We start from the raw sequence: 1,153,433 nt of genomic DNA, 5'->3' as shown, positions 1-1,153,433 counted from the left end.
GTTCCTCCATAACTACCCCTGTTTAAACCTCCATTTATTCCCATCTGAAACAGTCTGGCAGCCTCCTCTCCATTCTCCCTACCTCTCACCTCTCTCCCTTCTGAGTCATCTTACGAGAATAATTCCTTTTTCTCAAGCACAGCTGTGATTAAACATTTTTTAACCAAACCCTCAATGTCTCCCCACTGACTGACAAATTAAGTATAAATTGCTCACCCTTACATCAAAGGTCTTTTATGACAAAGCCCTGATCTACCTTTTCCTCCAACTGTTCCACACCGCACCTCACACATTAATCAAATTGGCTGACTTCTGATGCTTCTCCATCTTCATATTTCTGCTTATGTTATTCCCTCTGCCTAAAAAGTCTGGAGTTCTTTTATTCCCACTCCACCAGCCGCACCTGATAAAATCTTACCCACCATCCTTCAAGGGCTACTTTGAACATCACCTCCTTCATGTAGCCCTTCAGCATGTGGGGTCCTGTCTCTCTTTGATCTCCTATTACTGATGGTTTGTACCTCTCTTGACTTAATTGTATTTAATTGTATTTGTACCATGCTGGACTGGATCCTATCTACCACAACAGATGAAGCTCTCAGATATATGGAGAATGCACCAGAAATGGACAGTGTGGGTTTCATTTCAGCCTTATTGAAATGTTAACACTCTAGGAGTGACAACACTCTAGGACACAAAGATATTTCTAAAAGTTCTTCATTAAAACACAGAACAAGGACTTGATATGTATTGGAGATACTACAGTGACGTGTCCTTTGAGATTTAGTGGAATCTGAAAGGAAAGAAAAGTGGGATTAAAAATGAAATGTGTGCCCAATAGGACACTGACATCTTCACAGCATAAAATTATAAAAATAACGGTCAATACTCATGTATCACTTACTACGCGACAGACATTGTTCTAAATGTTCTATGTATGTTAATTCATTTAGTCCTCACAAAACCCATTTTTCTGTTGAGGAAACTGAGCACAAAATGGTTAAGCATCTTGCCCTAAATCACAGTTAATTAGTGATGGAGTTGAACCCAAACCAACAGGCTTCCCAATGCATGCTTCCGATCACAATGTTATCTAGCCAGCTTCTCACTGTACTATAGAGACAGGAAGTGGGCCTTCTCTCTCAGAGCTAAGCCAAGTCCCCAGGACACAGCCACCTTTTGACTTGCATGATTCTGTCTAGTAAGCCACCCCCACATGTAAACCAGTGTCCCTATCGTCTCCTGGGAGATATGTTTCACACCAAGAGCCTTAAAGAGTGACCTCATCATGCATGGGGCTACTGCCTCTTTAAATATAGAAAAGGGCCACAATCCCTGACCAGAGAATGGATACCAGCAGGAATGGCCACTTAGGAAGTAGTAAAGGGTGGGGAGCTTAGATGCTCTGAAGAAACATGCCTCACTGTGTCTTGAGGTTAAGGTGGCTGCTTTAGCTGCATTCTTTCCCCCCAGATACCATCTGGCCCTTCCCATTCTAGCCACTGCCCAGGGATATGAGGCGAGCCGGGCTGCGACCCTGTGTTGAAGCCATTTCAACCCTGTTCCACTTACAGGTTCCCAGTTCTCCACATCCACTCCAGTTTCCCATTTACCGTCTCCTCTCCTTAAAAAGTGCCATGCTAGATGATGGACCACGGTAGGGCAGAGTGTAGAGATGCCATGGCTGGGAGAGTGAGCAGTAGGAAGCACATTTGCTCCACTCACTCCTGGGGTCATACAGACTAGCATGGGTCGAGCTCCCATTGTGTGTCAGGCACTGTTCTTTACTCTTTTTATGTATTAAATTACTGATCTTCATGACAACTGTTCACTACGTTGGTCCTCTTTTTTTTTTAATTTTTGTTTTATGTATAAGAAATCTGAGGCATAGAAAATATGATAATTTTACCAGGTCACACAGGTAGTTAGCGAAAAAGCCAGGATTTGAATTCGTCCATATCCCTGGTTCTTAACCACTAACCTTCACTGAATGCCTCCCCTAAAAAGATGTGAAATAGCCCTGTTAGAGCACGTTTTAAAAATATTTTTTTGATATAGAGAGACAGAGAGAGAGAGAGAGTGCTTGAGCAGGGGAAGGGCAGAGGATGAGACAGAGAGAGAGAGAGAGAGAGAGAGAGAGAGAGAGAGAGAGAGAGAATCTTAAGCAGGCTCTACACTGGGCATGACACAGGGCTTAATTCCATGAACCCGGGATCATGACCTGAGCTGAAATCAAGAGTTGGACGCTCAACCAGCTGAGCCACCCAGGTGCCCCTAGAGCCCTTTAGAATCAATTAATGAGCTTTCCAGATACCAGAAGCCAAGCACCACCCTCAGAAATTCTGATTTCCTTGTTCCAGAGTGGAATCTGAAAGTACATACACATATTTTTGAGCTCCTCCAGTGGATTCTAATGCTTAAACTTGGGGTGGTTTTGGCATCCATGTAAAGTACATTCATTCTTTCTTTTGTCCATCCAGTCGTCAGACGTCACCTGTGCCACTCTGTAAGAAAACCTCCAAATACACAAGTGGGAAGGAATCCCACTGAGTTGCCAGCTTGAACCTACGGGCTTTTAGAAATACAAATAATATAATCAAAATATCTAGTCATACTTAATTCTTTAGTCACACATATATTTTTAAAATTATGCATTACAGAGTAGCATATTAATTCAGAAACATTGCTCATACTCCACAAAAACAACCTTACTTTGACTTCTCACACACACACCACCACATTCTCGTCTTCACATCCCCAAAGCCTCATTTGGTGACATGTGCACAGGTGTCGGGCACACACCACCTGCATGGCTGTTCACTGATTGAAATACACCGCTTTTGCAATCCTGGTATCAGGTGGTCGCTGGACGTTTTGTCCTGTGCCACAAAAGATGCATTTGCGCTGGGGCGCCTGGGTGGCGCAGTCGGTTAAGCGTCCGATTTCAGCCAGGTCACGATCTCGCGGTCCGTGAGTTCGAGCCCCGCGTCAGGCTCTGGGCTGATGGCTCGGAGCCTGGAGCCTGTTTCCGATTCTGTGTCTCCCTCTCTCTCTGCCCCTCCCCCGTTCATGCTCTGTCTCTCTCTGTCCCAAAAAAAAAAAAAAAAAAAAAAAAAAGTTGAAAAAAAAAAAAAAGATGCATTTGCGTAACATTAAGGTAGTTGACTGTCTGTGTGTGTTGTGGGCAGGGCTGGCCGACTGCTGATAGGCGAGGCTGACCCTCACTTCATTCTGATTGCTCTGCGCTTGGCTCTGATCAATTTTTAGATTTTTCAAATATTACTCCTGCTTATGAGCATAGTCTTGATTTTTACAACCTACCAACCCCTTCCTGTACTGTTCCTTCAAGTGAGTCTTGAAAAAGCTTATTTATGATGATGAACCACAGTTGCAATTGTGAGGTTACCCATTCAGCAATAATAAATGGAGCTAAAACTAATAAGTAACAGCTAAATAATAATGGAGCTGAAATTGTGAAATTACACACTCAGCGATGTAATGGAGTTTAAACTCCATTATGTTTCTTTGTCTTCTGTTTCTTAACTGAGTCGACCAGAGGTTCCTCTCCAGTGTTTGGGGTTCAAAGTAAGGTAACCGAAGGACATGCCCTCCACTGTGAGATACTTTGTAAGGGTTCCATTATAAGGTAAGTGACTCTCTTCCAAAAGGTAATTCGGAGACAAAGAGGACCTCACTTTTTATCCAGGCGCAGACAGTTTTTACTAGACATCAGACACTAAGGCCCTGCTGCTTATATGTCTGCACCCACTGGCATCATACCTGGGGCTGCTTGAGTTCCTGTCCCCTCTTTCATCATCCTCAGACTCTGTGGTGACAGACACAGGAGAGCTCTCCTCCTCCCACCACGGCTCCCCCTCCTACCCTCTCCCAGCCAGGTGTCCGCATCTCCCCCCCGCACCCCTCCACCCTGCTTCAGCCTCAGAGGGACTGTGAGCATCCCGGCAGCTTCTGGAAGGCACCCGTGTTTGAACAGGGATGAGACAGGCCTCCCTAAGCTGCTTATTCTAAGTTGGGGATTGTTCCTCCTAGTCAATTGATACTGGAAATAATTACTTCTTAGAATCTTTGAAAACCCAATGTGTAAAGAGAAATTAAAATCTAATTAAATGGATGTAGGCAGTTCTGTCTGAGCTGACAATTCTTAAGCCACTGCAGTTTGTCAAAGGTTAGGTTATCTGTCCCTGGGTGCTTCTGTCTCCACTTGGCTCTGAGCCCAGAGCTCTGCTCTCTCTCTAACACCCTCTCGTCAGCCCTGTCCTGGGCCCAGGATCCCTATTGTTCTTGGGCAGAGATGTTGGCTAACAGGCCATCTGTCGGCAGGGTTGCTGAAGGGCCTTCTGCAGAGGATGGCATTCTCCCTGATCTTGAAGCCCAAACCAGTGTTTGTCAACAGGGGTGCTACTGGCATTATGGCGGGACAATTCGTTTTTGTGCATCTCTGGCAGGGGCAGGGGCCAATACCACCCCCAGCGAGAGCCACCTCTTTGTGCCAACCCTATTCAGCCACCAGCTGTAGCTGGCAGCCAAAAACCAGAAGCCTCAGACCTCTCGACTCTGCTGTGACAATCTCTTAGACCAAGATTACCCTGATCTGTGCACGTGTTACCAGCGGTATGAGATTCCTGAGTTAAGTGGCTGCAAAGCTTTTATAGCAATTTGACATTGCCACCACATTGTTGCTGCGTTTCGTGAATTGGGAAATCAGTTTGCAATGGATTGGAGGGGAAAAAAGTGGGCAATCACCACACGTTTGGACAGTTCTGTCCTGGGTCTCCTTGCCTATTCTGAACCCTGTTTGCTTCAACTCCAGCTTCTCCAGGCTCATGGCCAGAGGCTACATCCTGATGTTTGAATGTGTTTTTTATGGCTCTATTTGAAAGGTGGCTCTTTCTGCCCCTGGCCGCATTCTTCCAAGGAAGCATTTTAGGTTGCCAGAAACAAAGGCTCATTCAAACCACCTGGAGCAAAGGCGAGGTGAGTGTGGTCACTGCAAAGTGCACCTGGAGAGAAGCTGGATGCATCTGTGAGAATTGACAGGATCCAAGGCAGGTGAGATCCTAGGAGCGGGGGCTTTCTCCTCCTCCCTCCAAGGCTGCCTGACTCTTCTCAGCCTCTCTCTGCTCTGTGTTGTTGGGGGGGTTTTTCCTCTCTCCAGCTGGCCCCTCTTTGAGCTCGTGCTTTCTGCTCCTTCTCCACTCTGCTTTGCATTGGCCCTTCATGGCTTTTCCCAACCTCCTGACCTCGGTTCCACCCGCCTACAGCCCAGGCTCTGACATCTTCTAGCCTGAGGTAACACGAGAGGGAATCTGATGGGCTCTGGACACTTTTTCCTGCCAGACCTCAGTCTGAGCAGGCTATGGAGAGGCTGTGCTTGGGTCCGTGCCCTCTTCTGGGCCTGTTGATGTCCTCCTAAGAGGAAGGGAACAGAGCCGCTTGGTAGAATGCAGGTCTTCTAAAGAGCAGGCGCCATGGGAGGGGGAGTTTCCCAGGAAGGTGTCCTGGCCTCCATCCATCCAAAGCACTCCTGCTTCATCTCCTCTTGCCCAGACTGGGCGACACCAGACAGTCTGACTGACTCCTTGCCCACCCTGGTCCTTGGGCGGGAGTCTATGGTGGGTACTGGACAACTACAGGGGCCTCACCTATCAGATTCTGCGGTCCCATGAAGTGCACTTTCATGGACATTTCCCATCTTGGCACCAGCCCAACTCTAATGCTCACTGATGAAAGGGGCGTGCAGAAGATGGCTGGGAGCATTTCCCAGTACGCAGCCCAGCCTCGGCAGTAGATAGCTCTGCAGGGGTTAATTGGTTTTTGGCTGATGAAATCACAGCAGAGTTATCCATTGTTGAAACTCTTTGATAGCATAACAGTTATTACTCCCTGGACACTTCCCCATTCCCTTCTGAGCCATTTTCATTCTCTCAGTCTTGTCGGAAATGAGCATTTGCATCAACATGTCAGTGCCCCCTTGTAATAATACCATAATACTATTGTTTTCACACCGCTGGTAAGAGTGGGTGCTGCAAAGGCACACACACACACACACACACACACACACACACACACGCCAGTTTGCTGGCTGAGCCCAATTGGGGCTCAGAGCCATCACTTAGCAGAATGCCCAGTGGAGAGGTCCCTCTGCCTCCCAGTGACCCTCTCCAGAAGCCAGTGGCCAGCAGGGGACCTCCTGACCAATGTGGGTGCTCCTGTCGCCATGACCAAGCACCGGGAGTTTAGACCTCATCCTTTGCCCTTCTGCAAGTCTGGGACAAAATGCCAGCGGTTGGGCAGAGCCCTAGTTAACAAGCCACAGTCTCCTCCACACACTGAAGGCTCATTTGGCCCATAGGGGGAGCGCAAAGCCTCCCTCACTCCATTTCCATAGGAGAAGGGCACTGCTGCTTCTTGCCTCTAGGGATTAAATTTTGAGGCTTAGGATCGGACTTTGAACCTAGAGACAAAAGTGAAAAACAAGACCCTTGTACTGTGGTTGGTCTGGACTACAGGGGTCTGAAAGAGCCTTGGCTACCAGTCAGGTGTTCATTAGCATGACACAGAGGTCCTCTCTTAAAGACCACAAGGGTGGGGGTGACTCCTCCTCCTCTCTTTCTCAGAGTCTTTTCACCTTAGAGATGGTAACAACTACCTGTCCCACTTCTCTTCTCCTGTCTTGGACCAAGGTGAACACTGGGTTACTTTTGCCATCTCTTGGACCAGTATCTTCCATTCTGGTCCCTTCCCCTAGAAGGAAGTTAGTCCTGGGACAATCTTTGAGAGACTACCACCTCCCCAGATCACCACCCCCTAATGCAATGCAATACCTAGCCTTCAAGTAATGACCTACACTTTCCCTGATTATCTTTACACACTAGTAAAATGTGTACCAAAAGATGGCTGAAGAGAACACGTTTGCTATACATTGTCAACCTAAAATGAAGCCATCTAGGTAGACTCCCCTAGTGAGGCAGAGGGAAGGGGGCCTGCGGATCCAGGGGGCGCTGTCACAAGACATCGAGTCTTACTGTCAAGCAGTTGCTTTTTGCCTTGGCGCGTGGGAAGCCTCGCACACCTCGGCTGGATGCTAAATAAAGCAGCTAGTGGCTGAAAGTACGCTGGGGCTCTGTGGCACTATTTCCTAACCCAGACATCTGCTGTTTAGCATGAGACTAATAGAGATAGGAAGGACGCAGCGCTCTGCAGGGGAGCCATCCCCAAGGACAGGAGCTAGTCAAGGACACTAGGCCAGGTAATCTGTTACCTCTGGGCAAGATATAACAGTGACTAATCACCTCTAGGGTTATGGATGCATTTACACATCTGATATTAACACCCAATACATTATTTATGAGCCCCAATATGAATAATTCAGTGTGTCTACATTTAGCAGGTTTCTGCCTAAAAACCAACTTTGTACTGGGTCTTGGCTCCTGACAATGGACCAGGAAGGACCGGGAAAGCAGCAGCTCAGCTCATGTGCCTAGGGAAGCTCCACTGCTCACTGTGGGGAGTGTTTCAGTCCAGGCCCCGCCTGACACGGGGCATTCATTTAGCACCTCTGTTACCCTAGCTTGGTTTATTCATCTGTGTAATGAAGGTAGTTGGGCTTGATGATCTCCAATGTTGATCCCAGTCTTAAGATTCTGAGAAGGAGAAAAAGAACTAACAAAAGTGGTAAGAATAGACCCAGTATTCATGGTTTCACTTGGCTACGAGCTGTGCCCAGGTCATTGGTTTCAGGCTATGATTGGCCAGACACAAAGTCAGATTTGTTTGATGGCCTAGTTCCCTAGGTGTCTACATGTTTGCACCACATGACTCTATGACCCTCCTGTTTGTGAGCTCCCTGAGGCCAGATATTTATTTAGTATCTTTTTCTATTGTTCCTCTGAGGACAGTGCTCATCACGTAGTGGGTCCTTACATGTGAATGTTAAATGGAAAGATTGATGAGGCAGAGATAAGGTAGACGTAACTCCTACTCCTTTGCCAATTTAGTCCATCTCCAGGATGGGGAAGAAGAAATTTTCCATTGTGGCCTTCCCAGAAGTCCAGATCTCTGTCCTTTGCTCCAACAGCATCAGTCTTTCCCTTTTACTCTTTTAAGCTCAGGGGATGGAAAAAAAGAATAAACTTGCAGCTTGCGAAACTCACCCATCTTTTGCCTGTGGTTGAAATTGAGCTGAGCTCCACTCTTCCTAAGAGTTGATCTTCAATTCCTTGTCTATTAAGGAGACGGAGTAACTTAGGCAGTGTCAGGAAACTGCTGGCTTGAGGCCTGGGGCAGGTCATTTCCCCAAGCCCATTTATTCATGTGCAAAATGAAAAGGTCGTTTATAAGGCCATTTCAACCCAAAATTCTTTATGAAAACCGGGTGGGGAGAGAGGCAGTGGGCCTGCCTTGAGTAACCCTGAGTTTGGTGGCACTCAGAATGTGCAAAGTGAAATTGCCCATGACCCCTTAGATGGTGGAGCTATGAGCTCCAGACCCTGTGAGCCAATTGCTCGGTCTTGTGGCCAGAGCTGGCAGCCACAAGCCTCGGGATTGGGCCAATATCTGTGAACTCAGCAAGCGCTGCTAAATCACACCTGCTCCTGTGTGAATGACTCCATGTGCCTTCCCGTGGGGGGTGTGAGGGGGGAAGCCGAAAGTGCCCCAGCACCTGATGTATAACTCTAGGCTAGAGACAGCATTGAGGAATGGTGGGAGTCAGAGTTGGAAGTCACCCGGTTTAGCCAAATGTCCCCGAGTGCACCTGTTCTTAGATCATGTAGTAGAAATGGAATCGTTCTGTTTCCAAAGATATGAGCCAATGGACTCAATTACCTCTTTTGAAAGCCTGTTCTGGCTTGTGATCATGGGCACAGTTTTATTCTAATTGAAATCTCTCTTGATGAGGCCTATTTCTTCTTCTTCTTTAATGTTCTGAGTTGATGGAGAAGTACAGACCACAGTTAGAAATCAGCCTTCCTAATTGGGTCTCGTCTTTCTCCAGGAGACACTACCCTTGTAATCTTAGGGTTAGAAGCCATTCTCCTATTTTCCATGTCTCTTTTCAGTGCCATTTTCAACTGCTGCACCCTCTTTTCAAATAGAGTGATTAAGTGTTGTAGCCCCCTCCAATAGGCAGAGAGTGTGTTTTCTGTTACTCTGCCCCCAAACTGCAGGTTTGCTTTTCAAAAACACCAGCTTCTGGAGCGCCTGGGTGGCTCAGTCGGCTAAGCGTCTGACTTCGGCTCAGGTCATGACCCTACGGCTCGTGGGTTCTAGCTGCGCGTCCGGCTCTGTGCTGACCGCTCAGAGCCTGGAGCCTGCTTCGGATTCTGTGTCTCCCTCTCTCTCTGCCCTCCCCTGCTCATGCTCTTTCTCTGTCTCTCTCTTCAAAATAAATAAACATTAAAAAAATTATTTAAAAAATACCAGCTGCTAACTTAATTCAGTTGCTATGTCACTGTGATTCTTAGATTGTTTCCTCCCCAGAAATGCCTGCTTTAATCGTGTGGTGCTCAGCTGTTATAAATATAATGGCCTATAATGACACTGAGAAATAGTGGCCAGTGACGTTAATTGATAATCATAATGAAAGGAAAAGGAAATGATTACGTGGTGATGGTGACAGAGAATGGTATTCTTGGAATGCACTAATGCCTGCAGAGCATACCCTCTGCTGGGGCACTCCTGTCACAAGAAGCTAAAGATGGTCCCAGGCAATTGCCAGCACTCAGCATTATTCTCTGACAATTTGTTTGGTCACAATTATCTCTGATCTCCTGGGGCGTTAATGCTTATTTGTAGGCATTAACACATCCTGATCTTACTCAAACACTTAGGAGTTTCTCACTGGTTTCATATGCCGAGAGAGAAGCCAGAGAGGACAAAGGTAGAAGGAAACCTCACTGAGGGCTCTGCAGCCAGAAGCCCACCCCTGGAATGGCTTCCAGGACTAGTGGCTGCTTACTTAATGCGGGGTGGAGGGCAAGTGCGGTACTGAGGCCATACAGGAAGCCCACACCGAGACTGCCAGCCTGCCCAGGCTCCTCTCCAGGCCTCAGTTTCCCCACACAAGAAAAGGGGAAGGTCATCCCTGCCTCAAAAGTTACTCCTCTCTGGCTGGTTGGGGGTGTGGGCAGCTGGTGGTTGTGTTAAAGTTATTTTTGATGCATTCTGGAGTCTCTTTCCATTTATTTCAGTAAATGTTTATTGAACACCTGCCAGCCAGGCACTTTGCTGGGCACCAGGGGAGGGAAAACAAGGACAAAGATCTTGCCCCAAGCTGTGGGATAAGCTGTGGGAAAGGAGAGAGTGGAAGGTAAAAGCGCAGAGAAACACATATGAGGAGAACTCAGTGCTGTGATTCCAGAACAAAGAAAGCCTGTGAATTAGCTGAAGAGAGAAAGATTACCTTTGATTTGTGTGGCATTTGAATTGCACCTTAGAGAACTTCTTTTTTATTACAGATGTTTTCAAACATATTAAAGAAGAGAGAATAGTCTAATAGACTCCCATGTGCACATCACCCATCCTTAAACCTCAACACATGGTTTCACATAAAACCCTTCCCATTTCCCACTAGAACCCCCATGGCAACATTTCCACTCAAATCCCAGAAAGCATATCATTTCATAGGAATGCACTTCAGTAAAGACCTTTTAGTAATATAAGCACAATACAATTACCATACTTAAAACAATTTCCTTAATGTCATCAAATATGCAATCAATACCCAATTGTCTCATAAGTTTTTTTATAGTTGTCTTGTTCAAATCAGGATACAAACGAGGTTGACAGGTCTTTAAGTAGTTTCCTCCTCTCTTTTTTTTCTTGCAATTTGGTGGTGTTGCAGAAACTACACCACTTGTCCCACAGAGTTTACCTAAGTCTGGGTTTTGCCAATTGTTTCTCTGGAACCCTTAATGCTCCTCTGCTCCCTGTATTTTGTGTAAATTGGAAATTCAACATGGAGCTTGCTCAGATTTGGGTTTGATGTTTTTGGGAAGACTCCTATTTAGGTGGGGGTGGGAACTTCCATCAGGAGGGCCATAAAATCTGATGATCTCTTTCTGTGATGTCAGTAGATGTTGATAATTGTCTCCTAGACACAAGGCTCTATCACTTGATGGCACAGATGGACAGGGATGGTCGCTTTGTAATTATCTTAAAACATGTATGTCTCATGAAATTTCTAGTGTGTGTTATATTGCGTTTAAAAAAAAAGGATATGGGCATTTTAATAGGCAGTAGGGAGCCACTGAAGGCTTTTTGCAGGGCAGTGACCTGTCAAATCCATGGGATAAAGCAGAGTGTCTAGCAGATTAAGCTGGGCCTTAGCAGCTAAAATTTTAGCTTCTGAAACCCAGGGGCCACATAAGTGGTGGTTTGAATGAGGCCCACACCCATGTGCCTACCCTCTGGGTCAGTTGCTATTGTAGAGGAGATTATGCTTCTGCCTCCGACCAGGCGCATTTCAGAGGGTGCCAAGCAGCCCTAGTCAGGAGATGTATGAAAGAGCCCTTATCTGCCTATGTTTTAATAAATGAGACTGTTTCTTATAATGGGTGTTCCCAGCAGTTAATTGGGTAAAAGTGAACTCAGCCAGGGAAGTTTGCACATTTTGACCAATTAAATATGTGGCCCTGGGGAGACCCCAAAAATATGCAATAGGGAGGGGTTTCATAGAGTCAACTACTTAAATTCAAATCCCCGAGTCCCCTCTTACAAGCTGGGACACTTCTAGGCAAATTATTTAATCTTTTGGGGACTCAATTTCCTCAATCATAAAAGGAGGGTAACAACAGTACCTAACTCCAACTGTTGTTTTCATGATTAAGTGGGTAGAATGCTTGCAAATCAGCAGGCACATCGCAAGGAACTAATAAATGTTGGCTGTTATTATCATGCAGTACATGATTCCTCTGACATTTGCTTCTGTAGCCTCAGGGTAGCAAGTCTTGAAGTGGAGTCTTAAGAAATATTAATTGATGAAGCTAGTATTAAAAAATACTGCTGCTTTCTTAGATCTCTCAAGAGACTTCGCTATAATAACACCAATGTGGGTCAAGTGGTTTTTCTTTTTCTCTTTTTCTTTTCTTTTGTTTTTTCTAGTATGGAGACTTTGTATATTTGCGAAACTGGTGAGTTGTTTGAGAGTCCAAGCAGGAAACAAAGTATGGTGATCACACTGATAGCCAGCCTGCTCCGGGGACCGTTTGCCAGAACCCTGCCGTATGCCCCCATGGGAACTGTGAAGTCATTAGAAACAAAGATACAATTAGCATCCAAAACAGGCAGGGAGACAAGTTGTCAAACTCTGTGATCTACAAATGACCATGAGGCTAAAATCACTGAAGAGAAAATTAAAACAGCAAAAGCCAAATTTGCCTGGCTTGTCCTTTGCTTTTTTGTTTAATGAGAGCCTGGCTTAAAACTTGCTGATGAAGATTGCGGCGTGATGGGCTTTGAAGATCTGTAAATTTAGGTCTTTCTTGTTGTTTTGGATGTGATTTCCAAAAGGGACATTTTCCAGGATTCTCTTAACATTACTATGTAGTCAGAGATCCATCAACAAATATCTATTGAACATCTACGGTATTAATGCTAGGTTCTGGGGAGCCAGTAATAAAAAAGAAAGACCAGTGCCCGGCCTTAGGGGACTTACATTCTAGTGGCAGAGACAAATAAATGTGCAATTATAATAGGAGGAGAGGTAATATAACTTAAGGAGAGCCCAGTCTAATTTATAATGTCCAAAAGGCAGTCCGTGAGTTACTAGTCAAGGATTTAATACAAAACAAGAATGAATACCATTTCTACACTTGCTACCATTACTTTAACCTAATTTCTCACCCTTGTGACTGACTGGACTCTTCTAAGAGTCTCCCAACTATGCATTAATAGATTCCTATTCCCAAAAGACTACTTTTATCATTTCAGATCCTTGCTCAAAAACTTTCTGGGACTTTCCACACTGACAAAGTTAAGTTTTAATTCTTTAAGCTGAATTTTGCAAATAGATAAGGAAGCTTGGGCTGGGAGAGTAGATTCGTTGAATGGGTTTGTTGCAGGGAGGCGGTAAGGAGGAAACAATACCGAATGAGACAAATGGTCTCAGTGACCTTTCTTGTTCCGTCTTCTCTGGGTGAGCTCTTGGCATCCTCTGAGCTTGTGTACCTGCCCCTGAAAGCCTGGAGGAACCTGACCTGTACTAGATATTCTGGAACTGAGGCTGATTATATTCTCCTTCATGTCGGTACTCACAGATCAAAGTAATATCAAAATTACAAGGATCCTACATATTAGTTACAAATGATAATGGTCGCCTTTGTAAATGAACATCATCGGGGGGGGGGGGTGGTGGTGATATGATCACTAATCCCAAGGAACCACAGGAAAGAAATTTTAAAGAGTAAGTCGACTTTGCCCTAAACAAAAGTGCATTATAACTCCTCAATTCCAAAGGCTTTTCCATATTTCATATCAACGCTCCAAATGTAAATAGTGACTGTTAGAGGACTTACCACTTTGCACTTTACCGGTCTCCTTGCTATCTCTTTGGTCCACCAGACTGTGGAGTCTTCTTCAGGAACCGTTTTTAATTCATGTTTTAAACAAATCACCTGTTACAAATCCTGGTACACACTAGGCACTCAATAAATGGTAAGTGAATTCTGTCCTGTTGCCTTACAAAGCCATTTCTGAGAAGCGTAGGTCATGGTAATTTATCTTTTCTCTGAAGTTTCAGGGCAGTCATCCATCCTATTCATGTATTTTTTTTTTTCATTTTTACAACTTTTAAAGGAGTTCTAAAAGTTCACTGAAATATTCTCTGTTCACAGAAAAAAAAAGTTATAAATGCTGTCGTTGTCTAAGCTAGCCCACAAATCCTATTCTGAAACCATCATAGTCAACTCTGCGAACACTTACTGAGCACTTGCTATGGGCTCGGCTCTGGAATAAGCGCTGGAAATAAAACAATGACTAGGCCCTGTCTTCAAGAAGGCAGCTTGATGATGAGATAGCATGATATGGGCAAGTATCTGGTACAGAGGAGGGAGTTCTTTCTCTGCTGATGGGCGTGAAGTCTTCACGGGGAAAGCGAATTAGCACTCACCCAGGGGGTAAGACTGGAAGAGAGGGAGTTCCAGCAGAGGCAAGGGCACGAGAGAAAGGGAGGTCTGCTGTGCTGTCTGCAGAGTCTAGATGGCACGGAAGGTACATGACCAAGTGACTGGGGGAGATGAGCTAAGCTGCCTTGGGTGAGGGACAATCACGGAGAGACTTCCAGGCACACCACGGGACTTGGACTTGATTCTACTGATGACGGGAGCTTTGGGCAGAGAAATATTGAGTTGATTCCAGTCCAGTTAGAGCCTGGGGCATGGGTTGAGGATGTAGCAGCCCGAAGGCTGACGCATAGCCCAAGTGAGACACAGTGAAGGTTGGAACCCAGGCAGTCCCGACTTCCTTAAGCCTTTTCCATTTGCCCCAATTGCCCTTTCCTCCACCTTCATGCTCCCATATCCTTCAAAAGTATGTGCAATGAGCCCAGTGATGTCGAGGGTGTCTGTGTTGGTGAGCAGACACTGACATTTGCCAGTCTGGCATCTGTGAGCAGAGACCACTTCTTGTCTCCCACTGGTACTCTGAGCCACCTGAGGGTGAACCCTGCATCCTACACATCTCTCTCCCACTCTCCTGCTCAGCCTCTAGCACAGTGCCCTGCCTATGTCTAAACCGGTGAAGATGTATGAATTCAGATGGACTGATCAATCCATATATTTTGCTTATAATATATACTTTTGAGGGGAGGATTAGTGTCAAGTGAACATTTTGTTCGCTGCTGACATGTTGTATAAACACAAACATTAATTAAAACTACACAGTATTAGTAATTCTAATCTAACAGATGACATGCATGAAAGTATGGCACAGAGTACAGCCTGGACTGGGTCCTAAGCCTCAGCTTGGCCCTGATTCAATCTTGCTGCCCAGTATGGGGCTCATTGATTTCTTCAAGAATCAGATGGGGCCTCTGACTCCCCTCTACCCAAGTAACAGCTCCTGTGAACCTTCGGAGTAAGAAATAGGCAACAGTCAATTTCAATTATCAAACATAACTAATGATCACAGTGTGCTTTTTCCTCTTTTTAATTCAGTGAGATGAGAATTCCCCAATTACTACACAGGATTCATAATTGCTAGAGATTTTGAAGATGACAAGTTGAACTGAAAACCATTGACTCTTTCCTTGAGGATTTTCCAAGCACTTTGGGATCCTGCTGGGCCCCAGGGCCCCCAATAAGAGCCCAGTTTTCCCTGTCCTGGAGGGGAGGGTGTGGCAAAACTGCCTCACCTACTAACGTCTCTGTGAACGGGATGCTTATAGGATGTTGTGTCCAACACAAGTGGGAAAGAACTGGAAAATCTTGCAGTTACTCATTTCACCAATATTTATTGAGCAACAGTGTGTTTTAGGCACCAAGGCTCAAAGCAAAGAAATAAAGGCAAGAGGCAAGCAGCACTGGGCTGAGTCTGGGTCCCCCTCTGGAACCAGGGGTAAGTTACTTAGGCTTTATGAGCCTCACGTCTCTGAAAATGGGGACAGTGAAACCCCCTCTATGGGTTGTGATTCGGACTAATGAAGGGCCACACCTACCTCACAGGTGTTCATAATACGAGTTCTCTTCCCCTTCCTTGTAAGGATCTTAAAATCCACAAGCAAATAGAAACATCAAATAACTAGAGAATAACCTAAAAGCAGAGTGTAATGTTGCTTTAATTTATAGCAAACTGCTCAGCATCAAACAAGGGAGCCTGCAGCTGTCTGGGAAGGAACTGCTCAGATTCTGAAGGTAATTTTTCAAAAATATATTCTAAACGAGCGTTGACATAAACTCTTCTTTAGCTGAGCTTTAGCTTTGTGGCACTTAAAAAATCTGTAATATTAAAAGTAAATTAAATACTGCATATGACTAGGCATCGGAGGTGTTTAGGGAGCAATTTCACAGTTGACGACTCAAGCCTTCCTGTCTGATGAAAATTCACATTTCCCCAGGGGTGGAGGAACAGAGTACCAGGAATCAGGGAGGAGATGAGGACACAGGCAACGTGACCTGATTCAGGAAGCTCAGAACTTGGGCAAGGGGCTCGGGTACCCACCTGTGTGAAGATGGATGTCATTTTCTGAGCCTTTAATTGGCCATGTGAACAGATACTCTTGGCTACGGAATCTGGGTCAGGAAATGTGGGTTATTCATTAGGTAACAATCCTGCATGTTGCTCAGATCTGGAGGTGTGGGCCCTCACGTGGCTCCGTGGGACTCAGGGAGCCTCCCACTTAAGCCCCCACCCCTCTGCCATGTCTCAGTACCCTTCCTCACTACTACCTGTTCCCACTGTCTCCCTTCTGGAGTCTTTTGGGATCACTCTCAGCAGGGAATATGGAGCTCCCTCTCCAGCAGCAGGGAGGAGGTGAGGCTGAGCCTTCCATGTGCTCCAGTCTGTCTAACCACTGGGACGGGACTTGGCAGAAACAAGAGCCCAGGGTCCTTCTGGGTTATCAGTGGGGGACTGAGCATTGGACTTGGTCCTCATCCAAGGAACAGAGTCAGAGTTGGTCTGTGTCAGCCATCCTGAGGAGAGAGCCAGAAACCTGAAGTCAGGGACAGAGTAGATCAGGAAACAGAAGGGCCCAGCTTGGAGCCAGGGGAGGACAGAACCAAATCTTGTGGGCAAAGCCAAGTTGGTAATGAAAAGGGGCCCAATCACACAGGAAAGTTCAGACTGGAACAGTTTTGACAAATCTCAATTTGCTGTTGACCCTGACACACAGGCTTTCCCTCTAGTGTCACCTTGAAGGCACCGAACCTGAAGGAGGCAGGCCAGGCCTAGATGAGCAGTCTGTGCGTGTCTGTGGTTTGGAGCAATCCCACCCGGCCCTTAGGAACAAGCTGAACAGTCTTCGAGGGCTTAGGATTCAGGATTCACAAAGCATATTGCACACACTGTAATATCCGGGCCTTATGGGAACCCATGATTTGTTCCCATTTTATAGCCGGGGAATAGTGAAGATGAGAGATGTGCCCAAAGTCACTCAGCTTTTCAGTTCTGGAGCCTGGTCTTGGACCTACTCCTTCCTCCATATCCCACAGTGAGTCTATGACCTTGGCTGTGTTCACACCATGTTCCATGAAAGCTAGGTGGGAAGCTGGAACTATTCATGACCCTTGGTTCACAGGATGAATGACAGTCTTATTGGGTGGTGGTCTAATAAATAGTTATTACCCTATTTCTGATCTCACCTGTCCCACCCAGACCTGAGAGCCCACAGTGTCCATGAAGATAAGATATAATCCATTTTGGCCACTCACTAACTCCCAGTGCTATGACTTAGCTCCCAGCAGTGACTTCACCAGGCCTCTCCATATATCCAAACCCTATTTTCTTTACTCCATTTCACTGTTCGTCAGCCTAGCTGTTCATTTCCTATGTAATATCCTCTAGCTCTTAGAGAAATGATGGCACGAGTTTTAACAGCTCTCCCATTATTCAATAATCACCTGTATGAAATCTCGACAAATACAGGTAGCAATCAATCTGCAGTTAATTAATATAAAGCAACCAGTCCCATTAAATTCAAATGTTGCAATGGACATGGTTGGTTGGCTAAATATCAGTGCTATTTATAAGTACATTCTTCTTGGGATTGTCGTGGACTTGAAAATATTTTTTATTAACTAGCTGGTATTTAACAGAAATTAATTGTTTGCTATGCTTCATCAATTTCATCCCTGAGAAATAAGACCTAGAACTGCCTTGGAATAGCTGTGTGCACGAGAGGAGTTTTCTGGGCAGTTCTCTGAGACACACCTCACTCTCTTCCCTCACTCCCTGATTCTCATCTCCCTTCTACGTCCCCCTACCTAACATTTGCATGAGGCCTCTAATCTGGCTGTAATTTTGCAAGCTGCTCCCTAATTTTTGTCTTTGGAGTTGGCTCATATTCTAAAATATTTTATTATTTGCTAATACCCAACTGGATATGGGTGCTAACATGATAAGAGAAGTGGAATCATGAGCTAAGTGGACCCGTAAAGGGCTAGAATAACTCAATGAGGCAGTTCCTCTTGCAATGTCAGGACCTTCATTTATGGAATGATAAAAACACTTGCCACTAATCTAGTCCATTTGTATTTGTCAGGATTCCTTTAATTGAAGTGACAAAATCTCACTCAAAAAATAATTGAAGCAGATCAATGATATTTATTGCCTCATATCAGTGAATCCAGGGGAATTCAGGCATGACTGGATCCAGGGATTCAAACAATATCATCAGGACTCTTTTCCTCTATATGTCTCTGTATGTATTTCCTGCGGCTGCTCTAATAAAGTATTCCAAACTTCGTGGCTCAAAAGAACAGGCATTCTGCACAACATTATGAACATACATAATGTCACTTTTAAAAAGTTAGAAAGGCAAGTTTTGCGTTACGTACGTTTTGCCACAATTAAACACAAACGAACGAAACCCCAGAAATGTTCTAGAGGCTAGCAGTCTAAAATCAAGGTACCAGCAGAACCGTGCTCTCTCTGAAGGTTCTAGTGGAGGGTCCTTCCTTGCTTCTTCCAGCTCCTGGTTCCTGCCAGTTGTCCTAGGACTCGTAAATGCATCACTCCAATCCCTGCTTCTAATGGCACATGGCCTACTTCCTGTGTGTCTCTGCATCTTTTTTTTTTTCTCCTTAAAAGGACACCGGTCACTGAGGCCCACTCTAATACAGTGCGACCTCATCTTTAACTCCATCTGCAATGACTCTATTTCCAAATAAGGTTATTCCAGGTAGACATGACATTTTGGGTATCACTATTCAATCGGTACAATCCCTTAGTTCTATTTGCTTGTTTTCTTCATTTTCATTCAGGCTCCCACGTGGCAGCAATATAACTGGAGGAAACCTCAGTAACCCCAGAAAAAGGGAGAAATCTCCACCCACTCCCAGCACCCAAAACTGTTCGGGTTAAGTGCTCAGCCCTGAACCAATCACTGACTGAGGCATAGGAGATTCAGATCACTCCTGAGGCAGGGCAGCAGGGCCGTGAGACTGACACAAAGTCTTTCTAGAATCTTATGGAGATATAAGACAGAGGAAAAGAACAGATGTCCCCTACATTATTTCTCTTTTTATGTCATTTTCCATAAACATAGCAATGTTTCTGTTATTAGAGAAAAGAGCCTGTATAATTTTAAAGTAGTATTTTCACCTACATAAACTTGATCAACTGAACATGATGGCTTTGATTTAGAAGGCATTAAATTAGAAGTTCCTTAAAGGTTGGGAATGTGTGTATACATGTGTGTGTGTGCACGCGTGTATTCAGCCAGGATTTATAGCAAGACTAATTTATGAAAACCTCCAACTCCTTTTCATTCACATAAGAAGTCAGAAATTTAGGGGAAAGGATTTTCAGATGTCACCAAAATGTGATCTGCGACGTTAAGGTACTTTTAGAACTATGGGAGTGTTCTGAACATGAGTAATTTGTCAAATGAAGACTTAAAATAGATTTCAAAATCCACCACCCCACCCCACCCCACCCCACCAGCATGCTGAATTCCATTTTGCAGTTTTACTGTTCTCATTAAGAGGTCATAGCAGATTCATCAACGAAGTGCCACCTTCAACCCAGACTTGCCAAAACAAATTCACAGTTGCAGCTGGATCTGCCCAACATGTTCCTGATAAAGCTCCCCCTCTCTTATTTCTGATGTGTGAGAAGGGGGGAGCCATTATTCCCCTTTACCTGAGGGGCAAAGTCAAAGGCTTTACTGGAGGAGGCTCTGTCATCCAGGATGGGGAAAGTAAAATAGATTTTATCCTCTTCAGGGTATAACATTTGTGGCACAGGCTAGTAATGCTCTCTGGCCACTTGCACCTTGAATGACTTTTCTAAATGATTACTTATCTTAATGAGAAGATTTATCTAGACCGACATGCCCGCTGTCATTTCATTAATGTGCTTAGTCAGCAAATGGGTAGCACTGGCCCATCAGTTACATGTGGCAGAGCCCGAGCATCCTCTGTGGGGCCTCCATTTGCCTAGTCCAGCTAACGCCTCAGGTAACAGTCTGCTTTGCCAGAACCCTGACAAGTGAGCGATGGCTTGGACTTAAGCACCACACACTCAGAGACTCCATTCTGCCTTACCTCCTGTGAAAGGAAGAGGGTGACAACATAGCCTTATCTTGCCTCCTTTGAGCTGGCGGTGGTTTTGACAGTTCCCAAATGAATTTAGGGGCAAGGTCCTCAGCAGTAAGGAAGCACCCAGCAGGTGCATTTCACTAACCATTGGCCATCCCAGATGATGTCAAACTGTAGTGCCTAAGGCAGGAACAGATGGGGCCGTCCCATGAACCAGACACAAAAGCCTGAAAGCAAGTGAAGGAGAAAGGAGACCGAAGGACTGGGGAACAAATAAAGATCATTAATATTGCCAAGGGAGAAAAGGAAAGATAAAGTGCCACTCACCATGCAGGTAACAGGGTGACCAACTTGGCCTGATGTGCCTGGGACTTTCCCAGTTTTAAATCTGCAGATCTCACATTCTGGGAAGACCCTCATTCCTGGGGAAACCAGGCTCCTTAGTCCCCCTCCGTAGACAGAACATGGACTTTAATTATGTCGAGCCAGTGGGGAACATCCCGACCCACACTCTAGACTCACTTCGAAGCTGAGTACATTTAAAATTTTTAAATTGCCACTTGGACGCTGTGGCCCTAGTCAAGGAAGCATTTCCCACAGCATGTCACAGATGTGACCCAGACGACTCAGCCCTCAAAGGGCAGCACCACTTATGGTCTGTGTCCTCATCCTCCTTCTCTGATATCCCCTTAAAAAGCTATCAACATTTTTTTCTCAACACATCAAATTTCCAGCACACCCCAAGTGTATATTGACTGGCCAATATATATCGTCAACTACCCGGACGCTGTATTCTTTTAAAGTTTATTTATTTTTGAGATACAGAGAGAGAGAGAGAGAGAAAAAGTGTGCGTGGGGGAGGGGCAGAGAGAGAGGGAGAGAGAGAACCCCAAGTAGGCTCCACACTGTCAGCGCAGAGCCTGACTCGGGGCTCGAACCCACAAACCATGAGATCGTGACCTGAGCCAAAGTCGAACGCTTAACTGAGCCACCCAGGCGCTTCCTGCATGGTGTATTTTTTTAATGGTATATCAACCTAGCTTTTTCATCCTTAGATTTTTATTAAAAATCTAGCTAACAAAGGGGTGCCCCTGAGTGAGAGAGACCGTAAGGTTAAAGCTTGAAGCGAGTCCCAGAATAACAGTAGGAGTCAGAATTAGACATGCCTGCAAGGGCGCACTTGCCCTTCAAAGGTTTCTTGGTCACAGACCACATCCCCAGGAAGTGTGAGCCTTGCACTTCTCACAGCCCAGGTCTGACTTCTGCATCGTCTTGTTCATCACTCTGCTCTGTTTTGGACCTCAGAGTGCTCTGCTGGTGGGATCAGCATGGCCTCTGTAGACCAGGCATCTCATGATACCACTGTGCCTTCCAATCTCTCTGCTGCGGCAGGACCAGGCTCGTCCACTCTTCCCCACCCACTGGTCCTTGACCTTGGCCTCCCGGCCAGGTGATGACAGCTTACCTTGGCCCCAGCAACGCTCAGCCCAGAGTACAGAAAGGATGTCTGTTTTGTCAACAAAGAAGCTCTCCTCTGGTTCCCTGTGCTCCTGGCTGCCTATCTTGCAAAACTGGAATAGACCATACATCGGGATCCTCTTCCAAGAGCAAAAGGCAAATATAGGTCTTCATTTTCCTACAGTGCCTGTTTCTCAGTGCCACATAGATTCACACTCCCATGAACTTATTGTTTAAATATTTATTGACAAATCAACACATACGAGGCATTAATGTAGGCACTTGGAATACAACAGAGAACAAGACAGGCAAGGCCTTTGCTCATGAAGATTATGTCCTCGAAAGGGAGAGAAAGGTAATAAATGAATATGTAAACAAATCAACAGGAACACTTCAGAAAGTAATAAGCACTGGGAAATAACAAGGGGTGTAACCTTCCTGGGGAAGAGGTCTGGCTCACTTTACCAGTTTAGAGACTTTCCCAACCAATGGGTGTAGTCTAACTCCTCAAAGGGCCCTGCACTGCCCCCTGCTGGCCAGGATCAACAGCACACGCCAGACTCTCTTGGGTCTCCACAACTCAGTTTCTGTTTTGCCTCCCCATCCAACTTCCCCTGCCATTTGTGGAAGCCACAGTCTTAGTGCTGTTCAAGGGAGGGGTGCTCTAGGAACAGAGCTTCTCTTGGTGAAGTCTCTTCTTGAGACGTTCTCTGTCAGAATAGTTCTCTGGAGGCTGTGTAACCTGAGGCTTAGAGTGTGGGGGGGTCAGCCAGTCTGAGTTCGCTTCCTCCATCCCCATCTGTCTGGCTAACTGGCTCTAGTCCTTCAAAACCTGACTCAAACGTCTCCCCGGAAAGCCTTTCCTGACCCCCTGCAACATGAATCCCCAGCAGCATGAACCTATGAAAGCCATGTGGCCAGGTCAAGTCTTACTCATTTGGTAGCAAGCAGAATGTCTGCAGCATACATGGGATTCAATAAACACTGATGGAATGCATGCATGAATAAATGAATGAATCTGGAGCTCCAGAGGCAAGACTGAATCTGATAAACCTGGTCCCCCAGCTCGCTGCATAACCCAGAAGTTCATGATGAAAGGCAAAGTAAACTATTTTCCCACAAATCACATCATGCATGATCAAAAAGTTGGAAAGGCATCTCTTGGGTGGTTCAGACTGGCTCTCCCAGAGGCGAGAAGCACAACTGTTTTGTCAAAGCCACACAAACACCCCCCTCAGTGGACTGCTTTGAAGCATCTATTGATCTCTGAGAAAAGTAGAATTTAACAAAAGTGCTGCTTCCAGCTCCTTGTCTCATTCCCTGAATTTCCTCCGTGTCTTTCCAGATGTAATGTGAAATCCAACTGTGTGTGTCAGCCCCAATGACGGTAAAATCCCTAGCTCACCCCTGGGTTGTTGGGAGAAACCTGTCTTCACAGCTATCTCTGGACAAGATGTTAATCTCTGACAGATTGGAATTAAAAGTCCTCCAAGTGGCTCAGATCGCCCTGGCTCTGCTGCAGTGGAGGCATCAGTGAAGGTTAACCCCTCAGGCCCAGATTCAAGGTCACGGCTTTGCGGTATCTCTCGTGGCCGGCTGCCCGGAGAGCAGAGAAGGAAGTTTGTAAAGTTGTTCGAGGAATAGTGGAAATGTCAGAGAACCAAGTCTTGCTAAATACTCTTTGTTGTGAATAATAGAAAATTGTCACAAATCCCTGCTATTGAAGGATTATGATATACTTTCAGAAACCACTTTTCCCTTATCTAGGCCTGGGAGCACTAAGAAAAAGTCATCGTCAAGGTCCCAGTTTGCTGAAATGTAACCTTTCTGTTCTCTTCATGGTTAAGGAAATTGATTTTCTGCTTAGCCCCCATTCTGGTTAAAAGCAAGATGTCTCTAATATGATGAGACCAACCCTTGGCTTGCCAGAGAGGCTGGGGCAAGTCATGGACATTAAGAGTTTCCGTATTCAGGGCAACCCAAAGCGTGGTTGTAAGGCTCAGCTAAGAAGCTGTGTGTGAACATGTTTTATAAACTGTAAAGCACTGTACAAATGGGAGAAATTGTGGGCCACCCAAAATTAGTAATTTTGGGGGTGCCTGGGTGGCTCAGTCAGTTAAGCATACGACTTTGGCTCAGGTCATGATCTCACCGTTCTTGGGTTCGAGCCCCACGTCGGGCTTTATTCTAAGAGCCTGGAGCCTGCTTCGGATTCTGTGTCTCCCTCTCTCTCTGCCCCTCCCCTGCTCACGCTCTGTATCTCTTTCAAAAATAAACACTTAAAAAAATTACTAATTTAGAAGGAAATCATGCTGAATATCATTTAGTATATCTTTAATGCCTCATAAAGCATTTTAGCACTGAACCCCCATTGGTTCAGTGGTATAATTTTGAACTTTGCTTGTTGTCATAGGCAGAGCTGCTAAGCTGTGGGTGACCAGCGTTTAGGGGAGCTTCCGCAGCTTGGAAATGGTAGTAGTAGATCTCACCACAAGATGGCACTATTGATGATTTCTGTGCCTTGGTTGTTAAAACAGATCTGATATTTGAGGAGCTCAGGTCAAGGCGACAAAGGGAGGTCTGCATGCCATGTGTTTCACTATTTAAAAGTTAAATCAGTCTAATACACAAAGTGAGTATAATCTGTTACCTATCTTGAAAAACTTATCTTCCTAATGAAATGGAAGACTGGGTGCAAATTTAGAATTCTGAGATCCTCAGAGTTCTGGGCAGAAACAGCAAACTCTCAGGGGAAGGTCATCGTCCAGCCTCCCTCCATGGAGGATCAGCTCCATCCTGCACTCTACCCACAGTCTGTGCCCCTCACCCTCAGAGGCCAGACGTCTGCTCACTCTGGAAGTAGATTCAGGGGTGTTGGGTAGGCCCTTGTGAGGCACTGGTTACCCAGAGCATGGTCCAGAACAAAGATTCAACTGGCTTTTCTGTAAAGGATTAGATAGCAGATATTTTAGCCTTTGTGGGCAATACAGTCTCCGTGAAAGCTATTCAACTTTGCCACTGTATCTCGAAAGCAGTCATAGATAATACACAAATGAATGGGGGTAGCTGTGCTCCAACAAAAGTTAATTTACAAAAATAGGTAGCAGCTTGGATTTGGTCCACAGGCCATAGTGCGCAGACACTTGGTCTAGAAGCTGGGGCAAGGGCTGCCAATAAAATACAGGACATCTAGGCAAACTTCAATTCCAGATGAACCATGAATTTTTTTAGCGTAAGTATATCTCAAATATTGCACAGGACATACTTATACTAAAAAAATGAGCGGTTGTTTATCTGAAACTGAAATTTAACTATGCATAGTGTACTTTTATTTGCTAAACTGGCCGTGTTGGCTGAGAAAGGAGCTCTCCTTAGGACTGTCCCGTTGGCCCTGTGGACCCCTTACCCCCTCGTAAGGGCCATAAGTGGAGGGAGACTGGAGTGTAGTCTGTAAAGCACAGGCCCTAGGTCACTCTATATCAGGCTTAAGGGCAATACTAGTTTCTTAATCTTTACGCTCTCAAAGAATAGATACAATGTGTATGTTTTGCAACTTAAATGGCTGGTTTTGTGTAGTTTGGACATTTATTTATTAAATGAATATTTATTTATTGAGCTCCTGCCATGTACAAAAAAAGTGGGGGGGGGGCATGATCCCTGTCTTCAGGGATCTTGTATACAGGAGGGCAGACATTATAGCAATTCACATATAAATAAGTTAATAATTATAAATTGGAAGGGCTGTGAAGAATAACAAGGGAGATAAATAAACAGAGAGGCAAAGCAAGGCGTATCAGAGAAGTGATATTTGGTCTAAGAGAAAAGGAGAGCAGATAGATTCCAGGCAGAGGGAAGTGCCTATGTGAAGATCCTGCCTGGGCACCTGAGGGGGGCCAGAGGGGGCTGAGGTGGAGTGAGTGGCGTAAGGAAGGAGGGAGCGGCCTGGAGGGCCAGACGGCCAGGCTTTGCTCTGTGAGGCCTGGGAGCTGCTTGCCATTCATTTAGAATGCAGCAGGGAGGCCCTTTCAGACAGGGAGGCACTATGGTCTAATTCTCATTTTTAAAAGCTCACACTTGCTGTTTCTTCCTGCAGAGAGGTGGGGCAAGAGGAAGTGAGGGGAGGCTTCGTTAGTAGGCCACTGCAGGGCTCCGGAAAGAGCACAGTGAGACCTGCATAGCTTGGAGAGGAGAGTGCAGGTGGTAGAGGGAGTGAGGATGAGAGGGAGGGGAGCTCCAAGACCGCTTCCCGGATTTCTGGTTTTGCCAAAGTGAGGAAATGCGGAGGAGATGCAGGCATGGGAAGAAAATAGACATCTCCACTGTTGGCATGTGACGCTGGAGATAGTTTGATTCTTCCAAGTGGACATGTCAAGTGAGTGGGTAGATACACTTGCCTGCAGCTCAGAAGAGAGATCAGGGTTGGAAACGGAAGGGGTGGCCCAGAGAAGGCATTTATAGCCATGAGAATAGCTGAGACGTTCTTGGTGAAAAGAAAATGGGGCCTAGGACGTATCCCGGAGGCACTCCAATGCTTAGAAGAAGAGGAGATAGAAAAGGAGAAAAACAAGGAGAGGATGGTGCCATAAAAGCCAGGAGAAGGGATGTTTCAAAATGTTCTTTTTCAGGTGCCTGGGTGGCTCAGTTGGTTAGGCATCCAACTTTGGCTCAGGTCATGATCTCACAGTTCGTGGGTTCAAGCCCCGCATTGGGCTCTGTGCTGACAGCTCAGAGCCTGGAACCTGCTTTGGATTCTGTGTCTCCCTCTCTCTCTGTTCCTCGCCTGTTAGTGCTCCCTGTCTCTTCTCAAAAATAAATAAACATTAAAAAAAATTTTTTAAAAAACCCAAAATGTTCTTTTTCTGACAGTTACTGAAAGCATCTTTTTTTTTTCTTTAGAACTTGTGGTTCCCTCCCTTATCATGGCCTTCTTTACCCCAGCTCTTTGCTAAGTTTATGGTGATAGAAACAGGAAGCAGATGGTAAGATAAAACATAAACCACTATATACATTGTGTCCCATTAGTATTTGCACAGCAGGAGCTCACCATCAAAGGAGTAAGAAGACAAATGGGTGATTTTTGAATGAGTGAACAAATATCTTCATTCCCCTCCCTTATTGGCTAGGAAATAGAATTTGCACCTTCCAGAATTTTCTTGAACAAAATGGCAGCCTGCAGGAAGAGGTTCCTTGAACAAATCCAATAGGCATTGGCATTTCCCAGCCTAGGATGGCTGTCCTCTCATTGGACCTTAGTCAAGCACATGGTGCTCAAGATCCCGGGGAGGTCAGTGCCCATGCTAAGCTCACTAGGATGATAGGCACTGCGTGTTGTTCTGAATACCTGGAGGGAAATCATGGGGCTCCCATAATTCATATTAGTGACATTTCTCATTCCTAGTAAATAACCTTGTGTTTTGACCTGTAACAATGTGAAATGCTAACAAAGCCGTGAGGAAATTAAAATCCCTTGATGTGGTTTGGAGGCTGCCTGCGGGGATCCTGTCCAGGTGATAAAAGGTCTGCTAGGCCCTGAAAAGAAACAAAGGAAGGAAAAAGTCACGGAGGAAGTAGCCGTATGGTGAAATGCCAAAGTACAAGAGTTTATCTAGACCAAAGAGGTACCCTTTACATAGAAGAACTCCATGCCAAGGGTGACTAACAGGTCTGAGCACCAAATAATACAAGCAAAATGGAAATTGACTAATAAAAAAAAGACCCGAGAACCAGATGGCTATGCTGGAACAAAATCTGAGGTTCAGTAGGTAGTGCTTTCCCTTTATATAGCACTTTACATTTTTCAAAATGCTTTCTCATATATATCACCTTAGTTTAATTTTCCCGAAACCTGGCAAGGTCGGCATGGCAGGGAACAGGATTCCTATCTGGCAGATGAACAGAGGGAGAAAAAGGCTCAGAGATATTAAGTAACTTGTCTAAGGTCACACAGCGACCTGGTCAGGTGCTGGTCAGGACCCAGGCCTGCTGAGCATAGTTCACTGATACCTGCTGCTACGGCACATTATCTTTCAGAACAATATCAGGGCACAAAATGAGATCAACACAAGGTCTGAGTGAATCTATAAAGAATGAAAGAATTTCCTGCCCAGCAGTTAGCAGACTCCTGTGGCTGCTACATGTCTGTGTTCTATAGAAGTCTATAGACATAGAAGCCATCAGTTAAGACATGGAAATGGAACTCTGAAGTAGGCATCCTATGGAAAGCTCACGTTTTTCAAACTGAACAAAATACTGGTTATTACTGGAAGGCATGAAGTAAGGCAGCATCAATATCAATTTGTTGCTACTGCCTGTGCTGTCCATTCCTAGGACGGGGGGCTGCAGCCAGACCCCTCTGCTGCGTGGCTCCTTGCGGATCTGTGGAGTTGGGCGAAGTCAGTAATGCCTCATCTGCCTCAAATTATTTGATCCTCTCCTCCTGTTTCTTTCATGGAAATCTGCAGAAGAGTTAACTACTGAACTTCAGAAATTCAGCCTAACTTCTGCCCCACCAGGCCAATCTTCGGTGTGGACAGGACGGTCTGGAGGAGCGAGAGGAAGAAGCCAAGGCCTCAAGCTTGGGCTCCAAGAGGGAGCTCTGGATACCAGTCCTCTTTTATCCCATGCACCTAACACAGTCGTGCCAATTGCACCCAGTTAAGGCTTGCTAAACTGAATCACTCCAAATGGATTTAAGAGGGAGAAAGTGGAGAATGTGTGATTACTCAGCAAGACACAGCTCCTATAAATCCATAAGCAACAGAGAGACAACTCATGGAAAAACAGGCAGAATGCCTGAATAGTCACTTCACAAAACAGAATATCTAAATGACCAAAAAGTGTATGAATAGGTGTTCACTATTAGTAGCTGCAGGGAAATGCTAGCCTGAGATGCCACCACGCACCCATTAGAATGGCCGACGTGAAGGAGACTGACCACACCAGGGGATGTAGAGCTACCCGAAGTCTCCCACTCTGTTAACTGATTCAAACCCTACACATTGGGAAACGATCTGATAGCACCTGCCAAACCTGGACAGATCCCATTCCCATGGCCTAGCCGTGTCACTTGGAGGTATATGCCTGCCATAAATGCATACCTGTGTTCACCAAAAGACACGAGCTAGAATGCTTATAACAGCATTTTAAAAATAGCCCCAAACTGGAAATGACCCAAATGCCCACCAACAGTAGACCAGATAAAGAAATATATTCTCACACTTGAAGAGTACACAGCCCGAGAATGAACAAAGTACGAGGACGTGGTTGAATAGTATCAGCATAATGTTTAGCAAAAGAAGCTGAACACAAAGAGTACAGACTGTAGGCTTCCATCAATTTAAAGTTCAAAAATGGGCAAAACTACCGTTGGGCGACAGGAGCCAAGATGGCACCCCTTGCAAGGGTGGCGACCGTGAGGAGGGCTCCTCGGTGCTGGTCATGTTCTGTCTCTTCATCTGGGTGCTGCCTACATAAGTGTGTTCAGTTTGTGAACATTCTTTTGAGCTGTATCCTTGTGATTTATGCATGTTTCTCAATGCATTTTATACTTCCGCAAAAACATTTTTAAGCCAAAAAAAGAAGCAGCACATTTCGCCAGCATTCCTAATTCTGCTGCCTCTGCTGCCGTCATCCAACATGGGGCAGCTTGGGAAGTCGAGACGGGAAAGAAAATTTTTCTGTCCCTCCCTTACCTCTCATTGCACATCCTTTCTTAGCAGATTTTCTCTTTTCTCCTCTCCTTTATTTACTTTCCGACTTAGATCTCAGCTGTTTTGGAAGACCGGATCAGCATTGCGACTGGCATGGTGTTAGGAACCTGGGTTTATGGAGGAAGACCTAGTCATACCGTATTTTTGGTGGCCGATTTAATCACAGGAGCAAGAGGCGGGGCTAAATCCTGGAGACCTTGCATGGGACAATGAGGACACTTGGAGCTGCCAGCATCAGCCAGCGTCAAATTTACATTTTAGACAGATATCTGGAGCAGCAGCTGTGTGGAGGATGAAGAGGGACAAAATTAGAGCCAGGGAGGTGGGTTAGAAGCCTATTTTAATGGTTCAAGCAAGAATTGGCATAAGTCTTGGAATGAGCCTTCATTGTTTCCTCCGATTTTCCCCACCTTACCCATATATGAATGGTAATACAGTAGCAGATGCAGCTGACAGAAAAGGAGAGAGATTGGGATGCAGGCAAGTGGCTGGGGTCAGATGAGAAGGGAAAGAATGCGGGTATCAGTAATTAATGTGACCTGGGATTTAAGCCGGCAAGGATACCAGCAGGCACCCGGTGAAGAGCTTCAAGGAGCTTAATTCCCTCTGTGATTACTAAAGCCAGCTCTGATCATTTGAAAATCACATTTTGTTTTTCCGGAAAAGTTTGGTCTTCATTTTCCTTAAGCGAGCATTGATTTATTTCTTCTTTTCTGTGCAAAGCTTCCTATAGTTTAACGGCTCTGGCTAAAACAGCTCTTCTGTGCTTCTGAGTCTCCATAGCCTGCTTCTGGGAAGAGAGTTTGCTCATTGTCTCCTGCAGCTGCAGAGACAGGTAAATAGAAGGTACAGAAACGACCGCCACACCCACCCCTAGGTCGGGAGCCTTCAGAAACTGGGGCTGGAGCTTTATAAATAGTCAGAGTCAGGAGCAGGGGGTGGGAGCACACTCAGAAAAACCTTATAGTCTTTAGAAATCCGTGTTTGGATAACCTGAGTCAATAAATCCCATCAAGGTCAAAACCCAGACCTTCAAGACGTGGCAGAATCAGATGACCTTTATTTGCAACTGCCTGTAGAGGGCTCCACGGTGTGGGAGGCCAGGAGGGGCCTCTCGGGAGGCCTTGAGAGCCCAGATTTGGGAGTAGACTAACTTCCCTACTCCCTCCAAGCAGAGGTGGTCTGGAGGCTGTGAAATTGCCAGAGAGCCCCTGTTCACCCCTAGAACAGAGACAGCAGCATCTCAATTGTATATTGCTTTTTATGCCCTTTAAAGATGCCTCCTTGCTCTGAGCTTCTGGCTTTGGGTATACATCTAGCAGCAAAGGCATGTTTATCTAGGATTATAGGGAAGACCCAGTTGCCCGGTGTGGACACGCTCGGCCTGCAGTGAGTGAAAGCCGCATAGGGCACCTCGCTGGAGCCACCCTGTGATTCTGTAGAAGGGCAGCATGATCCTAAGAGTCCCATCTCTGTCCACGTCCAACTTCACACCCCATTCACAAACCTTCAGGGTTTCTCCCTCTCTGCCAGATAGAGTGGCTACTATGTGCCAGTCACTGCAATAGCCTTGAAGGTGCAAACATGATTAACACCCTCTTTTGCCTTTGTCATCGCAGAACTGGTAGGGCAGGCAAACAGACTGGTCAAAACTACTCTCTTGGGGTCCAGGTCCTTCACATCTGTCATTTGGGGTACCCTGGTGGGAAGGAGGAGAGACTTGGTGTCCACACCCTGCGGGGCTCAGAGGTGGTGTGAGGCAGACGGAGGGCAGACAGGGGCGGGCAGCCGGGGACGTGAGCTTTACAGAACACGCAAGTCAGTTTGGGCTGTACTTGTGGGTGGCGGAGAGCTGCCTAGACAAGGCAGAGACACTGCTTAAGCTGCAGTGTGACCCTCACCCCATACCTTGCTGTCTGGGGCTCACAACTTACCCACGGTGACTACCTAGTCATTCCCCTGCCCCAAACCTTCAGGGACTGCTAAGTCCGAACTGTGTGCAAACCCCCACTGCGGTGTGGAGACTGGATTGCAAGGCAAAAGGCGGGAGGTGGGAAGATGGACGAGATGTCAGAGGCTGCACCGAGGAAGCACAGCCGCATGGGGAGAAAGAAGCAGAGGGCAATGAAGGTCCTCCTTATTCTCTACTTGCCCTCGCCACCTCCCTCTCGCGCACATTTGCCCGCATTTCAGTCGGGCTGAATGACTCCCCACTCTTCATGCTTTCCTACGGACGTTCTGTGCTCTCTAGTCCCACCACCTGGATGTCCTCCCCTGACCCGGTCTCCTACTGTCTGGAAGGGCTCCTGTCTTTCGGAGTCCAGCTCAAGTGATCCGGAGGCTTTACCCTGAACACCCACTGCGTGTCAGGCACTGTGCTACGTGCTTTGCAGAATCTCTGATCTCTCTCCCCGCAAGGTGAAGAGTAGTATCTCTGTTTCACAGCTGAGAGAACCAAACATCACAACCGAGCCCAGACTCCCAGCTGAGCAGAGGCCGATGTCCCTTGGGGGCTGCCCTGCCTCGCGGCTGTGGTCTGCACCTTGCCGGGGGCCCTCAGAGGATGTTAACTCCTGTTGTCCTTCATCTGGGCTCCTCCTTCCCACCACCACCTGTAGACTGATCATCAAGTCCTGTGGATTTTACTGGCCCATTGTCTCCACCGCCACTGACATCGGTGGTTATGGCCTCTGTCATTTCTCTGCCGCCCACCTCAGCATCATTGCCCTGAAATCCCTTCTCTGCACGGCAGCCCAGGTGGTGACTCTAAAATGCAAAACTCATCAGATCTTGTCCCTGCTTAAAATCTTTCCGTTTTGACCACTTATTCAACCACAAATACGGATGAGCATCTACTCTGTGCTATTCACCCATCTAGCTGCAGGGGATACAGCAGTGAACCAAACAAAGTTTGCCTCCCGTGAAGTCCAAACTCTTTAAGCCCTTCTTACAGGCTGACCAGCGTCTGGACCTGCTGTGCCTTCCACTGGTTGTGCCCACCACTCCCTGGCATCTTCCACTCTGGCCATGCTGAAGCACCTGTGGTCTCAGAGACACAGGTGGCTGTTTCTTACCTCTGGAAATGCTCCACATGCCGTTCCCTCTGCGTGGAGCATCCTTTCCTGGCTCATCATGCTGCCACCTGACTATGAGCCCCTAGTCTTCCTCCCAGTCCCAACCTCAAGGTCACCTCCTCCAGGGAGGGAGCCTTCCTTAACCTCCAAATGTATTAATTAGGTTCCCCTACTATGTGTACCTATAGCACCTTGTGTTCTCTTGACTCTCCTTGAAGGAGACCATGTTTTATTTATTTGTATATACTTTAGTATGCCCAAGGCACAGCAGTGTCCGAAGCCTCTCTACTGCTTGTGGTTACATGCACAGGTAAAGTCCAGGCTGTGACATCAGGTGTGGTGAGACCTCCCCTGGTGTGAGCACCCTAAGGCAGCGTCTCCTGGGCAAGAAGCTTCTGAGGGGCCAGTGGGGAAAAGGAACAGAGCAGAGCGGCCACGAAAATGGATGCTAGGCTGCCACCCTGCCTCTCTCCAGATTCTCATCTAGCCCTGTCTCCAAACAGCAGTGTGAATCCAAACTCATGGTGAATCCGACCCATGAGCACCTGGTCCATTTCAGCATCCGGATGATGAAAATGGAATTTTCTTTCTCACCAGGCCATTAGGATTCTTCTTTCCTATCAGCTTTTTATGGAGTGCTCACAGGAATTGGAGTGATTGGGGAAATGATTGGGAAATGTTTTTGGGGTCTCTGCACCTTAAAGATGTGTTTTGGGGGAGGGCAGGAGAAGCACTGAGTCCGGTAAGGGAAGCCGGTGTCCTTCATTTTTTTCTGCCTGGTAAGCATTTTTCAGGTCTGCTGGATTTGGGTACCTACCAGCAAGTCTATTTTAAAGCACATAAAATCTGAAAATAAATGGAGTCGGTTTGTGGCAGAGGATGGCTGGTCTGGCAGGGACCACCCCTCACTGTTCAGCCCTGCAGCTGGGAGAGAGCTGCAAAGACAAGGCTGGAGAGGGAAAGCTTTATGTCAGAGAGGTCACAGCCCATCCCTTAGGCCTCTTTCCTCCTTGTTGGAGGAGATACTTGTGAGTGTGTGTGTGTATGTGTGTGTGTGTGTGTGTGTGCGCACACACACTCCTGGACCTTCTGCTTCTTCCTGGAACCTACAGGACAGGTTTGCAAGGAGAGGAGCTGTAGGAAGCAACTAATTTCATTATAAGAGAGAGGTGCTAACACTGGCCCTCTCCATCCCAGGCCCCTGCTGGCATCCGCAAGCCAGGTGGTCTCTCCCTTATCCCTGTGGCTAACACTTGATAGCAGGCAGCTCCTGGTCTTCTGCCTTATTCTCAGCCTACACCCTGCACCACTCAGCCCCACCCACATACTGCTCCATTAGCCTCACCTGTCCTTGGTCATCTTGGAACCTGACCTCCGACCACATGCTCTCTATCTGGCTTTCTTCTTGTCCAAGGTGTCCCTCCCTCGATACTGCTCATCTGGTCCTGTCCTTTTCTCCCCTCATTAAAGGTAATTTGCATCACTGTCCCAGACCATATACTTTAGAAAGCAAGGAACACACCTGAAGTAGCTGGAAGAGCAGGCATCTGGACGAGCTTCCCTGGGTGTAAATCCTGCCTCTGAGATTTCTCTGTTGTGAGCCAGATTACCACGGTGAGCTACTGAGCCTCCCAGAGCCTTGGCTTCTTCATCTATAAAATGGAGACCATAATAGCACCAGCATCATAAGATTCCGGAGAGTGTTCATTGAGCTAATTTACATGTAAGTGCTTAGCAAAGTACCCGACCCATAGTAAGCACCCAACAAGTGTTAGATAAAATAAGAAATTCAGCCCCCAAGGCCCTACTGAACTTCATAAATGAGAAATGGATGCTTAGCACCCACATCCCCCAAAATACAAAATAAAAATGGTCCCTTTCTCTGTCCTGGACACCTGAGTTCAGAAAAGAGAGCCAGAGCCCCAGGGAGAGTCATGGATTGAGTTAATGCAATGTGGCTAAGGAATGGGCAGGGGTCCATGGAGCAGGGGTTTGAGGAACAGATGTTCACGTTGATTGGGAAAAGGCTGAGGAGCAGAGATCTATAGGGCAGGAGTCTGTGGGACAAGGGTCCGAGGGGTAGGGTCCACAGCTTCCCAAAGGAACCCAGAGCAGGAAATGCCATAGAATGAGCCACAGTTCATGCTGCATGACCAAACTGGGCTGCCCTGGGCCCATGGACCATTGCCTACCTGAGGGAGCTGGCAAGAATAATAGAGGCAAAGCACGCAGCACTTTCCAGGTGCCCTGTAAGGCTCATCCTGGCAACCCCAGCAGATGTAGGAGGGGCATTTTCAGTGGCACCTGTCAGAGTAAAGCCAGCCCAGTGGTGTTTTCTCCCCTTTTACTGAAGTTTAGACTTGGTTCTGGAGCAGCAAATGCATGTTCCATAGGTCCGTCACCTCCATGCCCTTTTCTGAGACCTCCCTTCCCCTTGACCTCCAAGCTCAGCGATGATGGAAGTACCAGGACCTTCCATACTTCTCCAGGGAGGACAGGCCCACTCATCCCAGGGAGGCACAATCATTAGTGTCATCTCATTAAACTGAAAACAGCTGCTGACTCAGGCCAGGCTGTGAAGGAGGACTGCTTCCTGGCCTCTGGATGACCTCCCCTGGGAGCTGCATGGGTTGGGATGAAAACCCGGAGATGGACAGCACAGGAAGCGACCGTACTGGGAGGGTGGCCTACTCCTGCCTGGCACTGGGCTGCAGCCAGCGAGGGTACAAAGGTGAGGGTATTCGTTGGCATAAGGTTTCTACTTTTCTCACAAAGACACCACGTACAGTGGCTTAAACAAAACAGAAGTTAGTTCTCTCATCCCCAACAGTCTGGGGCCAGTGTGGAGGCCCCAGTGTGTCGGGGTCCCAGCCTCCTCCCTTCTGGGGCTCCACTCTTCCCAGGGTGTTCTCCTCATCCTCATGGCAAAGACAGCTTCCCAGTCCATCTTGCACTCCAGCCAGTGGGAGGAAGGAATGAGAGGAAGAGAGAGCTGCACCGGTCACGGCACTGGTATCTCTCCAGCCAGATCCTAGTCGCCCCTCAAGAAAGCAGGAAAACGTTGTTCTTATTCAGGCAGCCACGTGCCCAGCTAAAACTCAGAGGCTCTGTGAAGGAGAAAACCCATGTGGGAAAAATTGACAGTCTCTGTGACAATGACCAATTCCGAGCCCTGCCCACAGATGCCACACAGTTGCAAAGGTAGACAAACCCACACAACACTGTGCACAATGAAGAAACACCATTCGATCATTTACTCAAGGAACGTTTATTAGGGCCTTCAAGCATTGAGGAAATAGAGACAAAATCACCATCCTTTTCGTCATCAGGCTCTCAGTCATGGAGGATAAAAAATATTATCTAATGGGCTTCATGATATAAAGGAAACATTTATTTATTCATTAACACACATTCAGTATGCCTCTGCTACATACTGGAAAATGCATCCATTCTGGGGATACCGTGATAAAAGACACAGGTCCTGCCCTCAAGGGCAATAGGGCTACAGCGATGTACAAGGTCAGTACTGTGACTGTGATAAGCACAGGGGTCCCCAGTATAGCCCGGAGGTCCCAGCAGGACCAGAAAGTCTTCCCAGGCTTTTGCACCAGGTTGAGACCCCAGATCCTTGGCATGACCCTGGACAGCAGCCTCTAAATGACTGAAATTGGGTTTCTCACAAGCCCAGCTGAGAAGGTCAGAAGTGGGTTTAAACTGATTTTTAAAAAACAAGATATTTCTTGCACATTGGGTTATACCCTAAGATTTACTTTCACCCATGAAGTTTAGCTTCAGGAAACTGAGCTCTGGAGGCAGAACTTGGAACCATTCCCAAGGCAGGAGGTGGGTTTAGAGTGTTCTGAGGATAAACAGTGATTCCTACGTCTCCCACGCTTCCCAGAACTGCACATGTTACTCCCGCCAGCCAAGACTTTGACGGCTATAGGGTCATGGTGAGGTCAAGACTCTGCCCTACACTGCCCACTCTGCTTTGGAGCTCCCGACAAGGTTTACGGGGCCCCCAGATAACTCATTCTGATTTTTATTCCCTCAATGGCCAAAAATGTACTTTCTCTAACCAAAATCACTATTATTTGAATTAAAACCCATTGTCTTTTATTTGGCATCTGAAGGGCTAGGACAACAATGGTTTTATCACCTTGAAGTGTGAGAAAATGCTTTCTAAGCTACAAAGACTCATAAAAATATGAATTGGTTTTATTTTTATGTGTAAAGCCATATAGTAAATGAGGTAGAAACTAAATTTTATTGAATAACCAGTCTGTGCCAAGAACTGTGCTAAGCACATTACATACATTACCTCCCTATAAACCTACCAAGGCTCTGCCTATTTTATACATAGGAAACTGAAGCACAGAAAGGTCAAGTAACTTGCCCGTGGTAGCACAACTTATTTGTGACAGGGCCAGGACTAGAACCCAAGTCTGTATGACTCTTCACTCTTCTGCAATCCTAGAAGATTGTGATAAAATCATCCATAGTCCTTTTTTCTCTAGGCTAAACAACTCCAACTCATATAATTTTTTATTCTTTTTATGATGGGCACTTCATCTTGCAAAATATTTGACGTTTTGAAGATGAAGAACTATTCTTGGTAAAGATCAAGAACTACTCTTGGTGGGTACAAAGAGGTGGGGTTGTCTTGGGGGCTTAGTATGTTGTAACCTCAGGGAGGGAATTTGTGCAGATCTTAAGATCTCACTAGTACTGGGGTCTTAAAATAACTGTGGCCAATGTAAGCCTGTAGGGTCACAGGAGAGGCACTTAAAACAAGAATGAAGACACATAATGTCAGCATGAATTTTATGTGTTGTGATTAAAAAGTGGCTGAATGTCCTTTGAAAGACTTATCATGATACTAACATAAAGCTACATGAGAATTGTAAGGATGTGGCAGCTGAGAAAATGTTTTTCCAGCCATCACTCTGTTCATCCATCCAAATAATTACGTTATCACTATTGGGGACCAGTGCTAGACCCTTTGGAAAACACGAAGTGTGTGTCTACATGATGTTTGGATGCGTGTCTACATGATGTTTGCAAAAGGGGGAATTTTGCATACATTTGTTATATGTAGTTGATTTTGCCTCCTCACCTTGATTAGGCCAACTTTATCCTGTGCTTTTTGTCTAATCTTGAGAAAAACATCAGACAAATTCCAACAAAGGAGCATCCTGCAAGATACCTGACCACTCACTACTCCTCAAAACCATCAAAGTCATCAAAAACAAAGGGAGTCTGAGAAACTCTGACGGCCAAGAGGAGCCTAGGAGATGTGACAACTAAAGTTAACATGGTATCTTGGATGGATCCTGGAAAAGAAAAAGGATATTAGGTTAAAACTAAGGAAATTTGAAAAAAAAAAACAAAAAACAACTATGACTTTAGTTCATAATAATGCATGTTTTTTTTAAATCACTCATCAGTTCCAATTAGATAATATTGTCTTTCCTCATCAGGAATGCAGACCCAAGGATTGAAAGAAAGAGATGTACTGAGGCCACAGGGGGCAGGGGGCAAGTGTGAGACCTCAGCCCTGCTTGGCCTCTAGCTACTGCTTCAGCCTTAGACCATCATCCCTCAGAGAAGCATGGCATAAAACCCTCTGGCCAGTGGAAGTGGTAGGTCCCTGACCAGACTAGGGTCTCCTATAGGACCCAAGCTTACCCCAGGCCAATTGTTTCAAGCCATTTCTTACGACAAGCCCTTCATCTCCCATTTGCCACCTTTTAATGGCCATAGATTTTACTTGGCAGGATTTTATTTTAAAACAATCCCCTCCACCTTGTTAAGCTCTCCCCTTAATTAGCACAGGGAGAAATGATGTTATTGGAAGCAAACCTCTCTGTAGCACACTTCCCTCTGTTTGGCAAATTAAAAGCATTTGGAAACTCTTCCGTGGTCCCAATCAATAGCTCAAGCCATAATTATTCAGCGGGGCTTGCGTTTTTTTCTGCTGACAGCCGGCGGGGTGTGCTGATGTGGAATTGTCTCATATGCTTATGTGGCTTAGCCCTTCCCATGATTGGGGGCCGCTGCAAAGGGATCGATAACATCTTGGGGGAGACTGGGAAATGGACTTGCCTGCATCTAAACCCTCTCAGACCTCCCCATTCCTCCAGGGGAGACGTTAACCACAGTTAGATGGGGCCCTTTATTTTCTTATTTATGCCCACCTGAGGCAGCCGAGCAGCACTTTTGGGACACCAAAATAAACGCCCACTTTATAGGATAATCATGTAGTATCAGGCTTTAGATTGTGGATAATGGGGATGTGCTGAGAAGTAAACAATCAAATCTTCTTAGTTTAGATTTCATTAATTTCAGGATTACTGATAATTTGCATGGGATGTGGATTATTACTCACGCAGCTCTCTTCCTCGAGGATAGTGCAACTTGCTCTTGTAAACAAAACTGCAGAGGGACATTTACGATAATTCAGAGGTCTAACTTTTTTCAACATCACCTGTCAGTCTTCAGCAGTGCCTGGTCACAAACAAACAGCCAATTTATTCATTCCAGATCCTTTTAGGGTCTAACAGTCAAGAGACCAAACTCCAGCCCTGCCTCTGTATTTCTCTAGACAGGCTACTTAGCTTTCTTTCTCAGTTGGCTTTGTTTTGTTTTTCTGCAAAATAGGAATATGGCTTGTCAACTTCACAGGGGCACTGTAAAAATAAATGAAATAAAAGATATGACAGTGACTTTTAGGTATAAAAAACCACTATATCAATTAATTATTTCACACAGTAAAGGAAGTCTTTTAAACACCTGTGGTTACTTTTTTTTTTTAATGTTTTGCCTATTTAGGCTTATTCCGCGTCCTTGAAAGTGATCAACTAATTTTTTAAGACTCAACACAGACTAAATATGATTCTATTCCAACCCACGAACAATTAGATGTGAAAAGATTGTCTTTTTACATGAGAGGGAACATAAAATCACTGTTTCCTGTGTGAGCCCAAACCCAGGTAACTCAAATGATTACACTGATCATTATGTATTTTAAGAGACTGCATTAGATCAAAGGCATTGAGACCCCTCTAGAGCACTCTATGCCTGACATTATGAATAACTGCCCCCTGGGATCAGTGCTGAGAAGCATCCAAAATCATGAGCTATGAGCACTCCTCTTTTGAGGCTGAGGTTTCTGAAGATCCGGTCATTGTTCTGTAGGAAAAAATAGCCTGAAGACCCCACAGGGCACTGGGCCCACTCAGCCACAGGATCTCTTTCTAATCCTTTGGAAGGTGTCTGGGGTTTACCTCAGTCATCAACACACTCACCTAGTTTTTGTTTTGGGTTTTTTTTTTAATTTTTTAATGTTAATTTATTTTTGAGGGAGACAGAGAGAGCATGAGTGGGTGAGGGGCAGAGAGAGAGACACACACACAGAGAATCCAAAGCAGGTTCCAGGCTTCGAGCTGTCAGCACAGAGCACGACATGGTGCTCACACTCACCAACCTCGAGATCATGACTTGAGCCGAAGTCAGACACAACTGACTGAGCCACCCGGGAGCCCCATGCTCACCTAGTTTTTAAATAAATGCCCACATGATTGTGGCCCTGTAAAAGGCAAGCTGCCCAGAGCCCACACCAATCATACCAATGGGTGACTCCTCCCGGAGTTGATCTGGGCCCCTCACTGAGTGATGAACATCTACTTCACCTTGTCCTTAGAGGAGCCGCATCAGTGCACCTTAACATTGTCCTTTTATCTTCTCAAGAACGTGGATAGGGTTCGAGAAGAACCCACCTTCTACCAAATCCCCAGAGCATTCTAGCATCTGTGCAGGAGGCCTGAAGAGACTGTTCATAATCATCGATATTCTGTTTTTGTATCCTCACATTCAACCTCCATCCACCACCATCCGTTCTTCACGTTTTTCGAAATTCAATGTGAACAATATTGCATATATTCTGAGTCACTCTTTCCTTATGTCACAGGAGAAATTAAAGCAAACCAGTCAAAAGTCTCCAGAAACATAGAGTGGGTTGGAAATAGCTGTCTCTTTAAATGAAAGAGACCATGAAAACTGATTGCTCCAATCTGAGAATGAGCCATACTTTATCCTGGAAGAATTATTAGGAAGAAAGGGACATACATTTCTTTTGACACTGTATATTAAGTGAACTTTCTAAACCCTATTTGTCTGTATTAAATAAATATGCTCAGAGTTTCCTACCATGCCCTGTATTTTTTCTGGTTTTAAATCAAAGGGATTAAGACTCCTAATTAAGACACTGGAGGAGGCCCGATCAGTTTTGCCAGTGCAAATTAGTTCAGAGGCCCAGAGCTGCTCCTTTCTGTTTGCTGGTATGGGAGGTTTGTTTGATTTAACATGATTGAGGAAATGAAATATCCCTAAGACAAAGAACCAATATTGCACTTCTGGAGAGTGGCTGAAGGGAAATTGGAAACTAATGCACATTAGTAGTGGATCCAAAATACAACAAGCAGGAGAAATGTTATTTAGGAGGAAAGTGATATGACTAGACTAATCCTTTGAAATAGATTCTACCTTCTCCTTCCTTTATTTTTCTCAAAGGAAAATAAATGAAATAGAATCTCAAATTCCTAACAAAGTCTCATGAGCTTAGGACATTATCTTTCCTTCCTTCGATACATGCCAAGTTTTTATATGCATTATCTTCTCTTTTTTTTAAATTTTTTTTAACGTTTATTTATTTTTGAGACAGAGAGAGACAGAGCATGAACGGGGAAGGGGCAGAGAGACAGGGAGACACAGAATCGGAAGCAGGCTCCAGGCTCTGAGCCATCAGCCCAGAGCCTGATGCGGTGCATTATCTTCTTAATATTCACAATATTGCTATGAAATAGTAATTATTGCCCTATTTTACAGATAAAGAATCTCATTCTCCAAAGGTAGACATTGATCTAAAGCCAAGTATTCTTTGAGACTCATAATTATTATTTTTGGGTCCATCAACTCTGAGCCATTTGGTAAGCCTGAGAAGAAAGATCTCAGTCAAAAACAATACAGCCTTGTCTGAGTTTGGTGTTGCATATGGTTGGGCTGGATTCCTACTCAGTGAATCTGGTCAAGCCAGGATGACTCTCCAAAGGCAATGAGAAAAAGGGCAAGATGCAAAGCTAGTCCAGCATGGTCAGCTGAAATCAAATAACAAACCCAGCCTGAAATGGCTTTCTCTCATCCCAGCTGGTCTTGCTATCTCCATCAGAGCCAATTTTCTCCTCTCCTCTCTCTCCTGGGGGTGCACAGTCCAAATTTACTTATTTAAGGCCTTGAGGGCACCTTTATTTCTTCTGTGCTCAACAAATTCAGTTGATCATTTTTTGGGGTTCTTTTGTTTTGTTGTGTTTTTTTAATAACAGTATTCAATAAAACTGCTAATTCTTGTGTTGTCTGAGGGAAGGGGAGATTAGTTCTTCTGTGTGGTTGCATACTGCATGTTTGTGGTAACTAACACTATGCTATGGGATTGTCTAATCCCTTAACAGTTGATCCCATTTTATGCCTGAGATGGTCAGTCAGACTTAGAGAAGGAAGAGGATAAAAAATAGATTACCTGGATTTTTGTCAAGTTAGGTATTGTAATGCAGAGCAAACCCAAATCACTCAGTTCCTACTACCTGGGATAGCCATGACTGATGAGCCAAAAATGCAATTACAAACACACACACACACACACACACACACACACACACACACATATCACATGTGTGTTTATATGGCAGATGAGACACTAGGAACATTAAGGCCTGGGTATCCATGGGTAACCCATAATAGGGTAGAAATCGGTGTTGGTGGGAAAAACGGTTTTGAAAAATCAGTCCATAAGAGAGATTCAGGAGTCCTGGAGAAAGATTCCGACAATATTAATTATTGCCTCTTCTGCTGAATACCTCATAGGAGCACTGATTTCTTTGATCATCCTGTGATTTCTGCCAATATATCAGGCCATGGTTTGATAGTCTTCCAGATGTATATTGTTTCAAGGATACCCAAGATTTGTTTTAATCAGGTATGGTGAAACACAGACATGGAAATCATCGTTGGGGAGAGAGACTTTTTTTTTTTTTAACTCACAGATCACTAGGAATAGGAAGCATGGCCTGACATGCAGGGGAGGCACACGGAGAAGCACCAGGGTCAGTCAGAAAGCAGGAGCAAGGAGAAATTGTGGGCAAGAGCCTCTATTGTAGTTTCCTCAGAGAGAAACAAGTAAGGCAAAGCAAGCAGATTTAGGATTGTCTAGTTTAGATAATTTTGCTAAGCTCTGCAGTATAGAGGTTCTCCCTAGTTGGTCCCTGGCCCTGGGGTGATTAGGCCAGGGAAACAGTGGCCCTGAGTGCGAGAGCCCAATAAAGATAATGGCTCAGGTTGGAGCCATTTGGGTCAGTTGGTTGAATATGAAAGGTGCACTCATAGGCAAGTTGTTTATCTCTAGGAATTGACTAGTCCTGGGAGGGACAATCACTCCTGGCTCAGCAAGGCTTCCAGATGTCAAAGCATCAAAATACAGAAAGGAAGAAAGAAAGAAAGAAAGAAAGAAAGAAAGAAAGAAGAAAGAAGAAAGAGGGAAGGAAGGAAAGAAGGAAGGAAGGAAGGAAGGAAGGAAGGAAGATATGGTTAATACATGTATGCCAAAGTTGTATCTCCTGTTATTCTGAAAGACAGAGGAAAAGCTAGAGGAGTATTAGTCTCATGTATGTTCAGGGGACCTTGACAGTGATTCTTCATTGTGTAAAAGGGTTAATGCCAGAGAAGAAAGGCCTACTTTTCTTATTTTGTTTCTTTTTTGTAAGAATACAATTCAATAGTTTTTAGTATATTCACAATTTGTGTAACCATCACCACTATCTAATTCAAGAATATTTTTATCATCTCCAAAAAGAAACCCTGTACCCCGTTACCAGTCACTCCCTACTCCCCCAGCCACCAGCCCCTGGCAACCACTAATCTACTTTCTATCTTGGTGGCTTTACTTATTCTGGACATTTTATTTAAATGGAATCATGTAACATATGGCCTTTGTGTCTGATTTCTTTCAATTAGCATAATGTTTTCAAAATTCATCCATGGTTATAGCATGTTTTGGTTTTCCTTTTTATGGCCTAAATAACATTCCATTGAATGGATATACCACATTTGCTTATCCATTCATCAGATGATGGAAACTTGGGTTGTTTCTACTTTTTGGTTATTATGAGTAACACTGCTATTAACATTTGTACCAAAGGGGCTGCACCAGCAATGTATATGCATCCAGTTTCTCCATATCCTCACGAGGTCCATCTTTTTGATAATAGCCATCCTAGTGGGTGTAAAGTGGTATTTCATTGTGGTTTTGATTTGCATTTTCCTGATGACTAATGATATTGACCATCTTTTCATGTGAGAGCTCTATTTTTTATGCTAACTTTTCCTTAATACACAGAGAATATATAGTAACTGGGGAAGAACCAAAAAATAGGCAAAAAAGGCAATAAAAATCATTCTTAATTTTATAACCTAGAAATAATTAATAATACTTTTCTACATTTTTTTCTAAGAAAAATTATAAAAATAATATATGTACTACTTTATAACTTCCCTTTCTTCATTTAACATACATTGTGAACATCTTTTTAATTCCTATTTTCTATAAGCTATTTTAATGGCTGCTTATTATCCCTCTGAATACATTTACCAGGATTGATTTACCCAAACCACTATTTTGGAGGGTCTAGATTGTTTCCAGTGTTGTGCAAAGATAATTTGGCAAACAACATCCTTGTAGTCAAATCTTTGTACAAATAAGTTATTAGTTCTTTAGTGTAAATTTCCAGAAGTGGAATTTCTGAGTCAAGAAGCATGCAAAATACCAACACCAAATTTGTGTATCATCAGTTGCCAAACTCTGTGCTCTGTTGAGTCCCACTTTCTAATACCACTTCAAACTTGAGACTGAAGATGTGGCTGGCCAGCTCAGCTGGTTAGAGAACAGAAATAACAAAGGCAGAGCTGTGGATTTGCTCCCTGCCTGATAAGCCCTGAATACTCCTTTCCAAGCAATTTATAAATGTCCATCACTGAGCATGAGTCAACAGAGGGAGAGCATGGCCAGATTAGTACATTTCCTTCAGCTCTCACTAAACATCACTTCCTGGGGGGAGGCCTCCTCTGACCACCTGTTAAGATAGGCCAGGGGGTCTTTGTCTACCTTGGCTGGAAACCAGAAGCTCTGTGAGGCAGGCGTGATGTCTAACTTGTCCAACATTGTGCCCCTAGTCCCCACATAGCACCAGAAAAATACATTTGCACCGAGTGACTGAATACAAGAATGAATTAATACTTGAGAGAAAAAAGCCAAAGCAAGCCTTAGTGATGTTGGGCTGCACACACAGGGAAGCACAGCTGTTGATGGCTACAAATAGAGACGACGTGGTGTTGAGCACATCTTTGCCTGCTGGGAAAGAGGGGAGGGAGCTAACACAATCGCATGTGCACAGTGTGCCCTGCATCCATTACTGCTTACGGCCCTCACCACAGTAGTGCCTATAGAATAGATCTTCTCCCCATCTTAGAGATAAGAACACTAAGAGCTAGAGAAAATTTATTTCTCACCCACAATCTCACAAGCATTGAAAAAGAAAAGTCAGTATCCCACACCTGATCTGTCAGCCTGCAGAGCACCTCCTTTTTTCATGATACTGTCCCATTTCATTTCTTCTAGAAAGCTGAGAACCAAACCTAACTATGCGCAGTCTGAGCAAGGCTATAAGGCCTTCTACGTGGCTCTGGGTGTGACCGACGTTGCCCGAAAATGACATTATGTCTCATTATTTCACCGTGGAGATGCCAAACCAGAGACAGCCAGACTGGTCTCATAGAGTCTTGCCCCAGAGGCCAGTTCTGCTTATGCTCCTGTCAAAGGGGCACTTATTTAGGACACGGGTCATGGTGGCTCCCAAGTGCTGATGGCATAAGTAATGTGCAGGCTGCAAGGCCTCCTCACCAGTTGTCAGGAAAACTATATATCTGCCAGCTAATTCTGAGAGCCAGTTCCCTTTCACGAAGATTTGTGACTCTCCTGGGCCCCGTAGGCACATTTAAACAATGAAAGGAGATTAACCACTCAGCCAAAGAGACATTTTTAATGTCACCACCATAGCATTGACTTTTTCCATTTCAAACATTCTGCCGGCATAATTCGATTCAGGGTCAGCTTGTGTACCAGAAATATTCTTTCTCGAACTTGGGCAGTGTCTGCCAGAGGAAGTCACTTCCAAGAGCTTTCCAGGTCCTCTCTAATTGCAAGACCATTGAGTGAGTCTGAGCCTTGCAGAGCCAGACCAACCTGCCCACTCTGGAATCGGGTAGGGCATCTTTCCCCCTTTAAATGGAGATAAATGGGTGCACTTGGGTGGCTCAGTCAGATGAGTGTCGAACTTTGCTCAGGTCATGATCTCAGAGTTCCTGGGTTCAAGCCCCTCATTGGGCTCTGTGCTAACAGCTCAGAGCCTGGAGCCTGCTTTTGATTCTGTGTCTCCCTCTCTCTCTGCCACTCCCCTACTTGCTCTCTCTCTCTCTCTCTCTCAAAAATAAATAAACATTAAAAAAAATTTTAATGGAGACAAATGGTTCCTGCCTAACCTTAAAGCAAAGAGTGAATGTGGCCAAGATGTGGTCAGGACTGAAGTGGGTCATCACTGTCCCTTCCTTTGTATGATCATAAGACCTGGTTGGCTTTCTCTTTGAGTTCCAGGATCTCAGATCCACAATTCCTTTTTTGTTTTTTATTTTAGGGGTGTGTGCACTAAACCACTGTATTGACAGGTTTTTAAGGGGTCATGAGCAGAGTCCCTAAATAGGGGTTGATGAGACCCACTTGCCTGAGTCTGGCCAGGCTTTCAGAGTCTTATCTGAGACCAGAATTGGGGCTGGCTGTGACTGGTAGGACTGGAAGGGAGAACAGCAGAGATCTACCAAGCCCCCTTCCCTCATGCTATCAATGCTTAGTAATCTTGACAACTTAGGGATCCTAAAAGGCTGGGCCCCTTCTTCAAGAGCAGAAAGGGAAAAGGGAGTGGGAGACCAAACTGAGAGGTTTAAGAAAAGCGTGGTTTTTAATGGATCGATTTTCTGTTGCCTCTAGTCCATTCAATAGAACACATTTCTATGAGCCATTACTCACAAGCACTCATAGATAACAATTATAGTAATGACGACATAAATCTCACTGATATAAGCAAGGAGTAGCTCCCCAGACATCTTTAGGAAGCTGGGAAAGAGTAGGGAACAAATGATGAACTCTTTAGGGCACTTGCAATTATGAGAAGAGAAATTATTCTTATTTGTCTTTAGGAGTTCGAGATACATAGAGAGTCACCATCTCAGCTCAGTGGTCTCCAAACTTTTATTATTTACCCAATCTGTAAATGGTTTTAAGTATACATCCCCAAATATGATATGTATTATATGCACATCCTACCATATTCATCTATTTACATCCATTTTAAAACATACATAAGAAATTGAAATTAGCACAGAATCAGATGAAAATCAATAGACATGAATGTTAGAAATTTTCTTCCTTCATCTCAAAGGATCATCTAGGTACATACCATTTTGGAGGCTCCTGCTCTAAATCTCAGGGAGTCTGGATTAGTTTGCTAGGGCTGCTGTAATAAGGTGTTATAGACTAGTTGGCTTAAACAAGAGAAATTTATTTTCTCACAGTCCTGGCAGGTGGAAGTCCAAGATCAAGGTGTCCTCAGGGCTGGTTTCCCCTGAGGTTGTTCTCCTTGGCTTGCAGATGTCTGCCTTCTTGCTGCCTCTTCACAAGATGGTCCCTCTGTGCACACACACCCCTGCAGCCTCTGTGTGTCCAAATTTCCTCTTCTTAGAAGGATACAGTCAGATGAGTTTAGAGCCCTACCCTAACAGCCTCATTTTAACTTAATCACCTCTGTAAAGTTCCAAATATAATCACATTCAGAGGAACTGGGGGTTAGAACTTCACATATGGATTTCAGAAAGACACAGTGAAGCCCACAGCAGAGCCCTTTCCCAGATAATCATCCAGTGGCCTCCCCTGGGACCAAGGTGAGGGATCTTGGAGACTATTCTCAAGCCATTAGCTGGTCACTTGCCTTCTGGTCCCCTGGCGGGTAATGTTGCCCCTATGACAAATGTAGACCACCTTTTCCAGAAACCAAGGTCAATCCCTCTGACATTAGTTAGTATCAGGCCAATGGCTAGCTTCCCAGAGGTGACCGATCATTGCTCTTTAACCTCGCAAAGGGGAAATGCAAGGGAAACCTTGAGAACTTTGGACAGTCCCGAACTGTTCCCGCTCAAACTCTCCCAGCTATGGAAGCACCAGGCTGGACATGAGTGAGTTTAGTGTTGGAGATCCAGTGATGAGTCTTGTTCACAAAGCTCCTTCAACACAGTGACAAGATAGGGGCCATGTACAGGGCTGGTCCTTGGCAACCCTTGTATGTATTCCCTTCCCTCTTGGAACATGTTCCACCCTCAGAGCTTTCAGGGCTGTCACCATAGCTTATACAGCTCCCTAATTCATATCCCCAGGGTGATTTCTATGTTTTTTAAGAGGCTCAAGTGCAGTGGGAAAAAACCAATTCAAAGGAATAAACCTCTAATGTTGGAATTTGGGACATTGGAATTCTAAGTTAGGGAAATACTGAGAAGTAGAAGAACCTTTCTTGGACTTTCAGATCATCCCTTGGTGAAAGAAGCTGATTTGGGCTACTCCTATTAAAAAGCTACCACTTCCCCTGTGCAAGATCTCTTGTCCACTATTCCAAAAGGAGCTTCAGTAAGAAGAATTAGAATTTGAGAGGGCGCCTGGGTGGCTCAGTCAGTTAGGCAACTGACTTTGGCTCAGGTCATGATCTTAAGGTTCTTGAGGTCGAGCCCCACATCGGGCTCTGTGCAGACAGCTCAGAGCCTGGAGCCTGCTTCAGATTCTGTGTCGCCCTCTCTCTCTGCCCCTCCCCCACTCACACCCTGTCTCTCTGTCTCTCTTTCTCTCTCTCTCTCTCAAAAATAAATAAATATTTTAAAAAAAAAATTTAAAGAAGAGTTAGAATTTGACTCTGGATGAAACAGAATCTAAGCTCGGAGGCAAGTAAGAACAGTGAGTTCCTCAGGTGAAGCAGGAAACAGATGAAGGGAAGACAGGACTTCGTGGGAAGTGAAGACAAAGCCTCTGGATCTCTACTGCCTGAGTGTGACTCCTGGGTCTGCTATTTCCTACGTCACTGTTACTCTGTGCCTCAGTTTCCTCATTTCAAAAATGAGATAATTCTAGTGTCTGTCTCACAGTGCAGTTAAGAGCTTTAAACAAGATAACACCAGTAAGATGCTTTGCCCAGAGCCCGACATAGCATAAGTACCCAACAGCCAGACAAATCCACAGCGAGCTTGCTCCCTCTTCAAAAGTGAAGGGGTGGGGGGTGGGGTGTCTGGGTGGCTCAGTAGATTAAGCTTCTGACTCTTGATTTCAGCTCAGGTCATGATCTCACAGGTTCGTGAGTTAAAGCCCCACATCAGGCTCTGCACTGACAGAGCCTCTCTCTCTCTCTCTCTCTCTCTCTCAAGGTAAATAAACAAAACTTAAATACAAAAATGGACGGGGGCCTGAGGGAAGAGGGACTTCAGATAACAATTTTTTTCCCCACCATAAAATATAAACATGTGAGGAGACTATTTTGAAATGTTTAATGCAGGGTAATGGAAGCTTTTCAGGGCAAGATGGAGATAAACTTTAACAGGCAAATGCTTACTTTGAATTCCCAGCAATATTGTGAAGAGACAAGGCAAATTCTGTTCAAGGAAATTAACATTGGGAGGTGATGGGGATAATGACAGAGAAAATTGGCCAGAAATTTTTAACCTTGAAATCAAAGCCCAAACCAGTGTCTTTTGGGGGGGATCATAAATCCCTCAGAGGATCTGATAGCTATGCACAGCCTTCCCAGAAAAACTTCACATACGCATAAAGCTCTACACGGAACTCCAAAATGACCCTCAAATGCATTCATGAATGGGTTTCTAGCCCATTCATAGATCCTGAAAGGAAGCAGACCCCAGGTTAAGAATCTCTCAGAGGAGAAAGAAGAGCCTGCAGACTGACAGGGCTTGGTACTAGAAAAGATCCGGGAGCAAATGCATCACGCTCAAGTGCTGAGCCAGGCCAGCTGGGCTCCTGAGAAGCCCTCTGGTCACCTGCACAGTCTCTGCCACGCAGTTTGCAATTCACAAGTAGCCCCCACTGTGGATGTACAGTTACGTGAGCATTTAAACCAACAGCGTGGGGCTCCTGGGTGGCTCAGTCGATTAAGAGTCTGACTCTTGGTTGAGGCTCAGGTCATGATCTCACAGTTTGTGGGGTCGAGGCCCCCATCAGGCTCTGTGCTGACAGTGCGGAGCCTACTTGGGATTCTCTCTCTCTCCCTTTCTGTCTGCCCTCCCCTGCTCGTGTTCTGTCTCTAAGTGAATAAAAATGAAAAATAAAAACAAAAAAAAAACACCTCAATGGTGAGTACTGGACCCTGAGAACCAAGGTGGGCAGTGAGGTAAGGACAGGGAGGAGGACAACAGGCAAACAGGGAGCAGCAGTCATTCCCCTTGTGGAGAAGCCTTCCCCCGTGACCCTGGGTGAGGGTGAAGGTCAAAGTGGACCTGAGCTGTGGCAGGACCAGACCTCACCGAGTCTCCTTCCTCAGCCCCGCTGCTCTTACCACTATGCACAAATGTGGGGCTCCCAGTAATCACCCCGGGTGCCACGTTCTTTCCCACCCTACTTTCTGGTTATCTCTGAAACCTCCTGTTCTTACCTCCATGCCTCTGCCACAGCCCTCATCACTCATGCCATGGCTCACCCAGACTCCCAGGGATCTCCCTGCCTCCCCCTACCCCATGACCTCATTTATTTACACTCCATACTGCTGCCAGCATGCTCTTCTGCAGTGGGAAATCTGACTATGTCCTCAGAATTACATGCCACTCGCTGAATATGGCCTCCTGAATACAGCTGAGACACCTGGTCCCCACCCACCCCTTCAGCCTCACCTCATGCCCTATCACTCATGCACTGTGCCTGTGCCTGAACACCCTACTGTCTCTCCTCTCCTTAGACCCTCTAGGACCTTAGTCATGCCCCACTCCCCACCTGGCCAGCTCCCACAAACCCTTCTGGCCTCTGGGGACATCACTTGTGCCTCCTTTAGGAAGTATTTCCCATCCTCTTCTCCACCCCAACATCTCTTACCAAGACCCCAAAATTCAGCCAACAGGACTCTTGTCTTCGCAGTCCCCTCAAAGCATGGTCCCCTGCTCCAGGGACTTCCTCCTTCTGTGTCAGACACAGCTGGTGATGGGCCTAACCAGCACTCCTTCCAGAAGCCTTCCCTAGTCCCCTGGGCTGGCCACACCCCCCCCCCCCCATGTGGCCTCAGCCCCTGGATCTCTCCCTGCCGAGGTCTTACCTCTCTCTGGGCAGGGCCCGTGCCTCCTTGGCCTGTCTTGTGTAGCACTGAATTACAGGCTTCCAGTTACAGAATGAGGAAGTCACAGAGATAAAAGGCACAACAGAGGGAATATAATCAATGATATCATAATAACGTTGTATGTGACAGATGGCAACTATGCTTGTGGTAAGCACAGCATAACATACAGACCTGTCCGATCACGATGTTGTACACCTGAAACGAATGTAACATTGTGTGTCAACTAAACTCCAAAAAATTTTAAAAATGGAGACCAAGTGGATGATAAAACTCTGTAAGTATATCATCGCAGTCATCTTTAGTGCTATTTTTTAAATACTTCTTTTAACAATCGCTTTGTGCTCTTCAAAATATACTAGGGAAGGGCATCTGGGTGGCTCAGCTGGTTAAGTGTCTGACTCTTGATCTCGGCTCAGGTCACACAGTTCATGAGTTCAAGCCCCACATTGGGCTCTGCTCTGATGGCACAGAGCCTGCTTGGGATTCTCTCTCCCTCTCTCTCTACCTCTCCACTGCTTGCACTCTCTCTCTCAAAATATATATATATATATATATATATATATATATATATATACACTAGGGATAAGGATTCTGGATCTGGCAAGCCTTGAAACTGAGGTATAGAAAGTCCTGCCCAAAGTTACACAAAATCTGCTGGCTGCATCTGGGGACAGAACATAGCGGATCCAGGTCCTTGCTGCCTCCACCTTCAAGACTAACTTTCCAGGGGAGACTGGGGGGAGGCCCGACTTCCAGAACTGCTCCTTTCCTGTCCATGCTTTCTCTAGCCTGGGCTGCTGCAGGGAGAGGTGGAGGGAAGCAGCAGAACACATACAATGCGATTGAGATCGCATTAACTTGCGTTCATTTGTGTCACTTAATTATTGCGGTCTCCAGCCTTCTCTAATAAATGTGTTTTCCTAACCCACAGCCTCTGGGCTATCATTCTAACCATATCTATCATGACTGAGTACCTTCTTGGGAACAGAGCGACCTTCTCTGAATTGCAAGCTAAGTAGGGCATACTAAAGAGCTTCCTGCCCTCCAGAAGAGGGAGGCAGGCAGGCAAGTCCCCTGTGCTCTGGTGACCAAGCCCTGCCGTTTCACTGCGTCTGGTCTATACAAATGTTGGCCCAGCTGCAACTGAAGAGTTAAACCACGGCCTGCAGGAGAGGCAGGAGCCCGCTGATAGCTTTAAATATTTAGGCAACTGGAAAAGCTCATCCATCTTCATCTGCTGGCTTCTTTGGGGTGGGGGGAGGGGGAATGTGAAGGCGCTAAGATAACATTGAGCAAAAAGCAGCCCCACCTTGGGGGACAATTTAGATCTTAGGTCTTTCATGCCAACAGTTCTATTCAAAGAACATTCGGGGCCTGTTCAGGGTTTTGCTTCCCTCTCTGCTCAATGCTTTGAGTTAAAATTCTTCTTTTCTCGCCTGCCCTCCAAAATATATCACACTGGGCAGCAGAAGCTGGGTATTTAATTGCAAACTCCACAAACAAATGAGCAGCTGTCTCTGTATTGACAAATGCATGTCTTTTGTCTTTACAGATGCTTTAAAAAACGCACAAGTGAACAGAGAACTGTATGCTTTGGGGGAAACAGATTTACCTTCTAAATTGTGTTTTTACTTGCCCTCGGATTAAAATTAGTTTGTCTTGCCTGAGCTGACACCGACTTGAGCCGAGAGAGACTGCTGGAGAGAATCCTAGGGGGAGGGGCAACTTAGCTGATCTGAAACATCTGCCACTGCAGTTCTATGGGACGAACAGTCTTTGAGGACTTGTGTCAGAACGCTGAGAGAGCTACATGACGGTCCCCCTCCCTCACTCTTACTGAAGGTACTTCTAGGCTGGCCAAGATGTCGCTCACCAGTTTTCAGGGGGAATTCTTGTAGCTCTCTGAGGACAGGTGTCTAAGCTCAGACATCCCAATGACTAGTCTATCAACAGAGGAATGGAAATCTGGGAGATGGTCTCCGTGCTAAGGCCACGGATGAGGGCCCCCTTGGCACCCTCTCTGGCCGGGATTCCCCGGTGGAGGTGGGAGATCCAGTCACAATCCCGGACCAACCTCGTCCAGCTAAGACACTGAGGTGGGCAGTGGCTTGATAAGCCCTCACATCCTTGGTGTTGGCAGAGGAAGAAAACTGTGGATCCAAGGCAGACTCGATCATAGCCAGTCCCAAGTCCTCGTGCGGCAGATCAGATTCAAACAGTACATTCAGCAAAGAGAGTGCCGTGAGCTGTTCCCAGCCTGGCCCACGTCAAGCTTCTGCGCAGTATCCGCTCTGGCTGCCCGATCCACTGGCTGGTTGTAGAAGAACTAGCAGGTAGAGACACGAAAGGAAGTGCTTTTGTGTTTGCGAAATTCACCATGAAAACCCTCTAATGAAACACCAGGTGGGACTTTGGGTGAGTGAAGAATAAGCTTCCTTTGTGTTCAACCACTGCTGTGTTGGGGTTTATCTTTTCCAGCAGCTAGCATTACCTTAACTAAAGCATCTTCTTGTGTATGAGGTGACAGTGACAGATTTTCCTAGGTTATAGTTTTCCCCTCCTTTCCAGTGACCCTTACCTTGAATCCACAAAGATACCTCCTAGGTAAATAGAAGTTAGTTGGTTGGTTTTGGAAAACAGACAGGCTGGTGGGAGAGAAGGGTATTCCTTCCAGGAATATGTTGAGAAAAGGAAGGCAAGGTAGAAAGAATCTTGAAAGAGATGGTAAATTAGCTTCTTAGTTGGTAAGGGTGATTTTACAAACCACTTCCTTTTTATGATGCTCCCGGATTCTTGGAAGGTGGTGAGTGGTGAGAAGTGACATCCCCATGCTAAAAAGGAGAAACTGAGGCAGAATGCACGCTTGACTTTGCTGAGAAATCCATCAGATCAGGACTGCTGGTTTGGTGACTCCCATTCCACTGGTTGAAGGAACTTTTGCAAATAAGATTAATGATATTACCATATCAAAGGAAGTGGGGGCGAGGTTCCGCTCTTCTGTGATATAAAGAGAAAGCTGCACTGGAGTCACCACTTCTCCTACAATCCTTTCCCAATTTAAATTCTAATTGGATAACTCTGGAGGTAGATAAGATCACAGAGGATAGGGCCACAGCCCCTCGCCAGGATAATCAGACTTTGTGAGAAATGGGGCAGAGGGAGTAGGAAAGGAAGAACAGAGGTGGACGGACCATCCATTATGGATTGTGGTAAGGTCCAGAGGCACCGTATGGTGGACACTAGAGACACTCAACGCTCCATGCAAACAAGTCTTTAGAAGGTACCTTCCATCCCCATTGCTGGGGCCTGCTAAGCTTCAGACGGGGTGGGAGTAGGGAGTCGGGAGGGTGTACGCCAGGCTGCTTGTTGCCAAATTGTATGTCCATGACCTTACACCGTTTAGGCTATGTTGTTAGGGAAGACTTAGCCTTTCGCTCCTAGTCACAGTGCTGCCCAATAGACTCTCCGCAGTGATGGCAATGTTCCACCGTTCTGTGGCAGCCACTAGCCACGTGTGACTACTGAACACTTGAAATGGGACAAATGCAGGGCACCTGGGTGGCTCAGTCTGTTGAGCGTCGGACTTCAGCTCAGGTCGTGGTATCGCGGTTCATGAGTTCGAGGCCCGTGTGGGGCTCTGTGCTGACAGCTCAGAGCCTGGAGCCTGCTTTGGATTCTGTGTCTCCCTGTCTCTCTGCCCCTACCCTGCTTACGCCCTGTCTCTCTCTCAAAAATAAACAAACAAACACTAAAGATTTTTTTAAAGAAAAGAAAAAAAGATTAAAAAAAGAAATGTGATTAGTGCAGCTAAGGAATGGAATTTTAAATTTTGCTCAATTTAAATTAATTCAAAATTAAATATCCACATACTGGACAGCAGCATGGGTTAGAGCGTTGTGAGATTTATGGTGACGCCAGGTGAGCTCTGTGCCCCCTGCAGCCCACCAGAATGAAGGTCAAGCTCATCGATGCACACTGCAAATTTCCTTGGTAAAACTCATCTAAAACACACTGTTGAAAAATAAAGCTTCTGGAGTCATAACTCATGAGGAAATTCTATGGACATTTCTTGTGCCCCTTTCTACTTCTCTCATTTGCCCTATCTTGTTAGGAAACAGCATGTCTGGAAAAGCATGCAAACACAAATCTTGAGTCCTACATGCTAGTACAGGAATAAATGCTATTTAATCTTCACCAGTAACCTTGTTAAGTAGCTCTTATCCCCATTTTTCAGAGAAGCAAACTGAGACTCAGAAAGTTTGAATAATTTGCTAAAGACACTCAGCTAGTATGCGGCAGAACAGGGATTTTCACCCAGCTCTGATTCCATTATATTCTTAACCTCCTTATGTATAAATTTCTGTAATTTAAGCCACGCGTGTACTTTTCTTCTCCAGTGTCTTGCACACAAAACATCGGGCCCCCTGATTATTTTCTTCCATTTCCCTTTCATCACTGGTCTGATGCTAAGTAAAAGAAGTGTCTGGCCCCACTGAATATTAATAACTAACATTTCCACAGCACTCTACAGCTTACAAAGCATCCCGATACTTATTATTTATTTGATCTCCGTGCAAAACACACGGGGAATTATTTCTTTTTACTGGGAGGAAATGGAAACTCCAAGAAGCTAAGTGCCCCCACAACTAGACAGAGGTGAACCCAGGGCACAGCACTAAGCTTTCTGACCATAATTCAGAAGGGACGCCTGGGCTCTGCCCCCTGTTCACAGCTGCTGCCTCAGGCCCTGGGAGGCATCAGACACACTCTGGGGCAGGCAGTCTTACCCTTCACAGAATAATAATGACCCCTTCACAGAATAATGTTTTTAAATACACAGAGTCAAATACATAGAGTTTCTAAGGAAACAAATTATATTGAAATAGAAAAATATTTTTAATCAAATGTGTGATACAGTGTTGCACATGTGCTTCTTTATTAACTCATCCAGTGCTAACAGCTGGTCTAATAACTTTGGCAATTTCAAAGCAGCTATCAGTGTAATATTTTAAGGTATGTACAGCAATAGCAATATCATATGAAAATATCTTCAATTTCTGATAGTAACAGAGACACAGGTACTGCCAATACTATTGGGGTTTATTGCCTCCATTTATACTTGAAGAAAATACTTAATTTCAGATAACGTTTCATGAAAATAAAGATGTAATTTTTTTTTCCCATCTAAGTTCACAGAACCTTTGAATTCTATCCATGGACTCTTGTAGGACCACCAACTTAGGAGTTCTCAATATGGAGGCTTCAAAATGCTCAGACCGGATTCTCCTTTCCAATGCAAGCAAGTGGTCTACTTGTAGGATGCATCAGATCTTATCTCGAACCTTCCTCCTACAAGACCAAATGAGGATATTTGAGATTGGTGGCTTGGATTAAGCAAGGAGGATTAGAAACATTTTTATGGCTGTGATGGTCAATTTACAAGCTCAGCTTCTGTGGGTGTTCCCACCAGAAGCCCGAGAGTCATTGGATTTTCTATGTATCCCATTATAATGACCATGAACATCCCAACCATCCATCTTATATCCATGTGCCACCTTCCGGCCGGGGGTCAGGGAAGTACGTCCAAGTATATCCTCAGATAGTCAGAGGCTCCTGGTTTCTTCTTTTGTTTTTATTTTAAACCTCCACCCCCATAACTGATTTTCACAATACTTCATTTTGATAGTTCAGAGAACAGTATAACTATCCCTGCTCTTTAGATGGAAAACACTGAGGTACCAAGTGACTGAGCGACTATCCCAGGGTCTCATATTTCACTGCAGAGAACTCGGGACTCCTAACTCTCAAAACCTTGCTCAGTGTTTAGAAATTTGAGGCAGAGGGGTGAAGAAGACAGGCACAAAGGAAATGAGGCCATGTGAATCAGGCTAACCGGTGTGCATTTAACAGGAATGTGCCTAAAGTTCCCAACGCACACACTTGAGAAAGAGAAAAGAAAGAAAGGTGACCCTGAAGATTTGTCATCTCAAATTTCAAGGATCACGCTGCAGATGGCTGCGTGCCCAGACCTAGCAGCAGCTTCTGGCTTGAGGGAGATGTTGGATGTCTCCGAGCTCCTCCAGACAGATTTATAGTAATTTCTTTTTTTTTTTTAATTTTTTTTTTAACGTTTATTTATTTTTGAGACAGAAAGAGACAGAGCATGAACGGGGGAGGAGCAGAGAGAGAGGGAGACACAGAATCGGAAGCAGGCTCCAGGCTCTGGGCCATCAGCCCAGAGCCCGACGCGGGGCTTGAACTCACGGACCGTGAGATCGTGACCTGAGCTGAAGTCGGACGCTTAACCGACTGAGCCACCCAGGCGCCCCTAGTAATTTCTTGATGTACCCAAGCACAGTGGCTGTCCCAAATCATCCCAGAAATCATATAAGAGAACAAATAGAGGAAATGGCATCTATACTAACTCACCCTTGAGTAAATCACTTTATTATTTTTCTCAAGTATCATATGATGGGTGAGAAAATCACTGAAAGCCTGTTTTTCCCTTCATCATTAGTCTTAGCCCATTAACTGAATGATAAACAAGTGTTTAATTAAAAGCCACTGTCAGATTTAAAACTCATGACAGATACCAGGACTAAGCTCGTAGTTGAAAGGATCACAGTATAGAGTAACAGGGGGGAATTCTAAGAAAGTTATGAAACTGCAAATTCATTTGCTCCAGTGGAGAAATCCCAAATAGTTGATTTGAACCTGTCAAGGATCCTTCATTCACTTTTTATCTAGTGAGAGATTTTGGAAGTTCTTGAGTAGGTGAGGCAGTCTATCATCCCCGTCCCTTCCAGCTCTCTCTCTGGACACGGAGCAAATAAAGTCTGGAGCTAAAATATAAATGTACAATTTGTGTGTGATACAAATAAAAACCAAAATGGCTTTTATGAGCTTGGTATATGATTGTCACCAGTGTCACCATGGAAATTCTTTAGGGTTTTTTAAATTCGACCCAAAATACACCTGCTTCCAAGCCTTAATCACAGCGAAAGTAATACCACGTGCCCACCGGAGGGAGGAGGGAGGAGGGTGGAGGAACGCCAAGGACTTGCCCAGTGACCTGGGAAGTAGCAGTCAGACTTGCCACAGTGCGGAAGGGACAAAATTGCATGGAAGTTCTTCCTCCTAGGCTGATGGGAAATGCAATGGACATTGTTGAGTCTCACTCTGCTTTCTTCTTCCTGGGGAAAAAGTTGAAGAAAAGGGACTAGGGACAGTGGAAATGGACTTGGTTGTGAAAGTCCAGCAGAGAGTTTATGTGTGTCAAATACTCGATTGGCTCTACCATCCTCACCCTAGTGGACAGCACCAAAGGAGCCCAGACACAGCCCCGATCCCTCCCCTCATGCTGCGTTTACCAGTCAGGATCAGTGTCAGAGACAGAATCCCACAGACCCATTCAGCCTTCGCCTGGCTGGTTGCATTTATTGTTCCTATTGTTGCTTCTTGCTTTCAGTTTCCTCCATGGGGAATGGTGAAATGCCTGCCTTGGATCAGCAGCCCCCACTACCCAATGGATGATGCTCACAGGCATCGTGTGCCTGGTATGGTGGTTGGAACTCAACCATTCTTACTCCGAAGCAGGAAAGCATAGCCAAATGAGGGCCAGTGTGGGGGACAACATTCTAGGGATTATATGCAAAACATTTCACTTCTTTAAGTAAACCATCAGCAAATTCCATTGTAAGTGGTATAAGTAAGAAATTTCTTGCCATACCCCTTCCCAGTTGTGAATCTTGGTACCTCCATGAATCACTGCCTTAGACACTGGGAGGCAGCTTTGGGTCCAGGATAAGTAAGATATTCTAGCCCTTATCCTGCAAAGCTGATGATGCTGGCATGAGTCAGCCTGACATCCAGACCACAACTTAGCAGTGTTGGTCTTCCCCCTTTGACCTGTTACATAGAGGGAAATGTTGAAACCCCACTACAGAGAGATGCTGAAGGACTTATGGGGTAGTTTTGTCTACCAATAGGTCCTTGTGACATGCTTCAAATTGTCCTGGGGTTGTAATAAAGAGAAGCTAGGACCTGCCAACCTTGTATGACCCACCTTGTATGACTTCCTCAAACTTCACACACACACACACACACACACAGCTCACCTACTCCAAACCCCTGCATTCCCACACCACCACATCACCACATCCCCACCTTCTACTGCCCAGCAGTGGGCACACAGAAGTCTTGAGTAAAAGCCAAAGAAACAGCAAAGAGAAGTTTGAAATCAGTGAATGGCTTTATCGTTCAGTGTTTAACCTCAGCATCTCCCAGGCAGGCAACTCTCATTCCCCATTTGCCTTTTACCCTGAGGAACCTGAAGTTTAATGATGTTCACACAGAAAGACTTCTAAAACCACAGCTGCCCAGTGAGTCCTTCATGCTGGGGAGGAGACAGGGAAGCAGCTTAATTTCAGGCATTGCCAGAGGGGGGCCTTAAGTAAAATAAATAGGGCTTCACGAATTGTCTTTGCTTCCTTTCAATGGTTCCTCAGTTTCAACGGTCTCCTCAGTTTCCTGTGCAGGTGAGGAGGGAAGCTTCCTGAATAATTCAGCCTTTATGTGATTCAGGTCATCACCAAACTTGACTAAAGTCAGTTCTGGGATCACAACATATCAGGGAAGTGTTGGCACAGTGAGGCCAGTTGCACTTGAACCAGGACTTGCTGGGCTATCCCAGAGGAAGAGAGGACATGAGGAAGAATATTAATGAGAAATTCAAGAATAAGATTTTCACCTTCCCAGTGAACCACACTGGGCTGCAGCCCTTGAAGAGGCACTGAAAAAACGTGTGTCAACAATTCCCTGGGAAAAGAGACATGGCCTCAGGGAGACGCTGAGCCTCCAGTGACAGGAACTGATGCCCTACACTAGCACCATGTTTGGGCCATGGCCAGGTTTGTCACTAGCTGATTTATTTCATAATTTAGATTAATGCAAAGTAAAATCAGAGATGGTAAGTACAGCACGGCCCTTGGCTGGTTGAACAGACGGTTCAGACCCTACTCATGTAGAAAGTCCTCCAGCTGAGGTAGGTATTTGAATTCATGTAGGGCTCGTTTGGTAGCTGGGGGCTTTGTTGGTCCTTCTTGGGGAAAGGGTGGGGGTGGGGGTCAGGAGAGAGTGGAGGAGTAGAAAGGAAAAGAAAGCCCAGGGGGAGGCTTGATATCTGTTTCTGCTCAGAATCTTTGACTTTCAAAAAATAATACAAACCTGGCAGGTCAAGGGATATTTGAGATTACCAGACTTATGTTTTTGCAGAAAGAAAACAAGGTAGGGAAAACAGGGAGAGTCAGGGTGGGCCCTTCAGTGCTGCTGGCGAGCTGGAAGAAGGGGAGGAAGGGGAGGTGGGGAGAATCAGCTCTCACTACAAGCGGGCTGGAGAGATTTCTGCTGCTTCCCCCCTCCCCCCAGAGACATTTCCTGTCCTCCCAAAATCCATTTTCAAGAAAACATTCATTTTCAAAACGCTGACAAGGTACATTGGGGACGTAACTAAAAAAGAAACTTTAATTTCTATGACTAATCTTTGATAATGATTGTGATATGAATATTTATTGAAAATAAAATTAAAAATAAATGCTGACAAGCCAATGAACGCAAATTCCTCAAGTGGCATCTTTTAGGAGAGCTCTCTAGGCATCCATGAGCGACAGGTTCACCTCCTCGTTGCAGTGGGCATGCAAACTTAGCTGGCTTACCTGGGAGCCACTGAACTGCCCCATCAGCTGGCACTGGTGCCCACACACCACCCCAGTATTGTCCCCAACAAACGTCAACCTCATTCTTCTAATTTTTAAGAAAATTTATGACTGGCTTTAGGAACGAGTGCCTTCTTAAAGGCGATGGCAAACTTTCCCCTACTGTAGATAATTCACTCTTAATATAAACTGGTTTGAATTTGATCCCTAACCAACCCCACCCTCCCTACCCCCACTCCTTTTTTTTTTTTCCAGATTATCTTGGCTTTCTTTTTCCCTTCTTTGCTACCTGCCACTTCTCCCCTTACTCAACCCTAACTCCATGCAATATTCTTGTATTTGGTCACTACCTGGTTGAGATTATACCTTGGCAGAGAGAATATCACGGCCATATGTGTTAATTTCACAACTGCAAGGCCAAGGCATGTGGTTTCCTATTATTTCTGAAATAATGAAGTGCCAGTGTCATTGTGGGTAAGATCTAAAAAGTACTTTGGGCAGAAGGACCACATTATTCATTTGACAAATCTGGTATCCAAGCAAAAGACATGACCCTGAGAGATTCCAGGAACCACAAGATGATAGTCATGTCTAATGGATGGCCCAGTCACAGGACCCCTGTGCTCTGTCTTCCTGATTTCAAGAAAAACATTAGACAGAAAATATAAGAATGTATCATTTTTGAATACTAATAAGTGTTTGTCCTTGGTCAAGTACAGAAAGCAGAACTTAGCATAACACTGACCTCTAGATTTTTCGGTACCAAAACCCTCAAGAAAGCTAACACATCAAAGAGATGAGCCAAAACACTCTGCCAAACTGGTGGTAACAGTGGGAAAGACTTAATAGAACGTAACAAAAGATTTGCTGAAGAATAGTAAATAGACAATACTTTTATTGAAACCATCATGGTAGAGAAACAAGAGGAAGATACTAAGAAGAAAAGGAGAAAGTCTGGCTGGCAAAGGAGACTGAGGACAGAGAAGGACATTTATATTGGAATTGGGAGCAAAGGAGAGGCAGTAGCTTGAGAGAAAAGAGAAGCAGGATTGTTGAGATTAAAAAAAGGGGGGGGGTCCATGTTCAAGCCCGGCTCCCCTCCTAGGGCCATCCCCCCTCTACTTACTGCCTGTGCAACCACTTAAGTTCCCAGATGTCTGGTGCTGATTCCTACCTTCAACCTTGGCTCTCACCCTTCCCTCTGTCTGCAATGCCCTTTTCCTCCGCCCACCCGGAGAACTCCCACACTGCCTTTTAGGACTCACCACTCTGCCACTTTCTCTGATCAACACTCCATCAACATCTAGCCATCAAAGGAAAGTTTAAATAGCCCTTCTTTCTACCAAGAACATGCACCATACATATGCCATATCACTTTGCGCTGATTATTTGGCTACATCTGTTTTTGTTACCAGGTTATAAACTTCTTTAGGATGAGAACTGTGTACAACTAATCTTTATATCCCAAATACTTAGCACAGCATCTAACATTTGATAAGTCTCAATAAATATTTACAGAACAGCTAAGAACATAAGTAGAGTATTAGAAATCATAGGCCTCCAGAGGCTGGTTTTTAAAATTCATTGATATGGTTCTTCAATGATGGATAGAATGTGGATAATTTAAAGCAAAAGTCAGCAAAATCAGCCTATAGGCCAAATGTGTCCTGCCATTTTGAACATTTTTTCTGATATACAATTCACATACCATACCATTTACCCATGTAAAGTGTACAAGCCAATGTTTTTTAGTGTATTAACAGGATTGTGCACCCAACACCACAATCTAATTTTTGAACGTTTTCATCTTGCCTTAAAAAATCCCATTAACAATCAATCCCCATACCTCTCCCTTATCTGTCTCCTTCCCCTCACTTCCACCCAAAGCAACCACTAATCTACTTTCTGTTTCTATATATTTTCCTATTTTGAAATTTCATGTCACAAGCTAGCACACCCTATCAAAAAGAGAGGCGATTATACCTTTCCCAGCCAGTCGAATATAAAGATCTACGTAGGCTCATGGGTCAGTCAAGGGGTCAGAACCCACTCCAGTTATTTATACAGAATAAATGTAATATAAAGAGCTGTTAACTCGAGGGGCCCTTGGGTGGCTCAGTTGGTTAGGCGTCCGACTTCGGCTCAGGTCATGATCTCACGGTTCGTGGGTTTGAGCCCTGCATCAGGCTCTGTGCTGACAGCTTGGAGCCTGGAGCCTGCTTCGGATTCTGTGTCTCCCTCTCTCTCTCTGCCTCCCCTCTGCTCACGCTGTCTCTACCTCTCAAAAATAAATAAATGTAAAAAAAAAAAATTTTTTTAAAAAGAGCTGTTAACTCGATAGAAAGTTATTATCAAAGCTTCTGAAAGAAAACTAAGAGAATCCTATAGTATCACGGAGGTGGCCAGTGCAGAAAGCATTCCACCCCACCCAGTGCCTCACTGGCTGGGAAGATGGGTCTGCCTTCCCCGCATCGCTGTCTCCCTGTAGCACCCTCTTCTGAACAGCCTAACGGAGAGCCATCTGGCAAAACAGAAGTGTGCTCTCGTATCACTGAATATTATACAGAAAGGTGGGTAAGGACTGAGAAATAATAGCTTCATAGCTGGAACAGTCATTATAGTGGTGGTTAGGGAGTGCACACATTTAACTTTCGCTAAAACAGGAAGTTAATTGGGGTATTTCTCTTAGCCTGTAATTGTTAGTTGATGCCTTTTTCTCTTCCCTTCAGCATCTCTTCCCCGCAGTGACTCAGAGCAACTATTCTGTAAAGTTTGCCAGGCAAACCCTCTAGAGACTGGCTGTTTCCAACCAGTCTTGATGCAAACAATTCCAGGAGCTGCCAAAGGGAAGCCATGGAGACTTGAGTTACAAATAAGCTATTGTTTTGTTTTGTTTTTTTTAGGAATGGCTAACTGAGGGAGATTTAAGCACCCTTTTCCAAACTAAAGTGTGCATCCCCCTCCCCCCTACAACATTATAACTCCTTAGGAAAACAAGCATCAAGGGTATTTAACTTTTGTACTCAATAATGAAAAAATGTTATTTAACTCTATTGACAATGAGCCTTAGAACAGGAGCAACGTGTGATCAGGTAAATTGCAGGTTGCTCTTAGACGGAACCCACCCTCACAGTAAGAGATGCAAATCTTCCATGGAGGTTTTTTGAACCGGAGTCTTTGAGTCCAGACTCTTGTGCGTGTAGGTTCTTCATCATGCTCTCGCAAAGATCTCTGGGTTTTTTCCCTAGTTCACCCCTGCCTCTCTCCTCAATCAAACCAGAGAGTGAACATCAATGTATCTTTTATGTCAGGACCTGCTTTTGTTTAAAAGGAAACTGCATCTCAAACTCTGAAAAACACAGTCTTCTTGTGGCTTTGCTTCCTTCCACACACTGTTTTTTACCTCTGTCTCTTGCATGCTTTTGGTGGACTCACATGATGTTTCCCATCACATCCCTACATACCTCACACTGGGGGTCCAGCCTAAGCTTTCGACATGCTTTCCTTCCATAAGTTATTACACACTGAGCTATAAATACCATCATCTGCAAAGGATACATCAGGGACTGACACTGTATGGAGCCAAAAATCCAAAAAGAAAATACCCTTTGGAGAGCTTTTTATCACTGAAAGGGAAGCTCTGACCCAGTGAAGCCTGGATTCCTCTAGAAGAGTAATATGAATGCAAGATGCTGTTTGCATAAGACTTTTTCTAAAACAATCAAGATGGATTGTGAGAGCTTTCTCCTTTTATGATGCAAAGCCAATTTAAGCAAGAAAATATGTGGTGTCGTCACATGGAGGCATATAATATACACGTCATCACTGAATACTGTTTGTGCTTCTAGGGTCTGATCTGAATGATTATGGAATAGGGGCAGGAACGTTCCCCAAAGGGATGCTGGGAAGAACAAAACAATTTATTCCCTGTACTTCTCAAATAGGCAAGGATTTTTTTTTTTTTTTTAAAGATGAGACTCAATGCTGGTACTGATTGCAGTAGAATCTTAAAATGGTTCTGAAAAACAATTTGCAGCTATATACCAAGAGACTTAAAAATCTTAGCATATCTTGTCCCAGTGATTCAAATTTCATGAATCTATCCTAGGAAACAATCAGCAATGTTATTAAAGATGTATGTGAGGGAATGTTCATGAAAATATTACTTTTAATAGTAAAAAAAATAGTAAAAATATAGTAACTAAATATAGAAAAGGTTGGGGCGCCTGGGTGGCTCAGTCAGTTAAGCGTCCAACTTTGGCTCAGGTCATAATCTCGCAGTTTGTGGGTTCGAGCCCCGAGTTGGGCTCTGTGCTGACAGCTCAGAGCCTGGAGCCTGCTTCGGATTCTGTGTCTCCTTCTCTATCTGTTCCTCCCCTGCTCGTGCTCTCTCTCTCTCTCTCAAAAATAAATAGATTAAAAAAAATTTTTTTAAAGAAAGGAAAGGTCAATCAACTGTGGCACATGTATATGATGGAATAGTATTTGGTACTTAAAACTCATGTTGTTGAGGGGCACCTGGGTGGCCCAGTCGGTTAAGAATCAGACTCTTGATTTCAGCTCAGGGCACGATCTCATGGTTTGTGGGATGGAGCCCCATGTCAGGCTCTCCACTAACAGTGCAGACCGTGCGTGAGATTCTCTCTCTCCTTTCTCTCTGCCCCTCTTCCCAGTCACATTCTCTCTTTCTCTCAAACTAAATAAACGTTTAAAAAATAAAATGATGGGGCGCCTGGGTGGCTCAGTTGGCTGAGCATCCAACGTCAGCCCAGGTCGTGATCCAGTGCTTCATGGGTTCTAGCCCCGTGTCAGGCTCTGTGCTGACAGCTCAGAACCTGGAGCCTGCTTCGGATTCTGTGTCTCCCTCTCTCTCTGCCCTTCCCCCACTCTGTCGCTCTGTCTCCCCAAAATAAATAAATATTAAAAAAATTTTTTTAATAAAATGTTATTGAGGAAAATTTGGTAACATAAAAAGATGCTGGTAATGAAATAGTATATTTAAAAGCAGTGGATCACAGAATTGTACGTGCCATTTGAACCTGATGTTGCAAAACTGAATATAATATGTGTAGTACATGGGTTTGTGTGTGTGTGTGTGTGTGTGTGTGTCCCGAATATCAGCGGGATTACAAATGAATTTTACTTTCTTCTTAGGCCCTGCTGTAATTTTCAAATTATTTTTTAAGTGAGAAAAGTGTATTTTAGAAATGTATTAAATTGCTTGATAACAGAAAATGATACTACCGTATTTATTGTATTCTTCTAAAACAATGATCTTAGTATTTCTTTCCTTATACATGAAGCCCACTGGCTTGTGAACTTCAATAAATTCTCCATGTCTCTTGTGTGTGGAAGCTGACAGATCACAACCAGATAAAGCTCCAGTGTCAGCAGTGCGGACAGCCCACAGGGAGCCAGCTGCAAACTGGGCAGTCCTGAGCTACAGCTCATAAATGTTTGAAAACTAAGGGAAAGGACCGATTTAATTTTTGAGAATTTAAGGATGAAAATAGGTGTAAGAATACATATTCCTTTTGAAGAAAATTACCAAAATAACAACAGCTGTTGGGTTTTCTCTCAAGCCTTTCAGAGTCAATTGGCAGTTTGGAGACTTTACCTGCTCCTTTTTTTTTTTTTTTTTTTTTTCTTTCTCCCCAGCAAACTGAGCTAACGGAGTAGATAGGAAGGGAGAATTACTAAGTTGCTTGAACGTATTAATGACTAAGTTGCGGGCTGCTTTGGTTTTCCAGAGGTGCCATGCACGCCGTCTCACCCGATCAGCAAAATAGTCCAGTGAGGTAGTCAGAACAGGTATTATAACCCCACATTGGGGGCATTAAGTGCAGAAGGATGATGATGGAAAATCAAAGAGTCCAAAGAATCCAAAGATTGCTTCTGAAGACTTTTCACCCATTGTTGCCCAAGGCTTCTGCTCAGTCCCTGAGTCCATAGGAACCTAGTATTGTATTCAGAACCCACTCCCCAGAATGGACTACGTTTACGACCTGATACACCTGAGGTGAGTATCCAAAGAGCTGGAGTCTTCTCCCCTGACCCTCACCATGTGCCGAACCCCATCACCAGAGTAGCAGGCTCTCAGCTGGGCTGTGGATCCCAACTGGGGCTCAAACTCCAACTTTCCTAGGACTCTTGCAGCCTACCTACCTTAGACTGGCCCCCTTCTCTGAGGATTGAACTGGACCCAATTTGTCTTGGAGTCCCCATAGCTCCAACCCTTCCTTACCTCTCCCTCTCCCTCAATCTCTCTCTCTCTCTCACGCACACGCACGCGCACGCGTGCACACACACACACACACACCCCATCACCATCACCGTCACCATCACCGCCTCCACCATTCAGACTCTGGCTTATTTGGAAGCTGAGTCTTGATAGCCGTCACAAGATCATAAATCTATTTAGTTGCCAGAGTTATAACAGAATCAGAGTATGTCTCCAGGTTCTTTCTATCTTGTTCCTTTCTTCCTCTCTCTTTCCCTCCTTCCTTCCCCCTTTCCCCACTTGCTCCTTCCTTCCTTCTTCCCCACTTCCTCCTCCCTCCCCCCTTCCTCCCTCTCTCCCTCCCTCCCTTCCTTCCTTCCTTCCTTCCTTGTCTTTTCTCCTCCCCTCCTTCCCCCCCCTCCTTCCCTCCCTCCCTTCCTTCCTTCTATTTGGTTGTTATTTTGTTGTCCTAGGACCTCAGGTGCTGAGGGCTGAGTTGGTAAACCCCTCTGCTCCTGGCACATGGTCATCACTTGTCCAGGTGAGGCCTCTCCATTGTCCTACAAGTTGAGTGATTCACTCTTACTCCCACAGCCACTCCCTTTGTCTTCTTCCCACAAGGCAATGTGTTTAATGTAGATCTTGTTGCTTGTAAATGATATAACAAGATGTAAATTGTTGATCTGCAGCCGTCTATGTTTGACATAAACAGCTTTGACATAAACACTACTTTTTTTCGCACAATAAGTTTTCATGATTTGTTCATGCAGCTAAGTGCGGATCAAATCCAATACTTTTAGCTGCTGCACCCATGGGTACAGACTTAAGACATTTATCCATCTTCTCTCACACAACTGGCCAAGAAAAGGAGATGTGGGTGGAATCTGCTCTGGCTTTACTCATTGCTGAACTCCGTTATTCTGCCCGTGTATGTTCTTCTAATACATGAGCTCTCCTAGGAAAAGTGCACCCTGAAGAATGCCAAGGTTCAGTCCCAAACAACCACAAGGCTACATGACTTTGGGAGGCTTTCTGTCTCCCAATCCCTACTAAGACAGATTTAGTTGGATGTATCTCCAGATGACATATTGGACTCTTCTTTGCTTTGTGTGAGTTTCTGACGAGGGTCAGCAAACTTTTTCTGTAAAGGGCCAGAGAATAAGTATTTCAGGCTTCGAAAGTCATAACTGTTCAACTCTGTTGTTCTAGTGTGAAAGCAACCATAGACAATATATAAACAAATGGATGTGGCTGTGTTTCAATAAAACTTTATTTACAAAAAGAGACAGTGGTTGGGGCGCCAGGGTGGCTCACTCGGTTAAGCGTCTGACTTCAGCTCAGGTCAGGATCTCGTGGTCCGTGAGTTCGAGCCCCGTCGTCGGGCTCTGGGCTGATGGCTCAGAGCCTGGAGCCTGCTTCCGATTCTGTCTCCCTCTCTCTGCCCCTCCCTCGTTCATGCTCTGTCTCTCTCTGTCTCAAAAATAAATAAAACGTTAAAAAAAATTAAACAACAACAACAAAAAAACCCCCAAAAAACCAAAAAGAGACAGTGGCCTGATTTGACCACAAACTGGATTTGGTCCTAAGTCGGCTTTGGCCATGAGCTGTCATTAGCTGACCCTGTTTTGTAGCCACTGATCTCATGAAGGAGAGACGGAAGTTATTAATGCTAGGAATTCTGGCTGTCTTACTGCCATACCACTTGTCTATCAGACAAGCAATTCATCATTGCCTACTGATGAAAAGCTGAGGTTGTAAAAGTCTCTTCTGCCTCCTCAAACACTGACATGTCCATGGTTTACAGTATGCAGCCAATAAAAGCTTACAGAATGAAAAAAATAATAATACATACAAACATTTAAGTTTGGTCTTAAAGGTCACTAGAAACCAATCCCCTTCCCACCCCACCCCACCCCCAAAATCAGGCTAATTTCAAGCTTATCCTAAGAAGAAAACAGTTTCCTGTCCACTCAGAGACAGCCTACTCCTTGGCGAGGCAGCCTCCTGTGCCAAGCACCAAGGATCAGCTCCTGAAATGAATTTCTCAAAGGGTAGAGTCAATGTGTTCTTCTTAAATTGCAATATTTTAATTAAGCCACTTTAATCCCCTTGTGGGCACAATATGTTAAAAGAAGAAAGGGAAGAAGAAGGGGAGAGAAGATTAGGTGGGGGGAGAGGGAAGAGAAAATCTAAATTTAAACCCAAAAGGTGTCTATTCAATGAATTTTCATATCCCGTGTATTCCTTCAATAAATATTTATTTTAATTAACATTTTAAAAATTGGAAATGTAGTTCATTCACATGGTCAGACATTTCAAGTAGAGGTAAATAGCAAAGGAGAAGCCTTGCCCTCATCTGAGACCCTCTGTGAAATGCTATATGTTCTTCCAGAAACATTCACAGAGTTGACAAGCTTATAAAAAAATTCCTTAATAGGTGCATATAGCTCAGCATCTTGCTTTTTTCAGTTCACTCCATATCTTGGATTTAAAATGACTGTTTTACTGTTTTCTAGTTGTCCATTGTTCTGTGTTCCTTTTTGCCCTTTTTTAGATTAATCAAGATTTTTGTTTGTTTTTTATCCTATCACTGGACCCTCTCACTAATTTGTTGGTTATGTAACCTGTTATATTTTTTTAAGAAGTTCCTTATAGATGCAACATTAATTCTAAGGACCCTTATGATTATCTTGGGTCCACCCAGACAATGCAGGATAGTCTCCCCAAATCAAAGTCCTTATTTTAATCACATCTATAAAGTCTTTTTGCCATGTAAGGTGACATATTTGCAAAACTGGAGACAAGTACATGAACATCTTTGGGGACCATTTTTCTGCCTGCCATACCTAATTATTCAAGAATGCCTGACTCCTTGAAGAGTATAGGGTTTTTCTGTAAGAAAAAGCTATTCTTTCTCCCTTCCTTCCTTCCTTCCTTCCTTCCTTCCTTCCTTCTTGAATATGGACTAATAGATATTTGTTTCAGTCTATAGGTTACAACCCAATTCTATCATTTATTTTGTTGCTCAAATTGTTCCAAATATGGCCACTGGTTTCTCCTTCAGGTGGGTCCCCATATCTTCTTAACATATCCCTATTCCTTGCCAAGCACATTTTTTTTCCCGGTACCACAAAGTGTTCTAAGCTCATTTTGCATTTTTTATGCCCCAGTCCTATAATCTACCATTTTCCCATGTAACCCTGCTTTCTTTTATTAGAGAAACCAAATCTGGAAATTAAATGCACTCATTGTTTTGGGGGCCCTCTCAACATAGAGAGTTAAGATGAAACCACGCATACACACACATTTATATTGATATCTATATCTTTCTATCTGTATTTATATTTAAAAAATCATGAGTTCCTAGCAATACTTCCGATTCCAATCCAAAATAACCCACAAGGCTTATTCCAGTATTTCTGTGTTCCTTATTTGTAACTTCTTTCTCCGACAGTGAGAAATCTGATTCTCATTATCTACACTTACTTATTCAATCCTAGTATAAACATAAAGTAGTTGCAGAATTGCTAACATAGTCCCATGAGAAACAGATTTACCAAGTAGAGTACTGTAACTGTGTGCAGTTTCTTTTGTCTTTAGCCTTATAGAATTCAGTCAACATAACTGTTTTCTAGACTTGTGCAGGTGGATATTTTTTCTTCCCCTTTCCTCTTCAGTGTTTTTCATTTTTAAACAGTTAGGTTTGTGTTCCAACTTTGGCTTCTCCTATATCCTGGTTGTTTTTATTTATTTGTTTCTATTTTGAAGTGTGTGTAAGATATACTGATTCTAAGAGCTAAGCCTGTACAAAAAGGCATACTCAGGGAAGTTTCACTTGTTCCTCATTCATTACCACATTCCCATCCCCCTTCTCCTCACCACTTTTCCACCCACCACCTTAGGAGAATCAATCTCATTTATCTTTCTTGAATTATTTTGCACAAATAAGGAGATATATGTGTGTTCTTTATATCCTTACTTTCTTATATAAAGAGAAGCAAACTATAGATACTCTTTTGCTCTTTGAGGGTCTTTTTTTCTGTTTTTTTTGTTTTTGTTTTTTTGTTTGTTTGTTTTTGTTGTTGTTGTTTGCTCTTAACAGTACATCCTGGAAATCTCTCCAAATCAGTTCTTATACATCTTCTTCATTCTTTTAGACAGCTATATAGTACTCCATTTTGTAGATGTGCCATAATTTATCGCACCACTATTCTCTGTAGAGGCATTTAGGTTGTTTCCATTTTTTTTTTTTACAATTGTAAACAACACTATAATAAACAAACATGTACATATGCATTTTTTATATTGTTGAAGTATATCTTCAGGGTAGGTTACTAGAAATAGGATTACTGAACCAAAAGTAAGTGCATATGGGGCATCTGGGTGGCTCAGTTGGTTAAGTGTCCAACTTGGTTTTGGCTCAGGTCATAAACTCAGTTTCATGAGTTCAAGCCCCAAATCAGGCTCTGTGCACTGACCACACAGAGCCTGCTTAGGATTCTCCCTCTCTCCCTCTCTCTCTGCCCCTTCCCCACTCACACTTTCTCTGTGTCTCTCTAAATAAATAAATAAACTTTTAAAAAGTGCATATGTTATTGTTAGGTATTGCTAAATTTCCCTCCAAAAGCGTTATTTTTTTTAAATATTCTGTATGACAAGATGGGAAACATGCACAAAAAGCTCTTTTGCTGCGTGTGAAGTATAATATCTGCCTTGAAGACAAACCCGTGTGCAAATTCTTAAGTTGTGAACTAAACTATACATATTTTTTTCCATGAAATACCAGTTTTTATTTGGGAAAAAAAAGCCAACTGACATACCAAAAATTGTTTTTCAAACTTGGGAGTTTGGCAGATATTTTCTTGAGTATTAACAAAATGAGCTTAAGGGAGAAAAAGACAGCATTTGTTGCCATTAAATAAATCCAAGATTTCAAGCAAAAATTAGATTTTTTGAAAACTTGTACCCACCACTGTAAGTTTCCCAAAACTTAGAGAATCTTTGGATGAGATTTGTGGTGATATTTACTGATGTGATTTTTGATAGTGCATGATGAAATATATCAACATTTGGGAGATCTGCATGACTCAGTGAACCAACATAAGATAAATGATCAATGTGTTATGTTATGAAATCATGCGTAGGTAAGCGATCCACTCAAAGGGCAAGATAGACCAAAGGATATGATTCCACATTGCACATAACATTTGAGAAACTATCACTTACCAAGTTCTGGTATAATATCAAAGAAGAATATCCACACTTATCTGCAAAAGTTATTAAACTACTCCTCCTTTTTCCAACTACATTTTGGCGTGAAGCAAGATTTTCTTCATATACTTCATCCAAGCCAACATATCACAACGGATTAAGTGAAGAAGCAGATATGAGAATTTAACCGTTTTCTCTTAAACCAGATATTAAAGACATGTAAAACAATATTACTCTTCTCATTATTTTTTTACTTTTAAAAAATAATTACTTTTTTAAGAAAATATTTTACGTATGTTAACATGTAACAGTTTCAGTATATTTTTGTTTGTGTTACAGTGCTAACATATGTGTAACGCAAAATTTTCCATTTTAACAATTTTTAAGTATGCAGTTTTTTGATACTAGTGACATCACTCCAAACAGAAACTTTACACCCACTGAGCAATAACTCTCCATTCCCCTCCTTGGTAATTAGTGCATTCCTGCTTTCTGTCTCTATGAATTTGCCTTTTCTAGATATGTCATATAATGGAATTATACAATATTTTGTGTCTGGCTTTTTTCACTTGGCATGTTTTCCCAGGAGCATCCATGTTGTAGCATGTATTAGAACTTCATTCCAGGGTGCCTGGGTGGCTCAGCTGGTTAAGTGTCTGACTTTGGCTCAGGTCATGATTTCACAGTTTGTGAGTTTCAGCCCCGCATGGAGCTCTGTGTTGACAGCTCAGAGCCTGGAGCCTGCTTTGGATTCTATGTCTCCCTCTCTCTCTCCCCCTCCCCGACTCATGCTCTGTCTCTGTCTCTGTCTCTGTCTCTGTCTCTCTCTCTCTTTCTCAAAATAAATAAACATTCAAAAATTCTTAAAAAAAAAAAAAAAGAACCTCATTCCATTTCCTGGCTGAATAATACTCCATTGTAAGTATATAGCACATTTCATTTATTCAATCACTTGTTGATGGACATTTGGGTTGTTCCACCTTTTGACTGTTGTGCATTATACTGCAATGAGCATTGGTGTACAAGTATCTATTCGAATCCCTGATTTCAGTTATTTTGTATATATACCTAGGAGTAGAATTATTGGACCATATGGTAATTCTATGTTTAGCTCTTTGATGAATTATTCAAAATGAGTTATTTATTAATTAGAATACAAACATTTTTTAAAATTGGACCTTAATTTCTAATGTAGTAAACATTAATAGGTATAACCCACATAAACAAAAGGTATTTGGGGTACTCAAAAATTTTACTAGCGTAAAGGGGTCCTGAGATCAAAATGCTTTGAGAAATCTTACTATACAGCAATGAAAGTTAGCAAATTGCAGTTTGCCAGAAATGTGACTGAATCTTGCGCTATAACACGAATGAAGTACTTATAATAAACTTCAAACTAGCCCAAACAAAACTGTATCATTTTCAGACACATACGTAAGTGCAAAACCTCTAAAGAAAAGGCTAGATGGGCTTACACAAAATTAGGACACTGACAATAAAGAGGGGTGCCAGCAGACAAAGACATTTGGAAGGTTTGGGTGCTGGGTCATGGTTATATAGACATTCATTTTATAAAAAGCTATTCTTTACTTTGTGTGCGTATTTTTCAGTATATGTGTGTGTTTTCACAATTTAAAAAGGTTTGGGGCACCTGGGTGGCCCAGTCAGTTGAGCGTCTGACTTCAGCTCAGGTCATGTTCTCACGGTTCATGGGTTCCACCCCCAAGTCGGTATTTGCCTTGATATCACGGAGCCTGCTTCGGATTCTCTGTCTATTTCTCTCTCTCTCTCCCTCTCTCTCTCTCTCTCTCTGCCCCTCCCCTGATCTCTCTCTCTCTCTCTCAAAAATAAATAAGCATTAAAAATAAAAAATAAATAAAAATAGATAAAACCGGTTCATAAAAAGAAAGAAAGAAAATGACTTGGAGAATAGCACCACTAGAGATAGGGAACAATCCAAAAGGGAGAGAATAGTGCCTTGGTTTTCGTACACCGTGATGGGATGTTCCTTGAAGGGTTGGCCCAAATCTCCCTTCTTCTCAATCAGCCCTCCACGCTTAACACAGTGCTAGCACCCAATGAACCCCAGGAAAATTTTCATAGATCCCAGGCACTTTGACTTTGAAAGACCTCATTCCACTACACATCAAATCAAATGTGTTAAAACCTACGAACCATCCACATTTAATTTAACTGTTTTGATGTAAATTTTTTTGAGGATTTGTATAATCTTTGTAGTTTTCATGCTTTTTGAGCTTTGTTTGTGAACGACTTTGAAATGAACCAAAGAAAAAGAGACCATGGTATATCTTCAATGGAAATCTGTATGTTGCATAAAGACCACGTTTCTAGATTATCTGATTTGTGGGGTTTGCACCTTTCATTGTCTTTGAGTTATTTTACAATTCTGTAAAATTTAGGCAACTGATAACAGTGATAACATGAAGTCTACTTCGTCATATAAACATTAAAGTATACTTCATCTGGTAGAGGGACAATTAATTTTTCTTCCCCCCCTGTATTTATTTGTAAACTCATGTAAACATCTGTGTGTGTCTTGGGTCTTGGAAATTTCTTTCAAATCAGTCATAAGATCTTACTCGTAATCTCATTAATTAATGAGTTAAGTAGAACTATTTGCATGTTCATTTTATGTTTCTATGAGATTCGTGATTTTACCTTTTTTAAAAAAGTTAATCTTGGAGCACCTGGGTGGCTCGGTCAGTTGAGTGTCTGACTCTTGATTTTGGCTCAGTTCATGATCCCAGGATTTTGGGATCAAGGCCCGAGTCAGGCTCTGTGCTAAGCATGGAGTCTGCTTAAGATACTCTCTCTCTCTCTCTCTCTCTCTCTCTCTCTCTCTCTCTCTCTCCTTCTTCCCCTCTCCCCTGCTTGCATGATCTCTCTCTAAAATAAAAAAAAAAAAGTTATTCTCTACCAGCTTTAGAGATCGTCCACCAATGTGTCCAGTGGATTCACCTGACAGAGTAAGAGATATTGTACTGCCAGAGAAGTGCATCCTATGGACAGCTGAAGCCCAGATATGTAATTCTTGGTTCCCAGAGGTGAACCTGAAGTAGCAATAGAACTTTGTTGACTCCGTCTCTCTAGTTTTTATTTTCCTGTCTACCAGTTTTGTGTTTTGTTTTGTTTTGTTTCATGTGTTTTGTTTGTGCCTGAGAAGCAATTCTCCAATGGTAGAAGCAATGATTGTGAATTTGGTTTTATAGTTTTGATCATTTAATGATCTCTGTAAATGGATTAATAAATTATAGAAATATATTTTCTGTTATGTAAAAAGATGAAAGAGAATCTGGTTGATTAGTCTTATTTGTTGATTTATCTCTTTCAAGATCAAAGAATTTTGTGCCCACCAAGGAGAACAGCTCTTCGATATAACTGAACCGATGAGTTTGTGTGTTTCTATGCTCCTTATGTCTCAACCTGTGGCAAAAATTATAGAATTGAATCTATAAGGTCACTTTGTGTCTGCATGCCCATGTCTGTATTCAAGCCTTTAACTCTTGCAGTGTAAGTGTGAAATATTTCTACCTTAAGTCTTTATAAATTACATTATCAATCATCTTAAAGAATCTCTATTCTGATTGATTTAAAGAGAAAAATAAGTGTTTATACAAATCAAATATTCCTAAAAATTTAATGCAATGAGGGAATGAATTTCTAATTCTTTAAATGTGCTACACTTAAAAAATTACAGAAACTAACTCAGAGACATTTTAAGAATCCAAGTTGATATAATTAAGGTAAATCTTTGGCAAATAAAACTAGTTTAATATGTGTGATTTAAAAGAACAATTATGCCTTCTTTGATTTATCAGTGTGGAGCATAATAAAAGCATACATTCTATTCTACTTGGATGTACTTTTCTTATGGTTCTTATAAAATGTAAATTTGTGTTCAACAAAATTGAATTCTGATTTTCATAATTTTATTTCAAGAATAATTACGTTTTGTAGCATGGCAGCTTAAAGATCACTTCCAAGATGCCTAGGTAGCTTAAAATTTTGAACTGGTATTAAATTGAGTTAATTAGTGGATAGTCATTGAATATCTAGATAATTCCCAAGTAAGATAGCATACTAAACACATAATTAATTAATTATATGCTCTAGAGGGGCTATATCTATGGGTCAGGTTAATATACACATTTATTTTTGCTACTTTAAGAACACGTAAAAGAAAAGAGCATGACTACACAAAAGTGTATTCATTCATAAGCTTTCCTAGTCTGTTGACATGCTGCTACATGGCAGAAAGTTCTCGGTTATCACCCTGCACCCACTTTTCTGTATGAATGAGAAGTTTGTTGCTTTGGTTAAAAATTATAATTAATATGAATGGTTGCAACTACAGTTAGGAGCAATAGTGACAGAGAAATCCAACTGCCTAAATGTTTTTATTCTTAAAAAAAAAAAAAAGAGTAGTTTTATCCTAAAGCATCAGTCCTCAATGTTGTTGGTCTCCAGACCATTTTATTCTTGAGACTTGTTGAGGACCCCTAAGGGCTTCTGCATATGTGGGTTATAACTATCAATATCATATTAACAATTAAAACTGAGAATTTAAAAAATACTGGTCTATTACTTAACTTGAGGCTGGTAGTAATGAACAAATTGCATGTTTACATAAATGATATCTCAGTATTATAAAAAATTTTGTTTTGATCCCCTGAGATCTATCCTAATGCAAAGTGTCAGTTTCTTCCAGAATATGAAAGCAGATAATGAAAGGAAAAACTCAGAATGTGAATTCTATTTACTTTTGTTAATAATACCTGAGTCTGAAAAGAAGTTATGAAATGTGTCAAAACCTTAGCAAAGTTCATTCTGTTTTGATGGGTTTCCTTATCTAGTTTATTGAGAATGCCTTTGTTTACCATACGAAAGGTGGGGGTTTTTTTTGTTTGTTTTTAGTTTCTGTGTAAATTGCCTAGAGAGGAAAGATTCTGTGCCTTACCAGAATAATTTTCTGTGTTTTATGTGGACTTTATTATGTTTTTGGTTACTCAAAGTGAAAAAAAAAAAAAAAAAAGAACAGGGGCGCCGGTGTGGCTCAGTTGGTTAAGCATCTGACTCTTGGTTTTGACTCAGGTCATGATCTCATGGTTCATGGGTTCGAGCCCCATATCGGGCTCTGCACTGACAGTGCAGCCTGCTTGGTATTCTCTCTCCCCTCTCTCTCTGCCCCTCCCCCATTCGCTCTCTTTCTCTCAAAATAAATAAAGTTAAAAAATTTTTTAATAAAAGAACAAATTTTCCTTGTATGACAGAGGTAAGGCTCTTTTCAATTGCATTGCCATTAATGTTTATCTTAAAAAATATTTTATTGTTACTTTGATTAAATAATCAAATATTGTTTTTCAGCCCCAGGTTAAATTTGTACAAGTAAAATAGTACTAAATAAATACTTCAGAAAGTGTATGTTTCGTGGGACATCCCTGGAAATTTGTCAATGTTCTGGTTTTCTATAATATGTCTTTACCCCAGGAAACACTGACCAAAATTCTTAAGAAATACTTCAAGTTTTCTTATATTTATTAGTGTCCTGGAGATGCTTTGCCTAATATATTAAGGCATAGTAGTATGGTGTTATCAGTCATAAAATCAGTTATCATTTGAAATACTTAGTTAAAACCTTATGTCTTTAATCTGAATCTAGAGGCTTCTAGGCCATTGGTTCTCAGTTGGAAATATGCATCAGACTTACCCATGGAACATGGGTATATAAATGGCAATGTAAATACCCATTTATATTTTTTATAAAAATAAGATCCAGATTTATTGTCCCTCTTTATTTGATGTTCTTGGTGCATTCTTGGTATATTGCATATATTATGTTTTAGGATTATTATATGCTATATCTCAAGATTCTTTTCCTTTATAAAACTTATATCCATACATTTAGATAAATCAAATGTAGCCTTCACTGGCTTCTTTGGAAAGAAGTGTAACCTACATCCTTAGAGATGTTTGTCTAAATTTTTTTAATGATTTGGGGTGCCTGAGTTGCTCAGCCAGTTAAGCATCTGACTTCGGCTCAGGGCATGATCTCATGGTTTGTGGGTTCAAGCCCCACGTTGGGCTCTGTGCTGACAGCTCAGAGCCTGGAGCTTGCTTCGGATTCTGTGTCTCCCTCTATCTCTGCCCCTCTCCTGCCTGCACTCTGTCTCTCTCTCTCTCAACAGTAAATAAACATTTTAAAAATTTTAAATTTTTAATGACTTTATCTTTGTTATGCATATCATGAGACCTTTTTCCTTCCAAAATTATCAGTAATAAATTAACCACAGCCATTCTAAGTCTTTGCTATCTACAAATGGTTTTTGTTTTAAACTACTGCTTCCCTGAGGTGATGCTATAAGGTATGGGCCACACTTTATTTCTTGAACAAAGAAGGAGAATCTCAGCATCTCATTGAAAAAGACTTCACCAGGTGCTTCAAACGATTGACATTTCAAACAACAGACTCTTAGGTACAGTCTGAGGAAGTGACATCCTCTAGACAACTTTCAGACTGTACCAATGATCTGAGTCAAGATTCCCAGAACCCTTTTCAGTTGAGAAGCAAATGGCTTCATGAGACTGCTAGCCCAAGATCCGGTAGAACAAGAATTAACTATAGGACTAAATAAACTGAAAAGGAAAATTTTATTATGGTTATCTGGAATACTGTTAATTTTTTTTAACGTTCTATTTTCTGGATCTAGCAGAAGGCCATTTCTCCTTCCTTTTATACTTCTATCACACACAACAATTTAGTAAGTGCTGCTTTTGTAAACAGTTTTTAAGTAAACAGGTTTTAAGTGATAGCTGATTCTCACTGGGTCCCCAGAACTCAGAAACATGAAAGAGTCTCCTCACTTTTGTTTTTTGCATGGTTTGCAGCCCTCCTTTTCAGCAGGATATAATTGGACATGTTGACCGTGCAATATGGACCTTATCAGAAGTGTTATATTTGAGAATGGTGCTCATTCAGTCAAATATGACCACCACTTTGTTTTAAGAAACAAAGGTTGGCTGTACTTATGGAACTAACGTCTATAAGACCCTCTCAGGAAAGCTGGCCTGGCTCCTGGCTGGGGGTGTCCCAGCCTTTCAGGTGGTTTAGGAAGACCACTTCCTAGCAGACCAGGAACCATGTGATATTTAGGGAACTTAAGAATCTTGAGAGGAATTCACCCACATTCATATAGGTATGGCAGTGAAATTTGGTGGAGACCATTTCCTAGAATCGGTTTCCTCTCTCAAGATAGTAAATAGTACAGGCCTTTAAATCCATCTGAGATTCCTTAGAATAACTCCCAGACAGAAGTTAATTCTATGACATGAGCATTGTTCGATACTGTGCGGCTCAAGATTTGCAAAGCAAACTTAAGGAAGCCTATATGTTCACGAATACACTTGCTGAATTTATGTAAACAATCAAGCCAATCAAGCCAAACCTAATTGAAATCAATCTTATTTTGTGGTCAAGAATAATCTTTCTTGGAGATTCTATAATCACGAGGAAAGAGGGAGAGACCGTCAGAAAAAATTGTGACAGACTCTGAAATGTACCAAAGAGTATCAAAAAAAAAAAAAATGCTGGATGTATTCATTGGCAAACTATGTATTATCGAGAGCACATTATTTTGGTTTATCTGATTCTGTGGAATTTAAACCTTTCATTGTCTTAGAACTATTTTATAATTCTGTTATTTTTTAAAATGATAACAAAGCAAATAATTGTTACCTATAAATATGCAAAATAATTCTGTCTGATGGAGGAACAGTTGATCCCTTCCCACCCCCACCATAATGGAAAAAGCCAATTTTGCGTATATTTGTAAGTTCACATGACCTACATATGTTTCTGCTCTTTGAATTCTCCTTTGAACCAATTGTAACATCTTGCTGATTTCCTCATTAGTTAATAAACTAACTATTTGACATATATTCATTTTGTATATTTATATGACAGTCATGGTTTTATCTTTTTAAAAAGGCATCCTTTAACATGTTAAATTTTTTTTTTTTTAAGTTTATTTATTTTTTGAGAGAGAGAAGCAGAGCTTGTGCAGGGAAGGGACAGAGAGAGAGGGAGACAGAGAATTCTAAGCAGGCTCCAGGCTCTGAGCTGTCAGCACAGAGCCCGACGTGGGGCTCCAGCCCACAAACCACCAGATCATGCCAGATCATGACCTGAGCTGAAGTCAGAGCCCAACCAACTGAGCCACCCAGGCACCCCTAACATGTTAAATTCTTCACTTTGCTCTTGTGCCATAAACTATTATGTTAATTATTTATACATTGCAGAAGAGTTAAACTGTCAACAGTTGACTAGTTGACATGTTAGTTTAGTGACACATTCAATGTTAACATTTATTAATTATGAATCTACAGCAAGTAGCTTCCTGTCTTGGAGTTATTAATTTTATTCTAGGCATCAAACATTCTCACAGGCTCCTGAAAAGCTCTTAAGCCCTATGCACTGTGCTTATGGGGTAAAATTAATAAAAAACTGAGTAGTCACTGAATAAATGTTGAATAAATGAATGAGTAAACAGAAAATAATCCCTACCATTTTGGTGGACCTTCTCATGTGCCTTATACTCATATGTTTCCTAGAAATAAGGAATATACATGAGAAGTAAATTACACAGCGATATTTGTTGGACATTATTATTGTTATTACCATTTGATAAGTGAAGAACAGGCTGAAGTTGCCTAGCATGCCTGTGACAACACATGCCCAAGTGCCAGGGCAATATCTGAACCCAGGTTTCTGGCCTCAGAGTCTGCCTTTCCACTACCCAGGATATTGGTACAATCTCTCTATTAAAATAAAAATATTAACGATAATCTAGCCCTGAGAGTTGTTGTGGAGGAAAATGAGATGATGCATATAATGGGCTTGGCATAGTTCCTGGCACAGAGTAAGTGCTCACTAAGTGGTAGTCATGGTAACATTTGTCCCAGGTTCCTGCTCCTCTGTGACCTCATATATCTTCTGAGCCACAGCAGTCTGAGCTGCAGGGATTGGGTTAAGGAGGAGGAAGTGGTGGTGAGAAGATACACTTTGCATAAGTATTTACATGTTTTAAAAACTCTTTTTATTTCACAATGGAAAAAGTCTTTTGAAGCAAGCCTGTACAATCTAGGGACAATTTAAACAGATTCAAATTGGAAAGTTACAAGGGAAATTGCAAAAGGAAACAGGAGGAGTCCAACCTTAATGGGTCTAAATCCCAGAGGCTCTGAGCCAAGCAGGCTCCAAATCATGCTCCTTAACTCCCACTTGTGCGGTGCGTGAATCCTTCCCCAGCCTCAGCAGTAACTGGAAAGTAGGAGAAGCAGAGATCATGGGGCGTTCAAGGACCCAAACTACACCAAGCCAAATATTCAAGTCTGGGTCCCCATATCTGTTCCTGAGGAAATTATCTGTGAGCAGATAGAGTGAAACAAGTAAAACTTGTGTTGGTGAAAAATGAGCCTGTCTCTAGCGTGGACAAAGTCCCAAAGTAAAGCTCAACAAAAGCAGTCACTGTGACTCCCATTGCTTTTGTCAGTCCCTGTGATTGTAGCTGCTGTATCCTGCATCCAAGGGGCTGTGGGTAAGTGCTGACATCCTAGGATGGCAAACTAGGCTGAAGGGGACGGGCACAGATGATAGGGGAGACTTAGCTCATTGCTGACTGAGTAGGACTATGAGGGTTGTTGGAGGGCTGGCCTTGTGGATTTGATAGCTGCATCTGAAGAGAGTTTGAGAGGGTGGGTACGGGGGGGGGAGGGTTTAGTGAGGGGACAAGTTACAGGGGGAGGGCACATAAGTGTCATAAGAGTGATGATTACCATTATGTGACTCTCTCCCCCGGCAATGGGATAGTCTGACTACTGTCAGCGCATAACCCCCTCCTCCAAAATCAGGACATTCCCTTGCTACTTTTCACCATATCCCCTTCCTCAGTCTACAGAAAGCTCCCAAAGGCCAGGCAGAATCATTGCCCCAGTTGTCCACGAGCACACAAAGAAGAGCCCTTGCCCGTTTCCCCACACATCATTTGCTATTTATGAATATGCAGTTATGAAAGTATGAAGTCATCATTTCCAATTATGTTATTTTAATTTGTAGCAGTGATAAAGGGGAAGATCTTCCATTACCCCAATGCCCTCTCCCTTCTAATTGATTATTATCCTTTATCCCTGTATTCTTGACCTACTATCTATAGGGCAGAAGTGTTCTTCCCCCCCCTCCCCATTCTTTTTCCTCCCCATGGTCAAGGCTTCGTGTGGATTCCTTATATCTCCTCCTTCAGCCTCCTGGCTGAAGTCACTGCAGATTTCCTCACCCCTCCGAACAGATAGCTCAGTGCCATTAGCTTTGTAGTTTCATCTTTGAAAGATCTAATCTTTGTATTCCCCTCTCTACTTTCCTTAACTTTTTAATAACAGAGACATGTCAGAACAGAAATTGCTTCTGGTCTGGAACAGGCTGTGCTCTCGATGGCACATATATTACTGAGGCGGGGGTGACTTCACTTTGACTTGACACAAACCCAATCAGGATATGAGAACTCTGAAGATCTAAGTCTTTATCTGGGGCTTCACAGTTGGTAGGGAAGGGGGAATGTTATTAACGTATGTATATCTCCTTGCAGTTCCCACCAAAGAGAGAGAGGGAGAGAGAGAGAAATCCCTGACATTTATCTCTTAAACAAGACATGTGAGGAGCCAAATGCCATTTGACAAGACAAATATTTACTGTGCCCGCAAACAGCCCCGAACATCAGTGCAGGGAACGTGAAGACTGAGCCAAGGCTGATCAAAGTTCAACGGAGATGCCAGGTCCCAAGAGCTGGGGATTAAGGGCATCATTTAACACCGAACCATGGACAAGATTTGTCTCGTTGGCTCCCTATTCAAACCGGGCATTTTATTTTCATTCCCTCGGTCCTCCACGGGCTCATGTTCTTCAGGGTGGGGGGCTGTGAGCCCTTTTCATTCCCCTAAACTCTGAGCTCTTGGCCGATCTTTCACACAGCGGTCAGCGGGATTACAGGGTTGCGGAGTTCTTGTGAAGATTTGCTCGTTCTCCTGCAGAAAGAAAATTGGACTCCTGAAGACCCACAGGACCATCACTGCTAATAGCAAGCAGTGAGACGAGAGGCCCGTCGAGAAACCACGGCCGGAAAAAGCACACAGAGACATTTTTTTGCAGCAGCGTCAGCAAAGCAGCCTCATGGGGGAGGGCTGGGGGGAATTTCCACTAACAAGCTTGACAGTTCTCCTGTAACTTGTAGAAGTCCTGCTTACTTCAGCAGCATTATTTTTCAGACAGAAGTGTCTGATTAACTGCCTCCTAGAGCAATGGTGTTTAATTGACACCGGCCACAAAGCCGGCTGAGAAGTTTATCTTCTTCTGCCTTTCACATGAGATCCTTTAAGTTCCCCGGCCACCGCGGGCCGCTTGGGAACAACTCTCTTCATCCATCTGGGCCCTGGTGTCCCCATAGCCCTTCTCTCCGGGGGAAGCAGCATCTAGAGGCTTCTACTCGCTCAGCTGCCCCTGGTCTGGTTATACTGAGCATGCTGGTTAACCTCTCATGCTTCAGTTTTCGCAGCTATCTAAGATGTTGGGGAGGAATTAAATGAGAAAATGTGTCTAAAGCTCTTATGTGGCCTGCGATTCGCGTGGCAAGCATTCATTAAGCGTTAGCTCTCATTATTATCATCTTGACGAATGCCGGGCAGAGGAGTTATCTGCCTTGGTCAGGATAAAAGGAGCTGGACACAGGCTTTCAGTTCTACAAGATGAAAAGAGCTCTGGACATGGAGGGTGGTGATAGTTGCACAACATTATGAATGTATTTAATACCACAGACCCACATGCTTCCAAAGGGGCATATATGTGTGTTTTACCACAACAAAAAATTGCAAAAAATAAAAGTAAATAAAAAGGATTAAAACAAAGGAGCTGAGTATGGCAGATAGAACAATGGCTCCCCCGAAAAATGTCCTCGTCCTCATCCCTAGGACCTGTGAAAGTCACCTTACATAACCACAGGGGCTTTGCAGATGTGATTAATTTAAGAACCTGGGGAAGAGGAAATCATTCTGGATCACCCAGGTGAATCCAGTCACAAGGGTCCTCGTATAAGAGAGAGGCAGGAGGTTCAGAGTCAGAGAAGGATGTGAAGACAAAAGCAGAGGGTGGAAGATACTACCCTGCTAGCTTTGAGGATGAAGGAAGGTGGTCAGGAGCCAAGGAACACAGGAAGCCTCTAGAAGACAGAAAATACAGCCATCAGAAGGAACGGAGAGCCCTGCAGCATCTTGATCTTAGACCAGAGAACTTCTGACCTCCAGACCTGTGAATGATAAATCTGTGGTATTTTCAGCCACTGAGTTTGTGGTCATTTGCTCCAGCAGACCTACCATCAAATGCCCTGGGTGGTGGCGGAGACCCGTGGGCCCGATCTGGAGTGGGGGGAGAGGAACCTCCACAGGAGCAGCCCTGGGACACAGACCCCATCCTGTCAGCACACGCCTCATGGGGGGGGGGGGGCCTCTGCCTGTGGGCAGGTGCACCTCCTTTTCATCCTTGGAAAGCCGTGGTAATCAGACAAGGCACACCTCAAGGCCAGAGTATGTTGGGGTGTGGGGGGCATCTCAAAGAGGAGGAACGTGAGTGAAAAAATGTAAAGTCCTTTGGCAGACCAGGCCTGATGTCTCCTCAGAAAACCTCAGAGGAAGGGCCTGACGGGAAGGCATGGCTCAGAGTTTCCATATCCTGCTTAGGAACTTCTGCAACAAAGGAGAGACTGCTTTCACACACGGCTCACTGGGTCTCGCCCTTCTATAGCCTCAACGAGGTATTCATTTGCCCATAAGCCAGTCTTTAAGAATACTTGTTGAATGAATAAAACAAATGAATGAATAAATAGACAAGTTAAGGAACCCAAATGTTATCACAAAATACCCCCATTTTTCTTAGCCTGGAAAGGCAGGGGTGAGGGGGGGCAGGGCTGGCAGGGAGATGGATATTGGGAAAAGCTCCCTTTTCTCTAATCTCCCTGGGAGACTGAGCATGCCCCTCGTCCTCCCCGCGGTCAGACCCACTGGCTGGTGTCCTTGCGCCCAGGACAGAAAGGCGTGTGGAGCCGTGTTGCTGCTCCTGTAGTTGGTATGCAAGCCAACACTCCTAGCACATTCCAAATCTGAGGGGGTGGATGCTAATAACCCATAATCAATGTTGCATTTGCCAACGGCCAAAAGAAAAATGAACCTTTAATTGAGCGAGATTTGGCATCAATCAATGATGTGACTTTAGTCAGGCAAAACCGACAGATTACTGAGTCGGACATCCAACTGTGAGAATTGTTCTCTACTGGGGCGAAGAATGCAAAATGTGGATAAACGACATCTCTTACCCAGCCCAGGACCATAACTCACTGTGAAAAAAGAAAAAAAAATCCCCTGCATTTGTTTTTAAATCTTCTGGAGTTTCTTTTTAAGTCATGTTCTAGCAGAGCTTAACTTACTTTGTAACTCCAAGCCCCTTCTGAGAAGTGTTGTTTAATTATGTGCTGATGACGGTTTCTAAGACAGCTGGTTGTAATTAAATTAGCAGATCCCTAGCTCGAGAGCCCAAGCAGGAGGAGCCTGAGGTGACTGTTGCAGCCCAGAGAGTCCCAGCAGGGTGACTGTGATGTGGCAGCACAGGCTTTGGACCTTCTTGAGCCCCGACAGACAGAGCTACTGACCAACAAAACCAAGAAACCTAGCCGTGGACAACACTGGCCAGCAAAGGGGGTGGTGAGGTATTCCCACGAACCCCACATGCAAACAGGCTGGGGATAAACCACCACCAACAGCAAGCCCTGGGTTGTCTCGGCACCTGAGAGAAAGCAGAGGGAAGCTACAGGGCATCTACAGACATAGCACAGGAGAAAACCAAAATAGCTGAAAGGTGGAGGCCTGTTAAGACCAGTGGCCCATCCTGGCAGGGGCTTTGGCCAATCCAGTCAGGGAGTGGGAGGGGTCTGCAGTCAGCTCGGAACTGAACTTTCCAAACTGATGGGCCAGGACAAGCCCCCAAATCGGGGGAGAAACCACTGAGGGGAATCAAAGCCGAGCAGAACGGGTGCTTTAGACTGACAGCCGGCCCACAAAAGCAGGTGAAAGTCCAGCTGCAGACACCTGTGCTTACGACCCTCTGTGCCACCTGCCCAGGAGACTGGGATGGCTCTCTGTTGCTCTGGGATCGTTGCTTCGTTGACCTATCTGGACACAGTTCTGTGGCTCAACCCTTGTCACTCTTTCAGACACAGTTTTGTATTCATTCTCCAGCTTCATACATAATTTCAATCGATTAGACCTAGTTCTGCCTTCCAGAGCTATAAGGAAGCCTCCTCTGTCTTCCACATGACAGGTTTCAAATATGACAGGGCCCTCTAAAAGCATCTCTATTTCAGGCTGAGCATCCCCAGTTTCTTCAAAAGCTCCTTCTGGAATGTGGCTTCCAGAATCCTCAGTCCTGGCCTCCTGCCTCTGGGCTTGTTGCAGTTCAGTTCCTGATACAGTAGAAAAATGTCAGTCCTGGAACCAGAGAGCTTGTATTTAAGTTCTGGAACCTCTACCTCCTGGCTAGCCTATTACCCTCTCTGGGTCTCAGTTTTCTCATCTGCAATATGGGGATGACTGTTAACTATAGATTTGTATGGAGGCTCTGTGAGATAACTTATGTAGCCACTTTGAGAACGCTAGAACATGGACGAAGTACCCATTAATTGTTTGGGCATTATGTCTGAAAGTTGTAACCCCAACTTGCATTTAAAAAAAATTTTTTTAATGTTTATTTATTTTTGAGACAGAGACAGAGCATGAATGGGGGAGGGGCAGAGAGAGAGGGAGACACAGAATCGGAAGCAGGCTCCAGGCTCTGAGCCATCAGCCCAGAGCCTGACTCGGGGCTTGAACTCACGAACCGCGAGATCGTGACCGGAGCCGAAGTTGGACGCTCAGCCGACTGAGCCACCCAGGCGCCCCATTTAGAAAGATCATTCCAGAAGTGATCTATCAAGAAGAGGATGGAACTGGGGCTTTCCTCTCCCTTATTCTAGTCTCTGGGCTTTTCTAAATGCCATTTCAATCACACAAACTCTTCAGGCCTTTCATACTGTGGGTCCTCACTGAGCCAGAAGTAAGCAGTGTAAGAGCCACTCCAGCGACAGGAGGTATAATCGTCTTTACAAAGTCATGGTAATATTATATAGCACCTGGATGCAGAGAGCTTCTGCCCACCCCATACAAAGGACCTCCAATCCTGAATTAGATCGGTCTGTCATTCTTTCCCCCAACTTGATCCTAAGGACTATTTTTTCTGAGGGAGGGATACAGAAACTTAGCAACTTCATGTTTAAAAATATTATAGTCCTGGGGATCCTGGGTGACTCAGTCGGTTAAGCATTTGACTTTGGCTCAGGTCATGATATCATGGTTCGTGAGTTCGAGGCCTGCATAGGGGTCTGTGCTGACAGCTCAGAGCCTGAAGCCTTCTTTGGATGCTGTGTCTCCTTCTTTCTCTGCCCTCCCCTACTCATGCTCTGCCTCTGTCTCTCAAAAATGAATAAATGTTTAGAAATTTTTTAATTAAAATATTAAATATTATTAATTAAAATATTATAGTTCTATCCTCTTGCACAGTTGGTAGGAATGCAAACTGGTGTAGCCACTCTGGAAAACAGTTTGGAGTTTCCTCAAAAAATTGAAAATAGAATTACCCTATGACCCGGAAATAGCACTACTAGGAATTTATCCAAAGGATACAGGAGTGCTGATTCATAGGGTCACATGTACCCCAATGTTTATAGCAGCACTATCAACAATAGCCAAATTATGGAAAGAACCCAAATGTCCATCGACTGATGAATGGATCAAGAAGACATGGTATATATATGATGGAATACTACTCAGCAATGAGAAAGAATGAAATCTTGCCATTTGCAACAACATGGATGGAACAGGAGGGTATTATGCCAAGTGAAATAAGTCAGAGAAAGACAGATATTGTATGTTTTCACTCATATGTGTAATTTAAGGAACTTAACAGAAGACCATGGGGGAAGGGAAGGAGAAAAAAATCATTTCAAACAGAGAGAGAGACAAACCATAAGAGACTCTTAAATGCAGAAAACAAACTGAGGGTTGATGGGGGGTGGGAGGGAGGGGAAAATGGGTGACGGGCATTGAGGAGAGCACTTGTTGGAATGAACACTGGGTGTTGCATGTAAGTGATGAATCATGGGAATCTCCAGAAGCCAAGAGCACACTGTATACTCTGTATGTTAGCTAACTTGACAATAAATTATCTTAAAAAAACAAAACAAACACACGATAGTCCTATGTGTCCAATCTTCATTTTCCTCCCTATTCTTCAACCAATCTGCAAGCCAAGAACTAATCCAAACTTTAATTTCTTCTCATTTGGGCTTATTCTATCTCCTCTGGATAGCAAACTTCATATACTCACTGCAGGATACATACATCCTTCTGCTTGACCTAGATTTGGCTCTCCAGCTTCACAGAGTATCCCCTTACAATACGCCAAGTTTTGTTAAATGGGTCTACCACGTGACCAATACGGTCTTTTTTTTTTTTTTTTTTCTTTCTGTTTCTCAAAATGGACTCTGATCTGCACACTGGTCTTTTTTGTTCATGTTAATTTCAGGTGTACAACGTGACTTATTTGTATATATTGGGAAAGGATCACCACACAGTAAGTCTAGTTACCATCCATCACTACACAGTTATAATTTTTTTCTTGCGATGAGAACTTTCAAGCTCTACTTTCTTAGCAGTTTTCAAATATGCGATGCAATATTATTGACTATAGTTACCATGCTCAACATCTCCTTGACTTATTTTGTAACTGCAAGTTTGTACATCTTGATGCCCTTCACCCGTATCTCCCACCCCCACCTCCCTCCCCTCTGGCAACCACCAATCTGCTCTCTCTAAGTTTTGTTTTGCTTGTTTGTTTGTTTTGTTTCTTAGATTCCATATATAAGTGAAATCGCACGGCATTTGTTTCTCTCTGAATTATTTCACTTAGCATAATACCCCATAGGTTCTTAATTGTTTTCTTAATTACTGCTCTAAAATTCAGCCATCTTTAAGAGTCGGCAATAAAGTTTTAGAAAATGCATGTGATTAGCTGTTTTAATGAAAGAGTACTTTAAAAAATAAGAGGCAAAGCATGTTATTCACTTAGTTAAATAAATAGAACCTCCTGGGAGCCTGGCTGGTTGGCTCATGAGGCCAGAATTGAAGAGCCAATGCCCGTGTGGGGTCCAGTTACCTTAAATTGCCAACTAAGAACACAGGAAGAAGTAAAAAGCCACATGAGGGTAGTGTTGAAAATTTAAATATTCACATTTTATTGGGGTCATTTATCCTGTCACATACAGGAAATATACATAAGTGTTCAAATCCGTACCCTTTACCATACACATATACTCTCGCTCCCACGCACATATGTTCAGATATGTGATTACCCTTATACCCAACAAGAACACTAAACTCCCACGCATTCTTGGTAAAAGGGTGACAGCAACTTATTGGTGTATAATCCATCCAATCACAATGAGGCAAGGAAGATAATCTCATCTCACAAGACTTTAAAGAGAAAAGAATTTGGTAACACTGAGCTCTTGGTTAACAGTCTCACTGGTGAAAGTCCCCAGGTGATGTTGATAGAACATCTAACAAACCACCGTCGGAATTCGAGCAGCTCAGCAGATCAGACACCCTCATGTGACATCCACATTTTTGTGGCTAGATCCAGGACTTAGCTGGATGTATCTTAGTACAGAAAATGTTTGAGAAATGTCCCAGACAAGATGGATGGATTTTCACTGTCTCAGGCCCTCCCCCTCCATGGCCCCCCACTGGTACTTTGTAATTTAAGATTTCAGAAAACTACCTTTAAGTTGTTTGACCTGTAGCTCTATCTCCCAGTAAGATTGCAAACTCTGTGAGTACAAAAACCAGGCCTTCAGATTCCTTTCTGTCTCTCCCAACTCAGCTCTTAATCCCATGCCTTTCATAAAGCAAACACCCAAAAGACATTGCCTGACCAAATGTCCTAATGTGGCCTTGGAGATATCAATATCATGCCGGTCCTAAACTGTGTGGCACTACATGAAAAGAACTGTTAAGAGTGGCTGGGCCTTGGTTACTCTGCTATAAAACCATCTCTTCCTGAATTTACTGCAGACTTTATGATTTATTCGTCCTTTGATGTATTTTTGCCTTGGCTGTATGTTTTTAAATCATGCCATTAGGATTTTGTTACACATTCAGGTAGTGAGTTGAAGAGATAAACCCTCTCTAAATTGCTAACATTCCAAAGACTCATGAATTTGAGGCCAAAAGGCACTTCTATGCCAGAAAAGGTCAAGGGTGGCTGCTCAACCAAGAAGCGGAGCAGGGCAAGCCACTTGCCCCCAATCAGACACAGCCCCACTGTGTGAAGTGCAGAGAAGACTGTTTTTGATCTGTGGTAGCCTGCAACCTGGCCTGAGGTCTGAGTCTTGGTATTTTTTCCCTATTTTCCAAATGTGTGCTTATTTAAATTTCATAATTATCTGGCTATAAACTCCTAGGGATTTCAAAGAAGAAAACAACAGGTCAGCTTGAAGTTAAAGAAGATAAATGAAAACAGGCCAGGAGAATCAGAGCCAGTTCCTGCCAAAGACTCAGCTAGCCTTGTGTCATGGGGGCACCAGCCTGATTGCATGACGTAACTGTCTCCATACTGAAATTGGGCACATCTGGAAATGATCACTTCACAGTTTGCTTGGCCCCTTCCCTATGACCAGACCTCACTAACTTGCTTTATATAAACCACAAACTCACACATTTCTGGCCAAAGGGGATTATTTACTTGGCTTAGCACATCCCTGGCCATGACATCATTTGCAGCTAGCTGGTCACCAAACATACAAAAAGAACGTGATACAGGGGGAGACACGCTCGTCACCCACAGTCACTAACCCTTTGTGTGCCTTTGGCCAAATACAGTATGGTGACAGCTTTACCCCAAGTCCCTCTTAAGGCTGGCTAGCAGCTCCCCAGTGGTTCACATCGGACTGTCTCTAAACAGTTAACAGATAGTAGCCACTGGCCAAGTTGACCAGGACTTGGCTTCAAAGATCCCGAGTCTAGAGCCTGATATAAGAATGTGAGTGATGTTTCTGCTTTCCCTCCCATCATGTTCAGGGAGTTTGGAAGGTCACTTTCCTCCTGGTCACAGTGCCAACCATCCCCTTCAGGAAGACTGAGTGCAATGGGCTCCTGGCGCACCCCCTGCCAGACAGATTTGTTCAAAATGTGAGAAAACAAATCAGCGAAAGCAATCTAAGCAAATAATCAAAACCAAAAGGACATACCTCTTCTGCAGCTGACTGGATGTTTTGTAGGCCCAACTCCAGGTCCTCTCCTCCACCAAAGCCAGGCCCTGGGTCTATGCCCAGCTGCATCCTTGCTGGGGAATGGCCATATCCCAAACTACTTCTGCCGTAAGAGGCACTGCTTCTCTCTACTCTAAACCACTTTCTTATGAAAGCAAGGAAATCAAGGGGTATTATTTATACCCAATCCAATTAGTATGATTATCCAAACACCACTGAGTAGGCAAGACCAAGACGGAAAAAAGTACAGCCCCTTTGTCACTGTTACTTTGGCAATTGGAGGAAAGAACATTGGTGTCATTCCAAGCCACGGGCTGTGTAGCTGCTCTAGTGGGTAGAGCACAAGTGAAAGGCCTTCAGATGAGGTTCCACCTATTCATAATTGGACTTGATTGTGGTTCTGGCTCAGGAATGTTTTGCTTAGCACAGGGATGGGCATCTGACTTTTCAGGGCTTGGGAGATAGTCTTAGCCAAGACAGTGACATAGTTTCTGTGATTTTCCTTTGGGAAAGGAAATGGAGTGGAGGGACATTCCAGAGAGGAATCATTTGGCTGCATAGAAACCATTCATGCCGAGGCTGACTCGGTTAAGCGTCCAACTTCGGCTCAGGTCATGATCTCACAGTTTGTGAGTTCAAGCCCAGCATCAGGCTCTGTGCTGAAGGCTCAGAGCCTGGAGCCTGCTTCAGATTCTATGTCTCCCTTCCTGGTTTACATTCTGTCTCTTTCTTTCTCTCTCTCAAAAATAAATAAACATTAAAAAAATTTTTTTAAGAAACAATTCATGCAAATTTAAAAGGAATTTTATTCAAAAAGTTCAGATTAAGTGGAATCCAAAGAGAAGGTGACCAGCTAGACTCTGGAACCAGGTCCTTTCTGAGGCCCTCTGCAAGACTGCCTAGCCCTTCACCCTAGTGCCTGTGCATTGACACCATTCCGCTTCCTGGTCCCTCCATCTTCATTTTTCAAGACAGGGGATTTGATTGGTTTCTGGACAATCTTCTGAGTCCACCACCAATGGGGTGGAAGGGAGAATACACAGCAGAAGAACTACCTCTAAGAAGGAAGCATGGAGGCAGGAGAGAACGGATAAGCAGGTCTGCTACAGAAGCCCCTCCTATTTCACCCCTTAGTAATGGGGAAAGGTTCTTATTTGCATGACATCAATATGAATCAGAAGCACAGACCTGGGGCAAGGGAATCCCTCCCAGCCTGGTCATCAAAGCAGACTGAAGGGAGACCAGGTGCTGTCAGGTCAGTACATAGAACATTTGGGAATACTGGAATGGGGACTAGAGAGAAAGGGCAAGAAGACATGCACATTGAAGATTAATTAAATGTTTTGAGGGAGCAGACGCCCTTGCCCTCCCTCAGACCCTATCCTAATTGTGTTCCCGCCCACAGGAATGGTTAATTGGTAGGAGGTCAGTGCATTTACATAGACTCATTCCAATTTATCTGGGAGGCAGGAAGGGCAAGGCAGGAATGGCTGGTTGACACACTGGTATACAATCATCTGGAAATCTAATTTGTGGAACCAGTAGCCATCTGTTCTATGGGTAATGTGCCAAGGTACCTGCCAACAACAGAACAAGCTTTCTGCTGTTGGGTAACTAATTGCATCTATGGGACCAACACAGCATGAGACTCAAGTCGTGGAACGTGTCCTCCACCAAATTACGATTTCTGCTTGGGTTTTTCTGAGTCGGTAAGCATAGTACAAAGACTGATATAACTGCAGGTGGATGGAGAGGCTGGGGTAGCCCGGCACTCCCAGAAGGTGGTAGGTCAGCAGGTATGAGGGGCAAGCACATTCCCAGAGCTGTGCAGGAGACTGTGGTTCTGCTGCAGCCATTCTCCTCCCACCCTCCCCACCCGAGGAAACAGAGCTGGGAAGGAAGATCCAAGAAGGGCTTATAAGTTGATATCAGTGGTTTCCTTTTATACCTTCTGAATTTTTTTCTTTTTTAAGTCAACTTGTTTAAAACCTAGAGAGAGTGGAATGTGCAGAAGGTATAAAATCAACATCTTCACCCTGTCACCACAAATGACATGGCGGCTCCTCCTCCGTAATAAACTCCTCATGGGAAAAGATCTCTTATTCTTCCATAACAACCAGCATGCTGGAGGAAAAAGCCAATAGCAGGTGGATTCTCCACCCTCTTCTGTACCCTCTAACCCCCAGATCCCTGTCTACCCATAGGCAAGGGGTTTCCATAGCACCTGAGCAGACTTGATCATAGGATTTTGTAATGTTTAATAAATTATTGTGGGACACATGGATGGATGGATGGATGGATGGATGGGTGGGTTGATACCTATTTTGCCTAAAGGGACTTACCCCCAAAGTCCAAGTGACAGCACATTTTTCATTGCGTTTTTTGGGTTTTTTTTGTTTTGTTTTAAGAATATATCAGCAACAAAAGTGTAGCAAGAACACTGGGCATTATACAGGACTCTCAGTATCAGCTACTTCTGACTTTCCAATGGGACCAGGTACAGATGTCTCCTCATACACCTGTCACCTGGGTTCTTTCTAACCTCTCATTAAATCCATATCATGCTGGATTGGCTCCCAGCTTTAGTGAAAAGAACCACTTCCTGTTTTCCTGACAGACCAGTACCTAGCACACTGCCCATATGTGGTGGATACTTAGTGCAGCCAAGAGGAAAAAACAAGGGATTTAACCAGCAGGAGGGAGTATGCTTAGCACTAAAGGAGCTAAGCTCCTAACAAGCAGCATGAATCAAAGGCACTTCTGACTCTCTGGTCCCCTGGGGGTCTGTGAAGGGCTGTTGCATCAAAGTTGCTCCCCAACAAGCAGCCTGGTCATTAGGCTGGGCCCATTGTGAAAGGTAAATTGATTGAATTGGCTTTCCAGAGACGTTGCCATTATCCTTGGAAACAGAGGTTTCTAGTGGTATAGGTAATCACACAAAACTAAATATACCTAACAGTCAATCGCGAAATGGATTCTATGAGACTTTTTGAGATTTGTTTTTAATTAAAGAAGAAATGATTATAGACTCCCTTTCTGATTGTATTTTGCTTGGACAATAGGAAAATTAAGTCTATGCCCTAGGCACATATGAGCTGGATGGCAAATGGAAGCAGAAAGAATGTGGACCTAGGAGTCACTATTCACTGTGATGAGAGAGGTGACATCTGCCCAGGGTTGTGATGATCAACTGGCTCTCCAATAAAAGCCCTGATCTGTAGTGTTTGCCACTTTTAGTGGTGTAAATACACCGTGGCTGATTCCAAGGCACCAACCTATCACTGAACACAGAGTTGGGAAGAGAACCAGCCTCAATACACCACTGCATCCACCAGAGTAAGCTTAATTCTGGTGTCAGAAACCAGAAGACCCACCAGCTTTGGTGGGGCTGGAATCTTACATTTTTGTATATCCGTCACCCTAATTACATTCAAAGAAATTAATTCCTTTTAATAAGAATTGGTATATCAAAGAATGATGTCAAGGAACAACTAAAGGGTAATTGTATGACTTAGTCCACTATCTTGAAAAAAATACTTGTCAATAAATTTCTCAAATTAGCATAGCTTTGATTTCTTTTTTTTTTTTTTAAGTTTATTTATTTACTTTGAGAGGCAGGGAGGACAGAGAGATAGAGAGAATCCCAAGCAGGCTCTGCGCTGTCAACACAGAGCCAGACGCGGGGGTCCATCTCACAAACCATGATATCACGAACTGAGCCAAAATCAAGCGTCAGAAGTTTGACTGAGCCACCCAGAAGCCCCAGCTTGATTGATTTATAAAGGCTTTCAATAACATTTTATATGAGCAGAAATTACAGTGCTGGAAAATTGCGCTAAAATGACCTATCATTAACAGAATTCTAGTATCAGCTCTAGATTTATCTTAACTTCGAACCTTGGGTGATTTTAAGAATAATAAGAATTTTTTCAGGATCTCTTCATTTATATTTTATTCTCAACTTTATTGACAAAGCTTTACAGAAAAAAAACCATACCTTGTTTTATAGGTATCTTTGAGAGTATCTGATAGCATTTGTTTTGTACAAAGGAGAAAGGTAAAGACGTAGTTTCCTCTTCAGGCGAAGTTGGGTACAAATGTAACTCTGAACAGCAAGGCAGAATTGTTTTCTTTATAGTCTATATATTTGATCTGTAAAAGTCTCTTCCAAGTCTAGAACTCTATGAGTCTCCATTTCTATTTGAAGGCCTAAGAAATGTCTTCTTGACATGGTTCTAGCTGAAAGAATTTTCTTTGAAAACTCTGTCCTTCAGTGGTGACCATTTCCTCTGTCAGGTTCTATTGGGTGCCATGGCCACAAAGCTCGAAATACATAAACTGGCCCCACATGGGTCTTCTTTCTGGGAATGCCCACAAGATCTTCCCTTCTCCAACCAGACAGTCACCATCAGAGGTCACAAGAGGTGGTAAGAGAAATAGAAATGGACTAACCCTGTTTTTCTACATCAGGAAATTGAGGTTAGTCCCTTGGGGCTAACTTCCAGGGACAAAGTAGAAGCTGGTGATGTGGAGCGAATCTCCAGGGCTATGCCCAAATAGCTAATTTCCCCCACCTATAGCTGTAAGAACTGTAAGACTTCCTGGGACAGGTGTGCCTAGGAAATTGCTCTCTTCCGTAATTCAACAGCGGAGCCCTGTTGCCCCGCACCCAGTCTGTCTGCTGTCTCTTCGATCATCACTGTCCAACCCCAACTCCTGGGAAAAGTCAGATGCCCAACTCCTTAAATTGGGTGCCCCTTCTACTTCCATACACCCACCTTTGTTAGGTTCTGGGAAAGGAAACCACTTTAGATCTTTGTTCAAAATTCATATATTTCAAATGTATTTTTATGTGGTCAAATTCTACTTTAAGCTGGCATTTATTTAACTCGTTTTTCTAACAGACTAAAGTCTGCTTCAAAAAGCAGAGTTAGCTGATTCTCATCTAGTGATGGTTGCTAGGAAACCATTCTATGGCAAATTGGAATCACACAGACTCTGACTTCCCCATCTTGAGAACTCCTATAGAATTAATGTAGGCACAACTGATTCAGTGATGAATCAGCACTATCCAGTGATATCTTTTCTCTCTTTCTGTTAAAGTGTTATTTAAATAATTAACTTTTATCTATAGTTTCTGTCTTAGCTTCCCATTTATTCTTTAAAGTCTCAGTGAAGAAGTCCTTTTGCATGAACAGTGTTATATTCCCACCCCCAGATGCCTCAACACCAGAGCTTAACCAATATGCACTGATTGTATTTGAAGGGAGGTGGTCACACGGGAGAAATGCCTTCAGATTGGAAAACGAACAGTCTGACGTAGGTTCCACTGATAATTAAAAGCGTCCTCAAAGCTATTTTCTTTCTTTGGCTTGTATTTCCATTTTCTGCTTTTAAATTTGAGGCCACACAAGGAAAACTTGCTGGAATATTCAAGAAGTGGTTATGGGAACTGGTGCAATTTCTTTGTAGAACAATTTGGCACTAGCTGTTAAAGTTGAAGATTTATATATGCTATGCCCCAAAGTCCATTGCTAGAGATATAAAATCCTCACACGGCAGGAGAAATTGACCAAAAAAGTTCACTTTGACATTGTCCATAATAGTTAACAACAACATAAATGTCCATCAAAAAAAGAATAGATAAGATTGGAGCCCCTATAGCACACAATTGCTACTCTACAAGTGACACTATCCTACCATTCTCTACTACACAACACTGTAGCACACTGTGCATGCTATCGAATAGTTAAATGAGCCGGAACTACAGGTGTCAACATGGTAAATCAAATCTATTTGCAGCAAAATGCATACCACTCAATACCATTTATATAAGGTGTAAAATATGGCAGGCTAACTTGTGTATGAATACATTATATAGTAAAAATTATACAAATGTTTATGGGAATAAAAACCACTAAATTCAGTACAGTGGCTATCTTTGGGGAAGGGGGAAAAGGATGGGTCAGGGAGGGCTATACAATTTTTCTATCCTGGTTTATGTATGGGAACACGTGTTTGAAGAAAGTAAAGCAAAATGTGAAGTGGACAAAGCTGGGTGATAAGAGCATGGATCTTCCACAGAAATACGTGTGTCAGGAGCGTCTCAGTGGCTCAGTTAAGCGTCCAACTCTTGATTTCAGCTCAGGTCATGATCTCACTGTTCATGAGATCGAGGCCCATGCTCGGCTCTTCTGCACTCCCTCTCTCTCTTCTCTCTTTCTCTCTCTCTCAAAATAAATAAAATAAACTTAAAAAAAAATACTGTACCAAACATTTAAAAAAAAAGTATATAGGGTCGTCACATCATCTATCCTCCATACCTTTTTTATGTCTGATACATTGCATCTTCTTCCCAGGAATTTGTTTTAGGGTGACTGAAGACCTAAGATTCCTTTGCTAGGGCAGGTCACCACTGCCCAAAGTTGGCATAAGAGAAAGCACTGAGGCACGTTCAGCTCAGGGAATGTAGGTCCTCCTGAGTTAGATGGGTCCATTCGAAGTTTGATCTACATATTAGGAAATTCACACAAACTAGGTCTTTTAAATACTGACAACAAAACAAACAAACAAACAAAGGTCAGACAATGAGGCATGATTTTTTTAAATATAGTAAATAATAAATCTTTGTTTGTTTGTTTGTTTGTTTGTTTTGAAGATTTTAAAAAGCACTGCATCACTTTGGCAGCTAACCATGCCTGGAGCAAATGGCTCTGAGGCTGTAACAGGCGTGAAAATCACCTAGGGTGCCTGTTAAAATGCAGGTTCCCAGTTCCCTCCCCTCGCCCTAGTCCCTTCATCTGCCTCCCTGCCCCCATACCAAGTGCTAATCGGTATACCAGGGTTGGGACCCTGTCATTTCCACTTCTAGCGATCACACCAGCTAATTCTGATGCAGCTGGTCAGTGAACAGGATGACCACAGAGTAAAGGAGGATTCTCCCAGGCAGCCTGTCCCATCCTGGAAGCAGAGAACATTAGTGATTCTGATTAGAACACATTGCAAGCATTGCAGGTGTCACAGTAACATTAGCAAATAAGCAACTGCATGAAAATCCAAATCTATAAAATTACCACATATAACACACTATTCAGCATTCATTCATTCACCAGATACTTATTGAGTGTTATATGCATAGTACTTTTTTCCCTTAATTGTACTCTATGTTAATTTCTTGGCACATAAACATGTAAAATTTTACATAAATGCATAAATATGGTCTGCTGATTCATCATCTTGGCTTTCTCCCCCCGCCCCCTTGGAAAGTTGAACTGATGTGCCAGGAATTTATTTTCATGTAGTCTTTTTCTTTTTTTAACCACCCCTCCCACTTTCTTCTTCCTCCCATCCGTGTTAGCTGCCCTTTGCTCAGATAATCCACGTTAACAACCTATTACGTACCCTCCCATATACTTATTTTATGCTCATATGATCTTACCCAGACATATATGCCCATACGGCCAAACATAGCATATTGACGTGCACAGATGACTCAACACAGTAAAAGACAGAGTCTCTCTCTGCAGGAGCTTACCATCCTTTGGGGGACACAATGCATATATATGAAAATATCAACACAAGGCAAAGGAAGAAAATTTACATAAGTGGTACAGTACTATAGTTATATAGTGAAAATATATATAGAAAGGATGTATCATCTTATGTGTTATAGCCTTACAAAAGGCAAAAAATAGATACTGTAAGAGGTCACTGTCATTGCCTCTGTGTCTTGCTTGGACCACCAGGATCAGAATTCGCTTAAAACCTGGATTCTGTGTGTGCAAGAGACGCATTCTCCCAGGGTGACAAGGAAAAGCGTCCCACCCTCAGAGGATAGAGCTGAGGGGGGAGTCCCTCACCAAGTGGAGCTCCCAGACCCCAGGAGCATCTTGGGTCTGAAGCAAGGTGAAGGTCAGGAAAGCAAAGGCACTGTGTTTAACTTAGCAAATGCCACAGTGATATTTGCAGGCACAATCATGCAAATGTTATTTGCTGTGAGAAATGCATTTCCAAAACAGATGCTTCCCACCATCTATCCACTTGGCTGCCTTGAAATGAAGTAATTCCTTTCTCAGCCTCCCAGGAGGGTGCTAGTATGTCGGGGGCCTGGGATTGAGACTTGGCAGCCAACGTAAAGGAAGAGCTAAAATCCTCCTCTTGGCTGGCAAAGTGGGCTTCTGCCTTGGGCATGGTAGAGCTTGAATTTGCAGGCTTTGAAGGGCACAAGTCAATCCCCACCTTCCAGGTTTGTCCTGTGTCCTGACCGAGAAGGGAAGTGAGGCTTTGAGCAGAAACTGACTGCCTTAACGAACCCAGAATTAGAGCTTAACAAGAGCAGTGAGGGACCAAAATGACTAGTAAGTAAATGATACAGAGATCATCAACAAACCAGTAAAACTCTGATCAGCAAGCAGCTCCAATCAGTAAGGTAAAAGTAGAAGGCTCTCTAGTCGACACGTCTCAGTTCTCCTTGTGTTCTGGGCAGCTTCATTTTCCTTGGGTGGCTTTATTTTTGCAAATCCTCGTGGCAGAACAGGAATGTTGGGTCACAGAGGGCTCCCCAGTCCTTAGCTGGTCCAGGTATCAAATGGAAAAATGAAGAAGTCTGCTAGGCAAAGAAACCTATACCATGACTTTCGCTACTTCCAAGGTTAGCCCCATAGCCACTCAATGGGGATAATAAAAAATTCACTCACATCCTCTGAGAAATAGCTGTTGGAACCCTATCAAGTAAGGTGATAGCATTTAAAAGCTACTGCACTTGGGATTGAATACCTAGATCGTAGCACAGTGAAAAGAAAATGAGACGTCAGTAAGGCACATGTTCCAGATCCACCACCTGCTCCCTGGGTGTCTCCAGGTGTGCCCCTTCACCTCACAGAGTCTTTGTTTCTTGTCTGTAGGATGAGGATACGAAGATCTTCCCCCTTACCTCCCCTGACTGATGTGAAGATCATGCATGGTGATGACCACTAAAACATTTTGAAATAGTAAATTTCATAAAATGATAAGGCCTTTATGGCACTGCATCAAATCTTCTGCTATTAGAGATGTGCAAGGAGCCTACAATGAGGCCTCAGGGGAGATGGATAACACAGGAGCATTTAGTGAAGACACCAAGGCAGCGCCTAATTATCTGCTAAAGGGGGTGGAAAACAAAGGGCCACAGCCATTCAGAGAAGCAAGTAGTAACTGGCCTACAAGATAGCTTTAGGGGCACCTGGGTGGCTCAGTAGGTTAAGCATCTAACTCTTGATTTTGGCTCAGGTCATGATCTCACAGTTCATGAGTTCAAGCCCTGCATCCAGCTTGGCACTGAAAGCATGGAACCTGCTTGGGATTCTCTCTCTCTGCCCCTGCTCGCTTGCTCTCTCTCTCTCTCTCTCTCTCAAAAAATAAATAAAAAACTTAAAAAAAAGATACAGTTTTAGAGAGAGGTTGGGAGTGAGGTCAGTCCTTAATAATTTAAACAATTGGACAGTAAACCCAATGAACATGAAACATCCAGATGGCTTTACCAATGAGTAGAAGAAAATCATCTACACCCCTAAGTTGGGGGGTGTCTATGAAGCTGGACTCAAGTTCTCCCCCAACCAAAGGGCCTCTACGTGTCCTCTGCTGATCCTCAGCCCCCACCTCTCTTTGAGGTGAGAGATAATGAACCACAAAGAGTCCTTCAACCCTTCATGTCCTCATACTTCCTTCATCAGGTTTTTCCTACAAAGAGCCAATAATGTGAAAGATGTTCTACAATTAAAAAAATCAAGCAGTAATTCAGCCACCTCCAAGCTACTATGTAACAGTACAGTATGTAAATGACAGGTGCATATGAGTATCTTTTCTCTACTTATTATTTGTTCAATATTCAATATATAGATGGCTGCCAAACAACTTTTCACATTAGCATAAGATAACCAGTGTTAGCACACCAAAGTATGATATAATTCTAGCCAAAAGGCAAAGAAACTTGACATTTCCATTAGCATATACATTATTATCTGCGCAAATGTACAATTTCCAAGAGACTTTCTGCAATACTGAAAAATTGCAAATATCTCTGATGTGATCTTGGAAGTCCAGATCTCTAGGTCAGTAATCACTTTTCTAGAAGGTAATTTATAATATCAATCTGTCAACAACAGAAAGGTTCAAAAACTGCCTCGACTACCCTTACGCATGATGCAAGCATGATGCTCAGAAGTGTCATGAAGATTACCTGAAGAGAAATCTGTATCAGTGATGTTCATTTGGGTCCCATTATTATTTCCTGAGTGCTTCAGAATCCAGACCCCTGTGGCAGGCGGCCAGGAAAGTTTCTTCTCAGGGGGTCTCAGCGGTGAACACTCAGCGGCTTGGAGCTCTTCATTATGAAGTAGCCCGGGACATGTGCTCCTCCACTATTGGGAACTGTTCCATCTCCCCTCCTAGCCATCACCCCTGACACCCTCCTTCTTCCCATGCTCTCTAGCCAGGCATCTCAATTATCTCTCCAACCCAGCCCTTGGCAGGAGTATATGCTGAGCTTCCTCCAGGCCAAGAAGTAAACTAGATGGATTGGACCATGTCTAGTCCACTCACTCATTGAGCTGACTTTGCCCAGGACCACACAGCTCTGTGGGAGCTCAGCTGGATCTGGCAGTCAGTTTTCCTTCTTCCTGATCCACTTCTTTTTCCATTTCTTCTTTGGAAGGCAAGGATTTTAATGTCTTGGTATAAAGTAAAATGAAACTTAGAAATTCTATCATGGTTTTCTTGGGGCGCCTGGGTGGCTCAGTCAGTTAAGCGTCTGGCTTCGGCTTAGGTCATGATCTCACAGTTACTGGATTTGAACCTCACATCGGGTTCTGTGCTGACAGCTCAGAGCTTGGAGCCTGTTTCAGATTCTGTGTTTCCCTCTCTCTCTCTGCTCCTCCCCCCACTCACACTCTCTCCCTCTCTCTCTCAAAAATAAATAAACATTAAAAAAAAAAAAAAGAAATTCTATCATGGTTTTCTTAAAGCAATGTGGTGTTTTTTGTTTTTGTTTTTATTTTTTTAAGTAATCTCTACACCCAACATGGAGCTTGAACTCACAACCCCAAGATCAAGAGTCACATGCTTCACCACCGACTGAGCCAGCCAGGTGCTCCTTAAAGCAGTGTTGCAATGACAAGTTTGGGGTCCTAAAGGAGAATATTGGAAAATAAAAAGTGGAGTATATTGGAATATTTCTGATAAAGATGAAAGAAGCCGATGCTCTGAATTCCAAGAACCAGTACCAATAAACCAGGCAAGAAGATCCCTAGAGAAGAGAAGAGTTATTCACTGGTAGAAAGATGTCTTGAGCAATGTTCTTTTTTTTTTATTATTTTTTTTAACGTTTATTTATTTTTGAGACAGAGAGAGACAGAGCATGAACGGGGGAAGGGCAGAGAGAGAGGGAGACACAGAATCTGAAGCAGGCTCCAGGCTCTGAGCCATCAGCCCAGAGCCCGATGCGGGGCTCAAACTCACGGACCGCGAGATCATGACCCGAGCTGAAGTCTGACACTTAACCGACTGAGCCACCCAGGCGCCCCTTGAGCAATGTTCTTATAGGCTGGGGGGGCGGGGTCTCCTGAGCAGTCTGTCCACCAGGAAGGATTATCGTACAGATGGTCGGTATGGGTCATCCTGCACACTAGCATCTGCATGCTGGTGTCCTGAGTCGTCTTTGAGATCAGTAGAAATTCTTTCCCTCCAGCTCAATCCCCCTAAATAACTGATTGCAGACATTTAATCCATAGTATCAAGACTCAGCCCAAAGGTAGGACTAAAGCAGCCTCTCAGGGGCTGTCCATGGGTCCCCTTATCTTCACTGGGCCATTTTTAGCACCAAGGACCCCACGGGGAAGGCAGTAGAGGGCAGCGGATAAGGGCATGGGCTCTGGTGTCAGAGCCTGGGACTGCTGTGTGACTGGGGCAAGTGCTTCAGCCTCTCTTAGTCTGTGTCCTCATCTACAAAGTGTTGGCGGTGATAATAATAATAAGACCTACTTCAGAGGGTCATTGTAAGGATTAAATGGTGCTTAGCACAGCAGCTGGCACATTGTAAGTACTCCATAAATGCTAGCTGTTGCTATTAATACCCAGCAGGCGTCCACTGTGTTGGTTTGGCAAGGACACTGCCCTGTGCTTTGCAGGACTCAAAGGCAGTTTTCCCCTCTTATTGTTCTCTCAGCACTCTGACCGGAGACTCCAGAGCCCCTGTGATGTCATTCTATTAGACTCTACAAGACAGGATCAGAGGACATCCTGCCTGCGTGGTTGTCTTAAGCCCATGCCACCAGCCTGGGGGCTTGCCTATCTCTCTGGGGGGGTAGGAGCTCAAACTTCAATCGCCTATAAATGGCAACAGATCAGGAAGCAAAACCAGTGCATCCCATGTCACTGTGGTTCTTCCAAGAGAAGGAAACCCTTTGATGGCCAAAGGAGAGCCCATGATTCTAACCTCTGTTGTGGCCAAATCCCAGGGTGGTGGAGCCTCATCTGCTTAATGCAGTGGAGACAGAAGATCTAACTGGAGAGAAAGTGTCAGTGAGGACTGACCTGGCCTCTCAGACCCCTTCCTTCACCTCTCCAAGAGGGAATTCAGACTGGAAAACATTGATTTAGTATCCACAACTCTGGTTTAATAAAGGCTCTTGGAGACAACTGGGGTGGCCGTGACTCTAAAGCCCTCTTGAGCATTGTTTCAAGTTGTTTTCTTTTCCGGAAGCTTCCAGAGCAGTCAAGCAATTATTTCTCTGCAAAATCCGGGAAAAGCTGAAGAGATAGACTTCCTAGGAAAACAGGACTCATTCTGTGGAAAAGCAAGAATGAGATGAACAAAGAGCATGAAGATTACAATTCGAAAGGAGCTTATAGATGATTTGTATTTTACAAATGATGAGGAAACCAAGACTTGGAAAGATGAGGTGTGTTTCCTCAAATCACAGCCAGTCAGAGGCAGACATGAGTTAGTAACAGAAATAATATGGCAGCTAGTGCTTATCGAGAGTTTACCGTGTTTCAGGCATTCAGGACTTCATGTGGGCCTTGAGCACGTTAGTGAACCTCTCTGAGCCTCAGTTTCCCCATCTGTGAAACGAGGATAATAATGGTGTTTTCCTCAACTTTATAGGATCATTGCAAGGATTAAATGAGTTCTCCTTGGGTAGATCTTGGTTCTTACTATTACTACTATCATGAAAATGATGATCACTATTACTGTTTTAGGTTGACATCTGGGAGGAGTGAAGGAGATGTTATCTCTGGAAGAAAGGCAAAGCCTATGGCTATTTAAAAGACAAAGGCAATGCCTTCACCAGCCAAAACAAGTGTGGTTAACAACTCTGGCAAGAAAGCAGCCGTGACCCTCCACAGGAGGGCAGCAGTGTCATCTGGCGAAAAACGTGACTCAAACCACTGCAGGCAGAAAAGCCCCACCTGGCCACCAGGGAGATGGCAGGCAGCCAAGGAGATTGTGGCCATGAGGAAGGCCAGGCATACCCGGGAGACAGGAGCTGGAGAAGGAAGGAGGAACGGGCAGGGATGGGGGAGCTTCAGGTGGCCTGGGGCCAGAGGCACAGGATTTCCTGCTGGGAAAGTTCCCACAGGGCAAAGAACAGGAGTCTGCATGGTGAGGGGTATGAAAAAGACCACCAAGAAAATAAGCTTTAAAGAAAATTCAGGCAATCGATACAAGAGTTTACCTTTGTCTGTGAATTTACACAGTGTTACCTCGTTTATTAAAGCATTTTTTCCCACCATACATCTCAGCAGAATTGTTTGGCTATCAGCTTCAGCAGCCTGCTCTGGGATCCATCGAGGTACTTATACTGGTTAAATACTGGGTGAGGATTAAGGGGTCCCTGAGCAAGTGCAAGCAGGGTCCGTAGCATTCTGCATCTATGGTTCAGGGTATGGTTTCAGCGTAGGCCTGGTGGGGGCCCCCATTTCAGTCCTCAGGCCAAAGAGGACGCTCTAGTAAGGGGTCAGCAAGCCCTTGTGCCAGAGTTCAGTCCTGGACACTTTCCTCCAGGCCCACAAAGCCACTGGGTTGTTCCGCAGGGACTGCCAGTGAGCGGATTGCCTGGGGGTGGCAGAGGCTGTGGCCTTGATGACTGGGCTGGGCTGACCCTGGACAATCTTCCTGGACTGCAGGGCCCGCTAGGGGGCGTTTTAAGGCAAAAGGCACCGGGCTCCTGAATACAGTATATGCTTACTGTCTGGGTGTCTGCGTAGCAACAAAAATTCAAGTTTCCGCAAGGAAAAGCCACTGACATCTATCAGCTATAGTGTCTGGGTTTTAGGTTTTTCCTGAAACTGATTGATGGGGGGATGATGTGGGGTGCTATATTTACCAGAGGCTTTTAGTACATGAGAGTGGTTATTTTCCAACAGACTGGAAACCATCAGATTTGGGAGGATAAATACAGACAGCTTGTTCCGTAATAGCTTCAATGCACAGGTTTCTGTTGTCTCCCACCTTCTCCCCGGCTCTCCCCTCCCCTTGTTTCCTGTCCTTTCCCCCGATGCTCTCATCTATTCCTATACCTTCAACCACCACCTGCAGATACGACTCCCAAGTACATGTTTCCAGCTCGTCTTTTTTTCCTAACCCTGATTCCATATGTCCAAACTTCTCCTGAGCATCTCCCCATGAATGTGGTGCCAGCTTCTCACGCTCCGTCCAGAGCTAAATGCACCACCCACCCCTCTGAAGCCTGCTTCCCCTTCTGAGCAATCTTCCTCTGCCAGAGCTCTCCTCCCAGCTCTGAAGCTGAGTGCTTAGATCTCTCCCTGTTCTGGCCCGTGACATCCCATAAGCCTCCAAATTTTCCAGTTCTACCCTGAAAAGGTGTCTTGCTTCTGCCCTCTCCTTTGGGTTCACATTATCACTGCCACATTTCTCATTGTGGCTGTAATCCCTTCTTCCTGAGTTTAACAGCCTCCTATCTGGTCTCCCAGACTCCACTACTTGTCCCATCCCAGTCCTTTCCAGGCTCTGCTGCAGACAAATCATCCAAAAGATCGTGCTTGATGATATCACCCGTTCAGGGGAGGTGACGGGTTGGGGGATACTGTCCCCGAGTCACTGTCCAGAATAAAATGCTAACTTCTTGGGCTTCAAAAGGGCAAAGAGGGCTGTGGAATGAGTTTTCCCAACTCTGATTGGCTGGTGCATGAAGAATTACAGTGTGGAAAAGGACTCTAAGGCTGCATGCAGAGTTAATGGAAAAGAGTCCCAGGATCAGAGTTTGTCATGTCTTTCACGATCTCTAAAAGAGGGTAATGGTACTCCCATGCCTCCTATGGGCCACCCCACCTCCAGGCCTGCCATCATTTGACACACCATCATCATCTTGTCAACATTAGAGCTTTCCAGTTTCTTGTTAAAAAAGCAGAACACCACTCTGTGTCCAACACCTCTTATATACCCACCTACTTCTGTGCTTTATTCACACACACCTATTACTCGAGGCCCTGAGCAAATTCCATCTCTTCCTAAAAAGGTGCTTATTTTCATTGAGCCAAATAGTATCTCCCTCAAACTTCTTAATTTGTAGTCTCTCTACAAAATCACACCCTCCTTTCCATAAACAACTGGACAGTGGAAGCCATGTGGCCTGTCTAGAATTTGCACGTGGGAGACAAAGATTTGTTGAATGGATGGATATTCAAATGTGATATGTGTCCCTAATAATGACGCTGTCCATCAGTTATTTTCTAATTAAGTGAGTAATGCAATTATTACAATTGAATTATTAGCCAATTACTAGTAATCAAAGCTAAAACAGAAATACCCACTGAGTTCTGACTTACCTGCCCTTCCCTTGATTCTAATACCCAGGGAACTTTATTATTAAACATTCTAGTCCCTCCTCTTGCCAGGCTCCCCAAGAGCACATGTGTGGAGGATAATTGAACCTCTCCAGGGCTCATGCTCTACTGAGGCAGACAGAGAAGCCTTGGAGAATTGTCTTGGCAGCGTGATGCCATTTGGGGAATTTATGCTGATTTTATCACAGATGGTGTGTTGTTTCAGTTTGCCTCCCACAAGTTCATGTTCATTGTTCTCTCTCTGGTTTTCAAAGAAGCAAAAATTAGTTGACTCAGAGCGCCCCCAAATTAAAAGGAAAAACGTACATACCCTGAGTAAATACACCGCAAAGATGGTGGTGGATTTCGATCTTCGAGCACTGATTTAAGAACGGATCGCCTATGTGTGAGCCAGAGTGGGTAGAGCCTGATGGTCCCCTCACCTGATTGAGTACCAAGGTCTACTGGGGATATTTTTCTTCTAAAAATATGAGGAGATTCCTGGGCTTCATCCTATGAGATCCTATTTTAGTTGATCTAGGATGAGGACTTGAAATGCATATTTTAGAAAAACCTTTCCAGGCAATGTTGATGTGCAGATATGTTTGGAAGCCAATAGTATAGAGAGAGGAGAGAACGTGTGGAGAATGAGCTCATTGTAAAGATTGAGAGGACACTGTGCTTGCCTACCCGGCCTTGGAGCTTGTGCTCGAGGCTGCCTGCTGGTCTGGTAGGACCAGGTCAGGTCTCCTCTGGGCAGTGGTTCACCAATTAAGTGTGCTAAGAAGCATCACCAGGAGACACTGTTAAACAAGTAGATTCCCAGGCTCAGCCCCCCTCCCCCATTCTGAGGCAGTAGGTACCCAGGAATTTGCATGTCTAATAAGCTCTAATAAGGTTCCATGGGAACCTAACAAAGGTGATCCGAGAACCACACGGAGGGATTCCTTGCTGTATATTTGAGTACAGGCCTAGCTTTGGGGATGCCCCATGCCAGCTCTGTGAGCTTTGAGGGATGACCCCAAGTGGCCCATCCCACTGCTTTAGTGAATAGGGGAACCTTCCTAACTGACCCACCATGAGCAGCAGAAATAGCTAGAATGCCTTGGTTTCTTGGTACCCACAGCTACACTGCAAGACTTCATTCTGAGATGTACCAGAATTTCTTTGCCTAAAGAGAGCAGAACTGGACCAGCAACTTGTCTCCCTGACACTCTCATCAACAAGCCTCCCCACGCAGGTGGTGATGACAAGGCTGTAAGGGATAAAGAATGGCATTGCCCCCTCTCTCGAAGCCCAGATCAATGCTTTACCCCTCCATGGCCTGCTCTCTCTACCACTATCAAAAGTGGCCTCCTCTTACTCTGGAATCCTTGAGAATGATCTCTCTTAGAGACTTTGCATTACCCTTAATAACACTGAGTATCTGGCCAGTCTCAGGGGCCACTTTGGGCAAAACCAGGCCTATTGTGGCTGATAGACCTAGCTGCTCTGCCATACCCCACTCTGACCCAGACCTGTGGTGAACCTACAGTGACTAAGTGCTCTTCACCATGGACAACGAATATGCCACGGACCCTCATCCTAAGAGGCTCAAAGGGGTCTCATGGAGGAGGCAAGAGAGCCAGGAGTGGGGTTGCAACAGGGTCCGGGAGCATGGAGGTATTCACAGTATTGTGAGTGCTGAAGGAACACACTGACCAGTGTCAGAGCAACCCCATGCTTCTGCCCCCTATCCTGGACAACTGAGGGGTCCTGGGCTCCATTTGTTCTCACTCTGAAGTGACACTGACTTAAATCACTTGATACAACTCTAAGCTCCCACCCCCTCTGTCTGGTTAGTGGCCCTTTGAAGGCAGCCTCTGTCCCTCTGTTGTCTAAGCTGGTGTAGCACAGTGGATAGTAGCTGGGCCCTTCTACCCAGGCAACCTGGGTTCAATCCCAGCTCTATCTTTTAGGAACAGCATGGCCTCGGGCTATCAGTCAACTTGACTGTACCTTGATTTTCTCCTCAAAATGGGAATAAAGTTACTTACCTCACACTGGTGAGAAAAATACAAATGAGATAATACACATACTATCATTTTTTTTTGAGTAACCTCTACCCCCAATATGGGGCTCAAACTCCATATTGAGCTCCATATTGGAGCTCAATTGACTCCATATTGGAGACTCAGGTCTCCACCCTGAGACCAAGAGTCACATGCTCTACCAAATGAGCCATCCAGGTGTCCCAGCACTATCATCATCTTAAAAGACCAACTTATGACTCTTATGGTGGGAATTCCAGGAGGGAATTCTAGGAGAGAGATGAAAGAAGGGCAAGCCTAATGTCAAGTTCTGAGAAAGCAGAAAGTTTGTGGCCCACCTGGCACCCCAGAGTGTAGGGCCCTCCTTCTGTTCTGTCTAGGCCTGTAGAGCCACAATCCCAGCTGCAGGAGTAGGAACAAGAGCGCCCCCCTCTGGGAGGCACATGACAAGCCCTACCCTGTGGTGCTTTCCTGAGCCCCTTCATGACTCCTGAGGGACAAAGAGCTCCTGTAAAGGTAAGAGCCACCCCACCTGCAATTCCAAGTCCTTTTGGCAGGGCCTCAGTGGTCCGAAGCACCGGGAACCCGAGCTCCTCTCCACCAGGGTTTACAAACCCTCCCCACAGGTGGCTGCCAGGTCCTCGCTCTGTGCTACGTGAATAATCTTGCAGACCTCAGAGGTGGGCAGTGAGGGATTGCAGGGGAGAGGTTACCAACATGACTGAAGGTGTTTCTGATAGATGCCTGGCCAGAAGACTGCACTGGGCAGTATGATGAGGGTGTGCTGGTTGTTGTAGCAACGCTCCACCCCTTCTCAAAGTCTACCCCAGTTGGAACTGGCTGCCGTGTGTGTGTGTGTGTGTGTGTGTGTGTGTGTGTGTATTAGATACTGCTGTGTAATAAAACATCCCAAAACCCAGTGGCATTGAGTGTTGGTTACCAGCCTATGGATTGGCCAAGAAATCTGTAGCCTCGGCTGGGCTCACTCACACACTGTCAGTCAGCTGAAAGTGGAGTGGACAGCTCTCTGTGTCTTGGCTGAGCTCTCACCCATGTCTGGGGGGTCAACAGGTGGAAGATGGTCTATGCTGTCCTCAGGCTGGGACGGTTGGCCGTCTTCCAATGGGGCCTCTGTTCTTTTTTTTTTTCAACGTTTTTTTTTTTTTTTTTTTTTTTTAATTTTTGCGACAGAGAGAGACAGAGCATGAACGGGGGAGGGGCAGAGAGAGAGGGAGACACAGAATCTGAAACAGGCTCCAGGCTCCGAGCCATCAGCCCAGAGCCCGACGCGGGGCTCGAACTCACGGACCGCGAGATCGTGACCTGGCTGAAGTCGGACGCTTAACCGACTGCGCCACCCAGGCGCCCCTGATGGGGCCTCTGTTCTAACAGAGAATGCCCCCATCCTGGGCTTGTCCTCCAGATGACAAGGTTCTGAGAGAGAGAGAGGGACAGAGAGAGAGAGAGAGAGAGAGTAGAAGTGTTCAAGGCTTCTTGAGGCCCGGGCTCTGAACTGGCATGCCATTACTTCTGCCACATTCTACTAGTAAAGGCAGCCTCAGGACCAGCCCAGATTCCAGGGCAGGAGAACTAGATTCCTTCTCTTCAAGGAGAAAGCTGCAAAGCCGCATTTCTTTAAGTAGATATAGGGAAGTGAAGAACTGGTCATCTTTGGCAACAACCTACCTCCAGGATTCGGTGCTGGAAACATTTTTGTAAAGCTGTGTGGACTCACTTTTGCCATTATTAGAATGACTCTCCAATTACGTCAATGACTGATGAGTGAGTGAGTAAAGGAATGACTGAATGAAAGAATTGTAGTCTCTCCCTAAGACTTGGATGTAAGCTCATGGTTCCATCCCCGCTCTTGCATCGTTCAGGATTCCAGTCACGCCACCCTAGCAGCTTCATTTCTCCATCACGGAATTCCTTCACGATCCAGGGCCTTCCCAAGGCCGGCAGGGTGAAGTCAGGTCACCGGGAATGAGGGCCAGGCGTGTAACCCAACTCCAGAGACGCTGCCAACCGCATGGAGCCTGGTAGCATCAGGACTCCTCCCTGGGGCTTAGCAGTCCCAGAAGTTGCTGAGCCCGGAGAATAATTACACAACGATGTCCCTTTCAAAAACAAGTGGCATCAGTGAGACCAGCAAGGGAACATAGGACATCGACATGAATTGTACCTGGGAACACGATCCTAGCACTGGCCCTCGAAAGAAGCCAAGGTGCAAAGGCCGTGCCAGCAGGTGAGGGAGCAGAGAGGCTGCGGGAGGACCCTCCAGTGACGTCCACATACTCTGCGCCTCCCTCTGCGCCCACAGAACCAGAGACTTTAGCTATATGGTTTTTAATTTGAGCTCTCTGTGTCTCCTTGTCAAACGGTTGCCTCCGTGTTCCAGTTTAGGACTTGAATGTCCCACGTTCCCAATGTGATGTAGGTTGGTAATCTTGGGAGCGCAGGATGCCTCCAGCGAAAGGACGTGACTGCTCCGTGCACAAAACGGCAGGCCCAGGGAACCTGCAGCCACCAAACCCTTCCATACGCTTGAAAACTTCCCTTCTCCTCCCCCGCTACGCCCACCCCAATGCCACTCTTGCCACTGGCATCTAAGGGAACCTGACAGTGGGCACAAGAGAGCTTGGTTTTGTATCTCACTGGTACCTTACAGCATCCTTAGGGTCTGTGTAGCTCTGAGTCAGGCAGCTTCACTTTTTCCTTTCTGAGAAGCCAGCAGGGGGAGCAGCCCCCAGGGCCTTGTTTTTATTTTTAACATCTGTCTCTTGCATACACTATCCATAATCCCTTCACCCCCCACATTACTGTGATCAATTTGTTCTTTTGGGAAACAAGATTGTGGCAAAAAAAAAAAAAAAATCGCAAATACTAAATAATTAACTCAAGGACGTCTTCCAAGAAAAATACAAGAATTCAAAAGAGTAATCTTCCACTTGAATGGTTTGGGTCTCTATTAATTATAACTTCCTATTCATTGTGATTAATGATTGCGAGGATGACATTTAGAACAGAAAGTTGGGAAAGAATAACAAGGGGAAACTTGTCTTTGTGATAAGATCTAACTTTAAAATAGTCTTTCCCAGAGGAAGTGACAGGACTTCATTTCTGGATCCTTTTCAAAGTCCTAGCAAAGCCCAGGAGGACACACTGGAAAGAGCAATTGTCCTCTAGGGACTGATCAGAAATGCCCTAAAAAGGTTACTTGCATCTCTGCTCTCTGCCATGATTGACAGCCGTAAAGACAGGAAGGACAACAGCAACCACGGATACAGATGATACAGATAAGGAGAGAAGTTTATCTTATTTTTTAAATAAATTATTGCAACCAGCTTAACAACCCGATAGAAGAAAGCCATTGGTGAGCGGTTAATGCTTGGCAGTTTTGTGCTGGGCAGGTTTTCTTCCGTGTTTTTTATTTGGATCTATTTTCTTCATCCCCACGGGCTCAGTTAACACGTAATTTGGATCACCTGCTAAACCCAACACCAAATGCGCCCCATACTTCAGATGACAGCCTATGATTTAGAAGGAAATCCTCCGGAGACACCATTGTCAGGATCTATTAGAACATGCTGCAGTTGCCTGGTGTCTGATCCAGGGCGGTGAGGACTTGCTGGTGACTCGGTGCCACAGAGAATGAAACGCACCACATCCACGTGGTATTCGGTGGCAACTGTTGCAAATAAGCAATAGTATGAGCTCCCCGGGGCCCGGCGGCTCCAACCTCCACCCAACTTCTTGGCAGGGGCCCCCGGTCTTTGCCCGGTTTCTGAGGGTCCCTCACCTTACCGCGGCCCGCTGGCGAGCCAAGACCCCAGAGGGGCCCCTTGAGGCCGCACACCCCAGCACTGCCCCCGCCAGTTCCTCCTCAGTGACTCAGGCACCAGTGCCACCCGGCAAGAAATAGAACCACGGTCTGTGGAGACAGCAACAGTGTTCAGCATCGAGGTTCACGCGGACACGGCTCACCTAGTGCGCTCCAGACTGCAAAGCGTGAACGCCCATCAGGGTACGGCTTTTTCCACACACACACATCTGCAGCCATTTTACCTGTGACACGCTCTAGGAACTGAACAGTCAATCCATCAGAGGTGGAAGGGGCTTTGCCTCACCACATGCTAGTTACCATGTATTTCAGACCACCTGCTAAATTTACCGTAGACCGTACCACCATTCCCAAGGCCCAGCCATTAGAGGCAGCACCCCTTCCCTCAGTAGATCTATAAGGGACTCTGGTCATTTCCTTGTTGAAGTCAGCCCAAACGTGGCTTTCTATCTGTGCACTTCAGCGCGTGCGCGTGTGTGTGTGTCTGTGTGTGTGCACGTGCGCGCAAGCGAGATGGTTAAGGGGTGAGAAGAAAGGCACTCTCACGGCTCTGATCTCTTCTCTCCCAAGAGTCTCTGTCCCTATATAACTAGGTAAATACAGATAGAGGAAATTCTACCAAGCCCCAAATGCAAACAAGTATGTGCAGAACAACCTACGGACAGATTAATTTATGTTGGTCTTGCTTCAGTGGGAGTCAAAAATGAGGGACATTTTTACTTCTCCCATCCTAAGAGGCCTTTGTGTTGGACAGCTGGGCTCCCCAGTTTGGGGGGAAGCTTCCCTGGTTGCAAATGCCCAGGAGACAACGAAGCATGTGCATGCAGGCACACGTCTCCTCCCCTTCCTGAAGAAGTACTTGGTTTAGAAGACTAAGCCAATTAAGAAAGAGGGTACAGTAGGGGAAACAGCCTATTCCGGGAAGAGAAATGGGCGATTTCCTCAAGGCCAAAGGGAGGGAAAGGACGATAGTATCCACAGCGGCATGGACAGTGCCCCTCACTGCCACACAGCGCCCAGAGGTGACTGGATCTCTGTCTGAAAAAGTGGCATTGTGTGGGTGCCCAGGGGATGGACGTTAGGTGGTTGGGAGCCTCAGCCAAGGTCCTACTCGGTCCAGAAGCAGTGGGTCACTCTGTTCGTATAGCCCTTCCCTCAGCAGTGACGCTAAAACTGCAGAAACCAGAGGCCCTGCCCCAGGAGATCATGTTCTGCCTGGGTCCTCTGAGAGCCCCACAAGATCCTGAGGGAGGGGGGAGGCTAGCCCATGACCAATCTCGACTTCTTACCCCTGGAAAATGGGAGTTCAGAGGCAGATTCAAGTTAATAAGACAGTGTGACGGTCCTTATCCCCAAATGTGGTGGAGAAGTTAAGAGATGTGATATTTCACTTCATCCGCCCATGGAGACCTGAGAACAGCCAACACATCCTATGCCACAGTGACACAGGGCCAGCTCCTAGGTCTGATTATTCACAACCCTGTGTGGCGTGTGAAAACCGGACTCTCCCTTCCTGACCCCTGCTGCCTTCCCTCCTTCCTCTCTCCCACAGGGGGGTACTTGGGGGGACGGTAGCTGGAGAGACCCTGGAATTAAAAAGATTGGGGAACATTCTGGCTTTACTCCTTCCCCTCATCCTTCCTGGCAAGTCCCAGTCACAGAGGGCTCTCAGTGGGTATTGTGAGTGATGAATTAGCCAGTTGTTTCTCTTTCCATCTTTAAAACCTAAGCCAAGCTCCTCCTGTGCCCCCCAGTGATCTAGCCCACATAAACCCCACTTCTCTTTCTTGTACCCAGTATCCTAGTCCCTCCCAGAGGCTTTTGCTGACTGTCTAGGCTGCATTTAATTTATAGTCTTTCTTATGCCAGTTAATAGGAACATTTCTCGATATTTTTGATGGGGTTAATCTGTTTATTAGCGGACCATACATTCTAGGAGGGCAAGAACCAGGCCTTCTACCCCACTGACATCTCCAGCTGATGCCAGGGTAAATGCAGCTCTCCATCCCTGAAACCTAAGCCACGTGTGCACGTGGTACCAGCCTCCACGCCAAGATGGGTTCTGGAGCCTAGACCTAAACCCTCACTGCCTGGCCCCTCGATCCCTTTGCCTTTCCTGCTTAAATTCAAGGTTACACCACCTTCTCATTCAGGGCTGAAAGGAGTTCGGGAAATCAAAAGTGCCTGAAATCAGTATTTTGTGGACAGAACCAGATTCAAAAATGGAAGCAGCCAACCAGCTTTAGTCTATTAAGGCCCGACTTGCTTCGTTTGGTCCCGTAAATAAACAGTTTTCTCAGCTGGGATGGATTTATGGCCCTGCCAAGAACTTGCCCAGTAAACTTGACAAGCCTCTGAATCCCTTTCTGCTTTTGAGTTCCCCCAGGGGCCAGGCCCTTCAATGTGCAGGAGATGAGATTATCTACTTTGTCCCCAGACCACAGTTGTCCTCTGAAGCCAGGCATCTCCTTCCCCTCTGACTCAATTCTCAGCCTGGAGTCCCTTGCCAACCCATTTTTTCAAACACTACATGCCGAAGAAAGGAGAGGGTGAGTCGAAAAAGACACCACACTCACCGAAGATGTCAGGGCACTTCAGATGCCTCCCAGAGAAGACACTGGCTGAGGAGGGATTTCCGTACTTTGTAAGTCGATGTCCTACAATCTACCAGCGTATCCCATGCTGAGCAGCTCAGCGCTTACCCAGTGTGGTCTGAGCATTGATTAGTAGCTCATTTTTTACCCCTGACCCATTGATGCAGGGTGACACCTTGTAGCCCCCACACCCCTGTGTCTTTTTAAAAGGACCCCAGTCTCCAGCAAAATTGTCTGCTTTCTACAGCCAATTCAGCCCTCCCTCCGTGGTCACATTGGTCAAGCCAAAGGGAGAGAAAAGCTATCAATTAAACAAGAGAGAGAGACAGATGAGAGAGAAAAGTCCCCACAGGTGGATGTCTCGTCCATCCACTGGATGCCTCCACTCGAGCCTCGTGTGTGTAGGACCCCGGGCCAAGGCCGTCTGCATTGCCCCGCCCCCGCCCGGGCAGCCTGCCCTCCTGGGCACTGCTGCTCCAAGCTGCCCACACTGACTCCCTTCCAGGAGGTTGCTCAGCACCTGACACGTGCATTGCTCAGGGGGTCTTCATGAATGGACAGCAGGTTCTTGGGGGCCAGCCTTCCTGGGTGAAGCCAGAGGATTCCTCCACCAGGTTGGGTGCTGAATGTCATTTCTCTGCCACATCTGTTGCCACTTCTTACTTTCTAATCTGTATTCCCTGTTGCTTGTATTCTGGGTTGAATCGGTTCCGACCATATTCCCTCCACTGTCGTGTAGTTGTAGCTTTCAGTATACCAAAGTGTGGGACCATCCTTTCCCAGTGCTATGACATTGACCCTGCTTATGCAGTGAGCAAGTGGCTCAGTGCATCCCATTCCAGGGCCTCCAGGTCAGCCACAGAGCAGCTCTGACCAGTTAGAGTCCCCATTCCTCCCAACACAGTGATGGGTTCACTCGGAGATGACCTGGGGTTGGGGCAGGGAAGGTCATTTTCTTTCTGCATTGTGAGAACTAAGGATCATATAAGCCTGAAGCCCCTAAGGCAGGGGATATTTGCCACAGGCAGAGAGAGTCACACTGAGAATAAAACCAAGACCGAGGGGGCACCTGCGTGGCTCAGTCAGTTAAGCCTCTGGCTGTTGATATTGGCTCAGTCATGATCTCTTTACGGTGGAATCAAGCCCCACATTGGGCTTTGTGCTGAGGGCATGGAGCCTCCTAGGGATTCTCTCTCTCCCTATCTCTCTGCCCCTCCCCTGCTTGCATGCTTGCTCTCTCTCTCAAAATAAACAAATAAACTTTAAAAAAAAAAAAAAAGCAAAACGGGAAGGTGAAGAGGGTTGGAGAGAAAGTGGGATCCTGAAGATACCATTTGAGTATCTAAAATGAGAGCCTCTCGGGGCGCCTGGGTGGCTCAGTTGGTTAAGCGTCCAACTTCGGCTTAGGTCGTGATCTCATGGCTTGTGGGTTCGAGCCCCATGTTAGGCTCTGTGCTGATGACGGCTCAGAGTCTGGAGCCTGCTTAGGATTCTGTGCCTCTCTCTCTGCCCTTTCTCCACTCGTGCTCTGTCTCTGTCTCAAAAATAAATAAACATTTAAAAAAATTACAAAATGAGTGCCTCTCCTGGACATTCTGGTTCCATGAGCCAACACATTTCTTTTCTGCTTAAGCTCACTGGAGATGGAATTTCGTCACTTGCAACCACTATCTCACTAATGCATCTGCAGACTCCAGACCCCTAGAGTCATTTATTATTCAAGGGTCTTTCGATTACAAGTAACAGAAACTCAAGTTAACTTACGCCAACAAGGGGAGAAAATACTAAATTGCAAGAAAGGACATGAGTGGTACAATTGGACTTAGGGACAACAGCACTGGAACTTTCTCTCTTGGCCATCTCTGCTTCTCTCTGCACTTCCACATAAGGTTCCTTGGCTGCCGGAGTTCCAGATATAGGCCTTTACAGCCTCACGAAGAGAAAACAAGCTCGGGGAAGGATGCTGGTTGCCCTGCCTTGAGTCAGTCCCTGGACCTATCCCTGCAGCCAGGGATGTGGAACTGTGACTGGCCCCTCCGGGACCACTCACCCACCCCTACAGGCAGAGAGAGGAAGTTTGTTGCTAGAAGGTGGAAAAGGTAGAGGAAGTAAAAACAATAGCCATCCCAACTTCCTCCCAGGAGTACTAACACCTTTCCCTAAAGCACCCTGATAAAGCCCATTCAGATATCACACACCTGGCCTTCAGCTCCGCCCTCAGCTGCTGGTTCACCCTGGTCATTTCATTAACCCGGCAATCAAGCTCCCCTACGATTTATGCGATTGAATTTTTGGACCACGTTTAGAGTGTTAAAGTAGGGTGTTACTTTATATTTTGAAACTTTAAAAACGTTGATTTGCAGTTTAATTTTCATCTGTTATTTACAGTTTTCTTAAAGAGAGAGCAAGACGATCAGAGCGTGTCCTCAGACCACTGTCTATTGCCGGGTGGTGCACAGTGAACCAGCGGCCTGGAGAAACACAGCGCACGCGCCCCCCTCCTCTAAGCCCTGGCTGCACTGTCCACCTTGATGACTCCCCACCTTTCAGCCTTCAGAATGCATGTGTGCAGTTGTGTGCGTGTGTGTGCACACTGCTGTGCGGTGTAGTGTGTGTGTTTCTGGACAAGGAGGGGTGTGGAAGGACAGGGGAGGGCTGGCAGATCACGGCAGGCAGCGGCGATAAGGGGCCCGGAACCACTTCTCCTCGCTGTGTACATTGGACTATTTGTCACAGGCTGACAAGAGCTGGGATTGGGGTGGAAATCTCTTATTTGTAAATATCACTCAGATTTTTGGACAGACTTTTTTCAGGTCAGGAGATGGAGTCCAGAGTTTATAGACTTTGTTACCAACCTCTTCGTCTTACTTGACCCAGAGCTTTTAGGCAAGACTACCAAAGAAACTTCTTCCAATGAATTTTGGATGTGCTTGCCAATATTTTATAACAAGGGACCTGGCTAGAATATTGAAACGTTGGACACACTGCTTTTAAGGGAACACAGAAATTATAATGGATGAGGGCAGAAATACACATATCACAGAGGCTAACGTGAGACTACTGAAAAATTATTTATAATTGCTATATTACTTAGTTGATTAATCTATTAATAATACCAAAATAAAAATTTAATCTCTCAAGTCATTTGTGATAATATTTAGTAGCTGCCAGTATTCCAAGTAGTTAAAGGAGTAATTAATTCTTTTGATGAGTCATGTGTTAGTTCACTTAGTTGGCCCTCTACCTTAAAACATTTACATCTCCTTGTAATTAAAATGTCTCAATTATTTATGCGGACTTTTTAGGTGATCCAAGTGTACTAAAAACAATTTAACAACTAAACTTTAAACATGTGCTCATTCTCCTCACAAACTATTTTAATGACTTTTCTTAACAATAACCAAGTCTTTATACTAGCCAATTATTCCTGTTGATATGAAAAACACTCTAATTTGCTCTTGATAACAGCTGCTGACATAAAAACTAGGCCAGATAACTTTAATAGAACAGAAATATTTTGCGTCTGCAGCCTGTTGGCATGCATGCAGTAACTAAAAGTGAACACTAGAGAGAGGTAGACAGAGAGGGTGAGAAGGAAGGAAAAAGGTGAGATATATATAGATGTTGAATTTGAATGAAGAATGTATTTTGGTTTGATCCCTTAATGCTCATTTACTGGAGGTCATATCCAGGAACCTAATTAGAAACATGATATGTGATTCATATAACATATTCACTTCATTTGGAAAGAGACCTGAGCACATCAGGTTTGTCTCTGAAAAAAGGAAGCTCATTATCATGCTCTCTCTCCCTATTCCTCTCCCCACCCAATACTTGCATAATGCATTTCAGTTTTCTAAATGATTTCATATACATTATCTTATTTGGGAGTCAATGTGCTGTAGCAGAAAGAAAATTAGACTTGAGTCGGGGAACCTGAATTGTAGTCTGGGCTCTTCCACTCAATGCCGGTGACCTTGGGTGAGGTACTTAATCTGTCTGGGCAGCAGAGTCCTCATATGTAACATGCCAGTGTGAGAACAGATCATCTCTAAGGTCCTTTCGATTCTAAAACTCTGTAATTTTATGATATAGCCTATGGAAGAGAGAAAGAATGTATAAGTGTGTGTGAGTGTGTGTGTGTACCTATGGAAGTGTGTGTCCTGACTCACACATGAATTCTTTCAAATAAAAACACTATTCTGCCTTCACTGAAAACGTTTTCTCCTTCTGCCTCGGAGGAGTAATGCACATGCCAGGGAACTCCCAAGTAGTGAAACAGCCCCTCCGGGACTCAGCAAGTCCCAAGATTGGGTTACAAAACCTAATGTGTATATGAAATGTTTCCATCAACTTATGAAATAAAATTCCAATAAAGGCAGTGGCTTTTTATTATTATTTAGATTTAGATCATCCCCTGCAGTGCTGAAAAGCCAAAGGCAACCTTCTGAGTTTGGTAGGATCTCGGAATGAAATGGAAACTGAACAGACCGAGGGAAATAGATGCATTAGACATCATTGTCCTACCTAAAAGGCAATTTTTGTTCTTTGTTTTTTTTGTGATTCTTTAAGCCCAGAAAACAGCACAAATGCTAAAAGCTCATTAGAATTTTAAAGAATTCTCAACCTGCTGATCAATTCTAACTTTTAGAATTTCTGAATCATTTTTTGTCTTAAGACACAGCTCCACTGTGTCATTTTCATTAAATTAACACAAAGCAATTCTCATCCCCAGCCTGGAAGAAATCCTTTAACTCTCTTGTCTGGGAGTCTGCAAATGCCTGCCCTGTTTCTCATCCATGTCTGTCCCTCTCAGTTCCCAAACTTCTGGCTCAAGGAAAAAAATAAAACAGAGAGAGACTCTAGGAGACCCAGGAGCAGGCATTCAGAAGTCCACCCAGGGATGGGAGGGGCTCCATTTCATGGGCCACTGGGTCAAGGCTTGGACAGGAGGTCCAGGAAGACAGAGAGCCCAGGCTGGAAGAGGCCATTCCAGGGTACCCCAGAGCGTGGTGTGGGGGCTCCAACGGGCAGTTCCCTAGGTCAATGCAACCCAATCCAAGAAACAGAGAACAGGCAGGGTTGTGCAGAGAGCATCTAGACTCTCAGGTGCTGTGGCTGCATACGGGTTGACAGCATCCACGCTGACAGAAAGACTAGCAAGTATGAACATGAAAGCCTCGGAAGGCAATTCAGTTAGATCTCTAGAGCCCTGTTCTCCAGAGGAATTCCAATTTGTGGGAAATATTTCATTCAGCAATTTTTGTTAAGCTTCCACTGGCACTGTTCTAGGCACCAGGGATACATTCATGAACAAGTCAAACAAAAATCCCTGCTCTCATGGGCCTTTCCATCCTTGTGGGTGGCAAGAGTCTAAGCATAGTAAATAAACACATCCTCTAGCATGATGGATTCTGGTGGCAATTGCTGTGGAAAAAGTAAAGTTAGGTGAGAAGGGTAAAAATGTTCGGGGTTAGGGAAGAAGTGTTTGCAATTTGAAAGAGTGGTCAGGGGGAGCCCCACTAAAAAGGTGACGTTTCAGTAAAGATTTTTAAAAGGCGGGAGGCAGAGAGCCATGCAGGCATGTAAAAGGAAGAGCATTCCAGGCAGAGGAGAAGCCATGCCAAGGCCCTGAGGCAGCAGCGCTGTATTCCAGGGATAGAAATGTGGCTGAAGCAGAGTAAATGAGGGGGACAGTGTAAGGGGGTGAGGTCAAAGAAGTAATCATTGCCAAAATATGTAGAGCATTTGATGTCATTGGCAGGACTCTGGTTTTTACTTTGAGTGAAATGGGGAACCATTGGAAGGTTCTGAACAGAGAAGCGACATGGTCTGATTTATATTTTAATGGGATCTCTCTGGGAACTGGGTTGAGATTAGCCTGAAAGAGGCATATAATTCATGCTAAATGTGACTTTGCATCTAAAATGCCCTCCCAGGGGCACCTGGGTGGCTGAGTCAGTTAAGCGTCTGACTTCAGCTCAGGTCATGATCTCACAGTTTGTGGGTTCGAGCCCCTGTGTCATGCTCTGTGCCAACAGCTGGGAGCTTGGAGCCTGCTTCAGATTCTGTGTCCCCACTTTCTCTGCCCCTCCCCTCTTCACGCTCTGTCTCTGTCTCTCAAAAATAAATAAACGTTAAAAAATTTAAAAAATTTTTTGATTTAATGTTTATTAAATGTTATTGAATGCTATTAGGTGCCCTTAAAAAAAATACTTAAATGCCCTCCCAAATGGGGCAACATCCTGAAACGCCTTGTGTCATTTTCCTCCGTTGCATTACCTCCTTCCATTCCACTTGTTTTAAAGAGATAAACACCACATACTTTTATTTTTTTAAGTTCATTCCTTCATTCATGTTTCATAATCTCTACATCCAATGTAGGGCCCAAAATCACAACCCTGACTGAGATCAAGGTTTGCATGCTCTTCTCTCTGAACCAGCCGGGCATCCCTTTCATTCCATTTTTTGAAACAACCTGGGATCATGACTCAGAGTCACAATTTTCCCAAGGAGAGCCCCACCTACCCCTCCATGTGGAGGTGCCGTCTGTGGGGTTGGTTCATATTTATCCATCTTCCTTCCTCCTTTTAGTGGAGAGAAGGTGGCGCTTGAAACAGCCAGTGACTATGTGGAATGAGAATGAGTATTACAGCTATGTCCACGACACCCCTCTCGGTTGGAGGGGTCTCCTGTGCCACATTGGGACCACAGATCTCTTGAGAAGTGATGTAGCCATGAAGTGAAGAGGGTTTGCTCATTCCTTCTTGACTGAAGCCACTGCAAGATGGTGTGGAAGCAGCTATGGTTCCTTCCTTCTTTTTTTTCTTTTGAGTTCTGCTTATTCACCCTTCTCCAGGTCAAGCCCAGAGCAGACTACAGTCTCAGATAGCAGTGCGCTGTGGGAAAGCAGAAGTGGTCGTTTTAGCTTACGAAGGACAACCTTCACAAACTGGATTGTTCGCAAAGGCCCCTTTCCCCAGACCTCAGTGTCTCTCCCTTTTCCATCCTCCCCCTTCCATGCAACCCTCTTCTTCAGGTCCCCAGTCCAGCAGCATCCTCCTCACAGTGGAAACTCCAACCTTCCCCACCGAAGGAGGTGCTATCCTCTTGGACCAATCCCAAGCCCTGCAGACTAGCATCTCAGCCTTCAGCAAGATGTCCTTCTCATGGCTCTTAAGCAGGGTGGGAGGACTGGGAAATGGGGAGAGGGCCTTTGGGTCAGCTCCGATGACTGAGCACACTATTGGCATTTAGTGCCTCAAGGCTGGGGATGCTAAACAACCAGTGACAGTGAGGACATGCTTGTTTCACCCAAAATGGAGAATCCCAATAAGAATCATCAGAGACAAAAGCCAGACCCCAGGCTCTTCCCGGCTGATCTTCTCACTGGTCTGCCTAAGAAGCCGGCATGGTTCTCCAGCAGGAACTTTAATTGAATATTAATTTTTCTTGTGGAAACATCATCTAGTCTCACATGAGGAAGGGCTTATTCTCCTGATAGCATGAGTTTGACCTTGGCCCTGACGACGGTGAACCCCAGCATCACTGTACCAGATGACATCTTGTAGGAAGAGGGAGCCCAGGTTCTGGAGTTGGGCTGCCTGGTGGGAATCCTGACTCTACTACTGATTAGTAGTGTTGCCCTGAGCAGATTACTTGACTCAGTAATAAAAAAAAATGGGGAGAATAGCACCACCCACCTCATGTGGATGTTGTGAGCTGATGCCTGTTGGGGCTGAGAACTATAGTGTTCAAGAAATTAAATTCCTTCTGGGGCACCTGGGTGGCTCAGCAGGTTAAGCCTCTGACTCTTGATTTTGGCTCAGGCCATGATCTCACGATTCGTGGGATCAAGCCCCACCTCAGGCTCTGCGTTGACAGTGCAGAGCCTGCTTGGGACTCTCTCTTTCTCCCTCTCTTTCTGCCCCTTCCCTGCCCTCGTGCTCTCTCTCTCTCTCTCTCTCTCTCTCTCTCAAATAAATAAATAAACTTGAAAAAAGAAGAAATTAAATTCCTTCTGTGGAAAGGGGGAACCCCCTAAACATCATAGTGTGTAACACACAATATACTGAAAATTGATGGTGTATGGTGTTCACATTGCCTGGTTGGAAACTGGGGCCCTAAACTTTAATCCAATGTGAATCTAAGTAAGTTGCTGCTTTGCCAAAGCTCATGGTGCTTGACAAGGGCAGATAGATGGCCGTCAGCTGTGACATATCCCCAAAGTTGCTCCATAATGACAGAAAATACATTTGGGACATTCTGAAGAAGATAACAGTACTTATGATTTTAAGGTGATGTTACCACTGTGGTTCTTGTCTCTTCCAGAGAGCCCCCCCGAGTAAGCAAGGAACCAACCTTGTGTGTGTGTGTGTGTGTGTGTGTGTGTGTGTGTGTGTTGTGTGTCTCTTTGTGTGGTGTATGTGTGGTATGTGCATATATGTGTTGTGCGTGTCTGTGTATCTGTATATGCATGCATGTGTGGTTTATGTATGTATGTGTGGGTGGGGTGTATATGGGGGAGAGGGTATATGTATATGTGTGTGTATATGGGGTATGTGGGGGTGGTTATGCATGTGTTTAGTGTGTATATGTGTACGTGTTGTGTGTGTATGTATATGCCTTGTGTATGTTTGTGTTGTATGTATGTGGTGTGTGTGTGTGTGTGTGTGTGTCTCAGGCAGGCCAGTGAGCCAGGAATGGACACTGCTCCCTCAGGCCCTGATCTGGTTTTGTTAAGAGCCATGTCTGATCTTTGAGTGATTCACATACATTATCTCTAAACTGCACAACTCCTCAAGAGTTGTTTACAAACCTGAAAATTGAGTCTCAGAGAGGTTTATGCTTCATAACTTGCCCAAGGTCACATAGCCAGTACGTGGAATAACGGGATTCAAATAGGCCTAGGTACTCCAAAAGCACACACTCTCCCATCATCTCAGGCGGTGTACCAGATAACAGTTTGGGGAAACTAAAACATCAGCGGGGCTAGTTAGTATCTCTTTGCCTTTCCTAGTTCCTTTTCCCCAAGGCTCTCTCTACCCATTAAATTTGTTCTAATATCAGGATTTAACTATGTGAATGGATCTAAGAGGAGAGAACCAGAGCTGGGTCTTACAATCCTACTTATTCCGGGAGCCAGTAAACAGTCTTAGCTTTCTCTTCTGGACCTTAACAGCGAACAAGGGCTGACAGAAGAGAGAGGAGAGATAGCTCGAAACGACCACCTTCAAGGAGTGGGTTGGAGGAAGGCCTGGACACAAAGCAGTACGTTTGCTCAAACTTACTCATAACCCAGTGGTCATGAAACATTAGCCCAAAGAGCATGGGATGGAGAATTGACAGGGAACAGGGGTAACAAGAGGAGAGAATTGTGCTGAAATGAAGGGATTAGAGACAGAATGGCCATTCACAGGAAGACATCTGCCAAATGTGTGACAGATTCACTGAGGCCATTTGGCCCTGGGTCTCTCACAGGTGAAAAGCCGAGAATATCCTGGCTCTATTAACCACAAGGTCTGAGCTTCAGCAGCTTTGGAAGAGACACAATGAGCGAAGGGCAAAGGCATCTATCAACTGCGGCAAATCTCCGGAGATATTCTCTCCAGCTCTCCCATGAGGTTTCCATCGGGTCCCAGAGACCCAGGAACCATCCTGACTATGGGGAGACAGGCCCAGGGGACAGGTATTGCCGCACATTCGAATGGACATTGGAAGGATTTAAAATACGTAGGAAGAAAGGAAAAGCAAATGTGAGATACAGCTTCAGGTTCTAAGAGGCATGAGGCATTGTAATCTGTTACTATTGAATGAAAGAATACGAGCAAGAGAAGATTGAATAGTATTTTGAGCTTGGCAGAAATGCAGGATAGGATTATCTCCCTCCAAAAAGCCCATGGTAGATTGGTTCATTTCATTTACGCATCCAACAATATATAGGAGTGCCTCCTATATAAAGTGTGATTTGGAGGCTGGACTTACCATGGCAAACAAGGACTGGTCTCCGCTCTTCCTGTAACTGATATGTCAGTTGGAAGAGGCAGAATATAAGTAAACATAGAAATAAGATCATTCCAGCTTGTCGTAAGTGCTGTGAGGGAAAAAAGTGGGGTGATGTGCAAGAAAGCACATCCCGGACGCGGGAGGGGGTGAGCCGCTTCGAATGGGCACCGCAGTCAGCCAGTGTTGGGCTCGAACCCCAGCTCCACCACTTATGGACTTGCCTTGGGCAAGTTATTCTTCTGTGTCTGTGTTTCCTCGTTTCTAAAACAGGGCTAAAAATGCCAGCTTTGCAGAGTGTTTCTGAGAGGATAAGGGATAAATATGTGAAGCCCAGCAAACAGCAAGGCCTCAAAAGTGAGTGCTGATGGGGTTCTCGGTCACAAGCAACAGCAAGTTTAAGCAGCAAAGGAATTTAATACAACATACCTCAGAGACTATGGAAGAGGGCCAGAGAAGTGAGCCAGCATTCTGGAGGAGTTCACTATTGCACCTCTAGACCGCTCCGGTGAAAACCCTCTGTCAGCAGCTTACCTGCGGATGCTACCACCAGGAACTCCATCACCGTGGCCTCCAAAAACAACCTGTCCCTTTTGCCAGACTAGATTCCACACAACACCTCCGTCCACACGCTCCAAATGTGTCTTGTGTGGGTACGTACAACTGAGATATTGTAAGCTCTAAAATCTGGTTCCTTGGAACGCCACTGAGTGGGTATATGGTTTCCACCTAGGAAGGCAGGACTCATAATATGGAGAAATCTTCAAGCACGCGAAGGGCGATCAGTAGTGCTGGGTGTTATGCTTCTCAAGTACAGAGCAAAAGATCACATGGTTGGTTCGATGCAACCCATGCCCAGTACTCCTCCTTCTCCTGAGAGAACCAATCAGCCCAAAGACAGATCATCTTTGCAGGTGTGGCACCCCTTCTTCTGAAAGAGAAGAGGGGTGGGGATAACAGTGAGATTCATATCAGCACGACACAAACATCTTACTGTACCATGCATTGACGTGCATGTGGAGGAAAGAAAATTCTCATACGTGGCCAACAGAAGTGTGGATTTGATGCAAGCACTTTGGTGCGCCATTCAGAAATAACCAATGAAATCAAAGATGTTTGGGCTCTGTGACCCAAACATCCACTCTTAGAGAAATTTTCAAATGTATACACAAAGAGATACTTGTAAGAATGTTCCCTGCAGCACCGTTTGTCACGTTGGAAAATTGAAAATAACCAGAATGCACATGAACTTGAAAATGGATAAATAAACTATGGTTAGCAAATAATATAGTACTATTTCGCAATTATAACAAATGAACTACAATTACTTTTAGCAACATAATAGATACCTAACACACAAAAATTGAGTGAAAAAAAAAAGTCACAAGGGGAAAAAAGAACGGCAAATTACAGTCTGATATCAAAGAAAACTTTAAAAATGCAAAACACTGCGATCACATGTTCGTGGGTATGTTTACACGGGACAAAAGTGTAAGTCATACATGGGAGTGCCTGCCGTATGCCATCGTCTCCTCGGAGTACTTCTCTGGGCAGATAGAGAAGAAAACTGAGTATCTTTTTCACAACCAAAAAGTGAAAATGATACGAAATAGTTCCACCGGTATTTAAACACCATAGTTAAAAAACAGAACAACATAATAATACAACCTTCTATTTAAAATAACAGTACTGTTCTAGCTCTCTTCCAAATACATATGAAATATGAGGCTTACATGGACGTGCTTCTGAATGTGACTAAAGTGTTTCACAACTTGTAAAAAATCGTTAAAAACTGGGGTGTGTCAACATTCCAGAGAAAAAGGGGCTCCTGGGTGGCTCAGTCAGTTGAGCGTGTGACTTCAGCTCAGGTCATGATCTCACGGTTTGTGGGTTCAAGCCCCCCATCGGGCTCTGTGCTGACACACTGGAGCTTGCTTCAGATTCTGTCTCCGTCTCTCTGCCCCTCCACCACGTGCGCTCACTCTCTCTCAAAAAAAAAAACATTAAAAAAATGAAAAAGTGTAGTGTGTAGCCCCTCAACTCTGAGTAGAAACCCTGACTTTTATGATCACTTAAAAAAAAGTTAAAAGTAAGCCTCTCTGAGCCTCATTTTCTTCGTCTGGAAAATGGGGCTAATAACAAGTATTAGGCACTGAATTGAGTTGACAAAGCAGTTGCATGGCAGTGGTTTCACAGGTTCCCTCTGACGTTACCCACAGAGCTGTGGGAAGGACTAAAAGGCAAGTACGTGTGTAAAGGCCACTAATCTGGCTCCTAACAAACTGTTAAGAAGTTTGTCCTTACGAAAAGGACAGGCGTTTTGTTAGAAGGTGTGGGTGTACCCCTGCCTGGGAGCAAAGCGGGAGCTAGGTGACCTCTGGAGGTCTGCTCATCCCAGGTAGCCGGGATGCTGTCGGGTGGGACGAGAGTCACCCAAAGCACTGCGATCCCGGGCTCTGAGATGAGGGAAAGACACGTGCTGGTATCGATTCTTGCAGCACAGCATCTTCCAGCATCATTTCGAAAAAAAAGTATGGGTTGAGAGAGGCCTTTCAAAGACAAATGAGGCTTTCTCCAGCTGGTGTCAGATGGAGAGGCCTGCAGAGACACATCTGTTTGGCTCAAGTGCAGGCCAGCACCAGCCAGGGACCAGACTGTGATGTCAAAGCCAATCAACTTGGCCAACCTGCCAAAAGGGCTCTGAACAAACCTTCACCAACCTTCGGCGAATAGACTGGCACCCTCTCCATGGAATCAGCCTCCAGAACATTGAATGCATATCTTCATTATACTCAAGACTGAACAAATCGTCTGGTAAATGTTCACAGGGGGTGCCAGAAATGGCAGCGTGTGGGTGTATTTTTGGTGGGGTGGAGGGAAGGCAGAAAGGAGCTGAAAACGATTAATGATCAAAGCCTAGAGGAAAAAACACTCCAGCCGATTTGTGCTGATTTTCTTCTGCCTAAAAATGGGGAAAACCCATGGATTATTCAAGCTTAATTGATGTTTTTGCAGCAAAGGAAATGAAAGGTGCTTAATTCATATATACACTCTCAGAGGTCCATTACCAAGCTGTCACCCCCATCAGCCAAGCCAGTAGGTTTTCCTTGGGCTCTCCTGCCCATGCTCACACAAGTCTGCTCCCAGCCATATATCAATCCCTAGACAACTGGCTGGTTGGGTTGTTTAAGAGGAGAAAATAGCGTTGAGAAAGAGCCGGAAAAAATAATCTGGACAGAAAATCAACACCTTTGGTCTTCGCAGTTTAACAATTAAACAATTTAATTTGTTCTCCTCTAGTTGCAATTTTTCTGGCCCCAGCTTTGAAATAGTATTTAAGAACTTATCCAAGGTCACAGCAAATCTGGTGACCAAACTCAACATTCTTGAGCGGGTACTTAACCTCTCTGAGTCCCAATGTCTTCATCCATTTACCAGGGACATCTGTAAAGCAGGGACAATGTGTCCTCCGAGTCATGGTGAGGATTATGAGTCACGGAAGATATATGAGTGACACAAACTGGATGCTCCGTGTCATTCTTTTCTCCCTGGCATTTACGAAAACAGGTAATTGTCATGCATATGACCCACAGCATTCCGTGAGTTCAGAGGAGGGAAAAGGTACAAGAAAATGTGTCCCGTGCAATAGTAACGAGGCTTCGTTAACTACCTAATCTTTCTTACTTTGACCAAAGAGTGTAACTGTAATATCCTTGCATACTCAGAAGCCAATGTGTGTACCCAAGAAAATCAGCCCATGAACAAACAAACCACAAAATTTTGCACAAACGAGGGAGCCCTTCAACTTGCTGGTGACTTGTCCAAGTGAGGAGCATGAAATAAGAAGCCACAAACCCACTGCAAGACCGGTGGAATTTAATGCCTCTTAATTCCAGCTGTCATTGCTCGATCATGTTTGAAAGAGGGGGGACAAAAAAGCAACTATAGAGGAAGGATGTTTGCACAACGAGAAAGGTTGTCCAGGCAGCACTCGGCTGTGAATACTTGCTTCCCAGACACCCCTTCACCATCAAAGGCTGCACAGGGTACATTTGCATTCAAGGAGAGCTGCCCCTCCAGCATCTCCCAAATTGCCCAGATGGGCATTCACAGGGAATGCAAATTTAAAATAAAAGCCCTAGAAAATCAATTGAGTTCTACAGTGGGCATGTATTTCTTTTCTAATCAGAAGACAATAGATCTCATAAAAAAGAAATAAAGAGAGCCAAATTGATTAAGGCTATACAATTGAGACAGAAGTCTGTGTATATTAAAGCCTAATCTTTACCAACAGTTGTGGACAGAGACGGGGAGCACACAACAATACTTTTACAAGCTTTGATGCAGGGGAGCAACCAATATAGTGTTGACCAGAGGGGCCAGAAAGGGACACGGGTCAGTATGGGACATCAACAAACAACAGAGAAAGAGAAGACAGATGAAGAAAAGGTTTAGACCCAGAAGGGTCTCAGTACTACTAATACCCCGAGAGAACAGAGGACATTGATAGTTATCAACAGAACTCTCCTAGAGAGACAACGCTTGTAAACCAAAATATCCCCCGGGCCCTACCCTAGGCAAGGTCACTTTAATAGCCTGCCGTATGACCTCTAGATCAATTTCACCCCCCAAGTTGCTTGATCTCAGTCCTCTGCCTTCTTGCATCTCCTTGAGAATCTCCAAAAGGATGGAGAGCCTTTCGATGATATATTTTCATTTATAATCGGAGTCTCTTTCCTGTTCCAGCATCTGTCCACTTCTGCACACCACTGTTTGCTGTCACCCTGCTGGCCTTAGTTAGTGGCACACTCCTGGCGTACCTCACTCTACCGAGCTGCTGACCTGGATGTCCTTCGTGGCCGTCACCACCGCCAATTGCCTCCAGAAGGCTAGTTTCTGCTCTGCTTCATGCTACTGAGGGTCAGCTACCACTGTTCAAGAACACAGATGCTCCTGATACTATGGCCAGTGCACCTACTCCAGAGCCCTAATCGCCCTTGACCTCCAAAAACCCCCCAAGTCCACTCCACCCAACACTGGTTCTGAGCTTTACCTCCACAACTGCACTGCATGCCTGTGTCTCTAGCTGGTAAGGAAACCACCACTTTCCTTGCTTAGCACTTTAAATTTTTTTTTTAACGTTTTTTTAATTTATTTTTGAGACAGAGAGAGACAGAGCATGAATGGGGGAGGGTCAGAGAGAGGGAGACACAGAATCTGAAATAGGCTCCGGGCTCTGAGCTGTCAGCACATGGGCCCGATGCGGGGCTCGAACTCACGGACCGCGAGATCGTGACCTGAGCCGAAGTCGGCGCTCAACCGACTGAGCCACCCAGGCGCCCCGCTTAGCACTTTAAAAAAAATTTTTTTTTTGAGAGAATGAGAAAGGCAAAGCATGATCAGGAGAGGGGCAGAGAGAGCAGGAAACACAGAATCTGAAGCAGGCTCCAGGCTCTGAGCTGTCAGCACAGAGCCTAATGCTGAGCTCGAACTCACGGACCATGAGATCATGACCTGAGCCGAAGTCAGATGCTTAACTAACTGAGCCACCCAGGTGCCCCTTCTCGCTTAGCACTTTCAAAGGCATTCCCACAGGAGAGTTGTTCAGGCTCTGTCATATGGTGTTTTTCATTTTGTCACACAATCTTCTCCCTGCAGGAGTGTCTCTTAAACAGTCCTGGGAAAACAAAGAGGAAGAAATAAAAACAACCTACCCTAAAGCAGCTATAGTCCAGTAGAAGGGACACTTTTACCTGTAAGTGTCCATTACAGCATAAACAAAGTTGACGCATCGGCTCTTAGGATAAAAAATAAAATAAAAATAAAAGCAGGGGCTATTGTCAGTTTTCTCCACTCTGCACACCCAGTTCTTGGTAAATAATCATTGAATGAATGGGGAAAGAGGAGGAGGAAACATTTCACATGGTTCTTGAAGGACCAGGAGGTAAAAGGCTTTTGATACTCTACCCATGGGTATCAGGTTGTCCTTCAAGGCAAAAGGCCAAAAGGCTCCATTTACTATCCTGGTCAATTTTCCACAACCTGGAACCTGACCCTCAATCTTTTGAAGACAGAAACCCAATTTGCACCTTCTCTAAGGAACTGGGATTACAGTGACCAAATAACAAAATCAGAAAACCCATTTACTCCCTTATAAGTAAAAAAAAAAAAAAAACCAAAAAACTGTTATTTGGATGGGAAAAGTCTATGCGCATATGTAATCAGTACATTTACCCCACCCGGCAAGAGCCACTTGGAAGCCACAACAATAACCAAAAAAAATTATAATATATTGAAATGAATAATAATGAATACAATAATGAAATGAAGTCAAGAAAAAGTGAGAAGAAACAAGTATATAATTGCTATCAGGCTTACACGGTGTGATGTGCATGCAGCCGTTAGAATTCTCATGGTTGCAAATGGCAAGAAAACCCAATGCAAATGGCTTGAGCCAAAAGGGGATCTATTGGTTCATACAACTGAGAAAGCCATAAGTAGAACTGACCCCAGGCGTGACTCAATGCAAGAGCCTGAAGGGATTCAGTTTCTCTCCTTCCGTCTCCTGTCTCTGCTTCCACTTTGGTGGATGTCATTCTCAGCAAAGTTTCTCCGCGCGGTGGCAACGTGTCTCCAGTGGCTCCAGCCTCACGTTCACAACTCAAGTAGACCTGCGAAAGTCCTAAGAGTCACACCGTAATCGGGGGGAGTGAAGTATGCTGATTAGTCTAGGCTCATCCTGTACCCCTAAGCTGGGGGTAGGACCATGCTTAAAATACGTGGCCTTAGAATGAGGGAAGGTGAATCTCAAACATTAATGAGGGCTATTAATGAAAATGAGATGAGCAAGGAGCAGAAGGCAAAATAAAACATTTCCCCCGTAGCCTACAACGTAATATAACATGCTCTTGTAAATGGTGTTAGAACACTCACAATTGGCTCAGTACGTACTCAGTCTTCACATTACCCACGCCTCTGCCAATAGGTCTGGACATCTACTGGCACGATTGCCCCTTCCTGGTTAGCGCACAGGAACACACTCCTCTTTCTGGGGCCCCTCTGCTGCCCAGCTCCTGCTAACACACTCGGCCAGTTACCACCAAGGCCTGCTGATTGCCTTGTCCTCTTTCCTACAGATGACAGCATAGTTATTCTCTAACTCAAAGCAACTCAAGTCCTTTATGGTAAGAGCAGATTTGTTCCCCATAGAGAACTGGGAGCACATTCTGAGGCAACTCCTGCAGACCTATTTTGTTTAAAGTCTTCAGTTCTGCCTTAATTTTTAATATGGATTTTGCATTCTATCCTCTAGTTTACTTTCCATCGGAATGGAATATGTGTCATGCCCACACATGGAGCTCCATTCATCTGAGTCAGACTCGGATGAAGTGCCACCTCAGGAAGTGTATCATCTGGCTCCGAAATGTAGACCAAAATGTAGGAGAAGCAATGAGCTAGGCCTGGGATGTTGGGACACGTTTCCCATGGGACATACAAGTGAACCTGTCTGTGAGGCAATTGGAGAGATGGGCACATGGCTCAGGAGAGCAGTGGGAATCAAGACGGAAATTCCAGTAGCATCAGCATGATGTCATGGTGAAAGCCAAGACAGTGGGTGGCGTTGCCCATGGACCATGAGGAGAGAAGAGAAAGGCCTACGGGCAGAACTCTGAGCGCAGCCCACACGGTTGAGTGATGGAGAAGGAAATGGGACCAGGAATATCCATCAAAAGGCAGAGAAAGCCTCAAAGACTCCAAGCAAGTGTCCAAGAGAGACAAATCAAGCTTCAATGCTGGATAATTTGAGGTTTCCTGAGCCAGTGCAAAGCACCACTTAGGGCTGAGGCTGATCTAACAAACCAGGATTTATGGCCTGCTTGGCACAGAGCTCATAGCACTCAATTACCCTGGTCACCATGGAGCTTTAGGCTGGCAGGAATACTTGGCATCACCTCCAGCCCTCAGTGACGCAGATCTGCCGTAGAGGGGCCGCCTTGGTTTGCACAGGTGGGCAAAATGGCTTATGGGAGGCAAGTCCCCGAGCGTCCTCTCTGCTGTCTTCCGCTCCTTGTTTGCCCATCAGAGGCCCAGGAAGGAGGGGGGAAAGATCAAGGTTGGCTGCCGTCTGAACTACAATTTGCTGAAGAGCTGTCTCTTTAAAGACATCTATCTGCCTGTGAATTGCTGGACTGGACAGGTGACCTATGGCTGTTTTAATCCTTAGATTCTCTCCAGAGGTGATAGTCACCAGGGTGTTTATAATGGAGTCTTTTGCCAGCTTCAAACTTTCCTCATGACCGAGCTTTGAACCACTAAAAGAAGAGGAACGGATGTGAATTCCACATGCACCATGAGCGGGCCCGAAATCAAACACTCCACACACATCGCCTCGGTTCATCTTCAGGATGACCTTGCACGGCAGGTGCTATTATTATCTCCGTTTTACAGATGAGGAAACGGGGCTCAGAGAACTAGAAAGCGGAGAGCCACATCAGACAGCACTTTGCAGTTTTCAGTAGTCACTTTAGAGTTGACAAATCTCTTCCACATCAAATATTCCCTTTGACTCAGACTCACAACTGACTGTGAGAATTAATGCCATTTTACAAATAAGAAAATTGAGAGTTTAAGAGACTTGTATGAGATCCAAATGTGGGGTCAGCTGGCCTCTGAGTTCAGTGTTCTTTCCATGGTACTTCCTATCCATTCTTGCTTCCTATCTGCCCCAGGAGAAAGCCTGCAAGGTATAAACAGATGATTTTCCCATAACTGACACAGTTTCCTAAACCAAGGGCCTCTTTCTTGAGAGACTTCCTGTAGGAGACATCAAAATCTGTCAAGTCCCAGAGTGAATCTGGGAAAGGAGAAGATGCGTGAGGGTGTCAATACAGAGGGAACTGACTACTCTGGGTTTAATGAAGCCCAGGCCACCTCCTCTCCCCTTGGCCACTGGACCTCTGCTTCTCTGGGACCCAGTGAGGCTGCCATGTTGGCCGTTCCTGACATGCTCTTAAACCCCAAACACCATGCACGTGGCTCCCACAGCACCTGTTCCCACCTTCACAGGCCACTCTCTGCCATTTATTCACCAACTAACCAAGGAACGCTCTGTGGATCCTGGGTGCTTTCCAAATATTCTCATCTAACCTACCATTATTACGTGCTTCATGCTCAGATGTCCTGCTTCCCTGGCGTGACAGCAAGGGATCTTGCCATGTTTCTCTGTAACCCTGCACAGGTCCACACTTTGATTTTTTTTTTTTTTTATCTAGCCAAAGTCAGATTGATTTTTTTTACTATAATACCCATTCCTCACCAAAAGTATCTCTTTGCTATTAAATTAGTTTCAATAACTTGGCAGGGGGAGATGCTGGCAATTTCCTTTATGACTCTTTTTTGCAATGGAAGTCTCTTCTGCAAGCAGGCTGTCATGATACTGTTCCACAGAGAAGCACCTCATCAGTCAAAAGTTCCCAGCGACCCTGTACCCTCAGGCTAAGCACCGGCCAAAGGAGAATAGCAGGCTATTTAGCATTTCAGCGAGATCTTTCATGTACCATTTGGAGTAATAACATCAACAATAATGATACCAAGTATTTGCATCAAATGTTTCATTTTTTTCAAAGCAGCTATTGGATTTTGGGGCTGGAAAGAACCCAGAGACAGAGCCAAATGCTCTCAATTACAGATGAGGAAACAGATGAAGTTCAGAGCATCTAATATCCCGTGGCCCTCACAGCACTCCTCCTGGGTGGGCAAGCCTCCACTTCACAGGTAAGGAAATGGACACAAAGAGCGACTTGTCCCAAAGTGACTCAGACAATTCAAAGCAGAGCTGAGCCCAGGCTTCCAATCCTTGTTCTGGTGCTCTTTCTCCCCAGCTGCAGGCACTCTGCCTCGGCCGAGGAGCCAGCGGAAATAGTACCAAAGAAACTGGGTCATCTGTGACATTGGATCTGACCTCGGCCCTGCTCCCAGAGGCTTCCCTGCTCAGGGGTTGTCTCTGCTTCCATTCCAGCCTCCTTTCCCTCCAGTCTGCCTTGAGCAATGAAGTGTGAATACCCTGTATACCGTGAATACCCTAATCACGTGTTAGAGACCATTTCAAGCTAAGGGCTAAATAGCTTCCTGTCACTTTAATTAATGGCAATATGTGTCAGAAGTTGCCTGTAGCAGCAATTCCCATATATTGGAGGACGTTTTAGCTCTATGTAAGGGGACTCGGCATGCAGCCCTGTATGGCCTTGTTGGCTGGAGCTGCAGATGAGGATCAAGGACTAATCAGAAAGTGGACCTGGCTGGGCCTCCAGGGACAGCTGCCAAACATGGAGACCGTGAGGGCGCCCCCTGGTGGACAGGAACAAAGTGCTTGCTGTTCTGGGGGCAGAAAGGGAGAGCCAGAGGGAAGGAAAAAGTAGAGTGGACTTCAAGAACAACTCCCCAGCCCCTTCCCAGGCAAGTCTGGGTTGACAACTGCCTTCTGAGTGGCCCCACACTGCAGCTGGAGAGCCAGGCTGACCCCACAGCCCGGGATTATTGTGGGCTTGCACTTGCCATGGAGGTCAAGACAAATCTAGGATCCAAGTTTCCATCTCAAGGTACTTACATCATGTTGGGAATTCAAGAGGAAACTCTGCTACCTTTTCTGCCTGCCTGGCATCCAGTTTCTTCCTTCCAGCGATAACACCCTGATTTATCTCAAGGGCCCCAACTCTCAGTCCATGCGGTTCAGCCTCCAAGGGCTTTCCAGCCTACACCGTCTGAGAAGCACTTACTGAGTTCTTTGAGACCCAGGTAAGCTTTCTCCTTCCTCTTCTAGAAAGCCTCTTCTAGAAACCCTCCAAAGTTATCTACTTTCTCCTGTGACATCTGTCCATCCTTGTCAGCCTTGTGGTTCATCATGCCGAACCACAGCTGTGTGTGTGCGTGTCAGTTTTCCCTTCCACGGCTTTTAAGAGCTGAGGGCGTCAAAAAGAAAAAAAAAAAAAAGAGTGGGGGTGTCTTTCAATTATTTTTAGATCAGCAGCTTCTAGCACAGCGCCTGGCACATGGTAGGTGCTCAATAAATGTGGGATGGGGGAATGAGTGACGAGGCTCACACGCAAACCATAAATAATCATGTAAGTACCATATGGGCAGATCAGATCCTACGGGCTTGTAGATGCTTTATCAGCCTCAAGCGCTACAAACCATGACACACAGAGGCTTTATTGCATTTATTGGCGAGGCAAGATAAACCCCGTATGACAGATCCTCCTGCTCATATATCAGACAGACAGCGCGAGATTAAACAGTCAGCCCCAGCACGCACCCGCAGCGACCCCGAGGCCAAGCTACAGCTGGTACCAAGAGGCTGGGTGAGAGAGCTTTCAGCCCAGAACCGGAGAGTTCCTCAAGGTCTCACCCTGGATCGGGGCTGGGTTGAGGGGAGGGGGCCTGCCGAGGAGGAGGATTGCACATCTGCCCTACATTTTCTTGGTTTCTAGTTAGGAAAACAAAATACTTGCCTGAGGCAACCGAGGACCACCGGGCTATGTGCAGCTGAGGCTTAAAAATAAAATACTTTGCTATAAGAAACAGTTACAGCATAAAACAGATTCAGAGCAATCCAGGGCATCTCTCTCCTTGTAAAATGCATGAACTCAATCAATGAACATTCTTCCTCTACAGCTTTGCAGCCCCAGGACAACCTTGCCTCAGTGGAAGAATTTCACCATTGGTGGAAAGGAAGTGAAGTCAGCTGTCGTCTCAAGATTAGCAATTCCAACAGGGATGCAGCTTCTTATCCCTCTTGGTCCCCACCCACCCCCTACCTACCGTAGAAGAACTCGTGCATATGCTGCCTCCCTGAGTTGGGATGCAGAGAAAGCCAGAGTGAAGAGTTATTTCTTCATTGAGCCTCAATATTCCTCTAAATCTGCTTTTGGGTGGCCCCAAGCCAAAGCCGGCTACCTTGTGATGGAAAGAAATTGTTTCAGTGTTATATGATTTGTATCTGACAATCCCATACACCCCGCCGATTATCGTCATATACCTGTCCTTTGGTTGCTTTCAAAATGACAGTCTATTGATCCAGTCATCTCCCAGGTTTTGAAGTTCACGGAAAAGGACATCTCCAATGAATTGTTCATTCCCACTGTTCCTTGTGCTGCAGGGGAGATGTGCTGGCGTTCGTATTTCGTGTCCTTCCCCTGCCCCTTCACATGAGGATCAGTCATCTAGAATCTTTCAATGCCTACCAGGCACAGAGTGGCCCCCAGGGTTTGCTGTGCTGAGTGGAGTTGAGATTAACTGTCTCTCACACCCTCCACTGAGACTTAGCCCTTTAAATTAATAAATGACAGCAGTGTGGGTCCTCTCTGCATAGGGAGCCAGCAGAGCAAGACATCCTGTGTTACTGATACCTTCTATATGGGGGCACCTGGGTGGCTCAGTTGGTTAAGCGACCGACTGCGGTGCAGGTCATGATCTCACAGTTTGTGAGTTCAAGCCCCGCATTGGGCTCTGTGCTGACAGCTCAGAGCCTGGAGCCTGCTTCCGATTCTGTGTCTACCCCTCCCCTGCCCCTGCTCATGCTCTGTGTCTCTCCATCTCTCCATAATAAACGTTAAAAAATTTTTTTTAAACTGATACCTTCTCTATGTGTTCAAGCCTTCTTACCGCCCTGGGTGGCTGGGAGAGCAAGAGGGACTGTTGACATTTTATGGGGGCCAGAACTGGGCCTGATTTTGAGGCTTTGGAGAGTGACAGAGCTGGGATTTGGCCCTGGGAGTTCTGGCTCCAGGCCTGGGGCTCTTTCCTCTCTAGCCTCTCTTCCCTCTGTATCCCTGGGTCCCTCCCTCTCAAGCACCACTCTGCAGGCAGTGTAACCCCGGTATTGCTGAAACAGCATCTGGGGGACCTCGGGCAAGTTTTCTCTTTCCAAGCCTCAGTCTCATCATCTGCTTGCTGGAGCTAAGAAAGCCTCTGCTGGTATTCCTCAGGGCTACTGCATGAGTTAAATGGGATGACTCAGGTGAAGCTTCTAACACAGTGGTTATCCCACACTTAGTACCCAATAGCTGTTACCGTTATAATCACTGATATTATTATTGGCTGAGACTGTTCTGTCTCTAAGCCAAGACAAATCACACAACCAGGTGATTCCTGGTTGGAAAATTCCTGGTAGGAAAAACTAGGTCTTTCCTCAGCCTTGGTCTTGACGTCATTGTTCCTGCATCCACCTCCCTGTCTTATTCTATAAAGAACCCATCCTTTCAGCCAGGAGGATTGTTGAAATGTTACCTGGGCTTCTAAGATACTTAGAAAGCCTCTTCTGGGCAGACACAGTGAAGACAGAAAGATTCAGGCCGGACACCTGTGCCATGAGGAGGTCAGGGCTCTGGCCAGCCACCCACCTCTACCTTCCTCTGTGGAGCAAAAAGTTCATCGGAGACTGCTGTGTTGGTCGCCTGGTCCGGATGTGGCCCCAAGATGGCACTCCCCAGCTGCTCTGCATCCCCCTCCCCATCCATTTGGGTACCGGGTCCTGCTGACTCTGCCCCCGGGGCTCATTTGAGAACTCTGTCCACACTCACTGCCACCACCCCAGGCCAGGCACTTCTTGCGGATACAATTAACTAGCCACTGCTAATCCCCTTGCCTTCAGGCTCTTGAGGAGCCCAGCATCCCGGAGCAGACTGACTTTCCCGGAGCCTGGCTCAGATGATGCCTTCTCTCAGCCACCACCCATCAAATAAAGCAAACTTCTAGGCCCCAACCCCAGGCCATGCAGAATCTGGCCACACCCCACCTCACCATACTGCTGTCCTACATCCGACTCACCCAGGGTGCTTCGTAAAAATGGGTGTTCTCAAGTTTACTTAACGAAAGTCTAATTTTGTAAATTTGTAAAAGGTTTTCCAGGAGACTAAAGCACAGCCAGGTATAGGAACCACTGCCCTACACAGTTCCCAGGGAGACCCAGACCCAGCCCAGCACATTTGGCACACACCCTGCCTTGGTGCATGCCGCTGTCATCCACGCCAACAGCTTCAGTCTCTGCCTGCAAAATTCCCCCATCCTTCAAGGTCCACACCAAACACCCACTCCTCCAGGAAGTCTCTCCCGATTCCTCCAGCCAGAAGTATGCTCTCCCCACTCACCAACCATAACATCTTAACCTCTCACTTTCTGCCACTTTCCAGCCATTTCTTACAACTCACTGCCTGTATTTCCTCCCAGTCCCTAATCACAAACCTGAGCCTGGCTGCTCTCCATTCCCTCCCCACCCACTTGGGGATATTAACCTGATATTAACCGCACTCATCTAGGAGGGCTGTTTTAAGGAGTAATGGGTTATCCGCGCGGAGTACTTCCTCCCGAGTGTGCCGAGAGATGTTAGCTGTCACACTAACTGCCATCAAGTCATCTTAGCTCACGTTTTTAGGGGATATGGTTCTGGTTCTTTGTGTCCCTGTGTTTTCCCCCTTGAATCCCCGTTGAGAGCAAGGACTCCATCTTGTTCACCCATCCGTGGCAGTTGACACAACGGCATATACTCACCCAACATGACAAATGTCGGATGGGTAGATGACACACAGATATAGCTAACTGCCTCCCTTTCGTTCCCGTCTTCTCGCCACCTGTCACTTCTACTGCAATTCACTCGCAAAGAACTCATCCTTATCACAATTTATAATTATACGTTTATTTTTCGCAACTATTTGATTATCGTCTGGCATTTCCACTAGGCTCTAGGATCCTTGAAGACAGGGATTTTACCTTGGCTCACTACTGGGTCCACAGGGCCTAGCACATAGTAAATACCCAAAAAAGGAGTTTAAATTGATTAATTAGCAAACGCTCCTTAATCCAAAATTGATTCATTAACCTACCAATGGCCTATTTTTTTTAGTTCTCTTAATTATGCTAATATAATGGATTGGGTTCTGAATGTTACAGCAGTTGTGGTAAATGAGCCCTACTTACTAGCAGCAGAACCATTCAGTGACGCAACTACTCAGACAGGCCAGTTTGGGACATTCTCTCTTATTACCCGTGTGACTGTAAACAAATGAATGACCTTACTCTTCTAGTCTGTAAAATGGAGATACGAGTAGGTTTGCCTCATAGGGTTACCACGCACATGAAATGCTTACTCGGGAAGTTAGTTCTTATGATGGTAATAAAGTTGGCTTCCAAGTAACATTACAGACTAACAAATTAAACTTTATGAGTTAGAGCACGTGCTTCTATTTACATATATATAAAAGGATGCACTCTCAAGTTCTTATAATAAAAATGATGAGCTGTTTACAAGGAATGATTAGAATGGAAATGCAGGACCCATTCAAGTACATTTCTTTTTAATTTTTTTAATGTGTATTTATTTTTGAGAGAAAGAGACAGAGTGTGAGGGGGAGAGGGATAGAGAGAGGGAGACACAGAATCGGAAGCAGGCTCCAGGCTCTGAGCTGTCAGCACAGAGCCCGATGCGGGACTCGAACTCACGAGCCGAACCGTGAGATCACGACCTGAGCTAAAGTCAGACGCTCAACCGACTGAACCACCCAGGCGCCCCTTATTCAAGTACATCTTAAGCCCTGACTAGAAATATACTCACTTTCTAGAAAATGAAGTGATCACAGATTTTGCTTCCTGAAGGAAAGTTTGAGCAGATTAAAATGTTTCCTCATGAAAAAACTAAAATGAGTAATTCTAGAACAAGGACAAAAAGAAGGGAATAGATCAACTCAGCCACATTCATCTTCCTGCCCTGCAAGCTGTCGGCCATTCACTTTCTAAGAACTTTGATGACAAACACTAAATATCACTGAGACCCTAATAGAATCCTGAAGCCCTACACAGCCTGTGCACAAAGTCACATTCAAAGTCACATGACCTAGGGCCCACATGTCATTACAAGGAAACTGTTAATCTTCACTGACATCTCACAAAGTACACTAAAACTGACTCAGTTCTTAACTCACCACAACACATCTCAGGAGCACCTTGTCTTTGCCCTATGTGATGCTGTCTGGGAGATGCTCTAAACCCCAGGCCTTCCTCAAGCCCCACCACCAGGCAAGCCATGCAGACCTTCCTCCTCCCTCACTCCGCGTGTTGACTAACTCAATGCCTTCATCACCCCTGCCAGCCTTTCCCACGTATCCGCCACTGTGCACATCACAGAAGATCCTGGACAGGGGATCGATGAAGTCTCTTTTACTGGAAGATGGCATGGGGCTGGAAGGGTCCATGTAAAGGATAATAATTGTCTTCCCATAAAGGAAGGCATTCCCCCTCCTTTAGTAACTGAAAATTCTGTTTCCCTTTTCCAACTGTAGGTCACTTTACTGGGACTGTCCGGTAGGCCCTGGCCCAGGGGACAGCAAGTGACTCTGGTTAGGTGAGCCAGACACTCGACCCTTCACTCTGACAGCAGTGGCCCAATGCTGCCCCCGGCTGGTTCCTGCCTTACCTGCACCCCCAGTTGCCCAGGCCACTGCCACTGTCCTTGCCCAGCACCTCCATCTACCTGTGGACCCTGAGAGCTGCCTGAAACCTTTCCAACACAATTGTCTGCTTAACTTCTCCAACCTGATTTCTGTTGTTTACAACCCAAGAACACTAGCTGATCCTTGAAGCTCACATATTAACAAATCTTGTCACCACCTCCACCTGTGAGAACAGGGCTGCAGCCCTGGACCAGTGACCCTACACTGAAATGAAGTGGGTGACTGCAACTTAAGGTCAAAAAGTTAGCTCTCGTGAAATTTCCTCTCTATTGCCTTTGCTCATCCCCCAACAACACCATCGGGACATACCCAAAATTCCTAATGAAGAATCATGGTTACCCAACGTTTTGTAAAACCTATGTTCACCTTCTGGAGGCTACTTGTAGTAATAAAAATAACACATAGCAAAGAGTCAAAATATTTGGCCTCTCTCATTTACTGCCTGTGTCCTCAGCTGAATCACTTAATCTTTCCCGAGCTTTGTTTATCTTGTGTATGAAAATGCTGAGAAAAACACCAGTTCTTTCTACTTCTCAGGCTTGCTGTGAGGCCAAAATTAGAAAATCAAATGAAAAAAAGATGCTTTGCAAATCATTAAATCTGTGGCCCCGACAAAAATTAACACCCGTCATGGTTCTTCCTCCGTGATTTTAACAAGTCTTCCTACTTCCCTCTCTTCCCCATGGTTGCCGCAGCCCGTAGAAGATTGGCCTTGCTCAACTAGCATTCTAGGTCTGGATAAAATGCACTTCCATGGTACAAGGTACCTGTAGTGCCGCTCTTTGAAAATGTGAATTCCCAGCCAGGCTGGGAATTCCCAATTCTTTTCTTTCTTTCTTTCTTTCTTTCCTTCTTTCCTCCTTTCTTTCCTTCTTTCTTTCCTTCCTTCTTTCTTTCTTTCTTTCTTCTTTCTTTCTTTCCTTCTTTCCTTCTTTCTTTCCTTCTTTCTTTCCTCTTTCTTTCTTTCCTTCTTTCTTTCCTTCTGTCTTTCTTCTTTCTTTCCTTCTTTCCTTCTTTCTTTCCTTCTCTCCTTCCTCTTTCTTTCTTTCCTTCTTTCTTTCCTTCTTTCTTTCTTCTTTCTTTCTTTCTTCTTTCTTCCTTCTTTCTTTCTTCTTTCTTTCTTTCTTTCCTTCCTTCTTTCTTTCTTCTTTCTTTCTTTCTTTCCTTCTTTCTTTCCTTCTTTCTTTCTTCTTTCTTTCCTTCTTTCTTTCTTTCTTTCCTTCTTTCTTTCTTTCTTCTTTCTTTCTTTCTTTCTTTCCTCCTTTCTTTCTTTCTTTCTTCCTTCTTTCTTTCTTTCCTTCTTTCTTTCTTCTTTCTTTCTTTCTTTCTTTCTTTCTTTCTTATGTTTATTTGTTTTGAGAGAAAGGGAGAGAGCAAGGGGGGAGTGGCAAAGATAAAGAGAAAGAGAGAGAATACCAAGCAGGCTCCACACTGTCAACGCAGAGCCCTATGTGAGGTTTGATCTCACGAAGCATGAGATCATGACCTGAGCCGAAATCAAGAGCTGGACACTTAACCAACTGAGCCACCCAGGTGCCCCCCCCCCCACGCCCACAATTCTTTTCTTTGTGAACATGTATACAGTAACCAACCCAGGACCACGGCCTGTAGGCACATCCTCTGTGCCACCAGGAGGGATGATGAGGGCCCACTTGCAGGGGATCCCCTCTGGTTTGTGTGGCCTGAGATTGGCTCAGCTTTTGCTTTTTCTTTTTTCTTATCAGAAATTGACCTGGAGGCAAAATTTTCCTCACTCTGCAGTCTTGGAAGTAAGGAATCATCACTCCAGTACAACCTGATTAGCTAGGGAGCCTGACCAAAATCGTAGCTATAAATGATGTCTACTCAGATTTCCGTTTAAAACAACACAAAACAACACAAAACCAGCATTAAGAAGAAGGGCCAGGAGAACCTGCAGGAGGAGCAGCTGAGGCGGCGGGTGCATGAAGGATGTGGACAGCAGAGGGGGGAGGGGGGCGCTCAGAGCATCAGGAAGCAGGCCAGGGCTGCAGGCTGCAGGTGTGTGGGAGAACGGGGACGGAATCCGTGGTCACCACCGGGCTGATGTTCTGAGCAAACCTGGGGTTCAACTGCTTTTTCTCTTCCTGGTGACAAACTACTGAAGGAGAGTGACAAGAGTTTTCCTAGGTGCGGGGGCAGAGTGTCTCCCAGGGTGCTGCAGCCGGCTGTTAACCAGAGGAACAGGTATCAGTTCTGAGCTCTCACTGAGCGCCCGAGACGCTGCCCCCGCGTGCTTCTGACACCCCTGGGAGGTGGGCACTGAGGCAGACGGCGTTGTTGTCCAGATATCTATCGCCCTTCCCTGGGGTGGGGGTGGGGGGATGGGGGTGGGGTATACTCTCCTCTCCCATCCACTTGGACAGTGCTCAGTGATATCCTCTCCCTCCCAATCCCTCCTGCCCTCCGTCTCTCTCTTCTCCACCTTCCGGCACTGAAATGGCAAGGCCCAGACACAGGGGCTGCTCCGTCAGTCACCCTGGGCCAGAGTGAACATGACATGGAGCAGCAGGGCTGAAATCAATCCACACGGAACACAGAACACGGAAAAGAGAGAAACTTGTGGTGGTGGTTTAGCACAGCGTAGCTAAGTTTAAGCGGACTTGCCCGGGGCAAGGGGAGGCTCCGAGCCGGCAAGGGCCCGGGATCGCACTGCCAGCAGGGGGCAGCGTCCTTCCGGCTGCGGCGCCGGCTCCGCCGGCCTCCACCCTCCCTTCTGCCGCTTACCCGGCTTTGGCTCTCCCTGCAGCGTGGCCGCGCCTGGTGGCCCTGCTTCTCCACGGCGTGGGCGCTGTTAGCCCTTTCTCACTCGTCAGACGCTCCTTCGGGGGCTTCCGAGACTTTGCACCTGCCGCTGTCTCCATCTTGGGCTGTTCTCTTTACCCCCCACTCCCCACCCCGTGGCAGCAGGCCTTGGTGGTTACAGCACAGGCTTTCGTGTCAGCCGGAATCCAGGAGGAGGGATCACCCGAGCCCCCGATTTATACGTTGAAGACTGGAATAAGAACCCCTCCCTCTCCGGGCTGTTGCGAACACCATTAACCCGTGAGTGAAGGAAACGCGCCAACCATGGGACACGAGAGTCCTTCCTCACCCACTCCCTGGAGAGGCTCCTTTGAACTTGACCCTACCCTTCTCCCTCTCTGGTTGGGTCATCCATAGGCTGCTTTGGGCCCATAAGAGTCTGTCTTTCAACAAGTTGAACTAAAAGATGCAGAAACAAATCAGATCCATTAGGAACTGTTGAGACCTACCCAGACTGTGACCGCGGCGTCTCCCCCAGCCCGGATCACCGCGGTCTCTCACTGGGATCCACCTGCTAACTGCCCTACCTTGTTTAGTGCTCAGACCCCGCAGCACATCCGCTACAGTGGAGGTCACCCACCTCCCTCCCCTACTCCGGGCCTCGGAACTTCAGTCTCCTACCCTGCAGCGCCGGTGAGCCCTGCGAGCCAGGCCCAGCTCCTCAGATGCTCCCACACCCTCTCCCTGCAAGCCACACTTGCCTGCTCATGCTTCTAGGAATGCCTCAGCAATGCCCCACGCAATGCCCCATGGCCGGATCTTCATGGGTATTCCCCTCTGCTAGAAACCCCCTTGCCTCAGATATCTGCATGGATCACTCATCCATTTCCTCAAGTCTCTGCTCTAATGTCACTGGACCAGAGCGAGGCCTCTTCCAGACAGCAGTTATAAAAATGGCACTCTCCACCCCTCACCATCCCAAAGGCACTTTCCAGACCCTCACTCAGCTTTATTTTTCTTCATAGTATATTGCCACCTGAAATATTATATCTTTATTTGTTTACTATGTTTTCCCTACTAGAAATAAGAGACTTTGCTTTGATATCTGCTATATCCCCAGTGCCTAAAAATACTGCCTGACACACAGTAGGTGTTCAATAAGTTTTATTGAATGAAAGATTGCATAGATAATATTGGACTCTTGAACTAAAAATCCACGGTAAGGCCACGAGGAAGTAAGGGAGGCACCCAATAGTCAGCAGAGAGAAGGAGGAAAATGGAACAGATACACAGAGAAAGACAGAGATGGGATACCATGTGTTCCCAGAAAGATGGAGGGAGACGCTGCCATAGGACTTCCAAGGTCCCATCCCAGGCTGTCCAGATATTTCCTGCCCTGGGATATAACACCACACACACACACACACACGCACACGCACACAGTTTACTGAAATGACCTCAAGTGAGTTTCTGAGTCTGGCTGCCTAATGACCCCACATAGTGGCAGTGTAAGTGTGTTCATTAGTGGGAGTCCCCTTTTTCCCATCTGAAGTCCCAGTGAGAGCACTTCCCGGCTTGAGAACCTGCCCCAGACTTCACTTCCCTGTACGTTTTCCCTGTGAAGTCTCCATCTCTCACAGCCCCAAATGCCCCTCACCAGGCTCCTGCCGCCTGCCTGCCCACTTTTCCCAGCATCTCTGGGCACCCCACCTGTCCTCCAGGCTTGTCCTGTTCTGTTCTGCTTCCCCTGCAAAAATCACTCCCTTTCCCAACTGGCCCGTCTGATAAGAGCACCTCTGGCTTCCAGCTATTCTAATTAGAAACTCAGAAGTCATATTTAACAATTTCCTCCCCGCTACACCTATCCACGTAACTTGTCCACTCTTTCCAAACACCTCCTAGAGTAACCCTGTTCTTCCATTTGCATGGTTACATCTTACAGCAGTTCATCCAGGAGTCCTTCTCTAACCCCCCCACCGGGTCCCCATAGATGCTCTAATAGCCCCAGTACTTTGCCTTCATAGCACTGACCATGGTTCACACCTGCGTATTTGGGATGGTGTTTCATTGCAGTCTCTCTCCCCCACTTGGCTATAAACTCCACAAGGCAACTCTGAATAGATGCCATTGGATGGACAAATGGAGCAATTTTTTCTCTTTATTTCTTTTGTCCTTGTCCCCAGCTATAATGTAAGTTTCCCGAAGGATGGAGCTGTGTTTGTTACGGCTTGTATCTCCCCCAGTGCTCAGTATAAAACCAGGAGCATACTAGGTGCTCAATAAATAAGGGCGTATTGATCGCTACGTCCCTACCAGCCATTCCGATGTTGAGTTTGTCTGGGGAAAGGCAAGTCCACACCCAAGTGACCAGCCAGGCAGCCGGGCCCCGCTGTCTCCAGGAGCCCAAGAGCCAAGAATGTCATTGTTCCACAGCAGCCCACCAGGCTGGCCGAGTTTCTTTCCTTTGCCTCCTGATATGGCAGTAATTAGAAACAGCAGTCATCGCCACGTTGTGTTCCCCGGAGCATGTGCTGGATGTGCGGAACACATGTAGCTGCGAGACCACCTGCCAGGAAGAGAATAGAAGAATCATTTGCTGAACATGGCAGGGGTGATGGCTAAGGGGATGAGCCACTGCATAGCAAATAGCTGCCCCATCTTCCCCAAAGCCCTAAATAATTTCTCCACTTGAAAAAAAAAGGAGAAAAAAAATACACAATTAATTTTTCATGCAGATCATCTCACTTGGAAGCTTAAGGAAGAGCTGCGCATACTAAGAGCCAAACTTGAGAAGCCACCGTCAGCTCGGCTTGGACAAAGACAAGGAGAGGGAAGGAAAGAGGAAAACCCCGTGGCTTTTACTTGTGGCGCCTCACAGACTGGGAATGGCAGTACAGAGGGTGCGTGCTTATTCTCTCGTCTCTAAGGTCCCGCTCTGGGCCTGCTCTGACACGGTTACTTTCACGGCCACATTTGCCACAACAACACTGGGCAGTGGGGAGGTGTCAGACTTGTCCTTTTTTTCCACTTGAGGAAACTGAGGCACGAGGAAGTTGGGCACCTGGGCCAAGGTCACCCAGCCAAAGGGAGGTCGAGCAGGATTCCAAGTCCGGTGCTCGCCCCCCTCCAGCACACCCGCCCGCCGCACCGATTCCAGGCAGGTATCTAGGGAGATGCTGGGGGACTATCTGTCAGAGAGAGCAGGCTCTCCTTCACTCCAGCCGGGCTGCCCAATCCAGATTGTCCTGCACACTTATTAACTCTTTACCCTCCCCGCCTGAGCCTCAAAGAGGAACAGAGAGAAAAAGGCACACTCCAACTCTCCTCCAGCTTCTCCAGGCTGGCCATCTGATTAGGACTCCCTTCCAACAGAACACCCAGCCCTGCTATGGAGGGCGTTACTGCAGAGGAGGCTGAAAACATCAGCTGAGACACTCATGCAGCTTATGTTCCCTCTGCCACCTCACCAGCTGTGTGACCGTGGGCAAATGGCTCAGCTTCTCTGATTTCACTTCCTAGGCCTACCAGAACAAAGTACTGCAAACTGGGGAGCTTAAAACAGAAATTTATTCTCTCACAGTTCTGGAAGCTAGAAATCTGAAATCAGGGGGTCGAGGGGTATAGTTCCTTCTGAAGGCTCTCAGGAAGAATCCGTTTGTCTCTCTCTAAACTTCTGGTGGTTATCCAAAATCCTTGTTGTTCCTTGACTGGTAGATCACTCCCTCCATCTTCATATGGTGTTCTTCCCATGTGTCTCTCTTTTCTTGTAGGGACAGCAGTCATATTGGGGTAAGGCCAACCCTACTCTGATATGACCTCCCCGTAATGAATCATATCTGCAACAACCCTTTTTCCAAGTAAGGTCACATACTGAGATATGAGGGGGTTAGGACTTCAAAATATTTTGAGGGAGAACACAAGTCACTCATAACATAATCTCTGTGCCTCTGTTTCCCCTAAAGGAAGAGAACAACACCATGCCTTCCGTAGGGTGTTTGTGAGGATCAGATAAGTTAATATACAGGAAGGACTCAAAACAGCTCCTGATATGTCATAAGTGTGCCACAAATACTCTTTGTGATTAACGATGCTGTCGTTATAATCGTCTGTGGAAGGGATGGAAGTGTCCCTTTTTCTCTGAGACACCAGCCGAACATACTGTGTCTTCATGTAGAAACCAGCTTTTCTCAACTAAGAGTTCAAATATTCTGTAGCTAGGACTCTTAGTTGCATATAACAGAAATCTGCTCAAGCCAGCATTGGCAGAAAGAGGAGTCAGGAAACAGGAGGAGGAGAATCTCCTGGAACAAAGGCAAGCATCCCAAGAAGGCTGGAAAACCCAGGTCCAGATGGCCCCAGGGACTTCAGGGAGACTTGCTGTCTAGCTTTTCTCTCTGCACACCTGCCTCACTTGCCTGGAATACAGATCCTTGTTACCTGCATGGTTTGGGGTAACTTACTTAACCTCCCTGTACCTCAGTTTCCTCACCTGGAACAGGAATAGGAATAGGGCTGTTATAAGGGTAAAATGAGTGGATATATATCAAGTGTCTGCATAGCACGGAGGAGCACCTAGCGTGTGGACGTCAGCTCTGCTTGGCTTTTCCTGCTATTCCATCTACAAGGTGGAAAACACAGCTTGCTGACTGGTCTGGATGTTTTCCCAAGCCTGCCCTTGCAGCCATGTGGCAGCCTGACCCATGTCCAAGATTATCTCCTCCCGTTTCCAAACTCCTTCTTCCACTGGGGAGGCCCCCACAAATACCGGGTGTAAATTTGCTGCCTAGACTTTCAACGTGGGCCAGAACGCATCCCTCCCTCCTCTCCCTGGTTTCCCGACACCTTGTTACTCTTGTTTACAAGACCCTCCCAGATCTAGCCCTTGCCAGCATCTCAGACTTTTCCCAGGTCCCCTTGGCTTTGTGACACATGCTGGCTCTTTCTGTTTCTTAGGCACAGCAAAGCTGTGGCCTTCCCGGCACTTTTGTACACGCCATTCCCGCTGCCTACGATCTTCCTCCAAGATTTCCACACTACCATCTCTTTCTCACTATTCGAATCTCTGCTCAAAGGCCACTCGGCTCCCCAGAGGCCCTCCCTGATGTCCTGGTCTAGCCTTATCCTTACCTAACCTTATCCTTATCCTATTACCGCCCCAGTCACACTCTATCCCATCACCCTGTCATTTCTTCACAGCAATTATCACTGTCTGGTTTTATCTTGGCTGCTTACGGGCTTACTTGTTTATTTTCAATATACTCCCCACAGAACTTAAGCCTCATGATGGTAAAGACCTGGCTTGTCTTATTCTCCGTGTTGTCTCCCAGGCCCAGAGCAAAGCCTGATATAACATAGATGCCCACACATATTGGTGGAGTGAACAAATCTATGAATAAATCAATTCTGAACCAAGGATCACGTGAGTGGGAGAGTCAGAAGTTTCTCTGCTTTGGGTAGTGCTGTTAGCGATGCTTTTCAATCTTGCATCATCCACCCGAGCATGCCCACAAGATGCTGTCAGGCTCTGCCGACATGTTAGCTTCTCAGACCCCCCACAGTACGCAAGGCTTGTGAACGGTCTTTTGGGAATTCTGTATCAGTCAGGCCTTTCTTTCCATTTCCTGGTTTTACTTGTTTTACCTAATTGCCAGTAATAGAGTTCTTCAGCTGCAATTTTCAGCATCACTAATGACATTTATGAAGATCAAAACCAAGCTAGCCTTGTTCCTCCCTTAGTCTTGTGAAATCAAAGAAATGCTCCAATCCTACAGTGTATTATTTAATTTTATTATCACCCAAGGATGCAAGATGATTTATTTGTTTACGTACGTTCAGATTATTCAAATATTTCTTTATTTGCTCTGTAATAGCCATTCATTTTCTACTGCCTTAATTGCATCTTATTAGACATCTTGGTTTTGCTATATGCTATGTGGCCTTAGGATATGCTGATGTGTTTAAACACCCTCACACATACTTTAATATATCGTAAGTCATTTAAACTCATTGTAACTTCTCTGTGAGCTAAGAAACCATCATGGATCACTCTCTGGGGAAGAAAAACTAAACCCAGTGAATTTTTCCTACACCCTCATATGAAAACTCCCTTGCTCTGGAATGCTCTCCTCTGGCTTATCTCCCCATACTAGGCCCATCCTGGCACCGTTGGAGGGAAAGAAAAGAGAGAGTAGAAATTCCCTCAACTCTCTACGAGGTTCTGAGCTACACAATGGCCTACGTGTCCGGGCACGCTCAGAAAGCATTTTACAGACTCTGATTACAAACATTAGTTGGCCTCTGGTCCTCACAGCACGCAGAGCAGAAAAGCAGTCTAAGGAATTACCTGTCCCAGTCTCACTCTGGCTTGCCCCCCTTGCTGTTCTGTGGAGTTGGCTTCTGCGGGTTTGATCGATTGATTCATTCATTCTGTAACCCATAAGTTGCTGACTAATCCATCTGCAACGTCAGGGAATAGAGCTGAGGCTGGATCACTATTAGAATGAAGCAGACGTCCGCGAGAGTCACGGAGGTCTTGATAACCTTGGGTCCCTCTGTGGGTCTGCAGAAACTTCCTGTCCCTATGCATTCCTCTTCAGCCCCTGCACCTCTCTGTATCCAAAGCGTATGGCTAGGGGAGCTGAGCCCAGAAAGCTTGGGATCTGAGACCACCTCAGGGTGGAATTACTCCCGAGTTCCATGCAGAAATGGATGGGTGCCCTGAACAGCCGCCTCATTTGGTAGGGAAGACCTGAGGCAGCATAGTCTGACCTGAAATTAATTCCCCTCTTTAATGAATTACCCAGGGGACTTCTCATTTCCAATTTTCCTTCTGTTTTTATGGTTGTCTTTAGATTCCTTCCTCTTCATTGTGCTCTCCATCCCTCCTGGGTCTGAAGCTGGAGAAATTGTTTCTTCTCCTGCTGAACCCTCATGGTTTATGGTCACTGGTACTACGCTTCCCTGTGGCTCCTGAGTTCCCCAATCATTTTCTTCCTAATAGGAAGCAGCGGGGTTAGAGTGGTTGCATTGTCTTCTTTCCAAGTCATAAAATTTTCTTCCATGTGATTTAAGAGCCGCTATGGTGCTGCATGGGTCTCCCAGTAGATAACAGTAGTTAAACCCCCGCAAGCATCCCGCTATTAGATTCTGTGTTTATGGTGACCTGTGACCCCAGCATCCATGCCTTCACCAGCTGGCTTGGCGAAATTTTCAGAACACTTAAAAAATCCGACTCCCACGAGATACCAATGAGGTGTTGATTAGAATGACTTACTTTAATCTAGTCGATGAAGGTCATAAAAACCATGCAGGGCTGTGTGGCTGACCAGTGGCCCTCCAGAAAGCCCAAAGACAGACTGTTTTTGCTGTATTACAAGCACTGTAGGAGGAAACAGGAAACTCTTTCTTCTTTCTGCCCTTGGGCCATTTGGAGGTTGCTCCCTTTACTTGCTCCTGCTCTCCACACCCACCCACAAACATCCTAGAATACAGAGTAGAAAGCATAACTGTCAGCTGTATCTAACGCTAAAGAAAAATACAGATATAGATGCAGTGGTTTTCATTTGAAGACCTCCCTTCCTCAATGACTACAAAGCCTTTTGCAAAACTGCCATTTCCAATAGAGGAGAGGAGACCCCTTATAAAAATGGAAAAACCTAGGCACAGACAGAAGATCAGATAGCCCAAGGTCACATTTGGGAGTGAGGGATAGAATAATAAAAGGTCGGGGCGCCTGGGTGGCTTGGTCGGTTGGGCGGCCGACTTCGGCTCAGGTCATGATCTCACGGTCCGTGAGTTCGAGCCCCGCGTTGGGCTCTGGGCTGACCGCTCAGAGCCTGGAGCCTGTTTCGGATTCTGTGTCTCCCTCTCCCTCTGCCCCTCCCCTGTTCATGCTCTGTCTCTCTCTGTCTCAAAGATAAATAAACGTTAAAAAAAAATTTAAAAAAATAATAGTAAGAAGAAAAGGTCACTGGATGTCCCCAGAATGCTAGCTACAGTGCTGGTGCTCAGAGCAGTCTCTGCAGATCAGGCAGTGATTAGGGGACAGCAGCGACAGCAGGCCTGGGTCTCTGCTTTGCTTTGCATCTTCTCAAGGCTCTTAGGGCCTCAGAACCTTTCCCAGTTCTGGTCTACGCTGTCAGTTTCCAGGAATTAGTCAGAGACTCCTGTGTGTTGAATGAACTGCAAAGTTGCCACCCAAACCTGGCTCACAAGGCTGAAATCATAATTACACTGATACAGGTTACCATAGGGGGCCAGGACTAGGATGCCTGACATTCATGGATAGGAATAGCATGAGTACTTATGTAAATTACATCATAAACTGCAGAGGAATGTAAATATTTTCTGTTTCTTTGGCAATAGCTCAAAATGATTTTTAACAAAATATTTAACAAGATTTTTTTCTCACGTTGAGTCTTAAGAGATTTATTTTCTGGAGTAGCTATCCATTTACAAACAGGTTAAAAGATAACACATGTAAACACAACGTAATATTCACAATTAAAATTCAGTAAAATGTTGATGTTAAAAACTGCCTTTTTGACGTGTGTAAGCAACATGTAGTGGTGTATACAAAACAGTTCCTGTGCTCCATTTTGTAAAACTTTTCATCACAGTAGTACAATGGATAGTGAAAGGTGAAGGCGGTCAGTGAGTGGTGCAAATTCAGGCTTTGGAGTCAGTCTCTTGGGGTAAAATCCTACTTCTGCCACTTACTAATTATGGCACCCGGGGCAGTAATGTGACCTCTCTGAACCTCAGTTTGTCTTGTGTAAATTAACAATAATCATCCCCACCCTGTAAAGTGGAGGCTTCAATGAATTACTTTACGTGAACCTCTTAGTTCCACGCCCGCTACATCATAAGCACTTGAGAAACAGTAATGATTATTATGAAGAGGAATGTGACAAATTTCAAATATGCCCATGCAAATCATAATGCGGTGGAGGGCGGGGGAGGGGGAATCTGAAGGGAAAGAGCAAAGCATCACTAGCTGTGCTAGACGAGTGCAGCTGGGGGTCTACAAAATGTGGATAATGAAAAAGAAACCTGGGTATGGACTTAGGTGAAAGCAACATTTCAGTACAGTTATCTCCAATGGATTCAACGGGCTGCCGAATTCTTTGAAGGACATAACCACAAGACTCATGGAGAGGACTCCAATCGTGCCAAAGTGAGAGAGAGAGAGAAACTGTGAATAGTTGCTCAGACCACTCCAGACCTTCACTGGTGCCACAGTATTTGTGTGGCATCTTGACTAAAATAAAACTATTCGGGGCAGACTTCTCCACTTTGGGCTATCAGCCCCTCTGCCCTCTGGAACTCATCCTGGCAGCCTGATACTTGCACCAGACCACCCCGTCTTGTGTGTTTGGAGCGGGATGTCTACTGGTCCTCACATCAGAGGATTTTCTGGAACGGAAAGCATCTATTGCCCTCTAGTCTATAAGTGAGGCAGGCCACGCATTACGGAGAAACTGAAGTGCTTGAAGAAGGTTCAGACCTCACTGGTTTGAGCAGGTCATGAATGCTAAGCCTCCATGAGGTGGGACCATATGTCTCAGAAGTACCTTGATTTCTCAGTTCTTACTTCCAAACGGATGGAATAGACCTTGGCCAGAATCAACCTTCTGCATCCCCTTCCACAATAAGAACAACTTTGGCAGTGGGAACCAGAATATTAGCTTCATCAGCTTAGGTCTAGGTCATCTTGACTGAGGCAAAGCTCCCTGTTCTTCCACCTGAGAAAGCACGTGGCTCTCCTGGGGGCATGTAAATGGTCTGAAAGATCTCTGACACAAGCCAGTCCTGGTCCTTAAGGACACCTTAAGTGTTAGGTTCAACAAATGAACATATCTTCTTGGCAGGAACAGTGGCTCAGGAACCAAGTCTATGATATAGAAGACTTCACCTATATTTCAATTTTCCCTCCTAGATGATGAGGATAATAATAGCACATACCTCCTAAGATTATTTCAAGGATAAGATAGTATATCTAAAGTGCTTGGGACAGTATCTAGCATATTCAATAAATGTCAAGAAATAAATGTCACTTAGTAAATAATTCTCAATAAATGTCACTGATGCTTATGATGAAGAAGGGGAGGAGGAAGAAGAAGGGCATACTACTCAATGTCAACTAAATCCAAATTCCCCAAGAGAATTGTCTTTCAGGATTTAGTAGGAGAAAAATTGTTTTCTCCAAGAGAAACTGATGAGAATATAAATTTTTTTGTCACTGTGTTTAGGATTCTCAAATTAAATTTTAATCCCCAGTTACCACTATGTTAACCCTAGTGGTTAGAATATTTGCTTTTTGGCTTGTTTGTTTGGTCCTGATTTCTATTTTATTAGTCTTGTCTTTTATATCCTTTATTGTAAGCTGCCTGGAATTCCTGTTGGAAGAGGTGAGATATAAACAATAAAATACAAATAAAGAGAAGACACTCCATAAAAGTTTGCTGAATTTATTGAATTGTCGAATCTTTCCACATAAAGCAGACTGCTTCTAAAAAACGAGCAAGCACAAGAGAGAGCAATAAGAGAAAAACGGTCTTCTTATTTTCTTGTTTATGTATCAAAATTCTACCTAGGAGAGCAATCCCATTTCTCTCATTTCCTGTAGCCATAATGCAAATCCCCTTCTCCTTATGAGAGGATCTGAGAATCTGTGTGAGGGCAGATGCTTCAAGAGGCTGAGAGTACAAGTTACACACCATCTGTTCATCCTCTGCCTCAAGGCATGTGCCATTTCTTGTTGGAGTAGCAACTTCAACAGCTAATTTCAGCCCTGACTTTCATTACCCTTCCACCACTGCCCTGCCCTGCCTCGTGGAGAAGAAAGAAAGATAAAGGGAGAGAGAGTGGGAAGGGAAAGAAAGAGAAGGGAAGGAAAGGAAAGGAAGAAGAGAAAGAGAGAAAAGAAAGAAAATGTACATCAGCATCCTTGAGGATCAAAAAGATCTCATTTGAAGCCATTATTGAGGTTGCTATGGTGATGGACATTCTGATCCTGGGGTGAAGAAGCCACTGGTGCTGAGGAAAGCAATGAGTTACAGAGTTGTGGATGTATGGGCTGAGAGCGCCAGAGTGCCTCCTGGATGGAGAAAAAGCCTGGCTGTTCCACCCACTCTCTGCACTCCTGCAAAGCCTTTCTGATGGAAAGCCAGCCTCTCCACAATCAGTTTAAACATTACCTGGTCCTTCTCACAACCTCCAGCGTGCTCTGGGGTTCTGGCAGAGTCCTTTTTTCGTTACTCTTTAATGGGCCCTACGATGATGCACTGAAGGAGTGAACAATTTCCCTGTGAGGGTTTTGAGTTAGGTTGATTTGTAGAGGAGCCCAGCTTCTCCTCTGATTGATCCCTAGGGGACTGCCTTTCCTGATGTGCCCCAAAGCTATAGGCTTCTGAGTCTGCTTCACACTGGGACTGGCTTCCACCTGTTTGGGAAGTGATAATAGCGTATTTTAGACAGACATGGTTCAAAGGCAAACGGCACTCTGAGGATGTTCTCCTCCAAAGCTTTTTCTTCATGTACTTGCCCAGCCTGCTTCTCCCACCTCTGTCCCCTAAAAGTGTGTGCTTTTCTCATTTTGAAAAAGGTCTGTTAAATCCATTAGGTAATATACACAAGGTCTAAAAGCTGACCCAACTAGTTTGTCTGACTAATGTGAACTAGCAAGGAGAACAATGAAGCACAAACAGAAGACAGGCAGAGAATGTTCCAACCTGAGGCTGGGGGCCACCATGGAAAACTGAAGATAGGTGGAACCAACAGACACTCCCAGTGCTATTCTCCTGACTGGCTCTCTTACAAAGCTGGGAAGGCAAAAGTCTCTTTTTCCCAGCCTTCCTTGAATGGAGGAATGGCCATGTGACATCATTTCAGGCAACGATGTCTGATAGGGTCTTCTGAAAAGTTATTGTTTTTCCCAGTGGAAAAAAAAAAGTACAGGAGTCTCCTCCTTATATCCACAGAGGATATGCTCTAAGACCTCCAGTGGATTCCTGAAACTGTGGATAGTACCAAAACTTATATATACTATGTTTTTTCCCCTATACTTGCATACCTATAACAAACTTTATTTGATAAACCAGCTAAGATAAGAGATTAGCAATAATAATTAATATTAAAATAGAACAATTTTAATAATATACTGTAATACACAACACCACTGGTGTTGGCACATTATGTAAATGTGGTTTCTCTTTCTCTGGCTCAAAATATCTTATTGTGCTGTACTCACCCTTCTGCTTCTTCTTGTGTTGATGAGAGATGATAAAAATCCATCAGAAGGAGAAACATCTGCTTCCATACTGTGGTTGACCACAGGTAACTGAAATACAGAAAGCAAAACTGCAGATAAGGGGGGGGGGGTTCTATTGTACCACCTTTTTGTCCCTTCTGCATTTTCCCTTTCTTGAGTGATGACATGATGGCCTGAACAGCCATGTGACAACCATGAGGGACTTGCCAAGACATCCCCATGGCCTTAGCCCTGGTATCATCAAACCTCTAAACCAACACCAGCAATGGACTATCTCCAGACTTCCTTTTTGAGAGAAAAACAATCCTTATTTATTTAAACCATTGTAGTCGGGTTTGTTTAGTTTTTTTTTTTCCTTTTACTGGTAGTTAGATGTTTTCCTCATTGAAACAGGCCCTCTCATTTCCATTTCCTGACTCTTTCTCAAAATGCAAACGTACAGGGAGAAGCAGACACCAAAACCAATGAAAGCCTACTTCTTGAAACTTGTAAACTCAGAGTTATTTAATTTAAATCATTTGGCTGTGCCCAGTGATGTTCCATGCATCTTTTCTGCTGTTTCTAAAAATTAGCTAGGTTAGGATTTTCTTAGAGCTTCAGAAATTCCTCTGTGTGCTATGAGAAATAGAGCAGTATCTCAGTGTCTTCTGACCAAACCATTTTGAAAGGGAGGAGACAGAGGGAGATGGGAAAGATGGCACAGGAGAATGATAAAGTAACGTAGCCCTACAGTTTCTGCGGGCATAGAAGAAAGGCCCATTTAATAAGCAAAATTCCTAAATGGCACAGTCATGAAGAGAGAGACAGGACCCTAATTTCCTTTCCCTTCTTTATATGACAAGCCCCAATCCCAACAACTCAATTTGCTGTTCTTTTGAGACATTTTCCACCGAGAAAGAAATTGAAGAGGGAATAAGGATACGTCCAACCCTGAAACACAACAATGGAGGGTTTATAAGACTGATTTTTCCAAACTACTCTTTTTTTTTTAATTTTTTTAACGTTTTATTTTATCTTTTAAGAGACAGAGAGGGACAGAGCACGAGCAGGGGTGGGGCAGAGAGAGAGGGAGACACAGAATCCAAAGCAGGCTCCAGGCTCTGAGCTGTCAGCACAGAGCGCAACGCGAGGCTTGAACTTGTGAACTGTGAGATCATGACCTGAGCCGAAGTCAGACGTTCAACTGACTGAGCCACCCAAGCACCCCTTCAAACTACTCTTACTGCATTGTGCTCACCACTGGTGTTGGCACATGTTTTGCTCTCTCTTTTCTACCTCCAGGATCCTGGACCCCTAGTTCATTCAAAGGTAGGGGTCATTTCCTCTAATGGCAAAGAAAACAGAGGATTCAAGCACCTACTTCCTCACTGACATCAACCGTCTACCATATTCCCAGACAAAATAAGAATAAAGTGAATCAAACTCCTGTTCCTCAGGTTTCTCATCATTTTCTGGTTTCTCCAAAGTTCTTCTTCAACTTTCTTTAAGGGCTTTTCTCTCTCTAAAGATGTGTAGATTCCTCAGGAAACTTTTCTACCCGCCCCACCCTGCCCCACACCAACACACACCCCGCTGAATTTGTTGCCCCATATTTGATCCCAGATTTTGAGAGAAACCAGGAAAGACCCAGTGCACTTGCCCAAATCTACTTATTTGTCTCCATCTCAGATCTAGGGGAATATCTTTTCATACATTATATCAGACACCATCCTCATGTTTTAGACAAAGAAGTCTTGCTACTTTGGGACCTACGAGTGGGAAGTCTGAGAGCTGGGACATTTGGATGATTTTTTTTACAGGGGATCAGACTGGGAAGTGCTATCAGAAGGACTTCCCTTTTATATAGCCTCTGGATCAAGGAAAATCTGACACAAAATGACTTGAGAAATAGTCTTAAGATCTGTTCACAAAAGGAAAAGATAACTCTTCAAATGATTTAATGAGAGATATTCATCTGTTCCTTTACTTAACAAAATACATTGAATGACTACTACATGCCAGGGACTAGAAATACTGAACAAGGCATGGACCTTGTTTTAGAGTTGCTGACAATGTGATGGGAGGTGAAGGAACTGAGACATCAGAATGTGGTATGATAAGTACTATGACAGAGATAGATAGATGATAGATGGATAGATAAATGATAGATAGATAGATAGATATAGATGGATAGATGGATGGATGGATAGATAGATAGTTGATGGATGGATGGATAGATGGATGGATAGATGGATGGACAGATGGATGGATAGATAGCTAGATAGTTGATGGATAGATAATAGGTAGATGATAGATAGATAGATAGATAGATAGATGATAGATAGATAGATAGGAAGAGCATGTGAGCATCAAGAATGTTGTGTAGAAGTTGACTGACCAAAAGAACTCCAGAGGAGAGAGGAGATATGAACACAAGAGGCACTGAGCTAGGAGAATGGTCCTGGATTGGGAAGGCTGCCCAGGAGGTGCTGGGTGAGAGAATGGGAGCACTCTTTCACTGCCCAGGAGCTGTGTGGGGTCAGAGTCCATGCCTGCCAAAACTAGGGCTTTATATCACCTGCATCCTGGAAAATTGGAGGTTTCTTCATTTAGACCAAGCTGCCTATAGTAAGAACACAGCCCATCCACACCAAGCCTGCCCCTTTCTAGCTATCCTGGAGAGCTCTTCCCTGCAGTGCCAGGCTGGACAACTACAAAATTTTTGAAAAAGACACCTAGGCTGGGTGGTGATTCATACTAGCAGAGTCATATTTCCATACAATCATTTATTTAGTGGCTTAATGGTCAAACTCCATTGTATTGATGTGCCACACATTATTGAACCAGTTCCCTTATTGTTGGTCATTTGGGTTGTTTTTTATTAATGGTGCTGTGGTAAGCCATTAAAGAAGTTTTAAGCAGTAATTTATGTGATGTATTCAAGTTGACCACCTGAAAGGACCTTTATTTTTCATCAACCTTTAAAAATCTACTTTAACTTCATTATAATTTTTACCAAAATGAACAACAAATCCCACCTCTGTCCTGTTGATCAGAACTCTGACTTTGTTTCACTGTCCTGCACAAGCAAATGGTTTGACTGCTCATTATAGAAACTTCCCAAAGACCCATCAGCTCTTTCAAAAAATATATCAATAGAGCGTGCCGTAAGGTCCTTTGAATCCCTCCCCTCAAAATCCTCACCTTGCTGTTCCCACCAACCCTGGATTATTCCTACCCAATCCAAACCAAATGTCATCTTCCTCCTAACCTCCACTGAAAGACTTACCTTAAACCAAACTTTCATTCTCAGTAAGTTCTGACTTTCCCTTTCCTGTTCTGAGACATTGCCAACGATTTTCAAGGTGGTGGTCTCCTTCATGGCAGAGAGCTAGTAAGTTCAGTTTTGACTTAGCAACAGGTTGCACTGGTGAGATTTGAGGAGCCAGCTAATGACAGGGTCTACACATTTTGCATTGTGATATCCTCAAGCTGTCTTTTGGAAAGATTGTACTAGTTGATATTTCCACCAACGCTGCGCCGGTGGTCCCATTTTCCCATCTCTCATCAATATAGGGTTCTTTTTTTTTCACTGTATTTGCTAATTTGAGAGGCAAAAGAATCAAACACTCATTGTTATTTGTATTTCTTTACTATGTGGTGAGCTGGACCATACACTATGATCTCTGAAATTGGACAGATTGGATCCTCTTACCAGGGCCATGTTAATCTTGGCTCTGTGCTTTAGATTCTAATTCTGTGAAATGGGGTGTGTCGGTCTGAGTTCTCCAGAAAAATGGAATAAGACTTTTTTTCCATCTTTCTCTCTTTGAACAATATCTAGACATCTCTAGATGTGGGGGAGGGTGTGGGGGAGGAAAGAGAAGGAGAGCGAGAAAGAGAGAAAGATTGATGGATATACTGTAAGAAACTGGCTCACATTATTACAGAGACTGAAAAATCCCTAGATCAGCAGTCAGTAAGCTGGAAACTCAGGAGAGCCAAAGGTGTACATTCCAGTCTGAGTCCAAGGCAGGAGAAGACTGATGCCCCAGCTCAGAGATAGGCAGGTAAAGAGAATTCTCCCTTACTCAACATTTATTCTATTCATGACTTCGATGGATTGGAAGGCCACCCATGCTGGGGAGGGCAATCTGCTTTACTCGGTCTACCAATTCAAACTTTAATATCATCCAGAAACACACTGACAGAAACACCAGAAATAATGTTTAACCTAATATCTGGGCACTTCAGGGCCCAATGAAGTTGACACAGAAAATTAATTATCACATAGGAGTAATAATTGTCCCTGCTAAAGAAAGGGTTGTGGGAATTAAATAACACAGGTAAAGTGCTTAAAATGGTGCCTGGCACATAGTGGGCACACAATAAAATATTTAAGAAATGAGATTCATCATTTCATTTCAGAAGGGGAAGATTCTATTACAAGTGTTGAGTTTAGCTTTCAACTCTTGAAAGATTTTTATTATACCATTTTCTAATTGTTTTCATGGTGTTAGTATGTGACAATAGTATGGTTGATCAACCAATTCTAGAATTTTGCTCAGAGGGTAAATGGAGCTTTATCATAGGAGAAGGTCAGTATCTGAGCAGGAAAGGAGCCTGTAGTCAGTGGGCTTCTCCCCAGCTGTGTGGCTGGGTCAGGGGTTACACCCCACTGGGAAATGGGTATAATGAGTTCCTGTTGATTTACCACCCCATTGTTCTGGTTAAAAATTTAAATGGTAATTTTCTTCTAAGTGCAAATCATAAGCCCATTCACTAAATGAATTAATTTGAATGACAATGATGTAGAGAAGAAAAATGAGGACTCTGGTTTTTCATTGCAGACTAGGCCTCTATTTCTTTAAAAAAAAAAAAAAAAAGCAAGGAGGAAGGAATGGAAATAACAGTGTCAAACCAGGCAGGATCCCTGATGATGACTCAATGGCTTTCAGCTCCTGGAAATTACAATAAAAGGACATAAAATTACAGCACCAATTTCTCCAAAATGGCCCTGTACTTCTTCAGAAATGGTCTGAGACATTCAGGTATTCATATATATAGTCTTTGAACTAGAAAAGATAATCAAGATCTCAGTCCTCTGTTAAAAACCATCCAATGACTCCCCATCTCCCTGCATCTGACTTGAAATTCAATGTTGTGAAAAAGGCTTTTCACTACCCACTGGATCTGGCCCTGCTCCGACCCTTGTTCTCTCTCAGATTTGGGGTGGGGGGAAAACCTCACATCTGCCACATTCCCAACCACTTTACGGGGTTGTTGGCGCTTTGACTCCTGTTCCTGTGTCTGTGCCAAATGATACTCTTTCTGCTCTGTGACTCCCCTCCAGGTGACATTCATCTACATTTTCAAAGAACACCACTTCAGATATTTTAACAGAGAGGAGAATTTTAAGTGGAGAACCTATAGGTATTTTTTTTTTTTATCAGCCTACTTATTAATTAAAGGATTGAAGAGTTTTTCATACTACTAAGCTCTGTTCTCATTCTCCCATATCAGAGCTCAAACAAGGTTGAATCACAGGAGGACACCCTCAAGCATTTGTTTTGAAGGATGAGACTATTCAATGAGGGAACGGAAAAAATTACAGACCCTGAGAGGGAAAGAGGAAGATCATGAGGGAGAAGTTTGGACAGTGGTGAAGTTAAGAGGATTTATAGACATCTAGTCAGGGAAAGCTCTTGCCCCCACACATCCCCTCCACTCCTCCTTTCCTAGAAAGTCAGGGGTCTCCAAGACCACCTCAAGGTCAATGTTTTGCCAGGAGGGCTCACATGATTCAGTATTTAATCAACTCAAGGCTAAGATTTATTACAGCGAAAGGATACAAAGCAAAATCAGCCAAGGGAAGCCAGGCATGAGCTTTCAAGAGTCCTGTTTCTTTGGTCATACAGGACACATTTAATTCCCTCAGCAACAAATCATAACTCTATGATGCTACCAGGGAAGTTCAAGAGAGACTCAGTGCTCAAGGTTTTTACGGGGGGCTGCTCATGTAGGCACTGTCTGCTTAGCATGCCCCAAAATTCCAGACTCTCGGAAGAAAAGTAGCTGTTCGGCATACACCACATTGTTTGCACAAACAGCTGAGGCACGGTGAGCTACTTTTCAGTTGAGGTGGTGGGAACTCTCCCAAAAGGCGAGTTCCCAGAGGCCAACCTTGCAAGCTGGCCTCTCAAATCACAGACCTGCATCAGACCTGATATGGTAATTCTTTCTGTATACATTTCTGGGTCTGCTCAATGTCTCCTGCAACACTACTTTCCACCAAGTGTCCCACTCAGGGGACTGAGGCGGCTGTTGAGGTCCCTCGGAAAAGGGCAAACAAGTCGGCTTGGCAAAGCCATACATATATATATATACACGTACATTTCAAGTGACCTTTTCTTCCTGTGGTCTCAGAGCTTCTGACAAGATTTCTTTACCACACTTCCCCCAAACCAGCTTCTCCCTGCCTCACTCCACTCCCCCACTCCTGGAATCAGTTGAACTGGCTAGGTGCGTCTAATGTTCTCCTTGGCCTTTGGGAGTGAGTGTGGAAGCCCCCTGGCCACCCCCGACTCCAGAGGAGGACGAGTTCATTCATCAGGTATTACGGGGCATCTCAGGACACAGAATGGGCCACAGGAATCATGGAGAGTGACACTGCAAATAGCCCCAGCAGGAGGGACCCTGATCTGAGGGTAAATCACTCTGGAAATCACACCTAGAAGCATAAGGCAGGGGTGAAGGAAAGACTCTGGGGTCTGGGTTCAGGTTCTAGCTCTGTTCCTGGCTAATTGTGGGGTCCCAAACTCTGTATTTGGAAAGTGAGGGTGATAAACTCTATCTTGTATTTGTTAGGAGGATTAAATAAGAAACTCAACACAAAGTGCCAGTTCTCGTCTTTCATCTTTTCTCTGCTCTAAAGGGCTCCAAATCATGCCTGATTCTCTCAGTAGCTAAATTCCAATGTTCAAGGCATTAGAAGACAGCTCTGTAGTGTAAACAATAACCCTGCCTCACTCTCCCAGCAAGGATTATCGACCCAGACGAGGTCTGTTTGCTCAGCAGGAAAAGGCTCTGAATATAAAGGTTCCCACAGAAATCCCAGAGCCCCAGAAAGCTAGACTAAAGGAGAAAAAGTTTAAACAAGTTTAAGTTGAGAGTTGATCATAATCAACAAATATTTATCCTAGATCTATTCCTGGGATGGGGACAGCAAGGACTGTAAGAGAAGTAAGGGATGAGACCCAGTGCTCTTGACTCCTAGGGAGCTGGGATTCCATTAAAAAGAGGAGCTTCAATCACTTGGGGTAATAAGACAGGTGTACAGAATAGAATGAAATCAAAAGTTTGTTTACAGGCAGAACAGGCTCTATAGCGTGCTACAGGAACAGTCAGGAAGTAAGGAGACTGTCCTCTGGGCTTTTGCAGTAGGCAGCCCTTAAGAAGGCCCCCCAAACCCCCACCTCCAGTATTCAAGCCCTTGGTAATACCCTCTCATGTGGGCTGGACTTAACGATTTAGTTCTAATAAACAAGATACAGCAGAAGTAATGGAATGTCACTTGTGACATTATGTTATAAAAAGACTGTAGCTTCAGGGGCGCCTGGGTGGCTCAGTCAGTTAAGTATCCGACTTCAGCTCAGGTCATAATCTTGCAGTTCGTGAGTTCAAGCCCTGTGTAGGGCTCTGTCCTGACAGCTCAGAGCCCGGAGCCTGTTTCAAGTTCTGTGTCTCCTTCTCTGTCCCTTCCTCTCTCTCTCATTCTCTCTCTCTCTCAAAAATAAATAAATATTAAAAAAAAATTTTTTTTAAAAAGACCATACCTTCCACGTGGATATTTTACGTGCTTTCACTTGTTCACTTGCCCTGAGGAAAGCCAGTTGCCATGTCATAAAATGCCCTAAGGAGAGGCTCCCATGGCAAGAAACTGAGGTAGTCCTCCCACCAATAGCCAACAAGGAATTGAGCAGTGCCAGTGACCATGGGAGTGAGCTTGAAAGTGGGCCTCCTAGTCAAATGACACTGGCTGATGGTTTTCAACCTTATGAGAGAACTTGAACCAGAGGCACCTACCTAAGCCGCACCTTGATTTCTGACTCCCAGAAACTGTGGGATAATGAATGTTTGTTGTTTGTCGCTACTAAGTCGTGGAATTAATACAGCTGACAAGAATGAGTGGGACCACAGGGGGTGGAAGGTGTGAGGGGGAAGGAGGTAAAGGAGAAAGGGGGACAGAAGGAGACAGAGATAAGGAGAATGAATATGAGTGAATTTCAAGTGAATATTTTGGTGAGAAACACTATTGAGGAGACTAGCTCCTGGTTAAAAACCTGTGTGTGTTTTTAGTCCTGGCCATAGGTAATTACAGAGGCTTTGCCTGGCAGGTCCGGGGGAAGCTGCCCTCGCCACAGCAGCCTTGGTGCATGGCCTCCATCGCATCTGGAGGGAGGTGCAGTCAAGCACTCAGGCCCCCCTCGCTGGTCACGCTCTTGGCTTCTTTGCATTCCTAGCTGGGAGACACCTTTGTTCCCGTCTCCCTGTCTGAGGCTTGAGCAGCGGTCCTCTTCAGGTGCCTATCTCTGCTGAATCCTCCTTAGTGGAGGGAGGGATGGACGTGGGGGAGGAAACCCTGAAGACACTCTCTTCACTGTCTCAGTACCCAGTACTTTTCCACTCGGAGTCCTTCCCCCATCCCTTTCCCCCAATCTCAGGATCCAAAAAACTACCTTTTCTTCAGGGGCTTCCTCAAGAGCAAGACAACCCTCACATCTGTGCTGATCCACTTGACTCTGGACTGCTGTGCCTTTCCACAAGGGGAAATGGAACAGGGCCAGTCATTATCTTTTCCAGTTTTAGACTTGCTGATACCATAGCAATGAGTGATTTATGGTTTAACTCTTTCATTTTTGACTTGTTGCTTTAACCAGGTACTCTGCCACCTGGTAGCTCCATCCTCTCTCTCTCGGCTCGGGTGAGCCTCTGACAATGGTCACAAAGGTATGGAAGGAACAACATTTGTGGCCTAGGCTGGACTCTAGCTGGAGAAAATGAGAAATAAGAGTCCTAGAAAAACTCAGCTCCATCACTGAAGAAGATGACTTCCAGAGAAGGAAACCAAAGCTCCTGGATGGAAATGATGGATAGAAGGTATGTTCCTTGTCATCTGTCATCTTTAATAAGTCTCCACTTGTTTTTTAGAGCATCATCCACTTACAGACAGGTGCAGCCCCTGTCCTCTGGGGCCGTGCTGTCCTGATGACTTTGCTAGCATCATCAGCATCACCTGGGAGCTTGTTGGAAATGCAGAATCTTGGGCTTCATTCAGACCTACTGTGTTATAATCTGCACACTAACAAGATTCCCAGGTGATTTGTAAGCACGGGTCTAAAACAGGCTGACAGACTCATACGCTTAAAAACAAACAAAAACAAAATCCTACAATCATTGTGTTAATAAGGGAAGTTGAGAATTGGAATCAACAAATTACTCACTCACCCAATTATTTATTTATTAAAAAAATATTTAACGATCATCTGCACTGGACATACAAAACTGAAAATCAATATACACAGGTTCTTGTGCCCCAAAGAACTTAGAGATGGAAGAGCAGTCACACATGTAAATAGCCAAAGAAGAGCTGCCGCAGGTACTAAAATGGAAGTATTTACAGGTATAGAGGGGCATAAAGAAGGCAACATTCCACACAAAAGGTGTGAAGGATCAAGAACAACTTGAGTTGAGTCTTATAGATGACTGTAACCAACGGCAGAGAAGGACACTCAAGGCTGGGGTTTCTAAAAGCTCGTCCCATTTGGCAAATAGTTTGGTGTGGCTGGGGAATGGAAACGCAGGGTGGGTTTGGCAAAAAATGGTACTGGAGCAAGATACAGGGCAAACTTGTGAAGGCCTGATGTACCCACACTAAGGAATTTGGATTGTCTCCTGTAGGGATCTGTGGACAATATCTCAGGTTGCTTTTGCAAAAGAAGACCCATTTAAAAGTGGCTTTCATTGTAAGGGCATTCAATTTTCTCATATAATAAAAAGGCCAGCAATTGAAAGCTGAAGGGACTCATCAATGTGGGGCTCTTTCCACAAGCACAATATGGGAGTCCAGACCCAAGCATCACAGCCTCAACGCACAACATCCGAAAGCAAGTAAAAGGGAATTCTTCCCCCTTGTATCTTTTTCATTAAAGAGAAACTTGCTTCCCAGAAGCCCTCAGAAGTCTTCCCCTCAAGTCCAGTTAGCCAAGGCATATTCCTATGCCTTGGCTGCAAGGGAATCTGGGAAGGTGAATATTTGGCACTTTGGGCATCTCCCACAGGAAACCAGCAATGCCAACTTCTAAGAACAGTGTTGGGAATGGCTGAGGAACGGTGACGAATAGTATCTGACACAGGTGGGTGTTAAGCAGGGGAATCCTGTGATAAGATTTACATTTGTCAGACAACTCTGCCGGAAGCATGGAGAAGAGCTGGATGGGGAGTTAAGAAGGTAATAGAAGGGTAGGCTGAAGGTAGATCTGTGGGAGATGGTGGACCATTAGTGGCCCTTGGAGGGGCCAATCTCTCCATGTACACACGTGAGACATCCTGCCGGAGCACACAAAAGCAGTATATGGGCCCTTTCAGGGCTGAGGTGCTACCTAAACCAGTGATTTCTGTATTATTACAATCCCTGTAATCCCGTCTCAGCCTGCCAGTTGAAGAGGTTTGGGAAAATTAGGAGTACATAGGACACATTGGAATTCATTTGTTTCCCGTAAAATTACATGTGACTCTGTTGAACAACATGGGTTTGAACTGCATATGTCTACTTATATGCAGATTTTTTTTGGATAAAAAATGTGCTATAAATGTATTTTCTCTTTCTTATGATTTTCTTTTTTTAAAAAAGAGTCTATTTCTTTTGAGAGAGAGCACATGAGTAGGAAGGATCAGAGAGAGAGAGAGAGAGAATCCCAAGCAGGTTCCACACTGTCAGTGCAGAGCCTGATGTGGGGTTCAATCTCCCAAACTGTGAGATCATGACCCGAGCTGAAAGCAAGAGTCAGATGCTTAACAGACCGAGTTAAGCCACCCAGACTGGACTGCCACCCAGTCACACCTCTTAGGATTTTCTTAATAACATTTTCTTTTCTCCAGATGACTTTATTAGAAGAATACAGTACATAGATACGTGATATTTTTAAAAATGTGTTGTTTATCCAGTCAACAGTAGACTATTAGTAGTTAATTTGGGGGAGTCAAAAGTTATACTTGAGGGTTTTACTGCACACAGGAGTGGGGGTCGGCACCCCAACCCCTCTCATTGTTCAAAGTATAGTAATAGTTAATAGGAGCTTTATGTTGGAAAGCTCCAAAAAAGTGTCCTTAGGGCCAACTGAGTAAATGTTTAAAAGGGCTTATAAAACTGAATTTCCAGAAAGCATTTCAGACCAACATTTCAACAGCTGTCATATGTACAAGTTACTTGGAAAGGTTTTTCAAAAGGCTAAGACATAAACCTCTGGCCTTTGACAGCTTGTTTCTGGTTTGAGGAACAAGACTTACAGATATGGATAGTACCAGATATGTTCTGATTAGAGATGTTGTAGCTGTAAGGGACCAAGGCCAATACAAATAAAGGACAGGGATAGGAGGTTATGAAAATCCATGCCAGTCAAGGGTAGGAAATAGAGTAAAGCAGAGCCTCATGATACTAGAAATCACCACGAGCCATGGCCCTTCTATCCTCTTTCTGGGGAACATGGTCACATATGCCCATGTGTCTCTGTATTGATTCCATCCTCTTGCTTCTTTTAAAAAACTAGACTTTTCTGCTTACAGTTTCTGCACAAAGCCCAACATGGTCACCCTAGTACCAGGATCTGTGTGGCCTTCCAGGTCCTGTGCCTTATGCCACCTAACCATAATTTCAACATGTCATTGGCAGATGATCAGTCTATGAATGGGGTTCTTTAGGGTCAGGTGTCTCTTCCTGTTCTAATCAGCTGAGGCCTCAGTCAGGGTGGGGAGAGAAGAAAACAAGATATGCCCAGTACAGCCAGCCAGGATCCAGTCCATGTTGAAGTGGACACCTAGAAGACCTAAGGACCTAGGGGCAGAGAGTCTGTGGAGCTGGTGAAGGAATAGGCTTTTCTTGTCAGGAGACTCTGAACTGGAAACATTACTCTCTTTTTTACATCATTTCTGTTTTCTGTACATTTTTCCAAGATGAGAATCAGACTCCAATAGTAGGAACATGAAGAACATCTAACTTCCCAGGCCACTGAGGAGGAGAAGCAGGGTCACTGGGAACCATGTTTCTAAGGTCATCTTTTCTGAGCGTCCGAGTCACTTCACTCCTCTGAACCTCATTCCCTCCTCTAGAAAATGAGGGGCTGCACTGAATGATTTCTAAGCTTCCTCCCAGCTGTGTCATTCTGTGACTGTGGGCTTTCTTCTTAAAGAGAGGGGTCAGAATAATAAAGAAGTGAGGAGCAAGTCTTCTCATTGTAGAAAGAGGGCATCATTACTCATTTGCTGAAGTACAATGTTTGGTCAGCATTAATCACCTCTCATTTTTAGAAAATAATGTGACACGGGAGGAACCAAGATCCTAACTCTGAAGTGTAATTAAAACAAAACAAAACAAAACCCAGAGACAGACCTCTGCTTCCTACTGCAGTCTATTCTGGTGGCAGTGGAAGAAAAGATGCTGAAGAATCCTCTGGATGTAACATCTGAAATGATAACCCTCCATGTCATGAACCAGGAAAAACTGAAGGCAGCTCCAGAGTCTGGAGACTGAGAGAACTGTAGTTAATGAAGTGGTGTAGCTTCCAAGTGACTCTAGAGGTCAACGAAAGAGCTGGGCACTGGAAGGATGGACCTGCAGTAAACTGATAATCAGGAGTGTTTATGGAGGGGCAGTTATTACCATGGGCCTCTGAACTTTCACTTGGACTCAATCTCTCAGCCTGAAGCAGCTAAAACCCCTGGCTGCTCACCTAGAAGAGACAGGTTCCTGCCTTGGAGCTACCGCAACCACTTAACATCCATCACAGCCCAGCTGTCACTCGTGACAAGCACACCGGACTCTATCACATGGGAGTAAATTAGCTTGACCTTTAGGAGAAAAGGAAAATATGTCACCTTCTAACACAGGCAATAGGCAGATGTCCCCTGCTATAAGGAATGACCTCACTGTACAGCTTTTCAAAGAGGTAGACAAGGGCCCCCAAAGAGAGCTGGGAATAAAAAATTAAGGTCAGAGCAAAGGCACACAGCACAAAGTTTAATTCCCATTGGCTTTCCATGATGCTCTCACAAGTATCATTTTTCTCAGGGTCTGATCTCTCTCCCTTCCTTCCAACCTTGCTTGGATATCTAATTAGCTTAGAAGGACAGCCAGGGTCTTTGTGTCATTAAATTGGATTTGGCCGTGAGGCCAGCATTGCTTGACAGTTTGAGTCATTTTAGGGGGTAGGATGTAAAGGAAGAGGCTTCTTTCTAAGCAGGTGTCCAGGACAGCTTCCTAGAGATGATGGTAGGAAGGGGGGATGCCAAGTACAGGGAATATACTCCACCCAAGGCTCTACTCATGAATGAGCACCATCCTTCTCTTTCAGAGAGAACAGTGGGATCCAGCCCTGGTAAGGATCCTCAGCCTTGTTTCAAGACAATCTCGGGGCGCCTGTGGGGCTCAATTGGCTAGGCCTCTGACTTTGGCTCAGGTCATGATCTCACGGCTTGTGAGTTGGAGGCTTGCATGGAGCTCTGTGCTGACAGCTCAGAGCCTGGAGCCTGCTTCAGATTCTGTGTCTCCCTCTCTCTCTCTGCCCCTCCCTGCTCTCTCTCTTTCAAAAATAAATAAACATTAAAAAAAATTAATTCAAGACAATCTTTCCAGCCTGGGGACATTTGTTTACATTGACCTGGGCAGTGCTTAGAGCTGATGAGAGACAAATGGAAAGCAATCCCTCTGACTAGAAAGGAAACTGTTCCAGGTGACCTCAAGGCAAGGGACATTTTAGTTAGCTTATATCTTGGTTTGAGGTTTTGCTCGTTCTCTTGGTGTGACTGGATGACATCCTGGAGTGAGAAGGTGGGCAGGGACTCCTTGGAGAGAAATTCTTCTGGCCTGATGAGTGGGTTCAGGAAGATTGCCAGCCATCAGAGTGAGGTTTAAAGGCCATGGGAACAAAAACAGAACTTCCTCCCTTCTGCCTACACAAACCCTCCCAGGTTCATCTCTTCCATGAAACCTTCTCTGTCCACTCAAACCCTCATTGATCTGTCCCTCCTTTGAACTCCTAATGGAATTACTGTCCCAAAACTTATGGGATCACAGATACGGAAGGATGTTACTTAGAGATCATCCAGCGCATTGAGGATTGGGATGAGAGTATTTCCCAGATGAGGAAACTGGTGCTCAGCAAGGTGAAGTGGGTAGCCTTAGTGTATGGGAGTCCTTGAGGGGACAAAATAAGTCACTATTGCCTAAGTTGAAAAGCTTATGTGATGAGCTCCCCCATTCTCAGTGTGGAGTTGAAGGGAATGTCAGAAGCTCAGAGCGAGCCTCTGTGTTGTCTCCAAAGAGATCAAGGTGTGGCAGCCTTATTCACTGATGCCCTGAAAGTCTCGTATAAAAGGGGTCACTTTTCCTCTCACCCTTGTTCACCTCTTCCTTGTAGGAAGCTCCCATCTCACTGTGGCTGCCTAGAATCAATCCTGGTCTTTGTGCCAGGCTCATGCTTAACTCCCACAGTCTTGGAAGGCATGGGTTCCTCCCCCATCTCCCAGGTGTAGGAGAGGGAAAAACTCACCATCAAGGGCTGGCTTGTCTCCTATCCTGGAGTTTGTGGGCTCTCTCTCCCCATTAAAGAAGAAAAGTCTTCCCCAGCCTTCTCTTTTTAGAAGAAAAGGAATTTACTAGTTTAATACAAAGGAATGCAATAATAATAGCTAATCCTTATTACGTATCTACAATGTGCCAAGTACGGCTGTAAAGACTTCACATAATTAACTCACTTTATCCTCCAACAACCCTATGAGGAGGATATCATCATCACCTCATTTTGCAGACAATGAAACTGAGGCTCCAAGATGTGAATTTGCCCAAGGTCACCCAGCTGGTAAATGGCAGAGCTGAGATTTAAATCCAGGCTATCCTGTTCCAGAGTCTGGTAGTTTCTCCAAGATTCAATAGAGTCCTGCAGACAATGCACAATGGAATGCAATAATAATATTATACACCTTGGGATGGCAAGACCCCAAATTGCTTGTTCCTCCATTCCAAAAGGCTATAGGGATATTTTAGTTCTTTTCTTGAATGAAGGCCTAAAGAAGCAGCTTGGGGCTTCTGAGTACTTCTGAGTCTGGCATCACAGACCATGTGAAGAGTATGTTCTTAACTGGGTGAAATGATAACAGCAAACACTTTCTGAGTACTTGCTGCATGTAAGGCACTATGCTTAGCATTTTACAGAAAGTGTCTCGTTTGCTCTTTACTACAATTTTATAAGGAAACTCCTATGTAATACCTCCACTTTGTGGATGGGGAAACTGATGCTTAGTCCAAGGGTCCATGGGTAGTAAATATCAGAGCCCATGCTCTAAGAATTGCCATTATACATGCCTCTTCCAGAGTGGTATGTGAGCAGCAGCACTGACTTGATGGCTCTGAACAGAGGTTAAGAGATCCTGTAGGTGCAAGACCACCTTTCATAAGATGGCTGTCCCTCACCAATTCATTGATTTGCCTCACCCACCTTCTTCACCAGTTACCCAGCTGAGTGGGGCTGTCAAGTTCAGCATTGACTGTAACTATGACTGCACCAGAGCTGATTGAGCTGATTCTAGCTCACTGTGACCTTGGACAGCATCACAAGCCAAGAGGAGAGAACTGATTCAGTGGGGGTAAGGTCCAAGAGTAATTCCTTTTTGGCTGTGATTCACTGCAGGTTGGCAGAGGGAAAGCAGTGTTGCAAGGACGCAGTACAATGTAATGATTAAGTGTAAGATTCTGGAGCCAGATTCCTTGGGTTCTAAACTCTAGATCTGCAACTTACTAGCTGTATAACTTTGGGAAAATTATTTAATTTCTCTGTTCCTCAGTGTCCTCACTTATAAAATAGGAATGATGATAGGGCCTACCTCATAGGATTATTATGAAAATAAATAATGTAGAGTACTGATGCATAGGGGCACTTGTACCCCAATGTTTATAGCAGCACTCTCAACAATAGCCAAATTATGGAAAGAGCCTAAATGTCCATCAACTGATGAATGGATAAAGAAATTGTGGTTTATATACACAATGGAGTACTACGTGGCAATGAGAAAGAATGAAATATGGCCGTTTGTAGCAACATGGATGGAACTGGAGAGTGTGATGCTAAGTGAAATAAGCCATACAGAGAAAGACAGATACCATATGTTTTCACTCTTATGTGGATCCTGAGAAACTTAACAGAAACCCATGGGGGAGGGGAAGGAAAAAAAAAAAAAAAAGAGGTTAGAGTGGGAGAGACCCAAAGCATGAGAGACTCTTAAAAACTGAGAACAAACTGAGGGGTGATGGGGGGTGGGAGGGAGGGGAGGGTGGGTGATGGGTATTGAGGAGGGCACTTTTGGGATGAGCACTGGGTGTTGTATGGAAACCAATTTGACAATAAATTTCATATATTGAAAAAAAAAGAAAATAAATAATGTAGTATTTATAAAGCTCTTAAAATAGTATAGAGCATACAGTAAGTGCTATAGAATTTTTATTAAATAAGCATCGACAGCAGACCATATCTTAAAACTTTATACCCTATCTTCTCGTTGGTATTGCTGGGGTAGAGGTGGAATGCTGTTGACAGGGTACAGAGTGGATAGGGACAGTAAACCAGCTTGCATTTATGCTGTGTGGCCATAAAGGTGATGAGTTTAGAAAGGACAAACTTTCCTTGACTGATTTATCCCTCAAGTCATACTGTAAGCACCTAGGAGGCAAGAGTCATGTTGCTTAGTTTTCATCCCCTAGAGTGGCTGACAGAAGAATAGAGTAGGTACATAATAAATGCATGTGTAATGATTCTTTTACACTCCATACATTCTACCCTAGTTTAGTCCCACATTAAGGTTTACCTGGATGGCTGCAGGTCTTCTAGTGGGGCTCCTTATCCCCCCTCCTGCTGCCTCCAAAGGTGCTGAACACAGCTTCCCACAACTACCCTTCCCAGGGCACATGCCACTCCAACGCTCAGAAACCTTTGATGACCGGTCTTGGCCCTCCGCAAGAACATTTTGGCTGGAATTCAGGCTCTGCACAATCTGTTCTCAGGTGACATTTCTAAACTGTTTCCCTCAACCCCGCTATTGGCAGCTGTGTTCTAGCCAAACTATTAGCCTCTCTTTCCCCATGGGTCTCTTCCGTCATCTCCGTATGTTCAAGTCCTACCCTACCTTGAAGATGTACTCAAATGCTCCCTGATCTCTCCAACCAGAAGAGGTTTCCTTCTTCTGAATTTCATAGCACTTTATACCTGATCTTCCATGTTTGTCATATCCTGGTCTGTCTTATAGTTATTTATGAAATTAAATGACCCTCTCTCCGGCAAGAATGTAAGCTCTTCAGGGCGATGTGTCTAATCCATCTTTGTATCTACCATAGGCCTTAGTAGTACTTCTCACATATACTAGGAACTAAATATTTTCTGGACTTATGGATAGATGGATTATGAATAGACAAATAAGCTTTCTTGATGATGAAAAATTTCCAAGGGGAGTCCTTTATCTTTACGTTTTCAAAAGACACTTTAGTCCCAGGATCTACTCTCATTCATGAAGTAAGAAATGGCACAGGGATTCAATGTTGCTTGACTTGACAGGTGCATTGGGTGGCCTACAAATTTCAAGATGGGGCCTGGAGGGCAGAGAAGTGAAAGAATTAGTGCCTAAGTCCAAGACTAAAGGAAATCCCTTTTTCCTGGTCAATATTCAAACTATTTACATACCAGGATGCTCAGGACAGTGTGAATTATCCTCTGCCATTAGAGATTATTAGGAAATAGGTACCTCAAAAGTTGAAATCATTCACCAATTGCTAGGGGCAGTGAGTTGATCATTCACAGCTGAGAGAGGAAAAAGAAGGAACTTTTACTGAGTGCCAACTATTATCTTATAAACATAAGACGTCGATCTTATGAGATAGATATTAGTTTCCCAATTCTACAGATAAGAAAACTTAAAAAGGTGAAGTAACTTGCCCAAGATCATGTAGCTAGAAGTGGTGAAGCCTAACTTTAACCTCTGTTCTGACATCCAAGTCCCTGTTCTTTTCACAAAGCAAAACATTACACTCTTTGTTAATTCTCATTGCAGTCTCACTCAAGTTAGAAAATTCTATGCTTCCTTATATTTATGCCTTGAATACTCCTTTGCTCTAGGTGACCTCTTCATTTAGCACCTCTACTGAATTAGTTGAAGTGATTAACCCTCACTGCGGTAAAAAAAAACTACTCTCAAAATCTCTATGGCACAACACAATAAATATATTTCTCACTCATATCATAGTCGAATACAGTTGGGCAATTCTCCTCCAACCAGTGACCCAGGGATCCAAACTTCTTCCAGACTGAGACACTGTAACCTTAAATATATAGCTTCCAATGTTACCATCGAAAAGGAAGAGGGTGGGGACAATTGCAAGTGGTGTTTTATGGCTAGGCTTGGAAGTGTTATACATCATCCCATTTGTCAGAACACAGTCACATAGCCTCAACCTAAATGCAGAGAAGAATGGAAAATGTAGGCTTCCTATGTGTCCAGGAAAAGGAAACAGGATTGGTAAAAAGCATTAGCTGATTTCTGACACACTCACTGTATCAATCAGGGTTCTTACAGGAAACAGATGGCACACTCAACTGGAATTTTGAATTTAATGAAGGTACTATTCACAGAGGTGAATGGGGTTAAGGGAGTCTACATGGGTTTTGAAGTATCCAGTAACTAGCAAAAACAGGAAGCCTTATACCACCCCTAGTCCAAGGGCAAGGAGAGAAAAACATGTTATTAGAGCCCATTAAGAGCCGGAGCCATGGAAGAAGGGCTTCCTGACAGAAGCTATAGTTGTAGAGAAATGCAACCACTGCCAGAATTGCAATGCCTAAGCAGGATGGAAATGGAGGAAGAAATACCCTGACCCTGTCTTCTTCCACCCTCACATCTCCTGCCAGTGCCTTTCTATGGCTAAAGCCAACTGGAAGCCAGGGGGAAGGAAGCCTGGGTAATGCCATCCACAGTGGCCAGCCTCCCAGGGCACAGGGAATGACAGACAACGGATCTTGAGGATAGAGATTCAAAAGAATAATCAACTCACTGTGCATTCCCTCTGAATGCCTCCCTCCCCTGGGAAGAATCACTCTCCTTTATATCCTTCCCTCTGTGCTCTGCCTCCTCCAGTTCTGCCTATTCAGATTCACTTCCCTCAGCTAGGCACCCTGCATCACATGCCCTTCACCCTCTCCTGCCCCTGCCAAATCTTCATAAATGGGGTGGGGGAGAACATAGAATTACCAACAATCCTTAGTTTTTCCCAATAGGACATGAAGAGAGAAGAGAGGACCAGCCAGGGATGAGAGAGCCCCTGTTCTGAGAGATCTTACACTCCAGACCGTGAATGACTCAGTCCTTTACTCCTTCCTGTTTCTTTCTGCTCCCTCCCCCAGCACACCCTGTCCTCCACCTTCAGCAACCAGCCCTGGGCCTGCATCAGACCTGGCTCGGTGCTGATTGTGATTAACTGTGCAGGTATGTTCACAGCAATTCAGTGCTCTTGCTGGGCTAGGAGAAGCAGCTGTGGTAATTACAGTGGATTTCTGGAATGGAAACTAATGGTGCAGGTTCACATCTAAAATGCTTTTGATACTCTTCATCATTAAAAGGCCATTAAAGGTACAACACATATATTACTGGACATCAAATCCACATTGATGTAAAAAGAAATTAGGCTGATAATTGTTCCTAAGACCATTATCTCGAGTGAGTGAGGGCACGTGGTACCCCGGGCCATTCTACAGAAGGGCTTCCACTGACCCTGATCAGTTCAGTTTAGACAACACTGATTAAGCATGTCTATGTGCCATCCTAACCAGATATCTCCGTCTGTGACTGCACTGATTTAGACTGTGACTTTCAAGGACTTGCACTGTTTTATAGGCTGAGCCCCAGGAAAACCCTTGCAGGCCTTGAAAGACCACAAAAGTTTGAAGCAAAAGCAATAAAAGAGACTGCATGAGTCTGTGACCCCAGCAAGAGAGGGAGACCACGATGTGTAAAATGGTAAGATAGGGATGGCAGAACCACCTAACAGAGTGCTTTGCGTGTAATACGTATTCAATCAAAACCAGTTTAATTATGAAATTAATAAATGACCCAAAGGGATCTCTTTATAGCCTTCATGTAAGGATAGGGATTAGGCAATTCTTACTGGCTTAGATCCTAACTATCTCCCCCAAACCACCACCAGAGAGTCTCATCCAGAAGACTTACCATAGGCCAGGCTCTCCTCACTTAACCCTCTGTGTCTACATTCCCATCATCTGGTGGGGCCCAGTAGATCCAGCTGCCACCCCCTTGTATCACTGTCACTGCACCCCTCGCCCGGCTCCTCATTATCACTCCCCTTGTCACTTAGGTTGTGAGTTAGGTGACAACACCACAGTCTTATTTCCAGATCCTCCGAGATGTTAAAGAGGATGAATGAAGAGGGAGAGGGAGCTCTGAGATTAATGGGCCACTGACCTCTCCCCAGAGAACACCGAGGCTGGAAGGCAGTGCAGAAGTAAACAGTGACACAGAGAGAGCACCTCACGGAGGAGACAGAGAATTAAGTACATGCCACATGGCTTATCAGCTCTCCATACCAGATCTCCATACCAGATCCAGTCACTGCCAGAAAAAAATAGATAAATAGGTAAAAAGACTGTCACCAGTACAGGTTTGAGCTGGAACCAGCACGAGGTCTCTTGAAGCCCCTCAGCCTCAGAAGCAGAGACAAAGATATGACCGAAGCCCACGGAGAGGGTGATGTTTGCAAGCCCAGAAGAGACCAGGGACAGGGCGGTCATTCCTAAAGTGCAGGCCTCCCTTGTATCTGGGGCCACGTTCAGAATATACCACCGGGTTGAAAGTCCACCATGGGAGGGCTGGTTAAATAAATGATGGTACAGCTATAAATTATTGTAGTGTCTGTATATACTGATACGGAGAGGTCACCAGTAGCAGGGGTATAAAATAAAAGGAATAAAGGTAGTATAATATGCAGCCATTTGTGTAAAAAATGGGTGAAAATAACATAACTTTATATGTTAGCTTATATAGGCATATTTCCCCCAAAGGATATGTAAGAAACCAGTGACATTGATGAACCACAGGAAAAGGAAGGGAGTGGCTGGAGGTCTGAGGTAGGAGTGATACTTCTCATTTCCATATCTTTAAAAGTTTGAATGTAACTATGATTTATTCAGAATATAAAATAAAGTAAAATCATTTCTAAATGAATAGGGAACTGTCATTTATTGAAAATGTTTCAGGAACTTTGCATATATTATCTAATTTACTTCTCTCAATTTTATTGAGTCCTACTTTTTATTTGTATATAATTTTTTTAAACTTACAAAAGTAATACACACCAACGCAGAAAATCTGAGAAACTCACACACCTAGGGAAAAAAAAAGAAAAACCCAGCTGTAATCCTAACTACCCTCAGAGATAACTACTGTTAAAATTTTGGCATAAATAGGCTTTTGGTTATATAGTTGTTCTGTTAAAAAAGGAAGCACGGTGTTCATATTGTTTTTTGTAACTTGCTTTTCTCACTTTTCACCATAGCATGAACAGTTTCCCATGTCAACATTATTCTTCTATACAAGATCATTCCAAGTGGATACATGATATTATTTAATATGGAGGTATAATTTATTTAATAAATTATCTATATTTAAAAATACCATTTAAACATTCTTATATGTTAAGTTGACATGGCTAGCCAACAGCACAGCTGAGATTAGCATTCAGAGTGTGTCTGCCTTCAAAATTGGAGTTCCTTCCACCACTCGACACTGCCTGGATCTGCTTACTAGATCACAGATTTTCGTGATTTGGTTGTAGGGGAATATTATAAGGACCGTGCTCCACCAGGAAGATGTTTGGACTGAACACAACAGATCCCTAGAGGTAAGGAAAGTAAAATGAGATGTTGCCAGAGCTGTGCACACCTCCCTCTCAGAGATGAAGAAGTCACCTTCATCTTGGGGAAGCTGTTTGTGCTGAGCTGTCTGTTGGCAACTCAGCATAACCACTGCCCTATCCTAAAATCTCCTCTGCATTGCGGGAGAGAAATCTGGAACTACACTTCTGGGGATCTTCCTTCCTATATGGTTCTGGGTTATATTCTGTCAATGAGAAGCACTTATGTAAGATTTAAGGCAGAAGAGAAGTAATTTTTCTCTGGTGGCAACTGGGGCCAAATATATAAGCAGATGGCAGAACCCAGGTCTGCAGTGATTTCTGGGCAAGCTTCTGCAAATCACCTGGTTTGGTAGCACAAGCAGTTGTGACTGCAGTGGCTTCCCTGACCTTCACTTCTCCAGCCCATCTAATGTTCGTGGAGGCCTCTAATTCCCTGTATTAAACCCTTCCTACTTGGAACACCAACAGTGGATTCTGTCTCCTGACCACGCATTAAGCAAGACTTTAGGTGAAAGATGTGATCCTTCAGGAAGTCAGGAAGATTTTTTTTCCCACAATTCCCCCATCCTGCCTCCTGCCAAAGACTTAAAAAGCTACTGTACTTGTGTGATTTCTCCATTTGGTCACTTTTTGAAGATATTAAAAGAGCATTAACGAACATTAAAAGAGCAGATGTGTCAGGCATCTGGATAGAGCCACAGATCAGAGGTACACATATGGCCTAGTGGGAAGGGCAGTCAGAACAACCAACAACACAAGTCAGTGAACTAAATCTCTTCTGTGCCCTCTCGGAAGAATGTGGTATCCAGATGTCATTTCTCTTAGGAAGCCTCCCTACCTTTTCTTTTTTTCAAGTTTATTTATTTTGAGAAAGAGTGTGTGTATACGTGAGACCATGAGCAAGGGAGGGGCAGAGAGAGGGAGAGACAGAATCCCAAGGAGCCTCCACGCTGTCAGCACAGAGCCCGACGCAGGGCTCGATCCCTCAGACCGTGAAAGCATGACGTGAACTGAGATCAAGACTCAGACGCTTAACTGACTGACCCACACAGGTACCCACATCCCTATCTTTGTAAGCAGAATTAAGTGTATCCTCCATAGTGTTTCCAAGGTAACTTGTATACACATATCTCCTCTAGGGTAGGTCTTAGATATAAAAACCAATTATAGCAATGTGCTCTCCCCCACCAGACTTATTTCCTTGAAATAAAAAAGTGTCATCTACTTATCAACCTACCCTTCTAGGTAGCTGTATATAGACTCACTTAATAAAAGTTTGCTGAGTGAATAAATGAATGAATGACTCTCTGTCTCCAACAGCTCTGTTTTTGCAGCCAATTCAGGATTGTATGCTGTTTTACCTCAAAATGGGAATGCTGTGCCCTGTGTATATCCTGAATTATAAATGGTGTTGAGCACATTAATTTCCTTAATGTTTGACCAATGAACCCTTGCTAGAGTCATGAAGTGCCTCATACGTCTCTTTTTTTAAATATAAAACTATGTTAACGTAATTATCATAATTATTTAAGAACCATGCATGCATAAAGATAAGAATTGAAGGGAATAGATAAAAATTGAAATTGCTCATTATATAAGGATTTTTATATTACACTGAACTTGTTCTTTACTTGTGATTTCTGTTAATGTTAAACTATTTAGCAACATGGTTCTTTAAGGGGCACCTGGCTGGCTCAGTCAGTGGCATGTGACTCTTGATTTCAGGGTCATGAGTTCAAGCCACATGTTGGGCATGGGACTTACTTAATTAAAAGAAAAAAATGGTACTAACAATGGTGGTCTCAGCTGTGCTCAGTTTCCTCATCCATAATATGGGGGTGGTGGATGAGACTCCTCTCTCTTTGCACTCCACACATCCAATATATCACCAAATCCTGTTAGCTCTGCCTTCAAAACAGTCCCCCCCAAATGACGAGTTTTCTTCCACTATGACCACTTTGGCCTGAGCCGCCATCATCTCTCACTCCGAAGATAATAAGAATGATAACAATAACTCAAGCACAGAAGCAACATTTGCTTTGTGCTATTACAAATGTTTTTAACTCATTTAACCCTCAAAACAGCCCTGTGCTCTAAGAATTTCACATTTAATAACCCATTTAATCCTTACAAAAACCCTATGAGGTAGGTACAATTATTATCCCCATTCTACAGATGAGACCGAGACACAGAGAGATTACACAGTTTGCCCAAGGTCATTGCAGCTAGTAGGTGGCATAGCTGGGATTTGAACGCAGGCAGTCTGGCTCCAGAGACCCTGCTCTTACTACCTAAGCTTTTCACTTCTAAGATCGCCATATGTCCTAACTGGTCTCGTCGCTTCTATCTCTATCCCCAACTACAGGCTATTCTCAAGGCAGCTACCTGAGTAATTGCTTTTATTACATAAATGAGATCATGTCATCTCACTGCTCAAAACCCTTCAAAAGCTTTCTGTTTCATTTAGGCTAAGTCCTTATGCTGGTCTGCAAGGTCCTGCACCATCCAGTCTTCCATGACCTCTTCTCAGCTCTTTCTCTTCCATTCTCCTTTCCAGTCACACTAGCTGCCCTGCTATTCTTTGAACAGTCCAGGCATGCTCCTGCCTCAGAGGTTTTGCCTTTGCTGTTCCCTCTGCAGGGAATGCTCTTCCCTAGTCAGCTGCATTCCTCACTCCCTTGTCTCCTTCAAATGAGGCCTCCGCCAACCCCCTCTAATTTAAAATGATAACCTTCCACCTCCCACTTCACACCCCTCCTCTGCTTCTCTCCTTCATCTCCATCATAATTCTTAACATTTGACATACTGTAAGTCTCATGTATTTATTTATTGCCTGTCTCCCTCCTTAATAATAAGCCCCAGGACGGTCGAAATCTTGTCTTCTGCCCTATCTCTAAGGCTTAGCATAGTGTCTGGAAAGTAGTATATATTCAATAAATATTTGTCCAGTGCATAGTTTCCAAGGTCCTTCCAACTACTGCCATGCTCCTGGTAACATCACATTTAAATAAACCAGTGAGCATGGCTTTGCTGCTCACTGGACATACACGTTGGCAGAAGGAATTGCCAACTATAGTATTTGTATGGGAAGAAGGGGGATGAGGAAAGGGGAGGATAGGGAAGGCAGAGTGAGGTGTGACAAGCTCTGGGCCAGGAAGCACAGCCAGCTTCAACTAGAACTACTAAGATCTCCCTTATTAATACTTGGTCCTGCATTATTAATCATATCTGCCTATTAAGAATGCATTTTAAGAATGAAGAAAAAAAAGCCAGTTGTTCCGTTAAAGCTTATTACTTTGTGTTGCTGGCTGTTTCCAGCCTGTAGCCCAGGCTAATTTTCCTGGGCTACATGGCATAGCCTAAATCTGTGCATTGCAGCAGTACTGGGTTCTAAGACACCTCTAGAAAGTAAGGCCAACTCCAGGGTAACTGATAAAGTCTCACAGTTTTCTTAAGAATTGGTTTTATGTCATGACTCAGAGGGAACTGTCTTAGGATATATGTTGCAAGAGCTCCAAAAGGACTTGGAAATCTTGGGCCCAGGAAACCATGAGGATTGGAGTAAGGGGCTAAAGAAGTAAAAGAATTGGGGAAAAGCCACCAGAAAAGAACAGTCTTGGGACAAAGCAATCAACCAGCTGAGCAGACATCTTTTTAGGGGGGATTTTGAGGTATCCATTGGAAATGTAAAGTGTCTTGGTCCAAGAAGCATGAAGCATGATGGACTTTGGAGGGCAGAGTCCTCCTGGTCCCTGGACAACTCCTGCCAGTTTTGAAATCTCCTTGGAAAAAATCAAAGCATCAACCTTTGGGGCTCAGAGACCCTTCTTCTCTAGCAGGCCATGAGGCAAGCTGATCCAGGAATTCAGCTGCTTCTATTCTCTGCCAGCTCACCTAGGCAGATGCCCAAACAGGGGAAGCTGTGAAAGGCCTACTCTGTTGGCCGGTTGCTCCTCACTATCTCTTCCTTAATTTTCAGGTCTTTTTACCCCTTTCCTTGTTCTGCCACTTGCTGGGTATATGACTTTAACAAATTGCTTGCATTCTCTGAGCTCTAGCTTCCTCATCTATTTAATGAAGTAGATTAATACCTGCCTAGCTCATGGGATTATTGTATGGATCAAATGAGACGTGTGTAAAGCCTACAGTAGTGGTAGGAATAAGATAAAAGTAGGCTGTTTGATAGAAATGACCTTAGGGGCTTCCTGGAGGCTCACAGCCCTAGGCCACAAGCAGGCCACTTTGAATTAGAGCTGAATACACTACAGGAGAAATGCTTGGTGGTATCACCATCCGATTCCCCGCCTCGTTCCCTCCTCTACCATGTATACACCATGCACTGCCTTGCACCGACCCATCTCACATTCTTTCCTCTCCGGCCCATTTCCCTATGAAAGCAGCTGAAGATGAAGATGTTATAGCCCCTTTGAGCTCCTCTAACTGCCAAGCTCATAAGCACTCAGCACCATGCTGTCAAATGAGGCAGTGGGGATGCATAATGTTTAAGTTCTGGTTATATTAATAAGGAGATATGGCCAAGTGATAAATAAGCCAACTCAAGAAGAAAAATAATTTGGGGAGAATAATAGGTGAAAATGAAGACAAGACAGAGGTGGAGAAGAAAGTTAGAGTGGAATAGGGAGGTGGGAGGGGTGCTTCAGCGGGAGCCTGCAAGCACAGTGGAAAGAGCACAGCCCTAGCAGTCAGATCCTAGGGCTAGCAGCCCTAGCAGGCAGGTTTGAATTCTGCCTCAGACACATCAGCTATGTGACCTTAAAAGGGTTGCTTAAACTCGGTTTCCTCATCCAGAAAAATGGGACCAACAAGAATATATCTTCACTAAATTGATGTGAGAATTACGTGCTGTAAAGAGCCCAGAACAGTTCCAGGAAGACAGCAGCTGTTCAGCAAATGTTATTCTCCTCTCTATGCTCTGAATTCCCACAGCCACACAGCCAAGCCCTGAAGGGGTGTCCTGGCCGTAGCCCAGACTCTTAACGTCCTCCTCCTCTTGGGGCAAAGAAAGGAGATAAGCCTCTGTACAGTTAGGCAGATAGGAAGGTCAGGAGGCAATGGTCAGAGCCAATGCAGCTCAATCGTTCAATCAAACTACAGTGAGCACTTTTGTGCCCTTGGTATACAAAGATACAAAGAGGCTGAGAGGAAGAGACAGACACATAACCATAATAGCTATGCAAGGAGTAAGGACTTTACCTATGATATCTGTGTATCTTGATTTCAAAGAGTCTGCTTTATTGTCCCTATCCTCTAATTTGATTTGGGGTTTTGAAAAAAAGTCCTCACGATTTCATCAGAGGTCTCAGCAAAGTGCTTTGAGAGTGCAGAGAACAATGAGCCCCACTTCAGGGAGTCAGAAGGGAGCATTTGAACAACAATGGTGAGAGCTAATGTTTATTAGTACCTACTGAGCACTAACATGTCAGGCACCAAGTGCTTTACACATATTAACTCATTCAATCCTCCCAACAGCCTTCCGAGGAAAATATTATTTATATTTCTCAAGGATAAGGTTACCGTTTGGAAGTGGCAGAGTCGGGATTTGAAGCCAGAGGGTCTTATTCTAGATTCCACATTCTTAATGTCTATGCCAAACTGCCTCTGTAAATCTTGAAGAATAAATACGGCCATCCTAAGATCCAAGGCCAGTTTTTCCCCTACTGGAACTACACCCAGATCAACAGAGATCGAATCTTTCATTTACTCACGCCATGTTCCTTTAGTGCCTCTCCACATAAGGCCATCTAAGACTCAGAACTGTGGGTGGGAACTGTAGGGAGAGCAGCAGCCCATAGGCCTTTTTCCACCCACAAGCTCTGTTTTGATGTGATTCTCCTTGGCTCCAGAGCCTAGAGAGTGGGATATTGGGAGTTGGGACAGTCACCTGGCTTCTTTCCCACCTCTGTTCCTGGTGGGCAGGAATGGTGGGACCTGAGAAGTTAGATATAAAGAAGGGCTCAGAGGTTTGGATCTTTCAAGGCAAGGTATTTCCTGCCCCCCCTACTTCAAGAATGGAATAATCCTCCAAATGCACTCTTACATGAACCATATTGCTGTGGAATTGCTGTGAAGAAGTGGGGCTGGGGGATTTGCAGCCCCACTCATTCAACATTCTCTATATCCTCTCCCATTTTCTCAGGTGGCTCCCACAGCTTCTCCATGGGATGTAGTTTGAATCTTCTGTCCCAGGTAGAAACTGAGAGATGGTGTCCCTCCTCAACTCTGCTGGTTGTTGAGGACTGGAAGTATCTGTAGCAGGCAAGAGAGGTCAGGAAGCAAGGGAGTTATCAATAACTGCCATCATTTGGAGGTTTAAAGAGCATTGACATGACTCTCTGCCCAAATATGTGCTCTCAGTTGCCCAGAAGAGAGGAGAGACGTAGGCTATGGGGTGGGATGAAGGAGAGAGAGGTCATAAAGGGTGGGCCAAGTGTGAGGTGTGGGGACATGGGAGATGTGAGTGAAGCAGATGATGGCCATTTTCTCCTTGTGGTAAATACAAGATAGGCCAAGGTTGACTAGAGATAGAATTAAATCAGAGAAAGAGTAAATGAAGCCTTCACACCTAGTTTTATCCCAGATGATTAAGGACACCACCATTAAATTCTGCTCACTAGGGCAATCTTTACAAGGGCAGGGGAACAGTGCACTTTGGACCTTTTCTGGTTCTGTCTACTCCTCTACAGAATGGGGGTCCAGCCCTACTTTATAGGTAACACATCATGCTGCCCAGGTATTATTTCACGCCAGTATCCATTCCCCATAGCAAAGCACAAAATATTGAAGAAATATTACAGGCTAGTGAAGACACAGAGTTTGGGAGTCAGACCTGAATTTTAATCTTGGCTCTGGCACTTATAATTTGACTTCAGAAATTATTCTTTCAGTTCCCTGCTTTACAAAATGGAAACAACACTAGCTTCTCCCTCATAGGATTCTTGTAAGGAATAAATGAGTTAGTATATATAAAGCATTTAAAACAGTACCTGGTATATATTGGTTATTCAATAAATGATAAACAATCTGTTGTACAGATAAACAATCGTTTTATCATCATCTTCAGAGTTACTTAATTATAGCTCTGGATATCCTAAGAGGTCAAATATCTACAAAGCCTCCTTCCATATCTAAAATAGCTAGGCTCAATACCTCATTTGCCAGATTAAGGCCAGTTCAATACTGCACTTTTTTTTTTTTTTTTAATGCAATAAAGACTTAGGTCTTAGTCACATTACAGCCCATTGTAGGTTCATGGGCAGACTGTGGGAGGTGGTTCTGTTCCATGAAGTAATTCAGAAGTCTAGGATTATTCACCTAGGCTTCATCATGCCTAGAAGTTTGGAGTTCTTCACTAATTTTCTGCATCTAGCCTGGAGGCAAAAGGTGAGAGAAAGCTTAGAGGATGATGTAGAATAAGGGTCACAGTTTGGAAGAGGCTTATATTATTTCTGTCCACATTCTACTGGCCGGAGCATAAGTCACTACAAAGTGCAATCAAGCTACGTGCCTAGGAAAAAGATGAGACTGGGGCATTGGGTCAGTCTCTGCCATATCTTTCAATATGTTTTATACTTAATCTAGATACTGATAAAAACATCGTTCATGGAAAATGTTGAACAAAACTAGAGAGAATGGTGTAACAACCCCCCAAGACATATCACTCAGCTTCAAGTTTTCATCTCATGGTCAGTCTTGGTTCATCTACACTTCTACCCAATTTTGCCTTCCTCCCATATTACATGAAAGCAAATCCAAGATATTGCATTATTAAATCCATAATTATTATAGCACAGTACATTTCCAAGCACTTACTATGTGCTATTCACTGTGTGTGCACTAGGAATACAATGATGAATCAGATGATTTTGGCTGAGTGAGGAGCTTATGGACTAAAGCTTATTGAGGTAAGCTAGACCAAATCACAATGAGAATAGAAAACACAACTCCCTTATTTGGAGGATACGTCCTCCAACATGGACTAAAACAAAAACAAAAACACCACAATAATTAACCTTATTTTCCCTTGACCTCCCTACCTCACCAATGGGTTTTCATAAGCATCTTCACTTCCTTGAGAAACTGCTCCTCGGAGAGCCATTTCAGCTGAGGAGCTCCATATACTACCGGGCATGAGCTGTCCTGGCAGTAGAGGATTCTGAAAATGGAATGGCTACTGAGAGAGGCTAAGTGAGGCCCTTTCCAGCTCAATCAGTTCCTGGGGCTTCTGCTGAGCAATGACCTCAGGCTTTAACTCTGTCTTTTTTTGGAGGTGAGAAGGATAAGTGGCCTCCAGGGGTTAAGAGGCAGAATGTTAATCAAAAAGAAACTGAGTGTTGACAGCCCTGCTGGCTCCAACTTGTGTCTAATCGGAGCTCAGGACACCTTAATGGGTCACTAACCTTACCCCAGATGTCCTGCCACATATCACAGCCTACACACCAGTCATTCGGCATGCCAGACAAAGCCAGGATTAAGATGCCATCTGTACCTTCATCTTTAGCTCTCCCTACCTTGAAGATGGAGTATGAATTCAAATGCAAATAGGCTTGGAAATTAGACAAACCATCATCAGGTAAAACACACGTGCAATATCAAGCTTCATATTAAAATAATGCACCTATATATGTTTTACATATTATACATAAAACATATAAATATATTTATTTATATTTATATATAAATAAATGAAAAGCTCCAACATCAACAGTAATCCGACTGAAGCACACTCAGGGAAATTGTTTCTGCTCAGACGTGTACCTTGTGAAGCACAGAAGGCAAAAAGAATCAAATCTAGAGTTAACTCCTGCATTTGGGGCTGGGTAATTGACAGCTTGGTAGCCACTGATTATACCCTTGCATCTCTGTGTGAGCACAGCAGGCTGAGCTGGGAAGGGACACTCTGTTAGGACTCACCTTCCAGTCGATGCAGGCAAGTAGACACCCAAAGGGAGAGTGAGCCCAAGCAGGTATCTCCAGAGCAGTCAGCTGCCTATCAATTCACAGAATCTTCACTTATCTCACCCACTTTTCTATCTCCTGTTATGGACATGGGTAGAGAGTGAATACAAAGAAGGATGGAATGCTAGTTCCAAAATTATTGGGAGAATGGAGGAGGGGAACAAGGTTAATTGAAGGCCATGGTTAATTATATATTTACCTTACAGTGAGTCTAGACAACTGAGCTTCAAGTAATCAAATACTCTAAGGATAAATGGAATCTGGCTCTTCACTGTGGAAGGGCAAGATTGTACAGAGGCTAGAGGCTTGAAGAACAGATTTACCGATCAGACAGCTCTGGATTCAAGTCTTGATTCTACTCAACCACCCATTAGCTATTTGCCTTGCAAATAATTTATCTCAGAGCTCGCCAAGCACGGATAGCTTGCAGGTGCACCACAAAATACTGTTGGTTGTACATTTTTTTTATGATAAAGTATTTAAGGCAATTTTTGTAGCTATTTAACATTTTATAACAGAAGTTACATTTGAACACTATTTCTATGGCACCTTGTGAGATTTTTTGACTATCGTAATTGTTACCTTATTGCATACTTTACCACCTAGTACCTAGAGCAGTCTGAGCTGACTACATCACATATACCTTTCCTGATCTTACACTAAATCCTCTCAGATAGTCATATTATTAATACAGATGTACTCAATTTACCTAGCCCCATACAGTTGCTCTAAAAACCCCAAGTTTATCACAGAATGCCAACCAATGATTAGAATTTTGTGTGCCATGATGTGAAAAAGATTGGAAAGCACTGATTTAATCTCTGAATAAAGTTTCTCATGTGAAACACAGAAATAGTAGCAGTACATATGTCAAAGGGTATCGTGAGGACGAAATGATTTAAAATATGTAAAGCACTTAGAATCGTGTCTGGAACATTGTAAGTAAGTAAATGCCAGTTATTGTTTTTCTTTATCTGTGAAGATGGGGATAATAATGCCTACCTCGCATGGGTGATGTGAAGATCACGCACATGAGATGAAGCATGTTAAGAACTTAGTACAATGCCTGGTGTACAACAGGTCAGTAAATGTGAACCAGTATTTCATACTCCATCTTCAGGGTGGGGAGAGCTGAAGGTGGAAGAAGTCCCTTAGCTAAAGGATAATTAGTTTAAGTATACACAACTTTTTATGTTAGACTGTAACTTCGTGCAGTTCCAGTTAGATTGTAAATAACCTGATTTCATTCTCTTTGGGACCTATTACAGTTGTAGAACTATAGAGGCTGCCCAAAACATGACTAGAGATTGATATCACAGAGCTGTTAAGTGTCCTTTACAAAGCAATTTTATGTCTATCATCTTATTTAATTTCCTAAAACAACAGCCAAAGGCTACCTCCATGTTAAAGGTGAGAAAACCAAGATCTAGATGATTACATAGCTTGACCAAGATACAAGCAGCTTTGTCTCAGAGCTGCAAGTAGAACCCAGGTCTATTCCTCCAAGTAGAGTGTTCTTTTTACCAGATCACATTACTATACTGAGGCTGCTGTATATAGTTGTACAGCGGAGAGTAATTCATACAGTAGACATTGTGGATCTGTATATTTATTAAGTAATTTTCTGGCAGATGGCAGTGAGAGTTTTGTTAGAAAAATAAGTATATTGAAATAATTGTCTCAGGGAGCACCTTTATCCAATTTGCCCTAATATACTACTACCACATTTAAAGTTTTCTTTGACGATTCAAACAGTATTTTGGGATGTTGAGCCCCTTTGGATCATCAATGTGAATACAAAAGACAGGATTACTTAGAGCAGGGGTCAGCACACTTCTTCAAGAGGCCAGACAGTAAGACAGTAAATATTTTAGGCCTTTTGGGCCATAACAGTGTTATTCAGAACTACTCCCCTTTGCTGTTGAAGCCTGAAAGCAGCCACAGACAGTATGCAAATGAATGGGTGTGGCTCTGTTCCAGTAAACCTCTATTTACAAAAAAAGGCAGTGGCCTATGGCTTGCCAAGTACTGACAGAGAATTTCTTGAAAGAGGAGCTTGGGTGGCTCAGCTGGTTAAGCGTGGGCTTTCAGCCCAGGTCATGATCTCATTGTTCGTGAGTTCGAGCCTGCATTGGGCTGTCTGCTGTCTCTGCTGTCAGCGTGGAGCCCACTTCAGATCATCTGTCTCCTCTCTCTGCCCCACCCCTGTGCATGTGCTCTTTCTCAAAAATAAACATTAAAAAATTATTTAAAAAAACTTCTTGAAAGAGCATGACCTCAGACTGAACCTGTGTAAACCCGAAACTAGAACTGATTTCAAACCCCTTGATCTTTAGGCCTTAACACACCTCAGAGGTTTTCGTTCTTGGTGTGGTGACCCACCAGTATGCAGTGATTAATTGTGAGGTACTCTGCAGACAATTTCCAGCATTTATGGATATTACTTAAAAAGTAATGAAATAGATCATAAGAGACTTACGCTTGTTTTGATTTCTTGAACGGGAAGGAAAAGTCAGATCTAGTCCGGAGGGGGATGTCATCCCAACTTTTGGCCTCCAAGGAAACCCTGACTCCTCAGTTTTCTTGGCCTTTGTCTCTACCAATTCCTCTTTTCTTAGTTTAATAGAAACAAAACTGTGACTCTATGAAAGAAGCTTTACCAGAAACAAAGGAGGAGTTGATAAATTTAAACAGAGGTTTGCAAAGCCTCTTCCAGTAGGTAAGAAATTAAGTTACTCAGTTATAGATAATGCCCAGTCAAACAGACCCTTGTCCCCCTTGCTACCAGATCAAGCTGTCCAGGCTTCTAATCCAGGCAGCTTCAGGTTGGAACCACTTATGGCCTTATTAGAATTTCAGTCTCTAGAATATGACCACAAATTCACAATCTTTTTAGAAATCTAGGGCTGGAATGGGACTTGGTTATCTAACCCCACTTACATGCTTGAGGTTCTGTTTGGCATCCAATTCTGCTTGGGCATCCCTGCAAGGAACAGGAAGCTGTCACCTAAATGAGGTTGCATCATTATCAACACACTTTTCATGTGTTAAATTAAGCTTACTTTCACTGTTGCTGCTTCTGCACACTGGAGTCACACAAAACAACCCTAGTCCCTTCTTCACACAGCAGCTGTACCAATACCTGAACATGCTATCATGAAGTACCAAGCACAGGACTCAAGGTGACATTCAAGAGTTCAACACCTTCTCTGTCAGGAGACTCCTGTTTTCTAGGGGGAGGGGAGGGGAGGAGGGAGAGTCACAGACACTAATGGCAATACTGAATTTACAGGCAACTAAATTCTCTAAATCTTTATTTACATCTCCTATAGCCTGAACTGAGACCCAACTGACCTTCTGGATCTAAGAATAAACTATACTTGTAAGCTGCACAGATGTTAAATGCTCTAATATTTATTATCTAATGCAGTGATTCTTAGCCCTGATGATATTGCTAGATTTACCCTTTCATTTCAATTTTTAAGCAAATTTTAGGGATTCTGATTCTCTCAAATAGTGTAATTTATTACTATCTCAGCTCCTACTAAAAAATTTGACAACAAGGAAATACGAGTAGTGATAACAGGGTGGGGGGTGGGGGGCTGAGTGGCTCACTCAGTTAAGTTTCCTACTTCGGCTCAGGTCATGATCTCATGGTTTGTGGGTCTGAGCCCCGCATCAGTCTCTGTGCTGACAGCTCAGAGCCTAGAGCCTGCTTTGGATTCTGTGTCTCCCTCTCTCTCTTCCCCTCCCCATCGTGCACTCTGTCTCTCCGTCACTCAAAAATGAATAAACGTTAAAAAAAAAAAAAAAAAGAATAGTGATAACTGCTCACATTTGTTGAACTTTGTACTAAGGCACTGAACTAAGAGTTAATTTTCATAGGTCAACTTATTTAATCCTCGCAAAAACTTTATGTAGTTACTCTTACTATTTTCATTTAATTGATGGGTAAATGGAGGTACAGAAAGGTTAAGTTCTTTGCTCAGGTTCACAGTGCCAGGTAGAAGACTCAGGATTTGAATGCAAACAGGTTGACAAGAGAACTCATACTTTTAACTACTACATCATATTGTTTCCATCAACGTCCTTTTTCAAAGCATCAATAAACTGTGTGAACAAGTCAGGATAGGGCTCTATGGCAAACCAGCAGAGACTTGAGTTAACCCAACCTTTTGAATAAATACAGCTAATTCTTAATATGACTGCCTGTGCTCATGCAGCCTCAGACGCTCGATTTTTCCCACAGTTAAGATGGCTAATGCCATGCTGAAATCTTAGTACAGCAATATGCACAGACACAATATTCCTTGAAGTGGCTAAAAGCCAGGTTGTCTGCATTTGGATCTTGGCTCTACTGCCCTCTAACTTTATCACCATGGGCAAATTACTTAAGACTTCTGTGCTTCAGTTTCTCAGTCAATAAAGAAAAGGTAATGATAGTACCTACCTTATGATTATGGTGATTATAAATTAACCCAGTAAAGTACGTAGAAAATCCCCAGGTACATAGAAAGTGTTCAATAAGTGCTAGCTCTTATTGTAATTCTCTATTACTCTACAGCTGTATGAAAACAAGAAACACGATTAGTCTGGTTTATCTGGTTCTTGCATAGTTACCACTGCTAACTTTTTAAATAATCAAGGCTGAAGTATTACTCATGACTTGTCAAATCTATCCACATATATGTTGGTAATCTATCTTCTCATTTTTAGAAGCAGCAATATCGGGGCGCCTGGGTGGCGCAGTCGGTTAAGCGTCCGACTTCAGCCAGGTCACGATCTCACGGTCCGTGAGTTCGAGCCCCGCGTCAGGCTCTGGGCTGATGGCTCGGAGCCTGGAGCCTGTTTCCGATTCTGTGTCTCCCTCTCTCTCTGCCCCTCCCCCGTTCATGCTCTGTCTCTCTCTGTCCCAAAATAAATAAAAAACGTTGAAAAAAAAAAATTAAAAAAAAAAAAAAAATAGAAGCAGCAATATCAGCTCCTCTTCGGTCATTCAGTACCTCCTAGCTCACCCTGCTTCCTTAAAGACTACCAAGAGCCCTCATATCTCTCTCTCCACCGAGGACCAGAGACTTGAAGTGTAGTCTGGTATTGTAATATTTGGGTGTAATAGGAGAAAAATCGCAGGAACTCCCTAGGGTGGCACCTCATTTTGTGGCCTGTTGAGTCATAGACTGTCTGTAATTCTGAGTGTAGGAAATCAAGATTGGTGGTCAGGGCAGTTGAAAAAGACCCACTTTGGGTCCCCAAGGCCCAGTCTGAGAGGGGCTTAGGGTATAAGCTATCATGGCATGGCTGTCCTTTAGCATACTAGGTTACTTCTGAGCTTAGGATAAGAGCCAGCCAAGCAGACATTTCCAAAGAAATTGGACATGTGTGGCAACTGAACCTGAGGGCATTATACAGCTGTTACCCATGTTAACAATTCTTTCCGGAGACAGGATCTTGAAGTTAGGAAAGAACCTTCTAGATCTAGTCTAGAGGTTGTAAACTAATGTACCACGGATGAAAAGTGTCTACAGATGTCTTATGTGCTCCCCTTAGTGTTTTATGTGATTTTTGAATTAGCTGCTAATATTTAAAAATTTGAAGATGTTGCATAACAAATAGATATTGTTGCTCTTGCAAAACAAGGATCTGGCCACATTATGTCGTTGGGGCAATAATCAGCTGAGGCTGAGTAGTATCTATCTTCTTTAGACATGTGGAACCCAACCAGACAATAAACATTTTTAGATCCTGATTAAATCCAAACAATTCATTCCACAGATGAAGAAAACAGAGTTCTAGAAAACTATCTGACCTGTCCACACTTAATGGCAGAGTCAAAATCATAAGGTTAAGTATTCTGAATCCCAGTTCTATGATCTTCAGTGAGTATAGCTGGCTCTTGAACAATATGGGGGTTGGGGTGCCGACCCCCCAAGCAGTTGAAAATCTTTGACTCCCCACAAGCTTAACTACTAACAGCTTACTTGACCAGGATCCTTACCGATAACATTAACAATTGATTAACACATTTTTTGTATATGTATTATATACTGCATTCTTACAATAAAGTAAGCTGAAGAAAAGATGATGTTATTAAGAAAATCGTAAGAGAAAATATATTTACAGTATCCAACTGTATTTATCAAAAAAATCCCACATATAAGTGGACTTGCACAGTTCAAGGGTCAACTGTACTGTTGCTCTTTCCCGCATTGGATCTGAGATACACGCACATTACCTGCCTGCAGGCACTATGACAAAGAGAAACAAAACAGAACTTTTGCCTTTGATTCATTTGTTTTGTTGGGCCAGAAATTCTTAGGGGCTGCAATCTAGTAGAGAAGTTAAGACTAGCCAGAAGCTCAAAGTCCCAGCATTCCTCAGGCTGCTGACCATACCCACGTCTAAACTATCTGTGCTTTCTGTACAAAACACTGCACATTCCCAGCCTCCACAGATGCTCTCATATGCAGCTGGGTTATGAACAAACATAGAGCTTTTTCCTTTGTTAATGGCCTTTTCTCTACCCACACAGGCAGTTAGGGAACAAGAGCCTCTGTGGGACACTGATGCTGGAGAAGAGGTCACAGAGAACAGTTATAGATGAGAGGAGGATGGTAGGAGCTTGGAACTCTCTTCCAGGCTGTCTTCCCAAACATCAGATGGCTATGGCCATAGCCTTCGATACATTGCTTTTAAAAAAGTGTAGGCTCCATCCAGGCTGACATAATTTACGCAAAAGATGTCCTAGCTATGCTCCACCTGAACGCAGCAACACTGATTTAGAAAAATATTTGAAATATTTAGCTTAAATAGGCACAAATACATAGTATCGTAGGTCCAGGAATATCTTACCTAAAACTTCCCAGGGGAATATCTGGTTCCCTTTACATCTTGGAGATGTCAATGACATAACTATAGTCTGTGTAAGTAATTATGGGAGAAGCTGCATAAGGAATGGAATAGTAACAAGGGAAACATTCACATGAGATCATTCTCTGTAAAGGTAGGAATACAAAATCAAGATTGCCTAACTTAAGGATAAGGAGAAGAGAAATCAGGTGGCAACTGAACTGGACTAGAGATTGCAAGGCTGAATAGCTGAGCAGGGACCTGGAGGGACCTGGAGTCAGAGACTCTGACCTGTGTAAAGAACCAAAAACGAATCCACACTGTCAAAGGGCAGGGTTCAAACATGCATAATGTCAATGACAGCTGAAGCCAAGAACTTGACAAGGCCTGCCTTTGCCCCGCCAAGGACCCTGGAACAGCTCCTCCATGTTTCCATGACGGAGAATGCTGCCAGGAACCAGTAGGAATAGAGGCAAGCTCTCCTTTGTGTTTCCCTGTGGGCAATGCATTTAAAAATTCCCTAGAGTCTGGATCTGCCATATATTTGGGTGCCAAGTCCCTAAATTCTTCAAATTCCCAAGCCATACATCTGTTCTGTACAGGTCTATTGATCCTGGCTATTGCACAGCCTACTGGGAGCACAAATGAAGTACGAGGCAGTTGGCTATGGTCAAAGAGGACTTGTCTATTCCTCTTCAACTAAGAAAGGTTTCTCCTTATTGAGGCAGAGATTTTTCTAGTACACCATTTAGACTAATGCTTTCCCTGCTTACTGAATATACAGTGATTATAATTTCTCAGAACTAAATAAAACAATATGAGATTGTTTTTTAAATGCGCTTTTTCTCTTTTAACACTCAACCCTTTCAAAAGCTGAGGCTGTTCATGCTCTTGAATTAAGAGGCAGCCCAGGAGACAGGCTAGGCTCTATATAATAGGAAAAAACTAAAGCTCAGAGAAGAACACAATTAGTCTGTTACTCACTGGGGACACCAAGAAACCCTCATTAGGGCTGGAAGCCCTTTCACAGCTGTCAGCGCCAGCTCAGTACTAAATCAGACTTCAGGGGTAGGGCCAGGAAAGCCTTGGTAAGACCATTTATAACTGCCTTGTCAAAGACCCAAACCTTCCTTAGTCTAGGACTGGTCACTCAATTCAAAACTATGCAGTTTTTAAGTACCACATCCTTATGGAGAAAGTCCAACAGTGGTGAGGAAATGTTAGCCCTCTCAACATGGCAGCGTGTAGAAGAAGAATCAGCATCATGTACATGATGATTTGCAAAAAAGTGGCTCAGAAAAGCTTTTCAGGAAGATGTGGTCAGCAGTATTCATTAGCCCTTCACACCTGCGGGTTTAATAATTTGGTTAGTTCTTCATCTTCCTTCCTGCTTGAAGCAACTGGCTGCTTAGCTATTAAGGCTAGAATCTAAACAGGCTGTCACAGGACTATGTTCCCTCTCCCCACACTGTGCTTTTTCATTTTAAGTCTCTGCCTCAGAGTTTAGCCTCTGGTATGGTTAAGTTTAAGCACTTATTGAACAGAACTTCCAAATGATAACAACTACAAACTTGACAAGACACAAAAAACTACCTGAAGGCACTGGAGAATGAACAAAAAGCAGGCAGATTCTGGAGACAGGTTGAAACTTAGAAGAAGGAAATGGAACAAGGTGAGTTCCCATTTTTATGGCTTTTAGGGTGACTGAAAACTGCAGTTGAAGAATCAGAGAAAACCAAAGATTCAGAGCAACCACAGCTGTTAGAAAGTGAGGGGGAAATCTCAGAAAAAGAGAACCAAAGCAAAGAGAATGAACCTCAAATTCTGTGCATAAACTCCATGCAAATCTCTGGCGGACCCCTGAACCACACATGTGCGGGGCAGACTTCAGATAATGATAAAAGAACTGAAATGAGATTTGAGCTGCTGCCTAAAACACAATGTAGTTTGAGGCCAATGAAGTTAAATGCCTGCCAACGCAAACGAGATCAGCACTCTCTTCAGAGGAATATAACAGAATTCACAGAGTAAACACTGAAAACATTCAGTTGTACACAATCTAAAATCACTCAGTATTTGAAGAACCTGAAAAATAAGACTCTTTCTCTAGAGAAAAGACAAACAATGGAAACCAACTGTGAGATGATTCAGATGTTGGATTTAGCAGAAAAGAATTTTAAAGCAGGTATAACTATGTTCACTAAAGCAAAGCAAAAGCCTGCTTGTCATGAATAAAAACAGGAAATCTCAGCAGAGAAATACAAGCAGAGGAACATATACTATCATTAATGACTCAGTTCTGAAGACAAGTAAGATGGGAATTAGAAAACAACTCATATTCAAAAGTATCTCTGTTTAGGGGGAGATTTTTATTTCCAATGACTTTTATTTGTACCAAAACGATGCTGACACTATAGGTAGGTAGTTTTTGCTCTTTGGAAGACTTGACCAGAGAGAAGTAGAAAGAATTTAGGGAAGTTTGGTGGGGACATTTTGCATATAGGTATTTTCATTTAGTGAGAATGTGAAAGATAGGACTTTTCTGTCTGGCATTCCTGGTATTCAACCAGGTCTGCTACTAGTTCTTAATGGATCAAATTCTTCTTTCAGAAGGTAGAACAGATGCTATGAAATATTCTTGCCATACATCTAAAGGAGGCAGGCTGCAGAAAATAGCAAGTGACTCTACAAGGAGAAGAGTGGTGTTCAGAGAGAAAGCATAGAGGGCATCCAAGTCTTGTCTTTTGAAGTGATTCTCTCATGGAATTACTAAATGAAGTATATGGAAAGGATAATGTCAAGCCCATTTTGGATCTCACACTGGTTCCTTTCTCCTTTGTTTGGATAATTCTACATATTGTGAGATATGTACTTTAGAAACAGAGACAGTTTCCCAGCTCCAAAGGTTCCTGGTACTCTCAAAAGCAGGACATGATAGGAAAGGGCACAACTTGCTTCCTGGCTAAAACAATAGGACTCAACTCACAAAAAGTGACAATAAGAAATGTTATCAACAAGACTGAAATTGTTTGTTTTGGAAATGGAAGTCACAGTTCCTCTGGGGCAAGAAGTGTGATTATTTAATTCAATTAAAACAAACAAACAATGCCCAAAGTAAGAAAATAAAAGTTCTCAAAGAGTATTCTTAGCAACTTTGTAATGCATACCAATTAAATTCAGTTTTCAGTGTTAAAATGGACTAATGACTCTTTGACCTAAGACCTGAGTAGTCACTCAATCAGAAACAGAAAAAAAAATAATAATAATCAGAAAAACTATAAAACTCCTCTTTTTATCATAGTTTTCCTACTTAAAACTTAACCACCAAATCATCCAATGATGTAAAATTCTAGAAACTTTACAAAATTCCTCTTTTTAAAATTTATTTTTTGTTATCAAAGAGAATGTCCAGAAACATTGAGTACTAAAGATCTGTTCATGGCATTGTTTTACAAAAGTTCCTAATGGAGTGTGAATATTTTATTTTCTGATGTATCCTTCACTTATTAATGATGAGGTGGGTGAACTGATGCAATTACTTAAAAAAAAAAATCCAGACAAAAACATCCATTCTCATTCTGAATCTGCTGATTGGAGTGAATTCAGTGGTTACAATAGCACCACTGGCAAGGGATCAACCTCCTGACGTAGGGAGCTATTCGGGGTCTTCTCATTAGGTCACAAAGGTCTTTCAGATATAGGCACCATGTTTGAAGTCTCACACAAAATGTCTGTGTCACTTAAATTACACAATGTGGCAGTGTTTGTCTCATGGGGACATAATCTTGAAAGAAGGGGCAAAATAGAAAACAATCTGTTTGTATGTTATATGTGAGTACATTATTGGACTGTGCATGAGTTTAAGGGCATTGTGGCCCTTGTTAAAGAGTAATTCCACCAATGAAGCATCTGTCAGTTCCCAATTGCTCCTGGTGCTTGAAGGTGTCTACTCATTTCACCATGTGTTGTAAGGTCAGGGCCTTCTTCATCTACTGTTTGGCTCAAATGGTTTTAACTGAGTTTAGTTGTCCTTCTCTTCCATCTAAGCTTTACTTCTCAGCCTCAGGATATGTGGGGTACTTGACCGTTTCTATCTTCTCTCGGACTTTGTAGGAGGGATATAGGCCCGTCCTTCCCAGTTTCCTGTTGACACCTTTAGAATAGCCATCCCAATGATTTCCAGCCACACCAATGATATCTCCAGGTTCCATGGGGATTTCATCTACAGTTCGAGGTTGGTGAGGATAAATGGCAATCTGGTTGTGGGCATTTTGGCCCCCAAAATAGTAGATGTCATCCAAAGAATGGAAGTTTGCAGAAGCATCAGGATGAAGTGTTTGCATGATTTCATAAGCGACTCGACAGACCTTGGGAAAGAATGAAAAAAAAAAAATGTATTAGTATACATGAGATCTTCTTCATAGCAAACTGAAGGCCCTTGACTAAACAGACTAAGACTAGCACAGGACTAGGACCGGGAGGATGGGAAGTAGTAGATTCTAGTCACAAGTTTTTACTCTATTTGCTCTGAGATACGGTACAAATCATTCTTCATCTTTTGTATTTTTTTTTTTTTTAACATAAAAGATTACTATAGCTAAGGTCTTTGGGAACAAAATATAAACTACAAAGTACTTTAAGAAGATGAATCAGTTAGGGGCGCCTGGGTGGCTCAGTCGGTTAAGCGTCCGACTTCAGCTCAGGTCACGATCTCGCGGTCCGTGAGTTCGAGCCCCGCGTCGGGCTCTGGGCTGACAGCTCAGAGCCTGGAGCCTGCTTCCGATTCTGTGTCTCCCTCTCTCTCTGCCCCTCCCCCGTTCATGCTCTGTCTCTCTCTGTCTCAAAAATAAATAAACGTTAAAAAAAAAAAATTAAAAAAAAAAAAAAAAGAAGATGAATCAGTTAGTTTTAATGAACATTTATTAAGAGCTTCACAGTACACCTTGTGTTGAGCACTGGTTACAGAAAAATGAATAAGACATAGTTTGTGTCCTTGAAGAATTTAAGGTTGAGGATTAGGAATATAAATACTTTATACAAACGTTGCTGCTCCCTTCCCTTTATTCAGTCTCAATCAAATGCATACTCTCTTCTGCTAGATTTGGACTTGATCTCAGAACTCTTCTCAAAAGAAATTCATGTAATTATTGACTTATGAACTAGCTTTGGCAAGTGAGCTAAAACATATCTGCCATTTCTGTTCTAGAGTTTTAAGTGTCCTGAGTAGATATAAGCATTCGAGGACTGAAATAAGATGTGTTAATCTTTGGTGAAGATGTATCTGCCTGATGCATGTAAGGCTACTTAAAAGATTCCTATGTCCAGAGAATATCTACCATGCCCACTGGATGGCCACTGAAATTCCACAATCTGAGATTCACACATTGAATCTGATGCTTGGTGATAAAGTTGAACTATAACTATTTTCATAGGGGGATAGCATTTTAAGCAATTAAAAAATATGTTCATTATAGAGCAAATGGGTTTCAGGAACTTCTCTAAAAATAGGTGAAGACAGAAGAGAGAATGCTATCATTTTGCTTCTTCCATTATACATTGTGAACAGAGAACTCAAGTCATATTAAAAAAATTTTTTTTCCCCTAAATCTCCAGTTGTAGTTGTCTCAGTTAATTAAGCTTTATTGTCTCTATACCAATACTTTTGCATTTATTTAAAATGATACTACTAACAGTAATTGTTGACCTGCTCAGTGGAGCAATTTAGGATTGCCCAACAGTCTTTTAAAACTCTGGTATTTATGAGATCAAAAGTGAGTGGAGACACTCATCCTTAATTGTTATGAGCAAATGATATCTGATTAGGTTAAGCATCACCTTAACTTCTTAAAGAGTCTGAATTTCAGGAACTTGAGGGATGCTTTTCAAATGCTATATGTAACTTGCAAATGAAACTAAGTTTAGACAATATTTAAAATTTTGCAAATATGGACTAAAATACAAGGAGAATCAGTGACCTGCCCAAATTCTAGTGCTAGAATTTCAACTAGTCATAGAACCAAGACAATGACTTTACTTGTAAGTTTCTACTTCATCAACAAACTAACTTTATATTGGGGATGTCATGGTACAACTGAGATCACCAGTAGAATACTGAGACTATAACAAAATGAGGGTCAAAAAGGTTTGGAATGGGAATGCCAAAGTCAGCCAAAGGCCCACACAGGGCAAGCAAAATCAAGTGGAGCATCTGGAAAGGAAGAAACTAATTAAAACAAAGCAGCTCGGACAATAGTCAAGCACAGTTAACAGTGATAGAGGCTAATATTTTCTGAGTTTTTGCTGTCGGACATTGTTTGTAGGTATTATTTAATTTAATCCTCTAAGTAGCCCCATACAATTCTATCATGCTCATTTTAGAGGTGTCAAAGTTCAGTTAAGGAATCTGCCCAAGGTTACACTATTATTAAGTAGTAGATTCCAGTTTGGAACTCAGGCAGTTTGTGTATGCTTGTAGACTCCTAAGCATATTTTCTCCTGTAGATCCTGTTCTCCATGTTTGGATTATAACACCAGAATGGTAAAACATAGGGCCAAGGCAAGCCATGGGCAAACTTGACAGTTGTTCCCCACCACCCCCCACCCCCGAGCCCCTCCACTCACTCTTCAATTATATCTAGCCAGGAATGCAGGAGCTTGCACTGCCCTTGGGAGGACCACAATGTCGGTGTGGCAACAAACCCTGATGTAGCTCCTCCTCTCCACTATTAAGTGTGTCAGTCTCATAAAGACACTGCCTTCAGTCCTACACCCTTAGGGACCTGCTTTCTTTGGGGGATAATCCTAATAAACAATATATATATTGGTATCCACAGCTGTTGCTGTGTCAGCCTATGGATAACATGTATTTTCTTCAAAGAAAAATGAATGGTAGAAATTTCAGACACTGAGATGGGCCAATATGGGGACCTTTATCCTTTTCATAATAATGGTAACCCTATGAGTTGGTTGCTGTTATTATCCATATTTTACAGCTGAAGAAACAAGCCCCAGAAATATTAAGTAGATTTCAAAAAAAAGTGGGGGGGGGGGGGATAGGGGAGGAAGGAGCTAGTAAATGGTAGAGCCACAATCACAGTTCTTTTGGGCTCTCAGCTATACACTAAACTGCCTTAGGATAAGAACATAGTACTGTGCCTGCCACATAGTAGGAGCTCAGAAAGAGCTGTTGAATGAATACTGCTTCATTCATAATACTAGCCTAGCAGTGAAGATACAAGTCCATGAGTGGTATTTAATCCCCAAGATCCCATATAACATTCTTTGTAGTTAAAAAAATTTCTCTATTTTAGCCATCGGGAAATTTACTGCAAAGGGCTAGAAAGAGTACTATAATGTTGATGTTTGCATTTAATTACCCTAGGCTTCATCACTAGGCTTTACTAATCCAAATTGTGTGGGAGGTAAATGAAGGCTTTCAGTTGATATCAATACTCAGTTTGATACTAGACAGGTAGCATGATGGATGCAAACCCTCTGGCTTACAAAGCAGTGGCTGGCCATATGTAGTAAGTTTCATTTCATTTATTTCATGTCAGTGTATCATTTAGTACACCACTAAGCACACAGTAATGGGTAAGAGCAAGAATGTTGCCAAAGAATAAAACACAGATACAACTGTATTAAAACAAATAAATAAATAAGGAGAGGAAGGTCCATTAACCTGAATTTTATCCCTGAGGAGTAACCAGCTGAGTTTATATGAGACTCCAAAGCCTTCTCAGAGCAGATGGGATCTTGTTTTGTTGTCAAAATAGATGGGGCTGGGAGATCTCCTAGTGTGAGAAGTTAGAAGTAGTTCTGGTCTCTTTTGGTGATGCTGAGAGATCCATGCACTTTTCCTACAAACTATGTTGTTCTGCTATTCGATGAGAGAACAAACAATATCCACTGTTGTTTCATGGGCCATACCTCAATGCCAGAGTCATCTGTCTAGAATAAAATGCATGTTGTATATGGTTTTTCCCTTTGGGCTTTCCAACATCTGATTCGAAGTGTAATGAGGCCAGTTGTGTTATGTGTGGATTTGGAATCAGACAATGGAGAGTGCCATGAGCATGTTGTACTAAGTGTGAAAAAGGTAAGTGTCACAGGGGGGAAAAAAGTAAATTTGTCCTATGGTGATTTTAATGGTTGAAACTACTGAAAAATGTTGACTGCTTCTTAAACAATGCTGTTGACCCAAAGCCTACTTTAAAGTGAGCATCTATGACAATGTCTGTAATCTGATTACAGAGTAATAAAAACTGATTCAAAAATCTGATAAACAATAACAACTTCTGTTATTTCACCAACTGCAGTTTCTTTGCTTCATATTTAAGACAGTTTTATTAAATAGGAAAATAAGTGACAAAGTAGATGCTTTGGGTATAGGCAACTTCCAGTAACACAGAACACGATTACAGTATTTGGTAGAATAGTTTGGAATGTGATTGCACAGCTTTCAAAACTTACTTGATGTTCTTGGAAAATGTTAATACTGCCTCTAATTTTCAGATTAAATCCTGAGGATTGTTTTCTTCAATTTATGAGGCGTTTAGAACAAACTTGGTTTTGGGAAACAGTTCTGATGAAGGGATTCAGAAAACTAAGTGCAACAACAGTAACAAAATTGGAGCATAGAGTCATATTATTGGCTTAAAAAAATTTTTTTTTTCATTTAAGGAGAGAAAATTCCCAGATCCCATTTATGAATATAAAACCAAGAAAGCTTAGAAGCCCTGAGACTGAGGGGGATGGGCCCAAAGCCTTATAAGGAATCCCGATTAAGGTGCCGTGATAGTCATGCCTATAGTTTCTCAAACATCAATCAAGTCTTGCATTTTTCCTTTGGGCATGGCATTTCATTCTTCCATTATCATTTACAGTCGTTCATGGTCAACATATAAACTCTTTCTCACTATTCTCTTATGCTGTAATAGTGCCCAAAGGATAGTTCACAGGAGACAAAACTGTCAAAGCATTATGAAGAAGATATTAAACTTGTTGTCACTTTCTAATAATCTCTTGGAATATCAAGGAAAGTTTGAGAGTTGGTTGTTTATATTTTATTCTGGGCTGAGATTTGATTCTCAGTGTTTTATTCTTTTGTCACCATTTTGGAAGTTAACATTTTAGTCTTCTCCCATTTTCTAGTATACCTATGGCATATATAGGAACATCTGCAGGTTAATTTCCCTAAAGTCAACAAGTACATAATTTTACTTGCACTTGTTAAAGCAAATACTATTACTTATCATTTACCCTTTGGGAATGAAGAGCTTTTGTTCCTGAAAATTTATATTATACGGTGATGTTCTCTTTCAGTAGCTAAATAAAATAGAGTTGAGGTGGCATGTTGGCACAGAGAAATTAAAATGTTGAATGTTACTGGCTACTCTTCTCAATGAAGAACTGTTATACCCGCTCAATGTACATGATTATTTGGTGGAACCTAAGCATTGCCCATGAGCACAAGCAGAAGTAACAGAGTCCTTGACTATCATGTTTCTCGCTCCTCCTAAAACATGAGAGTGTATGGTCTGAAATGGGGCCGTGGGAAAAAAGCTTGCTAAAATAAATACCGTAGTCTCTCTAACAGGCAAAGGTATTCCTATACCTTTCCCTACATAAATGACAATAGCTACTAACATTGTATTTAATACATCACTAAGTACTTCTCAGTGCTTTACATATGACTTTTAATCATCCCCAAAACTCTATATAGTAGGTGCTACTACTATTTTACAGTCAGGGAAAAATAGGTCAGTGACAGTCTAAGTAATCTGTTCAAATGCCACCCAGATATACTAAGTGGTCAAAGTTAGATTTAAACCCAGACTGATCCCAGAATCCATGTTGCCTCAATCTTGTTCTCTGCCTAGAAATCAATGGCTTGGCATTTTGATGCTATCAGTGACTTTTTCTCACACTCCATTGGCGATTATGATGAGACATTTCTGGGGCAATTTCAAACAATTCCAATTTTGGTTTATGGCAAGAGAACTTCTACAATCAAGCAACCAATTTCATTCACACTGTAAAAATAGTGAACCGTACCAAACCCATTTTTTTCTAAAAATATTTTCAAAAAATGCTGGAGTGTAAGTAAGCCCAAAGATTTATCAGTGAATGTGGAATTATTCCAATCTCAAAGGCTACAGCTGATAGTCATCAAGAAAGGTATGTGATGATGGCAGTGATCATGTTTAGCAAACTGCTACTCGTTATATAAGTGTATTTTTACTGTTAAACTTTTAATTCTGAACGCTAACATAAAAACTTCTGAGATATTCAAGTCTATTTTGGGATACAAGGTATTAGTTTGAGTTTTGCTTTCGTTCAAATGAATAAAAGTTATTTTGGATGAACCCTTACTTGTCAAGCGTTTTTAGAAACAATACAGTATATGCACAAATCTCATTCCTTTGGAGAGAAAAAGTCCTCTGAACACCACTCTTTCTTCATATGAACAACTTCTCTGAACCTGAGGTCTGGAGAACACACTGAAGTTGATATTATTCACAAAATAGAACAAGGTAGTATGAACAATAATACGCCCCTCAAGCTTGGACAGATTTCCACTATCATCAAGTAAGAGAAGTTCTGATTTCTGGGTCAAAGTTAGAATCATGAGGTTGTATGAATCAAAAAATCTACAGCACATCCTTGAAAAGAAAAAAAAGATTTTCTTTCCAGAATGAGTCTAATGGTATTATTAAGAGCTGGAAGAAGGAAAGCAAAATACAGCACATCCCTATAAGTCTCAGTGCCTGCCTACATGTAAGGCTGCTCAATGTTCAGACATGTATATATTTATTTCATTTTCAAGCTTTCTGACCACAGCAGTGATTCTCAATAAAGGCGATTTTGTCCTCCCCACTGCTGTGGGATATTTGGCAATATCTGAAGATATTTTCAGTTGTCACAACTTGAGATGGGGGTGCTATTGGCCAGGAATGCTGCTCAGTATCTTACAATGCCCAGGACAGTACCTCACAACAAAGTACCTGACTATAATGCTAATAGTGCCTAGGTTGAGAAACCCTGGACTTTAGATAGGCCTAAAATCTAGGCCTACAGAGAGGAGGTGCTCCACTTGGGAAAAATGACCCTTGATTGACTCATTCAAAACAATAAGCATTCAAAAATGTGTATAGAGGTAGTTACTAGTCATTTGCACCTGTTGGTCAGGTGGGCACCTAGCCAGATTCTCAGTAACAGTTGAGAGAGACCAAGTAATTATAACTCCTCCTGTCTACCTCCTATGAGAATAGAAAAGGGAGCTTCTCAAAGATGGAATACCTCATCCCAGTTAGGAAAAAATATCAGCAGTGGATGCCTTCATGGGAACTTGAAGGCCAAGGAAATTTTCTGTTCTGATGAGGACTGCTGCTATGTGACTTCTGTTCTGGGTAGCTGTCTCTGGGTAGGTTGTATTCTTATTCCATACTGAAGGAACTCCTAGTCTTTGCTGAGACAGGTATCTTTCCAACAATCATATCATTGTCCCATTGTGACAATGTGCATTGTCACAAAATAAAAAAAAAAACAAAACTGTCCATTTCTTTATACTCTCTGAAGTATATTCCCATGAAAATGATGCGACCTTCCTTTTCACATTTTCTTTTCTCTGCTTCTTTTAAGCTTTTAGGCATACATTTATCTTACATGATCTATATTTCTTGGTAATTATTCTCCAATTATTTCATATGAGTATTTTGGTCACTAGATTCTGGACCAGGGTAAGATCTATATATTCAATCTCTCTGGAAATCCCCTCTGCACCTAATATAATTCTGAGTACAAATAGTCATTTAACAGCTTGTTGAATGAACTAACCAGTAATATGCACATAAATGAGAGAGCAGAATAAAACCAACGATAAATATTTCTATGCTGATATTCCACTGTGTATACAAGGCTGATTGGGCCACTCATAAAAACAAATACACCAAGCCCCTACCATACAATTATCTGCAACAATTAAACTCAAAAGAATGATTACAATATGGTATTGCTTAAATTTAATGTATAGTTTCTTGCATGGTAGAAATGTAATAGGACTTGAAAAAGAATTACATTTACTCTTTATTTTCTATAAAGCAATTGAGTGAGACACAATGCTTGGCATTTCAGTCTCTCAGTATCAGTGCATCGATGTGTAGAAGTGGATGGATTTCGGCTGCATACTGACTGTATGCAAAATCAGAAAGTATTAAGTAAGTGTACTTACTTGCTATTTCAGTTAAATGCTGTGAACATGCCAAGTACTTTAAACAACTCCAGTAGCGGCTTCAGCAGAGATGTATTCAACCATTGCTGGCAAGCAACTAAATACTCGGTGTAATTGAATAGCTACTTTTTTGCAGGGGAAGGGGATGGAATTTCCCCATTCTTTCACAAAAGGGATTGTTCCCATATATTAAGAAAATTACATCTGAGTCATGATAACTTTAAACACACACACATACACAAACCCAAGAACTTCCTGAACTCAATATGACCAAAAAATACTGACCACTTAAAAATACCCTACTATCACTTACCTGGGATGAAAAAGTACACACTAGGAAGTCTGCCTGGGAGAGAAAGTGTATATCCAGGATCACACCCCGAAGCGAATTTTCTGTGTATCGGTTGTGTAGTCCGGCTGACCAAGAGATAGAGTTATCACTAATAAATTCGTAAGTGGGGTACCTGTAAAAAAGAAATAAATTTTTACATAGTCACTGAAATCACAGTACTCTATCAGGATGTAGTATCTTATCAGGAGGAGGCAGAACTACTCCTTTGACCAAAGCTCTTTTTTCTAACAGTAAGGAGAGCTTTAATTATGGTGTTCAATAGAGTAGTTGATGACGCATCTTTGAATCCATCAGTGGGATAGCAAACATTCTGGAGTATGTTACATGTTATTGGCACATCATATAATATACACGTACATGTATCAAAATGACCCCTCACGTATCAAAATTCATAAGAGTTGAAGGCTCCTTATTTTCTTTGTAATGAGTGACTTCTATGAGGTTTTTCAAGCTGCCTTCACATTTGGCCATTGAACTTTTCCTTTAGAATATAAAAATCGTGATTAAATTTCATTTAAATTTTTGACTTAGAATTTGTGATCATTGAGACTTATCTCCCCTAACCCCCATCCTCAAAGCACCATCTTACCAACAACAATAATGGAAAACTAGTTTAATTCATTTATAAAAACAAATTCCTTGTAGATGTCAACTAAGCAAGATTTTGGTAGTCTTGAGATCGGATATGTGCTTAAAAATATTAAAACAGGATATCTTTAAAAAGCCTACCATATGTTCAAATGATTCTACTGTGAATTAAGAGGTTTAATTATACTCTAGTATAGAGTGAATACATTTTCTTAGTGCATGGGGTAGATCTTCAGAGTTAAGTTGCAAACTTTGGGACTTACAAGAAAATGGGCTAATAATCGTACCTGCTTTATATAGTTTTGTAGGAATTAAATACATTAAGCAATGTAAAGTGCTTAGAGGAGTCCCACACATGTAGTAAATGCTCAGTAAATATTAGCTGTGATTGTTAAACATTCTTCTGCGGATATCCAGCTGGTCTTATTCCTTACTTCCTTTAGATCTCTGCTGAAATACAGCCTTATTAGTGAGGACTTTGGCAATTTCTATCTCTTTCACCTGCTTAACTTTTCTTCATGACCTTTATTATCATTTGACATAATATGTATTTACTATTTATTTACTGCTTGTATCCATTCCCACCTCCATCACCCCTAAGTGGAATGTAAACTCTATAATGAGGCATTTCATCTGCTTTGTTCAATGTATTGTTCTCAGTACCTAGAAGAGAATCCGGAATATAATAGGATCAATGAATATTTGTTGACAGGGTAATAGTTCCTATTTATAAACCCCGAACCATCAAGAGTCAGTTTACATGTCTGTCTCCCACACAGTATTCCCCAAAGGTTGGGACTATACTTTTCTTGGCATCACACAATGCTGTGTGAGTAAATACATGCTACATCGGTAGTACTCACTACCTATATGTCTGGGACTTCTTCCTCAGCCCCTAACAGCTGCTTCAGATTTCTCTCCATTTCACAGCCACCAAGGAGCTTCTTCTCACTGCCCCTAATGATGACTGTGGCGGCAAAGTCTCCGAATGCTGTTTCAGACTGGTAATCAGTGTTCAGATCCATTTGGCTTCATTATTTTTGACATTTTACCCTCCTCAGCCCTGAATCAGGGAGGCGAAGGAAATGTCACATTTGTTCTAAAAAGAAAACAACCCCAAGGACTTTTAATGTGATTCTTGTGGTGCTGCATATCCAGGTATGGGGCAGAAACAGAAACAAATAAATATGAAAAGGCCGGAGGAGAGAGGAGAGGGAATTGTTAAAACACACCAGTACAATTTTTATCCTTGAATAGAAACTAACTCTGTCAGCAAGGTTTGGGTGCTGAATGAAAAGAAAAGAGTGATCTTTTTACTGAGAAGTGACAGTAACTTTAATGCCCTTCCTAACTTAAAGATCCCTCCCTAGAACCAAACCAAAAGAACACCTAAGTTCCTCAGGGCTCATCTGTATGTGCAAAAGACTGCTTGATGAAGGATACTGAGTTTGGAAAAAGAAACTGAAACAAAGTAAATAATGGAAGAGGGAGACTTTGCATCTCCAATAATGAGCATGGAAATTTTTGCACAAACATGCTTCTTTCTTGTCTTTTGCTCATAAGTATGTTGGCAGAGGAATTCTTTTACTGTGAGGTTGTAGAGATTGGCAGTGATAAAAAGAATTTTTTTTTCCTCTTCCACCTTATAAAAATTTGTTTATATTACTCACAAAGGACTAAGCTAAAGTTATAAACTGACAACACATTTTCTTTTCTAAAGTCTTTCTCCAGGCTGAGGGAGATACTCTTCATGATTTCACTGCACCTGGTATACAACTCCTTCCGGACATCCATCTAACTATACTGTAATCATTTGTTACACGTATACTGCCCACCAGTTGGATACTCCTGAAAAAAAGGAGCAGCATATTATCTTCTATTTCTCTTTGTATTCCTAGTGCCCTGTAACTGTATCTAGCACATTACAGTTCAATAAAATAATGAGAAAATTAACCACTCTTTACGGCTGAGCCTTCATTTCACAGGACAACCAAACACTTAACAAAAACTTTTAAATAAGTTTTTCTTGCCTCTATTTATGTAAATGAAACTAAGTTTAGGAGTGCTCATCTAGCATTTTTGATAAAGAGCAAACTACATATGTAAATATTTACCCTGAGAGATTTTTAAAGACTTGTTTCTTCTCCTGTTTCACCCCTGCTCCCAATCTCCACATCTTAGGATACAATGTTGGATAGACAACTTTAATAGTTCTTACTTCTTTGCCAATGAATGTGATTTAAACACTCTACCAGTGAATTACCTAAGAGAGTTATCTCCACATTGGCAATGGTTGCCACAGTCAGTGGGATGCGGGTGCCAAAATCTCACAGATGAACTCAGTCTTAACCTAGAGAAACCTGAGGTATGATACCAAGCAGCAAGGCATTAACTGCTCATTTTCACACAGAAGCCACACATATAAAGCTAACCTTGACCGCTTTTACAAAAGATAAGCTACCCAGGAAATAGATTCTCCTCTGACTGTGTGAATTCTATGTATCATTTAACCATCATTCTCAGTTCTTTACCCTCTTGAAGCACAAAGTATCATAATGACCCTGTACTCTATATACTGTGATGAGAGATTCAGTCATGCTTCTGGTCTCCTAAAACAAAGGCAGAGGTTTTATGATTTGCTTAGGTTTCAAAACCAATCCTGACAGGTCTAAAGCAGAGTTAATTCAGAATAAAAAAACACAGAAGCAAAATAATGAGAAACAGCGTCTACATTCCTGAGAAGATCTTCAAAATGACTCAGAAAATTAAAATGAAAGGACTTGCAAAGAGGTAAAAAAAAAAGTGCATAAAATGCTGCTGCAACATTTCTAACAGAATATGGGAAAGCTGTCTCTTGAACTACCATAGACAGAGGAGATAGTAGCTGCTGACCATGAAAAGGAAATTCAAGTTTTACTAGTCCCATAATCGTGGTAACTACCAATGCCAACTGTACTGTAAGGGTTGCTTAATACAAAAACACCATGCTGTACTATGGATCAAAGTTGTAAGATGCCCATATCCTTTTATCTAAATATTTCCAAAGCCTGAAACCTAGCTTAAGGAAATAATGTGGATAACTAGTAAGTGTCCAATATTAGAATGAGCAAGTAAGCAATGGCACATCCATACAGGAGGTATGTAGTCATTAAAGGGGACATTTAAGATAATTATTTTTTTAGTGACCTGAGAAAATGGATTCATTGCTGTATTAAGTAAAAAAGAGTTCAAATTATATAGAATAGGATAAACTACTAAAATGGGTAACTATATAAATGACTAAAGGGAATATATCAACATTTAAATAGCTGTTTCCACTGAGTAATAGAACTGTGGGTATTTTTTCTTGCTTGTATAGTTACCAACTTCCCTATCGTCTAATAAGCATGAGTTATTTTGCTCATCAAGGGAAAAAAAAACAGGAAAAGCTTGTGATGCTTCAAGAACAAGTAAAAGAGTAGATAACATTTTAATATTTTTTCAATTAAGCTACAAATTCAATCTGGTATTTTAAAATGAAGGAGCATGGTGAACTATTTCTACTCTGCTTCTAGATATCAAACTGGAAAAGTATCTGTGAAAATTTTGTATTGTGTTTTGTGCCCAGATGTTCATTTAATCCTTAACTGTAAGTATGTAACTTGGCTTACACTTGACTGATGAATTTCATGGTCCTGTGTATGTCAGTGAGTGAGTGAGAGTGAGAGTGAGAGTGAGAGTCAGAGAGAGAGAGAGAGATAGGGACAGAGAAAGAAAGAATATACTCATAGAGGGAGTCTTAAAAGAAAAAGCAACTTATATCCGGTTTAGATTCTTAGGAGGGAGAAATAGGATTTAAACTATTATCCAATGCTTAGAATAAACATCTACAGTATAGTCCTCACTTCAAATTTGTTTTTCTCCCCAACCTCTATTTCTGACATAAGAAATGGACCAAAGAATAAATAAATTAATTAAAAAGTCACTAGCTTAAGTGATTAACATCTAATAAAATGTTTTCAAACTGATGGAATTGAAATAAACATAATTCAGTACTTACTAGAGGTAGTTACTGTGTCTAAAGTACTTCTAATCCAGTGAGGGAGACAGAGGTAAGCAAGTGCTAAACACCAAGTCAGAGCAATGCAGACAGGAGGGACACTTCGGGATTCAGGGATGATTTCTGGAGCAAACAGTGTCTGAGCAAAGCTAAGAACACAGATTCTTCTCCCTCATTCCTTTCTTTCACATATTTAATACATCCCTTATTTATTAATAATAAGTAAAGGCCAATTCTAGGTTCACCTAGATCCTATGATAAATTCCCAATTAGGATCAGTGTGTTTATGTGTTTTCTTAACCCCCTATGTTAACCCTATAGTAGCACTATTCATACTGTAGAGTATGAGTAATTGTCTGTTCCCCCACTAGATTGGGAATTCCTTGAGAGCAGAGTTATCTTGCTTATCATGGCATCGCCAGCACCTAACACAGTGCCTGAAATATAGGCATGCTCTATAAATGACAGATTACTGTTTTACTGTTCAATACATACTAGCAGTTCTTACTCTTCCACTTATAAAACTTATCTTCTGATTCTTTATTTTTCTTTAATATAACTTCCAAGTTCCAGAATTTTTTTTATGAGATGAACACTTACACATATTTAAAAAAAATTTTTTTTAACATTTATTTATTTCTGAGAGACAGAGAGAGACAGAGCATGAGCAGAGCATACGAAGGGGAAGGGCAGAGAGAGAGGAAGACACAGAATCCAAAGCAGGCTCCAGGCTCCGAGCCGTCAGCACAGAGCCCGACATGGGGCTCAAACTCACAAACCACAAGATCATGACCTGAGCCGAAGTCAGACGCTCAACTGACTAAGCCACCCAGGCACCCCAACTCACACATATTTTACATATGTTTCAGTTGCCCGTTAATTGCTAGTGAAGATAGTGAGAGCAAAAAGGCAAGCACCTGGTATGTTTTATTGCTAGCAGTCCTATACAGTTGGTTAGAGTTATGGACTGAATGTTTGTGTCCCCCTAGAATACCTATGTTTGAGCTGTGATAGTATCTGGATACGGGGCCTTTGGGAGATGATTAGGATTAAATAAAGTGCATGAGAATGGGGCCCTCATGATAGAATTAATGCCCCCACAGGAAGAGACACCAGAAAGCTTGCTCTCTCTTCCAAACACACAGAAAGGTCATGTGAGTACACAGCAAGATGGCAGCTGCCTACACACCAAGAGAAGAGGCTTCAGAATGAAATATACACCTTACTGGCACCTCAAATACTCTTTGATTATATTCACAGTCACAAAGGTACACAGTTGTTTGAATTAAAAAAAAACTCCAATAATTAGTAATAATATTATAACAAGAATGACAAGTCATGGGAATTAAGGATTCCTTTCAACTGAAAAAGAGTCCTGGTCTAGAATCACTAGTTCATTTAACTTACTTTGTTTTTGCCTCCTTTAATAAAGAAGGGTCATCCGTCGCCAAATATACTCTTCGTTTATCCACTTGCATTCTGCGAGAGAGAAGCTGAAAATGTTCTTCAACGTGTACCATGTATTCCTCAATGGGATGGAAGGCTGCTTCTGTTCCTACTTTGTCTGTACGTCTGACGTGTACTCTGGGGGGCAGAGGGAGACAGTCAGACTCTGCTGATAATGTTCTGATCCTCTGATCCACTGTGTACTTTTAGGCTACTCAACTTTATACCTTTATTTATGGTGGCATCACAGACATTTTAAACCATTTTTTTTTTCATTTTTGCCACTAGAAAAATTAAAATGTTTTAAAAATTCAAACACATACATTCTAAATATATTTGCATGTTAACACAATACAAGGAGAATTAGAAAATAAGCTTTAGAAGAATGCTTTCTTATAAAGAAAGTAATTAGCATACCCAAGAACAGTAGAATAAGTGGAAGATTCCAGAGTTATACTCCATATAAGCAGCAAAATACCTACCAGCCTCCCAGAAAAAACTGGATATAACTTTTTAAGATTTTTGGCAACAAATGATACCAAGATTCACAGTTGTTATTACAGAATATTAAATATATTGTTTACAGCATTTGATGCCAACTTCTCTCATTCTTCATTCTACCCTGTATAGTTATTATAACTGCCAGCTTATAGAATTGAAAATTGTCTGAGGAAAACACAGACCTTCAAGAATTCTTCCTAATGCACAATCAAGGCAGGCAAACCTTTTAAGAATTCTTACTATTCTAAGTTCACGGAGACATTCTACCCCTTTTGTTATATGCATAATGAATTTCCTTTTGCTGTTTTTCATGCTGTCAAACACAAGTAGGTATTGATCTCATCTGTCCTATTGTAAAAAAGTTCTAAAACTGTAAAACTGGGGACAAAGATTTACATCGTCCTGTGTTGACTTTCACAGTATTTTCCTCCCATCTTAGTGCTTTCAAAGTAATTGTAATGAAAATAATAATGGTCATAGTTTACTTTCATAAATTAAAACTCTCCTTAAATTTGCCCTGCCTGCATCCTCCCCACCCCTCACCAAATTACTAAACCACTATTCATATGTGGGAAAAAGAAAAAAGTAAATTTGTTTCCCTTTAGGCCATGGTATATAGGCATGCCTTAGGTCAGGCCTAAGCCCAGCTTTTTATTGTGAATCTGGAAGGCGGATCTGTTTTCACTGCAGCTAATCTGATATCTTTATGGGTATCCTCTGCCTTCCAGACTATAGTCCAGATATGCACACCTTTATATTTACACGTATTCTATCGTTGTTTCCTTCCCACATCCTTCTTTTTTTTTTTTTTTTTTTTTTTTTTTTAATTTTTTTTTTCAACGTTTTGTATTTATTTTTGGGACAGAGAGAGACAGAGCATGAACGGGGGAGGGGCAGAGAGAGAGGGAGACACAGAATCGGAAACAGGCTCCAGGCTCCGAGCCATCAGCCCAGAGCCTGACGCGGGGCTCGAACTCACGGACCGCGAGATCGTGACCTGGCTGAAGTCGGACGCTTAACCGACTGCGCCACCCAGGCGCCCCCCCACATCCTTCTTAATCACTGCTTCTCTCTCAGGAAATTGGAATTGTTCACTGGGCTCCACAAGGATAAACAATTCCACTGAATTTCAATGAAAAGTTTATAAGAAGAAACACTCTTTGATACTGATTTCATCATGTACTTTCTTTAGCTCTAACATTTAAAATAAGGGTCAGTAACTTCTATACATATGAAGACTAAGACACGAGGGAAGATGTTGGGTGGGAGATAGGAAAATGAAAATGAAAATAAAAACAAAGAAGAGCTGTAATAACGGAAGGAAGAATCAAAGGAAGAGGAGCATATGAAGTACTGGCAGAGTACTACTGAGAAATCTTTTCAAGTCTCCAAGTACTACTGAAATTAGGCCTGGATCAAGAATTTTGAGAGGGGCAAAATGGAGTCTCCATGGAAGACTCAGAATATTAGTCCGGTGAAGGATATGAGAAATCATTTTAATTTAATGTAAGTTTTTCAGACATTTAAGGAAACTGATGCTTCTGAAGACATATCAATGAACAAAAAGACAACATAAGGCAAGAGGTAGCTGGTTTCTCATACTTTTCAACCCAGTCCTCACAAAAGTAAAAGTTCTTTGTGTACTTGCCTGACTTTCACTACAGTTGACTCTTCAACAACACGGGTTTGAACTGTGCAGGTCCGCTTATACACAGATCTTTTACAGTACAGTACTGTAAATGTATTTTGTGTTCCTTATGATTTTCTAATAACACTTTTTCTCTAGCTTATTTTATTGTAAGAATACAGTATATAATACATATAGCATTCAAAATATATGTTAACTGACTGTTTATGTCATTGGTAAGGCTTCCAGCCAACAGTAGGCTATTAGTAGTTAAATTTTGGAGGAGTCAAGTTATACATGGAATTTCAACTGCATGGGGGGTGGGGGTCAGCAGTCCTAACCCTGCATTGTTCAAGGGTCATCTATATCAGATTATCAAGCTCTTTCAGGGCAGGGAATGTGATTTTATTTATTTCCAATAGCACCAAATATAATGAATAAATGATTGAATGTTGTGTGGACACAAAAATCTAATTGTTTAGTATCATGTAAGTAGAAACCTTACATACCATCTAACTTAGTTTTTTTTAGTTTTAAACAAATGAGGAAAGAGTGGCAATCAATGAAGACCTGGAATGATCAAGTACGCTGCCCAAAGTCGCACAACTTGTTAGTACTAGAAGTTAGATGGGACCCCCAGACTCTTGAATTCGAGCACCCTTCTCTTTCATTCCAGCACACTACCTCAATGTACAAATAACTCAATTGTCTCTGGTACTGCAATTTTCTGTATTTGGCCAACTCTCCATATGATGTATGGTCCATGGATAATTAGGCCATGCCAAACTACAGGAAAGCTTCCAAGCAAAGTTAAGATGGTTTTTAGTCCTGGCTTTGCCTTTATTAACTCTGGAACTCTGGGCCAAGATTTTCTTCCCTTTAGTTTCCTAACCTATAAGACAGCTATCTCTACTCTTTTCATAGGACTGTGTTATAAGATCAATGAGATAATGCAGTTGAAGGTATTTTGGTAATTTAATTACTATTCTTTTACCTTTCAAGATCCTGTTTAAACACGGAAGCTATGAAGACTTTCCTCCTTCCCTGAACTCTCGTAATAATTTTTATACTTCTCTCAGGGTATTTATCACATTCTGCCCATATAATGTTAGCTGTGTATGTCTCTTTTCCAACAGACTGTAATAAGCTAGAAGGAGCCATTAAAAAAAAATTAATCTCTGTCCCCACAGTAGCAGGTGTTCAATAAATGTTCTGCAAATAAGTGAACAAATCAACACCTATATTAATATTAATCAATAGCTGACTTTATTACAAACAGTATAAGCTACAGAATGTCATAGTCTAGCCTACAAGTCTATTTTTAGAAATGATTTTAGCATCAGTCTTTCTGAAAGGTAATATTTTACAGTGCATTTTTTCCACTGAACTAAAATCCTTCCTTTTACCCTTCTTATCACATCACTTTTAGGGCAGGTATTACCTTCCCTATTTTACAGATGGAAAAATCAAAGCCCAATACTATTATTAAGTAACTTGGTCTAGAATTAGAAAAAATCCAGGAATATTACCTAGGTCACTTAAATCTCAGTCCAGTACTCTTTCCATTAGGCAAAGAACATTTTCCCATGGTATGAAATCTGCTACCCGGACCCAGGAAAATTCCTCTTTCCATAACTTTTTATGTATGTGTATAGGAGCACAAGCTTATGCACAAAGATGCTTCTTTGTATTCTTCTTGGTGGTAGGATTTCCTGATATATCTTCTTGAACATAAGCATGAAGCTGAATGCATATGTACATGATAAGTCCCAAGTGGGTCAAGAGATAATTTTAAATAATAATTTTAACATTATCTTACATTATAAATACTATTTTTATTATCAAAACAGCTTCCAGGCCAGAAAACAGAACACCAAAAAATGCAAAATAATCATCAGTGGTAATTAATGAAGCCTAACAAAAAGTACAATCGAAAAGCTATAAATGTGATAGCTTCATCTCATGGTCTTGTTAGGATAAGATAGGAGTCATGTATAGTATCCAAACTACTCTCAATAAAATACAATTTTGTTGTTTTCCTCAGAAGAGACAGGTAATTTCAGAAATAAGGGTTTAATATATTTGTTGAATGAATAAATAAGCAAATGGGGGTAACAACGTATGACAACTCAACTGTTCTAAGTGAACAAAGGGAGAATGATCTCCCTATGACCTAAGGTGAACTCTGTCTGGAACATCTGTTTTAGGGTATGGCTTGAAAATTAAACTATATCATAAAGTTCACAATATATTGTAAAGTACACATATCTCTGCTACTACATCACATTATGAGAGGAATAAATCAGATTCTTACCCAATAACTGGATGTTTGAAGCCAAGCTTCTTAGTAGTCTCTTCTATTTCCTTTTCCAGCCAAGGTTGTGGGCGGATCAAGTATTTGACAAACTGGGACACCCACCACACTGCAGGATCACCATGGACTCGTACAAGCCGATCTGCAAGGTCTTCTGGTACAGCCAGGGGCAAATATGGTGGACGAGGATGAAGACTGTCTACAATGGGGAGCTCAACCACCTGCACATTTTTGTCCTTTACTTCACCTGTGAGAATATCAAAACATATCATCACCACACTGTATTTCTCATACAATTACCATTGGAGAACTCACTCTGGATGCTTTCATCCTCATCGCAACTCTAAAGCAGTATTACAGACGCAGTTAAGTAACTTGCTCAAGGTACTAGCACAAAAGTGACAGAGCTAAATTTCCCATTTAGGTTGGTCTGCTTCTCAAGTCCATGATCTTTTTTTTTTTTTTTTCCCTGTCATAACATGCTGCCATCTCAACACCTCATACTGCAGATAAGGATGCACCCAGCACTCAAAGAATCTAATCAGAGAATAACCATATTGCTAGTGAACACAGCCAGCTAGGCAAAGTTCTGTTTTCTGTCATCATTTTTGTTTTTGAACCAGACAATAAAGTATTCTCAAAACTTCCAGATTGTCATTATAGCAAATGGCTCTTTCATTAATTTCATGACAGAGCACCATGACTCTAGAGATACCTAAAGATTACAATTATAAGCCAAGCAGTTGTATCTTTTAAAGAAAAAAAAATGGTAATTCTAAAGTCTTTTTTTTTCTTGGCCAAATTATCTATTATGTTTTCAATGATGATAACAATAAAATTTATGTTGATTGTTTATCTGGACATTAAATTAAAATTAGGATAGAGATTAGATGCTAATTTTTGTAGATGATGATTAATTTCAGAATCCAACTTCTATATATCATTAATGATACTGCTGTTCTATCAATTTTATAATGCAATGACAAGAACAACCCAAAATGGGATAAGCCAGCAACTTTATTTTAATTACTTTATTATTTTTTTAATGTTTTATTTATTCTTAAGAGAGAGAGAGAGACAGAGCATGAGTGAGGGAGGGGCAGAGAGTGGGACACAGAATCTGAAGCAGGCTCCAGGCTCTGAGCTGTCAGTACAAAGCCAGACCCGGGGCTCGAACTCACAAGCAGTGAGATCATGACCTGAGCCGAAGTTGGACACCCAACCGACTGAGCCACCCAGGCGCCCGCCCCTAAGCCAGCAACCTTAGATATCGAAGACCACATAGTAGTAACTAGAAGACATGAAGATACCAGGCAGAGAAATTTTATAAACATAAAATGTACTGAATTAAAATTTCAATAACAGAAAATATTAACCTGAATATACAAAATAATTCCAGTTAATCACTGGACCATTAAAGAAAGAATGCACTTGTAGAAAATAAACCTAGAAGACTTTTAAAATGTATTCACCAGAATGGAACACAGTCCTCAAATTCTGTTTTTCTGCATATATGCAAAGTGTTTTATAGTAAATCTCATCATCTGGGAATGTAATCACTCAAACTACATGATTATAAGAAAGTTGGTTGGCATAACTAAAAATTAAAAACATCTGGTTAATATTCTCTCTCTCTGACATGTAAAACTCATTTCAGGACTCTTAGAACAAAGCCCTTGAAACATGACATTTGTTGTATGAATAGATGTCACTAAAAAAATTCACCACCAGCACTGCAGTTCATCTGGGGTACTGGTTAAGACAGAGGTGGGCACCTTTATCAGACAAGATACTATAATTAAGAGTGTATGGGGAAAGAGTAAGCTGCATTTTAAATTAAGCTCTAATAATCTCCCAAAGGCAAGAGAAATGGGGTGCTTTCTGTGATATGGACATGATAAGAGAAATAGCACATGAATGAGAGGAAAAAAAGGAAGAGAAAACAGTTCTTTTTTATAAAAAGGAGAGAAAGAAACAATCTAACTTCTTTTATATGACCATAAATAAAAGCAAAATTAATAGGGTTACCTTCTTTTTGAGCTTTCTTTCTAACACGGTTCTTCTTCTTCTTTTTTTTTTTTTTTTAATGTTTATTTATTTTTGAAGGAAAGAGAGAGTATGAGCAGGGGAGGGGCAGAGAGAGAGGGAGACACAGAATCCAAAACGGGATTCAGGCTCTGAGCTGTCAGTGCTGAGCCAGACGCGGGGCTCACAAACCATGAGATCACAAACCATGAGATCATGACCTGAGCTGAAGTCGGTCGCTTAACCGACTGAGCCACTCAGGCGCCCCTCTAACAGGGTTATTCGAAATGCTCTGTTCAAGTAGCTCTGTCTTTCACTGATTGCCCCAAGGCCTCAACTTTCTTACAGCTAGTCCTATTGACAGCTTTAAGAAATAAATCGAAACTATGCCTATATCTTCAAGACAGAGAATGTAGTTTATTTTTGTTGGTTCTTTGTTCATTCTTCATTCATTCATTCATTCACTTCACTTGTTCAAATATTTATTGAACACTGCTATATGCCAAACACTGTATGAGGTAGAGTATACAGTGATAGCATGGTTCGTGTCCTCCAAGATTTCTAGTTCGAAAAACCTCACCCAGAACTGACTGCTTTTGTGGAAGAAAAATAAAATAAAATACCATCACCAAAAAAATGTGTTATCAAAAAGATATCAATACTCAACTACCTAGTTAAATATTAAGAAAAGGGTATTTATTAATGAAAAAAAAAAGGTTAGCTTCCTCAGTAATGATATATTTTAAAACAAATGAAAATAACATAGTATATGCTATGGTTAGAAGGTCCCTTTTTTTACTTGTTTACCACCTAACATTTTTTATTCTACTGGCATTTATATTCAAAAGAATTTAAATCTGGAACAGATCCTAGATTAGAAATGATCAATGCTTAGTGGTTTCTAAACTTTAGTCATTTATGTATTCACTTTATAATTTTTACCATATCCATGTATTATCTGTATTAATGTTTTAAAAATTCGTTTTAAAACTTACATGAATTTATTTTATAGATGTCAGCTAGAAGTATAACTTCACTAAAAATGAAACCATATCATTAAATTCTATATAGATACTATTGCCTATGAAGGGCCTTGAGCTCAGGCCAGATTTCTATTAAAAGAAGAGATTATCGGGACGCCTGGGTGGCTCAGTCGGTTAAGCGGCCGACTTCAGCTCAGGTCATGATCTCGTGGTCCGTGAGTTCGAGCCCCGCGTTGGGCTCTGTGCTGACAGCTCAGAGCCTGGAGCCTGTTTCAGATTCTGTGTCTCCCTCTCTCTGACCCTCCCCCGTTCATGCTCTGTCTCTCTCTGTCTCAAAAATAAATAAACGTTAAAAAAAAATTAAAAAAAAAATAAATAAAAGAAGAGATTATCAGTGAGGTTAAAGGGGTGTATAATTGCTTTTCCCCTTACATCTCCTATGAGTTTCAAACCAAATGAGAGACAGAGAGAAGAATAAAATGGCAATCAAAATATCAGCTTGATTACCAATAAGGATGAACTAAAGAATGTAGTTTATTCTTTGAATTTATGGCCTTATGGGTTTTCTAATAGTTTCCACCCAATCCCAATCCTAAAATTAGTCTGTCAAGCAAGGCGTAGTACACTGGGGAGGAGGAAGAGCATGCCTTCTGAGAATGGGCTATGGGCTGTGCCATGAGAGAAGCCAGACAGGGCTAGGTCTCACACATTTGTTCCTCCCCCTAAACTCCCCAGTTGTACACACTACTTTCCTTTCAAGTGGAAGCGAAATGAGGTAGACAGAAGCAAAAAAAGCACTGCAGCACTTTCCCCTTTGAAGGAATGGAATTAATTACCCTTCTATAGAACGTCTTGAGGAATTGGAGGATTCCCTGTGCCTGTTCCCACCCATCTCCACCCCCAAACAATTATCCAGTGTTAAAGAACTATTGCAAAGATTTCCTGACACCAAATTGAGAATTTGTCTGACATAATCAGAAGGGCTGAAAAAGAAATAACTTTTTCAACTATTCAACTCAATGGTTGTTTTAATCTTTTATCAGGAAACTGTCTGAAATTATCTCACATATGCCACCTAAATTAATCTCTAGTAATCTGTGGTAGATTCAGAGTTTGAGAAACACAGATTTACTTAAACTCCCTCATTTTACAGAGGAAACAAACTAGAGAGGTTAAGCGAATTTCTCAAAGTAATAATACAGCTAATAAAAGGGCCAGGATGAGGCTCTATTGTTTACCACATTACTTATATTGCATTCTGCTTTCTGAAAACTATATGTATATATTTCAAAGCATTTAAGTATGTTCCCTTTTGATCAATCAAGAGTGCCTTGTCGGGGCGCCTGGGTGGCTCGGTCGGTTAAGCGTCCAACTTCGGCTCAGGTCATGATCTCGCGGTCCGTGAGTTCGAGCCCCGCGTCGGGCTCTGTGCTGACAGCTCAGAGCCTGGAGCCCGTTTCAGATTCTGTGTCTCCCTCTCTCTGACCCTCCCGCATTCATGCTCGCGCTCTCTCTCTGTTTCAAAAATAAATAAACGTTAAAAAAAATTAAAAAAAAAAAAAGAGTGCCTTGTCATTCTATTAAGATGTTAGTGTTAAAAAAAAAAAAAAAAAAAAAAAGGCACTGCATTAACTTTCCAGCAAGAGAATGTTTTATATGTGCAAGTCATACAAAAGTCAGCACTATGCATTTGTAAAGAATCAGAGCCAACTAGCCTAGGAATTACATAATTGACAGCTCAGCTCAACTTGAACTGATATGACCACTATTAATTATTTCAGGGACTCATTTTCAAGACTACCTCCTCTTGTTGCTAATTCTGGTCCATATGGTCATTCTCTGCCAAAGGCAGGGAAGACTCAATAGGCTTGCTGGTACACTTATAGCCCTCTGCCAGTAGCATAGATAACTCTTTGACAGGGAGGATGTCCACAGCTGCAGGCAAGTCCCTCTAGCAATTCATGGCAACTCCATTTAAAAGCATTAGTCTATTATCATTCCTTGTGCCCTAAGACAGAGACCCTACCCTGGAATTAGTCAGTTAGAATTATTAATCATCAGTAGACTTCAATAGGAAGGTCTTAACATCTACCATGAATGAATAGGTTCTGCTATCATGAAAAACATTTCAGGGGTGGAAAAGATTTTGGGTCCTAGTCCATGAGATTTCTTCTGTATTTACCGTCTTCTTTCTTTAGTTGCTACTCAGTGACTTGTGAGAGAAACACAACTAAACTGGGGGGTGGGAGGTGGGGGTGGAATCTCTTGAAGATAAACCTCAGACAGCCAAAATGGTCAAGGTAAAGAAGTTTGGAATAGGGTTGCCAATTGAGAAAAATCTCCAATAAGACATCACTACCTGGAACTCAAAATTTCACTTGGGGTGAGCTAGGGATTATTAGTAACTTTTTGGCAATTCTCAACCAAAAAAAGCTGTCTGCTTTATGGTCTCAAGACTCTTAAGAAGGTTGCCCTCAATATCCACATAGGTCCAGGCTTCTCTCAACTAGGTGTAGTGGGGTAGAATGAGGTTTTAATTCCCTTCCTAAGGGTGGCCTTGAATGGTTATAGTTAGTAAATGCCATCACACCCAACAGCCTTTCCACAGACTGTGTCAGCTGCTGAGATTCATGGCCCTAGTTGAGGCTAGAACAAGGAGAGACATCAAACAAATATGGTCAAGCAAAAGCCTGTCCCCATGTATATAGTGCATAGTGATTACAGGTATGGGCTTTGTTAGGACAAAAACTACTGTTCAAATACTCTATCACTTCACAGTTGTGTACCTTTGGATAAGTTGTATTTAACTTCACCCCAGTTTCTTCATCTGGAAAATGGCATTGATAATAGCAACTTATTCATCTGGAAAACGGGATTAATTACAGTATCTTACTCACTGAGTTATTTTAAGGATGATTTATTACATGGAAAAAGCTGAGCACAATGCCTGATACATACTAATTCTCAAAAAAATGTTAGTTCTTTGCCCTAAGATCAATTCTGTTGAACAATTCTCAAGAAGCTAGCTAGAATTTGACCAAGGAAAAGATTATTTGCTAAAATATCATAGTCTCTGAAAAACATATCAAAGTGCCCATTTCAGTGAGCCAAAGATATACTCCCAAATATACTAGATATAAACAGATATTACACCCAAAGGAAATCTTATTCATACGGTTTACCATAGGCAACAGAACAATAAGCAGCTTTTATCTTTTCAAAATATTCAACAAATGTTCAAATAGAAGGGTAGCAACTCTGGCTACCTAAAAGTTCTGACATCCTATAACTACTAACTTGACTAAAAGCAAAGAACAAGACTGTTCCACGCTGAAAGCGCGGAATGACAGTAAGTTGTCTAAACTAGTAATACTTCCCATTCATGTCACAGCAAAGAGTTTGTAGCTTAAATTACATCCACGAAGATTATTTGGACTTCTGGGATTTACATTTTATTTACCACTATGTGGCCAAATATGGCTGATTAAATTCATACTAAATTCTCCGAGACTTGTTACAGGAGGCACAAGTAAAAGGACATCAAGACTGAAAGCTAACTAGCTGTGGTGAGACCCCTTCAGGGACCAGGGGATTTTCTTGATTTTACTTGGACACAATAAGATGGACATTAAAAAAAAAAAAATCACATAAATGTGTGAGGTCTGTTCTTCAGGATTTTTAACAATGATGACATTAATATTTATACCTTCATTTAATGAATGACTGTGCTCTGCTCTCATCTAAAACACGAAGGAAAGATATACTATTAAAAAGCAAACAGCTGGGCTACTTTCTTTCCTTTTGTTTTTCAACCATTGCGGCTGACAGAGATTTTTTTCTTGAACTTGAATGAGCAACTGTCGCTTGCCATATGAATTCCATCACTGCTCTACTTAAGCAACAACTCAAAAGACTGTTATTACTGCCAGTTTGAAGCCTTCAACCAATTGAGTGAAAGTTCTAAATTCAATCATATGAAACAAAGTGCAGTGTTAGCAACATTCTTAAGAATTAGCATATCACACTATGGGAATGATTGTGCAGCATTCTTATGAGGTATTTGCTGCTTTTACTAGCACAGAAATGCCTTGCAAAGGCAACCAGACTCATGGTTCACTGACCTCAATGTTACTCTGACAGACTTAACTCTGGATAGGGGACTGAAAGAACGGCTAATGGAAAATACGTAATATCTTAGTGAGTTATGCAGTTCAGGATAATGCAGGCAGGACAGTATCAAAAGAGAGCAAAGAGATTTTTTGCTTCATTTCACTAAGCAGAAGTCTCCTTGCAGTCATTCTGCATGTTCTGAAACAAATTTAGTCATTTAAATTTTATATACATACATAAGTCATTTTGCTAAGATTCTAGACAGTCCACAGCTTGCTCATAAATGGGACAGTGCCAACAGTTTCTCTGATGATTCACATTGCACAGGTCCTATAACTCCATGTATGTTGAGCATTGGGTGTTATATGTAAGTGATGAATCACTGAATTCTACTCCTGAAACCAATATTATACTCTATGTTAACTAACTAGAGTTTAAATAAAAATTTGAACCAGAACTAACAAACATTTGAAAAAAACTGTATGGGAAGCAAAAATGGAAATAAACGTGAAGAATTTCCATGAAAACAAGTAACTCTACATGGAGGTTTGGGGAGTTTTTCAGTTGTTTTTTAATCATTTGGTACTTTTCCCTAAATTAGAAACTCCTAACTCAAAGGATCCCAAAGAATTCTACTATAGCTTTTCTCATGGGGCGGGGGGGGGGGGGGGGGGGGACAAAAAAAATAGAGGAATGGAAAGCAGTACAAAAAAAGGATAAAGCTTAATTTCATCAAATTATTCAAGAGCCAAACTCCAAACTCTCTTTCCCCCATTCTCATAAAAAAAAAAAAAAAATCACAATTCCACTTTCATATACCTCTTATTCCTTCACCACATGTTACTCTCCTTGAAAGCAACAGGCAGGAGGAAGGAACTCCAGGTAATAATAGACTTTTATCCCTTGAGAATTCCTGAAAATGATGACTGAGTATACTGACATACCACCAGGATCTCACAGCACAGAGATGTCTGTTGTCATACTGTGTTCCCTTTTACTTTGGGGCAATTTTATAGCAGCCTTTGTGATTAGCACTTGGTTGGAGTTAGGAATATAATGTTTCATTTTGGACTTACAGCTCCTTGTGATTTTTCTGCTACATTATCACTCAAAGGTTAAATCAGGAAGGCCTAATTTGAGTTTCCTGATGATAGAGTATAGGTCAACCCTAATGCCCTAAAACACAAGAATTATAAGTAGGACTTCTGGCTATCCTGGGAGAGAAGAAAATGAAAATACAGTCGTGTTGGAAGTCATAAGAAAACAGTTAAGATGGGATATTAGGAGAGAAGACAACTTAATCAAGTGCAGTAAGCAACGTGCTAAAGCACTATTCAAATTGTTGATAAAACAGACAAACATCTTGGCTTCTACTAAAACCGGGATTGGAGTAGCAAATCTCCCTCATTTTGTATGCCAAACCAATCCACAAAGTACTAGCAGCTCCAAAGTCACCCTGCCACCATTCCCATCTTTAATTTGCTGCCACCTCAGACTGCACAGTCTGTCTTCTTTCCCAGCTGCCTCACTTCCACTGTGGAAAAAGTGGAAAAAGATGGGGGGTGGGATATAGATTTATGTGCCATGCCACAGTTTCTGCTGTCACTGTGGCTGCCAATCTGGTATAAGTTAGCTGACCCTCCCTTTCTCCTCTTCTAGGTTGTGTTAAGTCTCCAGAAAGAAGAGAGCTAATACTTTACAATCTATAGCCTCTGGTGACATAGCTGAGATAAATACTATAAAGACATTACTCAAAAAGTGGCTGTATTTTGTCCTTTCTGGTTTAACTGGGAGAAGAGCAGGGAATATCTATACGAAGAGAAAGAACTCTGAGGCAAAAGGCATGAAACTTGAGCTAACTAACAGAGCATGCAAAGGGGAAGGAGGAGGAAGACAAATGTAGCAAATAGGGCAAGGAGATGTCTGAGATCGTGAGAAGTAGTCCTTTTCTTGTTACTGCTTACAAAACATAATACTTCATACAGATTTGATACTTCACACTATTGTTCCCATGACATTTTTCATTTATTCTTTAAACAGGGACAGCACCACCACAACCTTCTTTAGGACCTAGACTAGGATGTGCAAAGGAATACTTCTGTCACTTCCCTGCCAAGAAGGTTATCTACTATTTCTCATCATCTGCAACATATTTTTTAACCTGTAGTTATCTATCAACAGGCCCCAAAGTTTTACCTGGTAAATCTTCAAATCAGAGGCTATTATTTTACCATAATCCTATGTTCATTTCAAATCATAAAAATTCTGGCAGGGATGAGGGTCAAGAATCTGTTCTTTTCATATGCTTTACTCCTTTTAAGTGACCCATGCAGGCTATTTCTAAAATAGCTCTTGCATCCATGGCTCTCCTGCTCAGCTCCCTATCAGCAACTTTAATTAAAGGCTAACATTTATTGTGCAACAACTACATGCCAGGTATTACACTAAATGTTTTCCATACATTATCCCAATTAATCCACAAAGTCTTTGTGAAGTCAGTACCCTCTAATCCCCATTTTACAGATGAATTTAAGTAACTTGTTCAAGGTCATCCAGCTAGCAGTCAGAAACAGGAGCTGAACCCAAACATTCTAATTGCAGAATTTGAAAATTTACACCACCCTATTCCGTTATCTTACAGTTTCACAGAAAGCAAAAGTGACTTCGCATGGAATTTATTTAAAAAGGAGGGAGGGGCAGGGACAAAGGAAGAGAGCAAACACCAATGGGTAAGGTCCAGATCTCTCTGTACAGTAGGCACTAGATCCAGAAATTTAATATTAAGTAAAAGACATAAACTTTAAACACTGATCATATGTACACATATTAAGCAATTAAATTGTCACTAAACAAAACAACTTCATTCATTGTCATTCATACTAGGAGCCCCGAAGAAACAAAAATAATAGCTAAAGAAAGATTATCTCAAATTTAAATTATTTGTATGAAACAATTAGGGTGCTTTTTAGTCAACTTACAGCTCATGGCTAAGACTTAATAATACCTTCACAATTTGATTATAAACAGAATGTGAATTAGCCAACCTATGACAGTCTTATTTCCTAATAAGAATATATAATAACCTTTCCATGAAAGAGAAATAGCCTACTTCAGAACAAAGAATCTAAAAAGCAGTTATCATAAGGAGATTTATTAAATGTGTAAACCATTCTCATTATCCATTAACATACTTATTTTCAACTATTAAACATTAAAGCAAAAATATTTTGCAGTCTAAAATATGTCTGCTTTTAAAAAATATTTCCTCCTTTCATTTCTTAAGTGGTAAATTTATAAATAAATAAAAATGCACAACTTTCAACTTGCTCCCGAAAACCTTATTAATTGAAGTATCTACTTCTGATGACACGGTCCAAAATTCAGGCTATAATAACAGATGCTATCCAAAATGAATCACAAAATAAATACAAATATTTTATATTTTCAGAAACAAATTTCAGCCTTGATTATTATAATAATTAACTTTATTCATGTCAGTGGAATTTCTAAAAGATTAAAAAAGATCAGAGAAAGGACTTTTAAAGGTGATACAAAGTAATTTTTTTAACATTTACTTATTTTTGAGAGAGAGAGAGAGAGAGAAAGAGAGAGAGCAGGAGAGGGGCAGAGAGACAGAGACACAGAATCCAAAGCAGGCTCCAGGCTCTGAGCTGTCTGCACAGAGCCCGACGCAGGGCTTGAACCCACGAACTGTGAGATCATGACTTGAGCTGAAGTCGGATGCTCAACCAACTGAGCCACCCAGATACCCTCAAAGTAATTTTTAAGTCAATTCAATAGGTCATTTAGTTGAACATAAATGAATGGGGACAATCACAATTGCATTTATATATTAATAAATTCATTCAGTTAAACCACTACATCTCAAGAACAAAGAGAAATAATATTTAGGAGGATGGAAATCTTTCAAATGACAACAGGATGATTCTCATCTACCTGAAAAAAATGAGAGCTGAGAGTTATATGCTTAAAGTGTATAAAATCATGGAATAATGTCAGATTTAAACAAGGTGTTCAAAATGTGTTCACCACATCTTAGAATTAGGGATATTTCAATGGTGTTTGAAAGAAGTAGTTTAAGAATAAATAAAATAGGGGCGCCTGGATGGCTCAGTGCGTTGGGCGTCTGACTCGGCTCAGGTCATGATCCCAGATCTCACAGTTCACGGGTTCGAGCCCCGTGTCTGGCTCTGTGCTGACAGCTCAGAGCCTGGAGCCTGCTTTGGATTCTGTGTCTCCTGCTCTCTCTGCCCTTCCTCTGCTCGTGCTCTCTCTCTCTGCCACTCAAAAATAAATAAACATTTAAAAAAAGAATAAAGAAAATAAAGCCTAATTTTACACAATAGGTAGAATTCTTACAGAACTCATTATCCCAAGAGAAGATAACTTAAACCAGAAATGATATGTTTGGGGTAAAATATGAATGTTCATATCATGGCAGCACAAAGGACAACTATTATCTCCTATAAAATGTCACTGAGAACTGTTAAATCAGAGTACTTAACTGGATTAATCAGTGTTATGACCCCAATTCCCTTTTTTAGGCTTCAATGCACAGGAAATAACATATATAAGATAATAAAACTATGCTACATTTTGGCTCTAAAGGATGCTTTTTCTTTGTGTACCAACAAACTATTATTTCTTTTCCTTGCAATATGGAGATAAAAGGTAGATATATATAGAAACAGAAAAGGGTAAGAGTAGGAAGAATAGAATATTACTTATGCCTGCTGATAATGCTTGATTGGTTAGAGTAGAATTCATAAAATAAGGATATTGGTGTTCTGAAGCTATTACTACATAGTTGTTTTAATAGAACAAATCTTGTATGCACTATTTCCTCTCACCAATGTCAAACAACAAAAAAATATTCATTGAAAACTGTTTAAGCCAAGGATCACTGGTTGCAAAGAACAGAAACCTAGTCAAATTAGCTCAAGTAAAAAGGAAATTACTGAAAGAATACAAGGGAATTTGCCAAGAAACAAAAAGCAGGAAGTACAACTGTACCTCAAGAGACGGGAAACCTGTAATTCGCACCATGTTTCTGTGGCCATGTGGTCTGTGTGGCTCAGCTACATCCTCCTTTCTGCTAATTAACTCCTCTCTTGCTCAAGCCTCATCTTGTAGATATCAGCTTCAGTCTACAGATTTTACAATTTAGTTTCACCCTCAGATAAGCTAGTCTCTGTGTTGTAATAATATTAACATTTACTGAGGCTTGTGTTAGGTAGTATATATGAACATTATGAACATTATTTCTTTTAATTACCAAACTGACCCTATAGGGGAAGTACTTATAGATGACTAGTGAAGGAGTAAGAATCCACATCCATCAGACTCCAGAGTTAGAGTGCTCACCTACAAGATTGGATTACCTCTCAAAAGAGAATCTTATTGGCACAGCCCAGCCTAAAGGATTAGTTTCCCAGAGTCAGGTAATCACACTGGCCTGTAAAGCTGTGATTATATGTGTGTATGTGTGTGCACATGCACACATGTGCAGGAAGGGAGGAGTGGCCACATGATACATATAAGACAGCAGGGCTATATTCCCCAAATAGGTGATATTAGATAGGACATAGGGAATTAATAACTGGTATATAGTAAACTTTGGCTTTTAGGAATTTAAAATTTTAGGAACTTAACTCTTAGAACATAGGGCAATTTTTAGAATCATCCATTTATGTATCTCTATCACTGCATTTACCAAGCTGTTTATAATTGTTTTTGTATGTATCTGTCTCCCCTACAAATATGGAATATGGACATAAACCTTAACCTATTTATCCTGTTGCTTCAGCAATGACCACGATCCCAGGTACATAAAAAACATAAAGTATTTAATTGAACAAAATGAATTGAACTAAATATATAAAGTACTATAATTAATATAGATTCCACAGTCTACTGTAGGAAACAATAACTTAACTAGTTAGTAGATGACCCCACCATTCAGCTTCATGATCTTAATATTATTGATAAATTTTGAGATTGGAGTATATCATCAGTTTTACCTTTTTTTTTTTTTTTTTTAATTTTTTTTTCAACGTTTTTTATTTATTTTTGGGACAGAGAGAGACAGAGCATGAACGGGGGAGGGGCAGAGAGAGAGGGAGACACAGAATCGGAAACAGGCTCCAGGCTCCAAGCCATCAGCCCAGAGCCTGATGCAGGGCTCGAACTCACGGACCGCGAGATCGTGACCTGGCTGAAGTCGGACGCTTAACCGACTGCGCCACCCAGGCGCCCCATCAGTTTTACCGTTTTACAATGTAAAACAGTCATTATTACTGAGGTCCTGCCTTTTTAAGTCTCTTAAATAACAAATAGTTGGAAAATGGTATATAAATACTTGCTAAGCTGTATTTAATACTTCTATTCTTCTTGTTGCTTGCAAAGTACTTGAGAAATGTATAGGCATTCTGCTTTGGATCCATTATTTATTTACTTATTTTGAGAGAGAAAGAGAGAGACAGAGTGAGCACATGCTAGTGTGTGCAGGGGGACAGCAGAGAAAGAGGGAGAGAGAATGTCAAGCAGGCCCTGAGCTATCAGTCACAGAGCCTGAACTCATAAACCATGAGATCATGACCTGAGCCGAAATCAAGAGGTTGGATGACTAACTGGTTGGACCACCCAGGCGCCCCTCCATTATCCATTTTTTAAGTATACACTACTTAAATAGGACGTGGCAGGAAAGAAGATAATATTCTTGCTTTTGTTATACTGTTTTGACTACATGTATACTTTTCCAGGGAGCTGACCCTAATTTCCTGGACATAAAGGATTATTTTTGAGAGTGACAAACACAACAGAATTCACATTTTAGTTATTAAATAATATTAGAAACTTATAGTTAAATTTTTACATGATGAAAAGAGCCTGGTGGAACTGGAAATTATGCTTAGGCATCTTGTATGTATGTTTTATTGTTAGAACAAAGTCTGTCTGTTCATTCAGAACTGTGTGGGTTTCACATCGTATATTAACTTGAATTAGATAATGAAATTAATTTAGAAGAATCTCATTTAGAATATCTTTATATATCATAGCAGAAAACATACAAATGAATTAAATGTTACATTTAAAACTAACATTTTCATATCTCTTGTTAATGCTATTTGTGATCATTACTATCATATTGTAGTTATTTTTACTTTCTGAGAATTTTCACATATTAGCTCAGTTTATCTACAGCAAGCTTTCTGTTCTCCTTGAGGCAGAACTTAACATACTGAGGTTTTACCAAACACTAACCAACCTGGGGGAGAAGAAATAGCCATCTCACATTCACTAAGAAACAGATCTAATCATAAGACTATAGAATATCCCTTTACCCATACTATACCACCACATCAATAGGGCTACTGAATAATAACAAAGGAGTACACCTAAAAGAACTGCCTACTTAAGGAGTCTCTAAGAATATCTAAAAACAATAGGGGAGACAAAAACAGGAATACTAGAGGAAAAAGTAGCATCTGATACATAGCTACAGCTAAGAGTAAACACAGCCTAACTCCTAGCCAGATAAACACAAAGGCCTATCTACTTTAGTTCCTTTTTACCTGATATATCATGTCCAGTTTTCAACGAAAAAATTACAAGACATGCTAAGGGCAGAAAGTATAGACTGAAGGGACAAAGCAACTGTCAGTTCCAGACTCATACATGGCAGAGATTTGGGAATTATCAGGCCAGGAATTTAAAATGACTATGATTATTACCATTTGCAACTACGTGGATGGATCTGGAGGGTATTATGCTAAGTAAAATTAGTCAGTTAGAGAAAGACAAAAATCATATGACTTCATTCACATGAGGACTTTAAGAGACAAAACAGATGAACATAAGGGAAGGGAAACAAAAATAATATAAAAACAGGGAGGGGGACAAAACAGGAAAGACTCATAAATATGGAGAACAAACTGAGGGTTATAGGAGGGGTTGTGGGAGGGGGGAGGTGGGCTAAATGGGTAAGGGGCATTAAGGAATTTACTCCTGAAATCATTGTTTCACTATATGCTAACTAATTTGGATGTAAATTTTAAAAAATAAAAAATAAAATTAAAAAAAAATAAAATGACTGATTAATATGCTAAGGATTCTAATGATAAAAGTGAACAATATGCAAGATGAGTAATGTAAGCAAAGAGATGGAAACTCTAAGAGAGAATCAAAAGGAAATGCTAGAAATCAAAAACATTGTAACAGAAACTAAGAATGCCTTTGATGGGCTCATCAGTAGACTGGGCGTGACCAAGGAAAGAATCAGTGACCTTGCAGATATGGCGATATAAACCTACAAAACTGACTGGAAAGAGGAAAAAAGAATGAAAAGGATGAAACAGAATATCCAAAACCTATGAGACAATTACAAAAGGTGCATATACATGTAATGGGAATACCAGAGGAAAGAAGAGGAAGAGAAGAAATATTTGAAGTAATAATGCCCGAGAATTTTCCAAAATGAATGACAGACACCAAACAACAGATATATAAACTTCAGACAGCACCAAGCAGGATAAATACTTTTAAAAAATCTATATTTAGGGATATTATAATCCAACTGCAGAAAATCAAAGGCAAAATCTTGAAAGTAGGTAGACGGGGTTGGGGATCTTATCACTAGAGGAACAAGGAAAAGAATCACATCGACCTTCTCTTCGGAAACCATTTAAGCAAGAAGAGAGTAGAGTGAAATACTTCAAAGTTTTGAAAAATTAAAATCATCTACTTAGAATTCTATATTCAGTGAAATTATCCTTCAAAAGAGAAGAAGAAATAAAGACTTTCTTTGACAAACAAAAATTGGGGGAATTTGTTGCCAGCTTCAGAGAGAATGAAATGATATAGGTCAAAAACGTGTGTGTGTGTGTGTGTGTGTGTGTGTGTGTGTGTGTGTATGAGTTTTAGAAAATGAATAAATGAAAGGAAAATAAAATCTTATCTTTTTATTATTCTTAATTAACCTTACAAACTATCAGTTTACTAAACAAAATAGTGACAAAATATTTGGTGGTCATAGCTTATGGAAAAAATAAAGGACAACCATGCTATAAGGGATGGGAGGAAGGATTTGGGATTACTCTTTTATAAGGTGCTTGCAGTTCCCATGAAGTGATACAGTGTTATTTGAAAGTAGACTTGTATTATTTGTAAATATGTATTATAAACTTTCAGGCAACCACTTAAAAAAAAAGTTGTGATTTATATGCTAAGACAGGAGAGAAAATGGGATCTTATACAGTCATCAATTAAAACCAGAGAAGGCAGAAGAATAGAGGAAGATAAAAAAGAAAGAACAAGGTCAATGAATAGAAAAGTCATAAATGAGGTTTACATTAAACCAACTATATCAATACTGACTTTAAATGTAAGTAATCTAAAATATACTAATTAGAAGACAGGGACTATCAGAGTGGATAAAAAAAAAAAAGCAAGACTCAGCTACATGGTCTTTATAAGAAATATACTCTAAATATGAAAACATAGATTAAAAGTAAAGAGATGGAAAAAATTCATTATGCTAACAGTAATCAAAAGAAAGCTGGAGTAGCTCTATGAATTTCAGACAAACAGACTTCAGAGCAAGGAAAATTATTGGCAATAAAGAGAGGCATTATATAATGATAGCAGGTCAATTCACCAAGAAGCCATAACTATCCCTAATATGCATGCACCTAACAACAGAGTGTAAAAATATATGAGGTAAAAACTGGTAGAAATGCAAGGATAAATACACAAGCTATAGTTTGGAGACTTTAACACTACTCTATCAGTAAGTGACAGAACAAGCAGTCAGAAAATCAGTAAAGATATAGTTGAGCAGGACAGTATCACCAATCAACTGTATCTAAGTGACATGGGATGCTTCACCCAATAGCAGAATATACATTCTTCTCAAGTTTGCAGGGAATATTCACCAAAACAGACCGTCTTCAGGGCCATAAAACACACCTTAACAAATTTAAAAGAGTAGATATCATACCACATATGCCCTTAGATTATAATGGAATTAAATGAAAAAATATTAATACAAAGATTGCTGGAAAAATCCCAAAATATTTGGAGATTAAACAACACACTTATAAATAACACAAGAATTAAAGAATTCTTGAGAGATGAAATAACTGTTGAACTAAATGAAAATTAAAAAAAAACATTAAAATTTGTCAGATACAGCAAGGGTAGTACTTAGAGGAAACTCCATAGCACTGTATGCACATATTGAAAAAAGAAAAATCTAAAATTAACATTCCAACTTAGAAAACTAGCAAAAAAAAACGAAGAGCAAATTAAGTCTGAAGTAAGCAGAAAAAGATATCAATAAAATTGAAAGCAGGAAAAAAATAGAGAAAATCAACAAAACCAAAAGTTGGTTCTTTGAAAAGATTAATAAAATAGACAAGCCCCTACTTGGGCTAACCAAGAAAAAAAGAAGACACAAATTACTAATATCAGAAATGGAAGAGGGACCATCACTACTGATGCCATGGATATTGAAAGGATAAATGAATAGTATGCACAACTCTATGCCCACAAATTTGATGACTTAGGTGAAATGGACCAAATCCTTAAAAGACAAATTCTACCAAAACTCAAACAAGGAGAAATAGATCATTTAATTAGGTTTGTATCAATCAAAGAAACTGAATAATTAATAACTTTCCAAAACAAAAAGCACCACATCCAAATAGTGAATTCTGCCAAATATTTAAGGAAAAAATGGCATCAATTCTCTATGATCTGTTCCAGAAAACAGAAGCAGAAGAAGCACTTCCTCACTCATTCTATGAGGCCATTACACTAATTCCAAAACTATACAAGGATGTTATAAGAAAGGAAACAGACTAATATTTTTCACTAATATAAATGCAAAATACTCAAGAAAACATTAGCAAATCAAATCTAACAATGTTTAAAAAGAATCACACACCATGATCGGTTGGGATTTATTTCAGGTTAATCAAGGCTGATTCAACATTTGAAAATTAATTAATGTAATCCTTCACATCAACAGGCTGAAGAAGAAAAATCATATGATAGTATCAAAAGATATAGAAAAATCCACATCCTACATCCAAAATCCATTCATGATAGAAACTCTCAGCAAGGGGAATTTCTTCAATTTAATAAAGAACATCTAAAACCAACCTACTGCTAATGGCAGATATAATTGTAAGAAACTTGATGTCTTTTTCCTAAGCTGAAGAATAAGGCAAGGATGTTCCTCTCATCGTTTCTACACAACATTGTACTGGAAGTCCTGGCTAATTCACTAGGACAAGCAAAGGAAATAAAATGTATACAGATTGGGAAAAAAAAGACATAAAACTATCTTTATCTTTATTCTGAGATGACAGGACCATCTATGTAGAAAATCCCAAAGAACTGACATAAAAACTGCTGGAGCCAGTAAGCAATTATATCAAATTAGCAGGAAACAAGGCTAATATATAAAATTCAAAGCCTTTCCTATACACCACCAATGAGCAACTGGAATTTAAAATTAAAAACATACCACCATTTACATTAGAACCAAAAAATAAAGAGTGAGAGAGAGAGAGAGAGAGAGAAAGACATTTAAGTCAAAATATGTATGAGATCTATAGGAGGAAAACTATAAAACTCTGGAGAAATAAATCAAAGAAGATGTAAATAAATGGATAGTACAAATTCATAGGTAGGAAGACTCAGTATGGTTAAGATGTCCATTTTTCACAACTTGATCTATAGATTCAACACAATCTCAGTGAAAATCCCAACAAATTACTATGTAGATACCAACAAAATAATTCTAAAGTTTATATGGACAGGCAATCAAAAAGACAAAGTCAAGAGAACTGATACTATCTGACTTTTAGACTTAACTAAAAAGCAACAGTAATCAAGACAGTGTGGTATTGGTGAAAAAATAGACAAATAGATCCATGGAACATAACAGAGAGCCCAGAAATAAACACAGACAAATATATTCAACTGATTTTTGGCAAAGAAGCAAAGGCAATCCAATCAAGAAAGAATAGTCTTTCAACAAATGGTGCCAGAACAACTGTATGTCGACATGCAAAAAAAAAAAAAAAAAAAAAAAGAGAGAGAGAGAGAGAAGAAAAGAAAAATCTAGACACTGACCTTGTATCTTTCACAAAAAATTAACTCAACATGGATCATAGACCTAAATGTAAAACTCAAAACTCTAACTTAAAAAAAATTTTTTTTAAGTTTATTTATTTATGAGAGATAGAGGCAGCATGAGGGGAGGGGCAGAGAGAGAGGGACACACAGAATCCGAAGGAGGCTCCAGGCTTTGAGCTGTTAGTACAGAGCCCAATGCGGGGCTGGAACCCACAAACTATGAGATCATGACTTGAGCCGAAGTCAAAAGTTTAACCAACTGAGCCACCCAGGTGCCCCTCAAAACTCCAACACTTTTAGAAAAGAAATACAGGAGAAAATCTAGGTGACCTTGGGTTGGCACTGTGTTTTTACATACAGCACCAAAAGCATAATCCATAAAAGAAAAAATTGAAAAGTTGGACTTCATTAAAATTGAAAAATTCTGCTCCATGAAAGACATTGTTCAAAGAATTAAATGAAAAGCCACAGACAGGGAGGAAATTTCTGTTAATAAACTTACATCCAAAATATGAAAAGAGCTCTTAAAATTCAAGAAGACCAACAACTTTATCATAAAATGGGCAAAAGATCTAAATAAACACTTGTCCAAAGAAGACATATAGATGGCAAGTAAGCATATGAAATGATGCTCAACATTAAAGATCATTAGTGCACTGTAAATTCAAAAAGGATACCACTACATGTCTATTAGGATGGCTAAAATCTAAAACAGTGACAACACCAAATGCAGGAGAAGATGTGAAGCAACACAAACTTTCATTCACAGCTGGTGAAAATGCAAAATGCTAAAGCTACTGCTACAGACCAAATCTTGTATCCTCTCTAAATTCTTGTGTTGAAGTTCTGATCCTCAATGTGATAGTATGAGGAGGTGGGGGCCTTTGGGAGGTAATTAGGCTTAGATGAGGCCATGAGGAGATGACCCCCCAAGATGGGACTGCAGCCCTTGTAAGAAAAGAAAGAGGAATCAGAGTTTCTTCACTCTATCAGGTGAGGGTTCATCAAGAAGGCAGCCCCCTGCAAGCCAGGAAGAGGGCTCTCACCAAGAACAAATTTGCTGGTACTCTGATTTTGGACTTCCCGGCCTCTAAAACTGTGAAAACAAATGTTTGTTGTTTAAGCCATCCAGTCTGTTTTGTTTGTTTGTTTGTTATAGCAGCCCAAGCAGACATTTTAGAAGATAGTTTGGCAGTTTCTTACAAAGCTAAACATAGTCTTAACCAGACAACCAAGCAAGCTCTCTCTTAAGCATTTACCCAAATGATTTGAAAACCTATACTCACACAAAAAACCTGTATATGAATGTTTATACCAGCTTTATTTATTAATTTCGCAAAATTGGAAGCAACCAAGATGTCCCTCTGAAATACAGAGAACTGAGGGTTGCTGGAAGGGGGAGGACTTTGGGGGAGTTAGACTAAATGGGTGATGAGCACTAAGGAGGGCAATTGTTGGAATGAACACTGGATGAATCACTAAGTTCTATTCCTGAAACGAATACTACACTATATGTTAACTAACTTGAAATTAAAAAAAAAAAAGAAGTCCCTCAATATGTGAATAAAACTGTAGCACATCCATACAATTAAATATTATTCAGCAAAAAAGAAATGAGCTGTCAAGCTACAAAAAAGACACGGAGGAACTTTTTTTAAAAAGCAGTTAGTCAGGAAAGACTTCATAATGATTCCAACTATATGATAATCTGGAAAAGGCAAAATTATGGAGACAGGAAAAAAAAAATCAATACTTGCCAGAGGTTGAAGGGAGGGAGTGAGAGTGAACTGGTGGAACACAGAGGGGGTTTTTAGGGCAGTGAAACTATTGTGTATGATTATATAATGGTGGATACATAACATTATACATTTGGCAAAACCCATATAACTATATAACACAGAGACTGAACCCCAAAGTAAACTATGAATAATAGTTAATAATAATGTACTAACATTGGTCCACTGATTGTAACAAATGTACCACATTGAGGTAAATGTTAATAATAGGGAAACAGAGCCATGGTGGACTGGTGGAGTAAGAGAAGGAGGGACCATATGGGGATTGTACTTTCTAACAAATTTTTCTGTAAATGTATAACTGTTCTAAGAAATAAAGTATATAATTAAAAAAAACATGCATTCAAAAAAGACCTAAAAGAATATGCATACACATATTTATATATTTTTATTTTGTTACATTTTTTACACTTTCTGGGTTTTTCAACAATGGGTGTCCGTTGCTTTATATTTTAAAAATTTATTTTAAAATATGCCAAATGGAATGAATAAATTTACCATTAACCATTTACCATCAACAGAACAATAATCTGATCCAGATAAAACTAAATCCAGAAAATCCTGATCTCTGACACTGTTGTCCAGTTAAGATAATCTCTAATCCTCCTTTTTCTTGTCATATATTAATTAAAAATCATGCTACCTCCTTTTAGAGTCATTTTCTGGAAAGAATAAATGAGGAAAGCTCTTTTTTAAAAAAAAGGATATCAGAGATAAAAATGATTAATTATGGGAAAAGATAAGGTGCTTCCTTTGATTGAAGAGGAAAGTAGGCCTAGAAAGATTTCAATGGAATCTCTAACTAACAAAGGCTAAATTTATCACAAATTTGAAATACAAAGAGAACATTCTGTTAAATCAAAGGCTTTCGCAGTCCAACTGTAAGGCTAGATGGAAGAACTGCTTAAATTCAATCAAGTATGAGTCATGGGTTAACTGAAACTCCTGCCCTGGGAAGAAGCTTGTTCTATACGAATGTACTTAATTTCTACTTCAGTGTAGATGTTTTCAAGTTCACAACTATAAGACTTTTCTGGTCAATACTGATCTGAAGGCTATCATTTGAGATAAGTGGAAAGGTAGCATTTCCAAAGTCCTTTTTCTTTTACGGCAAACATCCATATAAAAATCTGTCTTCATATATAATAGTTTTTTATTCTTTCCTATTTGATGGAAATTTAAGGCTTACAAGATATCAAAGTGACACCTAATCAAGCCTCTATCCCTATTTATTGTCTCCCAAACTGTTATCAAAACAAAAACAAAACTCTTAAAATTAACAACATTAATCCTTTATTGAAATGGCTTTGGTGTAATAATATCTCATATCTATTAATAGGCCTCAACCATTCATGTAAGCCCATCTAAGTAGCTTCATCGTGTCCCATTATAGTAACGTATGCTTTCTTTATTCAAGCATGACACAGCACAGAGATTTATTTCACATTAAACTTTTTTGAATAAAAAGGAAAAAAGGATTCAAGAACAGGTGTCTCAGGCTAGATTTGGGACTGCATAAGTGAGCTTTGTGTTAGGGGATGATAAGAATACATTTAAAATTTTAATTGAAGAATGCCAGGCACCAGAGGCAAATAGCATGCAATTTTTTTTAAGTGCTAAAAACAGCCAGCTGCCAAAAAGGGCAAGCTAGCTGATGGTTACAGCTGTTCACCATCATGCAACAAAAACACAAAAGCTCTCTATTTCTTGAGGTATGTCTTATCCACACGATAGACTATGGGCCTCCACACATCATTTTTGTATCCTTGTGTTAAGTTACCACAGCATGGCATAGAACTATTCAAAATTAAGGAAAAGTGACTTTTTGACTGTACTATTTTAAATGATCTACAACTACATCTTCTTTGGTTTAATCTAGGAGAGAGCTGACTGCATTATTCTTACTGTTTTATGTAATGGCCACAGACAAAGTGAATTCTTCCATGTAGTGCTGCTAGGGAAAAATATGTCCAAATTCCTTTTTTGAATTGGGAAATTGAGTGGCAGATTGCAAAAATGTGTTTTCTCACATTCCAGTGACAAAAGAGTTGGTAAATGTCAAGCAAGAAAAAAAAAAGTCTGAGTTTTACCATCTCCTTATTTCTGCCAGTCACAAACCTAACCACAGAGAGGAGGAAGGACAGGAGAAACAACAATGGCCTTTCTAAAAACCCACAGACTGAACAGTCTTTTAATGTGAGTATTTCTTCTCTGTGGTCCCTGATACAGAACAGCATTTGATTAAATTAAACTGATTAAGCATAAAACTGGCTAACAGCATACTATGTTTTACTAAAAAAGCAATAGTTTGAAAATGCTAGTTTGTCCTTGGCAAGAGACAATTCTATCAACATACAGCTGTGGAGCGATTTCTTCTGTTATTTTTAAAGACTGACATGGCTAGATAGAGGGTTCAGAGTATTTTTTAACCACAAAAAAAAAAAAAAAAACAAAAAAACACAACACAAAACACACACACACACACACAAAAACTTCATTCAAACCTTCTCCAAATGATGCCTTTCCCTCTCTTTTACTTAAATCTTCTCAGCATTCTCTAAAGACCCAGGCAATTCATTTCAACAGCACAGAACTGCAAAATAGTCTTTAAGAAGTGGTATGGCAGGGCGCCTGGGTGGCTCAGTTGGTTAAGCGTCCGACTTCGGCTCAGGCCATGATCTCGCAGTTTGTGGGTTTGAGCCCCGTGTCGGGCTCTGTGCTGACAGCTCAGAGCCTGAAGCCTGCTTGGGATTCTGTGTCTCCCTCTCTCTCTGCCCTCCCCCTGCTCATGCTCTATCTCTCTCTGTCTCAAACATAAATAAAAACATTAAAAGAAGTGGTACGGCAAATGCAATAATTTGCAGAAGTGTTTTCTTATGCATCTGTGGCCACTCCTATTTTTACTCAATTACATAGATAATTCCATGACTAGAATAGAGAGGATAATGTACAAATAAATAGTTAAGGGCATACTAACAGTTGTTATAGTAAAACATGTATCAGTCTTTTGTTAAACAACTAAAAATGCCATCAAATATACATTTCCATATAAAATTAATGCCAAACAAAATACCTGCACCAACACAGAACACAGAAACCAAAACTGCTATTTATAACATACACATTTCTTTTCAGGCTAAGAAAAATGTTCAAAAAAGAGATTTAATTTAATCAAATGAGAAACATTTAAATTATATATACCCAGCAGACTAGGGACTGGGGAGTTATCTGTATATACTTTAATTAGTTGAATAATTACATATTAATATTAATGATATTCAGAAAAAATAGCTTGAGGCTACTACCAGATTTTTTAAATGTCATGAATATACACATAACATATACTACTCATACAATGGGTGCCAGTCTGTACAAACTGTAAACTTATAGAATCTTTGCCTCCCCTGATTTTATTTTTGGTGTTTGGAATACTGTTCAGTTGGCATGGAGTGATTTATCCTTTTCTCTCTTTTTGAGAAAAATCCCCCTGTATCCAACCATTTGATTAATTATTTAACTGTCATATTATAAATCGTGTTAGCAGAAAATACATCTCCTGATATAGTTTAATACTTTCTTGTGTGCTTAGTTTAGAAAGTACAAATCTTTCAGTGACATTCATTGTTTATATCCTTGCCATGCTTTACAAAAACAGACTGAGTAGTAATAATAAAGCCAATCCTGTCATTTCCTCAATTTAATTAAAAAATTTCCTAACAAGCAATTCTGTTTGTGTTAATCTATTTAGAATGGAAGCTTCTTGAGAACAGGGACTCTGTTTTTATCATCTATACTAAGATTGGCAAACTTTTTCTGTAAAGGGCCAAATAGTAAATATTTTATGCTTTACAGGCCATATACGTCTCTGTCATATTTTTTAAAAACACTTTATAAATGTAGCAGGCCTTATAAAATCAGGCTTTGGGGGCTATGGTTTGCTGATCCTGAGCATAATGTTTAGAGATCAGGTTCTGAAGTTAGACTAAGGATTTCTTATTACTTCTGGCAAATTACTTATCTATATAAAATGTGGATAATGACAGTACCTACAATATAGGTTTACTGTGAATACCAAATGAAACAATATATGCAAAGTTTTAAGCACTGTTACATAGTAAGATTCACTAAATATTAGCTATGCTATATATAATATCACTTTCATAATGCCTGAATTGAGAAGTATTCAATAAATGTTTACTGAGTTGAAGGCTCAACGAGACAGACATATACATACGTAGCTAAGACTTTGTATAGGAAAAATGCCCTGTTTAGTCCGTAAAGTACATTTAAACTTAGCTATTTTTTTAACTTAGTATTTTTCAGTGTTAACTATTTTCTTAGTTATTTTCAGTTTTACTGTTTTACTGAGCATATTTTTTATGATTTACTAAAAATATTAGGGATAAAAATTTTAAAATAGCCTTTTAATATTTGGATTATTTTAACTAATACAAATATGTGAAAGTGAAATTCTATCACAATAAAATTTATAAGACACCAAGATGGTTAAATTTTATTGGAATGTTGTTACAAGCCAACAATAAGGCCATATTTTAAAGCATTTTTCAAATATTTCCATGCCTTAAAATAAAGTAAAATAAAAATAAAATAAAATAAAATAATTTTAAAAAATCATGTTCTTTAAAAAGAAACAAACAAACCTTTTTCTATGCCAATTGCCTCATTTGTTCCTCTCATCAGAAACCTATGAGTCACATTGATTGGGCTACATTTTCTTTAGCTGGTAGATTTGGAAAGGGAGACTAAAATTTTTCAAGCATCATTTTGCTTAGAGGCAATTTAACTTAAAAAGAAACCCCAAACAACTAACAACTGAGTAACAACTATTGGCTAGTACTATTTGGCAAAAAAGAGACAAAAATAAACCAGACAAGCTTCTCAAAGAACTCACAATACAGTCACAGGGATATATAAACAAACTATTTAAATATACTATATTTATACATGAGAACATGAGATCAACTGGAGAGAAGAACCACAAAAGAAATGATACTAAAAGATAAATAGGGTTTCATGCAATGAAATAGAGGAAAGACATTCTAGAAAGAAACAGCATGTTCCCAGCATAAAAATAAAAGTGTACATAACTCTCAAGAAATAAACTAGAAATAGTTAATAGTTAACTCTCAAGAAATAAACTTTCTCAAGAAATAAGCTAGACTGGTGAAATCAGGAGTATGGGGAACATTTTAAGAAGTGGGCGGGATATGAGAGGGGCTTACTTCCTAGTTGCTAAGTAAGGAGTTTATACATACCTCTCTAGACACTGAGCAGCCAAGGAAGATTTTAAGAAACAAAGTCGTATTTGATTTTGGAAATATCATTCTGATGGCAGTGTGGAGAATGGATTAAAAGGAGATAGATTCTGAAAGCAAGAGGAACAGTTAGGAGACTACTGGAGTAGTTGTCCCACAGAGAGATTAGGCATATGTAGACAAGATAAAGATATGTATAGTTTACAATGACCTAGCAATATACCACTTCTAGGCATATGTACAGCTTTCCAATCAACATGCTGCAAAATATTTGATGGCAGGTAAAAATTTAAGGTGTGAGGGCAGACGTAAATAAAGCAGTGAACAGAATGGGGAGACCAGATATTATGCCCATATGTTATCAACTGATTTTTGACAAAACACCAAGACAATTCAATGGAGAAAGGCAAATTTTTTAACAGATAAAGCTGGACTGACTAGATATACAGAAAACAATGAATCTCAAACTTTACCTCATACTGTACACAAAAATTAATATGAGCGGGATCACAGACATAAACCTAAAAGCCAAACCAATAAAGCTTCTGGAAGAAAACATAAAATAATATCTCTGTGACTTTAGGATAGGCAAAGATTTCTTATGATAAAAAAGCACTAACTTTTATAGTACTAGAAAAAAAATTGATAAACTGGACTTAAACAAAATTAAAAATTTTTGATCTTCAAAAGACACTGTTAAGAAAATGAAAAGGCAACCCACAGACTGAGAGAAAATACTCACATATCATGTTTCTGATCAAAAATCTGTGTCAGAAACACACATATACATACACACATTCCTTCTATAAACTGAAAATAAAAACATAAACAACCCAATTTTAAAAATTAGTAAGACTCAGATAAGGGTGTTGGTTATATTACCAAAACTCACTGAATTATACATTTAAGATCTGTTTATTTCACCATAAATTAATTTTACCTCACATTAATAAGTACATGGAAAAGTCAAATTTAAAAAAACAATTCCCAGATTTACAGAGGTTGAAACTGTATTTGTCTGGTAATTATTATTTTAGAGTAGGAGTCAGCAAACTTTTTTTATAAAAAGCCAGACAGTAAATATTTTAGGCTTTGCAGGCCATATGGTCTCTGCTGCAACTATTCAACTCTGTCACTGTAATATGAAAGCATCCATAGACATGATGTTTACAAACGGGCATGGGTGTGTTTGAGTAAAACTATTTACCAAAATAGGTGGTGAGCTAAGTTTGGCTGAGGACTACAGTTTGCCTGCCCCTTTTTTAGAGCACAAGATTTTATTTGTAACACACTGCCACAGAGATCTCTGTAGCTTTACCATATTCCACCACCTCCCAGATAATAGGGCCAGTAAAAGTATCTTTTAACATACGGTAAGATGTGAAAACCTTTGATAAGCACTGCCCTAGAGAAATACATATGCACAAGGAGACATGCACAAAGATATTCATTAATCATTGTTTATAGTGGGAAAAACCTGAAATAATTTAAACGTCCATCAATGAGGGCAATTTGTGAATACACAAATCATGACACATACATACAATAAGATACAGTAGGAATGAACTAAATGTTCACTTATTAACACATGTATAAGTTGGTATGTTTAAGATGGTGACTCATGACAAACCATAAAGTAACCTTTTTTTAAAATTCCAGTACAGTTAACGTACAGCATTTTATTAGTTTCAGGTGTATAATATAGTAATTTAACACTTGCATACATCACCCACTGCTCGTGACAAGTGCACTCCTTAATCCCCATCACTTATCTCACCCATTCCCCACCCACCTCCCTTCTGGCAACCATCAGTTTGTTCTATATAGTTAAGAGACTGTTTTTCGGTTTGTGTATGTCTCTCTCTCTCTTTTTCCTTTGCTTATTTGTTTTCTTTCCTAAATTTCACGTATGAGTGAAATCATATGGTATTTGTCTTTCTCTGACTGACTTATTTGGCTTTCAGTATTATACTGTCTAGCTCCATCCATGTTGTTGCAAATAGCAAGATTTCATTCTTTTTATGGCTGAATAATACTCCACTTGTGTATACATGCACAAGGAGACATGCACAAAGATATCGGATATTCATTAATCATTGTTTATAATGGGAAAAACTTGAAATAATACACATACACACACATACACACACACACACACACACACACACACACACACACACACATCTTCTGTATCCATTCATCTATCACAGGCATGTGGGCTGCTTCCATAATTTGGCTATTATAAATAATGCTGCAGTAAACACAGGGGTGCACATATCCCTTCGAATTAGTGTTTTTGTATTTATTGGATAAATACCCTGTAGTGTGATTACTGGATAGTGGGTAGTTCTACTTTTAATTTTTTGAGGAACTTCCATGCTGATTTCCACAGTGGCTGTGCCAGTTTGCATTCCCACCAACAGTGCAAGAGGGTTCCTTTTTCTCCAATTCCTTGCTAAGAATTCTTGTTGTTCCTACCATAAGATAATCTTTCCTCTGAAACAGAAATACCACATTACTTTTAAAATGTAGAAATCATACTCTTCAAAGGCTATCTTATCCTCTAAACTCAATCCAGGTACTAATGGCTAGACATTTCCAAAAGATGCACATGGAATGCTCTATAGATTCTAACATCTCAATCTGGGTGGACCCATGGTTCATATTAGACATACTCTTAAAAAGTGGGGACACAGAGTACAATGTCTACTTTTGCCAATCCTATTATTGGATGTTCTGAATTGCATGGATTAAGACTGGCCAGAGGTAGAAGCAGAAGCAGCTACGAAATCAGCCAATTCCCGAATTCCATTTGTCCCACTATCCAGTTTCAGTGGATATAGCAAGGTAGGCAGTGGCAACAGAAAAAGGAAAATACTGGTAATGAACCCTTTTATCAACAGCTTTTTTCATCATCCCTCAAAATCCCACTGGAGTGTTTTAGGGTAGTCCATTCCTAGCCACAGTCTAGACATGTAATAAAAATAACTTCAAATAAGGTATTTAATATCCCGAAACTAGAGAGGATAGGAACATGCTACAGTACTTCAATACAATGTTTTGGGTTCGTAACCTAAACATAATCTCTGCTGGTCTGGCGCATCTAGTTCCATCTAGTCAACAGACAGGTAAGGTACCAGAGGGATGGTCAGTCCAAGACCCTTATTTTTATGTATTTCCAATAATCAGATCCTTATGATTTGCTCAATTCCATTGCCATTGTTTTGAAAAACCTTCTTCACCAAAGTCTACCTCCACTTTTAGGCAAGTTACCTAAAAATTAACACCTTGGGTATGTTCAGATTCTTAAGCATTAATTTTGACACAGCTCCCACACAACAGAACCTTTACAGAAATCTTCTTTCTCTTAGTATTACCTAAATATTAGAGCTCCAAGACAGTATGTTTTATTCCAAGTCCCCTTCTTGCCTCCCAAAATCATCATCCTATCAGCTTACACAGCTAAAGAACTGAAGACTAACTGCTTTGTCAGGATGGTTTTCTAATTGGGGTCAGTGCTCTAGCTAAGAAGGAGATTTAGTCCCCCAAATTAAGGGGAATTGGTCACGTTTCCTTGACAGGATATTGCTGGTGCTCAATCAGTTTAGACATTGGGATTTTACTGGAGAATCTCAGTAAAATCCGAGTAGGGAATGGTCCTCATGTGGGCTGGGGAACTAAACCTGGATTTCCATGGAGGATGAGCAAAGGGGATGGTTATCTTTCCTTTGTCTCTCTATCATAATTTACCTCTTCTGTTTTCACTTACATTTCTGAATGAGCTTCACAAAAAGCCACTAAGTACTTTTTTTTTTTTAAGAGAGAGAGTACACACGAGAGGGGAAGAGTGGCAGAGGAAGAGGGAGAGGGAGAAAGAGACAGAGACAGAGACAGGGAGGAAGGGAGGAAGGGAGGAAAGGAGGAAGGGAGGAAGGGAGGAAGGGAGGGAGAGGGGGAGGGAGAGGGAGAGAGGGAGAGGGAGAGAGGGAGAGGGAGAGAGGGAGAGGGAGAGAGGGAGAGGGAGAGAGGGAGAGGGAGAGGGAAGGAGAGAGAGAGAGAGAGAGAGAGAGAGAGAGAGAGAGAGAGAGAGAGAATCCTAAGCAGATCCCATGCTAAGTGTGCAGCCCGACACAGGGCTTGATCCCACAACCCTAGGATCATGTCCTGAGCTGAAATCAAGAGTCAGATGCTCAACTGACTCAGCCACCCAGGTGTTCTGCATTAAGTACTTCTAAATTTCATTAATTTGGTTGTTAAAAGTTTCTCAAAAGAAGCCCTTGCTAAAATCCCATGACCGAATTATGTTATTGTATTATTTTGCTCTGTTCCCATAAAGCTAAAGTGCTAATAAAAACACACATGGTGGTTTAAACCATATATAAAGCACTGTCAAATACATTATCACTTTGAATCCTCATAATTCCATAAGGTACATTGAACAGATATTAAGAAAGGTTGTGGGACACTAAAGTCACATGGTTAGTAACTCCTGATTCCCAATCGATAACACTGACCTGCCCTTAAAGACTATGCCTTTCCTTATTCTTTAAAGGCTTAAATTATGCTCCCAGTGATGCCTTTAATTCCTTTGGCCAGAAACAATTTCTCTATCCTCTGATGACCTACAGAACTTTGTATCTCCCTTATGACACTTAGCATATCCTACCTCTGTTACATTTACAGATCTATAAGTCTTAGCATACTCAATACACATTCTTGAAGGGCAAGACTGGGTCTTATTTATCTTTATATCTCCTACAGCATCTAGAAACACTCAACGGTTCACTTGATGTCTAGTGTACCACCTTATTTACGTGGGTGATCCATGGTCAGAAACTTCATTATAAAAATATTATAAACATATATTTATACCTAATTATATTTATACCTAAATAAATATGCAGTATTTGTGTAACAGTTGTACTTTAAAAAATGTAAGACGGATGTATGATTTTTAATCAAGAATTATAATAATCCTAATTATAATATTATGTCTTTTGGGAAAATCATTTTGACTTATAGCATTACTATCTGCAATTTCTTGCTTCTAGGGAATATAATCTGCATTGTTTAAAGGCTACTTATATTAGTAGATTAAACTTTAATTGAATGAAAAGGAGTATCTCTTTTGGAAAAGGTAGGGAACTCAGATCTAATCCTTTTCAATACTGTCAGGAATATTTTTATTCCTTGCTTTCTGGGAAGCAAAACAGGAGGAAAAATACTGATCTCTAAAGTATCAGCTAGGGATGTTTATAATTCTGTAATCTGCTTCTGACCTTCTGCTAAAGATAAGGAAAATGTGTGAGAAGTAAAGTCTATTATTTAAATTACATGTGCATAAAATACATTTTATAGTGTTACCTAATATATAAACCTCTACTGAGCCTTCTTACTCAGCAACATCCTTTTGGAGGGAAGAAAAAGGATATATATCATTGCACTAAAGATCAGGGACTATTATCTTTTCCTATTCCATGGATTACCCTATTATTTATACAAACATGAGGAAGAAAGATAAGAAATTCTAGATTTATATCATACACAGAACTCTTGCATATAAAACTAACCAAAAGAGCTAGGAGGCATTCTTAACTTTCTTTAGCATTTCAACAGTTATCTTATTTGCAGAACCATTCTAAACTTGAATGTGATCTACATGTTTTAAACACATAGAACTCTTATCCAAATGCTACTAAAAGACTTCATTCTTCCTTTTATATACTTTGCTGTGTGGATCCAAAGCCAAATGTGACAGAGCCTCAAAGACTTACATAGGTGTGCCTCGGAAAAACAGAAAAATCCAAACATTTGAAAGAGGAAGGAAGGAAGGGAGGGCGGAAGGAAGGAAGGAATGAAAAACAAGTGATGAATCAGGGGACTACTAGATCATATTAGGAGAAAGATTCTTTCCTTTAGGAAAGGATTTCCTTTGGGAATCCTTTAAAAAGCTCCACTAAAATGTTTAAAACATCGCTTGATTTATAATAATTCAATTTATAGCAAATCTTTAAGAAACACACTTGTAACATAAAGGTGTATCAGTATTTACAAAAACACTGATAATTTCTGAGTCAGGTATCATGGCCATGTGGCCCAGACATCCCATAGGAAATAAGAGCGCCTGGATTCTAGTTCTAGTTCTAGCAACCTTGGATACGTTCTAACTAGACTTAAGGGGATTTTCAAAAACTTTGCCAATGAAACTGTTTCCACTCCACAATGACTCTGATGCTAATTATGTATTGCTACTTCTAAATCATACCGCTTTTTATCTGTGAACTCATTCTGCTAGAACCTTGTCTAAAAAGGCCAGAATATATTGCTAAAAAGATTCATTCTTAGTGATAAACCATTTTTTAAAAAAACAAAATCTACAATTTGGCAAAAGTGCTTCACACAGCTTGCAGGGTAACAGATTTGGACCAGGATGCAGGAGAGGTGGGTTTGATTTGTTTCTTTTGTTGCATTTACTGTGCTCCGATAAAGTGCTTGGCATTGTGTAAATAACCCAGAACATCTAAAGCCTACTGCCCTCTGGAGTCTCCCCGTGAAGATAAAATAAGCTAAAAATTCAAACAGAATTTGAATGGTGCTTCTTAAAGTTTTCCACCAAAATGCTCCCGATAGCAGAGGAGAGTAAACTTAGATACTATTAAGAATATGAAGCCTGGCCTAAACCAATGGGCTAAAGTTTGATGTTTCATCAAATTTTTCATTTCACTCCATTACATATCCTGTTTGTTTTATTATTTGAAAATAATTTAATTTATATGCCAGCAAATAAAATTGTATCAATTTTCAGGAAAATGTACCACGTTTATAAACTTGGCAGTTTATAAACTTCTGACTCACTTTCCCCAGGTTTACATGTAACTCAATTTGAGAAGTACTTGTAGGATAAACTTGGAAATAAACATCTACGTGGGCTCGCCCTGGGCAAGGCTGTTGTGTGGATAAAGCTTCAGCTCTCTAATCCTGTATTTCTGTATTTCATAACTATAAATGATATATCAAAGACTTCTTTTTCTGCCCTTAAGTGGGAAGCTGAAGATAAAGGAAATGTCACAGTGAAAAGGAGTTTGAGTTCTACTGAGACATACATATAATCTAACTGGTATTTTACATTGCTGAAACAAAGATCTTTCTTTTATGAGCCATGAATAGCAAAAACAAAAGTCATACAGTTGAAACTAAAGTCCTGATGTACCTGCAATGATACTTGTTTAGGTCAGGTAATTCTCAGAGGAGTCGGATGCAGGGCAGAGAGACCCATCAGAATCTTGAAGCCTGGACAGCTAGCTTTTCAACTATGTATGGCACCAACTCACTCTCCAAGCCATTCTCCCTGTACCACCATCTCTTAGCCCCAAACTCAACCAGTTTAAAAGCCACTAACTACTGTTAGCCACTGTTATAGGTGGGAGTAAATCTTCTATCTGAGGTGTATTGGTATAGAAAAAATATTGAGATGAGGGTAAGGTAGCTTCAGGGGAGAATCTTTGGTCCAGAATTTTATTATGATAAATAGTGGGTTTACTAAGCACAGAGATATTTTAACGTCTAGATGTTATTCTCAGAAGTTCTTTCTCCTCTCTCAATCTCTTTCAATTTTTTCATTTAATTCTACAATTTTAAAAAGGAAAAAACTATATGAAGCTACTATAAAGGCTTAATTTTCATCTTACAGTAAAAAGATAACTTTCCTGTTGTTGCAAGTTATAATCTAACAATATATTCCATTATCATGTTTGTATTTTAAAATCTGGGGACCAAACATACACAATGAAAATAAACTGTATACGAAAATCATCTTAATACCTGTTATGGTTTTATCATTTTCCCTTGTGATTACAGCCTATAAAAGTTGATAGGGAGGTAGGTATTGAGTATCATGAGCTTTTTATAGAGCTAAACTGAAGTTCAGAAGCTACAATTAATTGCCGACGTTCAGAAAGCTAAAAATAACAGAAGTGAGATCCGATATGGTCAAACTCACAGTCTAGGATCTTTTCCTCTTCATCACATTACCTAATCAGAGAAATCAAAATGTTTTTTGCAGCATAAGGGATCTAAAATATTATTTTCACTTATTTGGAGTTTCTATTAATCAATCATCAAAGGTTAAAAATATTACTGTAAAAATGCCACATAGAAGCATATCCATAGTCTATCTTAATAGGTATATTATGCTTATGGACTCTTAACCACTTTATTATTTTATCAGTGTCAACATGAGATTAGCTGTTATTAAGGATACCCTGGCTGGACCATTTAGATAATTCTAATAGACATCTTAGTATTTTTATAAAAGTTAAAAATATTAGTTTCACAGGAAAATTTGAAGTATAATTTAATTTGTGCTTTGCTTGCTAAAGATTTCCTTTTGATATAATGAGAGATATTTGCTTAAAGACTTTAGTGGTAGAACTACCATGTTGATCCAGCAATCCCACTTCTGGGTATGTATCTGAAGGAAATGAAATCACTGCCACAAAGAGATGCATGCACCCTCATGTTAACTGCAGCATTATTCACAAAAGCCAAAACACAGAAACAACCTACATGTCCACCAATGGATGAATGGATAAAGAAAATACACACACATACACGAATATTATTCAGCCATGAGAAAGAAGGAAATACCAGCATTTGTGATAACATGAATGGACCTTGAGGACATTATGCTAAGAGACAATAAGTCAGAGAGAGACAAACACTGTATGATCTCATTTGTATGTGGAATCTAAAAAAACCGAACTCACAGAAACAGAGAACAGACAGGTATTTGCCAGAGGTGGGGAAGGGTAGGGATGGAGGGAAAGTGTGAAGGAGGTCAAAAGGTACAAACTTCCAATTAAAAGATAAATTAGTTCTGGGGATATAACGTACACCATGATGACTATAGTTAACAATATTATACTGTATATTTGAGAGTGGCTAAAAGAAAAACTCTTAAAAGTCCTTATCACAAGAAAAAAAATGTAAGTAAAGTGATGGATATTAACTAAATTTACTGTATTAACTATATTTTATATCAAACATACTTATATCAAATTATAGGTTGTATACCTTACACTAATACGATATTATGAGTTATATCTCAATAAAACTGGAAAAATAATTTGATCAACCAAGCTAGAAGACTGAATTACCCTTCTATTCTTTGCATATAAAATGATAATGCAAAATCGTTATCATATAGAAATTATCCTATTTTTAAATGCAGGGAAAATAGCATTATAGAAGTGTTTTAGATAACTAATTAATCAAAATATTATGTTGGTTTTTTCTGAGTTTAATGAGTTTGTAGTGTTTGTCAGCTTTAAAAATTTTACCAAGAGTAAACCCTAAAAAATATTAAAAATGAAACCATAATTTTTTAATTAAAAAAGGAGCCAAGAAAACAAGAAAGAATGAAATATGGTCTTTTGTAGCAATGTGGACGGAACTGGAGAGTGTTATGCTAAGTGAAATAAGTCATACAGAGAAAGACAGATACCATATGTTTTCACTCTTATGTGGATCCTGAGAAACTTGACAGAAGACCATGGGGGAGGGGAAGGAAAAAAAAAGTTAGAGAGGGAGAGAGCCAAACTGTAAGAGACTCTTAAAAACAGAACAAACTGAGGGTTGATGGGGGGGTGGGAGGGAGGGGAGGGTGGGTGATGGGTATTGAGGAGGGCACCTGTTGGGATGAGCACTGGGTGTTGTATGGAAACCAATTAGACAATAAATTTCATATCAAAAACAAATAAATAAAAATAAAAATTGTACCTAAAAAAACAAAAAAAACCAAAACTTTAGTCTCTCAATCATCAAACTCTATGATGAACTACTTCTAGTTCTCCCACTGACTCCATGCTCTCTCACCTCTTTTCACATGTTGTGCCCACTAACAGAAAATTCTACCACATCTCTACCTGGCTGACTCATACTCATACTTTGGGCCTGAGCTTAAAAGTCACTTCCTCCAGGGGTGCCTGGATGGCTCAGTAGGTCTGACTTCAACTCGGGTCATGACCTGTGGTTTGTGAGTTTGAGCCCCACATCAGGCTCTCTCTACTGTCAGCACAGAGCCCACTTTGGATCCTCTGTCCACCTCTCTCTGCTCCCCCCAACCCCAACTTGTACTCACTCTCTCAAAAATGTATGAAAATAAATAAATAAATAAATAAATAAATAAGTAAATAAATAAATTCTTCTTCCAGAAGAATCCCAAATATGTGTTAGGTAAGTGCTTCAGAGTCCTACCAACTTACCTGTATCATAACATATTTTAAGGGTCCATTCAGCTGCCTGCCTTTCCCCCTAGGCTGCCCCTGACAGGGCAGGGACTATGTGTGTCTTCTTCACATAGTCCAGCATGGTGCCTGGCACACAGCAGGTGCTTTTCCTAAATTACTTTTATTTTAAGATTGCCTTCACATAAAATGACAAATAAAACTCTTTGAACAAAACCTTTTTGAAATGAGGTATGGAGAGAAGGTAACCACCCAGTTTAGATAACTATATATTGCTAATGGCAATATACCTGAAGATGTACTTAAATCAGGCATCTCTAGGGCATTAAATTTTACCATATTTAGAAACTTTTTTGCTTACTAGTCATTATTTTCATTTAAAAGAAAATTTTCTAATTCGATTTACCAAATTAAGCCAGTTCAACTTATTACATATTTATTAAGACAGTGGAAAAAGACAAGAGAAAGAAATATAAAACAGCCAAAGTGTTTTAACTACTAATCTGAATAAATGTTTAATTTTTAGAACGGAAAAACCAGTAGAGAACTAAGTTTAAATGGTTGAGGTTCTTTGTTGCTAAATATCTATTCAAGAGTATTTATATCAACTAGACAAGCATTTTAGAAGCTGGTCATCATAATAGCCTAAAATAGTGAATATATATTTAAAAAAATCAGTAATTGTTGAAAGATACTTCAAACCATTAAACACCAAGATTCCATTCTGAATTATCATAAGGAATCTATTTAGAAGAGTCATGCAGTCGGTTCAGGTTTAGGAAATATCTTGTGATACAGAAAAATAAACTGACCCTTTTATCAGCAACTTTAGAACAGACACAACATCCATAGGTGATGGAAAAGATCATTATTATTATTTTTAACTGGGAGCATAATTTTGAATATTTTGCTTCACTTAGCCAAATCACTATAAAGAATATGGTTTCATAAATAATGAAGGGAAAAAAAACAATTCAACCTACAACAAGGTATGATTTAGCTATTGAAATGATCAGATGTGCATACTAATTTCTGTACTGGTGACAGATTTCAATTGAAACAACTAAATTCCACCTGCAGGCACATCATGTCAAGTGTGTATAAACAATAATAATTTCATGGCAATGGTGCCTGGGGAAATATCCCAAGATTCTTTATACAAGTCACTACAATAACAGATGTAGTAGTTGATTTATGGCTAACTAAAGAACTAAAGTTAAAGAGCTTATTAAAATTCATTCTGTTTCCTCTAATTCTAAAAATAGGTTAGTTTTTCCAAAAGGTGCATATACAGATAATGTATATAAACAGAAACAGAAGTGGATGGCTACCACAGCTTTCATAAAAATAAAATATTCTAAGCCCAAACATAAATCTCTTCCTTCTTTTAGATACAAGATTAGCATCTAAATTATTTTAGCTACAATGAGTTCTGCAAGCATATTGAAAATAATCACTAGTTTAATTAATTAAAGGTGTCCAACAGGCACAGTTTAATTTGCTAGCAGAAAGAAAAATATATGATTTTATACAATACCTGTAGTGATAAAGGAAAGACCTATTAATTAAAATTATAATTCTGTGCTACCATGATAAAATGACTTCTTTAAAATCAGGGACTGCAAATGACTGAGAAGAAAATACCACTGATAACTCTTAAGTACTGGAAATTATATAGAAGGTTTGGGAAAAGTTACAGGATACCAGGTAGTAAATAAAATCGGTAATTTTATTTCGTTCCTTGGCATTCAGCACAGTCTCTGTGCCTGTCATTGTTCCAATGGGTAAGGTGTTTGGCCAGAGTTTACTGGGAAGGTGTAGACTGAGGGCAGGTGGAAGTCAATGTGCCAACCATAGTTCTGTCATTTATAAGCTGCATGATAAATCAATCACCTGGTATCTACTAGGCCTTAGAATCACATAAATTAAAGAAGAATGATTTCTAGAACCTGTTTAACGATAACTTTAAGCAATTATGCATGTTTCAAATTCAAGCCTCTTTAACCTTCACATCTTGTAGTTGCTACTACAGCCTACAAAATGCATGAGAAATGATTAAATCAAATAACTAGTTGTAGCTTCTAGGCAAGGCCAAGCTATACATTAAATTTGGTAAGACGAGTGAGGCCAACTTTTTCTTTCCTATTAACTGACTACCATCCCCAAAGTTGCCTCTCCCTAGAAACGGTTAAACACAAGAACCTTGCCCTACTCTGGCTCTGTACTTTCACAATCAAAGAGGCTTGATATTAAACTAAGTTCCCAAAATGAAAAAGTTAGCCACAATGAGTCTGACAGAACTGCTTTTCCTGTATATTCCTAACCTTGATTATCTAATCTGCACTAGCTGTGAACTACAGACCAGATCAATGGAAGATGTAACCTCAAAATTAAAGATCAGCTAAGGTTCTAGATTAAGAGGTTCACTTTAAAACTTGGTGTTACAAAGAAAAAGTATGTTGATACATACAATAAGGCTCCTAAATCATCCTAAGAAAGACAAAACTCACATCACAAAAGAATGCTTTAAATTCATATAGAACCTTTTATAGAGCAACTTAAAGCATTTTATAAAAATTACCCAATGAATTTTCCTGCACTTCTGTGAAGAGTCAGGTTATCTGATATTTTCCAACAGAGGTAAAAAGAAACAAAGGAACTAAAGTCACTCACTTTGCCAATGACAAAGTTTCTTATTCTACATCTAGTGTTTTAAACTTGTGAAAAAAGATGCTCAGCTTCATGAGAAACTATATTAACAGAGATGCCTCAGCCTTTTGAAAAAATGTTGACTTCCCACAAGATGAAACTGCAGAGACCGTGTATTGTCTTCCTAGCATTTCACCTACTCACTTAGTTCAGTATCTGCCACACTGTAGGTACTCAACTGTATATTTATCCAATGAATAAAGGCTATTAACGATAGCTAATAATTACTAGAGTTCATCTATCAAGTATTATGGTTAAGTGCATTACATACATTATTTTGCTTACTCCTACCAACAGCTCAAAGAGGTAAGTAAATTATTACCTCTCACTGTACTGATGAGAGAACTAAGTCTAGTAACTTGCCCAAGATTACAAACTGATAAAGCAAGGATTTTAACAAAAGGTAGCCCAACTTTAGACCTTGTTTAAAAATCATCATTGCAGAAAGAATAGATTAGCAGTGAGAAACTCTATATTCTACTTCCTCTATTACTAAATTCTTAGAGATAAAGAAAAATTTCTTGATGATCTTTATACCTCTTATAATGTCTAGCATAGTACCTTACATTAACTGTTTCTTGAATAAAATGAAAATTACATAAGCAAATTAGGTTTCATTGTCCTCTACTGTAAAATGGATTAAAAAGGTACCTGCATGGTCTGTCTCAGTGGTTCTCAAAGTGTGATCCCTGGACCCGCAAACTCTGTTTGAAATACAAATTCTCAGCACCCCCAGATCTACTTAATAAGAAGACAGTGCCTTAACAAGTCTTCCAGGTGATTCTCATGCATGCAGAAGATTTTCATGTATCGATCTACCTTATTACATAATTATGAGTATCAAATTAGATAATTACGTGTATCAATTAAGTTCAGTAATGTGAAAGTAGTCTAAAAAGTGAAAGGTGTATCATCATTAAAAGAGTAAATTTCATTCCTTAAAAAAAACTTAGTGGTTTTGCTAAGTCCAGATAAAAACGAACATCAGAAATTAAACAGGTCATAAAGCACTTTTTAAATAAAATATCATTCTAGACTTTACCTTAGTTATGTTGAGCAGTCATGGATCCAGAGAAAAAGATGACCACGAGCCATAAAGCTGTGCCTAGAAATCTGATAATTTGGAACATGGCAGTTCAACCCAGAGATGTGAAATACTGCACAGGCTTCTTACCTGACCAGTGTCCAGTGGAGGTGCCAGATCTGTCTGTGCAGGTCTCACTCACAGGTCTAAACACAGTTTCCCATCCACCAGTAGCATAGCGCCAATTCTGAGATTCCAAGATGAGTGTTCGCTGAGTGCCATATGCAATCATGAAGCAGTAGACCACATGATGGAGTTGACAGCCATAGCCACAGCCTTTGTTGATATTACATACTAGCTTCTTGGCTTTGCTGCAGTCCTTGGGATTCTATCAGGGAGAAAGACAAAGGTGCAGGGAAAAGACAAAGGTGAAGAGAGGTCATCTTCTCTTCATAAGAGACAAGTGTCAAAAATCATATATAAGCCAAGACTGACCCAGTGTATCTTACTAAGCAAAGAATCTAGCTTTAAGGATTAAATTTCAAAGCACCCACTGAACGTTTATTTTAGAGAGATGGCAGGGAAAAAAGAACAGTTGCTTAAGAAACATCGCTAAACAGATATGAAATTACGCAGCTACATTAAAAAAGTAATCTTCACTTCTCCATCACTCAGAACATGCAAGTGTGATCATCTCCAAATTCAAAGTTGCATACATTGATGAGCTCATTATGAAAGAAGTAAAATAACTTATTTATGCCAGCTGTACTTCAGCACACTGAGCTTACCTTCCCACGTGAAACTTAAATCATTTTAAATGAAAAACTATAATTTACCTATTAATTCCACTTATCTCCACAGAGTTCTAGATATCACAAACAAAATGTACTTTTTCATTATGGAAGTGAAACCAATGAATAAAAAAAAATATGAGTTCAACAATTATAAAATATCAGTTACAAAACTTGTTTTTTTTAAACTAATGATGATAGCTACTAGTAATTTTCATAATAAAATGCAGAATATGTTCTACATTGGCTGTCTTGAGGCTGTGTTATAGTAGCTTTTTAATCTCTGAAGTATAATTAACATACAGTGTAATGTTAGTTTCAGGTGTACAACATAATGATTCAACAATTCTTTACTCAGTGCTCATAAGTGTAGTCACCATCTGTCACCAAAACACATTATTATAGTATTATTGACTATATTCCCTATGTGTACTGTTCATCTCTGTGACTATTTTAGAAATGTAAGTTTGTACCTCTTAATCCCCTTTATCTATTTCACCCATATGCCCACCCATTGTTATGCCAATTTTTAATCAGGAGGTCCTTTTTTCTATGTGTATACCTTGCTATAAGATGAACAGTAAGTAGTTAAAACACTTAATATTATCTAACAGCGGGTGCAATAGGGTTAGTTAATGAGAGATATCTTTTTTATTATAAAGCTTCAACTCTGCTGTAATTCGTATGCGCTACTGTTAAATATCCCGAGGCATCTTAGTTCTTCAAATAAAATTTTGTTTTGACAAGGACTTTAACCAAGAAGTTTAAAGCTGTTCTGTCTGCAAGAAGTTTAAGTTGTTCTGTCTATGAGGTAAGAGTATGGATGGGTGCCTTGAGGAACAGCAACTTTTCTCCCACAAAGAAGCAAAGTAACCAGTTCTCAATTTATATGAGCCTTGAAAAAAGGCAGTCGCCAAACCACAAGTCTACAGCTGTTTTCCAAGGATATCATCTGTTCTGTCAAGCAGAGCCCTAGAAACAAAAGCTAGGAAGGTGAAGGTATAAAATGACTCTGAAGGAAAAGCTGAGAAGGGAAAATACAGCACAGTTACTTTCAGAAGAGGTATCTTTTACATTCAAATGTGCCACTGAGGCTGATCTTTTTAGATCAAAATATAACCTATAGCATCAAGAGCCTTCTGAAGAGTTAGAGCCCTTAGAAGTCTGAGAAAATCCAGATAAAATTCAGCAAGCTTTGGTCAGTACAGTTTCCCCAATCAAGTACCAGAGTTGCTGATTCTTTTCACTTAAGACTTTTCTACTTAAGACTCCAGTTGGTTTAGCCACAAGAGATTTGAGAGGAAGAAAAGGATAGGTGATATGTTATTGAGAGACCAATATCATTTACTTTCTATCCAATATTATATAAGGATCCTGGGAATAAGGAACATTCTCAAAATGATCCACAGCTTTTTTATTAATTCAATAGTTTATCAATAGGGCAAATAAAGAACATAACATTTGTCAGATATTTTGTGATTTTAAGAAATACAGCACATGAGGGGCGCCTGGGTGGCTCAGTCGGTTAAGCAGCCGACTTCGGCTCAGGTCATGATCTCGCAGTCCGTGAGTTCCAGCCCCGCATCAGGCTCTGTGTTGATGGCTCAGAGCCTGGAGCCTGTTTCGGATTCTGTGTCTCCCCCTCGCTGACCCTCCCCCATTCATGCTCTCTCTCTGTCTCAAAAATAAATAAACGTTAAAAAAAAATTTAAAAAAAAGAAATACAGCACATGAATATTTCTAAAACTCATATGAATGAAAAAGAAAATATCCTTTATATATTTTTCAGTAGACTTTTTCTTTTAGAATAGTTTTTCAATATACACAATTATTGTAAAGATAGTACAGATATGCCATATACCTCACATGTAATATACCTGATTACATCTTACATTAATCTTCATATTTTTAAGGAAAAAAAAGAGTGAAAGAATAGAATAATTAAATGTTTGAAACTATAGACTTTTTTTTTAATAAAAAGAAGACATATCTGCATTTAAGACACAGATTAAGGAATCTGTGTTTCCTGAGTCTAATTACAATGCAATGCTTCAAGCATAAGAACCGAGTCCTAAGAGAAAGACATGAACAGTTTATGAAATGAAGCTTCATTCAAGAGTGTTAATGTGCCTTAACCCAAGCTAAATTGAGACTGTATTAAATCTTTCTGTTAAGTCATAGGTAACATGTAGAAAGGAAAGGAATCCACTATGTTTGGTTCTGGAATGAGTAATCATGAGTAATCAATGGAAGACTCCAAGGCTAGCAATAAGAGAAGAGAAAATGAATGATCAGAATGAGAATAGTAAATAAAACACTGAAGTTCAGAGCCACAGCCCAATTTTTTACAAAAATATTTAAAAGTGTGAAAAATTCAAAAGATCTTGTTCATAAAAAGGCAGAGAGACAGTGAGAAATAGAAAAAACAAAAACAAAAAACAAACCTATGTGTGTCTAACACAAGATTAGGCTCACCAGAATAAGTATCTAGAAAAAACAAGCAGATGTTAATAAAGGAAAGAAAGCAACAATTCTGAGGTGGGCAGGGATTTATTCAGATGGAAAGAAACCCTACTCAGGAACCCCTTAGCTGACCTAAGTCTTTGTTATCCACCACTGCTACAGAGGAGCACAAATAGAGATTTATAGGAGTCTATAGAAGGGAATCAGAGCTGTTGTCACACACACATGGGCATGCATATATATGTATGCATAATCTTCAAATTTCTTACCAAATAACCTTTGTCAATTGCACTGATCCTGGTTTTATACTTTCTGTCTGCAAAAGGCTTGAAGGTATGTCTCATCCATTAGCAAGAATATACAGAAGGGCTTCCTTACCAAAAGCAGCTTTAATTATGCTGACACTTTAACAGGGTAGTTATTTCTGATGATAAAACCTGTTTTTCAATTGTTTCTAGTGTGCCTAATGCACTTTCTTCTATATTTCTCTACCAGTTATCCAAGAATGCAGGCATATTGCTTTGTTCTGTATGGTGATTCTTTCGATTTTTCCCCTTCCTCCCTTTTAAGACATTGTCCACTCACCACACACACACACACACACACACACACACACACACCCCACATGTGTGTGCGTAGAATATGATACACTTCCAGCAGGAGTGCCACTAGGAAGTACTTCTCATTTGGGACTAGAAGATTGGGAAATACAGATTGAAAATACCTCCTCCCTAAGTCCCTTGGGAGAGGGTCTCACTCACTTCTCCCTCCTTCTGCCTTGAGTATCACCCACTGATTGCATACAGGTGAACTTTCGTTCATTAAATAAATATCTTATTGAGCACTTAATATTTACAACAAAATTTGGGAGATAACAATCCAACAGAATAAGAAATTCATCTTGCAAATGATGATGATTATTCAAGTTTTAGAAATAGGAGGTAAATTTGCCAAAATTACTTGAAACAACATAGTTTAGTTAAAGACCTTTGCATAGAGAAGTTTAAGATAAAATTTTGTTCTAATTCGGGTTCTGTTATGAATTAAATTGTGTGATTTTGCTTCATTTTGTTAATTTCAAATTATGACAAAAATTACCTCCCTCCACAATCTCTTTCTGCTCACCCATCCTTCCTTCTCAGAGATACTATGAAACTAAATGACATGGTATATGCTCACAGCTAATTCAAACATACTAACTCATTTATTCTCATAATCTCAAGAGACATTGTTTCACACTGGATAAATGAAGTATTTTTGCATTTAGTGCTGCAAGGTGGTCCAAACATGGACCTTTAAAAGCTAACAATATTATGTAACATTCTTACAGTTATAATTCTGCAGCAAAGCTATTACATATAAATTAAGAAATAAGGACTTAAGATAAAATAGGGTTCTTCTGTATTCAGTTTCCTTTTCTTCAGTTTTTTTTTAACACTATCTGAGGCATTTCTTCTGACACTGTTAATTTCTAAGAATGACCCTAGATGACCAGAACTGAAAGCCCTATTTGTTCTCATTATCCTATAAATCAAAATTGAGAAGTATATATTAAAATCAATATGCCTCCAAGATGGTATATTAAGAGAAGCAGTGTCTCTTAAACCTAAATGATTATTAATTCACTAAAGGCATCATCATATGCTAAAATATTTTAGTCTCTTTTACTTTGGTTAAAATACGAAAATTGTTACTATTGAACATATTTCAAATTCAGAAGCCAGTGTAATTTCTACTTTGCTAAAAAGAATTTTAAATCAACTAGTAAACCACAGTTATTCTTATATTATGTAGGCACTGCTAAGAGTTAGAAGTTTCCACTGCCTTCATTTAGTAAATTAGTAGTAATTGTGAATTAATGATGTAACATTACAAAATAGTACTGATTCTGTGGCTTTTAAATTAAATCACCGATGAAGCCTTTTGCCACAACTATTTAGATTTCCAATACACACAAGCAAAAGACTCTTCAGAGGAAACTTTTCCAGCTACCATGTAATTTTCCTCACTTATCTGTCTATATTTACTACCAACCAAAAGCATTGCAGAAAAAGGCTAAATTAACAACAAACAAAAATTAGTCAATATAAACTGGACATCGTATCTCCAGAAATCTCTCATGAAGAGTAAATGTTCAATAACTATTAGTTCAATTGAATTGCATGTAGGGAGACAAAGGTGATGTCAAGCCAACAGTGACAAAAATATATTGGTGGCAAACAAGCCAGAATGTAGAATTCAGCTCTCCCTATCTATTGTTCAATACTCTTATCTAACCTCTCATGATGTCTTTAATACAAAATTCAACAAGAAGTGCAGGCTTAGAGCACTTACCTGGTCACTCCCCTAGCCTTGTGGACGTATGTATACTAGACAAATAAAAACTGTATCTATTTAAAGTATACAAACAAGTTGATATATATATATATATATATATATATATATATATATATATATATACACACACACACACACACACACAACATACATATATATACACACGTACATACATACACACTATGTAATGATTACCACAATCAAATTAATTAAGATATCCATCACTTCACATAGTTACAATTTACTTTTTCGTGGGGAGAACTCTTGAAATCAACTCTCTTAGCAAATTTCAGGTATGTAATACCAGTATTATTAATTATAGTCACCATACTGTACATTAGATCTCTAGAACTTACTCATCCCACATTAAGTGAACCTTCATACCCTTTGATCAACATCTCATTTCCCACATCTCCTTTCTCCTGGTAATTCCTATACTACTCTCTACTTCTATGAATTTGACTTTTTTAGATTGCACATATGAGATCATGCAATATTTGTCTTTCTGTGTCTTATTCACTTAGCATAATATCCTTCAGGTTTATTATCTTGCAAAAGCAGGTTTTATTATTTTCGTGGCTGAAGAACATTCCATTGTGTGTATATATGTGTGTATATATGTGTATATATATATATGTGTGTGCATATATGTATATGTATGTGTGTATATCTTTTTTTCTTTATCCATTTATCCACTGACAGACACATAGGTTGTTTCCATATTTTGACTATTTTGAATAATGCTGCAGTGAACAAGGGGGTGCAGTATCTCTCTGAGATAGTGATTTCATTTCTTTCAGACATATACTACTGAGAAGTGGGACTGCTGTATCATACAGTAGTTCTATTTTTAACTTTTTGAGGAATCTCCATACTGTTTTCCATAATGGATATTTACATTCCCACCAATGGTGTACAAGGGTTCCCTTTGGTCCACATCCTTTATAAAACTTGTTATCTTTTATCTTTTTGATAACAGCCTTTCTAACATGTATGAGGTGATTTCTCATTGTAATTTTGATTTGCATTTACCTGATGATTAGTGATCTCTTGACTATTTGTAGGTCTTCTTTTGAGAAATGTCAATTCAGATCCTTAGTCCATATTCTAGTAGGTTATTTTTTTGCTGTTGAGTTGAATTCCCTATATATTTTGAATGTTAACCCCTTATCAGATACACAGTTCGCAAATATTTTTTCCCACTCTAGGATGCCTTTTCATTTTGTCCATGATTTCATTTGCCATGCAGAAGTTTTTTCGTTTGCTGTAGTCACTTGCTGATTTTTACTTTTGTTGCTTTTGCTTTTGGTGGTATACACAAAAAATCATTGTCAAGAACAATGTCCAAGGAGCTTTTCCTCTATGTTTTCAGATCTCACATTTAAGAAGCCCAAGAACCCTTCCAGCAACTAATAGCATTCCTTCTCCAGGGCAGAGTTAAGCCATAGACACCTCCTATTTCCAATGAAGAGAGGTCAGAAAAACTAAAGGAATGAGCCAGGTACGTTAAATTTTATTGTGTTCTTTGTCTGCTCTAATCATAAGACTAAACAGTTTTTAATTTGTTTGTTTAAAAAGATCTACAGCATCTAGCTTTGTGTTATAATGAAGAAAAGATTCATTAACAGTGTGGTGAAAGCATTTCATTGTACTGGAAACAGTCTGATTTTACTTCTCTAAAATTATTTTCACAACCAAAGCAGAAAAGGTAATGAAGCAAATAAGAGAACTGGAGTACTGCATTGTGGTAATTAAAATGAAGACTCTGGGCATAGTTAATAACCATGAAAGAGAAAGTTAAAAGCATTTTCATTTTTAAAAGCCAGTACTGGAAATTATTGTCTCTTAACACATTAAACAAGAATATTTTCATAGCAAAGTTAAGATAGTATTGAGGTGTCCTTTCTAGCCCTCTAGCAAAGAACAATTTGTTGCAAGTAGTTAAGAACAACACAATAGCTCAGGCACAAGTAGTCTACCAAATGCTGCAGGAAATCAATTTCCCTGTAGGCATTTTATAAAATTCTAAATGTGGAAGCAATAGAGAAAAGATACCAAGGTGCATAGTTAACATACAGACCGTAATCCTGACACACTGAAGCAAAGGCAGATGGTTACTATACAGTTATAGAAGAGGAACGATCTTAATAATCAACAATTGGCTTATTTTAGATGCATTTTTAAAAGTTTTACTCTGCCTAGAAGTCTTTGGAATGTTCTAAAGCCACTTTTTAAAAAAGACAAATTCTACATGTCCAATAGAAACAACAAACATTATGGGGCATTTCTATTACTGGGGTCTTTGAGACAGTAGTCTCAAATATCCAAATATCTCTGGATATTCCAGGTGATCTTTAAAAAACCTCTATTTCAGGTTCAAAAGACGAGTACACCAGAGCAACTTTGCTAATATTTTCTGCGACTATAAAAGCCACAAAAGAAAGTCAGGGAAAGAATGAGATGTATCCAAATCTAACTCTCTCATTCAAGAATCTAATGTAAACAAAAGTCCCTCCAAGGCTAGAGAAGAGAAACTAATTTCTGAGAAGCCAAATTCTGCCAATCCTACACAAATGCACAGAAGACATATAGCTTCAAGCACCTTCAATTTTTCTCCATAAGTTTATAGCCTGACTCCCAGGTGTCAGAACCAGCTTAATTTCTCAATCTAAAAATAACTTAGTTTAAAAATTAAGGTTGAATGTCAGAAATGTCCTCCACCATTTTACTTAACAGGCCTAATTATACTCTCCTTCTCCAAACCAATATTCAGGGAGGATACAGCAGGTACTCCTAAAAAAGAAAAAAAAAAAAAAAAAGAGGGAGATAGGAAAAGGATGGGGAAGGGATGGAAGGAAAGGAAGAAAGGGAGAATAGAGAAGAAAGAGGGAGGAAAGAGGGAAAGGGAAGAAGTGCTGGAGACAGAGGGGAATGGGGAAAGAGGAAGAGAGAGAAGGGGGAAAGAAGGAGAAAAGTAAAAGCAAGTTTGGAACCGGTTAGCCCAGATCAAAAGATGAAGTGGATAGCAGACACAAAAGAGAAACACTAGTTGAAACTTCGGTTCTTGTGCGAAAGCTGTTGTGAATGTTTTGTTCAGTTTTAAATAAAGATCAGAATAACTTACACTGGTTTGCCAGCTCTTCCATTCTGCGAAGTGCCACTGGTCCCAGTAGCGCTGGTACTTAGAGCACATGTCTACTCACTGGCTTTTAAATCAAACCACCAACAATAACTAAACCAGATGTCAAATCCTGCTGCCTTTCCTTTGGATAGAGGCATTGTTCCATCTCTCCTTGTAGCTATCCATGCACTGAGAATCCACTGTTAGCTGAGTCTAAATTTCTTTGAAATCCCCTGTTATTATTTTTTTCAGTTAAAAATACTTTTAAGACCATTTTTCTCACTGCCTCAGTTTAACAGTGATCTAACCAGTTCAGGTTATTAACTTTTTGAAATCTTTAACACAGTATTTTTTGCTGTTTATTTTTAAATAATTTAAGACCCACAATGAATTGCAAAAACAATAGCGAGTTACCTTCCACACAGCTTTCCCCAATGAGAATATCTTACTTAACCACAGTTCATTATCAGTATCAGGAAAGTGACATTACATAATATTATTAATATATAGACCTTCTTTGGATTTCACCAGGTTTTTTTGAGGGGGGCGGGGAGTGGTGGTTTACAGAACTATCAAATTTTATAACATATATAGACTCATGCAACTAGTACGACAATCAGGATACAGGCTGTTACATCAAAATAATTTATCTTACGTCACTCCTTCTCCAAATGTTAATCTCTGGCAACTACTGACCTGTTCTCCATGACAATCATTTAGTAACTCTGACAACGTTATAAATAAAATCAGACAGTGTTAAGCCTTTTGAGATCGGTTTTATCACTTAGCATAATGCTCTTGAGACTCATCCAAGGTATTGTGTGTATCAATAGTTCATTCCTTCATATTATTGAGTAGTAGTCTGTTATTGGATTGTGCCACAGTCTATTCACCCATTGAAGGGCATATAGGTTGTTTCCAGGTTTAGGGTATTACAGATTAAGTGCTATGCATGTGAGTGTACAGATTTTTGTGTGGACGTGAGCTTTTATTTCTCTAGGATAAATACATAGGAGTATAATTGTTGAATCAAATTGTCACACTGTTTCCCAGAATGCCATACCATTTTACATTTCCATAAGGAATACATGAGAGAGCTGGTGGCTCCAAATCTTGGTGTTTTTTATGTTAGCCATTTCTGATAGGGGTGTGGTGGGATCTCATGTTTTCAGGTTACATCTCCTAATAGTTAATGATTTTGAAGATCTTTTCATGTGCATGTTTGTTGACCATATATCTTCCTTGGTAAAGTTATCTGCTCAAAACTTTTGTCCATTTTCCAACTGGGTTGTTTCTTACTGTTGAGATTGAAGAGTTCTTGGGGCACCTGGGTGGCTTAGTCAGTTAAGCACCTGACTCTTGGTTTTGGCTCAGGTCATGAATCTCAGGATTGTGAGATTCATGCTCCACGCTGAGCATGGAGCCTGCTTAAGATTCTCTCTCTCCCTCTCTCTGCCCCTCTCTCCCTCCCTCTCTCTCTCCCTCTCTCTGCCCCTCTCTCCCTCTCACATGCACACATGCTCCCTCTCTCTCTCTTAAAAAAAAAAATACAACTTAAAAAAGAGAGTCCTTAATACATTCTGGATACAAGACCGTTGTTGGAGATGTGAATTGTGAAGATTTTCTTCCAGTCAAGTTTATGGTTTGTCTTTTATCCTCTTTAACAGGGTCATTCACAGGGCAAAAGTTCTTAATTTTATAAGTTTGATTTATTGATTTTTTTTCCCCTTTTAGAAACCATTCTTTTGGTGTCTGTTTAAGAACTTTTAGCCTAGGTCACAAAGATTTATACCAACACTTTCCTCTAAAAGTTTTATAGTTTTACATGTCACATTTGTTTTATCTGTCAGATTTACTACCCATTTTCAGGTAATTTTATGTAAAAATGTGAGGTTTAGGTCAAGGTTCATTTTTTTCCCTATGAGATGTCCAATTATTCCAACACCATTTATTGAAAAGACTATGCTTCCTTCATTGAACTGCTTTTGCATCTGTCTCAAAACTCAACTGCCCACTTACAGGTATATACTCAAAAGAAGGAAAACTGTTACTCAAATAAATACACGTAGAGACATATTAATAGCAATGCTAGTTTGAAACAGCAAAAGGTGAACACAATCCAAACGTCCATCAACAAATGAATGGATAAACACATTTTGGTAGACTCACACAACAGAATATTACTCAGCCACAAAAAAGGAATGGAGTACTAATACATGCTACAACATGGATGGAGCCTGAAAACATTAATCTAAGTAAAGTTAGCCAGATAGAAAAAATCACATATGATTCCATTTATATGAAACATTCAGAATTGGTAAATCCATAGACAATGCAGATTGGTGGTTTCTAGGGGCCATGGGAATTGGAAATGGGGAAATGGAGAGCAGCTGTTTAATGATTTTGAGTGAGGTTTTCTCTTAAGCTGATGAATGCTGTGCAACTAGACACAGGTGACCTTGTGAATGCACTAAATACCACTGAATTGTTCATTTTAAGATGGTGAATTTTAGATGGTTACATAAATTTCACCTCAATGAAAAAAAGTACACCCACGTGGGTCTATTTTGGACTCTATTCTGTTTCATTGATTTATATGTCTACCCCTCTTCCAATACTATACATTATTTTGATCACTGTCACTATGGTTAAGTCTTAGAAGTATCAACTATGATTACTCAGATGTTATTCTTTTCAAAATTGCTTTAGCTATTTTAATTCCTTTGCCTTTTTATACAAATTTTGGCATCAATTTGTCTATATATACAAAAAGAAAAAAGGACTTGCTGGGATTTCGATAGGAATATGTTCAGTCTATGGATCAGTTTGCGAAGATCTGAACTCTTTTCTATGTTGAGTCTTCTAACCCATGAACATAATAAATTCATTCACTCATTTAGACCTTTAATTTATTTCACCAGCATTGTATAAGTATTTTTATCTAAGTATTGCATTTTCCATTTTTAGAGCAATTATAAGTGGCATTATGTCTTAAAATTCTGGTTTCTAATTGTTTCTTGCAAGGATGTAGAACTACGACGAATTTTTTTGTGTTGATCATATATCCCACAACTTTGCTCAATTCACTTATTCTAGAAGTTTTACTGCTGTATGGTTGTTATTGTTTGGTAGATTGCTAAGGATTTTACTATGTAGACAATCATGTCACCTGCAAATAGGGACAGTTTTCTTTCTTTCTAGTTATGTATTCCATTTGTTTCTTTGTCTTGACTTACTGGACTTCATAGAACTTCATTACTATGAATAGGAGTGAGAGAATAGGTGAGAGAGGATACCATTGCCTCATTTCCAAGTTTAGGGGAAAAGCATTTAATCTTTCACCATTAAGTGTGATGAATGATACCTGTAGATTGTAAATTCTTTTTTTTTTTTTAAATCAGATTGAAGAATTTCCCTCTTTTCCTAGAGTGCTAAGTGTTTATCATGAATGAGTGTTGGATTTTGTCAATTTTTTTATCATGTCGACATATTTTATTTTCTGATCAACATATTATTTTTATCATTTTCAACCTATTTTATCATATATACATATGTGATATGTGAATACACACACACTCACACACACACACATATAATATATGTGATATATGTATATCATGACCAAGTGGAGTTTATTCCAGCAATGCAAAGCTGGCTAAGTATTCAAAATTCATTCAACGTAATCTACCACATTAACAAAAGAAAATCCACATAATTATACCAATTTGTAAAGAAAAAGTATTTGACAAAACACAACACCCATTCCTGCTTTCCTGTGCATAATTTGAACTTTCAGTATTTAATTTTGATTCATCTGCAGTGTTTTTAAATACATTTCTTCAGAGTATTGTTAATGACTCTGTGTGTGTGTGTGTGTGTGTGTGTGTGTGTGTGTGTATGCTCACACATGTAATTTACTAGTCTACACATATCAACATTATTTCAAGTGGGATGTAGAAACCTCAGTACCTTTACTTTCTCCATTTTATGATATGGTTGTCTTAAAGATTCCCTTTATATACATTGAAAACTACATCTGACAATGTTACCAATTTTGCTTTCCCCCATCAAGCATTTTTAAAATTTTAAGAGAAGACTAATCAATTATCCTATGTCTACCCTTTCATTTGCATTTTCTTCATTTCTGACATTCCAAGATTCCTTCTGTCATCACTTTCTTCCCATCTGAAGAATTTCCTTTAGGGGCACCTGGGTCACTCAGTCGGTTAAGTGTCCAACTTCAGCTCAGGTCATGATCTCACAGTTCATGGGTTTGAGACCTGTGTCAGGCTCTGTGCTGACAGCTCAGAGCCTGGAGCCTGCTTCAGATTCTGTATCTCCCTCTATTTCCTCCCCTGCTCATGTTCTCTCTCTCTAAAATAAATAAACATATTAAAAAAAAAAAAGAATTTCCTTTTTTTGGACCAAGTCTGCTGGCAATCAATTCTTTTAGCTTTCATTCATCTCAAAATGTCTTTACTTCACCTCATTATATTTTCACTGGATGAGGAATTCTAGGTCTAGGTTGTCAGTTCTTTTCTTTTGGCACTTAAAATATCTTACTTCTTTTTTATGGCCTCCGTGTTTTCTAATGAGAAATCCACTGTCAATCAAATTGTTCCACCATAGGTAATGCATTGCTTCTCTCTAACTGCTTTGAAGAATTTTTCCATTGTCTTTAGTTTTCAACAAATTACTTATAAAGTGTCTAGAAATGGATTATTTGGGTTTTTCCAGTTAGGAATTTGTTCAACTTCTTGAATATGTTGGCTTGCCAAGTTTAGGAAGTTTTCAGTAATTTCATCAATCCCTTACTCTTTACTTCTCTCCTTGGACTCTTAACCAACAGGTCCCTGAGGCTGTGTTTACTTTTTTTCCCCAATCTTTATTCTCTCTGTTGTTAGACTGGATAATTTCCCCTGATCTAACTTCAAGTGCACTGATTCTTTCCCCTGCCACAGCTATCCCATCATAAGCCAGTTTTTTCTTAGGTTACTGCATTTTTCAGTTCTAAAATTTTCACTTTTTTTTTTCCTCATATCGCCATTTCTTTGCCAAGGCTTTCTATTTCTTCTTCATTTGTTTCAAGTCTGTAATTGCTTATTGCAGCATTTTTGTTATTATATCTTCTTTAAAATCCTTACCAGGAATTCCAACATCTGTGTCATATCGGTGTGCTGTCCACTGATTATCTTTTGTCATCTGAATTAAGATTTTCCTGGTTCTTGATATATGGTGAATCTTATGTTATGAGACTCTGCTTTCTATTTAAATGATCTATTTCAGTAGACAGCAAACTATATAGATTCTTAACTCACTTTTATTGGCTGTGGCTCAAATGTCAATTTAATTGTTAAAGCTTTTTCAGTGTTATTTTGTTCTGCCCCATTTGTGGGTTAACCAAGAGCCAGTATGAAGCCTAGGTAGTATATCATACAGAGTTCAGTTCTCAGACCTTTCTCTGCATTGACCCTCATCAGTTCCACGCATGTGATATTCAGAGGTCTACCCTGGATTTCAAGTACATATTAGAAAAATCCTGTTCTCTAACTCCCTTTCCTCCATATCCACCTTCCACTCTAGTTGTGAAGAGAATGGAACTACCTAATTATTACAGGAAGGTGATGGTGGACGGATTTTGTCCAAAGTCCCTGCAGTTGTAACACCAGTTGGGAGAGGTAGGGATGCGCTCATTATTGCAGGGCAGGTATGGTGGACAGGGCTATGTGCTCAAGCTCCACAGATATGGCACCAGGAAGGGCAAGGGCCAACCCTTTTCATGACATTCTCTTGGAATAGAATAGATGTAATCAAAATCAGGCCTTTTTTGGCTCCATCAATTAGTATTTTTAGGTTGGAAGATTCTCCAACACCTCCAACTGGGATATATAGGAACAAGACAAACAAAAAACAAACATAGAAGATTCACATTGTATGGGATTTTTTGTTGTTATTGTACTTAGCAGGAAGAATACAGTATAATGTGTTTACTACATCTTATCCAGAAACTGAAGCCTGTATTTTAAGTCCAACATATTCTCATGTAATACACATTTAATTCACATCTATAATGCTACTTATTTATTGGCAAACTGATGGTTTTTTGTTTCCAGAGGCATCTGCTCATATAACTTTCTTTTAAAAATGATAAACCAACATTTTTTTAATCATTTGAATCTTGAGAACACTATGGTATTATATCTTCTTATGTAAAAAGAAAACATAATGTTTGAAGAAAAGAACTCTCATAGTGAACATTGGGAAAAAAAATTTTAATGTTTTATTTATTTTTGAGAGAGAGAGAGAGAGAGAGAGAGAGAATGAGCAGGGAAGGGGCAGAGAGAGGGAGACACAGAATCCGAAGCAGGCTCCAGGCTCTAAGCTGTCAGCACAAGGTCCGACACGGGGCCCAAACTCGTGAAACGCGAGATCATGACCTAAGCCAAAGACAGATGTTTAACTGACTGAGCCACCCAGGCGCCCCCCATAGTGAACATTTAAAAGACTATTCAAAGCCTCGAGGGGATGTAGGCTTTGAACACAGGTAAAACTCCTTCTTTTTAAAAGCTTTTTCTTAGGGTCTGACTTTATTTCCTTTTTCATCCATTATATAAGTACAAAGGGCAGGGCACTAGGTCTTTTGGTTGCAAGTCAAATGTAGTATCTATCCTGCCTCTAACCCTTTAAACAACCAACCCTGTTACAGGGCATCCTGTAACCACCTCTCTTTATCTCTCATGATAAGTGCAGCTTCACGGTATGGCCTCCTCTACTAGCCCTGACTTTTCCAAACCTGACAAGTACAGCCACTCTAATCACTTCAGGGGAAGAGGATTTAGACCAAAATTCAAAACAAAACAAATAAATTTAAAAAAAAAAACAACAAAAACCTCCACACATGCAAATAAACAAAAAACCACCAACTTCTGAGCAAGGGAAATGTCCGAAGCTATGGGGCTATTTTGCCAGCAGAATGTTAACTAGAATTCTTCCAACAATCCCAAACAGCCTCTGATATGCTCCAACTTGATGAAAGAGATGATGGTGTGTGTGCGTATAAAAGTGTTGGATATTTATAGGTGATGTATTTTGTCTAACAATAAACACTAGTTATGCCAATGAAAAGAGAGAGGAATAAAAGATGCAATAGCTATGGGAAAGACATGAAATAGTTGAGAGAAAACAGTAACAAGAAATGGTAAAAATAATGACCTGTCTCTATCCATTCAGATACAATCAGTGACTCCCTACTTTTCCATATTGAAATCTCTATGCGCATCTTTTTCTATCTGCATCTTAATCTTTCTATTAGAGCCTCTTATGATAGCATGACAGCAATAGCCCAAATATCCCAGAAGAACTTTACTATAGAATAAAAGAGAAGAAAATCATGAACTAAAAAAAAAAAAAAGTTACTCTTATTCCCTTCCTACCTGAAACATGTAAGAAATCAAAGATAAAGTAAAATAAAAACTGATTTCATTAGCATAGAAGCTTCAGAGCCCATCTAGTAGAACCTGATATTATTCAGAATAAATCAAGATATGTCCTAATATTTAAGCAGACATCAAGTTGCATTTGAAAGCTTCATAATCATTAACAGTATTTCTTATTGTATCTTAAGATCACTGTGCTTTTAATAATGATCTAAAGTAAATATGGCCAAAGTCTATAACACAGCAACGTCTGTAACACACAACTCATATTCTTGAGTCCCTACATATACTTCGTATCTAGTCCCGTGATCTAGCCAGTAAAAACTCTTCAACTCATAAATGAAAAAACAAAAACAAAAAAAACAAAAAAACAAAAAGACTAATTGGGGTAGGAACTTCAGCAGGGGGCAGACAAAGGCATATGCCCAGAAAGCTGATGTATCAAATACAGACAAGAGCTCATATACAGCTGAAGGAACAGGAGGAGGAAGCAAAGGAAAACATAAGGCAAGAATGTTTAAGAATTGTTTCTATCACTGTCTAAACCAGGATTGGCAAATTTTTCCCATAAAGGGTCACACAGTAAATATCTTTGGCTTTGCAGGCCATATACTTTGTCACAATTATTTAACTTTGTCATTGTAGACTGAAAGCAGTCACAGACAACATTTAAACAAATGTGCATGGCTATGTTCCAATAAAACTTTATTTACAAAAACAGGTTTGGCCTGAGGTTGGTCGTTTGCTGACCTCTGGTCTAGGCTAATAAAATCTGTAAAAACAGGGTGGCAAAGGAGAGGCAACATTAGACAAAATGGGTAGAAATAGATGCTCCCTAAGGATATAGGAACCTGTATCTTACGCTGTTTTGTATTCTGATTTAATAAAACTTTTGGACCTATTTACCATTAGTGAGACACATAGATTTAGTTCTTCAATACACTTAGGATCCAATGCCCACATTACTTTCTACTTACACTAGTAGGAGTATTCTCCTAATGTCTCAGCTGCTAAAATCTTGACTCCTCTTTCTGAGGACATTTACCTCATCCATAGATATACTTGAAGGATATCTCTACTGTGTATGGAACAACAGTGAAAACTGGATATTAGCAAGTGATATTTATTTGGTATCACCTGGAAAGAAAGATGTTTGATAGGTATAATGGGGAAATAACATTTCTTCTGTTAAAAATCAGGCTTTCTACTCAAACTTCTATCTGAATTTTAATCTACTTATTAGTACATCATTCTACATTCTCCCACAATTAAGTTAAACGTTTTATAATCCAGAGAAAGAAAATCACTTCTCATGCCTACTGTTATGATTAAAGACAAAGATAACTTTTCGAACACACTTCCCATAGGATTTCCATATTATATTACCGTATCTCCTTTTTCCTTCAGATTTGTTCATTCCTCAAAAAAAGGTTACATTCTCTACTGACTTTTGCAAATTTCTATGTGTTTCCATAATTGATAATCCCTTATAATGACAAAGAAGAAATCATCTTAAAATGTGGAAACAACAAATATAGGCAAAGTAGAATCACCTTTTATGATTCTACTCATTTAGTTATTTAAAAGTTATACTTCACTTTCTTCTACTAACTAGATACATGAGAAATCTAATTGTTTAAGGTTTCTGTGGTAAGGTCTTATGTTGCTAATGATGGGCAGATGCCAAGGATATGTGGCTTTAGCAGCCAATATTAAAAGCAGCCCTGAAGCTTATATTGTTAGTCACCTTCAACAAAGCACCAGGAAAATAAAACAAACAAAATACTGGCTCCTCAAAGCACTTGTTAATGGTGAATATAAAAGCTTGGAGTTAAGACTCTGCCTCTTCCTGTTGCCATTTACTAGGCATGTTACACAAACTTCTCTAAGCCTCAATTTATTCTCCTACACTTGCCTCATAAGAGTTTTGCCTACTACCTAGAAATACAGAAAGTGTTTAAAAGTGACAGTTTACAGACATTACTCATCTTCACAACTTCCCTTAATGTAGCAGGAGAATAAGAAGAAATATCTCCTCCCTTTCACCTTCCAATTAAAGGGCTTTAATGAGACTTTCAGATATTTGGATGTTTTATCACCTTATTTTCAAAATAATTGATCCAAATCTTGAACCCAGTATAACACCAATGTAATGACTTGAATGGCTCAATTTTCCATAGAAAAAGTAGAATGAGTACTAACCTTTCTCAGATGGGTTTTTATTTTATTTTATTTTATTTATTTATTTATTTATTTATTTATTTATTTATTTATTTATTTTTAATATTTATTTTTGAGAGAAACAGAGACAGAATGCAAGTGGGTTAGGGCAAAAAGAGAGGGAGACACAGAACCCGAAGCAGGCTCCAGGCTCCAAACTGTCAGCCTAGAGCCTGACGTGGGGCTCAAATTCACGAGCTGTGAGATCATGACCTGAGCTGAAGTTGGACGCTTAACTGACTGAGCCACCCAGGCACCCCTCTCAGATGGGTTTTTAAAGCAGTATAAGCTGTGCAAGTCACACACATCACCCCCTGATAAATAGTTATCACAATTGGAATTTTTGGTTTAGGTAGGTCAAAACATGATGGCATTCTACACAGAACATCCAAGCACTCAAACACCCCAAGCACTTTTTAGAATAACCACTACAGTAAGCAATATGAGAACTATCTGTATATTTTAATTGACTGCATAGATGTAGTTGTATGCTTTTATGACTCATCACTGAATCATATCTAAGGCTTATTTGATCCTACATTCTTAGTCAATACTCTGTCCTAAGCTAAGCAACTAAAGGTGGGAGCCTAGGAAGAATGGGTAGTGAGGCTTACTGAACAGACACAAAACACTCACTGGAAAGGACTCTGTTACTGTCTATAGTAGCCAGGACTTAACACCTAGAGCATGGCCATCTTACACATAGGTTGTGGGCAGTCAGTGAACAGCAACTGATAATCGATTATAGTCTGGTCAATTTGAGAAAGTGCCGTATACTCTAGGGATTGAAGGAGAGTGCAAGTCCTAGTCAGAGGTTGGATTCTTTAACAGAAAGCTGCTGTTCCAATATCAAATAAAGCAAAATTTTCACTGGAGGCAACCTAGTCTTTCTGTGTTATCTATGTACTTGAGAACCCACTCAGTCTTAAGCAGTCAGCATCTATTATTTTTCATCTGATTTTGCAATATGTCTCTATTTCAGGCTTCTTATTATCAGTGGTTCTCAGGTAATCTCATGTCTAAGGGATGTAAGATTCCCTCCTAGTTCAGTGAGAAGGGCTTCCTTAGGGGCAGAGTGGGGCTACTGAAATGTAAGTTGGAGGGACCCTCCCCTGAACAGGTCCCTTCAAAGGCCCTGGGAGGAGGATGGCTTTTGTAATGTGTTCAGCTGGTCATATGTTTTTGCAAAAATTGCAAAATTTGACCACAATGAGTTAAGATAACTGTCTCTTCCCACCTGGAATTCCCTCCCATCTCACTTTCCCGGTGACAGTACTGGGTGGCAATGAAGTGGCCTTCAGCATTTCTGGGATCCTGTTATGGGAAAACTAAGCTGGGGATTCATTGAGTTTAGATCTACCGGGATATATTTATGTGGTTCAGGATTACTTTTGTGCCATTATTTTTGTGACATAAACATGTACAGGGCAAAGGGATGCACTGCAATATGAATGGGTCCCAGGGCACCCAGTATGGGAAGTGTCAAGTAATCAAAATTGGAGTTAGTTCTCAATAATGCCTGGTCAACACAGAAGTTCTCTTCTGTCATTAATATCCTCAAAAATGTAGTATATGCAATTCAAAATGTACCTAAACAATTACATGTATTATTCTTTTCTCCTTGTTTTTGGTAAGAATCACATAAAATAGAAGGTATATGAATTCCTTTGTCTGTATGGCACAAGTTTATAGCAGTATAAACATGAGATATGTATACATAAAGTAGCAAATTTTATGCATCACAAACTATCAATTAAAAAACAACTTTTTTAATCAACCATTTTAGAGAAATATCTAATTCAATCTCTCCTAGTCTCTTTATAGAAAATATTACAAAATCATCATAAATTCACTTTATAGAAAATCCAATAAATAATAATCGAAGAGTATAAGCTAAGAGATATGGGGAAAACAGTTTATACAGAATGTCAGACAATTAATAAGACTTTCACTTTTTCTGGGGTGCCTGGGTGGCTCAGTCGGTTAAGTGTCCGACTCTTGATCTCAGCTGAGGTCATGATCTCAGGGCCATGAGTTCAAGCCCTGTGTGACGCCTACTTCAAAAAAAAAAAAAAAAAAAAGGAATGCCAATTTTTCTGGAATTTGGTGTTATGGTACTTGTCAACTTCGAAAAATTTGTAATTTGTTGGGTATTTCTTTGTTCATTGTAAGTAACTGATCCTCACTATTCACAGATTCCATATTTGCAAATTTGCCTAGTAGCTAAAATTTACTTGTAACTTCAAAATCAATACTTGAGGAGCTTTCAGGGTCACTTGTGGACACATGCAATACAGAGAAATGTGAGCTGCCTGAAACACACAATTCTCAGCTGAGGTCAAACAAGGTGGCACTTTGCCTTCTTGTTTAAGCGGTCATGCTATGAACAAACATCCTTTTTGCAGTCTATACAATGCCATGTTTTTTGCATTTTTGTGCAGTTGTGTACAACTCCACTGTTTAAAATGGTCCCTAAGAGTAGTGGTGAAGTGCTGTCTAATGTTCCTAAGCACAGGAAAGCTGTGATATGCCTCACTGAGAAAATATGTGTGTTAGATAAGCTTCATTCAAGTGTAAGTGCTGTAAGCTAGGAATACAATGTTAATGAATCAACAATATGTATTATATAAAAATTTTTTTAAACAGAAACACATATAATCTAAGGTTATATGTTGATTGGTTGACAAAAAAGTTGTGACCAGACATTCACAGGAACGCAGGAGCAGTGGTTCACTAATTCAGTATTTATGGTGACTTTATTTTTTTTTTTAATATATGAAATTTATTGTCAAATTGGTTTCCATACAACACCCAGTGCTCATCCCAAAAGATGCCCTCTTCAATGCCCATCACCCACCCTCCCCTCCCTCCCACCCCCCCATCAACCCTCAGTTTGTTCTCAGTTTTTAAGAGTCTCTTATGCTTTGGCTCTCTCCCACTCTAACCTCATTTTTTTTTCCTTCCCCTCCCCCATAGGTTTCTGTTAAGTTTCTCAGGATCCACATAAGAGTGAAACCATATGGTATCTGTCTTTCTCTGTATGGCTTATTTCACTTAGCATAACACTCTCCAGTTCCATCCACGTTGCTACAAAGGGCCATATTTCATTCTTTCTCATTGCCACGTAGTACTCCATTGTGTATATAAATCACAATTTCTTTATCCATTCATCAGTTGATGGACATTTAGGCTTTTTCCACAATTTGGCCATTGTTGAGAGTGCTGCTATAAACATTGGGGTACAAGTGCCCCTATGCATCAGTATTCCTGTATCCCCTGGGTAAATTCCTAGCAGTGCTACTGCTGGGTCATAGGGTAGGTTTATTTTTAATTTTTTGAGGAAAAAAATTTTTCCAGAGTGGAAAATTTTTTCCACTGTTTTCCAGAGTGGCTGCACCAATTTGCATTCCCACCAACAGTGCAAGAGGGTTCCCGTTTCTCCACATCCTCTCCAGCATCTATAGTCTCCTGATTTGTTCATTGTGGCTACTGTGACTGGCATGAGGTGATATCTGAGTGTGGTTTTTATTTTTATTTCCCTGATGAGGAGCGACGTTGAGCATCTTTTCATGTGCCTGTTGGCCATCTGGATGTCTTCTTTAGAGAAGTGTCTATTCATGTTTTCTGCCCATTTCTTCACTGGATTATTTGTTTTTTGGGTGTGGAGTTTGGTAAGCTCTTTATAGATTTTGGATACTAGCCCTTTGTCCGATATGTCATTTGCAAATATCTTTTCCCATTCCGTTGGTTGCCTTTTAGTTTTGTTGATTGTTTCCTTTGCTGTGCAGAAGCTTTTTATCTTCATGAGGTCCCAATAGTTCATTTTTGCTTTTAATTCCCTTGCCTTTGGGGATGTGTCAAGTAAGAAATTGCTGCAGCTGAGGTCAGAGAGGTCTTTTCCTGCTTTCTCCTCTAGGGTTTTGATAGTTTCCTGTCTCACATTCAGGTCCTTTATTATGGTGACTTTATGGAACATAATTGATGCAGATAATCAGAACTGATTGTACATATTTCCTTAATACTTAATTTTGTATTTGTATTCCTTTTTATAAATGAGAGCACCAAAAACCGTAGAGGTTTCAAGTCCAGCCCCCAAATCTGAATCCATCTCTGGTCAGTAGCCTCCCTCTTCCTTTCATGGGAGCCTTGGGACTCCCCAATTCTTGCCTTGCTGGAATTGAGACTGGAATTCTAGAAGATGAACCTCTGGTATGGGACTTGGTAGTCAAGATCAAAATCCCCAATTACAACACTATTCCTATGTGGAAACCAGACCTGCTTTAAGATTTGGAAAACTGCTTCTATAACAACATTGTGTATATTATAACCTAGAGCAGAGTCAAACTATAGTGAAATTTGCCATTTCTTGGGGGGAAAAAGGCATATTTCCAGAAATAGAAAACCACTGAGAAAATGGAATAACACTCAAAACAAGTAGATGCTGAGCTGATATACCTAAATTAAGTAAAATTTAAGTTCAAACTTATATTCAAAAAAATTTTAAAAAGACAAAATCTTTATTAGGTGTTTCTATCCTTGAAGATAAAATGGTTTGGGGGAGTAGCATCTAGAATGTCATCAGTTGCTCATTTTTTTCTAGGTAATAGTTGTTAAGAACTCATAAAAGGCTTTTTATTTTTATTTTTTTGAAAGAGAGAGGCAGTGAGCACAAGTGGGAGAGGGGCAGAGGAAGAGAAAAAAGAAAATCTTAAGCAGGTTCCATAACCAGTGCAAAGCCTGATGGGGAGTTTGATCTCACTATGGTGAGATCATGACTTGAGCCAAAATCGGGTGCTTAACCAACTGAGCCATCCAGGTACCCCTAAAAGTCTTTCTTAAACTTATATTACACTGTATGTTAATTAAGTGGAATTTAAATAAAAACTTGGAAAAAATAAACAGAAATTAAATGCAAAAAACATAAATAAATAAAAGCCTTTCTTACTGATAATTAAGAGGATATGGATATATATGTAAGGGTGCCTGGGTGGCTAAGTCGGTTAAGTGTCCAACTCTTGGATAGCAGGGAGCTCTATGCTGACCGTGTAGAGCCTGCTTGAGATTCTCTCCCTCCCCCCCTTTCTCTCTCTCTGCTCCTCCCCCACTCGCTCGTGTGTGTGTGTGTGTGTGTGTGTGTGTGTGTGTGCGCGCGCGCGCGCACATGCGAACGCGTCCAGGTGCGCTCTCTCTCAGAATAAACATTAAAAAAAAGAAAAATGTTAACTTAAAAACAACAAACTGCTGGCAGAGTTGTGCTGACTACACTGCTGGGAATTTAAAAAGTTCCTCCATAATCATTAGGCATTTCAAAATATTTTTTAAACTCTTGCTAAGAAAACCTAGAATCCAAAATCAGACTTCAGCAAGGATTTTAATAGAAGGAACTAAATTTTTGATATACTGTATGTTATGCTAATAGTAAATTATACTATTTAATTAAGGTGAGTGACTTTTAACAGACTACTGCAAAAATGATATCCAAATTGAAAATGAATAAGTAAATGTGTTTATATGCATATGACATGATAATCTATGTAGAAAACCTGATGGAATCTACAAAAAAGCTACTAAAACTAGTGTATGAGTTTAACAAAGTTGCAGGACACAAGATCAATATACAAAAATCAGGCTTTTATATGTTGAGGTAGTTTCCTTCAACTCTTATTTTGTTCAGTGTTTTTATCATGAAAAGGTACTGAATTTTGTTGAATGCTTTTTCTGCATCAACTGAAGTGATGAGGTGGTTTTCTTCCTTTATTTTGTTGTGTAGCATATTATGGTGATCAATTTTCATGTGTTGAACCATCTTTGGATTCTAGGGACACATACACACGGCTGCCTGCCATGAGGTTGGGGTGGGGGGATGGGTAGATGCTCTGGAGCTAAGAGCCGAAATTAACCACAACTTAACAGTTAAAGCTTTCCTCCCCTGGAAGTTGTAAGCCTTCAACTGACTCCAGAGTTCCAAAACAGTTATGTCAGATAATTTCTGCCCATGCAACTAATGTCTAGGTGGGGAGACAGATTCTTGGTGCTTCCTACTCTGCCATTTCTCAGAATTCCTCCATAGATAATCTGTTTGAAATAACACATTAAAATGTGCATGGTAATCAGAGAAATTTGATCAATGAATGGTTATTTGATGATATTAAGGAACTATTCTTACTATGCTTAGGTGTGATAATAGCATGTGATTATTTTTTGAAAAAGTATCTTTTAGATACTTTGTCTTTTAGAAACTCATTCTGAAATATTTACAAATAAAATGATAAAATATCTGGGATTTGCTTCAAAATGATCCCAGAGATGGTAAGGAGTGATGCCAGTATAGAAGAAACAAAACTGACCATGAACTGATAATTATTAAAGCTGGATAATGGGTATGGATAATGGGTACAAAGGGATTCACTAGTCTCTCACTTTTATATATGTTGAAATTTTCCATAATAAAAGTGTTTTTTTTGTTTTGTTTTGTATCTTGTACCTTTTTTACTTAGATCTCTGGCCCTTAATAAAAGCTTTTTAAAAAGGAGTAATAAAAAAGCCTGTAGCAAAAATTAGTGTAATACAGACAGGTGGATTAGTAAAAAGATCCAAATAATGAGACAGAAATATAAACATCAAAACAAAACTTTGTAGGAGTTGAAAAAAAAAATCACGTGTGTGTATGTGTACTTGAAGATAATTAATTCAAAGATATTCTGAGAATGTTACTCAACTTTAAGCTTTCTGAGGGCAGACAACGTACCGTATCTGTTCATTCATCACTAAATCCTCAGCAATGTATCTAACGTCCAGTACATCCAAATACTTGTTGAATACACAAACAACTCAGTCAGACCTATGCTCTCACATGCAAGGGCTCTGTAAAATCTAAGAATTCAAAGTTTTTAATAATGCTTAGAAAACTACCTTTAATAAATTTTCTTTTTTTTCTTCTTTTTAAAAATGTTTGGGGGAGGGGGAATAAGAGCACACATGCAAGCGAGGGGCAGAGAGGGGGACAAAGGATCCTAAGCAAGCTCTATGCTGACAGTAGTGAGCCTGATTCGGGGCTTGAACTCACAAACCAGAGATCATGATCTGAGCTGAAATCCAATGCTTAACCCAACTGAGCCACCTAGGTGCCCCTCTTCCTTTCCTTCTTTGTCCTTAGTCAACTTCTAGTATAGCAAACCCCTCTTTCATTTTATGAAAGCTACCCTGGACACTGTATCTACTTACCACTTCTTGTTCTTTCCTCACTAAACCTATTTATATTTTTGTTCTTGGGAAAGATACTCCCTTTCTTAGTGTACTCTTAAGTTTTTTTCTGAGAAACTGTCTACTTTTCCCTATTTGACCTCTTAAAATAATAACTTCTTTCAAATAGGGAAGGTTCCTGGAAGTTTCTCCCTACTCCAATTGTTTTAAATATTTAATTAACAATCTTAATACAGCTAAGCTAATGACTTTTCCTAACGAGTTACAAGTACTACTTTTGCCTTTACTTTTGGTTGTCATCCCTGTTGGGCAGAAATAAATGCTGTCTGATTCACTCAGTAGAACACACTCCACAACTCTGGGAACACCTGATGATGGGTTTGATCTCATTCATGGTCAGTACACTAGCAGACAAATGGAAGTTTATAGTTATATTCTGGCCTTAAATCTATTCTGTCCTGTCAGAGAAAAATGTGTCTACATCCTGTGTTGGAGGTAGGTTTCCCCACAGTCTGAAAAACATTTCAATAGCTTCAATAATGCATTCCTAGTGTGACCTGGCCACTTTCCATTTCATAGACCATCTACAGTTTCTGGCATCCTGACAGGAAAAGAGAAATTGCTATTTCTCCAGTCAGTCTGTTATTTTTGAATGGAAAAAACAAACCTCTATCTTCCTTTAAAAAGTAAAATCGTTGTTGGGAATGCAAGCTAGTGCAGCCACTCTGGAAAACAATGTGGAGGTTCCTCAAAAAACTAAAAATAGAGCTACCCTACGACCCAGCAATTGCACTACTAGGCATTTATCCAAGGGATACAGGTGTGCTGTTTCGAAGGGACACATGCACCCCCATGTTGATAGCAGCACCATCAACAATGGCCAAAGTTTGGAAAGAGTCCAAATGTCCATCGATGGATGAACAGATAAATAAGATGTGGCACATATACACAACAGAGTATTACTCGGCAATCAAAAAGAATGAAATCTTGCCATTTGTAACTATGTGGACGGAACCAGAGGGTATTATGTTAGGTTAAATTAGTCAGAGAAAGACAAAAATAATATGACTTCACTCATATGAGGACTTTAAGAGACAAAACAGATGAACATAAGGGAAGGGGAAAAAATAATATAAAAACAGGGAGGGGGACGAAACAGAAGAGAGAGACTCATAAATATGGAGAACAAACTGAGGGTTACTGGAGGGGTTGTGGGAGGGGCGATGGGCTAAATGGGTAAGGGACACTAAGGAATCTACTCCTGAAATCATTGTTGCACTATATGCTAACTAATTTGGATGTAAATTTTAAAAAATAAAAAATAAAAAAAAAACATATAGGACTTAAAAATGTATTAAATTAAATGGAAAAAAATAATAAAGGGACTGTATGGCAAGAGAAGGGAAAGTTAGTGAACTTAAAGAGAATGAAGAAAAATAGTGCCCACTACAGTGAGGGTTCAGTTAGGGAAGCAGAACCACTGTGAGTAATAGAAAACAGGATATTTGTTTTCACAGTAAAACTAAACAAGTATGGGACACACTGGGCAAGTAAGGATCAGAATGGATAAGGTAGAGAATTAAGAAAAACAACAACAAAAAGCATCCTCTCTGAAGCACTGGCATAAGTGGACACATCAGAACTTGCCAGAGAATCTCAGAAACCCAGCCCTGGCTAACTGCCAGAATGAATCAGTGAAGGTGCATTGTGAAGTCTGTAGCAGGGTGAAGTCTGTAGAGGTGCTGTTTCTGAGTCTGGGTGGGCCTGAGGTCACTGTTGGTCAACAGGGCCAGGAAGTCAACAGAAAAAACTGTGAATATAGAGTGGGGTAAAGTATGGCCAATGTTGACTCTGCTTCTCCAAGAGTTGCTGCTTCTGTTTCTCACAATTTATAGCCACAACAACCAACTGAGATGATGGCTTTTGCTTCCTTTCTGCCTCCCAAATCTTGTACAAATCCCTCTTTTGGTCAGCTACAACTAGGAAGCACACAGAGAGGCATGCATGAGAAGTATATTTCTAGTTAAGCCAAGTTTACACAGTGAAAAAATACCATAATAAGCATGACAGAGAAAAAGATGGAAAATACAAAAAAAAATGTAGAGGACATTTAAATTGAAGACTCATAAGGAGAGAAGAGAAAGATTGGGTCAGAGGTAATATTTGAAAAGATTCTGATACCTTACAAAAATGTTCAGTGACACAAATCCATCAAACCAGGAGTTATAAGTAATTTTAAGGAAAAAAAATTAAATACATTCACAAGCTGGAACATCATAAAGAAATTGTAGCTCATCAAAAGCATGATGAAAAGCCTTATCTTTTTAATAGCACAAAGGAAAATATTGAATTGAAAGGTGACTTTTCAATGGCATCAATACATCAATAAACACCAGAAAATGGTGAAATCATATTCTGAACATGCTGAAAGGAGAAAAAAAACACAATAGAAAAACAACAACGAAACTCTCAGTATCGAATTGTGTATGTCTTAAAAATATCCCTTGGGAATGACAATGCAGTGAAATACTTTTCAGACAAATAAAAGAGTAGCTGATCTTACTTTTAATGGCAATTGGAGCCATATACATAGTTTGTTAATATCTTGTGTTATTAAATTTTTTCTTAAAAAAAACAACAAAAAAATAAAATAGTTCTCCATTTTCACATCTTTTACTTTTCTATGAAAAAAAGGAAAACTATTAACTTACCAATTTCCAGTAAATGTCCTATTCACAACATAAACCAACAATGCCTCCAAACAAACAAAAATCTTTTACTATCTCTACTTTTTATACGTTTTATTTAGACTCCATTGAAAATGGGCCCAATATTGCTTAAATTGTCAACTTTGGATCTAGGTGGAATAAAAAAACACCCTGAACCATAAGACCAATAATTTCAAGTTAAACTGGCAAATGCCTTTTGCCACAGCTATGTGCCCTCACTAGCACCTCTCACCACCACAGCTGCCAACTTCCAACTGTTCCAAACAAATTAAGAAACCAAGGTATCGTCATCTTTTTCATTGTGTTTGTTTAATATGAGCTGAGGAGAATTTAATATGAGCTGATTGGAAGCCACAAAGTAAATTCTAATAATGGTAATGAAAATAAAATCTCTAGACTTAAAAGTCTAGAAAAATGACATATTATGGCAAAATGTGGACTTATAATGAAAACATCAGCAATATGAAGTTTTTACAATGAGCCTGTGTTTTATATCAGAAACTAGAAAAATATTTAAAAAAACAGCACTTTCTCTATTTGTTATGATTTATATAGCACACTAGTAAAGACCAGGACAAAATGGTATTTAAAACAAGCCAATATTACATGTTCACTTTATGGATAAAGAACGTTTTACATAAACATACAGAAACCTAAGACGTGAAGAGAATTACTTGGTCCATTTTACTTGTTTAGGATGTCCTTGGAACCACAGTAGAGGGGACAGCCATCTTGCCAGCGCAACCCAATGAAAAGCCCCTAGTAGTGTGCCAGAATGAATTGGAGGTCAACCAATCACCGAGCGAGGCACGACCTGACGCGAAAAAGGCCCACCCGGACCTAAACCCGGAACCGCTGCAGCTTAAAAACCCCACGCCACCACACCTGGGTGCGACTTCCCTGACTCCCCACTCTCTCTCTCTCCCTGAGTCACGGAACCTCGCCAGCGACCTTAGTTCCCAAATAAAGCCTTTGACTGCTAAAATTTTTTAGCCTCTGACTCCTATCTTTACCCTGCCTTACGCCTGACCCTAACAACTTGAGCCTAATGGTATACCCAAGGTTGTCCTCAGTAAGATTATTATAGTCTTTTCGTCGCTTTTGTCTTTTTATCACATGCCATAAGGTCTTCAACTCTAAACAGAAAATAATTTTAACCAAGATAGCCATGAACTTTGTTCCACTGAAGTCTAGTTGCCGTAAGCACTTCTTTTATTTTGTAGTATCTTTTGTGAAACTGTTTCTCCCAAGTAAAACCAAGGTATAAGATAAATAAATGAAAATCTAAAATTGAGACTAAACTTGAAATACATGACTAAATCAAGCAGGATTTTCATGAGACATAATGATATTTGCTCAATTCAAAGGACTGGAGAGTTGCAAAAAGGGTTAGATTTAAAATGAAACCTATTATGGATTAAGATGACTCAATCTAGGTTGTTTTTTTTTTTTTCTTTTTTTTAACCAAGACTTGCATTACACCTTAAATAAATCAGAGTTTAGAAAAATACTTGTTGGTGATAATGAGAACTGATAATAAATTTCATCAGTATAAGTAAAAATCTAGTAAAACTGAAAATTCTTTCAACTGTCCAAACCAATCACTGAAGTAAATTATAAAATCATCTGAATGCAACAAAGTATTTAAATGCCTAAAATCTCCCAAACAGATTTAAACTATGAAAAACATTTGCTTTTATTGTTCCTTTTTCTTATTTATTTCCTAGTTACCTACAAATTATTATCATTCTTTATATAACTGCTGGCTGATAGGCCAAACAAAGAGAGCCTTCTAAAATTCCATTAAGTTATATGAACGGCTTATTTTTATGTTGAATACAGGTATCAAAGTTCAAAGTTTTTTCTTTATCCCCCTTTTCAGATTTATTTTCTAGTATAATACTCAGTTGCTAAGCCCTGTGGAAGCCTTTCAGAATCTAAGTTGGTTAAATAGCCTTTTTTACAATAATATTTCACTTAAGGCAATAATAGTTTGGGAACACCAAAACATTTGAATACCAAGAAAAGTTATAACAGGAAAAAACGTAATCATTTTAAAAAGCGTGTATAAATAGCTCACCTCATCTGATTAAACTCTCTAATCCATTAGTTGAACCAGTAACAAATCATTCTTTTCAAAGTAGCTTTTGTGCTTAGAAATACACTGGAAATAAAAATTCCAGTTAGAGAAAGCATTCCTTGCAAATGTATGTGTTTAATTTTGTTGGAATGGAAGAAAGGACGCTTATTCACCTCTATCCAAAGAAGGGAAAGAGTGAATGGCTGGCATTGTTAACCTCTAACAAATAGGATGTTGAAAATATAGTTCCTGACTTCAAAGAACTTTTAGACTAGATGGAAAAAATGATCACAGATATATTAAATAATTAAAGAAAAACCTTTTTCTAAAATATGTTTTTTCCTACTGAGATCTTCCCCATCTTCTTGAATATTAAAAACCATCTTTTGTTTTTCAATGGAAAAAAAAAGAGACCTGGCAAATAGCAATATTTGAAACTGAAGGTAAGGTCCAGCTGAAATGCTATTTTGCTATAGTCTAACAGATTAAAAAAGCCAATGTGGTTTTAAATTATTAGCATGATTTACAAGTAAAATTCTCTAACACAGAACCACAGAAATCAGCACATACAGGATTATACCTGCACTATAAGTAAAAGCACTTGGCCACTTAAAAAATCAAGAAAATAAAGCAGGTGGCAGGTACTTGTTATAGTGTGCAGACTGGACTATGACCAAATGATAGTTTAAATATAACTTTTGTTGAATACATATCTAATGAACATGTGGAAATGGAAGAAACTCAGAAACCACAGTTATTTCCATTTTAAATGAGGATGATAGTTCTGCACCACCAGCTGTTTATAGTTCACTGAATGAGGTTCTAGTTGATAGGAGATAATTACCTCTTCCCTACAGGAGGCAAGTGTTTCTCATTCTGCAGACACCTCTGATGAATGGTCATGGGAGTATGAGACTAAGACAGCATGCCAAGATCAGTTTGGTTTTTAATGATCTCTTTAAACACTTGATTTTCTATTTTTTCCTATTTAAGTGTAGGAAAATGTGTACCTTGAAATATGCAGGATTAAGTCACCGGCTATTATTTTGCTTTTACAAGACACTTTAACCTTAGAAGGAAAGCTGAATGATTATACACAGAAAGTATACCATCAATAGTTTTAGAAAAGGATGGGAACAGCTTTCAACTTGAAGCGTTGTGAAGTTACTTACTAATTCATTGTTTTCCTCAAGACTACTCTAAGTTCCCTGTCAGTTAACAATGTGCCCATTATCCCAGTCATTTCAACTCTTTCCCCCACTTGGAAAGGCCTCTTAATTTTACCTTCCCAGTCTCTCTCAAATTTATCTCTTCACTTCCAATGCAAACTGCCACATACCTCCATTTTCTAACCTGCAGATGGTCCTCATCTCCTAAATGGTCTCCTTGCTTCTAGTCTCTTCCAATACTAATCCACTTCAGCCAAAATAATACCTTCAGATTAACAGCATCACTCTCATTATGCCACTCTTATGTGTAAAAAACCTTTCAAAAGCAAGTTGTGACTCCAAAATAGAAAAAGCTGATGGCATTTTAAGCAAAATGCCAAAATTTAAAAAGTAAATCAACACTGTTCTTACAAACATGTAAGACTGGGTATGCATATTAATAAGAGCTAGAAGAGGGGCGCCTGGGTGGCTTGGTCGGTTAAGCATCCGACTTCAGCTCAGGTCATGATCTCGTGGCTCCTGAGTTCGGGCCCCGTGTCGGGCTCTGTGCTGACATCTCAGACTCTGGAGCCTGCTTCAGATTCTGTGTCTTTCTCTCTCTCTGCTGCTCTCCCACTCTCTCTTTCTCTCTCTCTCAAAAAATTAAATAAACATTAATTTTTTTTTTTTTTAAAGAAAAGAGAACACAAAAGAACCCCGAAGAGAATAAATTTAAAAGGGTCTGGGACTTGGGACTGTTTGTTGTTATAATGATGTTTATGCAACAAATAAAATCTTTCAGCAACCACTTGCTGCTTATGCATCATAAAGTGTTATTAACCTGCACCCAAGGACCTCTGCAATCTGGCTCCCAAACGTACCTTTTCAGTTTATTTTCCATCCCACCTGTTCATACTACCTAAAACCTCAGACAAACTAAAATATCTCATTTCTCATTGGGTTCCTGTCCTCCTCTTTCCCAGCTATGGACCATTACTCATACACTCCAACTAGTACACTCTTTTCCATTTCTATGTGTCTAAATCCTATCTAGTTATCCTTTTCAGCTCAATTCAAATAGTATGTTTTCCACAAAGCTATTCCTGATAACTTTTCCACAAAGCTTATTCCTGACAAGCTATTCCTGAGCATTTCATCTGTATGTGTCACATAAAATGCAGCACTTCCTACTTTGCATTGTAGTGTGTGTGTGTGTGTGTGTGCCCGCACATACACGTGCATGTGCATGTGTATATGTGTGTGTGATAAGAATTAGCTCCCTTAAGGCAGGGACTTTGTTTTCACCATCTTTGCACTGCAGACATAACATAGCATCTTTCTGAATAAATATGAAAAATGAGTAAATACTTTAAAAAAGCAAAGGGCTATGAAGACTAAAAACCAACAGCAACTCTTAGTCTTATTTATTATGATTTTCTTTCTTTTTTCACTCGTGTTTATTTCTTTACCTAATTTCCTTACCTGAAGATATGTTATTCTCCGTTGGACCAGCTCTGTCAGATCTTTGGCCTCTTTTTCCCGCCAATCACCTGCTCCATCTGTTTGACTGAGGTAGTATAGATCCGTCATTATAGACCTATTAAAACAAACAACATTTGGAGGTCTGACTTATTTGTACTTCCTCACAGGATTACACAAAGTCATAAGAAGAGAGTCAAATTCTTCAGAGATTGATGCTCACAGTGATACTGGTTCTCATCCTTGATTTTCTATTAAGACTCTTAAACTCAGCAATTAGTCCCTCACATCCAAGATTCACTCCTATAGTAAATTTTCACTGTTGAGAAAAACATACTATTTTTCTCCAGGTCAGTCAGCTGCACTTATTTCCCAACACAGAGCACTACGAAGATCAAGGGGAAATGGAAAACCATAGCAAAGAAACAGGTCGATTAAGATAAGGGAGAGAAATAAGTTGGTGCCAGGATTTGAAGACTACATTTTTGTTCTGTCATATCCTTCCTCCTCTTAAATTATCTCTTCATACATAAACACTCTGAGTGGTTGGAATAAAAGATAAGAGGAAAATTCTGACATAACCCTTTTTTTCAATGTTTATTTATTTGAGAGAGACAGAGAGAGAAAGAGAGAGACTACCTGAGCCACCCAGGTGCCCCTGACATAACTCTTAAACAACGATCCAAACTAAGGCTCAGCTAACATTTTTCTGTAAAGGGACAGATAATAAATATTTCAGGATTTGTGGGCCTCTATTGCCTTTGTAGCAGGAAAGCCACCATAGACAATATGCAAATGAATGCATGTGCCTGTTTTCCCATAAAACTTTATTCACAAAAGCAGCCTATGGGCCAAATTTGGACCTTTGGGAGGTGCTTAGGTCATGAGGGTGGAACCCTCACAAATGGGATTAGTGCTCTTATAAAACACCCCACAGAACTCCCTAGGCCCTCCTACCATGTGAGGACAGATGGAGAAGGCACTGTTCATGAATAAGAAAACAGGTCCTCACCAGACACCAAATGTGCCTGCACCTTGATTTTGGACTTCCCAGGCTCCAGAACTGTGAGAGATAAATTTTTATTGTTTATAAATTACAGCCTTTGGTATTTTTGTTATAGCAGCCTGAACAGACTAAGACATTGCTATTTATGCTATAATGACTCTGAGAGTTGTTTCAGAGATTTTACCTTGTGTATGAAGAGTACCTACTAATAATTCTACAACCAAGAGAAAGTACTCATTGGGCATGGGTGCTAGGAATACGTGGTACTGAAGGCCAGTCAGAAATATGATCCAGTAGCCAGTACCTTACAGCACACTGAAGAAGGGGACTGATCAGTAAGAACTCATTTAACAGATAATGAAACCAGCCCTCAACAATTGTGATTTACCCAGGAGTACATGGCATAGCCTCAGTTTTGTTATTCCCGGTTCTTAACTAGATGGTAAAGTACTTAATAACACGGTAAAGCATTTAATAACAAAGCACTGGCACCCCACAGGAAAAACTAAATTATTATTTACTACCACAGAAAAGCATTAGAACTACACAAAATTAACAGAGAATACTTAATAATAGTTAGTGTCTTGAATAAAGCAACACTATTATGAATATACAAATAAAGATTAAAAATCATAGCCATAGTTTAGAATACATCTAACTAGTAGTGGAACAGCTTTGCACAATGCTTTGGAACAAAAGGGTCATCTGTGAAGCATTTTAGGCATTTGCTCAATGTATCAACATCAGCGATGCACAGGGCATTCCACAGCTTGACTATTTCCTTTTTGACCAGGGCAACAGTCAAATACGTAATTTTTTAAAAAATATTTATTATTCTCACCTAAGATGCTAAGCATTTTCAAAAAATTTTATTAAAGAGTAGTTGTAATGGGAAAAACCAAACCTACAATTTACTGCCTCCTTAACAAATTAACTTAGTCTTACACAATGGACAGAAGGTCAACTTTTAAGTTTTTTCAGATTATAAAACAGGCCCCTCTGGATTATTATGTAGTTTACAGTATTCTTTTATAGTTTTACTTTTACTAGGGGAAAAGTCACCACCTATATGAAATTGTATGAGTTGATCCTGGAAACATATAAGAAATCTTGGACTATAATGGTGTTGCAGGGCTCAGCTGGAAGTTTATTTAAATTATTTTCTCAATAACCTCTTCCTCATCACTCTCATCATGCTCATTATATTTTCCACTTTATAGATTTCATCATATCCAAATGTGGTCCTTTGCTTTTTCCTGCCTTTTAGCTATGAGTGATCACAAAACCTGTTGTAAGCCTCAACTTTAAATAGGAGTACTCTTCATGGAGATGTAGTACAGTGGGATAAATAACCAGTCTATCAGCAAATGCCAGTTGCAGGAAAAAAGGAAATTCAATATGCTTTCCATGGCTTTAACATTAAACCTACACATATCAATAGACAAATAGCACTACATTTCATTGACAATCATATGGCCTCAAGAGGGTAAAAACTACATTAGGTCTAATTTGGAGAGGAGAATTCTCTGAAATATCAAAATTGGCATGGTTATGCTTTCACATCATAGTAATCAAGCCATTCCTTAATCAGTGGGAATAAAAGTTAATTTGTGTCTTTTAATAAATTAGAAAACACAAAAATGTTTTTACCAAGTTATATCAGTATTAAGTCTTGGCAATTTATTCACATCCATCCCAAACTCTGTCAAGAAAGTGGGATAACCAAGCTCACACAGAACTAGAGGGCCATATACCCCCCCCCCAAAAAAAAAAAGTACACTAATTTTTTATAACACAGTCAGTCTCAATATAAGTTGGTCTATTCCAGGAGTCAACTAAAATTAAACTTGATTTTTAAATCTTTTTTTCTTGGGGCACCTGGGTGGCTCAGTCGGTGGAGTGTCTGACTTCAGCTCAGGTCATGATCTCGCACTCCATGAGCTCTAGCCCCACATCAGGCTCTGTGCTAACAGCTCAGAGCCTGGAGCCCACTTTGGATTCAGTGCCTTCCTCTCTGCCCCCCGCCCCACACCCCACTTGCACTCTATTTTTTTCTCTCTCTCAAAAATAAATAAACATTAAAAAAAATTTTTAAATCTTTTTTTCTGGGCCTTCCCATTAGAGACCATGTAAGGAAGACAAGCCCAGGAAACAATCTTAAATGTATTTATTTTTAAAATTTTATTTAAATCCAAGCTAGTTAATATATAGTGTAATAATGATTTCAAGAGTAGAACTTAGTGATTCATCACTTACATATGACACCCAGTGTTCATCCCAACAAGTGCTCTCCTTTATGCCCATCACCCATTTAGCCCATTCCCCCACCCGACACCCCTCTAGCAACCTTCAGTTTGTTCTCTGTATTTAAGAGTCTCTTATGATTTCCCCCCCTCTCTTTTTTTATCTTATTTTTACCCTTCCCCTATGTTCATCTGTTTTGTTTATTAAATTCCACATGAGTGAGATTGCATATTTATCTTTCTCTGACTGACTTATTTCACTTAGCATAATACACTCTAGTTCCATCCACATTGTTGCAAATGGCAATTTCATTCTTTTTGATCGCCAAGTACTAAGATGTGGTATATATATATATACATCTTCTTTATCCATTCATCAGTCAATGAACATTGGGCTCTTTCCATACTTTGGCTATTGTTGATAGTGCTGCTATAAACACTGGGGTGCATGTGCCTCTTCAAAACAGCACTCTTGTTTCCTTTGGGTAAATACCTAGTAGTGCAATTGCTGGGTCGTAGGGTAGTTCTATTTTTAATTTTTTGAGGAATCTCCATACTGTTTTCCAGAGTGGCTGCACCAGTTTGCATTCCTACCAGCAGTGCAAGTGTTCCCCTTTCTCCGCAACCTCGCCAACGTCTGTTGTTTCCGGAGTTGTTAATATTAGCCATTCTGACAGGTGTGAGGTGGCATCTCATTGTGGTTTTGATTTGTATTTCCTTGATGATGAGTGGAAATAATCTTAAATTTAGTTCTTTGCTGATTCAATAATGTTTAGAAATTAGCATCCTGCAAAATTTGTCATCTTTTAGCCAAAGATATGAGAATAAGCAAACAGAAAGTATATAGATCGTTACTGGGAAATATGGTGACTAAAATCCATTCTATAGAAATGATTGGTTTTCAGTGACTCTACTCTTAAATCAAATCTCCTAGAAGTGTCCTAAAAGCTGGAAATCTGGCCATCTTGGTTTTGACTATGAACTGATTGATCAAGAAATCTAGGAGATGAATGATGAATCTTAAGGCCTGGTATGAGGGCAGGTCAAAGCCTGGGAAATACAAAACCAGGCAAAAGACCAGCAGAATAGTGCTAGTCACTTGTGGGTGGAGTATAGATGCCTGAGAATAACCAGTAGACTAGAACAGAATCTATGATTCAGAGAGCAGGCCAGTTATGACAGGTGTCAAAACCTCTATTTCAAAAGCTGGGCTACATTTATATTCTTTGTATTTTTAGTTAATTTTCCTATTTCTATATTTTGATATCCCCAAAACTATTCTTAAATGTTTCAGTTTGTCTCAATTATGCTAATGAAGAACCACAAGTATTTTGTTTATACTGGATTCAAAACGTTAAAAATAGGGGCGCCTGGGGGGCTCAGTCAGTTGAGCATCAGACTTCAGCTCAGGTCATGATCTCACACTCCGTGAGTTCAAGCCCCACATCGGGCTCTGTGCTGACAGCTCAGAGCCTGGAGCCCGCTTCAGATTCTGTGTCTCTCCCTCTCTCTGCCCCTCCCCTGCTCATGCTCTGTGTCTCTCTGTCTCAAAAATAAATAAAAACACTAAAAAAAAAAAAAAAACCTCTAAAAAAAAAGTAATTTACAAAATTTTAAAGATAGAAATTCCCCCTCAGGGTCAGCACAGAGCAGATATAATTCAAGAAAATCCCAAGGTGAAGGAACTACCATTTATGAAGTAAATGTGACTAAGGGAGGCTATATTACAGAGTCTAACCCATAGGTAAATCTGGATCAAGAGCAAGAAAACTTATTTGGGTTTTGTCCAAGGCTGCTTTTACTATGATTTGCTCCTGGGGCAGAAATAAGCAGTACAAAGAATAAAAATGTGATCTAGAGACGGATAGGAAGACAATATTCCTTTTGCCTCCCTTGTCTCAAGGAGGAATTCTAAGATACCACCTCTTTTTGACAGCCCACATGGGTGGGGCGGGGCGGGGGGGGGGGAGTCCATAAGAACAACAACAAAAATAGTTTATCATATGAGGCCATAATTATGCTACTTGGTGAGTGATGTCCACCAGGCTTATGTATAGGTCCCAAACCTTGAAATTCTTGCTGCTGAGCATTATGACAATTTCCCCTTACTTGTGCTTGCCCTGAAGCATCTAAGAGTTCTCTATTTATACCCTCTTATGAGGCTTTCCTTATGCAGGTCCCACTAGAGTCTACCAGAAACTACAATGTGTCAGTCACTGTGGAAGTTGTTTTATATATTTTCCCACATTTAATCAACATAATGTTATGATATAGGAATTATATCCCCATGTGTAAAAGAGAAAAATAAAGCTCAGAGAAGCTAAGTATTTAGCAATTAAGAAAAAGTATTTGAGGAGGGCACTTGTTGGGATGAGCACTGGGTGTTGCATGTAAACAATGAATCATAAGAAACTACCCCCAAAACCAAGAGCACACTGTATACACTGTATGTGAGCCAACTTGACAATAAATCATATCAAAGAAAAAAGAAAAAATATTTTGGAGAAAAATAGCTCGGCCACTTACTTGTGTAAACTATCTAATTTCTCTAGGCCTGTGTATAACTTTATTTATCAAATACAGAATAATAATGCTTGCCTCAAAGTATTACTATGCTGAGAAAATAATGAATGGAGAGCCTTTATCATAATAACTGCCATGAAGGAAATCCTTAATAAGTGACTATTTTTAATGTCTAATCATTCTTGAGTTTGGAAATCACATCCAGGGAGATGTAAGGTCGGGAGGGTGGGGAGGCAAAAAACAGAATCAAAGTCATTAGATAAGATGTCTTTTTCCACCTTTAGATTCTCCTTCCAATGCAAACTTTATTTTAGGGGAAGATGTCTCCTTACAGAAGATGGAGAATCATGATCTGGCTGATAAAGACTAAGTGATGAGAAAATTAAGGACAACTTCATAGGACAAGATCTCCCTTTGTCCATGGATATCTGGAGGTATGTTCTAGCACCACTTAAAAATATACCTGGATTCCTTAGGAGAAAGACAATCATACAAAAACATTTTGGCCAAAGGAATTAACAACTGAAGAAAGAGCATCTACCTTCCAGTTTAATGTAAGTCTCAATCAAATCACATCTCAAAGGTCTTCATTCCTTCTTCTGTGTATGTGTGTGTGTATGAAATAAAAAACAAAGAATAGCTTAACTTAATTTTTCAAGAGTGGAAATATCATTTCTTTGACCTTTCAAAGACAGTCTAGTAGAGTCTACCTTAGAGAGGGAAAACACAAACTACTGTACCACAATAGCTATGATCAGCAATTCTGATTATACAAATCTGTAAGCTATTATTAACCTACCAATCTTCCCTGTAACCAGATATTGCACGCCTTATCTGAGTTGAAGTCCTTTCCGTTGCTACGTAAACCCCTATACACAATATCAAAAGGCCAATCAGCATAATTAGGTATAATTAGCATTTATCACTTGGGAAACATCTCACCTCAGTCTTACCAAAGCTGCGTTATGTATTACTGATAATGAGATGATGCAGACCAGGCAGGGACAATGAGATTGTTGTTTCACCAGATTATTTCTCAGTAATTTCAGTCAAGTTAATTGAGAAATAGTTCATCAGCCCTGTAAGCCCTCCTGTCCTTTAGTTTGAAGTTTAATAATTGCTATAATCTAAAATCAGAAAGAAGTAGTTCTAGTAACTATCTCATAAACATGGTGTCTGGCAACGTAAGGAATGCAAAATACCCAAAGCAACAGTGGTTAAGTTAAATATGTCTTGGGCAACCTAACATGGTGATAAGCAGAATTTTCAATGATATCCCCAGAGGTTGAAAGACAAATATATACAGCTATAAATCCAAGTACTGAACCTATACTATGACACAAATAATAAAATCACAATCACAAAAATAATCACTCTAAACTGCTAATCTCCCTCATTATTTCAAAGAGACAGGCCACAGTCAATTTATGATCAATGATGTTCAAAAACAGCAGGTAAATTTGACTCTATTACCATGAAATATGGTAAGATATTATCACTAGAATGAAACTGTCACTTGAAAATCTAGTTTGGCAGTGTCTTATAAATTAAATAGACACTCAACATATGACACACAAATCCCACTCTGGATATTAATCCAAAAGGAATGAAAATACGTTTCTGCAAAAACATGTATGTTAGTGTTTATGGTGGCTTTATTCATAATCAACAAAACATATAAACAACCCAATGTCCTTCAACTGGTGAATGAATAAACTACCTGTGGTACATCCGTACAATGGAATATTACTTAGCAGTAAAAAGAATGAACTATCAATACACAAAACAACATGGGTGAATCTCAGATGCGTTATGCCAAGTGAAAGAAACCACACTCAAAAAGCTACATAATATGTGACTGCATTTACATAAAATTCTGGAAAAGGCAAAAAATAGGGATAGGAACAAACCTAATGACTGCCAAGGACTCAGGGTGGGGAGGTGCTGACTACAAAGGAGCATGAGGAAACTTCTCAGGGCTGCAGAATGTTCTGTATCTTGATTCTGGGGTGTGCTAACAAAACTGAAAGCATTTGTACATAAATTACAGTTTTATTGATTTAGAAAGGGGAAAAAAAAGAGGATCAGCGTTTATATCAGAAGAAAGTTCTAAGAAAGAAAAAACCCTTTGAAGAAACAAGAGCCCATAAATGTCTTTCCTATTATTGATGTCTTTCTGAACCAAAAGATGACAAGAGTGATTCGGAGGGAAAGTTGAATGAAAACATTGACAGACTCAACTTCTAACTGACTTATCAGAGAACACAGGCTTTTAGACAACCTATACACTATATTTGGGTAAGTGTAAAAATGAAATAGGGATTTTTACGTAATTTAAAAATCACCAGAGGGAAACAAAAACTGTTTTAATTTTAATTCTTACACCTAAAAATCTTGAAAATGATCAGTAAGATGGCATATTCTGCACACGTACAGATCCTCTCCACTGTACATTCGTAACTGTAGGGTTATTTCTCCAATGTCTGGCTACGCTTTTTCATTATTGTATCACTGCATTCTACCACAGCTGCCTGCAGTTACATTCCTACCCTGTGAAGCTGCATCCCAAGTTCCTTATAATTTCTGCTTAAAGACAGTAAAAGAAATCGCCTGGGGAAACTTGGATATCTTTCCATTTTTATTTTCAGTGAAATATTTAACATGTACTAAAAGGTGGTGTCAGAATCCTAATATACTTAAAACAAAATTCAACTTACAAAAAATTTAACATCGATTTATATCAACTTTAGGGCCCAACTTTTTTCATGTGTACATTTGCATATATTTTTCCATTTCTACATACAGTCATAAAATATATGCACAAAAATAATTCTTTAAATAATGATTTCAATCTAGAAAATATATGAAGATTAAATTCAAGCAATTTAATTAAATCGCTCAAACTTTAAACACTAAGAAATCAATAGCAAAATTCTCCTTTAAATACCACATAGTCTGCCCAACTCAAACCCTCTTCAGATCTGCCTTTCCCTATAAAATTGCAGTAAGTAAAGCATACAAGCACACAGCTCCAATTAACAGAATCGTGCCTAGAATTAGTCAGCATTTGGTCTAATGGTCTAAGTATGGCTAAAATTTTCAAAGGGACTGCTGAATGCGTGGCCTAATAATTCAATGCCCCTAATAATTCAGGAGCCCCTAATGATTCAATGCCCTTCTGCTTACTTCTATAGATTAATGCTAAAATGATCCAATAAACTGGTGGATTTTATTTGTAATTTCACTTAAAATAGCAGAGCAATATTTCAAAATCCCTACAATATTGCTGATGATGTAAATATATATGAATCTCTCGATTGTGGGGTAATTCTTTTCCTCTTCACAGTGGTAGGTTGTGTTAATACAACAATTTTTCTTTTACTGTTCACTAATGAGACAGTAATTGCCATGAGAATCCTACTGGGATAGACTTGTATATATAATAAGCCTAAGGACAGGTTTCATTGTATTTATAATGATTTTCAGATATACTGTGTTCTGCATGAATACATCAGTACCAAAAGGTTTTCTTTTCTATGGAAGATAAACTGCATATTTTCAGAAATGTGCAAACAGGAGAAATAAATTTAACTAGGGAGATTTCAGATTCTTATGTCTAGTAACTAAGTAGAAAAATAAATAAAAGAATGCTCTTTTGTATCAAAAACCTGTTAACTTTTCATTAGAAATCTGAAAAAGGTGCTATTTCAAAGTTTTTAATGTTTGTATTAGAAATGTAACTGCCAGCTTCAGTATGAGTTCCAATGTACTATAATGTAAAACTACATACACCACTTCAATTATTGATTGTATATGAAGGATATTTACAAGAAGATATTTTAATGTATTACTGGCTGACATCACTACCTTCAGAGTTTACTTAGGGTTATAAAGATATCTAGAAATACATTTTAAATAATATTTTCCAGTGATATATTCTAGTTGATCATTTGGGAATTATTGTCCTTGAAACCTCAGGTACTCTTCTGCTCTTAAATATGGTAGGTGTCACTTACCATTCAGCAGGGAAATGAACAAGAGTTCCAGTTTATATTCTTAGATTATAATCTCTACCAAAGCCCAAATGAAATGTAAAAAATGAATGGCACGTGGAATGCCTGGGTGGCTCAGTCAGTTAATCATCTGACTCTTGGTTTTGGCTCAGGTCATGATCTCGCAGGTCATGGGCTAGCCCCATGTCAGGATCTGTGTTGACAGTGCTGAGCCTGCTTAGGATTCTCTCTCTCCATCTCTCTCTCTGCCCCTCCCCCTCTCATAGGGCCTCTGTTTCTCTCAAAATAAATAAATAAAAACTTAAAAAAAAAAAGAAAAGAATAGCACCTTTCACGATGTCCCAAATCTGACAGAAATTCATCTGCATGACTTTGGAGTTCATTTCCTTCTAAATTCTTTAATTTCTTCAATTCACTTTGTAGAAAAAACCAGAGCTCTTTAGCTCCATTTTCAATCCTCCTCCTTAGGATTTCATGATCTTTCCCCAGACCTGCAGTCAAAGAATAAATAGTATCAGTATTCCCAACATTTTGATGAAGGACAATTTTAATTATTTGTGGTAATATCAATATACTAAAGCAGAAAAACACTATATAATCACCTACCATTTCTAGTTTGTTTCTTATAATTTTCAATCTGTTCTTTGGCCTTCAAAAGCTGCTCTTCTAAAGCACGAACCCTTCCTGAGGCTGGTCCCTGATCAATGGGGCCTTCTGGTATCCTGTAGTTTAGAAAAGATAATGCAAACATTTAGCTTATAAATTATGTAACAAAATTAAAGCTTACTTTGCTACAACATATTTATTGGTGACTCTAGGAGGCACAAACCATACATTACAATCAGGAAATAAAGTTTTCTCTCCAAACAATGGAATGATACTGAACAGAAACAGAAAAAAATAATCTAGCTCAGAGATCTATGATCTTCTAGGAATAAAGGAACCTTTAGAACTGTGTCCTAAAAACTCTCATCATATTACTTAGAAAAATACCATCATCAGTGGCAAAGTGGTCAATTCTTCATTAGTATCAAGAGCAACAAAGGTAAAGGAGAGGGTGACAAAAAGCTTAAGGGAAATAAGAAAACGTGTCTGAACATATACCTGTGTTCAAATAGCAAATACAAATTATTTCTGAATTAATCACAATATCAGGCTATGTAAATCTGTGTTCCAATTCATGAACTCATGACCTTAGATTACTAAGTATTGGTTTTATAGAAGGGAAAGACAAGAGTAGAAGATGAAGTATATCAGAAAAAAGATGAATATTAATATCCTATTTGTTTCTATCAGAAATGAAAAATACCAATTAACAATATAAAATGTTGGAACACAGCAGAACAACTCTGGGGTCTCTTGTTTACATTATTAACATATCTGTACAACTTCTTTCCAAACTGTACTTGTTTCTAACATGTTTTGTTTTTATATGGCTTTGGCAGTATTCTGTACTCCATTCTGGCTACAAAAGGTATCTACGTCCTAATCCTGGAGCTTACAAATGCTCCTTTACATGGCACAAAAACCTTGAAATGTGTGATTAAGTTAAGAATTTTGAGATGGGGAGATAGTCTTGGATTATCCAGGTGGACCCTGATGGTAATTACAAGTATTCTTATAAGAGAGAGGCAGAGGGAGATTTCATCCCAAGAGAGGAGAAGATTGTGTGGCTATTAGCTTTAAAGATGGAGGAAGGGGTCATGAGCAAAAATACGAGGAATGCATCTTTAGAAGCTGAGAAAAAGCAAGGAAACAGATTCTCCCCTACAGTTTCCTAGAGGAATGTGGTCCTGCTGACACTGTGGCTTTGGCCCAGTTAAACTCATTTCAGACATCTGATGTCCCAAACTGTTAAGAGAATAACTTTTCATTGTTTTAAGCCACAAAGTGGTATCTGTTATAGTGGCAATAGGAAACTAACACACATACACACATATATATAAACACTTACATACATACATTTGCATAATTATTATGAAGATTAAATAATGGCTGATTTTTCTTCCAAAATCTATAAAAGAACTCAGTGTTTGGCAATAAACTATCAGGACAATAAACTATCTGGGCTCAGTCATGTTAAAGACGAGCTATAATCTCAAAATATCTGGGTATGTATTCTTACCATTACAATCATTTTAAGGGAACTTAATTTTTTTTTAACGCTTATTTATTTTTGAGAGAGGCAGACAGAGAATGAGCAGGGGAAAGGCAGAGAGAGAGGGAGACACAGAATCCAAAGCAGGTTCCAGGCTCTGAGCTGTCAGCACAGAGCACAATATGGGCTCAAACTCACAAACCGTGAGATCATCATGACCTGAGCCAAAGTCGGACGCTTAACTGACTGAGCCATTCAGGTGTCCTGGGAACTTAATTTTTAAAATATACTTGGCAGAACTTAAATTCAGATGTCAGCTTAGTCCTTTGATGCAAAGACACTAACGCAGATTTTTTATACCTTTTCTTACATTCTTTTATATAATAAGACTACAGAGGCCAAATTAACTATTACGTACCTATACCACTTCAGTATACATGTTTAGTAAAGAAGCTCTAGCAGTGTAATAAGGTATTCTATAGTTGTATGCATTAACACTGAATGGGAGCATGAAAAATAACCATTCTCTAATCATGAGTATCCCAGGCTACAACATTTGAATTATAAAGCCTTCATTTGTATACATACAAAGTGAATAATGACACAATAAGTAGAGCTGTTAGGTGCACAATTACCCAATTTATAAGCTCAAATGTGTGTACATTCATAAATGAGGCATTTCCTGGTATCTAGTTTTTAAAATTTGGCTCCTAATCTCTTTCTGAATTAGATGGCTGATTTCAAGGAAATAATTTGAAAACAGAATAAAACTACCACCTCTTGAAAGTAGTCAAGGAATTAATCTTGACAACAATATGTCATAAGACAAGAATGTCGTTTCCCTTAATGATACAAAATCTCAGACAATACAAAGATATGTCTAGGTTCTCTGTTTTATCTCATTTCTTCATATACTGATGGAAAAACATCAAGGTAAAACAGGCAAGAAAAAAACAGCATAAAATGATTTCAGCAGATTTCCATTAAGTATTAAATCTAATCTAATTTTAGTAAAACACATAATAAATAAGAGTACATTATTATATATAATATAGTAAATACATAATATAATTATATTAAATACATAAGTGACATTATATTATTATATATAATAATCTAATCCAACTGTGGATAAACTGTAGGTAAAGAAAAGTAATGGAGAAGCCAGTAAAAAAACGGTACACAATAAAGACTATTCTTTCTAAAACGTATCAAGAAAAGAGTCAATCTGAAAGGACATTATCTGAATATTTGGGAATTGAATGTTGTTCTTTTTTTTTATTATTATTATCATACTCACTTTGCAAAAGATATACAGGACATCTTCTGGCAAGATGAAGCAACAGAGATTAAATTTACCATAATGCCCAAAACCAATGAAAACCCAGACAAAATATATGAAACAATGATTTAATAAACCGGTTTAATTACTGACTAGAATCAGGAGAAAGACATCAGAAAGACAGCAAAATAGGTAGTTCCCAACTTTGGTCCCCTTCAGGGAAAGGGCAACTAGCAACTATCTATAAATATTTGTCAAGATTCCAGAACATGGGGGTGAGGCTGAAGCAACCCCTTGGACAAGAAAAACATTAGAAGGATAAGAGGAGCGATTTCACTTTGACTGCACTGCTCCTCCTCCAGGTCAGTGTGGTGCTACACAAGGGGTTCTCCCTGGACCTACACCTTCTCCAGTGACAAAAGGAGGAGAGCAAAGGGGACATCAAGCTTCCCTAGCATTCCTGATGCTTCCTGGGAGGCCCACTTAAGTACTGCCTCATGGAGAGTACTGGGGGAATCAGCTACAAGACAGAGAAAGGGAGAATGACTCACAGCAACAAATGTGCAGATCTCGGCTGACTGCATTCCTATTGGTGGTAGAGCCTGAGAAGAGATCCCAACTCCTGGCTCTGATCATTTGCAGAGCTGAGCCAATGCTCCCAACTGGCCAGGGAGCTTAAATGGCAGTTCTGAATGGTTTGGGTCCCTAGCTAGAGGAACAACTCAGTGAGGAGCCCTACCTACACAAGGAGCAAGTCAGCAACCCTGCTCAAATGCTGAGCATAGCCTCCAGCCCCACTTAAGCAGGAAGGCAGCCCTAAGCCGCTGGGCCTCTGTAGCACATCCTACGGCCTACCAGAGCAGAGAAACAAGTCAGTGGGCATACTTAACTGCTGAGCATAGCCTCCAGCCCCACTCAACAGGGAAGCCTAACCAAAGACATGGTCAGCCATGGGCAGCATACAACACATCCTATGGCCTGCGTAGGCAGGAAAGCAAGTCAGTAGCCCCACCAAACTGCTCAGTGTAGCCTTCATAGCCTCCAGCCATTCCTGTCCGGGAATCCTGACCAGGGATTGAAGCAGCCACAGAGCCCATTCTACAGCTCCATTCAGGTAGGGAGCCAAGCCCAGCAGCACCACCCTACTGTTGAACATAGCCTCCAGCCCTATCTCAGGCTGCCCAGCCAGAGACCCTGGCCAGCTCTGGAGCCCAACCTGACAGCCCTACCCAACAGCACAGATAGCCTACAGCCCCATGCAATTGCTGAGCATAGCTTGCAGACTCACCCTGACAGAATGCTCAGCCAGCCACCTCACCTAATCACAAAGCATAGCCTGTAGCTCCACCTGCCCAGTGAACCCAGTGCAACCCTGCCTGACCATGGAGCACAGCCTTCAGCTCCATCCAACTGTTGGGTAGCTGGCAGCCCTACCCAACCAGGAAGTCCAGCAAGACACACTGTCAAATAGCAGAGCATAGCCAGTACCCTGCTCAATCGCAGGAGCCTAGCTTGTAGCCCCATCCAATTTGGGGGTACAGCCTACAGCCCCACCTGATCAAGGAGCACAGCCTGAGTGAGGTCCAATCTGATTGCAAAACTGTGTATGGCCTTAACTGAATGTAGAGTCCAGCCAGTGGCACCATCAGGCCAGAGGGCACAGCCTGGGGACCTCAACTGACCAGAGGCAATTGCAGAGGTCAGCATGTGGCCTTACCCAATCACAGAGTGCAACCAGCAGCACCATCCTACCAGGAAACATAGCATGCAACCTGCCTAACCGTATGTGATCGCAAAGCTCAGGAAGTAGTTCTATGTGAACACAGATACAAGCCAGCAGTTATACTTGAATGCAGAGCCCAGCCATCAGACCCACCTGACTTGCAGAACAATGGCAGGTCCCCTGACCAACCTCAGAGCATAGACATTGGCCCCATCCAACTAGAGACCCTGAGAGAAAGCACTGCTTGCCTGAAGCTGCTACCAGCTGCCTGTCCAGAACCTCTAGCTGAGCCAAATGGTGAAGGACTTTCCTTGCTGAAGCAAACCTATAAAGGCTCATTGCTCAAATGAGCAAATACCAAAATAAGAATATGAGAATCAGGACAAATCAGGTAAACATGATACCACCAAAGGAAACTAATAAAGTTCTAATAACTAACCTTAAAGAAATAAAGATCTATTAACTGTATAAAAAAGAATTCAGAATAATCCTCTTAAAGGAATATGGTAACTACAAGATAACACAGACAACCAAACAAAATTAGGAAAACAATACATAAACAAAATGGGAGGTTCAACAAAGAAACAGAAACCATAAAAAAAAAAAAAACAAAAAAGCAATTCTAGAGCTTGAAAATTCAATAATTTAACTGAAGAATTCAATAGAGAGCTTCTGACCAAGCAGAAGAAAGAATGAGTGAATCTGAAGTAGGTCATTTGAAATTATCCAATCAAAGGAGCAAGACAGAAAATTTTTAAAAAGTGAAGAAAGACTACATGAATTATGAGATTCCATAAAATAAATAATTTATAATTACTGGAGTCCTCCAGTAAGGAAAAGAGAAAGAGACAGAAAGAAATAACTTCCCAAATCTGGTGAGATATCTGGACATCCAACTTCATACAGCTTGAAAGACCCCAAATAGTTTCAACCCAAAAAAATCCTCTCTAAGACACATTATGACAAAACTATCTAAAATCAAAAACAGAAAATTTTTAAAGCAGCAAGAGAAAAGAAAAAATCCTCACATATAAGGGAACCTCCACAAGGCTATCAGTGGCTTTCTCAGCAGAACCTTACAGGTCAGGAGAGAGTGGGATAATATATTCAAAGTACTGTAAGAAAAATAATACCAATTAAGAACACTTTATGTAGCAAAGCTGTCCTTCAAAAATGATGTAGAGACAAAGAATTTTCAAGAGCAACAAAAACTGAAGGAGTTCATCACCACCAGACCAGGTTTATAAGAAATGCTAAAAGTTCTTCAAGCTGAAAAGATGCTGATTAGTAACATAAAAATATATAAAAATATAAAACACAGTGGTAAAGGAAAGTCTATAACCAAACTCAGAATACTATAGTACTGTAATATGGTAGTGTTTTAATGATTTCATTCTGGCATAAAAGTTAAAAGATTTTAAATACAATTTTTTGTTAACCCTTAACACAATATAAAAGTGTATAATTGTTACATCAAAAACAGAAAATGTGGGGAAGGAGTAAAAGAGTAGAGTTGTTTTGTTTTTTTGTTTTTTTTTTTTTTTATATGATCAAACTTAAGTTGTAATCAGCTTAAAATAGACTGTTTTACCTGTAAGATGTTTCATATAACACAAAACAAAAGCCAACAGTAGATCTACAAAAGAGAAGAGAAGAGAATCAAAGAATACCACCAAGTAAAATCACTGATCACAAAGGAAGACAGCAAGAGAGGAAGAAAGAGGAGAAAAAAACCCTACAAAATAGCCAGAAATGGTAAGTGTTTACCTACCAGTAAGTGCTTTAAATGTAAATAGATTAAATTCTCCAATCAAAAGGAATAGAGTGGCTGAATGGCTAAAACAAACAAACAAAAAGCAAAAACAAAAAAAAACAAGATCTAAGTATATGCTGCTTACAATACTTAACATCAGATTTAAAGGCACACATAGGCTTACAGTGAAAGGATGAAAAAAGATATTCCATGAAAATGGTAACCAAGAGACAGCAGGGATAGCTATACTTATACCAGACAAAATAGACTTTAAGTCAAAAACTGTAACAAAAGACAAAGAAGTTCGTTATAAAATGGTAAAGGGGTCAATTCTTCAAGAACCTATAACAACTGTAAATTTATATGCACCTAACATTAGAGCACCTAAATATATTAAGCGAATATTACCAGACCTGAGGGGAGAAATAGACAGCAATAGATACTAGGTCCCAGTATTGTAGGGCTCCCACCTCCAACAATAGATTGATCATCTGAACATAAAATCAGTAAGGAAATACTGGACTTGAACTATACTTTTGACAAAATGTGCCTCACAAACATATACAGAATATTCCAAACAATAGCAGCAGAATACACATTTAAGCACATAGGGAACATTCTCCAGACAGATCATATTTTAGGTCACAAAAAATGTCTTAGTAAATTTAGTAGATTGAAATCATACCAAGTATCTTTCCTGACCAAACAGTATGAAACTAGGACTAGCTAACAGGAGAAAAACTGAAAAATTCACAAATATGTGAAAATAAAAACAACACACTCCTGAACAAAAAATGGGCCAAAGAAAAAAATTAAAAAGGAAATTAAAAAATATCAAATGAAAATGGAAAAACAACATACAAAACATAGGGGATACAGAAAAGCAGATCTAAGACGGAAGATGGTAGGGATCAATACTTACATTAAGAAAAGACAGATTCGAATAAACAAACTAAATTTATATTTTAAGGAAACAGGAAAAGAACAAACTAACCCCAAGCAAGCAGAAGGAAGGAAATAATAAAGATCTGAACAGAAATAAATGCAATAGAGAAGAGGAAAACAGTAAGATAACTCAACGAAACTAAAAGTTGGTTTTTTTAAAAGATAAACAAAATTGACAACTCTTTAGCTAGATTTACCAAGAAAAAAAAAAAGAATAAAAAAAAGTAGAGGTTTTCCAGGGCTCTTTACAAGGGGACTTGGTAAGACATTGTAGCAGACCAACAGCTGCAGTTGCCATTTTTGTCTTCAGCTTCACAATGTTTCCCATGGCCAAAATATGTTCTAAGTGGTCTCCCAGTTCAAAGCATTCAGCCAATAATGGCAAGGTAGGAAGGACCACCTGATTTCCATGACAAATATGTTAATGCTCTATTAGCTACTGGAGTCACCTTCTGTGTTGCAGCAACACAAATCAGAATAGAATGAAACCTATCCCCTGTTGGCAGAGTCATCCCAAAGGAATGAAGAGATCAGTAATCATCCCAGCTGGTGTAATACTCAATTGTTTCAAAACCAACTTATAATGGATGCCAAGTGAAAGCACTGTGCACCCATTAAAATATAGCATGACTGAAGAAATAATGTACATTTAAAATCTTAAGAGATGAAAGAGAAGAAGTTACAACTGATACCACAGAAATTCAAAGAATCGTAAGAGATTATTATGAATAATTATATGCGAGCAAACTGGACAACCTAGGAGAAATGAATACATTCCTAAAAACATACATCCTGTCATGACATGGATCAAGAAGAAATAAAAAATTTAATAGACTAATAATGAATAAGAAGATTGAGCAATCAACCAAAAACCTCCTAACAAAGAAAATTCCAGGACCAGATGGCTTCAAGGACAAATTCTACAAAACATTTTAAAAAAATTAGTGCCAATCCTTTTCAAACTGTCCCAGAAAACTGAAGAAAGGGAACACTTCCAAACTCATTTTACAAGGCCAGCATTACCCTGCTACTGGAGCCAGATAAGGACACTACAAGGAAAGAAAACTACCAGCCAATATCCCTGATGAATATAGATGAAAAAAATTCTCAAAAAAAATTTTAGCAAATACTAGCAAACCAAATTAAACAGCACTTTAAAAGGATCATATACCATGATCAAGTGGGATTCATCCCTGGGATACAAGGATGGTTCAATATATGCAATGAGTAAATGTGATACATCACATTAACAGAATAAAATATAAAAATCATATGATTATCTCAATAGATTCTGAAAAAGCATTTGATACAATTCAACATTCTTTCATGGTAAGATATCTTAACAAAGTGGGTGTAGGAGAAATGTACCTCTACATAATATAGGCCACGTATGACAAGCCTACAGGTAAAAGGTTGAAAGTTTTTAGGAAAAAGTGTCTTTGCTTGCAAATGATTTAACTTTGTATATAAAAAAATCCTAAAGACTCCATAAAAAACTGTTAGAACTAATCAATAAATTCAGTAAAGTAGCAGGATACAAAAGTAACATACAAAAACCAGCTGCACTTCTATACACTAATAATGATACATCAGAAAAAGAAATTTTTAAAAATCCACTTACAATAGCATCAGAAAATATAAAATACTTAGGAATAAAAGGGAGTTGAAAGATTTGTACACCAAAAACTCTGATAAAAGAAATGGAAGAGGGCACAAATAGAAAATTACTCATGTTCTTAAATCAGAAAAATTAACATTGTAAATACCCATACTACCCACAACACAATCCTTGTCAAATTCCCATGACATTTTTCACAGAAACAAACAAAAAAAAATCCTAAAATTTGTATGGAAACACAAATGACACTGAAGATAAAAAATACTAAGAATGGGGCGCCTGGGTGGCTTGGTCGGTTAAGCGTCCGACTTCGGCTCAGGTCATGATCTCACGGTCCGTGGGTTCGAGCCCCGCGTCAGGCTCTGTGCTGACCACTCAGAGCCTGGAGCCTGTTTCAGATTCTGTGTCTCCCTCTCTCTGTGACCCTCCCCCGTTCATGCTCTGTCTCTCTCTGTCTCAAAAATAAATAAACGTTAAAAAAAAAAAAAATTTGGGGCGCCTGGGTGGCGCAGTCGGTTAAGCGTCCGACTTCAGCCAGGTCACGATCTCGCGGTCCGTGAGTTCGAGCCCCGCATCAGGCTCTGGGCTGATGGCTCGGAGCCTGGAGCCTGTTTCCGATTCTGTGTCTCCCTCTCTCTCTGCCCCTCCCCCGTTCATGCTCTGTCTCTCTCTGTCCCAAAAATAAATAAAAAAACGTTGAAAAAAAAAAAATTTAAAAAAAAAAAAAAAAAATTAAAAAAAAAAATACTAAGAATGAATAAACCTGAAGGCATCACCTTTCCTCATTTCAAACTATATTACAAACCTGTAGAAATTAAAGCAGCATGGTATGGCATAAAAACAGATATACAGACCAATGGAACAGAATCAGGGGCTCAGAAATAAGCCCTTGCATATACATCAACTAATATTTGACAAGGGAGCCAGGAATACTCAATGGGAAAAGGCTAGTTCTCTTCAAGAAATGATGCTGAGAAAACTGGACAACCATACACAAAAGAATGGAATTGGACCCCTCCCTTAACCACCACTTATAAAAAGTAACTAAAAATGTATTAAAAACTTAAATGAAAGGCCTGAAACCATAAAAGTCTAGAGGAAAACAGGGAAAAAATGACATTGATCTAGGCAATGATTTTTTGGATATGACACCAAAAGCAAAAATCAACAATTAGGACTACATCAAATTAAAAAGCTTCTACACAGCAGCCAAAATGATCAACAGAATGAAAAGGCAATCTACTGAATGGGAGAAAATATGTACAAACCATATAGCTGATAAGGGGCTAATATCAAAAATCTATAAAATATTCCATGGATCAAATAATCAGAAGTATTCCTTTTAAAGTTCAGAACAACAGAAGAAATGTCGGTCATAACTAGTTCTATTCACCACTGTGCTGAAAATATCAGCAAGGTAGTAAGAAGGATGTAAGTCAGTCATAGAAAAGGAAGAAACCACTGTGTTATTCACAGATGATATGATTTTTAATGTAGAAAATCCAAGATAATCTACAAATTAATTACACTAAGAGAGTTTAGGGGAATTTCTAGATGCAATATTAAGATATAAAAATTAGCTTAATGTTCCTAAACAACAATAAGCACAAATTACAAAATGTATCTTTAAAAAATATCACTTTTAAAATAGCAATAAAAAAATGATAAAGTACTAAGGAATAAATCTAACAAAAAAGCAATACGATTTGTATGGGGGGAAAATACATTTTTCTGAAGAAGTAATTGTTCCCCAAATCGATCTATATATTAAGATGCAATACTAATAAAAATTACCAAAAAAATGTAATTGACTTTGACAAGGTGATCCTAAAATTCATATGAAAAACCAAAATCCCCAAATAGATTATGTAATTTTGCAAAATAATAATTTAAACAATGTGGTATGGCATAAGGCCAGATAAATAGACTAATGGAACAGAATAAAGCACTTAGAAATAGATCCCAGCATGTATGACAGAGGGATCTTCTAAATTACTAGGGAAAAGATAAATTATTCAATAAATGATCACTAAGACTTCTGGCTTCCTACTTAGGAAATATGAAAATTAAATAATCTGACAATTAAAACTTTAAAATTTTACATTCTTCAAGATCTTGGGAAAGAGACAAATTTGAAAAATAAGATTTTAAAAGCACAAACCATAAAAAGAAATATTGATAAATCTGAGTGCCCTGAATAAGAATTTCTATGCAATATACAGTTTATGCACAAGTCACAGATGGAAAGAATGGAAAACACCTAATTATTTTCTAGATTATATACAGAACTTCAAATCTACCAAAAAAAAAAAAAAAAAAAAAAAGACAATCTCAGAGAAAAATGTGCAAAGTATACGATAATAAATAAGGACTTCACTGATTAATACTCTTGAGAAGTGGTCAACTTTAAAGTTTTACTAAACAGGATATTCAAATTAAAACAGAGATACCATGTCTCTGTTATATCACACAAAAAGCGTGATACTGAATGTCCGTGAGGGTATAGAGCAGTGTTTGGAACTACCATATCAGTTTGCTAGGGATGCCATAACAAAATACCATAAACTAGTGGCTTAAACAATTTCCCCACAGTTATGAAGGCTAGAAGTCCAAAATCAAGGTTTGGTTTCTTCTGAGGCCTCTGTCTTTGGCCTGTAGATATCCACCTTCTAATGTGTGCTCACACGGTCTTTCTTCTGTGTGAGTAACTCCCTGACGTTTGTTTTGTGTATCCAAATATCCTCTTCTTGTAAGGATACCAGTTAAATTGTTTCAGGGCCATTGTTTAATGGCCTTGTTTTAGCTAATAACCTCTTAAAAAGCCCTACTCCAAATATAATCACATTCTGAGCTACTAGGGGTTAAGACTTCAACATATAAATCTGAGGGGCAGCAGAGACACAATTTAGCCCATAACATATAATAAAGGTAAAGAGGTAAAATTAAAAGAATTCATTTATAAAACACTGTGAAATTACTCCAAAGTCAAAGGTGCACATATATTAAGACTCAGCATATGTCCTTCCAGATAATGACCCTACAGAAAACTTTAGCACACATGAACACAAGGAGATACGCACAAGGAGACACTTGCTATTCATCAATAGAGTAACAGGTGTATCTCCAAGTATCACTTAAGCAAAATCTTGCACAAGTATCACAAATACTGAATGAAAAAAGTCACAGAATAATAAACATATGTGTAGCAAGAAACATTCAAATAAATGTTTAAAACACATAAACAACATGCTTTCATGCATACATACTTACATAATATAAGAATAAAAGTATGGACAGAAAATACGTATGACACTCAGAACAGTGGTTACCTCTGGGAAGGGAGGAATAAAAATGGGATTGAGGAAGGGAGTAATATCTGTATTTTTTCTAACAATCTGAAGCAAAATATCAACACTTATTCAATATGAGTGACAGGGACATGGGATTATTTTATTTTCTGAGTTTCATGTGTGTATTAGAAATATTCTTTAATTAACTGCAGAGACATCCCTTAATGAAAAAACTAGATAAAAATTGGGTAGATGCTCATCATTAATGCTATTTAACTCCCAACTTCTGACATCATGTAATACCACATATTATAATACTGCTATAAAAATATCAAGTGGAATGTCCTTTATCTAAAAGAGAGTAACCAACATAGTTGTTGATTAGTAAACTTAGTAATTTTAGTCATTGCTATATAGGACTAGAGCTGTTAAGATAAAAAGAATTAAGGGGCACCTGGGTGGCTCAGTCAGGTAAGCATCTGACTCTTGATTTTGGCTCAGGTCATGATGGTTCATGGGATCGAGCCCCATGTTGGGATCTGTGCTGATCAGAAGAAGCCGGCTTGGGGTTCTTTTTCTCTTTTTCTCTCCCCCTCCCCTGCTCATTTTCCTTCTCTCTCTCTCTCTCCCCCTCCCTCTCAAAATAAATAAACATTAAAAAAAGAATTAAAAACAAGAAAAGAAACAAAATAACCTATAAAGAGAATCTATGATAGTGGCATCCTATCAATATACCATTATGACTTACATAAATTTGTACCACTTACAAATATAAACTAAACTGGTTCAAAGTTGGAGTTATACTTAGTAACTCATAGATGCTCAATATTTTTTTCAGTTAGAATTTCATGGGACTAAATATTCCCAGCAAAAGAATAAAAAAATAATTAAATTTATTCAAATGTCAAGCTTTGCCAAGGTTCTGTCACAAAAGAGCCAGGCCCTCTATTACAAAGAGAAAATACCATTTTATTCAAATGAACTTCTTGTCATTCTACCTATCCAGTTTACCTAATGTGCAGAAATTTGAAATGGAAGCCAAGAAGGAATAGAAGGGTCAAGCAACCATATCAGTTTTAACAGAATAATCACATGGGGTAATCTGTATCCAAATTCAGCTCTATGATACTATAATATCAACATTAAATAGAGGTCTCAGGCTCAATTCTCCAAGGAAATCTGTGACCATGTTTATTTTGACAAGTGAAATAGAAAGTGTAAATTAGACCATTCTTTCATCATCCAATAGCCCAAAACAGAACAATCTAGACTGATAGTTGCCCCTGCTCATTTCAAATGTGACAACAGCATCCCTTATTAACAAAAAAAAAAAAAAAAAAAAAAAAAAAGGGCATTTTGGCCAACTTACAAATTAGGGTAATGAGTGCTTGTTACTTCTAGATATTTTTTTGACAAAAGTATATTATTTATTTATGTGCTTGTTCATTGTACTGCTAGCTTTCTTTAAATCTTATTTACTTAAACTTTGAAAATATAGTACATGAATAGAGGTTTGTTTCTTTTTTAAGGTGCAAGATAATATATAATGAATAACAAGCCCAATCCCCATGGGCCCCTCAATAGAAACAACCACTGTTGGCAGTGTCTTATGCGTTTTTCTAAAAATCTTACACACACACACACCTACAAAACATTCATTTTATGGAAACCTCACAATCTATTTAACCCATCCCCTACTGATGGTGAGTTTGTTTCTATAACCACTTATATAAGGTAAGAGCTTGTTTGTTTCTCCTCTCTGCTACATTCAAACCTGTGAGGGCACTACTTTATATCTAGCACCCGACACATTCTCTGACACATAATAATTGCTTCATAAATATTTTCTGAATAATCAACTAACAAACAAGCAAATCACCATTTATCAGAGCCAAGGGGAGAAAGAAGAAAGTGGTAAAGGAAGGGGAAAGCAACAAAGCTGTTATATAGCCAGCTAAAGATCAGTGAGGAGTGAAAACAAAGCATTTGTAAAATTGAAATATGAGCAAACAGAAAATCCAATTACTTCTTTAAAAATCTAATTGCTGCATTTGTTTTCAGTTTTGTTTTGTTTTTTACAAATTCATGCTTTTCATTAAGAATGAACACTTTTAAAGGAAGAGAATGCCCAAAATACAGGTTGTTGTCAAAATTTAGACATTTCATTCCAGGTTTTCTTGTTTAAAGTGAGTGTCCAATACTGGCCTTGAATTATCAAGTTACTCTACTGTTAACATCTATTGTCTTTTGGAGAAATTCCAATACTCCAACATTTCTTAATAGTAACAGCTGATTTCCTTCATATACTCAAAGGGCAAGAATCTTTCATGAGAATATCTTCTGGGCAAAGAATTTACAGACTACTGAATTTTTGTCAAAGCTTATATACTAAGTAGACTTGATAAATTATTATTGGAAATCTCTTCTTACAAATTAAGAAAGCAGTGAATGGCTTAAGAAATGGAAAGACTTCGGTTATCTGCCAATTCATGCTACTACAGATCTTTTAGATGCAAGGTTTGAAGGTAGAATAAAATGATAACACTATAACAATTACTAGTTTCCTAAGTGAAGCAGAACCCTTAGGACAAGAGACTTGGAAAGAGACTTGGAAACCTTACAAACCAGAGAGTATCTCTGGATGTCTGGCCCAGAAACATATCCTCAAATTCTTCTAAGCATAGACTTCCTGCAAGGTGGTAAGGCCTTTATATGACATAGGCCCAAACTTGGAGCTTGGTTACAACCCTGTACCAGCCATTCTCTAGCATGAGTAAGAATGTAGAACATTTCACAAAAGACTCATACCTAACTAAGAATATATTAAAGTAAATAAAATTATTTTTTTGGAAAACAAATTTCTAAAAGGGTACTTCTTGTCTCCTTTCAGGTACACCTTTAATTTTTAAGAAATGTTGTTAAAAGCATGCATGGAAAGGAAGAAACTACGAGTAATTCTCAGTGAGTTTAGGTTTTCTTTTTTTCTCTTCCTCCAATTTCTTTTTATAAAAATGATTATCTTATTTATATGCCTGATACTAGAGTAGCCAATATTTTCTGAAAACATGTTTTCTGTTTACTAGTGCTGATGATTTTTGTGTTTTTGCTTATTTCTTATTTATAAGGTGAAAAACTACAAGCAAAAATTAAGTTTTATGTTAAGAGGCTTGTAAAAATTGTTTTAAAAACCATTAAAATATTTGTAAATTTTTACTTAATTTTTGAAATAGAATATATCTTCAGACAATAGTTTAGTCTTTGAAATAAGTAAGTGTACTATTATGGAAACATAACGTTATTTTCCTCCCCAATTCAATGATGACAATAAATGAAGAAATGAGGATAAGACTACCAAACAAAAACACCAAAAGCTAAATTAGTCTAGATTCAATAGATGCATATACTTTTTTTCTCCCCAAAGAGAAATATATGTATGTGTGTATGTACACATATATATACATATATACATGTGTATACACAAACACACACACATCTAAAGGTAGGAACATGTACATTTAGATTCATAATAGAATTCTCTGAAATTAAACAAATTTGCAGATTGCTATGACTATAATGTTTCTAATGTAAGGGTTGGGCATATTAGTCTGTCTGAATGCTTATCACCAAGATGCTTATTTCCAAAGGGCTCAAGTTTAAAAAACAAATTAAAAAAAATTTATTCCCTACTCTTGTTTCTTCTAACATGAATAATTAAAATTATAATACAGGGGCACCTGGGTGGCTAAATCAGTTAAGCATCCAACCTTTGATTTCAGCTCAGGTCACGATCTCAGGGTCTTGAGATCTAGCCCCACATTGGGCTTGGGGCTGGGCGAGGAGCCTGCTTAAGATTCCCTCTCTCCCTCTCCCTCTGCCCCTCCCCTGTGCACATGCTCGTGCACCCTCACTCTCTCTAAAAAAAAAAAAAAAAAAAAAAAAAAAAAAAAAAAAAAAGAAGAAGAAAAGAAAATGACAATATAGTTATAACAGCTATTACCATAGTAGTACTCCTATTATCATCAAGGCATTGTGCTCAGCATTTAAGATAATTATTTCATTTACAACTCACAATAATCATGAAAAAGGAGGTATTCCTACAGATAAGGAAATGGAGGTTCAGAGAAGTTAAGCAACTTTGTTCAAGGTTCCAAAGCTAATAAGCTGTTCAGCCAGAACTGGAATCCAGGATTTTATTATTCTTTCTTTCTGTTAGGTAATAGAATAAAATAGAACTATTAGCAAATTTAATAAGAGATGGCATGAACCGTCAATATCTGACTCAATGTTACCCTGACTTAATTACCCTGATTTAGTTCCCCATATTGGTCACTGACTAGAGCCAAATATCCTCAGCTGTTTTAAGATAGGTATAAAGAGTTTCTAGGCCTCCACAAAAACTTTTACATTATCATGCCCTTTATCCCAAGCCAAACTACTCTGGGATATACATCATTCTAATAAGCATGGATGAATTCATCATTACCATCACTGTAAAGATCATCCAAATCAGTGCCTTTTTACCTGCTAGTTAGGTGCATTATAATGGTTTTAGAGTCAGATGGACCTTGATCCGGTCCTACTAGTAACACAAACTGTGATCATGTCTTACTTTTCCATGTGTACCTGTAAGATTTTTCCATAATGTCTCAAAGTGAAAGCTTTAAGACAGAGAAGAAACAAACAAAAACAATAGTACCGCAAAGATTCGTTTTGAAGACTGAATGCTCCAAAACAGTAGCCCAATAAACGTTACCTATTAACATTTGTACTAAGTTCTATTGTGGAATGGCACAGACCACTGTGGAATATCTTTATCGTACATCCCCCAAATTTTATAAAGATTATAAAGAATATAATTACACCTTCTAGTTAGCTGCTGAGCTAACTAGGATGACTGGTCTACAAAAAATTTAATAAAATTCTGCATATCAAAGTAAGTGTTTACACAGAACCATGCTCTATATACTAGAATATAATAAGTCCTTTGAGAGAAAATAATCACATGTATTAAGCTATGATTTTTCTTTACAAAAGAATCTCTTGGGTCATGGAAGAATTATGTAGTTTCTCATGTGGTTTCTTATTATGGCATCTTGGAGATGTTAGCTGAAAACTATCAAAAGAGCAATTTAGTAACTTCTCTAGCTATTCTGCACACCCACACCATAGTCTACTAGGAAAATTTGAAGGAACATGAAAGAAGGATGGCTTTTAAAAACTTCAGTAACATTGCAATAGCTTATCATATAAGAAAGGAAGACAATCCTTCTTCAAAACAATAGTCTTAACTGCTATAAATGAATTAATAGCTTTGGAAAGAATACTATATAAATTATATGACAATACCGAGAAATTTATCTGAACACTGCTGCTGTCAAAGCAAAGATTAATAAGTATATTTAATCTTCAAACTATGCATACTCACATCCAAGTAAAAAAAGTCATTTTTATTATAGTAGCTCTATAATTAAAATCATAGCACATCAAAATTATAACTCTCCATTTTGCATATATGTGTGCATGTGATCATCTCCATGTACATTTATTTAACCCAGTTAAAATAATAATCAATCCTAAAGGGCAAAAAAAAAAAAAAAAAAATCAACAGAATCTAGAGAGGCCAAAAATTAATTTCAATTCAATTGAAAAGGTTTTAGATTGCAGATCACCAGTTTGTCAGGTCATTTATAAACTTCATTACCATTGTTATTAGATAATTTTGTACTTTCTAGCCCAGATAATATGATTTATGCTCATACTTTAAGAAACAGAATAATTATCAGCCATACCAGTAATGTTTTAGACTAGAAATGATAGAAGAAAATGCTGTGGAAGATAAACAGATGACTCTTACCAAGTTCTTTGATAAAGAATATATGTCAAAGTAAATATAACATGCTAGATAAATGCCATTAACAAAGATTAAATATTCTAATTTTAAGAATTCACATTTAAAGGCATTCTTCACTTTAATTATTTTCTAATTACCTTTAATAGAGTTTTTTTTTAAGTTTTATTTATTTAGAGAGAGAGAGAGAGAACATGCATATGCACAAACGGGAGAGGAGCAGAGAGAGAGGGAGAGGGAGAGAGAAAATCCCAAACAGGCTCCACGCTATCAGCACAGAGCCAGAGGTGGGGCTCAATCTCACCAACCATGAGATCATGACCTGAGCCAAAATTAAGAGATGCTTAACGGACTGAGCCACCCAGGTGCCCCAAGATTTCTTAAAAGTCAAATTGGCACTGTAAAATTCATTATTAAAGTGCATTTTAGGGGCACCTGGGTGGCTCAATTGGTTAAGCATCCACTTGGGCTCAGGCCATGATCTCACGGTTCATGAGTTCAAGCTCCACATGGGGCTCTGTGCTGACAGCTCAGAGCCTGGAGTCGGCTTCAGATTCTGTGCTTCCTTCTCTCACTGCCCCTCACCTGCTCATGCCCTGTCTCTCATAGCAAATTTGTGTCTAGGTAGCAGAAAGTGATTATCACTGGAGTGACTAGATAAGATGGAGGACAGGCAAGGATGGCTTTACAGAAAGGACAATGCATGAGCTGTATTTTAAACGCACAAATTAGAACTAGGCCAAAGGGAGTGGAAAACATTCTGGGCAGAAAGAACAACATGTGCAAAGGACTGATGGTGTAAAATGGAATGGCAGAGCAGTAGAGTACTGCTTATTTTACAGTGGAAGCAGTGAAAAATGAAAGCAAAAAGTAGGTAAGAACCAGATCACAAAGACCTCTTATGACATGCAAAGAAGGTTAGGTGTCTATTACTACATGCAATGGAGGGCCATTGAAGGGTTTTAAACAAGTTGTGGAAAGACAATATTGTCAAAAGCAGTCACATCAGCTGTATTATACAGAATAAAAGGCAGGAAGGGAAACATCCATCACTATGGCAGTGAGAGAACTAAGGGAGCAGTAATTATGGTTCGAGATGTTGAGAGTTTGATGGTGTACTACACAGGAAGAATCAGGAGAAAGAGCCTCTTTCTGCTCCTCTACTTTCTAACGAATCCAGAATAAAATGATCAAAAATAATAGAAGTGGAGAGAAATAATTTTCAAGAAATAAAAGAACTGAGATTCCAGGTGATTCCCTCTCTAATCAATTTATCAATCAAAGATACTGCCTTTAAATAACAGTTGATGGAATCTTATAGAAAAACAATGAATAGGAAAGGAGAGTGCAATCAGATTTTTTCCCTTCACAAACAATATTAATCCTTTAAAACAGCACAGAAAAAAATAATAATAAACCTCTGGTAATTCTGATGATCACCAGATTTTAAATTGATTCTGAATCTAACACGAAAGAATGTTAAAAAAAAAAAAAAAAAAAAGCAGGGGGGAGGGGGTGCCTGGGTGGCTCAGTCGGTTAAGCATCCGACTTCAGCTCAGGTTATGATCTCACGGTTCATGAATTCGAGCCCTGTGTCGGGCTTTGTGCTGACAGCTCGGAGCCTGGAGCCTGCTTGGGATTCTGTGTGTGTGTCTCTCTCTCCCCTTTCCCCACTCACACTCAGTCTCTCTCTCTCTCAAAAAGAAATCAACATTTTTTAAAAAAAAGGAACAGGTTAATATCATACTTCTTAATTATACCATACACTGGTAGTTCATAATGCCTAATCTATTTGGTAGTCAGCTGAGAGCCATGAAGTGAGCCAAACAATCTTCTGAATAGTAAGGTGGACATCAAGACTCAGCACTGGAACCTACTTGGTAACTGCCAATAAGTCATGGAAAATGAGCAAAAGGGCAACCTACCCACAAGGAGGAAGGAAAAGATGTTGGTAGATTGCATCCAGCCACTCACTAGCTGTGACAGTGAATAGCTACTTATAAGAGCAAAAAAGGTATCCTAAAACTATTCAATGGAAATTTTATGTTTTTTTTGATTGAGAAATCAAACAATTATGCCTCTCCAGTTAAATAAAAAGAAATATAATGTGTGGAACATGAGTGCCTTGCATTTGAAAACCAAAAAGCACTTTATAAACAATAATCATCTTATCATCACTAAGGAATTTCTGGAAGACTCAGTGAAGACACACTATAGCGTCAGGTTAAAAATAATATAACTGCAAATTTTATCTGTTGCTTGAAAATAAAAGGAAGGGAGGGAAGAAGGAAGGGGGAAAAAAGGGAAGGAAGGAAGGCAAAAACACACCCAATATATCCACAAAAAATAATTCCCTGCTTGGAGAGCAGCTACTTTGTCTTATTCAATTCCATAAACATGGCATGACCCAGCCCTAGTACTGGCACAGTGTAACTGCTCAAGAAATGCCTATTAAATGATGCTTCAATAGAAACAGTTTCCCAACAAGTAACAGAGAGGGATATTTCCCACAAAAGATAGAAATACATGAAATGCATTGTTCCCAGGGCTGACAACCCACTCAGGTTCAAATAAAGTTGCAATAAATCAACTGAGAGCAGATCCATAAGGATTATTTTAGGGGAAAAGGTGACTGAGTATGCCTGAAAATTTTTGTGGTTATATACTGGAGGATGAATTGTCCTATGACAAATTGAAATGTCCATTAGTATCATTATTAGATAGAACTAGGCTATTTGCATGAAAGAATGACATTTCTTAAATGGGAGCCCATCTCCTGATAAAGTCCTCTTGCTTTCCACCTACGGTTGAGGTTTGAACAACCTTTTATACCTTTTATAATTAAGGAAGGCCTCACCACGTGTGTATTTTCATTCTCTAAGAGAACACAATTACATGCCGTATAAAAAGCCAATGTTTGAATAAAGGGAAAACATAGGTCATAGGTCACTCTCTCTCCCTCACCAAATCTGCCCCTCACCAAATCTGCTCAAGCTTTTGTCCATGAATTACAAATGTATATTTGTGTTTCAAGTCAAACTCACAATCATTTTTTGTGAACTATTTTCCAGCAGAGAAATAATTATGACACAAAACCAAAGTAAAGAATCCTCATATATACCCAAAGGCATTCAGTGCCTATTTTAAAAATGGGGCTGACAAAAAACCAGTTGCACACACGGCTGCAAATGCACAAGGCTATAGAAAAGACTTCATAAGTAATCCCTGAATTAACAAGCAACTGGAAACTTCCTGAAGAACTAGGAGGTGAGATCCACAAGCAATGACCTTTTGTTTATTCCCAGTTAACTTTTTGTATCTTGTAATCAATTTTACACCCTTTAAGTCACACCCAAGTCATGCAAAGAATTGTTATAATCAATTTGTGACTTGTCTGCAGCGTTAACCATATCAGTAAAGCTGCTACTACATTATATATCTCTCTCTCTCTCTGTCTCTCTGTCTCTCTCTTTCTCTCTCTCTCTCTCGCTCTCTCTCTCTCTCTCACACACACACACACACACACACACACACACACACACACCACAAAAGCCTACTTTAACAATGCACATTCCCCTTGGTTAATGTACCAGAATTAAGAGAAAGACAACTAATTTTCAGCTGAGCTATTAAAGATGGGATAAAGCAAAGCCTTCTAGCCTCAAATTGCACTATCCTAGAAATTAAGACCAAGATAAAAGATTTTCCTCAGCTTCCACCCAAGTCACCAATGAAAAAATGATTAGTTTGCAAAACCACAATTGTAATAGCACTACTGAACCTTAATAACTTAACTGCATTTAATCCAATGGTCTCAAGCTGCTTTGCCAATGTTAAATAAGCTATACACAACCCCAGTGAGGTAAACATTATCAACAATGGAGGGTTAATCCTTTTGAAGAAAGAGTTGGATTTTACTTATATATCATCTTGCTGCCTGGCTAAGGTATAAAATAAAATATATTATAAGCTCTCAGAAGCATAATTTTACATCCCTTTCATGATCTTAAATACTTCAACCTAAACCTGAACTAAATACCAACTTTGTTATTTGTTTGTTTTGTTTCATAGAAAATACTAACAAATGACAGGCCAAGAGAAAGCTACATAGACTAATAATAACAAGTTCAAAGGTAAATTTGAGTTTCTATATATTGAAATGGGAAATTTTTAAATTACTAATTGAATATTTAAGTAACAAATATATTCACATAATAATTCTTATGAGGGACCATAAGAGGGACAAAGCCCAGTCTTTGTTTCCAAAGTATTAACAAAGTACTTTCTATTTTCTTCCATTATTTCACAGCACTTTATGTCGTGTGTGTGTGTGTGTGTGTGTGTGTGTGTGTGTGTTAATAAAATATAGATAAAATAACCCAAACTGCAGGATATAACATTTTCCCAAGTAAATACTGAAATGCTTTTGTTTGTTATTCCCCTACAATGAAATGACAAATGTGTAAAATTCTCCAAAATACAGCACTAACACCACCTCTTCTCCCCATGGAGATTTTCATCAAGACAGATGGAGTGGCAGAAGAAGGTGAAAGAACATTACTATCATTTGCCCTCAGGCATGTAATTCCAGCCTGGAATATGAAACCTATTTCCAACAAATACCAGGAGACTGTTAAAACAGTGTTTTAAGGAGGATTTTACTGAGGTACTGAAGCCAAAGATTATGTGGTAGTGTCTTAAAACCTTCTGTCTGGAATGAAGAATCATAGGTTTTTACTGTGTTCCTACTTCATAAGAGAACTGCAGTTGTCCCATATACTTAAATGTATTCCAGACATTGATCCACTTTTAGGAAGTGAATGAATGACACACTGGGTTCCATCATGCTGCCATCTAGGCAATAAAACCTTTTGCATTATTATTATTCCCCATTGTTTGCTAAAGAGGGGAGAGAGAAAGAGAAAGGGACCTCTCAAAGGATCTTCCCACTAGTATCTATTCTTTGGCATGCATACACACAAACTAATGTTTTCATGTTTTAAGTGGTTATTAAAATATTAAATTTTCTGCCCATGAACTCACGGTCAACAAGTGATTCTTATTTTTGTGAAGTTATAAAGAAAAAAATTGAATCTATAAGGACCAAATCAAGTAGGCAGAGCTCTCAAACACCAAACACATAGCTAGGAGATTACTCCAACAGGTGAGGTGTTCCATTGATATGTCATATATTTGTTTCTTTCCTCACAGGGAAGATATCTCTGAAAAGACATATAAGATCACGATAGAGCCAATTACTTACGGGAAGAGGAACCAAAGGGTTGAAGAATGAGTTGATGGAGAAAATTATTTGCCACCATATACCCTTTTATACCATTTAAATGTTTTACCATGTCTATGAATCACCTTTTAAAAAACTGGAATTCCCTATTGTGTCAAAAATTATTAAAGTAAATTACATACACCTTTATTACTGTGAGAGGAAGGGAAAAGAAATGAGAAAAGAGGTCTTCATACTGAATGAGTGAAGGTGAACAACGTTGAGTAAACACACTGAAGGCAAGGCCCTTGACAAGTAAAGGGTAAATGTCAAAGTAAATATTTGGGAGTTACCAATGGTGTTCCCTGTAGAATTGTAAGTCTCTGTGCCTAATTTTTACTTTCAAGTTTACATAGGCCCATTATTCCTTATTTTTCTTATGTGCACACAGTTAAATAATGTTATTAACAGATTTTTATATTTAAGAGAGATGTTTCTTTTCTAAAGAACAAAACTGAGAAGAGGGAAAGGGGTAAGAAGGAGTGAAAAAGGGCATGGAGAGATACAAGAAGAATGAGGGGTAAAAAGGAAAGGAGAAAGGAAAATAATGATTATAAGATCTCTATAGGACTAAGAATCATAATTCACTCCAAAAAAAAAAAAAAAAACCCTCAAAAACAGAAAGCTATTTGCCAAGTGCCTGTTACACACAAGGTACTTAAGGGCACAAATGAATCAGAAACAGTTACTATCCTTAAGGAAGTCATAACCTGGTGGAAAAAGTCAGACACAAATTATGAATTATAAATTATACTACCTGTATTAACAGTTATGTTTTGGTATGAGGGTTTGGATTAGACCAATAGACCAAGAAGAGACAAATAATGTCTGATGTAGCCGAGGAGCTTTAAAAAGGCAGCACATCTAAGCCGGCGCAAAAATTAAGGAAGAGTTTGTTGGGTGATGGAAGAAGGAAAGGACATTTCAAGAAGGCAGGGCGTGAGTAAAGGAACGGCAGTAGAAAGGAGCACACTGTATTCAGGAAACACGAGTATAATCGTATGTGGCTGGAGCATATGGTACACAGGAGACTAGGAAGTAAAAGTGAAAAGGGAGGTTAAGGGGAAAGGAGGCTTAGGGGAAATTAAGCTAAAACAGTGGGTAAGGTCAGTTTCTTAAACAATAGAAGAATATCTGTTTTAAAAATACATTGTGTAAATATTCCCTGGGGTGAATGAAGATTGGTAGTAGCACTTTAACTTATAAAAACAACTTTTTCAGAATACAAATATAACTAATTACTGTTGTACAAACAGAGAGTACTATTAACGAATTACCATCACCTGTTGATTGTATCAGGTCCAGTGGACTCTCTACTTAAAAATAGTATGTTATCCTTATTTTGGTTTAACAAAAACTTGAAAGTAGTACGGCTATATTATCATCCAATGCTATGTAATTCACAGTTGTCAACAAACAAATTTGTAATGTATAACTACACAACAAATACATGGGGCACATTTGCTTTTATAAAATCAGGCATGCATACACACAAACTAGTTGTATAAATCTAAGACACAATAATATTCATATTTAGCAATACTTTAAGTCCAAGAATCCATGAGACTCAGTGTTAAGACTATGCTGCTGGGGCACCTGGGTGGCTCAGTCAGTTGAGTGTCCCACTTCAGCCCAGGTCATGATCTCACTGTTCATGAGTTGGAGCCTCGCATTGGGCTTGTCAGTTCGGAATCTGCTTCAGATCCTCTGTTCCCCTGTCTCTCTGACCCAGCCCCACTTGCGCTCTCTCTCAAAAATAAACATTAAAAAAAAAAAACAAAAAACCAGACTATGTTGCCATCTTTTATGCCTAACTTTCTTTTCTAAATGTTACCTAAACAATATAATTTGATTCACAAAATATTAACAGTACATGTACTAAATAGGTAAGATTGCCTTATTAAAAATTTTCAGCCTATTTTATACATGCATAAATACAAGCACATGGAGCCTATTATTTGTTTTCTTTGTAACACACTGTAGCTCTATACCAATACCCTAGAAACATCTTAATTCCATGTGTTATTACTCACATTAAGAGAGTAAAAACAGCAGTAGACAAAGAATCAAACATGTCATTTCTGGGCCTTTTTTTCAACGTGTAAGAGTCATAACTGTTTCCTAAATATATGAAAATTTTATTTTATAGGAAATTAACTTTTTTGAATATTTATAAATATTTTACTAATTTTTGTGTAAGTCTGTACATACTATTTGAAAGGGCTAAAGTAATTTTTAAATTTAGAAAAAAATCCTCAAATACCATCATACAAAAATAGCTATCATTTACATTAAGTTAACATAATTCTAGCCACTTCAATGCATATGCAGAAATAAATTTTTTATATAAATTGTATCCAATTGATATTGTTTGTGCTTTTTAAATAGAATGCATTTAATTTAACAGAAGAATACATTGAAGTTAATAGAAGCACAACCTCAATGAAAATACACGAACTTCTCAATTTCAAATTGATATTTTCTAAAAGACTAAGGTTAAAAAATTGTGAAAAAATATTAACAGACTGGAAATATCATGTCTTCGTAAGTAAATTTTTAATTTTAGAGATAATTAACTGAGACATAAGAATACTCATATTTCCACTCCAAATTATGTGGGCATGCTATTACTCGCACTGTCAAACTTTACAACAAATATATTAAATTCCATAATCATAAATTGCATAAATGTCTAGTATTTCATTTTAAATGGAGTCACTGCCAATTTTGTTACCAATTTGCTTTATCTTTTAATTGGCTGGATTTTATAATTAAATGAACTCTTCTCAAGAGTACCCATGGGTATTTGGGAGTATGTGACTATGGAATTTATACTTGAATGGTATCTTGGCTTGGAATAATATTCCCGGATGACATTTTCTTTATTTTAGAAGTGTACAGAGATTACTAAAATGGCTTTAAGCATTCACTGCTCCTGGGAAGATGTTTACCAACCTTTACCAAGGTGGGGAAGAGCCCACCTTCCCCCTCTTTGAAATGAAACGCCCTTCTTTATTGATAATTGGAGAAATATCAAAACTCTATCATTTAACCTAGATATGTCAGGCAATTAAATTCCCTAAGACCCAAAATATCATTTTGACTTGATGATTAAATTGCTTATTCTTTTCAGAGAAAGCTTCTTTATTATATCTTTGAATAATTTATCTCTTCCACATTTTCCACTGTCTACATCGTGCAATTATCTTAATGCTGGATCTCTGCTGGTTCTCCATATCTAACATATTCTCTGTGCTTCAATTTCCTACTTTTTCACCTACATTTTGTGACTATGTCAAGCCTTTCTTCAATATCAGTAATTTAATTTTTATCTATTGTTTCTATCCCTTGCTATTTCTACTTTATTTGTTGTTTCAATAATTATGCTTCAAGATACTATGAAGCAAGTATCTTTCTGAGGTAAGGCAACCTGACTACCATATGCCGAGTTCTATGAGCTTCAAGGAAATCAAAAGCCATGATCTCTGAAGGAAATATGGTAATTACACATGCCACTCCTCAATCTTCATTTTTGTGTAACAACATAAGAAAATCACTTTAATTGTACTTTTTTTTGCTCCTTGTCTAAAATTGTAATAAAAAATACAAGTCATCTATACATGTGTCAGAAGAGAAGCAGCTTAAAAATATCTACATTTTTACAAGTACACGTTAATGTTATTTCCTATTACTTCATATTACATATAGTCAGCACTTTACTCTGGCTATCATTTCAAATCAATCATTATTCAGGTAGAGAACCATAAAATTGAAAGCGACAGGAGAGGGAAGAAGTGGGGGACAGAGTGAGAGAATATCCCAAGAGTGGAGTTGGGAAGCAAATGAAATAGAAGTATTTATAAATAAATTAACCAAGAAATGTAAAAACAGTTAAGAGTATCTATTAAAACAATTAAATATTTAGTTTATGTAGATTCCCAAATTGTAATGAGTGGGGAAAGGTTTAAGATTAGGTAGGAAGAAGTAAGGGACCTTCAGGAAGGCAGGCTGCAGCTACAAGGGGGAAACTGGCTGAGGAATTGGCAAAGGCAGCAGAGTTTGGGGAAAAAGAGGTTAAGATAAATGTATTCTGGACCTGCCCAGTCTAGGTGCCATGCATGAAATCTCACAAACTTTCTGATAAGGTCCCAATAAAAAGTCAGGGACAAAAATCCTCGGCGGCCACCCAGTTGCGACCCCTCTCACTCTTGAGAGCTTGATACTTTCTCTCAATAAACTCTATTGCTTTACTCTGTTGTCTGCGAGATTCATTCTTTGACTCCGTGAGACAAGGACCAGCATCTCTCCCACCCTCCTGTAACAGTAATATGCTAGTAGAACCAATGGTGACATTGTAAGGTCTAAAAAAAACCAACTTGTCTTGAAGTTCAGAGGCTTAGGTTCTAGTCTGGGCTCTGCCAGGAACGATCCATATCACCTTGGGGGAAATACTCAGTTGGCTAATATTCCATTCCTTCAGCTGTAACAATGAGAGAGTTAACAGAGATAACCCTTAAAATCCTCTACAGTTATCAAATTCTATGAACATGTAAGTAACTTATGGTATGAGGTATAGTAGTAGCAAGGCTACAAGACGGCCCAGAATGATTCTCACATCCTGGTACGCACTCTCTTGCATACTCCTCTTCCACAAGATACGCCCTAGATATGCCCTATGTGGTAACTAATATGATACTGCCAATGATGAAGTATGACTTCAGATGCTAGGTCATTTAAAACATTGTAGCTTCTGACTTTCTCCAATCACTTATCCTGGGGAAGCCAGATGTCATCTCATTAAACACCCCAAAATAATTCTAAGGTAACAATATGCTACACAGAAACAGAAAACTAATAAACTAAGATAATGGAACAATATGTTTTGAGTAACTTCTTTTCTTTCCTACAAAATTTAACTCGGTTCTCAAATGGGCACTCTTCAAAGAGAGATAAGGAGTCAATAAGACATGTACATATATGTATATAAGATTTTTAAAAATTACCTATCTCTAACTACATTTTCCCCCAGATAAATCTAACAATTTGGGGTGGGGACCAATTCATGACTTTTTCCTTAACATCCTGCCCTTTGACACCAACTAAGCCAACTGACTCAAATTCTACTATTATAGATAGTTTAGATTAAAAGTTTAATGTGTCATTCTAACAGCTGCTTGAAAGGTAAACTTTGGTAGTTATTTTTGTAAGAAATGGTATTAGATTGTTTTGTATTCTGAAAGTTACAATGTATTTATATGAGACTGAACTACATACCTAAATGTAGTTTACAGAATCTGTCAAGAAAGATGTTTAATACCTCAAATGATAGAAATAATTTGGGGCAGAGATTTGTGATTTAACAAACTCTAAAGATCCCTAGGCAAGGTATTCTCCATTTGTCATCTTTGAAGGGGAGGTGGGGGGAAAGAGTGCCCTAAAACCTCTCCTCACTTCAAAGCTAAGGAAATTTGTTAATATAGGTTTAAAGGGATATTCCCTACGATACACTGCACTTGAGCCATAACCCTCAACTAACTGATGTTGCTGCTGTATTTTGTAAATACTAATGCCTTTACTAGCCAGAGGAATAGTCATATAGTCACTTTGCTCACACTATTGCAGTTGGTCGATTTGCAGTTAACTGTATGATATCTAAAACCACAACTATGCCTTTAATTTCAGGCAGGGCTGCCTGTACAAACTTGATGGAATGACACTGGTCCTTTAGGCAGGAGGTAATGCATATCATTCACAAATCCACTAAATTTTTATGCTTCAACAGAGAGGAAAAAGTGTTAAAATAACATTTTTATTCCAGCCTCCATATTCCCATTTTCCTTATGCTTTCTGATTTCCTTTACATAAATATCCAATTAAAAATTTTTTACTTATTTGACAGTCTTTTTTGATATTGATTCCTTCCTCAACAAATAAGTATGGTCACATATGCATATGCATGTGTCAGGCCAATATTTTAAAGGTATGTAATATGGCAAGAGTCCCAAAACACCATCTGACTGAAAAAATTATATGTATCTGTTTGATAATCTATTCAAAAACATAAGAAAAATTTTCTAAAACTTTAAATGTAAACTTTGGATAATGAGCCATTATCTCTTTTTCTAACTGCTTTAACATGCATCTTCTATTTTAATCACACCTAAAACTTAGAACTTAACTTTACTCTGACCTATAGGCTCTCTTTCAAAGTCTTATATAAAATGATAAATCATCAACAGAAAGCTTTACTTACTCCAGGCTTTATTCCTTACAGGAAAGGGAGCCATATATCTTTCTGCAAATTTTCCTTAGATTCATTGCATATACAATCAACAGCAACATATAAACTAATGAAATAATTTCCTCCTTGTTCTGTAATTTTGTCACTTTCAGACCTGCTGTAGCAAAATCTGAAAACTATTTCATAATACTTAACACCACAGCACACCATTTTAATGAATTCAATCATCATGGTCTCTTTTTAACTTGCTGTCTTATCAAAGAAATCACCATTTGCTGTTATTTTCTTAATTTCTGAACAAAGGATAACACTCCCTCTTACCTCTGAAAAAGTCTCGAATCAATCTTTTTTTAGAGTGTTGGAAAAGTCTTTAAAGGAATTTTATTCCAGTGCTGTGTGCATGTTTGAATATAAATGAGAATTTATTCTCTACCATCACAAAGAGAAAGACCTTCAAGGTTAGGCCTCTACCAGTCTATGCATTAGCTCGTGCAATGAATATACACAATGTAACCAACAACTACCTTAATGACTAAAAAGAATCAATGATCATGCCTACATGTGACCTACAATTAGTTAACAGTGTATTCACTATTCCACTTTCACACAGATACAGCAGACAGAGACAGCATGAGCAATGCAATTAATACCCCTGCAGGCCCATCTCTTGGTCTTTCCTTCCTTTCAAAGACTGGTAATGAGATAGTTAGAATCTACAGCCCTTAATTATTAACTACCATGGGTTTTTACAATTTTAAACAATCATTCAAGTTTTGAATCTGATATATATAATAATATATATTTAATATATATAAATAATGTAATATTTAATAACATTAAAAAGGTTTCACATTACATCCCAGAATATACTGTATCAATGACACTACTTACTCTGCTCAGGTGAGACATGTAATTCCCATGGCCACACTTCAATATCTACCCCAATATCATCTGTAATGTTAATACTGTATTCTAACCCATACATGTGCGCCCTAAAATTGCATTATATGCCAAGTACATCACTAGCCCTTTCATGACTAATATTTCTTATTGGCTATCTGCAATGTCTAATGCATATCTTAATTATATGCTTCTTGAGATCAGGGGAAGGCCAAAGTAATTTTCTTGGCATAGCTTCATATACTATTAGGAACTTAGTAAGTGCATTTTAATAAAAAGAAAGAGAAAATTTACATACTTAGATTCTAAGTCTAAAACTACTTCACTCTGTAATAGTAACCAGGTTGCTTTACATTTCTGTGACCACCTATAAAGTGAGTGATAACTGTTCCTCTTGCCCAGGAATATTAAGTCAAACAATTAATGTTTGAGAGGCATCCACTTTATGGTGATACACAGTATTCTCTACTACTTCAGCTCCACTGCCTATTAGGAATTCACAGATATTTCATGTGTTATTTAATATAATGATCACAGCAGCGCTAACGAGATAAGGCATTAAATGGACAGCCACTGGCCACCTTCTTTCAGCACTAACCCCTGCTACTACCTAAAGAGTAGCCAATGTTTGTACTATGTAACTAACCCTTTCTCCCTTCCCCATAGTTCATTGGGCAGGATGTATACAACTGAGATAAGCTGGGCCTATTAGTTTCTTTCTCCTGGAAATTTAGAATATAGACTGAGAGCCAGGACATAGTCTCAGCTGGTCACTCAAACTGAAGTTATGTAAATCGAGGAGTTGTGGATTCCAATGTTTGGCCATGTGCACACTAAAGCAATGAAAAGTGATCTGCAGAAAGAGGGGGGGGAGAAGAATTAGGTAGATACACAAAGAGAATCAGAAATGAGATGGGAGACATAAAGCATAAATAAGGAAGATAGACAGAGAGATGACACAGACAGATGAGACAGAGAAACAAATGCAAAGACAAAGACAGAAACAGAGATTAAAGGTCTGGGTTTCTATTAGCTTTCCAATTGTGTTTCTAGACTCCTAAAAGGTTTTGACTTGCATCCTGCCCTTGGGTTCCAAAGGATACCCATGTATTTCTTACAAAAGAATCCCATCTTGTGCTCAAGTTTATTTCTGTGATCTGAAAAAACAAAACAAAACCAACCAACCAAACAAACAAACAAACTTTGACCAAGAAGTTTAATTTCTTGGTTTATAAATGAAGAAGCTAGGGTCAGAAAGAATAAGTAACTCACCTAGTTAATAATTAAATAACAGAGATGAATATAATTTCAAATGTCTCTAATTAGACAGCCTGACTGAATGTATGAATGAAGTTCACTTCATTCAAGCTGGTACATACAAGCCGGTATGCTAAATGCAAACATATACAAACTAAAGAGTTAAGTATCAAGAAGATGTAAAACAAGAACCTTAGGCAAAGTAAACTGTAATTCTCACCTGAAATTAAAGGTAATATATGTAAATATATGTATGCATATCCTAGGCACAGGATGCATCAAGGTATTAGAACTTGGCTCCAAATTTACAGGTCTTCAATCTGACTTACTTTCTCTACTTCTCTGTTACCACCTGAACCTATCATCTTTCCATCTAAGTTACATTTTTTAATGTTCCTGATAAGCAAATAACAGCCGTGATAGACAGCAATTTACTTTCTTTAATCTTTTGAATCAGGAGTTTTAAGGTTTGGTATTAAGAAATAAACAAAGATTCTTAGCTGCCTAATTCAGATCTAATTTAAAAAGTTTAAAGAAAATAAATGTGAAACACTGTTTTCTTAAATATCTGCCTACTCTACACAACAAAGATGAGACCCTCCATATGAAAACAACATTGGGAAGCACCAATGATCTCTATGTGCTGACTAGCCATTAAAAACCAAGTTACTGGGCACCTGGGTGGCTCAGTCAGTTAAGCGTCCAACTTCAGCTCAGGTCATGATCTCACGGTTCGTGAGTTCAAGCCCCTCAACGGGCTCTCTGCTGTCAGCACAGAGTCCACTTCAGATCCTCTGCCCCCCTCCTCTCCCCCTCACCCCTTTCTCTCTCTCTCAAAGATAAACAAACATTAAAAATAATTTGAAAAGTTATTGTGCTCACTCTCTGCCCCTCCCCCACTTGCACATACTTGCGTGCTCTCTCAAAATAAATAAACGTTAAAAAACAGTTATTATAGATGCTAAATGCATTACATTTGACTCAGCGTTCTCCTTTCTCTTTTATGCTTATTATGTTCAGCAATCCAAATAATTCAATATAACTTCTATTGTCTAGAGTCTATAAGCCATTTGTCAAAGCTTTATTAAGTCTTCCTGTTGGTTATAAAGAGCAGTGTAGGTTTTTATATTTTTTCACAGTGATGGCTATCATAGTTACCTGACCTACAAAAAATATTATGGTTAATATCTTCCACAATGACATGAGAATACTAAATTTCAGAAGGAACTACTACATAATTACTGACAAGAATTCTCCATGTACATCATAAACACAAAAAAAATCCACAATACAAAGGAACCCACAGCCCTAAATGGAGCCCAAATATGTAAAAGGAATACTTTTACCAAAGGGGTAAAAGGCAGATCAACAAAATCTTAAAAAAAAAAAAAGATGGTATCTAAGTATGCTAACCTTCAATCATAAAATTACTAAATCTACAAATAAGTATGTCTATTGTATGATTTATACAAAATATCATCCTAAATTCCAATTAACTTACACAACATGCACTATCTCCAAGGTAATACAGGGGATCAAAGATACAATAGGCATGATAAACATGTCTAAGATGACAGTTACTAGCTAAGAATATAGGAATGATTTTTAGTCAGATACAAATCAGTCACGTTCATTTACTTGCTCATTCACTCATTCATTTGTAGGGCATTTTATTAAAGGGACCAACTTCTGAAGTAGGCACTATAATACAGAGATGAGTAAGATATGGTCCACTCCCTCAAGATACGTAAGATTCAGTTGAAGAAACAACTGTAAAAAGCTTTATTATGCTGGGGTAAGTAAAATGACTAGAGTTAGCCACAGGTACCAGGAGAACACACTCACACACAGAAAACTGAGTGGAATCGGGAAAGGATTCTCAGAGTACAAGCTTGGGTTGAGTCTTAACGGACCAGCAGGACCCACTAAAAGTGCTTAGGAAAGATGGGGGCTGGGGCACCTGGGTGGCTCAGTCGGTTAAGCATCTGACTTCAGCTCAGGTCATGATCTCACGGTTGGTGAGTTCAAGCCCCATGTCAGGCTCCGTGCTGACAGCTCAGAGCCTGGAGCCTGCTTTGGATTCTGTGTCTCCCTCTCTCTCTGCCCCTCCCGTGCTCGCACTCTGTCTCTCTCAAAAATAAATAAACATTAAAAAATAAAAATAAAATAAAATAAAACAAAGATGGGGCTGACTCATCAAAATAGTAAAATGTGCAAAGGGAACAGAGGCAGGAAGCATGGTACTTCTGGAGAACTGTAAATTGCTCAATAAAGCAGAAGTTTAGAATGTAAATTAGGAATACTGAGAATAAAGGTTAGTGAAGTAAGCAGAGATCATGAAATACCAACATTACTATAAATCTATCCAAAAATAATGAAGTACGTTTTATGTCAAAATATTTCAGAATAGCATAAAATTTCCAGAAAAAAAAAACACATAAATTCAAAATGAAAGAAATCATGTGTTCATCATGAATAAAATATGGATATGCAACCAAAAATGAGTATTCATAACTTTAAATATTAAATTTAAATTGGATAGAAGAAAAAATCTGGTTAAAGTGACCATTCTGACATTTATGCTCCTCTCAAGCTATGCCTCTGTGGAGCAAAGTACACTCAAGTACATTGTCCTATTTCCTACACCTCAAAGGCACATTCAACTCCCTGACTTACAGTTACAGCAATGAGATTCTAATGGCCTCAGCCAGATGTAATGCACAAAGTAAGCTGTATTCTCTCAAGACTCAGAAAATATAAATCTGTCCAAATATCAACACATATCTTTCTTTAACCAAATTTTTGTGTAAATATGCAAAAGTCCTGTAGAAAACAAAGAACTTGGGGGACCTGTGTGGCTTAGTTGGGTGAGACTCCCACTCTTGATTTCACCTCAGGTCATGATCTCGTAGTTCGTGGGATCAAGCCCCTTGTCAGGCTCTGTGTTGACAGTGTGGAGCCTGCTTGGGATTCTCTCTCTCTCTCTCTCTCTCTGGCCACCCCCACTCATGTTCGCTCACTCTCTATCTCAAAATAAAAAATTAAACGTTTTTTTTTAAAAAGCAAAAAACTCCTAAATAAGTATCTCCTTGCTGATTTGGCAATAATGGCATCATTCAAGGAAGAAAAAACGGGTAGAACAAAAAAGGTAAAAATGATTGACATCTATTAATAAGAAAACATACCAACTCACATAGCACACATAGATGAATTATGAAAAACAATCCTAATAAGTTTTAATTGGAAAACAAGGCTGGAATGGATAACCTGAAATCTATACATGTTGGTTTATATTCTTTGACATAAACAAGTACAGCAATATTTTATTCACATTCTCCTTTCAAGGCTCTTGCTGTTAATAAAAGCTTCGGCTGCATAAGTGAGTCAATATAAATCTTACAAAAGCAGCAATCTTCCTAAAATGAATAAATAGAAGGTTCCCAATAAGTGCTTTTGAGCTAATATGAACTTCACCTCCATCATATTGTATGAAGTTCTACATTTAAGGGGAACAAGATGTGAATATTTATTACACTAGTAAACTCTGCCAGGTGTCTGAGACCAATTGGTCATGATAAACTCCCAAAAATAATTCATTGGTAGTAAACTATCTCTTTTTCTGTTACACATTTTCTCCGTCAGGATTTAAATATCAAATTTTTATACTTTAAGACAGTGGTTCTTAATCTTTTTCCATCCCTTTACTTTGAGCCTATGTGTGTCCTTAAAGCTGAAGTGGTCTCTTGTAAGTAGCATATAGTTGAGTTTTGTCTTTTCAACCATCTAGTCACTCCGTCTTTTGCCTGGAGAATTCAATACATTTACACTGAGAGTAACTATTTATAAGTAAGGACTTACTAATGCCATCTTATTAACTGTATGTATTAAAGGTATACATCAGATCCATCTAGACAGTTTGTTAAAATAAATTACTTAGCCACATCTCTAGAGTTTGTGATTCAACAGGCCGGGGGTGGGGTGGGGGAGGGCGCTGAGCAATTGGATTTGTAAGAAGTTCCCCAGGGGCGCCTGGGTGGCTCAGTTGGTAGAGTGACCAACTTCGGCTCAGGTCACAATCTTACAGTTTGTGAGTTCGAGCCCCATGTTGGGCTCTGTGCTGACAGCTCAGAGCATGGAGCCTGCTTCAGATTCTGTGTCTCCCCCTCTCTCTGCTCCTCCCCTGCTCATGCTCTGTGTGTCTCTCTCCCTCTCAATAATAAATAAACATTAAAAAATTTAAGAAAAAAAAGAAGAGAAGTTCCCAAGTAATTTTATGCTACTGTCAAATGACCATACTTTGCAGGGGAAAATGGGGGAATCGGTGATATAAGTTTAAGAGTACACTTATCCTGATGAGTGTTGAGTAATATATAGAATTGTTGAATCATTATATTGTATACCTGAAAATAATACAACACTACATGTTAATTATACTTGAAATAAATAAATAAATACCGACCACACTTTGAAAAGCACTGTTTGGGAGTGGTTGCATGAAAACAGTCTATTTATAAACCAATATAGCATCACTCTTCCAATTTTTTTTTATATCAAAAAGAAAAATAAATTTGCTTAGATGAAGAACACAGAGTATGGTAAAATTATTTTCAACTTTTCCTTTACATTAGACATAACATGTATTGGGGTGCCTGGGTGGCTCAGTTGGTTGAGCATCAAACTTTGGCTCAGGTCATGATCTCCCGGTTTGTGAATTCAAGCCCCTCGCCGGGCTCTGTGTTGACAGCTCAGTGCCTGGAGTCTGCTTCAGATTCTGTGTCTCCCTATCTCTCTGCCCCTCCCCCACTGGCACACACACTCTCTCAAATATAAAATAAACATTAAAAAAAATTAAATACAGTATGTAAACCATACTGTTTCTAACTTATAAGGTTACAAAAACATTCATCAACTGCAAGAGCAAACCATGATCTCACAAAGCTTTTAAATTTTAAACATCATTAATAACCTTAGCAGTTAAACTAAAAGAAGCATCTCCTAGCCTAGTGATGTTAGTCTAGCCTAATATCTTCTTTCCTAGTGACTGGATATTTGGGGAGGGGGAAACAGGATTCAGTAAAGAGAAAAGATGCACAATAGCAAGCTACATGGCATGCCCTTTAAACATCCATCCTCCTATAATTACCATCAGTCCTGCCAATTTTTACACTTTGATATAAAGATATGGATATAATTTTCCTAAAGTCCAAATACTCCATAGAAAAAGTCAAGATGCTTCCCGAATTAATTCCAAGAATCTTCCCTTGAAGCAGTTTGGATTCAAAACCAAAAAAATAAGTAAATAAAAACCAATCAGATTAATCAGGATGAAATAAAAAACATCCTTACAATGAATTTCTCTGGGATATTTTAGTATTAAAACTCTAAGTAAATGCATTCCTAAAAATATACTCAAAACTTACTCTCTAGGAGGCACTCTGTTCAATACTGTGGAAGATACAAAGATGAATGAAATAGCCCCTACTCTCAAGGTAGTTAGCACTAAAGAGGTTAAGATAAAAACAAGTAAAATACCTGAGAGCTTCCAACAAGTATTATAAGAGATAATTTTAAGCAAGAAGGAAATTGAGGAAAGTCTTTAGGAAGCAGCTTATTGGTCAGAGGCCCTGAAAAATGGACAGAACCTCAATGGACAGAGAGAACGCAGGCGAAGGGAGGAGAGTATGAATATATGAACATTTATACATGCATAGAGCATATATCAGAAACAGCATTCTCTTTGGGTTTAAGCTTTGAACATAAGATACAATTTATTTGCCTTGTTTTCTAAATAGAGAAGTTTCAAATATTTAAATTAAGTCTGTTATATCTTTGAACATTAATACAACCCATAATTCAGTTAGCACATGCCTGCTTGTTTTCACTTGCTAGACTAGTACTAAATGCTCATCTAACTTAAGATTTCTTACCTGATTACAGATTATCCCTTTAAAGATGATTGTTCTACTATATAATATTGTATACCATAGTTAAGATAAATGGTCATTAAAAAAACCATTTGCCTAACTTATTATTTCTACAAAACCTGATTTCCTTTAAATGAATTAGATCAGGCATGACATCTGTTCTGATGCAGTGGTCTCTGTATACACATTACTAGAAATATAACAGAAACCAAAATAAAATGAACACCAAATGTAACTTCCCTTAAAGGATGATCAACAATAGATTTATCAGTCTCTATATAACTATACTACAATGTCAGTAATAAACTTTAGAATACCTTAGCAAATGGTATATGTAGTGAAAGTATTTGTGTGTACTGGTGTATGTGTGGCTCTAATCTACATGTAAGGAGTAATAAAATATTTTATTAGGGAATAAGCCCTTCAAGATTGGCTTATATTTTGTTGCTGATAATTTTTGTATATTCATCAGGGATGCTGGTCTCTAGTCTTCTTTTTTTGTAGAGTCCTTCAGGGTAATGCTTTTGGTATCAGGGTAATGCTGGCCTCATAAAATTAGTTTGAGAGCGTTCCCTCCTCTTTAATGTTTTGGCCCATACAATTAATAAGGTGGCATTAGTAACTCCTTAAATATCAGTAATTACTCTAAGTGTAAATGTACTAAATTCTCCAATCAAAAAACATAGAGTGACTAGATGGATAAAGAAACAAAACCCAGTCATGCCTGGGAGGATCAACATATTAAACCTCCAACTTCAGCTCAGGTCACGATCTCACGTTTCGTGAGTTTAAGCCCCATGTCGGGCTCTGTGCTGACAGCTCAGAGCCTGGAGCCTGCTTCAGATTCTGTGTCTCCCTCTCTCTCTGCCTTTCCCCTGCTCATACTTGGTCTCCCTCCCTCTCAATAAATAAATAAACATAAAAAATTAAAAAAAAAATAGCTACCTGCTGCCTACAAGAGACTCACTGCTTTAAGGACATAAAGAGGCTCAAAATGAAAGGATGGAAAAGATATTCCATGCAAGTAGAAACCAAAAGAGAGTAAGGATAGCTATATTTATATCAGACAAAATAGATTATAATCCAAAGACTTTTAAAAGAGACAAAGAAGGTAATTATAAATGATAAAGGGATCAATCCACTAAGCAATGTAAATATACAGGCACCCAACATCAGAGAACCAAAACACATTAAGCAAATACTAACAGAAATGAAGGAAGAAACAGGCAACAATACAATAACAGTAGACTACTTTAATGCCTTATTTTGAACCATGAACAAATCATTCATTCAGAAAATCAATAAGGAAACACTGGACTTGAACCACTTTTTTGACAAAAAGGACCAGACACATACAGAATATTATATCCAGCAGCAGCAGAATACACATAGCTTTCAAGTGCACATGGAACATTCTCCAGAGTAGATTAGAACAGGTCACAAAAAAAGAACACTGAAATCATACAAAGTATTTTTTCTGACAACAATGATATGAAACTAGAAATTAATTAAGAAAAAAGAAATATCTGCTATAAACAATCTAACTTTACACTGCAAGTAAACAAAAAAGAACAAACTAAGCCCAAAGTTGGCAGAAGAAAGGAAATAATAGAGCAGAAATCAATGTAATAGAGATCAGAAAAACTACAGAAAATATTAATGAAATTAGGTGCTGATATTTTGAAAAGACAAAATTGACAAATCTTTAGCCAGACTAGGATAAAGAAAGGATCAAACAAATAAAATTATAAATGAAATAAGAGAAATTACAACTGATACCACAGAAACTCAAAGGATCTTAAGACTACTAGTAGTATCAATAAAATGCCAACACAAATGGAATAACCTAGAATACTTAAATTCCTACAAACATTCAACCTACCAAAATTGAATAATGAAGAAACAGTAAATCTAAAAAGACCAGTTACAAGTCAGGAGACTGAATCAGTAATCAAAAACCTGCCAACAAAGAAAAGCCCAGGACCAGATTGTTTCACTGATGAATTCTACCAAACGTTTGAAGAATTAATGCGAATCCTTCTTAAACTTTCAAAAAATAAAGGGGGAGAGATTACTCCTAAACTCATTTTATGAGGCCAGCAGTGCCCTAAGTCCAAAGCCAAGAAAGGATTCTACAAGAAGAAAACTACAGATTAATGAATTTGGATAAAAAATTTCTCAATATAAGCAAATCTAATCCAAGAGCATATTAAAGGGATCACAACCATGAACAAGTAGGATATCCCCAGGATGCAAGGATACTTCAACATATCCAAATCATTAAGTGTGATACACCATATTAATAGAATGAAAGACAAAAATCATATGATTATCTCAATAAATTCAGAAAAGTATTTGACAAAATATAACATCCTTTCATATAAAAAAACACGAAAAAAATGGGTGCATAAGAAACGTATCTCAACATATTAAAAGCTACATATGAAAAACTCATAGCAAACATCACACTTAATGGTGAAGGGTTGAAAGCTTTTCCTCTAAGATCAGCGAGAAGCAAAGGGATGCCCACTCTCACTACTCCTGTTCAACATAGTAGGGGAAGTACTAGCCAGAGCAATTAGGTAAGAAAACGAAATAAAAGGCATCCAAATCAGAAAGGAAAAAGTAAACTTGTTTTTGTTTGCAGATGACAGGATCTTGTAGATATAAAATCCTAAAGCCTCCACTAAAAAAAACAGTTTTTAAACTGTTTTAAAACCAATCACCAAATTTAGTAAAATAGCAGGATACAAAATAAACATACAAAAATCAGTTGTTTCTATACACTAATCACAAAACGTGAAAAATTTTCTTAGAAATTCCATTCACAACAGCATCAGAACAATAAAATACTTAGGAATAGATTTAACCAAAGAAGTGAAAGATCTGTACACCAAGACTCTAATGCAAGAAATGGAAGAAGACATAAATGGAAAGATATCCCATGTTCACAGATGAAGAGATTATTATTGTTAAAATGTCCATACTACCCAAAGCAATCTACAGATTCAATGCAATCCCCAACAAAATTCCAATTGCATTTTTCACAGAAATAGAAAAAACAATCCTAAAATTCGTATGGAACCACAAAAGTTGCTGAATAGCCAAAGCTATCTTAAGGAAGAATAAAGTTGGAGGAATCACAGGTTTATTTCCCACTATACTGCAAAGCTATAGTAATCAAAACAGTACGGTACTTGCATAAAAACAGAGACCAATGGAAAAGAATCAAGAGCCCAGAAAAAAACCCTCACATATTTAGTCAACTGCTTTTTTGACAAGGGAGCCAAGATTACTCAATGAAGAAAAGACAGTCTCTTCAATAAATGGTGCTGGGGAAACTGGATAACCACATATAGAACAATTAAGTTGAACCCTTATCATACATCACTAACAAAAGTAACTCAAAATAGACTAAAGACTTCAGAACTGAAACCACAGCAGTGCCTGGATGGCTCAGTCAGTCAAGCATCCGACTTCAACTCAGGTCATGATCTCACCGTCTGGGAGTTTGAGCCCCATGCTGGGCTCTGTGCTGACAGCTCAGAGCCTGGAGCCTGCTTCAGATTCTATGTCTCTCTCTCTCTCTGCAACTCTCCCTCCCTCTCTCAAAAATAAAGATTTGAAAAATAAAACAATAATACTGTATTGTATACTTGGAAGTTGCTAAAAGAGATCTTAAGAGTTCTCACCACATACACATACATACATAGACATGGGTAATTAAGTAACTAACCTTATTGTGGTAAACATTTCACAATAACCTTAAACTTTCATTATGTTATGTGTCAATTATATCCCCATAAATCTGGGGAGAAAAGCCAATATCCCAAAGGAAACAGTAATATTAAGCTCATCAGCCAACTTTATTTCCGATGAAAGTTTATTAGCTAAAAAGACTCAAGAAATATTATTTCATTGTTATAGAACATTAATTTAATATACACGAAAATGTGAACTGTAGAAGCACTTTGTGAACAACATGTAAAAATCTAGTAAACCCAGTAATCTATAATCTTTGGGATGGTGTGTTAGGCTTAGGTTCCAAAACCACACAGTATCCAGAGGCTGATTCAAATATTCTCTGATACCTTAACAGAAGATTGACCAAATTCAGGAATTAGAATAATGCCACAACTGCCTTAAGAGAACTTTTTACACAAGACATTGCTAGAACACCTAAAAGGTTAGAGAGCGAGGACTTCACGAGAGTTACAGAATAGGTTGTGTGACTGTTTTTGCACATGCATACACTGACCTCTAGTTTGGGGAAGATACCAATAGCTATCAAAAATAAAATAATAGGGGCGCCTGGGTGGCGCAGTCGGTTAAGCGTCCGACTTCAGCCAGGTCACGATCTCGCGGTCCGTGAGTTCGAGCCCCGCGTCAGGCTCTGGGCTGATGGCTCAGAGCCTGGAGCCTGTTTCCGATTCTGTGTCCCCCTCTCTCTCTGCCCCTCCCCCGTTCATGCTCTGTCTCTCTCTGTCCCAAAAATAAATAAAAAAAAAAAAAAAAAAAAAAACGTTGAAAAATAAAATAATAATGATTGATCAACTGGCTTAGGTTACTTTGCAACCAATCTTCTATGTATGCGTGTACGCATGTGTTTGTGTGTGTGTGTGTGTGTGTGTGTGTGTGTGTGTGTGTGTGTGTGTGTAGAGTATGTAATGCTAACAGTACTGTAGGGAGATATACTCTCCAAAATGCTGGGAAGCCAGAGTCATATTTATTATTGAAGATATCTTGAAATGAATTTTGTTTTATTCTCAAGGATCAGAATAGGGTTTTACTGATGTTAGGTGTGGCCAAGAACATCTAAGATCTTAAAGTGTACATATACCCTTAAATGGAAATGCATAGATTGTTTGTATACATTCTTCCAAAAAGGTGACATTAGTTCCAGGTATAAAAAGATTACAGTATTAACAGCAAATAGACTTAGAGCTAGCAAGACAATACCTTGTGTAGACAATTGCACAGGCAGTTTATGGGACCATCAGGGACTCTAAAGGGCCAAGGGAAGCTACATTTAGACATATTACATCTATTCCTACTCCATGTGGCCACCCCACTTCTAATAAGCTTATGTATGATTGACCAAATAGGGAACTTAAGCTAATCTTACAGCATGTGGTTTCTTCCCATAGATCCATGACCCACGTAAAACACAAGTACTGATCATAGCAAACTTGTGTCAAATGTGCCATTTGTATTTATTTATACAGATTATAAGCTGTTACTATAGTTGAGCTCAATAAATATTAAACATAGCCCTTATATGCTTATACAGGTATATCCATATAATTTGAAGATGTAATGATTCAAATGGCCATTTCTAATATTGGTATATGGGAACCTCTGATTACAATTAGCAGAAGTAATTATAATATGAAAGAGGGTATTTTGGTCATTATTGGTAGGCTAGTAAAAACATAATGTCCTGTGTAAATATTTAAAAGAAGAGAAACTTGAAAAGGTATAAAAAATGACAGTGTTGGCAGTATACTGAAAATTAGATATAATTTCATAATTCCTTGGAAGATCCTATTTCTGCTTCTGCCACTGACTTGCAGAAAATGACTAAGTCACTTAGCCTCTGTACATATCATGTGGTAAGAAAGATAATATTTTTGAAGTGCTAATGAATACAAATGAGAATTAATATTAAACTGTACTTCTGAATGTCCCTTTTGTCTTTATTTATTTGCAGATTTAGCATTCTGTATTTATTAGGGTAACCTCAGTTTCTCTCTAAACCTTATTAGAGTCTCTCACGCCATTTCTGATGCGAATCATCTCTGACAAGCAACACCTTTTGCACAGTTTAAAAGAACAAACCACTAGATTAAAATCAAACTTATTTGAACCAGCAACAAGAAAAGCAGTGTGCTATTTTATACTATACTTTCTTCTACCCATTGTAATTCACAAACTCACTATGTCAAAATCTTTTTATATTTACTCTTCAGACAGCTTTGTCTAGAATATTAATCTCTGAAACTAAACAACCATTTTTTCATGATTTTAAATGAATGAATTATAAAATGTCAATATGACAATCTCAAAACTAAAGCAAACATCTTCACAATGAAATAAGTCTTCCCAAAAGAAATGTAAGAGCCCAGAAAGTTGTTTTCCAAACAACTACTAAATTATGTACCATCTATATAAATCAGGTGACACTGAAATTGATGACTATAGCCATATTTCTTGCTATTATTATCTTCAATTATCAAGAAGAGCTTGGAACTATTATCAAATATTCCATAATACCAGGATAAAACAATAAAGGATAATATGTAAAGAATGTTTAATCCAGCCCTAAACTCAAATATTCATACATTTTAAAATTCACTTTGTCTCTATAGAATTTATAAAGTTTTTATTCATTTAGTTTTTGAGAGAGAGAGAGAGAGAGAGAGAGAGAGTGCATGTGAGTGAGAGACAGTGACAGAGAATCCCATGAGGTGCAGAGAGAGGGAGAGAGAGAGAGAGGGAGACATAGAAGGAGAGAAAATGCAGAAACCGGACTGGGGTTCAAGCTCACCTGGAGCAGGCCTCGAGCTCACCCAATGCGGGGCTTGAACTCACCAACCGTGAGATCATGACCTGAGCTGAGGTCGGATGCTTAACTGACTGAGCCACCCAGGCACTCCTCTATAGCATTAATACATGGAAAATAATTCAAACACAAAGTTTAAATTTTTTCAATTGAGTTAAGATTTCAGTATTTTTCTTATGTGACACCTTTCTCAAAGAATGATCCATTCTTGGGGCGCCTGGGTGGCTTAGTCGGTTAAGTGTCCAACTTCAGCTCAGGTCACGATCTCGCGGTCCGTGAGTTCGAGCCCCGCGTCGGGCTCTGGGCTGATGGCTCAGAGCCTGGAGCCTGCTTCCGATTCTGTGTCTCCCTCTCTCTCTGCCCCTCCCCAGTTCATGCTCTGTCTCTCTCTGTCCCAAAAATAAATAAACGTTAAAAAAAAATTTAAAAAAAAGAAAAAAAAGAATGATCCATTCTTCCCTAGAGACCTTTTAGGCAGTGATAATAACTAAAATTCCTACATTTTAAATAAAGCTTAAGATGGGGAGTTATAATTCCCATTTCTAAAAGCATATATATAATTCAGTAATGAGAACCAAATTATTAGGAATAAAGCCCATTCTATGCTTCCACTTAACCTAGTGTATTTAACTATTTTATCTCTGCAAAGACAGAGAGATCTATCAAATGTGATCATCTATCCCAATCAACTTTCTCCATAGTTTTGATCCTAGGCCCACAGAGGTTAAATAATTTTCTCAAGGTGAAGAGTTACTCTAAAGAACATGTAGGTTTCTGAATTTCAATCCATTGTGCTAAATATGTGACATAAGAAAATTCTTTCTATTAAAAACAATGGAAACAAGTATTCTGAGTTCTACAATAAGTATATAAGGTCATGCACTTTTTAGATTATTAACTACCATTAACTAAAACTAGATTATCAACTACCATTAGCTAAAATTACTACTTATTGATGAACTACTAACACAAAGGAGGTCTTCTCCATAAGCTTTTAAATCTCATTAAAAGCTTAATAATACTTCAAAATAGAGACTGTTACTGCCATTCTACAAGTGAAAAACCTGAAGATCAGAAAGACTGTAAATCTTTTTTAAGATCAGTTAGTAAGTAGTATACTTGAGGTTCAAATCCAAATCTGAGAAACTCACACTGCATTCATTTCACCAGACTATTCTTTCTAAATATGTTCAATCTCTTACTCATAAATCCCATTTCACTTCTAAATACAAGCTGCTTCAAGAAAGCAGACTGATGAAAATATGGAATAGGTGAACACAGTGTAACAAGTATAAAACAAGAGGAAATCAAAGGTATAAAGTAAGTATATAAAGACTTAAAGTAAACAAAAACATAAGAATGATTCAATAATTGGACACTGACTTACTTAAGAGCATGTTAATAACTCACATGCAACATGCATAACAGTTCAAAGATTAAGAGAGACAAGAGTTAAAAATGAGGACATCCTTAGTCACACAAACTTTTGATCGGCAAACTTTGTATAAAGGGCCAGATAGTAAACAGCTCAGGCTTTGTGGCTACATATGGCCTCTGTTGCATGTTCTCCTTGGAATTTACTTCTTCACCAACCATTTTACATTAAAAATGTAAAACCCTACAACCCAGTAATTGCACTACCAGATATTTATCCAAAGGAGACCAAAATGTTGATTCAAAGCAGCACATGCACTCTAATATTTATATCAGTGCTATCAACAATAGCTAAATGATGGAAAGAGCCCAAATGTCCATCAGTTAATGAACAGATAAAGAAGATGTGGCATACATATACAATGGAATACTATTTGGAAACCAAAAAGAATGAAATCTTACTATTTGCAAGAATGTGGATGGAACGAGTGTATTATGCTAAGTGAAATAAGTCAGTCAGAGAAAGACAAATATCACAGGATTTCACTCATATGTGGAATTTAAGAAACAAATCAGATAAACATAGGGGAATGGAAGGAAACATAAGATAAAAACAGAGAGGGAGACAAACCATAATAAGACTCTTAAAGACAGGGGAGCCTGGGTCGCTCAGTCAGTTAGGTAACCGACTTTGGCTCAGGTCATGATCTCGCGGTTTGTGGGTTTGAGTCCTGCGTCCGGCTCTGTGCTGACAGCTCAGAGCCTGAAGCCTGCTTGGGATTCTGTGTGTGTCTCTCTCTCTGCCTCCTCTCCCCCACTCACACACATGCTTGCTCTCTCTCCCCCTCTCTCTCTCTCAAAGACAAAACATTTTAGGGGCACCTAGGTGGCCCAGTCAGTTAAGCATTCGACTTCGGCTCAGGGCATGATCTCACGGTTCATGGGTTCAAGCCCCGCACTGGGCTCTGTGCTAACAGCTCAGAGCCTGGAGCCTGCTTGGGATTCTGTGTCTCCCTCGCTCTCCGCCCCTTCCCCGCTCACATCTGTCTCTGTCCCTCTCTCAAAAATAAATAAACATTAGAAAAAATTTTTTAATAAATGAAACATTTTTAAAAGAAGAGAAAGACTCTTAAAGACAGAGAACAAACTGAAGGTTGTTAGAGGGGAAGTAGGCAGAGGATTGGGCTAAATGGGTGATGGGCGTAAAGAGGGCACTTGTTGGGATGAGCACTGGGTGTTATATGCAAGTGATGAATCACTGGGTTCTACTCCAGAAATCAATATATACTGTATGTTAACAAACTTGAATTTAAATAAATAAATTTAAAAGAGAGAGAGAGAGAGAGAGAGAGAGAGAGAGAGAGAGAGGTGGAGAGGGAGCCATACAAGTGTTCAAAATAAATAAAAAATAAATAAATAAAAATGTAAAACCATTCTTTGCTTGGGAGCCATTAAAGAAAACAACAACAACAAAGAGGTGGGGAGGGCTGGATTTTCCATTAGGCCTAGTTTGCCATTTAAAGCCAAGCACACACACACACAAAACCCCAGAGAGCCAACCATCTTCAGCAAGTGAGCTACTGTAAGGATCACTGGTAAAAAGGTAGCCAAATTTAATTCACACTTGAATAGTCTGTGACTATTCATATGAAAGCTATACTTACTTGTTTGTGTTCAACTGTTGACTACTTCTGGTTGTTTTTTAATCTATATTTTGAAAACTGAATTAAAAAGTATTCATCAAAAATATCTGTTTCCAAATCAACAGTGATAACTTGTCCTTAGATGAACAAAAGGATAAACCATCCACAATGGGAACTTTCTGCATTTATACTTAATTTAAATCAATGCCCATGTTTAAAAGATTACATATGTATACATATAATTACACGAAAAACCCAACACTACAATAAAGGCAAATTCAAAATAATCATATACATAGCGTAGTAACGTAAAGTACCTTTTATCATCCTACTCTTGCCACATTCAATCACTCTCAGTTGGACATAAGGAAAAAAGTTTCCCATTTAGAAATTAAGCAACATACTCTTAAATCACCTGTGGGTCAAAGAAAAAAATAACAATAGAAATTTGAAAATATTTTTAAAAATTTTAATTATTTTAATTACAATTAAGATAGGACATTGTCAAAACTTATGGGATGCAACTTAAAATTGGTGCTTAGAGAGAAATTTAAAGTTCACCAGGCATATATCAGAAAAGAAGCAAGGTTTAAAATCAATGACATAAAATTCTTTCTGAAAAAGCTTTAAAAACAACAGCAAAAAAAAAAAAAACCCCCACAAAAAATAGAGGATGTAAGAAATTATCAAACTAAGTAGAAATCAATAGAAAAAAAAACAAATATATCATTAGAGAAAAAAGCAAAACAAAACAAAAACAACCAGACTCATTCTTGGAAATGGTAAATGAAAATGATAAACTTTTAGCAAGATAAAAGGAGTAAACAAAAATAATCAGTATCAGGAATGAAAAGAAGGACATTACTACAGGTACCACAGGTGTGGAGAACAATATTAAAAAGTCATTATGAACAACTTTATGTTAATACATTTGAAAATGTTGATAAAATGTACACATTCCTTGAAAAATACATCTTACCAAAACTGACATAAGAAAAATTAGAAAATATCAAGAGTCCAATTTCTATTAAAAAGATCAGATCCAGTATTTAAAACCTTCCCATGTCCTCTTTCACTCCCAACTCAACCCTTGCACACCCCTCAAAAGACTCTAGACCCAGAGGGCTTTGCTGGTAGAATTCTAACAAAGATTTAAAATAGAATGAATACCAACTTTATACAAAACCTTCCAGAGAATAGAACTTCCCTGCATAACCTTGCTACCAAAACCCAAAAGGCATTGTAAGAAGGAAAAACTACAGGTATACATGTCTTGTTTAACATAGAAAAAAATTCTGAAATAAAACACTGGCAAATTTAATCCAGCAATATATAAAAAGGCTAGTAAAAATTCCAGGGAGAAAGCATTTGTTTGTCAGACTGGAAAGGCTAGGAATCTTGACCACAAATCTCATTAAAATATTCTCACACAGGGAAGCAACAGTTTCCCTAAGGAAAAATAAGATACTCTTAATAGCATAAGGAATAATGGATGCAGGGTTGCAAAAATGAAAACCACATACATAAGGGAAGGTTACAAGTAGATGGCAGGTGCTCCATACATTCCAACCCATTCACTTGTTCTAGGAATATAAGTATACTCTTTACATGAGAGATGAACAGTTACAGAGATGAGAGCCTAGAGCAAATTTTCCAATCAACCAACAGGAACAAAGACATCCCTACTTTCTAATACCAACTTCTTGAACAGAAGTAAGATATGACCTATGAAACACCCCATCAGTTTCCTTTCTACCCATGTCAGTGTTCCACACTTCTGCTGTCTCAGTCAAATTTTCCACCAGAAGAGTCATGCTTTGGCTCTAATCCATCTGGGAAAATTACTGCATAGCTCAGAAAAACAGATAATCCCTAAATTAATTATACATTCTTTGTGGTTTGTAAATGTATAGTTTACAGCTAGCATCTAAATTCCAGAAGAAATTTCTTCTGTTTTCCTGAATCAAACAAACAACCTTATTAGTAGGTCACAAAGTCACATTTGAATTTTCTTTAAGTTGTAATCTCAAAAATAAATGGACCTAGAACAAAAATGAATTAAGTTAAAAGGAAAGCTGTCAATTAAGTACTCTTTAGATTTTACAAGTTCTGTCCAGTTGCAACATCTGGCCTACTTATGGTGCACTGCTCAAGGGCTTTTGAACAAGTTTCAATAATTTTCTAGGTATTTTCTGCTAAATGTCAACCATGACTGAGAGGCAATGTGGCAGATTCAAATTCCAAGAAGCAAAAATTCTGTGAACCGACAGTAATTTCATATTATTAAAGGTTGAGATAAAACAAACATGAAGCATGTAAAGGCATTCCTATAGAATGGCAGGCTAAGAAAGTGATGATCTCTAAGTTTTTAAAAGAAAGACTATGACATATTTACCTAACATGCTGGCAATTAACAAGTAAGAAAGCCATGTCTGCAGAAAGACAAGTAAGAGCACAGAGAAAACATGGGAAAATAAGCAGATGTACATTGGTTCCCAAACCAAAAAATTCAATCATTAATTTAATCTAGGTCAGTATCACCTCATGTGTAGATTAATACTATGTTTCCTAGTTAATTTCATTCCAATGAGGCACATGCCCCAAATTCACCTGAAAATCTAAATCTTACTCAACCATTTTCAATGTGTCATTCCTCTGCTAAAAATCCAACCATACCTCCCTATTACTACCAACAAAGTCTAAACTAAACTCACATCATGTCAGAACCACGATGATTTGACTTACTCTAGTACTTCTGGAAAGGAGAATTGTGGGTTAAATATGGCTACACATTCTTTGCAGTTCCTCTTTCTCTGCCCTGAATATGGAGTGTCCCTTTCACTTGCATACACTAGTAGAAGGTGGCAGAAGGGACACTGTGTGACTTTGGATACTTGGCCTTTTTCTGCTCTTGCCCTCTTGGAACACTACTATGTAAGACACCTGGACTATCCTGCTGGAAAAGCTACATGGAAGGGAGCAACTGACGACCCCAGCTAATGAGTGAGGTCATCTGGACTGCCTTACCACAATGTAGAAACCACAAGAGCAACCCCAGATTAGAAAGACAACCCAGTTGAGGACAACTTAATGAAATTTTGTTTTAAGTCACTGGGTTTTTACTTTATCTTATATTACATATATGTTTGTGCGTGTGTGTGTGTGTGTGTGTGTGTGTATACACATAATTTTACGTTGTATATAAACCCAATTTTTAAAAAGAATGCAGTAAGAAAACAAACTTTAATACAAAACCTCAGCTTTTAAAAAATAGGTAACAAATGTGAACAGACACCTCACAGAAGAATGGCAATTAAGCACATGAAAAAAATGTTCAACATCATTAGCCATGATAGAAATGCAAACTGAGGGGCAGCTGGGTAGCTCAGTCCATTGAGCATCAGACTCTTGATTTTGGCTGAGGTCATGATCTCATAGGTCATAAGTTCGGCCTGCATCAGGCTTTGCACTGAGAGCACAGAGCCTGCTTGCGATTCTTCCTCTTTCCCCTTCTCTCTGCCCCTCCCCCACTAGTGCTCTGTATCTCTCTCAAAATAAATAAACATTGGGGCGCCTGGGTGGCTCAGTCAGTTAAGCGTCCAACTTCGGCTCAGGTCAGGATCTCGTGGTCTGCGAGTTCGAGCCCTGCGTCGGGCTCTGGGCTGATGGCTCAGAGCCTGGAGCTTGCTTCCGATTCTGTGTCTCCCTCTCTCTCTGCCCCTCCCCTATTCATGCTGTGTCTCTGTCTCAAAAATAAATAAACGTTAAAAAAATTTTAAAAATAAATAAATAAATAAATAAATAAATAAATGAACATTAAAGAAAAAAAAAAGAAATGCAAGTTGAAGCTACAGTGAGATAATACTACATTTCTGTTAAAACAGCTAAAATAAAAATAACTAACAATAGCAAGTGCTAAAAGTGAGAGCAACTGGAACTCCCAAGCATTGTTGGTAAGAATGCAAAACAATGCAGATAAACTGAAAAACATTTGGGCAACTTCTTAAAAAATTAAAAATGCACTCAAATGACCCAGCCACCCCACTCCTAGATATGTACCCAAGAGAAATAAAAACTTATGTTCCTGCAAAGAGCTATAGAGCAAATGTTATAACAGCTTTGTTCATAATTGTCCAAAAACAAAAACAACCCTAACATCCTTTAACTGGTCAATACATCAAAAAAAAAAAAAAAAAAAAAAAAAAAAAAAAAAAGACAACAATACTGTGATACATCAATACTGTCGAATACTACTCAGTATTAAAAAGGAATTAAGGGGCACCTGGGTGGCTCAGTCGGTTGAGCGTCTGACTTTGGCTCAGATCATGATTTCACAACTCTGTGAGTTCGAGCCCCACACCGGGCTCTGTGCTGATGGCTCGGAGCCTGGAGCCTGCTTCAGATTCTGTGTCTCCCTCTTTCGTTTTTTTTTTTTTTTTTATTTATTTTTTTTTTTTAAAGTGAACTAACTTGATTAGGCCACTATTATATTTTTTTTTTTTTCAACGTTTTTTTTTTTATTTATTTTTGGGACAGAGAGAGACAGAGCATGAACAGGGGAGGGGCAGAGAGAGAGGGAGACACAGAATCGGAAACAGGCTCCAAGCTCCGAGCCATCAGCCCAGAGCCTGACGCGGGGCTCGAACTCACGGACCGCGAGATCGTGACCTGGCTGAAGTCGGACGCTTAACCGACTGCGCCACCCAGGCGCCCCTGTGTCTCCCTCTTTCTGTGCCCCTAACCCACTCGCATTCTGTCTCTGTCTCTCTCAAAAATAAATAAACATTAGAAAAAAAAATTTTTTTTTTAAATAAAAAAATAAAAAGGAATTAAAATAATACTCAGGAGAAAGAAAAAAAACTACCAATACACACAATAACATTAATGAATCCCAAGTACATTATACTAAATGAAAAAAAAAAAAAAAAAAGATACAGGGGCGCCTGGGTGGCTCAGTTGGTTAAGCATCCGACTTCGGCTCTGGTCATGATCTCACAGTCCGTGAGTTCGATCCCCGCGTCGGGCTCTATGCTGACAGCTCAGAGCCTGGAGGCTGCTTCAGATTCTGTGTCTCCCTCTCTCTCTGACCCTCCCCTGTTCATGCTCTGTGTCTCTCTGTCTCAAAAATAAATAAACATTTTTAAAATTTTTTTTTAAAAAAAGATACAAAAGGAGACAAACCACATTATTCTACTTAGGAACAGAATAAAATGCAGGAGAGAAAATAGATCAGTGGGTATTAGGGACAGAAGGTAAGGCTAGAATTTGACCACAAATGGGCACAACAGAATTCTGGTGGGAGGTAGAATTCTTCTATAATTTGATTGTGGTGGTAGTTACACGACTGTAAGTATTTGCCACAATTCATACACCTATGTGCTAAAAAAAAAAAAAAAAAAAAAAAAATTTAATGTATAAAAATTACTCATCAATAAGTCAGTATTAGACACACACACACACACACACACACACACACACCAACCTCCCAAACTTTGTGCATAAACATTTGTATCCCTCAGAATAATGATTTTTAAATTATTTTCCTAAATATGTAGTGCAATCAACAAAATTATCAAATTCTAGCTGAAGAACTGGTTAGATGTTTTTAAAACTAGTGTCCTAAATCTTAAAAATTGTAATTTCAAGCTTCTGAGTTGCTTTCCAAACCCAATCCATATGCCTCATCTGAAAGAAATGACCTAGTTTTACAGACATATGAATTACTCCTTTTTGGTCTAGCTTATGAACACATTTTTTTTTTTTTTAATAAGAAAAAGACATAGCAAATTGGGTACAAAATGTTACAATGAGAGGGGGAAAAAACACCAACACCAGTAGCACATCTACTGTTCTTCCTTTCATGCCAGGGTTTCTAAAATGGAATCCCTCTGGCTAAAACACAAATGTCCCTACCCGTAAAGTTGATGGAAAGACCTGAGGAGGTTTTTGTCCCTAATGAGGGAAAATAATTACTTATTTATTTTCCTAAAATTACAGCTCTCTCTATAAAAACTAACTCAAACCGTGTTTTCAGATTATATTTACAATATTAAAGCATGACGTACTGTCTCAGCTCTTAGTTGTCTCTACATTTGAACACAGTAGTTGAGAATTTAATTTCAACACAAATGAATATAAATAAAGTGGCTTACAAAAACCCAAAGATCACTCCACAGAAGAAACAACTATTATTAGAGGCAAGCTTTCTTTCATACAACACAAACAAAATACTTGGCAGTCAGAAATAAACCAACTGAAGTATCAGTATTGAAGTTGGAATGAGGAGAAAAACAATCAATTACTTACGAGCCTAAATTGTTAAGAAGCAAAATCTTTTCCGAGGAGCAATGATTCCCAGGATGTAGAATAAGATTTTACTACAATCAAAGCATATCCCAAATTAGCCCAGCATCTACTCTTGGCGATCTCCTACATGAGATTTTAGTTGAGATTTCTGAATCAGTGACTTCTCTCTGGTTTCTATTCGCAGAGGCAACACATTTCATCAGAGTCCAGACTTTCAGGTCATACTGCTAGGAAGCAAAGTAAGCTCCACCACTTGTGGAAAGTATAACTTTGGGAAAAATTAAATTACTTAATATCCCTTTCATACCTCATCTGTAAAATGGTTATAAAAATAGTACCAGCATCTCATAAAGAAATTTATGAAATTTAATGAGATAATCCACGCAAAGCCCTTGGCGCAGTACCTGGCACATGATAAACTTGATAAATGATAGCTATTATTATTAACCTCTAAATTATCAACCTTTGGGGCGCCTGGGTGGCTCAGTCGGTTAAGCGTCCGACTTCGGCTCAGGTCATGATCTCACGGTCCGTGGGTTCGAGCCCCGCGTCGGGCTCTGTGCTGACAGCTCAGAGCCTGGAGCCTGTTTCGGATTCTGTGTCTCCTTCTCTCTGTGACCCTCCCCCGTTCATGCTCTGTCTCTCTCTGTCTCAAAAATAAATAAACGTTAAAAAAAAATTTTTTTTTTAATAAAATAAAATAAATTATCAACCTTTGATTCTCATAACAAATGACTGAGTAAGACTCTATTGAGAGATCACCTTCTCCATGATACTCCCAGGCTCCCGCCCAAAAGGAAATAAAAGCATATATAAATGCAAGAAGTTCTCTGTCCACTTTCTAATCCCTAATTACTTTGTATTTTACCGCATGGTACTACTTCTACAAATGACAGGAATAATTTTTCATTCATTGTATAAAATTCTTAAAACCTAGCATTTTCTTCCATAGAACATAAAAGGACCAAAAATAATATTATGGTGAAGAAAAAAGTTGAGAGAAAGAAGTGAGTTCCAAAGAAAGTGCACGAGCAGTGGCAGTGGGGAGGTAAGGGAATCAGAGAACCATAGAAGTCTTCCCTCAAGCTCCAAAAGCATGTGACTCTGCCAACTACATTCTTTTTTCACAGATTGCTACTCAGTTTCCACACCCTAGCATTCTCCCTCTCTCCTTCCCCATCTGCTCTGAAGGCTCTATGCACAGTAGGATGCTTTCACCTTCTACTCCTCAATGTATCTTTCTCAAAAGGGAATGAATTCTGTCCTCTTTTTCTCTACACTACCTCTCTTAGGGTCAATTACCAACTCTAGAGTAATGACTCTTCATCTCAAATCTTCAAATTCTAGCTTGAGAGACAGCAGGCACTAAACACATAATCACCTTCATATATAAAGCAGAGGAACTAGAATTTAGGAATTATTTGTTCCCTGAAAATACAAGATTATGTATTTCCTAACAGGTGATGCCTTCCAACATACATGGCACATTTTTTAATAGACTAGAAGCAGTAACAATAACAATTCCCTAGGTTCCAGATCCAGTTGTTTTATTTAATGATGAATTTTTGTTTCTTCATTTTAATAAGTTATATTTAGACTGACTCAGCCTCCCAATTATTATAAATGTCATTGTTATAGTCCATATAATAAAAATTTTAATATGTGCTAATTTAAATCATACAAAGTTTGTATTTAATGTATCAAAATTATTCAAAATGCTGAAGACAACTATAAATGAAGTATAAAAACATAAATTAAATGGCATGGTTTTTCTATATTAAAATCTATGTGCAAAATAAGTTTTGATACTATGAAGAAATTCTCTATTTATATAGAATTGGTATAAAAAGTATCTCACTAAAATATTTACATTTTTACAAAAACAGTTTAAAAAAATCATTAAGTATTTTTTAATCGATGAATGAAGCCCTGAAACTAAAAACAAAGTACAATACTTCATCATTCTTCCTTCATTTTCAGAACCTACCGGAGAGATTCAGCCATTCGCCTCAAATCTTCATTTTGCTGTTTTAAGCGTTCAAGCTTTGCCAGAATCTTGGACAGTTCTCGGCTAGAGTGATCAGGGTGGTCATTATCTCGTACCAAGTGACCACCTATATAAAACAGCAAGGTCCCCCAGGCAAAAAGAATGAGCATAATCCAACGCCAGGAACCAGTCCATGGCCGCATTTTCAGATTTTCAACTCACTCCCCTGGCTTCCCGGAGCTCAAAGAATTGGAAACATCTTAAGTCTGTTTGTAGCTAGTGCGTAAGCAGTAGCCTTTTGTTGTTTCAACACATCATGCTTCAGAGAATTTGTGTCTCTGGTAGTCCTGCAGTGAATCTTTCAAGGAGATCCTCCTGGTGGTATGAGTAAGAAGCTTTACTGTCTTGTGCTTCATGGACTCTACATGCTGTGGAAAGAGTAAGAAACGTATTTAAATTATTTAGGATATGGTAAATAGCATATGCTGAGATTCATGGAGTTGGAGGAAACACTCTGGTGTTGACTGGCAGATAACCTAACTGCCTAATAATAAGTAAAAGGCAAAAGCTTTCATATCTGCCTATTAAATCAACTATGTATATATACTAGGGCTCTACCAGATTAATTAATTAGCTCTAAGCTTGAAAGTCCTCTAAGTGCCATCATCACTTTTCCTTCATACATCATTGTCAATAGATCATATATGGAGATCAAAAGACTGTATCTTTGAATAAGCAATCAAAACCAAACAAAATGTATTCAACTACATATTTTGGTCTAATGTTTCCATTAACTCAAACAGAAACATGTTCTCTGTATGAGTGAATTCATTCCTGTAAGATCTTGACTCCATCCCCCTCCATCTCACTACTCAACTGCCTTTATACTACTTAACCCTGCAGGTGACAGGCAGAGTGTCACTGATAAATTCTAAAAGTGATGTGTATGTTAGCTAATAAGCAAAGGTTATCACAGCCATTAAGTAGCAGGTAACCACTCCATATATCACAAGCAAAGGCTCATAAAGATTAGGCTAGATTATCCGTTCCTCAATTTATTAAAAAATACCAATAATTGCAACATAAGCCTATACCAATTATATCTTAGTCACTGTGCATCTTAATTATAAGTGCACATACTTTCTCAGGCGTGGCTGTGGGTTTCATTTGTCACTTTATCATCTGGCTTAGAATCCCCTTTAGAAACAAAACAGTTTTTTCCCCAAGAAAAAAATTATAGGCAGATCAAAGATCAGTCATATGATGCCTACTTTTCATGCTATATAGAAAAATACAGGTATTCAGAGTTTCCTAGTTAAAAAGCAAATTAAAAAATGAATCCACTGATGGTTTAAGGTATGGATTTAATTCAGTAAGTCAACAAAAGAAGCTATTAAATCTGAGTTAATAATATTGTGGGTGACAATATATGCAACATTGTAAATTGTTGTTATACCATATGCTGAATCCATAATATAGTCTAGTTAATTCCAAACTATACCAATAAGATATTAATTTTTTTAATCTTTCCCTTCATAGCAAAAGTTAACTTAGAAACATAACTGTGATAAACAAAAGAGAAGATAGCTTTCTAAAGACATCATTTAAATAACAATAAAAAGATGTGTTGTAACATTTTATTAAAATTACAATTAAAAATTATAATTTTTCAAAGCCAGCAAAACTATAATAACTCAAATAGAAACAGAAGTCTACAGAAACATAAATCTTGTTACATAAAATACCTTAAATTCTTATAAACCATCATCAAAAATAACCAAAATATTAAATTACCACATTTCACAATGTAGTAATATTGACATTACAGAAGTTGTAAAAACTCATCAAAAATTGTTTTAGGAGATGAGGCACCTGGGTGGCTCAGTTGGTTAAGCATCCGACTTCAGATCAGGTCATGATCTCACAGTTCGTGGGTTCGAGCCCCATGTTAGGCTCCATGCTGACATCTCAGAGCCTGGAGCCTTCTTCAGATTCTGTGTGTCTCTCTCTGCCCCTCCCCTACTCATGCTCTGTCTCTCTCTCTCTCAAAAATAAATAAAAGCTTTTTAAAAAAATTGTTGTAGGAGCAAAACATGGTCATTTTCTTAACAGCATCATTTGCACTTTTCTTTTAAGTTTATTTATTTATTTTGAGAGAGCGCACGAGCATGTAAGCGTGAGTGGGGGAGAGGCAGAGAGAGAGGGAGAGAGAATCCCAAGCAGGTTCCATTATGTCAACCCAGAGCCTGATGCGGGGCTCAATCTCGGGAACCATAAGATCATGATCTGAGCCAAAATCAAAAGCTGGATGCTTAACTGACACAGCCATCCAGGCACCCCTGCATTCTGTTTTTGGAAGAGAAACCTTCCCAATTTTATTGTTCTTGGCTAGTATTTAAACATTAAATCAGAAAAAACATGCCAAGCTGAACATCAAGTAGTTTTCTATGTAATTTTCCTTAGCATGGCTTAAAAGTTGGTATAGAAGTTTTTGCCCTATCCATAATGAATGCCTGCTTCCTTACTGTGTTTACTGCCTATTGTTTGAACTATGAACTATGTCTGTTAAAATGTAAACTCCATGATATTTCTCCATTTTGTTCACTGATGTATTCTAAGTACTTAGAGCAGTATTTGACCCTTAGTAGGTACTAATAAAATTTTTGGATAAATAAGTGAATGAGTGAAGGATATCATACATGACGTATGGTAGTAGGATATATTACACAATTCATGCACATTAGCCTCAGGTGCCATTTTACACTCCACTTAAGAAAGCGAATCTGAATGTAGAAAGTAAGACAGTGCTATTATGAGGAAAACAGTTCAAAAATAAAAGACATCCATAAGCTTTAGGATTTATTATTATCAACACATGTCTCACAAGACGCCCTCAAATATTTAAAATATATTGGTCTACGGGGCACCTGGGTGGCTCAGACAGTCAAGCATCCAACTTCGGCTCAGGTCATGATCTTGCGGTCTGTGAGCTCGAGCCCCGCGTTGGGCTCTGTGCTGACAGCTCAGAGCCTGGAGCCTGCCTTGGATTCTGTGTCTCCCTCTCTCTCTGCCCCTCCCCTGCTTACACTTCTATCTGTCTCTCTTTCTCTCAAAAGTAAATAAATATTAAAAAAATTACAATATATTGGTCTAAAAGGCCATAACATCAACTTATGGTTACCTTTCAAACATGAGAAAATGATTTTCTCAATATTAGTGAAAATATTTCAAATTTATTAGTAAGAAAGATTTCAACATTAACTACATGAGCTAATTTCTGACTAAAATTTGTATAGTAGTGTTTGTTGAGATTTCTTCTAGGAGTGGTTTAAGTATTTATTAATTCATTCTTATTTGAGATTCACATACCACCTTTCATCTGCAGAATATATATATATATATATTTTTTTTTTTCAGAATATTAAGTGGATTGAAATGTGTCAGGCTTCCTTACACAAATTTATTTAATTAGTGATACCACTTTTTTTTTTAAGGTAATGGGTATTTAAATGATTTTTTTTTTTTTTGTATTTACAGAGATTCTTTGGGTTACATTTGCTTAATGTCTCTGAAACAAAAAAATATATATGTAATTTTTCAAAGTAATTTCTTGAATCTGAAAGCTAAAGTATATAATCAGTAAAACTGAGAGCTTTAATAAAGTTGCTCTGAGGCTTAGATGGCGTTAATATATAATGCACTTACTATAATGCTGGGCCCATAAGAGGTGCTCAATAAAAGGTAATACTATTTTAATGCTGATACAATATGGAGATTAAAAAATATGGGTACTAGAATAGGCAAAGCCTAGAAGGCAAAGCCTAGACTAGGGTGTTGTTCTGCTATATCACAGCTAGGTAACCTTACTGAAGTTCAATTTCTTTTTCTGTAAAATGGATATAATACATACTACCTCTCCCACAGAATACTAAAAGAGGCGTAGACAAAATAATCTTGGGAAGCAGTTAGCATATCACTAGTGAATTTTTCTTATGCTACATATGTTAATGCTGTTACATTATTTTAGACTCATTTATAATATTTTGTATAATTTATATACCATATATTATTATAGGCAGTTTCTAAAATAGCTGCCAATGATCCCGGTGTCCTGTATTCATGCCCTGTGTAATCTCCACCTCCTGAATGTGGGCTGGACCTAGTGACTTACTTCTTAGATAGAATACAGCAAAGTGATATGATTTCACTTCTGAGATAAGTTTACAAAACACTGATATTTCTTTCTTGCTCACATTCTCTCTTCTTGTTTACTTTGATGCTGCCATTTGAAAAGGCCCATGTGGAATGGAACTGAATCTGCCAACGACCACATGAGTATGCCTGGAAATGGATCCTGCACCTGTCAAACTTTGATGTGACTACAGCTTGGTTCACATTTTGATTTCAGGCTTTTGAAAGATCATAAGCCAGATGATCTAGCTAAGCCATGCCCAGATTCTTGGCCAGCAGATAATAACTGTTTTAAACCACTCAGTCTTAGGGCAATTTGTTATGTAACAATAGATAATTAATATACATGCCAACTTCCTACTGGGGCTGAATGCCTGGTCTTCAGTTCATGTGTTATTCTTTCTGTTCACAGCAAGTTGTCCAAAGTCTAAGGCACGGAGTAGGCATTCCAGATACCAGACAGAATTGAATCTTAATCACATTTTCTTATATATCCTGCTAACACATCTTACAAATACCATAAAAGTTAAACTCAATTTATAGCTTAGTTTTATACCATACTAAAAGTGTAAAGGCCATTTTTCTTAATGTTTGCTAAACAGAGTTCCACTTCCAACCATGTCAGAATAACTAGTACTAGATTTGCCCTCACACGTAAACAACTAGAAAACCTAAATATTCAGAAAAACTGTTTTCAGAGATTGGGCAATGGTCAGGCAAGACTGTGATGCCTGAGATGAGATTAACAATCAAAGGTAAGCCCTATAATTACTCCAGCTTTCTGCCTAAAATTTACTGAACACCCCCACAAAAGGGGAGAACCCAGGCAAAGCACAGCTATCTTCCTGAGGTGATAAGATAGAGACTACAGTTTAAAAGTTTAAGGGGAGAGGATCTACAAGTCAGTATATTAAAGAGGAGGGACTTGCCCAGAGAAAAGGATCCAAAAATTGGCATAAGTGATCCTTTAGTCTTTGGCTAGATACTAGGCTCTACATGCAGAAGTCTCACAAGGCTGGCAAAGAACAATTATCAAGGAAAGAAAAATCAAATACTAGGTAACTGAAAAATGAACATCTCTCAGAGATCGTATAAAGGGGGAAACCTAGGAGTCCCACCCAAAGAAAATGAAAATGCCACATAGAAAATCTAGGGCATTCAGCAGAAAGCCAAGAAATAAAACATCTTAGAAGTTAAAGTTAAGTAAGCCGTAGAGTAGGGATCAGAAAATTGTCTCTAAAGAGCAAGATAATAAATATCACAAGCTATGTGCAACACATACAGTCTCTACCATATATTTTTGTTTTTATTTTTTATTTCTTTATAGCCCTTTAAGAATGTAAAATCCAATTTTAGCTAAAAAGCTATACAAAAACACTCTGTCGACCAGCTTTAGCTCATGAGTCAAAAGTTTAATGACTCCAGCCATAGAATAAAGATTAGGCTGACAAAAGCTATAACAAAACTTAAAAACAAGCTACAAAAGGACCAAGGTGATCCAAAAGTAAATTAAATGTCTATCAAATTCTTTCAAGAAAGACAACAAAATACAGTCAACAATATAAAGTTCACACTCTCCAACAACTAATCAAAAATTACAAAGAACACTGAGAGAGATCATCTTGTGATGCAGGCATCCAATGACATGCTAAAGGCTAAGGATGTACTAGAATATTGAGCAAACAATCTTGGCACTCCAAGTCCCCACACCAAGAATAAGGTAGCAGCATTCGACTACTCCAACAGTTTTAAGTCTCTGATTCAGTGAAAGGAACAACTGCAAAAACAACAATTCAATCACTGACTGGAATGACCCCATCCCCCTCCATACATGAACAAACAGCCTCAAAGAAGAAATTTGCCCATTTCTGGGCATAACCATTCACCTCAGTCTTTACTGCTCTGTCCTTAAAATGTCTGGCATGCAACATAAATCATGAGACATAAAAAAAAAAAAAAAAAAAAAAAAAAAAAAAAGCAAGATGTAACAAACCATTTTCAAGAGATAAAGCAAACACCAGAACCAGAATCATAAATGAACTAGATGTTAGAACTACCAGACAGAAAATTTAGAATAATTATAACTAAACATTAAAAAATCTGTGATAAATGTGGACAACATACATGAACTAATGGATTCAGCAGATGAAATACCAAATAAACAAAAATAAAATATCAGAGGACCTTAAACAGGCCTATAAGAAAACTGGACAAAAGTGAAAACGAATCAGTGAACATGACAAGAGGTCACAGACATTATACAAAATAAAACCTGAAGAGGAAAAAAAGACTGGGAAAAAAAGGAACTCAAAAGCTGTGGGAGGATGATCTGAAACATACGTAACTGGAGCTGCAGAGAGGATAAAAAATGAGGCAAAAAATACATTTTAAAAGATGTTAGCTGAGAATTTTCTAAAATGAATGAATGATAAACCACAAATCTAAGAAATGAAGAAAACTGCTGGAAGGATAAATTTAAAAGGTAGGCAAAGCTGCTGAAAAACAAAGATAGAAAACCTTGCAGGTAGCTAGGGAAAAAACATACAGATAAAGAATAAGAACATACTTCTTATGAAAAACAATGTCAACCAGAAGACAATGGAGCAACGTCTTTAAAATACTGGGTAGGGAGGGGGCGCCTGGGTGGCTCAGTTGGTTAAGAGTCTGACTTCGGGTCAGGTCATGATCTCACAGCTAATTAGTTCGAGTCCCGCATCGGGCTCTGTGCTGACAGCTCAGAGCCTAGAGCCTGCTTCAGGTTCTGCCTCTCCCTCTCTCTGCCCCTCCCCAGCTCACACTCTGTCTCTCTATCTCTCTCTCTCTCTCTCAAAAATAAATGTTAAAAACATTAAAAAAAAAAAAAAATACTGGGTGGGGAGAATGGGAGTGGGGAGAAGGTCAACTTACAACCAGTGAAAATATCTTCCAAAAGTTAGTTGTTTCCAGGAGAAGAAAAGGGGGGAGAGGGTGCTGAAAAATACTCTGTGCCAGCAAAACTGCACTACATATAAAAAGTTAAATGAAGTCTTTCAAGTAGGAGGAGGAGGATACTATGTAGAAATAATGGATCTACACAAAGAAAAAAATAGCACCAAAAATGGTAAAATCTAAAGAAAGTAACGACATATTTTCCCTTAACTTAATAACAATAAATAGCTAATTCACAAATGGCAATAATGTATCACTAGGTTTACAAATCTGTAGAATATATGACAAAACACAAAAGGAGAGGAGGGAGGAAATGGGAGTGCACTGTAGTAAAGTTCTCACTATATATTAGACTGAGAACTTAAAAATGTATATTGTAAGCCCTAGAGCTGCACTGTCTGCTTCAATTGTCACTAGCCACATGCAATTATTTAAATTAGAATGGAAATCCTGGGTGGTTCAGTCGGTTGAGCTGCAGACTTCAGCTCAAGTCATGATCTCACGGGTTCGTGAGTTCGAGACCCACATCAGGCTCACTGCTGTCAACGCAAAGCCCACTTTAGATCTCTATCCTCCTCTCTCTCTGCCCCTCCCCTGCTCAGTGTTCTCTCTCTCAAAAATAAATAAAACATTAAAAAATTTTTAAATTAGAATTAAAATTATAAATGTATCCTCAGTCATAATTCAATCGTTCAATAGCCACTTGTGCCTATGGTTACCACTGTGAATGGTACAGATTTGGAACACTTCCATCATCTCATTAAGTATCAGCCAGGATTCTTCCAGAGCAACAAATAATTTAGAAAATAAAAATAAGTATGAAAAATCCCATAGTGGAGACAAAATTTTTTAAAAAGTGTAATTCAAAATATGAAACAGAAAGGATGAACATAAGATATCTAATTTAGATATCTTTGGGCTTTCTGAGATAGGAGATAATTTAGTATCTTGAAAAGACAGGGGAAGTTTCACAGTTGCAATAGAGAAGGGAGCACATTTGAGATAGGAGAAATGGTATGAGCAAAGGTCTTTGTTCATTATGGTGACCATTTCTGAAACGAACTCTCCTGTGCCAGCAGTTAGTAGTTTACCTTCTAATAAGTTACTTCACTCAGTGTAGTTATTTATATACTAAGCTCTATTTATTTTAAAATATATAGTATGGTTCTTATCATCATTTGTAATAGAGAACACGTGGAACAAATCTACCAGGTACTTTATCTGTATAAAACACCGTAATTCGATCACTCATTCACTCAAAAAATACTTAATAAGTCCCTATCATATAAAAGACACTGTCCTAGGCAGTGGACTGTAGCAGTGAACAAGACAGACTAAAGTCTCTGCCCTCAAGAGGTAATATTCTAATGCATTCTAATTGCAAAGGAAAATAATTGAACAGAAACAACCTCATAAAAGCCTCTTCTTGCAGCAACCAACATACTGAGTGATACAGTGAGAAACTGAATATGGACTATACCACCTAATAATACATTTCTAAAAGAACTAGTTTAATCATTCTGTTAAAAATAACAACAAATGCAGTACCATTCATAACAATGTCAAATGGACTATTCTTATCTCTAACAAATATGAAAATGACCAATAGCCACTTCCTTTAGCATATGACTATGTGCAGATGTTTCCAAGAATTACATTCAAGAGGCTTCACTTTATTGCTAAGGCCAAAAGATGAGCACATGAAAATATGCTACAGAACTAACTGACTAAAGGTCAGAACAAAGACTTGTTCTGCTATGAACCATGTTTGTGAGAGGGTGGTGTTCTAAACTCAAAAATCAATCAGTACTTATTTAACTAATATAAGTATGTATACACTTATACATTGTGCAAAGGGAAATATGGCATCATATATCCAGTATTTACATGAACATGCCCTTTGATGAGAAATTCCACTACAGGAATTTTAACACATGAACAAAATGCATTTACAACATTTTTCCAATATTTCCATGCTGGAAAAAAATATAACTGCCCATTAACAGAAATATGGCTTAATTATTTATGAATTACTTTTACCCCCATAAAACTGTGCTTTTAGCATGATGCCAATAAGGAGGAAAATGTGACTCCGAAGAAAGTCAGTTTAAAACAAACCCCTAAGAGCTGATGATAGCATACAAGAAAACTAAAACAATTACTAAAAATATATGCCAGGATTTAAACTTGAAAACTGGAAAAGAAATAAAATCCACAACAAAAAAAATGCAACTTCTATAACTAAAGAAAAAAAATCAAATGTTTAAAAATTGTCTTGGAAAAGATTTAAAGAGCAGATTAGATGCTACAGAGGAGAAGTTCAGTGGATTTGAAAACAGTGTAATAAAAAATATCATCACAAGGAAAAGACAATTTAACAACTGTATGGTGACAAATGTTAACTAGACTTATTGTGGTGATCGTTTCATAATATATACAAATATCAAATCATGATATTGTACACCTGAAATTAATATAATGTTATATGTTAATTTTTAAAAATTATCCAAAGAGAAAAATATTCAGAAAAAAAATCTGAAGGAGATTTGATAAAAAAGAAAAATTTAAAGCTGCCAATTTATAGCACTAACCCTAGGTTAGATATTATGGTGCTGCACAGCTAGCACCAGAGCTGTATCATCATGAACTGAAAACTTTTGGGTATAAAACTCAAATAAAAGTCATCCATCATCACTGCAAGAAAGCAATTTACATCATTACCTTCAGGGCCAGGAATCCACCAGCATTTCCCCATTTTGGCACTCAGCTTGAAAAAGGATTTCTCAGAACAAAATCTGTCATCCAACTTAAAGTAATGTACACTGAAAATAAGCTTAGTCATAGGCATATGCAGAATTTCCAATGTATTTTACAATACAAATAAAATCATAATTTAGAAGGGAAAAATAATTACAGAGAAAAATGCAAACATGGTAAAAAGAATTTCAGGGGGCTTCTTAGAAAAAAGTACAAATTAGTGGACAATCGAACATCTTTTAAAAGTGCTAAAATAGAAAAAATGGCAAAACTACACTTTGTTATGTAGTGAAAATATTTTCAAAGATAAAAGCAGTTTTCTGTGAACTTAAGGTTTCACTTAACTTGGGTAAATACCCTAGAGTGGGACTGTTGTGTCATAAGGAAAATGTGTGTTAGAAGGAGAACGGGGAGGGGGAGGGGGAGGAGGAGCCAAACTGTACTCCAAAGTAGCTGCTCATTCTGACTTATCCCCAGCAATGAATGAGAGTTCCTCTTACTCCACAATCTTCCCAGCATTTGGGACTCTCAATTTTTTAAAGCAATTCTAATATTGTGTGGTGGTATCTTGGTGTGGTTTCAATTTGCATCCAGTTTCCCTAATAACAAATGACATTAAGAAATGTGATTATGTTTTCATGTGTTTATTTGCCATCCATATATCCTCTTTGGTGAAATGTCTATTGTGATCTTTTTGCCATTTGTATATTAGACTGTTTATTGTTGAGATTTAAGAGTCATTTATATAGTCTAGATACAAATACTTTTATCAGGTATGTGACTTTTCAAGTATTTTCTCCCAGTCTGTAACTTACCTTTTCATTCTCTTAAGAGTGTCTTACATAAAACAAAAATTTTAAGGTTTTTGATGAAATACAATTTATTCTTTTCTAATTGTGGTTTTGATATTATATATAAAAGTTCAATCCCAAATCCAAGGTCACATATATTTTCCCCTATGTTTTCTTACAGTAGTTTTAGGATTCAAAGTTAAAACTACACTTACCCCAGATTGCCACTCCTAGATATCAACTCAAGAGGTATAAAAGCTTATGTTCTCACAAAATCTAATACTCAAATTTTACAGTAGCTTTATATATAATAGCAAAAATCTGGAAAAAATTGAGATGGCCTTCAACAGGGAATGAATTTAACTTTGACAAAACCAAGGAATATTACTCAGCAATAAAATGGAAGGAGATTCAAGATGCAAGGAGAGGCTGATTACAAAGGGGCCACAGGGGAAATTTTTACAGTGATGGAACAATTCTAAAGGGTACTGAAGAAGGGCACCTCATCTCTGTAGTATGCATCTGCAAACCCATACCTTCATTCTAATAATGAGAAAAATGCCAGAGGATCATTCAACAAAACACCTGACCCATACATACTCTTCAAAACTATCAAGGTCATAGAAATCATGAAACAACTAAGAAACTGTCAAAAGATTTGAAAAGACCAAGGAGACATAATGAGTAAATGCAATATGGTATCCTGGATTAGATCTTAGAAGAGAAAGGGACACTGCCCCAAATATGACTTGTAGTTTAATTAATAATATTGCACCACTGTTAATTTATTAGTTTGACAATTTACCAAAGCTATGTAAGATATTAACATTAGGGAAACATGGGCAAGGAATATATGGAAACTTCTGTACTTTCTTCACAAACTTCCTGTAATTCTAAAATTATTCCAAAATAAAAGTTTCTTTTTTAAGATAAAGGCAAAACAAGTACATCTTCAAAAATCAAAAGCTGAAAGAACTTGTAGGTGGCAGATATGTATTACAAGATATATGTAAAAGGATGTTTTTCAGGATGATTGTAATTGGATACGTGAACATAAACAATGGATTTAAACAGACATATTAAATGTATGGTAAGTATAATTGAAACTTCCTCATATTAACTTATTTTAAAATAAATGATTCTTTTATGACAAAGTATCATGGGACATATAACAATGTCATAAAATGTATGACAATAATAATAAAGGATGACAGGAAGAAAAAGGAAAGATACAGTATTAAAGTTCCTACATTATCCTTCAAGAAGTATTACAATATTTGAAAGTTTGGTGAAATAGGTAAAAAGGTTCAAAATGTAAACCCCACCCATGAAATATAAAACAGATAAGCATTAGAAAAAAAATGGATACAAGTTCCTTGAAAAGACCTATAAAATTAATAATATTTCAGCTGAACTAATCAAGGGGAGAGAGAAAAATAAGACGTAAGTTGCCAATATTAGGAACGGAAGAGGGAGCATTACTACAGATGCTACAAAAAGATAAGAGAATATGGTAAGCAACTTTGTGTCAACAAATACAAAGCCAGACCTGAAACTGGCAAACTTCGTTCCTTTATTTTTATAAGCAGCCTCCACACTAGGTGTGGAGCCTAAGAAGAAAGGCATAAATTTCTTAAAAGAAACAAAAACAAAGCTCAATCAAAAATTAACAATCTGAATAGCTTATGTATAGCCTCATAACTATTAAAGATGTTGAATATAGATTTATAAACCTTCCCAAAAAGAAGACACCAGGCCCATTTGGCTTTATTTGTGAATTCTACCAAACATATGTACAGAAGATGTAACAGGAATTTTATATAAGTTTTTCTAGAAAAGAAAAAAAAATTAGCTTCATGAAAAGCTAAATATATTTTGCCATATAACTCAACAATTCCACTCTTAAAGGGAAACAAAAACCTATGCAAAGTCTTGAACAAGAATGTTCACAGCTACTTTGTTATAAGAGCCAAAATTTTGAAAAAATTCAAGTATCCTACAACACATAAATGGATAAACAAATTGTGACACATTCATGTAATAGAAGAGTATTCAGTAAAAAGAAACAAACTACTAATATACACAACAACATGGATGAATCTCAATAACATGCCTGGCAAAAGATACCAGGGACAAAAAAAGTACACATTAATATGAAATTTTAGAACAAAGAAACTAATACATAGTGCCAAGGAGCAACCTGTGACTGACGAAAAAGGGGAATGACAGGTACATGAAGTTATAAATTTGAGAAAAATCATCTAACTGTACACTTGATATGGGTACATTTACTTGATGCAAATTATGCTTCAATAAAGTTGAAAAACATTTTAAGAGAAAGTTTAAACAGTCTCCAATTTGTGAATGTAATTGCAAAGGTCAATAACCGAAGACTGCTAATTCACTAAATGGCTAAATTATGTGCTTGCATTTTGGATATCAATGAATTTTTTTTTCAGCAAAATCACTGTACATTCTTTTCTGAATAAAAAATTTCAAAGGTAATTATTCTATTGATATAATCAATTCAATCCAACTGTAACGTGAAGATTGTATTTCTCATACATTTCAAAAACTGTAAATACCGATTCAAATCACTAGTAATACAATTAACAAACCATAGAGAAATTGTGTTGAATCTTTTTAGTAGTCTAACCCTTTCTCAAAACAAAAGAAATAATCACAAATATTCAAAATAATGATTCCCTAAATTAAAATACATACTAGTTATTATTACTATAAAATATATAGTTCAGAGGGTTATCATCTTTAGAAGAATTTACTTTCTTCCTGGAAAGAGTAAAAACCAAATTATTACTACAGACTGTTTCTTGAAGTAATTCACTGTAAAAAACTGAAAACTACAACAGAAAAGTAAAATAATTTATTCAACAAATTTAAACAGATTTAATTAATGATTACCATAATGTAGCAGGGGTTAAGTATACCTATTACATTTTAAAGGCATCATGTTGATAAAGGGAAACATAAATAAAACTTTTAGAGAAAAGCTAGTTATCTATTATAAAGTACAAATATTTAAAAAGCCCCTATACATACAGAGTTCAATTCAATCCTAGTTACCAAACACGCAACGCTTTAAATGTCTTCTCATTTGATCTGTATTCATTTTCAAATTAAGTACTGTTACAGAATTTATTTAAAATATTTCTTACTGTCTAGCCTCCATATATGGAAAAAGGGCAGTTTATAAAATTATGTGTTTATTAATTTAAAAAAGTAGAAAAAAACAAGTAAAAATAGTATCATAAATTAAAATGACCTTTTAATGTTAGTTGAAATCAACTTTTATTTATGTTAAAGCACTTGGTAAAACCAAATAAACTGAAATGTAAAATAAAGGGAGGGAGGAAGAAAGTGGAAAAAGGGAGGTAAGAATGCCAGGGAGGGGAAAGCAGGGGAGGGGAAAGCAGGGAAGGGGAGGGAAGGACAGAAAAGGAAATTTTCATATAGCCCCTACTAAGACTATAAAATTCAATTTTAATTCATTACTTACAGAGTCATCTATCAAACTTTCACATTGCTTATCAGTAAGGTCACAGTATATGCACATATGAATTTAAAATGCTAGGCATCCTGAATACATAAGCACAAAATACTCTATTTAAATTCACTGAAACGAGCCAATATCTTAGAAATTAATCTTCCTCATTATGAAGTGCAAACAAATAATCACATTTATGAGGTCTCTATCAGGAGTATCTCACTCACCTTAACTCAAGATAACACACCAGGTTGTGTTTACTGATGCAATTAATTTGTACTATTCAAACGGGTCCAGAAATCTGGCCTTGGCATCTGTACTTTTGGCCCTGAATAAATTAAAACTGCTAAAAAGCGGTAATATAAAAAATTCAAATAGAATGTATACCCTTACCATTTTGTCTGATTAGCCAGTACTACACAATATTTATTTGATTGGTTTCTTTCTTTTTTTTTTTATTTATTTATTTATTTTTTTTAACGTTTATTTATTTTTGAGACAGAGAGAGACACAGCATGAACGGGGGAGGGGCAGAGAGAGAGGGAGACACAGAATCAGAAGCAAGCTCCAGGCTCTGAGCCATCAGCCCAGAGCCCGACGCGGGGCTCGAACTCGCGGACCCTGAGATCGTGACCTGGCTGAAGTCGGACGCTTAACCGACTGCGCCACCCAGGCGCCCCTTGATTGGTTTCTTTAATGACTAGCTATAAATATATGGGCAGTTTACCCAACTATAAAATGGTTGGTAAATATTTTCACCGTAAAGATCACATGAAATAATGTATGTACAGGAGATTTGTAAACTGCAATGCAATTTATAAGTATCAGTTACTATTATCCTTCCCATGGTCAATAGAAACTAGGTATACTACCCTTACGCCAACTTCTTATCTATCATGGGACCTTTGTTCTTGCTATTCCTTCTACCTGGACTGCAATTCCTTTGGTTCATTCTTGTAATTCAGATCTCTACTTAAATAAATGTCACCTCTTTTCAGAGACAGTTCCTGAGAACCTGTATCAATTACAACATATTACCATACAAGGAGAGAAAATCTAATTCAAAGTAGCTTTAAAGATAAGGAAATTTTAATTTCTCAGTAGATAAAAAGTTTATTTAGTCTCTCAAAAATCAATTTTTGGAGAGACTAAATAAACTAAATAAACCCCTCTGGCATGTCAGCCTCTGTCCTTCATGAACAAGTTAGCTGCCTCAAACCCAGCTACATGTAGTTATTTATGGTACATTACCAAAGAACAACTGGTAATCTCCTTTAGTCTGCCTCATTTTAAGGAAGAGGAAACTACTGACAGAAGTCTCCCCCAGAAGATCTGCATATCTGATTATCCAAGACTGACTCACCTGTGCCTCACAAAATGAATCACTGACAAATGGAATGGGATTACCATTACGGCTTAAGACTAATCAGGATTTATCCATAAGGATAGGCTTCAAAACAAAACTGGGGCCCTGAAAGCAAGAAAGGAGAATGGCTGCAACACCCTACAAGAATACAACACCTTATCTTTTTAAAAAAACACTCACCATCCTCCATTATTCTCTATCACAACACTTACTGGCTTATTTACTTCCAATATTAAAAGGTATGCACTAGTAGAACAGGGACTTAGAGCACCATGCCTAATCAGAGCCAAGACCTTTATTAATATGTGTTGAACGAAAACCTAAATGCAAGAATATTACCCAAGTGTGCATATATTTATTTAATACCTACAGTTAAAATCCTAGGCAAAACAAAATTAAAATCAAGTTTTAAAATCAAGATTTTGATAAAGAATTACATAAAGAATTAGAACTAAGTTTCAAAGGCATTTTCATATGCATATTCATTCATTCATTTTTACATGCAGAAAATGTCAAAGCTAGATGCTCAGAAGGAAATATATCCAAAATAATTTCAAACCAAAGACTTGCATTCAAGCCAATTCATGATAAACTGCAGGGTCCAGAAACAAAATACTGGAAAATAATGAAGCTGAACAAAAGAGAGAAAGAAGAATCATGCAACACAAAGACTTAGGAACTCAGTGACTAAATGAAACACAATAACATTTGTATTACAGGAGCCCCAGAAGAAGAAGAGAGAGAAATTTTATTTCAAGAAGTAATAGCAGAAAAAAAATTCCCTAATCTGGGGAAGGAAAACAGACACCTAAGTCCAGGAGGCACAGAGAATGCCCATTAAAATCAACAAAAGCAGGGCACTTGGGTGGCTCAGTGGGTTAAGCATCCAACTTCGGCTCAGGTCATGATCTCATTGCTCATGGGTTCAAGCCCTACAGTGGGCTCTGTGCTGACAGCTCAGAGCCTGGACCCTGCTTCAGATTCTGTGTCTCCCTCTATCTCTCTGCCCCTCCTCCACTCATGCTCTGTTCTGTTTCTGTCTCTGTCTCTCTCTCAAATATTTTAAAAAATTAACAAAAGCAGGCTTAGACCAAAGACATATTGTTAATTAAATTTGCAAAATACAGTGATAATGAAAAAATCTTGAAAGCAGCAAGACCAAAGAAATCCATAACTTACAAGGAAAAACCCACTAGGCTAGCTGGAGATTTCTCAACAGAAACCTAGCCAGAAGGATGCATGATATACTCAAAGCGCTGAATGGAAAAAATCTGCAGCCAACAATACTCTATCCAGCAAGTCTATCATTCAGAAAAGAAAGAGAGATAAAGAATTTCCCAGACAAATAAAAACTAAAGGAGTTCATGACAACTAAACCAGCTTTGCAAGAAATATTAAAGGGGACTCTCTGAGTGGGAAAAAGTGACCAAAAATGTCAAAGAAAAGAAAGGATTAGAGAAAAGCTCCAGCAACAATGACAAAACAAGTAACAAAATGACAATAAATACATATTTACCAATAATTACTTTGAATGTCAATGGACTAATCATTCGAATCAAAAGACACAAGGTGGCATAATGGACAAAAATATAAGAGCCATCTATATGCTGCCTACAAGAGACTCATTTTAGACCTAAAGACACCTGCAGATTGAAAGTGAGAGGGTGGAGAAACATTTATCACACAAAGGGATGTCAAAAGAGTAGCAATACTTAGATCATACAAACTAAATTTTTTGGTTCTTGTACTATTTTTATCCTGCTTTGTTATCAGGGTAATCCCGGTCTCATAGAATGATACTGAATGTATTCCCTCCATTCCATTATTTGTAAGATTTTGAGAAAGATGGCCATTAATTATTTTTTTTAATGTTTGGTAGAATTCACCAATGAAACCATGTGGTCTTGGGCTTTTAGGTGCTGGGAGACTTTTGATTCCTAATTCAACTTTCATTCTTATTATTGGCCTAAGAAGATTTTCTATTTCTTGGATTCAAGATTCAGGATTCAATTGTGGTAACTTGTGCATTTTTAGGAAATATGTGGGATTTATTTGTAAGTTGTCTGATTTGTTAGTATATAATTATTTATAGTAACCTATTATCACAATATGTATTTCTGTGGTTATCTGTTTTTTTTTATTTTTTTTTAATGTTTATTTATTTTTGAGACAGAGAGAGACAGAGCATGAATATCTGTTTTATTTTTTAATCTTCCATTTCTCATTTTGGCTTTTTAGTCTCCTTTATATTCTTAGTTAATATAGTTAAAGCATTGCCAATTTTATTTTTGCAATAAACGGTCATTACTTTCAATGCTATGTTATTTTTTATTCTGGTCTATATTTTATTTATTTCTGATTTTTCTTTGTTACTTCCTTCCCCTACCAAATTTTAGCTAAGTTTCTTATTTTTCTTAGTTCCTTGTGATATAATGTTGTTTATTTGAAATTTTTTCGTTTTTTGTATTTTTTAAAAAATGTTTATTTATTTTGAGAGAGAGAGAGAGAGAGAAAGAAAGTGCGCGCATGCAGGAGAGGGGGAGAGATAGAGGAAGAGAGGGAGACAGCGAGAATCGCAAGGCAGGCTCCACGCTATCAGCACAGAGTTCAATGAGAGAGAAAGAAAATGTGTACACGCAGGAGAGGGGGAGAGATAGAGGAAGAGAGGGAGAGAGCGAGAATCTCAAGGTAGGCTCCACGCTGTCAGTACAGAGTTCAATGAGGGGCTTTAACTCATGAACTGCGTGAGATCATGACCTGAGCTGAAATCAAGAGTCAGTTGTTCAACTGACTGAGGCAACCCAGGTGCCCCTGTATTTTTTCCTTAATACAAGTATTTACAGCATAAATTTCACTCTAACATCTGCTTTTGCTGCATCCCGTTGGTTTTGGAATATTGTGTTTACTTTTTCTTTTGTTTCAAGACATATTTTGATTTGTTGTTTGATTTCTTACTTGGCCCATGGTTTGTGCAGTAATATATTGGTTAATAGTTACAAATTAAATATTTAATATTTACACATTGTAGATTTTTCAGTTTTCTTTTACTGTTGATCTTGTTGAAAATATACTTGGTATGGTTTAAGTCTTCTTAAATTTGTATTTCTTATGTCTCTTTTTATGTGATTTAACCAGGGGATATCTTCAGTATGTACTTGAAGAAAATATGTATTCCACTTTTCTTGGATGGAATGTTTTATATATATCTTTTAGAACCATGTACTCTGAAATACGCTTCAAGTAAAAAAATTTCTTTTTGAAAAAAAAAGTAATAACTTTAACTGAGGGTACTCATTCAAAATAACACCTATCAGAGGGGAGGTGAGTAGGAGGATGGGTAAAATAGGTGAAGGGGATTAAGAGTACACTTATCATGATGAGCACTGAGTAATGATGTGCAGAATCATTGAATCGCTATATTGTACACCTGAAACTAATATAACATTGTGTTTTAACCATACTGGAATTAAAATTGAAAACGTAATTTAAAAAAGCCATTGCACTTAATAGCTAATAAGGGAACACAGATGTATTGAAAAATTCCAAGTCATATCATATACAAATAATGAATAAAGATTCACAATCTTTCTAGACAATTCTTTCTAAAGAACAGAGATTAAAAAATTCAGATTCAAACAGATTCAAAACTATTTCTAAAGAATAGGGTAGATTCAAAAGGGTAATAAACATTTTATGCTACAGAAAATTTTAGTGGGATATATTTCTTTAAAAACAAAAAGCACAATTTAATCTTCATGTAAGAGGCATGAAAGCCCTTCAAGGGCTAATCTTTACTACTGTATGTCTGATGAATATTATAACAATATTATCGGCTAATCATTCACTAATATGTGAGCCAGATGGGCGACAGAGAGACAATCTATATATTCTAAGAAGGAGAAAGAGAGGTTTAAATAAATTATGAGACAACCATTGGTGAGATATTATGGCTCAGTTTAAAATGTTAAATATGAAGACAAATACAAACAATACAATATTAGGTGTAACTGCAGGATGCAGAAGAATTTAATGTTGATAGGGAGATAGCACAATGCCTTGGAAACTGTAAGCTCTAAGGTCAGACAACACTGGGTCTAAATCCTGGCAACACCAATACAGAATTGGGCCAGCCAAGAATTAGGGAGAGCATTTCACCTTCCCTAAGTGTGAATTTTTTATCCTTAAAATGACTGTAATAATTCCTCTTATATGGGCCTATTATTCTAAGTATAAGGATGATAACAGCTACATTTATATGGTGTTTCCTGAATGCGAGGTATTTTTCTCAATACTTCGTAATTATAATACTATTTAATATTCTCAACAACTGCTTCATGTAAGTGCCCATTTTACAGTGGCGGAAATTAAGGCACACTGAGATTGCATAACTTTTCCAAGGTTGTAAAGCCAGTAAGTGGCAGAACTAAAGCCAGTGATAGCTATTTTTTTGTTAATGTTATTAAGAATAGCCTGCTGACTTTAAGAATTATAAGAGAAGCTAGGAAAATCTCCTTCTACACATACTTTTTAACTCAAGTACAAGAAATTATATAACTAGGATATGTTAATAAGTATAATTCAATCCAGAGAGTGAAAAGCCTCAAACTTTTCCTCCAAAATAGCATACTATCTGGAAAACAAGATAAAAAAATTAATGCTTAATTTTTTTTTTACATTTAATGAAGTGACTTTTGGTTCTATTCCAAGATGGTAAAGATATCTGTGCCTCCCACTAAGAATAGCTAAAAGCACTGGACACTCTGTATAAAACAAATATAAGAAGACTGTGAAAGGTAAAAAGAAAAAGCAGAGCTGCTAGTAATCTAGGAACTAAAGGAATAACATAACAGTGAGTTCTTTGAGTTTTCTTTTTGCCTCATATATCTCAGAAAGAAAAAGAACAACAGAAAAAGCAAAAATATGAGTAAACACACAATAGAATTTTCCTTCTTTTCTCGAGTTTTCTACATTATATTTTGATAATGTATTTCATGGTTTTAAATATACGCAGAGGGAATATTTAAGACTATTATATTATAAGTTACAGACAGTAATAGGACTACAGAGAGGTAAAGTTTCTACATTTCCCTCAAACTGGTAAAACATCAATGTCAGTAGAGGGTGATAAATTATGTACCTTTAAGGTTATACTTAAAACAACTACTAAAACATCTATACAAAGAGATATACTTAGTAACGTTTAGCAATATAATCATTAGAGGTTTCATAGAGAGTAAGTTTTACAGTCAACTGGAAGAGTGTTTACCCACTTCATCTACTTTTTAGCTGTGACTGTGACCAAATTATTTAATCTCTTTGTAAATTAGTTAAGAACATTCATTTTAAACCAATTAGGGTAGAACATATTAGCTATAATTATTATAGCTATTATTATAATATTTTGATTGAGTCAGACTATTAACTCTGGTTTATTTATTTTGCTAATTTATTTTTCTTCATGTTTATTTATTTTTGAGAAAGAGAGACAGAGTGTGAGCAGAAGAGGGGCAGAGAGAGAGGGAGACACAGACTCAGAAGGAGGCTCCAGGCTCTTGAGCTGTCAGCACAGAGCCCAACGTGGGGTTTGAACTCACAAACTATGAGGTCATGACCTGAGCCAAAGTCAGACACTTAACTGACTGAGCCACCCAGGTGCCCCTTAACTTGCTAGTTTAAATGAATATTTATAGTAGTCTTGAACTGAGATATTTGTATAAAGTGCTAGTCATGGTGCCTAGCATGTAGAATGGGCTTAATAAATAAAAGCTATGATTATTTATTAGTAAACAAAAAGCAATGGGTTGGCCTTTCTTTATTTCCATAGATTCTCAACCACAAGACGTATAACTTCCTTTACATTAGTCTCGGAAATTATTTTTTTGGATTTGACACCAAAAATAAAGGCAACAAAAGGAAAAATAAACAAATGGGACTACATCAAACTAAAAAGTTTCTATGCAGCAAAGGAAACCATCAATAAAATGAAAAGACAACCTAAGGAATGAGATATAATGTTTGCTAGACATATACCTGATAAGGGATTAATATCCAAAATATATAAGGATCTGAACATATTTTCCCAAAAATGACATATAAATGGCCAACAGGCACTAGAAAAGTTGCTCCCTTTTGGTAGGAATGCCACCTGGTGCAGCCACTCTGGAAAACAGTACAGAGGTTCCTCAAAAAGCTAAAAATAACACAACACTACAATTCAGCAATTGTACTATTAGGTATTTACCCGAAGGACACAAAAATATAGATTTGAAGGGGTATATGCACCCCAACGTTTATAGCGATAGCCAAACTATGGAAAGAGCCCAAATGTGCATTGACTGATGAATGGATAAAGAAGATATGGTATATATAATATAATGGAATATTACATGGCCATCCAAAAGAATGAAATCTTGCCATTTGCAACATGGATTGAGCTAGAATATAATATGCTACATGAAATAAGTCAATCAGAGAGACAAATACCACATGATTTCATTCATATGTGGAATTCAAGAAACAAAACAGATGAATATATATACGGGAAGGGGGAAAAAGAGAAAAGAGGGAAACAAACCACAAGAGACTCAACAATAGAGAACAAATGGAGGGTTGATGGAGGGAGGGAGGTGGGAGATGGGCTAGATGGGTGATGAGTATTAAGGAGGACACTTGTTGTGATGAGCACTGAGTGTTGTATGTAAGTGATGAGTCACTGAATTCTACTCCTTAAACCAATATTGCACTGTATGTTAACTGAATTTTAAATTAAAAAAAAAAAAAAAAAGGTGTTCTACATCACAAATCATCAGCAAAATGCAAATAAAAACCACAATGCGGTATCACCTCACACCTGTTAGAATGGCTATTATCAAAAAGACAGAGATAACAAGTGCTGATGAAGATGTAGAGAAAAGGGAACCAAGTGCATTGTTGATAGGAATATAAGTTGGTGCAGCCACCATGGAAAACAGTATGGAGGATCCACAAAAAATTAAAAATAGAACTACCATACAATTAGCAACTCTACTTCTGAGTATTTATCCAAAGGAAGCAAAATCAGTATCTCAAAAATATATCTGCATCCCCACTTTCACTGCAATATTATTTACCATAGCCAAAAGAGAGAACCTAAGTGCCATTGACAGAAGAATGGAAAAAGAAAATGTGGTATACAGTTGATCCTTGAACAACATGGGTTTGAACTGCACAAGTCCACTTATTTGGAAAATTTTAAATATATACATATATTTAAAATATTAATGTATATTAATTATAGCATTTCTGACAACATGGATAGACCTGGGAGGCATTAAACTAACTGAAATTAGGCACACAGAGACAGACACAGAGTGTATGATCTCACTTTCATGAGAATCTTAAAAAATTCAAACTCATAGATACAGAGAAGAGAAGGTGGTTACTAGAGACAGGACTTGTGAGGTGAGCACACTAAGTGAAGGTGGTCATAAAATACAAACTTCTAGTTATAAGATAATTAAGTCCAAGGAAAAAAAACTCCTAACATTATCCCTGTACTTTTTTAAAAAGTAAAGACAAAGTATTTTATTGTTCTATATATGTATGATGTTATATAATTTATACTTTCAATTTATGATTTATCCCCCTCCCAAAAACTATCAATTATGATTCCTACCCCCTATTACAGATGACAAACTGTAGCTCAAAGGTATTAAATAATTTGCTTAAAGCATTTACAAAGCTAATATATGCTAAGGTCAGACTACAGGTCTTCTGTCTCTAAATTTAATTCCCTTTTCACAACACTATCAGATATGAAAACATATTTAAAGTCACAAAATTAGTAACTAGAGGATACAGGATTTGAAACCAAGTAGGTGAGCCCATGTGCCTAAGACTCTATTATTCTATTGATGCAAATAATTAAAATATAGATAGATGTTCAAGCTCGTCAGCATTAAAGATACACTAAAGCACATCAAATTAGAAATATTAGATATAGGAGAGGGAGCCAAGATGGCAGAACAGCATGGAAATTTCTTGTGTGTCTAGCATCCATGAAAAACAGCCAGACCAACACTAAACCATCTTGCACACCTAGAAAACTGATCTGAGGATTAACACAACAATCTGCACAACCTGAACCACAGAATTCAGCAGATACACGGCAAGGAGAGGTGAACTGGGGAAGAGAAGCCGCAGAGGGCAGGGAGCCGCTTTTGTGAGCAGAGAGAGGATGGAAATGGGGGGGGGGGGGTGGGGTGGAATATGGGAAAGGCAGCCCTCCCCAAAAGCAGCTGGAGAGAAAGTAAAAAATTGGAAACAGCCACAGGGAATAAACTAAAAAAGGAGAGGGTTTAAATTCCATTAAGACTATAAACAGGGAAAGCACAAAGGCTGCAACTCCGCAGCTCAATACCTGGCAGTGCTCTGGTGGGAAGAGCAAATCCCCAAGAGCAGAGTGGGGTCCGGGAGGTTCTCGGGCCACACAGGGAAAAGCAGTTCCACTGCTGGAAGGACATTTGGTAGAGACTGTGAGGCCACCTGGTCCCAGCAGATCCCAGAGAACGAACGGCCACATTTGCTGGGGCTGAAACAAGGTTGTTAAGGGTGAAGCCTAGTGCCAGATGTGTGTTGTGATTTTCCATAGTCCCTGAAACACTGCTGCTACACTATCTCACGAACTTTTTCTGGAGCAGGCTGGCACCTGGCCGCAATCTCTGGGCATCAGCACCAGCACGGCCCCGCGAACTTTCCTGGGGGCGGCCAGCATTCGGCCATTGCTCAGTGAGACCTTCTGCAGAGGGGCAGAACAGGTCAAAGACGCAGTCCCTCAGAAGTAAGGGGGCAGGGAAAACAGCCGCATCTGAGACAAAACTCGGGAGAAAGGTACTACCTGGGGTTTGGTCACAGACAGTGTAAAAGCAGGGAGTGGACAAGAGCTGAAGACAAAGAACAAGTGCACGATTGCTCATTAGGGAGAAGAGAATTCCGATACTAGAGACTGGATTGCTGGGTGACGCCATTTTCACCGCTCCCATGCATATGCACCTACAAGTGCCACAACAATCCACCCCAGTAAGCTAGAAGCGCCATCTAGTGGAGAACGGAGCTGTTACACTAAGCCCCGCCCTACTGGGCCAACCTCGCTCTTCAAGAACAGAAGTCTCACCACCTGCTTACTTTATGGACTATAAAGTCCTTCACAGTCTGACTTCTAGGGGAAAATGAGGTAATTTCAGTGGTATTTTAGTCTGTTAGCAGGTCCATCTATTCAATTTTCTTTCTTTTTCTTTTTCTCATTTCTTTTCTTTTTCTTGAATACAGAGAGAAAAAAATTAATTTTATTTTCATTAAAAATATTTTTTAACTTTTTTTCTACTATATTCTTTACTTATGTGTAAATTTTTTCAAATTTTACTTTATTTCCATCATTTCATTTTAGTCTACTTCAGTGCATTCATTTTTTCAAATTTTCAAACGATTTGTTTTTTCCCCCCCCCGCCCTTTTTTCTCTAATCTATCAAGCCACTTTCAACACCCAAACCAAAACACACCTAGGATCTAGCATCATTTATTCGCTTTTGTGTGTGTGAGTGTGTGTTTTTAATTTTTTTAATTTTTTTTAATTTTAATTTTTTCTACTTCATTAATTGCTTTTCTCCCTTCAAAATGACGAAATGAAGGAATTCACCCCAAAACAAAGAGCAGGAAGAAACGACAGCCTGGGACTTAACCAGCACAGACACAAGCAAGATGTATGAACCAGAATTTAGAATCATGATAATAAGAATACTAGTTGGAGTCAAAAATAGATTACAATCCCTTTCTGCGGATATAAAAGAAGTAAAAACTAGTCAGGATGAAATAAAAAACGCTAAAACTGAGCTGCAATCATGGATGGATGCCGCGGAGGCAAGGATGGATGAGGCAGAAGAGAGGATCAGCAATATACAGGACAAACTTATGGAAAATAATGAAGCAGAAAAAAAGAGGGAGATTAAGGCAAAAGAGCACAATTTAAGAATTAGAAAAATTGGTGACTCATTTAAAAGGAACAACATCTGAATCACAGGGGTCCCAGAAGAGGAAGACAGAAAAATAGGGGCAGAAGGGTTATGTGAGCAAGTAAATCATAGTGGAAAACTTTCCTAACCTGGGAAAAGACACAGACATCAAAATCCAGGAAGCACAGAGGACCCCCATTAGATTCAACAAAAACCAACCATCAACAAGGCATATCATACTCAAATTCAAAAAATACTCAGGCAAGGAAAGAATCATGAAAGCAGCAAGGGAAAAGAAGTCCTTAACCTACAAGGGAAGACAGATCAGGTTTGCAGCAGACCTATCCACAGAAACTTGGCAGGCCAGAAAGGAGTGGCAGGATATATTCAATGTGCTGAGTCAGAAAAATATGAAGCCAAGAATTCTTTATCCAGCAAGGCTGTCATTCAAAACAGAAGGAGAAATAAAAAGTTTCCCAAAAAAAAATTAAACGAGTTTATGACCACTAAACCAGCCCTGCAAGAAATTTTAAGGGGGACTCTCTAAGGGGAGAAAAGATAGATAGATAGATACATAGATACATAGATAGATAACTACCAAAAGCAACAAAGATTAGAAAGGACAAGAGAACACCACCAGAAACTCCAACTCTACAAGCAACATAATGGCAATAAATTCATATCTTTCAGACTCACTCTAAACGTCAATAGACTCAATGCTCCAATCAAAAGACACAGGGTAACAGAATGGATAAGAAAACAAGATCCATCTATATACTATTTACAAGAGACCCACTATAGACCTAAAGACACCTTCAGATTGAAAGTAAGGGGATGGAGAACCACCTATCATGCTAATGGTCAACAAAAGAAAGCCAGAGTAGCCATACTTATATCAGACAATCTAGACTTTAAAATAAAGACTGTATCAAGAGATGCAGAAGGGCATTATATCATAATCAAGGGGTCTATCCACCAAGAAGACCTGACAATTGTAAACATTTATGCGCCAAATTTGGCAGCACCCAAATATATAAATCAAGTAATCGCAAAGAAACTCATTGATAGTAATACCATAATAGTAGGAGACTTCAATACCCCACTCACAACAACGGACAGATCATCTAATAAAAAAATCAACAATGAAACAATGGCTTTGAATGACACACTGGACCAGATGGACTTAACAGATATATTCAGAACATTTCATCCTAAAGCAGCAGAACATACATTCTTCTCCAGTGCACATGGAACGTTTTCCAGAACAGACCACATACTGGGACACAAATAAGCCCTCAGCAAGTACAAAAAGATCGAGATCTTATCGTGCATATTTTCAGACCACAACGCTATGAAACTCAAAATCAACCACAAGAAAAAATTTGGAAAGGTAACAAATATTTGGAGACTAAAGAACATCCTACTAAAGAACGAATGGGCTAACCAAGAAGTTAAAGAGGAAATTAAAAAGTTCATGGAAGCCAATGAAAATGATAACACCACAACCCAAAGCCTCTGGGACACAGCAAAGAGGAAAGCATATAGCAATCCAGGCCTTCCTAAAGAAGGAAGAAAGATCTCAGATACACAACCTAACCTTACACCTGAAAGAGCTGGAAAAAAACCAGCAAATAAATCCCAAAACCAGCAGAAGACAGGAAATAATAAAGATCAGAGCAGAAATTAATGCTATCGAAACCAAAAAAACAGAACAGATCAATGAAACCAGAAGCTGGTTCTTTGAAAGAATTAACAAAATTGATAAACCACTAGCCAGTTTGATCAAAAAGAAAAAGGAAAGGACCCAAATAAATAAAATCAAGAATGAAAGAGGAGAGATCACAACCAACACAGCAGAAATAAAAAAAACAGTAAGAGAATATTATGAGCAATTACATGCCAATAAAATGGGCAATCTGGAAGAAATGGACAAATTCCTTGAAACATACACACTACCAAAACTGAAACAAAAAGAAATAGAAAATTTGAACACACCAATACCCAGTAAGGAAATCGAATTAGTAATCAAAAATCCAAAAAAAAAACAAGAGACCAGGGCCAGATGACTTTCCAGGGAAATTCTACCAAACATCTAAGGAAGAGTTATCACCTAATCTCTTGAAGGTGTTCCAAAAAATAGAAATGAAGGAAAACCCAAACTCATTCTATGAAGCCAGCATTTCCTTGATTCCAAAACAAGACAGAGACCCCACTAAAAAGGAGAACTATAGACCAATTTCCCTGATGAACATGGATGCAAAAATCCCCAACAAGATATTAGGCAACCGGAACTAACAATACATTACAAAAATTATTCACCACGACCAAGTAGGATTTATACCTGGATGCAGGGCTGGTTCAATATCTGCAAAACAACTAACGTGATTCATCACATCAATAAAAGAAAGGACTAGAACCATATGATCCTTTCAATAGATGCAGAGAAAGCATCTGACAAAATACAACATCCTTTCTTGATAAAAACCCTCAAGAAAGTAGGGATAGAAGGATCATACCTCAAGATAATAAAAGCCATATATGAATGACCTAACGCTAATATCTTCAATGGGGAAAAACTGAGAGTTTTTCCCCTAAGGTCAGGAACAAGACAGGGAGGTCCACTCTCTCCACCGTTATTAAACACAGTATGGGAAGTCTTAGCTTCTGCAACCAGACAACACAGAGAAATAAAAGACATCCAAATCAGCCAGGAGATCAAACTTTCACTCTTTGCAAATGACATGATACTCTATATGGAAAACTCAAAAGATTCCACCAAAACACTGCTAGAACTGATTCATGAATTCAGCAAAGTTGCAGGATATAAAATCAACACAAAGAAATCGGCTGCATTCCTATACACCAATAATGAAGCAACAGAAAGAGAAATCAAGGAATCAATCCCATTTACAATTGCATCAAAAACCATAAAATACCTAGGAATAAATCTAACCAAAGAGATGAAAATCTATACACTGAAAACTGTAGAAAGCTTATGAAAAAATTGAAGAAGACACAAAAAAATGGAAAAAGATTCCATGCTCCTGGATAGGAAGAACAAATATTGTTAAAATGTCGATACTACCCAAAGCAATCTACATATTCAATGCAATCCCTATCAAAATAACACCAGCATTCTTCACAGAACTACAACAAATAATCCTAAAATTTTTATGGAACCAGAAAAGACCCTGAATAGCCAAAGCAATCTTGAAAAAGAAAACCAAAGCAGGAGGCATCACAATCCCAGACTTCAAGCTATACTACAAAGCTGTAATCATCAAGACAGTATGGTACTGGCACAAGAACAGACACTCAGATCAATGGAACAGAATAGAGAACCTAGAAATGGACCCACAAATATATGGCCAACTAATCTTTGACAAAGCAGGAAAGAATATCCAATGGAATAAAGGCAGCCTCTTCAGCACGTGGGGCTGGGAAAACTGGACAGCGACATGCAGAAGAATGAACCTGGACCACTTTTCTTACACTATACACAAAAATAAACTCAAAATGGATGAGAAACCTAAATGTAAGACAGGAAACCATCAAAATCCTCGAGGAGAAAGCAAGCAAAAACCTCTTTGATCTTGGCCGCAGCAACTTCTTACTCAACGCGTCTCCAGAGGCAAAGGGAAACAAAAGCAAAAATGAACTACTGGGACCTCATCAAAAAAAAATAAAATATCTTCTAATATTTTCATCAAATAAAAAGCTTCTGCACAGCGAAGGAAACAATCAGCAAAACTAAAAGGCAACCAACAGAATGGGAGAAGATATTTGCAAAAGGCCTATCAGATAAATGGTTAGTATCCAAAATCTACAAAGAACTTATCAAGCTCAACACCTAAAAAACAAAGAATCCAGTGAAGAAATGGGCAAAAGAATAGACACTTCTCCAAACAAGACATCCAGATGGCCAACTGACACATGAAAAAATGCTCAACATCACTCATCATCAGGGAAATACAAATGAAAACCACAATGAGATTCCACATTACACCTGTCAGAATTGCTAACATTAACAACTCAGGCAACAACAGATGTTGGCGAGGATGCGGAGAAAGAGGATCTCTTTTGCATTGTTGGTGGGAAGACAAGCTGGTGCAGCCACTCTGGAAAACAGTATGGAGGTTCCTCAAAAAACTAAAAATAGAACTACCCTACGACCCAGCAATTGCACTACTAGGTATTTATCCAAGGGATACAGGTGTGCTGTTTTGAAGGGACACATGCACCCCAATGTTTATAGCAGTGTTATCAACAATAGCCAAAGTATGGAAAGAGCCCAAATGTCCACTGATGGATGAATGGATAAAGAAGATGTGGTGTATACATATACAATGGAGTATTACTTGGCAATCAAAAAGAATGAAATCTTACCATTTACAACTACATGGATGGAACTGGAGGGTATTATGCTAAGTAAAATTAGTCAGTGAAAGACAAAAATCATATGAATTCACTCACATGAGGACTTTAAGAGACAAAACAGGTGAACATAAGGGAAGGGATACAAAAATAATATAAACAGGGAGGGGGACAAAACAGAAGAGATTCATAAACATGGAGGACAAACAGAGGGCTACTGGAGGGGGTGTGGGAGGGGCGATGGGCTAAATGGGTAAGGAGCACTAAGGAATCTACTGAAATCATTGTTGCACTATATGCTAACTAATTTGGATGTAAATTTAAAAAAAATAAAATTTAAAAAAAGTGAAACAACAAACAAACAAACAAAAAAAAAATAGCAGGGACAGCAATGTCCTGTGCCAAGTAGACACCAAATTAAAGTATTTAATAATAGTTACTATTTATGTAACAAATGCCCAGTTCTCCCTTGTCAAATCTTTCCAGTGCCAGCAAATGTCAAGATGCCCAAAATGTCCAACATAGAACCTTACCCTAAACATTCAGGGTGCTTTAGAGAAAAGAACGCAATTGCTATAGCTGTCACCACTCCTAGTTGAGGACACATTATTTCCTTTCTTCTTAAATTCTTCCATTTTTCCAAAGAAGGATTTAAAGGGGAAGGAAAATTATATTTGTAAAGTATTAACATCCTTATTGAAATATAATTCACACATCATAATTTACTCATTTAAAGTGCACAATTCAGTTGTGTATATTATCAATTGTTTAATTATGGGAAAATTGGCCAAAAAAAGAAATATTAAATATATATTAGTGAACATGTACTAAATACTAAAAAACTAATGATTATATAATGGAATATTATATTGTCATCACCAAAGGGAACTTATTATTGAAGATGATGTTTTTTCCCATAGAATGGAGATTTGAGGGTATGTAGTTATTTTCCACACCACTCGAGTTTTATGTACCTCCTAGGAAAATCTAAAAATAAAGATAAAAAAAGAAATAAGGTGACAAAAAGTGGCATGAGTAAAGTATGTACTGTAATTAATATTTATTAACCTTTAAATAAAAATTAAACAGGGGCCCCTGGGTGGCTCAGTCGGTTAAGCACCGACCTGAGATCAGGTCATGATCTCACTGTTCATGGGTTTGAGCACCACTTCAGGCTCTGTACTGACAGCTCAGAGCCTGGAACCTGCTTCGGATTCTGTGTCTCCCTCTCTCTCTGCTCCTTCCCCACTCATGCTCTCTCTCTCTCTCTCTCTCTCTCTCTCTCTCTCTCTCTCAAAAATAAACATTAAAGAGCAAATTAAAAAATTTTTTAAATAAAAATTAATCAGAGATAAATGGAAAGGAATGAATAGATCCACAAGGTAAAAACAAAGGTAAAGAATATATAGCACGTCTAATAAATTACAGTGAAACATATCACCTTCTGCAGTCTTTCTAGACCTGTTATTCCATACTATCCAAATAAAACTAAAACAAAGATTGGGCAACATGACTAAAGAAATTGTAAAATTCTCAACTAAGGCATCTAAACATTTTTCCATCCAAAGCTACCAAATTAAATGTGTCAAATCAATTATTGTGGTGTCACAGAAACCATTAAAATGTGAGAGCCCAAGTATGAGTGCATATGTAATTTTTTTGGAATCTTCTTTATGTAAAGAAGTGAACGAATATGGGGTACCTGGGTAGATAGTTAGTTGAGTGTCCGATCCCAGGGTCATGGGATCAAACCTCATGTCAGGCTCCGCGCTGAGCAAGGGGCCTGCTTAGGATTCTCTCTCTTTCCCTCTGCCCCTTTCCCCTGCTTGTGCTTTCTGTCTCCCTCTAAAAAAATAATTAATTAATTAATTAATTAATTAAATATATCAGTGATTTGCTGTGTAGGCTCCAAAATCTTTTCTCAACCTCTTCCACAGAAAATGGCTAATTCAATGTTCTCTAACATTTTTTTCAAATTTGTCAATCCAAAATTTTGAGAGAAGACACTTGAAGTGTCATTAACAAAAAGGAACTTACCAGTAAAAAAAAAACTACAGTTATATATACATCATTTAACAATAGCACAAGCCAACAACAGTAACCTATAAAAAGATGTTAATATTCTAAAGACAAGAATGACTTATGGCCCACCCATCAATTTCACCAGTTCTTCTAACTACCCCCAATATCCAACAAAACGTGATTTGATAACTAATTGTTCACATGTCACTGAACTATTAAATATTTTCTTTTTTCCCATAAAGTAAGTTTCATATTTCCTATTAATCTAATAAAATTTCACCAGTATGATCAACATAGATCCACAATCCCTTAGTCAGTTAGTGTTAGTCTCCAATTCTCTTTGTATTTTCAATCCCCTCTACACACACACCCCTAACACAAACCATTAAACCTCAAAAGTACTTTCTTATTTATACTGTTTCCCCTCAGTATAAGGATATGGTTTTGCACATTACAGAATACCCCAACACAACAGCAGCTTGGCTAAACAAGATTGAGGTTTACTTTTTCTTTTGTAAATATTGTCTAAAGATTAGCCATGTAGAGATGGTGTTTGCACAGTATCCTCAGGGACCCAAGTTTCTAACTTTCTCTTCTACCATTCTCCATCCCCAGCTTCCATCATCGAGATCACCTCACAGTCCAAAATGTTTGCTAAAGCTCCATTTATCATGCATACAATAAAGGTCAAAAAGGAGAAACTGAATGACAAAATGGGATCACCTCCAGCTGAGTTACTGACCTTTACAAGCACGCACACACACACACACACACACATAATACTTCTGCTTTTATCTCTTTTGCCAGTCACTCAGCTAGGAAATAGCCCTTCCTTCAAAGCTTCAATATGCCTACCTTTAAGGAAAAACAAAAACAAAAACAAAAAAAAATTCTATTAGTATAGAAGAGAAAAACAGGGGGCGCCTGGGTGGCTCAGTCGGTTAAGTGTCCGACTTCGGCTCAGGTCATGATCTCACGGTCTGGTCCGTGAGTTCAAGCCCCGCGTCAGGCTCTGTGCTGACAGCTCGGAGTCTGGAGCCTGCTTCAGATTCTGTGTCTCCCTCTCTCTCTGACCCTCCCCCGTTCATGCTCTATCTCTGTCTCAAAAATAAATAAACATTAAAAAAAATTAAAAAAAAAAAAGGAGAAAAACAGATTTTAAGTTTGAGTAGAATACTAGCAGCCTGCATCATACATCCCTATTCATTTTTCACATCTTCTGAGTAACCCTTGATATTTGGGAGAAGTTTTGTATCGTATCTTTAATCAATACAGCTAATGTAAAAGCTTTCCCCACTAAATGCTTTTACTTCCTTGGCCATCTATGGCGTGTGGCCAATCCCAAACTATACTGATACTACGATAGATACAGTTAAGATTACAATTCTGAAGTCTTATTGGATAGGATTTTTCATCTACCACATCTTGTGCATCATCTGGAATATAAAAGTTGATCTGTTTTGTACAAGTGACCTAATAGAATGCTGGAACTCACTCTGTGTCTTAACCAATTAGCAAATCAATGGAGCTCCAGTGTGGTATCTTTTCTTATAAATCTTGGATCTTATTCCACAGACACAATTACTGCATGATCAAAACTGCCATCAATCCATTATAGTACTTCATATACTGAACATGTAGTAGGTCCCCATGCAAAGTGATCTATTTATTCAGTCAGGCCTCATAATAACCCTATTAAGTTATTTTTGTTCATTTATAGAAAATAACAATAGCAAGCATTTATTGAGTATTTAGTATGTGCCAGGCTTACTCATAGCATTTTACAGATAAGTACTATTATTATCTGTAGATGAGGAAGAGAAGGCAATAAAGTTAGTAACTTGCCCAAAGTCACATAGCTTATAAGTAGCACAGCTAGAATGCATGTCCTCACAAACACTCCAGAGCCCACTCAATTAACTACTATACTATAATAATATCAAATAAACCAGCAGAGGTTAAGTAACTTGCCTAAGGTCACAAAACCCGGAGTCAAGATTCACAGATCTATCTTTTTGATTCCAAATGAATCAAAGCAATATGGTTTGACTGACCAAGGGATCATTACTCTTTAGGGGCAAAGTTACAAGAGAACAACACTATCAAAATAACAAACATAATCCATAAATTTCAACCATAACCAGTTTAGAAGGATGAAGTGCAGTGCATCCGTGCTGCCTAGGCAACACTACAGGTGACGCATCTCTTTTAGTAACAGACCAAAATAAAAGCAGCTTTGGCAAATGTTTCTAGTAACTACATTAGTTTGAATAATCATTCATATCTAAAAGATCTTGAATACTTAGATGTCTGTATTTTACATCTGCTGTCAAAAAATGAAAGAGTAAACAGCCTTCTACATCACATTCAAAGGATATATCTAAAAGCAGTAATTTTTAAAGACATTAGAAAAAGTTTTTAAGAAATAATAAAAAGTAACAGAATCAGACATTTTGTTGCCATCTGTCAGAACGCAGGAATTTATAGTTCTCTCACCTATAATTACAACCTTGACCCTCATCTTCTGAGAGATATGTATATTATGGCTATACATTTCTTAAGTATTTTTTTCTTAAGATTTATGATGTACAATTCTAATGCCAATCAAAAATGCCTGTGTTAAGCCTGAGCATACAACATATAAATCACAATGCTACTACTACTGGCTCATTTTCAAATACTCCCCTAAGAATTGCAAGTCTGTCTTCCAAGAACAGCATAGACACATAATGACTATCAGATGGAATACCTTGCATGTAGTACAGTAAATGAAATACTGTAAGTATTAATGATAAAGAATTAAGCTCATGTCACTAACTGAATCAACATAAGCATGTCAGTCATTCACTCTTTCCTAAGGACCTCAAATCCTATAAAAAATTTTTTCAGCTCAATATACTGTTCTTCATCAAGCACATCCTTTTTTTTCATTATTCCAGACTTAATGAGACATTCTCAATTAACTTCATATCAGTTCATGTTTATACTCTATTTCCAATTACCAATGTTTTAAAACTCATTGAAGGAATTTTAAAGAAATAATGAGCGGTACTGAACTTATACTATTTCAGTGTATCCTTAATAGATGAAACAAGACATTTTAAAAATATTTTTAGTGTTTATTTATTTATTTTTGAGAGAGACAGAAAGCAGGGAAGGGGAAGAGAGAGAGAATGGAAGGAAGAGAATCCCAAGCAGGCTCCACACACAGTGCAAAGCCAGACATGGGGCTCGATCCCACCACCACAAGCTCACGACCTGAGCCAATATCAAGTGTAAGCACTTAAACCAACTGGGCCACCCAGGTGCCCCAAAAATATTTTTATTAGTAAAAAGTTACTATTTATTTTAAGGGGTCTTTTTTATACTGATTCTGATAGAAAAGGAGGAAGGAAGCTTCGAAGGAAGGAAGGAAGGAAAGAAGGAAGGAAGGAAGGAAGGAAGGAAGGAAGGAAGGAAGGAAGAAAAGTATCATAAAACAGCAAGTGATCTTCAGTGAGGCATAAAAGTACCAAAAGGAATCAGCTATTATAAATCATTAGAATTACACCAACTTTAATTTAATGCATCAGTTGACTGGTAACTAATATTAGATGAGAAGCAGCCAAGGCAGCTTTTATTTACAGCTATGTGTGGAAGAATAACAGAAATGTTGTTGCTAAGATCAATTTAATTTAAGCAACATTTAAAAATGAGTTTTTACACATAATGGTATTTGAACACAATTTGAAATGAGCAGGATGTATCATTTGCTAAGAATATCATTCTTCATTTTAAAAGTGTTAAGAAATCTCTACTTTCACCACAAGGCAGTAATAGGACCCAGAATTAACCTTCCAAATGTAAACAACTAGAAAACTGGAAAAACTATGTATCTGACTTTGGAAAACAGGCAGCACCAAAAGGATTCCTAAAAAAAAAAGGGGGGGGGGGGGGAGGTGAGACCTGTAATTACCTGGGGTTCTTTCTGAAAGCACTTTTGAAATTACAGTATGTTGAAGGGGAAAACCCAAAAGAGAGAGAGAGACAGAGAGAGAGAGAGAGAGAGAGAGAGAGAGAGAGAGAGAGAGAGAGAGAGAGAGATTCCCCTTAAATTACCTGAATAACAATCTATATGTGCTTAGGCTGAAAACCCATAAGGTTGAGCAAAAACACGTTCTAGGAAAGAAAAATTATCAGGTTTTATTGATGATATGAGAGCTCACAGAGGGCCAAGAATCATTCAAGTTCTTAAAAGCAAGATAGAGTCCACTGAATCCTTGGTGCATTCAGTAAAGACACAAAGAGAGATCCACCTTAGTAATGAGGCTAAGAAAGTACAAGAGTAAAGGTTACCTCTAGAGCTGCCCTAGAAAACCTTAAACACATTAATATACATGGAAAGAGAAGGGGGAAGGAAATAAATTTGCCGCCACTGAGTCCATCTCAGAAAAGCTCAGTCTGAAAACTCTCCCTCACCTGCAGAGTGCTACATCACACTGCATGCTAGGTCATTCCATGTGCCATTTGGAAGAACAGCTGCCACTGCCATCACAGGAAAGGAGACCATGATGCCATGAGGCATTGCCATGACCAAGAATAAAGGTAGGGGTAAAAACAGGTACAGGGGTAAGAGTGAAAATGACCCTGAAAAAAGCTGGTGTGTAAACAGGATGAATAAGTATAATTCAGTAATCAAAATGTTGGGAAATGTACAATTAGAAGCAATGTGTCTTGGTGGTGTGAAGAGGTTATGTCTTATGAACTTGTCTTATGTCTTATGAGGAAAATAATTTGAATAAATACCTCAGACATTATACTGGTCTGCCAGATGATGAGGATAACAAAGCTGATGTAATTTTAAAATACAATGCAGATGAAGGTATAAATCTGAAGGCATGTGGCAAGCTTCCAAAATATGCTGAAATCAATGAAACATATATTTGGCACTGGAGATGATGATGAAATCCAATTTGATGATACTAAAAATGATGATAAAGACCATGATGATATCTAAATTGAACTCAAATGTTTTATATTCCAAGTTTTCTAAGGATTAAATCCCAAAGGAGATCTGACTTCCTTCTTTTAAAAGTTAATCAGACTTTTATGTAGCTTAGTCATTTTATCACGGCATCCCTTTCCTAAATGAATACATGAACTCCTGATGCTCAATTCTTGGGAGAAATTCTTATGTCCTCCTGATTATTCTCTCATTAGTTAGATAAAAACTTTGATACTGTTAACAAGTAACTTTAAGAAGTAAACTTTCAGAGAATCCAATGTCTGATTCTAAAGTCCTATGTTCTTAATCATAACTCCATTTAAAAAGAGGGGGGTAATGTCTACATGATAGTATATTAGAAGATTAATGGGAAATCCCATCATGCAAAAGAAAATGTTCCAGTGTAAAGAACACTGGAATAGGAATAACAATATCTGTCTTACAGATAAGAAAATCAAGGCATTTACGGGTGGATTAATGAATTAATTTAAAGGTGTTAATGGTGTCACACAGCCAGCAAGTATCAAAAAGGCAATTCAACCCAGCTACCTGATTCCAGATTCTACTGCAAGGTTTTCCACAGCCAAGTATCTTCCCATGTCTAGACCAGACATCTGAAACAAAAGGATCCCTATTAAGAGTAAGAATAAGAGATAATATCTTTGCCATTACAAGAACACTACTAATTAACAGTGACTTTGGAAGAATCATTCTACCTACCTAAAGAACTCACTTGTTTCCTATGATCTACAAAGACTTCCGCAGCTTGAAATATTTATAGTATGAACTTTAAAAGGCAGGGGTGGGGTGGGGTGGGGGAATTCCTTCAAAATTCTCCCTCTTCTTTCATGAATTTATCCATATTTATCCAGTGCCCCACTCCTGCCATGTGTTGGGCACTACACTGAGTGCCAAGTATACAATGATGACAAAAGAGAGATAATCCCCTTTTTAGTGGATCACAGAATCTACTGGGAAAGGAAAAATGAGACAAATAATTACACAACTAATTTCTTATGTTCTAAAATATGCAGAGCCTACACCCAACACAGGGATTTTGAACCTGTTGTCTGAAACACACTTACCCAAATATACACCATAGTTCTTTCCTCATCAAATTCGGGTCACAACTCAAGTATTACCTTCTCAATAAAACTTTCCCTGACCATTCTACATAAAAATGGTACACTCCCCACTCCAACATTCCCTATCACCTTTCCTGATGTACTTACTTTTGTCTAGACTACTTATCACCATTAAACATTTGTTTGTTTAGTATCTGTATCCCCAGTGGAATATAAGATCCATAAGATCAATAATTTGTCTCTGTTGACTGGTATCACTCAAAGCCTAGAACAGTGCCTATCAGACACTAAATATTGTTGACTAATGAATAAATGAGTGCAATGAAGGAAAGCCTAAGCATAGTGGCAATGTATAAAAGGAGAAACCATTAATTTCATTAGACTAACATATACAAAATTATTATTGTATTTATGTATGTAAATAATACTATTTATAAATAGTATTATACTATAAAATATATATAAATAGTATTTATAAATATATAAATAGTATTATATATAGTATTATATATTATTTCATAATATTATTATATTAATAAATTAATTAATAAATTGATATTAATATTATTATATTATAATATTATATTATATATTATTATATTATAATAATATGTTATTATATTATATATTATATATAAAATAGTATTATATATAATACTAATATATAAATAGTATTTATATAAATATAAATTTATATTTATATTTAAATATTTATATTTATATTTATAAATATAAATACATTTTATATTTTTTATAAAATATAAAAATTTTATATTTAAATTTTTATATTTAAATTTTTTATTTTTATAAAATATAAAATATTTTATATTTTAATATAAAATTTATAAATTTTACATTAAAGGCAGGGTTGAATTGCCTTTTTGATACTTGCTGGCTGTGTGACACCATTAACACCTTTAAATTAATTCATTAATCCACCTGTAAATTTAAATATTTATATTTATATTTAAATTTATATTTATAAATATATAAATAGTATTGTATATAATACTAATATATAAATAGTATTTATAAATATATAAATAGTATTATACTATTTATATACTATATATAAATATATATATTTATATATTTATATATTTATTATATATATAATATATATATTATATATACAATATATATAAATATTATATAAATATATATTTATATATATAATATATATAAATATTATATAAATATATATATTTCTATATATATATATAATACTATATATATATACTATATATATAAATATATATATATACTATATATATATATAGTATTATACTATATATAAATAGTATTAAAATACCAATTATAATTAAAATACCAATTATAAACGTTATCTATCATTCATGTACATAGTATTAATTTTGTTTCAGTGTTTCTGTTAATTTCTTTCTTATATTTTAAACATTTAAAGTATAACAATGATTTACTGCTAGATTCATATTTTTATTCTAGAAAGGAGTCAACATCTAACAAAATGACTTATTCTCCATTCTATAAACCATCTCACCTTTAAAAATGAAGACAAGATGAGATGTACTATTCTACCCAGATTTGATATTATCATACTCATTGAACTGGAACAGGCATCTTATTTTTCAGAAATGAAAAAGTAAAAAAAAAAGAGAGAGAAAGGAACTTAAAATCATCTTCTAAGGTTTACAGTTTGATCTCTTTGCTTCATATGCTGTGTTGAGATTTTATACAATTATGGCACTTACAGCTAAACATCTGGAAAAGAAATTGTCTCAAATTTGGTGTATCACAGTCCAAAGAACTATGTGCCCTGACAAAACTCTTGTTTTGAAAAAGAATAATACTTCTTTTATACCTAAGCAATGTTAACCTATCATTTAAACAAGAATGTAATAATCATTTAAAAATCATTTTAAAAAGATAAATAGACCCTAAAACAGTTTTCAAATTCAATCACTTATCATTTGAAGCTTCAATAATTAGAGTCGACATGATCTTCCAGAGGATAAAAAACAGTGAAGTTGCTATAGTATTTCGAGTAAAATTTGTTTGTTATGAATAATCTACGTGTACAATGGAATTTTTCATGAGTTCTCTAATGTCCTGATAAAAACACAACTTACTGCAAGAAATTAGAAAGAAAATAGTCATGAAAAAATAATTTCCTATAATCTGCTCTATTATACTTTGAAAACCTAAGAATATTGACCAACAATAACCAGGACTCCCAAAACACATGTATTCTCTCCCTTAATTAAGAAAATCAGTAATCCTACTAAGCAAAGAAGAAAGCAAAAAGAAATCTTCAGATAAAAAAATGCAGTTCAATCTAATAACATCTATTAATATCTATATCCTTGGGGCACCTGGGTGGCTCAGTCAGTTAAGCGTCTGACTTCGGCTCAGGTCATGATCTCACAGTTCATGGGTTTGAGCCCTGTACGGGGCTCTGTGCTGATGGCTCAGAGCCTGGAACCTGCTTCAGATTTTGTGTCTACCTCTCTCTCTGCCCCTCCCCTGCTCGTGGTCTGTCTGTCTGTCTCTCTCTCTCTCTCTCTCTCTCTCTCTCTCTCTCAAAAATAAACATGTAAAAAAAAATTTTTTTAATCTACATCCAAACTTGAGTTTTCAAACACACAAAAAAACTAAAGAATGTTTTCAGTTCTCCATCATCTACTTATGTAGACATCCTCAGTTCCCCATCATCTACTTATGTAGATATCCTCAAAGTATCTATAAAACAAAATTAAAATTACTATTAAATAGTTTCCTACTATTACATTTAAAAATGTTACTATTCATTTTAAAAATATACCCTCCAGGGGCACCTAGGTGGCTCAGTGGGTTAAGCATCCGACTCTTGATTTCAGCTCAGATAATGATCTCATGGTTCGTGAGATAGAACCCCATGTTGTTGGGCTCTATGCCAACAGCACAGAATGTGCTTGGGATTCTTTCTCTCTCCCTCTCTCTCTGTCCCTCCCCCACTCACACTTGCTCATTCTCTCTCTCAAAATAAATATTTTAAAAATTAAAAAAAAGGGGCGCCTGGGTGGCTCAGTCGGTTAAGCGTTCGACTTCAGCTCAGGTCACGATCTCACGGTCCATGAGTTCGAGCCCCGCGTCGGGCTCTGGGCTGATGGCTCAGAGCCTGGAGCCTGCTTCAGATTCTGTGTCTCCCTCTCTCTCTGCCCCTCCCCCATTCATGCTCTGTCTCTCTCTGTCTCAAAAATAAATAAACATTAAAAAAAAAAAAAAACTTAAAAAAAAAAACATATATATATATATGTATGTATACACACACACACACACACACACACACACACACACACACACATCCTGAATGTTAAAGATAAATAGAGTATTTGGTTTGTTTCCCTTTTTTCACTTTTTACATGAACTGTCTATAATACAATGAATGGGACAGGACGCTCCATACTTCTTCACTAAAATGCCCCTTACTCCAAAACCTTCTTCACAAAACAGACACTCATTTATTCAAATATTTTTTAAGTGTGTATTATGTTCCACTCCCTGTTCTAGGCAATCTAAGTTCTGTAAATGGAGGGACTGATTCTATTTCAATCATTGCTTTATATCCTATGTTTAGTGGACTGTCTGGTACATAGTAAACTTTCATACATGAATGAATGGATGATCATACTTGTTCATTCATCTTTCACTATTTTTTAAGTTTTAACTTGGAAATTAGTTCCGTTTTCATTTTTTTCACTCTGCAGAGTAATGAGCCTATAAAATGTCCTTATCACTGACAAGTCAGGCTCACTTCTGGGAAGATGGATACAGAGGAAAAAAAATACTACTACAGCATTACCTTTTGGAACCTCTGTTCAGTTGTGTTTAAAATTTTCAAAGTTCCTTTTGAGCTTCAAAACATCATCCATAGGAAATGTGACTCTAACCGGTGGTTGGTCTCTAACATTTCAGTGGGAAAATAGTAATCCTCTCCAAAAGGTCCAGCTGGTACACACAGAAAAACTTTAAAAATCCAATTAAACTGCAAAGTTATGATTGAATTCATAAAAGATTTATATTGCTTTTCCAGGAAAATGTTTTGAGAGAAAGAAAAAGACCATTGAAATACCAAAACAACAAAATCTTATAATCTGATCAAATTTTGGCCTTTAAAATTACTATGCAGTAGATCTGTTGAGAAACCTTATTTAGAGGTGTTACATGCCTATTCTGTTTTCTCTCATTTGGAAAATCCAAGTACTATAGAAATTAAAATTGGAATCACAAATCTGTGAAGAACCTGGAGACATACAGAGTTGATCCTTCTGCCTTTTACTCATTTACACTTAAACCAGTTTACATACCTAAGAAATGTATCCACAACAAAGAATTACTCATGGTGGGGATGGAGACAGGAGATGTGGTCAGAGTTAAGGTGGGACTCTGGGAAAAGAAATGTAAGTTACTCCTAAGAATGTTTGCATTGGAGAGAATTGTTTAGATGAACGTCATGATCTAACTTCTATTTTAGTATCACTCCAGAATTTATACTTGAATGTTAAATGCATCTGTTAAATACATATGTTTGAATGGAATATGCATGTTGATCATGGCCATGTATTTTGCCTCCTAACTGGTGAGAATGACATGCAAAAATTTAGTGAGAGAGGATTTTGGTTTGTATTAGATGGTGAATACTTCTTCAGCTTCAAAAAGTATATGCTGCCAAGCAATGTATTTTTATAAACATACCCTATTATTATTAGATTGCAAGTTCTTCAAAAACAGCATCATGATTTTATAATTCTTTATATCGTCACTACTTAGAATACACACATAGGTATTTAATATTCACTGATTATCACTGAAAATATAGGTATTTATCTGGTCCATTTAAACAGAATTTCATTACCACAAAAATTTTTAAATATTAAAAAATACATAAAAACATATCAGCACACTTGAACAGATACTTGCACACCAATGTTCACAACGGCATTAGTCACAACAACCCAAATATCCGCTGATAAATGGATAAACAAAATGTGGCATATCCATAAAATAAAATATTATTCGATCTTAAAAAGAGTGAAATTTTGATACATGGTAAAACACTGATGAACCCTACGGATACTATGTGAAGTGAAAGTAGTCAGTCACATAAGAATGAATAGTATAGGATTCAACTCATGTGAATAGTCAAATTCAAATTGACATAAATTGACACAAATTGACATAAAATAGTCAAATTCATAAAGACAAAATAGAACAATGGATATAAGGAATGCAGAACTAATGTCTCATGAGTATAGTAGTTCGGGAGGATGAAAACGTTCTAGAGACACAGTGGTGATGGCTCTACATCAGTGCAAATGTACTTAATGGCACTGAGTTACATACTTAAAATGGTTAAGTGGTAAATTTTATGTTATATGTATTTTACCACAATAAAAAAAGGTCAAAAATATTATACTACTTTATGACAGACGTGCCCAAATAATACGTTGTAAATGTATAATCACAGAATCCTAATAGTTCTTAACATTAAATTTTAAGAAAAAAAGAAGTTAAAAAATTAACAGCCAGTTTTATATGTACCTGGTTTCTTTAAAAAACAAACACACATACCAACCAAACAAAACAAACCCTTGAAGATACCAAGTTATTTTTATTTCATCAATACATTTAATGCATGGATTTATTCTAACTTTGCAAGCCCTTTGCCTTATGGCAAAATTACTTCAACTTAGCCATAATCAACATATCCACATGTCTTTAATATTCACACACAAATTCATCTCCACTTTCTCAGCAGAATCTTGCCTGCACTTAAATATTTTTGCAATTCAATTTTGATTCTATTTTCTGATTATTTTTTTCCTTGCAGCTAAAAACTATGCATGCAAAACTATTCCCTACTTTCTGTAACATTTTCAGGGTGGTTAACAAACATCTAATAAGAAATATAGCATGTCAAATAAAACGATAAACTGGTAATTCTTGAAAGTGATTAACACTCTCTATGCTAAATTATTTCCTAATTTTTGGGAAATGTGTAAGAAAGTAAGTTACAAGTTACATTCATCTGAACTTATACAAACCTAAGTCAACTGCTTCAAGATACAAAGCCAATGGTATTTTTGCTGCTAATTATTTATAAAAGTGATTCACATTCAAACAAATCTAACTGAAATTCATGGAACTATATAATATCCTTAAAAATACAAACTCCCTAGTTCAATACGATATACCACACACACACATCAATTTCTATTCTATGATTATGTCAAAGAAATAATATTGATTTAACACATGGTTAAATTCAACAACACTGATTTAATTCATAAATCATTTAACATGATTCATTTATGAGACTCGATCTTATTTTACCAACTAAACTTTAATATTGGTTAATTAATTCTTTCTCTGGTAATTAACAAACTAGAAAATTTTCAGTACCAGTTAATTTTCCAAGATCTTCTCACAAAACCATTATTGTATACTGAAGTCTTATTAAAAATGACATCACTTAAGATAAAATAATAAAAACAAAGAAAGAGGTATATTCAAGTGTCTGACTTCCTTACTACCCTATTAATATTCCTTCTAGAAGTAGCTATTTCCAGTGAAAATAAATCCTTTGATCCATAATTTCCCTACTTTCTCAATGAATCACATTAAGCAAAAATTAAGTAAAGTATTATAGAGTCCTCCCTAAAAAAACACAACCAGAAATTTTTCTTTTTATGTTCTTCTTGGTATATATTCCACATATTGTATGGATTTGGTGTCCAAAAGATTTATCCAGGAAAACTCACATATTTATTTACGTTTTTAGCAGTTTAACATTCACATTCAGCTTCAACAAAAACTTCTTAGACTATACTAGGAACTGAATTCCAACCACAACTTTATAAAGTGGGTGTTAATGATTTTATGTTAAAGGAAAATGAGGTTTGGAAAGAAGATAATTTGATCCCACAATCAATTACCAGTGAACTCAAGAGATGCAATCCAGATATTACTGATGCCAAAAGGAAGGAGGAAGAGAAATGACACTTGCTACATGTCAAACATGAGCACTTTGCATACATTTCCTCATTAATTCTTATCATTGCTTTGTAAGGTAGACACTATCTTCATTTTGAAGATAAAGAAACTCAGGTAAGAAGTGATTTGACTTGATCAAGGTTTGTACAGAAAATCAGCAGCTAAAACAGGACAGAAACCCTAGGATTATACACTGACAGATTTTTGTCCTTAAACCACTACTTATGATCCAAGGAGAGAGTTCATTTGATGTGCTGTTTTATTTTTGTTTCAGTTTTGTTGGTTTTTCTACAGAAAAGGGAACGATTTCACCAAATCCATTTTAGTAAGACTTCTAATTCCTTTAGCAAATCATACCTATAATAGTAATCCCTATAAGGTCACTATCATGAGTCTACCAGGCAGACAAATGATAACAATGACACAGCATTTAGCATGCAACTAGATGTCAACCCAATATTATTCCAGCAATTCAACAGGAAAACACTGAATGCCTTTTGTCATTAGAATAGCTTTGCTAAAAGCATAAGAGACTGTTAAAAACTGAGAACAAACTGAGGGTTGATGGGGGGTGGGAGGGAGGGGAGGGTGGGTGATGGGTATTGAGGAGGGCACCTTTTGGGATGAGCACTGGGTGTTGTATGGAAACCAATTTGACAATAAATTTCATATATTAAAAAAAACAAAAAACAAAAACAAAAACAAAACAGGGGTGCCTGGGTGGCTCAGTCGGTTGAGCGTCCAGCTTCAGCTCAGGTCATGATCTCACCATTGGTGAGTTCGAGCCCCACGTCGGTCTTTGTGCTGACAGCTCAGAGCCTGGAGCCTGCTTCAGATTCTGTGTCCCCCTCTCTCTCTGCCCCACCCCGGCTTGTGCTCTGTCTCTCTCTGTCTTTCAAAAATGAATAAACATTAAAAAAAATTAAAAAAAAAAAAAAAAGAATAGCTTTGCTAAGAATTAGCCCCCTCTTAAACTAGGTGCCAATTCATGAAAACCACTTTGAGCAACAGAGAATGAGAATTAAAATTTAAAGAAAGAAGGTGAAATATTTATCTTCATTCTACCCAATGCCCCTATATTCCACTAATTTAAACCTATGTTCCTGCTCCCCACTAGTATAGCCCTAAAGGACAGCAAGAGCAGTAAGAAAAGGATGAAACATCAACCATTTCAAATATAAAATCAAACTAAAGTCATTTTCATCTCTCCTTGAGGAAGTTCAGCAGTTTATCATGCAAAGTATCTGTCTTCTCCTAGCCTAGAAAACCTAAAATCAAGTTAGAATATTTTCTTCCTTTACAAATTCTCACCTGTTCTTTATCATGTGCTTCTGTTCTTCCTCAAAATCACTCAGAAAGAAAGAAAGAAAGAAAGAAAGAAAGAAAGAAAGAAAGAAAGAAAGAAAGAAAAGTAAGGAAGGAAGGAAGTGAGTCAGACATCTAGAGAGTTCTATTATTCAGGAACAAAGGTCAATAATTATCAAATACTGGCCAGGCCTTGAGGGATTCATATTTCACAGTAATTTTCAAATTTTGCTACATGGAATCGAAGAGTTGTACAAAATATTCCTAGTAGCTTACAAATGAGAAACTGCCAGGTAGGCTTCATTTATAAAAGTATATAATTCACATACACTCATTTATTATACCAAACCTGAGGCCAGAAAAATGTGTACCACAATAAAAATGAAGCTATAAAATTCTCACCCTACATTATGGGATGGGGGGGGGGGGGAGGAAGGAGGAAGGAGAGGCAGGTGATAATTTGTTGTATTTTTTTAAATGAGTTCCTCATCTTTCTTTTTTCTGATCTTGTTTGCATCAGCAAATCCTACAGGAAACAAATTAAAGTCTAAAATGAACTCTGAAATTTCTGAATAATACTATCCTTATTTTTGAGAAAAATGTGTATTCTAGTGGTTTTTGGATGAAATAATCTATAGATGTCAATCATATCTGGTTGATTGATGGTGCTGTTGAGTTCAAATATATCCTCACTGATCTTCTGTCTGCTAAGATCTGTCCATTTTTTAATAGAAGAGTGTTGAGATACCCAACTACAATAGTGAACTAACTCATCTATTTCTCTTTGCAATTCTATCAGTTCTTGCCTCACATATTTTGATGGCTTATTGTTAGGTACATCCACAGTAAGGATTATGTCTTCCTAAAGAAGTAAACCCTTTATCATTATATAATGTTCCTGCTTATACTTGAATAGTTTCCTTGCTCTGAAGTCTGCTTTGTCTGAAGTTAATACAGCTGCTCCAGCTACTCCAACCCCATTAGCAACAAATTTTCTACATTTTTGTTAACTGAGAAAGTCTTTATTCTCCTTCACTTTTAAGGACAATTTAGTAGGACAAAGAATTCTAGATTGTTGGGTTTTTCTCTCAACACTTTTAAGTATTTCCCTCCACGCTCTTCTTGCTTGCATGGTTTCTGAAGAGAAGTCAGATATGATTTTTACCCTTGCTCCTATATAGGTAAGGTGTTTTTTCCCTCTGGCTTCTTTCAAGATTATTTCCTATTTCTTTGATTTTCTGCAATTTGAATATGATATGCCTAGGTGAAGTTTTGGGGACACTTAACCTGCCTGGTATTCTCTGAACTGCCGAGATCTGTGGTTTGGAGTCTGACATTAATTTGGGGAAATACTCCATCATTATTTCTTCAAATAGTTCCTCTGTTCTTTCTTCTCCTTCCTCTACTTCTGGTATTCCCATTATGTATATATTACATCTTCTGAGACTGTCCCACAGTCTTTGCTTATATTTTAATTTTTTTTTCAGTCTTTTTTCTCTTTGCTTTTAAATCTTAGAAGATTCTACTGACATATCCTCAAGCTTAGAGACTTTTTCCTCAGCCATGTTCCATCTTCTAATAAGCCCATCAAAGGCATTCTTCATTTCTGTTACAGTGGTTTTTTATTTCTAGCATTTCTTTTTCTTTCTTAGACTTTCCATCTTTCTACTTACATTATCCATCCATTCTTGCATGTTGTCTACTTTCTTCATTAGAGCCCTTGGCATATTGGTTGTAATTGTTTTAAATTCCTGGTCCAATAATTCTAATATCCCTGCTATGTTTGAGTCTGAACCTTATGCTTGCTCTGTCTCTGTAAACTGTGCTTTTTGTTTTTTTATCATGCCTTGTAATTTTTTGTTGTTGTTGTTGGAAGCCAAAAATGATGCACTGCGTAAAAGGAACTGCAGCAAATAGGCATTTAGTAATGTGGTAAGGTTTATGGGTAGAAGAAGTGTTCTACAGTCCTATGATTAGGTCTCAGTCTTTTAGGGAGCCTGTGCTCCTGAGTTATGACCTTCAAAGTTCTTCTCAGTCCTGTCTGCCCGCCCCCCCCCAAACCAGATACACACACACACACACACACACACACACACACACCCCTCTTAGGTCAAACAGGATGGCTAGAGGAAGCTGGAATTGGATATTTCTCTTCCCCCCCCCCCCAAACATAGAAAGCTAAAACAGGCTATAATTGGGTATTCCCCTTCCTCCAGTTCAGTTAGGCTCTGATAATACCCTAATAGGTTAGGCTCTGATAAAATACCTTTCCTTTAGAAAAAAAGAATGCCTCAGCACATTTCAAAGTGACTGCCTTCCTCTTCCCCTTTCCCTGTAAGAAGTACCAAGGCATTTTTCTCTAATATTCACTGTGAAGACACGGTAGAGTTCCTGGAGGTAAAACCATGGAAGTGTGGGGCTCCTAGACCTAGGTCCCCTTGGAGTTTATACTTCACACTTGCCCACATTGAGCCTCTGGCAATTCGTTAATTACATTTCAGGTTTCTTCCTATCCGGTACTGGTTCCCTTAGAGGTTTCTGCCCCTGAGTTCTGCTAGGGTAAGTTGTCATTCTCTGTATTTGCCTGCTAACTCGGGGAGAGCAGCTTGCCTTGTGACCTTAACTCCATGAAAAATCTCAGAAAAGTCAGCTGATTTTTCAGATTGTTCAGTTTTTTACTTATTGTTAGGACAGAGTGATGACTTATACGTCGACCAAAAACCACAAAAAAATCTCCATTTTCAATTTTTACCTTCACATTTTCCTAATGGATAAAGTGATATATATATAGCACTCTTATGCTATTATGAAGAGAGAAAAAAATAGAGATTTGAATTTGTCTCAATGGCATACAAATTACCTAAAATATGATTGATCATAGGGTTCACCCTGTAACACCAAAATGCAAATTATTAAGCAATATACTTCATTAACAAAGTTATTTCACCCTTCCTTTCTGAAGCTATGAAAACACATATATAACCAAATATTATAGAGATCATTTAGAACCTGCATTGTTATTACAAACTAAAATATTTCCTAAATAAAGACCTAAATATTAAATTTCCTTAGGGGCTTTTTAAAAATTTACCAGTAAAGACTGTAATTCACTGGCATTCTTACTAATTTGCAGAAAAATAAAGCCTGCCTCTTAATTCCTAAAATAGAATTATAATGCCCTCCAAACAAACTTAAGTTTTCAGATTCTTCCTCTGGAGGAAATAAAAAATCAGTAAAATACTAAAATTTTTATGTGAAATTTGACATTTGGATGCCAATTCCCAACATTTGCTATTTCTGTGGAATCAACCTTTATCAAAATTAATTTACTCAGGAAATCTTAGTCCACTCTATAGTGTTGTCTGCTATTCTGATAGCAAGAAATACAGCTACTTTTTTTTCCCAAATAACACTGTAAAACAGCTCATTACTCTTTATATTATTGACTTAAATTTTATTCAACTGACTTTTAACATACTTAAACAAAGGCATACTGGTTAAATAAGATAAACATATCTAATTCACCTTAAGAAATTTAAAAGCACGTTGCATATATAAGTTCCCAAACATAGCAAGATTGTCACAATAGCCAAACCCAAGAGAATATATTAGCAGTACTTTCACTTTACATAAATGTAACTATTTTATTATTATTTTCCACATCTGTGATGCATTAGGTATAACAGACATTTCTGAGCTCTTAATACACTGAACAGATGGTGAACCATTACAAAATTAGGAACAAGTGTAAAATCTTAAAGAATTATTAATAATCTTGCTCTTCAGCCAAAGGAGAACTACAAAGTTGGACAAATAATTTTCCTACAAGGATAATGAGGAATTAGGGTGAAACACACAGGAAATGATTTGGGGATGGTTACAAAAAGCATGGGGAAAAGTGACTATAGTAACAAGTTAAAAAGTTATATAAATGCTCCTAAAAAAAAGATTAATCAACCCAAAAGGAAGCTGTCAATTGAGAATGAAGATGGATACTTGTGTTGTGAAAGACAGAAGAGAATGCTCTAAAAGTTCCATTCTTAATTTGCTAAATATAAAATGGCTGAGACCCCACATTCCTGAAATCCCAAAACAAAATCAATATCTAACTAAAAATGAGACTTCATACTTGGCATAATTTTTAGCTAAAGTAATAACCTATAAAAATGGAGTCAATTATGTCAGTTCATAAGAGACAAAGAAATGAAAACATCAAAAGCAAAAAACAAAAATTAAGACTCTCTAGTCATGTCAAGTGGTTTATATATGTAAAAATAAACTATCCAGGTGAAAATAGCTATGTGAAAGAGACAAGAGAGCCTAGCAGAGCACAGAATGTACTCCTGCTCCAAAAAAGTCACATGATTTTTAGAAAGTCACTGATTACCTCCAAAGCTGAAATAGTGTAGTCTCAGTGCAATCTTTTGAGGAATAGTAATACACCATCAATCAATAGTAATACACCATCAATCAATAATATAGTGTTTTCTGGGTGAAGGGATATTACCTAATGAGAAAAGGATTTTCTCACTTTTAAAGAGAAAAATTTTATTAACAAAGTTATTCCAGTATTAACTGTGAAAAATGGCTTACCTTCCTTCCACTAGAACACAAGCATACAAAACCACACAGTATTTCCAAAAGGAAGATATTATTGCTTGAATCTGGGTCACTAAAATTATCACTGTTCAAAATGAGACAAAAGAAAGGGGTAACATTAATTATCTACAATTACACATTTTCTTTGTTGTTAACATGAAATATATCTCACATAAAACCTCATAGGCCATTCAAATGAGACACATGACCCTAGGTTTGAAATCTCTAGAGATAGCTCCTTTGAAGACTGGACAAATAGTTTAAACCATTTAAATAATTCCTGATCACCAAATGTGAATAATTTTTTTTCTAACTAAAAAAACTTTTTTATTATTTACTGTTCTCACACCACTTTAATTTTTTTCCCCTAAAAAAGAACATGGAAATTCAGCTACACAAAAAGGCCCACTGTAAAAAAAGAAAAGTGGGGAGGGGGAGATACTCAAACAGCTTCAAGAACAAAAAGCATGTTCCACACCAGATCGTATTTACAGTTCCTCATCTAGAATTCAACTAACATCCAACTGCAGCAATCAGCCAAGCTTGGCAAATTAAAATAACAGTAATTTTGACAGATTATCTTCTATAAATATTCAAATATGGGCGTTTATGTGCATGTAAGGGTCTCTATATGCCAATCAAAATGCTTTGTTTAAGATACTAAAATTGAGCTTTTTTCACCCTTCTTTTCTATAGGAATCCCCTGAACCCTTGACTTTCATTTTAACTCTTTCACCTCAGCTGATAAAGAGGCCAATTATTTCTCTATTCATGGCCTAAATTATCCATAGTCTGAATTAAAATTTTAAGTATAATATTCATATCAGACAAAAAGTACCTAGAATCTTAGAAAAACTAAATCTGTAAAGAAAACAGAAAAGATTCAGGAATGGGGATGAGGTGGGTGCAGAGACAGAATCTTGAAGGATGGCAACTCAATAAACGATTAACTTTTTATTGATGTGACCAGGTATGGCTTAGTAAAGTAAAATTCAAATGTAAAGAGCAATTAACAAATTGATAAATTTGGGCTGTATTTAAAGTTACAGTAAAACAGACTATCATTTATTTGGCTCAAGGCAAGACCCTATGCTTTGATGACAAGTTTAAGTATATAAAAGTACCAAAAGTGGGGAAATGCAATTAGTATGAAATTCAAACCAAATGTAATATTTGATATCCAGAGAGCCCTATTTAATCAAGAATAATGGCTCTAATGAAGGCAAGATAACTGATGCATACATTTGTTAATTGTCCTCTTATCCTATCTCTCATTAATTAGTTCCCCTTAAACATATACACAATTACTGAAAAGCCTCAGATGTTCCAGGAAACTACAAGTGATAGATACGCCTCTGCATGCAGACGATGCAGTAATACAAAATAATGGACAAAAATCTAACCTATTCAGAGGCCTATGCGTTTCTAGTTCCACCTGGAAAGAAACGGCTATAAATCTATTAAGATTGCTCAAAATATTTCTAGAAAGTTAGTCAAGCTTTTAGGAAACTTTTACTTTATCATCATTCACCATCAAGCACTCAAACCCAGGTCCAACAGTGGATCCAAGCCATACCAGTGGTTTTCAAACCAGGGAAGGGAAAAGTCTGGTCGAGGAAATAGCTTCAGCCTCCTCTAGGGGCTTGTTAGAAATACAGAATCTCAGGCCCCTATCCAGGGACATACTGAATCAGAATCTGCATCTTAACAATTCCCAAATAATTCAAATACATATTAAGATGTGGGAAGTTTTGCAGGAAGAAGAATATTAGAATGAGAGAGAAGGTATAATCTTCTGTTCAAAGATTGGGTTCCTACTGCAGGCTACTGTTTGGCCAATAAGCAACCAATTTTTAACCTCTGGCTTATAGCATCATTATTCCTCCTACAGTTTTTCTATTTTAAAATACAAAACCCCTCAAGAGCCAAAGAAATTAGTATCTGATTAAATCTCAGGTCCCCAGAAGGGCTGTGACACAGTTATCTTAGAGCAGGTGGTCCCGTCTCATACCCCTGAATTACATTAACTAGACAAGTTAATTTAACAACTCCTTTCATTCCAAATCCTAGACTCTAAGAGTGTGTGAGGTCCCAATAGCTAAGAAAGAGATCAAGAGACCAAGAGCCTATCCCATCGTGTAACCAGGAGAGGAGAAAGCTGTATGTGGTTGTTATTTGGCTATCGTCTCTCAGCTCCAAATCCACCCTTTAGTACTCAGCATAGTGATACTGAAAACAAAACTCAGGAAACACTTTTCTCTTTTGCCAGCCAGCTTCCTCATGCTGCCACTAAGCGCAGTAGAAGAAACTTGCTTTTTCCAGTCAGCACTGCCCTGGCACAGGCCCTCCACTCCACCAATAGCAGTTGGTGACCACCACCAGTTTTTCCAGCACTCTCAGAAGCAGCAGAAGCAGCCCAGGCAGTACCCCCCTCTAGAGGTTTTGAACCCCAACTCTACTCCAAGCCCTTCTTTGTTCTCCCAGCCTTATTTCTACTTTCTGTAATTGTCTCTGTGTTACTCTAGTATGCCCCTTTTGCTTTTTCAACCCTCCAACTCCTGTATAACCCATTCCCCTATGTTAAATTTCCTTGGCAGAAATATCTAGTGTGTATTACTTCCCTGTCCATATTCCAGCTGATACATCATGGCTAGATGGAATAAAATCCAGCATGATCTTTATCACTTTGGAAAAACAATTTTCCAAAAACATGATAGTCCATAAGAAAATATCTACTGCTCTCCCCCAAAATAGGTACAAGATGGGAAATGGATGTAAGAAGTATGGGTGAGAAAAAAAAGATGAGGAAACACAACTTAGGAAAGTAAAAATATAATATATAAGTTTTCCACTTTACATAACAAAAATCTCAATTTATGAAGTGGAAGGAAGTATATTCCTCTGCCTCTGCCATTGTTTAGTTTTATTAAAGCAGTTTTCTACTGAGTTTGAGCTACTATATTTTCAGGAAGCCATTGAGAAATTAGGGATGGTCCAAAAAGTTACAAAAATGATGAAAGCAACAGGCAATAGGATGCATGAGGAGAGATTCAAGGAGTCAAACTTCCTAGTCCAGTCCTGGGAAAAGAAAACTTCAGGTATTAGCTGTCTTCCAGTTAGAGAATTCTTTAAGCTGTGTTGCATCATCCTTACAGATGCTTAAAATGATAGAAGATAAAGTAAAGGAAGACATAAAATAGAGCTTCTTAGCTTAATGACTCCCCTTCAGATTACTAAAGTAGTAGCTCTTAATGCTATTTACACATGAGAATGAATTAGAATATTTTTTACAAAAATAATAAAATAGTAATAATGATGATGCCCAGAACACTAACGCCAGAGATCTGATTTAACTGGTCTGAGATAACTGGTCTAGGCATATTTAAAAACAAAAACAAAAACAAAAACAAAAACAGGGGCACCTGGCTAGCTCAGTCAGTAGAGCCTGTGTCTCTTGATCTCATGCTTGTTACTTCTAGCCCCACGCTGGGTGTAGAGATTACTTAAAAATAAAATCTTAAAAAAACAAAACAAAACAAAACAAAAAACCACTCAAGTGTTTATAAAGTACTGATAGAAGAACTGAGAACAACTTAATGCAATCTTTCATAACTTTAATACCCAAAGTTTGCTCTAAGTACTTAGCTACATCCAGATTACCAACGGAGCTTGTTAAAAAGGCAGCATCTCAGGACTTACTGAGTAAGAATCTAACAAGATCCCCGAGTAATCTGCACATTAAAGTGAAAAAAACATCATCCTATAACAGTTTGAAAAGGGTTTGAGAGTGTGTGTGTCCAAACTCCAACCTAAAATTAACTAAGTTGATTTTTTTTAAGTTTAAACAGTTTAAAACAGTTTAAGTTTAAACAGTTTTTTTTTTTTTAAGTAATCTCTACACCCAACGTGGGGCCCAAACTCCTGCCGCATGCTCTACCAACTGATCCAGTCGGTCACCCCTAAGTATTTTTACTTTGAAAGTCTGAGTTTACTAATAATATGAATAACTTCTAATAATATGTAATAACAATATTTATTCAGCCTATACAATTTGTAGGTACTGTTCTTTATAAAATGATTTAATCCTCAACATATATCTATAAAGTATATAATTTTATGATCCCTGTTTTACAGATAAGAAAACTGAGGCAAGCCTGAGTTATATAAAATAAGTAGCTTGCCCCAGGTCACACAATTAGTAAGTGGCAAAGATGAGAAATGAACCCAGATAGTCTTGTTTAAGAGCTTAAACTTAACTACAAAATAATACTATGTTTGCCAACACCATCCAAAAACATTCTAAAACCATTCAGGAGAAAAGTATAATTACAGGTAATAAGATTGCTTTAAGAATAAAGGGGAAAAAATCATGTGATTTTCTCTGGTGGAAAAAAAAAAAGATCAACAGAGTTGTGATAGTGTATCATTACCTCAACACTGTTATGGGTCTGTGGCCCACTTAATACAGAAAAGAACATGACAGAGAAGACAATAACACAGGAAGTTGCTTATGACACCAACACAGTCAATATTTTGATAAGTGATAAACATATGAATACTACATATGAGACTATCTCATGGGAGAAATATTTTTGGTAATAATCACTTTATTATCTACATTTGGGAAATAACTGACAGCCCATGTTAGGAGATAATACATTCTCCTCAATGCCTCCTTAATTCACCCCTACAACTGCTCCTACTATCACCAACCATCGCTACCACCCTGAGGAAAGTAAAGTAGAGACGGCTATGATTATTTTTCACAATGAAACAGGAATGATATAAATTTAGTCTGATTTTTCTCCTCTTCTGTACCCCACTGTTCCTAACTTCTCAAAAGGCCCACTCTCTGCTTCTGTCATAACAGAAGTAAAAGTTCCAGGCCCAGTAAGACCCAAAAATTACTTTTGAAGATACTGAAGACAGCTTTTAAAAGAAGAAGTCAGACTGAGGCTGTCAGTTAAAGGCCTACCACTAAGTTGTAATAATTCATGTGAATTCTAAATAGCATAATACAATTGCCAAAGTTCCCAAAGGTAAATAATGTTATTGTACCAGCAAATAGAATAGAATTTATTGTACAGCAAATAGAATAGAATCCAGAATATGCAAAATTATATCCTATGACTATTTAAAGCAAAGCCACAATTTCTAAGATGTCTTAACTTCATTCAACCCAAGCATACTCTTAAAAAAAAAAAAAAGTATATGGTACCTTTTTCATTAATAATGACAAAGTTCTGGTGACCTAGTTGCTGAGAATGAACAAAACCACAGACATTAAAAAACAGAGTTGGGGTGCCTGGTTGGCTCAGTCGGTTAAGCATCTAACTTTGGCTCAGGTCATGATCTCGTGGTCCGTGGGTTCGAGCCCTCGTTGGGCTCTGTGCTGACAGCGCAGAGCCTGGAGCCTGCTTCGGATTCTATGTCTCCCTCTCTCTTTGCCCCTCTCCTGCTCATGCTCTATCTCTCTCTGTCTCTCAAAAATAAATAAATGTTAAAAAAAATTAAAAATAGAGTTGCTTATCCCATAAGAGTTTTTACAGTGGACGCTGGAGCCAGAATGATTTGGAGACTAAAAATACCAAAGCTAATACTCACTAAAATGCAGCCTTCTAAACACCTAAGTTTAAAACTATGACTTGAAGCAATTCATTGGTTCGTTTGGATAAGTTTTTACCTGAAGAATCTAAGAAAGCTGAGGTTCATGTGAAGCACTGCCAGAGTACAACTTAATTTCCCAAAGAATGGAGGAAGATTCCCAGGAAGCCAACACTGACAAAACCCAAAAGAAGCATGTTCTTAGGAGGCAGAGCAGCTGTCAAAAAACACAGAGGCTGAGCATTCCTGATATGACTTTCATTAACTAATATGACTAACAAAATTACCCATACCCAAAACTCCTTGAAAATTTCCATCAGGTTTTAATTATCCATATTAGTTATGTAAATTATTTGTAGTTATTTTTTCCTTCTAGTTAGAACCAGAAAACCACTCTCTTTATCTCTCCACCTATCTTCATAAAGTATGTGTTCTCAGTCTGCCTTCCTTTCCTATCCTATTCCAAAAGGCTACATTTGAATACTAAAGAAAAATATATTTATAAAAAAATAAAATATACATTATATTTACTAAATTTGAGTTGAATGAATAATCACTACTCCTCCTACCCTCATAACATATAAAAATCGTATTTATTATATATCATCTATAAAAATTTTAATGGAAAATATTTACCCCTCCATCACCAATAAAATAGAAAACTTACTGTGTCAAAGAAAAAATAACCATTTAAAAATCACTAGAATCATTTCTTTTTAATCATCAGGAAGAATAAACTTAAAAAGATGATTCTCAACTTCATTGTGGATCAGAATTATATATTAAGGTCATAAAATTGTTGACTCTGGGGCCCATGACCAGAGATTTTGAATCATAAAAGGTCTGAGTTCCTGAGGATGAACCCAAAACTGTACATTTTTTTTAACGTTTATTTATTTTTGAGAGAGAGAACAGCAGGGGAGGGGTAGGGAGAGAGGGAGACAGAGAATCTGAAGCAGGCTCTGTGCTGTCAGTGCAAAGCCGAACACAGGGCTCAAACCCACATGAGATCATGACCTGAGTCTAAGTCAGACACTCAACCAACTGAGCCACCCAGGCACCCCCCGGCAAAACTGTACATTTTAACAAGCTTCCTAAGTGATCAGGATGCAGGTTATCCCTGAACCACTCTTTGATGTATACTTAACCTTCAAACCACTGTCAACTTCCCAGCAAGTCCTTTAGGTCTGATCACACAGCCCACTCCTATCTCTCATCTTAACAGCTTCAATTTCTGATTAAACTACACGGTTGGAACTAACACAGAGAAAAAATAATAGCAACCAGTTGTTGGACATATACTACTATTGGCCATGAAGTTCACATAATCTATTACAGACATAAGAATTAAATGATATATGGCACAAAAACAGATGCTCAGATCAATGGAGAACAGAGAACCCAGAAATGGACCCACAAACATAGAGCCAACTAATCTTTGACAAAGCAGAAAAGAATATCCAATGGAATAAAGACAGCCTTTTCAGCAAGTGGTACTGGGAAAACTGGACAGCAACATGCAGAAAAATGAACCCGAACCACTTTCTTACACCATACACAAAAATAAACTCAAAATGGATGAGAGACCTAAATGTAAGACAGGAAGCCATCAAAATCCTCGAGGAGAAAGCAGGCAAAAACCTCTTTGATCTTGGTGGCGGCAACTTCTTACTCAACACATCTCCGGAGGCAAGGGAAACAAAAGCAAAAATGAACTACTGGAACCTCATCAAAATAAAAACCTTCTGCACAGTGAAGGAAACAATCAGCAAAGCTAAAAGGCAACCAACAGAATGGGAGAAGATATTTGCAAAAGACATATCACATAAAGGGTTAGTATCCAAAATCTATAAAGAACTTATCAAACTCAACACCCCAAAAAAAAAGAATCCAGGGAAGAAATGGGCAAAAGACATGAATAGACACTTCTCCAAACAAGACATCCAGATGGCCAACCGACACATGAAAAAATGCTTCATATCACTCATCATTAGGGAAATACAAATCAAAACCATAATGAGATACCACCTCACACCTGTCAGAATGGCTAAAATTAACAACTTGGGAAACAACAGATGTTGGTGAGGATGCGGAGAAAGAGGATCTCTTTTGCATTGTTGGTGGGAATGCAAACTGGTGCAGCCACTCTGGAAAACAGCATGGAGGTTCCTCAAAAAATTAAAAGCAGAACTACCCTATGATCTAGCAATTGCACTACTAGGTATTTATCCAAGGGATACAGGTATGCTGTTTCGAAGGGACACATGCACCCCAATGTTTACAGCAGCACTATCAACAGTAGTCAAAGTATGGAAAGAGCTCAAGTGTCCATCAATGGATAAATGGATACAGATGTGGTATAGATAGATAGATAGATAGATAGACAGACAGACAATGGAGTATTATTCGGCAATCAAAAAGAATGAAATCTTGCCATTTGCAACTATGTGGATGGAACTAGAGGGTATTATGCTAAGCGAAATTAGTCAAAGAAAGACAAATATCATATGACTTCACTCATATGAGGACTTTAAGATACAGAACAGATGAACATAAGGGAAGCAAAGCAAAAATAATATAAAAACAGGGAGGGGGACAAAAACATAAGAGACTCTTAAATATGGAGAACAAACAGAGGGTTACTGGAGGGGTTGTGGCGGGAGGCAGCGGGGAGGGGGAATGGACTAAATAGATAAGGGGCATTAAGGAATCTACTCTGAAATCATTGTTACACTATATGCTAACTAACTTGGATGTAAATTTTAAAAAATTAAATTAAAAAAAATTATGTTACCCAGGAGTGGGTGGAAGAAAAGAAAAGAAAAGAAAAGAAAAGAAAAGAAAAGAAAAGAAAAGAAAAGAAAAAGCACTGTGCTCTTTATATAAAACCAGAGCCCAGAACTTAAAAGGTAGCAGAAATTCTCTGGAGTCCCCTGGAAGTCCCTCTAACTATGCAACACACACAGAACCTCAAACAGCAAGAAGTCTAAACATTTGGTAAACCCTTCCCCATCCCTTCTTACTAAATATAAAAAATATATTCCCCTCCTGATCAGATTATCTGGATACAACTGAATAGTGACTGATGGCTTTTTGCCCCAGATCAACCTGCTCTCTATGTGTGCTATACACATAGAGGGAATAAACTATCTATTTATAATTCAATCAGAACTGTTTTATGAACGTAACAAGAACAATCAATCTTTTATCTTTTCATGATACATAAGTACATTGTTCAGTAAGATAGTCAGTAGCCAACGTGGCTCTTCAGCATGCAAAATATGGCTAGTTTGAACTAAGAAAATCTGTAAGTGTAAAACACACAATGATTTCAGACCTGGTAGGAATAAAAGAATGTAAAATATTTCATTGATATTTTTATGTCAATTAGTAGATAATATTTTTAATACTAAGTTAATATTAGTATGCTAAGTTAAATAAACTGTACTATTAAAACTAATTTCACCTGTTTCCTTTTACCTTATTTAATGTGGTTACCAGAAAATTTAAAATTACATGAATGGTTCACATTATATTTCTATTAGATAGTGCTAGTCTATAAACTAGTGATCAATCATAAGCTATTATGAAACTATTTCTATGTCAACCTCTCATGCCTATATAGCATCATAAAACCTAGTCATTATAATAACCAAAATTCCCTTTCTCGCTGATATGCAAAGTGATTATATTCATATTCAGGTTCCTTCCTTTCTGATACCTTCATTCAATCTTAAAATGTTGAATAAATTCTATAGTATTTCACCTCTTCCACCCTATCTCTTCCAACCAAGTTAATGGCCTTAAAATATTCATCTTTCATCTCTGACAACTATCATACTTGGAGAAGGGGAAGCTAAGAATTTTTCCCCAAAGGGCCTCCAGTTTATCTCTAATAGGCATTACGTGGTAGCGTTAGGGTTTGGTATTTAAAACCAAATACCACTAGCGTGGACTCTGCCTCTCATTGTGCAAAGCACTAGAGCTCAGCTCCCTCGTCTGTAGTAAGGATAATTATTATTATCATTTAACATTACATTTTCATTTAACCTAATATTTAATATTAAAATATCAATACAATAAATTGTTATTATATGAGAACAGCATTTAGAACAGCACCTGGAACTTCACTGTTAATAAGTATTAGCTATTATCACTATTTCCTTTTTTGATCTGCCTCCTGAACCTATCATTCTCCTCTTCTGTTTCTGGCTATCCATCAGCAGGTTCTCTTCTGTTTCAAGCCTGTTGTCTATCTAATAAAATGTAAAAAATACAGAACAGCAGATGGAGCAGAAGGTTATTTGATCTGATAAAAACAAAGAATTCCAAACACAAGAGCCCATATAAGAAAGTGTACTTCATCACATAATAGATAGATTCCTTACTATGAGAAACAGTCAAGCCAATTCTGGGACCCTATAAAAGATATCTTCAACAGGGTTGGAATAAATGTTGCTCCCAGGTTTCACTTTAATTGTCTATGTCCCTGTCAAGGTATCCAACCCAGATGTTAAAATTTAGAACCTATCCCATTGACAATACTCATCAAATCTAAAACTGTACATTCTTTGTGGCACTTTGACTCAGCTACTGATTCATGTCTGTACACCTAAAAAATCAACAAGCTCCCACCTGCAACTATTAGAGAGCCCAAGTTTAGACTTTCATCACACTGCAACATAAGTTAAAAATCTGTCCACTCTTACCTAAAGAAAGCCTCAAAAAAGCAGGAGATATATAAGAAAAGGTCAAAATGCTCATTTGTTACTTGTAGCATACCAAGTCTTATGGACTTTGAGAAGATTCAGGTGGGTAGCTCTTTAACTTAAGCCAAAATCTGGGTCAGCCTCTCATTACCCTCTTCATATTCTGTCATACACTGTAGACATTTGCATTATATATTTTATTTCTTTCTTCCCCAAATTACACTAAATGTATCTTACAGGCAAGGACTATATCTTCCTGAATTCTAAAGTCCACAACCCTGGTTCTGATATACTGGATACTCAACTATTTGTCATGCTGGATTGAAAACAATAGTTATAAAAACAGTATCATTTGCCTTTGTGAAATCTTCAGTTTTTAGAACATTTTCATGTGAGTTCATCTGATTGTCTCAACAATCCTATAGTCACATCCAAGACCTAGTCTCCTTTTTCATGAAGTACCTTAACTAAAGCTCATAAATCGACGTAACTAATTCAAAATCATTCACTTGTGTATGTCTTAATAGGAAAACTTTTAGTGCAAGGCCATGATGGTCGTTGGTGACAAAGCCAGAATTGCATGAACTGTATCACACCACACTACAACGTGAGCCTTTTTCAGAGAGAACCAGTAGGGGAAGGAAGAAGACAAAAGCAAAGACAGTGACAACAGTAAGTTTTGGTAATGAGATAAATGGATAGCCAGTTCTTAAATAAAATTAAATTATTTTTCACATTTCATTTTTCCTCTTATTAAAGTTTCAAAGTTTTATTTTCCTTCCTAAAAGTTTCTATTAAGTTTCTTACTTCATATAATTAATCATATCTTCATCATTAAAATTATGCTCAATCTCAAATAAGCCAATCTATGTTTTAAGAGTTATATAATTTGGGGGCCCTTGGGTGGCTCAGTCAGTTAAGCGTCCAACTCTTGGTTTTGACTCAGGTCACAATCTCACAGGTTCGTGAGTCTGAGTTCCAGTTGGGCTCCTCACTGACAGCAGGGAGCCTGCTTGGGATTCTCTCTCTGCCCCTTCCCCACCTGTATGTACATGCACACACACACACACACACACACACACACACACACACACACTCTCTCTCTCTCTCAATAAACTTAAAAAAAAAAAGTTATGTAATTTTGTAAATATAGTTTCTTTACTCTGTCTTAATGAACGTATTTAACTATTCATTTGAATTCACCAGTATTCTCTGAAGTTCAATTTTCTCTCTCTAAAAATACCCTACTATATAAGTCCACACATCCTGCTGATATTACCACTTAAACTCATGTGAGGAAAGAACTGGCAGTTTCTCTCTAAAAGCACCTACAATGAGCAATCAATCAACATTAGTTGACATCCAAGATTACAACAGCAAAGTTAACTTGCTACCTTTCGTCACTCCTGAGTTCATATTTAGAATGTCCTATAAATCTGTTTAACCAATGACTTAATGTAATTCAACTTCTTTGAATCCATTTCCTCGTGTGTAATAAGAAAATTGGTCTAGATCTTTGGAACTTCTTTAAGATCTAAAGAGTTCCCAAGGGAATCTACCCCCAAAGCCAAGAGCACACTGTACACACTGTAGGTTAGCCAATTTGACAATAAATTATATTAAAATAAATAAATAAATAAAATACTGGACAGAATAAGTAAATAAATAAAAATAATTTTAATAAAATTAATTAATTAATTAATTAATTAATTAAAGACTTCCTAAGTCTGGAGATTTAAATCCAACTTTATTTACCCTCTAAAAGTTGATTTCTTAAATTAATGTACATACTTGCACCTTTTCTACCCACTGTACTTAAAGGTAAGAACCATACATTTTTTAACATGGTGGTATATACATATAGATATGTTTCATTTGCTTTCCTACCTGAAAGTGTTGAATCGTTAGCTTTGGCAAAAGACTCTTTGAATTTCCTTATGTGTGATTCAACAGCAAATGACTACAATTTTAAACCAATTCTGAAAATATAACCCTGTAAAATTATGGTTAGAATCGAAGTTACGTTATGTAGCTCATGATCGACATTTCATAACTAACATCTGCAAAAGAGATGGCAATTAGTTGAGACAGTGAGACTGGCCCCAAACCTTGCTCTTAGCCACGGTTTTCATAACCCTTTTATCCAATCCTTGACTAATTGAAAACTAGACCTTAGAATGACATCTATATCCCTAAATCATAAAGCCACAGGAAGAGAGAATCAGAGGACGACCAACAAGGATGTATATTTAACTTCTTGTTTATAACAGAACTTGCTCCAAAAATTAACAGATTTACCAAATTGTTTTTAGACAAGGTTAAAGTCAATTTCCTAACAGAGTAAAATTTGAAGAAATATTTTTGAAAAAAATTTTGAAGTAAAATTTGAAGAAAAACATAGATGTAAGGTTTTGCAGATATTTCCAGTCAACTTGTAATAATATCAACATTACGTCAAATTTAGAATATAAAAACTATTATCCCCCTAAATAGTTTTAGCAGATGCCAGAGTCTTGATAAAAATCATTAAAGTGTGTTTGGAATACATGTATATCTATAAAATTAAATACAGAAACAAGCTGATAAAAATCATTTAACTGTGCATAGAGCAAGAGAACTAAAAAGGTTCCAGAAACCTTAATGAAGAGTCACATATAATCATCACATCTGCATGCAGTTAAACATATGGCACTCCAGTTTCGGGAATCCTGAGCTCACCAAAACTTTTACAACTAAATTTGGGTTACTTGGGGTAAGGGAAAGAGATGCGAAAGGAGAGTGAGGAGCCTTTAAAAACCCCTATTTTGACTAAATCTGCAGCTGTAATTACAGCTGTTCTGAAGCTTTCTTGTAACTGCCTAATTACATTTTTTTTTTAATAATAACAACCAAAAGTAGGCTTAACAAACTGACGAATGATAGGAGGACTCCATAGTTAAAAGCTATTTTTTATATAAAATTAATTAATTTCCTATTGTTTTTACTCTGCAACTAATAGATTAAAAATTGTTACATAAGCACAAGAAGCTTTCTCAACTTCCTTGGGTTGTGGAATTCTCAATTTTTTTTTAACATTGAAAAGTACATTAGAAAGTACACTGCACTTCTTTCCTTCAGTAATTTTGCAGAAACTCTCATTTCATGTTTCTTCTCTTTCACCATGCCATTTATTTTACGTAACTATGAGACGAGTATGACACAAGCTAGATTTATGTACGATTTCAATAAACAACACAAAGAAGCCTTTTGCTATCATTCCAAACATACCATAGTCTCCCCTCCACTCTTTTCCGTAGGGTATACATTTCAAGACCTCCAGTGGACTAAAACTGAAGATAGCACCAAACCCTATATATACTATGTTTGTTCCTATACATGTAGACCTATGATGATGTTTAATTTATAAATAAGACACAGTAAGAAATTAACAACAATAGTTGAAAATAAAACAGATTGTAACAATATGCCATAATAAAAATAACGTGAATATGGCCTCTCTTTCTGAAAATATATTTTACCATCCCTTTTCTTGTAATGATGTAAGATGATATAATGCCTGCATGATGAGATAAAGTGAGGTGAACAACACAGGCACTGTGACAAAGCATTAGGCTACTACTGACCTTCTGACGTTAGAAGGAGAGTCATCTGCTTATAGACTGGTTGACTCTGGGTAACTGAAAACATGAAAAGGAAAACTGTGGATAAGGGGGAACTACTGGAACTACTGTATTTTCTAATGGTATATTTACTAAAAAAGTTACATCATGCAGAAAATGAAGTTATACACCTCTTAAGACTCACTTATGTGTTATATTTTAGATATCACTGGCATCCCAGTTAATTCACTATATTGTTATTCGTTCAAAGGGATAACATTTGAAAATCACAAATCTGATTCTAGTCAAAGATGGCAACAAAATCTCAAACTCACATCCTCTCACAGACATATTAAATCTACAGCTAAACATGAAACAAATCCTGCTGAAAGAAATCCAGAGGACAAATAAGAAAAAACATACATTGAATGGGTAGGAGAAGCTGAGAAACACTCTCTCCATAAACCCCACTCCCAGCAGACTGACATACAACTGAGAGGGAATTCACAACTACCAGCTTCTCCCTGAGGAGTAAAGGGTTTCAACCCACATCTAGTGCCCCAACTTTTAAGACTTCTAACTCAGGGATGAGCCCCCAAAACATCTAGCTCTGAAAGCCATTGGGGCTTGTGTCCCCAAGACACAGAAAACTACAGCAAATAAAGAAACAGTTCTTGGTGGGCTTCAGGGACTCACGGTGGCTATGCGTCTAAGACTCAGAACAGAGGCAACAGACAAAAATGCCCATCTACCAGCCTTTCCTGAAACAGGCCTATTTGGCTACCTTAAAAGGTGCAGCCTTAGGGTAAGGCTTCTCATTTAACACACATCTAGGGATCAGCTGTAATTCTCTCTAGAGACCAAGAAAGCCAGTGGGCACCATCTTTGTGTTCTCTCTCTGCCCAGCTCCCAGTCACTGGTATCTTCCTGAAAGGAATTTGCGTACACATTTGGTGCCTGGGCTTTGCAACTTCTGCCCAAAAGACACACCCTGTGATAGCCCAACTCTGGTAGCCAGTGAGTCTTGCATTAGCAGACTCAACAATCCTCAACAGGATTGTAGCAAACAAATAAATAGTTCTTAAGCAGCTATCTTCCCAGGGCTCAACACACAGGAAGGAGACAGAAACACCCATCTCCCCAGTCATTCCCAGAAAGAAGCCTATTTACATAATTTAAAACTTGCTGCCAGAGGATGAGGCTTCTAATTTAGCATACATCTACAGACGGATGTCAGTCTTGCATGAAAACTGGGAAGCCAGCAGACACCAAATGTGCATTCCCCTAGTAGATCACTATAAATCACAAACAGCTTCCTGGAAGGGGCTTGTACACACATCTGGCACTCTGAGTATCGTGGCTTCTACCCAGGGGATACAATACTTGATTGCTTGGTTCTGGGAGCAAGCAAGGATGGCATTCACAGGTCCCATAAGACAAAAGCAAACAAATAGTTCTTAAGTTTCTTAATTGGTTAACCCCCAGGGCTCAGAACAAAGGGAAGAGAGGGAAACACCTAGATCCCAGTCTTTCCCTGAAAGACACATCTACTTGCATACTTAAAAGCTGCTACCTGATACCTGAGGAGCAGCTGGGTGGCTAAGTTGGTTAAGCATCCGACTTTGGCTCAGGTCGTGATTTCACAATTTGTGACTTTAAGCCCAGCATCAGGCTCTGTGCTGACAGCTTGCTCAGAGCCTGGAGGATGCTCCGAATTCTGTCTCCCTTTCTCTCTGCCTCTCCCCTACTCACACTCTGTCTCTCTCTCTCTCAAAAATACACATTAAAAAAAAAAAATTTTTAAGCTGCTACCTGAGGGTCCAGCTTTCATTCAGCCAGCATATTGGTGGTGACTGATCCTCCACTTGGGGACACTGAAAGATCTTGAAATACTCTCAACTACTGGGAGTCATGAAGAAGGCAGCTTGGACAACCACAAAGGTCTGAGAAACAACCAAGAGCTAGGGCCAGGCTGAATGATAAGATTCAGCATCTACATGAGACCATTCCATCAAGACTGGGACATGTGACTGTTTTATCTAATGCACAGAAGCCAACACAGAGAATTAAGAAAAATGAAGAAACAGAGAAATATATTACAAACAAAAAAATGAAACCTCTGAAACAGATCTTAATAAAAGGGAAAGAAGTGATTTACCTGATAAAGAGCACAAAATAATGATTACAAAGATGCTCACTAAATGAAAATTTCAACAGAGATAAAAAATATAGGGAAGTACCAGACAGAAATCACAGAGCTGACGAATTAAATAAATGAGCTGAAAAATTCAACAGAAGGGATTTTACAACATATTAGATCAAATGGAAGAAAGAATCAGCAAATTTGAAGACAGGGCAGTGAAAGTCATCCAAATAGGGACATAAAGAGAAAAAAGAATGAAAAAGAGTGAGTGAAGCTTAAGGAAATTGTGGGACACCAACCAGTACATCAATATATTTATTATGGGGTCCCAGAAAGCAAAGAAAAAGAGAAAGGGGCTGAAAGCCTATTCAAATAAATAATGGCTGAAAACTTTCCTAACACAGAAAAAGAAACAGAACTCCAGATATAGGAAGCCCACAGAATCTCAAACAAGGTAAATCCAAACCAAGATACACTATAATTAAATTGTCAAAAGTTGAAGACAAGGACAGAATCTTAAAGGCAGCAAAAGAAAAATTTATGTTATGTAAAAGGGAGTCTCCGTAAGATTACCAGCAGATTTTTCAGCAAAATCTGAAAAACTTTTGCAGGTAATAAGTTCAATGAAAGTGCTAAAGAAAAAACTACCAACCTAAAATATTCTACCCAGCAAAGTTGTCCTATAGAGTTGAAGGAGACATAAAAAGTTTTCTAGGAAAGTAAAAGTTTAAGGAGTTCATCAATACTAGACCAGCTGTGTAATAAATGTTAAGATGACTTCTTCAAGCTGCAAACAAAAGGATGAAACAAATTAGTAACAAGAAAACAAAGGATAAATCTCCCTGGTAAAGGTAAATACTGTTCATAGTTAAAATCAGATTAACATAATTTGTAACGAAGGTAGGTAAATCACTTGTAAATCTAGTATGAAGCCTAAAAGACAAAAATAATATAATTTGTTAATGGATACACAACGTAAAAAGATGTCAATTATAACATCAAAAACAAAATGCACTGAGGTATAGTAAAGAGAGCTTTAGTATGCATTTGACATAAGTTGATATCAACTTAAAACAGACTATCACAAATATAAAATGTTTTACGTAAGCCTCGTGGTAACCAGAAAGCAAAAACCTGTAACAGATATACAAAAGGTAAACAAAAAGAAATCTAAGCACACCACTATAGACAAGTATCAAATCACAAAGACATTTAAAAAAGGAACAAAGGAATTACAAAACAGCAAGAAACTATTAACAAAATGACAGTTACGTCCATATCCATCTATAATTACTTTAAATGTAAGGGACTAAGTTCTCTTATATGTCTTAAGGATATATACAGATTGAAAGGAAAGGGATGGAAAAAGATATTCCAGGCAAAAGAAAACTAAAAGAAAGCAAGAATATTTACACTTACATCACACAAAATAGCATTCCCAGCAAAAGAGTGCATTTGAGACAAAGAAGGTAATTATATAAGACTAAAGGGGTCAATCCAACAAGTGGTTGTAGGATTTTAAAATATTTATCTATCCAACATGGAAGCACCTAAATATATAAAGCAAATAATAACAGACCTGAAGGGAGAAATAGACAACAACACAATAATAGTAGAAACCTTAATACCTCAGTTTCAAAAATGGATAGATCATCTAGAAAGAATATCAATATGAAAACACTGGACTTAAGACTTAAACTACACATTAGACCATATGGACACAAAAGAAATTTATAAGACATTGTAACAGTAAGAGAATACTTAAGTACACATGAACATTCTCCAGGATACAACATGTTAGGCCACAAAACAAGTCTTAATAAATTTTTAAAAATGAAATCTTATTAAGCATCTTTTCTATAGTATCAAACTAGTAATCAATTACAAGAAGAAACTTGGAACATTGACAAATATGTGAAGATTAAACAACATGCTATTGAACTACAAATGGATCGAAGAAAAAATAAAAACATTATCTTTAGACAAATTAATATGGAAATACACAATACAAAAGCTTAAGGGATGCAGCAAAAGCATTTCTAAGAGGGATGTTCAAAATAATAAATACCAACATTAAGAAATAATAAAAAACTCAAATAAACAACCTAACTTTACACATCAGGGAACTAGAAACATAAAACGAAACTAAGCCCAAAGTTAGTCAAAGGAAGAAGAAAAAAAAAAAAAAAAGGAAGAAAGGAATGAAGTAGAAATAAATGAAATAAAAATTTAAAAAAAATAATCAATGAAACTAAAAACTGGTTTTTTGAAAAGACAGACATTTAGCTAGACCAACCAAGAAAACTGAGAAAGAACTCAAATAAAATCATAAATGAATGAAGAGACATTACAGCTGGTATCACACATATACAAAAGATCATAAGAGACTACTACAAACAATTACACACCAACAAATTGGACAACCTAAAAAATGGACAAATTCCTAGAAATACACCAACCTGCCAAGGCTGAATCAAGAAAAAATAGAAAATCTGAACAGAACATTTACTAACAAGATTTAATAAGTAATCAAAAACCTCCCTACAAAAAATTCAGGACCAGATGGCTTTACTGGTAAATTCTACCAAACATTTAAAGAAGAATTAATACCAAACTTTCTCAAAAATCTTCCCCAAAATTGAAGAGAATGGAAGAAATTCATTTTACAAGGCCAGCATTACCCTGATATCAAAACCAAACAAGGACACTACAAAAAAGAAAACTACAGGCCAATACCCCTGATGAACATGAATGCAAATATCCCCAACAAAATATTAGCAAACAGAATTCAACAACACATTCAAAAGATCATTCACTATGATCAAGTTGGTTTTATTCCTGTGATGCAACAATGGTTCAATATAGGCAAATCAATAAATGTAATATAGCACACACAAAATGAAGGATAAAATTCATATTATCATCTCAATAGATGAAAAATATATTTTAAAAAATTCAACATTCTTTCATAATAAAAACTCTCAACAAACTGAATATAGTGGAAACATACCTCAAGAAAATAAAGGCCACATATGACAAGCCCACAGTTAACACCATACTCAATGGTGAAAAGCTGCAAATTTTTCCTCTAAGATCAGGAACAAGACAAAGATGTCCACTCTCATTGCTTTCATTCAACACAGTACTGGAAGTCCTAGCCAGAGCCATTAGGCAAGAAAAAGAAGTAAGACATCCAAACTGGAAAGGAGTTCATAGAACTCACCATTTGCAGTAATATGATATTATATATAAAAAAAATACTAACACTCCACACACACACACACAGAAAAAAAAACCTGTTAGAACCAATCAACAAATTCAGTAAAGATGCAATATACAATATGCAAAATACAATATACAAATATCACTAAGAACAAGTTAGAAACAGAAATGAAGAAAATCCCATTCACAACTGCATCAAAAAAAAAAAGAAAATACTTAGCAATAAATTAGCAAAGAAGGTGAAAGATTTGTACATGAAAACTATAAGACACTGATGAAAGAAACTGAAGAAGACACAAATAAATGCAAAGTACAAAAAAAAACCTGTGCTTACAGACTGGAAGAATTAATATCGCTAAAATGGCCAAATAGTCTAAGGCAATCTACAAATTCAATGCAATCCCTATCAAAATTCCAATGGCATTTTTCTCAGAACTAACAAATCATAAATTTTGTATTGAACCACAAAAGACCCCAAAGAGCCAAAGCAATCTTAAGAACAAATCTAGAGGCCTCATACTTCCCAATTTCAAATTATATTACAAAGCTATAGTAATCAACACAGTATAATACTGACATAAAAAAAAGATGGGGCACCTGGGTGGTCCAGTCTGTTAAGCATCTAACTCTTGATTTCAGCTCAGGTAATGATCTCATGGTTTGCAAGACAGAGCCCAGTGTCAGCGTCTCTGCTCATAGCACAGAGCCTGCTTGGGATTCTCTCCCTCCCTCTCTCTCTCTCTCTCTCTCTCTCTCTCTCTCTCTCTCTCTCTGCCCCTCCCTCACTATCTCTCTCTCTCTCAAAATAAATGAACTTAAAAAAAACACATACAAACCAATGGGACAAAATAGAGAGCTCTGAAATAAATTCATGCATATATGGTCAATTAATACTTGACAAGTCAAGAATATACAATGGGAAAAGGATAGTCTCTTCAATAAATGGTGCTGGGAAAACCTGGACAGTCACAGCCAAAAGAATGAAACTGAGCCCCTATCTTACACTGCAGAAAAAAAAACAACTCCAAATGGATTAAAGATCTGAAATGATAAAACTCTTAGAAGGTAACATAGGGGGCAAGTTCCTTGACATCAGTCTTGACAATGATGTTTTCAACTTCAAAACACCAAAAGTAAAAGTGACAAAAGCAAAAACAAACAAATGGGACTTTATCAAAAAGTTTCTGCAAAGCAAGGGAAATCACCAATTAAATAAAGAGGAAACTGATGGAATGGAAGAAAATATTTTCAAACCATATACCTGATAACGGGTTAATAACCAAAATATACAAAGAACTCATACTACTGAATAACAAAACAAAACAAAACAAAAATACCTGATTAAAAAAACTGACATTTTTTTCCATAGAAGACCTACAAATGGCTGTTAGGTATGTGAAAAGGTGCTCAGCATCACTAGTCATCACCAAATACAAATCAAAACTACAATGAGATATCACCTCACACATGTTACAATGGCTCTCATCAAAAAGAAAAGTGCTTTAACAAGTGTTGGTGGCACTGTAAACTGATGCAGCATACCATGGAGAATGTATGGAGTTTTCCTCAAAAATTAAAAATAGAATTACCCAAATGATCCAGACATCCCTCTTCTGGGTATACATCCAAAGGAAATGAAAACAGGATTTCAAAGAGATACCTGCATTCCCATGTTCACTGCAATATCATTCTCAATAGCCAAGATATGGAAACAACCCAAGTGTCCATCAACAGATGAATGAATAAAGATGTGGTGTGTGTGTGTGTGTGTGTGTGTGTGTATAATGCATTATTCATTCATGAGGAAAAAAATAAATCCTCCCATTTCCAACATAATGAATAAATCTTGAGAGTATTATATTAAGTAAAATAAGTCACACAGAGAGAAAATACTACATGGTATCACTTATATGTGAAATTAAAAAAAAAAAAATCAAACTCATAGTAACAGAGGGTAGAAAAGTGGTTGCCAGGGACTGGGTGATGAGGGAAACAGGGAGAGGGTGGTAAAGGAGTATAGACTTCCAGCTATGAGATGAATAAAGTCTGAGGATCTAATGTAAAGCATGATTGCTATGGTTGATAATATTGCATTATATAAGTACTAAGAGAGACTATATGAAGTCACCATTATGCATATATTAAATATTTTACAATATATGTCAATTATACTTCAATAACGCAGAATAAAACTGAAAAAGATCACAAATCTATGCAACTTTTTAAATAATTGATTTGTTAATTTTTAAAATGCTCTAAATGACTGAGATTTTACATTGCATGTTTTTATTTCTATCTGTGGGTAGCAGGAATTTCTACAAAAACATCAAGAGTAAATGAAGGTATTTTCTTGAGAAGAAATAAAGGATAAAGAAGCTTTTCAGAGTTCCCAAGATTTAAAGATATGGAGACTATAAAAGATACTTTCCAGAAAATTAAAGAAAGCTATGACAGTGGCATTTGTATCATATCACCAAATGTTATGAGTGGAAGAGAATGAGATTTAAAAAGTAGAATAATAGGTAGAAAAGATTCTCACCAGTGACGTACTATTTAGTTGTAGATAAATCTTATCTAACTGCCTCTGAATACCAAAAAAAGAAAGCCACATTATGGAACTTTTTGTGATATTTTGCAGAACAAATAATCCCATAAATAACATTATCATAATTTACGGAAAGTGCTTAACTATACATGAAAATACTAAAATATTGATTATATCTTAAACATCTACCCTGAGAGCTTCACAGTAAATCAAATATATCTTCCACAGTTATGGTAAGTACATCCATGTAGAAATAGCAGATATGCCATTCTTCATAGATGTATTTTTTTCATTCAAGCCAGTTTAAAAAGTACAAGGTCTATGGTGAGCTTGATTAGGAAAAACTAAGAAACTTGCCTTACTTTCTATATTCTAAAAATTAGAATGAAAAGCCCCAATAATCCTAAATATAGTGGTCAAATATTCATATTTTCTCAATGTCTGAATAGGCCAAAGTCTTCCTTGGATGCTAACTAAGGCAATCTTGTATTTAAATTAAAAGCTAAGTAAGCATTACAAAAGGGACCCAGGAAGCCACAAAGCAAGAGCAAACTATCAGATAATAAAAGGATATGTATTCAAAAAGGACAAGGATAATTTAATTTCAAAGCACAGATTATATATACAGGAGAATGGATCCACCTATAGTCAAAAAGTACCTCATAAAGGAAAAGAAATCACATGAAGCACCACACTCAAGAATGAACAATGTTAAGTATCAGCTGCTAGAAACCAGTAATGCATTAAATAGATACAAGAGAAGAGATGATCCATTTAGTCACAAGCTGAGCTCCCTGAAAGCCAAGGTAGGCTTTGGAAGGTTGGCTGTAAATACCAACGTTCACAAACCAGCTATCAAAAATAATTTCATCTGACTTCTACTAGAATCATCACAGAAATATAAGGCAAACTTTAAAAAAAAAATGAATTACAATTTAAGTTGAAGATGTGTCATCAACTAAAATAGCTGCTGCAAAACCCTATTCAAATCTCCCCGCATTTCAAATCTCCCTTCCAGCCTTCAAACTACTTTGAAGTTTTTCATTATCATAAGTTACCATTTCCTCTACTGCAGAGCAGCTACATAACAGAATCCAAAACACAATTCAAAGTGGGCAGGAAGAAAAGACTGAAAGAACTTTCCAGCTCTATGAAATACTTAATTCCTTGTATTTTATAGTTTCATAAAGATATTACCTCTAAGATCAAGAGCTAGAAGCTGTCTAAAATCATGACCAGGATAATGGAAGGGCCCTTATACTAGGGTGGCAGGGGTAGAGGGGGAGAAGACAGCAAGAGCCAATGATAGAAAAATCTGCTGTGCAGACACTAAAAACCTGAGAATTTGCCATTGGTCCAATCACATCCTTGACCCCCACAGCTGATTCTCCCTAAAATTCTTGATAAAATCCAAACTGTCCAATGGCTGCTACTCTACAAAATCAATTCTCTGAGAACCATCCTTGACCAACTATTCCCCCAAACTATGCCTAACCCCTCCTGCTAATGCCCTATAAAAAATTCTGCCATTCTTCCTCAAGTTAGAACTTTCTTTCAGAGCATTTTCTAATACAGTCTTATGCTGACAGTGCTCTGTCAGCTCTGTCAGTGCTCATAGTTTTCTTTGAAACTATGAAAATACAGAAGGTCAAAGCAGCAGGAATTGGCTTCATTTTTTATTTTCTTGATGGGTTTCAAGGTAACTGTGGGCACTATTTCTGTGACTAAATATAATCACCAGGGAAATAGGCAACAGAATAGAAAAGCTTCCACTGGTCATTAAAAAATATAATAAAGACAAACATTTATTAAGCACCTAACTACACTACTATACACTTTTATGTAACTGATTCTATTTATTCTTCATTACAACCCTTGGGATATTCTTACGTTCATTCTACAGATGAGAAATCAGAAACTTAGTTTAAGAAACTTACCCAGTTAGCAAGTGGTAAGTACAGGAATTAAATCCAATTATCCCAGGGCAATTCTTTCCACTTCACCAAAACCACCAGCTACATTGCTTTAACTCCAAGTACTTTCTATAAGAAACAACTGCATTCTTCTGAGCCCCTTGTGTTCTGTTAGGTCTACTTACTGCTTTTTTTTATCTTTAAGCAAGCCTCTATGCTTTAAAATTTTCTTCATGTAATTCATTTATTGTTTTTACTTCTTCCTAAGCACTCACTAATGATCCTCAAGTATCCTATAGCTAACTGTCTCCCATTAGTAATGCTGAACATAACTTCAGAATTAAAACAATTGTACTCAATCACAATTCTTCAGTAGATATTTTCTGGACACTTCTCAGATTTTTCTCTATTTTTTTCATATCACAGTTCAATAATTAGACTCCACTGTTATTAGTGTAGTGTATGTTTTAACCAATTAGAAATAATATTGCACATAAAATATTTTTTAAACCCAGGTACTCTACATGCAAATTAATTGACTTTTTTTATGGGGAGAGGGTCATTTTGGGGGGGGGGGGAATAACAAAATTGTGCACAATAACAGATACTTGCATTATCTAGGGCTAAAACATAAAAAAATAGTAACTTTCATCTCAACAGACACACACAAAAAAGTATTTTAACAAAATCCAATATCCATTTCTGATTTGAAGTCTCTGCAAACTAGAAATAGAAACAAATTTAATAAATCCAATAAAGGGTATCTATGAAAAATCTATAATTAACATCATACTTGTGTAAGAATAGATGCTTTCCCCCTAAAATAAGAAGACTAGAATATCCATTCTCACCATTTCTATTTACCATTATACCAGAGCATCTAGCCAATGAAGTCAGGCAAAGAAAAAGAAATAAAAGGCACCCAGAGTGGAATTAAAGAAGTAAAACTCTCTTCATTCACAGAAGACATGACTATCTACGTAGAATCCAATGGAATCTGCCAAAAAAAAAAAAAAAAAAAAAAAGAACAAAACAAAACAAAAAAAAAACTAGAGCCAGAAAATGAATTTAACAAGGCTGCAGGATATAAGCACCAATTGCATTTCCATATGTTTGCAATGAACAACTCAAAAGTGGGATTTTTAACAAAAACAATACCATTTATAAGAACATAAAAAATATAATACACTTAGGGGTAAATCTGACAAAATCTGGGAAAAATCTGTATAATAAAACCGTAAAACACTACTGAAAGAAACTGAAAATCTGAATAAACAGTGATACATTATCCATGGGTCAAAAGACTCACTACTGTTAAGAGGTAAATTCTCCCCAAATTTATCTATAGATTCCAATGCAATTCCCACAGATTTATGCATAGATTCAGTGAATATCCCAGTAGGCTTTTTTTTTTTCAGACATTTAGTAACTGCTTCTAAAATTCAGATGGAAATGTAAAAAAACCTAGAACAGTTGCATCACTCTGGATCCAATCAGAAAAGAGAGGTCACAAGGAAATTTGAAAAGGGAAAGTTAAGTATAAAGAATATTAACTATAACAGGGCTCGGTGTAACAACAATTAACTAGTGAGAAGCAAAGAGAATACGAAAGAATACAAGAGCAGCTAACACCTCCTAGGGCTGAGACAAGAGTGCCCTTCTACAGGGCAGAGATCAGACCCTGTCGGAGAAAGCATAGCCTTGTCTCACTGAATGACAGATAAGTCATTCTGGTGCCATGCCAGCAGAACTTGCTGGAAATTTGCCTTGTGAAACTTGGCAGAAATCCATTCATAAGGGGGCTAGGAAAAACCATTTATCTGGCAGCGTCCCATGAAGGCATTCTGCTACAAACCCACACGAGAGGTACAAAGAGAAGCTAGCCTTGGGTCATTGGCTGCTGGGTTACTGCGGCCCTCTGAGCACTAAAGAAGCTTAGTGCTAGTGAAGTCACACATACGGCAAGAACTGTACACTAAGGAAGCCATGTGGGCTGATTCTAGAGAAGTTGAGTATGCTGCTGGAGCTTGCCAAGCAAGCACACAGAAACCAAGAAGCAAAACTTTTTCCTCCTGCAATGTCTCTGCAGCACTCTCTATTGACAAAGCCCAACACTATGCCAGCTGGCAAAAGAAAAATACTAAAAAAGCCAGATCCATTTTCACAGAATAGGCAAAAAGGGAAAATCTGGAGCTAAGATGCAATAAATCAATAACCAGCACAATAGCCAAAATAACACTGAAAAAGAAGAAAAAAGCTAGGTGAGTAGCACAACTTGGTTTCATGACTTCTTATAAAGCCACAGGAATCAAAATAGTAGTAGCATTGAGACAGGCAAGAGATCAGTAATGAATTAGGTAATCAGAAATAAACCCAGACATATACGATCAGCTGATTTTAGGCAAAAGTGTAAAGGATGGCCTGTCAACAAATGGTCCCAGAACAAGTGGATATCACAATGCAAAAAAAAAAACAAAAAACAAACCCTTATTCAATTTTCACTTCACATAAAAAACATTAACTCAAAATGCATCATACCACTAATCATAAAACCTAAAACCATAAAACTTCCAGAAGATATCTTAGGAGAAAGTTTTTATAACCTTGCATTAGGCAACTATATCTTAGATATAGATACAAAAACAAGAACATGATCCAGATAAGAATAAATGGATAGACTGAACTTTCATCAAAATTAGAAGTTTTTATTCCTCAAAAGAGACTGTTAAAAGAATGAAAAGATAAGCCACCATCCAGGAGAAAACCTCTGCAAAACATAGAATCAAAATATATAGGAAGCATTCAAAACTCAATAATCAGAAAACAACCCAATTAAAATAATGGGTAAAAGATTTGAGCACACATTTTACCAAAGAAAATATACAAGTGGTAAATAAACACAAGAAATGATGCTCAATATCACTAGTCATTAGAGAAATGGAAATTAAAACACAGGTAGATAACATTTTACACCTACTAGAATGGCTAAAATTAAAAGGAATAACCATACCAAATGTTGATAAGATATAGAGAAACTATCACACACTGCCAGCAAGAACAAAAAATGGTATAGGCACTTTGAAAAACTATTTGGCAACTTCCTAAAAAGTTACACAAATACCTACTATATGATCCAGTCATTCCACATTTAGATATTTACCTAAGAGAAATTAAAATATATGTCCAGGGGCATCTGGGTGGCTCAGTTGGTTGAGCATCCAACTTCAACCCAGGTCATGATCTCGTGGTTCACAAGTTCGAGCCCTGTGTTGGGCTCTGTGCTGAAGCTCAGAGCCTGTAGCCTGCTTCTGATTCTGTGTCTCCCTCTCTCTCTCTGCCCCTCCCCCACTCGTGCTCGCTCTCTCTCTCTCTCTCTCTCTCTCTCAAACATAAATAAAAACATAAAATTTTTAAAAATAAAATATATGTCCATACAAAAACCTATATATTAATGTTCATGGCAGTTTTAGTTCTAAGAGCCAATAACTAGAAAGAACTCAGACTGTCCATCAACAGGTGACTGTGTAAACAAATTTGGGTATTATCCATATCCATCCAAATGGATATCCATATTACCCATATGTGTCAGTTATCAGTTTATTGCCCCTCAGTTCTGAATGAGTATTTCAAGGTATGTTTTGTGATAAACAACAAAATCCCTTTAAGTATTCCTCCTTTAACACGAGCACCATGCTAAGCTTTTTCAGTAGAGGACATTCAAGGGTCAGTGAAGTAGAAAGAGGCTCTCCAACAGTTTACAGAAGGGACTTGGTGGGAAGGAGTATGGAATATGTAGGTGAGGACTTCTAGTGGGGTGCTGTCCCAATCACTCAGAAAAAACACAATCCTCCTGCAACCTTGAAGCCTCAGCCTGATAATAAACTGTCAACAGTTTATTCTGCACGTGGAAACCAGAGCCCCCCAGTATTCAGAAGGGCTCTTGACAGTGCCAGCACCTATAATCCCTCTACAAGACCCCATTCAGACTGAACACAATTGTCTACGGCCCACAGGGACACACACCACTTACACAGAGTTCCTAAATCCCTTGAAATTTCCTGACAGGAACATCTTTGGTTCTAATGAGGCTACTCTTGGTGAGCTCCAGGATAGCTTCAGTATAGGGTCTGGTCATCAGAAAACCAAACCCTGATTATAAACTTGGAACTTCCACCCCCACCCTTTATCCTCCAGTGTCCAGCTGGACACTGACTTAATAACCAATCATGCCTGTGCAATAAAACCCCCTACCAAATACAGGGTTGAGCATCCAAGTTGATAAACACATCCATGTGCCAGTAGCTGTGCACTCAAGGATCCTTCTGGGCTTCATCCTATGTATCTCTTCATCTTGCTGTTCATCGTTATCTTTAATTATATCTTTTGTAATAAGATGGTAAACATAGGTGTTTCTGAGTTCTGTGAGTCATAATAGCCAATTAAAAAACCTGAGGAGGAAGTCATGGGACCCCTCCCAATTTGTAGTCAAGTCAGACAGAAGTGTGAGCTACCCACTGTTTGCAACTAGCATCCAAAGTGAAGGGTAGTTGTGTGGGACTGAGCCTCTAACCTCTGGGGCCTGTGCTAACTACTCATTGGTATCCTCAGAGAATTAAAGAGTTGCTTGGTGTGGAAAACCCACACATCTGGTGTCAGAAGTGTTGTAATTACAGGAAATGAGTTTTCTTTTACAGGGTCAGATACTATGAGGCACTACTGACACAAAGATAAAAAGTCCCCAAAATTAAGAATTTCTGCCATATCATATTTACACATAGGCAAGAAATCAAAAGAAATGGTTGTGTTAGATGGCATCATTAATGGCATTATTTCAAACTGATTCCAATAACAACCAGAAACAAATATAATCAATGGTTTTTAAATAACAGTAGCAAAATATTTGGTTTTTTTATATAAGAAAATTTTAAAGCCAATTCCTCCACTCTCAAACTGAAAAGGAACATTCCAAAAAGATACCATTTATGAGACAATGGATGGAAATATGTACAAGAATCTTGTAGATCTGTGATAGATTTAACATTTTTGCACCTATCTGTACCAGGCACAATAACCAAAATCACCCCACTCTTCTGAACACCAATTCCTCTTCTTAGTCTTGCCTTCTATCCCTATCATTCAGCTTACTGCTGATCAAACTAAGAAGCTTAGGTGTGTGCAAGAACAGATAGCAAAAACAGGCAGGGGCACCTGGGTGGCTCAGTTGGTTAAGCATCTAACTCTTGATTTCGGTTCAGGTTGTGATCAGGATTCCTGGGGTCAAGACCCCTTTGTCAGGGTCTGCACTGACAGCCTGGGATTCTCTTTCTCTCCCTCTCTCTCTCTCTCTTTCTGCCTCTCCCCATCTCGCACTCTCCTCGCCATCCCCCCCCCCTCCAAATACATTAAAAAAATTATGAAAAATGCTGACTTGCACTCACAATCAATTACAAACTAAAACAAGAGATTTTTTAATCAACTGAGAAATATTAAAAGTTGAATAATACCCAGTGTAGAGAAAAAATTGGTGCAACTTTTCTGAAGGGAATTTGTTACTATAAATCAAAAATCTAAACAATAATTCAAATCTTTTGAGCCAACAATTCTATCCCAAGGAGTTAATGCTAAGGAATAATTGCACAAAATCCTTTGTATGCATTAATACATATGTTATATAATATATATGCCTTGGATATCTGTATTTTTAAAAAACACTCCTGAGGGAATTCTTACAATCATCCAGTTTGGGAACTATGCATCAAATCTATGTATTAAAAGAACTAACATCTAATCAGCAACTTTTATAAGCCCAGTACTATACTGACAAATACATTATTATCATGTTTAATGAAAACACATTAGGAGCTAGAAGAGCTGTTTTAAAAGCTCCACATTCCTAAAATACTGATAGTAAAAGCCTTAAAATGAATTTTCACACAGTTCTATTCATTACCTCACTTAACAAGATTAATGTTCTGTGTTACCTGTAAGGACAATTTCTAGTTACTATCTCAAAATTTCCCATTAAATTATATTACAAAATGGAAGCTAGTCTCAAAATTAGATAAAAATGACATTTTAAAACAGAATAACAAAAATTAGTGGAGTATCCATGATATAACATAATAATCAACATATAGTTCATAGTACAAATGTCTTACAAAAAATACTGAGAATCTTACCTGAAAAATCATAATTACCTGGATCATTAAAATCTGTAAGAAAAAATGTCTATATCAGGTATATCTGCAAGAAGAAAATGTTCTATATCTACACTGTCCAATATAACAATCACTAGTCATATGTGGCTGGAGAGCACTAAAATATGGCTAGTAAGACTGATGAGGAGGCCCACTAAAACATATTTAAGTATACTCATCAATTTTAACATGTATTGAAATGAGGAGTACATCTTCAGGGGGAAATAAACTGTAAATGACATACAAGCCTAGAAAAAATCTAGACTAGTTCTTTTTGTGTTTATATTAGTAAAAGGACAATTTAATCTACCGCTCACATTCCATAAAGATACAACCAAAGGCAACTTTGAGTTTCTTCACATCCAGCGAGGACTTAAGTAATTTTTCATTGCTACCAACACAAAAAAGGTTTGAAATCACTAACTGCAAGAGAAAAGCATTGATGACTCATTCATAATCCCTTAAATCAATCATTATAACTTTACATAACAAAGTAATAAGATTTATTTAGCAGGACAATTAAAACCTATGGAACTTTATTTAAGGTAACTTCACTAATAATATGTTCCTGATAAACTTCAATCACATCATCTTCTTCCATTCCCAATTCTTTTGCAGTGTGATTATCAGTAATTCTCTGACCTTCAAAAAGAAACCTGAGTGAATTCATTGGAACTCCTTGTCTTTAACAGTACGATTCTTTGAGTTTCATGAGATGAGTTGTCATTTTCACTTTGAAGCAAATCTCAATGCTATCCTATCCAATATTGAGTTTAATGTATTTTCCTTCTTTCTTATCCCCCAAGTCCTCAGTTGAAGGTTTTGCCTCCTAGTCAGATATGTTGATGGTGGCTTCACCCAGGGTCTCCACACAGCAGCAGCCTCAGGTAGGCAGAACCTCAACTCCAGGATTGACAAATCCATCTCTCTTCACCACAGCACGATACTTCGGCTGGAGGGACTTCCGCAGGCGTCACACCTCACTCTACTTTGACTTTTTAACTTTTGGAGATTTCATGGCATGCAATTTTTCTAAAATTTTAGTAATTTTTATTACAAACATATTATCACTCTACCAATCAAAATTTCTCTTGAATTTTTAATTTAATTATCACAATTTCTATTTTCCTTTAACAGGTTACAATGATGAAAACTAGCAAGGCTTAAAACTAATGAGTTCTTAATTCTCATTTTTTAAACGTTGAAATGTATTCCTTCACTATGCAAATATGCTTTCCCAGCATAGTCTTTATGAAAATGAATAACTTAATGGGGCGCCTGGGTGGCTCAGTCGGTTGAGTGTCCAACTTCGGCTCAGGTCATGATCTCACGGTTCATGGGTTCGAGCACCACGTCAGGCTCTGTGCTGACAGCTCAGAGCCTGGGGCCTGCTTCAGATTCTTGTCTTCCTCTCTTTCTCTGCCCCTCCCATGCTCACACTATGTCAATCTCTCTCTCAAAAAAAAAAACATTAAAAAAAATTAAAAAAAAAAAAAGAAAATGAATAACTTGAAGTTATTTATATCTCACTCAAATCTGATCCTTGCCACTCCTCCTCTCAAAAACAAATAATAAATAAATAAATAAATAAATAAATAAATAAATAAATAAATAGAAAAATCCTCCATCAAATATTCATTGATCACCTACTAAGTATCAGGTGCTATTTATGTGCTCAGGATGTATCTTGAAGGGTTGGCTGGAAGGGTTGGCTTAGCACCCTTAACTCTGGCTCCATTCCAATTTAGCAGAATCCTGCTCTGGTATATTTATCCGCTCCTTTGCAGGCCATAGGACTGGCCCAACTATCAGCAGTAGCTGCTCTGTGAACACGAAAAGGAGGCAGTTTTCCTGGGTTTAGCCAGGCACTCAAGCTTTTAACAAAGCCCATTCACAACTCAGGCCATGTACAGTTAAGCATCTAATAAATATTTTGATTAAAAAAACAAAACAAAAAAAAAAAAAAAAAACTCATGGAACTTTCATCCTGGTAAGAAAATACTCAATAAACAAATACAAACACATGTACACACACACACATAAAGTGTCATACACAATATATGATAAAAACTAGGCATTTATTTTACACTGAGTGATCAGGAAGAGTTTATATGAAGCTGTCAACGAATACAATCTCTTTGATAAAGTGTCATGTAGAATACTATCACTCTACAAATTCCAGTTTTTAACTTAACAGTTAAGTATAAAAAGTACCACTCTACTAATTGACTGACTAGATGTTTTGTAAAGAGTCCTCTAGAATCTAGAATTAAATAAAATGAAAATTCTACTTCCGGGGCACCTGGCTGGCTCGGTCCTGAGCACAGGACTCTTGATTTAGGGGTTGTAAGTTCAATCCCCAGGTTGGGTGTGGAGCCTAGTTAATTAATAAAATAAAATTAAATTAATAATAATTCTACTTTCATTTACAATTATTCAAACTGTCAAGTAACTTATTAATGTGCAAAAGAATCCAATATGTTTTTAAGAGATCCCCTTCCCCTTTAAAACTCCCAAAATACAAAATACACGTAATAAACCATCATAAAAGTACAATTATCCTAGGATTTTGCTTGTTTATTTGTTTGTTTGTTGAGAGAGAGCACAAACCCGGGGAGGAGGCAGAGGGAGAGAGACAGAATCTCAAGCGGGCTCACAGGGTTTGATCTCAAGACCCTAGAATCATGACCTGAGACAAAATCAAGATCAGACACTCAATCGAGCCACCTAGGTGCCCATTTCCTAGAATTTTTAAGAATATTTCCATATTACAAGTCACTACTAACTGGTAGCACAGTAAGTAATATTTTTGAAATGAGATTTATCTTCTCTTCTGAAGTTGCCTATATCAAATTTCCTCAAGCCAGTAACTCAGACCCTAAACCATAGTAACACTATTGCTCTAAAAACTGAAGGATCTAAGATACATAACTATATACAGTGGAAGACAGAATGTCTCTTTTCAGAATAGTAACCATACGTACAAAGATTTCTGTGACTGTGAATGCACTTCCAACCTCTACTGACCAAAAAGAAAGACAAGGAACAATCAGAGCTCTCAAGCATTTGAGTATCACAGAGTACCCTTAAAGTGCTCTCAACATTTTACAAACCTGGTCTTCTAACTAAATGTCTAAGTGAACTACCCAAGCCTAGCTAGTATCCAAGTCAGGAATCAGACCATACCTGCCTTACTCTATAGCTTATGCTCCCTACAGCAATTCTAAACCACACAAACACCCTGACTAACCTGAATGTCCAGGGAAATATCAAGAGTAACAACAACAACAAAAAAAGCACATACTTAAGTAGAAAAAAGCTTCATATTTAGGAATAATTTTTATTTGGAATAAATCTAATCATAAAAGTCAATCCTATTACCACGCATATAATAATACTTACCAAGAAACATTATGAAAGAGATAACATAGGATAACCCTTCTAACTAGAACTTAGAATTATCAGAATACTTTTTGAAAATGGGGATAATTTTATTAAGTTTTCGTGAAGTAGTCACTGTTTTTCAATCAATACCCTTGAAAATCCTTCCTAAAAGTTGATCTTATCTCCCATCTTAAAACTGTAAAGAACTCAAAAGAATAAAACAAAACTATAAAGAACTTAAAGTAGGTGCACCTGGCTGACTGAGTTGGTACAGCATGTGACTCTTGATTTGGGGGTAGTGAGCTCAAGCCCGATGCTGGGCACAGAGATTACTTAAAATAAAAAATAAATTAGGGAGGCCTGGGTGGCTCAGTTGGTTAAGCATCCAACTTCAGTTCAGGTCATGATCTCATGGTTCATGAGTTCCAGCCCCACATGGGGCTCTCCACTCTCAACACGGAGCCCACTTCAGATCTTCTGTCTCCCTTTCTTTCTGGCCCTTCCCTGCTTGCTCACTTGCTCTCTCTCTCTCTCTCTCTCTCTCTCTAAAAAATAAATAAAAACAACAGGGCACCTGGGTGGCTCAGTTGGTTAAGCATCCAACTTCGGCTCAGGTCACGATCTCCCAGCTCATGAGTTCAAGCCCCACATCAGGCTCTGTGCTGACAGCTCAGAGCCTGAAACCTGCTTCAGATTCTGTGTCTCCCTCTCTCTCTGCCCCTCCCTCCCCTCAAAAGTAAACATTCAAAAAATTTTTTAATAAAAACACTTAAAAAACTTAATTAAAAATTAAAAAAAAAAAAGAACTTAAAGTGGTTCCTAGTAAAAACAAGTATTACCCAGAAAGAGGAGGAGGAGGAGGAGGAGGACAAGGAGTAATACCATTAGAACATTGTACTAACAGAAGTACTAATAGTAATGACAGAAGTAGTTTACAACAGCAGTAGTGATAGTACAGTCATATTTATAGTAATACTACTAGTAAATGTAATATACCAAGAAAAATATATTTTTGGTTTGAACCACACAAAACCTGAGCGTCCTTATTAAAAGTAGTAATTCTCGGGATGCCTAGGTGGCTCAGTCAGTTAAGCATCTTACTCTTGGTTTCAGCTCAGGTCATGATCTCATGGTTCATGAGTCTGAGCCCCACATCTGGCTCTGCCCTCACAGTGCAGAGCCTACTTCTCTCTCTTTCCCTCTTTCTCTGCCCCTCCCCTGCTCATGTGCTCTTTCTCTCAAGATAAGTAAGTTTTAGAAAGAAGAAAGAAAGAAAGAAAGAAAGAAAGAAAGAAAGAAAGAAAGAAAAAAGAAAAGAAAGAAGTAAATCTCTTTGTATACATATGTAAGTAAATGCTATGGGAAAAGAAAAGAAAGAAAAAGAAAAAGAACAAAAAGTAATTCCATTGTATAGATATGTAACTAAATGCTATGGGAGATTGTAACTTAACCAGTAAAGTCTAGAGTTAAACTTCAGAGACCAGGTACTTGAAATTTAGCTTTAAAAGTATCTCTGTGGAGTGCCTGGGTGGCTCAGTTGGTTAAGCATCCGACTCAGTGTCTCATCCTTGATTTCAGCTGAGGTCATGATCTCACAGTTCATGAGACAGAGCCCCACACTGGGCTCCATGCTGATTGTGGAGCCTGCTTGGGATTCTCTCTCTTCCTCTCTCTGCCTCTCCCCTGCTCACGCTGTCTCTCTCACTCTCTCTTTCAAAATAAATAAATAAACATTTTAAAAAATGTTTAATTTAAAATTAAAAAACAATAAAAGTACCTCTGCTATCAACTCAATTGTCATCTCCATCAGATGCATCATTCTCAAACTCCCTAATTCTCCACTCAGAGGATATCATCACTCCCTCCCCATTCTTTCAAAAGCACACTTTTAAGAGCACAATTCCCTATTTGTCACAATTTTAGAGATTTCTGTCTTTCCTCTGGCCTTTTGCTTCTTTAAGACTTTAATTCATGTTGTATGTTGTGGGTGCCTTGGCATTCAACACAGTACCTGAATCTTAACATTCAGTTAATGGTTATTCCACTTAAAAAACATTCAATCATCTAATGTGTAATTCACAATGAAAATTTACTAAGGGCAGCTTAGAAGCTGCTAAAGTTTGTATATGAAGAATTGATGTATAAAGATATTCAAGAGAGCTCAGTCCCAAATAATATATTCTGGACACAAGTTCTTTCTGATTTGAGTAAGGTTTTAAGATATCAGCATTATCAGACCGAAACTTCCACTATTAGATCTACTTTTATTTATTTTTTCTTAAAGTTTATTTATGTGTTTTGAGAGAAACAGAGAGAATGCATGAGCAGGGGGCAGGGTGGGGGAAGGGGGGGGTAGAGAATCGCAAGCAAGCTCTGCAAGCCTGATGAGGGGCTCAAACTCAGTAACTGTGAAATCATGACCTGAGCCAAAATCAAGAGTGGGATATTTAACCGACCAAGCTACCCAGGAGCCTCATATTAGATCTACTTTTGAAGCCACCCATTTACTAACAAGTTCAAGTATTCCCTCCTCTGTAAACCCTCTAATTACCGTCTAGGCACAATTTATTATTCCTCCCCATGTGCTACTACTGAGTTTTACAAATATGTCAATTGTATTTACCACAGTAAGTAGACCAGGACTAAACTTCATACAACTCAACACATTTCACACGTTACAGACTGATTCCCTCAAACTACCTTCAGAACACCAAATTCAGTCTCTTAGATATCATTTTATCAATGATTTTGAGTTACTTCATGAAGTTTTGGTAGCTCACAATGCTAAGGAATTAGAAGAAGTTTGAAGCCAGGCCTCACTGAAGTAGAGATAAACAAAAATATTATCCTGACCTATGATGAAAAAACAAATTAACTCACCCTACCTTATTTCCCTGTCCTACCACAGACAAAGCCTTGGCCACATACACATAAAAGTTGGAATGGTAAGGGTGAAGGGGTGACTAAAGCTTTCATTATAAAATCCTGCAGGGCCAGTGTCCTATTGTCTGGCCTAACTCTTCCCAAGACCTACTCCCAACAGTTCTTGATTTCTCCCTTGGGACAGTGTAGAGCTATAGAAATTGCTGAGTTGCAAACAGACATCCTAGGTGATCAAACATGTGAGTGGGAAGCATCCTTTAAGCACCCAGGTCATACTGTCACAGCAGGGCAAGAAAGATCCTTTTCCCCCCAGCTTCATATACCTACCATTCCAGTAACAGGGCTCAAATTCCAGAGGCTGCACCCCTCTCTACAAGGAGCCAAAGTTGGGCCCAAGATCCATTTGTTCAGCCCAAGGACAGGTATCCCACTCAGATACTTTTGATGTTGTGTACTAACTAGGATTCCTGGTCCCAAGAGACAACATGACCAGAAACTACAATTCGATGTTTTATAATGACAGATTTGGCTCTGTGGAGTAACTCCCCATAAAATACCCAAACACCTCCTACCTCTCTGCCATGTGAATATTTATTTTCAAACACATTTTGGGGAACATATTATTATATAGGAAATTAGGGGGCTTCTTACATTGCAACTATTAACTTACATTTCCCGCTCACCTACTAAATTATCAGCTTCCGAACTGCAGGGTCTTAATCATTTTGTGTTCCAAACTCATAGTAATTGTGCATTACATTTGTTGGAGAAAGGGCGGGAAAGCAAGAATAGAAAAAAGAAGGCAGTAAGGATAGAAAGAAGTATGATAAGCACCTTTGTATACATCACTTTAAATCTCACACCAATTCAGATATTCCTAAGTGATATATAGATTTTTTAAATCCTATCTTCCCTAAAAAAAAAAAAAAAAAAATCACAAAGAATGAGAACAAATTTCAATTACAGAATTTTACTGCCTTTAAATGAATGAACCCAGCGCACCTGGGTGGCTCAGTCAGTTGGGCATCTGACTTCAGCTCAGGTCACGATCTCACCACTTGTCAGTTCGAGCCCCGCGTCAGGCTCTGTGCTGACAACTCAGAGCCTGGAGCCTGCTTCAGATTCTGTATCCCACTCTCTCTCTGCCCCTCCCTTGCTCATGCTCTGTCTCTCTCTCAACAATAAATAAAACATTAAAAAAAATTTTTTTAATGAATGATCCCAACAATTCTGCATGATCTTTTCCTTCCCTTGGGTCACCTACATCTCAGTAGAAAAATGATATTTTTGGGGAACCTGGGTGGCTCAGTCGGTTGAGCGTCCGACTTCGGCTCAGGTCATGATCTCGCGGTCCGTGAGTTCGAGCCCCGCGTCGGGCTCTGTGCTGGCAGCTCAGAGCCTGGAGCCTGTTTCAGATTCTGTGTTTCCCTCTCTCTCTGACCCTCCCCCGTTCATGCTCTGTCTCTCCCTCTCTCAAAAATAAATAAATGTTAAAAAAAAAATTTTTTTTTAAATAAAACTAAAAAAAAAAGAAAAATGATATTTTTAATCATAGTAAAATATCTTGAAGATGACAAGAGTAAAAAAAGTAAATACTTTATAAAATGCCTAATCTAGAAAGCAAGAAGGGAATACAGAGTATAGAAGGTCTTAAAACAATCCTTTGACAGCTTTTATGGGTGAAGAAGTGGTTTCAGAATCATCAGACTCACTAAATGTTTCTAAGAAGTTTCTATTACTACTGACTTTCCATTCAAAAGGCTAGACCCAATTTAGCCCTAAACACAAATGATAGGGCAGAGGAAAAGTCAGAAGAATGCAGAAAAATCTAATAAGGAATCCTGACAGACATCAAATTACACCCACAAATATATAATCAGTAAGGAAAATTCAATTTGTAAGTACAACATAAAATATTAAATTATTTGACTAAATATAATTTATAACCTAAGTATGAGAGTCTAGAATACCAAGTTTGACACATCCAGGAGATCATTTTTATCACCTAGTTATAAATTTCAATTTTTAGAAGAGAACAATGTGAATCATTGTGGCAATATAAGTCCTAAAGCATTGTTTTCTAATCACATAAGAAAAAAAAATTACACTTTCCAAGATCCAATAAAAGTTAATTAGCCCCAGGGAAAAAAACATAAAATAGTCTTTAAAAGAAAAAGGAAGAGAAAGACAGAGAGACTGAGACTTCTGAAAATCCAGGCAAGGAAAAGGCACATGCAAAAGCTAAGTCAAAAGCAATGGAAAAGCTAAATAAATGTACACACAGCTCAGTCTGACCAATCCAACTACATCATTCAATAAAAAAAAAAAAAAAAAAAAAAAACTATAATTAAAAACACAATGATGTAGAATGTGAAAACACTAGTAACTATAAAAAGCACAAATTTAAAAAGAAATTATGGGTGCGCCTGGATGGCTCAGTTAGTAAGCGTCTGACTTTGGCTCAGATCATGATCTCACGGTCTGTGGTTTCAAGCCCCACATCGGGCTCTGTGCTGACAGCTCAGAGCCTGGAGCCTGCTTCAGATTCTGTGTCTCCCTCTCTCTCTGCTTCTACCCCACTCATACTGTGTCTCTCTCTCAAAAATAAATAAACATTAAAAAAAAATTTAAAAAGAAATTATGATCACAACTATGTAAAAAAAAATCTATATATGAAAAAGAACAAAAAGGTACATACACTCACACAGTAACTATAGTCATATTAAACTGTGGGATTAAGGGGGCGCCTGGGTGGCTCAGTCGGTTAAGCATCCGACTTCAGCTCAGGTCATGATCTCACAGTCCATGGGTTCAAGCCCCGCATCGGGCTCTGTGCTGACAGCTCAGAGCCTGGAACCTGTTCCGGATTCTGTGTCTCCCTCTTTCTCTGACCCTCCCCTGTTCATGCTCTCTCTCTGTCTCAAAAATAAATAAATGTTAAAAAAAAAAAATTAAACTGTGGGATTAAGGAAGATTATCTTATTTTAAGAAGAACCATTGCTTGAATTATCTAAACATAGTGATTTTTAAAAACTTTTTTTAAATATTAATTTTTGAGAGAGAGACAGACAGATAGAACATGAGCAGGGTAGGGGCAGAAAGAGAGAAACACAGAATCTGAAGCAGGCTCCAGACTCCAAGCTGACAGCACAGAGCCCGACGCTCGGCTCAAACGCACCAACCATGAGATCACGACCTGAGCCAAAGTCGGGCCCTTAACCGACTGAGCCTCCCAGGTGCCCCATATACTGACTTTTTTAATGTAAAGATTTTTCAAAAGAAAATAAACTACATTTTACATATAACTTACCACACTGTCTCTTTTCATACTTCTACCAAGATATCATACTTCTACAAAGCACTAAATTCACGATATCTAAGCACTAAATTCATGATGTGCATTAAACTGTTTTACCACATCACAGAAAATGTAAGGATTAACATTATTACCCTATTCTCTGCTCATAAAAATAATTAGTGGGCAGTGTAATAATTAAATTAAGACACCCAATCTAAGTGAGTCATCCAATTAATTAATTCCATATATCCAAAGTATCAGCACAAGGTTTTAATAACCATCCCAGAATCATCAGTATAATTATCCCAAGTGCAAATTAGTGAAACTTGACATGACCCTATACCCAAAAAGGCTGTAAAAATGAAGTGTTTTTTGTATGGTTTAAGATAAAAATGAAACTCTAACTACCAACATAGGAAACAAAGTTTGTCACTGTCCCCAAACTATACTTGCAAACAGAAGAACAATAAATAGGCTAAGAAGTCATTTCCCCAATAACAAGAATCAGTCCTAAGACCAATTTCCCTGTGAAAAAGTCCTTTACTCATTCTTGTAAGTTAGAATACATCATTTCAAACGGTGCAAACTTAATGCCAGAAGGAAATCAAATTCCAAAATACTGTCAACTCAGACAGAGGATATTATACCAAGTCTTTACCATTACAAAGTTGTCAGAAAGAGTCAAAAATAATCTTCAATCAGATCTGACATAAAAAGCTTATAGTTCATCACTTCTGTTCTCACTACAAAAACAAACAAGAAACAAAAACCTGAGAAAAATGAAAATGACGACTCAGCTCCATCAGAGATTTGAGCTCAGAGGGAAAACTGCTACCCTGAAAACTGGAGAGACAGACAGGCAGATACAGAAAATCACAGTGTGGGAGATGCAGAAGCCCAGGAACATAAGCCTTCAGCTGAGCCAGTATCAACAGGAATACTTTAAACAGTAATTGACAATTTGCTGGAGGCTCTGTGTCAACTAGCTTAGGGTGAAAAACTGAGAGGGAACACAGTCTTTGAGAAGTCCCCACATTTTCTTGACTTTTTACCTCCAGGAACCCTATCAGGTTCTCACTGGGAAGATCTGAGAAAAATGTCGTTTCCTCAAGGGGGAGGGGAAAAGTAACCATCCTGAAATATGCCCAGAGCTCTCTGTTCTTAAAAAGGTCTGCCTCAAAAGAAAACTAATTTTAATAAAGCCTAACAAACTGGAATTTTATAGAGCCTAACCAACCAGGGTTTTACAGTATCTAACAAACCTAGGGGAAAGGAAATATCCAACTCCAGCCCCCTCTACCCTTCAACATGAGGTAAGAGATAACCAAATCGAGTTCACTAAATCACTGAGACCTAATCTGATCCCTTACCACCACATCAATGTAACTCCTGTACAACAATAGAGCATCACAAATAAAATAACTGCAAGCCTCAGACCCTATTAAAGGATTCTCTACAAAACCCAAAAACAGCAGAACAGCCAAAAACAAAACACTACAAATTTTAGTCTCTGAAACCGCTGCTACAGCATATAGTAAACACAGCCTAACTCCTTGTCAGATAAACATAAAACCTCAAACTAAAGGCCTATTTACTTCAGTTTGTTTTACCTAATATAACACGTCTGGCTATCAACAAAAATGTACAAAGCATTGTAAAGGCAAAAACTGTACTCTGAAGTACAAAAGGCAAAAACTCTGAAGACACAAAGCAAGCCTCAAAACCAGATTCAGGTAGGACAGAGATTTTAGAATTATCACTGGGTTTAAAAATAGCTATGGTAAATATGCTAAGGGTAGTAATGGGAAAAGTAAACATGCAAGAACAGATGGGTAGTGTAAGCAGAGAAATGGAAACCCTAAGAAAAAAGAAATGCCACAAATCAACAACACTGTAAGGGAAAAAGTATGTCTTTGATGATAAACAATAAACTAGATCCATAAGGATCAGAATCCACCACACAGGATAAATACTATAATACTTACATCTAGGCATATCATAACAAAACTCAAAAAACTAGCTGAGAAAATCTGAAAAGAATCAGAGAAAAAAAAAGCAAAAAACCTTACCTAGCCAGGAGAAAAATAAGAATTCCATCAAACCTTCTCTTCAGAAACCATGCAAGCAAGGTGAGTGAAGTGAAACATTTTAAGTGTTAAAAGAAAAACCACCAATCTAGAATTCTGTACCTGGGAAAATTATCCTTCAAATGTGAAAAGGAAATAAAAGCTTTCTCTGACAAAAACTGAGGGAACTGAAGGTCTACTGGCCTTCCTTGCAAGAAATGTTTTAAAAAGTCCTTCAGAAGGAAGGAAGACTACAAAGCATTATAAGTACAAATTACAAAGGGTCAGAAAATTTGGATAACATTTAAAAAAGGAAGAAATTAGAGAAACAATTTTTAAAAAGGTAGGGGCATCTGGGTGGCTCAGTCAGTTAAGCATCTAATTTCAGCTCAGGTTATTACCTCATGGTTTGTGAGTTCGAGCACCTCACTGGGCTCTGCACTGGTGGTGCAAAGCCTGCTCGGGATTCTCTCTCTCTCTCTGCCCCTTTCCCACTTGTGCTCTCTCTCTCAAAATAAATAAATAAATTTTTTAAAAAAGGTAAAATTAAATCTTACATTTCTTATTCTTAATTGATCTAACAAAATAACAATTTGTTAAAAATAATAATAACAGCACAATATATATCCAGTGATCACAGCCTATAGATAAATGAAATGAATGGCAACAATGTTATAAAGGACAAGAAAAAGGAATTAAGAATACTCTGTGATAAGGTACCTGCACTACCCATGAAGTGATATACTATTATTTGAAACTGAACCAAGGGGTGCCTGGGTTAAGCATCTGACTTCAGCTGAGGTCATGATCTCATGATTCATGAGTTCCAGCCCCACACCGGGCTCTCTGCTGTCAGCACAGAGCCCGCCTCGGATCCTCTGTGTGTGTGTGTCTCTCTCTCTCTCTCTTTCTCTCTCCCTGCCCCTCCCCTGCTCGTACACTCTCTCTCTCTCACTCTGTCTCAAAAATAAATAAACATTAAAAAAAATTAAAGGGATGCCTTGGTGGCTCAGTCAGTTAAGCGTCCAACTTCAGCTCAGGTCATGATCTCATGGTGCGTGAGTTTGAGCCCCACATCAGGCTCTGTGCTGACAGCTTGGAGCTTGGAGCTTGCTTCGGATTCTGTGTCTCCCCCTCTCTCTGCCCCTCCCCCACTCACACTGTGTCTCTCAAAAATAAACAAATACATACATACATACATACATAAAAGTGAACCTAGATTAGTTGTAAATGTAAAATTACAAACTCTGGGGTAACCACTAAAAAATATGTAAAGTAAGTATAATGATATACTAAGATATGATTTAAAAAAATGAAATTATATAAAATGTTCAACTGAAACAAGAGAAAGCAAAAACAGAGTGGAAGACAAAAAGAAACAACAGAGACAAGGAATAGAAAGCAGTTAAAAATATGGTAGATATAAATCCAAGTATACAAATAATTACCTTAAACAACAATGGTCTAAATACATCAATTAAAAGACAGATACTATTGGGGTTCCTGGGTGGCTCAGCTGGTTAGGTGGCCAACTTTGGCTCAGATCATGATCTCACAGTTCATGGGTTTGAGCCCCACGTCCAGCTTTACTGACACCTTGGAGCCTGGAGCCTGCTTCAGATTCTGTGTCTCTCTCTCTCTCTGCCCCTCCCCCACTCGCACTCGTGTGTGTGTGTGTGTGTGTGTGTGTGTGTGTGTGTCTCTCTCTCTCTCTCTCTCTCTCTCTCAAAAATAAATAAATATAAAAAAAAGACAAAGACTGTCAGTCAATGATGAAGGATGGGCATTACACAGTGCCAAAGGGTCAATTCTCAAGAAGATCTAACTTCCCTTATATGTATACACCTAACAACAAAGCATCAGAATATATGCCGTAAAAATTAACAGAACTGCAAAGAGAAATACACGAATTCACCATATATTTGGAGACTTCAACACCCCTCTATCAGTAACTGACAGAACCAAAACACATAAAATTAGTAAGAATACTGTTAAACTGAATAGCACCATCATTCAGCCAGATCTAATTGCCATCCATATACTAGTTTATCCAACAACAACAGTATACACATTCTTCTCAAGCTCAAAGAGAACATTTACCAAGACAGACTACATTCTGGGCCACAAAACACACCTTAGTCATACAAAGTAGGCTCTCAGACCACAGTGGAATTAAACTAATAATTAATAACACAAAGATAGCTAGAAAATATGCAAATATTTGGAAATAAACAACATACATAAGTAACATGTGAGTCAAAGAAAACATCTCAAGAAATTAATATTTAAATCTAAGTAAAAATGTAAATAAAACATAAGAATTTGTGGGATGCAACATGCACCACTGTATTTTCTCTCTCAGAGAAAAATGTATATACCATTGGAGGCATATATTAAAAGAAGGAGCTAAAATCAATCACCCAAGCTTCTGCCATGGGAAACTAGAAAAAGAAAGGCAAATGAAATCCAAACTAAGCAGAAGAAAACAAATAATAAAAATCAGAGAAGAAATCAGTGAAATTGAAAATATGTAAACAATAGAGAAAAAAAGCAACAAAACTAAAAAAGCTGGTTCTTTGAAAAGATCAATAAAATGGATAAACCCTTAGGCTTCTCAAGAAAAAAGGAGAGATGACACAGGTTAGTAATATCAGAAATGAAAGAGGTTCCATCTCCAGCGATCCTATGGACATTAAAAGGATAATAAAGGAATATTATAAATAATTCAAGTCCCATAAATTTGACAATGTAGATGAAATGGAACAAATTCTTGAAAGACAATCTACCACAGCTCACAGAAGGAAGAAAGAGATCACCCGTATAAGGCTATAACGATCAAAGAAATTGAATAAATAAATAATAATTTCCAAAAACGAAAGCTTCATACCCAGATAATTTCCCAAGTGAATTCTACCAAACATTTAACAAACAAGTAATACCAATTCTCTGCAGCCTGTTCCAGAAAGTATAAGAGGGAGCACTTCTCAATTCATTCTATGTGGCCAGCATTACCCTAATACTAAACCCAGACAAGAAAAGAAAACTACAAATATCTCTCATGAACACAGATACAAAAAAAACCCTCAAAAAATATTAGCAATTCTAATTATGCACCACAAATAGGATTTATTCCAAGTATATAAATCAAGTTCAATATTTAAAAATCAATTAATGTATCAATTAATGTAATCAATCACATATCAATACAAGAAAAATCATGTGCTATCAATACATGCAGAAAAAGAATGCATAAAATCCAACACCCATTTATGATAAAAACTCACAGCAAAATAGGAATACAAAGGAACTTCCTCAAGCTGATAAAGAAAATCTATAAAAAATGTACAGCAAATATCATTCTTAACAGTAAGAAACTAGATACATTCCCTCTTAAGACTTTTCCCTTTCAGAATTCCTACTTATATTACACTGGACATCCTAGCTAATGCAATAAGACAAGAAAAGGATATCAATGATATACAAATTAGGAAGGAAAAAATCAAACTGTCTTTTGTTCACAGATGATCTGATCATCTACATAAAAAAATCCCAAAGAATTGGAAGGGGAAAAAAAAAAACCAAAATCTGGTATTAATAAGCAATTATAGAAAGACTGCAAGATATAAGGGAACTCTGTACTTCTGTTCAATTTTTCTCTAAAGGTAAAACTACTCTAAAAAATAAAATTAAAAGAAAACAAAAAACACAAAACCCTCCACCAAACAAACAGTAATCCATTAATTCTGAATAGGTGTTTGAGGAGAGAAAAAAATGTGTTCAACATGATTTTCCTTCTTCCTTTCCTTTTTTTTTTTTTTTTTTTTTTTTTCCTGTGAAGCTGAAGGAATAGCTGGCTGGGGAATGCGGGGTAGGAGATTCCTCCAATTTCTCAAGCCTCTGTGAATCCAACAAAAACAAACACTACATAGAAAGTGAAGACTCCAAACCATAAAATAAATCAAACCCATCCATACTCTACTTTTCAATCTTTGCCAATTCATAATTCTCTGAAATTGGAAAATATTTATTACAAGTGGAAGAAACTTTGTCTTGTTGTTAAATATTAGACCAACTTCAAGGTCTAAAATGAGGAGGGGAAAACTACAACGAAAGAGAATTTGATCCAAACCTGAATCATCAGCCACAATCTCCACCCTATACCCCACTCCTCCAAGAAAAGCCTTCCAGGCTTTTTTTCATTCATCAGAATCACCCACAGATCAAAAAATCTTGACTTTTTCTCACTGATGTGGACAGCATATTAAAAAAAAAAAAATACACTAACAACATTCTACTATTCTTTTCATTCTACTACTCTTTCACATTGATGGAAATGTGAACAGAAAATGATTCAGAAGATATTCTTATTACCGAATTATAGCATCTGTTTATATTAGTTTTTATATTATGATCATTTTAACATTTTATTTCAAGTACTTCTACGGTATTATTGCAAATTTTATACTCTAGTATGTCTCCTAAAATTAAAAAAAAAGAAGCCACCACTGTTGTAGTAACTGGTGATGGTCTCTGAATCACCCAAATACTCATGCTGAAAACAGGAACTTGGGAAAATTTGTCTGTAATTGAAGAGCAGTTATGTAGGAAAGTCCTTAAGTTCAAGCGTTGAGAGATTCCCAGGGTTTCCTGGAAGATGGGTTTGATATTCTACTGCATGGAATGAATCAAAAATTCATTTTCTTCTACTTCAATCACTTTCATGCAAATCCAAAGATATTGGTTCAACCTACATTTATACTTACCACCAATACATACACACTGTTAATATGTACCTTGAAAAGGACAAGCACAGATACAACCATAGGTAGTTTTACTATTGTCAAAAAAATTTCCTGTTAAGCGTCCACAATATGTCTATGAAGTAACTATGTATTTTCAACATTATTCAAAGAAAGAATTCGAACAGTACTACAATGACTTACTCAAAACATAAGAAAAATCCAATGGAAGAAGAGACACTTACACCTAGAACTCCATCCAGCACCATGCACCACCTCACTAGACTATTACTATTCTCTAGTAAGAAGTTTTCTCAGATCCCATGACCACAGGAATATTATGATAGAGAAATGTGGGCAATGAAGGGAGAGCTACACTCTCATGCTCACTTCAGAAAAGGTTATTTCATTTTCTGAACTCAGCTGAGAGAGTACAGCAACAGCACATTTTTCTAAGTTCAAGTGAATTAACTGACCTGAAGAATGTCTCCCTTCCAAATATACTATTTCAAACTAACAGAAAAACAAAATATGGTTAAGTCAGAGAGATCAGGACTAACTGTATGTTTACCTAGTATCTTCATGAATGATCTTCACCCAAAAATAAAAAAAATCTTCTCCCATAAATAAGGCTACATTCACAGGTCAGAATCTATCATATCAGCATTTAAAGTATTCTCTATTTCCTTTTCTCATTTTGTCACTCCAACAAATTGAACACACACTCAACAATTACCAAACTTCAGAATCTGAGAGCTAGAAAGGCCCTTAGAGATCATTTGGTCCATTCCTCTTTTCTTCTAGACCTCCCCATTTACCTATTGAGACACTAATAGCTAGAGAAGACAGTAATTTTCTCAAGCTAGTTCATAGCAAGGTACAAACCAGAACCAAGGCAACTTGATTTCCGTACTGGTATTCTTTCCACTACATCATGCTGTTGTCAAAAACTCTGAAGAGCCTGAGATTTTATTCTAAATGCAAGTTAAGCAATCAGCTTGGACAGTGTCATGGATATTGAGAAACAAAATCATCTAGCCATACACAACTTAGATACTAAGGACTGAAACCACATACTCTTGTGTACTGGGTTGAATAATGTCCCTCCAGAATTCATTCATTGTGATCATAACCATATTTGGAAATCGGGTCTTTGCAGATATAATCAAGTAACATGAGGTTATAGTGAATTAAGGTGGGCTCTAATCCAATGACTGGTGTCCTTATAAGAGAAAAATTTTAATACAGATACGGAGGGAAGACTGCCATGTGAAGATGGAGGTAGAAATTAGAGTTATGCTGCTACAAACCAAAAAACACTAAGGACTTCTTGTAAACAACAAAAGTTAGGGATGAAAGGATTTTTTTAAGCCCGTAAGTGTGTGGTAATTTGTGATAGCAGTCCTAGAAAACTAATGTAACTACCTACACATACAACTTCCTGTGTATATTAACAAGACTTTATTAGGCCAATGTCCTCATTAGCATACCTCTACTATTCCAGAAGACTCTTGCATGAATATAACTTGATTGTTCATTATAGAAGCTTCAGGAAAGACCCATCAACTCTTCAACAAGAAACATCAACAATTTTCAAATCCTTGCTTTGCTGTTTCGCCAATTCTAAACTATTATATCATGGTATTCAATCCTAATCAGGCCCCATCATTACCACTGGAAGACTCAAATAAAATTTCAAATTCTCACATTTTAGCCTTGACTTTGCCCCTCTAAGATACCACCAAAGCTCTTGCAAGGTGGTATTCTCCTTCACAGCCTAAGCCATAAACTCGGCTTTGTTTTATCAGTAGGTTGTGTTAGTGATACCTGGTTAAATCAGCATCAGATAATCCTGGCAGAAGGTATGACACTCTTGGGTCAGAGACAAAGAAGTTTACTACTCAAAACAACAGTAGTGGCCAGAATATAATCTTTTGCACTGGTTCCCCAAGCTCTAATTCTTTTTTTTTTTTTTTTTTTTTTTTTTTATTTTAAAAATTTTTTTTTAACATTTATTTATTTTTGAGACAGAGAGAGACAGAGCATGAACAGGGGAGGGTCAGAGAGAGGGAGACACAGAATCTGAAACAGGCTCCAGGCTCCGAGCTGTCAGCACAGAGCCCGACGCGGGGCTCGAACTCACAGCCCTCACGGACCGCGAGATCATGACCTGAGCCGAAGTCGGCTGCTCAACCGACTGAGCCACCCAGGCGCCCCCCCAAGCTCTAATTCTTAAGTGGCAACACAAGGAGAGCCAGTGATGCCTGTACACACAGTAGGCTGTATTATAGGAGAAAAAAGCTGAGCTTATCCAATCTAAATCTTTCAAGGAGTAACAAACCCTATCTTTTCCCCCAAAGGGATTATCTTGATTATCCTGAACAGCAAAGAAATCTATCACCTGTCCTTATGGAAACACTATTTCTATCTACGTAGGCTGTTTGCTATACAAATTTCCTTAAAAGATAGCCCCCAACAAAAGCTGTCAATGCTTCTGCTCAGAATATGGACAGAAACACAAAAGACTCCTAAAGAATTGTCTCCAAATAGGTGTCCTCTTTGTCCTAAAAGGCTAGAAATTCTTAGGAAATCAGAATGAACATAGTATAACACAATAAGTATTACATGTTACAGGAGAAAAAAATTAGACCAAAGTATACTTTCTGTATAACTAAAACCACTTCAACTGAGTCACAATTTCTTAATATGCCTATACATCAAATACCCAAAAGTAAACACCTATGATATTATATTTATTTTAAAATGTTCCATTTCTAAAATAGTATCTCTAACAGGTTTTTTTTGCTAATTTTCTAGGTTTGGTAGCGCTCATGAGAAAAAGGAGCACTTTAATTATACCTGTAAACATGTTAATTAGTGAAATCCTCCAGAGCAGATTTTAGGATACTCAGATTTTCAACCAAAAAATCTAAGGTCCATATTTATCTGAAATGTTTGTGAAAATAGAGGTCTTATTTAAATTTTATACTTTTAGGAGTGCCTGGGTGGCTCAGTCAGTTAAGCGTCTGACTTCAGCTCAGGTCATGATCTCACAGTTCATGGGTTCAAGCCCCACGTCGGGCTCTGTGTTGACAGCTCAGAGTCTGGAGCCTGCTTTGGATTCTGTGTATCCCTCTCTCCCTGCCCCTCCCAACTAGCGCTCTGTCTCTGTCTCTCAAAAAATAAAATAAAAATGTTAAAAATAAATAAATAAATTTTATGCTTTTAAATTGATCTACATAAAAATGCTTTCACATAGTTATATTTAAACATCAACATCTTTTTTTGTATCTGTTTGAAAACTAAGATTGTATCTAATACCATTTCAATAGTGACCTGTTCTAACTTAAAGTCTGAAGTTAAAGTCTGAAAAAAGAAATTAAAAACTGAATTTTATAAACAATTTTATTTTTACTTTTTTACATTAATTTAAAACTTGGAGAGTGTTCTGCATCCTGGAGGGTGGGGGAGAAGCTATATTAGAATGTCTTCAGAATTGTCAAAAACTAAAATTTCCAAATAGTGTGCAGACATAAATAGTATTTTTAAACTGTAAACAACTTTAAATTGAGCAATTTAACTTTATCCCTACCCTTAGGTCAAGCAACAATCCCAGGATAAAGAAAGGCAGGATGATGAGTAAAATGAGCCACCACACTACATGTCTCCAGCTAGCTGTATGACTAAAAGCTTATCACTTCATCTCTCTAGGTCTCCTTTTTCCCATTTACAAAACACACACACATACACACACACACACACACACACACACACACACAGGCATTAACCTAAATGTTCCTCAAGGTCCATTTTGTGTAATAATTATGTGAGAAGCTTTTACCCTTCTGATAGGCTCCATTTTCTCATGCTTTAAGGAAATTCACTTTCTACTTTCTTGCCCTGCCAATCTTGTAGAATCCACCACAGATGCAAGGTATTCTAATGAACCCCAAGTAGTCCATGTATGGCTGAGACTAAACCATGCATTCAACAAGTTGTAATACTTGCTATCCTTCCTTCAGAAAATACCAAAATCTAAAACAATCACTGCTGACAAGAAGCTCAATCATCTAGGGGCACGTGAGTGGCTCAGTCAGTTAAGCGCCTGACTTTGGCTCAGGTCATGATGTCACACGGTTCATGAGTTCGAGCCCCGCTTCAGGCTCTGTGCTGACTGCTTCGAATTCTGTGTCTCCCTTTTTCTCTGCCCCTCCCCTGCTCACACTCTGTCTCTCTCTCAAAAATAAACAAACATTTAAAAAAAAAAAAAAAAGGAAGCTTAATCATCTAAGCCAAAACAATCTTGAGAAAGAAGACCAAAGCTAGAGGTACCACAATCCCTGATTTGAATCTGTACTACAAACCTGCAATAATCAAAACAGTATGGTTTTGGCCCAAAATCAGACTCCTCAATCAATGGAACAGAATAGAAAGCCCTAAAATAAACATAAGCTTAAATGGTTAATTAACCTATGACAAAGGAGGCAAGAATATATAATAGGGGAAAAGACAGTCTCTTCAATAAATGGTGTTAGGAAAACTGGACAGCTACATCCAAAAGAATGAAACTGAATCACTTCCTTATACTACACACAAAAACTCAAAATGGATTAAAGACCTCAATGTAATACCTGAAACCATAAAACTTAAAAAAAAAAAAAAAAAACAACAGGCAATGATCTCTTGGACATTGGCCTTAGTAATGTTTTTCAGGGTATGTCCCCAGGCAAGAGAAACAAAAGCAAAAATAAACAATTAGGATTACATCAAACTAAAAAGCTTTGCACAGTAAAGGAAACTATGAACAAAATGAAAAGGAAGCCTACTAAATGAGAGAAGATACTTGCAAATCCAATAAGGGTCTATATCCAATAAGGGGCTAATATCTAAAACATATAAAGAAGTCATACAACTCAAAACCAAAAAACAAACAATCCAATTAAAAATGGGCAGAAGACCTGAAAGAAGATATACACAAGGTCAACAGAAACATGAACATCACTAGTCATCGGAGAAATGCAAATCAAAACCACAATGAGATATCACCTTACACCAGTCAGAATGGCTAGTATCAAAGGAAACACACACACACACACACACACACACACACACACACACACACACAAGAAATAACAAGTGTTCACAAGAACATACAGAAAAGGAAACCCTTGTATACTATTGGTAGCATTGTAAATTGGTGGAGTCATTATGGAAAACAATATGGAGGTTTCTCAAAAAATTAAAAATAGAAATACCATTCAACACAGCAATTCCACTTCTGGGTATTTATCTACAGAAAATAAACATACTAATTCAAAAACATGTATGTACCCATATGTTTATTGCAGCATTATTTACAATAGCCAAGATATGGAAGCAACATAAAACTCCACTGACAGATGAATGGATAAAGAAGATGTGATATATATACACATATTACTCAGTCATAAAAAAAAATACTGAAATCTTGCCATTCATGACAACATGGATGGAGAGTACTGAGCTAAGTGAAATAAGTCAGATGGAAAAAGACAAATACCATATGATTTCACTTATACATAGAATCCAAAAAACAAAACACACAAACAAAAGAAACAGACTCATAAAAACTACCAGAGAACTGGTAGTTGCCAGAGAGGTGGCAGGAAAGGCAAAAGAGATGAAGGGGATTAAGAGGTACAAACTTCCAGTTATAAAATAATTAAGTCACAGGATGGAAAGTATAGCATAGGGAATGCAGTCAATATAATGTGATAAATTTGACTGATATAATCACCAAAAACTGGAAACTCTCCCAAAAGTCCATCAACTGGTAAATGGATAAACTAAATGATATATCACCATATAGCAGAACATAGCTCAGCAATAAAAAAAGAACAAATTACTAGTATACACAACATGAATGAATCCAAATGCATTACGTTAAGTGAAAGAAACTAGATTTCAAAAGCTACATACTAAATAATTCTAGTTAAATGACATACACGAAAAGGTAGACTATAGGGACAAAAAACAAATCAGTGGTTGCTAGGAGTTGCGGTAAAGGGAGAGGCTGACTACAAAGAGACAACATAAGTGAATTTAAAAGATTATGGTGACAAATATACATTTGTCAAAATTCCAAGATTAAACACTAAAAACAAATAATAACTTTAATGTAGGACTAAAATCTGGACAAGAATCCAACCTTTAAAAGTCAGCTATCAAAAATGTCAAAAAATTCTAAGATGAGTTGTTTATTTCAGCACCAAATATACCACACAACAATGCAAGTACAATGTACCATATTTAGCCATAAACAGGGAGTAAAACATTTTTATTTTATGTATTACAGATTACACATGGTACTCAGAAAATGTTTATTAACTAATACACAATTCAACAGAGGTTAGACTGACCTGGTCTTTCTACTTCACTGCTATACATATACATGGCTTCAAACACATAATTATCCATTTCTCAACATATTAATTTACAATTAGAACAGGGAAGTGCTGTCCACAAATATACTAACCTGAATTCGTTCAGTTAATCAATAAAGGCAATAGAACACTTTATCTTGAATGAAAATACCATCAGGGTCATGGGTACTCCCTCAGCAAAAGCAGCAACCTGGAACAACAAAAACAAATAAACAAATGAAATTGAGCCCTACTCAAAGTTCAGTTAGAATACCCTCAGTTATTATACCATTTAAAAAATTCCTTTTTCTCCCTTATAACATGTTATAACATGTGAAACTTTTGCAAGCAGTGTTTTTCTGCAAGCAGTGTTTTTCAAATCCCAATAAAGAACGGGTTTTTACTTTGCAAATTACAGTCAAACACAGTAACAGTGTCTTAATTTGCTCCATAGTTTATCTTAAAATAAGTCAGCACCTATAAAACTTACTGTGTGAACACAAAACCCTTTAATTTTGTCTACTTTTTAACATGTAGGACAATCAGAATTATCTCTCTTTTCAGACTAATGCTCAAAATCTTCTACAACCCTCACACCCCAATTAGCTCTACAACCTAATTTCTGACTATCTTCTACAGAAAATTCCATTCAAGCCAATTTAATTTGCTTGCTTTCCACAGAAAAATTTTGTCATTCTCTGCAACACACCATTCCTTCTTTTTAGAAGAGGGACTTTTTCTCCCTTATCCTCTTGGTGAATCAATGCATATCCATCAATTTTCTCAAAATCCAGCCCCTCCATTTCTCCCTGAGAGCTGATAAAATCACTCTGTACTCCATTAATCCTTGCCAGAATATGTTGCTGCCTTATACATGCGCCATCTCATGTGATCTTCTGATACGGGACCCTATCTCTTATTTCTTTTGCCTCCCAATTATATACTACCATGTTTGACACATAGAAAGTAATCATATGATTGACAAGTGAATGGTCTTAATAAAGATTCACACATCAAATGTTTACTAAGTACATATGTACAAGTCATTAAGTACAAAAAGCCAAGAATAAGATAGCAACACAATACATTCTTCGGAAATATGTCTTTCTGCCAGGTACTTTACTATTTATACATGAGATTTAGGACTGACATTATTATGAATTGTGAGAAGCAGTCTTTCTCCAATGACACCAAAGCCTACTGAAACCAATTTTTTGTGATTAGAGACAATATTGAACCAACTTCAACTCCTACTATTTTCATTTTAAATTCCAAAAGTCAAAAACCTATTCTGAGGCAGACCAGCTTATTAAGAACATTCAGTAAATTAAACTAAAAATAATAAGCACATTTGTATAGTGCTTTACTATTTACATTATCTCAACTGCTAGATCTGGTTGAAAAAAGACAAACTACTGCTAAGTTAACTACTCCAAGGGCCCATAAACAAACAATTCCTAAATGGCCATTAACTAGAAAAATCAGCTAAGGGCTCATCATCATTTCTTCCTAAACTTCACCCAAAAGGCTTTACCAACCTCCCACAATAATCCAGTAGTTTAGGATTTGTGCTTCTAGCCATTATGGTGTAACTGGTACCAGATTTACGCTCAGACAGTAAGCAACTACAAAACTAGAGAAAACATATGATGAAACAGTTTACAGACACTGGACAATAGTATAGCTATGCATTCCCTGAGTGAAGAAAACAAGCTAGATAAGCCCTATAAACACCTTGACTTTTTGCCAAGAGACATGTCTAGATACCACTGTAGGCAGGGAGCTTCAAAGCATAACACAGCAATCTCCTTAACTTGAAAAGACAAAGATCTAAGTTCAGTAAGTTATAGGTGGCAGGAATTACTGGAATAATATACCACAGAGGAGACATTATGCAAAAAAAAAGCCCCATCTATGTAGGGGTCCACTTGAGTCTGACTTAATACTCATCTACACACAGAGTAAAATCCATGAGGCCAGGCAAAAAGCAACAGCTGGGGAACTAAAAAAAATGAACAAGCAGAGCTGAGGACATTGGAGGTTCCATCCAACCAGAGTAGAGAGAGACCTTGTATACTCTGGGCAATAAGGAGAGACCTCAGCATGGCTAAATCAGTCCTAGAATAAAGACTAGGGGCCCCGCAGTCGGTAAGTATCCCACTCTTTTCCAGCTCATGATCTCAGGTCATGATCTCAGGTTTCATGGGGTCGAGCCCCATGTTGGGCTCTGCACAACAGTGTGGAGCAAGCTTGGGATTCTCTCTCTCTCTGACCCTCACCACCCCCACTCTCAAAATAAAGTAAAAATAAACATTAAAAAAAAAAAAAGACAACTCTCTAATGAACCCAAAAGAGCTTAAAAACAAATCTTGAAGGAACAACCCAACCCTCAATTTAACATCTGTAACCAGATGATTAGCCAAATAGAAAACCTCATTATTTACAAGGCATCAGGTAAAGTATTCAGAAAGGTTCTGCCTCAGTAGTGGGGCAATTAGATTAAGTGATCCCACTCAACAAAGATTAAAAGCAATACCTTAAAGGATCAAACACCTTCCAAGTAATTTCAATATATTCCAGAAAAAGTTTGAAGACTATTTACAGGAATACAAAAATATCCAGCACCCAACAAGGTAAAATTTGCAATGTCTCCTTTTACATGCCTGACAAGCATCAACTGATTTCCAAGCAAGTTTTTGAAAAATAAGAAAAAGGAAATAGAGCCATAATGAGTAAAAATATCAATCAAAACCAGCCTAGATATGACACAGTTGATAAGATTAGGAAACTAGGACATTAAAAGTTGTTATAAATGTATTCCATATGTTCTAGAAACCAGAAAAAAAGTTGACTACATTTTAAGTAAAGACAAAAAAAAAAAAAAAATAAGACCCAAATCAAACATCTAAAAATGACAACCAGAATGTTAGAGATGCTCTACCTGACACTCAGCGAATAATGAGATTTTCTTCTCTGATGGATCCAGACTCTATTCCTGGTGTTGTATGTGAGCTGTAAGTATTGTATTGTGCCCTCAATTCCTTTTGAGTGGTTCTTCCTAGCCTTAAGTAGTTCCCTCAAAGGCATGCACTGATTAGTACTCAACTGAATTCTTGAAAGGAACCTCTAGAGATCTGCCCAATTCTCTTGCAGCTCTCTCTTCTCAGACATTCTGCCCTGTGAACTCTAGGTGCCTTGGCTCCCCACAGCTTCCCAGCTCCATCTCTTCAACTCAGTAAGATTTCTTGGCTCCTCTGGGTTCTACTGACCTGCTCCATGCCTAGAAACTCTCTCCACGCTAGAGCAATCTTAAGTCTCACCTAGTTTGTTTCCTGTCTCTCAGGGATCAAAGTCTTTTGTTGCCTGATGGCAAATGTCTTAAAAACTGTTGTTTCATATTTTTTATCCAGTTAGTTGTTTCAGGCGGAAGGATACCAATTCCTGCTGGTCCATCTTGGCTGGAAGCACTATATTAACCATTTTAAAGGGGAACTATGAGCTAAATTAACTTTGTGATAGCACTGAACACTGAAATTTTCCAAAATTAGATGTATCCAATTGACACCACTCATACATTAATAAGTTATCCGAAAGCATGTAATAAATGCATAATATGTGGTAACAAAAACATTAGTAACCATGAAGGTGAAATACCGGCTGTTTGCAAAGAATAAACAGCACCCAGTAAGAAAAACAATGAGGGGCGCCTGGGTGGCTCAGTCGGCTGAGCGTCCGGCTTCGGCTCAGGTCATGATCTCACGGTTTGTGAGTTTGAGCCCCGCGTCAGACTCTGTGCTGACAGCTCAGAGCCTGGAGCCTGTTTCGGATTCTGTGTCTCTCTCTCTCTGCTCCTCCCCTGCTCATGCTCTGTCTCTGTCTCTCAAAATAAATAAATATTAAAAAAAAATTAAAAAAAAAAAAGAAAAACAGTGAAAAGCTATTTGTTGGATATGTCTTTAATAGCCAATGCAACTAATCTAGAGAGTAAGGTCTTCTACCTGAAAATGAAGGAAGATTACCTCTCATATGCTGCTGAAGTTGCATGCGGTCAAGATTTAAAAAAAAAAAAAAAAGGTAATTCCCAAGGAGCTTACAGAGAGGCTTTTAATATGAGCAAGAAAGAGATGCAACCCACACACCCAATCTGCCTGGGGCTGGCTCTTAACTTTTTTGTATTTTACTATGAGATCCTTAATAATCCAAGCTTGCCTCCACACTGGCTAAAATGGCTTTTGATGAGGCCACTTCAGAACTTGATATACTGAATGAAGCCTCATCCAAAGACAGTGCCCTCACCATGAAGTTGCTTAGAGACAACCTAACATTATGGACATCAGACACTGCAGGAGAAGAATGTGGTGCTGCAGAAGGAGCAGAAAACTAAATGCATATAGAGGATTATCCTTCTTCACCTCAAGAAACCTTATTCCATTTGAATTTCCTATAGTAAAGAATCCCATTCACATGTATGGAATCAAATGCTTATAGTCTTCACACTGCAGCTTTGGGAAAACTCCATCCCTTGATTTGTGTTTGCCTCGGCCTTTCTGGTGTGCAGTTACTGCTGTAGAAAAGTATTGACAGGGGCGCCTGGGTGGCTCAGTCAGTTAAGCATCCGACTTCAGCTCAGGTCACGATCTCGAGGTCCGCGAGTTCGAGCCCCGCGTCGGGCTCTGGGCTGATGGCTCAGAGCCTGGAGCTTGCTTCCGATTCTGTGTCTCCCTCTCTCTCTGCCCCTCCCCCGTTCATGCTGTGTCTCTCTCTGTCTCAAAAATAAATAAATGTTAAAAAAAAAATTTTTAAAAAAAGAAAAGTATTGATAGCTTCAATTCATATAAACATAAGTAACTTCCAAACACTTACATACAAGACTAAAAATGTATCTGGTATTCAAGTAATCTGAACCAGTTCTGCAAGTAACTGTGTTTTGTATTACTGTGAAGATAAGAAAATGTAGTTAATTATAATTTAAAGAGTCTTCTATATAACTTAATTTCCATTAAGTTATATTCCCTCTCTTACTCTTTTCGAGAGTTTCACCCTTTGAGTAAGCAACTTTTCTGCGTTCTTAATGTACTCCTTTTTGGTAGGAATCCAGAAGTATGAGATTAAATGAAAAAGCATTTGACATTTCTGGGCTGGCTGTCACAAACTGAAATGCCTCCTGTATCCTGTATATGATTGAGGTCTTCTATGTCTATGACAACAGGAGTTTCCTTATTCACTCTCCATTTGCTATTTATGTTGACAACCTCCCTTCCCGATGAAATTGACTTACACCTCCTACCTTTATAGTTCTGGTATTCGCTTCAGTATGTAACATAAGTAGCATGTTGCCACTAAGATGCAAGCATTGCTTTTGGCAAGTTAAAGTGCGTGTCACTTCTTAATACACTAGAAAGGGGAAATAAAGTACACAAGTCCACACCTACAACTCTGGTACTTTTCCATGCAGATTTGTCCACATGTGAGAGGGTGTCCAGTTTGTCTAGTGATTGTTATTTAGAGAATTGGACCACTATTGTGTGGTCATTGACTGTGGTCCCAAAATAGCCTTGTGAAAACGTTATGCCTAACTTAACAGCACAGTAACATACAATAAAATAACTTTTTTTAAAACAGGGGAGCCTGGGTGGCTCAGTCACTTAAGCATCCAACTCTTGACTTCAGCTCAGGTCATGATCTCATGGTTCGTGAGTTTGAACCCCGCATCAGGCTCTGCTCTGAAGGCATGGAGCCTGCTTGGGACTGTCTCTTTCTCTCTCTCTCTGACCCTCCCTGGCTCATGCGCTCTCTCGCTCTCTCTCTCTCTCTTTTTCAAAAAATAAACTAAAATAAATGTTTTAACAACAAAAAAAGAGATTCCTTTATAGTTATTATCCTTTCAACTAGTCTGAAATCAGAAGGCAAAATACTAAAATTTCCATCAGTTGTAATAACATCCTTCCTTTTAAATTCCCATGGTAGTTTGAATTTCCAAATATTTTTCAATATGCCTTACATTGAATTTGGCTGTTTCCCCACCCCAATCTCCACAAGATGGTGTACACCATGAAAGCCAAGACCATGTGTAGTCATTTTCATATCCTTTGGTTTCTAACGCAGTGCCTTGACACACTGTGTTATACATTGACATTAGTATTTAACATTTTCTGCTCACCAATATCCCTTCTACCCAACTCAAGGATATTGCAAGGATCAAACAATAATATTTGTCAGAGTGCTTTGCAAAATAAAAATGTTTTACAGATGTCAGATGAATTTTATTTCATTATCTATGATTATTCCAAATCTTAGCTGGCAAGTAGCAGAATGCTCCAGGGAATGAAAAGGAAGTGACCCTCATGATTAGCATGAGTTTGATGGTGGCTCTGCAACCTCCTTTATTCTGTCCCCTTTACTACAGATTGGAAAGTCCACTTAGTCATGATATAAGTCATCACCCAACACCATCCCAGCCCCTACATCATCTGGCATTTTTATGGTTTCCAGCACCAGATCCAGTTCTAGCTCCCAATCTACAGTTCATAATGATTGGCCTTTTTGCTACAATCTTCTACCAGGCCCTTCCCTTACTGGGAACAAACCCAGTACAGAAAAAACCAACAAGGCAGAGGCTTATGACCTAACATTATCTCTGAGATGTTGAATAAAAAATCACTTATGGCTCTATGCCTTTTTTAAATATTTTTTAATGTTTAGTTATTATTTTGAGAGGGAGAGAAAGAATGAGCAGGGGAGGGGAAGAGAGAGAGAGGGAAACACAGAATCTAAAGCAGGCTCCAGGCTCTGAGCTGTCAGCACAGAGCCCGATGCAGGGCTCAAACTCATCCACCAAGAGATCATGACCTGAGCCGAAGTCGGATGCCCAACCGACTGAGCCACCCAAGCACCCCATCTGTGCCTTTTAAAAAAATACAAGTATAAATATGTAACAATGCCTTAGCTGCACTTTAAGTAGGATATGAGGAACCCAGGATCTTGTGACTTTCAAGATTATCGTAACTCTCAAGAACACATTCTGGCATTGAGGTAAGAATCCTAAAACAGAAATGAGTCTTCAAATGTCGTCCCAGCTCTAAGTATCAATTTACTACATGATTCTAGATCTAACATATCACTGCCCTAGATTTCTAGTTATTTTTATACAAATGAAAGAACTAGAATAAACTGTAAATGTCTCTTGCAACTCTAAAATTCTGGGAGTAAAAGCCCTATACCTTCTAGGAACCATCAAAATTCTTATTTAAATACCCATTAATCTTTATACCTTGCTACTAGACATGACTTCTTCCCCAACAATTCTAAATAATTCATTTAGACAAGATATGATTCAAGTAACCAGTTCTAAAAGCAATTGTTTTCTTTAATCTTTCGCTAAAAAATTTCTTTCCCGTCCAAAAATTTCTTTTTGTTTCATTATTCTAAATCAGAGATGTTTTCCTCTAACTTTACCATCAAATACACAGTGATTATACCTCCCTAATTTTCTGGAAACTGAAAACTACAGCTTATATTCACGAAGTTCAGCAATAAATTCACATAAAATTTACTTTCCAAAACCAATCCGGGATACCTTCAATTCTACTACATTAAAAACAATTTTTTTTCATTTTAAAACAGTTTTATATTACAGCTAAGTTGCAGCATACAAAGTGTTTCCATATACCACACACCCAGATTCCCCTATTGTTAACATTTTATATTACTACGGAACACTTGTCACAATTAATGAAAAAATGTTATTATTACTAATGAAACTCCACACTTTATCCAGATAAATATAGTAAATATCAAAAAGTTTTCAAAGCAAACTTTTTTAAAGATTTTGCTATTTTAAAATCTTTATTTTATTTATTTTTTTAAATGTTTATTTATTAATTTTGAGAGACAGAATGCACACACACAAGCAGGGGAGGGGAAGACAGAAGGAGAGAAAGCATCTCAAATAGATTCTGTGCTGTCAGTGCAGAGCCCGACACAGGGCTCAATCCCAGGAACTGCAAGTTCATGACCAGAGCTGAAATCAAGAGTTGGACACTGAACCGACTGAACCACCCAGGTGCCCCTCGAAGCAAATTATTAAAAAGAGCAATGAAAATGTAATTCAACATAATGAATGCCACACAGTAAACAGAATACACATGGTAAACAAAATAAAATAAATATTTGTCAGGAGCTAAAATCTAGCATATCGTTGTCAATAATAAATGCAAAGAGCTTAACTCCTCCACTAAAAGAAAAAAGATTATTTTAGATTGGCTCATGAAGTAAAACTCAATTGTATACTTACATTACAAGCAACACCTAAAACAAAGTAATGAAGAAACATTAAAAGGAAATATATGAGCAAAAGTAAAATGGGCAAATACAATCAAAATGAAAGCAGTGGTTATGATCTTAATAACTGACAAAAAACACCTAGCCCCAAAAGACACCTAGCAAGACAAAGTACAACTTTTTTTATTCTAAAAGACAAATAAATTGGGGAGCCTGGGTGGCTCAGTCGGTTAAGTGTCTGACTTCGGCTCAGTTCATGATATCGCAGTTCGTGGGTTCCAGCCCCGTGTCAGGCTCTGTGCTGACAGCTCAGAGCCTAGAGCCTGCTTTGGATTCTGTGTCTCCCTCTCTTTCTGCCCCTCCCCCACTCACAGTCTGTCTCTCTCTCTCTCAAAAATAAAACATTAAAATAAATAAATAAATAAATTTTAAGAGACAAATTAACAATGAGGAAGATAAATCAATTATGAATACTTTTGCACCAAAGAGCCCCATCACAAGCTTTATAAAAAAAAAAAAGTCTACAGTAGCTGTATGAAAAAATTAATACAAACAGAATAATAGTAGGTGAAGCCACAGAAGACCAAAGCAATGTAATCAGTAAGGTAAATTACTATACCATATTGAACTTACTATATTGTTTTCTCTATCACAGCACAAAGCTCAATCTCTTTTCAAGTGGATATGGACTATTCACAAAAACTGATCATATATAAGGTCATACAGAAAATCTCAGTAAGTTCAACAATAATAGAAATAACACAAATTATGTTCTCTGATCACAGCGCAATAAACTACATATGAAAAATAACAATAAAAAGTCCTTACTCCTGCAGGTTAAAAAATGTTATTTTAAACATCTTTTGAAGGAAATAGAAAACAACAAAACTGTAAGTATATGAAAAAATAAGATAAATTTCAAATGGATCAGAGATGGAAATATAAAAATTAAAACCATGAAAGTCCTGCAAGAAAACATGGATGATTTCAAGTATAACCTGGGAATGAGGAAAGTCAGTCTAGCAGTGATTCAAAATCCAAAGGTAAAAGATAGCATTTTTAATTAATAAAGTCAACAATAAAAACCCTTTTTCAAAGTATACATGGCCAAAAGACCCTCAAAACTATAAGTAAAGGCAGAAAACAAACTGTGAGAAAAATGTGGCTGCTAAGCATTACTGCATACTTGACTTGCAGCCAGTCCAAACTCAGATGTGCTGTTGAGTATGAAATACACACAAGATTTTGAAGACTTGGTACAAAAAAGAATTCAACTATCTCATTAATAATTTTTATACTGACTACATGCCAATGATAATACTCATTTTGAGTGTTGAAATGACAGGATTTTAAATATAAGTGGTAATATTTGGATATTTATAATTAATTATTGTAATTAAAATTATATTTTTATTTTTTATTGTGAAATTTAAATTTTCTAGTAGCCACATGTGGCTCACATTACATTTCTATCAGATAGCACTAATTTATATTGTGATCCAATAATCCCCCAACTCTGCAGCCATCCTAAAGATACACTTTCACAAATACAATATAACATATGGAGAAGGTTATTCCAACGAGACATCATTTGCAATGGAAAAGATTAGAAATACACCAACAAGGTCTGGATGCATAAACTACAATATACTAGCACAGTGAATATTATATAGCTGTAAAAAAGAATGAAGAGGACCTCTATGCATATATGCTCTCCAGTATATATACTGTTATGTAAATACAAGTAATGTACAGAACAAATACAAAGTATGCCAGCTTTTAAGAAAAAAAATATAGATTATATATATATATATTTTAAAACAAAATACTGGAAATACCAAAATTAATAAAAAGTTACTTGTAAAAGGCAAGGAAGAGAATGGGACCAAAAGGAGGAGATATGGGTAGAAGAATGTTTATCTAAGCTTATATTATTAATTAGTTTTGATTTTTGAACTAAATACATGTTTTACATAGTTAAGAATAAAATTAAATCAAAAGGCAGGGGGTAGGGAGCATGGTACCTGGGTGGCTCAGTTGGTTAAGCGTCCACTCTTGATTTCAGTGCAGGTCATGATCTCACAGTTCGTGGGATCAAGTCCCGTGTTGGGCTCCATGCTGACAGCCTGCTTGGGGTCCTCTCTCCCTGCCTCTCCCTTGCTCATGCTCTCTCTCTCTCTCTCTCTCTCTCTCTCAAAATAAATATAAATAAACTTTAAAAAAATTAAATCAAAAGGAAAAACAAAAGCCCCAAACAAATGATCTTAAATACATACGGAGTTGGTAAAATAACTACACACAAAAAAGAATTATTTAAAATGACTCTGAAAGACAGCACTCTAGCTACAGATATATAGCTAATATAGGTATATTAGCAGAATATATTCTAAAGAGAAGAACTACTAAAGAAATCTTGAAATTCAGTTTTATGATTTTATGATAATTATAATTCTGGTGTGATTTGTGAACAATTTTTCTGCAACATGTACAATAAACCAAATAGATAAATATGTTATTAGGAACTAAGATATTTAGTATGGTGGGGAAAACATAAAATGAAAAAAATTAATACAAAATAGACTCTATTGTTAAGTTTGAATTGATGTATGAATTTAATTTTTTAAAAATATATCTATTTCGGGGAGCCTGGGTGACTCAATCAGTTAAGCATCCAACTTCAGCTCAGGTCACGATCTCACAGTTCATGAGTTCGAGCCCCACGTCGGGTTCTGTGCTGACAGCTCAGAGCCTGGAGCCTGCTTCAGATTCTGTGTCTCCCTCTCTCTCTGCCCCTCCCCCACTCATGCGCGCGCGCGCGCTCTCTCTCTCTCTCTCAAAAATAAACATTAAAAAAAATTTTTAATATATCTATTTCTTAGTTTTGTCCAGTAAGACATCTTAGAAGCAATGACATGACCCTGAAAAATTAACCTCTAGCACCCAAATCATGGTATCTAAATTTTAAATACATACATACATACGTGAATCTATCTATCTACCTACCTTGTTCTCATATCTGAAGCGGGGAATATATAAAGTAAGCCTGAGACATCATTTTATGTCTAACATAAAGAGTTCAAAGTCCAACAAGGGCCCAACAACAGAATACACATATACACACACACACACACACACACACACACACAGAGTAAGCTTGGGGCACCTGGGTGGCTCAGTCAGTTAAGTGTCCGACTTCAGCTCAGGTCATGATCTCACGGTTCATGAGTTCGAGCCCCGCGTTGGGCTCTGTGCTGACAGCTCAGAGCCTGGAGCCTGCTTTAGATTCTGTGTCTCCCTCTCTCTCTGCCCCTTCCCTGCTCACACTCTCTCTGTCTCTCAAAAAGAAATAAATGTTAAAAAAAAAAAAAAAAAAAAAGTAAGCTTGAAGGGGCTCCCACTGGCCAAATCTGAATATCAAATCAAAAGCTATAAATAATTATAAAACATTAAATAAATAAAAATCAATGAGACTATGCATCAAAACCAAATGGAAATGGAGGGAAGTTCCACGTTCAATAGACTAGAATAAGCTTGTCCAGACCAATCCTCCTGCAGATTACAATTATAAAACTTGAAAAAATACGAATGACAATAACATCTGAAGGCATAGGAACACGAACAGAAGCAGATTCTGGAGGGCAGTGTATTGTTGGGGAAAAAATGGCATTCTTGCCCAAAACATGGCAGCAGTAAATACATTGTACACAGCCTGAGGGCAGGCCACAGTCAGTGGCCACACAAAGAAAATAAAATTTCCATGGGGCGCCTGGGTGGCTCAGTCGGTTAAGCGTCCGACTTCGGCTCAGGTCACGATCTCGCGGTCCGTGAGTTCGAGCCCCTCGTCGGGCTCTGGGCTGATGGCTCAGAGCCTAGAGCCTGCTTCCGATTTTGTGTTTCCCTCTCTCTCTGCCCCTCCCCCGTTCATGCTGTGTCTCTCTCTGTCTCAAAAATAAATAAACGTTAAAAAAAAATTTTTTTAAAAATAAAATAAAATAAAATTCCCAAAGAGACTCACAATTTTTTTTTTTATGTTTATTCACTTTTGAGAGACAAAGAGAGACAGAATGTGAGCAGGGGAGGGGCAGAGAGAGAGGGAGACACAGAAACTGAAACAGGCTCCAGGCTCTCAGCTGTCAGCACAGAGCCCAACGCGGGACCCAAACTCACAGTGAGATCACGACCTGAGCTCGAAGTTGGACGCTCAACCGACTGAGCCACCCAGGCACCCCGAGACTCCCAATTTTTAATTGCAGTGTTATCTTTTAGAATACCAGATGAAGCTTCCAAAGCAACTGCCAACACTGGAAAGTGAAGGGGAAATTCCAGAAAAGTCAGAAAGTTAAGTCATAAAACCTACGTATAACTCTGCCCAAATCTTTGGAGGACCAACTGACTGACCAATGAGCTGCATATATGCAGGACAGATACCAGCCAATGATTGGAAAAAAAAAAAAACAAAAAAACTGACAATTCAACTGCCTCCTAAGATACAGTTTGCAGTATGAGTACAACCAAATTAACTGCCTGCTAACACAAAGACATCAGCCCTTTTATGGAGGAATGTAACGGAATCTATAACATTCATAACAAGATGAAAACTCAAAATTAATTTGACAAAGGTCAAAAAAATGAGACCAAACAACAAACCAAAAAATAAAATACCAACCTTGTAGAATCGGATGTTGGTACCAATCAACAAAGATTTTATTTTTTTTTTATTTTTTTTAATGTTTTCTTTATTGTTGAGAAACAGAGTACAATCAGGGGAGGGAGAGAGAGAGAGACAGAGGATCTGAAGCAGGCTCTGCACTGATAGCAGCAAGCCCAATGTGGGGCTCAAACTCGTGAACCACGAGATCATGACCTGAGCCGAAGTAGGATGCTCAACTGACTGAACCATCCAGGCGCCCCAATAAACAAAGATTTTAAAAGAACTATTATAAATATGTTCAATGAAGAAAGAAAAATATGTTCACAAAGAAACAGAAACCATAAAAAAAAAATTCTGTAAAAGAGTATCTACAACAAGGAGAACATACTGGAGATGATATAGCAAAGAGTCAGTGAACCTAAAGTTAGATCAATAGTAACTTAACTTTCCCAGAACTTACTTGTCGTATAACCGAAAGTATGTACCCTTTGACCAACATCTCATTTCTGCCACCCCCTAGCCCCTGATAACCACCATTTCACTCTGTTTCTAGTTCAGCTTTTTCAGATTCCACATATGCAATTCAAGTACCTATAATGTCTGATATGCAGTATTTGTCTTTCTCTGACTTATTTCACTTAGCATATAATGCTCTCAATGTCCATCCATGTGTCACAAATGATAGGATTTCCTTCTTTCTCATGGTTGAATAACATTCTAAAGGGTGTGTGTGTGTGTGTGTGTGTGTGGACACATTACACACACACACACACACACACACACACACACACACACAGTATATACATACCATATCCCTTTTATCCATTCATATGATAACAGGTTGTTTCCATATCTTGACTACTGTAAATAATGTTGCAATGAACATGAGAGTGCAGGTATCTCTTCAAAATCCTGTTTTCACTTCCTCTGGATATATACCCAGAAGTAGAATTGCTGCATCATATGGTAGCTCTATTTTTAATTTTATACAGTTTTCCATGATGGGTGTACTAATTTACATTCCCACCAACAGTTCACAAAGTTTCCTTTTTCTTTTTTCCTTTTTTTTTTTTAAGTTTATTTATTTTGAGAGAGAGAGCACACAAGCCAGGAAGGGAAAAAAAAGAGAGAGGAAGAGAGAGAATCCCAAGCAGGCTCTGCATCGTCAGCACAGAGCCCATGCAGGGCTAGATCTCACAAACTGTGAGATCATGACCTGAGCCAAAATAAGAGCCAGACGCTTAGCAGACTGAGCCACCCAGGCGCCCCAGGTTCCTTTTCTCCATAGCCCTACTAATACCTGTTGTATCTTGTCTTTTTGATAATAGCCATTCTAATAGATAGGAGTTATATCTCATTGTGATTTTGATTTGCATTTCCCTAGCAATTATAATGTCAAGCATCTTTTCATATAACTAGGCCATTTGTATGTCTTCTATGAAAAAATGTCTATTAAGTTCTTTTGCCCATTTTGTAACTATATTAAAAAATGCCTTTTGCTACGGAGTAGTTTAAGTTCTTTATGTATTTTGGATATTAAACCCTTATCAGATATATGACTTCGAAATACTTTTTCCCATTCCATGGTTGAGGTTAGTTCCTTCTTCTACTCTCCATTTGCTAACAGTTTTTATCATGAAAAGATGTTATATTTTGTCAAATACTTTTTACACATCTACTGAGATAATATGTTCTTTATCTTCTATTAACTTAATGTATCACATTTATTGATTTGTATATCTTGAATCATCTTTGCATCCCAGGGATAAATCCCACTTGATCATAGTGTATGATCCTTTTAATATACTGCTGAATTTGGTTTGGCAATATTTTATTAAGGATTTTTACATCTATGTTCATCAGGAACACTGGCCTGTAGTTTTCTTTACTTGTAGTGTCTTTGTCTGGCTTTGGTATCAAGGCAATGCTAGCCTCACAAAAGGAGTTTAGGAGTGTTTCCTCCTCATTTTTTTGTAAGAGTTTGAGAAAGATTGATATCAATTCTTCTTTAAACATTTGGTAGAATTCACCAGAAAAGCCATCTGGGACTGGAATTTTATTTGTTGAGAGGTTTTTGATTACTAATTAAGTCTCCTTACTAGTAATTGGTCTGTTCAGATTTTCTATTTTCATGATTCAGTCTTGGTAAATTGTATGTTTAGGAGAATTTATCCATTTCTCTAAATTGACCAATTTGTTGGTCTATCATTGTTCGTAACAATCTTATGATCCTTTGCATTTCCATGGTATCAGTTATAACATCTCCTTTCATTTCTGATTTTGAGTCCTGTCTCTTTTTTTCTTGTTGAGTCTAGCTAAGGGTTTATCTATTTTATCTTTTAAAAAAATAGTTCTTAGTTTCATTGAACTTTTCTATTTTCTTTCTAGACTCTATTTCATTTATTTCCACTCTGATGTTTAGTATTTCTTTTTTTCTACTAATTTTGGGTTTAGTTTACCCTTCTTTTTCTAGTTCACTGAGGTATAAAGTTAGGTTGTTTATATGAGTTTGTTCTTTTTTTTAAGTTTATTTATTTTGAGAGAGCTAGAGCGTGCGCACAAGCAGGGGAGGGGCAGAGAGAGGAAGAAAGAGAATCCCAAGCAGGCTCCTCGCACTGTCAGCGCAGATCCTAATTCAGGGCTCAAACCCACGAACCATGAGATCATGATCTAAGCTGAAATCAATTGTTGGAGGCTCAACCACCTGAGCCACCCAGGTACCCCCTTTCTTTTTTCTTAATGAGGGTGTTTACATTACTATGAACTTCCCTCTTTAAAACTGTTTTTGCTGTATCTCTTAAGTTTTCGTATGTTATTTTTCCATTTTCTTTTGTTTCAAGGTAGCTTTTTATGTGACTTGTTGTTTAGTAGTTATGTTGTTTCATCTCCACATATCTGAACTTTCTAGTTTTCTTTCTGTAATGGAGTTCTAGTTTCACACCATTGTGGGTATGAGAAGATGCTTCATATAGTAGAGCTATTTTGTATGACACAGTAATAGTAGACAAGTGACATTACATATTTGTCAAAGTCCATAAAATATACAACACAAAGAATGAACTCTAATGTAAACTATGGACTTTAGTTAATAATAATGCATTGATATTGGTTCGTCAATTATAACAACTGTGTCACTCTAATATAAGATACAAATAACGGGAGCAGTGGGTATAATGTGAGAACTATGTACTTTGTGATAAATTTTTCTGCAAACCTAAAAGATCTCTAAAAAAAATTAAATATTTGTTTAAAAGATGCCATAAGCAAAATCAAAAGACAAGTGAAAAATTGAGAGAAACTCTAAACAACATATCTTACAGACAAAAATCTATTATCCCTAGTATAGACAGAATTCTTAAAAGCTGAGAGAAAATGAAACCAAAAACTTGATAGAAAAACTGGCAATAGATAATTCACAAATAATAAAATACATAAAAACTGCCCTTAAACATATGAAAAATGTTCAACCTCACTTGTTATGTTGACCTACCACTTTTTAACCTATCCTCCCAAATTTTAAAATATCCTGCTGCCAAAACTACAGGAAAACAGACACTCTCATAAATTGCAGTAATAGTATAAATAGGTACAATGCTAATGGAGGAGAATTTAGCAATATCTAACAAAACTCACAGAGCATTTACCTTCTGGCTTAGCAATTTCACTTCTAGAAATTTACCCTAAAAAACCCCAACAGTACACAAACATATATGCACAAGGTTATTCACTGCAGCATTGCTTTTAATTGCAAATTAATGGAAAAACCCTAAATGCAAAATATCCTAAATTGGAGCAGGGTTGAATAAACATCCATATAATCAAGTACTATGCAACCATAGAAAGATGATGAAGATAGCGACTTCCTGAATATATTAAGAGAAAAAATAAAAGGGCCCAAATATTTATTGTATGCAAATATTTTAGTAAGAAAGAGAATTAAGAAAATATCCATGGATCAGAATAAAATAAAATAAAGATTTAAACAAGAAAATTATAAGACCAGGGGCACCTGGGTGGCTTAGTCAGTTAAGGCCTCCGACTCTGGCTCAGGTCATAATCTCACAGTTTGTGAGTTTGAGCCCCACATTGGGTTCCATCGTGCTGATGGTGCAGAGCCTGTTTGGGATTCTCTCACTCTCTCACTCTCTCTCTGCCCCTTCAGTGTAATCTCTTGCTCTGTCTCTAAAAAAAGAAAAAGAAAGGAAGGGAGGGAGGGAGGGAGGGAGGGAAGGAAGGGAAGGAGGGAAGGAAGGAGGAAGGGAAGAAGAAAGAAAGAAGGAAAGAAAATTATAAGACTGGTTACTAACAAAGGATGTGTATCAGTTTCTTGTAGCTGCTGTAACAATTTATCACATACCTAGTAGCTTAAAACAACAGAAGTTCATTCTCTCACAGTTCTGAAGGCCAGAAATCCAAAATCAGTTTCACTGAGCCAAAATGAAGGTATCAATAGGTCCTCACTCCCTTAGGAGGCTCTAGGAAGGAATCTATTCCTTGTCTCTTCCAGCCTCTGGTGGCTGTCAACACTTCTTGGCTGTGGCTGTTATCGCTCCAATCTCTGCCTCTATGATCATATTGCCTTCTCCTCCTCTATGTCAAGTCTCTCTCTGCTTGCCTCTTACAAGAATATATGTGACTGCATCATGTAGGGCCTATCCAGGGCCTTACTGGATAGAATATATGTGATATAGAATATATCTATATTAGATACTGGATAGAATATATGTGACTGCATCATGTAGGGCCTATCCAGGGCCTATCTCAAGAGCCTTAACTCAACTTAATCACATCTACAGAGGCCCTGTTTTCATGTAAGATAACATTCACAAGTTCCAGAGATTAGTTTATGCAAGTCTCATGCATGTCTTTTGGGAGGTCATTGTTCAGAGGGTGTATGAAAATGGAGTGAAGAGATGGGGGAATGACACTTCTGAGTATACTTTTTTATATAGTTCTGACTCCTGCTAATGAACTCCTATAGTTCTCAACCATATGAATGTTTCACATATCCAAAAAAGTAAAACAAGGATAAATAAAATCAACAAGGATGGAAAAGGGCTAGCCCTAAAAGTGGTACATAAACAGAAGGAACCAGACCTAAAAGTATTTCAAATAATTAACATATCACCACTGAAAGAGAAGTAGGGCCATTGGGAAGAGGTAACTGAAGTAACTTTTGAGCATGGTATTTTGTCTATAATCTCAAGCTGAAAACAAAAATAGCATTAAGTTTGTTTTTACCACTGGAATGGGTTATCAGTTTTTAGACTATCCTTTAGGCATTCTAGGATTGATTAAGTAAGCAAATGTATTGTAAATAATCAGAGCCAGGTGTCTCACTGTCAGCAAAGAGAATTAGAAATACTGAAAAAGTAAGTTTAGAATGAATCCTGGGGTACTGGATTGAAATTGGGCCTACCAACTTCAACTCAGTTATAAATATACATACACAGAAATATAAATGGATATGAATGTGTCAGCATGTAAATTTTCCTAACTCCATCTAGAGGGCCTAGAAGCAGTAACACCCCAGTAATAATGAGGACAATAACCAGCACCCAGACCTTTTATCTAAATACTATTTTCCACTAAGAGGAATCAAAACTTCTTGAAAAAATTGTTGATTCTACCTCAGAGGCTGGGATAGTATAAGATAGACCCAGAATATCTTGTGGCAGACACGAAAAAAACGCTCAAAGAATAATGGAAATATGTCAAGAAAACAGGAGTTGGCCTGAAGAGACCAGATCGAGGACAATCCGAGAATCAAAATAAATGACAGTAATTTGATAGCACTAAGTAAAAATAAGAATCTATGTGTATGTACATGTTAAAATGTCAACTAGTTAAAGGAGAAATCAGCATTTGGCAACCACCATATTAATAACATTGATTCAATGAAAACTCAAAGGGATGCCAAAGTAGTTAAGAAAAGTCTGATGAGAAACAAAATATTTACATACTCTCAAGTATTTCCTCATAATATACTTTCTAACTGCAAAGGAAAAAAATAGTACCATTACAGTGAAAAAAATAAATAAATAAAAATTGGCAGGTGGTCAAAGTTAACATCACTAGTAATGGGACAAATCAACATCATGTGTCTCCAGATACAACACCCTAAGAAGGACACAACACCTCTAACTGGGTAGCCCTGCAAAAAATGCATAACCTGATTCTGCTAAGATGAAATATTAAACAAACCCAAATTGGGAGACATTCTACAAAATAAGTGGGCTACACTCTTCAAAAAAGTCAGTGTCATAAAAGAAAGACACATTTCCAAATTAAAGAAAATGAAAGAAAGTGAGAGCTAAAAGCAACTCATCATCCTGAATTTGATCCTAGACTAGAGAAAATGTTTTTTTTCTTTTGCTATATTATTTGGTCAATTAGTGAAACTTACATTTGTAGGCTAAATAAATATTCAATAAATATAGATATAATAAATGAGTAAGACTTACAATGAGCAATGTCCTTTGGTTACTTCAGGAAACTGTCCTGAATTTCATAAAATACACACTGAGTTTTCAGAAGATGATGTCTGCAACTTTCAAATAGCTCAGAAAAAAATATGTACACAATAAAAAGAAAGTTATAAGGAAAAATTGTAAAATATTAACATTTTGGGGAACAAGATGAAAGATACAGAAGAATTCTTTATACTATTCTTGTACCACTCATTTTTTCAAGTCTGAAATCACTTTAAAGATACAAAACTTAAAAACTTTAAAGGTCACTAGCATAATAATTTTGAGATTGGAAAATAGACACAAGGAACTAACCCAGGACCAGCTAAGTGGTGGAAAAGATTCTGCAAGACTCTAAGGTCTAAAATTGTATAGTACAGAAGGGTAGGGACTGGCAACATGTCTGTCTATGTCTGCCTTGGGTCCTACTCATTCCCAGTTCCACCCAGTGCCTACCACACCGGGCATACTCAATAAACATCTGTTAAATAGATGAACCCATATGTAAATAACAATCAGCAATGATAATCTCCATGAGAAAATGAACAGAACTGTTTAGAAATAAATCCTGAAGATAAAAATTAAGTTTCTAAACATTTTAGCAGCAAAATAATTTCCCCTGAAACCTTTAAAAAAAAAAAAAAAGTCAATGCAGGAAAAAAATTAAAGTAATGCTGTTGTAGTTTTAATGTGGATCTGATGAAGATTTGGAGCCCCTCAACTTCTCTCTACCCAGCATCAAGATTCCAATACTAATTTCTCAAGATTCAAGAGCTCTAAGAAGGTAATTTAAAGATGAAAAGATATTCTTATTTTGAAGCTCTTATACCAGACTCCACTGATACAAACTTTTCCTTGCTTTTACTAAACCTTGATCCAAAGGCAAAACCACTCAACTCCAAGGCAAAATTATTCCTTTTCACTGTTTCAAGCCTTTGGCACTGCTAACTAATCGATACTCAAGACTGGTTCTTCTCAAGAACCTTCTACTACCTGGATTCCATTAAAATGCACAGTAGCTTAAAGCTATGTTTATCTCAAAACAAGAAGTTGAATAGGAAGACCCAGATTTTTAAAAATTATCAGTAAATAATAATCCTCCCTAATAACTAAAAGATATATCTACAAACTGGCCTACTGCATATAAAGTATGGTACACAAATCCACAAGGCCAAAACTATTTTCGTAATAACACTGAGATGGTATCTCCCTTTTCACAGTTAACATTTGCATGCATAGTGCATGCCAAGGTAAATAAAACTGCTGGTGCCTTAGAATGCATCAAGGCACTGGCACCAAACTATATTATCAGTCACTGTATGCTTCAATGATACACAATGAGGGAGTGGGGGGTAAAGGGGAGCTACTTTAAGAATTTTTATTTTTTAAATTCTCACCTTTTGAGTATACATCTTTTTATAATCTGTATTGAAATCAAAGCATGCACAGCACTTTCTGTGCATACTAAAGGACAATAATTATCTTGAGGAAAACCACTTGTAGGACCATTGAGCTACAAGCTGAAAGAGCCACTTGCCATGGAATACTGTTTTTACTTGAAAGAACTATGGTTGTTCAGTATTAGGTATCAGAAATGTCAGCAGACATTTTCTTGGAAATTAACAAAGTAAGCCTTTTTTCTTTTTTTCCTTTTATTTTTTTTGTGAACACACCACTTAGAAGACATACTTTCCCTGTCCACAGTATCCCCTGCCAGGGCAGCTTCCTGACAAGGTCACTTTTTGGTCCAAAACCCCTCATACAGCTCCAAGTCAAAGTCATCCCACAGCTCTGGCTCCTCCTCCTTTTTCTCTCTGAGCTGGGCCTCACCATTTCCAGAAGCATGCCCACCTCTCCTCTGCGGACAGGGCATCCAGGTCCATGGCATCTCAAGCATTCATCATGGCTGCTAATAGGGGATGTAGATGGTGGAGCCGTCCTGCTTGACCAGGAGCACCTGGTAGAGGCGTGCATAGGCTCGTCAGTGCACATGTGTGAGCAAGGCCCCGTCGTGGTCAGCTTGCCAGGAGGACGCGTGCAGGCAGCAACCCACAGGAGGCAGTCCCCTAGCATGTGCTGTTGCAACAGGCTGGGACGTTCAGCGAGGGCAGCCCAAGCAGACCAAGACACCTGGGGTCCACCTGGTTTCTGAGTGCAGCAGACACTTGTCTTTCCTGCACACAGTGGGGTGCACACAAGCAGGCTGCCCATGTTGGCCATTCCTCCGGAAGGCCCCTGTGGCATGTGAAGGCTCACGGTCAGCCACTGGCCTATTGTGCAATGTGCCTCCCTCAATGAGCTCCAGAGCAACCTAGAGTACCAGCATCCCCACAGGCCAGTAGGGAGCAGAAATGACCACACCCTGAACACTGTCACTGCCAACCCAGTGCCCCATCCTCCTGAGGCAACCAGTAAGCCTATCATTTAAAGTGACAGTTTCCAGGTGTGCCTGGGTGGCTCAGTCGGTTAAGCGTCCATCTCTTGATTGGGGCTCAGGTCATGATCTCACAGTTTGTGAGACAGGGCTCTACGCTGACAGCAAGGAGCCTGCTTGGGATTCTCTCTCTGTCCCTCTCTCTGCCCCTTCCCTGCTTGCGCATGTGTGCGCTCTCTCTCAAAAATAAATAAACTAAAAAAAAAAAAAAAAAAAAAAAAAAAAAAAAAAATTGATAAAATAAAGTGACAGTTTCCAATGATAAAATTCAAACTTTCAAATTGAGAAAACGTGTGTTCATCATCATGTGCTTAACCCCTTCCCTTTCTAATGAGATCAGTGGTGCTAACAAGTAACTTTTTTATATTGTATAATGTAACATGTCATGTAAACATATGGAAGATCTGCATAAGTCAGTGAACCAATATTTTCCAAATGACCCAAGCTTAATGTTACAAAATTATTCATGATTAAAGATCCACTCAATGTACACAATATAGCCATGGATCTTAACATAATAAAGTAAAAACTAAAAAGGTTCACTGATACAGTTTCAGATTTCACAATCTAGAAAACTACCATTTGTCAAATTTTGATTGAGTATCAAAATAGGATATCCACAGCCATCTAAAAAGCTAAAATTACTTCTCCCTCTCCCAAATATATATGTATGAGGCCATATTTTCTTCATATTCTTCAACTGAAACAACACATCACAATACATCGAATGCAAAAGCAGATATAAACTCCAAACACCTTCTATTAAGCCAGACATTGAAGAGATTTACAAAAATATAAAACAATGCCACTCTTCTCATTAACTTTTTGTTTGTGAAATTATTTATTTTAAAAAATGTTATTTACATAAACATGTAATGTGTTTAACACTGCTATTTTTAAATGAATTAATAATTATGTTAATTTCTTGGCTTTAATTTCTAAAGCAGTCAATATCAATATAATCTAAAAAATTAAGTTTCTTGCAATCCCCCTCAATAATTTTTAAGAATGTAAAATGGGTCTTAAGAACAAAAGTTTGAGAAACACTACTATAAAACAGAATGATCTGTCAGAAAACCCTCTAACTGCTACAGAAGAAGAAAGAAAAAATTATCATTATTACAGCATAGCTCCATTCAATTCAATTCAAGTAAAACAAATGTTCTTAAAATACAACCAACTAAACACTGCTTTTTATCTTAAAACATTATTTTCCCTCAGTAAATAACCAAACTTACTTTTTTCAAATATAACAGAAGGAAATTTTAGAAGTTCTAAATATTTTCTCATTGTGAATTTCTCTATTCCCAATGTATCATTAATGTTGAAAATACCCAATGATTTTGGATGGAATGGAATACATTTGAAAGCTCAAAGAAGAAAATAAAATTGTCAGCTCTCCCTACTTATACTGACATTCAATGCATAAAGTATTACTAATTAGCACTGCTGAGAATAGGAATAATTCTAAAATTCAAAACCATTTACTTAGCAGCTGTTATGATCATCCTTTCAGATCCTCATAAAGCTATGACTGAACAAAGTTTACCAGATTTTCAACATAAGAAACAGCTATGTAAATAAGATACATTTTGGTCTTTAAAGATTTCACACTACTTAATTTTGACTGATATTATTATTGCCTACCAATAAAATACTAAAAGAAAATTTAAAGTACTATCTCAACTGAGATAAAAAAAAAAAAAAGACAAATTATGAGATTGTTTATATCCTTAGTTATAGAGTTTGGAAGAGATTTCATACCAGCAGATATTAATGTGTAGAAGAGGTGACTGTTTTGGCCAAACTGAGACAGGACCTACAGAAGATTTGAGGAGCCATATATAGCATTCAGGTTATTTGATAGTAATCAAAGGCAGCAATTTTTCTTTTAGCATTTACTATGTACCAGGCATTGTTCTAAGTCCATTTTTCTTACATGAGTTAACTCATTTACTTCTCACAACCCTCTAAGTTCATCTCTCCTTTATAGAAGAAACTGAAACGTGACTTGCCCAGTGACACAGAAAGCTAAGTGGAAGTCAGGCTTTCTGTCTCCAAAACCCGGACCTTAAATGACTAGCATATCACACTGCCTCTCTAGTGACATGCGCTAAGATGAAAACTATGCTTTCAGTGACTACCCAGGTTATCAATGACAATGCAGTTTTCAACTTTTACCAAAACACTCTCATTGTCTCTGACACCGTGGATGACTCTTTTTCAAACACTATTGCCTTGACACTTGATTTTTTGTTGTTCTTCTCTGAATATATATTGGTTCTCCTTTGTTGATCTTAACAAATACTTGTTGGACACTTACTAAAACCCAAGCATTATTCAAAACAGTAAAGATATTGCAAGAAACAAGAGTCAAGAAACCCTGCTCTTCTTCTGACCTTTAAAAAAAAAATAGGAGTTGAACTAAAGACTGCAAAAATTTTTTTTTGCAGTTCAAGCCCCGTGTCGGACTCTGTGCTGATAGCTCAGAACCTGGAGTCTGTTTCAGATTCTGTGTCTCCCTTTCTCTCTCTGCCCCTTCCCCACTTGCTCTCTGTGTGTCTCTCTCTCAAAAATAAACACTTAAAAAAATTTTTTTTAAAGTTGACATCTGCTTAATTTCAATGGTGGATATGGTTGCATATATGATTTACTGTACTATTTAATATGTCTGAAATGTTTCTTAGTTTAAAAAAAATCTCATTAGAGATTACTGGAGGAAAGGAAAAGGGAAAAGGAATAGGGAAGAAAAAAGAAGAAAGAGAAGGAAAAGAGAGATGTGAGGAGAAGAGGTAAGGAGAAAGCAGTGAGAAGAAGGGACATCAAGGGAGAGTAAAAGCCAGGGAAGAATAAATAACCTCCTAGCTATACCTTCCACCAAGCTGGCCAGACATTTTAAGTATATGATACTCAACAACAAATTTTCTCTAGGCATCTGATATTTACTATGGCCTAGCCAGACAGCATTGCTTACATGAAGTATTTATTAACTGAAACAGACTTTCTCAAAAACCATTTTCAGTGTTCAAGACCAGGAACATTATTTTTGTTTAATTGTGCTTAGTTTGTTAACCTGAAGCTGGACTATAAACATATTAAAGTAGTTAAACTCTCATACTTCTACCACCAAGTTCATGTAAGAACAATTATCAAACTCATTTACATTCTAAGGTTTCTATTTCACTTTCATTGAAATAGCTTTGAAGGTCAGTATTGGCCACTGATAAACTACAATCTGAATTTCAGGAGCATATATGCATTTCAAAAGTTTACTATTTCATAAAAGGAAATAAAAATGAGCCAATTATCTCCATAAAATAAGACTTCCTATTAAAGCAAATATTACTATACAAAATAATAATTTGAAGAATAAACAGCACATTATTTTATTCATTGTTTTTACTTTCTACTTGAGCTTTCCTTAATAGATAAGTAATTAATAAATGGTTTTTATGAGCATTATTAAAATGTGAAAAATTAGGGGAGCCAGGGTGGCTCAGTCAGCTAAGGGTCCAACTTCAGTTCAGGTCATGATCTCACAACTTGTGCGTTCAAGCCCCATGTCAGGCTCTGTTGGGCTCTGCACTGAAAACTCGGGAGCCTGAAGCCTGCTTCTGATTCTGTGTTTCCCTCTCTCTCTGTGTTTCCCTCTCTCTCTGCCCTTCCCGCGCTCATGCTCTGTCTCTCTCTCTCTCTCTCTCTCAAAAGTAAACATTAAAATTTTTTTTAATTTTATAAAATAAAATGTGAAAAATTAAAATAAGCCATCTTATATTTAACATAGCCAAAGAGATAGACATATATTATCACACCTATTTACTATTACACCTTTTAAAACATAATTCTTTGCTATAGCTCAGTGAAATGCTCACCTTTATGCATGTCAAGTTACAAACTTCAAGGTAGTAAAGATTTAATGGTATGCTATTTTGAGTGTTTAATGTGTATCAAATGCGGGGCGCCTGGGTGGCGCAGTCGGTTAAGCGTCGGACTTCAGCCAGGTCACGATCTCGCGGTCCGTGAGTTCGAGCCCCGCGTCAGGCTCTGGGCTGATGGCTCAGAGCCTGGAGCCTGTTTCTGATTCTGTGTCTCCCTCTCTCTCTGACCCTCCCCCGTTCATGCTCTGTCTCTCTCTGTCCCAAAAATAAATAAAAAACGTTGAAAAAAAAAATTAAAAAAAAAAAAAAATGTGTATCAAATGCCTTGACTAAATAAGCACTTTACACAGGGTACTGCTAAATCATTTCAAATCTCACCACCATCCTGCAATCACCATCTCCATTTTACGGCTGAGGAAACAGATTCAGTTAGTAAATGGTAGGGCTAGAATTTGAATTCAGATCTGACACCAAAACCATAGTTTTTTCCACTCCACCAAGTTACACAGATTAAAATTTATAGTCATCAATCATTCATTAACAAAATTTCAGTAGTACTATCAGTCTCAATTACACAAAAACATAAATTATCTGCAGTACACTATTTAACACCCAAATTATCTGCAGTACTGTTTAACCCCAAACTCAGATATATAATCCTTGATGATTACAAGCTAGTGAACATACCAAATATTTCATGCTTGACACCTGACAAGCAATGAGGTTCTCATATATTAAAAACAGGCAGTCTACCATGAATGAACGGGATATTCGAATGCCTATTCAGAACTTAGAATGCACTTTCCTTTTATATGAAAACAATGTTAAAAATGGTCATTCTATTCCCAGGCTATTTAATATTAAATTGCAATCTAACAACTGTATGTAGCTACCATTTATAAATACAGGAAAATATACATGTGTGTGTCTTTGTGTATGTGGGAGGGGGGAATTTATTAATATTCTGAGCTCTAAACTGTGATCTTAGGAATTCAGTTGCCTCCCAGTTTGTCAGTGAGAGCAGAGATGTCCCTGACACCCACGACAACATGGCAGCTTTGCAGAGAGGCAGGGATTCAGCGGCAGAATCGGCGTTAAAGAAAAAATTAATTAATAGTGCCTGCTGGAAAATCTGAACATATAAGAGACAGCGTTCCTCTAGGTAGAGATCACCTACTTTCCAAGCAATTTCTATTCTATAGAGCACTTAAAGTATTTGTAAGTCAAAGACAAACTGTATTACAAGTTAATTGGGTGTACTGTAGAAAACACATTTTTACTTTCTTTTTTTATTTCTACTTGAGGTGGCAAAACTATAAATACAATGCTTAATAGCCAAATAGGCAAACATTATGGTTTAAATTATTAATACATGCAACTATTATCTTTATATTCATTTGCAAAAGGAAATCTATATTGCCAAGTTAGTTAATTTTTGTTACCCAGACTGCTGTTAGGCTGCTTTGACCTACCAGTTAGCATATATACTCCTTGTAGTTGGTTTTACATTGATACTAAGTAAAATATAATTAGATAATTATTGAAGAAAATACACAGACCCAATAACAATGGTATCATAGTTGAAATGCCAGCTTTATCACATTCTTACTGTGTGATCTCGGGCAAGTCATCTAAGACCCCTATGCTTCAGTTTCCTCATGTGTAAAATAGGAAAAATAATACTTAACCATAATAATGAACAAAATATGTAAAATATTTAGCGAAGTGTCAACTGAACGGTATTGATTTCAGTAAATGACAGTTATTAACTATCCAAAAATGTTAAGTTGTGCTAAGTGACCACCCAAATTCTTTGCACAGATAGATTATGGTACCAATTTTTTAAATATAAAAGGGTTTTGTTTTTTTTTTTAACATTTCTTCATTTTTGAGAGACAGAGTACGAGCAAGGGAAGGGCAGAGAGAGGGAGACACAGAATCTGAAGCAGGCTCCAAGTTCTGAGCTGTCAGCACAAAGCACAATGAGGGGCTCAAACCCACGAATCATGAGATCATGACCTGAGCTGAAGTCCAACACTTAACTGACTGGGCCACCCAGGTACCCCAATATAAAAGTTTTTGATATGTTACCTTATACAAATTCTTCAAAGTTAAAAAAAATCTAATAGAAAAAACATCAGACAATAATTACACAAGTTTATTTAGCCAGTAGTTAAACCAAAAGCTTTATAAAGCAGACATATATTCAGTTTGTATATATATCCTGTTTTATTTTTTAAATTAACATACAGTAAAACTGACTTTTTCAGGGGAATAAGAGTATATACAGTTTTATGAATGTTAACCCATATAAACCATCATCATACATTAACAGTTCCATTACACCAAAAAACTTCATACTCTTTCTACAATTGTAAGTTATATATAGTCATAAGCAACATAATCCCTGATAACCAGTGCTGTTTTCCATCACTAGAGTTTTACATTTGCAAGAATGTCACATAAATGGAATCACAAGTTGCTTTCACTAAAGATAATGCCTTTAAAATTCATCCAAGTTGCATATATCATCAGTTGGTTCCTTTTATTACTGAGTAGTATTCCATTTTATGGTGTGTCCATTCACACATTGACATCTGGATCACTTCCAGTTTCTGACAATTATGAATAGAGCTGCTATAAACACTCACGTACCAGCTTTTGAGAGAACAGAGTTTCAGTTCTTCTGGGAAAATACCTAGGGATGGGATTGCTGGGTCATGTGCTGAATGTATGTTTAACTTTGTAAGAAACTGACAAATTGTTATCTAAAGTAGCTGTACAATTTTGCATTCCTGTTAGCAATGTGTAAGAGTTCTAGTTGTTCCACATTCTTGCCTGCTTGGTTTTGTCAGAATTTGTTTGATTTTGTTTTGCTATTCTAATAGGTATGTAGCGGTATCTCTTATTGGTTTTATTTTTCTTACAACTTTTTATTTTTAAGAAAGAGTCAGTGGGGGAGAGTGGCAGAGGGAGGGAGAAAGGAAGACGGAGAGAGGAGGAGAGAGTAAGAGAGATAGATAGAGATAGAGATAGAGATAGAGATAGAGATAGAGATAGAGATAGAGATAGAGACAGAGAGAGAGAGAGAGAGAGAGAGAGAGAGAGAGAGAGAGATTGAGAATCTTAAGCAGGTTCCGTGCTCAGCACAGAGTCCAACACAGGGTTCCATCCCATGACGCTGGGATCACAACCTGAGCCAAAATCAAGAGTCAGACACTCAGCCAACTGAGCCACCTGCACCCCTCTCTTCGTGGTTTCAATTTGCATTTCCCTAAAGGCTAATGACATCAATATATGTTGATATACTCAGTTTTAAAATATTATATTAATTCTACTTATTAAAGGACTGTTTAATATTTTAGCACTTAGCCTGTTAATGAAATGAAGTAGTTTTATCAAGTAAACTAAGCTTGATGTCTTTTCAAGATCATTTACAACACTGAGGATTTCAAATTGTCCTCACAAGCAATAATAGAAAGTTAATGCAATGCACTGAGTATGAAATGTAGTCAAATAAATTCAACTTGTATTAAAATGAATTTTTGTAGTTTTTTAATAAAAATTGAGAAAATTAAATAGCTTCTTTTCTAACTTCGTTCTTCTCATGTTTCCAGAAACGCCTTCCACAAAATAACCGAAGTGTAACAATGTTCCTCAACATTTATTATTTTGTACTAGGCACTATGCTAGACTTTAAGTATACAAATATTAACAAGTCAAAAAGACCCTGCCCTCAAGCAGTTTATATTATTCGTAACTTTTAAAAATTAACTACTTTTTTTAAAAATAGGCTTTCTCGAGGCACCTAGGTGGCTCAATCGGCTAAGCATCTGACTTTTGCTCAGGTCATGATCTCACAGTTCCAGCCCCAGGCCGACAGCTCAGAGCCTGCAGCCTGCTTCGCATTCTGTGTCTCCCCCTCTCTCTGCACCTCCCCCGCTTATGCTCTGTCTCTGTCTCTCAAAAATAATAAAAAATAAACGTTAAACAATAAATAAATAAATAAATAAATAAATAAATAAATAAACAAAAATAGGCTTTTTTCTTTTAGAAATTTTACATTTAAAGGAAAATTCAGAAGACAGTACAGAGTTCCCATATACCACCCTCCCATTCAGTTTCCCCTATTAACATCTTATACTAGTATGGTTCATTTCTTAAAATTAATAAACCAATACTGAACTTTTTTCAAAGTAGCAAAGAATATTATTTCTATCACCCTTTAAATTTTTTAATTATATTTTATATTAATATTTATTTATATTTAGGAATATGGCTTCAAAGAAACTTCTGTCCCTTCATTTGACCCTCCAATTCAAGTTCCCAACACAGACTCACTTACAGTTCTGTCTCAATTGCAAATTATCAAGTTACTAGAAAAAGAGATTCTAAATTACCCCATATGAGGTACAATGTCCATTTTCCAAAGAAAAAAACTGGATTATTTCCTTCCATCTCTATTTATGCTTAGTATGATTCTCCTACACCAATTTTTTCACATCTTTATGGTCTGAAAACTAGAGAGGATCTCTTTCCCTGCTGGGTACAGTTCTAGAAACCCCAGAAGACAGCTAGTTCATTTCACATAACCATCCTTGTACTAATAACTGTGTAACTTCCATATGGAAGCTTCCACATATTATACTTCCCTATGATTAGAATAGGAGTACAATGAGTGATCCAAAACAGGCAGATAACAAGAGGGTTATCAGTGATGTAGACATAATCACTGGAAGAATTTCTGGTAGCCAATTAACCAAATCGATCTGTCTATCACCATTGGGGACTGGGGTGGGAGGCTGGGGGGCAGGTTTGTATTTGTACATTATTTTTTAGAAATCATATCTTTTTCATTAGGAAATAAAATATTTGTAACTGCATTTATACATTCTTTTGTAGTCTTAAAAGTTTCTTCAGAGTTATTAAAATTTCAGAAACTACATAACTAGCACTCATAGCAGTTTCTAATTACAGTGTTGTGCCTGTGAACAAATACTATGGAAAATGTTGAGAGTAAAGATTTCAGCGATTTAGAAGTGGAAAGGTGAATGGCACCAAGAGTTCAACCACAGAGTAAGAGAAAGGAGGCTGCTTTAGAATGTGGGGGTGCTTGGGGCGCCTGGGTGGCTCAGTCGGTTGAGCGCCGACTTCGGCTCAGGTCACGATCTCGCGGTCCGTGAGTTCGAGCCCCGCATCGGGCCCCTGTGCTGACAGCTCAGAGCCCGGAGCCTGTTTCAGACTCTGTGTCTCCCTCTCTCTGACCCTCCCCCATTCATGCTCTGTCTCTCTCTGTCTCAAAAATAAATAAACGTTAAAAAAAAAAAAAAAATTTAGAATGTGGGGGTGCTAGTGGGGGGGGGGGGGAGGGGAGTAGATTCAACTACACATAACAGAAAAACCCAAATTCACTGTGGCTGAAAAAAATACAAGTTTACTTCTCTCTGACATAAAATAATCTGAAAACAGGCAGTCCAGGTCTGTTCTACCATGTCACCAACATAAAAGTATCCTTCCACTCTCTAATCCACCATCCTTGGAATATAGCCCCTGTCCTCATGGTCTAAGTTGGCAGCTAGAGAAAAAGATTAAAAGGGTACAACTCTCCCTTTAAATAGAACTTTGGAAGTATCACACACTTCCACTTACATATCACTGATCAGAACTTCTTCATAAGGTTATACCTAGCTGCAAGAGAACCTCAGAAATTTAGTCTTTCAGCAAGTAGAAGATAGTGCCCACTAAATATCTACATTTTGTTAATTTGAGAAAAACAAAGAATATGCCACAGTAGGTAAAAGGCAACGAAGGCAGATGAAGCTAGGAGATGTGAATGCAAATTTTCCTTCTCTAATCTCAAGCTACATAATGGCTAAAATGAAATGTTTTTGATCTATTACTTACCTGAGAGAGAAGAAGAAATGGAAAAAGAGAGAGACCTTTAGATTCTTAACTACAGAAAACAAAGTGATGGTTACCAGAGGGAAGGAGGGAGGGGGGATGGGTGAAATAGGTGAGGGGGGATTAAGGAGTACACTTGTGATGAGCAGTGGGTAATATATGGAATTGTTGAATCACTATATTGTACTCCTGAAACTAATATAACACAGTATGTTAACTAACTAGAATTAAAATAAGAACTTAAAAAAAAAAAAGGACCTTCTTAGACTATTTCTTACTCTGCTCCATATGATTACCTAAAAAAAAGTCCATTTGAGAAATAAAAGTGTGAATCAAAATAATTTGGCTCAAAGTTGTAAAACCACTTCATTTTACAAAGGTATAAAACAAGTATGTCTAACAAATAGAAAACACCAAGGTAAAGAGACATTTTTTAGAAAACACCAAGGTAGAGAGAGACCTTTTAAAACCAAACAAATAAAATCACACTATCACTCTTCTTCACTTAAGACTTAAGTTACTTCCAGGTCCAGAAACTTAGCCTAAACTCTTCTCCATACCCACTCCATTACTTGGTAAACCTCGTCCTTATATTCATAAAGTATATCTAATCTCCCTGTTTTTCCTTCCTTGCCATTTTAAGGAGTTTACTATAATCACCATGGAATCACAAGAATAATCATGAAGAGGGCAGGTGGGTGTGGGGATGGATTAAATGGGTGATGGGGATTAAGGAGTGCACTTGTGATAAGCACAGAATGTCATATTTAAGTACTGAATCACTAAACTGTACACCTGAAACTAATGCTACACTGTATGTTAACTAACCGGAATTTAAAAAAAATTTTAAAGAATAATCATGAAAAAATTATAAAGTTTAAAAAAAAATCTTAAAAAATAATTCCCTAGAACTTCAAATATTCTCACTTTACAGAACTATGTCAACTAGTATTTATTCATATCATCTTCTTGTCTCAAACAAGGAAACTGCATTTCTAAGACCCTAAACATTAGGTGATATATTTGAGTCTTTCTTTACCACAGGCATGATAGAGGTGGCTGTGGTGGTGATGGTGGTAGGACCAAATTAAGACCTCTAGAAGCCCCAAGTACAGAAAATACAACAGTATAATCCTTTACCCCCACTGTATTAAATACTATACAACTAAGATTAAGTTAGTCCAATAAAATTATTTTTTTTTCAGAATAGTACTTCAAAAATTTTTTTTAATATTAAGTGCTTTCAATATTTTTTCAAATTCTTTTTCCTCCACTTTGCTGGTACCCTAAAGCCTCTGTTGGATATGGCTTTTGGGTAATCAGGATTAAGTAGTAGTAAGAAATAGAAGTGAAAGCAGTTGTAGCTTGAAGAGGTCCATCTGTATCAGGTATTTTACATATGTTATTGATAATTCTTACCACAGCCACAAAAGGGAGATACTATCAACCCTGTTTTGCTGATAAAGAAATGGCTCAAAGAAGCTATTAGATAAGATGCCCAAGGTCATTCATGCAGTAAATGGCAGAGTTGAGTATCTGAAATAGGCATTTCTGTCTCCCAAGACTGATCCATTAGACATACTGCCTGTAGGGCATTTCTTTAGAACCTGCTACTGAACAAAATTTCATTTCAGAGAAACACTGAAAAATGATTTTTAAAGGCATCATTTGATAGTACTCAGATTTTCCATGAAACTTAATCACCAATAATTCTAGATAATGGCTGTAAATATATAGCCAACACTGCTGCATTGCACAACTCCAGAGAGCCTTTTTTTTTTTTTTTTATGTGAATGCTGTCCTCTGGGTTGTGCAATGTACCAGCTATAACCCAAATAAATGCTTATCAAAAGCCTTGTCAAGGCCATTTAATGTTCTGTTTTCAAAATCACTGCAATCATTTTTTAAAAAGCAGATAAGTATTCTCAGAATGTTAAAGAAAGGTATTTTTTTTTAAGAAAGGTATTTTAAAGCACATAAAAAATACCCAGCATCATTAACCATCAGGAAAGTATAATTTAAAACCACAGTGATATACACCTATTAAAAGAGTTGAAATCAAAACAACACAAAAAACCTGTAACAACAAAAACAAAAACAAAAAACCTGACCAATACCAAGTGCTAACAAGGATGAACAGCAACTGGAATTCTCATATATTGCTGGTGGGAATTCAAAATGGTATAGCCACTTTGGAAAAGAGTTTGGGAGTTACCTACAAAATTAAACATATACTTACCATGTGACTCCTGGGTATTTACCCAAGTGAAGTGAAAGTTTACGTTCATATAAAAAGCAATTCTCAAATGTTTACAGCAGTTGTATTCATAGTTGCCAAAAACTAGAAATAACTCAAACATTTTTCAACAGATGGATAAATAAACAAACGATGGTACATTCATACTATGGATTACTACTTAGCAATGAAAAAGAATAAATTACTGATACATGCAGCAACAAGAATGAATTTCAAAGGCATTTTGCAAGTGAAAGAGGCTGACCCAAAAGTCTACACAATTATGATTCTACTTATATGACATTCTGGTAAAAGCAAAACAACAGCCATGGAGAACAGATCAGGGTTTACCACAAGGTTGGAGATGGGTGGGGAGAGGCTAATTCCAAAGGGGCAAAAGGAACTCTGTGTCTTGATTAATTACCAAGTGGTGGTGGATACACATTCTATACCTTCGTCAAAACACATAGAATGGTATATCACAAAATATGAATTTTACTGCATGTATATTTACAAATTAAAAGAAAATTTAATTCATGAAAAAATAAATATGTCAAATAAAAAAAAAGAGTGAAAGGTTTTTTTAAAATTATTAGTTCTAGAAATGGTTATGCTCTGGAGATAATACAGCTTCCCCTAATAAGCTATAGAGATAAAATGTAAAATGCTTAAAACAAGGCTTACCACATTCTCAACTGATACTAGTCCCCTTTCCTTTCTTTACCCATTTGTCTCTCCTATGTACACATCTCTGTCTACTACCTTTCTTTCTTCCTCCTCTACAATGACTATAAATTGTTTTTGCCTACTTCACATTCCTTCCACCCATTTCTCTACTTACTAGCACTCCCATCCTTTAGGGAACTGACCTTCCCCCATTTTATGTGGTTCTGATGATAATGCTAATGATAATTCCCCACAGTGATCAGCCCAAGGATGGACCCCATCAGAGGCCTTCCTTCACAAAGTTCTTAGTTCTTCACCATAAGCTCTCAGTGATCTGAGGACCGTGCATCTCTGCCATGAAAGACTTCTAACATTAACAGAAAATAAGACCAACATACAGAAAGAAGTAAACTCAAGAAATGGAGAGTATCCTGAAGACATCATTTAAATTCCTGAATCTGTTTGTTCTTGGACTGCTCCATCTCTGCTCTGTCCACTTACAAAGACAGTAAGTTACCTTTTTAGGCCAATTTAGAACTATTGGTTTTAATGCTTCCGATTTTATGTTTTTTAAGGTTTCTTTTTTTTTTAATGTTTATTCATTTTTGAGAAAGAGAAAGAGACAGGCCACAAGCAGGGCAGGGGCAGAAAGAGAGGGAGACAAACAATGCAAACCAGGCTCCAGGCTCTGAGCTTCAGCACAGAGCCCAACGCGGGGCTCGAACTCAAAACTCCAAGATCATGACCTGAGCCAAAGTCGGATGCTTAACCAACTGGGCCACCAGGTGCCCCAAGTTTTTTTGGTTTTGTTTGTTCGTTTGTTTGTTTTGAGAGAGAGAGAGACAGCACAAGTGGGGAAGGGGCAGAGAGGATCTGAAGCAGGCTCTGTACTGACAGCAGTGAGCCCAATGCAAGGCTCAAACTCACAAACTGTAAGATCATGACCTGAACTGAAGTCAGACCCTCAACCAACTGAGCCATCTAGGGTTTTAAAAGCACAAAATAATTTGTTTCTCTAAGAGAATAAAAACAGTAAATTATCTCTTTACCTGCTGTGGCCTTCAGTTAACTTATTTTCAATATTAGTGGCTGTTAATATACAAATATTACCTAGCCCTGCTGTAAAGAGATAGAAATAAAAAACAGAGCTATATGTAGACTGAAAACAGACGTCCACTAAAGATTTACATTCCAAGTACCAGGAACCTTACAGACAGCTTTTAATGTAAAGTTTAGTCAGATTTGAAGTCTTCAATCCAGGTAGTGCTTACTTTTCACCACTTGACATTTTACCACTCTATTCATTCTTTTTTTTTTTTTAATGTTTCTTTATTTTTGAGAGATAAAGAGAGGAACAAGCAGGGGAGGGGCAGAAAGAGAAGAAGACAGAATCCCAAGCAGGCCTCATGCCATCAGCACAGAGCCCAATGCAGGTTCAAACCCATGAACCATGAGATCATGATCTGAGTCTCAACCAAAGAGACGCTTAACCGACTGAGCCACCCAGGTGCCCCAACTCATTCAAAGCTAGGTAATAAAGGTATGTTACTTTGTATCATTCTGGCTTTACATCGTTCATTCACTTATGTTCATCAGTATTTGAAGAAAGGCAACTGCATATGCCCATTGGAAACATACACACATGCAATAAGGATTAAAGCAAAAAGTCTTATAGGTTGACAACATATAATAAACTTCTAATAAGTCTTTCTTCAGCTTGTCTGCCTGGCATGCCCCTACTTATTCTTTGATACTAAGCCTAAATGTCACCTCCTTTCAATACAGCCTTCTCCACTTAACATACACTAATAGAACTGCTTGCTGCCTCTGCCTCCTCTCTATCATAGCAATACCCAAATTACAATTATTTATATGTTAGTGGTAATAAGAAACTTCTGCAGTAAAAATTTCTCTAGTAAAAAATGAAACAGAAAAAAGCAGATGAAATAGAGAAACACTGTAGTAACAGAATTCCCAATTTAACAACTGAATGGATCTGATGGGGAACTCACAGATGACTCAGAGTTCAAGTTTGGGCAATGGAGGAATAGGCCTATTTAATAGAGAAAGGAAAGTTAGAAATAAAACTACATTTTAGAAGAAAGAAAATGAGAGAAAATTCAAATTTGAGTATGTTGAGCTTGATGGCATGACAAACAGGTGGAACTCTCCAGCTGGAAATTGGGAGTCTGGGAACTTACAGTACAGAAGTCACCTGAAAGAGGTACTCACAGAAGCCAACAGACCAGGTAGTATTCCAAGGAAAAGAAGCTAGATGTAGAAAAATACATAAAGCAAATACTCAGGAAACAAGTTGGCCCTGTGAATGAAAAGAAGAGTGGCTACAATATATAGGAGAGCTAGAAGGACTACAAAGTTATAAGAAGGGAGAAGGAATCTGGAGAATTAAAAAAACAAGAATTAAAACTGAAAAAAAGTCCCCATTTGGCAATTCAGGTCACTGGTAATAACAGAGAGAACAGCTTTAGTGAAAAAGAAGGTAGCAAAATATAAACAATATACATGTTGCTTTTTCTTTTGGGCTGTTGGATAACATAAAAAAGGAGGGGGAAAGAGAAGAAAAAAATAAGAAAAGATGTTTTTTGGGTGGATTTTTTTTTAGGCCATTGAAGATGTTAGGGGAGATTCAAATAAAAATAATAAAAGAGTTACTAATGAACCCATATATTCCAATAGAAGGGATAAAAGAAGTAGTCATGAAAGCCTAAAGACACATCCCTAACACTAAATGGTAGAGAAGAAGAGAAATTAAACAATTTAGAGATAAAGAAAAGCAAAGCTGACGAAGATTGTTTGATGGCCTTAATCTTGCTACTCTTTTCAAAAAAAAAACAGTTAATTGAAAACAACCTACAAAGTCTTAGAGCAGGCTAGAATCAGGGGCTAGAAAGAGAGTAGGAAAAGGTCTGAAAAAGCCCCTGTAGGAAGTCAATTAGAAAAGACTTGCCAAACAATGTAAGTGGGTATTCTGGTGCACACCCTATAATTAATTGTTCATCTCATTTCCACCTGCCTAGTAGAAGGGCACAAATTCTGTAGCCTATTTGATTTGACTGGTATTCACTGTAAAGACAGCCTACTATGTCTGATGTGAGGTAATGATGTTCTTTCTGTACATCTTCTTTTCCATTGTATATTACTGCATTTTTTTCTTTACTATGTTACAAAACTTTTAAATTAATCATTTTTATTGCTTCAATGTTTTCTAGTCTTGCTCTGATGCTTTGCTTAAATATCCAAGTAGTATTTGATTATTTAAGAAATCCTTAAGTAGTCTATTTTATTAAAATCAAGTATGTGATATATAGAGAACAGGAATTCTAAACTTAAAACTGGCTTTATCTTTTGACAGCTGCTCATTTATTACTATGATTAAAAATAAAAATTCCTGGGAACCTGGATGGCTCAGTCAGTAAAGCCTCCAACTTTGGCTCAGGTCATGATCTCACAGTTTGTGAGTTCAAGCCCTGCGTCCGGCTCTGTGCCGTCAACTCAGAGCCTGGAGCCTGCTTCCAATTCTGTGACCCTCTCTCACTCTGCCCCTCCCCCACTCATTCTCTCTCTCTCTCTCTCTCTCTCTCTCTAAAACATTTTTTAAAAATTTTTTAATTAAAAAATAATAATAGTAAAAATTCCCAGGGCACCTGGGTAGCAGTCAGTTAAGCACCCCACTCTGGATTTCAGCTCAGGTTATGATCTCAGGGTTTCATGAGTTCAAGCCTCCCGTGGGGCTCTGCACACTGACCACAAGGAGCCTGCTTGGGATTCTCTCTCTCTCTCTCTCTCTCAAAATAAATAAACTTTTAAAAAACAAAAATATTTAAAACAATAAAATTTCCTGGGAAAATATGGTTGCCATAAAATAGTCACTTTAGAAAGCTCTCATACTTGGGGCACCTGGGTGGTTCAGTCAGTTAAGTGTGGGACTCTTGCTTTGGCTCAGGTTATGATCTTATAGTTTGAGCCCCATATCCAACTCTGTGCTGGCAGCACAAGCTTGCTTGGGATTCTTTCTCTCTCTCCCTCTCTCTGCCCCTCCGCTGCTCATGTGCATGCATTCTCTCTCTCTCTCTCTCTCTCTCTCTCTCTCTCAAAATAAATAAACATTTTTTTAAAAACTTGTAAGAAAAAAAATAAAGCTCTCATACTTACTCCTAGAATGCTGCCATTGCATACAAAGCTATGGGATTCAACTTTTAGAACTCCTTTAAAGTCTTAACATAATCTATATATTATTGTCAAAGTGACAAATCTTCATTTGTTAAATATAGGTTTCACATTGGGGATATTTCTGGTTATCATAAGGTGGTTTATCTAAATTAGAAATACCACTTATGAACAAAAAATATGACTATAAAACATGCAACAAGGGGCGCCTGGGTGGCTCAGTCAGTTGAGAGTCCGACTTCGGCTTGGGTCATGATCTCACAGTCTGTGAGTTCAAGCCCCGCATCGGGCTCTGTGCTGACAGCTCAGAGCCTGGAGCCTGTTTCAGATTCTGTGTCTGCCTCTCTCTCTGACCCTCCCCCGTTCATAATCTGTCTCTCTGTCTCAAAAATAAATAAATGTTAAAAAAAAATAAAAAATAAAACATGCAAGAAATTTTATGCTCCTATAATGACACCATCACTAAAATATATTTATGACTATATTCCCCTCCTCCACACTGTCTGCTCCGTGGGTTACCACTCATACATTCTAGTACGTTGGGTAAAAATAAAAATGCGATCATTTTATAGCCACAGTTCCTACTATTATAGATAATATAAGCAGCTCTGATGGTTTCTAAGAGTCAAATTATTCAATATTCAAAGTAGTTATAGCACTCTCATTTTTAAATTTAGCTAGTTGTTATTCAATGCCCTATCTTTTTGCATACTATAGTGAAAATGTCCATTACCCCTCTGGCATATACCTGATGCTAGCCTACTCAGTCAGTTGTCTACTCCTGTTACAAACATATACATTTACACACATACAGCACTAATTTTAATTGCCTATATGTGTATTTTTTCCTTAGTTTGTCACCTGAATATTACCTGTCAGCTTTGCCTGTTCATGAGCCCTAGGACAGTCTTCCCAATGGTAGCTATACATTTCCATTGGTTCTTTAAAAAAACAGTCTAATCTCACACAGCTGCCTTGAGCCTAAGTCATCTTAAACTTAACTAAAATCTCTCCACACCACATTCTACTCTCAAAACAAAAACATTAATTTAAAGCATAGTCTTTTTCTTACATTCATAAGCTTCAATCCATTTTAAAGCTCTACTTCTGAGGATTATTCAACTTTACCTTTATTCTCTTCAAAGGTATTTATTATTAACTCAGCATTTATCATTGTCCCTATTCTCAAAGTTATACACCTGAACTAAGAAATGCTCAAGAAAAAGTTTAATCAGCTGTCTTGTTTCTTCAAGACAGTCCCAAATTCCTCCATTGCTGACTCACATATATTAGACCATAAGCTTCATTTCTGATTGAAAAAAAAATAAAATAAAATAAAGTGACTATATTTAAGGGGAAGAGTTAAGGTACATTCTAGGAAAAGGTCAGTGAATGTCTACCCAGCTGTAAAAACTGGAATAGAAGAAAATCAAAATAATTTGATTTTATGGAAAAAGCAGCAGAGGCCCAGAGGCAACAGGTGGCTTACCCAAGTTTACACATTTGGTGGCAAAGCCAACACTCATATCCAAGTCTCCTGATTTCAAGTTCAAAGCTTTTCTACTTTAACCATTCATTCAAATGACTAAACAGGATTACATTAAAAGAAAGGAGCCAGACACAAAAGACTACATAGTGTATGATTCCATTAACATCAAATTTCTAGAAGTGGCAAAACTATAGAAACAAAAGCAGATCAGTGGCTGCCTAGGGCTGCGGGATAGGAGCAGGAATCAGGAAAGTGGGCAAGGGGAAGCTTTCTGGCGGATGAAAGCATTCTAAAATTAAATTGTGGTAATTGTTATACAACTGTATAAATTTATTAAAACTTAAACTGTGAATTTTATGAGACATAATTTATATTTCAATAAAGCTATTCAAAAAATAAGTTAAAGAACTCAGATTTGGCTTTAAGTCCATACAAGTCTCAGGAAATTATCACTATCAAAAGTATCAGTAAAACACACCAAAAAGAACAGCTTTTTTTCCAAACTTCAGATCCTTTTCCCTTCAGAATTTCCAAAACTTGGGTACCTTATTTTCCAACCTTACATTTTCCATGGAAACAAAGTAACTAGAAGTGCACAAATATACACATAGGAAACGCGCATAAAATTCCGTGAAAACACTTTGGTTATTGATCATTATTTCCCTTTAGGTAGGACCAGCACTGATGTAAATAAGCCTCTGCAGACAGTTTAAAGGATAACAGACTGTTATCTGGTCTGACAAATTGCTCCAAAATAGAATTCTTTAGTGATTTCATTTTCATGACATCTTTGTGCCATTATAATGTAAACACTAATAGTCTTTTTATTTAGAGGAGCCATTTTTAATTGTATATTAGCAAGTTTCTTTAGTTTATTATTTGTGCATCCTAATTAGGCATACATTTCTTCAGCTTATTCAGCACTGACAGCCTATTCTTTACTTACAAATTAAAAATAAGTTATATCTCTCTCATAACAGTTAATGCTTTACACCTATGAGAAGTACCACTGTTTGAACCTTAAAAATAAACAGACTTTTAATTAACGGAGACCTAGATATCTGTAATTATGTCAGAGGAAACAGTCAAAATTACTTAGTAAACCTACATTTCCCATTCTGCTGGGGTTCAGTTTACAAGGCTAAGGAAAGACTTTTTGGCCTCAAGAATTTCAATTACCACCTTCCTAAGCCCTAGAGTTTCACCAAACTTCCTAAAAGAGAAAGAAAAATCTGCAACTTATAAAGAGAAAGCAAAATATTTACCCTAGCTTAAGCTCTTAATTTTAAAGAGTAGGTTTCTCAAAATTACAATCTTTTGACATTTGGTAACTGAATGAATTAAGTAGTTATTCAAAGAACTCAAGACATGAAAAATGTAACACAATCTCAACTGAATATATATCTCTTTCAGGTACAATCCCATGTGTTAGAGAAACTTAATCAATCAGATCCCAAATGATTGGGGCCCGAATTATGAAACACACTTTCTCCCTGTGACCTTTTCACAGTAACTGGCTTAAACTTGCTAACAGTACTCCCATGAATGGAGAACACTGCTGTTCATTTTAGTTTGTTAGTCCTCTTCAAGGGACACAGTATTTTTTTTTTTTCACATTTTTATTACTGCAATGAGGGCACACAAAGAAGTTGAAGAGATATTCTAAAAACCAATTCCTTGTAAACAGATACTCCACAGATGAAGACAACAGAGGAGACATGAAAATACATTCCAGGAAACTGGAAGAGGGGTTTATGATATATTAAATATTAAGCAGAACAATAATGTGACTGATACAGCACCCTTAACAATGAACCAACAACCCCATATCCCTTTTTATATGGAGTTACAAAATCATGTTTAATAAATCATATTAAACCCTGCCCCAACTAAAGTTCTAAGTCTCTTGCCTATTGCCTCAAAGGAAATGAAATCATTATAATAAATCTATTGTAACATAAAAGCTAATGTTTTATCAGGAAATGTTCTTTGTATGAACTCTATAAGAAAAAAAAAATCCTATAAGGATGGTCAACTCCCTCCCACTACTACAGAGAAAAGAAGGAAGTGGAGGGAGAAAGAAAAACTGAAGAAGAAATCCCCCTCACCTCCAAACAAAGCAGGCTCATCAACCAGTAAGATCCTCTGCCTCTCTCAATCTCCCTCCCTTCACTGACTGCCCCAAACATAGCTAAAATCTGAAACAATGTATAATATAGAAGCTACAAATTATATTTTGATCAATTATATCTTACCAATCACGATATTATGATCAATTATATTTTAAAAATTATACACATGATTTTTAAAACTAGCTTATGGAATGATGACTTAGTCATTTAATAACATTGCTATGCTTTTATAGTTTGATGGTTTGTAAATACCTTTTTACCACAGGCAAATTATTTTGGCTCCAGGTATTAATGGAATTTCATATCTCATTTAAGGGATATTATAATATAAATAACCAGCCACAAAATTATTAAAAATTTAAAACTCATTCATGGTTCATTAACAGTCAATTGAATAAAAAAATTTATATAAACATAAAATAGGTTCATTTTAGTTGTATGTTTGTAGTAAATCAAACAGAAGACTCTCCCGTTTTTATGTTACTTTTATTCATTTATAATCAGAAAGTTACATTTAAAGTTCATATCATGTAACATTTCTCATAACTCAGATTCTATAAAATAACCATCAGTTTAATTTCCCATTTACATCTACAATTGATATTAGCATTTTATTATTTATTTTATACTGTGAACTTTATTTACATTAACCAGTCATCAAGACTGTGACAAGTAAAAATGCTAAGTCTGATAATAAAATAAGTATGTTGAGTCATATTTATTCAGTTTATCCCACCGCTAAGATACGTTTGAAAAACCCAGTTCCAAGATACAAAAAACATAGGAGGCATTTCAATAGTGATTTTCAAGCTTTATTTCAGTGCTTCAATGAGGAGGCTATACTATAGAACCAATATAAAAGAAAAGAGAGTAATAGCAAAGACAAGTTTGAACCACATCAGCACTAGCCTTATATTGGTAAAATTTGTCAATTTTTTTAAAAACCTGAGACATATTTCCTCTTCACATGTCATTTTCTGACCACCAAAAAAAAAAAAAAAAAAAACTATCACAAAAAGATATATATTTTTTTAAGTTTACTTACTTATTTTGAGAAAGAGAGAGAGAATCCCAAGCAGACTGCTCCACAGTCAGTGCAGAACCCGATGTGAGGCTCAAATTCAGGAACCATGAGATCATGACCTAAGCCAAAGTCGGCCACTTAACTGACTGAGCAACCCAGGCGCCCCAGAAAAAGATATTTTTTAAAAGTAGCCGATGAGTGAGGTATTGGGTTTTGGTAATTAAAGTCTTTTTAAAAGAAAACTTAAATGAGAGGTACCTGGATGGTTGAGTGGGTTGAAAGGCAGTCTCTGCCCCTCCCCCACTCACGCTCTCTCATGCTCTCTGGCTGCCTCACAAAAATAAACATTTTTAAAAAATGAATTTCAAAAATAAAAACTTAAATGAAATTAACCATATAGCTCTACTTTCTGTAACAAATATGAGTAACTTATACTGAAATACATAGCATGATCTCATGGGCCCTATGTGTTCTCCCATTAACAGTAAAATGTACATTGGGTGCCTGGGTGGCTCAGTCAAGTTAAGCATCCGACTTTGGCTCAGGTCATGATCTCATGGTTTCTAGGTTCAAGCCCTGCGTCTGGCTCTGCTAACAGCTCAGAGCCTGAAACCTACTTTGGATATTGTGTCTCCCTCTCTCTCTGTCCTCCCCCACTCACTCTCTGTCTCTCTCAAAAATAAACATTAAAAAAAAATTTTTTTAATAGAAAGTAAAGTTTATATGAGTTACATGTTTAGAATATTGTAGATATTGATATAAAGTCATTTATTTAATCAAGGAAGAATAACCCTATGCCAAGTGAGTGATACCATTCGTTTTATTGGTTTGATCCCTAATCATTTCAAAGAGAAAATTGTGGGATATGGAGGGAGCTTGAGTAAGAGGGGATGTAGACTGCAGAGTAGAATATAGAGAGAAAGGAAGGTTGAGAGGAGCCTAATACCTTAAAAAATGTATCTTAAATGCATACTCATCCCCATACAATAGTCTTCTGTTGGGAATTTTAAAATGTTTTTTTAAAAATCAATTGTAAATATCTTTTACTTTTAGGCCTGTTTGTCTTATTATAGCAAACTACAATTTAATAACAACTCAAACTGCCAAAAAGAAACTATATACTTTATGGTACAGAAATATAAACTACAGACTCATGAAGAAGGGAACCAAAGGAAATCTTGTACTGGTCCTTTAAAGGCTACACCTACTATACCACTGACTGTAGAAGCCTGGAAGTTAGTATCTCATCTGAAGAGTACCAACAGAACCAGTACTGACGCATGTATTAATATTAATACTTGTAGTTTCAGAATTGTTTAGAATCTTAGTTGTGCTTTAAGTTTTAAAAAATTACATTTTTTATATTTATTCTTATGATTGTAAAATGGAAACTCTTTTATAAGTGTTCTATAATATGAAATGTGTGGATTTACCATTTAATTAAACCAGGAGATTTAGTAATGCAGTTTATAGTAAATCAAAAATAACCACTTAAGAACTGGAAAAAAATACATAAAAATAGTCTGGCATGTCTTATAAAACATTGTTTAATTTACAGCATATACCCCTTAAAAGTGGTAAACATCTCACTACCATACATCTCACAGGTATGGCCATTCCTTTCAAAGAATCTATTTTTTTTTTATTTTATCAGCATTGAGATTCAATTTACATAATGGAAAACAATGGAGAACAAACAGCCCAGCCACTATTTCCAGAAAAAAAAATATTCTAATGATTTTAATACATACATTATCAATTTCTAGCCTTGAATATGAATATGTCCACTGTGAGAAGTAAAATAACATATCTAACTTATTACAGTTGTGAAATCTAAATAAAGTACCATAAACCAAAAAATAATTGCTTTATAGTCAAAGGCACAAGTTCAATTTGGTAAAGCCACTGGACTCACTGCGCCATATTACAGAAGACAGAGGTTAAGAGGTGACCTTGGGATCCTGCTTTCCAGATGTCTGAAGGGTCCATTTCTTAATGAAATTATCTCTACTCTTAATAAATATTTAGCTTACTAACTACCCAGTCAATATATTCGTCTATGTAAGACTCTACTTGATTTTTGAAATTTTAGGACTATAGATATTATAAAGAAAAAATTTATGAACATACAACTTGCACAAAGGATTAAGATATATTTCCCCTCTGATGCAATGCACAAGAAGATTAAGAAACTTACTATCACACATTCTACATATGGGGCATATTTTCTGAGATTTTAAATGAGAAATTCAATAAACCTGAAGCATCTACTTTCTATTATTTCAGATCATGAAAAGATTTAATTTGTAATACTATATATATAATACATGTATATATATTATATATTATATATAATACATACATATATGTATTATATATGTATAAATATTATATATTATATATAATACATACATATATGTATTATATATGTATATATAATATACATATATATTCCACAAATAACTATATACAGATATATGCCCATATCAATTCCTTTACTCTTTTAATTAAAAATTTATGTTCCTTCAGGTCATAAAAATCAGGGTTTGGGCATTTTAAAAGTTCAAACACATATTAAGCTATGCTTTCTTTGCTTTGGCACTAGCTCCCCCTCCAGACCAACCTACTAATATAACTGTACTTAAAAAAATAAACAACAACACAAGTTTTTCCAAACCACTAGCAAATTTCAAAATTCACCTCTTTTAAGAAAATTCCAGTACCTTAAAATAACTAATTAAAACTGAAATCAAACACTGCATAATGTAAACAGAATTATTTTTTTAATTCCATACATCTCAAAAAGAACTGACCTGTAGGAAAATAACTTCAAGTGACTCTTTAAGAACATCCTAAACAATATATATAGTGCTATATTTTATGGGAATTATTTTTGAATCACTATCCTAATAAACCACAATATACTCATGTTAACTCACTACTTGATCAAAGATACATTTTTGCATGTTTCTGCAATCTATGCAAGTTTCATTCCAGCTGTTCAACTCTTCAAGTACAATTCTCAATTTATAAAAGCAGCAAAAGGAAAATCCAGGTCTCCAACCATCTTCTATGTTCCTTACAGCCTATTCATTTTTAACTCCCTACATTTCTACATACTAAACTGTAAAATAACAAATTCAAATGTTTGAATGCCCACCTTATCCTTAATACCCTAATACTGTATTTTCATATTGAGCAATTAAGACTTTCTATACACAGTTCATGGTATATCTCATAAGGTTAGCAATGTACAAGACCTTATCATTTAGCATACGTTTTAGGGGTTTTTTTTAGGTTATTTCAGAGAAGGGAGAATACAACTTACTCTATTATTTCAGTGCAGCACTGTTATGTTTAACTTCTCTCCTAAAATGTTTTCTATATAATGCACCCTTTAAAAGAATTATGCGTCAAAAACATGAAATTTAAATTTAATCAAGAAAATAAATATACACTTAACCCCAGGAGTAACAAGAAAGAAAAAAAAAAAAAAAACTGCAATGAAACCTTGCCTACAGTTTCTAAAGACAGCCAAGTTAAAGTTCGGTCAGTTACCCTTGATGAGCTTAATTCTAAACTGACAGAAAACTTTTGTTGAAATTTGTTCTGCGTTACCTTGAAGTTTGGGGTTATTACTGGAGATTCTGAATTTCCTAGGTTCGCCTCCTTGAGTTGGCTTAAGTCAACTGTAAATTAATTCAAACATGGATAGAAGAAAACACCTCTTCGTGCCTTTCTCCAAGGCCTCAATCAAAAGTCTAATAATATACGGCAAAACGCTAAGAGCTCACCAGGGATAAACCCTAACCAAGTCACTGCCATTTAACTTACACTGCGTCTCTGACGTTCTGTATGGCTGAAGATTGCATGCAATCCCCACAGTAAAAGAACAGGTGCTGCACCCGACAACCCACTCACTCTTGCAGGACAAATCTTCTTTAATAAATAAGGGCTCATTTAACCTTCCCAAATAAGTTTAGATACTCAAAAGCCGCCAGCTCATCATTTCCACATCAACTGGGGGATGCAGTGGCACTCACGCCTTTAACTGCCCCGGCATTGGCCCCTCGCCGGGAGCGGATCTTTGTACGGGTCCACTCCCCGATTTCTGGCCAGAGAACCCCTCACGAAAGCCGGAAACGTACAAGCATCCTCCTCCCCACAGTCCGTGACTACAGGGAACGAGTTGCTGGCAAAAGGGCAGGTAGGTGGAGAGGAGAGAAGAGGGACACCTCCCACCCCCGCCCCCATCATCCCTTCTCCTCTCCACGGCTTCGGCCCCTGCCCGAAGCAAGGATGCGCGACGCCGAGGACACCCGCGGAGGCAGGCGCCCCTCACCCTCAGCTCGCGCCCCCGGGCCGCGCCGGAACGTCCCGGGGGCTTACTCCCCACTTTTCCGGGAGCCGCTGGGTAAGCAGCAGTTGCAGCAACAGGCCCGGGGAACGCCTGGGGGAAAAGAGCGGCGACTGCCCCAGTCACATCCCCAGAGCCTCCTCAGACCCCGCGCTAGCCCAGCCCCAGACCCCGAGGCGCGCGGGGCCCGGCTCCCAACGCCCCCTTACCCGAGGCGGGAGCAGAGGCGGTCTCCGGCGTCCCCAGTTGCCGCCGCCACCGCCGCCGCCACAGCCCTCAGCTGCAGCTGCCCCGTTGGGGAGTGGGAGGGGTGGCTGGGTGGAGGATGCTACTCCCGACTGAAGGGAGACGAAGAAACGGAAACAGGAACCGCCGCCGCCGCTTAACGGAGCCTTCGGCGCCACTGACTGAGCGAGAGCGCGAGGCGGCGCGAGCGGGGCAGTAGCTGACAGCGCGAGACCGAGCGCGAGCCGGGTCCCGGGCGCGCGACCCCGAGCAGCGCCGGCCCCATTCCGCGAGGAGAGGAAGGGGACGGGTTGACTGGGGCTGGGAGGGGGAGATGTGGGGCGGGGGCCTGGAGCTTAGGGAACCTGGCTACTCGGGTCTGCCGGAGATAACGCGCGCACGCGCCGGAGCGGCTCTGACAACGAGCGCAGGCGGGGAAGCCTTGGCTAGCGCAAGCGTGCGCGCGCGGGTGGGGGCGCGCGCCCCTCAGCGTTACAGGCTTCTGGGAGAGGGCGCGCATGCGCCGGCGGCTGCCACCTACGGCGACCCTGGCATGTGCCACGGCTTCTTCCCGCCCCCTTCTAGCTGAGCCGTGGATAGCGTAGCTGCAGCATCCGCTGCCAGGGAGCCGCGGGCCACAGAGGGACCGGGAGACTTCCAACAGGGCAACAACTGCGCTAGGGCGCCGGCTCCTACACGAGCACAGGCCGCCCTCTACTGCCTTCAGGCCGGAGACTGCTGGGGGCGAGTCGAGCCGAACTCCCCACTCCCGGGAGCGCCATCTCCCGGGAATGCCATATTCTCGATAGCCGGGGGAAGGACTGGCCCATGCCAGTGCAGCCCGCGGCCCTAAGGAGCACTAGTACTGAAGCAGGCTCCTTGCTACTTTTTAGAGGTGATCGCTGCTGCTCAGCCCCTGCAGCCCAGGTCTGGCCGTTCGGCTGCAGCTAGCGGCGTGACCACAGAATGGCATCGCACCCACATGCAACTAGCGGAGCCCTGTTTTATCTTGTGAGAACTGTTTCTACATCTGCCCCGACAGAAAGACCTCCCACAAGGGCCTGAGTTTGATGCCTAGCCTCTCTCCCGACCCGCGGCTGCGACAGCCCCTTTGAGGCGGAAGTTTATTCAAAACGGGAAAGAGAACTTTGGGGAGGAGGGGTTCCCTAGGATGCTTCCTACCCGCACGCACTCGGGAAATTCCTGGCGCCCGCGATGCAGAGCAGTGGGCCGAAGAGCTAGGTCAGACCGGCCCAGACGGTGAGCTGAGCCGGAGGACCTAGGCGCGCCGCCCCGGCACACAAAGTAGTCGCGGGCCGAGGGAGGGGGTGCCACGAGGTCCAATCAAAGACGCGAGCCATGTGAGTGGAGTGCGAGCCGACCAATCAGACGGCCGGAGAATGAGCTTCCCGTTCCCAACTCTTCCCTGTAGCCTCCGGACCCAGATCCCAAGCCTAGAGCGCGGTACCGTGGAAAGCGAGATGGTGCCCTGAGGACAGAAAAATTATTTCTCTAGACTTGGGTGTTTTTAAGTGCCTTGCTTAGGTACTTATCCCAGAACAAATAGCAGCGGCGTTTTAGATGCTGAGTATGAAAAAGATCACAGAAAAGAGATTTACAAGGCACTGGTCTGCCAAGACTGCAATCTGCCTAATAACATTCATAAATTTACAGTGTTTATTGAGACCTTTTTATAGGCCAGGAACTGTATTACAGAAAAAACAAATAAGATAACTACTGATTTCCAAAGAAGAAAAAAAAGTTCCCTGCCCTCAATAAGCTCAGATTCTTGGGTTTGCTGGACCTTGTGACTCTGATATTTATTGTCAGTCCTTTAACGAAAAAGCTCTCAGCAAAGTAGTTTACAGTAGTTTTTATGGCTGTTATCTCCCTGTAAGAAGATAAAACTAAGGGAAAAGTAGAGTGACCTATCTAAAGTCACACAAAAACAATATACTAGCATAATCAGAATTATGTTCCAGTTCAGAGAGCTTGTATATCCATATTCAACAATTTTTTACTGAATGCATGGTTGCTGTCCTCCACTAAAAAGGTTTCTGTACCAAGCTTACAAATAGAACGGAATTCTGCCTGGAGGGCCACAAGCTTTGGTAGTTGGAAATGAACAGAAATTTTAGGTTTATGCCAAAGATGAGGTAAAGGCTGAAGTCTTATAAGTCACACTCTAGATACTTTTTAGAAGTCAGAAGTGAGATGGATATTTACTTCTTAGTTTAAACAGCATGTTTAAAAATATTTTACCAAGCATGTTTAACTTTAAAGCTTACCTTATATAATGCTTTAAGATCTCCAACTTCAAAGCTTTATTTTACATTTGCCTCAAGACTTCCAGTTTTTTATCTGGCCTTCATTTTTCCTTTCCAAAAACGTAGGAATTAAAATACATATCTTCTCAGGGCACCTGGCTGGCTCAGTTAGTGGAGCATGTAACCCTTGATCTCAGGGTTGTGAGTTTGAGCCCCACCTTGGGTGCAGGGATTACTTAAAAATAAAATCTTTTCGGGCACCTGGGTGGCTCAGTTGTTAAGCATCCAACTCTGGATTTTGGCTCAGGTTATGATTTCACTGTTTGTGAGTTTCAAGCCCCACCTCAGAGTCCACACTCACAGCACAGAGCCTGCTTGGGATTGTCTCTCTCTGTCCTTCTCTCTCCCTCTCAAAAAATAAATAAACTTACAAGATAAAATAAAATCTTTTAAAAATTAAAAAAAAAAATTACTTACCTTCTCTACCTGCTTTTTCTTTAAAAAAAAAACAAAAAAAACAAAAAAAACAATTTCCTAGGGGTGCCTGGGTGGCTCAGTCGGTTAAGCGTCAGCCTTCAGCTCAGGTCATGATCTCACAGTCTATGAGTTCGAGCCCCGCGTCAGGCTCTGTGCTGACAGCTCAGAGCCTGTAGCCTGCTTCGGATTCAATGTCCCTCTCTCTCTGCCCCTCCTCTGCTCATGCTCTGTCTCTCTGTCTCAAAAATAAATAAAAACATTAAAAAAATTTTTTTTTAATAAAAAGTTTCCTAGGAATGTTTGTCCAAGATTTAGTGCACCTTGGTAGGATAGTATATGACATATTAAAAGGCCAATAACTTGGGTGTCTCTAGAATATACTCAGAAACTATCTATCTAGCAGCTCTGATTGTGCTGTGATGAGGCAATGTGCTTCTCACCCTGTGACAAAACACTGTTAACAAAGCCCTTTCCAGGACGTGCCCAGGATTGAACTGCCACCTCAGAATTGAAGTATCAGTTATACAACTGACTTTCGGAACAAACCTTTACCCACTGAGTTCCAAGCCAATGATGAATTTCCAAAAAAAAATTCCCGACAGTTCCAGCTTTTAAAAAATACATTTCTTTTACTCTCTCCAGAGAGGAATATTACTAAAACTCTGCCTTTCTCTTGCTAGGTTAAGTTTCTGAGAGAGCAAGTATCTCCAGAAGGTTCTAAACATTACTAGCCACCAGAAGACATCTCTATCAAAGGATGTTTTCTCCACAAGCTCCAGCTGCCCCACCCCCACCACCCACTGCTGCTCCTGGGGCCCTCTCACTCTCTCTTCTCACCCCAGCTGCCTGCCTCTGCTTCTCACCACTCCTAGTTTCTGATATTTGCTTAAGCAAGTACAAGTGTTCCACCACTTCCTCCAACCTTCCTTCACAAACTAGCTTTTAGACCCATCTTTGCTTATCTGGAAACTTAACAGATAAGTTCTGCTCAGCAAGAGAATGTGCAGAACATTCTTTATGTCATATTATCCCAAGAACTAATAGAACCTTGTCGATATGTTATATTCTTTTATGCAGCCTGCGTCAAATTCTTAGTCATCAACCAGAGCTGTGGGGTCTTGCGGGTGGGGCAAGAAGTTGTCAACCATTAGACAATGAAAAAGATGAAAATGAAAGTTAAAGTGAATACAGGAGTGGCCATTTTATTGAGAGATTAGCTAGATCAAAGTTAATGAACTTGAATATTATCACATTTCCAAAGTTGTGAACATTCATGCAGGAACTAGTTTGAAGTTTACTACTACCATTTTATTAATGACTATAATAAAAATAATAGCCAAAGTGTAATATTGCTGAGTGTCAGGTACCATGATAAACTCTTGCCTCCATCATTTAATTCTCAAATCAACCCTTGAAGTAGATCCTGTTATTATAATGGAATCTATGAGGTCACAGAGAAGAGTTAAAGAGGTTCTCAGCATTAGCTACTTACCAGATCGTTTAGAAATGTTTCCATCTCGACCAGTGTGAAACAACTGAATGTCAGTCATGGAAACTTTCTTCATAATCTTTAATTGTCCTTATTTTCTAAGTACTGCTCTGGATACATCTACTTAGAGGATTCCATTTTGCAGGAAATCATTCAAAAGACAACACTGTTTATTACATGCAAAAAGGTAGACCTTGAGATAATCATTTAACCCATTTGGCCCTTAGTTTTCTTATCTGTAAAATAAAGGGGGTGGTCTAGAGAAATTTTGGTTCTTTGCCTGTTTTAAAACTATAAATCTAGGGGCGCCTGGGTGGCTCAGTCGGTTAAGCGTCCGACTTCGGCTCAGGTCACGATCTCGCGGTCCGTGAGTTCGAGCCCCACGTCGGGCTCTGGGCTGATGGCTCAGAGCCGGGAGCCTGCTTCCGATTCTGTGTCTCCCTCTCTCTCTGACCCTCCCCCGTTCATGCTCTGTCTCTCTCTGTCTCAAAAATAAATAAACTTAAAAAAATAATAAAACTATAAATCTAGCCAGCTTGACACACCACTGCCAGCAACCAAAACGAGATATGGAAAAACAGTCTATACTTTGAAATCCAGTAAACATTTCAAAGTCACTTTGAACCAACTCCCTAAATAGAAATTCAGTCTACACCCACTCATTAAAGAGAACAATCTTTCCAATCAGAAGAGTAAATGAAGTGATTGATTTAAAGACTAATGAAACTATCTCTTTCTATGACTTTCCTCCATGGCTGAAATCTCTGTCTTCTTCATTGAGATAAAGCATCATATAATGTAATTATTCACATCCACTCCTCTTCCTTCCTCATTAATAGAGTTCGTTTTTTGTTATGTTTGTTTGTTTTTTAGGTAACCATCCAACCTCTAGCTATACAAGGGCAATTGAATTAGCCTGTCAATCAATAAATTAATTCCCTAGTATGGTAGAGACTTGCTTACCCTCTTTCCTTGCATATAAAAAGATTACATTTTCACAAATACATCGCTACTGCTCAACTCTACCCTTGCAGTTGAGCTGAACCATGTGACTAGTTATAGTCACTAGTCTATAGAGGGTTGTAGGTAGAAGTGGTATGTATCACTTCCAGCTATGGAATTTAATTGCAAGTATAAGTTCTTACAATGTTTACTCTTCCCCAGTATCAAAACAAGTATTATTGAAGATGATAGAGCCTGTGTCAGCCTACGTGCCTAAAAGGGGACAATGTGGAACACCCTACCTTCCATCCTCATCAGGTCAGGATGGATACATGAGTAAAAAAATATACCTTTATTGTTTAAACCACTGAGATTTGGGGTTGTTTTTTACTGCAGCGTGACCTGGAATCTAGGTTATATTAGGTCTTAGACAATTCTAATTCTAATTCTAATTCAGGTATATCCTAATATACCTGAAAACCATGATAGCCCTGGGGTGTACTGGCCCAGTCAGACTGAAGGAAAGGATTTTTACTCCCTGCTTAGAGGAGAGGATTCTCGCTTACCAGGTACAATGAGTCAGCGCATAATAGAGATTGCCACTGGCAGCAATCTAACAAACACAAGAGGAATTAACCTTAAAATGAAGTCAACACACTGAAGATGGCAAAGAGGAAAACCCTTGAAGATATGTTTGAGCTGCAGGTTGTATCACTCCTGAAGGCTACTCTTCTCTGGACTTCTAATTCTGCAAAATAATAATTTTGTTTGTTTCTCTGTAACACCATAAGCAGAAATTACATCGTGTATATCTTTAATTTCATCACAGTTCATAACACAGATATGACTCAAGAAGCACTCAAAAATATTAGATGAGGGGCGCCTGGGTGGCGCAGTCAGTTAAGCGTCCGACTTCAGCCAGGTCACGATCTCGCGGGCCGTGAGTTTGAGCCCCGCGTCAGGCTCTGGGCTGATGGCTCGGAGCCTGGAGCCTGTTTCCGATTCTGTGTCTCCCTCTCTCTCTGACCCTCCCCCGTTCATGCTCTGTCTGTCTCTGTCCCAAAAATAAATTAAAAACGTTGAAAAAAAAATATTAGATGAATTAAAATTGTTTTCATATCATAGCTCATACTCTTGCCTTTAAAAATAAAACATTACCTGCACTAACAAGGGGGGAAATTAATGTAATACAACCCAGTCTTTTTACAGATGAAGAGATTAAGACCCAGATACACTACAAGATTCATCAAGTTCACATAGCTTTGTTAAGGCAGAACTAAGGGGGGAAAATAACTAATAATTGCTTCATCAAAAATAACCATAGTTTCTTGGGATACCTGGCTCAGTTGGTTAAGCATCTGACTTTGACTCAGGTCATGATCTCACAGTTTGTGAGTTCAAGCCCCGGCATCAGGCTCCGTGCTGACAGCTCAGAGCCTGGAGCCTGCCTCAGATTCTGTGTCTCCTTCCCTCTCTCTCTGCTCCTCCCCCACTCACTCTCTCTCTTTCTCTCTCTCTCTCTCTCTCAAAAATAATAAACATTAAAAATTTTTTTTTTTGAAAACATGACCATAGTTTCCAACTGAAGACAGAGAAGCAATGAGACAGTATATTACCCTGGTAGTTAAAAATGCTGAAGTTAAAACAAATGTAGTTTACTTACTAGCAATATGTTCTTGGACAAGTTACTTAAACTCCCTGAGCTCAGATTTTCCATCTGTAAAAGAGGATAATAATCTCTAGCTCATAGAGTTGTGAGGAATAAATGACTCAACATGTAAAAAGCACTCAGCACAATGCCCGACACTTAATAAACATTCCATAATTGCAGATCTATCAAATGGTGTTTATTCATAGCTAAATCAAATTTTTTTTACATTATCATAGATCCTGTTCTCCTTTTTAATTCAGACCACTGACCTGTGTTTTTCCAGCATGTATAATTCTAGTGTAGCCTATACAATTGTATAGCCAGTACCTGCTCCTCCCATTTCCACACATCTACCATATTATGGCAGCACAAAAAGCCTTGTTACTACTGACTGGCCCTTGGCCACAACTAACTGGTCAAGAAGTGGACACTTGACCCAAGATGGGCCAATGAAGCTAGTCCTCCAAGATTTTTAGACTTTGTAAGAGAGGTCATCGCAAGTCTCAGCTAGATATATAATCTAGAAGATGTCATAGGACATGTTTTGGTTTTTGAGGGGGGTGGTGGTGTTTGTTTGTTTTTGTTTTTGTTTTTGGCCAAGTGGAGAAACACATTCTGAATTGAGAAAATACAGTCAATGGACAGAGGGAAGAGGAGAAGATGAAGAAAGTGTCTTTGTTATACTGGAGTTCTCAGCTCCAGGTTTCCTTGACCATTGGCAGAATCTCTGCCTTTCCTTCTGCTTTGGGTTGTCCCTTCCAAAGTTTCCCCCCAATATTCTTCTAATATATTCCCTATTTTGCATAAACTAATTTTAGGTGGGTTTATTTTAGATCTGATAAATGCAATGGTATGCGATATTATGTTATCATCAGTAAAAAAAATAAGAAAAGGAAAATCCTTAAATTCATTATCTTAACAACTTGAGTGTTACTTCTAAGAATATGATCAAGTTTATAAAAATGAATCAATAAATTTTTATCAACTATATGTAATGTACCTGTAGCAGAGACTCCAATTATATCCCTATATCTGTTTTCTCATTCTTCCATAAGAGCCAACCCCCAATTTTCAGATGGCCATATTGCCACTTAGCTAAAAACGAGTATTTTCTAGTCTCCATTGCATAGGTGTGGCCACATGGCTAAATTCTGGCTGTTGAGATCTAAGCAGAAATGTTGTGTGGGACTTCTATTTTAAAAAATAAAATTGGGGCACCTGGGTGACTCACTTGGTTAAGTGCCCAACTCTCGATTTTGGCTCAAGTCATGATCTCACTGTGAGTTCTAGCCCCACATTCACTGTGCAGAGCCTGCTTGGGATTGTCTCCTTCTTTCTCTGTCCCTCCTCTGCTTGCTCTCTATCTCTCTTAAAATAAATAAAGACAACCATTTTAAAAAGTTATAAAAAGAAAGGAATATACGCTTCTTACCTGTTCTCTGCATCCCGGGCCATAATGTGATGACGGGGGCCCTTTCAGCCATCTTGGACCATGAGGAGGATAGCCAAACCTTGGAGAGAGCATAATAGTGAGGAAGGACCTGGCTCTCTGACAACTTTGCAGAACCTCCATTGCAGTCTTGGGCTGCTCACCTCCAAAATTCTTTTATGTGAATAAATAAATAAATATATAAATAAATAAGCTTCTCTCTTATTTAAGCCATAGTTTTCGAAATCTTTCTATTACATGCCACAGAAACTAATCCTGATACAATACCATAGTAGTTTGATAAATTATGTTAAGTTAGATCTTTAATGCTCCGCAAAAAGAGAAATTAATCCAAAAAGATTTGAAAGAAATGTAACAAAGACAAGTACATACTACTCTATTTAAAAATTTTAACCAAAAACAAAGATACAGACCAGGAGTTGGAGATGGGGGGAGATACAGACTGGGGAAAGATGGGATCGGAGCAAAAGGAAAAAAAAAAAATCAGAGAGAAAAATTCCAGCCAAGAAAAAGAGTTACCACTGTCAATATGTTATAAATACTTGCTCCAATAAGAATGAGTCTTGCTAACATCACCAAAGTTCCAAGGTTCTGCGTTACAGGGGCAAAAACTCTATCTTACGAGTTTACCAGAAGGAAAATTAGATTCGGAGGGAGAAGATTAACTCTAACCAAACTGACAAAAGTCTGAAACACCAGAAGGTCCCTTGAGGGCAGAGACCCTGCCTCTCTGTCTTGATGACCACTGTGTATCATACTTGCTGAATGAGTTAATTAATTTTCATTGCGATATAACTGCCAGGGGGATCAAGCACTCGTAACCTCTGGTTAGTCAGGATCTTCTAGTTTCCATGAGGACAAGGCAGTATAGAGTAGATTCAGAAAGTAGATTCTAACTGTATTTGAATCCAAGCACTGCCACTTAACAGCAATGAGACCTTGGGAAACTTTTTGAAACTATGTGTCATTTTTTCATTCATGTAAAATGGGAATGATAATATTATCTACCTCATCCGTATTGTTATGATTATAAAATGAGTTATTACATGTAAGGCTCTTAAGAACAGTACCTGGCACAGAGCACACAACAAATGTTAGCCATTTATAGCTTTACAAAAACCTTAAGCTAAAGCAAGCCTTTGTGGACACTATTATTATTATCTGATCTACATCCAAAGTCAAAAGGACATGAAAACAGAATCTCAGGAAGAAAAAGAAACAGGTGATTGACAAGATTTCCTGAGCCAAAGGTTGAATGTCATTTCAGTTTTGCAGTACATTCTACAACACAAGTGTTGGTATTTAAAACAAAGAGTAAAGGTTCTAAAAACAACACCCTATAAACGGCGCTGACACAGTTTACAAGTCTACTCGTAAACTCGTGTACATTGGGTCAAGTGGAGCCAACATACTCATATTCAAGGCTGAATATGAATTCAGATCTTTTAGTTTAAAATACACTCCCTGTCTTTGGGGGCACTTCCGTCAAATGGCTGAAAGTTCATCCAACTTATTCGAGCTCTTTAAGGTGCAAGGAACCAAGTAACTTGGTTACTCCAAGGAAAAGGGGATTTGAACTGTTTTCATTTCAAAATACATGAACCAAAACTTATCCTGTGGCTGAACCACTGAGGCAACTGGAGATCTGCTGATCCATGTTTTCATCCCATGTCATTTTCTGCTCTTCTGCTCTTCTCTCAGTACCAACTGACTTCCATTTTTTGTTTTACCTTTTGGTTTCTGCAGGCTCATGATTTCCGTTCATTTATAACTGCATCTTTTTCATAGCATAAGACACAATCTTAACTTTCAAATTCTCAGTTTCTTGATTCACATTCTCCACAGAGGGAAATCGTGTTGGGTCTTCATGTCTTTCTCTATGAAGTCACATAATAGGTCTTTGGCCTTCAGTCAGGTGTTAATTCTGGTCCAAACTACTGTGTCAAAGTGGTGATGGCTGCCCTTTCAGCAGGGGCTTTGTGCCTGAGCATGGCAAACTCTTTAGCAGAAGTAGGGGGTGGGTACACACAGGAATTGACATCTCTAACATCCTGCTGTTTTCTTTTCCTTCACTTTCTCCTTCAGTTGTCTATAACTCTCCTCAGCCCACTAATATTCACATAGGGATCTTACCACTCTGTCCTTCTCTTCTCAGTACTTATCAATTCAACTCAATTCAATCTCAGCCTCCACATTGGTCTTTGCTAATTTTCCAATGCATTGTTTCCAGTAAATGTTTTCTTTATGAAGTCAGGTGGACTCTGTTGGAGTTTGTCTCCACATGGACCATCTAGCTTCTCACCAACGAAATAACTCAGCCCTCCCCTTATGTTGTCACAAAGTGAGCTTGGAAGAAATCATGAGTTATGTAAATGCAACACTCATAGCTTCTTTTAAAATCAGCAAAAAGGGGGGGGGGGGGGGCGGTGCCTGGGTGGCTCAGTCAGTTAAGCGTTTGACTTCGGCTCGGTCATGATCTCACAGTTCGTGGGTTCGAGCCCCGCGTCGGGCTCTGTGCTGACAGCTCACAGCCTGGAGCCTGTTTCGATTCTGGGTCTCCCTCTCTCTGCCCCTCCCCAACTCACGCTCTGTCTCTGTCTCAAAAATAAATAAACATTAAAAAAAAAATCAGCAAAAAGGTGAAGCCCTATGATAATGGAACAAAACTGTCTTCACATAGGAAAGACAGATATTTTATTTTATATTTTTAAGACAGACATCTTAAAAGCTAATCTACAGACAAGTTTCATTAAAAGCTGATTCTATCAGGTGTTGAAACACAGGGTTTATGAATATCTAATATATAAATAGTGGCAACAGAAGTCCTATGGCTCTGACATAACAACAAGGGAGATGTTTGGTGAGCACTAAGGCCTCTGCCACATGCAGTAGATAACCTACGCAATAACATGTTGCATGGCCCTGGAGAAAATAATTTAAACGAGAACAACCAGAAGATGAAATGGACAGCAGGAAGTAAATTTTAGAAATTGTGAAGAATGTGGTAACTTATGATGTGAAAAAGTGACTAAAGATGAAGGAGATTTAGGGCTTGGGTGACTAGTTATTTGATACCATTAATATAATTCATAGTTCAGTATAATCACATGTAGAATTCAGGTCTTCTGATCCCAAACCAATATTCTGTTCATTCTGACAGGCTCAATGTTTTGTTTTCGAAAAATCAAAATCCTAACAAAAGATCATTGAGCCAGAATGGATTCAGCATTGTATCCCCAGTGCCTAGATTAGTGCTAAGCCTATGGGAGATGCTCAAACAACATTAAATGAATTAATGAATGAATAAATGAATGAGAATGTGACTATTTCAGCAGAAAGGATTTGACTAAAAAAAAGTCGTTTTTGTCCTAACATATTGTTAGAGCCTGCAAATGGTTTCCAAGGAAGTTGTAATACCTTTTAATAGCTATTTTTACAGTATCCTGAGAAATTTTATACATACTTATGTCCATATTCCTAAATAACAGAAGAAATCCAATTAACTTTGTCTTTTCTTTTATAGGAGTATTTTTCATTTTAAGAATGAGGGCCTAATAAAACAATCTATGCAGCCCTCTCACTTTTAATATTCTGTGTGCCTCTAAAACAAAATGTGCTTGATTAGTTCTCCCCTCCAACTTACAATGAATGCATTTACTAACTTCTCTCAGATAGATTTGGCTGTAGTGACCATATTTCAGTCACCAAATGGAGTGAAACTAAATCTAACAATTAAATCTGTTATTTAAAATCTGAATTTTCCTGGAAAGTCTAAGACACATGGAAACCATAGGGATGAGTCTGAAATATTTATTTAAACTATGCATGATTCCTCATGATCTTGTAACTAAAGTGTACTTGGCTGTATATCAGGGCCAATGTTCACCAATATGGCAAAATTCTGATTGGTCGGGGTCTATTTTGATTGTCTGAGACTCTGCAATCAAAATTTGAATATTCAAAGAGTACCTTTGTCTTCTATGAGCTTAACTTAGTAACAAAGAGGCTAACTGGAGCTCTGGTAAACAGGGTTGCACACAGATAATTTTGATTTTGTAGTAGGAGAGTTTTTAATCCATTCTTCATTGTCTCCCAATTACCACTTGCCACTTTGCCCACCAAAGGACCTGGGATAAACTTTACACTCCTCACAACAAATCTAAATTCCAATATCACATGCAGATGAAGACAAGTTTTTACAGATACAAACTAACTTGGAAAAAAAAAAAATATATATATATATACACACACATATATATACGTATATATCTATATATCTGTATACGTAGATACATATATATGTATATATGTATCTACGTAGATACGTAGATACGTATATATCTATATACGTATATATATATATATGTGTGTGAATGTGTGTGTATATATATATATATATATAATTTTTTAATAGTTTTAGCTTTAAGTCAGTCATGCTCTGGAAGAGTAGCATTAACCATATAATGATGTCTGGAGGTAACTTCTGCATTTATAATTCATGACGTCCCACCTATACAGTTCTAGAAAAACCAACATGCTAGATACAGATGCTCATTAAAAGGCTTGCACAAGAGAAAGGATATTACTTTTTTTATTATAATTGAAATGAAAGTTGAATAAAGTGCATCAGATTTCCCATAATAACCTTACAATCTTCTTCAAATGCTAGAGTCATCTTCCAATGCTTTCTAGACTCAGAGCAGCACAAGTTACTCTCATCCTTTATATTTCCCAGCCTCCTTGCTAGTCTAGTTGGATCCATGTTCTGGCCAACAAGATGTGGACAGAAATGATATTAAGTCACTTCCTAATCTGGTTATAAGTGTCCCTGTGAGAACCTCCAGTTCTTTCTTCTCCTTCCTTGGTGATTTTGAAGATCAGATGGTCTCATTATAAGATAGAGATAGGTTACCTGTATCCCTGAGGGTCCACTAGGAGGAGAATCACCCTACAAGCACCAGACTGTGACATGAGCAAGGAATAAATCTTTATGGCATTAAGGCACTAGTGTAAGTTAACCAACTATTATAGTGGCTAGCTAAAATCTAGCCCCTGATTTAGTCACCAAACCATGTGCCTTGGCACAGTCTTTTGCCAAAATGAGTGCCCTGGTCTGCATCCCCCCAGGGGAGGTACCTTTTCTAATTCACATGTAGATGCCATATGGGCTATCAGTAACCTTGACTGTACCCCCTCTCAATTGATCACCCTGTCTCTACTCTTTCCCCCCTTCACAATCCCTCTATAAAGAACTGTCAAAAAAAAAAAAAAAAAAAAAAAAAAAAGCTGCCAGACTAATATTCCTAAGGCATAAGACTGATCATGACATTTCCTGCTCAGAAAGCTTCAGAAGAGCCACACTGCTTCATGGATTAAGCCCAAAATATTTAACATGGTCTCCAAGACCCTCCACAATTCATTTAACAAACCCATCTATGCATCCCAATCACTACCTTTATCTTCCCACTTCCATGTTCTCCATCTCTGGAAGCTAGTGTGGCATAAAACCAGGAGCTCCCTCAGTCTGACTCCACATAGCAGGTGCACCCCAGCTCACATCCAGCATTCACTGACCCAGCTTATGAAACCTCCACCTTCACTCCCTCCATGAATTTCTATAGTATGGAATTTCTTCAAGTCCTCAAGCCTTCAGGACTCACCTTTTCCTTTAATATCCAAATTAAAAGGCTCAACTTTCATCCTATGTGGTAAAGGCATATACATGCCTGTGGTTTATTTGTGGGGGGAGAAGGAGATTGGTCTCACAGTTGTTCTTGAGGTAAGTCCATCTATAGCCTGTTCCTCCATTCTGGCTCTGCAGCCTAGCAAGAATTCAACTGTATTCTCACTCCTTGTTGGATTCTACTCGTGTGGAGCATGTCAATAGCAACTCATCTTACCATGAGGAACCAAGAGATGAGGGAAAGACAACATAAAATGCATCTACTCCTCCTCAATGAGCAGCTAGGATTGGCAGATAAAATAGAGGAAGTCCAACTTAATTTGAGTTTCAGATAAACGGCAAATTATTTTTTAGTATAAGTATGTGTCCCAAATATTGCATAAGGCGTATTTATGCTAAAAAAATTCCTTGTTGTTTATCTGACACTCAAAGTTAACTGAGCATCTTGCATTTTTATTTGGCAGATCTGGCACTATTGGTAGTGTCGCCCTTTTGTTAAATTCTTGATCTTTGTCTCAGATTGGAGAGGAAAGCAGGACTCCTCCTGCCAAAAGCACTGCCATATATATATATATTCCACCTGCCAAAAGCACTGCCATATATATATATATTCCACCAAAAACACTACCATATATATACCATATATATGTTATATTATGTATTTGTATCAAAATGTATTGTATATTTATATCAAAATAACATTTCCCCCTTCAATGGCAATGCTTTCCTTCCTATTATTCATGTGTTACAATGATTTCTACACAATAATATCTCCCATATGACAAAAATAAGCCTCTTGAAGTCAGGGATGTTATTTTTCATATTTTTTCATTGGCTAGTTAGATTTTTGAGGCATCTTTCTGGCACTAACTATCTCCTTGCTATATTGGCATTTCAAGAATTCAAAACCAGCAACAGCGCCAGAAATTTTAAAGCAGATAACTGAGTCAGAAGAAAATGCCTTAGGCATGTGTAATAGCAAACCCTAGCACCTTTTCTGACTTGCATCAGCCTTGGATTTTTACTTTGGGACTTGCACATATGTTTCCAAATATCTTCCAATATCCTCCAGGAAATAGTTGGGTGCATTTTACATGAGGTGCATCAGACACTCGTAGGAACACACAGGTTACGGCTAAAAGTCATTCTTTTAAGATAGCTTGCCAGACGTGTAATTCTCTTCCTAAAACATAATAGGAAGCATCCCCACTTTCTGGGTGTTATTGCACTCTTCCAAACATATTTACACATTACCTGCGGCACTGGAAAGGAGCAAGCTGGCTACAAGTTAATGTCTTGTGAATCACACAGCCTCACTGCTCAGCTCCTACATCCTGTGTTTTCTTGGTAGCGCCTCTGGAAGCCAGAAAGAAGGGTGGGTTAGAGAACAAAAGTTAATGAAACGCCGTAAATACTATATAGGATCATGAAAACAAATGGCCTTGTTCTTTCTCTCACACACCCATATTCAAACAAGCATGATGCTCCAGATGCCAGTCACTTAGGTATCTACCATGATGATTCTTTTCATAAGGAATAGGAAATTAATTACAGCCATAGAGGTGCCCTGGAGTAATAGCAGAAAAAAGTGGGTGTGATCTGGCTCCTTTAAACAAGTAATCTAGAAATGGGAACATTTTCCCAGACTGCTAATACTTTTTAGAGAATTTTGGTTACTTTACTGAAAAAGAAAAAAATATTAGATAGATAGGTAGATAGATAACAGATGGATAGATAGATAGATAGATAGATAGATAGATAGATAGATATAGATGGATAGGTATCAAGTAGCAGCACATTTAAAATGAGATGACGTATCACATGATAAAAAATCCAAAGGGTATATATAAAAGGGCCTACAGGGAAAGTGAGTCCCTCCTCCACACTGTCCCCTCGTCCTCCTTTGCTGAGGCACCAAAGATGCCGATTTCTGTACCTTTCTAGATAATTATATAGCCCTAAAACAGATTTTATTTATAAATAATATATGTATATTATGTAAAATAATATACTACTATACACATCGCTTTTTCAACTCGTTTTTAAGTCTTTTTTATTAGAAAATACATGGGTATAAAAATTTATAGAGTGATCTCATTTTTTAATTTAACAACGTAGTTCTGAAAGCATTCCGTATTAGTGCATACCACTCTGCTTCAGTATTTTTATTGTTGTATAATGTTTCATTACATGGATGTACCACTAACCAATCCCAATATGGATGGATTTTTTTTGTTTGTTTCCAACTTTTGCTATAGTGGAAGCTTTCTAAATTACTTTTCTCTGTTAGGAAAATGGCTTCAAGTGCCACTGAGATATTCAACAGATATTTACCGGCCGCTTACTATGTCCAATTCATGACACCTACTCTCTGTAACAATAATGAAACAAGAATATTCCTCTACATTTCCCCCTTTTCAAATTGTGGTTATTTCACAGGTGTGCACTATGGGATTTGTACTGTCCTTCCTAAGCTTGTAACTTAAGACTCCTTCTTCATCTATTAAAAGAAATCATCTAAATTTACTTTATTATGGCAAAATGAAAGTTCCATAGATCTGGATCTTTAAACTATCACTTTGAAGACTATACATCAATTTTCTCGGCAAAGGTAAACCTATGCTTAATTATATAATTACAGAATTTAAGAACCAGAGAAGAACTTCATGAGCATATAGACCAACCTCTTCACTTTACAGACAAGGAAAGTAAAGCTAAGAGGATAAATGGCTGGGCCATGGTCATACTCTAGCTTATTTTTCTGACACAAAATTGGTTTGATATACCTCTCCATTCCCCAGTTAAAGGTCAAAACTGTGACTTTCACTTGTGGCCATGATAGAATAACAGAGACCTGATTTACCCTTTATTTAAACAAATGAGAACCAAACAAAATATATTAACAATAGTTTTTAGATATTGGACAACATGCAGCAGAGGACAGTGATCTTTGAAAGAAGAGAATTAAATGAGGTGAACCTACAATCACCCCAGCTTACCCCGTGGAGAGAGTCTAGGCTACGGCACAGGCAAGGGAACCCCAACAAAGCCTGGCAGTTTTCCTGAGTTGAAGAGACAGAGGTGAGAACTCAGATCGGCTAAGACAGCCAGAATTTGTAGGATAGATTACCAGAGAGAAGAAAGCTACACACAAAGAGAGTTCTGAAGATCCGCAGGGGCTCCCCATCGTGAGTCTTTAGCTGAGTGCTAATCAACATACATGTTTAAGGAAACTACCTGAGGCCAAGCAGTAAAATACCTGAAAGGAGCAATTACCAGCATTCACACGGGGCTGGAAATAGTTCACATTCCCAACAGCCTAAATGGAAAAACTTTCTATCACATTGGGCATTGGCTTGAATATCAGAGAAGTATTGCCTCTTTGAGTAGGTTAAATTACCCCTTAGTTCTAAAGGCTGCTCAGCTCTTTTTAGAGTTTAAAGGCGAGACTCAAAAGGATCAAACTGTTTCCAAGTAACTTAACTGTGTCCCAGAACATAACTCAAAAATATTTAAAGGAAATACAGAAAGACAGACAGAAAGAAAGAAAGAAATGGAGGAAGAAAGGGAGAAAGGAAGACAAGGAGGAAGGGAAGAAGAAAGGAAGGGAAGAAGGGAAAAAATCAAGCATCCAACAATGTGAAATTCATAATGCCTGGAATCTACTATTTTTATTGATATTTCTTTTTTTTTCACCAGGCATGCAAATTGAAGCAGGAAATTCAACCCATCATGAGGAAAACAAATCAATCAATCAATAGAAGCAGATATGTGATACAATTAGTAGATAAAAACATTAAAACAGCTGTAATAGGGGCACCTGGGTGGCTCCGTGGGTTGAGCATCCAACTCTTGTTATGGCCTCATTTATCACCTCGAGGTCATGGGATCATGTTCCACATCAGGCTCTGCACTGACAGTATGGAGCCTGCTTGAGATTCTCTCTCTCCCTCTGTCTCTGCTCCTCTCTCTCTCTCTCTCAAAATAAATAAATTAATTAATTAATTAATAAGTAAATAAATAAATAGTAAACATTTTTAAAAACAGCTGTAATAACTATGCAACATATGCTCAAGAAAGTAGAGGAAGGAGTGAGGATGTTAAGGAGAGAAAAAGAAAGTTTAAAAAAAGGCAAAATTGAACTTCTTATTATGAAAAGTACAGTATTTGAGATGAAAACTCAGAACTTCTATGGCAATTATCATTTTTGCCATTATTTCTAGCATTATCAACATCACAGATGTAAAATAATTTTTTACTGGGTCTAAAAATACTTCTTTTCATATAAAAATCTCAAAGTCACATACCAGTGTGCATCCAAACTATCAATGTAGAATAGTGTTTGCATAGTAAAAATATGCTAGCTGTACTTGCTATTGGCATTTATAAAGAATAGAAGCAACATACAGCCTTTTCTGTATGCAAAACATTGTTAAGCCAAGCATAACTTCTATTCAGAAGAGTTTAAAGTCCAATGAAGAATAAAAAATTGGGTTCTGGGACTTCATTTTGAGGCTTGGCGCATGCATAAATTAAAGGGAAAAAAAAAACAGTTTATATGTGCCACTTAAGACATGGAATAAAGCTAGAGACACTTGCCAGGGTCAGTGACAGCAATATTCCCAGTTTGAGGGTGAGCTGAGTTTGAAGTATCTAAGCTAAGAAACGTGGTAAGTAGAAGGAGAAAATTAAGCAAGGAGCTGAAGGAGACCAAAAGGAACCCTTCTGAAAAGTGGGCATGTAAAAAATGTGACGACTATGGTTTACAAGTAGGTATGAATCTCCCTGACAGAGGCGGAGAAGGAGATAACATGAAAACACAATTAAATTCAACCAACAGTTATTGAGTGCCTGTTACCTGCAAAAGACTGCACCAAATGAAGTACTATCCCTTTCCTCCAGCAGCACGAAATATGATGCAAGAGATGGATGCAGATACATAAATAATTGTATCATAAGTCAGACTGATAGCTGCAGTAACATAGACATAACAACAGCTGAGGGAGCATAGGGGAGTAAAATAACTGGATCCTGGGGCTGGAAAATGAGGGAAGACAACATAAAAGGCAACATTTGAACCATGTCCTGTAAGATACAAAGGATTTTACTATATATAACGGGGGCTCATGTGGTTAATTTAATCTCCCATTTAATTCCATTTATTTCCATTCCATTAATTTCTCCATTTAATTTCCCCCTCCCTCACACCACCATTCATTTCTCTGCCTCTCTCTGCCCTGCTTTATAATCTATAGACTGAATCATCTGATCATCCTTGGTGGCTGGCTGGCTTTCAGTTGAGTTTGGCCAATCCAAGACATCTGCCAGAGATAAGAGGGCAGGAAGAGAGAGGGTTGGGGTATTTATTCACTGTCTCCTCCCTGCTTCAGCGCTGTGGTTTGGCAGGGGCTGCAACTCTCCCTACCTACAGCTCCTACTCATGGCCTCCTTTCCCATGGCTCCAGTTCTCACTGGGCTTTGGTAACAGTATTTCATCTCCTTGGCCCTTTGGGCCTTATAGAAGATAAGAGCTTCCCACTCTGCTAGTGTCTGAATGTCTTAAACACTCTTGTGGTCTCCCTTTACCTTGACCGTGTCTCTTAAATAGTCTCTTCATTTGGAACATCTGAGTTGAATCCAGTCTTAGAGTAGTATAAGCAAAGGCAAAAAGGAACACATGTCATGATTGAGGAACCGTGATTGCATTATGGGGAACATGATGGGGTGGGAATCTAGGGCAGAGGAGAGTAGTTTTAGAGAACTGGGGCCAGATTGTGAGGGCCTCACTAAGGAATTTGGACTTTACTCTTGGGTAAAAGAAATCCAGTGGTAGTTATTGAGTGGGTATAGTCAGATCTGCCTGCTAGCATGTGCAGGATGGAGGTAGGTAAGAAGTCAGGTAAGAAGTTATGGCAGTAATGTCCTAAAATGGGGCACTGGATGATAGTAGCGAGAATAGATTTAAAATAGGTCAACTGGGCTACTTAGGTGGCTCTGTCAGTTAAGCAACCGACTTCGGCTCAAGTCATGATCTCACAGTTGGTGAGTTTGAGCCCCACATTGGGCTCTATGCTGGCAGCTCAGAGCCTGGAGCCTGCTTTGGATTCCATGTCTCTCTCTCTCTCTCTCTCTCTCTCTTTAAAAAATAAATAAAACATTAAAAAAATTTAAATTGGCCAATAACAAAATCTATAGGGCATGGCAAATAAGTGAATTGAGGGGGGAAAGCCAAAGGAGTTTTTTAGGATGACTTCTAGGTTTCCAGCTTGGGAGAATGGTAACCCTATAAACACAGAGGAAGAGGTTCTTAGAACTGGGAACATAGTTTGGACCATCTAGAAAGTGAAGTGCCATGGAGCATTAAGGCTGAGAAGCTCAGCAAAGAACTAAAATGTTGGGTCTATGTATCAGGAATAATCTAAGAAAGATAAAAGTAGATACTCTAGAGCTATGGTTCTCAGTTCTAGCAGTCCTTGAGAATCATCTGAGGGGCATTTAAAAAGTAAAGGCCAGGGTCCAACCCCAGATCAATTAAATCTAATTTCTGGGTGGGATCAGAAATCAGACTTAGTTGGGGTGTATTTAATCAGATTTCATTGGATTTAATCTGGGTTTGGATTTTTAAATCCAAAACAGCTCCCCAGGTAATTCTTACTACATCCAGATCGAAAGAAAAACAGAAGCAGCTAAGAATGGAGCCTGGCAAGGGAGATGATAAACAGCACACATGATAAAGAATGGCAAATAGAGATAAAGGCAGTAAGAAAAATTTTAATCAGGACTGGGTAAGTACATCACATGCCATAGACAGGCAGAAGGGGAATGAGAAGAGGCCACTACATTTGGTAAATAGGAGATCATTACTGGTCTCTGGGAAAGCAATTTTTTAAACAATATTTTTTTAATGTTTATTTTTTTTAAGAGAGAGAGCATGAGCTGGGGAGGGGCAGAAAGAGGGAGACACAGAATCCAAAGCAGGCTCCAAGATTTGAGCTGTCAACACAGAGCCTGATGTGGGGCTCCAACTCATGAACCGTGAGATCATGACCTGAGCTGAAGTCAGGCACTTGACTGAGCCACCCAGGTGCCCCTGGGGAAGCAATTTTAGTAACTGCAGGAGCCAGATTGCAACAAGAGTAGATTTTAGATGAGGAACTGGAGTGGGTGTAGACCACTGTTTCAAGATGCTTGGTCCAGTAGATAGTAGAAAACAGCCAGTAACTTAAGCAGAAAAAGTTTGGAGAGAAAGTTTTGTTGGACTTCAAGGGAGAGCATATTGGCTGACTAAGTTAAGGAAACATCAGAGGGAGAGAATGAAGATACACAGTAGAGGAGGGGTTACTAGAATAGCAGGGCCACAGAGGAACCTGGGAGTGGCAGGAGATTATTAGAGGAATCTCAGGAAAGGAATGCCAAAGAGAAAAACTCTAAATTGAGAAAGGTTGAGGGAGTTTAAGCCATCATTTTCATAATGCAGTAGAAGGCATGGTGGCTACTGGGAGAAGAGAAAAGGGAAAGGGCAGAGAACAGTTACTAAGAACTTTGTATGTGCCTGGCACCATGCTGAAATTCTAGCAAGTAAGCTCATCCGGTCATCTGAAGGACATTCTGAAGGACAAATGTCACACGGGATAAGAAGCAAAAATTAGGCTGTTCTGCCTGATTTCAGCCATCTAGTCACCTTGCTCCTCTGGTACCTTTACTAATTAATGGCCCTTTAAAGCTTAACCTGCAATTTGTTTTAAGTTAAATGCTCATTTCTAGTTGAATAGGGAAAGATTTCAGCTATGATAATATTTCCTTAGTTTAGTTTAAAGGGAAATGCTGTAGAAGAACATTTGAAGAAAGAGGAAAAACCTATTATTGTGAACACTCCACTAGAGAGGGCAAAGAAAGATGGGGTTTTAAAGAGAGTGTTTAATGGTCCAAGCTAAGGGCAATTGATAAATATTTAAGAAGTGGAATTAACCTGCATATTTTTAAGTTCTCCTTTTAAATGTAAAAAAATGTTAACTTTAGATTACAAATCCATCAAGGGCTAGGACTATGCCACCTCTTTCTGTGATGCCTGAGCAACTGTGTGGGCGCAGGGTTGTCCACTAAGGATTGAGCCATCCTCCACTGCCAGAGCCCCCCATTATGATCCCTGCTATATCATACAGGCAAGCAAGCCAGTAAGCTACAATTCTTTTCAGATGCAGATGGAGCCTCTAGATAGGAAACTCATGACGTTGGCTGTCCTTTCCTCTCAGAAACACTTTCCAAAATTAGGGTCAGTAAACACAGAAGTAACTGCCAAGGTTTTCCTTCATTGACATCCCAGTGAACCAAGTTGGGGAATGGGCTGCAAAGAAAGGCAGGAAACTTGACCAACCTGCCTGAATGAGCCTTGGGGAACCCCAGAGGGATGACCCTTCAGCTGCCAAAAATCCAGTGGGAATAGAGGTGGGGGATAAGGTGGCAGGCAGCTGGGATGAACTCAGGGTAGCACCCCTACTTGGTTCTCCACGGCTTGAATACTGAACCACTATAAATTGTTTCCCACTTATTACTTTGGTCTAGCCTACTTACAAAATAAGTCTTCAAAATAAGTCTTCACATGGAAGAGTCAAAGAAAAATTTCAATGCTAGAAGGAAGAGTCACTATGGAGACACAAAGACATTTGCCTATTGCTCCCATGGACTTATTTTACCTATAATTCTGGAAGTGTTCTAATATATATGGGTGCCTTGCAGGAGTATCAATCTGAAACTCCAGGCCTCTCTGTCCTCTGTCTCCTAAATAAATAGCTTTTCAAAGTGTGGTAGCTAGAAGACTGTCAAGGGTTGTATTACCTGACATTTACTTAATGCATTTATTTAGGGGAGTCTCTGTTTCTCTCCTACAGTCTCCCAGAGTTCTCTATCACATCCTGGGTGGGTAGATACAAGACAAACATTTTCATTTCATCTCCATTCCAAAAGGTCAAAATGATGACAAAATCAGAAATAGAACCCACACCTTTGGCTTTATTGCAGATTTCATCCTACTTAACCTTTAGCCAAACATCGGCTTCCTCTCAGCCTCTTCCTTAAGTTTATCTTCTTAATTCATGATCAATGCCAGCTTGGTCAGGTGACTCCTAAATATAATAACAAGAATAGTAAGCTGAATTTTATATAGGATCTTTATACAACTCCATTACAAAACGCTGTGCCAACTTACGAGTTGTAGAATTACAGAGTGGTGCTACTGAATTAAATAATAAGTAACAGCTGATACTAATAATTAGCTTAATTTATGGTCTAGTAGAACTGTCACAACTGAGGCAGCTCTCCCTCCGCCCCTTATCTCCCTGTCTTTTCTTCCTCCTCCCTCCTTTGGCAACAGCAACCAAATGAAGCCCTGCGATTGTCAAATTAGTCATCATAAAGACAAGTCACTTCTTCCTTTACTCTTAGCAGTACGACCTTATTACATCAAGAATTTCCAACTTTTTTTGGAGTCCCATCACCCCATCATTGTTTAATTTCACAAGTGTTTCTCCTGATGGCATGCACTTAGTGGGAAGGCCATACCAGGATAAATCGAAATCTCTTGAGGATCCGCAACAACTTCAGAAAGGCTCTTGCTTTTTGCAAAATCAAGCTTGGCAATGACTGCTCTACATGGTAACCTTGTAAAAAGGGTTCTCTCCACTTTAAGGGACTAAAAATTAAACACATCAGCAAGGTGATACTGGGGGTCACATGGCTGAAATTAGGAATGACTTTTGTTTTCCAGTGTCTGTGCACGGTAGCTTTCCATGGACACTCTGACCTCAATGTATTGGAAAGGATTCAAGAATGTTCTTATATGAACTTGATCTAAAAACTCATACAGCTTAGATCTAACATGGAATACCCATTTGATCACATTTAACACAGAATATCCATTTTATCACATTTATTAATCACCTACCTCCCTATGTACTGATGCCTAGCTCTGAAGAAGGAATATGGGCTTCCTCTACAATCAAAATAATGTAACCTGGTGACCAAACTCTCCAGGGCCACCAAAGTTGCTCTCTCTGTAAGACATGTTCTCGTGGTCAGATGGAATTAGGACTTGGAGGCTTTTTATACTGTGTGCTGCAGCACGAGAGGTAATTGTCAGTGTCCTCTATACCCTGATAAAACTGCCAACTTACCTGGATAAAATGTATCTCAATAACACTCCATCCTGAGGAGGGGGCCCTGAGCAGGAAGTAGCACTAACCACTTTATGCATCTTTTATCATTGCATAAAAATGACTAACAACAATTTATTACTAGGTTAAGACGTCAGAACAATTAAAATGAACCTAAAAATTTAACATTGCCAGACTCTTCTGGACTACCTGAGAGTAACTGACATATTCATCTCCCCCCTCTACCCTCCTGCCCCATGAAACTCTTCACAGGAATTCACTTTTTTCTCTAATACCTCCCTACCTAGAGGTATCAGGCCCAGGTCTGAGTCCCATCAAGCCTGGAGTTTTTTGTTTTTTGTGGGTTTTTTGGTCAGGGGGAAAGAGGTCTCTTTGTTTTCCTGACGATAAGCTTGTCCACTATAAAAGAACATCAGTGCTCTTTAACTGTGGGCTGAACCAAGAAAGATTTACTGTTCTTGCTCCTTACCACCATGTATCTTTTCTGATTTGGTTTGCTGATAACACAACTGAAGTAGAAGCCTTCCTGACAACTGGCCTCCCAATCCCGCTGCCCTGCCATATCTGCTAGAGAAATGACTTTTTGTGTAAAACCACGTTTGGCAAATAGAAGAGGAAATTTCTGTTTGCAGAGAGTTCTTTGGTTTTACCCTTTGTTCTCCCAGAATGAACACAGGCCCTTCAGATTTTTAAATTGGAAGAGGGTCCAAATCCTTCTCTACAAGTCAGTGCCTGGCAAACATGAATTTAAATCCACTGGCACCACTTACTTGCTACAAGGTTCTCTGGGCTTATTTCATCATCTGTAAAATGGGGCCAAGTCTAGTGAGAGCTATTGGCACTCCTGCCCCATTCTTGCTATTCCTTCCATTCCTTGTCTATGGTGATTAGGAGCCCGAATTTTACTGCCTAGAATATTTATCACATGTAGCAACTAGTTTAACTATAACAATATGAGTTGATAGAAAATAATTTTTGGAAGTAATCAAACTACGTTTGAAATTTCCTAGGCTCATTTCAGAGGTAGTTTCCAAGGCAGTAGGCAATGACCAGGGTTCACAGTCCTTGAGCCCTGGGACCCCTCACCTTCCAACTTAACAAATGACCCTGGGTGTTTATTTATTAGTGACTGAAGAGCTTTTGTAAACCAATTACCATGAGCAAACAGCACTTATTGTAAAGCAATAAACAACAATAAACCTTGCCCTTATCTAAATTCATTGCTCTGAGCCACAGACCTGCAGGGAACAGTTAGGTTTAAAACTCACAGTTGGTTAAGATTGAAGATTTATAGGCACTCTAGTCCAGCCCTCCTTGGGGAGCCAACACTGGGGAAGTACCAAGTCTAGAAGGCCAAATAACCTACACCAGGGGCACCTTTGGTCTTTCACTGGGGGCAGGGGAGGAACAGGAGGAAAAAAAAAAAAAATCCTGGGCTATAAAAACACCTTTTTCCCAGGACATCGGAGTAGGCAACACATTACAGACAATTTCTCCTCCAGGTATATTGACCAATAAAATAAATGGAAAATCATTGTTGTCCAGTCACACGTGGCAGATTGAACCCTCACATTTATCTCTATTCTCACAAAACAAATTCAGCAAAAAAATTTTCAATGACATAAAACCAGAAAGACTGAAAGAGCACTAGACAAAGACACAGCAAATGAGAGAAATGAATAATATTTCAGAGAAAGTTGAAAGCTAAACATGCTGGAGAAAGAAATCAGTTAGGGTTTCAGAGACTCGGCCACTGGAGGCAACCGGTATCTCCCAAGGTCAGAGTTCTAAGCAGGCCTGAAAACAGGAATTGGTTGAATGTTTATATAAAACCCATTCAGATCACTTCTAGTCCCCTTCCTTCTCCCCTTCTCCTCTAGGATTATGTTCCAGAGAGGGACACCAGGCACTTTGAAGAGGGGTGGATGGTAGCACTGAAGAGAGTCCACAACTGCTTTCTTCCCACAATTGGCTTCTAGCACATCAGCAGCTGGGCTTATAGCCCCAAAGGGCAAACTGAAGGATTTTCTCTGAGAAGTCTGATAGGCCCAAGAAAAATTGAGGTCTCGTTAGTTGACTCAGATCCCAGCTAGGGCAACCAGATTTAGCAAATAAAAATACAGAATGCCCAAGTAAATTTGAATTCTAGATAAACAATGGATAATTTCTTAAATTGTCCCATACACTATTTGGAGCATGCTTATATTTTAAAAAAATTGTTTATTGTTTATCTGATATCCAAATTGAACTGGGCATCTTGTATTTTATCTGGCATCTGTGCCCACCACCCCAAGTTCTAGTTAGCCTCTCAGTGCCTCATGCTTATATAGAAACAAAGATCAAGAAACACCAGATGTGTGAGAAAGGCCTCCGACCTGAAAGACACAAGAGAGGCCAAAACCAACTAATGGTACAAGGACACTCAGAAGAAACAGAAACAATGAATGAAATAGGAGAAAACTAAATGAGCAAGAATGACTGTCATCAGGAGTACTTGGGTGATTCGGTCGGTTGAGTGTCTGACTCTTGGTTTCGTCTCTGGTCATGATCTCATGGTCATGGTATCAAGCCCTGTGTGGAGCTCCATGCTGGTAGTGCAGAGCCTGCTTGAGATTCTCTCTTTCCCTCTCTCTCTCTCTCTGCCCCCACTCCCTTCCCCCAACTTTCATATGTGCACTCTCTCTCAAAATAAATAGATGAACTTTAAAAAAAGAATGAATATCATCACAGAGATAAGAGAAAAATTGCTTCCATGAAACAAGAACAGCATTCTATTAAAAAAGAAGAGGGGCACCTGGGTGGCTCAGTCAATTAAGTGGCCAACTCTTGATTTTGGCTCATGTCATGATCTCATGGTTCCTGAGTTCAAGCCCCAAATCAGGCTCTACATTGATGGTGCAGAGACTGCTTGGGATTCCCTCTCTCCCTCTCTCTCTGCCTCTCCCCGACTCATATTGTCTCTCTCTCTCTCTCTCAAAAATAAATAATAAACTTTAAAAAAAAGAAGAAAGGAAGGGAACAAAGAAGGAAAAAAGTTCAGAAAATGACCAAACTCTCAGAAATTGAAAATAATGATTTTTGAAATTAAAAATTTACTGTAAGAGTGGGAAGATAAATAAAGGAGTCCTGGCATGGGGTGTTGGAGCCCAAGGAGGATGAGGAAGATATCCATGGTGGAATACTCCAGCACCAGGTAGAAAAAGTACAAGATGAACCCGGAAAAGATGTGCTGTAAAGCAAAAAAGTGCTTAAAGAATGATGGGGATGTGTCAAAAGGACACAGAAAACAACTTGAAAGGACTTTCACTGGGGACAATTTAAGCATCAAAATAATGAGTAACGTAAAAGTTTGATGAGAAATGGGATACTTGCATAATTTTAAATTAACTCCCCACTAACTACTTAGTCATTATGAAATAACTGGCCTGTTATTTTCCAATGTGCCACGATCATGTTAAGTCAGACTGAGGAACTCCTCTAGACTGAAGGAGACTGAAGATATTATCGAGACAACTGTTCAAACCTAAATAGGATCTAACTATTGGGTAATAGTAATATAACTTCCTGATTTTCGTAACTGTATTGTGGATTTGTAGGTTATGTCCATGTTTGTAGGAAATACACAATAAAATATGGAGGATGATGGAGCATCAAATCAACAGTTTACACTCAATGGTTCAGGGAGAAAAAGTTATATACACTATAGTTGCAACTTTTTTGAAAGTGTGTGATTATTTCAAAACAAACAAAAAAAAGCAAATATATCATGCAATTGTAAGGATAATTAAATGGGCTAATGTATATAAAAGATGGGCTATAAACAGTGGTTTCCTGACATTTGGATTTAATGGTCCAATAAAACACTTTTTTTTTTAATGTTTATTTTTGAGAGAGAGGAAGAGACACAGTGTGAGCGGGGGAGGGGCAGAGAAAGAGGGAGACACAGAATCTGAAGCAGGCTCCAGGCTCTCAGCTGTCAGCACAGAGCCCAATGCAGGGCTTGAACCCACAAACCCCGAGATCATGACCTGAGCTGAGGTCAGATGCTTAACCGACTGAGCCACCCCAGTCACCACCTTTTATTTAGCCACAGAATGACATTAAGAAGAATAAGAGTACCATCAATTATTATTATCATTTCATAAATGATTATTTCTGCGAGGAGCATCTCACAATCTCACAACTTGGAAACTGAATACATTTGTTTCTAAGTAGAACTCAGCACACTACCCTTATTCTTATCGTTTTGCTATCGTACCAACTTCTGAAAGTGCCTTCATGAACCAGGCCATGTCGTTGTATTTGGGGCCCCTGTCTCTCCCTTTCCTTACCCATTCACCTAACCTAAAAGGTTGCATTGTCCAATATGGCCACTAGCCACATGTGGCTATAAGCATTTGAAATGTGGTCAGTCCATTTTAAAATAAAGTGTAAAAAGGGGCACCTGGGTGGCGCAGTCAGTTGAGTATCCAACTTTGGCTCAGGTCATGATCTCGTGGTTTGTGAGTTCGAGCCCCACATCAGGGCTGATGGCTCAGAGCCTGGAGCCTGCTTCGGATTCTGTGTCTCCCTCTCTCTCTGCCCCGTCCCTGCTTGTGCTCTGTCTCTCTGACAAAAATAAATAAAAACCAAAAAAAATTTTAAGAAAATAAAACAAAGTATAAATGAAGTGTTAACATAAGTGTAAAATACACACTGGATTTCAAAGATACAGTATGAGAAAAATGTCAAATATCTCCCCCCAATAATTTATATATCGTTTACATGTTGAAATAATAGTATTTTGGACATACTGGGTTAAATATATTATTAAAATTAATTTCACTTATTTCTTTTTACCTTTTCAAATGTAGCTACCAGCAAATTTTAAGTTCTGTAAGTGGCTCACATTGTATTTGCACTGCACCGGCACTGCTCTAAGGAACAGTCTTGTCTTTTCCAAATCAATTTGTAAGCTTTGGTTGTGCAGAGCTGGGAGATGAAAAGAAATGGATTGGAGAGGCAGGAGGAAGAAGAAGGGGTGAGCAAGAGGGGGCATAAACACATGCCTGGGGATTGAGGACAATTTGAGGGATTTGGTGGTAAAAGTCTCTGTCAGATGCAGATTGAGGAGGAGAGAAAAGGGAATTTAAGGAGTGTCCTCTGGGTTTATAAATCAGATCCCCTTTAGCATTCTTTGACAGATTTGCATCTCTAAAGATTAGAATACAGGTTTCATTTCTTCTTGGCTCTGGGATTACCTTCTTTGATTATGATTCTGGGAAACTGAGCCTCCTGAGAACCTCAGGATTTATTTGGGTTACTTTATTATTCTAAATAGTCATTGAATTAGTCCACAGAACTCTTCAGAACTTTTTCCCCCCATCTCTTTTCCCCATTCTTTCCACCCTTCCAACTGGGGCTCTGGGGTAACATGAGGGTAGGCTGCTCAGTGCTGGAAGGACCCATCTACATTCCCACCCCTAACCCACCTGATCCCATCTCTTGCTCAGTTAGACCTCACACAGCCCTCCTGTGGGAATGACAGGTGATGGTAGTCACATTCTAATGGAAGTTTCACCCCATTAATACTTTCTTACCCACTAGGCTCATTCTTAAAGATGAAGAATCATTTGCATAATGAGATGTCACTTTTCTACCAGCTTCCTCTATTAATGATTCAGGCCTTCCCTTCACACTTACTCTAAAGCAAATGGTCTCTGATACACACAGCTCCCTCCCATGGGGAAATCCACCTTCTGAAATGTAGGAAGGAAAGGGCAGAAGGGGCAGACAACAGCCATAGCCAACCCCTCTGCCCAACTCCAAGTGTGCCCAAATTCCTCAAGCTCTGGAGAAGCCTAGAGAAGCTACTGTTCTTAGAGATTCAATAAATTGCCAGGCACCTGGGTGGCTCAGTAGGTTAAGTGTCCAACTCTTGACTTCGGCTCAGGTCATGATCTCATGTTCCTGAGATCAACCCCAGCACTGGGCTCTGCACTGACAGCACAGAGCCTGCTTGGGATTCTCTCTCTGTCCCTGCCCCACTCGTGCGCTCTCTCAATAAATAAATAAATAAATAAATAAATAAATGAGATTAAATTGCTCAAGGACACATAGCCCTTCCTCCCTTCGATTTCCCCATTCTTTAGCTCTACCCTTTCCCCCAACTTTCCTCTTCTAGTTCTCTCTAACACATGTTTCTTCCTTGCCCCCCTTGCTCTTACAGAAAGAGTCCGAATCCTCTTTCGAGCCATAGTGGGTATGCCAGTTCTCCTGAGGATAATGCAGAGAAGCCTTTTAACTGGCTATAGAATGAACGACTGGTTAGAAAGACTCTCAGTCTCCAGGATGTAGTTGGAAAGTCCAGGATATTCTGAAGGATAGGAACCTCTCCCCGGGCTCTAAAAGCTTAACATTTTCATCAACTGCTTAATTTAACTGGATAAAGTTGGCCTTTTTAGGAGTCTACTCTGAGGGATCCTATGGCTTCTCTGCCACCACTGACCAGAGTGATCCTTTGAGAAGGGGCCCAGAGCTGTAGCAGGACATATGCTGTGTACTCATTCTGGTGGGCTATTGTATATATACTAGCAATAATCTTTATAATGTCATCATAGTCAGAGCATAAGATTTTCTAAGGATTTCTTTTCTTGGCAAAATAACACAGAAACCATCAAGGGGAAAACTCCTGTAACAGCTTTTCAGGGCCCAATCCTTCCAAGGCTGGTACACTCAAGTCTCTTTTTCATATATCACTTCCTCAGAGATGCCTTTCCTGACTTCTCATCTAGAGTAGCAATTCGCCAGCCCCATTTACTCTGCATAACACTACAGTGGGTCGTTTTGTCATGTTTACCACTACCTTCAATGTTCTTCCTCACTTATTAATTCTGTCTTCCCCATTAGAACATAAACTCCATAAGGGTAGGAATACTGTCTGTCTTATGCTGTCTCTCTGATGTGTGGCACGTACTGGCTGCCCAAGGATCATCTCTGGACTGAACAAGTGAAGGAATCAGAGCGAGAGAGCAAGAGGAAGAATTAGGCTTTAGGAGGGGAGTCATGCCCCTCTTTTCTCTGCAGAACACCTGTGAATGCTCAAAAAGTGCTGACTATTTAACAAAAGCCTCAGCGGTTGAGGGCCCTGCCCAATATAGCTGAAAGAGAGAAGGGCAGAGTGCTTTAACTGGAAATGATACTCCCATTATTTTACCCCAAGCTGAATGTGGCCAAAAATGGTAGAATAGAATAGAATAGAATACCCTGGAAAGGTTCTTGCCAAAGGGATTAGAACAGAGGGAGGAAGAAAAGACTAATGTGAAGGATCACTCTAAACTTCAAAAGGTACATACTGTACCTGGGAACACAGCCAAAGCATGAGGGCTGGGTGTGGACCGCAAACCCTCAGGGGCAAGCCCTGGTGCAAAGAGAAGACCTGTGTGGCCCAGAAATGATGTGATATGGTAGAAAATTAGATTAAAGGGATTATTAGTGATGCAGATGTACCTAGATTTCAAGGAGGACCTGGGCCTATAGGAGGGTCATCCCAGGTGCCTTTTTGCCAAGATTTTGAGACAGAAATGTGTGTGGTCCTACAGTGCTCTATTAAGAAGAGCATAAACCTAGGTGAGCCTGTCTGAACCAAGTAGACAAAGGCAGGTCAAGGGCTTCCCTCCCTTCAAGTGCCTATGGCAAATGCCTAGTGGGGTGAGGGCAGGATCCTGCCAGCTGGGGTCTGCTCCCTTGGGGCAAGAGAATGCTGAGAAGGATGAGGCTGCCTGGCCCTGGTGTGAGCTCTTTCAAAATGGTTCTGGATCTGTTATCTCATTTTACTCCCATTTCAAACCTGTGAGGTTGGGAAGGCAGCTACTGTTTTCATGGCCATTTATGAACATGGAGACTGAGCACAGTAAGTTTGCAGCTTATCTTGAGTCAACTTGCTTAAAACAGTAAGAGAACGGTGCTCTCTCCACCAGGTTTTTAAAATGTGGAGCCCTGCATCAAAATCACCTGGAAGCACCTTTAAAATGACCCTTGGGTAGGAAAAATAAAATAAAAATAAAATAAAATGACCCACCCCAGAAATCCTTAATCAGAGGACCTCCGGGGTCAGAGTCCAGAAATCTGCATTTTTATGGTGAGTTCCAGGCAATTTTTATGCAGACTAATTATTTAGTCTGGCATACCTTCCTTAACTCTAAACAAATGTGTAATCCATTGAGCCATTAGCTCACTTCTGAGCACATCTATTCCTATATTCTTTTTCTCAAATAGTCTCCCTTTGATCCGGAAACACAAGGAGTTCCTTAGAAGAGAGGATCGGGTGGTTGTAAAGTGAAGCCGGAACAAACATTAATGAGGCCTATTTAAAGCTCTGGTGAGGAACACTTGTTGAAATAATCATAACTAAATTGCAGATTGTAAAATACTGCAAAGCCTGGGAACCTGCTCTTCAGTGGTTAAAGTGACATGCAACCCAACTAGCTGATCAAGTGTTCCAGGACTAAAAGGAACTGACAAAGACCTTCAGAGTCGTCACAACTGGCAGGACCGAAGCTCCATGGCAGGCTGGAGGGCTGTGGAAACAAGATATGCTGCAACAAGTTCCAGAGCAAAACAAAGAAACCATTTTCAAACAGCTGTTGAAAGTCTATAAAGTAAGGATGGGGGAGGATCTACCAAAACATCCAAAGCAATTGAAGGAAATACCCAGTTCCAACAGAGAATGGATTCTCGGGAAAAGGGGCACAGCAGAAATCATAATCTATTTTAGTGTACATTACTGTGAGTTTGTAGAAATATAAATGAGCCCCTAAGAATAGTGTCCTTACTTCTCGGGGTGCCTGGGTGGTTCAGTCAGTTACGCCTCGGACTTCAGCTCAGGTCATGATCTCGCGGTTTGTGAGTTCGAGCCCCGCGTTGGGCTCTGTGCTGACAGCTCAGAGCCTGGAGTCTACTTCAGATTCTGTGTCTCTCTCTCTGCCCTCTTCCCTTGCTTGCACTCCGTATCTCTCTCTCTCTCAAAAACAAATAAACATTTAAAACAATTTTTTTAAAAGAATGGTGTCCTTACTTCTGTAGTAATCCCTTATGTTTGCAGCACTCTTGATGGCTTAAAATCCTCCATATAACCATGCTCATGTGACCCTATAGCACCTTAAAAATACGAAGCCCTTTGACCGTTCTTCATTATTTATAATCTTCACCACTGCCCTGCAATAGTTATCATCCCCATTTTGCAAGTGAGAAAGTTTAGACTTATAAAATGGAGAGATCTACGGAAGATCACCCAACTCATTTGTGAAGAAACTAGGACTCGATCTAAGGGCTTTCCCTTCTCCTCACTTGTCCCCCTACTATTGATTTCTGCAAATAAGTAAAATGTAGCTCAGGCAATCATAGCATTTGAGGGCTATAAGCCAACCTCCCATTTGACAGATGAGAGAACTGAGGCACTGACAGTACGATTGAGGTTTTGTCCCAGGTCGCAGGGTTATCAATAGCACTCAGATACTGGATCCTATCTCATGATCATCCAGTTCAGAGTTCATTTGTTCTACTTTGCCTTGCTTCCTCTCATAGTTTATGGGTAGCTAAATGTAAGTCACGCATGTTAATTTGGAGACTTGGAATAAATACCTTTAATAAGGGAGCTCCCTAAAGTATGGAAGCCTAACAGATTAAAAATTCATTAAGTTGGTTTCAAAGGGCATCTGTGGGGGCATTTGGGTGCCTCAGTCAGTTAAGCATCCGACTCTTGATCTTGGCTCAGGTCACAATCTCACGGCTTGTGAGTTCGAGCCCCACGTCGGGTTCCACACTGACAGTGCAGAGCCTGCTTGGGATTCTCTCTCTCTCCCTCTCTCTCTCTCTGCCCCTCCTCCATTTGCTCTCTCTTTCTCTCTCTCTCTAATAAATAAACTTAACAAAAAAGGGGGGGGGGCATCTCTGGCCCTTTACATTTAGTGGTTTTAAAGGCTTTGAGCTTTCGGCTTCTCACACCTTATATTATAATATAATATAGATATATATTACATGTTATAATCAATACACTTGCCATAATAAACAGTATAGAAATATTTGCTCTGAGTAATGTCCAGATTTCTCTTGTTGCTGTCGATGGCTAGAAGCTCCAGACAATGGCAAAACTGCAAATGTCATTTTATGTTAGACTCTTGGTAACAGGGGGAGACTGATGAAAAGGAAAACTGGATTCAAAACGTGATTTCTAAAGTTACCAGTTGCCAGAGGCCATGTGAGGCCTAGCCCCGGAACAACAGGTAAAAGTGAGTGTGCTTTGCAGGCACGTGAACAAGTACTCATACGCCCATGTGCTTAATAGCATTATTCAACAGCCAAGATATGGAAGCAACCCAAGTGTCCATCAACAGATGAACCGATAAGCAAAATGTGGTGTCTACATACAAGGGAATAATATGTTTGACAGGTTACAAATGGATGAACCCTGAAGACATTATGCTAAGTGAAATAAGCAAAAGGACAAATATTCTATGATTCCTCTTTTATGCGGTTCTTAGGCAGTGAAATTCTTACGGACAGTAAAATGGTGGTTGGCGGCGAGTGAGAGAGGGGGAAATGGGAAGTTAGTGTTGAACAGGTTTCGAGTTTCAAAAAAAAAAAAGAATATGCCTTGTTTTTTTGTTTCCTCCCTCATTTCCTATGGGCAATAGGGTTATGTGTCCCTGGGACAGCCTGGGGACTCCAGTTCAAGCTCCAGATTTTTTTTCAACCTTTTTGAAAATGTTCACAGCACTACAAGCAAACAGGAAGACAAATCCAGAATGTGGGGCGTTACGTAAGACAGTCGGGCCTCTTCAAAAGTCAGTATCCCTAAAAAAGGAATGATGGGGAGGATAGTCTAGATTGAAAGAGCCAACCAAACACAATGAATGCATAAACTGTGATTGGCTCATAGTTGGAAAACACTAAAAGACATTTTGGGAACAACAGAAGATGTGTGAATATTGACTCAGTATTAGGTAATATTTAAAAATCATTGCCTATTGTTTCAGATGTAGTAATGGTATTGGGGTTATGTAGGAGAATCTGTTTACTCGGAGGAGTTACATGCTGAAGTATTTAGCGGTGAAGCGTCATGATGTTTGCAACTTACTTTCTTTTTTTTTTTTTTAATTTTTTTTTTTAAATTTTTTTTTTTTTTAACGTTTATTCATTTTTGAGACAGAGAGAGACAGAGCATGAACAGGGGAGGAGCAGAGAGAGAGGGAGACACAGAATCTGAAACAGGCTCCAGGCTCTGAGCTGTCAGCAGAGAGCCCGATGCGGGGCTTGAACTCACGGACCGTGAGATCATGACCTGAGCCGAAGTCAGACGCCCAACCGACCAAGCCACCCAGGCGCCCCGCAACTTAGTTTCAAGTGATTGAGGGAAAAATACCCACATAAGAGCAAAGTAACTATACAAAACCCACAAGTAACAGCGAAATGGCAGTCACGAATAAAACAGTTATTGAACCTAAATGATGTGTATAAAGGTGTTCACTATGTTACTTTTTCAGCAATTTTGTATACCTGATATTTATTATATGATTTGTAAAAATTGAGTATTTGTGGATTAATAAATATGAAATCACTAATTGATACTTTCTCTAGTCAAATCCACCCTCATTGCCTGTTGCTGAGTGTTGAGGGTGTACCAGGCACTTTGCCAAACCTTTACACATTATTTCATGTAATTCTCAAACACTCTATAAAGATGGTCCTATCATTAGTCTCACTTTTACAGATAAGCAAGCTGAGGTGCACAGATCAAGTAACTTCTCCAAGATTCTTAGCTATTGAGTGCAGTCAGGATTCACACACAGTCTGGCTACAGACAGGATAACCCCTTCAGAATCCTGGAAACACTGGAGACAATTCTAGGCATTGAGGCAAGCCCATGATGCAGATGTATTGGGACCCAAAAGCCTTTCAGAGCCCCTTACCCTATAGCCATTAAGGGCTTATTTCTCCTCCTCCTCCTCCTCCTCCTCCTCCTCCTCCTCCTCTTTTTCATTTTTTAAGTAAGCTCTAGATCAGGAATCAAGCTAGATCAAGCTTTACTGACTGAGCCAGCCAGGAGCCCCCAGGGTATATTTCAACTATATAGGAATAGGGTCCTAGGCTGCAATGCCCCAAGGTAAAAGCCTTTGTACCTGGGTTCTAGTGAGGAATCTGGGTATTCTGCCCCACCCAGGGAAACTCTGCGTATTTTACAGCTATTGTCATCTGTAGCCCTGGGCAAAAACTGGGAGCAAGTGTAATTAACTATCTCTAGTTGCAGCTCCAAAGGCTTGCCTGAAGTTCCTGGCTCTAAGATCCACCTGGCTTTAAACAGCAACAGTAACCACAACAGTTAAAATTTATATAATACTTGTTATGAGCCAGGCACTCTTCTAAGTGCTGAAATATACTAACAAATCCCCCACAACACCTCTCTGGAGTAGGGATGTTATTATCCCCACTTTAGGGGATAATAAACTGAGGCACAGAATATATGTCCCCAAGGTCACACAGACAGTAAGTGAAGGAATCTGATTCCAGCCAGAGTCTGCTTATAGCTTGTTAATCCTGATAGGATCCCAGAGATGCCTATTGGTTCTTGGCAGTCCTGATGAGAATTTTATCTCAGTGCTTGCCCCTGACAGTGTGAGTTGAGACCTCTGCCAGTTATGTGAACCTGTGTTCTGATTCCCAGCTCGTTCTAAATGTGGCCTTGAAGGTCTTTATTTCTTACAAAACAGCAATAACTCTCAGGTGGTTCGATATCCGAGCTAATCCCCACCTTGCTAGCTGCCTAGGATGTGGACCTAACAGACCACAGGAAATTTGCAAGTTTATCTTCAACAGAAAGAAGAGAAGAGTTCCTGGTTGGTGTCACCTGATATAACCAACCACAAAGCCAGCTACTGGACCCGACTGTGAAGTGGGACAGAGCTAGGCCTTCCCCACCCCACATGTCCTCCCACCTGCCACTGTCCCTCAGGGTCAAATGAACCCCTCACAGTAAGGTCCTAGTGACACATTTTAGGATCCCTTGGAGACAAGCACAGCCCACCCAAAGGAGTGCCTCTGGTGGCAGAATTTCAGGCATGGTAATAAAAGCAGGCTTATTTCCCTTTGTGCCATAGGAAAAATTTTTAAAAAGAAAAAAAAACAATTTCTGTTCCTCTTCACTGGCCATCTAGCATGACAAATCAGCCAAGGTTTTGTGTTCAGTGATCTCGGCTCTTGGTTTTATCTCTGCCAGTGGCAGCAGTTAGCTACTAGCTTTTCTACAATTCAAGGGTCAAGCCCAAAAAGGAATTAAGCTGAAGGTGCCCCAGAGGATGCAGTGGGGATGGGTGGAGAGAGGCTGAGGCTTCCTGGATGAGGGACAGAGCTGAAATCTGCAAGCCTGGAAGGACATTAAAGGGGAGATGTCCTCAAATGGTGGACACCTGTGCCTCTTGAGCAGGGTCTGGGGAGACAGTTGGCACCTGGCAGTCAGGGCTCCAAAGTGTCTGTGTAGGAGGGTCTTAGTGGCAGAAATCTGAGGAGAGGTGGAGGATGTTCTAACTATCTATATATTCACGGGAAGGAAGGAGCAAATAGTAATTATCTATAGTGAAGAAGGGTAGACACTGACCCAGATTATTGGGGGAAGGGCTCCTTCCACTCTCCCCCCATCCCAGACTTGGCCCATACCTAATGCCTCAGGAACAATCTCTAATTATATGACATTGAAAACTCCGACAAGGGCCTGTAGCAGAGTCTGCAGGCAAAGTAGACGCTAATATTGGAAACCTTTTAGCCCAATAGTTGCATCTTGTAACAAAAGAAGGAATATTAATAGTGGCTATTTTATTGACTATCTCAGACCCCTGCTGCATTCTTCTGTTACCAAGTAGGCCCCTCGATTTTAGTACTGCCCAGGGGAGAGGAAGAAGGAATTTCAATAATAATTAATATCAAAGGATCCTCCCCCCACCCCCCAACAACCCCAGTCAGCCCAAGGTGGGGGTTCAGAGCTTGATTTCAGTTGATTTGGAAAAATAAAAATTTGCTCCTTGACAAAGTGGAGCAAATGCATACCTGTTATTTAGGCCTCAGTGGGAGGACAGCAGTGGGAAAGGGGAGAGGTCTGAGTGATCCTGGAATCACCAGGCATCTGGAGACACTGCCAGGCTCTGCCCCCCTCCATTTGCTGTTAGTTGGCAAAAGACAAATTAGCCCAGTGCCTCCTGAGCCAGAGTTTGCAATGCAGAGTCTGCAAGAATGTTTGCTTGGGGAGCTGCACTGTTCTTTATCTCAGCAGGTATAATTCCATCACATGATTGTCTTGGATCTGCTTTTCCCTGCTCCGGCCCAAGCTTGCCAATTCAGACAAGCGTTGCTGAGAAATAAATAGTCCTTCTCTGTGTCAGCCCAGAAAACACCAGGGGTCTCTTTACATAGAATATAATGAGAATTTCCTGACTTCTGGAGTTAGAAAGGGCCTCTTTCCCTACCCCAAGGGCCTACAAGCTGAACTTCCCCTTTGCAGGCAACTCACTGGCCTCAGCGGGGAAGCCAGGCTAACCGTGATCCGCTTCCCTCTCGGGTCCCAACCCTGTCCTGAGCTTTACAGGTCACTGGTAGGTGAGTCAAAGAAAGAAGACCTTGGGGCGCCCGGCTGGCTCAGTTGGTTAAGCATCTGAATTCGGCTCAGGTCATGATCTCGCGGCCTGTGAGTTCAAGCACGGCGTGCTGTGCTGACAGCTTGGAGGCTGGAGCCTGCTTCAGATTCTGTATCTCCCTCTCTCTCTGTTCCTCCCCCTGTTGCGGTCTCTCTCTCTCTCTCTCTCTCTCTCTCAGAAAAAAAATAAACAATAAAAAATTAAAAAAAAAAACTTTAAGAAAGAAGACCTCAAAAAGAGGCAGAGGGCTCATAGGGCCTCCATAGAGACAAGAGCCATGCTACCTGGGAAACTTCCAGTACAGCATTGCTGTCTCTAGCCCCAAGGATTATTTCTGTTGCAGCATAAAGTTGCCTTGGGCAGATAGCTTTCTTTCTTTTCTCTTCTTTTCTTTCTTTCTTTCTTTCTTTTTTTTTTTTGTTCATTTTTGGCGGGGGGGGGGGGGGGGGGGGGAGGGGCAGAGAGAGAGGGAGACAGAATCTGAAGCAGGCTCCAGGCTCTGAGCTGTAAGCACAGAGCTGGACGTGGGGCTCAAATTTACGAACCATGAGATCATGACCTGAGCCAATGTCACACGCTTAACTGACCAAGCCACCCAGGCGCCCCTGGGCAGATAACTTTCACTGTCTGGGAACTGCTGACAAGGAAAGCAATAGAAGGGGACTTCTCAGCCCAAGTCCCAAAGGTTCAACCACTCAGCCCAGGCGCAGGAGAAGGCGGATCGTTGTCAATAGTGGCTGCCTGCCCATTTGTACTTCCTGTGGGGTTCTGTGAAGCCAGGTCAGGGTCTGACCTTCTTTCAGGCCACAGATGTTCCCTCTTGGTGTCTGTTCAGGACTAAGTTAGCTTGGGAGACTCTGGGATTCTGAGAAGCCCTTAACAGGGACCAAGAGAACTTAGATCCCATGGTTAAGTTCTAGGGACAACTCGGGACTGGGGTCAGACCCTGTGGTGACCTAATGTTTTACCTTCTCCAACTTATCTTAGAAGTTTAATTTGGGGCGCCTGGGTGGCTCAGTCGGTTAAGCGTCTGACTTCAGCTCAGGTCATGACCTCATGGTCTGTGAGTTCGAGCCCCATGTCAGGCTCTGTGCTGACAGCTTGGAGGCTGGAGCCTGCTTCAGATTCTGTGTCTCCCTCTCTCTCTGCCCCTCCCCCACTTGTGCTCTGTCTCTCTCTCTCTCTCTCTCTCAAAAATAAATAAAAATGTAAAAAAAATTTATAAAATAAAAAAAGAAGTGTTTTCAATTTAATAAGCTCTGTTGTGAACATTTTCATAGCAAAAAAAAAATGTTTTAAAACTTGGAACCCCCTCACCAACCAAGTGTTCTCATTTGTCTGTTCTCCTGCCTTTTCCTTGTCTACATGCATCCATATTTGGCGTAGAGCTGTTTTCCCAACATAGATAAGTGTTCCACTTTCCTTACCAGATAACTGCTATCACTCACCCTTTCATTCTGTAGTGCAGTGGTTCTAAAAGCTGGATGTGCGTCATTTAGAGTGCTTGCTTAAAGTTCATGTGTCTGGAGTGAGACTTGATTCTATGGAACTGGGCGTCGGGCACAGGATTCCATTCCCCTCCCCTGATACAAGACCTTAACATCTATTGACAATATGTTTCTATACACATGTTACAAGGTAATATAAACAAGATGACAGAAAAGCAAATCGCTTTACTATTCTCTTTGGGGCTGGTGAAAACACACAACTGCCACTCGAGTTCCTAAGCTGTCTCTGACAGATGTTGGATTTTCTCCATTTGCCCCTCAGATCCACTCTTTACCCTTCTCCACCTGCTCTTTTCCCCAAGAGGCTGCACCACAGGGGTTTGCACTGATGGGCTCCCTTTGCTCTCCATCGTCTGGGAGGATAGGCCGACAGCTTGGCATATTTATTTATCTGCTTCCTTCCTGTGATCCTGCCCTCCCCTTCGGCTTTCTTTCTGGGTCCCCTTAGCTGGTTCTGCCCCCCTCGCCCTATTAGACCTATTGGTGCTAATGGTTCCTGCACTTACCAAACCAAGAGGAGGGCACCATTCCCTCTTCTTTGTCTAAGCCCAGCCCATACTTTGTAAACAGTGTCTTTATTACGCTTTTCTCAAATGACTCACTCTCAGGCTTTTTTTTTTGCCAGGACCCTGATTGACATAACCTTTAGCACACTTTGCTTTTATTACTATTTCTAAATTAATATGGAGAAAATTTTTAACTTAATTTTGCCCATGCCTAAGCTTCTGCAAGTGGGATTTTATTTTCCCTTGGTAAAGCTAGAGTAGCTGATTTAAAATTTTAAATATAAAAAAATAATTTGTGGCTTTGTTGGGAAAAGTAAAAACCTGACTACGGTTGCTTTCAAGAGATAACTCTGGGGACATAGGAAAAAAAAATCTTATAAACTCTGCACCTGGAACAAGCAGGGCCCAGTGGTTTTGATGCACGCTGGTATAAGGAGCATTGGGTAAGGGGGCCCTTCAGGTTCCTCACAACACAGCCGCTTAAGTCATCAGCATCCCTTCCAAAGTGCCAGGATATTCCTCCTTTAGGACCCATACCAATGAGTTTGAGATAAAACAATTTTACGTGAAAGCCCCAGCCTGGTGGACAGATTTGGGGGAGTCTATCCTTAATGTCTGTTTTTGAAGTCCAGGAAAGCTGTGCATGCAATTTTTTTTTTTTTAGTCTTAAACTCAAGGCTTTTTCTAAAATACACATTCCTCCGTATTCCCTATTTTTAAAATTACCTATTTTCTCCCATGCTCAGCAACAGCTCCTCCGTGAAGCTCTTGATCCTTGTACATCTGGAATGAGAATACCACAGGTGGCACTGCCTTGGCAGGTGGTGCTGTGCCCAAAGGAAGCCCTAGCCTGGATTCAGTCCCACATCTTCTCTCCAGCACGAGCACCTGACTCAGCCTCGGAAGTGCAGAGGAGGTTATGGGACGTCACTTTGCCCTAGTCCACTTCCTCCGACTCTAGTCCTACCCACTTACCCTCTCCCTGGTCTAAATGGACTGTCTCCCAAATTCAGTCACTTTAAAGATGTTCAATAGGAGACTGATTATAAATATAATGTGCTCATTATTGTTCTGAGTTCCTCATTAGAAGCTATTGCTGAAGGGCGCCTGACTGGCTCAGTCAGTAGAGCATGTGACTCTTGAACCTCAGGGTGGTAAGTTCGAGCCCCATGCTGGGCGTAGAGATCACTTAAAAAATAAAAAAAGATTTAGGAAAAAAAAAAAGGAGCGATTGCCAAGTCCTGCTAAATATTAAGCTTTGTTGCTGTTGTCCATGCCCACCCCCTAGAAGCGTCTTTTGTGGATTAGGCTAGGACAAGTTCCAACATGTGGGAACTAAAGAAAAATCTGGAACAGAGGCAAAAAGTGACATTGGGAATCAAGTCTGCTTTATCTGTGTGTGTTCCCTGCCCTCCTCCACAGCTTTAGACTGGCCACTTCTTGACAGCTTACCTTAGAAATGCCTTTGGTTTTCCGACCCTTATCTGCAAGAGCTTATACCATCTCAGCTTGAGATTCCAAACACTGGTTGTCAGTCTGCCCTGGCTTCTGTCCTCCAAGCCTTCCCAGTGAGCTCTGAGCAGCAAGCTGTTCCCTTGCCAGCTCAAGCCTGGCCTCAGCCTTTTTCTGATGAAAGGCAGGTCCTACCTTTCAGCTTCATCTGATCCAAAATAATGAACAACCACAGCCTCTCACTCCCCAGTAAGCAGTAGCAGTCATTATCAAACGTTTTGAGGCAGGTGATGATTTAATCAGGGGATTGTTTAGGGAATATATTTGTTTAAAAAACTGGCCATCACGAAATACAGACTTGCCCCTGGGGTCTGTGGGGACCAGGACATGAGTCCACAGGAGGCTCACATCACATGTCAAAAAGCTATAAACCAAACCAACAAACTATTAAATAAAAAAGTTCCACACACACCCCTCTCGCCATACTTAAACCTTAGTAACAATGTGGAAGGCCAGGTTCAAATATAGAATTATTGAATTTCTCCGAGTTCCGTGCTGGGTGGAATGCTAGGGGGAAAGCTGGTTCCTGGCCCCTGGCCCATTCTCAGTTCGAGCTTTATCCCACAGGGCAAGGGGCCTTGAGCACATTCAATGGACATGTCCAAGCTCCATCCACATCCCCACTCCCTCCTCATCCTACCCCTCTCCAACAAACAACTACCCATTAGGCACCTTTCAGGCCTAGGAATAAGTACAACAGTGGTGTGATCTGTCCTCAGAAGAATGTACGTGGAAGAAAGCCTGGCCCAGGTCCAGGAAATAAGCTCTAGAAGGGGAGCAGGGACTTTGGGTGGAAACATCCCATTGGCCCTATGGATTCCTTACCCCATGGAGAAGTATAGCCAAAGTGGGCTAGAGGGGAGCCCGCTAAACATGGGACCCAAGGCAGAGGGGATACTGTTGAAATAAAATTGCTTGGATGAAGAATACAACCAACAGTAAGGAAATCACTAATGAGGTCATGAAGGCCTCAGGTAAGATGATAACCCAAGAAAGGAGAGGAGGGGAAAGATACGAGATTACCAGGAAGCAGACGTGAGCAGACAAGGAGAGAGGAACAGACCAGTACTTCAGCCAACTCTGCCTGCCTTCCTGGGAGCCTACAAAATCCTGGGTTCAGCCCTGGCAGAAACCTACCCTCGCTTCTGCACTTGGCTTTGTAGACACTTGATAATGTAAACCTGCCCTTAGCCTAAGCTAGTTACTATTCTTGAAAGAAAATATGTCTCAACAACATATTACGTGGTCAGTGGTGAAAGAAACAAAAATTTGCCCAGAGAGAGGGAAAGTAAAGAAAGAAAAGGGCTAAAGACAGGTTTGGGGGGATCATAAATTTGCAATGCAGAAAGAAAAAAAAAAAAGAAAGAAACAAAGAATTGTCCAAAAAGTAGAGGGAGAATTAGCTCACTAGGGTGAGCATTTAAGAAAGAGGGGCAGTCAGGTGGAAGATGAGGCCTGAGAAAAACCCACGGAACCTGATTACTTCACGGTCACTGGTGACTGTCGAGAGAGTATAACTAGAGACAAATTGTGGGTAAATGGACACACCCAGGTGTGCTGGGGAGATTGAGCAAGCTATAGCTCTTCTCGGATGGCCGAGATCTTTCTCTTTCCCTGGTACTGGCAGCAGGTATCGCTACCCCTGCCTGCTTCCTCACCTCTTCCACCAGGCATGCTGGTGAAGCCTGGCACCCTTATGGTCAAGGGTGGTTTGCAATGTGTCAGAGAACAGGGAAAGAGATGCTGTGATCCTGGACGGGACTCCATAAGGATGGAGTCACTGGAAAATAAATACCAAACAAACAAGCAAAGAGCCACTGGATTCTTGGGGACCCCCAGTCTTTACCTAAAACTCCTGAAATTCCATTTCCTCTTGTTCGGCATTGTTTGGAAACAAAGACAAATCCCAGACAGGTTATCAGCCTCCACTTCCCCAGCAGCCAGCCCAGACAAACCAACTTCCCATCTTCTCTCAAGGGAGGTGTGTGTGTGTGTGTGTGTGTGTGTGTGTGTGTTTGTATGTGTGTGTGTTCATGCGTGTATGTGTTTTGGGATGTGGGGGAGCATGATCCCCTACAGAATCTTTCTCCCAAGTCTCAACAATTCAGGAGCAACAACAAACAAGTAAAAATAACTTTTTATTTTAAGGAACCACATCTATGGCTTCCTGTTCACACAGCTGACAGCAGAAGAACCTGGGCTGTGAAGGGTGCAGAGAGTTTTCCAGGGTGGTGGATTGCTTATAGCTAGAGAAAATGAGCAGGAAGGATAGCCTATGCCCAACTTGTCCACAGTGACAGTTGCCCAGCGATAGTCACAGAAGAGAGAATTTCAGATGTGTGAGGAATGACCCTCAAGATACAACAAACACTCCAATTGGCTTCCTCTCCTTTGAGCCACCCTACTCTTATCCCATCCCACTCCACCCCACCTCACCCCCCCAGCCACAATGCCCAACGTGAGTGCTCTTCAGGCTGGGTGGCTCCCAGCACACCTCCTGCAAGGGGTAAAGGGAAGATAGAGTCCGATTACCTTCCTCCAAATGTTTATGAAAAGGGAACACAGCAGCATATCATCAGCACCCCCTGACAGTGTGCTCCATGGAAAAATTTAAAAATTACTGCTCATTAGAGAAGTAGGAGAGTCTGACCTTTTCCCATTGATTTCCCCCCGTTTTTTGATTCAAATATTTGCAGCCCCTGGGTGTTGGGAGCCCCTCTTAATTTTCTCTATGGGGTCATTCCTTGAGGTCTTTCCTCCTTTCTCAGGAGACAGAATTTTTTTAACCCATGGGCTAAGTCTGAGGAACTGGAGGGAGTTTGCTAAACCACAAACTACTTGCACACATTTCACTGGATCCTCTTAATTTCCTTGTGGAACAAGTATTGTTATCTTTACCTCACAAAAGAGAAACAGATGTTCTGAAAGGTCCAGTGACTTGCCCAAGGCTTCTCAGATAATGAGTCCTGGAGCCTCGGATTGAATTTCTGCCTCTGACTCTAAACTCTGTGCGAGGCCAACCAAATCCAATGCTGGGAGCGGGGGTGGGGGTAGGGGGTGGGGGAGCTAGCTTGGGCAGGAGTGTGGGTGGGAAGTAGAACCCCAAAGCTTTGTCTTTCTCTCCTTTCAGGGATCCCAGACATTAGGAGTAGAAAAACATATACTTCAAAGAGAAAGAGAAAAGAAAACATATTGGCCCCTGAAGCACTGGCTTTAAACTTTTTTGACTGTCACCAATAATAAAAAATAAATTTTATATCTTGACCCAGAACATTATATATATATATATATATATATATATATATATGTATATATATATATATATATATATATATAAAGTTTCACCAAGAGTGATGCATTCTGATTCTGATACAGTTTGTTCTACTCTATGGTATTCTTTTTTTTTTTTCCTTTTAATAATGGTTTTTGACTCACAAAATTGATTTCACTACCCATGAACAGATCTCGACCTACAGACTGAAAAAATGCTGCCTTAAAGCATAAACACATTCACACTGCCCTTGTATAAAGAGCCAAGTGGGATGGAGCCCAACACATAATATGTGTTCAGGAAATACTTGTTGAACTTCTGGACTTTTAAGGAATCAATAATCCACAAATTAAACAATTTGTTCTGCAGACTCTTCAGTTTGCTGTATGTGGAAAGATAATCCCAATTCCAAATCTCAGCAGACAAATCATTTACAAACACAAAACTATAAATTGGTCTCTGTTGTGAATCTGGACTCGAAACTCTAAAATAAAATACTAGCAAATAGATTTCATTCAAGGAGCATGAGTTAAGTAAGTGTCTGTACTGTGCCCTGTCCTACGGGCTAGAGAAACAGAAACAAATCAGACCCAGTCTCTGCCCTCAAGGAGCTGGGGTGTGGCAGGAGATTGAGCAACGAAATCTGAGTTACAATGCAGTGTAATGGGGGCGGCACAGGCTGCTGTAGGAGGGGAAGGGAGTTAACCACCCACCCTAGAGGAGACAAAGAAGATTACCTCCCAGCCACCCTAGCCTATACTTGAAAGATGAATGACAGATGGGAGGATAAGTAGAGGAGGGCCATATTAGGCAAAGAGAATACCATATGCAAAGTTGTGGCAATCACAGTTGATTGTCCCCCTGCAACCAGTCCACATGTCTTGTTGGCAGCACCCCAATTATTTGAGAAGTGGGGGTGGGACAACAGAGTGTCCACTTGTACTCATTATAATTCAAGGGAAAATCCTGATTCACATGAGCCAAATATGATGGTCGCAGGCTCCTTGCCAGTTATTAGTTTAGGAACGGACATAAAACTCAAGTCTGACTAATGAGATTTAAGGGCATATTTTCTAAGAAGGGACTTCAAGAAAAGTTTCCATGTTCTTAAAAAGAGGCAAATGGTAGGGCGCCTTGATGGCTCAGTCGTTTAAACACCCGACTCTTAATTTTGGCTAAGGTTATGATCTCACAAATCATGAGTTTGAGCCCCAAGTTAGATCCCCCCGCCCCCCACCCCAGCACTGAGCATCTTTCCCTCTCTCTCTCTCTCTCTGCCCCTCCCCTGCTCACAGGTACACACTGTTGATCTTTCCCTCAAAATAAATAAAAACTTTTTAAAAAGTGGCTCATGGTAAGAAACAGCCATTCTTTTACTGGATTCTGTATTGCCTCAATGGGATGCCTGGCTATGATGCAGTCTTCTCGAGAGCAGGAGGTAATCAAGTCGGAGGGTGGCAATCAAAAAGACAGAAAGACCAGGCACCTCGATGCCGTTGGTGAGTAGCTGAATTAGCCAACTCTAGAACTACTGTATCCCAGGAGATGATATCATGTAAGACAAAAGATTTTCCTTCCTCCTAAAGTCAGTTGAGTCAGGGTTTTAGGCAACTGGCAATCAAAATGAACCTGAACTGATAACAGAAGCTATGGAGATATAAAAGGAATGCCCTGGTTCTGCAAGGCAAGAATTGGATACAAAGTTCAGATCATGCCAGCTTCAAAATGAGATACAAATGACTACTGAACTTATGGAAAACTCAACCTCACTCTTAAAGAGAAACACACTTCAAAACCCAAACAGGGGTGGGGGTGGGGGGGCGCCTGGGTGGCTCACTAGGTTAAGTGCCCGATTCTTGGTTTCCACTCAGGTCATGATCTCAGGTGATCTCAGGATCATAAGATAGAGCATGGATCTTGCCTTAGGATTCTCTCTCTCTCTCTCTCTCTCTCTCTCTCTCTCTCTCCCTCTACTGCTGCTTTCGGGCTATCTCTCTTAAAAAAAAAATCTAGTCACTTAGCAATTAAAAACAACAAAAACCAAATCAGATGCCATTTTGCATCTCCATATTGTCAAAGATCAAAAAGCTTGATAATCTGCCATATTGTCAAGGGGGAAACAAGCAGTCCCGTTTGTTATGAGGGGATCATGCAGAGTACAAATCTTTGAAAGGCAAATACTAACCATCACCTGACAGCCCGGCCATCCCTGAGGCCAATCTAAGGAGAGACAATGTGACTGTCAGGCTGACTTGAGCATTCTGATCCGCTCAAAGATTGTATTTGTAAATTGCTAAACCTCAGCGTCCCATTCTGTTTCCAGAGCAACTCTTTCAGCCCCCACCCCCTTCCCTCCTTCACCCCAACCAGCTACGGACCCAGTTGCAATGCACTGCAGGCTGGTTTGTTACATGTGTCTTCTGTGAAAACCTGAGACAATTTTCTATGAAACCCAATCTAAGACACTATATATGTGTGCAAACATACATACATTTCTTTACAAAGGAAGCTGCAAAACCTTCTGTGTTGTCTGAAAAGACGTGAATGAATGGAAAAATAGATGTTCCTGGATAGGAAATAAATATTACATAAATACCTGTTTCCTACAATTTCAGTTATAGATTTAGCAGACTCTTGTTTAAAAAAAAAAAAAAAAGCAGAAGGATGTTTTTAAACATATGACAAAAAGAGAGAAAGGAAAATTCTAAACAGGCAAGAAAGAAAATGTGTTGAGGAGTGAAGGAGGTATTATAAGGAGGGTGAATAAGATCTATCAAAAGTGAAACGTATAAAACAATAAAAGTAAGATAGCGAAGTCTTGGTGTAAGAATAGATGGATTCCTTCAATATAATAGAAAGTTCAGAAATGCATCCTAATTCTGATAAAAATTTTAGTATATTATGAAGATGTCAAAGTACAATGAGATAAAGATTTTTTTTCTATAAATGGTGGAGGGAAACTGATGAACAATTTGGGAGGAAGAAAAGAATTTAGATCCACCTTTTACACTGTATGTAAAAAAATGAATTCCATTTTGTTTGCTTGCTTGTTTATTTATTTATTTATAAGTAATTTCTACACCCAATGTGGGGCTCAATCTCACAACCCTGAGATCAAGAGTCGCACACTCCACCAACTGAGCCAGCCAGGTGCCCCAAATTCTATTTTATTTAAAGATTTAAGTGTGCTTTAAACTAGTAAGTCTAGAAGAAAATAGCTTTAAATATCAAGGTGCTAGTGGGAAGGCCCTTCTGGTGTCTTTCTATCATAGTAGTGTACTGTATTTTCTCTTTATCACACAAACAACTTCCTGAGATTATTTGTGTTATGTTTCCTTCATTCCCACCTGTCTTTCCTCCACAAGATAATAAACTTCATGAATATAGTATCACTATAGAGAAAAGATTGAAGTACTTGACAACATGAAAATTTCAGAAAAGAAATTTTTCATGTTAAAAAAAAAAATCACCAAAATAGGGGCACCTGGGTGGCTCAGTCGGTTAAGTCTCCAACTTTAGCTGAGGTCACAATCTCACAGTTCGTGGGTTTGGGCCCCTCGTCAGGTTCTTTGCTGACAGCTCAAAGCCTGGAGCCTGCTTTGGATTCTGTGTCCCCCTCTCTCTCTGCCTCTCCCCCACTCAGGCTCTGTCTCTCTGTCTCTCTCTCTCTCTCAAAAATAGATAAAACATTAAAAAAATAATAATAAATCACCAAAATAAAGGACAAACAACATACTAGAAGATATATTTACAAAAAATATGAACAAAAAAGATTAATGGTGTTGTTATCTCAAGAATTGGACACCACTTGATAAGAATCTTATTAAGGCTTTGGCTAATATTGGAACAAAGACTTGTAAGAAAACAATTCACACAAAAATATTAATAAATGTGTGAAAAATATTTAATGCTACTAGTTATCAAAGAAGCAGATTAAGAGAAGTACAGTATTTCTTTCACTAAGTTAACTAAATTAACTTTACTAAATTAACTCTTTTCCTAAATTAACCCAAAATTACAGTGTAAATTCCCAAATCTGAAGCTGGTGATGTTGATACCTTTATTCATGGGAGTAGTATCATAAATGGATACAACTGATTAGGAAACTAATTTAGAGTACCAAAATGCCCTTTGACCAAATACATCTCTTTTAAAAAATTCATGGGGCGCCAGGGTGGCTCAGTTGGTTAAGCCTCCCACATTGGCTCGGGTCATGATCTTATGGTTCATGAGTTCGAGCCCCGCGATGGGCTCTGTGCTGACAGCTCATAGCCTGGAGCCTGCTTCGGATTCTGTGTCTCCCTCTCTCTCTGCCTCACACTCTGTCTCTCTCTCTCAAAAATAAATAAACATTAAAAAAAATTTTTTTAAGTTAATTCGTTCATTTATTCATTTTTAAAGTAGGTGTTATGCCTAAAGTGGGCTAGGACTCACAACTCCAAGATAAAGAGTCACATGCTCTGCCAACTGAGCCAGCCAGGTGCTCCCAGTATATCTCTTTTAGAGAATGGATCTAGAGCAGTGCAGCAGAAGCACCAAGCCATTGCCAAAACCCAGCATTCCATCCTGACTTGGCCTCCCTTCCCACACCATGTTCTTATACCAAAGGCTCAGGGGAAAGAAAAGAAAAAAACAGATCATTAATGATGGTTATATTAATTACATATTGAATTGATAATATCTTGGATACATTGGCTCAAATGAAATATACTATTCAAGTTAATTTGATCTTTTTATTTTCTTTTACTTTTTTAATATGGCTACTAGAAATTTTTATTTTATTTTATTTTTATTTTTTTTTATTTTTGAGACAGAGAGAGACAGAGCATGAGCAGGGGAGGGGCAGAAAGAGGGGGAGACACAGAATCTGAAGCGGGCTCCAGGCTCTGAGCTGTCAGCACAGAGTCTGACACGGGGCTTGAACTCACGGAGCGTGAGATCATGACCTGAGCTGAAGTCGGACGCTCAACCGACTGAGCCACCCAGGCGCCCCTAGAAAATTTTAAAGTACCTATGTGGCTCACATTTGATTTATTTTGGACAGCTCTGTCCTAGCATTTTCCTAACCTAATGTGACCAGCATCCTGGGGAATCCCCTTATTTCTAATTGGCACTATTCTTTGCATCTAGTGTTATGGCAAGGCTGGCTTTTTTTTCTACAAGAAGGAGCAAGGCAGACCAAGGGGGTGACTCAGCAGAGGAAAATGCTTCTGCCAATACTATTGCCCTGATGACCTTATCCCATGCCTGAAATTCTCAAATGAGCCACGATGTTAGGTTGGGTCCTCGAAATGAAAGGAAGTTACCTGGTAGTGATTGCTTTCCCAGACTTACAGTCCTTTGTAAGGGCTGGGTCCTCCACTCGGGTCCATCCATGATGCCACCACACAGATCCACCAACGTGAGCAGGTTGTATCATGCTCCTGCTTCACATGCTCCAATAATCCTTTCTTTCTGCCTGCCGTGGCCCAAAGCTCACAGACCTGGCCTTGCTTCTCTCTCTGTCCTCTTCTTTCTCTTCTGTCCCTAGACTCTAGCCACACCAGCCTCATTTCACCTTCTCAGCCTGGCCAGCTTCTTTCTCTCTCTAAGCCTCCTGAACGTACCATTTCCCAAACTAAAGTGGTCTCCCTAGTCACTTCTTATCACATCAGTGTATTCTGGTTCCTTCATCACACATATAACTTCCTGAAATTATTTTTGCTGTGCTTCCTCCACTACCCACCCATTTTCCCTCCATAAGATAATAAACCTCATGAGAAGGAAGATCCTGTCTACCTTGTTCACTGCAGCATCCCAGACCCTAGAACAGTGCCTGGCGCATAGTATGGGCTCCACAAATATTTGTTGAATGAGTCTATGAATGAATGCCAAATTATTCCACCTACTCTTCCCTAGATATGCTTTGAGTTTTCTTTTCTCAAAGAAAATCTTGCCTCAAAGTGTCTTTGCTTTTGCTATGTCTTCCCATCTACAATCTTTATTCTTACCTAAAATGACAGACTTTCCACTTCAAATACAAACAACCCAACTCAAAAGCATTTGATGAGAAAGAGGTTTTTTGGTTTTTTTAATCACACATAATCGGGAGTCCAGAAGTGTTCCAGGGGTTGTCTAACTCAGTGCACTGCTTAATGATGGCCTCAAAGAACCATGGTCTCTCTAACCTTTCCCATCTGCCACACTTACTTGCCGGCTACTGACCTAAGCTTCCCCCTTTATGTTTGCAACATGGTGCAACTCAAGCAGCTCAAGCACGATGTCCTTCTTACAACAACATCTTAACTCCAGAGCATCTCAGACTTAGAGAATTTCCCAGAAGTCTCTTCTGCAGCGTTCTCTTTTAGTTTCATCGCCCAGGATTATAGTACATGCTGCCCGCTTCTAATCCAGCTCACTTCTAAACCAATTACTGTGAAGAGCAAGGAATGCCCATGGTTGGCCTAAAGAATCAAGATGAGCTTCCCTCTGGCTGCGGCTGTGTGAGATCCTGGTTCCCGGGTATAGAGGCTGCTAAGACAATGAAAGAGTGGGATTGGGGTGGGGGGATGGGGTCCAGAAAACCACTGAGAGTCTTTACAAGCCACAAAACCCTACTAGGTTTTCAAAGTACAGCTCAAATCTTGGGTCTTTCATTAATCCTCTGATTATCTTAAACAGAAGTAGTCACTCCCTCCTATGAATGTAAAACCTTGAGTTCGGGCCAAAAACTTTAGAGTCATTCCTAATTTCTCTCTTTATTCCTAACCCCATACTTTAGCTATCTTGTCTACAAAATACATTCAGAATCCAATCTTATCTCACCCCCCTTGGCTCCTATTACCCTGGTCTAAACTACCATCATTTCACCCCCGGATTAGTGCCTGCTCACAAGCCTCAAGCCTCTCTTCTTGCACTCCTAGAGTCTGTCCTCACACAAAGAGATCCTTCCAATATGTATCTCAGATCCTGTTACTACTCTGCTCAAAACCCTCCAAGGGCTTCAGAATAAAATCCAAAGTTCTCACTGTGGCCTGCAGGGCACTCGGCGACGTAACTGCCACTTCTGTAACCTTATAGCCTATCCACGCCCTCTTTCTCACTGCCTTCCAGCCACACTGGCCTACCTGTCCCTCTTAGAACACACCAAGCACACATGGCCTTTGCACTATTCAGCTTGCTTGGAAAATTCCTCCCGATATACTGATGGCTTGCTCTTTCTTTTTCTACAGATTTTGACTCAAATGCCACCTTATCAGAGAGGTCTTCCCTGACCTCCTATATAAAAAAAAAAAAAAAAAAAATCACCTCACTCTGCTTCATTTTCCTTCAAAGCACTTGTCACAAGTTGATGAATTATGTGTTTACTCAATTACACTCTGTCTGGTCTCCTTAGAACCTAAGATCCATGAAGCCAAGGGTTTTATCTATTTTGCTAACCGGTTTAGTCTCAGTGCTTAAAACAAAACACAGCCTGTAATAGGGGCTCAACACATATGTAGTGAATAGTTGCATACTCCTTTAACCTTTATCTGTTTGGTTCATTTGACATGGCCTCAAGCTGTTACCTTTGTGTGTGCACACAACCTGTCTCTTCAACAGGAACAGAAGCTTCTTAAGGGTCAGAGCTGAGTCTGAAAGCACAATTCCTGGCATAAAGAGGGCACTCAGAAGTTTATGTTGTTGACAGATTTAGAGAGGAAACACATTAGAGCAATAACAGCTGTTATCATTTTTACCTGCCCTGTACTTGGCAGGACTCTGAAAAGATGAAATATGGGACAGGACAGTACATTTAGAACAGGGTGTGGAGTTTGGGATCTGCCCAAGAAGATGGTCCAAATTAACTCCTTGAGGAAGAGGAGGGCGGCATCTCTCTGATACTGAAAGAATACAAGGGTGCCTTTCCTACGCTCACCATTTCCTCTAGAACTGGTCTTTGCAAGTTTGTTTAGGATCTAGCAGTACTTGCAACTGACTAGAAACTCACTCCTGTTCATTGGTGGCAAAGGTCTCTACTTAACAGATGCTAAACAGAAGCCGTGCAAAACTAAGACTGGTTTAAAGTCACCTAGAGTCACTGCTCAAATTTAAGGGAGGAAACTCTGGCCTACTCCAGGTCCCACCCCCCAGCTGCAGCATACTCCAACCTCCCAAGTTCGCTTTGGAGGTCCCAAGAGGGGTGTCTGAGCCCCAGGAGAGGAGATCCTGTTAGCCCATGCTCTCACGTCTGCACACAGCACTCCCACGCTAATTCTAGCAGCAAGGTCAATTACCAGACTCAAGGGAACCAGACCACTTTCACATGTCGGTAGCATTACATTTGCCAGAGGAGAAAGGGACAAATGAGGAGACAGAAGACAGTGCTTTAAACAGAAGAAGAAAAAGATATCATTGGAAGTACACGAAGCCAAAAAAGCAAGTGCCAGGAATAACTGTGAGCATTGTCTGAAGCCAAGTCTGTGCAGAAGGGACCCAGGTGGAGGAGGCAGGCGCTAAGGTGGTCTGAGGACGCAGAGCAAATGCCCCATGGGGCGGGGCAGGAGGAGAGGGACATATTTTAAGCAACCTTAAAAGACTCAATTTAGCATCCTACAGGAAATGAAAAGCAGATGGATTGGTTTGGAACTTGTTTACGTTTTGCTGGCCTCCTGAGGCTTCCCGGGCAGTTAGGACTGGAGAGAAGGGGTGTTTTAGGCAAATATTGACAGGGTGTCCATTCTGAGAGAATGGGGCCTCTCTTCATTGATTATCTGCCCCCTGAGAAACAGACGTTGAGACGGAAGGATTCTCATTCCTCCAGTCTAGCGCAGGTCTGGCTGGGATAGATACCAATTTGATTTAACTACGGGATCTGCTTGCACCTTCTTAACCCTTAACCAAGGGTTAACACACCTTCTCTCGCGCTGTCACATAACACCCTACTGAGCAGAGCAGCAGAAACAGAGGCCTGGACATGGGGAGGATACAGAATGGTTCACACCAAAGGTCCTGAGGTTTGTAGAAGGCTCATTAGGACACAGACTACTGGGTCCTACCCCCAGAGTTTCTATTCAGTAGAGCTGGAAGGGGCCCAATGGTCACACATTGGAATCACCTGGCAATTAAAATATACTGAAAGCTGGGCTCTATTCCCTAAGATTCTGACATTAACAGTATGGGGTGTGACTTGGGCATTGTTTAAAGCTCTCCCAATATTTCTAAGGCACAATCAAAGTTGAGAATCATTGATCTTCTTGTCTTTTGCCTGCCATTGTTATATCCTCAGCTTAGTTTCAATTTACCTTCATAACATAGCCTCTGGCAGGTAGGACCACAGGAGACCACAGGATCCAAATTAGGCTTAAACCTAGATTTGGGGGAAAGGCCTAAAAAAATATTGCTCTCTGAGACATAGACTATCAAAAATTTATGTAAATGCAGGCAGTTACCCTTTTATGTAATCTGTCCAGGAAATAGCACTCCTAAAAAATGTTGCGTAAGTAAGTTGCTGCTAAGAGGCGGCAAAAGTAATCATCTTTAATGCTTATCGAGCACTTATTATGTGCCATGTACTTTTCCTAGTGCTTTCATTTTAACCTACTTAATTCCCACAATAACTCAATGCCATGGGTACTGTCATCATCCCCCCATTTAATAAATGAGGAAACCAAGGTACTGAAAGGTGAGGTCATTTGTCCCAGATCACACAATTAACAAGTGGCAGAGCTGGCTCTCAAACTTCGGGGTACATCTGAATTACCTACAGAGACTATTCAAAATACAGATGACTGGGCCCCATCACAGACCAACTGGATCAGGATCCCTTGAGGTGAGTCTTTACCAAGATTATTTTTAACAAACTTGCTGGGGAGCCGGCTGTTCACCAAGGTAATGAGACCACTGTTGGCATTTCAAATGAAGGCTTTGGAATTAGATTATCCTAGGTTTAGTTCTTTCTCCACCACTTATAACTGGAATCTTTGAGCAAGTTACCTATCTTCTTTCTGAGCTTCCATTTCTCACCTGGAAACGAGAATGGTAGTAGTTTGGGGAATTGTTCTGAGGATGACATGGGTCTAAGGCACTTAGCACAGTGACGGGCCCATTGCCAGTACACCAGAAGAACACTTTGAGGCATTAACCGGGTCTTCCCTGCTACCATCAACACCACACACTTCACTGCCCTCCCCCTGCAGTCCAAGACATGCCCTGTCCCAGGGAAAAGTGGGGTTGATACAGCTGGAATGCCAAGCATAATAAAGTCAGTTGCTTAGATTTTGAGATTCAAATGAGATTGCTGAACACAAGACCTAGACTTGGGAGAAAACTATTTCTGAGCATCCAGTAACTATTTGGCTCTAGCCAGTAGACAAATAAGACTAGTACAAAAGAACGCTTCCCCTTCTCCATCCAAGGTAACCATACCTCAGGCACCATAGCAGCGTTACCGGCACTGCAGGGATGTGCGGATTCCCAAAGATTACCCCCATCATCTTCCCAGGGCAGACCGCCTCAGAAGAGAGAGGACTGTAGTGAGGGATAGAACACCAGATAAGCTTTGAGGAAACTGAGAATGGTGGAGGGTTTTGTCTACTTCCTATCTAGGGAGGGTAGCTAACCCCGCAGATGTGCTTATGCCACAGTGAGATGGAGTCAACAGAGAAGAGGTGGTTGTACGTGTGATGGGAGAGATGAACTCAATGACGGCCTTGTTTCCTGTGGCCCCCAAGAGGTGTGGGAGAATAAATGGACCCTCTCAAACCCTGAAAAGGGCTCAGAAGTTAGTTAGCCAAGAGTGACAGCCAACAGCCCAAAGGAGTCCTGTTGTAGAGGAACAGCCATGGATAAGCTGAGCCAACCAGATGGGCATGCAGCCACCTTAAAGGATAACTCTGGATGCCAGTGGGGAGGGATCCTATGGTCAAAGACAAAATGGGGCAGTTATTCATCTCAGGAGCTACCAGCTCAGAGCACATGGTGTTATATGGTTCTCTCTCTCAGTCCCCACCACTGGAATTTCATCTAAAGGTGAGCAAGACAGAAAGTGTGAGTGGGAATTAATCTCCTTGGTAGTTACTGGATTAATTTTTCTGCATCAAACAGAATGGGAGTGTAAGATAAAAATTATGTTCTGTTTTAGAAAATCAAAGATACAAATGTACCCACCTGAAACTAGCTTGGAAAATTAACGTATACTAGTTAAGACCATCGAGTTTCCTAAAGCTCAGAAAGACATCTACTCTGACTCCCTACAAAGGAGCACAACAATATGAAATGGATTTAATCAGCAGATATCTTGGGGATGGCAGTATGTCAATGATAAGGAATAAGTTTTTGGTAACTTTAAACATTTTTTTAAACTAAACGTTGGAAAAGGAGAGTTGAAGCCCAGCATTATTGCAGCACTGGCTGTGGGGAGAGACACTGTGTTTGACTGGGTTGTTATTCTAGGTTCTGGGTGGTGTTCCTGCAGTCAAAAACCCAGCGTTTTCTATGTTCTACTGCAGCCTGGATGCATAGCCCAAGAGCCTACTTAACTTGCTTTGCTACAATTTGGTATTCACCAAACAATGACAAACTTGGTTTTCCAAGCACCAAAAGAGAGTAGGCACAGGACTCGGATACATGGAAAGATGTGGCCTGCTCCGTAATTCACACATCGGTGTTCTGATTTAGAAATAAGTCTCTGGGGAGTTGATTAATGGAAGTGTCCAGGATAAGGTTGCCAGATGCCGCAAATAAAAAGACAAGTATTGTGTGGGACTATTTATACTAAAAAATTTGTTCATGGCTTATCTAAAATTCAAATTTAACTGGGTTCCCTGTAGTTTTTCTGTCAACCCTACTACAGTCAGCCCCCTGCCAGGTGGATGGATAAAATGGACGTCCTACATGTGCAAGGCTGAGGACCAATGCTGTTTCCAAGACCACCACCGCCAACATAATGCTACCCAACAGAGCACCTACCTAAGTAACCAGTCCAAGGTTAGGCTTAGTCTCCCTCTCACCTCATAATCTTTATTCCCTCAAATCCTTCTCTTCATTTATACACAAAGTAACTAACCTCCTAAAGCTTCTCGGGTCTCTTATCACCTGTTCATTTTAAGACCAAATTTACAACGTGGACAATAAATGCATAAAATTGAAAGCCACTTCTCGGTGGCATCTAAGGAGGTAATTAACATTATCAACAACATCTATTATGTTACAAGATTATTTGCTTCCTCACAGTAACTAGTTACATATGATGTTTTATTAACTTTCAACAAAGACATTTTCTAGTTCTTGACCTGAGTCTTACTTTTTCCCTTATTTTTGCCTCAATCACAACCCTAGCCTTTACCAAATCCGTTGCACACTGGGATCCCCAGCCTTCAGGTTACCTTAAAGAAAAGGGAATTGACTATTCCCTGTAGGGCCACTTCATTTGTGCCTAGGGAAAATTGAAGCAGGAAGAGATCGCAGAAGAAGCAGAGGAGCAGATTTGGTTTATGATTCAATGAGCAAGGAAAGATCTTGGGCACCTGCCTGGCTCAGTCAGTAGAGCATGCAGCTCTCAAGTTCAAGCCCTGCATTGGGCATAGAGCTTATTTAAAGAAATAAAAGAGGGGTGCCTGGCTGGCTCAGTCAGTAGATAGAGTAATTCTTGATCTCAGGGTTGGGAGTTCAACCCCACAATGGGTATGGAGATTACTTAAAAGTAAGATCTTTGGAAGGAAAGAAAGAAAGAGAGAGAGAGCAAGAGAGAGAAAGAAAGAAAGGAAGAAAGAAAGAAGGAAAGAAAGAAAGAAAAACATCTTGCTTTTTTTTTTTTTTTTTTTTGAGCCAGCTCTCCTTCTCCACACTGACATATCATAAGGTGCCAGTATCTTATACTTGACTATGGTTTCCTTTTGCCGTCTACTAAAGAGGTTTCTGCCCATTGAGAGACCATATAGATTCTTTATCCTCAGACCAGTTGGAGCTAAGTTCATGCTACTTGACTCAAGACACCGTCAAGCTCCTCTATTCTAGACATAAAGTGCAATTTTTGCTAAGGAACTAGACTTTCTGGTGAAGTGTGATTTAGGCCATTCCTCTAGAATTCTGGTTTTAATTCATTGCCGGCATTTCTGAAGTAGTTTAGGGTGAACCTCTGAGATAAATGAGTCATCTTGGTCCTTCTATTTCTTCTGTTTCCCATTATTTTCTAACTTAAACATTTCAGGACTAAGGATTAATATATCCTCTCAGCGCTGGCAACAGGCAAGTCATTCTGTAAACTATATTGGGAAATTAATGGACTTCCATTTGGGAAGAAGTAAACAAAAGTAGATACTATATATGTCTGTTTATCTATAGACACACAGTATTGAGAGCTAAAGAATGGTGGCATAGTTCTAAGCCAGGCTTGTCATCAGGTTAAAAAAAAAAAACAACCAACCAGCCAACCACCAATTTGGTTTTTTTTTCAAGCTGTCAGCTGAAAGCCAAGAGAAGTAAAATGTTAAATTGAACCTAAAGGAGATGTGGAGTTTTTTCGAGGTGGGGGTTTTAAGAAGCTGAGAGGATGCTATATTTGCTCCCACATTCCCCACCAAGTCAACTTTCTTTGCGTGGAAGTGAAGTCTGCTCTCAGATTCTGGGCTCCCAGGGGAAGCTGGGAAGGTTCTCTGCCCCCACTGCAACCATGGTCTTATGGTTTGCTTTTACAGGTATGTTTAGAAAATTTCCTCGGATTAGTCACTTGGATGGTTTGGGGGACAGAGACAGCTAGAGGCAGCCAGAGGCTTTGCAGGCTCCTTCCTTCCTCGGTGGGCACTTGACAGCAGGCGAGACCAACTTCATTATCAACCAGCGTTTGTTCTCCCGCCGTCCAAAGTGCAAACATTTCTCCTTAGCTACTGCACATGAACATTATGAGAAGTGTCCAGCCCCCTTCTGTTTCAGTGTAGCCCTCACACCACATCTGATATTTTGATAACTAACCTTAGGTCAGCACCCTACAGTTTGTAAGACACTCTCATACATATGATCTTATTTGATCCAGTTGCCCACAAGCCTTATCAAGGTGAGAGACTATCATGAGCCATCAGGAAATAGGGGAAGTGTGGAAGTTCTCCAGAACTTGCAGTCAGGAAAAGCCATCGGTATTACCTTAGGCAGAATATCAGTTTATTTGATAACTGAAAAAAACTACAAGATAGTTTGCACAGTGTGAACCCATTTATGCAAAAAAAATACATGGGTATGGCTATATATGTATAGAGATAGTTTAATTGTGTACATTCACATACACAAGCATACAGATATAGGTGTGTGTGTGTACATTCAAATGTTGATGTACAATTTTATAATGGGCATTATTTTTATGTTGTTACATATTTATAATATTTATATTATATTTGTTATGTTGTGTTATGTTATGTTATGTTTTTATGTTATTTGTTACATATTTATAATAGTTTATAATTAAACATAATAAGGTACATTTAAGGAAAAAGCTTTTTGTGGTGATCAGCTCACAGTGCATACAAATATTGACTCATCATGTTATAGATCTGAAACTAATATAATGTTATATGTCAATTGTACCTCCATAAAAGGTAAATAGAATAATAGATAAATAATCTGGGGCAAAAAAAAAAAAAAAAAAAGAAAGAAAGAAAATAGCAAATTGGTGTTAGCATTTCTTTTTCTCACCCTCAATTAAGGGAAGTAAGGTGGTTGTTGTGTCGTTAAAGGTCAAGGTCATATTCAGAAGAGCTGCCTGAGAAGGGGGATGGAGTCTAATAGGAAGATGAGGACCCCACCCCAGCAGTTTTGTCCCCCCCGCCTGATACAAACCCTGTGCTTGCCGAGTGCTAGCATGAGAGCTGTGTTGTTGAAGAAAGACATCTTCTTCTGTTCCTGAGAACAACTCAAACACATCTACATGTGGTCCAGTGCACATCTGAATCAGAGCATCAAAAGTATCAGATGTTATATATGTTTTCTCTGGCCAGCTTAGCAGACAATCATGGGGCTTGCATATGTTAGAGCTGCAATAGAAAATGATGGCAAGTCCTGTGCCAATTTCCAGGGAAGTAATGTGATGTCGTGGGAAGAACAGGGCATTTGAATCAGGCACTTTTGCGATTGAACATCAGCATCGCTACTTACTTACATATGTCCATGGGCATGGTCTTAAGCCCTCGGGGCTTCAGTTTCCCTCTCTGTTAAATGTGACCAATAATACCTATATCGCAGGATTGTTTCACAAACACATCTCAAGTTTCGCTCTCTAGACATGATGCTGAATTGCTGGTTGTCAGAGCTAGGAAGCACACACCCGGTGACCAATCAGACTTTGCCGGTATCCCACATTCACTGCATCAGATTGAATTTCCACCTCTTTGTGTACATCGTGGGGTCACTCCCGTGGCATTTGCAAATATGAATAAATTGGGTGTGTTTTCTTACAGCTAGGAAATGGCACTGTTTGTCAATACTTCCACAAACAAATGAACACACTAGAGGCTGAGATTCTGCAAATAAACCCCACATGCCTGTGAAATGAAGGATGCTTTGAGAGACCACTAGACGAGGGAAAAAGACTCCCACGGTTGGCTCCCTTTCCTTTTCTAACGTAATCTTCATTAGAAGTCCTCCGCCCACCCCTAACCCATCAACTTCCAAAGACCAAGAGTAACATACCTGGAGACGTAGACCCTGAAACACACGACGGGTCTTCCTAACAATCTGGGGGATTCCTTAGAAACGGGAGGCTTTTGGTGCAAGAAGATTCAATTTGCAAAAGCTGCATAGTCTCTTCGGTCCTCCATTTCCTCAGCTGTAAGAGAAAGAATTAAGGATTACCAAATTCTGTTCCAGTTTTGGCGTGTTACATCTAGAATCCTCTCGCTCAAGTCTTCGCTCCTGTATTCCCCTTGCTCCGTGTACATTTATGCAACCAACACCTCTTCCCTGGGTCGGTGCAACTACCTCCAGTCATGCTCCTCCATAACCATGCTACACGTAGCTTGCAAGATGATCTTTCCAAAATGTACATCCACCTGAAGTGTTTTGGTGGCTCTCCATTACCTCCAAAATAAATTCCAAATTCTCTGCACAACCCTCAACGACTTATCTACCTGCCCAGCAGCACCTCCTGTCATGTCCCTTCTTATGCAACTCTGGGCGAACAGAACTCCTTAGAGTTTCTTTCTTGCCTCCATGCTTGGCGTATACGATCTCCTTGAATGGAATGTCCATCCCCATGAACACCCTACATCTGCCAAGCCAATCTTTCCTTCAAGGTTAACTCAAGTAGTACCTACTCCAAGAGGCAATTAGACGCCTCTCCTCTGAGCCCCAGTCAGACCACAGGGAAATAACTCTGTCATAGTACTCATCACATAGCATTAGAGTTGTTGTTTTCTTAAAAAAAAGGCTGCCTTTCTGCTCTGGCAAAGGATTCAGTACTCAAAGCATCACCAGTACAGATGAAACTCAAGAAAGGAGGAGGTATGCAGATAGATTCCTGTTCTCCCTGGTCCTGGTGAGGTAGGGCCAGGTTGGGGTGTAGCTAAAAACACCTAGGGCAATGCTTCCGAGGAGAAATCCCTAGTTGCTCTTCCCAAGCTTGAGTGGTGCTTTGCTTGATGGTGGTAATGGAGGGGAATATTTTGGGGTTCAGATACTAAGCAATATGAGCTTAGGGGCTCAGTGCTTAGGGAAGTGCTTGAAATGTTCAGCCAGAGGCCTTGAGTTTCCTAGTCTCATAGGAAATTCAGGTTGGGTACAGCCAGCCCCTCCAGTTGGAGAAAGAGGGAGCTAGCCCATTGTCAGGCAACCCCAGAGAAAGCCCCTAGAGCCATTCGTTGGTCAGTCCTGCTTATGACAGCATACTTCCTACCCATATCCCCCAAACCTAGCTAAGTACCCAATACATAAAAGGTACTCAATAAATATCTAGAGCTACCACTTACCAAGTGCCTATTGCATGCAAGCAACTTGACATTTTATTGCTAGTTCTCACAATGACTGTGCAAGATAGGTGTTATTAGCTCCATTCTATAGATGGGGAAATTGAGGCCAAAGAAGGCTAAATGACGTGCCTGAGATCATTTCAGTACTACAAGGTGGAGTTGGAATCTGAACACATATCTCTAGGATTCCAAAACCATTGTTCTTGTCCCCAGGTTGTGTAGCCTCTCTATATGAAGCACAAACACCCCAAACCCCCCCACCCCACCCCCAACTCTCCTTCCCTATCTCTGTCTCTATCCCTGTCTCTCTGTCTCCAACTCTCTCTCTTGTCTATGGGTGGATACTCCTCCCTCCTTTTCCTGAAGTCCAAGCCTTACTGCCCTCCTACTGAGATATGCTTCTCCAGTGGGGCCTCCTAACTCATCTGCATTGTCACAGGCTGGCCTGGAGTTCTTTACCTACTCCCAGTCTAATCTAATCTCTATTTTCCAAACCCCACGTGTACTTGAAAAGCAGTTGTTAGTAAAAGCTCCAGGTAAAATGAAAGGTAAATTAGGAACAGGAACAACAAGGAAGCTAAGAGCCAGGAGCCAAACCTGGTTCCTTGGCAGGGCCCTTGGAGACAGAATGACCTGAGGTCAGTCAAGCCTGGACCCTGAAGCAGGAAAGGCCTCTGGCCTTTTCACTCCACAAGAGGTCCAGGGACCAATCCAGAACATGATGACTCTGGCAGAGGCAGCTGCTGTATTCCCCAGGGACTTGTAAACCCTAACAATCACCATCTCTCTCCCCCTCCTCCTCATGAAAAGCATTTATTAAATAGCCTAATTATTAAACAAAGCAGGTGGAAAAGAAAGGTGGGAAATTGGAAGGTTGAATTGAGCTTTTGAAAAAGCCAGAAAAATGACTCAGTGTGAGTAACACCTCATTTGGAGAACAAAGTGGATGCTCCTGATCCAGCCAGGTGCATTGTTAAACCTGTAGGAGAGAGATACGGCAACAGACCATTTTTTTCCTCTCTCAGTCCTAAATGCTGTGAGCTCAGAGCTGAACTGGCAAGCTTCTAGAATAAATTCAGAGGATTTATTCTCTCAACAAGGGCCAGAAAATGGACAGAATCACAGGAAAGAAAAATACACAATATCCGTTCAAATCAATGTTTAGAATATGGGAAGACATTTTATTATCGAATTAACTAGATCATAAGCTCCTTGAGATAAGAAATTGTGCTCTGTTTATTTTTGAATTCTAAGATGGAGTCCAGTGCCTGGCATATAGTGGATATGCTGAAATGTTCGCTGGAAGAAAATCGAAGGCAGGAGCTGAGTCTCACACAATTTTGTCTTCCCCTCAGTGCCCAGCTCTAAGTGAATGAATGATGGGGGCATTAATCAATGAGAAATGCAGAGTTTTAGATTTGCCTTTGAAGGAAAACGTGTGCCTTTGCAAGCAATGGTATAATTTCCCTAATTATGCAAGAAGTCTGTGTTCACGTCCTAACATCATCTTGATTTTACCCTCTGAGAAGACAGAACTTTTGCTAAATGAATCTGGCTGCTAAAAAGAGTCAGTTCTGGTGGCTTTTCTCCCTCCTCATGATGAGTCAAACAATCCTGAACATCGAGAGCCATCACGGCATTTCTTTTGTTCTTGCCTGGGCTCTGGTCAGGCACCTGGGATTCCTGTGAGAACTGGTTTAATTTGCCTCCAGCTTTTTTAGTCCCTCCCTACTCTCTGTCCTCTCCTCCTTGTTCTTTGTCTTGCCCCTGCTGAGTTTTGACTCTCTTCCTGCACCAGCTCCAGCTTCTGCCAATCCAGTAAATCTCCACTCTCTCCATTTAGCACATTTGCAGAGAGACTCCCGTCTGGATCATATGAATAGCCAAGAAAGGACACAGAGTGTGTGTGTGTGGGAAACTGAGGCAGGAACAGGTAGAGGCAAGAACTTTTCTCCATGAATGTCCTAAGCAGAGGGTGGTGGGACATGGGGGGGCTTTCTTTCCCATTCACATATTGAGACAGGTGCAAGTCCCTAACGGGCTTCACTTGGAAGGCAAGGTGTGCTCCGATATAATACTTCCCCTCACAAATACATAGAACCTCCCTATTTCTTAGCAGAGGGACAGAAACAGAAGTTAGGAGACCACCCCCTCCAAGCTCAGCAAGGTACTGTTCCAACAGGCTCCCCTCACGGGACCTCTCCATCTTGGCATTTATCATACCGTGATAAGTTATTTGCTCATATATCATTTTCTACTCTATGTTCTGTGTGCTCCCTGAGGGCAGAAGCTGTGTCTTTCATTTTTGTAATTTTCAAGGATAAAGTCCTCAATGTTTGCTGAATTAATGGCTTGCCCAAGGTCATCCAACTAATATGTGGCTGAGCTGTGAACAGAACCAAATTCTCTGTCCCTCCAAATCCTATATCCTTGCTGTCTTACTAGGACACTTTCTGGAAGAAAATGCCAATTAAGCATTGGCAGGTTTATGAACTTTATGGAGAGATTTTCTTTTTAACTTTTATTTTCCTTTCTTCTTGATATTGTTGGGAACTGCAGACATGTACTCAGAGCTGAGCCAGGGTAAGGTCTATGTTCCTGTTCCTGAAATAGCTGAATTCATCACCTCTTCAGAGGGGGAAGCTTTGTCATGAAAGTGAAGGCTGCAAATCTCCACACATGGCTTTCAAGCTCCCTCTCCTACCCTCCTGCCAGGTGTGAACAACCACTTTGAAGTAATTTGAGGATGACCTGGAGGAAATGTCAAAGTCTTTGATCTGTGGTTCTTAAAACATTGGAGAGTTTTCTGGTCTTGTTGGTTCTGAACGACTAGGCTGAAAATCTGGTGGGAAAAGTTTTGTTTCTTCTCTTACCTGGTCACATGTGCTGATCACGGAGGGCCTTTCTGGTCACCCACAAGGGAGACGCCAGTATTTCACTTTGATGAGATGAACAAGGCCACTGTGAAGAGAGAGGTACCCAGGCTGCTCAGGGTGGAAGGGATTTCCTGGTTTTCTATGTACATTCTTCTTTTTCATAGAGTTGGTATCAGGTTTCAGGGAAAGGAGATACAGTCTTTTTTTCAGAAAAATGTTTTCTAACTCCAGTGGCATAGCCATTTAGCACAAGACTCATGTACCTGGAAAACACAGTTAAAATCTCCAGATGGGAGAAGTGTGCCTGGGTGGCTCAGTTGGTTAGGCATCTGACTCTTGATTTTGGCTCAGGTCATGATCTCAGTCAGGATTTTGGGATCAAGCCTCAAGTCAGGCTCCGCGCTGGACATGGGGACAACTTGGGATTCTCTCTCTCCCTCTTTTCCTATATGGCATGTACTCTTTCTCTCAAAAAAAAAAAAAAAAAAAAAAAAAAAAAAAAAAAAAAAAAAAGAATAAAATTCTCAGGTAGAAGAAAGAGCCACCACCCTGTGCATTTGTCAATAAACACTTCACTTCTGTTCAGGATGCACATGAAAAAAAACCAATTTACTATGTATTCGTGCTTTTAACTGTTTTGAAGCATATCCACATGTATTCTGAAGCTCTGTGTTGTCCCCTTTCTCATTGCACCAACTCTAGAAACCCCTCTAAAGCATGAATATTTAGCTTCTGAAGCTTTGGAAATGGCATGGATGTTTCGAGAAAAAAGTAACTAAGTTTCCTCCAATGTCAAAAATTCATGAGATGTGACACTTAGATCAGTGAATTTAGTATATTAGTTGGCAAAGTATTTATTGGCCAATTTAGGCAGTATCTATTCTGCTACACAGAAGGCATTTGATAAAAATGTTTGAGTGACTGAATTAAAACGTGTTGTTTGATCCTACCTATATACCTTTTTTCAGTGTCTTCATCTTTATTCTTGTTTCCTCATGAATGAATTGCCTGATTTTTTTTTTCTTCCTTGTTTCCTTTAATTTGGAAAGTATTCTATCGGCTTGTTGTAAAACAGAAAAAAAGGGAAAATGTCCAAAATAAAAAATTAAAACCCATCCTTTCATCTACTCTGCTCTCTTTAGAGGTAAACACTGTAGACAATGTGATCTTTATTTTTATTACAAAAGTGGGAGCATAAAATATATATTTATTTGCTCCTCGGTTTGTCTTATTCTTTTTAATGGCCTCTTTGTATTTGTCAGCACGCATAGCAGACACTGTCAATGCTTTTCTCATATCCCCTCAGAAACTTTTATCACTTACACGTAGAACAGTCTGACTTCCCTTGGCCAGTGTGTCCACGTTTGTCCCATAGCTCCTTCCAGCCACTAAAACCAACTTTCCCTTGGGCAGTTGGCTGTAAGTACTTGGAAATTAACATCCCTGTGGGAAACAGGCTTTCACAATGCCTAAAAGTTGTAGGAGTACAAATACCCCAGTTCCTTGGCCCCTTGGCTAGGATATTTCTGAGGCATGTGCTTTGCACTGTTTGTTCAGTTTCTCTGAAAGATTAAACTCTAGCAGCTCCCCATGATGGCTGGCTTAGTAACACACATTTATTGGCTCTCTGCGTTTCCCTGCACCACTTCTGCTTTTCTCTACTCACACTTCTCAGACATCTTGCCCTTGAATCCTAGTCACAAGATCTGCTTCCAGAGGAACATAAGCTAAGATAGCATGGGTATGCTCTTGTTTATTTAATCTTTTTCGTATTAATGACCATTTAAGTTGTTTGTGATTTTCAATAAAAATAACACTACAATGGAATCTTTTTATTAAAAAAAATTTTTTTTACAGTTGATTTTTTATTTTTGAGACAGAGACAGAGCATGAACAGGGGAGGGGCAGAGAGAGAGAGGGAGACACAGAATCTGAAACAGGCTCCAGGCTCCAAGCTGTCAGCACAGAGCCAGACATGGGGCTCGAACCCATGGACCGTGAGACCATGACCTGAGCCAAAGTCAGATGCTTAACCGACTGAGCCACCCAGGCACCCCTACAATGGAATTTTTTTTAATGTTTTTCTTTAATTTATTTTTGAGAGAGTGCAAGTGGGGGAGGGGCAGAAAGAGAGGGAGACACAGAATCTGAAGCAGGCTCTGTGCTGACAGCAGAGAGCCCAATGTGGGGCTTGAACTCATGAACCATGAAATCATAACCTGAGCCGAAGTCAACACTTAAATGACCAAGCCACCCAGATGCCCCAATACTGCAATGGAATTTTTATCCATGTGGCTTCAGCATGTGCACATATTCCTGAATTATAATTGCTAGGTTAAAAGGAATCACACATTTGGTATTTAAGAGATACTGCTAAACTGGCCCCCCAAGTGGCTTTATTAATAATATCCTCCGGGAGCCTGGGTGGCTAAGTAGGCTAAGGGTCCCACTCTGGCTCAGGTCATGATCCCACAGTTCATGAGTTCAAGCCCTTCATCCGGCTCTCTGCTGTCAGCACAGAGCTTGCTTTGGATCCTCTCTCCTTCTCTCTCCGCCCCTCCCCCCTCAAAAATAAATAAATAAACAAAAAATAATAATATCCTTAACAACAATTTGCTGGCATGTACTTTACCTCACCTCTTGCCAAACTGAATATTATAAATATTTTAATTTTTTCTGATCAGTTAGACACAAATAGATGTATATTTTAATCTGTATTTTTTAGATTAATTAGGACAAACATTGCAGCATTTCAAGTAGTTATCAGTTGATGGGAAAAAACATACACAAAACACACACCCCTGATACAGAATACATTACAGTCTGGATTTCATTAACCAATGATGTAAAATATTATCAGTGGTGGTGTGGCCACATTGAGCAAAGGTCCCAGCACTTCCTTGGCCTCAGGCCTCCAAGTGGGGCACACTATGCCTACAAAGGGAGTCAAGCCAGATGTGGAAAACTTCAAGTCTTACTCTGCCTTAACCTTACCATCTCAGGGTTTTTGTCACCTTATACACACAAGCCATATTTCTGTCTAAAAGAAAGCATACAAGGGGCGCCTGGGTGGCTCAGTCTGTTGAGTGTCCGACTTCGGCTCAGGTCATGATCTCGCATTCTGTGAGTTTGAGCCCCGCATCGGGCTCTGTGCTGATGGCTCAGAGCCTGGAGCCTGCTTTGGATTCTGTGTCTCCCTGGCTCTCTGCCCCTCCCCCGTTCATGGTCTCTCTCTCTCTCTCTCTCTCTCTCTCTCTCTGTCAAAAATAAATAAACATTAAAAAAAAAATTAAAAGAAGGCATACCAACCTTGGGCTTTCTTGGTTTTTCAATAAACTTAACACAGCCAGGTCTACCTGGACAATAGCTCTGCCTACACCTTTCTAGCTCTCTAAGAAGGTCCATTTCTCTGAAGACCATCCATTGCCTATGATTTAATACTCTTGTCTGCATGGTTCTGCAACTGAGTGTGGTCTGAAAACCACAATTAAAATCTGCTTCCCTAAAACCATCTGTTCATATGCTCAATGATGTTTTGTATCTCTTATGTGATTGGCTAGTTCATATCTTTTGGCTAGTTCATATCTTGTGTCTGCTTCTCTATTGACTTGTGTGTTTTTTTGTATTTATATGTTGAAATTTTTTTTGTGTATTGTGGATATCGACCCTTTGCTTGTTATATATGTCACATTCTCTCTTAATCAATTGATTTTCATTTACTTTTTACAGTGTTCTTTTTTTTTGAAATTTGAACACTTATTAGACACTTGGTGACATTAAGGACTTGTTAACCACTTTTTTAGGTGTGAAAAGTTTTGTGATTATGTTTTAAAGAGCCCTTTCTTGGAGAGAGGCATTCTGAAATACAGAACAAATAACTCAATGCCAGAGATTTGTTTCAAAATAACACAGGAGGGGGCAGGTGAGTTGTGGGTAATTGGTGGTCAGAGCTGCGTAATGGGTACACAGGGTGCCTGTACTATTCTGTGGACCACTACCCTACGTTTGAAATTCTTCCTAATTCAGAATCATAGAAAGGGACCAGGCAAGGTCTCACGTCGTGCTCCCACTTCCAGTCCAGCCCCAGACTTCTCCCCCTGGGCCAAGCCCACAATTTGAGGAGCACTCATGTCTGTGTCTCTGCTTGCCACAACAGCGGCAGGAGAGGTCCCAGGAGAGAGAATTGCTTTAATGGGCGTCCCGCCAGCAGTTTTGTGCTCCTCGATGGCTCAGCGACTTGCTGCCTTTGTGCAAGCAGTGAAGGATGACCTGGACGCTGGCCGGCGTGCTCAAGGGCTGGGTCCAGCAGTGTCTGTGCTTGTGTTGTGTTTGATGTTGTTCAGCTGGTACTCACTCGTTTCCATGTGCCTTTCCCGGTTCTGCTGTATGGTGGGTTGTCCCCAGGTGTGGGGGAGCCCCAGCCAGGCCGGGGGGCTAGAGCCCAGCTGGAGACCTAGAGATCCGACCAACTGTTTACAGTGTTGAGTTTTTAAAATGTTTTTATTTATTTCTTTTTGAGAGAGAGAGAGAGCGAGCATGAGTGGGGGAGGGGCAGAGAGAGGGGGAGACACAGAATCCGAAGCAGGCTCCAGCCTCCGAGCTGTTAGCACAGAGCCTGACGGTGGGTTCGAACCCACCAACCATGAGATCATGACCTGAGCTGAAGTCAGATGCTTAACCATCTGAGCCACCCAGGCGCCCCTATACAGTGCTTTTCAATTTGTATATAGTCAGATCTGTAGAGCTCTCCATTTATGATTTTGGGTTCTGTGTCTTGCTTAGGAAGGTTATTCATTCCTACCCAAAAATCATGAAAAATATTCTCCTTTTCTTCTAGCACTTTTTATCATTTTGGGGTTTTTGTTGTTTTTATTATTGGTTTTGTTTATATTTAGATACTAATCCATCCAGAAATTCTTTTTGTGGATGTTATGAAGAGGACATCTACCTAGAGAATTTTATCATTTTTGTTGCTACTATAAGTGAGATATTTTCACCACTGCATTTTTCTTTTTTTTTTTTTAATTTTTTAATGTTTATTATTTATTCTTGAGAGAATTAGAGAGACAGAGCATGAGTGGGGGAAGGGCAGAGAGAGAGGGAGACACAGAATCCAAAGCAGGCTCCAGGCTCTGAGCTGTCAGCACAGAGCCCGACGTGGGGCTTGAACTCATGAAGTGTGAGATCATGAGCCACCCAGGCACCCCTCCCCCACTGCATTTTCTGAGTTGTTATTGCTAGTATATAGAGCACATGCTTACTTTGAAGATTCAATTTCATCCTCTCCCACTGCCTCATGTCAACAGGAACTAGATCTTTGTGTTGAAGGAAGATCCTCTCATACTGGTCAGCATGCCAGCCAGGTAGCTATTAAGGTGTCTCTTTTGGCTTTTGTTTCTTCATCTGTTAAATGGGGAACTTGGACCGAACAGTCTTTGTAGTCCCTTCCTGCATTAGTAATGCTAAGGTTTTAAATAATTTCTTTTTTCTGACCAAAGAGTAGTTCAATTTTAGGAGAGAAAACTGAATCCTGTAGCTCTTCACCTTTGAAAATGATACCGAGGGTGGTAAAGATTAGCATCCCCTGGTCTTGGATTCAATACCTTGGCTATATTTAGCTAGATCCGGCACCTTTGGGAACAGGACACTTGCAATACTGAGCTAAGAGTGGGGTAAGGCACCCATTCTGCATTTACCTGCTGACTTTCTGTGAAATACTTTGCTTCTTTCCAAAGAAGGGGCAGAAATGGTCTCCTGCTGTTAGGAAACTCTTTTTCTAGAGACCTGGCATTATAGAGTTTGCTAAGCCTGATCTGGAGGCTGTCCACCCATGACCAAGGGGTTCAGTATGTAAGTGTGTGAGCCCATCTACCTAGTGCTGTCTCCCAAGTGGTTCCAACAGTAAACACATGGGAAAGTTTGATGTATAGCTATCTAGGAGAAGCACAAATATTCACTGGGGGCCAAATAACCTACAGTTTCTACCAAACTTCTGGGTCAGCCTTGATTTGTGTTATATTGCTACCATTTGCTTTAAAATTTCAGCATCGTTAAGATATATGTCATCTACACTGGAGGGACAGTTAATTAACATTTGGAGTCCCCACAAGGAAATTCACTCTTCAGAGATGAATAGATGATGAAGGAAGGATTCCAAACAGAACTCTAACCAAAACAGACTCTAACAAGAGAAGGGTTCCAACTTCATACATTCCAACTTTGAATATATATATTCAAAGATATATATAGGTATATATCTTTATGTATATTAACACCAGAGGGCTTTCTTAATTAGCATGGCAAATGTTAGATATTAGTTTCTGCTGGCAAAATAAGTTGCGTTCAAGGTGGATGCGTATGCCCATGCACCTTGGCCCAAACAGCTCAGTATCTTCCACGCTTCAGGCTGGCCCAAACCAAGATCCAGTCTGCTCCAGTTTAAGCCACCCTACAAATGATCAGTAACTCGATCCCAGCTAGAAGTTTGGTTTAATCCTGCCAAGTTCTAATGGCAGGTCTAATAGTTACGGTAATTTGGAAGCAGTGATGAGCATAAAACATATTTCAAGATAACAGCCACAACAGTAAAGTGATGTGAAATATCTATGACTTCTATTGGTGACAAGGACACAAGATCTGCTAATACTACTACAGTTTATTGCCTACATCATCGTTGAAGAAAATGCCAACTCATTTAGAGTTAGGAAAAATAAAGTTTTTTTTTTTCATTCAAAAACATAAAGTAGAGTCTTTGAATTCTCTAAACTGACCTTTGCGGGGGGAAGCACAGACTTAGGATAAAAACTCCTGCGCCTAGCCTAGTAAATGTTTGATTCTAGAGAACGCTTTCCAAAAGGCCTTATTGCTAACAGTGCCCCTCATGAGAATGCCAGTGTCCTAACCAACAGAGTCTCTCTCTCCTGGAGATACCAGAACCGGTGGTGGCGTTAAACCCCACACAGAATCTCCTTGATTCTGTGTTGCTTGTTCCCAGGGTACCCACAAAGCCCTTGCAAGCACAGGTCCCTCATCTATGATGAGCTGTACAAAAACACAGGCAAGCTTCGATGGGGCATCAGCCTGGATGAGAAAGTTGTCCTTTCTCAACAAATCCAATTTTTCCTAAAGAAGCATAACAGAGACTTCTATCAGACTCCAACATGAAAACATTCATTCACTTTACCACCCAGAGCACTTTTCCCTTCCAACTACTGTATCTCTACATTTGCATAATTAAACGGGCCATTTCATTGGTTTTCCCAGAATTAAGTAACCATCTGCCCTAAAGCTGTATCCAAGTCTCACTTCTTGCAAACCCCAAGGCTCTCTTATGGACTCTTTTTTTTTTTTTTTTCAAGTTTATTATTTATTTATTTTGAGAGAGAGAGAAAGCACAAGTTGGGGAGTAGCAGAGAGAGGGAGAGAGAGAGAATCCCAAGCAGGCTCCAGGCTGTCAGTGCAGAGTCCAATGTGGGGCTCAAACTCATGAACCATGAGGTCATGATCTGAGCTGAAGTCAAATGCTTTACCAACTGAGCCACCTAGGCGTCCCTGGACTCTTTGAAATCTGAGTTTACTATTGACTTGCCCTGTGTCTTCTATTCTCTTCACAAAGATTTCAAAAGTCTTCGGGCCAAAACTTAGTCCCCGCTCAAGCATCCCAAGTAGTCTGTGAAGCACGTAGGCATGCCTTGCGAGGACGGAGCTGAGAGTTCTCCTTCCCCTGTGTCACTGATGGCCATTGCCCCCACACCACCCAGCACCCTGATGCTGGTTTCACAGAAAAGGGAGCTGATCAGCAGGAAATTGCCACCTATGGGGTACCACCTGGCCAGGGTACTAGTGGAGGATAGGACTGGACAATAAGACAGCAGAAGGATGGCTTCCTCCACTTCCGCTTCCTTGTCCTCTCTTGTTCCCAGGCAAAGAGGGAGTCTGGTACCCCAAGGGAGCGTGTTCTGGGCCACTTAGAAGGCAAGCAAGTACAGAATCAATCTAAATGCATGTGCTGTTCTCTGCGTGGGACAGGCTGCCCTGGGTGTGAGGGACTGGTAGGAGAAAGTTGTACAGAGGCTGTGGGCAAGGACCCAGGTGGGATCTTGGCTTTCACACACCCCCGGAGGCACATTGGTGGGCAGTGGTTCTGGCATCATGAGGGGCAAGAAACCAAGCCTGCCCCTCCCTGGGCACCTCTGCATTCAGCCAGTACAGACTCTGTGCACAGGCTCACTGCTACCCTGGGCATTCTTACTTTGGCTGGGGGTAGAATTTATCATCATGTGGTCTTATCACCCAAATGGGCATGAAAAGAGAATAGGGAGGGAAAACTCTTTGCAGGAAAATGTCCTTTCTTTCCCAGATTCGTGGGCTCCTTACCCTTCCCAACATCTGACTTGATCCCCCAATTTCTCCAGATTTATGACCTTCTAAGTGATCCCTCCAGAGTCCCCACCATGGTGCTCCCTCCAGAGGTACTGCCTTCAGGGAAGCATTATGGTGTTAGCTCCCCCACCCCAGGTTACAGAGGAGCCATAATTAACCTCTACTGAAACAAAAGATTCCATCTATAGAACCTCATTTGTTTCCTTCTCTGCAGCTGGCTGGGCTGGTGGCTGGGACCCTTTCTCAGTCACGTTTTTCTTAAACCTTTCTTTTACATCCAGGAAATGACTAGTTGGTTATAGTTAAAGTGTATGTTAGGGGCCATTCCAGGAACCAGCTGACTCCTTGTATTTCCTGCTTTTTGTTCCATTAAAATACCAGAAGGGTAGAAGGGTGGTTTCACTTAGGCACTCCCTTTCTGGGGCTTGAAGACAACCCAGAGGCTCTTTCTAGCCTCCCTCTGAGCTGTGAGCTTTGTAAACACCAGTCATGGCTGCCTCACACTCATCACCCTCCACTGTATCAGGAAGCTTCGGGCAAACACCTAAGGCTCTAGTGACAGCTAGACATCCCACACTACCTGGCCACCTCCGGTCCCCAAGCCCCCACCACCAAAGTATTCATCTTGGAGCTTGGAGTCAGAGGAGCCCTGGCTGTCTGCCTTCCTAGCTGTGTGATCACGGATGAGTTAGTTAAACTCTCTGAGCCTCAGAAGAGGGATCATGATAATGATAATACCAACTTGCAGAGATTAAACCAAGTGGGTTTTGTAAACGGTGCTAAATAGGCTCTAAAAGCCTATTCAAAATTTAGCCACATCATTTCTCAGAATGTTGGGCTGAAAAGGAGCTTTTCAGAATTCTCCCTGGGAGCCCAGAATGGAAGCATCGGCAGTGGTACTGAACAAGGACCCTCTGGAGAAGGAGCCCTGATGAGATAAGACTAAAGCCCTGACACATCAAGGAAACTCAGTGCTTGACACACAGTAGGCTGTCAGCAAACATGCGTCAGTTTCCCGATGGTTCTGGGTGCCTGCGTGAGCACAGGCCAAGGGGCTTCAGAAAGCATGTGAAACACCTACACCTGCCTTATAGATCATCAGCATTGACAGCATCGCCCACAGCCCCCAGAGTTGTGGTTGCCCAGGAATGGCAGTAGAGAAAAACACCCCGGTTTCAGTCTGACTGAACCCCATGCCGGGCCCCTCCCACCCTATGCCATTTTGCCCTCTCTCTAGCCCTGTCCCACCGACGTGGTGACCGGCCAGTCTGTCCACAAAGGGTTAATCTGCAGGCTGGCATCCAGGCGACTGCTTAACTGGAGCCCAGACTTCTATTTACCGGCACATAATTCTTTTTTTTTTTTTTTTTTTTTTAACGTTTATTTTTGAGACAGAGAGAGACAGAGCATGAACGGGGGAGGGGCAGAGAGAGAGGGAGACACAGAATCGGAAGCAGGCTCCAGGCTCTGAGCTGTCAGCACAGAGCCCGACGCGGGGCTAGAACTCACGGACCGCGAGATCATGACCTGAGCCGAAGTCGGACACCCAACCGACTGAGCCACCCAGGCGCCCCTACCGGCACATAATTCTTTGCTTTGACAATCGTGTCTGAGTGTTTTAACACCTGGCTGGCCCTGACTGAGTTTGACCATGTTTTGAAAAGTGACTTCAGCGCTGGCGGTGGTAATTGGCACGGCACCATGGGCTGGCGACGTGGCAGCGTGACAAACTGGAGCAATCCGAACTCCGCAGCTGATTTCTTTTCTGTGGCTTCCTGCTGCTGCTGCTGCGTGTCCATAGGGCACCGACAGTCCAGGAAGAACACTGGGCCCGGGGCCTTCCATCCGATGGGTCTGTTGTGTGAGGTGCGGGGGCGGTGTTTTTCTCTTAGACATCCTTCTACAAATAGCCAGGTATTTTCCAGTGGCTCACGGTGGAAAGGCTCTGATGCAATGGTCCGGCCTGTGACATTCCTCCGGGTTCTGTGGGTACCAGGTTAACCTGAGACAAACCTTGAGAGGAATGTGGGCACAAAGACCACCCGCATGTGACAAGCAGAGGCTGTTCACGCACAGCTTGCTGGGGCAATGAGGTCAGCTGCCATCACTTGCTTTTGGCAGAGGCTCAAAGACAGGTGGGGCAGTGGAAAAGCTACACGGTGGAAAACAGAGAAGGCTTCAGATACACTCTGACTGGAGGCTGCCGGCGTGGGGGAGCTGGCGGCAGCCTAAGCAGAAGCGGGGCACATTGTGTGATTGGTTCAGAGAGTCCGTTTGGCTTTCTCTGGTTGGTCCTGAGTTGGAAGCTTAGGCAAAATTTAGGGAAGTTGATGATTCCGGGCCGATTACTACAGAGGTTGTGTTTTGGCTTCCTGGGCTGGTTGCCATAGAGGTTGGGGGTCAGAGTTCAACTTTTACATATGGTCTGGCCATCGTTCATTTACTCCGTCAGTCTCTCAAGAATTTGAGAATCCTTGTTAGTCTGGATCGCCTCATTTTATTCGGGGACGGTTAAAGTGCTGCTCAGTAAAAGTGGATGCACAAACAAAACGAGGCTGGAAACACCCAGAACGCCCAATTTTGTGCCGTTCAGAAAATTAATTGTGTGTGTAAATAATTGTGCATAAATTTTAAAAGGTTGTTTCTGAAGAGATTCCAATGACATTGGAAGTGTTTACAAATGTGAGGCCGACACTGCCTCAGACCTGTGCCATGTCACACACCCCACAGGCTGTAGGGCTCGGCCCCTTTCCTTAAATTCGACAAAGACTCCCTCACCCAAGGCATGGAGGGATTTACATCCGGTTAAGCGGACTCTAAAATGAATACCGTTTCTCTGAGTGTCTCGGTCACCAGGCTTCTTCCGTGGTTCCAGCTCTGATCTCCCGCCATGCTCACCGGCCTCCTCTTCTTTCTCTTCTGCCCTCTTTCTTCGCCCACCCTCAAAGGGAAACACAGGTTCTTCCTATTATCTTCTGCACCCAATTCACCTCTCTCTAGTCCCTCCCTGCAAAAGCCACTCTCCCTTAACGTGTGCAAAAGCTCTATCAAAACTCTAAAATTACCCCTTGTGAAGGTACATTCGTTCTGAGACAAAGCTTTTTTCCTCCAGGGTCCCTGTCTGCTGAGTAGGGGAGAGAGTGGGTGTGGGCAGGTGGTTTTTTCCAGTAACACGAGGTTGTTTGAAGATTAGAGATAGTGTACTGAAAAGTTCCTAGCAGGGGCCGTAGCACTGTGATTGCCCTTGCTTTATCAAACAGCCCCAAAGAGGGCCTCCTCCAGGTCCTCTGAGTGCTTAGCAATGGCAGGTCACAGAGGCCGGCTCTGCAGATAACTCCTTTTTTACTGGTTTTGGTGCAATTCCGCCCATCTGTTCTCAAAGGCTAGGGCTTTTTATCTTTGCATTTAACAATTTTCTCAATCAGTGTCCCCCCCCCCCCCACCTTCTAATGTTCATCCAAGAGGTTCTTATATTGTCATTTCAGCCCTAATTGCCTGTTGATCCGTTCTGAAGGTTCCAAGAAAGTTACGCTTTTAACTTAAAAGTTATTTTTTTCTCTATTTCTATCTAATAGATAGAATAGTCTAATAGATATTTCTATCTATTTTTTTCTCTTTAAAAGTGCTGAAAATCCGGGCTGGGGATCACCATCTTGATGCTGGGGCTCAGACATGTCCAGGCTTGTCTAGAGAACCAGTAGGGAGGCCTGTCAGGAACCTATATGTACGAGGGACCAAGAGGCCAGCGAAGAAGGTCACTTTCTAAGGGAGACACTGGCAAACACAAGCTGCCGCTGATGATAATGCCCTTGACTTCTGGGGGAAGCAGTGGTTTTGAGTAGCAGCTGGTGCATGCCTCCCAGATTGTTCCCATCCAGCATCCTGTGGATGTGGCTAAATCCTAAAGAGAGGGCTGGGGTGGTGTAGAGCTGAAGTAGGCGGAGTCACACGAAATTTCCTTAAGATATTGGGGGTACACAAACAGCACTCTGGGGACAAGCGGGAATGAATGTAGATAGGGAATAGTCCTCAATTTGCAGAGTCATTTGGGACCGGGGTAATAGGAGCAACTTCAGCAGGTGGTTCTCATCCTAGGAAGCAAGAGCCCAGTGAGGTGGCCTAGCGCAGAGGCACAAGGCAATTTTAATGGGCGACCATGGTGCCTCTGGTGAACACCTAAAGCTGCAGGGAACGGCAGCAGTGGCAGCCGAGCTCAGTGCTGTTAACTCAGCATTGACATCATTGGCTTCAAGTAGGAGGCAGTGCCATTAGCTCAGATGCTCTGTTCTTAGCACAGTGGACCTTCCTATTCCAGAAGGATTTGGGGTTTTAAATGGCTGAATGCCGGGTTCTCTACTCAAGTACTAGGGTGTGGAAGTTTGTCCATTTAAGTCCTTTAACTTCTTAAGAACCACGGTTGTTCTTGTTTTTGTTTTTGTTTTTTATACCACTGAAAGCAATCCATATTTTTAAGGAACAGTAAAACACTCTTTCTTCCTGCGGAAGCTGGATCTCGGCAGAAAGTCTTGCCCCTAGTTTTCCAAACGCCACTCTCACTCATTCTATTACACCCGGACTCACCAGATTTCCTTCTGTTTTGACAGCCTTTCCCTTTCATGGCCCCGTCTCCATGAAATATATAGTCTGCTTAAAATATTAATGTTTCCCTTTTCTAGAATTTTATTGCACTTACAACTTACACTGACACTTAATAATCATGAGGCCTTGTTTCGGGGACCTCTCTTAGACTTCCACAAAACCCAGTGCAGCACTAGGCCTCAAGTAGATGGCCTATAAATATTTACTGAATTAACTTTCTAGGCAATGTATTTAAGCTCAGGCTTGCCACATCCATGACCCTTTCTTCCCAGAGCAGGTCTGTGGCTAAAGACAGTTGGATGGAAACACCACTGTGCTCTGGCCTGGATGAATTAGGGCACTTTTCTCCATGCTCATTAGGAAGGTAGATATGTGTGTTGTAGGTTAGAGAACTGGGAAGGGGTAAGAGAATCAGGGAGTTGACACAACTTTTATTTCCACTTCCTTATACACTGCTTAATAAACATAGTTAAGTTCTTATCAGACATTTGGTATATATCCTGTCTCTACCGGTAAGCCATAAAGTTCTCTAAAGACAGGGACCATGTTTTCTACAGATCCTTTATTTCAAGCAAGGCCCAGTGAAAAGACCTTGTATTTGTGTAATTATCTTAAATAATTACACAACTTTAACTGTTTAATTAAATTACACAACTTGAGGTACTTTCTAATTTATTGTCTCATGGGCTCTTTATAACAACCAAAGCTCCAAATACTTGGTTCAGGACTCAAGTTCAGAAAGAGGTTTTGCAAATGCCTCTTAGGGTTCCTTTTGTGTTTCTATGTCCCCAGCAACCATTTTTCTCACTTGAAATTTCGTTCCGGGCACATTTCAGTGGCCACTGCTAAGAGTGGCACCTTACAAGTGCTACTAATCTTGGCCGGTGTTGTTTACAAGAGGAGAGGCAGCTTCCTGTTTCCTTAGCCACAGTGGCTAGGCAAATGCACAGTTGTTTACCCTCTTAAACTCCCCCTTGGCACAAGCAGAAAATGATCACAGACTTAGAACTAGTTATCCAGGGCATCACTTTAAGTCCCCAGACACCAGAATCTAAGGGCTCATACTAACCCTAACCAACTGGTTGGAGCTGGGACCTCAGCCCTGGAACCAAACAAATCACCCAGCTTATCAGGAAGCCATCACCTTTTGCTGAGAGGTGGGGTGGGGGAAGCTCAGAGGTAATTCAGCCTTCCTGGGCTCAGAAGGTCAGAACCAAACTGGTCGAAGACCAGAGAAGGAGAAGGGAGATCTCTCCTGACCAAAGTCTTCCCCTTCCTTGAGTTCTGTGAGGAAGCTCCAGGCTGCTTGTCCTCTATCTTTTCCAACCAGTCCTCCCCCTCCTTCTTCCTCAATGGAAGGGACTTCTTAGGGTGACCAACTACTGCAGTTTGCCTGAGACTGAGCAGTTCTTAGCTAGACTTTAAGGATTTTTTTTTAAAGTGTATTTATTTATTTTGAGGGGGTTGTGCATAGACAGAAGGAGAGAATTCCCAGCAGGCTCTGGGCCACCAGCGCAGAGCATGATGCGGGGCTTGAACTCATGACCCGAGATCATGACCTAAGTCAAAGCCAGAAGTCAGACACTTAACCAACTGAGCGACCCAGGCACTCCTAGACTTTTAGTTTTCAAACCAGGAAACTCCTGGGCAAACAGAGACTAGTTGGCCCCCTAGACTCTCTCCAGGGCCCTGTCCGCAGGTCTCATCATGGCCTCCTCAGAGACGGACTTCATGGACTCCACCACAGCAGCCACCAGCCTTTGAAGCAAAATTTCTCTCTAGACCTCCACCTCTGGCTTCCCCTGAGCTCCGGACCAGCACTTCAACCACAAGCCTGATATTATTGCTGTTTGCACATCTAACTTCAAGTTCTGCAGGGTCTGAACTGACTCACTACCTCACTCCTCTGCCCCAGCAACCCTGGTCCCACTCCTCTCTCAGTGTTTCTGTTTCTGCCAGCACCCCATCATTGTCCCAGTTGTTCAAGATTTCTTTCTCTGTAAAATTTTGTGCCAGATTCTGTCCTAAGTTCTGGGGACTCGGCAGTGAACAAAAGTCACTGCTTTCAGGGAGCCTGCATCTTAGTCGAGGGAGATGGAAAAGAAATATATACATAATCAGTGAGGAGCTATGCACTATGGAGAAAGATTAAGCAGGCGTAAGACATGCTGAGGATGGATGAGGGGCGCCTGGGTGGCTCAGTCGGTTAAGCGTCCGACCTTGGCTCAGGTCATGATCTCACAGTTTGTGGTTCGAGCCCCACGTCGGGCTCTGTGCTGACAGCTCGGAGCCTGGAGCCTGCTTCGAGTCTGTGTCTCCTTCTCTCTCTGCCCCTTCCCAACTTGTGCTCTGTCTATGTCTCTCAAAAAATAAATAAACGTTTAAAAAAAAAAAAAAAGACACGCTGAGGATGAAAGCCATAATCACAGGCTTTCACGGGTTCGGGGGCACTTCAGGGAAGCCTTTCTGATGCAACGTCATCTGAGTGGAGGCTTGAAGGAAGTGAGACAGGAACCAGGGACTATCTGGAGTAAAAGTGTGCCAAGCAGAGGGCACCGTGAATTCAAAGGCCAGAGTCGCTGGGCAGACTCGCAAAGGAAAGAGTTAGTAAGAGAGAAATGAGGAACAATGCAGGAAGGCAAGTCAGGTCCTGTAGAGCCTTGTAGATGAAAACACTTTACTTTTTACTCCTTTACCCTCTAATCTGTTGCCAGACCATGATAATCCACCCTCTGCAGGGTCTTTCCTTTCTATTTCTGGGGCTCCCACCTCATGAAGATCCTCATTACTTCTCATTTGAATCATTAAATCGGCCTCCTGAGTAGTCTTTCTGCCTCTTGTCTCTCCCTACTCTAATCCTACTCCTGACTGCTATAGTCTTCTTCGAGTACAGTTCTGATTGTCATCATAAGATCATTAGCATACATTTATGTAGCTCTGAATAAAAGGAGGGGGGCAGACACAGGGGATGTGTTCCCACAACTTCCCAGCACGTCTTTGTCAGAAATAGATAGAACTGTCAAAAATATGTTGTCAAACATGTCAGAGTTCTGTTTTTATGCTACAGTGTAAAAATTGCAAATTTTCCATCGAAATAAAAAATAAATAGAAGGATGAATTAGTCAGAACCCCTCTGGTTGTCATTAACAGAAACCCAATGTAACCGCTGCCTTTAAAAATGTAATATGTTAGCTCATGTATTTTAAAGCCCTGCATCTTCGGGAATGGCTAGTTCCACCTGCTCAGCAAGGGGAATAAGAAATGCATGTGTCTCCACCTCTCAGATCTGCTTTTTCTCTCTGTCTTTGTTCTCGGGCAGACTGCCCATGCAGTGACAAAGATGGCCACCACTGCTTTTTCACTTACACCTTCCCAGCTTAGCAACTCCACTGAAAAAAGGGTATCTCTTTCAGCAAAAGTCTCAGTGTTGACTCTCACTGACCCTCCCTGGACAAAAGACTTAGTCCTCAACAAATCACTATGACTATAGTTAGCCAAGCCTGGGTCACAAACCCGCCCTGGATCTGGAGGTGGGGAGGTTTCCGCCTGAACTACATGGAAAGAGAATAAAAGGTGGGTGGTTTCCAAAAACCATTTGGTACTTAGGGTGGGGGAGGGGAGGGGGGAGGTAGGCAAAAACCACAGGTGTCGGCAACCAGAGCCTAACAGCACCTTATTGGTGATCCCTGAACCCCAAACACGTCTACATAGTCACTAAGTCTCCCCCCTCAAAAGGTTTTAATCCTACTGTGCCAATATTTGATTATTTCAATGCTGCTCTTGCTCCATCATCTTAAATTGCTCCCCACTGCCCCTGCCCCTTGCCAGCCTGCTCTCTTCTTTCTCTAGGTCTACATCACTTGCTTGACAACAAGACGAGAGGAGGAAAAGGGTCTTTGTTTCCATGACCAAGCTTTCGATAAACTGAAGTCGATGGTTATAGACAGCTACAGCCAAAGGCACAGGCAGGATTACTGACCCCTAAATTATCACTGGTACCCTTGATATGAGAGGTATCTATGAGATGTTGGCAGGAAAGGAAAAGCCATTTGTGTAGACTGAGGACAACCCCCCACCTCGCTGGCATAAAAGGAGGGTCATTAATAAGAGTAGTGTGAGAACAACGGAGAGAGGTCAATATTACTAGTTCCTGTCCTGCATTATACATGTAGATAATATGTGTTTATGTTTATAAATACATATATAATCTCATTTAGTGCTCACACAATAGCTTTCTGAAGTAGGCCGCATTTTCTCATTTCACACGTGCACCTCTCCCATGGGAAAGGTGAGGCACAAAGATGTTGACCACCTTGCCAGCTAGTGAGTGGAGCGTGTAGGATTTGAACCCAGGGCTCTCCGACTCCTGAGTGCCGTCGTGAACCCACACGTCATTCCGTTTCTACGAAGGGGAGGGAAAGGGCGCCTCACCTGAGTCTGTCCACAGCTCCCCTGGAAACGCACCGGCGGCCGTGACTGCCTCCCAGGCAAGAAGGCGGCCAGCCTTCCCCTGTCCTGGAGGAGAACCAGGACGGGTGGTCCACACTCAGAAACGTAGAGGAAGTGGTGGTTGCTCAGGCCTCCTGCCGCCCTCTCACCTCGAAGATGCTTCCAGCAGAGAGCTGCCGCCCACCCCGAAAACGGCCGCTGCGGTGGAACCGGGTCCGTGTAAAAATAGCCAGGCCCTCCCTGCTCCCCCGGCTCTGCGCCGGCGACAGGGGCCTGCGGGCGGGGCTCCCTGGGCCCGGCTGCTTCCACCGCCTCCCGCCGCCATGGGCTCCGGGGCGGGTTCGGTCCGAACCCGACAGACTGTCCCTCACCCTCGTGTCTGGAGACCACGTGCAGCCCGCCGAGCCCCCTCGGCCCAGAACTCTCGACAGCAGTTGCCTGCAGCTCAGAGGCCCCTCCTCCACCTTCCACCCTGACTGACCCCAGACGGACTCGGGTGATAACGCAGCCCAGCCACTAGGGAGGCCCGACCAAACCGCGTGAGGCCCCGAGCCTTGGGAGGATCAGGGGGACCCCGGAGTCCGTCTCAGGAGAAACCCCCAGGGAAGAGTGAGCCCCACGGGGGCCTGGAGTACCCTGAGCAGGTGACCAAGTGAGGCAGTAGCTGGTCAAGTGAAACAGCTGGCTGAGGAGATGGGCACAGGTGTGGCGCGTGTTTAAAGAGAGTGGGCTGGGCTGGGGCTTGGCCAGGGCGAAAGGTGTCTGCAAACAGCGAAAGCCGATGGGCTGGACTCTGCAGGATGAGCAAGACAGGGCCCTAACGAATCTGGCTGTAAACACACTCCCTCCTGCCTGGAGCTTTGGGACTTGGGGAGGAGGCCCATAGAGCACTGGTGCCAGGCAGCATCAGGTGTGAGGTCACCAGGCAATTTAAATAGGCCCAAGTGGAGCCCCTGGCTGAGGAATGTCCCCAGTAGAGCTGAGTTAGTCATGTGGGAGAGAGGGCCTGCCCTGCTCGCAGTCAGAAAGGCCCGGGGCCTTGGGTGTTAAGAGTCATGTAGGAGACATGAGACAAGATCTTGAACCAAGGAAGGTAAATATTTGCTTTTTTTTTAATCCAGTATATTCAGATTTTGTAGTGACAAGAGATTTCACAATGAGTCCACCATATTGACAGACAAGTACAAGTAGACTCAAATTTTTTAGCTGTATTTTAGACTTTTCATTATGAAACAGTTTACCCACTCCCATCACATAGATTATTTTGAAGCAAAACCCAAACATCAAATCATTTCACCCATAAATATTCTAGTAAACCTCTCGAAAATTTCCCTAAATTTTAGAGCAGTAGTTCTTAACCCAGACCAAGTGTGCCCCCACAACCCCCCACTGCCAGGGGACATTTGACTATGCCTGGAGATACTACTGATTGTCATAATTTGGGGGAGGGGTGTGCTGCTAGTATCTCGTGAGTACAATCCAGGGATGTTGCTAAACATCCCACGGTGTATGGGAGAGCTCCCCACAACCAAGGGTTGAGACACGGATGGACCTAGAGGATAGTATGCTAAGTGAAATAAGTCAGACTGAGAAAGACAAATACCGTATGATTTCACTCATAAGTGCAACCTAACCAACAACAACAACATGAACAAACAAAAGCAGAATGAGACCTATAAATGCTGAGAACAAATTGATGGTGGCTAGGGGGCTGGGGGAAGGACAAAATGGGTGAAGGGGAGAGGGAGATAGACAGGCTTCCAGTTATGGAATGAATAAGTCATTCATATGGAATAAAAAGCACAGCATAGGGAATATAATCAATGATACTATGAAAGCGTTGTATGATGACTGATGGTAGTTACACTTGTGGTGAACACAGCATAATATACAAATTGTCAAATCACTATGTTGTACACCTGAAACTAATGTAACATTGTGTATCAACTGTACTCAAAAAAAAATTCTTTGGCCCAAAATAAAAAGTCTTGAGGGTGCAAAACAATGTTTTAGAGCCTAAAAGATAAGAGCACCTTAAATATATGACCATGGTATTATTAGCATGCATAAAAATTAATATTAAGTCCATAATGGCAACTATCCAATTAATATTAAATTTTCCCTGATTAGCTCATAGGTTTAAAAAAATTTTTTGTTTTAAGTCAAGATTCAAATCAGGTTCGTGCACTGCGATTGGTTGATACATTTCTTAGGCCTCTCTTAATCTGTATGTTGTCATCCCTCTTTTTTTTCTTTGTAACTTATTTATTATAAAATGTTTAATTAGAAAATAATACATGAATACATTCTGCTATCAAAATTGAAACATTACAGGTAAAGCTAAAATTCCCCTACCAGATATTCCAATCTTCATCCTCTCCCAGAGAATCACTAATTTATCAAAACTATGTATCAGTTAAGATTATGTTCAGCTACATTTCAGAAAACAAACCATAACAACAACAAAACCTTCAAGATTACTTATTTTTCAGGAAAAAAAGCCCAAAGGTAGGCAGAACAGGGCTAGTCTGAAAGTTTCTTGAAGTTTTAGGGTCCCAGACTGCATTTAGCTCTCTGCTCTCCCTCATCCTCATGGACCAAGATGGCTAATGGAGGACCAGCCCTCTTATCTGCCTTCCATGCAGCAATATGGAAGCTTGGTGAAGGAGGACATATCTGTCTGTGTTAGTTTGCTGGGGCTGCTGTAACAACCTACTGCAAACTGAGTGGCTTATACAACAGAAATGTACTTATTGTCTCATGGTTCTGCAAGCCAAATGTCTGCAATTAAGTTGTCAGCAGGGCTGATTCTTTCTGAGGACTATAAGGCCAAATCTATTCCATGCCTCTCCCCTTTCTACAGGGAATCTGCTCACAATTCTTGATGTTCCTTAGTTTTGCACAAGCATCACTGCATTCTCTGCCTCATGTGGTTCTCGGTTCAAATATCCCCTTTTTATAAGGACACCATTCATGTTGTACTATGGCCCACCCTAATGACCTCATCTTAACTAATTAACCTGCAATTACCCTATTTCCAAATAAGGTCATCGTCTTAGATACTAAGGATTAAGATTTCAACGTATGAATGGTGGTTGAGGGAGGCACAATTCAGTTGCGAACACGCTCCCTTAAGAAGATTGTATGGAAGTGTCTTACCTGTATTTGCTTATACTTCTTGGGCCAGAGCTTTGTCTCCTGGCCACACCTCTTTGCAAGAGATGCTTGGAAAGCTAGGTGTTAGCTGAGCACATGGGCATGCCCCAAAATGTCAGTTTTCTGTTACAGAAAAGAAAGGAAAAACGGATGTCAAGCCATCAACTAGCAACCCGCCATGGAATGTATTCTATCATACATTTTTCTGTGTGTTACAAAAATATCTGTGTGCCTTTCAGTAGACACTTCAGTGTTGGATTCTTCATCCAGATAGCTTTACCTCTTGCAAAGCACTCGCTAGGAGCCAGGGCTGCCTAGAGCTTCATGCTTTTATCTGTAACCCTCGGAACACCCTGGAAGCTGAGGCGGTTTAGTGTAAGCCTTGGAGCCCCTCCCTAGCACAAGGCCCCACTCCTAATTTTGGATTTGAAGCTTTCTTCTTCTTTAAAAGGGTCTCTAAAAATATGCAGGCTTCATCCCGCATCTGCTCCTGCCTATAAGGTAGGAGCTATTATCCTCATTTTATAGATGAGGAAGTTGGAACACAGAGAGGGCAAGTAGTTCATCTGGAGTCACAAAGCTTACAGTGGAGTTGAGTTTTAAACCAAAGTCTGTCTAGTTCCAAAGTTAGGCCATTTCTGCAATGCCCTGGCCGCCGAGAGATGCTGAAAGCATCCCAGCATGCTTTCTCCAGTGTGGATCCTCAGCCACAGCTCCATCTGAGTGTTTGCACTTCCCAAGAACTGGTTGCCCACCTGGCCACTGAGACTGGTGCTCTGGCAAATCCTCCCAGAGAGAGAAGGAGCATCTCCTGTGACAGAAGTACCCGAGCCGGGGTCCATCCTTGGGAGCACGTCCGCAGCGGTTTCCTACAGCTGCTGTCACAAATTGCCACAAACTAAGTGCCTTAACACAAGAGAAATGTAGTCTCTCATAGTTCTGGAGGCCAAAGGTCTGAAGACACTGTTGGCCAGGCCACACTCCCTCCCAAGGCTCTAGAGAATAATCCTGGCTTGCCTCTTTCAGCTTCTGGTGGCCCAGCGACTCCTCGGCCTGTGGCTGCAGCTCTCTGCTTGCATCTCCATATGGACTTCTCTGTGTCTGTGTTTTCTCCTCCTGACTGTATAGGGACACTTTGCATTGGGTCAGGGTCCACCCGGGAATCCAGGATGATCTCATCTCAAGATCCTTCATTTAATGGCATCTGTACGAACCCTTTTTCCAAGGAAGGTCACATGCACGGGTTCTGGATGTGGATTATCTTCTTGGGGACCGCCATTCAACCCCCTACGCAGTATTCCAGAGCAGCAGAGATCATTTCTAGGACCAAGGGAAGTGGCAGGAAAACATGGGTACACACACACTGTCCTTCCAGTCCATTTTCATGCAATGGCAAAAGTGGAGCTGCAGGGACAAGGTTACTCACTTTGGAAAAGCACAAGTGGACCCAATTGCCCAGGGCCTGCTTCAAGTTAGAGACACTGAAGTTTCTGTTAAGTGTGAGAGTGTAGATGCCAAGCTTTCTTCGTAGAATGGTAAGCCATGCTGGCATGTTTTTCTGTTTACTGTCCACTTTAGAAAGGTGCCCTGTGAAGTGAATTTTAAATTCAGAAGCCAAGTCAGGAGGGGCACAGGAAGACAGAGGGATGTGAGAACCATTTCCAGTCAAGCTGTGAGTTCCGTGGCCAAGCTTCTTACTTAAAGAGCCAGGTGTTGGCTACAGGTAGTGGTGGATGCCAGATTCTGGAGGCGGGAGAAGGAAATCGTTTCAGACCTATACCTGCCACCGTGACCTTTAGCTGATTCGAATTCAGTTTCACCAAGTATTTACTGAGAACATACAGGGCACCAGGTCAGCCTTATTTCCCTCAAACCTCACAACCAACTAGGTATATTACTTTCTCCACTTCCCAGATGGGATGCAGATTCAGAGGGATTAAGGGATTTACCCAAGATCATACAGCTGTAGGTGGCAGTGAGTGTAGATGTGTCTTGATTCCTAACTAGGCGCTCGAGCACAAAAGATGAATATTCCCTCCTATGTGCCAGCTCCCATCCTGGTGAGGGGGCAGGGATGAGAGCAGACCCATCACCCACCCACCAGAGCTTGACCCCCCCCGCCCCCACAACCGAAAGCAGAGCATTCTGCAGGAGGAGGCATGTAATCAGCATTTCTGCCACTCTCCAGTACCAGTGGAAGAAACTGGCTAATTAAAGTCTGCAGCATGCCCAGAAGCCTCTGCAGCCGCTAGAGTTGTTTCCTGTGCGTTCTCGGTGCCTGATGATACATATTCTTCATGTTTATGTGGCGCAATACACCGTGCTCCATGAGCATGAGGTATTAGTGAGCCAATTTTCCCATCCACGCAGCTCCAGAGCAACTAGGAGGCATCCCTGTTATAATTTATGAGGGACCAGCATGTGCAATCAATAGGTGCCCCACAGGTTATTAAAGAAGAGAAAGATGGCCCAGGAGGCCCTGTTTACTAACAGGGAAATGGTCTCCCGGCAGCTTCTGGCACGTGGCCTGTGAGAGATTTACATTTCCTTTTCAGTCCAGAAACAGGGGCCTTCCCTTCTCATCTTGGGCCTAAACCTCACAACAGGGGCTGGTGGAGGCACAATCTGATTAGTGCCTTTCCCTGCATTGTAACCCAGAGACGGTACTGGGAGCGAGGGCTGTGGGGTGCCAAGCCGCCCAAGGCTTTAACACATCCATGTATGTTTCGAGGCCCCAGAGAACAGCATTCTGGGATAGGGTTGAGGCTTAGGGAGTGGGCATGAGGCCAGGCCCATGATGCAAAAAGAAATAGCAACTCCCACCAGGCTGCAGGGAGGGGAGTCCTGGTCAACCTTGCACAGCTCTGGAGAAACTCATTTATTTGCTTCTGTTGCCTTCTCCCATTGTTTTTGTTCCTTTGATTTCAGGAATCTGTAGTTCTTTTTGCAGTTTTCTTTACTTCTTAACAGTTCTCAAGGAAGAGGGCTGGTTGGATTAAAAAAAAAAAACAAAAAAAGTAGTTTTAGAGGCGCCTGGGTAGTTCAGTCAACTAAGTGTCTGACTCTTGGTTTCGGCTCAGGTCATGATCTCATGGTTTGTGAGATCTCGTCTGGTTCTGCACTGACAGCAAGGAGCCTGCTTGGGATTCTCTCTCTCCCTCTCCCTCTCCCTCTCTCTCTCTCTCTCTCTCTGAAAATAAATAAACTTTAAAATAAAATAAAACAATAATAGCACGGGCTTATTTGTGTAAAGGAGAAAAGAAGTACATCTCCAGTCTACTTTCTGGAAGGCAGCCTGGTATGATGTAGCAGTTCTCAAACTTTTTAGTCTTAGGACCATTTTACACTCTTTTTTTTTTTTTTTTTTTTAATTTTTTTTAACATTTATTTATTTTTGAGACAGAGAGAGTCAGAGCATGAACAGGGGAGGGTCAGAGAGAGAGGGAGACACAGAATCCGAAACAGGCTCCAGGCTCTGAGCTGTCAGCACAGAGCCCGATGCGGGGCTTGAACTCACGGAGTGCGAGATCATGACCTGAGCTGAAGTCGGACACTTAACCGACTGAGCCACCCAGGCGCCCCTACACTCTTAAAACTTATGTAGATTATGTTGATCAGGAGAAAAGTTTTATTGAAATGTTTATTCATTAATTAAAACTAACAAAAATAAATCCATTACATGTTAACATAAATGACATTTTACCATAATAGAAATAACATAAATATTTTCCTTTTTTAAAAAATGTTTTTTATTTATTTTTGAGAGAGAGACAGAGTGCAAACAGGGGAGGGGCAGAGAAAGAGGGAGACACAGAATCTGAAGCAGGCTCCAGGCCCCGAGCTGTCAGCATAGAGCCCGATGCGGGGCTCAAACCCACAAACTGTGAGATTACTACCTGAGCCAGTCGGACGCTCAGTCGACTGAGCCACCCAGGTGCCCCATAAATAAATATTTTCATTTAAAAAAACTTCCAAAATAAAAAAGAATTAGTGGGAAGAGTAATAGTGCATTCCATTTTTGCAGCTTTTTTTGCAATTTTTGCAATATGGATTCCCATATCTACTTTTGTACTCAATAGGTTGCAATGTGTTGTTTTGGTTGAAGTATATGAAGAAAGTCTGACTTTACACAGATAATAGCTGGAAAAACAGAGTATTTAATAGTATTTTGAATATTTTTAGATATTCTTTCTGATGCTGCACCAAAATGTAGCAAGTTAAAGGGTAGTTGCAGTGTGAAATCTGAAAGCATATATTTTTGTATACTGTTACATTAAAATCCATTGCTTTATTATGAACTTTGATTGGATCTTTTATCCATGTATGATTTGTAATACCGTGCATTGGAAAATGCTGGTTTATTGAATTATACAAATATTCTAAATGTTCATAATTTCATTAGACAGTATTTAAAAATCACATTCATTAATATCACCATCGATCTCATTAGAAAAGTCCAAATATTAGGAAGCTGTCAAGCTCCACAGTAATAGATACGAGTTTTCCAAAATTCTCATTTTCCCTTGGAAGTTCAAATTTTATCATTGGCAACAAATACCATCAGTTGTTTTCCTCAAAGTGACAGACTCCCTTTGTTCACTTAAAGAAAATATCTGCCAAATACCCGGTCTGAAAAAGCACTCTTTGTCATTTAGTCTTTGAAGCAAAGAAAGAAAGAAAGAGAGAGAGAGAGAAAGGGAAAGAAAAGATGCTCCATGAAAAAAAAAAATGGCTAGTTCAACACACAGATTTATCACCTCAGTACACTTCCTAGGGGTAACCATCATACCCCGAAATGCAATAAAAGTATTTATGCATACTCCCCATTTTGTTACATAGAATATTTTGAAAAGTGTTGGTACTTAAAAAGACTAATCAGGGGCACCTGGGGGCTCAGTCAGTTACACGTCCGACTTTGGCTCAGGTCATGATCTCGCGGCTCATGGGTTCAAGCCCCACGTTGGGCTCAGCAGAGCCCACTTTTGGATCCTCTGCCCCTCCTCTGCTTGTGCTCTCTCAAAAATAAATAAAACATTAAAAATAAATAAATAAATAAGGTAATCATTTTTACTACTTCATCAAGGACATCCTTAAATGAAACTGGCATTTGTTTTTAAGTGTGTGGCAAGGATGACTAGTACACCCTGATGCCTGCCTCGATTCGCGCCCAGAAGCTAGGAGTTTTACCCACCATTGCTTTTGTACCTTCAGTGTAAATGTTAACATAGTGCAAAGGGCAAAACAATCATAGTATTATTATGAAAATATTTTTTAAATGTTTATTCATTTTTTGAGAGAGAGAAAGAAAGAGAGAGAGAGAGCGAGCATGAGCAGGGGATGGGCAGAGAGAGGGAGACACAGAATCCAAAGCAGGCTCTAGGCTCTGAGCTGTCAGCACAGAGCCCAACACGGGGCTCGAACTCAAGGACCACGAGATCGTGACCTGAGCCGAAGTCGGATGTCCAACCGACTGAGACACCCAGGCGCCCCGAAAATCTTTTCTTTTAATGTTTATTTCTGAGAGAGAAAGTGCGAGAGGGGGAGGGGCAGAGAGAGAGGGAGACAGAGGCTTTGGGCCTCCCAGGTGCCCCCATGAGAATCATTTTGACTTCATGAACCCCTCAGAAGTGTTGCAGGGATCCCCAGGAGTCTGTGGACCCTCCTTTGAGAACAGCAGGTATAGTAGAGGGAACCAATGCCTGACTGCCAGAGACTTCTTACTCCCGCTTTGCCTCAGGCTAGCTCTGTCTTCCACAAGTCATTTTCCTCAAGTGTCTGAGGTTCCGTGTTTGTAACATTAAGCAGATCTATTAAGCAATCTCTATCACGTCACTGTCATTTTAGGAGCACTGTGGGACACCGGACAACCTTTATCCTTGACTTCTCATCATGATGGCCTGTTTGTTCCTCACATGGCTCTTTCTGGTGAGCTGTTGTCGGGACACACAGGCACATACTCTCTTCTCTCCTTTTACAAACGAGAGGACAACGGGCTCTCCCATTGAGCAGGCGTTTGCTACAGAGGATGAACTGAATACTTACCCTCTGCTATCGGGGAGAAACGTGGTCATCAGAGATCGACTACTTGAGCCCTGCACCGTTTGTCATGAATGGTTCTGGACGGGGCATTTTCAGCTAGTAAATAGGAGGGCTCTTTGCCGTGAAATCCAGGCCAGGAGAACAGTTGCCAAGCCATAGCAATAAGAGAAATATGCAGTTTTATAAAAACAGAGTAACACCTAAGCATAACTCCTAGTTTCCCCCATCCTTGTAAAGCTTTGGAATAAGTACTTGAGCCCTTTAATAAAATACTGCAGTCTCAAAGCTCAGTATATATTTGGTCTGGAGAGGACCAGGGAGTCAGTGTGGCAGAAGCTTTTAAAACTGACCTCCTCCTGACCAAGTCACCAGGTTAATGGAGGCTCTCTGCTTCCTCTAGAAAACCAAGTGTGCCCACGGCATGCCGGATGCTCGACTAGGAGAGGTTCCCTCAAGTGCTTCTGTTCCCACAGGTTGAGCTGAGTGCTTCCAATGGGTCAGGGCCATTTGTTCCCACAGTTCTGCCCATTGTCCTTGCAATTCTGGTTGTGTGACTTAATTATTGTGAAAACCAGTGAAATGTGAGTACAAAGAAAGAGGCTTGGGGAGCCTGGGTGGCTCAGTCAGTTGAGCATCCATCTCTTGACTTCAGCTCAGGTCATGATCCCGCGGTTGTGGGATCGAGCCCCATGTTGGGTTCTGCACAGAGCCTGCTGGGGACTCTCTCTCTCTCTCTCTCTCTCTTTCCTTCTGCCCCTTTTCCCTGCTTGTGTACTCTCTCTCTCTCTCTCTCTAAAAAATTTTTAATTAAAAAAAGAGTTTTTGTTCCTATGAAAACATTTAATGTTTTGTCCTTAAATTAACATTTAAGGACAAGTCACACAAAAAGTCCTGTTGAACTGGTATGGGAGACATTTGAGAAAGACTGGGGAAAAAATCATAAACATCTTAGGATGATTCTGTACTCCGATTGTCTTGTGTCTTTAAGTTCTCCCTCTTCTTTAAAGAAACCTGAACTGGAACTTACTGAAGATTCCGATAGAATGTAAACTCCAAAAGTGTGGAGACTTTGTGTTGGTCACTGCTATATCTCCAGCACCTAGAATATGCCAGGTGCATAGAACGAACACAGTAAATATATATAGGATAAATGGATTGTTAGTATAGTCAATACAAGAAAGATAAAACAAATTCCAATTAATAGAAGCGTGCACCAAGAAAATGCCTTGAACCTACTTAAAAAAAAAAAAAATGGTGCCTGAACATACCTGTATATGTTTTAAATTAAAATAAGAAGTTTAAGGTATGTTTCTCATGGTTACCCTTTAAATAATATTTTATTGAAAAAAGTTTTTTAAGGTTTATTCATTTTTGAGAGAGACAGAGACAGAGACAGAACACGAGTGGAGGCGGGGTGGGGGGGGGGTCGGTGCAGAAAGAGAGGGAGACACAGGACCAGAAGCAGGCTCCAGGCTCTGAGCTATCAGCACAGATCCCGGTGCGGGGTTCGAACCCACGGACCATGAGATCACGACCCGGGCCGAAGTCGGACATTCAATTGACCGAGCCACCCAGGCTCCCCTAAATAATATTTTAAATTAATCTACTGTTTTCCATCTACTGTTTTCATCACATTGGAGATGAGGGCTTTGCCTGTATTTAGAAATAGGGAAGCACCTTAGCTATCCAGTAGGTACTGTCTCCCCGTGGCAGAGCACTAGACCAGATCAAGGAGACCTTAATACAGACTCCTCTGAACTCCCTTCTCCAGAAGGTAACTAGAAACATCTGCTCCAGTTCAGAAAGGGGGAGACCTGACAGGAGGCAGACTGCATCCCCGGATAGGGATTGGTCCAGTCGACACAGACCAGATGAGAGGCCATCGCTTTGAACCTTCCCTGACCCAGCAAGCCAGAGGGAACGTGAATGATGGTAACAACTGCCTCCCCCATTTCAGACTGTGTTTGAGATTCTTTAGAGTTAGACTCAGAGGATCTGGGTTCAAATTCTGTATATTAACTGTGTGGCCTTGAACTAGTTAGCATGCTTCTCCTAGCTAGAACTTTCCAACTGGTGGGCAAAGAATGGGTTTACAGGTATGCTGATATATTGCTCTTCTCACTGCTTTCAATAAGCAGGTAAGGCCTTGGACAGCCAAGATCTCTGAGCTTGTCCCCTCTGGTGCCAGCAGCCTCATCCCTTCTCCGTGGTGAGGCATGGATATGGGTACAGATGCATAGATTGATATGCACGTAGATGTATACTTTTTTTTCAACTTCCTGTGTGTATCGCAATATGGAATAGGCTGGAAGCACTAATAGTTGCAGTCTTAGCTCCTCAGCTGATAAATCCAGTCCTGCCCTTGCCAACAGGTTGCTATAAGGAGCACGTGGGAAATGGGTGTGCAATGTTTCAAGAGTGACTGAGTCATCCCAACAGCAGGCATCATGGCAGACAGAAGCACAAGGAGAGTTTGCATCCATGTCACCAGATCTAGTTTCCTCACCAGATTCTCAATCAACAGGGAAACAAGAAAAAGAAAGGAAAAAGTTGGCGTATCAAATTCAAACCATTACCTTTATTTCCTATAAATCTGTATTAGCAAGTGTTACTATAGGCAAGTAAGCTTCCTAACACTGAACTCCAACATCAGACCAATTTACCAAGCCAGGCTCAGGCCACACTGGGAAACCACATTCCTACCTGGCAGGGGAAACCTTGTCCCTAGAAATGCCGAGCAGAAGACACATTCCCAGGGGGCGACTTACTCCCAAAAGAAAGAGAAGAGGTGGGGACTCTTGCATGCATGTCAAGTTTCTTCTTCCAACTTGCCAATCGGCTCTGTCATTCCACCTCCCCTGGGAAGGAGAATGTGAAGGGATGCAGGGAGGGCAGGAGTATTGCACTAACAGAGCTCCTCCCATATGGAAAAATGCACAACAGAAGCACCCTCTTGAGATGTGAGATGAGACTATGGTCCACTTTGTCTGCTGTTTCCTGGTAAACGTGGTTGGAGGTACTGGACCAGTACCCCATCGCCAGTTTCCTGGGTACAGAGAATCAGGAGTGGGCACCCATTTTTGCCTACACAGATCTTGCAGGCGTAGTCTGGCTCCAGAAGTGATTTCCTAATCCCTGCCGAATCCTTTCTGTTTGTAAAGGTAAGGGCTGTGTTTGTTTGAATCATTTTTTAATAGTTAACATAGCTAATCTGTAAACTCACAAAAGCAGGGACTTGATAACACCACTCACCTGTGTATCTGCAGTTGCCCAGCCCATTCTAGATGCCTGGCAAAGACTAATAGATTCAGGAAAGAATGAAGGAACGGGTGATAGAGCACAAGACAAAGTACTCAATACATGCTTCAGATGGAACAGTTTGACCTTCACCTACCCTGTTCACCTTGACCACGGTTATTACTTCCAGCCACGTTCAGCCATTACACCTGTTTCCATGTCATCAGTAGCTTCTGATAATATTGAAAATCCTTTGAGGACTTCCCACCTATGAAAATAAACTCCTGTAATAACAGACAAAACGGTGATTTGGAGGAGAGATAGAACTTTCAAAATTCTTTAAGCCAACATGAGATTTTCTTTTTAAGCATTTCACCTGATGAGCTCCCAGTCCAATGCATGGCAGTGAATCTGTGTACATGATAAAACCTTTCAATGTCAATGGGGGGACACCATTAATATCCAAGGATGTGACTGGGATCCTTTTCATGTAGTATAGGATAAATGGGTCCTAAATACTTGTTATGTGCTGAATTGTATCCCTCGAATTCATAAGTCGGAGTCCTCACTTCAATGTATGAATTCCCTCAGACATCTGAGTTACCTCAAAAGGTAACAGTATTTGGAGATAAGTTTTTAAAAAGGTGATTAAGGTAAAATGAGGCCATTAGGACGAGCTCTCATCTAACCTGGGGTCCTTAGAAAAGGAAATTTGGACACACAGAGACATCAGACATATCCACTCACAGAAGAAGACCATGTGAAGAGAGCAGGAAGGTGCCCACCTGAAAGACAAGGAGAGAGGTCTCAGGAAAAACCAAACCAGTCCACATCTTGATCTTGAACTTCTAACCTCCAGAACTGTGGGAAAATATATTTCTGTTGTTTAAAGCAGTCAGTCTGTGGTATTTCATTACGGTAGCCCTAGAAAATTCATACAACACTTATTGCAGAATTCTTCGTTGTGGTGTTACTACAAAGATGTGTTTGTACAACACACCCATGTCCACATTGGGCACTGTGTAATGTGGATTGCATAAGAAAGCACAACTGACAGATAACACATGAGACCAGGTTTTGCAAGAAGGAAGCAATTAGCAAGACTTTAGAAGTCTCAGGAAATTGGACTCTCCTTGACACCTATAGCTAAATTTTCTTACCCCTAAAATTATTCTTTTAAAGGTGTCTTTTTCTCTTCTCTCCCCACATCCCCTGCCTTCCACTCTCCCCTATCAACCACACCCCTACTGCCACCACATCCACTTGCTGTCCAGCCAGACTTGACATCCCTTTCTGCCTTTGAGTCATAAAAAATAAAACAGCTGTTTTGTTTTGTTGGTTGGTTTGTTAAGGCTTCAAGCAGGTTTCCCCAACTGAAAGTTGGGAGCAAATGTAAAAACCTGTTTGTGAGGGCAAGATTTTCAACTTGGCCTCAAATCCGGGAATATGGATCCAGAAACGCAGCCAGTCCTTCAGAGGTATGGAGAGGGATTTCCATTCTGCAAGAAAAGCAATCGCAAGGCTTGGTTGGGAGTCCACAACCCAGTGTCCTTGATTGGGACATTGTTTTGGGAGGACCACCCATCTGGGAGGAGCCCTGAAGATGGCTCCCATGAGTGTCTATGGGAGCTGTCTCCCGCTATGAGGAGCCCCTCGTGTTGGCTCCCTCCCATAACTCAGTGGACTAGGCTTTGCAGGACCTAGAGCAAGTCACTTCCCTCCTCTGGATCCAAACTATAAAAAGTTCCATTTCCTGAACTGTAATTAGTCACTTTCCATTATTTTTAATTGTGGAAAGAACTTTACTCAGACAAACTTTTGTATATAAGTTTATATTAAAAACAAACAACTGTGCCGTTGGCCTAGTTCGGGGCTGGGGCCATGGGGAGAGCCCCACCTGTTCTCACTTTGCCCAACACCTCCTCTGCTTCCTCATTCAGGCAGCAACCAAAGACTCTCAGGGGATCTCCTTGGCTGAAACATAGTGAAATTCGCCAGATGTGATTATCTCTAGGGGCAGTGTGCAAGGAAATGTTTAATTATAGTCTGGGGAGTGGGGAGTGCTGATTTGTAGTGTTTGCTGATTTCTGTGGTGTAAATACTACCACCATGGCTACACTCAAGCCACCAATGTCACATCATTGAATGCAGAGTTGAGCATGCCATAGCATACCATGTGGGGAAGTAATTATGAAGCAATGAGTTTTGAGTATTCATTACCTTTGCTTTTAATATAATTTATTCACCTGTAAGTTTATATGATGTAATTTTTGATAATGGCTGTGTTAGCAATTGGCTTGTTAAATTCTGGAAAATTTAACAATCAATTCTTACAAGTTACTATGAGCCAGCTCCAGGATACCACTATCTAGAATCTTTTTAGCGCCAACATTCTAAAACTTTATATCAAAGCATAAGCCGTTTAAAGCTGGGAAGGGCTAAGTGGAATAATCCTAGAGATTTGGGAAGTGTGCTCAGGAGAGGGGCAGAAAAACATGTTTTCAGTGTAGTATCCAGCACAGCACACAGAACTAAAAAATAGATAGCCAGCCAGTGAATGATTCAATGACCCAATGGGGCAATGACCCAACCCATACTCAGGAGGCTTTGTACTTTGAGTTATTTTTTCAACCAGTAGTGGGGTGGGTTTGTATACCCAACCAATCACATTATGTCATCCAGCCTCATGGGACAGGTGGCACTGACTGTGGCCAGGAGGTATCAGCAATGCACTAAGTTAATGGGGTCTTGGAGAGTCTACAATAGGGATGTCATCTGATACACAAGTTGGTCACAGCTGACAATCCAGGCACGTCCAGAGGCCTACGCGGGTTCTACCTAGACTTCCAGGCAGCATGATCCCCCTTGGGTGGGTATGATCTTTTGTAAGTATCTTGTCCCTCCTCCTGGTTACTATCTCCCTGCAGACTGGTGTTTAATTCATACTTTGTCCTTCAGTTCTTCCCAGAGTCTTTGAAAATAGCATGGATGTTCAACAGCCAAGGAGTTAAGAACCCGGAATCTGAACCAAATTCCTTGGAACCAAAATTCTAGTTTTGCACTTATGAATTATGTGACCTCGGGCAAACTGCTTAACTTCTCTGAATTTCAATTTCATCCTAGATAAAATGTGGATGATAATAATACCTACTTCAAAGCATTATTGGGAAGATCAAATGAGTTTCACATATATTAAGTACTTAAAACAATGTTTGACATAGAATATGCTATTTAAATGTTACCTATTATTATATTATGATTATATATAATCTATAATATGTGCACTTATGTATAATTATTACATATATGTACTAGTGAATGAATGTAGGTGAACAAATGCATGGGAAAGAAAGGCCTGGATGAATGTGCAATGAGATTCTTCTGGAAAACAAATGCCAAATATACATAATAAATACTAGCAGCAACCTTAGCTGGCATTTATTGTGTGTTTAAAGTGCATTTTATAAGCATTATTTTGTTAATTCCTCATAAAAATTCTAATAGAAAGGAACTGCCTTTAGCTGTATTACACAGATAAGAAAACCCAGACCTGTTGAAGGCAAGAAACTTTCCCAAGATCACATAGTTTGTTAATGACTCAAATCCACATCCTTTGACTCCAGAGCTTGAGCTTTTAACCACTTAACCCACCAGCCAGCTCCTAACCTAATGCCGTCTCTCCTCAGTGTTGTACCCCACCCCTGCCTTTCTTCCCACCCTACCCCTCCATGTCCTCAGCAATCCCTTCAGGTCTATCCGAGACGTACATGCTTTCTGAAGATTTCCCAGACCGTTCCCCTTAATATGATGCTCCCAGCACTTCCATATACTGTGTGCCCCTCACTCTCTCCTGTCCCTGGCTGTTATCTCTCTGTGTCACACAAGTAGCTGTGTGGAGATTTTGCAAGATCTAGGTTAAATTCATGCCCAAGCTAAGACGTGGTCCCAAGCTCCATGACACAGCCAATTCCTGCTGAAAGCTGCCCTATATATGCATCATGGCTCCCCAGAAACTGCACTTTGCTGTTAGCCTTAGTGTCAGGGACTGTAAAATGGGAACAATGGGAAGTTTAGCTGGCTAGATCAAGCCCTGCTCTAACCAAGCACCCTTGACTTCTCAGTCACGGGCTCAGTGGTTCAGAGAGAAGAATGGAGAGTCGAAGGCAGCTGTTTCTATGGAAGAGATGATCCAGCCTCTACCCTCAAGGTGCCTACTGCATATTCACAGATGCAAAACCCCTCTAAGAGCATCTACAGAACAACTCACAAGAGAATGCAAGTGGAGTACAGAGCACAAAGAAGTGCCTAGTGGGACAGGGAGTTCAAAGGAGTGCTCAGAGTGCAGTAGAACACTTCAGGGAAAATTTCTAGAGACAGCAAGCAGATTTTATAAAAATTAAAAATAATATTGTCTTGGTACAAATGCTGCACATGCCCATGGCAAACAAATCAGAAAATACAGACAAGCAAAGAAAGGAAATTCTAAAAACCCACCTACAACCTCACCCACCCAAAGACAACTTCTATTAACACCCTCAACACCTTGACAACCAGTTTTTACAGGAGGCAATGCACAGAGCTGAAGCACAGGTTGTGTATGTGCGTGTGTGGCTGAGGGGTGGTGGGAGAACAGAGACAGTCCTGGCATTTCAGTCTATCCTGGGGAGTAAGAGATGAGAAATCTATCTGATAGGATTGGGAAGTAGATGGTTGAAGAAGAGATCTCCAACAGATCTCTCAGACCAGGCAGAGATTTGAAGCAGGCAGCCATACCAAGGAGCCTAGCTGAACAGTGACCCAGTTAAAATAATCATAGCAGCAATAACAGTGAACTTGTGTTGAGTGTTTCCCATTGCATGATATTGTACTAAAGACATTACATTCCATCATCTTATGTAATCCTCACAACCATGCTATGAAGTGGATATTCTCATCCATATTTTATGGTGGGTAAGGGGTTTGCCCAAGCTCACCAGCCCAATACACAGAGTTTCTTAGATCGTGTACTCTATAGGTTACCTGAATCAGAATTCCCTGAGGTGTTTGTTAGACCAATCAAGACAATAGGAGTCAAGAAACCCCCGACTTGTTGGCTCCATGGTTTGATTGAAGGTCATCTTCAGGCTGAAATGCTTCTGGTCTGAAAGTCACCAGTGAGTATGCCCAGAAGATACCTGTAAACTGAGAAATGCCCAGAGCTATCTTCTGAGTAATCCATAGTCCCATTTCTTTCCAAAAATACTCTGAGGATGACAGTGAGAAGGAGCAAGGACCCAGCCCAAGATCTGAGTCCCGTGGGCTCTGCATGCCTTTCTTCTCCTTGGATTAATCATCTTACAGCCCCAAAGCCTGGAGAGAGCCTTCTGAAGGAGGTGTGCTGCCCTCAAAGGCAGCCACAAGATAGTGTTGGTCAATCATTCAAAGGCACCAGAGGGGACAGTCAGGATCAAGGGGCAGAAACCGTATTGGGAGATTAGGATGACAAGGGAAGGCTGGGAACAAAGAGCTCACACCCTAATGTTGTCCCTTTATGTCTTCACCTGACTTTAGCCAAGTCCCCTGGCCTTCTAACCTCAGGAATCTTATCTGTAAAATTAAGGAGTTGCCCTTAATGGTCTCAAAGGTCCTTTCAGCTAGGTGGGAAGATACTGTCTAAATCCAGCATGTACTTTTGCTGGCCTTGTTTACCTGGGGGCAAGTCCAGAAGCCCAGGAGTCTCACAGCCACCTGGAGGGCCGTGGAGGATACCTGCTGATGGGGACCACCAGGGCCATAAGAAAGGTGACCTTCACAAAGGAGGCTGGGGAAGACCAGGAGTGGCTCCAGCCCTGGGTGAGATGCCGGCACCTCCATACCTGTTGAACAATTCTAAGACCTTTCATGTACATTATCCCCATTTGATCCTTCCCACTCCCTCGTAGGTGAGCATTTATTGTAGCTCCATGTGTGATCACAAGGCAGACAGAATGCTTTGGGAATGAAAATGTATTTTCAAGAACACCCAGGGACAAGGTAGAAAAGTGGCAACTGGGAAGAGGCAACTGGTTGCCAGGGTTTCAATTCCAGACTGTGAGGCAGGTTTTGCAAGTTACCAGGAAAGTTTCCCCATCGGTGCTCAGGATCCACCTTCTTTCTCTTTGTCCCACTCTCATTGGTTGGCTGGCTGCCACTCAGCATGGAGCCAGCCCTCTATTGGGCTGAGTTCTCCCCTGTCACCTCTGAGGTACCTGTGACAAGATAATTGCCATATTAATAAATTTGCTGTATTTTTCCACTGCCTTCTCTTTACAAGCAGGCACTGCTAGTCAGGCTTTTTGTTTTTTCTTGCCTTAGGAATTCTTGCAGGACTGAAAACAGAAGCTGCTTAAAGCTAATAGATCTTCTTGTCTTTGCTAAAAAGCCCTGGCTCATTTATGAGATGGTGCAGACACCCTGAGGGAGAAGAGGGTGGACGAAGGAGGGCTTTGAAGGGCAAGGAAAGAGAAAGCAGTGTGCTCAAAGACCAGAGAGTTAGAAAACAACTCTGATTATGAGAACAGAGTCCATCAGAGTCTTGGGTAAGGGCCAGATCTCAGGGGATGCAAGGCCTTAGGCATTGGGTTTCCAGCCTCAACAAAGATCCCTGGGCCCTAAAGTATGACTCAGAAACACTAAAATCACCAAATTGGATGAGACCTGAGGCACCAAAGTGTGGACTATCGGCCGATGAGTGAGTGAGATGCCTCTACACTTTTGCCCAATTAGGCACAATTTTTCAAGGGGTTGAGCTCCCACAATGACCGATTAATAATCTGCCCACTGAATAGGATTGGGAGTTCAGAGTCAGATTTACTTTGATTAAAGGGAAAAAAGCAGAGGAGTACAATATTCCTAGCTCAGCTGGGCTGTACAGTAAGAGTCACGCCTGACACGTATAGAAGCATGAATGACCCCACTGTACTGGTGCCACCAGTCTGTGAGGATACCAGTTACAGCTTGTTAATACTCAAATCTTATTAGCTCTAAGCTCTCCTCAGCTAATGTAAGAATTCCAGTCCAGTTCTTGGACTGTTGATTAGGATGCATTAGCCGCAAGTAATAGAAAACTCAGATTCAAACATATAAGGAAATACATTATTTCACTACAGGGAATTGCAGCAGTTGTGGGCTCCAGGTGCAGTACAATGAGCAGCTCAAGGTATTAGGGACCCAGGTTGTCTTTATCTCTCTGATTTTCTGCCCTCAAGATGTTGGCTTTGTCCTCCAGCTGGTCCCCTTTGTAGTAATAAGATGTCTTCACCAGACACAATAATATCTAGAGGAAGAAAAGGACACTCTTTCTGTATCTGCTTCTTAGAAGCACAGAAACTTTCCGAAAGTGTCCTGTAGAATTCCATTCATATCTCATTGGCCAGAATTGGGTACATGCCTATTCTTAAGCCAATCTCTGGCAAGGAGAAATGAGTCGCTGGCTTGATGGGAAGCTGAAGAGTCCATCACAACACTGATACTTTCCATCTCTCAAATACAGGCTTGCTCACTGCAAGGTCACACAGACACCTCCCCTTCCCATGGTTGGGTTTGGGTCTTTCTTCATTTATGTTAAATGCTTTCTCAGGGACCCTAGCATCTCCTACAGAATGGAAAGCTCTCAGACTTACTTATCTAATTCTGAATCCCAAATGCGAATGCTGCTCAAGCTTTGGTAGAAATTCAGAATTCTTTGGTAGAAACAGGTTCTTAGAGGAAGTGGGGAGCTGGGGGACCCATACTCCTTTTGCCAGACAAATCCAACTTCAGCTCTGGCCCAGCCAAGGCCTCCATTGTGTGGTTGAGTCCAGCTTGTGTCCCAGACCTTATCTTGTCCCAGACCTTATCTTGACTCCCAAGGGAGTCAAGTTGGGCCACTAGCAAAGTATGCTGCACAAGGCATGGCAGCCACATTGGGGAAAGACTAGTGGTGCTACTTTTCTCAGAAGGAGGCTGTGTATACGGCATTTTGATTTCCCCTTCAGATTATTCACCACATTGATATTAATGCCATTTTACTTTAGAGGAAAGAGGTACAGAGTGGTAAAGTACAGGCTTAAGGTCACTCAGCTAGTTAGGCAGCAGAGCCCAGAACATTCTTATATAAGTCTTTTTGTGGACATATGTTTTTATTTCTCTTGGGTAAATGCCTAGAAATTTAATTGCTGGTTCAGAGTATGAGTACGAGCTCCTCTATGAAAAACTGCCAAACTGTTTTCCAAAATGGTGTATGAGTGTTCCAGTTGCTCCACATCCTCATCAACATTTGGTGTTGTCAGTATCTTGTTTTTAGCTATTCTAGTGGGTGTGTTTAATTTGTTTTAATTTGTATTTCCCTGCTGACTAGTGACAGTGAGCCCTTTTTGATGTGCTTACCAGCCATTTGTATATCTTCTTATATGAAGTATCTGCCCATTCTCTTTAATTGGGTTACTGTTCTTATTAAGTTTCAGAAATGTTTTATACTTTATTGATAACATTCTTTGTTTTGCAATACTTTCTCCCAGTCTGTGGTCTACCTAGTCATTTTTCTCAAGGGCGCAGAAATTTTTAATTTTGATATGATCTAATAGATTGATATTTTTCTTTTATAGCTATTGTTTTCTGTAAGCTGTCCAAAAACACCTTTGACTACTCAGAGATTGTGAAGATATTCTCCTATTTATCCTTCTAGAAGCTTTATGGTTTATCTTTTACATTTAGGTCTATGATTTCTCTCAAATTAATGTTTATGTATGGTGTGAAGTGCTGGTCAAAGTTCATGGTTTTTTTAAAAATTTTTTAATGTTTATTTATTTTTGAGAGAGAGACAGAGCACAAGTTGGGGAGGGGCAGTGAGGGAGAGGGAGAGGGAGACAGTACAGAGCCCGATGCAGGGCTCGAACCCACAAGATGTGAGATCATGACCTGAGTCAAAGTTGGATGCTTAACTAACTGAGCCACCCAAGTGCCCCAAAGTTCATGTTTTTAGTAAGGAATCCAACTGTTACAGCATCATCTGTTGAAAAGCCTATCGTCCCATAGAAGTGAGTTGGCCATACTGTCAAAAATTACTTAGCCATAAAAATATAGGTCTTTTTCTAGACCTTCTTTTAGTTTTGATGTATATACCTATCCTTACCCCAATACCCTAGCTCCTCAATTACTGTAGCTTTAAAGTAAGTAAGTTTTGAACACAGCTTGAGTTCCCTCATTTTGTTCTTCTTTTCCAATATTGTTTTGGTTATTCTAGATGCTTGGCTTTCTTATACACTTTAGAACTGGTTTCCATACACACACACACACACACACACACACACACACACACACATACCCCTACTAGGACTTTGGGATTTCACTGAGCTAGGTAGGCATAAAAGGAAAAACCCAATTCTTCTACTATGTCTTTCTTCCCTGTGAGTCTACTTTACACAGAACACTTCATGTCTGACACTTCTGGTCACCAAATGTGTGGTTTTTTTCCCCCACAATAACAAGCAAGTCTTGGATACCAGCAGAGTATCCTACAATTTAACTCAATTCTGACACTACCTACCTGGAGATAACATCAGGTAAGGGCTCAATCTCACAAGACTGCCCCCCCCCTTCAGATGCCAGTTAAAACCTGTGCTTCTTAGTGACCACTATGAATCAGAGCTTCCAAAGACCCCTTCTTCAGGTTCGATTAATTTGCTAGAACTCAGGGAAACACTTACTTACATTTACCAGTTTATTAAAGGAGACAGATGAACATCCAGATGAAGAGATACTTGGCACAAGATGTGAGAGGGTCCTGAGGGCAGGAGATTCTGTCTCTATGGAGTTGGGATGTGTCACCCTCCTAGCATGGACATGTTGGCCAGCTTAGAAGCCCTTCAAACTCCATACTATTGGGATTTTATGGAGGCTTCCTCACATAGGTATGCTCAATCATTAACTGTTTCTAGCCTGTCTCCCCTCTCTGGAGGACAAGGGATAGGGCTAAAAATCCAAACTTCTAATCAGGGCTTGGTCTTTCTGGTGACCAGCCCCCACCCGGGAGACCACCCAGAATTGCCTCATCAGAACAGACAATGCTCCCAGTTTTCTTATCACTTAGGAAATTACAAGGGTTTTAAGAGCTCTATGCCAGGAACCAGGATGAATTCCAAATACATATTTCTTATTGTAAATTATAAAAACATGCTTCACTTCAGTTTATTTCTCTGCTTGTATACCAATCCTCTCCAGCTTCTTTCCCGTCACAAAAGGAAGGATTTCTCCACATTTTGAGGGCTAACTCCTCTGCCAAACTTTTGATTTCATCTCAGTCTGGCTTATCTGTCCTTTTGTTCTTTCTCCAACATTTCAAGCCCTCCTTCACCAGTGGCTCCTGCCCTGTCTTCACACTTTCCTGTGTGTGTGTGTGTGTGTGTGTGTGTGTGTGTGTGTGTGTGTGTGTTTGTTCTTTTTAATCTTGAATTAAATTCAGGGGTGCCTGGGTGGCTCAGTCAGTTAAGCACCCGACTCTTGATTTCATCTCAGGTCATCATCTCATGGCTCATGAGTTCGAGCCCCACACTGGGCTCCGTGCTGAACCTGCTTGGTATTCTCTCTCTCTGCCTCTCCTCCACCTCTCCTCCGCTCATGCTCTCTCTCAAATTTTGAATTTGAATTATTTATTCAAAAATAAATAAATAAAATTTTTTTACAATCTTGAATTAAATTCAAATGACCTTTAGTACCCTTCCACCCCTGTCTTCCCCTTCCAGATTCTCTCTGGTCACATATAACTGCTGCCTTCCCTTCCCACATGTCTGCTTATTTCTTTAAACCTTGTAGTAGAGGGTCCACCTTCTATCAGTTTCCAGAAGTTCTCAATTATGAATTCCAATCTACCAGACCCAATGATTCATCCGTCTTCAGGTTCTCCTGTCTGTGGTGCTGTGCTCCGGTGACTTGCTCTGTCTCCTTGGTGGCCCTCTCTCTGCCTGTGACTGCTTCTCCTTCCTTTATAGCCATTCCTGCCATTGTTTGGTGGCTTCAAGAGAGACTAGAAGCCATCAGACAAATGCCCCCAACTTCCCACCTGCAGATCTGAAAAACCATCAATTTCCTGGTCAAAATGGAACATTTGTCTCTTCCTTGATCCACAGCAGTTGCTCCAACTTGAAGGAAATCCCATCTTTTCCCACCTTCTCAGGGACCTCTCTCTAACAATTAGCTTCACTTGTTCTTGAATCTTAAACCTCTGCTCTGCTGTTCTCTCTCAACATCACGAAAACACTGTCTCCATCTCTTTTTTTAAAAATAGCCTTATTTTCACTTCCTCTTATACCTAGTTTACAGCGAAACTTTCTAAAAGAGTTGTGTGCGCCCACTGTCTTCTCTTACATCCTTTTTGGTCACTCTTCAGTCCTCTAAAATGAGACCTTTGTTTCCAGTGTGTCAGTAGAAAAACCTCACCAAGGTTGCCAATGATCTCCTTGTTGTGAAAATCCCTTGGACCTTTGTGGCCCCTTGACTTATTCTTGATAGCGTTGACATTGTTCACCACTTCCTCCTCCTCCTGCATCCCCCCTCCCATGACAGCTTCCTCTCTGCACCATGGACAAGTCTCTCCTTTGGATTCTGTCCTGGGCTTCCTTCTTTTCTCAGTTTCCCTGAGTGATCTCACCTATTCCTTCACTCCACGACTATTTATTTAAAAATTATTTTTCATTTTATTTATCTGAGAGACAGAGAGAGGGAGTGCACACAAGAAAGAAGGGACAAGAGGGGGAGAGAGAGAATCTTAAGCAGGCTCCACACTCAGCTCATCCCATGACCCTGGGATCATGACCTGAGGCAAAACCAAGACTCAGACACTCAACCAACTGAGCCACCTAGGCACCCCCACAAGTATTTATTGAGCACCCACTGTAAGTCAGGCACTGATCTAAGCCCTAAAGATACACGAGTGCCTGCTCTCATGGACTTGACAGTTGCCAGTGGTATCAATTCCATCTGGATACTGATGACATATAAATTGGCCTCTAGCCCAGATATCTCTCTTTTGTCTACTTGGTCTGCTTGGCTATTCCACATACATCTCACATTCAGTATTTCCAAAGCTAAAATTTCTATCCTCAGCCCACCTCCAGACCAGCTCCTCTTCCTATCTCAGTCATACAAGCCACAAAGTGCTCATCATCTTTGTTCACTATTGTTGATTCTTCACTTTCCTTCTCCTCCTAATATAATTTATAAGCAAGTCCTATCAATTATACCTTCTAATCATCTGAGGTGCCTCTGGAATCCATTCACTGATCTTCATGCCCAACACCATTGCTCTAGTTTAGGCCAACATCCCTGCCCCTTTGATTCCCAACAGGTCCCTCCAGTCTTGATCATCTCCTCACCCCACCCCGTCTTTGATCCGTTGTCTGCACTATGGCCAGAGTCATTTTCTAGTGTAAATCTGATCACAAGACCTCCCTGCTTAAAATTCCTCGTTGCCTTTAAAATAGAAGCCGACCCCTTTAACATGGCCCAGAGAGCTCCTGCCTACCTCTCCATCCCATCTTTTCCTACTACCCTCCTCCATCTCAACTCTCTTGCCACACAGACTTTCTCTCCCAGGGCCTGGGTATGCCATGGTCCCTCACACCTCCTAGACTTCAGAAGTGCTCCACTGCTAGCCTGAAACACTTCCCCACTCAGAAGCCCACCCCTTCACCTAGCTAACTGCTACCTACTCCAGTCTCAGTTTAAATGTTACTTCCAGAACACTTTCCTTAAAATCTCTAGTCTGTATTTCAGTGCCATCCTGTCCTATCCATCATAGGATGATTTTTTTATTTCTTTTGTTGTTCTCTGTGCCCTTTCCCCTCCCCTATTGGACTCTAAGCAACAGGAAGGTAGCGACAAGGTCTATGTCACACATGTCGTGTTGTATTCCTGACTTTTAGAAAGTACCAGTCAACACATATTTGTCAAATGAATGAATAATTTCTTGCCCTTCTCCTTCTGCCTTCTAAATACAGACATTGTTTAAGATTCATGTCTTAAACATGAATCTTTGCTCAATTTTCTTCTTTCTCGCTGATTCCTATGACTTCAATGATCAGGTCTGCGTGAAGAAGTCTCAAATCTACCCACATGCTGGATATCTCTGAGCACCAAGTCTGCATTTCCAACATTATGCTAGACATTCATGCCTGTAGGGTTTTTTCATCACCTCAGATAAAGGATATAAAACATTAAAAGCATGAAGGATATATATTCAAGGATGTGTAATGTAACACTGTCTATAATATTGAAAAATTGGAAGCAACACAAATACCCATCAAGAGAGAATTGGGCAAATAAATTCCAATCCTACTGTAGAGCCTTAGAAAGACTAAAAAGATTTATATACTGACATGAAAAGATGTCCTTGATATACTGTTAAGTAAAAAAGCAGGTTTCAGAATGATATAGTTTCATTTCATCTTATTCAATTATTCAACATGCATAGATCGAGCATCTACTACGTGCCAGTGTCTATTCCAGGTGCTAGGGGTGTACAAAGACCAAGACAATGTCTTTGCATTTAGAGAGCTTTCAAGACAGACAATAAACCAATTATACATATATGAAATGTCAGGTGATGATAAGTGCTATGAAGAAATAGCATTTGGGGCACCTGTCTGGCTCATTCAGTAGGATATGTGACTCTTGATCTCAGGATCATAAGTTCAAGTCCCATGTTGGGCATGGATCCTACTAAAAAAAGAAGAAGAAGAAGAAGAAGAAGATGAAGAAGAAGAAGAAGGAGGAGGAGGAGGAGGAGGAGGAGGAGACAGAGAAGGAGAAGAAGGAGGAGAAAAAGGAGAAGGAGAAGAAAGAAAAGAAAACAAATAGTGTTATGAGATGTGCTATTTTAGGTGGGTGGTCAGGGAGGGCCCTTCTGAAATAGTGACAGTTGAGCAGAATCCTGAAAAGAGTGAGGGCAGGAATCTTGTGAATATTTGAGGAAAGGACATTCCAATCAGAAGCTCAGCTACCATGAGGCCTGTCATAGTAGCAAATTTAGGTGGCCCTAGAAATAGCCAGGAGACTTGTGCAGCTGGGACAAGTAAGGGGAGGAGAGTAATGGGACATGGGGCCACACAGCCAACCTGGACCCAGGCCCAGGCTCTGGAGTCAATTCTAAGTGTGATGGAAAGTCAGTCTTTGGAGATGTGTCTGTTACAACATGTCGGTGTCTCATTGAAAAAAGTTAGGAAAATATATACCAACTGTTATCAGAAAATATTTCTGGGACATGGGATTACAGGACACTTTCATTTTTCAAAACCATACCCTGTTGTGTTTGAATATTTAATAGTGAGTATATATTAATTCAGTAATCAGAAAAGGAAATGATGATTTAAAACATTTGTGCATACCCTTGACTCATCAACTCCCTTTCAAGATAAACATCCTTTAAAAAAGTTAAATTCATAAAATGTATGTATAAGGATGTTCATTAGGGTGTTTGGGTGGCGCGGTCAGTTAAGTGTCTGACTCCAGCTCAGGTCATGATCTCATGGTTCGTGAGTTCGAGCCCTGCGTCAGGTTCTGTGCTGACAGCTCAGAGCCTGGAACCTGCTTCAGATTCTGTGTCTCCCCCTCTCTCTGCCCCTCCCCGACTCATGCTCTGTCTGTCTCTCTCTCTCAAAAATAAATAAACATTAAATTTTTAAAAAAGGATGTTCATTATAGTGTTATTTACCAAAAACTGGAAATAACTTAAATGTTCAACAATAGAGAAGTGCTTGACTAAATTATGGTAAATTATACAATGAAATAGGATTCCCTGACAAAGTACATCAGAGAATATCACCCCAGGCTCAAAGCCTAGTTCAATACTCAACTCTGAAATCTTTTCTGGACACATCTCCCTAAAACGACTTCTTCCTCCTTGAACCTTATTTGTGCCTATTGTCTATTGCACTCTTCTGGCCCTTCCCACATACTATTCCATTATGGAACAACAAATTTAGTCCACACTTGGCTCACCATAAGCTTTGCTAATGGAAGGAGAGCAGGCAGAACAATTCCAAACAAAAGATAATTCATTCCTTTATAAACACATCACACCATTTATTTTGCAGTAGATTCACCATTCTAATTAGCTTTCCTTATGCTAATATGAAAAGTAATGAGCTTCTCCCAACACATACACAGGTGGCAAAGACCAGAGACCCAGAAAAAGACTGAAGAGTGAAGTTCTTCTGGATGGGCCCCCGGAGTCAACAACCAGCCCTGGGGTCCAGAGTGTTGTCAGGGCCCTTCCCCTACACAATCACCATGCCCAAATCACTGAGAGACTGGAATACACCCTTCTCCTCAGGTTTTTGTGCCCTGGGTTCTGGGCTTGCAAGGCTGGGCTACCTGAGCTCAGTGATGAGCCCCCGTGTGTGTGTGTGTGTGTGTGTGTGTGTGTGTGTGTGTCTGTGTGTCTGTGTGTCTGTGTGTCTGTGTGTGTCTGTGTTTCTCCTGGCCTGGCCTAGCCTTGGAGCAGTGAAATAGCCCCTACTGAGTCAGGGGCTCAGTCAGGGGCAGGGGGAGAGGGCTTCTTGCACCAATCTGTGTGGCCTCACAGCTGACTTAGCAGCTCCCACAGAGGCGAGGACACAGTCTTTCCACCCACCCCACAGTGGGCAGGGTGGGAAGGGGGCAGGACTGCCCTCAAGAAAAAGGAGCCACAGTAACTCGCTTATCCCACAGCCATCCCAAACTTTCTTTTGTGTGACATGAGGGCATACTGGGGAAGCCTCTTCCTCCTGGCAGCCCTGAGAGGCAGGCAGGATTTACTACCAGGTAGGGCATTTGAAGGGGCCTGTCCATAATACCCCTCTTTCCTGCCCAGGCTTCTGCCAACTGACAACTCATGGGTTACACAGGAGTTAACCAATTGAGGGCATATTTATTCCTGCTGAGCCCTGGCACTGGTGGTTGTGTTTTTCTTAGGGTTGCCTAATTGTTGTTTTGTTTTGTTTTGTTTTTTAGGGCTGCCTAATTCTGAAGCCCAGAAAGGTCCTCTACATGGATGGTTAGTCTCTTAAACTTTTTATTGATCCCAAAATGAGTGGTTGGGTGCCCTGTTCAACACCCTGTGCACTAACTCATCAGCTCTTGTGAAAAAGAAGGGGAAGATATTTGGGGTTTGTGGGTTTTTGTTTTAGGGGGTTGTTTGCTTTTGAAAATTCCCAGGAGAAAAAAAAATCTATTGCTACAATGAATCTTTTTCCTTTGCCTCTCTCCCCCCACCCTCTTCTCTCAATCCCTCCTTTCCCTTCTCACATTCCTACCTCTCCTTCCCCATTTGCCAGTTCAGCCCAGAAGTTCTCTCTCCCCGCTCCGGGCTTCCTATCTCACCTCCCCACCCAGACAGGAGATGGGGGTGGTTCTAACAGGAGAGGAAGGGCTATAATGCCCCACAGATCCAAGGAACCAGCACTCTTGTCTCTTGTCACCTGACTTGGGCACCATCGCATGGTCGCAACTCCCTCTGAATAGAAAGAATTCTCAATTATTTTAAACTCCTTAAGAAGGCAGAGTTCACAGCCCCACTGGCTGAAGCACTCACAATCAATCCTTTCCATGAGCCAACATGGTGCCTCTCACAGTGGGATCTGGGAGGCCAGAGCTAAAACAAAACAAAACAAAACAAAACAAAACAAAGCAAAGCAATCCTTCCCTCCATATAAAAACAAAACAAAACAAAACAAAACAAAACCAAAAACCCCTCATTCCAGAGTCCCTTTGTTCAGCTAAACAAAGATTTAGGTGCCAGACTCTATGCCTGGGCAGAAACCCAAAGGTACAGACATCTTGCTCCGAGGGAGTTCAGTCTGGCTTCTCATAGCTAGACTTTTCTGGCGCACACCTGGTCACTGGCCAGCAGCATGAAACCACCTTCCTGCCTCAGCCTCCGATAGAAATGGCAATTCTGCTTTCTTGCAGAGTCATAGGATCTGTAGACATCCCAGTAACAAAGATGGAAACTGAGGTCCAGAAAGGAGAAACATCCCGAGCAGGTCACACAGCTGGTGGCTGTGTTGGGCCTGGGCCGGGGCCTGTTTCCTGTTTCCCCGACATCACCCTGCCTCCTGGGCATTCCTTTGAGCCGATGAGCCAGGCAGAATCCATGACAGCTGGCTGCTTCTGGGTTTGGCCTGATTGTACCCTCCCCTTGGAAGTTGTCCAGATAAACTTCCCAGCATGCCGAGAGGCTCAGCAACTCCCAACTTGGAAGGACAGGAGTTCTCTGTGAGGACCAGAGCCAAAGAAACTCAGTCAAGTTAGCACTGATAGTGGTTTTTGGTTATGTATACAGATACATAAATATTAGACCATGGTTAATGTACTGCACTGAACCAGCAAAATAAATGTGTTTTGAGATGTGCTCAAAACTTTGAAAGGCAATGATGTAGTTAGAGAGTGATTCATCCAAGGGGAAGCAGCCATTCCTGGAAGAACCAAAACTGGAATCCAAGCGTCCCTGGCCAATGCTCCCTCTGTCATACCACACTGCTTCATGTAGTTAGGAAACATTAATTCCATTTCTTAGAGGAGAGAAGAGTAGAAAAGAGATGGATTATCCTGGTCAAGTCAGTTCCTCCTGAGTCAGGATATGGCCACCTCATGACATTCTTCTTTTGTCAGACGAACCATTCCCCCTGCTTCAAGTTCTGACTCACTATATGGTATTACTATGGGTTAAGTGCTTTGCATAAATGATTTTGGTTAATTCATGCATCAAGCAAATGAAGCAGACATTAATGCCGCTGTTTTCCAGATGACAAAAATGAAGCTCTGAGTTCAGCAAAACACACCCGAAGACACAGAGGTGGTAGTGGTAAACGCAGGATTCCAACTCATGCCTGCTGAATTCCAGTGCCTGAGTCCTTCACCCCATATTTCTGACCCCAGATTGTGTGGGTTTCCCACAGCAAGTAATTCTCCAGTTCTCTGGGGATATCAACTGGGTGTCCTATAATTCAATTCAATTCTAACTCTCACTACCCAGGTCAAGTACTCAGTCCCACAAGACATCCCCCCACCTCAGATGCCACTCACAAGTAAAGGGTCCCCAGGTGACCCACACTTCTGCCCATGTGGCAACAAATCAGAGGTTCCCATAACCCTCGATTTCAAGAACTTGCTGTAATAGCTCACAGAGCTCAGGGAAACACTTTAGGTACTATTAAGTGTTTATTATGAAAGATACAAATGGATAACCAGATAAGAGCGAGGTCCAGATCTGTCCTGAGTGTGACACCCTCCTGGCACCCTCCTGGAACCTGGAGCCTGGATTCCCCAACCCGGAATCTCTCTGAACCCGTTCATTTAGAGTTTTTATGGTTCCATTACATAATCATGCTTGATTAAATCGTTGACCTTTGGTGGATAACTCAGTTTCCAGCCCCCGGGCTCCTGGAGGTCACGAATGGGGCTGAAAATTCTGACCCTCTGATCACATGGTCTCACATGGTCAGCTTCTGGGGTTTGCAGCCTCTGCCCTGCAGGTGTCACCTCATTAGCATAGCTCAGCTGTGGTTGGATGGGGCTTATTATAAATAACAAAAGACTCTCCTGCCACCCCCATCACTCAGGGAATTTACTAAGCTTTTTAGGAGCTCTATCCCAGGAACTGGGGATGAAGACCAAGTATAAATTTCTGGTTATGCTGTAGCCTGGTGCAGGTGTGCAAGAGCGTGTGGCTCCAGAGGTCCCAAACAGACCAGGTTCGGCCGCTCTTCTGCTGACAAAATCCAAAGGCAGAGAGACAAGCAGTGGTGAAACAAGAAAGGAATTTATTTCAGCAAGGCCAGCACCGGGAAGACTGTGGACTAGAGTCTCAAAGACTGTCTCCAAAGTGCCGAAAACACTTCCAGGTTTATATGAGGAAAATGTGGGGCAAAGGTCGGTGGGAATGTGCAGGCGGGCAGTAAAGGTCAGGTCGGCCATTGTCTTGGGGCCAGTCATGCAGGGTCTTGCTGGTTCAGTGCGGTACTTAACTGTTGTAGGGGGTAGTTTAGTTTCCTATCAAGGGATGCCTTGCCCACAGGGTCTTTTGCCTGAGTTAAAAGATAAGCCACAAAGAAGAACTTAATCAATTAGAAAGTACAGACTGAGGTCAAAATGGAGTTAGTTGAAGTCCTCTTTCAATATTACAAATATCACAGCTGTTAACTATTAAGTGCACTGTGCCTCACAGAAAATTTCTCTGCACAAACTCAGACTTTGTGGCTGGGAAATGTCCTGGATTGGGGGGAATCTACCCACAGATGGTAATACATAGCTAATATTTATTGAGCATTTATTCTATGCTGACCACGGTGACGGGCACTTTACATTCATGACCTCATTAAATCTTCACAACCCTATGAGAGTAAATACTAGTATTATCTGCAATTTACAGATAGCAAAACTGAACCTCAGAGAGAGGTCATCAAGAAATAACTTATTTGAGATTATGCTGGAAATGTGAGGATATGTCACTATTAAATAATCCGTTCATATAAAGCACCATTTGAACGGGTCTAACGAGAAAAACATGTGATTTCACCCTAAATGATAAATAAAGCTTTCAACGAAATCCAAAAAGTGGTGCAACCATCGTGGAAAACACCGTGGCAATTCCTGAAAAGGCTAAAGATAAGATCCAGTAATTCCACTCTTCGTATAGACTCAAGAAATCAAAACACCCAGGGGTGCCTGGGTGGCTCAGTCGGTTAAGTGTCCGACTTCAGCTCAGGTCATGTTCACACGGCTCATGAGTGTGAGCCCTGCGTCAGGCTGGGAACCTGGAACCTGGAGCCTGGAGCCTGCTTCAGATTCTGTCTCCCTCTCTCTCTGCCCCTCCCCAGCTCATGTTCTATCTCTCTCTCTCTCCTTCAAAATAAATAAACATTAAAAGAAAATTTAAAAAAAAGAAATCAAAACATACATCCACACAAAAACTTGAACAAAGATGTTCATAGAAGCATTATTCATAACAGCCAAAATGTCGAAACAATCTAAATGTCCACCAACAGATGACTGGGTAAGCAAACTGGGAGATCACCATGCAGCAGACTATTATTTGTATATAAGAAGGAATGAAGTTCTGAGACACAGTACAACATGGATGAACCTTGAACGCGTTATGCCAAGTGAAAGAAGCTGGTCAAAAAAGACCACATATTGTATGATTCCATTTATATGAAATACCCAAAATAGACAAATTCATATGGACAGAAAGTGGATCAGTGGTTGTCTGGGGCCGGAACAGGCATGAAGCCTGCCGCAGAATGAGAAATGACTGCTAATGAGTATAGGGTTTCTTTCTGGGATGCTAAAAATACTCTAAAATTAGATTGTGGTGATGGGTTTGTACAACTCTGATTGTACTGAAAACCACTGAACCGTGTGAACTTTAAATAGGTGAATTTTATGGCATTTGAAAGCTATCACAATAAAACATTTAAAAGGAGAAGAAGGGTGCCCGGCTGGCTCAGTGGGAAGAGCATGTGACTCAATGTCCAGGTCTTGAGTTCGAAACACACATTGGGCGGAGAGATTACTTTTAAAAAGAGAGAAAGAGAGATAGAGAGAAGAAAAAGGAAGAAAAGACAAAGAAGCAATCCAGCTCCCCTACTGAAAAGACCAAATGAAGAGGCCCCATGGAGAGAAGAGGACCTAGAACTACATGTGGAAGGAGAGAGGCCTCCCAGTATCCAAATCAAGCCTTTTTTTTTTTTTTTTAAGCTGTATTTATTTATTTTGAGAGAGAGAGAGCAGGGAAGGGGCAGAGAGAGGGAGAGAGAGAATCCTAAGCAGGGTCTGCACTACCAGTGTGGAGCCCGACTGGGGGCTCAGAACTCACTAACGGTGAGATCACGACCTGAGCTGAAATCAAGAGTCCAACGCTTAACTGATTGAGCCACTCAGGCACCCCCAAATCAAGCCTTTTTAAACAACTCCAGCCCCAGCCGCCCAGCACTGCAACCATACAGGAGGACCCAAGCAAAAATAGCAAAACTGCCCAGCTGAGTCAAATCTACACACGGAACTGTGGAAGCTAATAAAACAAATCTTATTTTAAGCCACTAAATTTCAGGGTGGTTTGTTATCCATCCATAGATAACCGAAACAGCCACTTGGGAAAAGGTATCACGGACTCCAAATGGGGCAGAGATCCGAATGCCAAACCTGAAACATGAGTACTAGAAGAAAACACGGGCACCACCTTCTACAACCTGCGTATGGGGAAAATCTTTCTAATTATGTCTCCAAATGAAGATGCAATAAAAGATTGATTCATTTAATTACTTAAAAAAATTTAAGGTTTTGCAGGGCAAACAAATCAACAAAATCAAAAATCAAATGACACATTTATGGAACAGATTTACATCACAATCCCACAGATAAGGCATCAAAATCTCTAATATATCAATGGTTTTTTCAATTGAGGGAAAAGGATCAAAAATCCTCCAGAAGAATGGGCAAAATTAACAACAGTAAAAAGATACAAAACTGATCCTGAAACAGGAACAAATGTTCAACCTCATTCATAATAAGGGAAAGGCAAATTAAAACCATACTAAGATAGCATTTCTCCCCCATCAGATGGGCAAAAATTCAAAATCCTGACAATATTTTCTGCTGATGAAACAGGCACTTATCTATTGCCAATGAGAATGAAAAATGGTACAATTGAGGGGCATCTGGATGGCTCAGTCAGTTAAGTGTCCAACTTTGGCTCAGGTCATGATCTCACAGTTTGTGAGACTGATCCCTCCATCAGGCTAGGCTCTCTGCTGTTAGCATGCAGCCCACTTGGGATCCTCTGTCCCCGTCTCTGCCCCTCCCACACTCGTTCTCTCTCTCTCAAAATAGGTAAATAAACTTAAAAAAAAAAAGATACAACTCCCATGCAGAGGAATTTGGCAATATGTAACAAACCAGGATACAGTCACTCTTTGACAAAATCGTCCCACTCCTAGGAATTTACCCTGAAGGTACACGTCCAACAATTTAAAAACTATTCATGTACTAGGTTGTTCATGCAACATTATTTGTAATTTCAAAAAATATACATATATTAATACCTTAAATACCCAGACATGGAAGATTGGTTACATAAACGATGACATCTGGAGTACTATAGAGTACTATTTAAAAAAAAATGTGGTAAACTCTACGACCTGATTTCCAGAATATAGTAAATGAAAAATGCAAAGTGCAAAAACAATTGTAAATAATATACTTCTGCACAGAAGACCAAAGGGAATAAGAAAACATAAGTTAAATTTTGAAAAGCAAAAAAAAGAAAACCACACACACACACACACACACACACACACACACACACATCAAACGCAAATCGGAAAACCATGAAGTGGAATACCTACAAGGGGTGGGGGGTACCGGGTAAAGGGCGGGGGGTGAGGACGCCTCTCTGGGTATACCTTTGTGGACAGTTTTTATTCTTGAGAAGTAGGTTAATGTGCTACATATTTAAACAAATGAATTATATAAAGGACAGGAGGAAGGAACACAGGCAAGGGCAAATAAACCCAGACGCACCTGTTACCCTCTCTCTCGGTTCCAAACCCACACTTTTCTACTCTGCCCCTGATGCTGGAGCGGAGGCTCTGCAAAGCACATTTCCGCCACGCCTGCTGCGCCTGGGAGCTGGTGACAGGCCGGAGCGGGGGCTGCGGGGCTGGAGGAGGGAGAAAGGGCCCGGTCCTTCCCGCTTGCCCCGGGCAGCTGCCCTTCCAGGGGCGCCTCGCCCCGGCCGCCGGTCATCCTGCTCACAGCAGCAGCCAGATGCAGCTCACGGTTTTCCCAAATGTCTCATTACAGCACTGCAGACTCACGGGCACGGACCGGAAGTACCCCTCTCGGAGCTCTGGTTTCCAGCCCGAAGGGCCCCTTCCTCTGCACCCACGGAAACCACCCCTCAGGGAGCACCTTTTCCTCAGAGGGGGTCTGAGACTCCACAGCTCCCTTCTGAGTTTCTAAGTTTTAAAAATTCAAACTATTTCCTTTTGTCCTCTCCAACCCTAAGCGATTATCTCAGAAGAATGAAATTTTGAGTGGATTTTTTTCTTTTTGCTTTTCTACCGTTTCTAAATATCTAAGTAATGAGCGTGCGCTACCTTTATAACAAGAGAAAGAACGATGCCCTATATTTGCGTGCCCCTCTTATTTGATGACACTTCATTGTGCCCTAGTAAAAATGCAGAGGCCATGGGTGTAACTGATGGCTGATGGTACTGAGCTCACCTGGGTGACGGCCAAGTCCTGCCCCTCCTCCACAGAGAACAGGCCTATTGAATTCAGATACCCTCCCTTCCCTCCTTTCCCCAACAAAAGATTATTTGAAGACTTTCCTTGTTCTCCAAGCAAATGATATCAGCCCAGAAAAACATTTCTCTCAGAAGCTTTTCCAGAAGGTTACAACAAAGCCAAGTCTCCCAAAGTAGTGCGAGTCAAGGAGCTGGGAGAAAGAGTAGACACTGCCGGGGTCCACAGGGGCATCAGAATGGTTGTGCCCTGGGCTCCTCCGCCTTCTATCTCCTTCAGCGCAGGCTAAGGACAGGCGGACAGAAAAGCCCTTCTGCCAGTGGGACTGACAGCCGTCTGCCCCCACCTCCCACTTCCCCTTAAAACAAAACAAATAAATAAAAACACAAAATCCGATCCTCAGAATCCAGACCAGGAACTCTGGAGACATTGCATATTCTGGCAAGCAGCCTGATGGCTAATAGATAACAGGTTATCCAGGAAATAATTAGAAGCCGGAGCCTACACAGATCAGTTGCAAACACTGACCTCTGTCATTCAGGATATGGCCCTAAAAGTAAAGAACTCTTTCTTCTTTCACTTCCACGCGGTGGGAAAACGTCAGGGCTCTCTCCCTTCTTTTAAACCTGACAAATTAACAAGTGTGGGATCCTCGATAGGCACTTAAGCCTGGTGAGGAGCAGACACCAGGGTGTCTCCTCTCCCTGAGCCCCCCAGGGTGGGTGAGGAGGGATCAGTCCATAGGGCACCTGCCTCAAGGTAGGAGGCCAGAGCCGGGTTTCTTTTTCACCATTACTTGACTGTGTCTTCACTCTTCTCACCCTCCTCACCCACACTTCTGCCCCTGCCCTGCTCCTTCCAAAGTCCACGCCTGGCTGCCTGGGGCGATCATTCCAGCCCCGCTGTCTCTTTCTGGATTCAGCACATTGCATTCCCTGCTCCCTTCCCCCAGACACTATGCTTGTTTCTTTGTGAGGAGGGAGCTAGATTCAGAAATAAAAGCTTTGTTTATGTTTAAGGAATCCATGTGGGTTCACGGCTATAGATTATACTTTTGTGTTACATCATTGTTGCTTTTAATAATGGTTTCCAAAATTGCTTCCTCTTCAAAACTTCTTTATCATTTTCTCCAGCAAGATATATAGAATTTGAAAGTAAACAGGAATACAATGACAGATTGAGGCTTTCTCACTTTCTCTTAAGTAGATGGAAACAGTTAATAATTCTCTTCTTATATATCATGTCAAATCAGCCCTTTTTCTTCCTGTCTCTGGATGGGGCTCGAGTTTTTCTCTCGTAAAACCCATAGTAACAACAGTAGCTAGCATGTTTTGAGCACTGGCCTGTGCCGGCTGTAGTAAGCTCTTTATGTGCATTGTCTAGTTAACCATTTCCACAGTCTTGTTTATTATCCCCATTTTACAGGTGAGAAAACAGAGGCCTGGAGAAATTAAATAACTTGTCCAAGATTACTTCCAAAAAGAAAGTAAAGTAGAAACAGTAAGGATTCTGAGATTCGAATTCGTGTCAGATTCCAGTTTCATCCTCTGCCACCCACATCATAGTAACTCCTTCAGGGAAGCAGCAATGAGAGCCCTGGGTCCTGGGAGGTGGGATAAAGGTGATGGTGAGATCTGTAGAGGACAGAGTTGGGAGCCTGTGGCCAATATCACAGCTTCGAAAATCGCCCATCAGGCTCAGAGTTTGCCCCAGGCTCCACAAGTGCCCTCTCATTTGAAGCTCAGCACCACCCCATGACTCAGACATAAGTTTTGTTTCACCAACCCCCCCACCACCCACATTACACGTAAGATTTAAACTGAGGGTTGGGGGGTGGGGGGCGCCTGGGTGGCTCAGTCGGTTGAGCGTCTGACTTCAGCTCAGGTCATGATCTCGCGGTCTGTGAATTCGAGCCCCGCGTCGGGCTCTGTGCTGACAGCTCGGGGCCTGGAGCCTGCTTTGGACTCTGTGTCTCCCTCTCTCTCTGCTCCTCCCCCGCTCATTCTCTCTCTCTCTCTGTCAAAAATAAATAAAACATTAAAAAAAATTTTTTTTAAATAAATAAATAAACTGAGGGTCAGGGAAGTGATTTGGTCAAGGTCACTCAGCTGGTAAGTGGGGTGGGATGTGGCTTTGATTTCAGGCTTCCGATCTCTGATCTCCATTCGTCTTCCTAGACCCTCTGTCTCTCAGCAACACTTGAGTTAGGCCCACCTCTCATGCACTGGAGAGTCTGCTCTGTCAGTGTTCAATAGTTCAAAAAGCACAGTGAGGAGACACGAGTGTGGTTTCTAGAACCAGATTACCAGAGTTGCAATCCCGGCTCTGTTGCTTGCAAGTTATGTGGCCTTGCACTATTCACTGTGTCTCAGTGTCCTCATCTATAAAATAAGAGAAAATAACAGCATCCACTTCTACAATTGCTATGAATGAAGTGTGTGAAGAGAGCTTAGGATCATGAAGGAAGCTATTAATACCTGCAAGTTATTATGACCACTTAACAATTTCTACTCAGTAGCAAGATTTACCGAGAAGCTACTATTTCAGTTAGTATAATTTACATTTTCCTGCCAAAGATAAGCCCTCCGGGCTTTTCTGCCTTAGCTTGAGTCACTCCCCTGAAAGCAGACTCGGGCAAAGATTCAGGTTGCGCGTAGTTGAGGTGGTGATCCCAGAATGCTCTGTGAGAGAAGGAGGAAGGTGAAGCAGGAAAGGGAGGCAAGGGTAGTGAGCTGGCTACCACTGGCAAGAGGGGGGCTCGATGCCGCAGGGACCCTCTGAGAAGTTGGAACACATCTCAGAATGGCCCCTGGGGACCCTCACACCCCCATGGGGTAAGTGTTGCTCCTGGAGCATTCATCCCTGCCAACCTCAGAGGCAGGCATGCTCCAGAGGCCAGAGAACACCTGCAGGCAGCAAGAAGCAGGAAGCTGTGGGTCACTGGGGAACAGGTGGCAGGTGACCCTGGGGTAAGCCAAGGGCATATAGGTGGGGCTCTGCCTGCCAGCTACACAGTAATCTCCCAATGTTGCTAATGTATACTCTAGGTGTATTTTTTTTTTTCCTCAGAAACACTTGCCAAATAGCCCCATTGTTTTCTCTGGATTTAGTTTTAATGAGCAAAATTTCCTCTTTGAACTGGAAGTGCCTGCTTAGAACTGTCTTGAGAAATTCTAGCTAATCAAGGCCCCCTTAAAGTATCCATAATCATGATAGCCCCCTGCATGTCCGTGCATCGTGCCTTCTGGTTTACCAAATTACAAAATTCTTTTTGCATATATGATCTCATGTAATCCTCATGGTAAGCCGGTGAAGTAGAGGACAGTCCTCTGGTGCAGTCCCAGAGTGCTCCCCCCTTTTACAAGAGGTTAGAAACAGTTCCGTGATTTCTGTTGGGAGAGGATTCCGAGGGCCTGAGGGAAGTTTTGCAGTATCTCTGCTCTATCTGAACAGTCCCTAACGGACCAAAAAAGACCCATCCCAGCCATTTTACTCAAGTTTGGAAACTTTAAGAATATTGATGTTTCTAGAATAATCACTCAGTTACTTTGTTCATTTTTCTTAATGTACACATGTAACAAGATATCACAATAGAAATTTCTGCCAAGACCTAAAGACAACAGAGATTACATTCCAAAATGGGATGCCAGACCACCAAGCAGGCTTTGGAAGGCAGGCAGGGAAAACCAGTTTTGTGACTGCTGTACCCCTCAATCATGAGGATAAGAGTTTGGAGGTGAGAGAAAAGGGTTTTTGAACAAAGTTTTTGATGTGCTGTGAGTCCCATTCTTACCCACAAGTGAAAGAAGGGAATATAGGGCCCTTGTCGCAAGCTTAGAGAAAGGGGATCCAACATGTCCCCTGAGAGGTTTAGGAGACACAGTGCACAGGTATCCAATATTTCACTTAGAAAATCTGAGGGACGAGTGGCCGGCTGACTATGGCTTTGACCGTGGAGTAAAGGGAAGGCCAGTGACAGCTTGCACTCTCCAAATTTGTTACAACAGCGTATCTGGCTAGATATCAGCCTCACCCAAAATAGGGTTGGCAGTGAAGGGGATCAGAACATCCCACCCCAAAATATGCCTCTGTAACATAAGGGTTATTTTGAGCTGAAGGCAATGAAGAAATGACACACACTGGAGGAACTGTTTGCCCTCTCTCTTTGTAAAAGAGAGACGCCTTTCCCCTGTTCTGTGCCCCTTCCCCTCTTCGCATACTTGCCAGAGGCACTGAATCTAAACTAAAACAACTCTTATCTTCCATTAGTTTCCCCTGTACATTCCCTTCCATGATTTACCACCCCTAGAAGCCCAAACCCCTTAACTTGTCTTGTCACTTCATGATTCATCACTTTTTGTTAAAATGGTATATAAGCCCCCAGGCTTTGGGGGATTTTTTTCACTCCTTTTTGTGAGAGCCTCCCCCACCCCCCAGGCCAAACATAGACCATCTCTCCTGTTAATCTATCTTTTGTCATTTTAATTTGCAGGTTCCGGTCACTGAATGTAAGAGGGTAGGGGAAAAGTCCCCCCTCTTACTCCCCCTCCACGTTACTCCCCACAGCAGTGAAAGATTATCTTAGATCTAAGAGGGCTGCAGGGGGGACAAATAGATCTTCTCAGAGAGAAGCCTGAGGTATCACCACATTCACAGAGGCTGAAGAAGAAGTAAGCGAGTGGCTGGAATAGAGTATTTGTCCTATGAAACAAACTTTAGGAAAAAGATCCTCAGTAATTGGGAGTAAAGATCATCCAAAAGAGTCTGTGAGAGTCAGCTTAAAAACACCTGCCAAGTCCAAAGACAGCAGATGATATAAATCACTAGGCCAAGACCAATCAAGCAAGAACTCCCCCACTCCTCTTACCTCCTCTCAATTCCAGAACTCCAGCCCTGAAAGAGTCAGGACTCATAGTTAGTAAGTATACTTAGCCCCCTTTCTCTCCATCTTTCAATAATCCTGAGGTGGGACAGGGCAGGGAGCTTCAATTTTAAAGCAAGAATATTTCAACTATTAAATTTATACTATACATTTTGAAGTGACTAGAGGAATCTTGGGTATTACTAAGTGTGACTAGAAAGTCATGGGGCTCGCCCTAAATTTTATCTGGTGCAGGGGAAGAGTTCATTCCCCTGAATGGATGAGAATGGACAGTGGGAGACCAAAACAAATTTGCTTTGATTACACTCCATGAGTCATGTTTTCAATGTTGGGCGATTTCCTAGTGCCCAAGGAAAGAGTAGGTGGTTGTTTGTGAGTTAGACTCTGGTTCAGAACCCCAGAAAACATCACTGGAGAGGTGACACCAACCACATACATAGGCCAGTGCCCACAGTCGCCATGGGGCTATGATCAAGAAGTACCATTGGTCCCCATCCGATTTAGAAACCCATCCTGACCAGAGATTATAAATGGTGAGAGCCACCACTGCTCCCGTTGCTGCACGACCACGGTCTAAAAATCCGCTATATATGCCCCCAGAAACCACCCAAGGATGAATCTATTAAGAGTTTGAATCTCTTGGGACGAACAGATTGGATGATGCCTGTGAATATCACAAGAAACAAAATGTTTTAGGAGACCTTTAGAACTTACCGTCTCTCAGATCCAAACCTGCCCTTCCGGGCTCAGCCTTGTGCAGTTCAGACTCTGCAAACCACATTGCGGGCTTCCCTGTGGGCTCCCTGTTAGCTCTTGGATGGGAAGCACCAGAGGGAGACAGCAAAGCTGGAGGAGAAAGAAAGAACGCGTTCCTTCCTCTCTGCATCCCGTGGGGTGCCTGTTCCTTGGTGGTCACTCTGATGTCACCTCTCCACCCCGGCACTGGCAGTTCCCAGCACTTGTACACAGTGCGGTTTTTCCAACGCTTACCTCACGAGCTTCATTACACTTCCCTCTCCCCGGAGACCCCAGGTCCCCACGGGCCCCTCTCCAGCTCAGAGGTGCCAGCCCAGCCAGACGTGCCTTCTCCTCAAAGTCTGGGTTTCAGGTTGCTAAGTTTTTAATAATTCCCACCTGCCCTCACACCTAGCCCCTCAGACAGCGGCTGCTTTTCCTGCAGTTCCTACCTCCGTGACACCCTAGTGTCCTGGTTTTGATTTTCAGTTGCCAAGTTAATAACTTCGCTCCTACTGAACAACTATTATACTACCTACTCTGTTCAAATACCTGACAACGTTTCCCTCTCCTGGCCAGTCCCTGACTGGTACACCCCTTGCCGAAAAAGTGAGAAGTGGAGTCTCTCAGGGGCCTCACTGGGGTAAAGAATCAGTGGAGCTTCAGGGCACCTGGCTGGCTTAGTCAGTAGACCGGAGCATGTGACTCCCAATCTCAAGGTCCTGAGTTCAAGCACTATGTTGGGTGTGGAGCCTACTTAAAAAAAAAAAAAACAAAAAAACACACAAAACAGTGGGGCTTCTAGGAGGGAAAGCTGCAGTTTTTTAGAGTAGTTTTTTAGTTTTAGCATTAGTTTTTGAACCGTTTTTGAACCATGGAGCTCTCTGAGAGACAGATGAAAACAATGGGCTTTCTCTCTAGGAACTGTAAATATCTATCAGCACACCCCCCACCTTCAACCCTCGAATACAGTTTTACACCCACTTACAGGGGTTGGTGGACCCCAAAGCCCAGATTAATCATTCCTGTGGTAGAATGCTGGCCAGGGTGGGTCTTCTTCTTGGAGGAAATCTGGTTGGCTCTCGGAGGCTGTTGTCTAAGCCTAAGAAAAGTCAAACAAAAGGACTGTCAGTACTGGGTTGCCAAGGAGCTGTCCTAGATTTTCAAACTCCCTGAATTTGAGATAAATTTCCTGACTGTGGACCTGCCAACCGTCCTGGATTCCTAGTCGCTCTGGCATCTGAAGCCTTAAAAATGTACCTTTTTCAGCAACAACTATTTTACTCATGGGGACCAAGCCAACAAGAATGAGGTCTTCTGAGGCAGAACCCTGTTTGGGGGGCTCTCCTGCCTAGGGGCCCCTGGTTGACAAGCCAGCTGACCTGGCCAGGTCCCCAGTTCTCTGCCCTTCAGCACCTGCCTAGAGTGTAGCCCTCCTGGAAAGAAAGGCACGTCGCCATCTCCTGGCAGGCCCTATTATCGCACGCCAATGTACCAGGAAGCAATCCAGGGTGCCCCGTTTGTAAGCAAGTGGAAGAACTCTTTTATTGTTAGTTATCCGGATGTGTTTGTTGAAGGATTATGCTCTATCCCATTAGACGGGAGAACACAGTTTGGGAGAAGTTACTACCTCTAGACCTCAATTTTTCCATCTCTAGGGCAAGGCCATTCTCTAAATGCAGAGGGGTCTACCGCTGATTTTCCTTTCTCCATTAAACTGCACCAGAGAGTGGAAGAGAATTCTTCCTCACATCACTTACAGTCAGATAGCCACCATCTATCTCTGCAAAGCTACCTGACATATAGTTGCTTTCTTAGCTGAATGTTGATCCTTTAAGTTAGTTAGACATTGCTCAAGATACAGATGGATTTTTTTCTCTGTTAATTAAAAAAAGGAAGTTTATTCATTCAATCTGCAAAATTATTCATTCATCCAACAATTTTTACTGAATGCCTACTATGTGCCAGGCACTTTTGAGGCACTAGGGATATCACAATAAACAAAACAAACAAACAAAAAATCCTTTCCTCATACAGCTTCTCATCTAGTGGAGGAGACAGACAACAAACAAAATGTGTAAGTGGATGCATGCCAAGAGGGTTTTTTTTTTTTTTTTAGCTGTTGCTCTTTCTTTATTTTTACTATCATTTTTACCTATTTATTTATTTGCTTTTTCAGACAGGTGAAATTATAGCATGTCTGTCTGCTGATGGGAATGATCCAGTAAAGGGGGGCGGGGGGATACTGACACAGGAGAGAGGAGGGAGAATTGGTGAATTGTCCTTGAGGAGGTGAGATGGAACGGGATCTAGTGCACAAGTGTGAGAATCTACTTAGGTGCTGGGGACACAGCAGAGAAGAAAACAGGCAACATCCCTGCCTTTCTAGAGATTTCATTCTAATTAGGGCAATGAACAATTTAAAAAAAAATGGATCTATGGTACCCATGGTTTGGGATAAAGGCCATGACTGAAAGACAGCAGTCATAGAAGTTCTCTTTGAGAAGTGACACTTAAGCTGAGTCCTGAAGTGTGACACGTGTCCATGTGAAGAGCCTGAGGGAAGAGGATTCTAAGCAGAAAGAACGGCAAATGCGAGACCTGGAGGAGGAAGAACTTGGCCCATTTGTACAGTTGTAGGAGGTGAAGCTGCAGGAGGGTAGTTATCAAGAAGAGCGAAGCATGAGATGAGGTTACAGAGGTTGGTCACTGATGGCTTTTTTTTTAACAGCCAACAAGTTTTATGAAAAAATTTATGGATAACTCAAGGCAAAGAAGGACAGCTAACATTGTAAAATGACAAAATCAGAATTAAGGCACATTTCAATAGATGGCATGTAACAAATCTCCATGTCAAATCTTACGTTTAGGTTCAAAAAATCAATTGCAAGAAACAGTAAAAGGAAGATCATACATGAACAGTTCTTACGAAAAGGGTTTTCGGCTTGCAAAGAGCAGAGTCTAGGACAGAGGCCTAAGTGCAAATTCCTTCCTGGGAATGTGATCAAAGGAGCAAAGGAGAGGAGGTGAGGCGGAGTGAAGAAGGAAGAAGAAAAGAATCAGTACAGAACTATGTTATGGAGGTGGCCATGTCTACAGGCATCTGTGTGTACAATCCCAGGAGGTCATGGCATTGCTGTCTGAAAGGTGTCTCAGCACCGACCCAGGGGGGAGGAAAGAAGACAGCAGCTCTCCATTGCCCTCATACCACTGGGCAAAGGTTCTTTGCATGGTTGTCTACCTTGCCCGTGTGTGAGTGACAAATGGGCTTCCAGGGGGGCCCCACCCATAACGACACTCAGAGGCCCAAAGGCAGAAAGCAAGGGGTACAAAAAGCGCACCTGAGGTGGGTCAGGGTCAACTGCACCTGTGCGAACTGGCTGGCACCCCACAGAACTGGATACAGATGGAATAAGGGACAGGAGAGACCTAAACCTTGGAAGCGACTCATGGGAGGTGTCTCACGCACATACATTGGTAAAGGAGGACGATTTCCCTTCCTTCGGCATTTTACCTTGGTCTTTTTAGGTTTTTTGTGGAGACACAAGTATATAACTGAATCTCACTGGCAATGCTTTCGTGAAACTTGGGCCCTAAAGGCAAAGAGGTCCCCCAGAATGCTGTCCCAGAAGCCATAATAATCCCTTCTTTAATACTTCGCTAAGTCACAAAGCAAGCAGTCTTTATTAAATATTATCTAAGACTCCTGAGTCTTCATAAAATGTTAACTTATATAAACTATTTACTTCCGCTCCACCCAAGGCTACCATTGTGGGGGGAGGGGGCAGTGTGTTATGTTGAGGAAACCATTTATTCCATTCATCCCAGGCCAACCAAAGGCCTCAAAATTAATATTTTGACTCATCTCCGAGTGAGGTTCTATGTACAGTCTCAGGGCCACACTGACAACAACATTGAGGAAGATGCCGGTCTTCCTACGGCTAAAACATGTATCCCCACTACCAAGTCAGACTGCCTGCAGTACATTATAAGTTAATATTTTTCAAAACTCCTATAATTATCTTGTGAATAACTCAGTGCCTTTGGCATTAAATTATACCAATGTATTAAATGCAGAGTTTCCCAAAAAATCATAATTTTTGTGATTCTGTTTTGACATTCTTTTTAAAATATACTGGGAGCTTTTAAAAATGAAAGTAGCCCATGTATTTCTTGATTTCTGAGAGATCCTGCCTAATCCCTACCAACTTGCTGGAAGTACTGTTTATGGAAGTTCCATATCCCTCCCCGCCCCCCCCCCCATTCTGAGGGCTTATTAGTCCTGCAACCTTTGGCTGCACGGGGGGGGGGGGGGGGGGGGGGGGGGGGGGGGGCGGGAAGCAAAGGAGAATGAGCTAGAAGGTAAGTAAGGAACCCGTGCTCCTTTTCCCAGCTCTGAAGGTGTTTGTAAGCATCACCCGAGGCACTCTGGTATTGCACTGGAGATTGGTTTATTTTTCATTTCACAGTGTTAGGAGTCCCTTTATATAATTGTCGCTGCGGGGAGCCAGCACTTCTAGATACGTCTCTGTTGGGTCCCCAAAGGATAGTCTTCTCGCAGAGTTTCTTCAACCTATTTATTCTCCCCGCCAACTTTAAATTCAAAACTCGGGGCTGAGTTCTCTCCTCATTACATCCCTGCTGGCTCTCCAATGGTGCCTTTGGGGGAGGCCCTGTAAAAGTTCCGGGATCACTTATCTCTGCCCTGCAGGTGCTCAACTAGCTGGCTGCTGGCTGTGGTACGCCATTGTTCAACCCCTCAGTGAGCTCCTGGGCCTTCGCTCCCTGCCCTTTAGGTTCTAGGTACATGCAATTCAAAGAGGCTAACATGGGCTTGCAGAAATACCACCCAGGACTGGGGTGGGGAGTGTCCAGAACCTCGTGGTAGTCTGAATACTGCCTACCTTTAATAATACCTCCATCACTAATAAGAAGAATGGCAGCGACCATCATTTACTGAATGTTTTCTAATCTCCAGGCTCTATGTTAAGTGCTTTACAAACATTATCCTTGTATAATCTTTACAACTGCTTTACCATGCAAATGGTAGTATTATCCCCATTTTATAGATGAGGAGGCTCAGACTTGTAAATGTTATTTGCCCATGTGGATAGTCACTGGTGGAAGCCAGGCTGGAAGCCAAACATGGACTCCAGAGCTGTCACATTTAACTACTGTATATATTATTGCACAGTCCTTATGTACGTCTCTGCCCGATTAGCAGTGGATGCTACATTTGTAGAGGATGGATTTACTCATCCAACTGTCCTCTGCTCTTCTTGAACTGGGGAAGCCTAGTTCAAGTCTCACATTCCCTCTGAGATCCTCCCCAACCGTCCAGCCTTCACAGAACACCTCTCTCCCTGAATTCCCCTAGCAAGTAGAATGTGTGCCACTGACTTGGCATTTTGTCATCCAAGGTCTCAGGTCATTATCTCATTCAAGTGGGAACATCTTTTCTCCCCAACAAGAATGCATATAACCACAGGTAAGGACATGTCTTACTTTTCAAGGCAAGAGAAGTACCTGTTGAGTAGGATTGAGTAACTCCTCTTCCTCCAGATCCTTCCTGTTGGCTCAATGGCAGGCCAGCAGCATGCCTTTGAGAGGGCCCTGCTCCAGACTTGAAGACTGGGGTGTTGGAATCTCAGTTATCTTGGCTGTCCGCCCCTCACCATATACCCCTCCTTCCTTGTCCCGTGTCAATATCCTCACTTTCTTGCCCTTTCTTACCTGGCAGTCATAAATCTGGCAGCTTCCCACTACCTTCCTGATGAGGCTGACTCTTTGCTGTCCAGAGAGGTCACGGCAGCCTATTCCCAGAGAACTCTTGGCCCTCCTCTAGGACCCTCACCTGGGCAAGAAGTGGCCTCCCCAATGTGCTGCCCTAGAATGTCATTGTGCAACATCTATTGTCCCCACCCCCTCAGTGTTTTCCCCGTAAACTGCCATCTCTGAGGAGGAATCAATCCACCCTGTAATCATTTTCTTGGAGGGCCCGGGGACTGATTGATGGGTCTAGTCGTTTTATTATTAGCCAGTGTAAGTTAAGTAAGTCCAATCAATAAACTTTATAGGTCTCCCCAGATTGCTCCAGAGGTGAGACCCAGTCGCTTTCACCTCAATAGATTTAGACCCCTGCCTAAATAAAAAGCAATACTCACCTGGAGAAGCAGTTTTATTTCCTTTTGAAAGAATCTCTTAGTGCCCTTGAGCCTGTCATGACTTAAATCAATAACCTTAACAGCTTCCAAGAAGAAATCAGTTGCCTTTGGAGTGTCTCCGTGCCACCGCCCTCTCTGCCTGACACACGACGATTTTAGACCCCTGAACCGAACCAGGCAAAGTGGTGAGGACTAATACCACCGCCTGTCACATCCCTGGGCACCGGGCCCCCCACCAGTGCTGGCAGTCCAGACCTTCCCCTCCTACCCTTCTCTCCCTCCTGTCCCAGACCTCTCTGTGCCTAAGACTCCTCGTAAACACATCCCTGCTCTACATCCCTGGCCTCCAGGGCCCTGAGTGACTAGACTGGTCTGAGTGACCAGGAGCTGGTCTTCCTTGTCATTTTGAGGGTGAATGTGGTAGTCCTTCCAGGTGGCACTTTTGTGCATTCACAAGAGTATCTAGGGAGCAGAGTAAAATGGTGGTATTAGAAACAGGAGGAGGAGGAATAATACCTTGACAGTGAGAATTTCAGGACTTATGGGGGAGAAGAGCACCCGATCTGGGCCAGTGACCTTACCAATTATTCCTCGGAGAATGCCACCCTCTCTGCCCATTTAGGGCTGGCCACAATAGGGCTGATTTAAGGGTGATCCTCACTGTCTTCACTCTGCCCCTTCATCAGGCTGGCCAGTCTCCACTTCCAAATTCTGCAAAGACAACCATGATGGAACCAACAGTGATATGGTCTGGCTAGGAGCCAGGAGCCAGCAGGAGAGGAAAGTCACTTCTATCTCTCTGCCCAACGTCAGAGCACTGTGCCTATGAAAGCCCCATATCACCTATCTAGAATGGTGGCTAGAAAGCCCCTCACAATATTTTCATTCTCAAGTGGGAACAAGACCACCCTCCTTGGCCATGAGATCAAACTTGCAAATTCCAGGATTTCCATGGTTGCTCCAAATCTCATTCTGTGCTGCCAAGATGGACTCTCCAATCAGGCCAGTAAATATGGGATCAGGTTGTCTCAAAACCATTCCTATATTGGAAAAAGCTTTTGTCTTTTTAATTTTTTTAATTTAATTTTAAAATTAAATGGAAGGTGTTTAAATGGAAGTTCATTTATTTATTTTGAGAGGAAGAGCATGCTAGCAGTGGAAGGTCAGAGAGAGAGGGAGAGAGAGAGAATTCCAAGCAGGCCCATGCTGTCAGCGCAGAGCCTGATGCAGGGCTCAAACCCACAAACCATGAGATCCTGACCTGAACTGAAACCAAGAGTCAGATGCTCAACTGACTGAGCCACCCAGGTGCCCTTAAGTTTTATTTGAGAGAGAGAGAGAGAGAGAGAGAGAGAGAGAATCTTAAGCAGGGTCCACATTCAGCATGAAGCCTGATGAAGGGCTCGATCACATGACCCTGGGATCATAAACTGAGCTAAAATCAAGTCATACACTCAACTGACTGAGCCACCCAAGCCCCCTGGAAAAAGTTTTAAATGAAATACTGGGATGGGAGGGAAACCCTCTCCCTATATATATCTATCCCAATAAAAATATATAAATGTTAAAATATAAAAAAGAGGAAAAGTAATGGATTTTTCTGTTTTAATTACATCAATACTTTTAAAAACTGGAACAAACATACCTACATATTGGTCTGTTGCAGTAACGAATAATAGTTTCTGTTTTCCAGGCTTAACCTCTACAAATTTGTTAATGACTTTGTCAAAACTCATCTTCACATAATTCGTGTTCAATGGACAGTTCGTTGTTCAATAGACAGTCTTCACTCATGGTTAATTTTCATTTTGAAAAACTTCTTCTACATGAATCAACAAATATATAAATAGAAGTCTTAAATACAACAATAGGTTTGTCAAAGATTCATTAAAAATCCCATGTCACAATTCACTTTAGAAGTTGCAATACTGTCCATGTATTTGTTTCTTTGGGATCAATTTTAGATGCTTTCAAATGTCTTTGTAGTAAAAAAATTTCTGCTAAAATATGTCCACCAGAAAATTTACCATACATTTTTATTACAGTTGGTAAACTTCTACGGTGTTTCTTCTGTAAAAATCAGGGAAAATGGTTGAGTAACAGTGAATATTGGCATTATTTGATATGTTGCTTTAGAACAAGCATCCAGCTCTTTGAATGCCTTGAAAACAAGGCATTTAAACATTGCCCTTTTGATACAGGAGTACTGATGCATAGGGGCACTTGTACCCCAATGTTTATAGCAGCACTCTCAACAATAGCCAAATTATGGAAAGAGCCTAAATGTCCATCAACTGATGAATGGATAAAGAAATTGTGGTTTATATACACAATGGAGTACTACGTGGCAATGAGAAAGAATGAAATATGGCCCTTTGTAGCAACGTGGATGGAACTGGAGAGTGTGATGCTAAGTGAAATAAGCCATACAGAGAAAGACAGATACCATATGGTTTCACTCTTATGTGGATCCTGAGAAACGTAACAGAAACCCATGGGGGAGGGGAAGGAAAAAAAAAAAAAAAGAGGTTAGAGTGGGAGAGAGCCAAAGCATAAGAGACTGTTAAAAACTGAGAACAAACTGATGGTTGATGGGGGGTGGGAGGGAGGGGAGGGTGGGTGATGGGTACTGAGGAGGGCACCTGTTGGGATGAGCACTGGGTGTTGTATGGAAACCAATTTGACAATAAACTTCATATATTGAGAAAAAACAAAACAAAACAAAACATTGCCCTTTTCGGGCGCCTGGCTGGCTCAGTCAGAAGAGTGTGTGACTCCTGATCTCGGGCTCGTGATTTCGAGCCTTATGTTGGGTGTGGAGATTATTTAAATAAATAAAACTGTTTGAAAATTATAAATAAATAAACACTGCCCTTTTGAGTCCTTCTGGCATGGGCACATGGAATGACAAAATCCTACTAACTCTTAGTCTGTTTCTTCATGTTTGCAATCAGGCATTATCATTGTTTATTTTGAATTTATGGTTTAAACATAGGAATATGTGTTTCCACAGGGTTTGGAACTGAAGGGTTCCAAATCATTAGGTACTTATTCTGAAAACAAACACTTATGGGTTAATTCACTGGAGTCAGGGGTTAATTCTCAAATTAACTTCCATGTAGAATACAATGCTTGTTAATAGATAAGCTATTTGAATGTGTTCATTGAAGCTTACATATACATTAGTGAAACTCAACAGCAACCAGAGCGATTATGTAGAACTTAGACCGACAAAAGAATCTTTCAAGGAGGATATTTTTATCACTGACATTGTTCAGATTGGCCGGCACATGTGAACAATAAAAAAAAAACCAGACTGAATCTTAATTTTATGGTTGTTTTAGAATTTGCTGAATAATGCACCCCCGATAGCCTGCCTTCGGGATGGGTGACCCCACTGCCCTCACACCCCTGGTGTCCCACCGCTCACGCGAGGAGGGGGTGGAATTCAGCCCCTGGCAAGCCACGCTCTGAGTCTGGCCTTCTAAACCTTGCCAGGAAGCCTTGCTGACAAAACTCACAAAATGGAGGCCCGTATCCAGGTCACCGACCTATTTTGTTCGGCCTATGATGTTAACAAGCAAAACAAAAGAAGCCACGACCCGCCAGTGTCATTTGGTGGGGTGTGTGCTTACAGTTCACCACTGTGGCCGCCACTCCTATTTTTCACGCTTTGTCTCATTTGCCCACCTCAGTCATCTGCCCGGCGTCTGTAGCCATCTGACTTTACGGCTTTGTCTCTAGAGCTGTCCAGACAGGAACCTAAATGTTGTCCAGTCAGTTAGCCTGATGGCTCTGCTCTCTGCTCTGCCCTCACTGACCACAGCTCACCAGCCTCGCCCTAACGCCTCAATGCTAACGCTTCAGAAGCCCCTTTCCCTCTGGTTGAACCTGGTGTTTCCTCTCACCACCACCGCTCTGCTTCAGAAAGGAGAAGCTTTGCCTGGAAGCTTTGGTCTTCAGCTTCGTCTTTGATGCTCAGGAGGCCAGGGGGAGTGGCGAGCATGTGCGTACCTGTCATCCGGGGTGCCGCAAGGGGCTGGCTCCCCTGGTTAGCAGGTGGCGAAACGGAGGGGAGAAACCATTTCCAAGCCCTGAACGCACGCGCCGAGTCCCGCCCTCGGTTGGCTTCACTGAACGAACTTCATGCAAAACGCATTCTTGGCCAAGCGGTGCCACACGGACACGAACAATTACTTTCAGCCGGGGGTGGTGGAGCCAGCTCGTGCCAACTCCTGAGATGCAGTTGCTAAGCACTCAGGAATTTAACCGGCGCGGTGTGTCTTAAAATCAGCCAAGGGAGAAGTATTTACACCAAGGACATTGGCAAGTGTTAGAAACAAGGGCTTTCTGAGGGGGGTTGACCAGCATACCACTGCCTTCGGCCCAACCCAACATGCCCTGCCCACGGACAGTGACTAGAAATTCTAAGTTTTATTTGATTTCTTTTCGTCCCTTATGCTCCAAGAGAAGTTGTCTAGTGCAGGTAAGAGGTGGGTTCTGGAGCCACCCATCTGGGTTCAAGTCCACATCCTACCTGTGGGACCTGGAGCCACTGCTTAATCTCCGTGCCTCGTGTTCCCATCTCTAAAGTCAAGGTGGTCCTAGCACCTTCTCATGGGATTTTTGTGGGTTTATACAAGTCAATAAACATGAAGTACCTTGAGCAGGGCCTGCACCTAAAAAGTGCCCCACAAACATTAGTTGTTGTTCTAAGACTGAAATGTCCTGTAGTTCTCTTATTTTAGCTGTGTAGTTAAAAGATGCAAATATCTAGTAACCAATTTAAACCGTGCACTGCTCTGACTATAAATATCACTAATGTACCATCTTTTCAATTGGGTATCTATCAGGTTAACCCAAGTCCTCTTCCCCTCAAAAAGAGAGCAACGACACATGGCAAAAAGCCTATCAACACTGTTATCCCAAAATGTGGGTGTTGGTTTTGCATCTCAACCCCAGAATTAGGAAAAGTCTCCTCTTGCTTTATTTTTTTTATAAATTCTTTTTTTTTTTCCCCTCAAAGTTTATTTATTTATTCTGACAGAGAGAGAGAACGCAGAAGGGGCAGAGAGAGGGAAAGAGAGAATCCCAGCAGGCTCCACGCTGTCAGCGCAGAGCCTGGTGCGGGGCTCGAACCCACGAAGCCATGAGGTCATGACCTGAGCCGAAGTTGGACACTTAACTGATGGAGCCCATTCAGGTGCCCCTATAAATTCTGCTTTAAAAAAAAAAAATCTTTTTTTTTTTAATTTTTTTTTTTTTTTTTTACGTTTATTTATTTTTGAGACAGAGAGAGACAGAGCATGAACGGGGGAGGGGCAGAGAGAGAGGGAGACACAGAAACCGAAACAGGCTCCAGGCTCCGAGCCATCAGCCCAGAGCCCGACGCGGGGCTCGAACTCACGGACCGCGAGATTGTGACCTGAGCTGAAGTCGGACGTTCAACCGACTGAGCCACCCAGGCGCCCCCCCAAAAAAAATCATTTTTCAGGTGCACTGTATTTTTCAAATGCTCACAGTCCTGAAATCAGAACAGATGTTAGAGTTGATGTGTGCATTGGATGTGGCCGTGTGTTTCTTTTTCTGTCCCTAAAAGCAGTTAATAAATTGTTGGTGCATCTTACAATTGATGGTGCCTTAGAATCTGAGAAGGGTAATAATAATTGCCAAAGGCATAATCAGTTAAGGATGGGGATGCCAGCCTCCTTGTCTGATGCCGTGTCCCCAGGATCACAGTGTTTCCAGGGTGGGGTTCTCTTACTTGAGGCCGCCCGTCCCTACCCTGAGGCCCAGTGTTGGTAGGGGTTGGCCCAGGTCCAGACATTTTTTTTTTTTAAGTGTGCAAAGTTGCTTCCTCATTCTTCAATTAGAAGCACAGTGCAGCCTTCCCCTGGGGCTGGGATCTGACCGCCAGCAAGGAAAGCACTAAAGCAATGTGAAAGCAAAGGTGGGGTAGGAACTGGGCTGCGGAATAAGAAGCAGGCCCAGCTGTGCCCGGCAGAGAACATACCCGCAGCACTGACATTCTGAGTCATCCCCTTCCTGGTTCCACATGGTTGGTCCACATGCCACACTTTCTCTATAATCTCAGTTTCCCCACCTGCTTTCTTGCCCCAACGGCTCGTGGAGTTTAAGAAGAGCAATCAATAAAAGGCTTGAAAGGACTATGAGAGAAATTCTGGCCGTGGAGACTCCGGGGTGGGGGTGGGGGGCCCCTCCCCAGCTGCCCCCTGAGCCCACGCTCTCCGCAGCCAGTGCCTCTGGGCCCCGGAACTGTCCCTGAGCCAGAGACTCTGAGCCATAGCCCCTGGGGCTCCCCTGTGTGAGGCTGGGGCCAAGCTGCAGGGACCCCAGGGGAGCCGCAGCTAGAGCAGAAGCCACAGGAGTGACCCTTCATAGGAGCTAAGCTGCCATCCACACCCTGACCTCCTTTGTTCCTGTTTTGTCCCTGCTCTGTCCTGTGTGCGGGAGCCCCTACAAGGCTGCGGCAGGAGGGGAGCACAGTCTGGGCCTGGACCTCAACTGCCACTGCTGTGTCCAGAGCCCTGCGCAGATCCTTTTCCTCTTTGCAGGAGCCACAAGGCTGGGGGGCGGGGAGGGGGGGGGGAACACAAACATGTCAGGCAAAGAAGCCTTGCAGGAAGACGGGGCGGGGGGGGGGGGGTGGTGGAGGGGGACAGCTTCACCCAGCCGCTGCCACTACCGTCCCTGTGGCATGAAGATGACAGCCGCCACTCAGCATTCCTGCTATGGGCTCCACCCCCACATTCACACCGAAGCCACACTCCCTAGGCCTACACCCAGCCCAAGCTGAGCACTGGGGAACCGGGGATGGACTAACGCAGGTCATTCCTGAGAGACCCAGGACTCCTCCCAAGCAGCTTTGGCTCAGGGCCTCCCCGTGTATCTGCCTGAACATTTCTCGTACTACTAAGACTCTTCCCACTTGTGTAATAAAAAAATTAATCTAGCACAAAAGAGATCTGACGTTTACCCCTAACTCCTGGGAGATAATCTTCATTTGCCTGGGGGGGCATTGGGCTGGCCAAATAACAGCAGTGTGACTCAGGGTGGGGGCTGGCCACACCAGGAAGAACAATATGGTTTAGGGTGCAGCTTTGGGTCACCCAGAGACAGAGATCCCCTAAGTGGACAGTCAATCAACCATGCCTACATTACGGAGCCCCAATAAGCACTCTGAACACCAGGGCTTAAGTAAGCTTCCTGGGTTTACAACACTCCATGCATAGTCTCAGGTAGATTCCTGGAAAGTAATATGTCCTGACTCCATGGGGGAAGGGACAAGGAAAGCTCTGGGTCTGGTCCCTGGACTCCATCCTATGTGTTCCTTTCCTTGGCGGATTTTAATCTATATCCTTTCCCTATAAACTAGTCATGAGTCTAACAGCTTTCAGGGAGTTCCATGAGTCCTTCTAGCAAATCATGGAACCCTGAGAATGGTCTTGGAGACTCTGAACTTGCAGCTGGTGTCTGAAGTAAGGGCAGTCTTGTAGTCACTGTTCCCTCTAATCTGTACAATTGCCCTGAGTCTCCTCACTGCCTATTCTTCCCCTTCACTGGGGCCAGAACTGCACTGGGGTCCGAGCTCACCCCCTTCCTGGGCTCCCACCCTTTTATCCTTCATAGACATTTCCCTCCAAAATCTCCTTTACAGCCGATCCCATCTTGGCATCTGCTTCTCAGTGAACCTGAATGAACACAGGTGGTCTGTGAGCCATCGGTAGACTCCTGGACCCCACCTCGCACCTGCTAAGTGACACTCTCAGAGGCGAGGCCTAGGGATCCACATTGTAGATGAGGTGCCCACATGATTCAGGTGCACACCAAACTTGAAGGGCCACTGGCCTGGACGGTGGGTGGTTTCTGAGCCACTGCTCAGGCTCAGATGAAAGGCCGCCACCAGTGGGAGGTGGGCATCCAAAGCACCACCAGGCTGCTGCCCTGGGTGGGACGCTACGCTCCCAGCTGCAGGGTGGATGTGTCCCGTGATGGTCTCATGGGTGGCAGTGAGTGCAGTCATTGTAGGAGCTGGTCCCACGCATGAGACCAGGTGCTTCCTGCTGCCTGCACCCCCACCACCTTGTCGGAGACATCAGTCCGTTATCCTCACACCCAACCTGGCTCTTTGAGAGCCCAAGCTTTAGAACATTTCCCTGCAGCATCTACTGCCATCTCCTTTTTCCACCAGGATGCTGGGATCCCTATTCCTCTCTAGGGTTTCTTGTCATCACAAAAGCTCATCATCACAAAAGCTCAATCGTTCCAAAGCCTGACAAACAAGGGCCACTTCCTCTTTGCATTTCCTTGTATGTATTTCCACTTTTGACAATGCTTCCATTTATTCATTCATTTATCCAACAAATGCTATAGAATGCTTAGTACATGGCATATACGCACTGGAGTCATCGTACCCATAACCCCCAAATGGGATTAGCCTAGACACAATGGACTGAAGAATCACAGATCTTAAGACCACAAAGTTACTTGATGTTATGCTAAGAATAATAAGGTGGTCAGACTAGTCAATTACAGAAATCATCTTAGAAATAAGCTGCCATGAAATACAACATAGGAATGTACCGCTCATGTGATTGAGGCGCCTCCGAACCTTCCCCGGAACCTTGGTTGGTGCGAATGTGTGCTTCTGACCTTGATGACCACATCTCCAATCCCTTCATCCAGGACCTCATCCTGGGTGGCTGAGGACTAGATCTTAGACAAGCAGCTCTTAACATCTTTTGAATTAGGAATCTCTTTGAGAATTTGATGAAGACTATGGACTCCTTTCTCCACAAACAGACTCCCCCTCCCCACCCCCCATAGAGAGCGTGGGCGTGCACAAGCAGGGGAGGGGCAGAGGGGGAGAGAGAGAATTTTAAGGAGATTCCACACTCAGCACAGAGCCCAATATGGGGCTGGATCTCATGACTGTGAGATCATGACCTGAACCGAAATCAAGAGTAGGACCCTCAACCGACTGAGCCACCCAGGCACCCCCAGCCTTTTATATATGCAAAATTGTGTACACATTCCAAAGGGTTCCATCCTCTGCTCACATATTTAGCTACAGTAATGTAGCTAAATATTTGGTACAGTATTACTAATATTAGCAATTAAAAGAAAAACTATTTCTCTACTCACAACACTTCTGGCACCAAATATGGGGGGAGGGGTTTCCACATCAACTGATTCTCCAACTCTCCATGCACCAACTGTTCTAATTCTGACACAAACTATGAGAGTTGGCATGGACCACACAAGCTAAGGGTTCAGATCCATAAGACTGCTTCCACTTCGAACACCAATTGCAAGTCCCAGGCTGTGACTTACACTTCTTTTTTTTTTTTTTTTAAGTTTATTTATTTTGAGAGAGAGAGAGCGCATGTAAGTGAGCATGCATGTGAGCAGGGGAGGGGCAGAGAGAGAAAGAAAGAAAGAGAGAGAGAGAGAGAGAGAGAGAGAGAGGAGAGAGAAACCCAAGCAGGCTCCACACTGTCAGTGCAGAGCCTGGTGTGGGGCTCAAACTCACAAACCATGACATCATGACCTGAGGCGAAATCCAGAGTCGGACGCTTAACTGACTGAGCCACCCAGGCATCCCATCACTTACACTTCTTTTTTTTTTTTTAATTAAAAAAAATTTTTTTTAAAGTTTATTTATTTTTGAGACAGACAGAGCATGAGTGGCGGAGGGTCAGAGAGAGGGAGACACAGAATCTGAAACAGGCTCCAGGCTCTGAGCTGTCAGCACAGAGCCCGACACGGGGCTCGAACTCACGGACCGCGAGATCATGACCTGAGCTGAAGTTGGACGCTTAACCGACTGAGCCACCCAGGCGCCCCCCATCACTTACACTTCTAACCAACTGCCTATAAATCCAGGTTCCCATAGCCCCTTCCTCAGGCTTGATAATGTTATCAAGGCTTACAAAACGCAAAGAAACATCTACTTACATTTTTCTTATATTATTATAAATAATATTATAAAGGATACAAATGAACAGCCAGATGAAGGGGAACAGGGTGAGGTCCAGAAGGGTGCCAGGCACAGAAGCTTCTGTCCTTATGCAGTTGGGTGTATCAGCTTCCTCGTATGTGGATGTGCTCACCAATCCAGAAGCTCTCTGAACCCCGAAGTTTAGGGACAGAGGCTTCATCACGTAGGCATGATTATTGACTATCGTTAACTCAATCTCCAGCCCCTCCCCTCCCTGGAGGATGAGAGGTGGAGCTGAAAGCTTCAGACTTATAATCATGACTTGGTCTTTCCGGTGACCAGTTCCTCTTCTTGAAGCTATCCAGGAGCCCACAGAAAATTACCTCGTTAGAACAAAAGAGACTCCTATCAGGAAATTTCATGAGATTTTGGGAGTTCTATGTCAGGAACTGGAAGCAGAGACCAAATATATTTTTTATCATGTCACAGTAATAAAAAAAACTAGAAGAGATCTAATAGTGGAATTAAGGTACAATATGACCAAATAATAACACATTATGCAGTGATTGAGATATTTTTTTTTAAATGTTAATGTCTATTTTTGAGAGAGAGAGAGACAGCACAACCCAGGGAGGGACAGAGAGAAAGAGAGACACAGAATCCAAAGCAGGCTCCAGGCTCTGAGCTGTCAGCACAGAGCCCAATGTGGGGCTTGAACCCACAAACTGTGAGATCATACCTGAGCCAAAGTTGGAGAGTTAACCAACTGAGCCACCCAGGCACCCCAAGATTTTTTAAAAATACCCTTGCTGACATGATGAGCCAAAATATACTGCCTATCCCGTGATGGACATGATTATAAGTTCTTTAAATGTATTAATTCATGCTTGTCACCAATGCCTTATAAGGTATGCTTTAATTTTACTCTTATTTTGTAGATAAGGAAACTGAGGTAGAGAGGTTACGTAACTTGCCCAAGATTATATAGTTACTAAGTAGAGGGGCAGGATTTGAATCCAGGAGATCTGAGTTTATAAACACAAAAATGTAGAATATGAAGTCCTCCATACCATATGATCCCATTTTAGTTAAAAAAAAAAAAAAAAAAAAAAAAAATTGGACTGGTGACCCCTGTGGTGGCTTTACTATATACCCACAAGTTCTTGGATTCTCCTCCTTTCCAGAGTTAGAAGTTAAATCCTCTCCCCTTGAGGGTGGTCTTCACTTACTATCTTTCTTCTAATGAATAGAATGTGGCAGAAAGGACTTCCAAGACTAGGTCACAGAAGACATTGCAACTTCCTCCTTGTTTTCTCCCAGATCACTTGCTCTGGGAGAAGCCAGCCCCTGTGCTGTGAACATTGTCAAGCAGTCCTGTGGAGAGTCCATGTGGGGAGGAACTAAGGCCTCCAGTCGACAGTCTCAGGAATAAGCCATTTGCAATCAGGTTTTCCAGTCCCATTCCAGTCCCAAATGAAGGTTTCTCATCTGTCAAATGGGCATTAATTCTGCAGAATTCATGAAATTAGATATTGCCAAATATTTATTGTCTTAATCCATTCAGGCTGCTGTAACAAAATGCCACAGACTGGGCGGCTTATGAACAGCAAAATGTTATTTCTTATGGTTCTGGAAGCTGAAAGTCTAAGATCAGGGTGCCAGCATGGTGACATTCTAGCAAGGGACTACTTCCTGGTTCATGGTCAGTCCCTCCTCACAGCATCTTCTCTTGGCAGAAGGGGCCAGGGATCTCTCTGGAGCCTCTTTTATAAGGGCACAAATCCCATTCATAAAGGCTCCCTTCTCATGACCTAAGTACCTCCTAACAGCCCCACCTCCTAATACCATCACATTAGGATTTCAACATATGAATTTAGGGGTGGGGGGAGAGCACAAATGTCCAAACCATAGCATTTACATAGAACAAATAACATGATTATATACAATGTGAGGCAGATTATGTGCAGTATAAAAGAGAAACAATACTTCCCGACAAGAGTGATTCCTGCAACCTATGGTCTTATGAATGTAAATTTAGGGACTGACAATTCTCATTTTATAAATTCCTTTTTTTTTTTTTTTTTTTTAATGCTGAAGTATTGGGCACCTAAATGGCTCAGTTCGTTAAGCATCCAACTCTTGGTTTCGGCTCAGGTCGCCTCACAGTTTGTAGGTTCGAGCCCCACATTGGGCTCTGTGATGACAGTGTGGAGCCTACTTGGAATTTTTTCTCTCTTTCTCTCTCTCTCTCTGCTCCTCCCACATCTCTCTCTTTCTCTCTTTCAAAATAAATAAACGTTTTTAAAAATGCTGAAGTATTTTATTTATTTATTTTTAAGTTTATTTATTTATTTTGAGAGAGAAGGGGAAGGGCAGAGAGAGGAGATAATCCTAAACCGGCTCTGAGCTGTCAGCCCAGAGCCCTGACAGCTCAGAGCCCCACACAGGGCTCGAACTCACTAATGGTGAGATCATAACCTGAGCCAAAATCAAGAGTCAAACACTTAACCGACCGAGCCACCCAGGTACCCCAAAATGCTTACATATTTTAAAATAAATTATAGCATCATAATATTTCATCCCTAAATACCTTCTCCAAAAAGTGAGAACATGTTCCTGCATAATTGCCTGACCTTTGGCCAATGATACTGCAAGAAAATTCCCCCAATCAGAATTCAGGAACGATAGCAATCTCCTCACATGTACCTTGCATATAAGTCTCCACTATCAGGATCTTGTTTAAATGGCAGTAGCAATAGATCGGCCCTTTGTAAATGAATTGAAGCGGACCGATTAAAATGGAGAAATGCTCATACCTAGCAACTTACGATAGAATAGGTTTCACCCATCTACAAGGGAGGGAGAATACTGTGTGGATGGGTTACGCAAGAAATAGCCGTGAGCCAGAGACTTCCAGTATCTGCCACGTTGGCAGACCAGCAGGGCCACTGGCTCCCTTTCCCAAATTTCTGCTGGAAAAACTACAGAGGGAAACTGGGATTCCGGGAACCAACACCAACAACAATAACTATAGCAACAAGGCTTGAGAAGCCCCTGGGGAGGTGGCTCACACCAGGGCCTTGCCTTGTGCACTCTCCGGCACACAGTACAGGACAGAGCCACCAGCGCTTCTGGGGAATGTGTGCTTCCTACCTGGAGCGCTGTTACTCCTTCAGAAGAACAACAGCAAACCACACAAGCCACCCATGTGATTTGAAGCAGAAGGATTTGAACAGGGACAAACAGACCAAGAATCTAAAACAAGCCTCAAGTAGAAATAAAGAGACAAAAGATATGCGGGATGAAGCAAGAAGTGTAAAGAACGGGGCCCCTGGGTGGCTCAGTCGGTTGAGCGTCCGACTTTGGCTCAGGTCATGATCTTGCGGTTTGTGGGTTTGAGCCCCGCGTCAGGCTCTGTGCTGGCAGCTTGGAGCCAGATTCTGTGTCTCAGATTCTTTGTCTCACTCTCTCTCTGCCCCTCCCTTGCTCATACTCTGTCTCTCTCTCTCAAAAATAAAATAAACACTGAAAAATTAAAAAAAAAAAAAAAGAAGTGTAAAGAACACGTAGAAATATTAGGTATGAAAATGCTAACCATGAATAATAGACACAGGGCCAGGCTAGGACTGAATGACACCCAAGGACAAAGCAACAGAGAAAACAAGGTAGACCTGCACAGGCAGATACTGGTCTCACCACCCCCCACCCCTCCTGCCCCAGAGTCTGGGGTTTGCCTGGAGAGCTTTCTCATAAAAGGGACTGGTGGAGAAGTTGGATCCTGTCTCCTGTGCACCTGCTACACCACGCTTGCTGTCGCTGGACCTACAACTTGGAGGTCCCGGTCCCTTCCCACCTGATCCTTTGGCCCATTGCCTTCAGGTGGAATTTCTCCCTCTAATACCCTACGGATGGGACCGGCTACACAGTGTGCAGGTCCCCATGCAAAAGAAGAGTGTGATGCCCCTTGTTAAAAATATATGTATGTATGAAGACTTTCAAAATGGTGACAACACAACATTAAACCAGTGGTCCAGGAAGCCTACTCAGTCCATAAGGGTCTGGGGGCTCCCCAGCCTGCCCCCAACCCCACCCTTGCAGGTGGGGGGTACATCAACGAGCTTTGGGTTTGTTACAGAGCTTCCTTCACCCCTTCAGCCACCCACTGGGTGGGATCTGTCAAAATCCATTCCCAGGCCATTTCTCCACACGGGCCTTGGGCTCAACCCCACCAAAACTCATTCCTCGTCTCACCAGTGTCTTCCCATCAAATGAATAACCTTAGAGCAGTTTCTTTGGGAACCTCTTGAGGCCCTGAATTGTCCCCAGGCAGACACTCAGAGCCGCTCTCCCTTCAACCCCAGCAACAGGGACAGATGGCTGCTGGCAGCCGTTCTGAGGTGGGGTGGGGGTCTCAGTACCAAAAAGGAAAATAAAATAGGATTCATCCCTTCCCCAGAGCCATCAGTCCACAAAACTGCACTGTAGGTGGCTCAGTGGGTCGAGTGCTTGACTTCAGCTCAGGTCGTGATCTTGAAGTTTTGTGAGTTCGAGCCCTGGGCGGGGCTCTCTGCTGTCATCACAGAGCCTGTTTCAGATTCTCTGTCCCCCTCTCTCTCTGCCCCTCCCCCACTAGTTCTTTCTCTTTTTCTTTCTCTCTCTCTCAAAAATAAATCAGCATTTTTTTAAAAACTGCGTTACCAGAAAAGCCATCAGGCTTAGAGGGCCCCAGGGAAAAATTTAGAGTCAGGCTAGGGAATTTTGTTTTTCTGTTGGTTAAAAAAAAAAAAAGTGGATGATGAGGTAGTTCAAAGAGCCATTAAACCCCACAATGAAAACCTAAGAGTTCTGGCAATCTGCATCCTCTTAGAGCGAGTTCTGATTTGGGCAGTGGGAAGGCTTGTGTGTTGGGGGAAAGGGGACATAAAATATACGTAGCATAAAATGTTAACCATTTTAATTATTTAAAAAAAATTTTTTAATGTTTGTTTTTGAGAGAGAGACAGACAGACAGAGCATGAGTGGGAGAGGGGCAGAGAGAGAAAGGGACACAGAATCCAAAGCAGGTTCCAGGCTCCGAGCTGGAGCCTGACGCGGGGCTCAAACCCACAAGCCATGAGATCATGACCTGAGGCGACGTCAGACAATTAACCGGCTGAGCCACCCAGGCACCCCACCATTTTAATCATTTTTAAGTGCACAATTCAGTGACATTAAGTACATTCACACTATTGTGCAACCCTCACCCCTATCTGTTTCCAGAACTTTTTCATCGTCCGCAACTGAAATTCTGTACCTGTTAAACAATAAATTAAACAATAGTTCCCCATTCACCGTCCTCTCAGCCCTGGAAACCTCTTCTCTACTTACTGTGTCTATAAATGTGTCTGTTCTATGTATTTCAGGTAAGTAGAATCCTATAGTATTTGTCCTTTTGCATCTGGCTTCTTTCACTTAGCATGATGTTTTCACTTAGAATCCATGTTGTAGCACGTGTCAGGATTCCATGCCTTTTATGGATAAATGATAGGGTCCCGGGATGGGTCTGAAAATTAAACTGACAAAAGACAGATTGACAGGAAAAATCATACAAAAACTTTTTCAAGTATGCTTCACACCCAGTGCAGAGCCCAATGTGGGGCTTGAACTCATGACCCTGAGATCAAGACATGAGCCGAGATTAAGAGTTGTACGCTTGACTCACTGAGCCACCCAGGCCCCTCCAAAATTATGTAACTTTTATTAAATTTTTACATGCACTTGGAAGCCTTCGCAGGAGACAGAGACCTGAAGAAGTGAACAGAACAGGAAGCTTTATACCTTTCAGACAAAGAAGCAGTAAATTTGTAAGGATTTGACAAGACAAATCCTTAGGCTAGGGGGAGTTAATGGTGAAGAAATCACGAGGAAGATAAGGGTTAATTTAACAAGGTTTGTTTCCACAGATTTCTCAGTCCCAATCCCCTGGCCTATAATGATAAGAATGTCTTCCTTCCTCCTGGTACAGGGAGGGTACCTTTCACATGGGGGTTTTATGACCTGTTTTAGAGAAGAAGGGCAAGGGCCCAGGGGCGGTCAAAGTAACCTTCCTCCTTCTCCTGTTTCCTCAAACTCCTTCAGCCTAAAATATTCAATCTGCCAAGGTGCTGTATTTTGGGGTCGCATGTTCTGAACACAATCACTTGCCCACACCTTTGTCAGGGGCCCTTTTGCTAAACTCTCCTCAATTACTCCATTAGAGTATCTCCTGCCAGGCACTGACTGACAAGAACAGAAACCCTTTGGAGCCAGGAAGACAAGAATTTAAATCTTGGCCTTTTTTGCTCAATCGCTCAGATGGGTTCATCTCTCTGAGCCTCCCCTCCTTCCATGGTCAAGTGGAGATAATGACATAAATGGGCTTGTGGGGTGGATAGAATGGAAGAGCAAACGTGAATGCCCAGCACACTGTGTGTGCCCGGTAGTGCCAATCCCCTTTCTTCTGCTGAACGGAGCTAGTCTTTGGTCCCTCTCACAGCCTCCATTGGCTTCTCTGACTCTGCTGCCTGTGACTACTTAGAGTGCCCAAAGTGGTGCTCCATCCCTGGTCTGCTCAGCCCTCATAATCCACATCTCTTCCTTGCTACCCGAGTAGCCCCAGAAGCATCCTCGAAGACCCCATTGAAAACCAGCGCATCCTTTTGTCCCATTCCTTGGGAAGTCTTTTTGCCCCTAAAGTAGGTGAAAACATGTTACCCAACAAACTCATCTCAAACTTTTATTCACCCAAACGTTACAATCCCAGGTAAGGAACTGGCTTGACTCCATTAAAATTTACAGCTCCTTGAAGTTTGAGGCTGAAAACAAATACTCGGGACACTTGGCTAGGAATTTCCCCGTGGGCTGACCACTTAGCTTCTGGAATCCTGGAGTGGTGGGAGGCAGCACGGCAAAGAGCCAAAGCTGAGAGTGTGGCCTCTGGAGTCAGTCTGCCTGGGCTTAAATGTCAGCACCCCCACTCACTAGTTGTATGATTTAGGCAAAGAACTAATCCTCTCTGATCCTAAAGTTCCTCATCTATCAAATCAGAGTATACATGCCAACTTCACGGGACTGGGGTGGCGATTACATAAAATAATCCAAAGTACTCCGTACATTGCTGGGTACACGATTCATACTCAGTGAAAGTTAGCTATTAATAATTTCATTTCTACTCCACACTACTATACTCAGGACGATCCACGAGTGCACAGCTGGAGACAAGGGCTCCAGGCAGATGTCTTATCTATTGTATGTATGTATGTATGTATGTATTTAAGAGAGGGCACAAGTGAGCAAGAGGCAGAGAGAGAGAGAGAGAAGTGGGGCTCACTGGAAGCAGGGCTCGAGCTCACCCAAAGGGGGGCTTGAACTCACCCGATGTGGGGCTCGAATTCACGAACCGTGAGATCATGACCTGTGCCAAAGTGAGATGCTTAACGACTGAGCCACCCAGGCGCCCCTATCATATTGTTTTTAAATCTTTTTTTTTTTTTTAAAGTAGGCTCCATGCCCAGTACAGAGTCCAACACAGCCCAACACAGGGCTTGAACTCACAACCCTGAGATCAAGACTGAGCTGAGATCAAGAGTCAGACACTTAACCAACTGAGCCACCCAGGCACCCTCATGTTGTTTTTAAAATAAGATTCTTTTTTGTTTTAAAAGTCATGACTATTCATTGTGTAAAGTTTGGAAACTAGAAAAATATATAAAGAAGAAAATAAAGGTCACTTGTAATCTTACATACAATTACAACCACTAATTGTTTTTGGTGCCTTTTCTTCCAGATTGATATACATTTATGTATATCACATGTATTTGTATTTATAGATAGTTTTTATATACCAAGAATCTGTGTACTGATTTAATCACTGCTGTGCCCTTTTCCTTGTGCCATTGGTCTCCTAAAACATGATTTTTAACTTAAAACCATCTGTTAGTTTAGCTGCACGTACATCTTTAAAATCATATAGTGTATAAAATAACATTCTAAGGGAGGAATATGGCTTTTTCCCACACTCACATTGCATGACATAATTCATTTGAATTCTTCCCATGTCTCTTTCACGTTATGATTTTAAAGATCTTTTCTCCCCGGAGCCACTTTTTGAGTTCTCTGTCAGTTTTCTAGAGGGTGTTACCTTCCCTTTCATGTAAATTGTTTGCGTTTCAGCACTTTTTAAACCTATTTGCAGTCACTGGAAATTTTATCCTAAACCACAAGTGAATATAGTTAGTTCTACCTAAAACAATTCAGTTTTTCTTTTTGAATACAGGATTCAATAGTAGAAGGTAGATTTTTCATGTGCTGTGTGATCCCTACAACATAACCATTTAGTTTGTTTCCTTTATTTTTTATAGCTCTTTAAGAGTTTATTTTTAAATTTTTTTTCAACGTTTTTAATTTATTTTTGGGACAGAGAGAGACAGAGCATGAACGGGGGAGGGGCAGAGAGAGAGGGAGACACAGAATGGGAAACAGGCTCCAGGCTCCGAGCCATCAGCCCAGAGCCTGACACGGGGCTCGAACTCACGGACCGCGAGATCGTGACCTGGCTGAAGTCAGACGCTCAACCGACTGCAACACCCAGGCGCCCCTTAAGAGTTTATTTTTAAATAGTCTCCACACCCAACGTGGGCCTCAAACTCACAACCTCAAGGTCAACAGTTGCCTGCTCTACTACCTGAGCTGGCCAGGGGCCCCCGCTCGTTTCCTTTAAATGTTACATTTCTAACAAGTTTTACATGATACAATATTCAAAAGGAAAGGTAATTTTTCATTGACATTTAATTTTCCTTCTTAAGACAGAATATTATCTACTTAAGCTGTTCCCTATTAATGGATACTTAGAGTGTTTTTTAATATCTCATGAAGCTGATTTTTGAAATGGCTTGGCGAGGAACTAGGAATGGGGAAGAAGTCAAGATCCACTTCAAGAGAGAACCTATACTTTTGATTGTACTTAGCAGCATCTCTGACTTCTCTGAATACTAAGCAAGTTCCTTCCACCCCCTTTAGAAGCAATACTGTTCTTTGACTCTGGCTGGTGTTCAGGGGGCTGAAGCCCCAGGCCCAGGCGCCGCTGACAGGCGGGGAAGGAAGGCACAGGATGAGATAATTCTTCAACCAGCCCCTGTTTGTTCCTTGCTAAACTCCAGATGCCTCAGGCTCTACTGGCAGCAGGGACACAGCCCAAAGGATACGCCTTCAATCCAGCAGAGAATTTGGCCATCAGGCCACCTGCTCAAGCCTACACACCCCATGGTTTCTGCTGGCCAGTGTCCCACCCCTTTGCCAGTTCCTTACATTACATAAATCAAGGCCCGAGACCAGCTGAAGACAAGTCAGGACTGAAAAAGGAAAGAGAATTAGAACAGGGGTAGCCAAACAGAGGCCTCTGGCCCAACAATGTGACATCTGGTATTGGAATTATCCCAACAGACAAATGCACCCTTGATGGGCGACTACGAGAGACATTGACAGTTGATACTTTGGGGTCTGGGGATGTACAGAAAGAAAAGACCATTTCTCTTTTGAAAATTCTACCCAGTTGCCTAATACCTCAAGAAGCTACCCAGTTGGTTTTGCAGAAGTCATCCAAACCTGGCAGAGGGGTGAGTTTTTCTTGGTGATTGAGAATTCAGAATGTTCAGAATGAAGTTAGAGGCAAGAAATTGCTGAAGAAGTTGGGTTCCACCCAGTGGTATGCTGGTAAATGTTAACAACAGGTTCTCAAATGGGGGATGGGTGGGCAGCAAGGAGCCCTGATCAGTAGAGTCTCCTAGTTTCCATGGTGTCACTGAATGCAGAGTTGTAAAGGTGTGAATTGAAGAGTATTTCCACCATACAGATACAATACATAGAAACAACTTCGAGAGCATAGATAATAGTATCGAGTAGTAAAATAGTTAAGATGTGATGTTTTAAGTAGTTATTTTACTCTGCTTTCAATATAATTTATTTAATTGCAAGCTTATGTAATTTAATGTTTAATAAGTGTTTAACTGATGGCATGTAAAATTCCTGAAAATAAGTCAGCTTTCATAAGCCACTATAAGCCAGCAAATCATTAAATAAATAAATAAATAAATAAATAAATAAATAAATAATCCAGCACACCATTTGGACTTCCAGCCTCTCCTGTCACTGACATGACCTCTCGGTCCCCACTCCAATGTAGAACTAGCAAAGAGACCTTGGGCAGAGTAACAAAGCCGTGTTGAATTTGAATCGCATTTGAACTGTTCCCTCGTTTCCCCATTTCTCTGATGACCCAACCTATATTAGTCAGGGTTCAACAGAGAGACAGAGTCAATAGGAGATGAGATAGGTAGGTAGGGAGGGAGGGAGGGAAAGAGAGACACAGAGACAGAGAGAGACAGAGACAGAGAGAGACAGAGAGATTATGGGAACTGGCTCATATGATTATGGAGGCAGAGTCCCACAAAAAGTTGTCTGCAAGCTAGAGAACCAGGAAAGCCAGTGGTATAATTCAGTCAAGAGTCCCGAAGGTCTGAGAACCAGAATCTCTGAAGTTCCAGGGCAGGAGAAGAGGAACATTCCAATTCTGTCTTGTAGAAGAGAGAATTCCTGGGGCACCTGGGTGGCTCAGTCGGTTGAGCGTCCGACTTCGCTCGGGTCACGATCTCACTGTCCGTGAGTTCGAGCCCCGCATCAGGCTCTGTGCTGACAGCTCAGAGCCTGGAGCCTGCTTCCGATTCTGTGTCTCCCTCTCTCTCTGGCCCTCCCGCCGTTCATGCTCTATCTCTCTCTGTCTCAAAAATAAATAAAAATGTTAAAAAAAAAAAAAAATTTAAAAAAAAAAAAGAAGAGAGAATTCCTCCTTCACCTTCACCTTTACTTCCATTCAGACACCCAACAGATTGGATTAAGCCTGCCCACATTGGTGAGAATGGGTCTCTTCAGTCCTCCAATTCAAATGCTAATCTCTCTCTTCACAAACACCTAGAAATAATGTTTTACCAGCTATCTGGGCTTCCCTTTGCCCCGTCAAGTTGACACATGAAATGAACCTCACACAACCCTAACCTTTCTTTAAAATTTGTTTTAATGAGGGGCCTCTGGGTGGCTCAGTCGGTTGAGCGTCTAACTTTGTCTCAGGTCATGATCTCGCACTCTGTGAGTTTGAGCCCCGCATTGAGCTCTGTGCGGACAGCTCAGAGCCTAGAGCCTGCTTCTGATTCTGTGTCTTTCTCTCTCTGCCTCTCCCCTGTTCATGATCTGTCTCTCACTCTCTGTCAAAAATAAATAAACATTAAAAATTTTTTTAAAAACAATTTGTTTTAATGATAACATTTGGCAGATGTGCATATAACCAAAGCATAGACATTACTATAATGAGCACCTGTGAACTATTCAGTTTGAAAAGTAAAACATTACAGATTCACCTGAAGTTTCCTGTGTGTCTTCTTCATTATGTCCCCCTCCCTCTTCTTCAGAGGTGACCACTGTCCTGAATTTGATGTTTACCATTCCCATGCTTATCTTCCTAATTTTAGTAATATGTATTTATCCATGTGTTTTTGTGCGTATGTGGGTGTTTACATATGTATATGTGTATATGTATTGTTTCCAGTCTCTTTACAGACAGGAAAATTTAAAACACTCAGACTCCAACTTGCTTGAATAAAATATCTTTCTCATTATTATTATTATTTTTTTTTTCTGTTTCTGGCTCTGAAGAATGAAGATCACCAAAAACAGGCTTATGGGTAAAACTGGCCTCTTTATTTCTAGCCTAAGGATAATTTAGAAGGATGGGTGCATGGCTGGCCTGCAGGACTGGAATAAATGCTAATGAGCAAAGAAAAGTTGTTGTGGGGTGCGGTTTTTTTTTGTTTTTTTTTTTTTTTTTTTTACTTCCAGATAATGGCCTGTCTTCTGTTTCACTGTGAATGCCATAGGTAGCAAATCATGGTTGTCACTTGAATTTCCATCTGGCTTTTCCTTGTCATTCTGTATAAATGCCGCTGTGAAGACGTCTTATTCATTGAATCCTTTACTAACCATAATTTTTATCCAAGAGGTAAGAGTTTACATAGCATTTCTATTTTACCCCTTTCTTAAAATGACAAATATTGACAAACATCAAGGCAGGGAGATGTTTTTTACGCAGATTGTCGTAAGCTAAAAATCACAAGATGGAGATTTGTGATTCTTTTTCGAACTTGATTATAAAAGTTTTTATCGAGCACTGTCAGACGCGTAAGCTGGGGAGAGACTTCAGATTTATAACTTGGTCCTAAATGGGCAACAGCAGATATAAAATCTTGGAATTTAATATCAGCTTTGAAAATGTTAAATTGAGAGTTTGAGCCATTGTTACTTTATGAACTGGCACATTGTAGAATGCACGGGCTGTATTGATTTCTGACAGAAGAGGCTGTCTCCAAAATGGATTTGAGCCTTTTCATATTCCATTTCATCCTAAAGGCACATTTTAAGCGATGTCCTCTTCATTTCCATTTAGTGTGTGTGACTTAATTGAAGAAGAAAGAAAACAGCTTTACAGAGAAGGACCTTTTCCAAGAGCCTGTTGGGGTCACGACAGGGGTGGAGAATAAAATTAAGGAAATCTGCTAAATGACCTGAAGTTCACGCCATGGATTTTTTCCCCCCCAAGTATTTCAGTTCAAAGCAGATTCAAAACCATTTCCTTGGGCTATTTTTGAAACAGAGTGACAAGAGGAAAACAAAGTCCTTTGTGTCACTCCTCAAATTTTTTGGCCACCATCCCTGCCTGGAGAGGTCTCCTCACCACCTCTGCCTGCCTTTCTCACTTTCTGGGAATGCAGTTCTGGGCTCAAAAGTCTTGGAGATGGGGACCCCAAGCAACCTTGGCCTGGTGAGCAGTGAAGGACAGGGCTGGGAATATGCTTATCAGGGCAGAAACCATGTTAACATCAGTTGCACATGTCATGGGACAGTTAACTAGGGTAGCTTTTACACTCAGGATTCCAGCCCACTGGTGTCTGTACAAAGACCCAAGATCGGTTGGCAAAAATGCCACCGTAAGCAAGTTTTGGTATAGCCTGTGATTAAAGGTTGTTGGAAAGGAGCCTCTGCCCCAAGATATCCTCTGTGTTGATTTTCTATGATTGCTGTTACAAACGACTGCAAATTTAGCAGCTTAAAACAACACAAATTTATTCTCTTACAGTTTTGGATGTCGGAAGTCTGAAATGGGTGTTGTGGGGCTGAAATCAAAGTCCATGTTCCTTCTAGAGGCTGTAGGCAAGAATTGTCACCTTTTCTAGCTTTTAGAGGCTTCCTGATGTCTTGGTTCATGGCCCCTTCTCTTTCATCTTCAAAATACATCAATCCAACCTCTGCTTCTGTTGTCACAGTTCCTCTCCCAGCTTCTGACCCTCCTGTCTCCCTTATAATGACCCTTGTGATTACATTGGCTCTATCTGGATAATCTAGGATAATCCCCACATCTCAAAACCTTTAATTTAATCATACATGCAAAGACCCTTTTTCCACATAAGGCAACATATTCACAGGTTCTGGGGATTAGGACGTGCGCATCTTTGAGGGAGGCATTATTTAGCCCGCCGCACTTAACCAATACTAAACTGAAATGCTGCCTTTTGAGAGACTTTCTTTCAGGCCTTAAATTTTGTATATTTAAGAGTCTTTTTTAAAATGCAAACACTCCTGGTAAAGTGATGGCAAGACAGCCATCTTGAGAGAGCCCTGGCCCGCTCTTGAGTTCTTTCTGCCCTTAATTCTTCTATCTACTGGGGCTGACTTACGTTGGTTTATGGAAGCCCCTGTGAGGTGCGCCCGCCCTAGCCGTAAAGCCATGAGAAAACAAAGAAAATAAGATTATAAGATTACATTTATAAATCCATCATTTACCTGATCAGAACAGAGATACCTAGAGTCATCTGAAAGAGAGAAAAATAGCTCTCACAGCTGGAAGAATACTGAGTAACCAGATGAAGGGGATTATTCTGGATGGTCTCAAGCAGAAGCAGGGTGGCCTGGAAGGAAGTGTGGGAAAGAAAAGGCGCAATGCTTGCAGGCCCATGTAGCAGGGATCTCTGCCCATCTAGAGCTGTTCTCCTTCTTCCCTACATTGCTCTGTGACCCGAGAGGCCAGCCTCCACAGATTGTGACCCAAGAGGCCGGCTTCCACAGATCGTATCAAGCTCTCTGGCTTCTACTTGGGTTCAGCCAATGGGAGACACAAGCAGAATCAAAGGACAGGAGGAGCGAGAAGCCCAAGTATTTCTTCCTCAGTTCCCTCCCTGCTAGACAGCTTTGGCAATGATGTGTTTATTCCCATACCGAGGCCTTGGATCCTGTGGAAATGCTCTCTCCCTCAGGGCCGCAACTACCGGCTTCTCCAGCTTCTGACAACTGCTTCTTCCTTTTGCCCTGGAGATGGTAATTTCTCCCAAGGTTGCCAGATTGGGGCTAGATCAGGGGTGCTTCATCATCTCTTGTTGGCTTCAAAACACATTGGAAAAGAATTCCTTCTTCAGCTCTCTGCAATCACTATACTCTTTGGAGTATGCTGTTTATCTCCTGGCCTGATGCCCGCCATATTCCAGCACTGCCCAGAAGAAAGTGAGTATGCCGAGTTTGATGGGGGCATGCGTCCAGCCGTTCTGGCAGGTACTTCTTTCTGGTAAAAGTAGTGGCCCCAGACCTTAGCACTCAATGCCGTTAAATTCTGGGCTTCTCTGCCTGACGCCCTCTCTGCACTGATTTCAGAAGCCCTGAACAGCCAGTTGCTGCTTTGACTTCGTGCAGCTTCTCATTCTGTGTGAGAGAAAGCACTGAGTGGGCTCCAGTCACTTCACCAGCTTTATGTCTTATTGTACATTAATAAATTGGCTTTTTTATTTGTATTGCTCCCTGAGCTTTGTTCCTATGAGTGATCATCGCTCATCCAGTCAAACTGAGGGCATGAGAAAATGGAGCGTCTGGAGTAGCAAGGCTGGGAACAGACCAGGTGCTGGACCATAGTGAATGCCCCAAGGTAAATGCCACCTTGCCAGGCTGCCTGGTGGCCAGGCCCTCTGGCATCTCTTGCAATATCTGTCCCAGCACACACTCCTTGCAGACTTCTATAACCTCTAATGTCCTCCACTGGGCCAACATTTTATGATCCTCCCCCAAGCTGTTATCGTCTAACACCTTGCAGGGATTATGACAGCTGGCTCAGAGCCGGAACACGTGGAAATAGGACACGGCTCAATGCCGGAAGAGGATGGGGTGTGGGAGGGGGACAGGTGAGGTGATGAGGCAGGAGGAGGTTGACAACAGGGGGGCTGTCAGCTTGACCTGCTTCACTTTTCTGCAGCTGCCCCCGGGAGCTCTCATTCCCTGCATGCCCTCTATGGGTCCAGGTTCTGGTCTCAGTTCTGCTACTACCTGTGTGAACTTTATCTTCTCTAGATATCCGTTTCCTCAACTGAAAAGCGAATGCTACAAATCCGTGAGTCCATTCCACCTGCATTTGTCACGTATGTTCAAGTATTGCGAAACACACGCATATCCTAGTGGCATTTAGCTGGGAAGTAGAGATTCAGTCTGAAGTGGGCTCTTAAGGCTTTAGGTTTAGAGCCCAGGAGGTCACATGAATTTAGGCTTAGAATCCAGCTCCACTACTTACAAGGTCTACTATGTGACCTTAGGCAAGTTATTTAACCCCTCTGAGCCTTAATTCCCTCATCTGTAAAGCAAGAACAGTGCTCGGGGCGCCTGGGTGGCGCAGTCGGTTAAGCGTCCGACTTCAGCCAGGTCACGATCTCGCGGTCCGTGAGTTCGAGCCCCGCGTCAGGCTCTGGGCTGATAGCTCGGAGCCTGGAGCCTGTTTCCGATTCTGTGTCTCCCTCTCTCTCTGCCCCTCCCCCGTTCATGCTCTGTCTCTCTCTGTCCCAAAAATAAATAAAAAATGTTAAAAAAAAAAAACAAAAAACAAAAAAACAGTGCTGCCTACCTTACACAAAGGTAAAGATTATATGAGATAATATATGTATGCCCCAGACCTAAGCCAGGGTCTCCCGCCATCCAGTCTCTGCATGAAGTTACATTTGAAGAAGATAGTCCTAGAGGCGAATGTAATTCGTACTGCTTTCTGATCACAGAAGTATCACTCAAAGATCGTAAGAGAGGGTCCAGTCTATAACCCACCGTAACCTTTCATAAAATATCTTTTATTCTTCTGCCCAATTGCCCTGCCCCCACTAGAAATCTCACAAAACTCTCCCAACGGCACTTGACTTACCGAGTCTAGCCAAACAAAACAAAACAAGCAACAGAAAAGGATGCGCAGTTTAATTTGATTTTCAGATACACAACAAATCTTTTTTTAAGTACTAATATTTCCCATGCGATATTTGGGACATACTTATACTAAAAAACATATACATTACACTACAAAAATTACCGGTTTATCTGAAATTCAAATGAAACTGGTGTCCTGTATTTTATCTGGCAACGCTCCCTAACACCCATCTCACAGATTTTGTTTTTCTGTTCTTCATTCCTCCCCATCCCATATTTGCGACACAGGTTGACGGAGCTAAGTTTCTCCCACTTCATTTTCAGATTTCATCTACGCTCTGCCCAGTACCGACATCCTCCACAATGAGGGAGAGCTTTGGAGGGGGCCCAGCAAGAAGAACCTTTCCCTTTTCCCCTGCTTCCCTGATCCTCCCTCTACAGCCACTCCCCCAGTCCTACCTTTGCAGAAGCTCAGTAGCCAGAAGGACCTGAAAGGGTAGGAGAGAAGAGAAGCTCACCGGCAAAGACCAAATTTTTGTTAGTGGTAGGGAGTGAAGGTATCGCTCACACGTTAACAAATACGGTACTTAGCTCAGGTTCTGCAGTACAGTAAACACAGACGGCCTGCTCTTCGTCATCCTTCTCCTCCTCGATATTCGGAGCGAGACCTCCTTTCCCAGCCTCCTAGACCAAATCCAAGGCCTCATTCTCCATAGAACACTCCAGAGACCTTAAAAGAGGCCCGCCCACCCCGGGGCTCCCGCTGAGATGCTGCAGGAGTCCCAAGCCCCCTAGTTCTGGATCCACACCAGCCCGTGGTAGCCTCTGCTCCAGGATGGTCTCAGCTCCATTACTTTGAAGGCCCAGGTGGTCACAACATCGCTTTGTTCTCGGGGTCACGTGACCCACCCAGAAAGCTCAAAATTCCCAAAGGCCCCTGATGAGCCAAGGGGTTCCTTCTGGGACGGCGGCCTTGGTTCTCTTTAAAGGGGCCGCCATGCTGCTGTTGCCAAATGCAGTACTCTTCCTCCATCCTGGGGCCACCTGAGGGAGTTAAATTCCCATTTCAAAAACAAAGCCCACTGAACTGGAATAGTGTTGGTCCTGAGTGCCAGCCAGAGCCTTGCCTCATTCCCAAAGGGGTACTGGGTCCATTAAAGCTTTTCACAGCTGATTGCTCACCTGTTCTTTATTTTCCACTTCACTCGGTGCACTAAACAGTGTCCTGGAGAGAAGGACCCAGCAGAACACATCAATAAAATTGAACATTTCCCCCTCAATCCTCTTTGAGGCAGACCCTCCAGGCTGTCTCGATGGGGAGATACAGCTTCATTTCTTTCCTTTTTTTTTTTTCCTTTTTCTAAGAGTGGGAATCCAATCTGGGACAGATCAGACCCAGGGCTTTAAAAAAAAAAAAAAAAAAAAATGGCACCACAATCATTTCTCCTTACAACTACCAAGGGGTTTCTCCGCCATTCTTTCTTCCCATATCATTGCTACTTCCCAAAAAGCATCACATAAGAAACAGAAGGAATAAAAGAAGAAGGCTGGGTGGCATGGTACACTTCCTAATTTCAATTCATTTCAGCAAACATTTGGTCTGAGGAACCAACCCACCACAGGGGATACAAAGCAGGGTAAAGCCAGAGCCTGCCCTCCTGAGGCCCACCGTGTGGGAGACTCAAGACATAAGCAGCACAAAAGCAGCACTGAGAGGGGCTGCGTGCACAGGAGGAACAGGGCAGGACGAGGGATGGCTAGAAGGTCTCAAAGAGACCTTCAGAGAGGAGCAGCGCTGTTGTTTGTGTGTGTTGTTATTGCTGCGGCTTTTGTTTTTGTTTTATTTTCTCTCCTTTTCTATTCCCCCTCTGCCTTCTAATCAAGCCCATCCCTAGTCTACTGGGTTGGCTGAGCTTGAACTTGGTAATCCTCCAAACCCTTCAGTATTCCTCCTACCATGACTCTAGAAAACAGACCGTTTTGTCTAGCTTTTCCTATAGATGTTTCTGTCCAGAAGAAGTGTAGCATGCAATATATATATATATATATATATATATATTGCAGTTGCTTTGGGGTTTTTTGTTTTTTGTTTTTTTTAACTGAGCATTTACTATGGTAAGCACTAAGAAAATGGTTCTGGAAAATAGTCATGAGCAAAAACACATAGAGGCTCCCCCCTCCCCCCCGTTCATGGTGCTCACAGAGCAGTGGTTCAGCACAGAGTTAAGATTACAAATGCACATACTTTGGAGTTGAAAAGAGCCGGGTTGTCTTATCGCCCATGAGACTGTAAGTTAATTAAATTCTCTGTGACTCAGTTTGCTGATGTGTAGATCACGGACAATAATACCCGGCTCATAGGTTTGTCAAGAGGTGTTGGCAAGGTGTGCGAGGTGTGGGCGCATGGCAGGAGCCACTGCTAGTGGTAGACACGGTATTCTAGTGCCACACATTTTGGCACCTCGCGATAACACTGACGACACGACTGTGCTTTGCTGTTTTCGCATTGTGTCCCGTGTGTCTGTTTCATTTCACCCACAGCATCATAAGCCCCTTGAGGACATAACAACAACCGAGCAGATCATAAGTACTCAACAAATAGCCATTGAGTTCGGATTGTGGGAGAATGTGGAATTTTTCTGCAAAGCCACGGAGGTTTCCATTTTAGGCAAGAGCAAAGAGGGCCGGAGAATTTCCACGGCCGAAATGCCGAACGCACTTGCTTGGCGAATAGGGCAGAGGGAAAGGCAAAGTGAATTTCGACGGTGCTGTGACGGCGTCCTGTGACGGAGAGCCTGCAGAGCAGAGGAGAACACAGCTGAACAAACCCGGGGCATAGAGGCAAATGCAGCTCCACAGGATGAAAGATAGCAGGAGGTCCGTATGAGACTGAGAAGGAAACTGTATTACTGCCCAGAGAGAGGCCAGGGCCGCTCTCTAGGTGGGTGGTGCTCCGGGAATCCCACGATGTGGGATCAAATGGAGCAGCCATTGGGGACAACCACCAACTTGGAAGGCAGGAAAGGTAGGTGATCAGTAAACGAGTAATTGAGTCAAAAGATGCTTCTCTCCCCCCCCCACCCCCCTACCACCTCCACCCACTGGCCCTGGAGAGGTGGCTGGGCTGCAGCCACCGAAGAATAACCTGTGGGACACTGAGAAATTGGAAAATGTTTCTTGTCCTGAGAGATCCCTACAGGTTAGCTGGCAGAGAGAAAGTGGTCAATAAATTTTTGCCAATGATCATTTGAGTTCTGAGCATCAGAAGCCTATAATGTAGCTTTTAAAGGGGATTATTTAGGCCCATCTCTTTGCTTACATGTCTGGAAACCAGTCCAGAGAAGTGAAGTGACTTGCCCAAGGCCATACCGGTAGTAAAGAAGTTGGGAATCCTTGTTCAGATCCCCCAGGTCTGGGCTTATTGTTCATTCTTTTTTTTTTTTTTTTTCATTGCTCATTCTTTAGGCAAACCAGTCTACAATGAGCAGCAGTTCTGTTTCTTGCGGTCAGGGCCCCAGCCACACCTTGACCTCCATTCAAGCTCAGATGACTTCAATGTGGAATTTTCTTTTTCCCAAGTTCTCTTCCAACTGAGTAATGTGGTTGCGTCAGCCTTGTTTTTTCTCCTGTAGTTCTCAGCCTTGTTCTCTCTCCTGTAGCTCTTTAAAAAAAAAAACAACAACAACAACAACACTTTTTTAAATGTTTATTTATGTTTATGAGAGAGACTGAGACAGAGTGTGAGTGGGGGAGGGGCAGAGAGGGAGACACAGAATCTGAAGCAGGCTCCAGGCTGTCGGCACAGAGCCAGACGTGGGGCTCGAACCCACGAACAGCAAGATCATGACCTGAGCGAAGTTGGCCACTTAACCCACCAGCCACCTGGGGTCCCCTCCTCCCCCGTAGTTCTAAATATGTCTTTCAAAGCTGGAGAAACCTCAGCGAGGAAACCAACGTGACTCTCTTCAGACAACAGAAGCCTTAGTAAAGCTCAGCTATTATCAGTTATTAATATTGTCATTAACATTATTTGGTCGCCAACTGTTGGCTAGGCCCAGGCGGTGACAAACCAACAGCTAAGGTGGCCCCCATGGCGCGCACTGAGAGCAGGCCTGCCGCTCTGTCCCTTGTCAGACACCGCAGGTCTCCGGCAAGCCCCCACAGCAGGCACAGGAAGAAAATAAGCAAGTTGATGCTGGCCTGAGCTGAGTCATCAAGGCTCAGATGGGAGAGTCTGAGGGAAGGTGGCTGGAGCATCCTGGCTCTGTGAGCAAACAGCTCAGATGGAGGTTGTAGAGAAATCACTCCCTACCCCTCCCATGGCTGGAGAGCCACCCACCCCCCCCCCCGCCCCCCCGCAAGTGATCCGCGGAGCCCAGGGTGAGCCAGGGCCCCTCAAATTGGCATTTTATTGCTGAATTTTAAAAGGTATCGGTCATTGCCAATCTTCTGTTTTGTATCTTTTAATCGTTTTAAAATTGCGCGTTCTGTGCCCTGAGGTGATTTGAACACCAAGGGCAGCACTTTATAAAACAAATAGATAATGAGCTGTATCCCCCTTCCCAGCAGGATGGAGACGTAGGCAGCAGGGGTGGGGTAGGAGGGGACACAGAGAGAAGCCTTCTGAGGGTTTTCGGCCTGCAGGGCCTCACTCCTGCTGGTCGATCCTTCCCTTATTCCTCCTATGGTTTCACGCTGGGCTTCTGAGCACCAGCAGGAGCCAGAAAATTGGAAGCTAGGAAGTTCGGTGCTGCCCAGGCCAGCCCGGCAGAGCCAGCTTGAGAAGGCGGGATTCCTGCAGGGACTGTGTCTTTACAGAGTTGTAGAGAACACAGCCCCACAGTCATGGGGGGAGAAATATGACTGAAAGGAAAAATCGAGATCTGGGGGCTCCTGGGTGGCTCAGTCAGTTAAGCATCTGACCCCCCCCCCTTTTTTTTTTTAATGCTTTTATTTATTTTTTGAGAGACTGGGAGAGAGTGTGAGTAGGGGAGGGGCAGAGAGAGAAGGGACAGAAGATCCAAAGTGGCCTTTGCACTGACAGGCTGACAGCAGCAAGTCCCATGTGGAACTCAAACCCACGAACCGCAAGGTCATAACCTGAGCCAAAGTCAGACACTCAACTGACTGAGCCACGCAGACGCCCTATAAACATCCGACTCTTGATGTCAGCTCAGGTCATGACCTCACGGTTGTGAGATCGAGCCCAGAGTCGAGCTCTGCGCTGAGCATGGAACCTGCTTGGGATTCTCTCTCTCTCCTTCTCTCTCTCCCCTTCTCTCAAAAAAAAAAAAAAAAAAAAAAAAAAAGGAAGAAAGAAGGAGATATCGGACAACAGATGTCCATAGCACACAGGCACACAGATTTGGCTACTGTGTGTTCTGGCAGGATGTAGGAAAGAGAAGTGAGAGCCAGACAAAAAGTCCCAGAGAACAACCACACATTTCACATTTGCTTGGTGCTCTGTGGTTGAATCAACACTTCCCTTCCCTGGAAAATTCTGCCTAAGTAATATGGCTTCAGGGAAATGAAGTCCTGGGCCATTTTAGGAAAGGAGACCTACTCTTGCTGAGAAACACAACTGTGAGTGATAAAGGGAAAGAGAGCCCTATTTCCTGACTCATGAAGGCAATACAGTATTTAACAAATACCATTTGCTGATGAAGTTCTGACAAGGCCACTCGATAACCCATGATTCTGACGACTCCACTTAAGAATCTGCTTGAGCCCAGACTTCAGCTGCTATTAATAGAGGTCATGTTGTTGGCAGGCTGAAGCAGGTTCTGTGCACAGGAGAGCAAATACCAAGTGGGGGACCCAAGACACCACAGGTATTTCAATCTAAGTCACAACATCATTTCAGCCCAATTCCACTGCCCTCGGGGGCCTGGCCGACTTCCTGCCATCCCATCTTCATTTCTACCTCCTAAATAATACTTCTTGTGCTGTTTTATTAGATTATGAAAGGTATATACATACTTATTTCAGGAAACTCAAATAAAAGGACAGAGTCCCCATATCCTGCTCAACCTTGCTACAAACCCTCATGTCCTTTTCTAGGCATGTATGCATGAATATTGTATATGATTTTTAAGTGGAATTACACTGTTTTATAACATATATTGAAAATACCTCTCTATGCCTATGATACATTTCTATAGCATCAGTTTTATTAAAATCAAGGCTTTTTAAAAATTATATGGATGTACCATAAAGTATATTTACCCAATCCCTTATTGTTGGACAGCTAGATTGTTTACAAATGTTACTATTATGGGGTTCTCTGGAGTCATGTCAAGGTAAAACAAACACACCCCTGGATAATGGGGTTACTGTAGGGTAGTGTAATGGCCAGAATGTTAGGGTAAGAAACGGGCACAGTACAGAAAAGGGGCTATGAGAGAGAAGAACTGCCCTCAGAAAAATATTATTTCTGTCTGACATCATGCAGACCACAGCTGGAACCCTGGAGTTTTTCTGGGCTCTTCTCCCAGTTCAGTGGAGATTTTGCCATTTGAATGACATAAAGAAGCCTTATCCATATGGGTCCTGTTGTTTCCATGTGGTGGTGGTAGATGGGTCACTAATTCCATTAGCTTTGATTATGTATGTTTCAGTAAATAACTAGATAATAAATCACCCCACAACTTACTGGCTTAAACCAATCATCATATTTGCCTGTGATTCTGTGGCTCAGCAAACAGGGCTGTATCGGGTAGTTATTCTGTTCTACAAGCCATTTTCTAGGGGCAAGCACTTGGCTTCCTTTTACATGGTGGCTGGGCAGTAGGTCTAAGCAGAACATTCATATGTCTGGCACCTCAGCACTTCTCTACATGACCCCTCTCTCTCTCTCCATATGGTTAGCTTGGGCTTCCTCACCACATGGAAGTCTCAGGGTAGCCAGACTTCTTACATGGCAATGGTTTCCAAATAGGACAAAATTGGAAGCTACTGATGTCTTTAAGGCCCAGCCTCAGAAGATACACAATGTTACTTCCAGTGCATTCTATATGTCAAAGCCAGTCTCGGGGTCAGTCTTTTCCAAAGAAAAAGGAAATAGGCTCTGCCCCTGGATGGGAGGTGAGGCAAAGAATGTGCATCCATCTTAACCTACTACAGTAAATCTGCTGAAGACAAAAGGGTTACGAGGTTCTTGCATAATTAAGAAACAGAACACTATGGCGCTGCAAATCACTAAGACCCAAGTGTGGACTCATCCAGCGGGAAGAGATTCCCCCAGTTCTGAGCAATAAACCAAAAGAGACCATTACCAGATGGCATGTGGGAAATGGAATCTTTGGCAGAACTCACACCCAGGAGACGGTAGTGACGCCGATCCTGCCCCACGGCCCCCACCCACAGTGCTGGAGGAGGGCTCTTCAGCCCAGCTCCTTCCTCTGCTATGGAGCTTACTTACCCCTGGGTTCCAGCAAGGCACCTGCTTCTCCTTTTACAGATTCCTCACTCCTTAAGTATAGTAATTCTTTCCCAAGCCTGCATTATATGGGTTTTGAGATCTTCGTGAGATCCTTTGCACTGAAATTACAAATACTGGCTCTGCAAATGTTGATGTGCTTCCTCAGACTGGCAAAAGAAAAGAAGACATAGGTTGCCTCGTGAAAATAGTGAATTTACCGTGTAAGAGTTGATCATTTCTTTTCATGTGGGGGCCTTGAAAAAGCTAAAATCCCTCGCCCATCTTGGGCTCTAGAGGTCTGTGTAAATCAGCCACTCACTCAGGGAAAGACCCTGACTGCCCCCCTCACAATTACTGTGATGCCACAGGGAGTTTCTTGGTCACACCTACTCCCATCTGATTGTTGGTTCTATAGTTTCTTACAGGCTTGTCCAAGTGCTGGGCTGGCCCACACTTAATATCAAGTCATTCATTGCCTGATTCCCACTGGACTGATAAAAAAGATGCTGCCACTTGGGCAGTTCCTTGCCACTTTATCTGAAATGAAGCCATCTGTGGGATACTATGCAGGCAAATGGGCCACATCATGGGCAGGAAGTTGCATCGTCTATTGTCATCTACACACAACCTTGGGCCAAGCCATGGAGGTCTACTCTGCAGAAATGTACAGACCGTGGCCTCTTTAATGGGGTCTTAGACTTGGGGCGCCTGGGTGGCTCAGTCGGTTAAACTCATACTCTTGATTTCTGCTCAGGTCGCAATCTCACGGTGTGTGAGTTCAAGCCCCGTGTAGGGCTCTGTGCTGACAGCAGAGATTCACTGTCTACCTCTCTCTGTTCCTTCCCTGCTTACTCTCTCTCTCAAAATAAATAAATAAACTTTAAAAAGGGGTGGGGGGCTTAGACTTAGTGTCTGTTTGCACTCCAAACTGATCAGATAAGGGCTGACCAGCTCTTTAATATTTAAAGTTTCTTTTTCACAGTCCAGCCTGAAGTCTTGTGCCCATTCGATTTGTACTGCCACATACCTGGCTGATGCTGGTGAATTGAGACAAATATCATCTATTCAGAACTGAAAATGACTCCATTTTTCCCTGTGCCTCCCTCCAACCATAAGGCAGTGCTCTAAAAGCTGGGGGTGGGACAGATGCCTGCTTCCCTGGGAGAGGAGAATTCCGCCCCCCACTGCAGTCCCTTAGGCTTCTCTTGTTATATCGTCCCTAGACCATTGGGAAGGAATCAAGACATTACTTTATTCGATCAGGATCATTTATAAATAGCAGAACCACTTTCTGCTTCACTGCAGCTCATGATATTGAGATGAGTGAATTAAAGTAAACGGCTATTAGAGAAAGTAGGGGAGTGAATTTTAATGTAACATATGGCAGACCTTCCTTTGGAATCTTTGCATATCGTAACCATTGTGTAGGCAACGGGGCAAGCACTTTGGGGCTTGTATACTTGGTCCTCGCACCTGGATACAAGGCTCTGGATGGGCCAGACCAAATGTAGGCGGATGGGGCACTGGCCTCATGTCCCTCCCCACCTCACCACCTTCTGAGCCTGAAGTTAGCAGGTTTCCTGCTGAGTCCTGAGTTTCATCTGTGGCTCCAGAGAGAGAAAGTGCCCCCTTCTGCAGAGAAATGTTTTGTCTCTGATAGAAGAGGCCCTTTCACCAGGTGCCAGGGTGTCTGGAAAAAGTCTAGGAAAAAAGAGGAAAAGAGGTGTGTGTGTGTGTGTGTGTGTGTGTGTGTGAGAGAGAGAGAGAGAGAGACAGAGACAGAGACAGAGACAGAGACAGAGAGAGACAGAGAGACAGAGACAGAAACAGAAACAGAGACAGATTGGAAGGGACGGAGGGATTGAGAAAGAACATGAACTCAGTCCTGGGCTTTCTTACAGTGTTGGCTCTCTGCCCTCACTGAGCTGGGTCAGTACATCCTGCTGAGAACATGCCCTCCCTTCCCTCAGAAACCTAAAAGGACACTTTGACTCCATTCACCGGTCTGATTTGGACATTGTAACAAATACGTTTATCCCAGCTTTCTGTTTGGCCTTTTGTGACACCCTTGAGGGGGTAGCTGTGCCTTTTCGCTCTCACACACACCCGCGCCTCCTGCATTAAGGTTGGATTCTCTTGCTTAACGCAGAGAGCCGTGAGGACCTAAATACTAAGGTATAGCATCAGAGTGAGGGAAAGAAACGAGTGGGAAGAAAATTCACTCAATAGGACTTTGCGTATGCAGATGGGGCTATTTTTTTTAAACTTTATTTTGAATTCGTTTCAGGCTACGGAAAAGCACAAAGTTGTTTTTTTTTTTTTACAGAAAACTACAAAAAGTGCAAAGAATTCCTGTATACTCTTCATCTCATTTGCTTATCATTTTCTTTCTTTATATACTTTTTTCTGAACTAGTTGCAAATAACTTAAAGATATGATGCCCCTTTATCCCTAAATACTTAAGCATGCATTTCTAAAAAAAAAAAAAAAAAAAGACATTTTCTTTCCTAACCCCAATACATTATCAAAATCAGGAAAATAATATTGATGTACTATTATCTAAACTACATATCTTTTTCAAATGTTGTCAGTTCTTCACACAATGTTCTTTATAGCAAAAGAGAAAATTGTTTGGCTCCAGAAGCCAATCCAAGATTATACATTACCATGTCTCTTTAGGTTCCTTCAGTTAGGATACTTCCTCAGTCTTTGTCATTCGCAACGCTGATATTTTGAAGAATCTAAGCCATTTATTGAATAGATTGTCCCTCATTTGGAGACTGTCTGATGGTTCCTCACAATAAGATTCGGGTTGTACATGTTTGGCAGGAATACCACAGAGGTGATATTATGTCCTCCTTAGCATGTCACATCAGGAGATCAGGATATTGATCTGTCCCCTTGTGATGTTAACTTTGATACCTGATTCGGGTGGGGTCTGCCAACCTTCTCCACTCTCAAGCTATTATTTTTCTCTTTGAAATCAACAAGCATTTTATAAGGAGACACTTTGAGATTGTATAAATATACTGTTTCTCATCAAACTTTGACCCTCTATACATCCATTGCTAGTTCTTGCCTGAATCATTATTGCTACAAAAGTTGCCAGATGAGAATTTTCTAACACTGTTATTTCATCCATGCTTAGTAGTTGAAATTTTACCGTACGAAAGGGCTTTTTCTTTTCCACCATTTATGTATTCGTTTATATCAGTATGGACGTGTATTTCTTATTTTATTCCATAGATTTTAAACCACTACTGCTTTTTTTTTCAAAGTTCAAATGGTTCCAGATTTGGCCAGTGGGAGCTCCTTCCAGCTGTCTCGTTTTGTCCTTGTGACATGTCCAGGCAGGGCTATTTTTGAGGGCAGATGCTCCAGAACTCTGGCCCAGAATATTTCTCTAAATTGTGGAAGTTTAAGTCACACACAAGAATGTCATTTTTTAATATTATGATAAAACACACAGTATAGGCCAATGACGTTTAGAGTTCCAATGGAGTAACAAAAGGCTTATGAACAGACATTTCATTGTCTTTCTATACACCAGACTCATTTTGTAAGTCAAGGCTTGACTCCTTCTCCCACCTCCTGGTCTCAATGTGAGGCCAGTCCACTTCACAATAAACCCACTAAGGAAATAGAGGAGAGAGAAGAGTCAGGGAGGTGGAGAGAAACAGGAAAGGAAAGGAAAGGAAAGGAAAGGAGAGGAGAGGAGAGGAGAGGAGAGGAGAGGAGAGGAGAGGAGAGGAGAGAGGAGGAGAGAGAAAAGCCTCTTTTCTTGTCATCCTTGAGAGTGGTGTGGCACCTGCAACTTCCTCATGTCCCCCTTGCACACTGACCCCTCTAGGGAGCAACCCTCTGCTGTCACAGGCATTAGTGTGGACAGAATGCAGGACATTTCGTCAGAGGTTAGAACAGTCACCTTCATCTCAGAAAACAGCCTGGGAGACAACACGGGCTGTATGGAAGGAACTCAGGTTTCCTCACCACAGCAACACCCCTGGAAGGAATGGAAAGAAAGGAGAGAAAACCCTGGGTTTGTGATGTCCCCTCCCTCTCCTCACTGGGTCTCGCACCACAGGCTGGAGGAGCTTCCGGCAGAATTGAGTGCTGGGGAAAGCCTGTGATAAATCAGCTCTGTCTTCACTAGCCAGGGGGTTGCTATGGCAATAGGAATACACTGTGGGTTTTAAGAGATGTAATTTTCTGTGATTCACTGTATATTTTTAGCCATTTTTCTTCCTGTATTGTCTCCCTGTGGCAATTGCCTATTAATGCTGGCCTGCACCAAGACTGGACTAAACGGTCCATTCTCAGAAGTGATGAAAGCCCTGGAGATCAGTAAGTACAGGAGGGTTATGGCCCGTGGATTTAAGGGTAACCTGGGGAAACAACCGGCTTGGTCAGGACACGGATTAATTAGCTTGGGCCATGCCGCATCTAAGGAAGAGTAAAGGAGAATGAAAAGCCCCAGAAATATGGTACCGGGTTGCTTGGAATGGGAAACTGAGTCACGCTCCTCACTGCAGTCAGGGTGCTCACACGGTGTCAGGGGCAGTTCCCTAGCAGCAGAAAACCCCCTGAGCGAGGGAAACTAAGATTCAGGTTTCTGAGCAAGGAACTATAAAAGCATACTGACCTCCTGTTGATTTGTCATTCTTTCCTTTTCTTTCATCCCTTCTGCTTTCCTACCTTCCTTTAATTTTCTCATCTTTTTGCCTTAAAATTTGGTGGAGGGACCGAGCGGAGGTGAACATTCAGTCAGTCCACTTGGCTCTTTGTGAATAGTTGTCTCAGGAGCCTTTCCATCTGGAGCAGCAGAAAACCCAACCTAAACTGTTAAGCACAAAGAGAACTTACTTTCTCTCATAACTGAAAAGTCCAACGGCTGGTCTCAGGCACAGCTGTTCACGGGGGCCAGTGACATCATCAACATCTGGGCTCTGTGTCACACCAAGTTCTACTGATGTCTTGGCATTTGGACTGTCATAACACAAAACTCAGCTAATGGAGGCTTCCGTGAAGTGCGGTTTATTTTTCTCACGTAAGAAGTCCAGGGAGAGGGGTTTTTTCCCCCGCATATAACAGGTAGCCCAGGATAGCCACCAGTGACATTACTATGCAGCAGCTCATTAATGTTACCAAGAACCCAACCTCTTTCTTCATTTCAATTCCACCATCGTTAAGGTCACAGGAGGACTGCTCTGGCTGCAGGCATTCAAGGCAGAAAGAAGTAGCTGTATCTGATTCTTTTATCTAGAAAAGCAAATCTTTCCCCAGAGCCCCTAGTCGATCTCTGCTTCCAGCTGATTTGACACATCAGTACCACCAGAAGGCTAGGAAAGCATATTTTTAGTTTTTCCTGGCCCCTAGAATAGAGGCCATTTTTTATTTGTTTGTATGTCAAAGAGAAGCCATACCCAGGAATGCGGGATGGGTCAGCCCCTTCACCAGAGGGTCTGCTTTCTTACTCCATTGTTGTCCTTTCCCAGCTGGGAGGGGAGAATAGAAGAGCAGGGCAAGAAGCTTCCTTTTAAGGCTGTGATACAGAAGTTTCGCTCATCATCTCTTCTGCTCCCGTCCCATTGGCCAGAGTCTAGTTACGTGGTCACAACTAGCTGCAAGGGAACTTGGGAAATGTACAGTTTGCATAGCCATGTGCCCAGCCAAAACTTGGGGAGTTCTGTTACTAAAATGAATAAGGGGAGGAATATGGCAGGACAATTAGCAACCTCCTCCAGCACAGTTATTAGAGAAAGGATGTGAATGGGTGTTGGGTTAGCCAGCCAACCTCTTCTGCATCGGCCTCATTCTCAGAGAGGCTTACCTTTGTGGAGATTAAGACAACTTCAGCAAACCAGCCTCACACCCTCCAAGTCCATTAGTGAAAGAGCCCGTCGTCTTTGCAGTTGCCCCAGTCAGTCTCATTACATCTGATTGGATCTTCTGCCCATCCTTGAACCATGGGGATGCAATGCAATGCTCTGATCTGTCATACCTGAGTCACTTGCTCCACCAAATCACAAGACCTTTCTGAGCCTCAGTTTGCTCATCTGTACAACAGGCATAACAGTAGAAGCTACCTCACAGGGTCGGTGGGAGAGTGCCTCCAGTGGCCATTGTCCATAAATGCATCCTCCCTTGACCCTATGACCAGACTCACCTTAACAATGTCATTTTAGAAGATATAACTGCTACAAAGCAAAGGAAAGCAAAGGCTGTTGGGTGGCTGGCCTGCATTTCATCTCCTAGTACGTCCCAAAGTAAAAATATTTATCCAGCACTTGCGAGGTGTTCAGCACTGTGTTGGGCACTTTCCTAAATTCCATCATAATCCTCAGAGTAGCTCCATGGGAGAGACACTTTCACTATTTTCACTGAACAGGTGAAGAAGTTCCGGTCCTTGCCCTGAGGTCACAGTCAGTGCAGTGATGGAGCCACAAACCTAGGACTAACTGAAACCCCACGCTCTGCTCCCTCTTCTTGTGTAGAAACATGTAATATCACACATTTATGGAATCACGGGAATCTGGCTGGCTGTGGCAGTCATGAGAGAGCACAGCTTAGGTCTCCCTTGGAGAGAGGATGTGCTACAAGGGTGTGGTGAGCTAACAACCACCAGCCATGGTGCCTTGGGGATCCCACTGAGGCCTTGCTCTCCCCGAGCACAGCAGCAGTCCAAGAGCCCAGCCAGGCCCGCCCAGTGGGGACTCCTCGGCTCTTGGGCTTCCCAGCTGCCTGGCCATAACTTTCTTGGAGCTGTGCTTTCTTCCTATCCAAGCCTCTTTCATGTCCTCTCTCCTCTGGTGAGTGTGAGGCCTGCATGGCTGCCTGAAGGCTCTCCTTACCTAGCCCTCCTCCCTCACCCTTCAGCCTTCTCCGGTGTTCTTCCAGGTACGTGTATTGCATACCTACCTTCACCTCGGCATCTCCTTCTCAAAGGACCTGAAATGACACACTTCTTGTACCCGCCTTGGCTCACCGCATGGGCTACGCCGCAGATATGTATGTTTCCGAAGGTTCTTGAATGTTTAAGAACAAATGAGCAAGGAAAACACGAACTCAGATTGTGGGGGTGGGGAGATCTAATGTAGACCAATTAGGAGGCTTCTGGCCTGGCACTTAGAGAGCGGGGTCTCCTTCTCTACACAAGACTCCAAATAGACGGGAGAACGGCACTGTTGGTCTTACAGGAGTGGAAACCCAGTTGCATAGTGTGTTGGAGGGAGAGTAGGAAGGGTCTGAGACTGGTCTGGAGTCACATGACAGGGTTGCAGATAGATTCCAGTCATTCTAATCCTCCATCCAGAAGCATCCAATGCTACTTACACAAGGAATTGATTCTTTACAGAAAGAGCAAAGACAACTACTTAACTCAGCCGAAGGGAGAAAATGATCAATTGAGCAAAATACACTGGCTTTAGACAAGGATCTCCAAACTGAAGTGGGATTACTCTTGCTGCTCCTGGGAACACTGCCCTTGGGCCACAACAACCTGTCCCACCCCCAGGATGGTGTAGGCTGAGTACTTTTTGTAAATCGTATGCAGTGATTGCTATCTGGTGGCCACAGAGCCGGATACAACCTACAAACATGTTTGCTTTAGTCCCCAGAGTGTTTTTTTATAAAACTTAAAATTCATTGACAAGATTTATCGATTGGAATATTTTACATAAAAATCTGGAGGCCATGGGGCGCTTGGGTGGCTCAGTCGGTTAAGCATCCAACTTCGTCTCAGGTCATGATCTTGCAATTCGTGAGTTCGAGCCCCGCGTGGGGCTCTGTGCTGACCTCTCAGAGCCTGGAGCCTGCTTCGGATTCTGTGTCTCCCTCTCTCTCTGGCCCTTCCCCTCTTGAGCTCTGTCTCTCTCTCTCTCAAAAGTAAATAAACATTAAAAAAAAATTTTTTTTTTTTTAAATCTGAAGGCCTTGCTTTTCCTGAAAAATCAGCAAACTTAATCATACTCTGCCTGCATGTCCACTTCCTGCTTCAGACAGGATCCGAATCCCCACCGCTCCTATCTTATCACACCTGAAGTCATTTGAGTTCATAAAGCCAGGCTTAAACTCCCCAGGACAGTCAACCTCCCTGATTTTGAGCCCTCGGATTCAAATCATGAGCCCTGGAGAGGCTGGGCTGCAGGTAACTGTGAGCTCTTTAAGAAAAGTGAGTTACTGCACCTGGGTGGCTCAGTTGGTTAAGAAAAGTGAGTTACTGGGGCACCTGGGTGGCTCAGTCGTTGAACGTCAGACTTCAGCTCAGGTCATGATCTCCTGGTTTGTTTGAGACCCACGTTGGCTCTCCTCTGTCAGCTCAGAGCCCACTTCTGATCCTCTGTCCCCCTCTCTCTGACCCTCTCCAGCTTGCACTCTTCCAAAAATAAATACATCCTTTTTTTAAAAAGTGAGTTACGAAGCAAATTAATAGCATAAATAGGATTTCAAGATGGAATCCTTTAAAAAGTGGTTTTTAAAGCACTAACAGGAACGAAGAGCATTATTAGCACAAGAGGTTTGTCCGCAGTGACAGCTGGGCACGGGTAGCAGCCAGAGGCAGAGACCCTGGGTTGAGAAAGATGGGCCTTCTGTCCTGGCTTTGCCCTTACTGGTGATATGACCTTGAGTGTTTCCTTCATGTTCAGATCAGGTGCCTGGTGTTGTGACCAGAACCATAAGAGCTAACAGCTGCAGAGTGCTTATTACCTACAAAGCAGCCTGTTAAGTGCTTCGTGTGCATCCCCTCATTTCATACCAAGCCCGGAGGTCAAGTACTGGTGTTATCGCCAGAGCACAGGAAGGTTTTGTGACCTGTCCAAAGTCAGAGAGTCAGGAATTGCAGGAGCCAGGATCTGAAGCCCAGATGCGCTGACTCCAGAGCACACACGTGTATTTATCTTCCACCTGCCTGGCAGGATCCTCTTGAGAATTACACAAGGTGATGTAGGCCAAGGGCTTTTTGTAAATTGTAAAGTGGCCCAGCAATGTTCACTGTGATCACTTGAACACTACAGTTTTTCCCCCAAATCAGTGCTTTGTCTAAAAATCACAAATTTAATTTTTTAATTCATTCAAATTCATGGATTTTGATTCTTTGAAAGAGAGCGTAGAAGGAAATTGGGGCTCAAGACACATCATTAGTCCTGCAGCGCCCCCTGCTGACAAGAGTCCTGAAAACTATGCAATTCTAACTGCAGTGACATTGACCGCTCTGACCCCTTGAACAACTATTTCTGGAGCACCTTACTTTGTCCTGGGCATTGCACTAGCCGTCACATGGTCTAGACTATAGAAATGGAGGACAGGGAAGGTCCTTTTCCAGCCAAGCCTGGATTGAGATATAAGAAGATATAAGCTGATATAAGGCTTAGTTAGATACGAGCCTCTATGACTTAAATATAGGAAAAGAAAAGCAGAGAAACCACAGGCAAGGGTGACCCCACTTCCCATCATGACATCACAGAAAGGAGACCAAAGCCAGGTGCTGCTGTCATCATCTCCTTCAAAAGAGCACAGGATACCCCAAATCATGAGGTCATGGTACTCCCGTTCATGGGCATGTGTGTAAATGTTTAACAACCAGCTCTCTGACACAGGGAAGCCTTGGTCTGTAGTGTTTGCCAATTTCCGTGGTGTAAATACTCCCACTATGACCAATTTCAAGCTACCAACATGATGATTCACAAGATTCTTGAAAATTTAACAACTGGCCTTGCACAAACTGGTAGGCGCTGGCTCCAACATACCACTTCTTTAATCTCTAGAGAAAATATACCCTCTCATCTTCCTCCCCAATCAACTAGACTCCAGAATTCTTCCGGCTGGTGCACATCAATGAGCAGGGACAGATCAGCCTTCCCCCCCCCCCCCCAGAAAGGCTGGCCCCAAACAGAGAATGAGGGGTACCAGCCAAGGTCCCCTCAACATCTACAGGTGGCTCCAGCCAGAAGTCCATTTCTCCTTCCATTCCATCCCTCCCTCTTTCCAGGCCTTCTCATTTCTTTTTTTTTCTCAATAATTTATTTTATATATAACAACTTTAAAATATTCATTAAGTATATAATCAGTTCAAGTCACTTCAGGGTAACAAAATGAATCAGACCTGTCAGGACTCCTACCTTCGTGGTAACAGTAGTCTGGTAGATGGATAAATGTCTACAGATTACTCAAATGCAAGATAAAAAGTGATACACGAGTCACAACTAACAACGTAAGATTTAAAAAGTGTGGTTACTGAGTGCAATGTAGTATCCTGGGTTGGATCCTGAGACAGAAAAGGATGTCAGTGGAAAAACCAGTGGACTCTGAATCAAGTCTGTAACTTAGTCAATAGTATTCTACCTTTGTTAATTTCCTAGTTTGGACAAATGTGCCACCGTTATTTAAGAGCTAATCTTCAGGGACACTGAGTGAGAGGCATGCAGGCATTCTCTGTAATGTCTTTGCAACTTTTCTGAAAACTGAAAATCATTTGCTTAAGAACTTGATTACAGAGTGCAGACATTTAGATAAGAAAGGCCCGGGCGGAGGATGGCTATAAGGGAAAACATCACAGAGCAAGCATAATTTGTATTGAGTGGATACAAAATTAACACACAAAACCAAAGAGGAGGTATATTTTAAGCAGAGTGAAAACATTTACAAAGGAAAGGAGGTATAGTTCTGACTAACTGGAAAATACCAAACAGCAATAGCTCTTCCACAAAATGGTTCTAAGTGTAGTTTAGATCCATTTCCCTGTTAGTAATTGGGGGACCAATTACTACATCTAGGTTTTGCATCATGTCCCAAATTTCTTGTCTATCACTCAACCCAGTTCTCGCAGAGACTCAGGCTTTCTCATTTCTAATCAACCAAAGAAAGAGGGACTGCCCTGAACATCATGACCAGCCCTGAAAGAGAACATCCTTCTGACATCACCTTCCTGTCTTCGCCTCTAAATTCCCTCCCCAGAGACTGGATTCGCCTCAGCCCAGAAGCTCCCACCCCAGCAGAGGGCACCTCCCGGCTCCTGGCTGAGCCCTGGATTTTCTGGTGTGAAGAGGGTGGCCTTCCCTGGACCACAAGCCACTCACTTTATTATTTTTTTTTTAACGTTTACTTTTATTTTTGAGAGAGAGAGAGAGCACGCGCGAGCAGGGAGGGTCAGAGAGAGAGAGGGAGATACAGAATCTGAAGCAGGCTCCAGGCTCTGGGTTGTCAGCACAGAGCCTGATGGGGGGCTCGAACCCACAGACTGTGAGATCATCAACTGAGCCCCAGTTGGATGCTTAACTGACTGAGCCACCCAGGCGCCCCTGCCACTCACTTTATATAAAGCTCAAGGAAGAAGGCCTGTCTTGGGCCCAGGAAAGGAGGAGGAATGCGTGGGTCCACGCATGGCCTCAGGGAGCAGCTCTCAAATGTCCCCAGCTAGAGAGGTAAGCCCAGCTAGCTGCCAGGAGTCCCAGAGGACCCAGCTGCTGAGGGCGTGCTTTCTTCTCCTCCTCCTTCTCCTCCTCCTTCTCTTCTTCCTCCTCCTTCTTCTTTTTAATGTTTGTTTGTTTGTTTTTGAGGGGGGAGTGGCAGAGAGAGAGAATCTCAAGCAGGCTCCACACTGTCAGCACAGAGCCCAGTGCGGGACTTGAACTCACAAACCTTGAGATCATGACCCGAGCTGAAAAGAGTTGGACGCTTAACTGATTGAACCACCCAGGCACCCCTTAAGCCATGCTTTCTACTCATCCCAGAAATAATCCTGGAGCCCACCACATAAACCCCAAAATCTCATGACCCCAGCTATCTGAACACCAGCCCCATACCTCCACTTCCCATGAGATTAGCTGTTCCCCTTCCTTTCTCCCCCAATCTGCCCTCAATTTCTGCCTGCAGCCTCAGTCCGTCCATTCCAAGACCCTAGTATCTGAGCAGACAATAAAACCAAAGGAAGAAGACTGGCTTCCATTCTGACTCAGCCACTTGGAGTTGTATGTCCTTGAGAATGTTTCTAAACCTCTTGAGGCTTGTGTTCTAAAGCCTAAACAGAAATAGTCATCAGTGCTGTCAAGAGAACGAAATTAAAATGTGTGCGAAAAAGACTTCATAAATCAGAATGTTAGATAAATGGTTATTTTCCTGCTGGAAAGAGGTATTTACTCTGTTTTTTCTCCTTTTAAAAAGAACATGAATTCTTTGTGGACAGCTTGAAAAATACATTTGAATAAAAAAAATAAGTAAGAATCACTCAGAGTTCACCACTATGCACATTTGGTATTTTCCCCAGGTCTCCCTCTCCTATCTGTATAGCTATGCCTTGGTTACCAGAGAGGGTGGGGGCACTTATGGCTCAGGGCAGTGCCCTCCTCTCTAACCTACCCTCAGACCTGCTACAGTATCTCTCTCCATCCTGGCCATAGGAAAGAAGGCAGACTTAGTCTCTCACTAGAAACAAGGCAGAGGGGCCTGTTAGCTCCCCAAATAAGGAGATCTTAGAAATAGAACCTGTTCTTCCTGATAGAGACCTTCAAACTGTGTACTCTGCAAACCAATTTGGAAAGATCATACACACTTATGGATCACCTTGTTTGCCTGGCCTCCTTTACAAAATAAATTTTTAAAAGTTAAAAGACAGGGGGTGCCTGGCTGGCTCAGTTGAGTCTATCTTTGTGCATGGTGTAAGAAAGTGGTCCAGGTTCATTCTTCTGCATGTCGCTGTCCAGTTTTCCCAACACCACTTGCTGAAGAGACTGTCTTCATTCCATTGGATAGTCTCTCCTGATTTGTCAAAGACTAGTTGGCCATACATTTGTAGGTCCATTTCTGGGTTCTCTATTCTGTTCCATTGATCTGAGTGTCTGTTCTTGTCCCAGTCCCGTACTCTCTCGATGATTACAGCTTTGTAGTATAGCTTGAAGTCCAGAACTGGTTTTCTTTTTCTGGATTGCTTTGGCTATTCAGGGTCTTTTGTGGTTCCATACAAACTTTAGGATTGTTTGTTCTATCCCTGTGAAGAATGCTGGTGTTATTTTAATAGGGTAAAATAGAATGGTTTTTAAATAAAAGTGATTTGAGATGAAATAGTAAACATCTGTGCTGATAGCTCAGAGCCTGGACCCTGCTTTGGATTCTGTATCTCCCTCTCTGTGTCCCTCCCCTGCACGTGGTTTGTCTCTCTTTGTCCCTCAAAAATAAGTAAATGTTAAAAAAAATTTTTTTAAGTTAAAGGAGGAAAGCTTTTGGCTTAGTAAGGCATCCACTGCTACAGCCGTATTATTAAACTGCTTGTATTCAGGCCCTTTACAACGTGGAACTGCATTTGCTGTAGGAAATACTTTTGAAAACCTCACACATCTTTCGGTGGCTGGCCCATGAATCACCAGAGGAACCCATGTAGAACAAGAATGCAAATTTGCTCCTCTGGGCTCTCTCGGTATCTGACAAAATGTCATCTTTCCATCCACGTTACCGAGATTACCTCTCGCTTCTGCCCTAAAACAGGTGTTTCTTGGCTGTCAGAAACTGTCTGGGTCTCCTCTCATCCGCAATGACGGTGGCAGGCAGCTGGCGCCTCCTGCCTGAGCCCACCTCACCCTAACTTCTTCAGTGTTCCAGCCCAACCTAGAGACTCAGGTCTCTGAATCCCTGGGCAGGGACAGATGCTCATGGGACTTAAAGTGCATTGTTAGGAGAATGTGTCCCAGGAGCCGAGTCCCAAAAGTCACTTCCGAGGGGCTGTAGGTGCTAGCAGAGCTCGTGGCTAAATATTTCCACTCCAGATGTTTCAGGCTAGATGGTGATGAAAACCAAGGGTGAGCCCTCTTCCCTTAACTGCATATGACAAACAGGGGCACCTGGGTGGCTCAGTCGGTTAAGCTTCCAACTTTGGTTTAGGTCATCTTGCAGTTCATGAGTTCAAGCTCAGAGCCTGGAGCCTGCTTCGGATTCTGTATCTCTCTCTCTGCGACCCCGCCCCCCGGTCCCGTCCCCCCATTCACACTTTGTCTGTCTCTCAAAAATAAATAAACATTAAAAGAAATTTTTTTTTTAAATTCAAAAAAATGCATACAAGTGCAGCAGCTTCTCACCACTTCTCTCCAGATGCACTTAAGTGCGAGGGGCAGAGAGGGACACCCATTCCGTTGGTCTTCTCGCTGCGCAAGAGAAAGGTCTCGGTGACTCCTGTCTCCGAAAGGAGGGTTCAGCCCCACCCAGAGGACAAGTCCAGTCGTATTCCTTGAGAGTCCGTCATGTGTGTGGGAGGTCACTAGTGTCCACAGTATAAAACCTGGGCTTTGGACCCAGGCTGACTTCAGCTTGAATCCCAGCTCCATCACTCCCCTGGAACTTTGGCCTCAGGCAAGTGCCTCTACCTTGAGCTTGAGGAGGGGGCTGTGTGTTCCGAGGACGTTTGTAAAAGAAAGCTTTGCAGGTGCTTAGGGAATGGTACTGAGAGACCAGGAGCTCCTGAAACAGGGCCACACTCAAGAAAGCTGCAGCAGCGACAATCAGCTGGGCTTGGCAGAGATGGTTCTCGTTGGTCTCCTACCCCCCTCGAAGGCCCTCTCTTCTCTAAACTTCCATGGTCCTGCAGCAGCCCTTCCAAACTCAGCGCCCACCAGCCAGGACCGCCCTTCCCTCAGCGCAAGCTAGGCTTCCAAGTGGCTAATCCCGAGGCCTTTTCCCATCTCTTGACCAGGATCCCCTCATCGAGTCTTCCATCTAGGTGAGGTGTTGGGCCATCTCCGGCTTTTGATGAAGCACATCACCTTCTTGTGATATCGTCTTTCTCTGTAGGCTCATGTCCCAGCACCCAAGAACAGCATTCTCCGATTCCAGTCCAGGGCTCCAGAACCTACTTCAAAATGGGACAGGATCCCTCCAGCTCCCCCACCGTAACCATGCACACAGCCCTCCTCTTCCAGGGGCAGAAGTCAATGTAGACACAGAAAACCAATCCAAGGACAGAGACCACCGGGATAATTTAATTCTATTTTTCAGCGGTCACCACCAGAACCCAGGATGTCCAGCTCATCCCTTATCTCCAATTCTCTTCTTTGTACAGCTCAGATGTCACCTATCAGTGAGGCTACCCCTGGAAAAGTACAGCCTCCCCACCATTTCCTCCTACCCCCGCCCCGCCACACCCTATTGAATGCAGTCTACTTTTCCGCCAAGAAAAGTTTCAGAAAAGCACTTCTTCTCCCAAATTCTCTTGAGATGTGACTCAGACAATGTCACCCTGCCAACTTCTTGGAGTCCTTCCTTCAGGAAACCAGACTTCCGGCCCCTCCCCCAGTTCTTGGAGCCAAGGAGCTCTGTTGGGTCAGTAGGATCATTGTGGGAAGCAGCCATCATCACATCCCTCATGTGGGGGCCAGCACAGCAGTTAGGACAAGGCAATTGTCAAAGATCCCCATCAGCCAAATTCAGAGCCCCTTGGACGTGTGGAATAGTAATGAGGTATAAACCTCTGCTTGTTCCCCCAGTCTCCAGCCCAGGTTACAGAGGACCCACAGACCTGCAGAACAGGAAAGCTGCAGAACAAGGGAAGCAGCTTCTGATTGGGAAAGTGAAAGGCACCACAAGCCAAAAAGCTCCAATTACTTGTAGGGGCTGGCCTGGGAGGCCACAGCCAACTGCTTTCAGCTGGGAGACATTGGAGAGCATGTGGAGACATGGAAAGTGAAATTGGACCCTTCTGTTCCTCTGGCCTCCCAGGCTGTTGGCTGCTGCTCATTCAGTCACCCACCCCAAGGAGGAAGTCACCTGCTGCCCCCGCCACAAACACTTCCTAGACCCAGGGATCACAGAGTAAGACCATCACTTCTTCCAGGCCTGCTCACCTGCTGCTGGGAAGGGGCCTCACCTACCTCTTTGGCCCCTTTTCCCTGGTGCCACCAGAGCCCCAGGCTGAAAGCTTCAAGCCCAGTAGGCACCCGGGCACTGTGGTGGACATTGCCAGACTGCTGATGGAGCAGGAAGAGGCAGGGTCCTTGCTCCTCAAGGTCCATCAGAAGCACCTGGAGGACATAAAGCTGTTGGCAAGCACCAGGAGGCCCACACTCTGCAAGGTTTGCCCAGCCAGCTGAGCAGAGTGAGGGTCCCCATTCACATGGGTCAGCACACGTTTGGGGGAAAGGGATGGACTAGGGGGGTCTAAGCTGGAGACAGGTAGAGATAGGGGAGGGAAAGGAGGGAAGGAGGAGGAAGAATGGAGGGGGAAGGAAAGGGACTCTCGAAGGCAATGCCCAGTGTTAGTGGAGTGGAATACCTTCCAGCATAAGCCACCAGACAGCTGCCCATCATGTTCACAGAGTTATCATTAAAAGCTTTACAGGAGGGGCACCTGGGTGGCTCAGTCGGTTAAGCATCCGACTTCGGCTCAGGTCATGATCTCAAGGTCCGTGAGCTTGAGCCCCGCATCAGGCTCTGTACTGACAGCTCAGAGCCTGGAGCCTGCTTTGGACTCTGTGTCTCCCTCTCTCTCTGACCCTCCCCCGTTCATGCTCTGTCTCTCTCTGTCTCAAAAATAAATAACCATTAAAAAAATTTTTTTTAATAAAAAAAAAAAAAAGCTTTACAGGAGAAAGTCATTTTTCAGGTGGCCTAGTGGCTGAGGGATCCAGAGTCTGTAATACTTAGATTCAGATCTGTGCTCTGTATCTTCCCCTAGGAGTTACCTTAGATAAATGTCTTACCTTCTATAAACCTCCATTTCCTCATCGGTAAAATGATGACAGTAGTTCCTACCTCTGAGCGTTGTTGTAAGGATTAAGTGAAGAAACGTTTATAAAACCCTTAGCACCTTGCCTGCCACACAGTGAAGTCTCGATAATTACTCCCCTTTTAATTTATTGCCATTGTCATTAGCGGTGGCTAAGCATCTGCCTTAACAGAGCCTCACATCCCACGGCCAGCCTTTATGAAAGATGCGTGTCCAGCCCTAAAACAACCAGATCTAGAAAACCGAATTCAAAAACTGCTTAGGGTGTTGTACTAATGGTTCCATTTACAGGGTTCAGTGGACACTTCTTGATCTAGGAAGTGTGTAGCCAGACCCACGGCCAACATGCTCCATTGTGACAAAAGCAGACAATTTGATTTCCCTATTTCTTCGTTCTTTCTTTTTTTCCTCATGGTAAATTTTCTCTGCTTTCCTCCCAGATGGGATCTGCAAGTACTGGGGAATCTCACTGAAAGCATGGGGAAAGCATGGACACAACATGGCTGGTCCCCCCCCCCCGCCCCCACTCCGGGCCTGCTCATGGCTGTACCTGGGGCTATAAGCCTTCCTGCTCCTCCCCGAAATATGCACAGAAGTCATGAAAATGCCACAACACATTTCATGCCTCGGGACTGAACTGTGGGGTCTGGAGGTGGGCCCAGCCCTGGCCCCTTGAAGCCCTGCCTTGGAGCTCAGTGTTCACAAGGCAACCTTCACATCTCCCAACTGGGAGAGGATTGCAGTGTCTCGAGCTCTACAGTTGGGATGCGGCAAAAAAGGAGCCCCGAGCTCTGTGGCATGAGTTCTGAGGTGCTGCAAGGACTGCTCCCCAAATCTCCCCTCCACACCCTTGTCCTGACGCCCAAAATATAGACCAAAAAGGTCACTCTTCGGGTTACAGGGCTGACAAGTGGGTTTCACTGTAAGCGCCAACTTCAAACAATTGAGAGTAGAATTTTTTCCAGAAAGGTTCTGAGACCTTTTCTGGGCTTAGCAGTAGGATGTTTGTGATCAGTTAGCACTGTCATTCGTGGGCACTGGAAAAGAAGAGCCAGGGCTTTTGCTACGGAATTGTTATCCTTAAAATTTTTTTTCGACATTTATAGTTTCAGCTCTATAGCCGGGAGAGAACACACAGGAACTTGTTATGACTAACAGCCATTATCAGCAGGGCCCTAAGGGCATAAGAGTCAGGACAGCGAATTTTCTTTTTTTTATTAAAAAAAATTTTTTTTAACATGTATTCATTTTTGAGAGAGAGAGACAGAGTGTGAGCAGGGGAGGGGCAGAGAGAGAGAGAAAGAGACAGAATCTGAAGCAGGCTGTCAGCACAGAGCCCGACACGGGGTTCAAACTCATGAACCATGAGATCATGACCTGAGCTGAAGTCAGATGCTCAACCACCCAAGCCACCCAGGCGCCCCAGGACAGGGACTTTCTGATGAGGGGGTTTGAGGATGGCAGGCCGCCTGAGATCTGGTGTTGCCAGTGGAGGAAGACAAGCCCAGATGGGGTGCAGATGGGAAGCTGGGATGGTCTTGGAGCAGCCCCATTCCTTGGGTTTCTTGGGAAAATGGAGCGCCTCCAGATGGGTCACCAAAGCAAATTCTAGTGCAGCCCCATATTTCCTGCCTTTGAACCCTATCCTCCTGCCAGCCTACGGCACTCCCATGCCTTTTGCCTGGAGGGGATTCTAACTCCAATGTTAGTAGCAAGCATCATGCACCTTCTATCTACCAGCTTTAAGCTTGATGTCTTCACACACATTTAATCCAATCCTTTATGGTAGGATTTTTTAAGTTCTCTAACTTTATATAATATTGATGTAATTATTTTTAAAAAATCACGTGCTCATAGTTTAAAAAAATTCACATAGTACAGAATGGTCTAAAGTGAGGAACATCAGTACTCTCCGAGCCCTGATCTCACTTTCCAGAGATAACTACTCTTAAAAGTCTCTTAAAGGAAACCCACATTCATAGCAGCATTATTCACAACTGCTGGAGAGGTAGAGGCAACTCTAGTGTTCCCCAACAGGCAAGGGGAGAAACAAAACGTGGCATATATGTACAAGGGAATATTACTGGGCCATGAAAAGGAATGAAATGCCGACACAGGCTGCAGCATAGATGAATCTTGAAGACATCATGCTCAGTGAAATACGCCAGACACAAAAGAAAGTGTTGTACGAATTCCACTTTGTAGAAAGTCCCTGGAATAGGCAAATCCATAGAAACAGAGAGTAGAAGGGTGCTTACCAGGTGCAGGGAGGAGGGGTAGAGGAAAATGAGGAACTATTGTTTATGGAGTAGAGCGTTCGTTTGGTCTGATAAAAAAAAGTTCTGGAGATGGATAGTGGTGTTGTTTGCACCACACTGTCAATGTAGTCAGTGTCATTAAATTGTACACATAAAATGATTAAAATGGTAAATTTTATGTCATGTGTATTTTAGCCCAATTTAAAATAACAGGAACGGCAACCACAAAAGTTGGTCTGTTACGCACTTTTCCATGAGGAAGTACAGGAAATCCTCCTCCCCAAAAATGGCCACGTAAGCTGCCACCATTCCAAGTGACCTCAGTAGTCAGTGGGAAAAATTATAATTGTTCTTCGACCTTTAAAATTTTTTGGTTGCCAAAACACGAAAGGCTCTCTTACTATCAGTTTTAAATACAGAGGAATTTTTTTTAAAACAGTAATTCTAAAAAAATAGTAACACTAATACTTATATGGTACATCTGTTATTTAAAACAGTAGGAATCTTGGGAGTAATGTGTTCTATTTCTTTGTAAAGAATTTATAAGAAGAGTTTGAACAGTGCTTGCCTTCTTCTCATGCAACTTACAACACAGAGCGGGCATCATTTATACACTTGGTAACTTTTCATGCTCCTTTGGATCTTAACCTCCCTGTACCTCAGTTTCCTTACCCAGTAGAAGGAGGGGAATGGTACCTGATTCTGAGTGGCTTTGTGAGAATTAAGTATGTTAATATGGGAATTCAGGACAGTGCCTAGGGCACAGCAAGTCCTCTATATGGTTGTGGCCCTGAGTCCTCACCCTGCGCTGAATGCTAATCTCACCATGCGGATGAATTCATTTAACCCTGGAAAGGGTCCTCAGTATTTCTGCTTGGCGTGGGAGGAAACTGAGACCGACCCACGTCTCTCACCCCTAAAGTGAGGAGGGAGACTTCAGTTCCAGCCCCCAGACCCATGCTTTTGCCACCACACTGTATGCCACCAACATAAGTGGCCTACTGCGAGACAGATGCCCTAAAGTAAAACAAACAAACCCTTGCTTCTTTGTGGCTTCACACTGTACCCCATGTTCACCCGGTAGTGCCTCAAAACCCCTTTGGTTGCCTCGATCCAATTGCTTCTCAGTATCAGCGGCCACCTTTTTATTTCAGAAATATCACACCCAAATGTGCAGGCTGCATTGGAGCATGGGGACCAACACAGTATTTGGACTATGGGTGAAAACAGGAAGAATCGATGAGAAAGGGAAGAAAGGGACAGGTTCAAGAGATACTCAGACAATAGAACCTAGTGACAGGTGCACACGGAGCTTGAAGGAGAGGACAAATGCCACATTTCTGGACTGAGCCTGAATGACTTCTGTATCCTCAGTGAAGTAACAGGCGAGTCAGTGTGGAGACTTGGGTAGGAGACCTAGACTGGAGGCTTGCCCCCTGCAGAACTGTTACCTTGCTATATGAAGAAGATAATCTGGATAACTTCTGTTTTAAATGTTTACTATTTCATCTCAAATCACTTTTGTTTAAAACCATTTTATTTTACCCTACCAAAATAACAGCAGCATTCTTCACAGGGATAGAACAAACAATCCTAAAGTTTGTATGGAACCACAAAAGACCCTGAGTAGCCAAAGCAATCCAGAAAAAGAAAACCAATTCCGGACTTCAAGCTATACTACAAAGCTGTAATCATCAAGACGGTATGGTACTGGCACAAAAGCAGACACTCAGATCAATGGAACAGAATAGAGAACCCAGAAATGGAGCCACAAACACATGGCCAACTAATCTTTGACAAAGCAGGAAAGAATATCCAATGGAATAAAGACAGTCTCTTCAGCAAGTGGTGCAGGGAAAACTGGACAGTGGCATGCAGAAAAATGAACCTGGACCACTTTCTTACACCATGCACAAAAATAAACTCAAAATGGGTGAGAGACCTAAACATAAGACAGGAAGCCATCAAAATCCTTGAGGAGAAAGCAGGCAAAATCCTTTTTGACCTCAGCAGCAGCAACTTCTTACTCAACATGTCCCCACAAGGGAAACCAAAGCAAAAATGAACTTTTGGGACCTCATCAAGATAAAAACTTCTGCATGGGGAAGTAAACAATCAGCAAAGCTAAAAGGCAACTGATAGAATGGGAGAAGATATTTGCAAATGACATATCAGATAAAGGGTTAGTATCCAAAAATCTATAAAGAAGTTATCAAACTCAACACCCAAAAAACAAATAATCCAGTGAGGAAATGGGCAAGAGACATGAATAGACACTTTTCCAAAGAAGACATCCAGATGCCAACACGCATGAAAAAATGCTCAACATCATTCATCATCAGGGAAATACAAATCAAAACCATAATGAGATACCACCTCACACCAGTTAGAATGGCTAAAATTAACAACTCAGGGGGCGCCTGAGTGGCTCAGTAGGTTGAGCATCCGACTTCAGCTCAGGTCATGATCTTACAGCTTGTGGGTTCGAGCCCCACGTCAGGCTCTGTGCTGACAGCTTGGAGCCTGGAGACTGCTTCGGATTCTGTGTCTCCCTCTCTGCCCCTCCCCTGGTTGTGCTCTGTCTCTGTCTCTCTCTCAAAAATAAATAAATGTAAAAAAAAATTTAGGGGGGCCTGGGTGGCTCCGTCGGTTAGAGCGTCTGACTTTGGCTCAGGTCACGATCTCAGCTCTGTGAGTTCGATCCCGGCATCGGGCTCTGTGCTGACGGCTTGGAGCCTGCTTCGGATTCTGTGTCTCCCTCTCTGCCCCTAACCTACTTGCATTCTGTCTCTGTCTCTCTCAAAAATAAATAAACATTAAAAGAAAAAAATTTAAGAAAAAAACAACTCAGGCAATAACAGATGTTCGTGAGGATGCGGAGAAAGAGGAACACTTTGGCGTTGCTGGTGGGAAGGCAAACTGGTGCAGCCACTCTGGAAAACAGTATGGAGATTCCTCAAAAAAAATTAAAAATAAAACTACCCTATGACCCAGCAATTGCACTATAAGTATTTATCCAAAGGATGCAGGTGTGCTGTTTCGAAGGGGCACATGCACCCCCATGTTTATAGCAGCACTATCAACAATAGCCAAAGTATGGAAAGAGCCCAAATATCCATTGATGGATGAATGGATAAAGAAGATGTGGTATATATATACAATGGAGTATTACTTGGCAATCAAAAAGAATGAAATCTTGATGTGTGCAACAACGTGGATGGAACTAGAGTGTATTATGCTAAGCAAAATTACTCAGTAAAAGACAAATATATGATTTCACTCATAGGTGGAATTAAAGGTACAAAACAGATGAACATAAGGGAAGGGAAGCAAAAATAATATAAAAACAGGGAGGGGGACAAAACACAAGAGACTCTTAAATATAGAGAACTAAGGGTTGTTGGAGGGGCTGTGGGTGGGAAGATGGGCTAAACGGGCAAGGGGAATTAAGGAGGACCCTTGGGAAGAGCACTGGGTGTTATATGTAGGGGATGAGTCACTGGATTCTATTCCTGGTATCATTATTGCACTATATGCCAACTAACTTGGATTTAAATTTTTAAAATAATAGTAATAATAAAAGAGATATGGCAGAAAAAAAATTAAGAAAATAAAAAACTATTATAGCCACCAGTTATCGAAGATTATGTTCTAAGCATCATACCAGGGTGGGGGCTTTACATATATTTTATTAAATTCGGATTAAATTTCAAAAAACAAAAACCATTTTGTTTTAAATTGCCCATTAACAGGGCACCTGGGTGGCTCAGTCAGTTAAGCTTCTGACTTAATTTCCACTCAGCGCATGATCTCACAATTTGTGAGTTTGAGTCCCACACTGGGCTCTGTGCTGATGGTGGGGAGCCTGCTGGGGATTCTTTCTCTCTCCCTCTCTCTCTGCCCCTCCCCCATTCATGCTCTCTCTCTCTCTCTCTCTCTCTCTCTCTCTCTCTCTGTCTCAAAATAAATAAACTTTTTAAAGAAATAAATAGATAAATAAATTACAGATTAACTCTTAATAACAAATGATCGCCAAATTTTTCCTCATAAGTTATTATCTTTCCTAAAACAGCCCTTTGTCATGTTAGCTACCAAAATCTTCAAGAAGACGATCAACACTCTCAAGGTTTCTCTCTGACCATTATGTTCCTTAGTATTTGAGTGACTGCTATGCATAAGACTTTGAAGATAAACTGAGGCATGAGAGAACTGACCTCAGCCCTCAATCTTTGGTGTAAAATACTTCAAATCGAAAGAATGGTGTTTGAATAGTAATACCACCAGTCCCTTCCACTGACTCTGGTTTATATCCGGTGTTTGGAAAAGTGATTTATCTTAGGTTATAACTATTAACAAATCTTCAAAGCAGCTTCGGGACCTTCTGGATATACACATTTAAGGGTAAGAAGAGTTTCATCTCTTAGCAAAAGACATGACTGAAGAGGTTGGACTTTGCAAGCAGATAGACATGGGTTTAAAGCAGGGCTCCAGCATTTACTGGCTCTACGTATAAGTGCACCCCATTCTGAGTCTCAGGTTTCTCATTGGTAAAATAGGGAATAATCCACCTCATAGGATCAGTGTGGCAATTAGGTGAGATAACACACGAGAATGACTTAGAATGCCTGACACTTGGAAAGTTTTCAATAAACAGTCACTGACATCAATCATTTATTCCTTATTCATTCAAAGCCTTCAGCCTGGACAGGTGAACTAAACTTAGTTACTGCCTCCTTTTCCCCATGTTCTCTATCACTTTGTTCTGATCAGAGCCAGGTTGATCAGGCAGAAGAGATTCTACCCCCCTTTGTCTTGAATTTTTTCCTGTAAATGATGCATTATATATTCTTTATTTGGTGAGAGTGCCTCTTGGCATATGACCAACTTCTCCCCCCAAGTCACATGGCCGCTGAAGCATGAAGTAGGAACCAGAACTTGAGCTAAGATCCATTACCATCCTTGTTTGCTGATTCCTGTCATCAGTGATTAATAGTGACAAATTAAGGGAGCATAAGACCATAGTTAGATTTCCTTTTAGCATAGAGAAATGCACACAGTAAAAATTGACTGTTAAATTTCCCCAGATGATTTTTACATATTTTCAACATGCTTCCCGTAAAGCATAAGTCATGCAACGGGGAACCCAAGTGTTGGCCATCTGGCTGTCTCCAAATCCTCCACTTGGCTCTGGTCACTTGTGTGACTGGAAACCCAAAAGGTCCGCATGCTCCCAGTGGGACTATGTTCTCACGGCCACCTTTCATCCGATTCCTTGTTTATGCTGAAATCTGAGTCTCGTTCTAGCTTTGCCTCCTTACTACTGTTTCATTCCCTCAGCTGGCATAAACCCAAACAAGGAAAGCAGTCCCTTTTGCTTTTAATTTGCCAAGGCAACGTCTGGCCCAACACAAGGCTGTTCGTGCAGCAGCTTTCTACCAAGGGTATGGAAATAAAGGTGTGGGGACGTTTTCTTTTAAATAAAAAGAAGAAAAGTGATTATGCATCAGGAGAGCTGGGTTCATGGGTGTGCAACTAGTGAGGTTTCACAGGGCCTTCTGCTCAGAGGGGTCCTGCACTTGGGGTTTCGAGCTCCATTGCCACTATCTTGAAGTCTTAATAGTTTTATCTTTGAATTGGTGTTTGTAAGTGAAGTCTGATAGGTCAGTGGAGGGTGTGCCCGGGACTCAGGCTCCGTCTTGCCTGTCACCAACTCCCTGCCTTTCTGGACCAGGGAGACCTTTCTGGACCTTTCTCAGCTGACCCACAATGATCTTTCATCTCTGCCTGGTGTCCCCAGCCTCCTCCCCACCCTCACTCACTGACCTGCCCTCCACCTCCTACCTCTCCTCAGTCCACCATGCATTGGGGCAGAGGGGCACCTGGGAAAGAGAGATGCCTGGTCCGACTTCCCCACTCCTGCCTTGGGCATGACGCATGTGGGTCCTGAGGCTGGTGTAGGGGGAGCCTTCAGTCAGTGGACTTCGTGCACATGCACCACAGTCCCAGAAGTAGACCCCTGCTGCCAGCAAGCATCTGTGTTAGTGGTTTCCCTATGCCCGACTTGACATTACATAGCAAATTAAAAACAGCATGACAAATAAAGAAAGAGATTATAGTTGAAAGGAAACAGCTTTGTATTTTGGTACCTCTAACAGCAACCTTTGCTGCCTTTTGAACATTTTCATCTTGCAGTGGGCTCCACCAATTATCTAGCCAGTCCCCGCCATCATTGTTCTGATGTCCTGTAGCCCTCTCTGCCCCCGTCGGGAGTTTCTGGTCCACTTCCCTGCCAGGTTACTTTGATGCTTCCCAAAGTCCCATAGACCCTCCTCATCTCCCTCTTTTTCTGTCCTGTTCACCTCTCAATCCCTCCTCCTAGGCTAGCCCCAAACTCCAAATCACCCCCACAGCGCTATGCAGAATTACTTAATGCTCTCTTTGTTTTCATTTTCCATCTTCCAGATCAGCTCCTGGAACCTAACGTGTCATGACCAGATGACCCACTAAAGTGCTTTGTGAAACAAAAAACAAGGTTCCCTCTGACAGAAATTCTACTACGAGTTTGGTTGTGTTTGTTTTGTTTTTTACTTGAAATATCATTAACATACGGTTTCAGGTGTACGATATAGTGATTCAACATTCTGTACATTTCTCAGTGTCCATCATGATAAGTGTACTCTTAATCTCTTCACCTATTTTCACCAATCCTTCCCATCCACCTTCCCTCTAGCAACCATTGTTCATTCTCTGTATTTCAGAGTCTGGTTTTTTGCTTATCCCTTTTTTTTTTTCTTTGTTCATTTGTCTTCCTTCTAAAATTCCACTTACGAATGAAATCATACGGTATTTTTCTTCCCTTGACTTATTTCACTTAGCATTACACACTCTAGATCCATCCATGTTATTGCAAATGGCAAGATCTCTTTTCTTTATAGCTGAGTAATACTTCATTATATGTATGTGTATATACCACATCTTCTTTACCCTTTCCTCTGTTGACAGACACTTGGGTTGCTTCCTTATCTTGGCTATCATAACTAATGCTGCAAGAAACTTAAGGGTGCATACATCTTTTTAAATTAGTGTTTTCATTTCCTTTGGGTAAATATCCAGTAGTGGAATTGCCGGATCGTATGATAATTCTATATTTAATTTTTTGAGGAACCTCCATACTGTTTTCCACAGTGGCTACCCCACTTTGCCTTCCTACCAACAGTGCACAAGGGTTCCTTTTCCGCTTTTCCCCTACATCCTCACCAACACTTGTTATTTCTCATCCTTTTTATTCTAGCCATCCTGACAGGTGTAAAGTGATATCTGCAAGATTTTTAAGTAGCAGGATTTTTCCCGATTGTCTAGATGGAAATCACCAATACTTTTCAGCAGGATTTATTAATAAGTTATATTCCCTGATGGGGTTCCTGGGTGGCTCAGTCGGTTGAGCGACCAACTTCAGCTCAGGTCATGATCTCACGGTTTGTGAGTTCAAGCCCTGCGTCGGGCTTTGTGCTGACGGCTCAGAGCCGGGAGCCTGCTTGAGATTCTGTGTCTCCCTCTCTCTCTGCCCCTCCCCTGCTCACGCTCTGTCTCTCTGTCTCAAAAATCAATAAACATTAAAAAAATTAATAAGTGATATTCCCTGAAGCATTAGTCCCACAAAAGAGCCCACCAAAATAAAGTGAAAGAAAGAAAGAAAAAGAGATTCCATAGCCAATAAGTTTGGGAAACACTAAATACTCTGCTTTCCTCCTTCCTGACACTTTTTGTCGATTTCCAAGTTGTATTTGCTTATTAAAAGAACTGTTTTTCTTTTTTATTTAAAATAGTATCTCCCAACTTATTTGTCCATGGAGCTCTTCCCCCCCCCCCCCCCCCAGAGGATAGCTACTAACTACCCGCTTTGCAAGCATCCCCATAGAACTGGCAAACTTTTTCTGAAAATGGCCATTGTAAATATTTTAGGCCTTTAGGGCCATACATTTTCTGCAACTACTCACCTGTACCCTTGTAGCTCAAAAGCAACCATAGACATTGTAGACAATGTATAAGCTGGCTGTGTTACAAAAAACTTTATTTATGGACACTGAAATTTGAATTTCCTATTATATTCACATGTTACAAAATACTCTTCTTTTGATTTTGTTTCAACCATTTAAAAATGTAAAAACCATTCTTAGCTCAAGGGCCAAACAAAAACAGGCAGTGGGTGGTTCTTGGCCAGCAAGCAGTAGTTTGCTAATCCCCAACTTAGAAGAAGACCAAGGAAAAAGAGTTACTTGGAAACACAAGTTGGATACAGTTTTCTACCTTAACTGTTACTGATTTTGATTTTTTTTCTAACTAATCATTTTATATTTTGGCAATTTTTTTTACAGCATTGTTACCATTTCCTGCTCAGATGGTTTCAGCTCCTGGTGGTTAATCTTTAATTATCTCACGTCTGCAGCTATCACTCAGCACATTCCCTCCTGGTCAGAGCAGGATAGCTGTTTGGACGGCCTGCCTCTGCCTTTCATGTCCCCTCTTCATTCTAGCCCTGGAGCTGCTCTGTTACTTGTCAGGAATAGAGTCTGGATGCTGCAGAACTAGTCTTGTTCGTTGATCTCTCCCCATTTGCTCATCTAAAGATAGGTAACTCCCCGAGAGCCCAACACCAGGGCCAACAAAGCAAACCACAAGGCAGACAGCCACATGCTTTGTGGAGAACTCGCTCATTTCCAGTCTTTTCGTAATTACGCCCACAGACACGTGGTCTTGACTTCATGACACATTCCATTCTCCTCTTAGTAATACATGGACACATCTATTTTTGAACCAAAATGAATTAAAATTAATTTTCTGAGAAGTTCATAATTAAGATGATCCCCTAAGATAGCTGGAGATGTCCTTGAAGTTGCACAAGCTCAGTCTGACATGACACTGCATGATATACACTGTAAAGTGCTTGAGTACATTTATGTTTTCTCTCATTTTAATTTCCTTATGGTGGGTATGTGATGGGAATAAAATCAAACACAGAGGAAATTATAGGTCAGCATCTTTGGGCAGGATGAAAAGGAAAGATGTATGTGATTGCCTTAGTGTTCATGCAGCATCTTATCTCTATTTTTTTTTTATTTTTTTTTTAACGTTTATTCATTTTGGAGAGACAGAGAGAGACAGAGTATGAGCAGGAAAGGGGCAGAGAGAGACAGACAGACAGAATCTGAAGCAGGCTCCAGGCTCTGAGCTGTCAGCACAGAGCCTGACGCGGGGCTCGAACTCACAAACTGCGAGATCATGACCTGAGCCGAAGTCGGACGTTCAACCGACTGAGCCACCCAGGCGCCCCTATCTCTACTTACTTTAGACACCAACAGCAATTGAATGACAGAAAGTCACTCGTGAGTTTGAGAAACTCCATCAATTCCTGAAGGATGCAGAACAAATCTGTCCTGAGAGGCATTCACAAAGCCATTTTAAGAAACCAGCATGAAAATGTGAACAAAGACTTACATGAGAGGTGTCTCCTTTACTGCCCGCGCTCAGTCAATAAAGTCTTAAAGGAGGGTGCACTGGGGGACTGAGAATCAGGATGGCAGCAGTGGGTGGGTGGCTGGCTGGTGACACTCACTATCTTTAGGCAAGCATGTGGTTTGGCTGATCTGTGGAAAGATATATGAGGGAAACCATCAAAGCAATACTCCAGGAGGGAAGCTATTGGTATTATCCATGTTTAAAGCTCCCTGAAGAACTTAGACCTCACTCGAAGGAAGGAGAATTTGAATACCTGACTCTTTGATCACTTTTGACATAACACTCTCAGAATAATTACATCTCAGCACAACCACCGCTGTGATGAGTGGCTGGGGCATTGGGTGGTGAATCTGAAGACAGAGACTGTCATCTTAACCGTGCCACTAACTTGCTGGCTAAGCTTGAATTTTCCTAAGATGCTTATTAGCATATCAAGGCCCTGTAGCTCAGTGGTGGAGAACATGGGCTCTGACGCAGACAGGTTCCAAATCCTGTCTTTCACCTACAAGCTGGGGAGCCTTCTTCACATTACTCAGCCTCTGTCTCTGGGTTTGGTTTTTCTCTTCTGTAAGCATTTGACAAATGTTAGTTATTCTTGTGGAGATTAAGAAATGCCCTCCTAGCCCTACCTCAAGGGGTAAAGAGAGAGCCAGGTCTAGCCCAGGTGGAATGAGGATCTGGGAATTGGGGGGATGCGAGCAGAAAACTCTCATTAGATGCAATGAGACACTGACAACAAGGAGGAGACAGCGTGCTTACTGAGAGTTGATGATATTCCTTTGAGGGTGGTATTATGTGCACAGAACAAACATGTGAGGGCTGTTGTTCTGATTCTTATCAGCTCCATTTTGCAGATAAGAAAAACAAAACTTGAAGAGATCAGGCAAATTGTTCAATGTCCCAGAGCCGGTAAGGGGCAGAACCAGCATTCCAGCTGGCGTTCTCTGACTCTAAAGTGCATTCGCTTAAACCCTACACAAGCTAGGGACCATGCCAGGGTTGGGAAGTTATTGCCTAGAGGGTACAGAATTTCTGTTTCAGGTGATAAAAAAGTTCTGGAAAACAGTGGTGATGGTTATACAACATTGCGAACCTACTTAAGACTACAGAATTGTTTACTTAAAAATGCTTACAATGGTAAATTACACATCACATATATTTTACACAAGCATACACAAAAAATGCCAGGCAAGGCGTTGAAAGGGTTTCTCAGCAATTTGAGGTCAAAGACAGATATGGACGTCAGGAACCAAGCTGGAGTTAGCAACCGAGAAAAACGAAAACTAGAATGTACTTTTGTCCCTCCCATGCAAAGGAGATAGTTTGTAAAACTCCGGAGCAATAATAAACTTTATTCCTTGAAGAAAGCTTTTTGTGGCCTTGGAAGCCCAGATTCAAATGTACCACATTTAGGAGCCATTTCTAGAACTTCGTAGAGAAAATATATTTAAAAAGCTGAAGAACTATCAAGGAGGGAGAAACCCCACCTTTTAAGTTAAGAAAACCTTAATCAATACAAGAAGAGCTGTGTCTGTTGGACGCTATTTCTTTCTTATATAATTAAGACAGAATACGCAATGTTCTTGCAGAGTAATGAGGGAAGTTAAATAAACATGTGAAAAAGGAAAATAGAACAGATAACACCTCTGCAAATCCCACAAGAGAAACTTACAATAAGCAGGTTATTTCCAGTCATAAAAGAGACTATGAAGCAAAGGCACAGGATGAATGCTGGTTTACTTCGTTACGAAGGCTGTGGATTATCTAGGAAAAATCAGGAGGTCTCATGCAAAGCAAGCCTGGGGTTGCCACTGGCAGGTACCTGAGCCTAATATGTTTTCTTTATTTTTCGTTTTTTGCTTTTTAACTTTTTGTAATGTGTATTCCTGAGAGAGAAAGAACGCAAGTTGGGGAGGGGTGGAGAGAGGGAGACACAGAGTCTAAAGCAGGCTCCAGGTTCTGAGCTGTCAGCAGAGAGCCTGACACGGGGCTCGAACTCGTGAACCGTGAGATCATAGCCTGAGCTGAGGTCTGGTGCTTAACTGACTGAGCCACCCAGGTGCCCCTGGCTTTTTATTTTAATTCCAGTTAACATACACTGTTATATTAGTTTCAGGTGTGCAATGTAGTGGTCCAACACTTTCGTACTCATCTGGTGCTCATCACAACAAATGCACTCCTGAATCCCCATCACCTGTTCGCACCACACTTTGCTCCCCTCTGGGAACTATCAGTTGGCTTTATAGAAGAGAGGGAGCATCTTAAATAGGTATTGGCGGGGGCAGGGCAAGGGGGAAGGACTGTGGTGTCATCAAGATGTCATAATTGCTTTTGCTTCCCAATCTAGAGAGTGAAACAGTCTGAAAATGAACAATTAGGCTGGCAGGGCTGCGATATGATTAACAACACCTCCCTTGTCTCCTTTCCATTTAAGGCATCAGACCGGATTCCATAGAACTTGGGAATGGCCGTTGTTCCACTGGAGTAGTGGCTCTAATCCAATGTATTGGTCATTATCAGCCGCTGGAAGCCTGGAGCTGATAAGAAGATGGTTCACTGAATTCCTTTTAGACTGGTGTCCATGTGGCATTGAACTCTGGACCAGGGCCTCCTTCCGGACTTCTGTGGTAGTCCAGAACACATGAGTGTAAGAACCTGAAAACTGTGGTCTCCATAGAAGAGGAGGTTCTGGAAGGGGAGCTGTTTATTCCTGGCAGGGACTGCCCCCTCTGGCCCCCTCTCTGGCCCTCCATGGGCAGCTGCTCTCCCTCAGAGCCAAAGAGATATGCTCATCATATACCCAAGACCCAGCCCTCTCTTCTAGAAAACAAACCCAGAATTTCCTGCCCAAACTGCCCTGAGCCTGCTTCCAGGACCTGCATTCACCCCTTCTCTGGGTGTGCTCTTCTAAGGATAGAACTGCACTCGAGCAAATAGTCCCCCAACCCAAGGCCACCAAGTGGTGGCCAAGGAGCTTGGACATGTGGGCTGGGGTGTCTACAACACATGTACACAGGCCCTCTCACAAGGCAGAGCAGAGCCAGGACGGGGTGGTGGGGGGGAGAGAAGGAGGTGGTGGTGTAGGACCTGGGCAGGCACTCCCTGGGCTGCTGTGTCCCTGTGCAGAATCCTGAGAAGTCCAAGAATTGTTTCCATTTGAACCTGACCTTCTAGGTTGTTATGAAAGTATCTGTGGCATGAATACGTATTATTTTGTGAAGCAGGTCGCCAGCTTGATGTATAACTTTTAAAGAGGTAGACATATGGTGTGTGGGCCCAGAGAGGATCTCTTGCTCTGGGCCCTGCAAATGTGAGGCCGGGGCTGTTCCTCGGTTGCACCCCTCTCTTCCGTATACCATTTCTGGGAGGCAGAGTATTCAGTTTGCCTGTCTCCCTCTTATACCTAAGAAGAAAATCAGCTCATCCTTCATTTTTAAGAGGTACTCCCAGGGGTGAAAACATTTGAGCTAAACCATTATTTCCCAAGTTAACCGAACTGGGCCAGAGGACCAACACTTTGGAGTAAACAACTGTGTCAGAGCAAACAAGTCAGTCATCTCCTGCACAAGTTCGAAGGTAATGAAAATTCCTGCTTGCTCTTGGGGTGGCCACTGTTGATCTAGAAACAGAGAAGGGAGGCCAGACTTCTCACTGCAGCTGGGAAGCAGCCCTGACTTTTTTTTTTTTTTTTTTTTTTTTAACTCTAAGGGAAGATACATGTGGAAGGCACCTGTTGGCTGGAGCTCAAAGCATTTCCCTTTTTCTGTCCCTAGAGATTGCTCAGGATAACAAGCCCGGTGAAGCTATCTAAACGGGCACTAGCCCTGTGCTACTTATGGAAGGGAAGGGGAATAAAATATCTGGCAAACCCTGGAAATTAGGACAGGTTTGACAGTAGTCTGATGCCCTGAGTATGCAGAGAAGGCTACAGGCAGGCCTCCTGCTCACATTTCTTACAATCCCAGAGTGTCCCGAAACCCTTCAGAAAAGCACCTAGGTTATTGATACTCACGGTGAAGAGGGACAACGCAGGGAATCAGGCCCAGGGAGAAGGAGGAGTGAGCAGTGGGTGCGGGCACAGCGGTCAGGCCGAGCTGAGCCGTTGGCCTCAGGATGGCAGTAAAGATCAAGCCCGAGAAAGACTGGCTCCTGAGGACGCAGCTGGGAGAGGAGCCAGAACCCAGGGGACGTGGGGCACTTGCCCAACTCCCAACAGTGAACACCTCCTTAAATTCCGTGCCTTAGGCACCCTGTTTGCCCGCCCTTGCCTAGCAGGTGTTTCTGAGACCCTACGCTGACCACACACCCCTGGATTTCCCAGGTGTGCCCTGTCCTGCGAGAGGAAAAGGCACGGCTGCCGCAGAGAAGCAGTCCTCTGACAGCCAGCGGCTCCTGGAGCCTAAAGCAGGCCTCCCTCTCAGGAGGAGCACTCATCGGGCCACAGCCTTGTGGGACTCAAGTCTGCTTTCCCAAACTGACCTCATCCCTACTTTCAGCTGCCTGCCCGGCACTCCGTCTGCTCTTCTCTTCCCAGGGGATGTGATCCCAGCCCCAGAAACAGCCAGTGTGTACCTCAAGTGGTGGGTGACCTGAGCACAGTGAACACAGGGGCAGACCGTCCGTGCCTTCCAACCCGCAGTGCTACTCCGGCTTCTTTGCCCTCGACACTATGGGGTCTCCTCACATAGACACTCCTAGGACACGGAGATGGCCTGTGGCATCTCCTGGGGGCTTGGCATGGTCAAAGAACCTGTGTATCAGAAAGACTGTTTGGAGGCACCTTGGTGGCTCAGTCAGTTAAGCGTCCGACTTCGGCTCAGGTCATGATCTCACAGCTTGTGAGTTTGAGCCCCACGTCGGGCTCTGTGCTGACAGCTCAGGGCCCGGAGCCTCTGCAGATTCTGTGTCTTTCTCTCTCTCTGCCCCTCCCCCGCTCACACTCTGTCTTTCTCTGTCTCTCAAAAATAAATAAACATTTAAAAAATTTTTAAAAAAAAAAAAAAAAGAAAGATTTTCAACTAAAACCTGACGAAGCCTGGGGTATAGGGTTCCACGGAGTCATTATCTGGCTCTCACAGACCTCCTCACTGACATCTTCCCAGAAGACAGACCCAGGAAGACTCCAGTGTCTTTGGACTATGAAGGAAGCTACATGCTATTCTACAACGTGGAGAATTTCACCCCCGTCTCCACCTTCTCAGCCACATGTACTGAGGAAAACTTTCCTTTGTTCTGGTTGCCTTCAAAAGGCACCAGTATCAAAAAAAAAAAAAAAAAAAAAAAAAAAAAAAGGCACCAGTATCACCCTCTGCTCCTAGAAGGAAGCCACTTCTGAGCATCTCCCTTCCAGAGAAGCCCAGGGTGTGGGTCACAAGCATCGGGGAGCTGCCCTATCAGCCATCTTTGCTGTTGCCAGGAGGACATGAGATTTCTACTGCTTATGGGACAATTTGTGTCACTGACAGCAAAGCAGAAATAAAATGAGCAGGACACCCCTAACCACGCAGCTTCCTCTATTTTTCTGTGGTAGTCAGACTTCTCAGAGCCCATTCTTTTCTTCTACCTTCATCTTCACGAAATGCCATGTAAAATTCCACTTTGATCTCTCAAATAAAACCCAACTGACCTGCTTTAAAAATTCTCTTCCAAACAGTGGCAAGGAGAGTAGGTGAAGATAATTGTGTAGCCACAGAAAAACCTTTATAACAAAGGCATTATCAATAACCATGTTTAATGCATACCTGCTATTTTCATAGCAAGATGTGATGTGGTGGAGGGCAAAAACTATGACTGCGTCCCATATAGTGTCTTAAGTCTATTCCAGACAGACCGAACCACATGAGTATACCACCAGCTAATAAAGATTTTTCTTTCTAAGTTTCAAAATATGTACAGCTGATATGTTCGGTGTGGCTTTTTTTAAGGACTGGCAAAATGAGAGGCACTGTCCGCTCTGGTCTAGATGGTGCTTTCATTTCCATTTATAGGAATAAGGTGGGCATTATAGACCCTCGAGACAAAGGCTGATCAAAATGCATTAAATGCAACATCCACGCTGTTCCCTGTCCCCTGCCTGAGGGTGGGATTCTTCCATTACCTGCACGGTCCCTGGTCCCAAAACTAGGCAGCTCACTGGGATTGGGGGTGGAGGACAAAGGGGGGCAGCCCATACCTGTCAGGAGGGGAGCTGGTCTGCCTCCACTTATCACTTTCCTCAGAACAGAGATTGTCCTCCCATGGTGACTCTGTCAAACTCTCACACCGCATTGGGACCTGACGAGCTATGAGTGTCGATTTAAAATATAAGGCATGTGTGAGGTCTAAACAAAGAACTATTTTAACAGGAAATTTGTGAGACGTTGTTTCTCTTTTTTTTATGGCAACTATCAGCCTATCTTCTGGGAAGGGCATTGAGCTCTTGGAGTTCCATGTTCAATCGCAATGGATAAGCACCATAACATGATGCTTAAACAACATAGACTCTGAAGCCTGACTGGACCGACTGGATTCAAATCCTGGCTCGGCCATTTGCTGGCTATGATATTTTGGATACGTCACAAGCTCTCTGTGCCTCACCTGTATGGAACTAATGACAGTCTCGCCTCAGAGGGCTATTAGAGGTTTGCATGAGCTACCATTTATACAATTCTAAGCATATAGTCAGTACTATAAAAGAGTTTGTAAAATTAATATATAATTACAAGTCTATTCATATTATATGCCTCCCACAATAAGATTAAAATCATTTCTTGGTAGTGTTAGGAGGGCTCAGGCCCCATAGGGGATTTCCTAAGGGTCTCCCATAACAGAAGTTCAAAGACATAATGTCAGCCTCACAGAGCTGAACAAAGTCACAGAGTTAAAACAACACCTGATGTAGACCTTCATCTCAGAAAAAGCTACGCAAAAATTACCCTCACAGAAGCCCTGTACAAATTGAATTACTCCCTGAAACTACTATAAACAGTAATTATTTTAACAGAAGGAATTTAAATTAGTTGTACTTTGAGGTGGGTTTTACAGATATCCCTGTATTGATTTGGACATGAACACAAGTGGGTATTTTTTTAACTAATTTATGGAGATGAAATTCACACGATTGTTTTTTAATCTTTAAATTTTTTTTTTTCAACGTTTTTAATTTATTTTTGGGACAGAGAGAGACAGAGCATGAACGGGGGAGGGGCAGAGAGAGAGGGAGACACAGAATCGGAAACAGGCTCCAGGCTCCGAGCCATCAGCCCAGAGCCTGACGCGGGGCTCGAACTCACGGAGCGCGAGATCGTGACCTGGCTGAAGTCGGACGCTTAACCGACTGCGCCACCCAGGCGCCCCTGTTTTTTAATCTTTAAACCACCTCATTGAGAAAATTGCTGGAAACAGTATCTCAAGCTTTCACTTGCTTGCAAAGCTATTCCCAATCTGCCCAACATGAGCCCTCCAGGCAAGATTTCACCACCTCACTGGGTAAATGAGAATGACCATCCTTGTACTATAAATATAGTAATTCATACTGTGTGAATTGTATGTTTACTATGCAGTTATTACCATGTTGTGAAACTGTAATTGGCAGATTTTTACAAGACCCTTCCTTGTGTATTGAGACTTATTTGAGTGAATCATCTCAGAAGACCTAAGTAGGAAGCGCTTAAAGATGACCATCAGTATTGCCAGACAGCTCAGCTGTGAACTAGGTGTGCCCTTATTACTAACTTGTACTAAAAGAGAATGAGAAGCTTCTAGAGGTTCCTCAAGGTTGGGTTTTAATGGAGCTAGAGTTTGTCCTTACATGGAACCAGATGCATTTGTTGGACCAGCTTCCCTGGACTAGGAAACAAGATGGCGACCACAGTGACCACATGGCTAAGTTCAGACAGAGGAACTGGGAGGAGAGGAAGCCAAACCAGATGCCTGCAAAGTGATTCTAAGGCCTTTAAGAATTAACATGACATTATTTTAAGTGCAGAGAACTTTGGGCTACGTACAAATCTCAGATATTTTCACAGAATTTATTTACAATAAGAAACCAGACATGGGTGGCTTGTTTTTATGTTGTATTATCAGACATTATTTTCTTTATATAGTACCTTGTTTTTTTACAAAAAATTTTGTTCATATTAACTCCTTCAGCTCTATTAAGGGAGTTTTGTCCATGCTTCCCTTGGAGTGAAAGGGGTGCATGTTCCCTAGGGCCCTGAACAGTAGGGAAGGAGGAATAAAAAATGAGAGAAATTAAAGAAAAGACAAAAACTGAGGAAGGAATCTGCTTATCATGTCCCCTAAGGGTCTCCCTCTAGCCATCCTCCTGGTTCAAACCTCTGATCCAGGGGCCTAATCCCCAACTCTCAGGAAACAGTCTTCTCTCTGCCTCCTGCGATCCCTTCCTATTCAAAATCCATCTCATAACCAAGACCTTTCCAGTTGTGCCTTGTTTGTTCAGTCCCTCTCAGTCCTCCCATACATCTTTCTTCCTTCTTATATCTTCAAACATTTTTTAGAGCTGCAGTTTGCCTCTACATTTGTGTTTTCTCTGTGTTGTTTTTGTAAGTATTCTGTGCCACATAAATAATTTTTACACTGTCCTATTAGATTTGAAGTTCTTTGAAGATGAATAGCTTCTATCTCCTTTGTAAGTCTCTGCCACATCATTTATATTAAAAAGTTTTCAAAAGTAAAATATCTTATTGTTCTTTTTAAAAATGCATCACTGGGGTGCCTGGGTGGCTCAGTCCATTGGGCGTCCAACTCTTGATTTCAGCTCAGGCCATGATCTCAGAGTTCGTGGGATCAAGCTCCTTGCAGGGCTCTGCGCTGACAGCACACGGACTGCTTGGGATTCTCTCTCTCTTTCTCTCTCTCTCTCTCTCTGCTCCTCCCCTGCTCGCACTCTCTGTCTCAAAATAAATAAATTAACTTTTAAAAATAAATAAATAAAATAAAAATTCGCCACTCTTGGGTACCTAAGTGGCTCAGATGGTTAAGTGGCTCAGATGGTTAAATGTTGAACTCTTGATTTCAGCTCAGGTCATGACCTCAGGTTTTGTACTGAGTGTGGAGCCTGCTTTAGATTCTCTCTCTCCCTCTCTCTCTGTCCCTCTCCCGTGGGTGCGCGTGCACCTCCCTCTCTCTTTCTCTATTAAAAAAATGTCACTCTAAGAAAAACCCAAACAGAACAGAAAAGAAGAAAATTCATAATTCCAACTCAAAGAGATACTAATCTTTTAACAATTCAGAATACATTCCCTTGGGGGCACCTGGGTGGCTCAGTCAGTTAAGCATCTGACTTCAGCTCTGGTCATGATCTCCCAGTTCATGATTTCGGGCCCCACGTCGGGTACTGTGCTGACACCTCTGAGCCTGGAGCCTGCTTTGGATTCTGTGTCTCTCTCTTGCTCTGCCTCTCTCCCACTCAGGCTCTGTCTCTGTCTCTCTCTCTCTCAAGAATAAATAAACATTAAAAATAAATTTAAAAAAAAGAATACATTCTCTTGGTCTTTGCATGTACAAAAGTTGACAGAAAAGGGGTCTTGCTTCATATTCTATTTTATGACTTTCTTCTTTCATTTTTATGTTGCTACACAGACCTACCTCAATCTTCAGAATAACCATATAATATTCCAAGGCACAGATGTTTCATAATATTATTGATCTATTAATAGATACTTAGATTACTCCAAATGGACTTTTAGGTTATAAGAAAGCTGTGAAGGATGACTCCCTTGTTTTAAGCTTAAGTTTCTGGGTAGATAGATAGATGGCAATAATGCCAATTAAGATATAGAATACCAGAAAAGCAGGTCTTGAGTAGACAAATTGCTTCTTTTTCCAGACTATCTTCTCTTTACAATATTATAACCATTAAAATCGCAAACCAACATCAATACATTACTGTTACCTAATTCTCGTGCTCCATTCAAGCTTCACTAATTGTCCCAATATCATCATTTATAGCAAAGGGCCTCAAGCCAGGATCGTGCATAGCATTTAGTTACTGTGTGTCTCCAACTTGCTTCAGTCTGAAATTGTTCTCCATTCATTCCTGGTCTTTCACAGACTCAAAACTTTTGAAGATTATAGGCTAGCTGTTTCCTGGAAAGTTACTTATTTTGGGTGTGCCTGATGTGTCCTCAAGATTAGATTTAGATTATGCATTTTTGCCAGGGATATCATAAAAGAGATGCTTTGTGCTCTTGATTACATTCTATCACAAGTGCTTAAAGCCCATTCGTCCCATTACTTGTGACGTTAATCTTGATCACTTGAATAGGTGCTCTGTGCCAGACTTCTCCATCGTAAATTTACCCTCTTTTTCCTTCTTAATCATCAAATATTTGTTGGGAGGTATTTTGAAGTGATATAAATCATTCCTCACTCAACTTTCACCCACCATGCATTTCATGAGGGTTCTTGACTGAATTATTTTTATTATTTTGGTTGCCAAAGTGATTTTCTAATTCTATCATTATTTTACATTCATTAGTTGGCATTCCATGATAAAGGAGAGCTTTTCCCTCTCCCTCTTTATTATTCATTGACTTATTTCAGCATAGACTCACTGATTTCCATTTTATTAAATGGATTATGATCTGCAATTATTATTATTTATCTTGATGCTCAAATTATTTCAGATTTGGCAGGTGGGAGCCCCATCACACTGGCTTCTATGTTCTTTTGACATATCTCCATTATTCTTCTAGAACTCCTTAATTTCTGATGCAAAAACATATTCCAGACTCATCTTATACTTTCCCTGCCCTAGCCCTTAAATCAGTCACTTCTCTAAAGAGCCTAGGTTTCCTTTGGTGGAGAATGTTATTTAGAAGTCAAGATCTGGGTAGTAAGTATGCTTATTGCTATTGGGATGTTACTCCTCCCAGAGGTGCTCTGAGGCTAGAAGCTCGGGAGATCTATATTTCTGTATCTATTGATACATGTGAAAACTGTAAGTCTACACAGTTACCTTCAATTCTATTCCAATACCACAAGATTCATTCATTTTAGTTACCTTCCTCTCCATATCATAATTGCCTTTTCTGGTAGAGAAATACCTATCTTTCATTATTCTCAGTGTGTTTATTTATTTTATCAAGCCCCATGTGTAACCAATCTTCTGTTGTTACCATCATAGCCCTGTACAGATGCCCTCATCATCTCACCCACTCTGGGCCCACCCTTACCCCTTCCCCTTGCATAGAGGGCCCTCCTCTCTCAACTAAGTCCCTAACAATCCTGTTGGGCCCTCACCACTCCAATCCATTGATGCGCCTCACCACATTTGGGCTCCTATGTCTATGACAGGTCTCTGAAACTCCCACTCCCCACTGATGAATACTTTGTTTGGCATAAGCTAATGGCTTTATACTAAATTATTCAAAAGTACTGAAAGGAGAGAGGGGAAAAGTTCCATGGCAACTAAATGGACTGTGGAATCTTAGACAAGAACAGAGCCATTATTGGGAAAGTGGTAAAATTTGAATAAGATATATAAATTAATTAACAGTAATATATCAATGTTATTTTCCTGGTTTTGATGATCATGTACGATGTTAACATTAGGAAAATCTGGGTGAAAGATAAATGGGGAACTCTCCATACTGTTTTTTTGCAATTTTTATGTAAGTATAAAATTATCTCAAAATAGAAAAAAAAAGTTTTAACTATTGCATTCTCTTTAGGCAAGATTCAAATAATGTAGAAGTATTCAAACTAAAAAAATGAGGAAGAAAATAATAAAGAAATAGTACCAATTTTACACAAACCCTCTCAGGAAACAGAAGAGGCAGAACACATCTCCCTTCATTATCCTGATATAAAAACCAGAAAAAGATATTACCAAAAACTCTGAGATAATATGCTTATGAATCTAACCATGACAATTCCTTTTTTTTTTTTTTTTGTAGTTTTATGGTTTTATTAACACAAATACGACATGCACATAAGCTGTCTGTTCATTTACTTTGCTGCACAGCCTGGCAATGGGACCAATGGCCAACAGGGCTGCTCTTTCCACCATGGCTTCGTGGTTCTTGGAGGAGACATTGTGAGCAATCTGCACAGTAAGATTTGTTGCACGTCAGCGGCACCTCAAGCTCCTTGAGGTTATGGACTAGAAACTTCCAGAAACCACTGGGCAGCATGTGCTTTGTTTTCACGTTGCTCCTGTAACCAACGTTGGGCATCAAGATCTGGCCCTTGAATCTTCTGCACACTCTATTGTCAATGCCTCTGGGTTTCCGCTGGTTGTGCTTCATTTTGACCTATCAGTCTGGTGCCAGATGAATTTCTTGGTCTTATTTTTAAGAATCTTGGGCTTCACCAGAGTTCTGAAGGCAGCCATGATGCCTTCAAGAACGAGGCAGAGATGGTGTCAAAGAGTCCTGGAAGGAGGCTGTCCTGCTCAGGGCTTGAACATTGTTGCAGAGAGTCTTCCAAACACCAGCTACGGAGCAAGCTGGGAATGGAATGGGTACCTCTGCCAAGCTTGTTTTCCGTCTCATCTCCAAAGCTGGCAGAATACCAACCACTCTCCAGACACGATCGTGGGAGGTCTAAACATGACAATTCTTAATAAAATTTTGGCAAATCAAATCCAGGGAAAAAACATATATATTTATCCAAGCAGAATCGATCCCTGGAATGCAAAGTTGGTTCAACATTCAAAGAAATCAATAGTGTCAAGTCACCATATCAGTAAACTAAAAAAGGAAAAAACATAGAGTTATCTCAATAGATTTTTTAAAAAAGCATTTGCCAAGGGGCGCCAGGGTGGCTCAGTCGGTTAGGCATCTGACTTTGGATCAGGTCATGATCTCACAGTTTGTGGGTTCAAGCCCCACATCAAGCTCTGCTGTGACAGCTCAGAGCCTGGAGCCTGCTTTGGATTCTTTCTCCCTCTCCCTCTCTGCCCCTCCTCCACTTATGTGCATGCATGCATGCACACGCATTCTCTCTCTCTCTCTCTCTCTCTCTCTCAAAAATAAATAAACTTCCCACACACACACACCAAAAAAAAAAAAAAAAGAAAAAAAAAAGCATTTGCCAAAATCCAGAACCTTTTCATAATAAAAATACTCGGGTAAGTAGGAATAGAAGATGACTTTCTCAAGCTGATAGAGGACATCAAACTTAATGGTGAAAAAAATACTTTTCCTTTAAAATTAGGAACTCAGCAAAATGTCTGTTCTCACTGAATCAGTGCTCTTTAATAGTACAATAGGCAAAATAAAGAAATAAAAGACATATACTTTAGAAAAAAACAAGAATATTATCATCCATGTAGAAAATCCCAAAGAATCTATAAAACAATGAATAAAATAAGTGAGTTTAGTAAAGTCAGAATACAAGGTCAATATACAAAAAGCATATTTCAAGATACTAACAGTAAACAATCAGAAATTAAAATTTAAAAAATAACATTTACAATAGCATCGGAAAACCATGAAATTCTTAGGAATAAGTCTAAGAAAAAATGTAATACCTATTGCTGAAAACTGTAAAATATTGCTGAGAAAAATTAAAGAAGACCTAAAAAAAAAAGAGAGAGAGAGAGATATACTATGTTCATGAATCAAAAGACTCAATATTGTTAAAATGTCAATTCTCCCTAAATTAACCTAAAAATTCAAAGAAACCCCAATCAAAATCCCCGCCTTGCTTATTTTTTTTTAAGAAATTGACAAGCTGATCCTAAGATTTATGTGGAAATGCAAAGAATGTAGTCAAAACTATTTTGAAAAAGAACAAAATTGGAGGACTCACATTATTGCATTTTAAATCTCTTATGAGACTATATTAATCAAGACAGTGTGGTTTTGGCATATGGACAGACACATAGATCAAGGAAACAGAATAGAGAGTTCAACATGACTCACACATATTGGTCAATTGATTATGGACAAGGATGACAGAGTAGTTCACTAGAGAAAAGATAGTCTTCAGCAAATGACAATGCTGTAACAATTGGACAGACATGTACAAAAAATGAACTTTGACCCTTACCTTTACCATACATAAAAACTAACTCAGTAGGTAAATCTATAGAGATAGAAAGTCTAGACCTAAGAGTGTGGGAGGAGAAATATGAAGTCACACTACTAATGAGTAATGACATTTCTTTTTGTTTTGATAAAAATGTTTAAAATCAGATTATACTGATGACTGCAACTCTAAATATACAAACAAACATTGAATTGTACACTTTGAATGGATTAAATGAGTGGTATGTGAATTATATCTGTTTAAAAAGCTTTTAAAAATGAACACAAAATGAATCATAGACCTAAATGTAAGAGCTAAAACTATAAAGTTCTAAGAGAAAATACAGAAAAAAAAATCTGTCATATTGGGTTAGGCAAATAATTTTTTTAAAAAATTTTTTAATGTTTTATTTATTTTGAGAGAGAGAGAGAGAGAGACAGAGTACAAGTGGGGAGGGGCAGAGAGAGAGGGAGACACAGACTCCAAAGTAGTCTCCAGCCTCTGAGGGATCAGTACAGAGCCCAACATGGGATTTGAACTCACAGACTGTGAGATGGTGACCTGAGCCAGAGTCAACACCTAACTGAGCCACCCAGGCACCCCTAGGCAAATAATTCTTAAATAAGACACAAAAAGGACAAACTACATACAAAAAAAAAAAAAAAAAAAGAATAAATTACACTTCACCAAATGAAAAACCTTTGCTGTTCAAAAGACAACATTCAGAAAAACGGAAAAACAAGTACAGACTGGGAGAAAATATTTGCAAAAACACATTTCTAATAAAGAACTTATATCCAGAGACTCCTCGGTGGCTCAGATGGTTAAGCCTCTGGCCCTTGGTTTCAGCTCAGTTCATGATCTCATGGTTCATGATCTCACGGTTCGAGCCCTGCATCTGCACACACACACCCCCCCCCCCCCCCGCCACTTGTCTCTCTCTCTCTCTCTCTCTCTCTCTCTCTCTCTCAAAATAAATAAACTTTAAAAAAAACTCATATCCAGAATATATTAAGAACTCTTACGGTTCCATATTAGGAAGATAACTCAGTTTTTTAATAAATGAAAGATTTGAAGCACTTCACTGAAAATAATATACACATGGCAAATAAGCACATGAAAGGTGTTTGATATTATTAGTCATTAGAAAGATGCAAATTAAAACCATAATGAGATAACACTACATACCTACTAGAATGACTCATCCAAACAACTGGTAATAAATAAAGCTGATGAAGATGTGGGGCACTGTGGGAATGCAAAATGGTACAGTGACTCTGAAAAATAGTTTGCCACTTTCTTATAAAATTAATCATACATTTAATATATGACCCAACAATCTCACTCTTAGGTATTTACCCAAGAGAAAACTTGTATCTACACAATGACTTGTACAAAAATGTTTACAGCACCTTTATTTGTAATTCGCAAAAGCAGAAAACAAGCCACATTGGTGAATGGATAAACTATCATACAATGGAATACTAATCAGTATAAAAAAGAACTAACTACATGGCCAAATCTCAAATCATTAAGCTACTGAAAGAAGCCAGGCATAACAAGCTACCTGCATACTGTATGATCCCATTTATTGCCATTTTTAAAAAATAAGATTGATGGTCACTCAGGGCAGGGAGTAAGGGCAGGAGATTGACTGCAAGGAGGCAGAAGAGAACTTTCAAGGGTGATGGAAATGTTCCATATCTTGATTGGGATGGCGGTTACATGACTGTATAGATTTGCCAAAACTCATGTGACCACACAGTTTGAAAAGAGTGTTTTTACATATATATGTATAATTACTTGGTAATTATATATAAATTTGACTTCAGTAAAGCTGATTTTATTTTCTTTATAATTCTTTTTTTTTTTAATCCAAGTTAGTTAACATACAGTGTGATAACGATTTCAGGAGTAGAATTTAGTGATTCATCCCTTACATAGAACACTCAGTGCTCATCCCAACAAGTACCCTCCTTAATGCCCATCACCCATTTAGCCCAACCCCGCACCTAACACCCCTCCAACAACCCTCAGTTTGTTCTCTTTATTTAAGAGTCTCTTATAGTTTGTCTCCCTCTCGCTTTTTATCTCATTTTTCCTTTCTTTCCCCTTATGTTCACCTGTTTTGTTTCTTAAATTCCACATATGAGTGAAATCATATGATATTTGTCTTTCTCTGACTAATTTCGCTTAGCATAGTACCCTCTACTTCCTTCCACGTTGTTGCAAATGGCAAGATGTCATTCTTTTTGATTGCCGAGTAATATTCCATTGTCTATATATATGCCACATCTTCTTTATCCATTCATCAGTTGATGGACATTTGGGCTCTTTCCATAATTTGGCTATTGTTGATAGCTCTGCTATAAACATTGGCTTGCATGTGTCCCTTTGAATCAGCATTTTTGTGTCCTTTGGACAAATACCTAGCAGTGAGTAAAACTGACTTTAAAGAAAATACCAAAGAAAATTGGGGGGAGAAAAGCAATGCATTCTCTTTAGGAAAAATTCAAATAATATCGAAGTATACTCAGTAAAATAATGAAAATCCCCACTCTGCCTTCTTCAATCCCATTTGCGTTCTTTCTGATAATTTACCCATGCTCTTTCCTTTGTAAAAAGAATCTACATGTGATGCTATGTCATGTATTGTTTTGTAACCTGCCTCGTTGGAATCACTTTTCACTGTGGACATCCTCCTGTTATTCATCAATACATAAAAATCTCTATCGTCTCCCACCTCAGCACATCTCACTGTGAAGGATAGAGTGGGCTTTCCAGAAATGTCGTTGACCTTCTCCGCTTGCCATGAGTCAACTGGCCAGAGAGGGTCGGTCTGACCGTCAAGAGGAACAGATTTACCCCAGCAGCTGTCAGCCTCCAGAGGACACTGTGTTCTTTGGACCCGTTACCAAACCAGCCAGGTCAGTTTCTCCTCCTATTTCAAAGCAAATTTTCTCTCATTCTCCTTGAATTGCCACAACATTTGGCCTGTAATCATGCTACAGAGGTGGGGGAAGTGTGGCCTAGAGAAATACCTTTCTATAAATACAGAACAATTGTTCACACATTATCATTTCTATTTATCTATTTATTTTAATCAGTATGCTTGCAGCCTGAACTATTCAATTGATCCTCGAGAGACTTGTTCAAGGTCACACAGGCCCCGGCAGTGACGGGAAGGAAGAGCGTGGGGTGACTGTGTTGTTTTCAGCCAGCAACAGGCTGTGCCAGTCACTGCCATCCCTACCAAGCCCGGAGCAGAATGCCAGAAGCACGGAGTTCAGCGCTGACATTTGGAAGAAATGGTTGGATTCTGGAAAGTTATATGACAGCTCCAGCAGCATTTTCCCTACTCACCCCTGGAAAGAGCGTCTGAGTGCTCTAGATACCTCAAGATCTCCTTCACAGCTTCAGGGAACCAGCATCTCCAACTGCTGCCTTTCAATACCCTGACACCCCTTGAATGGCCACCTCTGTCAAGTGCATGACAACTTCAAACTACACTGACCACAGAAGGGGTCTCAAGCCACACAAGGAATTCACAAGCCTTCGCAAGCCGCGCTTCTCCAACTCGCTATTCTACGAACTGGAGCCAGCAGGGAGTAACTTAATAGAGATAACGGCAGCTATGCCATTGTTGATTAAAAGGAATGGTTTGGGGTGCTATGACTAGGTCATTTCCAAGGTTCCTTTCCATTCTAAAGCTCTCTGTTATGTTCCTAATCAAGGCAGCAGTGCTGCGGTCAAGAGCACACATTTCGGCATCAGACAGACTTGGTTTCAGACCCTGGTTCTGCCACCTACCAGCTAAATGACATTGGGCAAGTTACTTGACCTTGCTCAACTCCACCTTCTGTCATGTTCGCTGGGCAGGGCTTAGCATCGCACCCAGCTTAGCGGAAATGCTCGGTGCCGTGGCTATTACGATCTCTATTACATAGTAAGAGCTTCATCTTTCTGGGAGTACACACAGAAAGTTTTTCTAGTTCCAAGGATCCTTTCTTCTAAAACTATCCTGAGTAGAATAAAGGAGGATGTGATCATCTGAAGGAAAGGACTGGTCAGTTTATTTTTTGACTTTAGGAGATCTGAGTGGCAGCCATAAGGAGCAGTTGTCAGAGGTAATCACTGAATATAAGTGAGGGAGAAGTTCAGGGACTGCTCAAGATCACAAAGCTAACTAATTTGCCAATCCATTCTTAGCCTCAAATTTCTCCTGTGTCCCAGATAAGCATCTCATTTGAGGCACCACACAGCCTAACTCTAGCCCTGCTCTGAGAAAACATTGGCATTAGACGTATCCCTTACAGTGTCTGTGTTGTATCAATATTAAGCTATCATTTATTAAGCACTTACGATTTGCCTGCACTGTGGTCTAATCGTTGTTCATTCAGTCCTTAAAACACCCTGTGTGTATCACTTCCCTATTTTATGGACGGAGAAACTTAGGCACAGAGAGGTTAGTCACCTTGCCCAAGGTCACACAGCCAGTAACTGATAGAGTCACAGTTCCACAGTGAATTGATGCTGTGGGTCTGAGGGGTTAGAATGTGTGATTTACAGGGTCCCTGTCAGCTCTAAATTACAGCTAAATGGCCCTTAGGATTCCAAGACACTCTGAGGCAACCACCAATGCAAGGTTGTCCCCCTAAAACTCTGCCTCCTTGTGCTTCTGTGTGGTGGCAGGAATGGACCCACATCAAAGCAGGAGCTGAAGGGGTGCTTGGGTGGCTCAGTCGGTTGAGCGTCAGACTTCAGCTCAGGTCGCGATCTCACAGTTTGTGAGTTCGAGCCCAGCATCGGGCTCTGTGCTGACAGCTCGGAGCCTGGAGCCCGCTTGGGATTCTGTGTCTCCCCCTCTCTCTCTGCCCCTCCCCCACTCACACGCGTGCTTGCGCCCTCTCTCTCTCTCTCTCTCAAAATAAATAAACATCAAAAAAAAGTTTTAACTAAACTAATTTAATTTACTTTTAAAGAAGCAAGAGCTGGAGAGGGAGAACCAGCTCCAGCTCTTGGCAGAAGACTCTTAGCCTGACCTTCTCAAACTGGAAGGGAAAGGTCATTCCATTGGACTTTGCTGCATTCAACGGCAAGAGGCTTTCTTCCCAGAATATTCTCCAAAGAAATGACGTGTGACTTATAGCATGATTCGGAGGAAGCTGGGAAGGCTGAGAGCAGAGGACTGAGCCTGGTAGGGAAGCCCTGTGGGTTTGGATGGAAAGAACAGCAACAGAAAGGTCTAGAGTTGCCAGGCACAAAACTTAAGTTCTGCCCGATGTTCCTGGGCCCGGTTTTTGTGTGCAAGGAGAAGCAGAAGGGAGACTCTGATGAACGCTAATAACTAGTAATTATAAGGAGCTAAAAGGCCAGCATAAGGGAGCAGTTTTTAGGGTACAGTGTCTGGAATCCAATACACCTGGATTTTATTCCCTGTTAGTTTTCTTATTAGCTGGGTTGCTTTTGTTTGGCATGTCGCTTACCCTTTCTGGGCCTCGTGTCCTGACCTGTAAGGTGGAATAATAAATAGGATCCTTGTGAAGATTCCCGTAGAGCATGAAACCCAAGGCCCCGGGCATGGTAAGGGCTCAATAAATGTCTGCTAGCGTTAACTGTGTTCCTAAATAAACAATATTCTTTGTAGCATTTGCTCCAAAGACTCAGTAAACCTTCTCAGCTGACTTCTGTGGGTTCTGTGGGCTAGTTTGGCAAACAATTCAGAGCTGTCTCTAAGTTGCCCTTCTCAATCCTGGGGAAATTGCTTTCCACCCGCTTTTATAAGTGATACGTCGACATTTTTATTCTTCAAAATGTTGTCATACACTCATCCATTGCTGGTGGGGAAGCAAAATCGTACAGCCGCTTTGGAACACGGTTTGGCAGTTTTTGATACAGTTAAACATACACATACCGTGAGACTCAGTGATCCCACTTGTAGGTATACATCCAAGAGAAACGAAAACTGATGTTTGCACAAAAACCTGTTTGCAGATGCTTATGGCAGCTCTATTCATAAACTGGAAACAACCCAAATGTCCTTCAGTTGGTAAAAGGATAAACAAACTAGTGCATCTTTCAGTGAAATACTACCTAGCAGTCAAAAATATGGGCCGGTGACCTATGCACGAATGAGTCCCAAATGCAAAGCGAAAGAAGCTAGAGCCGACAGGCTACATAATGTATGATGTGATTTCTGTGACATTCTAGAACAGGCAAAATTATAGAAAACAGGTCAGTGGTGGTTTTCAAGGTCTAAGGGGCTGATCAGGAAGGGGCACAGGAGAATTTTAGGGGGTGATGGAATTATTCTATATATTGATTGTGGTGCTAGGTTGCATGACTATACCCATTGTCAAAACTGACAGAAATATATGCTAAAAAGGGCAAATTATACTTTATGTAAATTATACCTCAATTAAAAGAAAATCAGGTGCACCTGGGTGGCTCAGTCGGCTAAGTGTCCGACCCTTGGTTCCGGCTCAGGTCATGATCTCACAGTTCGCAAGATCGAGCCCCTTGTCAGGCTCTGTACTGACAGAGCTTGGGATTCTCTCTCTCCTCTCTCTGCCTCTCCCCTGCTCGTGCACGCACTTTCTCTCTCTCAAAAATAAATGAACTTTAAAAAAAAAAGAAAATATTGGTGCACACATATTCTCATTTTATTCCCACATCCTCATCACCTGGGCCAAGTTCTCTCATTTTTGCTGAAGGAAGGTGAGGCTTATGTAGGGAAGTGGAACCAGGACCCCAGGGCTCCTTCTTTGGAACTGCTTCCATTCTGACTCGATCAGACATCTCAGTGCTGTAGCCCCTGTATGTCTCTCTCTCATCCTCCCTTTCCTATGAATGTCTAATGTTTTAAGCCATCCACTTAAATAACGCCAATAATTAATCAATGAATTTGTTAATTAAAAGTTTGGCAGTGGGTATCTGAATTCCACAAAGCTTCAGAAAATCGTATTTCTTCCAAGGTCTCTAATTTTGTCACGGGGAAGAGACCCAGGACACCCTTTGGAGGACCCACAGGCCCTGGGGCATGCACGTTCCCCTGAAGTAAAAGGAACCCGGGGCTTATAGGCAAATACTCTTGCTATGGTAAGCGGCAAGCGAGCAGCAGGATCAAAGCTGCAGAATCTGTCACACTGAAACACTGACTTCCAAACTACCTCTTGGAATACATTTTTGCCTTTTGGAGCGTGTCACAATGGAGACTGATTAAATTATTTAAAATAGGTTATTGTCCCATTCAACCTCAAACCTCTCCATTAAAAACCTGTGATTTTTGTTTGTTTGCTCTTTGTAACTTGGGCTTTCATTACATGATGGAACAAATAATATATGTAAAATCGTTTCATTATATTAAAATTTCTCCTAGAGGATATAAACCCTGAAATCATGATATATGAAAATTGTGAAATAACGAAAATGGTGAAGTCCTGAATATCGCTAATAGCAGCCAAAATGATCAACGAAACGAATTCCAATCAACGAAAGAGCTTCCGATGTCAACGAGGAGGCTAACCCTGGCGCGAAGGAACAAAACACCCCCTGCTGGCTCTTTCTTTTAAAAGCTATGAACCAATGCCTCTGGTTTCTTGACAAAGGAATCAAATTAGTTCAAGGACTACAAGTAAAGTATAGGCTAAACACAGACTGGCCCTCGACATAATCTCCTCCTCTCCATCTTGACCCCTAAGTCCTCTGAATTGTTGAACGCATTCTGAAAAGAATTCAGAGCCAGACATTATTAGCAGGGACCGGCCTGCCCCAAGCACACTGTGTGGAGTGGAGACCCAAACAGTCTCTTCGTTGTCCATCAACCCAGGGATGTTTAGGTCAGGTAGGGAAGCTCTACGCAGCCCCAAGGCTGGTAATACAGATAGTACAATCTTCGTGATTTTTTTTCTCAGACACTTCCAAGAGTGCATTAACATTTATCCATGTAGTCTATAAAGTATGATTGGGTTGAAATAAATTATTACAAGCTTCAGTTCCCATACTATTTGTTGTACCCCCCCCACCACTCACCAGCTACGGTGCTGGGTGCTGTGGATATGCGTAGGAACAAAATGGGCATGGTCCCTGACCTCATAAAGTTTATGGTCTAGTGGAGTGAGAGTCCATAAATAAGTCAACAAACACCAAATCAAAACAGATAGGGGATTGTCTTAGTCCATTCGTGCTGCTATAACAAAATACCACAGACTAGATGGTTTATAACAACAAGACGTTTATTGTTCCCCATTCTGGAGGCTGAAAGTTCAAGGAACTGAATAGTCTAGTCTACAGGGAAGAAATGTATGGGAGGAATACTCTGGCCTTTCTACTCCCTCTTTTATTCCCCCTGGGAGGAGGAATGACTCATGGGCTTGCAGATTGAGAGGAGAAACTGGCTGCCTGGTTCAGCCCAGTCTCCTAAATCCAGTTTTTCAGAATCCAGGAAGACTTCCTAAAGGAGGTGTTGGCTAAGCCCCAAAGGATGAGAAGAAAAGGAGGGTGAGTGGTAGTAGTTTAGGGGAGGCAACCCTCAGGGCAGAAGGGGCAGTATGTGGAAATCCCTGGATGCAGAAAAAAAACATGGCCCTTGAGGGAACAGGCAAGACATTCTGCATGGCTGGATTTGTAAAGGGTGAGAGAACAGGAGCTAAAAGATGAGGCTGGCAAAGGAGCCAGATCACAAAGGGACTTAGGTGCTAAACTATGGAGTCTAAGTTTATCCTGAGGTCATGGAGAGGGATAGAAAGGTTTAACAGAAAGAGTAAAGATACTTCATTTCTGATAAATCCATCTGGGCTGCGGAGTGGGGAATAGGCAAGAAAAGGACTGGAGATTCCAGCCCTCTCTGAAATTGTAAGAAGAGGAATCAAGTGTCCTTTGCAGTGTTAGAAACCTTTGTCTTGACCTTCCAGATCCAGTTGTCCTGGGCCCCGGGTCTGAACTCCTTTCAGAGGGCCCTCTTCACACAGCCCCCATCCCAGCTCTGATAACCACTCATGCTCTCTCCCCTACAGGTCTGGGGTAGGCACCCCAGGGGTTCCGTGCAATTCCTTGTGGTTTCTTTACACCCTGCCCACATATTTGTAAACAACCTTGTTATTAAAAGCTCCTTGAACATCCTAATTTGAGTGTGCCAGCTGGTTCCTGCTGAGCCCCTCAAGGTTATACCCTTTCCCCTAAATAAGGAGAAAGCAAGCGTAAGTGACTCGGGAAAAGGATGGGACAGTCTTCCTAAGGATAATGGCTTGAGAAGTTTGCTGTTTAGGAAAGATAACAGACCTTCCGAGATAGCAGTTGTCTTTTAATAGCCGTTTGAATGAGAATGATGCCGCTCACTTAAAAAGAAGAGAAAAATCATCGGAAATCCCACCTCCCGGAAACAAATGCTATTAAATGTTTGCTGGCTATCCTTCTACACATTTCTCCACAGATATATACTCCTACAGATAGGTTCAATTTTGAGTGAGTCATACTCCAAATGCTGTATCAAACCTACTTTTTCTCACTCATCCATAAGCCTCCAGTTCTGAGTTGCCCGTGGAATAATCCAAGTAGATGTGTCCAGAAACAAATTGAAAATAACAATCTAAAGTTGAAGAGACTCAGTCTTGGGGTCACCATCAGAGAGATGACCGTGAAAAGCCGCAGGAGGCGGAGGATCCCATGAGGCAGAGGGTAGGAGGGGAAGAGGGAGAGCCACCAGAGCCACTGTAGAGCCGCTGAAACTCAAACAACAGAGTGGGAGGAGTCAGAGGAGGCAGATAAGGAGGTTTGAGGAGGGGGGTAGTTCTTGGCCTTTGAGAAAGAGGAGTGGTGGATTTAGCAATACAGGGTAGCCGGTGGCCTGGATAAGAGTGATTTTAGCCAAGTGATGGAGTGGAAGCCACACTGTGGAAGAGCTCAGGAGAAAATGAAGGTAGTCTGCCCTCCCCACTGGCTGACCCCCTCGTCCCTCATCAGAGCTTCTCAGACTCTGCTGTGCAGATGAATCACCTGGGACTACTGTCATACTGCAGATCTGATTCAGTGGGTCTGGGGTGTATTTCTAGTAAGTGCCAAGGTAATGTGGCTTTGGCTGCACATTGGAATCACCTGGAGAGCTTTAAAAAAATACCGTTACCTGCTTCTTGCCCCCAGAGGTTCTGACTTAATTGGTTTGGGGTACAGCCTGAGCATCAGAATTTTTAATAGCCCCAGAGTGACTTTAACTTGTAGCCAGTGCTGTCCTATAATGCTTTGCACATAACTGGCACCAAATAATTGTTTGTTCTAGTTTCTAATATGAGTTAGCCCTTGTTTCTAATATCCAGCTAATTAACTCACCCAGAACTACCTTCCCTGTCTCCCTTACAGCCCCTCAGCTCTTACAAAGATCTGCTTTGGTCTGTATTCCCCCACTAGATGTGAAAGGAAGACTAGGAGACCAAAATATTTAGAAAAGATGAGTTTAATTGCAAAGATATTAAGACTTCATTAGGATTGAATCACTAAGTAAAAAACTACAACAGATATTTAAAGGAAAAATGTAAAGGGAAGATTACCATGTTGACATCTTTTAAGCAGTGATGATATGCTCACATGGGGAGATATGTCACATATCTCCAAATTTCTGGATTCAAAGGTTAGTGATAAAATGGTTTTCATTAGGGGATCAGTAACTTAAGGGAAAAGCTCGAAATGTCCTTCATTTTGGACACCGGATGTACAAGAGTAGTTCAGTTACTTTACCTCAGGATTGAAAAGTGTCTTGTTTTTCCTTCCTGTAGGACTTGCTGTACACTCTTTAAATGATGGCGCCGCAGTATTGTTTTTGTTTCTACAGATGTGAGCTGCATGAAGTCAGGGACCCGTCCAGTTTCATACACTATGACATCCCCGTGCTGGCACATCGTAGGTGTTCAATATGATTTTAACTGGATAGAGTGCGGTTTCCCGTTTTGATACTTTTTGCAATTCTTAATTATGGCACTCTGAACTGGGCACTCCCTAATCTACGTGGGCGACAACAAACTCAGAAGGGGTTTTACTTCCAAGTAAACGGTTGTTGAAGGTCGGGGGCCAATGAATGCAGGAGCCTCACGATGAGTAGCAGGCATGGTTACCCCCGCGTGAATGAATACAAGATTCTCAAGGTTGGGAGCGGTCCGTCAGCAAGGCCGGTTATCCTGCCTGTCCTGTAACACCACTTAACACCTGCCATTGACACCTCCCCACAGCCAGATCCCAAAGGTACGCACGGGCATTCGGAGCCGCGCCCCCTAGTCTGCCGCAGCAAGATCTGCACCCCCCTCCCCTCCCCCGCCCAACCCCGGCCCTAGTGGGTTACGCCCCAGGGCGCAATGCAGAGCAACTCAGGCACCAAAAAGACAAAGTAAAACTAGTCGCACGAGGAGAGGCATCGTTATTTAGGCAGCCGGCTACTCCCCCAGAGCCTCCACCCTGCCCCCTGGGCCCGGCGCCCAGCGCTCAGACCATGCCCGGCTCCTGGAGCCCCAACTCCCTCCACGTGTCCTATCTTCCCAGCAGCCTCCTCTGCTGCCTTGGAAAGAAAACCTCCTGACAACTCGCGGTCTGCGGACTACGACTCCCAGCAGGCATCGCGCCACTTCTCTCTCCGCCCCCTCCACAGGACACGCAGGCGCCCTGGGCTCCGTCAACAGGTTGGGCTGGCGACGACTATATGCAGTTCCTTATGGGATTTGTAGTTTTACTGGCTCCAGCTGGGCCGTCAGTCAAAGGGGCGACAACTACAAGTCTCGGCGGCCCCAGCGTGACGGGCCCGGTCACGTGGCAGGGGGCCGACCGGGCGTGCGTGCCGCCGTTGATCCGGTGCTGCAGTGAGGAGGTGGTTCTCGCCCGTGTTGTGTGTGTGTGTGCGTGTGTGTGTGAGTGTGAGTGAGAGAGCGAGTGAGTGAGTGAGTGAGTGTGTGTGTGGGGGGACTCGGCTTGTTGTTGTCGGTGACTTCCCCCTCCCCTGCACCCCTCCCCTTTCCCCGCCGCCGCTGCAGTGGCCGCTCCCTGGGCCGTAGGAAATGAGCGATAACGATGACATCGAGGTGGAGAGCGACGTGAGTCCTGGGGCTTCTTCCTTCCCGTACGGGTTGTCAGGCGGGGACAGCGGCCGGGGCTCTCCGCGGGGCGACGGCGGCAGGGGGTCGGGCAGCCTCCTCCTCTTCCCCTTCCCCCCCCCCCCCCCCCCGCCCTTGACTGGGACCGCCTCTGTCGCGCTCCCGGCTCGCTCCCCTCCGGGCTCATAGCCGGAGCGGCCTTCTGGGACTGGAGGTGGGGAGGAGACACGCGGCCTTTGGGACCCCCACCTCCCCCCGTGGAGGAGGGTGCTGCGGCCTCCCGCTCCCATCCTATCCCGCTCAGGATCCGGGGGACTGGGACGGGGTGCGCCTGGGATCCCATTGTCCGGATCCCGGGTAAGGGGACGACGCTCAGGACCTGCCCCCTGGGTCCGCGATCACCCTCTTCCCGTGACCCGCGGATCCTGGGGGGTGAGGGAGAGCGGACAGGGGTTGGGAGTGCCCAGATACCCCGAGCTGGGTGCGAGGGGGAGGAGACAGTGCTCTAAATCCCCTCCGGCCGATGTCGGATCCTGGAAGGAGGGGCGGCGCTCGGGACCCCCCTGCCCCGCTACCGGATCCCGCTGGGGTGATGTCGGCGTGGGGTGGGGAGGGAGGGAGGGGGGTCGGGCCGACTCCCCACCCGCCGCTTCCTCCGCCGCCGGCATTTTCTTTCTTATTATTGAATGTGAAGTGTAAAAATAACTTCTATATTTTCTATTTTTTTTCTCTCTTATTCCAGGAAGAGCAACCGAGGTTTCAATCTGCGGTACGTCTCCTACTCTCCATTTCATTTTCATTTCCGTTCAGTTCTAGTCCTTTTTGGGGTCAGAGAGAAAAAGAGATTGTTCTATTATTTTTAATATTGTAGTAAACTCTCCTGTTAACCGCTAAGGTGAGGCGGGGCCTTGTTCTGGGGTTCTAGGTGGGGGGGTCGGGTTTGCAAATCTCATCATTCTAGACTCTCAGGTGGTAAGTTTCAGTGGACTGTAGGTGAGTGAAAGGAGCTGTTTGCAAAGAAATGAATCGTTCAGTAGTTTTCACGTGGGTGATCTAGCTGTCACTTTGTAAGTGTAAAATGAGAAATGTGTCATTCTGAAGTAAATTGTATTATTTTGGGTCAAAGTTGTCAGATTTACTTTGGAACAAGTAGGTTCTAAGCAATACATGCGTAGTTGTGTGAGGCTGAAGCCACATGCAAAAAATCATCTTTAACCAAAAGTCATGTGATTTCTACAGGCCTATAGAGTCTAGCACAACCTGGTATTTTTCTAATGCAGAAATTAGAAATGTAGAGGAGCCAAAGGTTGAATAGGAAAGTGTCACAAACAGCTTATTGTGGTCTATTTGCGTTGAAGGAGAGGTATAAAGAAAATAGAAAAATTGTTGAGGAAAGCGTGGCATTGCAGAGACAGATTTGCTAAAAGGTGGCGGTTGAGACCATACAATGTTATCAGTAATTTCTCAGGGTTTTGATATTAATGTTCTCAGTAGATGTTCTGTGGATTTAGATAGACACTAATCTCATGCCTTTCCAGTCTGGGACAGTGCGGTGGGTGTTCCATGAAGAGATTAGAGAAAGAAAAAAAGAATAGACACAAAATAAATCAGAGTCAGAGGGAGAGAAGTACATCAGAGTGTCTTAACATTTGACAAATGGAAACGGTACAGAGTTTATAGAATGGGGGGTCAAAAATTCAGATGCCTCTGGGGGGCTCAGGCAGTAAGATCATCAGGAATAAAGTAGAGAGCAGAGGTGAGGACTAGGGCTCTGGACAGCACATGTCTTTACTGAAAAGACGGCCATTAAACTCCAGTGGGTTGTTGTTATGTGGGAGTGAGGGCTCACTGTTGCCAGATCTTCCTGTTTTGAAGAAAGATTAGAAATCCAGATTTTTTTACTTTTCTGATTGTTGACATGATGTTTGGGGACTTGTTAGAATTTGCAGGATGCCACTTTGATGCTTCTGTTATCACAGGATAAAAGCATGTCCACTGCCTTGTACCTACTGTTCAGTAGAGCAGACAAAGTTTCTGCAGGTTCTCCAAGCAGAGAGGCATTAAGAAAAATGTTTATTGAGAGCTAATATTTCCATAAAATCTGGAGTATGAAGTTGTTCCATCAGATTTTAAAAATTATCCCTGGGTAATAGTCACAAAAAAGATTTTGCTCTATTTTTCCTTGAAGTATTGTCAGATACTTACCTTTACACATGTATTTGGAAATTCAGTTCCTTTTTTTTAGTTACTATTACCCTTAATGGTGTGAATGTTGAGTTTCATGTTTAGAACCCAGTCTTTTTAAAACATTCCCCCCCCCCCCAAGTTTCTAGTTATAAAATGTATTCCAGGGCTTGATCACGGTTGGAGGATAGGGATTGGTTAGGCCTCCTTTGCAGAATCATTATTTGAATTAGAATTACATTGGCTTTCCAGTGAGAGAGTTTTCTTTGTGAAAGTTTGGCTTACAGTTCTTGAAAGCTTTCTGCTTTTCAAAATATCCATCCACATGGGTATTGATGTAAATTGCTTTATTAAATTATTAAAATGTTTCCACTCTCCTAGAATGCTAATGTCATTGTTTTTCTTAGATATTTTTAGTTTGGTGTTAAGGTGCCTAAGATCTTTCTCTTTGATTTTGGGAGGTGGGCAGTGGGAGTGGATTTGATTCTGTTTTTAATTTGACACATCTATTTGCTGAAACTTTTTTGTTTAATTTTTTTTCATGTTTATTTTTGAGAGAGAGAGAGAGAGAGAGAGAGAGCGCGCGCGCGCGGGTGGGGGAAGGTCAGAGACAGAGGGAGAACAGAATCTGAAGCAGGCTCCAGGCTCCACACTGTCAGAACTGAGCCCGATGTGGGGCTCGAACTCACAAACCGTGATATTATGACCTGAGCCAAAGTCGGACACTTAACCAACTAAGCCATCCAGGCATGCCTATTTGCCGAGACTTTTAAACATTATCTGGCACAAAATAATCATAAGAGCATGGAAAGAAGAAGCAACAGATAAATATTTATGGCATATCAAACAATTATCATGAACAAATAGGGTAAAAAGGATTTCGGGTTTTTTTTCTCTGTGAATACATCACTTTATTTCCTGCCGTTTAGTATAGGTAATACATTTTTTTTTATTCGGAGGGAACTATTCATAAGCTTTGTATTCAGAAAAGGTTGTGGACTGTGAACAACCAAATATTCAGGACTACAGAAGAACTTCTAACAAGTTATTTGGAAGGTTCTGTGGGTCCTAATGTAAAAAAAGACCCTCATTTGTCTTTTATGAGGTCACTACAGTAGATACAGCCTTACTGTGTGAGAAATTTAAGATTCTCTGCAAGAATAGTTAGGAAGTGAGGTTAACTCTAACAGAAAGTGAAACTGATTTGGTGAATTTTTTTTTCTGTTGCCTCAGTGCAAACGGAAAACAGCTTCTCCAGTGACCAGTAAGCTTTGTAAAGGAAATAATATTTTTATTACTAAATTTTATGCATCTCACAGTCCCGCTGGTATTATCTTACTCTTTTTTGGAGGGAAAAATCTGCATTTTAGAGAGACTTTTCTGGGACGGGTATGTTTCATACGAAGTAAATCCTTTTGTTTTATTTCTGTTTGGGAAGTTACTTTTGGAAAAAAGTGAAAGTAGACGAGAAATGCAGGGTTAGTGTGTTAGGAAACTCAAGGCTTATTATCCATATCAGCTGGATGTGTTAGAGTTACAGTATATCTGTTAAGGGGCGTAAAAACAGATCTGTGCAGTTTCAGGTGTGGGTCTTCCTCCTATTAAATATTTTTAACTTCGTAGTGCTCTGTGCTTTGTTGGGAATTACAGTCTATTTAGAAGGGAATGAGCTTGGTCGTCTTTGAGATTGGAATTTACTTGGAAGCCACTGTCTGTTTTACCTGGAATTAGTTGCGTAGAAGTGTGCACGCTGCATGTAATTTGTGTGTGCTTCAGAGTGTTGACAGTGGTACAGAAATGCCAGGCTTGCTTCTTAAATACGCCTGTTTGTTAGAGTAAAGGGTGTTCTTATGTTTTAAAGTCCTTTTTCAAGATGCCCGTAATGGGGAAATTGTTGATCGTGGAATCTAACTTGGTTTTCGATTAAAATTTCATGACCAAGGCATTTTTAATTTCTCAAATGGCTGTAGTTTGATAGCATATTTGGATAATAGCATTCCCAAGTTCTTTTAGGCACCAAATGATGCCAAACAAAACAAAACAAAAAACAAAAAACCTCAAAAACACATGTATTTAGTTGATTTTAGAAATGTATCGTAGGCATTTGGCTTCTAGCAGGAGAGGTGTTGGGAACTTGAAATTTATATCTTCCTATTAAGGACCTTAGTGGTTTCTCGTCGCAGCTGCCCATTATTTCATGTTGCAGTTTTCATGTTGATTAAAATGAGTTAAGTTGCTTAGAAATTCAGTTTTATTTCTCCTATTTGCTTCCCATCAGAAGTAATAAATAGATCTTTTCTGATGAGAATTTTGAACCTGTGTATTTTCCATGGTTGTGTTTCATAAGAGTAGCTTATTAACAATAAGCAACATTATCTCTCCTCTAAAATGCAATCTTTGAATTTCTTAAAGGCAGTACGTGTTTAGTGAGCAACTTTCAGTATATGCTGAGAGCATTTTTTGTATTGGACTTAAGAAGATTCTCCTTATAGGTGGGGTTAGATGTCAGATAGCCTGGAAATGGCATCGTTCTCGAAAACCTTGTGCGTCCTTGAATAATGGAGCATTTATTTCCCCCTGCTGTTTGCCTACCTAGAACTTGTAGGAAATGAGGCTGCTAACTGATGTAAGGCCTTGAAGGAAGATACATTCTCTGTGCAGTAAGTTGGAAGGAAATAATTTAAAGAGATTTCCCTCGATTTTGAACACACCTCCTTAGCTTGAATGACCTCCTGCCAGTTTAGCAACTTCTTGGCTAGGAAAATAATGTTTGCTTTCAACATATAATAACACTTAAGATACACGTGCTTGTTAGTGTCAGAGGTGGACAAATTGTAGGTGAAGATTTTTACTCTGGCTGCCAGTATGGAAAGTTTGGTGGAAATAAAACTGAGAGGCTGGATAAAAACCTTGGCAGAGATGTCAAAGCTGGAAGCGATTTGGTGCTGGAGTTCCTGTTGAGCATCTGTGGACCACTCTTCAGTATCGCACAACCCTTTAGGATTTCTGTTAGCCTGGGATGCCCTGAAGGAAAGGTTTTTTGGCAGAAACTGCAAATTGAGTGTAGTTGAAGAGTGGCAGCATCCAGCCACTGCTCCTATAGGATGTAAGGAGGAAGGCATTTGCGGGCCAGCTGTGTAGCCCAAGAAAACCTCTGCTGTCTTCTAGAATTTGTTTGGTCCCATTCATCTTCATTCTCAAACATCTCAGTATGGGCAACAGAAAGCTGGCTGATTTCTTGAGTTGAGCTTTATTTAAGACACACAGTTGTTTGGCCCTTCCTGCACCCCACTCCCACCCCCTTGTTTTAAACTAGTTTTGAGTTTGTGGGAGGATCTCAGATGCTTGACACTGGAAGTCTTTACCCTGTTTTTCATTCTCAACTCTGAAATCTTGGCTCTTTCGAAAAAGGTTTCCAGCAAGTGAAGACTGTTAACAAAGCAGTGATAAGCCTGGCAACTGGCCCTTCATTTGGATGATTTGGGGCGGGGGGGCTGGGGAACTTTATTATCGGGCTGGATGGATCTCTGTGGTTTGGAAATGTTTCCTGAACAGAATTCTCAGCATTGTGTAAAGGTTTTTCATATGGTCTTTCAAGCCACTAGAGGTATCATTTAGTCTAGAGTTGCCTGGAGTTAGGCATGTTAGTTCTGCATATTTTTAATTTGCTCTTTCAGATGAGGCCTAGGGAGGAGACAATACATCATTGCCATTGTCTCTGAGAGCTTTGAAATTGACTCTGGTTAAGAGTAGCTGCTTGGGATGGACATGGCAACAGGGATTGGTCTAAGATTCTACCCTTCTGCTAGTTAAATTGGGCCTGGAACCACCACAGAAATTCCATCCACTACTTCGAGAACAACAGTCCCCAGCCTAGGCTTTCTACCAGGCAGTGGACTGCTGCCTTTCCTTGTTGAGCCAACTTCTCAAACTTGGCTGGCTCCCCAGATAAGAAGCCAAGATTTCTGCTGATGGTCCACAGCCAAGTTCACTTAACAATCCTCTAACCAAAAGACTTGTCCATTTGAGTCCTTTCAAGGCTCAGTGAATGGGAAGGGGTAGTGCATTGTGGGGATGATTTTGGTGTTAGATTATACCTGGCTCCACCTGTCTAGTGCAGGCCTGAGTGAAACCAAGTTCAACTTGATTCTAACCTTTTGAGATATCCAGGACTCTCCCAGAAAGAAAACAGACAATTAGGATTTTATTTGTATCAACGAGAGGAATTGTGGGTAACTCTGCTGTCACTGCTTCTGTGCACAGCTCTTAAGCCGGGAGGAGGGCCAGGAATCAGGGTGATTTAGTAGACAGGAGTATCTTGGGCTGCTGCTGGAGACCAAAGCTGTGCAGTTAATTTGCATGTAAATAAACCATCTTAGGGAGTAGGTAACAAATGCTGGAGAGGCAGATGTCCTCTCCACCTTCTCAGTGCTTTAGGTAGAGTCAAGGTTAGAACCCAGCCCACCTTACCTGTGTAGGTGACTAGAGGGGACAGTAAGTTAGGAAAGGACTGGGTACTTAAATATGTTCAATACTTCCAGGTTATTTCATACCGCTGTTAGAAGGCATCGGCATTCTTGTTCTAATGCTGTGTGGTGCAGCACACCTACCTCTAGCCTTAAGTTATCTGGTGTCCAAGCTTGATCATTCCCTCAGTGTCCCCCTAGATTTCATATGTCATTGGAGTTCAGCAAGCACTCACTTTACCACGAATTCAGACTTTAACAAGGTTAGGAGGGTGTTAGAAGTGCCCAGGCATCTGCCCTGAAGATGAGTTGCCATGCCATGTAGAAAGAACCATGGCCATGATGGGAACCAGGTGTCTGATTCAGCAGAGCTAGAGGCGAGGTGTTGTGCTTGAGACACCAGGAGGGGACTTTGGTTACCACAGCTCCTCCCAGCCTCCTCTTCCTCTGTAATGACTCAGACTTAGGCTTATACAGTAGAATTCTAAGTCCTTTCATTCCCATGACTTGTCTTTATAGATTTTTGCCTGTGCATCTTGTCTAGTACAAGGATTCATTTGAGGCATTCTTGTCTAAGCCAAGTTATTTACTCTTGTTGCTTCATATCTAAAGTGCCCGGTGCTCTGTCTGGGTAGGTTAAAGCTACCCGAAATTTCCATTTACAGACTTGCTCTTTGAGTAGCTCAGCGCAACCTTGTGTATTCAGCGTAAATTCTCAGAGTATATTATTCTCCATAATTCCCAAAGTGTAGAAGTGATCAAGGTTCTTGCTTTAGACTAAGTTAAGTGTCTGTGTTCCATTTGGAGGAAATGCTCTTTTATTAGGGACCTGCTGAAGCTCTCTTGCAGTGCTCTCCAGCACTCTCTTTTGCCTGAAGCCAGTGTATTTTGCCGCTTGTGATTTGTCACCAGTCTTTGTCGCTCTCCAGCTGATAGTTCTTCGTGATTCTAAGCAAGACAGGATAAAGACTTCGGTCCAGTCTGTGGGTATTTAGATACTGCCAAATAAGCTTGACCTGCCACAGGTGCCTGAGGAAATTTATTCAGAGCCTGTGGGTGTCAGATGATTTGCTGTCTAAGAACAAACTTTCTGGCATAGCCTGTGTGAGGGGAAGCCCTTGGCAGGATGGCACCGTGGATCCACTTTAAAAAACAGGAACTCAGAATGTACTTGGTGTCTTTGTCATCTCTGTCATAATCTCAGATTCACGCATCTGGCTTTTCTAGAGGTTTTAGTTTCGATTGTATGATTTGGTGAGCAGGTCTTAAACTAGTCCCTTTTAGCAAGCTGGAGCCCAGAGCAGACTCATGGTGATGGGTTTCACATGAAAAGCACTGCACCAGTGACTTTACTCCTTTCCTGGGCACCCACCATGAGGAATCTCTTACAGTGGGGGTGATCACATTTTATGAAGGGGCCCCTCTGGAGCTTTTCCCTGGTCACTTCCTAACCATGGACTGGCGGCTGTTCTGTCACATAAGTAAGTTGTGGGGGAAGACTGATGTTGCAGGAGAGTTGCACTTTGTCCCCATGAATAACTTTTATTTTACTTATGCATGAGCTGGATGCATCGAGCTACTTTGGATGTTCCTGTCGCAAGCCTTGCTCACCCCTTTCTCCCCCTTTAGCAGATCCTAATTCTGGAGACTCCTAACTGCCCACCTCGACAAATCCTTCCCAGCCCAATCGCCAGGGACAGCGCTGACAGCATATACTTCCAGGCTATTCCCCACCCACCTGTACCAAGCAAAAGGAACGACATTGCTAATGTGCTCTTTTTCCCATTCTTCTAGGCTGACAAACGGGCTCATCATAACGCACTGGAACGAAAACGTAGGGACCACATCAAAGACAGCTTTCACAGTTTGCGGGACTCGGTCCCATCACTCCAAGGAGAGAAGGTGAGTTTATGGAGAAACTGATGGCCACAACTAACTTGGAACTTTCTGTGGGGCTTACCAGGCCACTCACCTATCTGGAAGGAAATTACATGGTTTCCTTACTTTTTGATTTTTTTGGGTATATGACACACCTACTCTGTCCTTAGCAAATAACGACAGATAAAATGGAGCTGCTTGTAAGACATTAGTAGGAGTTCTCTTTTAAAATCAGTATTACTTGTAAAATCAGTATTACTTGTGAATTACTCCTTCAAGAATTTATTATAACTATAGTATAGGGAGCAGCCCATAGAAGTTTGGGATAACACTAAGGATTTCTGAGGTTAGTGATTCCCTAGACCTCCACGAGCATTTCTTTTGTATAGTTCGAAGTTAGTACTTCTTTTAAATGAGACCTCTCAGGAATGTATGTGAACCAACCTGGACACTAGTGATCTCCCAGTTCCAACAGCTGTTATTTCAAGGCGTATAAAGAGCATGTTAAGCCGTGGGACAAAAGACTTAAGGAAAGAGACATGTTCATACGAAATGGAGGGAAAATAGTAACTGATCTTCTCCTGCTTCCCTCCGCCCCACTGATGGCCTTCCAGAAACTAATGTTTTCCCTGGAGAGGTAGGCACCAGCTGTTTCTACATTTGAAAAACAAAGTTGGAAGCTTTGGGTAAAAAGCGTATGTGTTGGGGTCACTTCTTGGAATTTGGAAAAAACATCTGTTTGCACAGTTAGTTATATCCTGAACACAGAACGTAGCCAGCTGCTCTCTGCAGCAGTTCAGTGGTAGAGATGGCGGACTGGAAAGAGGACCTGTGTACTTCTGTTTAGTGATACAGTGTTTAAAAAAACAGCTGTTTTAAGAAAAATCATTGCTCTCAGGTATACTTTCCGTAGCTCTCCTGATTCAGTTCTGTGGGTGGGGGTCCTGCGTTTGGTTATCCAGAGCCAAATTTGGAACCATTACAGTTTCACTTTGTTTATACTGTCACTCTGGTAAATCATGTGCTTTATACCTTATCTGAGGTGTGGCCTTGTATGTGGCTGAAGCATGGAGTAAGTCTGACCTTTATGAAAAAACAAAACAGGCCAGTGAATACCTAGTATTGCAAAACCAGAATTTGTCATGAGTTAGGCCTACTTAACATGGACTTACTTTAAGTGTCCTTGAACTAAGGTGCTTACCTAGGATAACAGCATTCCTAGACACAACACCGTCTAAGCAGCACAGGAAATCTTTATGACGGGGAGACAGACTCATTCTTTTCGTCAAAGTACACACATGCAAAGGATTATCTCTTGTGTTTGTTTGAGCTGTTGACAGTCAGTGCTCATATGCCATGGTATCGATCAAAACGACTTTGGTGAATTAAATGGAATGAGCTCCCTTCTCTTAGGTCTCACATCTAACCAGGAGTGGCACCAAGGCAATGTTTCCCAAGAAGTGGCCTTTGGATCACTCATGTCAGATTCACTACTGATTCTTAGACATTCTTAAGTTTGAGGACACTTTGGGAGAGGTTGGTCATAGGAGCTCAGCTGTACCATTTTCCTTATCCAGCCTGTTTTACATTACCATAATAATCTTCCTTAAGCCCTTAAAATCACAGTATCCTAAATCCTGTTGTCTCCTTTCTTCAGTGAAGTTGATGGTTTGAATTTGGTAGCCTCTTAAACTGAATAGTCATTCATTGTGGCCAGTTCATTTATTCACTCAGTCTGTTCATCGAATGCTTATTTGAGGTTTTTCTACATGGCAGGAACTGTTCTAGATACTAGGGAGACAGCCATGAACAAAACACACAAGCAGAAGCGCTTATTCTGGTGAGGAAAAGATAGAAAATGAGCTAATAACGTAAAATATATATAGCCTTTCAGTTAAGTGCTGTGGAGAAAATTAAACAGGGAAGGCAGGTTTGCAGTTTTCAATAAGCCAGACAAAACTCACTGGCAGGGCAACATTTGAACAAAGGTTTGAAGGAAGTGTGAAAGAAAGAACCATGTACCTATCTGGTGATGAGTAGTCCAGGCCAAGGGAAGGCAAGTGTAGTAGCCACAAGGCAGGAACCTGGGAGCACTGCCGGGCCTGTCCAGAGCCGAGGCCAGAGTGGCCAGGCTGGAACTGCAGGGATGGTGACAGGAAATGAGGTCAGAGAAGTAGCAGGAATAGGGGAGAAGAGCAGTCAAGGGGCCAGGTTATGTGGAGCCCATTAATAAAGCCCTAGTGTGGGAATTTACCAGGTGCCTTTTTAATTTCAGAGTCCTGTTCTGTGTTCTAATCCAGATATTTCACACGGAGCATGAGTAAAGTAACCCTGAGCCCCTCCGCATCTGAATTCCACCGTCTACATTGTTTTCCTTATCTGCCAGCATTGTTTCATAGATGCTGTAGGGAGTCTAGCAGGAAGAGTGCTTTGTCTCTCAGTCTTCCCTGTGCTCATTAAATGTTGTAATTTTTTAAAAATACGGTATTTGAACCTAAAGGAAATTGGCTAATTCTTGATTTGGATTGCAGTAATTAAGGTTGTGACATTGTGTAAATAATCGTGAGTTTGGGTGAGCTTCAAGTGGATTCTTGCAGGAAAGCCTCCAGGCTCCTTTGATTTGAGCATTTTTAACTTCCATGTGACTTCTCACTTAATATTTGAATCATCTGTCACGTGTCCTAAGCCTTTTGATTTTTAATGCAAAACCAGTACTGAGTGAGTTGGATCCTAACCAAGAATGGGGGATACTTGTATTAAAAAAAATAGCTTTAAATGTGAGACCCAAACTCTATCCTCGGCTTCCTCTATTTATACTGTTATCATAAACATTATAAAAAATGATCACCTTCTGTGTAAGTAAAAAAAAAAAAAAAAATCAGTAATCAACATCTGTGATGCAATGTAAAAGTAAGCACAGCAGTTCTCTGAGGTATTATGCTAATAGAATTGACGTTTGCTATTACTGCTGTTCCTGCCATCATTACTGTGTCAGAGATGAGGAAGCAACTTGAGATCATGGTCCCTGTCTGTAGCTGAACAGGGACTAGAACTCGGGATTGCCGATTGCCAAGGTCAGTCTTTCTACCATATCTTGTCTACCATATCTTGTTGGGAGCTCCCTCAAGATAGAGCCGGTATTCTTGGCAGTATGTCATTCAGGGGCTATTGCTAGAATACTCTCCTCTGAGGTGGTATATGTAGGTGCCACTGAAGTGCAGACAGTTGAGGATCATTTAACTCTGTACGTTTTTCTGAGTCCACATAGCTTCTCTGAGAAATAGACCATTGTAGTTGGTGGTCCATTTGGGTTTTGCCATAGGTCGCAGCGTTAGCAAGTAGACTCTTGAACTCTGTTGTTTAAGTTTCTTGTTTCCCATGTAGTTCTTCCACTGGACATCCCACAGGGAAAGATGAGATGGAATTAGAACCATCAGCCAGTCAACCAGAGTAAGGGAGTAACGACTGTTCTCTGGGAAGACATTACTTTTCTGGAACAGAATTATTATTTGTTTTAAGGGCAGTAGGTTGGGTGCTAGGGAGGGTTACCCGATGGCTTGCTGGCACTGAACTCATCCTGTTGATGTGGATTCAAGACCTGGTGGCCAGCCCCTTAGTTTGCCTTCACATGGGGATATAATTCTTCCCTCCACCCCATAAGTTAGCCCCAGCATCCAATCACACTGTCTCCTTAGCGTGGTTGACTTTAGTGATAAAAGGTTCTATTGCAGCATTGCCATTTGTAGCTGTATGGTGGTTTATAGAAATTTCTCATCTTTTAAGTCTCTTCCTAAATGTGTTTATCTTAATGTTTATTGGTTTCAGGCTGTTGTGCTATGGATTTCTCCTTTCTGGATACAGCTGTGTTAAAAAGAGAGAACATAACCTAAGATGAAAATAAAATCGGGGTTTCTTTTAGTGAGCATTAAGTTCAGAATTCTTTCCTTTTGGATGAGAACATGAGGGCACCGCCCCAGTCAGCTCCTGCCATAGACTCTGGCACGTGGTAATTCCCAGTACGTAGCTGTGGAGTGAGAGTGCCAGAGGAAACCGTGGGCTTGCTCAGTCCTTGAACAAAAGAACATCAGCCAACATGGTTGTGCTCACCTGTTTAGTTACGACCCAAGACCTATGTGAGTGCTGTAAAGGTTTAAAAGGTATAATAGTGTCTTCTCTTGAGGGTCTTGCTCCCTTGTTGGGAGAGAGGATTATATGTAATACTTAGCAATAATAAGGTAACATGCTGAGCATCGAAGGAGAGGTTAAAATACTGAGCTAGTCTGTTTCATTTCCATGAAAGCCCGCTTCCTTAACATGTTAAGGCGTCTGTCAAATAACTCACTTATAACAGGGAACCTGACAGTTCTTATAGCTGAAGGTCAGTGTCCTGTTAAAGTCACTCAGCACTGTGACCGGGGCACTTATCCCAGTTCTAATTGTTTGTGTAGTTACCCGGTGAATGTCTGCCCATCCTCCACACTACACCATAAGAAGTACCACAAAGGCAGGGAAAACAGCTTCTGGTCATATTGCTTTCCCTCAGTTCCTGGCACAGGAACTGTGCAGAGTATTTGTTAACTAAAGGAAAGAGGCCCCCTGTCCATCCACTCCGGCCACGTTATACTGGGAGAGGCTCATTCTGGTGGGCGCCTCTTAAGGCGTGCAGTTCATTTGGCAACACTGTTTCTACATCATATGGGGCTGTTGAAGGGATTATGTTGTAGATGAAAGTAAGCCACATCCCTGCCCTTTTCACCACCTTACTCATTATTACCTGACCAGACTCCAACGTGTGCAGTAATTTGCTTCACAACTAGGTTTTTCAAAAATTTAATTTTCTACCTTAAATTTATTGTCCGTGGTTGCCCGAGTCTCCATTAATCCCTGGGTTCAGCAAATGTAAGTGTACTGATTTATTGAATTCCTTGTAAACTGTTTCTGTGCTACTGAAAACCTTTCCAGGGCTTTTCAGTGCCCCTCAAGGTAAGGATTGGTATTTTATGTTCTCTAAAGAAGGTGCCCACCTTGCCCTCCTGCTTTTTCTCCCCCTTCCCTGACTGTGGAGCAGTGCACACCCTCCTCTTCTCCCCCAGAAATGTCATCTGTTGGAGTTCCTTCCTTCTCTCAAGGCCCAACTCCAGCCTTACCGCCCAGATGACATCAGGGTTTCACAGTGAAGAGACCCACTCACAAGGGCCCCCCAGCCTGTGCACTCTTTGCTGCTGGAGTGCCTCCATGTTCTCTTTGCCTGGGCCTGTCTGCCTGCCTGCCTTCACGGCTCATATCAAGCAGTTCACCACCCAGAGAACCCCACAGTATTGCTCCCCCATCAGCCCCAGTGGTCATGGGCTTCATGGGGCCTTGCCTGTGTCTCCCTTTTCTCTGTGACCATCTTATCACCTAGCTAAAGGGTGTGCTTCTCGAGGGCAGAAGCCTTGTCCATTCTTCTGGAAGTCTCTGCAGTGCAGAGCAGGGGAAGGTTCACTCCTATGGAGAGGACTAGAGAGCCAGGAAACTGTACCTAATGCTTTTCCATCTCGAGATTTGAAGGATACCCAGTTGGTTTCCGGGGCTTCCCTTCAGCATTTCTTTCCTTGCAGCAAAATTACAAAAGTTTAGGAAAAATGGGAAGAAGAAAACCTCCCCTTCCTCCAACCTATAGCTTTCTTTTGTTCTAAGATTTGAAGACAAGTGTTGCCCAACAGATGTTTCATGTGAGCCACAGATACAATTAAAAAAAAATTTTTTTAATGTTTGTTTATTTTTTGAGAGAGTGAACAGGGAGGGGCAGAGAGCGAGGGGAACAGAGGATCTGAAGCAGGCTCTGCACCCTCAGCGAGAGCCTGATGTGGGGCTCAAACTCACGAACCGTGACATCATGACCTGAGGTGAAGTCAGACGCTTAACTGACTAAGCTATCCAGGCACCCCTACAATTAAATTTTCTAGTTGACACAGTAAAAAAGTAAAATAACAGATGAAGTTAATTCTAATAATATATTTTATTTAACCTAGTATGCAAAAATAAATATGACTTCAACAAAATCCAGTATATTTTATGCTTGCAGCACAGCTTAATTTAGTCTAGTCACATTTCAAGTGCTTATTAGCTATTTGGACGACCATGCAGTTTAAAGACCTGTCTCCCCACTGGACACCCCACTTTAATATGACTGACATTGGGTGCCATCTTAAAGTGAACGTCAAAAGAAACTTGCCTTTTTTAGTTCTCCCCCCACAAGCTGCTATTATGAAATCCATGGAATAATTGATGGCATCTAAGAAGCAAGGAGATGATGGTATTACCAATCTGAGTATTCCCTTCTGGTTTCTTCCTCTGCACGTCTTACATGGGAGAAATGTTACAGCTTGCTGTTTTCACGTACCATGCCTTTTGCCCAGCTGATGATGTATTCATATATTTAGTCATTAGGCATGTTTCTGTTGGCCATTTAGGTTGCTTTTCATTTTTTGATTTTATAAATAATATAGTGATGACCATTTTGTTGCAGGTGACTGTTTCCATAGAGTCGATTCCAAGAAGTTGGATTGCTAGGTCTAGGAGTAAGAACATCTGGGTTTTGCCATTTGTTGCCAGAATTCCTCTAGAGAGGATTGTTTTCATGTCTTCATTCTTTCCTTTCTTATTCTTTAAAGCAAATTCAAAAGACTAGTCTTTTAGGGGCGCCTGGGTGGCTCAGTCGGTAAGTGTCCGACTTCGGCTCAGGTCATGATCTCACGGTTCGTGAGTTCGAGCCCCGCGTGGGGCTCTGTGCTGACAGCTCGGAGCCTGGAGCCTGCTCCGGATTCTGTGTCTCCCTCTCTCTCTCTCTCTGCTCTTCCCCCACTCACACTCTGTGCCTCTCTCAAAAATAAATAAACATTAAGAATAAACAGACACCTTATTTAAAAAAACACGAAAACAAAAGACTAGTCTTTTGACAGTGTTTTGAAAATACCAATATTACCATCACTGGAATTTTTTTGAAGAGGGGGAATTAATTTAGTAGGCAGAGTTAGTAATTAATTTTGTATTTTGTTTATTACCTAGAAGATTAAATCCTTTTCCACATGTTTATTTACTAGTTGTATTTCCTCTTTGGGGAATGTGTGTTCCTGTCCTTCATGGTGAAACCTTGATGAATAAGTGTCACACCCTCATCTCAAACTACCAAGGGCACAACATGTTTGAAACATGATTTGTGTTGACTCTTAAACAAATGTCTGACTCCTGGCTTTAACTAAGCCCCGTAAAGGGTATGATGCCTTCCCATAGTAAGCCACAAAATAGTCTAGGCTGGGGAGGGCTTGGTAGCAGGAAGCTTTGAGGGTGGCTCTGATCCCACAGCCTCCCTTGTTGGCATTGATGGGGGTTCCATTTTGGAATGAACCACTTTAATGCAGGCCCAGATTTATTGTGCAGATTCTTTAATTTTTATTTTCAGAAGATGACTCTTCAAATGGAAATGTATATAGGCTTTGCCCTAGCTTTCTCTTTACCTTAATACGTGTAAAAGGTTGTGCAAGGTGTCAGAAAATAAAGGTTTTATGTTTCCTAAAATATGTAGTGCAAAACAAATGTCAGTTAGTGAGTCAGGCAGTAGTTCTTTTTTCATTCCCCAGGATGTGGCATTTTGGTTCTTGAGGGAACAAGGCAGTGGTAACATCTGATTTTGACAGCAAGGAGGGAGGAGGAAAAGTGATGAATACGACTAAGGTGATTACTTCTCCAGTCAGGGTTAGAACCCCAGGGAATAGCAATGGTGTTCCTAATGTGAACATTCTAGCACTACTCTTCTCTTCCTTACCTCTCTCCGCCTGCTTTCTAAAATAACGTGGCTTTTTACACAAATCCAGATTACTGTAATAAGCTTTACATCTCCAGAAACATGTGGAACTGTGCCTTATGTAAAAAGTTTTGATTTAGTAACCTTGGATTTTATCCTAATGTCAGTGTTAACTACTTCAAGAAACATTTGGGGCCTTAAGAAGGTTCTAATTAGAATGAAACTCTTGGGTTTGGATCCTTTTGTGAAATAATGTAGTCACTTCTTGCAACACATGAGGTGGGTGCACTGTGTTCCCAAATGGAGTTCTAGTCAAGTGGTTGCCTCTCGAGGCTGAGTTGACCCTTTCTTCTGTCTCCTTATTGCTGTGGCACAAGCTGGAAAAGGGGCAGGAACCTGCTGGGCCCCTTGGCCACACCACAGTGGGTCTTCTTTGTCCATATTGGTCTTATCCTTGTTAGGTAACGAGGCTAACCGCACTGTTGAGGCTGGTGTTTCCCCTCCTCTGGGGTCAGGTTCAGTCCTAGATAGATGCAAGCTATCTTGCATCCTTAGGCTTTTTCTATTTGTTTCTTCTCTGCTAGAAGCCTGTTTGGTTTTCACTTGTCTTTAAAAGAAAAAGAAAAACAATCTTCCTTCAATGCTGCTGTTATTACAAGCTACTTTTTTTTCATTTCTTACTTTGCCAACCTAATTTTAAAAAACTAGTCTTCAGCTTCAGCTCTATCCCTGTACTCATTAACTGTGCGGGGGTGATTTACCTAAACTCTGACTCCTCCAAGGAAACCATCCTCCCTGGGTCTTTATCGACATCAGTGTAGACAAATCACATGACTCTTTCGTAGTCCTTTCCCTCCTGCTCAGACTCTTCTCTCAGACCATGCTGTCAATGCATTTCTGTCCATCTTTTTTTATTAGTTCCACAGTTTCCTCTGTGCTCCCAAAATAGAGGTGTCTTGGAGGCCTTGGTTCAAATCCTGACTCTACTACCTGCTACTAGGCAAGTTAGAGCGCTGTGCCTCTGTTTCCTCATTTATAAAATAGGGGACGTAATACATCAGAAGGTTGTATGAAGATACCTGGCATTAAATAAGTGCTCAGTAAGTGTTAGCTGCTGCCATTCTTACCATCGTCATCATTTGTACTGCTGTAATGCAGCTGGGGCTTTGGAACAGGACCTGGCAGGGCTGTCCAGTGCATTTTTGCATGGCTCCCACAGGTGAAGGAGGAACCCGAGGAGCCACTTTACATTGACTCGCACGGTCACATAGAGGCCCAGTACCTCTTTGGTCCCCCCAGCCACAGTGTGTGCTGTCTCAGGGCTGTGTCCAGACCATTAAAGAGATCGGTTTCTGCTCAGAAAGGAGGAATCAGAATTGGTGCCTCCTGACTGTAAAACCTAGCAGGGAGAAAATTATCCCAGTTCCTAACAGGTATCCAAAGGCAACAGTCCATCTGTGGACACAATGACTTACCAAGTTCTGTCTGCTCAGTCACTCACTCACAGATTGCTGACTTAGCTAACCCTGCATTTCAAAAAACAGAAACCGAAAGCCCTGGGCCATTCCATAGTCCATGCTCTAAAGCCTGGGGCCACACACAGTCCTACCATAAAGCCCAAGGTTCTTGTCTGTTTCTTTTTATTGTTCACATAGTAGAAACTCCTAAAGGCGAGAAGGGCCTGCCCACACCTTAATCTTGTGGCCAGGCATGTGATCATATGGTTTGGAAAGTCAGGAAGAGGGGATTTTAGATGTCTAGCATTTTCTCATCTCAACCTTTTGCTGTCCCTCCAGCGCCAACCCCCCACCCCCACCCCGGACTAGATACGCATGTAAATTTGGGGGAATTCTGTATTCTGTGCTTTAAGTTTTCTCTCGTTGGATTTTACTTGGTGAGTACTCTGGGAAGGGCACAGTTAATAAATTAATTGAACCATTCTTTTGGACTTGGCTAAGAGGTGGCCTGGGACGCTTCTGCCTTGAGGGGATAATGGAAGGGCTGTGCTTAGCCCTCTGGAGGCCTTGAGCCGGGTGTATACCAATCCCACCTTCTGTGGGGACCTCTGTGTTCTGAGCATCTGTGAATTTTATCTTCATGTGAAAACTGCCCTGGAATGGAAACTTGCACCACTCACAGGATCTTTTTCCCTTTTTGGTTTGTTGTGCTCTGCTTACTGCTCACTTTCACTTCATGGTTTCATGTGTCAATATGTGAAGAAGAAACTGGTCGCACACAGGCTGCTACTCAGTGTGGTATTTCATTAAGAGTCCTCACCAAACATTTTCAATCTTGCTTCTTTCCCCTCGTCCCAGCTGCAAATGAGTAGTTAAATAAGGGCTAGTGTTGCTTTCTGGGAACTGTTAGTGGAAAAAATAGGCAGACTTAAAGAGAGACTGGGATGTGAATATGCACAGCAACTGGATCCTGATGGGGTGCATAGAATTTGGAAGGCTGATTGGGGTCTGAGAGAATTTCTAGTCAGATAAGAAACAGCCACAGAGAGGGGCGCCTGGGTGGTTCAGTTGGTTCAGCATCCGACTCTTGCTTTCAGTTCAGGTCATGATGTCACAGTTCCTGGGATTGAGCCCCGCATCGGGTACTGCACTGACAGCATGGAGCCTGCTTGGATTCTCTCCCCGTCTCTCTGCCCCTTCCCTGCTCACGCTCTATCTCTCTCAAATAAATAAGCTTTAAAAAAAAAAAAGCCACAGAGAGAAAGATGATATCTGCAGTCACAGAGCGCATTAATGACAGAGCCCAGAATGCAACTGTCTCCTGGATGCCTAAACTCTTCCTTGCCACTCTGCCACCTTTCCTACAGTGCTACTTCTAAATTCCATCTCTAGGGGCACCTGGGTGGCTTTAGTCGGTTAAGTGTCTGACTTCGGCTCAGGTCATGATCTCGCAGCTCGTGAGTTCGAGCCCCATGTCGGGCTCTGTGCAGACAGTTCGGAGCCTGGAGCCTGCTTTGTGTCTCCCTCTCTCTGCCCCTCTCCCACTTGCACTCTGTCTCTCTCTCTCAAAAATAAACATAAAAAAAAAATTCCTTCTGTAGTATCTAGAGAAGCAGAGTATTTTCATTACTCCTTTCTAATTATGTGCCCCCCTTTTTTTTTTCATTTTATCCCCTAATAATTAGACCTAATAAGTCCCCTTCAGCAGAAATGGGGAACAGCAACTGAAGTAGCCTTGCAGCCAGAGTCGTAAGCCCCGGTGGCACGGTACTCTCATTCTTCCTACAGAAGGTGCCCTATTCAAGAAGCACACCTGGCTCAGTCTCCACTCTCATGCCTATGCCGTGCTGTTCTCCCTGCCCAGAGTGACCCGTTCCCACAGATGTCACCCTGGGTTAGACCAGACTTCACTGTTTCAGATGGGAGCGCGCACGTGTGTGCCTGCGCGCACACAGAGGCCGAGGCCCATGCCTGGCACACAGTAGGTAATCACCCCAGCCAGAAGCCATCTTTTCCCATGGCCTTTCTAATCTGTGCTACTCAAGTTACAGTTGTTGGTGCTGCCCTGTGGTTTGTCTGTGTATAGATATATTTATCTCCTCAGCTAGATAGTAAGTAAGCTTCTGGGCTAAAGAAGTCATGACTAATACATTTTGTGTCCCCACAGTGTCTGCTCAGTTCCTTGCATATAATTTGCACCAGATAAAAATGGTTGAATATGAACAATTTCCTTTTGAGGAAATTGCCTTAAGCATGCTATAAGAGGAAAGCCTGGAAATTCTAGTACTTGTGAGGACTGGTGAATAAACCCAGGCCTTGCAAACTTCTCTGATGCCCAGCCCAGCCCGAGGTATATAAATTGAGATTGTCAGGATTTAATACAAGTGGATTTAGTTTTGCTATCCTGAGTGTGGATGTTTTCTCTGCCTTTTCCCCCCTGTTGTGTTCTGGTTGTCAAGGACCCGCCAGGATGGTAACACAGAATTGTCTGGTACTGCCCTACCCTGAGTAAGAAATTTTGCTACTCCTCAGAAGCCTCGGTGGCCTGAATGCCACACTCAACTTCTAGACTACCCTGCCTTGGGCATCAGTCCTCTTCGCTTTGTACCATTCTACCTGTTTGGCTAGTTGGCTGCTTGGCCGTGAGTAACTCTGGCCATGCTTGCAACCTGGAGGGAATCTTCCAGGCATGTTTGGCCTTCAGGGGCAGAGTAACCTGACATCCATTTTAATGGCTTATCAACTTGTTCCTCTAACAGGGCAGTGCCTAGGCTGCCCACGGCTGTGGTAAAGGTGTGGTTGCTTCCTGAAATGGCCCAATCTCATGCCCTTCCTGTGTTGACATCAAGCTCTGACAGCTTTCACAAAAGCCTCTTTAGCCAGGAAGGCTGAAATGGTGACACAGCAGCACAGCTCAGTTGGAAATAGGTAACACAGTCAGGGTTTGTCTGAAATCTAGGGACCTTGGGGAAAAATTTTGAGCCTCCTCCAACTCCGAGCTGGCTCCCACCGAGATCTTGCTCTTGTCTCACTGGACCAGCTGCCCGTAGTCACACCCTAGCAGAGAGTGAGTAGCCTAAGCTCTCGGCTAAGTAGTAGTTTAATGTTTTCAGACATGGCCAGGCCGAAAGTTGAAAGCAATCTAAAGAACCAAAGGGGATGGGGGGAGTACAAATTCAGGAGTCAGATGGATCCGAGTTTGAATCCAGGCTCTGCCGCTATCTAGCTGTTGACTTTGACTAACCGAGTAAACTTCTCTGAGCCTCGGGTCCCTGGTGGAGCCGCCTCTCAGAGAGTGCTGCTGCATAAAGCACTCGACGCCTTGACTGGCACAAAGAAGGCTCTTAGCAGCGATTCCTGTGTTTCCTCAGCCTTGTCCCACCTCACCCTCCTGCTTCCATTCCCCCGTGCTGCTGTTGCAGAAAGGCATGGTTTCCTCACCGCTTGGACTAGGTCTTTATTTTGTCCCCTTTGCTTTTTTTCATATTGCAACAGGCATCCCGGGCCCAAATCCTAGACAAAGCCACAGAGTATATCCAGTATATGCGAAGGAAAAACCACACACACCAGCAAGATATCGATGACCTCAAGCGGCAGAATGCTCTCCTGGAGCAGCAAGGTGAGCACGTGAGCCGGTGGGGCAGCCGGCCCTGCTGTGCTCCGGCCAGGTCAGGGCTTCGCACCTGGGCCTGCAGAGTCAGAACCAGTCACGGAGCGCGTGCTCATAAGCAGCAGCAGCCCTGCTTCTTGGGCCTGAATAGTTGAGTGTTAGAACCATCCTGAGGAAGGACCTGAGCCTCCAGTGAGGGAACAGTGGAGTCTAGGGGTTGGACATTTGGAGACTTTTTTTCTGACCTGATCTCTCCCCTTCTTGGGGCTCAGGTGCTTTGCCTGCGGTAGGGGTCACACCTGGCATCAGGTGTCTCTTTAAAAGAGCTTTGAGGTCCTTGGATTGGAGTGTGCTTTGTAAGTACCAGAAACTCCAGGTTTTCAGGGACAGTGAGCCCTCCCCGTTGTCAATGGTAGTCCAATCAGGGCAGCCTATGGGCCAGGCCCATGCTGTTCTCCAATGCTCACACCCACCTTTTCCTACAACCACAGGGGAAAGCGAGAGCTGATCAAGTTCTTTGTTCCTGGGGAATTCACTTCTCTTCCTCCCTCATGGAAGATGCAAGTAAAAGGAAATGCAAGTAACCACCTGGGTTAGAACACCTCAAATAAAATAAAATAAAATAAGATAAAATGAGTGGGTTGACCTTCCAGGCTCAAGATGAGCTGAACCCCGAGGGATGGGCAGCGGGGGGCAGTATCGGGTTGGTTACTGGGCCACGCAGCCTGCATGGAGGGGCTGTGTGTCGAGAGGCCCAGGTATGCTGTGTGTATTGGCGACTTGCTTCCAAGTGTCCAGCTTGTCTTTCCAAGTAGATCTTGTACGAGAGAGCTAAGCCAGAACTTTTCTTTGGCCGACATCTTATGTCATCCTTCCCTGCTGTTGTGTGGCCTTCACACCCTTGTGGAGCCTGGCATCGCCAGGCCATCTTCTCTGTCATTGTGCTGCTGGGTCCCACAGGGAGCTTATGCTCCTGTCTCTACAGTCGACTTCCATGGCAGGACGGTGACATCACAAGCCTTCTCTTTAGGGTTGGGAGGCATTGCAGAGTGGCTGGCCATGTCCACTGGGCCCCCAGGTCTGGCTGGGAAAGGAGGAAGGAAATGAAGTGTGTGGGTGGAACAGGCACCAGAAGGGAGTTACTTCTGAGCCACCCTGAGCCTCGGGGGCCAGCAAGCCCTTCGGAAGAACAGGCTGGACCCTGAGCTGAGACTCGGTTGCTTCCCTAGTCTCCAGAAGGCTGTAACCCGCTCGCTTGGTTGCCTTTCAGTCCGTGCACTGGAGAAGGCGAGGTCGAGTGCCCAACTGCAGACCAACTACCCCTCCTCAGACAACAGCCTCTACACCAACGCCAAGGGCAGCACCATCTCTGCCTTCGATGGAGGCTCAGACTCCAGCTCGGAGTCGGAGCCCGAAGAGCCCCAAAGCAGGAAGAAGCTCCGGATGGAGGCCAGCTAAGCTCCGCGGGGCAGGCCAGCAATACAAACTGTCTGTCTCCTCCATCGTCCCATCCTCCTTTCAGTTCATCCTTAGAACCCTCAGAACCATTTAAGAGACTCTTGTTTTCCTCTTTTCTCTTTTTTTTTTTTTTTTTTTTTTTTTTTTTTTAATTTTATTTTTACGTAGAAGCTCTTGGACAACAGCTCTCGTTCTCCTTCCCCATTTCCACAAGCTTTTTTTTTAATGTTTCCCTTCAGGGATTCCCTGTCCCCACCAGGAATTTTTAAACCAAAATACCCCAACTTGGCAGCTTTTTCTGTGGAGGACAGACGGCCGGCCGGACCTCTGAGCACATGGTGTCCTGACCACCCACCAGCTCCTCCAGCCCCGCCGGGCACATGCCCGGAGGACTCCTGCCCCTCCCAGGCCTTTCCTCCCAGGCCACCCTCACCTCCGTTTGATAGACTTTGTGAATCTGTGGACTGCTCTACTTTAAGAAGATGACCAGTTTGGAGTAATCAGAATTAATCCCCCTTCTTTTTAAGTTTTTGTTTTTGTTTTTTTCTAAAAAGCTATTTATCGCTCCTATTGAAAGGCCAGATCCCTGAAGAAGTTTGTGGTATAAATACAAGTGGGGACAGATTTGCAGCACAGAGTCTTTGGCCTGTTTCACTCCTGCTTCTCCCAGCCAACCTTAGGGAGGGCTGTGTGACACTTGTGTGGTATGTGTGGGGGACAGCGGGCAGCAGTGAAGTGGTAGCCGCCAGGGGGTGGTAGGGGGTGGGACAAGGAGGGAGGATCGGGTCGGGTAGAGGTTTTGTATTGAGGGCCAGTGATGATGTTTTGATATTTATTTCCTGCTACTGAAATTTGAATCTGAGTGAATTGTCCCTATTTCTGATGATGTCGGTATTGCAAAGCGACAGATTCATAAAGTAATGATCAAATCTTCCTTTCTTTCCGTGTGTATTTCTAAGAAATAGAGCCAACTGATTTTGTATGTAAATACCAAGAGCAATTTACCTGGTACTAAACCCGCACCCCAGTGCGGACCCTTCCCCACCCTGACCCCATTCCTGTTCCAACTGTCCTGGAACCCGTTCCCATTGTGTGATCCAGCCCTGGTCCTGGCTGCGGTCAGCAGATCCCAGTGAAGGGTTTTGTGTGTTTAGGCCTCATTTCTTTGTCTTTTTCCTACTCCGTTCCTGGCATTTGCTGATTTCTAGTGTGTACTCTGTAGTCTCAGTCCGTGTTTGATTCCATTCCATGGAAATAAAAAGTATGTTGTACATACTGCCCAAGAATTGTCTTGCAAGTTAAGGCTTTCCCCTTTACTATAAGACTATAAATAAAAACTTATTTTATCCTTCTTGGTGGTGGTGTCTTCTTGCCCTCTCAGGGCTCAGCTCAGCTGGGCCGGCCAGGGAGTGGGTAAACCAGTGGTGGTGACTTTGCTCATTGGATAGAAGCTTTTTTAGTTCCAACAGGGATGGGGTTAACCAGGGCAACATTTCTAGATACAGCTCCTGCTAAATAAATGACCCTTGGGGAATTGGTAGCCCAGAGCTGTGTGTTTGGGTTTCTCCTGGTAATGAATGCCCAGTTCAGAAGTGACTGGTGTTCTCTAGGTCCTTTGGGTTTCTAGAGAGTTCCACCACAGTAAGAGGAGGCAGCAGAGCTGCCAAGCACTAGTGGTAAAGGAGGCTTCAACAGCACCGAGTTAGCTCTACTCGGCCTAGGGACCAACACTGGCCTCAACTCGTTTGACCTCGAAAGGAGGAGAGTTTATGGCCAGAACACAGCTCAGCTTTGGTTTTCCTGTCTGGCTGACAAGAAATACCGCTGTTCCTAGACCAAGGGAGGGAGTGAAGTTAAATCAGTTCTTCTATTTGTCCCTCTCTTTAGAATGGTAATGCTGGGGCTTCTGTCAACCAGATGTCAAACTCAGAGTATCTCTTTTTAGTTAATGGGAGTTGACACGTAGGCTGTGTTTCTACAACAGGCAGTTTGGAACATGACCAAACCAAGCCCCCAAAACCATGATTGCAATTAGGAAACCAAGGATACTGGGAGAACAACATCCCATTTATTAAAGGCACTCCTTTCTAAGATAGGAAAGAGACAAGAATAAGAAAATGGGAACGAAGTCGAGTGATAAGGTCGAAGAGGGTAGTAAGCCCTCTAAGTTAGGATGCCTTCCTCTTTCTTATTGCCCTTTACCATATCTCTTTATATGTCCGGCCTTAATTATAAATCTCAGACACAGCTAGCTTGGTCAGGGTGGGCCTTAGAAGCAAGCTGCAGGTGAAGGAAAACGTGGTCCTGACATGGAGGGAATGTGCAGCTGGGCTCCTAGGAGGTGGGGAACAGGACAAAGACCAGTCGAGCCAGCACGACGATAGGTGATGTCCCTGAGAGCCTGGCTTTCAAAGAAGTTGAGTTTTAGGCTTCTCAAAATTACAGTAAACCAGTCGGAAGAAAAGGGCCACAACGGATAGCTGGTTCCGGGGAAAATTTGATCCAACTGACTGACATGCCGAGCAGACTGGCAAGTGGTGGAGGAAAGCCGGTGCCGCTGGGAGCAGCTGCCTGGAAAGGAAAGCAAGGTAAGAGACCCAAGCTGCTCGCTACAGGGGATGAACCAAAGTCCCAGCCAAGTTTCTTCTGGTCTGTCTAGGAAGCCAGTGTATGTACCCCCCCAGGACACCGAAGTTTGACCACGGGTTGCTTTCACAGCGAGTCATGGTGCTCTGGCAGGCCCGCACAAAGCCAGAGAACCTGGTGACCTGCCTGGTCACTGCAGCAGGTGGCTTCACTGAGGGTCCTGTTGAAAGCTACCCCTTGTTCTTTTGCAATGGTAAGCTTGATATTTTCCTACCTTTACGATTGCCCTGAATGCAAGGGTTATTTTTTAAAATGGCCCAGTTTTTAAATTTTTTTTTTTTTTAATGTTTTCATTTATGTTAGAGAGAGAGAGAGAGAGAACGCGAATGGGGGAGGGGTACAGAGAGAGGGACAGAGGATCTGAAGCGGGCTCTGTGCTGACAGCAGAGAACCCGATATGGGGCTCAAACTCACAAACCGTGAGATCGTGACCTGAGCCAAAGTCGGACGCTCAACCAACTGAGCCACCGAGGCGCTCCCTCAAAGTTCTTGGTATGCTAATCCCATATGTAGAGTAGTTGTGAGTTTAGCAAAGAATTACCTCAGCTCGCAGAGTTATCATCTTAGCTGGGAGAGGTTTGAAGAACGAGACTAAGTAGATGATCGGAGTGGAGCTCTGACCCTGGCTGAAGAAAGCAGAATTCTGTTTCTAATAAGAGAGTACTTTATGCTTGGGTTCTGAAGGCAGACTGCCTGAGTTCAAAATCCTGGCTCTGTCCGTCGCTGGTAGTCTCCGGGGAGTCCCTTCTCCCAGCCTCAGTGTCCTCATCCATGAAGTGAGGAGAATAATAGTGCTACCCTCACAAGGTGGCCGTGAGGGTTAAATGAAAGAATGCTTCTGATGTGCTTGACCTCGGGTCCACAGGAGCACTCAGGTGCTGGCGGTCATTATCTCCTGCGGTCAGCCTCCCCTGGAGTACATGAGGGTGGGTATCTTGGTGTCCCGCCCCCCCCCTCCCCCCCCCCAGGATGTGCCCTGTCCTTACAAGATTTGACTCCCAAAAGCAAAATAACGCAGAGAACAAAAAGAAGCTGTTGGGGAAAGAGGCACAGCCGAGCTGAATTAGCCAAGTGGGTGTGAGGCCAGGCTCTTTTTAAGACTGCACTTGGGAGAAAAGCGGAGGGAAGGAAGAGGGGTTTGGGGAGCCATCCACCTGACAGGACTGCCTTGATGATGTTGCCCTTGTCCCACTGGGGCTCTACACTCTTGAGGGCCGGCTGAGGGCTGTCTAGCCACCCACTTTTGAAGCCCTGAGCAAAGGCGATGGCACAGGGCCACACCCGTTTTTATGCCACACGCTGGCGGCCGCCTCTCTGGTTGCCGAGCAGGTCTACAGGCCAGCCAGAGCAAGGCAATGTCTCAGGACTGTTTGCCAGGCTCTGTTCTGGACAGCCTCCGGGAACACGAAACTAGAGCCTTTCTTTGTTCAAAACAGTTTCTCTAGCCTGAGGAGGAAACCTGGGTAGGGAGCGGGAGTTTGCCAACCTCTACATCGGCCGTACCCAAAACCCATGGTGAGACCTGGACCCCGTCTGAAGGGTCCTGAAGCGTGGATCATGAACAAAGACAGACGTCCTTCAGCGTTTGGGGTTTTACTAAGGCACGGACTAATTCGTACAGCGCCGGGCTGTCCTTGGGAAGGGGACAGACAACAACAACAAAAATATTTTCTAGTTAATTCCTGAGGTAGAAGTCAAATTGGCCAAATACCCTATTCCTGGACAAGTTTGGATAAGCAGGCTTAACCGTACCCAGGACCGGAGTGACTACCCAGGACCGGAGTGACGGCATCAGGCAGGCCCCCACTTGAGTTTTGGAGGCTCTCCCAGCAAACCATCACCAGCTGCTAAGTGTCGTCACTGCTTCATCAGGGTCAGGGTGGGGCGGGAAGCCCGAGGAGCTTCAGGGCTAGCGCCTGACTGGCTAGGTTAGGCCACAGGCTCTGAACTTGCCCATCTGGATTGGCTCTGGGTGACACTGCCCTGGTTTCCTGAGGCACAACATGAAGACAGCAGTGGCACAAAGTGCCATTGTGAGGCGTAAAGGCCTAAGTGTGAAAGTCCTTGAACTGTGCCTGGCGCTTGGTGAGTACTCCGATATACTTAGGTCTGGCTGCCATCACAGGTCCTGGGCCGTGCAACCATTTCTGTTTGTGTTTTGTTGAAAGACGGAGTGAATAAATTCTATCTTTCAGCGCATTAAAATCCTTAAAGGAAAGTAAATTTAAATTTACTTACTTAAATTTAAGGAATTTAAATTCCTCAAAGGAAGTAAATACATGTTGCATACCAAGGGGTGACTTCTGATGGAACTCTAGCAACACCACAGATCTATTCCCTGTGGAAAAAATCTGGACTTGGGAAATGAAATATATCCTTGCTGGCTGGATCAGAACCATTTACCATTACCATACCGGTTACTTCTCCCCGTTCTCCATTCTGGTTTTAATTTGGATTTCTGCAGTGCCTGCTGGCCCACACCATGCCACGCCCAGAGATACTGCAAAAGCCCATCTTGTGACTGCTGGATGTTTCCTGCCAGGGCCTGGTTACGATAGTGGTTGAGCCCTTGTTTTTCAGCCTTCCCTCCCGGGACACCATGAGCAGAGCTGCCTGGAGGGGTGAGGCGGGCACAGCCTAGCCTGTTGGCTCCACGTGGTCTGACGACTAGACCCCAGGGCCCACGGGCTCCCGCTCACACTGGCTGACACGTGTATACCTTGTGCACACACACACACACCCAGCAGGATGGGCGTGTCTAGAAAAGAGCCGAACAGGTGGCCCTGGACAGTTCACAACCAGCTGGGCAGGCTCCCTCCTGTGCCCTGTGCTGGATGCCAGCTGCACCAGCAGGCCTGTTCTGACTGCCAGGCCCCATTTAGGATTGTTTTCCTCTGATGTCCATGGCAGAAGTGGGGTCCTTTCATACCTATAGAGCCTTCTCTGGGCAAAATTGTCCAGCACAGTGTCTATTAATTTTTCCCAGTAAATTAAAGGCCGTGGGCGGGGGAGGGGGAAGAATCAAGGATCCAACGTTGAGAAATCTGTGCCAGAACCTTCCACCCCAGTGCCGAACATGGTTAAGAGTTTGAGCCTCCCGCCAAGAAAACCAGAAAGCTGACGGCTACCATAGCAGGCCAGTAGAGAAAGGTACATACTCCATAAGCTGGCTCCTGCGAGGGCCCAATGAGCCGTGCAAAGTCTGGTTCAAGAAATAACCAAATGGGCGTGCAGAGCTGCTGCCCACACCCTCCCTCCTCACCAGCCGGAGGAGTCCAGCTGGCAATGTGGCTCCCATGCACATGCTTGAGAGCTTCATTGTTTCTTATCTCCCGGTGCCATCAACAGCTCGGAGGTGGCAGGGGCAGATCTGGAGCTAAAGGACAGTGGCCGATGGCTTTAGGCCAAAGGCCACGGCAAGGCCAGCCAGCTGAAAGAAGGAATGTCACGTCCACAGCAAATACCTACCACAAAGCCAGCGGGAGACTTCAGCTAGAGGAACTCTGGTTCAAACAGCTTGACTAGGTTTCCCTGCAGGAAATGAGTCCGGGGCCATGAACACTTAGGCAGGCATTTCCAACTGGGGGCTCCCATGAGGCCAGGGACTGGTCTTAATGCTCGCCGCTGCACCCCTATCACAGTGCCTGGTCTGTCACTGGGTACACTACAAATACACAAATGAGTACATGCCAAGGGACTCCAGCCTCCCAGTGTATGTTCATTTCTGCACACTTTTAGGTCACTTCTGGGGTTGCCTCTACCTGAGTTCAACCCACAGGTGTTTGAGCAGCCCATATCCTCTGCCCAGCACTGTGCCAGGCACTGGGGAGACTCAGGCAGCTAATGAAGCCTGGGCCCTGCCTGCAGAAAGCTCAGAGGAGGTAGAAACCAGACTCAAGCACATGGATACCAAAGGAGTTCTGAAGCTGGGCCCTCGATGAGAAAGTTGGCATGTGACAAGGAACAGGGCCAGGCCATCATTTCCCAAGCTCTGGTGTGCTCCCCTTCCTCCCTCCCCACAAGAGCCCAGCAGAGGCTTTGGGTGAAGGGAAGGTGGGCCAGAGCCTCCACTCTGCGGGGACAGGATCACCCTTCACATTCCACCACATTCACTGGCTAGCTTGGCATCCAGACCATGGCCACCACTGCTCCCAAGAGGGAGGGGAGGACTTGAGTGGATGAGCCAGCAAAGCGTCAGCCTTCCCGGGAGCACAGCATAGCTCTCCTGGGTACCCATTCCATCATACCATTGTCATCCCCCTCTGGGGGTGCACTTGCAGGACCCTCCCCACCTTCCTGCCAGGCACTTAGTCCGCATGCCTCAGGGGCAGAGCCCCCTACAGTCCCGGGGTCCCCCTGGCCCTCCCCTTGAGCAGACTATGACATCTAGCCTGCTCTGACTCGGGAGCTGAAGTCCTAGGCTTCTATCACCACCTTTGTCCTATCAGCTCAAGCCATACACAGGTACAGCAGATGGCACGAAGTCTCACATCCAAGATCACCAGCGTGCAGTACTTTTTATTCTGGACAGAATGTAATGTGACCAAAGATTGAAGAGCATAGTATACTGAACCCCAATGCACCCGTCACCCAGTGTCAACGATTATCAACAGGCCCATACTTCTTGAAAGAAAAGGGACGACAGAATGAGGATATGATGATGATGACGCTATTTTATAAGGAAGTGTGGAGATGTCAAAGGGACACAGGAACCAACTGAAAGAGTTAATGGCCAAAGCTGGAATAATTTGAGCAATAAAATAAACAACATAGTATGGAACATAACCCAAAGCATTAAATAAGTATTCACAAGTCCATACCAATATAAACAAATGAGTAGAAAAATAAATAAATAGAGAAAAGACAAACCTCCCACAGAATTCCAAATAACTTATGTAGATACCCTACCTTCAAGGATGTGGGGCATAGCTCTCCGCTCCTTAAATGTGTACTGTGCACGTGGACTTCCTTCTAAAGGGCACAGTCTGGAAAGGGGAAGAAAGAGGAATCTTGCAGTGCGATAGCCCGACACATGCTTTCAGCCAGATCTCAAGGGTAAAAGCCCCCGGGACAAGCCATGTGGACCACACGCACCCTTGATAGGATGTGATGAGAGGGCACCTGGCCTCTGTGGCCTTGCCCCCAAAATGCACAGTCCTACCCCAATCATGAGAATGTTTTCATGCAATTTCCAAGTGAGAGGCCATCTATAAAATACCTGACCGGTATTCCTCAAACTGTCAAGGCCACCCACGACAAGGAAAGCCTGAGAAACTGTCACAGCCAAGAGCAGCCTAAGGAGAGTTGACTGAATGTAATGAGGTGTCCTGGATGGGATCTGGGGACAGAAAAGGGGCATTTAGGTAAAAACTAAGTTATTCAAATAAACTATGGACTTTAGTTAATGGTAACGTATCAACATTGGTTCATTAGTTTCGACGAATGTTCCATATTCACGTAAGATGGCAACAGTGGGGGAAGCTGGCTTAAGGGACATAGGGATCTACTATCCTTGCGATTTTTCTGTCCATCTAAAACTATCCTAAAATAAAAAGGTCGTCTTTTTTAAATGCATCGTTATGATTATTTTGCAGGAGCGGTGTTTATGCAGGAGGGGCAGAGGGCAGGGAAAGTTTTCCATTAAGCCAGGCGAGCGATGAGCACTGTGTCCCCGCCTGCCTGGCTGTTCTTGGACGTATGCAAGCAGTGGGAGGGGAGCATCGGCCACCTGGCCTCGTTCTCTGAACCTCATGCACCAGCTGGTGAAAAGCAGAGTTGCCGGGAAGTGAAAGAGGATGTCCAGTCCAGGAACCGGTTAGGCAGGCCGGGCCAGGCTGCAGGGGGCGGGCTGTCTTCAGAGCTACCAGAAAGACTGACTCACCATAGCCTCGCTCTGCACTGGGGTGGCACCCATTTGGTGTGGGGATCGTCGCTCTATGCTGAAGACTTGGCAGAGCAGGAGACGGGGTAGAAGAGCGAGGCCAGCCTGCCCCGGCCACTTGCTGTCAGCATGCTCGTCCTGGTAAAAGATGGGGGCCGGCCTTCGGGGTCCCTGTCATCCAGCCCCGGAGGTAACCCACACACGTTTCGGTGCTGCCTCCATCCCCAAGACCACGCACTCCACCTTCCTTTAGACACCTGGGGGGATGGAAGCTCCTGGGCAGCAGGTCTGGGTTCAGGTTCAGACTCCACTCCTTGATCGCCAGAAACCTTGGGTGATTCACTTAAGCTCTCTGACCTGTTTCGACAGTTGTAAAACGCAGATAATACGGCTGCCTCACCCACCTCATGAGGTTGAGTCAAGGATCAAATGAGGAGAGGCAATAGACCAGGAGGAACTCTCTTAGGGGTTATTCTTTGGGTGGATGTGGCAAGGGTGATCCGTGCCCTTCAGGCAGCAGGTAAGAACTTTCATGAATAGAGTTTTGTATGTGTTAGGATGCTTTTGGTTGCAAGTAAGAGTAAATCCACCTCAGGTTGGTTCACGTAGCTGAAAAACCCAGAAGCAAGGCAAACTGCAGGAGAGGGGTGATCAGGGTTCTGGCCATGCTTCTTAGTGAGTCAGGGAGTCTGTGTGTACTGGCTTCTGAGACTGGCTTCCTTGTAGGTGGGAAAATGGTTGTAGGAGTCCCAGGCCACACATGCTACCATCCCTAACAGGAGAGAGGTGCTTTTCCTCTATAATCAAATGTCCTGGGCTTCTCTCTGGTTTTTGTAGGCCACATGCTCTATTCTGCATCAATCAATGAGGCCAGGGCAAGCCATTTGATTGGTGTAGGCTTCTGTTCTTGCCAAAGAGGGATAGATTAAAATGATTGCCTTAGGCCAATCAGGGCCTGGTCCTGGAGGTCAGAAGGGGATCAAATTCACACAAGCCTATTGGCTGCCACAGTTGGGGAGGGGAGGAATGGATGCCAACCGTGTCCACCACAGGTTTCTATCCCAGTAATAATCCACCGTTGTAGACAGCGGTGGTGGTTTGTCTCTCTAGCATCCATTTCCCCCCTTTGACTACAACCCTAATTTGGACTCGGGGCTTCGTTCCTTCCCCATTCTTAGACTGTGTGCTTCTGATGGAGCCCCATTTCCCACTCATGCAAGAAGCATGTGATCAAGACTTAGGTCATTCAGTGCACTTCAATCTGGCCACTGGATTGCTTCTCAGAAAAGCACGTGGCTTGATCAAAGGCAGTGAGACGCAGTGACACTTGCTGGGAAGGAAGACTGGGACAGTGCCAGCTGCTCGTGTCTGCTGAACTTCACCCTCAGAGGATGTACGGTCTGCAGCTGTTGCTGCTGCCATTTTACAGTCACATGGAGAGAGCCTGAGGTTGGAGCTGACACAGAAAGACCGAGGAAGCTGCTAAAGCCATACAGCCAAGCTAATTCCTGGACGTCTCAGTTTAGGAGTCAACACGTTTCCTCTTTGTTTTAAGCAAGTTGTAACAATGTCTTAAATCATTCAGTTCTTCCTGTTTCGTGGCAGTGAATGCCCGAGCAGCACACGTGGGTGGCTGGAATATTTGGTACAAATTCTACCAAGCACATTTGCCTTTTGAGACTAGCAGCACATGGACATAGTATTACATTACATCTCAGCCATGAAAGATGTGGAAGAATGCTGAATGAATATGGATGGGATTTGGTCTAGATCACAGGTAGGCACACTACAGCCCATGGGCCAAATCTAGCCCACCACCTGTTCTCATAAAGTTTTACTGGAACACGACCGCACTTTGTCTATGGCTGTTTTGTCCTACCATGGCCGATCAAAGTTGAGCAGTTGTTTGCAAAGCTTAAAATACTTACTATTTACAGAGAAAATTTGCTGCCCCCTGGTATAGATGGTAGACTAATAAAACATTAGCAAATATTCCCCCCACCCCCAAGTGATTCCTGGGCTCGCAAATGGAAGCAACATTGAGTAGCCCTCCATCACAGACTTCTATCTGTACCATTAACATCAGGCCTGATTATTAGCATTAAGAAAGCAAACTTTCATTGAACTGGATTTATCCCAGACAGTGAATGACAGACATCATACACAGTAGTCCTGGCCAAAGAGTACCTCGGAAGCCTGCAGACATAAAGCACATTTCTTTCCCCACCCCAGACCATTACCCTTCTCTCAGAGTTGGGATGCTGAAGCTACTGGCGACTTCCTGCAGGAAGCCCAGTGACCTACTTCCATAAGGAGGTTGGATGAATGAAAAGCTGGTTGGAAGATGAGACCAGTTCTTCAGTTTTATAATGGAATGTCAGCGTTGTTATCTGTACATCTACCATCTGAAGCCAATGGATTCCACTGCTACCAACAATATGGAGCACTCAGAGCTCCACTCTTAATTCTATCAAGCTCCTGACACAAGTACAGTAGATGGTTAACATTGATGCAGTCGCCAAGGTCACATAAGCAACCACCTTGCCAGGAGTCTCTAACCTCCATCTCTCTGCTAAGTTAAGTCACCAGGAAGCAACATATCAAGATCTAAGGCTAGTCCTCAACGGAAGGCCATCGTGGAGCTGTTATTTAATACTATGGCATATGCTTTTGTGGGCGGTCTTCATGAGAAGTGGCTTCATCAAGTAGAGTACAGCATTGCCCCCAACACAGTGGCCAGAATCTGATTGATGGCTTCTAACTCAGAAATGATGTCGCGAAGAGAAGGCAGTTTAGGAATATCATTGACTGGTATTGTTATCTCAGGGGCGTCTGCTTATCCAGGAGGCTCCCCTTCTGCTCACACGAGGATCTAGCAGGCCTCCCAACTTACACAGGACTCAACGTGGGTCTGAAATGGGTCCAAGGGGGCAGTTGGGGCCCATCTGGACATCTGTGGTAGTTCTGTATTTCTTTATTGGTGAGGGAGATATTTGGGGTAACCCATCTTGAATGCTACGTAAGTGCCTTCTACTTAAGGATACACATGATAAATCTGTTTATCTGAGAATTGATCTCCAGCACCCACTTTGAATGCTGTAAAAGTCAAGAAATCCTCCAGACCCAACTGGGAGCAGAAAGGGAGTCTCATGGTTATGCCAGTGTAAACCCCCTGAGACAAGAATGCCAGGGCGCCTGGGTGGCTCAGTCGGTTTGGCATCTGACTCTTGATTTTGGCTCAGGTCATGATCCCACGGTTCATGAAATGAACCCCATGTCGCGCTCTGTGTTGCCACGCAGAGCCTGCTTGGGTCTCTCTCTCCCTCTCTCTCTGCACCCCCAATAGTGTCCTCTTTCTCTCTCAAATAAAAATTTTTTAAATACCAGTAAATGACCCTCTCTCCTCTACCTAGGCAAACTTCACCTAATCCTGGGGCCAGCTCAAACCCTCTCCCCTTGGTATAAAGCCAACTCATACCGAAGCAATCCTTTCTGTCTCTAACCACATCAATTACTACAATTAATCCCCTAATACCTTGAGGCTGCTGGTGTTAGAGGGTTTGGCCTTTTGTTACAGTCATGGGAAGGATGCATTTCAATGTGCTGCTTTGTGGCCCAAACTGTTTTGTTATCTGGGCAAAAAGAGCACGGGGGCAGGAATTATATTCCGAGATGAGGATACCCTCTTCTCGTCCATGGAGGGTCAGGACACAGAGTATCTGCCTTGTTGGCCTCCCTTGAGAGAGAGTCTCTCACCAGATGAGAAGGAAAGCCAGGTGACCACAGGATTCTGGCCCGTTCTGTGACAGTCCCCCCGCCTCTGGTCAGGACAGCCACCTCCACCTGTTGCTGAATTCTTGCCTTCGGACTCAGGAGCACAGTCTCTGCTCAGAATCAGACAGACACACAGACAGCATGAGACGCGGCGTACAGAGGGCTGGGACAAAAGTAAACAGAACTGGTTTGGGGAACTTGGGAGACAGAGCTTCTCCCACTGCTTGTTGGGCCCACGGTGGCATCCACTGGAGCAGCTGTCTGAGGGTGGAACCCAAGTCAGATCCCTGCAAGGTCTGAAATGTCACACACACGGGAGACCGGCAATCCGCGAGCAATCTTCAGTAACTCCCAACAGTGGACACTCTGAGAGAATGTTCTTGGGACCAGTCACAAATGAGAGACATCAGAGAAAATGTTATTCTTTTATTATTTCAAGGAGGTAATACATAGCCCAATCCGCCAAAGCAATAGGGAATGAGAGGCAGCAGACGGCCAGAGTTTTGAGAAGAGCCTCGTGCCGCACCTCCAGGCTCCTGTCTGCTCGCAGTCCGGGGCTGCATACATGAAGGCCAGGTCAGCCGCACGGAGTGTGCCGTGACTGTAGCAGCGGACAGATGGCCCAACTCAACGCCCCGCTGACCGAGAAAGGGTTCCCTGTGAGCAGCAGAGGCCCTGCCAGGCTGAGCACGCCGGGCGGCACTCAGTCCTGCCACAGCCAGCTGAGCAGCCAGCCTATCTAGCACTTGATTTTATCTCTGTGAGACTAGAGTGGGCAGGATGTGAATAAATCCTGAGTCAAATTAAGGTGAAAGACTTAGTAGTGTTAATACTCCAGATGAGAGAAGACAACACCGTCTCTGAGGGTGATGGGCTGGGAGTCTGATGGAAGAAAGATGGAAACACGCACAATGGCCACAGGCTGCAGGTGCGGCCTTGAGGACACGAGAAGGGTATTTCACATACATGATGGGGGGCGGGCACTGGGGCTGCTTCCTCAGACACAGAAATGAACTAGAGGTTCATTTTCCACTCATAATTGGTTTCCTGGGTCTAAGTCACCACCCCTGTGGCTGAAGCGAGTCCCGCCCTGGGGAGAAGTGTGGCTCAGTTCTCCAGTGCGGAGGGGGAGGGACTCACAACTCAAGGAGATCTTTCTCCCCCACCCCCAGCTCCTTTCCCTTGCAAATGGCTGAGGTGGAAGGTGAGAGGTAGGGCACCTCCTAGTGAAGTCCCACCATGATTTTTTTCTAGAGAATTCACTGTGATGGGACCAAAGCTCCCCCTCCCCCTCGGCACGGAATAGACTTATTTCCACTCAGGGGAGGGCACCTTCCTGGTGACTTAATGGTGGCGTGCAGAGGGGAATCGCAGCAGTGACTCATAGACACCGTTCATTTCAGTACGACTGTCCGGGCCGGAGAGCTGGCGGCGAGGGACTGGTCCTGCCCAGCATGCACCGTTCCCCAACAATCCTGGCCAGGCCAGAGCCGGGTTTAGATGCCGCACGGGCTGACAGATTTTTGGTTTGACGGAAGTGGAAAGAATTTTTTAAAAACCACGCCACTATTTTCTCCAAACCCAGGGCCATCAGTTTTGTTTTGTTTGACAAGAAAAGGACAAAGGACCACAGCTCCCTAGTGGCCAAGGCTTCTGCAGCACAGAATGCAGTATGTATCGAAATGCATAAACCTGGGTCTGACCGGGGAGGTGGGTGAACATAGAGCCAGGGGCCCTGGGTCTTCTAGTCGGTGGCAGTCTCTCCTGGTGCCTCGTCATGTTCCTCAAAGCCCGGGACTGGCTTCTGCAGGAAGTGCATGGTGGCCTGGATCACCTTATCTGGTCCAATATTGTACACAGGGTGAGTGGGCTGCTGCAAAGAGAACAGATGCCGATCAATCACCCCAGTGGTCCTTGCGACCGTGCACAGACTTGAAACCTTTACATGGACTTGTAAGAATTTATCAGAAGAAGGAATCATCAGAGATACACAGGGAGATTTATCACCCCAGGCCCTGATGTTCAACAACAAGGTATTAGTAAAAGCATTTAATGCTACATGGGATGCAAAGGAATATTACACAGCCGTTTAAAAACATGCTTTCAAATATTTAATGGTAAGGGCAAATGCTTATAACGTATCATGTGAGGAAAACAGTATATACAATGTTATCCCAAACTTACTTTTTGAAAATGTGTTTGTAGATGTGATTTATAGGCAGAAATTGGACATACACCAAAATCGGTCCCGTGATATTTTCTTATACTTTTGTATATATTCTAATTATTAAAACATACATGCATTTATTTACATTTGTAATCAAGGAAAAGGACCACAACGCGATGATGCAGTAAAAGCATCAGGCCATATTTAAACTCTTTTATAGTAGTCTGCTACATCATAGAAATCCAAAAGAAACTTCAGGTCTGAGACAGGGCACAACTGGAGGCCAATATTCAGGACTCATCCACTCTGGGAGAATGAAGGAGGGGACAGAAATGCAGGAGAGGTTTTAAAACTACTTTTAAAATACTATGGGGGCGCCTGGGTGGCTCAGTTGGCTAAGCGTCCGACTTTGGCTCAGGTCGTGATCTCATGGTTCATGAGTTCGAGCCCCACGTCGGGCTCTGTGCTGACAGCTCAGAGCCTGGATCAGGCTTCAGATACTGTGTCTCCCTCTCTCTCTGCCCTTCCATCATTCACGCTCTGTCTCTCTGTGTCTCTCAAAACTGAATAAACGTTAAAAAAAAAAAAAGAGAGAATACTATGAGCAACTCTATGCCAAAACCTATAAAAGTACAGATAAACTGAATAATTCTATAGAACAATATAAATTTTCAAAAGAAATTCTTTAAAATTTGTATGAATACATTTTTTAAAAAGTTTTTATTTATTTAGTTTGGTGGGGGGAGGAGCAGAGAGAGAGGGAGAGAGAAAGAATCCCAAATAGGCTCTGTGCTATCAGCACAGAGTCCAATGCAGGGCTCAAACTCACAGAACCATGAGATTACCACCTGGGGCAAAATCGAGTCAGACACTTAACCAACTGAGCCGCCCCAACTTGTATGAATAAATTAAATCAGTAATAACAGTTGCTTATTCTGCTCCACCATTCCTCCCCCAAAATATCAGGCAGGCCTGGATGGTTTCTCAAGCAAGTGCTACCAAACCTACAAGAAACATAATCTCTAACTTCTATAAACTTTTTCAAAGTCTAAACAAAAGGCAGGGGTGGCGGTGGAGAAGAAGTACCCATCTAATTTTATGAGGCTGTGATATTATCCTGAAATATAAACTGGAAAGAGCAATACAATAAAACAAAAATTCAGATCAGCTTTTCTTATGAATACCATGCAAAAAAAAAATCCTAAATAAAAATACTAGTCAGGGACACCTGGGTGGCCCAGGTAAAAATACTAGTAAAATACTAGTCAGTCAGTTAAGCATCTGACTCTTGGTTTCAGCTCAGGTCATGATCTCGTGGTTTCGTGGGTTTGAGCCTCGTGTTGGGCTCTGTGTTGGTGGTGCAGAGCCTGCTTGGGATTCTCCCTCCCTCGCTCTCTGTCCCTCCCCAACTCGCACTGTCTCTCAAATTAAAAAAAAAAAAAAAAAAAAAAAAAATACCAGTCAAAAATGCTAGCAAACTGGGGCACCTGGGGGTCTCGGTTGCATGTGCAACTCATGGTTTTGGCTCAGGTTACAATCTCACAATTTGTGAGTTCGAGCCCTACGTTGGGCTCTGTGCTAGCAGTGCAGAACCTGTTTGGGATCCTCTCTCTCCCTTTCTCTCTGCCCCCCCCCCCCCAATAAATAAACTTAAAAAAAATACTAGCAAACTGAATCCAGCAATGTATTAAACACACACAATCATGCTGTCCTCTGACCATAAGAAGGGCTGATCCTAGGAATGTAATGTTAACATCAGAACACTTATTAACAAAATATAGCACAGTCAAGGAGAAAAACCAGATGTAGAAAAAGCCCTCAGTAAAATTTAATATTAGATTATGATTGGAACAAACAAACAAGAAACAACCTGGCAAACCAGGAAGAGAGGGTTAAGTAACATCCTTAACTTGATAGGAGGTATTTATCAGAACCCTGCAGTAAGGATCCTACATAATGCTGAAATTATAGACACCTTCCCATTACAACCAGAAGCAAGACAGGAGCGCCCCCCCATGACCACCTCTAGTCAACACTCTATAGGGGTCTTAACCAACATCCCAAGGCAGAAAAAGAAATAAAATTCTTAAGAATCAGAAAGAAAAAGGCAAAACTGTCCTTATTCGAAAATAACATCACATGCTAAATAAAAAAAATCCAAGAGATTCTACAAACTATTACAACTATTAAGTTCAGCAAGGTGGCTGCATACAATTAAAATATAAATATCATTTCTGTACATTAGTAACAACCAGTCACAAATATAAAAAAATATTCCAGTCACAATAGACACAAAAAGTATAAATTTCCTAGACATAAGTCTAACAAAAGATGTGTTAGTCTTTTATAGAGAAAATGATGTAAGACCACTGAAGGACATGAAAAATAATCTGAAAAATCGTGTTCACAAATGGAAAGCCTTAATATTGAAATGAAGTCTGTTCTCTCCCATTAATCTTAAATCTAATGTGATTCCCATAAAAATTCCATTATAGTTTGTTTTTTTGTGTGTGTGGAACTCGATAAGCTGATCCTAAAACTCATAGGAAAAAGCAAAAAGAAAGAACAGCAAGGCAATTTTGAAGAAAAAGAACAAGGGGATGGGACCTGCCTACCTGCATTTACAATTTGCTTAAGAGAGTACAGACAGGCAAACAGACCAGAGGAACAGAACAGAGTCACTTCATATACAGAAACTCGAGTACGTGACAGACATGTGACACACATCAGTAGGAAAGTTGTAAACTTCCGTAATTGGTATTGGTCAATTGGTCATCTACATGGAAAAAATATAAAATTATATCCAACCCTCACCACAGACAGAAACCAATTCCAAGAGAATTAAAAATCCAGATGGGAAGAGCAAAACTTTAAATGGTTTGGAAGAAAATATACGTATGACCTCAGTGTAGGGAAAGATTTTTTTTTTTCTAATGTTTTATTTTTGAGAGGACAGAGCATGAGCGGGGGAGGGCAGAGAGAGAGGGAAACAGAATCGGAAGCAGGCTCCAGGCTCCGAGCTGTCAGCACAGAGCCCAACACAGGGCTCGAACTCACAAACCATGAGATCATGACCTGAAGTTGGATGCTTAATCGACTGAGCAACCCAGGTGCCCTGGAAAGATTTCTTTAAAAAAAAATTTTTTTTTTTTTCAACGTTTTTTTTGTGTTTTTTTTTTTTAATTTATTTTTGGGACAGAGAGAGACAGAGCATGAACGGGGGAGGGGCAGAGAGAGAGGGAGACACAGAATCGGAAACAGCCTCCAGGCTCCGAGCCATCAGCCCAGAGCCTGACGCGGGGCTCGAACTCACGGACCGCGAGATCGTGACCTGGCTGAAGTCGGACGCTTAACCGACTGCGCCACCCAGGCGCCCCTAAAAAAATTTTTTTTAATGTTTATTCCTTTTTGAGAGACAGAGAGACAGAGCATGAGTGGGGCAGGGGCAGAGAGAGAGGAAAACACAGAATCCAAAGCAGGCTCCAGGCTCTGAGCTGTCAGCACAGAGCCCAACGCGGGGCTCAAACCCATGAACTAGGAGGTCATAACCTGAGCTGAAGTCAGATGCTTAACCAACTGAGCCATCCAGGCACCCCCGGGAAAGATTTCTTAAGTACCCCTCCACCATCAAAAACCAAAAAGGCAGTAAAACTGTTCACTATAAAATTAAAAGTCTTCTATTCAACAACCAAAAAACCCACTAAAAGTGAAAAGACAAGTCACGAACTGGAAGAGATTTACTACACACGTCACCGACACAGGATTAGTATTGAGAACACACAGATAACGCCTTCAAATGTGTAAGAAAAGGGCAAACAATTAAAATTACAAATCAGCAAGCAAGCAAGCAGCTGGCAGGCAATTCACAGAAGACATAACACAAATGGTCAACGAACATTTGAGAAGATGCTCAACCTTACTACGAATGAGGGAAATGTAAAAATAAAACTGAGATACCATTTCCCATCTATCAAATGGCAGAGAGGAAAAGTTGGACCACAGAGCAACTCATCTGAGTACTGTGCGAGTGTAAAACGACACAAGCCAAATGGGCATGGGGGGGGGGGGAGGGTGCTGTCTATGAAGATGAAGGTGTGTGTGCTCTTCAACCCAGCAAGTCTCTCCTAGAGAAACTGACACAAGAATGTGCACTGTGACTCCGTTTGCAATAGCACAAACCGAAACCATCTCAACGTTCGCCAACAGGAGAAGAAAAATCAGTTGGGGTACATTTATACAAGGGAATACCATATAGTTGTTAAAATGTTCAAGCAGAGCAACATATGTGAACGCGGGTAAACCTCAAAAGTGTAACGGTCAGCAAGAACAGCAATGCACAATAAGTGATCCAGTAGCTACTGTCCTAAAAGGCATGAAAACATTCTCTGTCTATATTGTTTATGGATACATACATATGTAGTGATAGCACAAAAACTTATCTGCAGGCTTGCCAAATGTCAAACTTAGGACAAGGTGATGCTGGGGATGGAAGGAGACTGACAAATGGAAAAGGGGTGCATGGGAGGCGAATATGGAAACACGTTAAGACTTGAAAAAGCTGAGTGGTTGCAACTCCGATTTTGTCTGGTTATCAGTGAGGCTGAGCATCTTTTTATCCATACTGGCCATCTGTGTTCCTTCTGTTGGAACTATTCTGTGACAGTCTGCACGGGCCCCGTGATTTGATGGCCGTGGACGGTGTTAGTTGGATTCACGTCACAGGCTCACGTCTAGGCTCAGGGGTGTTTCCCGCGGCCAGGCTGGTCTAGGGCTGGATGTGGGGCTGAACATCCTGCCCGCAAGGGGCTAACAGCTCTGGGAGGCAGCAGACAAAACCAAGTTAAACACACGCTACAAACTGCAACTGAGTGCCACGAGGGGCACAAACAAGGCGCGGTGGTGGAGCACTGTAGGGAGGCCTCCTTCACAGAGGTGGTCTGGGAATCTTCTCTGGAGAGACGCATGTCACTGTAGGCTCCAGAAGACAGCCAGCCATGCAGCGAGGACTGTGTGGCTGCAGATTCCAGAAACCTACTGCCTCTTAGTACATTTCCTCAATGGAACTATGAATAGAAGTCTGGGTCTGAGGCAGGGATAAAGGCACAGAACCTCTGTCTCAGACTGGATGCCCCCACCTGGAACCCTGAGTTTGCCTTAAGATAGTTCCCTCCTAGGTCCCAGGCTCCCTCCAGGGCGGCTGCCAATGGAGGGAGGGTGGGGGCTGCGTGCTCACAGACCTGCCCACAGGAGGCACATGGATAGTTGTGCAGGACACGCGTGGCTGCTCCCCTCTCTTGGTATGCCCCCATCCTGGGGACCCTGTGGAGAAGCGCCATCAAGCCCCCCACCCGGCCTTACCAGAGCATTTTCGGGCACACCCAGGACCACATCGTGCAACATGGCTCCACTGCCGAAGTGCTGGGCTATGGACAGGCCGCTCAGGCAGTAGCAGGTGTGGTAGAAGTCCCGAGACCTACAAAGACAAGGTAGCTCTGAGCAGGGACTCCTCCACTCCCACAAATCCCCCCAGGCACAGCCTCCAACAGGAGACTCAGGCCTGGAGCACACCCCCACATCCCAGGCCCAGGTCAAGCCGTGGCATTTCTCAGAGCCCCACTCTTCAGCCCTGCACCCTTGTAGTCTTGTAGACTTGTAGTCCGTCCCCCCAGGGTCTCCTCCAGCTGTCTTCCAGAAAGGACTCTCCAGGGTAGTGCTGGTGCTAAATTAATGTATTTCTCAAAAAAAAAAAAAAAAAAAAAAAAAATCCTACCAAAATGCCTAGAAATGAGCCAAATTCTCCCTGACAAACTGCTAGGGACCAGCCTTCAGCTGGGCCTTCCCCTGGATGCTGACAGTCACAGGGTGTGTGCTGGCCCAGTAGCAAAGGGAACAGGACTTATCTGATTTCCCTTTTCTTTTTACTGCGGCGCCTCAAGGTATTTAATCTATGCTGCAATAGTTGTGATTATAATTTCTGTTTATGACACTCAAGGGTTTTAAAGTCCTATATCCTGTTCTATTTAAATCAGTTTCGTTTAAAAAAAAAAAAAAAAAAAGGCAAGAAAAGCCACCAACTTGGCAATCTATGTACCTACCCAGAGAGGGGGCTGCATGGAAGCTGGGGGAAAAGATGGGCACTGGGGGGTGCCAGGATGGCACTGGAAAGGGTGCTCCCACTGGGAGGCTTCTTCCCACAACACACTAGCACCAAGCAGCTGGATGGAAAGGGAGCCCCCTCCCCCCTGCCCCCCAGGCTTTTAAAGGTCAGCGGCTGTCACCCTCTGGTTCTGGGGAGGCTTGAGTGGCACACCATCTCTCCCCTCCCTGCCCCTCCCTCTCCCAAGAGAAGGCACTCACTTGCCAGGCTTATCCAGAAGCCCCCCGGCGGGGCACTGGCAGCACATAAGAATGTACTCCTGCAGGGCCTGCTGATGAAACATCCAGTGGCTCATGCTGAGGGCAGGGTCGCCTGCAGAAAGGCATAGCGTCAGGGCATGCCCGGTGGGCATCCAGCACGGTATGAATGACGTCTTTGTATTTTATTACCCACTGGGGACAGTTAAGGTTTCCCTCTATTATTCCTGGACTAATTTTGAAAATTACATTCTTGGGACACTTGATATCTTCGCCCACGTCCCATGATATGTCCCTTCTCCCGACCTTTGACTTGAGTCAAAGAGCAGCAGTGCAGAACGATACCTTGGGGTAAACGCCCTTACTGTGAATGCCTGTCCTAAACCACATCACGGACAGGCGTGGGCCAGCTGGCTATCTCTGCCTTCCAGATCCACCCTCTCACTGCTCCTGACTCAGTCCACAATTCCCTCCTCTGGGCCTCTTAAGACATTTCCTCTAGCACATCCCTGACTCTAACTGGCTAAGAGAACTCTCAACAGGGGTGATGTCTGTTCCTTCTACTTTTCTAAACCTCAACTTAATGTATCTCCAAAGGGCATCCTCCAACTCCTCTCTTGGCCTCAAAAACTGTTCCTAAGAAGGATTACTAGTAACCGCCAGGATTTCTGCATCATATAATAGGGTAGGGCACCTGAGTGGATCAGTTAAGTGTCTGACTCTAGATTTCGGCTCAGATCATGATCTCACAGCTTGTGAGTTCAAGCCCTGAGTCGGGCTCTACACTAACAGCAGGGAGCCTGCTTGAGATTCTCTTCCTCTCCCTTTCTACCCCTCCCCTGCTTGCGCTTTCTCTCAAAATAAGTAAATAAACTTAAAAAAAAATATGGCAGCAGGAGCAGAAACTGGCAGTTCTGGTAATAATGCTCATGTATGAACAAGCAACTGGCCTTCTTCATTCTGAAGCTGAATCAGTATGGTCGGAGAATTCCGTGGGCCGCATAGTTATCAAATGCAGATGACAGAGACTGCCAACAGATGGATGCTTCCAGAAGCATTTATGTGGGAATTTTTTTTTTTTTAAATATACACATGCATTAAGTCCTTGGTCAATTTTATACTTGGATACTCGGGCTACTACAAAGATAGCAAGTAATCTGTGAATACAAATTAAAAGCTAATTTTTCCTTCTTCCAGTCTGTTTCTGTGCATTTTTCTATATAGTTATTATAATTTTATATTTTGCATTCTCCATTTAACACTATAGGCATACATTTTTCTATGCTGTTATCATACTGTTGATTTTTCCTTTGTAATTTCTTCTTTAAAGAAGCAAATTTAATAGCTACTGGGATTTGAGGGGGGTAATGATGAAAATTCTACAATTGATTATGGTCATGGCTGCACAACTCTGATTACACTAAACACCACTGAGTTGTATATTTTAAGTGAGTGAATTGTACGGTATGTGAATTCTATCTCAAGAAAGCTGTTACTTTTTCTTTAAAAAGCAAATTTACTAAACTTTAGGATCACTGCATTAAACATCTGTACAAAATATCCTTTTATTCTATATCCTGTAGGAAATAAAAGACTATTATTATAAGGTAAGTGCCAACCTGTCACTAAAAGCAGAATCTGAAAAGAAATTGCTATGTTTATTATCAGACAGATTACAGAGTGGGTCGGTTGCCTGCTACCTTATGGAAATCTACAAGCTCCGAGTCCACAAACTCCACCAGGAGCTTCCAGGGGTCCTGAATCTGCACAGCAGCTCACACAACCAGAGACGAAGGCAGGCGTGATGACGGGTGCTGCTTGTGCACCACAATTGGCCTTTTAGTCCTTTATACCTCTCCCTTCAATTACAAATCCCCATTATTATGTCATTTTGCTTTTCAAAGATTCCTTTTATCTAAGAAATCAAAAGCTTTCCCAAACAGTAACTGACAGGTTCAGCCACATGCAGCTCAATTTCACAGGTGGACAAATCCAGGCCTGGAAGTATGTCCCAAGGAACACACAAGCAACGAGTAACCATCAGTCTAAACCCAAACTCACAGGCCTGCTGCTTTCTTACTGCTCCACAGAAACCAAATAACTCACTAATTTAGTCAGCATTGAATATTTTTAAGATATTAATAATTCGTTCTTCTACTCAACTGCTGTCTTCTACACACATAAGGCAGCCACCTGCATGGAACCACTAACGGCCACTTGCTCAGTGAGGTCGTGTGTCGGTCCTTTGTTATCTCTTTAGCCAGCAACGTGATCATCGCCTTTACAAAATCTATTTGGTCATTTACTAAGATAAAAGCAGTAACGCACATGGTTAACAACAGCAACAAAAAAGGCAGAGTGTAGTACAGAAGGAAAAACAATTCAACACGTATGTCTCCCTCCCTTCATCTCCCACCCTCCTCCCAAAGGTGCCCATTGCTAAAGGGGTTTTGCTCACTTCCAGGAAAAGCTGTGGAGAGGTCGGTCCGTGTGCACAGAGACCACTCTAGGCCTGGCCCTTTACACTTTATGTTGTGTCCTGGAGAGTTTTCCAATTAGCTCATTGCGTCTAACCACGGGATGGGGAGATCATAATTTATTCAACTATTAAACTTTTAATGAGCATTTGGTTGTTTGCCATTAAAACTCCACTTCGACACACGTCCTTTGCTAATATCTCTGCAGGTAAATTCCCGAAAGTGTACTTGCTGGGTTTAAGTAATGTAAACAAATCTCCAAACTACCCTCCAAAAAAACCGATACAGCTATTTACACCCACACTGACAGTACAAAAGTGCCTGTTTTTCCACACTCTCCCCAACATCGGGTACCGCATTTTCTCCTCTCTGCCAACGTGACAGTAAAAACGACCAGTGTCCCACTGATTTTATTCACATTTCTTTCACTGCCATCTTTTCGTTTCATGCATGCCGCCTGTGCTGGTTAGAAGCAAGGCTCTGACGGAGGCGTAGGTGGCGACCAGGCATCGTAAGGCAAGTTGCTCACCCTTGCTGGTCTTTGTTTCCTCATCTGTAAGATGGGGATAACAACAGCACCTATCACAGCACTGCTCAGAGGATCAAATGAGAAAACACCTGTGGAGGACTCCGTTCAGTCCCTGGCTGAGGCTGAGCGCTTGGCAAGCCTCAGCGGCCAGGAGGAGCGGTGGTCATAGAGGGGGTAACACAAGTAGTAGCTCTTTCCTGCCCGTCCGGAATCTGCCCGTTCAGATCCTCTGCCTGGTTTTCAGTGGGGCTGTTCATCTGTTTCTTAGTGATTTAGGAGCCTCTCAACTTAAAGAAATTTAGCCCTTTGTCATTTGTCACAAATAATTTGTCCTACCTTGCTACTTGTTTTGTTTATAGAATTTCTCTTCTTTTATAAAAGAATTTTATTTTTCTTTTTCTTTATGCAAGGAATACAAATTACTTGTAGAAAATCAGAAAATACACATAAAAAAAGAAAGAAAACAAATATTGCGTGTCGCTTCACAGTCCAGGTGCCTTCTCATAATTTTTTGGAGTCAACTCTTCGCTAAAAATGGAATTATATACAGACTGCTTTGAAACCTTTGATCACAGTGTATTACGAAAATCTTTGCACACATCGTCTCCTTGAGACTCCCAACGTCAGTATTCTGCCCACCACTCAAGACACTGCCCTTCCCTTCCCACTGCTGCTGAGAAGTGGGTGAGCTTCAAGCCCAACACAGGCCTTCTCCTGGGCCCTGACAAAAGCTGCAAGGTCCACGATTCACAGGCAGCGCTTTCCACAGGCAAAGCTCTGAAGGTCATTTCCTCCAGGACCTGTGCTACAGTAAACAGAATGTCAATTGGGGCTCCTCTGAAGATGCTGGCAGGGAGCACTCTTCTCACAGCTCTCCTGGATTTTCCTGGCATCTCATCCCAGCCAGGGACAGGTTTATGAAAGGCTGACCATTTTACCAAGGGCTTGACCTCACTAGTTTCAAATAAGGAATCACTAAAACCCTAAGTTATTTTTGCTTTGAAAACACTGAAGTTTCAGGGAATTCTTGACCTCCCAATCATAGTGGTCAAGCCAGAGACCGTGCAGGCTCCAGAGTCAGGGGAATGATCTATCCTAACGCCCTGAGACCCTAAGCCCAGGGGCCCAAGGCAAGGAATCGCAGGACAGACTGAGACCGGCAGAATGGGAAGCCAAGGGGGCGCCTGGGTGGCTCGGTTGGTTAAGGATCCGACTTTGGCTCAGGCTCAGGACATGATCTCACAGTTCCTGGGTTCGAGCCCTCATCGGGCTCTCTGCTATTAGTGCAGAGCCTGCTTCGTATCCTCTGTCTCCCTCTCTCTCTGCCCCTCTCCCACTCAGGCTCTCTCAAAAATAAAATGAACATTAAAAAAAGAAAGAAAGAATGGGGGGCACCTGGGTGGCTCATTCCATTAAGTGTCTGGCTTTAGCTTGGGTCATGATCTCACAGCTCATGAGTTCGAGCCCTGCATTGGGCTCTGTGCTGACAGCTCAGAGCCTGGAGCCTGCTTTGGGTTCTATGTCTCCCTCTCTCTCTGTTCCTCCCCTGCTCACACTGTCTCTCTCTCTCTCTCAGAAATAAAGATTGCAATGTCTCTCTCTTTCTCCCAAAAATAAAGATTAAAAAAATAAAAAATAAATTAAAAAAAGAAAGAATGGGAAGACAGGGCCGAGACTGCGTTTACTTCAATTCAGCATCCAAAGTGGCCACAACTCAGATGAAACGAAGAGACTAAAAAAAGGTGCTCAGAAAGAACAGCCAAAGAAGGAAGAAAAGCATGGGTCAGGGGGCCAGACAATAGGAAAGAATCTCATCTTCCACATTTGAGCTATTAATTACCCAATTATTAAGTCCAAAGAAAACCTTCTCTCTGGGCCAAGGGCTCTCACTCCAAGAACACATCAGCACCCAGCGGGACAGCCATGACTTCCCCTCCCCCCACCAGTTTCCTCAGAGACACGCTGCTCTCACATAAAATAAATAAGAAAGATGGTTCAGGAGTCAGCGGGCGACCTGAGATTTCAAATGATCAAATAAAGGAAGGCGCTCCGAAGTTGTGCTTGCTGTCTAACTGCTTTGGTTTTGCCTTCTGATCTGCGACTCCAGAGAAACGAACCCAGGTCTCTCCGCTCCAGTGGTATGGGTGGAACAGACTTGCATTTAGGATTCTTCAATGAATTTAAAATACAACAGTGCTCGCGGCAGCAACTACAAAGCCAGTCAGACCTGGTGGATCTCTTCTCCTGGGGTTCTGCCTCTCTGCCCCTTTGTGCCATCGCCTTCTCAGTCACTGTTGTGACCGCGACGCACACAGTGTGGGTTTTCAGTTCCGATATGACCGATACGGGACGCTGCATTGGAAACTGTGGCTTCACACCCGGCTGAGGTGGCAGTCACCCTGGGACCCGGACACGCACCTACCTCCTCCTAGCCACAGACAGTTTGCAGCAGCAACTGTGACTCAACTAAACCACTGGAATTAAAGCCCAGTCTGCATGTGAGTGCAGGAGACATGGCGGGGCGGGGGGGGGGGGGGGGGAGTGTGCGGTTCATGCAGGGCACTCAAAATCCAGGACAGACAGACAAACACTCTGGCTACCTGACTGGGGTTAGCAGCCAGGGGAAGTCACCCAGCCCCTGCCAGCAGCTCCCTGGGCTCACCTTGAGCATGCAGTGCGCGGTGCAGCAGGGGCAGCAGCCCCGCCTGCCAGAAGGAGTAGCAGCCGTCCACCAGCTTGTTGCAGCGGCCCTGAAATCCACCTTCGAACCGCATCTGCCGGCTTGTCACCCATTGCTGAGAATGAGACAGAGAAGGGAAAGGCGGGTGTAGGCCAAGTTCCCATCTCTGGGCTTCTTGGCACTGGAATTCTAGTCCTGGGGCTGTTCCTTCCTTCCCCTCACTGCCGCGGATGCAGACTGGACCATCTAAGCTGGACTCTTGGCAGGGCGGCCAGTACTGATCTCTGCTTCGTGCCCAATGGACAGCTAACCACCTTTTCCTGGGTTTCAAGTGGGTTCTGATGCTGACAGAATAAAGACATCAAGTTGGCCTATAAGGAGACCTGCAAATGTCTCTCAATAAACAAGGCTTAATGAGGAAATTGAAGGCAAGTGGCTCATTTCTAACCACTTCTCAGGGAAGTTTATTAAAAGCAGATAAATGGAATTGTGTGCTGTGTCTCAGTGGATGATCTCAAACTGTTCCTGACTTTGACTTGGCACCTGAAGAAATTCATCCAAGGTTTCTTAGCAAGTTACTTGCAGGACCAGAAGCAGAAGCCATTATCCCAACCGCCAAGGACGGCTCTGTCAGCTCTAGCCTCTCTGCGTCTCCAGGGAAACCTGGTTGGCTAACAGAAGACAATCTTTTACTCTGAACTTGTAAGATGGTTCTTGATGTCACTCAGCGGTCACACATGATGCTGCTGCCCATCCCTGCTTATCTCCAAGTTTTCTAAACACACTCTGCTACCAAGATCAAGATAGCCAGGGGTTTCGTCCTCCAGAAACGAGCAGAACCGACTGGCTGAGCAGATAATGACATCTCCATTTCCCTCCCAGGCAGTTCCAGACACCAGCCACGGGCTTTCACAACTGAAAGGTGCAGAGTAGGATGTCTCCCCCGCCCCCCACCCCTAGGTTCTTACTTGACTGAGTTCCTGAAAGGAGCTACCGAGGACCCTTTTTGGAAGGGGGAGGGGATGTCTTTAAGTTACCAAGTGTGGAGTTTAGATTATATCCCTGTTCAAGGCCATACTCACCCATAAGAGTCAAATCCCAAATTCTTAGAAGAAAGACATAGAAAAAACTACACTGCAGGTGTAGGCACTAATAAATCACCAGCGAGTCTTAAAATGAGCCAGTGCTTTAGGGATGATGCCATTTAATGAAAGCGGTGAAGCATCACTCAAGAAAAGAGAAAACAGGTACTACAGTGGGGAGTCCATTTTTCATTTTCTCTTACACCACAGACTAAGGTTTTTTTTAAATATTTTTTAAAATGTATTTATTTATTTATTTATTTATTTATTTATTTATTTTTGAGAGAGAGAGAGAGAGAGACACACACACACAGCACAAGTAGGGGAGGGTCAGAGAAAGACACAGAATCCAAAGCAGGCTCCAGGCTCTGAGCTGTCAGCACACAGAGCCTGATGTGGGGCTCGAATCCATGAGCAGTGAGATCATGACCTGAGCCAAAGTCAGATGCTCAACCGACTGAGTCACCCAGGTGCCCCCAAAGGTTATTGGTTTTTGTTTTTTTCACCCAGACTAAGGGTTTTTAAGCTGGACTACATAATTTTTTCCAGTGTCTAAGCCCATGGGTTTACTCTGCTTCCTTCGGCCATATGAATTCATAAAATCCTTCAGATATGGGTCCTAGTTCTCTCAAAGCAAAAGGAGGGGACGGAGTGGTCTGGGTAAGAAGGACACTGGCATTCATTGAGCACCTACTATATGTTATCTCCTTTAACCTTCAGAGTCCAGAGTTCTAACCCCTCCTTTAACCTTCAAAGAACTGTTATCTCTACCTTACAGAGGACCAAGGAAATTGAAGTTAAAACGGACACATTTCCTAAGGTCGCGTGGAACTGGGAGAGACAGGGCCCAAATCTAAAGTGTTGCCATTGTAACCGAGCCTCCTGCTGGTTATATTCCTCATTTCTTCCCAGGAAATGGGGCTTTTCAATTTCATGCCTTATTGGTAATCAGTCTCTTAAATGTCTAGCTGGCCATTTCAGCATGAACCTTCCAGGAAAGTATGCTATAGGAGGCATCCTGCGGATGAGGACAAAATACTACTGGTAGTATATCCGTAGAGTCTAACAGAAACTTTCTTGGAAGCTCATGATGGGTCTCATGACAGTTCCTATGATGAGCAGCTGACATCTGAGCTTGGGGAGAAGAGATGAATGTCCACTGCAGCTGGTTTGCTTTGAGGTCATGGCTGGGAGTAAATGTTTCCCAAAAGACGTTTCGGTGGCACTGCATGCGTGTATGTTTGTACACTAGGCCTCTGATGATAAATTAAGAATAATCTAGTGAATCAGAATGCAGTCAGCTTTCCTTCTCGATATCTATCAGGAGCTTAGAGTCCAGACATAAATGCCTAAGGCTACTTGCTCAATGCAACCACTCTGCTCTGCCCAGCTCATTTGAATGTGGTTACTAAATGTTCACATATTGCAGCCGGTAATAACAGCTTGGCTTCAAAAGGCCTGAGAGCACTTCTCATGACTTTTTCTCTTAGCAGATTCCTTCTAAGATACATGATGACCTCCAAATTTAAGAGACTGAAGCTACGGTCTCGGAAGCAGGAGGAAGGTACTCTGCCCCATTGCAGATGTTTGAGGGACTCAGGAAGACTGTGGAGCTGGCCTAATATACTATAGAAAGTTCAGAGCAGGGAAGATGGAAAGGCAGGAAGAAAGGAGCCAAGACCCAGGCAGACGCCCACTCCTCCCACTTTCTCCGACCAGTGCTGAGCGCCCCAGCAATTACGTTGAAAATCTTCATTAAGGGTCATTCAGTTCGTGGGCTCAGAGCAGGAACTCTGTTGGTCCTTCCCACAGCCAAACAGTCCCAAAGCACTGTGAGTCTGACCAGTCACATCACCAGGAGCCTGGGGCCTGAGAAGAAGAGGAGTCAACAGACACTTACCAATAGGCTCTTCAAGTTCAAGGAGCGTTCCTTTTTGAGGATGACCAGTGCGGCCAGGCCGCAGAAAGTGTAGCCGCCGTGCGCTTCCATCCCTGGAACCCCACCAATTCCACCTTCCCAATTCTGACACCTGGGAGGAGATGGAGAAGAGCAGATTGAGTGGTACGTGTCAACCCATGAGTGGCCGGGTAGAGTGGGTGGGCACAAGTGCAGAAGCACCCAGGTTGGCAAAGAATGAGTTTGTTCAGATAATGACATGAACCATCACAACTATGAATGGAAAGATGCCAGCTAATTAACTTTTGGAAATGCCTTTTCCTCCAAAAAAAAAAAGCGGGGGGGGGGGGGGGAACTCAGAAAAACAGTCTACTTATGCACAGTACCTCAAATCTCTTAGGAAAAAAGTAATAAAATCATACATACAGTATGACAACCACAGGTTAGAATAAAAATGAAAAATAATTGCTATTTAGGGCAGGTCTATTGCTGGTATTTTTTCTCTTTATTCTTCTGTATTTTCAAAAGCTTGCTATAATAAACATATAAAACTTTATTACTATCGAAGTAAACTTATTTTTTAAATTATAACCTATATATTCAAATTACTCATTTACTATTATAACAATTATTATTTTGGGGGTTAGACTATATATTAATAGTGTATTCTCTAGTCATAAAAACACGCCTCATCTTGCGACCAGCAATATAGGGTCATTTTTAGGAATTCATCCTAGGAAATAAGTTAAAATGTGTTCAAAGATAAGATTATAATATAACAGTGAAATATTAGAAACAACTCAGGAACTCAACAGTAAGGGACTGGTTATATAAATTATGGCCTATCTGTACTATAGAAAACTACACATTTAAAATGATGCTATGGGGGCGCCTGGGTGGCTCGGTTGGTTAAGCATCCTACTTTGGCTCAGGTCATGATCTCACGGTTCATGGGTTCGAGCCCCACATCAGGCTCTTGCTGACAGTTCAGAGCCTGGAGCCTGCTTCGGATTCTATGTCTCTCTCTCTCTCTCTCTCTCTCTCTCTCTCTCTGCCCCTCCCATGCTCGCACTCTGTCTCTGTCTCAAAAATAAATAAAAAACATTAAAGTAAAATAAAATGAAATAAAATAATGCTACAAAGGATATTTAAAGATGTTCCCAATCAAAAAAAGTTACAAAATGGTAAGGTACTGTATAATTTTCCCGGAATTCTAGAAAGACATACACCAAAAGAGTGGCTGATGGTGGATTACAAGTGGCTTAGATTTTCTTCTTTTTGCTCATCTTTAATAAATATGCTTTTCTGTGTAATAAAGACAATTTTTCTTAGTATATATTCATATGACAGCGTAGGACTTTACTTCTGATGATCTCCGAGTATGTACACACTCTACAGGCGTGTCTGCCTCACAATCCCAACCGCGGTATAGGTGCACAGGTGGATGGGCACATGATCCAAGAGCCAGCAGAACCTCCGGATGGCAGAGAAAACAAGCAATGATACCGCCTGTCTTTCAGGCACCTCTCCCTGGAGGCCTTGCATCTTGCAAACTCACAGGCCTTTTTCAGAGCAGTCCGCAGGCCCAGGGACATCACAGAGCAGGGCGCCAAGTCAAAAACTGGCTACCACCCCCTGTACGGATTCTTTAGCACCTCCATCCCATGACCCTGCTGCTGCCTAAGTGGCGAGTTTTCCTTCCAACACATTTGGCTATGTGGAGCAGAGGAACAGTCAAGTTTGAAAAGTCTGATGGGTGAAGAACAGGCAAGGCACCTCTTAACATTTTCCTTTTCCTTAACTTTTCTGAACTTACCTTTAAAAATTTTTTTTGAATAAAAAAAAACCAAACAGATAGTGTTAACAAGTAAATAATGAAAAGTAAATCTCCTGCCCAAGCTGGCTTCCTAGTCCCTCTCACCAGCAGTGACCACTGTCAGTTTGTCTCCTCCTCTCTCTCTCTCTCTCTCTCTCTCTCTCTCCACACACACACACACACACACACACATGCACACATGCACACACGCACACACGCACGATTTACATTCCGCTTTCCCTCCCTTTTATACGTGGGAGCAACTTCAATAATTGTAAATTAGTAATTTTAGTAAAATTCTTTGGGAATGTCTTCTAGCTAACCCTAACAGACTGAGCACAAGCCCAATAAAATGAAAAGAATTTAAAAAGGGATAAACCCACAAGGGTAAAGAGCATAGGAGAAGATATGAATACAGACAGGAAATAACAAAATTTCGAAAGCCAGAAAAGGGGAAAGATAAGAACTAACGGACTTAACAGATTAGAGAAACCTAAACCAGCCCGGGGATAGGAGGCAACAGAAAGCAAGACGACATGCTCCAGTGCAAGGCCCAGGAACTAGAGGCACCACGATGCCTCAAGAAGTGGGATGAGTTGGAAACAAGTTAATTGGTTGCAAACATACATAGGAATCAATGAGACCTCTGGGTATGCAGCAGAGGACAGGAAGTTTCAGGAGTTTAATCAAGAGGATCTGAACTCCAGGATGTCCAGCACAGCAGAGCAGGAAGGAGGCACCACACTGAGCAGGGGATTAAGTGAGAATCTATAATCTGAGTACAAACACCCCCTACCCCTTTTCCTCCTACTACTTTACAAAGCTGGCTGCCAACTTCATACCCCAACCAGAAATCTGGAAGATCCTTCTCAAGGGAAGCTGATAAGCCCAAGAGAAAAACCCAATGGGGTGAAAGGCTGAACCTAGCCTACTCTGGCACATGTAGCTCCCCATCAGCTTTTTAGCCCTTGGCTTCCAAATATGAATATGAGACATTTCAACAAAGTCTCTGATATGGAAGAGAGAGACCAAAACAGATGAACAAAAATACATTGGAGAAATAACGTAGGGAACAGAAGGAAACTTTTTAAAATTGTATCTTTAGATAAAATATTATATGAAATGAAAACACTTTAAGAATAAAATGTGCCTGAAACAAGAACAGGAAAGTATGTAAAAAAGAAGTATTCCTTTTATAAACGAGGATAAAATAAGCTCTGGAAATTTAAAATAGAATGGCAGAAATACAAACTCAACAGAAGGATTAGAAAATAAAAGGTAAGGGACTCTCCCAGAAAGTACAGTACAAAAGATTAAGGGTTAAAAAATAGGCAAAAAATTGTGAAAAATTAGAAGACTAATCCTACTGCTAGGAGGTTATAAAATGAGCAAACACTGAAAATAGAGGGAAAGAAATTATCAAGGAAATCATATTGTATAATAAAGATTCTGGAACTAAAGTATTTGCAATCCCAGATTGAAGATACATACTGGGTACCCAAAAAATGAAGAAAAAAAAATCCGTATCATGGTTCATCAGCCTGAAGTTTCCAAACTTCAAGAATACAGATTCCAACAACTTCTAGGGAGGGGGATAAGGTGGGAAAGAGAAAAAGAGAAACAAAACCAAAACATACAACGGATTGGGAACACAATGGCACTGGGAGGCAGTAAAGCACAGTGGTTACCATAACAGATTTTGGTCACCTAAATTTCTTGTAATTCAGCTTAATATCAAATTCAATATCCTGCCATTTGACATTTAAGGAAACCATGACATGGAGAAGTGAAATAATTTGTCCAAGGCACAAAGCTAGTAAATCACGAGACTGGGATTCAAACCCAGAGTTTTCTCCTCCTGCAAATAACAGCTACATGCTCTGGACACAATACACAGAAACAATTCCTGAGGGCTCAGCAGACTGACAAAAGGCAGGCAGATTCTGGTGGGGATTTAAAAGTTGGAGCAGACAACAGCAGGCAGGCAGTCTCTTCCCTCCCCTCCCCTCCCCTATTTTTTTCTTCCCAGTCTGCCCTGAGGATGGCTGTGGGCCCCAGTGGTGGCAGCAGCAGGTCAGAGGGGTCAGTGGAAGGCAGCCGAAACTAATGGAAAGCCCACCATTTTTCTGATAAGAAGAACCAGGCTGAAAGAAACTAAGGAGAAGTACCAGAAAGAGCCAGAGAAGGAAAACTCCTAATTCCATGTTTAAACTTCAACGAAGTTTCTACATGACTCCCAATCACACAGGTGCTGGGCAAAATGAGAGCAGCTTCTGACCCATGAACTGATCAAAGAGCTGAACCACAGCCCAGTGCAGGTGTGACAATTCACAGTTTGCATCTAACCAAGTTGATTGCCTGCTTAAACAAAAACAACACTCTTTAGAGCAATCTAACAGAATCCAGTCTCTATAATGTAACATCATAATGTCCAAAACACAACCCTAAAATTACTTGACATATGCATAATCAGGGAAATGGGACATGCCAACTCCAAGATACCCAGATGCTGAAATTACCACACAAGAATTTTAAAGCGGATGTTATAACTATATATTTACCTCAGGGAAGTAGGAAAAAAATATATATACTTATAAAGAATAAAAAGACGGGAAATCTTAACTGAGAAACAGAAAGCATAAAAAAGAAACAAATCCAGGCAGGTTAGCTCAAAAGCCTATACTCTCAATCTCTAAACTACCTTACCAATCTCTAGCTACCTTACTAGTGAGTATTACATATCAGGTCTTCAGCAGATGTTGGTTATTAGTATTATCAGCCTTTTTAACAATGACACTGGAAGCCAGAAGATAATGGAGCAATGCTAAAAAAAATTCTGAAGGATGTCAATTTATACAGTTTCCAATTTAGAAATCTCTCACCAAATAAACTATCAATCAAGTGTGAGAGTAGAATAAATAATCTTAATCTTAAAATAATGCATAATCTTAAAAATTCATCTCCCAAGTGCTCTCTTTTGGAATCTACTAGAGTATGTGCTTCATTAAAATGAGTAAGTAAGCCAAGAAAAAAGAGGACAGGGGCTTCAACAAAGGAGAGAAGTGAAGTGAATTTCATGCTGAAAGGAAGCTTCTGGATGCCTGCTGTGCAGCAAGCTGAGAGCAATCTGTCCAGACTGAAGCAGGAGAGCAGGGGGCTCCAGGAAGGATAACTCAGAACACACACACACACACACACACACACACACACACACACACACACAAAACTGATACATCACCGAAAGTGTTTGTATTGAGAGTAACTTTATAGCTCTGGCAGAAAATCTGGGAATAAGTCCATGGTCTATACATTTAAAAAAAAAGGGGTAATGATTAATTCCAGGAAAATAAAAATTATGTAAGACAGTAAATCTGATCATATTTTACCATCTGATTTACCTGAAAACTATATTTTCACAGTAATAGGTACTACTTTGATAAGAATAAACGTGTAAAAAACAAAATAATACAGGCTGGATATCAAGTACATAGGTATCTACTATACATTTTCTTTACTTTCTTTTAAATTATAAAATATTTGAAGCATCTAGGAAAGTCTAGCAAATATATAGAACATCCATGCATCTAACACCTAGCTTTAACTTAGCCATATGTGCTTCAAGTCTTTCTTTTATTTTAAAGAAATAAACCATTACAGATACAGCTGAAGTCTCCCGCGGAGATGTGTAAACTTCCCTTGATTTCATGTCCTCTGCCCTCCCCCCAGAAGTAACCGCCATCCTGAATTTGGTGTTTATTCTTCCCAGGCATGTTTTTATATTACCACATGTGATTCTTTCCATAAACAATATAGAATTATTGTGCATGTTTTCAAATTTTAAATAAATGTGCTAATCCGCATGTTTTAACATCCTTTATTTTAACTCAGTGTTGTTTTGGGGATTTATCCACATTGATGCATGTAGCTCTGGTTTGTTCATTTTAACCAATTTATACTGCCATGTGACTCTACCACACTTTACTTCTCCATCTCGTGCTTATGAACATTTAACCAGTTCCTGGGTTTCTGCTATTACAACCACGTCATATGTTTGTGTCTTTCATGCCTATGTGTGAGTTTCTGTAGAAGTGGGATTGCTGGGGCATCAGCAAGGGCATCTTATTACCGAAATCCTCCCCAAACTGGTTAAATCCACTTAGGTGCCCACAAATACTGCTCGCCCAAGGTTTTGAGCCTTGCCAATCCATACAATTACACAACACTGAAGAAAGTTCGGAAAAAAGGAAACTTTTAACGTATGTTTGAAATGCACAATCCTACAACCCTAATCCATCTCCTGTCATTTTATATTCCCTTCCATTCCTTTTTCCACTTTCTTTACTTTTTCAGAATCTTCACCACCTGCTTTCTAAGAGGCCAGGACAGACCCCAGCATCTCTCACCTCGCTATCCATTCGGCGGTGCCCTCAAAGAGATCTGGGGTGATGATGTTGGTCAGAGAAGCCACGGAAGCAGCACAGTATGCACTTCTGTTAGGATGGAAACACACGGGGACAACGTGAGGCTTTAAGAAAGGGATGAACTAAGGTTCACGGAGCTTCTCAGGCGGGTTGCCCTCTGCTTGGTAAGCTGTAACCACCTCCTGTCCTCACTCTTGGCACATGGTCAGTCCTCCTGGGTCTCCAACTGAGAGGTGTGACATTCTATTTGGATAGGGCTGCTCACAGCGTGGCTTCAGTGAAAGAACATGACATTCTAGTCTCCCTACCTCCACATGGTCAAATCTACATCAGAGGAAATAGTAGCCAAAGTGAATTTAGCTCTTTCAAAGACCTCCAATGGTTCCCAAACTTCCACGGTGTCATTCAAGTATTTCTGATACGGTCATTTATTGAGATGTCAGTCATGTTTTAGATCCAGGATTTCTGTTTATAGCGTGGACACATTAAAGGTTAACTATATATTTTTTCTGCAACAGACACTCCAAAGCAGGGCACCAAACCCTAATGGCCAGAAACAGATGAGTCCACTCAGATACTTTCCTTAGGCCTTTAAAGGGAGAGAAGCGCTTTGATTTCAAGCAGTACAGACACCAGTACAGACACACACACACATTTTTAAATGAAAAAGAAAGAGGGGCGCCTGGGTGGCTCCGTCGGTTAAGCGTCCAACTTCGGCTCAGGCCATGATCTCACGGTTCGTGAGTTCGAGCCCGGCATCAGGCTCTGTGCTGACAGCTCAGAGCCTGGAGCTGCTTCAGATTCTGTGTCTCCCTCTCTCTCTCTCTGCCCCTCCCCTGCTCACGGTCTGTCTCTCTCTGTCTCTCAATAATAAATAAATGTTAAAAAATTTAAAAAGAAAAAGAAAGAGAACATCTTTTTTTTTTTTTTTTTTTAATGTTATCCTACTTGATTTGGAATAATTCTTGCCACTCTGCCCTCCCAGCCCTAATGCTTCCCAGGACACATGTTATTTCAGCTTCTCCCTCTACTATCGAATATAGCTACAAACTGTCTTTTCTTCCCTTCTATGCCCTTTTCCAATGTCCAGCATCTCAGCTCCATTTTACACTGAAGACAACTGTTTGTTTTAATTCTGCATACAGATCCTGTTGCTAAGGGCTCCTAAGGAATACAAAAGGAAGGAAAGAGAAGTGTCTAATGTCCGTTACTGTTCAATATGGACACACTACTAAGCCGAACTTACAGAGGTATTCCAAAAAGAAATCTCTGCAGAAGCTGCAAGCACTATTGTGCGACCAGCATCTTTATCAGCCCGCTCATGCTGGCCACAGCACAGCAGAGGCTGAGTTACCCCGGCAGGCCTCAGAAGCACACCAGAGTCCCCCATGCCAAATGTTCTCATCTGCCATAAGCTAACTTCAGAGGCCTGAGCTAATTTCTTCCAGCGTTTCAGCCTCTCAGAGGGGATTCACAGCATTTGCTCCTGACCCCTAATGGAACCTCTGAGGTAGGGAGGTGGCCAACAAAGTGGTTTGCTTCTCACAAAGGGAAGAACTGAGATGTGAAGCCAGCAGCCACAAGTCCCCCACTGAAAAGGGGAGGGAACAAACACACCTTTTTCATGCAGTTTCTTCCTCTCTCCACCCCTCCGCTCATCACATCTCTCAAATTTGTCCACTCCTCTCCATATGCTCTGCTGTCCCCCAAATCCAAGTCACCATTACCTGGGTCAATCTCCTGCCTGGTCTTTCTCCATCCAGCCCTGAAACCGGAGGACTTTTACTAAAACACCACAATCTCTTCACTGCAACTGGAGAAGTTGTCATAAAATACAAACCAGATCAAGTCACTCCCTACTTAAACCTAGTCCGTGGCTTTCCACGGCTCTTAAAATAAACTCCCTGGCTCTTAAGGAGATCCCAGGACCCCTCAGTCTGGTCCCAGCCTGTTCTTCCAGCCTCACTTCTACTGCCCCCCATGCCCTCTGTACTTCAGCAACACTAAACTGCTTTCTCGAACACACTCTTGAACACACTCCCTGTCACCTCAACTTCTGCAAATGCTGGGTCCCTGTCTCCCTACTATCCCCAAAGAATGTTCCAAGTTATAAAACCTGGATTAGGAGGGCAGTAATAAATAATTACTGCTCTCTTAAGAACCGGGAAAAAAACTGTACTTGCTAGGAGTTCACTGCAATCTGATTATCGGCAGCCCTCCAGTGCCATAAACACTTGAATAAGCTCATCCCAGACACTATTAGGAGCTGTGACAGACAGGAAAGATCAAGAGACTCCTCTGTCTAAGCCAGGATAAGACATGCTAGCCTCCAGATGTCCATCACTGCTGCTTCTCTCCAAGTCAAACCCACTCAACAAGCACTCTGGAGTCCTGGCTGACACTTTCAGGCAAAGGACAATTAAATAACAAGCAAGAAATGATGGGAATTGGGGTACTAGAAACCAAGCAAAGCACGGAAGCGTTCATATCTCTGAGTCTACGCAAGTGGAGAGCATGGCTGGAACAGAGCATATTACTGGAAGAGCGTAGGTACAGGGTTCCTTGGTGGCACAGATCGATTCTAGTGGAGAAGTTTCCTAGCATTTGTCTAGCAGATATAAATAAGAACACAGAAAAAACTGGAGCTAGAACAACGAAATTAGAAAATAATTGTATCTGAAAAGGTATGTGATATAATGCCAAAGCAATCTTGCTTTTGTCTAATAATTTCAGAAATTTTAAAAAAGCTAAATTTCGAGACTGTGCACACTCAGTTGTACCATCTGTAGAACAGAAATGAAAATGTAGTGTCTTTTGGTTGTGGGGGTGAGACAACTTTTAGCTTTTTCCTTAAGAAGAGTCAATTCAAGGGGTGCTTGGGTGGCTCAGTTGGCTGAGCATCTGACTTTGGCTCAGGTCATGATCTCACGGTTCGTGGGTTCGAGACCCACGTCAGGCTCTGTGCTGACAGCTGGGAGCCTGGGGCCTGCTTCCAAGTCTGTGTCTCCTCTCTCTCTCTCTGCCCCTTCCCTGCTCACACTGTCTCTCTCTCTCAAAAATAAAATAAACATTAAAAAATTTTTAAAAGAGTCAACTGAATACTGTTTTTCTTCATTAGTTATATTGGCTTTGTTGGCATTTTCAGGGTTTAAAAACACAAGACAACAGGTCCCAAAGGGAGTCACTTATGCTGAACTCCACATCTTAATCAGTTTCAGCTCCCCAGAAATGAAATCTTAAACCAGCCAATCAGGAATCACCTGATGAGCACTACTTAGGTCACTGGCCTGACAGAACCCTGCTGTCCCTTAAAGGAAAGTAACCTTGCAATAACTGGCCCACTTTTTTTGCCTAGTATAACTTCCTTTTCGCACTCCTTTCTGCCTATAAAAATCTCTCGTTTTGTATAGGTCCGCAGAGTACATTTCTATCTGCTAGATTACACGCTGCCTGATTAGAATAGATTTTGCTCAAACTCTTACATTTAACAAAATATGCTTCAGTTTGTTTTTACAACAGATACTGGGATATTATGATATAATAAGAAACATACACAGAAAAACCTTGGATTGCGAGCAACTTCTTCTGCAAGTGTTCCGCAAGACGAGCAAACATGTGTAATAAATTTTAACTTGATAAACGAGGGATGTCTTGCAATACAAGTAGTACGTGACGCCAGATGTCACAGGATCACAACTGAGCCAATGGTTCTTGAAATTAGCTTTGATATACAAATGCTTTGGATTACAAGCATGTTTCTGGAATGAATTATGCTCTCAAACCAAGGTTTTACTATACTGGTTTTCTCCCAGATTCCTGGAACAAAGCTCCTAAAACCCTTGGAATTTCCTGAGTGACAGGGGTGATAAGAGAGTCTTTAGCTATTCATAATAACTGCATCTGGGTGGCTCAGTTGGCTGAGCATCTAACTTTGGCTCAGGTCATGACCTCACGGTTCGTGGGTTCGAGCCCCGCATCAGGCTCTATGCCTGGTCAAGCACACCTGAGTTATGCTAATGAGGTGATTCCTGGAGGATGGACTGCCTGCCAAAGGAACTGACCACATCATCAGAGGGTTGGAACTTTCAGCATCATCGCCCCCTTGACGAGAGGGGCTGCAGATTGAGTTAATCACCAATGGCCAATGATTTCACAATCATGTCTACACAATGAAACTCCCATAAAAACCATAAATGCAGGTATTTGGGGAAGCTTCCAGGTTGGTGAATGCATCCATGTACCTGCCAGGAGGGTGACATACCCCAACCTCACGGGTACAGAAGTTCCTGCGCTTTGGACCCTTCTCGACCTTGCCCTATATACCTCTTCAACTGGCTGTTCGTTTGTATCCTCTATAATATCCTTTGTAATAAACCAGTAAGTAAAGTGCTTCCTTGCATACTGTGAGCCATCCTAGCAAATTATTGAACCTGAAGAGGGCGTCATGGGAACCTTTGATTTGCAGCTAAGTCAGACAGAAGTGTGGGTAACCTGGGGACACACTACTTGTGACTGGCATTTGAAGTGGGGGTGATCTTGTGGGACTGAGCCCTTAACCTGTGGAATTTGAGTTAAATCTAGTTAGTTCATGTTAGAATTATTTAACATGAGGGAAAAAGCACCTGTTTGGTGTTGGAAGTGTTGTAATAAACAGTTTTTCCAGCGAAGAACTTATTTTAGGTTCAAATAGACACATTACATGTTTTTTTTCTCCCCCTTTACTTTCGAACCAATGGTTAACCCAGAAAATTAATCAACTTGTGTAGAAGCTAAACACATTTACAAATAAGGCAATAAGATGGCTTTGCTATAGAAAGCTCAAAAACACATATTTCTCTAAGGATTTGGTATAAAACCTCAGTGATCCACCGCCTTTGAGAAATGACTTAGTGAATTTCGTATATGCTTCAGCAATCTCCCACCAGATGAGTGAGCTTCTTGTGGGGTATGTTGGACAATTCTAGAGTAAAATAATAATTTTGGGCCAACTGGTTCCAATTAGTTACTGAAACTCTATTTTGCTGCACTCTACTGGTCCCCCAAAATTTGTGCACCTCCCAAAGCAATTCTCATTCAGGTGATAAACATTCTCCCGAGTTCATCAAATTCATTCAGAAAATATTTACTAAGTTCCTACTGGGCTTCCTTCTTCCTTCCTATCCCAGAGAGATTAAAGATTGTATTACACTATACCGTTATTATATATTATGTATGGTATGTCATTTTATACCAACCAAATATGTTTTTGATTTTTAAAATAAAAGCATTTGATTTTGTTCCTGTCTTGCTTATATTCTGACACTTACATAAAAGAGGTCAAGTGACAGTGACACCTGAGGACATCTGTGTCATGTTTGCAATGATTATGAGCTGTGTCACTGACACGCCATTCTACGTCATTCTGTGAGACAAAGCAGCAGCTTTTCCATGTTGTTCCTTGGGTTTGGCATCTCTAATGACAGAGAAGATCTAGAATCTACTGACACACTGGCCTGAGGAAAACCCCACTCACCTCACATCCACCTCACCTCCAACGTGCATGAGAAAAGAGCCATCAGGTTGCTTCAACGAGTACAAATACTGAAGAAGCTTCTCTCTGAGACACAAATAGGGGAGAGGGAGGAGACAGCAATGGTCAGTGCAGCAGCAGCAGGCGGGGACCCTTTGGGGGTCTGGCACTGCTGGCTTTGGCTGTACCTGTTAATGACGTCATAGGCTTCCTCGGTGCCAATGATGCATAGTGCATTGACGGCTGCATACGTGGGTGCAAGGTGTGGGTACTGGCCAGGGCCCCCTCCAAAGCCACCTTCTGGACTTTGACACAGCTCCAGGAACTGACACACGCTAGGTATACAGCCAAAGGGAAAAACAAAGTCAGAGAACATTCATTTCAAAACACCAGACTCCACCAGAGTCTATGCCTTTTCCAACATCCCCCTCCCTCCCTCAAAAGGGAAAAAAACCTCTCCTCCCTCTTCCTGAACACATATTGAATATAATTAACCTTTGAAAAGGGCCTCTCTGCCCTATTTTGAATGCCCATCTTTCTGAGTTTTGTATTTAAGCACCTGTCTAACCATAAAGCAAGGGATGTAAGTCAAGCAGAAACAAATAGACTTTCATGGGATTGGGATTAAGTCTCATACTTCTTGACCAAATTCTTCCCATACTTTTCACTCAGTTTACCACCCTGGATCTGTGGAACCAGCCCCTTCTCCTTGCCTTTGGGGTCTCCCCCAAGCTTTGAATTTTGCCCAAACTGTGGTGGTGCCCAACTACTTCTTTCTATGCTAACCATCTTGGTCTAGAGACACCACCTAGGCTTACCCAGAATATTTAAAGAGATGTCAAAAAAAAAAAAAAAAAAAAAAGAAAGAAAGAGATGTCTTCTCACTCCCATTACCCCTAAGCCCCAGGGGCTTCTGACTTTTCTTCCTACCGCCACCAAGAAACCAGCTTTTCATGGATTCTGCCCCCACGGTTAGGAGAGCGAAACAGAAGTGGGCTTCTGTCACGCTCATGCCAAATGTGGCAAACTGCGGCACTGCTGACTCATATCGTAAAAATGCATCCTGGCCTGTAGGCTTTTGGGGAATTTTTCACACTAATCTACAGAAGCTCCAGTTTCCTCACTGAGGGAAACTGTTTATTGAGGGTTTGCCTCCAAGCATGGCATCAGGTTGCCCAGAAGTTACATTTTTGCCTTAGGTCAAATCAAGGGAGCCCCTATTTATCCGAGGTCCTCTGAAGTTCACCAGGAAGGGGTGCCCCAGGAAAGCCCTGGTCATCACGCTCTCTCCCCACAGCTCAGCTGGGCTCACTGGCTTCCTGTTAGGACAAGCCTCCATTTAAGAGAACACGTTGGAAATCTGTGCCCTAGTGCTCAGGCAGCCTTCTTTTCTTGGACTCCTTCATCTTATTCTTTCTTATCTACTGCAGCCAGAGGGGCCAAACAGAGTCTAGTGAATCTCCACTAGGACACAAGTTTACTATTGCTTTTCCACATGATATCTGATTACTTGATTTCAGACCTTCCATTATCTGGCAGCGACGGCAATAAAAAATGCTGCTGACTCGCTGCTGGGGTCCTGAAGTTTTCCCGGGTCTCAAAAACAATACTCATTCCCTTGTACCTGCACCTTTAATTTTACTACAGGAAACACAAGGACTGAAGCTGAAATTGATCATCAGAGAAGAAAGACAGTTCTGTGGCCTATTTGCAACAGCAATTAATTTTCATGGAGAAAATTAATTTGTTCCTAACATATTTTCCAAACCTTCATCAATTCATATCCTATTTCCTGGAAACAAATAGCTAATAAACTCACGTCCCGACAAAGGTTGGCTGCACTAGCGTGCAAAAAGTTCTCTGTATCACAAAAACAAAAGGTTTTAGTTTATATAAAACTTAAGAGCACATTTAAAAAAATGAAAAGGATAAGAGTCACCTAGTTACCCATTCTCTTTCCCAGTTCCCAAGATAGAATCCTGCCAAATGAAACACCCCAGACCCTGTAGCCTAAGGTCTGGTGAACTGGGATCTGAATGTACCAGACACCTTTAAATCATTCCTCGATGCCAACCTTCCTCAGCTGATATGTGGCATCTGACTGGCCGTGGGGCTATGCTGGGGAGCAGGGCTGGGCTTTTCTGGACTCTGAGACGCTTCCATATTACAGAACATTCTGCTCCAGAGGCTTTCCAACTAACACCTTAAGGAACTGGCAAACTGACCATGAAGCTGCCAGCCGTCATTAGCAGAGTTCTCAGCAACTCTGAAAACCAAAATGTGAATGAGACTTCTACTATCAAAAGGGGAAGGAAAAACTTATCTTAGAGACCAGAAATTCACCAACTAGTAAAAAAAAAAAAAAAAAAATTCACAAGCAGGAGACATGGTGCAAACACGAAGAGCAGTCGACTTTGTAAAGAGCATGCGTTATGCAGTATTTTGTCACACAACTAAAAGATCTAGCAGATCTGTGTTCTTTCAAGTCAGCAAGGCATTTTGTTCTAGCAGAGTGGGAAACCATCTTTTATATTAGGGATTTCCAAACCCAAAATGTGTGCATCACAATCATGGGCGAGCTAATAGAGAAAAGAGAGGCCCAGTCTTCTTGAAGCAGGAACAAGCCTGGGCCTCTGTATTTTCACCCAATTCCCAGATGACGTGTGTACACACAAAGTTTGAGAACCACAAGTCTTGGCTGAGCAATTAGAATCACTTGGGGGATGTTTTTTAAAACCCAATGCCCAGGTCACACCCAATACCAATGAAATCAGGATCACTGAGGGTGAGACCCAAGTGGCCACAGTTTTTTTTTTTAATTCCCATGTGACTCCAATGTACAGCCAAGTATCGGTGCCTCTCAAAGTTGAGTGCGCATGGAAATCACCTGAGAACCTGCTGAACTGCAGTTCTGGCTCAGAAGGGCTGGATGGGCTAGAAAGTCGGTACTTCCAGCAAGCCCCAGTTGATGGCAACGCCACTGGTGTGGGGAATCGCATTTTTGGTAGGAATGTGAAAGATCTGTGCTGTCCAATAGGCAGTGACGAGCCACGTGAGGCTATTTAAATTTTAAATTTAATTAAGTTTAAGAATTAATTTAATGTTTAGCTCCTCAGTCATACAAGCCACATTGCAACTGTTCAATAGCTACGCGTCCCTAGTGGCTACCACAGAATAGAGGACATTTCCATTGTTGTGGAAAGTTCTCCTGAACACCAACACTCTATCATTCAACTATTAAAAAGTATGTAAAACCTGTAAGAAGATCAAGTTCAAAGCAAGAGTATCAATGATTTACTTCTAAGGAGTTACTCGGACTTTCAGGTGATGGCTGAAGATTATGGGCATTGCTGTCACCAACTTGAATGAAGTACTCAAAACCGTGTACAGAGAACAAGCAAAATAATACAAAAGGAGCAGAGAAACACCGCCAAGGTGAGAATTAAAGTCCGGAATAATATAAGACAAATCAGAAGCACATAAGAATACAACAAATGAAACAAGTACAAGTAATAAATAACATACTCAGGGATGGCAGGAGTGGGGAGGAGTAGAGCATATCAATATACAACGGGAAAGGACTAGGAATACAGGAGAAAGAGGACCAGAGATTAGGACCCATGAGTTGTGGACAAAAACGACAACACTTAAGAGCATCATAAACGCAGCGCTGGTCACAACTGTATTTGGCTCAAACCTCCATTTTCCAACTAAAAGGAGGTTCAGGTTAGAATTATAAAATCACAGGTGCCTGGGTGGTTCAGTTGGTTAAGCGTCCGACTCTTGATTTTGGCTCAGGTCATGATCTCACGGTTCGTGAGTTCGAGCCTGCATCAGGCTCTGCACTGTCAGCGCCCAGCCTGCTGGCATCTTCTCTCTCCCTCTCTCTGCCTCTCCCCCACTTGCTTGCATGTGCTGTCTCTCAAAATAAAGAAATAAACTTAAAAAAATAATAACTGTAAAAATGGCCAAATATTAAAAGGCTTAATATTACAGGCAACCACCACCATGAGGAAGCTACCCAGCAAAATACCTCAGGTATACAGGAGCGCCTGGGTAGCTCAGTTGGTTGAGCATCTGACTTCGGCTTAGGTCATGATCTCAAGTCTTGTGGGTTCAAGCCCCACATCGGGCTCTCCGCTGACAGCTCAGAGCCTGGAGCCCGCTTTGGATTCTGAGTCTGCCCCTCCCCCACTCACACTGTGTGTGTCACTCTCTCAAAAATAAATACTAAAAAAAATTTTTTTTAAGTTTAAAAAAATACCTCAGGTATACAAAGGGTAGGTACGCAAACTTTCTGGTAGAGAAACAAACACTGAAGCTAGTTTGCAGCAGCAGAATTTAGATAAGATTTAAGAAAACTTTCAGCACCACAGTAGGTTACCATGGACAGACTGAAGGCCAAGAACAAGTTACAAAGATCACAGCTTTGGGAAAGGAATGGTCATCCTTGAGCAGGACGGCTTGCGGGGAGATGCCAATAGAAGATGGATGCATGGACATCCAGCTTCCTCTAGTACTAAGGCTTTTGAATTTCATACCATAAAACAACTCCAGCTTAGTACGAGGGAGAGAAGAGCTCCTTCCCTAGCAGAGCACAGCAGTGAGCAGGTGGAAATGACAGGCTCCTCACCGATTCCAGGAGGCGGGAGCCGCCCATGGAGTCTGACACATTGTCTGACTCCATCAAGCACAGTCATCCTCTGGAACCTGCTGTTCTGGAGGGAAGGTCAAGTCTAAAGTTGGTTATTGTAGAGCAGGGTTTCTCCACCTTGGCAGTCTGATATTTTGGACTGTGTGGTTGTTCGTTGTGGGAACTGACCTGTGGAGGAAATCTGGGAGCACCCCTGCCCTCCTCTACCTACTCGACACCAGGAGCACCTGGCCAAAAAATGCCCAGAACGCAGAGGACTAGGTAAGGTATCTTCACAGAAAGGTAAGGCAACAAATCACATTTAAAAGTTAAAAGGAAAAATATTTGGGGCGCCTGGGTGGCTCAGTCGGTTGCGCTTCCGACTTCGGCCCAGGTCATGATCTCACGGTCTGTGAGTTCGAGCCCCGCGTCGGGCTCTGTGCTGACAGCTCAAAGCCTGGAGCCTGCTTCGGATTCTGTGTCTCCCTCTCTCTCTGCCCCTCCCCCACTCATGCTCTGTCTCTCTCTGTCTCAAAAATAAAATAAAACATAAAAAAAAAAATTTAATTTTAAAAAAATAAATAAATAAATAAAAGGAAAAATATTTGAAGAGCTATTCAGGGGATCAGCTACGAATAACTTTTTGAAGGGGAAATAGCAAAACAGTGACACACGAAAATTTAAACTAATGAACATTTGGAAAAACTTTATAAGCAGAAAAGTCTTAAAACAATGAAGTTAAAGACAATTTTCAGATCTTACAGAAGCTAGAAACCTAACTTCAACAATGCAGCGGTCTCCCTGTGATTTCACTTTACTCTGTGTGTTATGTTACGGTACTTTTCAATAACGAAGCATGGGATTCTCATTAAAGGACGCTTCCTTCCTTCCGTTAAAATCGTTAACAAATGTACTTAGTCTGGTACCAAAATATTAATTTATTTCAGGTAAACATACATATCAATTTGTGGATACAACCTCTTAGAGAGGCAAGCTACGTTCCTACCTATGAATATGTTGTTTTTGAAAGATCTGAGACCAGCAGTAAAAACCTGGTCTTGCTGGCTTCTCTTAACAGTGACAGTAGCTGAGAAAGTGATTTTGTCCACTAGAGGGAACTCAGCTTGCCATCTTGTTCCCTAAACAGAAGCGCAAAGGTGAACGAAATAGGAGAGAGAAATGTGTGTGTATGTGCGTGTCACCTGCACTAAGTGGCAGAGTGGGGAAAGAAAAGGGCAGGAAAATAATAAAACTCCAGAGCTAAACTCTGCACCTTAATAGTTATATGAAGAAGAAGGGGACAGAAAGCTGACCATATTTTCAAAGCATTTCCTTTCTCTGTGCAAAATACATCCGATATCAGAGAGTCTTTTAAAAATCCCAATATTTTTACAGAAATCATTAAGATTTCTCATATCTTGGGGCGCCTGGGTGGCGCAGTCGGTTAAGCGTCCGACTTCAGCCAGGTCACGATCTCACGGTCCGTGAGTTCGAGCCCCGCGTCAGGCTCTGGGCTGACAGCTCGGAGCCTGGAGCCTCTTTCCGATTCTGTGTCTCCCTCTCTCTCTGCCCCTCCCCCGTTCATGCTCTGTCTCTCTCTGTCCCAAAAATAAAAAAAATTAAAAAAAAAAAAAAAAAAAAGATTTCTCATATCTTACTAAAAATAGTTCATTTCCTTATAGGTCAGAGCTACTAGGCTCTGTTGATAACAGATATTATCTGGACCTAGACTGAACTGTCTGCTAGGCATGAAACAAAATACATTGTTGTTGGAAAGCCTAAGTAATTCTTTAAAAGTCTGTTAAATCAGAAGAACCACACGTAAAGATTTTAAGGCAGCTGTGAAAGCAGAAATTCTTAAGTCATTCACTACCAACTGGTTCGTGAAATTAGAACAAAGTAGCTTTTTAGTTTTAAAACATTCTTTTAAGTACGAAACAATAAATAAAGTTTTAGAACATGGAAATAGGCTTAGGAAAAAAAACAGAAGAAAATTCACCTTTAACTTCACCATCTAGAAATAACTATTACCAAGTGTGTATACACCTTTCTGGTTTTCTCTATGCATATAACCAGCCATATATACATATACGCATACATATATATGGCTGGTTATATATTATATATATGTATTATATATAATATATTATATATTTTATATATCATATATATTTATATATTACATGTTTTTATATATTTATATATTATATGTAATATTATATTTTTATTATATATTTATGTGTATATATATCTTTTTTTTTTTTTTTAAGAAAAAGAGTGCATTAATGGGGGAGCGGGGCAGAGGAAGAGAGGGAAAAGAGAGGGAAAGAGACAGAGACAGAGAGAGAAAGAGAATCTTAAGCAGGCTCCTCACTCAGCACAGAGCCTGACTGGAGCTCCATCCCACGACCCTAGGATCATGTCCTGAGCTGAAATCAAGAATTGGATGCTCAACCAACTGAGCCACCCAGGCGCCCCTAACCAGCTATATTTTTAATCTACAGAAGTTGAAACTTTTTAACTATCTATTTTCACTTAATTCACAGGTATCTTTCTATGTAAATACATGCATTTTTATATACAAATATATACTTCATGTGCATTTGGTTTTTATTAAAGTAAAATCGATAAACAACATTGTGTTAGTTTAGGTGTACAACAAAGCAATTCAGTATTTGTACATACTGTGAAATGACCACTATAATAAGTACAATTAACATCGTCAAGTTTTTAAATGGCTGCACAGTATTTCACTGTATGTATTGTACCATATTTTACTTAAACTTCATATACACTTTAACACATCCCTACTGTTGATGTTTAGGTTGTCGCTAGTTGTTCACTGTGAAAAGCCCTTTCGAGGGGGCCCTCTCTTCCTACCTGATGTTGCCACGAGAGCTGCTCTGACACTTATTTCCTCAGCAAAGTCTCACCTATCAAACACTAGGTATACAACCTAGAAAGAAACTCAAAATCGATGCTGACCCCAGTTTGACCTGAGTGCTTCCTCTTCAGCAACTACGTCCTCCTCGGGGGCCCACCTATACTTCCCTCTTCCAGAATCTTCCATCGCTTTTTTTCTTCTTTCGTGTACAACTCTCCCATTTCCCCTAGCGTGCATCCTGATTGTGTATGTGTGGGGGAGAAATTTTCTAAACAATCCACAACCCCCAACTGGTATTTCAAAAACACATGGGCCTTTATTTTGACAATTAAATTCCTGTTATTGCAGAAACTGTGTCCAATTCTACTTCCAGAGCCAGAAGCACCCAGGCTTGCAGCAGCCGCATGATGAGGACAATGCATATTTTTCCTCTCTCTCAGAAAGCTCCGTACATATCACAGGGGTTAATGGTCTAATTCTTCATTATCTTCCCTATCCATAGTCATCACAAGACACCCTGCCCAGGAAGGCAAGAATGAGAGGTTATTGTTAAGGCAGAACGAATGAGACAATGTGTGGTTCTGTTCTTCTGACCTGACAGTGTGACCCCAGGCAGGGGCAGGGGGACCAGAGGGGGGGCCTGGACTAGCCTGCACGCACCCTTGCACGGCTGTCACTGGTGCTGTGGAAAAACGGACCTGGCTCGTGGGCCTTTCCTCCCAGACTCCTCTCCTTCAGGAGCACCAGGGGAGCAGGTGAACTCAAGATGCCTCCAAGGGAACGTGCTTATTCTCAGTGAGACCGGGAGCATTAGATTCCATTCCTGGCTGCCCTTTCCCACCCCAGGTATCCCTAAAGTTTCTTCTTTAAAGTATAAATTGTGATGAGCTTCTAGGGATGAGGTGCCACACTCATTCCCAGAACAGTTTGGGAAGAATCTTAGTTGCTTAGATCTCTACTCATAAATCAGAAGTTTGAGAATATTCGAGTCAAGGCATTTGGGCACCAAGGGTGTAACCCATCTAGGACATCAAGAGCTACACTATCCCCCAGGCACTGGTGAAGGGGGATGCCTATGGAGGTGTTTATGAAAGGCAAAGGCATTTTTGCTTATTGGCTTGGCACATGCTTCCTCACAGAAGCTATTCAAATGCATACTGTACTTTCTAGCAAAATCACGTCTCTCAGAATTGATGATGAAGAATTTTCTCCAAGACCAGAGCAAGAGCCAAAAGAAAAGGCCACAGAAGAAACCAGAATCCTTCTCTTGGGAGTTCAAAGTCTTGTTCTACCCACGAGCTCACAATAGGCTTCTAGAGTGGAGGAGTTTCAGGAAGTTACTGGGGTCAAGAGGAGGGCAAGGATTTCTTTGTAGCATGATGTGTTTTTCATTCAAAATCAATAAAACGGAAACAAAACACAAGGAACCCCCCAACTCAAAACTGAATTTCAGAGAACAGCCCAGGTTCCCTGAAGCCAGACTCACTCTGTGGCCACCATCTGGGGGATGGGTTCGTCCAGTAGCTCCAAGCTGTGCAGAATCCAGTAGCAGAGCCATGGGCGGCTGGCATCCAGACACTGTGAAAGGCACAGGGGAGAAAACACACCCCTCGTTCAGAATCATTCCAAGATGCTGCTGACAAGGCAACATCTGTCTCACCCCAGCAGCTTAGAAAGGGGGAGGAAGGCACCCTATGAACAATAAACGAATGAAGGACACTTTGCTTTGTGGCCCCAGCCAGCAGCTGAAATGAACACGTGTGCAGAAAGGACAATGGGACAAAGAAGTTTACCTTGCCCCCACTGGGTCCTTCCCTGACAGGCACCTAAGGAAGGCTGAGCAGAGGAGTGCCCACATGCTAGGAAGTTAAGTGATGCTGTCTTCTCAGTGCAGACCCAAGTCGATATATACTCTCAGAAAGGGATTTCCTGGGATTAACTCACTCATTGATTCAACAAATATTTAGCATGTCCTTGTGTGGGCCAAGCATTGCATTAGATACTGCGGGCAAAATAATGAATAAAATTCAGTTCCTACTGTTGAGGTTCTTCGGGTATAGAATGTGTGTGTTTATCTGCAGAGGAAGAGGGCTCTGGACAGATGCATTTAAGCACAAGTTACCTTATCGCTTTACGGAACAAGATGGCACATATCACATGTATACATGTACCTGAATAACGGTATATGCTGTAATGGGCAGAAGCAGAGTCCTGAGGGAGCACACGAAGAGCCTAATTCTGCCTGGGGGGCTGGGAAAGGCTTCCCAAGGTCATATGTGAACAGCTTTGGATCATGATTCAACCCACAAACCTGTACTGAGCATTCAAGGCTAGGCAGGCAGGTAGTATTATTATTCCAGTTTTCCAGATTAAAAGTATATAAATAAGGTCCAGAGAGATGAACTTTTCCCAGAGAAAAGACATCAAATGTCAAAGCTGAGACAGGAAGTCAGGTTTTTGGGACTCCCACACCAGTGCTCTTTCCAGTGGCCCAAGCTGCCCTCCTCATAAATGTGCTGACCATTCTGGCTGTGGTGAGGCCGCCACCTGGGGAGCAAGTGGTGTGGTTCTGGCCTGTCTGGGTGGCAGTCCCAGCTCTTCCGCTTACAGTTACGTGTTTTTGAGCAGTGACTTAATCTTCCTAGGCCTGTTTCCTTATCTGTAAGAAATACTCACCTACCTCACCTAGCAGCTGTGAGGATTAAATGAGATAAGGCATGGTAAGCTTTCAGCCCTCTGTTCAACTGTTCCCTGGTACGGTATTAACTGTATCAGGGCTGACTGCACCCTAACTACAGAAGACTCACAGCAAAGATTGAAAATGTTGAGCCAAGGCCAGGTCTAGCCCGGGACCTGTTCTGCTTGTTCCCTGTAGCGTGTTGTTTTTTTAATTAGAATTAGTTGCAACATTTAAGCACTGGGAGATTCACACAGAAATCTGGCTTCATTTGAAAAAAGCAAGAGAGAGAGAGAGAGAGAGAGAGAGAAAGATCTGGCAAGCCTGGGTCTGCGTTCCTGGATAGCAGCACCTGGCAGCAACACAGGAAAAGCACAGGGCCTTTGGTTTGCCTCAGTCTCCCTCCCACCCGCCCACTTCTCTTATTTATGTTACCTGCTTGGGTCTACCGGCATTTCAGTTGGACAATCCCTGCTGCAAATAATCAAATGTAGACCCCCAAATAAAAAGCAAATGAAAAGCAAGGCTGCCGTGTGTAAAGTAAGGCAGAAAGACTGGAGCCCTCCTGTTGACATTTGTCCTCTGCCTGTCACCTTCCCAACACCCTCCCCCCACCACCTCCTCCACCACCACTGCCCTCCCCTGAGGCCCCTTGGTAGAACCCCAGAGCTCTGAGGAATGGGATTTAAAATGCACTCTAAGCGTGGGCATTTTTATAGTGCTAAACTGTGTTAGCCCTCGCTGGGATTTATATGCTGATCCTTTGGCCAGCATAGGAATTAGATCGGCTTATAGGGCAAAGGATTAGCGATGGACAGGTAACTGCCTTTCAGCTAGCTGGCAAGGGGCATCCAGCAGAAAGCACGAGAACCCCTCACTGTGATCTAACGGTGCAAGAAAGCGCCACCCCATCTAGGGTGCTCTGTCCTTGGGTTGGGGGTGGCGGGGGGGTGGGAAGGAGAAGACTGGAAGAGACCTGGTTCTGCCCTTTCAGAAGTGGGAGTCCCAGCCCTGTGGCCCAGGCTCCCCACTCCCCATGAACCTACTTCCTGCCACAGCCACGTGGTACAAAGAGTGACTCTGCAGGAGGCCAGGCCGATGGGTGTTTTACATTCCAACAGAAAAAAGGAGGACCGTCTGGCTGACCATCTGACAGAGCTCCTGGGCAGTATACTTACCTCATAGGCGTCGGTCAGCTGTCGAAGGCCTCTTTTCAGGTAATGGAAGTGCTTCTCCCTCTGCAAAATAAGCCTGGAAAGACATGGAGCTTGAAAACCTCCACCCTGCTACAGAACACGTGTGCACACACATACACTCCCAGCTTTGGGACAATCCCCCACCCCCCTACCACCAACAAGTACGTAACCAGCATCCCCTTCAGCTCCCAAGGACAGCCAAACCAGAGAGAGGTGGCCAGCACCTGAATGTCCCTAACACATCTGAAAACGTGCTGGCAAATGTTCTGGGTGAGTTCCTCTCCTTCATGGTAGGTGACTCTGGGCTAAGTGAAAAGCCACAGTGAATACACAGGCCAGGCGATGACAAACCGTCCAGAAAGCTCCTGCAGGGTTTCACTGTGAACACACATCTTGTGGCTCCCCACCCTGTAAGCAATTCCAATCTGAGCCTCACTACTTTCCTGACTTGGTTAGCCTCTGACATTTCAGTCATTTCTTCTGGGGTCACTTCTCCGAGGTGGGTCGTTCATACCCTGCCTGCCCCTCAGCTGTGCGTCTGTTATTCCCTCCCTGAAATTCCACCTCCTGCGTGCTGACCCACTGCCCTGGCCAGGGGATCATAATCGTATTCTGCAGCCAGCCGCTCTCCTTGGCACTGACGTCAGCAACACTGGCCTGTAAGGTGGAATGTGCCTCCTGTGGCCACCTGCATGAGCAGGGCAAAGGACAGGGGCTGCAGGGGGCCACACTTCTCGCTTGGTCTCACAGAAGAGGCCTGTGTGATTACAGAAGGAATGAAAAAAGAACAGAACGGCAAGACGTCCCCTGTGCTTACTGATAACACAAATTAAAAAAGAACTGTTCTGTTTTCTAGGTGATCCATTCCAAAATTGTTTGGGGCACCCGGGTGGCTCAGTCAGTTAGGCTTCTGACTCTTGATTCAGCTCAGGTCATGATCTCATGGTTCGTGGGTTCAAACCCCAAGTCAGGCTCTGCACTGACAGTGCGGAGTCTACTTGGGATGCTCTCTCTCTCTCTCTCTCTCTCTCTCTCTCCCTCACTCTCTGCCCCTCCCCCATTCACATACATGCACGCTCTCTCTCAAATAAACTTTAATGAGTTTTTTTTTTGTTTTGGTTTTGTTTTTTGAGAGAGAGAGAGAGAGACAGACAGACAGAGCCTGAGTGGGGGGCAGGCAGAGAGAGAAGGAGACACAGAATCTGAAGCAGGCTCCAGGCTCTGAGCTGTCAGCACAGAGCCCGATGAGGGGCTTGAACTCACGAACTGCGAGATCATGACCTGAGCTGAAGTTGGACGCTCAACCGAGACATCCAGATGCCCCTCTCAAATAAACTTAAAAAAATAAAATAAAATAAAATAAAATAAAATAAAATAAAATAAAATAAAATAAAACAAAAATTGTTTATTGAACTCCCACTGTACCATGCTCAGAGTAAAGCCATTAATGTAGTCTTCACCTCAGAAAGTCTCTCAGTTCAGTACTGGAAATGACTTAAAGACACAAGTGGCTACGATATAAAAGACAAATGGGTAGATTTCATGAAGGAAACAGATAAAATACTACCAAGGCTCTAAAGCCAGGGGCTGGGGGCATCTCATTAAGAAAGGAACGATCAGGAAAGGTCGTGTGGAAGAAGAGGAGTATAAGGCGGGTGGCCACGGTAGAGGGAAAAAAATGTTTACCGGTAGAGAGGGTGAGGAGATGGTAGCCAGAAGGAAAAGAAACGAGCAGGTTCAGACGAGTGCTGTCCAAAAGAACTTTGTCAGCGATGATGGGAACGGTATCTGTGCTGTCCAACAGGCAGCCACCAGCCACAAGCGGCTACTGGGCACATGAAGTGTGCCAGTGCGACTGAGGAGATGAATTTCAAATTTTGTTGCATTTTAGTTAATTTAAGTTTAAATAGCTGCGGGAGGCAAACGGCCACTGTATGGTGGAGCACAGGTATAAAGTGTGCAAGAGGTGTGGGGGAATCTGGCCTGAATGTTAGGAATAAAGGACAAATGGCCAAAAAGGCAATGCAAGCCCTTTTATAGGGGTCTGGGATGCCAGCTAAGGAATTTCTACTCAATTTTAGTAGGCAGAGGTAGACCCTGGAGGTTTTCTTCTTCTTCTTTTTTTTTTTTTTTTTTTTCCACTTCAACTGTGTTTATTTTTTTATCGAAGCATAGTTGGCACACAATGTTAACATCAGTTTCAAGTGTATTACCTAGTGATTCAACAAGTTTATGCATTATGCTGTGCTCACCACAAGTGAAGCTACCATCTATCACCAATATCTCTGTCTGACTTATTTCACTTAGCATAATACCTTCTAGGTCCATCCATGTTGTTGCAAATGGCAAGATCCCATTCTTTTTTTTATGGCTGAGTAATATTCCATTATGTATATATACCACATCTTTATCTATTCATCTATTGATGGACACTCAGGGTTGCTTCCATATCTTGGCTATTATAAATTTTTTTAATGTTTATTTATTTGGGGGGGGGGCACAAAAGTGGGGGAGGGACAGAGAGAAAGGGAGACACAGAATCTGAAGCAGGCTCCAGACTCTGGGCTGTCAGCACAGAGCCTGACATGGGGCTCAAATCCACGAACCACGAGATCATGACCTGAGCCAAAGTCGGACGCTTAACCGAGACACCCAGGTGCCCCCGTATCTTGGCTATTATAAATAATGCTGCAATAAGCACAGGGATGCATATATCTTTTCAAATTAGTTTTTTTGCTTTCTTTGGGTAAATACCCAGTAGCGGAATTACTGGATCATATGGTATTTCTTATTTTAAATGTTGAGCAACCTCCATACTGTCTCCCACAGTGGCTGCATCAGTTTGCATTCCCACCAACAGTGCAGTAGGGTTCTTTTCCCCCTACATCCTCACCAATGCTTGTTATTTCTTGTCTTTTTCATTCTAGCCATGTATAAGGTGAAGTCCTGAAGGCTTTGAGCTGAGAAAAAAAATGAAAAAAACTAAGCTTTTAGAAAAATTATCTGGCAGCAGTAGGCGTTCAACATGTGTTTACAAAGGAGACTGAGTGAAAGCACTAAGCATGGAGAGAGATGAGGTGGGAACACTGGGTAAGGCGGGTGCCAAGAATCTACCAGAGTAGAAGTCCTTAGAGCACTCGGGGCTTAACACCATGGTGACCCACGGGCAGGGGGGCTGTATGGCACGGGAAGTCTATGTGGGTGAGGACGTCAGTCGCACTGTTGGAAACACATGTGAGACTCAGGAGAAGGCTCCAAGTGACACAGACAGACTAGGAGTCATTTACCTGCATGCAGGTGACAGGTGAGGCTGCAGGAGTAGAGGACAAAGCAGAGAGAAAAATCTGTATGCTGAACTGGGGGAGAACCCATCTTTAAGGGCTCAGAGGCTGAGGAGCCAGAGGAGAGAATTAAAGAACGCTGCATATGTGGGAGGAGGACAAAGGCAATGTTGTGTCCCAGGTGAAACAGGAGGAGAGACCTCCATGGAGGTATTTAACAGTCGCAGATGACGCGGCAAGACTGAGGAAAAAGAGAACAAACGATAAAGTGGCTGGTGACCTTAGGAGAGTTCAGGGAGCAGAGAGAGCAGATTCCAGATCACAAAGAAGAAGAGAAGGACAGACTCACTTTCTCTTTCAAGGAGCTCCAAGGGTCAGGACTCAGGGAGTGCCCACTCTGTGCGGGCCAAGCATCCTGCACGGATCAGTGGACACTGACCCTGCTCCCCAGAGCTACAGCCCTGTGTCCAGAGGTGGACACCGATGAGCCACTGGCAGCCGGGGCCCCATCCGACAAACAGAAAGCCTGACGGGCTCTGGCAGCACACAGGAAGGCACAGAGGATCAGAACTAACTTCCCAAAGGACACAGCACTACGTCAAGAAACGAAGGAGGGGCGCCTGGGTGGCGCAGTCGGTTAAGCGTCCAACTTCAGCCAGGTCACGATCTCGCGGTCGGTGAGTTTGAGCCCCGCGTCAGGCTCTGGGCTGATGGCTCGGAGCCTGGAGCCTGTTTCCGATTCTGTGTCTCCCTCTCTCTCTGCCCCTCCCCAGTTCATGCTCTGTCTCTCTCTGTCCCAAAAATAAAATAAAAAACGTTGAAAAAAAAAAATTTTTTTTAAAAAGAAACGAAGGAGACCTGGGACATGAGTTAGCCAGCCAAAAAGAAGGGGATGGGGCAGGCGCTTCAGGAAGGGAACAATGTGGCACGTTTGTGTAGGGTCAGTTCAGCGGGAGCAGATGTACAAGGTAGTGAGCCATGAGCAATCAGACGGGAGAGGTACGTACCGAGAGGTACGTCAGACCACGCAGGACTTATAAATGCGTGGGGAGTTTGACTTTAAACCGAAGAGCAAATGGGAGTCACTGTGCTTCAAGCATCAGATGGCCCTTGAAAAGTCCATGCTAAGTAAAAGAAGCTGACACAGAAAGACCACATAGTGTATCATACTGTTTATACGAAATGTCCAGAAGAGGCAAATCCACAGCTGAAGTGGTTGCCAGGGGCTGGCTGGGAACAGAGGGATGGGAGGGGGATAGCTAAGGGGGACAGAATTTCTCTGCGCGGTGATGAAAATGTTCTAAATTAACCGTGGTGATGGCTACACAACCCTGTCAATAGACTAAAAACCACTGAATTGTACACTTTAAATGGGTGAATTATATGATATCCGATATCTGAATTGTATCTCAAAGCTGTTACAAAAAAATAAAAGGCAAGTAAAAAAAAATTCTTTTTTTTTTTTTTAAGTTTAGTTATTTTGAGAGAGAGAAAAAGAGAAAGTGCAAGTGGGGAAGGGGTAGAGAGAGAGAGAAGCCCAAGCAGGCTTCTGTCAGCATGGTACCCGACGTGGGCCTCAAACTCATGAACCTCGAGATCATGACCTGAGCCACCCGGGTGCCCCCCAAGTAAAAAAAGTCTAAGGCAGTGGCTGAAGTATTTTAGGCATGGGAAAGACATGGTCAGATCTGCATTTTCTAGATGGCAGGAGTGGCAGCAGGCTGAATGGGCTGGGGTAAGACTAGTGACAGGAAACCAAACCCACAATCTAAGTGTGTCTGTGGTGTGTGTGGGGGTGGGGGTGGGGGGAGAAAGACAACAGAGTGGCAGCCTGATGGGGCACTGGGGGGAAGGCAAGTGGTTCAGCCACAGAAGAGGTAAAAAATGCTTGAGAGCCAAGATGCTGAAGATGCAAAAGCCCAGAGAAAATCCACCAGCAAAGACCCCCAACGAAGAGGGAGGAGGGTTGGGGTGGAGAGTTCTGGGTTCCTTCTCCAGGCTTCCTGTTTGTTTTCCCAGGAAGAGGAGGGATTTGCTTAGGTGCGCAGTCTAGGAGAGTCTGGCAATAAGGAAGGACGCTCCATTCTCAGAGACAGACATCATGAGAGTGTGACATTAGACAAACACAGGACTTGGAAGTGGGGGAGGGGGGAGGAAACTCATGCGGGACAACCTGGAGTTCTCAGGAGTCAGGGGCAGGAGCAGGGGAGAGTTGTGGCTTGGCCACTGGGGGAACGTGTTAGGAAACGTACAAGAGGTGAGGATAAGAGGAGCGCGCGGAGGTAGTGAAGGCCTCACTGGAGCGGGTGGGACCACTTCTGGTGAAGCCACACGGCAGGCGCCGTCACAGCACTTTGCTCCTTGGAAATCTCAACGGGACCCTTCAGCAGAAGCAGGGAGACGGATGCCATGGGAAGGACCAGGAGGGTGGGATGAGAAGGAACGGAACGAGACCAGGGAACTGGTGAAACAGCTCACAGTCATGCTGGCCCAGGCCGAGAGGCTGGGGGCGGGGGGGGGGGGGGCAGGATGGAGTGCAGGCGAGGAGAACCCCAAGCCAGGTGGGGGCAAATACAGAAAGTGGAGGCAGATCGCCCAATTTCTAACTCGGAAAGGACTGACTCACAGTGGGGTTTTCTACAGGTCAGCCCTCTTCTGTTGAAGAAACAGTCACGGGAATTTGAATACGCCAAATACCTTGAGATGCTAAGCCACAGAGCGAGGGGAGAAGGGAAAGCCGAAGAGATCACCAGCCACCTCATTCGGAAATGGGAGGCCAGAGAGCATTAAAGGTCTCCTGTAAAGAAGGGTCTGTGACCCTGAGCACAATGCGGGGGAAAGGGGCCAGGTGAGAAAGGGATGCGTGTACTGCGATTCCCCGGTCAGTAGGCCTCCCCACTCCGATCCGTGTAACTCCGAGGAGAGCTCACACCTGGCTTCAGCACCTGTGCCCAGCACAGCGCAGGCTCTCAACATCTGTTTGTCAAATGAACAGAAGAAAGAATAAAGGCACCGTAAGGACAGTTTCCGATGGACCTAATGAGACTGTTCTCCCTGGATATATGTCCCTTCAACTTAAAAGAATGATAAACCTCCAGGGGAGTTCAGGTTCACTCAGAGACAGCAAGGAGAGGGGCGGCTAGACTGGCTCAGCGGTCAGCTCTCGCTCATGCTCACACCCACCGTGCTGAGGAGACCCGCCGGCCAAAGCTGACCTTCATGGTGGGACTGAGGATTCTGAGAGAGCCCAACTAGGCACCTAAGCGCGCACCTAAGTAAATCCCTCCTCTTCCTGGGAAAACAGGAAGCCTGGAGAAGAAACTCTTTTCCTTGTCTTCTCAGCACTCCTCACTTGACAAGCAAGGGGCCTTTCAGTCACTACAAAACGAAAGACCTCAAGGGCAAATGCTTCCCTGCTGAGTCTGACTGACTCTTCAGGATCCTGCCTCTGGACACTTGGAACATCACATGCCCAGAAACACCTAATTGAAGGGAGTCTCACTCACCTTTTATGCAGCACTGGGTTGGCCCCTGTGGGCAGGTTCCCCCACAGCGCCCTCCTAGCTGACCCTCACTCACAGCCAGGCCCTAGCAGCCCTACCAGGAGGGAACTGATAAGTTCCTCTGGCTTGTTTTATCTGAAGACCAGCCACATGCAGGAAAAGAGGAATTCTATGCGGAAAGCATTTCCACCAGGGAAACTACTCTCTTTCATTTTTGTCCACTTAATCATAAATACACACACACAGGCATGCACCCACATACATGCTAATGCCGATATGTATAGATTACTCTAAAATCTTGCAAAAGGTTTCTTTGTTGGGGTGCCTGGGTGGCTCAGTCAGTTAAGCATCCGACTTCAGCTCAAGTCATGATCTCATGGTTCGTGGGTTCAGGCCCCACATTGGGCTCTGTGCTGACAGCTCAGAGCCTGGAGCCTGCACTAGATTCCGTCTCTCCCTCTCTCTCTCTCTCTGCCCCTCCCCTGCCTGTGCGCTCACTCGCCCTCTCTCTCTTTCTCTCTCTCTCTCTCAAAAATAAACATTTGAAGGAAAAAAAAAAAAGATTTCTTGGTTTATATAGAACTTCAAGGGCCACAATGCTAATTGACTGAATTTCAACTTCTCTGAGGCTTATGATTGTTTTAAATTAAAGGGTCATATATCCAACTTCTTTTGGCCAGCCACAAATTGTATAAGAGCCTTACTGTTTTGCACTCAACTGTGTCCCCCAAAATTCATATGTTGAATCCCTAACGCCTAGTATGATTGTATTTGGAGACACAGTCTTTAAAGAGGTATTTAAGGGGGCACCTGGGTGGCTCAGTCAGTTAAGCATCTGACTCCTGGTTTCAGTTCAGGTCATGATCTCATGGCTTCGTGGGTTCAAGCCCCGCACCAGGCTCTGCACTGACAGCGTGGAGCCTGCTTGGGATTCTCTCTCTCTCCCTCTCTCTCTGCCCCTCCCCCACTTGTGCTGTCTCTGTCTCTCTCAAAATAAATAAACACACTTGAAAAAAAAACAAGAAGTATTTAAGGTTAAATGAGGTCTGGTGACCTTATAAGAAGAGGAAGAGACACGAGGGAGGAGCATACACAGGAAAGGCCACGTGAAGACGAAATGAGGAGGCGGCCACCTACAAGCCAAGGAGACAGACCTCAGGAGAAACCACCCCTGCTGGCACCTTGATCTCGGACCTCCAGCCTCTAAGACGGTGAGAAAATAAATTTCTGTTGTTTAAGCCACCCAGTCTGCGGCATTTCATTATAGCAGCCCTAACACACTAATACACTTGCCATTCCTTTATTCTCAATTCACCTCTTCCAAAAATCTTTTCTGTGTAACAAGTTAAAACCGAAAAGCTAGGGCTCCTTCCCTTTCCTTCCTCAATAAGTCAGCCCTAAACCCGTGCAATTAGGTGAGCAGAACAACACAGGCTCTGTGCAGGAGTGGGGCGGCGGGGCAGGGAATCCAAGTGGATGAGAGGGCCATCTGTGTGGCTGTGCAGAGGGGGACAGGAGATGGGGACACACAAGAGAAATGATCAAGTAAGTAAACATGTTAAAGATATTGGGAGTCCAGTTCCGCTGTCCAAAAAGGAACTTAGAAATATATGTAATTGTATATTGTAAATACAACATAATTTCTTACTATGGCTTGAATCCCATTGGGTTACAAGACCCTTCGTGATGTGCCTCTACCTACTTCTCTCCAACCTCAACTCATGCCCTCACCAAGCTCCAGTCACACTGCCTTCTTTGTGCCCTTTTCTTTGCAGTCTCAGGACTCCAGCTAATGCTGTTCCCTCTGCCTGGAACACTCCGACCACCTCCCAAACTGACCAACTCCTACTCTCCCTCTGGGTCTCATCCTGAGAGCCACTTTCTTTGAGAGGCCTTCCACTATAGACTGAATGTTCGTGACCCTTCAAAATTCAAGTGGAGATCCTAATCCCCAGTGTGATGGTATTAGGAAGTGGCATCTCTGGGAGGTGATTAGGTCATAGGAGTGGAGCCTCATGAAGGGATTAGTGACCCTATAAAAGAGGGTCCAGAGAGCTCCCTCACCCCTTCTTCACGTGAGGACACAGTAAAAAGATGGTCATCTATAACCAGGGAGTGGGCCCTCATCAGACATCAAATCTGCTGCTGCTTTGATCTTGGGCTTCCCAGCCCTAAAAATAAATGTTTGTTGTTTAAACCACTCAGTCTATGGTAAATTGTTGTAGCAGATGGAATAGACTCAGACACATTCCCTAACTTCCCAACCTAAAATACATCCTCTCTGTTTTCTCTCAGAGCCTCCAATTCCCTTCTTTGACACTCACCCCATTGGTAATTCTGTATTTGCATTTGTTTGTTTAATGGCTACCTGCCCCATGAGGCTGAGAGCCCAGTAGGGGCAGGACCTGGGTCAGCCTTGACCACCCTGTTTCCCAAGAGGAAAATTACATGTGAATATGTGTGTGTGTGTGTGTGTGTGTGTGTGTGTGTGTGTGTGAGAGAGAGAGAGAGAGAGAGAGAGAGTGTGTGTGTGTGTGTGTGTGTGTGTGTGTGTGCTTAGTTGATGCATCTCAGATTTCTCACTAAAGCTAATGTAGTAAGTGGAAAAGAGTAAATTCACAAGTGTGTGGAATAGTGAGAATAACCACGGGGAATGAAAAATTAACTTTCACGGGAAAGCAGGCTACTGGCAAACAAAAGTGTTGAAAGCATCTCACTCCAGGACAGGATGCAGGTTTCACAGTTTTAGAGAAGGAGGGAAATCATTTATAGAATAGGGAATAATTGTAGGATGGATCAACATTCAGCTTCAGCCTTGAACTTCAGCCAAATCTGGTAGATATCTGGCTGTGGCACTGGAAGGTTCAATAGGCAAATGTCTCCCTCAGCATCATTCCTAGCATCCCTGGACCTGTGCGTGGTCAGTGGTCCTGAGTGTGTGTGCGATTCTATCACACGGATCGGTATCATAGCCTCAAAGACAAACAAGCCATGCCGTTTAGATTTATTGCTAATAACAGAATATTCAGCTCAGCTAAAAAAGAAGCTTTGTTCCTGCATTGTGTCACGCTTTTTACATTTGACATCTAAAACGCTGAATATTGAAATTGTGAGAATATTTTAAAAATTTGCTAAATTTTCAGGTTTATTCTTTCATCCTAGAAGTTTGTTCTAGGATGTGATATCTGGCTTTAGCCTTCTATTGATATGTTGATTTATATCCACCATTCACTCAGCCATTCAGCAAAATATGTAACATCTCTAACATTAATTAGCGTGCTGTGACATAATGAAATGTTTACTGGCATCCTTTAAAACACTCATTTTTAGAGGCAACAATGACAAAATGGGAAATGTCAGATTCCTGAAATAAACCCAGAGCCCTGATATATTCTCTTTCTAAGAGGATCCAAACCCAAGAGGAACATTTTTGTTTTCCACCCACACCTGACCTAAGACCTCTGAATTCAGGGGATTTAATGTTTTTTATTGTCCTCCACAACCACTTCCAAAACACAACTTCTTCCTTCCAGACTATGTAACCTCCCATTCCCCCTCAGAATAAAAGAAAAGTCCCAGGGCTCTATTCTGATGGTGGGTAGAAAGGGATGTCAAATGATCAAAGGTCCCTTTGGGGACCCTGGGGACATGTATGTGTGCACAGAGCCTTAGACAGTAGACAGAGACTCAGCCCAATCAGGTGAGTCACCGGGGAAGCAACTGCTAAACACAAAGACCCACCGAAAGCAATCACGCCCCTCACCACCACCAAGTCCCTCCGCCTCTGGGGAAGCCTCCCCTGGACTGGGCAGAGTTGGTGCCTACCTGCCCCCTTCAGCTGTTTATTTACTTTTCTGTAAAAATACTCTGCTGTATCTTTAGCACAAATGGTAGATTACTTCATATATTTTTCTGTATTTTTATTTTTCCATTTAATGTATCTTAAGAGATTATTCTAAGATAGAAACCATATTTAAATAAAAATCTGGAAGAAAATAAATGTTTTTAAAAACCTACTTTAAAAAAATCTTTGGATTAAAAAAATTTTTTAAAAAGTGGGGGGGGGGGGGGGGGGGCGGGGAGAGCACCTGGGTGGCTCAGTCGGTTAAGCGTCTGATGTCAGCTCAGGTCAGGATGCCACGGCTCCTGAGTTCGAGCCCCGTATCAGGCTCCATGCTGACAGCTCAGGGCCTGGAGCCTGCTTCGGATTCTGTCTCCCTCTCTCTGTCCCTCCCCTGCTTGCACTCTGTCTCTCTCTCTCAAAAATAAAAATAAAGGTTTAAGAAAAAATTAAAAAATTTTATTATTTAAGTAGAGGTGACATACTACGTTATATTAGTTTCAGCCCCCGAGCTGTCTAAACAAATGAGCTTCATTTCCTAATCTCCAGCTGTGGCATTCATTTATTGAGGCCTGACCTTTAGGTTAACACAGAGATTTAGTTTAGCAGTTCGGGAAAACGCTCCTTTCATTAGTTGGTAATTTCCCTCTTTCTTTTCCCTGGGAAGAAAAACAAAGATAACCTTCCTACCTGCCTTTCCCTTTTTTCCAGTTTGCCTTTTCCAATGATTTTCTGCCTTGGCTCATCAGAACTTGCAGAAGAAAATCTCTTTTTCAAGGAAATAGTGGCAAACTACAATGGTGGGGAATAAAAGCCACAAGGTTCACTCAGGCTAGAACCACGTGTCACGCTTCAGTCAGTGAAGGCACCCAGGCGCAGGGGCTTGGGCAGGGGCACCTGCCCTCCGCTCCCTACAGCCAATCAGCCAGCAGCCCCGCTCGCCTTGGCCCAGAGGTGGTCCAGACAGCATGCTGTGTCACTGAGGTAAAATGATGGCCACACACAGCTTCAGACTACTGATCCATCCTGATGGCTGGAAATGCGATACAGTCCGGTTCTAGAGGAACAACCCGTGACAGGAAGAGGCATGCTAATAAAGGGAGGCAAGAACCTCAGGAAGCTCTAGTGTGATACGGTATAAGCTAGAAACAAGAGAAAATAAAGGTTCAACTTAACTAATAAGTTTCTGCTTAAAATCCCCTTTTTGGAATCTCTGACATCAAATTGCTTAGAAAACTTTAACTTGCTAAGTGCCAAGGAAAGCAAAAAGGCGCTGTTTATTTTCTCCCCAGAAACTGAATCCCTGGGAGCAGCTGCACGCTTAGCAACAGGGGCCAGGCTGGGAGAAGGCGCAGCTCGGCCCATCCTCCCATCAGATCACAGCATACATCAAGAGAATCCATCCTTTGCTGCCCCCTTGGGCTCTACATCTGTTTCAAAGCATAATCCGAGAAAGAAAACCACCAGAGTAGCAGGTCACAACTGAGCAGCAGAAACATGAATTTCCTCTCCCCGTCTTCAGAGCTCAGAGTTCAGGCCTTGAGGGGTACCCCCACATAACACAGGCTGGCTCAGCTTGAGGGGAGCATCTCCTCTAAACCACTAACAGAGGAAGGGCTTGGGGTCACATGCTTACCCAGGGCACTACAAGGTCAAGAAACCTGTCTCATGGCAGACTTATCCCCCAGGTTGAACAGGCTCATCATGGAGGAAAGAAGAAAGGCTCACAGAGGAGGGGGTGTTCTCCCAGATCCCCTCAAACTCCTAAATGCTTACCTTGGTACAAGGTGGTTGAACTTGTAAGAACTGAAGACGTCTTGGATCTTTTCTTCTACTTTTGCCTGGTAAGAACGCAGGAGATGGGAGAGAGAGAAAACAAATACCAATGAGCCTCTATCAACTTTTTCTTCCTGTTGCCACAAATGCCCATTGGTTGCAGTTGCCTGGTGTGGTTTTGTACTTCACGATACTGTAAGACTAGAAACAGGGACTCGGCAGGGTGACAGGCTCAGGACAGAAGAAACAGAGAATGATCTATACCAGGCTGGCATTACAATCGACTTCTGAAGTAAACCATCCAAATATCCAAACTAATGGCAGTTCTGGAGTTTGGCACACTGGCATCAGTTACTTAGGGAGCAGACAAGGCATTTTGCTTGAGAGATTTATGCTCACCTGCTCTATGAAGTTCTTTAGGTGTTCACTTAACTGGCCATTCACAAATACAAAATTAATTCCTGCCAAGGGTCATACTCCTTATTGGCAGATCGAACCGTTTAAATACAGATTGAACAGTATTAAAATTCCCTAAGGGATTTACAAGAACATCATCGATCACTGAAACATCAAAGAAACAGCACATCTGGTCATTGGTCCTAAGTCACAGAAAGGACTCCACAGTCCCAGAACATGAAGGATCTCGGAAAATCAGGTCACAAAAAAAAGCGGATCCCCTGTTTCCCCTGAAGACCTATCACAACACGGTCACACAGTTCAGCTTCTGTAAGGAAAGGGTCCAGCAATGCAGGAGTGGATTGGTTAACAGGATACAGGGTTTCTCCTTCACTGGCATCCCTGTTCTTTGTAGTGAGGCATGTCCTCATTGAGATTTCAAGATACATAATAATGTCCTCTCTGGGAATTTCAAAATGTATTCTTTATTTCCGAATCATCCACCGAGTTAGAGCATCTAGTCCCCTGACGTGTGTGCAAGAATTATTTGTGATGAGGAGGGGAGCGCTGATGTGAATCATCTAAAATGGCAGCCAGTCTCAAATCATTTATACTTGGTTTTAGGATATACTCTGGTATTTGCCTATAAGCTGAAACGGACAGAAAAATATACAAAAAACATATGTCAGTAAGATCATAAAGATTTGCCTACAATATACTGTTAGAGCTAAGTGAATTGATGAGTTCTGAATGAAACAAAACCAAGTGGGAGGAAAACTCACTTCCTTTACCCCAGTACAAATCCACACGACTTAGTAATATTCCAGGGCAAATGGATCACTTCCTTAGCATTCTGACGTTGAGACCCCTAGGAAGAAAAGCATTCAGCCAAGAGACCCACCTCAGCTCCCCCTAGTACAACACAGCAGCCAAGTACTAGATGAGGAAAATGGAGGTTTATCGCTAAACTTGGACACCTGACGGACATAAAGCAGAAAGTGCTTAAAATATTCCCAACACAGTGTCATTTCTCTTCGGATTTCCTAATCACTCTTCTGCAGAATGAACAAGTGATATTCCAATGCAGTTAGTAACGAACTCATGCCTGAAAATCTAAGTTATGAATTCTAATAAATACCTGAGTGTTATAGGTCAGCTGTTCATAAAAATGGACAAATAACAATTCCCTTTATCTTCTCTTAAGAAATGGCATATTTTTGGGGTGCCTGGGTGGCTCAGTCAGTTTAGCGTCCGACTTCAGCTCAGGTCATGATCTCGCGGTCCATGAGTTCGAGCCCTGCGTTGGGCTCTGTGCTGACAGCTGAGAGCCTGGAGCCTGTTTTAGTTTCTGTGTCTCCCACTCTCTCTGACCCTCCCCCATTCATGATCCGTCTCTCTCTGTCTCAAAAATAAATAAACGTTAAAAAAAAAAAAGAAATGGCATATTTTTTGGGGCGCCTGGGTGGCTCAGTCGGTTAAGTGGCCAACTTCAGCTCAGATCATGATCTCACAGTCTGTGAGTTCGAGTCCCACGTTGGGCTCTGTGCTGACAGCTTGGAGCCTGGAGCCTTCTTCAGATTCTGTGTCTCCCTCTCTCTCTGCCCCTGCCCCATTCATGCTCTGTCTCTCTGCCTTTCAAAAATGAATAAATGCTAAAAAAAAAAAAAAAAAAAAAAAAAAAAAAAAAAAAAAAAATCTTAAAAAAAACTGGCATATTTTTCTTTTTGAAAAAAAATTTGTTTTAATGTTTATTTTTTTTTTTTTTGAGAGAAAGACACAGAGTGTGAGTGGGGGAGAGGCAGAGAGAGGGAGACACAGAATCTGAAGCAGGATCCAGGCTCTGAGCTGTCTGCACAGAGCCCAACGCAGGGCTCAAACCCACAAACTGTGAGATCGTGACCTGAGCCAAAGGCAGATGCTTAACCGACTAAGCCACCCAGCACCCAAGAACTGGCATATTTTTCTAATGGCTTCATTGAGATATAATTCACACATCATTTGATTCATCTACTTAAAGTGCATGATTCAATGGCTTTTGGTCCACTCACAGAGTTGTGCATCCATCACCACAATCAATTCTAGAACATTTTCACTACCCAAGAAAGAAATGCTGCACCCATCAACAGTCACCCCCAACCCTCCATCCTCCCCAGCCCCTGTCAACCACCCATCTACTTTCTATCTTTATGGATTTGTCTATTCTGGATATTTCATATAAATGTAATCACATGATATACAGTCCTTTGTGACTGTCTTCTTTCACTTAGCATGTTTCCAAGCTTCATCCATGTTGTGGCATGGACCATTACTTCACTTCTTTTTATTGCCAAGTAAAATTCCATTTTATGGATATATCACATTTAGTTTATCATTCATCAGTTGATGGGCATTTGAGTTGTGTTCCCACTTTGGGACTATTACAAATAAAGTCACTATGAACATTCTTATACGGGTTTTTGGATGGACATATGTTTTCATTTCTACTTAGATACAGGCAGAGACCTAAGGCATGGAATGACTGGATCATATGGTAACTCTAGGTTTAACTCTCTGAGGAACTGTTAGGCTGTCTGTTTTTTTAAAGTTTATTTATTTATTTTGAGAGAGAGAGAGAGAGAGTGCCAGAGGGGAGGGGCAGAGAGAGGGAGAGAGAATCCGAGGCAGGCTTCTCACTTGTCAGCGCAGAGCCTGATGAGGAGCTTGAACCAAACTGTGAGATCATGACCTGAGCCCAAGAGTTGGATGCTTAACCGACTGAGCCACCAAGGTGCCCCTAGACTGTTTTCCAAAGCAGGAATACCATTTTACATTTCCACAGGCAATGTATGAGTGTTCTACTTTCTTCACATCCTTACCAACACATGTTATTCTTTTTTTTTTTTTTTTTTTAACGTTTATTTATTTTTGAGACAGAAGGAGACAGAGCATGAACGGGGGAGGGTCAGAGAGAGGGAGACACAGAATCTGAAACAGGCTCCAGGCTCTGAGCTGTCAGCACAGAGCCCGACGCGGGGCTCAAACTCACGGACCGCAAGATCATGACCTGAGCCGAAGTCGGCCGCTTAACCGACTGAGCCACCCAGGCGCCCCCCCAACACATGTTATTCTCTGTGGGTTTGGTTATACCCATCCTAGTGGCTGTGACGCAATGTTTCATTGATTACAATTCTCTGATGGCTAATGATGTTGACTATCTTTTTAGGGGCCTATTGGCCATTTGTATATCTTCTTTAGAGAAATGTCTATTCAGATGCTTCATTCTTTTTTTTTTATTATTGTTGTCCTTTTATTACTGAGCTGTAATAATTCCTTATATATTCTAAACACAATCCCTTATCAAACACATGATTTACAAAAATTTACTCCCAGTCTATGTGTTGTCTTTAGGAACTGGTATATCTTAGAAAAGGATCGCTAGAGCTCACAGTATGGTTTCTAGAGTACAACTTTAACGTTTATTTATTTTTCAGAGACAGAGAGAGACAGCACAAGCAGGGGAAGGGCAGAGAGAGAGGGAGACACGGAATCTGAAGCAGGCTCCAGGCTGTGAGCTGTCAGCACAGAGCCCAATGCAGGGCTCAAACCCACGAACCGCGAGATCATGACCTGAGCCGAAGTCGGACACTTAGCCAACTGAGTCACCCAGGCACCCCTAGAGTACAACTTTAAAAATAATGCTTAGCAATTAGCCTGTAAATGTTTTGACAAACAGTAATGGATTAATATAGAAATTAAAAAGAACTCATCTGAGGGGGCGCCTGGGTGGCTCAGTCGGTCGTGCATCCATCTGACTCTTGATTTCGGCTTAGGTCATGATATCACGATTATGGGATCAAGACCCGCATCAGCTCCATGCTGGGCGTGGAGCCTGCTTAATAAAGAACTCATCTGGTGTAGAGAAAAATCAAAGTAATCTCCACAACATGCAACATCCTTTTTTGCCTTCCCTTCTCCCCACATAGCCTGCCAAGTGTTATATAAAATCTGAGTAAATTTGTTACCGAGAAGACGTAAGCATTCTTTGCTCTGATTTGTGTAGCAGAAGGAAAGCAGATAAGCTATTTGTATACAAAGGCATTACCATAGCAGGCCTGAGGCTGCTATCCTTAGAAAGTCCAGCTTGAAAGGTTGACCCTTGGATGCTGTCTGGAAACCTGAATTTGGAGACACTCCCCACCATTCCCAGAACTGATGAGTGGCTCACTGTCCTGAAACTGCATACACAATCTTGTTTATGCTCAACAGCTACTTTCTTTCTGGGAGTCTGGAATGTGGAGACGTGCTGAGCAGAAGGTATGTATGTGACGAACCCCCACTAAAAACCATGAGCCCCAAGTATCTAACAAGCTTCTCTGGTAGACAGCACTTTGCATGTGTTGTTACAATTTGATGCCCGAGAAATGAAGCACGTCCTGTGTGACTCCACTGGCAGAGGACTCTTGGAAGCTTGTGTCTGGTTTCCTCCAGACTTCACCCTGTGAGCCTTTCACTTGCTGATTTCGCTTTGTAGGCTTTTGCTGTAATAAATCATAACCACGAGTACAACCTATATACTGAATTCTCTGAATCCCTGTAGTGAATCAACTAGGGGTAGTCTTGGGGACCTCCAACACATTAGGAGATTTAGAAATTTAGCCTTTGGGATAGAATTAAGGGAAGCAGTCCTAACAACAGTTTAATATATACAGGCAAGATCTATAACCAAGTTCCTTTTAAAAATTTTATCAAAATCCTCACTTTAAATACAGGAAAAATGACATTAACTATTAAAAAAAAAACAAACCAAAGTTACCTCAGTCATGAAAACTCTGAATATATAGTTCTCAAATCAGAATTAAAAAAAAAAAAATCAGCTTCAATACTGCATAGGGATGCTGAAGCGTGCCCACTTTCCCTGAACTCTCACTTTATCTTGGATTTCCACACTTCCTTTCTACCCCAAAGGAACAGACTATTCTAGTCAATCTCTCCTTTCAGCATGAGAACCCCAAAAGGCAAGGCAGTTACCAACGGGGACAATACAAAGGCTGATTAACAGCCACATAACAACAGATAATTTTCTTTTGCATAAATAGCAAAGGGCCCATAGGTTCATCTCCCTTGGGCACAGGGCACACAGTTCATGACCATGTTAATGAAAGTGATATGACTCTTTTGGGAGGAGGATGACGGCGTAAAGCATCTGATCTGTTTCAGAAACATTGCTATATGAAACGTTACAAGAAACGTCACCAGGATTAGTCACCAGAAGATTTAGTTTTAAGGGATTAGCTCTTCAAAATTTTTAAATAGCCTGGAAAAAAAAAATAACTTTGACTAATTCAAATCACACACACACATACACACACACACAAAGACATAGAATCTTGAGGAGGGGGTGCCTGGGTGGCTCAGTTGGTTGAGTGTCTGACTCTTGATTTTGGCTCAGATCCAGCCCTGTGTTGGGCTCTGCACTGACAGTGTGGAGCTTGCTTGGGATTCTCTCTCTCTTTCTCTCTCTCTGCCCCTCCCCTGCTTGTTCTCTCTCAAAAATAAATAAATAACTTAAAATAAAATAAAATAAAATAAAATAAAATAAAATAAAATAAAATAAAATAAAATAAATCCTTTAATCATCTATATGACAGAAATTAGGTAGAGGGTAAACAGATGCTATCAACTGTTCTGTATACTTAATATTTTTTATAATAAAATGTTGGATGACGTGATTAAGGATCAAAACAAAACAAAACACTTAATACCCAAATTTCACCATGACTACTTTATCCAAGCATAAGAAAGATTTTTGAAAAGATAAATACATTTGCAGACACATATACAATGCATCCATATCCTAACCTGGCCTTGACTTTTGTACTTCTGTGGCCATCTTTGCCTCACCCCATTTTAGCAAGAATCCTACAAATTGGTTTAGCCAGCATCCCCCATCCTTTTTTTTTTTTTTAATTCTGAAGTTAACACACAGTGTAGTCTTTTTTTTATCTAATAATTTATTTATTTTTTATAATTTACATCCAAATTAGTTAGTATATAGTAAAGCAATGATTTCAGTAGATTCCTTAATGCTCCTTACCCATTTAGCCCATACCCCCTCCCACAACCCCTCCAACAACCCTCAGTTTGTTCTCCGTATTTACGAGTCTCTTCTGTTTTGTCCCCCTCCCTGTTTTTATATTATTTTTGTTTCCCTTCCGTTATGTTCATCTGTTTTGTCTCTTAAAGTCCTCATATGAGTGAAGTCATATGATATTTGTCTTTCTCTGACTAAGTTCACTTAGCATAATACCCTCCAGTTCCAACCACGTAGCTGCAAATGGCAAGATTTCATTCTTTTTGATTGCCAAGACATAGAGTGTAGTCTTGACTTAAGGAGTAGAACCCGGTGATTCATCTCTTATGAATCCCCGATCCTTATTATCTGGTCATCCTCAGTATCTGACTGGGTTCCTCATCCTCCACTGTCCCCCAGTGATGTCTGCTTACCCTGGCCTGCCTTGAGGAGGAATCCTGCTAAATTGGGTTAGCTAGAATTTCTTTCTCCTGACGAGTCCTCTTAGTAGGTTTCCATTCACCAATCCCTCCAGCTTGCTCCCTGACTATAAATTCCCACTTTCCCTTGTATTCAGAGTTGAGCCCAATCTCTCTCCCCTACCACAAACATCACCGTGGTAATAAAGTCTTGAATACAGACTTCCTTTTACAAGTGTCACAAGTAATTTTTCTCCTCATAATACTACCTATTGGGATGCCTGTATGGCTCAGCTGGTTTCGGCTCAGGTCATGATCTTACAGTTTGAGAGATCGAGCTCCGCATCAGGCTCTGTCGCCTGGTTGGGATTCTCTCTCTCTCTCTCTCTCTCTCCCCCTCCCCCCCGGCTTTGTCTGTCCCTCCCTCGTTCACGTGCGAAAGCACTCTCTCAAAATAAATGAACATTTTTTAAAAACAAAAATAAAAACAAACAAACAAAAAGAACACAACACCACCCACACCCACCAGCAGAGTCACTAAAGTTGAAAAAACCAACAACACCAAATGTTGGCAAGTTGTGGAGCAACCAGCGCTCTTATTATACAATGTGGGTGAGGGTATAAAATGTACAACCACTCTGGAAAAGGCCAGCAGTTTCTTATAAAACTCAGCATACACCCACCGCATGATGCAACAATTCCACTTTTAGGTCTCTCCTCAAGAGAAATGAAAATATATGCTCACAAAAAGACTTCTACAAGGATGTAGCATTGACAGCAGCTAATATCCAAAATCTAGAAGTAGCTCAGTTGTCCAAGAAGAGGGGAATAGATCTTAAAAATCAACAACTGTGTTAAAAAGAAAACCACAGGCCCAAATAAAGTCACTTATGCTAGGCCATGTCGCCAACCTGGGGCTTAATCATCTAACCTAACTGCACTTTCAACCTCCCCTAGAAACGTAATCTTAACCAGTCAAGCATTTTCTGGTCAGTGCCAATAAGGTAACTTGTCACATGGGGCCTCTCCATGGACGTGGCCATGGAAAGGGTGACTGCCCAAAATAAACCTTTCTTTCTGTGTATGACTTCTTTGTTCTACTTTTAAAAACTTCTCCCTTTCTGTAGCTCTTTGGAGTTCCTTTCTACCTGCTGGAATGGATGCTGCCCAATTAATGAATTGTTTAATAAAGCCAATTAGATCTTCAAATTTATTCAGCTGAATTGCGGTTTTTACCAGATCAGGTGGGATCCAAAGAAAAACCTGTGATGGCATGAGGAGACAATGAGAAGCACAGGTGCGGTGCCCTGCAAGCCCTTTTGAGTTCATGGTCTTTCTCACCATTCCTGAGGGCCACTGGCAGGCTCCTCTCCGTGGAGCTCCCCATCTGATTGGCTTCCCAGTCTAGGGTTACCGGTCAGTCTAGCCCCAGTCCTTAGCCCTTGGTTCAATCCACAATTCCACGTCGGAATCCCTTCCCTAGTTCCAGTCCACAGTCTCCATTAATGGAGTCTGCTGGCTTAATCAGGACTGGACGTTACCGGCGGTGTGCACAGGGCCTGCTATGAGCCAATCTGCAGTAACTTCTAAACCCCAGCCCTTGGTTCCGTCTTCAGATTCCATGCGGGGAACTACTGGTGGCAGCTGCAAGTCTCCCTTTGTTTGGAATCAGCCCACAGCCCCCATTCTTTGAGGTCTGCTGGTTCAACCTTTTCCCCAGTCCCTAGTTCTCTGGTTACTGCTGGTGTCCACAGTTCCATTTCCTCAGTACTGTTGCTTTCTGTTATGGGCACATGAAGTAAAAGCTTAAGTCAAAGAAAAATAATAAGTAAATAAACAAACAAACGAAGGGGATCCTTAAGATCTAAAGAATTGAGTGCTCACCTTCTGGTGCATCTGCTTATTTCATATCCAAGAACTATGGTCCCAGAAGCCATAAATAGATATTTATGTTTTGAGTCCTAAAGAACTTGGCTTGGTAACTGTTAGGAGCCCCAAAATAATGCCAGACAGAAAAAAGCCAGTCAGAAGCACAGAATACTCTCCATTCATGGATAAGTGGTAAAAACCAACTAATGCATTTGGTACTTTGTCTTCCACAGCTTCCATCCAAAGCCGGTCTAATGATGCACTAACTTTCATATCATGGACTATCAAGCCCCTTCTTCCACATCTCTCCCTCTCTCCCAGAGGAGGACCCTTCCAAAAAGCAGATTTGCTGCCTGAGACTCATGCTGATGCTGCAGATACAGTGAGTGAAAGAATTATTAGATTAAATATAAGGCCAGGATTTCCCGGAAAAAAAAAAAAAAAAAAACCCTCAGGAAAAAGAAGTCATTTTATAAGCAATCCTTACAATGTACCTCTTCCTGTAAGAAGTCCTCCCAATCCCTTTATTTTAAATACAAAATACCAGTTGGGGTTGATGTATCAGCCTAAAACAACCTCAGTCAAGGTCTGGTTTGGGCTGCTTATCAAAAATAAGCTGATGGTACCAAGGAAAGATGACAAATTAAGCACAGATTTAGCAATTATTCCTGAGGCTACGAACTCACACTAAGCGCCCACTGTAAACCCTTTTAAAGATCATTTTAAAAAGTAAATAGTAGCTGAGTTGCAGTGATCACAGATATACACCTACGGGACACATTGTAAAAGAATTCTACTGTTACAAAATTGGGTAGTTGTAACTTGGGATAAAATTATTCTTACCCATAATCAAAAGGGATTTATCTCAAAAACCTGAAAATGTGGTCTGGAAAAATACATTGGTTGATCCAAAATGTGGCTCCAGCATGATAAAAATACTAAGGGCAAAAATGTATGTGAAGATTTTGGAGAAAAATTTTTTATAAATAAAGAGGAAAAACACTATTTCTAAACTACTGTGATTTTACAAAGGATGTGATTCTAAATAGGTACATGTACCTAAATTTAAAATGTAAATTTTGCAAGTAGGCATTCGATATGTTCACCTACATACTTAAAAGTACACGTATTTTCAGGGCGCGTGGGTGGCTCAGTCGGTTAAGTGTCCAGCTTCAGCTCAGGTCATGATCTTGTGGTTCTAGAGTTCAAGCCTCATGTCAGGTTCTGTGCTGACAGCTCAGAGCCTGGAGCCTGCTTCAGATTGTGTCCCCCTCTCTTTCTCTGCCATCCCCCACCCCACCCACTTGCACTCTGTCTCTCTCTCTCAAAAAAACAAAAAAAAATTAACATTAAAAAAAATACACATATTTTCAAGTGGACCAAACCTTTTTTTTTTTTTTGTCCTTTTTAATAGGAAAAATGGAGGAGTTTGATATTTGGAATTGTCTTATAGTTGAGCAACATGGTACATGCTGAATTTCAATAAAGCAAAACTGATTCACCACAGCTAGCCTACTAACCACATAACCAAGCAGAGCTCTGGTTCCTTCTATCAGAAGCACAAAAAACTAATAGGTTTGATCACATTTAGTGACTTGTTTCACCCCCATTTCATAATCGTTCAGAGATTATAACTTGAAACAAGTCAACAGTAGGTGTCCAGGATTCATTCCTGGACCCTTGACGTCCCCTCCATCAGGATCTGCAGTGGCACAAGGCTCAACACTTGAAGCCAACTCCTCTGCCTATCTCTGCATCCCTCCCCACCACCCACCCCCAATTCCATTGGCCTCACCCACCCAGCTGATCTAATTTCCTACCACAGCCAACCTGCTCCCTCCATCCCCAGTAAAGTGGAGTTTTCCCTCCTAACAGCTCCTCTGACTGGAATAGCTATCCCCCAACTTCATCCTTTACAACCCAACATTCTCCATGAAACTGTCCTGACCACCTCCTTAGCCCACAACACCCTGGCTTCCACTCCCCAAACCCTTGTGCAACGCAGGCATAACTCAGCACTTACGTGCTCTTGTAAATTATTCTGTGGTTGCTTCAGGTATATTCTTTTTTCTAAGAGAAAATAATTGTGAGAGCAGGAACTAAGACCAATGATCCTTCCAGATATCCTCCACAGTTGATTGTTACTTGACTGAATGTTGTCTAATGACCTCATGCCATTTCAAGTGGAGGATGCTTTGGTCCCTGTTCAAGGACAAATTAAAAGAAAAACAGGAGTAGTGCCTTCTGTAAACAACTCTTTTTGGCAAACCTCTGAGACTGTGCCAGTATTAACCTATGGCCTGAGTCACAGAGCATTTGCCATGGGGTGATTGCGGATAACACAAAAAAAGGAAGAAGACCACATCCTGCTTTCTAGAGTTGCAAAAGGTTCTCCATCCACCCAACCCATCAGTGAAAGAGCTTGTCAAAGTAGAAATCTTTAAAAATACCCAGAACTTGACCACTCCTCACTGCCTCTACTACCACAGCCCTGACACCCATCACCTGGAGTACTGCAACAGCCTCCTACCTGGTTTCCCTGCACCTGTCCTCACCTCCTCACAATCTCCTCTCAACAGGGACCTACATGGGCCTATTAAAACACTGGTCAGATTGAGTCAAAAGTCTCAGATCATAGACCAGTCTGACTCCTGGCAGGAAAATAGAAGGCACATTCAAAGTGGGTGATTTGAGGAGAGTTTATAAAGGAACTAGTTACAAAGGTGTGGGCAAACACTCCTTTCCTAAGGGAAACCATAGGAGAGTGCAGTACTCTGGGGCAGGCAACACAGGGCTCCTCGGTCCCCTGCTAGGCATGGAAGTGTGAAGAGAAGGAGTGAAGAGGGCACCAGGGAGCTCCTATGGAAGGTGTCTGATAAGAGTTGTGAGTGCCTCCACTCTAAACACCCTGCAGACCGTGCAATCCTGCAGGAAAGGAGTAAATGTGCTGATCTCATTCTCCCTCCCTCTCATCCCCTATCAATACAAACACAGCCAAATACACCCAGAAGACATAAGGCCAAGGGAACCTGTCCATGCAGGTGACCTCTTGGGGCACATTTGTAGACAGGGTGGAAAAGGGTAGAGTGGATCTGGGGAGGTAAAGAGAAAACTATCCAGCCAAATGGCTTCCCATCACAATCAGGGTATTCAAAAGTATACTTACAGTGGTCTGTAAGGCCCTACAAGATCTGACCTTATCTCCTATTCTCCTGTTTACTAATCTCTCTCCTCACAGTGGCTCTCCACTCACCGGGCACTAGAAGGCCTCGGGTCCTTTACCACTTACTGCTTTCTCCGCCCAGAATGCTTTTTCCCCAGACACACACGGCTTGCTTCCTTACTTATTTCAGGTCTCAGTGCAAGTGGCAGGCACATCATCAGAGGCCTTCCCTTACCTCCTTATATAAAACTCTTCTCCTACCCGACCCTTTCCTGGCATACTCCATGTCTCTTATCCTACTTTCTTTTTCTCTACAGCACTTCTAAGTAAATTAGATAGATACATAGATAGATAGATAGATAGATAGATAGATAGATAGATGGATGGACGGATAGATTTCCCCCCATTTTGTTGACTGCCTCCCTGGCCCAGAACAAAGTTTCATAAAGGCACCGACTTGGCCTCTTTTGTTCACTGCCTTATGTCCAATGCCTTGAACAGTGTGTGGCACATAGAAGACACCCAAGTAGTTGTTGAACAAATAAAAATGTGAATGAATAGTACAGAAGAATCCATAGCTAAGGGCTCTTTATTGTTTATAGGTTTAAATTCCTATAATCAAAGTGTTGTTGAACAAATAATTAAGTCTCCTGATAATCAGATAGGAATCAGGAGACAAACATTTGTTCCTATTGGCAATGGCACAAAATTGAACCCTGTTGGTAAATCCCTATGAATAAATGGACAGAACCGAAAGAATAACAGTAGTATCTTCTGTAGACAACTCCTCCTGACGAAGTTTCTTATGAATATATATCATCATTCACCTACCAAACTAGTACTTCTCTAAGCCTCGGTTTTCTTGTCTGTGAAATGGAAAAGGATTGAATGATACAATCTATATGGAGGGCATTTAGCACAGAACTGGGACCCAGTAAATGGATACTACTGATTATTAGTGCTGGCACTGAGGTAAACATTAGTATGAGATACTATATCATCTTCCTACTCTCTGGAACCGTTTATCCCAGACTTTTAAAATGTGAGCTGGAAGAATGACATGGAAAAGACATATAAGATGCTCTATTATCGAACACACAGTAGAGCCTAGATTTGAAAGACACCATATTATAACTATGTTCCATATCAGAAACCTAGCTTCCACACCCAGCCCAGGTCTTGGCTGACCCTTTGGCAGCCCAGAATCTTGCTCATCCATTTAAAAAAAAAAAAAATTTTTTTTTAATGTTTATTCATTTTTGAGAGAGAGATACAGAGCGTGAGTGGGGGAGGAGCATAAAGAGAGAGAGGGACACAGAACTCCAAGCAGCCTCCAGGCGCTGAGCTCTCAGCACAGAGCCTGATGCGGGGCTCAAACTCACGAACTGTGAGATCATGACCTGAGCTGAAGTCAGATCCTCAACCGACTGAGCCGCCCAGGCACCCCTTGCTGCATCCATTTTTGCATCACTTATTATGCCTAGACATTTAAAATATAAGTGCTAGTGTTTCTTGGCAGGAACTAAGCAGGGGCACTTCACTGGGAAAAAAAAAAAAAAAAGTAGTACAGGAAAAAGAGAGCAGATCAGTGAAACTCCTGTTAATGTTCCTGTTTTTGGCTTGCCCCTTAAACATGGAAGTCTGTTCTGGTCTCTAAATGAACAGACCAACTTCTGATTCCCTTTTCTCCGCTAGTATTCTATCCATATTCTTAAGTGCTGAGTCAGTTCAGTTAACTACATAAAAAGTAACTTAATAGTGTTACATCACATACCAAGGAACAAGCTTGACCTGAATAAACTCTACAGTCTGTTACTTAGGAACACTGCAAAGATCCTGTAGGTTTCATTGGTGGAAGATTTCTTTGCAATCTTTACAAAAGGTTTCTGTAGAAAGACACACTGGTGGGCTAAGCTGGGGGGCTAGATTCAAAAGGTAAGGGTTTCCTTTCAATCCTAAAACCTATGTAGCATCAATTCCAGTTACAATATTCTTTCTGCTACCATGTGTATAATTGTCTATTCAAGTCCTTGTTTTTTTTTTTTGTTTTTAATTTATAATTATATTTATAGTCATAAATATACAATATGATAACTATCACTATGAATTTTGCCTAAATACAGGATTCCAAACTCAGGTATGAAAGTCAAAGCAGGTCCCTCCAAGGTTAAGCCTGGAGACTGATCTTAATAGGAGATCTTATTTAGAAAGCAGCCTGATGCTTATTTGTTAGTGCTAAAAAGAACCATCTCAACCACTTCTAAGGACAGGCAAACATTTCCACAAGAACTTGGGAACAATTCCAATTGCAGAAAGAAAAGGAAAACAAAACTAGAGTTCACTACTCATTCCTCAAGCGCTTTTCAAAGTGATAGGTTTGAGGCCTCAATGAATGAAGGATAAGTCGTCTAAAATTTCATTTTAATTAGCGCTTTTCAAATAGTGCTGTTTTCCTGTCTGTTTTCCTCAACCAAGCTGTGCCATGCCCATGGTCAGGAAAGGTTTTATTTCTTTGTACTTCCAGCGTTGAACATCGTGAGTCCAATACTTTGCTGATGCTCAAATAACATGCCCACCCACGAGGTAGGCCCTACAGGATCTGGCCCCGTGGGTCAGTAATTAAACAGATCATGGAATGGCATGATCATGGAACGGCAGTCTGGCCGCTCCTCTTCCCCTCTAAGTCCCCAAACTACGAGCAAGGTGAGGAAAGTGCACTATCCATCCGAGAACCTCCCAATGTCCCGGCGGAATGAAACAAGCTGCCTGACCCGCCCGGGGTGCTTCAGTCCTCCAAGGCACAGAACACTATTCTCTCCGCTTCCTTAAGCAGAGAGGACCCAGGTACTGTCCTCTCCTCCAAACCCAGCCCTGAGAACGACCCCTCCCCAACCCGGCCGCACAAATGCTCCATCCCCAAGCCGAAGCCTGGGCGCCCAGAACTGCCCAGAGCTTCCCAGAGGGGAGGCGCCGCGGTGCACTGTGGGAGTAGTAGTTCCCCGGTGAGTTTCGCACCCCGACGGCCCTGCGGACCGGACTCTCGCTCCCAGAAGCCCCCGCGCGGGCGCCTCGCTCAACCCGGCCGCCTCACCTGTTCTATGGACGTGACTGTTTCCACCGAGTCGTCCTGCAACCGCTCCCGCGCGTGCTCCGGCCTCAGACTGTACAGCGGCTCTGACCACACAGGTGAGGAAGATGGAGGGCAATAGTAGGTGAAGGAACTCGGAGAAGCCATGATCAGGAGAGCAGCGGGCGGTGTATAGTACTCCCTTCGTCAAACAACAACGCGCATTGAAACTCAAACGGGCTAAGGCGCTACGGAGAGCGAATAGAGTCAAAAAGTCTTTGAACGCGAATTTCTCTCCACCCACCTACACATCTTAAAGGAGAGAGTTATTGGGATGCTTCCGCCCCCCATTGGGCAGAGTTGCTGCTGCAGGAGACTCAGCTTCTTGGCGCGCAAGTAAGGGAGGACGTGTCTGTCCATCTGGATTTCATTTCAGAGAGATGGTGTAGGACGCCTCGATTCGTTACGCAAAGTAACACACGCACGCAGGCACACTTCAATATTGTGCTAATTGCCACTTAATTGTAATGACAGTAGTTCGCAGTTTCGAGTGCCCAAGAACTGTGAGTGTAACCGTAAAAACATTTGACAGCTCTCCTGACTCAGACACTCTATCACTAACAGCATTCTGGACACCTTTGGGTGCATGACAGCCGCCCGGGGAGAAGCCGGTGGCTTCTCAACAAGGGAATTGCTTTCTCGTTACTGGCGCGATGATGGAGGGAAGGGGCGTTGTAGTTGTTTCCTATCTCCCAGGGAGTTACGATGCAGTAGTAGGAAGTAAAGTGCAGTAGCAGGAACAAGTATAAGTGAAACGACAAAGGAAATATTCAGTAGTTTTTTGGGGAGCACCTACTCTATGTCAAACACTGCGCTAGGCCCCAGGAATACAAAAGTGAACAAAACAAACAAGGCTCCTGCCCTTGGGAACCTTACAGTCTAGTGGAATAGACAGAATTAATGAATGAACACAATATATGAAGACTTGTGATAAATGGTATGAAAGAAAATCACAGGGTCTACAAAAGAGAGGAAAGGAGGAGGGGACTAATTAGAGTGAGTGGTCAGGCCCAGCCTCTTTGACGTCTGTCTGAGACCCAAAAGATGACAAGGAGCTATCCACATGAACCGTATGAGCTCCACTAGAGGAAGGAACAAGTTTGAGAGAACATTGCCACGAATATACATATGTATGTTTATTAATTCTGATAATTTAATCTGAAGGTGTTCAGAATAAAATTCTTACTGAGTGGGATTAATCATCATATACACCTCCATAAAAATGTTTAAAGTTGTGATTTTAGGAAAATCCTATTTTGGACAAGGAGTAGAAGAGAATCTCTTTAAGGGCCCACATCAAAAGGACTACATCAAAATTATAATACCAAGAGTTGCAGCAGGGCAGAGGTGCTATATTAACAGACTTTCCAGATAGACTCAGACAACCTCCTGCCCAGAGTACTTTACTCTGTTCCCACTCATTTCCAAGTCCCATGTCTTGGACCCAAGGAGCTGCAGTGTGGTATTTCACAACCAAATATTCCCCTCTTATCTGTCTCTGGTGTTAAATAGACGTGCTCAGAAAGATTCTAAAGCCGAGGCTGGGATGGCCTAAAGGCCTCAGGCAGGTAAACTATCACCATGCCCATTTCAGTGGTAGTGTTGCTGAGTTAAATCCTGTTGGTAGCAGGATGTTTCTAAATCTGAGAATAAGAGGCTCTGTGGGTTAGGGTCAAGGATGTGGCTGCACTATACTTCCCTCTCTATTGGTATCTTATTGTCTTTCCCTTAGTTCTGTTTTGGAAAAAAAAAAAAAGGTCTGATAAGGTCTGAGTCACATCTAAGGATTCAGCCTTTGTAAAGAGTTGCTTTGCAGGCTAGAAATTTAAATTGAGCTACTGAAAGAGTCGCTGGAATTGTTTTGTAACAAATTGTTTTACCTGTTACAGGTGCACCTAAAGCAATTGCAAATTGTATTTGAGAATAGAAATCCGTTTCTGAAATGCAGTCTCCTCTACAATAGGATCCGAAAGGGACATGGCAAGAGTCTCCTGCAGGATGCTGTCTATTCATTCAATAGGTATTTATTGAGTACCCATTATGTGCTGGGCACTGAGTTAAGTGCTGAGGAGACAGTGGTGAAAAAGCCAGACACAGTCTCAACCCTTACAGGGCTCATGATTTACCAGAAGAAACAGACATTAAACAATTGTTACAAAATTGACCATTTCATTACAGTTGGGGGAAATGGCATGAGGGGGAAAAGAAGCATAGGCCATTGTGAGATTGTGTAACAGGGGAAACTTACTACAGTAGCCTGGAAGATCAGGAAAGACTCACATGAGGAACTGAATTAATGAAGGCAGGGTAAGGGGACATCCCAGGCAGAGAAAATTCAGTGACAACCAAAAAAATCAAGTGAAACATAGAATGAAAAATATGAGGACTTTGTACTCTACATAGCCCTGAGAGGACTCTTCAGCCTTGGATCAGCAGTGGCCCACCGGTTATTCTTCCTCTAGGTTTGATAAAACCACTGATTCAAGAAGCAGAATGAACATAAATACTGGCAGTATGGCAAAGGATGATGTACTTAGAGGAGAAAATAATGATAATTAATAGCAACTCCAGCTTGGAATACAGATGGTTTGTGTTTATTTTACTCAAATGCCTGATCTCTTTCTAAATTAAGCTGTGAATTATAGTTGTTTCTTTAAAAATAATATAAAATGTTGATAGTACTGTTTTGTACTTTCAAGAGCAAGAAAACAAGAAAAAAAAATAATGACCTAAATGAACCACTAGAGGTCGCTCCTGACCCTAGAGGAAGCTTCTCCAGTAGGCTTCAAAACTGCTCTCACTGCATTAGTCACAGAACCCCGTATGTCGGCATGAATTGTTTCTTTTAATATAATATCTTGTGAAAGTATGTGATCATACACATCTTGGAAAGATTAGAATATGGAAATAACTGATCCATTATCCTGCTAGATTATTCAATTTCCTCTCCACATTTCCTCCTCTACCAGCATTTGTGACCTCTTATTCTGTCCTCCCTGGTCCTCCTGTTTCCCTGGACAGAATGACTGCCCAGCTCTTTCCTACATAGGGCCAGCCCCCCCACCTCTCCTCATGTGCAGCCCCGCCCCTCATGCCCTACAGGGGTGAGAATGCCCGCCCAGGATGTCACTCCAGCAGTTCTCCCTTGCCTCTCTTAAAACATCATATCCCTGTACTTGATTATGTCCATCACCCTCAAACAGGCTACTTCTCCATTTTGGGGGAGGTAGGGGGAGATATTTTTAACCCTTTTGCTTCCACCCTCCTTCAGCTACCTTCCTATTACTCATTTCCTCCCTACCAATGTCTCTAATTCCTCTTCTCCAAGTACCTCTTGAACCCATTCCCATAGGACTTCCCCAGCAACTCTTGTCAAGTCCCAGTTAAACTCCATGTTGTTAAATCCAAGGGCCAGTTCTCAGTCCTTATCTGTCTTCCTGCTTGACTTCCTAGCAATATTTGTTATTAACATTCCCTTCTCACCGAAATATTTTCTTTTCTGTAATGTCTAGCACTAGCCTTTGCTACTGCTTCATCTTCCTGACACCTTAACTTTGGAGCACCCCAGGGCTCTGTCTACACTCATCTCCTGTGAACTCGATTAGTCTCAATGTTTTAAATACCACCATTGGATTGAAAATTGCCTCATTTATATCTCCAGCCTGGATCTCTCTCCTGAAGTCTGAGTTCATATCTAATATCCTGTTTTCATTTTCACTTACATAGCTAACAAGCATCTCAAATAGTATGTCCGCAACAGAGCCTTCTGACCTTCCCTTCCAAACCTACGCACTCAGTCTTCCCCATCTCAGTTATGCTAACTTCATGCTTCCGCTTGGAGTCCATTCTTGATGCCTCTCTTTCTCTCACTCCCCATAAATCCTGTTGACGATATATCCAGAATCTGACCACTGCTTACCGATTCCATTGCTAGTGTCCCGGTCCAAACCAGGTTACTGTTACATGGATTCTTACACTCATCTCTTAACTCCTCATTTTCCTTGTTTGTGCTCTTGCCCCCCATGCAGCCGAGTACAAACTCAAAAGCCAGACTAAACCTTTTCAATATAAGCAAAGTTACCCTTTTGCTCAAAGCTTTCTTCTCATCTCACTCAGAGTCAACATCAAGGTCCTTAACCATGGCCTAAAGGGCCCTAATGAGCTGGCCTTTTCTCCTTGTACTCTCCTACTTGCTCACTCTGTCCCCCTGCAGGGGCCGCCTTCCTTTCTTTGTACACTCCAGGCACATGCCAGCCTCAGAGCGCTTATGCTCGCTATTCCCTCTCTGCAATGCTCTGCCCCCAGGTATGGACGAGGCTTGTCTGCCCACATCTTATAGTCTTCACTCAAATTCTTCACTTAAATTCCTTTAACTTCAGGCCTTTCCTGACCTCCACATATAAATTGAAATGCCATCATCCTGCACTAATACTGTCTTTATTTTTCTCCATAGCACTTTATCACCAGCTGACAGACCTTATGTTTAATGCATTTATTTTATTTACTAGAATAAAAGCTCTCAAGGCAGAGATTTTTGTATTGTTCAGTGCTTATTCTCTGGCACATAACAGGCATTGAGTAAGTTAAATGATTTGAGTGATTTCCAGTCATTATAATAAACAGTTGAATATTCATTTCTGTAACATACTATAGAAGATAATAACAGTGAACATAATACTAGCCTTATCTTTCAGGAGCTCACTAGCTAATAAAAATAGATACTGTATAAATATAAGATAAATAAATATATTTAAGCAAATATAAAACATTTAAATCTATAAACAAAATAAGACAGTATATATACAAGCTACACTGGGAGAATAGGAAAGGAGCAGTTAATTTTAAAGTTTTTTTAAAGTTCATTCATTTATAATCTCTACGCCTAATGTGGGGCTCAAACTCATGACCCCAAAATCAAAAGTCACATGCTCTTCTGAGTCAGCCAGGCACCCCAGGAGTAGTTAGTTTTAATCTATTTAATGAGGATAGCACTTTAATATGTAACATTTGTATTTAGTAATATTTTCAGTAGAATAAATATTCTCTGGTAATAATTTTTTAAGTTTATTTGTTTTGAGAGAGAGAGGGAGAGAGCACACCAGCACAGGAGGGGCAGAGAGAAAGGGAGAGAGAGAATCCCAAGCAGGCTGTGCACTGTCAGCACAGAACCTGTCGAGGGGCTGAAATTCATGAACTGAGAGATCATGACCTGAATGGAAATCAAGAGTTGGATGCTTAACTGACTGAGCCACTCAGGTGCCCCTCTGATAATAATTTTTAAATGACTATGCTAGAATTTGGAAATTGTGAAATTCTATTTTTTATTCTTATTTCCTGTAGCACACAAAAGGAAATATAAAAGGCTTCAAATCATTCATAAAAGAATAGCTTTCTGAGTACAATGATTTTATGGCACAGGGAACAACTGCCCTTCTCAGAAATCAATAAATCGCCAGTTACACATACCTGCATTATTTTATTGTGTCATGTGTTTGATATAAAATTAATCAAATTATATATTATTCATCATTACCTATACTCTATTACTGAAAACCTGTATGAAAGAATTGACTCTTAGTCCTGGTTGATCATGGCAAAAACTATTTGAGCAGCAGATACAAAATTGAAGCCAGTTAAAGAGCACTGTTCGCAATGACAAGCCTGAGACCTGACTTGAAAAACTGTTGAGAGATAATGCGAGGTATACACTCCAGAGCGTACTGGTGACTCTCAACCCAGGCTGTGCCTTTGAAAACACAGATTATCCCAGGCACCAGCCCAGACCCACTGAGTCAGAATCCCTGGGGCTGGAGCACTGGCACGTGCATTTTTTAATGCTCCACACGTGATGCTGATCCACAGCTGGGGTTGGGAGCCACCAGGAACCTTTCTGTGTGGCAGAAATCCTGGCTGTCCACCAGAGTTCTGCTCCCCTTCCATAGCAGGTAGTCACAGCTGGGCACTGACTGCCCAGCAGTCCCCCTGGCATTTAGGCAGGGCTTTGTAAGTGAGTTCTGACCGGTGGAACGTAGGCAAAAGTGACATCCACCACATCCAGGCCTAGCCCTTTAAAACCTACTTGACCGTCCACTTCCTCTCTTTCCCTCTCCCCCAGCAGGATGTCAGTGCCCAGGACAGCCCTCCATGTTCAAAAGAGCCTCATGCCAGGTGTCCTCAAAGTTCAAAATCTTAACAAAGAGATCCTTGGTGTTTTACTCTGCTGGACAAATGACCATAATCCCTTTATAGTTATTTTCTGGATAAATATTGTGACCTCTTTCAAATGCATATTAAACAAAATTTTTTTTAATGTTTATTTATTTCTGAGAGAGAGAGAGAGACAGAGCGTGAGCAGGGGAGGGGCAGAGAGGGGGAGATACAGAATCCGAAGCAGGCTCCAGGCTCTGAGCTGTCGGCACAGAGCCCGACACGGGGCTCGAACCCACAAACTGTGAGATCATGACCTGAGCTGAAGGCAGACACCTAACCGACTGAGCCACCCCGGCGCCCTCAAATGTGTATTCTCACTACTCCTTTCAAATAGCCTTTTTCAAGTTTGCTAACTTATGAGCACAGGGTCAACTCTCTCCTTCCCTGTTAAGTGTCCCACAGTTTTGTCTTCCCTACAGGGTGTCACAAAACCCCTCCTCCCCTGCTGTGTACAAGACAGTCTTAGAGGGGGTCTTAGGTGTATAGTTAGAAAAAGAAAACCTGTAGTCTTGAAGTGTGAGGGCCCTGGAATGTGGTACTTCCCAATCCTTAGTTGGTGAGCACTTTCCTCCATCCTTCCTGCAAGGCAGATCTTACAAAATGCAGTGTGTTGCTTTTAAATTGAGTCCACAGTGGGGGTCTTTATTGAAGGTAGCAGATCTCTGCCACCCTGGGTGCCTAAATGACTGTGGAACACAGCCATCCCCGCTCCCACCTCCTTGCTGCCCATCAGACTTTACCTAAGAGGAAAGTCTTTATATGTGAGCACCTGAGATCTAAGGGTTTATCTGTTACAGTATCCAACATTACCTTAACTGATACATATAATGACCCATTCCTACATAGATTCCTAACTGCAGGTTGTATCTTGTCCTTCCCAAACATAGCTTTGACCGTAAAAGTTGGGTATGACATACATTGCCTGGTTGGTGGTTACTAGTTATATCTCTCAGTTCTAGTCTCATAAAGGGAAGAATCTTCTGAGGTTTTCCCGTCATGAAGTCCTCCACATTGACATGCCAGACTACCTATTAGGAAGCCACAGGAAAGACAACTTTCATGTCCTGTTCTGAGATAATGAAATCACTCCTAAAAACTCTGTGCACAGGAAATATCTGATGAGGCTTGTGGATTTATTCTTTGTCATGGGCTGATTTGTGTCTCCCTATTTCATATGTCAGAATGTGACTATTTCCAAAGATAGAGGCTTTAAAGAGGTAAGTAAGGTAAAATGAGGTCCTTTGTTTGGGCCCTAATCCAATGTGACTGGTGTCTTTGTAAGAAGAGGAGAGTAGGACACAGAAAGGCACAGAACATATGAACGTGAAGATGGCCAGGTGGAAGGAGAGAGGCCTCAGAAGAAGCCAACCCATGGGGCGCCTGGGTGGCGCAGTCGGTTAAGCGTCCGACTTCAGCCAGGTCACGATCTCGCGGTCCGTGAGTTCGAGCCCCGCGTCGGGCTCTGGGCTGATGGCCCGGAGCCTGGAGCCTGTTTCCGATTCTGTGTCTCCCTCTCTCTCTGCCCCTCCCCCGTTCATGCTCTGTCTCTCTCTGTCCCAAAAATAAATAAAAAATGTTGAAAAAAAAAAAAAAATTAAAAAATTAAAAAAGAAGAAGCCAACCCTGCCAGCACGTTGACCTTGGACTTCTAGCCTTGAGAACTGTGAGAAAATAAATTTCTATTGTTTAAGCTACCCAGTGTGTGGTACTTTGTGATGGCAGTCCAAGCCGACTAGTACAGTCTTGAAGGTGGTGGCCAGGACAGCAAGGACAACCTGAAATGGTACTGTGGGACATTTTGTGTTAGCTTGAATTAGCATCATGTTTCTTTCCTTTGGTCCCCAACCCCACCCCACCCCGCCCCCCACCCATCGCTTCTCGGCCTTTTGGCTAAGATCAAGTATGGTCCCCAACCCCAGTATGACAACTTACTTTCTCCCCTCTTCTATTATTTGATTCTCTTTCCCCCTTTCTCTATGAGAGAGAGAAAGGAAAAAGGATGGGAGCATCTGCCTGGCCCAGTCAGTAGAGCATGAGACTCTTGATCTCGGGGTTGTAAGTTCAAGTTCCTTGTTGGATGTAGAGATTACTTAAAAATAAAACCTTAAAAAAAAAAAAAAGGAAAACGAATGTGAATGAACAGAAGACAATACTGAGATGATGGGGAAGGGGAGCTGTCCTGTTTCTTCTAACCCTGAGATAAGGCAGAAATCCTCCTACAAGGTGATCACATCACTTATGTCACCCAAAGTTGGAAACGTGTGTGAGTCTGGAAGATGCATAGGGTTGTGCTAACCAGGAGTCTCACGGTCCAGGTGTGTTGGCCTCAGCAGTGGGCTGCCTACTGGTACATCTCTCCAGTTATTCAGCCGTTGCTATGGCAGATCCCACAGTGGTGCCCCTTCTGGCTGTTCAGGGAGCATGCTCAGTGTGATTGGGTTGGGGGTGGCAGGAAGCAGGGGCAGGCACTTGTCTCTTTGGTGAAAGAATGAGTATCACATAACTGAGAGACTGATTCTTTTTTTTTTTTTTAATGTTTTTATTTTTATTTTTGAAGGAGGGAGGGACAGACCATGAGAGGGGGAGGAGCAGAGTGAGAGGGAGACATAGAATTTGAAGCAGGCTCCAGGCTCTAAGCTGTCAGCACGGAGCCCCGATTCAGGGCTCAAACTCACAAACTGTGAGATCATGACCTGAGCTGAAGTCAGACGCTTAACCGACTGAGCCACCCAGGCGCCCCCTGAGAGACTGATTCTTGAAGGCTTCCTGTGGGAGAGACATCCAGCAACCATTCCTCAAATGTCTCCCAGTTCTACTGAAATCTGTCCCAGTGCAAGTTGACCTCAACTGGGGAGGATGCCCGCATGTCCCACTGAGTGCTGAGGTAAGAAGGTGGAATTAGGTGTTTCATTTATAAAGTCCCTGGTTAAAGCAAACTTTGTTGTCTTCAGTAGTATGTATGGTTATTTTGCTAATGTTGTCCTAAAATTTCAGCCCTTCAATCTCACAAAGTGTGTGAAACACACTCACATGCACACACACACACACACACAAAGAGAGAGATGTATTTTTTTTTTCAATATATAAAATTTATTGTCAAATTGGTTTCCATACAACACCCAGTGCTCTTCCCAAAAGGTGCCCTCCTCAATACCCATCACCCACCCTCCCCTCCCTCCCACCCCCCATCAACCATCAGTTTGTTCTCAGTTTTTAAGAGTCTCTTATGCTTTGGCTCTCTCCCACTCTAACCTCTTTTTTTTTTTTTCTTCCCCTCCCCCATGGGTTTCTGTTAAGTTTCTCAGGATCCACATAAGAGTGAAAACATATGGTATCTGTCTATCTCTGTATGGCTTATTTCACTTAGCATCACACTCTCCAGTTCCATCCACGTTGCTACAAAGGGCCATATTTCGTTCTTTCTCATTGCCATGTAGTACTCCATTGTGTATATAAACCACAATTTCTTTATCCATTCATCAGTTGATGGACATTTAGGCTCTTTCCATAATTTGGCTATTGTTGAGAGTGCTGCTATAAACATTGGAGTACAAGTGCCCCTATGCATCAGTACTCCTGTATCCCTTGGGTAAATTCCTAGCAGTGCTATTGCTGGGTCATAGGGTAGGTCTATTTTTAATTTTCTGAGGAACCTCCACACTGTTTTCCAGAGTGGCTGCACCAGTTTGCATTCCCACCAACAGTGCAAGAGGGGTCCCGTTTCTCCACATCCTCTCCAGCAGAGAGATGTATTTTTGAAAGTAGCTGAGCCAGGATGTGATTGGACAATCCAGATGTCTAGCAGCTTGGACTTCTGGATGATTCCTTTTTTCTTTTCTCTTTCTTTCTTTCTTTCTTTTTACTCAATGTAAGCTACTGAATTTGAGGTCAACCAGGCATAATGAAATATCCTCTTTTTTTTTTTTTTTTTTATGAGTATGAGTATTTATTTCCCTACATTCATTCAGGAAACCTCATTCCCTTTCCCATCTTGCCTAAGAAAAGCCATTTTCTTCAAAGTGGAGTTTCTTCTTGCACTAGGAACTTACCTCAGGTTGCATCTTCTTTCCTGTTTGGTGGACAGAAGCAAGCAGAGAGCCACTAATGGTCCCACTAAGCAGGTCTGTGGAGAGTATCTACCATTACGATGCCAATCAGTGGGAAGGCAGCTCAAGTGCCCAGCATATCATGTATGCATAAGGAAAACATTACGGTGTGGTTTTGTCCCTCAGCATTTATTGAGTACTGTCAAGTGCTGAGCTAAGTCCTTTCCACACATTATTTCGTCTTTCCAACAATCCTGTGAAGATATCCCTATTTTACCGATGAGGAAACTGAGGTACAGAGGGGTACAGTAACATGTGCAGGGTTGCAGACAGTGAGTGGCAGATCTGTGGCTGGAACCCAAGTGAGCCCAACTCCAGAGCCCCAGCATGCACCTGAAACCCAGCGTAAACCCAGTGAAGAGAAATACACCTGGAAATCTTAATGGAATTCACAGGGTCTATTTTCTTAACTTTTAATGTCAACAAAGTAGCTATCAGGTTCAGGAGTTTTTCCTCTGTATTATAAATTTAGACACATTGCCTGAAATACAATTCTTGAAGTGAAGAAGATGGCTTTCCTTGACCTATTTCTGAAAAATACATTCTCTATCGAATACTCAGACACACACCTTTCATCATTTTTTAAAGACCTAATGGGTTGGGCTTGTTCACCCCTAATACCCTTTCTTAGGAATACACAATTTTGTAGACTCCAGAAAACATGTATTTGCCTCTTTCCGGCGCTAACACTTTCAGTGGTAGTAAATCGGTCTTGAAAGAGGCCCATTCATTCTTTGGTGCCGTTGGTATACACCAGCAGAAATATTTAGTGGTCTGAAATGATGGATTGGCGTCCTGAACACGTTACCCTAAGCAGCTTAAACCCAAAACAGATACTTTTGCCTGTACGAAGGATTGTGCATTCGGAAATGTTTTTATGATCATCTATCTTCTCTTCCTAGTGAAGAAGGTCAGCAGAAATCTTTACTCGTTTAAATTAAAACTGGGGTGAGGGGTTGGGGGCGGGAGGGCACAATCACACAGGGTTACGGGGAAGCCAGATGTCAGACACAGAATTCTGGCAACACGGTCGAGTGTTCCTGGAGACGGTGCCTTCAAGAATAGACGGGTGTTTGAATGCAGACCCTGATCGAGGCCTTCAGACCCGGGGCGAGGCCAAGCAGAGGCCAAGCAGAGGCCAACTCTGCTCCCCCCTCCCCCGACCCGGGAAGGGGTGGGGTACCGGGGTTGGGGTTAGCGGGGCCAGATTCGGGATGGGATTTGGGGAGAAGTGATGATACTCGGAAGCCGAGTTTGGTAGAGGTGGGCTGGGTGGGAGCTCACCCCAACTCCCGCATTTAGAACAGCCGCACTGTTTCCCTCGGGTCCCACTGTTTACCGTGGGTGGGACGGGGCTGGGCTGCAGCCCCGGCCGCGCACCCTCCGGCGGAGGAGCGCGCCCGCCTCGCCCCCGCCCGCCCCCGCCCGCCCCAGCCGCGGGGTCGCCGCGCTCCGGCGCGCGCTCCCCGCCCCCTCTCCCGAGACGCGGGCGGCGACGGCGGCGCAGGGGAAGGGGCGGGCGGGGGCCGCCGTCGTTCTCTCCTCCCACCCGCGCTCCCGCCGCGCAGCGCTCCCCGGCCCGGAGCGAGCGGGCAAGGCCGGCGCGGGGGCCGGCCCGGCTTCCTCCTCGCCGCCCGCGGCCGTCCCCGGGCGGGCGCGCGCCGCGATGGCAGCGGCCGAGCGGGGCTGAGCCCGCCGCCCGCCCGCAGCCCCCGGCCCGCGCCGGCCCCAGCCATGGCGAAGCAGTACGATGTGCTGTTCCGGTTGCTGCTGATCGGGGACTCCGGGGTGGGCAAGACCTGCCTGCTGTGCCGCTTCACCGACAACGAGTTCCACTCCTCGCACATCTCCACCATCGGTAAGGGGCGGTGGCCGGAGTGGGGGAGGCCACCCTCCCCACCGCCGCCGCTGGGCCGGGCGGCCCCCTGCCCCAGCCCGGGAGAACTGGCCGCCTCCCCGGCTAGAGGCGTTGGCGCGGGAGGCCAGGACCAGGGGAGAGATCCCGGTGAAGGGCCACCGCCTGGGGACTTGAGCCTCGGGTCCTGGAGGTGAGGGCGTCCCTGCTGTTGCCCGTGATTAGGGATAGGTTCTCCAGCCTTGCGCTAGGGAGCCTTCTCATCGGAGCCGAGACCACCGGGGCGAGTGTAGGCCTGGGGACCCCGAGCTGGGGCAGCGAGAATCGCAGCCACTGAAATGACTTCCCCACACCCGCAGGTGGAGAGGGGGAGGGGAAGTAAAGCCTGTGCTCCGGAAGAGGGGTTCAGGGTGGGGAGCCGCGTCACTGAGTCACTGGGTACCCTCCGTTCAGGGGCGACCCAATGTGGAGCCTGGCGGGGAAGACAGGAGGAAGGGAGGGGCCAAAGGGATTGAGTTTCCAGAGCACAGTTGTGAAGGTAAGCCACAAGGTGGGACACCTGGAGGAGGGCGTACGTTCGTTCGGTGAGCGTGTTTGCGTGTGGAAGGGGCACTTTTTAGCCAGCTCCAGAAAAACGTTTGGATGAAGATATGTTTTGAAGGAGGCCGAGGAGGAGAAGAATGTCAGGATTACTGGTCCACACCTGGGGATCACATGGCTGGCAGGACCCACCTTACAGTACATCTCTGATCTGGCAGTGCCAGATCCTGTGCTTAGAGGGACAAGACCTGGTGGCTTCCCAGAGACGACTGTTCTGGGAGGGAGGGAGTGGCCTCCCCTCTGAGGGAGTTTCTGCGCCTTGGGCCTTGAGGGGCCTCTCCTCTGGGAGGTCTGAGTTGAGGCAATTCCACCACAGCTAGCAGCTTTCCCCCCTTCCGTGGGAGAGGGCCCCAGCACTCAGCTCTCACTTGAAGCTTCCACCCCGACCCTCCCAACACACGTTCCTTGCCGGGAGAGAGGAGGGAGCAGGTAGAGCCAGGAGGCACAGAGCCTTGTGGTGAAGAGGCCGGCTTTGTTGTCACATGGACCTGGAGACCTCACTTTGGGACAATGTGACCTTGAATACCACTTAAGCTTCTGAGCTTGGTGCTTCTTATCTGTAGAATGGGAGTGATAACGGTCCCTACCTCCTGAGGTGTTGTAAGGGTTGAATGAGATCATGTTTGTAAGAGCACTTAGCACAAACTTGGACACAGGTGATGCTAGGTGTTACTGTTGTCATTGTCCTTGAGCTCGCAGGGTCTCATCCTCTCTTTGCTTCACTATCTTCAAGGGACCTAGGGTGAGGGAACAGATAACATCCTTCTTTCTCGGGGGCTGTGAGGCAGGCTCCTAAGAGTTCTGGAGCGTGGGCTGGGCCACTGCTGGGATGAGAGATATCTCAGAGGGATGGGCGGGGTACTGGAAGCCAAGGGAGGGCTGCATGCCTCTAGGGAAGGCTCAGGGCAGAGGAGGCATTGGGGAAAGGCCTGGGAGTGAGCAAGGGAGGGGCTGAGGAACGTGATGGGATATGGGGACAGGTTGCAGGCTTGGGGACAAAAGGCAGGAGGTTAGCACTTAAAGAAACTTCCCGTGGCTATTTTTTAGATGGAGTTGGTGCCAGGAGCTGCTGAGCTATTTCAGAGGGCTGTGGGCTGCTGGGGGGCGGTCCCCAGACTTTGCCTGATGAGCAGTAGTTTGCACCCTGTGTCCTGGCCACATTTCAAGTCCTAGGAGTGGCCTATGTTTTTCCCTGGAGCACTTTATTCACCCACCCCATTCAGAAGCTCTTGGGCTCCTGCTCAGTGTTGTTAGGGGAGCTAGCCTCCCCTAGGAGACGTGTCCCCCTTTCCCACAGACACGTGGGAAATGAGGGAACTGATGTTTCAGAAGGTGACCCTTCTAAGGCTTATGTTTTCCTTAAGTCCCTTGCCCCCACATGGCTAATCAGCAGCCCTTCTCATGTCTCTTCCACCTCGTCTTCTCCCTTCTTAGACACCTCCTTCCTGCTAGATAGACAAATGTGCAGTTTCCCCACACAGGTCACAGGGACTTGCTCACGGTCCCCCTGGGGCCAACCACTTTGGAGGCAGAGATGAATCAGCAAACCGAGTGGGAGTCTCTCTGTGGCACACTCCCCACGCCACCTCCTCAAGGCCCTTGGTGTATTGACCTAAAACCCGAGCAGGTTCTCTCTTTGCTTCTGAGGGTTGGGTCTACCTTTTGCCAGGATGCAGTGGACTGTTTAGGAGTTTGGATTCCCTGGAAAAGAAAGAAACCTGTCTTTCTTCACACCAGTCTTTTAAAATCTGCCCACTGGGCATTCTTTTTGAAGCTAACCTAGGCACTTGTGAGATTCTACATCGTCTTGGGCATGTTTTTTCAGCATTAACTAAGACTTAGGGAGAGAGTTGGATGGTCAAGAAAAGCTTTCCCTTCAGTGATACAGAAAGTTTCCCATGGAATTGGAAAGGGCAGCCAGGAGACAAATTAAGGAGCCAAGAAAATGGGTACTACCAAATCATATTCAGTAATTTGTCCATTCAGAAAAAATGCGTGTGTCCTGTAGCTGGGATCAGTGCTGGAGGCTCCAAGGTGAAGAATACACATCATCACTTCTCTCCCACTGCTCCTTGTCTGAGACACATTCTCATACCATGCTGGACCTTGATCTAGGCACCTTTTGCAGAGCTACTTTTGTGAATGGGGAAAATGAGGGATTTCACCAATTATTGCCAAGACAGAGTTCAGATTCTTGGATCGTGTGAATATCACCTAGGCTGGCACTTTTGTGATTTACTGTTTATGCCATTTACTGTCAGCCTGACTGACATTCCAGAGAAGGGCCTGCCAGGGAGCAGTGAAGAGACCTCCCAGGGAGGCCCTTCTTCTTTCTAGTCAGCAGGTGGCCTTGAGCTGGATGTGTGCCCCGAGCAAGCCTTTCCCTTTCCCGTGCAGCTGTGCCCACCCAGATGGGGGTCGTGTACCAGTGCACAGCTGATGCCTTAATGTCCTCTACTGTGTCCTCACCTGTTAAACTAATTAATTAAGGATTCACTACAAAGCACCATGCCAGGCATTTTAGAGACCTGTTCAGTCCACCTTTTCCTGCCCACAGAAGCCCGGAACCTAGCTGGGGAGACAGCACACAGGCAAAAAGAGGTCTGGCCACAATGAAATCTGGAAGCACTTGATGAAGCACTCGTCAAATGTCAGGGATCAGTTATGATCATTGTTACTGTTAACCAAGGTCTTGCGGGCATTATCAGCAACTAAATATCGATGCGAGGGTACAGGAGACAGGCAGTGGCTGGTGAGGGGACCGTGAGTGCTACCACTATTACAGAGGTGCTAGAGGAGGCCAGATGAAGAGGCCCTGCTTGACTAGAAGCTGCAGGGAAGGCTCTAGAAGGAGGGAGGCTGAGGCCAGCCCTTGCAGCGTGGGCTGCTTTTCAGTTCCTGGAGAGGAAGGAGCAGATGGAGTAGAGACGACAGAGGTGGGAATTCAGTGGGTGTTCATGGGATTCTGGGCAGTCTGGCTGGAACCGAAGGGAATTTTTAGGGGAAGAGTGACAACATTCCTCCGTTTATTTTCCTGTCTCCCAGACCATACTTTAAGTGCCTTGAAGGTGAAACCAAATCTCATTCCTCTTTATTTTCGTGGTCCTAGTACAGGGCCAGACTGGAACTTTGTAAATGTTGAATGAATGGATGAATGAGGGCAGAGAGTACTGAGGGCCTGGCTGAGGAGGTGGGGCTTGGGCCTTCACAGTGGCAGAGGTGTCTGAGCCAGGGAATGACATGGTGAAAAGGGCCCTCGGGATACTGGCTGGGAGAGAGAGTTGAGACCTGCAGCAAGGAAACCAGTCAGGGGCGGTGGTGGGTGGTGCCAGCGAGGGGCCCTCCCAGCTCCTTCTCTCTGCCAGACTCCCTTCCTGTGACACTCCTGCCAAACCGCACACCATCTCCTGCCCTCCTTTCCCTCCAGGAGTGGAGAGTCCTTTGAACCAGTCAACTGGCAACTTCTGAAAGGGCCTCATGTGGTCGGTGCTGCCCGCCCAGGCAGGGAGCCGGTATCATCTCCTACATGACACCTACGTGTGGTGGGGCCCTTGGGTTCCTTTCTGCATTGGTGGCCGGGAGTGCCGTGTAAGCCACTAATCAAGCTGAAGGGGCGGGCCTTCTGTTTGGTTTTCCGCCTCCCACCCTTGGTCTTCCCCAAGTACATGGGTCACATGGTCTCTGGACCTTTTTGTTTTAAAGGCCACCTGGGTTCCAAGGTGGCTGCCCCGTGATTTTCCAGTTTGACTGGTTGAACCACCCACCGCTGTGGCCTCAGGGCTGATTCCTCAGGCGGGCTTGACTGCTGCAGGATCCCCTTTCTTGGAAGTTCGGTTTGAACTGGCTTGGGCTGCCTGGGGCCAGGGCTGTGGGTGACTGAAGGGGAGGGAGAGGGCTGGGGAAGACATGGTGGGGGAGGGGGGGGGCGGTGCAGGGGCATGGAACCTAACAAACATGGGACAGTTGCTTGGGCACTCAGGGGTCCCCACACCACAAGGAGCCTGGACCTGTAGGGACCGGGGAGGGCTGGGGTGTGTCTGTGTGCCTCACTGCAGGGAGGGCAGGAAGGGGAGAGCAGCCCAGGGCCGAACAGAAAGAACTCTGACAGGCATGAGCGTCCCCATGGCCTTGCTAGGTTCTGCCACCTTCAGACACTTATTCCACATCTTTTTCCTTAGTCTCCACATCTGTGAATTGAAGAGAGTAACAGAATCTTTCTTAAAGGTCATTGTGAAGATTACAGAGGCTAATGGATCTAAAGCACTTGGCAGAGCCGACAATAAAATGGTGGCTGATTATATGATTATTACCATTATTATTCTTATTATTTGTTATTCCTAGCTCATGAGAAAGTTGTCAAGATTAATATGCTGCCAGTAATGTGCTTTGAGGCCATCCTCTTTGCCACTCACGCATTCAGGGGTTTGGGCACTGTTGACTGAACACTAGGTGCCTGTGAGGGGCTGGGGATACAGCAGTGAACAAACAGGAGACAGGGCCTCGGCTCATTCCCTGGGGTCACAGGAGTAGGCTCTGGGTTTCATCGCTGCTTCCATGCCAGCCCCCGCCCCCCCACCCCCACCCCTTGCCCCAGCAGCTCCAGGCTCTGGGAAGGAAGAGTGAGTTGGTGAGGAAGGAGGTGGGGAGGTGGGGAGGTCAGGAGACAGGTGGCCTGAGAGGACAGCAGAAGGGCTCTGCCTCAAGGCTTGGGCCTCTGCCTGGTATCACCCTGCCTCAGGCCCCCATTCCACACACCCCGTCCCCCAAGAATGTGATCCCTGAGAACAGCTCTGAAACCCTCAGAGGCTTTCCTTTCAGCTGCTCTGCACATCTGTGCCACCTTGCCGGCTCTGCAGAACCACCCCCAGCTTTGAGGGCCCTGGTTCCTGCCCCCTCCCCCTCCTCCTCTTCTCCTCCGTCCTACCCCGCTCCCCAGACAGCTTGGTGATGAGCTGTGTAGCATGAAAGTCGATATTTGGCCATTACCCTTCTATCCTGATTGCCAGTTCTTCTCAGAGTGCCTTCTTCTGTAATCTAATATTTGTGCCTGTTTCCCTGTAAAACTGCCAATTTTCTGCACAGGCCTCTGACCTCTTGTTGGCTCTCCTGCCTGGGCAGTGTGCTTTGTCGGGGGTGGGAGGCACAAAGCTTCCTGGACATTTAATTCCTCCCACTGAGGAGGAGAGGATTAATCATCAGCCTCCTGTTTTACAACAGGGGAAACTGAGGCCCCGAGAAAAGCGATGGCCCACATCTTGAGTGCAGGCCGCCCAGACTTGAAACACCTCTTCTGCAGTTGGCTTATCCCAGAAGACCCTTGCACAGCCCGCCAAGGGTTGGCTGTCTCCAGTGAGCCAGACCTGTGCCTCCCCCACCCACCGAGGGCTCCGGGATGGAACCATGTTCATGCCCCTGCTGTTGGCCAAGTCTGCCTCCTTGTCGTGACCCTCTGGGGAACTGTCAGGGGTGAGGATTGAGGAGTCTGGCTGGGGGACCTTTGAGAGTGAGATCTAAGGGTTGCCCTCACATTACTATTTTGATAATAGATTTCCTGAGAACTGTGACTGGGGCCCCATAATCTACAGAGAAGGCTGACAGTTGGCTTCCAAATGTGGGTTGTTCCCTGATTGCTTTGCCCTGATTAAAACTTGTTCTCGCTGATCTTATCTCCTGGAATGTACCGAACTTCATTCATTCACTCATTTATTTACTCACCCACACGTTCATTTTTTTCTCTCCTGTATTCAGTTTTGTTGACTAATATGTATTATTATATCTGCTTTCTGCCAGGCAATGAGAATATGAAATGAATAAGATGCTGTGCTGCCCTCTGGGAGCTCAGAGTACAGACAGTTGGGAAGTCAGGCATCCAAACAGACAAGCAGTATGCAAAAGCCATGTCAAAATGCTTTGGAATCACAGGTGATAAATTCCTCCTGAGTTGGTTGGTAAAGGCTTCACAGAAGAAGTGACATTTGAGTGGTTTCTTCAAGACTAAGTAGGGTTCCCCAGGGGGCCAGGGGTGGGGGAGGAGGTGCTGTGGAAAACACCTCACGTGGGGCTTCTACTCTTCTGCCTGGCTGAGCTCACTGGTGGTGGCCAGACCATGATCGTACCAACTTCAGTTCCACCACATCCTTGCTAGGAGTTTCCTTCGCTGGCTCTGTGTGAAGGCAGACACATCTGGAGGCCTTGGCCCCTGTAAGATGTTTGCTCCTGAGGCTCCCAGCCCCCGTTTTTTTCTCTGGGAACCTTCTGCTGCCCGTCAACATGGCCCTGCCTAGGAAGAGGCTCAGGAGGGCGGAGGGGTGAGTGCTCAGTAGCCTGGCAGATATTGGCTACCTCAGCTGTGCCCACTGACCATTCAGCAGCAGGCTCTGGGAGGCAAGGCCAGGTCAGGGGTCTGCCAGAGGGGAGCAGGACAGGGTTGGCTGGAGCACACAGCTCATGTCACAGAGGCCCTATGTAGGTTTGTGCACATGGCAGCGGGAAGGGCAAGGGCTAGGGAACTGCTGTGTCTCGAGCACCTGCTCAGTGCCCCTACCATGTGCACAGGAGCAGTGGACTTTACACACATGAGCCATTCAGTATAGAGATCTCATCATAAAGTGGGGTGAGGAGTCCCCAAGTTGGCCTTGTTAGCGTTTGAGAAGTTTCTTGGTACATTCTTCAGGTTAGATCCTATGTGCATGTGCACACAGGTGTACATGTGAGGCTGGGTCCCCATGAGATCCCAGAGCAGGGAACGGCCTTGCTGTGTTTCCCCCTTTATAACAAAGGAAATAATAATGGGGCTCCCTCTTCATTTTCTCTTCTGAGGAACTTCTATTTTGACTGAAGTGTGTACCTGCCTGGGGCCCCCGGTCCCTCAGATCTCTGTTGTGTTGGTCTCTTGTCACACAGGGGTCAGCTCAAATGTCACTTGCTTTAAAAGGTCTTCACTGAGGAGCACCTGGGTGGCTCAGTCGGTTAAACATCTGACTTTGGTCCAGGTCATGATCTCACAGTCTGAGTTTGAGCCCCGCGTCGGGCTCTGTACTAATAGCTCGGAGCCTGGAGCCTGCTTGGGATTCTGCGTCCCCCTCTCTCTCTGCCCTTCCCCCACTCACACTCTGTCTCTCTTTCTCTCCCTCTCAAAAAGTAAATAAACATTAAAAAAAAAAAAAAGTCTTCACTGACCAGCCAATCTAAAGCAGCCTGCACATGGGTCTCCTCACTCTGTGCTCCATTATTCTGCTCCTGCCTCTTAACATCACTCTGAAAGTATTTATTAGTTGGCTTCCTTATTATCTGTTCTTCCTCCCTAGAATAGAAGCTTCCTGAAGACAAGGATTTATCTGTATCATTCACTGCTGTGTCTTCTAGTACCTAGCTCCTGGCACATAGTAGGCATTCAATAGCCGTTTGTTTGAGTGAATGCATAAATGAATGCATGCATGCATTTTCTTCCGGAGGGAAGTTGTAAGTAGTATTGGTGTCTTGGGACTCATACAATGGGAAACTCACTATGCTGCATGTGTGTCTGGGACTGAGAGAAGAGGGGGAGAATTCTGCAAGGGGTGAGCTGCTTCCAGCAGCGCCTAGCTTTTCCGCTCAGATACGTGTCCTGGGGGGGAGCTCAGACATAGCAGGGAGCAAGGAAGCGTGAGCGGGGTCCTCCTTGGTGAATACAGAGACGAGAGATTGGGATCTTCGACTGAGGTCAGTATTGCCTGTCACTCAGAGTCACTGGGGGTGTCAAATGGCTGCTGGAGCGACCTTCCAGGGCCATCTCACTGCTGGGGGCTCTGGAATAGAGAGTTCCTAGGGCTCAGGCACTGGGAACATGCATCCCTTCCCAGCCTTGTGGGACCCTGTGTTCGACTGGGAAGCACTTCTACACGATGACGGCCCCTGGGGTTCTGGGCCCTGGGTTTCTGAAGATCGGTCCTTCAAGATTTGATGTGAAGGTGGTAGCCTTTAGAGTTGTTCTGGTCCCCATATCACCTCCGATTACATTGAGGGAGTGTGTGTGTGTGTGTGTGTGTGTGTGTGTGTGTGCACGTTTGTTCATGTCTTTGAAAAGAAAGGAGGGATAGAGTATCATTCTAAAATCTGCAGACTTTCTTGCAGGTGGCATCTGAATCAGAGCCACTGACTCAATGTCCTGGAGGTTAAAACATGGCCTTGGAGTTAGAGGATCAGGATTCTGACTGCCAAAGACCAGGGCTGCCTCTTTTATTTCTGCTTCCCATCCCTCCCAGAGTAAGACAGTGCAAATGCTGAGTAATGCATTTGCCCAGAGAGCCTGGTGCACCTCCCCAGGATGAGGCCAGCATGAGGGACCATCAGTCTGCAATTGGGTAAGAGGAGGAAGTCAGGTGGTGGCGTGTGGTCCAGCAGACAGCGAGGCTGTGTCCCTAGAGGGAAGGAAGGAGAACGCAGCAAGTGGCAGGTTTGGGGCAAAGATGCTCTCCCCACTCCCCTCACCCACCTGGTGTGACATTGGTGTGCCAAGAGCCTTTGTCTTGACTCTTCTCTTGAGATTTGTCTCTTAGGTCACCTTCTGTATCATTCTCCCCATTTGTCCCCTTACGTGTCACTCAGGGGGAAGATGGCGTCATTGGTCTCTTGCTATTACGGGTCTTCTCTGTTGCTGAGAGAAGGGGGTGTTCAGATGGGGATTATTCTGATGCCTTGTCTGGAGTGGCAAAGTCAGGCAGCCATCACCCCCTTCCCGCCCCCGCAGGGTCTGCCTTTCCCTAAAGCTTGTTTTGGGGTTGTTCAGGGTGACCTCTTTGGAGGTGACCTCCTGCCACAGCCCCGTGAGCTCCACATGTCCAGCACATGCTGGTTTCCTGTCGAGGAGGGGCTGGGGGCCTTCCTGAGCCTTGGGCTTGGTAACTGGAGCCACCCTGGCTCCAGGGATTGGGTGTCTGCCTTGGGTTTCAGGTGTATTAAGTTGTTCCTGTTGTGGCATCTCATTGCTAATGAAAAGGCTCAAGTCACGCTGCGGGTCTTTTGGGCTGTGGTTGATCACAGTGATAACATTTGGCATCCAGAAGCGCCTTATTTCCACTTGAAACATGTGGCCCTTGGCAGGCAGGTAGGCTGGCACCTGATGTTAACCCATGAGGTGCTGGCCTGCCAACACGCACACCTCCTGACTTTGCCAGAATTTAGGTGGTAGGTAGACTCGGGAGCCATCCGGGCTCCGTGGTGGGTGGCATTTTCTCTTTTTGTTGGAACACTGTGGCTTAGTGCTGGCCCCTTGTCCCACCTCCTGCCCCACTCTCCTTCCTCTCCCAACATGAGCCCAGAGCTCCTTCTGTTCCCCACACTGTGCCCCTGGGCTCCATGCTCTCCTCATTCCCTAGGGAACTGATAGCTTCTACAGCTAACATTCATAAAACTCTATGGGTCAGGCCCTGTGTTACTGGCTTTACACCTTCTCTCACAATAATCACAGAAACTCTCTGACACGAGGGATTGTCATTCCCGTTTTGCAGGTGAAGAAACAGCATAGAGAGATTAAGAAGCTTTCCTGAGAACACACAGGTAATGAGTGGGAAAGGCAGGATCGGAACCAAACTCTGACCACACCAATGTATTCTGACTGACCACGCCCCTGTTCCTCCCTTCCTCTGAGCTTCCCAGCGATCTCTTTGGAGGCAGGTGGTTATGGGAAGGAGTGTTCTTTCCCCTGAATGTGCCCCGTTCCCTTCTTTCCACAGTCTTCATGGCCCCTCACTGCTAGACCGAGGGGGCAGTAAGCTCGCCGCCCCCGGTCTAGCAGTTCACCACCCATGGTGAACCATCTCCCCTGTCCTGTCCCTCAGTCCTATCCCAGCCCCCAGTACTCAGAGGCCAGCTTTGCCCCTCCTCCTGTTCTCTGACAGCAGCCCTGTCACTGTGCTCCAGGGCTCCGGGTGTGGCCTGACAGTCTCTGAGGGTTGCTGCTGGAGAAGCAGAGGCTGTTCAGACAGGGACACAGCAGGAAGAGCCAGAGGCCATCGATGTAGTGAGGGCAACACTGTCCACGGTCCTAGGCGGCAGTCACTTAGCTGAGGAGCTTTTCTTGCCAATGTCCGTGACGCATGCACATGGCAGGACACACGTCCCTGCTCTTGAGCCACAGGCGCCCATCCTCCTCATGCTCCCTGGGGCAGGAGGATGCCACTCATGGAATTACTACTTTATGTCCGGCACTCTGCTGGAGTGGAGGCAGAGAGATTTTAAAAACAAACAATTTATTGTCAAATGCAGAATATACTGTCTTCCCCTTAGGTACTTTGCATCTAGTTGGGGCTGGAAGACAAAAAATAAGCAGCAACAAGCACGGAATTTGGGGGGCGTTTTCCTCCTGGCCCTATTGTTGAAACATCTTGCCTGCTTGCCTTGGGGGCAGGGGCGCTTTCAGGCTTCGCTAGGAAAGGGGGATGTGCTCTGAGGGTTCCCGTGGGCTGGAAGGCGGGGTCTGTGCCAGGATCCAGCACCCCAGCCCCCACTCTGGCCAGTGTGCTCTGTCTCGAGGCATCTCTGCTTCTCTGCACATCTGCCTCGTGTTCCTCTAGTTGCCAACTGACCAATCCTATCTGCACCATCTGGAGGGGGCTGGTTTGATCGGCTTAGCCAGATTCCCTTGTCGCTGTTGGCCAGGTCACCTTGGGGGTCACCAGCAAGCCCACCGATGGGCCTCCTTTGGTCAGACACCCACCTCTGGTCCGGTTAGGAACTGCTTGTCCACAGAGAGCACACTGCACCCAGCCCTGCGTCCCTGCAGAGGCTTTGGGCTGGGTGGTTCTGGCCGGAAAGGGATGCTGGGTGTGGCAGCCACCACGACTGGCATCTCTGAGATGCTGAATAAGAATGATGAGCTTCACCTCGTGCTTTAGGCACTTGGTTGGCAGAGGGCCCCCATCTCCCTGACTTTCTCGTCCGGGGCTCCCGGTGTTCCCAAGAACATCTGCCGGAGCTGCGTGGAGGCGGTGTGCTTGTTTCTTCACACTACAGCGTTCCCTGGGCCTGGGAAAGGAAGCCGGCTCTCCTGTAGGGACAGTGATGTGGCACCGTGCAGGGTGATGCATCTGGGCTTAGCGCAGTCCTCAACCGCGTCAAGGAACAGGGGTGTCCTGAAAATAGGTTTGGGCGGGCTTGCTCCACGAGTGCCCAGGGCCTCACTTCTAGATGCCTCATAATAGAACAGGTACGGGGGGCATGCCAGGGTGTGACAGAAAAGGCAGTACGATTCTGCAGCCACTGGTCAAGGGAGCAGTGGGTGGGTGTTAGGAGGCCAGTTTTCCGGTTCTGGCTCAGCCACAGGGTGTGGGAGCATGAGGACGTTATGTGGCTACTCTGTGCCTATGGTAGTAATCACCGCTCTTACCTGCCTCTCAGGGCTGGCACGAGAATTAAGGGCTCTGGATTCCCTAGCTAATGGGTGTGCAATGATCATAAGTGTCATTATGAGCCTTGGGTGTGGCTCTGCCTAGAGATGGGCTAGACAGTGGTTGTCAAACTTTAGTGTGTCTAAAATTTAGCAGGTCTGGGTGCACCTGGAGAATTGCATTTCTGATAAGCTCCCTGATGATGTTGATGCCGCTGGCCCCTGGATTAGCAAGGGCAATGGGGTAGTAAGGGACTAGACCATGTAACCGTTTCCACACCAAAGGCTCTCTGGGTTTGTTTTCCTGGCTGCTCTCCAGGAAGCTGTTATTCTGCAGAGGGATGAGAGAACGACCTCCTACTATGCGCACGACCTCCTACTATGTGCACGTGCTTCACATCCACTGCCTAATTCGTATCCCACAACAGCTCTTAGGAGGCCAGTGGTATTGTCATTCTACAGGTAAGAAAACTGAAGCTCAGAGAAATAGAAAGTTGCCCAAAGTCACACAGCCAGTGCCAGAATCAGGATTTAGACCCAAGTCTTTCTGATTCCAACACTAGTGGATAGCTCTTTCACTATATCATAGCTCAAACTTTCCTCTAAAAATCACCCATTACCCAGTTAAAAATATACGTTTCCGGGCCTTGCTGAGTCTCATTCAGTGGGTCTAGACAAGTCAAGGTAATGGCATTTAAAAAAAAAAAAAAAAAAAAAAAAAACACCCCAGGTGATTCTAAGGCTGAGCACCTACAAAGCACACCTGGAGAATGGGAGAACACCCGTGCTGCCTCACCTGACCCTTCAGGTGCAAAGCGTTAGTCCAAATCTCAAACTTCAGGATGTGTGAGAACACCTGGAGAGCTTGTTGAACTACAGATTCGAGGGCCCCCACCCACAGAGTTTCTGATTCCACAGATCTGAGGTGGAACTCAAGAATTTGCATTTTCCAACAAGTCCCAGCTGATGCCGATGCTACGGGTCTGGGGACCACACCTTGAGAACCACTGTCTAGAAGCCGGCTTTCGAAAGTGTGATCCATGGGCCAATAGCGTCGGCCTCACTTGGAAGTTTAATCCAGCATCTCGGGCCTCACCTCACAGCTACCGAATCAGAGTCTGCATTTTAACACAATCCCCACGTGATCTGCGTGCACCTTAGAGTTTGAGACGTGCTGCCCTAGAGGACCCGGAATGAGGACACACAGGGGATGGAGGTGGATGGAGAGTATTTCTCCTCCACATAGAGTTTGGAGATCAGCAAAGAGGGGCCAAACTGTTAGGATGAGCACCCAGAGGGGGCTGATGAGGAGCTGAGAGGCGAGGCTTGGGAAGGACAGAGGACTCTTTCCCCAAGGAAGATAGAACAGAGGCACACTCTGAAGAAATGAGGTAGGCCTCAGGAATGGCTTCATAAGGCAGCATTCATCTTGCCCCTGGAGAGTGGAGAAGAAGTTCTGTGGAGTGCATGGCACCAAGGAGGGGGGGCTAGGGGGCTGAAGCCTTCCGCGAAGGGACAGTGGCTGCCAGGCAAGTGATGGGTGAACCCACCTCCGTATAAACGGGTGCCGAGCAGCTATGAGGGCCCCGCTAAGGTGGGAAAGCAGAGGTCTGTGAGTGACCCAACAAAGCCAGTGGTTTGAGTGCCCCGCAGTGCTCAGCAGCAGAGAAAACCAGTAGCCACACGGGGTGGAGGGGCCACGCATGGGCACCGTCATGGCAGGCCAGGGGATGATTGGAGGGTGGACACAGTGGGAGGTCCAGGCTATGGGACCAGAGAGAGTAGAAAGAATAAATTCCACTAGAAGATCACTGAGCAGTTCATCTTCTTTAAATTAAAAAAATAAAAATAAAAAGGGGCGGGTGGGTGAGTGAGGAAGATCCCTCAAAAGGACTAGACTTCCTGTTTCTTCCTTAGTGCATATGAATAGCCAAAATTGAAGCATTTCGCTTCTCTGAACTCCACAAATCTTACTGGGTGGTCAGGAGGACCTAGGTTGTGAGACGATGGGGGTAGGGATGCTGTGGGCCCCCAGCACTCCTCAGCCTCGGTCCCTGGCCATGCAGCTAAGAAGTGAGGGAAGCTGGAGAAGGAATCCAAGCCCAGGGCTCACTCCCAGGATAGCTGCGTCTTCGTGTCAGTGCTGCCTCTTCTAACAGCTGCTCACATTCTCACACAGTGTCCTCCTGCCCGGCTGAGCCGGGGACCCACAGCTCAAGGACCTACAGAGAAACCAGTACGGTACAGTTAAGTCCTCTGTGTTTAGTCAGTACACAACTCTCGTTCCCCGAGAAGAGTGCTAGGGGTAGTCAGGGCTCTGACATCAAACAGGCCTGCCAATTTCTACCACCTGCTGTGCTGACCTTGGGCTATTTATCTTACCTCTCCGGGCCTTTGTTTCCTTTCCACTAAGCTCTGTAAGGTTAGAGACCATTTGTCTTTTTTTTTACCACTCTGTCTGCACCTAGCACTGTGCAGGGCAAGGGCACATAGTAAGTTCCCTTCTCTCTCCCTCTCTGGTACCTTGTGACCACTTTGCACAAGGCACTGTCCTTGGCCAGGCTTGCTGGACTAGCATGAGCTGGTTTGATTGTAAAATGAACAAAATTGACGGTCCTCCTGCGAAGTAGGCACTACACCATGAAAGAGCAAGAATTTCCTGATTCCCTTCCATGCCAGGGATGGCGAGAAGCAAATTCTTGACAACTGTTTGTCTGGGGAGGCGTGGCATGCCACTGCCCCCACCGAGGCCAGGTGCCCTCCACCCTCGCTTTCTCAGCACACTTGGAAGAATGGCTGCCAGACATTGCCCATTTGGAAAAGTACAGCTCAATAGATATGAATCAGCTTGGGCAGGCGGAAAATGATTCACGTCTGACCAACTTGATTCAGTTTGGGCTGTCCATTCTGGATCTTTTTCTCCCCTCTAGTTAAATGATGATTGGCCTCGATGGTGAGAGGGAAGGGCCTGAATGTAATCTGCCTGTGTTCGTGGAAGCCTGGGGACAGGCTGGAGGAGGGGAGAAACATTCCCATTGGTTAAGAAGTAATGCCGAGGGGGAATAGCGGCGGTGTTGGGGACTCTGGTACCTCTCGGGTCTTTGGGGCTGTGTCTTTGGTGACTGCTGTCCCTCTGGAACTCTGCCTTTACCGTGTTCTCCATCGGAAAACTGGTTAATGGTGCCCATTCCTGACCTGTCTCCAGGGAGCACACAAAGACTTAAGCTTAATTAACCTACTAGATACAGCTCTTGAATCACCGGGCACAGTTAGGGCTGGGAAGAAGCATGGTGATAAAAACGTCTCCCTCATCCCTGTCATCTCTCAGACTCAAGCCTGTGTGCTGGTGCTGCTGACTCCTGCAAGTGTCCCCAAATGTTTCTGCCTTGGGCTGGTTTGCCAAATGCCTTGTTTCCTGTGTCTTGTGGCAGCTTAGCTCCTCAAGCCCTTGGGCAGATGAGCCTGAGAACCCTGTTTGTCCTCCCCTCCCTCCCCCAGTGACATGCTGTGGCACTGCCTCTTCCCCTGGTCACTGGTAGTCATTTACAAGCACCCATTATGGATCAGGACTGTACCAGGTTATGATGATAACTGTAGTCAATTGAATAGCTGCCAGGTGCCAGGCACCGTGTCTCATCTGGTCTTCTCAGCCACCTTCTGAGATGACTGGGAATGTCGCTATTTTACTGATGAGGAAATGGAGGCTCAGAGAAGAAAGGTGTCCAAAGTCATAGCTATGAGTTAAGTGGCCAGAGTCAGGATTCAAGCTCAGGCCTGACTTCAAAGCCCATGCTCCTTCTAAATAAAGAAGTAAACAACAATGCCTCCTCCAGTAAGTGGGGCTAGTCAACATCAGATCCACCAGGCCTTGGTGGGACTTTGCTAGGTGCCGAGGGCTGTATACACAGTCCTCTCTCTCCAGGGTCTGTATGCCTTCCCCACATTTGTGACAGCGCCACATTCCCTCCTGGTTATTAATAAGCAGAGAGGGGCACCTGGGTGGCTCAGTAGGTTAAGCATCCGACTTCAGCTCAGGTCATGATCTTGAGGTTCATGGGTTCAAGCCTGGCATCGAGCTCTGTGCTGACAACTCAGGACCTGGAGCTTGCTTCGGATTCTGTGTCTCCCTTTCTCTCTCTCTGCCCCTCCCCTGTTCATGCTCTCTCTCTCTCTCTCTCTCTCTCAAAAGTAAATAAAGATTAAAAAAATTAGGCAGAGGAAGAAAAAAAAATAAGAGGCAAATTAGGTGGGTTGCTATTCCTAGGCATTAGAGTTCCAGGGAGGATAAGTAAATACCTGCAGTTCTCTCCAGAAGGATAAATAGGAAGACTTCATACTGAGGAGAGCGAGACACATTTGGGGGCTGAGCGAGGCAGCGATGGAGTGGACTCCCCCATACTCACTCTGCCTCCTCCTGCACTGCCTCACCCCTTTACCCATGGCAACTCTCATGTCAAGGAGGAAGGGAAGCTCCATTCAAAGCCCTGGATACTTTCTCAGCCCTGGTCAATTTTTGGTTCAGGAAGTCCCTCCTCATTTCATGCCACCTTTCTGCCAAATTAAGCCATAGGAAATCCCTTCCAGTGTGAGTGCCCTGGGCCTTTACCATTCAGGTCTCAGTGGTACCCTTCGTAACTTCCTTGCTCTCTTCCTTTCCCAGGCGTGGATTTTAAGATGAAGACCATAGAGGTAGATGGCATCAAAGTGCGGATACAGATTTGGTGAGTTGAGTAGGGGGAGGAGATGCGGGAGGAGAGCCCCAGGCTTCCACTGCCATGTGTAGAAATCCCAAGGCTGCATCTGGGATAACTGGCCACCTCTTCTGTGGAGAGAAGCAGATGTCGCAAAGCCCATCTCTTGCTCCTAGGAGCCTTAATCTCTTTTTCTTAAGAAACCTTATGAGATTGGCCACAAGTCACCAAGGGGCAGGAATTAGAAGGAATTGGCAAACTAACCAGTGTGGCTTTGTTTTCCAAAAAGGCTTTGCCCTTGGGCCATGCTGCAGTGTGGTAGGAGGGAGGGCTACCTGGGACCCTGGGGAGAGAGCTCCATCTAGCATGGTGCAGTTCCCACCAGTAGCCACAGGGGGCCGCTGTGGCTCTCTGGCCTGACGCTCCTGCAAGCCTGGCCTTTGCCAGCCTTTGGAGCTGCCTCCAGGTTGAGAAGGGTACATGTGTCCACCCTGTCTGAACACAACGGCCAAATTCTACAGAGTTGTCCAAGGCCCAGTTATGTTTGACGCTCCTGGCGTAGCTGTAGTTGACAAGACCCCATCAGCCCTGTCAGCACCAGATAATCAGGCCTCTCTCCCGCAGGGTCAGATATGCTCAGACCCCCTTGGGGATCCAAGCTCCTCTGATACTTCACCCTGTAGCTCCCCAGTTTTTCCTGCAAGGGCACAGGGTCTCCCAGCTCCTGTTCCTCCCTTCCCCCTCTGGTTCCATGGTCCCTGCTCCTCTGAGGGACTGGCTTTCTACTACAGGGACACAGCGGGGCAGGAGAGATATCAGACCATCACAAAGCAGTACTATCGACGGGCCCAGGTGAGCCACCATTTTCAGGGTTTGGAGGTGGGACGCTGCCATCCACACTCCCCACTCTGGGTGTTTGAGATATTTATGTCACTGACTCCCAAAATAGGGCCCTCAGATCGCCTGCTGGCAAGGGCAGTCTCAGGCAGTCTTGCGATTATTCATTGATCATTCATTCAATTATTAGTTATTCTCTGACCACACACTACAGGCAAGTCCCCCACCGTCATCCCCAGCTTCCACCCTCCACCCTGGGCCGAAGACCCCAGTCAGGATATTTGGTTCCTTCCCACCTCAGAGAGTTCCGTGATAGGCCTAAGGTGCAATAGCTTTCGGGGTATGAGAGAGAAGGAGAAGTTTCTGGGTGCTGAGGGATCCTCAGTATGCTAAGCAGGGAGAAGGGAGAGTGGGACCCAGCATTTAAGGTACCACACCTGCTTCTGGCCCCATGACTGTGCACGGTCTCTGTGTGCATCTACCTCCCCCATTTCTCTCTCCTTCTCTCTCTCTCAGGGGATATTTTTAGTCTACGACATTAGCAGCGAGCGCTCTTACCAGCACATCATGAAGTGGGTCAGTGATGTGGATGAGGTAGGAGATGCTGCCTCATCGTTGGGGGCGGGGGAGGGGCACCTCAGAGGGGAAGGCAGAGCGAGGGCCAGATGGGAAGGGCCGAGGCTCTCAGGGTTGGTGAGCAAACACCCCCAGGAAACCTTGCCTTCCACGGCCCTGGATGAAGACCTCTGGGTGAGTAAGAAATGGGGAAGGAGCCCAAGCTGCCATGCCATCCATGCTCTGTGCCCAGCCAGGACTCCATGGCTGTTTCGTCCTTGGAAATGAGTTAGGCCAAAGCCTACCCTGTGACCAGCTTCCTTCCTGAAATCGTGAGACTGGGGTTCTAGTCCTGGCTCTGGAGCCTCGGGCAAGCCATTTGAACTCTCTGAGTCCCCAGTTCTTCATCAGTAGAATGAGGGGCTGGACTTAAGTGCAATGCCCTTGCCAGTTCAGATACCAGTTGTCCAACTCCAGGAAGCACCAGTAGTAGTCAGAGTGCCTCCTACTCTAAGCTGTCCCCATAACAGCCCTCCGGGACCCCCGGGGTCGGCCGTGGCACTTGGGGAATCCTTGCACCTGCACCCCATCAGCCTGCTCTGTCCCTAGGGCTCTTCAGCTTGGTGCTGGTATAGAGGCCAAGAGACTGTAGGGTGGGGAGATAGGAGGGAAAGGCAGCACTCACTGGCAGTTCTGCTTGTCCTTTGTCCCTAGTATGCACCGGAAGGTGTCCAGAAGATCCTCATAGGGAATAAGGCCGATGAAGAGCAGAAGCGGCAGGTGGGAAGAGAGCAAGGGCAGCAGGTAAGTGGAGCGAGCTGGCCGAACCCATCCCTTGGGTCTTCTGCCGCCTTCCGGGGCCAGTCCTGAGGGCTGGGACCCAAGATTCTGTGCCTGTCATCAGGCACCCTGGCACTTTCCAAAGTTCCCTAAGGCACTAGGGGAGTTGCCATCCTTGAGAATTTGCTTTCTGCCCTTCAGGACTGATTTGGGGTCCACCCTGAAACAAAGACCATCCAAAAACAAAGACTGTCCACCTCTAAGTGCCCCAGAGCAGGATTACCCTCTGCTAAAGAGATCATCCCAATGTTCATGGTGAGGAAGGGCTTCAGGTCGCTGGCTTCTCCAGCAGCATCCAGGCATGGCTACCATGCATCCCACCCCATCCTTCTGTTGGAAAGGCATCCCACCCCGTCCTTCTATTGGAAAGGAGTAGGAAGGAAAATGAGGGAATGCAGGGCCCACGGTCAGAGAGAAGCCATGGGGCAGAGAGGTCAGGAAGGTGGTTCCAGGGGAGACCGCCCTCCCAGAGCACAGAAGGATGGATACCACGGAGACGAGAGTCATCTACCTGCTCCAAGGGCCTCCAGAGCTTTTCTCTCCCTCTTTGCGTCCATAGCGCTTAAGAGAAAATGGATCTTTTGGTATGCAAAAATAACACGTGGTCGTTGAAAAATCTGAAAGTAGAAGCAAATCCTCCTAGAGCAGTATTTATCGAACACTGTATGCGTGGCCAGCGCTAAGCAAGTGCTTTGAGACGCATGACCCCTTTTAGTCATTCCGTGACTTTGGTTGAGAGACACCCTCTCCCCTCTTTAACAGATGGCAGAGCTGGGCTTAGAGATATATTTGTCCACAGTCGTACAGCTGCTGAGCGGCAGCGCTGGTGTCTAAGTCTGGGTCTGTTTGATCCCAAAGCCCGTGTTTTTTATTAATTTGACATCTTGCCCAAGATTTTGATATATTTATCTCCTGACGTATGAGCTGTGTGCACCGGGGGCAGGGGTGTGTCTGCATGGAGGTGGGTGGGGAGTGCGGGAGGGTGTTTGTGGAACGTCTCCATGCTCCGCTAGCCTGTGTCTTAGAAGGAGCTCCCGGTTGGTCTGAGAAGCGACCTACTGTGAGAAATTGTCACGACACAGCAGGGGCTATGAGGGCAATGGCAGAAGTATGTGCCAGGTGCTGTGGGCACCTCCCTTCCCTTACTGACTCCCTTTCAGGAATGTTCTTTTCTTGCAGCTGGCTAAAGAGTACGGCATGGACTTCTATGAAACAAGTGCCTGCACCAACCTCAACATTAAAGAGGTGAGCGCTCCGAAGCCCAGCTACCCTGCCTCTTGGGCTGAGTCCAGTAGAGTGGGGAGACGAGAGGAGGCAGCGGACAGGACGGGAGCCCGGGTCAGAGGAGCCCCCGCCCCTGGGACAGTTACAGGGCTGCCTGGGGAAGAGGAGGAGGAGCCCGACTAACCTGTGACCCTTGGTTTCCCAGTCTTTCACGCGGTTGACAGAGCTGGTGCTGCAGGCCCACAGGAAGGAGCTGGATGGTCTCCGGACACGTGCCAGCAATGAGTTGGCATTGGCCGAGCTGGAGGAGGATGAGGGCAAACCTGAGGGCCCAGCGAACTCTTCCAAAACCTGCTGGTGCTGAGGGTCCTGCGTGGAGCAGCCGCCAATCCCCCTCCCCTCAGGAGGCCTGTGGCAGACAGGGAGTCCGGGCTTTGCCCTGCTTCTCCTCTCACTCGGGTGACCCTGTGGAATACCAGTAGCTGCTACTCCCCTGCCTGGCCCTGAGAGCAGCCCCGCTGTCATCTTTGAGCAGCCTCTGCCCCCAGCCCCTCCAGCCTGGAGTGGCTCCCTTCAGCCTGTTTCCCTGCCACGGGCCTGCTATGAGCCCCCAGTACGCTACGGGCACTGTCTCACCGCCCCGAGCTCCCCGGACAGTGGCCCAGTCTGGAGTAAGGCCACTTTAAGGCCCCTTCTTTCTCAGTGCATCTTGCCTCCTCTCTGCTTTTTCTCTCTTCCTCCCACTTCTCTTTCTTGTCCCCTTCCCCTCCAGTGTGTTTTGTATCAAAGCCCCTCACACCTCTTTCCCTGTATGTCCTCCTGTGTGGCTGCTGGTGCAGCTTCTTTCTTTCCTTTCTCCCTAACCCTGTCCAAGGGAATGGACTCAGGCTCATGGGGATGTTCCATATTCTTCTTCTGGGAGAACCCCCCCTGCTTTGTGAAGGGGCCAAAGCCTACAGGGTACTTCTTCCTATCTTCCCTCCCCACCATCGCTTCTCATGCCATGGGCCTGCCTCACCAATGGTCTGGGGAAATGTACATCAAGGCAGGAAGGAGACGCCAACCTGGTGGTCCTCAAGACTGGGGCTGTCCCACCTTTCCCTGCCTGCCCCCCCCACCCCCCAGCTTGGGCCTTGCTTGGCCGCCTGCCCACCTGCCTCTTGGGGGAAGTGAGCTCAGAAGCAGGTGCTTCAGAGAAGAAAACAAAATGTTGTGGGGAGGCAGGGATAAAAAGTCACCTCCGTTCTCTACCTCCCGTGCCCCTTGTACGCAGTTTCTCCCCACCTGGGCTCCTGAATTTAAAGACATGCACCGAGGCCTCAGGGCACTGCAGGGGCAAGGAAAGCGGGGGGCCAGCGATATTGACAAGCAAACCACACACCCCCAGAAAGAGGAGTGCCTGGAGATGAAGGTCTAGCCCCTATATATCAGGTTAAAGCAAGGGGGAGGAGGCCAGAGACGGCATTGTGCACACCAGAGGGGAATATGGCAGGAGCAGGGCTCCCTGGGCCCCGGCTTCCCTTTCTGTGTAAGAAGGGCCTTTCCCCGCAACCCCCTGGCAAGTAAGAGGGGACATAACCACCCAACCCAGCCTTCAGCTCTCAAGGTTTTGCTGAGACTCAAAGTCTGTGGGAGAAGAGCTGTGACTTCATGGGGAGAGAGAAAGGAGGCCCTGGGTAGAAATGCTTGGTGCTGTTCTCTTCAGCCTTCCAGACAAAGTGCTCATCTTGCCCCTCTAGCTCCTGGAACAGGAGCCACCGGCACTGTGGCTACAGGAGGAGGGAAGTGGACTCCCTCCTCCAGAGCTCTTCATTCAGGAAGAAGTTCCTTTAACCCCACATGGCCCAAGAGTGGCTTGAAGGAGGTGCTTTAAAGAAGGAACAAGTCAGTTAGCAGCCCTAGTAGGGTTCCTCCCCACCTTCCCGAGGAGGAGGTTTATTCTTAAGCTACATATTAGCAGCATCACATGGCTAGGGCTGGAGCTAAGACAACACTGAACATTCATCAACTAAGGACCAAAGTTCAGGGCACACACAGGTGAAGGATTAAGAGCCCCACTTCCTTATGCCTCCCCCCCCCCCAAAAAAAAAAAAGTGGGGAAGAAATGACCAAACCTTTCCTTCTGACTCTTATCAGAGTAGGAGAGGGTAGCTCAGGATGTAGGGACAGGGATAGGTTAACCGTAGTGGAAGGAAAAGGAGGGCAGGAATAGTTATAAATTGTTAGCTGATGAGAAATTTAGATAAAGACTCTTTAGGATGAAGTCCTGACTATGGCTGGGATGCTTTCTTGAGGACTGACTCCTCAGGTGTTAGACACAGCATCACACTGGGGGCAGGGAGATGGTTATGCCAACCCACAGTGTGCCCTCTGCCAGGGACTTCAGGGCACTGGCTCCAACCTGGATCATTATTGCAGCTTTCCCTGAGGATCAGGCAGAGCACCATTGCCTTTCTCTCCTAGCCCCCTTGGGACAGAGGGACTATATTTTTACTGTACACTAGGGGTTCTGGAAGGGAAAGCATAGGGTGGAGATTCTATGAACTGATGAGCCCCATCCCCAAGGGCCACAGCTGGGGAGAGGTATGGGAGCCAGAGGGTTGAACTTTTAGGGTGCAGCTTTGCTCACAAGGAATTGGAGTCGGCATCTCACCCCTAAACTTCTCCAGTCCAAGAGGTGGCCTGGGATCTGGCATCAGGCCCAGAGTTTTGCACAGGTACTTCTGCCTGTTTACTTACCACCTCTGCATCTGCTGTCTTGAGATTCAGCCCAGCCCCAGGCATTTCCACCTGCTCCAGAGCCCCCACCATCTCCCTGTGACGGGTGAACTTTGTGTACTGTGTCTCAGAACCAATATATGACTTGTGAGCAGGGTTCATCTATTTTAAACACAGATGTTTACAAAATAAAGAATATTTCAAACCAGAGGTATGGCTGCCTGTATGAGTCCCCGGGAGTAGTTTTCACCTGACCCTGTCAGATAAGGGGGAGAGGGAGAGGCAGTGCCAGTAAAAGAGGCTCCAGAACCGTATAAAGCAACAGTAGTAGAATGACAATGGAAGCAGCAGACCGTCATCTTCCTTATTGTACCTTTCCTGATGCCACCTGCCGGGGAGCCCAGCCATACCCGCAATGCTCTCTAGTGGGCCTACAGTGCAGAAATAAGATTGAGTCACTGGGAGGATGCTGAATATCTATGTCTGAAGGAGCCTTTAAAGCCAAGAACGTTCTCCTCTGTATGGGATGGACAGGAACAAGCCTTCCTGAAAGCATGAGGAGGGATTAAGTAATCTTTCAGAAGTTTGTCCTAGTCCTGTGATTGGATACTCCAAGGAAGCAAGGCAGACTGTGATCTTGGGGACCTGGGGGTGCCAAATACTATACTTTGGGGCACACAATTGGTGGAGGAGGTAGAAAATGGGAGTCAGGATACAATGAAGAAGGAGTCAAAAAAGGCAGGCTGGTGGTAGCTTAAGATCTTCACCTGCACTTCATAGTTTATAGAAAACTTGCAATACTTGATCTCTTCCATCCTAACAATCATACCTGTGGGAGATCAGGAGAGTGATTATCTAAATTCAGCAGATAAGGAAACAGGTGCCTAAGGGCCTCATCTAACAGTGGCAGAGTCATGGCTGGAAACATTAGAATTGAAATCTCTGGAGGGAAAAGCGTTAGTATCTCTATGTAGAAAAATCCTGATAAGTAATTCTCATTTGTAGCCAGAGTTGAGAACCATCACCTACCTGGACTTTTTGCCTTCTAAGCCAGTGCAGTTTCCAGAACAACTACTGCGGAAAGCCATGGGAATCACACACTTGTTAGTGCATGTCCAAAGTAATAAGCTTCTTGAGTTTACCTCCAACTCAAGCCAGTTTGAGGTAAAGTTGGAAACAAAGTATTTTAGGAGAGTCTCATCAGTTTTATTCAATCATGAAAGGTGAGAGCCTGCATGACAAAGGGTCCTAAATTGTACTTGGAGAAAAGGGATGGCGTGTCCCTAAGGAAGAGGGAGCCCCCACTCAGCTCAGGAACTTCCATGGTCTTCCTGGACAGAGGACCAGAGGGGCAGCCAATAAGAGATGTCCAGATGCCTAGAGAATACTGGGAAAGCTCCAGGCATGCAGATAAGCCTGGCAAGTTCATGTTGAAGTTCAGCCCACTGTCAAGGCCAAGTTCTTCTGACTCCGTGGCCTGGTAGGAACATTTATTGGGCTGTTTCTAGGAACTCTACCCAGTCTCGGGGGGGGGGGGGGGGGGGGGGGAAGGGCAGGGGGGCGGGCGGGGAGAGACACACTTCACTCTGCATTTCCTGCCTCCTTTAATGGCCAAAGATTCCATTCCCACTCAAGTAATGGAGGCTTGTTCTTAGGGAGCAGTCAGTAGAGACACAGGTTCCCATGGGCTCTAAAGACCTATGGAACAGGCCACAAAAGCCAGAAAAGCTGGACACTCCCTGGTGACTAGTTCCTCCATCTTCTCAGCAAATCAGATTCTCAATACCAGCTGCTCCCAAGCCTTGCTTATTTGTTCTCGAAGACAGTTCCCAATGGACATGTACCTGTGAAAACACTCTCTAGTAAGCATTTGCATTGTTATTGAAATAACACTCTAAAAATCCCAAAGCCAGGTAGAGTCTAATTACCAGTTTTACCGGTAGAGAAATCCAGACATTAAAAAAAAAAAAACAAAAACAAAACACGAATTTGTTGAGCTGGTAGGTGCTTGGAAGAATGAAGCACACTAGCTCTTCCCTTAGGTCCTCACATGTCCTGCAGTACACTGCATATCTGGGGCTGAAAACATAGGTGGCCCGACTCGGTCTAGAACCATGGAAGCTTTGGCTCCCTGCACACTTCCTTCCGTGGGGGAATGACCAGCACCAGCCTGCTGTGAGCAGTCTTTGGGACTGAGTGTCTGAGAGAAGGCAGGTGCAGCTCATGCCCTTGGAGCAACTCACCTGCTCTGTGACTCCTCACCATTACCCCGACCATGACTGATGTCAGCCGCATGACCCTGTGGAGGCAGAGTGGAAGGCAGAGGTATCATGGGCAGTGCCATGCAGAGGGGCAAGGGCGCAGGCGGTCTCCAGCACCGGTAATATCGCTCACTGAAAGACTTTCCAAGACAAACTTCATCTCTTCTGCCTGGTGCAAGCTGAGCCACTGAAAGCCATTATTTCTAGAAAATCACACTGTCCTCCTAAGGGTCCCTTTGATTTTGTGCCCGTGGAAGGCAACAGCCAAAGAAAAACACATGCACAGTAATATATAGGTTTCAGTTGTAGTCTGAGTTGAGGGAACATGTATCCCAATTCTCTTCCTCATCTTTCAGATCTAGGCAGACCCTGACCTCTCAGTGGCACAGTTCAGAGCCTGGCCCTCCGCAGACAATAAACGTCTGTGCCAAGTGAGAACAACTTGCTGGGGCAGGTCGGAGTCAATCCTGCATCCCTCCCTCCCTTTTTTCCTCCCCATTTGACCTTTGGGGCTCTAGTTTCCTGCAAGTAGTGAATTATTCATGTTTGCACATAGATATCAAATTGGCCCTTCCCAGGTTGCCAGCAGGGTGGGGCAGGTAGGTGGCTTTGTTCAGAGTCTGTAAATAGGAGGAGCAACCTCCTCGTTGAAACAGCACTTACAGGTGGGTGACTGTTTTTGCTAAGTCATCCTGGGGATGCTCAAAGCCCCATTGTGAAATCCTTCCTGTCCGGCCAGACTCCTCCTTCCTCCCCACCCCTTTAACAGACCCTTAAGCGGGCGCACACCATTCTGCAGGTCTCAGTCTGCACCTTCACCATGGCTTACATAGCCAAGTCTTTCTACGACCTCAGCGCTATCAGCCTGGATGGGGAGAAGGTAGATTTCAATACGTTCCGAGGCAGGGCAGTGCTGATTGAGAATGTGGCCTCGCTCTGAGGCACAACCACTCGGGACTTCACCCAGCTCAACGAGCTGCAATGCCGCTTTCCCAGGCGCCTGGTGGTTCTTGGCTTCCCTTGCAATCAATTTGGACATCAGGTGAGGGGTCCCTTGCATTGTACCCAAGGAGGTGGGATGGTGAAGCTTTGGTAGGCTAAGGGGAGGGGGAGGATGACCGTGTGTTGGAGTGTCTGGAATCACAGGTATGTTTTGTTAATCCAGGTCTTTAGGTACATGTGAATACCAAGGGGAAGTGTATGTGGTTCTAACTATGCTTAAACACTGTTTATTGTCTTTCCATTACACTCCATGAGGGCTGGTACCAGGTCTGTTTCTCTCTCCACTGTAGAGAGGGCACTCATTAAATATCCGCTGAATGGATGAGTGGAGGACATAGATCGACAGTCAAACTAGGATTGGACTGACCCAGGGCACCTTAAGTTCCAGCTAGACGTGGTTTTGCTATTTAGTGGCTCTGTGCCCTACAAAGAGTCACTTGATTTTTCTGTTTTAGTTTCCTCATCTGTAAATGGGGGATAGTATCATTTCTCTCACAGGATGACTGGGAGGTTCAGAGGATAAGATACACAAAAATACCTTGAAAAATACAAGGTAATATGCAAGTGTAAGCAACTGTATTATTTAGATTAAAGGATTTTGTTTTAAATCGGCCAAGTGGAGGGTGATTTTGGTGGAAAGCTAAGGGTTTACAATATGCACGTGTTTCCTCTGGGCATCACATGCACCTCTCTGGCTCTGATTTGTGTGTGTGTGTGTGTGTGTGTGTGTGTGTCCCATTTGGATCGAATCTCTGTTTCTGATTACTGGGTCAAGTTATAGATCTTCAGCCCACACACTTCAAGTTCTCTTCTATTTTCACTTATTATTTTAACAGCAAAAGCAGGCAGAGTGTCCTCAAGTGAACCCTCTAATTATAACCCCCTTAGTTCGATTCACAGCGGCGTGAAGGCAAGGAAGAAATTAGCAGGGATACAAGCAGGAAGGCTGAAGTGTCTTTGGCTAGTGACAAATGTGAGCTCGAACCATCACGGCTTTCATTGTTCCTTCCCTGTCTCCGTCTGTTTCTAGGCTTGGCCAGGGCAGGCGAGAGAAAGGGCAAAACCTCTTTAGGAGTATCTCTTCGGCCTGAGAGGTGCCTCCACCCTTTACACCATCACTTCAGGCTAGCTAGTGGCTGGAGGGAATCCATAACCTACCCGGTAGCCAGTCAGCCATTTGCATGAAGAGATAAGTAGTCTAATAGAAATCACCCCTGGGCTCAAGATGTCATGATGGCCTGGAACTGACTGTACCGATTGGTTCTAGCAGGTCAGAGGCAAGAACTTTCTCCCACAGGGAGATATCTGACTCCTAGACTCAGGGGGAGGGGTGGAAAATAAGGGTTTCTAAGGGCCTTTGGAGTTGTCAGGGGCGGGGAATGCCCAGTGGGAATAGGACAGGGATGGCCCTGGGGAGGGAAAGACGGGTAGCAGGTTCAGAGCTAAAGCATTCACAGCTGAGTACAGTGAGTGTGGGGGGCAGGAGTCTTGGGATAGCAGTCTAGAAGCAAAAGGAATGATAACTACACATTCACAACCTTTAGCCCTCAAGCACTTATTTCCTTAACTTCTCTTCCCCTGGCCTATTCCAGAACCCTAAACACTCTATCCTATTTAATTCATCCCTGTTTGTCACTGAGCAATTCCATTTAGAGTACATTCATTATTATCTCGAACTCGCTTCGCCTTTGTGGCACCTGAAAGCCAGATTTCCTTGGATGGCATCTTCACCAAAGCTTCCTCCTACTTACACTTCAGATCTAGGACAAAGCAAGATGAAAGCAAGAAGCTATAAATCCCATTTATATGAGCAGGATGGAGGCAGAGGCTATCACACTCACATATAACTAGGAGAAATGGAGGCAAATCAGGGCAGAGGGAAAGGGAAGGTGGTGGCAGGACGTGTGTGTGAGTGCCTGTGTGTAGGTAGTGGATGGGAGAGTTCTAGGTGGTAGGACTTGAGCCTTCTTTCCCTTTCTGTCTCCTGCTCTGAACTCAAGGTTCCTTGAAGTTTCAGACAGATACCCTAAAAACTGTCCAGGGTAGTTTGGAGAGAGAAAGAATCGTTCAAAGTGCTAAATCACTGACTTTAAGAACAGCCAAGCTAGGAACCGCAAGGACTTTCAGGAATGGCCTAGCAAACCATCAAACAACAGCTGTGAGTGGGAAAACTCCAAGTCAAGAGTAGGACAAAGCCAGTGAAGAAGGAAAGAGAAAGAACAGAGGAAAAAAACGCTACATAGAAAAGAATAGTCCTGGGAACGGCGTATAGGAGGGTGAAAGATTTTTTGTGGATCCTTCATTTCCCCCTTCCCTCTTCCATGCTCTTTGTCTTTTTCCTCCCCCAGGAGAACTGTCAGAATGAGGAGATCCTGAACAGTCTCAAGTATGTGCGCCCTGGGGGTGGATTCCAGCCCACCTTTACCCTTGTCCAAAAGTGTGAGGTGAATGGTCAGAACGAGCATCCCGTCTTCGCCTACCTGAAGGACAAGCTCCCCTACCCGTATGATGACCCATTTTCCCTCATGACCGATCCCAAGTTCATCATTTGGAGCCCGGTACGCCGCTCAGATGTGGCCTGGAACTTTGAGAAGTTCCTTATTGGGCCGGAAGGGGAGCCCTTCCGCCGCTACAGTCGCACCTTCCCTACCATCAACATTGAGCCTGACATCAAGCGCCTCCTCAAAGTTGCCATATAGACACAAGCTTCTCAGCACACAGACCTATTCCATCCAGCCCTTAGGTATCTTTCCTTAGGATTCAGAATGCCCTCAGGAGATACTGCTGGACCAAAGCTTTCCCTTGGGATCAGCCCCTTTCATTGAAGAGCCTTGCCTTTCCGGTCTGCCTATCTCCCTTCCCTCCCCCCAACCTTCTGGTTGGTGATTCTACTTGGAGCTCAAGACTTGGGTGGATCTGAGCCTTCACAGAATGATGGCATCTTCCTAAACTGTATGGGCGGTGTCTGAGGAGTGTGAAGGGCTCGGAGCCAGCCTGCTAGATGAGTCCAATAAAGGGCAGGTGTGGAAATGGCCGGGCTCTCTGTGTCTTCTTCCCGGACAGAGGGTAGAGGGATGGTACAAAACCACAGGTGGGCCAGACAGCTGGCAGCACACAAAGGCTTGATAGAGGGAGGCTCTCTTATCAGGGGGACACCGTAATAACTGTCTGGTCAGGGTCTGCTGTGGCAAGTGGAGTTGCGGGAAATCTGAATTATACTATTACTCTATGGCTCCTCCAGAACTGGGCAAAGGGTGGTGATGAGAGGTAAAGCAAAGGAAAAGTCAGCGGTCCTTCCGTGCGGTATACTGGGAGGTTCGTTAGAGGACTCCAATCAGGAAGCTGTTGCTATCAGTGTAGGTTCTGGGCCAACTATGCATGACCTGCACTTTGAGATGTTGCTGGGACATTAATTTGGTCAACTTTAACTGACAGCAAGGGTATGGAGGGTGCAGTTACTGGGAACACAAAGAACACCTACCCTTTTCTCCTTGCCTTGCTGAGTAACATTTGCTTTTGATCCTTTGCTCCTTTAAAAAAATTTTTTTTAATCTTTTTTATTTTTGAGAGAGAGAGACAGAGTGCGAGCAGGGGAGGAACAGAGACAGAGGGAGACACAGAATCTGAAGCAGGCTCTAGGCTCTGAGCTGTCAGCACAGAGCCCGAGAAGGAGCTCGAACCCGTGAACCACAAGATCATGACCTGAGCTGAAGTCGGACACTTAACTGACTGAACCACCCAGGCAGCCACCCGATCCTTTGCTCCTTTTTACAGTTCACATGCCACCCTTGTCTTTCTCAAACTCACATGTTCACAAATTCAGGCATAAGACAAACTGGTTTAGACGTGAATGATCTCATTTTCAATTCCATGAGGGTGGGAATGGAAGAGGGCCTCCCTTCAGACAGTCAGACTGTTCATAACCTGCCAACATGAGAGCTATTCTCTGTGAGAACAGGGGTCTGCCAAATGGCTTTGTAAGGACGGTGCCTCAGATTCCTCAGCTAGCACAGGCATACTCAAAAGGCACCAACACCTCCAAGGCCAGGTCCTATCATGTTCTAGAAAAGACACCTGCTGAAAGGCCACTGCCCTGTCACTTTGCCTTACAAACGTCTTCCTGGAAACTTCTCACGTTACCTTTCCTTCTTTGACCACTAGATGGAACATTTTACTTTTTTCACTGAAGCCCTGAAGGGACAGTTCTCCAAACTGGACACACTGCTTAAAAACCCCAATGCTGAGGGGGAAATCCCTTTCCTGTTATGTTCCCTACACTATTTTCTAAGCATCTGCATCATCTGAGAAGTAAATGTGGAATACAGGCTAAAGATCCTCCCTGTCTGACCTTCAGTTAAAGCTATGTCATCTGCGGTGCTTTATTTCAAAAAGGGTAACCTGAGCATTACAGTGGGAATCCCCTGGCATGCTTTTCAGGGCCTTCTGCTAAATTAAGGCTACCCTTACACTGACTCTTGGAAACACAAGCCTTTCAAGATTCCTGTTCTTAAAGCCAACAGCTGGGGTATGGGTTTTTTGAGGGCAGGACGAGGCACTGATTTTAGAGGAATAACTGCAGGGATACATCACTTCTCTGAAGAAGTACAGAATACATATTGGAGGCTAGTATGATTTGTGCATCATCTCGATAGTGCTATAGGTTATTGCTATGTCTAGTAACAGAGCAACTATCCTGGATGTTGGCATTATGCCACAGGCAATTTAGGGCCTGATATGCCTGATATGTGTTGGGTCTTTTCCTTGAGGCTCAAGTTGAAGGAATTATCTAAAGATTCCCAAAGGATTAGGAATTACAGAAGTGATTTTGCAGAGAGAGTCAGTAAGGGCCATAATGCTAGGAAAAGGGCTCCTCATTTGGGCAGGGGAAATGCTCCCTGCTTCAGAAGGGACCTGACCATTTTGGCCCAGGAGGGAACAGGGAGGGCCGGACTGGGGGAACTTGTCTTACAAGGACATTTCATTTTTACTAAATCTTTAGTTGTGCTGTTAAAATGAAAAGAAGTGAGAAATTGTTTCCTTTATTCCTCATCTTGCTTGTCTCCTTTTACAGCCTCAGCAGTATCAGCTTATGGTCATAAACAGACATGGCAAAGCTTAATATAATCAACCACTTTCAATCTTTTAATCAAATTTCCCTAGAGGCACTCAGGAGGCAGGGAGGTGTGTCATAAACAAGCTTTCCCGAAGAGCTGAGGTAATGCCACTCCATTTAGAGGAGGGATAGAGACAATCGCTTCTCTGAGGACTTGAACAAAAAAATAAAGCTTGGGAGTAAATGATTTTAGGGAACCAAGGGACAAAGACTAAAATTCATTATTTCTATGACTATGTTCCCACAGCTATGTCTCCTTAGTTTAAGAAACACTGAGCCAAACTCTAATTGGTGACATCAAATCTGATTTCTCATAATCACCATTACAACTGTCATCCAAACTATCATTTATTGAATATTTACTATATTCATACACTGCACTGAGTCCTTTGTATATCTTAGGTTACTTAATTCTCATACTGATTTTATGAAGAATTTTTGTCTCTATTTAAAGAGAAGGTAATTGAGCAAGACACCTGCCAAGGACAAAGGGCTCTAAGTAGAAGAGTTGAAAAGTTAAACCCAGGTCAGTCTGACTATAAAGGCTGTACCCTTTATTTCTGAGTGAGAGAGAGAGAAAGAGAAACAGAGTGCGAGTGGGGGAGGGGTAGAGACAGAGGGAGACACAGAATCCCAAGCAGGCTCTGAGCTATCAGCACAGAGCCCGATGCAGGGCTCAAACTCATGAACAGCTAATCATGACCTGAGCCAAAGTCAGATGCTCAACCAACTGAGCCACCCAGGCGCCCCTAAAGCCTGTACTCTTAATCACAACATGATAGTGTTTCCCTCCATCTCAAAGTGCCTTCATAAAGACCACTGATAGTTGCCTGTAACAGCATTGCACAACTTAAAATCATTTTCATCATTTTCACTTACATTATATCATTTGATTTAAAACTCTCTGGAGAAAGCATGATTATTTCTATTTTTCCATCGGAGAACCAATGTACACTCAGTGACTTGCCCAGTGTCCCAACATGAGCAGGTGGCAAAGCTAATTTTAGACCTAAGTTTCCTGGTTTCCTTTCTATCCAACCACACTGTATCTACCATAGAGACTGTACTACAGTCAAGAAACACACAGCCTAAAATTGAGAGTCTCAAATTCAGTGAAGTAACTTAACCTGGCTCACAAAAAAGATAAAACAGAAAGAATTCTTGATACCTTGATAAAAAACACTAAACATATAACTCTTAGTAATTACTTATAAGTAATGAATCATATCTGGTTGTGCCCAGAATATATCATATATGAATTAATTAGTACTGTCAGAACCCAAGACCATTGGAGAAAGACTTGGCCAGCTAAAACAACACAACAAACATGTTGAGCTTTGAACTCCAAGAGCCTAAGTAGGCAGACTCCAGATCTATACATCATGGAACAAGTAGACCAAGAATGAGGGGCCAGAATAAGCCCACTTTCCCAATTACATCTATAGGTGATTTCTTTTCTTTCTTGTATCTCAGGAAGGAAAGTAAAGACTGATGTTTTTGCCTGGCTCCCCTTTATTTGAACAGAAAAGTACGGATTCAGTGGAACTGGGTTGAAGAGGTCTTTATTTGATTAGACCCATAGAAGAATTCTAGAAGATAAAGAAAGTATCACAAAACACAGCACAAGGTTGGTTTAATAATGACATATGTGGATAGGATCTTATGTTTTAAATTTTGTAGGATATAGTCCAAAACAGATAGATAATTATACAGTCTGTAAAAGACAAGGATATCAGTAGGGGCTTATAAAGTCATACCCTTGAACTCCAAATGACTAAGTTGGAAGCATTAGCAAACTCCAAGAAGGGACAATTCAGAGGCTATAATGGGCTTAGTGCTGCTATTTAAAGTAATGAAGCATTTTCTCTGCTTTCTGGATCCATTTCACCAAACGATTTCCTCAGCAGGTCAGATATAGATTTGCAGAAAAGTGGAAAACATCTTCCAGGAATAACACAACTGATCCCTGAGGAGCAGATGACTTAACTTTGCTGAATAACAAATCTTGGTCTGATGTGCCTAGATTCCGCAGAGTGCTGTCACTGACAGTCTTAACTTGTTCCTAACCTTGCCAGACCCTTAGACTTCATGTGTGTACCGAGCAGGAGTGTTGACAGGGAGTCACTGTACTAGTTGTGTGACCTTAAGCTCCTTTAACTTCTTTGTGCTTTAGTTTCTTTGGCTCTAAAATTGGGACAACAATAGTACCTACTTCATGGAATTGTTAATGAGGATGAAGTAAGCGTTTAAAAAGGCCCTGGCATACAGTAAGTGCTCAATAAACCTCAGCATTAGCGTTCCTGTTATACAACAAAACTTCTCTGGTATCAACAATGAACACCTTGCTCACCTCACTTTAGCAAAGCTTTAGTTCAGAATTTCCAAATTTCTTGGGTATGAAGAGGAAACAATTTTGTTTCTAATGCCTGACCCTTTAAGTTTTGGTCTCAGACTGAGAAGAATCAACCAAAGCCATCTCATTGCATCTAGTACTTTATATGCTTTCCAACACATTTTATATTCATTATTCATTTGGATCTTCTAACAATACTGTGAAGGAAGTAAAATATCAATTTTTATTAGCCTAATCTAATAGAAATGGGACAATAAAGACCAGAGTAACACTTTGCTTAATGGTTATACTGTTACCAATGGGAGAGAGGCCTAAATTCCAGGGTTTATAACACCCAAGCCAGTGTTCTTTCAACTACACAAGGTGAGATATTCTAAGATCTCTTTGGAGCAGCTGAAATCATTCTATTTACTTATGTTAATTAAAGTCTACACTTTATTCAGGTTTTGCTAGTTTTAACCAAACGCACTTTTTCTGTCCCAGGATCCCATCCAGGATACCTCATTACATTTAGTTGTCATGTCTCTTTAGTGAGAGTTTCCCAGACTTGTCTTTAATGGCCTTGACAATTTTGAGGAGTAAAGGTCAGGTATTTTGCAGAATGGCTCTCAAGTGGGATTTGTCTGTTTTTCCCACGAATAGACTGGAGTTATGGGTTTTTGGGAGGAAGACCACAAAGGCAAAGTGCCCTCCCATCATATCACATCAAGGGTGCATGTTATTATCAACAGGATGATCACTGAGGATGTTAATCTTGGTCACTTGGCTGAGCTAGTGTTTGTCAGGTTTTCCCACTGTTACTTTTCTCCTTTTGCATGCTCAACTCTACCCGATTCTGCTCTACAGTCGGGAGTTGCTATTTATAACCCACACTTGAGGAGTAGGGAACATCTACATAACATTATTTCAAATTCTTCTGCATGGGCAATTTGTCTACTCTTCCAATTCATGTATTTACTTATTCAATCATTCATTTATATCAGTAAGGACTCATAGATATTTATAGTTTGGATTATAATCCAATACTACTTTATTCTGTTGCTCAAACTGTTCCAACTTTGGTCACAGGGAGCTCCTTGAGTTGGCATTTTTGCCCCTTTGACATATTCCCAATCATTGTGTTTTGTGAGGGGTTTTTTTGAGCACTTTCTTTGTGACACAAAATGCTCCAAGCTCATCTTGTATATTTACTGCCCTCGTCCTAGAATCAATCACTTTTCCAAGGAGTCCTGGTTCCTTTTATTGGAACCAAGATGTGGGCATTAGGTATACTCCCATTCTAGTTATATCTTCCAGCCATATAACTTCTAACAGAGATTCTTCATTCTGGCTTCATTCTGATGTGAACTGGGAACTTTAGCAGAGGAGCTCAGCATAATCCCCTAAATTACTTTTTCTTTCTAAGGATAGTTAAGTCTAAGCAGAAAAAAATACGCAACTAATTTCCATTATAAACTAAGTAAGACAAACCATCAGGCTTGCTATATTGTAAACCAACACAACATAGTTACTACAGAACTGCAGGGATCCTCAGAATAACAGAGTCATTTGTCGAGGGTCATCAGGGAGAATACTGATAGTATCTTCAGCTTTGCCACATAACAGACACAGCATGGTATACTCCTAGAACAAGATAAAGTGCATAATTACATTGAGGAACAGGGAGAAAGACACTCCATAACTTACTCTGGTAAAGCTATTCTCTACAAAATGGAGTGGATATTCCTTCTGTACGTTATATCAGTTTCTTCAACCCCTACCAGGGATGTCTTAGGTTTATTCTGTGTATCCTGAAGTCTTTTGTTTATATAAATTGAATACAAGCTGATGCTCTATTTACTACATATACAAGAATGTCATCTTGGAAATGTATGGCTATATCTTGGATTTAAAACACATATTGGGCTTGGTTAGAAGTGCTGCTATTTAAAGTGGTAGTGAAGCAATCTGATTCCCTAAAGACAAATTCCTGTTTTTAGAGTTGTTCCTTTCTAGATTACTTAAGACTACTAAGCAACAAAAACGATTTTTAAAGTGAAAGAAAGGTCCCAAACTGAAAAAACTATTTTTATCAACTCTAAGAAAATAAATAATTATGTTATATCCACTAGTATGTCATGCCTCATATTTAGATAGCTAACTGTCTGGAATTTGATCTATTTAAGAAGTTTATGTTTCTTGGGCTTAACAAATGTCCAGGCTGATAAAAAAGAATGAAATCTTGCCAACTGCAATGACATGGATGGAGCCAGAGAGTATAATGCCAAGTGAAATAAGTCAGTCACAGAAAGACAAATACCATATAGTTGATTTCACTCACATGTGGAATTTAAGAAACAAAGCAAATGAGGAAAGGAAAAAACAGAGAGAAATCAAGAAACAGACTCTTAACTACACAGAATAAACTGACGGTTACCAGAGGGGAGGTGGTGGGGGATGGTGAAATAGGTGACGGGGATTAAGGAGGGCACTTGTTGTGATGAACAGTGGGTGATGTGTAGAAGTGTTGAATCACTATATTGTACACCTAAAACTAATGTAACACTGTATGTTAACTTATACTTGGATTAAAATTTTTAAAAATATCCAGCCTGGTGACAGAAGAGATTTTGTTTTAGGCAAAACTCTTAGGGCAAAGTCCTGTTTTTACAGTTATCTCTTTCTAGAATAAACTATATAAACATATTTCCTTTCAAACCTTTGCTTAAAAACCTCTTTATCTTCTTTAAGAAAACAAATATTAATGCTAAATCTATTAGTATTTCCACGCTTCCAACTGAGATTGTTAAGCTGTCTGGGAATTGATCAGTCAAGGCAGTTTGTGTTTCATGGGTCTAGACAGTCACTAGAGGGTCACAGAGATAAACAATGACGGTGGTTCAGACACTCAGACCTAGACAACTGGATTTCCATTTCCTATGAGTGAGTTCAGCAGGGAGCTTAGCTGTGGCAATGGAAAGATTGTTTCTTAAAGACCACACTTAATTTTGAAGTCTACTCCACACACACAATAGAGACAGAGGCCAGAGCTTAGAGAACAAATACAGGTCTCATAAATTAAAAAATGAAATAAAAATCCACCCTCTACAAGGTCTTTTACTGCTTTCAAATACTTCTGCTTTCACCTGCCAGACATTACTAGTAGTAGGATGTCAACCTATCATTGGAAATGAAGAAGAAAACAATAATAAAGTCAAAATGGGAAAATGGGCAAAGCTAGACAAACATCTTGAATTTTCAACCAACGTATCCATTGACAAGTTTTTATTTAGTGCTTAAATGTTTTGCAATGTGTTAGGTGCACTGGCAGACATGAGAGAAAACAAGGACAAGGTCTGACATTGCAAAATTTACAATCTAACTTGGGAACAAGAAAAAACCTAGCACGTGGTATAATCTGGAAAGATTATTAAATAAGTAACACTGATTACACCTATAATCTTTAATTTATAGGTAGTCTGGAATCCAAATTTCACCATAGGTCAATTATTTGGAATTCAAAAGCAGTTTCCCATAGAAGTAAATGTTGTACATAGCAGTTAGGTTCCCAGGAAATTCCAAGGAGTCTTTTAAATTCATATTGCACAAGACTACAGAATCTAACCATACAGAGCAGTGCTTCGGTGGGAAAATACGTCTAGAATTCTAGCTTGGAATGCCAGGAACACATCCCCCTGTGCTGCCAGGGTCAGGACACCTTTTATCAAAACTGGCCAAGTTGGGAGAGTAAGAATTCCTCCCAGTCATTCATGGAGACCCTCAAAGGCTCCACCTGGGCAAAGCATAGAGGTAGAGATTCGGAAGAAAGGGTGGATTGTGGGGAATTACCTTTGGGTAAAATCAGATCCTTTGTTTTATTCTGAGGGTCCCATGGCTCTTTTCTTCTATTACTACCTGCTATTTCTGACCCCAAGTCCTCCCATTCCCTCGTCCAAAGAGGAACAGAAGGCAACCTCACAGGTGCCCTTTTGTTTCCTGAGGCAAACACACAGTCCTTTTAGTGGTTTTTAGGGTGATATAAAAAAAAAACAAAGGATACCTGTAATCATTTACAATGTCGTTTCCATTTTAAAGTCTGTACTTCTGTCTCTACTTTCCCCCACTACTTGTGCCATCAGAAATCACTTTAACAATGATATTATGGTTATTTTAAAAACAGAATCCTTATCTTTTAGAGATATGTACTGAAATATTTAAGAAGTAGTGATATATTTGGGATTTGATTCAAAATAATCCTGTAGGGATGTGGTAATGGTGAGATACAAACAAAGCAAACTGAAGCTGGGTAGTGGAGGTTAAAACACTATCCTACCTACTTTTGCCCATAAGACATTTAAAACAAAGCAAAACAAACAAAACATTACCAATGGTGGGAATCCCACCTTGAACCTGAACTATTGCTTGGGTAAAATGGGGGCTGGCGTAGGGTGGGGACAAGGAAGTAGGTTACTGAAGCAGAGAACAAAGAGTTCTTGTGCCAGGCAGGCTAAGAAGGAAGTTCCCAAGTGGCTATTCACATGAGTCAGTCCCCGTACAAGGAAAGGGAGAAAGCAGTATGGGTTGGACTATCGTGAACAAGGAGGAGAGAGAATTTAAGTTCTGCTTGAAAGAGGTAAGATTTAGTTGATGTGAAGGTAGAGAAACGGACTAGTCAAATCAAGGAAAAAGCATGAATAAGGACAGTGATAGGGAAAGAGCAAGCATATCCCATACGGAGCAGCAGGAGTGACAAGACGGTATGTGTAAGCAAGATTAACTTGAGGGCAGTGTGTAGAACTACAGTTTGGGGGCTGCTGCAGTAACTTAGGTTTGAGCGGGTATGGTCCTTGACATGAGGTATGGCAGCAGGGCCAAAAGGCAAGAGAAACAAAGGAAGAAAGGAGGGTAGGCAGGGTGTTAGGGTTACAGAAGGACATTTGGGAGACAGCTGATGGGTTTCAAGTGAGCCTGCGCGTGCATGTGCTCACTATTTGAGAAAGTAAAGAGAAGGTTCCAGATAAGAGACCAAAATTCAGGGGGAAATCAGTGAACAATAGGAAAGGAAACCAGGGAAAAAGCAAGAGGATTCAAAATTTTTAAAATTTTTTTCTTTTTAAATCTTTTTTAAAAATTTTAAAAAGAAAGAAAAAAAATCTGGCACCATGAACCTGAAGGGAAGAAATCCTTCAAAAACAACAATGGTTGACAAAACCAGACCCACAAAAGATGTCAAAAGAGCTAAGGACTGACGTAAGGTCACATGATTTGGCTACATGATAAGAGACCTCTGAGAGAACGGTTTTAGTGAAGTGAACATAAAAACTCATTTGTTTTTTGGGGCGCCTGGGTGGCGCAGTCGGTTAAGTGTCCAACTTCAGCCAGGTCACGATCTCGTGGTCCGTGAGTTCAAGCCCCGCGTCAGGCTCTGGGCTGATGGCTCGGAGTCTGGAGCCTGTTTCCGATTCTGTGTCTCCCTCTCTCTCTGCCCCTCCCCCGCTCATGCTCTGTCTCTCTCTGTCCCAAAAATAAATAAAAAACGTTGAAAAAAAAAAAAACAAACCTCATTTGTTTTTTTTTTTGTTTTTTGGTTTTTTTTTAATTTTTATTTATTTTTGAGACAGAGAGAGAGCATGAACGGGGGAGGAGCAGAGAGAGAGAGGGAGACACAGAATCCGAAGCAGGCTCCAGGCTCTGAGCTGTCAGCACAGAGCCCGACGCAGGGCTCGAACTCACGGACCATGAGATCGTGACCTGAGCCGAAGTCGGACGCTTAACCGACTGAGCCACCCAGGTGCCCCCATAAAAACCCATTTGTAGGTGGTTTCGAGGAGCACAGGGAAATAAGGAAAACAGGTTAAAGACCTACTCTAGTAGGTCAAAGATGTAGGTATGGGAAATGAAAACATTTTAAATTTATTTTTAATAAGTGAAGAATCAAGTACATTTAATGTAAGAAATGGTTTACATCCCAGGAAGACAAAGATGATGCTAGACAAAGAGCAGATTGATGAAGACATGTGGAAAGGGTAGCCCTTAGAGAGGAATAAATAAGAATCTTCCTCTCTAATGGGACAGAAGGAAGAGTCTGAATTAGGGCAATGATGTGTGTGGTAAGCCAGAGACCAGGGGAAATAAGGGAAGGGAGCATGGGCCAGCCCCATGAGAACCTTGAAACAAGGAGCTTAAGATATTACACTGTAGCTAAAATGAACTATGGAAAGGCCAAAGAGGTGGTCTCAAGCATTGTTTTCAGAAAACTAATCTGATTGTAGGACACAGAATACAGGTGGAAGGAAGCAGGTGTTGAGAGAAGATGAGGTAGCCTAGTTTGAGTTGAGTTTTTTTTCCAAGAGAATTTCACACTGTCCAGGCATTGTGAATACAAGCCATCTTCCTCTATCTTCTTCTTCCTACCCCAGAGTAATTTCTGGGGCAGCTTTGAAAATGGCTGTGTTCAGTCATAAAGGAAAATCAGGTAGAGCAAAGTCTAGCTATGATAGATAATATCTCAGTCAGGGCAATCTTCATATTCATTTAGGGCTCTAAAAAGCTCACAGGGACTCCAGGAGCCCTCTTTTCTTCTCATGAAAGGACAGAGCTTCTCCTTTAAACCCAAGATATGCTCCTTCCTCTATTTGGCCACTATGCATTCATTGAGATCTTGATTTTGCCCTAAGTTACATATACCATATAAATATTTTTTGAGGCATAATTTTTGGATGCTGAGGAGACATGGTCAAGATGTTGTACAGATTAAGCAAACATATGAGACCAGATTCTGACAGGTGAGTAAGTGAATTAAAAAAAAAAAAAAAAAAGAATGAATGAGAGTGGTTATACTGTAAGATTCTATTACGGAAGATTATTATTTTTTTCTAATTAAAATACTACCCAAATTTGAAGCACTTAAAATTCCCTTGCTTGTTAAAAGGTCTAACCTGATATTTATGTCTGATAGATGAATATGTAGTTCACTTTAAATAAGTAACTCAACCTGAAGGCTTGAAAATGGAGGCAGTAAGGGACAGACACAGGTTCGTGTGTCTTCATGATTTCCAGTTTACCCTTGGTTTTTCCCCACTGTCTAGCTTTTCTTCCTGACCCTCAGATCTGTGAATCTTTAGCAGCTCAGGCATTCAGAAGCCTTCTGGACAATCCTTCGTGTGCTCTCACAACTGTACAAGGCTTCATCTTTATTATTCTCTACCCTTACAGTGGTCCAGGTTCTTTCCTCCAACCTTGATACATCCATCCTATCATTTTACGATGAATAATATTAAAATGTCTTACCACAATTGAGACTACAGAGTTGCTCAACTCTACATGCCTATTGGGGAAGACAAAGATAACCTCCTTATCAGAATTTCCATGCTCAGCAAGTATGGTGGCAATGGGCAGGCTAACACTCATAAAGCCAACAATTGTGCAATTACATAACTGGACAGAAAAAAAACAGACACAATAGTAACCTCAAAAGAAGCCACAATGTGCTGTTCTTTATAAACATAAACGACAGGCCTGAGATATCATTTGTAAGGCATGCATTTTGATTTGACTCTTGCGAAGACAGGTTTGAACAGATATACTCACATCTAAAGGGTCTCTCTTAACATACACAAGTAGAAGACAGGGATGGTCTCCTTTAATACCTGCTAATATTTCATTTATTAAAACTATCTAGATTTATAAAAGTACTTTCATTATCCCCCTCCCCCACAATAACACACTACATTTATATATTTACCTGAAATTCATCCATGATACTGAATGTGTACTCATGCCTGGCTACTACGTGATGACAATTCTTACACAGATCTGCCAAAACAGAGAGAGACTTAAATAAATTAAGTCTTGGAAGATGTCTTAAGACAGTAAAATTTCTATTCTCTGCATGGTATTACTTTAAAAGAATCTTAAGTGATATATTTAACAGAGCAGCTGGAAACCCATTATAATATCTACCTTGATAAGAAATCCAAAATTTGTCACATAGCAATACTACATAATGAAGGGCCTCAACTCAGAGATTTAACAAGCATATATTAATTCCCATTCTCAGAACCTACAGAAACTGCTACTAAAACCAATCATAAATAAAAAAGTCAATGCTAGACATTATAAAGTGAATTTAATGGCAACAAAAGACTCTACTAGAAACATGATAATAATAATAACTATGATTTTTTGACTGCTTACTGTGTGCCAGAAACTGTTTTAAATACTTTTTATCTGTTTATTTAATCTTCTCAAAACCCAAAGAAGTAGATACTTGTTATCACCTTTTTAAGGATTAGGAAACAAAGACACACCATGGTTAAGTAATTATTAGCAAGACTGCCAAGCTAGGAAGTATTGGCAATAGAATTCAAACCCATGCATTCTGGCTCCAGGGCCCTTGCTCTTACATACTATGTCCTACTACCTGGTACAAAATAGAGTTTAAAGGGTTATGTCTAAAAGAAAGAAAAAGTTTTTTATACTTTAGAACACTTTTGATAGTCTGATTCAATTCTAAAGGCTTAGTGTCTTTCATAACCTGTTTTCAAAATATCATTATTTGTACATTTATTCCTCATATTCAGAACATACCAAAGCACCAAGAGAGAAGCAAAACGGGGATGTGAACAGTTTAAATTCTTGTCACTATACCCTAAAATGTATATGGGCTTCCTTACTAAGTTAAATGGCCCTAAAATGTATATGCACTTAATTTACTCATAGAAATTCTTAGTGCCAACCTCAGAATTGATTCACGTTCATTATACACAGTTGATTGATTTGGTTTCCCAGTACTGAGGATGAGGAGCGGCATATGAAGGTAGCACAGCAAAAGAAATAACCAACTGACAATGAGATGGGAGACAAAAAAAAAAAAAAAACAAAACCCCACGAGAAAGAAACAAGACAAAAAACCCCATTACATCCCAGGGTTATTTAGTATAGCAGCAAACAGCCCTAAACACTTTAGTGGCTGTTGGAGGACATCACTGTATTAGACTACAGTAAAAAAGAAAAAGAAAAAGAAAAAGAAAACACACGGAATGACCCTAAGGTTAAAAAAAGTCTCTATATCTTGTTTCAGAAGGCATAAAGGCTTTAAAAACAAACAAACAAACAAACAAAAAATGGTACCTGAGTCATAGGCTTCATTTATCTGCAAAAATCACTCAGGCAGAGTATCTGATGATGCTATCATCATCTGTATTTTCCTCTTAAAAGACTAACTAGCATCTCTATGTTACAATACAATATTGAAATAGGCCTCATAAAATAAAATATATCAACAGGCACAACGTACCAGCTTTTAAAAGCTGGTATCTCCTATCAGACTTGCATGAAAATAAAGAATCTACTTACGATCATAGGTAACTATTTCTTCTCCATCCTCCTCCTTCAAAGATTTGTTTGTGATCAGCATAAAATCCCGCTTATTGCACACTGCACAGCCTGTAAAGTTCAGCAAGAAAGATCCATTCTCCAGGCAGATGTTACCCTAAAATATTAAAAATAGGAATTTAATTTTCTTCTATTTCAAAACCCTTGGTGAAAATAATTAATAGACTAAAAATTTCTAAAGGCAAAAAAAACATGGCTAGAATTTACTTGCTTGAAATCTGTACCAAGTAATTTTTGAAATTACTAGCTTTCCTCTAGAAGGGCTATTTATGGCAAATAAAACTGAAGCAGTGTTAAAGCTGTTAAGTCTCTGAGGACAGCAACTGTATCCGAGGACTAAATGCATATGGATTTTTAGACACACACCGAAGCTTTAATATAAAATATGAAAAAGAAAAATTAGAAAAATCCAATAGCCAACAATATTTAAATGGGGCAGATCCTAACACTAGAATTAAAATTGAATAATAAAAAATGATCTTATACAATGTGTTGCTCAGTTGATTGTTGAAATAACATTTTCTGATGCCTTAAAAATAACACAAAATAAGCAAACAAGAATAAACCCTCAGCTCTATAGAGGTCAATCCTTAAGGGTATGTGTGATTCAGGCAGTGAAGATAAGCTCTCAACTCATCAGCCTGACACCATGGCATTCAAGAGAGAAAGGGTTTTGCTTCATCACTAAGAAACTGTTAACAACTTATGCTCCTGGCTCAAGGGAGTTCTTTTCTAGAGGCTTACCAGTAATTGTTCAGAAAGTCATTTTATAAATAATCTAATTCAACCTCATTCTGACCAATAGGGTATTTTTAACAGTTGATGTGACTAAAAAACCAGTCAAATCAATATTTCTCCAATGCAGCTATGTGCCCAATACTGTGCAAAGCACAGGGAAGGATTAGAGGGTGAGTCATATCTTTCCACCTTTGAGGAGCTTATGAACTCTCAGGAAGACCAACTTTAAGCGATGCCACAAGTGAAGCCTTCCTGGATTCCCAGCACCACAGTTAACCTCTCCCTTTTGAGCGGCTCCTTGAGGCTATGTACTAAGAAAGAGATTTACTCTGTTGGGGCAAGGGGGGTGGAGAAGTGAGGAAATCAATCTATGTAGTCGGGAGATACTAAATCATAGACACAGCAACTTAATTACTAAAGGTGGAAAAAAAGGCCTTGAGATTAAAGTATAAATTTCCAGCTATTAAAAACAGGTGCTTTGCTTTTTTAAAAAATAAACTTCACTGAAGTATAATTTATATACAATAAAATCCACACATTGTAAGGGTATACGTGAACGACTTATATACCAATATATATAGGCATATATTTCAACGTAACCACTACCTCAATCAAGATATAAAAAGTTTTATCTTCCCAGGAAGTTCTTTTATGCTTTGCAGTCTATCTCCAACCCCTTCTCAGGTACCCCTTGATCCAATTTCTATCTCTAGTTATTAGTTTTGGTTGTTATAAAATTTTATATAAATAGAATCATGCAGTATACTCTTCTGCATCTAGTTTCTTTTGTTCAACATAAAGTCCATGTTAATCATTTATGTTGTTGTATGCATTGGTAATTTATTGCTTTTTACTGCCAAATCTATTACATGGATTCATCTGTCAATAGACTTTCAGGTCCTTTTCAGTTTGGGGCTATTATGAATAAAGCAGCTACAAAGATTCATTAAGTCTTATGTAGACATATGCCCTTCTCTTGAGTAAACATCTAGGAGTGGAATTGCTGAGTCATATGGTAAAAATATGGTCCATACAAACTTTAGAACTGCTGGTTAGTTTTCCAAAGTTTCCCATTTTCCATTCCCACCAGAATTGTGTGAGTTCCAGTTGCTCCATATCCTCACCAACCCTAGATACTGTGTCTTTTCTTATTTTAGCCATCCTAATCATGTAGAGGTATCTCATAGTTTTTATTTGGCATTTCCCTCATGACTAACAACGTTAAACATCTTCTCAGGGTGCCTACACATGTGTCTTCTTTTGTGGAGTGTCTATTCAAGTCTTGTCCATTTTTGTTTATCTTATTATTTAGTTACAAGAATTATTGAGTTATAAAAGTTTTTTTTTTTTTTTTTAAGTTTACTTATTTATTGTAGAGAGAACACAAGTGGGGATGGGGCAGAGAGAGAGAGGAAGAGAGAGAATCCCAAGCAGGCTCTGTGCTGTGAGTGCAGAGCCCAACACAGGGCTCGATATCATGACTTGAGCTGAAATCAAGAGGCAGATGCTCAATTGAGCCACCCAGTGCCCCATAAGAGTTCTTTATATATCTTAGATACAAATCTTCTCAGATCGGTATTACAAATATTTTGTTACCGATGTGCTGTTTTTTAAATAATGTCTTTTGAAGAACAGTTGATTTTTATGAAGTCTAATTTATCAAAGCTTTTCTTTCACTATTTGTATTTGTCTTCTAAGTCTAGTATTTTTCATCTGTGAAAAATATCTACAAGTCTCCAGAAACATTTATGAAACCCAAATAAATAATTAAATATTTAGGGGTGCCTGGGTGGCTCCGTCAGTTAAGCGTCCAACTTAGAGCTTCTCAACATGCTAATCCATTATTTTTCTCTGCCACGGGTAGACTATTCTTGCTACCACTACCTTATTGTCCCTTTGCTAAGTTCAAAGTGACTTCTGTTCTTACTCCCCTCAGAAATACCTCATGACTTCGATAACCCCCAGAGTTGGAAGGACCTTTGAGATTTCAAATGGTCAAGTTAGCTTCTCCTGAACAACAGAAGAGAGTTCAATTCCTCTCAGGGTTGCCCGTTCCATTTTGAAAATCTGTTAAAGTTCTTTATTCTGATTCAAAGCCTAAACCCAATAACATCCACCCACTATTTCTAAATCTGCCTTCTGAAATTCCAAAAAGTTTAATTCTTCCTCATGACAGCCCTTTAATTATTTTAGAACAGAATAAAGTCAGAAAAAAGTGCTTATGAAAGGCACCTTCCTGGTTTTCCAATCGCCTCATTCCTTTTCTCTACTCTTTTTCTTATACTTTATTTTCATTTTCTAAATTAATTTATTCCTTGAAGCCCAGTCTTTGATTCTACTTGATTCTCCAGTCTTTTTCTAAGAAAACAGATCATTTCTATTTTGACACTTTTAGTTGGCTAACTCATCTGTTTGAATCTTGCACCTATACTGCAATCTTATATTTTCACTTGACTCCTCGGGTGTTACATTCTCAATCTTGGATGAAACATGATAAAAACAATCTGACCATGTGCCCCCCAATTTTGGTTCTCTCTCACACATGCCACCAATTTCTGTAATGATACTTCCAATTTCCCAATTGCCTAGATTGAAAACCTAAGATCACCTGTAGGTCTTCCCTCCATTAAATTGGCTGAGTCCTATTAATTCTTTCTTCGAAATGAGGCTTTCATTATCTCATGCCTACCCTACTGTTTTCATGACTCCCCAAAAACTCTGTAGGGCTCTTCCTTTTACATTCCCCCCATCCCATAACCTCAACATACAGCCACAGGCTCATTTCCCTAAATAACAGATTTCAGAATTATTTTCCTATTCACTTTTTTTGATGGGTGCTCAATGCCTAAAGTGTAAAACCTAAATTTCTTCATACAATTTTAAAATCTTTTGATTGGCTAAATTCTTAAGAACCCAACCTAATCTCTTTAATACTCTTCACTACAAACACCTCCTTCACATGGTCCCTGAAAAGTGCAGTGTTCATTACTGGATTCACAAAAATTTATTTTTAAACTTTAAAAAAAGTATGAAATAGAATGCAATACAGAAAAGCGTATGAAACAGCACAATGCCTCTAGTTAGTAGTCAGTAGTACCCCCAGTTGTGACAACTAAAACTGTCTACAGATAGTGCCAAATGTCCCCTGGGAGGCAAAAGTCACACCTAGTTGAGAACCACTGCTCTAATTCATTCCATTATTCATTCATGGTGTTCCATTCTATGGCTATATCCCACTTTTCCAGTCTACTCCTACAAGTGATGCTCTTACGAACATTCTTACCCAAGTTTCCAAGAACATATATACATGCATTTATTTCCCTAGAATGAGAATTGCTGGGTCTTTCAGTATGCAAATCTTTGATAATACTAAACCTTTTCCCCAGGAGGCCGTACCATGACTGTTCATGTTACACCTCCTTCCCCAAAGCGTAAGTATTACTCAAAATATTAAGAGGCAGAAGCAGCTATAGATCTTCTACCACCCAACCATCACAAGAATCCTTGTTCTTATAGTCTCCAAGCCTCTGGCTCCTCCTTGCCTTCTTTTCTACCCTAGTCACAACTAGCCTCCAAGTCCCAAATGAAGTCTACCTTTCTTTTGGGAGAACAGCGCTATTGCTCGCCCCTTTCTCTAAAGTTGAATATCACTTATGAACTGTACTACTCATTTTTTGTTGTTAAATCACATACTCTGAACCGTAAGCTCTCAGGAGGCAATGAGGCTGCCTTTTATTTCATCTTTGGTATCTCTTTCTGGTCTAGCTACACACATAAATGTTCAATAAGTATACCTTGAATAAATGAGAGTAAACAAGCTTCGGCAACCTCCGGAGATTGAGAGGAACAGATATTTTTTTTAAATACTCAGGAAATCTGATTTCTGGCCTTGACTCTCAAGTTAACAGAATGTGAAATTTATTTCCCCTCTCTGGGCATTAGTTTCATCTGCAAAACCGTGTTAACGACAGATGACCTCAGAGGTCCCTTCCAGCGCTAGACTTCAGTAAGAAAAGTGAATTTCACCAAATCAAGCTTGACAATGTCATCAGCGGTGGCGGGAGGGTGTCCCTTTGTCGTCGACTGGATTGTTGGTGGTGTGGGGTTTCCTTTGTTGTACCCTGGAACTTAAGAGAAGTGGGGCGACGGCTGAGATCAGCCCCCAGGGCGTGGACCGGCGGGCAGAACCGACGGCCACCGGCCGTCCCCGCCGTCAAGTGCCTAAATACAGCTACCGGGTCACCGGAATGGGCACGGCGGCAGGGTCGTCCCGCGCTCGGCCTCTCAGGGAAGGCCGGCCCGGGGTATGAGGAGCCTCGGGGGCTGGCCACGGGCCAAGGGGGCGAGAAGTTCTCGGCGCCCACTCGCTCACCCGGTTGGGATACTCCTTCTCCACACAGCCCCCACACATCCCGACGCCGTTCGCAAGGGCCGTCCTCTAGTGCTTCCGGAAAGACGAAGCCTCGCGAGAGCAAAGGCACGGTTGCCGCATGCGCCCCAAGCACTCTACCCTGGAGTGTTTGCTTTCGGGAATCTACTCGAAGTCTCCGCCCCTTAGCCCCTGTTGTGAGGGCAGGGCCTGGTCTCCCAGGCAACAACGGCCGGCCAAGAGTGGGACTTCGGAAACCTTCGGAGAAAGGGGGCGGGTCCGTGGACCCTGTGGCGGGAACCCGGAAGGGAACGCGGAAGAAACAAAGTTCTGATGTAGGCTCCCTCCTAAGCCTAGGCTGACAGGCGAGTGACGATACACACCAAAGGGAATTGTTTCTCGCTGCCTCGGCTTACCCCATACAGAAAGCTGAAAATATAGTAATTTAAATACCTTTCCATACCAGTGAGACAGGTGAATAAGCAATAACCGAAGCGTTGGCCAAGAGGCACTTAGAGCTCTGCAGAGAATCTCCTAAAACTGCTAAAAAAAAAAAAAAAAAAAAAAAAAAAACATTTGAAATGTTAATAATAAATGACCATTATTTATCCCATTAGCGATGGGAAACGCGTCGCCGAAGCACCTCAGAGGCTTGCACACGCTGTGCAAATAGAAAATGGCGAGGTCCAGCCTATGGAGCTCAAAATGCTTGTGGTTGGTGCCCTGCCTTTTCCTTTTCCTCCGTATTGAAAGCATCTTACTTCTCATAGTGATGTAATTAACTTGAATACGAATATCCAAAAATCTGTCTTTGTGCTTCTGAACAACCTGTCATCATACCCAGCTACACCAATAGAGATATTTGATGGGAGCATCAGCCTCCTTCCTTAACCCTGCCTATCGCAGTCAAGTCAGTGAGGAAATCAGGGAGCATATGAGACTCTGGGATCCAGGTTCTTTTTTGTTTTTTTAAGTTTATTTATTTATTTGGGGGGGGGGGGCGCAGAGAGAAGCAGGCCTGGCAGCCAGAGCAGAGCCTGATGTGGGGCTCCAACCCACCAACCCTAAGATCAACACCTGAGATGAAATCAAGACTCAGATGCTCAACTGACTGGGTCACCCAGGCGCTCTTGGGATCCAGGTTTTTTAAAGAAGAGATTAATAACCATTTCAAAGTTCACTCTATTCTTGGAATAATTGCAATGCCTTCCATCTGTATGACATTTTCAACCTTTCAAAGTGTCATCATTTCAGTTTCTAATTTTATGCCTTTACAATCCTATAAGAATGGTAAAAAAAAAAAATGTGTCTCCCCTTTTCAGATGAGGAAACAAGGAAATAAGTGCTTAAAGGTCTTATCTGTGGTAACAAAGCTGCTGGTAGTCGCCCAGGACTCGGACTTAGTTCCTACCCTGGACTCAACTTCTTTTTAATACAGTAGGTAGTAGCTACATGTGGCTATAAAGCACTTATACATGTGGCAAATTTGATCTGAGATGTATTGTAAGTACATTCGACAAACTAGACTTAGAAGACAGTATGAAAAAAATGTAAAATATGTCATCAGTAATTTTTATATTGATTACATGTTAAAATAATTGCACTAAATAAAAACATATTATTAAAGTTAATATCATCTGTGTTTTAAATCTGGCTACCAGAAAATTTTTAATTAACACTGGTAGCTTGTAATTATATTTCTGCTTGACAGGGCTGGTCTATACAATTCTCTCTCTTTTTAAAAGTTTTTTTTAGAGACAGAGTGTATAAGCGGGGAAGAGAGGGAAAGAGAGAATTCTTTTTTTTAATGGAACACTTTGTTACTTATTTTTATTTTTTTAGAGACAGCAGGGTACAGGAACAGAGAGAGAGAGAGAGAGAGAGAGAGAATCTTAAGCAGACTCCATGCTCAGCACAGAGCCCCTTGGGGGTCTTGATCCCTGATCCCATGACTCTGGGATCATGACCTGAGGCAAACCAAGAGCCAGACGCTTAACCAACTGAGTCACCCAGGTGTCCCTCTTGAAACATTTTTAAATGTGTCCTCTGTTTTTAAAGCCTAATGCTGACTTTTAATCTTACTAACCACTGTATTTTATTCAATTCTATAGACATTTGTTGAGGACTTCGCCTTCAAGGAATTGTGTGGACAACAGGAAGATGAAAAAGACATTGTCCCTTCCTGTTCTCCAGAGACTCACGATAGAGTGGGAGAGATAAGATGAGCATAAATACCTACAATTACTGGCAGATTGTGATTTAAGAGCACAAAATGGAGAGACTTCTTCTAGGTAGGGATTGGGAATGAGGAATTTGGGCCCTGAAGAATGTATAGGATTTCAAAAAGCAGAGAATTTTAGTATAGGAATTTCAAGTGGACCATGCCAAGAAGTTTGGATTTTATCTTGCAGGTGATAGTGAGCCACTGGGCATTTGAGCAGGAGAGTGATATCAGAGTCGTGGTTTTGGAAGATCATTTTAACAGTATTTTATTGGGAATGATTGGAACTGGAAGAGATTGGACAAGGAAAGGCATACACTAACAGAAACCACAAGGGGGAGATGTATAGCTTTCTGCCTCATCACTAATAGAGAACAATAATGATTTTAAAAATCAAATAAATAAAAAATTACACTTTAGTCAAAGATTTCAAACAGTTAGTTCTTTGGCATGGAAAACAATCTACATATTTACCAGTGTTTTTTTTTTTTTTTAACTTCCCAGAGTGAGATGGCATCTTGTTATTAAAATGAGCAAGTGAATAAAAAGGTCATCTTCTTAGGTGTAAACTTTGAAGAGCTGATGGCTATCCACCCAATGAAGTCCTCTATTCAAATCTAACTGTATCCAGGGCAGAAAGGCAGCAAATGAGATGGGAAGAAGTCTGCAGCACCAGAAATTAAAGCATGATTATTCCTTAAAGGAATACTAAGTTTTCCAAGGTTGACAGGTAGAAGAAAGGAAAATAGAGGCTACAAAGAAGGATATTAGCACTGGAAAAGAATGACCAAGCAGTGGTGTAAAATAAGTAAAATAAGCAAAAAAAAAAAAAAAAATTACCAAAAAAGTCTATTTTCTTTTCTCTTATAGGTAATTATTTAAAACAAAGTTTGCAGGAATTGTTTAAAGATTACCATCTAATAGAATTTTCTCTGGGACAGTACCCATAGGAACCATTAGTAAACATATGATGTCAATAACATATATTAAGTATGCCCATGTGTTACAGTTTATGCATGAGGTTATTTCTTGGTAAAAAGAATCCATTTAAGAAACTCTAGATGTTAAAATCGTTCAGTTACAAATGCTTAAACTACCTCCCTGGGGCAAGATTAAAGTTTTCCCTTAAGAGTGCAATTTGAATCTTCTTTAACACCCTCTTTCTAGTACCTTTTTTTCTTTTGCCTTTTATGATGCCTGAAGCCAAGAGGCCAGAAGGATGCAGTGCTGAGCATACCTATCATTTTCATCCTTTGTTTAAAGGAATAAGAAGCACCCCGGAGCCCTTATGGTACCGCTGCCAGCCCAATTTCACAGATGGAGAGAAGCTCATCTCTAAAGAGAAGTTCATCTGCTTGGTGAAGGTATATGTGATTCCATTATCTCAAGGGAAGTGTGAAATAGGGGTGGTTTGTCTTTACCTGGGGTCACCTGCCTGGGGTAAACGAATTAGCAGCAATTCTGGCTTACCACTGTGAACCCAGGTGAGTCTGTTCTGGCTGGGGTCAGGTATAACAAAGCTCCTAAAAGCTCAGAGCCGGTCTTTCTTTGGACTTTCTTTTATTTGGAGTTCTCATGATTATTCCGATTATAAACTCCAGTTTCCAAACACATTATACTTTAAGACAAGGGAATTGCTACTGTTGCCCTTGACTTTGTTTCCTCCAGCACTCCCCACTCTCTTTTCATATACAGATGACTATTTCCACATACAGTTTTCCTAACATATGTCAAAATCTATGATTTTCTTTGGGGAAATATCATCCTTCAAATCTTACATGGATTGGGATAGATCTAATAATCAAAATATAACTGTGTTTTAGATATGCTTTTATTTTATTTTATTCCATTTCTAATGTGTGCCCTAAGGATAATATAGTAAAACTCAGAGCAGAATTTTGTTCTCTGTCACCTATATCAACTCTGAGAGGTGAAGGAGGTTGGAATTTTCAGAGAAGCCAGTGGAGTGAGGAAATGGAGTCAAAAAGCTCCTGTTTTGTCCTGGAGAATGGCCAGCAGAGGGAGGGTTTACTTCAAGGAAATTCAGGCACAAAATCCATAGGAATCAAGAAGCTTGGGTGGTTTTGAAGAGTACTTTTGACTTAGAATGGAGAAAGGGTACATAGAAGCTGCAAGGAGTATTTAGGAAATAGTATGGTGATTTAAAGTTAAAATTTTTAATTTTTAAAAAAAATTTTAATGTTTATTATTGAGAGAGAAAGAGACAAGAGTCTCTTGAGCGGGGGAGGGGCAGAGAGCCGGAGAGGGAGACACAGAATGAGAAGCAGGCTCCAGGCTCTGAGCTGCCAGCGCAGAGCCTGGCACGGGGCTCGAACTCACAAACTGTGAGATCATGACGTGAAGTCAGATGCTTAACCGAATAAGCCACCCAGGCGCTCCCCCTAATTGTATCGTAATAACAGGAGGAGGACCATAAGCAAGTCACTTACTAGCTGTGCTTCAACTTTCTCCTCTGTAAAATAATGACAATAATAAATACACCTACCTCTCAGGGTTGGTTTAAAAAATAATACACAAATGTTTTAGATATAGGGGTATATGCATATAACTCAAGGATGCTAAGAAAAATAATTCTGGCTATAAGCATGAGGTGGTAGAAGGGAGGGTAATAAATTAGGAAAAGGGGATTGGTAACAATGGCTAACAGCCTGCCTCAGGTGGGAAGCTGTGTCTAGCTGAATTGGATAATAGGAGACTGTGTTCCTTAATTTGTATAAGGTGGCTTTGTGCATTTGAAAAGACTGAGTGAGCATGCTGTGGTAGGGACAACACTGTTGGGGAAGAGTTGTGTTAGGGAGGGAAACCATGAGGGAGAGAGAGAAGCCAGGTGCTTCTAGGAAGTAGACTTGGAAGTTCCCCAAAGGCACAAAGAGGCAGGAAGCCCTACTTTGGGCTCCTACCGAATTACAGGTTCCCAGTCCTTCTTCTGGTTCCTTGTACTTCTTTCTCTTGACAACATCTTCTTTGAGAACTAAGGAGAAAGTCCACACCAAAGTTTAAGAAAACTGAAGCATATTATAAAACAACTACAGAAGACAGTGCCAAGAATGCAACAGTTATAATGCATCGCCTTATGTCACTGCTTTATTTATTATTTTTTAAATTTTTTTTTTATTTTTGAGAGAGAGAGACAGACAGAATGTGAGCAGGGGAGGGGCAGACAGAGAGGGACACACAGAATTGGAAGCAGGCTCCAGGCTCTGAGCTGCCAGCACAGAGCCCGATGTGGGGCTCAAATCCACAAAGGGCAAGATCATGACTTGAGCCAAAGTCAGATGCTTCACTGGCTGAGTCACCCAGGCACCTCTATGTCACTGCTTTAATAGCTCCATGATGGGGGCACTGGGGTGGCTCAGTCGGTTAGGCCTCTGACTCTCGGTTTCAGCTCAGGTAGGTCCTGATCTTGCAGTTTCATGGGTTTGAGCCCCTCATCAGGTTCTGCACTGGCAGTGAGGAGCCTGCTTGGGATTCTCTCTCTCTCTCTCTCTCTCTCTCTCTCTCTCTCCCACTCCTCGACTCAAACTGTCTCTGTGTCTCTCAAAATAAATAAATAAACTTTAAAAAGAAAAAAAAAACTCCATGTTTCCATATTGCCTTCAGGAAAAAAACCAAGCTCCTTACTACAGCATTCAAAGCCTTTTAAAATATGGCTCCAGTATACTTGTCTCATCTTGTGTCTTGCTGCTCCCATCTCTCCTTCTGCTACTTTTCCTTGTAATCACACATTATCTATTTGCAGCCTCACCAAACTACTCATGGCCCTAATCTCACCAAGTTCTTCCAAGTTTTCTTTCTAGCTTTTTGTGTGCTGTTCCATCTGCCCAGAATGGCCCATTCTCTGCCTGTTGAGATCATATTCAGTCTCTCAGACATGGTTCCAATATCCCTGCTTCCATGAACACCAAATATTAATTTCCTACTTGAACCTCCTGTAATAACACTGTATTCATTCCCCTATTGTGGAAAGTAGTCACTATTTGAATGCAAACTCCTTTAACATGATGCTTGTTTCCCAGCTTCTAACATTATGTTCGACACATAGTGGCTGCTAGTAATGATTGTGATTGATTCCAAAAGCTGAACATGCAGTTTCACTCATCCCTCCACCCTACCCCTAATTCCATACACCATTTCCATGAACTATTCACCCCAGGTCGTTGCTTTCAAGGGTTTTAATATTTGAGAAGGAAAACAAAACAAAAAAAAAAGTTTTTTAGGAGAAGAGTTTTGGTTTAAAAAATTGTTTTAAGCCAAGTATCTTCTTCTTTATGCATGAATAATTTATTGCTTAGTCATGTCTTCATGCTGTGCCCACCAAAAGGAAGATTCTACCTGAGGCGTGGATGACTCAGCAAGAACAAGTACCCTAATGTCATTCAATTTAACACCTTACTGCTCTCCAGGAAATGATCTGTAAACCTAAGAGTTCAGTTTATCACCTTATTCCTGGAAGTTTAGCAACAACTTCCTAACTTCAATTGGTTCTATACACTGCTTTGTCTTTTTCTTTCATAGATTGATTGAATCTATAATGATTTGTTAATTTGGATTCAAGTGGGATAGATGACTCTTCTACCAGTTTGGTTTTTTAGTCTGCTCCAACTCAGTTAACACTTGAGATGCCTTTCATTACAGAATTTAAAATAGTGCCCCAAATGTAAATATAGCTCAGGAATTCCATTTGATTCAATCCATACAATGTTTTGAGTACCCATCCATGCCTGCCTTCGAGTTGCTTACAATACAGGGGAAAGAAAAACCAGTGATCACAACATAATATAATAATTATGTTTAGGGATGCTATTGGGACCCAGAGAAAGGGCAGGCCTCCAGCCTACAAAAGGTTGGAGAAAGGATGTTGGAGAGATCTCAGCAAAGATTTTCCAAAAGAGTTGACATTTCAGCAGACTTTAAGAATTGATGGACATTAGAGAATATTTGGAAGGGTATTCCCTAAACAGGGATAAAATGTGGGCAAAAGTACAAAGACACACGGAAACAAGTTTGGAAGGCTGGTGGGTAGAGTAGGTAGCATAGAGCTAAGTAATGTCCAGTCTTTTCATGAGAAGGATAAAGTTTTAACCCTTATGTCCAGGAGGCTGACTTCATAATCATACCCAGCCCTGGTAGCAGTTACCATGTAATGAGCTAAAAAATTGCTCAGTCTTCTTCCTACTATATATCAGCATCACATTTTCCACCACAGTGGTTGTGTGGAGACCTATAGATATGGATTCACATCCCATCTTTGTCACTTATTAGCTGTGACATATTGGGCAAGTTATTTAGCTTCTCTATGCCTTTTCCTTCATTTGCAAAGTGGGAATACATCTACCTCACTGAGTTGCTGTGAGAATTAAAGGGCATAATCCACTTAGCATAGGATCTGATATCTGTTAAATATGCCATAAATGTTAGCTATGTTAATGAAAGTAGAAGAACTCTCAAGAAGTTATCTAATATACACCTATGCATCTAAGATCAGTGCTTAAATCAACAACATTTGGCCCTGCCTGCCACCAAGGAGCCTAAATATATATGACAAAAGATGGAGTTGGGAGAGAGAACAAAATAAAATCACAAGCAGAAAGAAGGGAATGAGAGATAAAGGGAAAAGGAAGCAGAATGATCGGACAAAGGGGATAAAAAATATACTTCAGTGGGCACATCTACCATTAGTTGCCAATTCCTGGCTTACATTTCCAAAGCAGATGGTGACTTTAGTTAAGATATAAAGAACCAAATGAAAGGTTTGGGAACTCTAAGAGGTCATATATTCAACTATCCCAGGGGCATTTGGGTGGCTCAGTCAGTTAAGCACCCGACTTTGGCTCAGGTCATGATCTCACGGTTTTTGAGTTCAAGCCCCGCATCAGGCTCTGTACTGACAGCTAGGAGCCTGGAGCCTGCTTCTGATTCTGTGTCTCCCTCTCTCTCTCTGCCCCTCCCCTGCTTATGCTCTCTCTCTCTCTCTTTCTCAAAAAATAAATAAACATTAAAAAAATTATCCCAGAGAGGCATAGGTATAAAAAGATCTCAAGCAGAAGGAAGAAAGGCATCTCTGGGAATGTTTGGAAGTCATTTTTTCTAAGGAGTTCTTTATCAAACTTGGGAGAATATTTAGAAAATCTCTAGATAGGGTTTTGTGTTTATTAAGACGGCTGATGTCATGAGGGGCTCACAGACTGCTGAGAGACTTGCTTAAGCAAAAACATCAGGCCAAAGGTTTATAGATGAACTCTGTCTGAGAGCCAAATTTTCGACAAGTAGTTCAAAGGCAAATTTCCTTATATCATTCCGTGTAAAAATAGATGACTGCTGCTTAACTCTAGTCACCAGCTTGGTAGAAGGAGTTTTAGGAAGGCCTACCCCATTAGCAGTTTGAACAAACCAGTTTTCCTACCAGGAGCTTTCCCACATCCACTCATCCCCCCATTTGATTTTGACTTGGTGCTCTTTGGTAGCATGGCTCTCTGTTAAGTATTTACTCCCAAGAGATGATTCTGTCCTAATTCTTTCTTTCCCACATGTCTTTCATTTTTTGGTTTGTGTTCTAGTTTATTTTTGGAGCCTAAGTTATCATGACTGTTTGCTGTCTTTTTCTGTTTTTAGGCTTTCTTCCTTCTCCTTTGGTTACTGGTAGTTTAGCAGGGATAATGCTAAGCTGGGGCCAGATGTTAATTAAGCAAAATAAGTCAAGCAAATCAAAACTTCCAAATATTTGGTTTCAGGTTACTTAGTCACAGCAGCATTTTTGAAGATGTAATTTTATTTTGATGTGAGTTACATAAACCCTCTGGTTGGGTTGTCAGCTTTCTTCTGTGCGGTGTCGTAGCAGAGCAACGCTATGCTGTCAAGATAGAGAGCGAGGACATTAATAAGTAACGAGGCAGAGCCATGTGCCAGAGACTGTGACCCAGCCCTCACCAAAAACTTGAGGAGATTGTGGGATAACAATATCTCTTTCTAGGGACATAGAAAATGTTGTCTTCCTGCCACAATGACAATTGGGTGAGTTTACTGCTCTTGGAAGTTTACTCCTAACCTACGTTTCATTTCTACATAACAGTAAAAATATCATCATGATGAATAAATAATTTTTAGTGTCTATTATGTGCAGGACACTGGCCAGGCACCTGGTGAACAAAGAGGGAGAAGGCATGATTTGTTCTCAGAGGAATTACTGTGTTGAGAAGATAAAGCATGTACATTTAAATACATTTAACAAACGAAAGCTACCACATAACACATACTGGATGTCAAACGAGTAATATATAGGTAGTGATTATACACTCCAGTTTGTCCTAGATAGTACCAGTTTATACCTTGTTCCAATGTACTTATGCCCCCTGTAACTCTCAAACATCATAGTTTGGATGATAAATTATATGTTCAACTTATATACAGACCTGTGGTCTAGGAATTAAGGGGAGAGAGTTTTTATCAATGGCTAGGATAGGTGGTAGGGAGTTCATGGAGCTGGTAGAACTTGAGCTGGGTCTTGAAGGAAGAGGTAGGACGGAGGCATTCTACAGGAGAATATCAAGAACAAAAAGACCAAAATGGATGCGGGAAAAAAGACAGCCATAGCACAACTCCAGGGCACCCTGTCCATGTCATGTTCTCTGTGAATGGTGCCCTCTGGACTGTGTAACTGTTGGCTCTAAGTGTGTCATATTTGGGGAGCAATGGGAAGAACACTTTAGCCGGAGAAGAGAATTTGTGGAGAGGATTTATGTGAGAATCGAAGCAAGCATGGAACGGATATTGGAGGCTATCAAATACCAGAATAAGATGTTTAAACTTTATCCCATAGTGGATTTGAAGGTAACTGAAGAGTTTTGAGCAGACAATGATACTTACAACAAAATGGTTTTGGAAAATTAATATTCCCAACTAAAGTATTCAATGTATGGAAAGGAGAAGAAAGAGGAAGGGAGAAGAACTAGTTCTAAAAGTGTTGAAAATACCCAAGAGAGAGGTGATAAGAGTCTACAGTAGTGGCAGTAGTAAAGGATATGAAGAGACAGACTAGAGAGAGTTTGCAAAGCCAGGACTGATAGTGGGTAACTGGCTAACTATGTGAGGAGAGGGAACAATTAAGAATGACTTGAGATTTAGAAACTGAGTACCAAAGAAAATGATGGTATTTTTGATAAATGTGGAGGAGTTGAGAGAAGTTAGCTTTGGGGGGGGATAGATGAACTCTCCTCCAGACATGATGGATTTGAGACATCATTTGGAAATATACAAAAGGAAATATTAAATTGGAGCTGAGACAGGTGGTAATGGCTAGAGATGTAGATTTAGGAATTCTGTGCAGTACTAAATGATCATAAATACCATAAGATCATAAATAGCAGATAACCCACAAATATGGCTTAGGTTGCAATTGCATTTTGTAAAGTAGGAAGGAATACAATTTGCAAAGATAGCAAAAGAGAGATTCCAGAGGTGAAGGGAGATAGGGCAGACAGTGTATAATCAAGAGAATCAAAGGAAAAGAAAGTTTCAAGCTTGAGAAGTTGATCTGCGGAGCCAAATCTTGGAAAGCAGTCAAGGAGGACTAAAACTGAAAAAATTCATAGCTTTTGATGGTGACATGGGTTCTTTGGAAGGTACGATTTTATGTAGTTGTAGACGTGGGCTCTATATTATAGGAGTTAAGGGATGAAAGATTGTGATTCAAGAGATATAATGAATGAAGATTGATCTTATAAGAAATTTGTCAGTAAAGGGAAGGGAAAAATATGATGAAAGTCAAGGAATATCCAGCATTAAGGAAGAATTTTTTTTAAAGGATATAATAAAGAATTTATATTCTGTGTTAGACTGTAGATAGATGGCACTTTATTTGCTTAAAATAAATCTTGATTTTTCAAATTGCTCATAGTACCTTTCTTTTTCTGAATTCCAAGCAAGAGGCTTACTAGAACAAAGGAGGAAGAAAATATAGACAGGAAAATAACTGATAAAGGATTCAACAGTTAGTCATCAACAGGTGATTAAAATACACCTAATCTCGGGGCGCCTGGGTGGCGCAGTCGGTTAAGCGTCCGACTTCAGCCAGGTCACGATCTCGCGGTCCGTGAGTTCGAGCCCCGCGTCAGGCTCTGGGCTGATGGCTCGGAGCCTGGAGCCTGTTTCCGATTCTGTGTCTCCCTCTCTCTCTGCCCCTCCCCCGTTCATGCTCTGTCTCTCTCTGTCCCAAAAATAAATAAAAAACGTTGAAAAAAAAATACACCTAATCTCTTCCACATAGCTGGGGACCCTTTTGTTTCAGGCAGAAACTATATGCATTTATAGCTGGGACAGACATTTTGATTAGGAGAGGACATCTCTAAAATACTGACTTTTTTTTTTTAGGGTTCTCTAATCTCCCTATTAACCCCCCAGTTAAAAAAAAAACCTTTGGTGGCCTACAGATATTCCAGCCTGACATCCATCCTGCTTTCCACTTCCTTGACCACCATTCTAGTTCAGGCCCCAATTACTTCTTATTCTGACTACAGTAATAGCCTGTCTCCCGTCTCTCTCCACTCCAGCTATCCGACACACTGCCACCAGATTAATTTTCCCAAAGCACAGTTCTGATCCTATCTTGCCTTACTTAAAAGCCTTCGACAAATTCCCATTGTGAACTGAATTAGGTACAGGCTCCTCACTTTGGCTTTTGAAAGCCGGCCACAATATAGCTTTGGCTTACGCTTTCTGTCTTAATTCTCACAATTCCCTTGTATTCAAACTGATTTACGGGCATGAAAAAGAGACCATCACTTGGTCCTTCTATCTGGAGTGGCCACATGAAATTTCCCTGTGAAAACAACAAGGGATTCACATATAAAGGAAGGTAGAAGAAGGTATGGGAGTCATTTTCACATGCTGTTAAATATGATCTTGCTGTCTGAACCCTTCCCCCAAATATTTTGTTTGTAATTTTTACATGGCATTTGCCAAATCCACTATATTAGAGTCCTTTGTGTGCTATCTCTACCCTATTGGAGTGAAAACAGTTTGAAAACAAAGACTTTATGGTCCTCATTTATTATTTTTTTTAATGTTTATTTTTGAGAGAGAGCGTGAGCAGGGGAGGGGCAGAGAGAGGGGACAGAAGGTCTGAAGAGGGCTCTGCTCTGACAGCAGAGAGCGATAAGCTCGATGTGTGGCTTAGACTCATGAGCTGTGAGATCACAACCTGAGCTAAAGTCAAACCCTCAATCCACTGAGCCACCCAGGTGCCCCTTAGTCCTCATCTTTAATCCCCTTTGGGGCATAGTAGTATACCTTGTATTGAGGGCATTCAATACATTTTTAAAAATTCCCTGACTATATTGAAAAGAAGTCATGGACTCTTAAGAAACTCTGCTTTTGCCTACCACCTCTCAACATGTCCTTACCCCTTCCTATGAAGATGCGAATGTTTTTATTTTTCAGTGTAGCAACTTCATGTCCTTTACACGGCTATAATGACATTATATGTTGGATTATAAGTAGCTAGAAGACAGGAACTTCTTGTTGTTTAACCTAACATGTATGTAATGCTTAAAGATTTTTGTACATAAGCTCTTAATAAATGTTTATAATTATATATTATTAAATGTTTATAATAATGTATATAATAATTAGCTAATGCTTAATGTTTATAATAATGTATATAATAATTAGCTAATGCTAATATAATAATTAGCATTAGCTAATCCATTTGCAGAGGGTTATTTTATAAGTCAAAGTTTTTTTTTTAATTGGTATAATTGACATATAGCCTTATATTAGTTTCAGGTATACAACATGATTCGATATTTGTATATATTGTGAAATGATCACCCCATAAATCTAGTTAACATCCATCACCACACATAGTTACATAATTTCTTTTTCTTGTGATGAGAATATTTAAAATTTACTCTTTTAGCAACTTTCAAATATGCAATACAGTATTATTAGCTACAGTCACCATGCTGTGCATTACATTTCCATGACTTATTTATTTTATAACTAGAAATTTGTATCTTTTAGTTCCCTTGGCCCATTTCACCCCCACCTTCCCGCCTCTGGCAACCACCAATCTGTTCTCTGTATCTATGAGCTTGTTTTTGTTTCTTTATTTGTTTGTTTTTAGGTTCTACATATAAGTGAGATCATATTGTATTTTTCTCTGACTTATTTCACTTAGCATAATACCCTGAAGGTCCACCTATGCTGTCATTTTTCTAATGACTGGATAATATTCTATTGTATATACACACACACACACACACACACATATATATATATATATATATATATATATATATATATATATACACACTACATTTTCTTTATGTATTCATTTAGGTTGTTTCCATATATTGGGTATTGTAAGTAATGCTGTAATGAACATAGGAGTGCATATCTTTTTGAATTCTTCCTTTCATTTTCTTTAGATAGACAGCCAGACATGGAATTACTGGATCATATGGTATTTCTATTTTTATTTTTTTTGAGGAAACTCCATACTATATTCCAAAGTGATTGCACCAATTTATGTTCCCACCAACAATGCACAAGGATTCCTTTTTCCCCACATCCTCGCCAACACTTGTTATTTCTTGTCTTTTTGATAGTAGCCATTCAAACAGGTGTGAAGTAATACGTCTTTGTGGTTTTGATTTGCATTTCCCTGATGATTACTGACGTTGAGTCCCTTTTCATGTACTGTTGGCCATCTGTATGTCTAGTGTTTTCAAAGTAGGATGGAACTGGGGCGCCTGGGTGGCTCAGTCGGTTAGGCGTCCAACTTCAGCTCAGGTCACGGTCTCGCGGTCCGTGAGTTCGAGCCCCACGTCGGGCTCTGGGCTGATGGCTCAGAGCCTGGAGCCTGCTTCCGATTCTGTGTCTCCCTCTCTCTCTGCCCCTCCCCCGTTCATGCTCTGTCTCTCTCTGTCTCAAAAATAAATAAACGTTAAAAAAATTAAAAACAAAAAAAACAAAAAAAAAAACCAAAGTAGGATGGAACTATATGAAAAATTATGTATTAAAATATCAGTTTTTTTCTGGGGAGAGGGCCTATAGGCTTTATCAGATACTCACAGGGGTCTGCTGTCCAGGAAAGAGTAAGAACTAGCCTTATGAAATAATAAATTTGGAATTATTAACAATTCATATATACATATGGATAATACATATGGAATTATGAAATGGAAACATTTTTACTTTGTCTCCATTCATTTCTTTCAAAAGAATTTTTTAAAGTACCAGTAGATGTTCCATGGACAACAAAACCAGCACAGATAGAATCACTTAGAATAATTCCTGATGCTGCTTCCAAACCTCTACTTTGTCCCTACTTAAGCTAAGAGTATTGCCTTTGGCCGGGTTGAAGAACTGAATGATGCAATCCCAGATGTGGTGTATAAGGACATCACCATCTGTCACATGCATCTTCCTCTCCCCTCCTTTTAGTATTAGAAGGCCTCCACTGTTTTCACAGGGGATTTTTACCCTCATGTTCACTATCAAAATTCCCAAATGATCCCTTGTTTCTCATGCCAGCACTCTGGCTGATCCCACAGTTTTGGTTAAAAGGTTTTGTTTTCTTTTATTTTGTTTTGAGAGAGAGAGAAAAAGCATGCGCATGTGGGAGCTAGGGAAAGGGGCAGAGGTGGAGAGAAAGAGAGAGAATCTTAAGTAGGCTCCATGATAATCGTGGAGCCCAACATGGGGCTTGATCCCATGACTCTAGGATCATGACCTGAGCCAAAATCAAGAGTTGGACACTCAACCAACTGAGCCACCCAGGCATCCCAAATTTGTCTTAAGAAGAATAAAATCTCTTTTAATAAGACCAGTTTCAGACATGAGATCCATTATCTTTTCCTGGTAAACTTTAGAAAAGGGGAATGGGAAGTAAACTTTTAGCTTATTATTAAAACCTGCTACTTAGTTAATTTTCTGCAAATTCTGTCTCTTGCTGATTATTGATTTTTCTGTATCTTTTTTCCTTTTTCTGTTATTCCCTTTGGGATTTGCTCCCCCCCACCCCCAGTGACTTAATTTAGTTAATGTTCTAATTAGTGCAGCTTCTATTCCAGCAGATTTCCTGGGCTTTCACATCAGTGCTTTTCCATATGATAAACTCCATTAACAAGTCTCTGAACATTCACAAAAAAGGAAGCAGTCTTTTAATGCAATGGGCTCTACCTCATTTGCCCCTATCTTCTGGTCCAACTTTCTTGGCTATCTTAGAGCTTCTTCAGCACATAATTCCATCAACAGAGAATTAGGGTTGAGCCGTGGCATCAAAACTGATGGCCTAACAGACTCATTTCTGAGTAAGTACTGTCCATGTCATCACTATAATTAAAAATATATTTTTATACCCAAGGAAGAGACCATCCCTTAGAGTGGGTTTTTTTTTTTAATGCCATTTTCTCAGTAGTGATGTAGATTTGTCCTGATGCACTCTTCCTTTTCAATTCTAATTTCCAAGGCTTCTCCAGATATGATTAGAGTATAGTATAATCCAGGCTATGGAATAAAAAAACAAGTGAACCACAACAGACTATTTGATCTGACATTCTAAGCAATGGTTTTCAACCTTTGCTATACATTGGTAGCGACTGGGGACATTAAAAAAAAATGTCACTTGGGTATCATCCTCAGAGATTCTGACTTAGTTGATCAGGGGTACAACATAGGCAGTAGAGATTTTTAAAAGCTAATATAGAAGTTCAAGTTTGAGGACCAGTTTAAAATAATCAACAGGACCAATACAGTCAGTTTCAATCAATGAAGCTGAAACATGTCATAATACTGTCATAAGACAGTAGAGGGCAGAGTTGACTTAAACTTATATAAACTGTCTTAGGAAATAGCAAGTAGTTAATAATGTAACCTTAACTTTGTACTTTGTGGTCGTCTTTTGCCACAAAGCTTTCATTTACTGCTAAAGCCAAATTACTTTTTGTATATTGGAATTTATTAGGAGGCCCCTTAGTGGTGCCTCATCAATAGGATTGTTGTGTAATGTGCACACTTTTGAGAGCACAAGGGAATTAATGATTCTGCCAGGATGACAGGTGTAAACCAGGATAGCCTGAGGTAAACTGTGACATATGGTCACCCTATGATCACCATGTCCTTTGTGGGATCCAGAAGAGCTAGAATCTGTAACATGGCTTTACTAATTAAACTAACCAGTAGTAACTATGTACTTCTGCTCATTGCCAAAGCCTTCGGTATTATTTTTGTGCATGCCCGTCTGTCATTGTTCAACATTATACCAGGCACCATGAACAATAGAACAGAAACTGAAGACATGCTGTTAAGTACCAGGCATTATACAACCTAGTTGGAAAGAGAAAACTAATGCATGAAGCTGCTCTGGTAAATAAAATTCAAGAACCTCCTCCAAATCCTTTCAGGAAGCAGAATATGATAAATAAAATAGGTGATAAATAAACTCATAAATAATACTAACCCTAATTATGTATAGGCTGTCCTTGACTTAAAGTGATTCCACTTACAGTTCCCACTGTGGTCCTTAAACACGTCCAGCAGGCAGACCAGTTGACTTCCTGAGCTGCTGTGGGAGAGAACTTTAGAAATGCTCTTCCGTGTGAGCACAGCTCCTGTCCCAGGTGCCTAGCTCCTGAATAGTTAACCCATATAGCCATTGACCCCCAAATGGAGAATTAAGGCATTTAGCTTTAGCATATAAGGCATAACACGATTGGTGGCAAGCAAAGACTACAGAACCAGTAATTTCAGTTGGCAGCAGAAGGCTCCCTCAGGTAGAGCACATCCGAGGCTTAACTTGCTTGGACTCACAGATCTCTCATCACACGCCGAGATCTCTGCTGGCTCTTGTAGTCATGCCCCACGCTTTTTGAATGACAACAACTGCAGTGTTGGCCTGTATTTAATTTATGATCTCTTGCAACATTTTGTTTTCCTACCAATTTTCAACTTGGGTCAGAACTGTCATTTGCTGTTCTGTATTTAGAAACCTTATTCTTCCTCCTTTGCTGAATTATGTATGATCCCCTCTTTAGTGGTTTTTAAAAAAAATTTTTTTAACATTTATTCACCCTTGAGGGACAGGGAGAGACAGAGCACGAGCAGGAGGAGGGGGAGCAGAGACAGAGGGAGACACAGAATCTGAAGAGGCTCCAGACTCTGAGCTGTCAGCACAGAGCCTGACGTGGGGCTCAAACTCACAGACCATGAGATCATGACCTGAGCCGAAGTTGGATGTTTAACTGACTCAGCCACCCAGTCGGATGTTTAACTGATTGAGGCAGCCAGGTGCCCCTCTACAATTTTTTTAAAGTAGGCTTCATGCCCAAGGTGGGGCTTGAACTCATGACCCTAAGATCAAGAATCACATGCTCGACCAACTAAGCCAGCCAGGTACCCCTGATTCCCTATTTGATTTGATTTAATCCATCTTCAAATACTTCTGCATTTTTTCAAATTTGAGTGATAAGTGATAATTATCAAGATTGATTAGGCAACATTAGGAAACTCAAATAGTTAAAGCATGGTAGTAAAGTACCCAAAGTTATGAGATTAATCCTGTCATAAGATGGTTAGCTTTGAATTAGATCCAATGGCCAGTCTGATGGCTTGACACATCTTCTCATTGCACATGGGATAAATTGGTGAGGGGGTGAGCACAGGTCAGGCAAATCCACTTCCCAACACTGGTGATAACTGAGATGACTGAGAAAAACAGATGATCTGGGCTCAATTCGTGTAACAGGAATAGTTCTTTACTTTCATGGCACATATTTATTTCATTATCTGAGTGTTGATGAAAATATTTAGGCATTGTTTTTCTTTAGGTCATTGTTACTTTGTTCTTGTCTTGGCCCTCACCTTTATCAAACTTGCTCGCAGAGAAGAGTATAATATTTGCTATTTACATTTTACTGTATTTTTCGCAAATTGAAATATTATGAAAATATTTCCTAGTTACAGAGAGGGAAGGAGACAAACCATAAGAGACTCTTAAATACTGAGAACAAACTGAGGGTTGATGGAGGGTGGGGGAGAGGGGAAAGTGGGTGATGGGCATCGAGGAGGGCACCTGTTGGGATGAGCACTGGTGTTGTATGGAAACCAATCTGATAATAAATTATATTTAGTATTAAAAAAAAGAAAATATTTCCTGCTTATAAAATATCCAAACATTATAGAAAAATAGAGAAGAAAGTAAGAATTACTCTTTTTTTTTAAAGGGCTTGATAAGCACCTGGAATTTTTTTAATGTTTATTTGTTTAATTTTGAGAGAGCCGGGGAGCTGGGGAGTGGCAGAGAGAGAGAGCGGCGCAGAGAGAGAGGGGGACAGAGGATCTGAAGCGGGCTCTGAGCTGACAGCAGAGAGCTTGATGCAGGGCTCAAACCCACAAACTGAGATCACGACCTGAGCTGAAGTCAGACACTTAACCGACTGAGCCACCCAGGTGCCCCAAGAATTACTCTTAATCCTACCATCTAGAAATAACATTTTTAGGAGTATCCTTTCTGATATAAAATACCTTATTTCTTTTTTTTTTTTTTTTTTTTTTTTAATTTTTTTTTCAACGTTTTTTATTTATTTTTGGGACAGAGAGAGGCAGAGCATGAACGGGGGAGGGGCAGAGAGAGAGGGAGACACAGAATCGGAAGCAGGCTCCAGGCTCCGAGCCATCAGCCCAGAGCCTGACGCGGGGCTCGAACTCACGGACCGCGAGATCGTGACCTGGCTGAAGTCGGACGCTCAACCGACTGCGCCACCCAGGCGCCCCTAAAATACCTTATTTCTTAGTCAAATAGAGATGATCTGATGCCTACGTTTATAAAAAGTTCAGCAGTATGTCATGACATCTTTCCCTATAAATTTATAAAACCACATCATTACTTAACTGACTACATAGAATGTGTGTGTGTGTGTGTGTGTGTGTGTGTGTGTGCATGTATATACACCATACCTAGTTTAACCAATTCTGTTTTGATGGATATTGGTTTCCAATTTTTCATTTTAATGAACATTACTATTATAGTGAACATCCTGAATGTTCTTACTATAAGTGTAAAATGTAGAGAGCTCGAGCTGAAAGAGGCCTTAAAGAGTAGTGAGTTCAATGCTGTCGTTTTAAAGAAAAATTGAGGTGTAGAGAAGATAAGGGGGGAGTAGAATCCAGGTCTTTTCACTATGTCTACTGATTTTTCCAGTCCACCCTGCTAGCTTCTTTTAAAAAAATTGATTAGCTATTTTTTTTTTAATTTTTAACGTTTATTTATTTTTTGAGACAGAAAGAGACAGAGCATGAACGGGGGAGAGTCAGAGAGAGGGAGACACAGAATCCGAAACAGGCTCCAGGCTCTGAGCTGTCAGCACAGAGCCCGACGCGGGGCTCGGACCGCGAGATCATGACCTGAGCCGAAGTCGGCTGCTTAACTGACTGAGCCACCCAGGCGCCCCATTTTTTAAAAAAAAAATTTTTTTCACGTTTATTTATTTTTGAGACAGAGAGTATTAGCTATTAAAATGCTGCTAAACAGCATTGGCTTTTTCTTACTCCAGTAGTTGAAAGGCTGTCCCTTAAAAACTAACTCTTCCCAAGGTTATTTGCATTTTAACATTTGTTCTTAGTTGTGAAATAAGTTTGCAGGTTCCTATAATCTTTGGAATGAGGGCATTCAGTATGATTTCGAGTACGTGAAATCATATGGGGAAAGCTCCTACTTATCAATTTCTGGCAGTATTTGGTAGAGGTGAGGAGTGGAAATTGAGAAAGATTTAGCAGGGGTTGGGGTCAGATATGGGATACTGATGTTCATGCATAACTTTGGAACCCTTCCAAAAGAGGGCCTACAGCTTTCACTTCTTTCAGTTTCTGCTATGGAAGGTCCAGAGTGTATGCTTCATTAAGCGTATTTTGATAACTAAGATGATGGTAGAATAGAATAAGCAACATGAGTTGTTGTTTGCACATGCTCAGCATAATTTGGGGCTAAATTCTTGACTTAGTTATTGATTTAAAATATCAGTCTATACTGTGGATAATCTACATTAAATATCATGGGAATGTGTTAATTCAAAAACCATGAGATAGTGCTTCCTGGATAAATAACTCTTTAATAAGTAAAGGATTTGGAGTTCTATGTGATTTTTTTGGAAAATTACTTGAACTCTGAGTATCTTGGTTTCTTTATCTAGCAATAAGGATAATGATAGCAATTTACTTCATGAAATTGAATAAAAATGATTATATGGCATTTGGTAGAAAGAAAATGATAAGTAATCCTTTAAAAATAGAATTTGCCTTACACAAAGGAAAATGAGGAAAAATGATGTTTTTGATAAGAAGTGGTTATTCTACAAAATAAATCATGTTTGAGTTGAATCATAGTTTCTTGTAGACTTTAAAGCATTGAAGAAATATCCAAACAGAAGTTAAGCAGCTGCAGAGATATCCCACAGAATGGAAAATGAGATGAATTTGCAGAGGTAATGTAGTCTTTTATTGCAATATCTTTCCAAACTTTATTGAAATTTTCCCAAGGGTCTTGGTTAATATTATGAAAAAAAATATTTTGAATTTGGAAACTGCTCACTAACAAATAAAAGCAATTAAGACCATTTGTGCTGGTAATAATTATCACATAAATAAAAAATTGTTAATTGGTTGAACTATAACTGTTGCTATCATTCTTTATTAACAAACTCAAATTATTTATTATTTATTTTTTCTTTTTTTAAGTTTATTTATTTTGAGAGAGAGAGAGAGAGAGCATGTGCATGCACATCAGCAAGCAGGAGAGGAGGAGAGAGAGAGAGGCAGAGAGAGAATCCCAAGCAGGCTCTGTGCTGTCAGCACAGAGCCTGAGATGGGACCTGATCTCATAAACCACTAGATCATGACCTGAGCCGAAATCAAGAATCAGATGCTTAACCAACTGAGCCACCCAGGCACCCCAATAAACTCCATTTTTATATTGTATTTTCTCTTCTTGATTTGAGTTCTGGCTTGATAAATATCTATAAAGGAAAAGAACACATTTTCAGGTTTAGGTACTCGATTATCCACACACAGATTATATACTTTGTGGAATACTCAAGATAGACTGTTAATGTCAAAATAACATCAACTCACTTCTTGTAATGCTTTTTGATCCACCTTCCTATGTTCTTAATCCTATGAGCTCAAGGCTTTGGCATATTGGAGGGTGGCCTTAATCCAAAGATGAGGTCTGAAAATGGCACTGAGAGGGTAGAGCCAACAAAGTCAAAATTCCATGCTGAACCATCACCATTGTGTTTGCTGTGCCTCATTATGAATGACAGTGGAAGACAGCAGGCTACTTCCCCCTTAGGTGAACTTGGTGGTAGGTGTGAACATGAAACCTACTTAATTTAAGATTCCATTTGTCACCTATAGTCAGTAAGTTAGGTGTGAATGTGCCAAGGTGGCTGAGGAACTGGTGAAATTCAGGCACAAATATTGCCAATTATTTTTCAGTGAATTCACTTTAAAAACCTCACTCAAACACCAAAAGGAAAGTGGTTCTCCTGAAAAAAAATCACAAATAATGTATTTTTAAGCCAAATAGAGATGATTTTGAATTACCTACTTCTTTGATCAATTTCCATAATTGCAACTCTCTTTTAGTTTCCATGATTTGTTTGCTAATTAATTCACCTATTTACTCATCAGGCCTTTATGAAGTATAAGTTGTAGTCAGGCACTGTGTTAGGTGCTAGGAAACTGAAAACGATATTCTGTAAGCAATGGGGAGCCCCTGGATGATTTAAAGCCATGGAGTGACATGATCAGATTTCCTTTTTTACAATGTGTACTTTGGCTACTATGTGGAAGAAGAGTTGAAGGAGAATGATACTGGAGAATGGAGAGCAGTTAGGAGGCTAACAGAAGCAGTTCGTGTGAGAAAAGATGGGGCTGAATGGTGTGCCCCCCAAATTCATATGTTGCTATCCTGACCCCTGGTACCACAGAAAGTGGCCATATTTGGAGACAGAGCCTTTAAAGAGGTAATGAAGGTAAACTGAGGTCATACTAATCCAAGATGATAGTGTTCTTATAAGAAGAGATTAGGACACAGGCACAGAGGAAAGACCATGTGAAGACAGGGAGAAGATGGCCATCTATAAGCCAAAGAGAGAAGCCTTAGAAGAAACAACCCTGCCAACACCTTGATCCCAGACTTCTAGCCTCCAGAATTGTGAGAAAATAAATTTCTGTTGTTTAAGCCACCCAGTGCGTGGTGATTGTTATGGAAGCCCTAGCAAACTCATACAGCCTAAACAATGCAACTGTAGAAGAACATTAAGCACCTCCTGGCACTACTAGTCCATCAGCACACCCCAATATAAGCCTGCTATTACATATGCACAATCTGGCATCCCTTACGTAACAATCTGATCCTGAAAAGGGAGGAAGAGCTCAGGAGCAGCTATAGAAGGAAAGATGCTCATTTATTCCAGAGCCTGGCTAGTGCTTCCATGGACTAGTGGTTGACAGTAGGTAAGCCTTGTTCTTCTGCTCCTTTCCATTATTGATGGAGGAAAATTTGAAATTGGTGGCACCTGCTCCTTCAGAGGATGGTCATGTTGGTATGTGCACACTTGCTGCAGGCTTTCAGGTTCCTTACAGTGACCATTTGGTTGAGGCATCTAATGGGGAAGTTTGGTCCTTCATCTTCTATCTTGTAAATGTATTTTATGCCAAATAGAAATGATTTTGAATTACCTACTTCTTTGATTATTTCCACATTTGCAACTCTCTTTTAGTTTCCATGATTTGTTTGCTCATTAATTCACCTGTTTACTCACCAGTATTTTATGAAGTATATCTTGTAGTCAGGCACTGTGTTAGGTGCTGGGGAACTGGACACGATATTCTGTAAGCAATGGGGAGCCCCTGGATGATTTAAAGTCATGGAGTGACATGATTAGAGTTCCTTTTTTACAATGTGTATTTTGGCTACTATGTGGAAGAAGAGTTGAAGGAGAATGATACTGGAGAATGGGAGAGCCCTGCCTCTGTTTTGTCTTTGGGAGTTGTGGAGGGCCTGATTCCCCTAGATGTTTCCAGAAATGGAATGGAAATTTTATCTTAGTGTCATGAAATACATCTCTTGGTGAAAGGATAAAGAAGGGAACTAATTTTTTTTTCAGCTCTAGGCACTATTTTGAAGTTTGCATTACCACAAACTCCTGATTCCTCTGTTGCTAGCAGGATTTGAATGAGTGGAACATCAGGTAGGTTCAGGTTTATTTGGTTTGGCAATTCCTTTTGTAAGTAACTTTCTGATGTTTATGTTCATTTTTAAGTCAAAGTAGTTTTAAGTTTCAAACAAATAACTTTGTTCTGTGATTCAGTAAAAGTAGCTTTAAGATGAATTCAAGACAGAGAAAGTTAGTCTAGTTTGTTACAGTTTGGGGTTTTTAATTTTATTCCAGTTATTAGATTTTATAAATAAAATCATAAACTTTAAACTGTACATAAAACTGTAAACTATATTTTAAAATCTTCATCCTCCTCTAAATTTAGGATTTTATAATATGAAAATTCATATTTTCTTCAATTCTGAGAAATTTCATTCTACTTTGTCATTATAATTATCTCCTTTACTCTCTCTTCTCTTTCCTTTAATAACTTCTACTAGGCGGATATTGGACTTTAAGGATCTTGCCTCCATGGCTTTCAACCATTCTTTCAAACTTTCTGTCTCCTTGTTTTCGGCTCTGTGTTTGGGGAGAATTTCTGTAGAAATTCCTACTAATTCCAACTAGTTTAGTAGAATTCCTACTAATCTGACTTTCAGCTTGGTCACTTTTGCTCATCACCTAATGATTTTTCAATTTGAGAAACTACTTTTAAATTTCTTGTTGCTTATTTGTCATGGATGCAATATTCTTTCAAATCTTGCTGAGTAACATTTAAATTCATTTAAAATTTATCTCTATGTCCTTTATTAGCTTAGTTTCCTCTGATATTACTTCTGTTAGTTGAGTCTAGTACCTCTCTCTCATGGTATTGGTTCCTCTATCCTGACAAAATCTTTGGTGATTTTGGTTGTCTGATGATCTTTTATCTGAGAATTCATTTGCCTGCCCATTCTGTTTACCACAGTCTCTCTTCAGGAGCTGTGAAGGAAAGGTACAACATGCTATCAGGAGAGAGTGAAGGTTTCCTGTCCTTTCTGGGGGTCAGTAGATACCTGGGCTATGTCCCTCTGGTTCCAGGATCTCCACTCACTTATTTGTCCCACAAACATCTGATATTTAATGCCAGCAGGGAGAGGAGGCTCTTCAATGAATTATTCTGTCCTGGGGCCCCCTCTTTTTCTTGTATTCTTTGACTCTTGTTTGGAACTTCTCTAAGCTATTCCTTATCCTGAACCTGTTTTGACTTTTTCTCATTTTATTTCTCTTTAGATCAGATCCTGTCAGGATTTCCTAAAAACACTTGGAAAATTGATCAGCCTTTGTCTTATTTCCCTGTGCTGTTACATTCTTATTCTAAGCGGTAGCTTTTTATGAGATTTGGGATGAAAGAAAAGGTAAATGCATGTGCTTAATCCATCTTGATCTAATCTCTACCTATTATTTTATTATCTCTACTAATTATCAAATAATAATAAGCTCAAGGTGAAAAATTCGGAGAATATAAAGATAGAAAGCAGAAGTTCCCTCTGTGTCAGATGCCTCTAATGTCCAAATTTACATCCTTTTGGCCTTACCTATTGATATTAGCTGGAGCTGGGTAGGCCATTCTGAGTGCTTCCTCTCACTTTCTCGTTTACTGGCTGACTTTCCTTCTGGCTCAAGACCTTCAAATGCACACCTTCCCTTCTGGCCCAATTACTTGCAGATTGCTTATTGTGAGCTTGCTGGGCAGTTTGGAATTGGGAAGTGTCAACATGGATGGGGCTAAAAGGGGTGCAGCCCCTTGACCAAAGAGAACGAGGGCTGATCTCCCATCCTTTAGAAAGACAATTCCAGCAGGCATTACATACTCTTCTCAGAAAATCCCTGCAGAATTAATCCCTGTTGCCCACAACAATGACCTTGATTATGAACCCTTATATTCAGCTTTTCCTTCTTCTCCCCAGTTTCTTATTCCCACTCCCCAGGATTTGCTATTTTTTCCCCTTCTTTGACAATGCCCTTTCTCTCTGTACTTCTAAACTTCCTCTCTCCCTCAGTTCTGATTTATCATTTCACTATAACTCTATTAGCTGTAAAGCATTTGGGGATGCTGTCAGAATAACAGGCTCTGTAGCAAATGAGGTTGTATTGAATTATTTAGCTTTCAGCTAAAGTGGAGATAACTAAAGCAGCTGAGCTGGTTTGTAAAATCCTAGGGTAATCTGTCCACCGATTTGGTACTTTTATCATATTAATTTTTCTTATGGCTGAAAATTATAAATTCTAAGGCTACAAAGAAATATGTGTTCAACTTTTCATTTCAGTGCCACAGACCTATAGCTAAGGAATTATCTGTTTCATGTAGTATACTATTATGTGGCTGTAATCCTCGGGAATCATGAATTTATTTAATAAGTTTATTCACACAAGGCTTCTAAAAAACATAAATAATTTCTCACCATTTTTTCTTTCCAAAGTAGATGAAGGATTTCTACTTGAGATATAGCATATTCTCAGCTTTTGAAGTTGGCCTGTTTTTCTTGAGTTTCCCTTGCCAGAATTTGGTTCTTAAATAATTTTTTAAATGAAAAAGATCTGTTTCTAACTCAGTAATAAACAAACGGATGCTTAAATGTTATCAGAAGTGGGGGCATCACTACTAATTTAATGGATGACCATGAATATTCTATCATCTTTCCTATATTACTAGTGTCTCTGGAGAAACTGAGGTTAACAAGGGCCCGGGGGGGGGGGGGGTCGGGGATTCTGTGGCTTTGTAGTATCAGTGGTGTTTGCCCCACTTAGCATCTCAGTATCTAAATGCCCATTCTGAAGTGTGGCTACAGCAGGAAGTGAAATATCTTTGCATCTGTTCAACATATAAACTAAGCATGCACATCTGGCAATTAAACACCCTTTTCCTGGCGAATCCTGGAAAACAGCATAATTATACTCTCAAGCAAATAACTCAGGAGTAAGACTGTTCCGTTGTTAAGAAAAGCAGGCAGTATCAAAGTTACAACTCTTTTCTACATGTTCGTGTTTTTAATCTGCACTGCCATCCATAATACTTGGGAGTACCTGGGCTGCTACGAGTTACCCGAGTGAGAAACTGGTCTGGAAACAGCAGATGGAGAAAAGAGGTGAAAGCTACAGTTAGCTGTACACTAAGTGTTATTGAACAATAACCTTGTATCTTAAGAAAGTCAGGAAAACGGACAGCCTTACAAGCTGCCCATTTTCTCCTGTGAATCTCTCTCGAGGTGACTCGGAGGTGCCTTGTCTTTCCTCTTTGGCACCATTGGTTCTAGTGTTTTCTCTGGCCTACTGCATCCCACCCCATCCAGGCTTGCAGTGAGGAAGACCCTGCTCGCCTGGAAAGAGGGGCCGGACAGGAAGTGCTGGTGGGCTAGCGTGGCAGTTTGCCTGTTGATTTCAGTCCTTGCAATGTGGGATGGTCGGCTGCGCCCCGCCAGCATTGCCGGGTCTGCCCCGACCACACCAGGTTTGCAGACAGAAACAGAGACAGTAAGCCTGCGGGCCGGGGGCGGGGACCTCCGGACCAGTGCCCATCCCTACCTTCCCAGAGTCTGTTCGTACAGCCTGCCAAGTGAAGTGCGCCCCGGAGCGTGCTTTCTAACACCAGCCCCGGGGAACAATCTCTCCCAAACCCGCTGCAGCGGGGGCGCACGGTCGGGGCTCCCGCCTCCCCCACCCTACGGTTTAAGCGTGTGTTTTAATATATTTTAAAAACCTGACAGTACACAGTGGGGACGCAGGGCGGGAAAGGCTGGAGGGCTCATTTTCGTGGCCAGGCTTGCTGCTCCGGACTCACGAATTAGGCCCGAGCTGCAGAGTCAAACCTTTTTCCCGCCGCAGGGAGCTCGGGGTAGCGGGCGGTTAGGGGAGGTGAACGACGATGGGGGCGCTGCGAGCGGCTGGAGCTTCTGGCGTCCCGGGCCCAGGCGGCCAGCCAGGAGGCGGAGGCCGGCCGCGAGAGCCGGGCGGAGGCCTGGCAGGTGCCCCTGGGCGCGGAGGCTGATTGGCAGGTGCGGGAGTGGGTGGGGAAGGCGGGGGCTGGGCCTGGCGCTGCGGGAGGCTGCGGCCCCGCCTCCCCGCCCCCGCCGCGGGACTATCTGGTCCCGGCAGCAGCGATGTCCCCCGGCAGGAATGTCCCTCCTCAGATAATGTTATTTATATCTCTGGGCGGGTCCGCGGCTCGGCAGCACCAGGCGCCCGGCGGCTGCTGTGCTAGGAGCCCCGTGCTGCCCTCTTCCCCCTGCGCCGCCGCCGCCCCTGGGCTCGGGGTGGCAGCTGCTACAGCCCCAGCGCAGGTGAGTCCCGGGAGGGCCCAGCGGCCGGTGGGGGCTGGGTGCGGGTGCGGATGCGCGAGGCTGGGGCGCGCGGCGCGAGCGCAGAGGAGGCGCTGGGCCCAGGGGGCGCGTGACGCGCGGGGCCCAGGGGACCGGGTAGGGGCTCAGCCCCAGGTGCAGGGCGTAGGGCCCGGGAGGCCCTGGCGGCTGCGGCAGCGAACACCCTGGGGCGCGGGAATCCGCGTGGGCTTCGCAGGCACTTGCCGAGCGGGGCGCTTTGCTTTGGAGAGCTGGATCCTGGAGCGTCGCCCTGGGGCTCTGGGAGGGCGGAGGTTGTTGGGGGGAGGGGGGGCGGTGCGTGTTTAAGTCTCGGGCCGCATCCTCCCGGACCCCGGCGTGGGGGCAAAAGGTATTCTGTCTCGAGCTTGTCGGACCTTCGCGGTGCCCTCCGCCTCCTGCTGCGGGGCTTCTCAGCCCGGGGCCGCTCAGATTCTCTTCTAAGGAACTTGTCCGCGCGCTCCCCAGACAGCCCAGTGCCCAGGTGGGGAGGACAGGGAGGGTCAGCGGAGTGGGGGGGGGGGGGGTCCGACCGCCGGCCGCAGGGAACGACGCGGAGTGGCTGGGTGCAGACCCAAGGAGGAAAGAGAAGAATGCCCGAGGCATACTCCAAGGACCTCCTGACCTCCTCTCCCAAAGAGTTCTCCAAGCTGCTGCTGTCCACTATACTCTCACCCGCCTCACCGGTTCCTCTTTCTCCAACAACTTGGCCCTGAGAAATATAGCAGAAAGTGGGAGAAATAACAGGAGCTTTAAAACCATCCCTAACTCCCACTAACTCTTCCAGACTTCCGAGGGTGGGGAAGTTGCTGTGGGCTTGAGTACCGTTTCCGTGACAACAAGCTCCAGGTAGGGCCTTGATTTACAGCCTATTAATATCCAAACCACTGTTTTCACTGAGCAGTTAGAGGCGTCAGGAGTTGATAATAACGCGCTAAACTGGCTGAAGGGAAATGAAAATCCACTTAAAAAAATTTTTTTTAGGTGCATCAGATGGGGGGTTGTGGAGAGATAGTGACCGTATTTGTGTAACCATAACTCCTGTCTGTGGAGAGCCTAGGCTGTTACCTCCAGATAGGAGATAGCAATCCAAAACTCATAGCCTTGAGTTGTTCTGATCTATACTTCAGTTTCTAGGGAAAATGATTCAGGTGGCTCCTGAATGAGAGGAGTCTGCAAATCAGAAGTTTTAGGCACCTCTATATTGTCCACTAACCTATCTTCAGGTTCACAGATGGTTCTGAATTTGATTCTAGAATTTGCTCTTTGACCACCCTGTGATCTAGGGCAGATTATTTCCTATTTCAGGCCAGAGTCAGACTTTTACTCTTTTTCTAGGAGCCCTGGATTCCAGAATGTCTTTAAAGACTCTTTTTTGTAAGCACAAAATGTTTAAGTGTAGGGCATGCCCAGCACCCAACACAGTAGGCTTGTACTTGCCCGGAGGTTTGGGGCTAATTAGGAGAAGGAATGTTAGGCTCACGCTGGAGAGCCTACCAGCCTTGAAACCAATGGACTCCTCAGAGGTGGATCATTTATACAGAACTTTATCAAATTCTAGAGTAAAACACAGCTGAAAAACATAAACCCTACATTATGAAAAATGGTCTTTATACCCCTTAGCTGTTGCTCTTAGCTTTATCTGTGGCCCAGTCACAAAGATTGGGGATGAGCCAGACCTGTTAATCCTAAATTCTCGGAAGGCTCAGAGTCCACTGGTGGAATTGAAAGCACCTGAAATCTCCTAGGCATCCAGGACGGGTCTTGTAGCACAGGCATATCAAGTTTTCCTGACTGGCTTGCCCAGCTGAGAGCTGGGATACCAGGATACCACTTTTGCTCTGGTTGTGGCTTCTTCCAAAGGTTCTGAGGGTGTCCTCTAGCTGAACACCTACTAGATGATTAGCTTTGGGGTACATAAAGGTATGGCAGTAGGTGCACTCCCATGAGGGATCATATTTGACAAGCCAAAAATGACTATTTTAGTCATGAAAGTTTTGAACTCAAGTCAAAATCTGACGGTTCTGCCACAATTCTGAAAACAAACTGGGTAAACGAGAGTAATAATAGCTTTCATTTTTTTCCATCTTTTCTACACTGGTGCCTGTCTGGTAGTGGACACTCAGTTCATCTTTGTTGAATGAAGAAGAGAAAGAACAAATGAATGCTCAGAGGTGTTTTTTTGTCTTGTTTTTTATCCTATTGTCACAGTAACTCTGTGAGGTAGTTTATATCATCAGCATTTTACAAGTCATGAAACAGGCTTGGGATTAAATAATTTGTCTCATATCACACAGCTGATGAGAGGTGAGGCCCGGATTCAAACGCTGTTGTTTGGTACCTACTCTCTTTTTAAGGTTAGGCATTCAGCAGGGGATGTAGAAGTACAAGTCGGAAAGATTCGATTATAGGATGGCCTGTTAGTCTCACAGTCTTTCACTCTCAAAACTTCGGGTTATAATTCTGCATCTATCGGTGAAATAATGTTGCCTGAAGACGGTATTGAGTACTTATTTGTTCAGAGGTGTTTAGCCTGGCCCATTATGTTCAGGTCATTGTTTCAAGGACGGAACTGAAATCTTGGCAGTAGTCAAAGCATGGATTTTTTTGAAACCAGATTTTCCTTTCAGTTGAGGAAGTGGCCAGGAGGGCTTGATGATGCATGGGGACAGTGTGATAGAACAGAGGATGACTATAAAAAATTCACGAGGCAAACGCTATTGGAGTGGGAAGGGACCTTAGAGGTCACTGAGTCCAGCCTTCTGTTTATGTGGCTGCTTGCCTGAAGGGGAGACCTAACTGCAGTTTACCTGGTCATCTCTGTAGGGCTATGATGTGCCTTCCATGTTTCTTACTCTTGCTTGCCCATTTCCTTCCTCCCTCTCTCCCAAGACCAGTATTAGGTTTATTTCCTGAAGTTCTGCCTAACCAAACCACTGAAGTATTCTTTCCTTTGAGGGAGACTGTGAGAGCATCCATTTTAATATCCAATTACTTTCATCTTAGTAAAATCTTAAAAAAAAAAAAAAAGTACTGGAGGTAAGCAGGTGAGAAGACATTAGTGAACATTAAACTCTAAACTGTTCCATAATCTCCCCATTGCTTGTTAGGTGTACAGATGTATGCATTTTCACATGATAGGTGTGTACATTACTATCTTGAGCTAGTACAAATCTTAAGATAAATATGTAACATTTCTGGGACAGTGGGGAAAGAAAGGACTTTGGGGGAATTATTGGGAGTGTCAGATACCTGTTTTAATCTAAACCAAATCACCAAGTTGCTCTTGAACTGCGTTATTTCAGATTGTAAAATCAAATGCAAAATTATACTCTGTATCCAAGACCTTAAAATGTAGGAAATCTGACCAACAGGAGGTTTAAAGTGATATAAAGCACATTTCTTCATTATCCATAATTTTTTCTTATAACCTCAGACCTGCAGATTAACATTTATCAATTGATTTTGGAGGATCAAGAATGAAAATAATTGTGTTGTGTGGGCTGATGAGAAATTTCATTTTATAATGAGGACAGGCAAGGAAGTTCATGGATATTGGGTTCTGAAACCATATGGATATCACTAGTCAGAAATTGCTGTGGAAAGAAGTATTTCATCTTAGAAGTAGTTTGTATTGACTCAGTTGATTATATAGATAGCTCTTTGGTTACTCCTCTACCCTAGGTAAGAAATCAGGGGGGGGGGGAGGGCGGAGAATAAATGCAGTGATCTGTGTGCCCGAATCATCACGTAGCATTTGCTGGATTATCACAAAGATGCTTCTTTTTTCTGCCAACCCCAAGGGGTGAAGGTCACCTGGTTTTGGAGATGGAGATGGTGATCAAGGGTGTAGGAGGCAGTCAGAATTCACTGTCAGATCTGGCTCCAGTCACTGAATTGTCAACTCCCCTTGGTAAATATTTAGAAAATGTCATAGCATGTTTCCCTTTGTTGCTGTGCTTATTTCTTAATTCACAGCCAAGCAATCCAAGTTCTGCCATTTTCAGCCAGCCTTAGCTGAACATCAAACCACCAGGGGATCCCCAGCCTTACAGCTAACACAATTTTAGAGGCGGTCATAGACAGAAAATGCTTCCTCAGTGGAGATTGCTGGCTAGCTTATGACATTCCCAGACCACCTTTCGTTGTTCTGTTTCCTTCTCCTGGTGGCAGGAAGCATTACGAAGCTGTCGTCTTCCTACCACAGTGAGGCCTTCTCAGGCTTTGCTGTGTTTAATTTCTATACTGTACCTGTGCAGATCTGGACAAGGGTATAATTACAAGGGCAGTTAAAACCCATATATCATGTTCGCAATGGGGGCAAAAGTGGGGCTTCCTTTCTTCCTTTCATTTGAATGCTATAAATTTAGCAAATGAAAAGGTACAGGGTTAGAAAAAAATAGACTTTGCATTGAAAGGGGCTCAGATCATCCAGGATAGTTATGAAAAGAATAACAGGGCACCTTGGCAGCTGAAGAACAATAATTGCTTTGAATTATAGTCAATTCAGGAGTTTCCACCATCATGAAAAGGAACAGAAAGTTGTATAATCCTGAAACTGAATAAGTTGAAAATCATTTCCATTTGTATTAGGGTGTGTCTCATTTGAGAATTCATAGCACTTCCAATAAAATGAAGCACACTTTAGAGATATAACTTACGAGGCCTGGAGAGAGACCCCTAGCTTCATTCTGTCCCTCTGCTTAGTTCCTGCCTGTTTCTGGAAGCCCCCTAGGAGTGGTCAGCAAGCTGCATCTCCCAGCATATTTCCTCAGGAGTAGAAAAGTAAAAGAAGCCCTTTCCTAATACTGCCTCCAAGCCATAAGTCAGAGAAAGAGCTGGAAAGGCCTGAGAGAGCCATTTGAGAAATATTCAGAGACAGCAAGCATTGTGTACCTACTGTGTGCATTACACTGTTCTATGCTGAGGACATGAAAAGGCATCAGATGGAGACCTGCTGGTCTGGTGGGGAAATATGCTTGCAAACAAGCAACGATTCAATAGGGCACCTGAGAGAAAGCCCATGGGAGAAAGAGTCTAATTCATTATTATTATTACTATTATTGTTATATAGTATTTTGACAGAGAGCAAGTGAGCAGGGGAGGGGCAGAGGGATAGGGAGGATCTGACGCAGGCTCCACATTGTCAGCACAGAGCCTGACACAGGGCTCGAACCCACGAACTGTGAGATCATGACCTGAGCCAATACCAAGAGTCAGAGGCTTAACCGACTAAGCCACCCAGGCGCCCCAGAAAGGGTCTAATTCACGTGGGAGAGTGCCTAGGATTTCTCTAAGGAAAGAAGGAGGAATGAGTAGGGGTAGGGGCTTAGGCACCTCACCCACATAGATGTGCAATAACGCATGAGTAAGTTAGGGGATGGGGAGTAGTCCCCTGTGGCTGGAATGTAGGACACAGCCCAGGAAGCGGCCAAAATATGACTGGAAAGATGGTTTGGGTTCAGTTTGTGGAGAGGCTTGAGCCGCCAGAGGTTCAAGTTGAAATCGATGAAGGCTTTTGAGCAGGGGAGGGACCAGATCAGATGCTTGTTTAAACAAAGCTCACTAGTGGTGGGAAAGGGATTGTGAACTGGAGATTAGCTAGCACAAGTTGATGGTCACATAGATGATGTATAATCCACTCAGCTTCCAGGATGCCTTTGTATATGCATCATCTTATTTTATTTTACAATGACTATGTGAAGAAGCAGGGAAGACCTCATCGTTCATGCTTTACAGTAGAGAAAATGGGGGTGCCTGGATAGCTCAGTTGGTTAAGTGTCCGACTTCAGCTCATTTCATGATCTCACGGTTTAAGTTCGAGCCCCTTGTTGGGTTCTGCGCTGACAGCCTGGAGCCTGCTTCAATTTCTCTCTCTCAAAAATAAATAAACATTAAAATATAAATATATAGATATAAATTATAATAGAGAAAACAGGATTAGAAACAAATAATGATTTGCCCAAGCACCTTGTTTATGTAGTTCATGAGGGAACCTGACTTTGCCCGATTTCCTAGTACCAAGGCGGGGGCTTTGTCCAGATCTTCTCTTCAGTGGAATAATTGAATACTCTGGGCCTTCTGGTTGAGACAGTGATTGCTTACTTTCTTCAGAACCTTCCATCTAAGTTTGTTGGAGAGAGGGAGGAGGAAACTTGTTACAGTATTTTCTCTTTAAGTACAAAACCTCAAGAGAAACCCTCTAGCCTGTACACAGGTGCTGTCCTAAATTATGAATTAATCTTTTTTTTTTCTTTAATTTTTTTTTTTTTAATGTTTATTTATTTTTGAGACAGGGAGAGACAGCATGAATGGGGGAGGGTCAGAGAGAGAGAGGGAGACACAGAATCTGAAACAGGCTCCAGGCTCTGAACTGTCAGCACGAGCCTGATGCGGGGCTTGAACTCACAGACTGCAAGATCATGACCTGAGCCGAAGTCGGACGCTCAACCGACTGAGCCACCCAGGCGCCCCTATTATGAATTAATCTTGAGCATGTATGTGGATTCCCAACGTGCTGTAGGTAAATGATAGCTTTAAATACTATCAATTGAAGTTCTGTATTTTTTACTTCTTTACTCCAAATTTGCTGGGCATTACTATGCTTATGCCTCATTTTGGAGTGATCTTAGTGTTTTGGTGTTTTGATCTTAGTGATCTTGGTGTTTTGATTTGTACTTTAAACTTCAATAAATATTTATAGAGCTTTCTTTTATTTGCCAGACGTATTCTAGGTCTAGGGGATATAGCAGTGAAAACGGCAAAACAGACCCCAAATTTGTTGTCATGGAGCATACATAGTAGTTGGGTGAGATGGGAACTACAACGACAAACAGATGAGTATATATTATAATTTGCTACAAAGGAAAAGCAGCGTGAAGAGAAAGAGAGGTAGTTCTATTTGAGGTTGGATGGTAGGGAAAGCCTTCTCTGATGAAGTTTAATTTGTGTGGAGAGCCAAGCCAAGCGAGGGAGGGGAATGGGGATGTTTGGGGGAAGAGATTGAGATTGAGGGCAAAGGCCCTAAGGTGGGGGTCACTGCTATATACAAGGAGAGGGCAGAAAGCCAGTGTGACTGGAGAGGAGGGACAAGAGTGAGTGCAGGATGTACCGTTGGAGAGGAAATGGGGTCTGGATCATGCCGGCTTTGCAGCCGTCCTAGGACTTTGTGTTTTAGCTATGCGATAGGAAGCTACCAGAAGTTGCAGGCGGAGGAGTGGTTTGTTCAGATTTGTCTGTGAGGAAGATCTTTCTGGCTGTCCTGTGGAAGACCGACTGTAGGGGACAGGAGGGGAAACGGAGTAAAATGAAAGCTACTGTAGTGGTCCACGTTAGAGACGACGGACCAGCATGACAGTGGTGGGGTGGCGAAATGCAGCTGGCTTCTGGATGGAATTGAAGGTAGAGCTCATGGGATTTGGAGATAGAGGATGAGAGAAAAAGAATAAGTCAAGGATGACTCAGTTGCTTTTGGCCTGAGCAACTTTAAGAATGAAAAAGCCATTTACTGAGATGGGATATATCCTGTCAAATGTCGTGGGGACTCTTTATTTTTGTTGTAATTGAGTTGATTTGGAATGGACTCAGGCAGACTTTTCCTTTAAGTACACCCAAAAGAAGGTGTTTTATGGTGGGTGACTCATGACATCTGCTTATTTTGAATTAGAGCCTTAGATGTACAGTTAGTTCTGTGTACTTTATGCTGTTACTTTCAGGTCATTGTCACAACATCTTCACTATGTGATAGAGATTAAGATACAATGCAAACGAGATGGAAATATGTTTCACTTTATAATTAGAAACGTTTTAAATGTGTTGTTTAGAGCCTCAACATCTTTTAACACTTTCTGGTTGTCATATTTTAAAAACCTTTTAAATGAATTCATGCCAATGATTAAGAAGTGTATCCACATTGCACAAGGGTATCCGATGAAAAGTAAAAGACTCCCTTCCCTTACCTCCAGTCCTACTTCTAAAAAGTTACCAATGTCAACAGTTTCCTGTGTATCCTTTGAGAAAAATTAATTGAAATATGCTTAGTAACTTAGTAGTCCTCAGGCCTGGAGTCCAGCTTGCTTGCTTGCTTGGTTGCTTGCTTTTTTTTTTTTTTTTTAAGAGAGACAGCACACGAGTGCTCACATATGCCTGTACGAGTGGGGGAGGGGCAGAAGGAAAGGGATAGAGATTGAAAATCTTAAGCAGGTTTAAGTGCCCAGCATGGAGCCCAAGACATGGCTCTCACAACTGTGAGATCATGACCTGAGACAAAATCAAGAGTTGGATGATTAACTGAGCCACCTAGGCGCCCTCAGCTTTCTGTCAATTAGGGGTCTTTCTCTTCTAAGCCATCCTGCACTGACAAGCTGTGTTTGTCCTCTAATATCCCTTCTTAGAAACCTCTAGCAGTTCCCCTCTAGGTAGAGGTGGAAATCCAAATTTATACAGTTGACTTTTAAGAACCATAACCTGGCTCCAATCTCTTTTTCTACTTTTATCTCTTACCAATTCCCATCACAAACCCTTTCTTTGAACCAGGTTTGTCTGCTTCGACTCATTCAGACCTGAACATTTCTCCCAGATTTGGAGTGGTTTCCATCAGTCTTTCTGGAACACGCCAGCCAGCCCCTAGTAATCTCTCCCTTCTACAAATTTGCTAGAGTTAGTTACATGTGCTACTTAATTGAACATGTTCATAGACTTCATTTATCATTATTATTATTATTATTATTATTATTAAACTTATGTCTATTATTTGCTAGGCAGCTCTTGAAGGCAAGAACTGATTTATGAATTACAGTTGTAGGTCTTACATAAAGCCCTGCATAATGCTTTTTCACATAGACGTTCAATTAGTAATTTTTGGAATGTGTGCTTTGACAGTCATCCCCTATTGGGGTGGTTCTGGTGCACAGGGATTATATTAATTAAAAATTCTCTGATAATGGCTGCAACAAAGGCACCTTCTCAATGAGTTACGTAGGCGTCCGTTCCCAAGGAATGGTAAATGGACTCTGCTCCTTTGGATATCGAACTTCTAAGAGGCATGGTCTCATGCTGTCATCCCCTCTTCAGATGGCCTTGTATCTAAATGTTAGAAACAAGGTATTTTCATTTGCTCCTAAATGATGAAATCCAGTTACTTAGTGGGCATGGCTACCATGTGATTAAGAAAAAAATGTATTATATTTATGACAAAATTTACCACTTTAACTCTTTTTAAGTGTTTGGTTCAGCGGCATAAGTACATATACGTTGTACACATTGTTGTGTATCTCCAGAACTTTTTTCATCTTCTAAAACTCAAACTCCGTCCCCATTAAATACTAACTCCCCTCAACCCCCAGCACCTGGCAACCACCGTAGAGACTTTCTGTCTCTATGAATTTGACCAGTCTAGGTACCTCCTATAAATGGAACCCTACAGTATTTGCCCTTTTGTGTCTGGCTTATTTCAGTTGACATAATGTTTTCAAGATTCATCCATGTTGTAGCATGTGTCAGAATTTCCATTTTAAGACTGAATAATATTCCACTGTATGTTTTTCTCACATTTTGTCCATTCATCCATCTCTGGACACTTAGGTCACTTCCATCCCTTGACTATTATGAATAATGTTGCTATGAACATGGATATACAAATATCTCTTTGATACCCTGCTTTCACTTCTTTTGGGTATATACTTAGGAATCCATACTCCAGTTTGTTGTTGGATCATTTGGTAATTCTATTTTTAATTTATTTCAGGATCCAAACCAAGCAATTTTAATATTTCTCCCTGGTCTCCAAAGGGAAGGGCAAAATTTATTAACATCCTCACCTTTGGAACCAAACTGAACTTGAGAATTGTTTATTTGAAAACACTGTCTTTGGGGGATAGTTTGTTATCAAAACTCTTCCATTTGTCTGTATATTAGTGTGCCTGTTTTTAAATCCTAGACTTTTAGAGGGCAGGCAGGAGATGTTTAATTTGCTTTGTAAAACATGTAACCCAAACTTAGGTGGGGAAGGGTGTAAATAGTATGTGATGATGTATTTCAACCAAAATATCTCCTTGAGCTGGATGACAAGAGCCTGGGTTGTTTCCAGCTCCTTTTCTCTTGCTGTTTGCCCTTGGGCAAAGAGCTTCTTCTTTCTCTAAATTTTTTTTTTTAAGGGATTTTTTTGGTGCTTGTGATGGCACCTTAATATATATTATTATCCTTAAAAATGTATCTACAGACTTCCTTGTAATGCCTAAGTGTGCCTTCTCTTCATAGCCTTACCTGACAGTCCCTCTCACTCCCAGGTCCTGGCATAGCACAGGAATGCTTCCTCCCATGTGTTTTTGTAGGACCGTTCTCCTTCCCTTGTTATGGGATGGATCATCTTGTTTTCTAATGGTCAACTTGCCTCCCATATCATTAGACTATGCTTCTTGTGATGGAGAACTAGGTCGTCTCTGTGGTCGTCTCCTCCCCCCCTCCATCCGCCCCTCCCTCCTCCCTCTTCCTCCCTCCCCACCTCCCTCCTCCTCCTCCTCCCTCCTCCCCCCTCCTCCCTCCTCCCCCCTCCTCCCTCCTCCCCCCTCTTCCCTCCTCCCCCCTCTTCCCTCCTCCCCCCTCTTCCCTCCTCCCCCCTCTTCCCTCCTCCCCCCTCTTCCCTCCTCCCCCCTCTTTCCCCCCTTCTTCCCTGGCACCATGCTTGGTACACAGAGGGGAGTTACTCAAAAATAGTTCTTGATTAGGGGCACCTGGGTAGCTCAGTCAGTTGAGTGTCTGGCTCTTGATCTTGGCTCAGGTTATGATCTCATGGTCATGGGATTGAGCCCTGTGTTGGGTTTTGCACTGACAGTGCAGAGCCTGCTTGGGATATTCTCTCCCTCCCTCTCTGCCCCTCCCCCACTCATGCATGTGTGCACTCTCTCTCTCAAGATAAATATACCTTAAAAGAAGTTATTGATTACAAATTAATGAATGTTTGAAATTATATATAATTGAGTTATATATACATATGTACTTGGAAATGAAGATTTTTATAATGATTATAATAAGTCAACATTTATAAGTGTCTCAGCATACTGTGATAGGCTGAGAACTTTGTGTGTGTTTGTCATTTCTCTTATTATCCTAATTTGACAGATGAAAAATATCTGGCTTAAAGAAGTTTATTTACCCAGAATTCTACACTGAGAAGATCAAAGCTGGACTTGAACCCTGAAGTATTTATTCTGGAGTGCTTGTTTAGAATCACTGTGCCCACCATATTTGGGCAGAGGTCAATAGTCCATGGCTCTTAATTCTAAGAGTGTCTTTTTTCCCTTTATTTTGCATCTTTAGTGGTCTGAAATTAGAGAGGTAACTAGTTGTATACCTTTATATGTTGCTCTATATTTGCAATGATTTAACCTAATAGGCTTGAATCCCCTTATTAGCTTTTAATAAATAATTAATGTTCTGAATCCTACTTCCAACATAGTTCTTTGACATCTGAAGATGAAGATACTAATTAGTACTCTACGGTATGCCCGCTGTCATAAGGCAGCTCTCCATAGCTGTACTAAAACTGCTTTAGAAGAGATCTGATATTGTCAAATTAGATAGCCTTCTTCCATACCCACATCCCATGTTCTCTGCAGTATTTGACTTTGTTAACCACTCTTGGCTGGAAAGTAAACTCCGTCTTGGCTTCTGAGATCCAGGCTCTCCTTTTTCTCCTCCCATCTTGCTTACACCACAGCCTTGCTTTCTTTCTCTTTCTTTCCTCCTTCTCTTTTCTTTCTTTCTCTTTTGTTCCTTCTTCTCTACCAGCTCTTTATTTTATTTTATTTTATTTTATTTTATTTTATTTTTGAGAGAGACAGAGACAGAGCACGAATGGGGGAGGGGCAGAGAGAGAGGGAGACACAAAATCTGAAGCCGGCTCCAGGCCCCGAGCTGTCAGCTCAGAGCCCAACGTGGGGCTCGAACCCACAAACCGCGAGATCATGACCTGAGCCGAAGTCAGCCACCCAACCAACTGAGCCATCCAGGCGCCCCATCTACCAACTCTTAAATGTTGGGGCTGCCAGTGCATCTAAATCCTTATGTGTAGCCCCACAAAGGGCTGCTACTTTGTAGCAGTCTGCTAGCTGTCTTCATTTGGTTCAACAGGATGTCTCAAACTTATTGTGTAGCAATAGGACCACTCGGCTCCCTCCCTCACCCCCAAACCTGCTCTTCTACCTGTTTTCATAGCTAGGTTTTCATTGTCACTATTGTCCCAAGTATGAATTTCAGCAACTTTTTTGGATTTTCTTCTCTTCACACTTCTGTATCCAGTTGGCTGCCTGTTCATTTTTCCTCCAAAATTTTCAAATTAGTTTCTTTGAATTTTCACTGTCTTATGTTTGAATAATTGGCCTTCAGACTCTTATCTTTCTGACCATCTTACACTTTGATCTAAGAATTATCTTTAAACATGAATGTGAGTCATTTAACTGCTTTAAAACCCTCAGTGGTTCGTTCTCATTGCCCCAGAATAAATTTTAAACAGTCAGGCAACCTGTCCCGGCATCCCTCCCAGCTTCATTCCCTTTCTATTTACTGTACATTGGATGCTTGTGACTGTGTCATTTCAGGGTGCGTTTTCACCTCCATGACTTTGCTTCCACTATTTTCTAGGCCTGGAATGTCTTTCTCCCTTTTTTTTTAGCTGTGAACTGTCACACATATCTTTCAAGGCCCTACTCAAACATAACCCCTCTGATACTTTCCCTGTTCCCTGAAGCAGGAAGACATCCACTCTCTCCTATGAGTTCTCAAGGTGTCACTTTTCACATTATTCCCTGGTTGATTATGGACAGGTCTGACTCTCCTCTACATTATGGGTTCCTTGAAGAAGGGACATTTGTCTGGTGCCCATGTGGACACTGGTGCCTAGCAGCATCTGGCGCATGTATGGAGCTCAAGAAATGTGGATTGATTGCGTGATAGGGGGAGTTTCAAGAAGCACTGAAAATAATCCTCTAAATGGTGACCTATGAAGATTATGAAGAAGGGTTAATGGGAGGTAATCAGTGTTGATGGCGTAGGGGTAAGGAGTGAAGAGGAATGTTTGAGACCTGGGTGGAGGCTGTCTTCCCACCTCTGTATTCTCCAATTGTTTTCCATTTATTGGACACAAAAGTAACAGCTGATTTTTAACTTACATCATCAGAATATGTCTATTGCTAGGAAAATTTAGTTATTCATCCAGAATACAGTCACTCCCACCTCATTTTTCAGTGAATGTTTGAGGCTGACCCTTAGAAAGCAACTATGAAAGGCTCTTTGAGTGGGTGTTTCAGACTGATATACACAAGATTTGTTTTATAATGGTGAAGAATTAAGAAAAACATTTCAGAGAAAAGACCAAAAGTTCCTGCATAGAAGTTCTTTTTTGTTTTGTTGGTTTTCTTTTTCTTTCTTTTTTTTTTTTTTCTGGATGCATGTAATCTTTTTTGTTTGTTGTCACGAAGGTATGTCAACGTAGAAACTACCTTGTAAAATGTTACAGTACTATTAGTTGGTTTTCTGCCCTCACTTTTGCCTTACCCAGACAAAAAGTGAGTTTCACCAAGACTCATGAGAATACTGCTTGCTCAGGCCTTTGAGAGCATTTTTGTTTCTTTTAACAAAACTCTCTGTCATGGACACACTCCCACCACGATCCAACAGCTCTCTTCTTTTACTGTGTTCTGTGCCCATTGATTGATAGGAAGTGGTTTTTAACTTCCAAAGGCAGTGAGTGGAGCTGCTAGGCTTTTATAAATATGTTGGGGCGGGGGGAGGGTCTGAGATGAACTGATGAATGGAAGGCCCTCCAAAGGTCTTGGGAAGATGTGTCCAAGATAAAGAAGGGCAAAGGACAAAGTTAGACCTTGTGCAGGGGACCTGAGTGTAGAAAGACAAAGGAAGGGACTCAGCCAAGACAACTGAAGGCCCTAGTGAGTTCTAAGGTGCACAATGAAGCCAGTGGTAAGCAGACAACAGTCAGCAAACTTGACCCACAGGTGACAGTGAGAATGGGGTCTACTAATAGCAGCTTCTAGAAGCTCTATGATTCCACAGATGCCAGTGATTATTATCCTGTCTCACAGATTACTAGGTACCACAGCAAAGGTTACCAGCAGGCTGACGACTGGTTACTAGCCTGACTGCACACCTTTTGAGTGAATAATCCTTTCCATTTTGGCAGATGGTTTATTTTGTAGTATTTTAGCAATGCTATGGTCTTGGTTTTGTTCATTTCTAATCTAGGCTCATGCTTCTAGGGTCAGTGGATCAGCCTCTGCCTTTCTCTGCAAGGTGCTCTGTGCATTCTGTATGTGCTTTCTGCAGCTGCTGAGAAATCTTGTTGCCCAGACATCAGACAGAAGGGTCTCTCACAGTGTGAAGTTATCAGAAGAATGAAAGGTGTTTACAGGCATAGAGAGTATGATGTGATGCGATGGTAGAACCAAAGGGGTAAGAAGTCAGTACCCTCTGCAAGGCGGAGACCCATACCTGTGAGGACAAATGAGGTTGTTTGCATTCAAAGCTGTGTGAAGTCACTTTGCCCAGGAGACTGGAAAAATACTCGACAGGCAGGCTGCTGGATGAGTTGGGTGGGTGCGTGGTAGAGCAGGTAACTCAGTACTTTGCCCTCAATGTAGCAACTCTGATGGCAGCCTCGGTTTAGCTGCTCTCACTGCTTCTGACCCAGAAAATGCTCAGAAAGTGACTGCAGTGAGATGCATCTTCAAGGTGACGCTTTCAGTCCAGGTGGGGGAGGGATGTGGTGTCAATCCCAGGGGTTCGATACTTACTTCCTAAATGTGCCGGGAGTGAGTTTTGTTTATGCTCTGACCTGGAGGAAGTCACTTTACATCTCACCCTGTTTCCACCAGCAGAGTGCCTTCTGGTTGTTTTGCATAAGCCTTGAGCCCGCTCTGCTCTGCAGAAGAGGCACAAATGAACTGGGAGCTATAAAACTCCAGGCATCATAATTCTTTGCAAACAGCAGAGTCTACTGAGCCGTGTATTTGCTTGGCAAGTGATCATTACAGTATATACTTGGTTTCTCTGCCTGTAAAAGGGTGGGAGTGCTTTCTCATTGAAATGTGAAGGAGGTCAAAATGAAATAGGGTATGTATTTTTCCCTTTTTAAAAACCTGATGCTTAAAGCATCAAAACATCTCAGAGAGAGATGGTCTATGGGTAAAAATGTACTCAGAGGACCTTGCAGACATCATCTAGTAACCTAGAAATCTCCAAGGAATGTCTGGTTCAACGCCCCTATTTTACCAATAAGGGAGATCTGTAGAAGGGAGGTGATTTGCCTAAGGTTGCAAAGTTAGTCTAACTGGAACCCAGGTCTCTCTCTCGGTTCGATCCTTAGCCCAGTCCCTCCCTGGCTCTACCCTTCCATTTCCCCCTGCTTCTCCTCCTCTTTTAACAGATTTTAAAAACTGGTTTTATGGATCTAATTCTGGAGTCTCTATTCTATTCCATTGGTCTAAGAAATTGTGGTTTATATACACAATGGAATACTACGTGGCAATGAGAAAGAATGAAATATGGCCTTTTGTAGCAACGTGGATGGAACTGGAGAGTGTTATGCTAAGTGAAATAAGTCATTCAGAGAAAGACAGATACCATATGTTTTCACTCTTATGTGGATCCTGAGAAACTTAACAGAAGACCATGGGGGAGGGGAAGGAGAAAAAAAAGGTTAGAGAGGGAGGGAGCCAAACCATAAAAGACTCTTAAAAACTGAGAACAAATTGAGGGTTGATGGGGGGTGGGAGGGAGGGGAAAGTGGGTGATGGGTATTGAGGAGGGCACCTGTTGGGAGGAGCACCGGGTGTTATATGGAAACCAATTTGACAATAAATTTCATATTAAAAATAAGTAAAAAACTGGTTTTAAATAATTTTAACATGAACACATAGTGATAAAAAAAGTAATTTAGACAGAAGAGTGTAAATGGCATTCCTAGACCCGTTACCAGAGGTAACCACTGTTGACAGCTTCTCATATATCCTTCTAGAGATTCTCTAGGCACATACAGACATATACACATAAATATAGGTATGCAAGTGCTTGTGTAGGTGTGTATATATATATATATATATATATATATATATATATATGTAACATCTACACACACACACACACATGTTGCTGCAGCTTATATTTCATACTGTGCTGCAACTTGCCCTTTTCACTTAACGATGAACCACTTTGGGTGTCTTTCTGTGTCAGGCCGTGGAGATTGATCTCTTTGAGTCTTAACAGCTGTGTAGTATCTCCTGCTACTGTTTCCGTGATGACTTTAAGATGTATAAGCATCAGATTCTAGGTCTTTCTCTCTTCCCCTCCCCCACTCATAGTTGTGTGTGTGTCTGTGTGTGTCTGTGTCTGTCTCTCTCTCAAAACTAAATAAACATTAAAACGGGGGGGTGCTCCTTGGTAGCTCAGTAGGTTAAGCGTCTGAACTTGGCTCAGGTCATGATCTCCCAGTTCTTGGGTTCAAGCCCTGAGTCTGGCTCTGTGCTGATAGCTCAGAGCCTGGAGCCTGCTTCAGATTCTGTGTCTCCCTCTCGCTGCCCCTCCCCAACTCATACTTGTCTCTGTCTCTCTCTCTCTCTCTCTGTCTCTCTCTTTCCAAAATAAACATTAAGATGTATAAGCAGCACCATGGAGTCTGGAGTCCTGAATTCATGATGCTGACACAAGAATCTCTATTTCATGTGAATATCCAAGAAGGGGAATGACTTCTGAGAACGTCACATGGTTTGTGACATCTGACACCTTGCTTCTGTTTCCTGTTGCTCCTTACTTATGGGTGCCTTTCCTATGCCAGTTGCCATGCTTGGGACTTTAACACTTTTACCTATTTAATTCTCACAACAGTTCATTGAATTAGATGTCATTCCCATTTTACTGGTAAGGAGGTTGAGGCTAGTCAAGCCACCTTTGCGTAAGGTCCATTAAATGCCTGACTTCAGATTTGAAGCCAAATCCCCTTGACCCCAAAGTCTTTTTCTCACTGTGTGAAATCAAGGACACTAGGAAGAATGGTTCTGGTGGGTTTGAAGCTGAGGGTTTTTCATAGTTTCCAAATGTTGCTGGTTTAGACCTTGCTAAGTGTCCACTCCATACACAGCAATGACACAGAGGACCAAGTAATGGTGGAGCCAAAACAGTGATGTGGGGAAGAGGGACAAAAGGCAGCTGCTCTTCATTATGGTCTGTTCTGTGCTTGGCTGTGTGGGAAGTACAGAGGAGACTAAGACTCAGCTATCTGCTCTGGAGAGGTTTATGGTTTTGCGATGGGGACAGACACAGGAGACTGAGTGCAGTGCAAGGCAGAGTGAAGCAGGTGCCATCTTGGGGCTGCACACTGCTCCAGGGTCTCCAGGAAACTGAGACTGGTTTGGGCCAGGGATCCTGGGAAGGCAACCTTCACCGAAGGGCAGCTATGTGAACTGACCCTTGAGACAAGTATAAGTTTTCCACGGGCCAAGTAGGGGAGAGGGCATTTCATGGGGCAAATAGGGGCATGTGGGATATGATGAGTCTGGTGTGGCTGCAGCAGAGGATGAGTGGGAGTATGTAGTGATGGAAGGGACCAAGAGGTAGGTTGGGAGTAGGTTGTAGCAGGCCTTGAATGCCATAGAAAGAGCTTGTACTTTACATGTCAGGTCCTGGGGGCACTATCAAAACTTAATAAGGGAATGATGTGCTGTCAGGTGTGTTTTAGGATATCCTGCTGAAATATAGTGAAAGGCTTAAGAGGATCTACACCAGGACAATGGGAATGTAAGGAGGAGATTAATGCAAGCACTTCAGAGAAGTCAAAGTATCTGGACTTTGTGTCTGAGATAGGACCGACCCATTGTTTTTTGTGGGCCCTATCACATAGAGGACCAACATATGAAAATTACTCATATCCCATATTAAATATAATGTTTTTACCATCAAAGATATTTGAAGGGATTTTGGAATTATCCTTAGTTTTGATTTTATAGTCTTAATTGGCACCAATCTTTTCTTTTCAAGTCTTAAAGCATTTTGGAGGTCACTAAAATTCACTTGTGGGTGTGTTGTGCCCAGTGGCACTGAAGTAAGGGGCAGAAGGCTGTTGGATATGATTTACAGTTTTCCAGCTCAGGTATCTGGGAGGCTGGTGCTGCTAATTTACTGAGATTTAAGTCTTAAAAGAAGGAGCAACTCTGAGGGTGGGGAGGGGGCACAAAGAAGGAGTTCCGTGCTGACCATGTTCAGTGGAGCTCCTGTAGCAACTGTGGAGCCCAGGAGTGGCTGTGCCTGGGGGTGTCGATCTGACAGCCTCAGCACAGAAAGGAGAGAGGATTGCATGAGGGAAGAGAACAAACATTGACTTTGGGTAATGCCTACATTCAGGGTATGGGTGGAGGTGGAGGATCTAGAGGATGATGTGGTCATGTAACAACATGTATAGGTGAAGAACCAAGGAAAGCCAAAGCTATGGGAATCCAGCTTCAAGAAAAGGATGGTTAATAGCATCTAATGTGGGAGAAGGATGCAGGGAAAGGATCAGAAGAGACCGTTAGCCTTGTAAGACATTCAAGTGACCCTCAAGAAAGCAGTTTTAGTGGAGGGTCAAAACTCATTTATCAGGAATTAGAGTGAAGCCGTGGTGTGGAGGAGAAAGCAGTGAGTGCAGAGCTTGTCTGAGAACTGGGTGGGGAAAGGATGGTTTGAGACAGGTCGAAAGAAGTTTTAGGTGATGGAGAGCATGGTTTGGTGACTGAGAGGATGAGGAGCCCTTGCAAGGGAGGTTGGCGTGAGAAGGCAGCAAGGGATAAGAGAGGGTTGGTGGTTGATGGAAGTCTCTGGGAGGCTGGAAAGTATCAGGTGGCAGGGTAGCCAATCAGCACAGTCATGCCTGTGCCCTGACACAGATGAACAGTCGTCACAACCTACCACCTAGGTGGCACAGTGGGGTCCTGCACTTCTGTGGGTCTGCAGGGTGTCTCTGCGCTCCTCAAGGACAGGGATTTTACGTTAACTGTTAGTTTTCTATGCCATGAATAGCACCTGGCACAGAGGATGACGCATCAGTGCCTATTTCTCAAGATCCCGTCACACTTACCACATCCGTCCTGCAACAACATCCTGAGGCAGGCTCCATCCTTTCTCTTTTCTTTTTTAATGGGATATAGGAGGTATGTGACACACATGTAAGTTTGGAAGCATAGTTATAAAGCAAACATTCTTGCCTTCACACTTTTGCAGCCACCTGCATGCCCCTCCCCTTTTCTCAGGTCCTGTTTCTCTTGAAAATGTGGACAAGCTTGTACTAGGACTCCTCCTGTGCCTCTCAGGGCTGAATTCTGGGGCACTTGGACTTTCTGTGGAGGCAGGAAAAGAATATATGATGATCCTGTAGGGGAAACAAAGGGGCTCATTCAATGAGTTGGTGAAAGATGAGTCTCCTTGTTGATGGTGATAAGAGAGGATCTTGTTTCCTGAAAGCTCTCTGGGTGTGAATGCACTTTCTTTGCTTGGTTCATGTCACTGGGAGATTTCCTTCACGCCCAATGAACAGGAGGGCTCTTTGCTAGGAAGTTCAGCTCCTGTCATCCCAAACTCCATTTTGGGGAAAGGCAGAAGCCCAAGGATCAGGCCATAGTGGCAATTATCTTAGATTCTCGCAGTATGAAGTATTTTATTAAGTGACAAGTATCTGACTTATGTTGTTGGCAATTTTACCTTTTGTCATCATGATGAGGTGGGAGACTTAACTTTTTACTCCTAAGTCTTTTCAGGAACACTTAAATTTTTCTCTTTTACCTTTATATTTACAAATGTAATACAAAGCTTTCCTAATGTAAAGTTTTGCCAAAATACAGACCACAGAAAATGAAATCTCATCACCCACCTTCATTATTCCCTAGATAATCCTTTGCTATAATTTGATGCATATTCTTCCAGCTTTTATTTTTTTTTTATTTTTTTTTTTAACGTTTATTTATTTTTGAGACAGAGAGAGAGCATGAACGGGGGAGGGGCAGAGAGAGAGGGAGACACAGAATTGGAAGCAGGCTCCAGGCTCTGAGCCACCAGCCCAGAGCCCGATGCGGGGCTCGAACTCACGGACCGCGAGATCGTGACCTGAGCTGAAGTCGGATGCTTAACCGAGCTTAACCGAGCCACCCAGGTGCCCCTCTTCCAGCTTTTAAAAAATACAAATATTAATGAAACACATGATTACTATTTTTCAAAAATTTATATTCTGAATACTATTTAATAGCTTACATTGTTTTACTTAGGAATACACAAGGTCATCTTTCCACAATACACACTTGTGGATTTTCCTCATTCAAAATTATTCCATTATATACTTTTTTTAACCATTTGTTTTAAGTTATTTATTTTGAGAGACAGAGAGTGAGCAGGGGAGGGGCAGAGGGAGAGAGAGAATCCCAGGCTGTCAGTGTAGACCTGGACAAGGGGTTTGACCCCAGGAACCCTGAGATCATGACCTGAGCCGAAACCAAGAGTTGGTCAGTTAACTGACTGAGCCACCCAGGGTGCCCTGAGTAACTCAGTTTCCTTTTGAATGTTCAACCCTTTATTTATTTGCGGGGTGGGTAGGAAAATAGGAGTTCACAGGTGTTTTCTTTTAATGTCTATTTTTGAGACAGACAGACAAAGTTGGGGAGGGGCAGAAAGTGAGGGAGACACAGAATCCTAAGCAGGCTCCAGGCTCTGAGCTGTTAGAGCCTGATGCGGGGCTTGAACTCACGAGCTGTGAGATCATGACCTGAGTTGAAGTCAGATGCCCAAACAACTGAGCCACCCAGGTGCCTTGTTTGTTTGTTTATTTTGAGAGAGAAAGGTAGACAGCATGTGTGATTGAGGGACAGAGAGAGGGAGAGAGAGAATCCCAAGCAGGCTCAATGGGGCTCGAACTCACAAACTGCAAGATCATGACCTGAGTTGAAATCAAGAGTTGGACACTTAACCAACTGAGCCCCCCAGGTGCCCCCTCTTTAACCAATTTTTAAATGATGCCAAATTAGATTGGTGTTTGTTTGTTTGTGTGTGTGTGTATTTTTGCTCTACCCAATAATATGGAGCTAGTTTTAAACTACCAGGGTAGATGGAGTGTTTGAGTTAAGGGGGCTAGTAAAATGAGGCCACGTTTGTTGGAAGATGGACAACTGATCTCCATGACTCCCTCCATTCTCTCCTGACAGGATAGGGAAAGACTTCTCCAGGGAAGTCTCCTGTGCCTTCTCCCAGGCAGGGCCCCTGTACCAACTTTTGTTATGAAGCATACTTAGACCAAATTACACTGCCATTTTGTTTTGCTTTTTGCCTTTCCTTCCTTCCTCTCCCTCCCTCTCTCTTTCCCTGCTTCCTCCCTTCCTTCCTCTCTCTTACTGAGGGTATCCAGTTGCAGCTTCCCCTCTAGCTCTCCCTTCCAGTCACCTGTGAGTGTCAGGCTCAGCAAGCCTTCCCCTCCCCCAGCAGGGCCTCCCACTGCTCCTGACTTTGATCTCATTTTATCCCCTGCTCAAGTTTCCAGTTTCTCTAGATGGTGCCCTTGTTAACATCTGCTGGCTTCCCCTGTAGTCTCATCTGCAAAATATAGTAAATCTGCTTCCCCAAATCACTTACTATACCCTTTAATGGATTTAAATACAAACCAAACTTAACACAGCTGCCCCTTTGCCTTATGTTACCTGGTACTTATCCTCACTCTTTGTTCACTGTGCTGTGAATAGTACATTTCCATTTCTTGCCAGGTGACTTCATTTCTAGTGGAAACTCCTGCCCTGTGGTGTGGCAGAGAGAGACCTGCTTTGGCCACGGCCTGACCTGGCTTCGAATTCAGGTTCCGACACTTGCTAGCTGTGTAGTCTCAGCAGGTAATTTCGTCTTTTAGGTCTTCATTTTCTTCCTTGGTAAAACCTGGAATAGTGATACCCACCTTGCAGATAGGATTGTGCTGTGGACTGGACACAAATGTGTGTCAGATGTCTGTAGGTAAGCAAAAATGATAGCTACTATTGTGATTATAGCTTGGTTTCTCTGTAGCTAATTTGTTCATTTTTACCTAATCTCATATGTTATAAGGGGTCAAAGAATCAATGCATCCAATGTCCCATTAGAAATGAATCAGGGGCGCCTGGGTGGCTCAGTCAGTTAAGCATCCGACTTTGGCTCGGGTCATGATCTCACGGTTTGTGGGTTCAAGCCCCTCGTTGAGCTCTGTGCTGACCGCTCAGAGCCTGGAGCCTGCTTCAGACTCTTTGTCTCTGTCTCTCTGCCCCTCCCCTGCTTGTGCTCTGTCTCTCAAAAAATTAAAAAAATTTTTCAAAAAAGAAGTGAATCCTATAATAATGTGAAAATTTGAACATAATACTTTTCCCATTAACATTGCTTGTTCTTGGCAATAGTAAATTAAATAATAAAAATTTCGGACAAAAATTTAGATGTCTCCTTGGAGTCCCTTGTGCTAGAAATAATTTGTATTTTCCAGAGAAAAGCTGTTTTCATTTACACCGAATGGTTCTCAGAATCTGGATTCTTTTTCTCTGTGAAGTCTAGCAACTAAGTTGAGGGATGCTGTTTGTAGTTTGATCATTGCTGCAAGCGTGCAGCAAAGGGTCTCTAAGAACAGACTTTTCTCCATTCGCTTGAGGGTTTGTCATAGATTGCAATGGTGGTGGTTTTCTGGTGCCCTCACTGTCAAATCTCTGTACCCTGGTTGCTTGCAGGAGGCACACTGCATTTTTGGGTTTCATACTCGGCATTCTGGAGTTGTTTGAGGTCTAGCCTTCGTTTACTGGTTTCTGGTGCTAATCCCTCAAGGCGATGCACTGGACCATATGGACAAATGATAAAGAAATTAGAACACAGACTCAAATTTTCTTTGAGTCCCAAAGGAAAACTCAGAACCCCGTTCCCTGCACACACAGGTGGTGAACTTATCCGAGGTCCCGCAGCATATCAACAACTGCTACCGCTTACTTTTTTATCTCTTATGCCATCATTCCTGCAGCCCCTCAACAGTGGCTCTCCCACACTTGGGGCCAAGTTTCCTTCCTCTGTGCCCAGAAGGGAACAAATTCTTGAGGATTCCTGCCCTTTAGGCGGAGCCCTCTCTTTTGAGGTGTTTTGAACTCCTGTATGAACAGGAATAAACTCTGGGAATCTTTTATCGCCCCGGATAGAGGGATTAGAAAACCAAAGGCATTCTCTTTGCAAAGTTTGCCCCTTGTAATTCTTTTGGGGAAGGTTGGGTAGTATAATCTTTCTTTTCGAATGAAAGAAGGTTTTATGAGTAAGAGAAATGACTTGCCCAGAGTGTCCAGTTAGCAGGACTAAATTTTCCCTTCTAAACCCAGCAACTCTTGCTCCCTTGCTGAACTTGGCTAAGCCTCTTGAGGGGTGTCCTGCTGAGCTTGCTTAGCAGATGGCTCAGAGGCAAATAAGTGGTGTTGAGAAAGTCGGATGGTCTGATGCTGAGGGAAAGAACTTGGCGGTGCCTCTGCCCTCCCTCCCACCGGATCCTCCCTCTCAGGTGGCAACTGTGGAGAGTCCAGGTGAGGAGGTTCATGAAGGGCTCTTGGCTCAAACTTGTAACATGAGCATCAGGAAGCTCTTCTCTCACTAGGAGAGCTGCCTTGCAAAACAACGGCAGTCCTGTCTGCTCCCAAAGCAGGATGCCTAGAGAGACCGCCTCCTGGACTTGACCGCATTTTGCCTGCTTAAGTTGGTGGCAGCTACAGACCCCAGCATTAGCGCATGGCTTCCTTTTCTTTCCTCCCCTGAACCAGGCAAGGTGTCTCTGAGGCCAGCTGGGCTGAGTGTGTCCTTGCCATCTGCCAGGCTCACTCCTTGGGCCGGAGCCTGGGCTTCGGCCAGTGCTTCCGCAGCTCCACCCGGCGCCCCAGGCCCGCGAGCCTCTCTCAGTGGCACTGCACAGGTGTCCTACCAGGGTCCTGCTCCAGCCCTGCAGGACAGTGTTGCCAGAGAAGGCAGGAAGGGGTAGGGTTCAAGTAGCTCTCTCTGAGGTGGCCATGGTGGCAAAGGAGCTGTTGAATCTCCCCCTCTACTGGGATGCACTCACCACAGTCCCCTGGTTTCTTGCCATGTTGTACGTGTGTGCTTGTGTGTTCTATGGTCCCAGTGGCTGCAAGAGGAATTGTGTGGAAAATCCAAGTTGGAGGCCACTTATTAAGAAGAGCTCACATGTCTCTTCAGCTAATTATGACGTGTTAGAATACAAAGGATGATGATGTCTTGTGATAGAGATATTTTATCTACTAGAATCTCTTTTTTCATCTCAAGCCATGAAGAATAACTTTTTAGAATGTTGTTTTCATATTTCATAAAGAATACTGTTTACAGTGCGTTCCCCTTTGGTGATAGACAAGCGTCCATATGTTAGTGCACCCCAAAACTGCCCAGACTTTTCTTCTTCTCATAGGTACCTCATTGACTCTTGTCTGTCTGTCTGTCTCTCTCTCTCTCTCACACACACCCACACACACACTCTTTCCCTCTCTCTTAGCTTTTTACAAGCTGCCACTGCTTTTTGAGTTTATTCACTACTCCTCAAAGTGTTCTGCTGGTTGAGAAGCCCTCTGCCTGTTTAGTGGAGCATCAGGACTGCCCTTTTCTTCTACAGAGCCAACTGGTTCCAGGCGTCCCCGCTGTCATTTGACCACAGAGTGGTTGTGTGAGGTGCCTGCTTTCTGGCGAGTTGCCCCAAATTAAGGGCAAGGGCCCCAAGGATGACCTCAGTCAGGCGCCACTTCCTGAAAGGGGTGATCATGGAGCCGGGCCCATCTGAGGGGCATTAGCAGCCCTTCTCTGCCACGCTCTCTGTGATCACAGAGAACTCATTTGTAGGAAAGTTTCTGGGCTGAGGTAGTGCTGTTTTGTTCATCAGGAAATAATACCGAGTTTCTCAGTTTTCTCATTAATGAGGGGCAAGGCCTTGGCCTGGAGCAGGGAGTGAGTCTCCTGGCATCCTGGAGGATGGGATGGGAATTTGAGGACGTTTCCTCCCACCCATGTGGCTTTCCGGACCTGGTCAAGCTAGGGGAAATTCTGTAAGACCAGCAGAGGCAGAACTGATCTAGGGACTGCAGACTTGTACCCTCTGGGCGAGAGAGAAAGAGCTATATCCAGTCGAGGATCTGGAAAGCTGTTGAATGTTTTTGCCCAATGCTGTGTTAAATTCTGTTAAATTCCCACTGTGTGAGAGGTCTCAACCTCTTTTGAGTCTTCATCCCTTTTCTTTCTCGCTGTTTTCCTGGAGCCTATAGACAAACTCAGGCTTCTCCCATTAGATAAAACTGTTCTCTGGCCCCGCATCTCTGTCTACCTATTGTCAAAGCCCCATCAAAAATTTCAAAGGAACTCGCTACATATTATCTTTTCCTTATTTATTCCACGCCCCACTTCAGTTGGGCTTGTGGCCCCAGGACTTCACAGAAACTATTCTGTCAGTCACCACTTGTGAATAACTAAAGTTATCTGGGGTGTTAGAGGCTGTTGTTCGCTCCTTGCGTCTGGAAATTTTTTCCCCTGAGGCTTCCAGACATGGTTATCTCCTGACTTGCCTTATTCTTTGTTGGCTGCTTTTTCTTAGCATACCCCAAGGGTTTCTAAGAGTCCGTCCGCAGCCTCATTCTGGACACTCTATACCCCTTTTTTATTTTTTATTTTTTTATGTTTAAAAAAAAATTTTTTTTAACATTTATTCATTTTTGAGACAGAAAGAGACAGAGCATGAATGGGGGAAGGTCAGAGAGAGAGGGAGACACAGAATCTGAAACAGGCTCCAGGCTCTGAGCTGTCAGCACAGAGCCCGACGCAGGGCTCAAACTCAAGGACCGCGAGATCATGACCTGAGCCGAAGTCGGACGCCCAACTGACTGAGCCACCCAGGTGCCCCTCTATACTCCTTTTTTAATTTTTATTTTTTTAGAAACAAATTAAAATTTATTTTATTTTTTTCAATATATGAAATTTATTGTCAAATTGGTTTCCATACAACACCCAGTGCTCATCCCAAAAGGTGCCCTCCTCAATACCCATCACCCACCCTCCCCTCCCTCCCACCCCCCATCAACCCTCAGTTCTCAGTTTTTAAGAGTCTCTTATGCTTTGGCTCTCTCCCACTCTAACCTCTTCTTTTTTTTTTTTTTTTTTCTTCGCCTCCCCCTGGGTTTCTGTTAAGTTTCTCAGGATCCACATAAGAGTGAAAACATATGGTATCTGTCTTTCTCTGTATGGCTTATTTCATTTAGCATCACACTCTCCAGTTCCATCCATGTTGCTACAAAGGGCCATATTTCATTCTTTCTCATTGCTACGTAGTACTCCATTGTGTATATAAACCACAATTTCTTTATCCATTCATCAGTTGATGGACATTTAGGCTCTTTCCATAATTTGGCTGTTGTTGAGAGTGCTGCTGTAAACATTGGGGTACAAGTGCCCCTATGCATCAGTACTCCTGTATCCCTTGGGTAAATTCCTAGCGGTGCTATTGCTGGGTCACAGGGTAGGTCTATTTTTAATTTTTTGAGGAACCTCCACACTGTTTTCCAGAGTGGCTGCACAAATTTGCATTCCCACCAACAGTGCAAGAGGGTTCCCATTTCTCCACATCCTCTCCAGCATCTATAGTCTCCTGATTTGTTCATTTTGGCCACTTTGACTGGTGTGAGGTGATATCTGGGTGTGGTTTTGATTTGTATTTCCCTGATGAGGAGCGACGTTGAGCATCTTTTCATGTGCCTGTTGGCCATCCGGATGTCTTCTTTAGAGAAGTGTCTATTCATGTTTTCTGCCCATTTCTTCACTGGGTTATTTGTTTTTCGGGTGTGGAGTTTGGTGAGCTCTTTATAGATTTTGGATACTAGCCCTTTGTCCGATATGTCATTTGCAAATATCTTTTCCCATTCCGTTGGTTGCCTTTTAGTTTTGTTCGTTGTTTCCTTTGCTGTGCAGAAGCTTTTTATCTTCATAAGGTCCCAGTAGTGCATTTTTGCTTTCAATTCCCTTGCCTTTGGGGATGTGTCAAGTAAGAAATTGCTACGGCTGAGGTCAGAGAGGTCTTTTCCTGCTTTCTCCTCTCGGGTTTTGATGGTTTCAAATTCCTGTTTCACATTCAGGTCCTTTATCCATTTTGACTTTATTTTTGTGAATGGTGTGAGAAAGTGGTCTAGTTTCAATCTTCTGCATGTTGCTGTCCAGTTCTCCCAGCACCATTTGTTAAAGAGACTGTCTTTTTTCCATTGGATGTTCTTTCCTGCTTTGTCAAAGATTAGTTGGCCATATGTTTGTGGGTCTAGTTCTGGGGTTTCTATTCTATTCCATTGGTCTATGTGTTTTTGTGCCAACACCGTGCTGTCTTGATGATTACAGCTTTGTAGTAGAGGCTAAAGTCTGGGATTGTGATGCCTCCTGCTTTGGTCTTCTTCTTCAAAATTACTTTGGCTATTCAGGGCCTTTTGTGGTTCCATACGAATTTTAGGATTGCTTGTTCTAGTTTCGAGAAGAATGCTGGTGCAATTTTGATTGGGATTGCATTGAATGTGTAGATAGCTTTGGGTAGTATTGACATTTTGACAATATTTATTCTTCCAATCCATGAGCACAGAATGTTTTTCCATTTCTTTATATCTTCTTCAATTTCCTTCATAAGCTTTCTACAGTTTTCAGCATACAGATCTTTTACATCTTTGGTTAGATTTATCCCTAGGTATTTTATGCTTCTTGGTGCAATTGTGAATGGGATCAGTTTCTTTATTTGTCTTTCTATTGCTTCATTGTTAGTGTATAAGAATGCAACTGATTTCTGTACATTGATTTTGTATCCTGCAACTTTGCTAAATTCATTATACCCCCCTTTTTAGAACTGTCTTGCCTGCTTCTGGTGTTTTTGCTGCCACCTATTTATTGCTGATGACTCTAAATATCTCCAGACTGTTTCCCCAGGACTTAGCCTCAGGCTAAGTGTTTCCACCTGGATATCCCACAGGATGTCTGAGACTCCTACTGCTGTCCTTATGCATGCTCTTCCCCCATTCTTTGCCTGTCTAAATCTTATTTGTCCCATAGGTATCAATTTAAAGGCCACTTTCTCTGGAGGACTTCCCATATCCCCCAGGGTAGGTAAGTTACCCTGTTACCCTTTGTCTACTACCCATACTTCTCTGAAGCACTTTGCAATTTGTAAATTATAAATTATTTGTAATGATTCAGTGGCTATTTATGTTCCCCACTAACTGAAATCACCATGAAAGCAGAGAGCCTCTCCGTTTTGCTTCATGATTGCATACCCAACTTCTAACACTATAGCTATCACAGCATGTGGACTTGATACATGTTTCTGACCCACTGAAATCATCATTCCTTCTTACAAACCTCCTGCTCTTGCAGTTGTCCTCCTGGTTGATAGAATCACCATCCACTTAGTCACCCAACATGGAGAAGTCACTCTGGACCCTTTTCTTCCTCTAACGTGCCATTTCCACTTGCCCACCAGTGTCCTAAATAGTTTTGTAACCTGATCACTCCTTACCAACTTGACTACCAAAACCCTAGTTCATACCCACATCATCTCTTGTCTCAGCTACTTTAATCACATCCTAATTGTTTTCCCTGCTTGTAATTGTGTTCCTTCCTCTTTAAATCGATTCCTTCATACACCTGCCAGAGGAAGCTTTCTGGAAGGAAAATCTAGCCATTCCGAACATTTAGAACCCTTCACTGACTTCCCGCTACTCAGCTCCTTTAGCACAACATATAAAGGCTGACTGGGATATGGTCCTTGGTCTGTCTCCCAAACCTCACCATGCCCCTAGAAGTTTCCCATGAACTTCAGGCTATCCCTTCCTTCCTTTCATGCCTTGTGTATGTTTTCTTCTTACTTGGAATACCCCTGCCTGTCATGCCTATCTCTTCTCCATCTTCCTCAACTATGCCTGGAAAATTCCTATTCTTATTATAAGATTTAAATTCTGATTCCTAGCTACCCACCTTGGCAGAAGGCCATGTCTGTTGTGCTTCTGGAAGGCCCTGGCTATTTATCTCTCTCCACATTAGGACTTAGCCTGTTTTTAGACTGTCTCAAATACTTACCTGCCAGGTCCTGAGGGCAGGGATGAGGTTTAATCATCTTTGTTACCCCAATGTCTAGCAAAGTCCTTGGCACATATCATGCTTTTTAAAGAAAAGTGTGGATGAGCTCAAAACAATGGGATTGAGGGACAGGTTTCTACTATTACTACTGATATTAATGGGTATTTCCTGCTCTCTTTCTAACTGCTAAGCATTGTTCTAGGTATTGTACATATATGAAGCTTCATAGATGTAAATCTTCACAACCACCCTGTAAATTTGGTAATGTTAATATTCTCACTTTATAGATGAAGAAACCAAGGCCCAAGGTTGCACAGTTAATTAGTGACAGAGCTGGGATTTGAACTTGAACAGTCTGCTCCAGAGCCCTGGCTCTTAATCCTGTCGCCGTATGGCCTTTCCACTAGCAAAGATAACATACATGGACTTTAAAAAGCTATGCATCTAGGGGCACCTGGGAGGCTCAGTCTGTTTTCTAAAGCTTATTCTCAGCTCAAGTCTTGATCTCAAGGTCGTGAATTCAAGCCCTATGGTGGGCTTCATGCTGGGCAGGAAGCCCTACTTAAAAAAAAAAAAAAACAAAAAATGAAAAAACCTAGGCATCTAACTCTTTGTGTTGCATGCTAAGTCTGAGAGAGTTCTCTGTCCTCAGAGGGGGAAAAAATCCAAAAGTGGTCAACAGGGCAAGCAGTGGGTTTCTCTGGACATATCTATGGGAAGTAGGTTATTACCAGGTCAGTATGGTGGGTCAGGTTCATTAAGAGTATGACATGTAGGTAGACAGAAAGATGACCAGATCAGGGCCAGCTTTAGTCCCACATTTAATACTTCTATATCCAGTGTCTCAAAGACCACACTTAATCACCTGGTTCTCTGCCATGCTATTGAATGAGGGTGGAAACACATTAAACTCTGGTTGTCATTAGTCCCTCAGAACAGAGTTTGACAGGAGGAAAGGAAAGGTGTGGAGGGAGAGAAAGAATTATGGCATCATTGAGAAAGGAGGCCATTGGGGAAAAGGGAAGGCTAGGGGCTCCATTAAAAAAAAAAAAAAAAGAAAAAAAGAAAAAAAGAAAAACCTTTGTTTACTTCACATTTTCATACAGACTGGTACCTAAAGAATGAGAAGAAAATACAAAGTGCTGGTGTTACACCTGTTTGGCTTCTCCCAACATTTGGAACCTTCACTTAGGGGAGCTGGGGGGGACACCAGTTCCTTTGCCCATGCTATGGTGACAGCTCAGGCCTGAGCTCTGAATGCAGCCTGGTTTGGGTGGGCCCTGGGTGAGGGGTCTGAAGCCTGAAGATGTTTGCTGGTATTGTCTGTGTTGGTGTGATGGGAGAAAATTATTATAAGAAAAAGGCTGTTTTGAAAATAAATCCGAGGTTGAATCAATTTGTTCTGAAATCCTGCTGGAGAGTTCCAAGGTGGGATTCTAAATAAATCATCCACAGGTATGTGTGGACAGGGTCTAGAGAGGCCCTTTCCTGCTGCCATATGCATTGACACATGGTATTGGACACTTAGTGGGCATTCGAACATTAAATCCTTCTTCCAGGCCACTTTGGGAGTGAGAAAGCAGGGGTCAGAAAACTTTTTCTGTACATATTTTTGATTTTGTGGGCCTGTACAGTCTGTCACATTCCTGTTTGTTTTACATTCCTTTAAAAATGTAGGATCTTCTCCTTCTTCCCAGGGGCGCCTGGGTGGCTCAGTTGGTTTAGCGTCCGACTTTGGCTCAGGTCATGATCTCATAGTTCATGGGTTTGAGCCCTGCGTAGGGCTCTGTGCTGATAGTTCAGAGCCTGGAGCCTGTTTCAGATTCTGTGTGTGTCTCTCTCTCTGCCCCTCCCCCACTCATGCGGGTGCGTGCGCACGCTCTCTCTCTCCCAAAAATAAACATTTAAAAAAATGTTTTTTAAATGTAGGATCTTCTCTTAGGTCATGTGCTGTACAAAAACAAAGTAGCAGCTATTGTTTGATTTCTCCTGGTCTAGTACAATAACCCAGCTGTGGCTTCAGGCTCTGCTGTGTGCAGAGTGAGTGCTCCAAGAGAGCCCAGGTTACGTTAAGCTTTGTCTCTGAGTAGTAGAGCTCTCGTGGCATGAACTGGGTTAATACTCTAGACCAGGAGTTTGCAAACAAGTCAAAACTGGAACTTGGGGGCTACTCCTTATTGCTGAAGGTGAGCAGGAGGTTATTGGCCACATAGACCCTCTTCCAGGCCTCCTGATTACAATGGCCACAAAGTGGAGGGGTGGTTAATGAAAACAGCAAAGGTCTCACTTAACTCTGAGGGTGACCCCATACTTGGAATGGCTCTAATCCTAGTGACTGAGATAGGAATCCCTGACCTTGGAGGGAAGAATGACTTGAAATAAGCAAGGTTCCATTCAACAGATGAAAAAGCAAACTTCTGCTTCTAAAGAGGAAATGCACAAATATTACTATGTCTGGACTGAGTTAGGTCCAAGTTTTAATAAAATGGGGCCCAAACTTCCAATTATATTGTTGCCATTGTCCCTAACTCTTTTCAAGGGACTAAGTTAATTTAGATATAACTGTGACACTCATTTGTCACTTAGAGTAGATTTTTTTAGAGATACTGAGAACTAAGAGAGTTATAGGCTAACCCATCTTATGCCTAATCCCTCACTCAATGGATGGAGTTAACGGGCTTGCGTTGTTTCCTCTCTCATGTCAATTTTCAGGTCCATGGTCAGCTTATTTGAAGCCATTAGAGAAAATGTGTTCAAAATTCAGAATGTTGTAGATCTAACATTACAGTGTTTGGGTGGCATCCTACAATCAAACATGCTATTGTTTTTACAGCAAAAACTGATATTTACATGAAGAAGGATAAGTGAAGACTATCAATTAGCCTCACCTCAGGATAATGTCACCAAATGAATTATGAAGATCTTAGGTGTTCAAAGCTTTTTGGATTTCATAACTGTTGCAGATAAGGGTTTATGATCCATATCATGTTTCTTAAATTAGACTAGAAGCTCTGTGAGTGTAGAGACTGTATCTTCCACAGTGCCTACCTAGCATGGTGCCTGTACATAGTAGGTGCTCATTAAAAATCAACTGGCTTTTTCCTTGATTAACATGTACGTGATGATATCAGTCAAGAGTGTTGTGTGGCTATTAAAAACTAGCCTTTTTCCATTTTTCTCTTTTCAAAATGTATTCTCAAAATGTTGGAATTCTCCTATAAGCTATAGTTAAACCAAAAGCTGCCTCAATGGATCATAGGTTGGAAAGTAGTAAATAAAGTAAAAGCAGTTGGACTGTGTGCATCTTGGTGGATAAGTGGATGATTTGTGGAGGTATCTTGCAGTTTTGTAATTCAGTAACTATAATATGCACAATAATTAGCTTATTAACAATAGTGATAAAATTGGATATCAGAGAAGGTTTATTGTGCCATAGTCTTAACTACTCATTTAAACCATGAACTAAAAATGACTAAGTGCTATACTAACAATATTGAAAACGTTGCCAGCAGTGAGGCCATCCTCTGCAAACATCTGGCCAGCTCTTTTACACAGGGCTGAGTCTCATTTGGGAGCTCCTAATTTGAGAGAAATAAGGGGAATTGGGCATAGGTGTTAACAAGAGCAAAGAAAAGGAACATGATTTTAAAATGGAATCCATAGGGGCGCCTGGGTGGCTCAATCGGTTAAGCGTCCAGCTTCGGCTCAGGTCATGATCTCCTGGTTCGTGGGTTTGAGCCCTGCTTACAGCTTAGAGATTCTGTGTCTCCCTCTCTTTCTGCCCCTCCCCTACTCATGCTCTGTCTCTCTCTCTCTCTCTCTCAAAATATGAATAAATGTTAAAAAAGAAAATTTAAAATGGAATCCATAGGGGTGCTTGGGTGGCTCAGTAGGTTAAGCATCCAACTCTTGATCTCAGCTCTTCACTTGTATAAAATAAGGTAAAATGGAATCCACGATAAAAGGCTGTGAAGGTTTTGGTATTGGGGTATTATAAAACAATGGGGCACCTGGGTGGCTCAGTCATTTGGGTGTCCAACTTCAGCTCAGGTCATGGTCTCACCGCTTGTGAGTTCAAGCCCTGCGTCAGGTTTGGTGCTGACAGCTCAGAGCCTGGAGCCTGCTTTGGATTCTATGTCTCCCTCTCTCTCTGCCCCTCTCCTGCTCACACTCTGTCTCTTTCTCTCAAAAATAAATAAATGTTAAAAAATTTTTTTTTTAGACAAGAGGATGCATATGTGGAGACAGGGAGCATATAGGAAATTTCTGTACCTTCCTCTTAAAAATTTTTGGAAGAATAAAAGGCAAGAGCAGTGAGAGTGATTTTTTTTATAGCTCTATCTTTGCATTGAAGGTAATATTGGAGGAACCATCATTTAGTTATTTTTAAGTAGATTTTAATGGCATTAAAGAACGAAAACAAAACATAAAACTTATAAATGAGATGCTGTGAGCCACCAGAAAAGATCATCAAAAAATGTCATGGAAACCTCTATTAAGAGTGGCTTTAAGGGGCACCTGGGTGGCTCAGTCAGTTGAGCGTTTGACTTCAGCTCAGGTCATGATCTCGCGGTTTGTGGGTTTGAGCCCCAGGTTGGGCTCTGTGCTGACAGCTCAGAGCCTGGAGCCTGCTTTGGATTCTGTGTCTCCCTCTCTCTCTGCCCCCGCCCCCCCCAACTCACACTATGTCTCTGTCTCCTTCAAAAATAAATAAACATTAAAAAAAAAAAGTGGTTTTAAATATCTTCTTTTGATCAGTATAAATGTGAGGACACAGATGAGAGGGATCAAAGCACTCTGCAGAGAAAGGATGTGTGTGATCACTGCTTAGACACTGTGGACGAAGTGGAAGTGTGAGGGTGCTACAGAGTGGTTCCCTTTGTCTCAACCATGGAGAGGCTTGCAGTGAGGCAAATGAGATACACTTCTTTTCAAGAGCTAGTCTGTGCTTGTTGATACAACAGCAGACGGTGGGATGCCCCCTTAGGCATGAACTCCGTAGTGAGTTTCAAGTGGTCTATTTTGAACCTAGCCTGTAAAGGAAGGGAATATAATAGGTCAGTGTTTCCCACCAGCTGGCCGGTTGCCTGATAGAAGTAAATGCTTTCATCATAGACTCTCTTCTTGCTGTTCGGGCTTAAGAATTTGGTGGTCCTTCCCAGCCCCAGATTTCCTCTTCTGAGTTGACATTCTGACTCAAAGCCAGTGTGGCTTGAAGGAGCTGTCGCCAACCTGGCAAGGTACCTGAAGGATAGACGAATAAGCTTTTCCTATTCATCTACCCAGTCCCCAGTGCCCTCTGGACACAGGTTGGAAAAGTCTGCTCTAGATGTTCACATTAGGGTCCTCTTAGCAAAACCTTATACTGGAGAAAGGGCTATCTGCAGATATGTTCTGCCCATCTTCCCTCATGCAGACAGAATATACCTCATGTGGCCAGGATTTTGACCTTTGATGTTTTTTTAGGAGTGATGACCAGCAGCCAAGTTGGGCTCTCTTCACAGGTCTGTTGGACCACTGTTTCTAGTGAATTTCTGTTTTAACTTTCTGAGGCTTTGAAGACTGGATACCTGTCCTAAAACTAACTAGGCTCAAGGCTGCAAAGCCTGTGAAAAACGAGGGAGATCATACCCTGAAGTGATTCTACATACAGACCAAGTAGCTTTTATGGCTGTTAAGTAACATCAGGATAGAGGCTCTACTAGTGGGTGATTGGTTCTTGGAAGCTTAGTAGGCTAGCTGCAGACCAGCCTGGACTTAGACATTCATGCTTTTGGCAAGTACTTCTCTCTCCAAACACATGGGCTTCTCTGCTCTGAGCTATGGCTGGAGTGCTTGAGTCCCTTTCACCTTATCTGCTAGAGGAGATTGGAATCTGTTGAGTTGACTTCTTGCTGTCAGCATTCAAGCATGTGAAAGATCAGTGAGACAAAGGCCCTTTCTGACATGTTGAGAACCCAATTCAAATAAGCCATTCGTGTATATGGTTCATACAGTACCTAAGCATGCTCAGTTATATCATCTCCCTGTCATTGCCTTATTGTAATGAGGTCATGAATTTTTTGAAGGCAGAGGATACTTCCTTTTCCTACAGTACACTGCCATGAGCCCTGCAGGTGCTCAGTAAATATCAATTGAATTAGCTGCCACAACACAGGTGCACATGTTTATCTGCCTTGTGCTTTCATCCAGCTACGAATATAACCTGTGCATTCAGCTGCCCTTGCAGGAGCATAGGACCTACACCACCCCCCAGCCGCATACCTGCACAGGCTTTCTGCAGCTGTGTATTGTCTAGACTGCTTTAGCCAAACATGCTCTGCAAAGCACGAGGCCCACTAACCCTTGTACACATAGCCTTTGTAGTACCTACAAAGTAGGTAGTACCTACAAAGCTGTAGTACCTAGCTTTGAGGGTCCTTAACAACTCCCTCTTTCTCTCCCACCCCAGTGTTTTCTGATGTTTCCAAGGGTTTAAGGAGAATGAGGTTCACTCCCCACTCCACTTCTGGGGCAGGGTTTTTAATTACCATGTCGGCTTTGTTCTGTTGTTGAGATCAGGCTTCTCTGTGTAGGGAGAAGGGAATTCCAGTCATCCTGATGCATTATAATCAAGTTACTTACCACAAGTCAAGAGTAACAGTTCTCTGCTTTCATTTTGATCACAGCAGGTGATACGGGACGTAGCATCTTGTATTTCACTAGGTACTTTAGGCTGTGGTCGCAGCATTGCTTTACAGTGGTGGTGTTCAATATTTTAAGAACCATGAAGCCATTAAAAATTTTATCTCAACCTCATGGTCTGCCTACTTTATACATAAAATGTAGAATGTATATTTTAGGAATCAATATTGGCCCAAAATACCTGACCACGAAATATATTTACCAAACAACACACACATTAAAAACCAAAATGAGGGGCGCCTGGATGGCTCAGTCGGTGGAGCGTGTGCCTCTTGATCTTGAGGTTGTAAGTTCAAGCCCCATGTTGGGTGTAGAGATTACTTTAAGGAAATAAAAATCTTAAAAATACATACGTACATACATACATACCAAAATGATAAAATTTAAACGGACTAACAAATAATTTGACTCAAAAATGAAGACCATTGATAAGCCTGTTGCAGATGTGATCATTTCACAATGTTAGATACACAGATGGGAAGCTCTGATCCCTAAAAAACTCATAATTTCATACTGTCAAAGGCTGTTACATCTTGGTAAGTCTGTAAGATGGGTGATCCTGCTGTCTCCTAAGACTAGTACCACAACCTTTCATCTCCAGAATCCTACAGTTTGGTAAAATTTTAAATTTAAGAACATAGCGCTGTGCTCAGAAAATATCTAGGGAATGAATGAATGAATGTGAATTATTCACAGAGCAGCAACTTTTATTCATTTCAATTTCTAGTTGATAGGGAGGAGGGGAGTGGCAAGTGTTTTCGTTGACAAGCTCAGATTTACAGCTTGTAAATAAGTTTGCAGTTCCCAAAGACATATGTGACTTGTGCCCTGTAGTTAGTGTCTGTTCTGTGTTCATGAGCTTCATGTATGTGTTCGTAATATATATACCACTAAGCATACACAGAGTTACCGACATTTGGCGGGCTAACCATCTACTTCTGTTCAAAGGCAAACACTTGTTAAGTGGATATTTTCTGATAAGGGTGTCTACATGTAGTGGGTGTAGCAAACTGTGTAGGGCACAAAAAGAGATAAGGAAGGGGAGTGGGCCAGTGCTGTCATGCCCAGATAATGGGTGGGGACCAAGGGGTTCCTTTCATATGGCAGTCCTGGGCTGGCTTGGTTATGGATTGCTTTGGATCCTGCATTTTCGAGTGTTTTGCTTGTTTTCCATGTATGTCTATTCATCAGTCTCTCTTTTTAACATGGGAGTATTACTTCTTATCCATAGTGAGAACAACTGTTCAAGGACTTGGGACTTCCGGGTCTTATTTCTGGTTGGGTTAGTGACCTGAAATGCTCAGGCCTGTTAGGAATAGCAGTTTCTTCTCAATTTCTGAAGTAGCACGTTGTGGTCTCAAAGGCAACACAGGAGCCAGACGGCTTTCTAAATACTGAGGTCTTAGATTAGGTGGGATCCCCAAAACGCAGTTTGGATATATTTTGGAAATGTTTGGCTATTTTTGGTAGAAATAGGATGGGGAATGGAAGAATAGTAAATCCGACTTTTATAAATGGGAGGTATTTATGGAAAACCCTAGCATCTTCATGTTTCTTATCAATTGAAGTCCTGCTAAATGTTAATGTGAATTAGTGGACCGTTAACAAAGTTGAAAATGGTCGTGAGCAGCAATTCATCCAAAAGTTATGCTGTCAGATCGGGGGCAGGCACATATAGGTCATGCTTCACCCCTTGCCGCTCATGGTTCTGTGACCTGGGACAAGTTCCTTAACTTCTATAAGCTTTAGTTTCTTCATTTATAAAATGAAGGAAATGAAAATCACTTGTAGGAGTATATCGATAATGAAACGAGCTATGTGTACCAGGCATTTAGCATAGAGCCTGCTATATACTAACTAAGCCCTCACAGACATGATTGTTGTTTTTGTTGTTGTTTTCTGTGATGGTATTCCACAAATGTCTGTTGTTGAAGGTACAACAATGTCTGTTGTGTGTTGGGACCTGATCCCATCACAGATGAGTAGCCAGTGGTTTGGCCACCTGGAGTGCAGGGAGAGGATTTGGGTGGAAATAGCTGTGGACAGTTCATGACTGAGGGCATTCATGCTCTCGTGATCAAAGGTAACTGTAAAAATAAAGAAGATTGGGTTTCTAGCCAGTGCTTTTCACGTTGGGACTCCTGCTGAGCAGCTCTTGGCAAGCACAGCCATCACATACTCACATAAGGATTCTCTGCTGAGCTTGGATGCACCATTTTGAGGATAGATATACTCTGCCGTTGTTGGATCTCAACTGCAACCTTTTTGGTTGTTGGTTGGGATCTTCTAAAGGCCTAGAAGACCTTTTATAATTTTATAATTAAAAGTAACCCAACAAAACATATTAGGTTAGCTGAAAGGAAATACACCTAATTAATAGTCCTGCCTAGGCTAAAACAGTTCTGTTCCGGGATGGGAGGCTAGTGGTGATGGTGGAACGGTTTGGGTCAGGGCACATGAGCATAAGTGAAGAAAAGAAGATCGATGCTGATACTATCTGAGTTTGCAACTGGCTGTAGAGGGTAAGCTGCCAAGATGAGCCAGGCAGCATTCCCCTCCATGCCCAATCCACTCTTCTCTCAGAGCCCAGCTCCTTGGGTTGGCTTGACAGCTGGCTGCCTTCATCCACAGAAGGCAGCCCTTGGAACAAGCCTGAAACCCATGCTAACTCTTAGCAGAAGGTCACTCCCACCCCTTTTTTTCCTAGGATGAGAAGCTAGAGATTGTGACAAGGCTATGACCAAGTAAAAATGAGAAAGTAAGGAAGTTACAGCTTTGTTTGTTGTGGAAAAATTGTGGCAAACATTCAGACACTAATTTGTTGTCTCCCCCCAATGGAGTAAAGACATTTCTCCCTCCACTGGAGGGAAGATAGAGGAGGGGGTAGTGTCACACGACAAATCTTGAGCAGCAACAGCGGGACTGCTCTGCATCCTTCCCCCTGAGTATCTCTTGTACGCATGTGTCTGGGACATCATGGGAGATAGTTGCTCTCTCATGCCTGCTCCTGGCACCATAAAAGCCTTGAGAAGTGCAAAAGCACAGGCTGCTTGTTTTACTCAGAAATCTGTCATCTGACATTTAGAGGATCTACACAGATACCCCAAAAGGGTAAGATGGCCAGTACCCATGTAGATGCCATGTCAATACTGGATAACATTTCTGATCATTAAAAAATCCCTCAGTTTCTCAGTTTCTACACGTCCCCAGCTTTTAAGTGCCATGAGCAGAGCGGGGACTAACTGCTGTTTATTACTGGAGAAACTGGATGCATAAAGAGGGGCTAACGATTCATTCTTCTGAGTTGTGGAAATAGCAAGAGACCTGGCACAGTGCTAGTGGCATACAAGTATTCAGGGCTGTGCTCCGTGCCAGGTGCTCTGGTAAGGACCCCAAATACGTTATCTCATTTGATCCAAACACCAATCTGTAAGGTGGTGGCTATTATTAACTCCACTTTATAGATAAAGGGCGGCTTAGAGTTGAAATAAATGGCCTAAGGCCATACGGCTAGTGAGCAGCTAAGTTTGGAGTCATCTCTGGCAGTCTAACCCCAGATGCCCCTAACCACTAGGCCACACCACCCGGTGTTCTTCCCCAGATCAAAGTCACCTTAGTCTATTTCTGGCACTAAATCCCTTGTGTGCTACCCTCTGGTTCTTTCTGGAAGCTGGTTCAAGTCCTTGCTGAATGGAGGAGTATTGCCACCACAGACTAGGGAACGTTGAGGTGTGGCACGCTTTTTGGAGTTGCTTGCAGACTATTTTAGCAATGACCACTCACTTCTCTGTACCTTTCAGATGACCTACCCTGGCTTGTGTGTCCATCGCCCTGGCCACACACATGCCTCCCCAGGAATGGCCAGCACTTGGCAGCTCTTGCTGCCCCTGGCCCTGGCCAAGCTATTTGGAGTCAGGCCTCTTTAAGGGAGGAATGTGGTGGCAGTTACCTTGTGAGCAGAGCAGCTCAGACTGATTACAGGGTGAGGCACTGATGTGCTGTCATTGGAAGCTTGTGGGTAGCCCATTTACAGTGCTGGGAACTGGGGTATCCTTGCTCCAGGTGCTTTCAGATGATAACATTTGCCACGCTCTTTAACAGATATGAGAGAGTGTTATCAAACTGCAGCACTTTGGAAAACCTTCTTCAAGAAACCCTCTTCAGTTGTGCACATTGGAATTTCCCTTCTTCTGTAAATAGATGTGTGTTGTGTTAAGGAGGGACCCTAAAAATAGAGTGGGACTTAAGAGGGGAGCTGGGGAATTAGATATGAACAGTTTCCTTCACTTGTTTGTCCTGGGAAAGTTACCCTACCTTGCTTCCCTGTCTTCTCTGTGTGTCTGATGATTTGGGAGAAAAGGTGCTTGGAGATCCCCAGAGGAAATGTGTGATGTAGGCTAGAAACCTGGTGTATTCATATTCTGAAATCTCAAGGTTAAATTAACTGTGACCCTACAGGGCCTCTTTGGCCTCCCAGCATAGATCATCTTTCCTTCCTGTTGCCTTTCTTGATGTTCTTGTTGCCTGGCGTTGAGCTGGATGTGGACGAATCTGTCTCAGATGATTTAAACACTGTTTATAAGTACCCTGCTCCTTTTATGTCCACATTCCTTCCTGCAGAGGGCTCTGGTCAAGCAGGGGCTCTGAGCCACACTGCCTGGGTTTGAATCCTGGTTCCCTCCTTTACTGGCTGAAGGACTGGGGGACTACTGATCCCTCAAATGCCTAGGTCTCCTTACCTATAAAATGGGGACAATGAGAGCGGCTGCGTCACAGCTTTGCTGTGAACACTCAGTGCAATGGTATTTGTGAATCCAGTGCCTGGCACCAGCGAAGCTCTCGATAAATATTTGATGGCCACAGCTTTATAGCTGGAGAAATTCACTCCCTGTTAGCCAGGTGAGAAAGCTGGAGCACAGAAAAGAGAAAGTTTCTCCAGTTGTGCCCATGTGGAATGTTTACATTACCTGTAAGCTCCTTTAGGACAAGGACCATCTCAATACAAGCACTTACACAGTATCCATTCAGGAAATACTTGGTTAACTAGCTTGATGTGCACAATGGCACTCTCTTGTTATTTTTTAAATTTGCAAAAAACAAAGTTGGAGATAGCAACAAAATGTCGAGGCCATCTCCCTGGTGATGTGTTTCTTCCCTAGACAAAGATGATCTCTAGCCCAGTGGTTAGCACACAAAGCAAGGAGCTCAGAGGTGTATGCCACATGAATTCCCAAATGCATGAGGGAATGATGAAGAAAGGGCTCTGTGGGTCATGGCTGTACCAGGTGAGGTTTATGAACAAGTATTCTCCTTCAAGTCATAAGGAGGCTTCTTAGAATAGCCTCCTTTTGAAGAACCGAGCCCCTCTAAGAGTGAGCACAGTGTACTTAATTTGCTCTAAAGGTCTGGGGTTGTATCTTAAACAATTTCAGGGTTATGTATATGACCATGCATTTGCAGCAGTCAATATTATCTTTGTAACTTTCAACTTTTGCTTTTTTAGTGTTTATAAAGGATATTTTGAGACCTTTAAACGATGAATTTAAACAAATGTCACAGAAGATCTCCTCTCTGTTGGCTCTCATTCCACATGCAGCAAAGACTGAAATAAGCATGTTAGCCTTGTAGGATATTCTCAATATTCAGAAAGGCTAGAAGTGGCCCACTCTCTTGGAGACATCCTAAGATGGAAATGGGCCATTAGCAGCCCCCCACCCCACCCCTCTCTCTCTCATGAGAAGGAAGAGCTTTTCTTCTGGATGGGTGTACCTTGGAGCAGAGCATGAGCCAAACTCTCAGAAGACCTAAGTTCAAGCCTTGACTTTGCCACCCAAGTGTGAATAAGAAACTTGATCTCTAAGTTTTAGTTGAACTGAAACGAAGGTGATAGTGTCCCCCCTCCCCCTGCCCCTGTCTCAGAGTTGTTAGGATCAAAGAGAAATTGCATGAGAAGACTTTCTGATAAACATTGTTTACCCTGACAATAAAATCATCACTCCCTGTCATCAGCACCACACTAAATGCCATCTCTTCCTTGAAAACTTCTCTCATTTCTCCAGCATTCAGTATTCTGTCCTGCCTCTGAAATCCCATGGCATTTTATTTATGCCTCCCTTTTGACACTTAGATAATTCTGTCTTATTGTGTGATTATTTATATCCATATCTTAGGCAGCCTGAGGGTAGAATCCATGCCTATACCATGCTTGAACCCTCCATTCTACTACCTCGCTTGGGAAAAACCTCTCATTTCAAAATAAATTATAATAATCATCTTACATCATTATTATCAGAGCAGTTCATAACAAAGATCTGTACATAGTAGGTACATACTCAATAAGTAATTGCTTTTAGTGTTTTTATTTGTTTATAATTTTAGTCTTAATGTTTTGTTTTTAGGTTTATTGAGGTATAATTTACATACAGTAAAATTCACTCTTTTCCGTGTCCATTTCTGTAAGTGTAACAAATGCATGCAGTATGTAAGCACCACCACAGTCACCCCCCACTCCAAGAATTCCCTGATGCCCTTTGTTGTCAGTCCCTTTCCCTGACCCTAACCCCTGGCAGCCACTGATTGGTTTTCTGTCCTTATAATTCTGCCCTTTCCAGAATGTCACATAAATTGAATAATGTAGTATGTAGCCTTTTGAGTCCAGCTTCTTTCACATAGCATAATGCATTTGTGATTCATTCATGTTATATGTATGTCAATTCTTTTTTATCACTGAATATTGTGTGAATGTACCACAGTTGGTTTATCTGTTCGCCAGCTAATGAACATTTAGGTTGTTTCCAATTTGGGGACATTATGAATAAAGAAGTTTATTCTTCCTTCCTTCCTTCCTTTCTACAAATAGGATCACTGGGTCTTATGGTATATGTATATTTAATTTTATGAGAAACTGAAAAACTTTTTCAAAGTGTCTGTACTATTTTGCAATCCCACCAGCAATGTTTGAGAGATTAGTTGCTCTGCATACTGAACAGCACTTGTTATTGTCAGTTTTTATCTTTAAAAACCATTCTACTGGTACAGCCACTGTGGAAAACAGTATGAAGTTTTTTTCAAAAAGTTAAAAAGAGAAATACCATGTGATCCAGTAATTCCACTATAGGTATTTACCCAAAGAAAAGGAAAACACTAATTTGAAAGGACATATGTGCCCCTAAGTTTGTTATAGTATTATTTACATCACCCAAGGTATGGAAGCAACCCAAGAACCCATCGATAGATGAATGGTATATGTATACAATGGAATACCACTCAGCCATAAAGAAGAATGAGATTGTGCCATTTGCGACAACATGGATGGATCTAGAGGGTACTGTACTAAGTAAAATAAATGAGACAAATACCATATGATCTCACTTATGTGTGAGATCTAAAAAAAAAAGCAAAACAAATAAATAAAAACAGAAACAGACCCATAAATACAGAGAATAAACTGATGGCTGCCAGAGGGAAGGTGGGTTGGGAGATTGGTAAAATGGGTGTAGGGGAATGTGAGGCACAGCCTTCCAGTTATGGAATGGATAAGTCACAGGGATGAAAAGTACAGTACAGCATAGGGAATATAGTCAATGGTGTTTTAATAGCATTAAAAAACCACATTCTAATAGGTATGTAGTAGTATCTTATTGTGGTTTTAATTTGAATTTTCCTAATGACAAATGAAGTTGAGCATCTTTTCGTGTGTTTATTTGCCATCCATATCTCTTTTTTTGATGAAACATTTGTATAAATCTTTTGGTCATTTGTAATCAAGGTCTTGTTTTTTTTTAAATTTTTTTGTTTATTTTTGAGAAAGAAGAGAGGGAGACAGAGGATCTGAAGCAGGCTCTGCACTGACAGCAGAGAGTCCGATGCAGGGCTTGAACTCATGAGCCAAGAGATCATGACCTGAGCCAAAGTCAGATGCTCAACTGCCTGAGCCACCCAGGCACCCCTGAGGTCTTGTTTTTTAATTGAGAGTTCTTTATGTATTCTAGGTAAAAGTCCTTTATCAGATATGTGTTTCAAATAATTTCTCCCATTCTGAAACTTGTGTTTTCATTCTCTTAACAATGTCTTTTGAAGAGCAGACATTTTTACTTTTGGTGACCAAATTTATCAGTTTTTTTCTTTTAGGATATCTGATTCTTTATGGGTTATACTTTTGGTATTATACCTAAAATATTTTATGTAACCCAACATTACAAAGATTTCTCCTGTTTTTAAAAGTTTTTTTTCTGGAAGTCCAGGTTTTCCACTTAGGTCTATAATCCATTTTGGGTTAATTTCTGTTTGTGCTATGAGGTATGGTTCATACCAAGGTTCATTCTCTTTGTCATATGATATCTAGTTCACCATTTGTTGAAAAGGCTATCTTTCTCCATTAAATGTTTTTTGTATCTTTGTCAAAAATCATTTTCCCCATATATGTCAGTCTATTTCTAGACTTTATTCCATTGACCTATTGGCCTATCCTTTTGTCATACTATACTATCTTGATGACTGTAGTTTTGTGATAAATCTTAAAATCAGGTCATGTGAGTCCTCAAGTTTTGTCATTTTGTTCAAAGTGACTTTGCTGTTCTATTTCCTTTGTCTTGCCATGGAAATTTTAGAATCAGCTTGTTGATTTCCACACACAAAAAAAATTCTATGGAGATTTTGCCTGGTATTGCATTGATATGTAGATCAGTTTGGGGAAAATTGACATCTTAATCATTTTGAGTCTTTCAATCAATGGGCATGGTATATCTCTCCATTTATTTAGATCTTTAACTTCTTTCCTCAGTGTTTTGAACTTTCAGCCTATAGATTTTGCACACATTTTATTTTATTTCTACCTAAGTATTTTATAACTTTGTAGGGTGCTATTCAATAAAAAATTGTGGAATTAATGAATAATGTCAACCTATTTATGAGTGCTTGCCTTGATGCTGTGTCAAATACAAGATACTAGAATAGGATTGGAAATTCATCAAAGTCCTTGGTTATGGCCAGGACAGCAGTGAGGTTAAGAGGTCTGAGTATAACTCTAGAAGGCAGGAAATATGGGCTTCATGCTGACCCCCTTCTCTCCACATTCCTTAACCTTGGACAGCTCCTTCTCTCAGCCCAGGGTCTGTCTCCTAGCACAAGTTTTATATTGGGTTAAGTTTATACTTTTCAGGGACGCTATTGGCAGATCTGGCTCCTGTAGATACAGTACACAGTCGATTCTCTTGCATGATTTAGAAGTGCTGAGTAGTCTGTCTGACCAACTATTTAAAACCCACCGGCCTGGTTTGGCTCCTAAATTGTCTCTTTCATAGCCCTCCTTTGGGTAAGATATTACATTTCCATAAGGCCCTTACTAAGATGTGTTCCCTGGGAGGGCTAGTCTGGCACCTTGGGAAAGTAGATACATCTGTTTCACCCAATTAACATGTACTAAATGAGTACCTACCAAGTGCAAGGACCTCCAAGGTGAAAATGGCTTCCCTGTGAGGAATTTATAATGATAGGGAATTAAGTTAGATCATTCAACTCAGTGGAGGTACCTGGCATCAAGGGAGGTTAAGAGAACATGGATGCTTAAGACAGGGGTGAAAGGGAAAGAGAGTTGCAGAAGGAGTAATAGGGTAATGACAATAGACTCCACCTACTATACACTTTCATTTTTGCTATGAGAGCATGCATATTGAGCAGACCCACAAACCTGATACAAGGAGATACTGTATATTACTTGTAAGTAATAATACCTTGGGGTATTATACAGTTGTAACATCATTTTCATGTAACTTTATTTATTTTTTTTTTCATTTTTAAAGTTTATTTATTTGGAGAAAGAGAGAATGCAAGCAGGGGAGGGGCAGAGAGAGAAGAAGGGAGAGAGAGAGAGAGACAGAGAGAGAGAAAATATATCCCAAGCAGGCTCTGCACTGCCAGCACAGAGCCCAATGTGGGGCTTGATCTCACCAACCATGAGATCATGACCTGAGCCAAAATCAAGAGTCAGACGCTTAACCGACTGAACCACCCAGGCACTCCTATGTAACTTTATTTAATGTGTACAACAGCTTTCTGTGATAAGTGGTGGGTATATTAATTAGGATACCCTAACAGCTCTAATAAAGAACTGTAAAATAAAATTTTATTTCTTGCTCACATCATATGTGAGTAAATGGTTATAAAAGCATTTGTAGGGTGCTATTCAATAAAAAATTGTGGAATTGAGGCAGAAGCTTTGCTTCCCCACAGTTGTTCAGGTAGTCAGACTCCTTCCATCTTGGCCTAGTAGTCTAGGTTCTAGGAATTTAGCAAAGAATAAGACAATTATGGGAAGATTTTTATGGCTAAGACCTTGAAGTGTTGCATGTCACTTCTGCTCATTTAATCACACAATCATACCCAGCCACAAGGTGACTGGAGGATGCCTCCAAGCTGTCTGTAGAAAGAGTAGAAATCAGACATTGGTAGACCCAAGCAGTCTCTGACACAGAAACACAGGGTCTTTTCCTCATTTTACAGATGGGGAAACAGATACAGAGTAGTTCAGTGACTTACAGAAGAACACACAACTCAGGAGTTAGGATTTCAGCTCAGGTCTTCTGATAAAATAGAAACAATAAATAGTAATTACAATAATATTTAACAGTTGTGAGTGGGGGTAGGTATTAAATGGAGCAATCTGCATGAAGATCTGAATAAATTACAGGTTCCCGTCCTAACTCTGGGCTTTGCTACACAGTCCTACCAAGGGCCAAGCATTTTTCCTGAGGACTGTGGGCAGCAGAATGACTACATGATGTAGCATCTGGTGCTTGTCTATCAGCAGAGCCCAGGGAAGGGGCTTAATAGATTATAGTGGCTGAGAGGTGCTCTCTCTGCAGGCCTAAGAGGTTATACACATTGAGAACTGGCTCTGCCTGGCCTGAAGAGGCTGCACTGTCTTTGCTGCAAGACTAGAGCTGTCCCTTGCAGGCAACTTCCCTTATGTCTCCAGAAGATGGTCTCATTGTGTCAGCCTTGTGTCCTGGCCAAGGGTGGGGCAATTCTCTGGCCAACATCCATTCCCTCAGGAGTCTTTGTGGGCCTGAGTACCTTTTAAAAGGTTAATTTTTATTTAATTATTTTAAAAGCTCCAACATGAATGAATAATTAAATTGGCACCCATATCTTATATATTATTTATAGGTTCAACTTTTAAAATAGCTCTTTTCATTTGTGTGGTGGAGATTATGGATAGAAACCATTCTGTGACTGACATTTCTGTGACTCCAGAAAGAATAAATAAAAGACTTCTCAGCTAAGTGGGGTAGGACTTCTCTGTCTAGAGGAATTCTGGGTGAGAAGCTGCTGCTTTCATCAATGTTTTGTGTGAGGAAATTGAGGCATGGTTGAGTCAGAGCTACTCTGAAGAGTGTCAAGATTTGTAGACATTAGGAGGAGCTTGGGACACTGTCCACCCCTTGTGCAACTACATTCCAGCCAAAAAGGAGGAGATGGCAGGAATGTATGGTTGAGACAGGGGCAACAGTGACAACATCAGGGCATTGATGCCCGGCTTGAATCCATGCAACTGCTGCTACATGCCACATTCCCAGACCCCTCTTTACCTTTACCTTCAAATGAGCCTCCAAATGGTGTGTCCTCAGCAGGAGCCATCCTTAACCTCTTAAGTAGCAGTGCTCTACATTTCTCAGTTTTCATCTATTTTTTCAACATTCAGTAGCCTCATTTCACACATTTGGCTGTATGCTAGGCTATTGGGATAAAAAGAATGAATAGGGATTGTCTCTGACTTCAAGCAGCATACAGTCTACTGGGAAAGAAGAGAAATAGATTATCATCCTACAACGTAGTTAAGCACTTTGATGAACATGAGCCCTGAGTGTGATGGGAACCTAGAAGAATCACCCCTGCCTCCCACAGCTGCAGGGCATGGTGGTGGAGATGGGGAAGTTTCTTGAAAGAAGTGATGACTAAGATAAGTTCTGAAAGACAAGAAATTATTCCAAAGAAGAGGGAGAGTTTTCTGGGCTTAGTGTGTGCAAATAACATGGCCAGAGAGAGCCAGGGATCCGAATAGAGTTCATTATGGTGGGGATGTAAGACTGGGGAAGCTGGGAAGAAGGTTTGGATAGAAATGGTGTTCAGTTAAGGGATTGATCATGAAGGGCTTTGACCTCAATTTTTTATGGGTTTTAAACTTTCTTCCAAGATAAAGAAGAGCTATTAAAGTATAGAAATGATATCATCATATTTGTATTCTAAGATAATATTTCTAGCTATAGTATAGAGAGTAGATTGATACAATAGACAAAAGGGAAAATATAGATCCAAAGAAATCAAAAGGAAACCATTAGACTTAAGATGATGGTTGCCAGAAGTGAGGAGGAGAAGTAGAGACAGAGAATAGAGATTTGAGAGACATTGAGGGGAATGAGTTAGTGAGATACTGGGAAAGAAAGAGGGGTAGAACATGATCCCAGCATTTGGTTTGGACCATTGGGATATTGGTGAATGAGAAACATGACAGGAAAGACTGGGACAGGGATGGTCATATTTTCAGCTGGGGATCATGTTGAGTGTAAGGGGCCTGTGGGTCTTCCAGGTGAATGTTCAAAAGGCAATTGGATTGATGGACAGTAATTGAGGAGATAGATTCAGAAGCCATTAGCATGAGATGGTAATTCAGGTCATGATGTCATGAGAGTGAACGAAATAGCCTAAAAGAGTGTGTAGACAGAGGAAGAAGGAGAAGAGGACCCAGGGTTGAACTCTGGGGAACATCTCATCCAAGTGAGAGATACAGAAAGAATAACCCACCGAGCAGACCAAGGAGAAAGGACAGGAAGGTTCAGAGAGGACAAGGAGTATGTCCTGGAAGATAAGGATGCAACTTCAGGAAATTTTTTGAATGGTCAATAGAGCTTAATGCTGCTGAGAAGTCGAGATAAGACCTGAAAAGCATCTATGATTTTAATCAACAAGAGGGAGGTGTCAGTGACCTTTGGAGAGAATAGTTTCATGAAGTGAATGGGGGAAACCAGATTTCATTGAATTGAAGAGTGAGTGTCGTATAGATGAGGAAGTTCTCATGAATGTAAATATACTATATCTATATTTACCTTAGGAGCAGAGGTTATTATACATCTCAGTTTATCATCTCATTTTCTAGGGAAACGCCCCTCTCCTGGTTGGTTCATGGTTGATTGACTGACTTTTCTTTTTTCTTTTATTTTTTTAACAAGTCTTTTTTTAATTTAAGTATAGTTGACACACAATGTTACATTAGCTTCGGGTGCACAACTCAGTGATTTGACAAGTTTATACATTATGCTATGTTCACCATAAGTATAGCTACCATCTGTCTCATTACTTTGCTGTCACAATATCACTGATGCACTCCCCACGCTCTGCTCTTAATTCCTGTGACCTACTCCTTCTGTAACTGGAGGCCTACCTCCCTCTCCCCTTCATCCATCCTGCTCAAGCCCCCACCTCCCTCCCCTTTGGCAACCATTTTATTCTCTGTATTTAGAGTTCTGATTCTGCTTTTTGCTTGTTTACTCATTTTTCTTAGATTCTATTTATGAGATGAATCAGATGATATTTGTCTTTTTCAGTCTTATTTCACTTAGCATAATACCTCCAGGTCCACCCATGTTGTCTCAAATGGTACAATCTCATCCTTTTTATGGCTGTTTCATAGTCGTGTGTGTGTGTGTGTGTGTGTGTGTGTGTGTGTGACATTTCTTTATCCATTTGTCTATTGATAGATACTTGGATTGCTTCCACGTCTCGGCTCTTATAAATAATGCTGCAGTAAACATAGGGATGCATATACCTTTTTGAGTTAGTGTTTTTGTTTTCTTGGGTAAGTACCCAATAGTGGAATTACTGGATCATATGGCATTTCTATTTTTAATTTTTTTAGGAACCTCCATACTGTTTTCTGCAGTGGCTGCACCAGTGCCCAAGTTTACATTCCTAGCAACAGTGCCCAAGTTTCCTCCACATCCTTCACATCCTCATCAACACTTGTTTGTTGTCTTTCTTGATTTCAGCAATTCTAACAGGTGTGAGGTGGTTTCTCATTGTGGTTTTGATTTGCATTTCCCTGGTGATGAGTGATGCTGAGCATCTTTTCATATGTCTGTATGTCTTCTTTGGAAAAATGTCTACTCCGGTCCTCCGCCCATTTTTTAATCAGATTGTTTGGGGGTTTTTTGGTGTTGATTTCCTTTTATTTTCTTTTACCTTCTCCATTCCCCTCATTCCAATCTAGAGGTGGCCATTTTCATGTGTTTAAGAGTTTGCCTCTTGTTTGTAATATGCTCTTATATGTATTGTTTTGTATGTATTTAAATTTTTTTTTCCAGTGGTGTGTTATAGATCTCATTATGTTTCTTATTTATTTTATCCATCACTGTGTTTTTAAGATTCTCCAGTGCTGCCATGTGTCTTCAATGTGTGCATTCACTACATTTTACTGTCCATCCCCCAGTAAGGGACGCACAGGTTATTTCTACCTGCCCACTCACCCCCCATAATCAATATTGCAGTGAACATCCTTGCACATGACCCCTTTCAGACCTGCACGAGAATTTTTTTGGTCTATAAGGCCAGGAACAGAGTTGCAGATATGTAACCTGCCTCCTGAGAACTGGCAGAATGCCCTCTGGAATGGCTAGGCCAATTTACACTCCTACCAGCAGGGTACAAGGTTCCCACTCTGCATATCACCATCTACACTTCACATTATTCAGCTTGATAATGTTTGCCTATAGGATCTCTTTCTTGCTTTAATCTGTATTTTTTGGGTCAGTAATAACCTTGAGTATCTAGTCATAGGCTTTTAGTCTTTTGTATTTCCTCTTTCGTAAGTCACCTGTTCATATTCTTGGCACATTTGTCAGGAAATTTGACTCTGAGAGGAAGAGAAAATATGGCAAGTAAGAGTTTTATTTAAGATGGGAAAGACTTGAGCATGTTAAAATGAAGATGGATGGGAGAAAAAACTAAAGATTCATCTTCCTCCCAAGATTGGAAGGATGGACAGAAGGCGAGACAACGAAGATCTGGCCTCACTTGAAAATAGCAATGAGATTCAGGAGGATGTGGCACTGAAAAGGGGAAGTCTGTGCACAGGTCACCATCAGCATTCCCTGAGCCCATCTCCGTTGTCCTCTCCACTTGGATGTACAGGCAGTGAATAATCCATGGGGTTGGGTAGGAGGAGAAAGGTGACCTCACCTCAGATTCCAGGACGATGTTGTATATTGTGCTTCTAAATGTTTGAAAGTTGTTTTAAATTGCCAGGAGAGAGGAGAGATGCCTAAATTTCAGCATGTGGAGTGTGGCACAAATACAGTTGTAGAGGCATCTGACACAGTGGTGGGGGTTGGGAGACGTGTGTACCTTCCTGGTTGGAGCAGACTTAGCATAAGAGAAAGTATGAGCTCAGCACTGGACAGTGTGGGGCTTTGGTAGACTGTGCGATGGTCTTGTTACAGAGTAGAGGCAAGTAGTCATGAAAAGGGCCATTCCGGATAGATTGAAGGGGTCAAGCCTCGACAGAGATGGACCATTACACAAGTCCAGGTGGGAAGTCATAAGGGCCTGAAGTGAAATAGAGGCTTTAGAACATAAAGGAATGACAAAAGGAAGACACTGTAAAGAGGCATAATGACTGGCTTTGGTGATGAATAAATAAGTGCCTAATAAGTAGTGCTTGGATCAGGGAATATGGTGGGACAGAGGGGTTTAAAGAGGTTCCAGAGCTTGAGCTTAGGTCCCTAAGAGGAGAATATTGATTTAATGACCGTGTGTCCCGAGCACAAAGCTAAGCACTGGAATATAATCATGAGTAGGACTGACATGGCTGGTGCCTGTGAGGAACCTATAGTCTATGCAGGAGGAAGCAAAAACACAAACCGATAGATGTATGAGTAATTACTGTTATGATGAGTGCTAGGAAGGGGTCAAGCAGGATGCACAGACTGAAGCTGACAAAGGATTTACCTGAGACAGGGTGCTCAGGAGGTCTCCCACAAGGGGATGATATCTAAGAGGAGACCTGAAGGGCCAAACATGCAAAGGTGGTCCAGAAATTATCCCAGACCAAAGGCATAGCATGCACCAGAGCCTGAACTGGGGAAGAAATGGCAGGTTGGAAGAACTGAAAGGTTTGCAGGTTGCATCTAGTGAGTATGGGGAGATGAGCTTGGAGAGGGAGGCAGAAGCCAGACCACGCTGGGCATGGTAAAGGAGTTGACATTTATTCTATGTTCCAGTTGTACCTAGGGCATATGACTGTTTTAAATAAAATTGACAAAATTTAATTTTAATAATAAATGAACATTTTTATTGTACAAATTTTCATACATATAACCAAAGTAGAGAGAATAGCGTCATGAACCCCCCCATGTGTAAATCATTCAAAGTCAGCAGTTAGTAGGGGCTTCCTACTTCATCTCTTCCCCACTTTGCTGAAGCATATTTAAGTAAATCCCAGATGGCATGACCTGTCCCTCTGTACATTCTTCAGCATCTCTAAAGAACATTTATTTTCTTAGATAACCACAATGCCATGATCACACCTAACATAATTAACTATAATTTCTGATTATCATCCAATATTGAGTCTATAATTCAGATGTCCCTGTTTGTCCCCCAAATGTGTTTTGGTAGCACTTGAATCAAGATCCAAATGAGGTACACATTGTATTAATTATTACATCTCTAAGTCTCTTTTGATCTACACAGTTCCTATTTTCACCTCCTTTTTTGTTTGTTTTAATGCCATTGACTTGTTGAGGAAGTGGAGGCAGTTGTCTGCAGAATGTCCCATCTTGTGGGTCTGTCTCTTGCTTCCTCATGTTGTCATTTAACCTGTCTTTTGGTTTCCTATAATTCCTGTAATGGGAACTTAACTCTAAGGATTGATCAGATTGAGGTTAACTTTTTTGACAAGAATGTCAATGGTCATGATTTCCTTCATATTGTATCATCTCAGGAGACACCCAGTATCTAGCTGTCCTATTCTTAATGATACTAAGATTCATCAGTGAATTCAAGCGTTGGGAGCTTGATTGTATTGTATAGTTCTCCATTGACTTATATAATTATTTTATTCTTTTATATTTTTCTGAATCAATTACTTCATTAGAAATATCTCAACGATTATTTCAAATCTATTATTTCAACTTACTTTTAACCACCTCCAAAATTGAGATCTTACTACCTCCCTGACAATTTTCACTGAAGAAGAGAAAGGTCATGCAGCACCTGGGTGGCTCAGTGGGTTAAGTGTTTGACTTTAGCTCAGGTCATGACCTCATGGTTCATGAGTTCAAGCTCCGCCTCAGGCTTTGTGCTGACAGCTCAGAGCCTGGAGCGTGCTTCAGATTCTCTCCCTGTCTCTCTCTGTGCCCCTCCCCTGCTCACACTCTGTCTCTCTGTCTCTGTCGCTCTCAAAAATAACCATTAAAAAACAAGAGAGAGGCCACTGTGAGTATTCTGGAAAAGTCTTTGTGGAAGAAAATAAATTGGGCATTCAACTTTTCATTCAAATACCATAGAATATTACTTATTCTGGGAGAGGAAGCCAGTAGTTATCCTGAAAGAAGTGAGTTAGTAAAGATAAGAGGTAGGACTGGGTTGTAACAGTTTTCTGTAAATGTAGATAGATATTGAGCCCAAGATTCCCAGTAGAGGATAGTCTTTGAAAACTATGTATACTAAAAGTATCATTTCTCCTGTCTTCTTTAATCACTCCCAGTGGACATTTGCCTCTGTGTAGGACGTGAGGTGCTGATAGATGCTGTTAAGATGTAGGGATTGCCCTATCAGCCCTCTATCAGTGCTAAGCTGCACCTGTTCTCCAACCAAATCCCTATAAGAACTGTTGGGATCATGATCCCACCATACCCCCACTCCCATTCCAGCAGCTGCAGCATAACTGGAGCCAGTTCTTAGTAGGAGATTTTTCCATGATGAGAGTGGACAAGTTGTGACATGTGGGCCTAAAGTCCCTGCCTAGTGACAGAAGCTGGAGCAGAAGGGTCTGGGTAAGGCCTTACCAAACAGCTGTGGACTCGAATGGCCAGGGTATTGCAAGTACATGGGGATCCTTGAAGGTGGCAACCCTGTATAGGAATCTTGACCCTTTTAGAACACCTAACTATACTCTGCCACTGATGGACTGGTGGCCAGGGCAGATTGGGATGGGAACTGCAGAGTGTGCAAAAGCAGCATGTGCTCTGGGGAGGGGAAGCAGCTTGGTGCTGGCACTGCCAATGGTGTCCCCCTCTGCTGGAAAAGTCACCCACAGGTGTCATGCTTACCTCACTGGGCCTCACTGTCACCCCATGGTCCAGAAACTCCCCTGTTCTGTCATAGGAGCCATGTTCTCAGACTTACCCATATTGAGACTGAGCTATAATTTTTAGGTAGTGATATCTGGTAGACAGTCGGAGGTGCTAGACTAGAGCTTGGGGGTGGGAGGAGATTAAGGTTTAAGATAGATTTAGTGTACTCTGTACTGGGCGTCTCATTGGTTCTCACGCTGTTTTAGTGTGTATTTGCTCTTTAAGGTATCTGGGAATATGCAGTGAGATTATGATCAGATGGAGTAGGAGGGTGTTCTGTTTTAGTAAATGCACTGGCAGGAAAGTTACCAGGGAGACTTCAGGATTTAATCTCCTGACCTGGATTGCCATAGTATCAAAATATGTTAAAAGCAGGTTTGGCGTAGCATCAAGGGGCAGGACAAAATAGGAAGCAAGTGAAAAGTCCAACCTTAAAACTAGAAGGAAAGTTAAAGGTAGAATGGGTCCAAATTCTCTGTTTAAGGAAGACTCCATCTAAGCCTTTGCAACAGCCTGTGACTTGTGACCCTGTGAAGGAAGAACAGCATCACCCTGTGTTCTCCCCTCCCCCATTTCCCACTCCTGAAGTAGAACTTTGGGCTTTGTTGCTTCTCATCTAAGCAGCCCAGGGAAGAGGAGATGGGGTGGGGAAGAAAAGGGCAGTGCATCCAGCCTCCTGCTCAGTGCTGCAGGAAGCCTGAAGCGAGCTCTAGCTAGGGCTCCGTCAGCACCCTGCAGGCGGGGGGAGAAGCAGCTGCTGCTGCTGTTGCCACTGCTGCCACTTGCTGGGGTCCCAGCTGCCCCAGGGATTACCTGGGCATAGCATGTGAGGCTGAGATTCTGAGACTAACACCCGATCTCGGAAGCGGATGAGGTCCTGGGCACAATGTGAAGGGTGGAGCTATGAGCTGTGGCGGTGATATTGTGAAATCCATTTACCAAGCAGGCACTCCTTCTGTGAGTGAGTGCCCTGTACGATCCGATGAGCTTTTCCGTTCTGAGCTGTGGGCAAGTCTTCTAGGAACCCATGCTGATCAAAATATAACCTGGCCTTAGTGGCAGAAGTCCAGCAGGTGAGGGCAAGCCTCTGGACTGCACAATGGGAGACAGGCCTGCCCCACTGCGATAGGCAAATGGACAGGGAAGGTGGGCTTTCCCAAGCAGAGTCACACAGGCCAGAGAAGCCCCACCTCCGCTTTGACAAGGGTCTGGTGGGTTGGGAGAAGCTTCTTAGGAACTTGAGGGTGAACTGGGGAGTAAAATGACAAGGAGCTACTTATGTCCTTTCTCCTGGGTTTGCTGGCAGTGGGGTGAGGTGCAGCTTAAGGTCTAATGTTAGCCAGGTGCTTGCTGTCTTTCATACTTAATGGAGGCCCATTCTAGATGCATAGATGACTTATATACTAAAAAATGTGACCGGATTACCTGACCCTCAGGTTCCCCTCAGATACCAACTTGTCATTTCCATGACCTTCCAGGCCTTGTTTGGGGTTTTGTTTCTGCCTTTGTGTTCCTGGAATAACCATCTGTAGCTTTCCCATTTTAAGATTTTCTTCTCTTCTGCCTCTCACACCTGATTCTGTGAGATTCTCCCCTTGCTAAACCACCGAGCACACTACCCCCGCCTCCCTTGGCTCTGAAGGGACGCCATCTGGGCAGGCCACCGGGGTGGGCACAGCTATGGGGCAAGAAGAAGAGGGCTTCCCTTTCATTTCTGCATCTTTTTTCCTTGGTGGTTGCCTTCGAGGACCTGACCTCCTAAAAACAAAACAACCCCCTCACCCCAAACCCTAGACTTGTGTATTTAGACATACATGTGAGTTTTATCACATTCCCTGCCAAGCCGCTGCCTGACCGCTCCCTTCTCTGAGCCACGGTGGCAGGAGGCATGGCGTTTTTAAGCAGGATGAATTGCTGTCTAGTGGCTGTTCTTCTGCACCCAGGGCCATCAATCTTGTCTTGAATGCTGGGCCTGCTGGTGTGCCTGCTCAGGCTCATCTTTCTGGGGCAGACTTATTTACGGAGCCATGGCAAAGGTAATCTCACTGACCACCACCCCCCCCCCAACCCCCCGCCCTCCACCAGCCCATGGCCTGGGCCTCTCTCAGCCACTCTTAAAAATAGCCTAAGACAAGAAGGAGAGCCAGGGTCCGGTTACCTCCTGCAAGCGGGATCTGATCTTACCTCACCTCCTGCGTCTGGCAGCTCGGCCCTTCTCAGGGGCCACTGGACAGGCTTGCAGGCCATCAGGAGGTGGTCAGCCTGTCAGTCTCTGTCCTGCTTGGAGCTGGGAGCCAGCAGTCACTCCCCTTCAGGGAAGCAGGGGTTGGGGGGAAGGCATGGGGGGGATGGAGTCCTTCCCAGCTCTCTTTGCCCAAGCAGTTGAGTGAGAAATCTCAGCCATGGAACTCGTGTGTCCATTTGTGGAAGATGACAGGCTGTGTAAGGGATGAGGGTCTTCCTGGGCACAGGCCTGGAATTGCAGGGCATGCTTTGTTTGGAGTCATGACTGGCTTCCCCACCTTATATCTCCCCTTCCCTGAGAAGCAAACACCTTTGTCAAGTCCTGGACACTGGGGAATACCTTCTGTCCCCGTGTGCCATGTTCTTCTCTCACCTAAATCGAATCTGCTTCCCTAAAAATCTGCCTGGTAGAAGGGGAGGAATCAGGCTACAGCCTGGCCGTTAGCCCTAGCCATAGCAGTAATTCCCTAGATGACCTTGGGGAGCCCTCATCCTGTGTTAGGCCTTCGTTTTCTTCCTTGTGCGATTAAGATGGATAATTCTGGCTCCTGTCTTACCTCGAAGGGATGTGGTGGGATTGATTAATTGGACTGGGGAAAAAGGAGTCTGGAGTGATTCTGTGTCTGAAAAATAAGGGCGACAGCACTGCATTTACACTTGGATTGGTGAGCTTGCATCATTTCTTCATCAAACATGCATCTGTTTGTGTGTGTGGGGGGGATATCAGTACCGGTGTGTGTGCTGGGGTGTATGTATACGAATGTGTGAGTGTGCACACATTCATAGAGGAAGTGGCTTACTTCACAGCTCACTGGTTGTCCACACTTGTCATTTGTCTGCCTCATGGCCTCCCCACCCCATTTTGTTCTCTTGGATATGAAGGCTCTGGGCTCCCTGTCCTATCTTATAGACTTGATCTTGGAATCCCTTTAGTTCCCTGGGGAGATGCCTGAATGGCAGGTACTGGAGAGGAAATTAAGGCTGAATGAAAGATAGTCATTTTCCAAAAGCCCACAACATTCAGGCCCTAGCCTTGCACCTCTAGTCTCCCATCTCCCTTGTCTCCCTGACTCTGCCCTCACCCTCTAGTTACGTTGTAAGTTTCCTAAATTTTGCCACGGTCTTTCTCACCTTCAGAACCCTGCACCTGCTCTTTATACCGTTTGTTTGGACTTGCCCCTTTATCCCTTCACAGAATGTTTCTGAGCTTCCTTTGGGAACCACCTTACGCTTCCCTTATCCTGACATCCAGCCCTGCCATGAGACCCCACAATTCCCTATTCTTTCCCAGCGGTGGCACACAGCACACCTTACTATAATTGCTTATTTCACTGGGTGCCTTACGGCCAGAATATAAATTCTATGAGGACAGGGCACCTCTTGTCTTACTCAGAATTGCCTCGCATAGTGTCTGCCCTCTAGTTGGGCCTTGGTACATATTTTAGTCAATCATGAATGAATGAGCAAACATGATAAATGACAGGCAAGTAAGAACACAGTGCTCCTGATGCCCATGTGCCTTGCATAGATGAACACGCACAGCTCCGCTGTCCGTGGGAGCCCTTCGCCACCACCCCCACCATCATGCTGACAGCCTTGATAGGACAGCAGTCTCATCTGGGCGCCTCAGTCTGTCTTGGGATTCAACCTTGTCCACGCACCTGATTGCACTTCAGAGAAGGTAAAACCAAGAGCTCAGCTTTCTAAATATTTGTTGCTGGGAAAGCTCTGGGAGGGATCTTGGGCAGCCTCTGAGAGGAGTACACTTTCCCCAGCACAGCTGCTGGGGCTGGTGGCATCAGTGGCATCTCCTGTTCATCTCTCTCCCCACTGATTCACGTTTGAGTGGGACTCAGCCAACTTCCAACTTTTCACCTCTCCTTCCTGTCCAGGTTTGGTCCTGGTCCAGTCCACAGGGTTGAGCTGCTCTTCTCCCCACCCCACCCCCATCCCCCACCCCGCCCATCCCCTGGCTCCCAGGAGAGCCTCCCCTCTCCGGCTCCCAAGCTTCCACAGCTGCCTCAGCCGCAGGTTTGGAGGAAGCGGGCTTGCTGCGACTGACGTCTCCACCTGCTGGCCGTCCTGACCCTTTCTGCCTGCAGCTCTCCATCCCTGCCGCCACTGTCGCCGTTACAGTGTGGCGGCGGCGGCGACTGCTGCTGCTGCAATATTCTATAACCCAGAGACCCCAGGTGGGAAGCATGGCCCGGCAGATGGCACGGTGTGCTCCTCCTACAAGGACCTACCCCTGCTGGATGCTCCGAATAAGTTTCCCCCGAGAAAAAGTCCAAGGGGGAGGTAGCTAACCCTCTGACTGTGTTGCTGTTCCCCCCTAGGGACCCTTCCATGAAGACTGAGGCAGGCACAACTGCTGAGAGCCTGCTGACATGACATCGGCCACGGAGTTTGAAAACGTGGGCAACCAGCCACCGTACAGCCGGATCAATGCCCGCTGGGATGCCCCGGACGATGAGCTGGATAATGACAACAGCTCAGCCAGGCTCTTTGAGAGGTCCCGGATCAAGGCCTTGGCAGGTACCATTTGGGGCCATGGGGGTTAGAGGAGCCAGTCTCATAGTCCCAAGGTTCAGTCCCCTCCCTGCCTGTGGCCAGCCTTCTGCGTGCATTGGCGTGAGCCCTGGCAGGAGGTGATGGAGACATGGCTGTGTGGCTCAGGGAGACTTGGCCCTGTTGGGAGGGAGCAGAGGCTCCCACGCATGCCCTAGTTCATCCCAGGTGGGAGGTGGTGCCAGGTGGGCCCTGCCCTCTGCCTCTGTCCTGAGTGACCTGTGGCCAAAGTGAGAACTGAGAGAGAGTCTGGGCAAAGGAGAGTCTGAGGGGCTGGATGGCCAGGCAGAGGGGTGTGCAGCTTCATTATGCACCTCAATCTCCTGCCTGGTTCTGGATAGAGAAATTATCATCCTCCTCTCTGTTGTCCTAAAAGAAAAGTGTGATTTGATAGGACATTGAGAACAGGTAACATCCTCCCCACACTGGCTCAGGAAGCAGGATTTTCTAGACTAAACCTCTTATCCTTAAACTGGAATTAGATTTTTACTTAGATTCATAGTAGATTTCTGTGTGTGTGCGTGTGCATGTGTGTGTGTGTGTGTGTGTGTGTGTGTGTGTGAGTGACAGAGAGAGAGAGAGAGAAGGGGAGGGAGGGGGAGATCTTAAATCTCCAGCAGAAATAGTTTGTCCTCCCCCTGCTGGCTGGGATATGATTCTTGGGATTTTTTTTTTTTTTTCTTCTCCCGCCAACCCCTGTGACCACTGCTTCCCTGGAGCCTGGCCCAGGGTAGCTATATTCGGATACCAAGTCCTTGGCCAATAAAGAAAGTTTGAGTTCTGTGGGATAGCGTGTGGGTGGGAGGGGTGGGGGTAGATTCCATCATCTGCTCCACCAGTTATTAACCCAAATCAGACTTCTTTCCCCATCTTCACCTTGTAAGAAGAACCCAGACTCGCCCATAAGCACTTTCTGGAGCGATTCTCCCAGTGTACCATCATCACTTAGTGGCCCTATCTGAATTTTCTAGTAGTATTCTTCTACCTTCTCTCCCTCCACTCTGCTCTCAGATGCCTCCAACTTCAGCTAACCTTGAGTCATGAGCAGGGGAACCATAGTGACCTTTCACCTTAGGAGTAGCTGGGCTTACCTTACACTAAAAGGAATGGGGTGTCTCATTCCCTTGTCATGATGGGGAGTCCATTCACATCTCAGCCATCAGCTTTTGTGTTCTTGTTCTTGTGAGACACTCCCTTTCTTCTTCCTTCACCCCCTCCTCTGCATTCCCTACCCTTAAAAATTCCTTCCTTGGTTTCCCTTGAGGACAGATAATAGCACTAATTCATTCCTTGCTTTGCTTATGTAATCTTAACCTCTTTAAATAAGCAAACTAGGAACCCTTGTCTTGCCAGTCTGGTTTTACCTTTTTTCTATCTGCGTGCCAGCTGGGCCTGACTACATTGACCCTGGTGATAGAGGTGGAGGGAGAGGGGTTCCATTTTCCATATGTCTTGTCAAAGGACAGTATGAGGAGTGGGACTGTCTTTGTGCAGGGATCCTTTGATATGTTTTACAGATACCCTATTTTTTAAGAAACCGAGGAAAATTCCATTTTAATAGTTATTTATTGTACCCCTACTATGTATAAAGCTAACCCCATGACCAGACAGAGAAAACCACGGAGATGAATTCAACACAGTATCTGTCTGTAAGTAGTTTATGATCCACTAGGGAAATGAACAATGTTCATAATGAATTAGCACAAGTACAATTAGAGAAGAACTGTAGGAAAGGCATATAATTAAATAGCAATGAGAGAGCAAAGGAGGAGACTCAGGAATCGGGGACTCATTTGTGGAGAAGGCCCTCAGGAATTGAAGGGTGCATGGGATCTTGACAAGCAGGTGGGGTACAACTTTATCCAGTTGGACTATATGAATGGCAGCCAGGTCTGATGATCAGGTTAGAAAACTGGTGAAAGTAAGTTGATCAGGTTACTGGAGAAAAAAGTTCCACAGCCCTGCCTGTGTCTCACCAAGAGTTTGCATCTCGTCTACCAGAGAATCTGAATTACCCCCAGGGGAGAGGGGGACCACCGAGCATATAGACTTACATGCCTGGACCTTAACAATTTAGAACATCTGGCTAACAAGTAACCATGGAAGTTTAGGATCCATTCAGGGTTTTAAAAAACAAACAGAAACCTAAGTCAGTCTACTGACTTTACTGAGAGTCCACTCTGAGTGAGCTGTGGGATAAGCGAAAGCTGTGGGAGCGTCCAAAGTAGAGAGGTCAGATGGACCCGTTCTAGTGGGTAGACAGAGCAGAGAAAGGGGCTGTATGTCTCCCTCAGTTTTAACTTCTGGATGTTTTTCTCTTCAGTGTTGTCTTTGGGGCTGCCTTGGCAGCCTTTCCAAAGAGGCTGAGGAAGCAGAAGCACCTCTGGTTCCTATCATTTCTGCATTCTCCACAGCCACTCCCCCACACCTAAGCACATGATGGCAAGGAAGGCATTACTGTCCCCTCTAATGCTACTAGTATGGAGGATGGTTGAATCAATTTCCTGTTTTATAAAATGGGGACAGTAGTTCTTTCCCAAGTGTCTTGTGAAGATCAAGTAAGATAAAGTTTATGAAAGTTTTTTATTAGTAATAAAATACTAGGTGAATGTTAGTATTTACAGGAAATCTTAGTAGTATCTTTCTGTCCCTTCTTTTAACTTCAGACATTCATGATCATCAGTCACAGTTCCAGTTATCCTGACCTGTTCCAGGGCCAGTTTCTTCCTTCTTAACCCCACCCTCCTTTGTTTCTGAAGGCCAGGGTTGGAAGAAGGAGCCAGGGACCAGGGGAAACTCCACTAATGCTTGTGTTGCGGCTTTTGGCTCGGTCTCCAGAGACCCAGTGCCCACAGGGATGAAGCCCCATGCTGTGTAGATCTTTCTTTTTAAGGCTGCCCAGCCAAGATCCCAGCTGTGTCTCTGCCATCAGCTGGGTGACCTGGAAGGACCAAGAAACCAAAGGATGATGAGGCTGGTTAGATGTGCTTCCGGGTGTGGCTTCTCTGGGTCCTTCTCCACATAGTGACCTGTGGTTAGAAATCTTGCAGTTGGTTAACAGGACTCCGTTTTTTTCTGCCCCTTAAGTCAACTTCCTCTCAGCTCCAGAGGAAACACTCCCTATTTTGCCTTTCAAATAATTCCCAGCTCTTCCTCCCTGGACTGAAATAAACAAACCATCTGGTTATTCCGTGTGGAAACTGCCACATTGGTATACAAATACCTGACCTCTCTCCAAATGAATCACTGTGGATTTGACACTGTGGGTCAGCCTGACTGAAATGAAGAGGGAGGTGGGCAGGAAAGTGCTGCAGAAGGCTCCTGCAAATAGGGGATGGATTTGACCTCGGCAGTGCCCAGGGAAAGGGTGGGGGCCCAGCAGGAATATTTGCCCAGTAGGTCCCTGGCAGATGTTAGCTCTCAGTGTCAGGCTCTAAAGCTGGCAGCACTCGAGAAGGTTAAGTGATGGGTCACCCTGAGGCTTCTTCCTGAACAGGGGCCGTTCTCTGCTTTGATGACTGCCTTTGGTACCTTCCTACGTTTAGGACCTGCTTTGAAAGATTAGAGGAAGGGAAGCAGTTGAAAAGCTCACCTTCTAATCCCTCCAAGCAGTTCCAGCCTTCAGGTTTCGGTAGAAAGGCTTCCAGTGTCTCCTAGAGCCACCCTCATCTTCACTCACACCCCCTTTCCTGTCCTCCCCCCTTTTCATACTGGGAGCCATTTGGTAAACATTTGTGGCTGTCTGGATGAGGGATGAAGCACTGCAGGCTGCAGGGAATTTACCAGCCAGAATGCCTGCCCTTGGTGCTCTCTCTCCTCATCCCAGAAGGGTCCTCTGCCTGCACGTGTACCCTCTTGCACCTGGCTGTGTACCCCAGTGACTTGGGGCAGGTGTGGCCCAAGTGGCAGAGGAGGAATGCAACAGAAAGACGCCCCCAAAAGATAAAACCTTGTGCCCTGGCCTCCCCTGCCTTACCCATGCACTCACATTGAAATCTGGGCATCCCAAGTGCCACCTACTGCATGACTTCCAGCTCCTCAGAGCACAGAGGCATCTGGAAGGTCATGGTACAGAGAGCAATGCAGGGACTCTTGAGACGATCTGTGAGGAGAGGGCTCAATGTGTCCTTCATCATCTTCTGTGGCCCATTTAACACAGAGCCATCCTTTGAACACTTTTTGTTGGTTTATTTTTTTATGTTTATTTTGAGAGAGCAAGAGAGTGTGCACACGTATGAGCAGGGGAGGGGCAGAGAGAGAGAAAGAGGGAGAATCCCAAGCAGGCTCCACACTAGCAGCACAGAGCCCTACGTGGGGCTCAATCTCATGACCTGAGCCAAAATCAAGAGTCCGACACTCAACCAACTGAGTCACCCAGGCACCCCCAGAGCCATTCTTTTAAAACAAAGTGCACAAAATTGTGTAGCCCACTCTGGCTTTGCCTTTAAGTCAGAATCCAAGTGATGCTTCAAACTAGAAATGCCTTTCCTTTCTGCATTCTGTCTTTGCCTTCTTACTAGATTGGAGATGAGGTCAAGTGGTGAGGTTGGTTGAAGACAATTCAGAGGACACAACAGGGCAGCAGGTGCATAGCAGGCTATGTCCCTGTGCTCTGAAGCACAGAGTTGCTGCCATTTTGAACCTTGAACATCTTCCAGACCCACTTTGCCCAGGCCCCAAGGTTAAGTTCTGTGACTGGCAGATGTTCCATCAGAGCCTTAGGACAGGTGCCTTCAGACCCTGCCGCTCCCTTCCCACCCGCGTTGGCTCCTTGGAAACTTCACAGCGAAGGTAGTATCGGCTGATTCCTGACTTTGGTGGCAAAAGGTCATGCTTGGCCTGTTTCTCCACCGGCACCAAGATGACACTGATTCCAGGTGTCCCAGTTTCCTGAGAAGGGCTTTGTGTCCAGAGGGTGAATGATTTCTTTCAGAGAGCAGGATTTCACCACAGTATGTGGCGGGCAGGGTGGGGAAGGTACAGGAGTGGGGATTCAGCAGCTTCTTGGCAGCCTACTAAGTTGACAAGTTCAGATGTAGCTGCTGGAGACCAAGGCATCAGGTGTTAATGGTCTGAATATCTCTGTTAAGCTACCTGTGAGAACAAAGGTGGCATCATTAATGAGGGTTTTTTTGTTTTAATGTTTTCTTCTCCAATTTCAAAACACGAAATGGAGTTCTATGTAGAAACTATATATTGGGGAGACATACTATTCATGGAAATATGTATAATCAGCAACAATCATTTTAGTGTACTGTCAGAAAAAAAAATAATTGGCTCAGCAGCTTTTCCTCGGAGGTCAGCCATTATGAGTTCCACCCCCACCCGCTTTCCTGAGACAGGCCACTGTTCAGATAAACCTGCTAGTTACCTGTGCAGACAGATCCACAGGAGAGGCAGTGTGCCGTGGTCCAAGGCAGTTTCCCCAGCCCAGGACATAACACTTTCTCCCATTGTCCTCTCTTCCCTCTTGATAAAAGCTGTTCTTCCTCTTTGAAAACACTTTGCAGAACCAAGCGCTGTTCCAATTCTCTGGGTGACTGCTATCTATCATTGTGAAGATGCTTTTCAAATATTAATACACTGAGGTTAATAATAAGACTCTCCCCTCCCCATGCAGTGCAGTCTGAGTGAGCCATGGTAATAGCCTCCTCCATCTTTGGGACATTCCTGTGGGCTGTTGGCTTCATTCCCAAGGGCAGGCTGTGACACCAGGCCTTACTGTGCTCATGGCTCCCAGAGCAGCCGGCATCCATTTTCCCCTTCTCCAACTGGGCGCTCTCTGCATGCTGCTTGACTGAAGAGGTGCCAGGAGTGTTGTTTCCAAGCATCTGTAGCAATTGTTCATTTTCCTTTTTTATCGTGTCACTGAGAGAGAATGGCAAGGAAGCTGGTAGCAGTTGAGTCTCTAGGAGCATTTTGCCTCCAAACCCTTTAGCCTTCAAACTCTGGAAACCAGATCAACAGGGGATCTCATTTTATAGTCTAGCGAGAAGGAAGTGGATCAAATACAAACACATGTGTTTCTGTACATATAGACATACATGCATGTTGACAAATTATGATAAATTCCATGAGGATTTGTTGAGAATTAGGAGTTTCTAATATAACCTACAGCCTATAACTGATCCAAGGAGGAGTAGGGCTTGTTGGAGTGAGCACATGGGGGGAAGGGTGGGTGGAGATGGGAGGGGCAGGCAGGAGCCACATCACAGGGACTTACAGGCCATTGGTATCTTCAGGGTCCTGGCAGGAAGCAGTAGGAAACTCAAAAGGGGTGGCTGAAGAGTTTTTTAAGGAGATTATTTGCAAAGGGGTGGCAGGGTTGAAGGGTCAAAGGGTGGGAGCTGTAGCAGGGAGAGCTGTAGGCTCTCAAGACAGGATCTGTGGCCTTCAGTAGAGGACCAGAAGGATGGAGCCACTCCCACACCCATCAAAGTGCTCTGACAGGGAAGTGGCATGCTTACATTTGGGTTTTTAAAAGTCACTCTGACTTCAGTGGGGGCAACAGGTTGTGGGGAGACTATGCAAAAGTCTGGGAGAGAGAAGACGGCAGTGTGAGCCAGCTTGGTGGCCATTGACAGAGAGAAGTGGTCCATCCTCACATTATCATTCTTCTGGCCTCTCCTGTAGCTATCGTGGGTTTTCCCAAGTTAGGTGACCTTGGCCAAGTCGCTTTTCTGCTCCTCACCTGTAAAACAAGAGGCTCAAACCAGATGATGCACACAAGGCCTTTCCACCTCTGGCAGCCTGGGAAGAAGCCTCCTGTTATGGTAGCGCTGACCACATACTTCCACCCTGAACCACGGAGCTTTGGTTCCTGGCTTAGGGAAAGGGAATCAATGATTTTTAGCAAATCAGTAGATTCTCCAGAAATTCTCTCTCCTCAATAAAGTGTAGGTTAAAACTGAGTCCTGGACCATGTCAACTTCTGTGGCCTTGTGTTCTAAGTGAATGTAATCTCTCCCTGCGACCACCACCTGCATGCATGACAATACCTGGTGCTTTTTATCCAGATGATCTAACTGACCCTTAACCACTCTGAAGTAAGCAGGGGATAGGTATCACCATGCCACTTATACAGATGAGGGGAGAGGTAGAGCAGAAAGTGCCAGGACAGAATCCCAGGGATTTGAAATCATCCTGCTGCTGGGGTGCCTGGGTGGCTCAGTCGGTTAAGCGTTCACCTCGGGTCATGATCTTACAGTTCCTGAGTTCAAGCCTTACGTTGAACTCTATACTGTTAGCATGGAACCTGCTTCAGATCCTCTGTCTCCCTCTCTGCCTCTCCCTGCTCACACTCTTTCTCTCTCTTAAAAATAAATAAACTTAGAAATAATAATAAAATCATAAAATCATCCCAGTGCCATTGGGGCTACAGCACTTGGGCTTTCTTGAAAGTCCTTCAGACCTGCATTGCCTCCTCCTCTGCATCCCACCCAAGACCTCTCTTCTCATTTTCCTTCCACCACCAGCCTCTTAAGCCTCTTTGATCAAAATCCTGAATTCCTTTTTACTTCTGTCTTACAGCCTCTGAATATTCTCACCTGCTGTGGGCCAGCAGACCCTTGTTCTGTGGTTGTCCAGATCAGCTCTGGTCATTTCACTTCCATGGTTCACATGTCAGCTGGGGCCATGTCACCTCAAGCAGAGACTTCTGCAGCTGCCTCCAAGCTGGTGCCTTGACCTCTCCTCATTGAATCCCATTTACACAGGGAAGTTAGAAGCATTGTCCTCTAGCAGATTTTAGTGAGGTGTTGCTTTACTTAAGAACCTCTAGGCTTTTCTTTACCTGAAGTGTAGAGTTCAGATTCCCTAGACTGTCCTTCAACTTCTTTACTCTGGGGAAGTTCATTGCTTTTCACCCTCACCCCCCAAACTTGCACACCTGTGTGCACACACATACAGATTTGCCAGTTTCCATCTTGAGGGCTTTGAGCAAGACCCCCCCCCTTTCTTCTCTGTCATTCTAAAACCATGATCATCTTCAAACCTCAGATCAAAACTAGCCTTCTTCAAAAACATTTTTTTAAATTTAAACTGGCCTCTGATAACTTGTTTTCTTTTCCTACTATATATAAAGACCCTATTTTATTTAAAAAACAATAAGGTGAGGGGCACCTGGATGGCTCAGTCAGTTAAGCATCCTACTTCTGCTCAGGTCAGGCTCTCATGGTCCGTGAGTTTGAGCCCCACATCAGGCTCTGTGCTGACAGCTCAGAGCCTTGAGCCTGCTTCACATTCTGTGTCTCCCTCTCTCTCTGCCCCTCCTCTGCTCATGCTGTCTCTCTCTCTAAAAAATAAATAAACATTAAAAAATATATCTTCAAATATTTTTGTTACACAAAATATATTTAGTATAGAGAAGATTAGAAAAATAGAGAAAAAAGAGAAAACTGGGGACATTGTTAATGACCCATATAGATATTTTACAAGCCTATAAATATGACTGCGTGTATATATGTATAAATATTAAAATGCTATCTATAATACTGTAATCTTAGAATTTTTGTCACTGAGCACTATATTGTGAATATCATTTCATGCAAACATATAGATTATCATCTTCATGGCTGTATAGTCTTCCTTTGTATTAACGTACCCCAGTCTAGTTAACCAGCATCTTAGTGTTCAACTCTGCCCACTTTTAAAGTCAGTCTTATGCACTTTGTGCTTGCCTTTGCAGACATGTAGTAAGCATCCTAAAGTTCTCGCTTAGAACCAACCCTAGCTAAGTTTTAAATCTTGTATGTAGGGGAATCCTGCTCTAGCTGTTCACAATGCTAGTGTGATGAAAGCTGGTTGGTTGAAAGAAAAAATTCCTCTCCAAGCTAAACTGTAGGGTAGAATTTGTGCCACCAGCATCATTTATGATGTGTCTCTCAGGGTCTGCCCCTGTGCTAGGCTTCATGGGATTAGCATCTGTATCTTCAATGTTGTCACAAGTTCATGGGAGTTAAAGCATCACTCATTCAGGTTCCTTAAGCTCTTGGCTTCCTGACATGAGAAGTGGAGAAATCCCAAGCTGTAAACCTACAAAGGATTAAATGATTGTTTTCAGACCCAGGCCAGTGATCCATGGGCCTCCTATGGTGCCTTTTCTCCCTTTTGTCTTTCTGACCACCAGCTTTACCTATACCTTAGGGCTACATGCTGGTAAAAATGCAGGCTTCTGGAAAAAAAAAAAAAAAACACAACACATTTTTAAACATTTCATCAGTCATTTATTCCTCAGGATTTATGAGCTTCATATCTGATTTTTCTTCATGATATTTGCTGTTTCTTATTATCAAAGTAATACATGTTCATTGCAGAAATTTTGGAAACTACAGATAAGCAAAAAGAAAAGGCACCCACAGTCTTACCACTCAGCTATAACAATATCTAGCTTAAGATTTTGTTTTTAAATGGATATAGCTCTACAAGACTGGGGTCATATTATACGTGTTATTTTAAAATCTGTATTTTTCCTTAATATGTATTATAATATCCTTTCCTACCATTGAAAGGTCTTCTACAACCTTATTAGTATCTTCACAAATGTACCAAAATTATCATATAATCCCCTGTTTTGAATATTTAGGTTGCTGTTCTCTATTCTTTTTTATTTTTATTTTTTAAGATTTCTTTTATTTTTGAGAAATCTCTACATCCAATGTGGGGCTCAAACTCACAACCTCGAGATCCAGAGTCACATGCTCTACCGACCAAGCCAGCCAGGCACCCTGCTATTCTCTAGTCTTGACAGCAGATTTTTAACAGACAAAAGAGGGAGGGATATGAAGCACGCAAGGAATTTTATAGGAAACTAGGGCAGAAATAGATAAATGGGCCTAGAATTGGGTAATTGAGGTTCCAAGATAAACTATTTCAACTAAACCATGTGGCTTAAGAACAGCCAATGTGTAATAGGCTTTTATTTTTAAAACACTGGGGAATTTGATAACAAACTTCCCGGGTGCCCATGATGTCAGGAAGTGAAACAGGTACCAGAGTAGGTGGGGCCAGTGGCAGGCGTGCTGTCGCCAAGGGAGGAGGGAAGCAGAAGGAAGAGCCAAGAAGAAGCCTAGAGAAGGTAGAACACAAGAAAGAAAGGGAAAGAACCTTGACCCCAGGGGAGAGGTCTGTGCTTTAAAACACCTGTGGGGGATATTCAGAGGGCAAGACCTGGGAGAGTAGCTACATGGTGGTCAAGGGGGCAGAGCGAAACCTGCCCACAGGACCCATGGACCTCCCTCCTGGGCTCTGTTCTCAAGGGATGTAGGAAGTGTTCCTCAACTCATAAACCTTCTCCCTCTCTCCCTTCCATCTTTCTTGTGGCTCAGGTGGTTAACCATGCTTGTGATTTTTGTCTCGTGAAAAGTCCCTGAAGCAGGACACACAGGGAACTGGGCCATCTTGGAGGAGGAGGAAAAAAAAGTTTAATATTTTCTTAAGAAAAAGAAAAATAGATTTCTATATTGAATAAATAACATATACATCCAGGGGATAAAACTCAAAAGATGTATAAAAGGGCAAAAAATGTTTTATTCCCACCTTGGTCCTTCAGATACCTAGTTCTTTTCCCATAATTAGTGTTCTCAATTTCCCATGCATCTTTCCAGGCGTATTTTATGCATATATTAGCAAACGGTCTATTCTTCTTCCCAGCCTTTTTTTCTTTTTTTTACTACACATTGCTCTATGTGTTTTCCTCCACCCAAGATATGTTGAAGATTGTTTTGTATTAATACATAAACAGCCTCATTTTTTTTTTACAACAATTAAGTTTTCTATTGTATGGACATACAATTTTAATTTAACCAGTCTCCTATTGGTGAACATTTTCATTGTTTCCAGTCTTTCACTATTTTTAAAAATGCAATGAATAACCTTATATATAGATTAATTCCCAAATATATGTTTGTCGGGAGGATATATTCCTAGAAGTGGATTTACTGGGTTCAAAAGTGTGTGCATATATAATTCTGATCAGTCTTGCCAAATTGCCTCATAACTTCTCTAGCAACATATGAATGTTTTTTCCCCACACCCTTAACCAAACACCGGATCTTATCAGACTTTTTGATCTGTGCCCACCCGATAAATGAAGCAGTGTCTTGATGGACTTTCGTTGTACTTTTTGACTTTTAGTATGAAAAATTTCAAACATACAAAAAAATAGAGATGAAAGTATAACGAATCCTCACCTAGACTTAACAACTGTTTTTTTTTTTTTTTTTACCATATTTGCTTGTCTATTTGAGGGGTTGACATATTTTTAAAGTGAATTGAAGATTGCCATGACATTTTACCCCAATACTTTAGTAGGCACCTCTGAAAAACAAGAACATTTCCCACCTAACTATAATACTACTATTACCCCTAGCTTTACCCCTAGCTTACAGCTATGTGCTGGCAAAAATGCAGACTTAATAAAATTAACATCAACTCTAATACAATCTAATAACCCACTTAATATTCAAATTTTCCCAGTTGTCTCAAAAATGTCTTTTATAATCTGTCCAAACTAATTAAGGTCCATTTATTAAATTTCATGTGTATGTTTATACTTTGAATTTGTACTTCTGTGAATAGCTTGGACAATTTTCTACACATTAAAGACCACTTTACAGTTTTTCTGTTAACTTTTTGTTCACATACATGTGTCCACTTTGCTATTAGATTGTTGGTCTTTTTCCTCATTAATTTGTATATGTTCTTTATATCCTAAAGGAATTGGCTCTTTGAAAGATGTGAGTTACAAATATCCTTTGTCATTTGTGTGACTTTGCTTGTGGTATTCTAACCCACACAAATTTTTTTTTTAATTTTAATTCATAGGAGCAGAAATTTTGACTGAAGGTTTTTTTTAATGTAGTTGAACTTTCAATCTTTTATTTGCTACCTTTTGAATTTTGTGTCCTATTTAGGAGGACTTTTTCTACACCAGCATCATTAGAAAACAAAAACAAAAGCATTCAACCATGATTGGTTTTGGTATTTTTATGATTTAATTTTTATGTTTTCAGTTTTTATCTGAATGAAATTATCCTGGAATTGAGGTATAAATATAAGTTAATTTTTCCTGGATGGCATCTAATTTTTTCCACACCGCTTACCCAATAATCCTTTTTTTCCCCTTTCTATTTGAAATAACTACCTTTATCAGTTATCAAGTGCCTCTCTGTGCTTGGGACTACTTCTGTTCCATCGATATGTCTTTTCATATGCTAGTAGCACACAGTCTTATCATTGTACCTTTATACTGTGCTTTATTATCTGATACAAAAAATGCCTGGGAAGGTCTGTTACTCTTCTTTTTGGGATTTTCCTAGCTATTTGTTTTTCCAGTGCATTTTCTCATAGCTTCTCTAGTTTCCCCCCAAATTTAAGGTATATAATTTAAATATATTTAAAATAATATTCAATATGTAAATGAATTTAGAGTAAACTGACATCGTTATCATATTGAGTTTTCCTAGTCAAGACTTGGATGTGCCTTGCCACCTGTTCAAATCTTTTGTGCACCTCAGGAGACTTTTTTTTTTAATTTTTTTTAATGTTTGTTTATTTTTGAGACAGAGAGAGACAGAGCATGAACGGGGGAGGGTCAGAGAGAGGGAGACACAGAATCCGAAACAGGCTCCAGGATCTGAGCTGTCAGCACAGAGCCTGACGCGGGGCTCAAACTCATGGACTGCGAGATCATGACCCGAGCCGAAGTCGGTCGCTTAACCGACTGGGCCACGCAGGCGCCCCCCTCAGGAGACTTTTAAAAAGGTGTTCTTGGAGCACCTGGGTGGCTCAGTCGGTTAAGTGTCTGACTTTGGCTCAGGTCACGATCTCACAGTTGGTGAGTTCAAGCCCCGCATCAGGCTCTGTGCTGACAGCAAGAAGCCTGCTTTAGATCCTCTGTCTCCCTCTCTCTCTGCCCCTCCTCTGCTTGTTCGTGTTCTCTTGCTTGCTCGCTCGCAAAAATAAATAAGCATTTTTTAAAATGGGGCACATATTGTGAATCCCTTTAAAAATATATAAAGGTGTTTCTTTATGTAAATTTTCACATTTCATTTTAAATTGAAACACTTTTTTTATTATTATTATCATTGAGGGCCTTACAAACTAGTAATTCAGGAAATGAACCTCCTATACCTTCAGTGGCTTCTTTTGCTTTTAGGATTAAATCTAAACTTCTTGGCCTTTCTTTCAAGGCTTTCCATATTCGGTTTTAAAACCTATTTTCCACACATTTTCTTCTTTTTTTTTAATGTTTATTTTTGAGAGAGAGAGAGAGAGAGAGCAGATGAGCATGAGCAGGAGAGAGGCAGGAGGGTGGGGAGCGGGGAGACAGAGGATCTGAAAGCGGGCTCTGTGCTGACAGCAGAGAGCCCAACACAGGGCTTGAACTCAGGAACCGTGAGCTCATGACCTGAGCCAAAGTCGGACACTTAACCAACTGAACCACCCAGGCACCCCTCACACATTTTCTTCTCACCTGTAGCTAGTCAGCAGCCCCTGAACAAACTCCATCCTTCCATGTCTCTCTGGGAATATCTCTCTTCCTCTTCTCTTCCTGGCTCCCCTCCTCCTCTACCTGTCCGAAGAGGTTTTCTTTATGAGAAACCCCCTTGCCTACTCCAGTTAGAAATGACTTCTCTCCCCTTTGGCCCATGACCATTTACTGTATGTGCCATTTATCTGGTAACTAATCCAGTGTCACCTTGTGACAGCTTTTGTATGTTCATTTTAAAATGAACTGTCCTTAGGTGCCTGGGTGGCTCAGTCAGTTAAGCGTCCAACTTGGCTCAGGTCATGATCTCACAGTTCGTGAGTTCAAGCTCCATATCGGGCTTTGTGCTGACAGCTTGGAGCCTGGAGCCTGCTTCGGATTCTGTGTCTCCCTCTCTGTTCCTCCCCCACTGGCACTCTGTCTCTCTGTCTCTTTCTCTCTCTCTTATAAATAAAGATTAAAAAACTTTTTTAACTAAAAAAATAGTAGTAGTAGTGACGATAAGAGTGATGGTAACATTTAGGCTAGCTTTCTGTGTGCCAGGTACTATAAACTCACTTATTAGTGGACAAATATTTGAGTCTGAGTTTTGTGGGTCTGTTTGACCTCAAACCAAACTTTGGAAAGGGAATGTAAATGAAAGATCACCCAGTCACAGTATCCAGACACTTGTTCTAGCCAGCTGGTCAGAGAAGGTGAGTTTTCTAGGAGAAGCCCTGACATGTAGGAAGGACTGAAGATGGTCCCATCCTGGGAGGGAAAGGGAGAGGAAGAACAGACAGGAATGGAGGGCCCTACCCTTGAGGGCAGCAAAGGCACAAGGGTTTTCTGAGGCTCTGGTGGCTTTGAGTCAGACCATGCTGGTAGACTTGTTCCCTTTCCTGCACTGGAAGGGTTAGGGGTCTGGAAATGAGGTCTGGCCCCTAGCCAGCCCTTGCTGAGGACTCCTTTCCACAGAGGGTCCATGCAAGATGGCCCAGGCCCCCTGGGGACAGCAGGCCCAATACATGGCCACTGCCCCAGCCTGTCCACACCACTGGGGTTCCCAGCCCAGCTGGCCCTGGGCCACCCGCCTCTCCTGTACTTGGAAGGCTTCTGATGGACACCTGGGGCATGCTGGGAGTAAATTTGCTGAGCATGCCGACGTGGAGCAGCCAGAGCAAAACAGCTAATGGAAATTAATCCCCACTCCTGGGCTTTCTCTCCTTATGATCATCATTAGCCTCTCAGAATCCTTCCCATGTCTCAACACTGCAGAGTGTTTCAGGGTGCTGGTGATTCTGGGCAATTTCACCCCAGTCTTCAAGGAAAAAGCAGCCAAGAAGCTGCCTGCCTGAGCTCTAAACCTGTGGCTCCAACATTTTGGGGTCTACGAGGCTTCATTTGTGTGTTGAAAACTGGGGAGACCTAAGGGTAATTTAGGATATATCTGTTCCAATATATGTGCCAGCCCAGCAGCCGAGAACTAAATCCCATGTCCCCAGCTAAAAGCACTTCCTCACCCTTCGCCAACCACAAATAAATGGGTCTCGTTACCCATGTGATGAAATTTTGGGATCCTTAAAAACAGGAAAAGGAGAAATGAAGAAAGGACTTAAGTTTTTTGACACACTTCTCTCTAAGGGGGCTAAAAATTTTAGCCCTTGTTCAAAGCTCCATCAGTTAGAAGAGCTAGCCCCTTAAAGAACAGCTCTGGTTTAGGGGCACCTGGGTGGCTTAGTTGGTTAAGCATCTGACTTCGGCTCAGGTCATGATCTCATGGGTTCGTGGGTCCAAGCCCTGTATCGGGCTCTGCTGATAGTTCAGAGCCTGGATCCTGCTTCGGATTATATGTCTCTGCCTCTCTCTGCCCCTCCCTTGCTCGTGCTCTCTCTCTTTCTGTCTCTCAAAAGTGCAGAAACATTAAAAAGTTAAAAACAAAACAGTTCTGGTTTCTAGGGAAGGCATCACGGGGTCATGGCGGGTTCTATTGAGCCCAAACATGCCCCAGAATAAATGCAATTGCTTCTTGTCCAATATATCTTTGAAACTTTAGTTACATTTTACTGAACAATCCTTGAAATCAGGAAAGTGGTTTAACTTGCCAGCAAAAGAGTAAGGAGGGTTTTTTTCACCTGAAACTTTGCCCAGTGGCCTGGTATGAATGGATGCCATTTTAATTTTTTATTTATCTGAGACTCATAGAATCAGTAGTAGTATTTTTCTTCTTCATGGAAGTCTTATTTAGATGGCTGCCATTGAATTCTTCATATAGGACTCCAGAGCCCATCTTATTTATAACAGAGTATGTCTGCTTCAAGGAAGGGGCTGTCTTTCCTGTCCTTGATTCCCCATCTCCCCCAGAGCCTGGCACCTAGTGGTTGTGCAGTAAACATTGGCTGGATGAATGAATAAGTGAATAATGTGTCTGAGTTCCTCACACTAAAATAGCAGTGCAATAGGAAGGAATTTGATGCTGTGAGCCTCCGGAACCGCCAAAATTATACCCTTGAGGCCGTGCTGGCGGGGCTTCTCTTTTTGTTGTTGTTAAATCAGGTATTTAATAATTTAAAAGGCCAACCTTTCCACGGTTTGGGCTCAGCAGAACGGACATTAAGCCTGCCCCCAGGGGCTGACATCTCTCCTGGCTAGGCTGCTCTGAGTTGCCTTGGCTGTGCCCAACCCCCACCCACCCTCCCCAGGCTTCCTCTGCAACTGTCAGACCAGCCAGCTCCTGCACCGAAACGCCCGAAGCCTGTGGTCACAAACTGTTCACTAGGGACAACAACAAGGGTACACCCTCCTTCCCTCTTCACCCCCTTTCTCTTTTCTTCCACTCTTCTGTCTTCCGCTCCTCCCCCATTCTTTGTGCTATCCCAGCTTCTCTCTCTCCAGCATCTTGTTCAAGGCTCCCAGCCATAACTGTGCAGGTTACCAGAATCTGGTTTACAGAGGTGCCAAGAGGTACCTCTCCTGAACTGGTGCAGTGAGAAGCCTGGTTAGGGCTGATGCTGATTTTGAGTAGGGATATCTGTCAGCTTCTCAGGTCTGAAGAGGGAGAACCTCTGCCTGGTATGCTGGGGGTGAGAGAGGCAGCTTAATGCAATGGACGGCCCCCAACCCAAACCTCCTGTATGCCTAAACTTGTGCGGATCATACATTCCAACTTGCCTTGTTCACCATTCTTCTCTGCCTACCAGGATCTTCTTCAGGGCAGGCAGTTGGTTTTGCTTTTATGTATTATCAGGCCTAGCATGAGCCTCCACCAACGGGAGCTGAGTAAATGTGCACTCAATACAGTACAGCTCTGGAATATCTACCGTGTAGCGGGCGCTAGGCCTTCGGGTTATAGAAGTTAACCAGATAGACAGACAGACTTTGCTTGCAGGAGAGACAGGCTTTCACCAACTATGAATGTGAAGCAAGACCTAAATGAGAAATGTATATGCAGGGGGTGGGGCACACAAGGGGAGGCCTAACCCCGGCAAGGGGTTGGCAAAAGCTTTCTGGACAAATAGGAGTTAGGTGGAGGGGGTGGGGTGGAGTGGAAGGGCCAGAGAGACCATTCTAGGCAGGGAATGTTTGTTGGATGGGTAGACGGGTGAACCTGGCGTTGAAATCTGAGTTTACTGGTACAAAGGGACAGAGCATTCTGCCAGGCACAGGAAAACAGGTGGCTGAATTAGGCATGCCTAGCCACTGGGCATAGAATGTGGTAGTAGAAGTAATCTCTTCATTGCCCCAGTCCATGGGCCCATGTTGCCCAAAGGCTACACTCTGACCGCCAATGTTCCTAGGAAAGGGATGAAATAGGTACCTCAGCCTCCTCTACCAGGGATCAGGGGACCCTGGGATTAAGAAATCCCCTCAGCCCTATGTCACATTGCACACTGACACTGTCACCCCGGGCACCTCACCCAAGGCTCTTCTCCCCACTCAGATGAGCGGGAAGTGGTTCAGAAGAAAACTTTCACAAAATGGGTGAACTCAAACCTGGCTCGTGTGCCCTGTCGCATCACTGACCTCTACAAGGATCTGCGGGATGGACGGATGCTCATCAAGCTCCTGGAGGTGCTCTCTGGAGAGATGCTGGTAAAGCCCCTTCCTGTGTCGTGGCCTCTTTCCCTGCACCGTGTGGTTGTGCCGTGTCCCCTCTTCAGGAAAGACATGGTCTGTGGGTATCTCCAATTCTCATGGCCTTCCAAGGTTTCTCCTTATTCTTTTGGGAGGTTTCATTGCTTACTGATGTGAGATGTCCATGTGGCTTCCTGAGTTCTCTGACCTCTACTCAGAGTTCATTGCCTAATGGCCACTCCTACCTCTTCATGCTTCTCCCAGAAGCCATGCAGAGCTCTTGACTTTGTCCACGTGGGGCCTGGGCATCTGTCGCTGGCCTGCAGTGGACCTACCATCTGTTGCCTCATGCAGGCTAAGATGGGTTATTACCCAGTTGGAGAAATTTGCATCCTTCTTGGAACCCAGAAGAAAGCATGGAAGATATTTTCCTGTGTGTTCTGTCACTCTTACAAGTGGAAATTTATTACATGTCCTCTCAGTTGTAACCCACCTGGCAGTAATGTTGTCTCTGAGGGAGAACCAGATGAAGGTTCGTGTTTTGTTCAGTGACTTCCATTATGACCTTGGGCCTATTAGTCAGGATCTTCTTTGCCTTGTTTCCCCCATGGATAAAAGGATACCTGTGCCTGATGAAGCACTAAGATCCTTGGGGTTTGAATGAAAAGGTACCACATTCTCCTGTTGCCTTTTCAACTCCAGGCTGCTGCCTTTTACACTGTATTGAAAGCCAACTAGAAAGAGTTACCACTGGGAACCCTTCACATGATGTGGCTACTCCTCAGGGGTGGTCCCCTTAAGTTTTGGCTGGGGCCATTCAGGGATGGAGGAGGAGGCTGGATGCTGGCATAGACCCTGTTATATCAGTCACCAAACAGAAAGCCACTCTTATCACCAACCAACAGTAAATAGTTCTTAGAAATGTGCCTGGCACATAGTAAGTGCTCAATTAACTATCTGTTGTGTTACTGCTCTTGAATGTCATTTATTACATACTCAGAAGGCTTTGTTCAGACCCTGGAACTGTACTGACACAGCCCAATTGCAGAGCTCTGGATGCTCAAGGAAGGGGGAGCCTCTGAACTTTGCTGAAAGGATGGGGTTGAAAAGTGGCAAGCAGTGAGCGTGAGGGTTGGAGTTTGGCCAGGAGGGTGGAGGGTGGATGCTTATGGCAGGAACTGGTCTAGGCTGCAACCACCTCTGGGGGTGACCGTGAGGTCCCTCCGTGCCCATGGGGCCAATGCTGTCCTTCAGCCAAAGCCCACGAAGGGGAAGATGCGCATCCACTGCCTGGAGAATGTGGACAAAGCCCTGCAGTTCCTCAAGGAGCAGCGTGTGCACCTGGAAAACATGGGCTCCCATGACATTGTGGATGGCAACCACCGCCTGGTCCTGGGCCTCATCTGGACCATCATCCTTCGCTTCCAGGTGGGTTCCAAGGGGGCAGAGGGAGTGGAGGGAGCCTTAAGGGGCCAGATAGGACTTAGGAATCTTATAAAATGGTGAATGAAGTACGAGTATGCACATTCTGGGAGGCTAGAAACCTGTCTTGTGGGACAATGTTTATAGGAAGAAGGGACCGTCCTCTACACTGCCTGGTCACTGAAGCTCAAGGTGAGCTGTTCAGTCAACAGTGTAGTCTTTTGAGGGAGAATATGGAAACTAGTAGCAGAGATCTGACCACAAGATCTGCTTTTGTCCCCTTCCCCTGACATGTGTAACTTTTTGGTTTTTCTTAAATAGTTTGATTCACAAGTTGCAAAAACAATACAGAAGATCTATTTTATGTTTTTCTTTTTTTTTTTTAAGATTTTTTTTTAACGTTTATTTATTTTTGAGACAGAGAGAGACAGAGCATGAATGGGGGAGGGTCAGAGAGAGGAGGAAGACACAGAATCTGAAACAGGCTCCAGGCTCTGAGCAGTCAGCACAGAGCCCGACGCGGGGCTTGAACTCACAGACCGTGAGATCATGACCTGAGCCGAAGTCGGACGCTCAACCGACTGAGCCACCCAGGCGCCCCTATTTTATGTTTTTCAATCAGAAACTTTTCTCTTCCCACCCTGAAATTCAAGGTTCATTATCTGTAAGGAAGTTGAGAAAGTGCAAGGGAAGGAAAGCAGGGCCTTCCACATGGGACAGAAAGAATCTAGTCCTGAGGCAGGGAAGGCAGGGAGGAAGAAGACAGCACACAATTCCCAGACTGAAGAGCTCATCCAAGGGGTCTTGGATATCCCACTTCACTCTCTGTCGGTGCTTATAGTTAAGCAGTAATAATGGCAGAATTGGGGAGAATGAAAGGTAAGAGGAGCTACTAATCAGACATACAGTCCCTTTCAATATTCATGTTGTTCCTTGTAGGGCACTGATACTCAGAGGAGGATTTGGGGTATCTTGTTTATTCTCAGTACCCCATTAGTCATCAGGTTAGAGCTGTCTCCTCCAACATGAGGAAGCCATCCCCGTCCTGTGCAGCTGACTAAGGCAGAGAAACGGGCCACTGGGATGCAGGGCCTTAAGCTGTGGTGTTGCTGCAGGGCTGGCAATGCAGATGGGTGGCTAAGAAGGAAGAAAGAGGGAGGGAGAGAAGGAAGGCACAGAGCCAGATGCAAATCTAATTCCTCCCTCTCTTGTTCCTGCACCCCTAGATTCAGGACATTGTTGTCCAAACAATGGAAGGTCGTGAGACACGCTCGGCCAAGGATGCATTGCTATTATGGTGTCAGATGAAGACAGCAGGGTATGCCCTGGGAATCAGTTCATTACTACATTCCCCACCATGCCCTTACTTCCCCCAAGTACTGCCATACCCAGGGAACACCCGTATCATCACCCAGAACTGTAACAGCATTGGGGTAACTGACTCAAAATTTATCCTGACCTGATTCTTAGAGGCCTGAAATTCAGCATTCCTTTCCAGAGTTGCCTGGGCCGGACTCTGGGGTCTGTTGGGTGTGTGAGTCTCTTGGGCCCCCCTTATGGAGGAGCCTCTTCTTGTGACTTAACTGCTGTTGTTGAAGGGGCTCAAGAAGGGATCGATACATTTCTCTCTTGTGTATTAGTTTTGTAGGTGTAGACACTTTTTGAGACCCCCAAAGATTCAATTTCTTAGGTCTTATTGTTTCTTTTGGATGCAGCTACCCCCAAGTCAATGTAACCAACTTCACCTCCAGCTGGAAGGATGGCCTGGCCTTTAACGCCCTGATACACAAACACCGGTAAGGGGGAGGACAGGGCTTTGGAAATAATGCAGAACACCTGGGCTGTTTGGATACATTTTACTCAACGTGTAGGTTCCTGTTCAAGCTTCCCAGGAATGTTCTCTCCACTGGGCCTTCTCTCACCCTCAGTATCCCTGCCTCCCTGAAATTCAGTCATGCCCACTGCCCCCTCCCCTTGTACTAGTGTTCACAGCTGGCCCCCTCCTGCTCCTGTCTCCTTTGACTTCTGCCCAGCATCCTTGCTTTGTGCTGGGGCAGCCCTCTTGGTGGGGGATGCCATGGCCACTCCCCTTTGAACAGCCTGGCCTTGTCCCCAGGCCTGACCTGATCGACTTTGATAAGCTGAAGGACTCCAATGCACGACACAACCTTGAGCATGCGTTTGATGTGGCTGAGCGTCAGCTGGGCATCATCCCGCTCCTCGACCCTGAAGGTGAGCTACACCTGCTCCAGTCCTCCGCTGCAGTGATGGGCAGTGATGGGCAGTGATGGGCAGTGATGGGAGCCAGTGCTCAGGCTGGAGGGAGCCCCAAACTGGCAGAGCACCTGGAGGAGTCTAGGCCTGGTGCTGGGCCAGACGTGGACACAGTGAGGGGACAGTGGCTGGGCCAGGGCTCTGCTCCAGGCCTGCTCTTCAGATCCAAGGTGGTTCCCCACATTTGCCTGGCCCAACTGGGGGCCCACTTGTAGTCTTTGGATCCTTCTTTTTACTTCTTTCATCATTTGTGGTCCTAATATGGATTTGATCCTCTCGCTAAAATTGCAAACACTTATTCTTTCATTCTCACCCCTCTGTTTGTCACTTGGGTCCTGTAGTTGAATTTTATCCTATAGGAACAGGGAGATAAGCCCTCTGAGCCTGACATTTCCAGCTTCCATTTGGGTTCTGCGAGCACACCCTTTCCTCTTGCAGATGTCTTCACAGAAAACCCTGATGAAAAATCCATTATTACCTACGTGGTGGCATTTTATCACTATTTCTCCAAGATGAAGGTGCTGGCAGTGGAGGGCAAGCGTGTCGGCAAGGTACAAAGCCGTTTCATAACCAGAGTGTCCCCCGTTTCCCTGTTTGTCACACCGAGATGCTTCTTTTCTACTCTAAGAGCTTTGTGTATAGGCCCTGGCTGCAGTGGGGGGGGGGGGGGGTGGTTATAGATCACTCCCCACCAACTTCCTCTGAAGCCAAACATTGCCAAGTTAATGGCTCCCAAGCTGAATTCCAAAGCAATTTGATGGTCTGTCCTGAAAGATGTCCTAGCCTGCAGCTCTGAGCCCATCTTCCACCGGCACACCCAAATCTCATGAACATTTCCACAGGAACACGATGGGCTTTTATTTATTAGTTTATTGTGGTTCTGGGCCTCTTAGCTCCTGTGGTATATCAGGATCCCATCACACTGTAGGGACCCTCATGCCAGATTCCTTTCCCCTGCTGGTCCACAGCTCCCCAAGGGCAGAGAACATTTCTCATTCTTCTTGTGTGTCTGGCATTTAGCGAAGACAGTGCCTCTAGAAACCCTGGATTCCTAATAATGCATTTTAAAATAAACGAGACCTTGGTCTTTCTAGTAGCTGCTGTCCTGGCACAGCAAGCTTTACTAGTGTTTTACAGGGTCAGGGGTAGGGTGGAGCTGCCCCTGAGCCCTAGCACAGCTAGCTTCCTAGTAATGTTTCCAGTCTACTTTCAGTCCATTCCTCCTGCCTTAGCAGTGCTGTTGGGCTCAGGGAACAAACCCAACATGGAACATTCCAGTTTTGGAGAGGAGGACCACCTTCATTGTGGTCCCCATTGGTGGCCTCATTGATGTCATTGCTCTTCTGATAAGGATAAGTAATAAAGTGGTTCCCTAGGTAATTGACCATGCCATTGAGACTGAGAAGATGATTGAAAAGTACAGTGGGCTGGCCTCTGACCTGCTCACCTGGATTGAGCAGACCATCACTGTCCTGAACAGCCGCAAGTTTGCCAACTCCCTGACAGGCGTCCAGCAACAACTCCAGGCCTTCAGCACCTACCGCACCGTGGAGAAGCCACCCAAGTAAGGGCCTTGGCACTTGGAGGGTGGACATCAGTGCTAAGAAACTGCCAAGGTAGAGCCAGTCTCTGAGCCTTGAGAAGTGTATCCAGGAGGTATATCCTAGAAACTAGAGAGCTTCACATCTGTCATCTACTTCATCCCCACCCTGCCTCCCTGCTCCCAAGCCATCAGCCTGTAGGAAATGGGCACTGATGAGTAACCCTTAACTCATAGCCAAAGAAAGTACTTTCCCAGATCCCTGAAGGGGAGCAGGAGTGAAATCTCAGACTTCTGAGTCTCTTCAAAGAACCTGTGCTGGAATGTTCCTCTCCTCTGTGCACTGAGCCATGCTTTTGCTATCTGATAATGACCTCTGTATTCTCAGCCCCAGAGCTTTCTGTGTGGGGTCCTATTGGTCGTCAGGTACATCCTGTTTCTCTCTCATCTGTCACTGCTCATCAACACAGCATTTAGCCTGCCTCTTGAGACCCCTGCTTCACCCCAGTGTATGCAGGGCCTGTGCACATGTGTGCATACATAGGCACAAACAGAACCATACGTGCACATACAGACACACCCATAAAAACATGCATGCAGGTACACACAGACACGGGGGCATTCCATCTCACCTGCTGTTAGCTGGTCCAACTCTTCTGAAACAGATTTCTAGCTCACTGGTGGTGCCCTCTGCCTCGTTCCTCCCCCTCACCTCCCACACTCTTCATTCATGACTCTCAAACAGAGAAAGATGAGACATGGAGTCTAGAATGTACTGTAAACAAGCATCTGGTTTCTGGCCTGACACTAACCCACTTTTAAAGTCCTGAATCCAGTACAGATAACATCCCCTGTGCATCTTCCAGGCAGTGCACCACAGGGGTGCTGTCTCTTGGCTGAGCAGATGGTGCTCTGGGCTATAGCCCTCTTGAAGTGACTGAGTGGTCAGCTCTGTCAGGCTTGCCTCAGGGTAGGGACCTTGTTTATAGCCAGTCTTCGACTGCTACTGCTACGTGGAGGATGCAGAAGTAGGTAGATACTTGTGTACATGCGGAAATGTAAAAGTACCCAGTTACCTTGAGCTCAGACCAGACATTCGCCCCGCTGTCAGTTCTCATCTCCTATACCTATTACCATCCTGGAGCCCAGTCTTTCCTCCCCACTCAGATGCATCTGGCCTTTAGGACTTGTCCAGAGGGCTGGTTCATTAGTACTCAAGTGAAAGTTGCTCTCAGTACAATATGTTCTTACATGGATAATGAGGCTTCTAAGGTTTATTTGGCTTACTCAGTAAAAAGCTGACTAAAGAGCTAGTCAGAAGCCTTCATCATTTGCAGAACAGGGAAGTTTTTTTGTGTCAATTGGTAAAGCTTGGTATCTGCGGGAATTATTGGAATACTCCAGTTAGCCATTCCCCTGTAGAAGCAAATGATAAGCAAACACTGTGGTGGCTGTTGTGTTTTTTCTGGTTTGTGTTATAAAGACTCAACCCTGAGCAGATCACAGTTAGTGAGTATGATAGATTTCTTAACAGGTAAGTAAACCTACACATCCTCTTTACTTTTTGTTTTTAAGGAAAACATGCTTTGCTATCCCAGCTCCAAGATGCCAGTGTTCCATTTTGACTTCAGCAAAAAATATGGGGACCTTGACACTAATTTCCCTCCCTCTGTTTTCTCAACAGGTTTCAGGAGAAGGGTAATCTGGAAGTCCTACTGTTTACCATCCAGTCCCGGATGAGAGCCAACAATCAGAAAGTGTATACACCTCACGATGGGAAACTAGTGTCTGACATCAACCGGGTATGGCGGTGTTTTCGTTACACGTTGCCAGTGGGTTGACTGAGTGTCTGATAAGGGCACAGGGAATGGTTACTGGACAGGATTAAACCAAGCCACTTTCTGTAGTGTTGTTAACTGCACATGTTGGCTGTTTGGGAATGCTCTCTGAACCTCGTTCTGAGAGGTCCGACTCCACTCACTGTCCATTAATTCAGCCCCCTGTTCAGATGCCCAGAGTCCATTCTTGGAGCCAGTTTTATAGCTTAGTTTCTCTGACAATGGGATGAATATGAACTAATTAGAAGGGAAATGCTTTCTGATACTTCAGAGGTTTGGAGGCTTAGCATCACTTGGACATCCTAACAGAATGAAAGTAGCCATTTAGTCAGTGAGAATTTACTGAGCACCCACAGAGGCGAGTAACATTATATTAGGCCAAGAGTCTAAGGCAGGTTTAGTGGAGGAAGGAACTGCGAGGTCAGGACCAGTGCTCCCCAAGTCTTTGGTAGCCAAAAGATGGACTGAACTTTAGTCTAGGCTCTGCCTAGATCCCTGAAATCACTCCGTGTCGGGTGAAAGAGACAGAACCCTCAAACCTACGTGTTCCCCTATGCCCCAAGAGTTCTCCTGTGTTCCTCACACAGGCCTGGGAAAGCCTGGAGGAAGCTGAGTATCGGCGGGAGCTGGCCCTGAGGGAGGAGCTCATTCGGCAGGAGAAGCTGGAGCAGTTGGCCCGGCGCTTTGACAGAAAGGCCGCCATGAGAGAGACATGGCTCAATGAAAACCAGCGCCTCGTGGCTCAGGTAGTGGGGGACACACTGGGGATGGCAGGAGGCAGAAGCTTTCCAGAGCCCCAGCAGTGAGCTGGGCTGGAGCCCCAGCTGGCCTATCAGTGGCAGTAGGATAAGCCTCTCCACAGGCCTTGCGGCCCTGCTCCCCATGACTGGGTAAATCGGCATTCATGTTTGAGGAAGAACTCTCCGTGGACTCTGACCTCTAGGATCACGTCATATTTCACTAGCCAAAAATTGACCCCAGGGCTGATTCTCCACAAGAGCATCTGTTCCTTTCCATTTAGAGCTTGGACTCAAATGTCCAGGAAGGGGAAAGCCAGCATTCTGAGAGAATTGGAGAGTGTGCGTGCACCCTAGATAGCATGGGGGTGAGCCATCTGTTTACAGCTGCATGGCTTCCAAGTGAGAAGCAGCTCCTTCCGGCCCAGAATCGGGCAGGTCCATTGAAGGCAGGGCAGTGAGTGCCAGCAGGCTGCAAAAGGGCTCGGTCAGTCACTTAGACACGGCATACCCACGTGTATGGCACAGTGAATAAAATTATGAGCTTCTTTTAAAGGCTCTTGTAAGACATTTAGTCTTTGGAACTTGGCTTTGATAAGATAGGCTGAGAAAAACAGCAGAATGCACCCCCTCGGACGGGCTTTCCCATCCAACAGTTCTGAAGGGACCCGCCATTTCTCTGTGCTTGGGGACTGGCCAAGGGGAGCCTGACTGAGCCACCTGCTTTCCTCCGCATGGGACAGGACAACTTTGGGTATGACCTGGCAGCCGTGGAGGCCGCCAAGAAGAAGCATGAAGCCATCGAGACCGACACAGCTGCTTACGAGGAGCGGGTGAGGGCCCTGGAGGACCTGGCCCAGGAGCTAGAGAAGGAGAATTACCATGACCAGAAGCGCATCACTGCCCGCAAGGACAACATCCTGCGCCTGTGGAACTATCTGCAGGAGCTGCTGAGGGCCCGGCGCCAGCGACTGGAGACAACCCTGGCCCTGCAGAAGCTCTTCCAGGACATGCTGCACAGCATTGACTGGATGGATGAGATCAAGGTGGGCCCCGGAGGCTGCCCATCCCCCACCACCTCCCACCCCTCCCCACCAGCCCTACCTCAGCACTGGCCCTGCAGTTAGCTGTGCTTCCTTAGATGCCTCCCAGCCGAACATGTCCCTGGCCCAAAATGGAGAAACTGAGGCAGTATGGTGTCTGGCTGCATCCACCTATCAACTGCTTGGCTCCCTCTGCTCCAGACAAGTCACCAACCCAGGTCCACTGTATTTCGGGTGATCAAAACATCTTGGGTTTACGGTAGCACAGGTGCCAACCTACAGGACCTAGAAGTGATAGACATGAATCAGGAGCTTGGAGAATCCGGCCCCAAGTAATCCCAGTTTGAGTCTGGTTAGAATCCAGACTTCCCAGCATAGGAGCAACCAAGAAGTCTGACTCTCCTCTCCCTCCACTGCAGTGGGTCTCGCTGAGGATGCACATCAGACCAACCATGGAGCTTTCTAAAAATACACATGCCCAGGCCCCAAACCTTGAGACAGATGCAGGAGATCGAGTGTGGGGCTTGAGCTTCTGAAAAATGTTCCATGCATGATTCTGAAAGGCACTTCCACTAGGAAGTCCTCTATAGCTTCCATGCTGAGCAGCAAGCATCTTCCAGCTGCATCTGACTCCCAGGCCCCCATACCATGGATGCTTCCTTTGGAGGGGTCTCTTCTCCTAGCAGGTATGTGACTTCACCTCTCCTTTTCCCCTCTACCCGGTCTGTCCTCTTTGCCAGGCTCACCTCTTGTCTGCTGAGTTTGGGAAGCATTTGTTGGAGGTCGAGGACTTGCTACAGAAGCACAAGTTGATGGAAGCTGACATCGCCATCCAAGGGGACAAAGTGAAGGCCATCACTGCGGCCACCCTGCAGTTCACTGAGGGGAAAGGTGAGGCCACGGATGTCTCCCTGTTGAGATCTCTGAAGCCAGAGCCCTATGCTCTGGCCCAGCGTTCTAGCACCTCAACTTGGATAAATCCTCCAGCTTTAGAATTCTGCATCTTTCATCAACTAAGGTGCAAAAGAGAAGCTTGAAGGAGAGCAAAATTCTCCAGACAGCAGGCAACTGCTTCAGTAATCTAGAATCAGAAGGTGTTCCTAAACACCAATAAGGCATCATCTGCCTTCCATTCACTCTGCTAGTTCAAGATACAGCAGAGACCATTTAGAATTATAGCTTTGGGTCTTAAAGATCCTGATGCCTCCTTGAAGAATCATCTTGAAATCTGTGCCTGAGCCTTTTAAAAAAGAATTTCGTGTTACGCATTTCTACCAAGAGCCGACCCACCTTATTCCTGAATTGTTAATGGGAACTAATTATAAAGAACTTGGCCTGTCCCCTGAGCAACTGGGAACTCTGTGTCCAATTCCAAAGCCCCAGTGAGATGGCAGGTTCTAGATTGTGTGGTTCTAGCCTGGCAACTGATCCAAGGCTTGCCCACAAACAAAACCCTTACCTCTTTTGCCTTCCCTTCTTTCATTCCTCCCAGGATACCAGCCTTGCGACCCCCAGGTTATCCAGGACCGTATCAGCCACCTGGAGCAGTGCTTTGAGGAGCTGAGCAACATGGCAGCTGGACGGAAGGCCCAGTTGGAGCAGTCCAAACGGCTCTGGAAGTTCTTCTGGGAGATGGATGAGGCCGAGAGCTGGATCAAGGAGAAGGAGCAGATCTACTCTTCCCTGGACTATGGCAAAGACCTGACGAGTGTGCTCATCCTTCAGCGCAAGCACAAGGCCTTTGAGGATGAGCTCCGAGGGCTGGACACCCACCTGGAGCAGATCTTCCAGGAGGCAGAGGGCATGGTCGCACGTAAGCAATTTGGGCACCCACAGATTGAGGCCCGAATCAAGGAGGTGTCTGCACAGTGGGACCAGCTGAAGGAGCTGGCTGCATTTCGCAAGAAGAACCTCCAGGATGCTGAGAACTTCTTCCAGTTCCAGGGTGATGCTGACGACCTAAAGGCCTGGCTGCAAGATGCACACCGGCTGCTCTCAGGTGAAGACGTGGGACAGGATGAGGGGGCCACACGGGCCCTGGGGAAGAAGCATAAGGACTTCCTGGAGGAGCTGGAGGAGAGCCGCGGGGTGATGGAACATCTGGAACAGCAGGCCCAGGACTTCCCCCAAGAGTTTCGGGATTCCCCAGATGTGACCAACCGGCTGCAGGCCCTTCGGGAGCTCTACCAGCAGGTGGTGGCCCAGGCAGACCTGCGGCGGCAGAGGCTGCAGGATGCCCTGGACCTGTATACGGTGTTTGGGGAGACAGATGCCTGTGAGCTGTGGATGGGTGAGAAGGAAAAGTGGCTGGCCCAGATGGAAATCCCAGACACACTGGAGGACCTGGAGGTTGCACAGCACAGGTCAGAGCCTGGCTTTCTCTCCCTCAGCTCCCCGCACTATGGCCCTGCACTGTAGGAACAACCTCTAGATCAGGAGAGCTCTCTCTGAGAGGGGACGGGATACCCTTAATTGCTCAGGCCATGCACCAGAGTCATGGGTTTTAATCAGGCTCTGTGGCTTTGGGTACTTTGCCCCCTGGGGCCTTCCTTAAAATAAAACACAGGAGATCTTTCTAGTCCAGTTATTCAGTTACTTTTCGGCCACAGCAGTCTTTGTTCAAATGAATTGTATATAGAACCTCTGACATATAACACAGAGGAAAGTACAACTGTTTGGTTAAGGGGGAGGTGAGAAGTTGGAGCCTCACCACCTCTAGCTCTCTATGGCAGTCACTAAGCCACAGAGCCCCAAATGGCCACAGGGACCAGTTTGCAAACCACTGGTCTGTAAGGCCACTCTCCTGTCCAGTATTCTGATTCTATCCGTGCTCGGGCATGGGGGAGCATGCCCCCAGTCTGGACGGCACTCCAAGTGTCTTAAGTACAGAACTAGAGAGTTGAGGAGGTCACTCCCTAGAGTGTGCTGGGGTGGGCCCAGGGTGCTGGAGAGACCTGGTCTCTTATCCCAGAAGGGTCAGCTTGCATAACTACACCCTGCCCCCAGAGGCTCCCCCTTCTCCTACCTGGGGACAGAGCACCTGTCTGGGGAGGGTATCCTTCAGGTCAAGGTATCAAGGCCAGCGGAATTAGGGCCAAAGAGTAGCAGCTGTGGCAATGGAGACACGGCAGGTGTTCTTTGAGGTGACCAACCCCACCCCCACCCCAACATACACACCTCTTCTTTCCCCTCTGCCTCTCCGTTGAGCCAATGGCCTATGTGGTAAGCAACCAGCTGTTTACTAGCCTGGTCCAAGAAATGCCAAACTATGAAATTGGACCCATGAATCAGAAAATAGAGTCTGTCAGCATTACTTTTTCCTTTCTGCCCCCTTACCCGGTCACATGTATTTAGGAGATGGAAGGAGAAAGTGAGAGTTCCAGGTTCCAGAGACAGGGCAGTAGGCCAAGTGCCCAGGCTGCCTCCCCAGTCCTCATCTTCTCTGTCCCTATCAGGTTTGACATCCTGGACCAGGAGATGAAGACGTTGATGATACAGATTGACGGCGTGAACCTTGCTGCCAACAGCCTGGTAGACAGCAGCCACCCTCGCAGTGGGGAAGTGAAGCGGTACCAGGACCACCTGAACAGCAGGTGGGGTGTGGGTAGGGCTGGGGGCTGAGGGCATCTTCTCTGGGCCACTGACACACCCTTGGGGTATGGCCCCAAAGTCAGGATTCCTGCTAGGCACTGTTGGGTTTGTACCCTCCGAGCTCCTGTCTTTCTCAGTCACAGTCTCCTTCTGACCATGGACTGTAGCAACAAGGGGTGGACAGTGCTGCACTCACCACACAGGGTAGGGTTTATCCTGTGTGATGGAGGAAACGTTCTGAGCGCACTTGTAGTTAGAATCAGGCCATAAGGCACTCATGCCACATTTCCCCAGACATTCGTAGGCAGGAAAAATTGCTTTCTGAGAGCTCTTAAGTACTGTCCATAAAAGAGAGCTCCTGCCTGTGCCAAAATGCAGCATCTATAATGAGGCTGGCTTGAATGAGCAGGAGAATTAGCAGGAAGCCTTGAGCACGCTTTGTGGCTGGAACAAAAAACAGCCCCTAAGGAACCTTTAGAGAGGGGGTGCTTTCTGTCCAAGGCATAATTGCCATGAGTTCCTCAAGGATCTCTGAGGATAGCGCATGCCTGTGTTCCGCTTTGTTACCTTGGGCCCTGCACACACAATACCACATGTTTACCACCTCCCTGTTGCCCCAGTTCCTTTCCCCACACTTATGTCGGGGCTTTGCTCTGCCTGAAGCAATCTGGGAGGTGGAGTTAGGTAAGACCCCGTTGTACTAAAAAAAAAAAAAAAAAAAAAGGGCTCAGCCTAATAGAGACTCTGGTGGGGGCCCAGTGGGAGGCAGAGGGTGACAGGAATACTTCAGAGTCGCTAGAACAGGACCGATTATCTCAGCATCTAATGACAGAGACTGCGGTCAGGAGATTCCTCTGTAATGTGAAGTTTGTGCAGAGGAGGAAGATGACTTTTTGATCTTCTTTAGGCTTGGACATAATGAGGGTGTGTGTGTGTGTGTGTGTGTGAGAGAGAGAGAGAGTGTGTGTACAAGTGTGTGTGTGTGTGTGCGTGTGCGTGTAAGACAGGAAGAACTTGTCAGTTATGTATCTGTTGCCTTCATGAGAATGATCTTCATAAATCCTGAAGCTGTGAACCATCCTAAGTGAAATACGTCAAGGCACTTGCCATCCTTAGGTGAGAGAAAACCTGAGGCGTGAAATGGTAAGATGGTTTTCTCGTTAAATCTGAGAGTTTAAACGTACCTGCGAAGTCATCTAATCTGGCTGACTACTCCAGACCGCTGTTCTTGTACAGACACTTACAGGGGTGGGTAGCTCACCCCTTCACCATGCAGCCCACCCCATTTGGAGGCAACTCCCTTGGTTAGAAGGTCTGACCTCCTAGTGAATGGAAATCTCCTTCCTTGAAATTTGTAGACCTTGGTTCTGGCCCTGCCCTTTAGAGAAATAAAAACTTATTATGAGTCTTCTTTCACGTGATAGCTCTTCAAATATGTATTTTTTAAACAACTGTGATTCTTCACCTCTGCCCACAGCCTACCCCCATGCCACTGCCATTCTCCCTACCAGAGAGCATTCTCGTCCAACTCTACATTCCAAATCAGGCCCATCCTTTAGACCAGTTCAGGTGCCTCTTTTTCCCAGTGTCCAAGATGAAAACCGTTCTTTCCCTCCTTTGTACTGGTTCAGAGCTTTATAGTCTACCTTCCATTATAATTACTTTTATCCTGAAGAACTTTCCTGCTAGACTAGAAGCAAATGAAGAGCAGTATCTTTACTGCCCACAGTGCTTTGAGCACCAAGCATATAGTTGAGCTTTCCTTTGTTCGGAATATTCTCTTTCCAAATATCCACTTGGCCACTACTAGGAGTTTATCCAAAGGATACAGGAGTGCTGATGCATAGGGGCACATGTACCCCGATGTTTATAACAGCACTGTCAATAATAGCCAAATTATGGAAAAAGCCCAAATATCCATCAACTGATGAATGGCTAAAGAAGATGTGGTTTATATATACAATGGAATGCTACTTGGCAATGAGAAAGAATGAAATCGTGCCATTTGTAACAACATGGATGGAACTGGAGGGTATTATGCTAAGTGAAATAAGTCAGAGAAAGATATCCTATGTTTTCACTCATATGTGGAGTTTGAGAAACTTAACAGAAGACCAGGGGGAAGGGAAAGGGGGAAAAATAGTTTCAAACAGAGAGTGAGGCAAACCATAAGAGACTCTTAAATACAGAGAATAAATTGAGGGTTGAAGGGGGTGGGGGGAGGGGAAAATAGGTGATGGGTATTGAGGAGGGCACTTGTTTGAATGAGCACTGGGTATTGTATGCAAGTTATGAATCATGGGAATCTACTCCCAAAACCAAGAGCACATTGTATACTCTGTATGTTAGCTAACTTGACAATAAATTATATTTAGAAAAAAATAAGTAACAGGATGCCTGGGTGGCTCAGTTGGTTAAGTGTCTGACTTTGGCTCAGGTCATGATCTCACGGTTTGTGGGTTTGAGCTGTGCTTCGGGATCTGTGCTGAAAGCTCAGAGCTTGGAGCCTGCTTCGGATTCTGTGTCTCCCTCTCGCTCTGCCCCTCCCCCACTTGTACTCTGTCTCTGTCTCTCAAAAATAAATAACAGAAACATTAACAAAAAAATTATTTTAAGAAAATGAATAAATGTTAAAAAATAAAAAAGTAAAGAATAAAATGACAAGAAATATGCAAAGTGAATGTGAAGGAAGCAGAACAAAACTTGAAAAGGAAGAGAAGTATGCCATATTCTTTGATAGAAGGACTTACCATGATAATAATGTCAAAACAAAGCCTTATGTATTTAAGGCCCGAAAATCCACATACACACACACACACACACACACACACACACACACACACACGGCTTACTCCCTTATATTATTCAGACTCAGCTTATTGGAACAGCCTTCACTGACCACCCAGTTGAAAACATCACTACCTACTTCCTACCCAGCCCCTCTGCCTCTATCTCATTATGTTGCTTTACTTTTTCATTGTACCTATCACCACTTGATGAATTATGGACTTACTTATCTGTCTCTGCTCATTCAAATGAGAGCAAGTACTTTGCTTTGTTCATTGCTATGTCCCTAGAGCCTAGAACAGTGCCTGGCAAAAGGCACATGACAGTTGCATGATAAATATTTAGTGAATGAGTGAACAGGGACACAACTGAAATCTCTTCTGCCAGGCTTGGCCCATATGAGTCATTCAAGCACTTACTGAATAAGTGATTACCTTCATACGCTGTATACATTCCATTTTTTTAATGTTGATTTTTGAGAGAGAAAGCGAGAGCGAGCTGGGGAGGGGCAGAGAGGAAGACACAGAATCTGAGGCAGACTCCAGGCTCTGAGCTGTCAGCACAGAGCATAGTGTGGGGCTCAAACCCTTGAACCGCAAGATCATGACCTGAGCCAAAGTTGGAGGCTTAATGGACTGAGCCATCTACACACCCCAATTCCATTTTTTTTTTTTTTTAATGATCTTGGCCCAGGACCAAACCTGAACTTCTGACTGGCCTCACCAGGGCTGACTGGAGTGGTTCTGTCAGCTTCTTCCATCTTAGAGACAGTGCAGCAGGAGCAACTAGACTTAATTCCCAGCCCATCCTCTCTGTGGTCTCTGCTGGTGGCTGTGGTGAGGCCACACCAGGAAAGACCTAGAAAATCACCACAGAGCTTCTTGCATGGAGGCAGAGAATTTCCCAGGAATCAGGGACTTCTCTGTCTAGGAGAGAAACTCCAAAATCTTTGGGCTCTTGCTCTTCTCTGTCCTGGTATTCCCAGTTCCTCCTAGCCTATCTCCCACTTCTCTTTGCAGACCTCTCACCCCTCTTTAGCAGCTGTTGTCACACCTTGGGAGTACCCACCTTGCCCTCTCCCCAGGCCATTTGCCTAGTTGCTCAGCCTCCTTCCCCCAGGTTCTGAGTAAGAGGAGTAAGATACTCAGGACCCAATCCTTAGATAGATCAGTACAGTGGTGGTGCTGGAGAGCTGCTCATTGAGATTCAACTCTGATGTCCACCACAAAACCTGCCCCCATCACCCCCATCACCCTCACAGTGTCCTTAGTTCTCTCTGCTTGGTGTACATAGTACTTTATACCAGTTATTTTGTGAGCTTGTCTTAATTTCTCTCTAAATCATACACTCCATATGGTGCATTCTGACTATGACTGTGTTCTCCCAACAGCTAACATAATACTTATTATACCCTGTGGGTATTCAAGAAAGATGAGCTCAGCAAATGAGCACTCAGCACACTCTTAAGTGCTTCCATATTACTTACTTATTACATATTACTCAGAATGAGTAAACTTGGGTCCAAGGAAAGGGTCTCTGGTGGCCTCAGCCCATGCTGATGCCCAGCTCTTTAGAAGAAGCTTACTGGGGGCTGCAGACCAACCCCAGGTTCCAGAACATCTGCCAGACCTTTGCGTATTTCCCATTTTCATTCTGGCAGTGCATCTTAAGGTCAAGATTATATTATCCATTTCTCAATTATAATCCCAGTTTCTCCCTTCCTCTTCCTCCTCCTCCTCCATATGGCCACTTTTATTTTCTTTTGAGAGAGAGAGAGAGAGAGAGAGAGAGAGAGAGAGAGAGAGTGTGTGTGTGTGTGTGTGTGTGTGTGTAGGAGAAGGGGAGAGGAAGATGGGGAGAGAGAATCTTAAGCATGCTCCATGCCCAGCATGGAGCCTGACTCAGCATGGACCCTGGGATCATGGCCTGAGCTGAAATCAAGAGTCAGATGTTCAACTGACCGAGCCACCCAGGCACCCCAGGCCTCTTTTCTTTTAGAAACAAGGTGACCTTTGGGGCGCCTGGGTGGCTCAGTCGGTTAAGCGGCTGACTTCAGCTCAAGTCATGATCTCGCGGTCCGTGAGTTCAAGCCCCGCGTCAGGCTCTGTGCTGACAGCTCAGAGCCTGGAGACTGTTTCAGATTCTGTGTCTCCCTCTCTCTGACCCTCCCCCGTTCATGCTCTGTCTCTCTCTGTCTCAAAAGTAAATAAATGTTAAAAAAAAATTAAAAAAAAAAAAAGAAACAAGGTGACCTTTTTAGGCCTTGGGCACTGTGAACATGGTCTTAGGCATCTGTATGGTTCCTTTAGGGCCACTGGCACCTTGTGTCCTGAAATTGCCTTTAAGTTGATAAATGTAAGGTTTCTAATTATTTTCAGCATTGCAAAAAATCTGGGCAGGTTATATGTTTGCCCAGAATTCAACTACATAACCAAACTAAGCGTCATGGTCATTCCTTAACTTCTGGTTGGAATCTCGCCTCCTCCTGATGGAAATATCCGATTGGCAGTCTATATTATCTTGGGTAAAATTGGATAAATGAATTTTACTCATCACAGTTTGTTGGGTAGATGATTTTCTTTGGTGTGCAAGATCTATGGAGAGAGACTCTGCTGGGAATCTGGGTAGGGATGCCCTGTGGGAAGGGTTAAGGAAGTGGGTTTCTGTGTCCCCCTTGGCAGGTGGCTGGCATTCCAGACAGTAGTGTCAGAGCGGCGGGAGGCAGTAAACTCAGCCCTCCGGGTGCGTAACTATTGTGTGGACTGTGAAGAGACTAGCAAGTGGATTGAGGACAAGATGCACGTGGTCCGGTCCACAAAGGACCTGGGCCAGGACCTGGCAGGCGTCATTGCCATCCAGCGGAAGCTGTCGGGGTTGGAGCGCGACGTGGCCGCCATCCAGGCCCGCGTGGGTGCCCTGGAGCGTGAGTCGCAGCAGCTGATGGCATCTCACCCTGAGCAGAGAATGGACATTGGCCAGCGGCAGGCATGTGTGGAGCAGCTGTGGAAGGACCTGCAGGAAGCCCTCCAGGAGCAGGAAGCCTCGCTGGGTGAAGCCAGCCAGCTGCAGGCCTTCCTGCAGAATCTAGATGACTTCCAGTCCTGGCTGTCCATGGCCCAGAAGGCCGTGGCCTCCGAGGACATGCCCGAGTCCCTCCCAGAGGCCGAGCAGCTCCTTCAGCAGCATGCGGCCATCAAGGACGAAATTGATGGGCACCAAGAGAGCTACCAGCATGTCAGGGTATCCGGAGAGAATGTGATCCGTGATCAGACGGACCCGGAGTATCTGCTTCTGGCCCAGAGGCTGGAGGGCCTGGATGCGGGCTGGGATGCCCTGTGCCGGATGTGGGAGAGCCGCAACCACTCGCTCGCCCAGTGCCTTGGCTTCCAGGAGTTCCAGAGAGATGCCAAGCAAGCTGAAGCCCTCCTCAGCAATCAGGTAGAGGGAGGCATTCAGGATTGGGAAGTGGGGTTATCTCTCAGGGCAACAGCACTGGTGAGTCTGTGAATGTTCTCAGAGAACAAATTTTGGGGGACTCTCTCTGGCCAATTGGGGGGAAATCCTCTTTGTTCCTTATCATGTATCTTTTCCAGCCCTGTGTCCTAAACTTTGCCTTCTTCTTGGGTCAGTTACAGGCTGGAGTTGTAAATTTTCCCCTGAGCAATTACCCTTCCATGTGGCTTTAGGCGCACTGTTCCTCGGGTGCCAGGGGCCAAGCCTGGGGTTGCCTCTTCCTTGCACAACTCCAGCAGGTCACCATTCATGCTGTAGCCTATATGGCTGCACATGGTGCTACTGCTTGGCAAGTGTCCTCACTGCCCTCTCAGCTTGTCTTCATCCCTTATCTGGAAACTTGCTTCAACAGGAATATACTCTGGCTCACTTGGAGCCCCCAGACTCCCTAGAGGCTGCAGAGGCTGGGATCCGGAAGTTTGAGGATTTCTTGATGTCTATGGAGAACAACCAGGATAAGGTCTTGAGTCCTGTGGACTCTGGAAACAAGCTGGTAGCTGACAAAAACCTCTACTCAGACAAGATCCTAGAGAAGGTGCAGCTGATTGAGGACAGGTACTCTCCACCCCCAAGGTCATGAGGCCAGAGCCAGGTAGGGCTGGTGGTGTTGTGCATGATTCCCAGGCTTAGCCATGTTGTGAACCGCAGCATCCGGCTTCCCTTCCAGGCACAGGAAAAACAAGGAGAAGGCTCAGGAGGCCTCAGCAACTCTGAGAGACAACTTGGAGCTCCAGAACTTCCTCCAGAACTGCCAAGAGGTGAGGCTGCAGCAAGGCAGGTCACTTTGCAGGAGATTCCATTCTAGGATCAAAGTGCCCTAGGAAGTCCACAGGGAGTACACCAGGCTGGCTCAGTCAGAGGAGTGTGCTGCTCTTGATCTCAGAGTCATGGGTTTGAGCCCCACGTTGGGTGTAGAGATTACTAAAAAATAAGTAAATAAACTTAAAAAAAAAAAAAAAGTCCACAGGATTCCAAGTTGGGAGTCTGGAATTTCATGAGGGAAACTCTGGGTATTTGATAGCATAGGTCATCCTCTAGAATCTTTGGTTCTACAATTCTCTTTTTTCTTTTTTATTTTTTTTTTAACCCTGAATCTACAAAGTCATCTTTTAATTTGCACAGTCTAGGGCAGGGTTCCTCAAAGAGTGGCCCTAGGGCTATCTATATTAAAGTCACCTAGGGCCCTAGTCAAGGCCAGCTTCAAGAACATGCAACCTGTGCATTCATACAGGACCTGTGTTTAGAAGGGCCCCATGCTTGATTTAATGGTCTGTGGTTGCCATCTTGAAATTCTTAATAATTTTGAGGATTTCCATTTTGCAGTGGGCCCTGCAAATGATGGAGCCAGTCCTGGCCCTCATTAAATGCAAAGTCCTGAGCCCCACTGAGGCCCAGATGAATCAGAACCTTAAGGGGTGAGAGAGAGAGAGAACAAACCTCCCATTTGGAAAACTGACTCAGAGGTCCTTGCTCAGCCTGGTGTAAGCCACACTCCTGAGTCCCTCCATGGGCAGTACTTCTGTGTGGAATGGTGCTTTCTCTGACTTCTTTTTTGCTCCCATCCTCATACCCCTTTCCACCCTGCCCAAACAACTTTGTTTTCATCTACCTCTGCCCTTGGCACCAACCAGGCTTAGTATGCTGCCAGGACATCTTGGAAACATTGGATGCTTATCATGGTTCTTCCCTCATTGTTATATATAGGATCTGCCCTTGACTTCTTCCTCAGATAACATTTTCTCTGTGTTTATTAATGATTTCTCACCCTACTGCCAAAGGATGGATTTATCTGTCCATCCAGTAAACACTCACTGAGTTCCTGTAATAGGCCAGGCCCTGTCCTAGGTCCTGGAAATATGGAGAGAAGCATAGATATCCCTGGAGTCAGGGACTCCACACAGTCTACTAGGGAAGACACTCAGGTGCTTATGTTTTAACCCTGAGACAACACAGGTTAAGTTGCCTGTGCTGGGAGTTAGGAACCAAGAGCTTTGGAGAGTGGTACTCTGCTGTATTCCTACTTCCTCTCCTTGGCCTTCTTCTGCAGCCAGAGGTGGAGATCAGGACCTGCCCTGAGCCCCTGGCCAAAGAGGTACACTCAGAGATTGTTGGACTCCCGCTTTCTGTCCACAGCTCACTCTCTGGATCAATGACAAGCTGCTAACATCTCAGGATGTCTCCTATGATGAAGTGAGAAACCTTCAAAACAAGTGGCTGAAGCACCAGGCCTTTGTGGCAGACCTGGCTTCCCACCAAGGATGGTTAGATAGCATTGATGCAGTAAGTAAAGCAAATGGTGAGTGGTGGGGGGCTCTCTGCTCAGATGTGCTTACCTGAATAAGCTTCACTCAGGGCATAGACACTATCTGAAGCTTACTGGATGGTATAGAACCTGGAAGTGAAAAACTTCTCTAAATAGTAGCCAAACCTTCAGAGCTCCTGGTATATCCAGCCTTGTAGGGTCTGGTCAGAATTGGTGCCTCCTCTGGGTGGCCTGAGTCTAGAGACAGTCCAGGACAGTGTGAGAAAACCTGAGTTGGTGCCTCAGCATCTAGTGCCAGGACACCAGTTATCTCTGTTTGCCTTCCATTATTCTCACCAGGACACCAGCACTGTCCCTCCCAAGGGCAAAGGAGTATATGAGATGAGTAGAGTGGCTCAGGGGACCATTGACCCTCATTATTTGGTTGGGCAGGACAACCCCTCATAGATGGGGATCCAGGGGTCCCCCCTATAACAAGCTTGCCCAAGGACCCAAGTCAAAATGTAGCTGGTGGTAGATCTGAGAATCAGTTGCATTTACTCCTCCCTACTGTGGCTGTCCAGGAAAAAGTAGGAAGAAGCCATGGTGGTTGAAGGTGCAGGCTCCAAGCCAGACTGTCCAACTCCTCAACCTCTCTGGGCCTCAGTTTCTTCATCTGAAAAATGAGGGTAATAACAATACCTAGGCAAGGGATGGTGAGCATTAAAGCACTTAGAATAGCCCTTAGCACTTACTAGGCATACAGTAACTATTGGCTATTATTAGCAACATCTATTTCTAGGCCTATGTCATATTATACTGTACTTACCTAAAAGGGTACATTTATTCAGGTGAAAACCAGGTAAGACACACTCAGTAACTAAAACATATCACAAAGGTTCGTAGTGCATAGCCTCTGGGAAAACCATCAAGAGAGGGTAGAGTCCTTTCCATGCTGCTTGTACCTGGATGGATCTTGAATCTTTTTTAATTAAAAAATAATTTAGCATCAGTTGATCCGGGTCTGCAACTCCCCATACTACAATCTCCCTGAGTCCTTTGCCCCAGACATACCCCTGCCTGTCACACCTTCTCCTGAAAATAACTCGGGGCGGGGTGAGGGGGGGGTGCAGTCTTTGAGATGAGCCTCACCTGAGTTCTAGGCAGATTCTTTGCCTCCCTGACCTCTGGCAACCACTGGAGCAGGGCTCAGGTTAACCCCTGGCAACCACTTGGAGCAGGGCTGTTCCGATGCTGCCTGGCCTCAGAGGGTGAGCCCTCCTGTTTCCCCCACAGGAAGGAAAGCAGCTGATGGAGGAGAAGCCTCATTATTTGGCCCTGGTGTCCCAGAGGCTGGAAGATTTGCACCGGCTCTGGGATGAACTTCAGGCCACCACACAGGAGAGGACCCAGCACCTCTCAGCTGCCAGGAACTCCTACCTGCGCTCACAGACCCACGCCGACCTCAACAAGTGGATCAGTGCCATGGAGGACCAGCTGCGGTCTGATGACCCTGGCAAGGACCTGACCAGTGTCAACCGGATGCTGGCTAAGCTGAAGGCACGTGAGTGGGTTGTAGACTGGGAGTGTTGGAATAGGAGATCTTAGGAAGCAAATGTGCAACCTGAAAGTAAGTACTCCTGTTCCTCTTAGGTGGGCTTGCCTTTATCAAGCAAAAATGTCTCCTGGTTCATAACCCATCTCCTACCCCTTTGTAGTGAAGACAGGGATCCGGGGTTAATAAAAGCATGCACCACAAGTATAGGACAGGTGCTTGTGAGGCAGGAAGGATGAATGGGGGCACCCAGAGAGACTTCCTGGGGGAGGTGGGGCCTTTAAAGATGAACGGGATACGGATGATGATGAGGATGAGGGGCTATCCAGGTGCCAAGGTTGGTACTGACACTGTCCCCTTATGCCCCAGCGTGTGGAGGACCAAGTGAATGTGCGGAAGGAGGAGCTGGGGGAGCTGCTTGCCCAGGTGCCCTCACTGGGAGAGGAGGCAGAAGACACAGACGTGAGCATCGAGAAGCGGTTCCTGGACCTCCTGGAGCCCCTGGAGAGGAGGAAGAAGCAGCTGGAGTCATCCCGAGCCAAGCTGCAGATCAGCCGGGACTTAGAGGATGAGACGGTGAGTGGGTACAGACCCCCCCTAGAGGCAGGATGGCTGGCTGCAGCCCTAGGCAGTTTTTCAAGATTTCTTGTCCCCTCATCTCCTTATCTCAGAAAGCCAATGTGATTATTGCATTAAATATGATAGTAAAACCAGTGCTTTTTTTTTAAGGGTTTTTTTTTAATGTTTATTTTTGAGAGAGCATGAGGGGAAGGGACAGAGAGAGAATCCCAAGCAGGCTCCATACTGTCAGCACAGGGCCCAATGCAGGACTCGATCCCACAAGCCGTGAGATCGTGACCTGAGCTGAGATCAAGAGTTGGATGCTTAACTGACTGAGCCACCCAGGCCTTCGACCAATGCTTTTTGAATGGTAACTCAGTTCTGGATTTTGGGGCAGACAGACTTGGGTTCAAATCCAGCTATGTTACCTGCCCCGTGTGTGACCAGGAGCAAGTCATTTGGAACCTCATAATATCAAACTGTCCCCATCTATAAAATGGGGGGAAAATCCTCATGGGGCGTTGGGAAGAACCGGGAAGACACAGCAGGAAAGAGCTCTGTCTGACCCAGGTGCGTGTGTGGGGAAAAGTTGACCATGACCATCATCAGCTGCCCCTGCCTTCTGGTCTCTACAGCTGTGGGTGGAAGAAAGGCTGCCTCTGGCCCAGTCAGCTGACTATGGCACGAATCTGCAAACTGTACAGCTGTTCATGAAGAAGAATCAGGTGAGTCCTGCTTCACCTGGTTAGTGTCCCCCACCCCCACCCCCCACCACCCACCACCTCCTCCCTGCCCCTGCCCTTCCCAGGGAGGAACTCCCAGCCTTGACATGCAGAAAGCCAGCAACAGCAGATTATTATTCTTGTTGGTAGCGATGAGGCTCACAGACCCCATAAAAAGAGAAGCTTTGGTGATGGCAGAGAGAATTCTGGGAAGTCCATAGCAGAGCCGGGCTGGTCAGGGGATGTCCAGATGTTTAAGGATTTGGGGGCATTTAGACCCATCAGAGCATACATGAGTGCAGGACCCAGAAGCCCTGGCCCAGGGTTTATTGTGCTTTAAGGCTTCTGTATCCCATGGCCTCCCTGAAAGGAAGCCCATAGCTCCTGATTTCTTTCTCAATAATGACTTGCCCCTCTTCCAGGGCTGAGCCTGGCCCTCAGGGTAAGTAGGACCCATTTCTCCCAACACATGAGAATATTTGTGGGGCTCAAGCCCCATTAGGAAGCCACTAAACTTGGTATCTGAACCTTTGGAACAACATCCACTTGCTGTTCTGCTCTTTCTTAAGCCTGATGACCCTAGTTACTTCTGTGGCCCTGGTGAGACTCCTGGAAGTGAGCAGATGCCATATTTCCTCCTATATCAGGAATACAAGTATGCTCTTGTATCTTCGAAGAAGATACAGCTGCATGGGCTCAGGGTGTCTCTGTGTCCAGATGGGCTGGCCACAGACCCTACTCTTGGGCAGAGAGTTGCCCCTGCTGCCCGGTCTCCTCTCTGGGTCAGGGAGTGGGGGCAGCCACAGCCAAGAGCAATGAGAGCCTGGGAACTTACCCCAGAGAAGAGCAGTGTGTCCCAGAATGCCAGTCAGTATTGCAGCTCCTTGGGGAAGAAAGGTCAGGACAGATAGTACTTCCTCAAAACAATAGCAGCTGGCATCTGCTCACAGAGCCCAGCTGCTGTGCAGGGGTCTGATTTATATTCAAACTCTCAGACCCTTTGCTTCCAGTTGACACAACCTAGTCATAAAGCCTCCAGTGGGCACAGGGAGGGACTTGGGCCAGAAAGTAGTAGGTGGAGATTCAATTAACGTCACAACCTCCATTTAAAAGAAGGACACTGACAGAAGAGTGTATTCTTGGGGCCTCAGTTTCCTCAACTGTAAAATGAGCCAACATCACTCCCTGCAACACTAAAGATTTTGACTCTGTCTAACCTTGGTGTTATTGCCAAAAGACTCTGAACTCCCCTGGATGAAGGTTGCTATTTCAGGAAAAGAGCAAGACAAATATGGATGGGGTTCCCCTAATCAAGAAGGGAAAGGTAGTCTCCTGGGAGATCATGGCTGCCCTAGTAAAGACGACTTTAGACTAGACTAGCTAAGGTTTAAATCTCCTTTCATCACTCCCTGTATTGCAGTGGTTCTCAAAGTTCAGTGTGCATCAGACTCCCCTAGAGGGCTTGTTAAAACACAGTTGACTGGGATCCACCTCAGGTCTACTGATTCAGACTCTGGGGGTAGAGCCTCATAATTTGCATATCTATCAAGATCCTGGGTGATAATGATGCCATGGGTCTGGGATCCCACCTTGAGAACCACTGCTCTAATGGCTGTCCATTGCAACTAGAACAAATCCTGCAAGGTATGAATGGTTCTCAACTTTGGCTGCACATGAGAATCACCTGAGGGAAATTTGAAACCTAAGAATGCCCAGTTCCTGTGTCAGATAAATTAATTAAGGTCTCTGGGGATAGGGCCCTGACTCTGTATGTCTTCCCAGATTATTCAATGTGCAACCAGGGTTAAGAACCACTGTCCCACCTGATCTGGCCCCTGCCTTCCTCTAAAGTCACCTCTCATCACTTTGGCCCTCCTCATCACAGTATTGTAGCTTTCCTGGCCCTGTCTCTGGCCTACAGATAGTGCAGGCCTTGCTTCCACCCCAGGGACTTCATGCTCACTCTTCTGTCTTGCCGGCAACACTCACGCCCCAAGTCTTTGTGAGGTTGCCTCCTTCTCGTAACTCATGCCATCTCCTCAGGAAGGCCCTTTCTGACACCCCGAGCTCAGGTAGCCGTCAGCACGCATCAGTAGACATTCTTCATCTCATTGCAGTATTTTCCTCATGATACCCATTGTCCACATTTATTCACTTATTTGCATGCTCACCTTCTATTCCCTCTACAACAGCGTAAGCTTTATGAGGGCAGGGGTTTTATTTATCTTGTTCCCAGGCTGTCCCTAGAACCTAGAACAAGGCCTTGTACCCAGGAAATAATAAATACATGTTGGTCGCGTGAGGTACGAAGAATACATCATAAGTGGGCACACTGCATGGGAGCCAATAAAGGAATTGCTTAAAAAGAGGGAGCGAAATACCTTGTAGGATCCCTTGCAGAGGTCGTAAGATCTCAGGAATAGTAAAGAGGCACACGGAGCTGACACCATGGGTTGTTTGAATTCAATTAGACCACAAAAAATTGTCAGAATTGAGATTTCGGGTCGAAAGGGTAAAAAGGCATTTCAGCAAGCTGGGTGACTTGTGGATAGTGCTGGGTCTGTAGATTTTAAATGCTGACAGTCACTGCACTACTTGTGTGTACAGCTCTTGCCCCCGCCCTCCGGGTGGTTTTAAAGGCCACAGGCAAATTGTACAAAAGGAGGAGAGGAGGTGTAAGGAGCCAAGAGCCCACACACAAGAAACAAGTAGGCTTGGGGCTCCAGGACCCAGAAAGGAAGTCCCACGTGGGTCATGGCCCCCTGAGGAAAAAGGTGACCTAGACACCAGTGTGAGAGGAGAATGCTATTTTGGTGGCTAAATGCTTAAACAGGAAATAATACAAAGTTCACAAAAGATTTGAGGCATGGAAATGGGAAGGCGGGGAGCCCAAATCCTAAAATCTGAACAAGGAATAACTGTCAACTGTTGTACATGGAGCCAGAGATGCTAAAATAAGATATCAAGGCCATTTAAAAATTGTTTTCCTTTCCTCCAACAAGTACAGCTAAGAAGCAAGCTCTGCTGAGACACAGGAAGCACAGGGAGCAGAGAGGGCCACGTTCAAATGCCGCGCTGCCACTCTTTGCCCACATGTCACCTAGCGGCTCCTCACTGCCCTCCGTGCTCCTCTCTGACCGCGAGCGGAGGGTGCTGGGTGGTGCCTAGCGCCGCGCCTGGCACGTGGTCAGGGGCAGTTTTTACTGCCACCACCTGCTCGGCACTAGCTTTTCCAAAAGTGCAGGAGCCCACCAGGGAAGGTGCCAGAGTGCAAGCCTGGCCCCCCTTTGTGGCGGGAGAGCCCCGCCTCTGAGCCCTTCCCCTCCGCCCACAGACCCTGCAGAATGAGATCCTGGGCCATGCGCCACGGGTGGAGGACGTGCTGCAGAGAGGGCAGCGGCTGGTGGAGGTGGCGGAGGTCGACTGCCAGGAAATCGAGGAGCGCTTGGGGCGCCTGCAGGGCTTGTGGGACACCCTGCGGGAGGCAGCGGCCGGCAGGCTGCAGCGCCTGCGGGACGCCAGCGAGGCACAGCAGTACTACCTGGACGCAGGCGAGGCCGAGGCCTGGATCAGTGAGCAGGAACTCTACATCATCTCCGACGAGACCCCGAAGGTCGGCCCGGGCTGGGGGGGTCAGGCTGGGGCAGTGGGGGGCAGTCACACCTGGTACCTCCGGGTGTGTGAGGATACCCACTACAGCATACACACTGCAGTCAGGTGCCCTGTCTGCCAACTTAGATTTGACCTAACCCAAGATTTCCTCACCTTTCTCATGCCATGGATTCTGTACTGATGGACTGCCACGGGAGGGATGGGAGATGAGGTGTGCGGGATCTCTAAGGAAGTTCTCCTGGGGTCAGAAGGGTGGAGCTGGGCCTGGGAGGGTAGGAGTCAGAAAAGAACCAAGAGGAAGGTAGGATGTCGTGGGAAAGGAATCACAGGAGGGAATCATGCACAGTTTTCTTTGGGGGGGGGGGTAGGGGGGGTCCCGTGAGCCTGGCTACCCCCCCTCCCCTCCCCAGTCTCGAGCACCTCCCTGAGCAGGTGCCCTGACAGCCTCTGCCTCCTAGGATGAAGAGGGCGCCATCGTGATGCTGAAGCGGCATCTGAGGCAGCAACACACGGTGGAGGAGTACGGGAGGAACATCAAGCAGCTGGCCTCCAGGGCCCAGAGCCTGCTGTCTGCAGGCCACCCTGAGGGGTGCGTGTGCACCAAGAGCGACTTGGCCGGGGCCCCACCAACTGGGATCCCTGTGGGTCCAAGTGGGAAAATAGCAACAGTTTTGGGGAAAATAGCAACAGTTTTCATGGAAACTGTGGGTTTGAGAAAACTGCTGATTGGCCCAATTCCATTTCATGTTTCGGTTTTGTGTGAGTAACTTCAAACGGGGCCAACTAAAGCCTGATTTGCAAAAAGATCAGAAAATGCAATGGCAAAACTCCCCTCTTGGTGAACCAAGAGACCTAATCTTTCGTAGAGTTAGATTATGCTAAGAGACACTGAAGAGTAACTTCGCTTTTCTCTTTATGGTCCAGAGGATACTTCAGGATCTCACAGTGTCTCAGCAAAATCATTGTGTGGGCATGAAGGTAGAAAACCGACACCCATCTAGTTGGTTCTACACAGATGGGGGCCCACTGGGTTGCACACCTCAGGCTGCACCTCCCACCCCGGGCTCAGCCCTGTCCTCGGCTGCCCACAGGGCATACACCGCTGTGGGGTTTCAGCATCCACCGCAGCATCTCTCAGGGGAGCCCCAGGGATTGAGCGCTTGGGACCACAGGCCCCTCCCTGCTGGTGCTGGAGCCCGCTCACAGTGCTGCTCCTTCAGCCTCCTTGGAGGAATATGGAGGGGCTTCTTTTTTGTCTCTCTAAGCTTCCCTGGGTGATGGATAATGGTGGGAGGCACCTTGAGGCATTCTGGTCTAAGGGATGGTTCTTTTTTTCTCCCCAGCACTTCCCCAGGGAAAGCTGCTGTCATTTCTCCTGCCTTCCCTCCCCATGTATCCCTGCCACAGGTGGGAGGAGTACATCAGCTCCCCTGCACTAGCTGCTCTGGGCTCTCTGCCTCCATCTCTGAGTGCTTTCTTGTTTTGAATTCCAGGGAACAGATCATCCGGCTTCAGGGGCAGGTGGACAAGCAGTATGCAGGGCTGAAGGACATGGCGGAGGAGCGCAGGCGGAAGCTGGAGAACATGTACCACCTGTTCCAGCTGAAGAGGGAGGCGGATGACTTGGAGCAGTGGATTACGGAAAAGGAGCGGATGGCCTCTTCCCTTGAAATGGGGCAAGACTTTGACCATGTCACTGTGAGTACTCACAACTGCTTTCTCTGTCTTCCTCGAATGCCATAGTTGCAGGAGCGGTCACTCTGGGCGCACACGCGCACGCGCACACACTGCTACCCGGAGATGCAGACACCACTGTGGACTCAGGCTGCCCTGGGCAGGTGTGGGACTGTGGCTCCAGGTGCTCTGGCTGCCACTCAAGAAAGTCTGCAGCTGGGGTGATGACACCACCCCACCCCTGAGCCCCATAACCACGTTTCTGTTTACCCCATGTCCAGCTCCTCCGGGACAAGTTCCGGGACTTTGCTCGGGAGACTGGGGCGATTGGGCAGGAACGGGTGGACAACGTGAACATCATCATCGAGCGGCTCATCGACGCAGGCCATAGCGAAGCGGCCACCATCGCCGAGTGGAAGGATGGGCTGAACGAGATGTGGGCGGACCTGCTAGAGCTCATCGACACGCGCATGCAGCTGCTGGCCGCCTCCCATGACCTGCACCGCTACTTCTACACGGGCGCCGAGATCCTGGGCCTCATCGATGAGAAGCACCGTGAGCTGCCCGAGGACGTGGGGCTGGACGCCAGCACTGCCGAGTCTTTCCACCGGGTGCACACTGCCTTTGAGCGGGAGCTGCAGATGCTGGGCTTGCAGGTGCCTTCTGTCCCTTGCTGCCCCACCTGCAGGCTCCAGGGACCTGCCTTTCACATCTTCCCCATGACCAGGCCCCCGGGGGCGTCGAGGCCTCTCTGGCTTCTAGAGGTGAAACCTCTAGAATGGACACCAGGGAATTTCACCTCCTAAGAAAGGCAACAGCTCGGGGCAAAAAGGCAGGGAGCTGCGGCTTTCAGACATTCCTTAGCTTCAGAAGTAGTTCTTCAAACTGAATCTTCAGAAAAGCCCAACGCAAAACATACCTTAAAATGTTCTTTCTCTGGTCGTATAACAGTGTTACGAGCGAGCATATATGTATGTTCCTTTTCTAGCACCAGTATGGGTATAAGCAATCTATTTAGGCACTGAATCCTCATTGCCACCCCCTGAAGTAGCTTCTAACATTATCTGCATTTTATAGATGAGGAAAGCAAGGCATAGAGAGAGTGAACAAGTTGGCTGGGAACACATAGATCAACAGTGGAGCCAAGATTCAGATCCTGGCAGTCTGGCTGTAGACACCATGCCCTCAGCCACCAGGCTGTTTGGTCTTTCTCTATGGGAGCTGGAGGGACCCCAAGATCTGCTTAGACCCCCCTCTTCCCATCACTGGAAGGCCTCCAAGGCACCTCTGAAGGTCCGTAGGGCTCCACAGAACTTGATGTGATTGAAAGGGTGAGAGCAAAGGATCTTTTTTTTTTTTTTTTTTTTTTTTTTTTAAAATGTTTTTATTTATTTTTGAGACAGAGAGAGAGAGCACAAGCAGGGGAGGGGCAGAGAAAGAGGGAGACACAGAATCTGAAGCAGGCTCCAGGCTCTGAGCTGTCAGCACAGAGCCCGACGTGGGGCTTAAACTCACGGACCATGAGATCATGACCTGAGCTGAAGTCGGACGCTTAACCGACTGAGCCACCCAGGTGCCCCAAAGGATCTTAATGCCAGGGCCTCAGCAGCCTTCCAGAGAGACTGGGAGAGAGGCTAGCTATGGAATCCTGCACCCGCCCATCAGGGTTCAGGGATGGGATGCCAAGGCAGGTTGGGCCCTGGTTCACCCAAGAGAGGACCTCCCAGGAATTTGTCCAGCTGGAGATGGGGTCTGTCGTGAGGCTCTTGTGCCTTGTGGATGCCAGAGCCCCTGAGGTGGGCACAGCCTGCTGAAGTCTCAGGAATAAGGCTTCATTGTGCTGGGACTGGCCTCAGACAGGGGGTCCGGTACAGCCCCTTCCTCAGAGAGGCAGCATGCTGAGTGGTTAAGAACAGGAACTCAGGAGCATACCCCCAGTCTGCACCCCTCTTCTAGTGTGAATGACCTCAGGCCAGTCACCAAGCCTCCCTGTGCCTCAGTTTCCTCGTCTCGAAACCAGGGATCACAATAGTACCTCTTTCATGAGATGGTTGTAAAGATTAAGAAAGTAATAAATAAGAAAATGTTTAGAACAGTGCCTGGCACATAGTTACTCCCATTAATTCTAGGGAGATCAAAGGGCATAGGGTCCCTTCCACTCCTGTATTCTCCTCAAAGCCCCAGGGATGGCATGGGTCCATAGAGGCCAAAACAAGGTGCCTTTTCCCCCAGTGTTGGTGGGAGGCTGAAGATCTTGCCTTCTAGAAGAGCCCTGGGGAGGGAGACCAGGAGGAGACAGATCCCTTGCCCTTGCCCATCAGAGGCCCAAGACACGTCTTTCTGGAGAACAACGTCCAATTTCGCCCGACCACAGGTACAGCAGTTCCAGGACGTGGCCACCCGCCTGCAGACAGCATACGCTGGGGAAAAAGCAGATGCCATCCAGAACAAGGAGCAGGAGGTGTCTGCTGCGTGGCAAGCACTGCTCGACGCCTGTGCGGGACGCCGTACCCAGCTGGTGGACACGGCAGACAAATTCCGCTTCTTGAGCATGGTCCGAGACCTCCTCTCCTGGATGGAGGGCATCATCCGGCAGATTGAGACCCAGGAGAGGCCCAGGTAAGGGGGACGTCCTCAAGGCAGCCCCTCTCCTCAGCCACTTGGTCCCAGAGGCTGGCGGACCAGTGTGCTGCCCTCGGGGCACTACTCCTCCTTGGAGAGACAGTCCTGGACTGTGGGGGCACCTGAGGCTGGGCCTGGGCAGAAACTGAGTGGCTCAGCTTCTAGTGGGGGGGACCAAGCACTTCAGAGTGAAGGGAGCCCTGAGAGTGGCGAGGAAGACCTCTGCCATTCAGATCTGACGGCAGGGCGAGGACCACAGCTGTCAGTGAAAAAAAGCACTTCACGTACCCAAAGCTGGGCAGGTCCGAGACTGTGCACTCTTCCCCCCAGTGCTGGGCTGGGGAGCTCAGGAAGGAGCTCATTGTCCATGAAAGGCAATGGTCACCAGCCCACCTCTGTCCCTGTGTCCTAGGGTGCCCATCCTGATGGCCAAGCCTTTATATTTAACATTGTTACCCTGGAGTAACTCACATACCGTATAATTCAGCCTTTTAAAGTGCCCCATCCAGGGGGTTTTTTTGCAACCATCACTACAATCCAAGTTTAGAAGATTTTCATCACCCCTAAAAGAGACCCTGTACTCTTTGGCAGTCATCACCCCATGATTTCCTCCTCCCCCAGCCCCTGGCGACCACGAATCTGCTTTCTGTCTCTCTAGATTTGCCTATACTAGACTGCTCATAGAAAAGGAATTCTACATTATGTGGTCTTTCATGATTGGCTTCTTTCACCTGGCACAATCTTTCTAAGGTTCATCCATGTTGTAGGATGTGTCGGTACTTTATTCCTTTTTGTTGTCAAATAATGTTCTCAGGCTTCTTTGGGGGTTCCCAAATCCCCCGCCTATCCCATGCCAACTGACCAACGGCAGACACCAGGGCATCAGTGTTCCTGCTGGGGCTAGGCTGCCCAGAGAGAGAGGAGGAAGTGTGTTCAGACTCTCAGGCAGGCAGGGGGTGGCCCTCTCCAGTCAGGACTTGGCATCAGGCAGGCCAGAGTCACCCAGAGTTTCCTTCTTCCCCCAAACTCCCTCCTCAATTCCTGACCCTCCCCCCTTCCCCAGGGACGTCTCCTCGGTGGAGCTGCTCATGAAGTATCACCAGGGCATCAAGGCAGAGATTGAAACCCGGAGCAAGAACTTTAGCGCCTGCCTGGAGCTGGGCGAGTCCCTGCTGCAGAGGCAGCACCAGGCCTCGGAGGAGGTGAGAAGGACAGTGGGGTGAAGATGAGCCCCTCCGTGTCCTTGCCCTCACTCTTGCTGGGCCAGACAGCTTCCTGGGGAAGGTGCTGGGGGCCATGGTTTCTCTGAGGAGACTCCTCTTTCTTTCACTCATGGAGCATCAGGGCTGTGTGCAGGCCCAGGGATTAGAGCCTCACCAAACCCATCCAAGGTTGGCAGCTTAGCAGTGGAGAGCAGTCTCACAACCCGCCTAACCAACCATGACATGCACACATGTGGGATTGGCAACACCCATTTCCTAGGGTGAGGCACATGTGCCTCAGAGAGGTTAAGTAACTTGCCCAGGGTTGCACAGCTGGCAAGTGGCAGGGCCAGACTTGAAGCCAGATCCATGTGACCAAACCCAGCATGCTTTGCAGGATCCATTTGCATACCATCCCAGACAGGGGAAAGGTTTCCCAAAGCCTGAGTGATTCTCCCTTCCTTCCCCCAGATCAGCGAGAAACTGAAGCAGGTGCTCTACAGGAGGAAGGAGATGAACGAGAGGTGGGAGGCCCGCTGGGAGCGGCTCCGCATGTGTGAGTACCTCTGGGACCCAGAACCTGCGGGGGAGGGGGTGCAGATGCCTGCTGAGGTAGGGGCACAGAGGGGTGACTTTCACTGCCTGGAGATGAGCCCCCGCCCCCTGCAGCACCACTCATCTGCAAGGTTCTGGGGTCCACACAGACCTGTGTGGACAGGCTGCTGGAAGCCCACCTCTCACCCGCCAGCATGCCTTCTCCCTGCTCGCCCTCGGGCTCGCCCAGGTCTGGGTAGAACCTGAGCTGGGAAGGTGCTGCCGCCTCGTCCCAGGCTGGTGTCCCTGTAGAGCTGTAATCTGGGGGTGGGGGGTGGTCACGGGGTAAGGCTCTAGAGCTTCCTGCATGTTTGATCTGAGGCGTGTCAGGCACAGAAAGAGCTCTGTCCTCCTCAGCTGGCGACAGGAGAGGTGGAAAACCCTGCCACTCAGGGAGGAGGCACGCACAAGCCAGGAAGGCCTACAAGGGCCCATGGCTGCTTGTGCATGATTATGTGAGATAGCCGCGGGCTGGGAAGAGAGGGTGTTCAGGGCAAAAGGCTGCTCCTCAAGAGGAGACCTCTAAATTACATTTTGTTTTCAAATTCGAGTTCTGATTAACGTGTTTTTCAAATGTAACTCTGGGTAGAGATGAGGAAGGGGCCTGGTGTGGCGTGGGGATAGAGTGGTTTCTGGCGCAGGTCACCACGGAGCAGGGTGTCCGCGTAATTCACCGGCACCCGTGCGGGCCTCCTGCCTGACCGCTAGCTCCCTGTCTGCTGAGCAGCCCCCCATTGGGTGCTAACAGGCCCCTGGGCCTTGTGGGGGTATCTGTGGCTTGTTCCCCGTGGCAGTACTGGAAGTGTGCCAGTTCTCGAGGGACGCCTCTGTGGCCGAAGCGTGGTTGATCGCCCAGGAGCCCTACCTGGCCAGCCGGGACTTTGGACACACGGTGGATAGTGTGGAAAAGCTTATCAAGAGGCATGAAGCCTTTGAGAAATCCACAGCCAGCTGGGCGGAGCGCTTTGCAGCCCTGGAGAAGCCCACTACGGTGAGCTGGGAACGGGCGCTGGGAGGCTCTCAGCAGCCACCCCTGGGGGGGAGGTGGTTATCTCAAGTCAAGAACTCTGAGCCCATTATTAGGCACCCATGGACAGTGTAAGAGGCTTGGCAAGGGGGAGAGTGGGAAGGAAATGGGAGAGGTAGAAAGTACTTTTGAATGTGAAAGGCAAAAGGGGTAAGTATTTTCAAAAGGAACAAACACCAGGTGTATTGGGAGCCATCTGTAGAGAAAGTTGGTCTAACGGCAAGCTCTTCTCTGTGACTGCTCTGATACTCTGGGCCTTTTTCTTCCCCTAGCTTGAGCTAAAAGAACGCCAGACCCCAGAGAGACCTGAGGAGGAGCCTGGGTAAGTATGGCGAGGGCCAGGCGGTAGACCCAGCAGGAGCATTCTGCCAAGGAGGATGGGTGGGAAGGGAGAGGGAGGGTACTTTTTTAATCAGAAACAGGCCCCCTGATGTTTTAACAGTGCACATGTGACCTCTCACACCTGGGCCACTAGCCAGAGAAATCTGGAGTGTCTGTAGCTTAAAGGCAGAGAGGAGCTTTTGTTTCCCTCGAATCTAGGGGTACAGGCAGAAATGGGTAGAGAGCAGTGGCTGCTGAAGAATCACCTCCCCTGCTCTGGGCACCACCTGCACACGTGCCTGAGAGGCCATTTTGTGCACGACCATGTCCATTTCTGAAGTATCTGCCATAACTCTTCAGATTAAGCAGCTCCTTGCTAAGTGCCTGTTGCCAGGAGGCCTGGACCAGGAGATAGCTGATGTGTGTGCCTTGGGGGTAGGCATCGGCCTCAGGGAGGTGGTTTCTAAAGAGGGGCTGTGTCCTCTCTAGGCCTCAAGAGGAGGAAGGCGAGACAGCAGGGGAGGCTCCCCGAGGTCCGCATCGCGCAGCCACCGAGAGGACATCCCCGGTCAGTTTCCTGTCTGGTTTGTCTGGTTCCTGGGAGTCATTGCTGCCAGAACCTGCTCATCCCTACTAGGCTCAGCCGAGGCAGAAGGCGAGGACAGGCGCACACCACCCAGCCTTCCAGACTCCTCCTTCAGATCAGTCTTCCTTTTTAACTTAGGTTTCCTTAATCTCTAGAATAATTGGCCTCCTTCCTTCAACCCAGAAGAAACTGACATGCCCGCCCACTCATATGACTCTATTAGTTTGGTATTATCTAGTCTAATAAATTTTATTGTATAAATACATCACCATCTACATTAGGGGAAACAGTTTATCCAGGGAAGGTTTATTTTTACACATCATTCTTTTTCCCATTTTCCCTCTCAGTCCATCCTTCACACAGTAGGCCCTGAACATGCACACGCGTGCGCACACGCACACACACACACACACACTCTCTCTCTCTCTCTCTCTCTCTCTCTCTCTCTCTCTCTCTCTCTCACATGCACAAATAGACCATCTGATCCCGCCTGCGCCAGCCACAGACATTTAGGGCAGTGGAGCGGGGACAGCCACCCTCTAGCAGATCCCTCCCTCCTACACAGAGCCTCCTTCCCTTTGCTGCTCCCAGGCTTGATGCCTGTGAGTCAGTGAGTTTGGATATGGAGCTGGCTCTGAAGCAGGAACAGACTTCAAGGAGCTGTGCAGGACTGAAGGAGAGCACCAGGGCTTCTGGGTCACAGGGCCAGTCCCCCAAACTTGTAGGAAAGTAGGGTGCATCAGAGTCCTGGCTGACAGAGGTGTTGGGAGGGTCCAAGACAAACCAGCTGCTGGAGGCTTGGGGCACAAGTCTTCAGGAAGGAATAGGTCCATAAGCTGAAAAGACCCAGGGTGTCTGTACTGGGAGCCGGGTAAGGCTGTAACCTAGGTTTTGGAGAAATGCCCTGGGGAGCGGCGGAGAAGAAGACAAGACTTCGGCACGTGCCTTGCATGGCTCACCAATGCATGCACCCCACCTCTCTAGTTGCCCGGTAAAGCTTGCCTGAACCTTTAAGGGAAATTGGCATTCTAGGTGGAAATTTCTGATACGTGCACCACCCCAGAAAAATGCACATACAGTGATTATTTCCTGTGCACAATCCCTGTCAGGTCTGTCAGCCCTTCTCACACCCCTGAGAGCCACACACACTCACACTCACACACTCTTCCACACTCTGAGCTCCCTCTGCTGCCTCCAGCCTGGCCGGAGTCCCTTTCTGAGCTGCACCAGCCCTTCATGTCCAGCAGAGGGCATTCCTGGGCTCCCAATGGAGGGTCCTTCCCAGAAGTGCCCTCTGAGGCTCCCATCACCGCATGTGGGATCTCTCGCGGACTTGGTCCCAGCCCCTTTTGCCTGAAACAGCCCCCGCCGGAAGGAGAGAGAACTTGAGGGCTGCCCGAACTGTGGACACTGGGGCTGGGACTGTCCGGCACCTCCTGTGCTTCGGCTGTGCGTCCCTGTGTGTCTTTACGTGCAGTGGTGTCCCCGGTCTGTGGGCTCCTTTGTGGCCACCTGAGCAACTCCATTGTCTGTGTCATGTACGTCTGTGCAAATGTAATTACGTGTGCATCAGAGCTGCCTCCATCCAACACCTGAATGTCCCTGGGTTTGGGGGAATAAAACCTGCTTGGACCTGAGTATCTCTGGAAGGTGGGAACGAACCCACATCTGAGACTCTTCCCAAGAGCCAGCCACTCCGTCAAATGGGAGGATGCCTGTGTTTGCTACAGGAAGAATCCAGATGGCAAATCAAGTGAATACCAGGCCTGAGGCCTCATGGAAACAAATTTCCTGCTGCTTCTCCTTTCTGAGCCCTTTGTTGGGTTTTATGAGGATCTACAAAACTCCAAGGGAGGGTGTGATACCCAGTCGGTCTTTGATATGAGAAGAGAGGAAAATGGGTCCCACACAGGCTGGGACACCTTTTCAGAAACCACTGGCCTCTCCCAGGAAGGGCTGGCAGTGTGCTGAGCCTTCTCCCCGGCCGGGCCTGGGTTAGGGTGGCTCTCACGCTGTCCCATGTGTGTGGTCTGGTGTGGGTGCCCTGTAGAATCGATCCATGTGGTGCTGCTTTATGTGAAACCCATCACTAGTGCATGCTGGCTTCCTGCTTGGGGGAACAGATGGGAGTGGACCAGACACCTGCTACGCACCACGGGTGGCCACCCTGCAGGCCCCAGCTCGGTACCCCCCCTTTCCAGGTGTTTGCAAAAGCACACGCAGATACACACACGGACTGGAGTACATTCCACGTCCATCTTTTCCTCAAATACATCATTGTACAATTGATTGCCTCCCTCACCACCTTTCCACATCAGAGCACGTTCTGGTAAAAAAAACTGGTCCTTTCATACAGGTAAGTATGTAAGTGTGTGCGTGAGGCCAAGCAGAAAAAAATAAGGTATCACAAAAGCCAAAACTTCTGGAGTGGAAGTCAGGACATTGGGTTCTAGTCCTTAATGCTGCTAGAACCTTCCTGTATGATTTTATACAAACCACCTAATTGTCCTGGGTCTCCTCACCCTTATAAAGCCCTCTTTGGGATTGCAGAAAGTCCAGAACGTTCCTGTATATCAACAATATACTTAAATAAAGGGAGGGGCTGGGAGAGATGGGTTTCCCCACTTTCCTCTGGTCCCATCCTTAATTCTAAGGAGCCTGTTAGCTTGTCAGGTGCTAGCTGGTATGAGGCTGGATGGGAAAGAAGAGGCAAAGGGCTGGGGTATTTGCCTTTGTCCTTGGCTTGGGAAAGAGAGGCAGGGTTGGGCCTCAGCTCCTGCCAAAGTCTATGCCCTGAAGATGGCCCCGGGGCACTGGATGGGGGCCTGGCAGCAGGCTGAGCGTTCCCCTTCCTCTCAGTGCCTGGCACTGTCACCCCAGTACCCCCTGCCTGTATGTGTCCCTTCATCCTGGGGGTGGCTGTGGGAAGGGCCTGGGGTTCTTGCTAAGCATTCTCATCTCCCAGGCCCTGGGTGCCTCAGAATCCCCAGTGCATCTGCAGGGAGGTGTTGATTGTTGAAAGGTTGTGATTGATTTCACGGGGGAAAATGGTACTGCAGAGGATCCAGGTCATTTCAGATCACTCCAGGCTTAAAGGTCCCAGCCAACAGTGCTGGGATGTCTTCTGTGCATGGCATCCAGTTCTTGGCTTTGGGGTGGGAATTGGGGCCTGCTTGAGGAATTCTCCCAACGAGACAGCTGTGACAATGTGAATGGCATCCCTGAGAGGTACTGGTGCTCTGAAGGGCTGTGACAACAAGAAAGAGGCAGTCTTCAGTGTTCACCATGTGGTCGTGCCCTGTCAGCCTCTGGAACTTGAGGCTACTCTGGAAAGCAACTGCTGGGTGCTGGTCATTATCAGGTCCCTTCATCAGGTTGTCAGGAAAGATTCTTACCCAAGTGCAGCTCACAGACGTCACTCTTACCATGACCTTCCAAGACTGCCTGCAGCTGGCTGCCTGGGAGAGGACGGGCATCTCATTAGGGGTAAATGTGGGGAGTCTAGGTCCCTCGCCTCTCCCTTCCAGAATTTCAGAGGTTGCTGTAGCTTGAGGGCAGTAACCAGCGCTTGGAAATGGGAGGGACGTGCCCCAGGAGCTGAGTGGGCATACCTTTCAGAAGGTGCCTGGCTGGCTCCAGCAGCTGTCGCCCTTACCCCCACCCCCCACCCCCCAAGCTCTCCTCAGAACAGCCCTCCTGGCAGGCAACCTGAAGCTGTAATCAGCAACCAGAGGCCAGGCTCCATGTCCTTGGATGGAAGGGATGTGGGGATGTGTGGAGCAGCTGTGTCTCTTCTTGCCCGAGCAAGTGTTCCAGTCCTTTCTCCCCGCCCCGTGAGGCCCAAAGGAACTGCTTGCTGCTTCAGGCATTTTTCAGCCTGTGCGAATCCTATTTGTTCCTAATGAGCAGAAGGGACCTGGAAAGGTCTCTGTTTTCCCCTAAACCTGGGCGTGGCCCTGTCTCCCCAGGATGCCTGAATCAGTGGGTGTGGGGGGCAGTGGGGAGGGGTCTGCCTACAGTCTGGCACTGCACCCTGATACTCCAGGCTCTTTCTGGACCTGTGTCCACCACTGGGTGTGCCCAGCTTTCCATGCTGTGGCCACATGTGATCTTCCTGGCCTGGCTGCTCCAAAGGCTGCCTCTGCATTCTTCCTTCCAAGCTGTGTTTCAGAGCATCCCAGATACTGATGGACTCAGGATGGAACTCCGTGAACTTTGGAGGCATCTCAGAAAAGGGGTTTGAAGCTGCCAACTTGACCACTGGGTGTAAGATCTGGAGGGGGGGGTGGCATCTTCTAACTCTTTTTAGTCTTTCCGAATCACAGCAGGATGAAGGAGCCACCAGCTTCTCCAGGGCAGGCCCGGAAGAGCCGGTGGTAGGAATGGTGAAGACCGCTCCCAAGGAAGCCTCCCATCCACGAGGGCGGTGGACCAGGTCCTCCCCTCCCTGTTTGAGGGGACCCTGCACACTCCCCTCTCCTTTCCCCTCACTTCACCTGGTGGCTCCTCCTGTCATCTTCCCTGGTTTCCCAGTTGTCATCTCAGATGGACTGAGGGCTCATCCCATCTCTCTACCCCAGCTGCTCCTGCCTTCCCTCTGGAGGCATTTGTCTCTGCTCGCCCTGAGTTCCCATCTCTTGATTTCTTTGGCTGCTCTCAACTCAACAATCTTTTTCTTCTCTTGTAAACAGTTGTCTTCTGAAGTCTTCCCAACCTGCCTGCCCACAGTCCTTCCCTCCCCTTACCCAGAGGACAAGCATCCAGACATCAGACACTGGGGGAGAGTGCAATTCTCGGCTGCAGAAGTGGCCAGCTTCCCCCCACCCCAGTTGAAGCACGACTTGGTTGCCTAAGGCATCCAGCAGTAGGTGTCGTCCAGCACCAAGCCCCTCTTCTGGCCCGTTCAGGTGTTTTCTGACTCGTCTTACAAATGTAGAGCAGGAACCACATTGGTAGGTGCTCTCCTCTGGAGCAACAGTACCCTGCCCCTTCTGCAGCAGGATTCCGTAGGAGGAAGGGACCAGACAGCTCTGCTTCAACTCCTCGCTCACTAGATGTGTGGCTGAACAAGTTACTCCTCCCTGACCCCACTTTTCCGAATCTGTAAAATCGGATAGGGATGATACTTGCCTCAGACTGTGAGGATTGGAAGAGAGAATGTAGGTAGAACATCTGGCACCTAGTAGATTATTTCCAGTCTTCATTTTTTGTCTGTCCCTCACTACAGTCCTTCATCTTCTTAAATGAAGCATCCTCCATGTGAATTCTAACACCCATTGCCAGAGCCCTCCCAAACCAGCCTTCCTGGAGCATCTCTCCCTAGATATCCCTGCGTATACACTCTGGGCTGAATCCCTGCCGTGAGATCAGCAGGCAAGACGATCGCATCACAAGGAGGAATGGCCTCTTCCTGGGTGCACCCTCACACCCTGGTTCTCACTTATCAGTATCTCCTTTAGGGACAAGCCCCCTCACTTGCGTTTCCTTGCTTGTTAATACATCTGGGCTCACTGAGCATCTTCTAGAAACTCCAAAACACCCTGTGGTCACAGGCCAGGTTATTTTTCTCCCAGGGACTGGAGTGTTAGTTGTCTGTCTGCTGTCTTCTACACCCCCGGCCGGGCATGGAAGCACGCCTCCATCTCCTTTAGTCCAGAGCAGAAATGTACCCATCTTGTCCCCCTTCTTCTCCCATTCTTGAGCCTCCTTTGTGGAGAAGACCCTCAAGGCTCTGCCTACTTCCCCTACCCAAACCAGCTTCCTAGGAAGGCAATATGCTAAAAAGTCAAGCTGAAAAGACCCTGAAAAGGTGGCTATTTCGTGCCCGTCGGGAACCGGGGCCTCTCCGTTTGACTGCAATCCTGAGAGATCCTAAAAGCCTCTCCTGCCTGTGCCTTTCCTCCCCTGATGTCCCCTACCAGCAGCCAATGCTGCCTGCCCCCTGCCCTCCTCTGACATCATGATCCCAGCAGCTGGCTCACACGCCCTCCTCTCAGATGCCCCTGCTTCACCCACCTGTTCCCCAAACCTCCATGCTACAGGCAGCACCCTCCTATATCCCAGCCCCCACCTTGGCCCATTCTCCTGCAGGCTGTCACCTCCACTTAAAGTCTAGACTCCCCAGCTGCTCCAGCCTGACACCTAGAATTTCCTCCAGTCCCCCTCTTTGAGTGTCCCCAGCTCCAGTGGGTGGTGTTTCCAGGCTAGGCACCCTCAGCACTGTAGCTATAATCTGTGCATCTTCCTTGTGATCTAAGGGCTGAAGCAGCAGGCCTTCCACCTTACAACACAGAGGACAGAAGGGACTCTTAGACCATCTCTCCAGGGCCCTTCGTCGGCAGAACCTGCCTCTCCCTACAGCCACACAAGTAGCCAGCTCTGGGCCACAGCCCCTCCCCTGTAGGGCAAGGCAGAATCTCCATATGAAAGTATGGCACGGTTTTGGGGGGCAGCAGCAGGACGACGGTCACCACCTCCCCTCCCTTCCCCAACTTTTAGAAGACAGCACGAAGATTTCCTCCTGGAGCCTGGGAAAGGAAGGTCCCTCTGGCCAAAACCACGCCCCATCTTTCTCATCTGTGGCTCCTTCCTTAGCCCAGAAGAGTAGCACTGCCAACTCTGGGCCTGGGAGGCAGCCAGCAGCCGCCAGACACTTCTACCCCTCACCCTCACCCTCACCCTCAGCTCCTTCTCAGCCTTGGCCTTCAGGGCAGTCTATTCCACATGAATAGTCAAGGGCACAGAAGAAATGTTTGCATACATTGGAAACTCCCATTTTCTAAAACAAACCTGTGACCTGGCCATTTAACTTTTGATCACACAGGCCAGGTCCTCTGAATTGTACGTACCTGCTAGGGGATGTGGGTCAGGCACTCATTAGGAGGAAGCAGAAGAAAGGTTGAGATTAAGTTGGGAGGCAGTCCTGGAAAAATCTGCCTTTTTTTTTTTTTTTTTTTTTCCAGAGGACAGTGCAGAAATGTTAAGAGAATGTAAGTATAGGAAGAATATGTGGACAGTGCCTAGTAAAACCAGTCCTAGGAGGGTAGAGGCTGAGAGGCAAACGTGGCAGAGGGTCTTCTCTGACACCCCATGGCAGGTGCAGGGAACACCCTGGCCCAGGATGAAGGGGAGCAGTGCAGCCAGATGGAGAGGTAGGGGGTGGAAAGAGGCTTTACCTTCTGCATTAATAATCCGCCTCCCAACCTTTATACCCAAGTCAGAGGTTGGCTTGATTGAGTCCAAAGAAAAAGCCCAAACCCAGGCTCCCAGGCTCATCCCTGCCAACTTTGCCCTTCTACCCTGCTAGATGACCCAGGCAGTGCTTTGAGGCCTCTAAATCCCTGTGGCCGGTGCTAGCTCACTGCAGACACTTGAACATACAAGTACTGCAGATGTGTAAAGAGGAGTGTGAACCAGTCACAGCGCTCAAGGGGCTCTAAGGAAAAGATGAAAGACCTAACAATGTGATAAAAACTCAGGTTTTCTAATTCTGGAGTGCATGCTCTTTTGATACCTGTTAGCTGTGTGACCTTGGGTAAGTCACTTAACCTCTCTGAGAATAGATTTCCTTGTAGATTGAAGGCAGTAGACTAGGTTAGTGGTTTTCAAACTTTTCAGTCATGTTATCCTTTATTTAAATGAGATCTTACTGGACTGCCAACTTAAAACTGTTTATTGGACTGTCCTAATTTGATGGAATACAAACATGACCAGCTTTATCTTTCCTCCAATCACTGCCTCAGACCTCTCCATTGAGCCTCTCCTTCTATTCCTTCGTACCATCTCAGGCAATCCTTGGTCACTTCCATCTGCTGAAAAGCCTACCCAGTCTGTTTCAGTTTAAACCTTCAATCTGCTATCCAGTGTAGTGTCCACATTCTCTCATCCTCCATTTCTCTATTTCAGGTTTGATCCGTGGTCTAAAGGACCCACAATGGGGAGCACAGGGTCTCTGCTCTTCTCTGGCTACTCCAGGCCTCCACCTTCAGTTGTGGGGCAAGAAGTAGGGAGTAGAAAAGGGGGCAGTCTCTACTGCGTGGGGAGGTTCTGATCCTCCTGGGTGATGTCCTTGGTCCTTCAGGCATCCAGACGTGGCATAGGACCCTTCCCACCTGGTGCTGTGAGGTCTCCAATAGTCAGGCCTTGGAGACAGGGTCCTGGCCAGATGGCTCAAGCTAGGCTGCCTGCATTGGTGCCCATTTGGCACACACTCCTCTGTGCCCTACCTGGCAGGGAGAGGCTGGCTGCCTCCCCTGCTACCCTCATCCATCCTCCCCTCTTCTGCAACAGGGCACAAAGGCAGATCACCAATGCCTCTGCGTTGGTATAGGTCGGCTGGGGTATAGGTCGGCTCCCCTTCTCCTGGGCATGGAGGCCCCTCGTTGGGCTGGGTAGGGGCAGGAGCACCCCACCCTACAAAGGGAAGTGCAGAGAGGTAAAAGCCACAGCTTTTCCCTGGGGCGATGGCTCCTAACCTGGGGATTCTCCACTTCAGCATTAGCATGAAAAGCTTATTCAGAAATACCAATGTGCTGACCCCACTCCAGGGTGTATTTTGAAGTTGGGGACTGTAGAAGGCAACCAGGGTTAGGAAGCACTGCCCTACTCCCAACAAATCCCTGTCCAGTGGTGGGAGCAGGGCCAGTTGGTCCTGCACCTTGACCCGGGAGGATCTAGGTTCTCCCTTTGTAAGGTGGTAGGGGGACTGAGGGCCTGACCCCTTAGCTCTGGGGCCTTAGCCAGAGCAGGTACCAGCAGAGTTCCCATTCAACGCTCCAGTTGAATAGCACCTTTCTTATGCAATCTTGCCAGAGCCTATATACAACTCAGTTGGAGTCGGAGCACCTCTGCTGAAGCAGGGGTGGGGGGCCTGGAACCAGCAGTGATCCAGGGCTTTGCCAGCTGCATTGGAAACCCCCAGCAGTGAAATCATCACCTAGGCCCCTCAGCTCATTCTAAGAACCTCCTGTCACTATGTTGAAAGGTGAGGGAGTGGGAATGGAACCAGAGGCATGGGCGGGGTCTAAGAGAAGCAGACCAGGTGGCTCAGCAAATCAAGGGAAAACCAGGAGGCACACAGCAGTAAGGAAGCAAGGTCAGGAGGGGGCCTCAGACTTCCCAATCCTGCCCAGTAGCCACCCCTGGGTCTGAACCCCCAGCAAGGTGTGCTCCTCCCATATGACCCTGAGCAGGAGGAAGAAGAGAGGCAGTGGCCTCAGGACCTGCAGCCGCCACCCCCTCCAGGGCCACAGGAGGAGAAATCCAGTGGGGATGAGAGGCCCACCACCGAGCCTCTCTATAAAGTCCTGGACACGCCTCTGAGCGAGGGTGACGAACCTACAACGCTGCCAGCCCAGCGGGACCACGGGTACAGCGTGCAGATGGAGGGCTACCTGGGCCGAAAGCATGACCTGGAGGGGCCCAATAAGAAGGCATCCAACAGGTATGAGGCAGGGGCCACCTGCTGGGAGTGGGGGGCGGTTCCCAAGGACTTCTCCACCAACAGAGCCTCAGCAGCATGGGTATGTGTTGGGAGAGAGGGTGCCCTTTGTCTCTGGTCTGAGCACCCCTTTGGGCCAGCCTAGGGGCTACTTGGCACGATGGGAAAAGCCTATCTTCAGTTCCAGTCCTGAGTTCAAAACCTACGCCCTCGTACAAGTTACTCAGCCTTCGTTTCCCCGTTTGCAAAACAGGGGTAACGATGATGATAGCATGCCTCTTGGGTACAGATACTGAGCCTGACACAGAGTAGGTTCTCAATAATACTAGTTTTTCTTAATCCAGGGCTGGGTAACAGGTAGGTACGTCTTGGCAGTAACAACATATCCTTGACCAAGTCCCACTTTTTAACAAATCTGGGCCTCAGTTTCCCCCGCTGTAAAATAGGAGAGGAAGAAGAATGGGGTTGGCATACATGCCTTCTGGAGGTCCCTCCCAGTGCTGTCATACAGCAATTCTGTGACCCTGAGGAACTCATTCGAAGGCTGTGCCATTTCCTGGCCCTGAGGCAGTTATGTCCTTGAATTCGGTCTGTCCAGAGCTGCTTCTACCCAAGGTCCCTGGGGGCCTCTGTTTTTTGGGGAGCTTTCCAGGGTCCCAGGGACACAGGACAGCTTTGAGAGGTTGAAGGAGCCACATTCCCAGGGCTCCAGGGCTGCATACAGAGCCCATACTGGGGAGACAGGCTAAAAAATGAATTCAAATTTCAAAAATGAATTTGGGGGACCAACCACCCTGAAGAAGTCTATTGTTTATACAGAGTCCACCAGAAAAGGAGAAACTGAGCACCTGCCATGCTAAAAATCTTCACAACTGCTCTGTGCTATTGAAGATTCTATTTTCCAGATAGAAAAACAGAATTTCAGAGAAGTTAAGTCATTTGTTTAAGGCAGGATAAGACCCAGGTCCTTCTCAGCAACTGCCTTACTTGGGCTACAAGCTCAAGGAAGGTGGTGAGGGCTAGAGGAAAGGTCCCTGACCCTTCCTGGAGGATCTCCCTCTGGGTGTCAGAAAGCTGGGCTCTGTAAAAATGGCTCTGCAGCCAGCTTGTACAGTACAGGTCAAGTTCTCTCTCTGAACTTGCAGTCCTTCTTCCCCATGTGCCCCCAAATTCTTCACCTTCCTGCCTTCCAGAGGGAGGGAGGAGAAAGAGAGCAATGGGGGTTGGGAGGCGGGCGGGGGGGAGGGGCGGGGGGGGGGGCGAAGGAAGAGGAGGAGGAATAAGAAAAGCTTAATGTTTCCCAGCATTCATTACTGTGAGAGGTAAAAAGGCAACCTGTTTCCCATTGGCCAGTCAAGGAGCTCAGGTCAGCCCACACATTAGCTTATGAGCTCATCTCCCAAACATCAGCTGAGTCTTGATTTGCACAAATATGTATCTTTAAAAAGTGCTGGTGCAGTATACCGTGCATATCTCCATCGACAAAACCCTGCTCTGTTCACTTCACAGTTGTGTGGTAAGGATCAAACATGCTAATGGATGCTCAAGTGCTTTGCAAGGTTAAGTTTACACTATTGGTCTTAGACTCAATAATTCTACTTTTAGAAATTTATCTCGAGGTAAGATCAGAGCTATAGCAAACATTTATGCATGAATGTTTATCCCATTGCTGTTTAAACTGCACTGTTTGAATTTCCAGTAATTACAAGGCCCACCAATAAAGGGATTATTTGTATATATGGTGGGATACCAGATAGCATTCAAAATTATTTTGGGGAAAGATTTGAAGGATATGGGAAAACACTCATGATATAGTGTTAATCTTAAAAGGATATAGATAAAAGCAGGATATGAAATTAAATATTCAGTATAACCCAATTTTCATTATATATGTGAATAGAAGAAAATGTGAATGTGTGAATAGAAAAGACTAGAATATGTAAAATGTTAACAGTAGCTTTTGATGGTGGAATTACAGGCAGATGATTTTTATTTCCTTTCTTAACCATAAAATGTGTTACTATTTTTTTTGTAAGTTTATTTTGAGAGAGATTGAGACAGCAGGAGTGGGGGAGGAGTAGAGAGGGGGAGAGAGAGAATCCCAAGCAGTCTCCATGCCGCCAGCACAGAGCCTGATGTGGGGCTCGAACCCATGAAACCGCAAGATCATGCCCTGAGCCAAAACCAAGAGTCAGATGCCCAACGAAATGGGCCACCCAGGCGCCCCTAGTATACTAATTTTTTACAAAATGGTAAAGCTAGAATTCATTACAGAACTGTCATAACCGGACCGTGGGGGACCTGCCTGTTTTCACAGGTCCTGGAACAACCTGTACTGTGTTCTCCGGAACAGCGAACTGACCTTCTACAAGGACGCCAAGAACCTAGCCCTGGGGGTGCCCTACCATGGGGAGGAACCCCTGGCCCTGAGACACGCCATCTGTGAGATTGCTGCCAACTATAAGAAGAAGAAGCATGTCTTCAAGCTGAGGTGAGGCCCTCCTGGCCCATGCCCATTCCCTGCAGGCTTAGTTTGGCATCAGTGGCTGGACAGGGGCCCCTGTAGGAGACCAGCTCCAGGCCTAGCATTTGTCAAATCAAAGAGGCTGATGGTCCAGATTTTTACCTGCCTCTGAGGGTTGTGGTCAGGGGGAGGCTCGGGTCTGTGGGATGAGCCAGCCCTCTGTCCAGGCAGAGGTGGCCACATGGCAGGAAACCTTTTTTTGTCCTAGGCTGAGCAATGGCAGCGAGTGGCTCTTCCATGGCAAGGATGAGGTAAGTACAGGGCAGCCTAGCCCAGACTCCTGCTGACAAAGCAGCAGGTGGCTCCCTCAGAAGTCCCAGGGGCACCCCCCTCCTTTGTGGCCCATGACCCTTCTGCCTTGCAGGAGGAGATGCTGTCCTGGCTGCAGGGCGTGAGCACTGCCATCAATGAATCCCAGAGCATCCGCGTGAAGGCCCAGAGCTTGCCCCTGCCCTCCATCACCGGCCCCGACGCCAGCCTTGGCAAGAAAGACAAGGAGAAGAGATTCAGCTTCTTCCCCAAAAAGAAGTAGCCTCTCTGGAGCCCCGCCAGCAGGACCGAGCTGTGCAGGGACTGGCAGGGCGCCTGGGGCCTCGGGCCTCAGCCTGGGCCAGTCCTCCCCGCAGCCCACCGCCCGGGCCACCCGCTGCCTGCGCCTGCCTGCGCCTGTGATCCGGTGGCCTGGGCCCGCTGTGCCGCGATCCCTGCCTCCGCCCTCCGGCTGACGCCTGCCTCCGCCTTCGTGCAGTCCCGGTCCGGGGGGAAGGCCAGGGACCCCTGTGGCAGGAAATGGTTTCCCAGGCACAGGCCTTCCTCTCCCACACCCCTCCTCCAGTATGAGGGCCCTCCAACCCCCAAGCCCCATAAAAGCTGGAAAAGAGAGAAGAGGTTCCTCAGACGCTGCCCACTCCCAAAGCAGATCTTGCTTGGGGCCACCTCCCCTTTGGTCACAGCCAGGGAAAGAGAAGAGGACACTGGAAACGCCTGACCTGCCCCTTAGGGGCATGAGGAAGGAGCTTCAGGTAACCACACAGGGCTCTAGCTCTAGGCAAGGGGCCCCTGGGGACCCAGAGGACACAATGGGCCTCCTCCCCACTGGGCTTCCTCAGAACTGGGACTCTCACTTCAAGGGCCACCTGATCCCTTCCCCCTTCTTTCTCTCACCAAAACAAACAAAAAAAAGGTGCAGTCCAAGGTTGGTGGGTCTTATATGCAAGGGCCTCAGGCCGCCTCCGGTGCCCTCTGCTACCACCACAGGTGGTAAAAGGGAGGTAAAAGCTCTCAAGCTGGTCTTCTTAAAACAACAGAGCAGCGTAAGGCTCAGAGGTGAAGGAGACAGACAGACCTGGACACTGCCCAGGGCTCTGCCTCTCCACCCTAGGACCCTCCCCACCTCCCCACCAAACCAGCACAGTACGATTCAGCCCCAGGGCCCCTCAGGGAGACAGTACAGATTCCTAGATACAAGAAAGATGCCCCAGCACCTACAGCAAAGCAGCCCAAAGCCAAATGCCCAGTGTGTCCTGTCTGCAGCTGGTACCATCTGAGGGTGCTGGCTGGACGGACAGCAAAGTTCATGACCTGTCACTCTGGGGTGGCAAAAGAAACCATACCTGGGTATTACCTCCCATATAACACAACCCCTGGACAGCTGGGACAAATGCCGGGTTTGGGCCCTGAAGGTATGGCACCCCTTGCTCCACTTCTCCTGAAGGTCCTGGCCTTGGGTCGTGGGAAAGTCACATGGGTGCAGAGGTCACCCAACGTCCAACACCCCTCCCCCCTTCCCAAAGCATAGCCTAAAGGAGGCCTGCAACAACCTATTTGCCCAGGGATAGCCTTCCCCATGCTGTTAAGGCCAGACTTCTGGAGGGAAGAGGGCACTCGTTCCAACAAGGATCTCCTCCAGCACCCTGAAAGCAATACAGTGCCAGCCCAGCATCCGGACTGGGGTTAGGTCCAAAAGAGGGGTCATGCTGGGGGCAGCAGGTGTTACCCCTGAAGAGACCATAAAAGTCCCAGGGGCTGCTGTTCCATTACCTTCCCCATGAGGAGGCTCAGACACACCCAGATGATTCCTCTGGATGTGGGTGAGGCCCACGTAGCAACTCCAAGGGTAGGCATCCAGAGTCACTGGGCCTTCCCAGGAGCCCCTAGTGCAGGCACAGCTTAGAGATCAATGCCACCCTGCCAAGGGGAAGCTAACTTCAGCAGACAAGAACAGGAGGGAAGTTCTCCAATAGAGCCCAGCACCCCCAGATCAGGTGGCCCCACCTTTAGAGCCAGGGTCTTCACTTGGCCTCTCTGCATCTAATCCTGCATCCCTCTTTGCATCTACAGGAAAGCTAGTATATACCATTCACCAGCCTCTTTCTCCATCTGGGGAAACCAAGGCAGGAGGCAGTGAGGTGACCATACTCAACTGGTGATGAAGAAGGCCTCTAGTGCATCTGAGGGCATGTCCTGCTCCAAGGCAGATAGTGGCAAGAATCTTCCTCCTCTCCCTGGGCCAATCTTTAGGGAGACCAAGGACCACCCTGTCCCCTCCATGTGTGCCAAAGCTGCAACTGAGGTGAGACATTTCCGGCAAGTGACTCCATAGTCCAAAGAATGGAAGGATCCCAAAGGAAGAGGTAGGATTTCACCACCCCGGGTCCCCCAGACTGGCAGCCAGCTGCATGTGGCCCATCTATTGCCAGCTCCCCACACATCCGTCTCCCATCACGCAAGCCCCGAGGCACTCAACCAACAGGACTGAGCCTACAGGAGCCCAGCTTTGGGAGACTGTGCCACTTGGGGCTAAGCTCCTGGTGCCCTGGCAAGGTTTCTTTTTCCCCTCCTTCCGTTTTCTACTTTGCAGTCTTTTAACGGTATTCCCAAACTAGGTTGACACAGCTCCCGTCCACACCAGCATAACAGGCTTCCTCCCCAGGGCAGCTTACACGAAGCTCCTTCTGGGCATGGTCAGGCAGTCCTCCTTCCCTCTCTCTTTCCCCTTCACCCCCTGCCTGAACTGATTGGCTGAGGCGGGTATGGAGGGTCCTCAGGCGTCCCCCCGGCCCCCACAACTAGCACCAGTAACAGGAAGCTTGTGGAAGGCCCAGCGTCCCCACCACACCATTTCTCTTTCCTGCCTATTGGAGGGCAACCAGGGTCCCCGGGGTTGGTCCTGGATCTCTCTCCCCTCCCTTTAGTGGGAGCAGACAGGGATCCAGGACCATATGACTTGGTCCTTTGGACAAGCAAGCTCAGGGAGGACACAAGGGAGGAGGAGGCAGCTACACACGACTGCAGCCCTGTTGGGCACAGACCACGCGATCTGGGGCTGGCCCTGGGGCCAGCGGGGCCTTGTCCTCCACCTGCTCAAATGTGCTTCCACCAACCAGAGAAAACCCATTTACTAGTTTTTCTAATAAATCAATAATGCTCCATCTTTCTCACTGATTTGACTGGTTTTGTTTCCCTCTGAACTGGACCAAGGAGGGGTAGTTGAGCAAGGGGGTATCACCATGGAGACAAAGGGACAGATTCTCTGGATTGTCCCTGGAAAAGCCTAGGCCACCACCCAGGAGCTGTGCCTTGCCTGAGACCGAGAGCACTTGCTCATTCATGCGTTCAGCAAGCCTTTCCCCCACAGAGCTCTGGACAGAGATCTTGGCCCTCACTTGGCCTGCGATTCATCTCCAGAGGGGCGATTTCATTTGGTCATTTGGTCATTTGGTCTGGGGTGGGGGTGGGGGGCGAAACAGGCATCGCCATTTTCAAAAGGCCCCACTGACCATTCTCATTGGTAGTGAGAACCAGTGAGCTGGTTCAGGGCTCACCATCACGCCTAGATGGTTACGGATCACCTGGGGAAGGTGTTCACTGCAACTTCCCAGACCCTACCCCCTGAAAAGTCTGAGGGAGTCTGACAAGCTGTACATCATCCATTTCCTTCGATTTGTAGATAAGGAAAAAGCAAGAGTTTCAGGTGACCCGGCTAGTTAATGGCAAGAGGTTGGGACCAGAACCTGGGCATCCTCTCACTCCAGTAAATTTATAGCTACTGAGCGTCATACCCCAACACATGCCTCTATCCTCAGCAACTGTGGAAACCGCATAACATTCAAGACAATGGGTAGAACACAGGCTAGCCCTGTCTGCTGCTGCTTCGGAGAGGCCTCCCCTCTTCCCTTGGCCTCTTTAGACTCTGCACACCTGCCTTCAGGCCGAGTCTGTCCTCTGAGATCAGAAGCTCACGAAGCCCTGACCCACAAGACCTGTGGGAACACACGCCTGCAGGAACAGGGCCAAACAAGGCTGGTGCGCCACAGAGAAAGGGCAGAAAGAAAGCCCAATTAGAAACAGGCAGGCATTCCTAGCCCTTTCAAGAAAAGACCCTTTGAGAACGGGATGAAAACTGAGGTTCCATCCCAGAAAAAATGCACTTGCTCTCTTTACACAATATTGCAGGCCACCTCAAGACATGTCTAGGCTCCAAGTTTAGAATACTTGCCTTTTAGGATGTCTCTTGGGAACTAGAGAGGGAGAGAAAAGGGCACCAGACGTTGGAAACTTCCGCCTGTTAGAAAAACGTTCCATTCATTTCCCCCACCTTGTTTAGTTGAACTTTGGTCCTTGAGGAAGCTAAAACCTGGCCTGGTCCCTCCACCCCCATCTCCCGCCACCGACAGGATGCCAGGCTGGGGTAGACAGAAAACAAGTTCCCTCCTGCACACGCTGCTGCCCCAGCCTCCCCGGCGAGCACCCTGGTGCCTTATGCTTTGTGAGCACAGATGACGAATGAGTGACTGTGACAGCAACAACCCCCGCAGCCCGCCTCCCTAAGACATCCCTGGCCTTGATCAACCGTCCCCACCCCAGTGAGGCCCAGTGAGGAGCCACACACAGGCCGGTTGGTCAGCAGTGGTTATTGAACCATTGGCAAATAATGAAATGTATATACATTAGTGACAACCACAGGATCAGCAAGACAACCTACAAAAGTACCCGAACTGAGCGCGTTACACTCTTCACGGGAGAGGAATCCACAACAAAAGAACACACACAAACTCTCACCTGCACACACAAATATACCGCGGGATGGGAAGCAATAAATTATGGGCCTGGTTCCTGCCTGGATCCTAAGGAAAGACACAAAGAGGAAAGCCTCCCCAGGCCACCTCCCCACGACTCCTCCAGGTGGGCGCCTCAGCCCGGCAGTGGTCAGCCCAACACTGGAGGCCTGAGCACGACTTGCTCTCCCTGGGAAGAGAAGAGCTTAAATATTCAGCTTCTCACCGAAGAACTATATACAAGGGAAGTGGTCACACTGGCCTCGGTGGGAAGAAAGGCTCAACTGGGCCTGTGGAAAGTCGCCCCGAGCCCAGAGGTGCGCCAGCCGGTTCCCGGTGAAGACACTTGCCGGGTACACCAGAGCATTCTTCCAGGGGCCCTTGTGAGCAGGGTGAGCCAGGCCTGAGGGCAAGCCTGCCGTGGTCCCTCTCCGTCCCCCCCGCAGCCACATGGCTCCTCCCTCTCCTTGGACTCAGAGTCACCCTACGGAGTTCAAGGCCTGGAATTTCTCCCTCAGGTTTCTCACTCTGCCCTGCTGGCCTGGGTCCACTGGGTCCCTGGGACCCTCTTCCTTTGGCCAATACTCCGGACTCCTGGAAATCCCAGACTCCTGGAAATCCAGGCCCTGTCCCACCGCGGCTGCTGGTGAGCTTGGTCTCTGCCCACTGCCCTCCTCCAGCCCCGCAGCGGGGCAGGGCAGAGGCCCCTTCTCCATGACGATCACCCGCCCGTTGTTCTCCAGGGTGAGGTCCGCGGTGACATACAGGGCTTCCTCTCCGACCGGCCTGCTTTGGGGCAATCCCCCAGGGGGCTGGGGCTGGGGCTGGGTGGCCTCTGGGTCTGCCCGGCCCCTCTTGGCGCCCACGCTGCAGCAGCGGCCCACCTTGCCCGCCAGAGGGGGCTCCACCATGTTCTCCGGCACCGAGCGGCTCCGGTTGACAGGCTGGCCACGGGGCCGGCCGCCCTCGGCCTGGAATGCCTCGTCGTGGGAGGTGTACTTGGAGCAGAGCTCTCGGACGTCAGGCCAGTTGAAGGTCTCAGTGTCGAAGGGGCTGAGGGGGCTTCGAGAGGAGGGCCGGACCCCAGGCGAGGTGGTCCTCGGGCTGGCAGCGGTGGGGCTGAAGGAGCAATGCCGAGGAGAGCAGGGCTTGGGCGGGCTATGCTCCGGGGCCACCGTCTGCTCATCGTTGAGGAGGGACAGCACCGGCTTTCTCTTACCTGTGGGGAGAGAGTGAGCTGACTGACCCACTGCGCGGGAGGGGAGAGGGCAAGTGAGGACTCAGAACTGCCTTCTGCTCCCACTCCAGGCAAGGCTGCTTACTGGGGTTTGGGTTGTGATGGCAGAGAAGTCACATTCACCATCCACGGCCCCTTTATCGGAGGGCAATGGGAAGAATGAGGAAAAGGCAGCTGGACGTGGGGTCAGGAGTCACAGGAAAAGACGAGAGCTTCCTCCCCTGGAAGAGCGGGCCCATGGCCACGTTTCCCCCAGGTCTCTGCTCCACAGGAAGGGCCGGGGGAGGGCGGTGAGGGTGTTACAGCAGGGCCACGCACCGCCCTGCGTGTGGAGTCCAGCCCTCTCTTTGGTCACGGTTCTACAGGGTCACCTTCCTCCAGGAGCCAACCTGCTCCTCAAAAGCTCTTCCACCCCAGACTTGCGGGAAGGGCCCACCCCCCACCCCCTCATTGTACCTTTGCCACCCGAGGGCGCTCCAGCCTCCTCCGGCAGGCAGGGAATGGTGGGAGCCGCCTTTCCCCACTGGAGTGGTGGCCTGGCTGGCACAGATTTGCTCTTGATCCGCAGGCTGTACTGGCGGGCCAGCTGGTAGACCTTGTTCTTGACTCGCTCGCTCACGCGGCCATCCATCACGTGGGAGAGCTGGACGATGCGCGGGTGCAGTGGAGCCACCAGCTCCCCCTGGACGTCGCCACTCAGCTCCTTCACGAGCTCCTTCAGCTCCCGGGCCAGGTGGGCCGGGCTGGGCCGCTCCGTGGGGGAGGCACTCTCAGGGGAGGCAGCGGCCGACTCCTCAGTGATGGCCCCCAGTTCGTGTTCCTCCAGGATGAAGAGCGGTTCGTGCAGGTCAAAACCATTGGCCTGGCCTTGGCCAGGTCCCTTGTGAGAGCTCTCCCCGGGAGACTCCATTCCCTCCCAGATCTTTACAATTTCTGAAGACGGCCTGAACTCAGCATCTGTGATAGGAGCCGGCTCCCCAGCGCTCGCCTGGCCGGGGCCTGGGAGGTCAAACATAGCCCACGAAGCCGGCCGGGAGCCCACCTGCCTCCTGTGCCCCAGCGGAGCCGTGGGCTCTGGGTCCGGCCTGGGAAGGCTGTTGAATCTGGAAACGGAGTTCCTCACCAGCCCTTTGGGGATGTAGGAGAGGCTCTCTCGGCGCCGGATGCTAAAGCCCGCGTCATGGTGCTCCGCGTTCTCATAGTAGCTCTTGATCTTGTCCAGCAACAGCCGGTCTCGGGTGGAGAGTGCCGATTCCTTCTTCTTACAGGAAGACCTGTCGGGCTCTGCAGGGCAGCCTGGACTCGGGGGCTCCGTCCCGTTGACCGAAGGGCTGCTCTCCGTGGCCACGCCCACACCACTGTCCACCTCTGGGGGCGGCTGCGAGCCGAGGGCGTCGGTGGTGCTGCCACGCCGGGCCGAGCCCTTCTCGCTGCCCTCTAGGCTGAGCACGCTGCTGCTCCGGCTTGTCAGCCTCGGGCTCCCAAAGCCGCTGGCCTTGCCATCCTCCAGGGCCAGGCTGCTCCGCCGAGAGAAGCTGCTGACGAAGCGCTCGGCAATGATGCTGGCCTGGTCCAGCACAGAGGGCGGCAGGAGGCTCTCGGGCTCCTGCGTGGCACCCACGTCCTCCTCCTCCTCCTCCTCCTCACTGCTCAGAGTCTTAAGGTCCTCGGTGCTCTCAGCCACCACAAAGTCCACCATGTCACCCGGGGGGGCCATCCCCAGCAGCTCCTGGTGGGCATCAAGCTGTGTTTCCAGGACTTCTGGAGACTCCATGTCTGAGGGCACCTCCTCGATGCTGGCACCTTCCACAGCAGCAAATACTTCCTGCTCTGTCTCAGGCTCAGGGTCTGGCTCAACCTGGGATAACAGAACTCATGTGAGCCAAAACCCTCCCTCATGAGATCCAAAGGATAAGCGGACAGCACAACCTGCTCTCTCGGTTCAGTGAGAGGGCATGCAGTTTAGGACCAAAGGCAATGAGAATGAGTACAACTCAAGAGTGGGGAAACAGGTCCTTAGAGAGAAGAATGTGGTGATGACCCCTGGCCATCATGCAGCGAGGGGGCTTGGGTCGTAAAACCCAAGGACAATTCTAAGAACACATATTGGGTGGTGTTGGCACCTCTCAGTGGCAGCCTGCCTGGGAACCAGAGGGACAAGGTGGGAGCATACAACACAGGGTATGCCTGATGGAGAGGCAGCTCCCTAAGGCCCTAGAGGCCACATGGGGGTTGTTCTGGGTTCAGACCCACCTTCCCTGAGGGGTAAGGACCTCCTGTGTGGATGAGGGTCCACAGTGCAACAGGACCCCATGCTAGAGTCCTGTCAGAGGGTGAAGACCGGCATCTGGCTCCTACCAGCCAGCCTCTGGCCCTATGCACAACTCTGCAGATGCCCAGCAGACAGGCAAGGAAGGAAGCAAATTCAAGAACTTCCTCCTGACCACCTTGAAGGTGATCTGAACCACGAAACCAGCCAGTACAGGCAGCCTTCCACAGGGACCTTCGGGAAAAAGAGCAAACATGCTACATTCTAAGGAATCAGACCCGATTCCAATGGTTCTAGTCCCAAGTCTGCAAAGCAGGACCCATGGTTTAGGCCTGCGTGCCAGGAAGTGGAAGGGGGGCTTCTGAGTCACAGGTTCTGACCTCAGCTCTGCCCCTCAGCAGCTGCCTGATGTCAGACAAGTCACTCAACTTCTCTCAGCCTCTTTCTACCTGAGCTGTTGCAGGCAACAGAAGGAAGAAAGAAAACATCGGACAAGCAGGAAGTGCCCAGATGTCAATACCCAGGTGGGCACAGGTGTGACTTAAATGTCTGGCATGCTGGCGGGGGCAGGGCCTTACGCCCTATACCAGGAGGCCTGGCTGAAGGGACCTAAAATCTGGTCACTTCCACGAATATGGCCCTTGACGAGAGTCTGCACCTGCCCAAAGAAAGGAGCTGCCCGCTCACACTACCACATGCTCACAGGCCAGACAGGCTTCCTAAAGGGGCAAAGAGTCCTGGGGTGTGGAGGAGGGGATCTGTCCCCACGGGCCCAACAGGAGAGCCCGTGCCTGGAAGCCCCACCTGCAGACCAGGTGCTCCGGGCACTCCCGCACCGTCCCCCTTCTGCCTGCCGGCCACTCACCTCTGGCAGCGAAGAGGTGGACTCAAAGCTCATGCGCTTCTCAGCACTAGTGGGAGACCGGCCGCCGGGCCTTCTGCGGCTCTTGGGGCCTTCAGACTCCCTACGCCCCTTCTCCTGCAGGAAGCAGAGGGCCATCATCAGCTCCTGGGACAGCTGGGAGCTCGTCCCTTCTGCAGCCCAACGTGGGCAGAACCTTCTGAGCCCCCAAGGCGGCTGGGCTGTACCGAGAGCCAGCCTGGGACCTGAGCCATTCCACAGTCAACCTGAACTGCAAGGTCTGGGGATGCAGAAATCCCTGCCAGGTGCGCAGCCTCAGGAAAGTCCAACCCGCCTGCCCCTTCCAGCCCCGCTGTGTGCTGGCTTCTCCCCCTTCCCCACCGCCCCCATCCCATTAGTCATGCTCACTGGGGAGTAAGCTAGTTCACGCCCAGTACTGGAACAGCACATGCCAGGGGCTCACCGGGGCGTGACAGCAGGCGAGGGGTTAGGTGCTGATGGCAGGAATGAAGGAACAGGACGGAGGGGTGGGAGGGCAGGGGAGAGAACTCCCGGATGGGCATGCACTCGCCAGGGAACATGCAAGGAGGAGGGGAGATCAAAGAGACACCTCACCATAGCGCCCCGGGAGAAAAGTAAAGCGTTGGCCCGATAGTGCCAGCAGTGGAGGGCGGCCAGCAGGGAGCTGGCAAAGTCGGCTACCTGCTCCGCCACTGCCAGGCTCTCCTCCTCCTCCTCCTCCTCCTCCTCCTCCTCCTCCGAGCCTTGGGGCTCCAGCCTGGCCCCCTTCTCGCTGCCTTCATGCCCTGCCAAGTCTTCCAGAGACACCTGAAAGGCCTGCTCCTCCTCCTCCTCCTCCTCCTCCTCCACCACCTCCTCCTCCTCCTCTTCCTCCTCCTCCTCCTCCTCCTCCTGCTCCTCCCGGGCAGCCCCTTCAGCCTCTGGCTGTATGCCCTGAGCACGAGGAGGCCGCCCAAAGTCCAGGAGAGCGCCGGCACTGCCTGCATGCTGTTCAGAGCACAAGACCCCCTCGTGACCAGCCTCTGGGCAAGCCCCCTCCTCCTGCCAGCGGCTGGGGGTGGGGAGGCTTTACCCAGAGAAAGCCACACTTAAACACCCAACCCCTGGTGTCCACCAGGGCCCAGTGAGGGTGGGGGTGGGGTTCCTCAAGGTGGAAGGCTGGGACCTGGAGCCTGGTCAGGAACTCAAGACCCAGCGAGGTCTGCCTGCCCCAGAGAGAGAAAATGGAGAAGATCCAGGCTGGGCCACCACCAGGGTACCATTCCAGGAAAAGGGTACAGAAGGGTCCCCAGGGCAAGGGCCATGGCTTATTCGTCTCTGTGACTCTCAAGACAGAGGCCAGCACACAGGAGGTGCTCGATAGGTATTTATGGAATGCATGAAGACAGTGAGAGCTGAAGGGGCGGGGGCGCTGACCCGGCAGCCCCACCCCCCTCCGTCAGGCCAGTCCTCTCTGCCCATCGGCCTTACCTTCATTCCCGCTGTTCCGCCTGCTGCCACCACAGGGTCCCAGCACGCAGGCAAGGGGGAGGGGAGAAGAGATGGGTAAGCAGGAGGAAGAGCCTCTTTACAGAAGCCAGGAGCCCCCTGGGGAAGGGCTCCCACTCCCAGAACCCTCACCCGGTCTCCTGGGCTTTCAAAGGAATGACTGACAGAGCAGAGGCCCTGGGAGATGCAGAGCGGCACAGGCCTGTGTGTGTCACTCTCTCCTGCTGTTCCCCGAGGACAGGGTGCAAGGAGTGTGTGAGGAGGGAGGACTCAAGCCCCCTCCCCAGACAGCAAGGGATGAGGCCCACCTCCAGGGAGGAAGGAGGAAGGGAGGCAGCGTCCCCTCTAAACTGTCCTCAGTACCCCCACCCAGAAGGCTACCTGTGTCACCTCCCTGCCCCTACCCGAGAGCTTGCCGGGAAGGCCCGGCCATGCTCACACTCACCTTTCTCACTGAGTTGCCTGAGCAGGTGTCTGGTGGGCTCTGAGAAGGAAAGCGAATGGACAGTCAGTGCAGGCCTGGAAACAGGCCTGGCCCTGGTCCCATGCTCACAGCGCCACCGACACCACCAGCTCAAAGTTCCCTCCAGCTTGGCTGCCATTCAGCTCTGGGGCTCCGTACCTACCGCACAGGGAAGCAGGGCCCGGGCCACCCCCAGCCAGCACCAGGAGCAGCTCTGCCCACAATCGCTGCGTTAGTGCACCTCGCCCAGGGCCCTCAGTTCCGGAGCCAGAGCCCCATGCTGCCTCCTAGGACCAACCGGCCACGTCTCTGGAGATGCCTGGCTCTACCTCAAGCCCCACCCTCCCTGCAAGAAGCACATCAGCGCATTAGCGACACCCGAGGCCCAGCCCCCTCGCAGCACCCCTGGCTGGAAAGCAGAGGTCGCACCCGACTTCCTACGGCCCTTAAGGCCTGGCTCCGTGAAGCCTCGCTGCCCGCTGGGGAGTGATGCCCGGCTGAACAGGGGCTGACCGGGCTCTGGGAACAAGATACAAAACACACCCATTAGGCTGATGGTGTCAGCACCGTGTACCCCAGCCTTTCTGAAGACAGACCTGAGACAGACAGGCAGGGACAAGAGGACATGTGTCGAGGGACCTCTCCACGCAGTCTTGACCTTAGCCCATACTGTTCTTGCCCCACTGGTGTTAACTGGGCAGCCCACTATAAACTTGGGGGGCAGAAGGAAAATCTACCGAGGTCTCCGGGCTGTTCCCGAGCAGGGGAGCACACTGAAGTTTTTTCCACTGAGGTGTGGGTGTGGGTACACGCACAACATAAGTAAATGTTAATCCGACTGTTTTTTTTAAGTGAGAAAAGTAGAATGCCCTACTCTTTCACCTTAAAGCTTGTAATCAAGAATATTTCGTAAGTGACAAGTAATGACAGCAGCACCTTCCGTATCCAGGGTGTACTTCTTTGCCCAGCTCAGCAGTCAGGAAGGAGGAGGCCCGGAGGCAAGAGAGTAGGTGGCTCCATGCGTCACGGCAGTGCTAGCACTGGGCCTGTGTCTCCCTCTCAGCAACTTCCTGCCCCCCCTTTTTTGTTTTTTTTTAAACACTTTTTTAAAAGTAATCTCTACACCCAGGGTGCCTAGATGGCTCAGTCGGTTAAGCGACCGACCCTTGATTTAGGAGATCGAGCCCTGCGTCAGGCTCCGTGCTGACAGTGTGGAGCCTGCTTGGGATTCTCTGTCTCTCTCTGTCTCTCTCTCTCTGCCCCTGTCACGCACACTTTCTTTCTCCCCCTCAAAATAAATAAACTAAAAAAAAATTATTTTAATAAAAAAATAATATACTCTCTACACCCAACATGGGGCTCAAACTCATGACCCCAAGATCAAGAGTCGCATGCTCCACCGACTGAGATGGCCAGAGGCCCCTTGCCGGCCTGTCTTTACCCACACTTCTTACAAGTTCAGTCAGCTGATTTCAAACAACACAAGTGGGGAGAAGAGCTACAGGCGAGCACGCTACCACAGACGAGAACCAATGCTCCGGGTTAAGGACGGACACCACACGACGAACGCCACTGCCCTAGCTGTTCACAGGCCGCAGCAGTCTCCAGAAAGGGGAAAGTTCAACTGCGGTCAGCATCCTCTACCCTGAAAGGCTCAAGAGCAGGCAGCATGTTTTAGAAAGATGTTTGTTTCGGGGCGCCTGGGTGGCTCAGTCAGTTACGTGTATGACTTCGGCTCCGGTCAGGATCCCAGTGTTTGAGCCTCACGTCGGGCTCTGTGCCGACAGCTCCGAGCCTGGAGCCTGCCTCGGATTCTGTGTCTCCCTCTCATTCTGCCCCTCCCCTGCTTGCACACTGTCTCTCTCTCTCTCTCAAAAATAAATAAACATTAAAACAAATTAAAAAAAAAAAGGAGAGATGTTTGTTTCATAATGGTTGAAACTAAAGTATGAACACAAGTAAACAGAACATGACTCCGTCCGTGTTCATGGGCTAAAGTCTCAGTCTTGTGGAAACTTAGCTCTAAAACAGCTCATTTCCCGAGTGCCTTGATAGCTGCAGTTTGGACACTGATGTTATGACAGGCGGTACTGCTGTTTCAACCACCACCACCATCATCACCTCCATGATCCAGAAGCTTCCAATGCAAAGCTATGGCAGGTTAAAGGGGAACGCTAGAAGGGCAGGAAGAACGTTACAGAAAAAAAGGAAAACAGAAAGGGCCAGAAACGTAGGAAGTAACACCCTCAGTTTGGGGCTTTTAACAATACGACACCGTAAAACTTCTGCAACCATAGCAAATTTGCCTAGGGTTTAAGGTCCATTGGGAGGAACACATAACAAAACAAAATCACAAAAGCTTTCCAGAGACCGCTTGGTACCACCTTCCAGAAAACCAAAGCCCACGTGTCAATCCACATAGTTGTTCAGGGGACCCGTGGGTCACAGCCAGTCAAAGCCCAGTGCACCACGGAGATCTAAGCCAGGACAGTGCTGCCCATATTGCCGAATCTTCTCTCCAGGGGTTTCTGAGACATTTCTCATTCCAACTCTCACCTCGTCTATGTCTGGTAGGTACCAGCTGAGGCTAAGTCTGTCCCTGGGCCTCGGACTGAAGAGTACAAACAGACGAACAGACGTAGAATACACACACTTATCACCCCCAGAGCTAAGAATCAACGCAAGGCTCTCTTTTTCAACAGACGATTCATTCCAGTAACTCCAAGTACATAGCAGCAAGCCCAGTCATGGAAGAAAACCCAGCAGAGGAAAACTGAACTTTTCCTGAGACCCAAAGTAAATATTTCCTGTCTGGATTTGGTGCCACTTGACATCTAACTCATTTTCCCCGCGTCCTGCCTCTGCTCTGCTCCAGAACTGGGCTGGGGATCACCCATGATGTCTGAGCGTCACTCCTGGCTGGGCTCCAGGATTCTGAATGGCCAAGGAATAAGGTTTCAGTCGCGGGAAAGCTAAGGGGCACCGAGCCCTGAGTAAACCAGCATTCCCAGGGTGCGGGAAAAGGTGGGCTGCCCAACCCTGGGGCACAAGAAGGGCCCGAAGCAGGAGCACTGGCAGGGGTGCTCTACATGTGCCCAGCAACCCTCCCGGGACCTGCCCTTTCCCAAGATGTCCGGAGAGGTGACAGCCAGCCCCAAATGCTGCTGCACACAGTCCCCCTCCTGGCCCAGAGTCCTCCGAGGAAGCGTCTCTGCCCACACAGCCCTTCCCTTACCAGACTGCCGGCGCCCCTGCCGCACGTGGGTGGACACTTCGTCCTGGGAGGACCAAGCCTTCTTCAGGCGCTCCGGGCTGCAGCGGTACCGACTGGGATCTGCACACGAGATTCACAATCAGCCTTGGCCTAGACTCTGACTATACCTGACCACACTTCTGCTGCCCGCCCCAGCTCCAGGGGCCAGAAGCCTCCAGAGCTCCCTTCTCTTCCATCTTCCATCCAGGAATGTGAGGCACTAGGAGTCGCACCTGCCAACAGGACCATGCCCTTGACCTTGCAGCAGACCCCTAGCCTTTGACAAAAGGAGCTTCCCTTTCCCATCCTCCCTGCTCCCTGCAATATAAGCAGTAGGCAGAGCTTCCCCAGGATGCAACGTGACCTAGAGATGTGCACAACTAGGGGCAAAGCAGGCAGAAAGGGCACACTTACAGTAGGAGTCCATTTCCAAGATGGCTTCCTTGGCCTGGAAGGAAAGGAAACACCCTGTTACCACCTCACTATGTGCTGTGCCTCCCTTGCTCCACCAGCTCGGCTCTTACTGCACCGGGACACCCGCAGTGCTAGGCTGAGGTCGAGGGCATAGGCTGATCCCCACTGTCGAGTGGAGCCAACGTCCAGAGGGTGAGGCACTGGTGGGCCCCTGGCCCTGGCTGAGGATCACCTCTCCCTGCAGCCCATCAGGGGCTAGGTGGGGTACCCCCCGGCACTCACCTTCTGGGGGATAGTGGTGTGGTGGTTCTCCAGGATGAGCCTCTTGATGTGGTGAGTCCAGCTCCGTTTCTCCTCCACTGTCTTGGCCTGGAAGGACCCGAGGGAGAGGGAGCCAGGTGTTATTATCACAAGACTGAAGCCGTCCACCGTAGGCCACGCTTGTCGGGGGGGGCAGCGGCAGAAAGATGGCCTGTGCTGGGGCCTCTGTGAGGTTATCTTAACTCCCCAACACAAGCCTGAGAGATGTCCACAATGATCTCTACCTTCCAGAGAGAGACACTGAGGCTCAATAGAGCCAAGCGAGCTGAGAAGGCAGGTCTGTCCCCAGCCTCCCAACCCTCACCTGGATGTTGTACTGCTGCTTGCTGTGCTTGTAGTGGGTGACGGTGAAGCACAGGGAGTCTCTGGTGCTTTCGATCAGCATCAGGGAGGAGCACTGGGGCAGAGAGAGAGTGCAGTCAAGCACAAGAAGGGGCACTGGGGGGGTGGGAGTGACCTGGGGCCCCAGCCCCTCGAGACCATCCGGGGAGGCAAGAAGAGTAATCTCAGAAGGATAGAGCTGTATCCACACCAACCCAGAGCCCATGAAGAGGTCAAGAAGTGCAGCCTGGGGGCGTCTGGCTGACTCAGTCAGTAAAACATGTGACTCTTGATCTTGGAGTTTTAGGTTCGAGTCCCACACTGGTGGAGAGATTACTTCAAGATAAAATCTTTTTTTTTTTTTAATTAATTTATTTTTATTTTAAGAGAGAGAGCAGAGGGAGAGGGAGAGGGAATCCCAAGCAGGCTCCACGCCCAGTGCGGAGCCTAACTCGGGGCTCCATCCCACGACCCCGGGATCATGACCTGAGTCAAAATCAAGAGTCCAACACTCAACTGACTGAGCCACCCAGGCGCCCCAAAAACAAAATCTTTAAAAAAAAAAAAAAAAAAAGGGTCTGGAGATTGGCCCACTAAAATGGGGGAAGTGGAGAAGGAGTGGAGGGGCAGAGAACATGACAGCAGCCTGGTTACCGGGATATGACTCTTGTAGACAAAGTGATCGCCTCGCTTCTTGGTGATGAGCAGAGCTTTGTCAAAGAGGAAGAAGGTCCTCTCGTTGCGCACACGGTGCACGCGGAACGTGCCCTCCAGGACGAGCTCCCCGTAGATGGTCAGGTCTGGTCCCTTCCAATTGATGAGCAGTGACTGAATCTCCTGCAGCAGAGAAGCAGGGAGCCCCAGAGTCAGGCTGCTCATGACACTCTGGGGACTGCGTGGAGCCCCAGAAAACTCCTGCAGACACAGCCACCACCTGCATCCGCCAGACACACGCTGCCACAAGGGCTCCCCACAGAGAAGCCCACCCCACAGGGAAACGAGCCCTCAGCTCACCGCAGCAGGCGGCCACATGCGCTCTCCCAAGCGCCACCCCACCTCGCCCCACCACCCCTGCGAGTCCCTCCAGCCGCCAGCCCTGCAGCACCTGGAGCCGGACTGCATGCTCGTGCCTCCTCTTCATGTCATTGATGTACCAGGCCACGCAGGTCATGGTGTCAATGGCATCCTCCACCACCTCGAAGCCGTCTTCTTCTTCATCAAAATGTTTGGCGATTTCCTGTGCGGGAGACAGGCGCTCAGGCGGCCCAGACTCAGGCCCTGCCCCTCCCCTGGGCCCCGCATCCTCAGGAAGACCTCTGGGTTACCTGGAGCAGCAGGTGGTACTTGAGGATGCGCTGGACGGGCTTCAGCAAGTAGGAGCCCAAGGGCAGAGAGTGCTGTAGCAGCTCCTGCCGGTCCCGAAAGAACTTGGCCTGTTGCTTGTCCCGCATGCACTCGGTCAGGGCGGCCACTGAGCTGGGAGGGGGGAGGCGGCCGTCACTGCCTGGGAAGGCCTAGATGGGGGCGTGTGGTGCTCCAGGCCCACCAAATAACTCTACCTCCCCTCTCCACCCCAATTACTCACTTGGGGTAGTTGTTGCAATACTGGGTGTAGATATCAAACTCTTGGCTCTAAGAAGAGACCGAACAAAGATAGTGATTTCTGGGAGGCTGCAAACTTGGGAATACCAAAAACATGGCCCTGATCCCCAGAGTACACTCTGCCCCCCTTTCCCTGAACACCTGCAGATCCATCCTTGTATCCATCTCCCTGGGACACCCCATCCACCTAGCAGCCCCTGGCTCCAACCCAGAATGCCCCTCCCACCTGAAGCACCCCAGAACGCCCCTCCTTCCCCTGGCAGAAGCCTCTGCTGGGCGTTCCTGTGCCTCTGAGTCCCCAGCAAGGTGGGACAAGAGGCAAGAACCCAGCCCTTCTTACCCTTTCCACAAAGCAGCTGGCCACAGCCACAGGGTCACTATTGCAGCCGTCCAGGTCTCTGAGTAGCTGGCTGGGGGAGGGGGGAGTGGTCGTCAGACCCCAGACAGCTCACAGCCTCCACACCTACCAACAAGTCCCCTCCCCAACCTCCTGGTTCCCAGATACACAGCCAGCCCTGGTGACACGCCAAAGAGTCAGGGCTTCTCCCCCCTCAGAGTGAGCCCCATGCAGGCCAGCAACCACAGAGTATTCAGCACTGCCGTAAAGATGGGGAGCAAAGGAGCCCCACATGCTCAGCAAGCAAGAGAAAGGGGATGCGAGTACCCACCTTGGGAGGAGAGACAGCTCCTCTGCAAGCAGAAGGAGTCAAACACACACAGACTGAGATTAAAGGGGGAGGAAGAAGAGGGCTGGGATTCCCAAAGTAAGCAAAGGCCCCCGACACACACACCCCGGTGCAAAAGGATGCAGGAAAGGGAGAGAGGGGGAGTCCCAGAGCCTGAACTTGGATTCAGGTTGGGATGCTATGGGAAACCCTAACCACAACGCTCCCCTGTCACCTCCTCCCATGCATTTGTCTTCCCAACCCCCACCAGCACCTGGCCCAAGTCACCCTGCCCTCCCGGCCTTCTGAAGCTTGCACTGCAGGAAGTCTCTCAGCCATCTCACAGGGCCCTATGTCCTATCAATGCTGTCCCGTCAAGCACGCTCCCCCCGACCAGTGCCCTCGCCCTGGGGAATCTGTGGGCCCAGGCAGCACACGCCATATCTTCAAGGAGCCCCTTTGCCCTGAAGTAGCCTCCCGCCAGACTTCACTCAGCCTCCCCTTTCGCCTGATCTGTTCATTCACCTAATGGGTCAGATCACCTCCAGGGAGCCCTGGTTTCCCATGGGGTCAGTAAGAAAGTGATGAAGAAGTTAAGGGATGTGCAAGAAGGGGAGAAAGATGGAAGAGACAAAGGGCCACAAAGGGACAGAGAGAAGAGCATCACATGCCAGAGTCCAGCCATTCCCTGAGGGGGTGCTGGCCTGGCCCAGTCTGGCCCCAACATGCACATGACCTCAGATGGTCTCCCCCGCCTGACAGGAGGCACAGCAGCCCCAGGGCACATGACCCCACACCCCCTCTCTCCTACAGGGAGCTGACTGTAGCACCTTACAGGGGTAGAGCACCACTACCCACCCACCCTCAGTGATCAGGCCCCCGGCCCACATGTCACAGCCCAGGAGACTAGGCCCATCCAGGGCCCTTCTAGGCCCTAAGATGGGCCTCATAGGCAGAACGCAGTATGTGTTAGTCCCACTCCATACCTGTTCAGTGCATAGATGTTTTCTATGTTCCCAAAGAGGGCGCTGACTTGTTCTGGCTTCAGCAGCCCAGGCGTGTCAATGATCTTCAAGAGGTAGTCCTGCGTGGAGGGAGGCATCAGAGCCCATCCTCCACCCTGCCCCAGGTACAGTCCGTCCCCCCACTTCCTCCAGCCACACCCCATTTCTGTACAACCACAGTGTGACTTCACAGACATGGCCTACCGTACTGGGCTGCATAGTTCCCCACGCCCCAACTGATATCCATTCAGAACCTCAGGAGGTGACCTCACTTGGAAATAGAGTCTTTGCAGATGTAATGAGTCAAGGATCTCAGGACGATATTCTACTGGATTTAGGGTGGGCCCTAACTCCAATGACTGGTGTCCTCACAAGAGGAAAGGACACAGAGAAGGCAGCGATAGGAAGGTGGAGGCAGAGGTCGGGATAATAGATCAACAGGCCGAGGAACGCAAAGAATAGGCAGCAACCACCTGGCAGAAGCCAGGAGAGAGGCGTGGAACGCATTCTGCCTCCTAAACCAAGATAGACTAAGTGTCTGCGTTTTACTCACGCAGCTTGAGGTTATCTATTACAGCAGCCCTGGAAACAAATACACGGTTCCCTCTGCAGCGAGCAGAGGGCGTCCTCAGTGGCAGCCACACGGCCACCTTCCTGCGTGCCCGCGGTGTGAAATGCCTCACCAACATGGCCCTACGAGGTGGGTGCGTCTTCACGTCCCAGGTGAGGAACCCGAGGCTCAGGAGCTTACGCAGGTGCCCGAGACCCCGTAGCCAGGCAACCACAGAGCAGGGATCTGGGCACAGGTGGGCAACATCCAGGCCAGTGTCCTCACTGTGATCAGTTTCCATGAGCACAGCAGTCCCCGCCCCTCCCCACCAACCGTGCCTGCCCCCTAATGGCCTGCAGGAGATTCTGTGGGCCCGGGCTACTGATGTGACCCAAAGTCGTAAGGCAGTGGGAGCGGTCAGAGGCTCCCCCAGAGCAGGCCGCATGAGACCTCCCCACTACTCCATGGGAAGCAGGTCTTCTGAAACCAACTATCAGGGAGAAGTTTCCTTCCAGGGGTGGAAGCAGGTTTACAACAGAGCTGGGCCACCAGGAGCCAGAGGCCGGGCCCCCTCCCAACCTCAGCCCCTTGGGTGGCGGGCCTCACCTCCACGATGCTGCGCAGGTCCTGCACATACATCCGCTCCGTCTCCACGATCTCCCGCACCACTCGGCCCAGGTAGCTGAGCTTATGTGCTGGGGCCGCCGGGGCCCGGCTGCTGAATGGAGACAGGGGCCCCCTCACGCTCAGCCAGCCGCTGGAGTTGGGGTTGCCGTTGGGGGGATGCCGGCCGCGCGGGGAGCCTGCCCCGTTCTCAGCAGAAGCCTCGGAGCCACTGGGATCCTCCATGGCACCGCGGCTGTCACGGGATGAACCCGACGAGGAGGTGGTGGAGGTCAGGCTCACTGGCCGCTCCTGGCTGCGCTCTTGGCGGAGAGAGGCAGAGACAGGCATCCTGGCATCGCTGCCTGGAGAGGGCACTCCAGAGAGATTCTGGGTGGGACAGACAAAGAATTGAACCTTGGAATCTTCACAGAAACTGAAGGGAAACGGGTGGCTGCTGGGGGAGGAGGGAACGCCGAGTTAGTATTTAATGGGTACGGAGTTTCCATTTTGCGAGGTAATCAAGTCCGGGGGATGATGGTGGTGACAGATGAGCAACACTGGGAATGTACTTAATGCCACTGAAACACCACACACTTAAAAATGGTTACAATGGAGGGGCGCCTGGGTGGCGCAGTCGGTTGGGCGTCCAACTTCAGCCAGGTCACGATCTCGCGGTCCGTGAGTTCGAGCCCCGCGTCAGGCTCTGGGCTGATGGCTCAGAGCCTGGAGCCTGTTTCCGATTCTGTGTCTCCCTCTCTCTCTGCCCCTCCCCCGTTCATGCTCTGTCTCTCTCTGTCCCAAAAAATAAATAAATGTTGAAAAAAAAAAAAAAAAAATTAAAAAAAAAAAAAATGGTTACAATGGAAATGTTATGTCTGTGTATTTCACCACAATGTTAAAAACAACAGCTCTGAATGTGGAGGGGGTCCTTTCCCTCGGAATCTGCCAACAGGCACAAGGAGGCCTAGGTAACATGCCTTCCTGGCTCCAAGCTTTCCCAGGGTGAGGATGGGCAAACCACATCCAAGGACAATAAAGGGCTCAGAAACCCGATCCCCAGAAAAGCAGAGAGGACATCTCCACCATAGCAGCAGTGAGGGTGCATTCGGATGGAATCCCAAGCCCGGCCCCACTGCCCTGGCAAAGCTCCCAGCCTCTCAAAACCTCAGCATCTCAGCACCTACCCAAGGGCTGTGTCCACGAGGATGCAGGGACCTGCTAACACGTACAGGTCTGAGCGCGGTGCCTGGCACAAAGCAAGGGCTCCATAACTCATCAGAACAGTGATGATAACAGCAATTGTCAAAAAGCACTTCCCAAGTGCCCACTTGTCGGGACCTGTGCTGGGGTCACCAGCAAGGGCAGGTAAAGATCTTGCTCTTATAACCTAAGACAACACACACGCCAGAGAGTAAGAATCTCCTCGGGATTCCATCTCTGGGTCACGAGCGACTTCACCATGAATCTGAAACCTTCTGGATACTGACAGGGAAGGCAGAGGAGATAGTACGAAGGCTCCCCAACCCCCAGCACCTGGCACAGGCCCTGACTCACCCCAGCTCCCAGCGCCCAGGAAATGCCCCAAGGCTGAGCCACCGATGAGTCTCCCTAAATTCCCTTTAGCACAGCTAAGTCAGGAAGGCCAGCAAGCAGGAAACTGCTCCCAGGTAAGGCAAATACAGCCCCGGGTGGACTTTATTCCTGAGCAGGTGGTACTGTTCACAGGTAGGCCAACCTGGAGCAGTAAGTCTGGGAGGGGCTATGGCCTCTGGGAAGGAGAGGAACATTCCACTCCAACCCCAGAAGACTGCAGCTCGCCAGCACCACTTCCCAGAACGTGTATTTCTGTTTCCACAGGAACAAAGTTCTAGAACATCACTCTCATTACCAATAACCCAAAGCCTTCACCCCTAGTTTTAGGGCTCAGAAATTACTAGACCACAGCCTAGAGCTCTTCACAGCTATGAGAAGGATCTAGAAGGTGGCCTCACTCCGGTAACCTTGAATTTCCCCCTGCTTTTCTGTGCCTCTGCCCCAACCTGGAACAAGTAGCCCTAAGCTCTTGCTTTTGCAAATGTTCTATTTGCCTGGACATTATTTCCTCTCCATCTACCCCACGTCATGCCACCCCCCAACCTGTGTCACTTATACCCAATCCTCAGGTTTCAGATTAGAAGCCAGCCCTCTTTCTAGAAACCTCCCCAGAATACAAACCTGGAGGCCCCCTTCTACCTACTCCTACAGAACCCCAGGATTACCCTTACACCCCCTGTGTGACTGTGACTAGTGTGAGATCCCCTCCTCTAGACTGTAAGTGACCTAAGCTCAGGGGCCTTAAAGGTGATCTGGCAAAGGGAAAATGATGAACAAACCAGTGCTTCTCCTGAGCTGAAAATCAAGAGCCCAGCAAGGACCCTCTCCAGCACAGCACTTTGCCACAGAAGGTCTCAGCTTGGGCAGGGGGAGGGGTGTCACCTCCTCTGCAATCTATAGGAAGGAGCCTCTCATTGTGCAGGTAAGGACACAGTGGCAGCGCTGAGGCCATTCCAGCCTTCTCCCTCCCTTCCAGGCACAACAAGGGAGGATTAATTAACAAGCTCATCTTGGTGAAACTCTGAGCATCGCCGAGGAAAGCCCCTTGGGAAATGCAACATTGCTCCTTTTTCCTCCCTCCTCAAAAGAGCCTTTAAAATTAACCAACTAGGCCTTTCTACAGAACCAGCCCGCAGGGTAACGCTGTGTCATTTCAGCACAAAGAAAGACACAGATCCAAACTCCGCCCCAGCCCTTAACCCTCAGTCCTGTGGGACTCTGGTGTCCTTCAAAGCCTGCTGCACTGTCAGGCACCCTCCCACCCCCCCCTTCCCCACTCCCCACAGTCAGTCGGTAGCAGCTGGAATAATGGGGCAGAAACTCACGGCCTAAGACCTTTCCCAGATCAAACCTGGGGTCAGTTGGCCCCTAAGGGGATGCTAAATGGCAAAGGCCCAAGTCCCTGATGGATTTCACAGCCAGCCAGGTCAGTTTTAAAGTAGATTAGCCACAGCCCCCCTCCCCCCACAACACACTCTCTCAGGGAGATTAATCTCTAAGGGGTGCCTTCTGAGGGTCACTCTTTAGAGACCCCATTGCCCTGTGAACACAGAAACGAAAGCATCTTTTCTCCTTGGAGAAATTTCCTCTGGTTGAACGTAGTCATCTGCCTGCAAACCAAGCTCCCATTCTCAAAGTCATGCCCATGCCCAGGAGTCCCCCTGGGGCTGAGACAAAGCATACCAGCCAAGAGCTGAAGCGTTCTAAGTGCTACAGAAACAAGTCACTTCCATCTCCTAACAACTCTACAAGGTCAGCACCATTACTACCTCCATTTTACAGACACAGAAACTTGAGGCCACAAGGTAGCATGTGGTAGCTCCTGGATTTGAATTCAGGCACACAGGCTCCAGTGTTTAAGCCCCCCTGCCCCAGCTGCTGCCTCCCTAATGGATTTTACACAAGCCAGGGCCACAATTAGTCACAGACCTGAATGCATTGGCTTTGCTTCACCATAAACCATGGGTGGGGGGCTTATAAAGACTTGTTTTACCGCCATACTTCATTTATCCTAACAAAGGCCATGGAGGTAAAGGAATGAAAGTTAAAGATTCCTTCCGGCTATTTCTAGACCCCGCTACTATGTGACCTCTGGCCCGTACCCTCCAGTTGGAACAATGTGGTAAAATACAGATTCCAAGTCAAAGGAGAGCAGGTCACGGAGAAGCGGAAAAGCTTGAGGTCACCAGGATCGGACTATAATTCCTTGCATGAGACAAGCTCCGCAGGGACCAGGAGCCCCAGGATCACAAGGCTGTCCAGGACAGGAAGCTTGCTGGAAAACAACTTAAAGACCCAAAAAGGGAGGATGACAAGCATGTGGGGCCGTGAGAGCAAACCAGGCGGAGTACAGGGGGGCTGTTAGTAGAGTGTGAGTACACTCTGGTCCTAAAAGCCTGATCCCAACCAATACTGTGTGTGTGGTTCGGACTCCCAAAGAGACGGCAGAAGGACTGCCCACATACCCCTGGGCAGAGGCAACCTCTCCTTCCTTCCTCTTCCCTGAGTATCGCCCCAAACTGTTAAGAGTCACCTCAAAGCCAAGATTAGACCCAGGTCTTCAAACTCATCTGGAAGACACAGTCTGCTGGGGAAGTGGGAGCCTAGAGAAGGAGGTGACAGAGAGCAGCCAAACCCCCAAGCCAGATGCCCACACCCACCGCCCCCTACCACGCCCAGTCTCCAGTTCCCCTAAGTGTCCCCCAGCCGTGACCTGTTCCATCCCTCAACATGAGTCAGTCCAATCATCAATCAATGAATCAGTCTTCTGGAAAACTCTCTCTCCAGTCCCACACCTGTGACGGTCCCCTAAGCCTTTCTTTTTGACGGACCCAAGAAGTGGCTCAGACATACATTTTGGGGAGGGAGGAGGCAGAGGCACGAGAGGAATGGAGATTCATTTTTCTTTTTTTTTTTTAACGTTCTCTAAATTTAACAATCCACACCCTTCCTCCACCCACACCTCTCCAGGTTATCAACTCCGCCTGCTGAGGACCTTCCCCAGGCAGGGAGGCAGGCTGCAGCAGGCCTCTAGGACTCCCAGCACAGCTGAACGGGGGTCAAGTCCCACACCTCCTCCTCCTCACCAGGCTTCAGCACCAGGCCCCCAACCGAACCCACACCCCTGCCTCCAACAGAAAAAAATGACAAAACCCACAATTAGCCCCCATGTTCTGTCCTCAAGCCTCTGGTCACTGAGGCAAAAGTGACATCATCTTGCCAACCCCCACCCCCCCACCCTGCCCCGCCAACTTCAGAAATGATGGTCCTACAGCGAGGCACTCACCGGGAACCTTCTGGAGAACCTCTCCTTTTCTGGTCCTGGGGAACCCCCAGGACTCAGCAACATCCCCTCTGGCCCTCCCTCCTTGACCTGTGGGCTGAGAAGGCAGGAGAGGGAGAGGGGCACCCGCTGGACAGCCCTCTGCGCGGGCCAGCTCTGGAGACGCCTCAGAAAACATTTTGCTTCAGTCAGGCTGGGCCCAGGTGCGGAGGAGGAGGCTGATGTCATCCTTTCACCTGCCGCCCTTCACCCCACGCCCAAGAAGCGGAAGCCCGACACACCTGCCCTAGAGGCGGGCAGGAAAGGAGCAGGGCGCTCTCCCAAAGGCGACTGCTCCCAAATCCCCCGCACACCCACCTCCCCAGGGGCTTCCTACACACTCCAAAGGCTCTCAGAACCTGTCAGGCGCCCTTGACCTTCCCCGGAACAACGCCCCAACTCCCCTGTCAGGAGCTCCTCAGAGAGGGTACCAGAAGGAAGCAACAGAGAGCAGCTAAGGCTTCTCCAGACAAACACGGCAGGAGCAAGGTGAACTTCCTCAGAGATCTCAAACAGGAGCTGAGCTCACTCAGCCGTGCTGTCGCCCACAGCTCCGCGCCACCCCACGCCCGGCTCTTGCCTGTCTCTTCTTGCCGCTCCCCCTCGGCCACGCCAGCAGGAGGACACCTCTCAGCACAGCCCTAGAGGCTTTCCCGAGGGCAGGAGGATCCCTGAGAGGGTCTGGCTCTTTGCCCCTTTCCAGAGCAGCTTCCTTACTCAGGCCCCGCCCAACCCTCCCCGGACACTCAGGGGCCCAAAGCACCCTAAGAAAGGACAACGGGAGGCTCCCTGGGGAGTAACTGGGTTCGATGTGTTAATGTGAGCAACGTGACTGTCACAGAGGCCATGCAAACAGAGCGACCAGGGTTTCTGGGTCACAAACCTGGGCCAGCTGGCTCAAATTCATTTTCCCTCATGAATTTATTTTCCCTAGTGAATTCCTTTTCCCACCACCCCAGAACAGCAGGGGCCATCAAATGTGGCTGGGTCCTTAAAGCAGGACTTCAGCTGCTGGGAAGGAAAGGAAGAGCGGCTGCCAATGAAGCCCTCCCACCTGAATTCTGGGAGGAAATGCGGGCTTACAGACTGAAATCCAGAAAACCTCCTCAGCCTGGCCGTGGAGGGGAAAGACAGCCTTTGGTATTTCATCTCAGTGGGAAGACCACACCTCACTCACTGTTCCCACCACCCCGCAACCCCAACATTTGCTCCTGTTGTTTCTCATACCTGATATCGCATCCTGGACCCTCTCCCCCTACACAAACTCAGTCAAATCACCTCCTTCAGAAGGGCCTCCTCAACCACTTCCAGCCCCTTCAACACACACACAACTGTAGGCTGTGCCCCCCTTCAAAGTATATCCACATCCTAATCATTGGCTATAAGGAACCTACTGATGTTGCTTTATACAGCAAAAGAGACTCTGAAACGTGATCAAGTCGAGGCTCCTGAGACGGGGAGACTACCCCAGGTTACCGGGGTGGGCCTGATGTGATCACAGGGATCCTTACCAGAGGGATGCAGGATTCAGACGCTGATGTGCCAAGAACAGCAGAGGGACAGACAGAAAGAGGCTGGAAGACTGCCAGGCTGCCAGCTTTGCAGAGAGAGGAAAGGATCCACAAGCCAAAGGATGTAGGCAGCCTCAGGAGGCCGGAAAGGGTGAGGAAACCAATCCTCCCCCCACCGGAGCCTCCACAAGGAACACAGCCCCGTTGACCCAGATTCAGTTCTGACCTCCAGAACTGTAAGATAATAAATACGTGCTGTTTCAAGCAACTAAGTTTGTGGGGTTTGTTAGAGCAGCCACAGGACACTAATACATACACACTTCTTTGAACTCTAATGACCCAGAGTATCACTTAAAGTGCTGGTCCTTGGGGTCCGTAAGTGCATGCTTTTCTTCTGGACTAGACAGTAAAACCCAGGGGGGCTGGGCCTTCTTTCCTGTGCCCTTCCTTCCCCTTCAGAGAGCAATGCACATACTAGGTGCTCAATAAACACCTGCACTATTGTGCTAAAGCACCCCTCACCATTCCCACAGTAGGTGAAAGATAAACTGGTCAAAACCGAGGCCTGAGCCAGTTCCTCTTAGACTAATGAGTTTCCACATTAGTCACGGCCAGCAAGTTTCCAATCTGCCGAGAGGTACCAGGAGCAGTGACTGCTCATTCACCCCAGCAGTCCTGTCCCACTTGGCCCCAGACAAGGGCCTAGAGCAGGGGCACAGCTGCCCTGCCATCATGCCACATATCAAGTGACCAGTCACAAAAAAAATTGAGAGGAAGGGAAAAGTGGCCAAGGAACCACTCTGGAATTTGAAGAAGGGAGTACAATAAGGTCCCCCTACAAATATTGCAGGAAAAGCTTCCTCCCAGGAAGTCTCATATACATATATATGAAAGGCAGATGAGAGCAATTACTGATTAGAAATTGCATTCCTGGGGCGCCTGGGTGGCTCAGCTGGTTAAGCATCCCTGACCCTTGATTTTGGCTCAAGTCATGAGATTCTCTCTCTCTCATCCTGTCTCTGCCCCTCCCTCGCTCACATTCATTCTCTCTCTCCCTCTCCCGCTCCCTCTCTCTCGAAATAAATAAATAATACTTTTTAAAAAAATTGCTATTGCTTACAGCCAGGGTAGGTCAACTTGGCTCCCAGCACAGCCTGTCACTAAGGGAAATGACACAATGTCCCCAGAAGATGGAGCAGCTAAAGCTGGTGCTACAAATCATGGATAGATTCAGTGTCCCAAAGGCCCCACACTCTCCTCACTAGGCCAAAAAGGCTCACAGGACCTCCACTGCCTACTGGCAAAAGTCAGGAACCCAGCCCGGCAAATTAGCCACCTTGCTGTCCCTACACTCCCCACCCCCCACCCCCCACGCTGCAGGGACTGCTTGACTTCAGGCCTCCAGGCTGGGGTGGGGGAGGGGAGGAAATAAGAGCCACGCCTTCAACAGTCACAGCATTTACTGTGGCATCAGGTTCAAAGGCATTGGAGAATCTCAGGAGGAACCAAGTGGGAACAGAGGGGGTCCCGTTAGGTCCCTCTGCGTCCCCAGCAGAGAAGAGAGAATATGCAAGTGCACGTGTGCATGGAAGTCCATGGAGCAGAGGTTACACGTGCTAAATGGATTCACAGGCTTTGGAGTCAGGCAGACCTGGTCTGAAAGCCAGCTGCTCCTTCACAGGCCCCGTGTGGCCTTGGGCAAGCCACCTGCCCTCCCCAAGGGCTTACAGCTTCAAGTTCCTCATCTGCAAAATGAGAACAATAGCACCAACCTCACTGGTCTCCAAGGCTGAGATGATACAAAAACCAATTTGTACATCTGACACACAGTAAGCCCACTATAAATGGCAGGATGACAAGGATTGATAAAGTTTGTTCCACAAGCACTGGGACAAGAGATTTTTTTCCCATTTGTGCCTAAAATGTTTACCCACATCCCAAATTAATAATAAAGATGAAAGTGTTAAACTTGGTGAACTAGCATGACCTAATCCTCCCCCACCAACCATTCATCGTTTATAATCCCAACATCGATTTGAACCATGATCTTACATGAAAAAACAGAAAGCAATTCAGCTGGAAAGGAAAACAGTCTGATATCCATGCCCAACAGAAAGGACAAACCAGAAGATGAAGTGTAAGTGAGTCAGAGTCCTTTGCTCTAGCAGGCAAGGCACATTCCTCAGGGTTCTACAGGGAGAGACGGCATGTGCTACCAGGGAGCTAAAGAGGAACAGAGCTATGGAGGGTAACAAGCCTGAGCAGGAACAGAATTTAAGGAAATGTAAGGTAGCAAAAGCACAAGTAGGAGATCAATAAAAATCATCCTTGACACTAGTCCCTGAGTTGGTTCTTTCTTTTTAAGTTTTTATTTATTTATTTTTGAGAGAGAGCACGAGAGCAGAGGAGGGAGAGAGAGAGAGAGAGAGAGAGAGAGAGAGAGAGAGAATAAAAATCCCAAGCAGGCTCTGACTATGAGAGCTGAGCCCAATGCGGGGCTCGAACCCACAAAACGTGGGATCATGACTTGAGCCAAAGTCGAGAGTCGGATGTCTGAGCCACCCAGGTGCCTCACTAGTCCTTGGGTTTAAAAAAAACAATAAAATAAAATCCAGCACCAAGGTGGGCATGGGAAGGACATAAAACCATCAGGTAGTGGGAAGAGCCTTGCTATTCACCCATTTCCTAAATCACAGAGAATATCAAAGAGGGGCATAGCAGCAGAAAGTGTATGAGCCCAGGGACTCCAGCCAGCACTGCTCAAAACCAGCCCCAGCTCTGCCCCCAATAAGCTGGATGACAGATAAGGAGTAAGGCAGTGAGCGATCTGTGCCACAGTGTCTACCCTCTCATTTAGAGATAACAGTCCTTGCCCTTCCTAAGTCGTGAGCTTCAGAATTCACTGGACAAGTATTTTCAAGCACTCACTTTGCACAAAGACATTGTGGCAGCCTTGTGGGAGACACAGAGATGAATCACACACACAGCCTGCTCTCAAGAGCGGATACTCTATCAAGAGAAACAAGACAAGCCCATCAATAACAAAAGGAGGTAGAGAATGGGGTCATGAGCAGCATGGGAGTTCAAGACTGTCTCCAGTTTTGGGAATTCATTCCACACTTCTGAGCATGATGCTAGGCCCTAGGGATACTGAAATGAAGAAGACCTTGTCCCTGTCTTTGAGGAACCAATTCTAGAAGGAAAAATTACACAAATTATCCACAAAGCAATGCCTTGAAGGCTGGTACAGAAGTACAAATACATAAACTGTGCCCACAGGAAGAGGGAATAACTAGTGCCACCTGGGTGACCTGGGCAGCTTTAAAGGAGGTGATAGTTCAGCTGAGCCTTGAATGATGAATAAGCTTTTACTTGGCAGGTGAAGGGATGTGAGGGCCCTTGACGCAAAGGCAGCAGCATGGAAGAGTTGAGTCCCAAAAGGATATGGACGTCCCAAGGACCTGGGGTGGCTGGCAGCAAGAGGCCAGGCTGGCAGGAATGGGAGAGACTGTAGGCATCGGCAATGGCGGGAAAGGACACACCCGAGCCATGCCTGGAAGAACAACTACCGGAACAGTAAGGGAAGGGCTCTGGGAGATGAGGTGTGAGAATATGCCCCAAAAAGCGACAAACCCCACGTGGGACTATGGGAGCAGGGGTCCATATAGCCAAAGAGTGTTCAGGAAGAATCCAGAGGCCCAAGAAGGTTCTGACTATTCGTAGAGAGCTTCAGGGAGGAGAAAAAGAGAAGGACCCAGGGAAGCATCTGCTAGAAAGAACAGGACCCATTCCAACCCTTGTGAAGGGGGCAGAAAGGAGGATCCCAGTAAAGGTGAAGACACAAAGCTTCGTGTAAATTGGAAGCTTCTGAAACCAAGAAAACTGAGAGATGGGGGCTTAACCAGAAGAGAATGTCCCATTGGGGTTCCAGGCCAAAGGCTCTCTCCTGGGCTGGGGACTAGTCAGAATACATCTCATCACCTGAGGACTTTTTCCCTTCACCAAATTCTCACGTTCCCGCCCTAAGCAAATTAGAATCAGGGGGCAACCTGCCAACAGGGTGGCTACCCCAAATGCAACTTCCTCTCTACTTCTGAGCATGACCATCCAGACCCAGAAAAGTGTGTAAATGTGAGCAGCAGTGCTCCCCACCACACCGCTTAGTGAACTGCTTCCATCCATCAAACCACTCTGGCCTTCCCCGTCTCTCAGGCACTACAGCAAAAATGCTCCAATACCCCTCCTTCTTTGCCCAGGACGCTGATCTTGGGCCTGGTGCCTGACCCAGAGAAGTTAAGAAAGTGGATTTTCTTCTATAAGGCAGACTGTATAGGCTCTCACAACAAATGGCGACTCTCAAAGGCAGCCAAGCCCTTTAGACAGCAAGGCCTTATACATTTCCCTTCCCGGATCCCTCTCCCAGAGTCCAGGAGGGCCCCTCTCCACCCCACAGCACCTGTCTCCACCCCCCTGACCCCTTCCCTTCTAAGAGGCCTCAACCAAGGAGGCCCAAGAAACTCATCCAACCAGTTCCCAGGTGGGAGGAAAGGAGCTGTCTCCCTTAGCTGAGAGGTTAGGAGACCAGAATGCAGACAGGAGGGGCAGCTGTCACCAAAATTCTGGGGTGAGGGGATGCACGTGGCATGGTGCAACACAGGCCGGGCAGCACAATCCCGCTCCTGGAAAAGCAAGGCCTTGACTCAACATTTAAAAACATAGTCAAGTCAGGGTGGCAATCTGCCCCCTGAACTCCCTGCTCCTGTGGCCCGGAGATCCAGAAGTGGCGGGCACAGCCCCTGCCTGGCAGTGTCCATCCGGGAGGACGCAGGGTGGGGGAGAACTTCCTTTCATTTGCTGACCTGCCACCACTTGATTTTATCCAAAATAACCACCCTCCGTGGATTCTGGGAAAAAGAAACTTCAGGAAGAAGTGGGAGATTAACTCTGCTTTTCCCAGCGCTGAAGCGCTTTTGTGCTGGGTCACTCCAACACTGCGGCCCCTTCTCTAACCAGCCAACTCTGAATGTTCAGAAATCAAAAGGCCCTCCGAAACCCCCAGGAGAACCATCTACAGTCACCTCTAAAACAGGAACACGGGACTCTCTTGCTCTTACCCAGCCACAGTTGACAAATCCACTAGAAGCCAGGGTAGGATAAAAAAAAAAATCAACAAAAAAAACCCCAGCTCTCCGACACCTACATGGGGTTCCTCGGTTTCTGAACCTCCAGGGGAGAAACCTACCTTTTGCCCCCAAACCTGAGGCTGGCCAGCTTTCACGGGGTAGTTTGTAAAGGCCTGGAGGCCCAGAGCTGAGAGTCAGGCCCCCTTGTACCCCCTGGCCTGGCCTCAGCCAGGTACCTACCGCCTTCCTCAAAAGGGCTCCCATCGGAGCACCGAGAGGGCCACCTGGGGCCCGGGAGCTGCGCCCTCCCAGCCCCGGCAGCCGAGCGGTTAACAGGCTTGGGGCGAGCAGCGAGCTGCCACCAACAGCCTCGGGAATTAAAGTGCCCGCCGCCTCCTGCAAAAGCTCTTCAATAAACGTCCTATTCAGAACCAGTTCTGCGTGTGGGTCATACTTTCTGCATTTCTTTCATTCCTGATGCCTGGGGGGCCCCCCGACGGAGGAAATGAGGCTTCTCACCCTAATTCAGCAGGCCCCAGCGGGGTGAGGACCCAGGCCACAGTCTGGCAGGTATGCACTGCCCGGCTGAGGACATGCAAATATCTAAGCAATTAAACACAAGGGGACACTAACTGCAGGAAGTCAAATACTGAAGACACTTGAACAAAGCCAGATCATTCACCAGCACAACAATACTCCATTTATGTGGCTCCTCCCCCACCCCAGGCCCTCAAAGCCTGAGGATATTAACCCTTGTCCTTACAACAGCCAGGAGCACAGGGAAGAGGCAGGTGGGCAGCAGGCATTATTATCCATTTTACAGATCAGGAAACTGAGTGGCTCCCAAAATGCCAGATTGGAATACCAACTGGCACATTATTGGGGTGAACCAGGCATTGTGCTGAACAAAACCTCTGTGTAGTCTCCTCACAACAACCTCAAGGTCCAGAGCCATGGGCTCCTTTACCCAAGGCCCAACAGGGAGGGAAGAGGGGAAAGCCAGGGTTTCCTGGAATCCTGCTTCCAGAGCTCTTCGTCATTCCTCGAAGTGGCCTCAGGTGGGGCCTTAAGAGATGCAGATGACACCCCTCGAGACCACCTTGTGGGAACGCCCTCAGGCACTTTGCTCAGAACAAGTTCCTACACTGAGGGGGAACCGCAGAAAGAGGGCAAAATGGAGTCACCTGGGAATTCATAACTCTCTCCTAGAAGCTTCCAGGAACGGTTTCTGTGCCCGTTGAGGGATGGCCCAAGGACCGAGCGCACTGGCTGCCCTTCTCCACCCCGTCACAGTGAGGGGTACTCATCCGCACAGCAGCTCAGTGAGTGGCAAGTACCCTAAAGAGTCTTCTGTGAATGCTCTGTCCTCTTAACTCAGTTACAGCCTCCTGCAGTTACGGACCAGATCTTGGGGTGGGGGTGGGGGGTACCCTTTTCCCCCCAGGTCTTCTGGCACTCAAATGCCCACTACTGATTTTGGCAGGTGTGCAAGCATATGCCAGAAAAAGGCCACAATGAAGCACACGGGTGGCTGGTATTTTCTGAGCTCTTACGGGAGAAAAAGACCTTCCCTAGAGGAGGCCCAGAAAAAGGTTGGGGAATGGAAAACCAAGCTGTTCACCTCGTCTCTGCTGCCTGGTCAGACCCAACCCAGCTGAAAGCTGCAGCGTCCAGGCTGAGAGGACTTCCTGTCTGAAAACAGGATTACTCAAACTCACTCACATTTAGTGGCAATATAAACTGCGTGCCAGGTCCTGAGAACATGGCAATATGTAAGGCAAAGCCTTGCTATCAAGGAGCTTACGCTCCCAGTGGGAAGGACACAAATGGTAGGCAAATGACTAATATATTTCTGGGTAGTGATAAATGTCATGAAGAAGATAAAGCAGGGAAAAGAGTGTGAGTGGGGGATGGGGGCGTTGTTTGGTCAAGAGGCCTGGGAAGGCTCAGAGGAGGGGACTCTGGGGCGGAGTCCTGTGTAAGAAGAAATCACACCGCAAAGTTCTGGGGGAAGAGCCTCCCAACAATCCTTTCCTCCACTCCACCTCAGCCACCGACCCACACATTTCATATGTCCCAGAGCTCATCATCACCAGTAAATGCAGACTTCCCAAATATACTTTTAAGCATCCAACTCTTTGCAACCACTGACGAGGAGCAGAGTATGAACATTACTAACCCTACAACAAAAAGCCATCACAAGGGAATAAAAAGATGGAACAAATTGGTACTCCAAGAGCTAAAAGAAAAGAAAACTCTGAGCAAGACTTTGAAAAAGTACTAAACAGAAATGAAATATACGATATTGAAATTTAAAACCCAATACATATGGGCTGGCTCAGTCAGTAGAGCACGCGACTCTTGATTTCAGGATTGTAAGTTCAAACCCCACATTGGCTGTAGAGATTACTTAAAATTGAAAGAAAAATCCTGGGGTGCCTGGGTGGCTAGGTGGGTTTAGCATAGGACTCTTGGTTTCAACTCAGGTCATGATCTCACAGTTCATGGGACTGAGCCTCGTGCTGACAAGGCAGAGCCTGCTTGGGATTTTCTCCCTCCCTCTTTCTCTCAGACCCTCCCCACTGTCTCTGTCTCCGTCTCTCTCTCCCTCTTTCTCAAAATAAATAAATATTTAAGAAATAAAAATAAAAAATTTAAAAACACTTTAAAAAATCTTTAAAAAAAAAAATAAAACCCAATAGGTAGGTTAAACAGAAAATTAAACACAGCTAGAGAATTAGTGACATGTAAAGAAAAAAAAAAAAAAAACAAAACCTGAGTAAGTCATCCTGATTTCAGTGCAAAAAGAGAAGATAGAAAATATGAACAGAGAGATCCAGAAAGTTCCAGAACAAAAAGGAAAATGGGAGAGAGGCAATTTTCAACGATGGAACATACATGAATTTTCCAGAACAGAAGGTAGACATTTGTCCTCTGATTGAAAGCACACACAAGTTAAATTTAAAAGAAGGCTACAGGGGCGCCTGGGTGGCTCAGTCAGTTGAGCGTCAGACTTCTGCTCAGGTCATGATCTCACAGTTCGTGAGTTCGAGCCCCACGTCGGGCTCTGTGCTGACAGCTCAGAGCCTGGAGCCTGCTTCTACTTCTGCGTCTCCCTCTCTCTCTGCCCCTAACCCACTCACATGCTGTCTCTGTCTCTCTCAAAAATAAATATTAAAAAAAAATTTTTTTTAATAATAATAAAATAAAAGGCGGCTACATTTAGCTATATCGTGCATAGTATAAATGGAGAACACTGAAGACGGAAAATAAATATCTTCAAGGATTATAAGGAAATACCACAAACAACTATATGCCAATAAATTAGATAACTTAGACAAACAAATTCCTAAATGACACAAATCAATGACTGACTCAGGAAGAAATAGAAAATCTGACAAGAACTGTTCACAAGTAAAGAGACTGACTAGTAATTTTAAAATTCTCAATAAAGAAAAGCCCAGGACTAGAGGGCCCCACTGATGAATTCTACCAAACCTTAAAGAAGAATTAATACCAATTCTTTACAAACTCTTTCAGAAATAAAAGAGGAAGGAACACTTCCCAACTCATTCTAGAGGTCATATTACTCCAATATCAAGACCAGACATCACAAGAAAACTATAGTTTAAAATCCCTAATAAATAAAGATGCAAGAATCCTCAACAAAATACTAACAAATTGAATCCAGTAACACATAAAAGAGTATACACTATGACCATATGATTTATCCCAGAAATACAAGATTGGGTTAACATCCAAAAGTCAAGATATTAATAAAGTACAAAAACCACCTGATAATCTCAGTAGACCCAGAAAAAATATTTGACAAAATCTAACACCTTTCCATAATAAAAACACTTTCACAAACTAGGAATAGAAGGGAACATTCCCATCCTTACAAAGAGCATCTACAAAAAACCTCTAGGTACTTGGTACTTAATGGAGAAAGACTGACTGCTCTTCCCCTAGGATCAGAACAAGACGAGGATGTCCCCTCATGCCATTTCTATTCAACACTGTACTAGAGTTGGTACTTAATGGAGAAAGACTGACTGCTCTTCCCCTAGGATCAGAACAAGACGAGGATGTCCCCTCATGCCATTTCTATTCAACACTGTACTAGAGTTGTAATCAGGGCAATTAAGCAGGAAAAAGAAATAAAAGACATTCAGACTAAAAAAAGGAAGAAGTAAAGCTATCTCTGTTCACAGATGACACAATCTTGTACATAGAAAACCCTAAGAAATCCACTGTAAAACCATTACTACTAATGAAAGAGTTCAGCAACACGGCAGAATATAAGATCAACACATAAAAATCAATTCTAGTCCTATACATTGGCAGTGAACAATCCAAAAATGAAATGAAGAAATGAAACAATACCATTTATAATAGCAAAAAGCATAAAGTGGTTTGGAATATATGTAACAAGGAAAATGCAAGACTTGTGTACTGGAAACCACAAAACACTGTTGAAAGAATTAAAGAAGATCTGAATAAACGGAAAGCCAACTCATGTTCTAATGCATCAGAACATTTAACATTGCTAAGCTGGCAATACTCCCCAAATCTATGTACAGGCTCAACACAACCTCTGTGAAAATCTCAGCTGGATTTTTGCAGAAATTGACAAGCTGATCCTAAAATTCCTCTGGAAAAACAAGAGACCCAGAATAACCAAAACAATCTTGGAAAAGACCAAAATTGGAAGACTCACAGTTCCTGATTTCAAAACTAACTACAAAGCTACACTTACTAAGACTGGCTATACTGGCATAAAGGCAGACATATAGATTAATAGAATTGAGAGTACAGAAATAAAACCTCACATTTAGAGCCAAATGATTTTCATCAAGGGTACTAAGACAATTCGACAGGAAGAGACTTTCAACAAGTAATACTAGGACAACTGGGTATTCACATGCAAAAGAATGAATCTGGACATCTGGTTTACACCATACACAAAAACTAAGGCAAGATGTATCACAGATCTAAATGTAAGACCCGAAACGATAAAATTTTAGAAGAAAACATAGGAGGAAATCTTGCTGAACTTGGGTGAGCAATGGTTTCTTAAGTATCAAAAGCACAGGCACCAAAACAAACAAATAAAACTGATATACTGGACTTTACCAAAATTAAAAACTATAGTGTTCCAAAGGGCACTCTCAAGAAAGTGAAAAAAAAGAAAAGAGAAAAAACAAATTCCAAAATGGGAAAAAATACAAAACAGTTGTAAATCATATACTGGACAACGGACTCATACCTAGAATATGTAAGGAACCCTTACAACAACAACAATAAAACTCAATTTATAAATGGGCAAAGATTTGAATAGACATTTCTCTAAAGAAGATATACATAAGGCCAATAACCACATGAAAATATGCTCCACATCATAAAGCATTAAGGAAATGCAATCAAAACCATAGCTAATACCACTTCATAACCACTAGGATGGCTAAAATAAAAACAATGTTCAACAAGTATTAGCGATCATGTGGAGAAATTAGAACCTTTGCACCCTCCTGGTAAGAATGGAAAAGAGTCCAGCTTTGGAAAACAATCAAGCTGTTTCTCAAAAAGCTAAAGAGTTACCATATGGCCCAGCAATTCTACTCCTAGGTATATACTAAAGAGAACTGAAAATATATGTCCATACAAAAGGTGAACATAACCATTCACAGGGTGTTATTCATAACAGCCAAAATACAGAAACAGCTCAAATGTCCATCAACCGATGAAACGATAAACAAAATGCAGTATATCCATACAATGGAATATTATTTGGCAGTAAAAAAAATGAAGATCCGATAACATTCCACAACATGGATGACTCTTGAAAACATCAAGCTAGGCATAATAAAATACATTTTTATGAACTCATTTATGTGAAATATCCAGAATAGGCAAATGCATAGAGAGAGAAAGGAGATTTGTGGTTGCCTGGGGATGAGGGATGGGAAAAAATGGAAATGACTGCTAATAGGTATAGGGTTTCTTTTTGAGGGGGCATAAACTGTTTTAGGATTGGACAGTGGTAATGGTTGTACAACTCTGTGAATATACTAAAAACCACTAACCACCTTACATAGATGAATTTTAAGATATGTGAAATGTCTCAATAAAGTTATAAATCAGTCAATAGAATCTTAAAAGTAACAAGTCAGTGGGAAAAGTATAGACTCTTCAATAACTCGTACTGGAAAATTTGGCTACTCCTCTGGAAAAAGAAAATCAGTTTGATCTTACAAGGTTGAATTGTTCTCTACCTTGCCTGGACATAAGTCACCTAGGGCATTTCATAACCATGCCTGGGCCCCACCCCAAGATATTTTTATTTTTGTTTTTTTTTTAATGTTTTTATTTATTTTTGAGACAGACAGAGCAAGCGGGGGGAGGGGCAGACAGAGAGGGAGACCCAGAATCTGAAGCAGGCTCCAGGCTCCAAGCTCTCAGCACAGAACCCGAGGCAGGGCTCAAACTCACAGGCTGTGAGATTATGACCTGAGCCGAAGTCAAAAGCTCAACTGACTGAGCCACCCAGGTGCCCCAAGATATTATTTTATTGGTCTTATCTGAGGTGATACTCAGACATCATCAGTACTTTCTTTTTAAAGCTCCTCATAAGGCTTTAGTGTGGAGCCAGAGTTGAGATCCAATTTCATATAAAATTTAAAATGAATTTAAAATGTAAGCACGGGAAGCAAAACTTAAATTTAAAATAATATATTTATAAAATCAGAGCAGGAGAGGATTTTTTGAACAAGAGACAGAAAGTATAAACAAAAGATTGGTAAATCTGACATTAAAATTAAAACTTCCTTATGAAAACTGACATTATTAATAAAGTTAAGACAACCCGCAGCTCTATGTAACGAATATAATATACCAAAGATTAGTTATTTAACATATATATCTTTTAACTCCTAAAAGACAATGGCAATTAAAACTCTGGAAAAGTCTACAAGAGCCGATAGCACGTGGGAGAGGCGTGGGGGGTACGCATGGGAAACTTTTCACTGTGTTCTCTTTTGCAGTTTGAATCATGCGGATATATTATCCAGTTAAATACAAAGATTTTTTAACGTAAAGGGCAAAGACTCATATAATAACATGATTGGCCAATAAACAGGAAAAGTGTCCATCCCTACCTGTAATCAAAGTGTAAATTTTATTTCTTTTGAGAGAGCGAGTGTGTGCAAGAAGGATAGAGAGAAAGGGGGAGAGAGAATCCCAAGCAGGTTCCTCGCTGTCAGGATAGAGCCCAAATAGGGGTTTGATCCCATCAATCGTGAGATCATGACCTGAGCCAACATCAAGAGCCAGACGCCTAACCAACTGAGCCGCCCGGGCACCCCAAAGTGTTAATTTTAAAAACCCTTTTATTGGGGCACTTGGGTGGCTCAGTTGGTTGGACATCTGAATCGATATCAGTTCAGGTCACGATCTCCTGGTTCCTGGGATCCAGGCCCACGTTGGGCTCTACACTGACAGCAAGGAACCTACTTGGGACTCTCTTTCTCCCCCTCTCTCTGCCCCTCCCCCATATGCAATCATGTGTGCCCACGCATGCACTCTCTCTCTCTCTCTCTAAATAAACATGAAAAAAAAAAGAAAAAGAAAAAAAAGAAAACACTTTTTAAAAAATAATTTTAAAATACCATCTCATACCTACAAGATTGAAAGACAAAAAAAAAAAAAAAGTTTGGCGAAATAGGAGTTCTCCTATTTCTGGTAAGAATATAAGTTGTTTACAAATCATTTGGGGACAGTTTCACAGTATCTTGAAAAGCACAACTTATGACCCAGTAATCGCACTGCTGACGTACTTGGGAGAGAAGACTGACATGCATGTTCAACACGGTATTATTTGCAGTGGTGAAAAAAATGTCCATCAGTAAGTGCAAGGTGATACAGTTCTACAACAGATACCACACAAGCGATGAATGAATAAATGAGATTTAAATATACCAATACGGGAGTGCCTGGGTGGCTCAATCGGTTAAAGTCCAACTCTTGGTTTCCACTCAGGTCACGATTTCACGGTTTGTGAGACTGAGCCCCGCGTGGGGCTCTGCAATAACAGCATTGATCCTACTTGGGATTTCTCTCTCCCTCTCTCTCTGCCCATCCCTGCTTGCTCTCTCAACAAGATAAACATTAATAAAAAAAAAACACACATGGATAAATCTAGGTAACAATGTTGGATAAAAAATTCAAGTTCAAGGAGAACACATTGAACGTGATGCTATATAGGTCAAAATTAAAACAACACAATACCATATGCTACTTATAGACAACAGTGTAAAGTATAAAAACATGCAAAGGAATAATAAACGTCATAGTCGGGAGAATTTTACTTCTGGGGAAGGAGGGAAGAACACTTCCCCAAGAGATTGCATCTGTAACATTCTATCTCCGCAATAAAAGAGAGAGGTAAGGACGATACAATTACCACTTGCCGGGTCTGCACAGTGGGAACACAGCGGGGCTGGGTCAGGGTTCCTAGGCAGGGGCGGGCCGTCACCTGAAGACTGACTAGAACAACCGGCACCAAGGGCCACACACGGAAGCACCTTTCAGCAGCATCCAGAACCAAAACAAAGGAACAAAGCTTCCCTCGGAAAGAGGCCTGGGATGTTTGAAACTGCAGCTCCTTCCTCCCTGTCATTTTCTGGCCTCTGAAAGTGCTGTGTGGCACCCAGGCAGATGCTTAAATTGTAACTGTACTGAAAGCATTCTTGTTTCTAAGACGAGTGCCCTTTGGGATACCTGGCAGGCCATCTGGGCGCAGCTGAATTAGGGCTGGACCTGCTTTACTTGACTAGCCGGATGGACCCCCTGAGGAGAGGGCTGTCCAAAAAGCCAAAAAACTCAAGAGAGTTTGAAAAAAGTCTTGGATAAAGCGGTGCACCTGTGCCCCAGGGTCACTCAAAAATTCAAATCTCATCGCTGCCAAGTCTTGGCTGAGTGCTCCTGGACACATTTCCAACCTTGGGTGGACTGCGTTTCCTTATCTGTGGCAGTGGGTAACACCACTTATTCTGCCTTGTCCAGAGGAGTAGTGATATTCTTACTCAAGTATCAACACTTTTAAAAGTTGTAGTCAATCTCGTTGGGAATCTTTTAAAAATGGTACACGCTTCCTTGCATGCCTTCCGAAACAGTCAAGGGAACATCATTTAACCTTTTCTGGACGACTCAAGGTCACAATTACCAGCAGAGCATCACTTATCAAAATGATGACCACCTGCCTAAGGGTCATTCCTCCTAAGGAGATCCCAGCTCTTACGCAGGTACTTGCCCTTCCTGCCGTTCCGACCTCTGTCCACTCTTACTGTCAACTCCCAGTTGCTCCGTGGTCATTTTTCCTCTCTATGCTGGTCTCTTTACAGCCTTTCCTTTGCTGCTTCCTTTCAGCTGTCGGCTTGGAAACGGGATGACACAACATATACATAAAAGTTAAACAGAGTCTGAGGGGGCTGGTGTGAAGAAAAACGTAGGAATGGAGTCCTGGCTGATTAGAGGTCTTGACTATATGCAGATAAGCAGGACCACAGGTAGGACAAGTCCTGAGGAGCACACTAGAGGGGACCCACTGCCTTCTGTGGGATATTATGGGACATATCATGGGATGAACTATACTCAAAACCACAAGCACCCCTTCTGTCCACTTTGCATGGGGGCAAATCCTGCCACGGGCCTGGCAGGACTGGTCCCAGGGACTCCAGTCAGCACCCTTCCACTTTTCCAGGCTGCGGGAATACAGAGCTGCCTGCCCCTCCGTCACAGCAGCTAACCACAGGTTAACCTCCCCAAATATCCTAGGCATTTTTAGACAGGAATAGAACATTTGTGAAGAATGTGAAAATTTCTTTAATTCCTAAGGTTTCATTACACAGCAGCAAATATTTACTTATGTTCACTTATACAGCAAGTGTTTATTGGAATCCTACGACGCAGGAAGCAATGTGCAGGAATTGGGATGTAGCAATGTGCAGGACAGAGAGAGGCTACATGAATACTGGTTCCCTTTTCTTGTCAACACTTGCCAAATGTTGCTCAAGAACCTCCAATTTACGCACGCACGCACGCACGCGCACACACACACACACACACACACACACACAGTCTTGCAGCCTGGGGAGTAAAGGATATGAATTTTTGAGAGCTTCCAATACCTGTAGTTCCAGCTCTCCTCTTGAGATGCTGTTACACAGTAAGAACTAGACTTTACTCCTCTGGCATCCCTCCCTCTATTCTTAGCCGGACCCCAGCAATAATCAGCAACTTCAAGGACTCTCAAACTGTGTTTCCCAAAAGGTTGCATGGACGGCCACCATTGCGCCCACTGGAACCTTCGTCAGGACCTGTGTCCAGCCCCACAATCTGCTCAGCAGGAAGCAGAGTGAGAGTCCTTAAAAACCCATTTCCCGAGCTTAAACCAGGGCTCCCTCCCCAAAGGCCAGCAAGAGAACCATAAAAAGTCCGGCTCTCCCTTTGCCTGTGTTCCCAGATGGCAACAGCCTACCCAGGTGGGCCCTGACCCCCGCCGCTGCCTTCTTCTCCCAAATCCCATGGAACAAAACCAGGAGCAAATGAGACCACCAAGCCCAGATTATGCTCAGGACGGGACCTCGGCACAAGCTCATCACACCCTGTTGATTACACTTTATAGGGTTCTGTTATACAGGAACAAAGATGAATCAAGCACTTTCTCCTCAGAGAGCTTCTAATCAAAATGAGGAGCAGAGAGCAGAGAGACCCAGTTCACAAGACAGGCCTTCATCCCAGGCAGCTAACCCCCAGAGCGGCTGCTAGCATCTCCAGATGCACCTCCTTCTGATCATGGGGTACAGGGCCCTGCCCGGTTTTCCTTCTCCTGACTTACGGCCACCCCAAATCACAAAAATGCCTGTTTGCAACTTTCTCTGAGGCCAGATTATAACCAGCCTTATGCAGTCTCTAGGCACCAATTGGCAGGCCCAGAAAACCCCGTCACCACAGGGCCTGCCTGCTGTCCTGCGTGTGCCACAGGGCCCTCAGGGGGTGTGGTCTGGCTGATGACCACTTCCCCGGGCCTCACCCCCCACAGCCCATCCCTGCTTCCTGAGCCAGGGCAGGGCCCCCAGGAAACCGCTCACCACAGCTTTGACAGCAGTCTTAGATCAGGCCCCTCCCTTTGAGGTCCGTGGTTCCAGCTAAAAGAGACTCCTCAGACTAGCCGGGCGGATGCAGCACAGAGCTGAACAGTTAGAGTCCAGGCAGAACCCAAGATAAGCCCCCTTCACAATCCTCTTGCCACCTACGCAATCTGCCCAGGCCTCCCCTCCCCTCCCCCTCCCTCATCTTCCCCACCCCTTTCACTCCCTCTTGGAACATAAGTTATCTACAGGACCCTGGGAGAGGGGCGGATAGCCTTCCCAGCTGTGAGGCAGGGTGGAGAGGCCAAGGACCACGGTGTGATTCATCAGGGCTGTTTAAAAGCAGGGGGATTTCCAGAGCAAGGGAGGGCCGGGGCTACCCCCAGCTCACCCGTTGCCTGGGAAAGAGGCACACACCTGGGAGTCCAGCCCATCGGGAACCTAGGATAGGGTAGAAAAGTCTCACTAACGAGAAAGCCTGCGCTAACCAAGGTTTCTGTTTTTACCTCCCTCCAATTCCCCACCCCTGCCTAACACTTGAAATGCAAAGCCTTTCATCCAGAGTCCTTGGCGATGGCATTTAATATCTTGGACTACCCCTGCACAATTTGTTTGGAGAAATAATAAGATTATCATGTATTGAACACCTCTGTAGGCTGTGCGAAGCACTGAACATTGGTTCTCATTGTTCATGGTCACACAGTACCGTACGTGGTAGGAATGATGACTAATGCCATTTTACAGGTGAGAAACATAGACTTAGAGGTTAGCACCGCAGAGCTAGCAAGCTGGAAAGCTGGGATCCAAATCCAGGTGCACCCAATTCCAAACCCTGCCCCTCAGTTCCACAGTGGGTTGCTTAACTGGGTTTCAAGCAAAGAGACAAAGGGAAATACTTCCCTCAGGCATTATCTCAAATATCCTTGTTCAGGAGGCTTCCCAGGCCACCCCATCTAAAAATGCCATCTCACCCCTTCCACGGCAATGTGCATCCACCTTCCCTATCACATGTTTCTGCTTATCGCTGACATGCTTTCTATTCACTTTCTACCTTGCTTTACTGTTGGCTTCCCCCACTAGAAGTCAGTGCCACGAGGTCAAGGATTTTTGTTATCCTTTGTTCACTGGTGTGTCCCCTGCATCTATATTCATATACAGTAGGTGCCAAATAAATGTTGAATAAATGAATACTTTAAAATACACCTTGAGAAGCCTAACTGGAAGAAGAAAAAGAGGATGATCCATCCATTCAGGGGAAGAAGTGAGATGAGAAAAAGAGAGCAAGTTAGGAGCCCTAAGAGGAGTCCAATTAAGAGGAAATGAAGGTCTGCCAGGTCCCCTGTGGACTCCAGTAAAGCCTTTCCTGCTGGCAGTAGTGATTTCCAGCTGCCAAGGCCCCAGCCCGAGGGCTTCTGCTGGGGAGGGCAGGCAGGCAGCCCTGGAACAAAGGCCTATGGACACGCAGCTGGCCAGAGAGGCGAGAGGCGGCACAGAGCAGAGGCCTGGGCCAGAAGGGCAGCCTGGGGTGGGGGGAGGGAGGCAAATGAGGAGCTGAAGAGGCCCCTCAGTGCAGCTGCAAAGGCAACACCCTCCCAAAGCCAAGAGTCCCCTCAACCCCCAACACAACAGAGAATAGCTAGATGGCGCCACAATTAACCCTCCAAAGTCAGCACTGGGGCCTGGGCTTGTGGCAACCCCTCCAGGCTTGGAGCCAGAGCCTTCACAAAGTTCTGGGTGGGAGGGGGGCGGGGGGAGGTGAAGGGGCCAGCCACAAGTCTGGAACACAGTCCCTGTTCCCCTACAGCCCTGGTCATCACTCAGGCCATGGCCTTTGGCCTCCTCCTGTGTAAACACAGTGACCCTGGGTTAGCTGTGGATTTGGTAAGCCAAATGTTTACCCTGGAGCTGATATCACAGGCCACGGATGTAAACTTCCACCATAGGATCCTGGTATCTGCCATCTCCTATGGCACATATGGGACATATCCAGTAACTGTAAAGCTCTTGAGAGTTCCTCCCAGTCACAGGGAGCTCTTTATTTTGTATAGGAGCTCATGGAGCACTTTCCACGTCTCTGGCTTCATCTGATCCTTACCACAGCCTCTATAGGAAACGCAGGCAAGTACCCCACTTTACTCCAGTGGAAACGGGAGTCTGAAAGATGTGTGGCATGCCCAGGTCATGTTGGAGAAAGCATGGATTAGCCAGAGAAGGAAATCTGAGTTCTAGCCCCTATTTGGCCAACAGGGATAAGGCTCAAACCACCTCACATCTCTGGGCTCTACTGCCTTCATGTGTAGATAGAGCAGGCTAGTCAGAGGTGCCTTCCAGCTCAAGCGACTTTACCAATCTTTAATGCTATGCAGTAGAGCCAGGATTAAAACTCAAGCAAAATCCTGTGCTGGACTCCAAGGCCATCGCTTGTCGGCCTTGGCTAAGATCAAGTGGACTCCAAGGCTAGTGCTCTTTCCACTCTCCTTAATAGCCCACGTCTACTAAAAGGCAGTGGAAAAGCCCCGCAAAACAGCTTTTAAAGCACTCCCTCTGCTTCTAGGACTTGGTTTACCCAGAGCAGGATATCCAGGGAGCCAAGGGGTTGCCCTGCCCTCAGGGAAGGGAAAGGGTTCAGCAGCAGGAGTATTAACAGCAGGCTTAGAAGGACGAGATGAGGCACCCCAGGATCACGGGAAGGGATGAATAACAGAAGGGGTACATCTTCCTTTGATTCTTACTCTCTAGGTTTTCTGCTGGGGATGGTTGGAATGAAGTCATTCCCAGCTGAAGTCAATCAGGATTCCACTCTCAGTCCAGCAAGGAAGGTGCTAGAAAGGCACTTTCCAAAAAGAAAAGCAAGCGATGTGCTCAAAGGGGAAGTCCTCCTGGGCTGTCATTACTCTCCCTACTTACTATTTCTTAAGCAAGGTCGATGTGATTGGGCTGCATGAAGAGGCAGGGCTGGGGAGACTCTGGGAACCCCCAGTCTAGGGTTCAATGTAGTATGATGCAGTCTGAGTCGCCTCACGAGGGGCTCCGGAGCAGAAGACAGCCTCCTTCATCAACCAACAGTTTAGCAAATGGCCACAAGAATGAAACCCTTGCCGTGGCCACTGAGACCGCCTCCCCACCCCCACCCCGGGGCCACACCTCTCCAGCCTCCTACCAGCACATTTCCCACTCCGTTCTTCCTTTTGTTTTCAAAAGCAGCGCCAAGGAGTAAAAGTAGCTACCGAAAAATGTCCTGAAATTTCAAGTTTGCACGTCTTATCCTAGCTTTCCAAACCAAAGAGCTGAGAAGAGAGAAAATTAACCAAACAGATTTCAGGAGTGGGTGAGGTCGACGTAGACAGTGGCAGCCAGTGGCTTCTATGCCTTCGGCTCCCGACACCTCATTTCTGGCACCCCCTCTAATCCCTTCAGTACGGGAGGAGAGATTCCCAAGAGCGAGCACCGTGTGGCACCAACCCGGAACAGGCTGCTGGCGCCCCTTGGGCTCCCTGGACCAGAGGTTGGGGTCATTCCGCAAAAGGGTCCACCCGGCCCGGGGCCCACAGTCCGAGGCAAGGGCCAGCCCTAGGGCGACCGAGCGCGCAGGGGGAGCCGGTGGGCGCAGCCTCGCGGGCTTCCCCACTTTCAAACGGGGCCTCCCGGAGCCACCTGGCGCGCTCGCTCCTTTTGTTTCCGGGGTGGGGGCTACAGGACAGAAAATGTCTCCGTGCACGAGCCTCCTGCGCTCCGGTCCTCTGCCGGGAGGTCGCCTTGGAAGGCGCCAACGCGGCCCCGGGCCCTCCTCAGCCGCCCCGAGTCCTCACCCCGCGGGGGGCTGGAGCGAGGGCCCGGGAGTGGGGAGGAGGGGGTCTCGGAGGGGCTCTAGGCGCTGCCACTGGCGGAGGGAGAGGGGAGAAGCGAGGGCCACTCACCGCACGGTCGCCGCCCCGCTGGGTCCGGCACGCTCGGCGCGAGAGGCTGCCCAGGTGCGGCCGCGACGCGGGCGCGAGTTTGAAAGTCGCTCTCGGCAGTGGCTGAGGCTGCCCGCCGCTCCCGCCCACTGCCCAGCCCCTCGGCTGCCCGGGACGCGGCCCGCTGCAGGAGCGGCCCCCGGGGACCCCAGCCCGCGCGCGCCTTCCCAGCGCCCGGCAGGAAGTCGGGGCCGGGCGAGCGCAGCCGGAGCTGCGGCGGGAGGGAGGAGAGAGGGAGGAGCGGGCCAGGAATTTTTCCAGTGGGTGGAGACTCGGGCCCGCCGCTGGAATCCAGCAATTGGCGGCTCCGCGGGGACCCGGGGAAACTTCGCGACGCGGCGAGCTGGAGCCCGGGGTAAAGGGGATCGTGCGCCGCTAATGATTAACCCCGCAGGTGGGGCGAGCGCGCCGTCCGGACGGTGACCGTTCCGCCCCACGCGAGCGGCTCCCCGGCCGCCTAGATGTTCGTAGATTCAATGACGCACGTGGTGGGGGTCACCCCGGTGTCATAGCCAAACATCCCTCATTGTGCGGACAGGAAAGGGGGCTTTCTAGTAGGACATTAGTTGTGATCGGCATCGGGGGTCTCGATCCTGCTGGAGCAGGTCACCTCGGCCGTTTGGAGTCCGAAAGGCACGTCAAGAATGCCTCACCGCAGCTCGGTCCCTGTGACCCTTTACAAATGTAAATCCAAGCCTCTGAGAAGCTGACGAGATGAAGAAACTGGTAACTTGGCGGGAGTCCACCAAAACTCGGTGGGTAAAACAAGATGCGGAAACCTGTGTAATAGAGAACCACGTTTTCGCGAAACGAAGACAGAGAACCCGTCTCCTTCCGTTTTTATGTCTTTATGTAATCTTATGGGTATGGAAAGGCACACACCTGGGGGGGGGGGGCTCTCAATAAGGACAGGCTAGATTTTGAGCAAGATCATAAATTTTAAAGTGCAAAATAATTCATCAAGAAAGATAGAGAAAAGATGTTGTCCAGCACAAGGCAGGAGAGAAGCCCAGGGTGGGACCCCAGCAGAGGTCCCACTGGGTAGGCATTATCACCAGTTCCTAGGGAGAAGGAATGGGACACTGATACAGAATCACTAGGTTCTGTGTAGACAAATGTGTATAGTAAACGACAAGTAAAGTTCTCGTCAAAAAGAAAACAAGCTTTAAAAAAAAAAAAAAAAAAAAAAAAAAACTCCAGGCAAATGCAAACTCCAGGTGATTTACAGGGAGGGGAGGGGAGTTGAGACGGCGGGAGCGGAAGGAAATGGCTTTCAGGTGACTTTGAAACAGGATCCTGGCAGAGGGTGGGGTGTAGATTGCGGGGCTCTCGGCTCCAGACGGCCGGGAAAAGGGTAAGCGCTGGGCCTGACCGGCCCCGGAAGCCGGACCCACATGCCTCGGGGAGGGAGGGTCTGCTCCAAGCTTGCAAAGCCCTACATTCGCGGACTGGGAAGGTGAAAGCCGAGATTGCGGAAGGAGTTTGGGGGTAAACAGCCGCCGCGGCTCTACCAGATACCGCCGGCCAGGCTCCCGTGAGAAGTCCAAGTCCCGTCCTGCCTTCCAGGGGGCAGTCCTTCCTCATGCTTCTGCCTTTCTTTGATCCTTTCTTCTCTGATCACCTGAATCATACCAATCCCGTCCTGCCCACCTCAAATTCCAGCGTCCAAAGAAGGCCTTTGACTTCGCTAAGCCATTACTGAGTGCACTCCTCACGCCTTAGCCAGGACAGCGAAGAGTGTCAATGACAGTAATAATGACTCATTTAGTGGAGGCTTACCATTTGTAGGGAGTGGTGCTATGCTGTTGACATTGCCTTCCTCTATCCTCACAGTTACCTTGTGAGCTACTAAGTATCCTTATCCCCAGTTTACAGGCAGGATAACTGAGGATCAGAGGTATCTATAGCAACTTGACCAAGATTACATAACCAGCAAAAGCAGAGTCTGACAAGATCCCAGATAGGTCCAACATTTGAGTGCTTACTAACCCTAAGTCCTTTATACAAACAACTGTAGTCACAGAAGAAGCTGAGGCAAGGTCGGCCACACAGCTAGTGTGCGACAGACCTGGGGAAAGCTGATCTTCACCATCTTTTCTGCCTTCTTTTTGACACCTGTTATATTCAATTCAGAACTTCATTATAATGTCTTGCATTGCTTCTAATTGTTTTGATATACATAACTTATTTCCTAAAACAAAAACAAAAGCTGTAATCTTTCCTCATGGCAGAAGTCATATAGGAAGTACTCTGTCATGCAGTGCTGAATTCAGATGAAATAACCCAGTTTGTGAGAAATCAGACAATCTCACCTCTAAGGATAAAGACCTGTGTCTGGGCCCAGACTCCACCAATTAGAGCCTCCCTACTTCCTGCCCCTTCCGATTCTTGCTTTAGTAGCTGCACCCTCCCTACTATTAAATCATTTATTATTATAATAATACCTTGTGCTTCAGTAATGCCTTTAATCCAAGATCTCAAAGTGTTCTAACAAATACAGATTAATTCATCATCACAGTATCCCCACAGAGATGGGGAGATGGAGGTGTTCTCCCCCATTTTATGGGTGAGAAAACCAAGACAGCACAGACGATTGAAATGACTCACTATGGAGATCAGTGGATGGGTTAGTTCTCCCAGACCCTTCCCCCGCTCCTTCCTAACTCTTGGCTGCCAACATCAGCATCAAAATTTCAAATCCCAGAGACAAAGACCATTGAGTTTTCACAATAAAGGACATTTCCAAACTGTCATTTCAGCTGCTCCATTGTGGTAGATCTTAGGAGAGGGAGGGGATGTAAACTCGGTGAAGGTCCCCTGAGGCTCTCTGGTCCAGCTCAGAGGAGGAACCTGGGTGGCTGGGATGGGGGGAGGAAATCCCCTCCAAGGTGACCTAAAAAGCCCAGCCAAGCTTTGAGGTCTCAAAGCTTCCAGAGTTTCAAGTTGCATTTTAGTAATGTTTCTCAAAGTGTGAGCCACAAGCAACAAAATAAAAGACGAATTAAATGCCATCAAAATCTAAAACTTCTATGCCTCAAGGGTCATCAAGAAAGTAAAAAGACAACCCCCAAAAAATGAGAGGAAATTGTTGCAAATCACTTGTCTGATAAGACATTTACCTAGAATATATAAAGAATTCCTACAACTCAATAAAAAAAAACAAAACCCAATTTAAAAATGGGCAAGGGGCACTTGGGTGGCTCAGTTGGTTAAGCATCTGTTGATTTCGGCTCATGTCATGATCTCATGTGTGAGATTGAGCCCCAAGTTGGTCTCTGCACTGACAGTGCAGAGCCTATTTGGGATTTGCTCTCTCTCTCTCTCTCTCTCCCTCTCTCTCTGCCCCTTCCCTGCTCAAGTGCACATGCATGCTCTCTCTCTCTCTCATTTAAGTAAAATAAAAATGGGCAAAAAATCAAATCGACATTTCTCCAAAAAAGATATAGAAATGGCCAATAAGTGCATGAAAAGCTACTCAACAACATTAACCACCATGGAAATGGAATCAAAAAAACAATGAGGGGTGCCTGGGTAGCTCAGTCCGTGAGCCAACTCTTGATCTCTCGGGTAGTGAGTCCAAGCCCCACATTGGGTGTAGACCTTGCTTAAAAAAATAAACATTAAAAAAATTTTAAGGGGCACCTGGCTGGCTCAGCCAGTGGAGCGTGCAACTCTTGATATTGGGGTCATGAGTTTGAGCCCCGAGTTGGGTACAGAGATCACATAAAAAAATAAAATCTTTCAAAGAAACTTTTTTAAATGAAATTTCTCTATATACCCATTAGAATGGCTAAAATCAAAAACACATATAATAATTAGGGTTAATGAGGATATGGAAAAATTAGAACTCTCATACATAAAAGATCAAACAGTGAACCCATGACTCAGCAATTCCACTCCTAGGTATATACAAGTAAAACCTTGGTTTGCGAGCATAATTTGTTCCAGAAACCTGCTTGTAATCAAAAGCACTTGTATATCAAAGCGAATTTCAAGAACCATTGGCTCAGTTGTGATCATGTGACATTGGGCGTCACGTACTACTCATATTGCAAGACATGGCTTGTTTATCAAGTTAAAATTTATTAGAAATGTTCGTTCATCTTGCAGCACACTGGCAGAACAAGTTACTCGCAATCCAAGGTTTTACTGTATGTACCCAAGTGTGTCCATACAAAACCTTGCACACGAATGTTTATAGAAGCACTACGCAATAGCCAGAAGGTAGGCACAACCCAAATGTCCATCAGTTGATGATGAGTGGATAAAATGTGTATCTGTACAATGGAATATTATTCAGTCATAAAAAGGAATGAGGTAGTGGTTGGTGCTACAACATGAATGAACTTTGAAATCATTACGCTAAGTGAAAGAAGCCAGCCACCAAAACCCATATACGTACAATTCCATTTATATGAACTGTCCAAAATAAGCAAATCTATACAGACAGAAAGTAGATTCGTGGCTGCCTTAGAGCGGGAGTAGGGGTGGAGGGAAGTTGGAAAAAGATGGGGAATAGTTGCTAACGGGTTCGGCGTTTCTTTTAGGAGTGCTATAGACACTAAAAATAGTGATTAGACCAAAAAAAAAGACATTAAATTGTATACTTTAAGTGGGTGAACTGTGGGGTATGTGCAAATATCTCAACAAAACTGTTATTTTTATTTTAAAAAGTGTGAACTCCTACCACCTGTTCCAGAATTACCAGACTGCCTGTAATCAGAATCTATCAGATAGAATTCTATCAGATTGCAAGAATCTTTGGTAGGCAGGACCCAGCTCTGTATTTTCTCGGAGAACACTGAATGAAATTCAATGTAACACGATGCCCTTACAAGACAGTGATTCAGAGCCTTGTGGCCCCCAGGCTTCCTGAAATGAATAAAATGGAAGGTCTGTAACTCACTCTGAGAGGGCAAAGGCCTGGGGGTTGAGTAGGGGGGAGAACTGAAATCCCTGTCCTGAAGTTCTTTATTAATTGCTTCTTTCCCCAAGTCTAAACCCCGTATTGTCAGAAAAAAATCTGACATCAGAAAGGGGAAGAAGGTGTGGGGGAAGGGAGAGGAAGACTTCCTTCCCCCCCCCCCCCCCCCCCCGCCCCTACCTTCAGGCTCCCAGCCACTGCTGTGAAGAGCTCTTGAAGGAAATGAGCTGTTTGTTTGAGTTTGTGTCTGCAACAGAAACATTTGCCAATCACTTGTGGTTTTTCAAGAACCTGGGAGCTGCTTGCGAACCATTTCTGGAGATCCACTTATGTTCACCTTCGTTATCGGCAGATAAAGGAGCTGTAAGTCAGCATTTACGACACCTGAGACCAGAGAGCTGGCACTAAGATATCAGCCTTTAAGGGTCTAGGGGTTGATTTACACACTGTCCCTTCTTGGATTTTCCGCCTTTGTGCCAGATGTTTTTCTATTTGCACCATCACCTGTAAGATGGATGAGGTATAAACATGGAACAGTCAAGCTTTCCCCAGCTTAATGCTAAAGTGAAAGATTTTCTGGGGTGCGTTCAGAAACTATTAGCTGAAATGGTGTTGTGAGTTGTCTGTGTACTTCTTTATCTGTGTTAATATACCATAGGACTGTCTGCTTCTAGCTGAGATTTTCAGACCTGGGCATTCATAAGAATCATCTGGGAACTTTCTGATGCAGGACTGAAGCCACCCCTAGGAATCTGCATTTCAATAGCAAGTGACTCAGATGTATAGACCACATGTGGGAAAAGTGATCTGAATTCTACCTGTTGTCTTTTCCCCTCCTGGCCCTTCCTCTTCCTCCCCTCCTTCCCCAAACCCAGGACTTGAAATAGAAGAAACCCTGCAAAGCCAATGCTCCAAAGATAAAAAGGTATGACTCTTAAGACCTCACGATGTTGGAACAAATCAGGCTATGACATGTAATCAGATGAAAGAATTCCACCTTGATTCATGTGAAATGCTTCATCCTCAACACCTCGGTGACAAGTGGGGCGGGGTGCACCTACGAAGTACGATACTGTAATGCTCGGAAAACAAATTAATGAGAGCTTAATTAGGAGGTAATTGCCCAGTTACTTGCAGATGGAAGCAGTTCTTCCTAACTGTAATTTTGGTTGTTGATGTTTTCCTTCTAGACAGGGACCTGTCGGTAGACTCAGCCCTGGCTTCTCCATCTTGCCCAAAGAGTACAGAGCAGTTGTTCCAAGAAACCAGTGGGGCCCAGGTCAGCATACTCTTTCTTTGGCTTCTGTGCCAGCCCCTGCAGGAAGCATGGGTTGGTTATAACCAGATTAGGGCAACTGGGACCCAGTCCCCTCTATTTTTCTAAGTCACCAGCATCTCCCCCAGGAGAAATGAGGAACTGATCCAGGGGTGGAAGGAATAATCGTTCCTCCGCACGAACAGTGACCAGGCTCACAGAGCCCACACAGTCCTATCTTATTCGTGGCTGCCAGCCCCCCCCCACCCCCCCATGGAAACCTCGCCTACCTTCACAGGCGGTGCTTTGTGGAGACCACCCTGGCTCACTGTCCTCTTCACCCTGCTGCTACATGACTGCACTCTTCTCAGCCCGAGAGGGTTGTCAGGGCTTCTTCCAGTCCCGAAAACCTTGGATTCTGTCATCCTAAGGAATCCCAAACTGGATCATTCAGCGACTAGCTCTCTTTCCTCTTCACCTCCAAGCTTGATTGACTAGGGAGAAAAATCTGGCTTCCTACCCCCTGACTCCATAATCCAAATACACTTATCTGAGGCCTGTGGTTGTCCTCAGCCTGCTAGGAAGATTAGGGGGTTAGTATTGTGCCAGGAGCAGTGCCAAGTGCTCCGTGAGTATTCTCATTCCTTCCTCCCAACCATCCTTTGAGGCAATAGTTCTCTCCCATTTTACAGGTGAGAACATCAAGCGTCAGGTCAAGTCACATGCCCCAGGTTATGTAGCTCTTAGCAGCAGACCCAGGACATGTTCCCAGGCCCCTCTGGAGCCGAAACTTGTACAACCAAAATACCTTACCTGGCTCCCAAGGAGCAATCAGACTCCAACAGATGGGAGCAACTTGAGTAAATTAAACCCAAGGAAAGAAACGTCCCCTCCCTGCTCTTCTGAACCAAACTGCTGTGAATTGCCTCGCAACTGACTGGAAAGCCTGCTAGGCTCACAAGTAAGTTACAGACCTGTTCCAGGGGCTGGTATATCCAGTGATTGGGAGAAAAGGAGGAATGTGTTCAAGGTCATAAGATGATGGGGGGGGGGGGGGAGCAAAAGTCTCTAAATACTGGTGACCTCTCAAGCTAGCTGGCTCTGAAAGGTAAGGCAGGACCTGGCAAGCACAGACTCTGTAGTCCTAATCATGGCTCTGCCGCCTATCCCCCAGGAATAGAACTCAGAGAACACCCTGTCCTGCCTGCCCCTGGAGAGACAGGAAGCAAAGCTGCGGTTTACCAAGTCCTGCTGGAGGGAGTAGAGAGTCGGCTTCCTCCTGGGCTCAGAGACTCCTGCAGAATTATTTCCAGAACCTTCCTCAGCCCAGCTGCCTGCATGCTACCAGTCCTCACAGTGGAATTTGCTGTTCCTATGACAACACTCCTGCCGGCTCCCTCCCCCAGCTCACCTACATCCCTGTGACCTCATGGAAAGGCACATTCTCGGGCATCCAGACCAGATAAGGAGGGTTTTGCAGTCTCTCTGGAAGCATGGTGGTTAAGAGCACATGTTTTGGAGTCAACATACCTGAATACTGCTGTTTGGTCAAGCCATTTAATCTCTCATTGTCTCAGTTTCCTCATCTGAAAATGGGGTGAGTAGTAATACGTATCTCATAGGGTGTTTTCCAGGAATAAGTGAGAAAACATTTGTAAGGAACACATGGTTCCTAGTCCACAGAAAGAGGTAGTTTATAATGTTATTTGTATTTTTGCTTCTAAGTGTTAGGTTCCCAAGCCCCACCTCAGCATCCTAGTTTCCCTAATGCCATTTCAAGTCAAAGAATCTTACAACTGGAAGAGACCCTATGGGCCTGCGTGACTCAGTCGGTTGAGCCTCTGACTCTTGATTTCAGCTCAGGTCATGATCCCAGGGTTATGGGATCAAGTCCCATGTCAGCTTCCATGCTCAACATGGAGCCTGCTTGGGATTCTCTCTCTTTCTTCCTCTGCCCCTCTCCCCCTTTCCTCCACTCATGCACTCTCTCTCTCAATCTCTCTCTAAAATAAAATTTTAAAAAAGAAAAAGAAAGAGACCCTAGAAGTCACCTAACGTAAGTATTTTTTCTTTATGCAATTTTCATATATATCTCTAAGAATGAAATAAAACCAGTAAAGAACTTAGCACCTGCCCGGGATATGTTTAATAAGTGTTAGGGTGTGTGATAGTTAAGGTTATAGGTCAACTTGACTGGATCATATGATGCCCAGACATCTGGTTAAACATTATTTCTGGGTGTGTCTATGATGAGAGTGTTTCCAGAAGAGAGTAGCATTTGAATGGGTCAACTGAGTAAAGTGGATTGTGGATTAGGTGGGCATCCTTCAATTCATTGAGGGCTTGCACAGAACACAGAAATGAAGAAAGGTTGAATTTGCTCTCTGCCTGAATGTGTGAGTTGGGACACTGATCTTCTCCTGACCACAGCACTCCTGGTTCTCAGGGCCACCTGAGTGGCTCAGTTGGGTAAGCATCTCACTTCAACTCAGGTCATGATCTCATGGCTCGTGAGTTTGAGCCCCATGTCAGGCTCTGTGCTGACAGCTCAGAGCCTAGAGTCTGCTTCAGATTCTGTGTCTCCCTCTCTCTCTGCCCCTCCCCTACTCATGCTCTGTCTCTGTCTCTGTCTCTCAAAAATAAACAAACATTTTTAAAAAATCTTTTTTAAAGAGAAGAGCCAGAAAACAATTAGAGAATAGTCGAGGGCCTAACTGTGTGGTATCTTCTGTGTTCTTAGATGGGACTATTACCACAGCTGAACAGAGGAAAGAGATTCTCTCCCTTTTTACAAATGACCCAGAAGAGACATATTCAAATAGTGTTGGCTTTTAAAGAATAAGGATATGTGCTTATGTTGAAGATCATCTCATCACTCAAAAAGCCTTTAAATTACTTTAATGGCTTCAGTATTGGCAAATACTGGGCCTCAAATGTTGGGGTAGGATGTTTGGGAAATAGCCAAATGCCATTCAAACTCAAGTCTGGTGGAAAAATGTAATCTCTAGCTGCATTAAAATGGAGCTATGACAGAATGAGGAATGACAGTGGGGTGAGGACACCAGTTTCTTCCATGTGGCCCCTGAGCCAATTCTGAAGGCATTTCCAGAGAGGACTCAATTCCCCCTGTGCCCTTCCTCACCTGCACCCACCCTCTGGGTCTGCTCTCCTCCCCCGGGAGAGAGAAGCTGAGAGAAGTCTGAGGCACAGAGTCACTTCTAGTCTCCACTAACCCATATGTCCTAGGGACCCTTCCCTGGGAGGTCTCAGCCATTAAGCAAAGATCTACATTCTCACTTCCTCCTCCTTTCCCTCCATCCTCCCTCCCTGATGTGAGGAGACCGCAGAACTTACTAGGGGGGGTGCAGCCCCGACCCCCCGGCACACGAGTGGATGTTTATTTCCCACTGAGAAGAGCTGCACACAGACCTGACTCCTATAGCTCCCACACTTGTTCCCACAAGTTTCTAATCCACATTCATGGCGGTTCTGTTAATGTGCCAGGCATTATGTTGGCTCCTGTCAAGGACATAAAAGCATCAGACCCCATCTCTGACCTCAACCAGGTGGGAGAGGGGATAAACTGCAGACGTTTAACAGTAACATCTTTTTTTTTTTTTTTTTTTTTTTTTTTTTTTTTTTTTGGGACAGAGAGAGACAGAGCATGAACGGGGGAGGGGCAGAGAGAGAGGGAGACACAGAATCGGAAACAGGCTCCAGGCTCTGAGCCATCTGCCCAGAGCCTGACGCGGGGCTCGAACTCACGGACCGCGAGATCGTGACCTGACTGAAGTCGGACGCTTAACCGACTGCGCCACCCAGGCGCCCCAACAGTAAGATCTTTAAAATGCCATTGTAGACAATGGAAGCAGACACGGTATAAGTTCGCTATTTTTTTGGTAATTCTACACGGCACTAAAAGCCAGAGAGCAGAGAACTTATGCATGCTAGAGGCTAGAGTAATGAGGAAAGACTTCTTGGAGGAGGAGGCCTCTAACTAGAGTCTTGAGAGACAGAGAGGATTTCGGGGGGGGCTGAAGAGGAGAGGAAATATGAGGAGCAGAAGACAGTGCTGGGAAGGCGAACCTATGGTCAGGATTGGTCTGTGTGTGACGCTGGCACATCTCGGGTGAGCCATCTCGGGTGCACTGGTATTGCAGTCTGGTCATTCTTTTCAGGTGTCTTGGCCAAGACCTGAACTTGATCATCAGGCAGAGACTTCTTCCTCCCAGATATTCAGACCTAATGACTCTGTAGTAGTAAGAATTCTTTTGGTTGCAAGTGACAGAGACTCAACACTAACTTAAGTAGAAGGGGCTTTGTCTCTTAGAACTAGAAAATCCAGGGATGGAAGTACGTTAGCTTGCAAGATCGTTAGGGCACAGCTGCCTCTAGGGGCTCTGATATTATTTTATGGCTCTGTTTTCTCTCCCTTTTTCTACTCTACTAAGAACCACTTTATAGGCTGGCTCTCATGGCAAGGCAGGGAAATGGCTGTCCAGGGCCTGAGATTCACATTCTCTGAGGTTATCAACCCCAGTGGAAAGAGTAGAAGTTTCCCTCCTATTCCCTCTTCATACCCCCTTGTTTGGATCCCTGACAAACGAGGTAAAAGAGGTTCACTGACAGAGTCCCAAAGTTGGCTGTCCTGTGGGGAATACCTGTACTGTTTGGGGTGCCCCCAAAAGGCTTAAAGGACAGTATGGGGGAGAAGGCAAGGCTGTGCTACATTGTTCTGGAAAACCCCGTTCCCTGTTATGGACTTCACAGGTAGAGACATATCCCCACTTCTTCCCATCCCTAATAGCTAGACTCTTTTCATAGGAAAACAAATGGTTAATTGCTAGGAAGGCTTGTGTAGGGACAACAGGTATCTATCACAGGACACTGCAGCAGGGTTAGTAACTGGATAAACATCCAAAGGGATGTAGGTGTTTCAGGAGCGGGGTCTAGCTCAGAAGACTGGGTTACGCTGGTATGCCTTTATACCATGGAAAATTCAAGAAATGGATTTGGTGATGAGCAGAACAGAATCCTTGCTGCAGGCCAGAACTCACTTAAAGGGCTTGGGTGGCAGCTTCAGGACTGTAGGACTGTAGAGCAAGGACACAGTAGGTGTCATACTCAGGAAGAGCAAAATCTCAGAGCCTAAGGCTGCCCTGGACTCAATATTGGGTGGGAATTGAAGGCATTTCTACACTGCTCATTCTCTGCTTTTGAATTCTCAGTAGGCAGCATGCTCTGGAGGCCCCAGGATAAGGGAGCAGCAGCTACCAGTCACTTCGGATCAGAATCATAGAGGAAGAAAGCGAGAGGAGACCTAGGGCAGTGCTGTCCAAAAGACCTTTCTGTATTCACGGAAGTATTCTGTATCTGCAATTCCCGTTATGGGAGCCACATAAGGCTACTGAGCACTTACGGTGTGGCTAGTGCAACTGAGAAATTGAATTTTTGATTTTATTTAATTGAAATGAGTTTACATTTCGATGGCCACCTCTGGCTAGTGGCTATGGACTAGATACTAAGTCTTAGAGAACATCCTTCCTCCATGCACCTCCAGGGCTTGGAAGGGAAAAAGGCAGGATAACTTGGAATGGAACATCCCAGTGAACGATCTACGTCAGGAAAGGCAGATGGCGCAGAATTGGGAAATGAGGAAGACCCCTGGTGTCAGCCTCCTTCCTAGACACAGACATCAGTTGCCTGAACTCTGGCAACTGTCACCTAGCCTCTCCCCCTGAGAGCCACTGCCTCTGAAAAGAACCTCCTAAAAGGTCATCTGAGGCTACCAGGTGGCTCCAAAGCCACAATCCAGTGAGGAAGGAAGTAACTTCCACACCTCGCAATAGACCCATAGGGAACACCCTCCCCCCATGATATGGGAGACCCCATATCCCACGACTCTTCCCCCACTATGGAAAGTATCTCATGCTATGCCTGAGGACCCCATTAATGGTCAGGTCCCTAAGGGTTTTCAGTTCCACATGTGTTGACTGCATGCTTTGCAGATCATCAGAGGAAAAGCTGAACTTAAATAATTTCCTGTCCAAGAACAATCTGTCACCTAACACAGTAGGAAACCATCCAAGCTAGCCAGCAGTGACATGGCCCCACCCACAGCCTCCAGCCTAGAAAGGGATCTGGGCTGGCAGGACAGTCAGGGACTAGGTGAAAGAGTCCTGATAACCCAGAAGAGACCTAAATGAGCCCTGCAAATTAACAGCAAGGCACAGGCCCAAGACCAAAAGGAGAAAATGAGCTGGTGGGAAAGGCAGACAGTTAATCAGGTGGAGACTTGTCTTCCCACTGAACTCAGATCACAGCTTTGCCCAGCTACCAGAAGCCAGGCCAGGGCACTGGGTAGATTCAGGCAGGGCTGCAGGAGCACCAGCAGAGGTGGATGGATGGCAAAGTGGACTACATGCCAGGCTTATGCCAAGTTGGCTCCTTTCTGTGCACTTTCCATGCTATTCCATGACTCCGCTTCATGCTTCCTCCAGCTTACAGACCATCCCCAGAAGTCAGACCTTGACCAACTCCCCAGCTGTCAGGAGGGTGAAGGCAGGAAGCCCTGGGCTTGCTCTGGCCCAGGAGGGACTTGAAACAAATTCTGGGCCTTTTCTGGCCATAGTTTCTGCATCTATTTGGGGTGTCCTTTTTTAAAATATAAATTAAGCTTGCATGCATATTCATTGCAACATTATTTGCAATACCCAAGAGGTGGAAACAACTCAAATGTTCATGCATAGAAAAATGGATAAAGAAAATGTGGTCTAAAAACAAAAAAAAAAAGAAAGAAAGAAAGAAAAGAAAATGTGGTCTATATACACAATGGAGTATTATTCAACCTCTAAAGAAGAAGGAAATCGTGTTACACGATACAATGTGGATGGACCTTGAAGACATTATGCCAAGTGAAATGAGACAAATATTGCATGCTTCCATTTACATGCGGTATCTAAAGTTAAGTGAAATTCATAGATACAGAAAGTAGCATGGTGGTTGCCAGGGGCTGTGGGGCAGGAGAAATAAGGAGTTGTTCGATGATTATAGAGTTAGTCCTGCAAGACGAAAAAGCTCTAGGGATTTGTTGCACAAATCTAACCGATTCACAAATGTGAATATGGTTAACACTGCTGGATGGTACATTAACAGTAGTTAAGATTTAGTAAATTTAGTTAAGATAAGTAAATTTAGTCACGTGTTTTTAAGCCGAAATCAAGGGTCAGACGCTCAACCAATGGAGCCACCCAGGCACCCCTATCGTTGTAACTTTAAACAGCGTGCTTAAAGCTCGCTTGGTTTTTGGTTGGGTCCATGTTCCGCAGTCTCCTTGCTCAGTGAAATGCGTTCATCACCTGGCTTTCCACAAAGATGTCCCCTTCGGCCCCCAACTTCTGCCAGCTGTATTTCTACATTTATATTGTTGCGGTTGATAGCATTTAATTCCATCTTTCTCTTTCACAGTCGATTGATTCCAGAAGTTGAAAACTAACCCACCACGCTTACATAATTGTGACTCTGTGGGTATGGTTATCTCAGTGTGGCAACGCTACATTACGCACCCCGTGGGTCCGCTGTCACAATGGAGAGGACCTTCGAAAGGCACGGAGGACAGCTGGTTGGGTGTTTGGTGCATAGGAGGGCGCGGAACATGATGGGTTCCCACACTTGAGCAAATGTGTCATTTTTTGCGGATTCCTCACAGTTAAAACAACAATCAAATAAGGGCAGAGATCATGGAGTCCACCATGCTAAAGGAACTAAACTGTTGCCAAAATGGGAAGGTCCCCTGTGATCCACCCAAATAAAATCTTCCCACCAGCCAGCCTGCACGACCTCTATAATTAGCAATTCGCTCCTTTGCATTAAGCAAAGCCCTCAACGTGGTGTCATCTAATATGCAAATATTTCTGGGAGGGCTGCCACACTAAGTGGCTGACAGCTAGGTGCCATCCAGTCTTATCAGATAGCCGCTTTCCTGTGTGTCCGGAAGGGCGAGCCCGAGTTGGCTCTGATAAGCGCGGCCCCGAGCAGATGCTGTGGCCTGAGCCCGCCCTCCCTAGAAACTGGAGTGGGTGACGGCTGAGCTCCCCTCACGTTATAGCTCCCACTCTCACCGGTGACCCAAGCAGCTCTCCCAGGCCTGGGAGGCTGGTGTCAGGTAGCAGTGGAGGAACCTGAGGTACCACCGTGGCTCCAGCTGTTCCACCTCCCAACCCAGGCCCGGGCCTCCACCTGCCCCGAGCCAGTGAGGGAAAGGAGGGGACAGATAGAAAGATAACCAGGGGAAGAAGGCTGAGGCTCCCGGGTGGCTCCAGGGAAAACCTGAAGGGGCGTTGGAAAAGAAGTCAAGGGGGGGGGCGCCCTGCCTGTCTCAAAATTCTGGGGTTGGCCTAAACCGAGGAACGCTCTCTCCACTCCCCGTTTTTTCCGTCCTAGCTGGCGCAAGAACGATTTGCTTCGTGTCTGACTCCACCACATGCTGCAAGCTCCCTGAGGGCAGGGCCTGCCCCGTCTTGTCTCCACATGTCTTATCCCCAGCACAGTACTCAGCGGGTTGTGTGTGTGTCCAGCCAACGTGTGCTGACGGAATGGAGCATGAGCCCTATGCTCTTTGGTTTGCAAATGCCCTTCTCCCCAGCAGATCTAGAACTTATTTTTCACTGTCCTTGTGCATCCGGGCAGTGTTAGCTCGTTACATGTGGGTTGAATCCATTTGAAACGTTAAGAATTAAAAGGAAAGGATTGCCTCTTTGGCCAGTGCAAGGGTCTTCTGGGTTGCTTTATGGCGTGCATGTAGCATAGTGTATCAGACTTCTTGCAGCCCAAGGTTCCCTATTAAGAGAAGGAGTGACCCACCTGCCAGGAAAAGTGGCTTTTTGGTGTCCATTTGGCAGTATTCACAATATTCTTTTAAAAAAAAAAATTTAGGGGCGCCTGGGTGGCTTGGTCGGTTGAGTGTCCGACTTCGGCTCAGGTCATGATCTCACCATCCGTGAGTTCGAGCCCCGTGTCGGGCTCTGTGCTGACAGCTCGGAGCCTGGAGCCTGTTTCAGATTCTGTGTCTCCCTCTCTCTCTGCCCCTCCCCTGTTCATGCTCTGTCTCTCTCTGTCTCAAAAATAAAAATTTAAAAAAAATTTAAAAAAAAATTTTTAATGTTTGTTTATTTATTTATTTATTTATTTATTTATTTATTTTTGAGAGAGAGAGAGAGAGAGACAGAGACAGAGCACAATTGGGGAAGGGCAGAGAGAGAGAGAGAGAGAGAGAGAGAGAGAGGGAGAGAGAGAGAGGGAGACACAGAATCCAAAACAGGCTCCAGGCTCCGAGCTGTCAGCACAGAGCCTGACGTGGGGCTTGAACTCACAGGCCAGGAGTTGAAGCCGGACCCTCAACCGACCGAGCCACCCAGGTGCCCCAACAGTATTTACAGTACTAATGGATATCCCTCAGACCTGTGGGAAATGATGTCTATACAAGATTTTTCACTGCAGCTTTGTTTGAAATAGCAAAAGGCTGGAAACAACCTAAATGTCCCATCCATTGAGATGTAGTTAGTAGACGGTGGTACTTCCATATGGTGGAATCTGATGCAGCCATAAAACAGAGAGGAAGCCCTTTATGTACTGATATGAAACACTCTCCAAGATATATTGTCAAAACTGAGGGAAGTAAGACTCAGAACAGTGTTTGTGGAAGAAAAAATAATATGTGCATGCACGGTTACTCATTATATAAAAATGTTTCTGGAAAGAAACATAAGAACCTGGTAACATCGGTTGTGGGAAAGAAGGCGGTGTGGGGGGGGGCGGTTTGGGGACCCGGTAGAAGGGAAACATCACTGCGTACCCTTCTCTGCCTTTTGAATTTTAAATCATGTAACTGTAACTTATTTGTAAATGTAAATACAATTACACTTTTATTTTTTAAATTATTTATGTTATTTATTTATTTGAGAGAGAGAAAGAGAGTACAAGTTGGGGAGGGCCAGAGAGAGAGGGCCGGGGGGGAATCCCAAGCAGGCTCCGCACCGTGCAGAGCTGGACTCAGGGCTTGAACCCATGAACGGCGAGATCATGACCTGAGCCGAAACCAAGACTTGAACCCTTAACCGAGTGAGCCACCCAGGCACCCCTACAAGTACATTTTTGAATAAATAATAACAAATGCCTCTTGTATGTCAGGCTATATCTTTCAAATCCATTTTGTAGTTTTAGCACAACTCCGTGAAACACATAACATAATCCCCATTTTCCAAATGAGACAGTTGAGACTTGGAGAAATAAAGCACATACCTCAGTTCCCACAGACATAAAATAGGGGAGCTGGGATTTAACAGGAAATTCAGGCCGGCTTCGAGCCCCTGTGCTTCCGTCTCGGGGCCCAACTGCTTCCTGTCTAGTTTTCCTTCTCCCAGCAATGGGTGCTTTATCCCAGGGGGGCCATTTGTAAGCCCACTAAAGAGCTGACTCAAGGAAAGCCCTGCTTAGGCACAGCAGAGTCCTAAACAGGGAGGTTCTGGGAGCTTGTATGAGGCTGTGTGTGTGTGTGTGTGTGTGTGTGTGTGTGTGTAAGAGACTATTATGGGTGTATGTGGGCATGTGTGAATGTGTGCACATATGTGAGCGTGCAAGCCTTGTGTGAGTGTGTGAGCATGTGACTGTGTGTGACTTGTAAAGTGTGTGTGTGAACGTGTGAACATGTGTGTGAGTGACTGTGGAAAGCGTGTGGTTGTGTGTGAGTGTGACTGTGTGAACAGTTATGAGTGTATAAAGAGCGTGTGGTTGTATGTGAATGTGTGTACGTGCGACCGTGTAAAGCCACATGTGTGTGAGTGATTGTACGGAGGCCCGGGAGGCGTGATGGGGGGGAAACCAGTCACTGAGGCGGGCGGAAAGCTGAGGGGACCGTTGAATGGGAGCGTCTGTGGGGAGCGGGAGGGGAAGGCAGGGCAGGGGCTGGGCCAGTCTGGGTGGAGCTGAGGGGAGAGGCTGGGAGAGAAGGCCCCAGGGCAGCCGGCCAGATGGCTACAGGAGCTACCAAGCCCCGGGGGGCTGCAAGTCTCCACTGCACTCCTCAAGCCAGGGACCCAGGAAGCAACATCCCTACCCCAACATTCCATCTGGGCCCACCTAACCGGGTGAGACCCAGCAGGGACAGTCACTAAGCGGGTGGGATAACTTGGGTGCAGCTGGAGGTACAGCTGAGAGAGTCCATGCACGTCGCAGCTGGCAAGCTGCTTCCCTCTGTCCTCCATGCCCCGTAAGTTGTCACTCCCGCGCCCAAAGCTAGAGCTGCAGAGACAGACAGGCCCCCTGCCTCCACCCTGGTCAGACTGCAGGGAGGGCATGAGGCCGGGGAGGGGGGGAGGGGGGGAGAGGGGAGAGGGGGATGAGTCTGGGAAGGGTGGAGGGACTGGAGGGAAAGGGGGATGTTCTAAGAACAGGTTTGGTGTGGCTGTGTGCAAACTGCAGTGCCCTGAGGGCTGAGTGATTGCACTGCTGGCTGCTTCCTCCCCATCCCGCTGGAGCACCTGGCACCCTCCATGCCTCGGCTTGGCCAGATGTGCCAGACTGACTGCATTGGGTCCAGATGTTGATGTGGCAGTCCAGCCTCTATCCTGACCATTGCTGCCACTGTGTGTGTGTGTGTATGTGTGTGTGTATACACTATGTGAGCAAGTGAAAGGGGTCCTGACGAGAGATTTTCTTGCCCCTGGAGCTGAGGGAAACATCACCTCCTCTTGATGGTCTTAAAAAAGCCTGGGTCTCCAGGGAAGGGCACTGTTATGGGCTGAATTTTGTCCCCCCAAAGATGTTGAAGTCCTAACCCTCAGTACCTGTCAATGTGACTTTATTTGGAAATAAGATCTTGGCAGACGTAATCCAACACAATTGGTATGCTAACAACGGGGAAATTTGGTTACAGACACCGACACGCGCACAGGAGGACACCACGTGAAGATCTGGCAGAGACAGGATGATGCATCTACAAGCCAAGGAGCCCTAAAGATTGCCAGCAAACTACCAGAAACTAGGCAAGAGGCATGGAACAGACTCTCCCTCACAGCCCTCAAAAGAAACCAACCCTATCAACATCTTGATCTCAGACTCCTAGCCTCCAGAAGCAGGAGACAATAAATGTCTGTTGTTCTGGGCCACCCAGTTTTGGGTGCTCTGTTACGGCAGGCCTGGGAAACTAAGACGGCCACTGGAACACGATGACCAAGCACGTGTACTTAACCTGAGACCCGAGTTTGACTTCCAGCTGTGGCATTTATTAGTTTTGCCCCTTTGGTCAAGACAACTGAGGGGCACCTAGGTGGTTCAGTAGGTTAAGCAGTTGACTTCATCTCAGGTCAGGATCTCGAGGTTCATGAGTTTGAGCCCCACGTCAGGCTCTGTGCTGACAGCTCAGAGCCTGGAGCCCGCTTCAGATTCTGCGTCTCTCCCTCTCTCTGCCCCTCCCCCACTCATGCTCTGTCTCTCTCTCAAAAATAAGTAAACATTAAAAAAAAAAAAAAAAAAGACAGTCGAGTCCTCTGAGCCTTCATTTCTTATACTTAACATGGGCCTGGCAGGAGCACAGCCCTCCTAGAGCTGTCATAAGGTTCGGGTTTGGCCCAGTGCTTGGCACCTGCCAGGGCTATTATTGCAATTAAGAACACACTTGTTTTTCAGGGTCTCTGTCAAAATTCCTGATGACAAAATTTTCTCCAACCTGCACAGAAAGTCCAAACATGAGAAGCCAGAAAAGGAAAACAGTAGAGAAAGTCATATTTGGGGAGAGCCTATTGTACCAGGCACGGTGTCGTGTGCTTTCCAGAAAAATCTAACTTTGAGCACTCGAAGACTCGGAAGTGTGAGACGTGGGTCCGGGGAAGGGCCCACAGGAGGCGACGGAGGAGGAGGGGACATATCTGACATGGAGGCAAGGCAGGAGCCTCAAGAGGAAGGAACTCTCAGGCCCTGAGCTCCCCTCACCCTCTCCCCACCCAGGCTCGGGTGACCCGCTGGAGTGGGGAGGCACAGGGTGGGGGACGTGCAGACCACAGACATCACTCCAGCAGAGCCCCAGTCACCCAACCGCAATAATGTGCCTTTCTGCCCTGCTGGAGACAGAGGGTATTGTGTGCACCGGCTGCAGCCTGAGATGCACCCTCAGAAAGGGGGGATTGTCTCGGGCAACCTCCATGGCCTGGGGCTGCCGCCCTGCACGTCACAACAAACCCAGAGCAGGCAAAGGGACGGCCACTCTCCCGGGACAGGGCGCCTTTGAGACTCCAAGCTTCAAGACCCCATGGAGCCAGGGCAGACAAGGAAAGCAAGAGGTCTGGGACAAACTGGATCATTCAGAGCTGAGGGACCATTTTGAAGGCTCCCAGGGGGAGCCTCACAAAACCTACATTCAGAACGTGTGTTGGGAAAATCAACGGTTAAGAGCAGGGGATGTGGGGTCAGAGAGTCTATGTTCAAATCCCGACTGGCACATTTCCTGGCTAAGTGACACAAGGCAAAGCAAAAAAAATTACAGGTGAGACAGTAGCTCCCCTCACCCCCTAGACAGGGGGCTTGTGAGCATTCAGTAAATGGAAATCTGGTACTTTGATAGGCACCCAAGAATGATTAGCTATTATGAGGATTATTAATCTATATGGTCTCAAGTGAAATTAAAAATGCAAAATGCTTAGCACAAAGCCTAGTACCTAATAGTTGCTTAATAAATGTTGTTCCATGCTCTGCGTCCCTGACTCCTGTCTGAGAAGTCCCAGCTTTCTGCAGCTAGCAAGGCGGCCTCTTGAGAGGTGTCCCTTCTCCAGGAGCGAAAGGTGCTTAGTGAACCTGCCCAGAACCCCCGTAGGCAAATTACCCGGTTTGGGGGCCGGCCAGGCCAGCCTGCAGGGAGCTTCTGTTTTGCAGGAGGGAGCTGGTAGCCAAGTGGAGGCGAGGAGGCTTCTCCTTTGCCTGCCTCTGCTTTGCCTCCCCATGAATTTACATCCTGTGTTCTTCCTGAGCCTCAACCCGGCCCAGTTCTCGGGAGATTATCTTTCCTCTACCTCACATCCAGGCGTCTGGAAGAGCCAACACCCTCACCCCAGTCAGCGGCCAGATGAGCTTCCAAAGGTTCAGGCCAGCCAGGCACAGCCCTCCCTGCCTCATTGCTCAGGACCCTGCAGGAATCGGGAGGGAATGTGCCTCCTGGGCCCATGCCCAGTCCTGACTGAGGCCAGGCTGAGGGCCTCTCCTCATCCCTCCCCCACAGACACACAGGGCTTTATAGTCAGATTATGCCATGGAAACTATGTACATGGCCTGCCCCGTTCACATGGCCTCCGCAGAAAAAATAACAGAGCCTTCTCTCTCTGCCAAGACCCACAGTACTAGCAGGCCTGAGCTACCAAAGCAGGCCTCTTGCGTGAAATAGGTCCCTGTGAAGATCTCAGGAGGACTTGTCTGGGGGTGCCCTCAGGCCACCCACCCTCCCTCGACCCACAGCCATCTGCTTCTCTCTCCTCAGAGATCCAGAGAGCTCGGCTGGCCAGGAATAAGCAGCCTCATAAGGCAGTTTCCTTTTGAGAACAAATCTCATTTCCCTCTCTAGTATCTTCCTGAGCCCTGGGAGCCCCGCTCTGATCCTCCTCCAGGACCACCCCCCCACCCCCACCCCCTCTGCCCATGGGATGAAGTCAACAGAGTCAACAGGACACGTCCATTCAGAGCCACCCCCACTCCACCATTTTCTAGACCTCTGCTACCTAATATGGTAGCACTAGCTGCATGTGAAATTTAGATTTCAGGGTTACTTAACTAAACATTTTTAATTAAAAATTCAATTCCTCAGGTGCACTAGCCAGATTTCAAGGGCTCAACTGCCACCTGAAGATAGTGACCACCATATCTGACAGTACAGATATGGAGCATTTCCAATACAGAGAATGTTCTATTGTAGAGCACTGCTCTGGACCGTGCTCTTGAATTCCCTGGTCAAAAGGTCACTAGCCCACTTGGGCCTGTGATGATGTCTTCCTTGGATCCGACTTCCCAACTCAGACCCTACCACCAAAGTGCACACCCCTACTCCTAAGGGTGGCCGAAGGGTGGGGGGCTGTGGATGGAGCTGGAACTCAAGAACTAGAGTCCAACGGCATGCTTGAGCTCTCTGAGGGTACAGGACAGAGCTGGGTGTAGGAAGACGGAGACCAGACCAGCTCTCCCTGTGCTGCCATATTCCCGTGCAGAACTCTAAGGACTCTGACAACTCTTATCTTCAAATCTGGCTTTCTGGGTCATTATGAAGGAATACTTTCATGATAGGAAGATAGAATATATTTTAGTTAACTGTTAAACTTTTTAAAATCTTCAACAGCTTGATTAAGATGTAAATCACACTCTATACAATTCTCCCATTTGAGGTCGAGACTTCAATGTTTTGTGTATGTATGTATGTATATCTCTCTAGATAGGTAGGTAGGTAGATAGATAGATAGATCTAGAGAGAGAGAGAGAGAGTGTGTGTGTGTGTGTGTGCCCATGAGTGGGGCTAAGGAGCAGGGTGGGGGTGGGAGAGAGAGACAGAGAGAGAGAGAGAATCTCAAGCAGGGTCCATGCTCAGTAGAGCTCAACCATGAGATCATGACTTGAGCAGAAATCAAGAGTCGGATGTTCAACTGATTGTGCCACCAGGTGCCCCTCAGTGGCTTTTGGTATGTTCACAGATATGTACAACCTTCACTGCGGTCATTTTTGAACATCTCATCACCTCAAAATGAAACTTCATATCCTTTAGCTATCACCCCCCAACTGTTAGACTTTTAATATCAGGTATATGGCGGGTGGCCCCCCACTGGCCTGCAAACGTGAGGGCAAGCTGTCTCCTTCTCACCAATATGGTCGGCTCCCTGAGGACCAGTGATACCTGTGTGCTCCCCCACGCCCCCCACCATACACACTGAACCTGCTGAGATGCCCACCACATAATAGGTCCCTAAATATTTGCTGGCTCTGCTGTTATTTTATTTTATTTTTTATGAGGGACAGTGAAAAAGAGTGTGAGGGGAAGGGGCAGAGAGAGATAGAGATACAGAATCCAGGCTGTGTCCAGGCTCCAAGCTATCAGCACAGAGCCCAATGCAGGGCTCGAACCCACGTTCTATGAGACCATGACCTGAGCCAAAACTGGGTGCTCAACCGACTGAGCCACCCAGGTGCCTCTTGCTGTTATTGTTACAGTTGCTTTTCTGTGGACATGAAAGAAGCCCAGTGAATGGGGAGGGGTCTGGAAACCATGTTACGTGAGCTATCATGAGGGTGTTTAGCCTGGAGAAGTGGAGGATGGTAGGGGGATGGAGTAGGATAACTGCTCAAATCGACCATCGTACAGGAAAGGGACTAGGAACACTGGGTCAAAGTTCCGGAAGCCACATGCATTTCCAGCTGGTGCAGGGGCTCAGCAATAACATGGGCAGGGCGCAGAGGTAGTGAGTGCTCTATTACAGAGCACACGCACACAGGGCCTAGAGGGCCACCTGTCTTGAATGCCATAATGTGGCCTCTTGCTCCGGATGAGGCTAGAGTGGGCCTCAAGGAGCTGTAACGTATCTTCTATTTCTGGGATCCCGGGCCTGGAACTGCCACAAGACAAAGGCGCTTCCAAGAGACACAGAAGCAGGACCTGTAGACCTTTACTGTCTTTGTTTTCAACTTCTCACCAGTGGTGGGATTCAGGCTCCTCCTCTTCCCAGTTCAGAGTCTGGCCCCTACCCCTCCCACCTCCCTCTGCGAGCTTCAGAGCTGCAGGGGGGGGTGGGAGGTGGTGGGCGGAGAGGGCTGGCCTCCCCTCCCAGAGGCTGGGGTGTGTCCAAATGGAGAAGGTGACTGGGTCTGGCATGCAGAGTTGAGAGGCTAGCAAGTGAGCTGAGAATAATAAACACAAGAAAAAAACAGGTCCAAGCAGGCCTCAGAGAGGTTTCAGGAGCTAGAGTCCAGGCCACAGAACTGAACAAAGCACCCTGAGTCAAGCCAGACAGGAGACCACACTGTTCTAGACCTGGGAATAGGGGCCAGACCTGGACTGGGCTTGTACTTGTTATCCCTGACATGCAAACCAGGGCGTGAGGGGAGAGCAGGCTCCATATACGGGGTCGGGTGGGTCAACCTGTGGTGATTCTAGGGACCAATAAAGAAAAAGTTTACATGTCTTTGGCGCAACTCAGAAGAATGCTTGGCTTCTCCAGATATATCACAAGATGATACAGGGTGAGACAGGCCAGGGTCCTGTGCATCCGTCAGATGGATGCAGAAATGGCTCCCTCTGGGAGGGGAGGAGAAAAGAATGACCACCTATTATGTGCCCGGCACTGCGCTCAGCCATTTTCATTAACTGGGCACTGTCCGAGTGCCACGGGGACACTAACTATGAGGAGATGAAACTGAGTTTCAGAGAAGATAATTAACATGTCTGAGGTCACACGCCTTGCAAGGTGTGCAACCAAAATTCCAACCCAGGCACTCTGGCTCCAGGGCCAGGCTTTATCCACTCTGTGGGCTGCTTCTCTAGTGCCTTCTTCTCATCCCCATGACAACCATGCAGAGCACTAGCGTGACCTCCATCTTTACAAACATGAAAGCTGAGGTGCTGCTGAGCAGTGAAGTGACTGGCCCTAAAGCGTGCCATAAGAAAGCTGAAGATCAAAGGTTCCACCCTAGCCTGTGACCCCAAAGCCCCAGGAATAAACAAGGTGAGAGTTTAGTACACATGGCTGCTTTTATAAAATCATAAAATCTAAGTTTTGTTTTTAAAGACATAAAGTGATAAAATCCCTGTGATGGTGGTGGTGTAATCGGGCCAGATACGCTGGCCGGGCCTCAAACAAATCAGTAGTGAACAAGCAAGGCTTCTATTTAAATTTCCTCCACAGCATTGTTATTGTGAGGCCAGCTGCTCATGGTGATATTGTGTACATCACTCCAGTCGCACAGGTGAGAGGGTTTTACAAAACCCCTTTGTGGGGTTGACCCATTTTCCTGCTTGAGAATAAGTTATACCAGCTCGGAGTTATTTTGCTTCTGGTGTCTTCTCACTGACCCCTGCCTACACCCTGACCCCCACTACTCCCCTCTCCTGTGTCTAGAGGCCCTGTAGAGAGTAGAAAGAGCTCTGTACCTGGAGTCAAAGGACCAGGTTTTGTTGGGATTTTTTTTGTTTTGGGGTTTTTTTTAGGATTTTATTTTTGGGGCACTTGGCTGGCTCAGTTGGAGGAACATGTGACTCTTGATCTTGGGGTCATGAGTTTGAGCCCCGCATTGGGTGTAAAGATTACTAAGAAAAATAAATGAACTTTAAAACAAAAGATTTTATTTATTAAGCAATCTCTACACCCAACGTGGGGCTCAAACTGACAACCCCAAGATCAAGGGTAGCATACTCCATCAACTGAGCCAGCCAGATGCCCCAGACAAGGTTTAGTTATGTAATAATTACCTGTGTGAGGTCAACCTAGTGATTTAAGTTCTCTGGTACTCATCTGGAAAATGGAAACATTGAACCCAGTGACCTTCAAGGTCTTTTCCCACTCCATGGCTGATGCTGGTCATTATTCATTCATTCCACTGGCTTGGGTCAAGCAATGTGCTACATTCTGGGGAAACAGAGATTGCTACAGCCCATCACTGGCCCCCAAAAGCTCACAGCCTGGTGCTACAATGCAATTCTTTGAGGTAAGTGTCCTAACAGAGGCAAGTTCGCATCGTGATGACTCAAACCATAGAGTCTTGCTTGGAGGGACAAGTAAGGCTTCAACGAGAAGGAGATCTTTGAGCTGAATGTTGCACGGTAAGAAGGTGAAGAGGGACACTCCCACCAGAGGGAGCAGCATGTGCAAAGGCACAGAGGTAGGGACGAACACAGCACAGCCAGTCCACCACACGTGGTTTGCTGGGAGTGGAGTAGAGATTTTGTTCACAAGAAAAGGAGGTGAATCTTGAGTGAAGAGCAGGGGCCAGGTCATAGAGGCATGGGGGCCCAACAGAAGGGTCCTAAGCAGAAGAACAACACAGTCTGATATGTGTTTGGAAAGATCATGCCAGTGGCAAGGATGGGTAGAGGAAAGCAGGTAACAAGTCTGGGGGTAAAAAGAAATCAATCAGAAAACCGTTCCTACAATCCAGGTGAGAAATACTAGGGCCTGAACTAAGGCAGCGGTGGGAATGGGAGAGAGGACGGAGATAAGACTTCTTCCCGTTTAAGGAAAAGAACATACAGTGATAGCACTGGGTGTAATGGAAGTAGTCTAGGAGGAGTCTCAAAGGCGAAGAATATGCTGTGTACCCGAACGGATGAGAATTCCACCATTTTTAGAAAACCTGTATCATTTTAAAGACAGTTTCTCAACATGCCAGCAAAAGCACTCCCTTGGAAATGGCTGCTTCATTCCTAAGATCCTATAGTAATGGAGGTACCATTTTTGAAACACTTTCCGAGGCATTTCCATTATCATTAAGCTACATTCTCTCCCTGCACCATGAGGCTTATTGTTCTAGGGAAAGAGAAAGGTGGATACCATCTAGAGTAAAATCCAAAGAGCAGGAAAGGAGAAAGATACGATAAAAAGGAAGTCTCTGAAAAACATAAAGACGAAGTACAGATCTTTTTGGTATTTGGAGGAGGGGCGATGGGGAGACCAGGTGTCCATGATCTCCCACTCATGTCAAACCTTGATGGAAGTATGAGGAAGAGTGGAAAACCTCCCCAGAGGCTGAGAGCATGCCAGAAACAGAAACAGCTTGTGCCCCACTCCCTGAATGGAGCCCTGGGACAGTCACCCTTGCCATGTATCCCTAAGTCTATCTGGGACGGCTACAGCAAAGCAGAGGCAACTATATGGTATGTTTAGTCTGGAAGAGTCTTTAGATGTCCTCCCTGCTCCATCCTAATTCCCCTTGCCTGGAGTGTGGCCCAGGAGAAACCCAGAAGTTTCTGGAGCTGCTAGGGAATGAAGGGTGTGGAGGGTTGAGAGCCTGTGGACCGGCCTTGGGAAATGGAAAACATGCAGTGACATGGAGCAGGGGCAGGTTTGTATGGACAGAACCAGCAGAGCTGAGACAGGACCAATGAGCCCATTGCACCATGAGACCCCAGCAGCCGGGGCCTCACCGTGGATGCCAGGAGACCAGGTGGGTGAAGGACAGCTCTGTAGAGGCCACTGAGGACACCACCAGGTCCAGCATCCAGACCAACAGACCAGCTACCCTCTGCCATTGCCCCAGATCCACACACAAGGTAGGGGCGCAGGGAGAAGAGAAGCAGGGGTACACCTGGAGAGCAGGTAACAGTGTGGGCAGGGACTGGACCGCATATGTATCCAAAAGGGGCTGAACTACGTCAATGTAGCTATTTTATTTTACTTTTAATTTTTTTAATGTTTATTCATTTTTGAGAAACAGAGCACGAGTGGGGGAGGGGCGGAGGGAGGAAGACACAGAATCAGAAGCAGCTCCAGGCTCGGAGCTGTCAGCACAGAGCCCGACGTGGGGCTCGAACCCACAAGCTGTGAGATCATGACCTGAACCAAAGTTGAACGCTTTACCAACTGAGCCACCCAGGCGCCCCCTCAATGAAGCTATTTTAAAGTAGAAGAGGCTGGTTTTCCTTTAGTTGGCAAGTTTAAATGCTCCCATGGAATCTTAATGGGAAAGAGAATTTGCAAAGAAGTTTATATTGGTTCTAAAAAATGAAGACGCAGGGTGCCTGGGTGGCTCAGTCGGTTGGGCGTCCAACTTCGGCTCAGGTCACGATCTCACTCACGGTCCGTGAGTTCGAGCGTCGCGTCGGGCTCTGTGCCGACAGCTCAGAGCCTGGAGCCTGTTTCAGATTCTGTGTCTCCCTCTCTCTCTGACCTTCCCCCATTCATGCTCTGTCTCTCTCTGTCTCAAAAATGAATAAACGTTAAAAAAATTTTTTTTTAAAAATGAAGACGCTAAATTTTTCTTTTTTTAAATGCAGTTGTAATATGTAATTCTGACACCTCCCCCAATTTGGGGCGCCTGGGTGGCTCAGTAGTCTGGGCGTCCCGTTGAGTTGTCAGACTCTTGATTTCAGCTCAGGTCATGATCCCAGGGTTGTGGGATCGAACCCCTTGTCAAGCTCCACGCTGAACACGAAGCCTGCTTAAGATTCTTTCTCTCTCCCTCTGCCCCTCTCCCTGACTCATGCGCTCTCTCTCTCTCAAATAAAAAATAAAATAAAATAAAGTGTACATTCTGTGAGTTTTGACAGATGTATACAGTTGTGTAGTCATCACCTCAATTAAGATCCAGAACAGTTCCATCACCCCCTAAAAGTCCCTCATAGCCCTTTGCACAATCACATCCTTTCACCCTTAGCCCCTGGCAACCGCCGATCTGTTTTCTGCCTCATAATTTTGCCTTTTCCAGAATGTTGTATAAATGGAACCACATACTATGTAGCCTTTGTACTAAACTTTTAAACATATCTCCTTAACTACCTCGGCTTCCTCCTCTTCTCCCACGCTGCCTTCTCTGCAAATTGCTTTATATGGACAAATCCAGACCAGCAGCAATCTCTGCAGCTTCCCCACCCACCACTGGACCCTTTGTGCAACCACACCCCCTGTGCAAGCCCCCACCCCCCCAGGGTCAGCGGGTCTGCGTATTTAGCATGCTAGGCCTCTTGCTTCTCTGGAATGTTTGCTATTCTTTTAAAGGTGGTTTGGGTTTTGTTTGTTTGTTTGTTTGTTTGTTTGTTTGTTTGTTTTTTGCCTCTTGGGACACAGATCCCCATCTTCAGATGCCTCCTTCCAATTCTCTTCTCCCCTCCGCACCTCAGGTCCTACCTGCCCTGCAGCCTGGGTACCTGGGGAGTCCACCCACACTGGCCTCACTCCTTTGACCCTCAAGCGTCCCCCTTCTCAGACTTTCTCCTCTCTTTACCCTCTGTCCTTTGTCACTTCGCTTTCTGTGCCTGGCATATCTCATGACCTTTGTTGCCACACCTGGGGCCCTGGTGCCCAGTAACCTCCCAGCACCATTTGGTTCATTCTTTGGGGTTTGTTGACAGTTGGGTTCTTCTCTCTCAGTAAGGAAGAAGCAAGAAACCTCAACACTGCAATTTCCTCCTCACCTCAGGGTGATGGCGACAGATTCTGAGTCTCCAGGGCGGGGACGGTGTCTTTACCTGCCCTGTGGAGCATTGCCTCCACAAGGGTGAAAAAATGAGGTGAAAGGTTAGGTGAGAGGGAACAGTGTCCATGCTTAGGGGCTGGACTCGATTTGTCTGGCAAGAGAAGACCTCAGAGGTGGCCCTCTGCCCACCTGGGCTGGACATCTGCTAGCTGAGTGTGCCTCACACCCCTTCTTCACCTGCCACAAGCCTTCGTAAAGGGTCATGCCCAGAAAACTGAGTGTCCCCTGTGTTTCGAGCAGGAAGGGCACTTGCTGTGGGAGAGGAGGGCGGAAGCAGGTGGGAAAGAGGAAATGTCGGAATAGAGGGTGCTGTGGGAGGCTGGCTCTCTTCCCTGATGTCACTGACACCTTCACCTGACTCCGAGGTGGCCAGAGGGAGCCCAGGCTATAGTTGAGCCTTTAGCTGAAACTGGTACAATTAAGGATCTCAGGTTTTATCACTGCTCCAGGGGACAGGAGGGGTGGGACAGCAGGTTCTATGTTCATTCAACTCCCTTCACTGCCATGTGATTTGGAGTCCAGCTCTGGAGTCAGACTGTGGAGTTCTAGACCTAAGCTCCTTTTCTGATCACCCTTGAGGCTTTGAGCTAATCACCTAACTGCCCAGTGCCTCAGTTTCTCCATCTGCAGAATGAGGGCGGTCACCAGAACTAACCCACTGGGCTGCAGTGGAGATGGAATGAGAGAATCCATAGGCACTTGGTGCATAAGAACGGTTCAAAAAATGGTAGCCTCTATGAGCGTTATTATTCTTTCCAGTTAGGAACTAAGGATCCTGAAATCGCAAGCTAGTTCAGGTGAAGCTAAAAAGAAGAGAATCGTCAAGTCTCGGGGTAAAGAAACTTACTGACACCCTCAGTGAAATCAAACCCAGGTCCTCCAAGGCTGACACTGGAGGTGAAATTCTCACAGGGTGGGGAAGGGTTGCAGCTTTCCTTACCTGTGGGGTCACCAGTGAGATTAGGGAGAAATCTCCAGGGGGAGGTGGATCTTGGGATACAGAGCCAAGAGATCCTGCCATCCTTCCCATGGGGAGATACTCCCGGCATCCGGAGCCAACCTCAGAGGAAGCGGATTTGATTTTATTAAGGAAGTCAACACATTTCCTTCCATCCAGTGTGGACTCTGTGTTGTTCATATTATGGGTTTCCAGGATGTGAAATGTCATCCTAGGACAGAGCCTGGAAAAGAATCCGCTGAATGCCTCTTTAGAGAGCTTTAGCCAACTGTTGGAGAAAGAGGAGCCTACCTTTCTGCTAGACTTAATAATCATATGCCATTCGGAGAGCAACAGTAACAGTTGAGGTAATAATAACAGCAAATATTTTTTAGTAATTGCAATAAAAGGCTCAAAACAATACTATTAAGCTGGTATTATTATTCCCATTTTACAGGACAGGAAACTGAGGTTTGATGAATTTAAATAGCCTGCTGGGATCACAAAGACAGATGATTGAATGAATATGAACTTGGGGCTGTTTTTTATTTATTTATTTTTTCTAGCTTTATTGGGATATAACTGACAAATAATATTGTGGGCATTTAAGGTATACAATGTGATGATTTGATATACATATTTATTGTGAAGTGATTACCACAATATGGTTAGTTGATGCATTTATTATCTCACATAGTTACCTTGTGGTGTGTGTGTGTGTGTGTGTGTGTGTGTGTGTGTGTGTGAACATTTAAGATCTATTCTCTTAGCACATTTCAAAAGTACAGTACTGTGAACTGAAGTCACCATGCTGTACATTTGATGCATGAATTTGGGTCTGTTTGAATTCAGAACCTGAGTTCTTACCAATATTCTGTCTCTTAGAGGACATTTCAACCTAGTGAGAAAAGTATGTTGTAAGATGTGCCTCCTTTCAACCACCTTTGGGTATTTATTTTCTCCTTAAATTTCTGGGAATTTTGTAGGCTCAGCCCCAAAGAAAGAACAAGTGGCTCATTTCTGCCGCCTAGAGGACGCAACCTGCCTTACTGAGAATAAAGGTAGGAAGGCAGTGTTTTAAGAAGTGTGCTCAAAATCCCAACAGGTCCGGGCCTGCAAGAAACAAATCTGAAAAGAACACCCTTTAGTTTATGAAAAGCTGGTGATAACAGGTTAGGGATTTTGCGAGAACAATATATCAAGGGTGGGACCCACAGTCAGACTGGAGCTTTCATTTTTAACACCTGCCCGCATATGATTCTTATGCTCAGGCAAGTTTTGGGGAACCGCAGATGCATATGATTCATTCATCTGACAAGGGTGGGAAGAATGCCTTCCTACCACAGCCCACTATGACTTCAGCATGTAGCAGACTCCGAGGGAGTTGAGTATGGGTCCCTGCCTTCGGTCAATTACATCACCTCTCAGAGCCTTGGCTTCCTAATTTAGCAAGCGGCCCATTTTGTAACTGGTATGCAAGCCAGGAGACCCAGGTTATGCTTGCAGGCAGGAGCGCTTTGCTTAAGGAAACTGCTAACCTCAGTTTCCCTGCCTGTAACATGAGAGGGTGAATACTCATCAAGTTTCCTTCCTGCTTCAAGATGCCTGAGTCTCTTTCTGTCTCTGCCAGACCTCGGCCCCCTGTCAAGAGGCTACAGGGAAGCCTTGGGTGACCTGCTCAGGAGGTTGGTCTCCACAAGAGCAGAGGCCTGCGTCCTGCCCACCGCTCGCAGCAAAGGTCCAGAGCTTTGCGTGTCTCTGCTGTTTGTACTCACAGCCACGCTGTAGGATCCTTCTTTTCACTGCTACCTGCAGTGCAAAGTTGGCTTCCTGTTCCCACAAAGGCCCTGAGGAAAGTAAAGTTGATTTGGAAAAGTAATGGGCTCTGAGATCCTGAACTCTGGGATCAGACGGACCAGTTTTCAAATCCTAGCTCTGCTACTCATCAGTGATGTGATTTGGGGCAAGTTACCCATTCTACTCTTCGTTTACTCATCTGTAAAATGGGCATAAGAATAGGGCTTGTCTTGTAGGGTTGTGGTGAAGATGAAATGAGACGATGCCATGAAAAGTCTTATAGGAATATCTGGTACATGATGGGGATTCTGGAATGTTCCCTGACTGCCACCGTTCGGAAGTGGCAAGGTAATTCACAACCAGTACTCCACACAGACAATTAGCATCCAAGGGAGTCCTTCAGGGAACTCCAGCTGACCTCTGTAATGATCTGCTATGTTACGTGTTCTCTCGCCCATGTTTAAAGGGCTTCCAGTGAAGCCAAACTTACCTTTCCCACATTTCTCAAGGTGAGTCTTTACTGGGTCCCTGGGCTCACAGTGCCATTCCCGAGTCCCTGCAGGGTAGCCCATCTGGGTTTGAGGCCGCCGGAAGAGAGACGCATGAGGGGCCCAGAGCAGGCCAAGGCCTCACCGATGTGTTTCACAGGAGCCAGCTGAACAAGCAAGACCTAGGAGGGCCAGAGAGTGGCCCTGCTTAACACTTGCGTCTCTTGCAGCTGAAGAGTGAATGATTATTGCCCTTGCCCTTGTAATAGGCTGCTGCTGCTGACCAAAATTAAACAAAAATTAAATCGACAAAAACATCCAAGCAAGGCAAGGTGGCAGCAAACAAGCATACGGGATTGGCCAGGAAGAGAACTAAGGTCTAAAGAGCAAATTGCTTATTGACTGAAGACAAAGGTCTTCATCATTTTATTTTTTTTAATATTTATTTATTTTTGAGAGACAGAGCGTGAGTGGGGGAGGGGCAGAGAGAGGGAGACACAGAATCTGAAGCAGGCTCCAGGCTCCGAGCTGTCAGCACAGAGCCTGACGCGGGGCTCGAACCCACGAACTGTGAGACCATGACCTGAGCCGAAGTGGGACGCTTAACCGACTGAGCCACCCAGGTGCCCCGAGAAAGGTCTTGATAAGAACTGGCTTTGGCACAAGAGCACGGCTTCCGAGACTGCGCTGCCTCCAACCCAAGAGAACAGCAGCAGCAGCAGGGGCCTGTGGGGCTGACTCAGGGGTCAAGGGGGGACAGAGGGGTTCTGGCCTCACAATCCCCAAAGGGCCCCCCACTCTGGCTTTTGACATTATCTCCAGATGACAGGATTGAAAGAAGGCGACCTTCAGGGTAGAGCTCCCAACCCACATTCCATCACTGCCTCTAGAGCACTTCGTGTAATATGTTTCAGCTGTGTCCTGAAAGCGCCTTTTGCAAAAGCACAATTACCTTTAATTTTCTGTGGTAAAAGCATGAGTGTGTCAAAGGTAAACATTTTAAATGCAACACACTTCTCAATAAACTTTTTTTTTGGCGGGGGAGGGAGGTGCATTTCTTCACATTTTCATATACGTGGGGTTTTATTTTTTATTTATTTTTTAAGTAAGCTCTACACCCAACATGGGACTTGAACTCATGACCCTGAGATCAAGAGTCACATGCTCTGTGGGCTGAGCCAGCCAGGTGCCCCTAGACTAGGACCTTTAAAAAAATACATGTAGGGGCGCCTGGGTGGCTCAGTCGGTTGAGCGACCAACTTCAGCTCAGGTCATGATCTCACGGTTTGTGAGTTCAAGCCCTGCGTCGGGCTTTGTGCTGACGGCTCAGAGCCTGGAGCCTGCTTCCGATTCTGTGTCTCTGTCTCTCTCTGCCCCTCCCCTGCTCATGCTCTGTCTCTCTCTGTCTCAGAAATAAATAAACATTAAAAAATTATAAACAAACAAACAAATAAATAAATAAATGTAACCGTGGGTCTGTCTTGACCTCCAAGAGGCCCTGGCCAGGACCTGGTGATGAGGGTAATTGTAGGCCCAATAGTATGTGCCTCTCTCCTGCAAAAACAGTTTCTCTCTCTCTGGGGCGCCTGGGTGGCTCAGTCGGTTAAGCGTCCGACTTCAGCTCAGGTCACGATCTCACGGTCTGTGAGTCCGTGAGTTCGAGCCCTGCGTCGGGCTCTGGGCTGATGGCTCAGAGCCTGGAGCCTGCTTCCGATTCTGTGTCTCCCTCTCTCTCTGCCCCTCCCCCGTTCATGCTCTGTCTCTCTCTGTCTCAAAAATAAATAAACGTTAAAAAAAAAAAATTTTTAAAAAAAGAAAAAAAAAACAGTTTCTCTCTCTTCCAAATTGGTGTTTCTCAGGACTTCTGTGCTTCCCAATAAGGAGGACCTGGTGAAGGGTCAGTCCTCCATTCTCGCTCAGAGGAGATACATCTACAAGGACAAACCCCCAAAAGTCCTCTTGTACAGCCAAACTGCTGATGGCCCTTGAATATATTAACACAGGGAGTGTCTGTTCCCCTGTCTACGCCCATTCCACCAGGGTTTGAATGGGAGACAATGCTAATTTTTCTGGGTTCATGACAGCACCAAAGCATGGCCCCAGGTAACACCAACTGGTTTTGTTTTTTTCGCCTCTTTCGTAAACTTCCAAATTTCCTACAGTATTTCCTACAGTACTGATGTATCTCCTACAGTAAAATACATCAAAATTCTAACTTGAGTATTCACCACCTGTCCCTCTCCCCATACGATTAAGACGATGTGCTTGGCCTCGACATCTAGGATGTTTTTGTGAATCTGACATGCCTCAGAAGTCAGTTTCGAGAAAATAGGGTGATAGCCTGCCTCTCTAAACTTCCTCTCTTGAAGTTGATAAAAATGTCGGTGATGGACCACATCCAGTAAGAGTGCTGGCAGCCAAAGCACAGACGAATCACAGCCACGCCCTTTTCTCACGCAGAGTGCCAACAGCTCAACTTTTAGAGCCCAGCTTTTCTCACGCACCATGGCTAGCAGGAAAATCCAGAAAGGCCTAGAGGTGGACCAGCTCTGGTTCACCCTGAGTTTGTGTCTTTCTCAGCAGTGAATCATTCTCTCTCTCCCTCTCTCCCTCTCTCTCTCTCTCTCTCTCTCTATATATATATATATATATGTATATGTATAGTTTTTTAATACAATCATATATATAGTTTTTTGGGGGTTTTTGTTTGTTTGCTTTGAGGGAGAGAAAGGGCACAAGTGAGCAAGGGGCAGAGAGAGAGAATTCCAAGAGGGGCACGGGGGTGGGGTGGGGGAGAGAAAAGCAGGGCTCATGCAAAGCGGGGCTTGTGCTCACCTGATGTGAGACTCGAACTCGCGAACCGTGAGATCATGACCTGAACCAAAGTCACTGAGCCATCTAGGCACCCAATACATAGTGTTCTTTTTGTGACAATATTTTTAAAAATCGAGTTATAATTCACATAACGTTAAATTCACGATTTAGTGTTATATAGTATACTTCCTATGTTATGCAACCATCACCATTGAAAAAAAATTTTTTTTAATGTTTCTTTATTTTTGAGAGAGAGAGTAAACAGGGGTGGGGCAGAGAGAGAGAGGGAGACACAGAATCTGAAGCAGGCTTCAGGCTCCGAGCTGTCGGCATAGAGCCCGACGTGGGGCTCGAACCCATGAACCAAGAGATCATGACCTGAGCCAAGTTGGACGCTCAACCCACTGAGCCCCCCAGGCGCCCCAACTGCTCTCTAGTTCCAAAGCATTTCCATCATAACAAAAACCCTCATACGGGTTTTTGTATCTTTACAAACCTTTTATATCTTTACAATTTACCTATTCTGGACATTTCGTAACTGAAATCACACACTATGCGGCCTTTTGTGTCTGGTTTCTCTCACTTAACACAGTGTTTTCAAGGCCTTGTGTTGCACCCATGTTGCAGTGCCTATCAGTACTTCATTCTCTTTTATTGCATATTCCATTGTATGGATGTATGAATACATTTTATTCATCCACGCATGAGTTGATGGACATGTGGCTTGTTTCAATTTTGGGGCTGTTATGAATAATGCTGTCGTGAACATTCATGTACAAGTTACTGTATGGACATATGTTTTCAATTCTCTTGGGTATATACCTAGGAGTGGGATTGCCAGGTTATTCGGTAAGTCTATGTTTAACTGTTTGAGGAACTTCCAGACTATTTCCCCACTTGACACGTTTTCACTGAGCCCCACTATGCTGCTGTGCTAGGAACCAACAACGCCATGGTGAACAGACCTGGCCACCTGTCTGCATGGAGCGTACAGCTCAGCAAAAGAAGGCATTAAACAAATAATTAGAAAATAGATTGTTTTGGGGGGGCGCCTGGGTGGCTCAGTTGCTTAAGTGTCCGACTTTGGCTCAGGTTATGATCTCACAGTTGGTGAGTTTGAGCCCTGCATTGGGCTCTGTGCTGTCAGCTAGGAGCCTGCTTCAGAGCCTCTGTCCCCCTCTGTCTGCCCCTCCCCCACTTGCATTTTCTCTCTCTCTCTTTCTCTCTCTCTCTCTCTCAAAAATTAACATTAAAAAATCAAAATAAATAAACAACCTTAAAAAAACAGATTGTTTTTTTAACACACTTTTAGAAATGCCAAGAGGGAAAGTTCAGGCTGCCAAGAGACTGTAACACAGGGATCCCTAACCTGAGGGTTGAACGAGGTCACAGGACAAGATCACGGACCCTCTTGAAACATCAAATCCAGGGCCTGTGATACTAACACAAACAAACAAAGCCAGAAAACAAGCAAAAAACGAAACAAAAAACCCTTCCAATAAACTAAAATGAAGTTCTCGTAGTTCAGTAGATTTCTGAAAGTTCTTACCATTGGGGGGGCGATTAGTGAAAACTACACACAGGTGCACCCCCCCGTGTCTGAAATGATTCACAGAGATACTTAGACTTGGAAATGTGAGCAGGGAGCAGGTTACAAAGTCTGAGGATGATAATTCTTGACAGCTCCCTTCCAGAAGTCGAAGAGACTCTCACACTGGCTTCCTCCTTGGAAGGGATTCGAGGCCACGCCTCCTTAAGGCCACAGCTGATGGATGCACTGCCTTCTTCACCTGCCCACTGCCTGCCCGACTCAGACCGTTGCAGCTTTCTCTTCCTGGAAGCTATTTCCAATATTCACTTAGGCAAAACCAATGCCCTATTGTCTAAAGCAGTGGCTAATTGTTCGGCTTCTCACAGGAAGAAGGGAAGTCCTGGAAATGTCAGCAATGAATTCCCAGTGAGGTGAAAGCTTGATTTGACCTCAGGAGGTAAAGTTGCCATATTTCAAGTGGGAGAATTTACAAAGTTTTATTCCTATGGAATTAATCCAAAATATTTATACTTTGATGGAGGCACTGGGCTAGGTGGTGTGGGGAGATACAAAGAAACATAAGCATCCACATTAGTCACTGCCCTTAAGAAAGTAACTAGTGAGAGAAAAGAGCCTCATAAAAGATGCAGCACATGTGAGTCTGATGAGTGTCCAAGCCATAAGAGACAGAGTCATGCCAGGGAGGAAGAAGAAGAAAATTCTCCTTGGGCTCGGCTCAGAACTCCAGACTTCGTGAAGGTAGTGGGACAGGTGATACACAGGCTTCCAGCTGGGGAAATGGCATTCCAACAGGGCAGACGGTGGGTGCAAAGGCCCAGGGGTAGAAGTTTAAAAGATACGTTAGGTGTAACATAGAGCTTCCTGAATGAAGCCTCATTTAAAAAAGAAATGAGGCCACTTTGAAGTTTCTAGTTTTTATCAGATAGTCCCAGTAAGGCCTAAGATTTTTCTTTCATCCTTAAACGAAGAGAGGCCCAACTATGGGGGTGTAGTGATCCAAAAGAGAACACCGTATGGCCCTTCAGCTCCTTTTCCCCACGCTTCACCTCCAGTGTGAGTAACGTCCTACAAACTTAGGGGCCCTCGATGCAGATGATGGTGGACACCTGAAAAGGGGCTCTTCTCTGATCCCGGCTGATGGTGGAACCCTAAAGGAGCAGGGTGGGGCCTCCACTGGGGTCTCTGGGATGGATTGAACCATCCCCCCGGTAACACGCACACACAGTGGCCCCACCCATCAGATGTTGCGCGGGGCTTTTTGCCTTCTATCTTCTGTTTTAACCCTGGTCGGTTCATTTCTGTACTCCCCACACCTTTTCCTCGTTTTCTCCATAGGAATCTTCGGAATTTCTCTGTTCTCTTCCTTTATAGCACTGGGTTGTCAATAGGGGTGTTACTACCTTCCAGGATGTGTCTTAGAAATCCGTGGAGGCTTTTTTGTTTTTCTGAGGGCTGGGAAGGGCACCATTGGCTTTTAGTAGGGAGAAATCAGTCTTCCGCCAATGTGCTGGAAAGCTCTGTGGGAACCATCCTATATCCCACACGATGTTTCAATGTTCCATGAGGCATTTCTATAGGTAAAACAATCCACTATGTGGTGCTTTGAGCCTTGAAACTTAACTCCACTTTACACATGAACACACTGTGTTTTGTTGTCTACTCTCACATGCTCAGCATAACTAGCCACCCCCTCCCGGGAAAGCAACTACTATGTAAACAGAGGGAAAACTGTACTTTCTTTTGTGTAGAATTTTACAGTCTTCACCATTTTGGAAAATCATACTACCTACAGCAACTCCACTGGTGTTTTTTGAGTTTCCCAAACGACAGACCAATGGCAGTCTGCAACTTCGGTGGTGGTGTATACAGGGCATGTGACGTCTCCACTATAACTTCTAGTTCAGCCACGCCCAAGAACTTACATTTTGAAAGACATGTTTCAGGGGCACCTGGGTGGCTCGATCGGTTAAGCGTCCGACTTCGGTCAGGTCATGATCTCACAGCTCATGAGTTCGAGCCCTGCATCGGGCTCTGTGCTGACAGCTCAGAGCCTGGAGCCTGCTGTGGATTCTGTCTCCCTCTCTGCCCCTCCCCTGCTCATTCTCTCTCTCTCTCTCTCTCTCTCTCTCTCTCAAGTAAAAAAAAAAAAAAAAAAATTTTAATTGAAAGACATATTTTAAGTTGGTTTCGTTTTCTGTCTTTTTAAAAATTTTTTAAATGTTTATTTTTGAGAGAGACAAAGCACAAGTGGGGGAGGGGCAGAGAGAGAGGGAGACACAGAATCCGAAGCAGGCTTGAACCCATGAACCGCGAGATCATGACCTGAGCTGAAGTCAGACGCTTAACCGACTGAGCCACCCAGGCACCCCTGGTTTCCTTTTCTCTTATATTACAGTTAGATGTTGATGACATTTGTATTTTCCAGATGCCGCACCAATATATACCCCATTCCACCTGCTCTTCTTATAACATGACCCTGATGTTCCTCTGTTGAGCTCGGAGCAGGGTCAGGGGTACGCAGCTAAGGGGGTGGAATGTTATGTTCCTTCCTGTTGTACTTGGGTGGACCTTTGTAACTGCCTTGCTCAATAGACTGTGGTAGAAGTAATGCCGTGTGACTTTTGGAACTAGGTGGGATGGTTAATTTTGTGTGTCAACCTGGCTGGATCACAGTGCCCAGATATTTGGTCAAGCATTATTCTTGATGTTTCTGTGATGAGGTTTTGGGATGAGATTAATATTTAAGACCGTAGACTTTGAGCAAAGCAGATTTCTCTCCATAATGTAGGTGAGCCTCATCCAATCAGTCGAAGACTCAAATAGAACAAAATACCGATGTCCCCCATGCAAGGGGGAATTCTGCAACCAGTGGCCTTTGGGCTTGAACTATAGCATTGGCTCTTTGGGTCTCCGGCCTGCTGGCCACTTTGCGGATTTTGAACTTGCATTTTGGAATTACAGATTTGGTTCTTATTCATTCTATTTGTCTCAAGAACTCTAATACACTAGGTCATAAAAGGCAACAGAGCCTTCACCTCTCTCTCTCTTTTCCTCTGGGCACTTGGCTTGGAAAAAAAGCCACCATGTTGTGAGGAAGCCCGGGCCACATGGAGAAGCCATATATGGATGTTCCTGCCAAAAGGCCCCTAGCTGGCAACGAGCCTCAATCAGCGTACATGCAAGTAAAGGAGCCTCTGAATGACTCCAGTCCCCAGCCTTCATCAACAACCATAATCTGAAGCCTTGGACATCATAGAGCAGAGAATAGCTGTATTGGTCATCACTGTCTTTGGTCTCAATTGCTAATCAGTAGAAATCTTGAGATAATAAATGACGAAGTAATTTTGCTTCAAGACTTAGTGCAAAAAATTTTTTTAAGTTTATTTATTTATTTTGAGAGAGAGTGAGCAGGGCGGGCAGAGAGAGAATCTGAAGCAGGTGTGGTGCTCAGCTCAGAGCCAGACTCAGGGCTCATCTCACAAACCGCGAGATCATGACCTGAGCCAAAGCCAAGAGTCGGTTGCTTAACCCACTGAGCCACCCAGGTGTCCCCCCAAATTTTTTATTGAAATGATTTGATACTTGAAAGGCAGGGTCCCTAAAGAGGGCGAAGATTAAAATGATAATGAAGCCTTTGCTGTCAAACCTATGAAAATTGAGCACACCCTACCTACTCTAGGGACACACCAGCCTTTGGTGATTTCCTGAACAGGTGCTTTAGGTGATAAGGCAGAGCAGGGTCCAAATCACACCCTAAGATATCTGGCCTGGAAAGATGCTACTTCCTGTCTCAGCTAGTACACACCCAGACCATCAGGGGTCTGGCCACCCTGTGCACCTCTAATCCGAGCCTGCCCACATTCAAGGGAAACTGATGGCCAACTAGCTGCTTTCCAGGTCTTCCGAAACAAGGACATTTAGATGGATCACCTCCGGATCCAGAGTCATGCCCTCTGGAGGTCCAGAGGAAATTCAATCAAGCCCCTGGCTGTTCAGAAAGAGATAGAAGCTGGCCCCAGCATGCCGCTGCAAGAACGGGAAGCCCAGATTGTGAAGCAAGGGCTCGGGGCCGGAGCTTTCCTTCAGACCTTAGCACTTAACTTGGGAATCTGCATTTAGGCCAAAGAAAATACTTCTGACCAGTGGCTGGGCCCAAGGACAACAATAATGCCCATGATGACGGTGACATGTTCTCAAAGCAGAGCAGCCAGGAGGGAACCAGGGAGGGGGCCCAGCCACAAAGCTGGAAAGCCAGCATTCACTACGATTGAAGTTGTTCATCCCCTTGAAACGCGTGCAGGCAATAAAGATAGCTAGAGTTTATGGAGGGCTTGCTGTGTGCCAGGCACAAGGCTACACTCTTTACGCACATGATCGCATCAAATTCTTAAAATACTCTGTGAAGTAGGTACGGTATTTGCTACACTTGGCAGGTGGGGGCACAGACCCAGCCTGCAATGTGAGTCAGATGGATTGTATTTCAAAGCCTGTCCTCTTACCCACTTTGCTATTATCCTGCATTCAAAGGCAGAGGGACTGTTCCCCCCACTTAATACCTGAGGGCGTGTTCCCCACATCCAAGACAGACTCCTACGTAAGTGCTGTGCATCCATGACATCAGGACATTGACACTGATTCAGTAATACCATCTAACCCACAGACCCCATTCAAATTTTGCCGGTTATCCTAATTATGTCACGTCTGGGTCCAGCATCCAAACTGGGATCCCAGTTGCATTCAGTGGTCATGTTCCTTTCGTCTATTCCAATCTAGAACAGTCCCTTAGACCCTCCTCATCTTTCTAGAGCTTGACATTTTTGAAGAGCACAGGCCATGCCCCTCAGTTTGAGTTTGTCTGATGCTTCCTCGAGGTTTATATGTTTGGGGCAGGAATCCCACAAAAAATAGTACTGTGCTCTTTTCAGGGCATCCTATTAGGAGGCATACGACATCAATTTGTCCCATTACTAATCAGCAGAGAGGGACTTTTAACCCTGGACTTGGAGTCATATACTGGGAAGAAAGACCATAAGAGCCTGGAACTCCCCTCAGCTCAACAAATCCCATTTTGGCCAGTGGGCCAGCCATTCTAGAAAGGGAACAACAATATTGCTGGAAGGTGTTGGGACGGAAGAGGTTACGTTTGTCAGAACTCCCCCTAGAGAGCAGACTTGAGCGGTTGGAAGGGATTATTTCACAGACATTTGGAGAGGAGGGTGAGGCCCCACAGGGGCTTTCTCAAATCGCTGGAAGAGCAGAGAGCTACGCGCCAGATGAGGACAAAAGGAGAGGGAAGGAAAACATGAGGCGAGGAAAAAATGGGCAGAAGGACAGGGGAATAACAGGAGACAATAGCGTCGTCCCAAAGGCTCAAAGTATTTGTTTCATATACCTGCATGGCTGTTTAAAAAGTAAGCTAAAAACTAATACACATCAAGCCTGAGGATATAAAACTTATGACTTCTACATCTTAAATAAAAACCCACTTGAATGAAAATGAAACAATGGAAAAAAATAAAAGTACAATTTATTTTGATGTACCTGTTCGTCGGTGGACTTGTAGCCAAATAACCCGTGCGAATAATCCCAGATCTTTGGGTAAATTCCTCAGGCTTGCTGAGACTCAGTTTTCTCATCTGTAAAATGAGGAGAAAAAGTACCTCAGAGCCTCGTCCTGAGGACTAAATGTGACAACCCCAAGTCATGGATTCAGGCAATACTGATTGTGTGCCTCCTGTGTGGCACGACTACTCCTGGGCTGGGAATTCAGCAGAGGGCAAAACAGACCCTACAGAGCTGACATTCAGGGGGCACAGCCTACCAGAGTGTTCTCTAAGCTGTCAGGCACTGGGCACATTTAAGGAGTCACTGCTATTCAGGGGCGCCTGGGTGGCTCAGTCGGTTGAGTGTCCGACTTCAGCTCAGGTCATGATCTCACAGCTCATGAGTTCAAGCCCCGCATCGGGCTCTGTGATGACAGCTCAGAGCCTGGAGCCTGTTTTGGCTTCTCTGTCTCCCTCTCTTTCTGCCCCTCCCCTGCTTGCACCCCTGCTTGAGCAACGGTGATGCTAAGCAGAGACACGAAGTCACTACCAATTCTCTTCAGAGTCTAGTGTCTGGGGAAGAAATATACCTATTTGAAGAGCTATCGTGGATGAGAGGAGCAGAAAAACTCTGGAAGAATATGGACCAAGCTTCTCCGGGGGAAGGATTAGAGACACAGCTGCTGAGTCAGGAGCAAACTGGGTGTTGTGTAATCTGAGGAGTCTGGAGACCGTGACCTGCTGGGTGAGAAAGTTGCTCCCTCCACTAGGTCTTTGGTTTTCCCTTTGTCTTTCTGACTTTCTCTGCCCCTTTCTAAGATCCACGTCCTTACATCTTCCCAAACCCACACAAACAGTAGCACACACACGTTTCAGGTATTACAATCTCCAGTCAGGTTTCATTTTTAAGCAGCTGCCTTTCTTTTTGTTTTCTCACTTCATGGAGAGCCCATTTATATACAAAAAATAAAATTTTTAACAGAAGCACAAAAAGCAACTCCTTCCTTAAAAAATGTTTTTATTGGGGGGTGCCTGGGTGGCTCAGTCAGTTGAGTGCCTGACTTCGGCTCAGGTCACGGTCTCGTGGTTCGTGAGTTCGAACCCCACATCAGGCTCTGTGCTGACAGTGCAGAGCCTGCTTCGGATTCTCTGTTTCTCTCTCTCTCTCTCTCTGCCCCTCCCTGACTCGCACTCTCTCACAAAAATAAATAAACAAACATTTAAAAAATGTTTTTATTGGGTCACCTGGCTGGCTCAGTCAATAGAGCATGTGACTCTTGATCTCAGGGTCGTCAATCTGAGTGCCAGGTTGGGCATGGAGCCTACTGTAAAACATTAAAAAAGAAACAAAAAAATAAAGTTCTTATTGTGGTTGTACATACATAACACGATATCTATCATTTTTTTAGTTTATTTATTTATTTTGAGACAGAAAAAGAATGCGAGCAGGGTAGAGGCGGAGAGAGAGTGTGCGAGAGACAATTCCCAACTAGGTTCCATCCGCACTGTCAGCACAGAGACTGACATGGGGCTCGACCTCACGAATGTGAGAGCATGATCTGAGCTGAAATCAAGAGTCAGATGCTTAGCTGACTGAGCCACCCAGGTGCCCCATAATATTTATCATTTTAACCACAGATGAATGTATGTTCAGTGGCACTAAATACTCTACCCCCCCCACCCCCCCAGTGCTGGGTAGCCATCATTTCTATCTATACCCAAAATGTCTTCATCATTTTCCATAGAAACTCTACTCCTGCTAACCCACAACTCCCCTTTCTCCTTGCCTGTCAGCCCCTGGAAACCTCCCCTCCACTTTTTGTCTCTACGAATTGGCCTATTCTCAGTATCTCACGTAAGTGGAATCAGACACTATTTGCCCTTCCTTGTCTGGCTTATTTCCTCTGACATCACGGTTTCAAGGTCTATACAAGTCTCAGCACGTATCAAAATCTCATTCTTGTTTTGTGGCTGAATCCTATTCCATTATATATACTTTGTTGTCCATTCATCTGTTGACGGACATCATTTGGGTTGTTTGCACCTTTTGGCTATTGTGAATAATACAGCTGTGAGCATGGGTGTGTAGGTTATCTGTTCAAGTCTCTGCTTTCAGTTCTTCTGGATAGATCCCCAGAGGTGCCATTGCCGGGTCATATGATACTGCCGTGATAGTTTGAAGCAACTCATTTTTGAAGATTGTTTTTAATGAATCTGTTTCTGCTCCCATTCTGTTCCGTAAAGGGATTTGAGATGTTCAGAAAAAAATACATATAATAAAGAGGGAGAAAGAGTTCAAAGAACCAGGGTGAAGGGAAGACTGGTTGGGGCTTGGGCATGGTGGAATCTGCCCCCTCAAGCACACACTCAAGTCTTCTCCCCTCCTGGGATGTGCTGCCACGTTCGAAGCTGTTTCCTTCGCAGATGATTCGGCTGCCCCGAGTGGGCAGAAACGTGGGTTTCACCATGTACATGAACTGTATGGAAGTTGACCCCATTGCCTTAGCCACACCACATTTCCCCTGGCTTCAGACCTAGGGCTGGGTAGTTCCTTAAGGACCATCTAGGACAACCCTCTCAACTTCCAGAGGAGGAAAGCAACACTCAGAGAGGTTCAGTGCTCTGGGGAAAGGCCAAGTGTGTAAATAGCAGAACTGAAATTCAAAGCCATGTTTCCCGATGCCAGCCCAGATCCTCCCAGCCCAGAGGAGGTGCTACACCGCCTCTTATTTCCATAACTCTGCTTTCCTTTGCTTCAGCTCTGCAAATTCCTTACTTACATGGGAAATTATTATGTTCTCATTCTTCTTAAACTTCCCCAATAATTATGCAGTTTCAAAATTCTGAAGGCTAAAATTACTCTTATGTGGTACTAAACAAAGTGGACATTAACTGTGTACCATGGGGGAGACGCTGCAAATCCCAGTGCTGAAGCACAAGCCGTGTTACTTATTTTATAAAACTTTCCATTTGTTGGTTCCTCAATAGGAGTGTTGCTTCCTGGTTTCCATGGCGATTTTAAAATTTTTCACTCAAACAGTAATTTCCAGATGAAACTGAACATGAATCCAACACACCAGAGCTTTGTGATGACCAGAACAATACCTTGCGATGGACCCAGCATCAGCCAAATATTCACCCCGCTCTGTCCACAGCATGGGGAAGGGGGTGGTGGTGAAACTGGACTATTGATTTCATGGCTATTGATTTCTTTTTCCTGCTGATATTTTTTTAACTTTTTTTGTTCTGAGTTTATTTATTTGGAGAGAGAGCATAAGCAGGGGAGGGCAGAGACAGGAGAGAGAATCCCAAGCAGGCTCCATGCTGTCACCACAGAGCCCATCGTGGGGCTCGAACCCACGAATCTTGAGATCATAACCTCAGCCGAAATCAAGAGCTGGAGGCTTAACTGACTGAGCCACCCAGGCACCCCTAAACTTTCTTTTTAAGAACAACTTTTTTTGGGGGCGCCTGGGTGGCTCAGTCGGTTGAGCGTCCGACTTCGGCTCAGGTCATGATCTCACAGTCCGTGAGTTCGAGCCCTGCGTCGGGCTCTGTGCTGACAGCTCAGAGCCTGGAGCCTGTTTCAGATTCTGTGTCTCCCTCTCTCTCTGACCCTCCCCCGTTCATGCTCTCTCTCTGTCTCAAAAATAAATAAATGTTAAAAAAAAAATTTAAAAAAAAAGAACTTTTTTTTTCAATATACGAAGTTTATTGTCAAATTGGTTTCCATACAACACCCAGCGCTCATCCCAAAAGGTGCCCTCCTCAATACCCATCACCCACCCTCCCCTCCCTCCCACCCCCCATCAACCCTCAGTTTGTTCTCAGTTTTTAAGAGTCTCTTATGCTTTGGCTCTCTCTCCCACTCTAACCTCTTTTTTTTTTTTTTTTTCCTTCCCCTCCCCCATGGGTTTCTGTTAAGTTTCTCAGGATCCACATAAGAGTGAAACCATATGGTATCTGTCTTTCTCTGTATGGCTTATTTCACTTAGCATCACACTCTCCAGTTCCATCCACGTTGCTACAAAGGGCCATATTTCATTCTTTCTCATTGCCATGTAGTACTCCATTGTGTATATAAACCACAATTTCTTTATCCATTCATCAGTTGATGGACATTTAGGCTCTTTCCATAATTTGGCTATTGTCGAGAGTGCTGCTATAAACATTGGGGTACAAGTGCCCCTATGCATCAGTACTCCTGTATCCCTTGGGTAAATTCCTAGCAGTGCTATTGCTGGGTCATAGGGTAGGTCTATTTTTAATTTTTTGAGGAACCTCCACACTGTTTTCCAGAGTGGCTGCACCAATTTGCATTCCCACCAACAGTGCAAGAGGGTTCCCGTTTCTCCACATCCTCACCAACATCTATAGTCTCCTGATTTATTCATTTTGACCACTCTGACTGGCGTGAGGTGATATCTGAGTGTGGTTTTGATTTGTATTTCCCTGATGAGGAGCGACGTTGAGCATCTTTTCATGTGCCTGTTGGCCATCTGGATGTCTTCTTTAGAGAAGTGTCTATTCATGTTTTCTGCCCATTTCTTCACTGGATTATTTGTTTTTCGGGTGTGGAGTTTGGTGAGCTCTTTATAGATTTTGGATACTAGCCCTTTGTCCTATATGTCATTTGCAAATATTTTAAGAACAACTTTGAATTCACAACAAAATTAAGAGGAAAGTATAAAGATTTCCAGTTACCCCCTGGCGTCACACGGGCACAGCGTCCCGCATCATCAATTACACATCTCACCAGAATTACACATTTGTTACGAGTGACGACCCTATCACCCAAAGCCCAAAGTTTACATGAGGTTTCAGTCTTGGTGCTGTACATTCTATGGGTTTGGACAAATGCATCATGACACGTATCCATCATTTTAGTATCATACAGAGCATTTTCACTGCCCTGTGCTTATTGATTTTTCAGACGTATTTCATCTTTCACTAAAACAACTACCTTCAGAAGCATTGCAACTTCCTCTCTTCTCTCCATGAGCCATCTTAAAGCACACTGGTGGTTTCAGGACTTCTGTGTTTTTCTAGATGTGTCTTATATAAATTTACAGGCTTTCCCTGGGAGAGGTCTAGCAGATCTCCTTATTCAACTTGAAGTCAATTCCACAAACCCTATAGATGTCGTAGAGAGGGTGGTCACAGACCGTAGAGCAAGATTGCCCTGGTCCAAACCCTAGCTCTTGATCTGTGCCCTCCAGCAAGCTATGTAAACTCCTTGTGCCTCATTTTCTCTTATGAAAAATGGGGATGATAATACTATAACCTACCTCATTAGGTCACTATCAGAATTAAGTGAATTAATATATGTATTGGCCTTGGAGAAGTGTCTTGCATACATTCTAAGTGTTAATAAACTCTTGCCTATGTAAGCCAGGCACTGCCAGGCTTTGGGGACACAGTGATAAACAAAACACAGATCCTACTTTCAAGAAGCTTATTCAGAGGAGAACACAAAAAAATGCATATACAGAAAAGCAACGCTACATGTTCTTATCATGAACATTTTTTAAAGATTTTCTTGGGGCGCCTGGGTGGCTCAGTCGGTTGAGCATCCGACTTCGGCTCAGGTCATGATCTCACAGTCCGTGAGTTCAAGCCCCGCATCGGGCTCTGTGCTGACAGCTCAGAGCCTGGAGCCCATTTCGGATTCTGTGTCTCCCTCTCTCTCTGCCCCTCCCCTGTTCATACTCTGTCTCTCTCTGTCTCAAAAATAAATAAACGTTAAAAAATTTTTAAAAAAAGAAAGATTTTCTTTTTAAGTAATCTCTACACCCAGTGTGGTGTTCAGACTTACAACCCTGAAATCAAGAGTCGCATACTCTGCTGACTGAGCCAACCAGGCATACCTCTCATGAACATTTTTAATTTTTTTTTTAAAGTTTATTTATTTTTGAGACAGAGAGAGACAAGGCATGAACGGGGGAGGGTCAGAGAGAGAGGGAGACACAGAATCTGAAACAGGCTCCAGGCTCTGAGCCGTCAGCACAGAGCCCGACGTGGGGCTCGAACTCACGGACCGCGAGATCATGATCTGAGCCGAAGTCGGATGCTCAACCGACTGAGCCACCCAGGCGCCCCTCATGAACATTTTTAAACAAGATAGTACCATATCACTTTAGTGTTCTTTTTTAAACATTTTGTTTATTTATTTATTTAGAGACAGAGAGAGTGAGCAGGGGAGGGGCGGAGAGAGAGGAAGAGAGAGAATCTCAAGCAGGCTCTGCACTGTCAGTGTGGAGCCCAGTGCCAGGGCTTGAACTCATGAACCATGAGATCATGACCTGAGCCAAAACCAAGAGTCGGATGCTGAACCCACTGAGCCACCCAGGTGCCCCACTTTTGCGTTCTATGTGGAAACTTGTTGCTATAATATTACCACTAAATACTAGCATTTTCACTTAGAATTTGCACATTACCACCATCCGTTAATTCCCAACATTTATTGAGCACCTACCATGTTGTAGGCACTGTACTGGGCACTTAGGGCATCAATGTGATATAGATCTGAGATGTTAACATGTCCTTCTTCCCTGCCTTCCCTCTTTGTCCACCTTCTGTGCCCCACCCAAGAGTATCTATGACTGCCTACCTGGCTCCTGAGCCTCAAGGTAGAGGGGAGACCTAAGAATTGAGAGAGGTTGGCTTGATCTATACAAGTGAGGCAGGGTGGGGTGGGGCGGACAGAAGGGATACAAAGATTTGAGTAAGTTGGGAGAAGGGAGATCTTGGAGAGTAGCTGCTGTGATGAAGTGTGACTCTGGAGACAGAGACGCCTGAAGAGGAACTTTACAACTGCCACTGGGCACTCTGCAATGTAATTCCTTCTCCCTTGCTGCTTCTAGAGACTTCAGTGAAGACCCCAGTGCTTTGGGAGGTGAACTTGGTGCTCCTTTTGAATATGGTTCCATGCTGAGACAGGCTGCAGTAGCCAGCTTCCAAGAAGCCCTGCCTGCTGGTATCCATGCCCTTGAGGGGTCCCCTCCCACACTGAGTAGGGGCAAGCTGTGTCACGATAGGGTATTGCAGAAAGGAAGGAGGGGAACATCTGAGGCTATATCCTGAAAGACACCGCAGCTTCTACCTGATTCTATTGGATCACTTGCTGTCAGGTCGGTCACCTATCATGTTGTGAGGATGCTCAAGCAATCCTATAATAAAGTCCGTGTGGGAAAACCGCATCCCACCCAACCCCACCCCTGCTGCCAACAGCCAACATAATTTGCCAGCCACATGAGTGACCCTTCTAGAAGTGGATCCTCAAGCTTCGGGGAGGAAGTAGATCCTATAACCCTGGCCAACAGCTCGCTGCCACATCCTGAGAGATCCCTGAGCCAGAACCACTCAACTAAGCCACTCCCAACTACTCGACCTACGTGACATAACAAACACTTACTGTTATTTTTAAATCTCTGGGCGTCAGGGGCAAGTGGTGCAGCTAAACACTGGCTACAAGGTGGCCTGGCTGCTTGGGGGTACCCAAATGTGCCTGAGTTTCCCAGGACACCCCAACCCATAAATACAAGAGAGAACACGGCAAGAGCATCAGTTGGACCTCACTGCTCTTGCCTCTTCTGGTGAAGCAAGACCTGGACCTGAGATCTTCTGTCAATTAACCATTCCCACTACCCCTAATAGGAAAACGAAAAGTATGTTTGTGAATTGGGAGAAGGGGGATAGGTCTCCCATGTGTTTATGAATCTCCCCGGTGCTGTTTTGCTGTCTCTCATGGGTGTTGCTGATGGTTTCCGAGATACCACCGTGTCCTGCCAGGCACCATGTTGCCACCAGGGGTCAGTGCCCACGGCCAAGCACCAAACTCTTCCCACCAGACACTGCCCCTACTTTCTGAGTATTGCTTCTGAGGAACTCACTGGACCAAAGGGAGGAGCTGCTCTGTGATGACGTGGCAGAAAGATGCTTTTTCCTCCCCAATGTGCTGCCCTTCCCCTACAGTTGTATAGAGAGTTTATGGAAATAATTTGTTTTTACTCATAGCCCTCTTTCTCCTTAGGTCTCAGACTTATGTTGGCCATATGTCCCATACGTTGGCCAGGGACCATTTAGTGACCTGTATGTTGTTATCAGGGTTCTTACTGCTCTGTAGTGCCCCAGACTTGGTTGCTGGGCCAGGCTCAACATGGCTGCAGGCAGCTCTAGGCTCACATCATGCCAGTTTGGCATCACTAAGGAAGAAAAGGACATCTGCTTTAGAAGACATAACTCCCAGGGGCGCCTGAGTGACTCAGTTGGTTAAGCGTCTGGCTTTTGCTCAGGTCATGATCTCACAGTCCGTGGGCTTGAGCGCCATATTAGGCTCTATGCTGACAGCTGAGAGCCTGAAGCCTGCTTCGGATTCTGGGCCTCCCTCTCTGTTCCACCCCTGTTCATGCTGTGTCTCTCAAAAAATAAATAAATGTTCAAAACAATTTTTTTTGAAAAAGAAGAAGACGAAACTCCCAGGAAGGGCTCTGATTGGCTGGGCTTGGGTTTCATGCCCACCTCTTGGGCTGTATAGAGGGGAAGGCAGGGGACTGTGCTAGGCAGCTCCCCCAGAATCATCTGGAGCTTGCCAAAAGGAAGCATGCCCCTACCTTCAAAGCAGTGGGGAGGTGGGTAAAGGGGTGATGGTGGCAGATCAAAACAACAAATTCTGGATGTCCTTGAGTTTCTAGACCTGCCTAGGCATCCTAGTCTGACCTCTAGCAGTGGACCCAGTAATCCCAGCCATTCAAGGTCATGGTCCCTGCCTCTGAGGAGCTTGCTGTCTCCAGAATGGGGTCCATCTGTACGACCTTCTTTGACTCGTTCAGTGTGCTCCTTCCTTAGACGCTAGTTCAAGGGTGAGAGGTCATGACTTTTGCACCTTCTTTACCATATTTCCTTCTAAACTTCTCTGAAGGTTTTCCTGTGAGTTGCCCTTCCCTGCATCCTGATGTCTGTCTTTATTTGCCAAAAGTCTCTCCCACATAAGCACACACACAAAAACACACACACACAGATTCATAACCTCCTGCCTGTTCTCCAGCTTTGTAAGTCCAGCTGTGAGAATTCTAGGACAAGACACTCTGGGGTCGAGTGTTCTAATTTTACATAACACAAGTCTGGCAGCCTCCCTCCTTCCTACCTCATCATCCCTTAAAACTTCGAGGTGGGCAATCAGACAACTGCTCTTTTTGTGACCAGAGGAATCTTCTCTGCTGACAGCCCCATGAGTTCTTGTCACCGCCAATAACCTTTGATGATGGGGTCTAGAAACTGACCCATCCTCACAGGATGTGGCACTTGGCCAGTGTCCCAGCAGAGTGCCTGACAGAGTTCTCTGCTTGTGAACTGCCTGCACATCTTCCTCAGGCTGCCAAGGAGGTGCCTCAGTCTCCGGCGGAAGGTCAGCTGGTTCTTTGAAGAGCAGGAAACCATGGGACGCGCAAAGGTCCTAACTATACAGTGCTGTCACTCCCTCACACAACACAGGGGAAAAGTGTTACTGGAGTAAGTAGTTTCTCAGAGCTATGACAACAAAGTACCACAGATGAGTGACTCAGAAGCACAGAAATGTGTTGTGTCCCAGTTCTGGAGGCTAGAAGTCCAAAGTCAGGGTGTCCACAGGGCCCTGCTCCCCTGAAGCCTGGAGGGAAGGATCTGTCCCAGGCCTCTGTCCCAGGTGCTTGGCTTGTGGCAGCAAAACTACAATTTCGCATCGTGTTCTCCTTATGTTCATGTCTCAAATCTCTCCATTTTATAAGGATTCCAGTCCTATTGGACTAGAACTCTCCTGAGGACCTTATATTAACTTGACTGCCTCTGTAAAGTCCCCCTCTCCAAATAAGGTCATATTCTGAGATGCTGGGGGTTAAGGACACAATTCAACCCATAATAACAGCTGCAGACCTAGGCCTTCAAAAGAAGGTTGTCCTGTGGTGTTGCTTTCTCTCAACTTCTTTGTACTCCACATTCCCTTCTTTGCAGGCAACTTGCCTTTTCTATGTGTCCTGCCCCAGGGCTCATTCTGCCTCCCACAGGGGGCTCTGCCCAGCCCACTGAATGAGGGTCATTCATCATTTCTCTTTCCTTTTTTTTTTTTAATCAAAAAATTTTTTAATGTTTCTTTATTTTTGAGATGGGGGGAAGGGACAGATAGAGAGAGACACACACACAGAATCCAAAGCAGGCTCCAGGCTCTGAGCTGTGAGCACAGAGCCCCACGCTGGGCTTGAACTCACAAATCTCGAGATCATGACCTGAGCAAAAGTCAGACACTTAACAGACTGAGCCACCCAGGCGCCCCCATCACCACTTTTCAAAAACAACTGGCAGGTGACTCCAAAATGAGCATTGGTTTCTCTTGGCAACTACACAGTTGAATCTCCCATAAGGAAAAGAACCCCTCAGGGTTAGTTTGTTTGGTGCAGAGTTGAATTAATCATTCTCTCTAGTTCAGGGCAACCACCCCTAAGGGTCAGTACACTACCCACTCCTCTCTTGCTTGGTCTCTCCTCTTCCTTGTCACTGGTCTCTCCCTTTCCCGCCTCCTCCCTGTAGGCACCCACTCTAGGGTTCATTGTGGGTCCTTCAGGAGCCCCGGGTCCTTGTCAAGCAGGTAGAACTGTTTTGATTTCTTTTAGACTTTTAATTTTTATAAATGGTGCATTGCTGTAGATAGCATTGTGTTTCTTACTTTTATTACTCTACTGTTGTTCCTTGGGTTAATACAATTTTATTCTTACCACTTGGGCAACACAAGCTCCAACAGAGTGCAGTTAAGGAACATTCGATTCCTTCCTGGGTCTGGCTTACATTACAAGACCCCTAAATGTAACTATAACTGACATTCTCCTTTACATCCCAGATGGGAAGAACTGGATCTAATCAGACTGATTTCTCATTCCACATTTTTCCACACCCCAACCGTGGAAAGGCAATGGGAAGTCCTCCACGTCACCTCACATCCTCAGACACAAAAACGCACTCTGATCATGTTCAATGATACAAGTGAGGATACCACCAGCCATACCCAGAATGTGGGGATCCCATAGGACAAATGACCTGGTGCCTTCAACAAATAAATGTCATTAAAAGAAGGTGGAACAAGGGGTGGTAAGGGAGAAATGAAAGTGGATTAAGAGATACCTAAGAGACAGGGTGACTGAGCGGCTCGGTCATTAAGCATTGAACTTCAGCTTAGGTCATGAGTTTGAGTCCCACATTGGGTGATCTGAAGTCCTACTTCAGGTGAGCATGAGCACCGTTTTGGATGAGCCCCGCTTCTTTCTCTCTCTCTCTCTCCCTCTGCCCCCCCCCCCCCCGCCCCGGCATTCTCTCTCTGTCCCTCGCTTGCTTGTGCCCTCTCTTTTTCTCTCTCTCTCAAAAAAAAGAGATACTTAAGAGACATATTAACCAAGTGCAATGTGTGAGCCTTATTTAGATTTGAAAAAGACAATTGTAAAAACATGTTTTTAAGATAATAAAGAAACTTTATTTATTTTTTTATGTTTATTTATTTATTTTGAAAGAGAGAGAAAGCACGAGCAGGCTCCAGGGCTTGATCCCACGAACCATGAGATCATGACCTGGGCTGAAATCAAGAGTTGGACACTCAACCGACTGAGCCATCCAGGCACCCCATTAATAAAGGAATTTTAAATAGGAATCAGGTATTAGATGAAGTTGAGTGTTAATTTTTTAAGATATGATAATTCTATTATTGGGCTTTAATAAAGCTCTTATCTTTATTTTTATTTTTTTAATGTTTATTTATTTTTGAGAGGGGGACACAGAGAATCCCAGGCAGGCTCCACACTGTCGACGCAGAGCCTGATGTGGGACTCCAACTCAGGAACTGTGAAATCATGACCTGAGCTGAAATCAAGAGTCAGATGCTTAACCAACTGAGCCACCCAGGTGCCCCAAAGCTCTTATTTTTAGATATTCATATTGAAGCATTTACAGATGATATGATGTCTAGTATTTGCTTTGAAATACTCTAGTGTGGAGCCTGGCAAATTTTTTCTGCAATAGGTCAGATAGCAAATATTTAAAATAAAAAAAATTTTTTTTTACATTTTATTTATTTTTGAGAGAGAGAGAGAGAGAGCACAAGCAGGGGAGGGGCAGAGAGAGAGGGGGAGACACAGAATCCGAAGCAGGCTCCAGGCTCTGAGCTGTCAGCACAGAGCCCCATGTGGGGCCCGAACCCCCAAATCGTGAGATCGTGACCTGAGCTGGAGTCGGACGCTTAACCCACTGAGCCACCGATAGCAAATATTTTAGACGTCCTAGGCCGCATGATCTCAGTCACAACTACTCAGCCTTTCTGTGATGGGAAAACAGGTATAGATAATGCACACACATAAGGGTGGGGCTGTGTTCCAATAAAACTTTATTTATAAAAACAAGAGACAAGTTGGATGTGGCCCATGGGGTCATAGTTTGCCAATTCCAGCTGTAGTGCAAAAAATAGGAGAAGAGCAGATAGGTGAAAAAGATTGACAAAATGTTGACATTATTGAAATCAGAAGACAGGTACATAGCAGTTCATTACACTATTTCTCTGTATTTTTTTTTGTTTGAATATTTCCATAATAAAATTCACATTAAGTGCATCGAAGAGGTCTTTTTGCGAGGAAAGAAAACTATTTGCCTTTGACCTCTCTTCTTATCTCCCCCATCTCCTTTACTTTTGCTGTCTTTTTCTCAGATCTGTTTCACACACCCGCTCATACACACACTTTCACTTTGGTATATTTTTGAATCAAAATGAACTTCCTAGACAGCTCCATACTGCTGAGGAATGCAGCGAAATCCTTATGGTGGGTTCTCATATTCTTTCCTGGGAGACTCACAGGCCCATCTCCTCTCAGAGCTTTACAACCATGTGAACACTTTTCCTAAAATGGAGATCCAAGGCCTCATGGCTGAGGCATACTACCCTTTGGGGAGCATTGTTGTTTGCTTATCTCTCAGCAGGAAATAGGCATGTCCCAGGGAGGATTAGAAAATTACCAGACAACTCTGGTGAAGGGCTGGGAACGTTGACTGGAAGTTGGAATCTGGTCAGAACCTCTGGGAGTTCAAGGAAAGAAATGTTAAGCTATTCATCAGGCTCCCTAAATTCTCTTGAAAGTAGATGATTACAAAACAGAAGACAACGGAGCATGTGGTCAGAGGAAAGGAATTACATACATCTCGCTTGAAACTGCCCTGACCGTGTAGGTTGAATATGTCATTTCAAATGGTGGGCCGCAGATCTACCGAGGAAAGAACAGCTGTTGACCTTTCTCTTCCAAGATCCTTCAGTGGACAACAGGGGCACCTGCCAAAGCTGCCCCTGACCAACTTCCGCATGCAGGAACAGGATGCTCTCCATCTACCCTCCATCAGCATTAGCCCCCAAGCCTCTGCCCCTACCTGGAAGGATTTCTCCCTTGAGTTACCCAATCCCCACCCTCCATTTGTAAAAGGGGAGAGGCCTTTCCTGACACCACCCGACAACACCAGCTCCTGGTGGCCCCTTTATCTATGAGCTTCTCTAGCACATTCTGGTGGTATCACCTGTTACCGCTTAATTCTGTATTGCACCATGTGCCACCGAGGATAAGTCATGCTGGCTGCTGAAAAAGAGTAACCCCCAGTTCTCAGTGACTTAACACAAAAAGTTATTTTCACTCATGTCACAATACAAAATGGGTAGTCCTGGCCAGCCAAGCATTCACGTGATGATTCAGGGTTCCCTAAGCTCTATTTTGTGGTTCCACCCTCTTTTAAGTCCTTGGAGTCCTTGTTATTCAGTTGGCAGATGAGAAAAGGGAGCACAGACAAGGCACACCCACTTCTTTTGTACAATAGCCTGTCTGTGAGAGTCATCCATATCGTGCCTTGAAACAATAGTTCATTCTCTTTTGTTGCTGTATAATATTCTATTATGTGAATATGCCACCATTTATCCACTCTGCTGATGGGCATTTGGATTATTTTCAGTTTTGGACTATTATCAACAAAGCTATTATGAATGTGTCTTCAGGTGCATATATCTACACGTTTCTGTTGGGTATGCACCTAGCAGTAGAATTGCTGAGTTGGAGAGCGTGCGTATAGAAAACTTCAGTGGATGTTGCCAAATACTTTTCCAAAGTGTCTATGCAAATGTACATGTCCACCACCATTGCAGAAGACATCCAGTGGTTCCATATCCCTGCAAACATTTGGTATTGTCCATCTGTCTCATTTAGCCACTCTGTTGAGTGTAGTGGTATCTCCTTGTGGATTGATTGGTTGATTGATTTTTCTCCTTGTAGTCTTAATTTGCATGTTTCTAATGACTAATGTTATTGAGCACCTTTTAAAAGGCTCATTGGCCACTTCAAGATTCTCTTTTGAGAATTTTCCATTCAAGTCTTTGGCTTATTTTTCTTCTCGGTAGTCCTTTTTATTATTCAGGATATGATTTTTTTTTTGTCATTTTATGAATTGCAATTATAATCTCACACTCTGTGGCTTGCAGTTTTGTTGCCTTGTGTTTTTTTAATAAATACAAGTTTTAAATTTTAATGAAATGTGGAGTATCGTTCTTTTCTTTAATGGTAAAGTAATCTTTGCCTATCCCAACGTCATGAATATATTCTTCTATCCTCCTTTGTTATCTTTTCGAAGTTTTATTGTTTTACCTTTCACATTTAGGTCCCTAATTTAGCCATGATTTACTTTTGTGTTTGGTATGATGTAGGGGTTCCCATTTGAATACCCCTTGTATCAGCACCATTTACTGAAAAAGACCACCCTTTCCCTGCTGTACTGCAATGTACCTTTGTTGCAGATCGGGTGATTATATATGTGGGGGTCATCGGGGGACTCTATTTTATTATTTTGGTCAATTTTCTATCCTTTCATGATACTGCATAGTTTTGATTATGGTAGCTTAAAAATCAGTAATTTGCATCTTCATTCTTACTCAAGATTATCTTTGCTATTCTTGGCACTTGGCATTTCAGAATTTCCTTATTAGTTTTACATGCACACATTTAAGTCTGTGGGGATTTTGTCAGGAATTTAATTGGCTCTATATGTAACATTGAGGAGAGTTAACAGCTGCACAAATTTTTTTTCAATCCATGAACATGGTATATAACTCCTTTATTTTATCCCTTAATTTCTTTTGGTAATGTTTTATAGTTTTCTGTACACAGGTTTTGCACATCTTTTGTTACATTTATTCCCAGGTGATATTTTTTTGGTATTATTGATAATGGAACTGTTTTTTGAAATTTCACTTTCAAATTGTTTGTTGCTAGTATAACGAAATGAAGCTGACTTTTGTATACTGACTCTCTATTCAGTGATGTTGACCTTAACTATTTTGGCCTCTCACTTACAGTTTATTGGCCAGAACTCAGTCATATGGCCACACCTAAATGCAAGGGAGTGCCCAGGGTGAAAACTAAAGAATTTTTAGGGGGGCGCCTGGGTGGCTCAGTCGGTTAAGCGTCCAACTTCAGCTCAGGTCATGATCTCACAGTTCATGGGTTCGAGCCCCACGTCGGGCTCTGTTCTGACAGCTCAGGGCCTGGAGCCCATTTCAGATTCTGTGTCTCCTCTCTCTCTCTGCCCCTCCCCTGTTCATGCTCTGTCTCTGTCTCAAAAATAAAAAATAAACAGTAAAAAAAAAAAAATTAAAAAAAAAAGAATTTTTAGGGAACACAGCAAACTCTTCCATTATACTACATTGAGATTTTAACATTCATGGATTTACCCTGCCACCTCACTATGCTGCAAGGAACTCTGAAGTTCTCCATCCATCATAAGACAGTGTTTAGCTAATTTATAACTTAAGAGGTCTTTCAGCATGCTCTAGTTGGAAAAAAGACTGCATTAATAGTTACAGTCTGTTACTCTGGATAATCACATGGCCCCAAAGTGATCATAAAACACATGTAAAATATTGCCTTGAAATTGCATGGTGGAATCCTGCCCCACAGTGTACATAAAGATTATCCTAACTATGCTAATGTTTCTATGATTTTAGATTGGCATAGAAATAAAGCACACACCACCTACCTCCTAAGGAACTTGCAGACAATATGCCCTACCCCATGCCTCATTTTTATTATAGCTACCCAAGGCTGAAGTCAGCAAGTTGCTTCATCTTTGAATGATCTGGTTCAAAATTTTCACTCTCATAATGTTGTGAACTCATGCTTTGCTTAATTGTCATTACCAGACACAAATGATTTGCTTTCTCAATTAATTTAATTTGCTTATAAAATGGCAGTGGCTAAGCCGGTGATTCAGTCACTGAACTCTGCCGGCTGGTGCTGGGCATGGCTGAGTCCTGATTGGTTAAATTTGAGGGGGGGGGGCGGGTCTTGAGGCTGTGCGCAATGAATGCAAGATACAGTAAACTGCTTTTGTGGTGATCAGATATGCTCTTGTTTTATATTTTACCCATAACACAATTCCATTTGTTCTGCATACACGTCTGACAATGTTTAGGTTAATGGATTCTGAAGCCAGGATGCTCCAAAACTCTGTCTCCCCCTAAACAGCATGCACATGTCTTGTGCAGATTACACTACTGTGACCAACGGAGAAACTTGAGCGGGAATGGGGTGCTGCCCTTTGTCACATATGCCAGGAGGATGTTTGCTGAAGCCTATGAAGGTCTGGGGCTCAGATACAATCCTGCAAGACTTTGAACCTCCGAGGAGCAGTCCCTGGCTCTGGGTAACCCTTCCAAGGAAGTCGCATCTGGCTATTGCTTCCCGTTTCACCCCAAGTCTGGCACAGAGAAAACATTTGTGGAAGGAAGAATGGTTCAAGAGGTCATTTCCCAGCTCCACGGAACTTTATTCTCACTGTCTCCCCTCCTCTGCTCTTCTCTCCCTGGCTCCTTGGCAGATGTTTGGCTGAGAGTTTCCTAACAGAGGCTCTCTACACCTCTCACGGCCCCTGCTCCACTCTCGCCCCAGCCCCTTGGCACAAGGGCTTTTCTCTAGACAGTCTTTCCATTTTCTGTTTTGTTTCAACATATTTCTTTTTTTTTTTTTTAATGTTTTTATTTATTTATTTTGAGACGGAGAGAGAGAGTGAGCAGGGAGGGGCAGAGAGAGAGGGAGAGAGAATCCCAAGCAGGTTCTGCACTGTCAGCACAGAGCCCCTTGTGGAGCTGGAACTCATGAACCTGAGGTGAAGCGAGATCATGACCCGAGGTGAAGTCACTCAACCAACTGAGCCACCCAGGTGCCCCTCAGTATATTTCTAAGGTTTTTTTTTCCCCCTTATGCTGGTAAATCCCATCTGAACCTCGATCAGTAGTTCAAATTAAAATTCAAAGGCCAGAAGCAGGGGCTAGAAGTGCCCAAGACAAAGTGGCCTCTGGGGGCCCAAGAAAAAAATCCTTGTAGCCTTTCTCCTCCACCGTGTCGACTGTAGTTCTTCTGGGCACATTCTAGCCAGAATTCCGGGTGTGCATGCGTATTAAGGGTGTTTGTTTTGTTTTTCGGGAGAACCAGGATGGTGGATGACGGGCGGACACCCAGGGCACCCGGAAAGCCTGGGAGTAGTTTTGACACACAGGGTCAGCTGACATTCTCAAAGGGCCCAGCAGGTGGCAGTGTTTTCCACAGTGGCGGAGCCCGCCGGGGTCTGCACTGAGAGCCTGGCAAGGGGCCTGCAGACAAATTTGTGGGGTCAGAAAAACCATTCCACCTGCCTGTGTCATACTTTTTTTTTTTTGTATTGTCTTTTCCTACAGTTTATGTTTGCAACATTTTAGTAAAAATACGCAACGCAGGCTTTCGTGAACATGGTAGAAGTAAGAGGATGTGCCTCCCTTTCTCCTCACTGTGGTGCTCCCCAGGGATCTGTCCTTCCAGAAACACCCGTGGGGGTATTATTTCCAATCGTCCACTTCCCCCACCTGCCCCCCTCCACCCCCCGCGTGCTGCCCCATCTCCATGACGACCTGCGCTGCAAAACAGGCGAGTCAGCTCTGCAAGCATCTCGGTCACTCTCAGCTGCCACTCTCCTGGGAGAAGCAGGCACACTTCCAAGGGGGGGACCCTGAAGGATACCGTCAGAAAAACTAGTGCCCGAAGAAGCGACTACAGGAGCGGCTGCTGGCCGTGAGGAAGACATTTCAGGGCTGACGGAGGGTTTGTGTTGCTTGTCCAGCTGGCAGCTACTACAAGTTCAACAGTAACAAGTGTCTCCTCTCCCGCCCACAGCCTTCACATAAATATTTCCTTTTACCATCTGTCACACAGCCTGAAGTCTCCGTGTTGGAAATCCACCTCTTTTGATTTTGAAAATGGTCAGGTTTTCCAGAGCTTCCTACTACTACAAGTGTAAAGCCGGGGGGGGGGGGGGGGGGGGGCGGGGGGCAGGGGGCATCAAACTGGGGTATAAACACTACAGAAGGGGAGAGGGGCTGCTTCAGGGGAATGGATGGGACTGTATACATGCACACGTGAAGAAACTCTCTGGTGTTTCCTACTGATAATGTAAGACATTTGTAAAATACTGTGCAAAGTTATGTTCACTGAAAAGTTAATCAGAGAGCTGAATATTGGGGTGCCTGGCCAGCTGGGTTGGTAGAGCCTGTGACTGTTGATTTTGGGCTCATAGATTTTGAGCCCCATGTTGGGGGGTGGAGTGTGCCTATATATATATATATATATATATATATATATATATATATACACACACACACACACACATATATATATATATTTTTTTTTTTTTTTTAAATAAAGCTAAATATTTCTAGAAATTTTGTGTTTAGAAAAGGCCACTCTGGGGCATCTGGGTGGCTCAGTTGGGTAAGTGTCCAACTTTAGCTCAGGTCATGATCTCACAGTTCGTGAGTTCGAGCCGCGCGTTGGGCTCTCTGTTCTCAGTGCAGAGCCTGCTTCAGATCCTCTGTTTCCTTCTCTCTCTGCTTCTCTCCTGTGCACTCTCTCTTTCAAAAATAAAAAATAAGACATTAAAACAGGCCACTTTAACACCTCAGAGGTTTTGGTTGGAGGGACAAGCCTGAGGCAGCCTAGGAAATCTGGGAGGAAAACTTTTAATAAGTCTAGCCTTTACCTAATATTAGCTAACTTTTATCCGGTTTGTTAAAGGCCCCCTATGTGCTGTGTGGGCAACAGACACTTTGTATACGTCATGTTGTTTAGTATTGGGCTGTTTTATCAACAGGAAACCGCGGTTTCACAAAGTTTACTTGCCCATGGTTCCTAAACTCATAAGCACTAGCCAGGATTCAATCCAGAATGCAAGTCCAGATCCAGAATTCCCTGCCCCTTCTACCTGACCACAACGCAGTTATGCCAACATCACAAATCAGGGGGAGGTGACCAGCTACTGGAAGTCTCCAAAGTTCCCATAATATCAGTTGCAAGTCTTTATTTAAATAAAAGGACAGAAGTCTCACACAGGTATCTCCTGCTTTTGAAAAATCTGTGTTCTTCTATTTCGCGTTTACAAAAGACTGACATTAGTACCTGTTTTCACTAACTGAAAGAAATCCAAAGATGATTTTTGCTTTTGTGACAAAAAGCAAAAATAACATTCAGCATTTGTTTTGCAGCAACAGCCCCCCCCCCATCCCCCCCTCCACCTCTCAGCATCAAGCTGCCAGAACTTTGAACTGGGTCTGTGAGCATCTGGGCTTTATGTCGATTTATATTGTGCATCCGTTAGCAAGATGTGTCCTACGGTATCAGAAAGGCCTAGCAAAGGTTATTTTTTGGGTCCAGAAATGCTCAAAATTTTTTCCATATACATTTTGTTTTTAGAAAAGGCCACTCTGGGGCGCCTGGTTAATGGCAACCATTTCTTCACTTGAGGCCACTTCTGCCTCCAAGAGGTTTCAGAGAGCAGAGGAAACCTGTGAAGCATTCTCCTGACCTCCTGGATTTTCAGATGCTATACTGAGAAGGATTTTACCTTCCTCTCACTAGATCAGGACCAGTATTCGTTCTTAGCGACTTCTGCACAATGCAACGTACTACTCAAAAGGGAGATCTGGTTAGCCTCTGGGATGCGTGAGCAGCACTGCTAAGCCCTGACTCAGATTCTGTGTCCTTTTAAATTCCCAGCACATAGAACTTTCCATTCCTTGCCTTCCTCCACATCCACCTCCTGGCAGCTCCCACCCCCTGTGTGCGTATACACACACACACACACACACATGCACACACATATACACACATGCTCCAGAGAGCACAGGGGACAACAGGCATGAACCCATCGGTCTTCCAGTGGTGACAAAGGGAATGTTGTGTGCCCCACAGAGGCAGCCTGTTTTGTTCTCAGACCTTGGGGATCAGGGCCAGCCTGTGGCATGGTTCCCATGTAATGGGGATGATACTTGTGAATATATATTAAACTGGTGTGTTTTCTTTCCGATTAAATCATGGTGTTCTGTGGCTCTCCACCCATTTAATCAACAGGTTTCCATGCTTCAGGGAAAGGGAGATGCCAAAGAGAACAACCAGGTCATTGCTCAGCTTTGGCCTGCCAAATTCTTTTTTTTTTTTTAATCCCTTGCAAGACAACAGTAGTGAACAGTGGCCTCAAAAGTGGGGTGTGCCAACACATCGGGTGAAGGAAAAAATATTAACACTTCTATTTTCGTTTTTATCTTATCCTTTAGAATGCCTATGGTGGGGGGCACCTGGATGGTTCAGTCTTTTAAGCACCTGACTTCGGCTCAGGTCATGATCTTGTGGTTTGTGGGTTTGAGCCTCGCATCAGGCTCTGTGCTGACAGTTCTCCTGGAGCCCGCTTTGGATTCTGTGTTTTCCTCTCTCTCTTTCCCTCCCCCGGTCATGCTCTGTCTCTCTCCCTCTCTCAAAAAATGAATAAAACTAAAACAAATTTTTTTAGGGGCGCTGGGTGGCTCAGTCAGTTAAGCATCTGACTTTGGCTCAGGTCATGATCTTGCAGTTTGTGGGTTCGAGCCCCCCATCAGGCTCTGTGCTGACAGCTCAGAGCCTGGAGCCTGCTTCGGATTCTGTGTCTCCTTCTCTCTCTGGTCCTCTCCTGCTCACACTCTGTCTCTCGCTCAAAAATAAATAAAGATTAAAAAAATATTTTTTTAATTTTTTAAAATTTTTAGATAAAAGACCTATTGTGGGATATGTTTTATAAAACACATAATACATTAGTATAGTATCACATATATAAAATCATAAACGTATGTATGATATACACATATATCAAATATGTACATATTCAAAAAAAGTGTTGCTTAGAGTTTTATATGTTGACTTTTACTCCAAGCCATAGGGAGAGAGAACTTAAATATTCATTCATCTAGGGGAGAAGCAGATCACATTTCCAGTGTGAGAAAGTGGGAGAAAGAAGAGGAAGAGAAGCAAATAGTGTGAGGAAGGGGGACATGTCCCACTCTCTATTTGGGCTTGGGACCCTGTTGGGTCAGTCTCGGAGACTCCCAGAGCAGTGGGCTATTCCTTCTTTCCTCGGGCACCTTAGGGAAAGTCCGCATCCAACCTGGGTGGCCAAGGCTGATGATGGTGAAGAGGTAGGTGGGCTGCAAGAGGCTCTCACGGAGCCCTAAACTCTGCAGTTCTCTGTAAGTACTTACTTGGAACCAGTAGAGCACGGAAAGTTGAGGGAGGGTGAGAGGCCACAGAATGTTAAGAACCAAATGACCAGAAGGACAATTGATGCGGGAGCCAAAGAGCCTGCTGAGACCAGCTTCACCTGAGTGAGCACTTGACAGGCACTGGATATTCAAAAACCAGATCAAACCAGCCACCCTACAGAGAAGACCAGGAAGGACGAGGAGGATGGCTCCCAGACCCACCACCCTCATGAGGACACGTGCATAGCCATTCCCACTCGGACGCTCCTGCCACAAAATATCATTTGTTATGGGTTGAATTGCGTCCCCCACCAAATTTATATGTTGAATTCCTAACCCTTTAATAAGATTTCTGCACCCAATCTCAGTGTGGCGAGAGGGGTTTTTCACACACCACCAAGCAATTCTCCGACACCAGCTGGGGGTCCCACAATTTAACTCAGTTCTGACGCTGTCTACCCAGCGATAATAACATCAGGTTCCACAGGTAAAGGGCTCGGTCCTACTAGACTGCCCTCCCTCCGATACTTCAGATGCCAATTGTAAGCCCAGGTTATCACCCGTGCTTCTTATTGGAGGTTCCAGTGACCTCCCACACACACACCACCCCACCCCCCGCTTTTGGATTTGATTAATTTGCTACAGTGGCTCACAGAACTCAGGGAAATATTTTATTGATGGAAGACACGCATACGGTGAGGTATGAGCAAAGGGCACAAGGCTCCCATGCCCTGGCTGAGCATGCCACTGCCCTTGAATCACACCGTCCTGAACGCACTGTGAACTCCATCCTTTTGGGTTTTTACACAGGCTTCTTTACATAGACACAATGGATTATATCATTGGCCATTGGCAATTGAGTCACCCTGCAGCCCTGCTCCTAGTGCCAAAAATGGGGGCGGGGGGGGGGGGTGCAGACTGAAAGTTCCAGCCCTCAAATCACAAGGTTGGCTTCGCTGGCAACCAGCCCCATCCTT

At 42.8% G+C, this 1,153,433-nt stretch overlaps 8 protein-coding genes, 5 long non-coding RNA genes, 1 other non-coding gene and 1 pseudogene across 53 annotated transcripts; 8 read left to right on the top strand and 7 right to left on the bottom strand.

The window, feature by feature from the left end:
• Positions 1–81,157: 81,157 nt before the first annotated feature.
• On the top strand, positions 81,158–84,525 carry LOC132669996 (uncharacterized). Its single transcript, XR_009606353.3, has 2 exons — positions 81,158–81,742; positions 82,787–84,525. It is a non-coding gene; the product is annotated as an uncharacterized LOC132669996 (long non-coding RNA).
• A 114,304-nt stretch (positions 84,526–198,829) lies between these two features.
• FUT8 (fucosyltransferase 8) lies at positions 198,830–510,563 on the bottom strand. Of its 16 annotated transcripts, none has more exons than XM_078448128.2 (13): positions 510,439–510,563; positions 461,439–461,536; positions 422,559–422,612; positions 408,617–408,707; positions 357,719–358,146; positions 302,293–302,408; positions 302,015–302,177; positions 291,905–292,019; positions 259,045–259,282; positions 218,563–218,809; positions 214,082–214,258; positions 208,009–208,159; positions 198,830–199,830 (listed from the first exon to the last, which is right to left on the bottom strand). In XM_078448128.2, exons 5-13 carry the CDS (start codon positions 357,919–357,921, stop codon positions 199,513–199,515), a joined length of 1,728 nt encoding a protein of 575 aa, XP_078304254.1. In that variant the 5' UTR covers positions 357,922–358,146; positions 408,617–408,707; positions 422,559–422,612; positions 461,439–461,536; positions 510,439–510,563; the 3' UTR covers positions 198,830–199,512. The 16 variants fall into 16 exon arrangements, with proteins under 16 accessions (XP_078304254.1, XP_078304256.1, XP_078304250.1 ...); XM_078448130.2 differs by having other exon boundaries at positions 510,449–510,539; XM_078448124.2 differs by lacking the exons at positions 422,559–422,612; positions 510,439–510,563 and adding exons at positions 438,537–438,569; positions 509,241–509,829.
• On the top strand, positions 241,755–287,981 carry LOC144616645 (uncharacterized). The gene is made up of 3 exons (XR_013556068.2): positions 241,755–241,837; positions 265,916–265,986; positions 287,891–287,981. It is a non-coding gene; the product is annotated as an uncharacterized LOC144616645 (long non-coding RNA).
• Positions 394,093–394,634, top strand: LOC132669991 (eukaryotic translation initiation factor 1A, X-chromosomal-like; annotated as a pseudogene).
• On the bottom strand, positions 473,460–891,005 carry CHURC1 (churchill domain containing 1). 2 transcript variants are annotated; one of them, XM_060620063.3, is made up of 4 exons: positions 890,832–891,005; positions 885,683–885,818; positions 884,070–884,140; positions 473,460–473,543 (listed from the first exon to the last, which is right to left on the bottom strand). In XM_060620063.3, the coding sequence occupies exons 1-4, from the start codon at positions 890,868–890,870 to the stop codon at positions 473,475–473,477; spliced, it is 315 nt and encodes a 104-aa protein (XP_060476046.1). In that variant the 5' UTR covers positions 890,871–891,005; the 3' UTR covers positions 473,460–473,474. The 2 variants fall into 2 exon arrangements, with proteins under 2 accessions (XP_060476046.1, XP_060476045.1); XM_060620062.3 differs by lacking the exon at positions 473,460–473,543 and adding an exon at positions 875,540–877,969 and having other exon boundaries at positions 890,832–890,998.
• On the bottom strand, positions 593,129–657,219 carry LOC132669993 (uncharacterized). 4 transcript variants are annotated; one of them, XR_013556063.2, is made up of 8 exons: positions 654,876–657,219; positions 634,372–634,485; positions 633,363–633,494; positions 610,582–610,716; positions 609,509–609,670; positions 605,237–605,274; positions 601,256–604,773; positions 593,129–598,199 (listed from the first exon to the last, which is right to left on the bottom strand). It is a non-coding gene; the product is annotated as an uncharacterized LOC132669993 (long non-coding RNA). The 4 variants fall into 4 exon arrangements; XR_013556062.2 differs by lacking the exon at positions 593,129–598,199 and having other exon boundaries at positions 599,557–604,773; XR_013556064.2 differs by lacking the exons at positions 593,129–598,199; positions 633,363–633,494; positions 634,372–634,485; positions 654,876–657,219 and adding an exon at positions 615,356–617,727 and having other exon boundaries at positions 599,557–604,773.
• On the bottom strand, positions 714,095–714,234 carry LOC132676744 (small nucleolar RNA SNORA7). Its single transcript, XR_009609096.1, has one exon. It is a non-coding gene; the product is annotated as a small nucleolar RNA SNORA7 (small nucleolar RNA).
• Positions 727,455–751,920, top strand: MAX (MYC associated transcriptional regulator X). Of its 4 annotated transcripts, none has more exons than XR_013556066.2 (6): positions 727,455–727,730; positions 728,473–728,499; positions 736,175–736,282; positions 748,997–749,120; positions 749,603–749,703; positions 750,382–750,495. XR_013556066.2 is itself a non-coding variant. In XM_078448139.2 (5 exons), the coding sequence occupies exons 1-5, from the start codon at positions 727,695–727,697 to the stop codon at positions 750,567–750,569; spliced, it is 483 nt and encodes a 160-aa protein (XP_078304265.1). In that variant the 5' UTR covers positions 727,458–727,694; the 3' UTR covers positions 750,570–751,920. The 4 variants fall into 4 exon arrangements, 2 of the variants coding, with proteins under 2 accessions (XP_078304265.1, XP_078304266.1); XR_013556065.2 differs by having other exon boundaries at positions 749,603–749,687; positions 750,382–750,494; XM_078448139.2 differs by lacking the exon at positions 749,603–749,703 and having other exon boundaries at positions 727,458–727,730; positions 750,382–751,920.
• Positions 752,750–759,207, bottom strand: LOC144616644 (uncharacterized). The gene is made up of 3 exons (XR_013556067.2): positions 759,097–759,207; positions 758,124–758,200; positions 752,750–753,140 (listed from the first exon to the last, which is right to left on the bottom strand). It is a non-coding gene; the product is annotated as an uncharacterized LOC144616644 (long non-coding RNA).
• Positions 763,282–830,779, bottom strand: FNTB (farnesyltransferase, CAAX box, subunit beta). Its single transcript, XM_060620052.3, has 12 exons — positions 830,581–830,779; positions 815,594–815,658; positions 803,175–803,247; positions 800,806–800,897; positions 791,991–792,137; positions 791,806–791,889; positions 786,276–786,362; positions 780,060–780,189; positions 777,060–777,192; positions 771,395–771,506; positions 770,396–770,510; positions 763,282–764,743 (listed from the first exon to the last, which is right to left on the bottom strand). The coding sequence occupies exons 1-12, from the start codon at positions 830,722–830,724 to the stop codon at positions 764,615–764,617; spliced, it is 1,311 nt and encodes a 436-aa protein (XP_060476035.1). The 5' UTR covers positions 830,725–830,779; the 3' UTR covers positions 763,282–764,614.
• RAB15 (RAB15, member RAS oncogene family) lies at positions 842,213–865,827 on the top strand. 6 transcript variants are annotated; one of them, XM_060620054.3, is made up of 8 exons: positions 842,223–842,790; positions 855,072–855,214; positions 859,413–859,473; positions 860,235–860,295; positions 860,797–860,874; positions 861,550–861,639; positions 862,855–862,920; positions 863,105–865,004. In XM_060620054.3, exons 2-8 carry the CDS (start codon positions 855,094–855,096, stop codon positions 863,261–863,263), a joined length of 636 nt encoding a protein of 211 aa, XP_060476037.1. In that variant the 5' UTR covers positions 842,223–842,790; positions 855,072–855,093; the 3' UTR covers positions 863,264–865,004. The 6 variants fall into 6 exon arrangements, with proteins under 6 accessions (XP_078304262.1, XP_060476037.1, XP_060476036.1 ...); XM_078448136.2 differs by lacking the exon at positions 860,797–860,874 and having other exon boundaries at positions 842,213–842,790; positions 863,105–865,827; XM_060620053.3 differs by lacking the exon at positions 855,072–855,214 and having other exon boundaries at positions 842,542–842,790.
• GPX2 (glutathione peroxidase 2) lies at positions 868,699–871,688 on the top strand. Its single transcript, XM_060620057.2, has 2 exons — positions 868,699–868,920; positions 871,229–871,688. Exons 1-2 carry the CDS (start codon positions 868,699–868,701, stop codon positions 871,577–871,579), a joined length of 573 nt encoding a protein of 190 aa, XP_060476040.1. The 3' UTR covers positions 871,580–871,688.
• A 27,270-nt stretch (positions 891,006–918,275) lies between the features above and the next one.
• On the top strand, positions 918,276–1,043,158 carry SPTB (spectrin beta, erythrocytic). 2 transcript variants are annotated; one of them, XM_078448142.2, is made up of 37 exons: positions 918,277–918,544; positions 976,526–976,678; positions 977,334–977,532; positions 994,974–995,125; positions 996,362–996,535; positions 997,756–997,847; positions 998,245–998,325; positions 998,646–998,761; positions 999,242–999,354; positions 1,000,180–1,000,367; positions 1,002,028–1,002,145; positions 1,002,769–1,002,927; positions 1,003,662–1,003,964; positions 1,004,702–1,004,852; positions 1,005,454–1,006,324; positions 1,007,417–1,007,554; positions 1,013,021–1,013,777; positions 1,014,205–1,014,407; positions 1,014,520–1,014,610; positions 1,015,986–1,016,132; positions 1,017,391–1,017,654; positions 1,018,019–1,018,225; positions 1,018,846–1,018,935; positions 1,022,267–1,022,545; positions 1,023,003–1,023,133; positions 1,024,038–1,024,242; positions 1,024,500–1,024,874; positions 1,026,593–1,026,837; positions 1,027,904–1,028,042; positions 1,028,514–1,028,598; positions 1,029,431–1,029,627; positions 1,029,936–1,029,985; positions 1,030,474–1,030,552; positions 1,039,762–1,040,012; positions 1,042,327–1,042,500; positions 1,042,742–1,042,784; positions 1,042,898–1,043,158. In XM_078448142.2, exons 3-37 carry the CDS (start codon positions 977,385–977,387, stop codon positions 1,043,063–1,043,065), a joined length of 6,984 nt encoding a protein of 2,327 aa, XP_078304268.1. In that variant the 5' UTR covers positions 918,277–918,544; positions 976,526–976,678; positions 977,334–977,384; the 3' UTR covers positions 1,043,066–1,043,158. The 2 variants fall into 2 exon arrangements, with proteins under 2 accessions (XP_078304269.1, XP_078304268.1); XM_078448143.2 differs by lacking the exon at positions 976,526–976,678 and having other exon boundaries at positions 918,276–918,544.
• Positions 1,043,159–1,047,431: 4,273 nt separating this feature from the next.
• PLEKHG3 (pleckstrin homology and RhoGEF domain containing G3) lies at positions 1,047,432–1,090,107 on the bottom strand. 10 transcript variants are annotated; one of them, XM_078448148.2, is made up of 19 exons: positions 1,089,283–1,090,107; positions 1,062,667–1,063,053; positions 1,061,493–1,061,590; positions 1,060,182–1,060,251; positions 1,059,825–1,059,871; positions 1,059,565–1,059,715; positions 1,059,345–1,059,476; positions 1,058,894–1,059,076; positions 1,058,223–1,058,315; positions 1,057,880–1,057,966; positions 1,057,598–1,057,631; positions 1,057,166–1,057,264; positions 1,054,360–1,054,449; positions 1,053,913–1,053,951; positions 1,053,450–1,053,472; positions 1,052,574–1,052,966; positions 1,051,962–1,052,075; positions 1,049,284–1,050,685; positions 1,047,432–1,048,809 (listed from the first exon to the last, which is right to left on the bottom strand). In XM_078448148.2, the coding sequence occupies exons 2-19, from the start codon at positions 1,063,012–1,063,014 to the stop codon at positions 1,048,070–1,048,072; spliced, it is 4,143 nt and encodes a 1,380-aa protein (XP_078304274.2). In that variant the 5' UTR covers positions 1,063,015–1,063,053; positions 1,089,283–1,090,107; the 3' UTR covers positions 1,047,432–1,048,069. The 10 variants fall into 10 exon arrangements, with proteins under 10 accessions (XP_078304274.2, XP_078304275.2, XP_078304271.2 ...); XM_078448149.2 differs by lacking the exon at positions 1,089,283–1,090,107 and adding an exon at positions 1,088,273–1,089,251; XM_078448145.2 differs by lacking the exon at positions 1,089,283–1,090,107 and having other exon boundaries at positions 1,052,661–1,052,966.
• A 4,351-nt stretch (positions 1,090,108–1,094,458) lies between these two features.
• On the top strand, positions 1,094,459–1,108,018 carry LOC132669985 (uncharacterized). Of its 3 annotated transcripts, XR_009606334.3 has the most exons (5): positions 1,094,459–1,094,608; positions 1,095,121–1,095,170; positions 1,095,436–1,096,461; positions 1,096,675–1,097,097; positions 1,107,433–1,108,018. It is a non-coding gene; the product is annotated as an uncharacterized LOC132669985 (long non-coding RNA). The 3 variants fall into 3 exon arrangements; XR_009606333.3 differs by having other exon boundaries at positions 1,095,121–1,096,461; XR_009606335.3 differs by lacking the exon at positions 1,107,433–1,108,018 and adding an exon at positions 1,102,968–1,104,581 and having other exon boundaries at positions 1,095,121–1,096,461.
• The last annotated feature ends 45,415 nt before the right edge of the window (positions 1,108,019–1,153,433 follow it).

Source organism: Panthera onca, chromosome B3, assembly GCF_046562875.1.
Source record: "Panthera onca isolate mPanOnc1 chromosome B3, mPanOnc1 haplotype 2, whole genome shotgun sequence".
NCBI classification, from domain to species: domain Eukaryota; kingdom Metazoa; phylum Chordata; class Mammalia; order Carnivora; family Felidae; genus Panthera; species Panthera onca.
Note: the sequence above shows the minus strand (reverse complement) of the source record. Positions and strands in the feature narration are given on the sequence as shown.

What these genes read in the sequence shown, in the direction of transcription:
- FUT8 (XM_078448128.2), bottom strand. Translation starts at nt 357,921, where the DNA reads ATGCGGCCATGGACTGGTTCCTGGCGTTGGATTATGCTCATTCTTTTT. An exon ending in TAAGAAACAAACTAGAAATG is followed by an intron (nt 302,178 to 302,292) that starts GTAGGTGATTAT and finishes CTTTGACTGCAG; the next exon opens with GTCTGGGGAAAGATCATGAA. An exon ending in TTCAAACATCCAGTTATTGG is followed by an intron (nt 214,259 to 218,562) that starts GTAAGAATCTGA and finishes TCTGCCCCCCAG; the next exon opens with AGTACACGTCAGACGTACAG.
- MAX (XM_078448139.2), top strand. Translation starts at nt 727,695, where the DNA reads ATGAGCGATAACGATGACATCGAGGTGGAGAGCGAC. An exon ending in ACATCGAGGTGGAGAGCGAC is followed by an intron (nt 727,731 to 728,472) that starts GTGAGTCCTGGG and finishes CTCTTATTCCAG; the next exon opens with GAAGAGCAACCGAGGTTTCA. An exon ending in CATCACTCCAAGGAGAGAAG is followed by an intron (nt 736,283 to 748,996) that starts GTGAGTTTATGG and finishes ATATTGCAACAG; the next exon opens with GCATCCCGGGCCCAAATCCT.
- FNTB (XM_060620052.3), bottom strand. Translation starts at nt 830,724, where the DNA reads ATGGCTTCTCCGAGTTCCTTCACCTACTATTGCCCTCCATCTTCCTCA. An exon ending in TTCAACCACCTTGTACCAAG is followed by an intron (nt 803,248 to 815,593) that starts GTAAGCATTTAG and finishes ATGTCTTTCCAG; the next exon opens with GCTTATTTTGCAGAGGGAGA. An exon ending in CCCCAGATGGTGGCCACAGA is followed by an intron (nt 792,138 to 800,805) that starts GTGAGTCTGGCT and finishes CTGTATACCTAG; the next exon opens with CGTGTGTCAGTTCCTGGAGC.
- RAB15 (XM_060620053.3), top strand. Translation starts at nt 842,667, where the DNA reads ATGGCGAAGCAGTACGATGTGCTGTTCCGGTTGCTGCTGATCGGGGAC. An exon ending in GAAGAGAGCAAGGGCAGCAG is followed by an intron (nt 861,640 to 862,854) that starts GTAAGTGGAGCG and finishes CTTTTCTTGCAG; the next exon opens with CTGGCTAAAGAGTACGGCAT. An exon ending in CCAACCTCAACATTAAAGAG is followed by an intron (nt 862,921 to 863,104) that starts GTGAGCGCTCCG and finishes TTGGTTTCCCAG; the next exon opens with TCTTTCACGCGGTTGACAGA.
- CHURC1 (XM_060620062.3), bottom strand. Translation starts at nt 890,870, where the DNA reads ATGTGTGGGGGCTGTGTGGAGAAGGAGTATCCCAACCGG. An exon ending in AGAAGGAGTATCCCAACCGG is followed by an intron (nt 885,819 to 890,831) that starts GTGAGCGAGTGG and finishes TTAATATTTTAG; the next exon opens with GGTAACATCTGCCTGGAGAA. An exon ending in GTATCATGGATGAATTTCAG is followed by an intron (nt 877,970 to 884,069) that starts GTAAATATATAA and finishes ATCTTGTTCTAG; the next exon opens with GAGTATACCATGCTGTGTCT.
- SPTB (XM_078448143.2), top strand. Translation starts at nt 977,385, where the DNA reads ATGACATCGGCCACGGAGTTTGAAAACGTGGGCAACCAGCCACCGTAC. An exon ending in AAGCCCTCCTCAGCAATCAG is followed by an intron (nt 1,013,778 to 1,014,204) that starts GTAGAGGGAGGC and finishes TTGCTTCAACAG; the next exon opens with GAATATACTCTGGCTCACTT. An exon ending in TGCAGATGCTGGGCTTGCAG is followed by an intron (nt 1,024,875 to 1,026,592) that starts GTGCCTTCTGTC and finishes GCCCGACCACAG; the next exon opens with GTACAGCAGTTCCAGGACGT.
- PLEKHG3 (XM_078448148.2), bottom strand. Translation starts at nt 1,063,014, where the DNA reads ATGCCTGTCTCTGCCTCTCTCCGCCAAGAGCGCAGCCAGGAGCGGCCA. An exon ending in CCAGCTGCTTTGTGGAAAGG is followed by an intron (nt 1,059,872 to 1,060,181) that starts GTAAGAAGGGCT and finishes GTCTCTTCTTAG; the next exon opens with AGCCAAGAGTTTGATATCTA. An exon ending in TAAGGGCCGTAGGAAGTCGG is followed by an intron (nt 1,053,952 to 1,054,359) that starts GTGCGACCTCTG and finishes TTTCCTTCTCAG; the next exon opens with AGCCCACCAGACACCTGCTC.